The 1,153,433-nt window shown below is 44.9% G+C and overlaps 2 protein-coding genes across 8 annotated transcripts; both read left to right on the top strand.

The window, feature by feature from the left end:
* The first annotated feature begins 433,160 nt into the window (after nucleotides 1-433,160).
* On the top strand, nucleotides 433,161-953,352 carry RUNX1 (RUNX family transcription factor 1). Of its 7 annotated transcripts, XM_085621319.1 has the most exons (10): nucleotides 433,166-433,286; nucleotides 433,476-433,595; nucleotides 815,556-815,803; nucleotides 827,210-827,366; nucleotides 866,767-866,871; nucleotides 875,910-875,966; nucleotides 897,557-897,748; nucleotides 940,556-940,717; nucleotides 944,229-944,318; nucleotides 948,496-953,352. In XM_085621319.1, the coding sequence occupies exons 2-10, from the start codon at nucleotides 433,535-433,537 to the stop codon at nucleotides 948,987-948,989; spliced, it is 1,566 nt and encodes a 521-aa protein (XP_085477445.1). In that variant the 5' UTR covers nucleotides 433,166-433,286; nucleotides 433,476-433,534; the 3' UTR covers nucleotides 948,990-953,352. The 7 variants fall into 7 exon arrangements, with proteins under 7 accessions (XP_085477449.1, XP_085477445.1, XP_085477447.1 ...); XM_085621323.1 differs by lacking the exon at nucleotides 433,476-433,595 and having other exon boundaries at nucleotides 433,161-433,286; XM_085621321.1 differs by lacking the exon at nucleotides 944,229-944,318.
* A 148,080-nt stretch (nucleotides 953,353-1,101,432) lies between these two features.
* LOC146801825 (uncharacterized) lies at nucleotides 1,101,433-1,148,218 on the top strand. Its single transcript, XM_085624044.1, has 5 exons — nucleotides 1,101,433-1,101,623; nucleotides 1,102,435-1,102,569; nucleotides 1,108,422-1,108,456; nucleotides 1,146,948-1,147,095; nucleotides 1,148,040-1,148,218. The coding sequence occupies exons 1-5, from the start codon at nucleotides 1,101,518-1,101,520 to the stop codon at nucleotides 1,148,075-1,148,077; spliced, it is 462 nt and encodes a 153-aa protein (XP_085480170.1). The 5' UTR covers nucleotides 1,101,433-1,101,517; the 3' UTR covers nucleotides 1,148,078-1,148,218.
* Nucleotides 1,148,219-1,153,433: the final 5,215 nt, after the last annotated feature.

The following is a 1,153,433-nucleotide window of genomic DNA, read 5'->3' on the forward strand; positions in this document are numbered from 1 at the left end:
TACCCATCTTCAAAGACTATCGACATTTTCTCCATGTCCACTATGCGATTTACTCCGACATTTCTTGTGTTTATCCTCCGGACCCTTCCTACATCCTTGAAGATAGAACAGTCACAGAGCAAAGATTACATACTTTAGTTCTTTGTTTCTCTGATAAACAGTAGTGCCAAGATAAAGCCCTTCAGAGTCTTTGATATGCGCATCAACCTTGTACCCCACCCTGTGTTCTAATTGTATCCTTAGGAGCGCAAGTATCTCCCTTTGCTCCGAGTATACCCTTGGGAATGCAAGTAACTCCAATCTTTGCTCCAAGTGTATCCTTGGGAATGCAAGTAACTTCAACCTTTGCTCCGAATGTATTCTTGGGAGTGCAAGTAACTCCAACCTTGGCTCCGAGTGTATCTTTTGGAGTGCATGTAAGTCCAACCTTTGCTCCAATTGTATCCTTGGGAGTGCAAATAACTTCAACCTTTGCTCCAAGTGTATCCTTGGGAACGCAAATAACTCCAACCTATGCTTCAATGACTCCAATCTGTATTTCAAGTTTATTCCTAGGAGTGCCACACTCCAATCTGTGATTTTAGTTATTCTGCTCTCATGCCAAGCTGCTGATGAAACCTGTAAGTTTATGTCACTGGAGTTCATGTCTATTGTATGTGGAGACCTGTTAGTGTACTGATGGTAACTTCCTCCTCGTGCTATTTCCAGTGCATTGTGTCATCACAAAGCCAGAGTTTCTGGACCAGGGCACGTCTACCTCACAAACACAGAAGGTCATAGAAGTGACAAATCCTTTTACGCAGTGTTGCACAACCACTGAGCAGATCCAGTACCTCAGGTTTCTCTTTTCTTATTTTATCCCAACCCACCTTCCTCCATGGGGGGACAGTGTGAGATCTAACGTTTTGGTTCCTTTACTTGCATTGTCCTCAGGAGAAATAGGAGGTCCAGCATGGGCTCCAGTGTAATCTCGTTAGTTGGGACTTGGTGAGTGCATGACATTTGTGAGGCCCATAGACCTCTAGCTCCCCAACCACCCATACCAAGGATATTGAATGTTTTGGTGCCTACTGGGTAGGGGCTCTTGTCCCTGATGAGGGCACTTTGGAAGGAAGCAGAATTTGTCTCTGACTTGCATGTGGGATGCCACTATTTTATTAAGAGTTTCTCAATTTGAACACCTATGATGTTGGCCACAGCCCAAGGTTGATGGTTATGGGCTTGCGTTGAGCCTCCTTTACATGTTGAGTATGGTTTCTAGTCCATCTACATCCCATTAAATAGATGCCACCTCTATTGGCGTTGGGCTGCCAGAATCCAAGCCAGGTCATCAGGCTCTTAAAACTCTGAGTTTTTCCCATTGAACAGTATGATCATGATTGTGGGATTCAAGAATTCCCAATTTGTTATTTTCTTGTCACAGTCTGGACTCCAGTGTGAGATCGTCTTTCTTTTCTTTGCAGGTTCAAGAGAGCACTATTTAGCCACCTGGATTTGGTAACCATCATGGAGGTAAAGACGTTCATGCTTCTTAGCAACCTGGACTATTACCCAGGTATGCTGGTAGTGTAACAGACATGGTCGGATAGGCCTTGGATTGTTCATTTTCAGCTAGTTCCTTGGTCGAATTCTGGAAAAGCAATGAAACTCAAAAGGATCAGGTAATTAGAGATTCAGCAAGTGGTGTACATAGTCAGGAATGGAATAATTTCTCCCTTCTTCTGGATTCCCTTCACGAGGAGTCTTCCAAGTCAGCGACTTTCTTGCCAGATCTATGAAACCCAGACCAGCTGGGAATTTACCTGGCACTTTAAGTCATCCAGCTGCCTCTCAGTGGAATCCATATGCCTATTTAGGGAGGCAAAAATAGAACGCATAGATTTGAACTCCATCAGTCATAGTGGAATAAAATATGCTCAGCTTAGCACCGACCAAGATCTCTTTTTATACTATCATCAGAAGTAACATCTGCCATTTGTGACTGGAATTGGTCAGTATGTGGGTTCCCAATAGACAGGGTCTCAAAGAAAAGTAGTTATTGTGATGACATCAAAGGAGACATAACCCCCACAACAGGGCAGTCCAGTTATTCAAAGAGTGAGCATCTAGTGGACAGGTGAATGGGCCAGATGAAGGGGGAGCAGAACTGTCAATGTGAGCTACTACCTCAAAATGGGAGAGGCGGTGTATACTCAACAGACAGGCTGAGCTGATGAGTCCATACCAGTATGTCAGTCCCTCCTACACTCTCAGTTGTTTCACTGGTAAACAACTGTGGCAGGGGGGCCATTAAAAGGGGAGCAGCAGTCTACCAGGCCCCGAGTGCCGAACCTTATCTAGGTGTAGGACAACAGGCCCCAGACAAGCAGACAAAACATTTGTCCAGGGAGGCAGGTGGGCTCTTGACTCACTGAAGGCTCTTGTCATTGTGAGCCCCTTCAAAAACTGTCGAGGGTACAGGTTGTAAGTATAGTGTGTACTCCTGAAGCAATTGCAGGAAGACAGGCTTTCCCTCAGTACTCCGATGAGTTGACAATAGTGTCAACAACAAACCAAGGGGGAAGAGCCATCCGGGGAAGTCCCGAGGACTGCTGTTGCCTAAACTGAGGTGCTTATGGACAGATATCAAAAGTCAAGAGATTTCCAGACAGTGCACATGTGTGTGTCCATCTTGGGCAACAGTCACTCATTGCATTCCGTCTGAGCCATAGGTATACCACCTTTTGTTGCATGGCAGTGTGATGTAAGTTCTGTGCTCAGAGCAGGACAACCTATCGCCATTGTTGCAAGTGTCTAATTTCCATGACTGGGGAGCAGGGAGAAAGGAGCAACTAACACAAAAACAGATGCCAGCTGTTCAAGTGTATCTCCTAATAGTGCCCCTCAGTATTCGCCATAAGGTCATCTCACCATCAGTTCCATTACAGGGTGGCACACCACCTCAAGGACTGTGGTTCTGGTTTCAGGCAGAGGGCTGCGGCCAGGCATCCTCCACTTACTGTTGTGTCCAACACCGAATGAGGGCAGCTCCGTGAACCCCATGCTGCCCACTGCAGGGCTGCCAGCACCACCGGAGGAAGAGTTCTGGACTCTCGCCTCAACCATTACTTTTCAGTGCTACTACTCTTGTGTCTTCTGCAAGATGACTCAGCGCTCTGTGCTCTGCTAGGCTGCCAGGTCTTCCCCGGTGTTGTCAGGATGGAAGGGGTGCAGTTTCATCTGCTACACATCCAACGGGTTCAAAGAAGGATGATACTGCTGTCTACACTGCTTCTTTCTGCCTGTCGGCCAGGCAGGGGCAACTTGCTGTTCCTCAAGTTGATGAAAAGTCCCCAAGCGTCACCCTGCCATGTGGATAACCACATGGAGAAACCATCTTCACCGTTGATGGCTCAGCCCCCTACACAGACCACTTTATGTTAATGGAACCCGTTTCTTTTTTTAGAGGGCATATGGAATTTCTTGAGCAAGCTAGTTATTGTTGGAATCCCAGACAACTGACATTTAACAGATGCGATAAATGTGCCATAAGTAATCAAAACTTAATTAGATTCGACTACTTACTCTGGCATGGTCAAAAAAGAGGTGTTGTTAGGCAGTGCACAGCATGTATCTTCTATGTTATTGTGGATACAGAAAGGCCACAAGCTGAGATAGTGTTTATCAAATCACCTTTCTGCTACAGATTAAATGAACACCAATTAAAGTCGGGAAATCAGAATAATTGTGTGTAATATTAATAAAACGCTTCAAGTTTAAATTCTACTGTGAGTGCCCAACTGAGTGATGATAGACACTTCTTTATATGAAATGTTTTTGTAAGGTATCTGCTCCTATTGATCAAAAGTGTCAGGTAAGGGATTTTGTAATATTTCTGGCAAGGATTTGCAACTTAACTTCTTTGAAGGTTTCAAATATTCTGGCAGTCACTCTTTCGAAAATGATTAACTCCTTCATTACTTCAAGGTAAAAGTTTTTTAGAAGAATCAGCCATTTCTTTCAGACAAACGTTTGGCTTGAAAACCCTTAGAGATCTGTCAAAATTAAATCTACCACCACCGGGTGCCTCAGGGGATTATTCACCGCCTTGGAAGTGCACTTTCCTTCTCACTTTTCACATCCTGCCTTCTTTTTTCTTGGTTTACTTGTTGTGCAGCTTCATCCACCATATGGGTATAGTTCTCTTTCCTTGTATCATATGCAATACTGTGCAGGCCACTTTATGAATGTAATGTTATGAATGTAATGTTAGGTGTGGATGTGATAAATCAGGACTTTTTGCAACAAGTCAGATACCGCTCCAGTTGAAGTGCTGCTGTGCTTGACGTTTTGGGATGTCACTTAAGCAGTCACCAGGGGTCATAAACGTCATTCTATGTTCTCCCTGCTGACTCGTATGCTATGCACATCCCCTGAGTCTTTCAAATTCTTTGATTTTCTAGTCTTGAAGAGGGCACAGAAACAATGTGCACGGCCTGAAGATGAGGTATTTTGTGGCATGATGACTGATCATTGAGCAGGCTTTAACATTTTGTGCAGCACATTGGTTTCCTTGGCAGGTTTCTGGTCAATTTAACCAGCATTATGATCATATTGCCTGCCCCCTGGCATATAGATTATCATCCTTATAACACTGGAATTAGCATTTGAGCATATTTCATGAGCATGATTGCACAGTTCTGGTATATGATGGCATCGCTGGCATTGGGAATTCAAATGGAATGTGCACCTGCACAGGGACTGTGATAGATTTTATGTCTCATTTCACAGTGTTTCTAATTAGTTTATTTTTCAGGGTAAATACTTTGGGACAGGTTTACAAAGAAGTGATACAATGCAGCACAGCATAGAAAACCAAGGTTGTGACTGCATTGTGTCAAAGTGAGAGAGAAGAACAGAGCCATATCTACTAAGATGTGGAGAAGCTTCCCTGTGCTGGCACACTTTAGGCTGTCTTGTTCCATGCACACACCTTTGTGCCATAGTGCAACAACGTCTACATGATGTCTAGCATATATTTTTAATTCATTTTCAGGATTGCAGATAAAGCGTAGTACATGAACCGGCTTATGGAATAAATGCAAAAAAGTGTGGGTTTCTTACAAGTGATGATGAATTCTTACAGTTGATGATCAACTTGTTTTGTGTTCTTCTTTTTAAGCTCTTCTATAGGAGAGGGGTCCATAGCTTGTTTGTAGAGTGGAATGCTATTTTCACAAGTTTAGAGTTTAGAATTCAGTCAGGACAGATCTCAAACTATTTTTGCATGTGTTCACCACAAATGAAGCTCCACACATCAAATGGAGAATTGATAAGTGGAAGAAGTGATTGCAGGAACTTGTGTCTGACATTTAAGTGCAAATCTGGGATTAAATGTAATGGTGGACTGACTTGCAAAACGACCTACAAAGTCATAAGTGGTAGAAGTAGTTGGACATGCTTGTGTTATGATGTGTGTTGATACTGTGAAATGTGTGTCTCGATAAGAGTGGAGACAAAGTTTGAAGAAGGAAGATGTTTTGAAACAAGTTATCGAAATATCATAGGAGGCTGGCTGGACAAGAGATATATCAGAGAAGAGGTGGCACTGCTTCGGAAAATTGCAACAAAGTAGTCCTTGGATGTTGGTATGGTGTGACACCTAGATGTGCATGTGGTTCTAAAGTGTCTGTTGGAGAGAAAATTGAATTTGGGGTATGACAGGCATTCAGGAATAAGTGTCCTCAACAAATTATTAGAGCAGATTTCAGGTGCCCAGGGCTAGAACATATTGTTGAACATAATGTACACAAGTACATTACACATCAGAAAGTACTTCAGTGTATCTCCTCAGGAGGCCGAATGTCTCATTAACCCATGAGAAGCCATTGGGTTAGATATTTCTTGCTCCTATTGTACTTTGGGCCTGTGTTCCAAGTGTACCTTGGTTGTGGATGATGGATATGAATCCATTACTATAAGTACCCATGCCAACCTGGCTGTTAGGATCACCATCTCTGAAGGCTTTTGACACACTTCCTGCCAGGACATTATCCAACTGAATACAGAGAAGTGCAAGAAAGAAAACATTGGGCAACAGGAAGTTTGGGTCTACAAATCCGAGAGCTGAAATAACATTGCCATAATAATCCTAGTCATCCTTTCCATATCAGGCTTTCCGACATGGATAGCCTGTCGGAAAGAGACTTTGGGGGACCCTAGATGGGGCCTTCGATTGTGGGCCGAGGGGGCACCTATGGTCCCCCCATGTTAATCCTTGCACCGCCAAGCAGTGCAATGATTAACAGAATCTCCCATTTCTCCATGGGAGCTTGTGCTATGGCTGGTTAACAGCTGCAGTACAAGCTCCCATAGAGAAATGGGAGTATGCAACCACACCATGTGCGGTCGCATTGAAATGGTGGTGTCGGGACCGCCAACCGGAGGTCAGTTGGTCCCGAGACCGCAGCGATACCAACATCGTAATCAGGTCCTAAATGTCAGATTTGCATTTCGTGTAATTTCCCAAAATATCACATATTTACTCCAATACAAATTATGTACATTTCTTACACCCCTATTAAAAATGAAAGGAGAAACGCCCATACCTGAACACCCATTATTGTCAATTGCCTCTACATACTTTAGAAGAAAAAAGACAAGACAATACAGTTAGGGGCCGATTCAGATCCTGGAAAAATATTCCCCGTATGAATCGTATCTGGATTTTTTACCGTACGAATCGTACAAGTCCCGTACAAACTGGCAAGTACGATACGTATGTGAAAAAGTCCATACGAATCGCATTGGGTAAATTCCCCGACACGTCCTCGGGTCGGAAAAGGTGTCCGACACGTCCCCGGACATTTTAACGTCCGAATCTGAAAACTGAAGGCCGAGCGCGCAAGTACGATTCCTACCGTCCATCCGATTGTACAACCGTATGGTAAAAAGACCGTCCGGAGCGAACTCCTATAGCAACCATGGCGACGTCCAAACAGGTGCCCGGTACGCGCCGAACAACCCCCCAGCCCCCCGTATGTACATGCCGTACCCCCCCCAGCCCCCCGTATGTACGACATGTACACCCAGGCCCGTAGGTACGGCACGTACCCCCACCCGTGTATGTACGGCACATACCCCCACCCGTGTATGTACAGCACGTACCCCCACCCGTGTATGTACGGCACGTACCCCCACCCCCGTAGGTACGGTGCGGACCCCCAGCGCGTACCTACGGGGGTGGGGGTACGTGTCGTACATACACAGGTGGGGGTACGTGCCGTACATACACGTGTGGGGGTACGTGCCGTACCTTTACGGGTGGGGGTATGTGTCATACATACACGGGTGGGGGTACGTGCCGTACATACATGGGTGGGGGTACGTGCCGTACATACGGGGGGCTGGGGGGGAGACGGCGCGTACCGGGCCCCCTATTCCGCTTGCATAACGGCGTCCTTCGCTTTTCCGGCACTTTTTGGGTGCCGTAAAAATATTGCCGTCCGGACTGCTGTCGGTGCGAATCGTACTTGCTGGGACGTAAAAACATGCCTAACTCCGTCCGGACGTCACGTCCGCGGTGTCCCGGATCACATTCGTATGGATTTTGCTGTCGGTCGGTGTTTTTTCCGACTCGTACGGAAATGGTGTTTCCATAAGAATCGTACTTGCAAGTTTGTATGGTGTTTTTACCGGGTACAAGTCGGACGGAGAAAACGCTCCGACCGACGGTTCGTACCCGGTTTTTCCAGGATCGGAATCGGCCCCTTAGTGTTTAAAAATAATAATGGCTGTAAAATTAAATAGAAAAGACTCTCTTTACATTGAAATGAAGGCAAACATTAATTATTTGCTTATTAATGTAAACATTTTAATAAAAAGTAAATATTGTTTAATTCTTTTTAAAAATATGTAAAAATGTTTTCAAAATTCAGAATTTTGAATAAATACTGGCTAATAAATGACCACATCATTTATTAGCAGCAGTTTTTAATTAATATATATACATATATATATACTCTTTTTATTAACAAGTGCTTGATCAACAGTACAGTGACGTAAAAAAAAAGCACAATAGTATAGAACATTCGGCTACAAAAAGTACAATATCTACAGTAAGAAATGGATAACATAACCTGACTCATCCAGACAGTCAATGGACAATTCTCCACTGTGAGAAATGGGGGTCTCTAGTTGGCAGAGGTAGGTACCATTGTCTAAAGAGGGACCCTAGCTTCTAGTCAGGGTAAGGGGGATACACACTTTAGATAACCCCTGCTCACCCCCTGGGTAGCTTTGAATGAGCAGACAGACATATCCCACATACAATGTGTAAAGTATTTGTACTCAAAACACACAGTAATACAGTGATAACACCTCAAATGGACACCACACTAGTTTAGAAAAATAAAGTATCTTTATCTAAACTCAACAAGACCAAAATGACAAAAATCCAACATACAAGTATTACTAAAATGACTTTAAAAAGGTTTTAAGCAACTGCGTCCATAGAAAACTATGGATGTGTGATTTCTCCCAAGGTACCTGTTGTTGCGACAAAATTCACAAGGCCCAACAGCTGCAGTGATGGGAGGCATCGAAAATGCATAATTTCCTGAGAACTTGCGGATGCAATGCGACAGTTCTGCTGCACGCAGGAGAGCGGTGGGTCGGGTTCAGTATGTAGGGGGAAAGTGATGCTACGATTCTGAGGCGACTCCGATCCGCAGGTGATGCATCAGAAAAACTTGCTGCACAGGTACGATGCGTAGAAATCCGAGATGCGTCGGCGATCGATGCTGCGGCGTCGAGTGGCGCTGCGTTGGTTTCTTTAGCCACAACCCCTCGATGTATCGGTTCTTGCAGCGGCAATAGGCGCTGCGTCGGTTTTGGCAGCGGCACGGCGATGCAGGGAGATTCTTCTCGCACCGCGGTGCTGCGTCTGGAAAACTGCCGCAAGAAGAGGGATGCATCAATTTTCTTGTAGTTGCGTGGCTTTGCTAGCTCCCAACAGCAGAAACAACCTCCAGAGGCCCAAGACAGTCACAGGCACCTCCTAGCAGGTCAGAACTCCTAGCAAGGAAGTTCAGGGGAGCTGTGGTTGAGGTCTTTGTGCCCCTGAGACTTCAAAACAAGAGGCAAGCTCTAATTAAGCACTTGGATATCTTCTTCAAGCAGGGGACACACCACACAGCAAAGTCCTTCTCCTTTTCTTTGCAAAAACAGCTAGTGCAGGCCATCCCCAGACACACAGCAAAGGGGCAGTAATTCTCCTCAGTTTCTCCAGCTCTTCTCCTTGGCAAAGGTTTCTCTTGATTCCAGGAATAGTCTAAAGTTCAGGGGTTTTCAGTCTAATACTTATACCCTCCTAAATGTCTTTGTACTCTTTGTGCAAGGGTCTCTGAGCCCAGTCCATACCAGTCCTGTCCTCACTGGTGCAGTATGACCACAGGGGGTGGAGACAGCATTGTGCAAGGGAGAAAGGCCTTATTCAGGTGCAAGGAAATCTCCTCAAAATTCAGCCTGGGTCTATTCAGCCCAGCTCGTAGTCATCCAGGAAGGGCCAGACACACCTCAACCTCCCCAGTGGCTGTCTACATTGACTGCACATCTCCAGGCCCTGTTACTCCAAAACCAGATGGTCAATACACAAGCAGGCAGAGGTACACAGATTGCTTAAATAAGAAAATGCCTACTTTCTAAAAGTGGTACAAAAGGGGGTGGTGATGGACGGAGCATCAGAACCATTCAAACACTCACACCCAGTCAACAGATCTGGGTTTGATCCATCACCGTTCTTTAGCCCACTCTGCCACCCCAGTTCAGACATGGCCATATGCAAATCAGTCTGACCCTGTGCCTCATGGGAACAGTCCAGCCCGAACTGCCAAGCCATGCCTTCCCTGGACCGGAAACAAGCTTCCTAGGACCGGTTTCTGGCATTTCAGCCGTCTTCAGCCAGGCTTGCTTGAATCCAGTGGCAAAGTGAGCAAGGGACTCACGTCTGAGCATACCCTGCCAACTTATGGCGAACAAAGCGGTACAAAAGGGGGTGGTGATGGACGGAGCATCAGAACCATTCAAACACTCACACCCAGTCAACAGATCTGGGTTTGTTCCATCACCGTTCTTTAGCCCACTCTGCCACCCCAGTTCAGACATGGCCATATGCAAATCAGTCTGACCCTGTGCCTCATGGGAACAGTCCAGCCCGAACTGCTAAAAGTGGCATTTTCAAACACGCAGTTTAAAAACCATCTTTACTAAAAGATGTGTTATTAAATTCTGAGTTCAGAGAGCCTAAACTTTATTTCTCTATATTGTTCCAATGGGAAGTTATACTTATAAGATGTTATAAATAAACTCCCATTCTAGCCTATGGGGAAAGTTAGCCTTTCAATAGTGAAAAACAAAATTGGCAGTATTTCACTACCAGGGCATGTCACACACATTAGTACATGTCCTACCTTTCACATACACTGCACCCTGCCCACGGGGGTACCTTGGGCCTACCATAGGGGTGCCTTACATGTACGAAAAGGGAAGGTTAGGGCTTGGCAAGTGGGTGCACTTGCCAAGTCGACATGGCAGTTAACAACTATGCACAGGCACGTTAGTGGCAGGCCTGAGTTACCCTTTCAGAACTACTCATGTGGGTGGCACAATCAGTGCTGCAGGCCCACTAGTAGCATTTGATTTACAGGCCCTGGCACACTGCAGTGCGCTTTACAAGGGACTTACCAGTAAAGCAAATATGCCAATCAGTGACAACCAATTGTAACAACAATTTACACAGGGAGCACTTGCACTTTGACACTGATCAGCAGTGGCAAAGTGCCCAAATCATCTAAGCCAGCAAAAACGAAATCCAGCACAGCATCAAAAATACAGGAGGTAGAGGCAAAAAGTCAGGGGAAACCATGCCAAAGATGCCAAGTCGAACCTCCCCTAAACATAACTGGATAACTAGAAAGGTACACCTTTAACATCCACAACTCCCTTTCTGGTTATAAACCCCGGTAGGCTCTGCCATCCCTCCAAATATTTTCCCATTTGCTTGGGCAGCCCCTGCTAAGATACACTGCATACTCTGTGCACTGACACCAGTTGAAGTCCGCTTCCCAGTCAGCTACACGGGGCAGAGACAGACCCCCACAGTCACACAATATTGCACTTAGCCACTGTCGATGCTAGAGAAACCCATATTTTGTGATAACAAGGCCAGGCCACCTCACCAGAGAGGTTAAGGAGGTGCCATTTGGCCTCCAAGGGGACCACTTGTCACGTAACCCGGGCCATTATTTATGAATATATATTTAATATATTGTGTTGGCTAAAAACTATTTTTAATTTGTAAGTTGTTTTGTCCAAAAAAGTAAAGTTACAACTTATTAAATGTACATACCCCTAATGGAGTTTTGACATGGACAATTTTCTATCACTTCTGTAGTTCTAATGGGTGTAACCAGTAAGTAAAATTCAAAATCCACCGGCACAAAGCCTGCGAAGACAAACTCACTCAGGTAATTGATGTTTATTCATTTTCATGTTCGGCACATCAATAATTTTTTGAACAAATTGTAGCATATGTACGACTTCAGAGTTTTTTTTAGCACAACATGTTTTGAAGATTTAGCCCACTAGGGCTCCATTGATGGAGGATGTTGATATACTATATAAATGTTTTATTTTACATGTGTGATGAAAGGAAATTTGGTCTGCCATTGATGTATTGTAGATTATGTATTGAATGCGGGAAGTAGACATTGCTCATAAGTATTGTTTGGAGTAGTTTCACACTTTGTTTCTCATCTTTTATATAGTGTTACCCCATTCCAAGATGGTGCTTCTCTGTGTCTTTTTACTATGTTTTACAGTAGAACACTATTTAACATCTAGCATCAGTGCATGTCATGTGATCAAGGCTCTTGTGAGCGTAAACGCGCCATGGGAGAAATTGAATCAATATCTTAACAGCGCATTCCCTTAGTGAGTGTGTCTTTGCAGGTTATGTGCCTGGGGATTTTGTGGGTGTAGATATATATATATGTAAATATATACACAACGCTTATAATCCTTGGCTTCCTTTTGGTTTCAAAAACAGAAAATCGGTACATCCAGTCCGATTTCAAAAACCGGTTTATTTTTGCATATGTTTCTTTCCACCAGATGCATCCTAACAAAAAGTGGCCTACGCGTTTCGACCGTAGCCTTCTACAGGACCATAGAAACATGCATGTAGATTGCATGTAGAGTGTCCCTTTAATGGAGCACTGCGCTTCAAACCACTCCCACATTAAAAAAACTCTTGCTATTTTCTTAAAGACACATTGCCATTTTCGTTCACATTTTTTACAGCTAGATTACCTGCTAAAAGCCACTCAATGAGCTACAGACTAGATCATTGCACATTTCATTGCCAAAGTTGATATGTTACATCTTTGTTTGCTCCTGAATATGCTGTATTCAGCATAGATTCATTAAATTATGTTGCAAGTTTCCGCATGTTGCATACTCCATTATTTATTTCATACTTCATGCTCATTATTAACTAGATTTCTCAACTTGAAACACCAATTGTTTTCTTGAAGTGTCAAGAAATATAGAGTATAAGGGGCATATATATATATATATACACACATATATATGTATGTATGTATTGATATATATATTACCTACTCGCGGTCGCCAGTAGGTAGTTATAGTTAGGACCCCTTTTCCATAGGAAATCCGCAACATTCTATTTTGAATAACTTTGGCGCCGGTTGATGAATCCTCGCGAATTTCTCAAAATAGGTGGGGCGCTACGCTCCGCTCCTACCCTGAAAGTCTCGGGGGGATTCGTCAAGCGGGGGCTGAGATAAAAGGGGGGTCCCAAAACGCGTTTTTCCCATGCATTTTTCCATAGGACCTTTAGACAGAGCTACAGCCCGAACGGCTGAACAGAATTACTAGAAATTTGGCAGAGAGGTAGTCCCTATGTCAAGGAAGTGCCTTTTGTAGGTTTGGTGTAAATCTGTTCAGTAGATTCTGAGAAAATAGCCTTTAAATCAATATATATATCTGAGCCCGCTTACGGTACGCTTACCGTACGCGTACGGTGGCGTGCGCGAGCGCGATTCTGATTGGCTCTTAGATCTTAGTAAACATTCGAATCGGCCGAAACCAGGAAGCGGCGTCCGCCATTTTGTCTCTCGCACTGAGTGTTATTTTTCAAACATGATGCCCAAAAACATGTTACGGGGCTGTTTTGACAACTCCCTCCCACATAGTCATGTTGAGGGAGTCCCCAAACATCCCCCAAGAGCAAAAACGGTTTTATTTTTTTTTCGGCAATTTCGCCGAGTACGCTTACCGTACGCTTACCGTATGCGTACGGTAAAAAATAGAAATAAAAAAAACACTATCCACACTCACCCCACCCCCTGTGCTTTTGGTGGCCGTAGGCCACCCAATGTACAGGGCTTATTACATCAGTAAAAAAACGATATTTTGGCAACATGAAATTATAAAATCGAAATAAAAAAAACACTATCCACATTGACCCCACCCCCTGTGCTTTTGGTGGCCGAAGGCCACCAAATGTACAGGGCTTATTAAAGTTGATAAAAACCGTGCACGGAACGCACTGCGTTAAGTGGGCGCGCACGCCTCGAATGGCGTAAAGTAACTTAGCATTTAAAAAACCGTACAAATTCACTGAAAAAACCATAGGTTTCACACACGTTATAGTTAGGAATTAGCATTTAAAAAACCTTGCAAATTCACTGAAAAAACCATAGGTTTCACACATGTTATAGTTAGCGGAAATTTTACTGATAAAAAACCAATGAAATTGCCCCGTTATAGTTAGTGCTGGCAACTATAACTCACGCGACCGCAATCTTCTGCTGATGACATATGTGTCTTTATAAAAAAAAATATTTGTAATATATGTATAGCTAAAAATGTGTGGAAGAAGACATGGGCAAATAAGTGTCTAAATACAGTATTAGCATCAGCAGAGGATTGCGGTCGCGTGAGTTATAGTTGCCAGCACTAACTATAACGGGGCAATTTCATTGTTTTTTTATCAGTAAAATTTCCGCTAACTATAACATGTGTGAAACCTATGGTTTTTTCAGTGAATTTGCAAGGTTTTTTAAATGCTAATTCCTAACTATAACGTGTGTGAAACCTATGGTTTTTTCAGTGAATATATATATAGATATATATACATCTATATATATGTATGTGTGTGTGTGTGTGTGTGTACCAATCACCAAATTAACCCCAGGTGCACCACCCCTCAAGCCTCAAGGTGAACAGGGGGTCATGGGGACATGGAACTGCTCCAAATCTTTTTAGTGGAACAGCAGAAAGGAAAAATGAACTGAACATTTTCACTTCGGAGGCCCACTGGAGGGCTATGTAATTAAAAGAACAGTATGATACAGCACAGAAACCTACTAGAGGGAAAGGAATTTGTGAAAGTGCACTACTGATCCCAGCATGCAACACTAAGTTGAACCTACCTCTGAGGCAAACTGAGGGCTAACTAAATAAAGGACATTCAGAGGAGAGTGACTTTTCACCTTTACTGTGCAGTATCATGAAGCCTGTGACCAAGGAGCTGCTGCTCTGAAACGCGTAAGGCAATGAAATGCATCTGAATAAAAATGCTGGTTTTCTTTTCATGAAGAATCAGTGGAATTCAGCTGCTTTTCGAGTGCGTCTTCAACTGAGGATAATTTGGTGATTGATATATATATATATGTATATATAGATAGATAGATATATTTATATGTATGCATATGTATAGTTTTGTGTTATTGGAAGACCTATATATACCCCCCACTTTACCCCTTGTTTTTTCCAGTGAATTTTAAGGTTTTTGACATAAGTTAAAATCTTACTACTTTACTTATGTATAATTCTACTTCAACCTTTTTTTTCAATTCATTTCTATGTTTTTTTAACATGAAATTAGATCTTATTACCACACGACGGGGTGTTGGCCACAGTCCCTTGTCTGCAGCCCGACCCTGTAGGCCAACCTCCTGTGGGTAGCTAACCCCTACTGGACCGCAACGTTCCACAGAGCCTCCACCCCATGTTTTCCTTATTGCTGTGGTAGCACATAGGGGCCACTCTGGCACCCGAAGAAGTATCGCAGCGATAAAAAAGAAAATATGTATTAAACTTTAATTTCTCAAAAATGGCTGACCTTACCCAAACCACAAAAAGGAAGTTTTCCAAGTAAAACTCTAGCTTTGTGCCAAATTTGATCAGCTGTTTTTTCTGTATCATTGTCTAAATTCCCTTTGGAAATTGCATGAGGAAATACGTGTTTTACGTGGTTTGGGATCCCCGTTGTTCTCAACCTCACTTGGTGGATTACCCCTTTCCAGGAGGCTGCTGAAATGGATGAACCTCTTTTCATTATATGTATATAGCACAGTGGCAGCCACCACTGTGTAGTTATAGTAAAGTCAGAATTTCCAAAGGAAGAGCATTTACTGTTTTGCTAATAACTTTGATGCGGTTTGATGAATCTACATGAAGCTTTCCCAAAAAAAGTTCATCCACCTCGGCTCCTTCATAGAAGGTTTCACACTGATCCGTCTTGTGGGGCAAAATAAAAGGTGGGACCAAAATGTGTGATATCCCTTGTCAATTCCCATGGGAAACTTTGCCCTTCAATGCAAGCAATTACACAGTCTTTCAGAAAATTAGTACTGTAATAAGAAAGTGTGTTTTTGTGATTTGGTTTAACTGTATTCAGCCTTTTTTGAGAAAACAGTAGGCCTGGCAGTGCCCAAAAAACTCTGTCTCGCTAAGCAGAGTGCTGCAAGCAGCGGAGTGCGTTACATCGCTGATTTTTAGCACCGAGTTTTTGTCCCGCACTGTAAAATCAGCATGAATAGCACCAAGCACAGCGCAATAGGGCGCTGTTTCTTTCTGCCACTAGAGTAGATGTCTACTCAAGCGGCAGCTTCCTCAACATGAGCGGAAGGTTTCTCAACGCGAGGGGTAGCGATCTGCTGTGACTGCCCGCATTGAGAAATCTCGCCGGAGGTGGTCTGGAATACGATTTTTCTTACTCGCACTCGCAAACTTAACATTGGTGAGCCATGTGAGAGGAACAACTCCGCTCCACGCCACTGTGCAGAGTTTTTTGGAACTCCAAGGTCTATGCAGAGCGTGGAGTGGAAAAAACTCTGCGAGCGGAGCGGTATTTCACACCCTGCCTTGAAACTAGCATTTTAGCATTTAATAAGGGACACAACATTTCCTCTTTAGATAAGCCTGACTGCTCTGTGCCAAGCTACCAGAGGGTGAACACAGGCTATCTTTTAGTGTGTACTTAGATTACCCTGACTAGAGTGATGGTTCCTGGCTGGCATGGGTGCATAGCTCAGCTAACCAGGAATCCCAGTTCTCAAAGGTGGGGCAATAAGATCTTTTCTTAAGTTAAAATAAACCTGAGAAATTGAAAGATGTAAATAATAAATACATATATATAAATAAATAAAAAAACTGACTATAAAGGTAACTTTATTGTTGAACTAACATTCAAAACCTGGAAAACCAATGAAATTTGCCACTTATACTTTAGTGGACTAACTATAACTAGAACCCCCGTCATGCACTGCTTATTGCACTGCTTATGGCCTCACATATTACATCACTCATGACATGTTAAATGACATCATTGATGACATCACTGATGACATCTCAAATAACATAATTGATGATGTCACTGATTACATCACTGAGGATACCATCCAATGAAGGTGACAGTCTGCTATATTGTTTTCAAAATTAAAGATATTCAGCAAACTACACCTATGCCCAATTTCGTATCACCTCTGTAGTGCAAATGGGCATAACCTTATGCAACATGCAGGGCATGAAGCGCAGGACATGAATCCCAACTGTGAAATCTCACACATTTAGTAGATAATATGACCTGTTCTACTGGCATTTAAGTCCAATAAAAACATAATGGCTCTGTAGACAGCAATGTAATCAGCAACTTATAGACCCTAAAATATCTTTCAAAACAGCTTGGTCATTATTGTGCTCACTTTGGCAGCACATATACTAAAATAGTGTTTGGTCATTATTTACCTTAATGAGATGTTCTTGTTAGATACCACATCAAACATACGATTTTAAGTGAATGACCACATCTATACACAAGCCAGCGATAAGGCATGCACATCCAGACCCTTCGTAGTTTGCAAAAGTAACTACACATATTCCTGAAATGAGGAGAATGGCATACACCATTTTAACAATTCTTCCAATCATATTGTAACTTTAACTGTTGGTGAGTTACCCATACATTATACATTCTGAAATATAATGTCTCAGAATTTTAATTGAACTTCTGTAATTAAGTATTTACACTTTATAAATCTCCAGTGTATATATAAATTTTTGATAGAGGTACATGAGAACTCTTTAACATCAGTATATCCACATGTGAATAATATATTGTGAGAAGAAGCTTTAGTTTTTCGTAATTGTTTTGGCAACAGGCATTTGATTTAAGCCACAAACTATTTAAAACTATATCTCCAACTCACACTAGTTGTTACCTTGTTTAAATGTGTACACCTTGTTTATTAAATGTTTTCTATCTTGTTTAAATATTTACTACCTTGTTTACATTAAGTACTGCTTGCACTTCACTGATAGCTAAAGTGTAAACAATAAAACTTTTACCATACTAAATCAGACTTGGTTCCACTACTACACTGTTTCTTTTTCATACATGTACATATAGTCAATCTGTGCTGTGTATGTTTGTGGCCCCTTTACTACCATTTTTTTAATGAGCTAACAGTTTTTAGAATAATTTGAGGAGTCGTAGGTTGGATGATGTCATCAGTGATTTCATCAATAATGTCATTTGAGCTGAGATCAGTGATGTCATTAGTGATGTCATTTAACATGTCATGAGTGCTGTAGTATGTAATGTCATAAGAAGTGCATGGGAAGCAAGTCAATCAATCAATCAATCAATCAATCAAAGAAACTTTATTCGATCCATTTAAAACTAGAGATCCTAAAAGTACAAACAAATAAAACCATTTATATACTAATTTGATATTACAACATGTTAAAGGATGAACAAAATTAAAACCCCTGAGCAAGTCATAGTTAGCTCAGTAACTGGTGAATGAAAGTATTTTTTGTTTTTTAAACATTTGTTTTTGCGTTATTTCATCACCTACCTAGAACGTCATTTAAATCTTTGTTTTTTTTCAGTGAATTTCTAGGGTCTTTTTAAAGTAAATTAAGATTTTATTATCATACCTAACTAGAACGTCATTTTAACTTTTATGTTTTTTCAGATTAAACCAGTTAAATAATCTAACTGCAAACCAGTGAGCATTGGTGCAAGTGTTTATTTTGGAGGGTATAGAATTACTATTTTAATTACCACCCAACAGTCATTGAAGAAAATTTTTAATTTTGGGGAGTTGAGATTGACTATTCCAATTCCAAGCCTGTTACCATTGTAGAAAGTGTAAAACTCTGGGGAGATCAGAATTACTTTTGAAACGCTAAAAGCATACCTACTGGGGAATGTGTTTAATTTTGGGATTGCAGATTTACTATTCCACATTCATTGGAGAAATTTCAGATTTAGTATTTTAGGTCTGACTCAACAGCCTTGAGGAAAAGTCTTAAATTTGAGGGAATGCAGATTTACTTATCTGATTCAAACCCAAACAGCTAGTGAAAAAGTGTTTAACTTTGAGGAGTTCAGATTTACTATTCTACCTCCAACCCAACACCCATTGGGGAAAATGTTTAAAGTTTGGTAATGCAGATCTTCTCTTCTAACTCCACCCCACACCTACTGGGCAAAGTGTTGATTACCTGACTTAACTGTAACCTTACCACCATTGGAAAAGCGTTTCAATATGCGAAGTTGTAACTACAATCAGAAAAACCTATTGTGGAAAAGTTTCTTTTGGGAGTCTTCAAATTTACTGTTGTAATAACAAATCCACAATAAATAATTCTACATACTTTTTTGAATTTTCAGACTGTAATAATTTTGAAATTCATTATATATTTTAATACTATAATTTCCCCATATAATCAATTTAATTTACACATTTTAAATATAATCTATTTACATCACGGTACAACCTACAGAAGTAAAGCAATCTAAGAACGTATCATAGGTTGCCTATTTAGAATCCCGCTACAAACCACAGTGAGGTTTTGTTTTCTAAAACACCTCTCACCAACATCATTACTGTGGCATGTTGCATCAGCAAGTCTTCATCTGGAATCAGAGAGGACATCACCAGGAGCAAAATATATTTTTGGCAGATGTCACGCTATGCAAATCTTTAAATAAGTCCTTAGTCACAAGGTAAACACTTTGACGGAGACAATCAACTCGCTGTATTTTACCTTTGCTCCAAGTAGTAGGCCTGAAATCGCAACAGTGAACAATGAACTCTGATTGACCCTTTACCTTTTCTTGATGCTTTTCCCCTAAAACTTTAGAAATTTTTATCTCTGGTTACCATCATTGGAATTTAAAAATGTTAGTGTTATTTTTTCTTATTACATTTTTCTTAATTCTTAGAAATTAGTGGTGAGATTTTTATTGTGTTGTGTTTTGGCGTCTTAATTGGTTTGATACTGCTAAATACTGCTAAACTTATTATCTCTAAGTTAAGCTAGTCTGTTCTATCCAATAGCTACCAGGGTTTGACCCCAAGTGGAAAATATTAAAACTGTGTGTTTAACCTGGCAGGATTTTGGACTTAATACTTTGAAAGAACTCATATTCCCCCAGCTTATTGCCAATTTTCTTACAGTCTGGTTAAGGGAAAATTAAGAAGGGGTTTAGTGAGGGTCAATGGCAATGTATGGCAATTAAAATATATACCCAAGAGTAGGACTATTGCTATTCACAAAACTCATGTATAATTGTACTATTAACCTAATGGTGAAAAATAGACTTAAGTATAATAATGTTAAATTGTATTATTTATTAATATAAAATATGCTTACATTTTGAATAAGCTAAATTAAATTACTAATTTAATGTAACAATCTAAAAATTATTACATTAAATTAAAAACAGAACTTAAAACCAAGCTTGCAATATACTGAATAAGGATATACAAGTTTAGTGAGTCTGGGTGATTTTCTTTTTAAACTATTAGTCAAAAAAGAAAATTAAAAAACGAATTAACGTATATAAATGTATTTTTAATGAAAAAAATATTTTAGTGTTAGTGGGTTTTATCTCTTTCTTTACGGAGTCCTACTTTTTTTCATTTCTTAGAAATTGCTTTACTTTTGTAATTTTAGATAAAATTAATTTGTTTATTAAAAGTTATTATATGTGATTGTATATACCTCAGTCCTGGTGGCAAAGTTCTATGCAAACAGATGTAAAATTACTTAATTAACATTGCACTTGTAAGTTCAGTTGTGGTAGTCCCCACCACATCACAAGTCTACATCTAGGGGCGAGTACGATGCGGTTTGGAAATCATCCCGACCTAATCGGTTTGGGAATGGTTTCCGACCAACTCAGATTGGGAGAGTCCGACCGACCGACTAGGATGCATCCGGACGCCTTGGTCGGACTCCCATTGACTTCAATGGGAGCCTATGTTCAGACCGAATGCATATGCTTCCATTGAAGAAAGGGGTGGCTGGGGAAAATCGGGCACCCTGTGGCGGCACCCCCTGGTGCCTGCCACACTGTATATAGCTGGTAAGGGGGGACCCATGGGTACCCCCACGGGCCCGATTGGGAAGGCTCTGGGTGTAGGAGGGCTCGCTACTGGACCCCAAAGTCTGATTCCAACTGCCAATTTGAGGCGGAAGGCACAATTCGGAAAGGCGGTCCGAATCCAGCATCATTCTCGGTTGTTCGGAAACACAGCCCGTAGAGATGTACGAGTCTGCTCTGTGCGGCTTGGTCATTCCAAATGCCGTCGGTTTCGGATTAAGATATTCCTAACTTGCATCATACTTTCAGAATCGGTTGGAAAGACACGTTCCTGGTCCAAGTTGAATGGAGCAAATGCCGTTAGGAGGCCTTCCAAACCGCATTGGAATCGGGTTCTAAGTGTAAATCCACTGGAAATGGTGAATAACAAAAACGTGGAGATTTACACCAGGCATAGGAGTAGATGCGAACATAGCTAAACATGCAGTCTTACATTTGTGAATCAGGCCCTTAGTTTCCTAACCTAAGTTTGTCATTTTATTAATCACAGTTACTACTGTCATGCATGGGTAGATTCTACCTTCAATGACGATGTATCAACATCTTGTGCCATAGATGGCCATCATATCCCAGTTTATATCACTGCTATATAAAGGCCTGCATTATAACATGGTTCAACACTGCCATGCCCACAACACGAATGTATTTATTAACCAGTGAGGCAGGGCTCACATTATATCAGTGCTGGACATCATCCATCATGCCATGTATGCCCACAGTATACCAAGAATTACCACAATTATGCAAGGGCCAACATTATACCAGGGTTGGGCACCACATGCTTCCAAATACAAAAGCAACTATACATGCACACATGCCAACACACACATTCACATACAGAAGACTTTTTTACATACATACCCCAGTGTGATGCTCGTGGCCTGGCCCCATCGCCCATGCCTCATCTGGCTTGCTGTACTCAGGAGCCTGGTCCTACTGTATGACAGGTCCATCATTCACCTTTACAATGTGATTGATACCAAAGGCATGTGATACAGAAGATCACAGTATAAGTGTAACGTAAGACCTGACTTTTTCTTTTGGGGAACTGATGATCAGTGCTGCACTGAGGGCTGGAGGTCACAGGTTGTGACCCACTAGTGCATCAGTGCTCCAAAGTCTATGGACCCCTCATACATGCCACTTTGAGGTGAGAGTGTACAGCATCAGACCCTTGGAGTGATATGTAAAAAAGCGGTGAGGCACTGTCCAAACACGTCCATGGACAAGCCTTTCCTGGAAGGTAGCACACTAAACTCATCAATCAATCCACACAAGTTCAAAAAGTAGTAAATCACCTCAACACCTCCCAAACCAGAAAAGAAAATTAATCCAATAAGGAAGTATTTCACTTCAGCCCTTGACTCTCAGTATTGTGAGGGAGAGCAGTCCAAGATTTTTTTTCATATTACGTTTATCTTAATTTTTAGAAATTAGTGGTGAGATTTGTGTTGTGTTGTGTTTTGACTTTTTCATTGTTTTGATACATTACACACTGTTCCTAAGTTAACCCTGTCTGTTCTATACAATATCTACCAAGGTTTGAGCCCACGTTGAAACTATTGAAACTGTGTGTTTAACCTGGCAGGATTTTGGACTTAGTACTTTTGAAAAACTCATATTCCCCCCAGCTTATTGCCCATTTTCTTACAGTCTGGTTAAGGGAAATTTAAGAAGGGGTTTAGTAAGGGGCAATGGCAATATATGGCAATATAAAACACATACCCAAAAGTAGGACTATTGCATTTATAAAACACGCTTATAATTGTACTATAGACCTATTAGTGAGAAAACAGGCTTAAATTGAATTTCCTGAGATAAAAAACGTGAGTATAATAATGCTAAATTGTATTATTTATTAATTTAAAATATGCTTACATTTCAAATAAGCTAAATGAAATGTCTAATTTAATGTAAAAATCTAAAAACCATTACATTTAATTAAAAACAATCTTGCTATATATTGAATAAGGATATGAAAGTTAAGTGAAGCTGGGTGATTTTTATTTTAAAGTATTAGTAAAAAAATAATATTTAAAAAATGAATTAATGTATAGAAATACATATCCAATTTAAAAAAATAATAATGTTAAGTGATTTCATCTCCTTCTTTACTTAGTCCTACTTTATTTTCATTTCTTTGAAAATGCCTTACTTTTTCAATTTTAGAGTAAATTAATGTGCTTGTATTTACTGGTTTGCTGCACTCAGGCGCCTAGGTCCTACTGCAGGAAAGGCCCTTCATTCACTTTTATAATGTGACTAATAACAAAGGCTTGTGATACAGAACATCACAGTATAAGTGTAACGTAAGCCCTGACATTTTCTTTTGGGGACTGATGATCAGTGCTGCACTGAGGACTGGAGGTCATGGGTTGTGATCCACTAGTGCAACAGTGCTCCAAATTTAATGGACCCCTCAGACATGCCACTCTGAGGTGAGAGTGTACTGTGTTAGAGGAGTGGTATGTAAAAAAGCAGTGAGGCACTGTCCAAACACGTGCAAGGACAAGCCTTTCCTTGAAAGTAGCACACAAAAATCATCAACCATTCTACACAATTTCAAAAACTAGTAAACCAGCTCAACACCTCCCCAACCAGAATGGAAACTTAGTCCAATAAGGAAGTACTTCACTTTAGCCCTTGACTCTCAGGATTGTGAGGCAAAGCAATCCAAGGTTTATTCAAGGTGGTAAAGGGTTTGAAACCCAGAAATCAGAAACACGTGCAGTCTCACTCAGCAGTGCTACCACTTCATTCAGTGCTTTAGTTTAAAAATGAAAAGTGATTTAATACACATAAAACTTAATTATACACAGCAATGAATGTCTAGAGATAAAACATCACATGCTACTATAGGACCTTTGTGCTATCTCTTTTAAGATGGAGGCCTATAGCTAATGTTCTGTGGACAGTGGTTGTGGTCCCTTCTCGCACTGCACAAGCATCATCCATAATAATAATAATAATAATAATAGTAATAATCACAAATTTCTCCACAAATTTAGTGAGGATCCACAGATAGCAGAAAGGGGAATGGGATGAGAGAGATGAGAACACTACTGTAGTTAAGTCACTGCAGTGTTCATAGGCACTCTCTCACAATGGTCAGTGATTCTTGCACTGATTGGTGACACAAATAATATTATATATGTTTTTATATGTGTGGATTTGTGGGTATGGTCTTTTATTAGTCTCTCACTGAAATGTAATATCTTTATGTATATACATGTGAATTTTGTTTCATGTAAATGTGATATATTTTTTTTCATATAGGTGTGTATATATGTACATATTAATGTTGTTTGTATTATATATTGTATGTATTGTAAATGTCCTTTTCTATATGTTTTTAACTTACAGCCCTGAAGAAGTCCTATGTTATAGGACAAAATGCGTTGGCTGTTACTTGTTTCAAAAGAAAGAATAAAGAAGATAAATTTCATTTTATGCGCTTCATTGAGCTATAATCATTTATATGGACATGTTTGTTCTATAGTGGTGCAGCACTGATTTAGTGTTTGTTTAATTTTCCCTTTGGAAAGGGGGTGCTCTTGGACAGGGAGCACCTTTGGAAGTCTGCACACAAGATATTTCAAAACTCTGATTTCGTTGCTGATTTTTTGTGGTTGGTGTCACAAGTGTTTGTACTTGGTCAACTGTCCATTGTTTTGTATCTGTACACATTCACAAGCCCCATACTCACCCCAACAAACATATAAGGCATGCAGACCCTTTCACCCATATCCCAATCATATACAAGTAAAAGACCCATTTACGGACGACTGGCAGAATCTTTAAAACAAGGAATGCCAGCAGACATCTTCCCCTGAAAGAGACAAATCAAAGGGTGTGTCCTTTCACTTGAAATCATGCGGACACCACTTCCAGTCCCAGAACATATGGCCAACAGGAGTCACTCTCTGAAATAGAGGTGACTTTGAATATTAACCATGACCTCAGAGCACTGCTTTGGGTTTTCCGTCCATGAAATATCGAATGTTTAATTTTTTTTAAGTAATGAATGTTATGTTATTTAGGGGTCGATTCCGATCCTGCAAAAAGGCCCTACGAATCGTCGTACAGAGCGTTTTCTCCGTACGACTCGCAACAGGTAAACTGTCCCTACAACCTAGGAAGTATGATTCGTACAGAAAGCCTATATCCGTATGAATCGTACAAAAGACCGTACGTTGAAAAAATACCTAGGATTCTGATCCGGAACAGCTTGTACGCGACGTCCGTACGTATTCAGGCAGCGGTTTCCGGCCCAGCAAGTACGATTCGTCCCTATGTCACTCCGTACGGCCCTTTTTTTACGGGAGTCAAACACAGCCGTAAAAGCAGAGTTCGACGCGAACCGCTACGCAACGGAGCCCTGGTACGCGACGTACACACCATGAACCCCATCGTACGTGTCATCCCCGTCCTCTTGGCCTACAACCTGGTGCACCGCACCCAACGCCCAAGCCGCAGAAGGTGAGAACAACACCCAGGGGCCAGGGGGGGGTGAGGGGAAGGAAACATACCCCATACACAAACACAAACTTATAATATGTAGGCCATACATTACCACCAGGCTCTGGTCACTAGGGGGGGCATGTCCAGTAACCCCTGCGTACCGCAACAATGGAAGTGGACGTGTATGATGCATACTACACGTACCCCTACGGCACCATGACAACTCAGGTACGGACCGTACCCACGCTACGGTGCGTACCACACGTACCCCTATGGCACCATTACAACAGTGGTACGGACCGTACCCACGCATGAATGCATGGGTACGGTGCGTACCACACGTATTCCTATGGCACCATTACAACTCAGGTACGGACCGTACCACACGTACCCCTACGGCACCATTACAACAGTGGTGCGGACCGTACCCACGCATGAATGCGTGGGTACGGTGCATACCACATGTACCCCTATGGCACTATTACAACTCAGGTACGGACCATACCCACGCATGAATGCGTGGGTACGGTGTGTACCACACATACTACACGTACCCCTACGGCACCATTACAACAGTGGTACGGACCGTACCCACGCATGAATGCATGGGTACGGTGCATACCACACGTACCCCTACGGCACCATTACAACTCAGGTACGGACCGTACCCACGCATGAATGCGTGGGTACGGTGCGTACCACACGTACCCCTACGGCACCATTACAACAGTGGTACGGACCGTACCCACAATTGTGCAACTGTTTGCAGGGACGATGTCAGGTGCCACAGAGGAAGGGCAATGTCTCCAAAGGAAATGAACACACACTACCAATGATTATTTGCACAGACATTGTGATGGCACACAGATACCATGGTCCACCTCATGACCATCATGCAAAAACATATCACAGAACGCTAACACATTACCAGAACACCACCTTCATGAGCCTCATCACCAACATCAAGTACCTGAAATGCAATAGTGTTGAAAGTAAAAGAAAAAGCTTTATTCAGCACAGAAAAATAATAAATTAATAAGACTATGTACAAAGGCCAATGGCCAGTCCATTTCTCGAGTCCAAGGGTGGACGTAGGGGACCGCGTCCACCCCTACCTTGCCTGCACAAACGAACCTCAAGGTTTGTCGACCAGGGGGGGGGCATCATCTGTGGCAGGACCAGGCACCGCAGGGACAGGAGGGGGTTGGGTAGGTGTGGTGGGTGCAGGGGTGGACGTCTCCACCACAGGGGGTGGGGCAGAGCCAAAGGTGGAGGTGAACACGGCGCTCCACACTTCTGCTAGGGCCTCCATCCTAACCCCTGCACCTGATGATACCCCAGGGCCAATGGAGGGTGTGGTGGCCGAGGGATGGGGTGCAGCGCTCTTTGGGGAGGGGGTGGACTCAACTCCCCTGCCCGGGGACTTCCTCGCAATTTGGGATGGTGTCACAGTGGGGCTGAGGGCCAGACCAGCCATGTAGCTGTCCTTGGGTGACAGTTTGGCAGGGGAGCTAAGGGGAGTGGTTTCGGAGGAACTGGGTTGTGAGGACTGCGGACTATGACTGTGGCTGCGTGTCTATCATCTTCCCCCAGACCCTGTGGGTGTGCCTACATCCCCCTGAGTGTGCATGCCAGGAGGTGTGCGCTGTGCCTTACTTGTGGGTGTGCTGGATGTGTCTGTTGGGGTGCGTGCCCATGACTGTCTGGGTGTGCGTTGGGCAGGCATGGGAGAGGGCATTGTAGATGAGTCCGGGGTAGGGGGGTACAGAGCGCTGCAGGGCAGTAACTGCTGCTGTCAGTGGAGAGTCCATGGACCGCAGAATCCTGTGTTGGGCAGACATCGTTGAAGACATGCCCTCCATGAACGACACCACCTGTGTGAGCAGTCTAGTGTGGTCATGGAGGACATTCAGCATCGATGCCTGCCCAACCTGCAACTCCCGCAGGATGTCCACAGACTCTTCACTGAGGGCAGCAGGGGTGACAGGGGCAGGGGGTGCGGTGCCTGGCACGAAGGAGACACGGTGGGACGCTGCACGGACAGGAGGGACGGGAGCAACTGGGAGGGCGGAGATGGGAATGGAGGAGGCGGGGACAGATGTGGGGATGCTGCCAGTTGGTGTTGCAGCCTCCGCCTCCTCAGGGAGTTCAGCCTCGGACCTGTCGGCATCATAGCTGCTCTCGCCTCCCCCCCATACTTGAGTCAATGGGACTGATACAGATCAAGAAGTGACACCTCTTATTCAGGGTTACAATAACTGTGCTTGAAAACTTGCTTCATTGACACAACATCACCTCGTGGGGCTGGCAACACATATTTGTGACTAACAACCATCAACAGATTGTTGTGAATAGCCACACAGGCACTGCCCAGTGTGAGTATGCACAAGCAAAATGGTGTATCCCTGTCCAGTGGACACATGTAGCACACATTTGAAAAATACAAACTAGGCCAGGGACCAATGCCACAGAGGCAGACCTATGCTGAACCCACAGTGAATGTGCACACTGTTGGATGACACACATGATTAGGAGGCCAGGGTGTCTCAGGGGACTGTAGTGGGCACACTGCTCCGTGGTCCTGGAATGAGCTGACTGTACCATGTTCAACTGTCATGGCACTATGCATATCTCCCACTCATGTACATCATGTCTGAGGCCACAACATTGGTCATGCATGCTGCAAGGGGGTTTAGTTGAAAGCTCACACTCCTATGTTGAGAATTATCATCAGTGACAACAAATATGGACCCCCAACATAGTGAACAGGTCATGGCACAGGCAAGGTACCAACACAAGTCACAGACCACCCTCCAACATGATGCAGAAAGCTAGGATGTCCACAGACTCTTCACTGAGGGCAGCAGGGGTGACAGGGGCAGGGGGTGCGGTGCCTGGCACGAAGGAGACACGGTGGGACGCTGCACGGACAGGAGGGACGGGAGCAACTGGGAGTTCGGAGATGGGAATGGAGGAGGCAGGGAGAGATGTGGGGATGCTGCCAGTTGGTGTTGCAGCCTCCGCCTCCTCAGGGAGTTCAGCCTCGGACCCGTCGGCATCGTAGCTGCTCTCGCCTCCAGACAGGTCCTCCAACTGATTCCCCTCGCCCTCCGTGCCACTGGCTCCTGCTGACTCCACAGCACTGGCGGCACTGTCGCTGGGTCCCTCCTCCAGGTCCATGCAGGTGTCTCCCACGTTTTTGGTTGATGATGCTGTGGGCAAGGATAAGAAACCACAATGCATCAGTCACCTGTATACATCTGACACATGAGCACTTTGGAACACAAAACAAAAAAATGTGGTTACCTTGGGACTCACAATACTTTACACAATCGACATGTTTTGAATGTGGAAATTCGCCATCTCGTGAAAAGAACACTCATGTGCCTGGATGAAATATGTCGCACAATGCAGGGCACACAAAAGTACATTTACCCTGTCATTGAAGAAGCTGACACCTTTTCTAAGAAGCCACAGTTAGAAATAAATGGTGTTGCAGAAAGTACATATACATGGGCCCATGGAGGTCTTGATGTCTTGACACTCATTAGTTCGTATCACCAACAACAAAGGAGTCTCACAAAATCAAGACCACAGTGGGAACATGTATATGGAGAATCTGCAACACCAATTAATTCTAACAGTGGCTTCTTTGAAAAGGTGCCAGTGTGTTCAATGAAAGTGGAAATGCCGTTTGATGTGCACTTCCTTGGGAGATATCTTTCATGCAGGCACATCATTGTTCTTAACACAAATCATCAAATTACCACATTTAAAACATGAAGAACTGTTGACAAGTGCTGTGAGTGGCCAAGGTACAATTTATTTAGACTTGAATTATGTCATTTGTCACATGGCTATCCGTCACCTGACTACACAGTTGGCTACACATATGACCTACTACCTGTCATCTGGAGTGGCACACATGTCCACACCCAGGATAATGCATTAGCTAATGGGCCTGCAATTGGTTGGAAAAAAAACCTAGCTGTACTGTGGGGATACCCTCATGGCAAGCCAGAATGTACACACAGATGTCAGCACACAAAGTCAAAACTGCGTTGCATCTGAACCACACACAGGTGCCAAAAATGTATGAGCACGATACTTGTCTGACACAGGCTGCAAAGCACGAACATTAAGCACTGGCCACCATCACAGGGGCACTGCACGTTGATTTTCTGTACAGCCACTTCTCACACACAAGTCAGACCTGGCAATGAAAAATCAGGGTTGCACATGTATGCCCCTCCCGCACACCCCCCCATACCTGAGTCAATGTGACTGATACAGATCAAGAAGTGACACCTCTTATTCAGGGTTACAATAACTGTGCTTGAAAACTTGCTTCATTGACACAACATCAGCTCGTGGGGCTGGCAACACATATTTGTGACTAACAACCATCAACAGATTGTTGTGAATAGCCAAACAGGCACTGCCCAGTGTGAGTATGCACAAGCAAAATGGTGTATCCCTGTCCAGTGGACACATGTAGCACACATTTGAAAAATACAAACTAGGCCAGGGACCAATGCCAAAGAGGCAGACCTATGCTGAACCCACAGTGAATGTGCACAGTGTTGGATGACACACATGATTAGGAGGCCAGGGTGTCTCAGGGGACTGTAGTGGGCACACTGCTCCGTGGTCCTGGAATGAGCTGACTGTACCATGTTCAACCGTCATGGCACTATGCATATCTCCCACTCATGCACATCATGTCTGAGGCCACAACATTGGTCATGCATGCTGCAAGGGGGTTCAGTTGAAAGCTCACACTCCTATGTTGAGAATCATCATCAGTGATAACAAATATGGACCCCCAACATAGTGAACAGGTCATGGCACAGGCAAGGTACCAACGCAAGTCACAGACCACCCTCCAACATGATGCAGAAAGCTATGTGCACTTAGATTTACTGGCACCCTAGATGACCATGTGCAAATGTGATTACACACAGACCAGGGGACACATGTCAAGGAGGGGAAGGGATGAAAAAGAGCCCCAGGTGACATTGGGGAACAGAAAATGCACTGCACATATCAACTCTGGGAGTGTATTCATGCAAAAGAGCACTTTCAAAAGCTGGCGACACATAAAACGACCAAAAGACATGTGCCTACCCCCTCCTTGCTGCGGTCTCTCCTGTAACTGCCTACGTGTACTACTAGTGCGTACCCGTAAGGGGATCGCAATAGTAGTACACGTACCTGTACGCACTAGTAGTACACGTACGTGTACGCATTTCACACGCTTACAATGGTAATACAGGCGTACACATGGCAGGAATGGAGGACTACCAGTCGCACAAGGATGTCCATCAAGTACTTGTCATTGCATACTGTTATGTGCAGGCCCTAGGTGTGGCAGCCAGTGATATTGCACAGGTCATCTCATCTAGTTGCACAATTGATGTGTGATGACCTGTGTACACATGTCATGTGTGATGGGGCACTATGTGGCACAGATCACCTTGACACTTGCCACATGTGTGTCTGTAGTACAACTGTGTCATGCACAGCAGCAGTGGGATGGCACAGTCATCACCACTCGCACCTGTCTCCTGATCCTGATGCCAGGGACAGGGACACTCAATCAACTGACATGTCACGATCTGCATGCCCCTTTGTGACTATGTCAGGTGTGTGTCATGTGTTCCCATGAGCTTGATGTCAGTGTTCCGTCAACTGCATCTGCTGTTGGTGCATCCAACATGGGTCTGTGTGGAGATGGGCATGGGACACATCTACGCACACCATGCCACATGTGGATTCCCACTGCTGTAGGGTCTGTGTGCATCAGACATCATATTTTCCCAGTCATACATGTCTGCGTTGTCTCAATGGCTGTGTCTTTCTCTTGTCACGTGTTCCCCTTCATCGCAATGTGTTTGATATGTACATTTGACAGTCATTGTGACCTGTGCGTGTGCCTTGCAGTCAGCTGTGTGGATGAGATGACATCCTTCCTATGCAGCTATGTGGTTGTGTGTCACTCCGGTGGTGATATCTGTGGCTCTTCACTCAGATTGGCCACCAACTCATTTCAGGGCATGTCATGTAGACTTGACAATCAACAGGTGTATCTGGCTTTTTGTAGGAGTGCCAGCAAGCTGGCATATGTGTCCTAGATGTATTGCACACACCCGACTCCATAGTTACCTGATGTGGATTAGCAGTGTAGCATGTGCTATGTTCATTGACATTGATATTGGCAGACTCTCAATCTTCATTCTTACAAACAATGTCTTGCAGGGCACCGCCTGTCCCAAGACCAATGCCAGACTTGGGTGCCATGAGGGAACATGCTTGCATCCGACATTACAGATTCATTCAACAGTTGATTGAGGACTTGACCGACAGGGTGGCACCACACCTCCAACCGCGACACAGGTATCCTAGTGCACTGACCCCAAAGATGAAGGTGATGGCAGCCCTAAAATTTTTTGCCACCGGTACGTTTCAATTCACCATAGCTGATGTTGGTAGCATGTCACAGACAATGGTCAGCCGTGTCCTGCGTGATGTGTTAGCAGCCATGTTGGAGCACCTTGATGAATTCATCACATTTCCTACTCCTGAGGAGTTGACAGATGTCAAGTGTGATTTCTATGCCCTGGGGGATATGCCCCATGTCATTGGGTCCATTGATGGGACACATGTGGCTTTGGTACCACCACAGGCACAGGAACAAGCCTATCACAATAGAAAACATTACCACTCGATAAATGCCCTTGTGGTGGGTCTTGCTAACATGCTGATTTCCCATGTCTGTGCACGTTTTCCAGGATCAGCACACAATGCCTACATCATGAGGCGTAGCAGGGTGCCACAAATGATTCTGGGGCTGCGCAACGAATGAGCATGTCTTGTTGGTGGGTATACTCTGTTTGTCCTGTGTGTTGCGGTATCTTTGGCTCTTATGGCATCTCCTGATCCACTTTTTTCCATGATGTTTCCATGTAGGGGACTGTGGATATCCCAACATGCCATGGCTAATGACACCTCTCTGCAACCCAAGAACAGCTGCAGATCATAGGTACAACAATGCACACGGGCAGACCAGGCGAGTGATTGAGAGGACATTTGGCCTCCTGAAGAGCCGATTCCGGTGCCTGGACAAGACAGGCGGGTCCCTCCCTTTCTTCCTCGTGTGCTGCATGCTGCACAACATGGCAGTTGAGAAGGCAGTGCCACTCATCCTAGATCCGGATGAGCAGGAACATCCACCTGTGGAGGATCAAGGGCTTGCTCACGAGGCTAGTGATGAGGAGGAGGAGGAGGAGGATGATATACGGAGTCAGCTCATACGCAACTTCTTCTCATAATGGTGAGTCACTGGATATGAGTGTGCAAGCTTGTAGCATTGAGTGGCATGTGTTGCAATGTGTGTGTCCAGCTGACTGAATGCAAAGTGACTTGGATGTGTGTTCTGATGTGTCACTCGAGTGATGATGTCATGCCACACAGTTTTGCGGAGAGACTTACTTTGCAATTTACATGTGTCAAAAATTGTTCACGTTTGGTAAATGTCCATGTGTGCGGTGAGAATTGTTTTAGGTGACGTCTTGTGTGTCTGTCATTCCCAGGTATTTTGCGCCTGTAGTCTGCTCGTGTCATCGCTGTCCTCCTGCTATTCCTCATGAGGATTGCAACGTGTGCTGAATCAGCGTTCCATGCACGGACATGTGGAAAGGTCAGTCTTGGTAAGGTTTACAACAAGGATTTTTTGTGGTGGTACGGGTTTGGAATGTGTGGGGACTGCTTCTGTGCATGTTGTGGTACCATGCATACATGTCTTCTCACCATGGAGCATATAACATGTAGCATCACTCACATGACATGATAGTCACCCTTCTTGACAGTCATCTGTAGTGGAGTGTGGCGTCTGATGAAGGCATCAATGTGTGTAAACCTTGCCTCTGAAACATTGCAGATGCTACGGGTGGACATAGTGGGGGACATCACAACAACAGGCTCCATGGGGAATTGCAGCCTCTCCGTGTGCAGCAGGATGTGTTTGGCTCATCCCCTTAACTTGTGTGCCAGTTAATTGGGATTTACATCATTCATGTTGTGAAGGGGGTGTCCAGCGTATGTCCCACATGTTCTGTCAACTGACCTGTGAGTCTGTTAATATGGATGCATATCCCTTTGTGTGTGTATGTGGAATAAAGGTGTTCAGCAAAATCCAAAGTGCCTCATCTCTGTCACTGCAGCTCTCTTGACAGTTTGCATGCGTCATCTATGGCATAATTGTCAAAGATTGAGCATCTGTGTGTATGTGTACTTTGGCAACAGGCATGCAGTGCTTTATGGCTAATGATCTCTATTGTGCATGAAGTACCTGGTTGGGTATGTATTTGTGCAGGTTGCTCCACACAACGGGACGTGAACGCCTGCTGATGGTGTGTCTCCTTTGCGCATCTCCGCATTTTGTTGCCCGATCCAGTGGCTGTAATTTATCGTGATTGTTCATACATTTTATCGTAGTGACCCATGAGTAACCTGACACTCCTTCCTTTACATACACCTGTTGCACTGTGCCTTTCAGACCTTGTCTTTGTGTGCTACTTTTTGCCTAATTTCTAACCCCTTCTGCCTGCTGCTGCCTCACCTGTGGCACCGCCCCACCGAGTGCCCTGATTCTGCATCCCCCACACCACAAAAATGCTCTGCCCTTCCTCCTCCACCCATTCGAAATGCAGGCAGCAGCTTTTCTGTGCCACTGTAGCCCCAGCGCCGTGTCAAAGGCAGGAACTCCGGCGCCTGCAACATGCACAGTGCACGACCCTCTAGTCTTTGCATGACCCACTTCACACAACAGGCTCATGCTGCAGGCACTCTCCAAGCAATGTCATCGTGACAATCATCCTCCTGCTATCAGGCCACCCCTAAGCACACACCCGACACCTACGCATGCTGAGTGTGCTACTCCAACTGCATACACAGCGCTGCCCAGCCTACAAGACCCTGTCAGAACAACCAGGTAATGTGCCTCCTACTCCACACCCGCTCTGTCCACCAGCACGCCATTGGACTTTGTTACCTCCTCAACACAACAGCCCCACACATCACCTTCATGACAGTAACCTGGACAAAAGCATCCTCAGCACATGACGTCTTCATTGCCATCTCAGACGGATACAAGACCCCCCACAGGGACGGCAACACCAATCCCGGGGGATGAATTGCAATTTATTCACAAGTACACCCTCAGAGTCACAAATCCGGGTTAGCAGCAACTTCATGGCAACCCTCAGTGTAACACTCCTCTACAGATCTGCAGGCCTACATCCACTATTCCGCTAAGCCATCAACACATACATCTGCATGCACACCCTCACCTCCATGGGCTACATGTGGCTGTGGGCCAGTAACTTCTTGCTGGAGGGGCACCACACCACCAGCCATCATTGGTCCATCAACATTTGAATCCACGTCTCCGACAAGCAACACACTGCCCCACACCCCGCTACCGATCCCCCAAAGATGCTTGATGTAAGTCACCACAGACAAGCTGTGTGGGACACTCAAAACAACACCCCCAACACACCCTGCAACCTCACGCACTGGATCGGCAACTGATTCAACAATCTTGCCACATTGACGGACTTTCCTGTGAAGCACAACAACAGTTAAGGCACCTGGGACAAGGCAGACCTACTGGACTCCTACAGACTTAGCCGGACTCTTGAGCAAACCTTGCAACACAAAGAACCATCATTTGCCTTACAGCCCTGGAAAACACCACACACAGCCATCACCATATCATCAGCAAGGACAAGTGGAGATCCTTCAGATAGTGCAGAGACACCCAAACACATGACATCAAGGAGCTCATAAGCATTGTGAGTGAACTGACAGCAGATCTCCATCCAAGACACACCACCCTTGCAAGGCAGATCACATCCCTTGCAACTTTGTACCAGTGCAAGCTCATGGGCATACACGACAGCCTTGGCACCCAGAGGCACACAGCACTATTATCCGCAGGACAAACCCCCATCAGGTTATGGACTCCCATCAGCAGCAATGACACAACCTGGCTCATGTGCAACATACACTCTGGCTCTCCATCAGGCCCCTTCCCACACAACATCTAAACCACATCATTCCACATCGAAGCCCACATTCAGCGCGTCCTGAATGTCTCCTTTGAGTTTGCCACATTCCATGGGTGCAGGAGGCATGCAGAGACCCAGGCCCTTCTTAAACAACGGACGGCAGTACCGCAGGATCTCCTGGTACATCACCCTGCTTCCCTACTCAGCAAATGTCATCAGGAAGACACTCAACAAGCAAATTACAATTTTCCTCCATGCAACCATCTTCAGGCAACCGGCATCAGACCATCTTCCACAGTAATCACACCACTGCAACCGTCAGCATTGCCACCACCAACGACAACTTTGCCATGCTCAACAATGGTGAGTCCACCACCCTTGACCTCTCAATGGCATTCTACACCATGTGCTACCACACTGTCAGCTCACACATCTCCAACACTGGTATCCAGAGGAGGGCCCAGGGTTAAATCAGAAAGTCGCTCACCAGCAAAGCCCAGGGAGTCTGCCTCCACCCTGCAACATGTAGTACACTGAGGTCATCTGGCCCATGACACAGGGCTCTTCTCTCAGCGTGACGATCTTCAATGTCTCCATGACCCCCCTCTCCACCATCACATGCGCACACGACCTCATTATCATCTCGTATGCCATTGACACCCAGCTGCTCCTCAAACTCACCAAAGAGCCAGCCATTGCCAGATCCATCCTTCAAGAAGGCATGAGCTCCTTTGAGGAATGGCTGAACATCAGCCACCTGAGGCTGGACTTGGACAGGACAGAGGTCATCATCTGAGGATTGTCCCCTTACAGCTGGGTCAACTCCTTGTGTCCCACTGGTCTTTGCACCGCACCAGCACCCAGTGGCCACGCACGCAAGCTGGTGTTCATCATGGACCCATCGCTCACAATTACCATGCAACTCACCACCATCTGTACCTTATGCTGCAACACACTCCGCAAGCTGCAAATGACCCACAGATGGATCCACTCCAAGGCAAGACAGACCGTTCCCCTGGTCCACGACACCAGCCGGCTCAACTACAGCACCGGCCTCTACAGAGAACAACAGCAAAACTGCAGGAGAAGTTGTCCACATCCAGGGCGCATCCGCACACCTCATCTGCAACATCCCCCGCCCCAGCCACATCACTGTCCACCTGAGATAGGTACAATGGCTCACTGTGTGCTGCAGGATAACCTTCAGACTCCTCAACCACACTCAGGAGGCAGTCCACAACCCCAGACCCAACACCGACCTTGGATGTCTGTCATCCAACACCCCGTTGGCCCAACTCGATGCAGCCAACCTTGCCCTGGCCACCATTCATCACATCCACATAAAAACTGCATGCATGAGATAGTTCTCCCACCTCGCCAAACAGACCTGGGACTTCCTCCCCGGGCACATCAATATGACCCATGACCTCTACACCTTCATGATACTCTTCCAAATTGGTCTGTCTGAGCAGTATTGCAAGCACCCCCTCAGCAGCTTGAGGCCATCACGGGTGAGTATTGTGCTCCATGTCTGTATTTTGTGATACATTGTGACCCATGTGTGTCCTCGACCGGACTCAGATCCAAGTGTATGGATGGCTGGAGTTTGTTCCACACTCAGGCATACTTCGACATATCCCCACACGTATGTTGTGGACTCATGCTAAATGACTGCAACATAAAATTTCATGTCTTAATTTTTTATTTATAGCTCTGGGGCGTGATTTGTGCACAGAAAAAGGTGCTATGCAGGGACCATAGAATCCAAAGTTCACAGGGGGAGATGGGATCCTTGGCATTTGAAGTCATCAGAGTCCAGACCACAGTGTTTGGTATCATTGGTCAGACTGTGACCAGCAAGTCCATGTGGCAGATGATGTCAGTCAATGAGGTGATGCTGTCGCACATGAAGGCCAGGTGCCAGGCCAGGTGACCTGGGAGATGTGGATGGGTCGCTGCCTCTCATGGTCTTTTCCGTGAACGACCCACCTTCCTTGCAGGACCCTCAGATGCAGGCCTTGACGATGCTTGGGACGCTCCGTCTGACGAATCCTCCTCCTCCTCCCTCCCTGTGGCTGGTCATGGTCTTCGCCTGGTGGCACAGGGAGGGTTGGCCATGTTGTCGGCGATCCGACGGAGTGAATGGCTCATGTCCCTTTGCACCGCCAGGAGCTCAGCCAGTCTTGCCTCCATCCGTCCTTGGTGTTCTTGTTGACTGGCGTGTTGCTCGGCCTGCTGGTTCTTGATCTCTTTGAGGGTCACCACTACCTGGCTGAACTCCCTGGTGTCATGCCGGTATGCCTCCATGATGTTGTGGATGTGTGACATACCGGTCCCTTCAGCTGGCTGGTAAGGTTCTCACCTCCGCCATCCTCCACTCCCACCACCCCTGCCCACACGAGCCTGGCCTGACGTTGTGGGCACATCGGGTCTACGGGACCCCTGAGGGATGGCAGTGGCGGTGTTGTCTGCCTCCTCCTGGGTGCCCGCCGCACCTTGTCCCTCCTGGTCAGACTGGCCCAGTTGTTCACTGCGGGCAGGGCTCCTCGGTGTCTCCTGGGATGTGGCAGGAATAGGGGTGGTGGTTGGCACAGATGTTCCTGAACCAGGTTCTGCAGGGGCTTGGACACCAGAGGGTCCAGGTCGGTCGGGGTCATCCGCGGAGTGTTGAGAGGCGTCGCTGCCGGTGGGATCAGGTTCCTCCAGAGCCTGTGATTGTGATTCTTCCCCCCCATTGTTGGGGGGATATTCATCACGTTGCCCTGTGTGTGAGAGACAATGTTAATGCTGTTTCATGCAACATGCATGTTTCATACACATTCAAGTTGGCACTGTTCCTCAAGGTAGTTGTATGTGCCTAGCATTCTCCTCAATGTTCACTTGTGGATGGGTATGTTGCAGGGGACAGATTGATATGTTCTCCTGAGTCTTTGACATGTCGATTTATGGCATGGATGCTTCTTTGGTTATGTATTGGTCTTGTTGTGTTGCATGTCCATTGTGACAGTGGATAAAACCATTGCCTGTCCTGGTGGTGTCTGCTTGTGTAAGGGGTGTTTGACAGGGCCTGCTGGTGAGTGTAGTGTGATTTGGCCCTGTGTCTCCCAGGTGATGTAGCTGTCCCCCCATGGAGCATGCTGCCATGACAGTGAGTGTGAGTTCCTGTCCTAGATATCTGACCTTGTTGTCTTGGTGTTTGTGTTTGCACTGGTCACAGGAGGGCCTTGTGCTGCCTACACCAGGGCCAAGTGTGAGCTATCTTGTCAGTACTTTCCCAATCCCTGTGCATTGCGCATGTTGCATGGGTATGTAGCTGGGCCGTATGGGATGAGGGCACATGTGTCTGATTTATGATTCAAACATGCGTTTTGTGCCACCCACCCTCCCAGCATACCAGACATCCATTCTTGGGTTGATGCTTCATGTAGCATGGGACATAGCATGCCTTGCTTTCTCAATGAGGCATACACATGTTATTGGCATTAGCGTAGTTTTTGACTGTGGTTCTGGCCGGTGATGGCTTGGGGGTAGTTGCGTGCATTTGGTGTAGTTGGGGTGTGGATGCCATTACCCCCATGTTACGTAAGTTGTTGGTGTACTCACCAGGCTCTGCAACTCCTTGGAATCCATGTACTCCCACCGGCGGAAGCATGGCCATCACCTTCTCCTCCCAGGGATGGTAATGTACTGGTCTGCGGGGCGCACCACCTCCAGTGATGTTGCTCTGGGCATAGTCCTCATTCATTTTGCGCTTGATCGCCCTCCGCAGATTGTACCACCAGGCTTGGCATTCATTCCTGGTTCTTCTGATGGGTGCAACAGCATTCACCCTATCGACAATCCTCTGCCACAGGCGTGATTTTTCAGCTATGCTGGTCTGTCTGACCAATGTTCAAAACAGCTGTGACTTGACTCTGATGACTTCATTGACAAGGATCTCCAGCTCCTCCCTTGTTAACTTTGGATTCTTGCCTGTGGGCATGGTGTAGGGTGAGGGTGTGGATAGTTGTGGGTGTGTGGGTCTGAATGTGACGGTGTGGGTTTGAATGTGTAGAGGGGGTATGTGTGAAGGAGGTTGTGTGAAGGTGTATATGTTAAGGTGGATGGGTGCAGTTGTTGGTGTGTGCTCTCTTGCTGCAGTGAGTCTGTTACAAAGGCTCATGGTTTGTGTGTGTGGGCCCTTTTTATTGGTCCATTTGTGGGTGTGGCTCAGTTTGAATTATTGGTGGGTGTGTCATAAGGGGTGGTTGTGAGTTTGCCCCTCTGTTTGCCTATTTGGATGTGTCCAGCTCAGTCCTTTCCATTGTTTGTGCAGTGTAGACGTGTTTTGTGGTGTTGTGCGAGTCGAATAGACCCTCCTTGTGCTGTTTGACAGTGTCTGTGGTTCAGTACGGTACAGGGGTACGAGCCGTACAGACACACACCCCCATGCGTTGTGTATGTACGGTGCGTACACCGCCATCGCTTATGTACGATGCGTACACCCCCACCGCTATGTATGGTGCGTGCACCCCCATTGCTATGTACGGTGCATACACCGCCATCGCTTATGTACGTTGCATACACCGCCATCGCATAGGTACGGTGCGTACACCCCATTGCTATGTACAGTGCGTACACCGCCATCGTTATGTACGGTGCGTACAACCCCATTGCTATGTACGGTGCGTACACCACCATCGCTTATGTACGGTGCGTACACCGCCATTGCTATGTACGGTGCGTACATCGCCATCGCTTATGTACAGTGCGAACACCCCAATCGCTATGTACGGTGCATACACCCCCATTGCTATGTACGGTGCGTACAACCCCATTGCTATGTACGGTGCATATACCACCATCGCTTATGTACGGTGCGTACACCGACATTGCTACTGTACGGTGCGTACACAGACATTGCATATGTACAAGTCATTCCCGTGTATGGGACGGACGTTTTCCGTACAAATCATAAATCGGTCCGGATCGTACTAGTATGGTCGGACTGCATTTTTACGATTCGTACGGAAAAGTGTCCGGGTACGTCTCGTAAAACTTTTCCCGATTTGATTCGTACGGATAGGGCTGATCCGTATGTACTTTTTCCCGTACGAAACGTACTTCACGGGTCGGACGTGACTTGTACGGTTCGTCCGGAAAAAATACGGATACGAATCGTACGGGACAAAAAAATACAGTTGGCCCCCTAATGTTTGCGTAATTTAATTTCGTAGCGGGTTGTGGGTTTATAGGGGAATAGGGTGGGAAGTAATTTAATGATAGTAAATTAAATATTAATTTTTATGAATTGTTAATTATTTTTAATTTAATTTTGCGTTTTAGTTCTGTAGCGGGTTGTGGGTTTATAGGGGAATAGGGTGGGAAGTAATTTAATTGTAATTAAGTAAATATTAATTTAAATTCATTTGTATTGATAAATAATGTATTGCTAATTAATTATTAATTGGTAAATATTTTTTATTAATTGATTAATTGATAATTATGTTAATTGTATTAATTTATTATTTGGAGTGGGTTGTGGGTTATAGGGGAATAGGGTGTGAAGTCATTTAATTGTAATTAAGTAAAGATTTAAATTATTTTTGTGCATTGATAAATAATGTATTGTTAATTAATTATTAATTGGTAAATTTTCTATTACTTATTACATTTTTGGGATTGAAAATTAATTCGTTGTTAAATACTTATTAATAGGTAATTAATTTTTAATAAAACATATTTATGGTGTTTATAATTAATTAATTATTCAATAGTTTGTGATTGGTAATTAATTTTAATTATTTTTTTATTGGTATTGATAATTGATGTCTTCTTATTTAAATATTAAATCATGACTTTTACTACTGTTTCACTCTCTGGAGTGGGAATAGTAATTTTTACCCATACGCTATCCAACACTTCCCCTACTGTTGCACTCACTGGAGTGGGAATAGTAATTATTACCCCTACGCTATCCAACGCTTTCCCTACTGTTGCACTCACTGGAGTGGGAATAGTAATTTTTACCCTCCGGCTATCCAACGCTTTCCCTACTGTTACACTCACTGGAGTGGGAATAGTAATTTTTACCCCTACACTATCCAACGTTTTCCTTACTGTTGCACTCATTGGAGTGGGAATAGTAATTTTTACCCCTACGCTATCCATCGCTTTCCCTACTGTTGCACTCACTGGAGTGGGAATAGTAATTTTTACCCCTACGCTATCCAACGCTTTCCCTACTGTTGCACTCACTGGAGTGGGAATAGTAATTTTTACCCCTACGCTATCCAACACTCTCCCTACTGTTGCACTCACTGGAGTGGGAATAGTAATTTTTGCTCCAATGCCATCCAACGCTTTCCCTACTGTTGCACTCTCTGGAGTGGGAATAGTAATTATTACCCCAACGCTATCCAACACTTTCCCTACTGTTGCAATCTATGGAGTGGGAATAGCAAGTTTTTACCCTCCCGCTATCCAACGCTTTCCCTACTGTTGAACTCACTGGAGTGGGAATAGTAAGTTTTACCCCTACGCTATCCAACGCTTTCCCTACTGTTGCACTCACTGGAGTGGGAATAGTAATTATTACCCCTACGCTATCCAACGCTTTCCCTACTGTTGCACTCACTGGAGTGGGAATAGTAATTTTTACCCTCCGGCTATCCAACGCTTTCCCTACTGTTACACTCACTGGAGTGGGAATAGTAATTTTTACCCCTACACTATCCAACGTTTTCCTTACTGTTGCACTCATTGGAGTGGGAATAGTAATTTTTACCCCTACGCTATCCATCGCTTTCCCTACTGTTGCACTCACTGGAGTGGGAATAGTAATTTTTACCCCTACGCTATCCAACGCTTTCCCTACTGTTGCACTCACTGGAGTGGGAATAGTAATTTTTACCCCTACGCTATCCAACACTCTCCCTACTGTTGCACTCACTGGAGTGGGAATAGTAATTTTTGCTCCAATGCCATCCAACGCTTTCCCTACTGTTGCACTCTCTGGTGTGGGAATAGTAATTATTACCCCAACGCTATCCAACACTTTCCCTACTGTTGCAATCTATGGAGTGGGAATAGCAAGTTTTTACCCTCCCGCTATCCAACGCTTTCCCTACTGTTGAACTCACTGGAGTGGGAATAGTAAGTTTTACCCCTACGCTATCCAACGCTTTCCCTACTGTTGCACTCACTGGAGTGGGAATAGTAATTTTTACCCTCCCACTATCCAACAAATTCTTTACTTTTGCAATTGTTGGAGTGTGAATACTAATTTTATTCCCTTAGCTATGTAATTGTTTTAATTTTGTTATATTTAATGTAGTGTAAATTATTAATTAACATAAAAAGTATTACTTTAATTATTTAAATTATTATATATTGTTTATTTTTATATATAGATAATAGGTTTATTTATATATATGTAAATATATTTGTAATAATGTTTTAAATATTTTATAATTAAGAATAATAATAATTTTATAATATTAATAAGTAAATATGTTTAAAAAAATACATTACACTTATTTTTACATTTTAAGCTTTTTTTACATTATTTAACTATGTTTTATTTAATTGTGTTTATTATTTAATTACTTTATATTATTTTTAATACATTTAAAAAATTTGATATTTTATTTAACTATATTTTAACATTCTATATTTTGTACTCGATATATTAGTACTTACCTGTTTGTAGATAGCCATTCTATATTCTGTCCTTCGATATTTTTGAGTCTATATTTTGGGCAGTCTATATTCTGTCCCTCGATATTTAGTCACTGAACCGCTCTAAACAGCCCTCCGAGTGAAAAGGATTGGAATATTATTAATAGCATTATTGGACTATGCGGTACGGGTTACCTGGCCCTAAAAAACATATTCATTATTAAATGACAAGTGCAGACCTGTCCCTGAGAAAACTACATTGAATTAAAATGCAGACTATCAAATAAAACAATTCAACTGTCAAAGACCCAGTGCAGATTCACAGGAACACACAGCCTTCCTCCCTTAAATAGCATAACTCCACACTTATTCATTCATCCTGTAAACTCATAAGGAAAGTTTTGAAACTATACTTTTTTAGATGCCTTACTATTGGGACTAAGGCCACCACACAGTGATCAAGTAACACTAGATGACCAGAATGCAACTGCTGTGGTCCACAACGTAGCCTATGGTAGTGCATTCATATAGTGACACTATCACAGAAGCATTTTGGTGCTGAAGTTACACACATTAGCATATCTACAATCTGTTGTCTTTTAAAGGAAGAGTTGAGTCTTTAGTAGTTCTATTAACCATATAAGGTTCAACTAAGCATCAGCACACAGATGGGGGAGGGGGTGGGAATTTCCCAACTTTGCTGCTGCCACTGTAAAAGCCCTGTAACTGATCTTAACAGTCCTAGTTTTGGGGCGGGGGGGCCCTAGACATTTCCCTGTAGATCGTACATCTCAAGCTGGAAGCTAACATAGACATTTATTGGATACAAATTATGGGATGAGTAGGTAGAAGGTACAATAATCGTGGACTGCCAATTTAATGGCAATTCTCTGTATCATCAGAAGTCAATGTAATCTGTGCAAGATTGCGGTAATATGTGCTCTCCTTGATTACTTTGTTACCACTTGTGCTGCAGTATTTTGCACTTGATGTTGAATGAGTGCATTTAGTGCAGATAAATAAAGAAAATAAACGGCATTACTATAATCAAGTCTTTATTGAATTGATACATTTATAGCTAGCATACAAAGGTTATCCTTAGAAGGCTATCCTACAGAAAGGGAAACAGAGTTTTCAACAATTTTGATTGCCAGAAACAAGATTAGCAACATTGGCTATTTGAACTTTAAGGTAAAGATCAGAGTCAATAATGATCCCTAAGATAGACTAATTTGGAAGGGGATGGACACTCTATTCTCCTGCAGCCAACCAAGGAACTGAAGTTTTGAGAACTGTTAGTGGATAACAAGGTTCCCAATTTGGAGGCGTTAAGCTTATTAAAAACATTCGGTCATCTACCATCTAGTATAGTGAAGGAAATTATTTAAATCACTACCAGGAAAAGAATTTGGATCTTGAGCTTTGTTCAAGCTGAATACAACTTGTGATTCATCTGCATTCATGTAAAAAGCAATTTGAATGTTATGAAGGGACACCACTGCAGTGTGCAAAAAGATGCTAAACAAAAGAGAGGATAGGCTCGACCTTTGGGGAACGCCATCCTTGAGAATTTTGAGAGTGGTTCGAAATGGTGGGAGGTCTCCTAATTGGCCTCTATTATCCAAAATGGATTGCATCCGGTTCAGAGTACTGCTACTGAGTTTAGAGAGAAAGGTAGAATGGTTTATGGCATCGCATGGTGCAAAGAAGTCAAGCAAAACTAAAGCTCTATCCTCTCCATTGTCTACTGCTCTTCTAAGAACATGAAGGGTGGCGACCACAGCTATCTCCTTACTTCAACCTGGCAGACACCCCCTGATGATATTCTAGATGCCTGTGTCTCTCAACAAATGTAGCCTGATAAGAGAATAGTGGATAATACCTCACTGAGGGAAAAAGAAGAAATTGGATTACAGTGCTCCAGGCTATATCATTCAGACAATGGATGGTTGTATCTGACAGCATCTTTTCTAGAAATTATCTAGGGATTATCAATAGAGTAAACAAGTATGTGGGTATGAATTTCTCCAATTTTCCCTTCGCAAGAAAGATGCAAACTGGTTATAAAGATCAGTTGTCTCAAGAATAGCAACTGCTTGTGATAGGGGGTGTTGATGTTTAGCAACAAATCTGAATAACGCTTTGGACAGATGAGTTGAGCTATCTAGTCTACCTAAAAAGCACTTCTTTTTACCTATTTATTTGTTTTGTTTGTAAGATTTAGCATATTGCTTAAGCATGAGTTTGGTCTTTGAGTGATAGGCCTTGTGCCATTTGCATTCCAACTGATGCATTGTCATTTTCATATTAACAAGGTTTGAAGTAAACCAAGAAACCATCTTTGAAAGGTTTCTGAGATGATTTTGTAGTTCCAGGAGCAATTTTATCTAGTGCCTCAATTAATGACTTGTGGAACGATCAAAACTCTTATTTGGATCATTATTATCGTTCATTGAAGGACTTTTTTTTAATTGCCCATTAAAAGAGGGACTAGGGTCCTCAGGGGGCACTCATTTTCGTCTCTGAATTTCATAGCCCTTTTCACTACATTTGGTGTCAACTGTGACCAGGATCATAAAAGAAGTGATCACTTTTGATCACTTCCATAGAGTCACCTACGTAAATAGATGTCACTGAAGAAAAGATTACACACTTTTTGTGTAGGTTTCTTATTGAGTGGTTCTAGGCTAAAAGTATTATTAATTAACTGGGATCGATAATTGAAACCTACGCCTGATCTAACCATAAATGAAAAACTCTGAGAACTGTAAGATTTTTCTGTTCCAGGGCTCTAGTGCCAATCTAATATGTTATTTTATCAAAGGAGGCAGCTGATGTTTGGGGTAGAATGTAACCTAGAACAAAAATAAAGAATGCTATTGTTTACATTCAATTTGAAGTGTAAAACATCGACAACGGAATCAAGTGCAACTGTTTCAACTGTTAATAGCAACACCCACACTCTCCATGGTAAGGAGATCTGTTCTGAAAATGTTATAATCAGGCGTTATGTTATGTTAATTTGTATAGCACACTAATCACCTGAGAGGGTTTCCAGATGCTTGGGCAGGTGTGTAGGTGTGAGGCGCCCAAAGTGCTTATATGAAGAGCCAGGTCTTCAGCTTCTTGCAGAGCTCAAGCATTGTGGAGGAGGCTCTGAATGTGGAGGTGAAAGGTGAAATAAAGTCATAGAGAAACGCATTGCGCCAAGAACAAGTAAGACGAGCAAGTATCATCATTATCACCTTTCCTACAATTATGACACAAGTCTTCCCAACACAACTGACATTCTCAAAATCTTCTTTACTCATAGTATTTCACTTCATACTACATATCGCCCCAGAGGCACCAATGTTGTAATACACAATCATGACAAGGTGTTCTAAGAGCTTCCACACTCAACATTTCTGGCTCTCTAGAAAGCAGCTCATATAAATAAATAAGCACATACAATTGTCTATTGGCATACTAAAACCAGTGGCGGCTGTTATTCACCGGGGTGGCGGGGCAGGGAAGGAGGAGGGGGGTGTAAATTAAAATAATAAAAAACACAACACTTACCTTCAGGACGGCCGGCAGCCACCTCTCAGTCTGCTCACCACCGCCTCTCGCTGGAAGCGGGAACCAGAAAGCACCGAGGCTCCTGGCTCCCCTAGCCAGTCACAACGCTGCAAAGCAGCATTGTGATTGGTATGAGCGCTGTAGTTAGGTGCTCAGATGGGAAATGGGAGTCTGGGCATGTTCTGAACCCAGGCTGTAATGCAGCCTGGGTGCAGAACATGCAAAGTGCACATGACTGTTATGGTCGGCCCGAGAAGGCCGTCCAAACAGTAATGCGCACTTTAGAGGGGAGCAACCACTCCCCCTCCTGGCCCCTGCCCTGACAGTCCAGCCCGCCCAAACCTGGAAACGGAAAACTAAAATGATAACAACGCTGCTTATTATCCTTTTAGTTTTCCTTTAATTACTGCTTGCAGAGCAGTGGGGCGACACTCCTCCGCCTTAGCGGAGGAGCCCCCCCTGCCAAAAAGCAATATTTGTGATGCAAGCTTTATTTTTCAATCGATAACATTACAATAGAAAAATCAAAAATTAACAAAACATTTTACAATATTTATATTTGATTGTAAGGACAATCTTTTATTTAATGTCATCATTCAAAAGTGTTATTAGCCATAATGGTGTTGAAGAGCTGGCTTATACTGTATTTTCACAAATATACTGCGCGATTACACGATAAAGGCAGTCCATTCATCCAGAGTCTGGGCTGGTTCCTGAGTGTTCAGGAGCCCTGTACCATTAATGTTTTACATATTTTGTGGACTTTACATCTGTAATGGTATTGTAATAAAATGCCACAGTGGTAAAAAGCTAACACAAAAGATCAAGTATCTAATTTAACCTTACAAAACCAGAAGCCCCACCGACGGTAGCGACCACAAACATTCCCCTTTCCCTCAAGCTCCTGGAGGCTTTGGAGCAGGGATTAACAGTACACTCTATTGTTTTGCTACAGAGGAACACACTGTCTGTGGCTGTCTGAGGCCAAAGGACTGATGGATGACAAGTGAGGGCGTTGTGTCTCCGCCGGGAGATCCCACATGGTCTTGGAGGCCGACCAAAGATAGCTGAGGAAAGGCTGAGAAGAAATTAAAATCAAGGAGACAGCTTTCTTACTGTAAACGTCCACATTAACCTTTCCTCTTGGGCATTATTATTCAGGTCTGTTGAATGCTGCTTTGGAATGGAATGGAATTATTTGAGAAATCATGTTAAATATTTTCACCCGTTACCATGGATCTATTGTTTAGAGTACAGCATCTCAGTACTTCCGCCAGGCCCCCGCGTCAGCAGGGCCACACCCCCATGGCCCCACCACCTGAATATGTTCAATGCTCTTAGGGGCATATTTAGGAGCCCTAATGCGTTGCTCTTGCACCACGCAACAGAGTGCAAAAGAGCCACGCAACTCAAAAATTTAATTTAGCGCCACCTTTTGTGGCCCTGAGTAGCTTCATAAATCTCAAGTAAAGCAACGCAGGGCAAATCGCTGCGTTGCCTTAATCTGCACTATGGAGGAATTCCATGGGCAATGTGTGGGTGCTCCCACACAACTCCAATTGTTTTAGAAGCATTCCCAGATCTACCAAAACTGGTAAACCTGGGAATGCACCAGAAAGATATATAAGCCTGCCTAGGAGAGGGGTAACGAGGAGAAATATATTTATTTTTCCTCGTTACTTCCTCTTTCAATGTGTGTCGCATTCTGCAGCACACATAGCTAGAGGGTATGCTACCCAGGATTGTTTTGTGCAGGAAAGTGCTCCTTCCTGCACAAAAACAAAACCTGAATGCAACACAGGCCCCCTCGCACCATAGGGCAAGGGTGCCTGCGTTGGCACTAGGCAGCCAAAACGGCACCAATGCATGGGGAAAGGTAGGCATGCTCTGTATTCTTTTAAGTACAGTGCATTCCTGCCCCTTACCTTTCATGCAGTGCAGCGCAGCAAAGTGACTTGCTGCAGGCACAGGCACTTGTTGCTCCGATATGTATAAAATGCTGGGCCGAAAAAGAGGGCAGCATTTGTAGACACTGCTCACCCTTTCTAATGCCCACGGGGTCTCTTTGTGGATCAGGTCCTGTATGATTGTTGCAGACTTTTAAATAAAAAACAATTACATATGCATTTGTGCATACATATTTAGGCTCTCTGGCTTTCAATTCAAAACGAAAATGGCCCGGCTACAACAAAAAAGTGATCTATGAGTGTTCTTTTAAACACTGAACAAACACCATCTCCAGCAATTGCATGTGGCACTGGAAGATACAAACAGTGGTAACCACTGATTTTTAAATTAGTGAGATAACTGGAAATTACTTATTGTAATTCACAAAAAACATACATCGGAAAAATAGGAAACCCTATACATATGCCAATAATAATCTGGAAGCTTGACGCAAGTGATGGTAACTTATAACATTGCTCAAGGATTTATATTCCAAAGTAGCTCAAAGTCCTCAAATAGTGCAGTTCCATAGATTTGCGATCTCAGACCTGCATGGAACATTGTGCTTGCGTGACCATAATCATGAAGAAAATAGATGCTCTGGGATAGAAAATGCTAGTGGCCAGAATCCGAGTGCTCTGTTGAGTGTCAAGTAGGGTGCAAACTGTTTTTGCCTGATTTTAAATTTAGGGGCAAAATTCCAAAGTGATGCAATGCACAGCAACAACCAAAGGTGCTTGAAGAGAGATATGGTGATGGTGCTCTCTTCCCAAGTGCTGATGCACTATAGGCAGCTCTGCGCCACGCACACTCCCTTGCACCATAGTGCAAGGAATTGTGCATTATGTCTAGCATAGGTTTTGTACTGGAATGAGACCCTTCAAGTAGAAAATAATATTCCTTGACTTACTTTAAAAATGTTCCCAACTTCAGTGTGTGACAAACAGTAGGGCACACATACGAAGTTGAAAAAAACCTCTTACCTAACTTTACGCCTTTTCTTGAGGAGACATTTTTGTTTACATAAATCCCTATTAGTAGATGGGGACTTGTGTCAATACCCATGGTGGTTGTACTGGAATGCCAATGTACCAACCATGGTATGTTCACCTTGATGCAAAGTAGCGCAAAGTTACCCGCAGCCCTACTTTGCATTACCTTAGGGCTACTTTCCATCTCAAGTAATTCCCAGGTAAATAATTTGCACTGCTATGTGTCACAACAACGCAAACCCGGCACAAAGTGTTAGTAAATCTGGACGTTTGTGCACATGATGGGTTGTGCTCATTCCCAGGGATTTGGATTCACAGTTTCTGCCAAACCCTACCGTGTAGAATTGAGCATGCAGCGCAGTGCAGCGCAGCCGATGGTGCAGGTGCACAAGATGTCAGTTCTCTCAATAGTACTCTGGAGGTTCTTTGGGTTGCTTGTGTTCTGGTTCAGGGAGAACCTGGCCGGGTAATTTGGGCTTGTCTGTTCACACTGGAGCATGGTCAAGATTGATTTGCGTATGGCTGGGTACAAACCGAGGTGGCGTGGGGTACTAAACAACAATGGACTGGGATGCAGCCCAGAGTAATTACTAGTGACTGGGATTAATTCAGGCATTCCTTCCATCACTTTTTTGTATACTTCTAGAGGTAGCAGCGGCACAGCCTTTGACAGGGAAGACCATCACTGGAAGACCAGTGCTTGGTCTTATGATGACCACCATGGCTCTTCTCATCATGAAACGGCCTGCAAAGGAAAGAATCCCAGCCCTTTTTCTTTAGTCCTTCGTTACCCAGCCTTCAAACGAGGCTGACTGCAGCTGCAGTTGCACTAGTGCACTATAGAATATAGAAACACAAAACTATGGGCAGTCGGGTGACCTCCTGTGAGGCTGCAGGGACACAACAAATGGAAGTGGCCTTTACCCTGACGTGCCCTGCTGACCAATAACAACTGGACCTGGACTGAACCTTTCCTCTGGCCTCTGCCTAAGACCCTGAGAGTCATCATCATCATCATCAACAAATCCATATTCCGATAAAAAATATTAATAAAAGAGTCACACAGATCAAATTGATACACATATCTTAAAAAAAACATTCATATTTAAAAATAGGTGACTAAAATTAGTAGAAAATCATATCAGGACATAGGCAAATTGAATATACAAAACGCAAAATACCAAACACAGGGCTAGGAATAAAAATCAATGGGCAGCGAGGGGGAACTCGTTATCAGAAGCATCAAATAGGGGAGAATTATTTTACATATATTATCACTGTCCAACAGAGGAAAATAGAAATCTGGGATCGTAATACGCATTTGTGAATTTATACGAGTATAAATATCCTTGGCTACTCGTTTTCATATCTTAAAACGTCCAGGTGTAAAAGCTGTTTTCTTCTATGGATGGCATAAGAAATGTAAACAGATACTCTATAATATAAATTCACAATACCAAAGTACAGATAAAGTTACAAGCATCTTTATAACAAAAATAATTTTCTTAAAAAAACCATGACCGCAATATTTATTTCCTCTGGTCCCTATAGAAGTTGCACAAAAGAATCAAATGCATTGGGCACTGGTTGGATTTGCCATCGCATGGGCATTTGGGTAACTTTTGAGAATAACATCCTGGCCTCTGCCTAAGACCCTGAGATTCTTTAAGTGCCTTCCCTGATAGCCTGGGGGTCTTAGAACTGTACATCTATGATTGTTTGGGTACCAGTAGAAAAATTTGTAACCTTTTCCTCCCGAGCTCAAGAGCATCATTCACAATGTTGGAATGAATTTCAGCTTCATCCTGCGCCGAGATCTCTGCACCTCTGAAAAAAAAAAAAGTCCCATTCTGCGGTGCGATAGAGAACATTTTCAGAGAGAAAAAACCTCCAGAGCACCAGCAGGACCAACCTGCTCCCGTCTCTGGCCTTCGGTTCCACAGCAACGGTTAGAATTTCAGCAACCTCCTGCACGGGAAGGATCTTCCTTCTCAAAAAACAAAAGTGACACAGTCCCATCCTGCATTGCAACTTCAAAAATATTTCAAAATTTTTCTTCAAAAAAAGTGACAAAGTCCCTTTCTGTAATGGGACTTGGAAATGTTTTGAACTTTTTGACTTCCAGACTGGACCAATCAACCTGGTAAATCTGACATAGGGATCATCGCGGTCAGCCTGAAATTATACCTTGGTCCGGGGCTACAACTTCCATAGATCATCATTGGAGCTTAGTGCTTTTTGGTACTGTTTCTACTTAAAATTTTAAAAATTCATCTCTCTGGTTCCCCTTTAGGATTTTTGTTATTTTAGTGTCATTTTGTTTCTGACATTTTGCTCTATTTTTCCGGTCTAATTGTGTTTGGGAATCTTAATTGCTTGGTGTTTTGACTTTATTAATGTTTTGGTACTGCATATATACTTTTTTACATTTCCCTAGGTTAGGACTGGCTTCACAAGGTGCCACAAGTCTGAGCTCACGTTTCTTTAGTGACTTGAAGGGTTCACCCTGACAAGAAGTATTATTATTCGCCTCATTCTTACAAATCCACTCAACCTCAAAGGTTGGGCACCAGAATATTATTGTCAGAATATTGTCTGACAGAAATAATGTGTCCTAAATATTATCTACAACAATATCCCTATAATGGAGGTAATAGTAGGAAGGCTATACTCAATGGTACGATAATTTGGGAAACCATATTTAGAATATGAAATTTGTGTCAAACAATATTTCTGACAAAGATATTCATACAATTTCCTCGAGTGAACGTGGGGGGCAGTGGGGGCCATGCGGACTCCCACTGCGCTAACACTTGTTTTGAACGTTCACTCCCCTCTTGATGCCCCTACCGTTCACTTTCACTTCAGATCACATTGTGCATCCACCAGACTTTACATCACTGACCAATCACAAAAGAGAACACAGACAACTGCCTCTTGAGGATAGCCCCTGAGCTGAAGACAAGGACCAGGGAGAAGAAACTGTCCCTATTGACTCTCAGACATAGAGGTGCCCATCCTTGCCTAATCTGTGTCTGTATCCACAAACAGTAGTGTAATAATCAAAGTGGAACCGAGGAGTAAGAATACTGCTTTATTCAGGTCAACCGCTCTCGCTCTGGCGAGCGGTATGTCAACATTCTAAGGTAAGCTTCAGGAGATACCAAGGTAAGTGGGAAGGCGGGGGTGGGCGGAAGGTACTAAGGTAGGAGTAACAAGGGAAGATACAACAAGTAGTCTTCAGATTAAAGGATACGGGTCCTTCTTAACATGCTCAGCGTTTCAAAGGTAAATGTTAATAATTAATGCATGTGTATGATTATGCATACAATAATTTATATAATAGCAATGAATTAATGAAATATTCCAACTCTGGGGTAGCAGCTTTGTCCACAACCCTGAATCAGGTGTTCCAAACTGAAATGACCTTAGGCGATATAAGTAAGGTCGAGTTTTACTAAGAGGTTTAGCTGCAGCTGGCAGGGTGTGACTCTTGGAAGGTGAATGCAGCTCCGAGCCCTGCACGTCAGAGAAATCCTATCTAAGCCATATATCCAGGAGCCGTTTCCATGCTTCAATGGAGGGCACAGGGATGCTCACCTGTCTCCCATTAGAGGCGTTCAAACTCTGCAGCACACCTGGGCATCCCTTTCATGTCCCCCGGCATAATTACAGTGTTTCTTGAAAACATATCTCACCTGCACAGCGCCTTTGGCTGGCTGCATAAACAAGGCATGCCGGGTAAAAAGGTTTCCGGGGCACGAGCTTTGGGTTTGTCAAGTGCCAAGCTGTGGGAGAGCCTGAGAACGTTAATATTCAACGAGATGGACCACGGAGGCTTAACGAACACGGTGATCCGGGTTTACCGCAGCTATGGGTTCAGGTGCAACTTTGCCAGCAAAATCAGCGGAAGCTGGAATGTCTCTAGTAGGAAACGTGTTTTTTATTTAAATTAATGCCCTGGAGGACTGGTTTTCGGACAGCACTCTGATAAAGTATTTAGTAAAAGTTCCTTTAAATTGTGGCATTTGTCCAAACCTGTATATGAATTAAAAACCTTATAAAATCAATTTATCATGTACATTCAAATTGGAGACGAAAGAAAGCTGTATTTGTGTCATGTTTCATGACACCTTGTAAGTAAATAACTGAACAGTAGGGGCGCCCTTTTACTTATGTTTATCAAACTAATACAATCATGTTCCACAATTTATTCTGCCAGTCACTCGTGGAAGATATCGAGAATCATAATTTAAAGAATAAAGCAGGTACAAATGACATACGTGGTGTGAAACGATGGTTAAAGGAACCATCATGTTGCACATTCTTAAAGCACGGAATTGAGTATTTTTGTCATTACTTTTTTAATGCAATATTTCTAAGCACAATCACTCAAAAATTAGGCCTAGTGGGGTGGATATTTAATTTACACCGATATCATTCGGGAAATGTCCGAATCTCAAGTAACATGAAACGATTACATTTTACAGAATCTCACATTATGCGATATTTCATGTCATTTTTTGACAACGGGCTCGAATCCTGGCATTCCTTATGACTTTTTTATGCTAGGTATTTCTTTGCCTGAACATTTTTGGGCGAGATGCAAACAAACTTCATTTTGTGCTAAAATATAGTTTATATATAGTCATAAAGGTTGTTAAATGTTACGAAATAATGTTGAACAATAACGTAGCTCACAGAGCCGTTTAAACAGTTAATTCCTGAGAGATGTGTATTTGAATAATGCCTAGGCTGGTCCAATTTAGGAAAGAGTTGAAGACTCACCACTGTAAAGAACACGCCATCACAATCAGGGCCGGACTGTCCGTAGCGGGCACTGGGCGTATTACCGGGTGGCCAGAAAAGTGGGGGCCGGCTTTTGGCTCAAGGGGGCTGTTTTTGTTACTGAGGCCGGTTTTGCAGCAGTGCTGCAATATCGGCCCCCAGTAGCAAAAGCGGCAGTGGTGTAAAGGAGGGCCGGAGGTTCTCTGTAGGCCCCACCCCCCCCAAGGGACGGTCAAGCGGAGCGGCCATGGCTGGTTTCCGTTCCCAGTCCGGCTGTGATCACAATGCAGTAACCGTCCACAGGCCAGCCACCTCTCCCACCACTCTTTGACATTATGCTTGGCTTTTGACCAGGTACAGAACTCCTCTGCCTTCTGGCTAGGATTGCGCTATAGAAATACCGTATACATACCTACATTCACATACACGTACAATGCTTTTACTTTACAAGGGCACACCCAATGGAACCTATTGTGCTGCCAACAAAATAGCATGAGCTGCAACTTCAAACCACTTTTTCTGAGAGATACAGAGGGGCATGTGTCTTGTACAGTCCCCGCACCGCCTTTTTGAATGCTCTCAGTAAGAATGGTGCCCTTCATGGACTCTTGAATACAAGCATGTTCATGCCTTGTATGGCTCTTCTAGTAAATTTTGGACTCATCTATGCCTTAGTAAGTCTGTGCTGGGTCAAGGTTTGTCCCAGATGACCTTCATGGGCAATGTTGAGTAATTTTAGTCTCAAGTCAGAAGGGGGAATGAACTTGTCACCACACGTGAGAATATTGTCCCCACAGGTTGATAATTCATCAAGCACCTTAAGAAATGGACGAGCAGAGATGTGTACACAACTTTCTCATCTAGAACCCAGTTTAACCAGAAGAATAACCTCTTGAAGTACATGATCATTGACCATTGCTTTACACCAATCATCATGTGTGAAAGTGCCTTCACAAACTGCCAAGACATCATGGACACAAGTAATGGCTTCATCCTCGTTTTCTAAATTGAGAGAAACATCATCAAGATCTTCCCATTTGATTGAAAGTCTGGATAGACAATCTGCTTGAAAATTACGCCAACCTTGGACATGGGAGATCTCATATTGATACTCTTGAAGCTTGGCTGCTAACCTGGCTAACAGGGGGGAACCCTTGCCCGCACCACCTGGAGACAAAATGCGAACTAAGGGTTTGTGATCTGTTGAGAAGAAATTTGGTGCCCCAAAAATATGTGCGGAAATACTGAATGCCCCAAGCGGCCGACAGTGCTTCTTTTTCAATAACAGAATAATTCTGTTCAGAAGACGTTAGGGTGCGAGAGGCAAAGGCAATTGGCTGCTCACCATCGGTATATTTCTGCAGAAGAACAGCACCTAGTCCAGTAGCACTGACGTCGACCATTATGATAGAAGTACGCTTTGTGTCAGAAGGAGCTAGGACATTGGCTTCGCAAATTTCTTTCTTGATCTGAGTGAAGCATGAATTTTGATCATTACCCCACACACATTTTACCCCTTTTTTGAGCAAAAGTCTTAGTTGTACAGTCTTGTCTGAGAAGTTCTTTACAAATTTTGAGTAGTACTCTATCAGACCTATGAATTACCTAAGTTGATCTTTATCGGTAGGACATGGGGCAGAACAAATAGCTTCCAAGAGATTTTTCTTGGGCTTTACTCCTAATGCTGATATTTCATAATCAAGATACTCAATTTGTTGCACTAGAAAAGAACACTTCTCCTTACGCACAGTAAGGCCGGCGTCCATAATTCTGTGCAGAGCGTCTTTGAGCATCAGATTATGATCAGCTATAGAGTTGCCAAACACAAGGATGTCGTCCTGGAAAAATACTACCTTCTGTATGCCTTTAAAAATTCTGTGACCATACGTTGGAACACACTGGGTGCTGAAATTAAGCCAAAAGGAAGGCGTGTGAACTGAAAAATACCTTCTGTGGTTATGAATGCATTGAGGTGTTTAGAGTCATCATGGAGTCTTATCTGATGGCAGGCGCTTTTTAGATCTAATTTAGAAAAGAACTTAGTGCCCTGCAAGGTGGATACCAATTCTCCAATGTTTGGCAAAGGAAAAGTATCAGCAACTACACATTTGTTGAGTGATCTTAAATCGACACAGAATCTCAATTTTCTGTCTGATTTCTTCGTGATAAGAACCTGAGACACCCATGAGGATGTTTCAACTGGCTCTATCACCCCACTCTGCAACAGTTCATTTAACAAAGATTTTACATCATGGTTAACTGAGAGAGGAATTCTTCTTAGTTTGTGTTGGATAGGTAAGCTATTTATTTTAACTGAATAAAATGTGAATAGCCTCTCAGTTTGCCTAATTCATCTTTAAATACTGCACTAGATTCACGTAATATGTCATCTAAAGAGTGATCTTCAACAACCATGACCTGAGTGGGTGCTCTTGGATTGATGATAATATGAAGATCATATTGATGAACCCATCCTAGTATAGGAGGCCCATCAACAGAAACATATACTTTACCAAAAGTAGATCTGTTTTTAAAGAAAATATTCGATTCAAAATAACCCAAAATGTCAATGGTTTCACCCTGAAAACCTCTTGGAGAGATGTCACTTTTACATAAGACTTTACTACACCATTGACCGTCCAGCAAAGATTGAGGAATGATGGTGTATCTTAAGCCTGTGTCAACCATGAGGGACACTTCGCGATCGTCAATTATGAAAAGGGCTTTAGGTCTGTTTTGCCTCTTGTCATCTTCTCCAACCACATAAATGTCATCAATGGCTATTAGTCTGTCTTTCTCGTGTTTAGTTTCTCCCATAGAATCATGAACAACTGCTATTTTTTGACGATTTTTCGTTTTGCACATTTTAGAGAAATGTCCCAGTCGACCACATTTGAGACATTCTTTGTTAGAAGCAAAACAGAATCTGGCTTCTGACGTGTGACCAATACTACCACAACGTGAACAAAACTTGTTTGAAAGAGGATTTTTTTTGTTAGTTGGTCTGATTTTACTCTTTACAACAGCAACTAATTCCTCATTAGGTAACTCGCTTTCACCACCAGAACATTTTTCAGAGACTTCAGACACTTCTTGCTTGAGTTGTTTTTCTTCTGTGTCTCAATTACTTTCATACAACTTTCAGATTCTTCTATTACTTTGGCCAGGTCGATGGCTACTTTCAAAGAAGGATTCTTTGCAGCCCATAACCTTTCCTGAATCTTTTTGTTGTTACATTGCACTATTAGTTGGTCTCTAATGAGTTCATCGTTCATGGCTCCAAATTTACACTTAACAGATAGTTCTCTAAGGTGAGCAACAAAATCATCTATTGATTCATCACTCCTTTGGCGGTGAGTGTAAAATTTGTATCGATTCATGACTAGATTTTCCTCTTTGGAAAATCGCACCTCCAATCTGCATATGACTTCCTTGTATTCATCAGGCATGGGCTGCCCGTTGGCTTGTAAAGCTTGAGGAAGAAATCTAAACACTCGTTGTCCTTCCTTCCCCAAAGTGCTCAGTAATATTGCTTTTTTATGTTTCCCTGAAAATTCCTGACCGTCCATAGCTTCTAAGTAGTTATCAAATATAATGAACCAATCTTCCCATGGTATTGAGAGAGTACACGGTTCATCTAAAAATGGTGGTGGCAGGGTGACAGTGACTTGTTATGCCATGCCTGTAGCTTCTTGATTATGCAGCAGGTAAGGTTAGGCACTGTTAGATTGTTGGAGCCTGTAGTTGTGGAGTGTACACTGACATTAATACACCATAAGTATGGAAAAGCAAATGAACACAAATGTCACACAACTGAGAAGGATGTGCATATCATCGTAGGATAAGCACAAAAAATGAATACCTGTTGTTTGTTGAGGATGAGTAATTCACTGGGAAGTTGCCAAGTTCATGAAACAGGTGTGCGTATCACCGCGTTCGTGCTGTATGATATGCAGCAGGAAGAATAATTTTTTTTTAAACGGAGACTCTTTCCTTTCTTCTTTCCTTCCTTTTGTTGCTTGGTGACGCTAGGGTAACCTTGGGAACGTGCGTGGAAACAGTGACATGCAGAGGGTTACGCGGGCTGCAGCATTGAACTCACGGTTGATGACATCAGGAACCTTTCCACATAGATTTGGTTGAATTTCTTCACAAAATGTTACTCCTCTGCGGACTGCAGGAGGGAGACCAACCTCGATGTCAGTGGATTTGTTTAGCGAAGAGCTTCTTCTGGTAGCTGTGGCTGAAAACGGAGTGAAGAGCAGTCAGCGCTCTCTGAAATCAGCGCTCTCTGCGGTCTGGTCAGCTGGTATCCCGGGATCATCGCCAAATTGTTGAAGAGGCACTCCAAACACTTCTGTAGATGTATGGGAGTAGTTTATTGCAGAGCACAGCAAAGAACATCCCAACGTCTGCTGACCAAACTCCCAACTGCCTTCTTTAGAACATCAGCATGGAACAGAGAATACACGCAGGTATTCTGGAAGGTGGGAGGGAGGAACATAGAGAAAGGCATGTGTATACACAGAGAAGATGTTGTAAGAGAAACCATTTCCAACAGAAACCTACCTTAGCTGGGGTTACATTCTAAGGGCCCGATTCACAGAACTAACTTAAGAGAAAATCCTAAATTTACTACTTTTGATATTCACAGAAGTTAGGATTTTGTCTTAAGACAAACTTAAGACCGACTTAAGACAGACTTAAGACAGACTTAAGACAGACTTAAGTTAAGATTTTGTCTTAAGTTTGTCTTAAGTGTGTCTTAAGTCTGTCTTAAGTTTGTCTTAAGTCTGTCTTAAGTCTGTCTTAAGTTTGTCTTAAGACAAACTTAAGACAAAATCCTAACTTCTGTGAATACCAAAAGTAGTAAGTTTAGGATTTTGTCTTAAGTTAGTTCTGTGAATCGGCCCCATAATCAATATTACAAGACTGGTCTCATAAAAGCAGGAACCACTGCATGGGCCTCCAGCGACTGAACTGACATGGTGTAAGCTGATAAAATACGTAAATGCATAAAAAGGCAAGCACTGTAGAGGGTGGGAATTGGTTTCTAATAAATGAATACAAAAATTACTAACAAATATGTAAAAGTGATAAGAGATCCTATTAGGTCTGTCAATACAGCAACAGCAAATTGTGGGGCAAAGTGCACCTCCTTACCAATGTGCATAGAAACAGAAGCAACGTCAAAGTCTTTCTGATCATTCACAGCATTTAGGAACATCATAGCTTTGAGAGAAGGAGCTGGGTGCAACAGTACAATTCCGCTTCATGCTGAGACTCCAGCAGTAGATGCACGCGTGGTGTAATTGGGGTCTTTTGTGACAAGAGCTGCTGAAAAACATCTGGGATGCCTTAGCACTCACGAAACCGCCCAATATGCACCCAGTCAAGATGTCAAAATGACAGACAAGTTCCCTAAACCCGGTGTCTCAGTTTTGACTAGGGACTCACTGTGTGGTCAAGACAAGGTCTACGCACTTGACAGGGGCGTTCATGTATGAACTCATGGTGATGAGTCAAAAGTAGACCCTGACAACTGGAGTCGGACATACTCTGTAATCACATTGGAAATGTGCTGCTGTGCGAAGATCCAGGAGGAGGCAAAGCGGTGCTCCAAACCGACATTTGACCCCAGCAACAGTAGAGGCTATCTCCACAGCAGCCAGTCTGGTGGCTGTTTGAGGCATGCAGAATGATCATGAGGCAGGCATGCTGTTTTTGGACACCCAGCAACCACAGAACCAGATTGAATGAAAAAGGGACCCACTACAAAAGATCAAGAGCGAGACAGATAATTGTCCGCTTCTTGAGACACCATCAGAAAATACATAATTATACTTATGTGTGTGTGTGTGTTTGTGTGTGTATATATACATATATATTACCTACTGGTGGTCACCAGAAGGTAGTTATAGTTAGAACTCTGGGCCTGATTAAGATGGCGGACGGACTGCAGTCTGTCCGCCATCGTTTCCTATTTGGGACTGCCTGCCTACAAGACAGCAGTCCACAGTAGGAATTACATTGCAACCGGCACCGAGGCGGTCGCAGTGCCTATTTTCTGTATTGCAGCAGGTGCTGCTGGCTGCAAGACAGAAAGGGGTCACCACACATATCCCTGTACTACTTGGCAGGCACCATGCAGTGCCTGCCACATGGTGCAGGGACAAGGAGGGAGGCACCATAGGTGCCCCCAGTGCCCATAGCTTATGGCCAGGGAGGGGAGGGGGACCCGCTACGCACACTTAATGTCCCTTTCCACCAGCTTTTTCATGGCGGGTAAAAGGCTAGTGGGGAGGGACATTGTATTGCCTACGGCGGTGCCTGGTAGGCAACGCCACCAATGCAGGGATTGCGAGGCCCTCTGCCACACCGGCAGGCTCAAGGGGCCAGTTGGATGCGTGGTGGTCAATGTTTTTGACTGCCATCACACTGCCCACCATCCTAATGTGGCGGGCGGTGAAGGTGAGACCGCCACCGACAGCCTGTCGGTGGCGGTCTTGCTTCCATCATAATGACCCCCTTAGTTTCCATAGGAACAGCATTTTATTTCTGGCCATATTTTTGACATTGTTTGACGAATCCTCATGAAATTTTCAAAACTAGTTTGCCACTCACTTCAGCTGCTGTCTTGAATGTTTGTGGGTGATCTTTCAGGTCAGGGCCAAGAAAAAGCGGGTGTCCCAAAACGTGTTTTCTCCATGCAATTTCCAATAGAGATTTTAGACACAACTACAGCCCGAATCACTGGACGGATTTGCACCTAAATTGACAGAAAGATAGCCCTTTTTGTTATTTGGTGTGAATCTGTTCAATAGTTTTAGAGATATTAAAGGAGGAACAAATTTGAATGTCTAGAGGTGCAGATCCTTCGCTACACAGCACAAATTCACACGCCAACAGGAATGCCATGGTTGGCTGTCCGCAACCTGTGGAGAAAGTTGCGGCCGCCATTTTGTGTAATAGGACATGTTACCAGGGGCCAATATTTTTGGAAAGTACTAGAAGGGGTCAGGGTAGAGGTGCCCTGATCCAATGGCTGGAATATAGGCGTCTTTCAGGGACCTCTTATGTGTTTAACATGTCAGAAAACATGGTTTATTTCCACATACGATATTCACTAATCCGTAGCAAAGCTCAGTGTAACATCTTGACGGATTCACGAATATAACCGAAATTATTTAAAAAAATATAAACCCTGCGAATTTCATACAAGTATAACATTTATTTATTGCTGATAGGCTTTAGGCTAGAAATTAGTTTAAATAACTTTAAAAACTCTCTGAAAATGTCCCCTTTTCTCATATCTTGCATTTATTCATTTAAAAATATCAACAATGGGAAACAGCATTAAGTGTGTGGTCGGAGCCATGCGTGCCATTGCCACACAAGCATAAGAACGCATTGGTCTTTACCAGGCATGCTGTTCTCATGCAAAAGTTTACAAAACATATATACCTTTATCACACATGCCTTTTCAACAAAAATGTAAGTATCTTGCAGGTAAGTATAAAGTGTTTTCACGATCGAAAGGCGTCCGGGGCGGACAATTGTCTGTACACTCTCTTTATTTTTGGTGATATGAAATAAATTTATAAGGAAGCTGTAACCCGTTTCTTTGGATGCTAATTTTTTAAGAACATTTTAAAGACTTTGGTGGACCGTACCTGGTGATCCCTGGATCGATATCCAGCAACTCAGGTTTTTCTTGTATATATATATATATATATATATATATATATATATATATATATATATATATATATATATATATATATATATATATATTCACTTAAAAATCCATAGGTTTCACACATGTTATAGTTAGCTGGACATTTCACTCGTAAAAAACCAATGAAATTCCCACATTATAGTTACTGCAGGCAACTATAACTCACGCGACCGCAATCCTCTGCTGATGACGTCAGATATTACATCACTGTATTTACACTTATTTACCCATGTCTTCTTCCATTAATCTTTAGCTATACATATATTACAAATATTTATTTTTCAGAAAGACACATATGTCATCAGTGATGTAATATCTGACGTCATCAGCAGAGGATTGCGGTCGCGTGAGTTATAGTTGCCTGCAGTAACTATAACGGGGGAATTTCATTGGTTTTTTTACGAGTGAAATGTCCAGCTAACTATAACATGTGTGAAACCTATGGTTTTTTAAGTGAATTTGTATGGTTTTTTAAATGCTAAGTTATGTTTTTATTACTTTTTTTTTTCAAGTTTTACACCGTGCGCGCACCGTGCGCGCCCTGTGGGCACTCGGTGCGCTTCGCGCACCGAGCGCCCACGGTTCGCAGTGCGCGCAGGGTGCGCGCACCTCGCGATTTAAAAAAAAAAAAAAATTGTTTTTTTCTCCCTTGGGGGTCCTTCTGTGACCCCCTGACCAAGGCTAGGGGGTCAGGAACTGACCACTCTGCCCCCTTTTCACGTTCTCCACCTTTGTTTTTCACCCCCTCAGACTGCGAGAGACAAAATGGCGGCCGACACTTCCTGGTTTCGACCGATTCGAATGTTTACCGACATCTAACAACCAATCAGAATTGCGCTCGCGCACGGCAGGGTGCGCGCACAGTGCGCGCACGGTGCGCGCGTATAGATACTGAAATGCTTTTAAATGCTATTTTCTCAGGAAATACTGAACAGATTTACACCAGACCTGCAAAAGGCACTTCCTTGACCTTATGGCTACCTCTCTGCCAAATTCCACGTAATTCTGTTCAGCCGTTCGGGCTGTAGCTGCGACTAAAGGTCCTATGGAAAAATGCATGGGGAAAACGCGCTTTGGGACCCCCCCTTATTCTCGGCGCCCGCTTGACGAATCACCCCGAGACTTTCAGGGTAGGAGCTGAACGGAGCGCCCAATTAGTTTTGAAAATTTCGCGAGGATTCGTCAACCGGCGCCAACGTTATTCAAAATAGAATTTTGAGATTTCCTATGGAAACTAGGTTGTAACTATAACTATCTACTGGCGACCGCCAGTAGATAATATATATATATATATATATATATATATATATATATATATATAACTTATGTATGTATATATATATGTATGTGTGTGTGTATATATTTATATATATACAACCACAAAAAAACACTTCATAAACACAACGGCTCTTTTTTTGAGCCCCCTAATATCTAAACACTTAAATTTGTTTTTTACTTCTATTTTTTTTATTTATTTTTTTCTGCCGTACGCGTACGGTAAGCTTACCGTACGCGCACCCCGCGATTTAAAAAAAAAAAAATTAAATGTATTTTTCATACTTTTGTGACCTTCTTGGACCCCCTGACAAATGCTAGGGGGTCTGCAACACTCTTCGTTGCCCCCTTTTCACGTTCTCCACCTTTGTTTATCAGTGTGAGACACACAAAATGGCGGCCGACACTTCCTGATTTCGACCGATTCGAATGTTTACAGTCATGTAACCACCAATCAGAATTAAGCTCGCGCACGGCACCGTGCGCGTACGGTAAGCTTACCGTACGCGCTCGGAGCGCGCTTATAGATATATATATTGATTTAAATGCTATTTTCTCAGCAAATACTGAACACATTTACACCAGACCTACAAAAGGCACATCCCTGACCTGAGGACTACCTCTCTGCCAAATGTCAAGTAATTCTGTTCAGCCGTTCGGGCTGTAGCTTGGACTAAATGTCCTATGGAAAAATGCATGGAGAAAAAACGTTTTGGGACCCCCCTTTTTTCTCAGTCCCCGCTTGACGAATCCCCCCAAGACTTTCAGGATAGGAGCGGAGCGGAGCGCCCCACCTATTTTGAAAATTTCGCCAGGATTCGTCAATCGGCGCCAAAGTTATTCAAAATAGAATGTTGCGGATTTCCTATGGAAACATGGTCCTAACTATAACTACCTACTGGCGACCGCCAGTAGGTAATATATATATATATATTCACAGAAAAAAACATAGGTTTCAGGGTGTTATAGTTAGCTGGACATTTCACTTGTACAAAACCATTGAAATTCCCCCGTTATAGTTAGTTCAGGTAACTATAACTCGCACGCCCGCAATGCACTGCTGATGACGTCACATATTACATCACTCATGACATGGTCAGTGACATCACTCATGACATCACTGATGACATCTCAAATGACATCACTGATGACATCACTGATGACATCATCCAGTGAATGTGTGTTTTTCTGAAAATTAAATATGTCTTATATATGTATATCTCAAGGTCGATGGAAGAATACATGGGTATATAAGTGTCTAAATGGATGATTTGTTTTTGAAAAATTGATTGTGTAACTGACTGATTAAGTGTATCATAGTGAATACATGGCTTAGTGAGTAATGTTTAAATATGTAAATATCTGTATCAGTCTCTCACTTTGTGTATAAGTGGCTGCATGGGTTGATGAGAAGCTACATGGGTGTCTATATAGGTTATTAGTTGGTTTTTTGAGTAGTAGTCTGAGTGTCTGCATGGTTCGGTGGGGGGTATTATGTAGTGCATAGGGGCATGAATGAGTGACTCACTGTTTGTATGTGTTGAAGACAGCATGTGTGCAGGACTGTGTGGGTGGATGAGTATGTGCATGGGTGTGTTAGTGAGTGAATGACTGTCTCAATAGTGTCTTTATGAGTAACTACATATGTTATAAACTAGTATATGTGACTATTGGTGTATATAAGTGAGTATATGTGAGAGTGAGAGATTGAAAGAGTTCCTGTATGAATAAGTATGTGTTTCTATAAGTGATTGTTTAAAAGACTAAGTATGTGTAAGTTTCTGTAGAAGTAAGTGTGGTGGTGTGTGTATAACTGTATATGCAAGTAAATGTATGTTTGATTCTTTATTAGCATGAGTGACTATGTGTGTGAGTAACTCTATGGATGAGTGGCATTGTGTAACAGGATGTATAGGTGTATGAGTACATATGATGAGTGAGTACATGTATGAGTGACTGTATAGGACTGTTGGTGAATGAGTGGATGTGTATGTGGATCTTAGAATTACTGAAGAGGTTGTTGTAACTGGTATTGGTATGTCCATTGTTTTGAAAATTTTAGTCTCTATTTTTGAATGTGTGTATCAAAGGTTATATTAGGGTGAGAGGAGATCCGCGACTCTATCACAAGGATGATGTCATCAGTGATGTCATCAGTGATGTCATTTGTCACTGACCATGTCATGAGTGATGTAATATGTGACGTCATCAGCAGTGCATTGCGGGCGCGCGAGTTATAGTTAGCTGAACTAACTATAATGGGGGAATTTCAATGGTTTTGTACAAGTGAAAAGTCCAGCTAACTATAACACCCCTGAAACCTATGGTTTTTTCTGTGAATTTCAAAGGTTTTTTAAATGCTAATTTCTAACTATGCCTACAGAGATAGGACATGTGAAGAAAGAAGAAAAAATGCACAGAAAGAAAAAAAAGAAGTGCAGAAAGAAGCAACAGAAGTCCTCAAAGACGAAGAAAAGTGCAGGAAGAAGGATAACGTGCAGAAAGAACAAAAAGAAGAGCAGAAAGAAGCCTTGTTGCAAAATCATCCTGTACCCGCAACTTTTTCAGACGGATACTGGTGGTAACTGAGTCTGACTAACCAGTCCTAGAGCCAGTGCTATGTTAAAAGACACTTAGAATACAGTGAAAACACCTACATACACTAGGGAACATTATGCATTGGGGTCCCCCTGTGATTAGCATGACCTCCTCTGTAAGCCCCTAGTATATAATAGGGCAGGGGGATTAAAACTACCTCCTAAACCGGCCACAGGGCGTTTTTGCACACGTTAACTCAGGCCCCGTCCCCTCCCTTCACCACTGTGTAAACACGCCCTGTGTCCGTTTTTAGTTGGGAGATTAAGTTCATTTGAATCCTGAGGGTCCCTAGGGTCCAACTAGCCCACTAGGTACCTTTCACTTCAAGCCCGGTTCATCTTATATCACACTTTTTGGTTCATAGTTTATACCATACACTATATCTAGTTTTCATTTTCAATCGTGCTCTCAGGACTATGTTCTATATAACACTGTGTTCACCTACCCTTTTCACGCGCATTACATTTTGCGATAGGGGGTGGAGGGTCAGGGGGTGTTTCTGCCAAGAGAGCCTGGAGTCACAGTCACAAACGTCCTCTTCTTCCTGAATAAAAGTGAGATTATGCTGCATACTTGTTCATATTTTAAGTAGTTCGCACAGACACACGTTTTAAAAACTGTGGTAAATTTAAATTACCTAGACTTAATTTATGCGGTAAAATTCAAGAAGAATAACTCAGTAAAAATAAGAGGCAGAATCCGTGGTATTTGAGGTTATAAAAGGGAATTTATTCCTTACAAAGGAATGATGATGGTTCGAACCAGGCAATCGAGTTCCGTCACCACGAAGGTTCAGGAAGGGATCAGCAATACATTATTGACAGGTTATAATATATATAGTAAATGCATTACAGTAAAGACAGATGCAGGAGGCGTAACAGCTGATAAGAATACACATACGTAATGGAAAGGCGTTACAATAGGCGTGCATAAAGGCGTATACTAGAAACGTCATTAGGATGATGACACAAATGGGTGGATCCATAAGAGAATCCTGCAAAGTCAGCAAAAATATATGGCAGAGATGCGCGCGCAGCCGCATGACGTGTGATTGACGTGCAACTTAGAGGGTGAAGGGAACTTGACATTTAGCCCTACATGAGGAGACAGAAGTCTGGGATGTCAGGACAACTTAATCCCAAATCATATCTAATATCTTGTGTTTAAGGAACTATATTATCTGGAAGGAAAGGTCTTTTCGGACAGAGTCTATTCTATACTGACTGTTAGTGCGTGTACAAGCGTCTAAGTGTCTACATGAGATGCGAGGGGGCATAGGCCTACCATGGTAACGAAAGTCATGAATTACTTGCACGGAGACAGTAAGGCCGGGCCCTTTGCTCTGCAGCTGGAGGGATGTTTACCTAAGCTACTAGACAGGAATGCATTTCTTGAGGAGCGGAGCAGATAACTTGAAGGCTGAATACAGTTTTGGCAGGCAACAGGCCGGGCTAGGCACCGTTAGCCACGCAGGAAGTAAGACAAAGTTCATGGATACAGATGCAGGTCCAGGTTGGAGCATTCAGAGGCAGAAGCAGGAAAATCTCGATGGCAGAATTCAGGGCCTACCTTGCCAGAGCTGGAAAACGTGAAAAGTATACCATATAAAGACGGTGGCAAGGCATACTTAGGAACGGAATATCTGACCCATTCATGGCAGATCTGAAAGAGGACATATTAACGTTGGACACAATTGTATTTGCGTCTTCATAGCTTGAAGTGGAGGGAACATACATGTACTTGTAGCATGTACATGGAGCCGTTGGGGTCTAGATAGGGGACACAATTGATCATAAAAAATTCATATTTCCTCATTCCCTCCTTGTCCCCTACGGACCCTTCATGAAATATCGATCTTCAGGAATCCATCAATCTGTTCATGTAACATCATTTGCTCTTCTTTCTTCTTCCGTGAATTCGAATGTAAACTTGAACGTGGAATACACGATGTGGCACACAGGCCACAAATCGCTGGTCCACATTGTAGACACAGGCAACAACTGAATACTATGAGAAGGCCAATACCTAGGAAGGATAGGACTTTCCATCCCCAGGCTGACAACACGCTCCAGAACCAACCGGACCATGTCCAGGTGCCTGGATTCTGATGTATCTGGTTTGCAATCTTGTGAAGACGAGTTATGGCTTTATATACGGATGGCGCGTTTTCTGGGATGAAAACACAGCAACTTGATCCGATGACTCTACAAGCTCCGCCCCTATCGGCTAGGATGACGTCAAGGACAAGACGATTTTGGAGAACAACAATCCGCATCGCAGACTGCTCCTCTGTTAAGTTGCCTAGGGCAGAGGTAGTTTCATTCACTACTGCTTCAAGGGTTCTGGTTAATCTACGTATCAGTTTACTATTTGAGACAACACCTATGTAAAGAAAGAGACCTTTATTGAAGTCTGTATATTGTTCCCATGCTGTTTCAGTGTAGTCAACAATCGGGATATCTCTCTGGGGTCTATGGTGTACTAGATTGGTATTTCTATGATAATCAGGAGGGGCTAGGAAAACAGGTGGCAGAAGGAATGCAATGTAACAGGTGCCATCCCAATCTAGAGGTAGGCGTATATATGCGGTATGACCACATATGAAGTAGGAATGACGGGAAGCTCTAAATGTAGACTTGCCTTTATCACTGAATTCAATCACAGTAGTACATTTACTATGACCCAGGCGTACTGAACCATTCTTTCTTACACATAATTCACCTTTGACTGGTAATACGGACATAGCAGCTAAGACTAATGTAGCTTCAGATTCAACATTCAGAATCATGAGGTTAAGTGTAAAATTACCTAATCCATATACTTCATTTTCTAGATCAGTTCCTGTTCTTTTGGGAAGTCCCTCCTTGTTAGGGTAACAGGCTTTAAGCAAAACTAAGTTCAGGTTTCCCCATACCCAGTTGCTCTGGTAAACTACAGTGTTTGAATCTAAAGAATTAATCAAACTAAACCATGCTCCACAGGAACCATTGTGTGTGAACGGGTACGGGAAGAGAGGCAGAACTCCTTTGTACTTCTGATAGGGAGGAAGTCGGCCACATATCCAACAATTTGTAGCATTGCTGGTCTGATGGGAATGATGTAACATACTAATGAATGTGTTGTTGCGCAGCGCAAATCTATAGGACAACTCATGTGGAGGTAATTCACTAAAAGAATGTTCGGCAGTAACATTGTAAGCAGAATAAGCACGCTTGAAAATAGGATAGTATATGTGCAACAGTATACTTGTAGCAATAATAAAAAGACTTAGAAAAAACATAATCAACAATGTCACTATACAGTGACTATGAAGTGATTTACAGTATGCATGTTTCTTGAGCTGTTTCTGTCTATTTCTCTCTCTAATTCGGTCTAGAGGATACATGTCAGAGACTTAATTCAACCGATTCACCTTGGAGAGGACTTAAACAATCGAATTGTCTGACTTGCTAGACCTTAGTTTCAGTTTGTATTCCTGTGATTCGGTCTTTTCAACCAGGGGGAGTTTTGAAACAGTCTCTGGAAAGGGGCAGGGCTGAGAGTTCAGATCCGATGGTAGTCCATGAAATTTCTTGATATGGCTCGAGTGTAACCAACCCTTGCGACCCTCGACCTTCACTGCTGTCCTCGTCGTTAGAAGTACCAGCTTTGGTGTTTGCCAGCGAGGCTCCAGCGGGCTCCTCCTGTCGAAGTTTCGTATGAAAACAAGGTCTCCAGGAACCACTTCATGGGGCTTTACCTCGGTGTTGTCGGGAAAGGCTGCAGCTACCTGTGAACGGCAAGATTGTAGTGCAGACATCAAGGAAGCAAGGTAATCTGTCAACATATTACAATCAACATCAGTGATTTTACGAGGTATAGGCGTCCCCCACATATTTGGTGGCCTACCGAAGACCACCTCGTACGGGGATAGCCCTGTGCGAGAATGTGCTACCATTCTCATGTAAAATAGTGCAACTGGTAAGGCTACTATCCAGTCGACGCCTTTCTCTCTACAGATTTTTGAAAGTCGAATTTTCAGGGTCTGATTATGACGTTCCACGAGACCTGCTGCCTCGGGATGTCGGACACAGTGGAATTTCCATTGATAGCCTAACAAGAGTGAAATATGTTTCATTAGCTCGGATGAGAACGGCTGGCCATTATCTGAGTACACGATACGGGGCAAACCATACCGTGGGAAGAATTCACGAACTAATTGTTTGGCAGTAGTCGGGGCAGTGTAATCTGAGACGGGATATGCCTCTGTCCAACGGGAAAGAGCGCATACAACTACGAGGACATATTTGAATCCTCGACATCGTTCCATCTGGATATAATCCATCTGGAGGACTTCAAAAGGGTGATCGGGAGGTTGAATCCACCCTGCTCTACAGGTACGCCTTTACCTGGATTGAACTGACAACAAATCATACAAGTTCGGACTTTCTGTTTGGCTGCAGCTCGTAAGTGTTTGTTGAACCAAATGTGTTGAATACTGTCTAACATAGCTTTTTCTCCTAGATGTGCTGGACTATGTATTGTGTTAATGATAACTTGAACCATTGAGTCGGGGAGAAACCATATAGATTTTCCCTTCGTCATCCATCCCTGATCTGTTTGGATCCCTCCTAATTCAGTCCATTTCTTTATTTCCTCTGCTGTAGCATGTGTCTGTATGTCAATTACATCAAGGGCGGGATCCCTAACTGTCATGCAGTGTGTCGGCGTCGGAACTATTGTCTTTGTCAAGTCAATTACATGAGTCCTATTCTGTGCTGTTTGCTTAGCTGTTCGGTCTGCTAGGTCGTTACCCTGGGAAATAACATCGGTGACTTTTGTATGGGCTTTGCACTTCATGATAGATATTGAAGTAGGTAGATGTATTGCATCTAACAGAGCTTGAATGAGGGGACCGTGTTGAATGTTGGCACCGTGAGAAGTCAAATAACCTCTCTCTCGCCAAAGGACTCCGAAGTCGTGTACAACTCCGAATGCATAACGTGAATCTGTGTATATGTTAACTTTTCTATTCTTGGCTTGAATACAGGCTTGTGTCAGAGCAATAAGCTCTGCTGCTTGAGCTGATAATGTGTCAATACAATTTGTTTCAATGACTTCGGTGTCTGTCGTGACTGCATAAGCGGCCACTAACTCTCCTGTACTTGTTCTCATACACGAACCATCTACATAAAGTGTCAGGTCTGGGTCTGGTAATGGGACGTCTGTCAAGTCTTGTCTGGGTTTCGTCGTAATAGTAATGACTTCGATACAATCATGTGCCAGTGGGTCTGTTCCACTTAATGGCAAAAGTGTGGCAGGATTTAATGTACTACAACGTCTGATTTCTATGTGTGGTTGAAACAATGTTAGTTCGTAACCTGTCAGTCGTGCTATAGTCAAGTGTTGTGTTTGTGTTCGGTTCAAGAGAACCTCTACTGCATGTGGTACTTGTACAGTTAATTGATGTCCTAATACTATGGAATCGCTTTGTCTGATCGCTAGGGCTGTCGCTGCAACTGATTTCAGACACGCAGGAAGAGCTTGAGCTACGGGATCTAATGTGCTAGAAAAGTAAGCACATGGCTTGTGTGATCCTGCTTGTTCCTGAGTGAGTACTGACAAAGCAGTACCTTCACGTTCTGTAACAAAGAGTGTAAAAGGCTTACTGTAACATGGTGTCGCTAAAACAGGTGCTTGGCATAAAGCTTTCTTTAAGTCTTCAAATGCTTGTGTATGTTCTGGAGTCCAAGGGAGGACAGTCGATGTCGCTGCCTCCTGGGTTGTCAGCTGAATGAGTGGTTTTGCTAGAAATGCATATTGGGGAATCCACTGCCTGCAGTACGAAGTGAGGCCTATGAAGGCCCGTACCTCTTTTTGTGTCTTGGGTGGTGGCATGTTTACAATTAACTGGATGCGGTCAGGTGTGAGCTGTCTCCCCCATTTGGACAGCAAGTGCCCTAGGTACACAACTTGCTGGGCACAGAATTGCAGCTTTGAAGGGGACACCTTGTGCCCCTTGTCGGCCAGAAAATGTAAAACCGTCAGTGATGCTTTTTCACATTCGGGTTCGCTTCGGGCGGTGATCAGCAGATCATCGACATACTGAAGCAGTGTAGTGTTAACTGGCATGTGGATACTGTCAAGTTGTCTTTTCAGTGCTTGGCTGTAGATGCTAGGACTTTCTGTAAATCCTTGAGGTGCGCGTGCGAATTTAAAACTTCATCCATTTAAACTAAATCCGAACAAATATTGGCTTTCCGGATCGATTGGGACGCTAAAGAAGGCGTTCTTGAGGTCAATTACAGTAAAGAACGTTGCCTCTGAATCAATAGCTGTCAGTAATGAAGAGATATCGGGGACCACGGGATATTGTGGTACAATGCATTTATTCAATTCGCGTAGATCAATAACTAATCGATATACTGGGGGTGCTTTTGGATCAGTTCGTTTAAGAATCGGAATGATCGGAGAATTACATACATTGGAGTCGGTTTCTACAACTACTCCTTGTGCAATGAGCTCGTCAATGATTTGCAGTAAAGCCACTACAGCATCTGGAGGTAACTTGTATTGTCGCATTCGTGGTAATATCACTCCTGCTTTGAGTGTGACTCGATATGGTGTAATGTGCATACAACCTACATCAGTGGGGCCTTGAGCCCATAAATGTGCAGGTAGATTCTGTAACCGGTGATCCATGTCTCTAGACACGTAGTGACCTTTAAAGTCACGCAAAAATAGTCGTACTCCGTCCGGAGAACAACATATTATAGCTCCTAGAGCTTTCAATGTTTTAATACCTAACAAGTTTTCTGGGCATGATTTTGTAAGCAGTAGATCTGTAGTCCGTGTCAATGGACCAACTGTAAATGCAAGCGGTTGCGATACTTCGTTAATAGTAGGCTTTCCTGAAAAACCAAGGGAAATATTTTGTGAGCCTGAGAGGGGTGCCCCTGGGACTTCGTCGTGACTTATAGTTGTTCTGCTTGCCCCTGTATCAAGTAGAAACTTTCTGTCTTTCCCTAATACTTGACTCTGTACATAAGGACCCTCTTGATCTACAGGAACCTCAATAAGGGGTAAGCCAACTTCCCTCTCTAGGCTATTTCATGTGTAGCGTTGATAATCTGGATAGTCATTTTGTGCATACTGGTACATCTGTTGTGTCGTGTTTTGTGTTGCGGCAATAGGCTGTGGCTGTGGTACCACTATGGTCTGTTGTGGAACCGGCATAGGCTGTACATGTTGAGGTGCTTGTTGTTGGATCTGATCCTGTCTAGGCGGACGTGGTCTCTCCTTGGTTTTACCCGTAGAGATATTATGTTTCAGAACTGCACAATCGTTTATATAATGACCTGGCTGTTTACAATAGTTGCATGTCCCTTTAACGGGAACCGCTGAATTACTGGACTGTGTCGCACCCTTTTTATGACCGTCAGCTGGAACGGACTGAGCGACGAGCATTTTCATTTTCGTGTCTTTCATACGTCTTTGTTCGTGTTCTTGTTCTTCTCTAATTCTATTTTGGTGATACTGTAACATTTGTAACATCTGTGAAGGAGTGTTAGCTTGCCAAGTGCTCTCAACTTTCAATATTCTGTTTTTAACCTGTGGCAAGGAATTCTCGACTAGTTTTGTTACAAAAAGATGTGGATATGACTCGCTACTTGCTTTCAGGCCGCTATTAATACCAAAACATTTTTCAAATCGGGAATAAAAATCACTAGTGTCTTCATCGGGTTTCTGTTTACAAGCTGAGATTGCTCCCCAGTCTTCCTTTTTCGTAGTTAATAAACGTGGCAATACTTGTACTAATAATCCTGGCAATGCTTTTGTTCTGTCCCCAAGCCCTACGCCTGCAGTTCGGGCATTTTCTTCGTTTTCTAATACGGTCCAATCAATCTTTTAGTCTCCCACTTCCCACTCTTTTTCTTTGAGTTTCTCGTAAATACCGGCAGGCAATAATACTTTCAATATTTTCATAATGTCAGGATAGGTATAATCACCCATGAGTAACATGTCCTTTAGTTCACGGTGAAAACCTGCTGGATCTTTGTCATGGCTGGGCACTAATTTTTTCATTTCCAATAGTTCTATTTTAGTTATGGGCGTGTACACAAACACGCGTCTAAACGTATTATCATCATTTCTAACTGGGTGTACTTCGCGTAAGGGATTCTGTCTGTCTATGTAATATGTTTTTCTCTCCATGGAAGGAGCTGGATCATGTTCTGGACACAAAAAGGCACTATATCTATGTCGGTATTCTAGAATTACTTTAATTAGATCGGTACCTAGACCTCTCCATTTATTCAGGAGTAGTTCTATCAGTATATCTGGTAGGGGACCAGGATCTGAGTGTTGGCCTTTATATAATATAAGGAGATGTTGTATCATGTATATACTAGCTAAACGCTGTTCATCTGGGGTGAGATTCAGAAACGTGTGTGCTAGCGCATCATCACTGTATTTTTCAGAACTGTCAGCCCATTGTACTGCTGACCTGGCTAATTCTTGTTCATCCATAGAATCGAGCACATGGTACCCACTTCGTTCTCGAACTAATTTATCAGTAGCCTGGAATAAGTGTTCAGGGGTCCTTGGATTTGAGATAACTGTTTGAAAAATTCTGTTACATTCTGGACGTATCGGACGCATTGGGTTATTGAAAGATCTTCCTTTTCCTACATAAGCTATCGTTTGTCTAGCTGGTAATTCTAATTGTCCTGTGTTCATTTCTGACTGTTCCTCCTCTTCCTCTGATTCAGTTTTATCTGCTTCTAATCTTCTTTCATGTATTCGTTCTACTTCTTTTCTGATTTTTCGGCACATGGCTTCTATATACTTCTGTTTATCATGTTTTCCGTCTGTTATATTCTGACCCCATCTGGTAAGTACTTGCATTTCCTCCGGATCTACTTCAGGCCTATCTCTGTTTCTGATCAAGCAGTTTATGAAGAAGCGTAACAATAATTTCTGCATATCTACTTTCTGGTATTCCATGGCCTCGCCAATACTTTCAGGACCTTGCCCTGTTTGGACAAAGCGATATATTCTGTCTAGATGTTCAACCATTCCTGGTAATGTCATTAAATAGTTTGCAACTCGTCGTAAACGTACTGAAGATAGCAACATCCTGTCGTGTTTACCTGGCACTGGATCATATCTACAATCTGTAAGGGGCTCATTTAATATATTGTCATTAGCTCTTTGGGGTGTTCGTTGGTGTGCTAAATCCCTACAAGTCAATCTAGTTGCTGGCGGTGGCGTGGAAAAACCTCCTGTCGCACCTCCTGAGGTGCCAAGTCCAAAAGGATTTGTTGGGTGTAGGGTAGAGAGTGTGGGTGCAGGAAGGACTGTAGAAACAGATGGAATGTTTAGAACGTGAGGAGGGGTTTGTTGCTGCGGAGGTGGGTGCAGCTGATCTTGGGGTTAAGCGTCGTTAACAGGTGGTGTGCGTTGCTGCGCACCATTAGCATATTCGGGGGCTGCATCATCTAAATAGGAAGAAAGGAAAATGTCCTTTGCGGTCTTGGGATGTACTTTAATCGGGAGTAATGGAGGTGGCAGATCTTTTGGTACCTCCAAGGTGGCCTTAGGCAAACCCTCGGCCAGAAGAGGATACATACCATTCATAAGAGTGTTTCGTTGTCTGTCAACTTGTTCTGTTTTTACTCGGATACCTTCGTCAATTAATATGTTTTCTCAGGCTTTTTCTGAATCTTCCCTACTTTTCTCTTCCTTTCTGAGCGCTTTCTCTGTGCGTCTATGCGATTCTTTACGCCATAGTTCAATGGCATCTTTCTGTGACTGTCTAGCTTTCTTTTTCCATAATACTTCTTCTATTCTCATGATGCAATCTGCATCCCATGTTCCAGTAGCGGGCCATCTCTGACTCTCTGCTAAATCCTTGGTGTAGTCCACCCATAGATCAAGATATAATACGGCATCTAGGCCATGTTTATGGTACATAAAGTACCCTGGAGTGTCCCTAGGTGGAATGGGAACAGCTTCCTCGAGTATCCCTTTTCTAGTTTTTATCTGTCTTAATTTTGAAAATAACGGCATCTTGAACCTTGCTACTTGATTCTTACTCGGACTTGAACACAATTAATACAATAAACACAGTAATGAAGATCGAACAGTCACTCATACCACGACATTCATTTAAAACATATCAAAACATTTTAGAACGAACAATAATAATTAGAATAAAACTAGTTAACTGCATAATACTAAATATACTGTATGTACTGCTAAACAGTACAGATACACTGCTAAAACAGTGCAGACCAGGTCTGTGTACCCAAACCCGTCTTGACCGGCACAAACTAATGTGCACGTCTAGATGCGTCCCCAGCAACGGTACTCACCGGGAAGCACGGAACGGAAGGCCTCGGAAGTCTGGACTGGACTAGACCAAACTGGACTGGACTCGACTCGTGACTTAGATACTTCGGAACTTCGGAATCTGGTGGGCCTCTGCATACCTCGGATCTTGCTCTCTCAGCTAGGCTCTGGTCGGGATTCTCCGCACTCCTCACCGCCTCGTCTGGGTGTTGATCGCAGCCTCAGTCGCCCCCGTTGGCCTGAGGGAGATACAGGAAATCCTGCGGGTACGCGTAATTGTCCGTCCGGCTGTGGCAGGAGACCGGGTCTGCAACGCACCTCCGGCGCGTGGGGTGTGAGAGGTGTCCCTGTTCGGGCGCCAATTATGTGGTAAATTTAAATTACCTAGACTTAATTTATGCGGTAAAATTCAAGAAGAATAACTCAGTAAAAATAAGAGGCAGAATCCGTGGTATTTGAGGTTATAAAAGGGAATTTATTCCTTACAAAGGAATGATGATGGTTCGAACCAGGCAATCGAGTTCCGTCACCACGAAGGTTCAGGAAGGGATCAGCAATACATTATTGACAGGTTATAATATATATAGTAAATGCATTACAGTAAAGACAGATGCAGGAGGCGTAACAGCTGATAAGAATACACATACGTAATGGAAAAGGCGTTACAATAGGCGTGCATAAAGGCGTATACTAGAAACGTCATTAGGATGATGACACAAATGGGTGGATCCATAAGAGAATCCTGCAAAGTCAGCAAAAATATATGGCAGAGATGCGCGCGCAGCCGCATGACGTGTGATTGACGTGCAACTTAGAGGGTGAAGGGAACTTGACATTTAGCCCTACATGAGGAGACAGAAGTCTGGGATGTCAGGACAACTTAATCCCAAATCATATCTAATATCTTGTGTTTAAGGAACTATATTATCTGGAAGGAAAGGTCTTTTCGGACAGAGTCTATTCTATACTGACTGTTAGTGCGTGTACAAGCGTCTAAGTGTCTACATGAGATGCGAGGGGGCATAGGCCTACCATGGTAACGAAAGTCATGAATTACTTGCACGGAGACAGTAAGGCCGGGCCCTTTGCTCTGCAGCTGGAGGGATGTTTACCTAAGCTACTAGACAGGAATGCATTTCTTGAGGAGCGGAGCAGATAACTTGAAGGCTGAATACAGTTTTGGCAGGCAACAGGCCGGGCTAGGCACCGTTAGCCGCGCAGGAAGTAAGACAAAGTTCATGGATACAGATGCAGGTCCAGGTTGGAGCATTCAGAGGCAGAAGCAGGAAAAGCTCGATGGCAGAATTCAGGGCCTACCTTGCCAGAGCTGGAAAACGTGAAAAGTATACCATATAAAGACGGTGGCAAGGCATACTTAGGAACGGAATATCTGACCCATTCATGGCAGATCTGAAAGAGGACATATTAACGTTGGACACAATTGTATTTGCGTCTTCATAGCTTGAAGTGGAGGGAACATACATGTACTTGTAGCATGTACATGGAGCCGTTGGGGTCTAGATAGGGGACACAATTGATCATAAAAAATTCATATTTCCTCAAAACAATAAAGTTCCTAATACCCGCCTTCTCTGAACAGTTAGCTTGCTGTCCCATCCCCCTCCTCCCTATCCTCTGTTGTGTGAATCTATGGACTAGCCTCCTCCCTCCTGCCATGCATGGTCTGATGTGCTGCCACTGCCCTCAATTTAGTATGATGTACCAGTCCACTCCTCCTGCCCTCCATTGCCCAATTCTATGCCCCATCATTGACCTCCTGCTTAAACTCTTTGCTTAGCTTGCTGCCCCTATTCTCCTTCCCCCTGCCCTCCGATGTCTTTGTGCATGCCCCTGCTCCATCCTTTTTGCCCACCATGTTCCATGGACCTGCCACTCCTATTTACTCTGAGTGTTCTGTTGAGCTGCCACTCCCCTCCCACCTGCCTAGCATTGTCAGATGACTGTAACCTGTCCCTGCCACCTCCACCCTGCCTGTCCACATGCCATGCCCCTATCCTCTTCCTCCTGTCCTACATGGTTCATTGTACTGCCACACCCTTCTGCCCTCCCTGGTCTGTTGTGCTGCAACTGCTCCTCCTGCCTGCCCCGTGCGGTCTGTTGTGAGGCCCCTTCCCCTGAACTTTCTTGTCTGTGCACAGGTCCTGACCCTCCCTTCTATCCTCCATCGTCCTTTGTGCATGCCCCTGCACCCTCCTTCTTGCCCATCATAGCCATTGTGCTGCCACTAACCCTTCCACTTGCCATGCATGGTCTTCTGTGCTGCCATGGCCCCTCCCACCTTCCCTGCGTGGTCAGTTAGCTGCCCCTGACCCCCTCCCACCTTCCCTCCATGGTCTGTGTGTATGCCATCACAGTCTCAGTGTTGCTCTTCATGGTGTGTCTTGCTTCTAGTGCCCATCCTGCCTGCCCTCCATGGCTATCTTGCTGCTCCTGCCCTGCCCCCTTTCCCCCAGCCCTCTGTTTACATGTGCAGACCCCTACTCCCTCCCTCCTGGCTTGTCTGTTCCATTGTAATGCCCCAGATCCGTCCCTCCTGCCCTTTATGGTCTGTTATGCTGCAGATTTCTCTCATGTCTGTCCATTATGGTCAGCTAGCTACCATTGCCTCTTGCCCCTCTGTTCTCTGTTGTCCATGTGCATGGTCCTGTCCCCTCCCTCTTGCTTTCTATGGATTGTTGTGCTGCAATCCCGTCCCGCATGCCCTGTGTGGTGTATTGTGCTGCTGCAAACCCTGATGCCTGCCCTGCAGGGTCAGTTTGGTGCGCCTCTCCATGTCCCTCCTGTCCTCTGTTATCCAAGTCCATGTCCCTACCCCATTTCCTTCCATGATCCAATGTACCATATTTGCGAACATTTTGAACTTGGTAAGAGGGAGATTTTGAAAAAAAACTGGGGTATTGATTTCCCCCTTTGAGTTACATTGAAAAAGAGGAGATTGTAGACAGATCAAATAAAGCCCATTTGAGCTTAAAAACATTGGACGTTTCCTGGCTGAATCAAGTCTGTTGGCATGTATGGTTGTACTACCACTGCCTCTTCCTTCTGCCCACAATGGTCTATTACATTGCCACAGCCTCTCTTGCAAGTCCTGTATTGTTGGTTTGTTGCCCATGCCCCCCTTTCCACTGCCCTCCATAGTCTGTTGTGCTGCCACGGCTCTTCCTGCCTGCTCAGTGTGGTTAAATTGTTGCCTTTGCACCCTCCTACCTGCCTTCAATTTTCAGAGTCCGTGCCCCTGGCCTCTGCCTCTCAACAGTATCCTAATGAACAACTAGATTGCTAACATTCTATATTTATTACAAAAGCGTGGAACGCCTGACGTCATCCTGATGTAATCAAAACTGTAATACCTAGAGCATTTCCTTTAGAAATTACGTATATGAGAGGGTCTTATTGGCATCAAAATTATGGTTAGTGCTCTAAAAGACTAAAATAAGGACATATTTTCTGAGTTTACAAATAGCGACACAGCACTTTTAAATTATTTGTTATCTTTATGTTTTTTTATCCAGTTGACCACTTGATTAAATGTTGCACTTAGGGGAGAGGATGTGGTGTTACTTCCAGAACTGCAGACTTTGCAACTGGGGAACCAGGTTGGAGTTTCTGCTTCAGCTCGACATTCTGTGATTCTGGTCAAATCACTTAGTCTCCCCATGTCTACAACCAAAATGAATTTGTTCTTGTGTGATGTAACCAATGCTCATGTAAAGCACTCCAATACCTGACAAGTCTGCACTATATAACACTGCAAAAATACAAAATAATAAGTGTTTTGCACACTTCTGTCATTGGGCTATATTTGGACTACATCTGGGTGATTTTGGGCTACATTTGGGCTCTTTTGTCTCCGGTGGCCATCTTGGGAGATTTATTTGTTATGAAGTTTCCTAATTTCCTCATGTACTGCAGTCTCCTCAGTAGGAAATCTTTCAGTTTTTTACTTTGATTCCATCATGAAGGTATTCAGATATGTCACAAATTTGCCATAAATTCTGAATGTTAGCACTCTAGTTGCTAATTAGATCACTGTAGTAAAACTACTGTTCACCATGGAAGTCTGCTCCTGGTATTGAAAGTGCATGTTTCAGTCTGCATGTCAGAATTTTTTAATGAAATAGAAGAGGATTTGAGAAGTCACTCAAAATGTGCCCTCATTTTCTTTCTTCAGCATTAATCATAATTTCTATGGCAAAACGAACCCCCTCATTGTGTTCCTTTTTAAATTAAATGTTTTAAGTGTTACCAGTTTATTCCAATCAAGATGGCTTCAGGTGTGCCATACTTTTGTCATAATGAAGACAGTAAGCGCTCTAGTTGTTTTTAAGAACACTCTGCGACATTCTGTCATTGGGCTATACTTGGGCTACATCTAGGTGATTTTGGGCTACATTTGGGCTCTTTTGTCTCCGGTGGCCATCTTGGGAGATTTATTTGTTATGAAGTTTCCTAATTTCCTCATTTACTGCAGTCTCCTCAGTAGGAAATACTTTCAGTTTTTTACTTTGATTCCATCAAGAAGGCATTCAGATGTATCACACATTTGCCATAAATTCAGAATGTTAGCACTCTTTTTGCTCATTAGATCACTGTAGTAAAGCTACTGCTCACCAGGGAAAACTGCTGCTGGTATTGAAAGTGCATGTTTCAGTCTGCATGTCAGAATTTTTTAATGAAATAGAAGAGGATTTGAGAAGTCACTCAAAATGTGCCCTAATTTTTCTTTCTGCAGCACTAATCATACTTTTTATGGAAAAATGAACCCCCTCATTTTGTTCCTGTTTAAATTAAATGCTTTAAGAGTTACCACTTTAATCCAAGCAAGATGGCTTCAGGTGTGCCATATGTTTATCATAAGTAGGACTGTTAGCGCTCTAGTTGTTCTTTGGAACACTCTGTGAAGCTGCAGTAGAACACAAAGGAATCAACTGACAGTCTCTACCCTTGTTGGATGTACATGTTTTACTGAGAATGTCAGACTTCATTCTCACATGACTGAGAAAGATAATGTGAATTTACAGAAAATAAGCTCTCAGTTTAGCTTATAGATCACCTTCCAAACCTCTGTGGGAAAAGCATGAGAAAATATTTTTCTCTCAATCATGATATCCCAGCAGAAGGCTTTTTCACATGGTGAAATCACCTTAGAACATACCACAATTCCTAAAATGAGTATGGTACCATCAACAAATGATTTATAATGTAACTAAAGTCTTAAAACCTTCTATTAACTGCAATGCTTTTTAATGAGGTGCTATCATGTATATTGGTCCCAAGATGGCTGCCAACACTTCTTGGATGAAGTGCTGACAGCCAATCAGATCTCAGGATGAGATGTGTGGTTAGGCTCCGCCCACATATATATATGATTTTACTTTTGATTTGCTCAGGAACTACTCAACAGATTGACACCAGACCTGCAAAAGGCACTTCCCTGACCTGAGGACCTCCTCTCTGCCAAATTTCAAGTAATTCTGTTCAGCCGTTCGGGCTGTACCTTGGATTAATGTCCCTATGGAAAATTGCATGGGGAAAATGCGTTTTGGGACCCCCCTTTTTTCTCAGCCCCCGCTTGATGAATCCCCCCAAGACTTTCAGGGTAGGAGCGGAGCGGAGCGCCCCACCTATTTTGAAAATTTCGCGAGGATTCGTCAACCAGCGCCAAAGTTATTCCAAATAGAAAGTTGTGGATTTCCTATGGAAACACGGTCCTCACTATAACTATCTTCTGGCGACCGCAAGTAGATAATATATATATATATTTTTTCTTTATTCACTTAAAAAACCATAGGTTTCAGGCACGTTATAGTTAGAAATGAGCATTTACAAAACCTTTGAAATACAATGAAAAAACCATAGGTTTCAGGCATGTTATAGTTAGAAATTAGCATTTAAAAAACCTTAGATATTCACTGAAAAAAATAGGTTTTAGGGAAAGTTATAGTTAGTTGGACATTTCACTCGTACAAAACCAGAGAAATTCCCCCGTTCTAGTTAGTTCAGCTAACTATAACTCGCGCCCCCGCAATGCACTGCTGATGATGTCACATAGTACATTACTCATGATGACATGGTCAGTGACATCACTGATGAAATCACTGATGACATCTCAAATGACATCACTGATGACATCATCCATTTGATAATTTGATGCATCTTTTCACACCCTAATATAACCTTTGATACACCCACTCTAAATTACAGACTGCCATTCTCAAAACCGTAGACACTCCAACACCAATACCTACATACCCACTCACTGATTCTTAGGTTTACACACACATCCACTCACTCACCCGTACAGTCATTCATACTTATGGTCACTCAGTACAGGACTATCATATGCACTCATACACCTATATAGACACTCACACACCACCACTCATCCATAGAGGTACTCACACACCCAGTCACTCATGCAAATAATTAATCATACTGCCATTTACTCACCTATACAGTTATACACACACCAGTTCAATTACTCATACAAATACTAGCACATTCTTATGCTCTTCTACAATCACTGATACAAACACACACTCATCCATACAGCCACTCTCAAAATCACACACTCTCACTTATAGCCATTTATATACTCCAACACACTTACATACTGCCTTTCACATATTTAGTTACTCACACATGTACCACTGACATATACATTCACTCACTAACACACCCATACACACACTCACCCACCCATACAGTCCATCACAGATGCACCCAGTGAATCACCCACTCACACATCTATGCACAGAGTCACATACACCCCAACCACACAAACACTCGGGCACCCATACAGATACTCAGACAACCAATCAGTAACCCATATAGACACTCATGTAGCTATTCGCAAAACCCATGCAGGCGCTTACACACCAGACAGACAGATACAGAAATTCACACAGTTTAGTCACTAACCCATGCATTCAGTAACATACGTTTAATCACTCACTTATCGAGTCAGGCACGCACCTACTAAATCATCCATTCAGACACTTACACACCCACTCATTTTTCAATATGCCTTTCCCTATATATATTAAACATATTTAAACTTTACAGAAACACACAGTCACTGGATGATGTCATCAGTGATGTCATTTGAGATGTCATCAGTGATGTCACTGACCATGTCATGAGTGATGTAATATGTGACATCATCAGCAGTGCATTGCGGGGGCGCGAGTTATAGTTAGCTGAACTAACTATAACGGGGGAATATCTCTGGTTTTGTACGAGTAAAATGTCCAACTAACTATAACTTTCCCTAAAACCCATGGTTTTTTCAGTGAATTTCTAAGGTTTTTTAAATGCTAATTTCTAACTTTAACGTGCCTGAAACCTATGGTTTTTTCAGTGAATTTCAAAGGTTTTTTAAATGCTAGTTTCTAACTATGACTAGAGAGGTAGGACGTGTGAAGAAAGAAGAAAAAACGCACAGAAAGAAGCAAAAGAAATGCAGAACGAAGCAACAGAAGTCCACAAAGACTAAGAAAAGTGCAGGAAGAAGCAAGACGAGCAGAAACAACCAACAGAGGAGTAGAAAGAGGCCTTGTAGCAAAATCATCCTGTGCCCAAAACTTTTTCAGACGGGCAGTGGGTGGTAACTGACTCTGACTAACCAGGCCTAGAGCCAGTGCAATGCTAAAAGACACTTAGAATACAGTGAAAACACATACATACACTAGGGAACATTATGCGTTGGGGTACCCCTGTGATTAGCATTACCTCCTCTTTAAGGCCCTAGTACATAATAGAGCAGGCGGATTAAAACTACCTCTAAGTCAGAGGCACAAAAAAATGCTACTTTAACTAGTAGTCGCGTTTGCAGAGTGGTGGATAAAGAGTGATGAGCGTCCAACCAACGCTCAGGAATTCCGCTGCGTCAGACATACAGGAGGTACCAGCAGGGATTCTTGGCCCCCAAACTCCCTCAGGACTAAATTGGACTTCAGCCCCCATCCCATAGTCTGCCACGAGGCACGTTTGCAGAGTGGTAGAGAAAGGGGGCCATGGCCTCCGAAGACGTCTTAGCAATCCCACTGTGTGGGACTTACTGGAGATAACAAGAGGGGTAGTTGGCCCCCAAGAACATCCTTGGGGGCCAACTTCCCAAACTATTACCTCCAGTCAGTCCCACAAAGCAGCATTGGTAAGTACTCATACCACGCCATGACCACCACTGGGGAACGAAGTCACCTTCACTGCTGGATTCATCAACCAGCCCCAAAGATATTCAGAAAACAAAAAACGAGTTTCCTATGGAAACTAGGTCCTAACTATAACTATCCACTGGCGACTGCCAGTGGATTATAAATATAAATATAAATATAAATATATATATATATATATATATATGTGTGTGTGTGTGTATATTAAAATTAAACAAACATCGTAGGGACATTTTAGGTAGAAATTCATATTTTAAAAACCTTAGAAATTAATTGAAGAAAACAAAGGTTACAGGGCCATTATAGTTAGGAAATTAAATTGAAAAAATTGACATTTACTGAAAAAAATCGAAGTTACAGGGACGTTATAGTTAGATTCAGATTTCACTCATACAAATCCAATGAAATTCACCAGTTATAGTTAACTGCACTAACTTTAACTTTCGCCCCGCAATGCACTGCTTATGACCTCACATATTACATCACTCATGACATGGTCAGTGACATCACTGATGGCATCACTGATGACAACTCAAATGACATCACTGATGACATTATCCAGTGAGTGTGAGTGTTTTCTAAAGGTTTATGAGTGTTAAACATATAAATCAAGGTACTAAACAAGTTAAAATAGTATACTTTGCGTACTACTAATGAGTGATAAGATTTCAAACATATGTCATCTGAGTGGCTGTGTGACGGTCTGTATCAGTGTGTGAGTGAGTGTCAAAGTGGCTGTATGGGTGTGTGAGTGGCTGCATGGGTGTATAGGTGACTGTGCGAGTAGCTGTATAGGTGAGTGAGTGGCTGTATTGGTGAGTGAATGGGGGTATGAGTGGCAGTATAGGTGAGTTGGCAATTGTGTGAGTGGCTGTATCTGCATAAATGGATGTGTGAGTGTCTTCATCAGTGGCTGAGTGGCTGTATGAGAGAGTGAGTGGATTTGTGAATGGCTATGTGGGTGGGTGAGAGGATGTAGGAGTGACTATATGGGTGAGTGAGTGGCTTATTGAGTGGGTGTCTAGTTAATGTTGTTGAATGTTGAATAGAGTCTTGTTGACATTATTATTGTAAATGGTACGTCTGATCATGACATGGTTTATTGACAGACTGAGCCCAAAAAGCTAGTTCCCCCTCCCACCACCAGTTGGGAGCTGGATTAATGGCAACCACAGTACGGAACAACTATGATCCTTCCTGATGACATACTTGGAGAAAATTGAGAGTTCAGTGGACTAAGCCCAGACAATCTGGGCAGCCATGAAATCTTGTGTAAGGGACTACCCAGAGCGAGATGCAACCCTATCCTAAAAGGGGTAAGGGGATCTCAACTTCCTCTCGTAATCGCCCCCCCTGATTATATAAAGCGCCGACGCCCAGCCCTTCCCAGAATCTGTACTCCTGAGGCACAGCCGGGAGCTCTGCGTGAAATTGTATCTTTTAAAACTTGTGTAATTGTTTTTAAGAATTTGCGCACCTCTCCCTCACTTGCTAGGCTGGTTGGGGCATTCATCCTGTACCTAATTACCCGTGCAGCCGATCTGAACGCTGCCACGGGGTAGGGAATCGCAAGCACCGCCATCAGCGAGCGAGCTTGTCACAGGCCATGCCCACTTCTCCAGACCACACCCCCCACGTCCTATGTTCAGCACCCGGACGCGCAGCGGACGGGCGCGCCGTCAGCGCGCCGAAGGCGCGCCTAAGGCAAGCCCGTCTGGGCCCGACCGGGCCCAGCCGGACCCAGGCCCAGGAAATCTGCCGGATTTGCTGCAGGATCGCCTGGTGTACACAAGTGACATGCTCCGGGCCCTTCACCAGGAAAAAACTCAGGACTGCCACTATGTCCATGACGAAGGTAAACCCTTTGTCAATTGCGCACGATGTAACCCAGCCGAATATGGCTCGGGAAAGCCGGGACTACAGATGGGCCTCCTTAACTGCCGCTCCCTCTCTAAGCATGCGCACGAAATCAACTTGCTGATACAGGATCATGGCCTGGTCGCTCTGTTTCTCACAGAAACCTGGCTCTCTGCCAGTACGGACTCGGATATTGTTAATGCCCTACCCCCAGGCTATCTCATGCAAACCTTACATAGACCTAAAGGGAGAGGAGGAGGGCTGGCAATTATCCACAGAGAACATCTTGCCTGTAGGATTAGCAATGCCAACATTGAAGATTGCGAAAGCTGCCACTTTTCCCTTCAAATTTCCCCGGCACACTCCCTCTTAGGACTGTTGCTCTACCGCCCTCCGGGAACACTAGGGAATTTCCTCAACGCCCTCATTGACACGGCGTCACAATCAGCCTTCTCCGCCTCGAACTTTCTCGTCGTGGGTGATCTCAACCTTCACCTTAATGACCCCACAGACTCCTCAGCTTCGGATCTCCTTCAGGACCTTAGGTCTCTTAACATCCGACTGATCAACAACGAACCCACCCATGATAAGGGTCACCTTCTGGACCCCGTCCTGACCAACATCAGGGATATCACTTTGGGTCCCCCCATTCCTCTCCCTTGGTCAGATCACTTCCTCGTTCCCTTTTCCTGGCTCCTTACATTTGCATTCCCCCTACCCCCCAAAATCCGAGTGACAGACCGACGTTGGCACAAGCTTAAACCGGTGGAATGGGCTAGCTTGCTCTCAGATTCCACACCTGTCCTCTCCACGGACCCGGTCACGGCCGACGAACAGTTTAACCTCTGGCTCACATCCTCACTGGATAAACTCCTCCCCAATACCACCACCTTTAAACATATGAAAAGAGTGACTCCTGCCCCCTGGTACACTCCGGCACTCAAATCCCTTCGACAGGAATGCAAGAGAACAGAATGCTCCTGGAGAAAGGATAAATCTAACGAAAAGAAGGAAGCCTATCATACCGCATCACAAAACTATAAAACTGCCCTCCGTAACACCAAAAGTCTATTCTTCCAGGAAAGAATAGAACACTCCGTTAGTTCCAGTAAGGAATCTTTCACCATCTTAAACGGACTCCTCAAAATCCCGGACCCGAGACCGAGAGACCCCCCAGACCCCAAAGCTGATGAGGAAAAGTGCTACAAGTTAGCGAATTTCTTCAAGGAGAAAATCCCAAAAATCCTCGACTCCATTCCATCCACAAGTTCAAGCGAGGAAAAAGAAGCCAACAACTTTCCTACCCCCCATGTCTCACTTCCTGGGGACAAGTGACGGCAGAAGAGGTTGAAGATACGCTGAATATCATTAAAAGCGGGTCTCCCAGGGATCCTGCCCCCTTACGTATTCTCAAAAAGGTAGTACCCACGATCGCTCCCTCCCTCACCCACCTTATTAACGCCTCCCTCCAACAAGGAGTCGTCCCCCCCAGCTGGAAGGCGGCAGTCGTCAAGGCACTTTTAAAGAAACCCTCCCTTGACTCTGCCGACCTAGCAAACTATAGACCAATCTCCCTCCTCCCGGGAACTAGCAAGATCGCGGAAAAGCTTGTGAACAGAAAACTCTCACAATTTCTGGAGAACAACAACCGCCTAAAAAGTTCGCAGACGGGATTCCGCCCCGGGCAGGGCACCGACATCGCCCTCCTCATGGCAGTGGAGGAGGCCAGAGCACTCTTAGATGAAGGAGGATCAGTGGCAGTGATCCTCCTCGACCTGAGTGCGGCCTTCGACACCGTCAACCACCAGCTCCTTATCCAACGACTCAGGAGTGTCGGTATTGAAGGAACTGCTCTGTCCTGGCTATCGTCCTTCCTGAGTCAACGCTCCTTTCAAATCTGGGAGAATAACACCCGCTCCTCCGACACTCCCCTCCAATGTGGCGTGCCTCAGGGCTCTTCTCTGAGCCCCACATTATTTAACATCTACATGTCCCCATTGGAGGAGGTTGTTACTCCGTTCGGAGTGAGCATCGTCAGCTATGCTGACGATACACAGTTAGTGGTGTCCCCATCACATCCCAGACAACAACCTGCGGACCTTTACAACTGTCTGACACAGATACAAGGATGGATGAACCGATCGTCTCTGAAACTTAACGGTTCAAAGACTGACATTCTCCTCCTTGGTCAGAAGGGACCCTCTCCACTACAATACATCTGGCCACCCTGTCTAGGCCCGCTCCCAGACCCCAAACCAGAGGTAAAAAGCCTAGGTGTTTGGCTTGATAAGGACCTCTCATTCACAACACAAGCAAAAAAGGTAGCCGGGACGTGCTTTGGGCTGCTCAGGTCAATTCGAAAGATCCTCCCCCTGCTCACCCACAAATCCCAGAAACTGTTGATTCAAGGCCTGATACTCTTCAGGCTTGACTTTAGTAATTCCATCTACTTAGGGGCCCCAGAGGTAACCCTGAACAAACTACAAAGGGTCCAAAATGCAGCTGCCCGGATCCTCACTAACACCCCTGCCAGAGCCGCGGCCAAACCAGCTCTGAAGCGTCTCCATTGGCTTCCGGTGAGAGAACGTGTGATGTTCAAGGCCCTCTGCCTGGCACATAGACTGCTTCAAAACAATGGCCCCCCAAGCCTGGAAAAATTCATCAAACCTTACAAAGCTCCTAGAGCCCTCCGCTCCGACCAGGAACATCTTATCGTCACTCCCAGAGTGAAGAAGGCCCGAACAGGAGGAAGACGCTTCTCGGTCCATACCGCACGCCTCTGGAATGCCCTACCTCACCACCTGAGAACTGAACCCAACTTCCTACGGTTCAGGAAGCAATTGAAAACCCACCTCTTCCCTTAACCTGTCTCCCTCCCTGCCCCCGCTGACCCCCCAGCTGTACTGATCCTAGCGCTGGGATACTTACGGGTGACTACGCGCTCTATAAAAAATAAATAATAATAATAATAATGGACATTACTTATGTGATTCTCCATATAATGCTTTCCCAGACAGTTAGTTTTGAGATCGATGATAAATGGAAAATACAACTTCAATTTGCTTCATTCCTCCAAAGCCCAGCTCACATTACTGGGTATCAAGAAAAAACATTATGGGCAGAAAGGGGGTAGAGTACTAGCTATACAGCTCAAACAAATGTATTTGAGACATGGTGTGTCAATGATCAACATGGACAGGATATTTGTAATTTTGGAACCAGACAAGGCCCCTTAAAATGCTCCAGCCATAGGCTACTTTCACAGTTAAATATGGTTTTGGATATTAGACAGTGTGGTGCTTCTTAGAAGGCAGTTATACATATAAAACGTATAAAACCCTTATTAATTTGATGAACTTCAGAGTTAACTGACTCATTGGCTCAAAGAAAAGGTATGACTGGCCTTGAATTACTATAAATTGAAATTTAAACATGAACAAACGAAAAACATTGTTTACAAAGGATAAATAGTGGAAAGGAAATGCATTGCCAAAGTAAAGTATTGGCCTATCAACCCCAACAATGAATGAAACGTAGGCAGATTTCTATATGTGAGCAGGCAAAATGCTGTGACTCAAAGTGTAAGAAACCCAATGGATGAAGTGAAGGAACTGAAGCAAAATGTAAATGACGATTGACAGACCAAAGGATGAAGATCACTGACCGAAAATGTATATTAATATGAATCTGTTATTTATGATTTCTTGTTTAAATTAAGTTTGAGAGTGTCGAGACAGAAAGATATCACCAAAAATTAACAACTTGACCTGATGTATTAATGTAAGTTCCCAAAGTATTCAGCACTTTTCCACACCAATTGCTTTTCTACTGCACCTTGATCTTGCACCACCATTTATGTGCTGTCATTCACCATTCGCAGGAGTTAATAAAACTATTTCCTCATTAATACATATGAAACAGCTGTCCTTTTGTAACCTCCATCTCTGCATTCAATTTTTCTGAATGTCAGATTTTAGTCTGACAGCTTTCCAGGACATTTAGGGATTGGCTTTAGTGAAAAAGGTAATACATAAACTAAAAATGTATATTACATAGTTGCTAGCACAGTTGGTGTTTAAAACGTGCATAACAAAAAAATGTGCACACTTTTCTTTGTCTGTAAAATAGAAAAATATTGTGGATTAGTATTAAAGCACCTAGCTTGCTGGTCTGTTGTCTTTCCATAGCTAGCCCACAAAGCATTACAAGGAGAAAGTCTTCAGCGTGTTTTGTCAGAAGTGCAAATGTTCTCAGGTTTTTATATTTATGCAATGCTTCCTTAAAGTATGAAAATGTGTGCAGGAATATATGGTGCAAAGAAACAAATTAATGCATTATATTTCAGAGTTGTTATTTGACTTCTGGTGGAAGGATTATTTAAATGTAATGAATGTGTGCACAGAAAGTTAAAGTGTAATTCTAGTCTGGATGGAAAGCAAGGGAAAATGTTTTTATTTTTATTGCAACATCTCGGTTCAGGTGTTTACAGAATATTATGTATTAAAAAGTGCCGCCATTATTGTTAGTTTGTATACACGGATTCTTCATATTGTTCAAAACAATACAAGACTTGAATTTTTTTGGCTAATAGCACATTTCGCTTATTTTAGAGAAGCACATTTTACAGGCACTGAGCACACTTTTGCCTTGTCATGCAGATCAATATGTTGCTCATGATTTGACTATTTTATTATGCTGTTTTAATTTGGCTTGCATATTGTTTCTTTAGGAAATTTATGTGCCATGAGCATGCTATTTTAATGATCATTTGTACAATTTGTGTTAGTCTCATTACTACTGTAATGTTAATTATATTAACTGAATACATTTAATATTATGAAAAGACCAAGGGGCCCATTAGCATGGCGGGTGGATCACCACCGCCCATCGGCGGTGACGATCCACCTGCCAAAACACCCCGCTGGACGGCCTTTTACCCCCGCCACATTAGCATAGCGGGGGGTACCGCGGCGGACGGAAAGACCATCTGCCGCTTTTCCACCAATATGCAATCTTCACGATTTCCTACCGGGCGGAAAAGGCCTGCAATATGGTGGCGGTGCCTTGCAGGCACCGCCATCCATATCATGATGTTGGCGGTTTAATGCCTTTCCATGGCGGAGACTCTGCCATGGAAAGGAATAAGTTGTTTACTATGGGGGCCTGTTGCGGGCCCCCGGGGGGATGCACTTGGGGGGGGTACCCATGTTACCCCCCTACGTTGGCATACAAAAGGTGGCAGGCACAGTGTGCATGCCGATGCACAACATGCATTTACTACATTGTGGCGGGTGCAGCTCACAGCACCGCCCGCCACAATGTTGTATATGCGGGATATGACCGCCACCGTGGCGGTCGCATCCTAATTGGCAGTGCGGGGCCGCCGCACCTCTGGCGGCCGGTCCCAGCACTGCTTGGGTGTCTGCCCGCCATCCTAATGGACCCCCAAGTGAGGGCCTTTGGGGGAAACGTTTGTTAAGGTGTTTCAGATTACAATTTGCCTCTCACTGATCCTGCTTGGTAGAATTGAAGTGCCATCATAGGTAAGCAGACATTGATATACAGCATGTATGGAGGCATTAAAAAATCTTGTAGTCCAAACACAGATATTACCAATAGGTCAATTGGCAAAATACTGAATCGTAGTTGGTTGCAATATAACCTACCTCCTGAATATTAAGAAGGTAGGTTGCAAATTGCAACCCACAAATATTCCTAGCCATTGCAGGGATAATGCTCTGCAGGGGGTCAGCAAACCACCATTTATCTGCCCGTTATTTATAAAGGTAATGGGACTGTGTATAAAACTAAAAGTTTATTTTTTCTTTTGGTTTGTTAAAGAGGAGGCAGTGGTCCTGTGGACCAATGCCTCCTATTCAACATATTTTATTGTGTACATTCAAAGAAGGGGAAGGAGTCTCAAGGGGACTCCTTCCCTTTTGCAAACAGATTACCACCCCAACTTGGGAGTCGGTAAAATACTGGTTTGCGACTGGATTTTGGTTGCAAAGCATTGATACATATGATACCGATTGCGTATTTGGAAGGAATGCCTACAACATGCCCCTTTTACATTTCTGAATCGCTACATGCATTTTTAGTACATAAGTAAAAGGTTTTACAAATCAGAGGGCTTGTGAATGCTAAAACCCTTTGTACGTCTGACCCTTTGTTTTCTAAAATGTAGGGTTGTGAGCTATACTGGTGTCACAAAAGATAAGGAAGGTCATGCTTTGAGAAGCTTTGGTGCCTTAAAATGTTCTTGAAAAAGACTAAAGGTTGTCCCACCATTCTGTTGAGGTTTCTGGCAGGTTCAACGATACACTTTAGAGCACATCTTCTTGTAGATTCAGAACAGTTCTCAAACTCAGCGAAAGGGGACTCGAAGTATTCTTCCTTTGCTCTGGTATGGCCTCAATTGTGTCCTCTACAAAATACATAGGGTTTCTTGTAGTTTAAACCTGCTCTTGGGTATCTCCAAAGCTCTAACATAAGGATGGACAGAGACTATCTATGTACCGTTTATGATCCGTCAAGACATTTGGTTGTAGATGGAAAAGGGAGCTAGGATTTCAAATGCATGGTAAGTTTTGGCTCAAGTTAAACTAGGGCTTCCGGCGTACATTCATATATGCAACAGGCAATTTAGAGAGCAGTTAAAAAAGGATTCAGGTATGAGATGAGTTGATCAAGGTTGGAAGGCATCTTAGCTTTAACACCAAGCACACTGTCAAAGAAAATTTTATTAGATGATGCTCTAACCAAAAGAGCTATTGGAGTCATATGAGCTGGAGTTCAGGTGCAAGGGAGAACAGTTGGTCAAGACTGTGGCCATCACCAGCTATTCACGTCACCTAGGAAACAGGCAGTAATTACTGGAGTACAGTTGGGTAGTGTTATTTTTAAATTGTATATTTATTATTGATAATTGCTTAATATCTTTAAGTTGTAATGTTTGAGATTGTTATTTATTTGTTTATATGTTTTATTATTTTACCATTATTTATTTATTTATTGAGATTTATGAGTGCTTGGGGAATTGGGTGGGTAGTGTTTTAAGGAAAATATATATTAATTGAATAATTGATTAGGTTAATTTTTGACTGAAGTTTTATTCCTGACAAGGTAATGTATTGAATTTTGTGATTATATGTTTAATTTAAACAACTATTTAATCTTTATTTTGGGTTTTGAGGTTTATTGGGGGAATGTGCGATGAGTGTTCCTTTTAAAAGAAATATTATGAAGTGTAATTAATTAACCCCTCCGATGCTCATGACGGAGCGGTTCCGTCATGAGCATCGGTTGGGCTGTGCTCATGACGGAACCGCTCCGTCATGAGGACAGCCCCTGGGGGAAGCGCTGGCGCTCCCCCCCTGGGGCAACGATCGTGCCCCCACAGACGGGGATGGCAGTGGAAGAGTTTCCGCTGCCACCCCCGAGCCCCCCACACTTCCTGGTGACGTCAGCGCGCACAGCGCGCGCCGGCGTCATCAGGAAGTGCTCGGACGCCTGGAAGCCATTTGCTTCCAGGCGTCCACAGAGGGAGGGTGAGTGTTGTTTGCTCCGGTGGGGCGGCGGGGGCCTTTTGGAGTGTATTGAGGCATCGGGGGAGAGGAAAGCGTATTTACTCTCCCCTGATGTCTCAATACAGGGCATTCCTGCTCCACGATCGCGCACAGCGTCACGATTGTGGAGCAGGGATGCCCCACTAGACACCAGGGATGTGTGTTTTTTTTATTTTGGAAGCGACCCCTTGGGTAAGGGTTGCTTCCTGGGCCCATAAATTATTTGAAGACTTTTCTGCCCCCTCTGGGGGCAGATCGGTGTTTTGTTTTCGCCGTTTCTGCTCCCAGGGGGGGCAGAAAAGCCCACTAGACACCAGGGATATAAATATTATTATAGGAAGCGACCCCTTGGGCAAGGGTCGCTTCCTTGGGCCCCTACATTTTTTGAAGACTTTTCTGCCCCCTCTGGGGGCAGATCGGTGTTATTTTTTTGCCGTTTCTGCTCCCAGGGGGGGGCAGAAAAGCCCACTAGACACCAGGGATCTGATTATCATTGTAGGAAGCGACCCCTTGGGCAAGGGTCGCTTCCTGGGCCCCCTAATTCTTTTGAAGACTTTTCTGCCCCCTCTGGGGGCAGATCGGTTTTATTTTTTCGCCGTTTCTGCTCCCAGGGGGGGCAGAAAAGCCCACTAGACACCAGGGATATAAATATTATTGTAGGAAGCGACCCCTTGGGCAAGGGTCGCTTCCTTGGGCCCCTACATTTTTTGAAGACTTTTCTGCCCCCTCTGGGGGCAGATCGGTGTTATTTTTTTGCCGTTTCTGCTCCCAGGGGGGGGCAGAAAAGCCCACTAGACACCAGGGATCTGATTATCATTGTAGGAAGTGACCCCTTGGGCAAGGGTCGCTTCCTGGGCCCCCTAATTCTTTTGAAGACTTTTCTGCCCCCTCTGGGGGCAGATCGGTTTTATTTTTTCGCCGTTTCTGCTCCCAGGGGGGGCAGAAAAGCCCACTAGACACCAGGGAATTAGTTCAATTAAAAATAGAAGTGACCCCTCGCTTCCAGGGTGCAATTTGTTATATGTATTTGGCTCACCCGCCCCGGGACTGAGTAGCCTTTTTTTTCCTGCTGTTTTCTGCCCCACCTGGCACACAACCCGATTGACCATTTGGGTAGTGACATAGCATGTTATAATGTTTATTGTTATATTTTTTGTGAATTGCAATTGTAATGTTTTTTTTTTTTACTTTTTTGTTCTAGGTGAAGGCTTTTCCTCTTTTCAGTTTGCCGTTTTGTTACTGGTGGTTCTGCTGTTTGTGTAGTTTGGTAAGAGACTTTTTTTTGTACAATGTAAATGTGTTTGATTTCTCTGCCTGTTTTTTTTTGCAAATGGTGTAATAATAGCAGTATGTTTGGTTTTTGAGTGTCAAAAACTTTTTGCATTGGTGCTCGATGTGTATTTTGTTGTCTTGTGAGTAATTTGTTTTTTTTTCTTCTTTCTAGTTTGATATCGTTGGTTTTTGCTGTGTCACTGCAGAGTTGGTTTCTGGTGAGTGCAGCTGTCTCTTGTAATTGGATTGTATAGTTTTTGAGTACATTGATCTTTGTGATAAAGGTACACATTTCTTTACTTACTTGGTTTGCACATTGTTGGTTGTTGTTGACTTGTTTGTGCAGTCTTCTATCTTAGTAAGTATAATGGCTAGCCGCAGGATTACTGCTCAGCAGGTTGTTGGTTTGCTGTTTGAGTCTTCCTCTGACCATGGTTCAGAGACTGACTCTGCATCTGAGGGAGAGGAGGCAGGGGACGATTCTGGCAGTGAGTTTTCTCTCCGTATGGGGTCATCGGATGATGAAGATACTCTTAGTGCGGATGAAGTGCCTGTGTTAGAGGAGGAGACTGATGTGCCGATAGTGCGGCAAGAGGCATCTGGGCTGCAGCCTGGGGCTGCAAGGCTTCCCGTTGGTGTAGTGCGGCAAGAGGCTTCTGGGCTGCAGCCTGCGGCTGCAAGGCTTCCCGTTGGTGTAGTGCGGCAAGAGGCATCTGGGCTGCAGGCTGGGGCTGCAAGGCTTCCCGTTGGTGTAGTGCGGCAAGAGGCATCTGGGCAGCAGGCTGGGGCTGCAAGGCTTCCCTTTGAAAGTGATGACCTCTGGGTTGCCCCTGGCATGGTGCAGCCGGCATTGCCAGAGTTTACTGGTGAATACTGAAAACTTTTTGCCGGTAAATTTTTTTCAGTTGTTTATGGACGATGTGTTTTTGGCAGAGATTGTTGAGCAGACTAATTTGTATGCCAAACAGTTTTTGAGGGACAACAGTGCCAGTCTTAAGCCACACTCTAGAGCTACCCGGTGGACTCCCACAAATGTTGAAGAGATGAAGAAGTTCTTGGGTTTAACTTTTTTGATGGGCTTGCTAAGGAAGCCATCAATGTCTTCATATTGGTCTAGCAGTCCCTTGATGGCAACGTCTATTTTTCCGGCAGTCATGACTCGTGACAGGTATTTGCTTCTGCTTCGGATGATGCATTTTGTTGATAATGGTTTAGCGTTGCCACGAGATCACCCTGACTGTGACCGTCTTTTTAAGATTAGGCCTGTCCTTGATCACTTTGTTGATCGATTTTCTGAGATTTATGCCCCTGGGAAAGAAATTGCAGTGGATGAGTCTTTGGTGTTGTTCAAGGGCCGCTTGGTTTTTAGGCAATACATTCCTAGTAAGAGGGCACGCTATGGAATAAAGCTGTATATGCTGTGTGACAGTAGGACTGGATATGTCTCTAATTTCAGGGTGTACACCGGTAAGGAATCTAGGATTAACCCCCCTGGTTGTCCGTCCACTTTTGGAGTGACTGAGAAAATTGTTTGGGAACTTGGTAGAGGATTTTTTAACAAAGGCCACCATTTATATGCAGTTGTTCAAAGTGGACACTCTTGCTTGTGGCACAATCCGCTCTAACCGTAAAGGTTTCCCGAAAGAACTTGTTTGTCAAAAGCTTGGGCGGGGACAGTGCAGTGCGTTGCGTTGCCAGGAGCTTCTTGCTGTGAAGTTTACAGACAGGAGAGATGTCTACATGCTGACTACCATCCATGATGAAAGCACTGCACCTGTGACTGTTTGGGGTCAGGTCGCTGAAGCGCGCAAACCTGTGTGCATTTTAGACTATAATAGGCACATGGGTGGTGTTGACAGAGTAGATCAGAGGTTGGAACCTTACACTGCTCTTCGTAAGGCTTACATTTGGTACAAGAAGTTGGCTATCCATCTTTTCCACTTGGCAATGTTTAATGCTTTTGTTGTGTTCCAGGATTCTTGCCCTGAGTCAAAGATGACTTTTGCTAAGTTTCAGGAGTCTGTAATAGGCAGCCTTGTTGTAGTGGAACAGGCAAGTGTTCTTAGAGTTGGAGTGGTGGAGGATGTTGCTAGATTGAAAGAACGCCACTTTCCAGATCACATTCCTCCCACACCCGCAAAAGATTTTCCCAGTAGGAGATGTAGAGTCTGTTGGCGAAGAGGTTCGCGGAAGGAGAGTCGTATGTACTGCCCCGACTGTCCTTCTCATCCTGCACTGTGTCTCCCTGCTTGTTTTAGGGCGTACCACACGCGAAAGAATTTTTGGGAGCATTCATGAGTGGTAAAGTGAACTGCCTGGTCTGTATTCTTTGGATAATTTGATTCTGTTTCAAGGTTGGTGTTAGTGCAATGTATTTAGTTGCTGATTTTCTGTTAGAAGATTTGTATCTATTTGCGATTTGTTTTTGTTTTTATTTATTTCTAAAAAAATCCTAAATGTAATGGCGGTGTGTGTAGGCTTGTGCTTGGCTGTTGGTGTGTGTGGACTGGCACTTGGTTGGTGGTGTGCGTGGAATGATGCTTGGCTGGCGGTGTGCGTGGTCTGGCGGTGTGCATGGACTGGTGGTCTGCGTGGACTGGTGCGTGGCTGGTGGTGTGCGTGGACTGGAGCTTGGCTGGCGGTGTGCGTGGAATGGTGCTTGGCTGGCGGTATGCGTGGACTGGTACTTGGCTGGCGGTGTGCGTGGACTTGTGGTGTGTGTGGACTGGTGCTTGGCTGGTGGTGTCCGTGGACTGGAGCTTGGCTGGTGGTGTGCGTGGACTGGAGCTTGGCTGGCGGTGTGCGTGGAATGGTGCTTGGCTGGCGGTGTGCGTGGACTGGTACTTGGCTGGCGGTGTGCGTGGACTGGTGGTGTGTGTGGACTGGTGCTTGGCTGGTGGTGTCCGTGGACTGGAGCTTGGCTGGTGGTGTGCGTGGACTCGAGCTTGGCTGGCGGTGTGCGTGGAATGGTGCTTGGCTGGCGGTGTGCGTGGACTGGTACTTGGCTGGAGGTGTGCGTGGACTGGTGGTGTGTGCGGACTGGTGCTTGGCTGGTGGTGTCCGTGGACTGGAGCTTGGCTGGCGGTGTGCGTGGATTGGCGATTGGCTGCCGGTGTGCCTGGACTGGCGATTGGCTGGCGGTGTGCCTGGACTGGCGATTGGCTGGTGGTGTGCCTGGACTGGCGCTTGGCTAGCGGTGTGCGTGGACTGGTGTTTGCCTAGCGGTGTGTGTGGACTGGTGCTTGGCTGGCTGTGTGTGAGTAGTGACTTTCTGCTGGTCACTACACACACTGCTAGCTGAGTGCCACTCCACGCAATCCATTAGCCTGTGTAGTTGCTGTGTCTGGATTGTGGGCGTGTGAAAGTGATGGGCCCTTGAATGGCGCTGTGTGCTGGTGTGAGTTTTGTTATGTGATGGGCCCGCGGCTGGCGGTGTGAATGGTTTTGTATGTCTCACACGTATGAAAGGTGTATGAATGGCCTGTAAAGAGGTTGGTGCCTTGTCGTGGCTTTACAGCTCACGAGCTGTGAGTCAATGGTTCAGTTTTTCGCCCTTTCAATTATTACCAGTGCATTTCATTTATGTGAAATCACTTGCTAATACAATTGTATCTACTGAACCATCACTCACCCTCGTGCCAAATCCAACCAGTATGTGTGTGTGCTTGCGGATTAGATGGCTGTGCAGTAATATTTGTCTTTCTGAAGCAGGGAGTACCTTGTCCCTTTTTGGTGAATTTTGTAATGTGTTGCTTTTGTGCCTGGTGGTGCGAATGGTCTTGTTTGTATCACGTATGAAAGGTGTGTGAATGGCCTGTAAAGTGGTTGGTGCCTTGACGTGGCTTTACAGCTCACGAGCTGCGAGTCATTGGTTTGGTTTTTTGTGAATTTAATTATTGACAGTGCATTTCATTTTTGTGAAATCTCTTGTTAATAAAATTTAATACACTGAACCATGACTCGCCCTCGTGCCAAATCCAACCAGTATGTGTGTGTGTTTGAGGAATAGATGGTTGTGCAGGAATCTTTGTCTTTGGTTTCTCTGCCAAGGTACACTTTCCATGCAAGAATAACCCACCAACTGTAGATATTGTCAAAAACCCATGGGAGTTCATGGTGATGTCTCTCTTGTGAATTCCAAAACATTTTTTATCCCCAATGTCCTGCAAACCTCAAAATGTCTGCCACATTTTCTTTGCAATATTATTCCAAAATGCTCACGCTGTAGGAACAATAGTTAATCTGGTTTTGCAAGGGGGGTCACTTTGGTTTTTGGCCCGGTGCTCGGCGGCATTTGGGATAGGCAATGTTGATGTCGTCTCACTACGTTTTGGGCCCTTGCCTGCCGCGGGTACTTGGGCCTCCCACACAAGTGAGGCATCATTTTTACCGGGAGACCTGGGGTAATGCTGGGTGGTGGTAAATTTGTGTGAGCCCGGTGATGCCACAACTTTCCCACCCCAAAATGTGTGAAAAAAGTGATTTTTTCAGCTAAAATTGAGGTTTGCAGGGGATTCTGGGTAAGGAAACATGGGGGGATCCACGCAAGCCATACCTCCCTGGAAGCCGCCGGGTGTCTAGTTTTCAGAAATGTCTGGGTTTGGTAGGTTTCCCTAGCTGCCGGCAGGGCTAGGGTTCAAAAACTACAGCTAGTCACTTTGCCAAAAAAGGGTCATTTTTCACTGCAAAATTGAGGTGTGACCACGTTGCGTTTTGCGCCGTTTCCTGTCGCGGGCACTAGGCCGACCCGCACAAGTGAGGTACCATTTTTCTCGTAGGACTTTGGGGAATGCGGGGTGGGTGGAAATTTGTGGATCCACGCAGATTCCAGAACTTTCCATCCCAGAAATGTGGGGAAAATGTGTTTTTTTTGTCATTTTTTTACGTTTGCAAGGGATTCTGGGTAACAGACCATGGTGGGAGGCAGTCAAGTCACCCCATCCTGGATTCCCCTGGGTGTCTAGTTTTCAAAAATGTATAGGTTTGCTAGGTTTTCCTAGGTGCCGGCAGGGCTAGGGTTCAAAAACTACAGCTAGTCACTTTGCCAAAAAAGGGTCATTTTTCACTGCAAAATTGAGGTGTGACCACGTTGCATTTTGCGCCGTTTCCTGTCGCGGGCACTATGTCGACCCGCACAAGTGAGGTACCATTTTTCTCGTAAGACTTTGGGGAACGTGGGGTGGGTGGAAATTTGTGGATCCACGCAGATTCCAGAACTTTCCATCACAAAAATGTTGGGAAAATGTGTTTTTTTTGTTATTTTTTTATGTTTGCAAGGGATTCTGGGTAACAGACCATGGTGGGAGGCAGTCAAGTCACCCTATCCTGGATTCCCCTGGGTGTCTAGTTTTCAAAAATGTATAGGTTTGCTAGGTTTCCCTAGGTGCCGGCAGTGCTAGGGATCAAAAACTACAGCTAGTCACTTTGCCAAAAAAGGGTAATTTTTGACTGCAAAATTGAGGTGTGACCACGTTGCGTTTTACGCCGTTTCCTGTCGCGGGCACTAGGCCGACCCGCACAAGTGAGGTACCATTTTTCTCGTAGGACTTTGGGGAATGCGGGGTGGGTGGAAATTTGTGGAGCCACGCAGATTCCAGAACTTTCCATCCCAGAAATGTGGGGAAAATGTGTTTTTTTAATCATTTTTTTACGTTTGCAAGGGATTCTGGGTAACAGACCATGGTGGGAGGCAGTCAAGTCACCCCATCCTGGATTCACCTGGGTGTCTAGTTTTCAAAAATGTATAGGTTTGATAGGTTTCCCTAGGTGCCGGCAGGGCTAGGGTTCAAAAACTACAGCTAGTCACTTTGCCAAAAAAGGGTCATTTTTCACTGCAAAATTGAGGTGTGACCACGTTGCGTTTTGCGCCGTTTCCTGTCGCGGGCACTATGTCGACCCGCACAAGTGAGGTACCATTTTTCTCGTAAGACTTTGGGGAACGTGGGGTGGGTGGAAATTTGTGGATCCACCCAGATTCCAGAACTTTCCATCACAAAAATGTTGGGAAAATGTGTTTTTTTTGTCATTTTTGTAGGTTTGCAAGGGATTCTGGGTAACAGACCATGGTGGGAGGCAGTCAAGTCACCCTATCCTGGATTCCCCTGGGTGTCTAGTTTTCAAAAATGTATAGGTTTGCTAGGTTTCCCTAGGTGCCGGCAGTGCTAGGGTTAAAAAACTACAGCTAGTCACTTTGCCAAAAAAGGGTCATTTTTGACTGCAAAATTGAGGTGTGACCACGTTGCGTTTTGCGCCGTTTCCTGTCGCGGGCACTAGGCCGACCCGCACAAGTGAGGTACCATTTTTCTCGTAGGACTTTGGGGAACGCGGGGTGGGTGGAAATTTGTGGATCCACGCAGATTCCAGAACTTTCCATCCCAGAAATGTGGGGAAAATGTGTTTTTTTTGTCATTTTTTTACGTTTGCAAGGGATTCTGGGTAACAGACCATGGTGGGAGGCAGTCAAGTCACCCCATCCTGGATTCCCCTGAGTGTCTAGTTTTCAAAAATGTATAGGTTTGATAGGTTTCCCTAGGTGCCGGCAGGGCTAGGGTTCAAAAACTACAGCTAGTCACTTTGCCAAAAAAGGGTCATTTTTCACTGCAAAATTGAAGTGTGACCATGTTGCGTTTTGTGCCGTTTCCTGTCGCGGGCACTAGGCCGACCCGCACAAGTGAGGTACCATTTTTCTCGTAGGACTTTGGGGAACGCGGGGTGGGTGGAAATTTGTGGATCCACGCAGATTCCAGAACTTTCCATCCCAGAAATGTGGGGAAAATGTGTTTTTTTTGTCATTTTTTTACGTTTGCAAGGGATTCTTGGTAACAGACCATGGTGGGAGGCAGTCAAGTCACCCCATCCTGGATTCCCCTGGGTGTCTAGTTTTCAAAAATGTATAGGTTTTCTAGGTTTCCCTAGGTGCCGGCAGGGCTAGGGTTCAAAAACTACAGCTAGTCACTTTGCCAAAAAAGGGTCATTTTTCACTGCAAAATTGAGGTGTGACCACGTTGCGTTTTGCGCCGTTTCCTGTCGCGGGCACTATGTCGACCCACACAAGTGAGGTACCATTTTTTCTCGTAAGACTTTGGGGAACGTGGGGTGGGTGGAAATTTGTGGATCCACGCAGATTCCAGAACTTTCCATCACAAAAATGTTGGGAAAATGTGTTTTTTTTGTCATTTTTTTACGTTTGCAAGGGATTCTGGGTAACAGACCATGGTGGGAGGCAGTCAAGTCACCCCATCCTGGATTCCGCTGGGTGTCTAGTTTTTCAAAAATGTATAGGTTTGCTAGGTTTCCCTAGGTGCCGGCAGTGCTAGGGTTAAAAAACTACAGCTAGTCACTTTGCCAAAAAAGGGTAATTTTTGACTGCAAAATTGAGGTGTGACCACGTTGCGTTTTGCGCCGTTTCCTGTCGCGGGCACTAGTCCGACCCGCACAAGTGAGGTACCATTTTTCTCGTAGGACTTTGGGGAACGCGGGGTGGGTGGAAATTTGTGGATCCACGCAGATTCCAGAACTTTCGATCCCAGAAATGTGGGGAAAATGTGTTTTTTTTGTCATTTTTTTACGTTTGCAAGGGATTCTGGGTAACAGACCATGGTGGGAGGCAGTCAAGTCACCCCATCCTGGATTCCGCTGGGTGTCTAGTTTTTCAAAAATGTATAGGTTTGCTAGGTTTCCCTAGGTGCCGGCAGTGCTAGGGTTAAAAAACTACAGCTAGTCACTTTGCCAAAAAAGGGTAATTTTTGACTGCAAAATTGAGGTGTGAACACGTTGCGTTTTGCGCCGTTTCCTGTCGCGGGCACTAGGCCGACCCGCACAAGTGAGGTACCATTTTTCTCGTAGGACTTTGGGGAACGCGGGGTGGGTGGAAATTTGTGGATCCACGCAGATTCCAGAACTTTCCATCCCAGAAATGTGGGGAAAATGTGTTTTTTTTGTCATTTTTTTACGTTTGCAAGGGATTCTGGGTAACAGACCATGGTGGGAGGCAGTCAAGTCACCCCATCCTGGATTCCCCTGCGTGTCTAGTTTTAAAAAATGTATAGGTTTGCTAGGTTTCCCTAGGTGCCGGCAGGGCTAGGGTTCAAAAACTACAGCTAGTCACTTTGCCAAAAAAGGGTAATTTTTGACTGCAAAATTGAAGTGTGACCACGTTGCGTTTTGTGCCGTTTCCTGTCGCGGGCTCTAGGCCGATCCGCACAAGTGAGGTACCATTTTTCTCGTAGGACTTTGGGGAACGCGGGGTGGGTGGAAATTTGTGGATCCACGCAGATTCCAGAACTTTCCATCCCAGAAATGTGGGGAAAATGTGTTTTTTTTGTCATTTTTTTACGTTTGCAAGGGATTCTGGGTAACAGACCATGGTGGGAGGCAGTCAAGTCACCCCATCCTGGATTCCCCTGCGTGTCTAGTTTTAAAAAATGTATAGGTTTGCTAGGTTTCCCTAGGTGCCGGCAGGGCTAGGGTTCAAAAACTACAGCTAGTCACTTTGCCAAGAAAGGGTCATTTTTCACTGCAAAATTGAAGTGTGACCACGTTGCGTTTTGTGCCGTTTCCTGTCGCGGGCACTAGGCCGACCCGCACAAGTGAGGTACCATTTTTCTCGTAGGACTTTGGGGAACGCGGGGTGGGTGGAAATTTGTGGATCCACGCAGATTCCAGAACTTTCCATCCCAGAAATGTGGGGAAAATGTGTTTTTTTTGTCATTTTTTTACGTTTGCAAGGGATTCTGGGTAACAGACCATGGTGGGAGGCAGTCAAGTCACCCCATCCTGGATTCCCCTGGGTGTCTAGTTTTCAAAAATGTATAGGTTTTCTAGGTTTCCCTAGGTGCCGGCAGGGCTAGGGTTCAAAAACTACAGCTAGTCACTTTGCCAAAAAAGGGTCATTTTTCACTGCAAAATTGAGGTGTGACCACGTTGCGTTTTGCGCCGTTTCCTGTCGCGGGCACTATGTCGACCCACACAAGTGAGGTACCATTTTTTCTCGTAAGACTTTGGGGAACGTGGGGTGGGTGGAAATTTGTGGATCCACGCAGATTCCAGAACTTTCCATCACAAAAATGTTGGGAAAATGTGTTTTTTTTGTCATTTTTTTACGTTTGCAAGGGATTCTGGGTAACAGACCATGGTGGGAGGCAGTCAAGTCACCCCATCCTGGATTCCGCTGGGTGTCTAGTTTTTCAAAAATGTATAGGTTTGCTAGGTTTCCCTAGGTGCCGGCAGTGCTAGGGTTCAAAAACTACAGCTAGTCACTTTGCCAAAAAAGGGTAATTTTTGACTGCAAAATTGAGGTGTGACCACGTTGCGTTTTGCGCCGTTTCCTGTCGCGGGCACTAGGCCGACCCGCACAAGTGAGGTACCATTTTTCTCGTAGGACTTTGGGGAACGCGGGGTGGGTGGAAATTTGTGGATCCACGCAGATTCCAGAACTTTCGATCCCAGAAATGTGGGGAAAATGTGTTTTTTTTTGTCATTTTTTTACGTTTGCAAGGGATTCTGGGTAACAGACCATGGTGGGAGGCAGTCAAGTCACCCCATCCTGGATTCCGCTGGGTGTCTAGTTTTTCAAAAATGTATAGGTTTGCTAGGTTTCCCTAGGTGCCGGCAGTGCTAGGGTTAAAAAACTACAGCTAGTCACTTTGCCAAAAAAGGGTAATTTTTGACTGCAAAATTGAGGTGTGAACACGTTGCGTTTTGCGCCGTTTCCTGTCGCGGGCACTAGGCCGACCCGCACAAGTGAGGTACCATTTTTCTCGTAGGACTTTGGGGAACGCGGGGTGGGTGGAAATTTGTGGATCTACGCAGATTCCAGAACTTTCCATCCCAGAAATGTGGGGAAAATGTGTTTTTTTTGTCATTTTTTTACGTTTGCAAGGGATTCTGGGTAACAGACCATGGTGGGAGGCAGTCAAGTCACCCCATCCTGGATTCCCCTGCGTGTCTAGTTTTAAAAAATGTATAGGTTTGCTAGGTTTCCCTAGGTGCCGGCAGGTCTAGGGTTCAAAAACTACAGCTAGTCACTTTGCCAAAAAAGGGTAATTTTTGACTGCAAAATTGAAGTGTGACCACGTTGCGTTTTGTGCCGTTTCCTGTCGCGGGCTCTAGGCCGATCCGCACAAGTGAGGTACCATTTTTCTCGTAGGACTTTGGGGAACGCGGGGTGGGTGGAAATTTGTGGATCCACGCAGATTCCAGAACTTTCCATCCCAGAAATGTGGGGAAAATGTGTTTTTTTTGTCATTTTTTTACGTTTGCAAGGGATTCTGGGTAACAGACCATGGTGGGAGGCAGTCAAGTCACCCCATCCTGGATTCCCCTGCGTGTCTAGTTTTAAAAAATGTATAGGTTTGCTAGGTTTCCCTAGGTGCCGGCAGGGCTAGGGTTCAAAAACTACAGCTAGTCACTTTGCCAAGAAAGGGTCATTTTTCACTGCAAAATTGAAGTGTGACCACGTTGCGTTTTGTGCCGTTTCCTGTCGCGGGCACTAGGCCGACCCGCACAAGTGAGGTACCATTTTTCTCGTAGGACTTTGGGGAACGCGGGGTGGGTGGAAATTTGTGGATCCACGCAGATTCCAGAACTTTCCATCCCAGAAATGTGGGGAAAATGTGTTTTTTTTGTCATTTTTTTACGTTTGCAAGGGATTCTGGGTAACAGACCATGGTGGGAGGCAGTCAAGTCACCCCATCCTGGATTCCCCTGGGTGTCTAGTTTTCAAAAATGTATAGGTTTTCTAGGTTTCCCTAGGTGCCGGCAGGGCTAGGGTTCAAAAACTACAGCTAGTCACTTTGCCAAAAAAGGGTCATTTTTCACTGCAAAATTGAGGTGTGACCACGTTGCGTTTTGCGCCGTTTCCTGTCGCGGGCACTATGTCGACCCACACAAGTGAGGTACCATTTTTTCTCGTAAGACTTTGGGGAACGTGGGGTGGGTGGAAATTTGTGGATCCACGCAGATTCCAGAACTTTCCATCACAAAAATGTTGGGAAAATGTGTTTTTTTTGTCATTTTTTTACGTTTGCAAGGGATTCTGGGTAACAGACCATGGTGGGAGGCAGTCAAGTCACCCCATCCTGGATTCCGCTGGGTGTCTAGTTTTTCAAAAATGTATAGGTTTGCTAGGTTTCCCTAGGTGCCGGCAGTGCTAGGGTTCAAAAACTACAGCTAGTCACTTTGCCAAAAAAGGGTAATTTTTGACTGCAAAATTGAGGTGTGACCACGTTGCGTTTTGCGCCGTTTCCTGTCGCGGGCACTAGGCCGACCCGCACAAGTGAGGTACCATTTTTCTCGTAGGACTTTGGGGAACGCGGGGTGGGTGGAAATTTGTGGATCCACGCAGATTCCAGAACTTTCGATCCCAGAAATGTGGGGAAAATGTGGTTTTTTTTGTCATTTTTTTACGTTTGCAAGGGATTCTGGGTAACAGACCATGGTGGGAGGCAGTCAAGTCACCCCATCCTGGATTCCGCTGGGTGTCTAGTTTTTCAAAAATGTATAGGTTTGCTAGGTTTCCCTAGGTGCCGGCAGTGCTAGGGTTAAAAAACTACAGCTAGTCACTTTGCCAAAAAAGGGTAATTTTTGACTGCAAAATTGAGGTGTGAACACGTTGCGTTTTGCGCCGTTTCCTGTCGCGGGCACTAGGCCGACCCGCACAAGTGAGGTACCATTTTTCTCGTAGGACTTTGGGGAACGCGGGGTGGGTGGAAATTTGTGGATCCACGCAGATTCCAGAACTTTCCATCCCAGAAATGTGGGGAAAATGTGTTTTTTTTGTCATTTTTTTACGTTTGCAAGGGATTCTGGGTAACAGACCATGGTGGGAGGCAGTCAAGTCACCCCATCCTGGATTCCCCTGCGTGTCTAGTTTTAAAAAATGTATAGGTTTGCTAGGTTTCCCTAGGTGCCGGCAGGGCTAGGGTTCAAAAACTACAGCTAGTCACTTTGCCAAAAAAGGGTCATTTTTCACTGCAAAATTGAGGTGTGACCACGTTGCGTCTTGCGCCGTTTCCTGTCGCGGGCACTAGGCCGACCCGCACAAGTGAGGTACCATTTTTGTCGTAGGACTTTGGGGAACGCGGGGTGGGTGGAAATTTGTGGATCCACGCAGATTCCAGAACTTTCCATCCCAGAAATGTGGGGAAAATGTGTTTTTTTTGTCATTTGTTTACGTTTGCAAGGGATTCTGGGTAACAGACCATGGTGGGAGGCAGTCAAGTCACCCCATCCTGGATTCCCCTGGGTGCCTAGTTTTCAAAAATGTATAGGTTTGCTAGGTTTCCCTAGGTGCCGGCAGGGCTAGGGTTCAAAAACTACAGCTAGTCACTTTGCCAAAAAGGGGTCATTTTTCACTGCAAAATTGAGGTGTGACCACCTTGCGTTTTGCGCCGTTTCCTGTCGCGGGCACTAGGCCGACCCACACAAGTGAGGTACCATTTTTCTCGTAGGACTTTGGGGAACGCGGGGTGGGTGGAAATTTGTGGATCCACGCAGATTCCAGAACTTTCCATCCCAGAAATGTGGGGAAAATGTGTTTTTTTTGTCATTTTTTTACGTTTGCAAGGGATTCTGGGTAACAGACCATGGTGGGAGGCAGTCAAGTCACCCCATCCTGGATTCCCCTGGGTGTCTAGTTTTCAAAAATGTATAGGTTTGCTAGGTTTCCCTAGGTGCCGGCAGGGCTAGGGTTAAAAAACTACAGCTAGTCACTTTGCCAAAAAAGGGTCATTTTTCACTGCAAAATTGAGGTGTGACCACGTTGCGTTTTGCGCCGTTTCCTGTCGCGGGCACTATGTCGACCCACACAAGTGAGGTACCATTTTTCTCGTAAGACTTTGGGGAACGTGGGGTGGGTGGAAATTTGTGGATCCACGCAGATTCCAGAACTTTCCATCACAAAAATGTTGGGAAAATGTGTTTTTTTTGTCATTTTTTTACGTTTGCAAGGGATTCTGGGTAACAGACCATGGTGGGAGGCAGTCAAGTCACCCCATCCTGGATTCCGCTGGGTGTCTAGTTTTTCAAAAATGTATAGGTTTGCTAGGTTTCCCTAGGTGCCGGCAGTGCTAGGGTTAAAAAACTACAGCTGGTCACTTTGCCAAAAAAGGGTAATTTTTGACTGCAAAATTGAGGTGTGAACACGTTGCTTTTTGCGCCGTTTCCTGTCGCGGGCACTAGGCCGACCCGCACAAGTGAGGTACCATTTTTCTCGTAGGACTTTGGGGAACGCGGGGTGGGTGGAAATTTGTGGATCCACGCAGATTCCAGAACTTTCCATCCCAGAAATGTGGGGAAAATGTGTTTTTTTTGTCATTTTGTTTACGTTTGCAAGGGATTCTGGGTAACAGACCATGGTGGGAGGCAGTCAAGTCACCCCATCCTGGATTCCCCTGGGTGTCTAGTTTTCAAAAATGTATAGGTTTGCTAGGTTTCCCTAGGTGCCGGCAGGGCTAGGGTTCAAAAACTACAGCTAGTCACTTTGCCAAAAAAGGGTCATTTTTCACTGCAAAATTGAGGTGTGACCACGTTGCGTTTTGCGCCGTTTCCTGTCGCGGGCACTATGTCGACCCACACAAGTGAGGTACCATTTTTCTCGTAAGACTTTGGGGAACGTGGGGTGGGTGGAAATTTGTGGATCCACGCAGATTCCAGAACTTTCCATCACAAAAATGTTGGGAAAATGTGTTTTTTTTGTCATTTTTTTACGTTTGCAAGGGATTCTGGGTAACAGACCATGGTGGGAGGCAGTCAAGTCACCCCATCCTGGATTCCGCTGGGTGTCTAGTTTTTCAAAAATGTATAGGTTTGCTAGGTTTCCCTAGGTGCCGGCAGTGCTAGGGTTAAAAAACTACAGCTAGTCACTTTGCCAAAAAAGGGTAATTTTTGACCGCAAAATTGAGGTGTGACCACGTTGCGTTTTGCACCGTTTCCTGTCGCGGGCACTAGGCCGACCCGCACAAGTGAGGTACCATTTTTCTCGTAGCACTTTGGGGAACGCGGGGTGGGTGGAAATTTGTGGATCCACGCAGATTCCAGAACTTTCCATCCCAGAAATGTGGGGAAAATGTGTTTTTTTTGTCATTTTTTTACGTTTGCAAGGGATTCTGGGTAACAGACCATGGTGGGAGGCAGTCAAGTCACCCCATCCTGGATTCCCCTGTGTGTCTAGTTTTCAAAAATGTATAGGTTTGCTAGGTTTCCCTAGGTGCCGGCAGGGCTAGGGTTCAAAAACTACAGCTAGTCACTTTGCCAAAAAGGGGTCATTTTTCACTGCAAAATTGAGGTGTGACCACCTTGCGTTTTGCGCCGTTTCCTGTCGCGGGCACTAGGCCGACCCACACAAGTGAGGTACAATTTTTCTCGTAGGACTTTGGGGAACGCGGGGTGGGTGGAAGTTTGTGGATCTACGCAGATTCCAGAACTTTCCATCCCAGAAATGTGTGGAAAATGTGTTTTTTTTGTCATTTTTTTACGTTTGCAAGGGATTCTGGGTAACAGACCATGGTGGGAGGCAGTCAAGTCACCCCATCCTGGATTCCCCTGGGTGTCTAGTTTTCAAAAATGTATAGGTTTGCTAGGTTTCCCTAGGTGCCGGCAGGGCTAGGGTTAAAAAACCACAGCTAGTCACTTTGCCAAAAAGGGGTCATTTTTCACTGCAAAATTGAGGTGTGACCACGTTGCGTTTTGCGCCGTTTCCTGTCACGGGCACTAGGCCGACCCGCACAAGTGAGGTACCATTTTTCTCGTAGGACTTTGGGGAATGCGGGATGGGTGGAAATTTGTGGATCCACGCAGATTTCAGAACTTTCCATCCCAGAAATATGGGGAAAATGTGTTTTTTTGTCATTTTTTTACGTTTGCAAGGGATTCTGGGTAACAGACCATGGTGGGAGGCAGTCAAGTCACCCCACCCTGGATTTCCCTGGGTGTCTAGTTTTCAAAAATGTATAGGTTTGCTAGGTTTCCCTAGATGCCGGCAGGGCTAGTGTTCAAAAACTACAGCTAGACTCTTTGCAAAAAAAGTGTAAATTTTCAGTGTGAAAATGTGGTGTGTTCAGCTTAGGTTTTGAGCCACTTCCTGTCGTGGGCACTATGCCTACCCACACAAGTGAGGTACCATTTTTATCGGGAGACTTAGGGTAGTTCAGATTTGTAAAGCAACTGTTATTACCTAATGATTTTGGATGCATTTCTCCCTTCCAAATGAAAGACATTGTGTAAAAAAAAAGTCATTTTGAAAAATGACCAATAATTGTCATGCAAGTATGAGTATTCCCAATTCCGAAAATGTGCAAATATGCACTGTTTCTAAACTCTGTAATTTGTTCCCATTTCAGAAATACATAGTTGTCTTTCATACCGATTTTTCCATGTATACATTTTCCCACAATAATTGCTATATACCCGGAACAAAAAAAAAAAACATTACAAAATGCTGCTCAGTTTTTCACTCTGGGTTCGTTGGGCTCTTGGTGAACCTACAAGTCCTATATATCCCCACAACCAGGAAGGTCCAGTGGATGTAACGGTACATTGCTTTCTAAGAGATGTGATAATTAGAAGAAGTTACAGGTGAAAACGTTGACTCAAAAGGTTGCTTTTTTCAAATAATTTTTAATTTTTCATATATTTAACTGGTAGTTTCTATAAAGAAACCTTGATGGATCTACGGAAATGACCCCTTGCTGAATTCAGGATTTTGTCTACTTTTCAAAAATGTATGGCTTTCCAGGATCCATTATTGTTTGTGTACCCATTTCTACCATTAACTGGAAGGAGGTTGAAAGCACAAAAAATAGCAAAAATAGGGTATGTCCCAGAAAAATGCCAAAACTGTGTAAAAAATGTTGGTTTTCTAACAAAATTCTGTCATTCCCTAAAAGCTGGAGAAATGGGGATTTCAGCCCCACAAACCCTTTTTTGATACCATTTGCATAGAAAAACCCAGAAGCTTTCATTTGCAGCCCGTTTTTCCCATTTTTCACAAAAAAAACAAAATGTTGCTGTATTTTGACTAATTTCTGGGAACCCTCTAGGAGAATCCACAAACCCTGGGTACCTTTAGAATCCCCAAGATGTTGGAAGAAAAGGACGCAAATTTGGCGTGGATACCTAATGTGGTCAAAAAGTTACAGGGGCCTAAGCGCGCACTACCCCAAATAGCCCAAAAAAGGCTTAGCACTGGAGGGGAAAAGGCCTAGCAGCGAAGGGGTTAAAAAGTTAAATATGTAAAATGTAAACATTATAAGTTTGTTTTGGTTGTGAATGTTTATTTAATTATCATAACAGATTGTGTTACTTTTCTTTTAGGGTTTTGTTTTTTCAAGGGATTTGATGGATACTGTTTATTGTAAAAATGATTAATTTAATAATTTGAATGCTTTTAGAGTCTTGAAATATATGAAAAACTTTCAACCTTATTTTTTCAAAGTATGATATTGAAATAAAAGCGTGTATTTAATTTTCTTAATGAATTTTTATAGGTATTTTCTTACTTGGGTGTTGTGAATCTGACCTCCCAATGTATGCACCTACGCCCAACGTTTTTTGGTCTGGAGTTAGAATAGTTTATGGGTACTCACAAACATTTGCCCAGGGGCCACAAAGTATGGTCTGCAGTGTGACCGAGGGCCACACTGATGCCAGCAGGATGGCAGTAGGTGGTCTGGGTGGGTCAGGGAGTGTGTAAGGGGGTCTTAAATCATGTTAAATAAACAGGCAAACATTTATTTACAGGTTAATAAATGCTTGTCAGTGTATTAAACATTTGTTTCAGAATATTAGTGCCCAGCAACTAAACAGCAGCTTGTGCAGCTATTCACAAGGGGGGGAGGGGGCGCATGTAATGGTCAAGAGGGCTGCAAGCATCCCCCAAGCCCTACTTTGAGTATCACAGGAATAGTACATCTTCTCCTTCCACACTAATGTATGCACTTTCCCCAATGCAGAGTTAGAAGGGTAAATCTGTCCACCCCCACCAACAATGTGTGCACTTTCCCCAATGTTTGGAACACAGTAGTTAAACTGCTAAATCTGGCCCCATACACAATGTTTGCACTTTCCTCTATATCTGATGCTGTGGAGTCAAAATAATAGATATCTCTACCCTCACTTACACCAATGTTTGTTAGTGCGGAGTTAGAATAGTAAATCTCACTCCACCCTTCAGTGTATGCATTTTCCCCAACATTTTTCAGACTGCCATTAGACTAGAACACGTGATCGCTCACAGCCACAATGCACAATGCACAATGCACAATGCACAATGCATGCATTTTGCCCAACCTTTGTAAGATTGTAGTTAGAAAAGAGCTTTGGTCCATAACTTTTAATCTTCTGTGCACACTCACTTCATCATTGCTGGAATCCGGGGATCCCCACCTAAGTCATGATTGGAACTGGGGGACCCCGGCTTCAGCATTTTCAATGATTTGAACCACAAAACAATACATAAAATATAGAGAAACTGGCATTCATTAAACAAATACACAAATTATGAAATATTTGATTTAACTAAAAGCATTTATTTAAATAAAATCTAAATTGTAATTTTAATGGGAAGGTTGGAGTGTTTCTAAATTCAGGAGAGGTCACACATCATCCATACTATATTCTGCTTGATGCACTTGCACTTTTCCATGAATCAACCTGAGGATACTAACTTGATTTTTTAGCACCCAATTTAATTTTTTTTTTTACATGTAAATAACCTTTTTAAAATGTAAAACTGTACATTTTGCCTCTTTATTTATACACACTTTAATAATATTATTTAATTTTCTAAGTAGCCTCAGGCCCCCTGAGTAGGCTTCGCGGGCCCCCAGGGTCTGGGAGGTCACATACACTGCATCCAAATAAAATATTTCAGCATTTGTGTATTTGTTTGATGTATTCTTGTTTATGTATTTTTTGGGTGTTGTCATGTGGTTGAAATCATTGAAAATGATGAGACTGGGGTCCCCCGCTTCCAGTAATGACTCAGTGGGGGTCTCTGGATTCTAGTAACGATTAAGGGCGAGTCAACTTCTACGCTCCCAAACGCCACCTCCGATCAGCCAACCACGCCCTCGCCCTCGCCGCCGTCCCCCGCATCCGCAGAGCAACTACAGGAGGAAGGTCCTTCTCCTACCTGGCCGCCAAGACCTGGAACTCCCTCCCGTCCGACCTGCGCCTGACCCAAGACCACCTCTCCTTCAGGAAGAAGCTGAAGACCTGGCTGTTCGAGCAGTAGCGGCACCCCCCCCCCCCCCAGCGCCTTGAGACCCTACGGGTATGTAGCGCGCTTTACAAGTGTCACTGATTGATTGATTGAAGGGCCAAAAACAGTTTCTGCATGGCATGGACTGAAAAGTCAATGCCGTGCAGTAACTGGGGTGCATGCAGACAGGGGGGGCACATCTTGTGCCCCCCTGCATGAACTGCATGACTCTGTTTCCTTTCTGTCATGATTTTCATTGAGGAGGAACCGCCATGAAACCTGTCGCGGAGAGGAAACTTGTAATATGCTTGGCGGTTCTGCGATGGTCCTGCCTAGCATATTGCGGCCTCCTGACTTTCACACCACCGTCAGGGAATGGTGGTTCCCTGGTGGATGCAGTGGAACAATGGCGGTCCAACTGCTGACGGAAGACCGCCATCACTGCAATGTCCTGGGTACAGGCCGTACCACCAATCTTGGGGTGATGTAGGGGTACACGTGGTGCGACCCGTACCCACGCTCTGAAGGCCGGGGTATGGGCCGAACCCCCAATGTTGGGGTGCCGTAGGGGTGCGGCCTGTACCCAGGCCTTCAGAGCGTGGGTACGGGTCGCACCACGCGTACCCCTACGTCACCCCAAGAATGGTGGTACGGCCCGTACCCAGGCCTTTAGAACGTGGGTACGGGCCGTACCGCCATTGTTGGGGTGACGTAGGGGTACGCGTGGTACAACCCGTACACACGTTCTCAGAGCGTGGGTATGGAGCGCATCACGCATACCCCTAGGGCACCAGCACATCATTGATACAAGGCGTACACACGCCACGAATGATGGGATAGGGCCTGGTGCAGCATCTGACCAGTATATTGGGGGTGTATGCCCAGGTGAACAGTGTACTTCACCAAGGGTGCAGGCGGGTGGGTGGGTGTCGTGCTACGATCCACATCAGATGACAGAGACATAGGGGCGGGTGCCTATCACTCCCAGCAGTGCTCAGACATATGAGGGGTGGGTGCAGAGGACTCCCAGCAGTGCCCAGACATATGAGGGGTGGGCGCAGAGGACTCCCAGCAGTGCCCAGACATATGAGGGGTGGGTGCAGAGGACTCCCAGCAGTGCCCAGACATATTAGGGGTGGGTGCCTATCACTCCCAGCACTGCCCAGACATATGAGGGGTGGGTGCAGAGGACTCCCAGCAGTACCCAGACATATGAGGGGTGGGTGCCTATCACTCCCAGCAGTGCCCAGACATATGAGGGGTGGGTGCCTATCACTCCCAGCAGTGCCCAGACATATGAGGGGTGGGTGCAGAGGACTCCCAGCAGTGCCCAGACATATGAGGGGTGGGTGCAGAGGACTCCCAACAGTGCCCAGACATATGAGGGATGGGTGCCTATCACTCCCAGCAGTGCCCAGACATATGAGGGGTGGGTGCAGAGGACTCCCAGCAGTGGACAGAGACATGGGGGTGTGTACATCATCCTCCGATGACCAAAACTCCATGGGTGCATGAAGGCATCCACAATGTGCGACTATGTTGAGAGTGCCATGACAACACATCACTGACAGCAGTGTCCCACTCCCATGAGGATGGATGTCCTTCCCCCACTGCATTACACACCACATGTGGGTGTGATGACAAATTACACATGCATACCCACCCCTGGCGGTGGCAGCACAATACATACACTGAGATCATGCAACAAGACTGTATACTCATGTTAAACCCTACTAAACTAAGAGAGCCTAAGGGAACATACACTGTCACGCACATTCCAGGACTGATAGGAATGTACAGGTGCTGGGGCAGCCAACAAGTTGTTGCCTCCCATGGAAGGAGAAGGGTGGAGTACCCACAGATACAATGCCCACATTTGTCAGTCAGGTGCCCAAATACCCTGCAGAACAAGTAACACATGTGTGCTAGGCTGGGAGTACACACATGCATAGTGCGGAAAAGGGACGATGTCCACATGACGCCATGGCAACATACTCCATACACAAGTACAGTGACTACCAAGGATGGCACAGACGATGCAGGCGGAGACATTGCTGAGCAGGCATGGCCAAAGTTGAAGGGATCCATCACACACCAAGGAAATGTAGACACAGGTCAGCACAACAATTGGGAAACACCCTGCAGGGAAGATGTCAGGTGCCACAGAGGAAGGAACACTCCTAGGGACAATGTCACCATACAGTAAGAGCTTACATGACCAAAGATTATTTGCAGAGACCTTGTGATGGCACGCAGATACCAGGGTCCACCCCATGAGCAGCACACTACAACATTTCCCAGACACCTAACACATTATCACCACCCCAACTCATGGAGAAGCAGCACCAACAGTAATACCAGAAAAGCATTAGTGTGCAAATGAAAAACAAAATGCTTTATTCAGCATAAAAATAATATTTGAATTGAAATGTACACTATATACAAGGCCCAGAGGCCAGTTCATATGCGAACTCCTGGGGGGGGCACATTGGGACGCGTCTCCCCTAGCTTGCCTGCACAGTTCATGGGGGTGTGTCCATCATCCTCAGATGACCACAACTCCATTGGTGTATGAACGCATCCCCAATGTGCGACTATGTTGAGAGTGCCATAATAACACATCACTGACAGCAGTGTCCCTCTCCCATGAGGATGGATGTCTTTCCCCCACTGCATGACACACCACATGTGGGTGTGAGGACAAATGACACATGCATACCCACCCCTGGCGGATGCAGCACAATACACACACTGAGATCATGTCACTAGACTGTATAGTTATGTTAAAGCCTACTAAACTAAGAGAGCCAAAGGGAACAGACACTGTCACGCACATTCCAGGACTGATAGGAATGTACAGGTGCTGGGACAGCCACCAAGTTGTTGTCTCCCATGGAAGGAATAGGGAGGACTTCCCACAGATACAATGCCCACAATTGTGAGTCAGGTGAACAAATACCCTGTAGAACAAGTACCATATGTGTGCCAGGCTGGGAGTACACACATGCATAGTGCGAAAAAGGGACAATTTCTACATGAAGGCATGGCAACATACTCTATACACAAGTACAGTGACTACCAAGGATGGCACAGACGATGCAGCCAGAGACCTTGATGAGCAGGCATGGCCATAGTTGAAGGGATCCGTCACCCACAAAGGAAATGTAGACACAGGTTCAGCACAACAATTGTGCAACTCCCTGCAGGGAAGATGTCAGGTGCCACAGAGGAAGGAACACTCCTTGGGACAATGTCTCCAAACACAAAGAGCATACACAACCAAAGATTCTTTTCTGATACCTTGTGATGGCACGCAGATACCAGGGTCCACCCCATGAGCAGCACACTACAACATTTCCCAGACACCTAACACATTATCACCACCCCAACTCATGGAGCAGCAGCACCAACAGCAATACCAGAAAAGCATTAGTGTGCAAATGAAAAACAAAATGCTTTATTCAGCATAAAAATAATATTTGAATTGAAATGGACACTTTATACAAGGCCCAGTGGCCAGTCCATATGCGAACTCTTGGGGGGGGACACATTGGGACGCGTCTCCCCTAGCTTGCCTGCACAGTTCAGAGTTCCTTTTCATCCACGGGGGGGGGCATCATGTGGGGGGGGGAAGGACCAGGCACCGCAGGGACAGGAGGGGCAAGGGTAGGTGTTGTGGGTGCAGGGACGGACTACTCCACCACAGGGGGTGGGGCAGCACCAAAGGTCGTGGTTAGGATGGCGCTGCACACGGTCGCAAGGTCTTCCAGCGTCTCCCCTGCACCCGAAGGAACCACAGGCCCCATGGAGGGGGGGAGGGGTCGGAGGGATGGGTTGCAGCGCTACTGGGGGAGGGTGTGGACAGGGGGGGACTCAACTCCCCTGCCTGGGGACTTCCTCGACCGCTTGCGGGGTGGTGTCACACTGGGGCTGAGGGACAGACTGGCCATGAAGGACTCTTTGTCTGACTGTTGGGCAGGGGAGCTAAGGGGAGTGGTTTTGGAGGAAGTGGGTCATGAGGACTGCGGACTCCCACTGTGGCTGCGTGGCTGCTGTTTCCCCCCCCGACCCAGTGGGTGTGTCTACTTCCCCCTGTGTGTGCGTGACAGGAGGTGTGCGCTTGGCCTTCCCTGTTGGTGTGCTGCCTGTGTCTGGTGGGATGCGTGCATGGGGATGTCTGGGTGTGCTTGGGACAGGCATGGGAGTGGGAGGTGTGGATGGTGCAGGGGTAGGGGGGGGGGACGGAGCGCTGCAGGAGACCCACTGATGCCGTCAGTGACGAGTCCATGGACCTCAGTAACATCCGTTGGTCAGACATCGCTGCTGACATGCCCTCCATGTACGACACCATCTGTGTCAGCAGTCTGGTGTGGCCATGGAGGACATTAAGCAGCGATGTCTGACCAACCTGCAACTGCCGCAGGATGTCCACAGACTCGGCATTGATGGCAGCAGGGGAGACAGGGGCAGGGGGTGCGGTGCCTGGCACGAAGGAGACATGTTGTCGCCTAGCACGGACAGAAGGGACCCGAGCAAGTGGGAGGGCGGTGATGGGAATGGAGGGGGCGGCGAGAGATGGAGTGCTGCTTTCAGCTGTGGGAGCAGCCTCCGCCCCCTCTGGGAGCTCAGCCTCGGACCCGCCTGCGTCATAGTCGGTGTTGGGACTGGACAGGTCCTCCGCCTGACTCCCCTCGCCCTCCGTGTCACTTGCTGCTCCAGACTCCCCAGCACTGGTGGCACCGGTGCTGGATCCCTCCTCCACGTCCGTGCCGGTGTCTCCCTCGGTGTCCCCGACGATGCTGTGGGCAAGGTGAAGAGACAGGAAATAATCAGACACCTGTATACATATGACACATGAGTTCAAACTACATAGGTCACAGTGCATAGCATAAAAATCATCATGAGTAACATCTACAATACTACGCACATATGTAGGCCCTGCACTACACAGTTGGTTGATCCACCATGCCACTTGGAAACAATGGAGAGCATGACACAACAGCAAATAACTTGATATCGAATTATACAGAGAAGCAAGTGTCTGTGGACAGTCGAGCACAGCATCTGGACCACACACCGTTGCCAAAAAAGGATGAACCATGTCTTTAAACTTTAGACACAAGCTGCAAAGCACAAACATTAAACCCTGCACAACATGACTGGGTCAATACTTGTTGAGTGTCTGTTCAGACTGTCATCACACACAGGCCAGACCTGGAAAGGAGACATAAGGTTTGGACATGTAGGCCTTGGCCGCACAAACCCCCCCCCCTACCTGAGACTATGTGATTGAGACAGAGGAAGGACTTACACCTCTTCATCTGGGATCACAAAAATGGGCTTCATGAAATCCAAAGTGCACTCTAACTACCCCTCGTGGGGCTGACCACACATATTATTGACAAACAACCATCATCAGATAGTTGTACCGAGACACACAGGCACTGGCCACAGTGAGTATGCACAAGCCACATTGGGTCACCCTGTACAGTGGACACATGTAGCACACTTTACGTAAATACAAATGAGGCCAGGGTAAAATGCCACAGAGCCCAACCTATGCTGAAGACACAGAGAATGTCCACAGTGTTGGATGACACACATGATTCCTAGGAAAAGGTGTCTCAGGGGACTGTAGTGGCCACACTGCTCCATGGTCCTGGATAGATCTGACTGCAACAGGAGCAACCGTCACCGCACTATGCATATCGCCCCTCATGCACATCATGTCTGAGGCCACAACATCGGTCATGCATGCTGCAAGTCTGTTCATTTCAAGCCTCAAACTCCTATGTTGAGACTCAGCATCAGTGCCAACAATCATGGACCCAAAATGACTGAACTGGACAGGGCAGAGGCAAGGTCCCAACACATGTCACAGACCACCCCCACACATGATGCTGCAAGCTTTGGGCACTTGGATTAACTGGCAGCCTAGATTACCTTGTGCAAGAGTGACTACACACAGACCAGGGAACACATGTCAAGGAGGGGAAGGGAGGAAGAACAGCACCGGGTGACTTGGGGGAACAGGATATGCACTGCACATATAAACCCTGGCAGTGTATCCAGGCGACTGAGCACTTCCAAAAGCTGGTGACACACAAAAAACACACATGTACCTACCCCCTTGCTGCTGCTGCTTCTCCTGTAGCCGCCTATCCATGTCAGGGAAGACCACCGCCAGGACACGCTTCATTTGGTGGGTCAGGCGCCGGCGCCCGCCGTGTTTGTGTGGAGGTGAGTCCCCCAGCAGGACCCGGGCGATCCTCCTGGTCCAGCACCGGATGTCCTGCCAGCGTTTCCTCACCTGGGCCAGGCGCCGACTGCGACCCTCCACCGACCTCACGGCCCTGACGGCCCGCTTCCATATCTCCCCCTTGGCGTAGGCGGCTACCTGTGAGGATGACAAAGTGAGACAACATCAATACACCTGCTCCATGTCACAGAGACACACATTAGAACAATTTGGCTTGTTTGAACAGGGCATAGTATGCAGCCAACTCATTGCACCTTTGTCATAGGGACATTATCCTCTGGGGAAGGCCAAAAGCACTACGTGGCATTGAAAGTACACAGGTGGCATGAGGGGTGCGACACAATCACTGATCATGGCTCACACTGTGCATCACAAGCAACACCAGGATTATGGAGAGCACCTCAAAGCAGTCACATGCCCCAGGCCACTCACGCAACCTCAGCGGAGTACACAGACACACACAGGCACGGGCCAATCATCTGCCATTGGCAACTGCGGGTAAAAACCTCACTCTGCACATGTGCCACTTGACTGGGGGGTGTCACAGGTGTGGGGCTAGCTCGCACGTCAGACACACAGCACGGCTCCCTGCTCACATCAGATGGGTAGGGCATATGCATCCTCCATGCAGCTGGGGTGCAACACTCCACATAGACACTCACCCACATGACAGGGGACTTACACACACACCAATGTCCATGGCCCGTACACATCATTTGGACACTCTCACCACAGGTACACTCAACTCACACACATCTGTGGGTACAGTCACCTGTCACACTGGGGGGACCACAGAATCACATCAGGATAATAGAAACAACATTCCCAAGAGGATTAGCCAGGCTGAATGTGGCATGCACCATGCAGTGATAGTCACAGTAAGCACAATGCAAGTGAGGAGTGCAGATATGAACCACATCATGCTCTGCATGGGAGACATAAGGCATTCTCCCCCCTGGGACCCACCATGAACAACATTGCATGTCTGTCACACCTGGACACAATGCCAGAAGTGACAGACACAACAAAGGGGCACAGTCAAAGCTAGCGGAGTCAGCACTCACCTGCTCCCCTGGTCTCCCATACAGGCAGGGGTACTGTGGGAGGATGACGTCCAGCAACGCCTCATTCTCCTCTTGGGTGAAAGGCTGGGCCATCTCCACAGACCTGGACATGGTGCCAGAGGAATCACAAGCAGCAGCAGTGGTGTGGAATGAAAGGTTGTGCAGGCAAGTGCTCTCTCATGGGTCCTGTCTGCCTTATATCTGCCTTGCTGGGCTGTTTCATTTACAGGAGTACAGAGTGATTGGTCAATCTCATTTGCATCCTACGTTTCCTCCAATCCCTTTAAACCTACCCCAGTGAGGGCCTTTGCATGGTTCAAAATTTGAGCATGATGTCAAGTCAACAACCACTTTGCAACATAATATATTGTCTCCAACCGACTTTTGCTGGCCACCTGATGAAAAATTTTGAACTGGAAACTCGGTCTCCATGACAACCAGCATGCATTTAGGTCCTTATACTTGTCCCTCATGTGTCCCCTGTGTAATTTCACTATCCACACACAGGTATGGTGTGTTCCACACGTACCCCTAGGGCACCACTACTCCAGTGATACGGTCCGTACACGCGTGTGTAGGGCTCGTAGCACTATGGCATTGTTGCCATAGGCGTACGCCATAGTGATACAGTCCGTACACGCGTGCGTAGGGTCCGTATCACTATGGTAGTGTTGCCGTAGGAGTACGCCATCATGCTACGGGCCATACTCACGCGGGTACGGCCCGTAGCACTATGGCGTACGCCTACGGCAACACTGCCATAGAGCTACGGGCCCTACACACGCGTGTACGAGCCATATCTCTATGGCGTACGCCTATGGCGACACTCCCCTAGGGATAGGACCAGTGTGTACACATACGTGTGTACGGTCCGTACACACACGCGTACTCCTACCCAAAGCCCATATAGTGATACGACCGTACACACGCCCTCAGAGCGTGTGTACGGTGCGTTTCACAGCTCACACTGGTGATAGGAGGCACACAGGAAAGGAATGGAGGTGTCAGACTCGCACAAGGATGGACATCAAGTCCTTGTCAGTGCAGTGCTTCATGTGTGGGGCCTAGGTGTGTCAGGCAGTGAGCTGGCACATGTCTCCTCATGTTTTAACCCAATAGTTGTGTGATGACCTGTGTACACGTCATGTGTGATGGGGCACTATGTGGTGCACTTCCCCTTCACGCCTTTTACATTTGTGCATGTAGTTCAAACTGGTCAAGCACTGCATCAGTGGCATGGCACAGTCACCAACACCCGCAACTGTCCCCTGATGCAAGGTACACGGATGATGACACTTGACATCTCACTACCAGTGTGCCCCGATGTGACTATGTCATGTGTGTGTCAAGTGTTTCTATGATCTTGCTGTTGGTGTTCCGTCAACGGCATCTGCTGTAGCTGCATCCAACATGTGTCTGTGTGTACATGCCCATGTCACACTATTACGCACACCAGGACACATGTGGAATAACACGTAACGTGTGTCTGTATGCATTGAACAGGGACTTGCGAGCTTAGGACATATCAGCGTAGTCTCAATGTCTGTGTGATCATTTTTGACATGTACCCCTTCATGGTAAGGTGTGTGGTCTGTCCTTTTTCCATGACATGTGACCTGTGCGTCTAGCTTGCCGGCAGCTGTCTGTATGAGATAAGATCCTTCAAATGCACATATGTGGATGTATGTCACTCCTGTAATGTGTCTGGCTGTTCACTCACACTGGCCCACGGCTACTTTCATGGCATGTCATGTAGACCTTGTGAATCCACATTTGTAGCTGGCTCTTGGTAGGAGTATCACCTGGCTGGCATACGTGTGCAGGATGTATTGCACAGACCAGACTCTGTATGTAACATATGTGTATTAGCTGTTGAACATGTGCTCAGTTCTTTGACATTGGTGTAGTAATGTACTCAATCATCGTTATTCCTTCCAAATTTCTGCAGGGCACCGCCTCTCCCCCGACCAATGCCAGACTTGGCTGCCATGAGGGAACGCGACTGCATACGCCGCTACAGATTCCCCCAACGGTTAATTGTGGACCTGTCAAACAGTCTGGCCCCACACCTCCAACCGCGACACAGTTATCCGACTGCGCTGACCCCCAAGATGAAGGTGATGTCAGCCCTACATTTCTTTGCCACCGGTACATTTCAATTGACCATAGCTGATGTGGGTGGCATGTCCCAGACCATGTTCAGCCGTGTCCTGCATGATGTTTTAGAAGCCATGTTAGAGCACCTGGATGAATTCATCCATTTTCCAACTCCTGAGCAGTTGACAGGTATCAAGGGTGAGTTCTATGCCCTGGGAGGGATGCCCCATGTAATTGGGTCCATTGATGGGACACATGTGGCTTTGGTACCACCACAGGCACAGGAGGTAGCCTTTCGTAACCGTAAACATTACCACTCCATTAATGCCCTTGTGGTGTGTCTTGCTAACATGGTGATTTCCCATGTCTGTGCACGTTTTCCAGGGTCAGCACACGATGCCTACATCATGAGGCGTAGCAGGGTGCCAGAAATGATGCTGCAGCTGCACAACGAACGAGCATGTCTTGTTGGTGGGTAGACTCTGTTTGTCCAGTATTCAGCGGTATCTTAGTATGTGACGGCATCTCCTGACCCACTTCTTTACATGATGTTTCCATGTAGGGGACTCTGGCTATCCCAACATGCCATGGCTGGTGACGCCTCTCCGCAACTCGAGATCAGCTGCAGATCACCGTTACAACAACGCCCATGGGCAGACCAGGCGAGTGATTGAGAGGACGTTTGGACTCCTGAAGAGCCGATTCCGTTGCCTCCACAAGACCGGCGGGTCCCTCCCATATGCACCGGTGAAGGTCTGCAAAATCTTCCTCGTGTGCTGCATGCTGCACAACATGGCAGTGGAGAAAGCTGTGCCACTCATCCTGGATCCCGATGAGCAGGAACATCCACCCGTGGAGGATGACGGCCTTGGTCACGAGGCAAGTGAGGAGGAGGAGGAGGAGGACATCCGGAGTCAGCTCATACGCAACTTCTTCTCATAATGGTGAGTCCCTGGGTCTGAGTGTGCACGCTTGGAGCCTTGTGTGGCATGTGTTGCAATGTGTGTGTCCAGCTGACTGTATGCAAAGTGACTTTGAGGTGTGTGCTGATGTGTCACTCGAGCGCTGATGTCATTCCACACATTTTAGCTGACACACTCAATTGACAACTAGCATGGTGTCAACCTTATTCATGTAGAGTACATGACCATGCATGCGGATGACTATGTGTTTCCTGACTTCTTGTGTGTCTCTCATCCCCAGGTATTTCCGCATGCTGTCTGCTCGTGGCATCGTTGTTCTCCTGCTATTCCTCATGAGTAATGCAACGTGTGCTGAATCAGCGTTACATGCACGGACATGGTGAGAAGTCTCCTTTGGGTAAGGATTGCAGCAAGGCTTTTTGGGTGTGGTAGTTGTTTGTAATGTGTGGGCACTGCTCCTGTGCAGGTATTGTTACTATGCATACATGTCGACTCACCATGGGGCACATCACATGGAGCATGACTCACATGAATTGATAGTCACACTTCGTGACAGTCATCTGTTATGGGATTGTGGATTTTGATGAAGGCAACTATGTGTGTACAACTTCCCTCGGAAACATACGGGAGGCTATGGGTGGACATATTGTGGGACATCCCCATGAGAGGCTCAATGGGGAATTGCAGCCTCTCCGTGTGCAGCAGGGGATGTTTGGCTCACCCCCTTCACTTGTGTGCCACATCCATGGATTGACAGCATCTGTGGTGCGAAGGGGGTGTCCAGTGTAGGTCCCACATGTTAATCCAAAATACCATGTGAGTCTGTTAATATTGATGCATTTCCATAGGTGTGAGCCTGACCTGAGTAATAAAGGTGTTCCTTAGCCTCCAAGGAGCCTCATCTCTATCAATGCAGGTCTCTTGCCACTGTGCATGCGCCATCTCTGGCATGGTTGTCAAGGATTGTGCATATGTGTCTATGTGTAGATTAGCAACCTGCATGCTGTTCTACATGTATTTGATTCTCTATTGGGCATGACGTCCATGGCTGTGTATGTGTTTTGGTATGTTGGTCCCCACAACGGGCCGTCAACACCTTCTGGGATGTGTTTCCTGTGCGCAGCTTGGCCTTCAGTTTCATGATCCGGTGTCAGTCATCTTTGGGGATTGTGCATCCTTTGTCTCTGGGTGTGCCATTGAAAACCGGTCACTCCTTCCTTGACATACACCTGTTGCAGTAGTCCTTTCTGACATCCTATTCTTTGTGTGGAAATTGTGGCATAGTTCCCAGGACATGCCGCCTGCTGTTGCAGCCACTGCAGCAAGGGCACACGAAGTTTCCTGATTTGGCAACACACACACATCAAAGATGCTCCTCCCTTCCTCCATCAACCCATTCATTTGGCTGTCATCAGCTTGTCTGTGCCACAGTTGCGGCCACGCCGTCCCACAGGCTGGACCGTCTGCACATGCACATTGCACGAGCCTCATGTCCTTGCATGACCCACATCACACTACAGCGTGATGTTGCAGCCACCCTCCAAGCAATGTCCATCCACACATCTGCCGCCTGCTCTCAGGCATGCACTGAGCGCACACACAACACCTTTGCATGATGAGTGTGCAACTCCGACTGCCTACACAACGCTGCCATGCCTTCCAGGACCTGTCACACCCACCAGGTCATGTCCCTCCTACTCCCCACCGGATCTGTACCCCTGCAAGGCCATGGGAGTGGGACTCAAGGCTTCTGCATGTAGTATGCTTTCGTCGTGAGGCACATGGCACAGGTATCATCTTTCAGCATGTCAATCTACAAAGTGTCCAGGACCCCCCTATCCACCATCACATGCGCACACGCCCTCATCATCAACTCGTATGCCATTGTCAGCCAGGCGCTCCTCACCCTCACCAACACAGACATTTCCAGTTCCAATATTCAAGATTGCATGGGATCCATAGATGAATGGCAGAACAGCAGCCAACTGAGGCTGGACTTGTACAGGACTGAGGTCAACATCTGAGGATTGTCCCCTTACAGCTGGCTCAACTGCTTGTGTCCCACCCACAGAAGCCCCGCACAGGCACCCAGTCTCCACGCACACAAGATGTTGTGTATCATGGATTGTTTGCTCTAATTTGCCATGGTAATCACCAGCATCTGTACCTCACAATGCAACACCCTCAGCATTATGCACATGATCCCCACTCCAAGGTAAGACGGACCATCCCCCAGGTCCACAACAACATCCATGTCAAATACTGCCCTGCCCTCTACTGAGCAGCCATATCCAAAATCCAGGGACACTTGTCCACATCCAGGCTGCATCTGCACACCTCAGCGTCAACATACCGCGCCCCAGCCACATCACCGTCCAGCAGAGATAGCTGCAATGGATCACTGTGTGCTGCAGGATGACCTTCAGACTCCTCACCCACACTCAGGAGGCAGGCCACAACCCTGACCCAAAACCAACCTTGTACCACCAAAACCCCGTAGTGGCATCTCCGTGCATCCAACCTTGACCTGGCCACCATTCTTCTGATCCACCGTACTCCTGCATGCAGGACATAGTTCTCCCACCTGGGAACACATACCTAGGACTCCCTCCCCGGGAACCTCCAAATGAGGCATGACCTCTACGGCTTAATGTTACTCTTCCAAATAGGTGTGTCCTCACAGTTTCCCTAGCACCCCCTCAGCAGCTTGAGGCCATCACAGGTGAGTATTGTGCTCCATGTCTGCATTGAATGATACATTGTGACCCATGTGTGTCCTGTACCAGACTGCGTTCCCAGGGTATGGATGTGTGGAGTTAGTTCAACACTCAGGCATAGTTTGACATTTACACACACATATGTTGGTGAATAATGCCAAATGACAGTAACATCTCATGACAAAATTAAGTATTTATTTTTGGTGGGGTAAGTCTTTTGGTGGATGAAGTAAGGTGCTCTACCGGGTGCATAGAATCCAAAGTTCACAGGGGGAGATGGCATCCTTGTCAGTTGGAGTCATCAGAGTCCAGACCACAGTGTTGGTCATCATTGGTCAGACTGTGACCAGCAAGTCCATGTGGCAGAGAATGTCATTGGGTGAAGTGGTGCTGTTGCGCCAGAGGGCCAGGTGCCAGGCCAGGTGACCTGGGAGATGTGGATGGTCCGCTGACTCTCACAGTCTTTTCCGTGGACGACCCACCTTCCTCCGGGGACCCTCAGTTGCAGGCCTTGACGATGTCTGTGATGCTCCGTCGGACGAATACTCCTCCTCCTTCTCCCTCCCTGGGGCTGGTGCTGGTCTTCGCCTGGTGCCACAGGGAGGGTTGCCCATGTTGTCGGCAATCCGACGGAGTGAACGGCTCATGTCCGTTTGCACCGCCAGGAGCTCAGCCAGTCTTGCCTCCATCCGTCCTTGTTGTTGTTGTTGACTGGCATGTTGCTCGGCCTGCAGGTTCTTCATCTCTTTGAGGGTCCCCTTCATCTCTGTGAGGCTCGACACTACCTGGCTGATGCCCCTGGTGTCACGCCGGTATGTGTCCAGGATGTGGCGTATGTGTGACATACCGGTTCCCTCAGCTGGCTGGTCAGGTTCGCGCCTCCGCCTGCCTCCACTCCCACCACCTCTGCCCAAACGAGCCTGGCCCGCCGTTGTGGGCACATCGGGTCTACGGGACCCCTGAGGGATGGCATTATCGGGGTTGTCTGCCTCCTCCTGGGTGCCCGGAGAACCTTGTCCCTCCTGGTCAGACTGGCTGTGTTGTTCAGTGCGAGCAGGGCTCCTGGGTGTCTCCTGGGATGTGGCAGGAATGGGGGTGGTGGTTGGCACAGATGTACCTGACGCAGGTGCTGCAGGGGCTTGGGCACCAGAGGGGCCAGGTTGGTCGGGGTCATCCACGGAGTGGTGAGAGTCGTCGCTGCCGGTGGGATCATCTTCACGCTGAGCCTGGGACTGGGATTGTTCCCCCCCATTGTTGGGGGGAGGTCGATGACGTTGCCCTGTGTGTGAGAGAGAGACAATGTTAATGCTGTTTCATGCACCATCCATGTTTCATACATATTCAAGTTGTCACAGATCCTCCAGGTAGTTGGATGTGCCTAGCATTCCTCTCAATGTCCACTTGGGGATGGGTATGTTGCGGGGGACAGATTGGTATGTTCTCCTGAGTGTTTGACCAGTAGAATTTTGGCTCGGATGCTTATTTGGCGATGGATTGGTCTTGTTGTGTCACATGTCCATAGTGAGAGTGGGTTAATCCGTTGCCTGCCCCGGGGGTGTGTGCTTGTGTGAGGGGGGTGTGTGACCGGGACTGCTGTTGGGTGTAGTGTGATTTGTCATTGGGTCTCCCAGATGATGTGTCTGTCCCCTCATGGTGCATGCTGGTATGACAGTGAGTTTGAGTGCCTGTGCTAGATATCTGAGCTTGTGTAGTTGGGGTTGAGTGTACAGTGGTCACAGAAGGGCCTTGTGCTGCATACAGCAGGGCCAAGTGTCAGCTACCTTGTCAGTACTTTGCCAGTCCCTGTGCATTGGGCATGGTGCATGGGTATGTACCTAGGCCATATGGGCTGAGGGCATTGGTGTCTGCTTCTGAGTTGCACAATGTGTTGTGTGAGCCCCACCCTCCAAGCATCTCGGACATCCAGTCTTGGGTTTGTGGTTGGTGGGGCCTGGGACATGGCATTGCCTTTATTTGTGAATGGGGCATGGAGACGTTAGTGGCATGAGCGTGGTTTTTGAGTGTGGTTGTGTGCGGTGAGGGCTTGGGGGAAGTTGCGTTCATTTTGTGTATTTGTGGTGTGGATGGCATTCCCCCATGTTACGTGAGTTGTTTGCGTACTCACCAGGCTCTGCGACTCCTTCGACTCCGTGTACTCCCACCGGCGGAAGCATGGCCATCACCTTCTCCTCCCAGGGATGGTAATGTACGGGTCTACGGGGCAGCCCGCCTCCAGTGATGTTACTCTGGGCGTATTCCTCGTTCATCTTCCTCTTGACTGCCCTGCGCAGATCGTACTACCTGGCTTGGCATTCATGCCTGGTCCTTCGGATGGGCGCAACAGCATTCACCTTATCGACGATCCTCTGCCACAGGCTTGTTTTTTGGGCTATGCTGGTCTGTATGACCAATGTTCCAAACAGCTGTGGCTCGACTCTAATGACTTTGCTGACGAGAAGGTCCAGCTCCGCCCTTGTGAACTTTGGATTCTTGTCTGTGGGCGTGGGGTGTGGGTGTGGATGGTTGTGGGTGTGTGGGTGTGAAGGTGTAGGTGTGTGTGAATTTGAAGAGGGGGTGTTTGTGAATGAGGTTGTGTGAAGGTGTGTAAGTGAAGGTGTAGTTAAGGTGTAAGTAAGGTGCAGTTGTTTGTCTGTGGGGTCTGGCAGCAGTGAGTCTGTTGCAAAAGCTCATGGGTTGTGTGTGTGGGCCCTTTTTATTGGTCCATTTGTGGGTGTGGCTGGGTTTGTGGTGGGTGTGTTATAAGAGGTGGTTGTGATTTAGGGCCTCTGTTTGCCTGTTTGGATGTGCCAGGTCAGTCATAGAGATGTATTTTGTCATGTTGACGTGTTTTGTGGTGATGTGCGAGTCGAATTGACCCTCCTTGTGCTCTTTTACAGTGTCCTGGTTCTGTACGAGTCTTTTTCGCGTAGGTAAGGTCCGTACATACGCGATGCTGGGTGAGGGTGCTGGGGTACGGTGTTGGGGTACGATGCGTACAGGTACGGGGCTGGGGTACGAGCCTGGGGTGCGTCGCGTACAAGTGGGGGGCTGTGCTAAGGTGTTGGGGTACGGTGCGTACAGGTACGGGGCTGGGCTACGGTGTTGGGGTACAGTGCGTACAGGTACGGGGCTGGGCTACGGTGTTGGGGTACGGTGCGTACAGGTGCGGGGCTGTGCTACGGTGTTGGGGTACGGTGCGTACAGGTGCGGGGATGTATTAGGGTGTTGGGGTACGGTGCGTACAGGTGGGGGGCTGGGGTACGGTCCTGGGGTACGGGGCGTACAGGTGCGGGACTGGGAGACGGGCCTGGGGTGCGGAGCGTACAGGTGCGGGGCTGTGCTACGGTGTTGGGGCACGGTGCGTACAGGTGCGGGGATGTGCTAGGGTGTTGGGGTATGGTGCGTACAGGTGGGGGGCTGGGGTACGGTCCTGGGGTACGGGGCGTACAGGTGGGGGGCTGGGGTATGGTCCTGGGGTGCGGCGCGTACAGGTGCGGGGCTGGGGTGCGGCGCGTACAGGTGCGGGGCTGTGCTACGTTGTACGGTGCAGAGGGGGGGTACGGTGCTGACATACGGGGGTACAGTGCTGACATGTGCAGGGTGAGGGGGGCTGTACGACTCGTATCCGGGCACAAGTTTACCCATGTACATGTAGGCTACAGTGTTCGCTCCGTACGGGGCATTTTACATGCGGTCGTGTATTCGGACGGGCGGTACGGATCGTACTTGCGCGCTCAGACGTCTGTTTTACGATTTGCACGTAAAAATGTCCGGCTCCCTGTCGGACACTTTTCCTGACGCTATTCGGACGTAAAAATTTACGGATCCCTCTCGGACCATTTTCCCAGCGCAATTCGTATGTATTTTTCACGTACGAATCGTACTTCGCAGTTTGTAAGGTACTTGTACGGCTCGTACGTAAAAAAAATACGGATACGAGTCGGACGGTAAATTTTTTTAACGGATCGGAATCGGCACCTATATGTATGTAAATTCAATATTTATTTGTTAACATTTTGCAATTGAAATTGTTTTTCCCACAAACTTTTCATTTTTTATATTTTGTCATATAACCCTTTTAGGTTATTGAATTATGAGGAAATGTTAGACAGTTGTACTGGTTGTCGACATCATATTATACAGATTTGTGGTAATCAGTGAGTTTAAGAGGACTTATGAGCTTCCTGTTTCCAGATATTGTTACACTTGAGGATTATGAAAATTGTTTTGGAGATTTCATGCCCTATCTTTTGATGTCTGGAGTATAGAACAGGGGGTCTATGTTGCTATTTCCATATATTGGATTAAAAGTGTATATGGTTAAAGTCTGTGGGTTTCAATACTGGGTTTCAGTTGTGAAGCTAGAAGGGGAGCCTTGACTTGTAGACATGGCCTGCTGCCATCTTTTTCTAACTTCTCAAGCTCCAGATTGCAAAACAGGCATGTGAAGACGACTTAAGAAAAAATCAGTACTCCTGACAGGGAGAAATGAAATGATTCAGAAAAACTCTTTCAAAAGTGTCAGGCAGATGAAACTTCTGCACATACTCAAAAAGAAATCCAGAAGAACTTCCGAAAATCAGGAAAAATCATTTGAGCCACCAAATGCAAGTAGACACCTTGGGATGCACAAGCTGATGTTGGCGGTCTCCTTATTTATGTTTTTTGAATGATTTACCTGATAGTGAAATTTGCACAGGAAATACTTTTCCTCCATGATATTTTGGAAAAGTCCTAAGAAAGGGTATTCAAGAAACCACGACTTCCAAAAGGAAAACCAGATGTGGATTTAGGGATATAAGAAAAAATCAGGACTCATATCTCCCAGATGGCCACCGTATTGCCCAAGTAATTACAAGGAAACATTTAGTTCAAGAGGAAGACCTCGCCAGACCGATGACACTCTGTCCCAGCACTCAAACGAAAACCAGCAACTCACACCAATCCCCCAATGGTACATCAAGGAAAAGAACAGCTTCCCACCTCCTGTTAGTGTGTAAATGCATGTAGAGCCCTCAAAACACTAGTGTTTCTGTGTTAATTTTTAATGTGACTGTGTGTGAGCATGAAACATATTTGAATTTCTGCACTATTTTAAGCTAACAGATAGGAGTAGAGGATTTAATTGCTGAAAGGATATTCCACTAGAATATCAACAACATAATATTTCAGGTATGGAGGTCATTTAGGGGTTGCCAGGGGTCACAACTGCAACCCCTGGCACTTCCTTGGCAACTCTTACACATCGACAAATTCAAAATGCGATGGGAAGTAGCTGAGTTCTTCAGAAAAATGCGAGTGAAGGTTTTTTTTCAGAACAGTTCAATCATGGAAACGGATGATGGATACACCACTCTGAGGCAACAATCCAAATTTAATCCACCACCTTCCACAATACCCCCAGAAGTATGTTTTTGTGATAAAGGAGGTTGAAGATCTAGATCCCAGTGGTAACACCTTTCAGAACGTGACAGAGAGACTGGCCTTTGAAACCCTAAGCAAAAATAACTACTTGGTCATAAAACCTATGGACAAGGGGAGTACCATTTTTATACAAAGAAAAGAGCAATGCAGAGAGGCATGCCTTAGCCTTCTATGGGATGAAAGAATCTATGAGGTTTTACAGTCAGATCCCACCAGTAGTCTACAGGATACCATCAAGAATCTAGTGGACAAAGCCATAAATAATGAGTGGATTACAAGGGAAGAACAAGAATTCCTTGCCACAATGGAACCACAGATGCCTCAATTGTACACCATGCCGAAGATTCATAAAGGAAAAATGCCCCCATTCCCCCAGAGAAGATCCATAGTATCGGGCGCAGGGTTGGTTCTTGAGCCATTATCACAGTATATGGATTGATTACTACGGCAAGTCATCACACAAACAAGGTCCTACATTAAGGGCACTAAGCACTTGTTTAACCTACTGAAAGAAGTGGCATATGACCCACGACAGAAACAGCGTTGTGCCTCAACTTTGAGGCCCTCTCTACCAGCGTCCCACAGGGTGAGAGCCTGCGGGTAATTACTGAACTATTGCTAGCCCAAGAATGGACTTGAGTGGCCACAGTCCAATGGATTATGAAGCTTGCTGAACTGGCATTGACGGAGACTTTTCCTCTTTTGAAGAACATATCTTTTTATTACGCCATGGGATTTCCATGGGAAGTACATTTGCACCGAGTATAGCATGCTCCTACATGGGTTGGGTTGAAGAGGAGAATATATGGACCAACAACCAATTCAGTGACTGACTATGGTTATGGCAACGGTATATCAATGACATTCTTGTCATTTGACATGGAGATGAAGCTACCATTGAATCATTCAATATTTGGCTTAATGGCAGGAACTCTTACTTGAGCTTCCCTATCACAGCAGATAAGAATACTGTGTCTTCTCTTGACATTAATATCATGGCAAAGGATGGAAAACTCACCAGCTCTTTACATGCTGAGCCCACAGATCATAACAGCCTTCTATATTTCAAGAGTGCTCACCCCCGGGCTCTCAGAGAAAACCTACCTGTGGGACAAGAAATTGCTCTGACATTCAAGACTTCAAGAAAGAGAACCCTGTGGCACTCACCAGAAAGCTGAAAGAAAAAGATTATCCTGAAAGGATCATTGCAAGGGCACAGAAGAGGACACATAACATTCCTAGAGATGCCTTACTAGAGACCATACAAAACAGGAAAATGGCTCCTTGACCTTTGTAGGTACCTATAACTCCTCGTCCAATAGCATGAAGAAAATCATGAATAAACACTGGTGCACACTTCTAATCAGTTGACCTTGAACAAACCACTTTTCTCGGTTAAAAGAAACAGTAGTATCAGAGACAGATTGGTTCACAATAACATGTGGCAGAAAGTTCCAGAACGACAAACCACACTTTGGGATCTACCTCAGGTGATAGGACATTTTCCCTGTGGCAATTGCTCCATATGTCCACTCACTAAACCGTCTAAAGCAATCGACCGTGGCCTCCCCACTCTTTGGGAGAAGAGGACACATACCAATTGCAATAGTAGCAACTTAGTTTATGTCATCACATGTCCATGTGGCCTGGGCTACATTGGAATGACTACAAGGAAAATCAAAGTTGGGATAAGTGAACACAAAAGCACCAGTGTCAAAAAGCGTCTACCAAACTGACATCACACTTTTTGGAAAAGAGCCATAGCGAAAAAGATATAAGATGGTCAATCATAGAGAAACTCACCACTCACTCATTCCTAGAAAAGGAACAAAGATGGGTCTATAAATTAAAAAACAAATAAAAGAGGACTCAATAGTGACATACTATGGAGTCAACCGAGCCTCCAGTAGATTTGTTCTGACTGAAAAGACAGTAACAAGAGTAAAGCAAAGTACTGATAGACGCCTCCCTGTCAATCATGTGATCTGTATTGGCCTATTAAGGGACCCTGCAACAGTAGCTCATTTTATTTAGATATTAGTATCCTCACAAGATGCGCACCTTCATGTTTCTGAACCACTCTTCAAGGTTCTGCTCCCCTTTTTAACTTGCCACTGGATTTAAGCTAGCCTGGCTGATGACGGCTGATTAGCCAGAAACCGGTCCCAGGATGCTTGTTTCCGGTCCAGGGAAGACAGTTCGGGCTGGACTGTTCCCATGAGGCACAGGGTCAGACTGATTTGCATATGGCCATGTCTGAACTGGGGTGGCGGAGTGAGCTAAAGAATGATGATGAATTAAACCCAGACCAGTTGACTGGGGGTGAGTGCTTGCAATGTTCAACACTCAGTCCATCATCCCCTTTGGTTTTGCTTTGTTCACCTGGCTGATGACGGCTGATTAGCCAGAAACCACTCCCAAAGATTTCTTAGTGTCTTCATGTAGAAGAGTTTTAAACACTGGTTCTCCTTTTACAGGGGTTAGTTGTAGCAGATCTCCAAATACAATTAAATGTTTTCCCCCAAAGAGAACGTCGTAATCTGTTTTTAATACCTGTTGCATTCTTAAGTATAAAAAAGCAAGCATTAAGTTTGAGACCATGCTCACCTCATCAATAATTAAAAGTTTCATTTTCTTCAGCACTCTTGACACTTCATAAGAAGCTTCTCCAGACAACTTCTGATATTCTAATGTATTATCATGCTCCACTGGTAACATAAATAATCTATGCAAAGTAACTCCTTTAACATTGTGTGCAGCTAATCCAGTTGGAGCTGTTACCACACAACATAAATGTGAACCAGTAGTTTTTTTGAAGATAACTGGTCAAAATTTAATTAAAAAAACTTTTACCTGTCCCAGCTTGACCACTGATGTACATCAGAAGAGGTTTAAAAGATGAACACAGGCATTCTTTTTTTTCATGCAACACACCATGTTCTATCCGTTCTCTCACTTGCACATATATTCCTTTCTGTTCAACATTTACTTGTTCTTAACTTTTCCAGTGTTATATTCTCCTTGTGTGCTTGTTGCATTGCAATTTCGACTTCATGCATAGCAATCGCTGCTTCATTTTCCAGCATTGGTTGTCCAAGAGGATATTGACTACATGGACCACTACTTTGACTATCTTGAGAACTTTCATGAGCTATTTCAGCTATAATAGTCTTTTCCTGTTCAACCTCATCATTCAACATTTTTAAATATGTAGAGAAATTTGGACATCGAATGCTATCTTTACAAGCATTAAAAGAATCTTCGTAGCAGTCAAACTTTCCAAGTAATTCACTTTCGCTACGCCATGGTTTAAACAGCTGCAGAAGTGCAGTAGTAAAATTCTCGCTTATCGGGAGTTTCACAACTAAGTTTCTTGTTGTTTATAAGATTACCCTTTGCTTGTTTTACTAAAACAACCATGAAATCCAACTACTGCTAACTTTCCTTCTTTAAAATTCTCTTTAACATGTATTTTGAAGCTGTAATGTTGAAGTACTTCAGACAGACATAGCTGTTCCAGATGTTGACTCCTTTTCGGATAGTATGTGTCCAACATATTAGTTTTAAGAATGTCTGTACTATCTCTCTCATTTGCTGCTAATTGTTCAATTTCTTCCAATGATTTCAACACTATTTCGTTTGCAGGCAAGACCTAAACTTACCCAAATGATTCCTCGTGACTTTGAATATAAACTTGAAGAACACAAGCAGTCTGAACATTCATACGATCCAATTTCTCTGTGGGAAAGTATTTTCAAACTAAAGCTGTACAAGTTTTTGCTAAGACTATTCTCTTGTGCAATTTCTTCCCACATTTGTTTCATCTCTGTTTTTTCAGATTTTGTTATGTATGATGTAACATAACGTGCAACAGCAATTGAGTTATCCGCAACATACTGGATGTCCATGTTCGTATGCCACATTGTTTAAATTACTGGATTGCAGTCATTGATATACTTTGACACTTCGGTTCTTTTTAAGTTGTAGGTATTCTTTGGAGATTTCCGAGTTTTTGTGTGCCTCACAGAAGAAAAAAAAGAATTTACTCTTCCTTTACATATGACTGGACGGGCAAAACCAAACCGATATTTGGTGTAAAATTTTCCTTTAGACTTGTATTTTCTTCTGCAATTCGTTCCACAATGGTGACTTTGGAAACGTAAAACTTGCTGTCTCAAGCTTCTATCTCCTCCTTCTCTTGGAATCTCACATGTCACATACTGTTCGATGAAAGACAATACTGTTTCATCAGAATCATTTCCAAATTTAGGTGCATCCTTGATCCATACTAGCATATGTATATGAGGTGCACCTCTTGCTTGCTACTCCTTTCTCCAAAAGAAATCGGTAACTTCTCCAAGAGGTGGATTCTTTTTATTACAGATAAAAGACATCATACCTTGAAACTTATGATTAAAATATCTGCACACATTTACAGGATCCAATGAACACAGTTCACCAGGAGTCTTTATTTCAACATTTTTTATATTAGAATTTGCTTCTCTTAAAAACTCAAGCAAATCTTCCCATGCATACTCTGCACCGCTAAGTGTGACAAATCATGTTGGTGTACCTAAGTTCCGTAACATACACTTTAGTTCTCCATGACGACGATACCAATACTCATTTGTTCCACGTTGACATGCCATCAAATTGATTAACTGTGCTTCTAAATTTTCATCTGTTTCTTGAACTTTCTCCACAAATTCTTTTGCAGAAAGAAGTGATTCATGAACTCCAGTTTTAAGTATATGATTCACTGCATACGAGAGAGAAGACAGATCACTTTCAAACAAAAGGTGAAATATGTATGGAATGCACTGTCGAAATCTAGGATCTTCAGAATATAATCTTGTTGACCGATATTCTGAAGCTGGAATCCGTACAGGTCGGTCATCATATCGTCCACCTTTTCCAGTCGGAAACAACTGTCGAAAAACAACGAGCTTCCAAGCTTTTCTCCCATACACTCATTGAAGTTCCCTGTGCTTTTTTCATTTGAAATAACTCAATGCTAATTCCTATCACTTCTTTTGAATGCAAAGGACATATTGTATAATGTTCATAAATCTTTTCAGTCCTTGACTTGTCCACTTTCTCTATTTGACCACTTGAAATTTCAAAATCATCTTCTAAACATATTACCTGTTCATCCACATTTACATTTTTGTAATAAATATTGTTGTCTATAAGATATAAGGTAGCCTTTTCAACTTTATTAACATCCACAAATTCTTACCATATTTTCCGACTCTTTGTGGGTACACCATTTACTAAAATAACTGCTGCCTCATCTTCCTCTTTCTCTCCAGCAATAGTTTCAATGTTTTTCTTAAAATCCAAAGGTAAGTACACCACTCTTCCTTTCAGCTCACTTTCCAAGTCTGTTGGTGGCAGTTTACCTGTTTTAGGCTCCATCCGAATTATAGTTTGAAAAGGATGAACAGATTGATTTAGAACTGACTCATATTTATTCAATTTGTCCAGCTCCTGCGGAATAGCTACTAACTCCAACTTATTATGCACTGCTCTAGCAGGCATTTTGTTCTCTTCTAATTTGTTGTAACAATATTTACATATACGTTGATCACTACCTAACTCAAATCGACCTTCAACAAACAAGTAAGTTGCAAAATCTTACCATTGTTCTCCTTTTCACTTTTTAAATACAAATCAACATTCCTACTTTGACTTTTATAATGAGTACGTCGACAACAAACACAAACATACTTTGGTATTTCAGAACACGCTACATTAAACTTTCCAATTTCTTCTTCAAACTGATCAGTGCTAATCACTTTCTCCAATATCTGTAATTGTCAAACTTTCACTTTCTATGAACTGCTCTTCTGAACCAAAATATTGCATTTCAATATCATCACACTTTTTTTGACCATCTGATAAAGAACCATATATAAGACTTCCATTCAGTTCACTTAAACTTAATGCAGGTCTTTTTACATAGTACAGTTTCTTTACAAAGTTCCGCATTTCTGAATGGTGTACTGCTAACATCATCAAATGATGAAAAACACTTTTACAAACTTTTCTTGAAAGACAAGCCAGAGAATGCCCATACTTCTCAGTATATTTTCTTACATTACATGGATCTAGTCCTTGTAACAACTTAATCTTCTGTTTTATACTTTTCTGAGTAATCAAATCAAATCAAATCAAAGATAGCTTTATTCGGTATTTGACAAACACCATATAAGCAAACATTACAAAAATACGATTAAAACAACGTTATTTAAACATTTACATACTAAAAGGTGATTACTAAGAAGAAATACATATTCATTACCCTAGTCATTCAATTAATCTAATATTAAAAACCCTTTAAAAATTTTTTTTCTAGAAAGCGATTGATATATGTATCGTTACATTTGCATGATAGAAGGGTCGAGGTAAATATGACATATTTATGTATTATATGGTGTTATTAGGCACAGAATAATACTTCTACAAACCCTCAACCTACTAATCGCTTCTCATAGACCCTCTACATTTTATAATAAACGACAGGAATTTTATCATCACTCCAATAGTACATTCGTCTTGAAGCAAATACAATCTGTGGAGGGCTGCTTTACAGCTTCTCAGGCCCCACAGTTTTAACAGAGGCAATAGATGTTTTTTCCTACCCCATTGATAGTACTTGCAGAACAGTATGCAATGTATGTTAGACTGAGTGGCTATTCCGTCACACGGGCAATTAATCATTTTCACTGACCAATCATTCGGTGTAGGGAACGTTATTAACCTGAAGAAACAGTCTGTCCTCAGACGAGCCAACAGCATTCTATGGTAAGGGGAGATATTTGGCGCCAGATAAGGATGTAAACCATGTTCATGCAAAATCTGGCGGTGGGCTATAATGGTGGACTTATTCCCATCTAAATAATATCTCCTCTCCTCCAATAAGCCAAGACACGTCTCTTTTAGTGCTTTTTTGGGGATTTGGGCGCATGATATTGGGTCTGAAAAGAATTCTGGGTTGCCGATGGAGTTCAGGAATTTTTTAACGTAGGCTAGCCAAGGTTGTTTAGCGCCATTTCCTTGCTGCAGGCAATCCTGAATTACCTCCCTATTGAAGGTTGTGTCCTCGCATGTCCAGATCTTATGCCACAACATAACTGGCGCTATCTTTATAATGTCACTAATGTGAGATCTATCCAGTTCGTTGTGGCAGATAGTAGTAGATGTGGAACGCGGGACTCCTAAGAGGTACCTCAGGAAAGCATTCTCCACCCTTTGAATTTCGGAACTATCTGCAAGTCCCCAAATCCCCGCCCCATAAACAGCTGTGGACATACATTTAGCTGCATAGATCTTAAGTAGTGTGTCTACCGGTTTCCCGCCCTGTTTTTTAGCAAATTGCTTAACCGCCCCTATTGCGCGGGCAAAAGCCAGGTTTCGGGAGGTAACCGCTGCAGACCATGTCCCCCTATTATTAAAAATGATACCCAAGTAGGAAAAAGTTTTCGACATCGCTATCTTTGAATTATTAACAAAGGTTTTGCAGTCTGGTACTTTTTTTCTCGTTGTGCATGACATCGTGAAAGTTTTCCCCACATTTATTATAAGGCCTCTAGAGCTCATGAAGGTTGCAAAGCCTGTTAGTGCCTTTTGGAGTCCCCGCTGAGTGCGGGCCATAATCACCGCATCATCAGCGTATAACAATAACGGGACTGCGAGTCCGTTTATCTTGGGGTAATCCACCTCCAGGTCATTCATCGAGTCTGCTACCTCGTTTATATACAAATTAAATAAAAACGGTGCAAGGATGCAACCCTGGCGAACGCCCTTTGCAATTGGGAATTTTCTGGTTTGCTCGCCGTTTTTGCCATATCTCACCGTAGCTCCTGCATCTCTGTAAAGTTCCTGGATAAAAATTAGGATGTTTTTATCTATCCCCATATTAGTCAGGGTTTTCCACAGGGTTCCATGATCCAGACAATCGAAAGCCGAAGTTAAATCGACAAATGTCAGGAACAAGTTCCCTTTTTTTGATCCAATGTATTTGTTTATTATAAGGGACAGGTTTAAACCCTGCTCTATGGTTCCCACCCCCGACTTAAAACCATATTGAAATTTTGAGAGTATCCCATTAGTCTTGGACCAGGTTTGTAGTTTGGTTAGTAGCACCCTGCCAGCAACCTTCATTAAATTATCTAACAGAGAAATGGGGCGATAACATTTTGGGTCTTGTCTATCTCCTTTTTTAAATATTGGAATGACTATCGCTTCCTTCCATGTGTTGGGGAAACCTAATTTGGTGTAAGCATTTAGGACATTTGCCAGTAAGGGTGCCCAGAGATCTACATTCCCTTTAAATAGATCAATGGGTACACCGTCAGGCCCTGGAGCTTTTAGGCTTGCACTCTGAGAAATCGCTTGTTCCAGGTCTGCAGGGGTGAACATTACTTTTAATGGGAAATTTCCCTGTGGTTGTAAAAGGATCTCACTCCCCTCAGCCAACTCCTCTTGTGAGGTCAACATAAGTGAGTCTTTCTTGTAAAGCGCAGTAAAATGCTTGACCCAGACGTCTTCAGCTATGCCAATTTCCATGGAGTCTACCTTCCTATCTAGAAAAAAGGGGGCATTTACCTCTTTCCAGAAGGACGTATTATCCCTTAGTGCGCTTGCCTTTATCAAGGCTTCCCAAGCTGCATTTTTGAGTTCTTTCTTCCTTGTCAGGAGAGTCAGCTTGTAAGCTTGTCTAGCCTCCTTGACTTGTCTGCTATCCCTGGGTATAGTCTTTAAAGCCTGTAAAAGTGCTTTATGGGCACTTGTGCAGGCTCGGTTAAACCAGCCATATATTCTCGTTTCATCCCTTGCCTTTAATTTTTTGGTTAGCTTAGCGTTTATTTCTATTTTAATCTCATCGAATGCCTGTATTATTTGTTCTGGGTTAATGCTTAGTTCCAGGCAGGTGTTAAATTGACTAGTTTCTTTCTGTAATAGATCTTTCAAAAAGTTCATGGGTTCAATTTTTGCCCATTTAATGGCATAGCCATTTTTCCTGGTCAGTGCCACTGAACGGCCATGCAATATATCCGTGGTGCTTATTTTTTTCGTGCCCCGTTTCCCTAATTTAAGGGAAGTACTAATGGGAAAGTGGTCACTTATTGCTAGGCCCTCCGTTTCAAACCCGCCCACCCAACCTTGGTTCCTATTTGAAACCAGGATGAAGTCTATTACAGTACCTGCCCCATGACCAAAAAAGGTTGTTTGAAACACTACAGGTGGCTGGCAAAGTTCATTTGCAAAAGCCAAATCCCATTCATGCATGAATTGATTTAGCAGATTTCCCGCTAGGGAATGTTCAAAATGTGTGGTGGGATCCCCTTGTGAGTCAAAAATGCCACAGTTTTTTGTTTGGCTATAGGGACATAGGTGACAATTAAAATCCCCTGCTATAAGTAAGCAGTCTGCCGCCTGGCCGCCTTTGTTTAGCAGTGAATCCAGTTCCGCTATTAGAATTTTTACCTCTACTTTTGGCATATTATTATAAAGGTTTATCAGAAAAAAGGAGCGCCCATTTAATTTAAAAGACAATCCTTGTAGTGAACTCCCTACACCTGCTTTTGGCCCATTTGCCTCATACATCTTCTGTTCTATGTTACAAAGGTTAGAGGTAAAAATACAAAGTCCCCCCAAGCCCCTGCCTCGGTTACCCTGGATCGAGGGAACGTAGAAAGTGCTAAAACCCTCTACTGATGTCTCATATGGGTCCCAACACTCCTGTAGGCAGACTATATCCTGCTTTTCCATAAAAGTTAGGAATAGCTGGTCACGCGCTTTTTTCGCAAGCCCAGCAATATTCCAGGAAGATATCTTAAGCAGACAAAACCCCTCAGTGATGGGGCAGGGTTCTTCCTGCCTAGGTTGTGAGACCATGCCCTCTTGCAAGGCTTCGATCTCATTATCGAGTTGGGTCTTAGTCCTATCTACTATACTCAGATATGGTTTTATGTTGATAATTTCAGTTATTGGCCCAGTTCCGTTCTCAGTCCGTGACCTGCTGGATTTTTCTGTTAACTGCTGGCTTAGCCGGTTTCCTCCACACGTGTCTTGCACTAGTATAATCTCTGACATCACGGGGTTAGTATTTTCTACTAGGGAAGGGACATCATGGATCTTATGTAGGGGAGCAGTGACTTCTAAAACCCCTGTGGTGACCTTTATTGGTCAATCGACCATGTCTAGACTACTTTTCTGAGTATATTCTCGTAGCTAATTTTGCATTATCAATGGTTTCCTGTCAAATACTACAAATGCTACTACAACTCCACTTATACATAGGAGCTCGTGGACGTGTCCCTTGCACTTCTTCAGCTATTAACTCTTCTGCACTTTTACCAGCCATTTCCTCCTTTGGAAGAGGAACACAATCCTGAACTTCGTAGCAACGACCTCCAGTATCAACTGCAAATGATAAACTATTTTCCTGATAGTAACTTTCCTCATTAAAAAAAGGCTCAGTACTAGAAGTATGTCTCCAATGCCCACTAAAGATTTTACAAAAGTTGGTTCTGTTCACAAGTCTTTTTTTTCTACTTTTGTCTTTCAATGCTTTGACTATTTTATCCAATACTTTCATTCTCTTTAAAATCAAAATGAACAATTTCTGTTTCAAATTGAAAGCAGTATCCACTATACTTTCAATGCGCTGCTTTTCTTTGAATTGGAACATTCTTTTTTTATATCTGCAGCATGTTTTCAGTAAATTCTGAATCACTCTAGATCGAAAAAGTCTCTGACGAATTTCTTGAAATTGTTTTTGTCTCCGAGTACCAGATACTATTTCTTTATCATCTTTCCTTTTCCTCGTATTTGAAATTGAACTCTGCTTCACCTTACTTGAAAAATTCTTCTTTTTGCTTTGTGTGATGTTTTTCTCATTAAATGTTCGTAATAATTTTTTCAAAAATTGTCTTTTGCTTTTACTCAAACAAACAGTTTCTCTACTAGTCGAATTTTTTTTCTACTTCAAGATCTTTCCTTTTCATCAAATATATATTTTTCTTCTCTTTTCTTTTTTTTCACTTCTTCTAGGCATTTCCAAATTTCAATCCAAACAAAATAATTTCCTGAAAAACAAAAAATAGATTAAATTATTTTTCACATTTCTTCACTATGTTAAAAAAAATAATAACATACAATTGCAAAACTTCCACTAACAACTTCCAGACCCAGTGCTGCAACGTGATGGAGCACGACAGATGAGCACTAGGATGACAAGTAGTGCCATAGAACATACAGCAAGTATTTATTTAATTATTTACATACTCCTTTACAATTTATATATAACTACACTATCTCATACTTTTCACCTCTCCGCCACACCCCACCACCCCTCAACACTTTCTCTGCAACCCACCGCACACAACTTTATAAATAGTATTTTTAAACATTTTAATCTATGTACTTAGAATGATATTATCAACCAAACAGCACACATAAAAATTTCCATTATTACCTAACAATTTTATCAACAACTTCGCAAACATAACACTGCACCCAGGGCTTTAACTTGAGGGGGTGTCTGTGGGGATGTGACCACCAGCACTTTATTTTTGGGAGCCTTGAAACGGGTCTTTATAGGGCTCTATTTTCCGACCTCACAAACGTAATCCATTTTTTTTCTTCTTTTTTGCACTGCAGTGACACTGTGAGAGCATGCACATTGCTCACTACTTAGAAGTGCAGACATCATGCCAAGTGACTCGCATTGTAGGAGAAGGGAAATCCTTTAAAGAGAGCCATTTTCTCTCAGTATTTCCCTTCTCTTTTTGCAACGCACCAGCAACATCATTGTGGGGGGATTAGCAGACAGACCACAAGGCGCGCAACACCCATTGCCCCGGACTCTCTGACACAGCTTCCCAGGTGCACACACAGAGCCGCACCCGAGTACTTCACCGGTCTTCAAAACATCATTTTTTTTGTAGAGGAGACTCTATTCTTTTTCACCCCTTTTTACAACCCCTACATGCCCACTCTGCCTATTGCTGAAAGAATTAGACTACCTCGAAATTTCCCTCTGGTTGCGCCTCTGCAAACGACCACAACAAGGCAACTCCAGCACGAACCTGCTCTCACCTTACACACGGTCTTGTTTTAGTGCTACGAAAACACACACTTTGCCTGCCTCACTAAGTTCTCACACACTTTCTTTAATATGAACATAAAAGCTTTCCAATTACTTTTATATTCCTATACTGTACTTCACATGGAAATATAGAACTCAAGGTTCTCACCACCCCAAATTAGCTATCTGGTATACTTTCTCAAATATAAGAAGTACAGGTATTCAGTATCTGTCAGTCACGGCCACTTTAAAACAGTGTACCTATAAACAACTCCACAAAACGTTATGTTTCTAAATTAACGTATTACACTTAAAAGTTCCTTTACATTTCTATCGCTAGATGTACCTTTGTTTAAAACACCACCAGAGAAGGGTGTTGAAGTATGCTCCACAAAGAGTAACTCAAAGCTTTGTTATTCTTTATTAAAAAATCTGCCTGTCAATGCTTTTTGCAAGCCTTTTCAAAGCCTTAAGAGGGTAGCTAGATGAGTATAATACGTTGCATTTAAGAATTTAAGATCGGGGCGGACGATGCACGGAAATAAGAACGAGAGGTTGAATAAAGGGCGAGTGGATGCATGTCCAGATGCATCAATGGATAGATACATAGATCAATAGATAGACGGGTGGGCTGATAAATGCTTAGGATTGATTCTGGGACAGATATATCTATGCATATATTGGCGTATCGCTGCATGAATGGCACAGTGCTTACTAAAGGCGAGTGTGCTCATAGATGCTTAAGATAAGCGGACGAACAGATTTATGTATATATATATATATAAGTAGGAATATATGCATCAATTAAAAGATGGTTGAATGGCGCAGTGCTTAGGATGCATGGATACTGCGCTTTAATTGGGCCGGGTCTGGGGACCGGCACTTATTTTCAGGCAGCCTCCAAATGACTCTCTACCAGGCTCTATTTTCGTCCCTCTCAAAGATAGTCATTTTTTTTTATTTTTTATTACACTGCAGTGACAGCATGCACATCGATGTACGCATGCTTATTTTGCTCACTACTGAGAACTGGAGACATCACACTAGGTTACCCACGTTGTAGAAGAAAGGGAAATCCTTTAAACAATGTTTTTTTCCGAACCTACGATAATTGGAGAGGATTTTCTAAAGCACACAATGATACTTATCTTGATTTAGACCACGCCCCAACTTGCATAGCCCACACCCCTTTAAGAGCCTTGCCCCCCCCTTTTAGAGCACCCTCACATTTCTTTCTCCCACTTAGAACCCTAACTACACCATAGTAACAAACAAACAGTGTAACCTTCCATTAAAATCTACGATGGCACCAAGTTTCATAATTTTCCATCAACGCTATCAGCCTTCTACCACAGTACAAGAGTGTTTATCAGCACGAAGATGTCTTATCCACAGAAATGTTGTGTAATTTCTGTATCTGTCTGCTGGAACACTCATCACTAAAACGTATTATTTGCCAGAAAACCATATGCCATACCATAAACCGATTCAAAAATGGGCACACTGCCACTGCACCACCCTCTTCCCCATCCTTCTTTAACTTCACAAAATTAAAGGAAGAGCCACACCAAACCTAGTAAACACACTATACCAATACAAGAACTTAATTTCAACAACCGTCTACCGGAACGCTCATGAGCAAAGCGTATTAAAACATACAAATTTGCAGGTAAAACATATACCATGCCATAGGGCACTTTATAAGTGCTCCCAGTGGTACTACATCACCTTCAGTAGCTCAACATCTGCATGTTACTAAATTCTGTGTTTTAATCAGAAACATACCCACCTCCCCCACACCCACCCCCGCCCTTCCTTAACCGTACAAAATCAAACAGAAACCCCCACCATTCCTAGTAGCGCCACTATACCCATACACAGGCTTAATTTTAACAGGTGTGTGCCGGAACACTTATCAACAGAAAGTATTCAAACATGCAAAGTTGCGGGAAAAACATTAACAATACCATAGCACGGTTAATAAATAGGCCCGCTCAAACTACAAACTACCTTTACATGCCCATGTTACAAATGTCCATCTTATAATCAGCAACATACGCACTTCCCCCACCCCCCACCCATACCCATGCTTAACCTTAAAAAATCAAACAACGAGCCCCTGCACTCCCATTACCACCACTATAGCCACAGATAGACTTAATGTCAACAGGTGTCTGCCGGACCGCTCATCAGCAAAAGCTATTAAAACTTACAATTTTGCAACTCAAACATACACCATACCATAAGACGGTTTATAAATGGTCACAGTACCACTACACCACCTCGACACCCGCCCTTGCTTAACTTTACGCAATAAAAGAAAGAGCCCAAGCAAACGTAGAAGCGCCACTATAGCCATACACAGCCTTAACTTCAACAGATGTCTCGTGAAAAGCTCATGAGCAACCCGTATTAAAACATGCAAATTTGCGAGTAAAACATATACCATGCCATAGGGCGCTTTATGAGTGCTCCCAGTGGTACTACATACCCTTTAGTAGCTCCACATCTCCACGTTACTATATTCTGTATTTCAAACAGCAACATAATTACCTCCCCCACACCCACCCCCGCCCTTGGTTAACAGTACGAAATCAAACAGAAACCCCCAATTCCTAGTAGCGCCACTATACCCATACACAGGCTTAATTTTAACATGTGTCTACCGGAACACTTATCAGCAAAAACTATTCAAACATGCAAATTGGCGGGTAAAACATAAACCATCCCATAGCACTGTTTATAAATGGGCCCAGTGAAACTATATTACCTTTAGTAACTACACTTGCCCACGTTACAAATATCCGTCTTATAATCAGCAACATACGCACCTCTCCCACCCCCATCCATCCCTTGCTTAACCTTATGAAATCAAACAACGAGCCCCAGCACTCCCGTTACCGCCACTATAGCCATACATAGACTTAATGTCAACAGGTGTCTGCCGGAACGCTCATCAGCAAAACCTCTTAAAACCTGCAATTTTGCAACTCAAACATACACCATACCATAAGACGGTTTATAAATAATCACAGTACCACTACACCACCTCAACACCCTCCCTTAACATTACGCAATAAATGAAAGAGCCCCAGCAAACGTAGAAGCGTCATTATAGCCAAACAGAGGCTTAATGTCAGCAGATGACTCCCGAAACGCTCATCAGCAAAACGTATTAAAACATGCAAATTTGCAACTAAAACATATCCCATGCCATAGGGCGCTTTATAAGTGCCCCCAGTGGTACTAGATCACCTTTAGTAGCTCGACATCTGCACGTTACTATATTCTGTGTTTCAATCAGCAACATAACCACCACCCGCAGACCCACCCCCGCCCTTGCTTAACCATACAATTCAAACAGAAACCCCCACCATTCCCAGTAGTGCCACTATACCCATATACGACGTTAATTTTAACAGGTGTCTGCCGGAACACTTATCAGCAAAAAGTATTCATACATGCAAATTGGTGGGTAAAACATAAACCATCCCATAGCACGGTTTATAAATGGGCCCAGTCGAACTACACCAACTTTACTAGCTAGACATCTATATGTTAAGAAAGTTGTTTAAACACTCTGTAGAGAGTATAGCAAGGCATGGGGAGAGTAAACAAAGTTCTAATTCCCAAACTTTTGATATACAGTCCCTTTACTGTATCTATATTAAAGATATTAAATGGAATGAATAAATTGACGAGTGTCTCAAAAGGGATAGTGAAGCTCACCATCAGTAAAACACGAACCACTTCAACACCTACATATATCCGCCACAGCGACACAGCCTGACAAATAGTATCACTTATAATCACATGTAGTTCTCTAATGTCAACAAAGTCATACAGAAAATATACCGCACATTTAAATTTTTTTTTTATCTCTGACACATTTATAAAATATCTCTTCTAAAGAAGCACTCCCCAACTACTTCTATTCCAGAAGAACAGACAATAATTAATACTTTTACTACCATATATTTTAATATATATACCTTTTTATTATTCACTAGTCAGAAACTACAAATACCATTCACTATACCCAAATGCAAACCAGAAACCATATTCATATTTATCTCAATTTAGCATTACATGATTCAAACTATGCGTACATACTATCTCCATCTCCTCTCCATGTAATCTCCAAACACTGTACACGGCCCCACTGTACCACAACCTACCCTGACTTACATTCAAACCTACCTCTCAGTGTCAAAAATAAGACCACAACCTGCCCACATAACATTTCTGCATTTCGTTTTATCGCTTTTAACTTAATAACACATACATGTCCTACCACCACCTCCCCACCCCACTATTTCCACAAAAAGTATCAGTTGCAAACGTGCGACATTTTCTTTATCTCCCCAAATACATTACAAACTCAAATTAACGCTGTACCTCATTTTCAAAACAATACAGTCCTATAAAGATGACAAACTACACTACTCTGTGAAAAATTCCTAAACATATATAAAATACTTATATAACAACAGCTCAAATTTTATGCATATTTCATAACCAATATCAAACACCACACTTTACTAACACTATATTACTTTGAAATAAAAAATGCTTTCAAAATTAAAAACATCACCTCAAATACTTAATCAATACTATAAAACACATAACACACCTGGTTCATTTCTAACACCTTTGTAGTTGTTATCCAGATTTCAAATGACACACGCATACAATTCTCTCTTTCTCACATAGTACATGTAAAGCTCCGTCTTCATCAAGAATGAAAAAAGGAATGGCACAATTTCTCTGTCGCGCCACACATAAATACATGTAAAGAACAAATCAGAATACTTCATTCCTTCAACGACATTCCAAAACTTACCTCTATTGGTTAATTTTGAATTTTCCTTCCAAAAAGCTACTTATTATTCCGCGCCACATACAGGTCACAAGTTCAACCTATTTTATCACCACACTTTCTGGAAGCTTCTACGACACCTGCAGGTTAAAAGTTCATAATTTTTTTTTAACCTAACAATATACTTTTGCAACATTTTATCGAACATTTAACAGCACGTGCACGTTAAAAGTTCACAATAGGGGTCAGCTTTATTCCCAACTCCAGCAGCACCTAACCTTATGCCCCCAGCACCATCAGACCCGTAGGAGTCAGTGCTTTCCACTTTCCAAATACCAAATTCATTTCATACACACAAATTTACCTTCGCACTCCCTATATAACACCCCCTAAGCACCATACACAAGTTACAATATTCGAAACAAAAGTTCCTCCAAGTAGCTATAACTACATGCTGACACTACTTGCACAAATGTGGCACAGCGGCCAGAGCACATGACTTCACAGCATATGACACACAGTTTGGGCTCACGCTTTCATCCCCGAGTCCGGCAACAGCTCAGCTTAGCAGCATGAGACTCTACACACTACCTCACATATTTTCCGTACCCCAGAACTTTCAGACCAGTACGGGTCAGTCGTTCGTCCTAGTAGTTATAAACACATGCTGACACTACTTCCACAGCTGTACTGCAGCGGCTACAACACATGACTTCACAGCATAAGACACACAATTTAGACTCACGCTATAATCCCGAGTCCCGCACCACCTCACCTTAGCAGCATCACACTCTAGGCAATACCTCACTTAATTTTCGTAGCCTAGCACTTTCACACAAGTAGGTATGATTAGTTCACTTCGCACCCCCTCTACAGCACACCCTAAACACCCCACAGAGGTTACAGTGCTCCTACCCTCCTATTTCCCACTTTTTCCCCCCTTTTTTCCCCTTACTCACTTCAATGGAATAACAAAATGGCGGCCAACACTTCATCCTTCCATGAGACTCTAGACAACACCTCACATATTTTCTGTACCTAGCTAACACCAGTGCAGGTTGGTGCACGCTTCAGCTCCTATTGACTGCTACAAAGCGGGGCAGGTCCCCTTCAGAACGTTGCACATCTAAAACTTGGTTTTATTCTAATGATGAGAGCGCATCCACTTGGAGAATATTTGCGCACTACAACACCCAGAAGGCCATCGGACCACGCCCACTGTGGCAGGTGTTCAAATAGACTGTGCACGACAGCGCTTTCATCTTTACCACGCCACTGATGAAAGGTTATTCCTGAAACGCGTCTGGCGGATTATGCAAAGATGTTTTGTTTCCTGAAAGGGTGCCTGCTGGCAAGCACTCAATAAAGAAAAGTGAGCTTTACTCAAGTCGTGTGGCATCACCTCAAATGGGCTCCTGTGTGTTTTGGAATTAATAACGGCCGGTCCCGGTCGTGAGGAGAGGCCCGCCGCCGTCACAGCGGATTCGTGACTGCCCCACAGGGTGCGGTTTAAACGGGACGATGAGAAGCTAACACCAGTGCAGGTTGGTGCACGCTTCAGCTCCTATTGACTGCTACAAAGCGGGGCAGGTCCCCTTCAGAACGTTGTACATCTAAAACTTGGATTTATTCTAATGATGCGAGCGCATCCACTTGGAGAATATTTGCGCACTACAACACCCAGAAGGCCATCGGACCACGCCCACTGTGGCAGGTGTTCAAATAGATTGTGCGCGACAGCGCTTTCATCTTTACCACGCCACTGATGAAAGGTTATTCCTGAAACGCGTCTGGCGGATTATGCAAAGATGTTTTGTTTCCTGAAAGGGTGCCTGCTGGCAAGCACTCAATAAAGAAAAGTGAGCTTTACTCAAGTCGTGTGGCATCACCTCAAATGGGCTCCTGTGTGTTTTGGAATTAATAACGGCCGGTCCCGGTCGTGAGGAGAGGCCCGCCGCTGTCACAGCGGATTCGTGACTGCCCCATAGGGTGCGGTTTACACGGGACGATGAGAAGCTAACACCAGTGCAGGTTGGTGCACGCTTCAGCTCCTATTGACTGCTACAAAGCGGGGCAGGTCCCCTTCAGAACGTTGCACATCTAAAACTTGGTTTTATTCTAATGATGAGAGCGCATCCACTTGGAGAATATTTGCGCACTACAACACCCAGAAGGCCATCGGACCACGCCCACTGTGGCAGGTGTTCAAATAGACTGTGCGCGACAGCGCTTTCATCTTTACCACGCCACTGATGAAAGGTTATTCCTGAAACGCGTCTGGCGGATTATGCAAAGATGTTTTGTTTCCTGGAAGGGTGCCTGCTGGCAAGCACTCAATAAAGAAAAGTGAGCTTTACTCAAGTCGTGTGGCATCACCTCAAATGGGATCCTGTGTGTTTTGGAATATATATATATATTCACTGAAAAAACCATAGGTTTCAGGCATGTTATAGCTAGGAATTAGCATTTAAAAAACCTTAGAAATTCACTGAAAAAACCATAGGTTTCAGGGGCGTTATAGTTAGCTGGACTTTTCACTCGTACAAAACCATAGAAATTCCCCCATTATAGTTAGTTCAGCTAACTATAACTCGCGCGCCCGCAATGCACTGCTGATGACGTCACATATTACATCACTGTAGGGTGAGCAGGGGTTATCTTAACAGTGTATCCCCCTTTCCCTGACTAGAAGCAAGGGTCCCTACTTGGACAGTGGTACCTACCCTGCCAACTAGAGACCCCCAGATCTAACAATCACTCATGACATGGTGAGTGACATCACTCATGACATCACTGATGACATCTCAAATGACATCACTGATGACATCACTGATGTCATCATCCAGTGAATGTGTGTTTTTCTGAAAATTACATATGTTTTATATATGTATATCTCAAGGTCGATGGAAGAATAAATGGGTATATAAGTGTCTAAATGGATGATTTGTTTTTGAAAAATTGATTGTATAACTGACTGATTAAGTGTATCTTAGTGAATACATGGCTTAGTGAGTAATGTTTAAATATGTAAATATCTGTATCAGTCTCTCACTTTGTGTATAAGTGGCTGCATGGGTTGGTGAGTAGCTACATGAGTGTCTATATAGGTTATTAGTTGGTTTTTGAGTATCAGTATAGGTGTCTGATGTCTGTATGGTTCGGTGGGGGGTATTACGTAGTGCATAGGTGCATGAATGAGTGACTCACTGTTTGTATGTGTTGAAGACAGCATGTGTGCAGGACTGTATGGGTGGATGAGTGTGTGCATGGGTGTGTTAGTGAGTGAATGACTGTCTCAATAGTGTCTCTATGAGTAACTACATATGTTTCAAACTAGTAAATGTGACTATTGGTGTATATAAGTGAGTATATGTGAGAGTGAGAGATTGAAAGAGTTCCTGTATGAATAAGTATGTGTTTCTATAAGTGATTGTTTAAAAGACTAAGTATGTGTAAGTTTCTGTAGAAGTAAGTGTGGTGGTGTGTGTATAACTGTATATGCAGGTAAACGGATGTTTGATTCTTTATTAGCATGAGTGACTATGTGTGTGAGTAACTTTATGGATGAGTGGCGTTGTGTAACAGGATGTATAGGTGTATGAGTACATATGATGAGTGAGTACATGTATGAGTGACTGTATAGGACTGTTGGTGAATGAGTGGATGTGGATGTGGATCTTACAATTACTGAGTAGGTTGTTGTAACTGGTATTGGTATGTCCATTGTTTTGAAAATGTTAATTTCTATTTTTGAATGTGTGTATCAAAGGTTATATTAGGGGGAGAGGAGGTCTGCCACTCTATCACAAGGATGATGTCATTAGTGATGTCATCAGTGATGTCATGGGTGATGTCACTGACCATGTCATGAGTGATATAATATGTGACATCATCAGCAGTGCATTGTGGGCGTGCGAGTTATAGTTAGCTGAACTAACTATAACGGGGGAATTTCTATGGTTTTGTACGAGTGAAAAGTCCAGCTAACTATAACGCCCCTGAAACCTATGGTTTTTTCAGTGAATTTCTAAGGTTTTTTAAATGCTAATTCCTAGCTATAACGTGCCTGAAACCTATGTTTTTTTCAGTGAATTTCAAAGGTTTTTTAAATGCTAATTTCTAGCTATGCCTACAGAGATAGGACATGTGAAGAAAGAAGGAAAAACGCACCGAAAGAAAAAAAAGAAATGCAGAAAGAAGCAACAGAAGTCCTCAAAGACGAAGAAAAGTGCAGGAAGAAGTATAACGTGCAGAAAGAACGAACAGAAGAGCAGAAACAAGCCTTGTTGCAAAATCATCCTGTACCCTCAACTTTTTCAGACGGATACTAGTGGTAACTGAGTCTGACTAACCAGTCCTAGAGCCAGTGCTATGTTAAAAGACACTCAGAATACAGTGAAAACACCTACATACACTAGGGCACACTATGCGTTGGGGTCCCCCTGTGATTAACATGACCTCCTCTGTAAGCCCCTAATATATAATAGGGCAGGGGATTAAAACTACCTCTTAAAACGCACCACAGGGCGTGTTTGAACACGTCACCTCATGCCCCGTCCCCTCCCTTCCCCACTGTGTAAACACGCCCTGTAGCCGTTTTAAGTTGGGAGATTAAGTCCCCTTGAATCCTGAGGGTCCCTAGGGTCCAACTAGACCACTAGGTACCTCCAGTAAGCGCCACAGAGCTGCGTTGCAGAGAGGTGTAAAAAGTGGCACGGCCTGCACCACCTCTCTGCAACGCAGAGCAGTGGTGCTTACTGGAAGCACCTGGTGGGCTAGTTGGACCTCAGGATTGAAAGGGAATTATTTCCCCAACTTAAAAACGCGCCACAGGGCGTGTTTGCACACGTCACCTCAGGCCCCGTCCCCTCCCTTCACCACTGTGTAAACGCGCCCTGTGGCCGTTCTGAGTTGAGAGATTAAGTCCCCTTGAATCCTAAGGGTCCCTAGGGTCAAACTAGCCCACTAGGTACCTCCAGTAAGCGCCACAGAGCTGCGTTGCATGGAGGTGTAAAAAGGGGCGTGGCTGCAACGCAGCTCCCTGGCGCATACTGGAGATACCTGTTGGGCTAGTTGGCCCTCAGGGACCCTCAGTATTGAAGGGGAATTAATTCCTCAACTTACAACTGGCCAGGGGGCGCGTTTGCAGAGTGCTGCAAGGAGGGGGCGTGGCCGGTCTTATTTTTTTTTAGAAGGAGGGCTGTGTTGCCCCCTTTCTTTTTCTAATTTATTAGCCCTGGGGACCCCATCCCCCAGGGCCTGCACCCTAATTTTTTTTGTTGAAAAACATTTATTTGGCCCTCCCAAGGCCTTAATCGGCCCCGGGGACCCCAACCCCCGGGTCATGGCCTATTTTTTATTTTTTTTTATTCTTTAGGAGGGGGGCTTTGTTGCCCCCCTCCTCAGGCCACTTATGGCCCCGGGGACCCCATCCCCCGGGCCGGCCTTTGATTTTTATTATTTTAAAAAAATATATATTTATAGAAACACTTAGGACATGCTGGACAAACCGTATGTACCTATCACCATGACGATTTGCGTGATATTCATTAAAAGGCGACTATGCATACAATGAATCGACGTAGAATGTATTCACACCGCTAGTGAAGCTCTGACATGTCTGACACCCTACCGTGCCTAATCCCGGCGCCCCCGCTGGTGGGTACTCTCCAAGTAGACACCCTTGTCGTTTATTTATACAAACATGGGTAGCTATTGACGGGCACATTTAATACACATGCACACCATGCCATTCAAAGGGGATTCGACAAAAATTCGACCAAACTATGCAAGAAACCCCCTCACGGTTAATAAAACACACATCCACCGCCGGATGTGTAATACTTTTTATTTTACAATCTGGAAAGGAGACAAACCTCACTTGAGAGTCACAACGTGCTCCTGGCTGAGCCCAATGCTGTGTTACACCCACCAGTGCCCGCCGAGTGCCACACACCTCTGTGTTGTATTCCACCAGCTAGTGCGTATGCTATGACACTCTCTAGCCCATGTGCACTGTAACACCACCCCGTGAATATGTCATGCCACACTTGCCTTCGCACGGGTTATATTGCCCCATCTAACGTGCCTTCCTCGATGCCTATGTTAAAAGCACAGCGCTATGCCATACATATTATAATCTGGGATCCATATCTTTGTCACAGTGCATATGCAATGTTACACTACCCAGCACATATTTTATAGACTACTTAGGTTACACAACACTGCCCTGTGCATATTACACTCCAAGGCGCATATCACATAGCAAGCGCTAGTGCCTGTGCTATCTCGCGCTCTCCAATGAATCTGTCATTGCGCACAATGTATTGCATATTATATTTCAAGGCCCGGTTCATCTTATATCCCACTTTTTGGTGCATAGTTTATACCATATCCTATATCTAGTTTTCATTTTCAATCGTGCTCTCAGGACTATGTTCTATATAATACTGCGTCCACCTACCCTTTTCACGGGCATTACATTTTGCGATGGAGGGTGGAGGGTCAGGGGATGTTTCTGCCAAGTGAGCCCGGAGTCACAGTCCCAAACGTCCTCTTCTTCCTGAATAAAAGTGAGATTATGCTGCATACTTGTTCATATTTTAAGTAGTTCGCACAGACACACATTTTAAAAACAATAAAGTTCCTAATAGCCACCTTCTATGAACAGTTAGCTTGCTGCCCCATCCACCTCCTCCCTATCCTCTGTTGTCTGAATCCATGGACTAGCCTCCTCCCTCCTGCCATGCATGGTCTGATGTGCTGCCACTCCCCTCCATTTAGCATGATGTACCAGTCCACTCCTCCTGCCCTCCATTGCCCAATTCTATGGCCCATCATTGACCTCCTGCTTAGCCTCTGTGCTTAGCTTGCTGCCCCTATTCTCCTTCCCCCTGCCCTCCGATGTCTTTGTGCATGCCCCTGCTCCATCCTTTTTGACCACCATGTTCCATGGACCTGCCACTCCTATCTACTCTGAGTGTTTTGTTGAGCTCCCCTCCCACCTTCCTAGCATTGTCAGATGACTGTAACCTGTCCCTGCCACCTCCACCCTGCCTGTCCACATGCCATGCCCCTATCCCCTTCCTCCTGTCCTCCATGGTCCATTTTACTGCCACACCCTTCTGCCCTCCCTGGTCTGTTGTGCTGCAACTGCTCCTCCTGCCTGCCCCGCGCGGTCTGTTGTGAGGACCCTTCCCCTGAACTCTCTTGTCTGTGCCCAGGCCCTGACCCTCCTTTCTATCCTCCATGGTCCTTTGTGCATGCCCCTGCACCCTCCTTCTTGCCCATCATAGCCATTGTGCTGCCACTTACCCTCCCGCTTGCCATGCATGGTCTTCTGTGCTGCCATGGCCCCTCCCACCTTCCCTGTGGGGTCAGCTAGCTGCTCCTGACCCCCTCCCACCTTCCCTCCATGGTCTGTGTGTATGCCATCATAGTCTCACTGTTGCTCTCCATGGTGTGTCTTGTTTCTAGTGCCCATCCTGCCTGACCTCCTTGGTCATCTTGCTGCTCCTGCCCCCTTGCCCCCAGCCCTCTGTTTCCATGTGCAGACCCCTATTCCCTCCCTCCTGGCTTGTCGGTTCCATTGCAATGCCCGTGATCCGTCCCTCCGTCCCTCCGTCCCTCCTGCCCTTTATGGTCTGTTATGCTGCAGCTTTCTCTCCTGTCTGTCCATTATGGTCAGCTAGCTACCATTGCCTCTTTCCCCTCTGTTGTCTGTTGTCCATGTGCATGGTCCTGTCCCCTCCCTATTGCTTTCTATGGATTGTTGTGCTGCACTCCCGTCCCGCATGCCCTGTGTGGTGTATTGTGCTGCTGCAAACCCTGATGCCTGCCCTGTAGGGTCAGTTTGATGCACCTCTCAATGTCCCTCCTGTCCCCTGTTATCCGAGTCCAAGTCCCTACCCCAATTCCTCCTGCCTACCATGATCCAATGTACCATACTTGCGAACATTTTGAACTTGGTAAGAGGGAGATTTTGAAACAAAACTGGGGTATTGATTTTCCCCTTTGAGTTACATTGAAAAAGAGAAGATTGTAGACAGGAAACAGATCAAGTAAAGCCCATTTGAGCTTAAAAACATTGGACGTTTCCTGGCTGAAACGGGTCTGTTGGCATGTATGGTTGTATGACCGCTGCCTCTTCCTTCTGCCCACAATGGTCTATTATATTGCCACAGCCTCTCTTGCCAGTCCTGTATTGTTGGTTTGTTGCCCCTGCCCCCCTTTCCACTGCCCTCCATAGTCTGTTGTGCTGCCACTGCCCTTCCTGCCTGCCTAGTGTGGTCAAATTGTTGCCTCTGCACTCTCCTACCTGCCTTCAATTTTCAGAGTCCGTGCCCCTGACCTCTGCCTCTCAACAGTATCCCAATGAACAACTAGATTGCTAACATTCTATATTTATTACAAAAGTGTGGAACGCCTGACGTCATCTTGATGTAATCAAAACTGTATTGCCTAGAGCATTTCCTTTAGAAATTACATATATGAGAGGGTCTTATTTGCATCAAAATTATGGTTAGTGCTCTAAAAAACTAAAATGAGGACATATTTTCTGAGTTTTCAAATAGCGACAAAGAACTTTTAAATTAATTGTAATCTTAGTTTTTTTATCCAGTTGACCACTTGATTAAATGTTGCATCCAAGGGGAGAGGGTATGATGTTACTTCCAGAGCTGCAGACTTTGCAACTGGGGAACCAGGTTGGAGTTTCTGCTTCAGCTCAACATTCTGTGATTCTGGTCAAATCACTTAGTCTCCCCATGTCTACAACCAAAATGAATTTGATCTTGTGTGATGTAACCGATGCTCATGTAAAGCACTCCAATACCTGACAAGTCTGCACTATATAAAATTGCAAATACACAAAAAATAAGTGTTTTGCACACTTCTGTCATTGGGCTACATTTGGGCTACATCTGGGTGATATTTGGGCTACATTTGGGCTCTTTTGTCTCTGGTGGCCATTTTAGGAGATTTATTTGTTATGAAGTTTCCTAATTTCCTCATTTACTGCAGTCTCCTCAGTAGGAAATGCTTTCAGTTTTTTACTTTGATTCCATCAAGAAGATATTCAGATATGTCACACATTTGCCATAAATTCTGAATGTTAGCACTCTAGTTGCTCATTAGATCACTGTAGTAAAGCTACTGCTCACCATGGAAGTCTGCTGCTAGTATTAGAAGTGCATGTTTCAGTCTGCATATCAGAATTTTTTAATGAAATAGAAGAGGATTTGAGAAGTCACTCAAAATGTGCCCTAATTTTTCTTTCTTCAGCACTAATCATAATTTCTATGGCAAAATGAACCCCCTCATTGTGTTCCTTTTTAAATTAAATGTTTTAAGTGTTACCAGTTTATTCCAATCAAGATGGCTTCAGGTGTGCCATACTTTTGTCAGAAGTAAGACAGTAAGCGCTCTAGTTGTTCTTAAGAACACTCTGGGACATTCTGTCATTGGGCTATACTTGGGCTACATCTGGGTGATATTTGGGCTACATTTGGGCTCTTTTGTCTCTGGTGGCCATCTTGGGAGATTTATTTGTTATGAAGTTTCCTAATTTCCTAATTACTACAGTCTCCTCAGTAGGAAATACTTTCAGTTTTTTACTTTGATTCCATCAAGAAGACATTCAGATGTGTCACACATTTTCCATAAATTCTGAATGTTAGCACTCTAGTTGCTCATTAGATCACTGTAGTAAAGCTACTGCTCACCAGGCAAGTCTGCTGCTGGTATTCAAAGTGCATGTTTCAGTCTGCATGTCAGAATTGTTTATGAAATAAAAGAGGATTTCAGAAGTCAAAATGTGCCCTAGTTTTTCTTTCTGCAGCACTAATCATAATTTATATGGCAAAATGAACCCCCTCATTTTGTACCTTTGTAAATTAAATGTTTTAAGTGTTACCACTTTATTCCAATCAAGATGGCTTCAGGTGTGCCATACTTTTGTCATAAGTAAGACTGCTAGCACTCTAGTTGTTCTTTAGAGCACTCTGGGAAGCTGCAGTAGAACACAAAGGAATCAACTGACAGTCTCTGCCCTTGTTGGATGTACATGTTTTACTGAGAATGTCAGACTTCATTCTTACATGACTGAGAAAGATAATGTGAATTTACAGAAAATATGCTCTCAGTTTAGCTTATAGATCACCTTCCAAACCTCTGTGGGAAAAGCATGAGAAAATAGTTTTCTCTCATACATGGTTCATGATATCACAGCAGAAGGCTTTTTCACATGGTAAAATCACCTTAGAACACACCACAATTCCTAAAATGAGTATGGTACCATCAACAGATGATTTATAATGTAACTAAAGTCTTAAAACCTTCTGTTAACTGCAATGCTTTTTAATGAGGTGCTATCATGTATATTGGTCCCAAGATGGCTGCCAACACGTCTTGGATGAAGTACTGACAGCCAAACAGATCTCACGATGAGATGTGTCGTTAGGCTCCACCCAGATATGTATGTGATGTTACTTTTGATTTTCTCAGGAACTACTGAACAGATTGACACCATATATGCAAAAGGTACATCCCTGAGCTGAGGACTACCTCTCTGCCAAATTTCAAGTAATTCTGTTCAGCCGTTCGGGCTGTACCTTGGACTAAAGGTCCCTATGGAAAATTACATGGGAAAAACGTGTTTTGGGACCCCCCTTTTTTCTCAGCCCCCGCTTGACGAATCCCCCTGAGACTTTCAGGGTAGGAGCGGAGCGCAGCGCCCCACCTATTTCGAAAATTTCGCGAGGATTCGGCAACCGGCGCAAAAATTATTCCAAATAGAATGTTGCGGATTTCCTATGGAAACACAGTCCTAACTATAACTATCCACTGGCGACCGCCAGTAGATAATATATATATATATATATAAATATATATATATATATATATATATATTTATATATATATATATATTTTTTAAAGCGAAGCTCCTTCTGGACAGCTGGCCCCCTTGGAAAGTGGCGTACACGCCAGCGGAGCATGCTGGCAATAATTAATCCAAAAATCCACAATAGGTACGCTCTCAGTCAAAGAACACAGTCCTCACGGGTAAATGCGACTATGCTTTATTCCACACAACGCGTTTCAACTGCTGCCGCAGCCTTGCTCACGTGAATATGGTGCGCTGGCACAAAACAAACATTAAATCATCACGGACATCGCGTCATGGTCAGGAGACAAATAAACATAAAGGAAGGACATTGATTGTGGAAATCTTGGCAGCCATATTGAAGTGGCTAAACTGTACATTACAATAGTCCTAAGATCAAGTAGCAGTACAGTGATCGTATATTATGTAATGTGTAACCCCACATGATAATGAGAGAAAATAGTCTCGTGACACACAAGTAAAACTCCAACAGATGCGAGTCAAATTAAAGCAAAAGCAGTAATGCTAGGGATAGACGAGAAGTGAAGGCACAGTGCTCGACTTCGACTACGTAGCAAAGGTCAAGGAGATGTAGACAGCTAAGCAAGTCTATCCAACTAAAGAATTTACTTTGGGACTATGTTAACTAAGGAGTATTAGCACTAGACTTTAACATTTTGATGCAGCACTTGCTCAGCCATTGTTTATTTTTGCATTAGGAATTATTCTTTAGTTGGATAGACTTGCTTAGCTGTCTACATCTCCTTGACCTTTGCTACGTAGTCGAAGTCGAGCACTGTGCCTTCACTTCTCGTCTATCCCTAGCATTACTGCTTTTGCTTTAATTTGACTCGCATCTGTTGGAGTTTTACTTGTGTGTCACGAGACTATTTTCTCTCATTATCATGTGGGGTTACACATTACATAATATACGATCACTGTACTGCCACTTGATCTTAGGACTATTGTAATGTACAGTTTAGCCACTTCAATATGGCTGCCAAGATTTCCACAATCAATGTCCTTCCTTTATGTTTATTTGTCTCCTGAACATGACGCGATGTCCGTGATGATTTAATGTTTGTTTTGTGCCAGCGCACCATATTCACGTGAGCAAGGCTGCGGAAGCAGTTGAAACGCGTTGTGTGGAATAAAGCATAGTCGCATTTACCTGTGAGGACTGTCTTCTTTGACTGAGAGCGTACCTATTGTGGATTTTTGGATATATATATATATATTTATATATATATATATATATTATATATTATATACATATATGTATATATATATCTACACACATATATGTATATATATTATATATATAGATATGTATGGGAGCAAGGCAGGGGATCCTGTCGAAATGCGTTACAGCACATTACACTAATAAACTTACTTGGAACTGACACTGCGGTGTTGGTATCTAGCTGTTGGAATTTGAAACGCTGGAGTTTGTTGTGGATATAGATATATATATTATCTACTGCGGGTCGCCAGTAGATAGTTATAGTTAGGACCGAGTTCCCATAGGAAATCTGAAAATTCTTTTTTGAATAACTTTGGCGCCGGTTGACTTATCTTCGTGAAATTTTCAAAACTAATGGGGCGCTCCGCTCAGCTCCTACCCTGAAAGTCTCTGGGTGATTCGTCAAGCGGGGGCTGAGAAAAAAAGGGGGTTCCAAAACACGTTTTCCCCATGCATTTTCCCATAGGACCTTTAGTCAAAGGTACAGCCCGAACGGCTGAACAGAATTACTTGAAATTTGCCACAGAGGTAGTCCTCAGGTCAGGCATGTGCCTTTTGCTTAAATGGTGTAAATCCGTTCAGTAGTTCCTGAGAAAATCAAAAGTAAAATCACATATATATCTGGGCGGAGCCTAACCACACATCTCATCGTGAGATCTGATTGGCTGTCAGCACTTCGTCCAAGAAGTGTTGGCAGCCATCTTGGGACCAATATACATGATAGCACCTCATTAAAAAGCATTGCAGTTAATAGAAGGTTTTAAGACTTTAGTTACATTATAAATCATTTGTTGATGGTACCATACTCATTTTAGGAATTGTGGTGTGTTCTAAAGTGATTTTACCATGTGAAAAAGCCTTCTGCTGTGATATCATGAATCATGTTTGAGAGAAAACTATTTTCTCATGCTTTTCCCACAGTGGTTTGGAAGGTGATCTATAAGCTAACTGAGAGCATATTTTCTGTAAATTCACATTATCTTTCTCAGTCATGTGAGAATGAAGTGTGACATTCTCAGTAAAACATGTACATCCAACAAGGGCAGAGACTGTCAGTTGATTCCTTTGTGTTCTACTGCAGCTTCCCAGAGTGTTCTAAAGAACAACTAGAGCGCTAACAGTCCTACTTATGACAAACGTATGGCACACCTAAAGCCATCTTGGTTGGAATAAAGTGGTAATTCTTAAAACATTTAATTTAAAAAGGAACAAAATGAGGGGGTTCATTTTGCCATAGAAAGTATGATTAGTGCTGCAGAAAGAAAAATTAGGGCACATTTTGAGTGACTTCTCAAATCCTCTTCTATTTCATTAAACAATTCTGACATGCAGACTGAAACATGCACTTTCAATACCAGCAGCAGACTTCCCTGGTGAGCAGTAGCTTTACTACAGTGATCTAATAAGCAACTAGAGTGCTAACATTCTGAATTTATGGCAAATTTGTGACACGTGTGAATGCCTTCTTGATTGGATCAAAGTAAAAAACTGAAAGTATTTCCTACTGAGGAGACTGTAGTAAATGAGGAAATTAGGAAACATCATCACAAATAAGTCTCCCAAAATGGCCACCAGAGACAAAAAAGCCCAAATGTAGCCCAAATATCACCCAGATGTAGCCCAAGTATAGCCCAATGACAGATTGTCCCAGAGTGTTCTAACGAACAACTAGAGCGCTAACAGTCTTACTTATGACAAAAGTATGGCACACCTGAAGCCATCTTGAATGGAATAGAGTGGTAACACTTAAAACATTTAATTTACAAAGGAACACAATGAGGGGATTCATTTTGCCATAGAAATTATGATTAGTGCTGCAGAAAGAAAAATTAGGGCACATTTTGACTTCTCAAATCCTCTTCTATGTCATAAAAAAATTCTGACATGCAGACTGAAACATGCACTTTGAATACCAGCAGCAGACTTCCCTGGTGAGCAGTAGCTTTACTACAGTGATCTAATGAGCAACTAGAGTGCTAACATTCAGAATTTATGGCAAATGTGTGACACATCTGAATGCCTTCTTGATGGAACCAAGTAAAAAACTGAAAGTATTTCCTACTGAGGAGACTGCAGTAAATGAGGAAATTAGGAAACTTCATAACAAATAAATCTCCCAAGATGGCCACCAGAGACAGAAGAGCCCAAATGTAGCCCAAATATCACCCAGATGTAGCCCAAGTATAGCCCAATGACAGAATGTCCCAGAGTGTTCTAACGAACAACTAGAGCGCTAACAGTCTTACTTATGACAAAAGTATGGCACACCTGAAGCCATCTTGATTGGAATAAAGTGGTAACACTTAAAACATTTAATTTAAAAAGCAACAAAATGAGGGGGTTCATTTTGCCATAGAAATTATGATTAGTTCTGCAGAAAGAAAAATTAGGGCACATTTTGACTTCTCAAATCCTCTTCTATTTCATAAACAAATTCTGACATGCAGACTGAAACATGAAATTTGAATACCAGCAGCAGACTTCCCTGGTGAGCAGTAGTTTTACTACAGTGATCTAATGAGCAACTAGAGTGCTAACATTCAGAATTTATGGCAAATGTGTGACACATCTGAATGCCTTCTTGATGGAACCAAAATAAAAAACTGAAAGTATTCCCACTGAGGAGACTGCAGTAAATGAGGAAATTAGGAAACTTCATAACAAATAAATCTCCCAAGATGGCCACCAGAGACAAAAGAGCCCAAATGTAGCCCAAATATCACCCAGATGTAGCCCAAGTATAGCCTAATGACAGAATGTCCAAGAGTGTTCTTAAGAACAACTAGAGCGCTTACTGTCTTACTTATGACAAAAGTATGGCACACCTGAAGCCATCTTGATTGGAATAAACTGGTAACACTTAAAACATTTAATTTAAAAAGGAACACAATGAGGGGGTTCATTTTGCCATAGAAATTATGATTAGTGCTGAAGAAAGAAAAATTAGAGCACATTTTGAGTGACTTCTCAAATCCTCTTCTATTTCATTAAAAAATTCTAATATGCAGACTGAAACATGCACTTTTAATACCAGCAGCAGACTTCCGTGGTGAGCAGTAGCTTTACTACAGTGATCTAATGAGCAACTAGAGTGCTAACATTCAGAATTTATGGCAAATGTGACATATCTGAATACCTTCTTGATGGAATCAAAGTAAAAAACTGAAAGCATTTCCTACTGAGGAGACTGCAGTAAATGAGGAAATTAGGAAACTTCATAACAAATAAATCTCCCAAGATGGCCACCAGACACAAAAGAGTCTAAATGCAGCACAAATATCACCCATATGTAGTCCACATGTAGCCCAATGACATAAGTGTGCAAAACACTTATTTTTTGTGTATTTGCAGTTTTATATAGTGCAGACTTGGCAGGTATTGGAATGCTTTACATGAGCATTGGTTACATCACACAAGATCAAATTCATTTTGGTTTAGACATGGGGAGACTAAGTGATTTGACCACAATCACAGAATGTTGAGTTGAAGCAGAAACTCCAACCTGGTTCCCCAGTTGCAAAGTCTGCAGCTCTGGAAGTAACACCACATCCTCTCGCCAAGGTGCAACATTTAATCAAGTGGTCAACTGGATAAAAAAACATAAAGATTACAAATAATTTAAAAGTTCTTTGTCGCTATTTGAAAATTCAGAAAATATGTCCTCATTTAAGTTTTTTAGAGCACTAACCATAATTTTGATGCAAATAAGATCCTCTCATATATGTAATTTCTAAAGGAAATACTCTAGGTATTACAGTTTTGATTACATCAAGATGACGTCAGGGGTTCCACACTTTTGTAATGAATATAGAATGTTAGCAATCTAGTTGTTCATTGGGATACTGTTGAGAGGCAGAGGCCAGGGGCACGGACTCTGAAAATTGAAGGCAGGTAGGAGAGTGCAGAGGCAACAATTTGACCGCACTGGGCAGGCAGGAAGGGCAGTGGCAGCACAACAGACTATGGAGGGCAGTGGAAAGGGGGGCAGGGGCAACAAACCAACAATACAGGACTGGCAAGAGAGGCTGTGGCAATATAATAGACCATTGTGGGCAGAAGGAAGAGGCAGCGGTCATACAACCATACATGCCAACAGACCCGTTTCAGCCAGGAAACGTCCAATGTTTTTAAGCTCAAATGGGCTTTATTTGATCTGTCTCCTGTCTACAATCTCCTATTTTTCAATGTAACTCAAAGGGGAAAACCAATACCCTAGTTTTTTTTCAAAATCTCCATCTTACCAAGTTCAAAATGTTCGCAAGTATGGTATATTGAATCATGGTAGGCAGGAGGAATTGGGGTAGGGACATGGACTCGGATAACAGAGGACAGGAGGGACATGGAGAGGTGCACCAAACTGACCCTACAGGGCAGGCATCAGGGTTTGCAGCAGCACAATACACCACACAGCGCATGCGGGACGGGAGTGCAGCACAACAATCCATAGAAAGCAATAGGGAGGGGACAGGACCATTCACATGGACAACAGAGAACAGATGGGAAAGAGGCAATGGTAGCTAGCTGACCATAATGGACAGACAGGAGAGAAAGCTTCAGCATAACAGACCATAAAGGGCAGGAGGGACGGATCAGGGGCATTACAATGGAACAGACAAGCCAGGAGGGAGGGAATAGGGGGTCTGCACATGGAAAAAGAGGGCTGGGGGCAAGGTGGCAGGGCAGGAGCAGCAAGATGACCATGGAGGTCAGGCAGGATGGGCACTAGAAACAAGACACACCATGGAGAGCAACAATGAGACTATGGTGGCATACACACAGACCATGGAGGGAAGGCGGGAGGGGGTCAGGGGCAGCTAGCTGACCACACAGGGAAGGTGGGAGGGACCAGGGCAGCACAGAAGACCATGCATGGCAAGCGGGAGGGTTAGTGGCAGCACAATGGCTATGATGGGCAAAGAAGGAGGGTGCAGGGGCATGCACAAAGGACCATGGAGGATAGAAGGGAGGGTCAGGACCTGGGCACAGACAAGCGAGTTCAGGGAAAGGGGCCTCACAACAGACCGCGCGGGGCAGGCAGGAGGAGCAGTTGCAGCACAACAGATCAGGGAGGGCAGAAGGGTGTGGCAATAAAATGGACCATGGAGGACAGGAGGAAGGGGATTGGGGCATGGCATGTGGACAGGCAGGGTGGAGGTGGCAGGGACAGGTTACAGTCATCTGACAATGCTAGGCAGGTGGGAGGGGAGTGGCAGCTCAGCAGAACACTCAGAGTAGATAGGAGTGGCAGGTCCATGCAACATAGTGGGCAAAAAGGATGGCGCAGGGGCATGTACAAAGACATCGGAGGGCATGGGGAAGGAGAATAGGGGCAGCAAGCTAAGCACAGAGGCTAAGCAGGAGGTCAATGATAGGCCATATAATTGGGCAATGGAGGGCAGGAGGAGTGGACTGGTACATCATGCTAAATGGAGGGCAGTGGCAGCACATCAGACCATGCATGGCAGGAGGGAGGAGGCTAGTCCATATATTCAGACAACAGAGGATAGGGTGGAGGTGGATGGGGCAGCAAGCTAACTGTTCAGAGAAGGTGGGTATTAGGAACGTTATTGTTTTTAAAATGTGTGTCTGTGCGAACTACTTAAAATATGAACAAGTATGCAGCATAATCTCACTTTTATTCAGGAAGAAGAGGACGTTTGTGACTGTGACTCCGGGATCACTTGGCAGAAACACCCCCTGACCCTCCACCCTCATCGCAAAATGTAATGCCTGTGAAAAGGGTAGGTGGACGCAGTGTTATATAGAACATATTCCTGAGAGCACGATTGAAAATGAAAACTAGATGTAGTATATGGTATAAACTATGCACCAAAAAGTGTGATATAAGATGAACCAGGGCGTGAAATATAATATGCAATACATTGTGCGCAATGACAGATTCATTGGAGAGCGCGAGATAGCACAGGCACTAGCGCGTGCTATGCGATATGCGCCTTGGAGTGTAATATGCACAGGGCAGTGTTGTGTAACATAACTAGTCTCTAAAGTTGTAATATAAAATATGTGCTGGGGAGTGTAACGTTGCATATGCACTGTGACAAAGATATGGATCGCAGATTGTAATATGTATGGCATAGCGCTGTGCGATATAACATACACATCGAGGAAGGCACGTTAGATGGGGCAATATAACCCGTGCGAAGGCAAGTGTGGCATGACATATTCACGGGGTGGTGTTACAGTGCACATGGGTTAGAGAGTGTCATAGCATACGCACTAGCTGGTGGAATACAACACAGAGGTGTGAGGCAATCGGCGGGCACTGGTGGGTGTAACACAGCATTGGGCTCAGCCAGGAGCACGCTGTGACTCTCAAGTGAGGTTTGTCTCCTTTCCAGAGAGTAAAATAAAAAGTATTACACATCCGGCGGTGGATGTGTTTTTTATTAACCGTGAGGGGGGTTTCTTGCATAGTTTGGCCGAATTTTTGTCGAATCCCCTTTGAATGGCTTGGTGTGCGTGTATATTAAATGTGCCCGTCAATAGCTACCCATGTTTGTATAAATAAACGACAAGGCTGTCTACTTGGAGAGTACCCACCGGCGGGGGCGCCGGGATTAGGCATGGTAGGGCTTCACTAGCGGTGTAACTACATTTCATGTGGATTCATTCGATGCATAGTCGCCTTTTAATGAATATCACGCAAATCGTCATGGTGATAGGTACATACGGTTTGTCCAGCATGTCCTAGGTGTTTCTATAAATATATATATTTTTAAAATCATAAAAAACAAAGGCCGGCCCCGGGGGATGGGGTCCTCGGAGCCATAAGTGGCCTGAGGAGGGGGGCAACGCAGCTCCCTCCTAAAGAATTTAAATTAAAAAAAGGCCATGACCCAGGGGTTGGGTTCCCCGGGGCCGATTAAGGCCTTGGGAGGGCCAGATGTATTGTTTTCAACAAAAATAATTAGGGTGCAGGCCCTGGGGGATGGGGTCCCTAGGGCCAGTACATTAGAAAAAGAAGGGGGGCCACACAGCCCTCCTTCTTAAAAAAACAAAATCAATAAAAGACCGGCATCGCTCTGGAGGCCACGCCCCCTCCTTGCAGCACTCTGCAAACGCACCCCCTGGCCAGTTGTAAGTTGGGGAATTAATTCCCCTTCAATACTGAGGGTCCCTGAGGGCCAACTAGCCCAACAGGTATCTCCAGTGTGCGCCAGGGAGCTGCGTTGCAGACAGGTGTTCTGAGGCCACGCCCCTTTTGACACCTCTATTCAACGCAGCTCTGTGGCGCTTACTGGAGGTACCTAGTGGGCTAGTTTGACCCTAGGGACCCTTAGGATTCAAGGGGACTTAATCTCTCAGCTTAGAACGGCCACAGGGCGCGTTTACACAGTGGTGAAGGGAGGGGACGGGGCCTGAGGTGACGTGTGCAAACACGCCCTGTGGCGCGTTTTAAGTTGGGGAAATAATTCCCTTTCAATCCTAAGGGACCCTGGGGGCCAACTAGCCCACCAGGTGCTTCCAGTAAGTGCCACTGCTGTGCGTTGCAAAGAGGTGGTGCAGGCCGTGCCCCTTTTTACACCTCTCTGCAATGGCGCTTACTGGACATACCTAGTGGGCTATTTTGCCCCTAGGGATCCTCAGGATTCAAGGGGACTTAATCTCCCAACATAAAAAACGGCCACAGGGCATGTTTACACAGTGGGGAAGGAAGGGGACGGGGCCTGAGTTAACATGTGCAAAGAAGTCCTGTGGCACGTTTTAAGTTGGGGAAATAATTCCCCTTCAATCCTGAGGGCCCCTGGGGGCTAATTAGCCCACCAGGTGCTTCCAGTAAGCGCCACTGAGCTGCGTTGCAGAGAGGTGGTCCAGGCCGTGCCACTTTTTACAACTCTCTGCAACGCAGCTCTGTGGCGCATACTGGAGGTACAGTGGGCAAGTTGGACCCTAGGGACCCTCAGGATTCAAATGAACTTAATCTCCCAACTAAAAACGGCCACAGGGCGTGTTTACACAGTGGTGAAGGGAGGGGACGGGGCCTGAGTTAACGTGTGCAAACAAGCCCTGTGGCGCGTTTTAAGTTGGGGAAATAATTCCGCTTCAATCCTGAGGGACCCTGGGGCCAACTAGCCCACCAGGTGCTTCCAGTAAGCACCACTCCACTGCTTTGCAGAGAGGTGGTCTAGGCCGTGCCCCTTTTTACATCTCTCTGCAACGCAGCTCTGTGGCGCTTACTGGAGGTACCTAGTGGTCTAGTTGGACCCTAGGGACCCTCAGGATTCAAGGGGACTTAATCACCCAATTTAAAATGGCCACAGGGCGTGTTTACACAGTGGGGAAGTGAGGGGACGGGGCCTGAGGTGACATATGCAAACACGCCCTGTGGCGCGTTTTAAGAGGTAGTTTTAATCCCCTGCCCTATTATATACTAGGGGCTTACAGAGGAGGTCACGCTGATCACAGGGGGACCCCAACGCATAGTGCTCCCTAGTGTATATAGGTGCTTTCACTGTATTCTGAGTGTCTTTTAACATAGCACTGGCTCTAGGACTGGTTAGTCAGACTCAGTTACCACCAGTATCCGTCTGAAAAAGTTGAGGGTACAGGATGATTTTGCAACAAGGCTTCTTTCTGCTCTTCTGTTTGTTCTTTCTGCACGTTATCCTTCTTCCTGCACTTTTCTTCGTCATTGAGGACTTCTGTTGCTTCTTTCTGCATTTCTTTTTTTCTTTATGTTCGTTTTTTCTTCTTTCTTCACATGCCCTATCCCTGTAGGCATAGTTAGAAATTAGCATTTAAAAAACCTTTGAAATTCACTTTAAAAAACATAGGTTTCGGGCACATTATAGTTAGGAATTAGCATTTAAAAAACCTTAGAAATTCACTGAAAAAAACATAGGTTTTAGGGGCGTTATAGTTAGCTGGACATTTCACTCGTACAAAACCATTGAAATTCCCTCGTTATAGTTAGATCAGCTAACTATAACTCGCGCGCCCGCAATGCACTGCTGATGACGTTACATATTACATCACTCATGACATGGTCAGTGACATCACTCATGACATCACTGATGACATCTCAAATGACATCACTAATGACATCACTGATGACATCATCCTTGTGATAGAGTGGCAGACCTCCTCTTCCCCTAATATAACCTTTGATACACACATTCAAAAATATAAACTACCATGTTCAAAACAATGGACATCCCAATACCAGTTACAACAACCTATTCAGTAATTCTAAGATCCTCATACACATCCACTCATTCACCAACAGTCCTATACAGTCACTCATACATGTACTCACTCATCATATGTACTCACACACCTATACATCCTGTTACACAACGCCACTCATCCATAGAGTTACTCACACACATAGTCAATCATGCTAATAAAGAATCAAACATCCATTTACTTGCATATACAGTTATACACACACCACCACACTTACTTCTACAGAAACTTACACATACTTAGTCTTTTAAACAATCACTTATAGAAACACATACTTATTCATACAGGAACTCTTTCAATCTCTCACTCTCACATATACTCACTTATATACACCAATAGTCACCTATACTAGGTTAAAACATATGTAGTTACTCATAAAGACACTATTGAGACAGTCTATCAGTCACTAACACACCCATGCACACACTCATCCACCCATACAGTCCTGCACACATGCTGTCTTCAACACATACAAACAGTGAGTCACTCATTCATGCACCCATGCATTACGTAATACCCCCCACCGAACCATACAGACACTCAGACACTCATACTGATACTCAAAAAACCCACTAATAACCTATATAGACACTCATGTAGCTACTCACCTACCCATGCAGCCACTTATACACAAAGTGAGAGACTGATACAGATATTTACACATTTAAACATTACTCACTAAGCCATTTATTCACCAAGATACACTTAATCAGTCAGTTATACAATCAATTTTTCAAAAACAAATCATCCATTTAGACACTTATATACCCATTTATCGACCTTGAGATATACATATATAAAACATATGTAATTTTCAGAAAAACACACATTCACTGGATGATGTCATCAGTGATGTCATTTGAGATGTCATCAGTGATGTCATGAGTAATGTCACTGACCATGTCATGAGTGATGTAATATGTGACGTCATCAGCAGTGCATTGTGGGCGCGCGAGTTATAGTTAGCTGAACTAACTATAACAGGGGAATTTCAATGGTTTTGTACGAGTGAAAAGTCCAGCTAACTATAACGCCCCTGAAACCTATGGTTTTTTCAGTGAATATATATATTTATATATATATATATTACCTACTGGCGGTTGCCAGGAGGTAGTTATAGTTAGGACCAATTATCCATAGGAAATCCACAACATTCTATTTGGAATAACTTTGGCGCCGGTTGACGAATCTTCGCGAAATTTTCAAAACTGGTGGGGCGCTCCGGTCCGCTCCCATCCTGAAAGTCTCGGGGTGATTCGTCAAGCGGGGGCCGAGAAAAAAGGGGAGTCCCAAAACGTGTTTTCCCCATGCAATTTTCTATAGGAACCGTTAATCGCAGCTGCAGCCCGAACTGCTGAACGGAATTTCACGAAATTTGGCAAAGAGGTAGCCCTTGGTTCACACTTGTGCCTTTTGGTTAAATGGTGTAAATCCGTTCAGTAGTTGCTGAGAAAATCAAAAGTAAAATAATAGATATATCTGGGCGGAGCCTAACCACACATCTCATCGTGAGATCTGATTGGCTGTGAGCACTTCATCCAAGAAGTGTTGGCAGCCATCTTGGGACCAATATACATGATAGCACCTCATTAAAAAGCATTGCAGTTAATAGAAGGTTTTAAGACTTGAGTTACATTATAAATCATCTGTTGATGGTACCATGCTCATTTTAGGAATTGTGGTGTGTTCTAAGGTGATTTTACCATGTGAAAAAGCCTTCTGCTGGGATATCATGAATCATGTTTGAGAGAAACCTATTTTCTCATGCTTTTCCCACAGAGGTTTGGAAGGAGATCTATAAGCTAAACTGAGAGCATATTTTCTGTAAATTCACATTATCTTTTTCAGTCATGTGAGAATGAAGTCTGACATTCTCAGTAAAACATGTACATCCAACAAGGACAGAGAATGTCAGTTGATTCCTTTGTGTTCTACTGCAGCTTCCCAGAGTGTTCTAAAGAACAACTAGAGCGCTAACAGTCCTACTTATGACAAACGTATGGCACACCTGAAGCTATCTTGATTGGAATAAAGTGGTAACTCTTAAAACATTTAATTTAAAAAGGAACAAAATGAGGGGGATCATTTTGCCATAGAAAGTATGATTAATGCTGCAGATAGAAAAATTAGGGCACATCTTGAGTAACTTCTCAAATCCTCTTCTATTTCATTAAAAAATTCTGACATGCAGACTGAAACATGCACTTTCAATACCAGCAGCAGACTTCCCTGGTGAGCAGTAGCTTTACTACAGTGATCTAATGAGCAACTAGAGTGCTAACATTCTGAATTTATGGTAAATGTGTGACACATCTGAATGACTTCTTGATGGAATCAAAGTAAAAAACTGAAAGTAATTCCTACTGAGTAGACTGTGGTAAATGAGGAAATTAGGAAACTTCATATAACAAATAAGTCTCCCAAGATGGCCACCAGAGACAAAAGAGCCCAAATGTAGCACAAATATCATCCAGATGTAGCCCAAGTATAGCCCAATGACAGAATGTCCCAGAGTGTTCTAAAGAACAACAGGAGCGTTAACAGTCTCACTTATGACAAAAGTATGGCACACCTGAAGCCATCTTGATTGGAATAAAGTGGTAACACTTAAAACATTTAGGGGCATATGTATCAAATGATTTTGTATTCGCAAACACTGCAAATCGCACAAAAACAGCATTTGCGAATACAAAATCGCAAAATGAGATGTATGAGGCATTTCAGCATCGCATTCTTAAGGAATCGCTAATTTTGCAATTTCTTAATTTTGCGTAAGCATTTAAGAAATCGCAAATTGCGATTCCTTAAATGCTATGTAACACGCACCCTAGTTGTGCGATTTCTCCTTAAGAAATCGCAATTTACCACCAACTTCAAGTTGGTGGTAATTTGCGATTTCTTTGAAAAATGCACTTTTTGGCATTTTTCAAAGTGCCATGTGGCGCACATACATGCCCTTAGGGCATGAATGTGCGCCATATGCGCACACATGCTAATTTTAGGGGTGCATCAGGGTGTCATCATGACACCCTTGCACCTTTGAAATTATTCTCAATTTGTGATTAGCAAATTGCGATTCGCAATTTGAGAAAGACTTCCCATTCATTGCTATGGGCCTCCTGGCCCATAGGAATGAATAGGAAGGTATTCCTTAATTGCGATTTCGCAATTTGCTAATCGCAATTAACGAATTTTAAGAATTCGCAAAATTTGTGCGAATCTTTAGATACATCCCGTTTTGCAATTCTCAAATAGCGATTCTAAAAAAATCGCTATTTGAGAATCGCAAATGGAGATTTTGATACATATGCCCCTTAATTTGCAAATGAACAAAATGAGGGGGTTCATTTTGCCATAGAAATTATGATTAGTGCTGCAGAAAGAAAAATTAGGGCACATTTTGACTTCTCAAATCCTCTTCTATTTCATTAAAAGATTCTGACATGCAGACTGAAACATGCACTTTAAATACCAGCAGCAGACTTCCCTGGTGAGCAGTAGCTTTACTACAGTGATCTAATGAGCAACTAGAGTGCTAACATTCAGAATTTATGGCAAATGTGTGACACATCTGAATGCCTTCTTGATGGAACCAAAGTAAACAGGCATTGAAAATGCAATAGGTCTCGCCCTCATTTAAGTTAAAGCAATTCTGTTTGCAATTAGGTGGCTTTTTAGCTTTGCTTGTATTAGTGTTTTTCAAACTTTCATGTACATAACATGCATATGTATGCATATAGGTATATGTATATGTATGCATGCATTTATATTTATATAGATATGCAGATTATATATAAATGTTTATATATGTATGTATATATATATATATATATACACATACATATATATAAATGCATGATAACCAAGTATCCTGAAACGGTTCCCGATAGAACCCAAAAAGCAGGTACGGACCACAGCGTGGAAGTTGAATTTTCTTTATTTGGTGCGCAGATTAAAGTGCATAGTGCAAAATGATTCGCAAGTGCTCAGCCTGACGCGTTTCGACTGCCCCATGGCAGTCTTGATCACATGACGCGCAGGACCAATCAGTGGCTATATATAAGGTGCCCAATCAGAGAACCGCTTACAAAAATTGTCAATAAAGTTTCAAATAAGTATAGACATAGGACTTGGTTTTAACAAAAAATAGAGGCATGGTTTCTCACAGGCAATTTTACATTTGTCAAGCATTTCATGAAAAAATTGTATTACACATAGATAGGTATAAAAGTCTAAATAATGCAAAATAAGAACATAGTGTTCCTATACGCTTTTTTTTCTTATTTAGAAGATATCATAAAGCATTTGTCATACCATATATTATTAAATATAGTGGGTTGTGACAATCAGAATATTATCTAAGAACATAGTGTTCGTTAATGATAATTCACAACTTCAAGACATCACATAAATAAGAAAAACACCTATCTAGTGTCGTTGACCATATATTCCAACATAGTGCAACTATATCGAAATATTGTAGCTTTGCAAAATTGCTGTTACATAGTTATAATTATAAAATATTGTTGATTACACAAGTCCATTGAAATATTCATTATGTTCTGCGGTAGCTCTTAGAAAAGTGCAAAATAGTGCAAATACAGTGCTAATGTTAAAGTGCATTTTCATCGTAAACTTATATATACACAAATCAATGAGTATAAAATACATAGCAGCTTATTATAGACGTTTCACCAGTTCTCCCATGTTTCAAATAGTTGACAATATGATGTTTATACAGTTATACACGTCATCTTCTTCAAGATTCTTTCTCACAAGAAGCATCTGATGAGACAAGGAAATCAATTTTATGGATTACAATAAAATCAAGACCTTAAAGAGTTTGTATTACTCTTCTAACAAGTAATAACATATAGGTCTAAGTAAAACCAATAAATAACAGCCCCAAAATTACACAGTTGCACAATTTATAATAAAATGATGTCTAAAATGAGCCAAATCCAGGAGCCCAAAAACCAACACCCAATCCCACATAAAACCAGATAAAATCTAGATACCTAGATAAAAACCTGGCAAACGTAGGGATACAAGCGCCAGTCTAAAAGCAAACTAGGACTTCACCCACCATCAACATCCCCATAAATATATAGTTGAATTAATTCATTATAAAAAGTTGTGCAAATCTTCATTGTTGTTCAGCCCATTTGGCATTTTGGTGTCTATTAACATGATAAATTCAGACTCCACTTGTCTTAGCCTTTTTTCCTATTTCCCCCTCTGATGTTCTTGGGTATCGCACTGATGACATAATAACTGAGGTCATTGAGGTTGTTGTTGTGCACCAATTTTAAATGTCGCGCTACAGGGTAAGTGGGATCGGAATTGACCACTGCTCTAAGGTGTGGTAAAATCCTGTTAAAAACTTGCAATTTGGTGCTGCCGACATACAATAACTGGCAGGTGCATTCTAAAATATAGATTGCATATTCTGTTCTGCAAGTAAAATGTCCTTTTATTTTAACTGGATTAAAACTAAAAGCTGTGACATATTCAGAAACATTTTTCCCAAATTTGCACGCGCGACAAGAGTTGCACTTGAAAAAACCATGTCTAGCTGTTAACCATGTGTTTGAAATCAATACCTCAGGACTATTTTTTACTAGAGCATCCCTCATTGAGGGGGCCCTTCTAAATGTCAGCAGAGGGAGTTCCGGCAGAATTTGTGACATAGTGATATCTGTCCGAATTATGGGCCAATTTTTATATACAATTCGACGAATCTGTCTCTCTTGTGTACTATAGTTTGTTATTAACCTGATGTTACTTATCGATTCCACAATAGTGGAATCTATATCATTAGTACTTTGCCTTAGTGAAACTTGGGCCTCATGATCAATGTGCTGCTGGGCAACTGAAATTGTGTTGTTCGCTTTTTCTCGAGCTGCATTCAGATCAGAAGCCACATAACCCCTATTTAGGAATCTTTCAAACGTTTCTTTTTGGCAAGTTATGAGATCGTCTTCATGACTACAGATTTGTTTAATTCTTAAAAATTCCCCAAAGGGGATACTGCGAATAAGGTGGCGAGGATGGGAACTTCTAGCATGTAATACTGAGTTCCCAGCTGTTACTTTTCTGTGCAATTTGGTATGTATTGTGCCCTCCCTAATGAAAATTTCAACGTCCAGGAATTGCACTTTAGTGTTGCTAATGTCTGAAGTGAATTTAAGATTCAATGTATTTTTGTTGATTTCTTCCACAAAGTTTTTGGCTGATTCGATGGTACCTTTCCAAATTAAACAAACATCGTCTATAAATCTCCACCAGTGGAGGACATGTTGTTCAAACATAATCCTGTGGACGACCCTTAGAACATGCTCCTCCCACCAGCCCACGTGTAAACACGCGTAACTGGGGGAGAAGCATGCTCCCATCGCCACGCCGCGAAGCTGCTGGAAAACTTCCTTATTGAATAAAAAATAGTTATTTGTCAAACAAGTGGTAATCATTTTTACAATCATTTTATTGTGTTCGTACATATGTATACTTCTTTTGTCCAAATAAAATTGGACTGCACTTGTACCATCACAGTGGTTAATGCTGGTATACAATGAACAAATGTCCATCACTATAAGATAGCAGTCATTCTCCCATTTAACATTTTTCAATTTGGTTAAAAAATGTCCAGTGTCCTTTATGTAAGAAGGCAGATTTTCTACAAATTCATGTAAAAAGTAGTCTACGTATATATATATATGTGCATATGTATGCGTCTAGAGAGAGGTAGAGAGGTAGAGATGTAGAGGTAGAGGTGTAGAGGTAGAGAGGTAGAGGTAGAGAGGTAGAGGTATAGAGAGGTAGAGGTGTAGAGAGGTAGAGAGTAGTAGAGAGAGAGGTAGAGAGAGGTAGAGAGGTAGAGAGTAGAGAGTGAGTAGTAGAGAGTAGTAGAGAGAGTAGCAGAGAGTGAGTAGTAGAGAGTAGTAGAGTGAGTAGTAGAGTGAGTACTTGATAGTGACTAGTAGAGAGTGAGTAGTAGAGAGAGAGTAGTAGAGAGAGAGTAGTAGAGAGTGAGTAGTAGAGAGTGAGTAGTAGAGAGTGAGTAGCAGAGAGAGAGTAGTAGAGAGTAGTAGAGAGTGAGAAGCAGAGTGAGTAGTAGAGAGTAGTAGAGAGAGAGTAGTAGAGAGTAGTAGAGAGTGAGTAGTAGAGAGTGAGTAGTGGAGAGTAGTAGAGAGTGAGTAGTGGAGAGTTGTAGAGAGTGAGTTGTAGAGAGTGAGTAGTAGAGAGTAGCAGAGAGTGAGTAGTAGAGCGAGAGTAGTAGAGAGTGAGTAGTAGAGAGTAGTGGAGTACTAGAGAGTGAGTAGTAGAGAGTAGTAGAGGGTGAGTAGTAGAGAGTAGTAGAGAGTGAGTAGTAGAGTGAGTAGTAGAGAGTAGTAGAGAGCGAGTAGTAGAGAGCAAGTAGTAGAGAGTGTGTAGTAGAGAGTGAGTAGTAGAGAGAGTAGTAGACAGTGAGAAGTAGAGAGAGTAGTAGAGGTAGTAGAGTAGTAGAGAGTGAGTAGTAGAGTGAGTAGTAGAGAGTAGTTGAGAGTGAGTAGTGGAGAGTGAGTAGTAGAGAGTAGTAGAGAGTGAGTAGTAGAGAGTGAGTAGCAGAGAGTAGTAGAGTGAGTAGTAGAGAGTGAATAGTAGAGAGTAGCAGAGTGAGTACTAGAGAGTAATAGAGAGTGAGTAGTAGAGAGTGAGTAGTAGAGAGTAGTAGAGTAGTAGAGTGAGTAGTAGAGAGTAGTAGAGAGTGAGTAGTAGAGAGTAGTAGAGAGTGAGTAGTAGAGTAGTAGAGAGTAGTCAGTCAGTGTCAGTCAGTCAGTCAGTGTCAGTCAGTCAGTCAGTGTCAATCAATCAGTGTCAGTCAGTGTCAGTCAGTCAGTGTCAGTCAGTCAGTGTCAAGTCAATCAGTGCCAGTCAGTCAGTGTCAGTCAGTGTCAATCAGTCAGTGTCAGTCAGTCAGTGCCAGCTAGAGCAGCTCTGCTGACCTGATTTCTCTGGCTCTACAACAGGTCTGCTGACCTGGTTCTCTGGCTCTAGAGCTGCTCTGCTGACCTAGTTCTTAGGCTACAGATCAGCTCTGCTGACCTGGTTCTCTGGCTCTAAAGCAGCTCTGCTGACCCTGTTCTATGGCTCTAAAGCAGTTCTGCTGGCATGGTTCTCTGGCTCTGGAGCAGCTCTGCTGACCTGGTTCTCTCCCTCTAAAGCAGCTCTACTGACCTGGTTTCTCTGGCTCTACAGCAGCTCTGCTGACCTGGTTCTCTGGCTCTAGAGCAGCTCTGCTGACCTGGTTCTTAGGCTCTAGAGCAGCTCTGCTCACCTGGTTCTATGGCTCTAAAGCAGCTCTGCTGACCTGGTTCTATGGCTCTAAAGCAGCTCTGCTGACTTGGTTCTCTGGTTCTAGAGCAGCTCTGCTGATCTGGTTATCTGGCTCTAAAGCAGCTCTGCTGACCTGGTTCTCTGGCTCTAAATCAGCTCTGCTGGCCTGGTTCTCTGGCTCTAAAGCAGCTCTGCTGACCTGGTTCTCTCCCTCTAAAGCAGCTCTGCTGACCTGGTTTCTCTGGCTCTACAGCAGTTCTGCTGACCTGGTTCTCTGGCTCTAGAGCAGCTCTGCTGATCTAGTTCTTAGGCTCTAGAGCAGCTCTGCTGACCTGATTCTCTGGCTCTACAACATCTCCGCTGACCCTGTTCTATGGCTCTAAAGCAGTTCTGCTGACCTGGTTCTCTGACTCTAAAGCAGCTCTGCTGACCTGGTTCTCTCCCTCTAAAGCAGCTCTGCTGACCTGGTTCTCTCGCTCTAAAGCAGCTCTACTGACCTGGTTTCTCTGGCTCTACAGCAGCTCTGCTGACCTGGTTCTCTGGCTCTAGAACAGCTCTGCTGACCTGGTTCTTAGGCTCTAAAGCAGCTCTGCTGACCTGGTTCTCTGGCTCTAAAGCAGCTCTGCTGACCTGGATCTATGGCTCTAAAGCAGCTCTGCTGACCTGGTTCTATGCCTCTAGAGCAGCTCTGCTGACCTGCTTCTATGGCTCTAAAGCAGCTCTGCTGACCTGGTTCTCTGGCTCTAGAGCAGCTCTGCTGGCCTGGTTCTCTGGCTCTAAAGCAGCTCTGCTGACCTGGTTCTCTCCCTCTAATGCAGCTCTGCTGACCTGGTTTCTCTGGTTCTAGGGCAGCTCTGATGACCTGGTTCTCTGGCTCTAAAGCAGCTCTGCTGACCTGGTTCTCTCCCTCTAAAGCAGCTCTGCTGGCCTGGTTCCCTGCCTCTAGAGCAGCTCTGCTGACCTGGTTCGCTGGTTCTAAAGCAGCTTTGCTGACCTGGTTCTATGGCTCTAAAGCAGCTCTGCTGACCTGGTTCTCTGGCTCTAGAGCAGCTCTGCTGACCTGGTTCTCTGGCTCTAAAGCAGCTCTGCTGACCTGGTTCTCTCCCTCTAAAGAGCTCTGCTGACCTGGTTCTCTGGCTCTAAAGCAGTTCTGCTGACCTGGTTCTCTGCCGCTAGGGCAGCTCTGTTGACCTGGTTCTATGGCTCTAAAGCAGCTCTGCTGACCTGGTGGTTCTCCGGCTCTAAAGCAGTTCTGCTGACCTGGTTCTCTGGCTCTAAAGCAGTTCTGCTGACCTGGTTCTCTGCCGCTAGGGCAGCTCTGTTGACCTGGTTCTATGGCTCTAAAGCAGCTCTGCTGACCTGGTGGTTCTCTGGCTCTAGAGCAGCTCTGCTGATCTAGTTCTTAGGCTCTAGAGCAGCTCTGCTGACCTGATTCTCTGGCTCTACAACATCTCCGCTGACCCTGTTCTATGGCTCTAAAGCAGTTCTGCTGACCTGGTTCTCTGACTCTAAAGCAGCTCTGCTGACCTGGTTCTCTCCCTCTAAAGCAGCTCTGCTGACCTGGTTCTCTCGCTCTAAAGAAGCTCTACTGACCTGGTTTCTCTGGCTCTGCAGCAGCTCTGCAGACCTGGTTCTCTGGCTCTAGAACAGCTCTGCTGACCTGGTTCTTAGGCTCTAAAGCAGCTCTGCTGACCTGGTTCTCTGGCTCTAAAGCAGCTCTGCTGACTTGGATCTATGGCTCTAAAGCAGCTCTGCTGACCTGGTTCTATGCCTCTAGAGCAGCTCTGCTGACCTGCTTCTATGGCTCTAAAGCAGCTCTGCTGACCTGGTTCTCTGGCTCTAGAGCAGCTCTGCTGGCCTGGTTCTCTGGCTCTAAAGCAGCTCTGCTGACCTGGTTCTCTCCCTCTAATGCAGCTCTGCTGACCTGGTTTCTCTGGTTCTAGGGCAGCTCTGATGACCTGGTTCTCTGGCTCTAAAGCAGCTCTGCTGACCTGGTTCTCTCCCTCTAAAGCAGCTCTGCTGGCCTGGTTCCCTGCTTCTAGAGCAGCTCTGCTGACCTGGTTCGCTGGTTCTAAAGCAGCTTTGCTGACCTGGTTCTATGGCTCTAAAGCAGCTCTGCTGACCTGGTTCTCTGGCTCTAGAGCAGCTCTGCTGACCTGGTTCTCTGGCTTTAAAGCAGCTCTGCTGACCTGGTTCTCTCCCTCTAAAGAGCTCTGCTGACCTGGTTCTCTGGCTCTAAAGCAGTTCTGCTGACCTGGTTCTCTGCCGCTAGGGCAGCTCTGTTGGCCTGGTTCTATGGCTCTAAAGCAGCTCTGCTGACCTGGTGGTTCTCCGGCTCTAAAGCAGTTCTGCTGACCTGGTTCTCTCCCTCTAAAGCAGCTCTGCTGACCTGGTTTCTCTGGCTCTACAGCAGCTCTGCTGACCTGGTTCTCTGGTTCTAGAGCAGCTCTGCTGACCTGGGTCTCTGGTTCTAGAGCAGCTCTGCTGACCTGCTTCTTAGGCTCTAGAGCAGCTCTGCTGACCTGCTTCTCTGGCTCTACAACGACTCTGCTGACCTGGCTTCTCTGGCTCTACAGTAGCTCTGCTGACCTGGTTCTCTGCGCTCACGATGCACGCACCCGACTTCGCGAAAATATATTTAAAAATAATATACGTTTATTATAAGTACAAATATATTATTTTTATGAATATCTTAGATAATCTCTTGCCCTAATATGTATATTAAAGACACATACATATCATTTTGGAACATAAAATATTTTTGCGGGAGTCGCGCACCCAGCACCCCAGCATGTATATGACGTCATGCGGGACCCGCCAACGCGCAAGCATCTCATACCGTAATGCGCATGTGATGCGAATGCGCGGGAGCAGGAGTCACGGACGGGTGGCATACCAATCGCGCACATCACGTAATATTAAATGTATATGATGTAACTGAAAAACACGCAGCCATTGCACACCGTACGCGGATGCTTCACAACTTGTCTAAAATGGCGTCTAGAATCCACGCACCCACCGTGATGTGTGCGCTCTGAGTGCGCGACACCGAAAAAAATTAGGAAAAAAAAATGTTTAAAAGAAAATAATAGAAATATATTAAAATAAAAAATGAATATAATAAAATGAATCAATATTTCAGTTTGAATGTTTTTTTAAAAAATTGCAATTTTCAGAAAAATATATAATGTTATTTAATGAATAAAATATTTATAAATAAACAGTTAAAAAACTGTAGAAAATCAGTGCAAAAAAATAGGTATAACTACTATCACACTTAAAAATACAAAGTCCAACAATGAAGTGCACACTCAAGAAGTACCACAAAGTGCACGTTTATTAGTCCAGTTGTTCCACTGGACTAATAAACCTGCACTCTGTGGTACCTCTTGAGTGTGCGCTTCATTGTTGGACTTTGTGGGATATATACACTGGCAGGCTCCGCCGGTTCAGTGCACCACACTTATTTTCTTGATGTTTAAGTCCTCCATATTTGCCATCAATATTCTTTCATACAACTCCGAGAATAGTCCACATTGGCAAACAAGAGTCCAGAGCAGTCTGGTAAAACCTGCCGTGAATTAATCAATCACAAACAATATTTCGTCATTTACATAAAAAGTGTTGACATGAAAAAAAGCAAACGCCAGAGAATTATTCACTGTAATTCAAACCATCAGAGTTTGGAAGCAGGTTTTGTGTTACAAAAAGCCAGAAGTCTAGACTCCTCTGATATTTGATACAGTAGTTTTTCTAACATCTGCACAAAGATATTCAGAAGATAAATAAAGTGCTCTTGTGTCGGCGCTACTTATATGGGTTCCCTTCACACACAAAACTGCATGAACAAATGAACTGGTAATTCAGCAAAAATACCTGAAACTGTGATTTACCCATGGGCATATATCCCCAAGGAGGCGGGAACAGTGATTCCCCCATACAGATTAGTGGGTGAAAAAGTTAGAAACCACACACCAAGATTCCATTTCAATTAAAGACATGCAACTTAGAAGTATGCTAGACTGCATTAATGCAAACACTCTCACACCATATACGTGATAGTATCTGCCTCCTAAATAGTAGATGTTTCTTTGTACTTTCTGGTAAAAGCTGTAAAACTATTATGCTTTTCTGTACATAGACCTGTTTGATGTAAGAGCCAAAGTTGTCATAAATGATTTTAATACCTTGATGTATACATTACGTTGGCTGGCGCGTGTATTTATGAAAATAATCACATTAGTTCAAGGATGGATTACCTTTCATTTCATTGCTTATTATTCGTCAAACTGTTCTTACCATGGTAAAAAGGTAATTGGTTAATAATGGTTTCTAATAGATCCAGTTTCAGACTCTGGTCATTGGACAATATATTAGTTACAATAGCTGGGTGTATGATAATATTACAACCACAGATTTACCAGTTGAAAGTATCATATATTACAGGTATTCTAAATATTGTTGCTGGTGCTCAGTTTATGAACCTCAAAGGATAAAGGGCTGTGTTAACCTTGTCAGGGTTGTAACTCATGAACTGTGACTCTAATGCAGGCATCTGCAGGCCACATCTTGGGGCAGATTAACAAGCCCCTTGCACCACCAGTGCGTCACTTTTCTTGATGCACCGGCGGCGCATTTCACTGCCCCATATTTACAAGATCTGGAAAAGTCACCCTGCTTGACTTTTCCTGTCCTAGTAAATACTGCCCCTTTACACGCAACACTTTGCGTGTAAGGGGCGTTCCATGGGTGTTGCTGTGGGTGTTCCCAGGCAACACCCATGGAACCTGACACATTTCCAGATTTATGAGGAATCGTAAACCTGGAAATGTGTTAGAATGATACGCCACCCTATGGGTGGCGTAGCGAGGCGCAACATGGAAAAATGTTTGTATTTCTCCTCGTTTTTTCCTCTTTCATTGCGTGCTGCATTAAACAGTGCGCATTGAAACAGGAAAATGCCTGTAGGGATTGTTTTTGTGCAGGAAGGTGTCCCTTCCTGCACAAAAACAATCTCCCCACGATGCAGGCTTCCTTGCACCATGGTGCATGGGTGCCTGCGCCGGCGCATAGCAATTGTTTATGCGCCAGCGCAGGGGAGAGCACAGGAATGTGACATATTATTGTAAATATGTCACATTCCTGTTCTTTGAAAGTGCCGCAGCATGGCGCAGCCAAAGGGCTTGCGGTGCCGCGCTGCCTCACTTTCTTGTAAATCTGCCCCCTGGTTTTTAAAAATGTATTTATATAGTGCTTGCTACCCCTGACAAGGCATTGAATTATATTATTGATCTATCTACTATGCATTTCCACAAGTGCATTCGTTGATTCTACTTTATAATTGGTTGTTTCGACATTTCTTACTTAGGAGACTAATGGAGATTGCCCAATCCCATTAAAGAGTTTGCTACAGGTTCTTTGATTCACTAACCTCATTGGGTGATTTGCACACCATTTTTACTCAAGAGAAATACTAATGGTGTACCTCTCAAATCATGCCATTCGTATTGAGTTCGCACTAGATATGACTGCAGGGTCTAGTGCCTCAGTAGACTAATGCTTTCACTCCAGTCATCTATGTTTGGCCTCATGGCCACAGGGACATCACAGACATGAAACTCACCAGAGTCCTTACTGTAATCTACCAGATTACTCACTTTCCAGGCTACACCTGATCTCAGGACCAACATATCTTCTAACCACGATAGCTAAACATCCTCTGGGAGGGAGACATATCCCAAACTGCAGGGTAGTCAGAGTGGTCTACTCCTGCAGTGGCAAGGGCTCCTGGGCTACCTACATCCCAAAGTAGTACAGCAAGTCCATTTCTTACTGGCCTAGATTAAAGTAAGAGAAAAGACTATAGTGTAACAGAAGAGAGAGAATCCAAGAGCAGAGAACTTTCAATTAGCCCTTTGGGGCCAAAACTAGGCTGGTACATCTTCTTGCTTGCACAAATCTCTTGGGCATCTGCTGCATCCTTTCTGAAATTCAAAGCAGTGTTCTGACTTCAAGCAGGTAGAAGCCCCAAATAAGAACAGATACTTAGCAGTGGTGATGACTATTTAAAATATATTTTTTGCTGCAGACTGATGAAAATTTATGAAAACTAACCAATGGAACAAACTACGAAAACACAGCAAGGTCAGGAATTGGGCATTAAGGGGCCGAATTGTATGTTGCCAGAAACGTTACTAAGTCGCAATGGAGTAGCCTTTCTGCCAACATAATGGTCCACCCGCCCAATTTCAATGAGGGTGTAATGAAAGGAGAGATTACTCTGTCTTTGCATTGGTAACACCCCTCCAACGGAGTAAGGGCCGTTAGAGGTTGACCTTTATTTAGTTGCGGAACGAACATAAAAATCATTTCTCACTGCCAGGGCCGGACTGGCCGTAGCGGGCACCGGGCAATCCCCCGGTGCGCTGCACGGGTGGGGGCCGGTTTTGGGCCCCTGGGGGCAGATTTTGTTAAAGGGCCGTTTCGGCCCTGTAACAAAATCGTCCGAAAACCAGCTCTGGCAAAGAGCTTGGCGGCACCCCCAACCCCCCGCGGGGGGGGGGGGGGGCAGCCGAGCACTTTTTCCAGGGCCGGTTTTGGTTCCCAGTCCGGCCCTGCTCACAGCCCATCACCCTGGTGGTAAAACCATAGCGGTGAGTGGCAGTGAAAACTGAAAAATGCCCCCCTTACCATGGGAGATAACTCCTAAGGTGAGGTGGGTATTGTTTTTATTTTTATTTTCAAAAACAAAATTTCACTTTGGAATCTTCTTTTTGAAAACAAAAAAAATGACTTTGCCATATGGCCCCATCATTTCTGGCAGAGTTACAATACATTGGCTGGAACAATCATGACAGTCGTCCCTGCAAATTCTTGAAATGTCTGACGGACATTTCCAAAATTTGGTCGTTAGGACCTCCTCTAGGGCGAGAGATGAATTTACTCTGTTGCCCTGACAGAGGAAAGCCCAACCTTCAAGTTTTAAATCGGGCCCTAAGGCTCTAAGGCCTTAAGGCCCTTCTCTCTTTGATTAGAGTTATTGTAAATATGCAAGCAAGCACCAAATATCCACATCTCAAGAGTATTTAAATCCATTAAATATGTTTGGGGAAGCATGGGTTGAGCAATGCAGATCAAAGATGTACCTTTTGTGGATGAAGTCAACTATTCTGGATGTTTCCAGCAACCTAAACAGCAGCAGGGACATGTCTGTTGCATCCTCTAAATGAAGTGCACATAGTTTAGGCTGCAAGAACAGACACAAATGTATTGAGTGAGGGATAAGGTAGAGTGACAAAAGTCAAGAGAGTTTACTTATTCTAAAATCTTGTTATCTTGGCGAGTACATTCATCTTCCCTGCTGGAAAGCAAGTGGCAGATCATTGGAGGACATTTATCTTACCCCAGTATGCCTGCCAAGAATCTGGAGTTCATGAAATAGAATGGTCTTGTCGATCATAGGACCAACAGGCCTCAATGTGGCTTCCAAGGTCAGTTTATGCAGCAGGTGTGTTTGTTTTGAAATCACTTTAGATCTGAGATGAAAGAACACCATGCGTGCAAGACCTTTACTGTTGTTTATTTGTGGTCTGGCCTGCACGAAATTTTGAACAAGCATTGACAAAGCCAATAGGTCTCGGTAATCCGTCGATAGGTGTTGTCAATGCATTGTCAATGCTAATGGCACATCGGCGCAGCCATGTGCAATCCGTACCAGGTGAGGCCTGCCTTCCTGGCAGGGTCACCAGCGGAGCGTGTAATGTGCCCTCACCTATCCGGGGGTCAGAGCACTGAAAGCAGTGCAGCAGACATGCATCGACATAGAGAAGCGACATCGCCACAGCAGTTCTCAGCTTACAAATAGCATCATGTAATAGTAATTTAATAACAATGTTATTTACAATAGTTGACAGAATGTAAGCAATTATTTTTTGTTATTGTGGTCTCCCTGCATGCATGGAACAAAGTATATGTTCCTACTGAGTATGTTTGTTTCCACTATATATTTCTTGTTCCATTACGTGAAAGAGATTAATAAATGGTATGTAAAGGAAATGTATGTTGGTAAATATAACGTATTCACCGTTGCTTCCATGAGATGGTCAGCCTTTGATTTGATGGATTTGACAATTAAAAATCAAGCATAATAAAATAATGCGTCAAGGAGAGATGTAAATATAAACACGCTCTTCTGTGTATTTCATAGAGGCTTTATGTGAGTGTTTGTCTGAAACCTGAAATGTGAAACTGATGTAAAGCCTTTTTTAGGTCTCGCCTGAGCCAGCGCATGCGCTGACCTGGCGAGATATTTAGGAGTGGAGTTTTAAAAGTGTTGCCAAAGGCTTTTGCTGGCCTCAAGCGTGCGGTTACGTGCGCGTGAACGTGCACAGCTGTCATCTGGCTTTCTGTAATGGCTCATTAAGCCTTACAGTGCATTAATCATGCTCCTCCACCCCCTTGCTCTCTGCTCTCACTACCCCCTCCCTTCTCCTCCTCCCTCCTTGTCAGCTTCATGGCAGCGTGTGAATCATGCTCCTCCACCCCCTTGCTGTCTGCTCTCACTACCCCCTCCCTTCTCCCCCTCCCTCCTCGTCAGCTTGTTTTAATTTGTTTTGATGAATGACTGACAAGCCTGACACCCGATTCGCTGAGATCCATAGAACGCGTGCTTTTTTAAATTTCCTTTTTTCTCCCTGGCTCTCTCTCTCTGCCCCTTTCCCTCTCTTTCTGCCCCTCTCCCTCTGCGCCCCCTGTGTGCCTCCCATTCCTCTGTGCCCGTCTCTTCAAGCCCAGCTTCGCCAGCTCCCCACGGGCACATTGCCCGTAGGACTCGCCAATACTTCCGAATAAATAAACACAGATTTAGCGTTGGCGGCTTTCATTACCCCGGGTGGGGGGTGAACAGTGCATTGGATACAAACACCCCCACCCACATCTCCTTTTTTAATATGCTTGGGGAAAAACAGAGGAGTTTACAGACTGTGTTACCAAATTATAGTGCATTTTAAGAATGACATTCAATACCATTTCTTTAAGGCATCGTTTAATCATGTTTGATGCATGCCAATATTTCAAAAACTAAGAATCGGGGGTAAAATATGCTTTTTTTAATTTGCTCTGATGAATGACTGACAAGCCTGACACCCGATTCGGTGAGATTAATAGACACGACACAATATTTACGCGGCGCCGACGAACAATTATCCTGCCATCTATCTCTGAGATTATCTTCCTGATTGAAAACTACTCATGCGTGGAATCAGAATTTTTGGGAATTAGAAGGGAATGTATGGCCTTGCTCCTACTGTCCCGATCCTGTCCTCCGTCTCTCTGTCTCATTATTCCTTTTTTCTCGCTCCCTCCCCCTGAGTCCTCATATAAGCACCTTCCTAACTCCTTCCTTCCTTTCTTTTTTTTCTTCCCCTCTTTCCTCCTTCCTTCTTTTCTTCCCTCTGTTCACTTCTCTCTATCCGCTGCTCTCTTCCTTCCTTTCTGCCTTCCTAACTTTATTCGTTCCTCCCTCCCTCCTGCTTCATTCCATCCTTTTTTTGCTCTTTCTTTCCATCTTTCCATGTCCTCCTCTCTTCCCTCTTTTCCTACCCTTCTTCCTTCCTTCCTCTCTTCCCTCCTTCCTTCTATCGTTCCTCCCTCCCTCCTGCTTCATTCCATCCTTTTTTTGCTCCTCCCTCCCGCTTCATTCCATCCTTTTTTTGCTCTTTCTTTCCATCTTTCCCTGTCCTCCTCTCTTTCCTCTATTCCCTTGTCTTTTCCTACCCTCCTCCTTCCTTTCTTCCTTCCTTCCCTTCTTCCCTCCTTCCTTCATTCCTTCCTTCTATCGTTCCTCCCTTCCTTCCTCCCTCCCTCCTTCCTTTCCCTCGCATCTCTCTCATCACTCCCTGCCCTTCCCTTTCTACCCTCCTGCCTTCCTCGTCTGCAGAGTACATTGTGGACTGTGTAGTCGTGCATCTGTGTGTTGTGAATCCTGGAACATCTCCCTCGCAGCAGACACCGCAATAAGTCACAATGATTACTAACCCCATAAGACTGGGACCTGGATAACTAAAGGCTTGTGGTATCTGACGCGTGCAACGTGCAAGCGCAGCACTATACTAACATGTCGCAACTCAGGAATTAGGTCGCTACAGAGGTGGGCTTGAACTCGGAATACCCAACAGATAGATACTCTTCTGAATAGGACATTTCACAGGACGCACACTACAGGGTTAGACACTGCATGCTTGCCATTGTTTTAGTTGCACTCTAAGAGGAGCCACATACAGCAGTCAAGGATAGATTGTACACTGTAATTCAGACACAACGTTCTGGATCTTTAAGCCGGTCAATAATTTCCTCACATCTTTCTCTGGAGTTTGCTTCTCAGAGATGATGGTACAGAGAGGACAGATAATGTACATTGGAGGTATGCAAGACATGTTTTAAATTGAAACCTATAAAGACGATCATAAGAAAGAACAAGCATTGGCATAGCCAATAGGTCTCGCCTTTGGGACCTTATAAGTGTTTAGTTATCCAGCACAATATCCTTGGTGCAACAACATCAAGTGTTGCATGGTTAAACACTTATAAGGTCCCAAAGGCGAGACCTATTGGCTATGCCAATGATTGCTTAAGCAAGCATTTTGAAAGTAACTCAGAATGAAAAAAAGAAATGTTGAACTGGCAAAGCATGGCTTTTATTTGTACCCTGATTTTCTGGTGAAGCATTTTTAATTGTGATTGCACCCAAAACACCCACTTAAATCGCACTTCTATCACTGCAATGGAAAAAGTTCATTTAGGTATGTATTTACAAAGAAAATCATGCAATTAACAGCCTTTATTTAAACGTATGTTTTGCATTTCAATCAGATTCAATCAGAATTAAAAGTAATGTTGCACTAGCAAATCAAAATAAAAAATAAATGCAGTATGTTGAAAGTACTTAACTTTGATTTACTGGTGCAACATTACATTTAATTATGAATGCGTGTGAACTACTTTTACAACATGCGCTTAAACAAAGGCTGTGCATCGCTTGATTTTGTTTGTAAACACACACCCAAATAAAGTCTTTAAATTGAAGTGATAGAAGTGTGATTTAGCAATATGTTTTGAAAGTCAATCACCAGCATGCAGAATTACAATTAAGCATACTTATGCCACACCTGAGTGTTGACGTACACTAATCATGTGTAACATAGCTAAACATGTGCCTTCGGTAAATAGCGTCTAGCATTTGACCTTGGTCTTTGAAAACACTGCAAATGTAATGAGATAAGAACAAGATTTACAGGTCTTTTTACTGGTGAGCTTGGAGCAGTGAGTGAAAACGCAAGTGCTTGTGTTAAGTGCTCTTCAACAAACAAAAAAGTAGTTCCTGAAATAGATCATAAAATGGAAGCAGTGGAGGAATAGTGTAATTAATCCATGCTCTTGGGGAAGGCTAAACACAGGAAAAGGCATGACAAACGCATGCCATGGACAAATGGGAAGAAAGGCTGTGAGAGCGACGATGGAGACATCAAATGGAAAGCCTATGGGCAGGCTGACGCCCACAAAGTATATACAACATGTCTCTTCGAGACAGCAAATACATGTCTAGCCGAGACCTAAAAGGGGGCTCTGCTCCTATGAATGAAGTAACCATTGGATGTGTAGTTAGTCCATTATGATGCAACAATATATCAAGCAGCATCTCAAAGAGAAATGAGGGTACGGAGGAGGAAGAAAGTTGAAATAGATGAGCAAGAGGAACTAATATTATAAAAAGAGAGGTGGAAGAGTAAAGAAAAGATAGAATGAAAGAGGGAGTGCTAAGTTTGTGGATGATAATGAAAGATAAAGGCGACAGAGGAGCAGAGTGAATGTTATTGAGAATGATTGCCCAGCTTAAGCATGGAAATTAGAAGATAATGAGAAATAGGAGGAGAAAGTCAGAAGCAAAAAAGCGGTATGACATCAGCAGACTGCCTGGTGAGAGGAGTAGAGGAATCAGGAAAGAGAAAGCTATATAGGTAATTTGGTAATACAAAGAGAAAAGAGATGAAAGAACCATGTTCATCTTTATAGAACTAAAAACACTGCAGGGTTTTCGGTCCTGGTGATGTGTATTCCTTGTCATATGGTGGTGGTTGAGTGTGCCCATGTATTGTGGTAGGTCACACAAGTATCAATTCTTCTCTCCCCTGGGGCAAGCCCGACTCTTTTTAATCTATATTTTACTCCACTGGCAAGCGTGATCAAATCATTTGGTTTCTCATTTGTGTCCAATGCCGACGACACCCAGATTGCGGTGTCAGTGACCAGTAGCCCAGAGGCCACCATCATTAGATTCCACAACTGTATACTTCAAATCAGGACACTGATGGCATAGAACAGTTTGAACTGAATTCGGCTATAACCGAGGTTCTGCTATTTGGCAGAAACACTTCTTTTGGTGCCCAAGCTGGTGGCCCCAGGAACTTGCCTCTCTTCCCAGTCTGGTCACGAAAGTAAAAAACCTTGGGGTACTGTTTGACAGTAAGTTATCCTTCAAAGGTCAGATTAACTCTATCACCTCCTCTTCCTACTTCTTGCTTAAGGTACTAAGGAAAGTCCTTCGTTTTATCCTACAGGAACTGCAGAAAGCTGTAGTTTTTGTTTTGATCGTCTCTATATTTGGACTTTTGCAATGCGCTTTTCATAAATATGCAGAAAAGGTTCTTAAGCAAATTATAGATTCTTCAGAATGCAGCAGCTTGTCTGCTTCTGAGAATTCCTAAACACAAGTCGGCCTTGCAGGCCTTGACTCAGCTCTACTGGTTTCCTATCAAGAATCGTATAGACTTTAAGGCCCAATGAATTACTTTTAAAGCCTTGCACAACTCTGGACCTGAATATCTAACATGGCTCTTTCAACTCTATATCCCATCTCGACCTATTAATTCTTGCTCAAGCTTTAATCTAGTTGTCCCCAAATTTAAACGATCCAGCCAGAGTGGCAGGAGCTTTATGACTTGCACATCCAAGTTGTGGAACTCCATGGCTCTTGATCTCAAAATGAAGTTTGATTTTCTGGCCTTCAGAAAAGCCCTAAAGACTTGGCTTTTCAATCAGTAAAACCCTTGTATCTGGTTCACTCTCCATTTTGCTCGGTTGTTTTCCTTTCTTGAGTTAGCGCCTAGAAACCTATGGGTAGTAGTGCGCTCTATAAATTTTACTTTAATTAATTTTCAAGATGTACAAAACTTTTTCGCAATTGCAAATGGTCTGAATGGCAGAATTGGCCCATTTGCGATTGCATGTATGAATTCCAAATTGCAATTTGGTAAAACGTTACAGAAGCACAATTTGGAATTGCAAATACATATTCATTTGGTATTTGGAAGGGGCTGTTTAGTGCATCCCTTCCAAATACTGAATCTGAATGAGATATATTAATGTTTTTCAAAACGAATTCCGGTCACAAAACATGACTATTTTACCGACACCTTGAAGACGAGGTAAACCATTCACAAATGAAAAGAGGTCGTTTTGGGACCCCTTTCTTCCCCTTTGAGAATTTTAAAATAAATATTTTTTAAGAGCAGGCAGTGGTCCAACAATCCACTTCCTGCTCTCAAAAATTAAAACTTAAACGTTTCATTATCTTTTTTGAAATACATTCTGTCTTCCTTTAAGGAAAAAGTGCTGCATTTTAAAAAAAGATTGCTTTATTGAAAAGGGGTCACAGATATTGTGGCATGCTGACACCAGCAGGTCATCATCCCTGTGATGGTCATCATTCCTAATGGGTTGCAAACTACATCATTAACATTCATGAGGTAGGCTGGTTTGGGACCCACTAGGAATCACTCTTCAATAGTTGTACGTTTCCTTACACTAGAAATTGTGATTTCCTAATTGCAATTCGGTAAAAATCGCAATTAGAAAATCCAATTCCTACTTTTTGTACATATGTACCAGGTTAAGTGGCGGAAGAGACAGCATTTAATCTACCACAACTGAGAACACCTTGCTTGGCAACTGTTCATTTTGGAGAGCTTATTTTCATTTCATAGCATTTCTGGACTTACCTTCGCCTTCACCTTTGTTGTTTTTGTCACTCCCTTCACTTCCCTTTGTTTCCCCTTGTTAATATCCTGCTTAACCTCCGCACCTCTTTGCATTAGTTTACCACCATAATGAACTTGTTCCTGCTACCCCTTGAATTCATCTCAGCCACTGATAATTACTTTGACCACATTCCTGTCCATCATGTTCTTTGCCAATTACAGCATTTTAGACAGATGCCAGCCATACACAAATCAGTCTTAGTTCTGCACCAACAGGGACAGTTCTGCAGATACTACCAGACCATGTTCCCCCAGACAGGAACACAAGCAACCCCAGAATTCTTTCAGCCTTTTGAGCCTCGTCAGTGAGGTGCAGATTGAGCTCAATGACACAGTAAGTATGGGACCCAGCACCAGGTTAGTAGCATTGCCGGAAATTCTGCTTCAAGCTCGTATGATATATGTACAAAGTCATCAATTATCTGAGGTGTAGACTCTGCCATTTATTAAATCCATTGAGACCTATGAGAATTAAGTCCAAAGTATACAGCCATTGATTTTCATTTAGGTTACTGTTTTCTATATATGTCCTTGTGGTGTTTAAATTGCCAGTATAAATTACAATCAAATAAAAGTCTTGTATGTCTGTTTTATCTTGATGTCCTGATTGACCAGAGGGTATTGTCCACTATATTTATAATTTTCAACTGGTGTTGGTGTAGTCTTTGGCTCAACTCTTTGTATGTTTTATCCAGATAAAGTACTTTGCAGGGACACTGTATGATTTACCTTCTTTGAGCTGAATGTAGTGTGAAGTCACAAAGTCCATTCCAATTTTTCTGTGCTGAAGCTCTTGCAGTTTCCTGTAGTGAATGCTGCACAGTGGCCACATTTGAAATGTTCTTGTACTCTGTCCATGCCCCATATTTCTGTAAGGTTTATTTTGACAGAGGTTCTATAAATGCAAACAATATTTTCTGAGGGATTCCCCCTGAATATCAAAGCTAAAATATTGAGGTATACAAATATTGACGGCAAACTATTGAATCTAAAATATCAAAAGGTATGTAAGAATAGGTTTTCTATACCTAACTACACATATATATATACATTGACAACATATATAATGCCAGGGTACATAGATGTGGAGTTAGGAATAGTAAATGTATACTCCCTCTTTATGCACTTACTTTTCAATAAATTGGTCTTTAATATTCTGTCCTCAATATTCTTGCAATTGAATATTCTTAGCCTCAATATTCAATATTAAAATACTTTTCTAATGTTTAAAACATTGCATAACTAAACCCAGAAAACAATATTTGCGTTTATAAAAGTGAAAAATCTATGCACACACTTAGTGCATGCTTTCATGGAACTTAGCACAGGTTTCATGATTACATTTTTTCCCAAAGGTACCACCCCAGCACACTTTATAGAACTTGTTACACAGATGGACACATATTTCTTCTTATTATTACCACTTCTTCAATAAGTCACTGGGGAAAATACATATCTCCCATTTTGTTTTCAAAATCTCGCCCTTTCCAGTTCTGAAATGTTGGCCTATATGCCCTTGTGTCAGCACAGCAGCACAGTGGGATCTACTGCAAAGGGTAATGTTCTACTGCTGTAAGTTTCACTGAAGCGGTCGTCCCACGCTTGAGTTTCCCACCAAATGTTAGGAACGACCACAATTTCAAGAACTTGTGTGTGAACTCATTCCCTTGTGGTAAATAATTTCCTTTACCGGGACTTAATTTGATACAGAAACATAATAAAATAGCTCAGTAAAATGAGAGGCAGAATCCGTGGTATTAGAGGTTCGGAATGGGCTTTATTCCAATGAACGATTATAATCGGTTGCTCCAAGTTCCATCACCACGGAGGTTCAGGAAGTGAAGTACATACATTATTGACATGAAATGACTTTTATAGATCATACATTACAATGAAGCGAATGCAGTAGGCGTAACAATTGATAAGGAAAATGACGATTTATCTGCGTAACCAAAAATGGGTGTAATAAGGAGTAAAAAGGAACATAATTGGTTATGATGTCATATATAGGTGGATCTATAAGATAATACTTGGCATAGATGCGCGCGCAGCAGCATGACGTGTGATTGACGTGCAACTAGGGGGTGAAGGGGACTTGACATTTAGCTCTACATGTGGAGACGAAAAGTCTGGGGGGTCAAGTCAACCTAATCCCAAATCATATCTAACATCCTATGTTTAAAGAACTATGTTATCCAAAAAAGAAGGACTCTCGGACAGAATCTATTCTATACTGACTGTGTGTGCGTGTACAAGCGTCTAAGTGTCTACACTAAATGCGGAGGCAGGAATCTTCCATAGTAACAGGGCTATGAATTACTTGCATAAAGACAGAGAAGCCGGGCCTTTTGCTCGGTAGCTGGAAGAATGTTTACTTAAACTACTAGACAGGAATGCATCGGCTGAGGGGGAAGCAGATAACTCGAAGGTGAAATACAGTTCTTGGCAGAGAATAGGCTGATGTCAGGCTTCGTGAGCCGCGCAGAGAATGAGACAAAGTTCATGGTCACAGATGCAGGCTCAGACTGGAGTTTTCAGAGGCAGAAGGCAAGAAGAGTTTGACGACAGAATCAGGGCCTACTTGCCTGGACTGTAAAATGGCATAAGTGAACCATATAAAGCCGGTGGCCTTTCGTACTTAGGAATGGAATATCCGGCCTATTCATGGCGGATCTGACAGAGGACATGTTAACGGTGGACGCACATGTGTTTGCGTCTTCATAACTGGAACTGGAGGGAACATACATGTACTTGTAACATGCACATAGAACCGTTGGGGTCCAAGATAGGGGACATAACTGACCAGAAAAATCCATATTTCCACATTCCCTCCTTGTCCCCTACTTGCCCGTCAAGAGATATCAATCTTCATCAATCCATTGATCTGTTCATATAACATCATTTGTTCTTCTTTCTTCTTCCGTGACGAATGAGATCTTGGTGGTGGAATACACGATGTGGCACACAGACCACAGATCGCTGGTCCATATTGCAGACATAGACAGCAACTGAATAGTAGGAGAAGGCCAATACCTAGGAAGGATAGAACTCTCCATCCCCAGGCTGATATCACACTCCAAACCCAACCGGACCAAGTCCAGGTGCCTGGATTCTGGTGTATCTGGCTTACAATCTTATGAAGGCGAGTTATAGCTTTATATGCAGATGGCGAATTTTCTGGTATGAAAATGCAACAGCTTGATCCGATGACCCTACAAGCTCCGCCCCTATCAGCCAGGATGACGTCAAGGACAAGACGATTTTGAAGCACAACAATCCGCATAGCAGACTGCTCTTCTGTTAAATTGCCTAAGGCGGAAATAGTTTCATTCACTACTGCTTCAAGGGTTCTAGTTAATCTACGTATCAGCTTACTATTAGTAACAGTACCTATATAGGGAAAGATGCCTTTATTGAAATCTGTGTATTTTTCCCATGCTGTTTCAGTGTAATCGACAATTGGGAGATCTCTCCGCTCTCTGTTGTGTACTAAATGAATATTTCTATAATAATCAGGAGGAGCTAGGAAAACAGGTGGCAAAAGGAATGCAATGTAGCAGGTACCATCCCAATCTAGAGGTAGACGCATATATGCAGTCTGACCACATATAAAGTAGGAGTGGCGATAAGCTCTAAATGAAGATTTGCCTTGATCACTGAATTCTACTGTAGTAGTGCATTTACTATGGCCCATATGTATGGAACCAACTTTTCTTACACACAATTCACCTTTCGCTGGGAATACTGACATGGTTGGTAAAACTAGTTCAACTTCGGATTCGACATTTAGAATCATGAGATTAGGTGTGAAGTTACCTAATCCATATACTTCATTTTCTAGATCAGTTCCTGTTCCTTTGGGGCGACCCTCCTTGTCAGGGTAACAGACTTTGAATAAAACTAGGTTCAAATTTCCCCATACCCAATGGTCTTGATAAACGGCTGTATCTGAGTCTATGGAATTGATTAAACTAAACCATGCTCCACAGGAGCCATTATGTGTAAATGGGTGTGGAAAGAATGGCAGGACTCCTTCATAATTCTGATAGGGAGGGAGCCGACCACACACCCAACAATTGGTGGCATTACAATTGGTGGCATTACTAGTCTGATGGGGATGGGAATGATGTAACATACTAATGAAAGTGTTATTGCGCAGCGCAAGTCTATAAGACAATTCATGCGGCGGTAGGTCACTAAAAGAATGTTCTGCGGTAACATTGTAAACGTTTCTGGCAATAGGGTAATATATGTGCAACAATATACTTGCAGTAATTATTAAAAGACTTAAGGAAAACAAGATTATTAATGTCACTATGCAATGGCTACGCAGTGATTTACAATACGCCTGTCGTTTCATCATTTTTCGCGACTGTCCATGATTCAGGTCTAGAGGATACATGTCAGAGACAAATTCAACCGCTTCACCTTGGAGAGGACTTAAACAATCAAATTGTCTGACGTTCTAGGCCTCAATTTTACTTTATAGAGTTCGGTTTTAGTCTTTTCAACCAAAGGAAGTTTTGAATCAGTCTGTGAGGGAGTGCAGGGCACAATGTCTATATCCGAGGATAGTCCATGAAATTTCTTGATATGACTTGAATGCATCCAGCCCTTGCGGCCCTCGATCTTCACGGCTGTCCTTGTAGTGAGCAGAACCAACTTGGGTGTCTTCCACCTGGGCTCCAGCTGAGTCTTTCGGTCGAAATTTCTCTCAAATACGAGATCACCCGGAACTACGTCATGGGGTTTCACCTCCGTGTTGTCGGGAAAGGCTGCAGCTACCTGTGAACGACAAGATTGTAGTGCAGACATCAAGGAAGCCAAGTAATCTGTCAGCATATTACAGTCAACATCAGTTATTTTGCGTGGTATAGGCGTCCCCCACATATTTGGTGGTCTGCCAAAGATCACCTCATACGGGGATAGCCCTGTTCGAGAGTGTGCTACCATTCTCATGTAAAAGAGTGCAACTGGTAACGCTACTATCCAGTCGACACCTTTCTCTCTGCATATTTTGGACAATCTGATTTTCAGTATCTGATTATGTCTTTCTACGAGACCTGCTGCCTCGGGGTGTCGGACACAGTGGAATTTCCACTGATATCCTAACAGAAGTGAAACATGTTTCATTAATTCGGATGAGAACGGCTGGCCGTTATCTGAGTAGACAACACGTGGTAAACCGTATCGTGGGAAGAATTCTCGAACCAACTGTTTGGCAGTAGTCGGGGCAGTGTAATCTGAAACCGGGTATGCCTCCGTCCAACGGGACAGAGCGCAGACAACTACGAGAACATATTTGAATCCTCGACATCGTTCCATCTGGATATAATCCATCTGGAGCACTTCAAAAGGGTGATCAGGAGGATGAAATCCACCCTGTTCTACGGGAACGCTTTTTCCTGGGTTGAACTGGCAACAGATCATACAGGTACGGACTTTTTGTTTGGCTGCTGCTCGTAAATGTTTATTGAACCAAATGTGTTGAATGCTGTCTAGCATAGCTTTTTCTCCTAGATGTGCTGGACTATGTATAGTGTTAACTATAACTTGGACCATTGAATCAGGAAGGAACCATACAGACTTTTCCTTCATCATCCATCCTTGGTCCGTTTGGATCCCTCCTAATTCAGTCCATTTCTTTATTTCGTCTGGTGTAGCATGTGTCTGTATGTCAATTACGTCAAGGGTAGGATCTTTAACTGTCATACAATGTGTCGGCATCGGGACTATTGTCTTTGTCATGTCGGAAGTTTGAGCTTGAGCAGTCTGTTTAGCTGTTCTATCGGCTAGGTCATTGCCTTGAGAAATGATATCAGTAACTTTCGTATGAGCTTTACATTTCATAATTGATATTGCAGTAGGTATATGTATTGCATCTAATAAGGCATGAATGAGGGGTCCGTGCTGAATGTGGGCACCGTGGGAAGTTAAATAACCTCTCTCTCGCCACAGCACGCCGAAGTCATGTACAACTCCGAATGCATAACGTGAATCAGTGTATATGTTGACTTTTTTACTTGTGGCTTGAATACAGGCTTGTGTCAGAGCGATGAGCTCTGCGGCTTGAGCTGACAAAGTATTTATACGATTAGTTTCAATGACTTCAGTATCTGTTGTGACTGCGTAAGCAGCCACTAATTCTCCTGTATTTGTTCTCATACATGAACCATCTACATACAATGTCAGGTCTGGGTCTGACAATGGGACATCGGTTAAGTCTTGTCTGGGTTTCGTCGTTATAGTAATAACTTCAATACAGTCATGGGCTAGTGGATCTGTTCCGGTTACTGGCAAAAGTGTGGCAGGATTCAATGTGTTACAGCGTCTGATTTCTATATGTGGCTGAAACAATGTAAGTTCGTACCCTGTAAGTCGCGCTATAGTCAAGTGTTGTGTTTGCGTTCTATTTACAAGAACCTCTACTGCATGTGGTACTTGAACTGTCAATGGATGTCCTAACACTATGGCATCGCTTTGTCTGATTGCTAAAGCTGTCGCTGCCACTGATTTTAGGCATGCAGGCAAAGCCTGAGCTACGGGATCTAATGTACTAGAAAAGTAAGCACATGGTTTGTGTGCTCCTGCTTGTTCCTGTGTGAGTACTGACAAGGCAGTACCTTCGCGTTCTGTAACAAAGAGTGTAAACTGTTTTCTGTAACATGGCGTTGCTAAAACAGGTGCTTGACATAAAGCTTTCTTTAGGCTTTCAAAAGCTTGTGTATGTTCCTGAGTCCAAGGGAGAACAGTCGATGTGGCTGCCTCCTGTGTTGTCAACTGAATGAGTGGTTTTGCTAGAAATGCGTATTGCGGGATCCACTGTCTACAGTATGAAGTGAGGCCTATGAAAGCCCGCACCTCCTTTTGTGTCTTGGGTATTTGCATGTTAGCTATTAACTGAATGCGGTCGGGTGTAAGCTGCCTTCCCTCCTTGGACAGCGAGTGTCCAAGATAAACAACTCGCTGGACACAGAATTGCAGCTTAGAAGGGGACACCTTGTGCCCCTTTTCGGCTAGAAATTTTAAAACTGTCAGTGATGCTTTTTCACATTCCGGTTCGCTTCTTGCGGTGATCAGCAGATCATCGACGTATTGGAGCAGAGCAGTGTTAACTGGCATGTGGATACTATCTAGTTCTCGTTTCAGTGCTTGGCTATAGATGCTGGGGCTTTCTGTAAATCCTTGAGGTGCGCGTGAGAATTTAAAGCTACGTCCATTTAAACTAAATCCGAACAAATATTGGCTCTCCGGATCTATTGGGACGCTGAAAAAAGCATTCTTGAGATCAATTACAGTAAAGAATGTTGCTTCGGAATCAATGGCTGTCAGTAATGACGAGATATCTGGGACCACAGGGAATTGTGGCACAATGCACTTGTTTAATTCGCGCAGATCAATAACCAATCGATATACTGGCGGGGCCTTTGGATCTGTTCGTTTAAGAATCGGAATTATCGGTGAATTACATACATTGGAGTCTGTTTCGACAACTACTCCTTGGGTAATGAGCTCGTCAATGATTTGTAGTAAAGCCACTACAGCATCTGGTGGTAACTTGTATTGTCGCATTCGTGGTAGCACCACTCCTGCCTTTAATGTGACTCGATATGGTGTAATATTCATGCAACCAACATCAGTAGGGCCTCGTGCCCATAGATGTGTAGGTAAAGTCTGCAGTCGGGGATCCATGTCTCTAGACACATAGTGACCTTTAAAATCACGTAAAAACAACCTTACACCTTCCGGAGAACAACATATTATGGCTCCTAGAGCTTTCAGTGTTTTTATTCCTAGCAAGTTTTCTGGACATGATTTAGTAAGCAATAAATCTGTAGTTCGGGTCAAAGGTCCTATCGTAAGTGGGAGAGGCTGTGACACTTCATTAACAATAGGTTTTCCTGAAAAACCAAGGGAAATATTCTGTGAGCCTGAGAGGGGTGCCCCTGGAACTTCACTACGTTTTATAGTTGTTCGACTTGCCCCTGTATCGAGTAAAAATTTTCTGTCTTGGCCTAATAATTCACTATGTACATAAGGTCCTTCTTGATCTACAGGGATCTCGATAAGGGGTAAGTCAACTTCCCTCTCTAGGCTTGTTCATGCGTATCGTTGATAATCAGGATAGTCGTACTGTGCGGTCTGGTACAGTTGTCGTGTCGTGGTTTGTGTGGCAGCAACAGGCAGCGCTGGTGCAGCTGGCACAAACTGTATAGACTGTTGTGAAGCTGGCATGGACTGTGCATGCTGCGGAGCTCCTTGTTCATTCTGGTCCTGTCTAGGTGGCCGTGGTCTTTCTTGTGTTTTACCTATGCTGATATTATGTTTCAAAACTGGACAATCGTGTACGTAATGACCTGGCTTTTTACAATAATTGCATGTCCCTTTTACAGGTCCTGCTGAATCACCGGAATGTGTCATACCCTTCTTATGTCCTTCAGCTGGAACTGTCTGAGAAACTAGCATTTTCATTTTCGTGTCTTTCATGCGTCTGTGTTCATGTTCTTGTTCCTCTCTAATCCTATTGTGATGGTATTGTAACATTTGTAACATTTGTGATGGGGTGTTACCTTGCCACGTACTCTCGAATTTTAACACTCTATTCTTTACTTGGGGTAGGGCATTTTCTACTAATTTTGTTACGAACAGATGCGGGTATGATTCGCTACTTGCTTTTATGCCACTATTTATACCAAAACATTTTTCAAATCGGGCATAGTAATCACTAGTGTCTTCATCTTGCTTCTGTTTACAGGCTGAAATTGTACCCCAATCTTCCTTTTTCGTAGTTAATAAACGTGGCAGTACCTGTACTAATAAACCTGGTACTGCTTTAGTTTTATCCCCAAGTCCTGCTCCTGCAGTTCGGGCCTTTTCTTCTGCTTCTAATACTGACCATTCTATCTTTTGGTCTCCTACCTCCCACTCTTTTTCCTTGAGTTTCTCATAAATACCAGCAGGCATCAATACCTTTAATATTGTCATAATGTCGGGATAGGTATACTCTCCCATGAGTAACATGTCTTTAATTTCTCGGTGAAAACCCGCTGGATCTTTGTCATGACTGGGTACCACTTTCTTCATTTCTAACAATTCTATTTTTGATATGGGCGTATATACAAATACGCGCTTAAACTCGTTGTCCTCGCCCTTTATTGGGTGCACTTCTCGTAAGGGATTCTGTCTATCCATGTAATACGTGGTTCTTTCCTTGATGGGCAATGAGACACGGTCTGAACATACAAAAAGAATATACTGCTTTCTTGATTCTAGAATTTCTTTAATTAATTTAGTACCTGAACCTCTCCATCTATTCATAAGCAATTCAGTCAATATATCAGGTAAGGGACCAGGGTCCGAATGCTGACTCTGATATAGTATGAGGAGTTGTTGAATCATATAAATCCCAGCTAACCGCTGTTCATCTGGGGTGAGATTCAAAAATGTGCGTGCTACTGTATCATCACTATATTTTCCGGGACTGTCCACCCAATGGACAGCTGCCCTAGCTAAATCTTGTTCATCCATAGAATCGAGGAAATGATAACCCCTTCGTTCTCGGAGTAGTTTGTCGGCGGCTTGGAACGAATGCTCGTTAGACCTGATGTTAATTATAGGTATTTGGAAATTCCTATTATTATCTGGACATATCGGACGTATGGGGTTAATAGGACATTTATTACTATTACAAGATCTTCCTTTACCTACATAGGCTATGGTGTCTGACTGTCCTGCGGGCAGTCCTGACCCTTCTTCCTCGCTTTGTTCGAACTCGTCTACCTCTAATCTTTCTTCGTGTAGGCGTTCTATTTCTTTACGGATCTTTCGGCACATGGCTATTATACAATTTTGCTTATCATGTCTCCCTTCTGATATATTCTGGCTCCATCTGGTAAGAATTTGCATTGCTTCCGGGTCTACCCCCGGTCGGTCTTTATTTCTGATCACGCAATTTATGAGGAAACGTAACAGTTCCCCCTGTATCTCTACTTTCTGGTATTCCATAGCTCTGTTAATACATTCTGGATCTCGCCCTGTTTGGACAAAATGATATATTTTATCTAGATGTGCAGTCATTCCTGGTAATTTCCCTAAATACACTGCGGCTCGTCTGATACGTAATGATGCTAGGGTCATTTCGTCCTCTTTGCCGGGCACAGGGTCATATCTACAATCTATAAGGAGTTCCTTAAGCGTACGGGCATTTATGAGTTTGGGGGTACGTGAGTGTGCTGACTCTTGAAAGGTAAGTTTATTTATTCTGGGTGGCGTAGAGAAAATGTTACTAGCACCTCCCGTAGCCCCATCTGGGGTGTCGGGTGTGAAAGGATTCGTTGAACGTGACACAGCAACTATAGGTGTGGACACAGCTATAGAAGCAGCTGTAGGAACAGATGTAGAAACAGATGTGCTTGTCGGAACTTGTGACACGATCTGTTGCTGTAGGGATACGGGTACTGGGTCTTGGCGTTGAACCTCCCTGACAGGCGGTCTATGTGGGGCGGAATTTGCATACTCGGGAGCTGCGTCATCTAAATATGAGGAAAGAAAGACATCTTCTGCGGTTCTAGGATGCCCCTTAGGATGTACCTTTATTGGGAATAATGGGGTTGGCAAGTCTTTTGGTATCTCTGGAGTAGCCTTAGGCAATCCTTCGGCCAGAAGGGGATACATACCATTCATAAGGGCATTTCTTTGTCTGTCTACTTGTTCTGATTTCACTCGGATACCTTCCTCAATTAATAGATTTTCTTGAACTTTATTGGAATTCTCTTTACTCTTCTCTTCCTGTCTACGTGCTTTTTCTGTTCGTCTATGTGATTCTTTATGCCATAATTCAATGGCATCTTTCTGTGACTGTCTGACTTTCCTTTTCCATAACTCTTCTTCTACTTTCATGATGCACTCTGCATCCCAGGTTCCCGCTGTGGGCCACCTCTGACTTTCTGGTAATTCCTTGGTGTAATCTACCCATAAATCAAGAAATAATATAGCGTCTAAGCCATGTTTATGATACATGAAGTACCCTGGAGTGTCCCTAGGAGGAATAGGAACGGCTTCTTCGAGTACCCCTTTTCTTGTAGTGATCTGTCTTAGTTTCGAAAAGAACGGCATATTGAGAACTGACCTTATACTTGATTTTGACCAACTGACCTGATACTTGATTTTGAACAGACTTAATACAATAAACACGATAATGAACAGTCATTCATACCACAATATGCAGAACGTACTTAAAACATTTAACATTTAACATTAAACCTTTAACTGAAACAACAATGATGATCGTCTGCATAACTAATCACCAAGCATAATTCTTGACAATAACTAGATACTTCGGAATACTTGATATACTGCTAAACAGTACAGATACACTGCTAAAACAGTGCAGACCGGATTTGTGTACCCAAACCCGTCTTGACCGGCACAACCTATGTGCACGTCAGAAATGCCTCCCCAGTAATGGTACTCACCGGGTAGCTTCGGAAACGGAAGGCCTCGGAAACCGGACTTGGACCGGACTGGACTCGACTCGACTCGTCGGAAACTGGGCTTGACTTCGAACTGGTGGGTCTCTGTATACCTCGGATCTTGCTCTCTCAGCTAGGCTCTGGTCGGGATACTTCGCACTTCTCACCGCCTCGTCTGGGTGTTGATCGCAGTCTCAGTCGCCCCCGCTTGACCGGAGGGAGCTACAGGAAATCCTGCTGGTACGCGTTATTGTCCGTCCAGCTGTGGCAGGAGACCGGGCCTGCAACTCACCGCCGGCGCGTGAGATGAGAAAGTGTCCCTGTTCGGGCGCCATTCATGTGGTAAATAATTTCCTTTACCGGGACTTAATTTGATACAGAAACATAATAAAATAGCTCAGTAAAATGAGAGGCAGAATCCGTGGTATTAGAGGTTCGGAATGGGCTTTATTCCAATGAACGATTATAATCGGTTGCTCCAAGTTCCATCACCACGGAGGTTCAGGAAGTGAAGTACATACATTATTGACATGAAATGACTTTTATAGATCATACATTACAATGAAGCGAATGCAGTAGGCGTAACAATTGATAAGGAAAATGACGATTTATCTGCGTAACCAAAAATGGGTGTAATAAGGAGTAAAAAGGAACATAATTGGTTATGATGTCATATATAGGTGGATCTATAAGATAATACTTGGCATAGATGCGCGCGCAGCAGCATGACGTGTGATTGACGTGCAACTAGGGGGTGAAGGGGACTTGACATTTAGCTCTACATGTGGAGACGAAAAGTCTGGGGGGTCAAGTCAACCTAATCCCAAATCATATCTAACATCCTATGTTTAAAGAACTATGTTATCCAAAAAAGAAGGACTCTCGGACAGAATCTATTCTATACTGACTGTGTGTGCGTGTACAAGCGTCTAAGTGTCTACACTAAATGCGGAGGCAGGAATCTTCCATAGTAACAGGGCTATGAATTACTTGCATAAAGACAGAGAAGCCGGGCCTTTTGCTCGGTAGCTGGAAGAATGTTTACTTAAACTACTAGACAGGAATGCATCGGCTGAGGGGGAAGCAGATAACTCGAAGGTGAAATACAGTTCTTGGCAGAGAATAGGCTGATGTCAGGCTTCGTGAGCCGCGCAGAGAATGAGACAAAGTTCATGGTCACAGATGCAGGCTCAGACTGGAGTTTTCAGAGGCAGAAGGCAAGAAGAGTTTGACGACAGAATCAGGGCCTACTTGCCTGGACTGTAAAATGGCATAAGTGAACCATATAAAGCCGGTGGCCTTTCGTACTTAGCAATGGAATATCCGGCCTATTCATGGCGGATCTGACAGAGGACATGTTAACGGTGGACGCACATGTGTTTGCGTCTTCATAACTGGAACTGGAGGGAACATACATGTACTTGTAACATGCACATAGAACCGTTGGGGTCCAAGATAGGGGACATAACTGACCAGAAAAATCCATATTTCCACACCCTCCATAGAAATATTTGGAGATTTGCTCTTTTCTTCTAATGGAGGAAGTCTATTTTCAGGGTGGGAAAAAGAGGCAAATATTCCTAAAAATGGACGGGGAGTATCTCAATGATTTTTCGGGTGCAGAAAATGTGTGAAAGTGCTATTGCACAAATGCAATGACATTTTCAGTGCTCATTTGCGCCCAATGCACAATTTTGTATGTGGCAAAGGCACTGCCCGGTGAAACTGAGTCTTCACAAAAGATCCTCTACAGTACGCTTGAAAACCAGACCCAGTTGTAGGTTTCCAGGTGGAATCGTACCACGCCAGCATACTGTATAGAACTTGTTATACGGGTGTAAACATATTTCTTGTTTAAATCATGATTCAAGAAGATACATACATTTTTTTAAATTAAAATATGATGTAATATATTGTATCCCTTTTTGATATAAGAGTGAGCACTAAATTAAGCTGCCCTGATGATGATTCCCAACAATAACTGAAATATTAACTGTTACGGCTGGAAACCGTCAAAATATACACTATGAGAAGAAACATGTCACCAACAATTGTGTCAAGCGACATATTTTTCATTTAATAATTGGCTTGTCTTTTCTTGTCTGTCTGATATACAATAATCAAACACCACACTGTTACTTCTGCACTCCACTTTGTCAATCAACTGTATATGTATACCTTAAACAAAATACTTGATGAGACCTTTTAAAAACAGGCAATACATCTTTTCTCAAAAACACATGCACTAAAAATCCCGATATGTTTCATCACGGATCAAAGTATTTTCTAAGTCGGGGTCCTCCAATATTGATCCTGGAGGGATGAATCCATGCCAGATTTTTAAGATAACTGCTTGTATCTAAATGTGGATACGCCAAAAAACTGACATGGACCCGGGTCTCCAGGACTGACACTGGAGAACCCAGTACGAAGTAAATGAATAAAAAAATGAACAAAAATGATAAAATAATTATTTTTTATCCATGGGGATCACTTGTATTTAAAGCTTAATAGTGCCCTCTTGGGGAACGCGTTCCTCATAAGTGGTTTACTCCACCTTTGAATTAGGTCTCACTTTTTTAATCAAATGAGGTTACCCTGCAAGAGAATGCTGTTGGATGGAGCGATTAGGGCCGATAAGAAATTGTACCTTTGCATCTACTGGTTGAGATGGACAATAAATCTGTCTCATGGAAGGTAGTATACAAAAGATTATTAAAGAACATCCTCAGTGTGATGCTTTGGTGAATAAAATGAAGACAGAACTTACAGCCTGGAGTTCAGAAGAAGGCTGATGCTGTTGTGGTCTGACCTTGTACTTTCATGATTTGTGGTGCTTATATTTTCTCAGGAGACACATTCACAAAACTGTATATGGAAAGGGCTGCTGGGTCTCAGAATGTGATGGTCAGTACTCTATCGCAACCACTTTTGCAGCTTTGGATTTTTTCAGAGAGTGCTTCAAGCCGAGAAGATTGCGTCTGGTGGTCCTCAGAAAAATCTCAAGGAAAAGGGCCTGATTACAAATTTGGCAGTGCGGAAGTCGGGCGGCACAACACTGCCCCGCTACCGCACTGCCAAACTCGATCGTCGGCCACCTGCCAGATTAGGAGTTTTCTCATGGTCTGGCAGGCGGTCCTTTGGTGTTCCCACAGCGGTGTCTTTCAAAAACGCCCTGCTATGGGAATGTCAAAGCCCGTTCCTGCATAACATAGACTATTAAGTCCATGCCGTGCAAGAAAGTGGGTGCATGCACACAGAGGGGCACACTATGTGCCCCCCTGCATACATCCCTTGGGCCAGGAAGCACCAGGGGGCCTTTTAGGGACCCCGTTGTTTCCTCACTGCCAACCTAACAAATGCGATCTCACCAACGTGGTTAGGGTCACAGTGAGGAAACTTGTCATATGCTTGGTGGTGCCGCTGCAGCACCGCTAAGCATATTGCTGCCTCAAAACTGCCTGGCGGCTGCAGCGGGCCACTCTCTGTCTGACCGCCGTACTTGTAATACGGCGGTTAGACCACTGGTGCAGCGGTCTCTGACCACCACCACACCTCCACCATGGGTTCGGCGGTCCAATGAACCGCCAAACTAGTACTCAGGCTCTTAGAGTTTAACGCAAGGGGAGAGCGGAGCAAATTGGTCTAATGTGTAATTTTCTGAATCCTTTGTTTGTGAGGGAACCACTGATTGACTGCTTGTGGAGCCAAAAGTAGCTGCTGGTCGGCCATGGACCTGCATCAAGAGGTGCGCTGTACTGAGGGATATTTCCCTGGTTAGGTCTGCCATGCGATGCATAGTCAGTTAGGGAAATCAAAACAATAGCTCCAGGAGTCGTGAGAAAACTTCCTGTACTTTATCAAAGCCATTGCTTTCTCCTTTTTCATAAAATACTTTGCTTTGGGCATTGGTCTGAAAAGCAAAAAAATGGTATGAGACTAGGGGGTGTGTGGAAGTCGCAGTGTTTCACTCCACGGAGTTGCAAAAAAACTCTGTGACATTCTGTGTAATTCCACCAACAGGAGGACAATATTCTGCTTGTGCCGCAATTTAGTGCTGGTAGCGCGAGCAGCGCTGTAAATCAGCGTGAAAGCCACCTTGTGTTGCGAAAGAGCGCATGGCCATATAAGTTGATTTTGTTACTGTGAGCAGCAGCAAATCTACTTGAACAGCACCCCTCTCTGACCGCGACCGCTTGTGTCCACCGGCATTATAAAATGCCATTGGAAGGCTTTGTGGCGACTAGAAATCCCGCCAGGGGCTGGCAAATCTCGCTTGCAAGCTGTGGAGCCTCGCGTTGTTCCTGCGAGGAGCAAGTGCCAGAATAATTCCGCCACGCACCGATTGGCAGAATTTACAGGAACTCTGTGTTACATGCATAAAGTGAAGTTACCCAAGTTCCGCCAATTCTGCAAGCGGAATAATAATTCCACGCAGGCCTAAATGAGACAGAAAAAACAGCTCCCTGCTCTGCATTCAGCTTTGCAGAAAGTGTATTTGTTCCACTCACAACTGCACTGTTACTAAAGATAGTGCAAGGATCTCTCAGTATGCCAAATGGCCTGCATCGGGGTGAGGTGAGGGGCTCCGCCAAACCTATGGGATGGCAGGTTACTGGCCAGTCTCTCAATGAACCTATATTTTTCTGCTGGTATTGGACTTGCATCTTAGCAGTTCTGCAACAGAAGCAGCTTCTTCAACACTGGTTCTATTAACTCCTATCAACTTGGGCACGGATTCTGTCAGATTCTCACAGGCTAGGAAATTGACCCCAAAACCTCCACCCACAAGATCATAGCAGGGGAACTTTTCCCACTAGGCTGCAGACATCACTGCTAACTTCCATAGCCCTGGCAGTACACATCTAGCCCAGCTTAAATACATTACAACCCAAGCAAATCTCCTTGTAGTCCTTCAGCAGGTAAGGGGGAACTGTCTTCTCTTCTGAAGACTTGAATGAAAGTGAATGGGCACAGCATGGCCTTTCAAAGTCTAACCCAACATGAATACTAACTTATTAGTTAGCTCATCTTCTTTATCTTGTTTGAGATGTGAGGCCACGTAAAAGTCTGATATCCATCCTCCAACCTTAAGCTTCTTTCTGATTGAGCTAAATGCTTATATTTTTTATTTAATGAAGCGAATGATCAGATAATGTCATGATGGATTTATATCCTGTTTATCCACATGTGGTTGCATCTCCAGCATCATCCTCATCATCAATGGAAAATGTGTTGATCCTTCTGATTGCGTGTGATCTTTGTAATTATGCAGTGTCAGGGTTGATTGGGTGAGTTTCCTATAGCCAGTAGTTGTTACTCATGTTTCACTCACTAACACAGACAGCAGAGCACATACGAGTCAGAGTTAAAAACAACGATAACGCTTGCTAAAGGCGGCCTTGAAATGAGGCATCATACACTCTCATCTTCTGGGGGCTACGCAGCGCCTTACCTCGTCTTCACTTGCATGGAGCACGCGCTAGACGCGGGTGGCTAATATGATCCACTATTTTATTTATGTATTCATCAACAGATTGAGCACAGCAACCGGATACAAACTGAAAAGGAATAATTGTCATCGGCTAAATTAATCTATTATGGATTATCGATATTCTCTGGTGGTGGTAGTTAAGCTCCTGAAATCACAGGTCTCCAGCTGCCATAGGTTGGAGTAATCAGTGGTCTCTGTTTTGTTATATTTTTTTTATGTTTGAAAGCTTTATTAAAAAATTGATGACAAGAAAGAGACATCAGCACAGATTACAATACAAAAACCATTGAGAAGCTTAACACTGCTAATATCAGTATTAGAAACCACAAAGCATTTTAGGAGGATTTTAAACGTTGAGGGGGATAAAGGGAGGGGAGGAAGGGAGGGGGGGAGGGGGAGAGGGAAAGGGGGATATAAAGATAATAAAATAACCATACAATATCTAAAAAATACGACACATATCCAAATTGTATAAGTCGTAAAAAAGTCAGCGATGCACAATTACCATCATAAAACAAGTAAGAATATTAAACAAAACATATAGTGAATAGGAAAGGAGAGAGTTCGAGACGTTCAAGGAGGTTTAAAATTTTCTGCATTGAGACATATAGGTTTCTTTAGGGCCAAGCAGTCCAAATATGTGGTGAGAGGCAACCAGAAAAAATCAACATTGCGAGCAGGTTTACAAGAGGAGGCAAAGGAAACGTCCAATCTATGAAAGTGGCATAATGAATTCCACCAACCTTGCAAGGAGATGGAAGCTAAAGATTTCCAGTTGGAGGAAATATGTTGGAAGGCAAGCGCAAGCGTGAGGTCAAAGAGACCGTGTAGATGATCAGGGAGATTCAAGGAATCAGAGAGGCTACCCAAGAAGAGAAATGAGTGTGTAAAAGAGGAAGGGAGAGGGAAGATACGGGAGAGGCATGACCACACTTTCCCCCAAAAGGTAGAGACAACAGGGCAAAGAAAAAGCATGTGGAAAAGGTCAGCATCAGAAGAGGAACAAGTCCAACATTTAGAGTCAGAGGAGGGAGAAAAACGGGATAAAGAAAGAGGAGAAAGGTAAAGCCTGTGATACAAATAAAATAAGGATTGAGTAAGAGAAGCAGAGCGGGAGATTTTGAGAGATCTGGACCACAGCTTATCCCAAAGAGTAGTTGACCAATTACAAGAAAAATCAGTTTCCCAAGCGAGCTCCACTTTAGATTTGACACGATTGGGACTAGAAGATACAAGAGATTTATAGATGAGAGATGCTTTAGGGAGCGTAGCAAGAATATTAAGAAGAGGAGAAGGAGACGACGAGGATGATGATGAGGAGGGAAGAGAGTAGAAACAATCAAGAATAATTGCCATGAGGGTTGTGAATTTCCGCAAAAAGGAGCGAGGGCATCGAAATAAAAGTTGAAATTGGGGAAAAGAGCAAGGGGATACACCGTCAAAAAGTTGGTTGACCCATATTATGCCCTTTACCCTCCATGCTTTCCAGAAAATAGGTCTATTTCTTAAAAGGATAAGAGAATTATACCAAATAGTGGAGTTTAAGAAGGATGTACGTGTGACCTCGGAGGGAAGAACCAGAGGGTTTAAAAGAGAAGAGGTATGTTTGAATAGGGGGCAAAGAGAAAAAGGATTCCTGGAAGAGAATCGCATCACCTCGGCAAAAGAGAAGGGTAGTAGTAAAGACTGCTCAATGAGGAGCCAGAGGGGGGTGAAAGGAGAGAGAGTAGATGAGATCCATCTCGAGGCCTGACGTAAAGAGAAGGATCTATGATAAAGACGGAAATCGGGGAAGTTAACCCCACCATTGGATTTAGGCTTACGAAGGGAGGCAATGGAAATTCTGGATTTCTTACCTTTCCAGAGAAAGCGAGAAAGAAGAGAATCACTTTTTTTAAAGTAAGATGCGGGGATGTGAACCGGTAGCATAGAGAGGGTGTAAATTAAAATAGGGGCGATCATCATTTTGATTGAGTCCAAGCGACCCCACCAGGATAAAAATAAGGGATTCCAGGCTGAGAGTGACTGATCAATCCTGGAAATAACTGCCGAGAGATTCAATTTAACCGAGGATGAGATGGAGTTAGAAAACAGAATACCAAGGTATTTAATCTTGGAGCTACTCCATGCAAAACCAGTAGCAGAGAAAAGATGGGGAAGACAGGATGAGGTGAGAGGGAGTATTTCGGTTTTGTCCGAGTTGATCTTATAACCGGAAACCAAAGAAAAGGAGTGAAACTCGGATAATAAGGGGGGGACGGAAGATTCAGGGTCAGAAATAAATAGCAAGATGTCGTCCGCATAGGCAGAAAGTTTCAATTGATGAGAGCCATACGGGAAACCAGAAATGGAAGTGTTATTGCGAATGGAGGATAAAAAGGGCTCGAGAGATAAAACAAAAAGAAGCGGGGAAAGAGGGCAACCTTGGCGAACACCTCTCTGAAGAGTAAAAGAGGGAGAGAGTTGTCCATTCACAAGCACCGAGGCCTTGGGGGCAGAATATAGGAGAGAGACAAGGGATATAAATTTGGGACCAAAACCATGCCAACGCAATGAAGCAAACAAAAAAGACCAGTCAACCCTGTCAAAGGCCTTCTCTGCGTCGACAGAGATAGCAGCAAGAGGGGTTGAAAGTGAGGGGGCTTTATTTAGAACGTTAAGAAGAAGGCGAGAGTTGTCCGAAGTAAGCCTGCCCTTAACGAATCCGCATTGCTCTTTGCCAATGAGATGAGGCATAAGGGGGTCTAAGCGCATTGCAAGTAATTTGGCAAAGATTTTGTAGTCTACATTGACTAACGAAATCGGTCGGTAATTTTTACAAAACTGGTGGTCGCGGCCTTCTTTGGGGATCAAACAGATGGAGGCATCTTGAAAGGTGCCTTCAGCCTTGCCAGAAGAGGAAAATGATTGAAAGAGGGCTAAAAGTTTAGGTAGTAGGATGTCTGAGAAATGCAAATAAAATTCCACAGGAAAGCCATCAGGGCCAGGGGTCTTCCCTTTAGTAAGGGCCGACAAGGCAGTGGAGAGTTCCTGAAGAGAGAGATCGAGATCAAGATCCGGAAAATTCAGGTGAGAGTTAGATGGTACAGGGAGCTTCTCAAAATAACTCTGAATAAGGGAAGGAGTGGGAGGACACTCTGGGGTGTAGAGATTCTGATAGAACAATTGAAATTGCTCAAGGATTTCTTTGTCTTTGTGGAGAAGAGTGCCAGCAGGGGAATATATTGAGTCTATAAGAGTGCGTTCCTTACGGGATTTGAGATAATTGGCCAAGAGCTTACCAGATTTATTGCGACCTCCGTAATACCGTGCACTACTGCGAAGGAGAATCGAAGAAGCATTATCTGTAGTTAATTTGTTGAACTCTAGTTTAGCTCGCAGGAGATCCGGTGACATAATTTTATCAGAAGAGGTGTAAAACTGGTGTTCTAGAGTTTTAATATGAGCCAGGGAGGATTTCCGCTTTTGAATAAACTGTTTCTTCTTCCGAGAGACGAAGTCAATAATGAAACCCCTCGCGGAGGCTTTAAAAGAGTCCCACAGAGTGTGAAGAGAAGTACTAGGGTCTGAATTGAGAGAGAAAAATTCCACAACGAAAGAGCGAAAAGAAGAAGAAAAATTGGGATCAGTGAGGAGTGCACTGTTAAAGCGCCAACGGGAAGGTTTAGGCTGTGGTGGGAGAAGATCAAAAACTGTCACGATGGGAGCGTGGTCCGAGATGACAATAGGTTCAATAGAAGAAGACAGAACGTTCTGAGATAAAGAATTAGAGAGGAAAATATAGTCAAGACGAGAGAAAGATGAATGAGGAGGAGAGAAAAAGGAATAGTCCAACGTGTCCGGGTGTGAAAGACGCCAAGAGTCAATAAGATGTGATTGTGAGATAGTATTAAGAAATTGTTTGTGGGGTTTGTGTGGTGTAAAACGGACTGTGGATTTGCGGTCAAGGAACGGGTCAACAATCTGGTTGCAATCACCTCCAAAAACAAATGAAACATCTTTATATTGAATACATTTCTCTGTAATCAAAGGCCAAAAAGAACAGTCTGCTTGTACAGGCCCATAAACATTAAACACAGTCAAAGGAATCGAGTTTATCAATAATTTAGCCAGCACCCAACGACCTTCAGAGTCCGTCTCCTAGGACAGAACCGTACATTTAAGCCTCTTGTGACAGAGGATAGCAACTCCATTCTTTTTGTTGTCAGAGGGTGAAAATAAGACTGTACCTACCCAGCTTCTTTTTAACTTCAGGGATTCAACATCATTAAGGTGGGTTTCTTGCAAGAGAGCAATATCTGGGTTGTAGGAGGCCAAATGGGACAGAACTCTCTGCCGCTTGATAGGGTTAATAAAACCTTTTACATTCCATGTAATAACTTTGAATTAACAAATAACGTAGAATCAAGTAGGACAGAAGAAATAAAGAAGAAGAGGCATACGCAAAAGACAAGTCGAAAAAGAGAAAACTTTAAGAAATACCGATGAAATAGGTTAAGAAGAGAGGAAAAGAGGTAAATGGAAACAAAGGGACATCGGAATTGATCAACCAGTACAGGGAAGAGAAAAGGATAAAGGAGAAGGGAAAGGAAAATAAGTACAAGGAGAGACAGCACATATCCCAAAGGGACGACTGAGGAGAACATACCCGAGGGGAGTACGAAATAGGACAACGGGGAAGTGGCGACACTCAACGAGACAGATCCCCCGAACGGGAGACCAGGCCGGATCGCACCGGAACAAAAGGAACTTAACCGAAGAGCCAGGATGAGGGGGAGACGGTCCATCTAGATAAATGAATAAAGAAAGAGTAACATTTGAGAACATGAAGACATACTATGACGAACCAAGGATGAGAATGCAAGTGTTGAGGAACAAAACTGGACACAAAACTTAGAAAAGATATGAGGGAGTCTAAGGTTAAAAACATGTGAGTAAGAAAAACATATTATAACCTAATACGAAGAGTTAATAAACGGAGACAGAGGCAGGAACAGAAATGGATGACCTGTAAGGGAAGCAAAAGTTAGACATATCAAGTAATCAAAAGATGCAAAACAGTTAAACAATCAGCCACAAGAAGAGGAGGAGGTCTCCATGGCAGAATTAGAACGGGTATGAATGAAATTTTTGAGTTCAGTAGGATCCTGAAAGGTCCAAGTCTGATTCTGTAACGTAACTTTGAAAGTGCATGGGTGAAATAAACCAAATCTAGCACCAAGGGACCTCAGCGGAGCTCGCAGGGACAAAAATTCCTTCCGACGGGAGGCAGTGGCATTTGAAACATCTTGGGAAAGGTATACTCTCTGACCCAACCAGGAGATCTGACGCTTGGCTCTGGACGCTGAAAGGACAGAGAGAAGATCTGTGAATTTGAGAAAGAGGATAATGACACCCCTCGGCCTGGTTGAGGTGGATGAACGAGGACCAAGTCTATGCGCTCTCTGAATATTAAGGGAGGTGGTGGATGGCATGTCCAAAAGCTTCGGGAGAAAGGAGGAGAAAAAGAGCACAGGGTCGTCCCCTTCTAAAGCTTCCGGCAAACCATAAATACGGAGGTTGTTCCTCCTATTCCTATTCTCCAACTCCTCCGTGTGCTGCTGAAGCGCCAGAACAGATTTTTCTAAGGAGGAGACTCTCTGAGATGTAGAGTGAAGGTCTGAAATCTGTTGCTCCACAACTGTAACTCTGTTGTCGATAGATGACCATTTCTCCTCAAGAAACTGCATTTTACTATTAGTCTCCTCAACAAAAGGCCGAAGGGCACGAATTTCCTCAAAAAGCATCTCCATGGAAATAGGGGATGATGGCTTCTCTGATGAAGAGGCATCCTGCTTAAGGCGTTTAGAAGATGAAGCAGATGGAGGTGAAGATTTGTTTGAAGGAGGCTGTGTTGAGGAGGAGCGAGGGAGGGTTACTCCCGCCATTGGTGCTACCTTGGTAGGAGAGTCCGTCGGTAAATGAGGTGAAGAGGTTACCACAGGAGAGTTCCCCGAAGGGGTAAAGACAAACTTTGGATTACGTAGTTTGCCCATAGAAGCCGGTCAGGAGTTGACAAGCAGCAAACAAGCAGTAAACAAGAGGGCGACTGTGAGGAAAGATGAAGGGATTCAGTCGCATAGAGGTGGAGTAATAATCCAAGGAGAGCTTGTGGAGTGAGTAAGGAAATGTTCCAGAGCGAGCAGAGACAAGCCAGTGCCCAACTAGGCAAAAATGAAGAGTGCAGGGTCAGAAACCAACCAGGTCAAAGACGTCCTCCGTCAGAGGCAGTGAGTGCAATCAAAAAAGGAAGACAGGAACATCACAAAGAAAAAGTCATTTATCAGGAACTACCTCATTCTATCCAAGTGGAGCAGCACAGGCTAGAAGATATCCATGTGGCATGGCAGCGCCCAGAATGGATGATACCGCAGTCAGGAGGCGTGAAACTCCAAAAAGGGCAATGTAGAGCAGATGCAGTCAAGCCGGCAGAAAAACGGACATCACGCCACAGACAAAATGGCGGCCGCTCTCTGAGGAGAGAGCGACTGCGGCGAAAAAAGGGGCACCCCGGCCCTAAAAATGCGTCAAAAAGCGCTCACCAGAAGCGCGCTGCATTCCGACGTGTAAATCTTGTGTCTGCGGTGAGAAAGGGCTCTCCGGAGGAAAAACGGGATGATTGAAAAGCTCCGTTGCGTCGGAGGTCCCGCGTCAGGCGGCCATCTTGGTCGGCGTCGTGGCCACGCCCCCCGTTTTGTTATATTTTTAACAAATGTCAAAACACAGTAGGGAGTTTGAGGCCCTTTTGAATACCTGTAGTGCAGCGGTGCTGTTAATACTTTGTGTCTGAGTGGGACATCATGGGAGTAGAGATTGATAGGGTGCACGTTGAAAAAGAGAGCAGAAGTTGGATGTAGATTTGTACATTGATGTATGTATTTGCCTTCATGTGAGGTTGCTTGGGGTTCTTTTATACTGATGGTGAGACAGGAGAAGGGTTAACACAGAATGGTTCTTTATGCTTTACTTTCCTATTACACTGCCATGCAGGGGGCAGAAAGAATTGCATGGCTGTAAAAGAACCATTTTCAATTTGGCATAACATACCTCACCCTCTTTTATTTGTGTCCCATAATGATTGTGTATAGTACATAATTTTAGAAATGTGTGGGAATGTAGCTGAACTTTTTTTTTTTTTTTTTAAATATATACTTTGGGGCATATTCACAAGCCCCTAACGCCACCACAACGTCACTTTCAGTGACATTGTGGTGGCGATAGGGGTCTCGGCTTGTGAATAGGCCCCCTTTCACGCTGTGTTTAGCGTGAAAGGGCGTGCAGTGGGTGTTGTGGTGGGCGTTACACCACAACACCCATTGACATTTACGCTGCCCCCTATTCACAAGGGCAGCGTAAATAGGAGCTGACGTCAAACTTAAGACCAGGAAAACCCTGGTCTTAAGTTGGCAATACGAGGAGAAATGCTTTATTTCTCCTTGTTTTTGCATTTTCCATGTATGCTGCCTTGTGCAGCACACATGGAAAATGCAAAATCCATGGTTTGTTTATGTATAGGAAGGTGCATGAAGCAGCACACATGTAAGTTACAAACTGGCATTTTAGGTCTGTTAGGAACACCATGCTGTACATAAACAAACCTCCTTGCAAGCAGACACCCTTGCACTCTGGTGCATGGGTGCCTGCGTTGGTGCTAAGTTGTGAAACTTAGCGCCATCGCAGGGGGAAACGCAAAGCTGCACCATATCCTTGTGAATATCTCCCTTTGTGCTATATATAAATCTTATCCAAACAGCAAGATCAATGCCGGAGATTTGGATGAGGACGAAGGGCTACTAATATTTGAGGCGGCCACCTCGTGTGAGATTGCCTGACCTCCTCTGACCTTGGGACTAATGTGGTGTTCAGCTTAGTTAGTACCTGCATGACAGACCTGTTTGGAGCGAACTGATGCTCAGTGTATTTCCTCAGTAGAGGAAATGAAGTCAGCACTTAAAAGCATAACAAAATGAAGAGAAATATATTTACTAGAAAATCATGGACCGTGAAATCTGACCAACCTCCTGTTTTAAAGGAAACAGCTCTTTCATCTGGGTTAAATGATGTGGGGTGTATTTGCTCTTACAAAAATAAATGAGTGACTAAAATCTTTCACGTGGTTTGGTTGCTTAGATGTTCACACCAGTGTAGGGATAATTCAGTCGCTGTGCTAAAAAAAAAATATGAAGGCCCCTTTGTGTCAGCACACCCAACACAGTGGGCGCTACTGCAAACAGAGTCATGTTTGCTGGTGTAAATTTGACTGAAGGGGTCATCTCCAATTGGAGCTTTCTCGAACTTTTAGGACCACCCACAAATTCAAGAACTTGTGTGTGAACTCACTTCCGCCATAATATGTTTGAGGATTTGCTCTTCTCAGCTAAAGGAAGAAGTCCATTTTCAGGGTGGGAAAAGGAAGTAATTATTTGTAAAATTTGACGGGGAGCACCAGAAGCATCTCAACGATTTTCCGGTGATGAAAATCTTAAATAATGCTATTGCACAAATGCAATGGCATTGTCCATGCTCAATAATGCACAGTGTACAATTGTGCATGCGGCACTGCATGGTAAAATTGTGTATTCACAAAAGTTTCCCTCTAGTATGCCTGAAAACCTGAGACTGTCCTAGCTTTTTAGGTGGAATCAGGAAACATTTGTACATTTTCCCCCATGCCTCATGGCAGGCGTCAGGGTGATGCAGTGGCGTAGGGATAGGCTGGCCCCATGCATTGCTGGAGTTGCATCTTGCTTGCGACACAACTGCTGCAATACATATCTGTCATTGATTGCGACATTGACCGCCATACAGAAAATACGGCGCTGCCATGGTGTCGCAAGGAGGGTGCAGTGAAAAGTGTCCAATTGCAGTTTTATCACAGTGATGCAATACCTTTCCTGAATGGGGCCCAGGTATGCGCCCTATCTTATTGATAGGGTGCATTCCTGACCTTGTGTTTTGGTGCAGGGCAGCGCAGCAATATTCCTTGCAGCGCTTTCTAGCACCCAAACATCTTATATGTGGGCCCAAGTGTATGCACCAATTTTAAGACCAGCAATTTTCTGGTTTAAAAAAACAGCCTCTAATTTGAGTTAGCGGCAGTTTTTGGGGGTTATAGATGTACTGGAATTTCATTGTAAATATCGCGAAGTAGGTTTAGTAGCAGTTTTTTCACGGGAACGCCTACCTTGCTTCTCATTTTCATTCAGTACCGCTAACAGAAGTGGTGATCCTGAAAATTCACATTTACACTAGAAAAGTGCCGCTAACTGCAGATAGAGGCAATTTGTAAATAAGGAATCCTCTGTAACATCAAAAAATGTACGCTACGGTCGCGTGAAGTTCTTGTAACTATGCCCCCATGAAGGAAGGGCAAGCCAGGTAGAAGATGCAATGCTTGATGAACACTGTTATGAAATTGACGTTCTTGCCCAGAGGCACCCGGTGTAATTTCTTTAAAGAACCAACAAAGGGGTCATGCAAGGAGAAGTCAAAAGTATTGACCACCTGGTGACCCGTCTGAGAATCCTTAGATGATAGAAACATGCTTTAAATATTGCAGAGACCTGGGAATCAATGAGGTATCAGCATCAATAAACATTATAAATAAATTAATCACTGCTTCTAATGGGGCATGATAGGAACCTATTCAGGGCAGCAATAAGGGTTGAGGTTCCAAGACTTAATGGGGCATTTGTTAATAAGGATTTTGGATTTGACAGTGCTGGGTTTGAGGCTTATCCCAAACTGTGAATTTTTAATCAGTTTATATTGTATACTCAACACCAGGGCACTCTTTAGGTCAATCTCTACGCTTAACAAAATCAATAACATAACACTGAAGAATGCCCGATGGGATAGGCTTTGGCCTTGAAAAGAAAGAGCCCCATTGAACTGCCTGTGCTCTGCTGGTAAGAAAAGTCTCATCCTTTTTCAGTACCTCTGACTTGGAGACTGTCTAGATGTTGTAGGAGAACCTGGTGATCAATGATGTCAAGGGCAGTTAAACATCTTGTAAAATCAGCACTTCAACACTGCCTCTGTCCATAGTTCTCTTAAAGTCATCTAGAAATTAGGTCGCCAGTGCCCCTGTATAATAACCTGGCTTAAAAACCTGCCAGAAGCTCATGTATCAATGTTTGGATTGCACAAACCCTGAAATTGCACTGTGGTAGTTTTCTCCAACTGTTCTACTTCTACTCCTGTTTGGTCCAGTTTGTGGCATGCTTTCCATCATGACAGGCAATATGAAGCGATACAGTGCTCATTTCCTCATGTTTGAAGTAGGGATTTAGGCTTCATATATAGGTTTGTCTATACCTGTTTTGCTATCTGCCTCTCAGTTTCTATTCTTGTGAAATGCAAGTAGACATCACTGGAAGAGGCCTTACCACTTTACTGGTCCTGCAGAGGCTGGTTCTCCTCAGGAAGTCCTATGAGAGAGTCTGTCACCCACTTCACCATTCCGCATTGGCAGGTGCTAGATGGGAAGTCCTCCAAGACAGTGGAACTCTCAGTGGCGATGTAGGATGAAACCAGCTACTTAAAGTACACCCTCAAGACTGTCGATACTTCATATTGAAGATTCTCCAGGTCAGTGGATCAGCATTACCCTGGGCGTAGTTCGCGAAGTAGCACTTCGCGAAGCTACGCAAAGTGCAGTTCGCACTACGTGAGCTACGCGTAGCACTTCGCGAACTGCGTAGTACCTTGTTCGCACTGTGCCAGATGTCGTTTTCAATGATTGCACAGTGCGGACAAGCAACCGGCACTGTGCAATCATTGAAAATGGCATCTTGCACAGTGCGAGCTGTAGTTTTCTTCTGCTCGAGTAGATTTTTACTCGAGCGGCAGCTTTCTCAACGCGAACTGGTAGTTTCTCATCGCGAGCGGTCGCGAGCATACGCGACCACTCGCAATGAGAAACCTGACCTCCTCGCGTTGGGAATCTCGCCGGGAGGTTTATTTTCCATGCTCGCGATCGCCAACTTGATGTTGCTGATCGCGAACAAGGAAAAAGTCTCGCCGGGATGTCACTTTGCTTGCTCGCGGTCGCCAACTTGACGTTGAGGACAGCGAGCAAGCAAAAAATGACCGCAGCACTACGCAACACTACGCTACGCGTGTTCGCACTGTGCTACGTGCAGTTCGCGTAATGCGAAGTAGCGCGAACTTCGCAAACTACGCGAGCGTAGCGTAGTGCTTTGCCCAGGCTTAATCAGCATATGATGTCAGTTAGAGATGGAGTGCATCACATCCTAGGATAAGCTATTATACTGAACAGTGAGGCCTACTGAGTGAGTAGTCCACAAATCAATCCAATAGCATTACAGCATGTGTATACCGGTAGATGCCATTCGATTAGATAAACATTAAGAGTTAGTGGGGAGAAAGAAGTGTTTATTGACAACACCGGTGATATCTATGTTGGTTTCTCCACTGCTATGAACACATTCCTGAATTGTTCTTAAATGTTTTAGTACCCTATTTTAGTTTTTTGTCTGTTCCCTTTCCTTCTGACTTAGTGTTACTGGGTGGTCACTGTTTTGTATGTCAATGGCAGCCACGTGACTTCAGGGGATGGTAGAGTCTATGCTGCTGCCTTACTCACGCAGAGAGAAGAACCACGTTCCAACGTAATAGTTCCTGATATATATCTTTGAACAACTAGTACTCCTGGCATGAGAGGTCTGACAAATGCAGTCAACAATAGTTTAATTAATATGCTCTGGCATAGAAGAGCAATATGGAATAAACTTCAGCAATCAATACTATTAACGTATTTTGACATATTTTTGTCTTTACTTTATAAATTTATGATGTACCATAGAAAATGCAGATGAAAGTGGAAAAGTAATTTATTACTGATATTGAATAAGAAAATTCCAGGAATAGCCAAACATATTCTTTATCTTCCAATTGCTTAGGAAAGAGCCTCACTGCCATATTTGAAAAGGTATTTATAGATGACTGATGATTAACAGCATATAATAATGGATAGGACTTGAAGGAAGTTATCTATCTGCATAGTTATTCAGTGATTTATCTGGCCCCACACACTAGCTACTTAAAATTAACGTGGCACAATGTATGTGGCTTCCACTAGCCACATAGGGAATACTGTCTGACTTTCCTAGTTAGATTAAGGGCCTGATTTAGATCTTGGAGGATGGGTTACTCGGTTACAACGGTGACGGATATCCCATCCACTGAAATATAAATCTCATAGGATACAATGGGATTTATATTCCGGCGGATGGGATTTCTGTCACTGTTGTGATGAAGTAACCCATCCGCCGAGATCTAAATCAGGGCCTACACGTCTTGGCCATTTTCATCCTTCATCACTCGGGTGCAGCTTTTTAACTTACATCGATGTAGATCTTTATTACAAACTGTGACAAGGTTGGATATACAAGCATTTCAGACAGGGTCTCAATATATTATGATACATGGGTCAAGTGATTTGGGTAAGAGGAAGCTAGCCATGAAACCATCAACATTTATCTTGCAGAAACCTATGTCATTGCCTTCATCAGATGATACCAAAAGACTATCCAATTTTAAAAATAAATGGACTAGGGGGATTAGGTTTTTCTTTTTTACTAGACCACTACCGGAAACCAATCTGAGCACAGAAAAAACACTATATTGATTGAAATAAAAAATAAAAATTACAAGCCCCCACACTACACACTATGGGTGAGGCTGTTGGCATGCATGGCGTATTGCACAACACAGGCCACTGTTATCATGACCAATATCATAAACAGGCCATGTCCACACTGACAAGTGATGCTCGCAGCTGATTGGATATGGGTGGCGGGTTCTCATTGGCCTTGAGACCATGAACTCGGCACCCAAGGATCTCCCACCTCTCTACCAGTGCCAATAGGACAGTGGTAGTTAGGCAGTGACAGCTGGCTCCCGTAATTCTTAGCAGCCCTGCCGGTGCTGCATCTTGTCTGGATGCAAAGTGCAATGGAGGCTGGGCAAAACAGCCTTTAGTTGACTGCCGCTTTACTTATAGCTGAGGTACAAACATTCACATTAAAAAACTGTATTTTGGATTGTTTCACTTTAACACTTACAAATTAGAGAACCAGAACCATCCTGCCTAGTTGGTTTCATCAATGACTCAAGAAGCGATTATCTTGTGGCCTTTAATGTTTTAGATGGAGCACCATTATGATCTATTAAATCAAATGCAAGACATATTTTTACACAGTCCACAGTGTACAGATGTTTGTTCAAGGTGCTCTTAAATGTGATGATCATTGAAAAAGAGTCACTGTGAAGAAAATTATGCCCAGGTTCACACAGTTCGGTCAAGCTGTGAAGCCGTCATTGAAACCAGGTTCTTTGGGTCAGGGAACTGCAATTAGTTTTCAAACTGGCCTTGATACAGAGCCACCAAACTTTAGAAATCTCCCAAAAGCAGTTCTTATATAACCTTCACTGTGAATATACACAACACCTTTTTACAAATAGAGATAAAGATTTAGATTAAAATTGGTTTCGTTTCTTAATTTAAATAAAGGATATGATCTATCATCATAGCTCACTTTAAGGTTGCTCTTTTAGGAAGTGGGAGCCGGTGTAAGACATTTTTTCTTCTGAAAACTGAATCCCACTTTGGTAGACCACATACAAGCCTAGCAGCACACTTCTGAACATACTGAAATCTTTCCATCGAGTTTTGAGGAAGACCTGTGTAATTGGAATTACAAAAGTCTAAGCATGAATGAACAACTAAATGTATCACAATGTCTTTTTCAGTTTATTGGGCAAAAAAGACTGATACTCGCCTCAACAGGCATACGATGTGCAACCAGGCTTTAGACATTGCTGCACTGTTGGGCTTCAAGGATCTCTCCATGTCAGAAATGATCCCTAAGGCTGCATTGTGCTTCTCCTTCGGACATTCATGATGACACGTATGATCCCTAGATGCCATAATCATAATGAATACATGAAAGCATGTAGGTGACCATCACACAGAGTTTGTGGAACGAGGAGGTAAGGGAATAGCCATCGCAATAACCGAAGAACGTAGTGACCTGTTCTGATTACAGTTAAAACTGGGGGTTCATTGGGAGTTTCACGTCATAGTTGACTCACAAGTTCCATTCATGTGAAAGTGGCAGAGGGTATTGATCCCAGTCTACCTGGGAGAGGTTGGGAAACAAGAGATGTTCATGATAGTCCACAACCAGCACACCCACCTTTTATGGGGTCAACTTTCATATGATTTTGCATCTAGTTGTTTATTGCCGTGTAGTGTTCACGATTCTTGAAAGTGCCAGGAAACACTGGTAGATTTAATGTACGCTGTGTTTTGCTGGCATCCTATGCATTGAAATACCAAAGTATTCTATGAGGGGTATTAAGGAACGCAGGTAAGTATAGCAAATCAATGAGAAGCTGAACCCTGGGGGATTCTGCAGTAGAACTAAACCAAATTGGATCCAAAGGGAGTTAACTCTACAGCCAACCTACGGTCCTTGAGAAAAGAATGGCTCCAGTTTCAAGGTTTCACACCAGTTCCTTGGATAGCCAGCTCATCAATTAGGAGGGAATGGGGCACCCTATCAATGCTGCAGGGAGGGCCGTCTTAAAAATATTATAGGGCCCTGGGCAAAGCAGTGCACTGGGACTTGCCTACACAACCACTCCCAGGAATAACAAGCATTGGCATAGCCAATAGGTCTCACCTTTAGGACCTTATAAGTGTTTAGCTATGCAACAGTTGCATAACTAAATACTTATAAGGTCTCAAAAGCGAGACCTATTGGCTATGCAAAGCGGCCGTGCGGCCGCGAAAGTGAAAGTGATCACGATCAAACATCAAAGCGGCCATGCGGCCGCGAAAGTGAAAGTAATCGCAGTAATGCGCGGCACGCGCGCCCGCGCACATGCACTTTAGCTCTAGGCTGGCCTGGTAGCACTTTTTGGAGCCCTCTCAATAAGTCTCACCAGACCAGCGCATGCGCTGGGTCAGGCGAGACCTAAAAATGATAATGGAAATTAGTGTTAAATTCTGGTCTGCATGGGGCCCCTATGCTCGTGGGGCCCCCGGGCAACTGCTCAGCGGGCCCATGCATTAACATTGCACTGGCTGCAGGCAGGTCTGTTAGTACCAGGAAATCACTACAACCACTGATTCAGCCCCTCGTCTGGGTCAACAGTGACCTTATGATAAAAAAAGTATATTAAATTCAATAAATAGTTGTAATTGATGCACAACACTGAATCCAAGAATTTGTACAAATTCTACTCCTACCATCAGATGCAAATTCAATTTCATATGAACTTGGACAATCAGCACCCGGTTGAAGGTTTTTGTATAGTGCCCTTCTGTAGGAGAGTAGGGTCTGCTATCCTATGGTCACCCCAAATTTTTGCTTTTTGCTTCACTGGTTTTTGACATATTGAGGCTGTGGGTCTGCCAATCAGACCCCCAGCCTGCTGTTCTCTCTACTAAATTAAAACTATGCACCCTAGGTGCATAACCAATTGGAAGTGGATCACCCTGTCAGCCCCTGTACCAGTGTACACTAGGTACCCAGGGCATTGGTGTACCCAAGGCCTGCCAAGGGCTGCAGCATGTATTATGCCACCCCAGGCTTGGCCTAACTATTTGACACAACTGGCTGATCACTCAGCTGGGGTAAGTTGGTGTAATCACCTCTTACTTAGGTGTAGTATACCTATACCTAACCTTAAATGGGACACCTGGTAACCTATAAGTCACTCCTATGGCAGGCCTTAACAATCCTGAAGGCAGAGTGCTTGGTTCCATGTGAGATGGTGCTCTGGCATGAGCTGAGCCTGTCTGCAGTGGTCGGAACAGCTTCCTTCTACTGGTTCCAGATATCGTCATACCATATACTCTTAAGTGCATTATGAACCTCGCGGTTAAATGCTATCTTTGGTTTGGCTTTATCAAAACATGTCGAGTAAGGTGTCATACGAATTGGAATACTAACCCCTCGCCAATTCTGGCGACGGGGTTAGCATTCCACCCTTCTAGAGGGACACGACATGTACAGTACCTGAAACCCGGGTAAAATCAGACATAGCCTCAGCTCCACAAAATGGATGCTGCCACCACAGACACAAGTCTGCCCTCCTGCTGCTGGGAGTCCTTCCAGCTTGGGAGGTGTGGACAAAGGGTTTCCTGCCAGGGGAGGTGCATGCACCACCCCAGACAGGATTTTGTGTATTGGTCAGGTAGGGCTTGAAAGAAACCAGACATGCCTGTGGCTCACAAGGAGCCTCGGTGCATATGCCAGTTCAAACCGGTCCTGGGGCACACCAGTCCCGGGCCTGGGGCGAGCTGGACAAAGGATTGGGGGTGTAACCACCCCCCTTCCTGGTCCCACCCATAGGGAGGGACCTAGCAGGTAGTCCGGCCCCTAGAATCCGAATAAAGGTAGGAGCTGTGTCCTAAGACTTCAGACATCCTGGAATCAACTTAAAACTAAGAAGAAGACGGGAACTTCGACGCTCTGCTGCACAGAGGACTGAAGCCAATCTCCCCTGTGGTCAGGGAGTGACCACCTTGCTAACGCAAGCACCATCCAGCGAATCAACGTCTGCTTTGCCGCCGCCTCCCGCCGGAGCCCGAGCCCAGAGACTGACAAGACCTGGACCTCCAGACCTCTCACCGCCCGATCCACAGTCCCTGCAAAGAGGAGACCCGTGGAGGCACCGAGACACGTGGAGCCAGCCATCTTGAAACGACTACGACAAGCTGACCAGTGCAACAACCGAGGCTCCCTCCAAGTTGTGCTTTGGGTCCTGAGAAGCCCAACCCTCGAGCAGCATCTGCACCAAAGGTGAGCCCTCCAGCATCTCCACGATCTGCGTGGGGCCCTTCTGCATTTTGCCACTCGACGCGCCTAACCGGTTGCTGGCCCGCTGGCTAGTGGCCATCTTGGCGACGAAATCTACGACAAACACCGCTGGTCTGGTTGCTCCAGACTGGCCCTTGCTCCCCTCCAAAGGAGCAGTTCCTCTGACCTTGCTGGTCAGAACCATCAGCTTAAACTCCTTGCCTACAACAATTGCTTTTGCCAAGGCTTATTTGCTTCGATCAAGTCGCCGACACCGCCGACAGCGAGAGCCTGCGTGGGACAGCTCGTGACTCGACTCCTGGACGTCGTCGACCTTCAGGGACCACGTGGCTGCAGAGTCAAGCTACACCTTCCTTCCTGTTTGCACCCGACATCGCCTGGTACCCACCTGGTGCCACGCTGGTCACTGGCTAGTGACTGTGAACACTGTCCCCTCTGCTTACAGGTCTTCAACATCTCCGATCCACTCTTGGATCCACTGCATCTCTTCCCGACCGACCGCCTGCAGCACTTTTGTCTACAGGCCCCACGGAACCGATAGAAGAAACCCGACGCACTTCGAGGCCTATGCACCCGCTTCCTGTGGGTGAGGTAAAGCTGGCACTCCTGTGCCCAAGTGTAGTATTACATCTCTAGTGCCTGTGTTCCAAATCTTAAGTTCCTAGGTCATCCGGAAGATTCCTTTTGCAGTAACTTTGTACTTTTTACGCACCCATTGAAACCTATGGGAGCACGCGTGTGACTATTTGCTCTGCACACGCCACCCGTGGACCTCCTGGTCACTAACTGAAGTTAGCTCCTTGTAGGCCCAGCGATTCTAGAGGCCCTAGGCCTTTTCCCTTTTCTGTTCGTGGTACTTATACCACTATTTTAGTATATGGTTCGAGTGGCCACCAGGGCCTATCCATATAAAGTGCAACTTCTGTGTATTCTGTGATAATCTTGTTTGACGATTTGTGCTCCTGTGCTCATAAAGAGACTAGGGGTTACTTTGAGAAATAAATACATATATATTTTGAATATATATCTGTGTGGTGTCCTTTCATTGGTATAAAAGGGGGTTACTATTGGTAAAACAGCTTGCTTAACACGCATCACGAGTTTAGCCTCAAAGACTGCTTAGCCTACGCTACCACTAGGGCAGCTAGTCCGAAAAGGTTGACTTACAACCACACCATAAGGGTTGCTTGGCATGGTACAAGGTGGTCACTAGAACTAGTGAACAGCATATACCAGGCCAACTTCTCACATTGGTGAGCAGCGGTTGGATTTGAGCTTGCTGTGTTTTACCATTGTAATCTCTTGGTTACCAATTGAAAGATCACATAGGTACCTGTAGGTACATATAAAACAAGATTAGATATACTTAAGTTCTACTGAACTTAGTTGTTGTAGAGCAAAGGGAGTAGCACACCCTGACTACAACTACTAGATAGGTTTAGTAGGTAAACCCAAGTGTAGGTAGATTGCAACACATCCACCCACACTTAAGAGCAATGGCTGGGGCAGAGGGGTCCACTGTACCCATCTCTGTTGAGAGTGACCCCCCGAGGGCACCATCCATCTATGCTACCCTTAATCAAAATGAGCTCAGGCAGCTGGCAACTCTTAGAGGCCTTAAACAGCCCAAGAACCCTACCTCTGCTTTGCTCAGAGAGCTCTTGCAAGAAGATGAAAATCAAAAAGAGCTCAGGAAAGCTTCCCAGTTAGCCCCCTTAGGGACAGGAACAGGAGGCCCCCCTTCTGAAGATGCCACTGAGGTACCCCTTCCCAATAGTCACCCCTTAGATGGGATGCCTACCACAGAGGATGAGAGTGAGAAGGATACTGACAGTAGTGAGGATGAAGGGAGAACTAGCCCAGTGCCAAGTGTTATACTTGGCCCAGCTAAACTAAGGCTATTGGGGACTGACAGTGGGTTCACCCCACTGGATCTCCCCAGTGGACTTAACACAGGGCTTGGAAGGCAAAGGAATCGCTCAGGTGACTCCAATGCTTCCCATGGCTCTAGAGGCTCTCAAGGTCACTCCAGGAGAAGGATGACCACCCCTCAGAGGAGGGAACATGAGGCCAAGATGCAAGAAGCCCAGCTGAGGATCAGGAAGCAGGAGCTAGAAGTAGCCCTGATGGAAGAGAAACTGAGCAAGGCTAGACAGCATAAAGAGAGTGGGTCTATACCCACTGGTGGCAGCATTGTCCCTAAGGACAAAGATAGGGTTTTCGATAATAGAAACCTGTCTAAGGTTGTGCCCCCCTACAAAAGTGGGGATGACATCCACAAGTGGATAACTGCTCTTGAGAGAGCCTGCAAAGTACAGCAGGTTCCTGAAGACCAGTGGGCAGCAATCCTCTGGCTCTCCTTTGAAGGAAGAGGCAGAGACAGACTCCTCACTGTTAGAGAAGAGGATGTCAGAAACTACAGAGTCCTGAAGAGTGTTCTGGTAGATGGGTTAGGCTTAACCACTGAGCAGTACAGGTTAATGTTCAGAGACACCCAAAAGACACAGACTCAGGACTGGTCTGAATACATTGAATGTGCCACTAAGGCTTTGGAGGGTTGGTTGCTGGGAAGTAAGGTATCTGATTTTACAGGATTGTATAATTTGATGATGAGAGAACAGATTTTAAATAACTGTCAAAACCAGCAACTGCATCAACACTTGGTTGACTCTGATCTGACCTCTCCCCAAGAATTGGGAAAGAAGGCAGACAAATGGGTCAGAACCAGGGTTAAGCAAAAGAACCAGAACCAGGGCCAAGGGGGTGATCAGAAGAAAACAGACCAAAAGGGTGGAGATCAGAAATCTAAAGACCAGAAGTCTTCAACAGGGCCCCAAACTACTGCTAAGGAGGGTGGGTCCCAACAACAGTCCAAAAAGAAGAAAGAAGGTCAAAAGAAACCCTGGTGCAATCATTGCAAAAATACAACTCACTGGACTAGTGATTGCAAAAAGGGTGGAGCCCCCAACACTGTTGCCCCTAAGGCACCTGCTCCCAGTACTACTGTTAGCAGTGTTGGTCCCCAGACAAAGGGTGTAGTGGGAATCACTATGGGAACTGAAGGAGATTCTGACTTAGACAGAACCCTGACACAGGCAGTCTTGATCTGTGATGGGGACATTGATTTGTCCCTGACTGTGAGCCCCAGTAACCTGGGCAAGTACAGACAGACTCCTTTAATTAATGACAAAGTGGCTCAAGCCTACAGGGACACATGTGCCAGTGTCACTATGGTGACACCAGGCTTTGTGGACCCTGGACAGTACATACCAGGTGAGAACTACCTGGTGACCAATGCCAGCAATGCCACTACTTCACATAGTGTGGCAGTTGTTAACTTCTCATGGGGAGGGGTAACTGGCCTCAAAAGGGTTGTGGTTAGTGCAGACCTCCCAGTAGAATGTTTGTTGGGCAATGACCTAGAGAGTTCTCTATGGTCAGAAGTGGAGTACAGGACTCATGCAGAGATGTTAGGTATATCATCACATGTCCTTGCTGTGACCAGGTCACAGGCCAAAAAGTGCCTCACTGAACCACAGGTCTTGGATCCTGGAACAATGGACCAAGCACCTACCAAGAAGAAGAACAGGAGGGTCAAGGCTGTGCCTTCCCCCCTGCCTCAGAGTGATGATCAGCCTTCCCAGGAAGCTGATCTAGAGGACCCTGAAGGAACTGTCCCTGAAGAGCTTGAACCTGACCAGGTTGAGTTTCTGGGTACAGGGGGACCTTCAAGGGCTGACTTGAGGCAGGCTCAGTTATCCTGTCCCTCTCTTGAACCCCTCAGACAGCTGGCTGCTGCTGAGGCTGCTGGGAATGCTCAAGGTACCCATAAAGTGTATTGGGATGAAGGGCTCCTTTATTCAGAGGCTAGAGACCCCAAGCCTGGTGCAACCAGGAGGTTGGTTATACCTCTGCAATTTAGGGGCTTCCTTCTTACCTTGGCCCATGATATTCCTTTAGCAGGACACCTAGGCCAGAACAAGACCTGGGACAGACTTGTCCCTCACTTTCACTGGCCTCATATGAATGAAGATACAAAGGAGTTTTGTCGCTCCTGTGTTACCTGCCAAGCCAGTGGCAAATCAGGTGGCACAACAAAGGCCCCCCTGATACCACTACCTGTGGTGGGGGTTCCCTTTGAAAGAGTGGGAATAGACATAGTGGGTCCCATGGATCCTCCCACTGCATCTGGGCACAGATTTATACTGGTGGTAGTGGATCATGCCACCAGGTATCCAGAGGCAATTCCCCTTAGGACCACCACAGCTCCTGTTGTGGCCAGGGCCCTGCTGGGAGTATTCTCCAGAGTGGGGTTTCCTAAGGAGGTAGTATCTGACAGAGGTACCAACTTTATGTCAGGATACTTAACAGCTATGTGGAAGGAATGTGGTGTCAACTACAAGTTCACCACCCCTTATCACCCACAATGCAATGGGCTTGTTGAGAGATTCAACAAGACCCTAAAGGGTATGATCAAAGGATTACCTGAAAAGCTCAGGCGAAGATGGGACATCCTTCTACCCTGCCTTCTGTTTGCTTACAGAGAGGTCCCACAAAAAGGAGTTGGCTACAGCCCCTTTGAATTGTTGTTTGGGCACCCTGTGAGAGGCCCACTGTGTTTGGTGAAGGAAGGCTGGGAGTTACCTCTCAAAAAGCCTAAGCTAGACATAGTGGACTATGTACTTGGTCTCCGCTCCAGGATGGCTGAGTATATGGAGAAGGCATCCAAAAACCTTGAGGCAAGCCAGGCCTTACAGAAAGCTTGGCATGACCAAAAGGCTGTCTTGGTTGAGTTTCAGCCAGGACAGAAGGTATGGGTGTTGGAGCCAGTGGCCCCAGCAGCACTCCAAGACAAATGGTCTGGACCCCATACAATCCTGGAAAAGAAGGGAGAGGTCACCTACTTGGTCGACCTAGGAACTCCCAGGAGTCCCCACAGGGTACTCCATGTTAACAGGCTTAAAGCATATGTTGACAGGGCAGACATGGGCTTGCTCATGGCTACAGATGAGGGACAGGAGGAAGAGAGTGACCCTCTCCCAGACCTGTTGTCTCAGAACCCTGAAGATGGCTCAGTTGAAGGAGTGACCCTTGGAGGCAACCTCACTGCCCATCAGCAGACTGAATGTAGACAGGTTCTACAATCATTTTCACATATGTTTTCCTTGATACCTAGTCAAACTGACTGGTGTACCCATGTGGTGGACACTGGTGACAGTCTGCCTGTAAAGAACAAACTTTACAGACAACCTGACCACGTCAGGGACTGTATAAAGGCTGAGGTACATAAAATGCTGGAATTAGGTGTCATTGAACCCTCAGAGAGCCCCTGGGCTAGCCCAGTGGTTCTGGTCCCCAAACCTCACACCAAAGATGGCAAGAGAGAGATGAGGTTCTGTGTGGATTACAGAGGACTCAATGCTGTCACCAGGACAGATGCACACCCTATTCCAAGGGCAGATGAGCTCATAGACAAACTAGCTTCTGCAAAGTTTTTGAGCACATTTGACTTAACAGCTGGCTATTGGCAAATCAGATTAGCTGAGGAGTCTAAGGCCAAAACAGCATTCTCAACCCCAGGTGGGCACTACCAGTTTGTGGTGATGCCCTTTGGTCTGAAGAATGCACCTGCCACCTTCCAAAGGCTGGTGAACCAAGTCCTTACTGGGTTGGATGACTTTTGCGCAGCATATCTTGATGACATTGCTGTCTTTAGCTCCACCTGGGAGGATCACCTGATCCACCTGAAGAAGGCTCTTGAGGCTCTGCAAAGGGCAGGCCTCACTATCAAGGCTACTAAGTGCCAGATAGGGCAGAGTAAGGTTGTGTATTTGGGCCACCTTGTAGGTGGAGGCCAAGTTCAACCACTGGAGAGTAAGATACAATCCATCAAGGACTGGTCCCCTCCAACCACCCAGACTCAAGTTCGAGCTTTCTTGGGCTTGACTGGGTACTACAGGAAGTTTGTTAAGAACTATGGGTCCATTGTGACTCCTCTTAATTATCTGACATCCAAGAAGATGCCCAAAAAGGTTCAGTGGACAGTAAGCTGTCAAAAGGCATTTGATGACCTGAAGGAGGCCATGTGCTCTGCACCTATCCTGAAAAGTCCTGACTACTCCAAAGAGTTTATTGTCCAAACAGATGCTTCTGAGTTGGGTGTGGGAGCTGTGCTGTCACAACTTAATGTAGATGGTCAAGACCAACCCATTGCTTTTATTAGCAGAAGGTTGACCCCCAGAGAGAAGAATTGGTCAGCTATTGAGAGGGAGGCCTTTGCTGTGGTGTGGGCCCTGAAGAAGCTGAGGCCATACTTGTTTGGCACTCACTTCAAGATTCAGACCGACCATAAGCCCCTCTTGTGGCTAAATCAGATGAAGGGTGAAAACCCCAAACTGCTTAGGTGGTCCATTTCCCTACAGGGGATGGACTTTACAGTGGAGCACCGGCCAGGTACTGACCATGGGAATGCAGATGGTCTCTCCAGGTACTTCCACTTAGGACATGAAGACGAGACTGGTCAAGGCTAGTTTAATGTCCCAGCGTTTGGGGGGGGGTTGTGTAGGAGAGTAGGGTCTGCTATCCTATGGTCACCCCAAATTTTTGCTTTTTGCTTCACTGGTTTTTGACATATTGAGGCTGTGGGCCTGCCAATCAGACCCCCAGCCTGCTGTTCTCTCTACTAAATTAAAACTATGCACCCTAGGTGCATAACCAATTGGAAGTGGATCACCCTGTCAGCCCCTGTACCAGTGTACACTAGGTACCCAGGGCATTGGTGTACCCAAGGCCTGCCAAGGGCTGCAGCATGTATTATGCCACCCCAGGCTTGGCCTAACTATTTGACACAACTGGCTGATCACTCAGCTGGGGTAAGTTGGTGTAATCACCTCTTACTTAGGTGTAGTATACCTATACCTAACCTTAAATGGGACACCTGGTAACCTATAAGTCACTCCTATGGCAGGCCTTAACAATCCTGAAGGCAGAGTGCTTGGTTCCATGTGAGATGGTGCTCTGGCATGAGCTGAGCCTGTCTGCAGTGGTCGGAACAGCTTCCTTCTACTGGTTCCAGATATCGTCATACCATATACTCTTAAGTGCATTATGAACCTCGCGGTTAAATGCTATCTTTGGTTTGGCTTTATCAAAACATGTCGAGTAAGGTGTCATACGAATTGGAATACTAACCCCTCGCCAATTCTGGCGACGGGGTTAGCATTCCACCCTTCTAGAGGGACACGACATGTACAGTACCTGAAACCCGGGTAAAATCAGACATAGCCTCAGCTCCACAAAATGGATGCTGCCACCACAGACACAAGTCTGCCCTCCTGCTGCTGGGAGTCCTTCCAGCTTGGGAGGTGTGGACAAAGGGTTTCCTGCCAGGGGAGGTGCATGCACCACCCCAGACAGGATTTTGTGTATTGGTCAGGTAGGGCTTGAAAGAAACCAGACATGCCTGTGGCTCACAAGGAGCCTCGGTGCATATGCCAGTTCAAACCGGTCCTGGGGCACACCAGTCCCGGGCCTGGGGCGAGCTGGACAAAGGATTGGGGGTGTAACCACCCCCCTTCCTGGTCCCACCCATAGGGAGGGACCTAGCAGGTAGTCCGGCCCCTAGAATCCGAATAAAGGTAGGAGCTGTGTCCTAAGACTTCAGACATCCTGGAATCAACTTAAAACTAAGAAGAAGACGGGAACTTCGACACTCTGCTGCACAGAGGACTGAAGCCAATCTCCCCTGTGGTCAGGGAGTGACCACCTTGCTAACGCAAGCACCATCCAGCGAATCAACGTCTGCTTTGCCGCCGCCTCCCGCCGGAGCCCGAGCCCAGAGACTGACAAGACCTGGACCTCCAGACCTCTCACCGCCCGATCCACAGTCCCTGCAAAGAGGAGACCCGTGGAGGCACCGAGACACGTGGAGCCAGCCATCTTGAAACGACTACGACAAGCTGACCAGTGCAACAACCGAGGCTCCCTCCAAGTTGTGCTTTGGGTCCTGAGAAGCCCAACCCTCGAGCAGCATCTGCACCAAAGGTGAGCCCTCCAGCATCTCCACGATCTGCGTGGGGCCCTTCTGCATTTTGCCACTCGACGCGCCTAACCGGTTGCTGGCCCGCTGGCTAGTGGCCATCTTGGCGACGAAATCTACGACAAACACCGCTGGTCTGGTTGCTCCAGACTGGCCCTTGCTCCCCTCCAAAGGAGCAGTTCCTCTGACCTTGCTGGTCAGAACCATCAGCTTAAACTCCTTGCCTACAACAATTGCTTTTGCCAAGGCTTGTTTGCTTCGATCAAGTCGCCGACACCGCCGACAGCGAGAGCCTGCGTGGGACAGCTCGTGACTCGACTCCTGGACGTCGTCGACCTTCAGGGACCACGTGGCTGCAGAGTCAAGCTACACCTTCCTTCCTGTTTGCACCCGACATCGCCTGGTACCCACCTGGTGCCACGCTGGTCACTGGCTAGTGACTGTGAACACTGTCCCCTCTGCTTACAGGTCTTCAACATCTCCGATCCACTCTTGGATCCACTGCATCTCTTCCCGACCGACCGCCTGCAGCACTTTTGTCTACAGGCCCCACGGAACCGATAGAAGAAACCCGACGCACTTCGAGGCCTATGCACCCGCTTCCTGTGGGTGAGGTAAAGCTGGCACTCCTGTGCCCAAGTGTAGTATTACATCTCTAGTGCCTGTGTTCCAAATCTTAAGTTCCTAGGTCATCCGGAAGATTCCTTTTGCAGTAACTTTGTACTTTTTACGCACCCATTGAAACCTATGGGAGCACGCGTGTGACTATTTGCTCTGCACACGCCACCCGTGGACCTCCTGGTCACTAACTGAAGTTAGCTCCTTGTAGGCCCAGCGATTCTAGAGGCCCTAGGCCTTTTCCCTTTTCTGTTCGTGGTACTTATACCACTATTTTAGTATATGGTTCGAGTGGCCACCAGGGCCTATCCATATAAAGTGCAACTTCTGTGTATTCTGTGATAATCTTGTTTGACGATTTGTGCTCCTGTGCTCATAAAGAGACTAGGGGTTACTTTGAGAAATAAATACATATATATTTTGAATATATATCTGTGTGGTGTCCTTTCATTGGTATAAAAGGGGGTTACTATTGGTAAAACAGCTTGCTTAACACGCATCACGAGTTTAGCCTCAAAGACTGCTTAGCCTACGCTACCACTAGGGCAGCTAGTCCGAAAAGGTTGACTTACAACCACACCATAAGGGTTGCTTGGCATGGTACAAGGTGGTCACTAGAACTAGTGAACAGCATATACCAGGCCAACTTCTCACACCTTCTATGAGTGATCAGGATATAAGACCAAGTAGGCAATTTTGTAGGTTGGATTAAAGAGCTTTTCCTGTAAGTGCATGAGATGTGAAGATGTCCGGATAACCAGTTTTGAAACCCTAAAAGAAAGTCCTGAAGGATTTCAAAGATCAGTGTTGGCAGGCTGCAAGGTGCTTACTGAGGAACATTTCCAGGACATGGGTTGAATGTGGGGATTCAAATATGTCTTTATGGATAAAGAATTAAATTATCTGTCAAAGAATTATTCAATCTGTACTGCTGGTGGAACAGTTGCAAAGAAGAGCAACCTACCCCAGAAACTATATGTCTGAGCCACAGATGAGGGCTCACAAAACGGGGGAAATTAAAAGTTATTTCTGCACAGCCAATGACAACAATGCTATTGGTTACTCACCCTCTCAAAACAGGAAGTGCAGCAGGAGCAGGAGCTGCCTCTCACCAGGGAGACCCTATCAGCGCAAGGCGGCATAGGGAACAGTGGTTCTTCTATCCCCCGGTGCAGCTCCAGCTTTTTCTCCGTAGAAGCTGTCGTCATAGACACGGCTGACCTGGTTCCACCCGCTGCATTGCTGATGGAGGAACTCAATCAACCGTAGAATGGTAAATAAAATAAAAAATAGCGGCCATACTTGCTTATTTTTTTCAACTGTTCTGTGGTAATTAGATTTACTTTCCCCTTCAGCAAAGCAAGGGCTGGGCCCAAAGCAGATATGTGTGCAGCCAACAACAGCTTCTGTGGAGAAGATCCTGGGCCTGTGCTGTAGGCAGTTGAGACAATTTTCCTTGAGTTGTGGGTGGCGCAGGGGTGTGGCGCACAGGGTCAGCGTACACCGGAACCGCCAGCCACAATATGTTCCTTGAGTGGGACTACTATTAGAGTAGTTACAGTAGCCCACAAAGGAAGCATTCTGCAAGGCTAGCCAGCAGGGCCAGCTTTAGCATGGGTGGTGCAACAATCTTTGCTGGCGCCCCACCCATGACCTCCTTTTCCATGGATTCCCTCACTAACACCCTCCAACAGTGCCCCCCATCTCTCCACAGCCCCTCTCGCACATGTATTTAATTTGTTTTAAAGCACCACTCATACCTGTGCAGGGTGTCAGAGCTCGTAACATCATACACACATTAAACATATGTGTGTAAATCAGTGTATAGGAAATGGTACATGAGACAAAAAGAACTACAAGGTGCAGGAGTCACATATCACCCACACTGGTAATCAGTATATTTTAAGAATACTTGTTCTGGAGCAGCAAAAACTCGTGAATGGATTTAAAACATAACATAGTCGTTGGGGTTGACTTTGCTAATAAGAATTTATTACTACCCAAACTAACCCTTTCTAGCAACCTTAGGATTATGAAAGACTGGGGAAAAACATGACATTCCAACCAATACCCTCCAGTTTGCATACAGCTTCCTTCATGCCAGTTCACAGCTCACTGTGCTAAATTAGAATTATAGTTTATGAACTACAAGTAACAAAAGGATCTCTGTGACAAAAGCAGTAATCCATTGAGCTATCTAGTTTGTTCACACTTCCCTAAAGCCGGCGCTTCTTTCCAGATTCCAACATTCTTTCCTAGCTACTACTAAAAAGCACAATTGTGTCTGGTGATTGCTCCAATGTTCATCCTTGACTAATGACCTTGTGTTAAATGGTCGAACCTTGGTAATGTCTTTGGGGCATATTAACAAGGGCTTTTTTGGCTTTAAAAGCCAAAAAAGCAGAGATAAAACTATTGCCCTATTTACAAGAGGGTGTTAACATGCATAATCGCATGCTAGCACCCTTTTTCCCGACGCCTCCCTTTGCATCTCTAATGAGATGCAAAGTGGGCGTCACTGGGCAGTACAGCCTTGCAAATATCGCTGATGTGCACATCGCGATATTTACAAGGCTGCCCCAGCATTTTAGCAGACGTTAGTTATTGGAGAAAAACGCTGTTTTCTCCAAAAACTAACGTCTGCTAAAATCCTGACTTACCCATCCCTAACATAGGGGGTGGATTATGCTGCTACGACCACAGGGTCGTATCAGCAAGGTTATCACCCTTTTGCAGGGAACATCGCTGGAAAACCAGCAATGTTCCCTGCAAAACGGTGATTTCCCCCGCTATCTCTGGAATTTTTATCGCCCTGGAGCAACGCGTTGTTGATAACGTGCTACCAGGGCGATAAATTCCAGAGATAGACGGCTATGAATAACAAAACGCTAAGCGTGCTTTGCGTTATTCATCGCCGTTCCTTGCTGATATGCCCCTTTGAGAGAGAATAAATGAGGTGTAGATAGGAAGCAAACTGTATAAACAGATACATCTATATGATGTGGCTGATATGATGATGAAGAAATCTACTGCTAGTTACCTAACTCAAGAACCAATAAGGAGAATTTAAGGACATTAGATCCCCTGTCGAATATCACCATATCTTAGTAACGTGGCTGGCTATCCGGCCCCTCCTGGTATGGAATGCGCTGAGGGTTACCCAATGTGTATTTAGTATACTGACGAGCAACGAGGCGGTTTTATATTTAGTGGGAAGACGTCAGCAGTCGTATGGACTCGGTGAGACCAATGAGGCTATGCTATTTGTGAGTTCCTCCCTTACTGGAGTCATTCATGTCTTGCTGAATTTGAGTCAGGGCCACTCGAATTATGCAGAAAGGAAGAACCAAATTAGCAGGAATGGTTGACTATATTGTGCTGCATGAAAGGCAACTTATGTGGTGTAATGCTGCACCGTTTGTGACAGTATTATTCCACTATTTAGCAGGTCTTCGTGCCAGCTCCCCCTGCGAAAGTTTTCTGGTCCAGCTTGGCTGCAGTCCACTACCCTCTACTGCCAGTCTATCTGCTGCGCTTGTTTGTGCCTCCTCTGGCCGTTTCTTGCTCTGTTTTGCCATTTCTGCTTATTTTTCTTCCCTCTGTTTTGCCTTTTTTGCTCTGTTTTCTGTCTTCTATTCTATCTTTCTGCTCGTTTTTCTGGCCTCAGTTTTGCTTTTTCTGCTAGTTTTTCTGTCCTCTGCTTTGCCCTCTTCTGCTCTGTTTTGCCTTTGCTGCTCGTTTTTCTGCCCTCTGTTTCGTCTTTTCTGCTGGCTCAACTTTCTGGCCTCGGTTTTGCCTTTTTTTTCTCGTTTCTTCCCTCTTCCTGCCGTTTCCTCAAGATCTGTCACAGGGGAGCTGTCAAAACGGAGATCTCACACCCCAGCGCCCAGATACCCCCAGGGGTGACAGCGCCATGCTCTTCTAATACTGATTGATTGATTGATTGACTATTTTGCCATTTCACCAAACGAGCAGCTAAAATACGACCCATTAAACTCTGAAAAGGGCGCGCCATGGCACCACCCATGTAGTTTTGGAACCACTACAAGAAGCAACAAAAATTTTTGAAAAATCTGCAAATTCTGCAGCAGGTGGCGGATTATATGGCATGTGTGGTATATGGATAATTATGCGGAAAATGCTGAGGTCGCTTTGAGTTTTGACTTTCTTGTTACACTTTTCTATGAGCTCACATAGAATAAAAATATCGAAGCAGACACTTTATTTCCATCATAGTACAGCACAATGCCAAGCCTAAAAGTCCTCTCTGAAATATGACTTATTTTTACCGGAATTTACTGTCCAGACATTTAATTATGAGTCACCTTTTCTCTTAAGACAACGTTGTGATTACATCATGAGTTAATATTCAGCCAGGAGAAAACAGAAACACATTTATTTTCGAACCACATGTTATCTTTCCTATTTATGTTCAATTGAAAGAGGGTGACGAACTACTTTACAGGGTAAAATGTGCGTTTTTTTCACACTCATGGAAATGTAATAAGACAAAAGTGGGCTCTACAGACATTTAATCTCCTTTGTCCACTATTTTAGGCTTACTGTGCTGTTAACAGCTTCACAGCTTATGGGTGGAATATTTTGCTGTGTGTGTAGTGGAACAGGCCTGCTTGGACAGGAAGTTGGACATCTGAAGAACTGACCAGAAGCAGTAGCTCAGCAGACATGGCGGCCAGGCGGCTTCATTCCTAAACGGGTTTTCTGGAACCAGTTCTTGGCTAGCCCAAGTGGCGCACATGCTGCTCGGAAGCCCCCCTGGGTTTCCAGAGCGGATTCGGTTGCCTTTTAAGTGATTCTGAGCTGCTTCCTTGATGGACTGAAGCCATAGCAAAGACTGGGAGTGATTATCAGCTCGCTGAGCGCTGCATGTGCCAGGGTAGCCGCGTGCCAAAGCCGGTCCTTGGCTAGTACCAGGACAGGACCACAACTGGGCCAATGTCCACTGCTTGTTGGAGCCAAATAAACAGGAATCGTCCATCCTTTGAAAGAAACTAAAAATGGCCCATCTTTCACATGCTTTGTATTAAGAAGTTCTCTTTGAGTGAGAGAGACATCTGTATCCTCTCTCCTGGTACATGGTCTGTTTTTTTTTTACCATAGCTAACTGCATAATAATAATTCCTACCACATACTTACTGTCCTCATTGAACCTTTGACACAACTCTTACATTCAATTGTACATGAATAGAGGCTTTTATAATCCACTGAATACTGTGCAGCTCTTCAGATGCACCTCGTTCGAGCTGACAAAGCTCCTAAGGGCAGAATCGCTTGGCTTCTGTCTAAATATTATCAGTCAAAAAGTGCTTGGCGAGGGTCTTAGGGCCTGATTATGAGTGTGGCAGTGTGGGAGCGGGCCGCCACACCACTGCCCCGCTCCCACACCGCCATTCAGGGCTGCCGCCCGCCCACCAGATTATGAGTATTGTCGTGGTCTGGCAGGAGGGTGGTTTCGTGGCCCCCAGCAGTGCAGTTTAATGGCTCATATGTGAGCCTTAAACTGCACAGCTGCGTGACCACCAGTGCACATTCCTGCATGGCATGGACTGTGCAGTCCATGCCATACAGGAATGGGGTGCATGCACATAAGGGAGTACAACATGTAACCCCATGTGCAGGGCCAAGAGGGGGCCCTATGGGGCCCCCTTTCCTTTCCTTATCTCCAGCAGTTTCATGGAGTAAGAACCTTCATGAGACCGTTGGCACTGAAGAAAGTTGTAATATGCTTATCGGTGCTGCAGGGCACCACCAAGCATATTGCGGCCCTCAGAGCGCCAAGCAACATCGCCAGGGATCTCTGACCCCTCACGGTTGTGGCAGTGCCATTGCTGTACAACCAGCCCATGTTGTAATCTGGCAGTCGGACCGCCGGTGCAGCAGTGGCCGGACTGCCACTGATGTGCCACCTTGAGTTTGGCGGTCCTCGAATTGCCAAACTTATAATTAGGCCCTTGGTGTATCAACCACTGGGCTACACAGGAGAGTTTCTGGCATCCCTAGATGAGTGTCTATGCAAGTATCTTTAGAAATTCTCATAATTTACGGTCCTAGGAGACCTGAATCTTCAGCTTGATAAAGTCTCAGACCAATTCAGGTGGCTATTTCTTGAAAATATGACCTCTAGGAATATGAGGTAATTCGTAAATCTAATGACTAATTCCGCAGGTTGATGTTTTGGATATAAAAATGAGTGATTGGTCAGACCATGCTATGAAGAACTTTGCATGGAAGGTGGAACAGGGCCCTCTCTAGGTCGATTGATTATTCTTTCTTTATCTTGTAGAAACTCAACTAAAGTCCCTAGTTCGGAGAGAATGTCCAATCCTGGTGACAACATCCCGCCTATGAGCGGAAATATCAAGGCTGATCCTCAGGCAGTTAGTGCCTGCTTGCTGCAAATGGCAAATACTGTTTCTCCTATTAAGGAGAGGTCTACTTTCTCTAAGAGCAAACACTCATCTGCTCCATGGTTCAATGGCGAACTCAGGAAGCTGAACAAGCAGTGTGAAAAATTGGAAAGAGGTTAGAGAAAAAATAGCTTCCATTCAGATAAGGAACATTAGAAAAAATCGCTTAACAATTACAATTGAGCAATCAAGAAGGGCCAAGTGGATTTCTTTACCAATCAAATGGATGAATCTGGCTGTAAATCTAGAGATATTTTTAAGATTGACAAAAAGTGTGCCTGCCCTGATGCTCTCCAACAGCTGTTAGAGACCTCCCCTAAGCTATGAGGACAGCTATCTGATTTTTTTGTAACAAAATTTGGGATATTGTGGATGCACTTACCACTATTGTGGCTTAGGGCCCCCTTGACATGGGCTAGTTAGAGGATCAGTTAGCGATCTCAGCGAATACTTTGTTTTGCTCTTTACAAGGAGCACCTATTTCTTTGGAGAAGTCTGAACAAGATGCAAAAGCTTGCAAGTCCGGTCTGCCAGACGGCCCGCGTCCTCCACATTTCCTCCTACAGCCATCAATTCCATCCTCAAACGCCTTTTAAATAGTTCCATATGCTCAGCCACGGTACCTAGATGCTGCAAACAAGTGAAACTAATTCCCCTGCCGAAGAAGCCATCAGCTGAATGATCAATTCTGGCTAACTTCAGATCTACTTCTTTATTGCCTGCTTTTTCTAAGTTACTGGAGAAGTTGGTTAATTGCCAATTGTCTAAGTCCTTAGAAAAATACCAGCTGTTGCATTCTTCTCAATCAGCCTTTCACCCAGGTTATAGCACCGAATCCACCCTTGCGAAAGTCACTGACACATTTAAGCTTGTGGTAGATCAAGGGAGACAGGTTGCCTGGCAACTTTTAGATCTATCAGCGGCTTTTGACACAGTATCCCACTCCAATATTATGCAACATCTGGAAAATATAGGCATAAGGGGATCCGCGCTGAGTTGGATCCGATCATTTCTCTCTGACAGAAGCCAATCAGTCTGTATGTTCCTTATCCTTTTGATCCTAAGCCGCTAAAGTTTGGTTTTCCCCAGGGCTATGCTCTGAGCCTGATGTTATTCAACATTTATATAACCCCTTTGTCTGTACTGGTGGAACCTTTGGGAGTTCAGGGTGCGTCCTACGCTGATGACACTCAGATCCTCCTTATTTTGGACAGAAATGTACCAAATGACTTGAGTAGTTTCAAGGCCTGCCTTACGGAGGTGTTCCAGTGGAGGCATCTTAGCAATCTAAAGTGTAACATGAACAAACAGAATCCTGCTATTCAGCATACCTCGTCCCACTATAGCACATAATCTAGGGGTAAAGTTTGACAACAGAACTTCTTTTGGCCCACAGGCGGATGGGTGGTGGGCATCTGCTTTGAACTTCTAAAATCATTAAAGACATTTTTGTAGCTGTTACCAATGCAGTATCAGAAGGTGGCATTACATGCCTTTATTACTTCTTGTCTTGACTACTCCAACTCTCTCTACTGGGCATACCGGCGTAGCAACTTAGAAGACTCCAGCTGATACAGAATGCTGTGGCTCAGCTTCTACTAAAACTTCAAACAGGCCATCATATCTGTCATCACCTTAAAGACCTGTACTGGCTGCCGATCAAGGCAAGAGTACTGTTTAAGGGGCTTATGCAGGCCCATAGAGCCTTCCATCAGGCTGGTCCACCCTTCCTGGCCAAGAGGATCATTCCTTACTATCTGGCAAGACCCCTGTGTTCCTCTGACGCTACGTTGGCGATGGTCATGTAAGGAAAGAGGAAGAAATGGGGTGCCACTTCTTTTTCTTTTCTTGCGCCACCACATGTAACACTCTCCCTTCTCACCAACAGGCTATGAAGGACAAACATGCCTTCAAACGCAACCTTAAAACCTGCCCATTTGAAGTGGCGTATCAGTAATTTGCTTTTGGTACAGGTGGACAATAAGTATAGCTAGTGCCGGGACACTCTTTGAGTAGCTGTGTGCTGTATAAAACCATTGATTAATTGATTGAATGTGTACATCTGAGGAAGGGAAGGAGAGACAGGAAGTAGCCTGTTGACTTTTTTCCAACTCAGTTTACTTCAGAAAATGTTGTGTTCTTTCCTTGTCTTTCAAGATCAAGCAATAGGTAATTCCTTGTAGCCCTGTGTAAAACCCTGATTTGGACTCCGGAATTAGAATTCCAACTTGGGAGCCAAGCATTTGCCTATAAGGTTTTTCACAGGGATAATTGACCTGGTAAACTGGATGAAATATAACACTGCACACCTCAGAACAGGTGAAATGACATGCAGTTAACATGTTATTCCTTTTATAAGGTCCAAAGTTATGAATGATGTGTAAACTGTGCACGAGGTAATCGCTACATTCGGAGGTATCGGCATACACATTAGGAATGATCCGTGTACTATGCTTCTAACGATGCCCTAAAAATACACTAGAAGCAATGTTTGAGCTTTACAGGAATGAGCAAAGGGGAAAGGGGTTTTTCCTTGCAACTGCACGATGGTTTTCTAAAATGTAGCAATCATGTTGTACCATTAGCTGTCAACGAGTCAGACCTCAACACCATTCATTGCCTGTCAAGTCAACTACTTTTGGCATGTTCAACACATAGCCCAAGCCTCCATGCAACTACCAGGGATCTATCTTGTGTCCCTGCATGAAGATTATTTTAACACTCTTGCATGATGTTTCTCTTGCAACTACATAGTTCCCCCAACTCTGGTACCCCTTTAACCTCCATTTCTAACCCAAATACCTCACTATCTGTATACACACTCTCCCACTAAAACATATTTCTTTATCGCATCTTAATTCTCTATTCACTACAACAATTCATTTGTTTTTTTGTTTGATCAACGACCTCTATCTCCTTCCTAACCAATCTAAATGAAACACATTTTGCAGACAAGAACCTAGACTAATGCCCGGGGTTGCTCATCTTCAGAACACAAGACTTAAAAGCTGATAACTTCAACCACATGTGAAGCATTAACAGTTTACACAATTGACTAACCACTAACCCTGGGTTCCCACAGCAGCATGCTGTGCTGCTTGCTGATAAGTGCACCAAAACCTCCTCTGGAGTAGTAAGAGCTGTATAAATTAAATTATAGTCTTTTCTGAACTTCATTAGAGATAAACAACAGAAGGCTGAAAGTTTCACTAACAGGCTTGCAGGAGACAAACTTAGAAATCTTTGAAAACTGTGGGAAGTTCTGGTTCTGCTGTCATGCTTCATCTAGTTGAAGACTTGCTCTGTGAACAAGGGAGCAGTGTTTGACTGGCCTTTTGGGCGGTCTGACACGGGCAGATTGGCGAACTTGAAACAGCAAGTGTGTGGCCTAGTCTTTTGGTCCCGCCATGCCCTTTGGACCAAACAAAATTGCCCCACAAATTGGCCCTTTCAAGAGTGTCTTTCTAGCAGTGCCAGACTGCCCGAAATCCCAGTCCAACACTTTGAGCAGTTGCAGTAACAGGCTCCTTACATGAGTATAAAGTTGAAATATTTCGCCATATCCCAACCAACTGCTCCAAAAAAACGTTTATACTGTGCAGGGAGCTTTAAATGTGTTTCTAGCATCTATCGTAAGTCAATTGAGTGCTATCTTTGTGCGGTGAAGCTTTTGTAAAGTAAGGCAATTTGCTGTAAAGCCTTCACAGTTTACCAAGAGTTCTTCTCGGGTCCTTGAATAAATTAGGGTGCATTTCTCAAGGGTGCTGTTAGAAATGGCATCCTTAGTGTGGTTTTCCCCTTAACATTTTGCTTCAGGCCTCCTGTTGTGCTGACTTCACTTTTGCTAGCTTTAGGACTCTGCACACTTTACCACTGCTAACCAGTGCTAAAGTGCTTCTGCTCTCGCCTTAAAACATGGTAGATTTGGCAGAGGCCAGTGCTGCTGCATGGATCAGACCTGTCACAAAGATTCGCATCAACCTCACAACCCGCAGCCTCTTTGGAACTGCCACCATGCGACGAATCCTCAGTGCAGTTCCTCGCATCATTTGTCAATGGCAGCCTCGACGACAATGACAGACTCTGCATTGCAGCCTCGCAGCCATTCAGAACTGATACATTGCCACAACTACACGATGCATACTCAACGTCAGACGTTACACCACAAGCCTTCGTTAATAGGATCCTCAATGACGATGCAGCGCCTTGCATCGCAGCCTCACGGCAACTCAGATCGGATGCATTGCTTCAGCTGCACGACGCATCTTCAATGCAAATCCACACAATACTCCACAAACAAGATTTAAGGTACTTTGCTCAGCAGGCCTAACTGGGTCTCTCTACCTGTCCCACATTCTATTGCGGTTGGCCTGAACTTGTGACTTTGCACTGGTCCAGCTTGACCAGATATCCACAGTTGGTGCTTTGTGCTTTTCGGTGTTATTCTAACAGAAATCTTTAAACCTACATATCTCTGATTCTACTGAGGGATTTGTAATGTTGGTCCTAATTTATTTATGGAAAATAATTCTATTATTTTAATTTGGTGTGGGTGTCCTTCGTGTGTGGTGTTTTCACTTTATTACTGTTTGAAGTGTTGCACAAATACTTTACAGATATTTTAAGCACAGGTTTCAAGCTATGATGTCTTTCATCTGCAACAAAAGAAATCCTCCTCTTGGCGAAGTAAATTATTTCTTTTGGCAAAAAGAGTCCCAAGCAAGAGGTGCTCCTCATATTCACATGCTGTTATGGATAAAAGATACACCAACATTTGGAACAGACAGTGATGAATTTGTCATGTCTTTTGTAGAACAGTATGTGACATGTCCCATCCCAATTGACGGTGGTGAAAAGGGCTTGAGACAAGTTCCACTCTTTAAAACTCATAGATGTAGGAAGTACTTTCATCGAAAATACAGATGCATAGGAAAATGTTGCATGAGATGTCAATTTGTATTCCCACGACCTGTGATTTCTCAAGGAAGGGGGAAGAGTTTTTTGTCTGCAGTCAGACATACACTGACATGGAAATCATGGAAAAACACGTGCAACCTAAGAAGAACAGAGGCTTCCAAGTATATTAATGATTACAACCCTGTGATTCTCAAGATATGGAATGCAAATATTGATCTACAATTTGTTGCAGACAACTCCATCGCAGTTGTTTGGTATTTCACTTCATTTATTACAAAATCTGAGAAGACAGAGATGAAGGAGATGTGGGAGGGGATTTCTGCAGAAAAGACTCTTTTTAAGAAATTGTACAGCTTCAGCTTGAAAATGCTTTCCCATAGATATATGGGATCCTATAAGTGTTGTGACTGGTTGAGGGTTGGGTTCTGCCTCACCCTGATAAGGACTGTGGTTGCTGCTTTCCCAGGGCTCACACCCCTAGTCAACCAACCACCCAATTTCTTATATTTGTGATCTGCAGTGAGAATTAGGACTTGCGTTTGTGCAGAGCCATAAAGTGAATTTGTGTACACTACCATCCCTTGTCTGAGACCAATTTGAGTTTTAATTCTCCCTAATTGGCTTTTTGCTTTTTCTAAATACTCTCTCTGACTGCTGTGCCTGAACCCCCCACCTGCAAGGATGGAGTTTGTGCTGGCCCAGACAGATGCCTACACTGTGTCCCTGCTCAAACCGTTCTGCAAAGAGAGGGAACTTCCAATCTAAAACCAACACCAGGAAGTACTTGCTCCACAAGGTGCTGAAGACCTTGGCAGAAGTTCACCAGTCGCTGGTGACTGCCACAAAAGGAGATGATGATGTGGATCGGCAAGGAGAGGATTTGGATCCCAGACCTGAGAGGCAGCGGTCTGCTAAGGAGGACAAAGAACCTCCTGAGTTAGAGGTCCCTACTAGAGCAGAGAGTAGTATGTCTTCCCAAGGCCTGTCGCCAGAGGAGCTGGCTGACAGTAAGGCAGAAAGGGAGTTCAGGCTGGAGATGGCCAAAATTAGATGGAGAAAAAGAAACTGGCCATAGAGGCAGAAGAAAATAAATTTGCCATGAAAGCAGAACAAATGAAATTGGCCATGGAGGAAAGAATTGCTTTGGAATGGTTGGTTGATAAGAGGAGCCTGAAGAAGCTGGACATCAAGGCCAGACAGGCTGAATACAGCAACAATGGTGACAGGGTACCTACAATTTCCTCTGTAGACAGGAGGGTCCATATTCCCTAAGGCTTGGTGCCTGACTTTGTTGTGGGGGATGACAGGGACAAGTGGTTTGAAGCTTATAAGGTGGCTTTACAGATGCATAGAATCCCTGAGGAGGACTGGGGGCTTGCCACTGGAAGCACATCCCTAGTGAGGGTAGAGCGCACTACTGGCCCTAGATAAAGATATGAGGTATTCCCCCATGAAGGAAACTCTTGTTAGATAATATGGCCTCACCCCAAAGAAGTACAAGCAGAAGTTAAAGGACACCCGTTAGCTGTACCAGCAGTCCTGGGTGGATTGTGTGGGCTGTTTTTGCAAGGTACTGGATGGTTGGGTTAAGGGCAGTGAAGTGAAGGATTATCAGGGGCTGTACAATTTGCGAGATACCACATATTCAGTCTTTGTTTTGCAGATCTGCACCAATATTGATAGCAAGCTCACTGACCCCGAGGAGCTAGCCAATGAAGCAGACTGCTGGCTCAGCACCAGGGTTCTTAAGAAGGTATCTGGGGGAATCAACACCACCAGAAAATATGTGGGGACACACATAAAAACAGGGAGTTCTCTAAAGGAATCCCAATTCCTATGAATGTTAACAGGTTTGGCACTTTAATGGGGATGCCAAGTGTCCCAAGCAGCACGGCCCCTCACTGGTGGGCAGACACTGGTGTTGGTAAGCATAGGACTTGGGGAGAAGATTGCCCTAGATATTGTGGGAGATAGCATAGAGGTTACCCTAGTGCCCCTGGGTGACAGAGAGATAGTACAGAGAACTAACATGCCTAGTAACACTATAACAATAGGAAATACAGACAGTGGGTCTCCATCAATGGGCAGAAGATAGAGGCTCTAAGAGACACTGGATCCATCATGACAACTGTCAGATGTCATCAAGTGACCTCAGAGCAGGTAGCTCCTAATACATTCCACCAAGTTGCTGAACCCAACAACCATGAGAGTTACTACCCAGTGGCTCTGTCTCTCTTTGGGTGGAGGGGTTCTCAGGTTCCTTGAGGGTAGCTGTGAGTCCATCCATGCCTGTGGATTGTCTGCTTGTCCATGACACAGAGCACACCATCTGGAAGGAGGTGGAACTCAGGTCCCACTTGTTATTTTTGTATTGTTAGTTGTATAACTGTATGAGCACCTGTTTGTTCATTGCTTTATTGTAATTGTAATTGTTCACATTTTTTGCTTCAAGTAAAAATAAGCTTTTTGGATAATTTTCTGTTTATGATTATATCATTTTCCATAATAATTTTTCTTTGCATTTTCTCCTTGCATTGCACTTTTTATTTCTGTTCTCTTGTGTAATTTTGCCTTGAACCATTGTTGTTATTATATAGAGATGTGAGCATGCAACGGGTTCCATAACCTAACGGCAGCCATGGAGATAGAACGGCCGCCCCATCTGACTTTGTGAAACCTGGGGATGGTCACTTTCCTATCGAAAGAGGACCCGAGAGTCTACCCTGACACATACTAGTTAAAAAGATATTTAGATCCTGTATGATGAAGGGTGAAGAAGATCAGGCAAATAGCCTTAAAGGAGATGCCCTTCCTAATAGGAAGTTAGTGCAGCGTGCAAATGTCTTCTACAACTGACATCCTTTTAGTCAGTCAGTTGAGGTTCATCCAGACCCTAAAAGGCATGCTCATGGGCCTGACAGAGCCCTTGAGGTGGAAGTGGGACATCCTCCTACCTTGACATTTGTTGTATAAAGAGAGGTACAACAGAAGGGGGTTGGCTTCATCCCCTTTGAGCTTCTGAATGGGCACCCTGTGAGAGGATCGCTTAGTTTGGTGAAGGAGGACATCCAGGAAGCCCCCCAGATGAAGCACTTCTGGAAGAAACCGAAGATAATCTAGAAGCAAGCCAGGAGGTCACAAAATGGTGGTATGACCAGAAGGCTACTTTGGTCGAGTGGAGGGTGTCAGCCTCTCCCCTACGCTGACCCTGAAACAACATAGAGGCTACCGCCATTTGCTGAGGCAGTTTGCCTCACCTCCCTTACCCTGGGACTCACTACATGGTGCACCCATGATATTGACACTGGGGACAGCCTGCCTGTGAAGAGCAAAATCTACAGATTGTTAGACAAGCTAGGTACCAGCATTAAGGAGGAGGTCTACAAAATGCTGGAGTGAGGGATTATTGAACCCTCGAAGAGCCCTTGCTCCAGTCCAGTGGAGTTGGTCCCCAAGGCTGCTCCTCCAGGTGCCACCCCTTAACTTAGGTTCGGTGTGGATTACTGTGGCTCAATGCAGTCACCAGCACTGATGGGCACCCCACCCCCTGAGCTGATAAGCTCATCAATAGGTTGGGAGCTTTCAAGTTCCTCACCACGTTTTATTTTATATCTGGCATAGTGGCAGCTTGCAATTACCGAGAGAGCCAAATATAGGTTTGTGTTCTCTACCCCATAAGGGCCCCTTCCAGTTCCTGGTCCGGCACGACTCAATATCCACAGTTGCCGCTTTGTGCTTTTTTACGCTATTTGTTACTGAAATCTCTAAACCTACATATCGGCTTATTGATTGGATTTTTGTTGATTTGGTCTACTTTTTTTATTAAAAATATCTCTGGATGTCTAACTTGGTGTGGGATCCTTTTTGTGTGGTGTTTTTATTTTATTACTTTTGAGTGCTGCATAAATACTTTACACATCGCCTCTCAGCCAAACCTGACTGTTCTGTGTCAAGCTACCAGAGGGTTGAGCACAGGTTAATTTAGGGCTGGCTTGTGACCCACCCTGACAAGGATTGCGGTTGCTGCTTGGCTAGGCCTCACAACCCAGTCAACCAACAACCCAATTTCTTACAAGTGCTATCACCAAGGCCTTAGCCATCTACTCATGGTGGATTGTATGAAGGAGAGGGAGCATTTACAGGGAAGGGAGAGTTGATATTGGATGACTTTAACCACCACAGTGATTTAGGGAACTATGTGTACTCCCTGGTACTTTCATCTTTGTGCAAGGGATGAAGGTGACCCTCGGTCTGGAGTTCAATAAAGATGTAGTGAGTCAGATTCCACTCCTTCCTGCTCATGCATTGTAAGCACCCTTCCACTCAATGGAACACATGGCCTAAGCACATAGTAAAATTAATCTGGTTCACTAGCCTATTTTCCCAATCCATATTGATTAGGGTGCCTTAAACATAGGTTTGAAGATTGACCTTGTACTGCTGGAGGAGGAATTGAAGAGCAGGCAAGAAAGAGATGATTCATTTCCATATGCTCTTGACGATCAACTATCCAACATTTTACATGGGTAATGTCATTGAGAGGGTAGTTGGCAGCTAGACAATATATTCAGGTCAGCAGTAGGTTTATTCAAGAGAGACCTGTCTCAGGAGTGAAAGATAACCCCTTTGAGGAGGGATACATCAGTCAAGGCCATGGGGTCAGCTTCAGGAACAGAGGTGACTTGCTGCAACGAACCCAAGAATGCGATGAGACAGAGTCCTGAAGTCAATATAGATGCTTTCATTTTTAGTGCTATTGTCAACATCTCCTCCTGGAAAATTGAGGAGGATGTGGGAAAATAACAATGAACCAGAGGTAGTATAACCAGTGGGCAAGCAAAGGTTTAAAGTTTTTGTAAATGAAGTTACAGTTTTGGATGATTTCTGACTAAAAATATCTCAAGGTCGCCACAGTGATGTTGAGGCAGTCAAGGAGTGCTTTCACAGCATTAAAGTTGATCATCTCCTGCTGGTGATCAAATGTTTCCTGGTTTTGTTTGTGGCTTTGATCATTCACTTAGCAAGTTAATACGTTTTGACTGTCTGTACTTCCTTCTGTTAGTCTCTTCTATGTCTTGTGCATAGGATCTTATCATTGCTGGTTAATTAATTTCTCCATATAAGGTTAACGCTAAGCATTTTTGCAGAGCCCGCTCCCTATTTATCACAAATTGGTGAACTTAATTTAGTCTTTGATTATGTAGATCTGAATGGGGAAAACCAAACGTAGATGTTGTGCTATGGTACAGATGTTCTAGAAAGTCTTTACGAAGGGATGATTTCTGAGAGTTTGTTCTGAGTAAACTGTTGGTTGCCTCTAATGACTTAGCACTGGCATTTTCATTGAGTCTGGTGGATGTGGATTGTGGTGTCCAGTTACTGCCGGTAACAAGATAGCACATTATGTTAAATAACTCGGGAGAAATGGGAGAGTGGTCTGGCCTTGAGTCAGGTTACACTGACAAGTTGAAGGGTTCTAAATCATACGTGAGTACTCAATACAATGTGCAACTAGCTGTGTGTAGTGGGCCACACATCCGCCTACTTTTTGATTCTGCTTTGTGGATCCTTTGGTTGAAATTATCCATAACCATGATTCCTATGGCTGCACAATGTGGACAAAGGAAGAATGAGGAGCCAAATCCTGGTGGAGGGTAGGCCACTAGATGGATAAATAAATCGGCTTGATTATGCAGAGTGCAATTATCCACTATTAGTATGGGAATAGCAGGTAGACAAGAAAAAAACGTGTGCCTCTCTTAGAGTCTCCGTTATTTTCTGAAGATAAGTTGCGATTCTGGTGACAGATCATCGTGGATGGTGGTTGAAGCTTCACTGAACCATGTTTTCATTATAACAACTACATCACAATTTATTTCAGATTTCCAGGGGGCATGATTTGGTAATTTAATGAGTGTTGATAAGGTATTTGTGTGTGGGAGCTAGGTTTGCTCACATTCCAGAAGGATGCTGAGTAGAGGTCTGCTAGGGGTGGCACTTGGGTCGTTTTTGAAAGAGTGGCGAAGGGTGGCGCCTCAGGGCAATGGGATAGCATTGATGGAGCTTATTTATTTAAGTTAAATGCCTGTGATAGTGTGTGTGATCAGACCATAACAGAGATATTGCTTTAGGTTTCTGGCATTCTGCTTTTTTTCTGTGGTGGTGTTGCATGTGAGGCAGTCATGGTACAATGCTTCAGGTGACCCTCTGGAATTTGCAAAAGATTAATTAAAGCAGTATACATTATGTCTGCTTCATTTGAAAAGATATTAATTGTGAGTTTTCTATGTGAATCCGAGTCATCCACAGTATCAGGTCTAAGCCCTCCAAGAAGGGTAAAAATATTGATGTTCTTTCAGAACAGATAGCCGCCAGGCCTGTTTGTCGTTCATGGAGAATAGGATGTTGGTCTTGGTTGTTCCTCATTTTGGACTTGTGTAAACGTCTGCGATAAGAATTTCTGGATATGCATTTACATTTCTGGTGGGTGGTCCAGTGTGGCACAGAAGTAGGAGGCTGGTGAGTGGATGGCAAGGTCACAAAGACTGCTGAGCTTCGGAGGTGGGGGTCTAGCTGAACCAAAGTGTGTATGGTGAGAAGCCAGCCATGGACGCATGCTGAGAGGTTGAGAGTCATAGGACCGGTGTTAGGTAAGAATGAGAAGGTCTGCCATGTGACAGCATATTAACAGAACAGAGATTCTGAGAGCAGGCCAATCTCGGTGAGTGGACCTGACGGCAGACCGAGTGCACCCTGACTCTCCAACCTGGATCCAGCACTGAGAAGGAAACTTTCTCTATAAATAAAAAAGTTGGCTGAGCTAAATTGAAAAATCCTTATTCTGCTTAAAAGATCCTTAGTCTGCTCCATTTCAAAAAGAGATGAGGGGCCTATTTACTAGAATGGCGGTGAAGGACAGCGCAGCAAGTTGCCTTGCTTTGCTGCCTGGCGTCACAAAGAAAGGGTGGGTATACACCCTATCTATCCAATACGGTGCAGTCCTGTCCTTTCCCCCAGCTCTGGTGCTGTTTCTGGAGTCTAGCGCCAACACAGGCACCCTTGCAACATGGTGCATATGGTGCATTCCTACACACGATCCATAGAGGTGTTTTCTCTTACTATGTGTACTGCATAATGCAGCGCACATAGAAGGAGGATACAACTAGGAGAAATCAACATATGTCTCCTCCTTACACCTCACGTGGAGGGGGTATAAGATTTTTACACCTTCTCAGGTTTACAAGTCCTTGTAAATTTGGAAATGCATCAAACACTATGGGAGTTGCATGGGAAGACCGACCACAACGTCCATGGAACGCCTCCCTTTTGCACAGTAAGGCAACCCAGAGATTTGTGTGGCTTTATATATATGACTTGGAGCTTTGTGTCATGCATGTACCACGTTGCGTGGTGCAAGCATGACGCAATGCCCTCCTAAATATGCCCCTAAACATCTAACTAAAAAGAGAGTTATGGTCACTGTTTTGATGTTACTGATGAATGAGTTTTTGAATGACAAAGCTAACATGTGGGTGAGTCACTGAAGAATGAACGCAAGCCCTTAAAACCTCACCAGTGTGTGGCTGAGACAATGTTAGGGCTGTGGTCCAGAGTCTGAGGCAGGCTGCAAACTAACAGTCCGCTCTAATCCGTCCTCTGGAAATTCACTTTAAGGCTCATGTTTTTGATATTGACTCATTACTTACAATACATCATTTCATCACCCTATAATTTACACACATTACAGCGGAAAAAAATGAAATCTGGGAAACATGATCCCAATAAAAAATAAATAAGAGGGCTTAAGGGAAGCCTATTTCATTTGCACAAAGTCAGCACATACACAGTGTATACTTCCACTGCGCGCAGCGCGGCCATACGCTCCCATCCTACACCGCTCCAGCTGTTTTCACCATTTAGAGCTGAAGTAATTTGTTCATGTCAGAAAAGGTAAAAAATGAGTCTAAACCAGTGGAACATCTTGTTTTTGCTGCATTACCGCATGAATTCTACTCTTATTAAGTAGTTCTTTCCTTGTGCTCTCGCCTTTCGACTGGTCAGTTAGTCGCCTGATATTTTAACAGAGGTCTCTGTTTAGTCTTGTTTTGGGGCCGCAGTGAGCTAATGGGGGCCAGCCTGGAGCTGGGGGTGACTGGCACAGCTGCTTGGTCAAGAAAGGACACTGGACACCCCGTCTGATCTTTGGGCAAAAGTGATGCTCAATCTAGAAGTGGGAAATGAAGGCCTTTTTTCGTCAGAATCCCTTCAATAGCCATCGTTGTTATCCACCGCTAAGCACTGACTGCTAAATGGACATAGAGCTTGATCTACAAAAGGCCGCGCGAGTTAGAAGGCAAATAAATGGGAAGGGACCATGAAGACATTAATATATGGTATCATTTTACGTACCTGACATTCTTTCTGCCGGCGTTCCGTAACCACCAGGGAGTTTGACCTCTGCAAATCTGCAAAAGTATTCACTCACATTTCGAGCTCCGATGACAGATATCCACCTAGTGCCTGACATCGGAAATGGCATGTGCTTATCATACCTACCATAATAGCCTACCATCATTCCTACTACATCTACCTACCGTGGCTAGATTGCAGTAAACAACCAGTGTCTAACCTACTATGTATATCCTACCTCCATACCCACATATTGTACCTACCTAGCATACATAGCCCATCACACCTACCTACTTACCACATACCTACCAAACCTTCCTTGCTTAACCTACTACACCTAATCTACCACACAACCATGTCTGACATACCATTCATTTGATATTTTCCAAACTTACCAACCATACGTATCCTGTCAAACCTAATCTACCTATCAGACCAAACTTAGCATTTCTAACCTTGCATAATTACCTACCATACATACCAAACCTACCTACTAAACAAACTTATACTTACTTATGTACTGTCAGAAATTGGGTTATTAATGTTTATGAATCCCCTCCAATTTAATGAACGCAATCTGATTAGATCAAAACACAGTTCTGAAAGAATCTCTGCTCAACCCCTGATAGCTATGGCACACACTGCAGTCAATCCCCAGAGAAGTGTGTATTAAGTTCAAGCAGAACCAACAGTTTAGAGTAAAGAACACCCCAATGAAATTACCAAACCCGGTCAGAAAGAAATTAGTACAAATACATGGAACACCCTCCCCATCCACCTACGGCAGACCGAAGACCTTCTGACCTTCAGAAAATTTCTCAAGACCTGGCTCTTCGGACAGTAGCAGCCCCCCCCCCCTCTCACCCCCCAGCCTTAAGACCCTCGCGGGTATGTAGGGCGCTCTACAAATGCCATGATTGATTGATTGATTGAATACAGCAAGATAATCAAAATATGATAAGAAGAACCAGAGATATAGAGTTTTAAAGGTTCAAGTCAAGTGCCTAGAAAACGTAAAGATGCAGTGAAAAATAGCAATCCACGATTCGACCGAGAGCTAAGCATGATTGCAGGCTGACCGTGATGGTACAGAGGTCAGATACATCAAGCAGGTCATCCTCGTCAAAGTGTTTACCTACTTACTCTCTGGAATGGAAAGTTAAGATCCACCAGTGCGGCAAGATCCAAGGGTGTAGCCCTGTTGGACACATCTTCATTGAGCTCCCGCTGAAGCTATTGGTTTTGGCACCAAAAGCTATGAGAGAGACAAAGCAGGATTTTGTGGCTGCCAAGGGTGCGCCATTGTCCAGATAGATTTAACATCTCACTCAGGCCCAAGGTTTTACCTGGAAACTGTAGCTGGGCAGGGCTCCAGGAGGCCAAATACCTTCACTATGTTTTCAGCACAGCAAAAAACTTTGAGGAGGAAGAACATTGTTTTCTTGCTTTCCTGAGGTGAAATCGAACTCTGCAAGCCTCAGCGTCTTCTCCAAGTTCTTCAGCGGTAGAAACAATGACAAGGTCTCGATTTCTCCAACTTATGGGTAAGTGCTTGGCCAGTCCTACGGCACCTAGCAACTCAGGGCAGGATTTTAAGCACCAGGTCACTCTCCACTTAGGTATCCTGCAGGGGCCAGTCGTCTGTGGACAGCTGGGCACACTTGAAGTCAGGAAGCCGTCTGCTTCTTGTGACTGTGAATCAGGTAAACAGGAGGCCAACAACATGACCCTGGGAGATCAGGTCCAGTCCGTGGGTGCTAATAGGAGTCAGAAGTACTTGAACCCTTAGAGTGAATGCTCTTCTTCTAGCAGGAGTCTTCTTTCTTCCAGCTGGGTTCTTCGAGCCGAGTCTTCCCAAGTCCAGGAATGTCCTACGCCTGTCTTATGGGAAATGTAGTTGGAGCTACACAGTGAATTACCTTATAGGCCTTCAGTCTCTGTGAGTGCACATTATTTAAATTGACAACATGCCACTTTTTTATATATTCATTACCCGGCCTTGTGAAATTGCAGAATTTAGTGGGGATATAATAACATATAAAATGTGTTTTCGTACTTGGCAAAGGCCCTTTTTCTTGCTACTTGTGTCTGCAGTGTCTTAAAACTGCAGCCCAGCCAGAGCACACTGGTACTTCTAGCAACCATATACCTTTGTCACATATGTGAGTGGTGTAAATACACACCACAACCCACATATGGCTTTTAACCTTTTATGCCATAGTGCATTTTAGGTGCCATCTAGAATAGACTTGTAAGAATGATAAATAGGCCAAACATGGAGTTTCAATTGCACAACATATGTTTTGCGTGGGATCCCATTCTGTCAAGATCTGGCTGCTGAGAAAATCTGTTGAGTGTTGAGCTGACTGCTTGAATAGCAGTCAGGCGTTGTGCCAATCTGCACTGCATAGCATGCATGAAAGGTTCAGGTGTCTCTTTAAAGAGGGTCTTAGTTAGGAGGAAATCCCCAGAAAGGGGAAGAAGCTTCCTTGGCAATCAGGTCGCTCCTGAACATAAGAGTTAATATTGAAGAAATGATCAAGGCACTAAACTTCTACTGACATCAGGAAGGAGAAAAGAGCCAAGCAGAATACAGGTGGAGAAATCGAAAGTGTCAAAACAGCTAGAAGCAAACATCAGTAACAAAAACAGTAGCAAGGAATTACGAGCGTGGTGAAAAATAGGGAAGATAAAGGTTGTGATGCATCCAGCTCCTGGAAATCCATCCTCATATATGTATATAACAGGAACTGATATTACTCTGTCCTTCTACTCCTCTGAAATATTGCCCTGGCCACCCACCACCTTGCAGAGTGCTAGTTATATGGCTTGGCCACACCCACTTTCCAGAAACCATAGTGTTTAGCCCGAGTTTGACTTCTCTTGACCAGTGCTGCATTTCACAGTCCCGCTGCCACCAATCACACCTGGTACTCTGGGTAGTACGGTGATACCTCGGTGGATCAGACAACAAGGCACATCAGTAGCAGGCCGTGCATCATCCCAGAACACGCCACCTGCCAATGCAGCCAACGCTTCCTTCCTCCAGCAAGTTCATGGCTCTTTCGAGGCATAGTTACCTACATATCATATCTCTAATGCCTTTCCCACCATAATGTACCTTCCACCCTACCATACCTAACCTACCTATTGACTTACTATATCTAACATACCATATCTACCCTACCATAATACCATATCTCCCTACCCGCCATACCTACCTTTCATTCATAGCCAACCTTCCATCGCTTACCTACCTCCACCCATGCTGTGTATATATCTTCTGCCTGCTATCAGAGGAAAGTTTTGTAAAAAGGGGATTACGAATTGCAGCTCTTGAAGGGCGTGAAAACTTGAATGCCATTGCTTCTCTGAAAATAGTGAGCTCTATTAGCTTTGCCAATGTTTGTATCTTACTGCCTCCTAAATATATCTAGTAAACTTGGTAAGCTTTTTCTTCATCCAGCCATCATGTTTTGTGATTATAAAATATAAAAACAAGTAATGGTGTTAATCAAATATGAAGCTACTTTGACCAAGAGAATGCCAGGCACACTCTCAAACCCAGTCACTTTCTAGAGCCAAGGTGATGCCCTTGTGACCCTCTTTCTAAGACTGTTACAGCGTAAAACCTGTTTGTATACTTTGTATGTTGGGTTGGACACCCTACTGCAAGGGTTTTCTTCAACAATAGTACAGCTCTCTCAATGTAGGGTAAGTTAAATCAATAATTTTACTCCCAATATGGATGCTAATAGAAGCACAAGGGAAGGTAGCAAACTTGCAATACATATATTAAATTATTTCATGGGATATTTTGACCGGTTATCATCTTTCCTGTTTTAGCTTATGTAGTTCTGACATTTTAGCCTTTCGTGCGGGGTTACTGTGCATACCTCATACATGTGGGCACAATTCTGCAATAAGGTTCCATCCTCTGATTAGGGAGCCCATTGAAGAATCTATAGGTCTCCCAGGGGGTGGAGAGTATTATCAATGCCAGGGAGTACTGAGGTTCAAGTGCGAGTAGCTATTGCTCTTTCTCCGCTCTACTGTATGGTTTCAGCAAAACAGTAGGAATATTGAATATATCTAATGTAGATGATATTTTACAAACTATACCAGTTTGAGGACTACAGTTTGACAAAACATGGGTTTCGTGAATGGAAAAAATAAAGAAGTTTCTTTCTGATTAAAATATGATGTGTTTTTTTTACTAAAATAGGAAAAAAAACAGATCTACTGTCCAATGCAATTGATAACATGACGAGGAGACGCATTTCTTTGCCTTCTATATCCACTGCATGCTGCACAGAAAGGAAGAAGAGAGGCCGTATGAAGGAAAAATACAGGGAAAGAAAGCTAAAAGGAAGGGTATACGCAGGCCAGTGGAGCAAAAGTTATTACAACTGGTGGGTCATTTAATCTTTCTTCAGGACCACGAAGACCTTCATGGTGATGCTGCCAATTACAGACTATGGAGATTAGACAGGGAATCCCTGCATAAGATAACTGGCTTCCCTCCCATGATATCATAGAATTCCCTCTGTCCAAGAAAGGAACAATGACATCACATAATTCTCAGTGGTATTCCACTGAGTGGCTCACTACTGAGCACAGCCAACTATGTCCCAATTTAGAAAAAAATGAAAAAACATGGTGGTAAAATCACCAGATAGCAACCAATGGTTTGGGTATTCATTGATTTGGGCACATTACAACAAAGTACATACATACAACATTGATCATGCTTTAATTCCCTCAATTCACTCTTATGACATAATAAAGCCAGCACATAGGCCTGTTTCTTGAACAGTTATAATGCACCTGTCAGTGCTATTAATGAGTTTATGTGTACACCAGAGCTACTTTGATGATCTACAAAATCTTCAACATTAAAATCTTGTGAGAGGGTTCAAATGTCTTATTCTCGTAACTGGTGCATCAAACGGAAGCAGCAGTCTCTTTATTTACTTTTGCCTTACCAAGGCCCTCTCCGTCTCTTTATTTACTTTGGCCTTACAAAACGGACCTTGGCTACTTTGTTTCACTTGATTTATGCCTGAAAAGACAAAGGGGCAGAATTACAAGAACTGCCGCATCTCTGCATATTTGCAGAGATGCGCCAGTTCATTTGCGTGACGGACAAATAGCCTTGCACCACCATGGATGCGCCGCATTTACAATGCGGTGCACCGTGGATCAAGGACAGACCGATGCGTGACGCATTTTTTGTAGGAAAGGCAACGCATTGCTGGAGTCGTGCCATAAGCACGACCCACCTCCAGCAATGGTCAGGAATGCCTATTACGACCATGCTGCGTCACTCCTTATGCATGCTTTAAGCAGGTGCAAGGTTTTGACGCAGTGGCGTTGTAAAAGTCACTCAGTGAAATCTGAGTCACTTTTACGAGGCTTCCTTGCGATGGAACGCCCACCCTGCATACATTATACCTGACGCAGGTAAAATGTAATGCAGAGCTTTACAATGTGACGCATCTCCCTAGATGCGTCACGTTGTAAATATGTTGCATCGTGGCACATTGTTTATGACGCCGCTGCGTCACAGAAGGGATGCCACTGCTGCGTAAAAGTGGCGCAAGGGGCTTGTAAATCTGCCAGAAAGTTTTGTTCAGCACTCCTCAAAATGTACCTCTCCCTTTGCAATCTGTTGTTATTCGCGATGTGTCAGTTGAAGCTTGACAGCTAAAGGCTTCATGTGCGGAAAGTACTGATTGACGCCCTGTTTGACCAAGCTGCTCTCCAATTAGCTTTTATTCTATGAGATGTTGTATGTACCATTATTGTTTATAAAAACAAAATGTTTTAATTTCTTCTTCCAATAAACAGAGTTGAAACAAAATCTTGCGAGATTGAGAAATGTAATCCAGCATTTAGCACTATTTTCTTGGTGCAAAATGCACTCTTGCGTCCTAAATTGACCCAAGGATGCATTTTGCACTAAGAAACTACACGTACAGCAGTAGTCAGCATCCGCTCGCTCCCTCTTAGTTCGCTGTTCCAGTACTCCTGTGGTAGGATTTGTGCCCCAAATTACTCTTAATTACTCAAGCAGGCATAATTGGGTAATTTCTGAAGCTACTTCAATTACTGTGGCGCAATTAAAATTTTGCTCAAGCCTAGAAAAAAAGTGGGTTTCTCGTAGATTGTGCTACATCGTATAAGTATGTGTTAGGGATGGCAGAGTGGAAGTAAACATAACTGGTTCTATATTGTTCATCAAGGGAATTAAGGTAGCTTGACTTGCATTTCAGTCACACAGTCACGTCGCCAGCTAGGATTCCTGGCAACAGTTAGTCTGACACTGTGTGGGAGCGTTAGGAGGGAGATAGAAGACTTTTGTGCACATAAATTGGCAAAATACAAATATTATAACTTTTTGGGCATTTGGGCATGCCACATTTTTGCCTGTTGAATTAGAATCATACTTTGTTCTGCCTGGTGTCTCTACCAGTAATTTGGTTCTGCTAGACTTCCATCCCGACAGAAATTTGAGCCTTGATAAGGTGCAAAAAGATTTCCTGCCAATGAATGCCAAGGATGCTTCTGAGTGTAGGTTGGATAGGCAGGAGTAATCACTAGTCACTTATCTGGAAATGTGACAGCTAGCAGAGGATAGGAGCAGGTGGTCAAACAAAGGACCAACGCTGAGATTGTCTTTTTACATGATGATGGCAAGTGGAGCCTGGTATGGAAGAAACCATCAGAGGAGCCCACTCAGGCATACATTCCTCCTCCTATTAAGGAAGAACCCTGCTCCCAGACCTGGAAAAGGAGGCAGTTCATCGTTTGTTAAAGGGAAGGACTTGGAAGCTGGCTAGGAGCTCAGCACGTGACAACATTTACAACAATAGTATCTGAGCATCGTGGTGATCATAGTCTTTGAGGTGAGCTGCGAGTGGAAATGGAGTTTGATTTTTCTCTTTGCCTATGTTTACTGGTCGAAAGGATTGTTTACATTGTATACCAATAAAGAATTATTATAACAAAAGACTTCTGAGATAGGTTTCAGGCTGGGAAAAAATGATTCAACAATTAGATGACTGGTGGGAATTCTGAAAGGATTGAGTCAGCGTTTCGAACCAATCATTGGTTAGTGCATAGGACAAAATATCTGAACATCATTAGCTCGAGTGTACCATGCTAATTAGAACTTTTCACTCACAACTAGCATCAATTAATTTTTAACTGATTGCAGCTCCGTGAAACTAAGTGAGTTGCACTGGAATGAATTAACTTCAGTTTTCCTGTACAAAGCAACACTTTTATAGTTTTCTCAAACGGATTGGTTACATTGAGTAATAGTAATAAATACACCTTAAAGTAACCAAATCTCCAATTGTGATACTAAACAAACATAGTTATATAGGATTACCACTATACCCTAAAGCTCTATACCACAAACTCCTATCCTATTTGCCAAAGCCTTAACTCATACCAGGAGCCCTTATCCCTATATCCTTAAATTTATACCCCATACCATGACGTCGCAAGGCAACGTAAGTCCTTTAGTTGAATTTACTAAGTCAGGCAAAGCCACCTTGTGTGGCTCTGTTTGATTTAGTAAATTCAAACTAACGCAAGGCATCAGTGGGGGAACAACCTTTACAACGAAACTTTGACAACGCGTGCAGTTACATCGCGGATTTTACAATGAACGCGATGTAACCACGCGATGCCATTACAACGCAAGTCTTTACATCGACTTGCGCTAGATGGCGTGCTATCATTACAAATAGTGTAGTTTACTATCCCAACACCTTCCCTACTGTTAAGTGGACTGGAGTTGGAATAGTAAATTACGCTTTTCTAATGTTAGCACGCCATCTAGCGCAAGTCGATGTAAAGACTTGCGTTGTAATGGCATCGCGTGGTTACATCGGTTCGTTGTAAAAACCGCGATGTAACTGCACGCGTTGTAAACACACGCGTTGTTACGTCATACATCCCATCAGTGTCCTAACTGAGGGTCAGGCAGGAGCTAGGGAATGCCCGGTTACTCACCGGAAATCTTCATTACTCCGAGCCCTGGTCTTCCCGTTCCATTCCTGAGCCTGTCCCTCCCTCCCTGTTTCGGTTTATGGTGATTGATTTTTCTTTTTCTTTTTTGGGGAGTTTTCTGTGGGATTCTCAGGATGGGTGGGTGATGCACTTCCCATTTATGCATGCCGGGCTGGGTAGGCGACGTCATACTGGGGGAAGTATCTGACTTTGCTAGGTAATAGGTTTCTGTAGAGCAGACAAGAAGCTTCTTGGTAAGGAATGGGAGAGGAAGACGGACGAGGAGGTAAAGGGTCGGAGCTGTAAAGCAGCTCTTTCCAAAGACGATTTTACCGGATGGATTTTACGGTAGGTAAAATCAGGCCCATTGTTTCCTCGTCCGTTAAATCCAGGTACGGGAACAACAGCCAACTCGTGATTGGGTGGAGCAAAATTTCACACAGGAATTAACCTCAGCTCAACTCATAATTAGGGTGACCAACCGTCCGTAAATTTCACGGACAGTCCGTAAATTGGACCTCACGTCCGTTGTCCGTGAGGATCCTTTTTACGGACGCCTTTTGTCCGTAATTTTAGGCATTACAGAGAACAGATCTGTTCCCATGCGAGAGGCCTCAGCTCACTGATGGGGCCGCCTCGCACTCCTCTGAGTACAAGAGCAGCCCCACACCGCCCATTGTCATTCTGTGTGGGGCTGATTGCCACATACAGACTGACAATGGGGCAGTCTGGGCTGGCACAGCATGTGGTGGCCTCCTCCAGCCTCGGTCCAGGGCAGGGCATTCTGTCACCTGAAAGTGCAAAAACGCCCATGCTGCTGCTACCTGAGAATCCAGTTAATGAAGGAAGGCAGTGAAAGAAGATCAAAGGAAAGGATTATAGTTATAGTATAGCAGCCATGGTTGCTGCTTTTTACTTTTATGCAACTAACAACCATTGACAAAGCCAATAGTTCTGGCTTGTTGTAGGTGTAACGTTACTTGTTCTAAGTGTAACGTCACTTGTATTATATATCTGGATGCAATGACACAAGCAACAAAAATACCAGTCGGGCGGCACATTATATTCAGCACTGATTTTTAGTTTGTGTTTTAAGCCACGCATTTTATTACATTAAACACCCTTTTGGAGAGACCCCCATAGTTTTTACATCCCACTTAAAGCTCTGGAAACAACACCATGTCAAAGTCGCCCCACGTCCAGGCACTGTGCATCATGCATGACTCATGCCTTCCACTTTTTCAGATTGCCTAAGTGCAGGGGCATAGTGAACCCTGCCCCACCCCACCCCTTGCTTTAGGAACCACAGCGAGGGTGGAGTTCTTGATGGGTCTCATTATTAATGTGAAAAGGTGAGTGAATAAGTAAATGAAGGGATGGGTGGATAGATGAGGGAAATGATGGATTGATGGATGAGTGAAAGGATGGATGACGGGTGAGAGAATGGGTGGATGGATGAGTGAAATGAAGGATGGATTGATGAATTGATAAGTGAAAGGGTGAATTGATGAATTGATAAGTGAAAGGGTGAATGGATGGACGGATGAGTGAAAGGGTGGATGTAAGGCTGGATGAGTGAGTGAAAGGGCAGGTAGATGGACAAAAGGATGGATAGATGAGTGAAGGAGTGAAATGGTGGATGGATGAGAAAGGATGGATGGATGAGTGAAAGGATGGATGAATGATAGGTTCAATGGATGGATTCATGAGTGGATGAGTAGATGGATGGGTGGGTGGATGGAAGGATTGATGGCTAAGTAAAAGGGGATTTGAAAGAGAAAGGGGGATGGATAAATGAATGACTGAATGGGTGAATGGGTAGAAGGATGAGTGACTGGATGGATGAATAAGTAAGTGAAAGGATGGCTGGATAGGTAAATGGCTGGATGGATGAGTGAATGGATGGATGGATGGGTGGAAGAGTGGATGGATGAGTGTACAGATGGATAGGGTGAAAGGTGGATTGAGGGATGAGTAAAAGGGTGGATTGAGGGATGGATGAGTGAAATGATGGATGGAAGGATACGTGATGGATAGGCTTGTAAATGGATGAATATGGACATGGATGGGCACATAGATGGAAGGACAGAATGAATGGTGAAAGACTGAATGATGGATGAAAGTATGATTACACATTGTAAGCCCCATTATCTTAAGCAACATTTCCTATACATTGACACTCACATTTATATGAGTGATTGTCTCTATATAATATGTGTGTGTTGTAACGCACTCCAACACTCTGCCCCACATACTTGGGATGAGTAGCACTATAGAAGAAATTAAATACACGTGAGAGAGAGTCTATGTGAAGATGAGGGGCGCCATTGGAGGGTGGTAGCAAGGCCGGCCTGGCCGAACCGGGCATTGGGCGTTTTTTCTGGGAGCTGGAAAGGTGGGGGCGGTTTTGTTATCACAAAAACACCTGCACATTTGCTTAAAGCTGCGCGCACACTGACAAACCATGGAGTGCACAATTGTCTCAATCTAATATAAACTTACTTTCACTTGTACTTTAGTAGTTGTCTATTTACTTACTTATATACTATTGCGCAACCTTCTCTGATGTGTCTGTAAAACGTACCTTTTGTCCTGAATTTTGACCTCCTGTCCTGAATTTTTGTCCTGAATTTTGACCCCTTGTCCTGAATTTTTACACTCACTGTCCTGAATTTGCACCCATGTCAGTTGGTCACCCTACTCATAATCGGGGCCTTATAGGACAGATTATCAACCAGCTCATTTTTCTGGAGATCAGCTGTGCATCCGCTTTCACACACTCAATCTAAAGGTAACATGAAATGTAAAACACAAATAACCAAATAAAAGCAGTAAATCGAACTATAAAACTAAAACATGCATTAATAGAATGTTGCCAGATTTGAAGAAAATCTATAAAACTCTCTCTCCCTCATTTAATTTATATAGGAAAATGTCATTGAATGTTAAAGTGCAAAACTAAATGGTCTCAAGGCTGCTTTCTTTACTTCACTCAATAAACTTCTCTTTTCCCTTTTTTTTTTTTTAATCTTCCTTAACCTGCCCTCCTCTTTCTTCCCCTCCCCTCCTCTTTCTTCCCCTCCCCTCCCCTGCTTTTTCTTCCCCTCCCCTCCTTGGTGCTCCAGCCCAGAGACCCAACATGACGCATAGTTATACATGCAAGTTAGATTCAACAGCTCCATGAGAAACAATTACAAGCGCCACAGTGATCCGGATGTGTCATCAGCACTCTTAAAAGTATAAGCAGACGGAATGATGTCATAGATGTTTCGGCTCAAAAGGACCATATGCATAACAGACGCCAAAAGCCCTTTATCACAGTACACGGACGCAGAGGCTTGTGAGAATAGCCAGACACACCACCTGATACACGTGAGCTCGATGCCAACCTCTCCAAAACGCTGGCGCAGATCACCCTGCTCGCTTCCTTTGTGCAAAACAAGGGTTTTCTGGAATTAATGGTTTGTGCAGCTACACACTGACACGATCCAAGCCACAGTTATTTTGCAAGAGTCAGATCAGGCCCAGAATTTTACAGCAACTGGTTAGCTCAGTAGGAAAAGCATTAGACAGATCAGAAGGTAGGACATTGCACCTTAGCGATGGCGTAAGCAAGCAGCTCCAGTATTGGCTGCACTGAGTCACGTGATGACCTGCCCCTTGATACTGCAGGATTGGCACTTGCTCCCGCAAACCACAACAGGCTTGATCGCTTCATCATTGATCATCATTTAAGACTGTTCTTAAACGTCTTTCCTTGTTTTTTGAGGTGATCCAGCCAGAGACAGATTTCTGAATAAATGTTGAATTAACAGTATTTGCTGTATTTGTTCATTTGATTCTTTTTCCAGCTTAGGCCACAAAACCTGTGGCTGCAAAGACAGCTACTTGTCAGTGCCTGTGCACTTATTTTATTTAAAATAAACAGGTAACAGCCAGCACTTTTTGAAGGGGGCAATATTATCTATGGGAATGTACAGCCACTATGAGGTAGGAAGCAGATGCCCATGGCTACTGAGTGCCTGCATTTTTATCTACCCAGTTTGAGAAATGCTGTAGACACACATCACGGCAACAAGATACAACTGAATGCAGTACATATATGGGAAACCACATGTATGCAGAAGGGGGTCCTTAATATATGCAAGTTTCCCCAGTAAAGAAACTTTAGGTTGTCATCTTTTAGCAGCTTCACTCTGTCCCCTGCTCTGCCCCTGCTCATGCAGGTGTGCCAATGCCATATGACGCATGATGTCAGGGGCTGAGGGAATCTCCTCAGAGGGACAACTAAACATATTCCCTCATAGCCTTAACACTTTTGGAAAGGGGTAATTAATACCAGTATAATTTTTTATATTCATTCACAATAGTGACAAAAAGCATAAATTCTTTCAATTATTTATTAATTTCATTTTTTTCAAAAAATTCTTATTCAAAACATTTATAATTTTATCATTCATATATATCTCAATTTTTGGAATTATTTTTTTAGAAAAATAATCTTTTTAGATTTTTACATATCAACAATTTGCAAGCAAACTAATAGATTGTCCCTATATATGACTCAAATCAATTCATACATATCACATACATACAAAACATACATACTCTCACAAAATATTATGTATAAAAAAACATCTATACATAGGAAACGATGGTATATGACAGTTTACACTTTTCCGACCAATCAAATATCATTAAACAGAGCAAGATAGCTAAGTGAACGGTTAGGACACGACGATATATAACAGTTGACACTTTTTCGACCAATCAGATATCATTTAGCAGAGCAAGATAGCTCAGTGAACGGTCATATAACAGTTGACACTTTTTCGACCAATCAGTTGTCCATTTAACAGAGCAAGATAGCTCAGTGAACGGTCAGTGAACGGTCGACGCGCGTTTCGGTGGTATGAAGAGATGATAAGACCACCTTCATCAGGACCTATATAGAGTTCAAATCCATCCACAATGTAGCAATCAAGGGACCTATAAAATATATAAAACAGAATTTGCTTGTCACCAATGGAAATACTAAATTTATACAAAAAGATGCTAAAAATGGGCCAAACATGTATATACAGTGCATCTATCGATCAGAGAACACACCAATACCAAAGTACCCCCTGTCACCAAACCAATGTTCCCAACAAAGGTGAATACATTGAATTATCTTAGTGCAACACGTACTACTTGTTTCTACTTACAAAATCAAATGATAGAAAGTGCTTTCCCAGCTCTGTTTGCCAGATACTATAAAATTGTCTCCATCACAACGTGAAATCAGCAGGGGTCTCTTTCAGGGCGTCTGTCTTGATGGTAAAATATATTGATATAGAATTACTGTATTGAATTATGTACATCATTTATAAATCACCCAGTTTCTTGTCTATCCTTACCCAAAAGGATCCCTAAGGTTCGTGAAATGTCGACTCCGTTTCCGGTTTTCAAACGCTTCAAGATATTCAGTTTACGGGTCAGTTTGTTCCAAACGAATAAACCAGAGATTCGCTACTAATCCCTCTCCAAGATTCAAAATCCTCAAGCCATCCTTATAACAAAGTCATGTGTGGGCTTGAATATTAGTGAGTATTCTCTTAAAAAGAAAGTGATAACATATAATTAGTCTCACAATTTTAGGTTTCCCATATATATGGCGTATAAAAGAGACAGGGTACATCCGTTGTCCTTTGCTATCCAAATTATCACAAATTATAAATGACTAACGAGCTAGAGGAAGCTCTAAGGTGAAATTACTTTAGCAATAAATAGAGTCATGGATCCAAATGATCTTTCAATTCAACCCAAGACGTAGATAATCGACAGCCCGTAGGTGTAAGCATACGAAAATACATTGAAATTACAGAATAAAGTAGGACAGTCTATAGAACTCACTCGTAAAAGACGTGAGACTTTTGGGATTTTCCATCTAGACTGCATACGGAATGGACTCAATGAAGATATATCGTGGTTTGTCACGAAACCATAATCTTGTTCCTTGATAAATTATTCTGAATCTCTCTAACTACCTAACTGTAAATATCCCTCCAATTTGGTGATACTCATAGTCTATTTTAGGATAGTACAGCTTTTCATGTTCTCCGGGATGGCGGACCGGTAATCAGGTAATATATCATGGTTGCCACGATATTATAGATTTGTTTCTTGACTAATTATTCTGTGATCCTTCAATTAACCAATTGTAAATTCTCCTCCAATATGGTGATGTCTGGAGGTCATTCAAAGATAGAACAACTTTTTATGTTTTCCGGGGTGGCAGTCCGGTAAACTATTTATAATCATAGGTGATCATATGCTCTTGTTTCTGAGGCACTCTTTCTCTTTTTTTATTTATTTATTTTTTCAAATTTCTTTTATTTTTTTATTTTTATTTTTTATTTTTGAACTACTTGGTATGGGTTCTGTGGTAAACCATGGCGAAATTGCAGTGATATGTGGACATGTCTCCATAAACTTGCTAATACTTGATCTGACATGGCTGCTCTTGCCACTTCCGGCTTCTTTAAGCAGACTTGGTTCTGCCTCCATCTAGAATTTGTCCATTTAATGGTAATGGTGGCACGTTAGGTATTTTGATATGATTCTACTAATATTTTTGATAATAGCGGATTTTTGGAGCATAAGATTATGACTCTATTTCGTTAGTGCGATTCACGCATTGTATTTATCACAGGTCCAAGATGGCGCCTGATTCTCTTTAGATCTAGTCCCTTGTCTATCCCTAGACCCACGAGGTTTTTTACTGTTCTAAGATGGCGTCTAATTTACACAGCTATACAGTCCTGTTTCTATGTAAACGATGTCAATATCGTGAAAAAGATTAGCGAATTCGCGCGTTATGTGATTTACGGAGCTATTTAAACCCTGTTCAGAATCAGTAGCGACTTAGCAAGCCTTATTCCGAACGCGTGAAGATCAGTTGGCGAAGTAATCTAAGGTATGTGGACCGAGAGATCGCTGCTGCATTTGGGTCAGATATCGAAGCCTTTCTCGCCTTCTCAGAAGGATCAGTGCAGTTTTCTTTAATAGGGGTTAGTTTCCACTCCCCCCGCCTAGTGCAGCCGAATAGCTGTTCGTTTTTATAAAATTTTCGATATAGACAGGTCTGCATACATAGGTATCTGTGTAATTTCAATGTATTTTCGTATGCTTACACCTACGGGCTGTCGATTATCTACGTCTTGGGTTGAATTGAAAGATCATTTGGATCCATGACTCTATTTATTGCTAAAGTAATTTCACCTGTGCAGTTCAGTCACATTGTAAGCAAATTATTGGGCCATCTGTGCTGTGATGCTTCTTTAAGTTTAATGAAAGGATGGAATCCTGTAGTTTCTTAGTGTCCGCTCCTTGCACCGAGGTATTTTATCAATGCACTTACCAGGTAGTGATGACGAGTCTAGCAGTGGTTACTGCACATTTGTGTGTTTGTTGGTATAGTGCACATCACAGATAATAAATAGGCTACATTGAAAAGAAGCAATTGTACAGGGGAGTTTACAATAGCTACGGCCCTTCAGCATTGCAATGAATACACTGTTTAACGGGCCACCAGACTGACTAAGGATTAAAGTAGGGTGGAGCAGGGCTCTGCGGAATCCCAAAGAGTTTTTATGCAACTCCACAGAATTCCCCGAAGTGCAACTCCGCAAACTTGGCCCACCCATACTCTGAAGTCCACACAGAACCTGAGTTCTGGGGTGGCGCCCGGTGAACAGCCTTGGGCACTAGCACAACTTGTCTGGTCCAGTGACTGCTGGAGGACTTAATTACCCCTAATGCAAGCATCTTGGAAACCATCTCCTTAATAATAGCTCTCACCTTGACCAACAACCCAACAACGTATACGTTTTTTAAACACACACACTGTCTCCAGTATCAATGTTGTTGGTACCAAGTGTGTATGCCCAGCGGTGAGGGAGAACAGAGAAACAAACTGACCCATCGGTTTGTGACAGTCCTTCTGCTGTTCTAAAGTCGAAGTATGGGAGAGGTTGACTCCCTCTACTAACCCATTGTGCACCTTGGTGGATAGGAGGTCAAGGAGAGGTTTGCTGTCCTCTTCCACCCCATCATCTCTCACGAGGAGCATGGTGATCTCAGACCTCTTGTAGTGTGGTTTCAGTCATTTGACATGGAGCACCCTAAGGGGTCCCCAGTAGTCTTAAGGTCCACCTGGTAGTGACCTCCCTTGTTCGTTCCTTCACCTCGTATGGTCCAGATCGCCCTGAGTTCCACGGGCTCCATAACCCAAACTTTTTGGCCCAGGTGAAATGCGATCAGAGTGCCTTTCTGGTCATACCAGAGTTTTATAACCTCTTGTCTGCTCTCAAGATTCTCTTTAGCCTTCTTCCAGAAGAGGTGCATCTGGTTTCAGAGAGCCTGCATGTAGCTGACTCCATCCCGGGGGCTCTTTGGGAGTCTGTTCCCACCCCTCCTTCACTAGGCTGAAAGGTCCCTTAATAGGGTGTCCATAGATGAGCTCAAATGGGCTAAACCCAACTGCGGCACCTTCCTGTAGACAAAGAGGGGGCATGGCAAGAGGGCATCCCACTTCTGCATTACGGGATCAGGCAGGCTTATAATCATGCCTTATGGGTCTTTTGAATCTCTCCACAAGCCCATTTGTTTGGGGTTGATAGAGTGTGGACAACTTGAAGGTTACCTCAGATTCATCCCACTTGGACTTCATGTACGTTGAGGGGAAATTGATGCCTCTGTCAGACTATGGGTAAAAATCCCCATCAGGGCCCTAGCCACTGCAGGTGCAGTAACAAATCTCAGTGGAATGGCATCTAGGTCCACCAAAACCAGGATAAACCCATTGCTCAAGGCAGGTTTGGGGTCCAGGTGCCAAACAATGTTGATGTCCATCCTTTCATAGGGGGTGCCCATGACAGGAAAGGAAACCAGTTGAGCCTTTAGCTTTATCCCTGCTTTTCTACTAGCCTGGCATGTGGGACATGACTTGCAGAATGTATCTGAGGCCTTTTTTAACTGGGGCAATAAAAGTGGGTGACAAGCCTGGAAAAGGTCTTGTATAGGCCTGGACATAATTTCAAAGACACCGGAGTAATAAGAGTAATTTTGGTAATTCTACAAAGCTCTTTGACACAGAATTACCAATAATTACGCAATTGCTGCTGCTTGCGGGGGAAATCCTACCACAAGAGCACATTTGCGAGCATGAGCGGCCGCTCGTGCTCACTATTCATGTTCTACTACATTCAGAGCTATTTCTTAGCACAAAATGCATTCTCATGCCCATTTTGGACGTGAGGAGGCATTTCTGCACAAAAGATAGCGTTAAATGCAGAAATACACTCCTCGCATAATTAACCGTAATCTCGTGGAAATCTCAGGTAATTCCAGGTGATTATACTACACTGAATTCCTCGAGTTTGCGCCCTCCCCTGGTCTTGTCCTGCCCCAGATGTCGTGCCAGGGATATGTCATTAGACAGCCCCAGTAGGAAGGCCCAGTAACTCTGGAGGACCACCAACACATGGGTTGCCCCGTGTCCAGGAACCTTAGGCTCACTTCACAGAAGGTCACTCTCTCAATAGATAAGGTGATCTCTAGAGGTATCACCTGCTGCCTTGGCCTCAGCTTGGTGCCTCAAGACCTTTAGGGTGGGACACTCATGCTCTGCCATGCAGAATTCCTCACTGGTGAGCCCACCCTCAACTTGCCAGTTAGTTAGCTCATGCAGGTCTCCCAGGGCAGCAATGTTCTCCCAGGTAGGTTCCGGGGCAGCCTTCTCTGGTACCCCATCAACCGTTACTGTAGAGTTTCAGGGAAAGGGTTCTTATGCTTACTGCCCTTCTCCTTCTCGATAGCTGCCTGGCCATTCCTCCGGGCTTCCTGACTTCTCTCTTGGGTAGTCAGGGGCCATGTGGTCATACAGACCCACTCAGGCAGTCCTAACATCTCCAGGTGTGCCCTGAGCTCCACTTCCTTCCAGACAGTGTACTCTAGGACATTTGCCAACAGACACTCTACAGGTATGGCAGGGCTCAAACATACTTCTGGACAACCTGAGGACCCCCCCACCACTCAAAGGGAACCAGAGGCAGAACTCTCACAGTTGCTGCAACTATGCCTGGTGGAATGTATTAGGGAGGACCTGCTCTGAGGGCACCAGATGACACCTCACAGTAGCCATACTGGCTCCAGAGCCTTCACCCTTTGACGGTGACTCACTGTCTGTACTTTGATGTATTTGAAGGCATGTAGGCTTTCGGCACCATCTCACTTGGTTAAACTCTGTCCTATTTCCTAAGCTAACTGGGACCACCTCCTCCCCAAGAGCTGCACTCGCAAACTCAGTTGTCGGCCCTCCTGTGGGGGACTGTCACCCTCTTGAAACACTTGGTGTCTCCCTTGGATTGCCCATACTTGTGGTACTCAGTACACTGGGGGACATATCTCCCCGTCTGCTTTTCATAGAACCCCTCTCTTTTTGGGCCAGCCTGGGCCCGCTTACTGTTTCCGTGGGGGCCTTTAGAGAAATCCTTATTTTTAAGGTTTACTCCCCTCCTCTTTCTTCTGGTTGGACCCCTGAACACATTTTTGGGAGTCTCCTAGATACCTTTTTGGCCCCAGAGGTCCACCTCCTTATCAAGCTGGCGTCAGTGAGCTTACTATCCACTAGGTGTTGGCGCTGCTCTGTAAAACAAGTGTTGAGCATGTGCTCCCTCAGGATCAAATTGTACAGCTCAATATACTCATTAACTGTGCTGCCCCTCACCCAACCACTTAGTGTCTTACTGGAATAATCAAGAAAAACCACCTATGACTGGTTTGGCAGTTTCTGACTGTCCTTAAACCTCACGCAATACTTTTCTGGGAATGAGCCCAAGTTTGGTGACAAGAATGGCTTTCATGGGGGCTTATCTGGTCTCCTATTTCTAGTGTGAGCAGGGTGTCTCTCCCCACTTTAGGCATATGTTTCCAGAGACACGCCCCACCCCCCCCCCCCCAATATTCCACTGAGACCCTGTGCATCCTTAGGGCTACCTCATAGATTGAGAACCAATTGTCAATATCATTCCTCACCACATAGCCCGGTCTTTGGGGCTTTGGACCATTTTGTCTTCGTTTGACATTACAGTACCATTGCCAGAATTGCTGCTGGATTCTGCTCGCTTGGCTCTGAGTTACACCTATTTGAGACTTAGCTCATGGGCTATTTTTAGTTTTGCCATCCTCAGCTGAAATTTCCTCTCAGCTCTCCTGTCCACCAGCTCCTCTGGCGACAGACCACTGGAAGACTCACTGCTTTCTGCCCTGATAATGGGCTCCATTCTTGGGGTTGGGTTACTTGTTTCCCTCCTCCAGGTGTTACAGCTCAGGACCTGTGCCCAGGTCCTCATCCTACCCTTTAATACCCTCCTCCTCATCCTGGTCCTTTGTTTTTGCCCTCAACTGGTAAGTCTCCACCCAGGCCCTCAGAGCCTTCAGAAGCTCCAGTTTCCTGGTGCTCTTCTTGGTTGGAAGTCCCCTTTTCTTACAGAACTCCTTCAGCTCGGCCACAGTGGAGCTCTCCAGATTGATGAGCTCAAATTTCATTCTTGCAGGTATGGTCACAGGCACAGACAATCGGGTACAATGAGAGTAGGCTTGGAAAAATCAGAAAGACTGATCAAGGGGAATTAAGGAAAAAAAATTAATTGGTATCAAATTATTTAGACTGGGATTTTCGAATTACACAAATAACTGCATTGCTCTACACAAACACAAATACTGAACCCCGCCACTGAAGACCAATGTGAAAAATTGGGTTAATGATTGATGGGGTGCTACTCTACTCAAGCAGCCACCACAATTCTTGACAGGATGAAACACAAGCAAACCTCCCAAATGGATCTGTGCTTAGCCCTCTGGCAGCTTGGCAGTCAGGTTTAACTTAGAGGCAATGTGCAAAGTATTTATACAGCACACAAACAGTAATAAAGTGGAAACACAACACAAGAAAAATCACATGCCAATTTAGAAAAATAAAATGAATTAAATAAATTATTTGACACCAAAAAACAAAACTCCAATCAGTAGACCCAGAGGTTTATATTTTTAAAGGTTTTGGAGAAAATAGTGCTTAACAGCACAAAGTGGCAACTGTAGTTATCTGCTCGTGCCGGACCAGGACAAAGTCACAAGTGCAGGCCGACCGCATTGGTGCACGGGCCAGATATAGGGACCAGGTTAGGCTAGAATTATACCTTATGTCCCCTGATGTGGGGTGTTGCGCCGTGCCACAGCGGTTCTGAGTAGCAATGCAGTGTCTTACGTCGAGATGCGTTGCACTGTGTTGTTTCTGATGAGAAGCTGCAAGGCTTGATGCAAGATCCGTGTAGAGTTGGATAGTGCTGCCTTGGTTCTGCCGAGGAGCTGCTGCGATGTGAGGACCGCTTTGAGTTGCTTGACACTACTCCAGTTCCGATGAGGAGCAACAAAGGGTGCGATGTGGAGTCTGCATCAAGTTGGTTCACGCTACGTCAGTTATGATGAGGAGCTGTGAAAGCTGCGGTGTGGTGTCTGCATCAAGTTGCATTGTACTGCATCGGATCCAATGAGGAGCTGTGCAGGCCGCGGCCAGTTTGCATCGCACATCGTCAGTTATGATGGGGACCACAGTTGGGTTGGCAGAGCACCTTTATCCCCTCTCCCAAGGGTCCAGGACTGGGGAGTCATCACTTTAGGGGGAGCCACAGCAGGCAGAGTCCAAGTCCAAGGTCAAGATGGTTGGAGTCTTTTCTGTTCCTGTAGCTCTGATCAGGAGGACAGCCAACTAGCCTTTGAAGTCACTCTGGTAGTCCTGGGTTCAAAGTGCAGGTCCGGTCCCTTTTCCTTCGGTAGCAGGGCTGCAGAGAAGCAGAGCAGTTGGGCAGTTCTTCTCTTCTTGCAGCAGAGCAATCCTTGTTCTGAGTCTTCCACAGGTCCAGAAGTGAACTGAAGAGTTGGGGTTAAGGGTCCAATATTTAGGCCTCATGTCAGCCTTGGAATAGGATAAATATCTGTAGTTTTCCCACCACAGGGGTGTCTGAAATTCACTTCCTCCCTACCCTGGCCCCAGATTGTCTGGGGTTACAATAGACTAGTGTGAAATCCTTTGTGAGTGCGCAGGAGTAGTCCCTTGAGGTGCAAGTGTGGTAAGTGACAGCCCCACCCCCAAGTGAGAGATGTTCCATCCTGCCAACACCCAGACCCTCTATTATGATGCTATCTGGGAGGAATACACAAAGGCCAACTGCGAACGACACCTAGTCATGTGACCCAGGAACAGGCTGCAGGCACAAAATGGTTAGGACAAGAAAATTATAATTTTCTTAAAGTGGCATTTTCAGAATTGTGACTTAAAATCCAACATTACCATTAAAGAGGATTTTAAATTACAATTATTTAAAGACTGAAATCGAAAATCTTACTTACCTCCAATCACAAGGTATCACTTACTAAATGCAATAGGGTAACCAGATTCTATCCTATGGGGCAAGTAGGCCTCGCAAAAGTGAAGAAAAGAATTTGAGAGTTTTTCACTACCAGGACATGTAATGACAAGTATATGTCCAAAATGTTTAAATACTGTGCACGCTGCCTTATGAGTGACATATTTAATAAAAAGGAAGGTTTAGGCCTGGCTAAAGGTTTATGTTATCAGGTCAACATTCAAGTTAAAACTGCACACACAGGCTGCAATGGCAAGCCTGAGACAGGTTTAAAAGGCATAATCACTGCTGCAGGTCAAATGGTAGCGTTTAACTTTCAGTCAATGTCACCATGTTTGAAGGGGAGAACGCAAGCACTTTAGCACTGGTAGCAGTGGTAAAGCGAGCAAAGTCCTAAGGACAGCAAAAACGAATTTAGCATAACAGGAAGAGTAAGGCAAGAAGTTTGGGGGAAAGCCACCCAAAGGCTGACAGGTCTAACAAAAGGTATCAACCAGTGGCGTAACGATAATTCAGGGGGCCCTCCTGCAAGGTACATGGAGGGGCCCCCTCCGAACTCTCTCAGGAGCTCTCCGGCCGAATTGCTCTGCTGAGGGGGCCCCCCCCGCACTGCGGGGGCTGCGGGGAACTGTGTTACGCCCCTGGTATCAACGTAACATTTTGTTTGCTGTTATCAGTAATGGAAGAGGTGTAATCACCCACATGGGGGCATTGAATCTCTTAAGCGCATTAGCACATCACAAGATATTTTTTTTCTCCTCATGTGGTTGGACTTCCAAAATAGTTTGTTATTTATCAGGGCACCTACATATTCATGAATGAACACGCTGAATGTTTTACTCCACCTGGATATAAGGGCTCCATTCACAAAGGTAGCTTTACCTGTGCAGATCTCCTCATGCTTTAATCTACACCTACACCTAGGTGTAAATCTCCTCATGGATGGAATTTAAAATTTCCATGTGTGGATTTACACCTAGATGTAAACTTACAAGTCTCCAACCCCACAAGTGATGAGGTGAAGGCTCATCTGAATGAATTTAAGAGTGTAAAGTTACAATTAGTAACCTCTCACCTATTTGTAACAATTTCGCCATCAGCATCGAGATATCTCTATAGAAAGTAACAAAGTATTTTAAGAAAATACATTTTGAATTAATAAAATATATTTTTTCAATTAAAATTAGTTAAAACAGATTTCCCTAACCCCCAGAACTAACACAGTAACAATTGTACCTGTGGCAAATCTAATGCAGCTAGAAATACACACATCTCAGATAAATGGCTATATTCTTAACAGCTGCTTCAATTTTATGATTGCCAGTGAACTGTCTCCCCAATAAAATGGAAACAAATACACAACTCAGATGTGTCTGTTCTTAGATAAATCATTGTGGTGAGGAGTCTTCCCAAGAACAACAACCCCCATCTTCAGACCTTATCTCACTTTCAATAAACTGCTGACAAGCATTTCTTTACTTACCAAATTAATCATATTGTATTTTTTTTTCATGACATGGACTTCACAGGCAATGGCAAACTCCAACGGAAAAACTGATAAGCTATTAATTGGATCAAAACCCAGAAATGTTGGGAACATTCACATGTCCACAGGCAGAATAAATGCTGATCTTTGAGTGTGGAAACATGGCAAATTACATAAACCTTAAATCAAAAGCTAAGGACTGCTTTTCTGCGTGTTGCTCTGCTGTCTGCTGCTCTCTGATTCTGCTGAAGGAGAGCTGGTGTCTGCCTTCCCTCCAAGTGATCTCCAAGGGCTTGTTGGCTTGCCTCCTATTTTCTGAAGTCTCAGGGATGCAAAAGACTTCCTGCAATTCTGCTGGTGCTAGTGAAGTCTGCCTTATGTGAGTCCTAAACTTGTCTGAGGTGCCCTCTCCAAGTTCTGGACCTCAGAAGTGGGTTCTGCAGCTGTTTAGCTACAAAACCAACCCATCATCACCTTTGTCAAAATCGACCCATCTCCCGCAGGCACTGACACAGCGGCTGTTTGACGACAGCGGTTCTACAGCCAGTACAGTCTGACAATGACGCTGTGCGCGGATCGACGTCGACTCATTGCCTTCGTCCATGGAAGCTCGACAATGACACAGTGACGGACTGTGTACAAAAGATCGACACATCGTGCCCTCACCATCGACACGTTGCTCCATCCAAGCCACTTTCTCAGCAGGCCCTGTGTGAGTCCTGGAGCCAGCCTGCACTCCATCGCGGTTGGCCTGAACTTTGGATTTGCACTGGTCCCTCGCAATCTCAAGTAATTCTTTGACCGCTATGGACGTCTAAGCACTGTTTTTGCATTTAATCTTTAAATATTAATATCTTAACTTTTACTGATTGGATTTTTGTCGTATTTATCTTATTTTACTCAGATAAATATTTTCTATTTTTCTAAGCCTGTGTGGAGTCTTTTTGAGGTGTATTCATTGTGTTACTCTGTGTGTGTGTGTGCGTTGCACAAATACTTTACATACTGCCTCTTTAAATAAACCTGATTGCTCTGTGCCAAGGTACCAGAGGGTAAGCATGGGTTATCTTTTAGTGTGTACTCAGCCAATCAGGAATCCCATTTCTAACAGGCTGATTATGTAATATATGCAACACTGGAAAACTACTCACCTCATAGAAATCTGTCAGACTTAATGCTATTCTGATATAACTGGTCGGTTTTTAGCAGGGGAGTTGCTAGACCAAGACTGCTGGAGTGGCAGAAGACCCTCTGCCATCCTTGTGGTATCAACCTGGCATTTCCAGATTTCCTCGCTGCTATGGTGGGACTTTTTCGGCTATAATGCTGCTGCCACCATAGAATACGGACTTTTGGCAAGTACATACATGCCTGGTTGATTGTCATGTCATGGTGGCCTGCTCAGCATTATTTTTATTTTTTTAAACAAATATCTATATCTGAGGTTGGTTTATGAAAAACACAATTGTCCCTGACATGGAGCAAGTTTTATCTTTGAGTGCCAAGAATATGTATGTAATTTCCATTGTGGCAAACCCAGACAGGAAACCTGAACTTCAGAAGAAACATCCTAAATAGGGCAGCCATATTGCTTTATTTATTGTTGATGTATGTTGATGTGTTTAGGGAAGTAGTCTCTTCTAGTTGTTCCTATGTAGACAATTCTTTATATGTCATAGGAGCTTTTGTGGTTCAGGTTCCAGGTTGTGGTTCTCCAATGACCTACTTATTGATGGTTTAATGCTTTGCTTGGCTTCACAAGGTTTGGCAGAAGGTAGAACATCTAGTGCACACACAATGTTGTGATGAAGGCAGTGCACCATGGTTTTGAGGTCTGAGGAGTCAGATCTCTTGGTTTTCACAGCACTGTAATTTGCTGTTGTGCTTCATAGATTTGTAAGTAAGCTTGGAAGTGCTGAAGGGGGAAAAGGAGGACCCAATTTGTGACATTACCACTATGTCTGGTGATTAACTGTTGTATGTGAACATGTCGTTGAACGTATGTATGGCTATACATGTGAGGCCAATCAAAACCTGCATGACATCAACGGACTGCATACTGCCAAGGAGGTACAATGCAGGCTACGAATCTGTCTTGCTGGTCCTTAAGGTGATGTCACCCATAACCATGTTTATGTTTGTTACAAGCTGTAGAGTATGTGTCATTTTAGAAAGTCCTCCAGGGCATTGGGGTTGTGCCTTGGGGCAGTCAACAACAGCAACAAATGAAGAGCAAATGGGATTGAAAGAGTAGCAGGTACCTATTCACTTGAATCATGAATAATTTATTTTGAGGTTGCCTGTATAGGTCAAATAGTTGGCACTACCATATCGCAAGTCTCACACTTTTTCCTCCATATTCTTAACGTTAATTTTGAGATTTGGGTAGGAGGTTGCTGAGAGTCATAATGGATCAATCTCCAAACCAGATTTCGCGATGCCAATTACGTTACAATTGAAATTGGTGAGAAAGTCCAGGGTGTCCAGCCAGAACTTCAATCAAGAAATTTATAGAGCGCGCTACTCACCCGAGCGGGTCTCAAGGCGCTGGAGGGGGGAGGGGGGCTGCTACTGCTCGAAAAGCCAGGTCTTGAGGTGCTTCCTGAAGGAGAGGTGGTCCTGGGTCAGTCGTAGGTGGGTGGGGAGGGAGTTCTACGTCTTGGCAGCCAGGTAGGAGAAGGATCTTCCTCCGGTGGCGGCTCTGCGAATCCGTGGGACGGTGGCGAGGGCGAGGCTGGCGGAGCGGAGCTGGCGGGCTGGTGAGTAGAACATCAAGCCGAACAGGTGTTAATGAGGCTCAGTTTTATGAAAAGATGAAGTGAATCAGGCAGGCAAGCATAGCTGAAGTGATGAGGTGCCGCAAGAGCTGCTCTTACGTAGTCACTGGTTCATGTGCTGTGACATTCTGGAAAGTGGTGCGTCTCAGCGGTTGAAAAGATCGGAGTGCTGTGTAAGGTGTTACACTAGTGAATGGCCAGGAGGTCTGGTGCTGAGTGAGAGTAATTTATGAGACCTGAAGTTTAGAATTAGGACACAACAACAGTGTGAGAGGTTAAAGAAATGTTAGTAACATCTGAAAGAGTGTGGTGTTGAGTTGTTTCTGTATGTGGGAAGGGTTTGTGGATCTGGTATGTACTGTTTATTATTTTTAAGGGTGCTATCATATGTTGTGAAAGGTCATTATGTTCTTGTCATTGGCCTAAAAAATGATGGATCCATGTTTAGGTCTGACTTAGGGACAGCTTTAGCCATTTTGCCAGACTCATATTTTCCCAAAAATTTTAAATAGATAGACATACGTCTCCAAAAAAGTAGAAGGGGTTTCAGTCTGTTTCTACCCACCACAGCATAAGGTATGGAGCAACAGGTCAGGCCATTTCAGACGTCACTCTCCGTACTCTGGGTGATGGAACTGTGTTTGTGCACATGTGCAATCTGCTGAACACTGGTCACTTCAGTGATAAGGCTGATGGACCAATCTCCGCCAAGAGGGCCTCATTTATGAAGCCTTACCGGCACTTTTGAGCCACTGGAACATCACTTTTTTGACGTTTCGGAAGAGCAATATTTATAAGGCCACGTAAATCCATGTTATGTGGCCTTTCATAGCCTTATAAATATGTGCCCCTTTCATGCAGAAAACTGCGTGAAAGGTGCATTCCATGGGTGTTGCTGAGGGCTTTCCCAGCAACATCCATGGCTTTTTGACACTGCCGTAGATTTATGTGAAATCGTGAGTCAGCGCCAAAAACTTACGCCTCCCTAGGGGAGGTGTAAGGGAGGCACAACGAGGAAAAATATCTTTATTTCTCCTCACTTTTTCTCCTTCTATGTGTGCCGCATTCTGCAGCCCACATAGAAAGAAGAAAAAGCCTTTTGTGGTTGTTTTTGTGCAGGACCCTTTCTGCACAAAAATAATCATCCCTGCAATGCAGGTGCCCTTGCACCATGGTGCAAAGGTGCCTGCGTTGGAGCACGGCAGCACATTGTGCGCTGGCACAGGGGAAAAGGACAGGAATGTGCTGCATCTAATAGGTACGATGCATTCCTGCCCTTTTCGTTTGCCATAGGGCAGCTCAGCAGCAAGGACTGCCACGCTGCCCTACGGCAAAAACCCATAAATAAGGCCTTGAATGTTTTTTAATTCTTTTTTTGTGATGGGTCATTTCTTACTTATTTTTTCACCTTTAGTTAGTTACATCTTTACATTATATTACTTTTAAACACATACCTGCAAATATAAATAAATGAACAAATACATAGTAATTAAACCACTCATAGCATCATCTTTGCTGGGAACTAAGCAACTTGTGCTTAACATTACATGTAATCTCATAGTCTATGTATCCACCAATCTATTGGTGGACAAATTGTGTATAAATAAGCTTAAATAAAAGAAAATAAATACATGCCACACTTGTCAAGTATAGACATATTGCCTTTTCCAAAGCTTGTTGTCTACATTAGCAGTGAAATTTATGGGGGCACCATGAGGAAAGGTGTCAACACCTCGAAGGCTGCCTTACTGCAAGTTTTGACTAGAATGTATTTTGTCTTACCTTCTTGGCTGTTTGTGAAAAAGGAGGTCTGTTTCTGTGTTATTAGTCTTCAGGCAGGTGTAGGCTTCTGCTAGGATGGGTCATATTTCAAACTAAGCTTTTCTTTTGGTGCTTTTGTGTATTGTTTTTGGGCATATGATGGAAAAGGTCTCTTCACTTAAGCGCATTGTATTTTAGACTTCTAATGTTTGAGATTAGAATTAAGCCCTGGCGAAAGACGAGTGGTTTCTTTTGTGAAAATTACATGAAATATTCGAAAATGATGCATTATTATGCAACATACTGTTCCCTGCACCTTGCATCCAGGCGAACATGAGAACGGGTCGTACACAATAACAAGTGCAAATTTGTGCATGATGCTATTTGATGAGGGAGAGGTTCTCCAGACTACAGCCTGCTCTCGCCTGCCTGTTTTTCTACCCATCATTTATTAATTACATATGGATAAACGATAAAAGAATGGAAAAAGGTCTTTTTAGACTAAGCCTTGACGAAAATTTAATTATGTAGTTTAGGGAATTTTGCATAACGCTTGTTACGTGAAATTCACAAAATTACGCCATTACACCGCTTTGTGTAATTACGTGCCAATTGTGGGAAAAACTTACCATAAATGCCCCATTCACAGTAAACATTACTGTAAATGCACGAACTTTCTTTAGCGCAAAACACGTCCCTGTGTCATAAATTGATGCAAGGGTGCATTTCTCACTAAAATATAGCACAAAATGATAGATTTGCATTTGTGTAATTATGCAACATTTTGCATACATTTGCTGAAATTTTAAGTAATTACACCAAGCAAATTACCCACATTTTGCACACCACTCCTATAGACTGTGTAGAGTGGGGGCTGCTGGTTGAGAGAGACTAATGGATGATGTCATAGAGGATGTCAGATGTTAAGTCATGCTCACTATTGGAATTTAAAAAACAATGCCCCTATCGCCACCACCACAGGGGTCCCGCCTTATTCACAAGGCAGCGTTAAGCCACTTAATGTGGCTTAACGCTGCCTTGTGAATAAGGCCCCCTTTCATGCTGTGTTTAGCGTGAAATGGGCGTGCAGTGGGTGTTGTGGTGGGCGTTCCCCCGCAACATCCATTGATTTTGATGCTGCCCCCTATTTACAAGGGCAACGTAAATAGGAGGCAGCGCCAAAATTAGGGCCAGGAAAACCCTGGTCTTCAGTTGGTGAAACGAGGAGAAATAAAGCAAGTTTTTGCTTAAAGGCAGCACACATGGAAAAAGCTAAATGCCATGGTGTCCCTTCCTGTACATAAACAAACCTTTTTTTCAAATGCCGTTTTGTAACTTGCATGTGTCCTGTATGAAGCAGTGCACATGTAAGTTACAAACTGGCATTTTAGGTTTGTTTATGTGCCAGAAAGGACACCTTCCTGTACATAAACAAACCTCACTGCTTGCAGACACCCTTGCACTCTAGTGCAAGGGTGCGCACTAGAGTGCCTGTGTTGGCATTAAGTTGTGAACCTTAGCGCCATCGCAGGGGAAAACGCAAGGCTGCACCATGTCCTTGGTAATATGGTGCAACCTTGCGTTTCCGAAGTGGCGGAGCGAGGCGTTAAACAAAGAAGGCTAACGTCTCTCTCCGCCACGTCCTTGTGAATATCCCCCAATGTTTTTAGTGGTGAGTTGGGGGTTAACTAGGGTGGTAGCAGGCAGCATGGTCTCCAGGTATGCTTAGGCTTAGGTTGATGGACAGGAGGTCAGACAGAAAAAGTGAAGATCCCGAGGGAGGGAGGACTCGTCTGAGTTCTCAGTTGCTGCACCATCTCTGTAAGATGCGCATTTTGCGACTTTGTAGAAAACTTCAGTGTGATGATTATGAAAATGTATGAAGTGGGGGAGGACGATTATCATTTGTAGGTATTTGTAGGGCATGGAACAATGGAATTAAGAGTATAAGTGAGTGCAGGATTAGCTACTGAAGCTGTAGTTTTGCTTGCCTTTTTTCCCCTTCCTCCTTTTGCAACAACAGAAATGACCAGGGACATTCACAGTAGCTGAAGGTGTGCCTGATTTATTTATTTTTTTAAACATTTTTTTTAATATTTTGGTACCAACATCCCAATACAATTCCACAACAGCCACAGCCCGCCACCGGAGAGTGTCACACATGACATTGCAACTAGTTGTGCATAAGAAAAGTCACCCTTCCCGCCTGGGCTCCCCCCACCCTGTTCAGCAGCGCCACCTTCCCAGCACATGAAAGTGGGAGCGTACTCCAAAAACCTATGCTGCCACGCAAGCCCCGGATTGCTCTGCCGACATTCCCTTCCAGCAGATCAGGCTGGGTGTGATAGATATTAACCCCCAAATAACGCAGACAGCGACCCTCCCATCGTATCACTCCCAGCGATTGGGGGGCCTGTCCATTAGGCAGCAACGGGAACAAGCATGTCTTGCCCCAGTTTACTTTGAGCCCCGACAGGCGACCAAAGACCTCCAACAAGGCGGTCACTCCGCGTAGTGCGCCATCTGTGTCTGCCAAAAACATCAGCAGATCGTCCGCATAAAGGGATATATAGTGGGCCTCCCCCCTCAGCCGTACTCCAGCGTAGGAGCGCCCCAGTCGGGCATGAGCCGCCAATGGCTCGATGGCCAAGGCGAACAACAATGGGGATAGCGAGCAGCCCTGCCTCGTCCCCCGCCGCACCCGGTAGGGAGCTGAGATGGTAGCCCCCGTCCTCACGCGGGCTGTGGCGTCATTATAGAGCAAGGTGGTCCAGCGTACAAAGCCATCCCCTAGAACAAATGCCTGCAACACTCTAAATAGGTATGGCCACTCTACACTGTCAAAGGCCTTTTCTATATCGACCGAAAGCATTAAGGCCTCTGGGTATTCGTCCCGATCCACCTCCATCACCCGCAGTAGACGTCGAACGGAGGTGGCCGTGCTACGCCGGGGAATAAAGCCCGCCTGATCTGGATGAATCAGGGCAGTCATGTGGGTCAACAGGCGCGATGCTAACATTTTACTCAGGATTTTGTAGTCCACCGTCAGCATGGAGAGCGGGCGATATGCCATTATGTCAATTCCGAGAATGCCTTGAGTCCCCATTAGAACAAAGAGTTGAACAGTGGAATGAGGACGAGGGCAAATATACATGGCCATTAAGTGTGAAAGGGCTGTGTGGAGGAGGTGATTGAGTGGGAATTGTATTGGCATACAAACGAGTTTTTTTATATTGATGCTCCTTCCTCATACAGAGTGTGACGACAAGAGCACCCTCCCCCGCTGTCCCGGGTTTAGAGCATTACTCGTAAACTCTTGTGAGTATTATGAAGTTCCTTTTGAAGAGGGTTACGGGTACAGGACAGACAGACTAACAATATGTGATCTGACACGGATAGTATACTGAAAGAGACACGGTGTGAGCAATGGATTGTTTTTCTAAATTGATTATTTGTATATACACACATAGGAGGATCTGACACTCATCCACTTGGTGGTCGCGGTTCCCACAATTTTGGGGTTCTGGCTTTGCTAGAAGAAGAGGCTGCATGGGAGATTATTGATCACGTTTAAAAGGATGCGTGGGAAACACAATGATCATTGTGAACAACTAGGAGAAGAGGGAGAGTGGGAATGATGATCCATTTCTTTTTCTTCTTCTGTTGTAGATATGTTTATCCTCTTGGAAATTCCAGAAAGAGTGACGCGGGGATATTACCCCGATTGAATAAGGTAATAAATACCCGAGAAGGGGTATAGACAAAACCAAAGGGAACAACACCCTGATGAATGCCAGAGTGACCCTGTTGGGGACATATAAAGCTGGCAGAAACATGTTGGTTTTAGCAGGGGGATTGTAGGGTCGTTACCTGCCCTGGATACCCCATCTTGTTTATTTTAACCCTGTCAGAGGTTGACAAGAATAAAAGTCTGAGGGTCAACCCCGAGACAGTTTTAGATTTCTTTCTGCTCTTCTTTTGGTCCCTTTCCTTTGGAGACTATTCGTTTCTTTTCTCTCAGAAGCACACACTTGTGTACGTTCTGCTTGTTTTTTCCTTATACTCTACCCTCACCACTTTTATTCATCATTCATTCTAAAAAATTGCGCTCCACCTATGGTGTTGGTCTGCACCTAGGTGTATGATGCGGCCCAATGATGAAGCATGACACTCTCGGGTGTATGAGGGCAGTATTATAAAATCTATTGATTTTCCCACTCTTAGCGTCTAATATTGTCTTATCTGCCCTTTTTTTGATTGTGTCTCTGTCGAAGTCGCCAGCCAGGCCAGGAGGGATCCCACCTTATCTCTCTCCGCATGCGCCCGGGTGAGGTAGTCCTTATGGTCAAAGCAGCGAAGCTTCTCCACTTACACTGCCACTCCCTCACGTGCCGCGACAACCGCAGCCAGCATGTCCTCCCCTGCCTGATGCGCGCGTTCGGCCGTACGCAGCCGGGCCTCCACTCCCGCTATGTCCTTCAGCAGCGTCTTCCGTACCCCGGCGGTGGATGATATGCATACCCCCCGAACGACCGCCTTAAATGCATCCCATTCCAACGCCCGGCTCGACGCCGTTTCCAAGCTGAAGGTGTGCCTGATACTGGGAAGTCATGTTTATTTTTTTATTGATTTAACAATAATTATGTTTACCTCCTTCTTATACAACAGTGGTACCTTTTTTGTACATTCCCTTCTTTTCCCTCTCCCTATTTCCTCATGTCTCTTTCACTTTAGTTTCTCTCTTTTTTCTTACTGTGGGAGCAAGTATCTTCCCGTTTTCTGTGTTAGTTTTCTTCTTATTAAAATGAAATCTTCCAAAGTGATACTTTGGTTAGTACTACTCTCAAATTCCTCATACTTACTTGTGCAAGCAATATGGATACATAAATCACTGTTTTTCTAGAACCAACCCAAGAGAACGAGGTGGAGGAGAAAGACAATGGCCAGGGTCAGAGGACACAAAAGGAAGAGGCTAGTGGCGAGTAGTACATCAAAATACTTTCCTAAGAACAAATGATCTATTTTTAATCCTAACAAGGTATTACTTCTTCGCCCCAAGCAACATTCTCAGGCCATTTTGAGTCAACACCTTACTATATTTGTGTCTCTGCCTCTTGGTTATTTACGTTATTGGGTAGAAGAGGTGTGTTGCCCACCCACAGCTACGACGTCCTATGCCTTTCCTGTCCCGTCCTATCAATTACCACATTTTTCGCATTCATATTTCCAAAGTTACTTCTCATATGCCTCTTAAATCTCTCATGCCTTGCGGACCTTCCATAAACTAACTAACCATTCATGGCCAAATCTAAACCCAGCCCAAGCACGTACGTAAAGTCAGCCTTACCTAACTCTCCCTAACCGAGGAACAATATTTTTTAGACTGCTGAGTTAGGATTAGTTAGCTGCAGCCTCGCTTAACCCATCCGACACACTCCATTAAGCAGAGAGGATTCCCTCTCGTCCGTGAATGGCTTCTAGTTTTGGACCAGACCACACCTCCTCCTGGATCGTGGACGTGATCCGAGGTCTTTTTCTACTTACTGCGGTCTACAGCTCCACTATTGGTATTTTACTCCACATACAACTGGTGATTACCTCATTAAACATAAGATTCTCGGGACATGGTATGGTCGCCCAATTTATGCCTGTGGTACACACTGATGGAGCAGGTAAAACAAAATTTTGTATACCTCCTCTAATTTGCATGAAATTAATTACGTAAACATTATAATTTTAATAACCTGTTTGCAGTGAAAATTTATTAATCACCCTTTTGCACCTTGATAAACACGAGATACACGTGGGACTAAAATGCTAATTGCATGGCAGAACAATTAATTAATTAATTATGGTACGCAAACTAATCATAAATTGTGGTGAAATAGAAAATTGCATGATTTATGTTGCTTTGTGATTGTTCGTGCTTTCAAAATCATCAAATGGTAAGTATTATCGCTTTTTATTATTGCTGCAGCTAGGAAAATACTAATATATAATGGGATAAGTGTGGGTTTAAACATTATAATCTTCATTTCTACATTTTAATTACTGTTATGTCTGTTTTTGCTTAACTTAGCATTCGGGCCTACTAGGCCGCAGTACCCAAGATGGCGTTCTCTGAAGCAGATGCCACCATGTGAGCACGATGATTTCTGCGCATGTCCGGATGGCTCTGGAGATCACCAAATAACCCGAACTCTTGACACTGTGTTCCCTGTCAAGGATAGGGACTTGTTCGCCTGCCAACAGATGAATATTTGGGAACAGCGGAAAGGACAATCCAGAACCTGGGAAAAGATGACTTTTTACATTGAACTGTTACATTCACTGCCCTCACCTGGGAACTATAATGAAACGTTATAAAGTGTGACTTCCTATGCCAAGTCATCATGAAGAACCAGTTATGCCCTGGGAAACTTGTACTAACTTACAGATAACCTGAACTGTCCAATCAGAACATTTTCTTCTGCCCCAAATGTTTCATGTTAGTATGAAGTAAGATGGAAAAGGGGTATAAAATGCCTCGTCCGCCATTGGGTGTTGTCAATCGCTTTTGATTGCTCATGGTGTTAGGTTGCATTGAAGCTGTTGGCGATTTGTTGGTTTGCCTTGGGTTTATTTTGCATACGGGAGGAAACTTGCAGTGCATCCTATATTTCGTCTGATGGTTTGATTCTTTGCTGTGGGTCAGACAGCCTGTCCTGGGAGTTGTACCTGAGAATGCGGATAATTCTCTGTTTGATCAGAATCCAACATCATTGGCAAATTGGTATTTAATTGACTGTTTTCTAAATTCATGTCTATTTACTAAATGTTTGATTTCTCTTTTAATAAAACTAAATTTATATTATGAGCTGTAGTGAATAAATGCAAACGTAAAGAAATCTATTATTAGATAAACAAATTTTGAAATAATAAGAAAGGAGTTTGTGGTTATTTAATTAATTACAGAAAATACCCAACGTTTCCTTGGCTTTAATTGTGTTTTAGCTGGTTCTAATTCACCATCAACCAGTCCAACTAATTGGTCCATTGACCAAGCGGTGGAGTGCCTTGATGTTAAGGTCAGGATTCTGAAGATGTATATGTATAAAATGTATATGATGTAAAACAAATTAATCCTGATAGGTAATAAGGTACCCACATGTCCAGCGCTTTTCTCCTGTGTACAGATTCGAGTGAGATTTATTGAATGACGATTGCGTGTTGGTGTTATGGGCCCCACCAATGAATGAGTGTATGGATGAGTTGTTGTGATTACGAATCTGTGACATAGGGAGAATATGTAAATTTGTCTTTTTTGCGCTGGATCAGATTTCGTGGTAGCAGATTGATGGTTTTATTGTATTGGTTTGGTGATTATTGATTTATGTTTAACACTTTATGTTGCTTATTGTTTATGTTAAGTTTAGTGGGAGAATTTGAAGCTTCCGGGAAGTAGGGAGTGGATTTATGTGGCAAGAGAAGTCACATGGAATTGAACATTGTCTGGTTTCAAGAATTGTAATAACACGGAATTGTGTTATGTTAGGGAAATCTCTGTATGAATGTGTGTGAGTGGTATAGTAATAGGTTCTCTTATGAAACTCTGGCCTTAATTCTCAGGAGCATTGTAGTCTCCACATGTGTTTTATCCCCAGAGAAACAGGTTTACCTTTTGCTTGATCGAAGGGTAAGGTAGAGGAAAGTGCTACTTTATCGGCGTAACGGAAAATTCTGTGGTAGGGTAGAGGTAAGCGCTGCCTACTGGAAAGACAGAATTCTTGTGTAAATGAACAAAGCTATCTCTTTGGTTTAGCGAAACAGGCAATGGAGATGTTTTATGTTGTTTCTAACGGATTTTGATTAAAGAGAACGTAAGAAAAGTTTGCCGATAAAATTTGGTAAAGGAGGGGTCAGCAAGAGCATGAGTAGTGAGAGAGGCTGACATCAGAAAGACCGTGCTGGGATTGGTCTGCTGCAGACAGACGAAGCGTTCACTGATTGGTGCGTTAGTGATAGACGCGCTGGGAGTGGAGAATTACCAGAGTGACGTAGATTCACAGGATTGGTGCGTTAGTGTGAGTCGCACTGGGATTGGAGAATTTCAAGAGTGATGTAGACGCTCCGAATTGGTGCATTAGTGTGGGTCACGCTAGGATTGGACAAAATACGGAGAAGCCGTGAAGAAGTGATTTGCAAAGCTTAATTGATTAAGAACTTTTGAAAATAAAAATTATGTACTACGATCCACCTGAGAAAGAGAAAAAATCATGGTTTGGAAAAATCAAAGACCTATTTAAAGAGGATAACCCGATTGTGACTAGGGAAGAGCAGATACTTCCTTCACCGAAAACACCTGCATCATTTATGGTAGCAAAATATGGTTATTATACATGTATTTGGTTGGAGAATTGGGCAATGTATACCAAAGATGATGGAGTGTTAGCGTTTCCAGAAAGTGGTTCATTTAGTTTGGCAGGACTACGAAATTTAAGAGATAGAAGGTGAGGAATTAGATACAGAGAGTGAGGGTGAGGTAATTGCGGTGAACCCCGAGGAGGTGTAGGGACACAACACACACAGATAGAAAAAGGGGCAGATAGTCAGCAGGAAGATTGCATGGAAGAAACGCGAGGAGGGATAGATACAAACGGTGAAGCTGAAATCTTGAGGATAAAATCCAAAGAAGGTGAAATCCAGACTGATACAGAATCCGAAGAAAGCAAAGCAGAAAGTAAAGGAGGAAGAACTTTGAGGAAAAGAGCTTGGAAAACAGAGCGAGAAGGGAAAGGATCTAAAGTGAAAAGGCCTTTGAAAGAAGATATTTGACCCAATAAAATCAAGAGGTTGAGATACCGACTAACCCGAATAAAGTCTGATAATGCGGAACAAGTGAATGAAGTGTCTAGTCAAGAGAAACAAAAGGACACTGATCAGAAACACCTGCAAAGAGGATAAAGAAACCAAACCAGAAGTACAAGTCACCGGAATGGACATATGTGGCACTTCCTGATATACAAGAGGAAGCTGATAGCCAAGAAAGTCCAAGAGTGACTGTGCAGGAGGTGGACAAAGGAGAAGAAGATTCAGAAATCCTGAGAGTTATCTTGTCTGACACCAGAGAAGAAAAGGATGATCAGGAAATTCTGAACAAAGACTGTGAACCTAAGGGCAAGGACGATTCATACATGGATTGAGTGACAAAAGAAATCGAAAAGGAATTAAAACCTGGACAAGAGACGTGACCAGAAAAGAACCAAGTAGGCAACTAAAGACTTAGGTTTAGACAAAGGTAAATTGATGAAGAAAGAGGCTAAGTCAAAAGACACTGCTCATTACCAAAATGGCAAAAAATGAAAATAGAAATCCAACATGTGGATTTCTTCGGAGATGGTGTAAAATGTGTTTCTGTTGTACAGGATTACTAATGCTTGTCTGAAACATATTAGCAATAACAATTTCATTTAGAGTAACATTTGAAGTTATAGATGAACACACAGTAAACTGAACTAATAATGAAAAGGTTGATGAAAGTCATGTCACAAAACTGGTAGATAGAAAAGAACTTCACAAAGATAAGTCTATAAACGATTTTTCTAATAATGTTTTTTCAAAATTATGTTGTCTGCATGCAGTTACCTGCATCTGTATCAGAAGGTGTCACTTATCATCACCTTCCTTTGACATATGGGATAACTTGTAGTGTCTTAGCTAGTTTGTTTTATAAAACAGGAACTTTAGAATACTATTACACTGAGGTAGATAATATTTTCTCACAGATTCCTGTAGTTCCTGAACTAAACAAGGTGATTCCAAGTAGAACCCTAGGTGAATTTTTCCTGGAAACAAGAGAATTAACTTTAGAAGAAGTGCTTAAGAAAAACCTTACTTGGGTGCATATTATCAAGGACGGCGTTAAAATTATCTCCGCTTTAGCGGCAGAAAACTGCTGCTAAAAGCGCCGATAATGGGCTTGATAATATGCCGTAAAGAATTCCAATAGAAGCCCATGTTCTGGTGTGAACATGGGCTTCTATTGGAATTCTCTGCGGCATATTATCAAGCCCATTATCGCCGCTTTAGCGGTAGTTTCCTGCCGCTATAGCGGCGATAATTTTAACGCCGTTCTTGATAATATGCCCCCAAGTAAGGATTTTCTTAAGCACTTCTTCTAAAGTTAATTCTCTTGTTTCCACGAAAAATTCACCTAGGGTTCTACTTCCATGATAATATGCCCCTTGTAGTTTAAGAAAAGAAGAGAAAACTTTTGTGAACATGGTAGAGGAGAGGAGAGTAAAAATGCAAAGGAAGGTGTCTGGGGAAAAGATAGAAACAACATTTTGGGATGTTGGGAAGGAAAATCATTTAAAGGGAGAAACAAATCCAGCAACAGCTTTAGATTGGCCCCAGAAAGGGAAGTTATGCATCAGTAGAGATAATACTGTATATGATAATTATTTTGTAGGTCCAAGTGAATGTCATGACTTATACAAAATCATGGGAGGATGGGGATTTAAAGGAGGAAAAGATCCAGTATTCCCTGGAATATATTACATCTGTGGGAACAGAGCTTATTATAGGTTGCCGGACCATTGGTACGGGACATGTTACTTGGGCCTGGTCTTTCCAAAAACATTTCATGTGGAAAGGGGAGATGACGGATTACACAAAATAGGTAGACAATTAACACGTAGAAGGAGGGAGAGTTGGTCAGAAATTATAGGTGATATCTTTGGAGCACTGATACCAGCAGTTGCAATATCTCTGAATGCACATAAAATTAGAAAATTGTCTACAGTTGTGGATCGTTTATCAACAAGCACAGCTGGAGGGTTCTTAATGGTAAATACCGAAATGGTTGCCATGAGAGCGATGATAATGTAAAATCGACTTGTCCTTGATATTATATTGGCAAAAGAAGGAGGAGACTGTGGAATGCTGAAAGTACAACATTGCTGTACTTATATTCCTGACGAAAGTCAGAACCTAAAGAAATATATTAAGAATATAACTGATTTGCATGAAGAAATTGTTCCAATGGAGGTTGAAGGTGTATGGGAGAAACTTGGTAAGGGTTTTTCCACTATTAAGAATCTATTAACAAAACTAGGTAGCTCCTTTGTGGTAAAACTACTGATACCTGTGACCTTTGTGATTGTTTTATTGTTAATATTAAGATTAGGATATGTGTGCATGAAAAGAAGAAAATTACAAAATAAGATAAAATGAGAAAACAAGAAAAAGAAAGAGAAGGAAATAAGAGAAAGAGAGATAGAAGAAACGGAATTAGAAGAGTTGCAAGATAATGTATACAAGAAAACAAAAGAGAACAATATGGAGAACACTATGATTTAAACTAACAAATGCAAGTGGAACTGAATAAAACCACTTCCGTAGATAAATGTAGTAAAATTAGGGAGTAGTGGTGATGTTTAAAAATCACCAAAGGGGGGATTGATGGAGCAGGTAAAACCAAATTTTGGATACCTCCTCTAATTTGCATGAAATTAATTACGTAATCATTCTAATTTTAATAACCTGTTTAGAGTGAAAATTTATTAATCAACTTTTTGCACCTTGATAAAACACGAGATACACGTGGGACTAAAATGCTAATTGCATGGCAGAACAATTAATTTATTAATTATGGTACGCAAACTAATCATAGATCGTGGTGAAATAGAAAATTGCATGATTTATGTTGCTTTGTGATTGTTCGTGCTTTCAGAATCATGAAATGGTAAGTATTATCGCTTTAAATGTTGCTGCAGCTAGGAAAATACTAATATATAATGAGATTAGTGTGGGTTTAAACATTATAATCTTCATTTCTACATTTTAATTACTGTTATGTCTGTTTTTGCTTAAGTTGGCATTCGGGCCGACTAGGCCGCAGTACCCAAGATAGCGTTCTCTGAAGCAGATGCCACCATGTGAGCGCGATGATTTCTGTGCATGTCCGGATGGCTCTGGAGATCACCGAATAACCAGAACTCTTGACACCGTGTTCCCTGTCAAGGATAGGGACTTGTTCGCCTGCCAACAGATGAATATGTGGGAACAGCGGAAAGGACAATACAGAACCTGTGAAAAGATGACTTTTTAAATTGAACTGTTACATTCGCTGCCCTCGCCTGGGAACTATAATGAAACTTTATAAATTGTGCCTTCCTATGCCAAGTCATCATGAAGAACCAGTTTTGCCCTGGGAAACTTTTAACAACCAACAGATAACCCCAAACTGTCCAATTAGAACATTTTCTTCTGCCCCAAATGTTGCATGTTAGTATGAAATAAGACGGAAAAGGGGTATAAAATGCCTCATCCGCCATTGGGTGTTGTCAATAGCTTTTGATTGTTCATGGTGTAAGGTTGCATTGAAGCTGTTGGTGATTTGTTGGTTTGCCTTGGGTTTATTTTGCGTACGGGAGGAAACTTGCAGTTGGCAAATTGGAAATTAATTGACTGTGTTTTCTAAATTCATGTCTATTTACTAAATGTTTGATTTCTCCTTTAATAAAACTAAATTTATATTATGAGCTGTAGTGAATAAATGCAAATGTACAGAAATCCATTATTAGATAAACAAATTTTGAAATAATAAGAAATGAGTTTGTGGTTATTTAATTAATTACAGAAAATCCCCAATGTTTACTAGGCTTTAATTGTGTTTTAGCTGGTTCTAATTCACCATCAACCAGTCCAACTAATTGGTCCATCGACCAAGTGGTGGAGTGCCTTGATGTTAAGGTCAGGATTCTGAAGATGTATTTGTATAAAATGTATATAATGTAAATCAAATGAATCATGATAGGTAATAAGGTATCCACATGTCCAGCGCTTTTCTCCTGTGTACAGATTCGAGTGAGATTTATTGAATGACGAGTGCGTGTTGGTGTTATGGGCCCCACCAATGAATGAGTGTATGGATGAGTTGTTGTGATTACGAATCTGTGACATAGGGAGAATATGTAAATTTGTCTTTTTTGCGCTGCATCAACCCCCTTGCACTGTCCTCTAGAGGCCTAGACCTGCATGGCGGAAACGCATCGATCAACTATCTCCAGGAATTTTGCCCTACTAGAAATAGAAAATGTATTTCCTACTTTGCTAAGGACCAGTGATCTAACTTGCTAGAGACTATTGATTTTTTCACTCCAAGAGCTGCTCTCCATTTTAGGCAACTTACCTGGTGACGGTACTTCATTCGTGAAAAATTGATTTGTCCAACAATTTCTGTCTATTGTACATTCAGCAAGGATTGTGCTTGATATTTAAATATATTACTGTATCACAACATATTTACTTGCAAATGTTCTTAGTTGCATGAAACATTTCTCATGTTTTGCATTTTTGTATTGTTTTGGTATTTTATTGCTCACGCTTTAGACAAAAGTAAAATCTTCCCTTTGTCTATTTTGTATGCTAATTGCCATGCTTTACCACACAACAATGATCCCTTGTAAATTAAATTTTTAACATTTTTAAGTAGCAAAAAATTCATCAGTTTGTTATATATGATTTTTTTGATACTAGTAACAAGTTATCTCTGATAAATTTGGCTTAATTTATCCCACTAGGGCATTTCTTTTCTCTTCGGTTCTTTTATTTTGTTTTGTTTTCGCTTCTCTTCTTTCCTTTCCTTTCTTGGTTTTAGTGAGCCCAGGCTCTAGAAGGTGATACAGGCTAAACCCTCCAGCCTTTCTTTTGAGTTAGGATTAGTTGCAGAGTATGATGTGGTTTGGGGCATGAGTTGGGTAGGGGAAGAGCAAGGCCACTGCAATTAATAATTTGTGTCAATAGTCGTCCAAAAGCATGTGGCCCTGTTAGCCCAACTCATTTTATTGTATGAAAGTCCAATAAGTTGAGCTTCATAAATAAATGTTGTGGCAACAAATGATGGGCGGAATGATGCACAAATCAAACATTCACCCTGAGTCAAGGGATCTGGGTTCAATACATCGTTCTTTTGCTCACTACGCCACCCCAGTTTGGATCCAACCATATGCCAATCAGTCTTGACCCTGCTTCTCTTGGGAACAGTCCAGCCGGAACTTCCAAGCTGGGTCCTCCCTGGACCAGAAACAAGCATCCTGGGACCGGTTTCAGGGTATCACCCCTCATCAGCCAGGCTAGCTTGAATCCAGAACCACAGTGAGCAAGGGACCAACATCTGGGCAAACCCATCCCACTTAGGGTGAAAAATGCTGCAACAACTGATGGACGGAATGCTAAATAAATCAAACATTCACCCCCCAGTCAAGACATCTGGGTTAAATCCATCGTTCTTTTGCTCACCACGCCCCTCCAGTTTGGGACGCAGTCAAATGCAAATCAGTCTTGACCCTGCCTCTCATGTGAACAGTTCACCCCCAATTGCCAAGCTGGATCCTCCTGGGACTAAAAACAAGCATCCTGGGACCGATTATAAAAATAAAATTAAAATAAATCAGCCAGGCTAGCTTGAATCCAGAGGCACAGTGAGCGAGGGACCCACGTCTGGGACTTAGGGTGAAAAATGCTCTGTCAACAAATGATGGATGGAGTGCTGAATAAATCAAACATTCACCTCCAGGCAAGATATAAATTGACGTGGACCATTTTTTTAGGGGTCCACAAAGCTTGCAGAACTTGCATTCACTTAATTATACACATTTTTGAGAATATTACACAAAATTAAACATAGTTACAAAACAGGCTGTCATTTTTCACTATTTTTCAGTGTAAATGTGTCCTTGCATCAGTTTTTAACACAAGATCGCATTTTGCACTATAAAAAGTATGGAACACACAACTACTGTAAAGAAATGCCACTTGTGATCCAGTTGTTTGTGTTTGTTCCTGTGTCTACACCCAACATTATCGCCACGAATGTTGTCATCATTACGCGACATGGCATAATGGCATTCATTTGGGAATTTTTGCATTACAAATATAGCATGAATTTCCCAACATTATGCAAATTATGTTGGCGTAATTTAAATCTCACCTCGGCCTAATGTTTTTTAGTTTAACTTTGCAGTTTAGTCACTTTTTTCAAACACATGTTAAAGGTGTCTGATGTGTCACCTCATGAATTACTTTTTTGTTAAACTATTTTTTTCTGTGTGAGCAAAAACATTTTATGAAAAATGCAGGTGGTGGTGAATTAATTAATGGCAAGTACTGCAAATAGAGAGTAAAATACCAAGAATGCAGATTCACATAATTTCAGTGGCTCTAGAGAACCTGCAACGTTGTTTGATTCAGACTATGCAACCACGTGCTTGCAGTGGCCACAATTTACATCTTTTTCTTCTTTCTTCAGACTTGGCCCTCGAGAGATTAAAACTAGGCCAGTGTCATTTATATAACTTGAGAAATTTCCCATTACGCTTGTTATGCGAAATTCCCCAAATTACACCACTACACATTGTTGTGCAAATATATTGCTGTTTGCTGCAAAACTATATCGAAGGAACAAATGTGAACAATGAGGCCGGAAGTGGCTGCTCTTTACAGCAATTCTGTTTTGTACTATTGTTTTGGGGTGAAATACAGCCTCAGAAATTGGCACAAGGACACATTTCATGCTAAATATAAAAATAAAATAAAAACTTTTTTTTTTTAAACGGGCATTTCTATTGTGTTAATAGTGTATTAGTTTTATTTTAGCTTTATGTTTTGGTCCACATTGTAGAGTTCATCTGCTTCTTCAGGGCCTCTGTCCAGATAGCAATCACTCCACACACTTGAGATGTCTGAGAAATCTCCCTCATCCAATGTTGTCTCTTCCGAAGCCTGGTCATTCTTGGGGATGACATGTATGTATGTATGTATTTCATATTTGTAAAGTGCGCTGTAACCCTACGGGCATCCTGGCACATATTTATTCATTTCTCGCCACATTTTGACGAGACAGACTGGTCCTTTGACCATGGCTTTTGCACTAGCTGCACTGAAAACCCAGGTGAGAGGTTACAATGGCTACAAAGATATGCTAGATAATTTATTGTCATGCTGCTGAGCTATGGCCACTGTTCCTTTTTCCCACACCAACAGACCAATGGCTCTTGATCCACAAACAATTCTGTATCCAAGTAGTCTTGCAACATCTTCTCTATTGTCATATTTGCTGTGTTTGAGTTTCCTGTTATGTTCAATTGATTTAAGTCCTAGAAATGAACTACCACAAACCAATCAATCGCAAAGGCTGATTAAAGAGATAATGTTGGTGTTGTTGGCATTGTTAATTTAGTAGAAAATGTGTGAGGAACAGTGATTATTTTACCAACACTGTACTCCCAAGAATGTAATTGAGACAGCACTTAGGTTTTCTTTGCCCTCCAACTTTAATTCTTTTCAATTGTTTTCTTGATGATCCAGTTCTTATAAATGGAGATATCCGGGGCTGAAAAAGGAATTAAACTAGCTAGTGTCATGAAGCAAGCATATTGGTTCAGCTGTACTCTTCGGACCACAAGATCACTTGTACCAGGAGGTTTGTATCCAGAAGGAGGATTGAGCTATTGAGCTCTTAAGAATGGCTGATCAGCATGCAAATCCTGTGACAGTATGTTGTGGACTACTTCTTTTTGAAGGAAGACCTGTTAAATTAGGCTGATGCAATGAGCTAAACATAGCACTCCGAAGTGTCCTTCATCTGCATTTGCTGTGACAGTGTTATTGTCATTGTCCGTTGCAACAAATCCAATGCAGACACCTCTGGGTTAAAGCAATTCATAGACTTTGGAACTGAATTCTTTCAAGAAGTTGGAAGCTGTGTGTGCTTTCTCCAAGGAGAACATTGCAACATTCGGATGCTGGTAAATAAATCAAATAGTATCAGCAATTATTTTGCCAAAGGCTTCCTTTTGCCTAGCTCACTTGAGGTGACCCTGTGTTCAGTGATGCACCATAGGCTGTAGCTTGATGATGGATCAACATATCTGCAGTGAAGTGCTGTGGTAGCTGCAAAATCCTGACTGTGAGTGGTCAAGGAGTGCGTGTTGTACCATGTACGAGGAAAACTAGCTGTTAGTTGCTTTTTCCATGACTTTGCTAGGGAATGGAAGCAGAGAGACGGGTCCAAAACATTTCCCATTGACTTTATAGACAGATGTAGCGACATAACAGCTAAACGTATTTTCACAAAACTTGGCAGAAATATAGATTATGCTATGGAAAGTATCCTTTTTGTTATGTAATGAAAATCCATTCAGTACTTTTGTAGTTGAACAGCACAAAAGCCTAGTGATATCTCAGGCTGCTGCAAACCACTGTAATTTTGTAGTATCCTGTGGTACTTGTTGATAAGAAGGCAGTATAGGATTTGCTAATGACTGCCTTTACAAAAGTTAAAGGCTGCCATCTTGTTTAAAATACATTTTGAATGTGTTCTGGGTTAGGGCCTTAGATATAGGTAAGTAGTAAGTTTCATTGTTATTCCTTACCTATGACCACTTTTTAAAAGTGGTCATAGGAAGAAAAAATAATGTATATTTTTATATATATTTTTAAAAAAGGTAACAGATTAGTGTTACTATCTAGGAAGTACTGCAGTATTTAAAGAATATATATATTTAAAATATGTAAAATAAATACAAAAACACTGCTACATTATATTTATTGGGAAATATAGTGTAGCACAGCGTTTTTCACTTTTAGATTTTTTTTAAATTTTACACTTAGGATCAATTATGAAGCAGTTCGGAAGGGCTTTGAATCGTATTTGTTTTTGCCGAATCCGATTTGGAACCCTTTGTTTCTGGCCGAATCATACACAGTTCCCAACGACCAATTACAATGCCCGGAAACCATTTGGGCTGTCCGAATAGGTTCCGAAAGGCATTCGGACAGGTCGAGTCTTTCAGAGCCGAATCATACAGCCTATGGACACCATTTCAGAGTGAGAGATTACGATGACGATTCGGAAAGCCATTCCGATTCGGTTTGCCTGAAACAAAATGACTATCGAAATCTGTCTTTGGTGGCCCGTAGCAGGCCTCCCTTCACCCAGGGCCTTTCGAATCAGGCCCATGGGGGTACCCAAGTGACCCCCCTTTCCAAACATGCACAGTGTGGCAGGCATCATGGGGTGCCCACCATATGGTGCATGATTTTTCCCAGCCACCCCTTTTTTCAATGGTAGCCTGTGTTCTTGTTCGGAACACAGGCTCCCATTGAAGTCAATGCGAGTCCAACCTAATCGTATCTCTAAAGCATCCGGATGCATTGTAATCGGTCGGTCGTATTCCTAACGAGATCGTAATTGGCCCCTTAGTGTTTATTCTGGTTTTGGAGGAAACATAGTGTAGTACAGTGTACATGTATGAAAAAAAAGCTTTGTTGCACTATATTTCCCTTTAAAACCCAGAATGAAGATTAAGTGTGGTCTAAATATATTTCACATTTTCAAATTTGGAAGGGGCCGCCAGACTCCAGGCGGCACGGCGGTGACAATCCAGGCACCGCCGCACTGGTGGTCCGACCGCCTCATTACAAGTTGGGCAGTCGGACTGACCTGGGACCGCCACCAGGTAACCGCTGTTCCTTGGCCGTAGCTCTGCCACCCTGTGTGCATGCACAGAAGTTGCTGCACAGCATGGACTTTGAAGTCCATGCTTTGCAGAAACCTTGTGTGGCGTTTCCATTGCGGTGCTTATTCCAAAGGCACCGCAGCCTTTGAAAGAGGCACCGCTGCAGGACTGCGTACACTGCCCACCCATCAGACCACTATTAAGTCATAATCTGTCAGGGGGGCGAAGGTGAGTCTCGGCAGTATGAGAGCATGGGGGGCGGGCCACCCGCTCCCACACCGCCAAAACCCGTAATCGGGCAGTAAGTCTGCATCATATTTTTAAAAGGAAATATAGTGCAGTACAGTGTACTTTAAAAAAATCATATGTAGAAATAAAAAATTTAAAAAACACTGTACTACACTATATTTTCCCTTAAAACTCAGAAAGCAGATTAAGCGTGGTCTAAACTATATATTTCACACTTTCAGTTTTGGAAAGCCCAAAAATTGTTTAGGCGACACTGCATTCTGGGATTTTTGGGGAAATATAGTGTAGCACAGTGTACTTTAAAAAAACATTTAAATATGGAAAAATGGAAAAATAAAATTAATATATTATATTTAACGTCAAAACCCAGAACACATACTAAGTGCACTCTAAACAATATGGTAGTGCTATGGTACTCTGTAAACTTTAAAAAAAATATAGAAATAAAATAACATTAACTTACCTTTACACACTTATGCAAACTGACTCCTCCCTTCTTATACACTTATAAAACATTAGGACACTATATTTATATTTCAAAGGCAGAACACAGCCAAAGTGTGGTCTAAACAATGTGGTTGCCTTTTACTTTTGTAAGGGCAGTCATTAGCCAATCATATACTGTTTAACTGCCCAATATATCAATACAATGTGTAAAATACCTTTGTAAATAGCAAACAATTGTAAACTTACACAAAAATATTAGTTTACCTTTGTGAATCAGGCCCTATAACTATAAAAACTACTGAAACAATTTAGATCTACGACTAAAAAGAACACTATACAGCCCATACTCTATATTTCAGACACATTTCAGCTAAATATGTTCAGCTATTTCCATGCTACGTCTGGTTAAACAATACTCTATGACACAACATGCCACTCCACTCCACTGAAAGACACACCACTCCACTCTATGACACCCCACTCCACTCTACGGCACTCCACTCCACTCTATGACACTCCACACTACTCCTATATACTATACGCCACTCCACTCTACAACACGCCAATATAGCCTAGTACACGCCAGTCCACTAGATGACATGCCACTCCACTCTACCACACAGCACTCCATTTATGACATGCCACTCCACTTCCACAACATCCCTGCTCACTGTGCGCCACTCCACCCTATACCTCTCCTCTCCAAGCCACTGTACCACATGCCACTCTATGGCACGTCACTCCACTCTATAGACAACATGACTCTCCACTCTATGTCACTCCACTGTACATCACGCCACTCCACTGTATGACAGTCCACTCCACTGTATGACACTCCACGCCACCCCACTCTATGACACGCCACTTTCCTGTACAACGTGCTACTCCAGCCTACCACACGCCACTCCACTTTGTCATTCGAGTCCACTCTATGCCACTCCACTCTACGACTTCCCACTTCAGTCTAAGCTACTTCAATTTACGCCACCCTACGCTAAGACAGAGTGCGGGACTCCACTCTATGACTAGCCACTCCAATCTACTGTACGACAGGCCACAACACTCACCGTCACTCCACAATACTCTACTCCACTGTATGTTTCTCTACAACATGCCACTCCACTCTATGACACCCACTCCACTCTATGACAAGCCACTCCAATCTATGACATGCCACTCCACTGCATGATGCTTCAATCTGCATTACGACACTCCACGTCTCTCCACAGTACCATACACCACTCCAATCCTCTTTACTATATGCCACTCCACTGTCCAACATGCCACTTTACTGTACACTACTCAACTATACGCCACTGCAAAACACTCTACTACACTCTATGACACTGTACTCTATGCCACTCTGCAAAACTCTACTCCACTCTATGCCACTCTACGATACTCTACTCTACTGTACAACACTCTACGCAACTCCCTCTACGTCACTCCATCACTTCATTGTATGCCATTCCAGTAGACACCAGTATACGCCAATCCACTATATGCAACTACACTCTATGACACTCCACTATACACAAGAACACTCTATGCCACAACACTGTACACCACGACACTCTACAACATAATGCTCTAATATTGACTCTGTCTGACACAACAACTGTGCATCTACATCACTCCTGTGTATGCCACTCAACTCTACAACACAGTCTACGCCACGGCACTGTATGCCACAACACTCTATGCCATGACACTCTACGCCACGACACTGTATGACACAACACTGTATGACACTCCGGCCTACACCACTCGACTTTATGCCATGACACTCTACTCCATTTAAAGACACACCAATCCACCCCATCACACACCACTCCACTGTACTTTATGCCACTGCACTGCATGATACTCCACTCTACTGTATAACACTCCACGCCACTCTATGACATGCCACTCAAATCGACATGCCACTCCAAGTGTACACCACTCCACTTTACCCCACTTCACTTTATGCCACTCCTCTCTATGCTATTCCACTCGACGCCACTCCACTCTACAGCACTCCACTCTATGCCTATCCGCTTTACGCCAGTCTACTCTACACCACACCACTTTACACTATTCCAATGTATGCCTCTCCACTCAATGCCACTCTACTATACACCACTCCACTCCACTCTGTGCCACTCTACTGTACACTACCACATGCCACTCTACTTTACGCCATTCCACTCTACGCTTCTCCACGCTACGCCACTCCTTTCTACAACACTACACACTAAACCACTCCACTCAATGCCAAGACACAGTACACAATGACACTCTACACTACAACACTCTATGTCACAACACTGTACACCACAACACTCTAAGCCATGACATTGTAAGCCATGGTGCTCTATGGTATGGCACTCTACAAGACAACACAACGACACTGCACTCTACGCCACTCCACTATACTCCACTCTATGACACTCTACTCCATTTTATGCCCTCCACTGTACTCCTCTGTATGGCACTCCATTGCACAACACTCTACACCAGTCTATGTCACTGTATAACATTCTACGTCCCTGTATGCCACTCTACTCCACTCTATGCAACTCCTTCAACATCATTCTACCCAAATTTACTCCACTATGCTCTGTGACACACTACTCCACTCTACTCTACTCACTACTCCACTCTATGCCACTCCACTCCCCGATACTCCATGCCAATTGACTTGACGACATCATATTCCACTCGACTGTACCACACTCAACCACACTCTAATCTTCAACACTCTACTCCACACTATTCTCCTCCACTGTACAGCACTGTACTCCACTTTACAACACACAGCACCCCACATCACTCCACTGTATGACACTTCACACCAGTGCACTGAGTGACATGCTAATCTACTGTAAAACATGCCACTCCACTGTACATCAATCCAGTGTATGCCACTCTACTCTACACAACGGTCAATGCCACAGCACTTAATGCCAGTGAACTCTGCATCACGCTACTCCACTGTACAACACATCACTCCATTTTATGACATGCCACTGCACACTATGCCACTCAAATTGACTCTATGCTATGTCACCCGACTGCACGCCTCTGTACGCCACTCCGCTCAACCCCACTTTACTTTATGCCACTCCACTCTATGCTATTCCACTATATGGTATTCCACTCAACAGCTTGCCACTCTATATATTTTGCACTTTCAATTTTGGAAAAGCCAAATAATGTTTAGGCCGTACTCAATGTATATTCTGGGTTTCTAAGGGAAATATAGTGTAGTACAGTTTACTTGAAAAAACATTTAAATATGCAAAAAAAAAAGAAAATCGACTGTACGACACGACACTCCACTGTACATCACTCCAGTATATGCTACTCCACTCTACACAACAGTCTATGCGATAGCTCTCCATACCAGTGCACTCTGCGACACCCTACTCCAATGTACAACACACCACTCTACTCTGACATGCCACTGCAGTCTGTGCCACTCCAACTGACTCTATGACACACCACCCCACTGTACGCCACTCCACTCTACCCCACTTTACTTTATGCCACTCCACTCTATGCTATTCCACTACATGCTATTCCACTCTATGGCATTCCACTGTATGCCACTCCACTCTATGACACTCCACTGTATGCCAGTCCACTCTACATCACTCCACTTTACCTTATTCCACTCTATGCCACTCCACGCCACTCAACTCTACACCACTCCACTCTACACCAATTTTGAGTAGTTTAAACTTGGTCTATATAGAAAGAATAAATAAAGTTTTTCTAACTATACCTAAGCCATAGCCTTTGATTTCTTTCATATATAGTCGCTCACTGCTAGATATTTTTGGATTCCCCAATGCTTTCAGATTCATGCTTGCACGTCATTCATATATATATATATATATATATATATGAATGCTCGTTTGCCACGCCCCAGGAATGAGCTGCACTCGAACGCTGAACAAGGTGGCAAGCCTTTAATCAAGGGTACAGGCAGAATGATGCTGGTAGTTCAAATCTGACAGCTACAACGCGATGAGCCTGACGCGTTTCGAAGTATGATCCTTCTTCCTCAGAGGCAATCGTGATTGTAAATGCGTGCTGGGGTCTGCAGCTCTTAATGCCCAATTATACGCCCCCAGACCCGAGCACGCATTTACAATCACGATTGCCTCTGAGGAAGAAGGATCATCGCGTTGTAGCTGTCAGATTTGAACTACCAGCATCATTCTGCCTGTACCCTTGATTAAAGGCTTGCCACCTTGTTCAGCGTTCGAGTGCAGCTCATTCCTGGGGCGTGGCAAACGAGCATTCATTTTTGGCGGCGGCCCGCCGTCGAGTTGCACCACCCCGTGAAGAGAGGGGGCCACGGATGTGGAGCGTTGATCTGGGATTAGGGCAGACGCTGTTGGTGGTGGCCCATTGGCGGGCTTGAAAAGGACAGAAATTAGTGCACCATCAGTGGTTTGATTATTGGGACTACGACATCCATGATGCCTTGGGAAATTTGACCCGCCCATCTGGGGGCGTATAATTGGGCATTAAGAGATGCAGACCCGAGCACGCATTTACAATCACGATTGCCTCTGAGGAAGAAGGATCATACTTCGAAATGCGTCAGGCTCATCGCGTTGTAGCTGTCAGATTTGAACTACCAGCATCATTCTGCCTGTACCCTTGATTAAAGGCTTGCCACCTTGTTCAGCGTTCGAGTGCAGCTCATTCCTGGGGCGTGGCAAACGAGCATTCATATATATATATATATATATATATATATATATATATATGCGTTACTTGCAAAGCGTGTAGACATGGAGTGAATCTGAAAGCATTGGGGAATCCAAAAACATCTAGCAGTGAGCCACTAAAACAACACTATACATCTAAGTCAGAATTTGTAGTTTACATGTTAACATGTCCTTGTACAAAAAGATATATTGGCAATACAAACCTACAAGTACTTAACTGAATGTTACAGCATACCCAAGTATCCAAGCCATTGAAAACAAGGATAATTCCTATCCTGTAGCTAGGCATTTCTGGTGTCAACATCAAGGGAATGCAACATTACTAAGGTATAGGGACGTAGATGGGATTCCGAGGGCAATGAAGAGCGGCGACAGAGAGAAGACTGGAAAGGAAATATATATTGGAATTTGATACTAAAAAACGCTAGAATTAAATACAGATGAAGAGATGTTTTTGCATCTCTAAAGTCTTTTGAGACAAAAAATAGTATGATTTCTTACCCACAGTTGACTACATTTAATTTATATCAAGAGGTTTTTAAGGCATTTGTGTTAGTTTTATGTTTGAGCAAGTCGTGAAGCTTGCATAAAATGAATTATTGTAGACTGTAAGATACAACAGAGTAATATGATTCAACAGAGCCCACAAGGACTTGATATACTGCGAAAGCAAAAATATGAGTTTATTTGTTTGTTATTTTACTGAAAGCATTTGCCCTTATATATTGCTCTAGTGAGTTATGCCAACTGGGACTTTATGGGGAATTAAACACTTTGCGGGTATTGAATAATTGGTGATGCCAAAAATATATATTTTTTTACTTTTTTGATAAACTTGGAAAAAAAGGATTTATTTTTTATTTCAAAAATTGCCGGTTGGATCGTTATGACACTTAGTGACAAAGTATTGTTTTTCTGTATGGATATTTGCAAACAAATGAATTGTGAAGTATTTCTTTATGTTAATATTATTATTCTGAGTTTTGTATAGCGCCTGGTTACCAGTAGGCATCCCAGCGCTTGCCGGCTAATACCGCTACTGCAAGGATGAGGGGGTTACACAGCAAACAAAAAAGTTTTTAGGAGTTTACGGAACCGGAGGAGACTGGCTTCCGAGCGCAGCTGTAGGGGTAGTGAGTTCCACAGAGAGGCCACATTTATTGAGAATCTTCTGCCACCGGTTCTTGCCTTTTTCACCCTGCCAACCTGAAGGAGATGTTGATGATCAGAGCGGAGAGAACGGGAGGCCTTGTAGGGCTGGACCAATTCCTCCAGAATAGGTGGACCTACCCCATGCAAAACTTTGTGGGCGATACAGAGTGACTTAAATTTCACCCTGTCCCTCACCGGAAGCCAGTGCAATGCCCTCAACGCCGGGCGGGCAGATTGCCGTCTAGGGAGACCCGTCAGGAGCCTGGCAGCCGCGTTCTGCACTTGCTGCAGTTTATTCAGAGTAGCCTCGGGAGCACCCAGGAAAAGCGCATTACTGAAATCCAGTCGCGAGATGATAAGTCCCTGGATAAGAAGCCTACGAGTAGCTACTGGGAGCAAAGGCAGAATCTTCTGGGCTGAGCGGAGCAGGCCGAAGCACACGCCAGCAGTTTTTTTGGCATGGGTTTTAAACGATAGGTCCTGCTCCAGCCATACCCCCAGGCTCTTGATCTCCTGCTTGGGGGGGGGTACCGGTCCAAGACAGTCAGGCCAGCTGCTGGGGGACAAAGATGGAGAAGAGTTCCCCAGCAGCATCAATTCCGTCTTGGAACCATTTAACTTTAGGGCTGAGCTGCACATCCACGTGTAGATCTTGCCAAGGCACGTGTGCAGCCGGTCGGGATGGTGCGCCGACTGGGAAAGGTCAACCACCAGCTGAGTATCATCAGCATAGCTGATGATTTTAATACCCAGCGGCAGTACCACACTCTCCAGGGGGGCCATGTAAACGTTAAATAAGGTAGGGCTCAATGAAGAGCCCTGTGGCACACCACACTGGAGAGGTGATGGAGATGATTTTTCCTGGCCTTCCCAGACCTCAAATGAGCGACCTTCCAAAAAGGAGGCGAACCACTTGAGGGCCAAACCCGTAATCCCCACCCCCGAGAGCCGTTGGAGAAGCACCTGATGGTCCACGGTGTCAAAAGCAGCGCTGAGATCCAGGAGGATCACTGCCACTGCGCCTCCCGAATCCAGCATGCTCCTCGCATTCTCCACAACGGCCAGCAGGGCGGTGTCAGTCCCCTGACCGGGGCGAAAACCCGTTTGGGAGTCGCCCAAAAGGGAGTTCGCTTCCAAAAAGTTCGAAAGGCGGCTGTTCACCAGCTTCTCAGCCACCTTACTGATACCCGGCAGCAGGGAGATAGGCCGAAAGTTGGCGAGGTCGGCGGGATCAAGGTTAGGTTTTTTCAAAAGGGCCTTGACCACCGCCCCTTTCCAACTCGGGGGAACTACCCCCTGGACGAGAGACAGGTTAATCAGGTCCGTCACAGGGCCACCAATTACAGATGACACCAGTTTAAGATATTTAATAGGTACTGGATCTTTCGGGGAGCCGCTCTTCATCGACCCCAAAGCCATCAAGACTTCCTCCTTAGTGACCGGACCCAGGGAAGCCAGCTCCACCGATTGCAACCTAAGTTGGGAGGAAGAATTAGAAGTATCCCCCGAGGGTATGCCCTCATCGAGCCGGGGAAGAGAGGCCAATATACTGTCAATTTTGCTTTTAAAAAACAAGGCCAGTTCTGTGCATTTTTTACGAGGGTCCTCGTGGATAACCTGAGGATCGGGGGCATTCAGTAACTCCTTAATCACTCTGAATGACTCTTTAGACGAGTTAGCCGCCGAGTCTATGCGCTCTTCAAAGAATCTTGATTTTGCCACCCGGATAGCGGCTTTATACCTGCTCAGGGCCACACGATATTCTGTACGACTTGCTTCACTCCAGTCTCTCCTCCAGGACCGCTCTAGCCTCTTGCATCCCTTCCTCAAGATTCTGAGTTCTGGCGAGTACCAGGGTGCAGAGCCCATTCGCTTCCCCTTCGTAAGTTGTTTCTTTTTAGGTAAGAGAGTATCCAAAGATTCCACGAGCCAGGTGTGAAAAATAGCATCGGCAGCTATTGGATTAACTCCCAGAGGGGGCTGCGTGGCCTCCAAGTGTGCCACCCAGGTGTCAACTGGGAGCCTCGACCAGGCTCTCTCCAGAGTGTGCACCCGTGAGACCACTGCAGTTGGGCTAATGAATTGCCATGACGCGGACACCAGAAAATGGTCTGTCCAGGGCAAGGCAAGAGCCGGAGATGACGTAAGGTGGTCCAGATTGGAAAGTATGGGATCAAGCAAGTGGCCCTTCTCATGAGTCATGCCCGAGTTGGCCAAGTTAATTCCAAAAGATTTAAAATCATCGAGCAGATCCACTCCCGCAGCATTGGTGGGGTCCTCAAGATGTATATTGAAGTCCCCGAGGACCACAAAATTGGCAGTTGAAGAGGCAAGAAGTGCAGTAGTTTCAAGGAGAGAATTAGAGAAGCTACCCAGAGGTCCAGGAGGACGGTAAATCAGCAAACCTACCAGAGACACTGTAGGTGACAACCGAAGGGAGAACTGTAAGCTCTCACAGTCAGTCACCCCTCCATTCTGAATCTTACAGGCAAGAGTGTCTCTATAGAGAACCGCAATTCCTCCTCCCCTCCCCTTAGGTCTATCAAGATGAACTATGTGAAAGCCCGGGGGGAGTGCTCTGACCATATCTGGACCTGAGCTGGGGGAGAGCCAGGTCTCTGTAAGAAACAACACATCCAGCTCGTGGTCTAAGATCAGTGAGTTAATTTCAATGGCGTGGCTCGGCAGGGGCCGGCAATTTAGCAAAGCCATAGAGAGAATAGATTTGACAGCCACTGAATTATGGCCGGAGGAGCAGGCTCTACATGGTAAAAACGGAAAAATTCCCATCTGTGAAAAGCCACACCTAATAGGGTGTGGTGGACGCATCGACAATAGTACTTCCCTCCCATAACAAAGCCTGGTCAAAGATGGCGCCACCGAGTCGGGCATGATGACAGGCCCTAGGCCCGTCTGGGCCCGGACGGGCACAGACGGGCTTGACTCTGGCGAAACTCCGGCGATATTCCGGTGATGACGCTGCGTGATGACGCTGCGCGTCAGCATGGTTGGCTTTATGCTCGCCGAGCGCGGGCTATTCGGATCACTAGAGCGCTACCTGCGCCTCACGCAATGTCCCCCCTCCCAAGATGGCCACCAACCCGAGACAGTGGGCAGGGACCCGCTAAAACGCGGTGAATGTCCAAATTAGGATGCGAGTGAGGTGGCAGAAATGCGAGAATGCGGGTGGCTGACAATTAAAAGCAGGGGAGAACCAGGAAACTAAGCTGAAAATAAATAACAAAAACGGGACGATTTTTAAAATAGAATACAGCAGCAGCCAACAGCGGAGTAGCGGTAAGTGCGAGGCTATCCCAACGCAAGTGGTCAGATGTTAAGGGTGCTCACCTGCGGTTTGCCTGGCTTTATGCTCGCCGAGCGCGGGCTATTCGGATCACTAGAGCGCTACCTGCGCCTCACGCAATGTCCCCCCTCCCAAGATGGCCACCAACCCGAGACAGTGGGCAGGGACCCGCTAAAACGCGGTGAATGTCCAAATTAGGATGCGAGTGAGGTGGCAGAAATGCGAGAATGCGGGTGGCTGACAATTAAAAGCAGGGGAGAACCAGGAAACTAAGCTGAAAATAAATAACAAAAACGGGACGATTTTTAAAATAGAATACAGCAGCAGCCAACAGCGGAGTAGCGGTAAGTGCGAGGCTATCCCAACGCAAGTGGTCAGATGTTAAGGGTGCTCACCTGCGGTTTGCCTGGCTTTATGCTCGCCGAGCGCGGGCTATTCGGATCACTAGAGCGCTACCTGCGCCTCACGCAATGTCCCCCCTCCCAAGATGGCCACCAACCCGAGACAGTGGGCAGGGACCCGCTAAAACGCGGTGAATGTCCAAATTAGGATGCGAGTGAGGTGGCAGAAATGCGAGAATGCGGGTGGCTGACAATTAAAAGCAGGGGAGAACCAGGAAACTAAGCTGAAAATAAATAACAAAAACGGGACGATTTTTAAAATAGAATACAGCAGCAGCCAACAGCGGAGTAGCGGTAAGTGCGAGGCTATCCCAACGCAAGTGGTCAGATGTTAATAGCATGTTGTGAATATAAAAACGCGTTTTAAATTGGAGCTTGTTATCATGATATCGGTTACGTGGCTCGCCGAAATGCGTTGAGCCTTTGTTGGTGGAACAATAAACACTCTGAGCACAAATAGAAGCTTGCTGGCATCTGTTTTCAAAAGGGAGTGGAGAATGGTGATACAATTAATGAGGACATGCAAGCTTCATAGTGGCCAGACAACGTTTTTGATCAAGCGCTTTCAAGCATTTTGTCGCATATATATATATATATGTTTCCAAAAAGTTGCCCAGAGATGAAGCCGCACTCCGTGGTCAGGTAGGTAACAACCCTTTATTTCAGAAACAGGCTGCTTCTCAATCCATGATTTTGTCCCTTGGCCTGACGCGTTTCAGGGAATCATTCCCTTTCTTCAGAGACCCACACAAGCAGCATTCATTACGTGCGCCTGCACTGTCCTCTCCACGCTAATAAAATAAAGTTGGTCTCAGGTGTGCCAATTAATTTATGCACTTGCGCAATGCCTGCTGGCACCTGCAGTTTCATTCATGCATTTTTTGTCCCTCCGGTGGGTTAGTTGCGTGTGTTCATTAAAGGGATTAATACTGCAGCCCCCCATTGAGCCTCCAATTGAGACTCAGCCTGTTTGTTTTGTTTTCCTTTCCACGCCAATCACAAGGGGAAACAATCTCCCCCACGCAGATCCAGTTCATTCCAGGGGCTTTGCGTTGCTTCCACGGCCTGGAGCCGCCGTGTACCTTTGTTTCCAAAAAGTTGCCCAGAGATGATGCCGCACTCCGTGGTCAGGTAGGTAACAACTCTTTATTTCAGAAACAGGCTGCTTCTCAATCCATGATTTTGTCCCTTAGCCTGACGCGTTTCAGGGAATTATTCCCTTTCTTCAGAGGCCCACACAAGCAGCATTCATTACGTGCGCCTGCACGGTCCTCTGCACGCTAATACAATAAAGTTGGTCTCAGGTGTGTCAATTCATTTATTCACTTGTGCAATGCCTGCTGGGACCTGCAGTTTCATTCATGCATTTTTTTGCCGCTCCGGTGGGTTAGTTGCTTGTGTTCATTAAAGGGACCAATACTGCAGCCCTCCATTGAGCCTCCGATTGAGACTCAGCCTGTTTGTTTTGTTTTCCTTTCCACGCCGATCGCAAGGGGAAACAATCTCCCCCACGCAGACCCAGTTCATTCCAGGGGCAGTGCGTTGCTTCCACGGCCTGGAGCCGCCGTGTACCTTTGTTTCCAAAAAGTTGCCCAGAGATGAAGCCGCACTCCGTGGTCAGGTAGGTAACAACCCTTTATTTCAGAAACAGGCTGCTTCTCAATCCATGATTTTGTCCCTCGGCCTGACGCGTTTCAGGGAATCATTCCCTTTCTTCAGAGGTCCACACAAGCAGCATTCATTACGTGCACCTGCACTGTCCTCTGCATGCTAATACAATAAAGTTGGTCTCAGGTGTGCCAATTAATTTATTCACTTGCGCAATGCCTGCTGGGACCTGCAGTTTCATTCATGCATTTTTTGTGCCCCTCCGGTGGGTTAGTTGCTTGTGTTCATTAAAGGGACCAATACTGCAGCCCTCCAATGAGCCTCCGATTGAGACTCAGCCTGTTTGTTTTGTTTTCCTTTCCACGCCGATCGCAAGGGGAAACAATCTCCCCCTCGCAGACCCAGTTCATTCCAGGGGCAGTGCGTTGCTTCCACGGCCTGGAGCCGCCGTGTACCTTTGTTTCCAAAAAGTTGCCCAGAGATGAAGCCGCACTCCGTGGTCAGGTAGGTAACAACCCTTTATTTCAGAAACAGGCTGCTTCTCAATCCATGATTTTGTCCCTCGGCCTGACGCGTTTCAGGGAATCATTCCCTTTCTTCAGAGGTCCACACAAGCAGCATTCATTAGGTGCACCTGCACTGTCCTCTGCATGCTAATACAATAAAGTTGCTCTCAGGTGTGCCAATTAATTTATTCACTTGCGCAATGCCTGCTGGGACCTGCAGTTTCATTCATGCATTTTTTGCCCCTCCGGTGGGTTAGTTGCTTGTGTTCATTAAAGGGACCAATACTGCAGCCCTCCATTGAGCCTCCGATTGAGACTCAGCCTGTTTGTTTTGTTTTCCTTTCCACGCCGATCGCAAGGGGAAACAATCTCCCCCTCGCAGACCCAGTTCATTCCAGGGGCAGTGCGTTGCTTCCACGGCCTGGAGCCGCCGTGTACCTTTGTTTCCAAAAAGTTGCCCAGAGATGAAGCCGCACTCCGTGGTCAGGTAGGTAACAACCCTTTATTTCAAGAAACAGGCTGCTTCTCAATCCATGATTTTGTCCCTTGGCCTGACGCGTTTCAGGGAATCATTCCCTTTCTTCAGAGGCTCACACAAGCAGCATTCATTACGTGCGCCTGCACTGTCCTCTGCACGCTAATACAATAAAGTTGGTCTATTTATATATGAAAAAAAACAAAGGTTACAGAGACGGTATAGTTAGGCTCGGATTGCACACATAAAAAACCATGGAAATTCAGCAGTTATAGTTACCTGAGCTAACTATAACCAACGCCCCACAAATCAATGCTTATGACTTCACATATTACATCACTCATGACATGGACAGTGACATCACTGATGACATTGTTAGTGACATCTCAGATAACATCACTCATGACATTATCCACACTATCATTCACACATCCACTCACCCACCCTCACAACCACTTGTAGACCCACTCACACACCCATAAACCACTCACTTACCCATTCACCTACTCACACAGCCACTCAGTCACCCATATAGTTACTCACACAGCCACTCACTCACCCACTTATACAACCATATATTCACTCACACAGCCACTCACTCACCACTGCAGCCATTCATACATCCACTTATATACCCATACAACCACTCACACACCCATACAACCACTCACACACCCACTCACACATTCACATAACTAACACACCCACTTACCCACCCATACAACCACTGAGGCACCCACTCATATATCCAGTTTCTCAAACACTGAGTCACACACCGATACAACTACTTTACATACCCACTCATACACTAATATACAACTGACTCACCCATTCACACATCTATACAATTCACACACCCATACAACCATTCACACACCAAAAATCAAACACTCACTCACCCATCGCAGACATATACAGCCACTCAGACACCCACTGACATACCTTTACAGCCACTCACAAACCCACTGACAAGTCTATACAGACACTCACAAACCCCATTACACACCCATACAGCCACTTGCATACCCAGTCACACATCCATACAGCCATTAAGACACCCACTCACACACTGATACAGACAGTAGCATAGCCACTCAGATGACATATGCTAGAAATAGTATCACTTATTAGTAGTATAGAACAAATAGTAATTTAACTTATGCAGTAGCATAGTATGTATCTTTAAGTCTCAGAAACTTTAATGAAACACTCACTTGATGATGTTATCAGTGATGCCGTTTGAGATGTCATCAATGATGTCACCGAGCATTTCATGATTGATGTAATATGCGAGGTTATAAGCAGTGCATTGTGGGGTTGTAAGGTACAGTTAGCTCAGGTAATTATAACTACTGAATTTCTATGGTTTTGTATGTGTGCAATCTGAGCCTAACTATAACCTCCTTGTAACCTTTGGTTTTTCAGTGAACTTATATGGTTTTGTAATGTTATTTCCTAACTATAACATCCCTGTAACCTTTTTTGTGTGAATTTTGAAGGTTTTTTAAATTGTATTTCTTAAATGTAATCTGTAACCTTTGAGAGAGGGAGTGTGAGAGGCTGTTTAGGTCAGTGAGTGGGTGTGTGAGTGGCTCTAGGGGTCTGTGAGTGGATGTGTGAGTGGCTGTATGGATCTGTGAGTGGGTGTGTGAGTGGTATTGTGGGTCTGTTAGTGGGTGTGTAAGTGGTTGTATGGGTCAGTGAGAGGATGTGTGTGTGGCTGTTTGGGTCTGTGAGTAAGTATGTGAGTGGCTGTATGGGTCTGTCTGTTTGGGTGTATGAGTGGGTGTGTGAGCAGTTTTGAGAGCATGTGAGTGGGTGTCTGAGTGGATTTGTGAGTAGATATATAAATGGCAGTATCAGTCTGTGAGTCGGTGTGTGAGTGTCTGAGTGAATGTGAGAGTGTCTGCGTGGGTCTGTGAGTGGGTGTGTGAGTATATCTGTGGGTCTGTCAGTGAGTGTGAGAGTGTCTGAATGGGCTTGAGAGTGGGTGCATCAGTGCCCAAGTGAGTGTGTGAGTGAGTGCTTGAGTGTGTGATTGGGTCTGTGATTAGATGTGTCAGTGTCACAGTGTGTCTGTGAATGGGTTTCAGATTGTTTGAGTGGGTTTGTGAGTGGGTACATGAGTGTCTGGGTGGGTCTGTGAACAGGTGTACAAGTGTCTGTGTGAGTGGGTATGTGAGTGTCTGAGTAGGTTTATCAATGGGCGTGAGAGTATCTGAGTGAGTTTGAGAGTGAGTGCATGAGTGTCTGGGTGGGTCTGTGAACAGGTATGCAAGTGTCTGTGTGAGTGGGTATGTAAGTGTCTGAGTAGGTCTGTCAATGTGTGTGAGAGTGTCTGAGTGGGGCATTAGTCTCTGGGTGAGTGTATACTTTTTTTTATTTTTTCAGCCAAAGTCGCAAATCCCCTGAAGTTGTACACAGGGGGCGCACTGAGTGTTGCCGCAGATTTGTGAATCCTTGCACAGGAAAAAAAATAGTTTGGGGGCATTTTCTTCCCATCAAGGGTCCTTCACAGACCCCTATATTACACCATGCAGCCAGGGTACCCTGACCCTGACCCCTTCTATTACATTTCTCTCCAACTTTCACACCCCAGTGCCAATACCCTATATATAAAATTGTGGCGAGAGCCAGCACTGCTTTGACACACAGGGAGCTGCTAAACATAAAGGACACCTCAGCTCTCAGCAAGCGGGAACACAGTTCCTGCTTGCTGACAGCAGAGTGCTTGCTCTGACTTGGCAGGAGCTGTCAAAGCTCCCACCAAGTCACAGAAAACTGCTATGCCTCAAATGACATCACTGATGACATCAATGATGATATTATCCACAGAACCACTCACACACCCACTTACACCCTATACAACATCTTGTACACCCACTCCCACACAAACACTTGTTATGATTCCCAATGCACCCCAATATAGGCCTGGGTAGTCTCCTAACCTTTCACCTACATTTACTCTGCCATTGTACTACATACCAGTTTAGGTGCTGACCTTTTACCTACTTAGGTGCTGCATAATTGTTGTGTGGTTTTCTCTGAAAACTAGCCTCATTTATTATGCATGAGGATTCTCAGAATCACAGCAGGATTGGATGAGGTACATCACTATCGTCATCCTCGGCCATCATGTCACAGCAAGGTAGAATGCCTGAGGGTAACTTTCGGGTATATAAGCACCACATCTTCACTGAGCCTGGCAGAGGAGAAAGTCTTCAATGCTGACACGCTGACACGAGACGCTGAAGTCCCTTCATGCAGATACTACAGCATGCAGTGGTCTGACATCCCTTGTGGGGTGTCCAACTCGAGGCCAAGACTGGGTCCTTCATTTTCTCACAACAAGTAATGGGGTTGGCTCTTTCCTATGGGGATTCTTGGCTACACACCTAAATGCATGCTATGTACACTTAGGTACATCTAGTTAGGGTTAGCATCGTAGGAGTATACATTATTATCATCATGTATTTATATGCCTCCATATATTAATTGTTTTAGAATTCTACCATCTATTTTCTCTGCTGGTGCTTATAACTGTATGTATCTGTTTCTGTCTTATGGCTGTTGCAGCACACGTATTTTACACTAGAATGACGCTGGTTCAATAAATACTTATTGAAAACATCTGTGTATCTCTCTGAGACAAAGTGAGCACGAGTGACTGAGCGAAAAATACTGTACTGTTTCCACGATCCCTGATGGGACTGGGTTGTCATGTTAGATAGTTGCCAGAAACTATTTGCTCCTTGGTAAGAGCGGTTCATAGTGGCACTGTAAGCTAGCTGGTGTACAGGTGGACATATTCGCTGGGGGTGTCTGAAATCAGTCTGGACACTAATCCCACAGTTTATGTTGTCTAAACGTGCATATCCTATATAGATTCATAAGAACTACACGATACACTGACATATTCATTCAAAGACCCATACAAAATCTCCCACACCTACTCGATAGAGCCACTCACATATCAACCCACTCATACAGCCACTAACGCAACCACTAACTCAAATATACAGCCACTCATGCACCTACTCACTAACCAATACAGCCACTCACACATACAGTCTTACAAAGACTTACACACCTACTCATACACCCATACAACCACTCACATATTGCATCAGTCACCTATACAGTTACTCACACACCCACACACTTCCTCATAGATATACTAACACATGTACTCACTCATCTATACAGTTACTGAGAAAAGCATATACTCTCCCATACAACCTCTCTCACACTGACTTACTCACCCATGCAGTACTCACATCGCCATTCACTCATCCATACAGCCACTTATACAGCCATACAGCCATTCATTTACACTCTCATTTACCCATACAGACACTTGCTCGGTCACCCATACAGCCACTCATTCACCCTCTCATTCACCATTTTCAGCCACTGACACACCCGTACACTCACCCATACAGCCACTCAGTTAGCTCATCTACCTAACATTGCAAAATTTCTCTTATGTCCCTGTAACTGTTGTTTTTTACAGTGAATTTCTAAAGATATTTTAATTCTATTTCCTAACTATAATGTCCCTGTAATGTTTAATATTTTCTGTGAATTATATATGTGGACTTTTATCTTCAAGAACTAGTAACTGTGCTTCCTTCGTACATAAGGGACACAAATGATTTCTTGGAAAAGATTAGGGGTATACCATGGACAGAAGACTACCTACTGGTCACTTTACACATATGCGCACTATATACTAGTATCAATCATGCAGACGGTATCCATGCAGTACAATTTTTTCAAATGAACAGATCTATAGGACAGTACCATAATGGGAAAATGATTTTGGATGTGACATCTTTCTGTTTACACAATAACTATTTCATGTTTAACAAAAACATATACCAACAGATTAGAGGAGTCGCAATGGGAGCCTACTTCTCCCCCAGCTATGCGTGTTTACACGTAGGGTAGTGGGAGGAGCAGGTTCTCAAAGTGAAGTTCAAGGATATATGGGATGAACTCATCATTTTTTGGATGCAATTCATCAATGATATCTTTTTTATTTGGAATGGCACTAAGGAAATGGCTAACACATTCATTGAGACCCTGAATGTGAATAATCTTAATCTTCAATTCACTGCCTCAGTTGATAGCGAATCAATTGATTTTCTAGATGTTCATCTATACATTGAAAATAACAGAATAGAGACCACACTTCATAGAAAGAGCACAGCCGGAAACTCTACGCTTCATGCGTCAAGTTTCCTGCCTGTACATTTGATCAGCAGTATTCCGTATGGGGAATTTCTGAGGCTACGCAGAATGTGCAGTACAGAAACCACATTTGAGAGCTGTGTAAAAGAAAGTAGCAATAGATTCAAAGCTAGAGGGTATAGTGATAAGATCATTAATCAAGCACTAATAAAAGTAAGAACTCAATCATGTGAAGACATGCTTTGTACCAAAAAGATACCATCAAATGGAGACATAGGTTGCCGCTCCAATGTAGATTTGGCTAATACAGAAATGAGATTCATAACCACTTTCAATAGTCAGCATAGAAAGATTGGGCCAAAATCAACAAGCATTGGCCAATTATACAAACAGATGCTGTACTAAACCAACTGTTCCCTACATCACCGACTTTGACTTTCAGAAAATCTAAATCTATGCATAATGCCCTAGTTAGGTCTAGTCCTGAGTTGGTCTCCAAAATAGCTAAATCTAGCACTATGTGCTTAGCACCACGTAATGGATTCATTAAGTGTAACACATGCAGCTCATGTAAATTTGGGGTCAACTCATCCCAATACACTATGGTATATGGCCCTAACAAGAGTAAGTTGCAGGTCAGATACAATTGCTGCACAGAATTTGCTGTCTACCCGTTCAGCTGCACCTGCGGTTTACAATACGTGGGCAGCACTAAGTTGCAAGTCCATGTGCGTATCCTGCAACATTTAAGAGCCAAAGTAAACTCTGACATGACCTATCCGGTGGGCAGACATTTTAAAGCGGTGCATCAAATCAATTTAAATGATCTGAAATATTTTGTCATTGCTGCTGTACCCCAGATGAGAAGAGGTGGAAATAGGGAGAAACTTTTAAGACAACTAGAGGCAAAATTCATACTTGAGCTTGACACCAGAACCCCGAATGGATTGAACAATGGGGAAGAACTTTATAATTATTTATAATTATTTATGATTATTTAGTTATGATTATTTAAGGAATATTTATAACTGTTTAGGAAATGTTTACATCTATTTATGACATTTTAGGCTCGTTTAGGAATGTTTTTATCTTGATCCAGCTTCCAATAATGAATTTATTCTATAATATGTTTTTACCCACTTATATGAGTGTCATAACAACTTCCGTCTGGTTTCTCCGGCCTCTGTATATAAATATTGAATATTATTTCTTTTCTTGGATATGGATTTCAGCTTTAGAAACAATGGCAAATAACCACTTTCCATCTGTTTTACAATCAAATCACAATAATTTGTTTTTATACCACTTATTGTTTATCAGCACCAGGCGCGCAACACCCATTGGACTCAAAGGGCTTCAGCCCCCCCCCCATCGTGTGTGGCAGCCCGGGATGAGACAGCTTCCCGGGCACACACACAGCCGCACCCGAGCACTTCACAGGCCTTTAAAAAACCATTTGCATGTTAATGAGACCTCGCTGTTGTTTCACCCCTTCTAAGAGCTCCTGCAGCTCCACTCTGCCTACTGCTTAAAGGTTCAGCCCCCCCGAATTTGTTTCTTAGCCCCCCCGAAATTTGGCTCTTGTTGCGCCTCTGATCAGCACCATCACTGTACAGCACTTCAAAGCACTTTATGACAGGATTTCCACAGTGACATTTATAATCACAGTTGCCCGTATTAAGGAGAGAATGTCCATGATTAGAGAAACAGTCATCATGATTACAGTCAGAATCTCAGTGCATAATGACAATAGTTGAAAATCTCTAAGGTGAACATTACAAAACAATTTATTGTTACTACCTCAGTCTAATTACAAGAACAGAATTTCTAATCTTCTGTTGGTACGAGCTAAGATCATGATTAATGTTTTTGTATTTATACTAAGAAAGACACATTTCATGGCATTTCGTCCAAGATATTCATGTTTTTGTTTTTTTTAATATATGCTCATTATTTCTTTTTATTGAGTTTATTAAAAAACGGATGCTCTTGATAGTACAACATCAATTTGTTTACCCAAGAAGAGAACATTGCGATATTTTGCACATGCAGAATTCATTAGTACTGTAATGTAAAAGTTTGCACTATGCACTTTAGAATTGCATTGTATTGAACCTCGAATCTGTTATATTTTTAAGCTTTTATATACAAGCTGTTATTATAAGTGCTTAATTTGAAGATGTTAATTTTACAATCATTATGGACGCCGTTTTTTAACTAGTCCTAGTGGAGTCTGTTTTTCTTTTTTCACAGTGTCACGTGATACACTCATGGTGTTAGGTGCATAAAAGCAATGACAGCCTCAATGCTCGTCATATGATCAAGCCCAGTCAGTGGGCGAAACGCGTCATCAGCCATGCACAGCACTAGCAAATAAAAGAATACAATTTGCACTCAGCTGGTATCCGTGTCCCATATATCAGCCAGCAGCTGTGGGAGTTTTGGTGAAGTTCATATATATATATATATATATATTCACTGAAAAAACCATAGGTTTCAGGCACGTTATAGTTAGGAATTAGCATTTAAAAAACCTTAGAAATTCACTGAAGAAAACATAGGTTTCAGGGGCGCTATAGTTAGCTGGACTTTTCACTAGTACAAAACAATTGAAATTCCCCCGTTATAGTTAGTTCAGCTAACTATAACTCGCGCGCCCGCAATGCACTGCTGATGACGTCACATATTACATCACTCATGACATGGTCAGTGATATCACTGATGACATCACTGATGACATCATCAAGTGAATGTGTGTTTTTCTGAAAATTAAATATGTTTTATATATGTATATCTCAAGGTCGATGGAAGAATAAATGGGTATATAAGTGTCTAAATGGATGATTTGTTTTTGAAAAATTGATTGTATAACTGACAGATTAAGTGTATCTTAGTGAATACATGGCTTAGTGAGTAATGTTTAAATATGTACATATCTGTATCAGTCTCTCACTTTGAGTATAAGTGGCTGCATGGGTTGGTGAGTAGCTAGCTACATGAGTGTCTATATAGGTTATTAGTTGGTTTTTTGAGTATCAGTATGAGTGGCTGAGTGTCTGTATGGTTCAGTGGGGGGTATTACGTAGTGCATAGGTGCATGAATGAGTGAATCACTGTTTGTATGTGTTGAAGACAGCATGTGTGCAGGACTGTATGGGTGGATGAGTGTGTGCATGGGTGTGTTAGTGAGTGAATGACTGTCTCAATAGTGTCTTTATGAGTAACTACATATGTTTTAAACTAGTATATGTGAATATTGGTGTATATAAGTGAGTGTATGTGAGAGTGAGAGATTGGAAGAGTTCCTATATGAATAAGTATGTGTTTCTATAAGTGATTGTTTAAAAGACTAAGTATGTGTAAGTTTCTGTAGAAGTAAGTGTGGTGGTGTGTGTATAACTGTATATGCAAGTAAATGGATGTTTGATTCTTTATTAGCGTGAGTGACTATGTGTGTGAGTAACTCTATGGATGAGTGGCGTTGTGTAACAGGATGTATAGGTGTATGAGTACATATGATGAGTGAGTACATGTATGAGTGACTGTATAGGACTGTTGGTGAATGAGTGGATGTGTATGTGGATCTTAGAATTACTGAATAGGTTGTTGTAACTGGTATTGGTATGTCCATTGTTTTGAAAATTTTAGTTTCTATTTTCGAATGTGTGTATCAAAGGCTATATTAGGGTGAGAGGAGGTCTGCCACTCTATCAAAAGGATGATGTCATCAGTGATGTCATAAGTGATGTCATTTGAGCTGTCATCAGTGATGTCATGAGTGATGTCACTGACCATGTCATGAGTGATGTAATATGTGACGTCATCAGCAGTGCATTGCGGGCGCGTGAGTTATAGTTAGCTGAACTAACTATAACGGGGGAATTTCAATGGTTTTGTACGAGTGAAAAGTCGAGCTAACTATAACGCCCCTGAAACCTATGGTTTTTTCAGTGAATTTCTAAGGTTTTTTAAATGCTGATTCCTAACTATAACGTGCCTGAAACCTATGGTTTTTTCAGTAAATTTCAAAGGTTTTTTAAATGCTAATTTCTAACTATGCCTACAGAGATAGGACATGTGAAGAAAGAAGAAAAAACGCACAGAAAGAAAAAAAATAAATGCAGAAGTCCTCAAAGACGAAGAAAAGTGCAGGAAGAAGGATAACGTGCAGAAAGAACAAACAGAAGAGCAGAAAGAAGCCTTGTTGCAAAATCATCCTGTACCCTCAACTTTTTTCAGACGGATACTGCTGGTAACTGACTCTGACTAACCAGTCCTAGAGCCAGTGCTATGTTAAAGGACACTCAGAATACAGTGAAGACACCTACATACACTAGGGAACACTATAAGTTGGGGTCCCCCTGTGATTAGCATGACCTCCTCTGTAAGCCCCAAGTATATAATAGGGCAGGGGGATTAAAACTACCTCGTAAAACGCGCCACAGGGCGAGTTTGCACACGTCACCTCAGGCCCCGTTCCCTCCCTTCCCCACTGTGTAAACATGCCCTGTGGCCGTTTTAAGTTGGGAGATTAAGTCCCCTTGAATCCTGAGGGTCCCTAGGGTCCAACTAGACCAGTAGGTACCTCCAGTAAGTGCCACAGAGCTGCGTTGCAGAGAGCTGTAAAAAGGGGCACGGCCTAGACCACCTCTCTGCAACGCAGCGCAGTGGCGCTTACTGGAAGCACCTGGTGGGCTAGTTGGCCCCCAGGGTCCCTCAGGATTGAAGGTGAATTATTTCCCCAACTTAAAACGCGCCACAGGGCGTATTTGAACACGTTAACTCAGGCCCCGTCCCCTCCCTTCACCACAGTGTAAACACTCCCTGTGGCCGTTTTTAGTTGGGAGATTAAGTTCATTTGAATCCTGAGGGTCCCTAGGGTCCAACTAGCCCACTAGGTACCTCCAGTAAGCGCCACAGAGCTGCGTTGCAGAGAGGTGTAAAAAGGGGCACGGCCTGGACCACCTCTCTGCAACGCAGCTCAGTGGCGCTTACTAGAAGCACCTTGTGGGCTAGTTAGCCCCCAGGGGCCCTCAGGATTGAAGGGGAATTATTTCCCCAACTTAAAATGCACCATAGGGCGTGTTTGCACAAGTCACCTCAGGCCCCGTCCCCTCCCTCCCCCACTGTGTAAACACGCCCTGTGGCCGTTTTAAGTAGGGAGATTAAGTCCCCTTGAATCCTGAGGCTCCCTAGGGGCAAAATAGCCCACTAGGTACGTCCAGTAAGCGCCATTGCAGAGAGGTGTAAAAAGGGGCACGGCCTGCACCACCGCTCTGCAACACAGAGCAGTGGCACTTACTGGAAGAACCTGGTGGGCTAGTTGGCCCCCAGGGGCCCTCAGGATTGAAGGTGAATTATTTCCCCAACTTAAAACGCGCCACAGGACGTGTTTGCACACGTTAACTCAGGCCCTGTCCCCTCCCTTCACCACTGTGTAAACATGCCCTGTGGCCGTTTTTAGTTGGGAGATTAAGTTCATTTGAATCCTGAGGGTCCCTAGGGTCCAACTAGCCCACTAGGTACCTCCAGTAAGCGCCACAGAGCTGCGTTGCAGAGAGGTGTAAAAAGTGGCACAGCCTGGACCACCTCTCTGCAACGCAGCTCAGTGGCACTTACTGGAAGCACCTGGTGGGCTAGTTAGCCCCCAGGGGCCCTCAGGATTGAAGGGGAATTATTTCCCCAACTTAGAACGTGCCAGAGGGCGTGTTTGCACACGTTACCTCAGGCCCCGTCCCCTCCCATCACCACTGTGTAAACGCACCCTGTGGCCGTTCCAAGTTGAGAGATTAAGTCCCCTTGAATCCTAAGGGTCCCTAGGGTCAAACCAGCCCACTAGGTACCTCCAGTAAGCACCACAGAGCTGCGTTGTAGAGAGGTGTAAAAAGGGGCGTGGCCTCAAAACACCTGTCTGCAACGCAGCTCCCTGGCGCATACTGGAGATACCTGTTGGGCTAGTTGGCCCTCAGGGACCCTAAGTATTGAAGGGGAATTAATTCCACAGCTTACAACTGGCCAGGGGGCGTGTTTGCAGAGTGCTGCAAGGAGGGAGCGTGGCTTCCGGCGTGATGCCGGTCTTTTATTTATTTAATTTTTTTAAGAAGGAGGGCTGTGTGGCCCCCCTTCTTTTTCTAATTTATTGGCCCTGGAGACCCCATCCCACAGAGCCTGCCCCCTAATTTATTTATTTATTTATTTTTAATTTGGAAGTGGGCTGCGTGGCCCCCCTCCCAAGGCCTTAATCGGCCCCGGGGACCCCAACCCCTGGGGCATTGCCTTTTTTAAAAATGTTATTCTTTAGGAGGGGGGCTGCGTTGCCCCCCTCCTCAGGCCACTTATGGCCCTGGGGATCCCATCCCCGGGGCCAGCCTTTGTTTTTTGTTGTTGTTTTTTTCAAAATATATTTATAGAAACACCTAGGACATGCTGGATAAACCGTATGTACCTATCACCATGACGCTTTGCGTGATATTCATTAAAAGGTGACTATGTATACAATGAATCCACGTGGAATGTATTTACACCGCTATTGAAGCTCTGACGTGTCTGATGCCCTACCGTGCCTAATCCTGGCACCCCCGCCGGTGGGTACTCTCCAAGTAGACACCTTTGTCGTTTATATATACAAACATGGGTAGCTATTGTCGGGCACATTTAATACACATGCACACCAAGCCATTCAAAGGGGATTCGACAAAAATTCGACCAAAACTATGCAAGAAACCCCACTCACGGTTATTAAAACACACATCCACCGCCGGATGTGTAATACTTTTTATTTTACTCTCTGGAAAGAAGACGAACCTCACTTGAGAGTCACAGAGCACTCCTGGCTGAGCCCAATGCTCTGTTACACCCACCAGTGCCCGCCGAGTGCCACACACCTCTGTGTTGTATTCCACCACCTAGTGCGTATGCTATGACATTCTCTAGCCCATGTGCACTGTAACACCACCCCGTGAATATGTCATGCCACACTTGCCTTCGCACAGGTTATATTGCCCCATTTAACGTGCCTTCCACAATGCCTATGTTATAACGCACAGCACAATGCCATACATATTACAATCTGGGATCCATATCTTTGTCACAGTGCATATGCAACGTTACAGCACATATTTTATATTACAACTTTAGAGACTAGTTATGTTACACAACACTGCCCTGTGCATATTACACTCCTGGGCGCATATCGCATAGCACGCGCTAGTGCCTGTGCTATCTCGCGCTCTCCAATGAATCTGTCATTGCGCACAATGTATTGCATATTATATTTCACGCCCCGGTTCATCTTATATCACACTTTTTGGTGCATAGTTTATACCATACACTATATCTAGTTTTCATTTTCAATCATGCTTTCAGGACTATGTTCTATATAACACTGCGTTCACCTACCCTTTTCACGGGCATTACATTTTGCGATGGGGTGGAGGGTCAGGGGGTGTTTCTGCCAAGTGAGCCCGGAGTCACAGTCACAAACGTCCTCTTCTTCCTGAATAAAAGTGAGATTATGCTGCATACTTGTTCATATTTTAAGTAGTTCGCACAGACACACATTTTAAAAACAATAAAGTTCCTAATACCCACCTTCTCTGAACAGTTAGCTTGCTGCCCCATCCACCTCCTCCCTATCCTCTGTTATCTGAATCCATGAACTAGCCTCCTCCCTCCTGCCATGCATTGTCTGATTTGCTGCCACTGCCCTCCATTTAGCATGATGTACCAGTCCACTCCTCCTGCCCTCCATTGCCCAATTCTATGCCCAATCATTGACCTCTTGCTTAGCCTCTGTGTTTAGCTTGCTGCCCCTATTCTCCTGTCCTCCATGGTCCATTTTACTGCCACACCCTTCTGCCCTCCCTGATCTGTTGTGCTGCAACTGCTCCTCCTGCCTGCCCCGTGCGGTCTGTTGTGAGGCCCCTTCCCCTGAACTCTCTGGTCTGTGCCAGGTCCTGACCCTTTGTGCATGCCCCTGCACCCTCCTTCTTGCCCATCATAGCCATTTTGCTGCACTAACCCTCCCGCTTGCCATGCATGGTCTTCTGTGCTGACATGGCCCCTCCCACCTTCCCTGTGTGGTCAGCTAGCTGCCCCTGACCCCCTCCCACCTTCCCTCCATGGTCTGTGTGTATGCCATCATAATCTCACTGTTGCTCTCCACGTGTGTCTTGTTTCTAGTGCCCATCCTGCCTGACCTCCATGGTCATCTTGCTGCTCCTGCCCTGCCCCCTTGCCCCCAGCCCTCTGTTTCCATGTGCAGACCTCTATTCCCTCCCTCCTGGCTTGTCTGTTCCATTGTAATACCCCTGATCCGGTGCTCCTGCCCTTTATGGTCTGTTATGCTGCAGCTTTCTCTCCTGTCTGTCCATTATGGTCAGCTAGCTACCAATGCCTCTTTCCCCTCTGTTCTCTGTTGTCCATGTGCATGGTCCTGTCCCCTACCCATTGTTTTCTATGGATTGTTGTGCTGCACTCCCGTCCCACATGCCCTGTGTGGTGTATTGTGCTGCTGCAAAACCTGATGCCTGCCCTGTAGGGTCAGTTTGGTGCACCTCTCCATGTCCCTCCTGTCCTCTGTTATCCGAGTCCATGTCCCTACCCCAATTCCTCCTGCCTTCCATGTTTCAATGTACCATACTTGCGAACATTTTGAACTTGGTAAGAGGGAGATTTTGAAAAAAAACTGGGATATTGATTTTCCCCTTTGAGTTACATTGAAAAAGAGGAGATTGTAGACAGGAGACAGAAGAAATAAAGCCCATTTGAGCTTAAAAACATTGGACGTTTCCTGGCTGAATCGGGTCTCTTGGCATGTATGGTTGTACTACCACTGCCTCTTCCTTCTGCCCACAATGGTCTATTATATTGCCACAGCCTCTCTTGTCAGTCCTGTATTGTTGGTTTGTTGCCCCTGCCCCACCTTTCCACTGCCTTCCATAGTCTGTTGTGCTGCCACTGCCCTTCCTGCCTGCCCAGTGTGGTCAAATTGTTGCCTCTGCACCCTCCTACCTGCCTTCAATTTTCAGAGTCCTTGCCCCTGGCCTCTGCCTCTCAACAGTATCCTAATGAACAACTAGATTGCTAACATTCTATATTTATTACAAAAATGTGACTTCATCTTGATGTAATCAAAACTGTAATACCTAGAGCATTTCCTTTAGAAATTACATACATGAGAGGGTCTTATTTGCATCACAATTATGGTTAGTGCTCTAAAAAACTAAAATGAGGACATATTTTCTGAGTTTTCAAATAGCGACAAAGCACTTTTAAATTATTTGTTATCTTTATGTTTTTTTATCCAGTCGACCACTTGATTAAATGTTGCACTTAGGGGAGAGAATGTGTTGTTACTTCCAGAGCTGCAGACTTTGCAACTGGGGAACCAGGTTGGAGTTTCTGCTTCAGCTCGACATTCTGTGATTCTGGTCAAATCACTTAATCTCCCCATGTCTACAACCAAAATGAATTTGATCTTGTGTGATGTAACCAATGCTTATGTAAAGCACTCCAATCCCTGACAAGTCTGCACTATATAAAACTGCAAAAACACATAAAATAAGTGTTTTGCACACTTCTGTCATTGGGCTACATGTGGGCTACATCTGGGTGATATTTGGGCTACATTTGGGCTCTTTTGTCTGTGGTGGCCATCTTGGGAGACTTATTTGTTATGAAGTTTCCTAATTTCCTCATTTACTGCAGTCTCCTCAGTAGGAAATGCTTTCAGTTTTTTACTTTGATTCCATCAAGAAGGCCTTCAGATGTGTCACACATTTGCCATAAATTCAGAATGTTAGCACTCTAGTTGCTATTTAGATCACTGTAGTAAAGCTACTGCTCACCAGGGAAGTCTGCTGCTGGTATTAAAAGTGCATGTTTCAGTCTGCATGTCAGACTTTTTTAATGAAATAGAAGAGGATTTGGGAAGTCACTCAAAATGTGCCCTAATTTTTCTTTCTGCAGCACTAATCATACTTTCTATGGCAACATGAACCTCCTCATTTTGTTCCTTTTTAAATTAAATGTTTTAAGAGTTACCACTTTATTCCAATCAAGATGGCTTCAGGCGTGTAATACGTTTGTCATAAGTAGGACTGTTAGCGCTCTAGTTGTTCTTTAGAACACTCTGGGAAGCTGCAGTAGAACACAAAGGAATCAACTGACAGTCTCTACCCTTGTTGGATGTACATGTTTTACTGAGAATGTCAGACTTCATTCTCACATGACTGAGAAGGATAATGTGAATTTACAGAAAATTTGCTCTCAGTTTATCTTATAGATCACCTCCCAAACCTCTCTGGGAAAAGCATGAGAAAATAGTTTTCTCTCAAACATGATTCATGATATCTCAGCAGAAGGCTTTTTCACATGGTAATATCACCTTAGAACACACCACAATTCCTAAAATGAGTATGGTACCATCAACAAATGATTTATAATGTAACTAAAGTCTTAAAAACCTTCTATTAACTGCAATGCTTTTTAATGAGGTGCTATCATGTATATTGGTCCCAAGATGGCTGACAACACTTCTTGGATGAAGTACTGACAGCCAATCAGATCTCACGATGAGCTGTGTGGTTAGGCTCCGCCCAGATATATATGTGATTTTGATTGTGATTTCCTCAGGAACTACTGAACAGATTTACACCATTTAAGCAAAAGGCACGACTCTGAACCAAGGTCTACCTTTCTGCCAAATTTGGTGTAATTCCGTTCAGCAGTTCGGGCTGTAGCTGCAGCTAAATGTCCTATGGGAAATTAATTGGGGAAAACACGTTTTGGGACCCCCCTTTTTTCTCAGCCCCCGCTACACGAATCATCCCGAGACTTTCAGGAAAGGAGCGGACCGGAGCTGACCAAAAGTTTTGAAAATTTCGCGAAGATTCGTCAACGGGCGCCAAAGTTATTCCAAATAGAATGTTGCGGATTTCCTATGGAAAATAGGTCCTAACTATAACTACCTACTGGCAACTGCCAGTAGGTAATATATATATATATATATATATATATATATATACAATATACCATAGGTTTCAGGCACGTTATAGTTAGGAATTAGCATTTAAAAAACCTTAGAAATTCACTGACAAAAACCATAGGTTTCAGGGGCGTTATAGTTAGCTAGACATTTCACTCGTACAAAACCATTGAATTTCCCCGTTATAGTTAGTTCAGCTAACTATAACTCGCGCGCCCGCAATGCACTGCGATGATGTCACATATTACATCACTCATGACATGGTCAGTCACATCACATTTGACATTACTGATGACATCTCAAATGACATCACTGATGACATCATCCAGTGAATGTGTGTTTTTCTGAAAATTAAATATGTTTTATATATGTATATCTCAAGGTCGATGGAAGAATAAATGGGTATATAAGTGTCTAAATGGATGATTTTTTTAATGAAAAAATTGATTGTATAACTGACTAAGTGTATCTTAGTGAATACATGGGTTAGTGAGTAATGTTTGAATATGTAAATATCTGTATCAGTCTCTCACTTTGTGTATAAGTGCCTGCATGGGTTGGTGAGTAGCTACATGAGTGTCTATAGGTTATTAGTTGGTTTTTTGAGTATCAGTATGAATGCCTTAGTGTCTGTATTGTTCGGTGGGGATATTACGTAGTGCATAGATGCATGAATGAGTGACTCACTGCTTGTATTTGTTGAAGACAGCATGTGTGCAGGACTGTATGGGTGGATGGGTGTCTGTTTGGCTGTGTTAGTGAGTGAATGACTGTCTCAATAGTGTCTTTATGAGTAACTACATATGTTTTAAACTAGCATATGTGACTATTGGTGTAAATAAGTGAGTATATGTGAGAGTGAGAGATTGGAAGACTTCCTGTATGAATAAGTATGTGTTTCTATAAGTGATTGTTTAAAAGACAAAGTATGTGTAAGTTTCTGTAGAAGTAAGTGTGGTGGTGTGTGTATAACTGTATATGCAAGTAAATGGATATTTGATTCTTTATTAGCATGAGTGACTATGTGTGTGAGTAACTCTATGGATGAGTGGCGGTGTGTAACAGGATGTATAGGTGTATGAGTACATATGATGAGTGAGTACATGTATGAGTGACTGTATAGGACTGTTGGTGAATGAGTGGATGTGTATGTGGATCTTAGAATTACTGAATAGGTTGTTGTAACTGGTATTGGTATGTCCATTGTTTTGAAAATTTTAGTTTCTATTTTTGAATGTGTGCATCAAATGTTATATTAGGGTGAGAGGAGGTCTGCCACTCTATCACAAGGATGATGTCATCAGTGATGTCATTTGAGATGTCATCAGTGATGTCATGAGTGATATCACTGACCATTTCATGAGTGATGTAATATGTGACGTCATCAGCAGTGCATTGCGGGCGCGCGAGTTATAGTTAGCTGAACTAACTATAACGGGGGAATTTCAATGGTTTTGTACAAGTGAAATGTCCAGTTAACTATAACGCCCATGAAACCTATGGTTTTTTCAGTGAATTTCTAAGGTTTTTTAAATGCTAATTCCTAACTATAACGTGCCTGAAACCTATTCTTTTTTCAGTGAATTTCAAAGGTTTTTTAAATGCTAATTTCTAACTATGCCTACAGAGATAGGACATGTGAAGAAAGAAGAAAAAACGCACAGAAAGAAAAAAAAGAAGTGCAGAAAGAAGCAACAGAAGTCCTCAAAGACGAAGAAAAGTGCAGGAAGAAGGAAAACGTGTAGAAAGAACAAACAGAAGAGCAGAAAGAAGCCTTGTTGTAAAATCATCCTGTACCCTCAACTTTTTTAGACGGATACTGGTGGTAACTGAGTCTGACAAACCAGTCCGAGAGCCAGTGCTATGTTAAAAGACACTTAGAATACAGTGAAAACACCTGTGAAACCCCTGTGATTAACATGACCTCCTCTGCAAGCCCCAAGTGTATAATAGGGCAGGGGGATTAAAACAACCTCTTAAAACATGCCACAGGGCGTGTTTGCACACATCACTTCAGGCCCCGTCCCCTCCCTTCACCACTGTGCAAATACGCTCTATGGCCATTTTAAGTTGGGAGATTAAGTCCCCTTGAATCCTGGGGGTCCCTAGGGTCCAACTAGCCCAATAGGTACCTCCAGTAAGCGCCACAGAGCTGCGTTGCAGAGAGGTGTAAAAAGGGGCGTGGCCTCAGAACACCTCTCTGCAACGCAGCCCCCTGGCGCATGCTGGAGGTTCCTGGTGGGCTAGTTGGCCCCCAGGGACCCCCAGTATTCAAGGGGAATTCGTTCCCCATCTGCAAACGCGCCAGGGGGCGCATTTGCAGAGTGCTGCAAGGAGGGGGCGTGGCCTCCGGCACGATGCCGGTCTTTTATTTATTTTTATTTTTTAAGAAGGGGTGCTGTGTGGCCCCTCTTCTTTTTCTAATATATTGGCCCTGGGGACTCCATCCCCTAGGGCCTGCCCGCCATTTTTTTTTTTTTAATTGAAAGAGGGCCGCGTGGCCGCCCTCCCGAGGCCTTAATCGAGCCCGGGGACCCCATCCCCCGTGGCATGGCCTTTTATTTTTATTTTTTTAATTCTTCAGGAGGGGGCGCAGTGAGCCTCCCCCCGCAATTATGTTTGAAAAGCCCCAGGGCTGTGGGGTCCCTTTGGGCCCCCATCCCAATACAAATATTGACCCCGAGATTTGGCCCACCTGGGGGCTAAATATTAACGAAGCACAGGAACCCGCGCTTCGTTTTTTTTTTTTTATTTTAGCCGAAATTCGCACTGGGTGCCTTGTGTCCTTGTGGGACCCCCTGAGCAGGCCTAGGGTGTCCTCACCCACAGCAACCCATTTAGGGATCAGATATTGCTGTGGAAGCGATACATAGATGATATCCTGGTCGTTTTTAGAGGCACAACATTTGACATTAAAGCTTTCCACCAGTGGCTGAACCAGCAGAATGTTTTTCTTAAATTCACAGTGGAATTTAGCAAGAAATGTTTGCCTTTCTTAGACATCTCTATATACCTGTGTCAAGGATATTTGGGTAGTGAATTATACAATAAAACAATGGCCAGAAATTCACTTTTGACTTTTGTAAGTCATCACCCAAAGGCTTTGCGAGAGAATTTGCCAGTAGGCCAGTTTCTCCGAATACAGAGAAATTGCTCTGAATTATCCAATTATCAGAGACATGCAAAAAATCTGTCAACACAATTGAGGGAGCGTGGTTACCCCCAACATTTGGTAAAGAAAGCCTGGAAGAGAGCCTCCAATAATAACCGGGAGGCCCTTCTAGAACCGCCAATTAAGAAACCACCCTTGACCAGACTAACTTTTGTTCATACTTTTAGTACCTTCACTAATCAGGTACAAAAGACTATACGCAAACATTGGCGTATCCTGAATATAGGATTCGGTGCAAAAAACAGTCAACAAGATTAACTAATCACTTTCTTGTACACAGAAACAAGGTTGAAGACCTGAAATGGATAGTGCTTGAACAACCATATATACCTTCACACATAAGTGATATCACACGTTTTCTCTTTCAGAGAGAACAGAAATGGATTTATAAACTTAAGAGTGACACACAGGGATTGAACGTCAAAATACCATGGGTGGCACTGTAGGTCTTTTGTAGATCTTTACCAGTTCAGCAATATGACTTGTTTGTTATAAGCTAGAACCACATGTTGTGTCTCATAGGTGCAGAGTACCTGTTTGATAAAGAAATGTCCATACTCATTCAGATATCTGTTCTAGAGACACCAATGAATCTTATGGTCTGTGATTAGACTATCTTTTCATGAGCAATCGGACTTTTATCCATTTGAGATATACATATACTTCTAGTGGCTTAGAGGGCATGTCAGAATCAGAATGATCACTTGCCCACAGTTGTAAGATAAGCTGTGATCAAAAAAAGAAATTAGCTTTGGTATTTTACATTAATAAGCAAGCCTGAGCCATATGACCAGCAGAGGGTGATATTTCAATAACTCGAGATATGGTCGATAATGAAATAGATATCTTGAGTTTGCCTTAAATATTCTGTATTAGGCTCTTAATTACTTATCTTGCCTCTGATAAGCTTGTGGTCTATTATGTAGGTGTCAGAATGCTATATTGCTAGCTCACGTTGACATTGCCTTTGGTTAAAGGAACTACAACTCCCATGATGCTTTAGCGCATAACTTTGATGTAAGAGAAGTCTTGCGCAAGAAAGCGTGTATTTAGACCATCGTTACAAGCGCGCCGGCGCTATATCGCTAGCTCACGTTGACCTTTTCCTTTAGTTAAAGGAACTATAACTCCCATGATGCTTCGGCGCATAGCTTTGACGTAAGAGGAGTTTCGCGCAAGCAAGCGTGTGTATTTAAACCATCGTTACACGCACGCCGGCGCCTCCCCATCCTGCTCTGTTTAGGACCGAGGTACCGACGGACAGGTTAGTTCACTCCTGAGACTTACAGGCATTATTTAATATCTTTGATGACTCGCTGACTTCCTATGGTCAGATGGCATACGCTCTTATGTATAATCTTTTGATGAGTGGGGTTATTCACCACCAATAAGTAGAGACGGACATGTAGACAATTCTGAGTGTCACTGCCTTACTCCTGCAAAGAAACCATTTGGTAGTTTGCTGCCGCTTATACTATCAATGGCGATTCGCAGTAAAAAGTATCTGTTTCAGTGAACACATACTAACAAAAATATTGAAAAAACACGTGTGACGCCTTTGCTATAAGATGTTATCAGACAAACATTTATCTTCTAATATTCAAGAGAGGTTTACCTCAGAGTTAGTCATTTTAAGCCGAGCGTGTGGTCTGAGATTCACTTAGATACATGCTCTCAGGAATGCCTTGCAATTATAAACTAATGAGGCATTGTTGTTGGGCTGTATTGCCACAACTTTTTTGACGTCTGGCATGAAAAATGTGCATGTTTTGTTTGTTGTTTGATTTTAAGACATATGTTTGGCTCTTCCAATATGTTATATACCCGTTTATTTTTACATAGAGCGGGGCCTCATTTCTCTGAGCGGATGCCAGGTGAGGTGAGGAGTGCTCCTGTATATTGACGGGTAAGCGTACTTTTCTCGTTTTTTCTCCATGGGTTTCTTTATTTGTACACAGTTAAAACACAATGGTGTGCCTCGAGTTGTTAAAGGACCCAGTACACATAGTTATTAATGATAAAGCAGGTTTGATGCATAACAATTGGCATTGAATGTTTTCTTTTATTTCTAGGAAATGGATGAACACTCCTGAAAAATTCACATAGAGTGTTGTGTGAAAAAATCCGCAACCCAAGTAGGTTGTATAATTTCCTTCACTGTTGTGTCTTTACTTTTGGGATTACACATGAATATATAGCAGTAGCATAAGTTCTTAGGTCCTGACGAAAGCGTGATTACCATATAATCCTGAGGCTGAAACATGTAGACCCTTTTCTAGCTGGACTTGAGCAGTTATTCTTTCAAAACAGCTCCTACACTGGTTTTTATTTCGTCACTCGAACAGAACCAATAAAGTACTATATCTGTTCTAGTAGATGATTTTAAGATTTTCCCTTTTTCGTTGCACTGCTTCCCTCACCACCATTAACAAATAAACCACATTATTAAGAACTACGGCAGATACTACATCTTAAACCGATAGAAAGGTTCTTGTTGCCCATTTATGCTGTTGCCCTGATTCTTCTGGGGGGCACAGTAAGGGTTACCGAATCCCAAATGATGTGGGTTGCTAACTAGGTGGCTGATGGGATTTATTTTCACTTGTAGAAGTATTCACTTGCTTTATCACTATTTCTTAGCTCTGACCCTAGGTTTCCTGTTTGTAGTTATAATATATTGAGAATTAGGGGATTAGAAACCTATTGGTCTATAAATATTTTCCCTTTGACCCACTTGATATATCTGGCAAATTCTAGATATATCGAGTTATTTAGTGTTGAGGGCAGCTGCGGCTGCGGGTCAAGTTTTTTCAATCTCTCCAATGTGAGATAGATTTATTCACACTCTCAAACATCGCACATTTTTCTGCCATGGCCGAATATACAGGCTTGTCCTTTGATGACAATGTCCTACAATCCATTTTAGCCGCCAATCCGAGCATATTAGATACAATACAAGAAACACCATCGAGATCACAAGACGACTGGCAATCTTTACTTGATTTAAAAAGGACACACTCACGAACATTTATTCACGGTGCAATAATGACAGAATATCTTCGAGGTAATTGCGCCCCCACAGGTTTATTTGTGACAAATGCCCCTCGCCTTTTTTTGACTGAAAAGACCTTTATGAAAGATTGGTCGCTGATCGCGTGGCATTGTACACACGATTGGCTGATATTGATCATAAGTACAGCTAAAAGGATTGCTTATGCCATATTAATAGAGATTCAAGTCCTGGAAGGACAAATTAAAACAACCATTACCAATGCTCTCTTTAAGAAAAATATGGATGAAACTAACAAATCAAACAAAGAATATAAAGATTCAATCCTAGTGAATAAGATAGAGAAATTTAAGAAAGACCTAGCAAGATTTTCATTGGAGAAAATATACCCATACACTAGAGAAGGGTATATAGCCCCAGAGTTTAATCAGAAAGGCAGACGCACTGGTTCCAACTATTCCTCTTCAGGATCTGAAATTTTCTGGAGTCATTCAGAATCTTCTTTCACTGAGGTACAGCAGAATCAAGGGATAATAACATACCCTAGATACAATCGTAGACGTAGTAGACAAGGACCATATCAACAGCAGGGTCCTTGGTGGCCACCGGTGCCATGGAACTATCCATTCCCCCAGTATCAACATCCCATGCCACACTTTCCACCACAACCACAATTCTTCGACAATCAGACTCTTTTAGGACAAGGTCGTGGAAGAAACAGGGGAAAGAGAAGAGGCTAACAACAAGTACATTGGGAACAAGACCCCCTTCCTCTGAACACGAGAAGCAGGAAAGGCCAACAACAGCCCAGTACAAGCACAAACCTGACAACTTAGTAGTAAACCTTAGTTCACGCATTCTTACCACAGAAGAAAACTCGGTACTTGATCGAGGACTAGGGTTTGTTCCTACTAATACTGGAGACCCTTTCCAAATTAAGTGCAAACTAGCGCGTTTCTTTAGAAAGATCCGCCTACATTTCTTTTTCAAAAACAAAGAAAATAATTTTGAAGCACCTATTGAAATGACATCTACTAATACAGGCCTTAAACCACCTTCGAATTTCAACCCCCCATATCATCTAGTACCTGTTCAGGTATTAACTTTTGAGAAAGCTGGTATACATGATATAGGTACTCTGAGTGCTTCTCAAGAGAAACCTTACCAGAATTTACCTGCAAAAGAAAAAAACGCTTTACTAACTTTATCGAATGATGCCACGATAACAATCAAACCAGCAGATAAAGGGGGAGCGATTGTGATCCAAGATACTGAAACATATCGCCAAGAATGTCTTCGCCAACTTGGCGATACACGTTCTAATCGTCTCCTACAAGTAGACCCCACGTCTAGATTAACTAACGAAATCACAAATTTAGTTGAAGAAGCAAAAACAGAAGGGTGGATTACATCTAATGAAGCTGAGTTTTTGGTGACGAAATATCCAGTCATGCCTCATTTTTACACCCTCCCGAAAATTCATAAAACACAGCGACCTCCTCCTGGCCGCCCTATCATTTCGGGTATTGGTTCATTATTGGAGCCATTGTCTACTTTTGTTGATTTCTTTCTCAAACCTATGGTCACAACAATGCCGACATACTTACAAGACACGAAAGATGACCTTAGGCTTTTATCTGAGACACCGTTCAATCCAGAGATGGACTACCTGATATCATTTGATATTGAATCATTATATACGTCTATCCCACAGGGAGAAACTCTTGAAGCCATCCGAGGGCTTCTGGAACAAACAACATGGGATACAGATATGATTACCCCAATACCGTTCATTCTTGATTGTGCCAGACTCGCAATGACTGAGAATTTTTTCAGATTTGAAGATGATATTTATCTTCAAATCTCGGGCACATCGATGGGCAGTATTTTTGCTCCTTTGTTAGCGAATCTGTATGTGCACCTTTTCGAGCAAGACCATGTCCTCACCCACAGCAACCCGTTTAGGGATCAGATATTGCTGTGGAAGCAATACATAGATGATATCCTGGTCGTTTTTAGAGGCACAACATTTGACATTACAGCTTTCCACCAGTGGCTGAACCAGCAGAATGTTTTTCTTAAATTCACAGTGGAATTTAGCAAGAAATGTTTGCCTTTCTTAGATATCTCTATATACCCGTGTCAAGGATATTTGGGTAGTGAATTATACAAAAATCCAATGGCCAGAAATTCACTTTTGACTTTTGCAAGTCATCACCCAAAGGCTTTGCGAGAGAATTTGCCAGTAGGCCAGTTTCTCCGAATACGTAGAAATTGCTCTGAATTATCAAATTATCAGACACATGCAAAAAATCTGTCAACACAATTGAGGGAGCGTGGTTACCCCCAACATTTGGTAAAGAAAGCCTGGAAGAGAGCCTCCAATAATAACCAGGAGGCCCTTCTAGAACCGCCAATTAAGAAACCACCCTTGACCAGACTAACTTTTGTTCATACTTTTAGTACCTTCACTAATCAGGTACAAAAGACTATATGCAAACATTGGCGTATCTTGAATATAGGATCAGAGTCCCTGCCATCTCCACTTTTTTCCTTTAAGAGAGGCAACAATATACGTGACAGCTTGGTATATACTAGACCTGAGGAAGTTCGATTTTCGATTGTGATCGTATCGACCCGCCATTTTGTGCTCCGCCGCCATCTTGTGTTGCCCTCACTCAGGCAGCACGACGATCGAAGTTTTTTTCTGCTTTTTCTGCAGCTTCATGTCAAAATTAACCTTCTGCCTCTATTTGCAAAGCTGGTGCTAGGTTTGGCCGAGTACACTAATCCCTGTCTGGTTTTTCTAATCCCCGTCTCAACTATCTGTTGGTTCACACTATTCTCCTCTGACTTTATCTTATCGTCTGGCCTTCGCTGTCCTCTGCTAGCCTTCTCTTGTTTCACAACTGTCCTCCAATACACACAACCGTATCTCGCCACCTGCAAGTTAGTTGTGGATCTGTTAATGAATTTGTTAATGAATTAGTTTAAAGGAGGGGTGACAAACACATTTGAAGGAAAGGCTTCTTCGAGTCATCTGATACTTTGTTTTTAAACCTTTCCTATTGGTTCTGTCCTGTTTTCCAACTTTCCTTATTAGCTCTTTCTTATGTGTTCTGGGTGTGTATTTGGTTAATGTATATTTTTCATATATGCTATAAAAGATTGTGCGCCACGGAGTGAAGTGGCAGTCTCCTGAGAACCTACCTTGTGTACTTCTGGAACAACTGTACTAGCTGCAGCTAATAAATCTGATCTTTTACGCCGACAGAGTGTCCCCGTGTCTCTGTGTAGCTAAGCAGGAGAACCCAGGAGATTAAGGCGTACCCTGCGCCGCCAGGTCCAAAAGGTTCGGGTTCTTCAACTGGCGCCCAACGTGGGGCGGCTTCAGTGGTACCGGTTCTGCCCGAAGGTTGTGAGGAACCCCGCAAGAAAATTCTGGAGGAATCGCGAGCCACATCAAGCGACCCCTGTATGTCGAAAGTGGTCCGAAGGTCTTTTGCAGCGCGGTTACTCCTTCCTGACGGCTACTAACGACTGCTGCCCTGACTGCCGCCCTGCCTTGGCCCTTCCTTTGATGATGTATGGTAAGGCGAGACGATAGACGGGCCTCTGTTGGTGTAAGAAGACGTCCTTAGTTAAGTATTTCGTGGGTCGCGCCCACAATTTTTGTCCTTTGCTTCTTAGTACCTCTGGTCCTTAGATTCGACTATTGCAATAGCCAAAGCCGAGGGTAAGTGCATTTGTGCTGCGTAAACTGAGTTTTACCCCCTTGAAGTTTGTGAACAGTCAGGTGAAATCACGAGATGCCTGGTCTGACTAAGTTTGGAAAACTTTGTTGCTTTGGTTGTAATAGGGATTCCCGACTTGAGGACTCTTGTCCGATTCCTTCGGTTGGAACTCCCACATATGAGCTCTATTCAAAACATGGTGTTGGCCCCATTGCCTTTAACGAGGCATGGACCCGATAGACGAAGAAAGATGGTGTTTTAAAATGGCCAGAAAATGGTAGTTTCGACTCTGATGTGCTCGATAATTTGGAAGCAGTTCTATTCAAAAGAAAAGCCCGGCCGGCAATGTTTGACTCTTTCCGCCTTTGGCGTAAGGAAGCCAAACAGAGAGAAATTAGGCAAGCAAAACGAGATAGGAAAGCACAGGGTATGACAATTATACAGGCTGCCCAACAATTCAAAGATGATGAAATTGATAATGGGATGGAAATTTCAGAAAGACAGCATCGTATGGCGATAGACAAATGTTATCCGGTATTGCCTGTTTCCCCTTCCGATAACAAGAAAGATTTAGAAGAAGATCCCCTAATGTCCCATTTATTGAGGTTGCCTCCGCCCTATGTACAAGGTACTAATGCACCCCAGTTGTTACAGCCTGTTCAGCTGCCAGTAGTACCTCGGCCTGTTCCGGCTCTTCCGCATTTGCCTCCTCCAGTATTACCGCCTCTGCCAGTTTTACCTTTAACTTCAACTTCTTTGCCCTCATCTTCTGATCTTCGATCTTCTTTGCCTTCTGCTCCTCCTGCAATTATCGGTTCTCCTTCCACTAGTTCGCCTAATACCTTGTCCCCTATTCTTATGTCTAATTCTCCGTCTGTGCGTAAGCGTCTTACGGACACCGTCACTGGTATTCTATCTCCTTTCTTTGAAGCTTTAAATGTGTCTCCGGCTTTTGCTCGAAGACAATCTCGTAGTCAATTCCCAGATTTCGAAGAACGAGAAAGGTTGGACCAATGGATCAAGAAGGGTCCTCAGTATAGTATGCCTGATATTATGTATACCTTCTCACAATGGAATGCGCCTACGCAAAGATATGTTTTTAATGCAATGTGTGATACTCTCATTAAAGAATGGGAAGATGTGAATTCGAGTCCGATCCCACAAGATCTGTTAGATGTTCAGGCTGATTTTGATATTTCTTATTGATCCTTATTGTCCTCTCAGGTGTTCCTTGATTCCGATCCGTTGGTTAGACTGACATTGAAAAACTATCCCATGAGAGAGGTCCCTCCTGTATGGAAGGAGGAAGTTGCAGCAGTAGGTAATATTCCAGCTATTCCTGCTCATTTTCAACGTATATGGGTACATGTTCCATGGAAACGATCTGAAGTTTTGGCTCTTAAGCAGACTCTACCGGATCCTCGTAAGAACCCTGCAGGCTATTATAAAGAATTATCACAGACAGTTGATGCTTGCATCATGAATCTAGCTGACATCGATATGTTGATGGGAAATGTCGTTCCACAGACAATATGGGCTAAGATTCGTAAAGAGAATCACGCACAGGAAGTAGGTGCTAATTGGGATGTTATAACTGCCACAGATAGAGACCAAGTGGGTGGTGCAAAGCCTGACGCTTTGATTTCGGAACTCCCTGGTAGGAATATTACATTAATGAAAACGATGATGCCTGCATTGAGAGTTAACTGGGATAAATTAGCAGCATGCAAACAGAAGAAAGATGAGAGTGTCTCTGATTTCTTCACTCGTTTCGAGGAGACATTTATTGATCACAGTGGTCAAGATATGGCTACAGAGGGTGGTCAGCGTTTATTTGTGGACAAATTTGTATTTAATTTGCTTCCCGAGTTGTCACACAAATTGAAAGATTCTGAAAGTTCATGGGCTGTTTCTTCTTCTGCCCAGATATTGGCTACTCCTCGCTATGTTCAGCCTCAGTTTCAACAGCCTCCGCAGTTTCAGAGGTTGTGTCAAAAACCTGAGCCATATACTTCGCGACCTTTGTTAGGTCCTAATCAATGTGCCTATTGTAGAGAAGAAGGTCATTTTAAAAGTAGTTGTCCGGTTTTATTGCAACGCAATGGAGCATCATCTGCTCCACGAGGTCGTGCTGGCCTCCAGTCAGCAAACAGAGGTAGAGATCGAGGTATGTCAACTCAAGAACAACGTTACCTTCTTCCTCCCAATTCTGTGAACTATTTTGATCAGCAAAATGTTAGGTCTACGCAGTATTATAATGAGGATTGTTATGTTGAAAGCGAGAATGAAAATCTTCACGCTAACTAGGACAGCCATGGACAAAGTAAGGGAGTTGTGTCGGTTCCAGTAGACCAGAATGGACCTTATGTTACTACAATGGGTGTTTCAGAGCCATTCCTCCTAGATACTGGTGCGATGAGAAGTTCTATCATTCATTACAAACTCCCTGGGGCACCTTTGTCTGGCTTAACGAATATATCTAGGATTTTCTGGCGCCCCTGTTCGTAACCCAGTTTCTTGCCCTTTGCCTATTTCAATTGGCCCTTATGATTTGGGAGCTCCACTTCTCTTGACGAATGGTTGCGGTGAGAATCTGTTGGGTCTGGACTTATTGAAAAGAATGCATGCTACGATATATTGTTCTCCTTCTGGTGTACATCTTACTTTACGACAGAAACTGATCTCTCCAATGTATTTGTCCAAAGATCAGTTTCCACCTGAATTGCTTTCTCTTCCAGCAACACTTTGGGCCACGGGTCCGAACGATGTGGGTTGTCTTGAGATTCCACCTTATGTTGTCACTCTTAAGCCTAATGTTGAATTGCCAGGTATTCCGCAGTATAGAATTTCTACTGAAGGTGAAAAAGCGCTTTTGGAAATCATTCATGATTTAATTCAGAAGGGTGTGGTTGAGGAAATGAGAGGTAACATATGCAATAGTCCTATTCTTCCTGTTCTTAAACGTACTGATCCTTCTCAGCCTCCTGTATATCGTTTCGTGATTGATCTCCGGGAGGTAAACAAAATTGTTGTACCACAATTTCCCGTAGTCCCAGATATCACTGCTTTGTTGACAATGATACCTTCCACAGCGACTTGGTTTTCTGTTATCGATCTAAAGAATGCCTTCTTTAGTATTCCCATTGTTGAAGAGAGTAGGGATATTTTTGGCTTCTCTCTTGGAGGCCGAAGCTTCCGGTTTAAGCGCGCACCTCAGGGCTATTGTGAAAGTCCCTCTATTTACAGTCAAGCTTTAAAAAGTCATCTTGATGCTTTTCATTTGCCGTCTGGTGCTGCTCTTATCCAATACATGGATGACTTGTTGATTGCTGCTGATTCAGAAGATATTTGCAAAGATGTGACTGTTGCATTGTTACGCCATCTGTTTGATCTAAATCATAAGGTTTCACCTTCAAAACTACAATACGTTCGTAGAGAGGTTACCTATTTGGGTCATCTCCTATCAAAGGAGGGACGACGATTAACCCCAGAACGAATTCAAGCGATTGCGCAAATGTCTGTGCCATCCACACAAAGGGAGGTACGTGCCTTTCTGGGTATTACTTCTTATTGTAGGCAGTGGATCCCTAACTTCTCTCTGTTGGCCAAGCCTTTGTTGGCACTCACTTTGAAAGATACGCCTCTGCCCCTTCCATGGACTGACGAATGTCAGAGGAGTTTTACTGACTTACGTACTGCTCTATGTTCCGCTCCTGTATTGGATACTCCCGATTACAGTAAGCCCTTCACGCTCTACGTTTATGAAAAAGAGGGTTGTGCATTGTCAGTTTTAACGCAGCGATTTGGAGACAAACAACGACCATGTGCATATTTTTCGGCTACGTTAGACCCAGTAGCTAAAGCATTGCCTAGTTGTCTCAAAGCAACAGCAGCAGCAGGGATTTCTATTCGACAGTCTGCTGGAATAGTGTTAGATAACAAACTTATTGTTATGGTGCCGCATGCAGTGGACACCTTACTAAACCGAACAAAAACGCAGTATCTTACGAGTGCTCGTTTGTCTGGATATGAGTTGACGCTTTTGGCTAGTCACGTGCACATCAAACAATGTAATACTTTAAATCCAGCTACTTTGTTGCCTCTTCCAGTAGACAAAGATGACCAAGAACAACATGATTGTTTCCTCCGTACAGAGGAAGAGACAAAAGGAAGAATTGATCTGAAAGATACGCCGCTAGAGAATCCAGATGGAATTCTATGGGTGGATGGTTCTTTTTTTAAGCTTCCTAATGGAGATACAGTTTCAGCCTATGCTGTTACTACTTTATATACAGTTGTGGAAACCGCACGTATCAGACACAATTCAGCTCAAGCAGCAGAATTGATAGCATTAACGAGAGCATGTGTGTTGTCAAAAGGAAAGAGAGTAAACGTGTACACCAACAGTCAGTATGCCTTTGGTGTAGCATTTAATTTTGGGCGTCTTTGGAAAGAACGGGGTTTCTTTACTTCTCATGGCACTAAAATACAACATGGTCAATTAGTGACTGATCTTCTTGAGTCACTTTCTTTGCCTGCCCAAATAGCAATTGTGAAGTGTAGTGCACACAAAAAGATTACAGATGATGTCGGTCGAGGAAATGCATTTGCAGATGAAGTAGCGAAAGAGACAGCGAGAGACGCTACAAGTCGAATGTATGTGGCGGGACCTGCAAATTGGGTTAGAGAGAAAGGAATGTATGAGGATACAGTGGAAAGTGTAAGAGCGATTCAGAAAGAGGCTACAGAGAAAGAGTTGAGCAAGTGGAAAGAAAGTACAGGAATGTTGGATGAGATGGGATGTTGGGTGGAATTATCTGAGCACCAACGTTGGCTGTTACCAGATGCCTATGTACTCCCAGTGGTCACTATGGCGCATGGTCCAGCTCACCTAAGTGCAAAAGGTATATGCAAGCTTCTAGCTCCAGTGTGGCAAAATGAAGGAATCCCGAAGTGTGCAGACAATGTAGTGAAACATTGTATTGTTTGTTTGATGAACAATCCGGGAAAGGGAACCCCAACTCCAGCAGGTCACTTTGCTCCTCCGACATATCCATTTGAGGTGTTGCAGATCGATTATATTCATATGGAGCGATGCAACAACCTCAAATATGTACTGGTGGTAGTATGCGCCTTTTCAAGATGGATAGAAGCATACCCTCTAAAAGACAACACAGCCTTATCCACAGCTAAAGTTCTACTAAAAGAATTTTTCCCTAGGTTTGGTTTGCCGCGCATTGTCTGGAGTGACAATGGGAGCGAATTTGTGGGCCAAGTCATGCCAAAAGTTTGTGCGGGTCTTGGTATCAAGCAAAAGTTCCATGCGGCAAATCATCCACAGTCAGCGGGTTTAGTAGAATGCTACAACGGAACCTTAAAGTTAAAACTAGCAAAAGTTCAGGCTAGTACAGGACTCAATTGGCCTGATGCTTTACCATTAGCTCTTCTGTCCACCAGAACTGCAGTACACTCTCGTTTGGGACTTAGCCCTTACGAAGTGGTTTTTGGACCCCCGGCTAACGTATGGGGAGTCCCTCACCCTAAGAAATACTCAGACTTGCCATATCCAATGTTGATTGACTACTTGCATGACCTTACGACTAAATTGCGTGTTCTTTGCATTCTAGTGCACACGTGTGTGTCTTCCATCCATGACCTCACTCACCTGACTACTTCCGGGTCACTTCTGTGGTCAACGTTCGGCGTCGGGGTTGCACACCGGCAGTTTCTCCGTGCACCACAAGCTGGCCTTGCTGCTTGCATGACTTACACCTGCAAATATGAAAAGATACAGAGATATTTAAAGATTACATTATTCAGCCAGCCGCGGCCCGTGCCGATCAATGAGTTGAGTAATGTTCCTGTCCCGGTCATGTTGATGCCTGATGACTTTAAAGCTTACAGCAAGATTAAAGTGGATAATCACCTTTTTAACAAAGAAAACTTGCCGAGCCGTTTTAAGTTCAAAGAATACTGCCCCATGGTGTTCAGGAATCTGCGGGAGCGGTTTGCCATAGACGACCAGGATTACCAGAATCCCCTGATGAAGAGCCTTTAATGGCTCGAAATGCATTGGGAATACAGCACGTCTACTTCATAATTGATTCACTTGTAAAAACGTGCCGTTGCACAAAGCCGCAGGCTTGGATTGTGTATTTGCTGCTGGGGCTGACACGAAGAACTTGATTGCTGAACAGGGAGGCAGAGGACAATTTTTACTTGTTTTTAACCTCGGGACTGCGAGGACCAGGGCGCTTTGCTGCCTGTTGACCTGCCGCACCTGGTTCCTCTTCCCGACTCCTCCCCTCGCATCTACTTAGCGCCTCGCGGACCTCGCTTCGCGGGTGCCGCTCGCAGGCTTGGATTGTGTATTTGCTGCTGGGGCTGACACGGAGAACTTGATTGCTGAACAGGGAGGCAGAGGACAATTTTTACTTGTTTTTAACCTCGGGACTGCGAGGACCAGGGCGCTTTGCTGCCTGTTGACCTGCCGCACCTGGTTCCTCTTCCCGACTCCTCCCCTCGCATCTACTTAGCGCCTCGCGGACCCCGCTTCGCGGGTGCCGCTCGCAGGCTTGGATTGTGTATTTGCTGCTGGGGCTGACACGGAGAACTTGATTGCTGAACAGGGAGGCAGAGGACAATTTTTACTTGTTTTTAACCTCGGGACTGCGAGGACCAGGGCGCTTTGCTGCCTGTTGACCTGCCGCACCTGGTTCCTCTTCCCGACTCCTCCATTTCCTTATATTAGTCGGTCCCTGTCTCGCGGGACGCGTGCGGGGCGTAGTCCGGGGCTAAGCCCGGGCAAAGGGCGGGCCCTCTTAGGCCCTCAGAGGCCAAGAGAGGCCGGGCAGGGCCAATTCCCTTACGTCCCTATTGTGTTGTATAGATTTGTTTCCCAGCATTGTTGCTATGGCCCAGAGTCTGGCCAATGTTATTGTAGAAAAGCCGGGGGGGGTTTCAACTGGCACTCTTGATAGTTATTTCACAAGAGTTCCCACCGATCTAGACAGGGAGTCAATACTAGAAGAGCGTAGGGCGGAGCGTCGTCGCTCGATCGAATGCTTGAAAAATTGGACTCCAAAAGATCCCATGCCTCAGTCTCTCCCTCCTAGTGGAGGATGCCCTAGCGATATCGACGACCTTATATTTCTTGAGAGTGCCCCTCTATTGTTACGTGATTCCATATGTACTCCTACCCCTTTAATCGACCAGTCTGGTAGCCATTCCACCCCTCCCAGCCTTAGTGCACTAACTGTTAATTTAACTAATTCAACTACCAGCAGGGGTAAACCTGTTCGATACAAGATGATTAAATCAATCCCGCCCAAGGTTCATGGTCCCCCTCCAGGCAAAAGAAGACGCAAAGGGGTGAATATCAAAAACCTAAGATTAGTCATAAAGATTTTGGCAGGCATCCTAAGCCGGACACTAGAATAGACCAGGCGCCAGTTGCCGTATTAGCCAATCCCCATAAACCGACCCATATTGACAAGGAAGCTAGCACCATTGCACCCACTGCCTTTTCTGCTGATTCCGTATTGAAAACAGCACTCTCCACCCTTCTACCAGATAGCATGGAACAACTAATTAGGTCCCTCGTTTTTCCAATTATTGAGGGGCTAAAGAGGGTGGAGAAACGTCTTGAGGTTATTGAGTCGGATATTAGGAGCAAGGATGTTGCAACTAGGGATATTGTGAGTACGGTGTTGTCCCCTTTAAACTTGGGTGTACAACCAAATAGCTCAGCCCCTAAAGTTACAACAGTACCTCCTAATCTAGCAAAACCCCAACAACAAAGGCTACCTCCCCAATGATGGTAAATAAACCAACTGTAATTCCCGTAAACGAACTTATGAGAGGAACAGATAATGTATTCCCAGGAAATTTGCAGGAGGGGGCGGGGAGCACCAGATATACAAGGGTTCCAACGAATAAAGGTCCAATAGTTGAACTCCCCCCTGAAGCTGTGCCTTATGTGGTCGTCTTGACGGGGGTCCCCATATTGACAGATAATAAAAGGGAAGGGTTTGCCCAGTTAAAAAACAAAATCATGCACTGGCTTAGTATACACAGACCTATAACAAATAACATCAATGGTGAAATAGTGCATGTTCGGCGACTCCCATGGCTGGGTGGCAGAAGTAAAGATCTCGAGGGAGATGTAGTCGTGGTTAATTTTAGAGATCCACGAGTGGTCAACTATATTCTAAATTGGCCTTCGGGTAATGGGATGAACTCCATCATACCTCGTGCTTTGACATACTTCTATCCAAGATCACTGGTGTTTCCTACAACCTATGTAAGTGGTCAAGCACCCATTTACCCGAATTATTTAGCTCCTTTTGACACGGGCGCCTTGCACAAGCACAACACTCAGTACCTGTTGTTGATCCCTCTAGGTGGAATACTGTTCCTCTTAGATTTAACACAAATATTAATAGGGGAATGGAGCATTTAAGACCTTTTACACCCTTGGAGACTGTAAACAGGTTCGATGTGTTTACAGATATGGAAGGGTGCGATTGAAGATTACAGCAGTTGTGGGGTTCGAGGGCTCCCCTGGTTGGGGGTGTTACCCGTGCGAAGCCACAACATATTGATTCTTCTAGCAAACAAGTAGTTGGGTTTGCTTCCCTTACTGATCGAGACCCCATTTTTGTATATGATAACATTTGTAGGGAGGAAGTTTTGATGGTTGGTGAGATTTGTGTTACAGACGGAAATGGTTCAATTACAACCTCTAACGTGCCACTGCTTCCGTTTGTGCCAGGCAGGAAAGATCATTTTGGGACATTATAACTAACCCAAGGGACAGGAAACTTTTTTTTCAACTGAGGATAGGCGCCCTCCCCTTAAGGTCTTTAACCGGGAGATGGAGGGGGTCTACTGATATTACCTGTCCCTCTTGTGGAACAACAAAGGAGTCCATTGGGCATTTCTTGTTTTCCTGCAAGGCCTATACTGCCCCTCGGCGTATTTGGTTAGCACCGGCTTGCAGAAATTTAAACATTTCCAATGGTACTGCAGCTATGAGAATCATCTCCACTAGTTCCTGTCTCCAAATGACTGTTTCAACTGCCAAATTCTTGGGTTGGGCATGGTCCATTAGACAGAGCACCATTGCCTAGGAGTTAACCGTCTAGATGAATGTGATACTGGGATTGTGCTAATTTATTGTAACTATGCTTATCCTTTTTAAATTGATTGTTATTTATGATGTATGATATTAACAATTATTGTGTGTACTGCTTTTATGAGAAATTCTCGAATAAAGCTCTTTGAATGAATGTGAAATTGCGTGTTCTCCATCAACAGGTTCAGAGTGCTTTGCCGGAGGTTTCCACAGACCCAGGTCATTCCATCCGACCAGGTGACTGGGTCTGTACCAAGAATTTCCAAAGGACGAAAAATTTGGAGCCCAGGTGGAAGGAGCCTCGTTTGGTACTTTTGACAACGAACAGCTGTCAAAGTCGAAGGAAAGAAAAATTGGATTCACGGTGTGCATTGTAAGAGAGTGCCTTTGCCTCTACCCTTCGATCAGTGGGTTCGTAGGGGTGTTGGTGACACAGAAAGTGAAAAAGTTCCACGATTCGTACCTTTTAGTGATGCACACCTGAATGGAACATTGTCTGAGAAAGAGGACGACGACATTCTTCAGGAAGCAATACCATCACATCGTCGCTTGAATACGACCAATCCACGAACATTGTTCCAAGACCAAACTACACCTGATAAAGAACATTATCATTTGAGACCTAGATCAAAGAACTCTTAAGATTTCTCTCTCCTATGTAGTATTCTGTCCCGGTTGCAAGGTCACGGTAGGAGTCTTAGTCGCGACCTGAGTAGTGGCAATAGGCCTGCAGGACTTGCAGTGTCATAGGACGGCAGACAATCATGACTAAGTGATTGAGGAAGATTGCCGTGAGCATCCACTTAGAAAGATGGAGACTACATTAGGCAAAAGAGAGAGAAAGGATGAAATGAAGAAAGAATCCTGTAAATTAATGTATAGTCGTTTTAATATAACCTTATGTATTATTATATTATTATGTATTCTTTTGGCGTTTATAAGTTGGATTATTTGTGCTCTGCAGCAAAAAGTTGTCTCTCCTTCTACCTCTTCGTCTTCTTCTACTGTCTCTCCACATCTATTTCATACCCTTCCTCAACATGAACTCATTAGAAGAACTGAATATTACAACAATTCCTTTGTCCAGTTGTTACATCAACATCAATTAGTGATCAATCCAACTGACTGTTGGGTGTGTAGACTCATGCCACATACCGTAGAAAAAGGAATGCCGTATTTAGTTCTCCCGTTTTCTTATGAGGGTTCTGCTTGGGCTTATTTTGTTATCTTCTCCAATGCCTATCAAAGCAAATTTAAACGATCCGTTAGTTCACGTATTAGTGATCCGGATTTTAGTCATAGTTCATTGATAAAGGGAATGGTAGCTATGGCTAAAATCATGGAAAATAGTAAGATCTCCATTGACGAAAGAAAAGCGTACACTTACTGGAACGTCACCCACTAGCCTTAGTGATAAAGTTAAAAAAGGAGAGTCTTCACCGATTTGGACTATACCACATCAGGGCAATTTCTGTTTACAGATAAATGGTTAGTCTGCTGACACTATACAAAGAAATAGCTGTTCCCACACATATGTCTACTCCTCTCAAAACTCGCCTCCTCTAGTGCCGTCTCAAGGCACATATTTCATTTGTTATAATAGGGCTTACACGTGGTTGCCAACGGGTTTCTCTGGTACTTGCTATATAGCTTTCCTTCTTCCCCCTACATACACCGCTTCTGCAAATCATCATCGAAATAGATACGGCAGAGGGATTATTAATTCCAAGAACACAGCAGGACAAGAGGGAGGAGATTTCCTCAAAGGATTTCTTCCTTTTTGGGGTCCAATGGCCAACAGCAGAAATATAAGGCAATTGGTTTGTGTCGTTGAAACCACCATAGACATCACTGTAGGAGCCTTAAGTAATATCACGGCAGAACTACAGGCAGATCGTCTCATGACTTTACAAAACCGAGTTGCCTTAGACTTTGTTCTTGCAGACCGTGGTGGAGTATGCAAATTGATCGGGTCAAGTTGCTGTATTTTCATACCAAATGACGCTCCGACAGTATACCAAGCTATCTCTAAGTTACACATGATCTCTGAGTCGATTCATCAGGACGAAGGAGATTGGTCATTATTGGAGTGGTTTTGGGGACTACTGTCCAAATGGGGTTGGAAAATATTGACGTTCCTTGGAGTAGTTTTAGCCATCATATTCTCTTGTTGCCTTTGTATGCACTGCGGCCCCGCCATCTGCGACCTCTGTGCTACTATGTGCATCCCTAAAACCAAGTCACAAAGAACAGAGAATATCAGAATGATGCTACAGCAACAGCTAGAAGACCTTATGGCCATCGACATTGACTCAGATTAATATAAGCCTGAGTGTCTTGCCTGAGTTCTGGCAAAAGGAGGGTCTGAGGAACTTCGATTTTCGATTGTGATCGTATCGACCCGCCATTTTGTGCTCCGTCGCCATCTTGTGTTGCCCTCACTCAGGCAGCACGACGATCGAAGTCTTTTTCTGCTTTTTCTGCAGCTTTGTGTCAAAATTAACCTTCTGCCTCTATTTGCAAAGCTGGTGTTAGGTTTGGCCGAGTACACTAATCCCTGTCTGGTTTTTCTAATCCCCATCTCAACTATCTGTTGGTTCACACTATTCTCCTCTGACTTTATCTTATCGTCTGGCCTTCGCTGTCCTCTGCTAGCATTCTCTCGTTTCTCAACTGTCCTCCAATACACACAACCGTATCTCGCCACCTGCAAGTTAGTTGTGGATCTGTTAATGAATTAGTTTAAAGGAGGGGTGACAAACACAGTTGAAGGAAAGGCTTCTTCGAGTCATCTGATACTTTGTTTTTAAACCTTTCCTATTGATTCTGTCCTGTTTTCCAACTTTCCTTATAGGCTGTTTCTTATGTGTTCTGGGTGTGTATTTGGTTAATGTATATTTTTCATATATGCTATAAAAGATTGTGCGCCACGGGGTGAAGTGGCAGTCTCCTGAGAACCTACCTCGTGTACTTCTGGGACAACTGTACTAGCTGCAGCTAATAAATCTGATCTTTTACGCCGACAGAGTGTCCCTTTGTCTCAGTGTAGCTAAGCAGGAGATTCCAGGAGATTGAGGCGTACCCTGCGCTGCCAGGTCCAAAAGGTTCTGGTTCTTCAGACCCAAGAATGCAATAACCACGAGAACTAACACATTGTGGAATTTACCCGCAGTGCAGGGTCATTTTCCCTGTGAATCTTGCTCAGTATGTGCACAAACACAACAGACCAAACAAGTGGACATAGGGACAATGAGACCATGGATCCTGAAAAAACATACAAATTGTAATTCAGAAAAGGTCATTTACATTATCACATGTCCATGTCATCTTCGTTATGTGGGGATGACCACGCGCAAAATAAAGCTGCGGATCAATGAACACAAAAGCACCATTCGGTGCAAAAAACAGTCAACAAGATTAACTAATCACTTTCTTCTACACAGACACAAGGTTGAAGACTTGAAATGGATAGTGCTTGAACAACCATATATCCCTTCACACATAAGTGACAGCACACGTTTTCTCTTTCAGAGAGAACAAAAATGGATTTATAAACTTAAGAGTAACACACAGGGATTGAACGACGAAATACCATGGGTGGCACTGTAGGTCTTTTGTAGATCTTTACCAGTTCAGCAATATGACTTGTTTGTTATAAGCTAGAACCACATGTCGTGTCTCATAGGTGCAGAGTACCTGTTTGATAAAGAAATGTCCCTACTCATTCAGATATCTGTTCTAGAGACACCAATGAATCTTATGGTCTGTGATTAGACTATCTTTTCATGAGCAATCAGACTTTTATCCATTTGAGATATACATATACTTCTAGTGGCTTAGAGGGCATGTCAGAATCAGAATGATCACTTGCCCACAGTTGTAAGATAAGCTGTGATCAAAAAAAGAAATTAGCTCTGGTTTTTTACATTAATAAGCAAGCCTGATCCATATGACCAGCAGAGGGTGATATTTCAATAACTCGAGATATGGTCGATAATGAAATAGATATCTTGAGTTTGCCTTAAATATTCTGTATTAGGCTCTTAATTACTTATCTTGCCTCTGATAAGCTTGTGGTTTATTATGTAGGTGTCAGAATGCTATATTGCTAGCTCACGTTGACATTGCCTTTGGTTAAAGGAACTACAACTCCCATGATGCTTTAGCGCATAACTTCGATGTAAGAGAAGTCTCGAGCAAGAAAGCGTGTATTTAGACCATCGTTACAAGCGCGCCGGCGCTATATCGCTAGCTCACGTTGACCTTTTCCTTTAGTTAAAGGAACTATAACTCCCATGATGCTTCGGCGCATAGCTTTGACGTAAGAGGAGTTTCGCGCAAGCAAGCGTGTGTATTTAAACCATCGTTACACGCACACCGGCGCCTCCCCATCCTGCTCTGTTTAGGACCGAGGTACCGACGGACAGGTTAGTTCACTCCTGAGACTTACAGGCATTATTTAATATCTTTGATGACTCGCTGACTTCCTATTATCTACAAGGTCAGATGGCATACGCTCTTATGTATAATCTTTTGATGAGTGGGGTTATTCACCACCAATAAGTAGAGACGGACATGTAGACAATTCTGAGTGTCACTGCCTTACTTCTGCAAAGAAACCATTTGGTCGTTTGCTGCCGCTTATACTATCAATGGCGATTTGCAGTAAACAGTATCTGTTTCAGTAAACACATACTAACAAAACTATTGAAAAATCACGTTTGACGTCTTTGCTATAAGATGTTATCAGACAAACAATTATCTTCTAATATTCACGAGAGGTTTACCTCAGAGTTAGTCATTTTAAGCCGAGCGTGTGGTCTGAGATTCACTTAGATATATGCTCTCAGGAATTTGCCTTGCAATTATAAACTAATGAGGCATTGTTGTTGGGCTGTATTGCCACAACTTTTTTGACGTCTGGCATGAAAAATGTGCATGTTTTGTTTGTTGTTTGATTTTAAGACATATGTTTGGCTCTTCCAATATTTTATATACCCGTTTATTTTTACATAGAGCGGGGCCTCATTTCTCTGAGCGGATGCCAGGTGAGGTGAGGAGTGCTCCCATATATTGACGGGTAAGAGTTCTTTTCTCATTTTTTCTCCGTGGGTTTCTTTATTTGTACACTGTTAAAACACAATGGTGTGCCTCGAGTTGTTAAACGACCCAGTACACATAGTTATTAATGATAAAGCAGGTTTGATGCATAACAATTGGCATTGAATGTTTTCTTTTATTTCTAGGAAATGGATGAACAATCCTGAAAAATTCACATAGAGTGTTGTGTGACAAAATCCGCAACCCAAGTAGGTTGTATAATTTCCTTCACTGTTGTGTCTTTACTTTTGGGATTACACATGAATATATAGCAGTAGCATAAGTTCTTAGGTCCTGACGAAAGCCTGATTACCATATAATCGTGAGGCTGAAACATGTAGACCCTTTTCTAGCTGGACTTGAGCAGTTATTCTTTCAAAACAGCTCCTGCACTGGTTTTTATTTTGTCACTCGAACAGAACCAATAAAGTACTATATCTGTTCTAGTAGATGATTTTAAGATTTTCACTTTTTCGTTGCACTGCTTCCCTCACCACCATTAACAAATAAACCACATTATTAAGAACTACGGCAGATACTACATCTTAAACCGATAGAAAGGTTCTTGTTGCCCATTTATGCTGTTGCCCTGATTCTTCTCGGGGGCACAGTAAGGGTTATCGAATCCCAAATGATGTGGGTTGCTAACTAGGTGGCTGATGGGATTTATTTTCTTTTGTAGAAGTATTCACTTGCTTTATCACTATTTCTTAGCCCTGACCCTAGTTTTCCTGTTTGTAGTTATAATATATTGAGAATTAGGGGATTAGAAACCTATTGGTCTATAAATATTTTTCCTTTGACCCTCTTGATATATCTGGCAAATTCTAGATATATCTAGTTATTTAGTGTTGAGAGCAGCTGCGGCTGCGGGTCAAGTTTTTTCAATCTCTCCAATGTGAGATAGATTTATTCACACTCTCAAACATCGCACATTTTTCTGCCATGGCCGAATATACAGGCTTGTCCTTTGATGACAATGTCCTACAATCTATTTTAGCCGCCAATCCGAGCATATTAGATACAATACAAGAAACACCATCGAGCTCACAAGACGACTGGCAATCTTTACTTGATTTAAAAAGGACACACTCACGAACATTTATTCACGGTGCAATAATGACAGAATATCTTCGAGGTAATTGCGCCCCCACAGGTTTATTTGTGACAAATGCCCCTTGCCTTTTTTTGACCGATAAGACCTTTATGAAAGATTGGTCGCTAATCGCGTGGCGTTGTACAAGCGATTGGCTGATATTGATCATAAGTACAGCTAAAAGGATTGCTGATGCCATATTAATAGAGATTCAAGTCCTGGAAGGACAAATTAAACAACCATTAACAATGCTCTCTTTAAGAAAAATATGGATGAAACTAACAAATAAACAAAGAATATAAAGATTCAATCCTTGTGAATAAGACAGAGAAATTTAAGAAAGACCTAGCAAGATTTTCATTGGAGAAAGTATACCCATACACTAGAGAAGGGTATGTAGCCCCAGAGTTTAATCAGAAAGGCAGACGCACTGGTTCCAACTATTCCTCTTCAGGATCTGAAATTTTCTCGAGTGATTCAGAATCTTCTTTCACTGAGGTACAGCAAAATCAAGGGATAAGAACATACCCTAGATACAATCGTAGACGTGGTAGACAAGGACCATATCAACAGCAGGGTCCTTGGTGGCCACCGGTGCCATGGAACTATCCATTCCCCCAGTATCAACATCCCATGCCACACTTTCCACCACAACCACAATTCTTCGACAATCAGACTTTTTTAGGACAAGGTCGTGGAAGAAACAGGGGAAAGAGAAGAGGCCAACAACAAGTTAATTGGGAACAAGACCCCCTTCCTCCGAACACGAGAAGCAGGAAAGGCCAACAACAGCCCAGTACAAGCACACCCCTGACAACTTAGTAGTAAACCTTAGTTCACGCATTCTTACCACAGAAGAAAACTCGGTACTTGATCGAGGACTAGGGTTTGTTCCTACTAATACTGGAGACCCTTTCCAAATTGGGTGCGAACTAGCGCGTTTCTTTAGAAAGATCCGCCTACATTTCTTTTTCAAAAACAAAGAAAATAATTTTGAAGCACCTATTGAAATGACATCTACTAATACAGGCCTTAAACCACCTTCGAATTTCAACCCCCCATATCATCTAGTACCTGATCAGGTATTAACTTTTGAGAAAGCTGTTATACATGATATAGGTACTCTGAGTGCTTCTCAAGAGAAACCTTACCAGAATTTACCTTCAAAAGAAAAGAACGCTTTACTAACTTTATCGAATGATTCCACGATAACAATCAAACCAGCAGATAAAGGGGGAGCGATTGTGATCCAAGATACTGAAACATATCGCTAAGAATGTCTTCGCCAACTTGGCGATACACGTTCTTATTGTCTCCTACAAGCAGACCCCACGTCTAGATTAACTAACGAAATCACAAATTTAGTTGAAGAAGCAAAAACAGAAGGGTGGATTACATCTACTGAAGCTGAGTTTTTGGTGACGAAATATCCAGTCATGCCTCATTTTTACACCCTCCCGAAAATTCATAAAACACAGCGACCTCCTCCTGGCCGCCCTATCATTTCGGGTATTGGTTCATTATTGGAGCCATTGTCTACTTTTGTTGATTTCTTTCTCAAACCTATGGTCAAAACAATGCCGACATACTTACAAGACACGAAAGATGTCCTTAGGCTTTTATCGGAGACACCGTTCAATCCAGAGATGGACTACCTGATATCATTCGATATTTAATCATTATATAAATCCATCCCACAGGGAGAAACTCTTGATGCCATCCGAGGGCATCTGGAACAAACAACACGGGATACAGATATGATTACCCCAATACCGTTCATTCTTGATTGTGCCAGACTCGCAATGACTGAGAATTTTTTCAGATTTGAAGATGATATTTATCTTCAAATCTCGGGCACATCGATGGGCAGTATTTTTGCTCCTTCGTTAGCGAATCTGTATGTGCACCTTTTCGAGCAAGACCATGTCCTCACCCACAGCAACCAGTTTAGAGATCAGATATTGCTGTGGAAGCGATACATAGATGATATCCTGGTCGTTTTTAGAGGCACTACATTTGACATTACAGCTTTCCACCAGTGGCTGAACCAGCAGAATGTTTTTCTTAAATTCACAGTGGAATTTAGCACGAAATGTTTGCCTTTCTTAGATATCTCTATATACCTGTGTCAAGGATATTTGGGTAGTGAATTATACAAAAAACCAATGGCCAGAAATTCACTTTTGACTTTTGCAAGTCATCACCCAAAGGCTTTGCGAGAGAATTTGCCAGTAGGCCAGTTTCTCCGAATACGGAGAAATTGCTCTGAATTATCCAATTATCAGAGACATGCAAAAAATCTGTCATCACAATTGAGGGAGCGTGGTTACCCCCAACATTTGGTAAAGAAAGCCTGGAAGAGAGCCTCCAATAATAACCGGGAGGCCCTTCTAGAACCGCCAATTAAGAAACCACCCTTGACCAGACTAACTTTTGTTCATACTTTTAGTACCTTCACTAATCAGGTACAAAATACTATACGCAAACATTGGCGTATCTTGAATATAGGATCAGAGTCCCTGCCATCTCCACTTTTTTCCTTTAAGAGAGGCAACAATATACGTGACAGCTTGGTACATACTAGACCCAAGAATGCAATAACCACGAGAACTAACACATTGTGGAATTTACCCGCAGTGCAGGGTCATTTTCCCTGTGGATCTTGCTCAGTATGTGCACAAACACAACAGACCAAACAAGTGGACATAGGGACAATGAGACCATGGATCCTGAAAAAACATACAAATTGTAATTCAGAAAAGGTTATTTACATTATCACATGTCCATGTCATCTTCATTATGTGGGGATGACCACGCACAAAATAAAGCTGCGGATCAATGAGCACAAAAGCACCATTCGGTGCAAAAAACAGTCAACAAGATTAACTAATCACTTCCTTGTACACAGACATAAGGTTGAAGACCTGAAATGGATAGTGCTTGAACAATCATATATCCCTTCACACATAAGTGATATCACACGTTTTCTCTTTCAGAGAGACCAGAAATGGATTTATAAACTTAAGAGTGACACACAGGGATTGAACGACAAAATACCATGGGTGGCACTGTAGGTCTTTTGTAGATCTTTACCAGTTCAGCAATATGACTTGTTTGTTACAAGCTAGAAGCACAGGTCGTGTCTCATAGGTGCAGAGTACCTGTTTGATAAAGAAATGTCCCTACTCATTCAGATATCTGTTCTAGAGACACCAATGAATCTTATGGTCTGTGATTAGACTATCTTTTCATGAGCAATCAGACTTTTATCCATTTGAGATATACATATACTTCTAGTGGCTTAGAGGGCATGTCAGAATCAGAATGATCACTTGCACACAGTTGTAAGATAAGCTGTGATCAAAAAAAGAAATTAGCTCTGTTTTTTTACATTAATAAGCAAGCCTGATCCATATGACCAGCAGAGGGTGATAATTCAATAACTCGAGATATGGTCGATAATGAAATAGATATCTTGAGTTTGCCTTAAATATTCTGTATTAGGCTCTTAATTACTTATCTTGCCTCTGATAAGCTTGTGGTCTATTATGTAGGTGTCAAAATGCTATATTGCTAGCTCACGTTGACATTGCCTTTGGTTAAAGGAACTACAACTCCCATGATGCTTTAGCGCATAACTTTGATGTAAGAGAAGTCTCGTGCAAGAAAGCGTGTATTTAGACCATCGTTACAAGCACGCCGGCGCTATATCGCTAGCTCACGTTGACCTTTTCCTTTAGTTAAAGGAACTATAACTCCCATGATGCTTCGGCGCATAGCTTTGACGTAAGAGGAGTTTCGCGCAAGCAAGCGTGTGTATTTAAACCATCGTTACACGCACACCGGCGCCTCCCCGTCCTGCTCTGTTTAGGACCGAGGTACCGACGGACAGGTTAGTTCACTCCTCAGACTTACAGGCATTATTTAATATCTTTGATGACTCGCTGACTTCCTATTATCTACAAGGTCAGATGGCATACGCTCTTATGTATAATCTTTTGATGAGTGGGGTTATTCACCACCAATAAGTAGAGACGGACATGTAGACAATTCTGAGTGTCACTGCCTTATTTCTGCAAAGAAACCATTTGGTCGGTTGCTGCCGCTTATACTATCAATGGCGATTTGCAGTAAACAGTATCTGTTTCAGTAAACACATACTAACAAAACTATTGAAAAAACACGTTTGACGTCTTTGCTATAAGATGTTATCAGACAAACAATTATCTTCTAATATTCACGAGAGGTTTACCTCAGAGTTAGTCATTTTAAGCCGAGCGTGTGGTCTGAGATTCACTTAGATATATGCTCTCAGGAATTTGCCTTGCAATTATAAACTAATGAGGCATTGTTGTTGGGCTGTATTGCCACAACTTTTTTGACGTCTGGCATGAAAAATGTGCATGTTTTGTTTGTTGTTTGATTTTAAGACATATGTTTGGCTCTTCCAATATGTTATATACCCGTTTATTTTTACATAGAGCGGGGCCTCATTTCTCTGAGCGGATGCCAGGTGAGGTGAGGAGTGCTCCCGTATATTGACGGGTAAGAGTTCTTTTCTCATTTTTTCTCTGTGGGTTTCTTTATTTGTACACTGTTAAAACACAATGGTGTGCCTCGAGTTGTTAAACGACCCAGTACACATAGTTATTAATGATAAAGCAGGTTTGATGCATAACAATTGGCATTGAATGTTTTCTTTTATTTCTAGGAAATGGATGAACAATCCTGAAAAATTCACATAGAGTGTTGTGTGACAAAATCCGCAACCCAAGTAGGTTGTATAATTTCCTTCACTGTTGTGTCTTTACTTTTGGGATTACACATGAATATATAGCAGTAGCATAAGTTCTTAGGTCCTGATGAAAGCCTGATTACCATATAATCGTGAGGCTGAAACATGTAGACCCTTTTCTAGCTGGACTTGAGCAGATATTCTTTCAAAACAGCTCCTGCACTGGTTTTTATTTCGTCACTCGAACAGAACCAATAAAGTACTATATCTGTTCTAGTAGATGATTTTAAGATTTTCACTTTTTCTTTGCACTGCTTCCCTCACACCATTAACAAATAAACCACATTATTAAGAACTACGGCAGATACTACATCTTAAACCGATAGAAAGGTTCTTGTTGCCCATTTATGCTGTTGCCCTGATTCTTCTCGGGGGCACAGTAAGGGTTATCGAATCCCAAATGATGTGGGTTGCTAACTAGGTGGCTGATGGGATTTATTTTCACTTGTAGAAGTATTCACTTGCTTTATCACTATTTCTTAGCTCTGACCCTAGTTTTCCTGTTTGTAGTTATAATATATTGAGAATTAGGGGATTAGAAACCTATTGGTCTATAAATATTTTTCCTTTGACCCTCTTGATATATCTGGCAAATTCTAGATATATCTAGTTATTTAGTGTTGAAAGCAGCTGCGGCTGCGGGTCAAGTTTTTTCAATCTCTCCAATGTGAGATAGATTTATTCACACTCTCAAACATCGCACATTTTTCTGCCATGGCCGAATATACAGGCTTGTCCTTTGATGACAATGTCCTACAATCTATTTTAGCCGCCAATCCGAGCATATTAGATACAATACAAGAAACACCATCGAGCTCACAAGACGACTGGCAATCTTTACTTGATTTAAAAAGGACACACTCACGAACATTTATTCACGGTGCAATAATGACAGAATATCTTCGAGGTAATTGCGACCCCACAGGTTTATTTGTGACAAATGCCCCTTGCCTTGTTTTGACCGATAAGACCTTTATGAAAGATTGGTCGCTAATCGCGTGGCGTTGTACAAGCGATTGGCTGATATTGATCATAAGTACAGCTAAAAGGATTGCTGATGCCATATTAATAGAGATTCAAGTCCTGGAAGGACAAATTAAAACAACCATTACCAATGCTCTCTTTAAGAAAAATATGGATGAAACTAACAAATAAACAAAGAATATAAAGATTCAATCCTTGTGAATAAGACAGAGAAATTTAAGAAAGACCTAGCAAGATTTTCATTGGAGAAAGTATACCCATACACTAGAGAAGGGTATGTAGCCACAGAGTTTAATCAGAAAGGTAGACGCACTGGTTCCAACTATTCCTCTTCAGGATCTGAAATTTTCTCGAGTGATTCAGAATCTTCTTTCACTGAGGTACAGCAGAATCAAGGGATAAGAACATACCCTAGATACAATCGTAGACGTGGTAGACAAGGACCATATCAACAGCAGGGTCCTTGGTGGCCACCGGTGCCATGGAACTATCCATTCCCCCAGTATCAACATCCCATGCCACACTTTCCACCACAACCACAAATTCTTCGACAATCGGACTTTTTTAGGACAAGGTCGTGGAAGAAACAGGGGAAAGAGAAGAGGCCAACAACAAGTTCCTTGGGAACAAGACCCCCTTTCTCCGAACACGAGAAGCAGGAAAGGCCAACAACAGCCCAGTACAAGCACACCCCTGACAACTTAGTAGTAAACCTTAGTTCACGCATTCTTACCACAGAAGAAAACTCGGTACTTGATCGAGGACTAGGGTTTGTTCCTACTAATACGGGAGACCCTTTCCAAATTGGGTGCGAACTAGCGCGTTTCTTTAGAAAGATCCGCCTACATTTCTTTTTCAAAAACAAAGAAAATAATTTTGAAGCACCTATTGAAATGACATCTACTAATACAGGCCTTAAACCACCTTCGAATTTCAACCCCCCATATCATCTAGTACCTGATCAGGTATTAACTTTTGAGAAAGCTGTTATACATGATATAGGTACTCTGAGTGCTTCTCAAGAGAAACCTTACCAGAATTTACCTTCAAAAGAAAAGAACGCTTTACTAACTTTATCGAATGATGCCACGATAACAATCAAACCAGCAGATAAAGGGGGAGTGATTGTGATCCAAGATACTGAAACATATCGCTAAGAATGTCTTCGCCAACTTGGCGATACACGTTCTTATTGTCTCCTACAAGCAGACCCCACGTCTAGATTAACTAACGAAATCACAAATTTAGTTGAAGAAGCAAAAACAGAAGGGTGGATTACATCTACTGAAGCTGAGTTTTTGGTGACGAAATATCCAGTCATGCCTCATTTTTACACCCTCCCGAAAATTCATAAAACACAGCGACCTCCTCCTGGCCGCCCTATCATTTCGGGTATTGGTTCATTATTGGAGCCATTGTCTACTTTTGTTGATTTCTTTCTCAAACCTATGGTCAAAACAATGCCGACATACTTACAAGACACGAAAGATGTCCTTAGGCTTTTATCTGAGACACCGTTCAATCCAGAGATGGACTACCTGATATCATTTGATATTTAATCATTATATACATCCATCCCACAGGGAGAAACTCTTGATGCCATCCGAGGGCATCTGGAACAAACAACACGGGATACAGATATGATTACCCCAATACCGCTCATTCTTGATTGTGCCAGACTCGCAATGACTGAGAATTTTTTCAGATTTGAAGATGATATTTATCTTCAAATCTCGGGCACATCGATGGGCAGTATTTTTGCTCCTTCGTTAGCGAATCTGTATGTGCACCTTTTCGAGCAAGACCATGTCCTCACCCACAGCAACCAGTTTAGAGATCAGATATTGCTGTGGAAGCGATACATAGATGATATCCTGGTCGTTTTTAGAGGCACTACATTTGACATTACAGCTTTCCACCAGTGGCTGAACCAGCAGAATGTTTTTCTTAAATTCACAGTGGAATTTAGCAAGAAATGTTTGCCTTTCTTAGATATCTCTATATACCCGTGTCAAGGATATTTGGGTAGTGAATTATACAAAAAAACAATGGCCAGAAATTCACTTTTGACTTTTGCAAGTCATCACCCAAAGGCTTTGCGAGAGAATTTGCCAGTAGGCCAGTTTCTCCGAATACGGAGAAATTGCTCTGAATTATCCAATTATCAGAGTCATGCAAAAAATCTGTCATCACAATTGAGGGAGCGAGGTTACCCCCAACATTTGGTAAAGAAAGCCTGGAAGAGAGCCTCCAATAATAACCGGGAGGCCCTTCTAGAACCGCCAATTAAGAAACCACCCTTGACCAGACTAACTTTTGTTCATACTTTTAGTACCTTCACTAATCAGGTGCAAAATACTATACGCAAACATTGGCGTATCTTGAATATAGGATCAGAGTCCCTGCCATCTCCACTTTTTTCCTTTAAGAGAGGCAACAATATACGTGACAGCTTGGTACATACTAGACCCAAGAATGCAATAACCACGAGAACTAACACATTGTGGAATTTACCCGCAGTGCAGGGTCATTTTCCCTGTGGATCTTGCTCAGTATGTGCACAAACACAACAGACCAAACAAGTGGACATAGGGACAATGAGACCATGGATCCTGAAAAAACATACAAATTGTAATTCAGAAAAGGTTATTTACATTATCACATGTCCATGTCATCTTCATTATGTGGGGATGACCACACACAAAATAAAGCTGCGGATCAATGAACACAAAAGCACCATTCGGTGCAAAAAACAGTCAACAAGATTAACTAATCACTTCCTTGTACACAGACATAAGGTTGAAGACCTGAAATGGATAGTGCTTGAACAACCATATATCCCTTCACACATAAGTGATATCACACGTTTTCTCTTTCAGAGAGAACAGAAATGGATTTATAAACTTAAGAGTGACACACAGGGATTGAACGACGAAATACCAAGGGTGGCACTGTAGGTCTTTTGTAGATCTTTACCAGTTCAGCAATATGACTTGTTTGTTACAAGCTAGAACCACATGTCGTGTCTCATAGGTGCAGAGTACCTGTTTGATAAAGAAATGTCCCTACTCATTCAGATATCTGTTCTAGAGACACCAATGAATCTTATGGTCTGTGATTAGACTATCTTTTCATGAGCAATCAGACTTTTATCCATTTGAGATATACATATACTTCTAGTGGCTTAGAGGGCATGTCAGAATCAGAATGATCACTTGCCCACAGTTGTAAGATAAGCTGTGATCAAAAAAAGAAATTAGCTCTGGTTTTTTACATTAATAAGACCCTCTGGTTACTATCAAACCAGCGGATAAGGGTGGGGCCATTGTGATTCTCGACACAGTGGATTATAGGACTGAGTGCCTCAGACAACTGGAAGATCGCCGCTTTTATTTACCACTAGTAGAAGACCCCACTAGTAGATTGCAGAGAATCATTAGTGATATGTCAGAGGAGGCACTCTGCGAAGGTTGGATCACCACAAAAGAGTCCCAGTTTCTACAAACGAAATACCCCATCATGCCGTATTTCTACATTTTACCCAAAATACATAAAGCCCAAAGACCTCCGCCGGGTAGACCCATCATCTCAGGACAAGGAGCGATTCTGGAACCTCTGTCTACGTTTGTAGATTTCTTTTTGAGACCCATTGTCAGTAAGATGCCTACGTATCTCAAAGATACGAAAGATGTATTGCGTCTGCTGCCTACCATTGATTTTGACATGAATACGGATCTGTTAGTCTCTTTTGATGTAGAGGAATTATATACCTCTATTCCCCAAGATGAGACCTTGGATACAGTGTCTGCTATTCTATATGAAACCGAACTGAACTCCATCACTCCGGTTCATTTCATCATGGCATTGGCCAAACTTGCCATGAAGGACAATTTTTTCAAATTCGAAGACCAGATTTGTTTGCAAGTCTCCGGGACCAGCATGGGCAGTATTTTTGCGCCTAGTCTGGCCAACCTCTACGTCCATTCCTATGAACAACAGCACATCTTCAATTCCACTAATCCGTTTCTTCAATCTATCCGATTGTGGAAACGCTATATTGATGATGTGCTGGTGGTGTGGCGAGGCGATCGTGAGTTGATCCATCTCTTCCATCAATGGCTCAATACCAGAAATCAGTTCCTGAAGTTTACAGTTGAAATTGATGACAAAAGGTTAGCCTTCCTAGATCTGTCGATCTTTGTCACCCCCTACAGGGTTAGAGAGTGAACTCTATCGGAAACCAATGTCACGAAACTCCCTACTACGATATGACAGTCAACACCCCAAATCATTAAGTGACAACTTACCTTTTGGACAGTTCCTACGAGTCCGTAGGAATTGTTCTACTGTTAACACTTTTAACTGTTTTCATTTGCCTGTTATGTTCTGAGTTTTATGCTGAAATATATCAAATTTAAACCAGTGTTAGCACTCTGCACTTTTTGGGCGACTCTTACCCTTTAAGCCTGCTTACGTTACCGATTCCGCGTTCGGGATCGGCATCTCGCCCCTGGCTGCCCGCCATCTTGGGGGTAGACGAGGAGCAGTCTAGCGTCTGCTCCTCGCACACTATTTAGGAGGCCATGGCGCAAGCGCGCAGCGGGCGCGCGCAGCGGGCGCGCCGGCGGCGCGCCGAAGGCGCGCCAAAGGCAAGCCCGTCTGCGCCCGTCCGCGCCAGGACGACGCACGGCGCCACGGACCCTGCCCTGGTGATAGACAACCCCAGTAAGTGCTTATTAACTTATAGTAGTGCCACTCTGAGATCTATTTGGGCTAGGTCAAAGGGAACTAGCTTGGCCTGCCATAACACGATACCTTTTCCTCTTGAAGGACCCTTCTCTTGTATTCACTGTAGATTTCAGAGCAGTTGGGCAGCAGTGACTCCCATAGACACTCTTCTAGGACCTCTCCCTGGGCAGCACAATACTAGGCCTCCAGTGTCCCCTGCTATAAACACGATCAGTAATTGCTGCAGTTCACCCCCGAGCAATCCTCGGCTCAACCACTGGAAGGGTTTCCTCAGTAACGTGAGATCGCTCCCTAAACATTCATCTGAGATTTGGGATCTAATCACGACGGACATGACCGACGTGGGGTTCTTGACTGAAACCTGGCTGAAACCCACCAGTGGCCCGGATATTAAGCTTGCTATTCCGGATGGTTATAGGATTGTGCGCCTGGATAGGCTGTTAAAAACCGGGGGGGGGGTTGCAATTCTCTACAATGACCGTGTAAAACTTTCTATCTTGGATCAATACTCCAATGTACAAATTGAGGTCTTGATCTTTAAGATGGAAATGGTCACTCATGACTCCTGGAGGGGGGCATTGGTCTATCGCCCCCCGGGTCCCATAAAGGACTTTTCCACCAAATTAATGGAATTGATCGCCCCTCACATGATCGCAACGGAAAATTTCCTATTATTAGGCGACTTCAACATACATAGTGAGAACCTTTTGTTGCCTGAAACAGCAACCTTCTCTTCTGATATGGCCTCCCTGCACCTTATTAAAAAGAACGAGGGCCCCACACATACGGCCGGTCATACCATTGATATTATTTTCTCTAATTCAGATCGGCTTATCTGTAATACCCCGCGCCCTCTGTGCTGGACCGACCATGCCCTCATTAATTTTCAAGTGCAGTACCCATCTACATCTGTGAAGATGGCTGCTCATATTCAATTCCCTTATAGACAATGGGCGAAAATAAATCATGAGTCTTTTGTATCAGCCTTTATACCTCCTAAGTTTCCTCCGAGTAATAATATAGAAGACAATCTCACTCTTTTTAATACTACTGTTTCATCAGCCATTAACTTAATCGCCCCCGAAAAGTTCTGCTCCAAAGCCCCTAGGAAAAATCTGGCGGTGTGGTTTACCCCTGAATTGCGAATAATGAAAAGTAAATGTAAAAATCTTGAAAGAAAGTGGAGACGGACTAACTTAGACACTGAGAAAGGAAATTTTAGAGCAGCACTTTTGCTCTATCACAAAGAAATTAAACAAGCACGTAGACTATACATAGCGGCTCAATTGAAATCAGCGGGTAATGCGCCAAAAATCCTGTATCAAATCCTGAAGGATTTTACTTGCCCTAAAGCCTGCGAGTTGGACAACCTGCACTCTCAAGCCCTCTGTAATAAAATTAGCTCTTTTCTTGTTCAAAAAATTGACACTATCTACGATAAATTTCCGAATATCCCCCACCCCTCAATGTCGGATGACACTGTTAAACCTTCCATTGTTAATCCAGCACCATTGATGTCCTTTCCCCCTATCCTTCGAGAGGAGACTATTACATTACTACATAATGTTACCTCTGGCTCTCCTGCTGATGTTATGCCGGCAAAATTAGGAGCATCTCTGGCACACGCACTTGCGGATTCTGTTTCCACGCTGCTTAACGTTTCCCTAAGTACGGGCTCAGTTCCCCTCTCTTGGAAAGCTGCTCAGGTTATACCTCTACGAAAAAATAATAAGCTTCCCATGGAGGATCTTACAAACCTTCGACCCATTTCCCTCCTCCCTCATTTGAGCAAGGTCCTAGAGAAATATGTGAAGAAACATATCTCTAACCACATTGAATCCACCGGCTATCTGGATCCGTCACAATCTGGATTCCGTGCTAACTATGGCACTGAGACGGCCTTGGTTGCAGTAACCGACTGTATCAGATGGACGTTAGATCGGGGACAGTCTGCTATCTTGGTCCTATTAGATCCCTCTGCCGCATTTGATACGGTAGACCATCGGACCTTGCTCGAAAGATTAAAGGGGCAGGACTTGGAGGTACGGCGTTTAGCTGGGTAGCCAGCTTCCTCACTGACCGTACTCAGACACTGAATTTTGGCCCTTTTCGTTCGCCCACCGAGTGTCTGTCCAAGGGTGTCCCGCAGGGCTCATGCTTGAGCCCTATACTGTTTAATATTTATGTGGCTCCCCTTGCCTCTCTTCTAAGATCTCTTGGGTTCATCCCCATTTCTTATGCGGATGACACTCAACTAATCTTTCCATTTGACACATTTTCATCTTCTGCTCAAATCCGTTTCTCACATGGTATGCTTGCCATCTCTGAGTGGATGAGTAGTAATTTTTTGCAGCTCAACACCAGTAAAACAGAAATTATTCTTTTTGGAGACGCTACCATTTCGTGGTCTCCCACCTGGTGGCCTACTGAGCTGGGGCCTGTTCCATTACCTAAGCAGACAGCAAACAATCTGGGCATCCGTCTGGATCAGGCCTTGTCTATGAAGGAGCATGTTTCTCACACCGTCAGCACATGTTTCTTCACCTTGCGCCTTCTGAAGAAAGCCTTGCCATTTCTTCCAGACCCTTTTCGTAGGACTCTGGTCCAGGCCTTGGTAGTGAACAGGCTGGATTATTGTAATGCATTACTGGTTGCTGCCAATGAATCTGCTCTTAACCGTCTGCAAGTGGTGCAAAACACCGCTGCACGACTGGTTATGAAAGCTCCTAGCAGATCTGCTTCTATTCCGCTACTCCAGCAACTGCACTGGCTGCCAGTGAGGAAGCGTGTGAAGTTCAAACTTTGCTGCTTGACCCACAAAGTACTGTGGGGTCCCGGTCCTCTCTACCTGACTGAAAGGCTCCATAGGTATATTCCAAACCGTGATTTGAGGTCTGGATCCAAAGCGCTGCTTCTTGTTCCGAGGATTAAGAGAATACGTTTGGGAGGAAGATCTTTTTCCTACCAAGCTCCTTCGGTATGGAATCAATTGCCTCTCCCACTCAGACAATGTTCCGACTATCTCGGCTTCAGAAAGGCTCTTAAGACCACTCTCTTCTCAGAATGACCATACTTTACCTCCTTTTGCACTCGGTGTCCAGCGCTGAGAGACCCCTGCGGGGGTGATTCACGCGCTTTATAAACTATAAACTAAACTAAACTAAACTAAACACTTTCAGGAAACACGCTGAGGCTCTAACGGAACAATTGGTCTCTAGACAATATCCTCGGAGATTGGTTAAACGTTCATTAAAGCGGGCTACTAACAATCACCGCCAAGCGCTTTTGGAACCCGCTTTTGAGAAACCAATACTTGAACGGATGACGTTTGTCACTACTTTCAGTACGATGGCCAATGAGATACAAAAGAGTGTCCGAAAACACTGGCGCATTTTGACCTCTTGTGATGGATCGTTGGCACCTCCTCTGTTCTCATTCAAGAGATCTGGAAACATACGAGATCGTCTAGTTCACACACGCCCGAAATCCATTCCCCAGAGAGCGGTAGGCACTTTATGGGATCTCCCCGCAGTGACAGGCCATTTTCCTTGTGGCAATTGCTCCATCTGTCCACAAACTACACACACCACTTCCATTGATATAGGTACTAACAGACCTTGGTTGCAAAAGAAGTTCACTAATTGCAACAGTGATAATCTCATTTACCTACTCACTTGTCCATGCCAATGCAAATATGTAGGTATGACAACTCGCAAAGTCAGAACTCGTATGTTAGAACACAAGAGTTCATTCAGATGCAAGAAATCAACCACTAGATTAACCAGACATTTCATTGAAAACAATCACAAGGCAGACGATTTTTCTTGGACAGTGCTTGAAAAGCCCATGATACCGTCCCATATCTGTGACATCACTAAATACCTTTTTATAAAGGAACAAAAATGGGTGTTTAGATTACATAGTGATGTCAGGGGTCTCAACGATGACATCCCTTGGACCGCCCTTTAAATGTTTTCTGAAATTCATGGTACCTATACCCTCCGTTATGCGGTTATGGCATCTTACATTTAGGACGCCCTGACACTATGGTACCCTTATGAGGTCTATGATGCTGCATTATAGTTCCAAGTTATGGCATTTGGCTCTGGGCACGTCCTGACACTATGACACCATGGTATTTGCATTAGGTTTAGGATGCTGCATCATAGCCACGTTTATAAGGAACAAGGAGACCCTAGGAGTCAGAAGGGACCAAGTGTGTATGCATTTTTATAAAGGAACAATGGTCCCATTCAAGTAGAGTAACTTAAGATGCCACAATTAGTACAATGAAAAATTGGGTTTTATGTTTGAAGACAGTGCAAAAATTACCAGTAAATTACATTAAATAGTGTGGAAAAAATATAAAACAGTGAGTGAGTTGGTGGCAGGGTAATAGGAAATCAGCCGATTTCCGGTACCCAGGCAAGTGATTTAAAAGGTGACTTTTTGGTGCACGAAGGTAGTTATTAACAAAAAGTCAGTAAGACATTTCATACTCCGACATTTCAATTTGCAATACAATGGAGTTCAGAAATGGTTGTCGACGACGTTTCGATCCCTTAGCGAGTAGTGGGATCTCTTCAGGACAGGAGAATGACAAATATTTGCCTGGGGGAAGCAGTGCAGGGAGCGGGAAGAGGAGATGATCCACACTAGGTGGTGTGTGAAGCGCAATTCCGTCTCATACAACAATTACGAACGCTGGTGTTGAAGGTGAGGACTCGTGGAATGTTCAGAAGTCCGTGGAGGCGGGAAAGTTAACCAGAATTACAGTGAGCCACAAGGAGGAGTAAAATGGCCCGTCAGATGCGAGTCCGCCCAATTTCTGGAAATGTAAACGGTTACGAGGGAGCCGGAGCGTCCGTTTTGGTAGCGTTAGGAAACAATGAAGCCGTGGGGCGGGAGCCCAGAAAATTACAACGAAGTAGTTGCGAGGTAGCCGATAGTTCCACGGCAGAAGCGTATGGTAACGCGAATGACCTGGGGAGCTTGCGAGGATCCGGGTAGGCGTTGTGGCTCACTGTAATTCTGGTTAACTTTCCCGCCTCGTGTGGATCATCTCCTCTTCCCGCTCCCTGCACTGCTTCCCCCCAGGCAAATATTTGTCATTCTCCTGTCCTGAAGAGATCCCACTACTCGCTAAGGGATCGAAACGTCGTCGACAACCATTTCTAAACTCCATTGTATTGCAAATTGAAATGTCGGAGTAGGAAATGTCTTACTGACTTTTTGTTAATAACTACCTTCGTGCACCTAAAAGTCACCTTTTAAATCACTTGCCTGGGTACCGGAAATCGGCTGATTTCCTATTACCCTGCCACCAACTCACTCACTGTTTTATTTTTTCCACACTATTTAATGTAATTTACTGGTAATTTTTGCACTGTCTTCAAACATAAAACCCAATTTTTCATTGTACTAATTGTGGCATCATAGCTACGTGTCACATGGCATCTAAATACCGCACATGAGGCTAGGCAGAGCATCTACATGAACTACAGATGCCAATTTGTTTGACATTTTTTTGACATCATTTTTTTGACATCATCCTGTAGTCTTCTTTAGTAGTTACTACCCATCAGGGATCACGCACTTATGCTGTGTCACTCTGCCTTTAGAATGCCCTGGCATTGTGGCAACCTTATTAGGTACACTACCTTGAATTGGGATCATAGGTTACACTGCATTCAGATACACACAGTTAGGCATAGTACCTACATACTCTTACGGACCACAAACGCCATCTTTTTGACGTCATTTTGTAGTCCTTTGAGTCAGTTACAATCTTCGAGTGGTCACGTGCTCACGTTTCCACGTTTTTTCCTCTAATTTCCAACACTGAGGTCTTTTGTGCATCGACATGGCCCTCTCACACTGTAACGAGTGAGTCATATATAGGTACTCAAGAGGTGTAACCAGTACCCACATATTTTTAGGAACTACAGACGCCATCTTTTCGTAGTCAGTTACTATATACTAGCAGTCACGTGTTTACGTTCCCACGCTTTTTTCCTCAATTTATCCACACTGAGGTTTCTAGTGGATTGACCTGGTGTCTTTAGAAGTGGCTCCATAATAAAAATCAAACCGTGCACAGCTAATGCTACGATTTAAATGTAAATTGATTCCCTCTTACACTGTAATGCGCGAGTTATATCAGTCAGCGCGTAAACATTATATACGGACTACAGACGTCTTCACATTGACGTCATTTTGTAGTCCTTGTTGTTTTTCCGGCATCAGGTGATGACGCACATTACAGGCCCCCGCGTTTGTAAGTGACGAGGTTTTCCCGGCTTCATAAACACCCCTGGCTGAATGCTCGGGTTACCTCCCTCCTGACTCTGCAGCCACAACGAGGCAACGACGGATAGGTGAGCACTCCCCCTATCCAATACTAGCTTTTTTCCAAGGCAACATTATCAATGTGCCCGTAGTCTTATATGTAATCTCTCGTGATCTAGGTTCTTTCTGGTGTGTACTTCATACAGGAGCTTATTTAAAACCATAGCATGTTTGGAACATACAGATTGTTATTTCTACTACGCCTCTAACATTATAGAGAACCCCCCCTCTTTTTTACCACAATAATTTACAATATGTATTATTATCTGATAACCTTTACACTTTGTAGGAGCCTTCACAGTGTAAACTTGACGTTTAGCATCATGGGGAATCAAATAAATACGGCTTTTTCACACTGCCTCTTCCCACGTTTGACGGCATATTATCACAGTATATGGGCAAGGGATTCTTCTCTTAGGTTGACATACGTGTGGTTTTACTTACACATACTTGGTACACAGTCGCTAGTAGTTAATTACACTAGCACACCTATGAAGATGTATTACGTTTTTTATGACTATTTTCTGGATGTTGGGAGTTTAATTTTTCTTCCATACAGAGCGGGGCCTCCTAGTCCTGAGCCAGGATCCAGGCGAGGTGAGGTCCGTTCCTCGATCATTACGGGTAAGCCCCCTAACACAAGGCTGGGTACGAATATAATTTTGGGAGTACTATTTCTAAAGACTGAGACACTTTCCATTTGTTCTCTTGACAGATGCACGCCGCATCCTTTTGAGGCGGAGGATCTACTTAAGGTTGTACAAAGTGCCACCTTTAAATGATAGTGAGATACATTTTCTTTTTTCCTTTTCTCCACTATACATTTTATTCTTCACACTTTTGCAGTAGCGAAAATTCAACAACTAGGGTCCTGAAGAAAGCCGCAGGGATAAATGGATCTCACTAGGCTGAAACATGTCGACCTCTCTATATAGCAGTTATTTGTTTAACACTGCTTTTTGCACTGTTGTTTTATTTAGAATGTGAGACACATATTAAACTAGTAGTGTTTTCTCACAACTCTATTTTAACACACCACTCTAATTTTCTTTTGTTAGCACTGCACTCCTTTCGATTGCTTTATCATCTTACTACTGTTGGTCTTCTCGCTCCAATCCTTTGACAATCTTGGGCCACCCTTGAGTGAAATCACTCCCAATTAGATGCTCTCTATGATCAAGAGAAGCATCTTATCCTGGATTGGATGACCAGATGATAAGATTGATCACACAGACAATTGATGGGTATCCAAACTTCGCTCTGAGGTCCTTATAGATTGCATTTGGATGTCTCCTTCTTCTTCTTTTACTCCCTCTTCTGCTATGTGGGACTAACTAGCCCTCTATTTCACACTTCTGCTCATTTTGCAGGATTTTGTCAGACCCCCAGTTCCTTTATTTGTTTTTCACATTAATAAGCAAGCCTGATCCATATGACCAGCAGAGGGTGATATTTCAATAACTCGAGATATGGTCGATAATGAAATAGATATCTTGAGTTTGCCTTAAATATTCTGTATTAGGCTCTTAATTACTTATCTTGCCTCTGATAAGCTTGTGGTCTATTATGTAGGTGTCAGAATGCTATATTGCTAGCTCACGTTGACTTTGCCTTTGGTTAAAGGAACTACAACCACCCTGATGCTTTAGCGCATAACTTTGACGTAAGAGAAGTCTCGCTCAAGAAAGCATGTGTATTTAGACCATCGTTACACGCGCGCGGGCGCAATATCGCTAGCTCACGTTGACCTTTTCCTTTAGTTAAAGGAACTATAACTCCCATGATGCTTCGGCGCATAGCTTTGACGTAAGAGGAGTTTCGCACAAGCAAGCGTGTGTATTTAAACCATCGTTACACACATGCCGGCGCCTCCCCATCCTGCTCTGTTTAGGACCGAGGTACCGACGGACAGGTTAGTTCACTCCTGAGACTTACAGGCATTATTTAATATCTTTGATGACTCGCTGACTTCCTATTATCTATAAGGTCAGATGGCATACGCTCTTATGTATAATCTTTTGATGAGTGGGGTTATTCACCACCAATAAGTAGAGACGGACATGTAGACAATTCTGAGTGTCACTGCCTTACTTCTGCAAAGAAACCATTTGGTCGTTTGCTGCCGCTTATACTATCAATGGCGATTTGCAGTAAACAGTATCTGTTTCAGTAAACACATACTAACAAAACTATTGAAAAAACACGTTTGACGTCTTTGCTATAAGATGTTATCAGACAAACATTTATCTTCTAATATTCACGAGAGGTTTACCTCAGAGTTAGTCATTTTAAGCCGAGCGTGTGGTCTGAGATTCACTTAGATATATGCTCTCAGGAATTTGCCTTGCAATTATAAACTAATGAGGCATTGTTGTTGGGCTGTATTGCCACAACTTTTTTGACGTCTGGCATGAAAAATGTGCATGTTTTGTTTGTTGTTTGATTTTAAGACATAGGTTTGGCTCTTCCAATATGTTATATACCCGTTTATTTTTACATAGAGCGGGGCCTCATTTCTCTGAGCGGATGCCAGGTGAGGTGAGGAGTGCTCCCGTATATTGACAGGTAAGAGTTCTTTTCTCATTTTTTCTCCGTGGGTTTCTTTATTTGTACACTGTTAAAACACAATGGTGTGCCTCGAGTTGTTAAAGGACCCAGTACACATAGTTATTAATGATAAAGCAGGTTTGATGCATAACAATTGGCATTGAATGTTTTCTTTTATTTCTAGGAAATGGATGAACAATCCTGAAAAATTCACATAGAGTGTTGTGTGACAAAATCCGCAACCCAAGTAGGTTGTATAATTTCCTTCACTGTTGTGTCTTTACTTTTGGGATTACACATGAATATATAGCAGTAGCATAAGTTCTTAGGTCCTGACGAAAGCCTGATTACCATATAATCGTGAGGCTGAAACATGTAGACCCTTTTCTAGCTGGACTTGAGCAGTTATTCTTTCAAAACAGCTCCTGCACTGGTTTTTATTTCGTCACTCGAACAGAACCAATAAAGTACTATATCTGTTCTAGTAGATGATTTTAAGATTTTCCCTTTTTCGTTGCACTGCTTCCCTCACCACCATTAACAAATAAACCACATTATTAAGAACTACGGCAGATACTACATCTTAAACCGATAGAAAGGTTCTTGTTGCCCATTTATGCTGTTGCCCTGATTCTTCTGGGGGGCACAGTAAGGGTTATCGAATCCCAAATGATGTGGGTTACTAACTAGGTGGCTGATGGGATTTATTTTCACTTGTAGAAGTATTCACTTGCTTTATCACTATTTATTAGCTCTGACCCTAGGTTTCCTGTTTGTAGTTATAATATATTGAGAATTAGGGGATTAGAAACCTATTTTCCCTTTGACCCTCTTGATATATCTGTCAAATTATAGATATATCTAGTTATTTAGTTTCTAACCTGCCCCCTTTTTGCGTTTTGTGCATTACTTTTTCTGTTTTCTTGTGCCTCGGTTCTACTGAGGCACAAGATGGCTGCCAACACTTCCTGGTTTGGAGTGTTGACAGCCAGTTAGCATAAAGCTCTTGCGCGGAAGGATCCGCGGCCCTAGATATATCTGTGTTTTTACTTTCGTTTTTCTCAGCAACTACTGAACGGATTTACACCATTTAACAAAAAGCGTTCTTTCTGAACCAAGAACTACCTCTGTGCCAAATTTGGTGTAATTCCGTTCAGCATTTCGGGCTGTAGCCATGTCTAAAGTTAACTATGGAAAATTGCATGGGGAAAACACGTTTTGGGACCTTTTTTCTCGGACCCCGCTTGACGAATCACCGCAAAACTTTCAAGATAGGAGCGGACCGATGCGCCCCACGAGTTTTGAAAATTTCACGAAGATTCGTCAATCGGCACCAAAGTTACTGGGAATAGAATGTTGCGAATTTCCTATGGAAAATAGGTCCTATAACTATAACTATCTACTGGCGACCGCCAGTAGATAATATATATATATGTGTGTGTGTGTGTGTATGCTTACTTTTTATATTTGGATATGTATATATGCATTTGTATAACCACAGATACACATACACAAAGTAAGCAATGATTGTCCTTGAACCCTTGGTATGTCTGGCACAACACAATCCGTTCATGCAACGGGGATTGCGAAATCTATCCATTAATAATAATAGTTTATTTGGAGCGCACCAGGGACAGGAAGGACGTGCAGTTGAGGAATAGTCTCCGGTGCGTGGGGCACGGTTCAGATTCACGCCTTCCCAGGGGATGGTTCTAATTCATAGGTGAAAATTGGATGTAAAACGAGAGCACGGTACCACTGGGGACATAAAACCTTATGTTTATATACAAATGAAAGCATGTAATGCCACGTGGGGACACTGCGGACCTGCCCACATTGTTCTGCTAGTCAACCACAAACAGCAAATTTAACCACCTGCACACGCACCACTTAAGGTGACAAACCCGTTTAATAACATGCTCTCCCCGGATAAGGTTTCTTCACACCCACACACTCCGGGCCCGGCAATCTGTCGAGGTTGCAATGCAGAGCACTGCTGTGTCAGGTGCCGAATTTAGACACTCAGCATCATTTTTATGTTATTATAATCGCTTACACATCTGTAGTTTCAGTTCAACGTGCTGGCTAAGCGGTCATGTGGAGGACAGCTCGTGTTTTTGTACAGAGGGAGATAAAACAAAAAAAAACAGGAATGTAGTATTTTCAGTAAAGTGTTTAGCAAGACACGGACGGCTAACGAGAGGAGAGAGCAGTGAGCGTGTCTGAAGGCCACAGAGAGACCTTTGACTCACATCTGTGCGTCTTCAAAACTCCGGTGGAAATTTCAACTGACCAGTTAGATGTTGTTTCTGCACGACCTATTTGTTGGCTTATGAGTTTCTAGAAATCAATTGAACTGTTTTGCAAACAGGCATTGGCAAAGACAATAGGTTTTGTATGTGAACTCTTTTGGCTTTACCAATGCTTTTTCTTTTCTCGTAGATAGGTGTGTGGTTGTTCACGCATTTGCGGTGGCCATCTTTGAATGGGGTATAATAAGAAAGGCCATTCAAAAATGTACACCGTGATTCCAGGTGCGTGCTGCTATCTTGGAAAGGTAAAAAAGTTTTTAACATGGTTGATGACCGATAAGAGCAATGGGCAGCAATAAAAGCATGAGGAACAAGCATCTGTTGTGTGCAGGTATAAAAGAGACATACAATAAAAATGTAGTTGAGGGTGTAGGGAGACTGAGGGAAGGATAAATAGTCGGTCATAGATACTGCAAAGATCTAATATCAGCAATGGAAGGGTAGATTGATGACCACTGAGTCAATAAATCAGCGAGACCAAAGGGCTCCTGGGCAGGATAAATGCAAGAATAGAGAGAAAAATCATCAAATCAGGAGCAGGGATGCAAGACAAACAAGACATCCAATCACGCATAAGGGGATGACCCTAAGCCCACTCTATGTATTGTATTGTTCACAATAAGCCTGTGATAACAGATACCTTCAGTAGGAAAGGTCTAAAAATGCAAAGTACATCTCTGAGCTGTTATTAATGTCTTGTGGTATTTACTGATTTCAGTTAGCATTTTGCTTTATAATTAGGGCTCCCATATTTCCGTTTTTACTATATTTTACAGATAAGTACAGACTGAACAATGCGCTTCCTGTCTGCATTTACTTATAAAATGGAAAAATACACAAAAACTGGCTACTTTTGGTGGTTTTCCATACTGTCTTTCATTAGTTCCAGGCCAACATCTGAGCAGATAGATGGCATGGGAAGTTGAAAAACAGGGTGAGATTTCATTAAATAACTATATATGTCAACATCCATGTGTAGTTTAATGCCAATATTTACCTGTTATGTTACATTTGGCAGCTTGATTTGCTAAAACACGACAGGCGCCAAAATATGAGCACATATTTATTAGTTGAATAAATGTGGAAATGTACGATATTACAACTTTATCTATTCAGAGAACACAAAATAAATATGGATAAATACTGACAAGATGAGCATAATATAAATATGGATAAATACAGACGGAAATGTTAAAAGAATAAATACCATAAAACCGGGAGCCCTATTTACAATATTCATTAAAAAATCCATACGTGGCAACGGGTTCCATTGGAAACCTCTTTTAACCAGTCACATTCCCAGTCACAGAATGATATCAGCTCCTCGTTCCAAAAATGAGATTTTGATGTACTTACTACTTTAAAACAATACGGCACTAGTGGTTCCCACAGACAGATTGTACTTCTTCACTTACTCAGTCACTCGCTCCTTCTTTGGAATTGCTTTTGTGCTCTCTCCTCCTGGCATCCTAGACATACTCATCCTTCTCCCTCCAACCCCCCTCCCTGTATGTGATTCACTAGGATGAGCTGTGAAAACAAATTTTCACACTTTGCCTGACCTACATTCCTTGCACAGGCATTGCCCCACACCTCTTTTACAACAACAAGGGGGTGGATGGACTGCTTGAATTAACCTCAGCCAATGCAATCACTCAGGCTGAGTCTCACTCCATCGTTTTATGCCCACCACACCACCTCAGTTTGGACCCAGCCATATGCAAATCAGCCTTGACCCTGCTCCTCATGGAAACAGTCCAGCCCAAACTGCCAAGCCAGCTCCCTGAACCGGAATGCAACCAACCTAGGACTGGTTTTGCCCGGATAAGGGTTCTCCAGCCATGTACAGTAGTATAGTGCTGATCTTTGGGGAAAAAATCTATCCGTTGAACGACTCCTGCTGGCCTACTGAACTGGGACTCTTTCCCACACCCACAGACCCTGTCTGGAACCTCGACATCATCTTGGACAGCAAACTCATCATGAAGAACAAAATCAACAAAGTCTCCTCCGTTTGCTTCCTCACACTGTGCATGCTTCGAAAGATCTTCAAATGGCTCCCATTCTCCACAAGACGCACCATCACTCAAGCCCTTTTCACCAGCTGCTTTGGATTATGGCAACGCACTATATGGAGGAATTACCACACACATCTTAAAAAAAAAAAAAAGACTGCAGACCATTCAGAACTCAGCAGACAGACTCATCCTTGACGGACCCACAATACCCATCACCTGAAGAAAAATCACTGGCTCGCCGTCTACCAGAGATGCCCATTCATGATCCTGACCCACGTCTATCGAGCCCTGTATAACCAAGGACCAGCATACATCAACCAACGCCTGAGCTTCCATTAACCCTCCAGACTCCAGCGCTCTGGCTGCCTCTCCCTCGCCTTCATCCCCAGCACCCACTGAAGCAACAGTAGAGGACGCCCCTTATTCTACCTCACCATGAAGTTCTGGAACAGCCTCCCCCTCCATCTCCAAACCTCACCTCTCTTCAGGAATTCAGAAGGGTACTCAAGACCTGGCATTTCGACAATGCCACCTGAGCAGTTTGGCTCTCAGTGCCTGGATACCCTCGCAGGTGATAAGTTGCATTTTATGAATCCTGATTGATTGATTAATCGATAGCTTGATTCCAATGTCACAATGAGCACGGGACCCACGTCTGCGCATACCCGTCGCACTTAGGGCGCATCAACTGTAAAAACAACAAGGTAGTGGATGGAATCCTTTGCAGTTTGAGCTGGACTGTTCCCATTGGAGCAGGGTCAAGACTGATTTGCATATGGCTGGGTCCAAACTGAGGTTGCACAGTGGGTGAAAAATGATGGCAGGGTTGAGGCCCCGAACGATTGCCAGTGGCTGAGAATAATTCAATCATTCCATCCATCACTTTGTTGTTCTTGCAGTCCACACCGCTTTTAAGCACTACTATTTTGCTCATCTGTGTGGTATGTGTATTTTGAGACAACCCTTTCTTCTCACATGGCACCTCCCCAACCCTCTCTCCAGTGGCGTAACGCTACTTGAGGGCCCCCTGCAAATTACAAGGAGGAGGCCCCCACACACCGGACTCAGTCAGGAGCTCTAAGGCCTGGATCCTGCCGCCTGTGCACAGTGCCGGAGGGGACTCCCTGGAGCTCAGGCCCCCGCACCAGGGGCTACAGGGACTATTGTTACGCCACTGCTCCCCTCCCCTTATCCCTCCTTTCCTCTCTCCTCCATGGCACTTGTGACAGACTCGGCACTGCAATAATAATTGCTTCACAAGCAACCAATATGTACTGCAACATGGAATAACAACATAACTAGTCCAATGAGGGACAAAGCTTCTCAATCCTGTACTTTCAAAATGGCTCCCTTTTTGAGGAATGATGTTAGGCGGTGTGATGAGCGTCAGTGAGAACTAGCGCCAAGGGCTCCGCTGTGAAAGGGATCCCTCATGCTCTCTCCACCCAGTAACCTTATAAGAAATGTGGTAAAAGATGCAATGCACCGGCAGGAACATGTGGCAATCTGTTCACTGCTCCACACGTATCATTTGAGCTGCCAGCCGTCCAGGGGGGAGGGGACTCCAGTGTTTGAACCACAGGGAGGGATCCCTGGTGAAGGAGAAGCGTGCAGGTAACAACCTCCTATTAAAGGATTAGGCGCTTAACGCTGAAGGTTTTAGAGACCGCAGTGGAGCAGGAGTTACCCAGGAGCGAGTATTTTGGAGGGAGGTCTCAGCAGAGGGCTCTCTGTTCTTTTTAGTGCATGACCCTTTTTGCACTTGATATCAGGAACACAAAAATAATAAATGACGCAAAACCACAAAATAGACGCAAAGTTATGCCTCCAAGTTCGCAGCTACTAAGATTTCCTCTTTAGGTCTTTGAATTTCAAAATATAATGTTCAATATGTGAATATATACTATGGGACATTTTCTTGCTAATTTGGAATATGTTGTTTTGAGGAACCGAGCAGGTAGTGTACGGGCTGGTTTAAGAAGTGTTGCAACAACAAACCTTCCAGTTGCTGAAGTATAAACTCACTGCTGGAGGATTATCCACCCGTGGGGAGTCCTTTGATGAAATCACCTCCTCTATATTATTATTATCCTGCTGGTTGTAGACGTTTTCCTGGCGGAATCTCTACCGGTGGAAAAACCTCCAACAGTTCCTACAAACATGTGTCCCTGACATGCCTGCAGTTTTCTTCCAAGAGATGTTTCCTGCTGTCCCCTATCATTCTTTGAGACAGGAAAAATCTATGTTAGAAATGGTGTTAGTGGCATACCCTGCAAAGAGGGTTGCCCATCTAGCTTCATTTTGACCGCTGTTTGAAGGCAGCCACTGTTTCCCCATGAATGAGCGGCTTGGTGTCTCAATGAGGCAGATAAACAAAGAGGTGAGAGGACCTGGCAGCCATGGATCTTGGCAGATGTCCTGTTACTGCCCACCTTCATATACGGCTCTTAATCGTCAAATACTGGCACCAGTTTTCAAAGGTAAAATGTTCAAACTGATTTTATTTTTAAATATACACTGCCTACAATTTTGAATAACACTTTTTATTCTTATTTTTTTTGAGTCATGGTTTTATCCAGCTGAATCACAGCATACATCTTATTTACTAGTAGAGAAGGCGTGCAAACTATGCTCAATTTGCAGTGCTCACATGGAATGCTCATAATTACTTCACATAGCACAACAAGGATGGAATGTTGACTACCTAGCTAAACAACATTTTCCATCACAAAGCGATTTATTTGTCAAATCAGATGACAGTGATAATAGATTTGCAGTAGTGATGTATCCAAAATGTAAGCCAAGCTAAATTGTATATATTCAACGCACACACAAAAGGATGAGGTTGACCAACAATAGAAACGAGAAACGGAGAGTGGGGTAAGTGAAAAAACAGAGACACTGGATATCACCACACTGATTCAACAGCCTGCTGGGCACTGATGGCTTCAGGCAGAAGCGGATATCTCAAGACAAAGTGGGCTATCGTAATAGTCTGTCACTATGGCAGGGCATCTTACTTTAACAGTAGAAGCGATGTCTCATAAAAACGTCTCTATTTAACACGAATTCTGTTCTCTGGTGTTCCTGATGTCTACCAGACATGAAACAGTTCCATAAGCAACTGAAAAACCCACCTGTTTAAAGAATAGATTGTCGCTGACCTCTATACTGGCCACACGCCTAGCACCGGGACACTCATGTAGTAGCTGTGCGCTTTATAAACCCCTTCATTCATTCATTCATTCATATCTGAAACCAAAGTATACACATTTTTAGGTAACTGTATAAATTGACTAAACTTCTTCCCTATTGATAAGGTGACATGCACTCTCTGATTCTTATAGGTTTAGTTTCATGTTTGTCTTTTATGCTGAAATATAATAAATAATTGTAAGCATTTGGGTTGCTAGTTCTAAGCAGCAGCCGAAATCCATATCAGGGTGAACCACAAAAATTCACTAAATTAACGTGTGCTTGTAGGTTACACAAAAGCAGTCAGGTTTTCCCTTAAAGGCAATGTGTAAAGTATTTATGCAGCACACAAACAGCAACAATCCCACACCAATTTAAGAAAATAGAGCAAGATGTAATAAATTATTTGACACCAAAATAACAAACATCAAATCAGTAGTATGGGAGATATGCAATTTCAAAGATTTAAGGTAATTATTGTGCCTAAAAGCACAAAGCACTACCTGCAGTTATCTTGCGTGCAAGACCAGGTGAAAGCCACAAATTCAGGCTGACCACGACGGAGCGCTGACTGGACACAGGCACTAGGATTGTCTCTCTGGAAAAGCTACCTTCTAAAGTCCAGCGCAAAGAGTCCAGTTCATGGTGGAGGGGGCCACGAGGAGTAGGGAGAGCTTCTCGAATTAATGTTGCTGTTGTGTGAAAAGCAGGCCAGGCGTCGTGGAAGGTTGTCGCTGTTGCACGAAGATCCTGTCGGGTGTCATGGACAGCCGTTGATTGATTTTTGCAATGGCAGTCACCGCGGGCTGTCGATGCTGTAGCACAGAGTGCAGACCTTGTGTTGTCGGTAATCACTGGTGGTCACTGTAGCATGAAGATCTTGGTGCAAACAGGTGGTTTCACAGTTGCGAAGAGCTCAAAACTTCAGTATTTCTCCTTTTCTTCAAGGAGTTTAACTGATGCTATACCAATGGTTCAGGACCTGGGAGGCTCCTCTTGGAGATTGGGAACTCACTCTAGCAGAAGCCAGCAGGGGTCAGACAGGTCCAGTTGCCGGTACAGGCAGGTCCAGTAAAGCAGGTCAACTGGGTAGTTGCAGAGAGGCCTCTGGAACTTGTTGTGTCCCCGTATCTCACAACATAAGGTCAGTCAGCTGACCCTTGGAGTCACTTCAGACTGGGATGAAGGTGCAGGTCTAATCTTCTTTCTCAGACATCAGCGCAGGTGTCAGGCAGTATGGTAGTCCTCTGGCAGCAGGGCAGTCCTTCTTCTGTTGTATCCCCAGGTCCTGAATAGTGGGTCTGAGGGTCTCATTTGTATTGCTGGTTGTCCCTTTAAAGTGGCAGAAGCTTATGGAGTTTTCCCTCCACAAAAGTGCATGGGATTACCTGCCTCCCTGCCCTGGTCTCAGTTTGTCTAGGGGCCCAATAGGCTACTGTGAAGTCCTTTGTGTGCGAGTTGAGTAGTGTCCTTTGAAATGCAAGTGTGGCAGGTAACAGTACTGCCCCTCTCATCAAGTAAAGATGGTCCATCCTGCCAACACTCAGACCCCCCTATTGTAATGCTGTCTGAGGGGAATACACAAAGCTCAACTGCCAACCACACCTAGTTATGTGACCCAGGAAACAGGCACCAAATAGTTAGGACAAGAAAATGCCAACTTTCTAAAAGTGGTATTTTCAGAATTGTGACTTAAAATCTGACTTTACCAACAATTCCTCAGACACAAAACATTATATTTCTCCCGGCTCCCAAGCAAAATGTATCAATTATTCAATGAAATAAGGTAATAAAATGTTATCATATGTGAGAGATAGGCCTTGCAAAAGTGAAAAACAAATTTGAGAGTTTTTTATCTACCCGCATATGTAAAACTTAAAAGTACATGTCCACCCTGCCCTATCGGCTGTTTAGGGTCTATCCTAGAGGTGACATATGCATTAAAAAGGGAGGTTTAGGCCTGGTAAATGTTTGTTTTACTATGTTGAAGTGGCAGTTTGAAACTGCACACACAGGCTGCAGTGGCAGGCCTGAGACAGATTTTTAAAGGGCTACTTAAGTGGGTGGCACAATAAGTGCTGCAGGCCCACTAGTAGCACTTAATTTACCAGTCCTGGCTATATGGTATACCACTTTACTATGGGCTTAAAAGTAAATGAGATAAGCCAATTTTACCATGTTCACAGGTGTGAGCACAAGCACTTTGGACTAGTTTGCTGTAGTAAAGAGCCTAGAGTCCTAAAAGCCAACAACAATCGGTTCAGAAACAGGAGGGGTGAAGGCAAAAAGTTTGAGGTGACCTTTCAGAGATGGCCAGGTCCAACTACAATCCTCCGTATTCTGTAGGTTTTACTAAGAGCAATACATCACATTCCTAAATCCTACATATATCCTAGCACACATATATACAGATCATGAATTTTCAACGGTTTTTGATGAGTGAATCCTTTCCATTTGCTCACAAGATTAAGACCCCAAGTTCATACAAAAACGAATCTTGAATGTCTTCAGATAAAATATACTCAATTGATCAAATAGTTCATTTCCAAAATGTGACTTAGTCTCCAGAATACATTTCTGTATTCCCAAATTCATCTCCATCAATATCTCAAAGAAAAACAACTGTTTTCCAAACGATTCACAAATCAAGCTCACAATGTCCTAGCTGCAGCAACATAGTATATCAAATGCCTAGCAAGGATGCTGTGGAACATGAGAAATGTATGTCTAGTCATTCAAAATGACCACCACCATCTCCAAACAACATGGGAGTTTAAGGATTAATGGAAATTGTGATTGTGTTGTCGGCTATTGTCGCATATTGTGTTCTGCAGATATATGAATCTGTGCCACCAACATTCTGGGACCACTGCTAGCCTTTTCTTCATAGAAATGAGCTTGAAGGCCAACACTGCCTTGTCGCATATATATACTCATGTTATGTGTATTTATAAAGTGTACTATCACCGCAAGGGTATCCTGGCACTGAGCAGGTGTCTGTGCCTAGCCCTACTTATGGTCAGTTGGTTAATTGAAGAGCCAGGCCTTCAGCTTCTTGCGGATTTCAAGAAGAGAGAAGTAGGCTGTGATGTAGAGACAGAGGTCATTCTATGCTTTTGGAGTGATGTAAGAGAACGCTCTTCCTCCCAATATGGCTGTGAATGCATGGGATGTTGGCCAAGAGGAGTCCTAGAAAGCAGAGATATCTGATTGATTGGTGGAAGAAGAAGCAGCTGTTCAGGTAGGTGCAGTCTGAGTTGTGGAGTGCCTTGAATGTGTGTGTGAGGAGTTTGAATTGATTATGTTTGTGTATTGGAAGCCAGTGTAGTTTCCTGAGGTGTGTTGTAGTGTGAGTTCTGTGCGGGAGGTTGAGGATGAGTCTGGCTGCAGAGTTCTGGATGGTCTTTAGTCTTCTAGTGAGTTGCTTGCTGATGCCAGCATAAAGGGTGTTCCCATAGTCCAACTTGCAGGTGACTAGGGAGTGAGTGACAGTTTTTCATGTGTTGTTTGAAGCCATTTGAAGATCTTCATCAGCATCTTCAGGGTGTGGAAGCAGGATACAGTGATGGTGTTGACTTGTGCAGTCATGTTCAGTTTGCTGTCAATTATTATTTTGAGGTTCCAGGCATGGGTCCTGGGTGTGGGTCCGAGTTTGGACGGCCACCAGTTTGAGTCCCATGGTGAGGTGTTCTTGCCGAAGATCACTACTTCTGTCAATACATGTTGAGCTTGAGAAATTTGGCTTTCATCCAGTTAGCGATTTCAGTAAGGTAGGCAGTGAACTTGTTTTTGTGTTGGGGGGTCTTGTCAAAGAGGCAGTGTATGAGTTGCATGGCATCGGCGTAGGAGAGGATGTGGAAGAAATGTGTGGATGACATTGGCCAGCGGGATCATGTATGTGCTGAAGAGGGTAGGGCTGAGCAATGAACCTTGAGGGACTCCACAGATGACTTTCCGGACTTCTGAAGAGTAGGGTGCCAGGCTGACAGCTTGTTCAGAAGGAGAAGATCCAGCGGAGAACAGGCCCTTGAATGCCAATCTCTTACAGGCATCTGATGAGGATGGGGTGTGAAAAAGTGTCAAATGCTGCAGAGAGGTCCAGGAGAATGAGGGCTGCCTTGTCTCCTCTGTCAAGGATCATGCAGATGGCGTCTATGGCAGCAGTGAGAAGTGTTTCCGTACTGTGGTTGAGCCTGAATCCAGACTACGTGCCACTGAGGAGCTGGTGAGTTGCTGAGGTGGTCGGTGTGGTGTCAGTTGACTAGTTTCTCTAAGACCTTAATCAGGTATGGTAGGAGGGAGATGAGTCTGTAATTGGAAAGCGTGGCTGGGTCAGTGGAGGGTTTCATGAGCAGGGGCATGCCAGTGGCATGTTTCCAGGTGTCTGGGAATGTGGCTGAGTCAATGGAGGCATTGAGGATGGTCGCTAGTGCTTCACTGATTGGTAGGAGTCCTTTGGTGAAGGCATGGTGGGTACAAGGGTCAGATGGAGCCTCTGAGTGGATGGTCTTCATGGTAGCAGTGATTTCGACAGTAGTGACAGCAGGCCACGAGGTCAAGGTTTGTCCATCGGCCATAATCAGAAGTTGAAGGTCAAAGTTGCTGTATATGTAAGTGATTTTGTTACAGAAGAAGAGAGCTTGTTGCAAAGATCTTGCGAGGGGGTGATGTTGCTGGAGACTTTATGAGGTGTTGTGAAATCTTTGACGATGGTGAAGATATCCTTGCTGCTATTAGTGCTGGCGTCAATGCGATCTATAAGAGCTGTGTGCTTGGTGTTCCGTATCTGCTAGTGGTAGCGTCTTAGTGCTGATTTTGTTCTGATCTATTGCATCTTGACTTGACTTGTTCTCCAGGTGTGCTTCATTAGCCTGAGTTCCTGAGTGTATCAGCTGGCCTGTGGTCGGGCTCTTGCCTTTGGGTTGCACTTGAGGGGAGCCAAAGTGTCGGCACTAGCTGTTGACGTTTTTGATGGTGTTCAGCAAGTTACTGGTGTGCTCGGGCTGATGCTCAGAGAAGGTGGAAGCTCACTAGTCTTCTGGGAGGCTTTTCCAACTCCGGCAGGCGATTCCTGTGGTGGTAGGTCTGTGATGGGTATAGTGAAACTGACGAGGGCATGGTCTGTCCAGGTAATATTTGTGGGCTTGCCGACTCTGATATTGCTGATTGAGTAGAAGATCGTGTCCAATAGGTGTCCGGCAGTGTGAGTGGGTTCGGTACTGTGCTTGTTGAGGCCAAGGCTTGCGAGGTTTTCTATAAGGGCCACAGAGTATGGGCCAGTGTTGTCTTCTAGGTGAAAGTTAATGTCTATGTGGAGGATGAAAATGCTGGCTTTGATGATGGGGAGTACGACAAAATCCGTGATGTCACTGACGAATTTGGTGCAGGGTTCAGGTGGTCTGCATACAAAGGTTCCACCCAGGGAGAAGCTGGCTGTAACATGTATCTTGAACATGAGGTGTTCCATGTAGCTCGTGGGAGTGTCCGTGTAGGTGGTGCAGCTGATGGTATCTTTGAATATGATAACAACTCCACCTTTTGGGATTGTGCTGACGGTCTTGCCTAATGATCTTCTAGCTAACAGGGATGGTGGTAGCGATGTTCAGTGCTGAGGTTGAATTTAGCCATGTTTCTCTGAGAAAGAGCAAGTCTGAAGTGTGGTCATGCAGTAGGTCTCATATCTCCATTGGCGAGTGGGTTTCGAGGAGCATGCATGAGGGTGGTGTGTTGTTTGGGTGGTGTTTGGTGAGTGGGGTGCTGTTGGCACATGAGTGGTGGATGTAGGGTGCGGGAGTGTGCATGAGAACTTGTGTGTTCTGTGGTGGGATAGGGCAGCAGTGCAGTGAGCAGCAGCTGGGGTTAAGAGCATGGAGCAGCACAGCAGGTATCAGTGGGTAGGGGGACAACTAGGGTTCCTGGCACTGAGCGTGGTCCAGGTGCGGATGGGTGCAGACGGGCTTGCCTCTGGTGCGCCTTCATCGTGCCAGATGCATAACCGCTCTGAAGCTGCCATTAAATAGGTCTTGGGAAGAGGGAGAAGTGCAGGGTAAGTTGTACGGGAAACCAGTGATGTCACTTCTTGAGCAGATGGATAAAGGGAAGTCCAATAATGTCACTTCCTGTGGAGATGGATGATGGAAAATTAAGGCCTCTTGCTTGCCTTCTTTTAAAGAGAGTTTTGGAGGGAAACCAGTGATGTTACTTCCTGTGCAGATGAATGATGGGAAGTCCAGTGATGTGACTTGCTGTGCTCGTGGATAATTGGATAAACCATAAATCATAAAAATCATAACATTCCTTGAATGTTTCATCGATGTCAGATTGGGAAAAGTGAAGCTTACCATCCCATCCTTGCAACACCACCACTGGAGACCTAGGTGTGATAGTTCTGACAATGTGAGCAAGAAATGTGCATGTCTGTCACCTGTAGATTGCCTCTTTCCCATGTATTTTCTATAGTTTAAGCATCTCAGGCTCTCTAGAATGCTTTTCTTAATTAGCAAGTAATACTTGTTTTTGTGTGTCACTGCATACAGTCAATTTCTCTTGATCTCAAATTATCTCTCCCAATGCTTTTAAATATCCATAATTAGTCTGACCCCATCATCTGTTTTCATTCACATACCCCTGACCAGAACTTCAAATGCCTCCCAGAGTTATTGAACATAACTCACCAAACGTTCATTATGCCCACAATAGTTACCACCTCCCAGATCGCTGCCTTAAATGAGGGAGTTTAATAGGACAAAGGACTGAAACATATACATTGTTATGCATGCAACGGACCTACATCGGGTGAACATATAAAGCAGGCATGAGTGATAAGATGCTGCGTTACCCAAGAATTTTACCGTCTTGCAGTGTCCCAACATTGGATCGAGGTAAGGAATGTGCCCTTCCTATCATGAAAGTTGTGAACAGGATAGTAAAGAATTCCCTCTCCTTCAGGTGAATGTCCCTCCAGGGGTCCTCCAAGTTTCATCCCTCTTTGCAAGCCCTACACTTACTTAACACTCAAGCATTAGGCATCTATGGAGGGAAAGAAAGAGCCTATCCATTGTAATGACTGCAACACAGCTGAAGTCACCATCACAAAAACAGCGGTAGCCCTGGGTTCAAATTAATCTTCACCCAAGTGCCATGTAGGAACTGCATGAGCGCTAGATTTGAAGCTGCAGTACTAATCACGTACACTCATTCCCCATCAAGTCTGCCCTTGAGACAATCAATTTTTTTTGCAGAGTTTTATATAGCGTGAACTTGACCTGAATCCAATCAGGTATCAGAGCGCTTTACATAGCATCAGTTATGTTACATGAGTTGTTAGGCACGGGAAGATTAAGTGATATGCCCAATATCACAGGATGTTCAACGTCATTATCGAGACTCGAACCCAGTTCCCCAGGTCCGTGGCCGAGCGCCCTAGCCATTAGGCCAACTCCTCTCCCCAATTCCCACATTCTGGGCACTTTGGCAAATTCTGGGCAAAGCAATGCATTGTAATCTAGCTAGCCTAACATCCGTGTTCGAGGCACTACAGTAGCCACACAATCAATCAGGATTTGTATAGCACGGCTACTCACCCGTGAGGGTCTCAAGGCACTGGGGGAGTGGGCTGCTGCCATGCATATCTACCATCCAAATGTACTTGCTGTTCAAAACACTGGATTAGAACTACTGGCTTGGCCCAGATTAGCACTTTCCAAGCAAATGCAGAGTAATTTGTAGGATGCACCTGCCTCCTTCAGCATATCCGCAGTTGTTGCTCTTCAATCCCTGATAGATAAGTATCCTGCAGCAGAGGTATGTGAACACCTCTTCTTTTTAAGTGCGCATAAACCTTATTTCTTTTAGCCGCTGGGGTCATGCCTCTCACATTCCACGTTAGGATGGAGTAAAGAGAACTTGTGCGCATATACACAGTTCTGGGCAATTGTGGATCACACGAAGGGTACCAGTAAAGCATATGTTTTGGGGCATAGTGAACAGCTTGTAATTGCTGGCCCGGTCGCATAACCTAATAATGCACAATTGTGAGCACATAATTAAACACCCTCCTACCCACCCACCCCCCGCGCCCCCGCCCCTCCATGGGATGAAAGCAAATCACTGTTCCGCCCACTTCCACCCCACCAAACTTGCAAACTCTCAAATTCGACTCAATGAAAACTACAAAACTTGTAAAACAAATCCTTACAATTGTGAGTAAAGTAGACAATGATATTTAGGGGGAAAGATGGCCAATTATCCACCCACTATGTTTTGGTGCTGTTGTGGAGGTCATAGATTGTGTGCGCCTGCTTCATTTCTCATCGCCCATCATTAGCCACAATACTTTGCCTTAAATGGGTGTTTCTATTCAACTGGAAATCCCCGCAAAGAATGCCTCTTGCCAGTGAATCCTTGTTTGCATCACGCATTTAGTCAGTTCTATTTTTAAAGCTAACAGCACCTTTAATGCTAAAATAGACATACACATAATTTCAATGGCTAGTGCAAAACCCCAAGACCTCTGAGGAAAAATGTTTTTGCTAAAATGTCAGCACAGAATGAAGGCGTCACAAATGACACAGGGTCTCTTGACATCAATAAAAGCGTGTACATACAGACCTCTTAGTATTAAGGATTTATTTTTGCTTAAAACAGGATAGGACAGTATTGAATTGCACATGTACATACAGATCCACATCTGTTAAATACTAGTCCTCTCTAATTAGTCATCTATGTTCCTTTATTATGGTATGTAGGTCTTCTTGTGGTGTTTATTTTGTGTACAGATGGGGATGTGTTACTGCCAATACTGCATTCTATAGTTATGGAATACAACCCTTTAAAAGAACTCAGGGTGAGGGTTCTTTTGGGCCAGGAGCATCACTGCACTGATCACAGAGACGGGTCGAAAATTGAAACAAGTATATTTGCAAAGAGTGTGACATTTTGTGTACCGACCTATGTAGTAATACATCGGTTTGTAAATTCTGAATCAGATTGCAAATCTGACCTCCCTAATTAACAATCTTTAGCTAGGCCATGACTTGTGACTTAACCACATTGGCCACAGTAACAGTGGCGGCAGCCTGCAAAACTTCAGTAGGTCACCAGTTCTGTAATTGTTTTTAAATGAAGTATTGCTTTTAAAGCAGCCCATTTTCCTTAAAGGAAGCAGGGCTGTTTTTCAAAAAGAGATTTTTTTCTAAAAGTTTCTCTGAGAGTTGGCAGTGCCACTGCCTATTCTCCCATGTTCTGTTTTTACACATTGTCCAAGGTGGCTCAAAAGGGACCCCTTCCCTTATTGAGTGAGCTGGTATTTACAAAGAATATTGGAACCAAAAATATTGTGAGACAAAGAATTGTGCAAAGAATGTCCAGGACAAAAACATAAGGTACGTTTCTATAGGTAAGTAAGGTTTTACTATATATAACTCCACATATATGTACTTTGATTATATATATATATCTTTATCTTCAAGGTCCTCGATGTTTTTGACACGATATTCTGTCCACACAATATTTTTTGTTCCGATAATCTGTCAGTGTTCTGAATGAGCTACCACTCGAACTTTGGGGTCAGTCACTCTTCAATGGGTTGAGACCAGAATTCCAGTCACACACCGTTGATACATATGAAACTGATTCTGTATTTAGAAGGGGTGCCCAAAACACATATGTTCTAACAAACTGGAATGTTATTCATTCACAAACTCATTTTAGGAGTCAGTACAATTTTACCAACTCCTAAAATGGATTTGGTACGTAGCCAGAAGCTTTTTTACAGTCACAAACTGTGACACAGAGTGTTTGCGGATGCAAAAAAAGTTTCACAAATCTGGGCCATGTGTCTGCAAGACTGCAGGAACTATGGATTGCAGCAGTTCCTGCAGTCCCTGCCAAAAGGTTCTTTCATTTACAAGCCATATGTGACTTCGCTTTCAAACTAAAGAAACAGGTGGAAAGTTATTTGCATAAAATCTATGACAGCGGGTGCCCCACGTGTCCTATGAAGTGTATGCAGATAGAGGAAATAAAGCTTCTTGGATTTCTAAAATGAGCACTGATTCCTTCAGTTTTATTCTATCACTTGAAACAAAGCCATCTTTACAATCTAATTGAGGAAATGTTCACATTAAACAGGCAAATAGCATCTATAAGCAAGAAAAAGTACTTTACATTACTTTTTATTCCAAGGTACTGGGAAAGTATTGGAAAATTTGAATATATGGGGTACAATAAGTGAAACTTGCTAAGAGAGCAGATAATGTATTATCCCATCTCTTCCTCTTGCACCAGGTTTTCATATTACAGAAGGGACGGGGCGTGGCCTATATATCCGGCATATATCCTGACCCAATCTGAGCAACTAGCGTCCTGAGAGGTGGCGACCCCGGTACCCGAGCGCAGGGGTGTATGTAATGCAGAGATTTCCAGCTTGGAGCTTAATCAGAGCCCAGGACAGACTCATTGCCGAATAGCAGAGTTGGAGGAAAATGGCGGCGGCGAGCTGCACTGCCTGAAAGTGCTCGGTGGCGCGAAGAGGAGTAACAGCCGCAGGCGTTACTAAGGGAAGAGGAAAAGAAGATGAAAGACCCGAAGCGACACCCAGACTCCGGTGGCCCAGTGGATTCTGGCCCCTGACTCGCCGGGGAAGTGCGGTGTGCATCGAGGAGGCAGCGCGCCGGGCCGGCGCAGGTATAGGAGAGCCGCGGCTGATTATCCTGTGGAGCCGGAATTCCAGCACTGGAGGAGGAACAGAGTGGCACTGCTGGACTGCCGACTGGTGAGAGCAGGCTCTTACAATCAGTACCCTGCCCGGAGGCATAGGTCCCAGCCCTTCCCATGACTGGCATACACCAATATCAGCTGCGGCACGTGCACCACTGCATGAAGACGGAGAGATATTAAACCAGGCAAAAGGGTTGATCGGTTTGAACGACTATGCACCGTGGCAGCCACCGAGGAGTTGGTACTCCTTCCTGCGCCTACGACGTCGAGGGGCGCATAGGGAGGATCGGGGGTGTTGGCACTGGGAAAACCACCAGGCCGACAGGAAGGTCACATCCCCTGGGCCGGCGGCGGGGAGTACTGGGTCTGACCCCTGGTCGCTCAGACATATTTTATCAGTGATCTGCAATTATGGCAGTGAAGAGAGGAAACAAGGCAGCGGTGCAGGGTAAGCTAACTAAATTTGCGTGGACTAATAAGGGAGAGGACCAGGACGCCACTCATCAGGAAGTTCTGGAAGAGACAGTGTCCCCCCAACCGCAACAAGAACCAACGCTCCAAGACATTATGGCCACAATTACGGGAGTGCGCACTTCTCTTGAGTCCCGCCTAGATACAGTGAATATAGAGGTCTCCCTCATCAGAGCTGATTTCCGGAAAATGGACACCAGAGTGAAGGGAATGGAGGATGCTACCACAGAACTCCAGAGTGACACCTCCATGCTCAAGCAACAGGTCTTGAAACTACAGGATAAACAAGCACAAATGGAACTGCAACTTAATGACTACGAAAGCAGAGCTCGAAGGAATAAAGTGCGCATCCTGGGGGTTCCGGAACGGGCAGAAGGCCCTGCAATGGATCTGTTCATAGAGGTGTTAATATTAAAACGGTTGCAACCAAAGAGAATGTCAAACTATTTCTCTATTGAGCAGGCCCATTGAGTTCCAGAAGGGAGGCCGAAACCGGGAGCTTACCCCTGACCGATAATAGCTAGAGTCTTCAATTTTCGAGATCGCAAGCTGGAAGATAGTGTGGTCTTCTTTTTTCCAGACTTTACTACGAAAGTCCAAACTCAACAACGCAGTTTCCTAGTGGTAAAAAAAGCATTGCATTACAAAGAGGTAAAATATGCTATGGTTTTTCCAGCAAAGCTCTGAGTAGAAGCCGACGGCAAGGCCTGGTTTTTCTCCACACCTGAGGAAGCGTGGGACTGGATAGAAGGCTGGCGGAGAGTGGAGAAATCCCACAAGGAAAGATACGGGGGAACTCGGAATAATAAACCAGACCACCTTCAGGGGCCGCGCAGTGACTCAGTTATCAAGGAAACAGACTTGTTAACTTGCAGCTGAATGCAGGAAAGTTCTGGACCGAACAGTGGACGACGCAGGCCACACCTAAGTGACTCTAATGGGGTTGGGCCATACTGGCAGAATAGGATAGAGGCCTATTAGTGACATTTTTGGGCATCACCGACCTAAGTGGGTATTCTGGGCATTGGAGAATGGCTGCTAATGGTGCATGGGCTCTGACTAGAAAATGGGACGGGGTCTCCCCACACAATATAGGTCTCATATAGAAAGAGCTCGTTTAGATGGGTGGGGGGTTAGGGGCTGTAGACTGGGCACCTTCAACACCAGGGAGCGGCGATAGACACTCTGCCTTGTTTGGGAGTGGGTAGTTTAAAATCCACTGGCAGGGGAGCAGGGAAGAGGGAGTTGGGGGGTGGGTGGAGGGGGTCAAGTTTTGTTTCTGTAATTCGATCACAAGATTTGAAGTTGTCAAAACAGCCACACGTAGCATTTCTGACTGTGTTACACACGTATCTATGCTGTTCTCATGGAGTCATGGGCCTGTAAATTGACCTCATTTCACTGGTGGGAGGGCAGGGAAGGGGGCGTTCAGAGAGGGGAAGGGGGTATGTTTTGTTTGCATGTTCAAGTCGCAATGTTTGATACACTGGAATCAGTCATGTGTAATATCTCCCTTGGTGAAAAGGATGAGAGCACAATTATCTGTAAAACCATTCTAATGATTTATCATTCACTGTTTAGGGCCACGAAAGGTAATATGCCTATTGAAGTCCCTATTCCGTACGATCTGTCCCTGAGCTCCCGAGATACCTCTCTATTAGCTAATGGCGGGCAAACTCATAGAGACATCACTTTCCATCCTGACCTGGAATGTTCTGGGAATGGGGGATAAAGTAAAACGGGGCATAGTATTACAATATCTTAAAAGACAGGCCCCCGATCTGGTCCTGCTACAGGAAACACACCTGGTAGGGAACAAATGTAAAGCCCTGTCGAGATGGGGCTATAAACTCCTGGTCCATGCGGGTTACTCCTCGGGATCAAGGGGAACTGGCATACTAGTCAAAAAGGGCACATGGGCAGATCCCCAGAGGTAGATTTGCGGTACTGGAGGCAAGTTGAGAGGGGAAGGCGCTTAATGTAATATCAGCATACCTTCTGCCAGCATTAGGTAAGGTGGCACTCGTCGACCTTGTGAAACTTATGGTAGATCTCCCGGTAGGAACCCTAATTCCGGGTGGAGATTTTAATATGACCCTTGACGACCATGTAGACAGGCAACCAATACGCCCCCAGGCTTGCCCCAACATGTCTATGTCAGAATTCACAAAGGCCATGGGACTTACTGACATCTGGCGATACACCTACCCAGATCAAACCCACTTCACCTACTATTCAAATGCCCACAAAAGCCTATCTCGTATAGATTATTTCCTGACTCACGAGGCGGATATTGGTAATTTTCGGAACCCACACTATCTGCCACGTGGCATCTCAGATCATTCTCCGTTGTAGGTGGAACTTACATACCATAACCAGCGGCAGAGTAGTACCATAGTTATTAACCCCTGGCTGCTTAAAATTCCAGACATTAAGGAGAGCCTTATCACTCCATTGGAACACTACTTCAATGAAAACGTGGGCTCCGTGGAATCGGCACAAATAATATGGGAGGCCTTTAAACCGTCATCAAAGGGCAGGCACTGGCGCTAAAAGTGGGCTATAACAAGAAACAACAAGCACAGTTAGTACACTTAGAAAGTGACCTACACCAGCTCGAAACAGAGCACGCACAATCACCCAGTGAAATCACTGCCCACCAGAACCCCCTCAAACAGTCAGAATATAAGACTCTAGCTGCAGAGAAGGGAAGGGCCAGATTGCTTGAGACACGGCACAGGCTTTATGAAATGGGGGATAGAGCTGGAAAGATGCTAGCGTGGTTGGAAAAAAGGGAACAGGCAGAGCGCTGGGTACCCAGAATAACACTTAGTAACACACAAAAACTCTCAGACCCGCAGGCCATCGCCAATGCATTTGCGGATCACCTCGAGAAGGTGTATACCTCCTTAACCACTGCTACGGCAGAGGACTCCCACCAATTGCTGGAAGAGGATCTTTCAGATGATGAGATCAGCCTAGCAATAAACAGTGTACAATCAGGGAAGGCGATGGGGCCCAACGGGATCCCGATTGAATTTCTAAAAACAACTGCCTCACATGTGGCGCCCTGTTTACGAGAAATGTATAATGAAAGTTACAAAAAAGGAATATTACCGGAGGACCAACGGTTGGCCTCAATTGTGTTCAATTCGCAAGCCGGGTACCTGCCGATGACTGCGGATTCTATAGGCTGATCTCATTAATCAACGTAGAAGCGAAAATTCTGGCCAAACTCCTGGGGTCTCGCCTAATTTCATGGATCCCCTCATTGGTTCATATGGACCAGTCGGGGTTCGTTCCAGGCCGGAACATAGCTTTAAATATTCGCCGCCTTCATAATGTCCTGGGCCGTAAACACCTAATAGAGGAGGACGCAGTGGTATTGTCCCTGGACGCCAAAATGGCATTTGAATCTATAGAATGGCCATATGTTTTTGAAGTTCTTCGGTGCCTAGGGTTCGGCCCTAAATTTATGAACTGGGTACAGCTTCTTTACACGGACTTAAAAGGTCAGGGTCAATAACCGCCTATCCAGGATCTTCTCACTGAAAAGGGGCACAAGATGCCCCTGTCCCCCCTGATTTTCTCATTAGTACTAGAACCACTGGCCTCGTAGGTGAGAGCGGATCCAGTGATTAGAGGGTTGCAGTGGACGGTAGGACATGAAGATTGGATATCTCTTTACGCCGATGATATTCTGCTATATCTGGCGTCCCCCTATAAATATCTTCACAAACTTCGGCAATTGGTCAAAATCTGTGATTTTCGTGATTCGCGGACCGATTTCTAAACTCCCTTTAGGCTGTGACGTAGAAATAGCCACTGAAGGATTCCGATACCTTGGTATTTATATTACTCCGGATCCTCAGATTTTCCATGATAGAAACCTGGAAGTCCCTCTGGAGAGATTGCGGAACGATGTCAAGCACTAGAGATCACTGCCTCTCTCCTTGTTGGCCCGAGCTGCCCTTTATAAGATGCTTGCTCTCCCCTGGTTCCTTTACATCCTTCAGAATTGCCCACACAAGTGTCTTACTTCAGAAATATAGAGAGTGAGGTAAGAACGCTGCCATGGGGCGGGAGGGCTACATAAATTAACAAAGGGTTGGTATGATGGAGGTATAGCACCCCCAGATATGCGTCTATACTACTGAGCGTCACAGTTGATAGTGGTGAATCACTGGATCTATCACTCCCCACTGGACCCGGCATATCTGCTTGATAAATATCAAATAGGTAGGGAGGGATACCTGGGAGCCCTCTATTCTAAAGCCCCAAAAAGTCGATACCTGGGCCCAACAGCCCATACGATGGAGATTTGGCGCCACGCTAATTGACGTCTTGGCTGGTCAAGCGTACTGACACAAGCCACCCCATTATGGTCCACCCAAAAACTTGGATTACTCTGTAACCAGCCTGGCTTTGATAGGTGGGACCCTATAGGAATCTCCACAATAGGCCACCTGGTGAAAAAGGGGACGATACTCACATTCACACAACTGAGGGAGCAATATGAACTAGCTCAGGGAGAGGCCTTCCGCTACCTACATGTCCGGCAAGCCCTTCAGGCTGCAATATCAAACATGACAAATATACCGGAATCATCCCCTCTTGGAAGACCGATTGCTCTCGGAACCTGTACTGGACAAGGCAGTATCTTTAACATATAAGAAACTATGTAACAACCTGCCAGATCTGTTTCATACTTTGCAAGAGAGATGGCAGGTCGATGTAGGGCAACTTGAAGATGATGACTGGCAAACAGCACTGATGTCCCCAAGGGGAGCAGCTATACCCCTCAGGCTTTGCCTGATCCAATTGAAAATCCTTATTTCACAGGGGCTATGTTAGCAAAGATAGGGAAGAGACAAGATGCGCAGTGTCTCCGCAAATGCAGCCATGATGCCACATTCTACCACACAATATGGGAATGTCCCCACGTACAAACTCTATGGGAGAAGGCTACAACACACATGCAGAGAGCACGAGGAAAGGAGATTACCTTAACACCACGACTGGGACTCCTTAATATATGGGAGGCTACAGACCTTACAGAAGTAGAGCAACAAATGACCACCCTGGGATACACACTAGTGAGACGCGCATTTGCAATGAAGTGGGGAGTGGAGGAGATGCCTTCACCAAAGGGTTGGGCTAGGGAATTAGACAAATGCATGATAGCAGAAAAAGAGGTGTTCAAATCCAGAGGTTGTCCTGAGAAATGGGCCAAAAAGTGGACTAAATGGAATGAGTACCGTGGTGAACTGTGTATCTCACCTACCAAGGAGATAGAGATAAAGAGAAATATTGGAAATGTTATGGGAATGAGTGACTAATTTACTACTGATTCCTACTAAATGTATGAAGCATGTAACTGTACAGCAATGTCTATATACCTAACTGTGACTTATCTGTTTTCGAATCAATAAAAAGAGTGTAAAAACTAAAAATTAAAGAAGGGACAAACGGCTTCTTAAGTATTATGCAATATGAAGGGACCAAACACTGGCCAGTTGTAGGAAATAGGGTTACTGGTTGGGGGGAGTATGGCGCTAAAACCCTACTCCAGCAGCAATCACAATTCTTGTCAGTGTGAGACACAAGCAAACCGCAAATTAACCTGTCCTCACCCCTTTGGTAGCTTGGCACAAAGCAGTCAGGCTTAACTTAGAGGCAATGTGTAAAGTATATATGTATCACTTCAAACAGTAACAAAGTGAAAACACAACACAAGACAAAAATCACACACCAATTTAGAGAAATAGTGTAATATTTACTAAATTACTTGACGCCAAAACGATACAAATCCAATCAGTAGAACTGGAGAAACACAATTTTAAAGATTTCAGTGAAAACAGTGCTTAGAAGTGCAAAGTGCCAGCCTCAGCTATCTGGTCGCTGTAGACCAGGCCCAAGTCACAAGTTCAAGTCAACTGCAATGGAGGGCGGGCCCGATACAGGACTGAGTTCAGTCTGCTGAAAAGTACATGGGGCCTGGCCATTGTAATGTGCAGTCCTTGCATTGCGCTGCGAGGTCCGGCTTCGAGGAGTCGACGACGAGGAGCTGTGATGCAAGATCCGGCATCAGGATGCGTCGTGCAGTGGCAGAGTCGATGTTTGTTGACAAGGAGCTGTGATTCGAAGTCCGGTGTGTTCGACGAGGAAGCTGGTGGAGCTTGCGAAGCACTGAGGACAAAATGCTTCGTGCTGGGCCAATGTCGGCATCAGGCTCCATCAAAGAAGCTGCTGGGCCTTACTATGACATGCGATGAGATGCAGCAATGCTGAGGACAAGCTGCGCCATGCCAGGCTGAAGTCGATAAACAGGTTGCATCGTGCTGCGTCTAGATGTAAGGATTTGTGTCCGCATCGAGGAGCCTGTTATCTCCCTCTACCTCTGAAAAGGGGGCCAGCCCACTAATCCTTGGAAATTTTCAGGAGTCCTCTGTCCACACATACAGGCTAGAGATCAGCAGGGCAGCTCACAGCAGCAGAAGAGACCTGGTACAGCAACAGCAGGCCTTGGTCAGCAAAGCAGTGATTGGGCAGCAGAGCAGACTCCACACCTGGGAAGTCCTTCCTAGCAGAGTCCACAGGTCTAGGAGTGATCTGAAGAGTTTTGTCTGAGGGTCCAATATTTATACCTAGTGGCAGCTTTGAAGTAGGTGAAGGTCCTGGAGAATTCCACCCCAGAGCTGTTTGGGTAATTCTGCTTCCCAGCCCTGGTCCCAGCTTGTCTGGGGGCACAAAAGACTAGTGTCAAATCCGCTGTGAGTGTGCTGAGACAGAGACTTTATGATGTGCAAGTGGGTTGGGTGACAGCTCTGCCCCCTATCAAGTTAGAGATGACCCATCCTGCCTAGCCCTATTCCCCCTGTGTATCAGTGTCTGGGAGCAATACACAAACTGCCAGCTACACCTAGTCATGTGGCCCAGCATGTAGCCTGCAGGCACTAAATGGTTGGGACAAGAAAATGTAAACTTTCTAAAAGTGACAGTTCCAGAATTGTGACTTAAAATCCAATTTTACCATTAAAGAGAGCTTTAAATAACAATTCTTTCAACATCAAACTCAACTTTTTAACCAGCTCCCGATTGGAAGTTATCACTTATTAAATGTAATAAGGTAAGGCAATGTTATCCTGTGGGAGCATTAGGCCTCGCAGTAGTGAAAAACTAATTTAAGAGTTTTTCACTACCAGCACATGTAAAGGTTAAAAGTATGTGTCCAACTTTTTAAATACACTGAACCCTGCCCTCTGGGCTGAGTAGGGCCTACCCTACGGGTGACTAATATGTATTATAAAGGAAGGGTCAGGCCTGGCAAAACGTTTATTTTGCCAGGTTAAAATGGCAGTCTAAAACTGCACACACATGCTGTAATGGCAGGCATGAGATGTTTTAAAAGGCTACTTAAGTGGGAGGCACAATGAGAACTGCAGTCCTGCTAGTAGCATTTAACTTACAGGCCCTGTGTACCTGTAGTACCACTTTACTAGGGACTTACAAGTAACTTAAATGTATCAATTGGGTGTAAGCCAGTATAACCATGTTTTAAGGCGAGCACAAGCACTTTAGCACTGGTTAGCAATGGTAAAGTGTACAGAGTCCTAAAAGCCAACAAGAGGGTTAAGGCAAACAATTTGGAGATGAGCCTGCAGAAAAGGCCAAACTCAACACCAGTGTATTCTGGAAGGGGCATTACCTCACTGGAATGCTTGCAAGCCCCACACAAATGGGCTAATCCATGTAGGCCCAGAAAGTGTTTCCATATATGAAAGCAGGGAGGCCCAGAACAGAGAGGAACTAGGAGACAGGCTTTGGTTTCGGTGCAAAAAGGATCCCATATAACTTCTAGGCTGGACCACAAGGGGCGATATTCCAAACCTCACCACATTAAAGACAACCCCACCCTGCTCCCAAAGCAAAGCTGTGGGTGCCAAGAGAAGGGTCAGTCATCTCAGTCAGAATCTGGAAGCCTGGTTGTGCTCCAGTGCATCCACCGCCTGGTCACTGGGGGGGAGGGGCAGAGCCCTGTCATGAGCCAAGAGTGACATCTTAGCCCATCCGTGGCAAGCTACCAGTGAGACCATTGCCCAGTGAAGCCGCACATGAAGTTTTGCATTGCAGGTACACACAGACACGTTGTGTACCTCTGTAGCACCCTGGGTGCTATTATTGTAATACTAAGAGCTGGATTGATGTACGCGTGCACTTTAGCAACCAAAAAATAATCACCTGCAAGATAGGCTCTATGGTGTTGTGTCTAAGTAGACCTCTTGGCTGAATGGATGAACTATGCAGCCCTTATATCATTCACAGGTCTGTCTTTCTAGGTTTGTGGTTGGCTTTAAAAATGCAATCTCAATTTGAAGTTCAATTGTTTAATATGACCAGGATTGTACACTAAGGCCCCCTACACATGATGCTCAAACTAGCTGCTTTAGTGTCTCCGTAGAAAAAGATGTTTCACTAGAAGAGTTTGGACATTAGCACATAATAGACCATCTGAATGCTTAATACAATGTCACCCAAAATTCAAATAGACATATAACTTTTTTTGCATTTGAGTCTGAAACTGTTTCCCCAAATATGTGTCTTTATGTTTAGTTCAACAACAGATGGATGAGGAAGAAGAATTTATAGGCTGGTTTGTATCCTAGTGGGCAAAAGAGAAGACTATTCAAAATGTGATCTTTAAAATCTCTAACCCCCAGCCAATATACGAAAAAGTAAGAGGAGATTAAACAAGCTTTTTTAAATTATTATTTTATTCTGTATGAGGAAGAACAAGTTGAGAACTGCGCATTGGAGCAGAAAATTGCAGATTTTCTTATGGATTTACAGTTGCCTGCTCTGATGGACGAAGCGGTCTCTATTTAACTAGAGTAAATAGTGGAGAAGGAAGTGGAATGTGGCTTCCTAATGGTAAAGACCCAGGGGAAGACAGGTCTTTATAAGTCTTTTGTCTACACCATCAGTCCCCTTTTGGCTATACTTTTTAATCATCTGCTTGATGGAGGGCAGGTCCTGAATTCTGTTTGGAAAGGGTCTTTGAGAATTTTTTAAAGCCTGGCAAAATGTCAACAGATCCGAGGTCACATAACCCAATAACTTTATTAAATTATGATTTTAATATATATATATGAAAATGTTAGCAAATCGAATAGTTAAGGTAGCCCCTAACTTATAGCCGGGGACCAGAATGGTTTTATTAGTGGGCAGAGTCTCTACGCTAACATGCATTTCATGAATGAATTTATTGATTTGGTAATGGTGGATGCAATCCCAGCTGTAATCCTGCTGATAGATGCAGAGAACACTTTTGATCTAGTTAGCTGTAGGCGTTTAATCAAAATTTTAGATATATTTCAGTTTACTACCCAGTTTGTAAGATTTATTCAGTGATGATATTAAGGAGCCTCGGAGCAGCTAGTAGTTAATGACTACCCAGCAGGCCAAATTTGTTTGAATCGAGGCACTCGTCAAGGGTATCCATTTTCTCCCTTATTATTTACCCTCTTTATTGAACCACTGGCACAATATATTTACCTTAATCCGAACATTGTATCTCCTCTGCCTTCCATATATAAATTCACGCTCTACACTGATGACATGGCTCTCTTTTAAACTCAGACCTTGGGCAATATTAAGAATGCTTTACAAACCATAAAAGCTTCTACAAGCCTGGGGCTACAAAATCAATGAGAAAAAAAAGAGTGCGTTGTGTTCAACACTACTGCAGAAGTCCTCCCCCTCTCCTTGAAGGGTTATAGATCTAGCCCGAAAAGGCATTTAGGGTTTTTTGACTGAAGTATTTAATAATACTTTTAAGCCAATGGGAGTATAGAAAGGACTGCTTTTTCAATTATATGACGTATAGCATTATTTAAAATGACATTTTTATCCATATTTGTATTTCTTTTTTTTCTCATTGCCCTATAAGATGAGCGCTATTTTTTTTAAAGATTGGAACAAGTAATTTCAACCTTTTTATGGAACCAGAAACATCAGTGCATCAGACTTAGTATACAGCAAATGCCTATGGCTGAGTGAGGTATTGGACACCCAGATTAAAAAAATATTATAAGGCCTCTTTTATTTTACAACTCTGCCGAATCATCAATTTGAATCTTCACGTGATGTTGAGTGGACTGTAGGTTGCTGATTTAGAATGGCCCATCTTCATCCCTAAATCATCTAGAAAAGTAAGGTATAAGTCTCTAAATCTATTTTGGTTTTATAAGGATAAAATATTTCGGAAATATGGAAATCCCAAAGTAAATGCAGAGACTCCATTGAGATACAATGAGATTTCTCTCCTACGGCTTGACCGATTCTACAACAGGTAAATGAGTGGATTTATCAGTTCATAAGGTACGGGATTTGTTCAATGGTGCCATGATGAAATCCTCCCAATCCCTGTTCACTGGAACAAATTTGTATGAGCACGTGCGCTTTTTTGTGCACCCAAATTAAGGGGCCTGTTTCATAAACTTCTCAACATAAAAAAGCCCCGATGCACGAAGCATCCAAATGGTTTCCAGACGAAGTAAAAGCTGTACAACTGGAACTTCGACAAACAGAGCGGAAATGGCGATTCTCCTGCTTACCTGGAAATAGGGAAATATTTGTACAACGTTTATAAAATAGTAAAAAACGTATTTTAGAGGCAAAAGCCAACCTTTTCTCAAACAAAATCTTAAACTCTGAAAATAAAACCACGGCTATTTTTGCTATAGTTAGAGTACTATCTAACCAAGCTAGAGTGACCATGCCAGCAGTTTCTACACAGAAGCTATGAAATGCCCTGAACCTCTTCATTACAGACAAAATGAAGACAATATATAGCATTCCATCTTGCTTAGTAAACACTGCCCTCAGCTCGAAGACCCAAACTCTGCAGTTCTTTTTGATTTCCCAGACATCCGTAAAGATCTGCTATTTGACCTGACGGACATTTTCCTGAGTTAGCCATCGATCTTCTCAAACAATCCCTTAGGCAGGGGAAAGTCCTTCATTCTTCCAAGGAGGCCGCTGTGCTCCCCCATCCCAAGAAAAGCTGGCGAGGATCCCACTATCTTAAAAAACTATAGGTCAATTTCATTACTTCCCTTTTTGGCCAGACCATTGGAGACTCATGTCACCCGGCATCTCTGTGCCTTTCTGGAGGAGTCTGATTTCCTTAACCCTCATCAGGCTAGCTTTTGACTAGCGCACTCAACAGAGACAGTCATTCTCTGTGTTATGGACGACTTGAGGAAGGCAGCCGATGAGGTATGACGCAGGCCTTAGTTTTGTTAGATCTTTCAGCAGCCTCTGATACAGTTGAACATTCTATTCTGATCGACCGCAGGCCTGAAGGGGTCAGCCCTTGATTAGATGGAATCCTTTCTTTAAGATTGCTCTCAATCAGTTGACTTTTTTTCTTTTTGTTCATCTACAGTTAAGCTAAACTGCGGAGTGCCCCAGGACCAGCCCTATTCCCTCATCTTTTTAATATCTACATACGTCCATTGATACAGTCCCTCTAACAGCGGCAGGTGAAAATATACAACTATGCTGATAATATTTAGCTGATTTTCACCTTTAACAATATGAGGGAATGTAAAGAAATGTTCTAATACACCATGATATACATCTAGGACTTGATGACCTGCCATCAGCTAAAATTTAACTCCAATAAAATGAAGATTGTGGTGACCAAAAATAAAATCCACCAATGGAGTCCCTCTTTTTGGCCTCCCAAAATGGGGTCTCCCACAATGCTCAAAAATGTGGTGAAAAGTCTTGGGATTCTTATTGATGAGGCGTTATCCATGAAAGCCCAGATAGGTGCTGTTGGACCTGGCCCTTTTGGCTGGATGGTCCCTAAACTTTTTGCCTTCCATCTGTACTTTTTCTGACCTGTTGTTGGCTATTCTATGACTCTGGGCACTTTACCACTACTGTTCAGTGCTAAAGTGCATATGCTCTCCCTATGTAAAATGTATATGTTGGTTGGATTCCATGATTGGCTTATTTGGTTTACTGTCAGACCCCAGTAAAGTGCACCAGGAGTGCCCAGGGCTTGTAAATACAAATGCTGCTGGTGGGCTTGCAGCACTGGTTGTGCCACCCACAGAAGCGGCCTAGTAAAATGTGTCTAAGGTCTGCCATTGCAGAACCTGCATGCAGTCTGGTACTGTCATGCTGACTGGGCAAGTGCACCCACTTCCCAGTCCCTAAACCTTCCCTTAACTTCATATTAGTCACCCCTATGGTAGGCCCAAGGGCAAGGTGCATTGTAAGCATGAGGTAGGACAAGCCCTGATGTGTGTGGCATGTCCTAATAGTGAATTACAGCCATTTTCGTTTTTCACTATTGTAAGGCTACCTGTTCTCCATAGGCCAGAATGGGCTGTTAGAATTGTTACATCCTATGATCCTAACAGACACAGGGAACATGGTAGAAAATCGAGTTTAGTATGCCTGAACTCAGAATAATAAAATGCATCTTTTAGTAAAGTTTATTTTAATATTCTGTGTTTGCAAATACCACTTTTAGAAAGTTGGTATTTGCTTGCCTAACCATTTCAGCCCGCCTCTCTTATGATGTGTATCTGCCTGTCTGGTTTGTGTGAGTGACAGGGCTGGGGAAACCCAGAGGGCAGGGCTAGGTAGCCTGGTGGTGAATAGAGAAATTGACATCCAGATGGGTGGGAGGAGTGCACCTGGACTCTGAATAGGGCTGTGCTCTGCCACCACAATGCTGGCTCCACCTCCTGTGGAGCGGCTGATGTCTCTGCTCTGCACCCTGAATAGAAAGGCAGAGTCATGTCAACAAAGTGCTCAAGAACTGGTTTGGGCTGGGCAAAGGCCCCTCTTCCCCAGAGGAACAAAGAAATTAGGGGTATAAGTATTGGGACCCTGCTCCCAAGAAATTAGATCCTGCCTGACAAGAAGAACCTCTGCCTGAGGAGAAGGAACTGGGAAAGCTGTAAGGAGGAGTACTGTCCCTGACCTGGGGGATTGGCCTGCAGTGGTTGCCTTGCTGCTGAAAGGAGAGGAGAAGAGACTACAAAGACTTTAATTCAACTTGTGCTTAAAAGGTCTCCAAGGGCTTGTGCTGAGCTTGCCCCCTGAACGAAGTCCCAGGACCAGTGGACTTCACCCCCAGCTCCCCAGAGTCTTTTGGAAGTGCCTTCTGCTGTTGTTGGGCCTTCTGAGGGACTGCGTGTCGCAAGGAGCTGGAAGCGCGACTCAGGAAGGAGAAGCGTGCCGCCGTCGGAGCTGTTGTCGTCGCATCTCGCAAAGGGTGTCGCCGCTGCAGCATCGCATCGAGCGGAAGCTTCTCACAAACATCGGAGAAGAGTGCCGCTGCCAAGGCCGCTGTCGTCGCATCGCGTAAAGGGGTGACGCCGCTGCAGCTGACGCATCGAGTCAAGTCTTCTCGCAACATCGGAGAAGCGTAACGCATCTGGAAGATCTTCACGTCTTTATTTCTTTGCACCAAAAACTTCATTGCATCAGCACCGTTGCAACACTTTCGTTGCCCTGCATGTCGCATCTAAGGTACATTGACTTAAAGTGTTGCATTTAAGAACTTAAGAGAACTAAGCAAACTTCTACCACCTAAAGTAACAGTATTGTGTATGTTTGTCGTTTAATGGGCTTGTGGTAACTCTATATAAAGAATCCTTATTTTCAATATAAAAACCTGTGTGGTGTCCATTTGTAGTGTTGTCACTTGGTTACTGTATGTGTTCACAAATGCTTAACCTATAACGCTCTGAGATAAGCCTTGTCTGCTCACGCCAAGCTACCTAGAGGGTGAGCAGGGGTTATTTTAGGAGTGTAACCCCTTATCCTGACTAGAGGAAAGGTTCCCTGCTTGTCACAAGTACCTACCTGTGCCAACCAGAGAACCCGGATTCTAACAGGTGCTATAACCTTTCCTGCTTTTTGAAACTTAGAACGATCTAAAAAATAAGGAGACATTTCCCATATGAAGCAATCATCCAAATTGCTTTAGTGATATCACGCATCTACCTGTGCGAATGCTCTCTATTTAGGAATCCCAATTGGCCAAACCCATAGTCTGCAATTAGCACAAAAAAAAACAAGCAGTACGACTTATCTTTTGTCAGCCTACAGATTGTCATATTTCACCCCTGTTGTAAAAGCTGCAGTGGATCCCTGTAGCCCAGAGAATTATCTTTAACACAGGCTGTATAATTTTCAACTCCCTTCACAGCAAAAGCCCAGCCTTCATTTCTACTAGTATTCAGCTTTATATTCTAAATTTCCATCTTAGATCACCCAATTTGAACTTGTTGATTGTTCCTAGAAGTAAAAAAAGAGGCTAGGGGGAGCTAGCTTCTCAGTGATTGCTTCCCAAACCTGGAACTCTCTCCTTCTTGAAATGAGAGCTATGGATAACTATGAATTATTTAGGAAACACTTAAAAACCTGTTTGTTCAGACAAGCCTATGGCTAATCTTTAACCACAGCGGTCAGTATCTACCTTAGCGCCAAGAGAACTGTTTGGTGAACGTGCGTTTAATAAATCCCCCATAACATAACATAAACTGCAGGGGTAGGATATTGACTTCACTCAAGACCTAGTTAGACAGATGTTCAGGGAAGAGAAAGTAAACATAACCCTGAGTTATTGGTATAGAGAACTATCTAGGGGATAGGAAGAGATTGTTGGAAATACAACTGCAAAATGGGAAAGGGGTACAGGTTTAAGCTAAATGAAAAACAATAGTATTTTGTTTATATTTTAGCTATTCTAGTAATAGGAGGGCAAATTTCCAACAAATTGCCTTTTTTAATGGCTGGATGTTGCATCTTACATCCCGAAATTATTTCTAGCAGTTTCCAGGAATTGTCCAAAGTGCGATCAGAAAGGGGGTGGCTCCATATTTTTTGGTCCTGTTATCAGCTGGAGCTATTTTGGAGAGGGGTGTTTAGGGGAGTAGGTAAGACAATTGGCTTGGATAGCCCTCTTTCTCCAGAGACTGCTCTTTAGGGTTTATTGGAGGTGGAGGGACCAGAATATCAGGGCTTCTAGCACTTTATATTCATAGCTATGTTGGTATCATGCTCTCTGGTTATTTCTTATTGGAAAGCTTAAGCCGCCCAAGGGCTGAGAAGTGGAAGGTCAGCCAGTGGGAAGCCTGGTATCATGTGAGAGTAAATCGTTTGCCCCAATTTGGTAGGAAATGGAAATCTCCGGCTTGGGATTTGTAGGGCTATGATGCTGGGGTTGTCCTTATTATTTGGAAATAAAAGCACTTCAAAGAAGGTTAAGCCCCGTCACATGTTTTGCTAAGGCACTGTAAGTAACAGGGATGATAGGGATTTGAATGTTTGCTGCGATGTCACTTTAGATGGGGAGGGTTCTCGCGGGAACATCATGGGGGCACTTTTTACAACCTATCCTTGGAAAAGGATGTGTTGTTAATTTTTAGAGTAAGTTCATTTTGTGACCAAAGAGGCTTAAAATCTGATCATCTTTGATGGCTCTGGAACAGCCGCCACCATTAGGTAGAGACTAAGAAGTGTAAAAAAGACAAAAACAAGACTGTAGGCCCTTCCCACCTATGCACCCAGGATCTGGAGCGGCATCCTCATGTCCATCATGACCTCCTCAAACTGCTCTAATTTAGGAAACTGCTGTAGACTCACCTCATTAAAGAACACTGCATCACAATGCGACAACAAGGAAATCCAATACCTGATTACCTCTCCTATTACCTGTTGACCCTATGCTTGGCCTTGAACCTGTACCCATGCTCCGCGGCCTTATTGGCTATATTTGCACTAAACAAAATTTCCAATACGTGCATGTTGTTAATCGGACTTGCACATAAAGCTGAACCCTGAGAGGCATCCAGAAGGTGTTTACTATCTGGCATGAATTGCAGAACACATACTTCTTTGGCTGCTCAGAAAGAGTTCAGTAAAAGGCAGAGTCCTCATGCCTGACTCCTCAGGCCACCCTAAGAGTATGGCTTGGGTGACGTTGTTGAACGCAGCCAAAAGGACTAAAAGGATTAGACCAGCAAAGCCAAAAAAAGTCTGAGATCATTATAGAAAAAATCACAACAGATTCAGTTCTATGGACTGAATGCGTCGGTTTCTTACTGCGGCCCCAGCGTTGATGTAGACTTGGTGCCCCGGTGTGATGCGTGAGGATCGGGGATGCGGCGGTTCTCAATGCGGCGGCGGCCACTTGCTGTGTTGGTTCTTGCAGCTGCACAGCAAGGCCTGCGTCGGAATCAGTTCAGTGATCTTGGCCTTCGCAGATCGTGCACTCGATGCATCGTGCGGTGATTTCTCCAGCCACGGGCAGGCACTGCGTCTGTTTCAGGTGGGGATTCGTCACGCTTCTCCTTGTTGCGTAACTTTTCCAGCTCCCAACAGCAGGAACAATCTGCAGAGGCCCAGAACAGCAACAGGCACCTCTTGGATAGTATAGGATGGTATTTGTAAAGCGCACTATACCCGATGGTGTCAAGGCACTGAGCAGACAAAAGCAAAGAGAGAAGCGTAATCAGCCGATTAAGAAGAGAATAGCCATGTTTTCAGAAGTTTTCTGAAGACCAAGAGAGAGTCTGCACTGGCAATGAAGGGGGCAATGAATTCCAGGGCTTGGTTGCGGCTACAGAGAAGGAGCGGCCGCCCATCTGGACCTGCGAAATGTGGACGAGACCAGGTTTTTCTGTGTGGATGATCTCACGGTCCTCCCAAGAGTGTACCATTGAAATATGTTTTTTAGCTGGGGTGAACCTTTGCTATGCATATCCTTGTATACCGTGCTCAGGACCTTGAAGAAAATACACTTCCTGATAGGGAGCCAGTGCAAGGTTTGAATCCCCTCCCTGGCGGACTGATATTTAGGAATTTTAAGGATCAGTCTTGCCACTGCGTTCTGTACCACCTGGAGCTTATTCAGTGATACTGCATTGATGTTAAGGTACAGGGCGGTGCAGTAGTCAAGACGGGAGGTGATCAGTGCAATGATGGTGGACCGGTGCAGTTCAGATGGAATATACAACAGCACCTTTCTAAGAGTTCTTAGAATATAGAAACAGGTGCTGGCTGTGTGGCTGACTTGGGCATCAAAGGTTAAACCCTCGTCAAAAACGACTCCCAGATTGTTTGCTGTCAAGTCAAGTCAAGTCAAAATCTTTATTCGATTGTGTTCTTTACAATCATAAAAGTTCATTTCACAAACATAAAAATATAAACATTTTTCATATGTGAACAGTTAAAAACAAATCATCCAAAACCTTTATAAGACAGCATGTTTGAGAGACAAAATAAGTTACGAAATCATTGTGAAACTAGAGCAGCAGACAGCATAAACAAGATTTAAAAGAAATGTATAAATATTCAAGATAAAATGATTAAAAAGTACAATGATGGTGGCAGCATAGTTAGCCCTCCATACTATTCCTAAAGGTGATAGCTAATTTCAGAAAACTGCATATAAACAAAGTGCAGTCACCAGTCAGGAGTTGAAGGTAGTAAACAGCTGGTTTAGTCTGTGTGAAGTTTAGATTTTTTAAACAAGGCTTTAAAAATAACTTCCGGGGGGAGGAGCCTAGCGCGCATCCAAGATGGTCGCGTGAGCACAGGGCTCCCCGGACCCTTGTTGCTCCTCGGAATTTATCCTGAGAATATCCTGATGTGGTTTATGGAATCTGGCAGATGAAGACCGGCTGAGCACGTATCTCTTTTCAGAACTCGAATCGGACCTGGGAATCCTGAGTTGTCGTTGTTCGAACTTTTGGGACCCACCCGACGGAGGTGCCCGGGACGAAGGTGATCCGTGGAGCCGTGTCGTAATTGAACAACAGCGGCTGCAGTGCGGTGCCAGTGGCCGCTCTACCACTTTCGGTTTCACTTTCGGACTTCAGGGGGCTGGCCGGCGAACGCTCTTGATGTGGCGGGGTGTTTCCTTGGCCTCTGCGCGAGGCTTTGTCTCCACCTGCCACTAGTGTGCCCATCGCCCTGGGTCCCCCCGCACCGCTATATTGTGGTCTCTGGTGAGGCGCTGGTCTGCGGTGCCGTTGCCCCTACGACTCTTGATCGGCGGTCCCCTTCGGGGTCCGTGACCACATGGGGGGCAAGGGGGGCCCCGAGGGGCGTAAGACTAAGGCCTCCCTCCGCGGGGGACCGGTCCAGGCCAACAACATGGACCGCTACACTCAGGGCAGAGGGTCCCCTGGAGCGACCGCCCCCCCCCCCGGACGCCGCCGGTGGTGGCACGACCGTCTCTCCGGAGCTTTCCTTGCAGGACATCATGGGCGCCATTGATGGCATCAGGGAAACCATCGCCACGCAATACGAGGCCCTGGCCCGTAAAATCGACACGGTGGCCATCGATGTCACCTTAATTCGGGCAGATCTCTCCAAAACTAACGAGAGGGTCCAGGCTCTTGATGCGCGGACCTCCACCCTTGGTGCGGATGTGTCGGACCTGCAGGCCGCGCTGGGTGACATCAAGGCGGTCAACGATCAGATGGCCCGGCGGCTGGAGGACTTCGAGGGACGGGCCCGACGCAACAATATCCGTGTCATAGGCGTACCGGAGTCCTCCGACAACCGCCCGGTTGACCTCCTGGTCGAGGAACTCATCCTCCAACAGTTGACCCCGGCAGGCCTAAGTAAGTTCTTTGCCGTGGAGCGGGCCCATCGAGTTCCGGGCGGTCGGCCACGGCCGGGGGCCCCCCCGAGGCCTATCGTGGCCAAACTGTTCCACTATAGAGACCGAGATGCGATTCTGCAGGCCTCACGGGTCCACGGCCCGGTTCGTCATGAGAACTCATCCATTAACTTTTATCCGGACTTTACCCAACTTGTCCAGAAACAGCGGATGGGATTCCAGGGGGTGAAGCGTCGTCTCCTTGAACTGGGCCTCAAGTACTCTATGCTCTACCCTGCAAAACTCCGAGTGGAACATGAGGATCGGACTGCCTTTTTTGACTCTCCTGTGGCCGTGAGTGACTGGCTGGACTCGCTGCCGGACAGAGGTGCTCGTCCCGGGCCCTCTGCAGGCGCCGAAGGTGACGGGTCCCCTTTGGAGTGACTTTTGGTCCTTGATTTTGCCATTTTGCACTGTTCAGCTGGGTCTTACTTCTTTTGTTTATTTTGTCTCACTAGGACCTGTGTGGGGGGCGGGCGGGGACGGGTCCCTTTCCTCCTCCGGGGTCTTTTCGTAGAATGGGGTTAGTAGGGCGACAGGCACACTGCAAGTTGGGGGGGTTTTTTGGCCCGCAGGGGTGCAGGGTGGGGGGAGTTGGGTTTGGGGAGGGGTTGGGGGAAGGAGGGGTTGTTTTGCTGTGTGTTTTCTGTTTGCAGGGCGAGGTATTGATTTTTGTCCAGACTTGGGAACTGTGCTACTGACTGGGGGGCCTTTGATCTATCGGAGGGGATGGGGGGGGACGGGTTGAGACTGATGTCATGGAACGTCAATGGGTTGGGGGACCGTATCAAACGGGGTGTAGTACTGCAGTATTTGCGTCGTCTGACTCCTGATGTGGTGTTTCTCCAGGAGACGCATCTGGTTGGTAATGTTTGTCATGCAATGAACAGGGGGGGATACCGCCTCGTGGCCCATTCTGGTTTCACAACTGGTTCCAGGGGGGTGAGCATTCTCCTGCGATCCTCACTTCCGTTGGATATCACTAGGGTAGTCTCGGATGACAGAGGGCGCTATGTGTGTCTGACTGGGAGGTGGGAGGGGCAGCCCCTTTCCCTAATCTCAGTTTACGTCCCCCCGGGCCTCCAGAACTCCACCTTCACGGACCTGGGTCGAATGCTGCTTGAACTTCCGGATAGTCTTTTGCTTATGGGCGGGGACTTTAATTCGGTGGTTTCGGGTGACCTGGATCGTCACCCACCCAGGGCCCTCCCCGCTGCCCAGGCATGGCTTGGTGGACTGTTGGAGACCTTCGGCCTGGTAGATAGTTGGAGATTAATGCATCCGACCCAATGTCAGTACACCTTTCACTCTGGGGCGCATGGGAGTCTTTCTAGGTTAGACTATTTCCTTATGCCCGCGGCGCAGACTGGTCGGATTCGAGAGGTTAGGCACCTGGCACGGGGTATCTCCGACCATTCCCCGCTGTGGCTGCTCTTTGACACTGAGTCGCGGTCTGCAGGGCGGATCGCTCCCATTAACCCGTGGTACCTGCGAGACCCTACGACTCGCGACAGCCTGGTCAAGGCTATGGACCAATACTTCCTTGAAAACGAGGGGTCGGTGTCGTCCGCAATGTCCCTGTGGGAAGCCTTTAAAACCGTAATCCGCGGACACGCCCTCTCCCAGATAGTGGTGGCTAAGAAGCTCAAGAGTGAGGCAGTGGTGAAGCTGGAGACTGACATCTCGGGGCTGGAGTCGGCCTTGGAGACTGGTGTCACTCCGGACGGGCTACATGCCCTCAGCCTGAAACAGTTTGAGTACAGGTCTCTTGTCACTGACGCGGCCAAAACGATGTATAGGGAGCAGCAGGGTCGATTGTATGATGCCGGGGACAAGGCGGGAAAGTTGATTGCGTGGCTGGATAAGAAGGAGAGAGTTAATCGTGTGGTCCCGGAGCTGCGTGTCTCGGATGGAGTGTGTGTGACTGAGCCTGGTGAGATTGTGGAATGTTTCGCTGACCACCTCCGGGCCGTGTACTCCCCGGTGACTGATAGGGATGAGGAAGACTCTCGCCTTCTGCTTAGGGATATTGCTTTGCCTTGCCTGTCCGTCGACGAACGTGAGCAGCTGGACGCTCCCTTGTCTGTAGATGAAATAGCAACTGCGATTCGGTCCCTTCGTTCGGGCAAGGCGATGGGTCCCAACGGTCTGCCTATTGAATTATATAAGTTGCGCCCGGATAAACTCGCGCCCTTCCTCCGTCGTATGTTTCAAGAGTCCCTTGAGGCAGGTTCCCTTCCTGACGACCAGCGTCTGGCTACGATAGTCGTGATCCCCAAGGACGGTAAGCCACGAGACCGCTGTGCCTCCTACAGGCCTATTTCACTGCTAAACGCGGAGCCTAAAATCCTGGCTAAAGTCCTGGCCAATCGTTTGTTGAGCGTCATCTGCGATCTGATTCATCCTGATCAATGCGGCTTCATCCCTCATCGTAACACCGCTCTTAACTTGCGGCGTCTTCACGGCGCCCTCGCCAGGGCGGAGTACCTCTCCGAACCAGCCGTGCTGGTTTCTTTAGACGCCACGATGGCCTTTGACACCATCGAGTGGCCATTCCTTTGGGCTGTCTTGACCAAATTCGGCTTTGGGGAAGGATTTCTTGGCTGGGTGAAGCTTCTTTACACGGGACCCATGGCTCAGGTGGTGGTTAATGGACGGGTCTCTCGGCCCTTTGCTCTCGGTAGGGGTACGAGGCAGGGGTGCCCGTTGTCCCCTCTGCTCTTTGCTCTTGCCCTGGAGCCGCTCGCTGCTTGGCTCCGCTGGGAGCCCTCGATCAGAGGGATCCGGTGGGCCCCGGGCTTCGAGGATCGGGTCTCGTTGTATGCGGACGATATTCTCCTGTATCTCACCTCGCCGCGGCGGTCGCTTAATGTTCTCTTTGATGTTCTGACTTCCTTTGGGAGAAATTCGGGACTAACGATCAACTGGTCTAAATCCTGTGTCTATCCTATCTCCGGTGACCCTCCTCTCTTGCCGCCGCGGCTCCCGGTCCAATTATCTCTGTCCGGCTTCAAATACCTGGGGATATACGTCTCGTTGGACCCGGTGGCTCGCTATGAGCAGAATCTCCTGCTTCCACTTCGGCGTTTGAGGGAGGACACGGCTCGGTGGTGTAAGCTGCCCTTGTCCCCGCTGGGTCGGGCAGCACTGTTTAAAATGCTGTCCCTTCCCAGATTCCTCTATGCACTTCAGAACTCCTTCGATGTCATTCCTGTGTCCTACTTTCGGGAGGTGGAGAGCCTGCAGAGGAGACTGGTGTGGGACGGACGGGCGCGTATCGCTCTGGCAAAGCTTACTCTCCCCTGGTACGACGGGGGCATCGCGCTTCCCGACATTCGCAGGTATTATTGGGCCTCACAGCTATCGGCCATTAACCATGCCACGTATGCGCCTGGCTTGAATCCGGCGTATGGGATGGATAAATTCCTGCTTCCCGGCGGAAACTATAACAGGGCACTTTACTCCAGATCGGCTGGACGGACCCTTACGGGCCCTACTAAGATTGCGGTGCGGATCTGGAAGGCGGCCAATGTAGCCATGGGCTGGAGCGAGCGATTAACGTGTGCTACTCCTCTGTTTGCCTCCGACCGACTGGGAAGCCTCTGGACAACGAAGGGGTTTGACCGTTGGGACACGATCGGTATTAGTAGAGTGGGAGACTTATGGATTAAGGGTGTGGTTAAAACATTCGCGGCGCTTCAGAGCGAATACGAACTTACGGGAACGGAGTTCTTTCGCTACGCCCAGGTTCGGCATGCCCTGCTCTCGGTATTTGGGGCGGGGACCAAGATCCCGGCTTCTTCGCCTCTCGAGGACCGCATACTCGATGGTCATGTCCCCGACAGTACTATCTCTTTAATTTATAAAAAACTTATCAATAATCGGGCTGACCTCTTGGTGCGCCTTCGGGAGGCGTGGACAGGGGATGGGGTGGAACTGGACGACGAGGACTGGCAGTCCGCACTGTCGTCCCCCAAGGAAGTGGCCATTCCAGCCCGTCTCCGCCTGGTCCAGCTAAAGATTCTCCACCGGGTGTATGTGACGGGTCCCCGTTTGGTCTCGATGGGATTTTCTGAAGACGGGCTCTGTAAGCGGGGATGTGGGCTCAGTGCCACCTTTCTCCATATCCTTTGGGAGTGCCGCGAGGTGGCGGAATACTGGCGCCGGGTACATGTGGTCATGGGCCGGGTCACCGGGGTGGCGCTTCTGCCGGAGGTGCGTCGCTGTGTCCTGAATGTGTGGGAGCCCAATGATTATAACGCGGCTCAGACTCGGTGGGCGGCCCTGGGGAACATGATTGCCAAGAGAGATATAGCGCAGCTTTGGGGTTCCCAGCGGCCTCCCACCGTGTCCGTATGGAAGGAGAACATGGACTGGTGCATGTTCAGGGAGAAGACTGTGTATGTGGCTCGTGGTAAACCGGGGGCATGGGGTAGGATCTGGGGGCAATGGAACGCGTATCGTGGGGGTATCTGTACTCCCCCCCTAGTGGACACCGATATTGCTTTGTCCCCCTGACCCTTGATGGGTCCTTGCGATTTTTGGAACAACCGAATATAGACGTTCCTCTCCCGTGACCCCCCCCCCGACCTATCAGTACTCCTTCCTCTTGATAGCTACTTGAAGGTCTGAAGTAGAGTCCCCCGGAGGTAGCCTGACCCACACTTTTTGCCCTTATGCCTCGCCTTTTGTTTTTATTTGTTATTTATGTTAATCTTATGTATCCTGCTTCCCTAGGACTATCCGGAGCCATGTACGGGGCTGGGCCCCGGGAGCCGACTATTGCCTCAACAACTGTATGATCCTTTCTGAATCTAGCGGCCGGCCCTGGTGGTTGTAGGCCCATGCTTGTAATTGATTTATTGTTCAATAAAATTCTTTAAAAAAAAAAATAACTTCCGCGGTACTGTATAATAAGGGCAAATAAATAAAAAGTGCACCAAGTCTTGCGGAGACTTCCCGTCGCAGCCGCAAGCAGGTAGCACTTGACCTCGATGGGCCCCTCTCGGTATTGCCAACAGGAGGTGAAATAGGTCAAAACGGAACCGTGTCAATAAATAACGGTCATAACCGGACATGGGCCAGGATAGGTATGGTTCCATACATAAACCTGTTCTAAGTAGGGCATGGTTCCTAACGCTGACTTTCATCAGTTCTCTCTTCTCCCTGGCAAGATACCTAGAGGACATGAATGTTTTTTTCACAAAGATAACGTCAGCTTTAGTTATGGAGTTAGGGGATGAGAACAGATCTGGCCGTCCCATTTCAGTGAGACGGTCATTAATATATCTTAGCCACGGAACCTTAAACCTGCCATCCCAAGTTAAGGCTTCTTTTAATATATTATGAGTAAGAGGTATATTGTTGTTTAGCCAGGAATTCAGCCAACATAAAAGGGGATTTGCTGTTATTCTATCACTGAGAAAAGGTACACCTAGTTCCTCGTGTACCGAAAAGTTTCCAGTTCCCCTTGGCAGCCTCAAGACCTTCTTCAAAAAATCATTTTCTGCGACCTCCAGGTCGTGCGTCTGGCTATAACCCCAGAGCTCACTACCATAACAGGCAGTGGCAACGCTCTTAGCTTGATATAATTTAAGCAGAGCAGCCACCGGACTGTTGCCCATTTTTCTAGCAAAGCCAACTATGGCTGAGTTGACGCGTGTTACCACGCCCTTCTTTTTGGCGACAGCCGGGGCCCAGGATAATTGGTCATCGAGGAGGACCCCAAGATATGAGAAGGTTTTAGAGTTTGGAATGATTTCCCCATTGATGGTGAAAGAATTAGGTTTTCGCGATCCATGGCCTATTTTCATAACATAAGACTTTGAGTTGTTGATGCTTAAGCCTCGGGACTTCATAAAATCATAGAATGAGTTAAGAAGTAACTGAAGACCAATTGCTGTCCTTGAAATAAGGACAGCATCGTCCGCGTAGAGCAGAACTGGGACGCCCTTTCTGGCGACATACGGATAATCAGCACCTGTTCTTATCAGGAAATCCTCCAGCTCGTTAATATACAAGTTGAACAAAAATGGTGGGACTCCCCGATTAATTCTGATGTCACCTGTCACTTTCAGGTCTTGAGTGTAACGGACATTAGCTCTTGTATCTGAGTGCAAGTCAGCCAAGAAATGAATTAAGTACTGCTCGACGCCCAGCCTTAGCATGATGTCCCAAAGTTTACCTCTATCCACGCAATCGAAAGCAGACGATAGGTCCATAAAAGCCATATGAATGGTTCCCTGTCGGGCCAAGGTATATTTGCCTAAAATCAAATATAGGTTCAGACATTGGGTTATTGTTGAGTGGCCAGGTCTGAAGCCATATTGTATTGGGGATATAGCGTTATTCTCATTCGCCCATGTTATTAACCTGTTTAGAATTACTCCCCCTACCACTTTTGCTACCGAGTTAATTAAGGATATTGGCCTGTAGCATAGCGGACTGCTCCGGTCACCCTTTTGAAACACGGGAACTATGGTTGATTGTCCCCAGGATTTTGGGCAGCCGGAGATAGCAGCTGCGTTTATCACCTTTGTGAGAACAGGAGCCCATAGTGAGGTACGAGATTTAAAAAGATCTGGAGGCAGACCATCCGGGCCTGGTGCCTTATTTCCAGTTAGCCCTTGAATAGCCTTTTCTACTTCATTGACTGAAAAAAATGGAAAGTTCACCATTGGTAATAAAAAATCAGATGCTGACTGTTGTTCATCACTTTTAAAAATTATACTAAAATGAGTGACCCAATCTGCCTCTGAGATATTAGTACCTAAAGCAGAGTCATTCGGGTTGTCAAACAAGGGTTTGTTGACAATTTCCCAGAATTTACTGCTATTACCCAAAACCGAGGGGTCAAGTAAAGACTCCCAGGTGTGGGCTTTTATTTCATTTTTCCGTTTGTTAAGGGTTTTTTTATATATCAGTCGGAGATTTTTAATTAGACATGGGTCTCTGGGTTTAGTTTTTAGCGCATTTCTTAAGTTTCTACTTGCCAAGGAGCATGTATGATCAAACCATTTGGGACTGGTTTTGACTTGTCCCTTCACTGAAACTGATAACATTGACCCTACTGTTGTAACTACACCTTCAAAAATAACTAGGGTTTGCTCTGAGGACGTAAGTGTTGATACACAGTCCGCTAAATCTCTGCCACATGTCTTATTTATTTCGTTATAGAGATTTTCTTGATTTACTAACTGCCATTTCAGACGTCGTTTGTCATTTACACATTTTAAAATTCCTGCATCTTTACGGTGTTTTTGCTGTTCGAAAACGCCCCCATTCAATTTGATAGTAAGGGGGTTATGATCGCTGTAGATGCTAGTTAGGATGGTAAAACTAGATGCCTGGTTAACGAAATCGGCAGATAATAATATATGGTCTATAAATGATCCAAGGGCTGAGCCTTTAAATGTTGGGACTTCGTGGATTTTGGTCTCGGGAACCAATGACATAGCTACAACCAGATTATTTTCATTTAGCAAATCATTTAAATGTAATCCACGCCTAGTATGATCAAAGTGGAAACCATCCATACGGTTACACCCCAGGGATCCCATAGGGGTATCACGGGGGTTACCGCAGGGATGTACATTAAAGTCTCCTGCAATCAATACGTTACGTGGCAATATGCCTGGTCCATCATTCAGCATTGCATTCAGTGATAATATATTACACTCCCCTTCGCTGGATATAGCGTTATAAAAGTTAACTAAAGTTAAAGCATATTTGCCTCTCTTCAGTACAATCATTTGAATGTTACAATTTACATTTTGTTGGCTGTTTATGTTACAAGAAAGAGCCAAATTAATAAAGATGGCAAGACCCCCTTTCGCTCTACCACTAACTGAGGGGGTTGCTGGGCTAAGGAAGCTTTGGTATCCTTCAATGAAGGCATTATTTCCTTCCATCCATGCATGTTTTTTAGCAAATGCGAGCCAGGCGGAATCACATAATTTGTCAGCCAGGCCTGCTATGTTCCAAGAGACTAAACTCACATTACAAGCATCACCGATCACTTTATCAATTACTACCTCAGTGGTAGTGGGTTCTTGTACCTGATTTGGTTGATCAGCATTTATAACTCCCACAGATATACTTGGCGCAGTGGGTACGTTCCCATCCAAAACCTCATCCAAGCCGCCCTTATTCGGAAAGTGTACACCCACTGTCTCCACCCCTCCTAACTGTAAGCTTCAATCACAGGCATCCAGACCGCTGAAGGTGTCAAACCTATTTGTCATCTCCAGCGGAGTGAATGGCACTGGGTAATCCGAGCTCATATGTACAGTTGCCCCTGGCCTAGTAGGTACTAAATTCCAGCCCGGCGTCTCTGCGACCGGGGCTGCATAATGGACGTGGGCTGGGTTCATATTTTTCGGCATGAAGGGGAAGTTTATGATGGGGAAAGAATAATCATGGGCAGGTTGATGTGGGAATACTGCAGATCTTGGGTAAAAGTAAGTCAAAGGGCGAGGAAAAATACTACTATTAGAATTTGTCTGGGGCCAATTCAGGATATATCGTACTACGTTCTGATCTCTGAAATTGACTATAACCACATCCCCCCCAATGTCTTTAGGTCTTCCACCCAACCACTGAAGACGGTGTACATGTATAATTTTGCCATCTATGTTACTGGCAATTGGTCTATGTAATGTCAGCCAGTGAGTTATTTTATTCTTTAATTGGGAAAAACTCTCTCTCTTGTTCATTGAAAGCTCAGGCACCCCTGTGAGGATCACTACGTATGGTATAGCCTCTGGGGGAAGATCCGGTAGTGGTCGCCTAATCTGTTCCCCCCGGGTCTGCCTAAGGGCTCCCTCCTCTGTTCTCATTATTTTATTCAGACAACTACCCTGATCTCTGAGAGGCTTATTATCAGAGATTGTTGGATAGCAAACAGGTTTTTCTATTGCGGTGCTCACCGGAGCATTAAGCATATTGATGGTAAAATTATTATGAGCACGTTTAGGGGGAAGAGCTATCCCGTTCAAAGGATGTCTACTGGAAGATGGGACATCTGGAGTGAAATTATTTGGAATTGTATTTGATGTTAATACAGGTTCGATAGACAATGACCGGGAATTATTATCAGGATTATCCTCTAAGGAAGAGGCTGAAGCCAGTTTAAGGTCTGGGTTATTATTTTGACTTGTTTGTTTACTCTTCCTACCCAGTTCTACTTCTATTTTCCCCAGCCTGTTCTCCATACTTTCCAATCTTTCCACTATAGCTAAGGTGTAGGTTCGCATAATGATCTCAATACTATCCAAGAGGCTACTGTTAAATATAGGTTTAAGCCCAATGTCCTCCAGGCTAGATTGAGTACCATGCTCCCCCACTGGGTATGCAGAAGTCAACATTGAATTAGAAGCATTTGCTGTTCCAATTACTTCCGTGAGAGCTACAGCAGTTGTAACATTGATGCCAGAGGGGGTAATCTTTTTCCCAAAGTCAGTGGAACTCAACTTCTGTTTATTAGGCTCCATCCTTTTACGTCTCCTTTTGGTAGGGGGTGGGCCATGCTTTGTAGATTGTGTAGGTTTCTTAGGCCTTTGTCGTGCTATCTTCAAAGGAGTGGGTGACACAGAAATCAAAACTTCAGCAGTGTTAGAAATGCAAAGAGTATTATGTGGTGAAGTTAGTGAAGTTGGAATGTCTGTTCCAATGGGACTGGTATGGGGCACTTCACAGTCTCTCAACAAGAAGGGTACACCTTCTGTAGATAGGGTATCATTTATAACATCTGAAGCTGTCTCATTAATAACAATAGCTGCAGGGTTAGACTCCAGCAATACCCTATTCTTAATTTTTTCAATGGAGCGTCGACGTTCAGCCCTGCGCTCTACAAGCATACGTTCTGTCGTGCCTCCGGTTGATGTTCTGACAATATAATTATCCAGGGTTCCATTCAATAAAGGCCCTACTCTGTCAGCCACTGATGTTGTCGGGCTCTGCACTGGCAAGGACATGTTATGCACTTGAAAACCCGATACCTTAACAATAATATAATCATACGACTTACTGTGCGCTAAGTTCGTATCGTGCACGATTTGACCAGGGGGACGGGTCCAGTCCGGTCTCCTCCGGCCTCTGAGGGCCACAGAGGGCCCGCCCTTTGCCCGGGCTTAGCCCGCGCGCGGTCCCGCGACGCGGGGGGCGGTGATCTTTTTAAAGCGCCTTCTGGTGCGAAAATGCAGAGTGTCCGCCTTCGCCACCGGAAGTAACAGCACAGGAGCCTGGGTGCTGTAGTCCTGCGAGGAGAAGCGCTGCAGGCAGGGAGGGAGAGCACAGCAGCCAAGACTCCCCCGGTCCCCCAAAGAGCGCCACAGGTAGGGAGCACACCAGCACGGGTTTTGTTTGTGCAGCCAGCAGAGGAACCCGCTCTGCCGAGGGCGGTGATCTTTTTAAAGCGCCTTCTGGCGCGAAAATGCAGAGTGTCCGCCTCCGCCACCGGAAGTAACAGCACAGGAGCCTGGGTGCTGTAGTCCTGCGAGGAGAAGCGCTGCAGGCAGGGAGGGAGAGCACAGCAGCCAAGACTACCCCGGTCCCCCAAAGAGCGCCACAGGTAGGGAGCACACCAGCACGGGTTTTGTTTGTGCAGCCAGCAGAGGAACCCCTTACAGGACAGGAAGGGGCCCACAGTCTGCAGGCCACCAGGCATTAGACCAGATGGAATTCTGTGAGCCAAATACCAGCACCTCGGTCTTGTCTGCATTGATCATTAATGAGTTGCCCTTCATCCAGCAAATAATGCTTGACATAAACTGATTAAACTTCTCTGCGACTGATTGCAAATCATTCGAGATGGAGACAATGATTTGTGTGTCGTCCGCATAGGAGAGCACCTGGAATCCGAAATATCTCACCAGCTCGGCCAGAGGGGTCATATAGAGGTTAAAAAGGCTAGGGCTTAGTGTGGAACCCTGAGGGACCCCACAATGACTCCCACAAGGAAAGTCTTAGTTCTGAAGCCTCCGCAGCTAACGATATGCGTTCTGCCTGTCAGAAAAGAGTGGAGAAGCTGCATGGACTTTCCCATAACCTCCACTTCCCACAGGCGCTGAACCATGCGCACAGGGGAGACGGTGTTGAATGCTGCCGACAGGTCGAGCATGATCCACACCGCCAAACCACCCTGATCAACCTGCGACCGAATACAATCAGTGGTCCCGATAAGGGCAGACTTGGTGCTGTGGCCGGTGGGGATCCCGTTCTGGGAGCAATCTTGGATTTCCTGGGATTCAGTGTATTTCATCAGTTCGATGTTGATGAATTTCAATAAGATTTTGACAGGAGCTGGGAGAAGGGAAATAGGACAGAACATTTTCAGTTCCGAGGGGTCAGCGTTGGATTTCATGAGGAGCGGAGAAACAATGGCTTCCCTCCAAATAGCCGGGTCGCTACCGGACAAAAGTATTCAGTTAAATACCTTGCACAGAAAGTTGGCTACTAGATCAGGCGCCAGTTTAAGTGTAGAGGGCATACATGAGTCCGAGGGAGCCCCGGATTTTAGGCCAAGTAGAAGTTATTTCGAGATTTGTGGAAAAGAGGAAAGGACATTCTTCCTAGTGATCTGTAGGAGTTCCACAGTAATCGGTTCAACACCATCCTCCATGGCTTCCCCACTGACAGAATCATCATCTTCAGTAGGGGTAAACTCATGGAAGATCTTAAGGACTTTGTCCTGAAAGTAAATTGCTACTTTGTCACAGAAATCTTGGGAGGGGTTAATTGGCTGTTGCTGTGGTGGCTCAGAATTCTCCTTTATGACTTTAAAAGCATGCTGGAGGAATTGTCTGCCGACAAAATCTTTTTGGTTAAGAAGCAGGATTTAGCCTGGAAGACGGCATGTTTATGTTTCTGAAGAAGAGATATCTGCTTAGCTTTTTTCTGGGGCAAGGGTCACCACGCCATTTGCGTTCTTGTCCGCGGCATTCACGCCACAAGGACATGAGCTCTTTTGAGAACCATGGGGCCGAAGGTTTTGTCCTTTTAATGACACAATTTTTGAAAGGGGCATCTATGTCTAGGGCCTTGTTGATCCTGTCACAAAAGCCCTCTGCTTTAGGAGGGTGAGTTATTTGATTCCCATCAGAAACTGAAGCCAAGACGGACTCCCAATTTGCGGCTGTGATCTTATTCAGCCGTCTGCAGTGTAGTTGCCTGGGGGGGGCAGATGGAGTGGGGAAAGGAAACTTTAAACGATCAGCTAGTGGACCACCCAGGTGAGGGGTTGAACTGCCTCAATCACTAAGTCATTGTGATTAGTGAAAATGCCATCCAGAGTGTGGCCGGCAGTATGGGTTGGAGAGCGGACCAGTTGCTTGAACCCCAGAGAAGACATAAGATCTACAAGGCGAGCTGTTTCATTATGCTGTTTATTTTCAAGGTGAACATTGAAATCCCCTAGGATGGTGTAATGAGCAGTGGTAACAAATGGTTCAAGGGTTTTACACCATGTCTCAGTAAACTTGGCTCTCAGCCTTGGCGGGCAATATACCAGAAGGCCTGAGAGGTTATAGTTCTAAAATAATTTAATCCTGAATAAGGTTGCTTCCAGTATAGAACCAGGGCGTTAATGTTAAATGTGAGGGAGTCCCTAGCCACCAAGACTAGGCTGCCTCCTCTTTTGTCAAGGCAGTCATATCTAAGTATAGTGTAGCCAGGGGGGAAAGCGTCGGGCCTGAGCAGACCCTGGCCCATGTCTCGGTAATAAAAAACCTGTCCAGGTTAAGTGATTGAATCGTCAGGACAATTTCAGTTTTGTGTTTGGTCATGGAGTGGGCATTTATCAACGCCCCCGGAATGAGTTAGTCCTGAGCCCTGCCCTGTTCTTGGTCCCAATCTTCTTCTCTACCCCCTGAGGCAACCTGAGGAAACCAAGGGGGGAGGCCCAACCGTTAATGGGCCTAAAGTTACAGTGCTAATAGTGTATTGCTTTCCCTTTAATAAGGTCAGGCTTATCCATGCACCCAACATACTGAAGTTTAGGGCGCAGCTCAAGAAGTTGTATCTTGGAGTAAGTTCTTGCCGGGGCACCCTCGTTCCCTGAAGGGAAATGGCCAGCATGCCTGGCCCCTGGCACCGTCCAGGTACGGACGGGCGCAAAAGGGCTTGCCTCTGACGTGCTTTTGGCGCGCCCACTGCGCGCTCGAGGTTGTATATACTTTAATGCCCCCAGACCCGGAAGTACAAAACAAGCTAAACCGCCAACCTTGAAAAGGCGGCCGGCTTGAGGTCAAGACTCTAAATGAACAAAAGGCAGGTCGGAACTCTCAGCAAGGGAGTTCAGGGGAGCTGGGGGGGAAATCTTTGTATCCCTGAGACTTCAAAACAGGAGGCAAGCTCTACTTCAAGCCCTTGGAGATATTCCTCAAGCAGGGGACACAGCACACAGCAAATTCCTTGTCCCTTCTTTGGCAGAAACAGCCGCTGCAGGCCAACCCCAGACAGAACACAGCAAAGCGGCAATACTTCTCTTCACTTTCTCCAGCTATATTCCTTGGCAAAGGTTCCTCTTGAATTCCAGAAGTAATCTAAATTTCTGGGGTTTAGGCCCCACTTTTTATAGCACAAATTCCTTTGTTCTTTTGTGCCAGAGAAGCTCTTTGCCCAGCCAAAACCAGTTCTCTCCTCTCTGGTGCAGCTGCCCGGCACCAGGTGGGAACAGCATTGTGTAAGGCAGACTAGGCCCATTCAGGTGAAAGGCAATCTCCTCCCTCTACTCTAAATGCTGCTGAGGTCAATTCAGCCCAGCCCTGACTCATCCAGGAGATGCAGGATACACTTCAACTACCCCCCCCCCAACCCTCCTCAGTGGCTGTTTACAGTGAATGCACATCCCCAGCCCCTGTCACTCCACAACCAGACAGTCAATACACAACCGAGCCGAGGCACACAGGATGCCTAAGTAAGAAAATACCTACTTTCTAAAAGTGGCATTTTCAAACACAGAATGTAGAAATCATCCTCACTAAAAGATGCATCTTTATATTCTGAGTTCAGGCTTTCTAAACTTTATCTTCCTAACTTGTCCCAATGGAAAGTTATATTTATAAGTGTTAGAACTGGGGGTTTCTAGTTGGCTGAGGTAGGTACCTTAGTCCAAATAGGGACCCTTGCTTCTAGTCAGGGAAAGGAGGGACAAACGCTGAGCTAACCCCTGCTCACCCCCCGGTAGCTTGGCACGAGCAGCCAGGCTTATCTCCAAGGCAATGTGTAAAGTATTTGCAACTACACCCCAAGTAACACAGTGATAATACCACAAATGGACACTGCACTGGTTTTTATAAAAATAGCGTTATCTTTATCAAAAGGAATACGATGAGACCAAACGATAGTAATCCAACGTATGCGTATTCATAATATTACACTGTGCCAGTTATTAGGCCAGCAATCACTTGTAGGTTCTTGCGGTATTAATGAGCAGTTCACGATAATCTAATGCAGTCCTAATGCAATGCTGTGCAGTACGTAATGCAGTTTGTAATGTAGTAATAAGACAGTCCTTAATGCAAGTACTAATGCAGTTCGTAATGCAGGAATAATGCAGTTCGTAATGCAAGAATAAGGCAGTTCATAATGCAAGAATCAGGCAGTTCGTAATGCAAGTATAATACGGTTCGTAATGCAAGAATAAGGCAGTTCGTAATGCAAGAATCAGGCAGTTCGTAATGCAGAATAATGCAGTTTGCAATACAAGAATTAGGCAGTTCGTAATGCAAGAATAATGCGGTTCGTAATGCAAGAATCAGGCAGTTCGTAATGCGAAAATAATGCGGTTCGTAATGCAAGGAATAATGCTATAAGCCAATATGCACGGTCAACCTGGACACCACTAGGCCCCAACAGCAGAGACAACAGTCGTAAGCTTAAAGGGGCGGCCCCAGTACTGCTGGGCAGGTACGGGCCGCTCGAGGACTCAGCGTGTCTAATGCAGTACAGCGGGTAAGTGATCAGAGCACTCCTGTACTCCTCCTGCACGCCTCCCCAGGCCACACACGCTTTAGGCTCCCGACCGGAGTACAAGCCTTACCTGGGGGGTGCGCTGCCTCACTCTCTCTCTCCGCTCGTCGGACGTCCTGCTGGGCAGTCCCGATGACATTGCAGCTCCGTTGTTAGGCGAGGCTGTAGCCGGACGGGTTATGGCGCTGCCTTCTCCTTCATTGACGATCTTGGGCAGATTCCTCTTGGCGAACAATGATCATGATCCCTTTCACCTTGCAGCTTCCTTAGCTTCAAGAAATCCTTAAGCACGTTGCGGCTTGGGCCGGCGTTGGCAATCCTTACTCACAGCCTCAGTTACGATGACGGCTCGGGCCACAAACAGCAATGCAGCAGCGTGGACGATGTTTCATGCTGCGGGGGCAATGCGGTCATGGGGCACCTCATAAACAGCACCACAGACCACACGGCAGTCTCAGGCGTGCAAAAGCACACGCACCACACACTTAGAGACCTGCCGGTATTAAGCGCTCTACAAGTCACAATTAACATAACATAACACCAAGCGTCGCTGAGACGCGGTTGGAAACTTTGATGTTCCTGAGTTTCCACAACAGGGGACCAGCTCTCCTCGGGACCTTGGAGACAAGTTACTTCAGGACACAGCACACAGCAAAGTCCTCTCAAGCAGAGGGAAACAGCACACAGCAAAGTCCCCTGCCCTCTCCTTAGTCAAATCAGCAAACTGCAGAACAGCCCCAGAACACACAGCAAGGGCAGTCCTTCTCTTCAGTCTCTTCAGCTGTTCTTCTTTGGCAGAGGTTCCTCTTGATCATAAAGTAGTTTCAATCCTTTTTCAGTCTAGATTTCAGTCTTGAGTTCAGGGGTTTCAGCTCTTACATTTATACCCCTAAATGCCTTTGAAGTCTTTGTGTTCAGGGGGCTCTGAGCTCGGTCCAAACCAGTTCTGGGTGTCTTCCTGCCAGTGCACACCCTCTTCCTTTGATAGTGAGGGTCTAGGCCTCAGACGCTCCGCAGGAGGTGGTGCCATTCTTTAGTGGCAGCAGCACAGCCCTCTTCGCATCAAAGGGGCTACTCCTCCCACCACACCAAATGCAGGCCAGCCTTTGCTGTCTCACCTACTCCTCTCTGGTGTCAGGACACCTCCCCAGACCCTGTCATATCCAAACCCAGACAGTCCATACACAACCAGGCAGAGGCACACAGGATGGTTAGGACAAGAAACCAGCCACTTCTAAAAGTGTGGTTTCTAAACACACAATTTAAAAACCATCTTCATAGAAAGATGTGTCATTAAATTCTGAATTCAGGCACACTAAACATCATCTCTCCATCATATGCCTATGGGAAGATATGCTGGAAACATGTGACACAGCATTCCCCATTTTGTCCTACCGGCAAGATGGCCTTGCAACAGTGAAAAACGAATTTGGCAGTATTTCACTGTTAGGACATGGTACACACCTCAGTAAATATCCTACCTTTCACATACACTGCACCCTGCCCAGCGGGGTACCTTACGCCTACTATAGAGGTGTCTGATGTGCAGAAAAAGGGAAGGGTAAGGCCTGGCAAGTGGGTGCACTTGTCAGGACAACAAGGCAGTTAACAAACCGCGCGCAGGCACTGCAGTCACAAGCCTGAGATCTCTCTTTAGGGCTACTTATGTGGGTGGCAATATTAGTGTTGCAGGCCCACTAGTAGCATTTGCATTACCAGCCCTGGCACACATAGTGCACTTTACTAGAGACTTTACTAGTAAGACAAACATACCAATTATGGATAACCAATTACCATTACACTTTATACAGGGAGCACGTGCACTTTGACACTGATCAGCAGTGGCAAAGTGCCCAAAGCATCTAGATCGGCAACACAATGTCAGAAAAAGGTCTAGGAGGAAGGCAAAAAGTTTAAGGAACTTTAGCCAAAAAGGGCCAAGTCCAACAATAATATATTGTAAATGAACTCCCATTCTTTCCTATGGGACAGATAGCCTTTCAATAGTGGAAAACGACATTGGCAGTATTTCACTATCAGGACACGCCACACTATTCAGGACATACACTGCACCCTGCCCACAAGTGGACCTTGTGCCTACCTTAGGGGTGACACACATGTAAGAAAAGGAAAGGTTAGGGACTGGCAAGTGGGTGCACTTGCCAAGTCGACATGGCAGTCACAACTGCGTACAGACACGCAGTGGCAGGTCTGAGTTACCTTTGAAAGGCTGCTTGTGTGGGTGGTACAAGCAATGCTGCAGGTCCACTAGCAGCCTTTGATTTACAGGCCCACTGCACACACAGTGCACTGTACTAGGGACTTAGTAGTAAATGAAATAACCATAAATAAAATTTACAGGGAGCACCTGCACTTTGGCACTGAACAGCAGCGGCAAAGTGCCCAGAGCATCTAGACCAGCAAAAAAGTAGTCCAACACACAGTAGAAACACAGGAGGCAAAGGCAAAAATACAGGGGAAACCCATGCCAATCATCAATCAAACAATCAGGGGAATTGTAAGCGCGCTACTCACCCGTGAGGGTCTCAAGGCGCTGGAGTTGGGGTTAGCAGCTTGTTTTAGTCGAAGAGCCAGGTCTTGAGTGTCTTCCTGAAGTTGTTCAGGGAGGGGGCGTGTCTGATGTCGATCGCAAGCTCGTTCCAGGTGTTGGCTGTGATGTAGGAGAAGGCTCTTCCACCTGTCCTGGCTTTGTGGATGTGCGGGGTTTCGGCGAGGACGAGGTCCGCAGATCGGAGGTTTCTGTTGGGTATAAGGAAGGAGATCCTTTTATTCAGGTATTGGGGTCCGATGTTGTGGAGCCATTTGTAGGCGTGGGTGAGTATCTTGAAAGTGACTCTCTTCTCTACGGGTGGAGGATATGCAGGTGTTGGGGGATGTGTTTGTGTGGCGGGATGCTGAGGACGAGTCTGGCTGCGGTGTTCTGTATTGTCTGGAATTTTTGTGGAGCAGAGACTTCTTGATCCCGGCGTAAAGGGTGTTTCCATAGTCCAGTGTGCTGGTTATGAGTGCTTGGGTGATGGTCTTCCTTGATTCGGGGGGGATCCATTTGAAGGTCTTTCGGAGGATGCATAGGGTGTTGAAGCAGCAGGAGGCGACGGCATTGACCTGTCGGGTCAAGGAGAGGGAGGAGTCAAGTACGATGCTGAGGTTTCGGGCGTGGTCCGTGGGAAGTGTGCCGACGGCGGTGGGCCACCAGGTGTTGTCCCATGCGGAGGGGGAGGATCCGAGGACGGGGATCTCTGTCTTCTCTGAGTTGAGCTTCAGGTAGCTGTTGTTCATCCAGGATGCGATGTCCTTCATTCCTTCCCGGAAGTTGAGTCTGGTGGTGACGAGGTCCTTTGTGAGGGAGAGGATAAGCTGGGTGTCGTCGGCTTAGGATACTATGCTAAGTCCGTGGTGTTTGACGATCGTGGCGAGGGGGGCTATGTAGAAGTTGAAGAGCGTGGGGCTGAGCGACGGTCCTTGGGGCATTCCGCAGTTGATTTCTGTGGGTTCGGAGAGGAAAGGTGCCAGTCTGCTACTTTGGGTTCTGCCGGTGAGGAGGGAGCTGATCCATTTGAGGGCGGTTCCCTATATGCCGGCGTCATGGAGTCGTCCCGTGAGTGTGTGGTGGGAGACGGTGGTTAAGCTGCAGAGGTTGAGTAGGATCAGGGCTGCGGTGTGTCCTTGGTCGAGGAGTGTGCGGATGTCATCTATGACGGCGAGTAGAGCGGTCTCGGTGCTATGATTAGTTCGGAATCCGGATTGGGAGCGGTCGAGGATGGAGTTTTCTTCGATGAATGTTGTTAGCTTGGCAAAGACAATCTTCTCGGTGACTTTGGGCGCGAAAGGGAGGAGGGATATGGGTCAGTAGTTCTTGAGGTCCGTGGGGTCTGCTGACGGCTTCTTGAGCAGGGGTCTGACTTATGCGCATTTCCCGTCATCGGGGAAGTTGCCGGTCTTGAAGGTGGTGTTGATGGCGCGCCGTAATTCGGGAGCGATGACGGTGGCGGCTCTGTGGTAGATGTGCAGTGGGCAGGGGTCCGTGGGGGCCCCTGAGTGCATGCCTTTCATGGTTGACGTGGTGTCCTCAGTGGTGACTGCGTTCCAGGAGGAGATGGTAGGCCGGCTGGTGTTGCTGGAGGGGTTGGTGGTTTCGGCGTCAAGTATCTGGTCGTTGAAGTGGTAGTAGAGGCCCTTAATTTTCAGATGAAAGTAAGATCTGAGCTTGTCACAGAGGTCCTGGGAGGGGGTGATGTCCGTGGTTTCGCTGGTGGGCTTGGTGAATTCCTGGATGATGCTGAAGAGTTCCTTGGAGTTGCTGGAGTTGGCGATGATCTTATTTCGGATGAAGGTCCTTTTGGTGGATCTGATGAATTGGTGGTATTCCGTCATGGTGTTCTTGTAGGTGGTGTGATCTTCTGGTGTTTTGCTGTATCTCCAGCTCTTCTCGAGACGTCTGTGAGTCCGTCTTGCTTCTTTGAGGTCGGTGGTGAATCAGGTGGCTTTTCTGGGAGGCTGTCTGTTGGAGTTGCGTAGGGGTGCGAGTTTGTCTGCGTAGTTTGAGATCCATCTGTGGCATTGTTTGGCCACGGTTGAGGTGTGGTTCAGCTGCTCCTCAGTGATTTTGTTCCAGTTCCTTCGTGGAGGGCGTGTTGCCGGTTTGGGGGCGGTGGGTTTGTCGACGTTAAAGTGTATGAAGTGGTGGTCCATCCAGGGGGGTTGCGTGGTGTGGCTGAAATGGATGTTGTTATCTCCTGCGAAGATGGGGTCGAGGGTGTGTCCTGCTTTGTGGGTGGGCATGGTGACGAGTTGTTTCAGGCCGATGTTCATGCCAGGTCTAACAATTGCATTGTCACAAAGTGTTTTATAAAACTTTGCATTTTTCGTGAGTTTTGCAATGGATACAAGGTAGTAAAAGGCAAATAAAGGGGGAGAAGTGTTGCAGACTAAATGGTTTTGTATGGAAAAACTCTGTAAAAAATGGATTTGGAATATTCTCTCAAAGAGCGTAACTTGGCCAATTTAAAAACCTGAAGAAACTTTGCTACCTTTGTGAAGTGGAGTCTGCCAAGTTTGCCCCACTATGGAGCATACCTGTATCCGTACTCCACTTAAACTCTTTGTTAAACAAACAATTTTCTACTTAGACTTCTTCTATACTGTGATCATACAAACATAAGAATTTCCCTTTAGCTCTTCAGCGAGACATCTCCCAAAACAATACCACACACTATATACTAGATACTACGGCCAATGTTCAAAGGCGACAATAAGGTCCGAATCACCCTCAGCCTTTAAGAACAGGCAGCATTCACCTCCTGAAGATGACATTGCCCCCCTTCCATGGCCTCTGGTCTCACTGATAGATGCAGCTGAAATAAATGAACTCCCAGTGATGCACTCCCACCTCAGCAAGACAGGCAAGGACTGGGAGTTGGTAACAGATCCCCCTCAACAACTTCAATCTTCCATTACACAAATGAATTCTAAAATAAATCGGCATGCCATCTAGGGATGGAGCTGTGCAAAAGAGGCGCAAAATAATTTCCACATCTTAATTTCAGTGTGTAAAAGTTCTATTCAAGGAAACAAGGGCAAAGTTCAGAACTCATCCCATCTTTGCTATCCTCCACACCCTTCAAAAAGTGTAAAAAGAAATGCAGAACTTTTTTGTCCATTCATGTAAATTACTGTGTCATTAATCTCACATATTTTTACTTTTTCAGAGCGAAAAATGTAAGTTTAAAAAATGATGTGCAAGGAAATTTCCCTAAATGTATTTTTTTTTAATTCAGCAAACCACTTACTTCATACCCCAAACCATGACCCAAACAGGCTTTGTGCTCAGCTTGGGTGGAACAATGCAAGCTCAGTGTAATAGCAGCTCTAGGAGCTGCTTGTGAGGAGCGTAGTTGCACGTCTCTTCCGGCTGCTGAGGCAGCTCCCTCCTGCCCTAACTGATGAGGCTGCATGTCCTCTTCAGCAGCAGAGTGGTTATCCCGAGGGCTTGAATTACCACCACAAGCAGCAGCTGAAATCTTTATCAAAACAAACAGTAGTTCCAAACCCACAAACAATAACATTCGCAGCCCTGTAGCAAATGAGCAAGGATCATTTGCATAATAGCAGGCTGTGAGTCAGAGCTCTCCATCTCCCCTCTCTGTGTCTTGCAGAATCTAGTGTTTTTTTGCTGTTTTCTAGCTCAGCCAGGGGGAGGGCAGGTGGGGCAGGGCACTGCTCTGAGAGTACAAGGCATGGTTGACATCACCCATGCTATGTGATTGGCCTGAGCCAATGAAGGCGGGCGGGTAGAAAGAGGAACCGTTGAATGTGTCATTCTGGTTGTGTGAAACACTTGTTCTGGCCTCTTAAACAACCACAGAACCACAAGTTGGGTGCAGAGGGAGTCACACAAGACTGGGTCTGCGATATTGGTCAGCGGAGAGGGCGAATCACTTCGACTGCAAACCACAGAGTTTCGTAGAGCGGTAAGCTTCACCAAAACCACAACCCATCCACTATTTTTTACAATTGCATTGTGTATGTGTTTTTTTTAAGTGCATTATCTGTGTCTCGTCATCACTGCAGAGGAAAGGGAACAGAGAACAGCCATGGTTTGAGTGGGCTGATAATGCCAGGGTTTTTTTTTCTTTTTTGTGTGTTTTCCACTCCCCAAGGTGAAAGGGATCTCACAGCCCCCCCCGCCTTAGGAGACCAAGGACGTTTCGAAGAGGAAATGATGGCCTCAAACAGCATCTTTGAGTCATTTCCTTCGTACCAGCAGTGTTTCTCGCGAGGTAAGTGACCGTGTGCTTACTAGACAAGTATTAGACACTTTTGTAATAGAACTTGGGCTGTGAGCTCTCGGAGACTTCTCACTTGGTTGGACATTTTTGCTTCCATTGACGGTTCCCTGGTTGATGTTATCATCTTTTTGTGGAGGGTCAACAGCCTTGCAAAGGCAAACATTGGCATGCACAGTGATAGAAAGTTTCCAAAGAGTTTCCACAGTCCAGGCATCTGTGTTGACAGAAGGAGGGAGGCGAAGCAGTAGAAGACAGGAGGCGTGGAATGGGGCAAAGCACTTTGCGACCATCAAATAATTCTTGGGGTTTATAAATGGGGTGTCAAAGACTTTGCTAGCTGCTGTCTTTGACAAAAACAGAGAAGAGAGTGGCTGCATAAACACCTGGGTCTAAGAGACTATGAACCAAGTGTTCAATGGACTGAAGACAGCTCCATACCTTGCTGGCCCATTATGAGACTATCACTGCTTCTAGGCAGTGGCCAAGAACCCACCGGGCAGTAGAGAACACAAGACAATCTGCATGTTTTTCTGGGACATTGCATGCATGTTTACTATTTATTCTGAAATCCTGATTGTATTTTCTTCCTGTGCAGCTCTGATGCTCCAAACTCTAAATGTTAGTAAGGTGTGTTGACATGGATAAAGTTATACCCAAGTGCACAAGCACAGGGCACAGAAAAAACGTAACGGTAAATCAGTTAAACCATCAAACAAGAGAAAGTCTGAAAAGAGTTGAAGCTATCTTTAGCTCTCCCTCTTCTCTCTTGCTCTCTCTCTCTCTCCTCTCTCTTTATCTCTCTTTCTCTGTCTCTCTCCCCCTTCTCTCTCTCCTTTCCTTTCGCTTTCTCTCTCTCTCTCTCTGTCACATACTTGCTGGTGTGCTCTTGAAGCGTTAACGCTCCCTTCCCAACCCCCTGCGGTATTTCGGTTAAATGAATGGACGCGTTTAGCAATTCGAAGCTGGGACAGTGTAGTTTCCGTGCTCGTGTAACAAACGTACCAAGCTGGGAAGAGATGTTTTCGGTTGACTGCGTGTGCAGTTATATACATTATTATTAAAAACAGCAGTGCATGGTGTAAAATGCGTATTTGCATTCCTCTGCACCGCTGCTTAAATCCCTCCCTGCAGCCCCGCCGTGCACCAGATGCGCGCGGGCTTTCGGAGTTTTCGGGCATCCAGTCGCGAGCTTGCAACTCCTCGCGCTCCTCCAGGAGGGGAAGCTTGGGCCGGAAGTTGGAACCGTTCCTTTCTGCACCATCTGCCGGGGCCACGACAGTAACGCGATGACTCATTAGGCATTCATATTAGTAATCAAGTAACGGAACGTAAAAAACGAAACTGTGTCAGCCGCGTGCGTCACACAACCGACTCCAGCCCCCTTCCTCGTGAAGGAACGGAGGGTTTAACGGCAAAAGAAAAGCCGGTTTGGGGAAACTCCGTGGCGGTATTTTAAAACTATTTTCATAAAGTATTTACTAGTAACAGGGGAGATGTTTTTGCAGAGTTTAGTCACGAGGCCTTCCTTCTTCTGTGACTGGCTGGTTGCCGCGCGCCCTCAGCAGGCATTTTAAACGAGGCGGCGGGAATCAGCAGCCCTTTGCCCCTGGGCAGCTCTCTGTCTCTCCCCTCTGGGCAGCATGTTGAGGCGGCGGGAACCAGCAGCAGCCGTCTGACTCCTCCCCCCCCCCCCCGAGCAGCTAGCAGACAGCTCCAAACGAAGCGGCTGTAACCAGAAGCAATTGTCTGCTCTCGAGCTCTGTGGCTCGCCCTCAGAGCAGCTAGCAGACAGTTCAAAGGCGGCAGTAACCAGCAGAAGCTCTCTGACTCTCTCAGCAGCTAGCAGGAAGCAATAATTACAATGGAACAGCACGGGCCTTCCTGAATTTGGCCAATACTGTCTGCCCTTTGTGTCCTCAGGGAGGCCCCGTGCGGATATGTTTTCATATGATAAGGTGCTAAACAGTGAAATATAATTCGGCTGATGTTGTCAACCCTGCCTGGAACACAGCCCGGTGCCAGCCTTGGTGCAGAACTGGAGGCGTTTACTCACGTGTTAGCTCACGCCCAATACACAACTGCGCGCGTGGCGTGCACGAAATCATCAAAATACAATGCCTTAAAGTGTAAATATTTGGGCAGAAAGTATGACCACTGGGCTGCCGAGCAGTTGCACTCGTGCCAATGCTGCAAAAGCAGCGTGCCCTTATGCCGTCTGAGAAACAAGGTCACGAGCACTGTGGAATGCACTTTTTTTATTTAAAAAAAAAAAAAAAAAAAACACTCTCTTTTCGTTTCAGCTAAATTCTGCATTTCAATAATGAACACAATTCCTAACAAAAATAACACTCGGTCCTGGTTTCAAGAAAAAAGAATAATTGTCTTCGAGTGCTCGCTCTTATCCATATATTCCAAAATTGTTTACAGAGGTCCACCCCTAGAAACTTTAAAAACTGTGACTCACTGTGCTGAAATTTATTGCACGCGCTCTCAAAACAACCGAAAACCATGAGTTGGTGGGGAAAAGTTACAACTCATTTCTTTTCGCGGGTTTAACTTTATCGGCGTAAACAGAAGGAAATCCATGACTCTTTTTGAGACCGATAAATAGCATGTGAATTTTTGAGTGAAAAAGAGAGACAGAAAGGAGTCAGCTATTGTTCGGGGCGGTGAGAACGGTGTCAGGGAGCCTGGCGTGGTGATTGACTGTGGTCCACCGCAGAGGAGGCGGCCTGTTTCTATCTCGTCACACCACACGGCCTCTCACTAGGTGAGGAAACTGAGCCGAAAGAACGTTCTCATGGTGCCGCCATGTTTGTGCTGAGGACCAGAGGAACTCAGATGAAGGCGAGACCCAGGATGAGGCTTAGTTTTATTGAGGTCACCGGATGTGGGGGTTGCATCAAGCAATTTCAATGTTCAGAGTGTGGCGCCCACTCAAAGTTGATGGGTGGCTCAGCATTGACATGAGCAATAGGGTTGCTATGTAGGAAGTCTTCGTTCAGAGAGGGCATTGGATGTGGTGTTACAATACTGGAATCTCATTGGACTCTCTTCTATATGAGCTGTACCTTGTTGGTCAAACAAAAACCCATACTATACACATATAAATGAGTTCAATTTTCCAGTCCGATATATTAGTTGTCGAAACCGGTCCCAGGATGCTTGTTTCCGGTCCAGGGAGTTCAGGCTGGACTGTTCCTGAGGAGTAGGGTCAAGACAGATTTGCATATGGCTGGGTCCAAACTGAGGTGGCATGGGGAGCAAAAGAACTAGGGGTTAAACACAGATCTTTTGACTGGAGGTGAGTAGTTGAAAAGTTTCAGCACTCCTTCCATCACCTTGTTGTGTTTGCTATATTAGTTCTCAGCGGCATTAAGACTCTTTATTGTTACATGAGTTGCTGTTTTCCCAATGTGACCCACTATCTTCTTCTCCTCTATGCCCCATTTATTTTGCTGAATTAATCCTCTGACTGATCCCTCTGTTGATCGACCAGCATCAGATTGGCTGCTTGGTTTTTACAAACATGGACCCCATCTGTCAGCTTCTTTTTGTTGGTCACTCTGGATAAAGCGCTGGGATGCCCGAGGGTAACTATGCGCTATATAAATTTTCCATTCATTCATCTTGGCTTCGTTGTAAGGTGTCTCTACTGTCATTCCTGTGGATAATGTTATATTTGAATCACAACAGAAAACTATTGCATGCTTTTATCCTTTTACTGATACATATAGTTATTATTTGTTTCTGTGACATTGCCGGTGCAAGTATGCCCAGTTCAAGGTCATTTCACTACTACTGATTGTATGAGTTTCAACACACCAACATTTGCATTTCACTCTTTGAAATGGAGAGTGCATTTTCTTCAGATCACCGGTGGTCCATGATGGGCATCTTTCTCTGTGGTCATTTTATGTACCAGATGAATGTCTGTGTTTCAAGGACGATCTTAGGGGCCATTTGTGTGAGGGTATTACAAATATGGGCCTAAATTGTTTGGTGGATTTCAGATCAAATGAATAGTAAATTGGTCAAATCATGAAAGTGGTTCGCCCCATTTGTCTGCAAATAAGTTTCACTGGCTGGTTGAAAGAACAATTGTTTGTCACATTTCATCATGTTGTACATGCATTTTATGCATGAAAGGAAATCATAAAGTGTTGGATGTATCATTTAAAATGAAAATATAGGCCAAATGGAATACTAAGGCGACTTGCATGCCACTTATTTTTTATATCATCTACCAAAATTATCTGAAATATGCATGTGTGTGAATTCTACCCCAGGTTTCATAAGGTCCCACTTTTATTCACTGAATCAGCTACATGAAATCACAGGGTACGTACAAAAAACACAGCAATACAACTTTGAATCAAATGAAAATGTGTCACACGCCAAATCCTCGTCAGGGGTAGTAAGCGCTATATAGATGCAGTTACTATACATTACAAGTGAGTGCAGATTAGCACGATTTACACAAATACGTGCGCATTTGAGAAGAAAACAAATCAGTAAAAAATGTGCACCACTCTTGCATCCTCTCACAAGGATCTAGGCACTTCTCACTTTTATTCAGAGGCTGTATTAGACAACATCATTTGTGTTAATCGGATGAGCAGACACTGGGTTGGTCCACTTCTCAGTAGATTGTGGCACCAGGTGTGAGTTGACACAACAGTGCTGTCATAACTTGCATTGCAGTGGTGATGGAGCAATTTTTTACTGGTGCCAGTGCAATACATATAATTCAGTTCTGTTCACCCCAGAGCAACACAATGAATCGACCACTTTGAGTTTTCAAAAGCTGGTCACTCTTTTGTACACTTCAACTTTTATTCAGAAATGGACACTGTTAACTGCGTGGAGTGTAATACACTTGTTCTACAGGGTGGTACATCAAATTGATATTTTTGCGTTTACTTGTACGTTTATCTTGTGAACATGCGTTGTAAATCATTAAAGATACGTTATATGGATGTGTGAGAGGTCTAGATGTATCCAATTTAAAAGTATGTGTACAAGAAAGGATACCTAAAAAAAACCTTTCCAAATCTTGCATTCTTTTAAATGATTTGTGCTGATTCAAATATATGGCTTTTGTTAGAAAATCACAAATAAATATCAGTTTTGTATAATGATCTATTTGTTAAATGAAACTATCATTCACCAAAACTGTATTGGGATCAATCCCTTCAAATAGATGGAAGTGGCGGGATGTGACATTAATTGTGTAAGGAACCATGAGGGGCTTGCATCAAGCTATACGCCTCCTTTAGTCACACAGGACCCCACATTGCTGAGTATGTGGGCACTGACCAGCCAATGATGGCGCATATTCTGTCTCTCCTTGCTTTCCATCAAAGTCGGTCCTGCTTCATGTCCACTATATGTACTTAGTGGTAGATGTGTTATATTCGAGTCTGTCACCTGTGTAAGTGACAGTGTTGACTAATAGAAGAAAGATGAATATTGATGAGGTTTCTATGAGTTAGAATGCTGATTTTTCAGTTATGTGTAGTGCCTAGATACCTGTTCAGGCTTTGGTGCTATATACAAATTTGGACCATGGGTTATGGCCATCATCAATAAGGAATGTTTTTTAGGGCTTTAACACACGCAATGTTAACTCTGTTTCTATCCGTCCAAGTGAATGAATGTGTAAAAACATATAAAACCTTGCTTTCTAAATGAAAAACAGATCTTATTAGATTTTCAGTGTGTATCCGAATTGATTAACAAAACCCTAAGTATGCAACTGGAAGCAGACATCATCATAAAAGGTCAATGTTTATTGCAAGGGCTCCTAGTACTGCATTCCATACTGCACTTTACCATATGAATGCAAAAGAATTTGAGATTCCAAATCCGAGTTTCCAATATGTCAGACAAGTGGCCCATTGAAACATGGTCAGCCCCGCCATTTTATAGCTCTGTGGGGAAACCTGCAGCCACCGGAAGGCTAAATGTTACTCACTCTGTGATGGTGTCTCAAAACAAACATTCTGCGGTTTTCCATACTATCGTTTGAGTTATGAGAGCATCTTTGTTCGCTCTGTCTCTCGATCTACTCCCTTCCACCCACGGAGGTCGCTGAGAAATGTATACATTGACTGATGTTTGGGGCTCTCAAGGGCATTCCTGCACCCAGAGTGGCGCCGAATCCCACCACTTTTACGCACCAGGTATGTTTAGCAACCAGTTTTCACACTAACCATTTTTTATGGTCTTTAGAGATATTTACTACATTGGCAACGTTTGTATATAGAACAAGTATTGGGTTATTTTGCAATAGAGGAGAATTGAGGACAAAATTGGACTGCCCTGGTAGCTCATTCAGCAGGGAAAGAAAAATCAGTGCACCCAAGGACTGAGGGTCTTGAATGAAATCTAGGCTAGTGATGACAAGTGTGTTGAACTAATTTTCTATAGTCAGTTAGTTCTGCATATATTATATGCTTGTCATGTCGTATTCCAAAAGTTGTAAAGCAGCGACCACAATTTGGAATAAAAGGGTAAGACTTTGATGTGGATCTCCTGTGGCTCTTTCTCGGCTTTCCTCTCCGCCCCAAGCTATCTTCTCAAGGTCTATGTTGCAAATGAGCCATTCTGTACTGAGAAGCAGTATTATCCATCCTGCCTCAGTTCTCTTTTCCAGAAGCCCTCTCACTTTACCATGGTTTGTCTTTGACGTTTTCCTCTATCTCGAGTCTTAGAAGAGAAATCCACCTCTGTTCTTCACCAGTCCCCTACTTCTCCCTGGACGGGAAGGACTGAGGTGGGAACACTTTGAACTCCCACCAAGGCATAAGAAAGTCATGACAGTCATTGAGTTTCATTCTGTAATAAGTTGACCAGCAGTCAGATCAAATCAGAGACGTGCCAGAGGTTTCGAACTTAGCATCTGGTAACGGCTACTTATTGGTTTCAGGCCTGTTTCTAAAGGCCATGGTGGTTTCACTTTACAAGAAATCTATATAAGAAGAGGCACTGAGGTCAGGTTCAGCAGAGTGGTCAAGGTCTGCCTTGACACTGGAAGCTTCCTACCAGCTCTTTACGGCTCATCCCCAGGTGCAAGTACATAGGCAGGGACAGTAGGGAAGCACGCATTTCCACTACTTACTGCTACTTGTAGCACATCTAATTATTGAGTACATAGAGGACAGGACTGCAGTAATCAGTACCTTTAAACTAACCCTAACTCTCAAACTCACAACACAATAGTCCATCATATCCAGCGCCTTGAGACCCTTACAGGTGAGTAGCTGCGCTTTACAAACCCTGATTGATTGATTACAAACCCTGATTGATATCGCCGTAGCTCTTTATGTCTCGAGCCTTAACTAACAGCTGATGCTGCACCATGATATTATCTTCTGATGAATTGATCAGCCCTGTCAGTGTGAAAAATCTGTCACACAAATAGCTCCCAGGCATATATAGATTCATAGAGTGAGTTTTAGGTGCCCGAACAACCTTTAACTACTTTCATGTTACTGTATTGAATGTTAATGCTGCAGAGAAGCAGGACAACTAAGAAACATAACCTTGGAGACGAGGTACATAAAACGTAAATGGATTAGGACCATATGAGAATCTGTGAAGGGGCACCTTGGAATAATAAGTACTGAGTGATGTCTGTAAACAAGCCCCACAGGAAGCTCTATGAGAGGGTAACATATGAGTGCATTTACACGGGAATGTCCCAGCGACCTCTGAATAGATGCTGTGGATGCTTATTATGGTAGGGGCTGTGGGACACAACCCAGGAGAGTAGGTTGATAAGTACTGGAGATTGCACATAGGTACCATTGGACTATGCGTAAATGTGCACTGTAGTGTGAGCTATGAAAGGGTACCTCGAGCATGGAGGACTGCGTATGAGTTTTGTTGGAATGTAGCAGATGGGTACTTTGAAATGATCAGTGCATGGAGACACTGGGATGCTGTGTGGATGGTACTTTAGAGGAATTTTATATCAATTATTTTTAAAATAATTAGTCTGATTAAAAGTAGTACATACTCTCATGGTAGAGAACAAAACCGGGAAGGCCTAACTTACATTTCTGAAGCTCTTTGACAAAGTGTTTGTATTTTGTCATGATACAAATACATAATAGGCCCTCATTACAAGAGGCCCATTAAATAGGATTGTATTCCCCCAACCCAGAGGAACTGGAACCTCGGTGGTCCTGGTAATTCAGGTCAGGGGAAATCTGGTCCATTGTGAGTTGAACCATGAGGGTCCACTAAGAAATGAGAAATTTCCAGAGAAATCTGGAATTCTGGGTCTGATTGCCCCAGGAAATGTATACGTTTTGCCCAGACTTTCACCCTAGGAGATTTCAGCAGCCAAATTCTCCATTTGAAGTTAACAGATCTGTTTTGTTTCCACTGATGTCCGATTTCCGATGTGGCAGGTAATACCCATTACTGGTCCCAGTTGATTTAAGTCGCCAGCTCGTAATGAGGGGCATAGGAAGTAGAATATAGAAAAATGTCACCTTGTACAAAATTGACAAACAATAAGTGTAGAGCTAAAAATGTGGTTGAGTAACTACATTTGAATAGAATGAGGTTGGTAGAGAGTCGCACACGCATGATCCCTCCATTGGTAGATATTTTCCACTAATCTTCTGCCTTCTGGATGTATCGATTCTTCTGATACAATGAATAAAGGACAGAATCAAGAAGCTTTCACTGATATATTTTTCTACCACTTCAACATGGCTGTGGGACCATAATGGATAGGAGTCTGGTGCCCCTGTGCTGGTGGCGCTCAATGTGACTGCCCTGCACTGCCTTGTCGTAAAGCCATCCTGAATGTGTAACAGTGCAATGTTGGCTGAAAGAAAGGATCTCAGGGCTTCAGGAGAAGCATGCACATATTTTATTGTTCATAGAGGAGCACTGGTGGCTTTATTAACTCTTTGGGAACTCTTCTCTTGCTGATATGAATAACCATTTCAACCTTGGGTGGACACTGCACCAACCATACTTCATCCTTCAGGAGCCCCCACTTTTACCTGTTTGCAGTGAGTTAACTCTAGATCTATATAGGATGCTAATCCAAGTGGTTACCACTGTATGTTATGTCACTAATTGCAGCAGTGTTGGGTCTGATGTGGTCAACTACACATGCCTGGTATCAGGCTGATCACATTGAACTGGAGGCCCTTTTGCAATGAATTTTAATAATCTGGTCTGAAAGATAATATACTGTGACCACTGATTGGTGATTAGATTGACCTTTGCAGAATGTCAGTTTCCCTTCAAATCTGTGCCTCAGGAAACCAAGTGAGCTCGCCATATTAGTCTGCGGCTACCAAGTGAGGTTGTTATCTAAAATACCCTGGGTAGTGCTTCTGTTTGCAGAGAGTACGTTTTAATATGATAGGTCCACATCTGAGAAGTCTACTTTGAGGCCTGCATGCCATACACCTGGTTCTCAGTCATTACGGCAGCTGTTCAGGCTGCATAGTGTTGGAAAGGAGGACCTCTACTCCTCTCTCAGCGATGAGCTAATAGCAAAGGAAAACTTTCAAGATGAAATGGCTACCAACAGTGTAGGAATTTGTAATGCAACACCATACACTGCCCATTCTAGCCTCACCTAAGCGTGATCTGATCTCTGGCACAACCTGCCCTGATGATGAGGAACAAGACTAGACTGAATGAGGACTACAAGCAACCAATCAGGGAATTTGCTGTATAGTTTGGACCAGGGCATGACTTGATTGAGGATCACAAGAAACCAATCAGGCAATGTCCTGCATAGTTTGAACCAGTGCATGACTTGATTATGCTGATCCTCATCCCATACACAAGCCCAAGTATGAGGGTTTCTTTGCCAACCCCAGTAACTTGAGGTCGCACTCTTCAGTGTGTGCTGATCATGAAGCTTCCTGAGGGAATGCATTGCTTATTTTATGGATTGTAGTAGGCACTGGTTTAAGGTATTATCCATGTAGAAAATTATTTACGGGTTCTCACTCTCTTAGTGACAAGATTCTGTGCCCATCAGAAATGTCAAGGATGTCCCGAAATAACGCAGTTTTTTGGTTAATGCACATGTAAGGCTTTGGTTCTTACAACTGTAATAAAAATCTACTGAGGAAGTGGGGGTTGGTAATAATAATGTACTGATTACTTTCTGCTAATCCTCCTTATGCTCAATTTTCTGTTTTCATCATAACAGCCCTTACAGTCCTTCTCACTGTATGTAGTGTGATGTTAACCGTTTGTACTCAGTTAAGATGCTGGAGGACTGCACATGAGGTACCATTTGGGCTCTCCACTTACAAGGAGTGAGGCACGCAAGAGAGATATGGCAATAATATGTCATTCAAAGTGGAGGTCAGAGGCACTAAAGTATAACTGAGTGTGAACTGAGCATGCACCTGGGCAATTTATGCACTTTTCAGTAATGGAAGCCCACCCACTTAAAAAAAATGGTGGCACTTTTGTTGCCATACCAGTGACCCAAAGAATGCATTCCCTCCTGCTGAGCAGCAAGAGGAGAATGAGAGAAGCAAGAGCTGCTATATATACATTCCGTTAGCTTGATTCTTCAAACCAAATTATTGATTAAAGGTTAATTTATTTTTTCAAGCTGTCTTTTAATTATTTTTAAGGAAATGTCATGGTTTCTGGTGCCAAATAAAAATAAATAAAAAGACTGGTACGCAGGAGACTAGGACCAATAAAAAAAAAAAAAGATACAGAATTGAGAATGGATGCTATTAGCAAAAAACTTCAGTGTTCTCCTATGTTCCTTAGCAGTCCCAAAAATGGAGAGAAAAAGCAAGCACTGCAATCAATATAAGTGGGCATGGTTTTAGTTCATATCACTGCATTACTATAACAAGTCTAGTGAAATAATAAAAGTACCGGTAAGAAGAAACACCCCCCATAGCTTATTATAATGGGTTTGATTCTGTAACGGTGTTTGTTGGTGACACAGAGGACATCTGTCCCATCCTGGTGCACAAAGGATTAGTGGTCAAGTGACCGTTACTATGTCATAAAGCTTGTCAAGAAATTAAATTATTGTGGAAATGGATGGTCCACAATATTCATAACATGCATGGAGATTCTGTGGTAAAAACACCAATAAACATTGGTTCTGCTGATGATAACCACAAATCACCTTTGGGAGCAAATAGCTGCCAGAGACAATTCAGCCTTGGCGCTGTTCTATTAAGAACCGAGAGGCCAAGTCCCTTCCAGAAAGGTACACAGGCAACTCAAGACTGGTTTTTATGATACTTTGGCTATATCAGTGGTGTATAGCTTGAGGCTGATTCTTGTGTGGAGTGGCAGAGTAGGCAAAAAATGATGGACTGGAATGTCACCCACAGTAAGTACCAGTGGTCGAGATTAATTCAGCAACTCCATCCATCACTTGTCTGTTTTCCTCAGTGCAAAGCCCAGAAATGCGACCTGTGCTCACTCTACCAAACTTAACCTCACTGATGAGGCCCAATTGGGAGAAACTGGTCTAGGGTTGCTGCTTTCCCATGCAGATGGGGCCTGGCAGTTCAGTCTACACTGTTCCTATTGGAGCAGGGCCAATACTGATTGGCATGAGGTTGGTTCTTGTCTGGAGTGGTATAATAAGCAAAAAGACAATGGTGTGGAATGCGGCCCATGCACTTTCCATTGGCTGAGATTAGTTCATGCATTTCACCGTTTGTCTTTTTCTCTTCCGCAGTGCTAAATATTGCAACTATGTTACATGTTGGGGTCACCTCTGGGATTGTAGCATATGGCCCTGTGTTATTTAATTTCAACAACGTTCCACTGACAATGTAACAAGCTAGGTTCTTTACGCAGATTTAGATGTATAATGTTATCATGATGGCTCTGCAGAGCCGAGTGACTGGTGTTTTCTTGTCCCATGAGGTGTCTGAAGTTCAAATACATAACTCAGAATTTCTGGAATTAATGCACGAACCTTACACAAAACAAGTCGGGAACAGTGAGCAGGGATTGCCCCTCTCTCTGTTTCCAACTTGTTCTGTTTGGAGTTCAAGCATTAATTCAGAGAAATTCCAAAGTATATATTTAATCTTTAGATTTCTCAAATGCAAAAAGAACTGGCGCTCAGCTCTGCCAGGACGATCATGATAGGGCCCCATACCTTTCACGTGCTAAGCATGGAACTCAAATCCAAACTTTTTGCATACCTAAATTCAATTTTGCCCTGAATGTATATTGCGGTCAGAAATTGCAAACTTTTATTCATGGAATACCGTTTAGGAATAGTATCGCTTGTGGCAGATTCCCTGCACTGGTAAATATAGGGTTGGGTGGGAACATGAGTGTTCCAAATGAAGGGCCTCGGACTTGCCTATATACTGCTTGCAACAAACGTGAAAACTTGTGTGTACTCACTTGGCCACTGGATTTATGTGATGATGGAAACCAAATGATGCAGCAGAGTCCACAAAATGATGCAGCAAGGAAATGTAAATGATTGCAACAGGAGAAGGCAAATTATTCAGCATTTTAAGCAACTTTAAGAGAAGTTATGTGGCACATTCCTTGGCATTGTAAACTTGTTAGACTTTTAAACAATGGTTGAAGAAACAAAAGGATTGCAGCATTATACAAAAGACAGAAGCATAAATAAGAAGGCAAATTACAATTAATAAATTAGTAGGGGTGGGCGGAACTCGCGGAGTTGTGGCACACAGCCGTGCCAGAGGGCACTGCTTCTTTCTGCCGCACAAGTAGATTTTCTATTCGAGCGTCAGCTTTTCACCACGAGTGCCAGCTTTCTCAACGCAAGTGATAGCGACGTGCCTTGACTGTCTGCGATGGGAAATCTCGCCAGGGCGCGGTCTATCACTTGATTTTCTCACTTGCGCTCACCAACTTACCATTGGAGAGCTGCATGCAAGAAAAACTCCATCACACGCAGTCAAGGCTCACTAAACTCGCGGGTGGGGAGGTCGCGCAGGGGTCGTGCAGGGGGGATGGAGGGGTTAAAATAAAAAGAAAACTTACCTGACTGGGTCCCGCACCGCCTCTGCTCCTGGGCCGGGTCTCGCGTTTTCCTGCTCCTGAACAGGCATGCTCCCTTCCCTCCAGTAAGCCAATCACAATGCTGCAATGGCAGCGTTGTGATTGGTGCGGACAGCGCCCAGCCAGGCGCCTGTAGGGGGACCAATGTAGAGTGTGCATGACTGGTTTGGTCGGCCCCCGAGGGCCGACCAAACAGTCAGGGTACTCAGAGTGGTGCAAGCCACTCCTCCCCAACCCGCCCGCCCCCAACCAGGCATACCCTCCCACCCGCTCCAACCAGGCACACCCCTGCCTTCTGCTTTCTTGCAGCGCGAGAAGCAGAAACATAAAATAGTATTTAAAATACCATTTTATGTTTCTGCTTCTCGCACTGCGAGAAAGCAGTGGGACAGCACTCCTCCGCCCTAATGGAGGAGCCGCCCGTAGTCACACGTCGATTGGCGGAGTTTTTGGGAAGCTCTGCAGGCAAAACTCCACAAACTCCACCAGAGGAGTGGTGTTAACCATCCACCCCTAAAAATTAGTTGTTGCTATTTAAAATATTATATAGATAAATATAATTAAAATTACTCCAATAATGACTGTATCTTACATGGAAACACAGGAACAATATTTTATTAACCTTAGCCTTTCTTCCTCCCAGCGTAAAATAGTTTATGTAAAATATCTACAATCGACCCTCAGCAAAAAATATAAGCTTAATTGCACACATATTTTGTAATAACATGGATATTACTTCAATTCTAGGTATTGCAGATATATTTTAAAACAAAATCTTTTGGAGCTCGGTTTTAGTATTATTTGGTGTCCACCCAGTTCATTTGGAGCAAGAACAGGTTGCCTTTTTTTATGAGAAAATTATGTTGAAAAGAAATTGCATTCTATTCACTGTCATCTTAAGGCATTTGTACTACTTCGAAAGTGCATCCAATGTGCCATAATCACAGTGTTTAATTTACGTGCCCTGGGTACAAGTAGTACCATTCACTAGGGACTTATAAGTAAACAAATGTGCCATTTGGGTAGATGCCAATGCTACCATGTTTAAAGGAGATAGCAGAAACACACTGCCACTGGCTAGCAGGGAGAAAGTACACTGAGTCCTAATGCAAACAAAAATGAATTCAGCGAAAATAATGGAGTGAAGGCAAAAAGCCTAGGGGAATAACACAACAAGTATGTCAGGTCTAATGTACCTGAGGTTAATTTGACCAGAAACGTATGTTTACATCCACATTTACCATTGTGAGTATGCACTTCTATCTTCGATCTTTTTTCAGTTGAAATTTAAATCATCATTTTGAATGGTCATAACTACTATTGCTTATTTTGTGCAGCCCAGCACTGGTTCTTTAAGTTACAAGGTCTAGTATGTAGCAGTCAAGGGAATTCTCATTGTTAATCAGGCCCCATGTATGTAGGTGTGATTGTTTAGTTTAGGTGCTGTCTTTCTTTTGCTGTGCATGGTGCCAGCTCTAGGCAGGAATGACTTTACTGTTCCCATCAACACAAGTATAAATATGGAGTGAACCTGTAGGCGGGTCATGCACTTAGGTTCTTATTAATTATTGTGGTAACCTTTCATGTATATTACAGTTTGCCCTTCAGAATACTAATATTGATTACTTCTCATGAACCAACAAAGCAGTTCTACTAGGACTCCTGTGTTGAAGAATTTTTGCAATTTATTTTAGCGGTGATCAATTAGGTAATTTTAAAGATGTACTGGCCTGTGATTATTGTGACTAGTATTTAGATGAATATCTTGTTATATGTATTAATTCAAGAAGGTGCTTTCCAGAGTGCATGCTATTAACAACAGTTCTAGTCCCTTTTATTTGTGTGTTGGTTTAAATATTATGTTGCATTGTGCTGAGAATAGCTCAAAAGAAAAATTATTATGTATTTAAATTCCTATTCTAGTATTTGCTGTTTGTTGGATTTGTTATGTTGGTTCACTTGCTTGGGTAATCTGAGCTTGGCACCTGGTTGTAGTGCAACTTCTACACTATACTAATTATAATAATAATAATAAGAAGAAGAACAAGAAGAACAAGAACAAGAAGGAGAATAGAGAGAAGTAGAAGAATAGGTTTTCTACTTTTGTTTCTTCTTCATCCTCTTCATCTTTTTATTATTATTATTAAAATGGATGTTGTTTTGTTGTTGTTGTCAGTGGTGTTTTGCAATTAATACTACTACCACTGTTACTACTACTAATAATAATAACTATAACAACAATTGTGATAATAATGATAATAAAAACAATAAAAAATGTAATGATAATGATAAGAACTATAAGAATGTTAGTGTTGGTATTTTAAGTGGAAGAGGGTTTCCCTTCCTCTTGTGGATGGTAAACCGAGCCACAGTTTGAGACCTTATGGTGCAATAAGTTCATATTTCACTAATTTTTTGTTAAAAAAAGAAGGACCAAGGTTGCTAAATATTCAGGATGCCACACATACCACTTGGAACCGGACCCACCTTTTAACGGGGAACAACCTTTACAACGCAACTTTTACAACACACTACACTTACAACGCATTTTTTACAACGCACAATCCATTACAACGCATGACATTACAACGCATGACACTACAACGCATTTTTAAAAACTACCTTTACAACGCATTCCATTACAACGCATACTACCATTACAACGCATACCATTACAACGCATAATATAGTAATTTTTACCCCTATACTATCCAACACTTACCCTACTGTTGCACCCCCTGGAGTTAGAATAGTAATTTTTACCCCTATACTATCCAACACTTACCCTACTGTTGCACCCCCTGGAGTTAGAATAGTAATTTTTACCCCTATACTATCCAACACTTACCCTACTGTTGCACCCCCTGGAGTTAGAATAGTAATTTTTACCCCTACACTATCCAACACTTACCCTACTGTTGCACCCCCTGGTGTTAGAATAGTAATTTTTACCCCTATACTATCCAACATTTACCCTACTGTTGCACCCCCTGGAGTTAGAATAGTAATTTTTACCCCTATACTATCCAACACTTACCCTACTGTTGCACCCCCTGGAGTTAGAATAGTAATTTTTACCCCTATACTATCTAATACTTACCTTAAATGCAATTTAATATTATGCGTTGTAATGGTATGCGTTGTAAAGGTAGTATGCGTTGTAATGGAAATGCGTTGTAAAGGTAGTTTTTAAAAATGCGTTGTAGTGTCCTGCGTTGTAATGTCATGCGTTGTAATGGATTGTGCGTTGTAAAAAATGCGTTGTAAGTGCATGCATTGTAAAAGTGTGCGTTGTAACGACATACATCCCCTTTTAACCAGTGAAGTTAGTTTAGCTATGGGGAAAACCTTCACATTCTCACAAATTAATAATAAACCTCAGAGTGGTGTTCTGAATAGCCTGTAGTTTGCGTATGTTCTTCTCAGGGTGCCATAGATAGATTGAATTACAGAAATCCAGATGTAATCAAACAACTGCATTAGCTACAGTAATCCGTTGGGGGGGGGAGAGAAAGGGAAATTCCCATTCAGTATATGGAGAGTAAAAAAACAAGCTTTAACACTGGGGAGGTTAGATTCCATCAAAATTGCCAGGTTCCTTACAAACTGCACTGGGGAGACTACCTGCCCGGAGAAAAAGGCCAAATAGGATACTTCCACGAACTAATCCTAAATGATAATGGCAGAATCTCAGTTCCTGCTGAGAAATTCATAACCATCCAGTGGCGGCCGGCACAGGTAAGAGTGGTGCGGCGGGGCGGGGTGGGGGGGGGGGGAGTCGACAGATGACATGTTTGTTAAAATTAAATAAATAAAACCACTTACCTTGCGCTCGGCGAGGCGGCGAGCGCAAGGTAAGTAGTTTTATTTATTTTTTATTTAATTTAACTAACGCCACCGCTCTTACCTGTGCCGGCCGCCACTGTCCATCATCCCCTAATAGACTCCAAAGCTCTAGATAAACTATAGCTTAGGGCTGTCTAGTAAAGATACTCCATAAAGTAAATGCATATTACTCAATACCACTTACTTTTGTTGATTCCTATTTGAATATAGTGGCCAATGTCACTATAACAGGACATGACAAATGAAAGCTGGCTTGTGTAACATAAGGCCAGATGCAAAAATGCATGCTATAACGTGAGCTAATTACTAATGAGAAGTTTAAAGCCTTGTTTTTATGCAAAAAGGACTCTAGGGCTGACCCTAATTTGTGAACTTCCCCACACACAGGTGGGGCACACATATGATTTAATATTTTCCTCCTTGACGAATATAAAAGGGGTTGATTTGCTGCACCTTTCATGGACTGATCATCTGGCTCTTTTTTGACTGAGTAGTCTACACCTACCTGTTAAAGAAATCCTATTAGGCAGTATTGAGAAGGGTCTAGTCCACGATTAAAGATGCTTATATGAGACACACCCTTCACCTGCCTTTGCTTTTCTCTGATAGTATTACAAAAATGAACTCAGAATTTGATTATTGGGTCACAAACTCTCAGGAGTTCATTGCTCCTTTGAAACAGACCATTAAGTGAAGATTTTTAGACTTTCTGTGCTTTGGTATACCCCATACCTTGCCCAAGCTAAGCAAGATTAAAAAAATTAGAATAGGTTTGGAGAAGAATATAGAACCCAAAAGAAACTTAAATATAGGACCGATCTTTTGAAGGACTGTAAGCTACAGATCAGCATCTCTTTTGAAACTATGTCCTGTGCAAATCATGCATTTGGGAATTGATCAGTTCTGTCCATTACCTTCTTCTTTGTGTGAAGCTTCTCTTTCGGATTCATGTTGATACCAACATGAAAGCAAGAAGTTGTGGCACCTGTATTGAAAAAAAAGACGGCAGATCCAAATATTCTAAATAACTATTGACTTGTTTTGCAGCTTCCAGTTCTGATAAAAAAAAATGAAAAATATGTAATTGGGCAGATCTCTACCCAAATGGGCTTTAGAAATTTTCACAGCACAGAATCACGAGTTAGGCTTGATGCAGAGCAGTGTTTATTTTACTCAATGTCTCTACTACTATCAATACCATCTCTCAAGATAGTTTGATGATCAGTCATTTTAAAGTTTGCATACAGGATCATGCTTTGGCCTGAGTCATCATATTTACAAGACAGAAGTCAAGTGATGAAAATCATTACTTAATTGTCTGATTTATAATCAGTAAAGCAGGGCGTGCAATAAGACTCTTCATTGTTAAACGTTTATGTGGCTCCTGTAGAAAGATTGATCTAATCTTTCAACTTTAGGTTGAACCAATGCAGATGGTTCATTAATTTAGATGGCCCTTTCGCTTGTGCTAAATCCAGCTTCGAAAGTTATCTCTCCGCAGTGACTTTTGAGTTGTGCAAAATGCTCTGAGGTTCAATACAGACAAGGCAGAGATCTTTATCTTGGAAGGTCCCCAGTATGTATGGGCTGGTAGCCGAAGGCCAGCAGAGCTAAGCACCTCCCCAAGTCCTGGTTTGGAATCAAGGAATCTAAAATTTATCTTTCGAATCGCGAGTCAAAAAAACAATTCCTTTTTACTACCTAAAGAAGCTTAAAAGATCTGACATTACTTGCCACTTAATTGTTATATAACTGTATTCCAGTCCACAATTTTATCGAAGTTGGATTACTGTACTGCTCTGTGCTTGGATGTTCTTAAAGTTCTAATATTGAGGCTACAAATGATTCTGAACCTGGAGGAATGGGTAATGCTGGATCTGCCAAGATATTTTAGTTTTCTTAGTCGCATCACATTGTCTGCCTCTAGGCAAAAGAGGCTTCTTTCAGAGCTTTTGCATTTCCCCTTGGCCCTTTCATCAGCTTGCGTCAATATATTTTCAAGATAAACTCCAACATTATATTTTAAATAGCACCCTGAGGTCGTCTTCTGCTGCCATGCTATGAATCATTCGCTACAAGAAGGAATGATGTGGGGGTCGGTCTTCTCGATATCAGCCACCAAGGAAAGGAATATACTTACTCCCTTCCCGAGGCGGGAGCAAATCATCTCATCTTCAAGAAAGCCCTCTGTTTAGTAAACAAATAACCCTTAGTATAGGCAAAAGGTTTAGTACTTGATCACGGTAGCCAGAATACGTGTAATACATTTTTAATGCCTAGTCAAAATGGCTACCAATTTTAATTGGGTACTAACAAAAATATACACATGCTCTTGGTTTGTTGGAATATTGGTAAATAAGGTTAATTGGGCTCTGGCTGGCTAATGTGTTTTTGCAACAGCTCTACCCTTAGATAGGCAGCTGCCTGTGCTGCAAGAGATTCCCTACTGCAATACTAGACTGAACTAGTCACAGGCATTTTAGACCGCAAGTAAGCTAAGCTGGTGTATTATAAACCAGCCCTCCCCATCTGTTTTCTTTCTCATTGTTTAAAAGTCTCAGCTCGAGCAACCCAGACAGAGATAGTCAGAGCATTTTGATGTCTGGTATGTGTTAAGTCTCGGACATCAAATTATTTTAGGGCCATATGGAGGGCATGACTAGATTTATTGAGTAAGTTGCTACAAATATTTAATTTGAACGGGGTGGGGTGGATACACTTTTTTACATTCATTCTTTTGCATCTCAGTAATCCCCACCATTGCCGATTAAATTAAACCGTGATGAGCTCTTTCTCACTACTTTGGACTATAGAAGAGCCCACCGAACCACTGCATGATATTCATAAACGCAACGAGTAAGCCCCCGCCTTAAAGGGAACGCCCAAATAGGAATTGCTTCTATGTCAATGAAAATCATGGGAAGCATAGCGCTCTCCTAGATATTGTTCACAAAGAATAAGAAAAAAATTGCACCTCCATGGGGTTATAGTGTCTTCTGGTGTAATTTCATCTTGAGTCTGTACCCCAAGCCAGCAGGAACCATCATTCTAAATCAGGAGTTATAGACCAGGATGGTGGCCTTGAAGGAGTGTCACTGGCTATGCTGGGATCTTACTTTGGTTTTGTAAGAGCATGCTCAGCAAATGAGTTATGGAGTGGAATCAAATGAAACAACAGATAAAATAAAGTTGTCGGGTTATTACTGGCGTTAGAGGGAGTAAGAATAGGAGCAGTGTGTATGCTACCCAGGCCAAAATATTCATCGACGATGGGCTTCAGTATGGAATGGGCATAGACGATCTCCGGGCTTCAGTTGTTGAAAACCACCTAATGGTAGTCTATGTTCATTACAGCATGCTCCTGTTATTTAAACAGTTTGAACCGCTGGTAACTAATCAGTGTGATCCGCTGATAACTAAATGGTGTGATCGCCTGGTAATTAGACAGTGTGATCTGCCAGCACTCTTTGGGTGTACCAGGTGGGTGGAGCTGCATGTGCATGTTGTAAGGATCCCAATAAATGTGGCGTGGCCTTGCACCCTCCCCTGTTGGCACTTAATATCAAAGATCAAAGTGTTATTGCAGAGCAAGTGATGAAAGTTGAAGACCACGTAGGTCACATCAGTAGTAGGGGTACCAGAGCTCCATCCCGACAACAACTAGAGAGGGATTCCCATTAGGCACTACACAGCCCCGACCCCTGTCCAATCAGTACAGTTTATTCTGACCAGCAGTCGAAAAGAGCCCCAGCAGAAATGACATGAACAACTTAACATTTGCCTGTTATGTTAGTAAAGTATGACGAAACAAAACCCTTAGATTGAACAAATAGAGATGGGAGATACCCTCACCGAATGAGGGTGACCCCCATCTCAGTTAAAAAATAAAAAATAAACACTACAGTGGTTCTCACAAAGCAAGGGGTGTGTCCCACATGACACGGGGTCATTTGACTTGGGGTTTGGTAACTGTATTTACTCCTTTAACTTGTAGGCAGAGTTCTCAAATGTTCCCATGTGAGGAAGGGATGGCTTATCCTATCCAGAATATTAGCCTTTGGAATTTGAAATGTGCAGTTTTGTTTTAGCTTTACAAATATAGGACTACAAGTCCTGGAATATAAACCAGGTGAGCTATTCACGCCTGAAGAGGGACAGCTTGTGAATCCTGCATGCTGCACAAGAGCAGAGGAACTAAATTGTCCAACCTAAAAACCAAAGTTAAGAAAACCATTCTAGTAAAAGTCTCTGGTCTGATAAGGAAGGTATTTGCAGGATAACACACTGAATTCAAAACATACATGTTGAATCTCCTTTCCGTACACAATACTGCTCAGTCAGGCTCAAAACAAATTCCCAATTCCCTCCAAGGTATCAGCCTCCAACAACTCCTCAAAATGACATGTGATCTGCACAGCCACCATGATGAGCTAATCAATATTCTTCCCTCACTGTACTCAGAACAGATGGAGGAGTAGTCCAAAAAGTCTCCACAACTCCAAGTCAGCAGAGAAAATGAAACAAGCATGCATTTCTTTTACATTTTATTCTGCAAACATATCCAATATACAAAACCAATTGGTAAAACATATGTATTAAAAACGTAAAAGGAGAAGCCCAGCAGCTGAAGCACACCAGTATTGACAGTGAAGTGCATTCCTTTTCTGGTGGCTGGCATGTGTGATCAGGCAAAATGCCTTCACTCACACTGCATGAGAGCCAATAAATAAAGTGGGCTGATCCATTGCCGCATGCAGAATGTTGTAATGAGTGGAAGCAAAAATGTGAATGACACTTGAACAGACCAATTGACTAAGAGGGCTGAGTCAATGCCCCTGTATGTATGTGTATGCAATCTACCCAGGCAGATATCTGATTACCCTTCTCCACGCCTACCAAATCCCACAAATCCATAAAATCACAGAGTTAAGGTTGCATTGCCACAACACATATAGGAAATGGAACTAAGGCCATAAAGAAAAATTACCAACACGATAAAGGGACCTTTACAGCTAAGCTGTGCTGCTAACATATCACAAAAATATAAAATATAAAATTGCATGTCTCTCAGACTTCCGCAACACACCGCTAAGTGCTGGATCCCTTGATACAATCACAGCACCGCAGAGGTCATCATAGACTACACAGAAACGCTGCCCACATAGGCTCACAGCAAGACAACACTTCTGTTAGACATGACAGCGTTATGGTGGTCTTCCCTCAACTTTTTGCCAGCTTTCCTCCACTGAATTGCTGAATTTATTTTGTTGATCTTAGGACTCTGAGCAGCTTACCACTGCTAATCAGTGCTAAAGTGCATGGGCTTCTCCCTTAAACATAGTTTATTTGGCTTATCCACAACAGGTATATGTAATTTATCTGTAAGTCCCTAGTACAGTGCACTACCTGTGTCCAACGTCTGTTAATTAAAAGCTACTAGTGGGCCTGCAACACTGTTTGTGCCACCCAATATTTAAAAAGTACACCTGCGGTGGAGTGAGCTAAATATGTTCCAAGAAACATGAGGATAGAACACCATATACAGCTCAATAATTCAATAACTTCGAAAAATTAAGTATAGCAAGGTTAGTGTGAGAGAAATAAGGTTCATAAATGTGAATAGAAAGTGAATGCTAGTGGAGACCTTCATGAAATTAAATCTATTGGTATCTCCTAGATGTGTCTTTAATATGAAGTATGCTTACTATAAGGTCAGCCAGATAATGACTCGGACTGAATTTGTCCTTAATAGGAGTCATGGTGGATACCCTCGGGCTTTGAGTTTTTCTTTCAATTTATGTGCCTCCGTGAAATAGTCATCTTTCTTGAAACAGTTTGGTCTAAGTCAAATAAATTGCCCAGATGGGAGATTCTCTTTCAGGGTGTGGGGGTGATGGATGTTGAACTTTAAAAGTGTATTTCTAGCAGTTGGTTTAGTGAATACAATGGTTTGTAGTTGTCATCTTTTTTCTTGATTGTGATGTCTAGAAAATTCATACTTTGGTTATTATATTTAATGGTGAATTCCAAACTGGGGTTTAATCTATTAATCCAATTGTGGAACGTAAGCAGACTTTGTGTGTCACCTAACCTAAATATCTCCAAAATAATAGTCTTTGATTAAACGAAGTATCTTCTTGAGATAAAAATACCAATTCCCTGTTCCCCTCATTTATATATATGATGAGTTACCAGCCAAAATACCACTATATACTTTCAAGTGGGGCCACAAAAAATATTTTAGTGTAAGTATGCTCCATTTGTTCAATAATGAAATAACCCATCTTACTTAAACCTGTAATTCATTCACATTCTTCAATGACTTTTAGACCTTCAAATTGCATGACTCTTCGATAGGGCACACAACCAGTCCAAGTCATTATTCAGCTGACCTTATAGTAAGCATATCTCCTATGTAATACACACCTAGGAAATACCGATGGATTTAATTTGGTGAACGTCTTCACTACCATTCCCTTTCTATTCAAATGATCACATTAATAAGCTTTATTTCTTTCACAGTAATCTTGATATACTTAATTTTTTAAGATAATTGATTTATTAAGCTGATGTTCTATCCTCAAGTTTCTTGGAAGAGCATATTTAACTCACTCCACCACAGGCAAATGTTTTTAATGTTTGATTGTATTAGCCATGTTGCTTATTAAATACTTTCAGGGGGGTCCTTGAACATCTTCATGAAAGTTTACAGTCCTGAAGATGGTCTCGCAGATGCACAACAACCAAGACTGAAACATCAATGCATAACCCAACTTTCTCTTTAGTGATTGTTATACTTCATAAAGAGCCTAGCTTTTCTGTGTGAGACAGGCTCTAACTGTAAATTCAGAAATTGGGCTTGAAATACATTGACAAGTAGCATACTAACTTGGAAAAGTACTGCAATGACCACTGTCAATGTATTATGAGATTGACATTCTGAGCCCCTGTAATTTCAAGTTTGAATTTCTATAGAAAATAAATTTCTAAAATATATACACCTGCATCTTGAAATTTATTTTCCTAATATAAAAAGTATTGCATGACTTTCAACTAAGTTGCAATGTCATTCTGAGACATCTTAAATGATCAATTCATTCATTTGTTCATTTGTTGGTTGATCAAAATTCCTAGTTGGCATCTTTGCCTACCTGACTTTTAGAAATCTGGCATTTCTCTGCTCTTAAAGCTCTGTTGTGCCTGCAGCCTGTCTCCAATACATCTCTGGGGTGGGTGACAGCAGGACTTTGTGCATTCCTTCTAGACAGTCAGCCACAAAGGAAGGGTAAATGCGACTGAGTGCCCATCTGTATCCTGATGGCTCAACCCGAGTAACGGTGGGCGGAGTTTGCAGAGTTGCACTACACGGAAGCTTAAAACATGCATTAAAACTACGTGGAATTCCGCTGATTTGTTCACAAAAAAAAAAAACTACGTGGAATTCCGCTGAGTTCCACTCCTCCCTAAAGACTCTCTTTTTTTAAAACTGCACAAAGTTATGTGTGCAAATACTAGGGACGCCTAGAAGGAAATCACTCCTGGGTAAAACACACATGCTGTCACTCACTTCACACCTCCAACTGCATTGAGAAGCATCTCCTGGACGCTCTCTGACTCATCTTATATTCCCTACTGAAACCAAACATATGTTTTATGCTGAGCAAATTACTCAAGATTTCTAGAAAATATGCCCCTGAGGAGTGTTCCTGCCAAAACTCAGTGGGGCACAGGGCTACAGTTGTGATTGTTATGTTTTAACAACTTGAATAAATGGAATGGTTGAACAGTATGGTACTTTTTGGATTTTTGTCATTTTGGTCTTGTTTTATTTATAAAATCATAATCTATTTTTCTAAACTGGTGTGAAGTCTTTTGTGGTGTTTTCACTGTGTTACTGTTTGAAATGTTGCACAAATACTTTACACAATGCTTCTTAAGTTTAGCCTATCTTCTCTGTGCCAAGCTACCAGAGGGTGAGCACAGGTTAATTTATGGTGTATATCTGACTTACCCTAACTAGGATTGTGGTTCCTGCTTGGACAGGGTGATACCTCTGCCAGCCAGAAACCCAATTTTCAACAACTTCCAACCATACACCCACATGATGTAGTGTGATATCCATGTAGGCAAGTGCTTCAGCACCCTACATGGGGGTAGTAAGCGCTATATAAATAATACAATACACTATCTCACAAGCAAATACTAATTTATTTCTACAGTTTTACATCTTCAGATAACATGCTATCTCAAAACCCTCCTCCACTATACTTCTGAAATCCTGGCCTTGATCTAAAACTTTAGCCTGCTTACTGTTTTCTGTCCTTACCTTTAGTGGCGGCTGCTGCCAATAAAAAGTGGTAGGCAGTGCAGGGGGGAGGAATCATTTTAGAAAAGGACTTACCTTCCGCTGACGATGCCGGCTGCCTCAGTGCTCCTCTGCTCCCGGCAGTCCATGAGCCACACAGCACAGGCTCCCAGGCTACAGACCCAATCCATACACTGCTCTAATGCTATTACCAAGCATGAGAGAAGCGTCAGGATTGGCCTGAGAAGGCTGGTTTCACACTCGCTCAGGGACAGGGAGCCTGTGCCTTTTCTCTACCTGGCTGTGCAACACAGCTGGGTTGGAGAAATATAAGTGCGCATGTCGGTTTGGCCATCCTAAGAAAGACAGCCAAACTAACATGCACACTTACAAGGGCCCACCACTCCTTCTCCCTGCTGCTGCCCATGGGTATATTGGATGGCCCGGCCCGCCTGAGACTTGAATCGGCACACTCAGTAAAAATAAAATATATATATAATACAATTGTTTTATTATCATTTTATTTTTCATCTACTGGCATTGAGCAGGGGGGCAACACTCCTACACCATTACAGAGGAGCCGCCGCTCCTTACCTTCCATCCTGTGCATGCCTCCGCATGCCTCCTCTCTCTGAGTATATCTATCACAAAGAATAGAGTAAATGGACGCAATGTTTTCTTGACAGGACAGGATCAACACCAATAACCAACAGTAACCAGTACCCACTGGATTACCCAATAACCTTAGGCACTAGAGTAGCATGTTATTCACTACACAGTGCTTCAACGCCTCGTCAGGGATAGTAAGTCCTATATAAATGCAATAAGATACAATACAATATATGTATGTATTTTTGGAGAGATACTAGTGAGACAGCTCGATCTGCCTCTAGGCCAGAACTAAAAAGGCACCTTTCTTCATAAGAAGGGACATGAAAAAATGAGGTTGAGTCTGAAGCTTCAAAAATGTTAGAGTTCAGAAAGTATAGGTGATTTGATGATAAGAAGAGATGCCCACATTTCACTGTTCAGGACATTATGTATGGGCCAGCCCCTCCACTCCTCCACCCATCAGGTCACCTGAAATTACCCTTAAAAGCATGTTTGTGGAACCCTATCATAAATATCCTGGTCTTCCATGCTACTCAATGTGGTATCTCAGTGTAGCCTATCTACGGTCCACATTTTGTTTTGAGTCTTTCGTCTACCATAAGCTAGGTTGTTCTACAGTATACATTTGTGTTCTATCATTTTGCGTCTTGTCCTTTCATTTGCTGTATACATATTTTCTAATCTTGTTAATTGTTGAACATTATTATTAGTAATGTAGCCCCAACGAAAATCTAAATTAACAGTATTTTAAATGGGAGAAGCAACATCTGTGTGCAATTTTAATTGGTGCACATAAAAGATTCAAGGCCAAAATTCCCCCAACAAGACTTGGAATTCCCACATGCCCTGCCCAGTATAGTGATGACGCTCCGGGGCCACTCTTGAATCTTGCACGAATCCAGAGTGATCTCCAAGGGCATGCTGGCTTGCCTCCTGTTTTGAAACTCGGGGATAAAGTACTGTAGGTATCTGACTGTAGTAAGCGGTTTAGTAATATAGGAAGTATGGAATGTGCCAATAAAATGTAAGGAAACACACCTCCACAGTACTCTGTCGACGGATGGCGAATGTTGAAGCAAAGCATGCATGCACATTTGGTTGGTACAAAAAATGTTGGTTACATTTGGCAAACCCTCATCCACTGGCAATTCGACCATTACTGGGCCCTTTAATCTGGCATAGCTTGCAGGTGGAGCCTTAGGAAGCTTTCTAGAAAATCCCTGCGTCACATTGTGTACTAGTTCATGGCCTGACCACAGTTAGAATTTGTCACAATGCTGCATTAAACACGTCCCCTTTTTTTCATGCTGAGTTTAATATTAAATATTCTTTTTTATAAATGATGGTGTCATCTAATGCAGATGTTAGTGGCATTTTAGAATCATGCATTTCCAGTGTTGCATTGTACCCAAAATTATCAAGGTTGTACTGGGGAACCAAAAGTAACCCTGGTAAAAATATTTAAAACAACCCCACTTCTTTCGTCTCTTTGTGCTATCGCTTTCCATCCATCTATTCTCTCTGGTCCAGTGCTTTAAATGGAAATACAGACGTGCAGGTACGCACTCTCAAGACTACCTGCTTGCTTCTGAGAAGTGCCGGTACTCTCCCATGAAAAGTATAGCAACAGTGTTAAGAAGTGGAGTTGCTGTCCCTTTCAAATTAACGAAGTGCATGTACTTAGTATTGGACAGTACCTGCCCATTTAACGCACTGCTCTTGCCCCTTCCATGCTCTCTCTCTCTTCGATTGCTTTCTCCTTATCATCCTCATCTTCCCTCTTTTTCTCCCTGTCTTGAAAAAGCTCCCTGTACCTGCTGTAATTAACCTCAGGAGCTGGGGAAAGTGACAGGGGCACCTGGAGCAGCCCTGGTCTTTCAGAACTGGCCTCCAAGTGGATCAGCCCACCAGGGAAATACCCAGTGGAATAAATGGCCTGTCCGGCCCTGACAGTGATGATCATTTGCTGGCAAACAAGGACTAATTCAGCACATGAAACGGAAGTGAATGGATCTGTTTTTAAATCCCCTTCTTTCAGTTTGCACAACCCTGATGTCACTCTCAGATTCAAAACAGAAAGAACGTGAACGGGCTTCTCAAGTTTGTAGGCTGAACTTCCGGGAGAACTCCTTTTCTGGCTCAGTCAGATGGCGCCAGTCTGAAAACTCCGTAACTTGAACAAATTAAAATGTTGTGGAAGCGGGCGCCTGTGCCTTGAAGCTCTTCCTTCTCAAAGAGGGTAGATGGTGCTGACAGCAGTTCCCTTTATCGGGCGTGTAATCACGATTAAATAAAAATTCCATTGTGTGGTACATCGTAGAGATCACATTTCAGGCTGCTTGTTGGCGGAAAGGGCCTGTGCCCTCGCACTGACGCCCGCTCCTTCTGCTTGGACCTTGGAGATGCTGTTTGGAGCTCTGACCTACCTCACCATACCTCCAGCATGCCTCACTCTGTTGCAAGCGCTTAGCAACGCCCCGAAGACAGCCTCCTCCGAGCTGTGTGTGCAGGATCCAGGGAGGTCATTCATCGCACATCAACAGAGCCTTTCAAACAGGAGCATTTGAAAGTTTTTTTTCCAGCCTGATTCATCCCCTCGCCCTCCTCTGAAAGGACTCCCTCAGTCAGAGGGATTAGCTAAAAGCACCCGGCTGGCTGCAGACAGCCCAGGCTGCTGCTGCAGCTCAGCCCTGTCATCCCCCGCCGTGCGTACGTGGATTAAGAAGCGCCACACAAGTTACACTGACTCCATGGTGCCTGAAACAATGGCGGCTCTGCATGCGCATGCGCACATTGACCCAGTGCCTGCACGTGCGGCAGGCAACCTCTGGGACACCGGTCACTATCCCAAAAGAGAGAACTACAAATACAAGGCGCCCTACGGAACAAGCTGAGACCATTCCTTCACTGCCCACTGTGAAGATACCGATGCCATATGCAGTTCTACTCATTTTAAAGTGTCATTTCATGGGTATTTATAGAGCATGTTTCACCCTCCTTGCGAGGCGTGCGCCAATATTTCTTTTCATCTTGGACCTGTTTTATTAACAGATGGCCAGGAAAACAAGTCAGCAAAGCCTTAGAGCAATGATTGGTTGTGCCAGATGAAAGGGCCGCATATACAATAAACTGTCTCATTCATCCAGCTATATTCTTTCACCTTTGTAAGTCAGATATTTTTCACATCACAAGGCAGAAAGGCGAGTGGTCTGAGGGTGCAAAAGCGACCGGAGCAAATTAACGTGAATGGCTGATATGTTGGAAAAGTCAGCGCTATATCTACTGAATGTTTAGTATAATCCAGGGCTTTAAGTGGGATGAAAAAACTGTGGGGGGGTGGGGGGGGGGGTCTCTTAAAGGAGCGGTCGATATAATTAAGGGCGTGGCTTAAAAACACCTAACCTAAACATCTGTGCTTCGCATAGTGCGCTGCCCCCACTGGTATTTTGCAGCTTTTTTCATTGCATGCAGATTTATAATGCTTCAAGTAACATTATACCAACAGCAAGTCAGGGCTATTGGCTTTGTCAATAGTTTTTAGCTGCAGAAGATAAATAAGCAGCAACTATGGCTTTGTTGTATATAATATTGAAAATGTTTCCATTCTGAAATGATGAGACTGTGAAAGAACTATAACGAGTCTCTTTGAAGTTACATCAAAGGCAGGAAAGGTTGGTACTGCTGGCAGAGTTAAGCTTTGTTTTTCACCCTGATGCTGAGGGCAGAAACGAAGAGTCCGATAGGGACCCGTCTCAGCAACTGCTTTTTAGAACTGCCGATGCTTAGCACCGGCAGGATCCGGCTCTCTTAAAGCCCTGGTATAAACAATGAATTCCTTAAACTTGCATATTTTTACTGAATCCCTGGCTGAACCCATCTTTGATGACCATCAGCAAGTGTCCGGCCCAGGAGCATCCCAGTCATGTGGCCAGAGAGGCCCACGTCACAGTTGGGTAGGTCCGTTCCTTTTTTTCAAAAAGGTTGAAAGAATCGGATCTGTAACAAAACCAGGCAATGGCACCAGTGCAGTGCCAGCTCTGTTCTTGAAAACCCCAACCACGTTCGCTTAAATGCACTGAGAGCACAGTGCATTATGAAAAACTGACATCATGCCCCTTGAAACTCTGGAGCATGGTTGTATAATAGAATATCATTGACAAAAATATCTCCAAACACAAGTATCGTTTCTTAAACATTGTTTACAAAAATGTTGTCCCGTTTGGCATAGACTTTTCATTATTAACACAATTGGAGCAATATTTCTGTAAACAATATTTAGGAGATGGTTTTTGTGTCAGGCGACGTGTGGTCCACTATCAAGCCTCAATGATATGTTAACAGGGAATAGGGCATCTGAATTGCTACTGAGCACTGTAGACAGTTTTATGACATCTGAAATCAAGTTCCATGATGCTTTGAACAGTGAGATGATAACCATATGTTTTTGCATAGAACTCCATACTATACTTCTAACATTTCTAAGATCAGTATACAAATGGTTTACTACGTTAATGGTACTAAATGTAGTGACCTTGGAAGGATGGAAGGCTGAGTTGGCCTTGCCAGGATTCAAACTCATTTCCTGTCGGTCACTGCATCTGACAGTCGTGAGCGCTGAGCACTAGTCTTCTTACTCATTCTCACCACGAGTTTGCAACTAGAGCTGAAGAAACTCCAGTGGGAGAGTTGCAGGGGCACCATACCCAATATGTTTACTGAATTAAAAAGAACAGTGGCCTCCTGTGTGAGTTAACAATTGTGCAACAACATACAATTTGAAAAGACAAAATGTGGCTGACCAAAGGCTGAGCACCTCAGTTTCTAAATAAACAAATTCATAAAATGTCTGTGCAAACACATCCGGAGTACGCCGCACTTTTACTCCACTGGGCTGTGAGTCCGGATGAGGGACCGGTACTGTTACCGCGAACGTCGACACTGACAAGGGATATTGGCTATCACTTTGGCCTCTGGAGACTTTTTTATATTTTGAAGTGAAAAGTGAAGGTTAATACGAAGTACCTGAGTTTTACTCTCCAGATGAATCGATCTACTTGAAAGCCTGTGGTATGCTGAAAGTGTTTATGAATTTTGAACCCAGGCTCTTAATGAATATATTGCAATTTTGGAACCATTTGATTGTCGGACACTCATTGAGTGGATCAAGACAAAGAAACTCTTGCCCTGACGAAGTTCCTTATGGAACGAAACGCGTTGGCTGATGTCCAAATTTTTAAATTGAAAATTCAATAAAGAATATATTTTGGAATATACTCAGAATCTTCTGACTTCCTCCTGGTGCACCGTACTTCTTCTTTTGAATTGTGGAACAACAGATTAGGACATGGCTCCCACCTGGAAGTCTGTCTTCCCGCGAATTCAGAGGACTACAAGTTATTGTGCCACTAAGAGCCGAATACAGTTACCAAGATTCTAATATTCGGCAAAATAGGCCAGAGTAAGTTAAAATACGAGCACAAGAAACATTGGTGATACCTCAAACTTGAACAGCAGGTCCATTGCCTGTCTGTGGCATGTACATGCCAAAATACACAAAAACACCCACAAATTCTCAAGGATGTGTATCTGAACCAAAGTCCTAACGAAAACCAGGATGATTCTCCTGTAGGGTGCAGGCCAGCCAAGGTAGGCAGAGCCTTCTCAGTGCCAGCCAAGGTAGGCAGAGCCTTCTCAGTGCTAGCAACAAACCCGCGGAATATATTAGCCATCAAGCTCACGAGATGTTTGAACACATACTATTCAATGTAAGGCTGTTAATGCTGCAAACTGAAAAGTGGTCTGCAAAGACGAAAGAATATTTAGAGAGGTCCCTGCCGTGACATACTTACCCCAGCTTAGACTCTGACATTAGAGCAGATTTGAGGCCTCGAGTTCTGTTTCTGCAGAATATAAAATAAATAAAATACACCATAGAAAAATCACAGTGACTGCTTGCCCTACTTTCTGCTGAAAGCAATACCAATTCCGAAAATGTGCAGACATGTTATCTCATTTAACATTGGCCTAATAACTAAAAGGGCAGGATCAATGCATTACAAACACCTACAACTTATGCAAACTGTTGCGACAAAGGGATCCTGGCACATGAAGCACCCTGTCGAGAGCAGCATTCCAACATTCGGACAAATTTCCAAAATGAAGAAAGTCAGGTTGACGCAACTTCAGTTTGGAGAAAATTCTAAATGACGAAATATTTGTGCCATGAAAATATAAATGTTAATGGTAAATGCATACATTTTAAAAAGGGGATGCCGTAGTCTTTCTTACCTGGTACTAAAAAACAAGAAAAAGACGAGGTAGAGCACTTTGGGCATTGAAAACAGGGGAGAGGGTTAAAGGAACAGGGTAAGTAGAGTAACTCTTCTAAAAAAAAAATTTTTAAAATAAGGATCTGGTTTTATGGGGTGAGCCCCTCCTTTAGTAGACACAAAAAAAAACTAACCTGAAAAAATGAATATTTCTTCAAGAAAGGCGATCACGAGGTTGGTTTTGCGAATCAGGTAAAAGCCATTATACCTGGTCAAAATTATTTTTGAAGATAAAATTCCTCAAAAAAGGTTTGACGAAAAAAAATTGTCAGAAGCATTTTCATCAAGCCAGTTTTTCGTCAGGAATGCTTATAACCACGGAGAGCATCGGAAAGGGAAACAAGCGTGCGAAATGATGGCAAATGATTGAAATCTCAATCGAGTTTACTCGGATATTCAGAATCACAGGATAAGCCAAGGACGAAGGTTTCTGGGATCTGTTGACTAGGGTGACATGGCCATGCTGATTTGACTCCACCCACCCGTAAATCATTCCACCCTCATAGAGGATCATGCAGTCCGTGGACAGATCCCCGCTTCTGGACATTTTACAACAGTCTTCACCTCAATCCTGCCAAAGCAACCGTAATTCTATGTAAATGTGTGTGAAGGAGATAAACTGTGGTCAAAATATTGCCAGGGTGTTAGCAAAAGAAAATGCATTGCATACAGGTGATTGGGTGCGTTGAGCGTTTGGGGACAGTGAAGTACGCAAGGAAGTACACACCAGGGAGAATAAAAAGATGGCGCCGAAGAGGAAAGAGATGAGGTGTGAGATGTGGAAATGGAGGATTACAGAAGGATGTGAAGAGAAAAATGGCTTAAGGGTCTAACATAGACTAAAGGGGTGTGAATGGAAGAACGGAAGTGATTGACACCATCTGTAGACCACTACCCCTTACACAGAACTGAGTATTGGTTAATTCACAGTTTCATAACTTCAGAATTGAAACATTTTCAATATTAATTATTTACAAAAAAATCATTATTGTTACTCATTTATCTTATACAGATAACAACCACTGATGAAGCCAATAGTCCTGGCTTGTTTTTGATGTATGCCAGATATATATAGGATGCAATAAGAAAATGCACAGAGATGCAGCAAAATATCATCCGGGCGCCACATTAGGGGAAGCACAGATTTTTAGTTTACATGTGTAGGCCACCCTATTTAACTACATAAGCCACGTCCCTTTTACAGACCTCCAGATTTTTTTAATCTCACTTTAAGTCCTCGGGCCCACATATAACTAACATAGTCAAAGCTGCTTTTAGCATGTGCTTGGTCACAAATGGCCTACTTTTCTTTCACAAAACACAGGGGGGACATAGTAGGTATACTCCTTGTAGGTATGTTGAGTCCTTTCAAAAACATTTCAAAAGCACTCCAGTGTTTGAGTCCCAAATTCATCTCAGATCTGGACTAAGAGATTCAGTCTGTTAAACATGCTTTTTACATGTAGGTCTTGATTGATTGATTCATTCATTCAAACAAATGTGTTGTCACATTGATCCTTGCTGTGTTAAGTATAGATCAATTAAAATGGCATGAAACCAGGGGCGGCTCCTCCGCTAAGGCGGAGGAGCGCCGCCCCACTGCTCTTTGAGCAGGAAAAATAAAATGATAATAACATAGTTATTATCATTTTATCTTTTGCAGATTCAGATCTGGATTAGGGCCGGGCGGGCGGGCGGGGCTGGAGGCACAGGTGTAGGAGTGGTTTGCACACTCCAGGTGCCCATGACTGCTTGGCCGGCCGGCTTGGCCAAACAGTCATGCACCCTTTGCATGTTACACACCATGCTGCTTTACACAGCCTTGTGGGGAACATGCCCAGGCCTTATCTGAGCGCTGATCCACGGCACTGAGACCAATCACAGCACTGCATTGCAGTGTTGTGATTGGCTTAGGGGAGCCAGGATGCTTCTTGGTTCCAGGACTTGAAAAGTGGAGGAAAGGAAAGTCGCGGCCGGCGGAACAGCTAAGTGGTGTTTTTTATTTCTTTTATTTTATCCCCCGCTATCCCCTGCCCCTTCACTCTCAGTCCCTGCCAGCCGCTACTTTTTATTTTTTTATTTTATTTTTTATTTATAAAGTTTTTATTTAATGCAAGCCAGTTACAATACAAACAAAAATACATATAAACCAGAAAGACAAGTGCAAGCAGCAGACAGAAAATAAATACCAAACATAAAAAAAAAAAAAAAAATAATAATAATAAAAAATAAATAAATAAGTAAATAAATAGATACAGCTTGTTTTTTTTGGTAACCAACAGACGACAGACCAGATAAAAACATATTAGGGCGTAAAAAGAAAGAGAGGAAAAGAGAGAATAGCCAAGAATTATCCTGCTTCACCCTCAATCCATTGCAGAATTGGCGCCCAAATTTTCATTCCCATAGACTTTTTTTTAGTCCCTTTTGTTCTATATATAGCATATTCCAGATTATATATTGCTAATAAACGTGCCCTCCAGGTACAAAACGATGGTGCTTCGCGACTAATCCACTCTTGGGTAATACACCCTCGAAGAATTGCCATAAGGATAAATACCAGGTTTCTATTATACTCATTCGATATCTTGGAAGAAACTCCTAACAGAACTAATTCAGGTGTTATTGTTATTACAGATCCAAGTACTACAGTGAGGAAGGATTGAATTTCATGTAGCAAAGATGTTAAACGTGGGCAGCTACAAAACATGTGAACTGCGTCAGCAGCAAATAACCCACATCTACTACATGCATTACCAGTGGTTGAGCCCCATTTAGAAATTTTTGCAGGAGTATAATACAGGTCAAAGATGGCCATAAAATGCTGAGCACGCATTCTGCCCGTCAACAAAACAGAGTTAGCAAGCAAAATAGATGTCTGGATCGAATTGCTATCACAGTTCGTCTTCTCCGCCCACCGCTGTTGAATATCCAACATATCATCAGAGCAGGAAGATAATAATAATTTGTAATATACACCTATCCTTTTTTTTTTAGTGTATAAAGCGTCAATGATAGGAATTTCGACCAACCCAGAGTGATCCAGAGAGGTCATCTTCTTAAGAAAGCTATGCACCTGGAAGTACTTAAAATAATCCAAATTTGTAAGATTAAACTTAGATTTAAGTTCCAAAAATGTTATAATACGGTTATTATGCCATAAATCACCTAATACATTAATGCCACTGTTCCCCCATCTCGTCATTGTATAATCTCTAAAGATAGGAGGAAATATATGTATAGACGTCAGAGGGGTGTACTTAGATATGTTTTGGAGTCCTACGTAACGTCGGATTAGCTTCCAAACAAAAAAAGCAGCTTTCAATATCTTAAATTTTGTTTTTTTATAATAGCTGGGTTCTATATTAGTTAGCAAGCACCCACGCGCCTCAACTCCCAAAGCAAATTCATAGATTGAAGGAGCATGTGACTCTTGTAATTGTACATTTGCGCCAATTATCAAAGGAGAAATAAACTGTAAAGCAGATGCTAGATAATAAAACAAGAAATAAGGTGTATTCCATCCTCCCCTATCCTTAGGAAGGATCATCTTCTTATACGCTCTACGTTGGCGTTTATAGCCCCACAGAAATCTAGTCGTCATTCTCTCAAGTTCTTTAAAAAAAATAAGAGGAAATTCTAAAGGGACAGAACGAAATAGGTATAAAAATTTGGGAAGAATTAACATTTTCAACACGTTATTTCTCCCATATATAGACAAATGCAAATAATTAATACGCTCCAGCATAAAATTGGCTTTTTTTCTCTCTGTTGATGAGGCATCAACTTTCACTTTTTGCTTGGTTTATTTGACCCTACTTAATTTTACTTAAGCTGATTTGTAGCGAAGTTTACTGAGCTGTTTTTTTTACTTATTATGTTTGACATATGTTGGACATATTATACGTTGTAGAGCGAGCCGCGAGGCACAGGCTACTTCTCATAACATCACATGGTAGGGACTTTTCAGTCCCTCGGCCCATTATGGGTAGGGGTCTGGGGAGGGATAGGGGAGGGGGTGGGTAGTTTTTTTTTTTCTTTTGCGGGGTGGTGGGTTTGGGCTTTGGTCTGGGGTGTGGAGGGGGCAAGCTTGGTTACAAATGAATGTGTAAAGAAAGATATGTGCTATAAGATGTTTTCGTATTGGACTTGCTATTTCGTCTTGGAGATTTACAGACAGTCTGGTGATTTAACTGATTGGAGTTCTAAAATAAAAGGGATTCTTTTTGGGTATTTATTCTTTTTCATTCGGGAGGTATGTCTTAACTTAGATTCATGCAGTGGCAGTAGGTTGTTTGGATTAATTTCAATAAGATGGGTATTTTGAGAATTTGTTCTTGGAACATTTGTGGTCTAAACAATAGGGAAAAGAGGGGGGTCTGCGCCCAATTAATACAGAATATGAACCTTGATTTATTGTGTCTTCAGGAAACACATCTGGTCTGGAATGATAGACATTTATTTAACGAATTGGGTATGCAGTTATTGGGCTGTACTCGTCAAGGTACCACCACTAGAGGCGTTGCTATCCTTATGAGAAAAGGATTGGCCAGTCTGAAACGATCTAAAGCAGACGAGTACGGTAGATGGATGATTATTGAAATCTGTATTGATAATAAATTATGGACTATATGTTCAGTATATGCCCCCAATACAGATGATCCGGACATATTAAATTTTTTAAACCTAGAATTAGCCACTTGGTCATCTCCTCTAATTTTTTGCGGAGATGTAAATATTCATATGGAAGGTGGTTTAGACATACGGGGCACTTCAATATATCCTGGACTGAAAAAAAAAGACATTTAAGGCATTAAGAGCTTTAGTTTTGGACTTTGGTCTGTCTGATGTGGGCTTTGACAAAAATCCTTTATCACCGGGGTATACTTTTTTTTCCTCACCACATCAAAAACTTTGTCGACTGGATTATTTTTTTGTTACTCTAGGGTTTAATCATAATATTGACTTTCAAATTCTTCCACGAATAATTTCTGATCATAATCCGGTTTTATTAGTGCTTAAAATTGACAGACCAGATACACCTCTGATGAGTACTTGGTCCTTTGAGCGAAAGTTACTGGCGGACCCGGCATATATAGAACATATGGGAAAGTGGATCAGAGAGTTTTTTGAGTTTAACAGGGGGAGTGCATCGACCCAAAATGTTTGGGATGCATTTAAAGCAGGAGTACGTGGGGAGACTCTGTCGTATTCGATTAGAAAACAAAAGAACATCCGGAATAAGCTAGATCGTTATTATAAAGCGATTCAGGAATGGGAGACTAAATTAATCATTTCTATCAGCCTAGCACAAGACACAGACCATATTAAAACCATTTTAGATATACATAAAGCTAGACTGTATGAGGTGTTAGCTACTAAAGTGGCTGAGCAGACCGCAATATTTAGATCACAGATTTATGAAATGGGGGAAAATTCTGGCAGGATTTTGGCAAAAACAATAAGATTAAAAGAGACCACTAACGTTGTCACTGCAGTTGAGGATGCTACTGGGCTAATCCATAATAATCCCGATGAAATCCTTGAGGTATTCCGACAGTTCTATTCAAAGCTTTACGAGCAAGATGCTCAATTATATTCTAACAAGCTCTTCTTGAACTTTTCCTCATTGCATAACATCACAAAATTAACCACTGCTCAAGTTCAGGCTTTAGATGCTGACATTACATGGAATGAAATTGAGTTGGCGTTATCCTCTCTCGCTTCGGGTAAAGCAATGGGGCCTGATGGCATCCCTCTGGAGTTTTTTAGGCTATTCAGGAACTTATTGAAACAAGACATGCTGGCCACTTTTTTAGAAGCACAGAAAGGAATAGCGCCTGCTTCTTGGAGACAATCAATAATAATGGCATTTTTGAAAAAAGATAAACCCGCTACCAGCCCGGCTTCATATAGGCCAATCTCGCTAATTAATGCAGATAGCAAAGTTTTCTCTAAAATATTAGCCTCAAGGATATCAGGGATAATTGCCACCATAGTCTCTAGATGGCAACATGGGTTTATACCCGGGCGGGATACTACGGATCATGTCCGTAGGATCATTGCCCTTATGGACTGGGCTCAGGGTACTAAAACATCTATAGCAATCACCCTGTTGGATGCTGAAAAAAGCATTCGACAGGGTGGCCTGGCCCTATCTTTGGGATATGCTCTCCCTGAAGGGGTTTGGACCTACTATGATCTCAGCCTTGAAAGTTCTGTATAAATCCCCTCTGTCCTCTGTAAGAATTGGGACAAAGTCATCTGCCCTGTTCTCTATCAATCGGGGGACCAGACAGGGCTGTCCAGCTTCACCATTACTCTTTGCTATCTATATTGATCTGTTTATTAAAGAGCTTAATCAAACTGAAGATATTTCCCCAGTTCTGGTGGCGGGAGTGAATTACAGAGCGTTGGCCTATGCCGATGACGTGGTCGTGATTACAACAAATATTGTTAAGGCTATCACAAAGGTAGAAGCGTTGGCATGTAAGTTTGGTTTATTTTCGGGGTACAAACTTAATATGGCTAAAACGCAAATTCTCTTAGTGGGCCAGACTCCTTCAGTTCGTCCGTTGGTCCACCTCAATATTGTTACGGTGGCGACATATCTGGGCATTCAGATTACTACACCAGTATCTTCTATCCCGGAACTCAATTATAAATTAATTCTAAAAAAAAAATGCCAGCCGCTACTGCGTGAAACAAAAAACATACAACAATCCAGTCGGCCAAGGAGTTAATAGGCATGTAGACCAAAGGTCAACATATTGTACTTTATTGACATTTCTCAGGGTGCTTGAAAATAAACTCACCGAATTTTACTCAAAGAGAAATTTCATGGCTAAGCCAACTCTACCAATCCCAGCTAAATTCCAAGGTCCAATGGATGATACAGAAGGTTGCTTGGGCAAGCCAATTTCGCTCGAGCAATCTTAAAATGAGAGTCTGCAGAAGGTTTGTTACCCTGGTTCCCATCTAACAAAGCAACACTTCCTGTTGTGAAGAAATCATGTCTAGCATAGAATGCAAGCAAATATTCAAGTGCAAACACAATAAAATCAACCATTCATCAGAGGAAAGGAAGTGTATCTAGGATTTCTTTGGGCCCTTTCATGACCGTATCTTGCTATTCAAAGTGCTCCTTTTCCTTCCCCAAATGTAATTCTATCCCACCAAGTAAAGATTGGGTTCTTGTTACTAATCTTATCACAACACATCTCTGAAAGGTATTCAAAATGGTTCTGTAATTCTCCAAGTGTGCATGGCAGCAATTTTGTTCTCATCATATTGTATTATATTCAAATTGCATTTATATCACGTTTACTACCCCTGACAAGGCATTGAAGTGCTTTTTCGGTGAGTAACCCACTACTCCAGAACCCAGAAAGGATTAGTGGTGAATTAGTTTAGGGAAATTTGAGCGGTGGACATGTTAGTCTGTTATTTGGATTGAAAAGGATAGTGGAGGGAAAGAGCTGGGAAGGGTTTGCATTTATATAGTGCTTGCTATCCCTGATGGGGTGTTGAAGCGCTTTTCAGCAGGTAGCATGGTACTCCGGAACCCAAGCAGGATTAGTGGGGAGATTAGTATAGGGGAATATGAAATTAATTTGAGTGGTGGACAAGCAAGTTTGTTATTTGTATTGAAAATGGATAGTAGAGGGAAGGGTTTCAATTTACATAGTGCTTTCTTTCCCCGATGAGGTGCTGAAGCACTTTTTGGTCAGTAGCAATCTACTGCGGAACCCAATAAGGATTAGTGGTGAATTAGTATAGGGAAATATGAAACTAATGTGGGCTGTGGACATGTTGGTCTTTTATTTGAATTGGAAAAGGATAGTGGAGGGATAGAAGAGGGAAGGGTTTGCTATTATATTTATATAGCGCTAGCTACCCTTGATGAGGTGTCAAAGCGCTTTTCGGTGGGTAGCATGCTGCTCCGGAAGCCAAACATGATTAGTGAGGAATTAGTTTAGGGAAATATTAAATTAATTTGAGTGGCGGCTATGTTAGTCTGTTATTTGGATTGAAAAGGATAGTGGAGAGATAGAAGAGGGAACGATTTTGTTTTATTTATTTTTTTGAGCTCATAGCACTAGGAGGAGGTTTGGGATGAGTAAGAGGGAGGAAAAGTCTGAGGGAAGGGTTTAGAAAGGCTTATTTGGGAGATCTGACTAGCAAAAGAGGTATGAGATGATGCAAAGAGGGGGGAGGAGGGAACAGTCTAGAAAGGGTTAATTTGGGGATCGTAGTAGTAGAATGGGGTTTGGGATGAGTGAGAGAGTGGAGGTAGAGGATATCTTGAGAGAGGTATAGGGTGAGATATAAGGTAGTGCATTGGAGTGTTGTGACCCTCACTTGACAGTGGTATTAGTTGTTTTGGTATTTCAGATTACACAGCATTGTAAAACAATATAAATAGCACTCTGTAATATACTGCTCGTGTCCAAAAGCATCATAGGACATCTGACCTGACGCATTATGTGCTTTGAGCATCACCGGTGCTGACCAGCACAAACGGCCTACTTCTTTCTCCCTTGCTCAAAAATGCATTACAAATCTTTCTTAAGAATGCAATGGGCGGAGAGGCCCAAATCAGTCCTTTCAATGCTCACCACTTCTTATCTAAGCAGCTGGCCAGTGGTGCTCCTATAAATCACTGATGTGCCATGAATGCCCCCAGAAACTAGCAGATGTTGGATGACTCACTTCTGATTCTTGTTGAACTTCTCTGCAGACTCTGATATCTGGTTCTTCTCTCCCTGTACTACCGGCTATTGAAATGTTTCACCCTTGTACGGGGAATATATTAGGTGAAGCTGGTACCGTGCTTTCTTCCTTGGAAGTAAACCATTCATACTCATTGACGGTCGACAGTTGCAGTCAGTCCATGGATGAACTCTCATTGTCTGAAATTAAACTCAGACAAAACAGAAGTCATCACATTTGGCAATTTCCTATCTAACTGGTCACAGAGCTGGTGGCCGGATGAACTGGGATCGGCTACGATTCCAGTCACCAAAGATAAGAACCATGGCGTGATTATTGATGATAAACTAAATTTTAATCACAGATAAATGCTGTCTCTTCATCATGTTTTTTCTTGTTAAAAACCATTAAAAAAGTACTCCCATTTATCCCCATGGACAGCAGAAAAACAGTGATCTCTTCTTTGATCCTGGCCAAGTTAGACTACTGCAATGGTCTTTACATCGGCCTACCTGAGAAACAACTCAATAAGTTGCAGATGACTCAAAATGCAGCGGCACGTCTTGTGCTGGGTATTCCTAAACATTCATCTGTCAGAAATCATCTGAACAAACTGCATTAGCTCCCTGTTAGGAACCACATTTTCTTCAAATCTCTCTGCAATACCCACAGAGCACTCCAGAATACTGGCCCCATTTTTTTGAGGCGCCTGTTCTATTGGTAAATGCTAAAAAGGCATCTACGCTCCGAAGGAGCTAAACTTCTAGCAACTCCGAGAGTCTTTAAAGCCACATGGGGTGGCAGTAGTTTTGGGCAGCTGCCCCCAAACTCTGGAACAAACTCCCTTTTTCCATCTGATCCCTTCCAACTCTACTTGCATTTAGGAAGGCCTTGAAAACATGGCTATTTGATAAATAGTCGTCTTCATCTTTACAGAAACCGGCATAGTCCACGGGCCAGCGCCAAGACACCCTCGGATAATCGTGCGCTTAACAAATTTATGAACATAACAGTAAGACAAGCTGTAAGTAAACCGTATAAGGATGCAATTACCCACATCATAGCTGTCTCCTTAGGCGGGAACATGGGGGCACATCACTCAGCAACCCACCGAAATATGAAGGCATCACCATTCAACCCAAAAAGGTAAAGTTTCATGGAAGAAAGGAAACGGGCCCAGCAGAAAAGAATATTATTGTTTAACCAAAGAGAGCATTCACTCCCAAGGCCGCTCTTCAGTCCCATTCGTTGCTCAAAGAGAATAAAGTCATTAAAATGCCAGATCAGATAGGAGCTTTTTCGACAGCAGCATTCCCTAAAAATCATGTAAGTTCTGAAATCAGTCAAGAATGATTGCAATTCCTTTCCTTCCACCGATTATGATCTGAAATGAGGCATAACAGTAGAAGAATGTGCACGAGATAACCTGAACCTCTGCTCAGACGTTAGACATTCCTTGAGTCACTCTTGGCTGGACCCCTGTGAGTAGACTGGTGCAAGACTGGAAAAGCCCTTGCTGGTGATGGCCTTATTCGTCTGTTGAGTGTGGTCACCAGTAAATGCAGTAAAAATGTAAACAACGAACCGCTGAGGCAGAATTTCACTAATCCTGCCACAAGCACATGAAGACGGCATACAAACATGTGGCGTTATATTACAAACATTAGGGTGGACACTTGCCCCACACAAATGAATTGTGGGCTCTTTTAATGAATAGTAACGAGACACTATGTTTTGTGTTGTGTTGCGCAATGGGAGCACCCATGCAAAACGTTAGTAAATGTGTGATGGTTCATTTCCTCCAGAAAAGTCAGAATTTCAGAGTGGCTGTTGCTGGAATAGGATTAACTAAACCAAGATGTAATGCATGTAATGGATTAGGCATATGACATGGGGGCAGTGCACACACAACACTTTTTTGGTTATTTTGTTACTTGTTGCCCATATTGGCAACCTGCGAAATAAGGTGATTTATTGGTCTTCTATGGTCAATCCTTAAAGATGGCATTAGATTCCAAGGGGCAGATTCACAAAGGGCCTCTGCACTTGTGGAAAAGGCCCGCAGTCATTGTGGGTGGCCGCACTGGATAGAAATTGCACTGCGGAGGTCCCGCCACGACTGTGGGACCTCCTCCACGAGCGCAGTGTCCATTTATGAATCGGGCCCCCTGTCCTCAGTTTCCAAGATGAGCAACTTAGTTACAAGAGACTATGGGAGGGATTTGGAGTTTGGAAGATGCAGGATATCCACCAAATATTGGCAGATGTCCCACCAGCCCTATTTAGAGTGTGCGCATTGGTATACACTCTTCATAGGGTGGAGGGGGCATCTGGCATTTTATTGTGGATGCCCCACATCCACCAGACTTTAAATAATCCACAATACCTTCGCTCATCTCCCTTTTTCTCCCTTCCTTCTACTCTAGGGTTGAACTGGGACTAGTAATCCTGGTTGGCCAGATTCCTGCGGTGTGGGGCCAGACAAAACTGTGTCCACATAATTAACAAAACACTACATAAATCACAAGTGTCACTTTACCCAATAAGTCAACTTAACCCCTTCTAGCTGCTGTGCTAGAGCAACTAGATGAGTAACTACCTGGAACATGACAAACGCCACCGGTGGCGCATGTTTACTCAAAGTACAATCCTCACCATTGTGTCCTTCTTTGTACACAGAGTGCTCTCGAGCAGCCAAAAACTGACATTTTGGCACAGAACTAAACAATGTAATAACTCCCTAAAACAGCAACAGCAAAATGTTATAATACCATTTCTAAATTATTGGAAATCGAAAAAGCAAAGAGAATCTGGCTATCTGGAGCAAGGCTTGGGGGCTAGAGCACTGCGTTTCAGCAAATTGTGCAAAAATGGGGCCAACGCTGCATTTGTAGTTCAGACCCCGCTGCTATGAATCTGGCTCACTTTGTAGCAATGCATGATGGGATATCCAGCCCAAGTCCTAGGATGCTGAGTTCCCTCCTGCTGTTTCTTCGTCACCTCCACATGTGAATTGCTGTGGGCACATATGAGGAATGCTATTCGTATCCATGGATACTTGGAATTATTGCAGTAGAGCAGAGCAAAGCCTTGTGACGAGCAGACAAGGCTACCCACTACACGCCTCGACCCACCTGTATTTTGATGGTGTCACCCTCCTCGGACTCAACTCTGAAACAAGTGAAATATTTCTCACAGACTTCAGTTGGATCAAGTATCATATTGTAGATGTGTGTGGCTCCGGGCTAGGTGTTTTTGGCGCCCCTGTTCACATCTACTTTGAATTTTATGACCCATTTCTGCTAATTTAAGTATACACAATGCTCAACAATATTCACTAACATATTAACATTTCAGAAAAGGGGGTAAACAAACATAGCCGAAATACGTCTTGGCGTGGACCTCAATTTCCTCAAATGACACTGGGCAGAGGTCTGAGGCAGAGGTAGGCCGAGAGAGGTAAAGAGGTTGGGGTGGAGAAATTGAGGTGATATATAGAAAAAAAACATTTTTCAAGAGGGTCCTTGGAAGAGGGGAGCCCTGGGCAATTGCCCACTTAACTCATATATTAAAACTTCTCTACTTGGATCATCCACTATCAAAACCTTCCTTACCATAAAAAATGTATTTAATCTTTATTGATTTTAGTAGACTCTCCCTCCAAAACCACCCTATCCCCGGGTTCTTGGAGACTCAACTGGGTGTGGGGATTACTTGTCAAGGGCGAGCGCGGGTGTGCAATGCAGAAAGTGCATTTTACACTTTTAGGCAGCATCGCAAAATTTTCTTTTATGGTTAAACAACGGGTGGGGTTTTGGCTTTGTGTTTCCAGACCCCGTGGGAGCCGCCTTTTCACAGACGTCTTTCTTCTTTTTCTTGGCTGTGGTATTTCTTCATCTACCTCAGTAGGGGCGGATGCTGTCTGGCCCGTGGGGGAGGTGGGGCTTTACGACCCCTTTCAGTGAAGTTACTGGGAATTTAACGTTTTAGATGGAGGTGTCCTGTTTATTGAAACACAATCGACAGTTGAAAAACGAAGTTGCGAGAGCAACAAAAACCACAGGCCTGTGTCGTGCTGATAACAGACCTCGGCAGCTCTTTGCAGAAGTTCCGTCTCTGTGAAGCGCCAATGAAAAGGGGCCGGCGCGAGCAGCTACTTCCTGTTCGCGCTTCTGTCTCGCGCAGGTTGTTCCTGACAGCCTGTTTTTCGAGGTTGCACGCTCATTTCTTCAAACATATTTCCTCTAGCTGCCTCCCAGCCCATTTGTGCAGACCCTGTATACACCCGTCTACCGTCAAGGGTTGCAGGACAGTCAGGAAAGCTTTGGCCGGTCAAACCTGGTTATTCCCACAGTGAATACCACACCACTTCCGATAAGCAGATCACAGGCCTCTGAAAAGACCTAAAGCTATTATGAAAGTAAACAAGTGCAGGTGGATGTTGTTTAACCAAAATTAGTGGCGCCATATTTGAGTCACGGATAACACAGTAACGTCACTGCAGCGCAATCGCGGCTTGCAAGTGAACGCATAGCTGCCCAGGTTTCAGATTGCTTAACCTGACATTTTCATAAATTCAGTGTAATTATGAGTGACATTCAACAACTATGAGTGACACTTGCGAGCAATGAAGACCAGGGCCGGACTGGGAACTAAAAGCAGCCCTGGCACATTTTGCCAGACCAGCCCCCGTCCGGTGCGTAGCGAGCGCAGCGAGCGAGCCCGACCGCTACTAGAGGGTTTGGGGGGGGGGGGGGGGTTTCACCCCCACGAAAATTTTGAAACATGACAGACCAAAATGGTGAATTTTACAGCACATTTTTCATTACATATTCAAATTGTATTAACTTTCAAAGCACAGTAAATAGTAGATGATGACCTTAAAGAGCACCAGGTTACCCACCCAGGCATATGTACCCATAGACATTCTTTCAGAGAGCACCAAAAATAGACACAAATAGTGAATCAGAGAGAACAAAGTAAAAGTGAGACAAGCCCTCACATGGTGTGTAGTGAGCAAGCAAAGTGAGAAACCACTACTAGGGGGAGTTTGGGGGGTTGAACTTCTCCCCCCCCCAAGAAAATTTGGGAGACAGAAAGGCCAAAACAAAGCATTTTTCAACACATTTTTCATTACATATTAGATTGAATTAACTTTTAAAGCATAGTAAATGAAATTGCATACAGTGCTGCCCAGGACTCTTTAAGAGGCTGTACAGTGATGATCACAACACTCTTCGGGCCACTCTTCTCTTTTCAACAAAAAGTGCTATGCATTTTAGGCTTTTTTTTTTTAAGACTGTTTCAACGTCATAACTTTAGAGCATAAAAACTACATTCTGATATTCTCTTTTGTATTTTCAATAAATTGTCACTCACGTTGTCACACATTAAGCACCGAGGCCAGAAACTGGGAAATGTCACTCATAAGCATCTGATAAATAGTACATAGGGCACAGAGGCCAGAAACTATGGAAACATCACACCCATGCAGTGTAACTCTTAATAATGATTACAATTATTCCTCGAATTTAAGCAGTTTGTGCAAGATCAGTTGTTCTGGGTACACGTGTTCTGAATAGTGATAATGCTCCCTGCCCCCTCTACCCCAACCCCCAGGCGGACCCGCCAAGAGGCCTAAACACTCATGAAAAACAAATGAAGATGTCTGCATAATACATTCATTGACAAAATATATTGTATAGAAACGCTGGGAGGAACATAAACAAGCACTCACTGCGGCAATAGGTCTGGCTATGTTTTTACGTGGGGAGGAAAGAGAGGGGGTGGAAGGAAGGGGGAGAGAGAGAGGTAGACAGAAGAAGAGAAAGGGTGAAGAAGAGGGAGAAAAAGAGGAAGAGAATGAGAGATAGAGATAGAGGAAGGAGGGGAATGAGAGAAAGACGGAGAGAGGGATGGAAAGACTAGAGAGAGAGAGAGCGATAGAGAGAGGGACGAGAGGGAGAAAAGGCTAGAGAGCAAGGGGTAGAGAGCGAGAGAGATATGGGGATAGAGATGGAGAGAGGGGGATAGAGAAGGAGAGAGGGAGATAGAGGAGGGAGAGAGTGAGAAAGCAAAAGAGGGATGGGTATAGAGAGAACGATTGAGAGGGAGAGAGGGATAAATGGAGAGCGTGTGAGGGAGCGAGAGAGAGGGATAGAAGAGAGAGAGAGAGAGAGAGAGAGAGAGAGAGAGAGAGAGACTCTCTCTATATCCCTCTCAGAGAGAGAGAGAAAGGGAGAGGGAGAGACACCTTAATATAGAGCACTGTCCACCCAGTCTTTAAAGGTTGCCATATACTAGTCAAGTTATGTCTATTAGCTGATCCATTCAATATAGCAGCTTCCACTTTGAAGTTGTCCATGAACGGTATCACTAGTGCCTATTTCTGTTAAGGGGTCCATCCATATCTAAACTGTGTTTAACCATGCCCAGTCTTGCAATCACCACACCTGCAAACACCATAACTTTATGTTCCCTTGCCATGATTGACTCCTCTGACCCTAAACAAATCTAACAACAGGATGGTATCATCCGCAGACTCTAGAGTGTTATTGACATTTTTAAAAACTGCTCCTCAGATCTCCACCAAGTCCTGACATAGGGCAAACACGTGCATAACATAATCTATGGCACATCGAGGATATTTGTGTGCTTTCCCTCTCCCTCTCTCAACAGGTTTGACATATGTGTTGCACTTGAATTTTCAGTAGTACTTGTTTTTTTCCGTCCTCTGTGAACCTTTAGTTGGTGCAGTTAATGGTCAGCAGCAGCCGTACTCTGAACATTGTTCCAGCAGCAAGGAGAGTGCAAGCCAGCACTCATAGGAGCAACACCGAATACTATAGAAAGCAAAAAAAGACTGCAAGCAAGTACCTCGTGTAGGGAGCAAGAGTGAGAGTGCGAGCTGACATGCATTACAACAAGGAGGTGGCGCAAGTCAGCGACAGCGAGTAGAGACCAGCAGCACCCGTTGTAGCACACAGCAGAGCAATGAAAGCTTTTATATTCAGGAAAGTAAAGGCGCAAGCTGTCACTGAACATGCTTCCTTTATTATTGAGAACTCTGGCAAACCACACTTCATTTCACAAAGTCCTCAGAACATGTCTTTTAGATGCTAAATGGGTTGGACATTCTCCTTCTGTCCTATGCTCCCTACCTTGAGGACGCCCGTCTCTGTGTGCTTTATACATCTACAATTAATTATTTCATTCATCCATGGGGAGAAACAGGTGTGCGCGCCTTGAAGTCTAATTGGGACACAATGGGTGTATGCATCCTGTTACACGTAGAGTAAAAGAAGAGGAATACATGCTTACACTTTGAACAGACACGATGTCGATAAACATGTAAAAAATCCATCCTGATGATTTCATTTCAATTTCCGCGGATTGCTGCGTTTTTCCTAGTTCCATCTTTAAGACCCACCTGCTAAAAATGTCTTTGTAGCACGGGCCCTGCACAGTAGTGCTGTGCCGCCCACCACCCATAAATCAGATCTGGCCCCTGACCACTGCAAACAAACAAATACTACACTCACCTGCGCTGCGGGCGGCAGACAGGGGAGATTAAATTCCGGGGTGCGGATCTCTTTGCAGGCTGTCCTGCTCTGAATGCCTGCCTTGACCTCGCCTCAGTCACGTGCACTTCCTAATGCGCATGAGCATCACTGCAGACACCACCCTAAAAAAAACCAGCGGTGACGCGGAGGCAGTGACATATGCGCGCTGCGCGTCTTCAACAACAAAACATCATCATGGTCAGGTGACAGGAGGTGAGGTCAGGTGGTGACGTAGTGTGTAAGTATAATGAGTAGGGCCGCTGGGCGGGGTGGCGACGCGGCGGCCTGACTGCCCCATAATCAAAATGAAATAATTTATGCGAAATCGGCGCGGCACCGCAGCTCACACCAGGGATCTTAGACAGCAGCCAGGCGGCTGATTGTGATGTGCTTAATGTACTGCTGCTGTAAACACTGTCTGAGTTCTGTTGTTGGGGCCGAAGTGGACCGTCAAATCGGCCCCAACAACAGAACCGGCCCCCGGTCACGAAACCGGCCCCCACCCCATCCAGCCTACCGGGGGATTGCCCGGTGCCCGGAATGACCAGTCCGGCCCTGATGAAGACGAGGGAAACATAAATATCAGAAATTACACCCACTTGAGCAACGAGAAGCTCTAAGATCTTAGAACTTCAGCAAAGCGCCAGATCACTGTCTGCTTTTATATATAGGCTTAAAACTTAACTTTCGCAGCGGAGGTGTTCATACGATGAACAAGCAAGTAAACATTGCGCAACAAAAGGAAACGCCTGCGGAGGTGAGAGGATGTGGTCTTACAGATAGAGCTGCCTACTTTGAAGTTGGGGACCCAGGTTTGAGCCTCGGTATCCGCTCAACATCCTGTGATTCTGAGCAAATCACTTAATCTCCCCGTGCCTACCAAAACAAATGTATGTGGCCTTGTGTAACACAGCTGGTACTCCTAAAGTGCTCCAATACCTTCAGGGCGAGTTTGCACTATAAAAATCTGGGAAAAAACAAAACCCCCACCAATAAGCACCTGCACACCAGTAGGCCACAACTGCCACCATTATTGGGAAGGAGAGGACACAAGCAAGCAGCAGAGAACAAGCAGACAATCGGTGCTGCTGCCTGACCACACTGACTGCCCATGGGTGAGTCCCCGAAGGCCAGTCTGGGAGTTTAGATATCATTTTTTGTTTTAAATTCTATTCTGAATGCAAGGCCAAGAAGGTGAGGTGCTTCCACTATTTCTTAATAAAAGTCTTATTACATTACAGCGGGCAGTGTGTCAAACAGTGGGTTAACTCACGCAGGGGCCTTGGAAGAGTGACTAAATCAATCGGGTGCTTCGGCTACACTTTTGTTTAACCGGGACAGCACTTGCCCTTGGTGGAGCAGTGTCAGGCATTGAAGTCTTGGGTGGAAAGGCTGAGTACTGCTGAGTACTGCACATGACACTCTGTTTTAAACCAATTATATCATAGGAGAAACTCTAGGCGGGACTAGTCAAGCCCTTCTTGGGGGCCAACAAAACAAGCATTGGCATAGCCAATAGGTCTCGCCTTTGGGATCTTATAAGTGTTTAGTCATGCAACAGTTGCATAACTAAATACTTATAAGGTCCCAAAGGCGAGACCTATTGGCTATGCCAAGCGGACGTGCGGCCGCGAAAGTGAAAATGATCGTGATCGCGATCACACATCAAAGCGGCAAGCGAAAGTGAAAGTAATCGCGGAAAAGCGCGGCGCGCGCGCTCTCGTACATGCACTGTATCTCTAGGCTGGCCTGGTAGCACTTTTTGGAGCCCTCTCAATAAGTCTCACCAGACCGGCGCATGCGCTGGGTCTGGCGAGACCTAAAACACTAGTGCTACGAGGAGAGCTTCTTTGTAACTAGCATGGTATCTCTTGCCTACAAGACAGCCTAAACATCAATTCTTTGTTTTACTGATTGCGCATAAAGATGCCCGGTCAGCATTAGAATAATGGCATTGAAGTAATACGAGTTTTGGTTTAATTGCGTGATGATCTTGTGTGTTTGAAGTAATGTACAGATATTGTCCAAATGTGTTAGTATAACGAGCAGTGCGTGGCACTTGGCAGGGCTGTGAGCTGCCGGCGCATTACCAGGCTTAACAGTGAAGTATTATAGTGAAGCCATAATGAATTGTAAGATTGTATGGACTTGTACCGTGATGAGCATTTGCACTTTAAACGTTTTAGCAAGCCAGTTATTTATTCAAGGAGTGTTAATGGTTGGCATTACTAGTGAGATGCTGACATCTACATTTAAACTGTGGGGCAAATATACAAACCCCTTACCCCAGATTTGCGCCGCCGTTGCGTCACTTTTGTGATGCAGCGGCGACGCATAGCTAGCGCCATGCTGAGGGCTATTTACAACGTGATGCATCTAGGGAGATGCGTCACGTTGTAAAGCCCTGCGCCACATGTGGGCGTTCCTGCACGGGGGGGGGGGGGGGGGGGGTTCCGGCGCAGGAACGCCTCCGAAAAGTGGCTGAGTGAAATCTACAAGATTTCACTCAGTCACTTTTACGGCCATGCTGCGTCAAAACCCTGTGCCTGCTTGAAGCAGGCGTAAGGATTGACGCGGCATGTTAGGGATAGGAGCACCGACGCAGCTCCAGCAATGCGCCGGCTTTCCGCGGGGGGGGGGGGGGGGATGCGACACGCATCTGCCCATCCGTGCGCCACGGTGAGCCGCATTGTAAACCTCCTGGGTTGAAACGTCGACGATACACCTAGGCTCAGACCAACCACGGCCCTGTGCAAGAAAAGCATCATTAGCAACCAGGGCTCATGGTTACTATGCTGGCCTCTGTACAAATAATTTGTCCTGTCCCCTGTATATAATCCCTGAACCACTTTGTATATACTACGCAAATTGTTCACTCACTTGAGCACATATGTCACCAGAGCACCATTTTCACCCGTATGTATTCGAATGAATTAATTCTGATATAAATGCTGGGTCGATAAGCATTCAATGTCTTCTCGTGATTATTTGTAATCAATATAGATATATGTATAGGCGGGGGCATTGTATATGTCTCATGATTGGTTCTATTGTGCGATACCTTGTACGTATAGAAATAACTCTTTGCATACCCTACAGAACCTATTTTTTCTTGATTAACATATTATCAGGGCAACTGGATTCATGCATTTCTGTGGCTGCAGTTTTTTTCCGCATAATCATAGATTTTCCCTAGTTTGCTGTAAAATGTACCATTTGCTGTATATTTCAATGGAAAATTAATCTTGTTTTTTGTTTAAACCTCATTAAACAAAAGCACTACATGCACTTCTGAGCACTGGATTCTTCGCGAAGTTTAACCAGTCATCTTTCAGTTGCGGATAGCAGTCCACGGGTGTTAAACTGGTACCAGGATGTGGCGCAACTTTGTTCAGGCAACTTTAATAGTTGCTAAAATGACAAAATCAAGAAATAATGATGATACAGATTGTTTTGTATTATGCCCCAATATTTCATTTTCTTACTTGCATAATTTTGTCGAACACCACGGCATAATTCGAGTGGCTCTTCATATACTACCGTCTGCTATTCCTCACTTTTTATCCAAGAGCATGTTGCATTTTTGATTTGTAATTTTGCTTTTAACATTTCCAGTTTGGGTTAGAAACCCCAGCTTGTAAAGTGCTGTGGGCCGCAATCCTCGATTAAGTACCTTGTCAACTATGTTTTACATTTTTACAAAGCCATCGAGTCCATTCTGAAAAGGGCTTCTTTGACACCAAAAACCAAAAGTAAATTCTGCTCACATATTTTGAGAGGGTCGATTAAAACAAGCATTGGCAAGGGAAATCGCTTTGTCTTTTATGTAGTGGAAATGTTTAATACCAATGTTGGCAATACAAAAATGGTACAAAAGGGGCAGCAGTAGCACAATCTTCCCTGACACACAGAATAAGTAAAAGGCAAGTAGCAGAAGGGACATCACATGGTTCACTCCCACATTCAGAACCGGTACACTATAGGTGGCTAACAAACCGAAGAGGGAGTGAGACGAGTTAAAGGACGCTCTCCCTAAACAGATAGAAAAATGCAAGAAGTACAATAGTCCTGGAAAAAGCAGCCAAACCTCTTATGGAATTACCTACACCTACCATACATTCATGTACTAACGTTGGATGATGAACCCTCGTCTACATTGCGTGATGTGTTTCATCAGAGGTTTCAGATCTGGCACTGGGAAGCATCCGATATTAACTATTCCCGGTCTACTAGTTAAGGATTCCCTAGTTTGAGTGTGGTTAAGCCCCTTATTTCAACCTTTGTTCTCCCTTCTTTGTTACAATCAGACCTATATTAAAATTGTGTGTTGGTGAGCTAAAATGATTTTTACTAGTGTCTCCCTACTACAAGATTAACAAGCATTGGCATAGCCAATAGGTCTCGCCTTTGGGACCTTATGTTGCATAACTAAATACTTATAAGGTCCCAAAAGCGAGACCTATTGGCTATGCAAAGCGGCCGCGAAAGTTAAAGTGATCGCGATCACGATCAAACATCAAAGCGGCCGTGCAAGTGAAAGTGATCGCGATCACGATCAAACATCAAAGCGGCCGTGCGGCCGCGAAAGTGAAAGTAATCGCGGTAAAGCGCGGCGCGCGCGCCCGCGCACATGCACTGTATCTCTAGGCTGGACTGGTAGCACTTTTTGGAGCCCTCCCAATAAGTCTCGCCAGACCAGCATGCGCTGGGTCAGGCGAGACCTAAAAATAGGAGGGTCGAGTGATGGGCGCTGCTTTTCTCTCCCATCACCATGTTTCTGTGCTTGAATATTACCCCTAAGGGTTCCGGTGCCTTCCTCAAAACTAAAGGTTTTGGTGTCTCAGATCAAATACTGTGAAACAGTCCCCGATTATAAGGCATGTTATGCAAATGCACTAAATATATATCCTTTGTTTTTTCATAAGTTGTGGTAACAGGAGTGGAAACAACCCTTCTTCATAGAACACGCACATTTTGGGCAGAAACAGTGTAAGCTACCGCCCAACTGTAATACTTTGTTAATAGTCACTAAATATTCCCACACATTTCATATTGTGAATGCAAATGTAACGTGGGCATAAAGACAAAGCTAGACAATTTATCCTGTACCTGTCACAAGTGTGGCTATGAAAGCAGGAGTTGTGCAGTGACCCATATGTCATATGACATGCCTAAAACAATGACCATATAGTACTGACGATGCAGTCAGGCCCTCCCCTGCGGTGCAGGTTGTACGATTTAACACAGAGGCGCAATGCAAGCATCTGAGGCGCAGAGGGCCCCATTCAGCTCCAGGCCAACGAGTATCTGTGAGACATGGGGGAGTAAGAGCCCTCTCTTCACATTCTGCAGGGGCCCCATCATTTTGGGCTATGGCACTGGTTTGATAGCATTACGAATGGGGTGTCATACACTGGTATGCAGCCTGTTCTAGTGATTAATTTTCTGTATACTGTTGCCCCGTCATGTCACAACCACGTACAAGCTGAATGTAGCTTAAGAAGACTATTTGCCCTGCCAGTTTCAAAGTGGCCGCAGCAGGTTCTCTTCTAAATTCATTCAGATTATGTGTGTATCTTACTGGTTGCCGGTGAACACTTTAACAGCCAATCACAATACAGCATTTCCTTTTGCTCTCTCTGCAGGTTTGTTTTATCATTCGCGGACTGAGCTATATTGTACTAACTGTATCGTATGGAAGCATGTGTGTAGCGCTTCATATCTCTGACGAGACTATCAAGAACTGTGATTTTCATCAGTACCTTGATCTCCTTTTCAGAGGTGTGTGGATGGAAGAATGTTGGATGCAGAGATGTACTTGAGACATCTTTGTTGAGTTCCGTGAAGTTCGAAGACATGCTCCAAACATGATGAAGCGTGCTTCGTAGCACATATGTTTGATGTGTTGCAGAGAGTGTGAGACTCAGCAGTGCAAGTAATGCTGCTTGTGCATAGAGCGATGGCCCAATGGCGAGGCCTGCTTTAATGCAAGTAAAATCAGCAAATGCATAGTATAACATAAAGAACATGTATATGTTCTGACCATATATGAAAGCAGACGATTGATTTGTTGGTGGAATTCCCTCTGCTTGCCAGAAACATGCATTAATTGTTTTGCAGTGGGAATGAGTGCATGAAAGAGCCCATTATGTTCATGTTTTTGGGGAAGAGTTGCAAGTAGAAAGTCTGAACCCTAGTTGTTCACTGATGTAGACGTGAGTGGCGATGAGGATGGCACACCAACATGTGGTCCGCCCCTAGCTTTGGTGTGTGTCCTGCTGTGGAAGCCTCACTTCGAATGAAAAGTACTTGCCCTAAGATAATAAACTCCATCTGCACAGGAGATCAACAGTCTTCTTCCAGATTGCACCAGTGTCCGGGGACGGGCACACCACCAGGAGTAGAGTACGTGCTAGCCAGTTCACACATGCTACATGGTTAGACAGGGAAGGCAGTTGTGCACTACCATCCTTTTAGAGGTGGCCCTCAAAGCTGGACAATACCAGCCCCTGTCTACTTGAGGGAACATTACTGTGGTGGTAAACAATGTTTGTGGCTCAGTTTTACTGAAGTAGAGAGGTTACTTTAAGTAATCACTGCTGCAGGAAGGTGGTATGCTGTACACCAGAGCAGCGATCGTATGCAACTGGGCAGCACATTCCACAAAGTTTCTAAATAGGGTTTATGTTTATATTTTTACACCATAAAATAGCACAGCTAGCCTCTTATATGTAGAAAAACAAGCATTGGCAAAGTCATTAGGTCTGGTTTGCATTTTGAATGCTGTCTAATATATATATTTTTTAATTCTGCCTGATTCTGCGGATCAAAAAGTGTGCCTAACATCACTCGCTCCAGAGGGTGCACAATGATGCACCACACAGCCAATAGAATGAGGTGAGAGGGAGAAAATCTCCTCTGGGCGGAACAAGAGTGCACTCTGTACATTGTACAGAATTAGTGACAGTAGGTCTCGCAGACAGCTGCACCGTCGTGCTTAGACCTAAAACCTCTAAAGCTGCTTAGTAACAGTACTCAACTCCCAAGTCCACACACCAAGAGATGGTGCTTGCTCTGCAATAAATAGTGACATTATAGCTTACGGTGGCGTATGCATTTGTGACGCGTGTGTTTGAACCCCCTGTGTTGTGCCTTATGCTCCGGCTCTAAAGTGCTGCCCTTATTTTTGCTGCCCACCCTCTCATTATGGTGAACACTTGTGCAGGAGTTCCATCCATATGCAAATGAGCATGTGCTCCCACAGATGCCGTTCCGCACAGCATAAGGGCAGTTGACATCTGGAGCTTGGTGGAATGAGTTTGTTGTGCAAGTAGGGGCATTCAACGGGGGTGCAGGGCACGCACAGGCTGGAGTGGTAAAAAATGAGGTGTCTTCGAGGGCTGCTGTGCTCCTCTGTTGGTGCCCCTTTACACATTCCTTCAAGAAAGGTATCAGAGCAGTGTTAACTGGACATAAAACAAACACAGGCAAATAAAATACTCTGTACATTTATCAAGGCGTATGTGTAAGCTATGTAAAGCTTCAAAGCACAGTAGGCACCAAAGGGGAAGGTTTCAAGCAAATCAGTGATCAAAACACAAGCCATTTTTAGGTCTTGCCTGAGCCAGCGCGCATGCGCTGCAAGGTTTCTAGTAAGGGCTTTCAACTCAGACCACACGCGCTTTTTTTTCCATCAGACTCTATTGGCCTTTGCGTGCGTCTTTCTAAGAAAGACAGCATGCAATTGGCCAAAGGCGGGTGCCTGTCCCGCCTTCTCTCTCCCCTGGCCTAGGGAGCTCGGGAGCAAGCAGCAGCGCGGCCGGGTGCCATCTGTTTTAATTAGCATTGGCGCGCAGGGGTCATCTATTATCAATTTTGCGGCTGCGCTTGTTTAGTCTGGTTCCTCTTTCGGATTGAAGTGAAAGGTGGTGCGAGCTCATGCTGTTTTCACTTTCCCAATAATCTGCATGCTCATTCGGTGCACTTGTTGGCCACCCCCTCTCCTTGAGGGTTTGCTCCACCTCCGTAACAGCATTATTGTATTTAGTATTGGAGATGGAACACTTATATTCCTGCAAGGAAAAGTAAAACACATTGTAGGAGATATGCTGAAACTCAAGCTAGAGGCTTATTTCATTTTGCAAAGTACTTTTTGCACATTGACGTGGCGTCGTACGTGTGCGCTGACCAAAGTGCAAGAAAGTAAAAACCCAACTGTTATTTGGTTAGTAAAACACAGCAATAATTAGAGTTCAGTTGGACCAACGGGTCTCTGGGCCACGGTGCCACTCACCCTGTTAGACCATTGATAGATGACCAGGGCTTTTAGTGGGCCGGGTCTTGCAGGTGCTCAGCACCTGCAGTTATAATAAGCAAGTGCCAAGACAGGTCCCTCTCGGACTCTCCAGTTGTGCCCTCACCCTCAGGAATAAAAATAAATAAATCTTAACTCTATAGCAGTGCCACCCTTCACTGCCTTTGATATAACTTTAAATAGACTAATTATAGCAATTTAACGCTCTCACCATTTCAGAACTGAAGCATTTTCAATATTAAATACAACAAAACCATAGTTGTTGCTTATTTATCTTATGCAACTAACAAGCATTGACAAAGCCAATAGTACTGGTTTGTTGTAGGTGTAATGTTGCATGTAGTATTATATATATCTGGATGCAATTATAGAAGTAGCAAAATACCAGTCGGGCGGCACACTAAGCTAAGCACAGATGTCCAGTGTACGTGTTTTAAGCAACAGCCTTAATTACATCGGCTACGCCCCTTTGAGAGCCCCCCCATTTTTTCCATCCCACTTAAAGCCCTGCAGATAACTAGATGGTAACAGAAAGCAAACACTGCCAAGCTTGTGATGGGAAAGCAGGCGTAGATTTTCTTCAGATGCACTGTTCGCTCACCTTCAGAACGAATACTTGTACATATTTTGGGGGGAGTCCTGTTTTTGGGGGACACACCAACAGTGTATGAACTCAGCTGAAACTTTGCAACGCATTCGACAAGAGCGGAGTTTCCTCAAGTGTTGTCATTCGCAGCGCTGGTGAGAGGTGCCTGCTCTCTGCTTCCCTCACTGCCTGTGAGCGTCTCCTGGCAACAGACACAAAGCTTGCTGTGTCCCGCCCGCGCGCCACCCCTCCTGCCCATTCACTTTGGAGATTCCAAACATGCAACTGCAGGTGAACGTAAGACTGGTTTGCCTTCTTCTCTTTAAGAACATTCTAGAACATTTTGATGATCTTTAAAAAATTATTAAATATGTTTTTTCAAAAAACTATCAGTTTATGACAATGGCTTTTAAACACTGTTTTGATATTATTTCCACTCTCCCGTTTTACCTCAGTTCCTTATTGCGTGGAAATAGAAAAATGTATTCTAGGAATCAACAAATTTGGGAAGGGGTGAGCATAGGGGAAAAGCCATGGGGGGCAGAATCATTATGAGCGGAGTCAATGTCAACAGTTTACCGCCTGGTAATACATATGCATTGTCTTTTACCAACTCTGCCCCAAAGAAATTGGGCGACATGAAAAAATGTGTTTTGCAGTTTCTTATGACAATGATTACTACCAGATGGCCTTTTAAGATATCAAATACACAAAAGGTGATGGGCGAAACCGGCCCTGGGCTGTTTGCATTCTGGTTCAGAGAGGACCTGGCCTGGTAGTTCAGGCTGGACTGTTCCCATTGGAGCAGGGTCAATAGGTCTTGCCTTTGGGACCCTATAAGTGTTTAGCCATGCAACAGTTGATGTTGTTGCACCAAGGATATTGTGCTGGATAACTAAACACTTATAAGGTCCCAAAGGCGAGAGCGATTGGCTATGCCAATGCTTGTTGATCCTGCTGCTGCCTTTCACGCGCACATTTGCCAATGAATCAAACACACCAAATGCAGAGCTGTTGCGATACCAATACAGAGACCTTCCTTACTTGTGGTATGAAAGGAGATAAATGGAGCAACATGTGCCAAGTATGGTCCATTTAAAGACAAAATGACAAAACAAAGAAACACGCCTATGCACCGCTCTTTTGTTTGCCCCACTGGAGAGCCTTTTGTCTCTATGATATCCCGCCTTCTATTAGATATTCTTGTGTCTCTCCACTCTCTCTCTATCCAGCTTTTACCTCTATCCATTCTCTCCTTTCCTGCCTTTCCCTCTTCTACATTCACTTTCCCTCTCTCTCAGGATGTGGCCTAACCTCTAGAGCCGCTGACTTTGGAGCTGGGGATCCAAGTTCGAGTCTTGGCGTCGGCTCAACAACCTGTGATTCTGGGTAAATCAGTTAATGTTCCCCTGCCTATGGACAGCACTTGGATACCCTTACGGGTGATAAACTGTGCTATACAAATCTGTGTTTCATTTCTCTTCTCATTTTTCTTGTGTTCACCTTAATTTGTCTTTTCACCATTTTCTCTTATCCTCAATTTGCTCACTTTCATAATTCGCACCTGTCTCTCTCTTGTTCTCTTGCCCTCTTCTATCTCAATGTAGTCTATTGTACATATCTCTGTAACACTCTTCCCACCTTTCCAACTCTCTGGCCCTCTCATTTACCCCATCTCTTCATCCTCTCTACTACTCTACCTTAGTCTATACCTCCTAGTGCCAGCACAAGGACTTGTGCCATCTGCCGTTCAAGGTACATTTCCCTGGACTACCCTTATTAGCACTGGTGCCACATTTATGGGTTGTAATGGAATTGTGCCACCCTCTGCTGGTGGCAGACTAGGCATCCAGAGTATTCTCTTCCTCAAAAAACTGCTCCTGCTCTCCTGTGCCTCACACACTGTCCTCTACACTCACACCTATTCACCTGATTTTATCATTTATCCCCCTTCTTTTTCTTAAATGCATGAATCTGTCTTTCTGTTCTCAACCACCCTCCTCCTTTTCTATATCCCACATACCATCCTCGCTCATACTTTTCACACTTTTATCCATGCACCTTTCTGCCCATCCTCTGATGTCCCCCTCTCTTTAGCCTTTTCACTTCCCCCAGGCTCACCACTCACACTACTCTTCCCGACAGCCATCTCTCTAGTGTATGTCACCCCCCCTTTCTCACATATCCTTCAACATATCTTCTACTTTCACTTTCTCCTTCCACCTCTCTTTCAAAGACTTTACTTTCTATCCCACGCTCCCCTCTTACCATCTCATTTCCCTCACAGACTCTCACAACTCAGCTCTCAATGGAATACTCCTCTCACAAACACAAGCACACATTCTGTTACCTTTCCCCAAATCCCCCTTTCCCTCACAAACCCTGCTTACTTGCCCTTCTCACACCCTTAAAGTGAGAGTTTGCTTGCTCATGGGTTCTTAATTTGTAACAGCCCGCTGCTTCTGAATGCCTGGGTTTTTTCTGTGCTGGTCGATATATACTTGCAGTGCACCAGTTATTTTTAGGTCTAGCCTGGGCAGCGCATGCGCTGATGCGAGGCATGCAGTAGTGGAGTATGGCTTTGAAGCCCCGCCCACTCTCCATCCATATTTTGAATTGGCTTGTGTCACTGTACTTTGCAAACACTGGCTTCCGAGTCGTTATTAGGCGTGTTAGTCCCTCCTTGGTACTGTCTTGTCTGCATTTGTTACCTCCCATAACGCCTGGACCTTTTACTTGTGTTGCTACATGGTTTGGTTTATAAGTCGGTGAGCACTATTTTCTTTAATGCACTTCCTCTATTCCACCCACGACATTGCAGCACCCGCCTGCTTTTGTTTTAAAGTAATGTATTTATTTAAATTGCAGGGCGGTCCGCTTTCACTTTAGCGGCTGCTTTCTTAATTAATTAATATAAGGCGCGGTCTGCTTTCACTTTAGCGGCCGCCCTTATTTAATTACCAGCGGGCTGCTTTCACTTTGGGGGCCGCGCTACAGAAGCTTTTGAAAAAAACATTTTTTTCACTTTGGGTGAAAGCACCATAGGCGCTTTGTTGGCCGCACCCCTTTGTTTTTAGACGGTGTTCACTGTAACCTGAATATGCAAGCTGCGTCTAAAAAAAGGGTGCAGCCACCATTACAGTGCTCTCGCATTAGCGAGAGTTTTAGCTCTTGCCATTAAAAATAGCAATGCCTCGTATATATGTGTTGCTTTTAAAACACATAAATAAAAGGCATTGGCATTTGCAATGCTAATAGCTTAAACGCTTGCAAATGCGAGACCTATTGCATTGAAAATGCTTGTTGCATTATGTACGCGACCCCTGATGATTATAGAACTAGAGGCCACACTTTTATTGTCTGCATTTTTTGAAAAAATGAAACGCAATTCATACATGTTAGAACTTGAGCAGCGAAACCTTAACTCTCTGAGCTATCCACACTTTAGATGAAATGCTCTATGTCAGGCTAACGCAATTATGGGAAGTGGTCCTCCCCATCCATTTTAGGTAGTAAAATATAATACCAATTGATTCATCCAGCGAGTTACAGCTTTCATTTTATTATCAGTTCGGGTCCACCACCAACTGGAGAAAAAACCTGTAGACCAGGCCCTGTAATATAAGTGCCGGTGCTGAGCACCGGAAACCACCGGCTCAAATTAAGCACTGGTTGCTCATATCTCTGTCTCAGTTCCTCTTTCTTTCAAGCACTTTTACAAATCTGTTCACTCTCTCTTATGCCGATGCAGACACTACAGGATGACTCTGTTTTATGTTCCCCATAACCAGTTTGAATGTTGAATGACCATTTTTGAAATGGCGCTTGTGAAAGCAAAGCTACAATTAGCAGCTTTGACTTAGAGGCCCTGCTGCTCAGTTCACAAAAGAAAATACTATGCAGGATTGTAGATTTAAATCAACATGGAGGTGAGTTTAAGACGAAAATGGATTTTTAGTTGGGAAGGTAGAGAAAAATAAAAGTAGGGGTTCATTTACGAATACTGAGGTTTGTGTTGAATTTCTGGTTGTCTACGTTTTGAGAAGTAGCTGTTACTTAGTAGTGTATTGTTATTTGGAGCAGCCCAACCACAAATTAAGTAACTATGCTCTAGAAAGGCGCACAGGTGCCAATCTCTTCAAAAAAGGTTTGAATTTGAAGGGCACCATGCAATCCCGACCAGTCGATGCTGCACCTGTTCAGAAGGTTGAGGGCTGCCAGTGTTTGAGAAAGTGTTGACACAGAAATGTACAGTGGTGGAACACACACGGAGGGCATGTGAAGAACATGCCAGTGGTAGTGGAAGTGTCATTTCATCCCCTTTCAAGCCATCACCCTTAGCTTCTCTTCTTGATTCGGAGTAGCTGGAGGAATGGCACAGAGTGTAATCTTCAGAAAGTAAACAGCACTCTTAGAGCCCTGTCCACTTCCTCAGAATGAGAGTAGGCAAGAGTGATGTTGCTGCCCCTGTTGCATTTGTCTGCAAAGATAGATACTTTAGCTCATGATACCCTAACTGACAATCTATTGGATTTAGGACAGAGGGATATTGTGGACCTTCAATAATAGAGCCATCTGATTGGCCGATGGGGGCTTTTTCACAATAGACCCTGAATAGTTATACCCCAGTCAGAGTTTCCATAGGAAGAGCATTTTTTTGTTTTGCTAAGAACTTTGGCGTCGTTCGACGAACCTTGATTCGTCAAGCGGGGGCCAAGAATAAGGGGGGATCACAGGAAAAATGACCGTGTCTAGAACTGCATGGAGCACAGAGATACTCCTTCGGGAGCGAGTCGTTTGCACTATACTAAATTGGTGTCAAATAACACAACGAAAATTAGACAGACTACAGAACAGAGAAAATAGCAGAAAAGAATTACACCAAATTTAGCAGAAAACTATATATTTACTCTGAAAGTGTGCTTTTAACGATTTCGTGTTAATTCTTTAGGCCATTTTTTAGAAATTAAGCTTAATTAATAGATATATCTGGGAAGTTGTAGTACCATAAATAAAGTAGAGAATACTGATTGACCATGTGCGCTTCTGCTACAAAGGCCATGGGACAGACGCACTCATTGGCTAGCCGCAATATAAAAGAAAATCTTGCGGGCTCCATTACCGGACAAGGGGACTAGGTCTCCGTGTCCTGGAACTCAAAAATAAAGGCGGTAGTCAGGAGCAGGGGAGAGGTACCCTGGCAGCCTGAACCTTACAAGGGTATCCCAGAGGGTCCCCAAGGGTCAAATAAAAAAAAATGATGCTCCCCCTCCCCCCCAAGACCCGCAGGACCCTTGTGGGAGGTTTTGACAGTCACCAGTCGCAGCCGACAGACTAACAGTGGAGAAGCTGTAGAGCTGACTTATCCTGCACCCTAGTTTTCAGAACTGACCACCTCACCAGCTGGAGGATAAAAGGCCATATATTGATGCCGTTAACTGACAAAGGATTAGCCAATTAGATTCTAGTGCACTGATGTAGTTGGGACATGCTTACATTAGAATGAGTTTTGCAAATATTTATGTGTTTTTACAGAATCCAAGGTGGCAAGGCCTGTTTTGTAGGCTTGAGCAGACATCAGAGTTGAGAATTCAGGACCAAATCCCAGAATTAATTTAAAACATGCAAGTAGATGGATGTTTTGTATGGCCCCTTACCAATGCTTGTTCAATTTAGCATCCTGTGGGTCATTATGTATAGTTGCTGGATTACCTCCTGTTGTAGCAATGAGGTATCAGTGGCGATCACTACTGTTCATCATATAATAGTGAGACATAATGAAACTATTTGCCAGTGTTACACTATCGGTTCTAGGATATACCCGTGCGGTTGCTCACTACGACGAGAGTTACTTTGCTTAGAACATGTCCTATGTAGCTTTTGCTGGGATTATGCAGACGTGAGTAACTAACTGAATGATGTACCACAGTTCTTTTAGGCGCTACATCAACTCAAGAGAACAACTGAAAAGGACAAAAGGAAGTGGACTGTGGTCTATAAGCAGAGATGCTCGTTCTGAAAGCGCTACATATTCACCCGTCTTCTAGGCCATCAGGCCCTCTATGTTATTGTGAAGATCAGGTCATTTATTCCATGTAACGAAGCGCTCCAAATAGGACTGAGCTAACAATTCCTTTCAATTCCAGCCACTAATTCTATGATAAGATTGGCATCAGACAGGACTTAGATGACAAACGCTACAAGACCTTTGTATTGTAGGCTAATGCAACTATATCTGAAGCTGTAAGAGAAAATAAATCCCAGCGCCCTCTTTCTGTGGCAAGGCGGCCATACTTCATGCTACTAGAGGCAATCAGCCCAGAGCAGAGCTCATGATGGAACATCACAGGGAAGCCTTCTGCTTTAACTGTAGTCTGTTATCCGTAGATGTGGGAAGTACTTTGCCATCGTAGATGGGCAATGCCGGGTCCGGATTGCACAGTGTGCCAAGATTCCCAACTTTTCTTGCTGGATATGAGTTCTACCGCAAAAAAGAAACTATTTTGCAAGACAATTTTAATGCAAATTGTTTTTTTTTAAACTTTTTTGCGGATAACCAACAAGGTAAACATAGCACCACTTTGATATATATTAGACATTTCAATACATTTACAAGTAATTTTCCCTTTCTATTAGTTTGAAATGTGAGCGCACTTGTGCGGTGGAGACTCAGTCCAGCGGCCCCATACCCGCTCATGCTTATTTGTGCATCCTCTTGCTTCGTACACAGCTTTCTCTTGGATGGCACACCAATCTACCCCTTTTCGCCACTTAGCCATCGAGGGGGGTGCCGAGTTCTTCCAGGCCGCTGCAATGTCTATTTTAGCTATCAGAATAGCTGTTCCCAAAAATAGTTTGTCGCCCGAGAGCCATCTAGTCCCTCCATCACTTCCAGGAGAAGGGCGAGGGGATTGAGGGGAACCTCCCATCCCAATATGCCACTTAGTTCCGACACAATGGAAGTCCAATATTTAGAAAGAATGGTACAGAACCAAACCATGTGGTAGAAATCGTCAGGTTCTGCCTTACAATGCAGCTACTGCGGGGACGTGAGGAACCTGCCTTGTGGAGTCGCACTAGGGTAAGATATGCGCAGTGAAGGTAGTAGATCTGAACCAGGTTGAGCCTGACTGATATACTGAGTATCCTAGGGGCCCACAGTGCATCCCTCCAGTCTTCGCCCTCCAGAGGACCAAGCCAGTGATCCCAGTGGGCTCTAAGAGGTTCTAGCGTGGACGGGGTATTGTTTATCAGGGAACTATAAATTTGGGATATTCCTCCCTTTCCTAAATTTCCCATGAGGAGCTTTGACTCTAGTGGGCTAAATTTGGGGATTGCCGTGTGGTCAGGGATGTGGAGGGCTAGGGCATGACGCAGCTGAAGGTATTGGAAAAATTGGGTGGAGTGTAAGGAGTATGTCTGTTGTAGGTCCCGAAAGGAGGACAAGTGTTCCCCTTTCCATATGTCTCCTAGGCAGGTTATGCTAATCAAGTCCCATTTCTGGAAACCTGTTAGTGTCGCAACTTCTCGTAACCAAGTGCCGTGCCACAGCGGTGTTTGCAGTGAGAGTTTAGTGTCCCAGCCGATGTGTTGCAGAGTGGAGCATCATGCCAAAAGAACTGTGTGAGTAACTATTGGTAAATTGTGATTAATCCGGCCCCATAAAGCATGGCCTGGACTTGAGGGAATCCAAGGCTCTCTAATTCCAGCCGATAAGTTGGGTCCGACCATCCGCCATTAAACCAATCATGGATCACTAAAAGGCGGGTGGCTAAATAATACAAAAAGGTGTTTGTCATTCCCATACCCCTTCGTATGTGGCTCGTTGACAAGTCGTAAGGGCCAGGCGCGATCTGGAACCACCCCAGAGGAAGGTCGTGATCGTCCCGTCTAGGTCGCGGAACCAGCTGCAAGGGAGGTGTAGTGGAAGATTTTGAATGGTGTACAAGAGACGGGGGAGGACCATCATCTTGAAAAGAGCAACTGTGCCCAGGGGGTTAAGTGGAAGAGTTCTCCAACGGCGATGGTCGTCTTTCGTGTGTTTAAGAAGGGGGTGAGATTAAGGAACCAGGTCAGCTCAGGGAGGAGCGCCATCCAGATCCCGAGATATTTGAACAAGAGCCTTCGCAAGGGGATGGTTGCTTGCCAATCCACACATTTTCTAGAGGCATGGAGGGGCACCACAATGGACTTGGCCGGGTTGAGACGTAAGCCAGATGCCCTCTCAAATGAATGAAGGATCTGCAGAGATCTTGGTCCGGATCAGGCCGGGGCAGCCAAATAAAGGAGGACATCGTCCGCGTATAAGGCGTTCCGGCCCTCATAGGAGATCTGCCAATGCCACCCTTGCATCTGGCTATCCATCTGGATGCGACAAGCCAAAGGCTTGATTCCCAGGGTAAAAAGGAGAGGGGAGAGCTCACATCCCTGCCAGGTTCCCCTCTCGATCGGGAAGGCGTCCGATAAAGCTCCATTTATAAGGACCCTGGCTGACCTTTACCATTCTTTGATAGGAGGGCCCAAATTCTGCCTTTTCCAACACGTTCCCAAGGCAGCGCCAATTGACATATCAAAGGCCTTTTCAAAATCGAGCAGCACTAGGGCCAGGTATGGTGAAAGGCGATTATGGTGGGCAAGGGCTACTTGCAAGCGCCTAAGACAGTGCCGTGTGCTGTGGCGTCGTATGAGGCCGCATTGGTCAGGGTGTATGAGGGTGTGGAGCACCTGCTCCATGCAGCTAGCGAGGACGGTCGCAAAGATTTTAACCTCTGTGTTAATGAGTGAGATTGGACGGTATTGAGTATATGAGGGCGAGGGAGGGTGTGTTTTGGGTATGACCACAATGGTGGCTGTGTTTGTGACAGAGGAGAAGGTGCCTTTCTCTATAGCTTCCTCAAAAAGGACATGAAGTCTCGGGATCAGGATTTCACGAAATGCTGTATAGTGCTCTGCGGGAAACCCATCAGTACCGGGGTCTTGTAGTGAGTGAGGAAATTGCCTCCCCAATTTCCTCAGGCGTGATGGGTTTGTCAGGGATTTTAATTTCTGTTTTGTAAAAAGGAGGTGCTGCTCTGTGGCATATGCGAGGGATCTGCCGAATATAGCCGCTTATAATAGGCTGCGAAGGTCTGTGCGATTGTTTCCGGGGTGCAAGAGAGTTGCCCCTGTGCATCGCAGATTTTGGGGACAATTCGGTTGTCCATGGAATAGGTAGCGAGACAGTGGAGCAACTTACCATTCTTGTATCCCCATTCGTAAACCTGGCCACCGAGGACCTCCAGACCAGTTTGGCAGATTCGAGGGAGATACTTTTGATTTCTTCGTGTATTAATTGCAGTTGTCGGCGCCCCACTTCCCCTTCCGCCACAGCTACTGTTCGCTCCAAGTGGACGGCCCTGGCTTCAAGCTGGGAGAGCTGGCGGTCTTGGACCTGTCGCTTGTGTTTGAGAAACCCTTTGAAATATCCCCGAATCGAGGCTTTGCCTGCCTCCCAAAGTGTGTCCTGATGCTGTACTGTACCCTCGTTAGTGCGAAAGTGATTATCTTGTTCTTCCCCAATTCCCTTTTTGTAATCTGGATCTTGAAGGAACCACACGTTAAGTCGCCATAAGGGTCGTAAAGCTCCCGTGGGGCCTCCCACCCTCAGAAGGACAGAGGAGTGGTCAGACACTCAGCGCGCCAGGATTTGAATTTCGGAAACAGCTCGACAGTCTGGGGCTGGCATAAAGATTAGATCTATGCGAGAGTGGGTGTGGTGTGCCGCAGAGGTGTGCGCCTATTGCAAACTCTTAGGATGCCAAGTGCGCCAGATGTCGCAGCGGCCCAGTGTGGAGGCCCAATCTCCAAGGCGCCTGGCTCCCAGTTTCCTGTGGGAGGATGGGGCACCAGTGGCATCGGTGGTGTGTTCAGGGACAGCGTTAAAGTCTCTCCCAACTACGGTCAGGCCCTGAGGGAGGGCGGATAGCGTCTCCATTGCAGCCCGAAGGGCGGATTCTAGATCCTCTGGGGGTGCATATAGTGACATAAGGTTGACGGTGGATTTCCCAATAGTACCTGTGAGGGCAGTAAAGCGGCCTTGAGGGTCAGTAATCAGTTCAGTCGGTGAAAAGGGAAAGGAGCGCCGCAGGAGTATTGCCATCCCACACGCACCCATGGAACACCCAGAGTGCCATACTCTGTTGAATCCCTGACGCGCTAAAAAGGGGCACTGATTACCCATCAGATGCATTTCTTGTAATAGTAGGACATCTGGGTTAACCCTTCGGGCATATTTTAAAACATCTGTTCGTTTGATTTTTTCTAGAAGGCCGTTAATGTTCCATGAAAGGACTCTCAGAGGTTCCACCCCTTTCCAGGGACTGGACATTGTAACAGAGTGGCAGTGCAAGGGTCCAGCAGGTGGGATGATTAAGGTGGATTGGGTCCACAGGCCCTGGTAAGGGAAGGGCACATCTGGGGTCACTACCAGGATCGCCCAGAGGAAATTCTTGGTTGTGGTGTATGGTGCTGTCATAACAAAAAGTAACACAACTGAAAGCTGAGAGGACAGTCGCAGTCAAAAACCCCAACCAACCACCCACCCCATACTTCCCCAACTGAAGCATCTGTCGTCCAATAAACAAGGCTTGAAGTACAAATACGTAGTTAGTTAGTTGTGGGGCGTAGTGTATAGCTACTCGTTGGATCCCTCAATGTTCAAGGATTCTCGTTCCTCCAGATGAGTTTCTCATAATGGCATTGCTTAAGTTCAGATTTGGGGGCTGCGTGATAGATCAGTGTCTTCAGAGCTGGGCCTTGGGGAGTTGTCAGGACCCACCGCAGTCACCGGGTCTAGACTACTGGATTCGTTTCGGAGTCTAGGTGATCCACTCCTCCCCGGGGGGAATTCAGCCTCAGAGGCGGATGTCGCTTCGCGGGCGTTGCTCCTTCTCCGGGACCCAGCTCGCCGCCTAGCGGGAGATTGCAGGTGCATTTGCGCGTGGCTCCTTCTGAGTGTCAAAAGACACACAAATGATGGACAGAATGCAGAACTAATCAAAACATTCACCCCCAGTCAAGAAATCTGGGTTAAATCCATCATTCTTTTGCTCACCATGCCACCCCAGTTTAGACCTGGCCATATGCAAATCAGTCTTCACCCTGTGCCTCATGGGAACAGTCCAGCCGGAACTGCTAAGCCAGGTCCTACCTGGACCGGAAACAAGCTTCGTAGGACCGGTTTCGGGGTTTCACCCCTCTTCAGCCAGGAGAGCTTGAATCCAGTGGCACGGTGAGCCCGGTTCAGGCTGGACTGTTCCCATTGGGCGCAGGGTCAAGACTGATTTGCATATTTCTGGGTCCAAACTGGAATGGCATGGTGAGCAAAAAGCAATGGGGTAGATTTACAAGCCCCTTGTGCCACTTTTGCATCACTTTTCCCATGTTAAAAGTGACGCAAATGTGGCGCAAGGGGCTTGTAAATCTACCTGATGGATTTAGGCCAGATCTCTGTACTGGGGTGAATGTATGGCATTGTTTTGCATTCTGTCCATCAATTGTTTTTGCATCCTTCTGAGAGTCTGTCATAGTGGCATTCTTCGCTGTGCGGATCGGGCACTCCTCAGTTGCCCAGGTCCATGACGCCTCTGGCGTGTCAAAGAAGTATTTTTTGCCCTGGAGCATCACTTTGAGGCGAGCTGGGAAGTGGAGTCTGTAGGGCAGATTGAGGGCCCGCAGCTTCTGCTTGACATGATAGTAGGATCGCCTGTGGGCCTGCACTTCCCTGGTGTAATCAGGAAAGATCATGATCTTGACCACTTTGTGAAGTAGTTCCGGTCGTGAGCAGGCTTCTTGCAGGATGGCATCTCGATCTCTGACATTTAGGATTCTCATAATTATTGGACGATGTGGGGCTCCTGGCGGTGGTCTCGGGGCAAGAGCGCAGTGGGCTCGGCAAATTATTTTTTACAGAGAAATGTGTAAGTGCAAACTGGAATTAATAACAGGGCAGTGCTTAATTTGGCCCGGTGCTTTCCGGTGCTCAGCACCGGCACTTAATTAGTTTCCGGTGCTCGGCACCGGCACCTAATTGTCAACACCATATTTGGAACAGTCCACCACATGGTGGCACTGCACATCTAAATAGAGATGAGCAGAACAACGGTATTTTAAGACTACAATATACATTAAAATTGCTAATACCTGCTTCCCCAGCCATTCCTTTAGCTTTGGGGACCTGGAATAATGTGAACTGTCGCATTTACATGCGAGAGAGATGGTTAGTAGTTGCATGGCACTGATGACAAAGGGCGATGGTTGGTGCAAGCTGCAGTGGCCTCCTGGTCAGAGCCCTGGTACTTAATATTTTACAAATTAAGCACTGTAACAGGGATAGGCATGAACAATCTGTGCAATATCCTACATTCTGAGGTCTGCAGCTCGAAATCAGTTGCAAAACGTGCACCCAGTAATTACTGCTTTGCATGCAAGCGGTAATTTGAGTGTGCACAATTTTCACCCACATTCAGACTTTAGTTGTAATCAGGACCTACAAAACAAATCGCTGTGAACTTTTGATTGAGAAACGACTTATTAACAAGGTCTCTTAAGTCTTCCCCCCAATTGTATGACTGAAACTAGGCCTGCGCGGTGAACTTTGCTCCATTCGTTGAGTTTACAGACTTTTTTGTACTCTGTGCTCAGTGGAGCACGCAGAGTTCTAAAAAACTCCGCTCGGCAAAGCGGAGAAGAGTTTTTTCCTCACTTGTGCTCACCAAAGCTAAGTTGGGAAGCACAAGCAAGGAAAATCCAATGCTAGACCACCTCCCAGTGAAATTTCCCAACGCGGGCAGTCGCGTAGAGAAACCATCCGTTTGCGTTGAGAAAACAGCCACTTGATTAGAAAATCTACTCGAGCTGAAGAAAGAAGCAGCGCCCTCTTGCGCCGCACATGGTGCAGTTCGCACTGATTTTCTTGCGTGGGACAAACACCCGGCGCTAAAAATCAGCATGAACGGCACAACCTACGTTTTTTTATCATGCGGCCCAGGCCTATCTGAAACCTACATCTTAAGTATGAGTAAGGCAAGTCCAGGTCTAAAAGAAGCTATACCAACCATGTCAAAATATTAGCCAACACCAAAAGAGTACCAATGAAAATCCCAGGCTGCCACCCTCTTCCACCTCTTTCCCACTTAATCACCCCGTGGTATGATATGGAGGCTTTGGCAGAGAACCCAGCCACAGCACCCAGTACCCAGACTGCCACCATCCACACTCGTTGGGGTGAGTAGTCAATCAACTAACATTCCCAGTTCTCAAATCCAAACAACCCTATGTCAAAAGAAGTCAGATCCAAATAAATCACAGCCGATATACCCCTTCACATACATTAGTTAGAGACCTGTGGCCAAAAAGGTACAAATGTTGGGTAGAACACAGCACAATGATGTGGCTTGCAGGTTACAAGATTGAATTCAGACAGGGCCAACTTGTTCTTTCATCTTTTCAAGGGTGATACATAGAGTACCAATAAAAGACCATTAGTCGCATCTAAGATTTGAAGCAGTTTTTTGGAACGACAAAGCTGTAGAGTTAAGCACTAGATAAAACATAAGACCATTTTTAATGCATTTCTGGGGTGGCATGGTTGCATGGACTTCTCTTTCAACCACGGGCAGTCCATGCCTCACCTGTGCCTCTTTCTTCTACTGTATGTGAAGAGCTTTGCCTTTCTCCCTCTCTGATCCTAGGGGCAGGGCTGTGTCCAACAAGAGGGAAGCGATAGACTGCATAAATAGGCTCCATTAACTTCTGCCCCCCCCCCTCAGTTCTTCTAAAGCATAAATAACCACATTTCTTGAACAAACGTGATGCTACACATGGAGAATAGGGTGCAAATGCCCAGTACATGGTACATCTTTGCTTTTGGAAGGCATAAGGTTAGAAGCCCCTAGGGTCCACTCAGGTCTGACCGAACAAAGACCGCCCATAGTTGATTTCTCTGGTCAAGTCACAAGCTTAGGTTTCTGGCTCTGCTGGAGGCAGAAGAGAGAATAGCTCCTTCACCCTGACCATTAGCACTGCATGAACTCACTCTACAATGTAAATGTCTCGAACTCTGAATGTAAACCCAGACAAAAATGTAGACGGTTTATAAGGAATGTCCTGTAAATGAGTGATGTGTAATTTGGCACAAAGCATGATGGTTATAAATTCATGTTGCCAACAGTTTACTATTAGTTATATGTATATAAACTGTAAGAAAGGCTGCTTGAATGATGTATACAAGCACATCCAAACCTAACATAACAAACAGTGCTATTTAAAACACATGGGGATGATGAGCTAGCGTAAAAACATGCACTAGCCATTTCTGGAGGCAATTTTAATATCGGCTCCTCCAAATGTATCTGGCCAGTAGCTATGCAGCCTTCTTTGGACAATGCGGCTCACCTCACTGATCGAGTGCTTTACACTGTCCGTGAAAGTGGTAAGAACCACATCACTTATTCTGATTCAAAGACTACAAGCTCACACAAAGTATCAGTGGTACAGTGGGGATTGCTTTTAGGGTGCATGGGTTGAACGATGGAACCCACAACCAACATTGGGGCATATTATCAAGCACGGCGTTACAATTATCGACGCTTTAGCGGCAGAAAACTCCCATAGAAGCCCATGTTGACACCAGAACATGGGCTTCTATGGAAATTCTCAAGGGCATATTATCAAGCCCATTATCGCCGCTTTAGCGGCAGTTTTCTGCCACTAAAGCAGCGATAATTGTAACGCCGTTTCTTGATAATATGCCCCAATGTTCTCTTAGCACACGACACACCCAGTTTGGTAAAGCACCATAAGTTCACAATACCTATCCGGTGGGTCGACCGAGGTTTCGATTCCTGGAGCCTTAATCCATTACTCAAATACAGCATAATTGCCAAGTCAATCATATTCATCAGCTTGCTGCATCCTTTGGGACACTGATTGTCTTCAAAATCTGCAAATGACTATTGGGATAAAAAATTGGAATATCAAGTTTGTCACATCAAACAACAAAACTATTGACTCTAGAATGTCAACCACCGCTATATCTTCAAGGTAAGTATATATAAGGAGGTATAGATTTACTATTCTAAGCTCCACACCTAGATATAGTCGATAGTTGTGTAAGTCAACCTTTCTGAATGTTATAATCTGGCAAGCAACCCTAGAAAAGGCTACTCACCATTCATGGACACTCTGCTCAGTGAACAAGCAAGGTTTATTCTGTCATCAAAGTCCCAGCTCTCGGACTTGAAAGTTTTTCTATTATTATACAAACGCACCTGGCGGGCAGGTTTATCAGATAACTCCAAGTCACATAGGCACTGTATTTCTAGTCTTGATCATTGTAAGTAAGAACTTTACTCCAGTTGTTAAATTCAGGGCAGGTTTGGCAGTACGGAGGTTTGGCTGTCACGTAGGGCAGTACTTACGGAGGATAACCCATAAAGCAAGAAAAACAACACACGGCCCAGGGCAAGAGGGACAAAGTGGAATTGGGGCTCGCATACCTGCCACCTCACTTGGTGCCACAGTGTGACACATGATATCGGCTCCCATTACACGGTCTCCAGGTGAGGAGCCGATATCACACTATGGCCGGGAAAACTTAAATAGTGCTTTTCCAGCTCGTTTTCAAGAGGCTTTGAACTGCCAACGTCCATTAAGAGGTGTAAAAACACCCCAGGACATAGACACCAGCCTCAGCCGGCTAATTTTGTGGGGGGCATGCGGGGACATTGGGTTCAAAAGTGCCTCCTAGGTACTTCTGGCCCGACAGTTCAGCCTAGACTGGTCCCATGAGAAGCAGGGTCGAGACTGATTTGCACATGGCTGGGTCCAAGCTGAGGTGGCATGATGAGCAAAAGAACGATGTGTTGGGAAACAACCCCGAGCGATTGCCAGTGTTTAGACACATTGCAAGCATTCCTACCATCACCTTTTGTGTGTTTCAGTGTCATAAATTATACAGAAACCACTAAGGACATCTGCTGTGTATGTCATTGATTAGATATAACACTAGAAGCAACCACCATAATGTCATAGAGAACAGAAACCACTAAGACCAACCACTGTACAGTCATTGATTACATAGGACACCAGGAGCAGCTGCCATACTATTATAGAGTACAGAAACCACTGCGAGGAGCCACAGTACTGTCACCAATTACATATGGCACCAGGAGTAGCTGCCATAGTATCAGACATAGAGTGCGGAAACCACTGCGAGCAGCCACTGTACTGTCTTCAATTACATATGGCTACTATCATAGAGCATGGTAGCGTCATAAAGTATACAGAAATCCCCAAGAGCAGCCACCGTATTGTCATCGATTACCTATAACTCCAGGACTTACTACCAAAGTGTCCCTTAATCCGTAAACTACTAAGAGCGCCACAGTTCTGCCTTTGTTCATATATAATGCTGGGCAAAGCCACCATACGAGTACAGAAATCCCCAAGAGCAGCCACCGTACTGTCATCGATTACCTATAACTCTAGGACTTACCTCCAAAGTGTCCCTTAATCCGTAAACTACTAAGAGCGCCACAGTTCTGCCTTTGTTCATATATAATGCTGGGCAAAGCCACCATACGAGTACAGAAATCCCCAAGAGCAGCCACCGTACTGTCATTGATTACCTATAACTCCAGGACTTACCACCAAAGTGTCCCTTAATCCGTAAACTACTAAGAGCGCCACAGTTCTGCCTTTGTTCATATATAATGCTGGGCGAAGCCACCATACGAGTACAGAAATCCCCAAGAGCAGCCACCGTATTGTCACCGATTACCTATAACTCCAGGACTTACCACCAAAGTGTCCCTTAATCCGTAAACTACTAAGAGCGCCACAGTTCTGCCTTTGTTCATATATAATGCTGGGCGAAGCCACCATACGAGTACAGAAATCCCCAAGAGCAGCCACCGTACTGTCATTGATTACCTATAACTCCAGGATTTACCACCAAAGTGTCCCTTAATCCGTAAACTACTAAGAGCGCCACAGTTCTGCCTTTGTTCATATATAATGCTGGGCAAAGCCACCATACTTGTACAGAAATCCCCAAGAGCAGCCACCGTACTGTCATCGATTACCTATAACTCCAGGACTTACCTCCAAAGTGTCCCTTAATCCGTAAACTACTAAGAGCGCCACAGTTCTGCCTTTGTTCATATATAATGCTGGGCAAAGCCACCATACGAGTACAGAAATCCCCAAGAGCAGCCACCGTACTGTCATCGATTACCTATAACTCCAGGACTTGCCTCCAAAGTGTCCCTTAATCCGTAAACTACTAAGAGCGCCACAGTTCTGCCTTTGTTCATATATAATGCTGGGCAAAGCCACCATACGAGTACAGAAATCCCCAAGAGCAGCCACCGTACTGTCATTGATTACCTATAACTCCAGGACTTACCTCCAAAGTGTCCCTTAATCCGTAAACTACTAAGAGCGCCACAGTTCTGCCTTTGTTCATATATAATGCTGGGCAAAGCCACCATACGAGTACAGAAATCCCCAAGAGCAGCCACCGTACTGTCATCGATTACCTATAACTCCAGGACTTACCACCAAAGTGTCCCTTAATCCGTAAACTACTAAGAGCGCCACAGTTCTGCCTTTGTTCATATATAATGCTGGGCAAAGCCACCATACGAGTACAGAAATCCCCAAGAGCAGCCACCGTACTGTCATCGATTACCTATAACTCCAGGACTTACCTCCAAAGTGTCCCTTAATCCGTAAACTACTAAGAGCGCCACATTTCTACCTTTGTTCATATATAATGCTGGGCAAAGCCACCATACGAGTACAGAAATCCCCAAGAGCAGCCACCGTACTGTCATCGATTACCTATAACTCCAGGACTTACCTCCAAAGTGTCCCTTAATCCGTAAACTACTAAGAGCGCCACATTTCTACCTTTGTTCATATATAATGCTGGGCAAAGCCACCATACGAGTCCAGAAATCCCCAAGAGCAGCCACCGTACTGGCCCTGTTTCCATCTGCCACTAGACGTAACCATTGCAATGTCATAGAGTACAGAAATCACCAGGGATCACCACTATCCGGGCTCTGAGAACATAGAGTGCCAGAGTAGCCACCCTACTGCATACAACTCTAGCGAGAAGCCACCATACTCTCATCGAGCGCATACGCATGTGCGTACCCTTGCGTTTCTTTAATGCAAACCCTTGGCTGTGCCTTGAATAAGAGGGCTGTAGGAGGCTGATGGTCGATGCAGATTGGTTTTGCGAGTTCCCACGTGTGTGAGGTTTGCAAAAGCGCATGATTTAAGTATTAGCGTTTACACTGTGGGAAAGCACAAGCCACACGCACACCGCTAATGCCACCACAGCCGCTCCCCGCCTGCAGCATATTATCAGCTGGGCATTAACAGGCAGCCCATAGCACTTCCCCAGACCTCTGCTTTGCATCGGCTCATGTGGGAAGCCAGCCAGGCATTGTATAAACTGTGTCACCTTGAAATGAAATGTCACCTTTTTTGCATAAGTAAAGCTTACCAGCCTTTTTCCATTTCTATGGCCTCCTAATTTTAGCAGGTATGAGAAGTGACACTCAAGCGTGGAAAGCCCACCAGGAACACTTTCACAACAGCCTTGAATTCCCTTCAATGAGCTACTGAGATTATGAGGGTGAAACTGACTGAAAACCCCATCTTGGCCCCTCTGCCTTGAAACTGACAAAATAGACTGAAAACACACCTCTTCCTCCACACATATAGACCTAACTCCTAGGGCACTTCCCAAATCAACTGAGTGACTCCCCCGTGCCCGCTCGCAGCCACCAGAAGGCACTCAGAGGCTGCAATAATCCTGTGCATAAACACTTTAAATGATTGAATACATGGCAACTTGCGCCAGTTCTCTCCATCAGGCCGAGTCACAAAGCCCAAAGAACAGTGGACACTCGTTACCGTAAGATTACTTCTAATTTCCTACTATTATGGATGTTACCCAGGACTGTGTCCAGAAGCGTTTCTGGGTCACTTAGACCATCTCTGTTTAAAAAGTGGAGTATTAAAGTTGGGTTTTACAGGCTGCAACCTATTGTTCCTGTTGTACAAGATTAAAAAAACACTAAAATGGAAGCTATCTAAAAGTGTTGGAAATAGTGGTGCTGAACCCCGCCAATCTAACGCCTGCTTTTTCATGCAATACGTTTTTGCTGCTGCCCCAGATTTACCTATCTTTGTAAATCTGGGGCAGCATCATAAAGCAATGGGTGTTGTGGTGGAACGGCCCCACAGCAACATCCATTGCACACCCTTACCTGCGTGAAAGGGTACCATATTTGCAAAGCAACGTTAAGCCACCCAAATTAGCACCACTTTGTAAATATGGAGCAGGGCATTGCGCCACCAGTACATCAAAAAAAAAAAGTGACGTTCCAGTGGAGCAATCCCTTTGTAAATATGCCCAAGAGTCTGTGGGAAGAAGCGCACCTGGATATGTGTGGCATTAGTCGTGGTCTCTGATGACCTCTTGATCAGTTGCATTGACACCTGCTCCGCTCTGCCTGGTCCCACAAGCATGGGTGACTTAGGCTGTGTCAGGGAGTAAGCGAGGCTGCCCGGCATAGCAATACAGTGCCTGGTCCGTCTGCAGGAAGAGCACCACACGTCCGCCCAACAATGGCGGCCCCTTGACAACCATGGAGTCCTGTCTGCACTTTCCCTTCTGCCCTGTGCTCTGTGCAGCATTGTTCTCCATTTACTGCTCTGCATTTGCTTGTCTGCCTGATTTGTCATACAAATGTCCTGTTCCTGATAAGAGTTTTCCATACGGAAGAGCCATCCAACCGTTCTTTGTTCCTTCAGATAAAGGGAAAAAGTTAGTGTTGTGCCTGAGCAGACCAGCAAAGGGCCCCGCGCGAGCGAATTTGCAAGTGAGGGCGGCGCTTCTCAGAGCACTTCATTTCCTTAACACAACAACGTGCCGAAGGCGCTTTGCGTATTTAACAGGAACTCTTCTGTCGCAATACCGAGTTTCCAACTTCCTAAGAAATGTGACTGAATCTAAAAAGAAACCTGCACCCTGCCGCATTTGTGCGAGCTTGTTCAATGTGTTTATGTATTTATTTATGGCCTTATAAAGCGCTGCGTGTCCCTAACGAGGTGTCCTGGCGCTGATTTCTGAGGAAATAATGCTTGAGAATGGGTGTGGGTCTTCAGCTCATAGGACGTTCATGTCTAAAATGGAGAAGAACAAGACCCTTTGCGCGGCACCGGCAGCAGCATCGTCGCCAACTTGGAAACTGGGAAAAAGAGAAAAGAAAAAAAAGCTGGATGCAAGCCTACACCCCAAACATGTTCGTAATTCTGTACCCAAAGGTTAGCTACCTCCCTTGGGTGCAGATTTACAAATGTCTGCAACTCACAAAGATTTTCCAGCGAGCTCCCAAAAACCTGCAAAAGTAACAGGTACTAGCAACACTGCAAGAAAATAATTCTGAATTATGACTATGTGGAGAAAATTCTGCATGCCTAATTCCACAAATGTACAATTGTGCATGTGAAAATGCAGTTGAATGGATGGATTTCACCTATATTTGAATGTTTTGTGTCGCTCATAGAAAATATTTTCCATGTGGAGAACCCCCTTCCCGTACCAATTTTGGGTGTGTTCCTGTCCCATTCTGTCAGGATCGGGGCATCCTTTCCCACAGGGGCTGACTTGTTAGCCCTCTGGTGCAAGGATTTAGTTCAATGCCCCAACACAAATTAGAACTCCAGTTGGACTGCGGCCCGTACACAGGGTCGGACTGGAACAAAAATAGGCCCGGCACCAAGATAAAAGTGTCACCTATTAGCAAACGAGATAGCTAAAAAAGCAGCTCACGTTTGCAAATCATGCAGGTTTTGAACTTCTAAAAACATCTGTTTGGGTATTTTGCAAAATTACTGAGGCTGCATGTATTGGGGTTTGTGGTAATATGAGGGAAATCATCAGGGCAAAAACCGGTCCAGTACACCATAGAACACACACACAACCTGCTTAACAACGGCCCAAACACTGATTTACCAGACCAGCCCATCAGGCACTGACTGATTGCCCTGTAGGCCAGTCCGACCTTGCCTGTACAAACTCCACTGAACAATACTGTGTAGGAAGTCAGAACCAGTCCCTCTAGATGAGCACAGGGACACAATGAAACTCCAAACCCAATTTCGTAAATGAAAAACACTAAAAATAGGCCATTTTGCACTGTGATCTGGCTTCAATGTGCAGCCCATGTGTCAAGGACTGAATGCAGTGGAGTTCTCTCATGTTGCTGTAAGGATTGCCCAAACAAAGGGTGATTCCACCTATTACCCACAGTGCCATGCTGCATTTACATATATATGAAATGTGACACGTATTTACGTGGTTTCCAGTTAGAAGGAAAAGGCCACAAATGGCAGTAAACACCTGCTGGGCAATATGGATGCTTCTAGATTGAAGATGAAGAGCTTGCCAAGATTTGGGAGCAAGACACTAAAGCGACCTTGAGTCATAGGAGAAAGTCTAGCACAATCTTCCAGGCTAAATAATCTAACACGGAATACATCTGCAGAAAAATAAGCAAAAAAATAAAATGAGGGACAGAAAGCAGATATGATGGGCTGTAAATGCAACAAAATAGTAGAGAATTGAAACCTTTGCAATGCCTCCTTCTTAGATACAAGCTCCCTTATATATATGGAAGAACGGAAACTTACTTTACAGAACAATGGCCGAACACCATCATCGACAGGGAAGCTCTGGCAGCAGAAGCCAGGAAGAAGACTATATTGGTTAGGAATGAGTATTACGTAACCCTAGCCACCAGCACTGGAAAATGGTGATATACTTATTAGGCTGGCACAAGAAGAGAGTTTGAATGCTTTATATCCCTCCCTCGTCCATCCAGCATCTCCGAACCTCCATACCACTGTGCTTCTTCCTCTGAATTCTCAGTTCAACATCATGGACTCTTCACACAGAGGTCGCCAGCCAGCAGAAATCCTCCAGGTTGCTAGCGGGCATAATAATGCCAATACCAGGTCATAATCTTGGGTGAAGCAAATGGGCAATCCTTCCAAGTGTGCCACTTCTAGGGAACCAAAGCTGCTTCTTGGTGAGTTCTGAGTGCAAATGTACCTCAATGGAGCATTTGTTACAGAGGGCTGATACAGTGAAGGTTTGGTTGCAGAAAGAAAGGGAGCTGTCGCACATCTGGTAAGCCAGTTAAGAGTGAGTAGCCTTAGTCAAGTCTTTAAAGAGCAAAGGATGGCACTTTAGCCTTGAGATCTTGTTAGGGGATGAACTGTCTGAACCACCAGTGGTGTCTGAAATTGAACCATTCCCTTTTAGCCTTGGGAATGCTCTGAGGCTAGTTTACTATTTTTTGGCCCAAAGCACCTAAGCAACCGCGGTTGCAGGGCTGCATTGCTCAAGGGGAGGAAAGCAACACAGACCATATTGATTGAAAATGGCCTGGTGTTTCTCTCATCAACAAACAGGCTGCATTGAGTGACACAAAACCTTCCTACAATGGTGCGGAGCTGTGTGTGCTGTCTAGCGTTGGGTATGTACTGGAAGCATACCGTTCAAGGGAACCTTTCTAGAGCAAAATACAGTTTGCACTGGAGAGTAGAAACTCTAGAACAGGGGTCTTCAAACTGGGGGGGGCGGGCCCCTTTGGGGAGCCTCAAGTGATCCCAGGGGGTGTGCCAGGCTTGGGCCAAAAGAAGAATTATGCTGATAACTGCGCTTTGATTTCAGCAGAAAACAAATGAGCAGCAGCAAGCTGCTCTGCAATCGGCCATCACTAACATCTTTTGTTATTTATATCCTGGCCGGGAGAAAGCGTGAAAAGGGAAGGGACTCCAAATACTCTTCACAGCCCCCACCCCATTTCTAATAATCACATTGTGGACACCTTTACAAGTCAGTAAGGCCTGCCGGACCAGAATAGTATGTTAGGCTATTATGTATTTGATTGCATTGTTTTAAAACAGTAACAGAACGTAATTGCACTGTTTACTAAGTCTAGACATATTTAAACACTGCCAGTTTCATAGAATAATTGTAAACATTTTTGAGGGGGGGGCCCACTGATTATTTTTTTTCACTTGGGTGGTGCGGCATTTAAACGTTTGAAGACCTCTGCACTAGAATGAGTTTGTGCTAATTTGTGTCACTTTGCAGGACTTAGCAATGGCACAAACTATTAAAGGTTTTGCCCCCGAGTGTTTTATCAAGGATGACACACAATGATTTTTCAGTTAACTCAGAAGGGGTTACAACCAAGGAAACAGAAAGAGTTGAGTCAAGATTGTATAGAGATGTTGGACTGCGTAGGTGACATTCGGAGGAACTCCATTTTTAATAGGTTGAATCTTAAGTGGTGCTTTGCTGTCCAGCCTTGCACAATCTGGAGTGTTTGCCAGAGGTGCTAATATCATTAGGTGAAACAATCCTGATCTATAGGAGTGTATCGTCAATATCTGGATGGTATAAAATCCCTGAGTTCCTAAGAGATTGTAGACAAAGATTAAAGTATTTTCCTTGTTGCGCCTGCATCTGTGTGGGCTTAGCATCACGACTAAAGATCAGGAACCCAAGAGCGCAAACCAAGCAGTCCATCTGCCGGCTCGTGCCTGCTCAGCGTGTATTGAAGGAGATAGCACTACAAGGCTGATCCTGTTAGTCTACTCCAATGGCACTCGGATTTTTTTAAACAAAATTCTAAAGCATCCTCCTTTCTGTGGCCGGCTTCCCAAGCGAAGGATTGCACTTTGAGCCACGGAGGTTTGATTAGGCTGCTTCGGGATCCCCAGGATCCTGTCAAACAACCCAGATAACCCTGAGCAAACGGGTGCAGAAATCTTAATGTTTCTGAAATATTTTCAAAATGCAGAATTAAGAAGCTCAAACAGACACTAGGAATAGCATAACTGGGAGACTGCATGACTCCGAGAATGAAAAGCGGGTTTATCATTAGATTTATTGTTGGACCTGACCATCTCTTCAGGGACACCCTCAAACATTTTGCCTTAGCTTGTTTTCTGAATCCTTTTTGTTGGCTCTTAGGGCTCTGTGCACTTTAGTCCTGCTAACCAGTGCTAAAGTGATTGTGCCTGCTAATTTAAACACAGTGAAATTGGCTTATACCCAATTGGTGAACTCCGAACGTGTTAACTGATCTCCATATATATCAAAGTGGAAAGGGATCTGCACCCAGGTGAATCGGTGCGACCCTTGCATCACATGGACATATTAGTAGGATCCTCACCCACTAGTACCACCAGTGGCATACTTCATCATCTGATCCTCACCCACTGCAGCTCGTGTGAGTGGGTGGGCTCAACACGGTGTGCAAATGGAGCTCTTACTAAAACCAAAGTGCAACTTAAAAAAGACTTCAAGATCCGAATTCCTGTTTATTAATAAGGTCTTTTAGCTTTGATAAAAACAGTGTGATGTTCAAAGAGTGCAATGACCCCAAACATCTATAGCTCAGTAACGTCGACATGTTTCAGCCTGTTACAAGTGCAACTCAGGATCAGCAGACTTTCCTCAGGGCCAACTAAATCCGTAGATTTTCTACAGATTGTGTTAAATACCAACTCCTAATTCTGGTTTACACAGTCCGCTAAACATGAAGCATGCAGTTATCCAGACCATATAGGACCTTTTCCCTCTAATGGTCTCTAAAATAGAAAACAAAAAAGCATTTTGAATAACACCCCTGATCATGTAATTGTCCCATGTTTGTGCACACTAAAGATATTGTGTGCAAAACGGTACATGTAGACATGTGAGTCTGCTCCCAAATGACAGACAAGACAGATATGTATATATATACACACACACACACACACACACACACACACACATAAAAACACAAGTAAATATAAATACAATTAAATTATAATAGTCAGTAGTGTTAAGCATGCACACACTAGCGCATTTAAAAAGAATTGTCATGCCTTGACGCCTTTTTTGTAGCAGAATCTGTGGAAACACTCGGTCTTGTAGATGGCATAATAGAGTTCATCAAGGCCTAGTGAATAAATTGCTCCTTGTGATCTGTTGAACTAATGACAAATTGCAGTGTCTAGATCATACCTCTCTTTTTTGACATTGTGTTATATAATAATTTTGTTTTATATATTTTTATGTTTTGATTTTAGAATAAACAATTTTTAATAAAAAACTGTGTCACATATTGGATGTGACTTTTTTATATATGACCAAGTGTAATAAAATGAATATTAACTAATAATCTGTTGGCTGTGTAAGTTAGATCCTTTTTAGTAATTTTGTGGGGTGTGTATACAATGAATATAGTTGTTGACAAGATTGTTTGTGACACTGTTTTCTAAATTAGGAGACAGGGGATAATTTGTTTAAATTACTGAATAGTACTCCAGTCCCCTTGTTTGTGCTGAAGGGGTTTCTCTCTATTTTTATATATGCCTATGACACCTACATGACTCCTAAAAATTCAGGCTCCATGAGGTAGTGAGGGTGGGGTTATCTCTGCCATCACACTCTAAGAGAATAGAATGCACAGTGTTTATCCTTTGTTTCATAAAAGAGGGGTCCTAAAGAAAGGACTCAATTATCCTGTTTCCCCCAGCACTTACTACATCAAATGACATTATTCTCCCTTGCACCTTTTCAGCTCCCCTCACTCCTCCAACGATGGCCGACCCTGAATTTGGCTGTCCTTTATAATGAGGGAGGAAGTCATGTGACCAGAGTCATATGGTCGCTAAAGGAAGAGTGATGGAGTGCTGGGAAATGTAGTCCTGCTACCAAATTTCCCTGGGTTCCTAAAGATAAGAGTCTGGCGAAGGACTCCCAAGCTCACCAATTGGTGGAGATGGGGTCATATGTTGGGGGGAGAGATGAGAAATATAGTCCCATCTCCCCGTTTATGTTGTCTTGTTGATTTATGGAGAGCAGTGCAAGGCTGACCTCCAAAATGTCTTTATGTTCTTATTATTCTGCTGATCCCGTGTACTTGTAACCGTTCTTGCCCTGTGAGTTCTATTTTGATATGTGATTTTATCTGGACTCCCATTTGACACATGTACTGCAACTGTTACCTTCCTTTCCCCACAACTGTAAAGCGCTCTGATATCCCTTGGGATCCTGTTCGCGCTATATAAAACTTTATAAATAAAAAAATAAACCTGAAGGTAAGCGGAGGCCGGGCCCAATCCACTTCGTATATATCTGACCTGCACTCCATCGTGGTAGGCCATAACTTTCAACTTTGCCTCGGTCTCGCACGACTAGATGTTTGTTGTTGGTGCTATGATCATTTAGGCAATATTTTCTACTTTCAACTTTAGAAACTCAAAACTCTGCTTCTACTGATTGGATGCTTGTTGATTTGGTGTCAAATTATTTACTATAATTTTTCCTTTTTTTCTAAATTGGTGTGAGATTTTTCTTGTGTTGTGTTTTCAGTTTATTACTGTTTAAGTGCTGCATAAATACTTAACACATTGCCTCAAAGTTAAGGCCGACTACGTTTGTGAGAAGCTAACAGAGGATTAATCACAGGTTGATGCATGTAGTGACTTTTGTGGTTCACCCTGACAAGGATTGAGGCTGTTGCTTGAGAAAGGCTCACACCCATCTCAACCAACAACCCAGTTTCTCACAATTATTACTCAAAAGTGCTGTCATCAAGTGGTTCGGCCTAAGGAAGAATTCACACTTCTAAGTGGGTAGACCTTGCTGTACATAAATACTGGTACTCGAATAAAAATAAAATGAAGCGTGACAGCATAAGTGCTAACAAGTTTGATGTTTTTACTTCTCCTTCTTCACGAAACAATTTTCAAGTTTTCCATTCTTAGGAACCTTCACAAAATTAGTGGAGCTAAGCACATAGGAATAGAAAAACTGTTCCTTTGAAATTATGTATGGGGTAGAAATCTGCAAAATAACCATCTTTTAGCTGGAGAATTACGTCAGCAAAGGTTTGTATCAGAATATTTCTTCCAAAAACCTTTTTTATAGGCTGAATGTATAAATCTACTGTTGGAGGAAGAAAGGAAACTTTGCAGAATGTAAAGCGTGAAAATGTACAATATTTTCCAACTTCACGGGCAAAGTTGAACTCTTTGCCTGCCCCCTCTTTTGATATGCCATCTGAAATCCTATGCAGTGTCTTCAGTAATCTCAATAAGACTCAGTAAGTCATCATAGTGACCAGGTTTATATTAAGAAATTGGAAGTAGGGATTCGTGCATTCTTAAAACGCTTCAGGCAGTTACCATTCAGTCACCATTTCCTCGGGGTTGGAAACTAGCTAGAACATGAGTTAATGATTTTCCTAGAGAGAAACCACTTGGAACCTCCTCATACCATATATGGAGAGGGTGATAGCACAGGATATACATGTGAAGCGTGCTTGTGATATGTTTACAGGACATTGACTAGTGATAATTTTGCCAATATTTTATTTCTCTATATGCCAATTAATTCAGTGCACACCTCTGTCGGCATCGGAGAGGAGCTATGTCCCTGCCGTGATTACAGTTCAAAGGGGTCTGCCCTGGCACACACACACAACAAAATGACACCAGGCCTGCCCCTGTCTTTGTTTATCTAGCCAGGCTGGAGTCAAACGCATAGGAGAGGAGGGAACTGACCAGAACCAATTTGAAAGGTAGACTGCTGGACCTGTGAGAACTCAGAAGAAGGGCTGTCCTGCTCTCTGATACCTGAAGCAAGATTGGGCAAGCTTGCCTTGTACCCAGGACCCCAGTAGTGACTCCAAGAGGCTGTCAGTAGACCTCCTGTGTGAACTACAGATATACAACAAGTTTCCAGAAGTCTTTCCTGCTTCACAGCTGACCAGACAAAACTAGACCTGACCTGTACTCTCTCTCTGCTGGGCTCCGTGGAGTTTTGTGTTTGAACCTCCCATGAAGCATTACTTCTTTACTATCTCATTTGCCTTCTATGCTTCCACTGCTTGCTTTTCAAGCACTACCTTTCTCCTTTGGGTTAAGCCAATGCCGAAAAAGGGCATCTTAAAGAAGACACCACAGAGAGAAGCTGGGTACTACTCTTCACCGGAACAGAGTGAGTCCTCAGAACTGTTGAACAATAATGATGGAACTGAAAGTTGTGACACATCCCCAAAAACAACGGACCTACCTATAACTCTTTTCCAAAGCCTGTCGTATTGCCGACTAGTGTTCTCCTGCTTTCTGCATTGGTTCCCCCACCCTCTGTCTTGTTCCACCCGCACTCACTTAAAGGTAGCAGCGGCTGGCATGGATCTGGGGCAGGGAGGAAGAGGAAGGGGATTGTAAAAAAAGAACATTAAAAACCACATACCTTATTGCCGCGTCCCGCCTATCTGCTCCGTCTCTTCTCCCCGTTGGAACAGGAAGCACACCCAGGCTCTCCTGACCAATCCCAGACATGTCCTTCGGGTGCCATGAAATATCAACACCAGCTGCAAGAAGCCAAATGTGCTCCAACGTCAGCCCAATGGCATTCAAACCCTTCAAGGAACATTTCAGGTAACATTTATCGATGCCTTCCGTTGAACAGTTAGTCAGATCATGAAGGTACCCCCAACAATAGAGAAGCCAAGAATGGCCTCTTCCTTTTGCATCACTGAAGAGTTTGCAGAATGGTCATCATGTTTAAAGTGCCATCTCAGCAAACATTTCTGTACCGAGAAAGAAAACCTCCTAAAGTGGAGTTTGTTTTTTCAGTGCAAATAGTAAATGGCTACAATGCACAGGAATTTTTCTACATTCTTGTGGAGACCATTCTACATTTTATGTGCTGGTATCCTCTAAGCCTTAAATGGCAGGCAGAGGTAAGGAAAATGAGTGACAGTCTTCCCCTCCTAAATAGTGCAGGATGACCGTCAATGTGACCTGGTGGCTCTGGGGCAGATGTGCCACTAGGTCAGAGGATTACCCTGGTAGTGCCAGCAGAGACATGGAAGGCATAAAGATGGCACTTCTTTGTCAGAATTGAGTAGGGGATTCGTAAATTTGATGTGGTGCAAGGGCCGCCAATATACAGTGGTCCTCCCATTCTGCCAAACTGTAAATCACGACCTTAAAGATCACCTATATGCCCAAACTGGTGGTAAGAGTCTCCAGGTTTTCTTTAGAGCAAAACCTTATTTTGGCTAAATAGTAGGGTGGACCTCACATATGTTTGGATGCAGGACTGATGCATGTAAACAAAGTAACTAGGAGGCTGGGCTATCCACAGAGAATGCACTGAGATGGGTTCCAGAAGTAATAATAACTAATGTGAGAAGGAGTCAGGGAGTTTTAATTTCTCCATGAAACAGGAAACTGTTGATGTAAACAAGGTACTATCTTTGACTTTTGAAGCCAATAGTCCTGACTCTACCTTGTTCACTTTACCTTGTCTATTTTTCGCTCTCTGGTTGTGCTTGTATGTTCAAGCTTTTCGAGCAGCCCTAACACCTACTCGCCATTAATCCATAATGTATTTGGCTCCTGCCTGGAGCTCCTTAGATTTACCAAGACGGCCACATGACCTGTGCTCAGAGGAATACCAGGTTGCATTTGGGACATATGTTGACCTAGCAAAGCTATTTTTCTTCTTTTTGTATTCCTTCCTTTATACTCTTGAATAACGACTACATGAATATCGTGGCACATGGACAAAACACCTAAAGGGAAGTGCACAGAGGGAAGTATAGATTTACTATTCTAACTCCAAGTTGATGTATCTTGCGGATGCATTCCCAAGGTATATATATGTGGCGTTAGGTATACAAAATCTAGACATACTTACCCTTCGATATTTTGTCACTCAATATTATTTCTATCATATTAGTGTCCCACGAGTTCCTGGACCCATTTCCAGAGCCACACCCTTTCCCTTACACCTGATTTGTGCTACGAGGCATGTCTGCCCCTACACTGTGACGAGTGTTGTCTTGGTGTTACTCTGTACACAAATGCCAACGACCAATACTTCATTAATCTTGAAAGGTGTATCACACAATAGACGTGCAATATAGAATTTAGGAGGGACACGTGAAGCCAAGACAGCGCCTCTTTCTGACCAATGGAATCCAGCGTAGTCACCCAAGAAAGGGAGAAGGTTGTTGAACTCTATGAGGAGGCTACGGTAGAGAAGGACTCTCAGGTATAACGATATAGCGAGGATAGGTTGATGGTAACCCAGAGGTACAAGCAGGCCAGATGTTCTTTTGGAAGATAGAGGCTAGTTGATCAGAGGTTTTTCATCTGTGTTGTGCCAATGCCACACCCTCTAATGAATAGGACCATGTGTTCATACTAATTTTGAAAGAAGTCAAATTGTTGTAATCATTCACTGGCATAAAATGATTGAGTACCGATGGCAGGGTGCTGCACCAGACCAGACCAGCTGAGTCTAGTTTCACTGATCTAGTTTGTCCCAGTACCCGACCTATTTGTATTCAATATGCCCTTCTGTACTTACTATGTTTTCTAGACCTGGGCCCTGTTATCTTATGAAAATGTAATCTTGATTCCATAGTTGTCCTCTTTGTATATTAGTATATATCAGTATTTACATTTGAGCTACTCGGACCACGTATTGAGTTTGTCTCATCTGCGCTTGGATACAATTTTATAGCATTGAAAAGTTCCCTCCTGAAATGAAACATGTGTCTCCTGATCCTTTTATATATCTGTACCTTCACTACACATCAATCATCACATCTAGTACCTTGCAGTCCTACGCCCTGAATCTTCGATACAATATCATTGGCTGTATCCACAATAAATATTCTATGTACCTCATCATTCATCATGGTATGAACGTTGGTCACTGTGGTAGCCCATTGTACTAAGATGTACATTTATTGTCTTAACATATCGTTTTACACTCTTGTAACCTTTATCACAGTGATGAAACTATACAATAAATTTGTCTTAAATGTTTTAGGATTTTGTTAACTTGGTTTGCGCGATATTCAATTCTAATTGGGGCAGTGCTCTACCTATTCGTGCCATGTGTTAAATAACTAGTTCTTTTTAGAAATAACTGTTTCTCTTTGGGTAGCAGGGATTGGCTCAAGATTTAGCACCCCCATAATTTAAACAATTGCGTATACTACTATTGTGCAAAACAGATTAAATGTCAGCGCGCCGACTACCAAGGTCGGTAGTCTTTAATCCACTACCAGACAGTCTCTGCCCCTTCAACTCGCAACGGCAGGTTCCTGTGTTCTCCCTTTGTGGTGGTTTTGCCGTATTTTCCTTCCACTGTCCATTGGATCTGTGTGTTTTCCCCTCTCTTGCCCTCAGTAAATATCTGATGCGGAAAATTAAATGCCTTTCGATAAAAATAAGTCCTGATGGCCACTACCTGCAACCACCAGCTCAAATTAAGGCTTGGTGCTTGTGAGATTGCCCCTTTATACGAACATATGATGTTACAATGCAAACAATTACAACGCATGGTTTTACATCGCAGTTTTTACAACGCAACTACCATTACATTGCATGATTTTACAACGCATACCATTACAATGCATTTTTTTAAACTACCATTACAACGCATACCATTACAACGCATAATACTTATAGTGCAACAGTAGGGTAAGTGTTGGATTGCGTAGGGGTAAAAATGACTATTCCCCCTCCAGTGAGTGCAACAGTAGGGAAAGTGTTGGATAGCGTAGGTGTTAAAATTACTATTCCCCCTCCAGTGAGTGCAACAGAAGGGAAAATGTTGGATAGCATAGGGGTAAAAATTACTATTCCCACTCCAGTGAATGCAACAGTAGGGAAAGTGTTGGATAGTGTAGGGGTAAAAATTACTATTCCCCCTCCAGTGAGTGCAACAGTAGGGAAAGTGTTGGATAGCGTAGGGGTAAAAATTACTATTCCCACTCCAGTGAGTGCAACAGTAGGGAAAGTGTTGGATAGCGTAGGGGTAAAAATTACTATTCCCAACTACCCCAAAACCTATACCCACCCTAAAACTTAAAATTCTCCATTACTAACCTTATAATGCGTTGTGATGGCATGCATTGTAATGGCATGCATTGTAATGGCATGCGTTGTAATGGCATGCGCTGTATTGGCATGCGTTGTATTGACATGGGTTGTAATGCCATGCATTGTAATGGCATGCGTTGTAATGGTATGCGATGTGATGGCACTTGCATTGTAAAAGTTGCATTGTAAAGGCATTGCGTTGTAATGCCTTCATTGTAATGGATGTTTCCCCTTTATACCAATGCAATCCAATTGTGATTGTTCTTATAAATGATTTTGCCCTTGCTTAAGACTCTTTCTTGGCTCACAACTGGCTTAAGTCACAATTTCTCCTTTGTTAATTGCATTTTAACGAAAACAAGTTTTACGTTTCCACAGTTTTAATTATTTTGTCTTGTTTGAGCAGGTACACGTGCGAATCTAGTGAGCTGCAGAACACATTCTTACACAGCTGCCAATGTCATCCAGTGACAACCCTTTGTTAGACAGGAACCCTCCTTCACATCACAAACAAAGGGTGAGCAGATATAAGGGCTAATTTAGAATTTGGTGGCGAGGGTACTCTGTTGCGACTCTGTTGCGACTACAAGAGAGTACCCCTCTCTGGCAAGCTCACGACCCACCTGCCCAATTTAGAGGTCAGCAGCCCGACAGTATATCAGTAATGCGGCTTACTACTGCTCCGTCATCGACATACTCCTCCAACGGAGGTAAGCCATCTAACCAATTAAGAGTGGGCAACTGGTTGGCATTGTTCTTAGTGTTTGTCAGCGCCAGGTAAAACCTGATGTTGAGGCACGGTGAAAAATAACAAGCATTGGCATAGCCAATAGGTCTCGCCTTTGGGACCTTATAAGTGTTTAGCCATGCAACAGTTGCATAACTAAATACTTATAAGGTCCCAAAAGCGAGACCTATTGGCTATGCCAAGCGGCCATGCGGCCGCGAAAGTGATCGCGATTCCGATCACGATCAAACATCAAAGCGGCCGTGCGGGTGCGGCTGCGAAAGGGAAAGTAATCGCGGAGTGCGCGCGCCCGCGCACATGCACTGTAGCTCTAGGCTGGCCTGTTAGCACTTTTTGGAGCCTTCTCAATAAGTCTCGCCAGACCAGCACGTGCGCTGGGTCAGGCGAGACCTAAAAATGACCTCCGTGCCATGGGAGAAAACTCACACGGTGTTGGGATCAATAATTTTGCTTTTTTTTTCAGAAACTGCCACTTTATTTATTTCACTTATAGAGCGCACGAATCACCCCATAAGGGTATCTCAGCGCGGGGGCCACATAAGCGAACTGAGGAGACCTGTTTAGAGGGGAATTATTTTTTTAAAAAATCAATACTTTGTTAGCATTTCGTGGTTGGCCATCATATTTCGTGGCGCTGTCCTTCAGGCTTTTCCAACATTGACAGGAAAGGCTGTGACAGGCTGTCAGTCACGTCGATGGATTAATTTACTCCGTCACCCTGACAAACATTACTCCATTCTTCAAAGTCTAAGTATGGGCCACAGACACTGATGTTTCCTCTGCATGTCCATGAGAAACACATCGCGGCCCTGCTGCGAGCAAATAAGCACATTTTTGAAATCTCAGTGGCTTCTCCTCTGAAGGTCACACAAACTTAGCAAACATAATAAAAGGCGGGGCACTCACACGCATAGTCAAAAATAAGAGTCACCTATTCATAAATACGAGATTCGTTTTTTTTTAACATTTGTGTTTTTTTTAAGAATCAAATTTTGCCTTTTAAAGTAGATCCTTACAGCTTTTTCCACATGGTTTGTTGTCTAACGACTCATTGTTATCCGCCGGTATCTGACAGTGATTCTGGCCTGCGACAGACAATAGCAAATGGAGGAAACAACAGCTGCGAGCAAACCACGCGCAAGAGGCCGCCATGATTGAATATGAATCGGGAACGAGGCGCGTGGAGCTCGGGGCGCGTGCAGCTCGGGGCGCGTGCTGGCGGCCGACAGATCGGATTCACTTTAGACACGCAGAAACCACTAATTCCAAGTGTGGCCTGGCCGCCCCCTCGCCTTAAGCCAGCAGCACCTGCCGAAAGACATCCAATAACCGGCTCTTTAGCGGGATAGCGAAGTCACAAAAGAGAAAGCCTGCCCTGGCCGGGCTCAGGTTACAAGCCAGCTGCTTCCCAGAAACTGTTAGGCTCCGAAGGTGGACGACTTTGAGCCTTTTGTTGCTTTCAATAGACTTTTTTTTTTACTTAGAATAAGAACACCCCCCCGCCACACACACACCCCACCACCTCTACCATCATAAAAGTTGTAGAAGAACAAATGACTTACCAGCAGCCGGAGCAGGATGCCAAAACTGAGGCATCTCCAATCTAAGTTGAATTACATTTAATAAGGTCGTATAATTGCCTCCAAGCTCAACGCGGCCTTGAACTTCCAAAGTTGGTGTCCCAAGACTCCCAACCAAGGGCGCAATGATAGTGATGTTGATAAGTGAAAATGGACGGATTGGATAGGGTCGGGCAGGAAAGTAAAATAGGTCGGGGTATCGAATTAAAAGTGGCCCACATTGGCGAATCAGAGAGCTTAAAAGTGGCCCACATTTGCATGATAGTTTAAACTCGTCAACACAGGCTGTATTGGTGTTTTGCAAGATATGGGAGACATTTTTTTTGCCTTCTGCACAGTGTTTGCGCTAATATCAGAAAAATCAACTGCAAAAACCAGCCCAGCAGACTATCAAACAGCCAAAAGCCAGCCCATACACAGCTGTCAGACCAGCTCTCGGGGCACTGCCAGAGTGCCTTATAGGCCAGTCTGGCACTGGGTTGGGGACATGTTCAAGTAAGATGCTGTACTAGAACAGTTTGTGTGCACACAGTAAACAAGTTGAAATGTTTGTCCTTAGTTTCTAGTGCAGTGAATGTTTCTAGATATGTTAGTCTCCATTTAAGACTGAATTTAAAGTTTAACCAACAAATTACGATTATTTTCATTAGCAGGTAAGTTTATTTGGAATAAAAATTGGTTCTTACAGCACCTATATAGAGTTCATTCAGTAAAACACTGCATACATGCAGAAAATCATTCTCTTTTTGCTTAGTTCACAAATTTTTGCACATGTGACATAAACCTGAGTGTATAAAATCAGTGCGAGGTACAGACAAACTCACGGCCATGATTCACAGAACCATTTCTAGCAGAAGACTATGGGGTATATTTACAATAAGATGTCGGAGTGTGGTGTTACGCCAAAATTGGTAACGCCACGCTCTGGCATTTTTCAAATGCAGGGATGAGCCTTATGTACAAAACTACGACGCACCCCTGCATTTCCCCTAGTACTGGAGCTAAAAAAACTGCCTAACGCCAGCGCAGGCTCCCTTGCATCATGTTGCCAGGGTGCCTGCTTTGCAGGGGCGATTGTTTATGTGCAGGACGGGACACAGTCCTGCACGTAAACAATCTTTAGAGGCAATTTGCTGTTGCAAGAGCAAAAACAAGATCGCCATCCTAAGACCGGGTATTCCCTGGTCTTCATTTTTGGTGCTGCCCCAACCTTGTAAATATGGGGCAGTGTCAATAAGCAATGGGTGTTGCGGCGGAACACCCACAGCAACACCCATTGCACGCAGTGCTTAATTTGTGCCAGTGTTTTCCGGTTCTTTGCACCAGTACTTACTTCTCAATACTGGTACTTATTTCTGACAATCCACTAAGGGAGCTGTCTACTTTTGAGCAGAGCTCACCCACAGATTGTTTAAAAATTCAATATACATATAAATTAAATTAACAATACCTCATCCAGGCTGTTCTTGCAGCAATAGTGACATGGAAGAATCCAAATGGCCACTTTTATTGCAGTGTGTCAGTTATAAGGTAATGGTGGCACTGGCATTTGGCAGCCCTGGCAGGGTGCACAAGACCAAGAAACCTGCCGTGAAATACCTTGGGCCCCAGCATTTATATATATATATATTTTTTTTCGAAATTAAGCACTAATTGGACACCCCTTTCAGCTAAGTGAAGCGTGAAAAGGGCTGTTATTTACAAGGCGCCATTAAGCCAAGTTAAGTGGCTTAATGCCGCTTTGTAAATAAGGAGAAGGGGATATCGCCACCAGAACGTCAGATAACGTGACATTCTGATGGTGATATCCCCTTATAAATATGTCCCTTAATTTGCAGACCTGATGCATTTTCAGTGCTAGGATGGGGTGGGATTATGGCCATAACTGGGTATGGCAACCTTCGCGCATCTGGGAATATCCACAAACGCAGAAGTTAGTGGGTACTCCCCAGCACAGTGCAGGTATTTCCCCAGTCTAGAAACTCTTATACACCTGCTCCTGTCAAAGGCAGGAGTACATGTTCCTTTCCATGGTGGGAATGGGAGGGAATGCACTCAGATTTAATGGAGATATATCTCTGCCAGGATTTGTCCCTGTAGTACTTAACATTAAGCAGTTCTCACTGTGGCACCTCCACTCTAAGTTAAATATTGTTTGCTTCATTGGGAGAGGTTTACAAACAGTTTCACAAAGGTCGGGGCCTGATGGTGCCTCGACAGGGGTAGAGAGGCTTCCCGGGAGAGGTTGGAAAGGATATGTCCTCCCTGTGGATAAATTGTTTTACAAAAAGATATCCCTTCTGGAACCTCGTAAGGTCCCTAGGTGGTGAGATGAAGAGAGGTGAAGGAAGGGGGGAAAAAACAACACTTAGCCAAAGATGTAGGAGGGGTTGAACAGAACACCTAAAAAGAGTCTGCACCTTACTGATTCAGTAATGTCCCTGAGTTGTAAGGTGAGAAGGGAGGGAGACCCTCTTGTTATTATAGCCCTCGCTCACTCTAATAGTGACATGCTTCATCATCGGGCTCACCCTTGCTCCTAAAGGTCAGGGTGGGCTCGACCGTAATTCAGGGAGCACTTGTGAAGATTTTGGGTATGGGAGCGCAACGTTAAAGATAACATTCCTCTCCCACTCCTAAAGTATCCTTTATTAGTGGAGTGGGAGGGAAAGGTTAAAAAAAGACTATTATAGGGTTGGAGGATATGATGGTCCTATGACCCAAACTGAACAACAACATGTTTCAGCCCTATTGCTGGCCTATTTATGGTCCCGTGCTTTCGTCAGGGGGGGATGCGAAGAGGTCACTTCCCCCAGAGACGAGAGTGTGGAGTGGTCATGCAATTAACATGTAACATGTTTGTATATATGTAATTATCATACAATGGACAAGTCTAGTACCTGCCAATGTTCTCTTTGAGGAACTTCCTGAAAGAAAAGAGGGACAAATCAGACAGACACATAAAGGACAAGTAGTGACTTTTGTGCAGTTAAGCCAGATGTTGCCCTTCGCAAAAAAAAATAGCTTCACCATTGTTGCTCCCCTTAATGAAGTACTGTGAGAACGACTGGTATCGATTGTAGGGCACCAGAGGGTGATTGTATCTGTGTTAAAGTTCAGTTTGCGACGTGAACATTACCAGCAACATTTTGTCCCTTCCTAGGCCTGTATGAGCGCGTAAGCGGCAGCCATTTTTAGACACCATGGCCTCTCCTCGCATTTCCAGCCGCCTGCACGTCTCTCTGACCTCGCTAACATCCCCCGCGCCCAGGCAGCCCCCGAACTCTCCTGCTTGAGCCATAAACACATCTTCAGCGCGACCCTGCCTCGGAGCCACATCCCGTGCCGAACCCACATACCCTTTCATCCCTTTCATGCGAACGGGCCCTTTTGATAACCTATTGTCCGAGCCAATCCCAGGCCATCACCTAGCCCTGCGGATGCAGTTTATTACCCCCTACAGTAGAAACTCGCCCCTCTTCAAAGGAGCTGAGCACACCACGAGCCGACCGATCGCACACGTTCCTGTTCCCAGCGGAATGTCCAGCTGCGCGATAGCCATCACCTGCTGAGATTGGGGTGGGGACTTCTATTGTAGATACAAGTGGGAACGGGCCTGAAGTGGGGGATTCCAAGGATGTCTTTCCATATTTCAACGTGTCGTCAAGAATGTGTTGTGTGCAATAAAGCAATAAACCTGTGTATAAGAGGCCAGGCCACAGAGAGGCGACAGAACACCTCGAGACAATACCCTGTTTGTCCGATCTGACGTGTTCTGCTCCGGAGCGAATTAAAACCTGTTTCCTGCTTTCTAGTTTCCGGCGCCTGCCTCTTTATTTGATAATCATAGAATGGTTTAGAGGCGACTGACGCCAAGCAGTGTTCGAAAAGGTCACCCAGAGAAATCTGCTCTTTTACATCTGGTGATCACCAATCAGAAACTATACCAGTGACACGCATTCACGAGTGTGTTGTTTGACCATAACTTTGTGGAAAAAATATGCAAGCAGTAATTCTGTTTCAATCGTGCCAAATGTAATAATTGTTGCAGCTTAGTGTTATACACTCATACATACATGCACACTGTTACCCGTTTTTTTTACTGTTTTTAAGTGTCTAATCATTGTGAAATGAGAAAACAGTAGTCGATGACTTTGCGATTAGGGTATTCACCCTGGTAGGACAGGGTGTAAGCTCCCAATGAGGGGCTTGGAGGGGGAGGCCTTGTAGTCGCACTCTGTAGGTAAGGGAAGACAAACCGGCAAGGTTGGTGAGTATAGTTAATAGTACATGGAGTTCGTGGGAGAAAACCTCCATGTATAGTAGTCAAATGCCTGGAGTTTTTTAAGACTCGGAAGAAGGGCATCACTTACTTCGTCAAAGGTGACCTACAGTGCTCTGCTCCCCTGCTTGTCTGGGGAGGGAGTGAGGAACCGTAGTTTAAATACTAGGAATTGGAGTGTGATTCGAGGCGTGTGTTCGAGCACCCAGTATCTGCTGAGTGTCCGTGTCCCACTGTGATTGGGTAGAGTGTGAGGGCTCGGCGAGATGTCATATGCCGCGTGACCAGGTGCACGTAGTCTTCAATAGAGTTCCTGGTTGCCATTGCAGCAGCAGTGATGCTGATGTTCCTCCTATGTGTGGGCACGGTTGTGACTGTCCACGGGAATGATAAAATTGTAATTCACTCTATATCTGTGGGAAACGCGGGTGAGACTGTCCGCAACATAAATACATTTTTGGGAGTGGTGAAATGGGAAAAATGCCAAATGTAAGTGGTTAAACTAATATGAATTTGATCATGTGGCTGGAATTTAAGCATCACCTATATTTCAAGTGTTGCTGCATATTAGATAGGACTAAAATATTTTTTATAGTTTATACGCCAACCTTGGGAATTTTCTAGGGGAATGGCGGCGTGGATAGTTAACAGCATTTCCCATGTGGCAGATGTACCGTATGCCCTTTTACTACGCACACGACCAACATTGATCTAGGGCTCAAAACACCATGGGAACAAATAACCCACACTAACTGCAACAGTACCAATGTCGTATACATAATCACTTGCCCTTGTGATCTCAAATATATAGGCATGACCACGAGAAAAATAAAAACAAGGATCAGCGAACACAGGAGCACCATCCGCTGCAAAAAAAACATGGCCAAACTTACTACTCACTTCCTAAAATCCAATCACACTGAGAATGATCTGAAATGGATGATCATAGAAAAAATAACTGCACACAACAGAGTCCAAAACACACTTTTACTCAAAGAACAGAGATGGGTGTGTTGCTTACAGACAAACAAAACAGGCCTCTACTATGACATCCCATGGAATCAACTTAATAACCTCAACAGGTGGACCAATGGCCACCCTGCTGAGACCTAGATCGATACCCCTCAAGATGAACCTCTACAAGGAGCAGTCTCGATTACATCCTGACATGCCATTGAATATCTGTCTTCACAGTTGGAACATGACCAGGACTCCTCACCCTGTTCACCTCCCCTTACCCAATGCCCAATGTAGGCGCTGTTAACTATATACGTCGAAATTCCCAAGGCGGACCTGCAACATATATATAAATCTTTTTTGCCTGATCTAATATCCAGCCGTTGTTAATTATCCACGCCACCATTCCCCTAGAAAGTTCCCAAGGTTGGCGTATAAACTATAAAAAATCATTTAGTCTGATCTAATATACAGCAACACTTAAAATATAGGTAATGCTTAAATTCCAACCACACAATCAAATTCATATTAGTATTAACCACTTACATTTGACACTTTTCCCATTTCACCGCTCAAAAAACATTATTTATGTCATGGACAGTCTCACCCGCGTTTCCCACAGATATAAAGTGAATTACAACCTTTTTACTCCCACGGACAGTCACAACCGCGCCCACACATAGAAGGAATAGCAGCGTCACTGCTACTGCCATGGCAACCAGGACCTTCAGTGTGGACTACATGTACCCGGTCACGCGGCATATGATGTTGCGCCGAGCCCCCGCACTCTACCCAATCACAACAGGACAAAGGCACTGAGCGGATACAGGGCGCTCGAACGCATGCCTCGAATCATGCTCTGAATCCTGGTATTTTAACTACGGTGCCTCACTCCCTACCCAGACAAGCAAGAGGGCGGAGCACAGTAGGTCTCTTACGGAGATGAACCTTTGACGAAGTAAGTGATGCCCTTCTTCCGAGTCTTGAAAAAACGCCCGGCATTTGACTACAATACATGGAGGTTTTCTCCCATGAACTCCATGTACTATTAACTATACTCACCAACCTTGCTGGTTTGTCTTCCCTTACCTAAAGAGTGTGACTACAAGGCCTCCCCCTCCAAGCCCCTCATTGGGAGCTTACACCCTGTCCTACCAGGGTGTGTGCACTAATCGCAAAGTCATTGACTACTGTTTTCTCATTTCACGAGTAACAGTGTGCATGTATGTATGAGTGTATGAAACTAAGCTGCAACAATTATTGTGTTTGGCACAAATAAAACAGAATTACTGCTTGCATATTTTTTCCATAAACATATGGTCAAACAACAAACCCGTGAATGCGTGTCACTTGTATAGTTTCTCATTGGTGATCACCAGACACAATCACCCTCTGATGCCCTACACTCGATACAGTGGCTCTCACGGTACTTCACTAACATGTTGGTGTTCAGTTAGAGTCATAGGGCCAATATATCCTCCAACCCTACCATAGTCTTTTTTAACCTTTCCCCCCACTCCACTAATAAAGGATACTTTAGGAGTGGGAGAGGAATGTTATCTTTAATGTTACGCTCCCATACCCAAAATCTTCGCAAGTGCTCCCTGAAATACGGCCGAGCCCTCCCTGACCTTTAGGAGCCAGGGTGAGCCCGATGATGAAGCATGTCACTATTAGAGTGAGTGAGGGCTATAATAACAAGAGGGTCTCCCTCCCTTCTCACCTTACAACTCAGGGACATTACTGAATCAGTAAGGTGCAGACTCTTTTTAGGTTTTCTGTTCAACTTCAGAACACCCCCTCCTACATCTTTGGCTACATATTGTTTTTTCACCTTTCTTCACCTCTCTTCATCTCACCACCTAGGGACCATATGAGGTTCCAGAAGGGATATCTTTTTGTAAAACAACAGAGGTTTACAAACCCCAGTTTGGCTCTGCAGATCTGTGCAGGAGTTCCCTCCTAGGTTCTTCCTGTATTCATAAAACGGAATAGAGTGGTCAGTTTGCACATTTTAAGTAAAAGTGCCACCATTTATTTACTATCGTAATTTTCCATTTTTAGAGCACCTTCACCCAGGACACTGAGTGTAATGAAGAACAGGGTAAAACAAAAGGCACACACAGGAATGGCATAAAAAATGCACAGTAGAGGAGGCCTGATTAACAGATGGTTTCTGGGAGGGAGAGGAGACTGGTTCTGATTCTATACTGAAAAATGAGAAGATACATGTTCAGTGTCAAAACTACTAGAGTTCTACTCATGTGGGTCATAGAAAGAGCTGATCTTATGAGCAAAATGAGCACGTCAGATCACTAGGAGTAGACATGTGGAGATGGACTAGGGGAGAACCAAGTACTGGTCCCGGCACACTAACAAAAGAGGAACTTGGAGATGGAGAGCCAGGGCTAAGCCAAGGAACAGATGGTAATAAGGTAGAAATGCTGGAATGGAGCCACAAACTAATCAACCATGAGTGAGGGATGTGGGTCAGACTCACACAACAGCAACATTAAAGTGAAAGCACAGCATAAACACAAAACTAAAAAGGAATAATACCAAACACAAACGCAGAATAAGTAAACATGTCTATTCAAAGTTTGATGGGGTATCGATGACTACACCCCAAGAATCCTCCGAAGCCATGTGGGACTTACCTGCAACTTACACTGTATTCGGCTCCAAGGGCACTATTTTACTTGCAACAGAAAATGGTGCACAATGCAAGATAACCTAATTTCTCAGCTGCAGGGGGAACTCCAGAAAGAGAATAAAAACAAAAAGTGGGCTTATGGATTGCTTATTTTGTTTAATTTCCATTTGGCAGCTCATTTTGGGTGGAAACAGTTCTTTACCGTGACTGATAATCCGAGCATTTGCCATATCCCACTATGTCTAGAAAGGACACAGCTGTGTCTTCCAAAAGCTGACATTATGGAAACTCCCAATATGTCTTTCTACAATATTTATATTGGAAAGAAGGGCTCAAAAAGACACAATCTTTGTTTTTTAGGCAAAACATTTTTGCTTTTGGTAATTAGGGGCATATTAACAATGGCCAGCGATAATTATCGCTGGCCGTGCATAGCGATAATTATATTATCGCAGGCTATCTCTGGTATTTATCGCCCCGGTAGCGCGTTATTAACAACGCGTTACTCCAGGGCGATAAAAATTCCAGAGATAGCGAGGTTATCGCCCTTTTGCAGTGAACATCGCTGGTTTTCCAGCGATGTTCCCTGCAAAAGGGTGATAACCTTGCTGATCCGACCCTCAGGGTCGTATCAGCATAATCCACCCCCTATGTTAGGGATGGCTAAATCAGGATTTTAGCAGACATTAGGTTTTGGCGAAAACGGCCAAAATCTAGTGTGTGCTAAAATCATGTGGGCTGCCTTGTAAATATCGCGATGTAAACATCAGCGATATTTGCAAGGTAGTCCATCTTGGGTACGCCCTGTAACGCCCACTTTGCATCTCATTGGAGATGCAAAGTGAGGCGTTGGGAAAGAGGGTGCTAACATGCGATTATGCGTGATAGCACCCTCTTGTAAATAGGGCACTGGTTTTATCTCCGCTTTTTTGGCTTTGTAAGCCAAAAAAGCGGAGATAAAGCCCTTGGTAATATGCCCCTAAATTACTTTAATTAAATTGCACTTTGTCATCTTTTTGCCCTCTCAAATCTGCCCACAATGGGTTTAAAACGTCTCACTTTATTCTGGGACATTCTTACAATGTTTTGTTTTGTTGTGCTCTTATCTCTTGGTGGCTGCAGCACCTCGAAACTCTACAGAATAAATGTGGCACTTTATAAATGAAACACTCTGAAATTAAGTTAATATTAAGATAAAACGTAAAATGCCGCACCGGTGACACAACGCCTTCATTACTGAAAAAAGAACGAAAATAACAGTATTAGGAAATAAAACGAATACAAAAAGGTGTTGTTCTGACCCCGTTATTTAGGTCAGAACAGGATGTAGAGGAAGTGTTGAGATCAGCACGGTGATTGACGGTATGTGCTGGTGCAGTGATTGAGTGGAGGGGGCGCTCTTTTCAGATGCAGGTGCGAGATTCTACCAGCAGAATCGTTTAGGAGCAGATGTGCGAAACAAAGCCAGTTTACAGCACACATATGCATTGGCTCGCTATGCAAAAAATGAAAATACCGTTTTAGGCAATTTATTCATCAGAAGTCTGCCATGAAATGAAAATGCTTTTTAGGTGGAGTATCTATCTATCTATCTATCTATCTATCTATCTATCTATCTATCTATCTATCTATCTATCTATCTATCTATCTATCTATCTATCTATCTATCTATCTATCTATCTACCATGAAATTAAAATGCTTTTTAGGTGGAATATATATGCATATATATTCCACCTAAAAAGCATTTTGGTAGATGGATGGATGGATAAATGGATAGATAGATAGATAGGTAGGTAGGTAGGTAGATAGATAGATAGATAGATAGATAGATAGATAGATAGATAGATAGATAGATAGATAGATAGATAGATAGATAGATAGATAGATAGATAGTTAGATAGATAGATAGATAGATAGATAGATAGATAGATAGATAGATAGATAGATAGATAGATAGATAGATAGATAGATAGATAGATAGATAGATAGATAGATAGATAGATAGATAGATAGATAGATAGATAGATAGATAGATAGATGTGACTGGCAGTCTGAGAGGTGGACAGGTTGAGGGCTGGTGGAGTACAAGCATAGAGAGGTGAATGGGAGCACAGTAGAAAATGATGTTTGGAGTTTTTATGAGGGAGGGCAGAGCTGTGCTGAGTTAGCAAAAGGCAGCCTCCTCCCTAAACATATGATAGGTGTTACCTGTCACTGTCCCTAGAGCCAGACTCACCCTACTGCGTGTTGCGCTCTAGGGGTTCTTGCCGATCCAATGGACCTGACCATGCATTATCAGCTTTTACGCATCTTGTGCTGTGCATTCCCATGCCTGAATGTGTTCCCATGCTGCTGCAGCTGCCACCGCCTAGTACCACCATGGTCAAGAGGGGGTCCTGCGGAAGGACAGCACGCGCGAGAACACAGACTAGGTGAAGCAGCGGGTGTGTGTTCTGCTGCAGTGTGCCCAAAGGGTGGGCTATTACACAAGGCGCTGGAGCTCACAGGACATGCCTAGAATGGAGGGTGAATGGACTTGACTAGTGCAACCAAGACAAACACCTGGGCACAAAAGTTCAGAGATGGAGCAGTACAGTCACATTTTGTGAAATCTACAGGGATGTGCCTCATATTATGAGGCTCATGGTGTGTTCTGGTGCAGTCCTTGTGATTGTGTGATTTGGGTAAAGGTCAGAAATCTACATGTTAGGGGTGTTACCTGCATCTGCAAGGATTACTAGCGTTTTAATGAACCAGGTAGAAATGTTCTCTTTTTACACAACTGTTAGCTGCACGAATTAACACCTGGGCGACAGAAGGTCAGGAATAATGGTAAATGCCATCAAAGGAAACTGTGAAATTCTCAAATAGCGATGGTCCCTAATATGTGAGAAAATGTTTGCTGATAATCAATATTACATTTCATTAAAAACATAAAAATTATACTAAACACCTACTCTGCTGTCATTGCACGGGCCACACCGCAGCTCCCCATGTAAGTGGAGCTCGCCATGCCCATTATACCACGGAGAGACCGTGGGACCATAGACCGCCAAATAGCATCATTCTTGCTATTGCCTATTCTTTGGGAGCTACATATTCCCTCCAGGATCCATTTACTCTCAAGCTCCTCCTCGGGCTTCCAATATTTAGAGTCCTGATGATGACTCCATATTGCAAAACGGGGTCAAAACGTTGTTGACTGATAACACAGGCCTTTTATGTATTGTTTTCTCGCAACTAAATGGGGCGTGTTCTTGCTTTCTTGATGCACACACTAGTCACATTATTTGCAAGTGTGTATCAGATTTATAACACTGGCACCTGTTGTTAATTATCATTTGTATGTGTTTCCATTAAATATGATATTGGTTATCGGCAAGATTGCCCTCGCATATTGGAGACCATTGTTCTTTGATAATTACACGATGACCCCAGGTCCCTGGTGATCACCGAGTTTCCCCTTGGTCTCATATTAGCCCACAAAGTGTGAGCACGCAGAGTGAGAAGTGGCCAAGGAGCATGTTGACATTTCAGCACACACCTGTGGCTGAGCTCTGATCATGCCAGCGATGAGAAGTGTATGAGTCAACACCATGATCCCAAGAAGGAGAAGTGAAATGAGGCGCTGACACATGGCGTGTTGCTGATAGCAAGCTGCAGGCTATTTCTGGCCAACATGTGAAAGGGAAGGATGCAGGGGTTAGCATCATCTGCACATCTCTGACATGCAGGAAGCATCGAAAATAGACGGGCGGATGCAGGCTTGGCCTGGAGCAACGTTGCCTGCAACGGTCGAGTATGGCAGGAGTTTGCCGCATCGCGGCATTGGGGTTCCCATACTGCAAATATGATCTTAGTGATAGAACTACAACATCAGGCATGCTGACACTCCCACTACCTTACACAAACCACCTTCCCACTCTGTTGTGTCGGCTTGGATCTGTCGAGGTACAGATTTTACTATAATAGAAAGATGATCCTCTCTCTCGCCGAGGTAAAGGCGACCTAGCAGGGCCGGCTTTAGGGCAGTGCGACCGGTGCGGCCGCACTGGGCGCTGACCTGTGGAGGGGGCGCCGACCTGAGGGTGGGCGCTGTGTTTAGCAATACCTTATGGTTGGAGATATGATAGGCACTTTTGCTGGGTGCTAGTGAGAGAATTAGAGGAGGCGGTCATTGGGTGTGGGGGCACCAAAAATGATTGTGGCACCGGGCGCCACCAGCTCTAAAGCCGGCCCTGCAACCTAGGGTTTTTATAAGTTGATGCTAGGGCCTGGCAAAGACAATATCAGTGTGGTCACCAGAGTGTATCTTACAACATAAAAGAAATGTTTTCATAACAGTGAAAGCTCAGAGCAGGTGGTCTCACTCTGTCCCACACTAAACATGTGTGGGTGTATAATATTTTATTTATTTAAAGAGTTTTATACAGCGCGGACAAAACCACAGGGGGAATCAGAGCGCTTCACAGAAAGGTAGTTGCATAGTTACAAGGGTACAAGCAATATAAATAACATTAGAACAGGAAGGACCAGAAAAGGGCACCATCGGTCACAACCATAGCACATTTCAAAAGGGGGGAAGAGTAAGATGGCGAACCCTAGTTCTTTCAGTGTAACCCTTTGACTTTCTTAATGAGGAGCAGGGTTAAGATCACAGCTGAACAGGAGGGGACAGAACTAAATGACAATAGCAATCATTGTAGTCCACTCGAGACAAGGGTAAAGCAGCACCTTCTCAAGTGGGCTGTGGGACTAGGCCAGAAATGTTTTCATCAGAATCAGTTTGACTTCCCTTTTGAATGAAGCTGTGGAATTATTCAGTCTTAATTCTGTTGGTAAGGAGTTCCAAATTCTAGGTGCAATACCTGAGAATACTCGATTGTATGTTTCATTTTATGGAATTTCTGTGGTGTAATATATTCTATTTATTATAAGACAGAACTGTCTGCATGAAGACATACTGAAACCTAAGATACTCTGCATTTACATTTCAGAAACCTTTTTAGAACAGAATATGCATTATCCGTAATATAGGTGTTGGTTTATTACATCAGTATGTAGCACAGTTACAAGTACAGCTTCCATCATTAATTCAAATCTATGATGGTAATGCACTGTTTGTGACTTTTGAAATAATCATATATTTGTTATTATCCTATGGCATTCCTTGAACCTCTCTCACCTCTTCAGATTGGCTGTTGACCCTGTGAATAATTTTCCAGATGCTATGCAGCCACTAACTGGCTGGGCAAAAGTTCACATAGCATCGAACACAGTTACCCCAGTCTAAATGTAGACAGCCCAAACATATGAATCAAGAATCGGACCCAGCTAACCAATCAGCCGCAAGCAAAATCAGGGCTGAGTCCAGAAGCCTAAATCAATTTCTGTCAAGTAGTTTAATGTCAGAGAAACCCAACAATATGTCTTCACGGCACTACATTACTTCTTTCATAGTTGAATGGTGTAATCCTGCAAGTCGAAACTAAGGGTATCATTTGATGACAGTTGGACCACATCCTGCGGCTCATCGCATGCGGTCCAACCTCCACCTGCTTCTGTAGTCCGACCAACGCATTACAATGCGTGCAGTCGGAGGCAGCAGGCAGAGGCACAGTCCGGCGCTTTCCGACAGGCTCAGGATCAGTCTTCCCTACAATAGGAGTGGTGGCTGCTCGGGCACTGGCGTAGGGATTACAATGTCCCTTTCTGCCTGCCCTTTCGTGGCGGTTCACCCACCATGAAAATGCAAGCAGAAAGTGACTTTGGGGTCCCCTAGCGGGGTCCCCTTTCCCCCTGGCCCTCCACTATGGGGACTGGGGGGCACCTATGATGCCCCCCTAAATGTGCCTGCCACACGGTGCAGCAATATTGTTAAAGTGTGCATTTTCTATTGCGGCTTGTGCTGCAGCCCGCAGCACAAGCCACAATAGAAAATATACACTTTGTGATCGCTGTGAAGGTGGTCGCATTGTAATAAGGGCAGTGGGACGCCGATTCCTTGTTGGGCGGTCCCACTTCCACTGCTGTGCAGGTCGGACGAGAGTCCTACCGTCATCGTAATGAGGCCCTAAGTCAAAGGATGTACCTTCCCCCACCCCCACCCCCACCCTCATTGGGCTTTCAGTGTTGTGCCTAAATTTGAACCAGTTCTGTTAGCCTCTAGAATATATGCAGCTGAGATCTGACTCAGCTTTCAGACACAGGCTTGGCATGCGAATGACAATGTCCCAACCCTACTGGCATTTCAGGGGTGTGCCTGGCATGTGACCGACATGACATCAGCTCTACAACCTGTAACGTGTGCTTAGCATGTGACTACCTCTGTGACAATCTTACTGCCCTCTAAGCGGTGTGCTTCACAAGTGACTGACTCTGTCTGAGCCTACTGACATATACAATGGTGCATTTAGCATGTTTCTACCCCATCCCCGTGGGTTTGTCAGTGATACATCTAGTGACTGTCTCTGCCCCACTCTATTGCCCTTTTCATAAGCACTGCCTGTCGGGAAGCCTCATTACAGGCAAATCTGCCTTCCATCACTATTTGACTCACAAGCTCTATTCTAATCTTTAAATACTCTTGCCACTGGTACATAAATGAGCACATTTTTACAAGCATATTTCACCTTTTGTCTGCTCAAAGAAAAACACAGTAAATACCAGGATATGTTTTCCAACTCATCAAACAGAAAAAAAACATCTGTGTAAAAAAAAAAAAGCCCGCCCTTTCAGATGAGCCAGTGAAAAGGTCATATGCCATTGTGAACCGGCAAAGCTCCAAAGGTATGAACAACAGTTACTATCAACCAATGGGTGGGGAATATGTTGAAGGGCACATACAATGACCAATGGCCGAAGTCAGTGCCCCTCTCTGTATACATTGCCTATACCATGTGAGACAGTGGAAGCTGCCTCTGTCAGACCTAAAAATGGGAAGACAGAAGTCTTGGATCAGGGGCCTAAAACAGGCCCCCGCATCCCCTGCGGTGCGGGGGAGCACGAGTTGCAGGGGGCCCCCTCAGCACAGTACTCAGGCCCAATAGCTCGGATTAAATTCGGAACGGGGGCCCCTCTGTGTGCGTGGCAGGGGGGCCCCCTCAACTTTCATTACGCCACTGTCTTGGATACTCCAAGGCACTACGATCCATCTAGATCACATCGACAAAGTCTTACTTAAGCAATTTATACATTTGGTATTTTCAGAGACCATTGAATGGCAGAATTCTGTGTTGGATGAGTGCTGACATGATCACTGTGCAGCACCAAACATTTTATGACACTGCAATGGAAATCCATCATATACAGGTTTTCTTAGAAGGCGAGCCAACTTTCAAAACATAAGAACATGTAATGGGCCTCAGCTCATCTGCTTCTGTCAGCGAGGAGCCTATCTGAGATCTTACTTAACATCTGAAATATAATCTCAACCATTCTCTTTTGCAGCCGGATTAAGATGTTTAAGGACCAAGGCTGTGCGATGCCCTCAACCCCTCCCTGAGGGCTGAACACAATCACATGCATTTCAGGAAACTCCACGAAACTGAACTATTCAAACTCACTTTCTAATGGATCATTAGGGCAACTAGGGTCTGGAACTGCAGAATATCCGCTACTGACTCAGTCATCATCCGGTCATCTAGGGTCTGGGACTGCAGAATATCAGCTATTGGCTCTGTCATCATCCGGTCATCTAGGGTCTGAGACTTAAGAATATCAACTACTGGCTCGGTCATCATTAGGGCAATCGGGGACTGAAACTGCAGAATATCAGCTATTGACCAGGTCATCGTCTGGTCATCTAGGGTCTGGATCTGCAGAATAAAAACTACTTACTCAGTCATCATCCTGGTAATCTAGGGTCTGGGACTCCAGAATACCCTCTACTGACTCAGTCATCATCTGCTCATCTAGGGTCTGGGACTGCAGAATATCAGCTATTGGCTCTGTCATCATCTGTCATCTAGGGTCTGAGGCTTAAGAATATCAACTACTGGCTCGGTCATCATTAGGGCAATCGGGGACTGAAACTGCAGAATATCAGCTATTGACTGGGTCATCGTCTGGTCATCTAGGGTCTGGATCTGCAGAATATCAACTACTGACTCAGCCATCATCTGGTCATCTAGGGTCTGGGACTGCAGAATATCCGCTACTGGCTCAGACATCATCCAGTCATTTAGGGTCTGGGACTGCAGAATATCCGCTACTGACTATGTCATCATCCGGTCATCTACAGTCTGGAACTGCAGAATATCCACTACTGGCTCAGTCATCATCCGGTCATCTAGGATCTGGGACTGTGGAATATCAACTACTGGCTCGGTCATCGTTAGGGTAACCAGGGACTACAAATGTAGAATATCAGCTACTGGCTCAGTCACTGTCTGGTCATCTAGGGTCTGGGACTGCAGAATATCCGCTAGTGACGTTGTCATCGTCCGGTCATCTAGGGTCTGGAAATGCAGAATATCAGCTATTGATTTGGCCATCGTTAGGGCAATGGGGGTCCAAAACTGCAGAATATCAGCTATTGACTAGGTCATCATCTGGTCATCAAGAGTCTGAATCTGCAGAATATCAACTACTTACTCAGACATCATCCAGTCATCTAGGGTCTGGGACTCCAGAATACTCGCTACTGACTCAGTCATCATCCGGTCATCTAGGGTCTGGGACTGCAAAATATCCGCTACTGACTCAGTCATCATCCGGTCATCTAGGGTCTGGGACTCCAGAATACTCGCTACTGACTCAGTCATCATCCAGTCATCTAGGGTCTGGGACTGCAGAATATCAACTACTGGTTTGGTCATCGTTAGTATAACTGGGGACTACAAATGCAGAAAATCAGCTACTGGCTCAGACACGGTATGGTCATCTAGGGTCTGGAACTGCAGAATATGCGCTACTGACTTGGCCATCGTCTAGTCATCAAGGGTCTGGAACTGCACAATATCAGCTATTAGCTCAGTCACTACCTAAATAGACAAGTCAGTCACTCAATCATAGGTTTGTTAAGCGCAGCCACTCACCTGAGAGGGTCTCAAGGCACAGGGGAGGAGGAAGAGGGACGGGAGCACAGGTCCAGGATGTTCAAGAAGATCCGTCAAAGAGCCAGGTCTTGAGGTCCTTCGTGAACTTGGAGAGTGTTGGCATTTGTCTGAGGTGGAGCGGGAGGGTATTCCGTGCCTTGGCTGTGAGGAGGGCGAAGGAACGACCTCCTGATCTGGTCTCCTTGATGCGAGGCACCGCACAAGGGAGAGCTGGGCTGAGCAGATGGATCTTTGGGGTGACTGGAATGTGAGGCGATAGTTCAAGTATGCAGGTCCGGTATTGTGGAGGGCTTTATGGGCTTGGGTGAGAAGCTTGAAGGTGATAGTCTTATCGATGGGGAGCCAATGTAGTGTACACAGGTGTTGGGTGATGTGGCAGTGATGTAGTAGGTTGAGAACTAGTCTCGCTGAGTCATTTTGTACGTTTTGGAGTTTACAGGTGAGGTTCTTGTTGATTCCAGCATAGAGAGCGTTGCCGTAGTCGAGTCTGCTGCTGATGAGGGCGTAGGTGATGTTCTTTCTGTGTTCACGGGGGATTCATTTGAAGGTCTTTTATAGGAGTCGGAGGGAGTGGAAACAGGAGGATGAGACAGCGTTGATTTGGCAGTCCATTTTGAGTTTGGAGTCCTGGATGATTCCGAGGTTGCATGCATGGTCCGTGGGGGTGGGCGGGTTCTCGGGGGGAAGGTGGCCACCAGGTGTAGTTCCAGACATCGGAGTGTGGGCCCATGATGAGTACTTCAGGTGTGTCAGTGTTGGGTTGTAGGCAGCTGCTCTCCATCCATTTGGCGACTGCTTCCATTCCTTCTTGAAAGTTATGATTGGCTACGTTAGGTTCACTTGAAAGGGAGAGTATGGGTTGGGTGTTGTCAGCGTAGGATACAATATTGAGTCCGTGGGATCTGACGATGGAGTCGAGGGGGCCATGGAGATGTTGAACAGGGTGTGGTTGATGGAGGATCCTTGGGGTACTCCGCAGGTGATCGGTGTGGGATCTGAGAGGAAGGGTGGGAGTCTGACCCGCCGCGTTCTGCCAGCGAAGAATGAGCGGACCCTGTCGAGGGCCTTGTCCCGGATCTCTGCGTCATGGAGTCTGCATGCTAGGGTGTGGTGAGAGACTGTGTTGAAGGCTGTGGAGAGGTCAAGGAGGATGAGGGCCACAGTTTCCTCTCTGTCGAGGAGGGAGCGGATGTCATCTGTTGCGGCGAGGAGGACGGTTTCAGTGCTGTGGTTTTTCCTGGAGCCGGATTCAGAGTTGTCGAGGATGTTGTTTTCTTCAATGAAGGAGGAGAGCTGGCTGTTGATGGCTTTTTCAATGACTTTTGCCGGAAAGGGTAATAAAGAGATTGGTCTAAAGTTTTTGAGGTTGGTGGGGTCTGCCGAGGGTTTCTTCAGGAGAGGGTTGATCTCGGCATATTTCCAGTTGTCGGGGAGCAGGTGGTCTCGAGGGAGTGGTTGATGGCACAGGGGAGCTCAGGAGCGATGGTGTCGGCGGCTCTGTGGTAGATGTAATAGGGGTAGGGGTCCGTGGGGGCCCTGGAGTGGATTGACTTCATTGTCTTTGGTGGTGAGAGCGGTCCATTAGTCAAGTGTTGGCTGCATGGTGTCAGGAGTGGAAGGTGTAGATTCCGTGTGTTGGTTTTTGTCATCGAAGCTACTCTTGATTTTGTGGTAAGAAAAGGGGCTGAGTTTGTTGCAGAGGTCCTGGGAGGGGGGATGTCTGTAGTCTCACTGTTGTGTTGGATGAACTATTTGATGATGGTGAAAAGTTCCTTGCTGTTGTGTGCATGGGTGGAGATTCTGTCCTGGAGTGCTTTCTTCCTTGTGTTTCTGATGAACTGGTGGTGGGTGGTGTTGGCTGCTTTGAATTTGTTTCTCCAGATCTTTTCGAGGCGTCTGCAGGTTTGTCTGGATTCTCAGAGTTCGGTGGAGAACCATCTACCTCTCTTGGCGTGTCAGTTGGTGGTTTTCTTGAGGGGGGAGATGGTGTTGGCGCAGTCGGTGATCCATTTGTGCAGGGTTCAGGCTGCGGTGTTTGGGTCGTTGTGAGTAGTGGTTGGAGAGGAGCTGCTGAGGGCGGTGGTGAGCTGGTCGTCAGAGATCTTGTTCCAGTTTCTGCGCGGGAGCTGGAGTGGACGTTTGCGGGTGATGGTTGCTTTGAAGGTGAAGTGGGTGCTGTGATGGTCTGTCCATGGGATTTCAGAGGTGTGGCTGAAGGTGATGGATTTTTCCGCTGTGAAGACGGGGACGAGGATGTGTCCTGCTGAGTGCGTGGGTTTGGGTACGATCAGTTTGAGTTCGATGTTGAGGAGGTTGTCCAGGAGGGAGGTGCAATTGGGGTCTTGGGGGTTGTCCAAGTGGAAGTTGAGGTCTCCCAGCAAGGTGTGGTCGGTGGAGGTGATGGCTTACAGTGTGATGATGTTGATGATGGAGTTGGTGAAATGTGTGTGGGGTCTGAAAGGGGTCTGTAGATGAGGGTGGTGGTCGGGTTGGTCTGTATCTTGAAGTGTAGCAGTTCCATCAGGTTTGTGGGCTTGTCAGGGTGGGTGCTCAGTTGGGGGTTGGATTTGTGGACGATGGCCATGCCTTCTGCGGGGTGGTTGGGTTGGTCCTTCCGGGTGATCTTGTATCCTAGAGGGATGGCGATTGCAATGTCTGGTCCCGAGGTGGCATTTGTCCAGGTTTCTGTGAGGAAGGCGATGTTAGGGGTGGTGCTGTCGAGGAGGTCCCAGATTTCTGTGGTATATCTGTGGAGGGAGCGGACGTTGAGGAGGATGCATTGCAGGGTTTTGGGAGCAGTGGTGTTGTGACAGAAGGGTTGTGGTAGGTACTGGGTCTTGACGATAGCGAAGGAGTGGTGGCAGGTGAAGGGTCTGTGGGTGTCAATTGGTGCAGAACGATTGCAGTTGTTGTTCAGGCCTGTGTTGAGTGCTTGGACGGCCGAGGAGCTGTAGCGCTGGTGGGTGGGAAGTACTGGGTTCCTGGCGCTGGTCCCAGTCGGGTCATGGACAGGCCCAGATGGGCTTGCCTTTGGCACGCCTTCAGCGTGCCAGCGGTGCCCCCGCTGTGCGCACTGAGAGCAGGTGGGATCAGGAATATACTGGGGTAGGGGCAGCGGGAGCAGCAGTGGCAGGAAGGAGGGAAAATGAAAAACTGCAGAAAGGGGAGCAAGAGGCAAAAAGGCAGCAAGTGAATAAAAAGGCAAAGATGCAGCAATAGAAATAAAGGCAAAAGGCAGCAAGTGAAAATCAAGACAAAAAGGCAGAGGGCAAAGGCAGAACAAGAAGCTGAGAAAAGAACAGCACAGGAGGGCCCGCGAACACCAAACCTGACTTCAGGCAGCGCTGGGGGCAGAGACCCTACGGCGGAGCTGCGTGACGGGAGAGCAGTGTCCTGACCAGCAGGTCAGTGGTTTTGCTAGTTGCCCCCTACTTCGATTTTCATTAGTGTGGAGAATTTGTCTATCCATTTTCGCAGTCTGATTGAAAGGTTACACAATGTCCACTACAATACATAAATACATATATAATACTCTCATCTTTCACCTGTGACATATCCTGCGTAGCAAGCAGCCAAAATAGTAGGTGTTTTTGTGCAACACCTCACTGGAGACACGGGAATGAGTGGCACAGTGGCCTTTGAGTGATGAGGTGTTAACCTTATTCCACTTTCCCTGATCTCATTAGGATCAAATGCTGTGTGATATCACTTCCGATGAGATTAAAGGCCCTTTGACGTCACTTCCTTTGACATCATCTGAGTGTCCTTAGGCATGTTATGTCACTTCCTCTAACACTATCATTTTGATGCCAGCATGGGAATTTGGCACGGTTGTATTATAGAACTGTTTATGTTTAATCTGGTAGACACGGTGGCCTGATTCACGAAGCTATTTGTGAACAACAGTGGCTTCATTTATGTTTGACAGAGATCTACAAGTATGATAACTGTTGAGCGCGAAAGATGTAACTAATGCATAGCTGTACGCCATGACTGAGTACAAGTCTGAAATAGTACATGCCATGCAAGAGGCGGTGAATGAGACACAAAAGGCACGTTTTTTCTTGAAAGGTTGGGTTTGTCATCATTCACTAATTCCTCTCTGACCGTTCACACCCTGGGAACGGTAGGGGTTTTGCTACAATAAAGGACTGTAGTAACTCCCTTTGTGTGATGGGAAGGGGGAAGGACCACCACCAAACCATGAAAGGCTGTATAGATAGTGGTTTATCCACAGGGGGATAAAAGAAAAAGGAAATGTGCATTTGTACATCGGGCATCCGTCCTACAGTGCAGAAGTGTACATACAATATTTAGAATCATGCATTCGGGAAATAGCAGCCTTTAAAAACCAGCATGACTCACTCAGTAGCACCCCTGAACATCTGTGACAGTCACCCCTTTCCAGGCATATTCTTGCTGAGTTTTGGGAATAGTGGAAAATATTCACTCAGCAGGAACAGTGCGTCTGAGAGTTCACGTTTATAATTCCCTTTGTGAATAGGGTGAGTATATACTTTGGAACTGCAGTTGAGTTTCCTCTACTTTTGCTGAGTGGAATTTTAAAAGTCGTTTGCCCCAGTATATTTTATGATACCCTGTAGGACTACTTCCTTGGATATTTTATCAATGGTTTTTAACTTACAATGCTTTCCCAAATGAGGTAACTGCTCATATTGTTCCACATTCAATATACAAAATGTTTCATTTTGGGAACAAGGCTACTGAAGCAGCTGTAATGTCCTCAGAGGCAGCAGGTGAAGGGATATATTCCTCAAAGCCTAGACACCTGTGCTGTGTGGTGGTGTTGTTGGATTTGCACACACATTCTATTGCAAGTGAGTTAATGAGACTTTCTACAGTGGTCTAAGGCACTCATTATGATCCCTGGGGGAACAGGAGGGAGGGATTGGTGGCGGGGAAAGGGATACTGTAATGCAACTCTACAAGTTGCCAGGAGTTTCCAGACCCTTGATTTCCAGATCCAAAAACACGCGAACCAGTTTCACTGGTACGGACCCCCACCCAGTACAACTGACGGTGCTCCGGGCAGGGCCACCCCTCGCCGGATCCCACCAAGACAATGTTGGGACAGGCGATGCTCCCTTCTGACATAGAGGCATTGAAGTACCTCCCCGCTCCCTGTTGCCCCCTGAGTTTCCAAGCTCCTCCTGCTTCTCACTCTGATTTTCCATGTGCTCAGAGGAGGTGGAAAATATGACTGGATTTGTCCCTGGATCCAGAGAAAAAGAGAAGAAAAGTACTTGATAATTCTTGGTTCGTATGAATAGTTCACATTCTGGCAGGGGGAGGGGGAGGGGGCATGGTAAAAGTTGCTATCAGAGGTTCCAACTCCTCAGTAGTCATTCACCTAACTATGGCATACTAATAATGAGGACTTAAGCAAGATATCCTCCAAAAAATGATGACAAAGTATGATGGTGAGCGCTACATGTCATAATATATGTTGTTATTATATATTAACTCCTATACAGTGAGTACGGAAGAGAAACATCCTTCATTCCAGCCACACACGTCAAAGCATTTCTACAATCCAGTGCTTAATTTGTAAAATATTAAGTGTCAGGGCTCTGACCGGGAGGCCACTGCAGCTTGCACCACCCATCGCCCTTGTCATCGCTGCCAAAACAACTACTAATCATCTCTCTCACTTGTAAATGCTACAGTTCAGATTATTCCAGGCCCCCAAAGCTAAAGGAATGGCTGGGAAGCAGGTATTTGCAATTTTAATGTGTATTGTTTTCCTAAACGGCTAATCACTAAATTAAATGAGCAGCGCCACCATGTGGTAGACTGTTCTATGTATGGTGTTGACAATTAAGTGCCGGTGCTTAGCACCGGAAAGCCCCGACTCAAATTAAGCACTGCTACAATCCACTCTGCACCCCAACTTACGAGGAACAACAATTCTCCTTTATGTCGTGTGCTCACGTAAGCCCTAATTGCTAAATATATTTTGGGGCCTATTCACGAGGGTACATCTACACATGAGTAAGTAAACACATGTAAATGTACTCTTACATGTTGTAATAAATGTACAACTTTTGGCTATTCATTATTTCTGATTGTAAATTTACAACAAATTATAGACTTACATTGTCTTCACCTCCCTAAAGCACAGGGCAGAGCCAACTTTACAAGTGTGAAGTTACTTTTAGTAATTTTCCATATGTAGGGGGATTTCTTGACCACAGGGGTGGACCTATCCCTAGGGAAAAGTATAAGAAAAATGTAAAAAGTGCAATAAACTTTACATAATTAAAGTTATATTTATTCTTAAATAACAAAAGGATATGAAAATATTTTATCATAACATAATATATTTTTAATAAACACATTTTGTGGATTTTGGTCAGAGTGTAACAAAACAATAAAAAAATAAACATTGCATCCTGATCCAGCCCCTGTCTCCCTACCTGCCCCCAGTTTTGCCACATTGCCAAGGCAAAATAAAATGTCCAGGTTCAGTCTCTAATGAAGAAGATAGGCCGTAATATTCCCACCATTTGCCCCAAATTGTACTGAATTTCGGAGGACATTCACTGGCAACTTAGATCGGTTCTTCTTGCTTTGCACACCAGTCCATACCAGATTTCCAGTTTCAAGTTAGGCAGTCGTAGCGACTTCCAGGAGCGTGCAATGTTTTTTTTGGTTATCAGAGCCGCCAACCCTACTAGTGACCTGTACTCTTTTGTCCCCCCAAATTCATCCATAAGACCCAAAAGGGCCATCTTCAGCGTCAGTGAGACTGGTCTATTTAAAATCACAGAGAGGGCAGCACCTAGGCGGGTCTAGTATTGGGCAATCCCAGGACATTGCCAGACCATATGGAAAAAGTCTGCTGCAAGGGAAAGACATTGAGTAAATCTGGGCTCAGGGAGAATACCCGCATGCCAGACTTGTTGGGGTGTCATGTAGGTGAGGTGCAGACAGTGTATATGGACTAATCTAAGTTTTGCAGATATCGCAAGTTCCAGAGGAGCCATACAGGCTTTGCGCCAATCCAACTCCTCCAGCTCATTCACCCACCCCTCACGTTTCTGTCTAAGAGCGTCTATATGTCTCTGGGGCATTACAAACAAGGGCATGATACCGCTGGTAGATACCCCCTTGACCCAGTCCACCCATCAACAGTTGTGCCTTGAGGGGGCTGAAATCTTGAAATCCTGTGAGTGGGCGCTGTAGTGACCAAGTGCATGTTGCAGCTGTACTTATTTTTATGAACATATAATGTTTTGCCAATAAATAAATGCATATATTTTTTTTAAAGTTTAAATAAAGAAATTAATGTTTTTATTGTTTCCTACTGAGTTCTATTTTAAGTCCCTGATTCAAATATTTTCTATGGGATGGCGTTGTAGTACCAGTGGTTGTCCATGTATGGTGCTGGACTTACTCCAGGTCTATGTTAGAACACATTTACTACTGGGTTCGATCCTTTTTGGCTGTAGTAATTTTAGAAGTGCACTTTGTGTATAACAATAGGCTTACTCTTTGGTGTGTGGGTATCTTGCCCTACATAAACTAAGACTCACTTCTCCCTAAACCCCACCCATTCAGTCGTAGCTATTCCCCCTTTCCAGTCACTCCCGACGGTCTCCCCCACATTTGCTACTAAAATGCATACTTACATATGCAGAGATCTCCACAGTCTTGCGGAGACCTCCACACAGTGAATGGCGTTTTGTAGTACGTTAGTACTATTGTAGTTCTACTAAACATACTTCAAAGTGCTCTTTGTGAATAGGTCTCTTTGTGAACAAATAGCATTGTGAGTCATAGAATCAGGATCTGGGGACACAGGTACTTGCAATAGGAACCTAACACCACGCAAATTATGTAATTAGGCTAGGATTCATGCAGTAATTTGTTTAGAACTGAAGGGGTTTACGTGGGATTTGTGCAAGAAGTTGTTATTGCCACTAAGATAAACTGTCATAAAGTTGTAACTTTAGATACCTACCAACATTCTAAATCACATGCTACTTCTCTTGTGGTGAACACAAATCTTTTGTCGACAAAGTCTCTGCCGTACAATTCCTACATGTTCATTCACTTTTGTGTATTTTGTCTGTATATATTTTTCAATTTGGTGTATTGGATGAGATGAAACTGTCAATCAATCAATCAATCAATCAGGGAATTGTGAAGCATGCTACTCACTTGTGAGGGTCTCAAAGCATTGGGGGGTGAGGGGGCAGCTCCAGTCAGTCGAAGAGCCAGGTCTTGAGGGTCTTCCTGAAGATATGCAGAGTGGGTGTGTGTCTGATGTTGATCAGGAGCTCGTTCCAGGTCTTTGCTGCGACGTAGGAGAAGGCGCTTCAATCTGCTCTGGCTCTGCAAATGCGTGGGGTTTCGACGAGGGTGAGGTCGGTGGATCGGAGATTTCTCTTGGGTATGTGGAAGGCAATTCTTTCATTGAGATATTGGGTTCTGATGTTGTGGAGGCATTTGTATGTATGGGGAAGTATCCTGAAAGTTACTCTCTTCTCGACGGGGAGCCAGTGGAGGTCTCGCAGGTGTGGGGTGATGTGTTCGTGTCGGGGGATGCTGAGGACGAGTCTGGCTGCGGTGTTCTGTACGGTCTGGAGATTGTGGAGCAGGGGTTTGTTGATCCCAGTGTAGAGGGCATTTCTGCAGTCTAATCTGCTGGTTCTGAGTGCGTGGGTGATGGCCTTTCTTGACTCTGGGGGGTGGGGGAACCATTTGAAGTTCTTGCGAAGAATGCGGAGGGGGTTGAAGCAGGTGGACGTGACAGTGTTGATCTGTCGGTCATGGAAAGGGAGGAGTCGAGTATGATGCCGAGGTTCCGGGCATGGTCCGTGGGTGAGTGAGGGCTGCTGAGGGCTGTGGGGCCACCAGGTGTTGTCCCATGCAGAAGGGGAGGGCCTGAGGACGAGTACTTCTGTCTTCTCCGAATTTAGCTTCAGCAGCTGCTGCTCATCCAGGTTGCGACGTCCTTAATTCCTTCCTGGAAGCTGAGTCTGGAGGTGAGGGGGTCCTTGGTGAGGGAGAGGATGAGCTGGGTGTCATCGGCGTAGGATACTATGCTGAGTCCATGCTGTCTGGCGATGGCAGCGAGGGGGGCCATGTAGATGTTGAAGAGCGTGGGGCTGAGCGATGATCGCTGCGGTACTCCGCAGCTGATCTCTGTGAGTTTTGAGAGAAAGGGAGGAAGTCTGATTCTTTGGGTTCTGCCGGTGAGGAAGGAGCGGTGCCAGTCGAGGGGGGTCCCCTGTATGCCAGAGTAATGGAGTCTGGCAGTGAGAGTGCGGTGGGATACAGTGTCGAAGGCTGCTGAGAGGTCAAGCAGGATCAGGGCTGCGGTGTGTCCTTGGTCGAGGAGTATGCGGATGTCATCTGTAGTGGCGAGTAGGGTGGTCTCGTTCCTGTGGTTGCGGCAGAATCTGGATTGGGAGGGGTCGAGGATGGAGTTCTCATCTATGAATTTTGTTAGTTGGACGTTGACGATCTTTTCTGTGACTTTGGCCGTGAAGGGGAGGAGAGAGATGGGTCAGTAGTTCCTGAGGTCCGATGGATCTACTGAGGGCTTCTTGAGGAGGGGCTTGACTTCTGCATGTTTCCAGTCAACAGGGAATGTGCCGGCTTTGAGGGAGGCGTTGATGGTGCGTCGATAGCTCCGGTGCAATGGCGGCGGCAGCTCTGTGTAAGATGTGCGGAAGGCAGGGGTCCGTGGGGGTTCCTGGTCGATGCGGTGTCTTTGGTGGTGACTGGGGTCCAGGAGGAGATGGTAGGCTGACTTTTGTTACTGGGGGTGGAGTGGGTTTGGTGTCCTCTGTCTCTTTGTCAAAGTTGTTGTAGAGGGATCTTATTTTCAGGTGGAAGTAAGATCCGAGTTTGTTGCAGAGGTCCTGGAAGGGTGTGACGTCCGTGGCTTCGCTGGGTGGTTTAGTGAATTGCTGGATGATGTTGATGATGTTGAAGAGTTCCTTGAAGTTGCTGGTGTTGGTGTGGATTTTGTTACGGATGAAGGTCCTTTTTGTGGAGCTGATGAGTTGGTGATATTCTGTCATGGCGTTCTTGTAAGTAGAGTGGTCTTCCGAAGTTTTGCTGTTTCTCCAGTTCTTCTCGAGACGTCTGCAGGTGCGTCTGGCTTCTTGGAGGTCGGTGGTGAACCAGGAGGCCTTCCTGGGTCGCTGTCTGTTGGCTGGGGAATTGATGTTGGTCATGGTGGGGGGAGCTTCACGATTGAGGGTGGCGTTGAGGTGCTCCTCAGTGATCTTGCTCCAGTTCCTTTGTGGTGGGCGGGGTGCCGGTTTGGGTGCAGTGGGTTTTTTGACATGGAAGTGAACGCAGAAGTGGTCCATCCAGGTGGGTTGCATGGTGTGGCTGAAGTGGAGGTTGTTGCCTCCTGCGAAGACGGGGTTGAGGGTGTTACCTGCCTTATGGGTAAGGGTGGTGATGAATTGTTGCAGTCCGAGTTTGGCAAGGTTATCCAGGAGGGTGGCAGAGTTTGGGCCGCTGAGGTTGTCGAGGTGGAAGTTGAGGTCTCCGATGAGTATGTAGTCCATGGAGGCGATGGCGTGGGGCACGATGAGGCCGGTGATGGTAGTGGTGAACACGGTTCGAGGTCCGGGAGGTCTGTAGCCGAGGGCGCCTCATAAGGTAGTTCTGGAGCTGGTCTGGATCTGGCAATGGAGGTGTTCAGTGGTGGACGGGGAGTCGCTTGTGCTGAAGTTGGTGAGTCAGAGTGAGCTCTTGTGTGCAATGATGAGTCCTCCTCCTGGGTTGGGGCGATCCTTCCTCTGGATCTGGTATCCATCAGGGATGGCGGTGGCGATGTCGGGGGCGAAGGTGGGATGGGTCCATGTTTCCGTGAAGAAGGCAACGTCTGGCGAGAGGATGTTGAGGAGGTCCCTGATCCATACTGTGTGTTTGTGTAACGGAGCACACGTTGAGGAGGATGCATCCCAGGGCTTCGGGATGCTGCTGTCCAGTGTGGGGACATAGGCCGTGGCAGTGCAGAGGGTGGTGAAGGTTTGTCAGCAGGAGAACTGGCTGTGGGTGGTGGCCGGCGTAGGCAGCTGGAAGTTATTGTTCCTTTCGGGGTTGAGTGCAAGGAGGGCAACAGAGTCGTAGCGGCGGGTGGTCGGAGAACCAGGGTCCCTGGCGCTGGTCGTGGTTGGGTCACAGACGTGGTTGCCTTTGGCGTGGCTATGCAGCGGCCGCCATTAAATAGGGAAGTGGGGAGGGAAGCGCAGCTGGGAGGCGGATACCGGCATGGGGAGGGGCTGTGGGGGCAGCAGCAGCGGGTAAGAGGACAGTGAAAACAGGCAAGGACGACACAGACAAGGGCACAAACAACAGGCAAAATAAAAATAGGCAAAATAAACATATGCACAAAATTACAGGCAAAAGACAGGCAAAAGACAGAAAACGGGCACAAATACAAGATAGACAACAGCGGACCAGCAGAAGAGCAAGGCTCTCCCACTGGACCACCAAGGTTGAGGTGCATTCAGGAGCCTGCAGCTGGAGGAGGGCCTCGAACACCTACCTGCACAGGGCAGCGGGACAACAGCGGAGCTAATGGGGAGAGAGCAGGTCTCCCTATACATTTGCTGGTTTCAGAACTCAGTGCACGTTATCCCTGTGAACCAGTAGTAAAGTACCCGTGCATTTTACAATGGTCGAATTAGCATACTCCTAATTGGTATATTTACCTTGCCTATTAGTCCCTAGCATATGGTGCAAAATGTACCCAGGGTCTGAAGTTAAAGCCCACTAGTGGACTGCAGCACCTACAGTGACAGTGTAAACATGGCCTAATTCCTACCAATGTAGCCATCTCCTCCTGCATTATCCCTCCCCCCTGGAAGTGCGCCATGGTCAAGGCTCTCTTAAAAAAAAAAACCTAGACCAAGACAATCCCAACAATTCCCGGCCAATCTCCCTGTTACCATGGCTGAGCAAGATCCTGGAGAAATATGTCAACTCGTTACTGGCAGAGTTCCATTTACTTGATCTCTCCCAGGCGGGATTCCGTCCTATGCATGGAACGGAAACCGCCCTTCTCACAGTAACCGAGGAGACCAGGAAGATACGTGATCAAGGAGGCTCTGCAGCAATCATGACATACTAATGCACCGACTTACCATCTTTGCAGTATCAGTAAAGGCCATCACCTGGTTCAAATCCTTTTTGGCAGATCGTTCCTTCCAGGTTTTTGAGGGCGATATTACCTCCCCCAGCATGCCACTCAGTTGTGGTGTGCCTCAGGGCTCTTCCCTGTGCCCCACATTAATTAAAGTATATATGAGCCCCCTAGCTGATATTGTCCGTCCCTTCGGCATAAAAATCATCACTTATGCCGATGATACTCAGCTAGTGGTGGCCTTTAACCAGCTAAACACTTCCCCTAACAACCTGAGTGGATGTCTGGAGGAGGTGGCCAACTGGATGACACTCTCCTGTTTAAAGTTGAACGGGGACAAAACCGAGCTCATGCTCTTAGGTAATACCCCCAAGCTCAATATGAATTCGCTGTGGCCCATCTGCCTCGGTCCTGCTCCAGTACCAAAAAACACAATTAAAAGCTTGGGCATCTGGCTGGATAACTCCCTCAACTTTAACCACCAATCAGCTAAACTTGCAGCCACCTGCTATGGTCTACTGAGGTTACTACAAAAAATTCTTCCCTTACTTCCATTTCAGGCTAAACAAATCATGGTCCAGGGTCTCATTCTATCACGCCTGGACTTTGGGAACGCCCTCTATCTAGGGGCCCCTCAATCCACCTTGTGCAAACTTCAAGTCATCCAAAATTGCGCAGCCGAACACTCCTTCAGATTCCTCGCCGACTCTCAATCAATCCTGGATTAAAGAGCCTCCACTGGCTCCCGGTTAGGGAAAGAATTGAATTCAAGGCCCTGTGCATTGCCCTTAGGGCCTTCTGAAAGACGGACCCTGCCATCAGCCAATCTCTGATCACCCCCTACCAGCCGAATAGACAGCTTCGATCAACATCTTCCTTCCTCGCCCTAGTGCCAAGATCAAAAGAACTAGATGTGGTGGCCGCTCCTTTGCTTATAACTCAGCTAAACTTTGGAACTCTCTCCCCCTCCACTTGCCGGCAGAGCCCAATCTGCTACCCCTCTGTAAACTCTTAAAAACTCTGCTCTTTTACAAACCTGTATAGACCTTAATTATATTCCTGCACACGTTTGTCTGCAGCGCTAGGACGCCTTAGGGTAACTATCGTGCTTAACAAATGGTCTTTTCATTTCATTTAATTTCATTTCATGTAGCAGTATAAAAACTGCAGTTTGCCCTGTCAAAATAAACCTTTCTGACAGGTAAAAACCTCCCTTGTAAATAGAAATGAATCACCCCTATATAAGAATTATAGCCCACAAGGCAGGGTCAATGGAATTTAAAAGTAGGACATGCATAAATTTAATGTTAACATGTTCTTACGGTGACTAGCACCCAAAAGTTATCTTCACTGTTGCAGGCCTAGCTGTCATATGTAGAAAATCAGAATACAGATTAAAATATCAATACTATATCCCGGGAAAGGGATCAGATAGAAAAATAATTAAACCACTATTTTTATAGTTATGAAAAATCCAATTCAATTGTGAAGTTAGGTTTTTAATACATATTAAGGAAACATAATTTTCAGAATGTTAACCTTTACCTGCCTGAACTGTCACAAGGCTAATTAGCGGAATCCTCTACCAGTTTCTCCCACCGAGCAAGCTTGAATAGATATGAATAAGTATTAAATGCCTCTCAGGCACAAACAATAGTCTTTTTTCAATGGGCAGTGTTGACTCCTCTGAACAGCACAGAATATGCAGGATGGGGGCTGTGGGCCTCCTTTCCTTTTGACAGCACAGTATCAAATTCGGCTTGACAAGTCTGCTGGATTCACACTTGGGTTACCCTTGAAAGGGGAGAAAAAAGGATGGAAAGACATTTGTCATGGATCCCCTGTCTGGTTGCTGAAGGACTCTGCTATTCTCCTACCAGACTGATGTTTCTGGGTTTATTGTGGTTATAGTGGCTGTCCCAAACTGGATTTTAATCACAAATGTGGGAAGACACTATTATTACCATAGTATACTCGGCACACACACATTCAGCCCTCAAAGTCAGAGTTAAGTATTGCTGAAGACATCTTGCAAATGCCCATAGTGGGTAGGGTTGGTCCTGGGATTTTTTACTCAATTGTTTCAGGTGTGCTCAAGAGACATTCCCACCCACTAGCTTGTGCCAGGCATAAATTTGGCACCACCACGCACCCACTCCAGAACACTTTCTGGACCTGAGGACCATCAAAAGAGGGCTGGGACAGCTGTCTGTTACCTGAGAGTAACCCTGCTTCCTCTTGTACCCAAGACATTGAAATGGACCCAAAGGGTCATAAGGCTGACCTTTTGCTCAAGCCACAGAGCTACAACAACCTACAAGAGGCCTTTTCCTGGAAGTACCCAGCTGACCAGTGGCAACTGGACCAGGACTGGACCTGCTCGTGGCCTCTGCTTGACACCCTGTGAGTCTCTAAGTGCCTCCCCTGGAGTCTTGGTGGGCTTTAGAAGTGTACTCTTGTGGTTGATTGGGACTTAAAGGACTAAGTCAGACGTGAGAATCTTTGACCAGGATAAACCTGGTTAGTGTATCTGACCGTGATCAGCCCCAACCTTTGCCAGGGGGTTGAGCCCAAGTTACCTTAGTGACTTTAAGGGTTCACTCTGATCACGGTTGGCATTGTTACTTGAGGTGTGTAGTCACCCACCACAATTAATAATTCAATTTCTTACATTCTTCCACTCCAGCAAAGTCAAAAAGAAGCATTATCCACCACTGGGATCATTGCTCTCTTACCTGGTCTAAAGAATTTTGTTTCAGGACCCATGATAAAGTATTTTGGCAGGCCCGTGTGTCGATTGGATTTCTTATAGTGACACCCAGAGTGAGCTGCTAGTCTTCCACCTGTTAGGGTAAAGGCTTTACTACTAGTTAAGTGGCATTTTGGAGTTGTATGCCTTTCGCTGACTACAGCGCTCCAAGGGGGATAGACACAATTCCACAGGCTTTCACTGGCATTTACCTCGGAATTAAATTTAGATAAAAGGTCAAATCATCAGCAGATATTTATTTACATGAAATTGCTTATATTAGAAGTAGAATGCCACATAGTTGCACCTATAGCAGCTAATTTGGTGTGATACATGGAATGTGGCACAAGTCTTGAGGCCTGGGACTGGACCAAGTAATTAACACCAACTGAGATTAATTTTAGAATTCCACTTTTTGTTTTTCTCAGTTAGAGGCCCTGAGTATGACAGGTATGCACAAACATGGGCTCACTGTGCCATTGAACTCAAGCTGCACCTATACTGATGACGCCCAAATTAGATGAAAATTGTCTCTCGTTAATTATGGTGCCATCTAGAATGGATATGGTCTTTCAGTTAAGACTGGACTGTCTTACTCAATTTGGGCCAAGGTTGACTAACATATGTATGCCTTGAGTGGCATAGTGAGCATAAACCCATGAACTCTAATGTGACTGGAGTGTGTCCTTACGTAAATACCAATGGCTGAGATTAATTCAATTAAGTTTTTTTTTTATCATGATGGAACTTCATGCAGTATACAGGTCTGTTCTGCAATGCTAGTTTCTAAATCCTCAAGCAAAGTCTTTCTTCCTCCACAAAAGGCTGGTTCAAAAGCCACAAAAGCCACCTCCAACAGTTTGCCCCATTGAAGTATTTCATGCCCCGTTCATGTAGATTGCTTGCAGCAAACCCTTCACATTTCAAGTAGATGTCTCGCCAGGCCTGCATTCCCCACCAAAAGAGTAACGGAACCCCAGCACCCCACATTGTCCCAGACAAGATCCCCCCAACCTAAGTATCACTGTGAGGTGTGTCCAGCTATCCCCTTGCCACCTACTTTGCCATAGACTTGGGTGAGTGTGTCAAACAGATATTTATATATAGTGGAAATGCACACTGTAAGGCTATACAGCACTTGAGAGTAGCAGAAAGACGACTATATTCAGCCAGGCTACTCAACAGAAGAGATCGGTGTCAAGCTCTTTCCTAAAAGTGCCACCAGTTCCATGCATTTATCAAGCGGCTGCAGCAAAACGCTCAAGGCAGCACGTTGGCGCACTTATAAATAAAGGAATAATTCAATACATCAATATTTAGCACTGCTCAGTGCCGGGCCTGCACAGGGACGTACCTATCAGTAGCCCAGCAGGTGAGGCGGCACCAGAGTTGTGGGACGTGAAGGGACCACTTCACCCCTCAATAAAGCAGTATTTTTGACTACCAAACCGGTGAATGGGATACCTATTTTTTCTTCATCGCACTACGGTCCAGGGTGCCCTTGCTGCTTCATTGGGCCTGCAGGGCTGGCACGGGGTTTCTTGTGCAGTACTGTTTCCCCCACCAATATATCATATTTCGGCTTGACGCTGCTCCGTGCGCTTTAAGGCAAACAGTGAAACCGCCGGTAATTGCCTGTTATTCAATGCGCACACGACTGACGTCCTCTCCGCGCGCTGTACATCTGCCTCGCGGGCGGTTCCAATGGCCGGACTTCTTTGTGGCGCGGGCTCTTTTCACGCGCCCACCTTTTGATGTCCTAATATCAGTGTAACTCCATCTCGCTCTGGGGGAGCGCCTCGTGCGCAAATCCTCAATTATGAGACTGTAATCACCGCTGCAGCTTGTTCATTTCATTTAGCAGGGCGGAGGGTCGCTAGTTTGTGATTTGTGATGAGGGGGTTATCTGAATAATTATACGGAAACAAAACTCAATATTATTTTAATTTTTCGTGGTCTGACTAAAACATACCAGTGACGAGCGGCTAGCTTACAGCACTTCAAATGCTTCTGTCTCCATCCCCTCACCCCCCACTCCACCACCAGCTGGTAGTGCCCCCTGAATATAAGTGTATTACTTCCCATTTTTCTATTCAAGAGTACTTTTTGTTGCATTTTCATTAAAAAAGAAGTTTATACCATTAACCAAATATTCCTGATACGGGACAAGAAAACCAATTCATGTCGTTTTTGGAAAGCTTTACACGTATGCAAATATTGTCCAATTTGATCAAATACTTAATGAAACAGGCACTTTTCTATCAATTGATTTAATTGGAGAACATTTGGTGATTATAAAAATAAGAATTAACATTAACAAATAAATATATAACAAATTCGTGCCACAAAATGTTGATGCAAAAACAATATGTCAATATTTCAGGAAAGCGGGTGAAGACTTCGAACCGCAGCCATTGGTGTCTGTCCAGAATTACAGAAGTACAAAGGGGATGAGATAAAAGGCCATGCCTTGAAAGGAGGCGGACTGGAACTAACACAGCTCAAGGTGTCTACGGCAGCGTGACCAGGTGGGACGCACCCGAGGATACGCGGAGAGCTTAGGGAGGTGTTGGCAGCACAACTGACAAATTTGCTGAAGCGCGCCCTTCGGACAGGTGCGCTGCAGGAGGACCAGAGAACAGCAGATGTGGTCCCACTTCACAAAAGAACAACTTGGAAAAGGCTGGCAACTTAAGGCCTGCAAACCTGACCTTGATGGAAGGAAATGTATAGAAACATTTGACGTAGAAAGATTGGCGGGCATCCTAAAGCCACAGATTATGGGATTTACGGCTGTATGGTTTCGCCGGGGAAGACAGCCACATCTTCAAGTCCCCTCGACTGCTGGACTTGGGGCGTTGGTACAGGGAGGGTGGTGGATGTGGTCTCCTTGGGTTTCAACAAGGCTTCTGCCCTTGTTTCGCAAGAAAGGGTTGTGGTAACCTTAGTCTGTATTCCTGGGTGTTCAAATCTATTAGAAACAGGCGACATGATGCAAGACAACGTGTGCTGGTTATAAGAGTCCATTCTCGGTTTGGGCGGGACCTGTGGAGTGGTGCTGGGATCTCTCGTTAGGTTTCCTTTAATCAATACCTTTGTCTGGAAAATTGGGGAACTGAGGTCAAGGTACACTCATCAATAGGCAAAAGATGTGTGATCAACTTTATATCCTAGGAAAAGAAAATGAGGAATTAAGAAAGCTTCAAGAGTAGAGGACGGGGTGCCAAGTGGGCCCTATTGTGCAAGGATGCTCATGGCTCCAGTAGGTGAACCCACAGCAGCCAATGGTCTACATGTGCAAATCAACTTAGAAATGTGCAGCTTCATAAGAAGCACCTTGTGAGTGGTTGCCACAGGCCATTCTGGCATGTCAGGAGGGCTTGACTGCCTGACCATGGTAGATGTTTACCCAGAATGCACCCAATCTTTTTAGTGCCATTCAGCCCCTCTCTAAGTCTGGGTCGCAGACGCACAAATGTAATTGTAGTGTGACTCATACCACCCGAAACTTGAAGGACAGCAGTGGCCACCACCTAAAAGTTCAGACCTTCATCAACACTTGTCTGAGAAAAATCTCTCAAATCTGCTGGCCAAATATTGCTAAGCGAAGACTTAAATGACTTCATAGGAACTTGAAAAGGGACTGGGAAAAATAACCATGGAAGTAAAGGCAGTAGAATAGGTCAGCCTACTTGAGCAGAGATCTAATTGTAGAACAAGAGCATAGACATAAGACTTATCAAAGGGATGCTTTAGAGTAAGAAAAGGAAGGTATTATTCATAGGAAGCGTTGACTCTGTATCTAATACTTCAGAGCAGTACTGCTGGATGGAGCAAATCTGTAAATCAACTAAAACCTTGATAAAGTACATACAGTTAACTGTTGTATATTACATACAACTAGAGATAGAAAACATACAGGCACACATGTACACCTAGAGAGCGTGCATCTGCTTACAATTCAGAACACCAGCAAGTACCCTTGCATGCAGACCAACAGGGACTTATACACACAAGCTAAACAGCATGCAGAAAAATGTGCACACAGGAAGGCAAATGTCTCTGCAGCCTCTCATTTTGTGCTGAGCTGAGAACTGCTTGGAGAAAAAGATGTACTATTCAGGAAGCATGGACTGTGGCTCCTGGAGTCCACCTTCCTCTGCGTTATTGTGCAAGTCCCTCCCATTCTGCGTGGAAGTGCCTTGGAAGATTCAATTAGCATTGATTGGTTTTAATTATTCTTTTAGAAGGTGTGCATCTTCTCAGGATCCCCACTAACATGACAGTAATGACAAATCTAAAAAGGCATGGGGCAGACACAGTGAAGTGATCATAGTGGGTGGATTTAACAGAGACCTGGATTTGAAAGCCTAAAATTTCCTCCAGAAGGAAATGTACTCCTACATTTGGAGCAAATTTACAAAAGTCAAGAGATTCATAAAGTATGTCAGAAATACCCAAACAAACTTATGTCCGGTATAAATGCACGGTTACATGGATCCAGAGTCCAATAAAAAAAGTCTACAAAATATATTGAAATATCTTCGTTTATTAGATCAAGTACTTTTAAGTCTAAATCTGCGCTTAAGATGCTCCTGAAAATCACGCACTATTGGTATTATACCCCGGCACAGGTTGCTAGGTGGAAGCCTTGCAGCAGCGATCTCTGCTGGCGCAATTGCGGTCAGGTGGGCACCTTGTCTCATATTCTCTGGCACTGCCCCAAGATACATTCATTTAGTGATTCCCTTTTACCTCTAGTTGACCATATATATCAAACAGAACTCCGTAGATTCCCCAGCTATATATTGTAGGGACTTCCGAACCCCCTTACATACCCTCTCCGCTCCTGTAGAGGTAGGGCGATCACTTTGGCGCTGGGAGCCGCTAAGCAAGTCCTCCTGGCGAAGTGGGGCACGGACATTGTCCCGATTAAGCTGGACTGGATACACAGACTGTGGGAGGTGGTTGGAATGGAGCGCATCACTGCTGGGATTCACCACACTCTCCCTAAGTTTGACAAAACCTGGGGGTCCACGATGGCGTACCTTTCCTCTGAATTTGTTGAGCTTACATGCCCCCGATATCTTCCGGTCTTACGGTTTCCCACATCCCCCCTTGAGGCCCCTCCCTCTTCCTCGAGGGTAACTCAACCCTGAATTCCCGCCAGACCTAACCTTGAGCAGTGGGTGGATTTCTGCCTTCGTTCCTCATCTGACTTCATGCTATTCTTTGCTCTGCTCTGTCTCTTTCCCTTATTGCAGTCTGGGTTTAATTCAATACAATTTTAAGTAAGTTCCCCGCCAGCCGGTGGTTGTAGGTGGGCGTAGTGTTATCATTTACAACAAAATTCAATAAAAAGATTTAAACCATAAATGTGCGCTTACACACATCCATATTACTACCTGCAATGACAAACTCTATGAATATATACATACTTCATGCATTGTATTAGTTTAATACAGAGTTAGGATTAATTGCACTTTCTGGTGTATGCTTTTTTCCGTTATTGCTGCCTTGAACAAGGTGTTATGAACAAAAGTCATTATATAATCCAATAAAAAAAAAAAAGTTTCACTACTGAAAAAGTTGACTGTTTTCAATTGTTTTGCCACCCAAAAAATATATGGTTCACAGTAAAAATGAAGACGTCCAAATTTGCTGCCAACTGATGTCATAAGAAAGAAAGATATCCTGGAAGAAGCGGGAAGGGAAAGATGCATAAACAACAGTAAAATGGCTTTGAAAATAAGCTCCATAAATGGGAGGCACCTGGTATTACTAAGAGTCATCTCGATTCTTACAAAAACTTCAAAAAAACAAAAAAATTAACTAGGCCTTGGTGTGAAATTCCACTCCGCTCACGGAGTTTGCAGAATTTTTTCCACTCCCTGTAGCGCACGGAGTTCCGAAAAACTCAGCACTGCTTAGTGGACCAGCGTTTTTTCCTCGCTCACCAACATTAAGTTGGTATGCAAGGGAAATCTTACTCCAGGCCACTTCCTGGCGAGATTTCTCAGCACGGGCGGTCGCAGATGGTGCTATCGCTTGTATTGAGAAACCTTTGCATTGAGAAGCTGCCTCTCGAGTAGAATATCTATTAGAGCGGCAGAAAGAAGCAGCGCCCCCTTGTACTGCACATGATGCTGCGTGGGAAAAACACCAGGTGCTAAAAATCAGCGTGAACGGCGCAACCTACCGCACTCCGCCACTTGCGGAACTCCAGTTTGCGTGGTGGAGTTTTTTGGTCACTTCACGGAGTTCTGCATAGCAGAACCCCGTTACCTCTGCCCAGGCCTAAACTTAACTATCCGCCCACACAATCCAAAGCCTACAAATTTCAAAAGGTGATTTAAAAACATTGATTTGAAATACATTTACATTTTTGCAAATAATATGAACATGGAAGAAAATAAAAGATCAAAAAACACCAGGGTTTGGGCGATGTACACTTACATTTTTAGATGAAGAAATTACCTTGGAATCTACTAGTAAAAGGCTACTTTGGTATTCTTACTCAGACACATCTTCATAAAATGAGCACCAGTAGATGAAAAAATGTAAAGCTTCATGTGCAAACAGACGGCACACGTTCATGATGCTGCCTTCGGTATCCTCTAATATGGCATTTTATAATCTGTGTTTTCTTGAAGGATATTGTAACTCTCTGAAAAGCGCTCCGTTGCCCACATGAGTCTTCTTCACCCTATGTAAATCCACAAAATAAATTCTGGCAAATGCTGATGGGGACGACATTCCTTTTGTCAGCAAGAGAGAGATGTTTTAACTCAAACTAGGTGAATAACCACCAAAATGACACACCAAAGCATGCTAATCCCTCCAATCTGTCAAGGGTTAAAATGCAAGAGTGGTACATATTTGAAAACTTCATAGAGTGACTCATAACCACGGGTGCATGATTTAGGTCCATGGCCTAGAACCCAGTGCTGTTAAATATTTATACATTTGCAGCATAAAACATGATTGCACTGTGGGAAATAAGGGGCCAGTGAGGTAAAAAGGCTGAGGGCTACAGTTTGTGTTTGTGTACTCTGCTGCTTGTTTAGAATCTACTGTGCAATTATCTCTTGGACATATCTTCAATTGTTATAATAGGTAAAGAGTGTTGACTGGCTTCCAGTTCAGTGGTGTAATGCAGTTGGGAGTGAAAGGGAAGCTCCCAACTCTTCAAAGGGCCCCAAAACCTTGGGTGTGGGTGGGGTGCTCCTAAAGCCCAAAGCCAATGAATATCTGTGAAATATGGGAGTCTCAAGGGTTCCTCATCAAATTCAAATTCTGCAGATGGGGTAAAATTTAGCTTTAACCAATGTTCCAGTTGTGCGGAAGTTGCATTGGTATTAAGCAGTTCTGAGGGGGTTGCACGGTAGATAATCTCACGTGTGCTGTGAGCTTCTAAGTCAAATTGATTCGCTTTGGTGCGAGATTTCACCCCAGTTATAGTCCTGATGTGCAATTGTGGGCAGTCAGGTAAGGTACCCTGTTTGTCATGCATGGTTGGCAGCATGCTAGTTTATACTATTTCTGGTGTGGAAAGCATTGGATTTTGGGCAAGGTTGGTAGAGTGTTTAGTTTGTAGTGTTGTGGCCCGGGTGTGGAAAACATTGGATGTTATGCATGGTTGGTAGCCTGTTCGTTTATAGTGTCACTGGTTTGGGAAGCGATGGATGTTGAACAACGATGGCAGAGTGTTAGTTTATATTGGTATCGGTGTGAGAAGCGCTGGATGTAGTGCATGGTTGGGAGCACAATTGTTAAAATGTTACAAAAAGAATACAACGGCGGACTGTTATTGTTGCATCTAAACCTCCAGTTGCATCAAAGTAAGTGTCCCGTGCACAGTTCTTCCAGCTCTTGCCGCTGTTGGGTGCCACTGAGAATCAGATCAGACACTTTTTCTACCAATAGGAAGGTGCACCAGGAAAGAAGTCCATGTTCAGTTTAGGTGTTTCATCATCTTCCTTATTGATCACAAGAAATATATGAATTAAAATTCAGCCAATGCGTTTCGTTCCAAGTTACCGAGGAACTTCATCAGGGCTCCAAAAGATGTGTTGAGGTCAAATGTACAATTTGTTATATGGTATCACCACGTATTCAGAGTGATTCTCCTCCTTAAGTTCAATATATATCCCAAATCACAAAGGTACCTCAGGACAGTATCACGTCCTACAGAGGATACCGGAGTCAGCGTGTCGTCAATGATGGCGTGCGGTCTGTATATTGTTAAAATGTTAGTTTATACTGTGAGCAAAACTGGATTTGTTGCAGCAAACTTTACTTAAGAATGAAGTGAGCTTTACAACCCACAAACCACTTCCTTTTAAACCAGCCAATTACAAAACATTTTGCGGTAGAACAGTATACCATGACCACCGCATGCACATACACACAAACACACACATACACACACACAGGCACACTCTCTCTCGCTAAAGGAAGCAAGGAGTGCATCTTTCCTGTGCATTTTGTAAGTTTCACTCCCTCACTCATAAAAAAACATAGATTTCGCAGCTTCCAGCTGTTGTCTGGTGACCCATCTGACCTCTGCTGGTGGCAACTTGAGGAGCGGCCTGGACTCACCTTATGATTAAGGCTCCCTGTTTTCCGTTTTTACTGATTTTTACAGATAAATACAGGCAGAAAACCATTTATTTTCTTGTCTGTATTTATTTTTTAATGTGGATAAAAGCGGAAGTTGGGAGCTTTTTTGGGTGATTCTAAATACACTTTGCCATGACTGCCAGGCGAATAACTGTGTGGATTGATAGGTAAAGGGGTTAAAAAAGAAAGGAATGTTAGTAAAGAGGCTTAAACAGCAGTAGATATGCACAAAGCCGATACTGATATGTGCATATGTCATATAAGTGCATCGATTTATCTTCTGCCACCACCACCACGTCGACCACCACAATGTCCACCACCACACATCCACCACCAACACCACGTCCACCACCACCATGTCCACCACCACCACGTCCACCACCACCACCACATCCACCACCACCACGTCCACCACCACCACGTCCACCACCACCATGTCCACCACCACCACCACGTCCACCACCACCATGTCCACCACCACCACCAGGTCCACCACCACCACGTCCACCACCACTACATCCACCACATCCACCACCACCACCACGTCCACCACCACATCCACCACCACCACCACGTCCACCACCACATCCACCACCACCACCACATCCACCACCACGTCCATCACCACCACGTCCACCACCACCATGTCCACCACCAGGTCGACCATGTCCACCAGCAGCACATCCACCACATCCACCACCACGTTCACCACCATATCCACCACCACGTACACCACCACCACGTCCACCACCACCACGTCCATCACCACCATCATGTCCACCACCACGTCCACCACCACTATGTCCACCACCACCACGTCCACCACCACCACATCCACGTCCACCACCACGTCCACCACCATGTCCACCACCACGTCCACCACCACCAGGTCCACCACCACCAGGTCCACCAACACCACACCCACCACCATGTCCACAACCACCACCACATCCACCACCACGTCCATCACCACCACGTCCACCACCACCATGTCCACCACCAGGTCGACCATGTCCACCAGCAGCACATCCACCACATCCACCACCACGTTCACCACCATATCCACCACCACGTACACCACCACCACGTCCACCACCACCACGTCCATCACCACCACCATGTCCACCACCACGTCCACCACCACTATGTCCACCACCACCACGTCCACCACCACCACATCCACGTCCACCACCACGTCCACCACCATGTCCACCACCACGTCCACCACCACCAGGTCCACCACCACCAGGTCCACCAACACCACACCCACCACCATGTCCACAACCACCACCAAGTCCACCACCACCATGTCCACCACCATGTCCACCACCACCAGGTCCATCACCACCACCACCACCACCAGGTCCACCAACACCACGTCCACCACCACCACCACACCCACCACCACATTCACCACCACCATGTCCACCACCATGTCCACCACCACATCCACCACCACCATGTCCACCACCACCATGTCCACCATCACCATGTCCTCCACCACCATGTACACCACCACCACGTCCACCACCACTGCATCCACCACCATCATCACGTCCACCATCACCACCACATCCACCACCACCACATCCACTACCACCACATCCTCCACCACCACCATGTCCACCACCACCACATCCACCACCACCACCACGTCCACCATCACCACCACGTCCACCGCGTCGACCACCACCACATTCACCACCACCACGTCGACCACCACCACATCCACCACCACCACGTCCACCACCATGTCCACCACCACATCCACCACCACCATGTCCACCACCAGCACCACCACGTTCATCACCACATCCACCACCACCACATCTCCCACCACCACGTCCACCACATCCACCATCACCACGTCCACCACCACCATGTCCACCACCACCACCATGTCCACCACCACCACCATGTCCACCACCACCACATCCACCACCACATCCACCACCACCACTACCACATCCACCACCATGTCCACCACCAGCATGTCCACCACCAACACCATGTCCACCACCACCACCCCATCCATGTCCACCACCACCACGTCCACACCTACCACATCTCCACCAACATGTCCACCACCATGTCCACCACCACCCCATCCACCACCACCACCACCACATCCACCACCACATCCACCACCATGTCCACCACCACCACATCCACCACCACCACGTGCACCACCATGTCCACCACAACCACCATGTCCACCACCACCATGTCCACCACCACCAAGTCCACCACAACCACCACGTCGTCAACCACCACCATGTCCACCACCACCACATCCACCACGTCCACCACTAGCACATCAACCCTCACCACCATATCCACCACCACGTCCACCACCACCACGTCCACCATCACCACCACCACATCCACTACCACCACATCCACCACCAACACATCCACCACCACCACCACGCCCACCATCACATCCACCACCACCATGTCCACCACTACCACGTCCACCACCACCATGTCCACCACCACCACGCCCACCACCACCACCACCATGTCCACCACCACAATGTCCTCCACCACCATATCCACCACCACCACCATGTCCACCACCACCACCACATCCACCACCACCACGTCCACCACCAACGCATCCACCACCACACCCACTACCATGTCCGCCACCACCATGTCCACCACCGCCACCATGTCCACCACCACCACCATGTCCATCACCACCATGTCCACCACCACCATGTCCACCACCACCACATCCACCACCATGTCCACCACCACCACATCCACCACCACCAGGTGCACCACCAGGTCCACCACCACCACATCCACTACCTCCACGTTCACTAACACCACGTCCACCACCATCACGTCCACCACTACCATATCCACCACCACCATGTCCACCACCACCACGTCCACCACCTCCACGTTCACCAACACCATGTCCACCACCACCACATCCACATCCACCACTACATCCACCACCACCACATCCACCACCACCACGTCTACCAGCACCACCTCCTCCACCAGCCCCATGTCCACCAGCACCATATCCACCAGTACCACGTCCACCACCACTACCACATCCACCACCACGTCCACCAACACCACATCCACCACCACCACCATGTCCACCAACATGTCCACCATGTCCACCACCATGACATCCACCACCACGCCCACCACCACCACACCCACCATCACGTCCACCACCACCACGTCCACCACACCATGTCCACCACCACCACCACCACACCAACCACCACCACGTCCATCACCACATCCACCACCACATCCACCATCACCAAGTCCACCACCACCATATGCACCACCACCACATCCACCACCACCACACCCACCTCCACCACCACCACATCCACCACCACCACCATGTCCATGTCCACCACCACCACATCCACCACCACCACCACGTCCTCCATCACCACCACGTCCATGTCCACCACCACCACCACATCCACCACCACCACCACATCCACCACCATGTCCACGTCCACCACCACCACCACATCCACCACCACCACGTCCACCACCACTTCCACCACCAACACCACATCCACCACAACGTCCACAACCACCACAACATCCACCACCATGTCCCCCACCACCACCACCATGTCCACCATCACCACGCCCACCCCACTACATCCACCACCACCATATCCACCACCATCACCACATCCACCACCACGTCCATCACCACATCCACCACCACATCCACAACCACGTCCACCACCACATCCACCACCATGTCCACCACCACCACGCCCACCCCCACCACATCCACCACCACCACCACATCCACCACCATCATCACCACATCCACAACCATCACCACGTCCACCACCACATCCACCACCACCACGTCCACCACCACATCCACCACCACCACATCCACCACCACCACGTCCACCACCACCACCATGTCCACCACCTCCACCACCACCACCACCACCTGTGACAGGTAAAGTGTCACTGGAGGGCAGGGGTAATAGGAGTGTCAACCCCAGCTGTACATGGGACATTTAAGGATGCATTGGGTGTGAGAAGACAGGAATAGGGGCTAGAAATATTACACCAGACCCAAGATACATTTTGAAGAGGCGCAATGCCACAGGGGCTCCTGTAAAAGCACTCGCAGCATCTCTACCTCACAGTGGCATACCTGCACGAACCACTCACTCAAAACAAGCATTGGCATAGCCAATAAGTCTCGCCTTTGGGACCTTATAAGTGTTTAGCCAGGCAACACTTGATGTCGTTGCACCAAGGATATTGTGCTGGATAACTAAACACTTATAAGGTCCCAAAGGCGAGACCTATTGGCTATGCCAATGCTTGTTCTAATTTGTGACAGTTCTTGGTGGTATGTCATATATAAACAAACTGTTCCTTCTGCTTTTGTTTGTTTCTATATTGAATACTCTCTCTACCTAAATGCAGTGTAAATGTACATTCTCTGTCAACGAGACTGTTGGCGTGTCGTTTCTATAGAAACTGAAGCAGGTGAAGCAAGAGAGAGATGTTTTAACTCAAACTAGGTGAATAACCACCAAAATGACACACCAAAGCATGCTAATCCATACAATCTGTCAAGGGTTAGAATGCAAAAGTGGTACATATTTGAAAACTTCATAGAGCGACTCATAACCACGGTATCATGATTTAGGCCCACAGCCCTCTCACACTTAATCTTCCTCTTTATATGTGACCTGGTAATAGAATGGTTCCCTTTACGGCATAGTGGGGTGGATTCTAAAGATTGCACTGGTGCTGGTGTAATTTAGCACGGGCATTTCCGGAGTGCATTGCTTTCACTGAAAGTTGTGCAATTTTGCACTGACATCTGCACCAACATTTGGATTCAGAGACCAGTCCAAACTATGGTACCATGTTTTTCTGCAATAGGCCTCTGTCAGTGGAGGTGGGCCATGAAAGCCCCAGTGGGAGTGGTGGAATTAAACACTGCACCTTCCATTGTGACGTTATTTGGTGCCACATTCAGAGACTGGAGAGTGCTGCGTGCCTGCTGGGGCACTAACAGCATGGTTCCTACTTGTTGTGAGTGTCTGCGGTCTCACATTGATTACACCCCATGTTGGGGGTCTGTGAGCCACTTTGTACCTATTCCCTTAGGGGGCAATTATTGGTGCAGCAAATGTGTGCAATGTCCTAGATGGTGCACAGTTAATGCATCTCCCAAAGGCCTTTTTGCTCATAAGCCGGGGTCTGTAATTTGTTTCAGGTGCAAGAACAAAGCCACGTCCCCTGGGAATTTATGGAAAAATGATTACATATTGAACAGGTGTAAAATGTGCTCCCAAGCAATGTTTATCACAGAAGGTGCTGCAAAAGCATATGTAGACCTTACGCTGCCCCCACAGCGTTAAATGCAGGTGTAAATGCATGATGCACCCAATTGCACTTCTGTCTTATGGCCACAGATGGTCTATGGGAAGGAAATTGCAATTTAATATGATCCCCCATTCTTTAAAAGTAATTAGGATCATGCATAATTAGCAGGGCTGGGCAATAGGCACTGATTTGGTAAAAACAAAAGAGCATATCCCTTGGTTTATAGATGTGAAAGGCATGCGGCACGTGAAAGGTAATGTATGTAGAAATAATATATAAATTCAGAAAATCTTCCTTGTGCATTTGAAATACCTTGAAGGAAGTAGGCACAAATATTTCCTATAATTTAAGTACCCAATAAGAATTTTCAAGAGTGGCAGACCGGAACTTAGATACAGCATGTAGTTTGTTAACATTCATATGCTAAGGCTTTAGTTGGGCTAGGACTCCCTAATTTGGGCCCCAGTGGACATGAAAATGTTGCCTTTAAACATGGCAATTTTCCCCTCCTCTTTCAATGTATGGTTGCTATCAGTTCAGGGAGTAAATAGTGAATGAAAAAAAGAGATGGAATCAACTTGCTTTGAAAATGTTGCTTTTGATGGTGCAGTTCGCACAATTTTGTCAGCTGAAATTTGCAGCAGCGGCCGGCATGGCTCACAGGTAGGAGGGCAGCTGAGGGGGGTGATTGCAGGGGGTCGTGATTGCGGGAGGGATCACTTACTTTGCTGCCTCCTGGTCCAGCGTCACTGCTCCTGCTCTCCTGCTTCCAATTTCAGGAACAGGAAGCAGGCAGCCAGGCTCCCTCCCCTAAGCCAATCACAACGCTGCAATTGCAGCATTGTGATTAGTCTGAGCGCAGTGAAACGGTGCTCAGCCAGGGGCTAGAGGGGTGTATATGTTCTCCATGCAGGCTGTAGTGCAGCCTGCATGGAGAAATGGGATAGTAAGCATGACTGGTTTGGGCTGACCAAACAGTCACTGCACACTTTTAGGAGTGGGCAAATCACTCCTCCAGTGCCTTGTTCGCAGAGTAGCCACGCCCATCCCCCCGCCCGCGAAGCAGCCGAGCATAAAATGATGATAACTGAAAGTTATTATCATTTTAGGTTTTTGCTTCTGCACTGCTTGGTGGCAGCAGGGCGTTGCTCCTCTGCCATAGCGGATGAGCCATCCCTGGAAATTTAGAAAATTTAGGGGCATATTCTCAAGGAGTCATCGCCAAGTTATTGGCACTTTATCGCAGTCAAAGTCGCCATAAAGTTATCGACCCCATTCAAAAGCTGGTGCTAACAGCCGATATCACTAGTTTTCTGGCAATAGCATCCTCAAAAAACATTGCCACGGATGACCCCGGCAACTATCGCTAATGAGATGCATAGTAGGCATTCCCGAGCAAAAAGCAGCGATAACACCACACCGCAACATTCTCAATGTCCAGCCAGATAGGTCACAAAACATGCGATAAAGCAAGTTAGCAGCAGGAAATGAACACCTGCTCAGACCTGGTGCAAAGTCGGACGACAACCTGCAGCATAAAGGGAGCCCAGCCCAGAGCCACACATGAAGAACAACAGATGCCATGGAGCTACTCATCATGCAGCTCAGAGCCCCAACAGGGCCACAACACCCACCGCCACCACACCCAGGACCGCCACCCCCCCCCCAAGACTACTACCGGCCCCCCCCCCCGGACCACCACAGAGGCAGCACAGACAAAGACAGCGGACCTTCAGGAAACACACCAGACTCACAGACTTAACACCAGAGTATGTCATTGCCCACTACAGACTCAAAAGGACAACCATCCTCCGCATCCTGAACATCATTGCCCACAGGCTGACGGCACCAACACAGTTGATAACCAACATCCCTCCGAAAACAAAGATGTCGGCTGTGCTGCACCTGTTGGCTTCTGGGACATTCCAACCAACAACCGCCAGTCAGAGGAGTCTCACAGCAAGCCCTATCCAAGTTCCTCAAACCTGTCCTGGATGCCATGCTCAGCTTGGTACCCCAGTACCTATACGTCCCCCACACTGTGCAGGAACAGCTGGAGACCAAGCAAGGCGTCTACGCCATAGCTGCATTCCCGCACATGTTGGGGGCAATTGACTGCACACATGTCCTACTTGTGCCCCCTGCCAACACTGCACACAATTACCGCAACAGAAAGCACATGCATTCCATCAATGTGTAGGCAATAGTAGACCACCGGGGACTCTTCACCAATGTCGTCGCCAACTACCCATGTTCTCATACATCTTCCAACAGTCCATCATCAACCGGCGCTTCCAGGATAGCACCTATGGAAATGCAGTGCTCATTGCTGAGTACCAATTGAACACACCACACACCTCCAATCCACAATCATGCAACTCACAACTCTGGCAATACACATGTTACAAACCCACATACAACATGCCAAACAACATGCCCACCCAGCAGACACAACAGCACAACTTACTGTGGCAACCTTGGGTAGCCATGTACATGAGCCACCAACAGCATGGCACATCAGCCACATACCAGGGGAATGTGGAGGTAGGTGGCAACCAATCATGTGCGAAGGAGGCAAGTGACCCATGAATGAGAATGCACTCATAGCCAAGTGTGGCGTGGATGTGCTGGACAGACTGCAGTATGCAGACCACAGACATATCCACGTCAACATATAATGCTGGTGTTGGTAGTTTTGTGGACAGTGGACGCAACCATGTCACCCCAGCCAGTGGGGAAGATCATGGAAATGTAGCTTGTTACGTCCCCCCAGTAAGCGTGTGCGGAGTGGGCTGGCCCGCCGTACTCCAGGCTAGCATAGGGTTGTGAATAAAAAGCACGTAGCCCTGGGCGTGGTTCTCTTCCGGAATGGCCAACGTGTCTGCCAGGGTAGTGCCTCTCTCCCCGCCACAAGGCCGATGCCGTGTGCATCACTGCCTGCGATCCTGGGCGCCTGCCGCAGCCCGGGCCGCTGCTCTCAGAACCAGTCTCCAACGCCGTGTGTTAGAGATCCAGGGGGAGCTGGCTGCACAGCGGTTTGCCCACGCTGACCGCTGCCTCCGACACACACTGAGGTCGAGTAGGACACACAATTGGGACTGAGCCTTGATTTGTTCATTGCAGAGTTAATATCATTGTATAGGCCTCATCGCAGACTGCAACCCCTTACAGCTCTGGTGCCACTGACTCTGTGCCACTGGAGTCATGGGCACTCTCCCGTTGAACATTGTTGGCATCTGAGTCTATGGCCTGGGGGTTGTCTACATCATGTAGCTGATACTGACTTGGTGGGAAAAAGGAGACTGTAGCATTCAACTTCTCCATAATGCCTGTTTCTGCTTGCTTCTGCCGTCTGCATCATGCCCTGGATGGACACCTTCCACTGTCCCCCGTAACACTCCGTGACATTCTCCTTCGACATCAACGAGGATCCCCTCAGCTCTCGTGGCCCTATCTCAGTGCATCACAAGTCACCGTCCCTTGCAGGAGTGCCTGTGCCGGCCGCAAGGCATCCGGGGCCACTAAATCTGTGCAGCTCACATCATGGACCCTTGCTTTTTGTACTTTGAACTTCTGATTGTCTGATCACTGTTCTAGTTGTTGACAGCACCAACCAACACCTGAGGGGTTCCTTACACTACCCAACACCCATCCAGCACAGGTGTCACTGGACGTGTGACCCTGGCAAAAAGAAGGTCCCGGCCACACGTGCCCGTAGCCAGTTCCACCAATTATCCCAGTGTGTCCGTGTGGTCATAATGTATGCATGAGGGCCCCGGGCCATACCACATTACATTGTGCTGTGTACAGCATGCGCAACCTTGTACCCTCAGGCAGTGGGGTAGACCTGGCACATGTAGCAGTGTCGGACCCCCCTGTGAGAGTAACTGAGTGGACCGGCATACGGCAGTACGGCGTAGGGGTGTGGTCATTCGACACGTGACTCTGGGCGTGGTTGAGTTTAGGCCTTGACAAAGAGGTAACTGATGTGTGTGTCTCTGGTGTAGTGTCTGCGCCACCCGTCATGCAATGTTACTATGTAGCATGCCCACGGAGTGCGGCCTCGGCCGAGGGGTACATGAGGGTGGGCAAGCCCGCCCGGGATCATACTTGCCAACGGCTGTGTATGTCGCAATTTTCCGCAGCATAAGCCAAAGGTCTACCCTCAACCGCAGGATGAGTTCAGCCAGGCATAGACTCTACATCTGTGTCCGCCCTGTCCTTACCATAGGCCTACACACATGTGGCCGCCCACCTTCAGCACACAACATCACTGTGTCGTTGTCAAGCTTGTGGACATGCGCAGACGGGCATGATAATGGTGTGCCGTAGGTGTGCAAGTGATGCATCCGCGCTGCGCACACTAGTGAATAGGCTCGGAGGGAGGATCAGAAGTGACGCTACGTAATACACATTGATGCCGCTCATTTGCAACAAGCAGTACATATCATACAGGAATCACAAAGTCACACATATCACACACCAATAAACAAGTGAGCCTGCCAACACATCATGCAAAACCAACTAATGACTTATGTCTCTCTGCACTGTCACAGGTGACTAAGGATATGCTCTCTGCGCTTGGATGATGACACCCCTCCGAGCCCCGAACACACAGGCCCAGAGGCAGTACAATGCGGCCCACAAATGCACCAGGGGCATCATAGAAGGCACATTTGGCGTGTTGAAGTCACGTTTCAGGTGCCTGGATGTCACAGGTGGAAGGCTCCTGTACAGCCAAGACATTGTGTGCAAGATGATCATTGCATGTTGTGTGTTGCACAACATATGTGTATGCAGCAAGGCACCATGGATACCAGTTCCAGAGGCCCGCGATGATGATGATGAAGATGAGGCAGGTGGACCACACCCCACTGCAGCCGCAGCAGGAATAGCCCGCAGGGACACCATGGGACACCATAATATGCAAATTTCTTCAGATGAGCACGTCACATTGTGACAGTCCTTGGCAATCATGGGACAGTACAGAATAACCACAGGCACAGCATGTGCAAATAAATGCATTGCAAAATGACATTCCCTAAGTGCATGTCACTCATCTGTTCGGGCACATCACTCAGACAAGTGTGAGTGCGACATGTGTTGATAACAATTTTATGATGTGTTCATGGATGGTGGGTGTGTCACCTCTGTGCAGGGGGCTGTTTGGGGTGTCACGTATTCGAACTGCCAGTTCTGTGTGTCACAGTTAGTAGGGTATCCCACTCTTTGGCGTTTCACATGTGTCCAACATCATTCCATTTTGGCTGCCATTTGTGACCTACAGGTGACAACAGGGCTCCTTTTGGGGTAAGTTATGTACCACCATGATGCAGGGATGCCCCCTGTGACTCAAGTCCCACAACATGGGCAACATGTACTTAAGCGGAAGTCACTGCCCCTACATTCGTCCAAGCTGTCATAGTTGTTTGATCAAGGCAATGACATGTCTGTGTGCAGGATGGATTGCTTGTCCCTCTGCAATGTGAAGGGGTGATGCGGTTTCACTGTGTGTTCCATGCCTGTGTCTGCATTGGCGCAGTTTACATGCAGGCTGCATGTCAATGTACTTTGTGACTGTGAGGAGATGCCTATGTGATGCAGGACAATGGTCATTTGTTCTACGTCACAGATGTGGGGTTGTGCTGGTACATTGTCATCTCACCGTTTTTGTACTCTGCTTTTGTGGTGCCTTTTCACGCATAACGTGTGGGAATTGCAGGCCTCTCACTGGTTATCACAGATTTTTGTATCTCTATTGGCGTCATCGCAGCTTTTTTTGCGTTCGTGTTTCGCATTTTTTACGGCGTCGTGTTGACTTTATCACGGACATTTGACGCGTTATCGTGAGCCTATCGCATGGTGCCGCTGGCTTGTGAATACCACGTTACCATGGTGTTCATTTCCCGCGAAAGACTGCGATGTGAAGAGTTGCGTTAAGCTAATTTTGCGATGAATATCACACGTTCTTGAGATTATCCCCCTAAGTTTTCTGGCTGAGTACAGATGTGAGAAGTAAGAGGGTCATTAACTTGTCAGTCAGTTCACAATTCCACTAAAATGGAGAGACATATGGAGGCAATATACTTTCTCAGGCTCTCTGAAAGCCAAACAATTTTCAAAACATACAACAAAACAATGAGAGAGCATAGAAATTGGTGCAATCACAGCCACTACCCATATTAAATGATCCACTGTGACCCACTCCGATTTGGTATACCACTTAATATGCCTTTGTGACCATCCACACGGCCACTGGACCACAGGACCTGCATCTGCTTGCAATGTTTGGAGCATGGCTCACCTCAGATGGCTTGAGCACTTTGATGCACCATGCTGTGTAGGGCTCATCGGGTTTGCAGATGAACTCTGAGTAGGGTCTCCCTCCAAGGTACATGGCACAACCAGGATGCTATCCTCCTTCACTGAGAGCAGGCTAAAGCTTTGTTTTCTGAATGCTCAGGTATCAGGATTGTGACAACAAAGATCACTGTGCATACGGCAGCCTCCTGAATCAATGTCCTCCGTAAAGCCCTCCTTGCAACATTCTACTTCTTAGTTTTTCATCATGATGGGCTAAAAGGCAAAAGGATTGGGTGCCATCTCATAAACATATTCGCAGGCCCAGAAGATGTCCATATGCTGGTTATATTGAAACTGTGGTGCCTACATTGAATACATTAATTCAGAAAATCTATGAGTTTGTGTGCAAGCTGAACACAGCAACCACTCCTCTGTGTTTCCTAGTATGTGCTTCAGACAGCAAAAGTTAGGCAAATAACAGGGGCATCAACCCATTCTGAGCCTGTACATTGATGTAAAACAAGTTCATAACTCTGCTCCCGCATTCACTAAGTTTAATATCAATTTCTACTGCCTATGTGTCAAAATGGCATTTGGAACTAGGGATTCACAGATATAGGGGCAGATTTACATGCCACTTGCGCCACTTTTGCGTCACTTTTCCCATGTTAAAAATGACGCAAAAGTGGCGCATGGGGCTTGTAAATAAGCCCCATACCCTGTACTTTACATGTCTTTGGAGTGGATGCCTAATCCATGAGTTATCTCACCAGGATTGAAACTTGTGACATGCAGGTTGCACTTAAATCTTTGCAAACACTTCATTAATCCACGAAGTTCACTTGCTAATGTTCAAACTTGTGACATTAAGACTGTACACAGATCTCCTCAACACACATATAAATCAGCTGAGTTACCAAACCAGTATTGGATGTTGAGACCTCCTGGCTACACACAGATCTCTAAAGTATTTGCATTAACCCTGTGTGCTATCAGCTAAGACACTGCTTATTCACAGCCATGGCCAAATTGGGGCACCTGTTCAAACAGAGAGTAGCGGGTGAATCAGCAGAAGGATAGGGGATATTCCCTTTTCGAATAGATAAGAGTGTAAGCTTGTGGTCAGACCAACTTTAGAAGCGTCATTCAGAATTTCACACTGATTTTAATTGATCTGCACTTGGAAGCTCAAAAAAGCATTTTATTTATTGAAATGCAGTGGAATGAAGGGATTTTCTATGAGTGAAAAATGTTGGCTTTGATAAGCATTTTACCTTCATGTTTAATTAGAAGAGATCATCCTTTTGATATTAAAATTATCCATTTTGTTCAAAGCATTTCAATGACAACTTCAAGTGGAGGCAGCATATTTGAGGACACTCATGCAAACGTTGACAGGCTGTGAGCTATGTACCAGGAAGGGACAAGTGAAGAAATGTGGGGCAAAGGTCACAAGGATACACATCCGTGACCTAGAATGCAGCTGGTCTTGTGTTGATGGCTTGTTGTCCTGTCAGCGGAGATATGTTCTTTTAAAAAGAGCTATATATTCTGATGGTACCTTGAAAATAGAACACTGCAAATGGTCCTAGTGTACGTGTGTGGGAGTATATATAGTATATAGTACTTATATAGATAGCATGGAAACAGCATTCATCCTGGAGGCAAGTGTTACAAATCACCCAAAGTTTGGGGTGCAAGTACCACGCCGTGTTAAACAAGATAAAGGCTGAGCACACCTGATGTCAGTTGCAGAGGTATGATTCAGAGTAGGTTGTGGCTATATGTAACGGTATGGAAACGCCGTTTTTCCGACACGCCTTTCGGTTTGGAGTGACGCGCAAGATTTGCGAAGTGTGGTGTGGTGTTTGGAAGACACAGCGCGTCACCCCCCTGATGGTCTGATGGACTCACCTGAGCTTGTGACCATTGGGGGAGAGAGCGGGTAGCTGACAAAAGTGGTTCGCTGCTTGGAAGTGGCCAAATTTGCAACTGACATCTTTGCCTCCTTAACGGACCACCGGAGTAAAAGTGCTTTCCACAGCCAAACAATGGTTTGGAACACCACTGGGTGTTTGAAGACGCCGATCACTGTATCTGCATTTCGCAGTGGAGGACACGGAAAATCCGGCATGGACTGTCACGGGATTGTGTGGGGCCGAAACCGAGGAGGTTGGGCTATTGCGATGCTCCAATCAGTGAGGAGCTAATAAGACAGCGTTTAAGAACCTCCAAGTGTAACATCAGTTTATGGAAGCGGGCACTGAAGAAAGCCGCAAGGCTGAAACGCGTCTGCCCATGCGTTTCGCTATTCCAGCATTATGGGAGCCCCCATTGCAATAAAGTTACCTTTGGCCACCGAGCATGTGTCGGACCCGTTCCTGTGGAGTGGGGTTGGTTTCTATATGTAATGGTATGCAAACGCCGTTTTTCCGACACGCCTTTCGGTTTGGAGTGACGCGCAAGATTTGCGAAGTGTGGTGTGGTGTTTGGAAGACACAGCGCGTCACCCCCCCAGATGGTCTGATGGACTCACCTGAGCTTGTGACCATTGGGGGAGAGAGCGGGTAGCTGACAAAAGTGGTTCGCTGCTTGGAAGTGGCCAAATTTGCAACTGACATCTTTGCCTCCTTAACGAACCACCGGAGTAAAAGTGCTTTCCACAGCCAAACAATGGTTTGGAACACCACTGGGTGTTTGAAGACGCCGATCACTGTATCTGTATTTCGCAGTGGAGGACGCGGAATATCCGGCATGGACCGTCACAGGATTGTGTGGGGCCGAAACCGAGGAGGTTGGGCTATTGCGATGCTCCAATCAGTGAGGAGCTAATAAGACAGCATTTAAGAACCTCCAGGTGTAACATCAGTTTAGTGAAGCGGGCACTGAAGAAAGCCGCAAGGCTGAAACGCATCTGCCCATGCGTTTCGCTATTCCAGCATTATGGGAGCCCCCATTGCAATAAAGTTACCTTTGGCCACCGAGCATGTGTCAGACCCGTTCCTGTGGAGTGGGGTTGGTTTCTATATGTAACGGTATGCAAACGCCGTTTTTCCGACACGCCTTTCGGTTTGGAGTGACGCGCAAGATTTGCGAAGTGTGGTGTGGTGTTTGGAAGACACAGCGCGTCACCCCCCCAGATGGTCTGATGGACTCACCTGAGCTTGTGACCATTGGGGGAGAGAGCGGGTAGCTGACAAAAGTGGTTCGCTGCTTGGAAGTGGCCAAATTTGCAACTGACATCTTTGCCACCTTAACGGACCACCGGAGTAAAAGTGCTTTCCACAGCCAAACAATGGTTTGGAACACCACTGGGTGTTTGAAGACGCCGATCACTGTATCTGTATTTCGCAGTGGAGGACGCGGAATATCCGGCATGGACCATCACAGGATTGTGTGGGGCCGAAACCGAGGAGGTTGGGCTATTGCGATGCTCCAATCAGTGAGGAGCTAATAAGACAGCATTTAAGAACCTCCAGGTGTAACATCAGTTTAGTGAAGCGGGCACTGAAGAAAGCCGCAAGGCTGAAACGCGTCTGCCCATGCGTTTCGCTATTCCAGCATTATGGGAGCCCCCATTGCAATAAAGTTACCTTTGGCCACCGAGCATGTGTCGGACCCGTTCCTGTGGAGTGGGGTTGGTGTCTATATATATATACTTATATAGATAGCATGGAAATAGCATTCATCCTGGAGGCAAGTGTTACAAATCACCCAAAGTTTGGGGTGCAAGTACCACGCCATGTTAAACAAGGTAAAGGCTGAGCACACCTGATACACCTGATGTCAGTTGCAGAGGTGCGATTCAGAGCAGGTTGTGGCTCAAAGCCAAAGCTGTTTAAAGAATCAGTGAGAAAGGCCAAAGCTTCTGATGACAATAGATTATCCACCAGTAGATATCTTGGTACATGCCTAAGTTGAAATGTTGTAACGCAGTGTTGTAAACATGTTCTATGCAGTGGAGATGTTTATATGGTGTGGATGTTTATTTCCAGAACTTTGCAGAAGATTTTGAGGCATTGCATATTGTTGCATAATGTAGACTGTATCTTAGGGGTGGTATATCTCACACTGTTGTTGCAAGCATAGCTCTATGCGTGTATGCCCTTTTCCCATCTCAGGAATGTGTGAAGTCTTTTTTGCCAAGCTATGAAGGGGTGCCATAGACCTGACATTAGGTGTCTTTTACATACCTGTCAATCTCTTTATTTAAAATTGGGAGTCATGAGAAGTCTTTAAGAGGGTAATTACCACTAAGGTGAATAGAAAATTGACCACAGGCGTAGCATGTTGAATTACTTCAAGTCCACAAACCCTATAGGATGCTGTAACAATGACTGGATGATCTCCTCTGTGATGTCCTCAATATTGTCATCGGAGATATCAATGATTTAATCAGTGATGTAATTGAATATGTCAGAAATATGGCCTAAACATTGGTATAATCCATGGGAACAATTTTCTGACTTTTTTTTTCCGAAGCCCTTTCTGAATCAGGAATCCAGCCTGCAGATAAACTTATTTTTGAGTAGAGACATTATGAATTACGGTTGTGAATATTCTCAGAGATAATGTTGTATGGATATGAAATGTGTGTTTTAAATGTGCATTGGGTGCGTTGTTTAGTAATGGGTATTTTACATTGTTTGTATAGATTACATTTTTTAAATTATCATATTCTCTCATAATAATTTAAATTAAACTACAGAGCTATGCAATGCTAATAAAAGTACTTTATTTTTTATTCCAAGCGCTTAGTGGATGATGGCTCCATCTGTCCTCAGATTGATTTCTTGTTTAAGTCACTTCCTAATATCCGCCATTTTTCTTGTGCCAAGCCTTGGAGCATGTTTGTGTCCATCCATCGCTCAACTTCATGCCAAAGCGCTTAACATCTCTCATGACAGGGACGCAGTGGTGCGCACTTTAACTAGCTCTGACTAGTCTTAGAGAGTTTTCCTTCACCGTTCCACAAACACGTCAGTGAGTTTCTAAAATACAAACATTCTAACTCATTCCTGTTGGTTAAACTACAAACGTGTGCCCGGAAAAGTGATGCATACAAAAAATATTCCAGCTTTAAATTCCCATTGCGGGTGGTTTCCAATATAATGACGTGTTGGCTGCATTCCAGCTATTTGTTATAAAGCAAGTTTTATTTTCACCTCTGCCTCCGAGAGAAAGGAGATGAGTGGTGTTAGCATCCCCCCTGGCGCGCGAGCTGGTGATGTCATCAGGGCGCTCTTTCTTTCTATCGGAGAGAGGGGTGAGTAACTCTGACAGGCAGCGCTCTCCCCCCTCCCAGTCTCGCCACCCCTCCCCATCGAAGCCAGACTCATTCCCCAAGCATGCGAGGCTGGAACGAGCGGTGCCTGAGTGGGCAGTTTCCCACTCATGGGAGTCTCCCCTCACTCCCAGCATCCAGCCTTCCCACACCCGCGCGAGCAGTGATGTCATCAGCAGCTGCCTTGATAAGCTCGAGGACGCTCACAGATTCTTACATATGTTAAGGTGCTGAGCTAAAGGTCAATGCGCCGTTAATAACATCCGCCCCTGAAAATCGAGGCTTGCTCTCACTCGCAGTCTTACCTCCAAAAAACGCTTCGCAGAACCACTGAGGATCATCAGTAAACTGTAGCCAGGATTGAGGCATATGATTTTAAATTAATAATTTGACTTATTCACAGTGCTTGAAATGGATACATAGAAGTGCAGGTACTCTGTAGCAGAGTACCTGTTTGTTTCTGAGAAGTGCCGGTACTCTCCAATTAAAAGTATTACGTCACTCTTGAGAAGTGCCGGTACTCTCCCTCTCAAAATAAGAAAGTGAAGGTACCCTGTACCGGGAAGTACCATCCCATTTAATGCACTGCTTATTCTGAGCAGAAATAATAAACGACGTCTCAGAATAGGGTCACAGTGGGACAAAAAATAGATACGCCCACTAAGATAAAAGTGGCCCCATTAGCGGACCAGATAGCTGAAAAAAGAGCCCCACATTTGCAAATCAGGCTGTTTTTGAATTTGTGAAGATGAACTATATTTCGCAAAGTAAAGGAGACTGCATGCCTTTGTGTTTGCTGCAGGCAATGTTTGGGGTAATATCAGGATAATCAAAACTTAAAACAAGCATTGGCATAGCCAATAGGTCTCGCTTTTGGGACCTTATAAGTATTTAGTTATGCAACTGTTGCATGGCTAAACACTTATAAGGTCCCAAAGGCGAGACATATTGGCTATGCCAATGCTTGTTTTCTTTCTAATCGCGGCACCAGTGCTTTACTTTTTACAATTATAGCAAAAGTAAAGAAATAGATGTTTGTTTCTATTTCTTTACTTTTGCTATAATCGCGGCACCGGTGCTTTACTATTACTGTTAAAAGTAAATCACCGGTGCTGCGATTAGCAAGCTAAAAATGCTACCACCAGCCACAGCTTGCAGTGCATGTGCACGAGTGGTGCGCGCGCAGCAGTAATCACGCCATATGGCGCCTCTGCTGAAGCGCATGCCCGCGCACATGCACTGCAAGCTGTAGCCGGCGGTAGCATTTTTTAAAGCCCTTACTAAAGTCTCTCCGAGCAGTGCATGCACGCTGACTCAGCGAGACCTAAAAAGGCCCTTCTGGCCATAAAACCACCTACAAACTTCTAAACAAAAACAGGCCCACACACTGCTCTGTACGACAAGCCTATCGGGCACTGCTTGATCGCCGGATAGGCAGGGCCACTACAATGATGCGATTCTGCGTCTGTGGCGTTTTTCACATAATTATAGATTTGCGGCTTTTGTCACATTACCTATTATCTGCTGCATAATTTTCAGATTAAAAAATATATATATTTCTAGCTCAAACTGATAACAAGTTTCTAAAAAAGCGGCAACACTTGTTGCTATGCAGCAGAAGGCACTTCACAAAGGTTGACTGTTCACCTTTCAGTTGCATATTGCTGTCTGTGGGTGTTAAGTTAGTACTATTAAGGTGAAACCTTTGTCCAGACAGTGTTCACATGTAGAAATTACAAAATAATGAACCAATACTGTCACAAAAATTGCCGCATAATTTGTATTTTCTTACTGCATCATTTAGTAAACCCTGACGCACAATTTGGTCCTTCCTTGCTGCATAATTCCAGTGCCCCTGCCCATCGGCCAGTCCGATCCTGCATCAGAATTATTTCCATAATGCAACTTTCCCTGTGACCGCTACTTGCTCAGTGAGTTAATGATTCCTGCTGACATCCGCAGAGAGCTGAGGGTCATGACATTGAATCTTTGTAGACTCTGTCTTCTATCTTTCAAAGGTCTTACTCTGAGTCTGTTTATAATGGGTAAAAGCAACATCATTTATTTATAGTGCTTAGAAACGGCAGAAGTGTTGTATGAAGTGCTACACATAGACACAAAAGTTATTAGTTTATGTCCTAAATATAATCTGGGTATAAAACACAGATATTTTCTCTGAGTAAACAGTGCACCAGCCATAACAATGGTGAAGCCAGACAGCAGTACAGAACCCCACACACTAGCCTCGCAGATGTACATTACTGGTGCATACAATTTTTTATAAAAAATATCTTTATTGTATTTTTCAATTTTGCAGACATACAAATAATAAAAAAGAACATTATATCGGTGCATCATAACATACATAAACAGTGTTTCGCCAAAGTAGAACATTCTAGCGATATTCACAGCTCAGCTCCAGTAGCGAATCATGGGCAGACTCTGTCCATATCCATCCTATTACCTTACAGTTGGCATCTCTTTGTTAGTACATGTCTCCACTGAAGTGGATTAATGCCACGTTGTAACTTATGATTTATAGTTACTCATCTCGTGGGATGCACCTTGCATCGGATTGCCTCTGCCAACTCGCTGGAAGTCTGCTGGCCATATTGTGCGGAAAGATATTTTTATTGATTATATAAACTGAACTGAAACATAGGAACAGCCATCGAGAGTATGATATTGTTAGGTCGGGGTGGGTATAGCGAGTGTATCCCGTGTCTGGTAGTTCGATAAAGCGTCGTAAGCCGGTGATTACTGGCGCATACCATGGCAGGGTCAGGCTAACAAAATGAACCAAGTGGTAGTTATTTTTTTTTTTAAGTAAGTAATTAATTTATTTTCAATTACTTAAAATCATTATATATGTATATCTTAAGAGACTTGTCAAGATAAATAGTACGAAAATATGATTGAGAAATGCATAACATTTTGCCTAAAAAAGATTTTGTTCCTTGGAAAAGTTCTCTGATTCAGTGCCCGTGTCCTCTGGCCCCCGGTGTCTCGCTGGATGTGGTAGGTATTGTAACTCTCGGCTAGTCGATGCAATTTCTTTCAGTGATGCTCTGTGATACAAAAAGAAAATCAAAGTTTGGATTTTGCCAGCAAGATGGCTCTGTGCCAGGCCCAGTTTTCTATGCAGATTCCTGAAAAGGTCATGTGACATTCCCATCAAACTGACATTTGAGAACCCTGTGAGTGCTTAATTTGTAATTAAATATGTGCCAGGGCCCTCATCAGTAGGCCACTGCAGCTTTTTACCACTCATTGCCTTGCCAGTGCTGCCAACGCAAAGTCCTATGCAACTACCAACCAGAACGCTCCTAAAAGTGTGACAATTCAGACTATTCCAGGGCCCCAAAGCTATAACAGTGGCTGGGAGCACTTCCCAAGTGAATCTCAGATTAACTTCCACCTAGATGAGGTTAAAATTGGTATAGAGGGATTGACCAAGAATAAGGCCCCGGGCCCAGATGGGATTCCCCCGGACTTGTTCCGGAGTAACATAGATGTGTGGGCCCCGATCTTGACTAGGGTTTTGAATGCGGCAGTGTTATCTGATATGCCCCAGTCTTGGTCTACTGCCACTATAGTGCCTAGTTATAAGAAGGGGGATAGGGACAATACCATTTGCTGCCGACCCATATCCCTGATAAACTTGAGTGTCAAGGTTATGGGGCGGGTCGTATTAAATAGGTTAGCGGAGTGGGCAGATTAAAACCAAATTATCTCGGAGGTCCAATATGGCTTCCGAACAGGCAAATCTACAGTGGGCCAATGCCTGAACCTCTATTTACTGATATCAAAATATGCAATCGCCAAATCAGGCTCCATTTATCTAGGTTTTATAGATCTCACTGCAGCGTTTGATAGGGTGAACCGCAGTAAACTGTGGTCTCTGTTAGATAAATTAGGTGTGGAGTGAGCAATAATAAACACCCTGATGACTTTAGATACCCATATCTCAAGCTGCAGTCCGATTCACACAAGAGGGGGGACTGACAGTTTCAAATCCACAAGAGATGTGCGCCAAGGCTGTATTGTTGCCCCTTTGTTATTTACACTGTATATCAATGGGTAAAAATCTGCCTTTATATCCCTGCAGGCCGATACCCCGAGAATAGTCAGCAACCAGTATTAGTTCTGCGGTATGCAGACGACATTGTGCTTATAGCCCGCACCCCAAGAGCGTTGCAAGTTGATGGGTTTGTCTCATACATGAACGGGATGGATCTGTCCCCCCAACTACAATAAGTTGTTTGTGATGGAAGTTGGTTGTCGAGGGAATAGCACAAAATCCTATAAGGTAGGCACTTTTAGCATAGTATAATAACGAAGCTAGAAACTTCATGAGGTTCGTTAAGTTGAGTTTATTACAACAAACCCTATACACGTCGAGTATGTCCTGCAGCACTCGTCAAACTGCTGATAAAGACGTTTAAACTGTAACTTAGAATGTGGTGAGGGGAAAGGGACCAATGGAAAAAGAGGGAGAGAAATACATCACAATACCTGTGCTCGTGCAGGTGTGTCGCGTGCCAGGGTTTGTCTCACGCCAGCCAGATTGAATGGCGCGTGCCAACCATTGTCATCACAAACATAGCCAAAGTTCCATCCTTTACATTCCTTGATGTTTAATTTGATGCCAAATTATATTGGTATAACCTGAAGGAAGAGAAGGTAATGGATATGCAGAAAGTTATGGGAGCCATTGCAAACTATGCACACAGATTAGGTACATGGTCGCATGGGGTGATTTTAAAATTATGTCAATCAATCTGTATCTCTAAGGCCTTGTACGGGAGCGAGATCTGGGGTTACAAGGGAGTGGTTGAACTACAGACGGCCATAATACATTTTTAAGACGGTTTTTAAAAGTCCCTCAGGGTACTCCTACTTACTCGGTTCGCGAAGAAATTAGGGGAAAGGAATACAATTGACTTAGTTGCAGTCAAGCTCCTGCTTTCCTGGGTGAATATTTGGTCCAATGAGGAGGTCTCCTTTAATCAAGCTGTAATTTTGGATTGCCTTTCATTGGATCCCCCTGAGACCCTTTTCAAACAATTTCAGACAAGAATTGGGGCAGCAGACCTAGCAATTTGGCCGATGCCCAGTGGAGCTACCTAGGTAACTGTAGAGGAGATTGGCTGTGGATCACCCTCTCGGCCGTCACCTACTCAGCCGGACATTGAACAGACTTTACTTCGTCTCTCTGCCATGTATCCTTCCTTTCCCCGCCTTCTGACGAATCAGCCGGCTTGTTTGACTTTCACTTTGTCTTTTTGGTTCTCCTGAATTACTTTCCCTCTTGCCGGTCTTTCCTGACCTGATCTTCATTCCAACCCCATTTTACTCTTCCCCTCTCCCTTCTATACCCCATAGAATTTGTGTATCTGTTAAGCTTTGCTCTAGTAACTCCTGTTAACTGTGTAACACTGTTTTTGTTTTCTCTATGTTATACTAGGCCCCTGTAACTGACGTAATTTTGTAACTCACTAATCCTCAGGTAAAGGGCATGGATACCTTCGGGTCTAGCCAGCGCTATATAAAACTCTGCAAATAAATCATGCCCTCAAAAACCCCTGGCTAAGATTCATCAAGGAAACACTCTGTGCCCTAGGAAGAATAGACATTTTTTACAAATTATAGAACAGTGAAGAAAGAGGATAAAAAACGAATTATTTAACTATTCTCTAAGAAAGCTAGTGCCGAGCAGAAGGAAAGGAACGTATTAAGCCGACAGTTAGAGCGCAAGCTTTAGTTAAATCAGTGTTGGGAATATTTTAACCAGCCCTCATGATTGTTTTTTAATTACTCGTTTTAGATTTAACATGTTCTATCATTTAGTGGCCTCTCCTCCCTGCTTTGTAGCATGAGCCGAGGATAGAGGACCCTGTGGCTGCGACAATAGGTCTCCACAGGGTATTTTACCCTTTGTCTTTTCATTTTCATTCAAATACTTTACGTATCCCAGGTGACTGTATCTTAAACCCTATTTAAAAGAAATGGCGTTTAGACTGGCTCGAATCGCACTTTTGCACATGCAACTTCTGCAGAAGGAACGCACTTCATTCGTGGTTATGCACTTTCTAAGAGCAATGATAAGATCTAGGAAATCTAGATATGACTGAGACAGAGAGGGGTATTTGTTAACGGTTTCATGCTGACATTGGACTTTGGGAAATTAGTTAGCACTTACAGCGTGTATGTTAGTGGTCTTTCAAGAGGAGAGTTTATTGTACAATGTAATTTAAGAGTTGTTTAAAATAAGGAAATATGCTTTTTTATAAACTTGATATTGTTTTAATGTATTGTATCTTTTATGGCTGTGCTCATTGCTGAATAAAGATTGTTTATTAATAATAATAATATAAGAATGGCATGGGTGTGAGGAATGAATCTGTTTGAATGTATATTGAATTACCAACCAGCTGTTGTTCTGCCCATATCTAAATTACACAGAGAACGCCACCATGTGGCAGACTGTCATAGTGCTGGTGTTCACAATTAAGTGCCGGTGCCGAGCACCGGAAACCACCAGCTCAAATTAAGTACTGAACTCTGCAGGGGGGATGTGAATCTCCTCTGCAAACACATATCTTTTTTCTCCATGCACCCATGGAGCAACCTTTTACCCTACACCCCTGCCAGATCTGGCGGTGATGCAGTCCCCTCTGCACCGTGTAAATTAGTTTATGCCAACCCTTTGCTGGAGTAAAATTCAGACACTTTCTTGGGTGGAAAGGGTAATATGATGAGTGTGCGAAGTACAAACGAACTTGATTGTGCACATTCATAAGCTTCAGCCTTGAAACGCCAAGAAATGCCAATTTTCCCTCACCCTGAGCGGCCATACTTCTCTTTATGGCTTCTAAAGATTTACATTTACAGTACTGTTATCTTTCAGCAGGACTGAGATTTCTTTTATAAGAAAGTGCTGCTACTTTCCCATATGGCATATAAATATTTATGTTTATTACTTCATTTCTGGAGCAATTGCAATGTTTGATGTGAGAAAGCAAATGCCTTCCCCCGGTTTTTTGCGTTTTACAATACTGGCATGTTTCAGCAGCACTGACACTTTTCTACACGAGGTCTACATATTTCAGTTTTTAGACTGGTATGTTTCAGCAGAGCAGTGTATGTTGTGAGGCAGTGCAGGCACGAATCTCTTGAACTTGTCCACACATCTTCCAAATATGTCAGTTTACAGCGCTGGTATGTTTGTGCAGGACTGCAGCATGTGAAAGTGTTGGCACTTTCCTGCATTGCTTCTAAGTGTTTGATTTTAACAGTGATGGTATGGTTTGGCAGGACTGCAATATATTTCACCTGACCACCCTGGAACGTTCTCACAAGTTCTTCTGAATATTTACTTTTACAGTAACGGTGTGTTTCTGCAGTACTGCAACATATGAAAGTGCTGGCACTTTTCCTCATGGCTTCTAAATGTTTAATGATATAATTGTGTGTGTGGCTACACTGTTTGACGTGACAGTGCTGGCATTTTACTCCAGGATCAAAAAAGACAATTAACAGTCTCTGGAAGGTTTTGGCAGCTTTTGCACTTTTCCACGTGGCTTCTAAATATGTATTTTTTATACTGGCATGCTGCGGCAGAACAGCAATGTATTTCATGTGAGAATGTTGTCACGTTTCCACGTGGCTTTTAAAATTGTATTTTTAGTAATTGCATGGTTTGCGTGACTACACTGTTTGATGTGACGGTGCTGACACTTTTACTCCAGGGCTTTTAAATATGTAATTTTACAGTATTGGAATGTTTTAGCCGCACTGGCACTTTTCCACATGACTTCATAATAGTTCATTTTACGTTCTGGTATGTTTCGACAGAACCGAAATATATTTCTCATGACAGTGTTGAGACTTTTCTCAAGAACTTTTCCACAAAGTTTCCAAATATTTATTTTGCTGTGCTGGTATATTTCTGCCAGATCTAACATATTTCTTGAGACAGTGTTAGCACTTTTCCACATGGCTTCTAAATATATCCTTCTATTTACTGGCATTTTTTGGCAGAACATCAACATTTTAAAGAGACTACTGTTGAAGTATTTATCTGTTTTTATTTGACATTTACTCATCACGTGTTCGTGCTAGTTCTCAGTAAGGGGTTGGTGTAAGCCCACTTGTTATTGCAATGCACAGTACGGTGACGTCCATCATGGCCGGACTGATCGCAGCAAGCAACGGGCGTTTCCCCAGGGTGGGGGGCTGGTAGTGGACCTTTGGGGAGGGGGGCATTTTTGTTACCGGGGGGCCAGAGTTGGCCCCCTGTAAAGAAAAGAAGCAGCAGTGTTTTCAACCTGCCCCCCACCCCATTAACCACCCCACCCTCCTCCCCCCAATCCTGCGGCGGCCGGCCCGGCTCAATTGCCAGGGCCGGTTTGCGTTCCCAGTCCATCTGCGTGAGGTGCGCCTTATCAACATATACAATAAACAACATGATAAATCTTCTTGTGACAGTGCTGACCTTTGCCCAGGACCGTTCCACATAGATACCAAGGGGCATATTATGTAGGATTTGCGTGGCACTTGCCCCGTGCAAGTGGATGCCAGATCAATGCAAAACCTAAGTAGGATTTAGGCAAGGTGGCCTTTAGTGGCTTGATAAATCCAGAGTGACTCAACGCAGCACAAATCACTGCGTTGTGTTACTCTGCCCTAGGAAAGCGTTCCATGCGTGGAACATGGGTATTCCCAAGCATCCACCTATGGATTCTGAAGCATTTCCAGATGTACCTATCTTTGTAGATGTGGGAATGCGTCAGAATGCTACACCTTCCCATGTGAGGTGTAATGAGGAAAAAAAGATCTTTGTTCTCCTTGTTGCTTCCTCTTTCTATGTGTGCTGCACATAGGTAGATGCCTAAGGGGATTGTTTTTTGTGCAGGAAGGGCATATATTTATTTCAGCTGAGACAGCGCCTACATTTGTCTGTAGCACTGTAGGAATTTATATTTTTTCCATCTGTACGGATTACTAATTGTGTAAAAGTAAATGCATCAGTTTTCCCAGTACAATGAAAAAAAAACTAACTGTAGTTGAAAAATTTCGTTCCTTAAGTCAAAGCAGTTGCCTGGGAGCATTTGGGGATTTCGTACCCTATAAACACTTCAGACGCCTCTGAGCTGGCCTGGAGTTTTATAGGGTAGGAAAGCATGTGCGTCCCACAAATAAATTCCGCACAGCAGGAACCAAAGGGGGGTGGTGTTGTGTGTAGCAAAAGGGAGGAGAGAAAAACAGGCTGCAAACTGGGAAAAGTCCCTACAGAAATTAACCACAAAACAGGCTGGTCCTTTAATGGCAGATAATGCCCTGCTGAAATAAGTAGTATGCATAAGTCTTCATAACAATAGGGTTTTTATATAGTGCTTTTAGTGCACTTTTACCTTTTCTCAATGCTGTGAACCAATGTTGCTATTATGAAATATAAATTTACTCAATTGTACTACTTAACATGCTCCAAAGTGCTTTTGAGAATAGCCCCTCTTACCAGACGAAACAGCTCCTAAAAGCTGTCTGCAAAATCAGCCTTTCATCCTTCTGAGGATGGTAAATTGAGCACCATCTTTATTTGCAGTTCTTACAAACGTCATGGAATGGCATGAAAACAAATTATAATTGTTAGCCAGGAAAAAACAATTCAGTGAGCTGGCTACACTTTGCAGAGATAGCCAAGCCCTAGATTACATTTGAAAACATTTGACAATTGTACTAAGTTCTCACCTCGGAAGGATGGAAGACTGAATTGGCCTTTCTGGGATTCTATCTCTTGGCCCGCAGAACACTGCGAGTTTCAGTAGTAAACTTTCAACACACTGAGCCAGCCTGCGGCTTAACAAGCAGGCCTCTACTTGTAGATAATAACCCATGCAGGGATTATAATTGTTCTGAAAGTTTACTGGGAAGAGCATTTTGTTACCCTCTCATGAGTTAGAAGTGCCCCAGTATCCTCACACATTTAGGGAACAAGAAATGTGGCAGAAGATCTGGTGAGCTGCTGCACTCTTGGATAAGGCTGCTGCCCGTGTCTCAAGTAGGGAGCAGTGCTTAATTTGAGCCTGTGGCTTCCGGTGCTCAGCACTGGCACTTCATTGTTGGCACCGGTACTTATGACAGTCCACCAGAGGGTGGTGCTGTCTATCTAATTTTTGCAATGAGCACAATAGAAGTTGTTTAATAATTATTTACACATTTAAAATGACTAGTACCAGCCGGCCAAGCCATTCTTATAGCTTTGGGAGGCCTGGAATAGCCCATATTGTCACCCTTGTAGAAGTGTCATGGTTAGTAGTTGGTATTACCAGCAGGGGCAATGGCTAGTGCAAGCTGCTGTGGCCTCCTGACAAGGGCCCTGGCACTTCTTTTTAAAATAAATTAAGCACTGGTAGGGAGACTCAAAGGGCAGGCAGCTGGACAGCGCTAGATTCCCTTGCCAGAGAAAACCCTCTCCAACACCCTTCCTGGTCACTAGGGCATGAGGATTGGACGGCTGACCAGCTACTGCCACAATAAGGTTACTTCCGAGGTGGGGACAAAGGCGAAATTCATGGCCCAGCTCCCAATTTGTGACCACTTTTCTTTGGTGGCCACAGGGATGGTTGTGTGGCTATGGGATATCAGTGCCACACATGCCAGCCCTTGGCAGACCTAGATATAAGCTTTTACAGCATTTATTTCCAAACCTCTTAGTGGAGGGTCTCCACCCCATAAAGAATGCAGGTGTAAGCGAAGTAAGGGGTACATTTTGCTTTCTTATTATTGAAGTTTTAGGAAGTAAGGGAAAAAACAAGGCCTGACAGGGACAGTGCCCGCTGATAGGATGTGCAGCAGAGGGAGCGGGGGCACTCCGTAGGAATACTTACTCCTGTCATTTATTGGGACTTGTTTTTTTTTTTTTTTTTTTTTTATAATCTGTTTATTCAAGTCAGCAAATCCATGACATTACAGTTGTGGATATACAGAGCCACAGCAAAAACAGGCAAATTCTGAACCAATCTGTCACTGTAAATCCGCATGCAAACAAGTATCAGTTTTCTTTTACCCCCAAATCACTTTTACGTAACCATAACAAAAACAACCAATGGTACAGATGGAAAGCAGCCGTAACCAAACATAGCACTCTAGCAATTAAGGAGAGAGCCTTGCTAAGGGAGCAACCCGTATGAAATAGTACACAGCAGTAGCTATCATGTAGGTACATCGGACCCCAACACAGCATGATGTAAGCGGGCTTCCGCCCTGTTGTATACGGACACAAGGACTAGCTATACACGGCATGCCAGCCCGCCCGCTACGAGGCCCCTCCTCCATACTGCCACCCACAGCCGGCTGCCATCAAGTGCAAAATCATCTAGAGTTCAGCAGCACCGGCGAGCGCCTCCACACCCCCAGCAGTATCAGCCCATATCATCAGATACCTCTCCAGACCATGAACGTGTAGGGCTGGGGGAGCCGGCTCTCTCCCGGGCCCACTGCAAAAAGGGCTCCCAGATGTCCCTGGGTCGGGAAGTGACCGGCATCGTTTCCCAATAGCATGCAAGTTGTGTGTTACCATATGTCACATCTTTCACCCATTCCGTAAATTCAGGTAAGGATCTGCGGCCCCAGCGCACCGCCACCTGTCGCTTAGCATATAGGAGCAGTAGCGCATGTAATTTCCTAGTCTTTGGTGGGGTATTTTTAACGTAGCCCAGTAGCCCTAGGAGTGGGGTCGGCGCATCGGCTCGAAGGAGGATTTGATTAATAGCAGTGAAGATGTTCAACCAGTATTCCTCCAGCCGCGGGCAGCTCCACGCCACATGTAGAAAGGTAGCATTGTCTGCCCCACACTTCCAGCAGGTATCATCCTCCCTGAGACCCATACGATGCAACGACCTTGGTGTACGATAGTATCTGTGTAAGAACTTAAAATGCACGAGTCGCAATCTATACTTGGGCGATAGTTCCTTCAGTTGCCCACAGCAAATGGTCCACTGTTCTTCTGACAGAGGGGCCTCCAACTCCTCGTTCCACGCCTGCAGCGAGGAAGGCACAACGACAGGGGACTGCTCCTGCATACAGTTGTATAACCGAGACACAAGTTTTTTGGGAGATGCTTTCGAAAGCAAGTTTTGTAGTGCCTGGAGTTGCGGGGGCTCGTCCGGGAACTGAGGCCACAGCGTTTTACAGGATTCCTTAAGCTTGTGAAGAGTAAAAAGGTCAGCGAAGGTCTCCGGTACGGCCGTCTCACCCGCAGTGGGAACCCCGAAGGTACCACCAGAGTAAATGTCGGCGAACGTGCGCAGGGTTTTCCCTCTGATCACAACGTCCCCCCTCTATCCTGCAGGCAGGGGATCAATGGATTTCCCCGCAGGGGAACAGCTGGCGCATACAGGAGAGGGAGGCGAGCCCTCCTCTGCAACTCCCGCCATGTCCAGCGGAGCAAGGCCACCGTGTCTACATCTTTGGAGGGGCGGGGCGACTTCCCGTATAACGCCACACTGAGGGGCAAGGGAGCCGCAGCCGCCATCTCCACCGCAACATGTGGCTGATAGGGAGTGGGGAAAACCCAGAAGTGCAGGAATTGTGCTTGCGCACATAGCGAGTATAATGCCATATCTGGGGCTCCCAGGCCACCCTGCCGTAACGGGAGGGTGAGCAGCGCCCAGGATGATCTCGCCTGTCTTCCAGCCCAAACCAGCGTCAACAGCAGTGATCGTACCCGAGCATGGAAATGCGCAGTCAGGGGCAATGGTAGATTTACAAAGAGGTATAAAAATTTCGGAAGGACCACCATTTTTGCTAGGGCGATCCTTGCAACCAAAGACAAGGGGAGCTTGTTCCAAATTTCGATTTTCCCTTCCAGCCAGTCCACCGCTCTACCATAATTCAGCGTCCACAAGTCGCTCATGTTACGGCTGATCCAGACCCCCAGGTATTTGACCGAGTCAGTTTCCCAGCGCAAGGGGTAATCCGAGGACACCTCCGAGGTGGCATCCGTCAAAGGGAACGCAACAGACTTGGACCAATTAATAGCTACTCCTGCCAGTCCCTCGAACCGGACGAACTCCCTCAGTAGTGGGTTTAGGTTCTCGGCGGGGTTAGTGACATACAGCGTTACATCGTCTGCATACAGGGAGATCAGCAAGCTACGAGTGCTGAAGCCGATGCCCCGGGCCGTGTGATGCTGGCGGACCCGAGCCGCGAGGGGCTCCATGGCAATGGCAAATAGCAACGGGGACAGAGGGCACCCCTGCCTGGTCCCGCGAGAGATGCCAAATGGCCGGGAGATCAGCCCGTTCACCCGCACTCATGCCCTGGGAGCGGCATAGAGGGGCCATATCAAGTTTATAAAAAGGGGACTAAATCCCATCCTGCCAAGAATCCGAAACAGGTATGGCCATTCCAGCGAATCAAACGCTTTCGTGGCGTCCAAAAAAATGACTGCCGCCTGTATGGAGGGGTGTAAATAGTGCAATACTGAAAATATCGTTCGCAAGTTGTGCGACGTGGCTCGGCCGGGGATAAACCCCGATTGGTCGGGTAGCGCCACCATCGGCAATAGGGGCTGGAGCCAGTCTGCTATCAGTTTGGCGTAGATTTTAACGTCTACGTTAATGAAGGAGAGTGGACGGTACGAGTCCAGTAGCTGGCAATCTTTGTCCGGTTTTAGCAGTGTAATTATTAGTGCCTCACGCATCGAGTCCGGCAGGGAGCCAGTCTCCTGGGCCTCAGCAAAGACCGAGAGGAGCCTAGGGGCCAGTTCGTCGACAAAGGTCTTATAGAAAGTAGTGGTCAGCCCATCTGGGCCGGGGGCCTTGTGCGCGGGCATGCTGTTTATCACCTGTGCGACATCCCGAGCAGTGAACGGGACATCCATGTATCGACGGTGGTGGTCGTTAAACCAGACAATGGCGATGGAATCCAGGAAAGCGTCCAGGGATTCCGGAGCTGCACTCTGTCTGGAAGTATAGAGGGCCGAGTAGAATTGAGCGAAAGCAGCAAGCACTGCATCGTGCCCTAATCGGAGCTCTCCCTCCCCATCCCTGATGGAAGTTATAAAATTGGACTGTGTGCGCGGAGCAATAAGCCACGCCAGGGTTCTACTAGGCCTGTCCCCTTCTCCGTAGCGACGGGCCTCCGCCTGTTTGCCCAGGAACTTCACCTCGCGCTGCGCCTCAACGCCAAACTCCAGCAGCTTAGCCTTCATTTGAACCGCCAGGTCGGGTGACGGGTCATTGCAGAATCTCACGTCCAGCTCCCTTAACTCCCCCTCCAGCCGGCCCAGAGAACCGCGTATTGCCTTCAGGACCCCCGCCTGCCTGGAGATGCACTGGCCCCGGATCACCGCCTTAAATGCGTCCCAGAGGGCCGCCTCGGTAGTCATGGACCCCGTGTTATTCTCGAAATAGTTCACGATGTCCGCTCTAATTTCCTCAGTAAAAGCAGAGTCTGAAAGCGCATGCGGGGGCAACCGCCAGGAGAACGCGCGAGCAGGGGCATCAGGCACCTTTACCACCAACAGGCAAGGGGCGTGGTCGGAGAGTGACCTGGCCTGAATGTCCACCGCAACCACCCAGGATGCCACATCCGGCGAGACCAGCCAGTAATCTAGACGGGACCAAGCCGCATGCTGGCTAGTTATGCATGTCCCCACGGCGTCAGTCGGGTGCCTAGCTCTCCATATATCTGACAGCAACCCCTCCTCCATAATATCAAATATGGCTTTCCGCGCTCTGATGTGTGTGGGCCCTCCTGCACCCCTACGATCCTGCGCATCAGCCAGTACTACATTAAAATCCCCACCAAGGATAATCTTGGAGCAGTCTAGTAGCATCATCTGTGCCCACATTTCCCTAAAAAAGTCAGGGTCGTCCACATTTGGACCGTATACCGCCGCCAGCACCAACTCCCCCCCCTGCAGCACGCCATGGGTAATAACGTAGCGCCCCTCCTTGTCCAATAGAGTACGGTGTTCTTTCCAGTCCAGCCCAGTTCTTATGAGTATCGCCACCCCTCTCGCATAATTAGAATAAACAGCGGAGTACACCTGTGCCCAAAGCGAGTGCTTCAGTCGGAGGGAAGGGGTGGAGTGTACATGCGTCTCCTGCAGAAAGCAGATATCTACCTTGTGACGCGAGAGGTACCCCTGCATGAGCCGCGCTTTTTTGTAGTCCCCAAGTCCTCTAATGTTCCACGTCAACAATCTAACGCCTGCCATCCCATGAACTATGCCGCATCTCGTCTCCTCCGCCCCCGTGAGTGTACTGCATCTCCCTCCCAGTGTACATCCTGTGCCATGTATATGGTAGCATCACGTTAATCTGCAAAAATACATTTCCATCGTACCAAAACATACATAACCTTAACCAACCCAACTCCTCCCACCGCCCCCCACCCTCACCAACCCCCCAATCAGGTTGTGACAAATCCCCCCCATAACCACACAAAACACAAGTACAACTTGTGCCCTCAAACAATAGGAGACACCCCATGGGGCGTGGTGCTCCAAGCGTACTCCCCCGTTTGCACAGGGTGGCTGCACTATAGTGATCCCCCGCCTCACGTCAGCATCCCTTGTTTCGTCTAAACCGCATCTCACACTCCGGAGGGGCCGCGCAATGGAGGCACAGCTCAGCAATTCCAGCACAAATGATAGGGGCAGGCACCTCCCATCCCCCCCTGAACTGAAAACTGGGCCACTAGGGTAGCCGCAGGTGGGAAGAGGAGGGCACCGCACACCAAGTACCATGCCCTTTTGCGGAGAGTACATGCTGCCTACTCACTCCCAAGTCAGTCATTGTCACTCAGGCGACCATCTTCTACCTCCGCGCGAGGCGACGTACGTCTCGCCGCAGCACCACCGATTTGTTTAGCAAACTTCAACGCCGCCTTGGCCTCAGTGAAGTAATGCGTGGTACCCTCGTGTGTCACCCTCAGCTTCGCCGGATACAGCAGTGCATATGGGACCATGACCTGGAGCACCAACCTCTTCGCCGGCAGGAACTCCTTCCGGGCCGCCTGTACTGAGGGAGTGAAATCCGGGTAAAAGGAGATATTATTCCCTTTATGTACAATCTTCCCCTTTTCACGAGCAAGGCGTAAGATGAGGTCCCTGTCTTGGAAGTTCAGGATTTTAGCCAGGATAGGGCGCGGCGCCGCTCCCACCGGTGGTTTCTTCCCAAGCGCTCTGTGTGCTCTCTCAACAGTGAACACCGGGGACAGCGCCGGATCGAAGAGTTCGTGGAGCAGCTCTGACACATACATTTCCATCCTTCCAGTGTTCGTCGTCTCCGGAATGCCCGTGATGCGAATATTGGATCTACAGGACCTCGCCTCTAAATCATCCGTTTTGGCCCGGAGGTATTCCAGTTCTTTTTCTACGGACGTAAGGTGTTTCTTAGTTTCGTGTCTGAACTCGCAGCATTCGGTGTGTTCGGTCTCAAGGCTATCCAGCCTGGTTTCATGCGAGTCCACTTGCTGCTTGACAGACTCCAACTGGGAGGCCATGGCGTCCAGCTTGGCATCAATGCTCTTGAGGCTCGATCGGACCTCCAGCATCAGCGCTCGGTATTCGCCCTCTGGCCCCGTCCCCTGCGAGGAAGACTCTGCCGCCTCCAGGTCCACCGCCTGTTGTTTAGCCTGGCGTTTGTGTTCAAAAGTGAGCCGAGACTGCTTCGCCTCGTTTTTCCCCCCCATGACGATGGGCCAGTTCCGGACACGTAGGAGGAGGTCGCCACAAAGATAGCGAGATATGTCCGTATCCAATCGGCAGTGTCAAGGGCCGGCCGAGACCTCAGGGGTCACAACACCACCCCGCACGGCCCTCACCTCGCAGCCACCAGGCCAGCAGGGTCACAGCACAAAGCCACAGGCGGCCCCGGAGCAGGCCAGGAGGGCAGGTCCACAGAGCAGCGCCGGCCCGGGCAGGTCCCGACCGCCAGCCGGGTCACCACCGATGCACCTCCGCGGGGTGTCGCAGGATCAATTATCTAAGCGGCTGTCCATCCCAAGCCACCGTACCTGCTCCAGCCCGCAGAGCCCCAACTCCGCCGCCGCCTCGCTCGCCAATGTCTACAGGGTATCGTCGCTCCTGCTCAGCCGCCCCCTGGCTGCGCAATCCCACAACCTCGTCCAATGTCCGGCAGACTATAATTTAGGAACGTGATCGGCGCGCTCCGCACATCCACCTATTTGACTTCAGTCCGATCAGCCCACGATCCGCATGTGCACACCACCACTTACAGGGTCGGGCTAGGAGTGACTCCACACCGCCTCTGATCGGGCCAGGCGTCTTCAGGACACAGTCCCACCGTCACAGAGAGCCAGCCCCAGTGTTCCTTGGCGCCCCAGTAACACCTCCAATTCGAGCCTCAGTCTAATCTCCCCAGCTCAGGGGCTCCCAGCATGGGCGAAGCGGCCACCGGGCTCACCACAGGCCAATCCACGACCACTCCACAGCTCAGGGATAGGCAACGGTCAGCGGAGACGCGCCAGCGCCGCGCAGCCCTCTCTCCTAATCCGTTCCTGGGCTGCAGCGCGCTCTCAGCCGCCCCCCCAGCATCCGCCTCCCTCGCAGGCTCACCTCCAGCGGCTGCCGACCTCCTCAGCGGTGTGTGTAAGGTAGTGCGGGACCACCTGCAGTTCAGCCCGGCAGCCCGGTCAGCCCGCAGCTACTGCCAGCTCCGCGACCGATTCCCTCAATACAGGCAAAATGGCGCACACGTCGTCCAGGTCTTCTCTCCCTCAGCTCAGTGCTACGTCCAGCTCAGCAGGCACGAACTAGCGGCCAGACCTCCAGAGGTATCAGTGTCCGTTGCCTCGTCACATCCCAGGCCACGCCATCCAGTCCGGAGTCCACAGCTTCCCGCTCCGCCTCCGGCCTGTACAGCCGCGGTCCCTCGTAGCTACGCCCGTCCGCTACCGGCAACCACGACAGCGGGCTCCCACGGCAGGATCTGCGCGGGCAGGGCTTCCAGGAGCACAGCTCTGTCCCCCGGTCCTCGACAGCCACCAGATTTAAATCGATGATGCCCTGAGTCCCCCGGCGCCCTCCGGTCTGCAAATCAAGACGCCATGTGTGCGGAGGTAAGGATTAAGGAAGGATTAATGCGTGCAGCCGGCGGAGCTCGCTCACAGAGCGGCCATTTCGCTGCCCGGTTGGCCACGCCCCCCATTTATTGGGACTTTCATAGAACTTTCTTAGTCCTTGTTAGGTCCAAGGTTATTTACTATCATTTTCTATGCTTGAGTTTAAGCTTCACAGGAACCTATACCAAGGTTAGACTGTGACACTGTGACCAACTTTAAAGCGAGAGGGGTTGGTATGATGTTTCCTGGCTGGCAGGGTTCATCATGCTTTCATTCTCTAATCCTGATTAAGGCCGCTTGTGGGTCATTTATTTGCAATCGGATGGATAAGTAGGAAGAGAGAAAGTGCCCAGGAATTCAGAAAGGCTAGTCCAAGACACAGCAACCTGCCTTAAAGAAGTAAGAGGTAGTTTCAAGTTTTTCTTTCTAAAATGTGCCTACAAGGCCCAAGCCCAGAGTTCATGGATGAACAAGGCAAGTAAAGGCACGGATCTCCCAGTTCAGACTTTAGCTGCACCGTCCAGAAGGAGTAGTCAACACACAGTAGTGGCTGGCATCTACGGAGGGCAGTGGGCTGGCACGCAAATATTAATATAAGAAATAAAACTTACCAGAACCGACGTCCGCTGCTCTGGACCTCATCTGTGGAACTGGATGCTGCAGTGCGGACGTCCTCTGCTCTGGACCTCATCTGTGGAACTGGATGCTGCAGTGCGGACGTCCTCTGCTCTGGACCTCATCTGTGGAATTGGATGCTGCAGTGCGGACGTCCTCTGCTCTGGACCTCATCTGTGGAACTGGATGCTGCAGTGCGGACGTCCTCTGCTCTGGACCTCAACTGTGGAACTGGATGCTGCAGTGCAGACATCCTCTGCTCTGGATCTCATCTGTGGACTGGATGCTGCAGTGCGGACGTACTCTGCTCTGGACCTCATCTGTGGAACTGGATGCTGCAGTGCGGACGCCCTCTGCTCTGGACCTCATCTGTGGAACTGGATGCTGCAGTGCGGACGTCCTCTGCTCTGGACCTCATCTGTGGAATTGGATGCTGCAGTGCGGACGTCCTCTGCTCTGGACCTCATCTGTGGAACTGGATGCTGCAGTGCGGACGTCCTCTGCTCTGGACCTCAACTGTGGAACTGGATGCTGCAGTGCAGACATCCTCTGCTCTGGACCTCATCTGTGGACTGGATGCTGCAGTGCGGACGTACTCTGCTCTGGACCTCATCTGTGGAACTGGATGCTGCAGTGCGGACGCCCTCTGCTCTGGACCTCATCTGTGGAACTGGATGCTGCAGTGCGGACGTCCTCTGCTCTGGACCTCATCTGTGGAGCTGGATGCTGCAGTGCGGACGTCCTCTGCTCTGGACCTCATCTGTGGACCTGGATGCTGCAGTGCGGACGTCCTCTGCTCTGGACCTCATCTGTGGAGCTGGATGCTGCAGTGCGGACGTCCTCTGCTCTGGACCTCATCTGTGGAGCTGGATGCTGCAGTGCGGACGTCCTCTGCTCTGGACCTCATCTGTGGAGCTGGATGCTGCAGTGCGGACGTCCTCTGCTCTGGACCTCATCTGTGGAATTGGATGCTGCAGTGCGGACGTCCTCTGCTCTGGACCTCATCTGTGGAACTGGATGCTGCAGTGCGGACGTCCTCTGCTCTGGACCTCAACTGTGGAACTGGATGCTGCAGTGCAGACATCCTCTGCTCTGGACCTCATCTGTGGACTGGATGCTGCAGTGCGGACGTACTCTGCTCTGGACCTAATCTGTGGGACTGGATGCTGCAGTGCGGACGTCCTCTTCTCTGGACCTCATCTGTGGAACTGGATGCTGCAGTGCGGACGTCCTCTGCTCTGGACCTCATCTGTGGAACTGGATGCTGCAGTGCGGACGCCCTCTGCTCTGGACCTCATCTGTGGAACTGGATGCTGCAGTGCGGACGTCCTCTGCTCTGGACCTCATCTGTGGAGCTGGATGCTGCAGTGCGGACGTCCTCTGCTCTGGACCTCATCTGTGGAGCTGGATGCTGCAGTGCGGACGTCCTCTGCTCTGGACCTCATCTGTGGAGCTGGATGCTGCAGTGCGGGCGTCCTCTGCTCTGGACCTCATCTGTGGAGCTGGATGCTGCAGTGCGGGCGTCCTCTGCTCTTGACCTCATCTGTGGAACTGGATGCTGCAGTGCGGACGTCCTCTGCTATGGACCTCATCTGTGGAGCTGGATGCTGCAGTGCGGACGTCCTCTGCTCTGGACATCATCTGTGGAACTGGATGCTGCAGTGCGGACGTCCTCTGCTCTGGACCTCATCTGTGGAGCTGGATGCTGCAGTGCGGGCGTCCTCTGCTCTGGACCTCATCTGTGGAACTGGATGCTGCAGTGCGGACGTCCTCTGCTCTGGACCTCATCTGTGGAACTGGATGCTGCAGTGCGGATGTCCTCTGCTCTGGACCTCATCTGTGGAACTGGATGCTGCAGTGCGGACGTCCTCTGCTCTGGACCTCATCTGTGGAGCTGGATGCTGCAGTGCGGACGTCCTCTGCTCTGGACCTCATCTGTGGAATTGGATGCTGCAGTGCGGACGTCCTCTGCTCTGGACCTCATCTGTGGAACTGGATGCTGCAGTGCGGACGTCCTCTGCTCTGGACCTCAACTGTGGAACTGGATGCTGCAGTGTGGACATCCTCTGCTCTGGACCTCATCTGTGGACTGGATGCTGCAGTGCGGACATACTCTGCTCTGGACCTAATCTGTGGGACTGGATGCTGCAGTGCGGACGTCCTCTGCTCTGGACCTCATCTGTGGAACTGGATGCTGCAGTGCGGACGTCCTCTGCTCTGGACCTCATCTGTGGAACTGGATGCTGCAGTGCGGACGCCCTCTGCTCTGGACCTCATCTGTGGAACTGGATGCTGCAGTGCGGACGTCCTCTGCTCTGGACCTCATCTGTGGAGCTGGATGCTGCAGTGCGGACGTCCTCTGCTCTGGACCTCATCTGTGGAGCTGGATGCTGCAGTGCGGACGTCCTCTGCTCTGGACCTCATCTGTGGAACTGGATGCTGCAGTGCGGACGCCCTCTGCTCTGGACCTCATCTGTGGAACTGGATGCTGCAGTGCGGACGTCCTCTGCTCTGGACCTCATCTGTGGAGCTGGATGCTGCAGTGCGGACGTCCTCTGCTCTGGACCTCATCTGTGGAGCTGGATGCTGCAGTGCGGACGTCCTCTGCTCTGGACCTCATCTGTGGAGCTGGATGCTGCAGTGCGGACGTCCTCTGCTCTGGACCTCATCTGTGGAGCTGGATGCTGCAGTGCGGACGTCCTCTGCTCTGGACCTCATCTGTGGAGCTGGATGCTGCAGTGCGGACGTCCTCTGCTCTGGACCTCATCTGTGGAACTGGATGCTGCAGTGCGGACGCCCTCTGCTCTGGACCGCATCTGTGGAACTGGATGCTGCAGTGCTGACGTCCTCTGCTCTGGACCTCATCTGTGGAGCTGGATGCTGCAGTGCGGACGTCCTCTGCTCTGGACCTCATCTGTGGAATTGGATGCTGCAGTGCGGACGTCCTCTGCTCTGGACCTCATCTGTGGAGCTGGATGCTGCAGTGCGGACGTCCTCTGCTCTGGACCTCATCTGTGGAACTGGATGCTGCAGTGTGGACGTCCTCTGCTCTGATGCTGTGAGAGCGGCGCCCTGATTGGCGGGAGCGGCCTCACTCGGTGCTCCCCAGCCCCCTGGAGGCCTGCACCTACTCCAACCCAGCTGTCTTAAGACAGCTGTGTTAGAGGTTTCAAATTGTGCATGTCTGGCTGGCCATCGCAATACGGCCGGTGGCCAAAGGGGCATGCACACTTTGAAAAGTGCACTAGCAGCCCACCCTCCTCTCTGCTGCTGTCATTCAGCAGCAGCCTCGACCCTGTCCTTATGCTTGGTTCAGGATGGAAGGATTAAAAATAAAATGGTGATGAATTACCATTTTATTTGTCATCTTTGGGGGTAATTTAAGTGGGGCGGGGCTCCTCTGCTCCAACGGAGCAGCCGTCCCTGTCAACACACTCTGCTGACTTGAGCAGGCATTGAGAGAAGTTGAACTAGGAGTTTTCCAGGACATGATATGTCACCTATTGGTTACTACTACCTGAGAGTATTGGCCTCTTGCCAGAGGTGAGAGTAGAGCAGTAGCGGCTCGTGCAGGTAAGAGCGGTGGGCAGAGGGGCCGGGTTGGGGGGATTTCGTCAGACAACGATGAGGGAAAATTAATTACTTATGTCATTTTTCCTCATGGCCGTCTGTCGAATCCACCCCCAACCCGGCCCCACTGCTCTTACCTGCACGGGCGCGGCTCGAGTAGAGTAATGATGGTGTAGGACAAAGGGGAAGAGAGCAGACAGAGGAGATCTGAAGGAAAGCTTTAGAGACATATTTAAAATGTGTCCTTCACATGTCTCACTTGACAGAGAAGAGCTGGACTAAGATTGAAGAAAATGAGAACTACAGAATTGGCGCCATTCTGCTGCGGTTGCTGAAACAATGAAGCTGGAGTAAGTCTCCTTTCACCACAGTATCTGTTTTTTACATAAATGGTCATTCGCCACTAGTAATGAAAGTGGAAGGTGCCTGGGAGAAAGTTCTAGAAGGTCGGAAGCCCTCCTTACATCAACTAGAAAGTGCAAGGGTCTCTGGGATTAAATGAAAGTATTAGGCTTGCATGAAGGGGTGAGGACAGAAGTGTGGCATGAGGCAAGCTGATCTGCTCATGCGCTGTCAGTGCAGCAACCGACCAAGCGCTTTGTCCCACTCCCTTGCACTTGGAAGGTGCCAGCTCGCTAGGGTTTGAAGCTCAGCCTGACTACAGCTAACCTGACTGGGGCTGGTCTGCCTTTGAGAACTTTCGGGGGCTTGGGAGAGGCTTGGAGGTGAAGCCCAGATCAAAACGTTGCATTCCATTGGTCTAGCAAGAGTAGGCGGAATCCGGCCCTTTGAAAGGTTGGGTAGTTGTTTCTGCTCAGGTTTCAAGCCTTGATTTCTCTTCCACTTTCTTCCTCTTTCAAGGGTTGTTTCTGTTCAGCAGTGGGCAGTCTCTATCCTTGCCTTCAAAAAATGCCTGCCTTTTGGCATCTTTCTACTCATTCGACAGTCTGCCTGGCGCATGTTGCCACATGGATCACTGGGCTTTCTTTGATAACCCCGTTTGTTTTCATACACAAGCTGGGCATCCCACTGTCCTTACGGCCGGGGTGGTGCTTTGTAGCTAGCCACATATTTTAGTCCTCATTAGAATTATAATTCGGCACCCATCTCTCATAAAGCCTCACCCCTCACACTGCCAGGGGCTGCATCCTAGTACAGGATTCCCACACCTCCATGGTCCTCACACATGACATGAATGCTCTTCGAAGCAAAACTAACACCCTCCCAACCAAACACACTGCGCTGTGTACCTTGCTGCACATCTGGGTAAGTGCTTCAAAACCCCACATAGGGTTGGTAAGCTCTATACAAATACTACAATGCAATACTCTGAGACTCTCATTTGGCTAACCACAAAATAAGGATGAGTAATGCTACCTACCAAGGTAACTCATGGAAGGAGAGGTAAACCAGGGACAGCAATTCACATAAACCCGTGCCCTGCGCTTCCATTTTGTTTCCTGCGCTCAGTTGGATTGGGAGCAATGCCTCTGTACTTTGCCTAACCATTGAGCGCGGCTTTTCGTTTTCAACGTCACACTTGGAAAAAGAGCGGCGACTCTACGAGTGCCTTCCGTGCATTCCCTTTTGATCTCTATAGAAGACTGTCCTTGATTAGATTAGATGTAATATCTGCGGCATTTAGCAGACTTTAATATGCGCAGAATAACTTGCCAAGGTCACACATGGAAGGAGTGGTGAAGCTGAGACTGCCTCCCACGCAGACCCATTTTTCCTTTTCCATTCCTACAGAACACTGGCCAGATGTACAAAGCATTTTTGTGGTTGCAAAAGCTGCAATTCAGTGTTTGCAACAGCAAAAACATCCTTTTTAAATGTACTAAAACCCTTTTTTGATTCGAAAGCAGGTCCCATTGAGACCCCTGCCCCTTCATGAATGTAAAAATAAAAGTTTATTCAGGAGTAGGCAGTATTCCAGGGGACCACTATCTATTCTCAAACAAACTTTTAAAAAGTTTCAAATTTTTTTTTTTAACGAAGTCATATTTCCTTTAAGAATTTTTTTTAATCACAGACGTGATGGTCTCCTGACCCCAGCAGGCCTCCATCTCTGTGATGGCTGCCAATCGTAGTAAGTCACAATTTGCGACATACTCATGAATAGTGATGAGATAGGTTGGATTGCATTCCACAATTAGGAATTTTGTGAACTGACTTACCTTTATTTTGGTTGGTGCACAAAATTCCGCACTAGTCACAATAATATAATACTGGTTGCAAGCAGTATTTTTACGGTCAGTGTTTTGTACCTCTCACCCACTGCCCTCAGTTAGGTTTGGTTCACCATTTAGGTGGCCACTGCCCTGGGCGGCTCACTCCCTGGAAACCACAGGGAGATCAATTATCTAGGTCTGTGTCACATTAGAGTGTCTACTGTTTCGGAATATCAATGCCCCCAGCTCCCCACGAACTCCCCGCACAAAGCCTTGTTGCTTTCCTCGCGCGGTCCCAGCTCGCAGCTGCCTATGGTTCTAATCAGGAGAGAGCCTTAGTCACCGACCTCAGACCCCCTGAGCTGGCTGTCCGTGTGTCGGCACTTTGTTCTGGACCCCTGAGAAGCCCCTCCTTCCTAGCTGGTTACAAAGTCCCTGGCACGCTGCAGGGTCAGCACTGCAGACTAAACTAGCTTCAGCTGAAGCTCTGGGCTGTGATTCACTCACGAAGCCTCGACCGTCTGCTCCCAGGAGTGTGCAGGGCCGTCGCAAGCGGCCCAAACAAAGCCTACAGCAACGTCCACCTCCTGCTTCCGGGTTACTTCCCGGCATCCTTCAGGCTCCAGCAGCGTGGATAACGGGGCACATGTGGTAACAGAACCCTAACACCACTCTGTCAGTGGGACCAGTGGTAAATGGGATGTTTAATGAATAGATTTTAATAGTACCCCTAGCTCGTACCCAGACCAGTGGGGTACTAGCAGAGGCGCAACTAGAGCCAAATTTAGGTTGGGGGGGCTACTAAAAATTTCGTGGGGGGGACAAGTCTTCCAGCCATATGCAGAGTGGAGATGCAGGGGCTCTAAGAAGGGGTGAAAACACAACAAAGCCTCGTTAGCAAGTAAATGGTCTTTTAAAGACCTGTGAAGTACTTGGGTGCGGCTGTGTGGGTGCCCGGGAAGCTGTCTTAGCTGGGGTGACACACACGACGGGGGAGGGGGGGGCTGAAGCCCTGTGAGCCCAATCGGCGTTGCGCGCCTGGGTTCTAGTGACAGAGGAAGGGTCAGACGGTGGGTAAAGTGCAGTCTGGGTACAATGAAAATGTCTGAGGAGTTAACAGCAGTGTGCCCTGTACCAATGAGCACATCTGGCCCCTGCAGTGCACCTGCGTCATCCAGCATTCCCACACGGTGCCTTCCTGGGGTTGGCTTCTTGTTGTCCGGGCTTGGTGCCCCTGGCATCCATCTTGGATGTGTCACTGTACGAAGTGTGCGCCAGGTGCGCAATGCCCATAGGGCTAAAAGGGCTTCAGCCCCCCGCTGTCGTGTGTCTCTGCCCGGGCTGCTGCAGCTCGAGCTGCTGTGGGCTCGGCTGGGCAGTGTCTGGAGTCTTATCTCTGGCACGCCCGAGTATTTCATAGGTCTGTAAGGACCATTTGCATATTTACATACCTTTGTAAACTGGTTACTGAGGCTTAGTCTTTCTTTTTGGTTCCAGTACCCCCTTGTCCCCCACTCTGCCTATTCCTTACACTTTACATTAACTGCCGTAGTGTGAGAATGCACTTCATGAAAATAAATATAAAGTAGGGTTGCCAAAAGAAAAGTGCCAGCCATGTGTTGTTTAAAGAGCCTGGAAAGACCTTGTCTTGACACCAAATAGGGTACTAAATAAAAAGTATGTATTCATTTGTAATGTGACTATTCTCTCTTTGTTCCCTTTAATTATCAGTCATGGATCATTCAGGCACCTCTAGAACACAATTAAAAGTGTGTTCTAGTTATATTTGCTGTTCTAAGTATACACAGATAAGTGCTGAAAACAGGGCTTTAGGTGACTGCTCACTTTTGTACCATCTGGGACATCAAAATAATGAGGTGGCAACCCTAATCATAAGGCTGGAAGTTTGTTGCAGGATCAGCACATTATTTCATCCACCCTCGATCCCTGATTAATGCCATAATAGCAATAGTTTCACTTATATCTGAAACCCTCCACCGTCAATAACATGCAGAGTTACTTCAAGTGTCTAGGAATGCACCCTGCATTCAGACATTCACTCCTCATTTACGTCCTTCACTTTCATGCTCACCCAGCACTCACAGCGACCACAATGCACTCACACTGATCTCCATGCACTCACACTATTCACTCGCTCACCCTGCACTTACAGCGATAACTCTGCACTCACAATGCACTTGCACTGTTCACCCGGTACCTCCTCCTGCAGTCACACGAGCACACTACTCACCCTACACTCATGTGACACTTCACTCACCTGTTCCCCTCACTGCTCAATCTGCAATCTCTCTCAAACAAGCCCATCACTAACCATGCATTCATTCGTCCCACTTTGGACTTACATTCGCACCCAAATTCATATGGTCACCTCACTCACCCTGCAGTCACTCCTCTTACCCTACTATCACACTGTCACATCGCTCACCGTGCACACACAAGGGCACTCCTGCCACCCACACAGCACAGAGGGTTAATGTGCCTGCTACAACGAACATGTATCATGCAGATCAAAGAACTGAGTGTGAGTAAACTATGAGTAGCACTATAAAAAGATGAAATGTTTGTCAGAAAGGTAATATAGAGAGATGAGGTGCATTGTTGGTGAGTGGTAGTGAGGGAATTCATGGAGAAGGAGGAAATGAAGAAAGGGGCACCCAAAAAAGACTGTTGCACCGTGTGCAACCAGTGCTAGGGCCAGCCCTGGCTGGGAGTGTTAGCCCCCCCCCCCCCGAAGTCGGATCTAGCTGCGCCCCTGGTCTGGTGTGCGCCCAATACACTAAAGAGTCACTACATGAATGTAACAACCACAGAGCTTGCCACCGCATAGATTACCACATGTTGATTTAGGGAATTGCAGTAACTTTTAATATACGGTAATTGATTTGCTTTAGGGCCAGGGACAATTTAATAATTTATATTAATATACAAGGAGCATGAATTATCGTATTATTAGGTGAAGTATACCTTTATACATTTTTTTGCAATTTAATTTAAATTAGTTTAGAGTTACCAGTACGTTTAAGTTAAGGACAATTATTCATTTCAACTTCAAATATTTAAGGGCAAGTGTTGCCGCTAGTATTAGAGTTAGATTAAATGCAATTATACATTTTCACTTTAATTAAAATGTAAAGTTTACTATTAGAGTTAGGTTAAGAGAAATTATTTGATGTCATTTAAATGTAATTTACAGTAATGTATTATTAGAGTAACAATCGGGACGCAGATAAGGATAATTATTTAATTTACCATCAATTAATTTTAATTCATGTAGGTCTAATTAAGTGTTAGGATTGGTTTTAGTATTTAATTAAGGAACATTAAAGTTTGATGTTCACAGTCTAAACCTTCCTCTGTTACTAATACCCCACTTGTTTGGGTACGAGCCGGGGATATTTAAAGTATTAGGTTTACGATTAGTATTAAGGTTAAATAGGCATTTAATTCAATTTAATGGGCCTCATTGATGTGCTTTTGCCGTAGGGCAGCGCAGCAGGCCTTCCTGCTGCGCTGCCGTACGGCAAAAGAAAAGGGCAGGAATGCGCTGTATCTGAAAGAGATCTTTCAGATACGGCAGCATTCCTGTCCTTTTCCCTGCGCAGGCGCACAATGGGCTGCCGTGCACCAACGCAGTCACCTTTGCACCATGGTGCAAGGGTCCCTGCGTTGAGGGGATGATTGTTTTTGTACAGGAAGGGAAATCTTCCTGCACAAAAACAATCACAAGAGGATGTTTCCATTTTCTATGTGTGCTGCAGCACACATAGAAAAAGGAAAAACAAGGAGAAATAAAGATATTTCTCCTCGTTGTGCCTCCCTTATGCCTCCCCTGGGGAGGCGTAAGTTTTTGGCGCAGCCTCAGATTTAAGATTTTTTGTAAATCTGGGGCGGTGTCAAAATGCCATGGATGTTGCTGTGAACACTCCTCAACACCCTTTGCAAGCCCCTTTGCGTTAAAGGGGACAATATTTATGAGGCAGCATTAAGCCAAAAAAGTGGCGTAGTGCTGCCCCGTAAATATGGACCAGGGTCCGGCGCCATGGAATGTCACAAAAAGTGACGTTCTGGCATCGCAAAGGGCCTCATAAATGAGGCCCAATGTAAGTATTCTTACCATAGTTGCTATACTTACAGTTTGGATTTGGTTGATGAAATCACAATTAACTATAAAGTAAGCAATAACTTTATTTTCATTTAAAAATGTTGATGTGCTTGTCGTGTCGATGTACTGGGGTGGCATACACCCACTACACATGGTGATTCCTGCATGGGTTCCAATACAAGTCTTTTTATTGTGCTTGCTGTAGGAGAGTAGGATCTGCTTCACATGTTTACCCCCACTTTGTACTGGTGTTTCACTGTTTTTCGACTTTAGTCTGGCTGGGACCCTGCTATTCAGGGCCCCTGCCTAGCTGCTTTCTCTCTAAAATGATTCCATGTACTTTAGGTACACTACAGATTGGATCTGAGGAGCCCTTATAAGTCCCTAGTATATGGTATACTATGTACCCAGGGCATAGGTACCCCAGAGGCCTACCAGGGGCTGAGGCATGTATTAGCCTGGGTAAGGTGGTGCATGCACCCCTTACTGTGACATAGGTTACCTATATCACTATATATATATACACACATATAAACCTATAAGTCACTCCTATGGCAGGCCTTATCAATCCTGAAGGCAGAGTGCTTAGTTCTTATGTGAGAGGGTGCCCCTGCATGAGCAGAGGCCCTCTGCAGCGTTCGGAGACCCTTCTCTGATGCTGTTTGTAGTGCAGCCTGACCATATACTCTCAAGTGCATTATAACCAAACTGTAAATGCTAACTGGCTCCACGGAAACATGTCATGTTTGGTGTCAAACACCTTGGAATCATACCCCCACACCAGTAACTAGTGTGGGAGTATGATCCCCCCTTCTAGAGGGAGTGACATGGCAGGACTGGTGTACCCGGTAGAAACTTAATAGAGCCCTGGCATCACAAAATGGATGCTGCAGCCACAGACAGAAGTCTGGCCTCCTACTGCTGACCGAAACTGAGGCAGGGGAGGCCTGGACAACAGGTTTCCTGTCACAGAGAGGCGTAATCACTTCGCAGACAGGATTATGTGTATTGGGGCTGGGTGGGAGAACTCTCTGAGTGCTTTGAAGTCCTGCACTGGGGGCACATTTGGTGTCCCTGTGCATAGTCCAGCTCAGACCGGTTCAGGGGCTTCCAGCCCCTGCTCTGGCGTGAAACTGGACAATGGGTGTAGCCGCCCCTCTTTCCAAACCCTCCCATAGGTGGGTCCCCAGAGCTAGTCCAACCCCTTCCTTAGGTATAAGTAAGGAACCTCTGTAACCAGAACTTTAGATTACTCTGGACAAAACTCTGAAGCTGAATCCTGGACCTTCGACGCTCTGCTAAAGACCAGAGGACTGAAGAAATCTCCCTTGGGGTCAAGGAGTGACTCCCCTGCGTGGCAGGCACCAACGAAGCACTTTACCGGTCTGCATTTCTGAAGTTCCCGCCGGACTCTGAAGTATTTGCAGCCCAGGAAGAGTATTTCCAGACATCTCAGAGGCCGACCCGAGTCCCCAGCAGAGCTGACACCCGCAGCCCTCGTGAGTAGCGTGGAACCGGAACTCCTGGCCACCGTGCACTTTTGCAAGTGCATGGACTTCTCGACGTCTCCTGAAGTTGTGCTTGGGCTGACTTATAGCCCCTACCGTGAGCACTGAATCCACCGAAGATTGTCAGCCTGGTCATTCCGAGTGACCCGTGGGCCACCATTTTGTGTTTTGTCTTGAGGTCCCTTCGCGATCCCTGGTCCATTGACTGGTGGGTCCCTGAGGGGGTAACTTTGAATTTCCTTGGGCTTTCCTGGTTGCTCCAGTCATGCCCGACTCCCTACCAAGTGGTGTTTCCCTCAAACCTTGCTGGTCTGCGTGGGTTGCTGTTGCCAAGGCTTGTTGTGTCCAATCCGGGCACCGACGCTGCAGCACTCGACAACCTTTTTGGGAAAGCTTTAATCCAGCTCCTGGTCATCCTCGACGCCTCCTGGTCCTTGTGACTGAAGAGTCAAGCTTCACCTCTTTCACCTGAAATCACCCGACATCGGTGGGCATTTGTCCATCACCTTCCTGGTCACTGGCTAGTGACCCAGACTCTGCCTCCTCTGCTTTCAGGTTCTTCTCATCTTTGATCCAGGCTTGGATCTCTTCGGACACTTCGCATCTTCACGGCAGCAGCACTTCTTCGCCAGCTCCCATTGAAATCGACGACGCGACCCGACACCAAAAGACACCTATGTATCCGGCTTCCCTGGGTGAGGTAACACGAGTACTCCAGTGCTCCCGTGGGTGTTAGCCCTAGAACTTCCTAAGTCCAAAAGGGTTTGGTCCTGACTCATTTCTAAGTGTCCCTAATCTTTAAAAATCTAACCGCGACTTTCCCCATAGAAGCTAACGGGAGGTTGCGGCTGTGTTCACACACTGCACACGGCCCCCGTGGGTCCCCTGTGTCACTACCGTGGGTGGTTCCTTGGGGTCCCAGAGATTCTACAGGCTCTAGGCCTTGTGTCTAGTTAAGTCGTGGTTCTTATACCAATATTTTAGTATATGGTTTGGCTCGCCCCTAGGGCCTGACGTGTATTTGTGCTATTTTACTGTGATTATTGAAGTGTAACTTATGTGTTTTGACCTCTAGTCTCATAAAGAGACTAGGAGGGTGTGTTTAGTAATAAATACATATTTTTTATATATATACCTGGTGTGGATATCTTTCATTTAGGAACTCAAGAGATTATAGATTGGTAAAACAAGCTGCTTTACATTCCTTCAAGACTTAGCCTGAAAGCTGCTCTCCATAGCTACCACTAGGATAGCTTTCAATAAAGGTTGTCTTTAACCTATACTAGTGGACAGCATATATCAGGCCAACTTCTCACACTTGCTGCGACTAGAAAATCAATCGAAGGGCTAATGGGTAAATTTGGATCCATGCAATGACTTATGGAAGGGCATGGTATTGAGAAGATTCAGCAAAAAGAGTCCCTTTTCCAAAGATCTATTGCAAATTATTGCAGGGTGTTTCAAATGTTTCACTTTAAGAAAGTAAAACAAGAAACTTTAGGACTTAGTTGGTAATGACAAATAACATCTACCAAATGTACCATTGGGAATTAAAATATGAGGAGATATTGTCAATAAAGTTGAAAGTAAGGATCTTCCAATACAACTATTTTCCAATGGATCATCAACAGATTCACAGTCTTTGATCATTGGGAATCTGCGCTAATGCTGCTGTACAGCTTGCATTGATCAGCCAAGCTTCCCAGGTCCGTGAATGATGTACTGCTCCAGTCCACGTATTTCCTTTGAATTCTGTGATTTATAGTCTTGTTTATTCTATTATAAAACAGGACTTCAAGAATTGTCAGAAATAAAACCTGGATTGGAGCAACACCTGAGAAATTTGGCAGCTATGAATAATTATTGCAATATTCTTGGTAATTTCACCAGTGAGGTCCAGATAAGATAGGAACAAAGTATGAACTAAATCTTAACCCTTCTAGGAGTGGTTTTGGTAGTATGGCTAAACATTGGAAGCCTAGAGTCCCCTATATCTCACTTGAGCAGCTGCTACATACACTGAGTTGCACTCCAAAGTGCCCAGGGCACCTATGGTAAAGTTAATTTGCAGGCCACACTACACAAAGAGTTCTTATGTGGTTTATGTGGTTTATGTAGACCAGTACATAGGCAGAGCCGCACACCACGAGGAGCTGTAAACACATGATTGTTCATCCCAGGAGAGGCAAATCAATAAAAAAGTAAGTTAGGTCTTCCAAGACCTACAAACGTGTTGGTTTAGCAGCTGACGAGGAAGCCCCATGAGATCAAACTCTTTATGTAAACCAGCAACGGTCTCACTGGGTTAAATCTCCTCCTGAAAAAACCTGTATGTACCCAGTAGCATTTCCTCCTTCTAATGGCAATGCCATCTGTATCATTATTTAAGCAGTGGAAAGTTGAACCTGTTATTTATAGGGGCATTAGGCACTGTGTGAAAAGTTACTAATCAGACACACGTACCCTTGGTTTCCGATGTGCTAAATGCCGCTAAGTGGTTCTGCGCCAGCACCCTCTACGTGTCCTGTAACTGTGAGCCCATTCAAAGAAAAACTCTGTAACAAAGATGGTGCTTCTGTACAACTGGTCGCCCTCTCTTTGTGTGGTGCCTCCTTCGACGCGAGTACCTGAAGACTACAGCTGGATGTATGTCACACTTCATTATGGACCGGTGCTAACAGGTGCAGTTGGCACAGGTAAGAGCGGTGGGGCGGGGTGGGGGGAGCGGGGTGGAGGGGGGAATGGACAGAAAATGGGATAGGTAAAATTAAATAAAAGATGCACCGAGCGCAAGGTAAGTGGTTCTATTTAATTTTTGTATTTCATTTTACCTATCCCGTCATCTGTCGACTTCCCCCACCTCTCCCTGCCCCAGCCCCGCCCCACTGCTCTTACCTGTGCCAGACAGGCCTGGGTGCTAAGTAGGGGTGGGCGGAATTTGCGAAATTCACTTTCGCAAATTATCGGGAAAATGTTAAAAATCTCCGCAAACACGCGGAAATATCACGAAGATGCAGAAGTTTTTTTCCCGCCCGTTCGCGGTATTTTCTGTGTGGTCGCGGCTCGCCAACTTACCCATGTGGTTGCTCGCGAGCGCGGCCATCTTGTTTTCGCTTGTCTCGTGGTGCATGATCGCGAGAAGAAAGACGTGATCGCGCGACGCATGACGTTACTGCGGGCGCGAACTGTCGCGAGACAGCGCAAATGTCTACCAACAATCCAACATCTCGTGGAGAACGCAACCGGATCGGGAAAACTTGTCGGCGAACGCGGGGATTCAGGTAAGGCGATCGCGCGCACGCGAGAATGTATTATTTTACAGCACGAGCAAGAAACAAATTATCGCTAAGCTGCGGAATGCGGAAATTGTGACATTTTCGCGCTTTCCGCGGAACGCGAAAATGCCAAATTATCGCAATTTCCGCGAACGGAACGGAATTTTGGCCCAGGCCTAGTGCTAAGCATCCGAGTGCTGTATACCTAAACGTGCAAATGGTATGGAGGACATATAGGGATGTTTACAAAAAACATTTTTGAGTACGCGAAGTGGTACTACAAGAGTTCTCTTTTACATACTCCTGCAAGCCTTTGTGAATCAGCTGTGAATGGCTCAATAGCCCGTCAGTAAAAGTACAAAGTTTGCCAAAGTCTCTTTCCATTTGCACTGCATCTGAATATATTTCTCCAGTTCAAGCTCTGCCTGGGAACCTTCCCTCCAGCTACCTAGTCCCCACTGTCCATCCTTGCCTTCATGTGTCAACCCAGGCGGGTCTGTTGGCGGGGGCAGAGGGGTCATTATTTCCCTGACCCTAAGCTTTTCATGGCCCTGTGCTCATGCTACCACAGTTATTTATAGATTTTAAAGCAAGTCTGCTCTGTTTAATAATGTACCAATGGATGGTGCTCAATGCTGTGCTTGCTGCCCCGTGCCGTAAAAACATCTGATATACCTGCGTCAACCGACTACACATGGAAAATTGCGAGCCCTACAAACTAAGGCTTCTCTGCGTTCTTCATCAAAAAGATGTCGTCATCCATCGCCAGGGTGGTAGTTAAAAAGGCAGCTAAGTTGATAAACTCCAAGCTGATGTCCCTGTGTAAGAGATCTATTGAAGGTGGGGAGTAACCATGAGTCTGATTATCCCTACCCTCACTTTGATATTCCTACAGCATCCTTACCGTCCAGCAGCCCCAGCTCAGCATCGTTGAGACACTCTGAACCTTGGAGAATCTCCTCCCAGGTATCGGCTTCCTTCCATCTTGCCTTGTGAGTTTCAACCCCAGCAATGATGAAACCCAAGCCTATTAGTAAGTGTCTTTCCATGCTGGTCGTGACTTCTGTTCCAGTGGGAAGACGGTGACCTTCCTTGCCCTTCGGGCCCCGCTGCTTCACTCTTACCCTCACTCACAGCAGTTCTCAGACTTGAATGCTCGTGTTTCCCCATCACTATGTGTTTATCATACCTACTACAACTTAGGGCTCTTGTGCTTGATTTCTGTTATAGGATGCAAGCTACAATGTCTCCACCCTACCTATAGCAAGATTTCCCAAAGCAGTGCCCTCTACCTCTCCCATGGACCCTGACTCTCAACAGCATTTTTTATTCTAACCAAACAACTGGTCTCATATCCAAAACAGTTTAGAATCTGCCAGATATCCACCATGGATGGTTACTTTTTGGCATTTAAAAATAAAATGAACCCAGGACTGTCTGCATGCACCTTATCACCGAAAGCTGGTGTAAAAGGAAATGTAATTTTACATACCAGGAATATTGCAATTCATACTGACAAATGCAGCCTTCATTTTGAGCCACTCTCTCAATACAGCGGGAAATGTTGCTGAGTCAGGAGACGCATGTTAAGCACTGCATCACTGCTTATAATATTCAATTTAATGGAGGGGGGTGAACAGGTGGATAAGGTGTGTGGTAGGCTAAAATCAGGACAAAGCTTAGTCAGTGAGATTCAGGGGTGTGAATTTCAATGTTCTCAATTAAAAACGTAGTGAACTGCACGTTGAAGGGGTGAGACGACCGAGATTCAGGATGGACTGTTTCCATGAGGAACAGGGTCAGTAGTGATTTACAATAGCTGGGGCTCTTTCTAGAATGGCAAAGTGGGACAAAAACAATGGGTTGGAATGCTACCTCGAGCGATTGCCACTGGCTAGGCTATTTGCAAGCATTCATCCCATCCCCTTTTGGGTGCTTGATTGCCCGTGGTATGCCTGGAAACCTGACACTGGTGCAGCCTTCCAAGCCTACACTGACTATGTTTGTGTATTCCAAAGAGTACCACATTTGTACCTATTGAAGGAATACTTCTACGGGTGCAGATTTTTTTTCGATAAACCAGTCATTATATGAGCCTGATTCACAAAGATAACTTACACTTTTAAGTAATTTATACTTTTGAGTACGTTTACTACTTATTGGTTATTCACAAAACCTGCGGGTACATTTATTCCAAAAGTGTAACTTGCGTGTCTCCACCAAATTGAAGGGCCTGGGGGGCTATTCACAAACTATATTTTGTACTAAATTTGTAAAACTGCAATAGTACTGCAAACGTACTACAACATACTTTCCACAGACTGCACTTAGGTACTACTGCATAGAAAAAATAGTACTTTAGAAGTGCAGTTTGTGAATAGTTATTTGTATTATGTTTGTACTGCTATTGTAGTAGTACAAAATATACTGCAAAATGCAGTTTGGGAATAGCCTCCAGGCCCTTCGTGTAAACTCTGTGGCCTCCATTCTTACTGTGGATGGAGTATCAGTATAGTCTATTAAATCAGTCAGCAGAGGGGCTTGTGCATCAGACATACTGAACGCAGGGATTGAAAAGGGCTCTCATATGTGATAATAAAGTAAAAGGAGGCTCTGAAATATCAGGTGGGGACGCCAGGTGACACCCCTGCTTTTATCACACACCACCTGTCATATTTTAAGTTGTCCTTGTTACATTAATGCCCACCTCTCCAGTTTGCAGATTAATACATAATGAGCGCTAACGGTGCTGGCATGCTCTATGCCTGTAAGTGCCACAGAGCTATCATGATCACTGGTGACTACTACCCGAGACACACATGCACACAGTAATAATATAAGAACATTGCAGACTGAACTGTGGATCTATTCTGATTGAATTTGCATCGCCATATGCTCATTAACAGTATGCTCACCAAATGGCTACCAATAAAAGAAATATATGCTGTGTATGTCTGTATCGTTAATGAAAAAATTGATTAAAACAGATTAAAACAAAAAAAAAAGGAGGCTTTGAAATAACATGTTTGCGGAGAATCACACAATTTGGACAAGCAGGGAAGCCGGTATTGATTCCATGTTATCTCTTTTAACATTTTGAAATTCAACCAAAAGATTATATCAGTGTCTCTCTCTTTCCTGTTTTACAGCAAAGGTCACTGTTTAGTCTTTTATTCTTGGCCCATGATTAAAAACACAGACACAGATATAGCAGACTGTACTCTGGTCCCCTGATCCAACTACCACGTGAATAATACATTTATTTTGGGGTATCACACTACAAACCCCTCCTGCAGATACCCCCCACCCCAGCTAAAATCTGTCTCAAATTACACACAAACGAAAAGGTCGCTTAAATTGCAAACGTGTCCACATATGCTTTGTCATATGCTGCTTTTGTTTATCATTACATTTTGTTAATAGCGTCATTCAGGTATCCAGATCTGATTAAAAAAAAAACACAGAATAAAACTAAGCAGAGGCACACACATACCACACACGTACAGCATATCCAGAGAAGAGCTACAGAGAGCAATAAAGCAACATTTGGTGTTACCACATGTGAAAGAAAGACAATTTGAAAATAGGACCCGATTACGATGGCGGTGGGACCGCCACCGACAGCCCGTCGGTGGTGGGCTCACCGCCATCGCAGTACACTATACCTTCCGCCACATTAGGATGGCGGGTGGACGGTCGGGGGGCAGCAAGACTGTCCGACACTAATCTGACGGACGGTTGCACGGTCTGTAAGGCCTACAATAGCGGTGGTGCCTACCAAGGACCGCTGTAGGCATTACAATGTTGTTTCCGCCAGCCCTTTCATGGCGGTGAAACCGCCATGAATTGGCTGGTGGTAAGAGACATTGGGAGCTCCTAGCGGGCCCCCTTGCCCAATGGCCCCAGGACACGGGACCTGCACCATGTGAGCGACGTAGGGCAGGGATATGTAAAGTGTCCCTTTTTAGGTCTCGCCTAGCATTGTGGCACACATCCGCAGCTCGCTCGGTGAGATTTATTGCAGATAAGTACTTTCTGAAAAGGGCTTGAAGCTCCGCCCCTTATTCCCATTGGCTCGCGTCACCGTTTATGTTAAACGGTGCACTGCCATTGGATATAAGGATTCCGGGGGGCCTCCTTTTCGCTTTTTTGGCCGCCCACCCGGACTGGCTCGCCTGCATTACGGCTGTCGTGACGAAGTTTCTTATCAGAAGCTTCATCACGCTGCCTTGCACACCCCAGTCCGGCTCTCTGATTGGGCCAGACAAAATGTTGCATCTCGCTTTCACTTTTGAAAGCGCGATGCAAAAATAAACAGCGGATGCCTGCCGATAACTTACTTCAATCATTTCTTCTGCATTAACGTAATTTGTAAAATGTTAAGAGCGATGTTTCTTAAGTACACTACTCATACGTAAAAAGTCTCCTAAAATCAGTTTCTCTAACGTGGGTTACTTTCCGTCTATGCACAAGATGCACAAACATTCAGAGCCACAACAGTTAAGTTGTTGTTCAAAAGTCCAGCAAAGGGATCTTACAAAGGGGAGTAAAACACTGTATGTAAAATAGCATAATATGCAGGGGGCATGTGCATGTGCTTTGTCCCATTCTGTTTGCTCCATGTTTACTGTTTGCAAATGTGCGAGGTAGGGCCGTGTGGAGGGGGGACACCCCAGCGTTGTTTACTTTGTCTCTGGTTCCCCTCAGGCAACCAGACTCTGCCTCTCTACGGATTTCTCTGGGTGACCCCTGGTGACCCCTGCTTGTGGGCGCGCTTCTTCTGGGCACGAACCGCTCTGCTAATGTCATTTGTCTTTGGCAGAATCAGCTGCCCGTGACAGGCCCCGCCCCTTCCGTGTAAACAAAAGCATGTGTGCCCTATTCCCGCCGATTCTTCTTTCTCCCGCCCATTCTCCTAGAGCTCGTCTTTATTTCATTGATTTCTATTTTTGTTTGATCCCTCTTTTCCCTCCCTGATCTCTCTTTCCCCTACCTAATCCCTCCTTTCCCTCGCTGAATCCTTCTTCATCTCCCCGATCCTCCTTTCCCACGCTGATTCCTTCTTTCTCTTCCTGATTCCTTCTTTCTCTTCCTTATTCCTTCTTTCTCTCCCTAGTCCACCCCCTTCTTCCCCCTCTTACAATCTAACGCTACTTTCTTTCAATTCCTGTCAATTCCTGCCTATTCTCCATTCGTCCCCCACTTACTTTGTCTCCTCTTCGTTCCCTACTTTTTCTGTCTCACATCCACAACTCATCTCTTCACCATTCCTCCTTCTATTCTTCTCTGTCCTCTTTCCTTCCCCAGGTTGTCTTCACTGACCTGCCTCTCCCTCCTCCTATTCTTCTTACCTTTGAGCACCCCCTCCCCCTCCATCATTCCTTCTCTGTGCTCCTTTCCCTCCTTTGGCTCTACTCGCCCCTTCTTCCCTGTCCTGCACCGTCTCTCCCTCCTTCCTTCCCCCTTCACCCCCCTCCCTTTATTTCTTTCTGTCTCCGGCCCACACCCCCTGCAGCCTCGGCCCGGGCTGATTAATGATCACGGAAGCCCCTCCCGGGGGCTGCTCCAACCTTGAATGGTAATCTGGCCGGCTGGAGAGGGCGGCATCCGGGATGCAGGGCACACACTGCTGCTGCTGCGATGCCGGGTCTCGCTCCTGGGCCCCAGCGCGGGAATTCATTCAGTGAGCCCCACACGCGTCAAAGCGCTGTAGGTAAAAGGCGCGCATGAAGCGCTTCATCTCAGAATGCATTCAGTGATCCAAGTGCGCTCATGGAGTGCTGTGAGCCCAACAAAAAGTCGCAAAACTCATTTACTGAGCCCAAGGCACACTTAAAGCGCTCCTCCACAGAATACATTCACTGAGTCCAACATGCACAGGGAGCGCTCCCTTGCAGAATTCTGCTAGCGAGCCCAAGGCACACCGAAGCGCTCCGTGGTAGAATTTATTTTGCAAGCCCAAAGGGAGCACGAAGCGCTACATCTCAGAATTAATTCAGTGAGCATGACCGTGCCATCTCTCAGAATTCATTCAGCGAGCCCAAAGCGCGTATGAAGCCGTCGATCGCAGAATGAATTCAGTGCGTCCAACACACGCATAAAGCGCTTCATCTAATTATTAATTCAGTAAACCCTATGTCCGCATAAAGAGCTTAATCTCATATTGTATTCAGTGAACCCAATGCTTCCTTGAAGCGCTCCCTCACAGAATTCATTCAATGAGCCCAAGGTGCGTATAAAACGCTCTGTTGTAGAATTCAGAAAGTGAACACAACACACGCATGAAGCGCTCTGTCGCAGAATTCATTCAGCGATGCCAAGGCACGCAGGAAGTGCTGTGAGGTGAAAAGCCGCAAGAAAGCGCTCCATCGCAGAATTCATTCAATGAGCCCAATGGGTGATGAAGAGCTCAGTTGCAGTGGTCCATTGCAGAAGTAATTGCGGGATCCCAATGTGCGCTTCAGGCACTCCATTGCAGAATTTATTCAGCGAGCCCCACGCGCACCTGACACTCCATCGCAAAATTGATTAAGTGAACCCAAAGCGCTCATGTAGCGCTGAATTGCAGAATTCATTCAGAGAGACCAAGGCACGCATACAGCGCTCCATCGCAGAATACATTCAGTGGGTCCAAGGCACGTAAAGCACTCCATGCAGAATTAATTCAGTGTGCCAGATACAGAAAGCGCCCGATCATCACAGAAATCATTGAGTGACCCAAAGCGAGCATGTAGCGCTTCATCGCGGAATTCACTCACTGAGTACAAGGCATGCATGAAGCGCTCTATCGCTGAGACACAGGAGCAGCTCCTCTGAATGCCTTACCCTTCTACCCTTTCACACTCATTACTTCAAGGTGAAGCACGTTCCCTTTACTAATCTCTCAGTTTCCTTTGTGACATTGCCATTTTTTAAATGCGTCGCCTTTAAATAATGAACTATCCGTTTACACAATTAACATTCTATTTTTTAAGGGGTAACCATTGCCTACAAGTCGCCTCGAGCTGTGCTTGCTACCCGGATACGGGGTTTAAGTGATCGTTGTAGGAGAGTAGGGTCTGCTATCCTATGGTCACCCCAAATTTTTGCTTTTTGCTTCACTGGTTTTTGACATATTGAGGCTGTGGGCCTGCCAATCAGACCCCCAGCCTGCTGTTCTCTCTACTAAATTAAAACTATGCACCCTAGGTGCATAACCAATTGGAAGTGGATCACCCTGTCAGCCCCTGTACCAGTGTACACTAGGTACCCAGGGCATTGGTGTACCCAAGGCCTGCCAGGGGCTGAAGCATGTATTATGCCACCCCAGGCTTGGCCTAACAATTTGACACAACTGGCTGATCACTCAGCTGGGGTAAGTTGGTGTAATCACCTCTTACTTAGGTGTAGTATACCTATACCTAACCTTAAATGGGACACCTGGTAACCTATAAGTCACTCCTATGGCAGGCCTTAACAATCCTGAAGGCAGAGTGCTTGGTTCCATGTGAGATGGTGCTCTGGCATGAGCTGAGCCTGTCTGCAGTGGTCGGAACAACTTCCTTCTACTGTTTCCAGATATCGTCATACCATATACTCTTAAGTGCATTATGAACCTCGCGGTTAAATGCTATCTTTGGTTTGGCTTTATCAAAACATGTCGAGTAAGGTGTCATACGAATTGGAATACTAACCCCTCGCCAATTCTGGCGACGGGGTTAGCATTCCACCCTTCTAGAGGGACACGACATGTACAGTACCTGAAACCCGGGTAAAATCAGACATAGCCTCAGCTCCACAAAATGGATGCTGCCACCACAGACACAAGTCTGCCCTCCTGCTGCAGGGAGTCCTTCCAGCTTGGGAGGTGTGGACAAAGGGTTTCCTGCCAGGGGAGGTGCGTGCACCACCCCAGACAGGATTTTGTGTATTGGTCAGGTAGGGCTTGAAAGAAACCAGACATGCCTGTGGCTCACAAGGAGCCTCGGTGCATATGCCAGTTCAAACCGGTCCTGGGGCACACCAGTCCCGGGCCTGGGGCGAGCTGGACAAAGGATTGGGGGTGTAACCACCCCCCTTCCTGGTCCCACCCATAGGGAGGGACCTAGCACGTAGTCCGGCCCCTAGAATCCGCTTAAAGGTAGGAGCTGTGTCCTAAGACTTCAGACATCCTGGAATCAACTTAACACTAAGAAGAAGACGGGAACTTCGACGCTCTGCTGCACAGAGGACTGAAGCCAATCTCCCCTGTGGTCAGGGAGTGACCACCTTGCTAACGCAAGCACCATCCAGCGAATCAACGTCTGCTTTGCCGCCGCCTCCCGCCGGAGCCCGAGCCCAGAGACTGACAAGACCTGGACCTCCAGACCTCTCACCGCCCGATCCACAGTCCCTGAAAAGAGGAGACCCGTGGAGGCACCGAGACACGTGGAGCCAGCCATCTTGGAACGACTACGACAAGCTGACAAGTGCAACAACCGAGGCTCCCTCCAAGTTGTGCTTTGGGATCTGAGAAGCCCAACACCCGAGCAGCATCTGCACCAAAGGTGAGCCCTCCAGCATCTCCACGATCTGCGTGGGGCCCTTCTGCATTTTGCCACTCGACGCGCCTAACCGGTTGCTGGCCCGCTGGCTAGTAGCCATCTTGGCGACGAACTCTACAAAATACACCGCTGGTCTGGTTGCTCCAGACTGGCCCTTGCTCCCCTCCAAAGGAGCAGTCCTTCTGACCTTGCTGGTCAGAACCATCAGCTTATTTCATCTCCTACAACAATTGCTTTTGCCAAGGCTTGTTTGCTTCGATCAAGTCGCCGACACCGCCGACAGCGAGAGCCTGCGTGGGACAGCTCGTGAACCGACTCCTGGGCATCGTCGACCTCCCGGGACCACGTGGCTGCAGAGACAAGCTACACCTTTCTTCCTGTTTGCACCCGACATTGCCTGGTACCCACCTGGTGCCACGCTGGTCACTGGCTAGTGACTGTGAACACTGTCCCCTCTGCTTACAGGTCTTCAACATCTCCGATCCACTCTTGGATCCACTGCATCTCTCCCAGACCGACCGCCTGCAGCATCTTTGTCTTCAGGCTCCACGGAACAGATAGAAGAAACCCGACGCACTTCGAGGCCTATGCACCCGCTTCCTGTGGGTGAGGTAAAGCTGGCACACCTGTGCCCAAGTGTAGTATTACATCTCTAGTGCCTGTATTCCAAATCTTGAGTTCCTAGTCCATCCGGAAGATCCTCTTTGCAGTAACTTTGTACTTTTTACGCACCCATTGAAACCTATGGGAGCACGCGTGTGACTATTTGCTCTGCACACGCCACCCGTGGACCTCCTGGTCACTAACTGACGTTAGCTCCTTGTAGGCCCAGCGATTCTAGAGGCCCTAGGCCTTTTCCCTTTTCTGTTCGTGGTACTTATACCACTATTTTAGTATATGGTTCGAGTGGCCACCAGGGCCTATCCATATAAAGTGCAACTTCTGTGTATTCTGAGATAATCTTGTTTGACGATTTGTGCTCCTGTGCTCATAAAGAGACTAGGGGTTACTTTGAGAAATAAATACATATATATTTTGAATATATATCTGTGTGGTGTCCTTTCATTGGTATAAAAGGGGGTTGCATTTGGTAAAACAGCTGGCTTAACACGCATCACGAGTTTAGCCTCAAAGACTGCTTAGCCTACGCTACCACTAGGGCAGCTAGTCCGAAAAGGTTGACTTACAACCACACCATAAGGGTTGCTTGGCATGGTACAAGGTGATCACTTTAACTAGTGAGCATCATATACCAGGCCAACTTCTCACATTGGTGAGCAGCGGTTGGATTTGAGCTTGCTGTGTTTTACCATTGTAATCTCTTGGTTACCAATTGAAAGATCACATAGGTACCTGTAGGTACATATAAAACAAGATTAGATATACTTAAGTTCTACTGAACTTAGTTGTTGTAGAGCAAAGGGAGTAGCACACCCTGACTACAACTACTAGATAGGTTTAGTAGGTAAACCCAAGTGTAGGTAGATTGCAACACATCCACCCACACTTAAGAGCAATGGCCGGGGCAGAGGGGTCCACTGTACCCATCTCTGTTGAGAGTGACCCCAGAGGGCACCATCCAGCTTTGCTACCCTTAATCAGAATGAGCTCAGGCATTTGGCAACTCTTAGAGGCCTTAAACAGCCCAAGAACCCTACCTCTGCTGAGCTCAGAGAACTCTTACAGAATGATGAGAATCAGAGAGAACTCAAGAAAGCTTCCCAGTTAGCCCCCTTAGGGTCAGGAACAGGAGGCCCCCCTTCTGAAGATGCTACAGAGGTACCCAGTTCCAATAGCCATCCCTTAGATGAGAATCATACTACAGGGGAGGAAAGTGGTGAGGATACAGAAAGTAGTGATGATGAAGGGAGAACTAGCCCAGTGCCAAGTATTATACTTGGCCCAGCTAAACTAAGGCTATTGGGGACTGACAATGGGTTTACCCCATTGGATCTCCCCAGTGGACTTAACACAGGGCTTGGGAGGCAAAGGAATCGCTCAGGTGACTCCAATGCTTCTCATGGCTCTAGAGGCTCTCAAGGTCACTCCAGGAAAAGGATGACCACCCCTCAGAGGAGGGAACATGAGGCCAGAATGCAGGAAGCCCAGCTAAGGATCAGGAAGCAGGAGCTAGAAGTAGCCCTGATGGAAGAAAAACTGAACAAGGCTAGGCAACCTAGAGAGAGTGGGTCTATACCCACTGGTGGCAGCATTGTCCCTAAGGACAAAGATAGGGTCTTTGATAATAGGAACCTGTCTAAGGTTGTGCCCCCCTACAAAAGTGGGGATGACATCCACAAATGGATAACTGCTCTTGAGAGAGCCTGCAAAGTACAGCAGGTTCCTGAAGACCAGTGGGCAGCAATCCTCTGGCTCTCCTTTGAAGGAAGAGGCAGAGACAGACTCCTCACTGTTAGAGAAGAGGATGTCAGAAACTACAGAGTCCTGAAGAGTGTTCTGGTAGATGGGTTAGGCTTAACCACTGAACAGTACAGGTTAATGTTCAGAGACACCCAAAAGACACAGACTCAGGACTGGTCTGAATATGTTGAATGTGCCACTAAGGCTTTGGAGGGTTGGTTGCTGGGAAGTAAGGTATCTGATTTTACAGGATTGTATAATTTGATGATGAGAGAACAGATTTTAAATAACTGTCAAAACCAGCAACTGCATCAACACTTGGTTGACTCTGATCTGACCTCTCCCCAAGAATTGGGAAAGAAGGCAGACAAATGGGTCAGAACCAGGGTTAAGCAAAAGAACCAGAACCAGGGCCAAGGGGGTGATCAGAAGAAAACAGACCAAAAGGGTGGAGATCAGAAATCTAAAGACCAGAAGTCTTCAACAGGGCCCCAAACTACTGCTAAGGAGGGTGGGTCCCAACAACAGTCCAAAAAGAAGAAAGAAGGTCAAAAGAAACCCTGGTGCAATCATTGCAAAAATACAACTCACTGGACTAGTGATTGCAAAAAGGGTGGAGCCCCCAACACTGTTGCCCCTAAGGCACCTGCTCCCAGTACTACTGTTAGCAGTGTTGGTCCCCAGACAAAGGGTGTAGTGGGAATCACTATGGGAACTGAAGGAGATTCTGACTTAGACAGAACCCTGACACAGGCAGTCTTGATCTGTGATGGGGACATTGATTTGTCCCTGACTGTGAGCCCCAGTAACCTGGGCAAGTACAGACAGACTCCTTTAATTAATGACAAAGTGGCTCAAGCCTACAGGGACACATGTGCCAGTGTCACTATGGTGACACCAGGCTTTGTGGACCCTGGACAGTACATACCAGGTGAGAACTACCTGGTGACCAATGCCAGCAATGCCACTACTTCACATAGTGTGGCAGTTGTTAACTTCTCATGGGGAGGGGTAACTGGCCTCAAAAGGGTTGTGGTTAGTGCAGACCTCCCAGTAGAATGTTTGTTGGGCAATGACCTAGAGAGTTCTCTATGGTCAGAAGTGGAGTACAGGACTCATGCAGAGATGTTAGGTATATCATCACATGTCCTTGCTGTGACCAGGTCACAGGCCAAAAAGTGCCTCACTGAACCTCAGGTCTTGGATCCTGGAACAATGGACCAAGCACCTACCAAGAAGAAGAACAGGAGGGTCAAGGCTGTGCCTTCCCCCCTGCCTCAGAGTGATGATCAGCCTTCCCAGGAAGCTGATCTAGAGGACCCTGAAGGAACTGTCCCTGAAGAGCTTGAACCTGATCAGGTTGAGTTTCTGGGGACAGGGGGACCTTCAAGGGCTGACTTGAGGCAGGCTCAGTTATCCTGTCCCTCTCTTGAACCCCTCAGACAGCTGGCTGCTGCTGAGGCTGCTGGGAATGCTCAAGGTACCCATAAAGTGTATTGGGATGAAGGGCTCCTTTATTCAGAGGCTAGAGACCCCAAGCCTGGTGCTACCAGGAGGTTGGTTATACCTCTGCAATTTAGGGGCTTCCTTCTTACCTTGGCCCATGACATTCCTTTAGCAGGACACTTAGGCCAGAACAAGACTTGGGACAGACTTGTCCCTCACTTTCACTGGCCTCACATGAATGAAGATACAAAGGAGTTTTGTCGCTCCTGTGTTACCTGCCAAGCCAGTGGCAAATCAGGTGGCACAACAAAGGCCCCCCTAATACCACTACCTGTGGTGGGGGTCCCCTTTGAAAGAGTGGGAATAGACATAGTGGGTCCCATGGATCCTCCCACTGCATCTGGGCACAGATTTATACTGGTGGTAGTGGATCATGCCACCAGGTATCCAGAGGCAATTCCCCTTAGGACCACTACAGCTCCTGTTGTGGCCAGGGCCCTGCTGGGAGTATTCTCCAGAGTGGGGTTTCCTAAGGAGGTAGTATCTGACAGAGGTACCAACTTTATGTCAGGATACTTGACAGCTATGTGGAAGGAATGTGGTGTCAACTACAAGTTCACCACCCCTTATCACCCACAATGCAATGGGCTTGTTGAGAGATTCAACAAGACCCTAAAGGGTATGATCAAAGGATTACCTGAGAAGCTCAGGCGAAGATGGGACATCCTTCTACCCTGCCTTCTGTTTGCTTACAGAGAGGTCCCACAAAAAGGAGTTGGCTACAGCCCCTTTGAATTGTTGTTTGGGCACCCTGTGAGAGGCCCACTGTGTTTGGTGAAGGAAGGATGGGAGTTACCTCTCAAAAAGCCTAAGCTAGACATAGTGGACTATGTACTTGGTCTCCGCTCCAGGATGGCTGAGTATATGGAGAAGGCATCCAAAAACCTTGAGGCAAGCCAGGCCTTACAGAAAGCTTGGCATGACCAAAAGGCTGTCTTGGTTGAGTTTCAGCCAGGACAGAAGGTATGGGTGTTGGAGCCAGTGGCCCCAGCAGCACTCCAAGACAAATGGTCTGGACCCCATACAATCCTGGAAAAGAAGGGAGAGGTCACCTACTTGGTCGACCTAGGAACTCCCAGGAGTCCCCACAGGGTACTCCATGTTAACAGGCTTAAAGCATATGTTGACAGGGCAGACATGGGCTTGCTCATGGCTACAGATGAGGGACAGGAGGAAGAGAGTGACCCTCTCCCAGACCTGTTGTCTCAGAACCCTGAAGATGGCTCAGTTGAAGGAGTGACCCTTGGAGGCAACCTCACTGCCCATCAGCAAACTGAATGTAGACAGGTTCTACAATCATTTTCACATATGTTTTCCTTGATACCTAGTCAAACTGACTGGTGTACCCATGTGGTGGACACTGGTGACAGTCTGCCTGTAAAGAACAAGCTTTACAGGCAACCTGACCACGTCAGGGACTGTATAAAGGCTGAGGTACATAAAATGCTGGAATTAGGTGTCATTGAACCCTCAGAGAGCCCCTGGGCTAGCCCAGTGGTTCTGGTCCCCAAACCTCACACCAAAGATGGCAAGAGAGAGATGAGGTTCTGTGTGGACTACAGGGGTCTCAATGCTGTCACCAGGACAGATGCACACCCTATTCCAAGGGCAGATGAGCTCATAGACAAACTAGCTTCTGCAAAGTTTTTGAGCACATTTGACTTAACAGCTGGCTATTGGCAAATCAGATTAGCTGAGGAGTCTAAGGCCAAAACAGCATTCTCAACCCCAGGTGGGCACTACCAGTTTGTGGTGATGCCCTTTGGTCTGAAGAATGCACCTGCCACCTTCCAAAGGCTGGTGAACCAAGTCCTTACTGGGTTGGATGACTTTTGCGCAGCATATCTTGATGACATTGCTGTCTTCAGCTCCACCTGGGAGGATCACCTGATCCACCTGAAGAAGGCTCTTGAGGCCCTGCAAAGGGCAGGCCTCACTATCAAGGCTACTAAGTGCCAGATAGGGCAGAGTAAGGTTGTATATTTGGGCCACCTTGTAGGTGGAGGCCAAGTTCAACCACTGGAGAGTAAGATACAATCCATCAAGGACTGGTCCCCTCCAACCACCCAGACTCAAGTTCGAGCTTTCTTGGGCTTGACTGGGTACTACAGGAAGTTTGTTAAGAACTATGGGTCCATTGTGACTCCTCTTAATGATCTGACATCCAAGAAGATGCCCAAAAAGGTTCAGTGGACAGTAAGCTGTCAAAAGGCATTTGATGACCTGAAGGAGTCCTGACTACTCCAAAGAGTTTATTGTCCAAACAGATGCTTCTGAGTTGGGTGTGGGAGCTGTGCTGTCACAACTTAATGTAGATGGTCAAGACCAACCCATTGCTTTTATTAGCAGAAGGTTGACCCCCAGAGAGAAGAATTGGTCAGCTATTGAGAGGGAGGCCTTTGCTGTGGTGTGGGCCCTGAAGAAGCTGAGGCCATACTTGTTTGGCACTCACTTCAAGATTCAGACCGACCATAAGCCCCTCTTGTGGCTAAATCAGATGAAGGGTGAAAACCCCAAACTGCTTAGGTGGTCCATTTCCCTACAGGGGATGGACTTTACAGTGGAGCACCGGCCAGGTACTGACCATGGGAATGCAGATGGTCTCTCCAGGTACTTCCACTTAGGACATGAAGACGAGACTGGTCAAGGCTAGTTTAATGTCCCAGCGTTTGGGGGGGGGGTTGTGTAGGAGAGTAGGGTCTGCTATCCTATGGTCACCCCAAATTTTTGCTTTTTGCTTCACTGGTTTTTGACATATTGAGGCTGTGGGCCTGCCAATCAGACCCCCAGCCTGCTGTTCTCTCTACTAAATTAAAACTATGCACCCTAGGTGCATTCCAATTGGAAGTGGATCACCCTGTCAGCCCCTGTACCAGTGTACACTAGGTACCCAGGGCATTGGTGTACCCAAGGCCTGCCAGGGGCTGAAGCATGTATTATGCCACCCCAGGCTTGGCCTAACAATTTGACACAACTGGCTGATCACTCAGCTGGGGTAAGTTGGTGTAATCACCTCTTACTTAGTTGTAGTATACCTATACCTAACCTTAAATGGGACACCTGGTAACCTATAAGTCACTCCTATGGCAGGCCTTAACAATCCTGAAGGCAGAGTGCTTGGTTCCATGTGAGATGGTGCTCTGGCATGAGCTGAGCCTGTCTGCAGTGGTCGGAACAACTTCCTTCTACTGTTTCCAGATATCGTCATACCATATACTCTTAAGTGCATTATGAACCTCGCGGTTAAATGCTATCTTTGGTTTGGCTTTATCAAAACATGTCGAGTAAGGTGTCATACGAATTGGAATACTAACCCCTCGCCAATTCTGGCGACGGGGTTAGCATTCCACCCTTCTAGAGGGACACGACATGTACAGTACCTGAAACCCGGGTAAAATCAGACATAGCCTCAGCTCCACAAAATGGATGCTGCCACCACAGACACAAGTCTGCCCTCCTGCTGCTGGGAGTCCTTCCAGCTTGGGAGGTGTGGACAAAGGGTTTCCTGCCAGGGGAGGTGCGTGCACCACCCCAGACAGGATTTTGTGTATTGGTCAGGTAGGGCTTGAAAGAAACCAGACATGCCTGTGGCTCACAAGGAGCCTCGGTGCATATGCCAGTTCAAACCGGTCCTGGGGCACACCAGTCCCGGGCCTGGGGCGAGCTGGACAAAGGATTGGGGGTGTAACCACCCCCCTTCCTGGTCCCACCCATAGGGAGGGACCTAGCAGGTAGTCCGGCCCCTAGAATCCGCTTAAAGGTAGGAGCTGTGTCCTAAGACTTCAGACATCCTGGAATCAACTTAACACTAAGAAGAAGACGGGAACTTCGACGCTCTGCTGCACAGAGGACTGAAGCCAATCTCCCCTGTGGTCAGGGAGTGACCACCTTGCTAACGCAAGCACCATCCAGCGAATCAATGTCTGCTTTGCCGCCGCCTCCCACCGGAGCCCGAGCCCAGAGACTGACAAGACCTGGACCTCCAGACCTCTCACCGCCCGATCCACAGTCCGTGAAAAGAGGAGACCCGTGGAGGCACCGAGACACGTGGAGCCAGCCATCTTGGAACGACTACGACAAGCTGACAAGTGCAACAACCGAGGCTCCCTCCAAGTTGTGCTTTGGGATCTGAGAAGCCCAACACCCGAGCAGCATCTGCACCAAAAGTGAGCCCTCCAGCATCTCCACGATCTGCGTGGGGCCCTTCTGCATTTTGCCACTCGACGCGCCTAACCGGTTGCTGGCCCGCTGGCTAGTAGCCATCTTGGCGACGAACTCTACGAAATACACCGCTGATCTGGTTGCTCCAGACTGGCCCTTGCTCCCCTCCAAAGGAGCAGTCCTTCTGACCTTGCTGGTCAGAACCATCAGCTTATTTCATCTCCTACAACAATTGCTTTTGCCAAGGCTTGTTTGCTTCGATCAAGTCGCCGACACCGCCGACAGCGAGAGCCTGCGTGGGACAGCTCGTGAACCGACTCCTGGGCGTCGTCGACCTCCCAGGACCACGTGGCTGCAGAGACAAGCTACAACTTTCTTCCTGTTTGCACCCGACATTGCCTGGTACCCACCTGGTGCCACGCTGGTCACTGGCTAGTGACTGTGAACACTGTCCCCTCTGCTTACAGGTCTTCAACATCTCCGATCCACTCTTGGATCCACTGCATCTCTCCCGGACCGACCGCCTGCAGCATCTTTGTCTTCAGGCTCCACGGAACAGATAGAAGAAACCAGACGCACTTCGAGGCCTATGCACCCGCTTCCTGTGGGTGAGGTAAAGCTGGCACACCTGTGCCCAAGTGTAGTATTACATCTCTAGTGCCTGTGTTCCAAATCTTGAGTTCCTAGTCCATCCGGAAGATCCTCTTTGCAGTAACTTTGTACTTTTTACGCACCCATTGAAACCTATGGGAGCACGCGTGTGACTATTTGCTCTGCACACGCCACCCGTGGACCTCCTGGTCACTAACTGACGTTAGCTCCTTGTAGGCCCAGCGATTCTAGAGGCCCTAGGCCTTTTCCCTTTTCTGTTCGTGGTACTTATACCACTATTTTAGTATATGGTTCGAGTGGCCACCAGGGCCTATCCATATAAAGTGCAACTTCTGTGTATTCTGAGATAATCTTGTTTGACGATTTGGGCTCCTGTGCTCATAAAGAGACTAGGGGTTACTTTGAGAAATAAATACGTATATATATTTTGAATATATATCTGTGTGGTGTCCTTTCATTGGTATAAAAGGGGGTTGCATTTGGTAAAACAGCTGGCTTAACACGCATCACGAGTTTAGCCTCAAAGACTGCTTAGCCTACGCTACCACTAGGGCAGCTAGTCCGAAAAGGTTGACTTACAACCACACCATAAGGGTTGCTTGGCATGGAACAAGGTGATCACTTTAACTAGTGAGCATCATATACCAGGCCAACTTCTCACAATCGTGATTTTACATGCCTTCCGGACCGGTGACCTTTCACCCAGTATCGGATTAGTCTCCGCACACAAGCATTTGCAATGCAATAGGTCTCGCAGCTATGTGAGTTTAAGCTATTGGCATTGTAAATTACAATGCCTTTTATTTATGTTTTTTAAAAGAAAACAAAAATAAAAGGCACTGTTATTTGCAATGCCGATAGCTCAAACTTGCATCAACGCGAGACCTATTGCATTGTAAATGCTTGTTTGCATTGCGGCGGGTGCTGCAGCCAGCAGCACCCACCGCAATGCAAAACAAGCATTTGCAAAGCAGTAGGTCTCGCATTTGCGAGAGTTTGAGTTATTGGCCTTGTAAATGATAATGCCTTTAATTTAGGTTTTAAAAACCAACACATAACTAAAAAGCATTGTCATTTACAATGTCAAAAGCTCAAACTCTTGCAATTGCGAGACCTATTTACAATGCAATAGGTCTCGCAATGACATTGTTTTGAGCTATTGGCATTGTAAATGTTATTGGGTTTTTTTCCATTCGTGAAGCATTAATCAAATGGTGTAATGCAAAATGGCAATAGCTCACTTTGTTGTAATTGCGAAATCTATTGCATTGCATTTGTACTAGTGTGAGTTTTGTATTGTAAAACAGTAACAGGGCAAGATCGCACAATGCACAGTACGGATGTCAGGATTTTTGTTTTATAGTTCTGTACTGATTATATCGAATTGTTCCTGGTCTTCACTTTTTAGAGTAGAAAACCCCTTTGACGCGTGTTGTTTATTGAGTGCATCACAGTAACTTAACCCGACACCCGGAGGCTTTTAAATAACCGTTCCATGGAGCTGTTAGTTTCTAGGCGCATCCAGGCTCAACGGAGCAATCGCTTTTTCCCAAACAAGCGCTTCGTGTTAGTGTGCGCATCATTTGTGAATGCTCCTGAGCAGGGGAACTGGATTATTTGCCTGTGCTCACACACTTTTTTTCTGGTAAAGCAGGGATTAAAACGAGCCCGCCTGGATCTATAGCCGCCAGACCCTTTAAACCGCACCCACTCTAGCCGGGGTGGGGGAGGGGTCATCACACTAGCAGGCATGCAGAACCGTCATATATATGCAGGCACGGCTGGTGGTACACACCCCTCCGGGTATGCGGACTGTGTAATGCGCTCAGTGCCTCGACCACTGTCCTCGGGCCCAGCAAGGACTGCATGTAAAGCACAGAGGACTGCTTCTGGGCTCTATAGATCTAAATGCGCCAAGAAATACAGCTCTCTCGGTGACAAGTGAAACGTTTTGTCGGTCTTACTTCACCTCCCAAATAGTGTTTTCTTTTGTTTTAGATAAGTGTGGCTCGTTCTTTCAGACGCCCGAAACTTTGAAAAATGCATTAAAGTGATAGAATGGAAACATAGTTCTGTGTGGTGTGGTATCTGATTAATGGCTTTGAGTGGCGGTGTAATGTGGCACGGAACCGCATAGTTCAGTGTGGTGCGGCACTGAGTGGTGGTGTGATGGGGTACGGCACCGCATAGTTCAGTGTGGTGGTGCATCCGACGAGTGGCACTGAGTGGTGGTGTGATGTGGTAGGGCACAGCATAGTTCAGTGTGGTGCAGCACTGAGTGGTGGTGTGATGTGGCATGGCATCGCATAGTTCAGTGTGGTGCGGCACTGAGTGGGGGTGTGATGTGGTACAGCAGCGCATAGTTCAGTGTGGTGCGGTATCTGACAGGCGGCACTGAGTGGTGTAATGTAGTAGGGCACCGCATAGTTCAGTGTGGTGCAGCACTGAGTGGTGGTGTGATGTGGCATGGCACCGCATAGTTCAGTGTGGTGCGGTATCTGACAGGCGGCATGGAGTGGTGTGATGTGATGTGGTAGGGCACTGCATAGTTCAGTGTTGTGCAGTATCTGACGGACGGCACCAAGTGGCGGTGTGATGTGGTATGGCACGGTGTGGGTGTGGTCACCGTGCTGGTTCGCCAGGATTAGGTCGGACATTCTCCACTACACACTCAGCGCCCAACAGGAAACACCGGCCCGCGGTGAGACCCCCACACACACACTGCACACACTAGTGTGGGTCAGGGGTGCGCTGCGGTGTCTAAGTGCCATAACCTGGCCCTGTTGGTCTGGCACCCACTGCTGAGAGGGCATCACTCAAGCTGGCACCGAAAGTCAACACGAGGTGTGGCACATGTGGCCAGCAAAGTGCCACCACTTCTGGGTCCAGGCCTGCGTTTTCAGGCTGGGGAGAGCAGGCAATGGCACAGGGCGCCCGTCCGCCAAGGAGCCCTCAGTAGAGTGAACCTTTGATCTGTTTAACCTCTGTGTATTCTTCTATCTAGACCTCTATCTTTCTCTCGAACCCCCCCTCCCTTCCAGCACCAACGTCATCTTAATGATTTCTGGGGTTCCAAACAAGACACAGTTCAACTGTTTTTGTCTGACCATTTTACAGAGTAACATACATTACTATTGTTCAGCAAAATGTGGACTAAACACAGCAGGGAATGGGTAATACAATCCAAATTTGTTCAGTGCATGGCCTCCAAAAAATATGTTTTGCTCGGGTTCCCCGAGAACCTTAAGAATACATTGAGTGCAAATGTGCCCTTAGCACTAAACATGTGTAAGTTGAAGAGAGGCTCCAGGGCGAGGCAGAGCATGACAGGCATAGAGGAGCACCTCTGACATGCCTCAGTGTGGCATGCATCAGCTGGGTAGTGCAGTACGGTGTTATGCGGCATGCTTCCATGGGCACAGTGAGGGGTTATGCGGCATGCTTCAATGGGTGCAGTGTGATGTTATGTGGCATGGGCACAGTGCGGTGTTATGCGGCATGGGCACAGTGCGGTGTTATGCGGCATGCTTCCATGAAGCGCAGCGGCTGCCTAGAGATGGCACCAGCGCGCTGCACAGAGTTCAAAGGTGAAATGCAGCAGGAGCCCTGATAGTAACTAAGCGTTATTGACCGCATCCGCGAGCAATAACTGCTGTTGGTTACCCGACCAGCAATGGCCCATATTCTACGTGTCTCCGTCCAAGCCCTCAGTCCTCCCCAGTCCTCCCCAGTCTTTGTGCGGTAGATTTTATCTCAGGCGCCGCTCTAGTGCGCTCCATCCATCCTCCCTCCGGCTGTAGACATCCGGGTGGTACATGACATCTCTGATCTCGTGAGAGGGTCCGGGTTTCAAGGGGCCACAGACTGCTGCTGCTTAGCGCCCAATGGGGCCGAGGGCACGGGCAGGTTTTTTCTCTGCGTCCTTTTAGGTAGGGTCCCCACTGCCACTACAGAGGGTTCGGAAAGGCCTTCCCTTTCTCCCAGCCTATCCCCTGTACCCAACCATGACCGGGCACCTCTGCAGCCATAAATCGGCCTTCAATGAGGGTTAATTCAGTAGTAATGTGTTAAAGCACCCTGGCCCCTCCCCTGTCTTCCCAGGTATGAACACTCAAGGGGGGGGGGGTCTGCGTCAAAGCGGGGCGTGGAGGGTTATAAATAGGACCCAGGTCACCTGTCCCCCGTTGTCAAGAACGAAAGAAATTCAAAAATCTTTAGGAGGATAGGATGAGGGAGTAAAGAAAGAAAAGCCCCTTGGGACACAGTGTGAGAAAGTGAAACAAAGACAAGAGAGAGAAAAGCATCAGACAGTAATATGTGAGGAGCATGGCATAAGGAAAGAGGAAGGGGGAAAAGGTGAGATAGACGGGGGCGACAGCTAATGAAAGAATGGGTGGATGAGAGACCGATGGGGTGGGACAGAGCACGTGGTAAAGAGAGAGATTCGGAAGAAAGAGGAGAGAGCAGAGAAAGATTAGTGAAGACGACGGAATGCACCGAGAGGACCGGATCTGAGGAATGGAGGAGAACGAAAAATGAGAGAGGGAGAGATAGATTTGAGAGTGCAAATTGGGCAGGATGGAGCGGGTAAAGCACACGAGCATGGGCGAAGGAGAACAGTACAGGTAGAGCAGTATAGACGAAGGGTTCATGGCAGAGAAAAAAGGCAACGTGGAAATAGATGGCAGACGGGGAGACAAAAAAAAGTGATCAGTGACAGCGAAAGATTGCGAGAGAGGGCAGGATGGAAGAAAAGACGAGAAAAGTAACAAAAAAACAAGCGGCACTGAAAGCGATCGCTATTGTAAAAAAAAAAACACGCCCGCGAGTGGTGCGCACGCGCGTGCCACAGCAAGACATATGTTTTCAATTATCGCGTCCGTGTCTGGGCACGATAATTTAAACCATATAGCAGCAATGGGCGTAATAGACACCAATAGGCCATGAGCAGAGCAGTGCGCCCGCCTTTGGCCTATTGCGTGCTATCTTAAAAAAAAAACATGAAGGCAAAAGCCAATGGCACGCCACGTAACTAAAAATAAACGCACAAGCATGTACAATTCCAGGGTCCGGTTCGGAACCCCGGACAAAAGAACTCTCTGCATCGCTAGGCGCAAGACCTAAAAAATAGGCATTGCGACCACTGTGGTGGAGGTCGCATCCAAATGCCTACTGCGGGACCGCCGAAAGACTGTCGGGCGGTCCCAATCCCCGATAGGGTCCGCCTGCCATTGTGATCGGGCCCTTGTTATGATGTCTTGCAATATGAACAAGTGGTAGTTGTGAGCATTTGTGCCTGCTCAAAACTCAAAATCATCTAGAAATTGATTGCTGTCCTTTTTAATTTGCTTGAGCTGCAGATTGACTATGGGTCATTGCCAAAAGGTGTCATGTGGAATGTATAAATTGAAATAAACTCTTATGAAATTGGTAGATTTTTGTATGCAAGAGTGACTAGGCTGCACTCATACTTTGCTCAGATATATGGGAGGAAAACCGGATCTGTTTTCCTCAGTGCTTAATATACAAATAAATAAGTGCCAGGGCTGTCGTCAGGAGGCCACTACACCTTATACTACACATTGCCCCTTCCAGCACCTCCAATGATAGTAACGACACAAGTACTAACGTTCACACTCCAACAAGTGTGACAGTTCGAACTGTTTCAGGCCCCCAAAGCTATAAGAATGGCTTGGGCGGCAGGTAATATTCATATTTAATGTATATTGAGTTAATAATTAACTATTGTGGTTATCTCTAAATTATCCAGACAGCGCCACCTTGTGATAGACTGTCACAGGCCCGGTGTTGACAATTAAGTGCCAGGGCTGAGCACCAGAAATCTGTGGCTCAAATTATGAACTGGCTTTCCTGTTCATTCAGACATGAATCGAAAACTCAAATGAGGTGCAAATACATTAATAAAAATCATAGTGTAGATTGCATATGTAGTTCGCTAATAAACAATGCTCATGATCCCAGTGATGATGCCATGAGAATGTCACTGATGACAGGATAATTGATGCCATCAATGATATGATAACTGTATGTTGTTCGTTTCTTTCATAGTGAAACTTACCAACCTGACTAGAAGAGATTTCTACAGCAAATAAAAACACTGGAACACAACAAATTTCAGTCCAAGCAACTCCACCAGAACATAATTTTCAGATAAAACATTACAGATTTAGAGTCTGAGTCACAGATGGAAACTTACATGTTTGTGTAACTTTACTATTGTTTATTCCCAAACTACGAGTTAAATATTACTAATAATTATTTTGCAACTGCGGAGACTCCACAGTCGGGCAGAACTTTGTACATAAAAAAAATAGGACAGGCCTATCTTTTTATGCGCGGTGTCTCTGCCACGAGTGCAGAGTCAATGCACTCATAAAGCTACTACTAGTAACATTATACTCATAGTTTGTGAATACAAAACAATGATAAACTTACACAAAAGTGTAAGCTTGCCTTTGTGAATCAGGCCCATAAACTAAAACCTAGAGTAAACTGATGAATGCAACCGTACATAAATCACACATGCTGGGTAAGTTTAAAAAGAAGTGTGTTCAACTACTTCCTAAAATTCATTACAGATGAAGAAGACTTAGGCTTAAGTAAAGCAAACTCAAAAACTGAGGGCGTCTATTGTAAATAATTGATCGCTACATCAACTTTTGGGATCTTTATGAGAAGATCATTTCAACATGTTTGCCAAAGTTTCAAATTTGGAAGTGAATAATGCTGAAACTGAAAATATGGTCCTAAGTTATAATTATTCACCAAGAAGATTGAAGATGGAGGAACAATAATCCTGATGAGCTGCCCCACTTGGTATAGTGGTAACGATGTTTTTTTGCCAGCACTAACTGGGTTGTATGACAGAACCACACATGCCTAAACCGTGCATGCCTTCACCACGCTGTCTTTTCAATGACCGTGTCTTTACCACGCATGGCTTTACAACGCATTTCGTTTTTAATAAAGGATTTCCCCCCTTTGCTGGCAGAGAACACATTTTGTGCTCTAAGTTGGCCCACTTCATCAGGGTGACGTTTTGCATTAATATTAGAGAGGATATGACCACTGGAGGGACAGGCCGTGCCATGATCTGACCGGGGTGAATGTTTGATTATGAACAATGAACTAAGCATTGTGTGAATTATTAGAATACGAAGCGATATCAACAATTTATAATGAGAGCTCAGCTTTAAACATTAATTGTTGGTCCTCTAATAACATATTATTCGGGTTGCTGTATTTTTCTCAGTGGTTACGGAACAGTAAGGGGCATATTTACATTAAAATGTCAGAGCGCTGAGCTGTGCCAAATTTGGCAGCGCCACGGTATGACATTTTGAAAATGCAGGGAGGCGCCATATTCATAAGAATAGGGCGCACCCCTGTGTTTCCCCTGGCACTGGTGCAAAAAAAGCTGCCTAGCACCAGCTCAGGCACCCTGCCGACATGTTGCAATGGTGTCTGCCCTGGAGGGGTGATTGTTTATGTGCAGGAATGGACACCTTCCTGCACATAAACAATCAATATTAGTGATTTGCACCTTCTATGTGTGCTGCAGAACGCACCACACATGGAAAGAGCAAAAAAGAGGACAAAATAGTAATTTCTCCTCGTATCGCCATTCTAACGCCTGGTATTCTTGGCATTCGTTTTTGGTGCTGTCTTAGCCTTGTAAATCTGAGGCAACGCCAAAAAGCGATGGGTGTTGCGGTGGACCACCCACAGCAACACCCATTGCACGCCCCTTTGCCGCAGAGGACTGCGGCGGAAAGGGGCCTATTTAAAATGTGGCGTTAAGCCACGCAAAGTGGCTTAGCACTACCTTATAAATATGGAAAATGACTTTACGCCACAAGAGCATAAAGAAGACTGGCGTTCAGGTGGCGCTGAGGGCTTGTAAATAAGCCCCATGTCCTTTCTTCAGACACCGCTGGCAGTATAGAAACGGATGACAATGATTGTTGAGCCTGTGTTTGCTAATTACCGACTGTTTATGACTGCGAGTCAATTCAGCCCTTCAGCTTGCGGTCAGAACCACCACAAGCCGTCAGCTGGTGGTGACTGTCATCAACAAATGTGGAGATAAACAGTGTGAAATATGCGAAAATACCATTGGCTGAATTGCTTCATGTCCAATACATTATGGACCGGATTACCCCTCCTCCGGGGTTACGGGGGCAATACTAAGCCCATTCGTAACAAGGGCCTTATTTTTTATGCTCATTGAAAAGAATACCCAAATAGCCACTTACAGGTGGATGCTAGCTGCATTCCTGGCCAACTATGCAGACCACTACAAATCACATATTTGTGACAGAAAACCCAAGGGTTGAAAAAACCCGAGTACCATCTCTTTCTTGGGGCATTCCCTCGCATACTCCACATTGTGTCGGACACCCTCCTCCTTCCAGATCCCATTACTGCCCCCCCCCCCTCACCTGTTTGTGGAAAGTTGAAACTAGATTATCCCTTTGTCTCTGGTTTGGTTGTTGATGTTCTCTAAGTGTGGAGTCGTTCCAAAGCTGCAGTCATTCGGTGACTTGTGTTTTTTCACGTATCTGCGGACTCGAAGGGAACTGACTGAGGCATTACTTTTCTTGGCTTACAGGAGAGTCGCTGAGGGATATCATATGGTTACTCTGGCCGAAGTACAAAGTGGCCCTGGCTGTTTGATCTGCTGTCTTAAACTCAAATGCAAACTCTGATAATTGGGTCAGGCCGGGGAATCACATTGCTAACCATCTTCATTTCCTTTCCCTTCTCATCTCTGTCCTTCTTTTGTTCTGACTCACTATGTCTTCAACAATCTTAATTCTGGCAATTCGATGGCATCAAAGGTGATCACAGAGGAAGCCTGCTTAAAGAAGCTGTGTTAATGAAATCTTTAGACCTTTGTATGACAGGGGTGTCCAACGTGTGTCCAGGTTACGACTTCAGGCCAGATTTTCAAAATAGCCTCTGATTATGTAAATGTGTTCCATTTTTTTTTTAAGTTTTAAAGAAAATTTTATTGAGATTTAAATATAACAGAATTGTAATAAAACATCATGGCTAAATTCAATTACAAAAGAATATTGTCCTACGGGAGGGGAGGAAAGGAAGAGGTAAGGGAAGGGAACAAAAAGGAAAAAGAGATTGTCAAATATTAGAACAAAATAGAAATGCAAAAAGCATAATTATTATAACTGTATAAAACGTATGCATAGGAAGTATAAAAGTACAATTGGGTATAAAGAGACTTCTCTAGTCATAACATATGAAATAGTTAGAAATACAAACATTTTATATGTATAGATGCTTAAAATCAACAAAAATATGTTCAAGGAGGATTGGGAACTTCCTCCGTACGAGGATTGTGTAATGGTAGAGAACGTGCAGCTTCATTTAAAAAGTTTGTGATTGGTACCCATAATATATCGCGTTTAATAGCAAGGGTAATGGGATATACATAGGCCCTGTCTAATCTATGGTGGTAACAAACCCCATACCACCAAGCCTGAAAAGAAATATTTGAGGCATCCTTCCAAGACTTAGTGATTTGTTGAAACGCCACAGCTATAAGCAAGTCAATAATGGGAGTGTCTGTAGTGGAGAAAGACCATATATCGGAAAGACTACCTAAGAAAATATGTGAAAGAGTAAAGGGGAAGTGTGTTGAAAAGATTTTATTGATCTGCCTCCACACGTCATTCCAGAATTTGTAAGTCACTGGGCATGTAAATAACATATGTTTAAGGTCTGCTAGTGGGGCAGAACACGTCCAACAGGTAGAAGGCACAGAGGGGACAATCACGTTCAATTTAACAGGAGTGATTAAAAGCCTATTATAGATAAAAAATAACGTCTGGGTTGTATTAGCTGCTCGAGACGACTTCCTTATTTTGATCCAAATTTTCTGCCACATGGTAGGAGAGAAAGAGTCCTCTAAGTCTGTCTCCCAATCAGACTCTACTTTGGATTTGCCCTGAGTAGCAGGAGTTTCTCTCAATTTTCTATAGATTTGGGAAGCAGAAGAAGAGGCAAGTAAACAAGGGAGAGGAAGAGGAGAAGGGTTAGTGTGAGTGGTAGATGAGGAAAGGGAATCATAGCTACTCTGTGCAGCCACACGTATGAGATTATATTTCGGTTCAAAGGAAACTGGTAAAGAAAAACGAGATTGAAGAGTACTAAAAGAGACACACGTACCTTCATGAAAAAGTTGATGAGTCCAGTTAAGACCAAGATCTCTCCAGTCCTTCCAAAAGAGCGTCCTATTTTTTAATTTAATAAGAGGATTATACCATAGGAGGGAATGCAAGAAACGTGAGCGATCATCAGAACCGTCCACAAAAAGAGGGGAAAACGTTTTCCGAGAATTTTTAAGAATGGGAAGGGAAAAGCCCTTCGGAATGTGGGACAATGATAAAAATTCTTCAAAGGTGAAAGGATGAAAGAAAGAGGACTCAACATCTACCCACAAAGGTTGAGAAAGGGCATCAGAATTATGATCAGATAAAAGGGAAACAGAATGTTGGAGAAAAAACTGAGGTATGATACGTCGCAAAATCCGGAAAATTAACTCCACCTAACTGCTTAGGGCATTTGAGTCTGGCAAACGACATCCTAGGTTTCTTATGATGCCATAGGAATTTGGATAAGATGGAGTAAATATTTTTATAGGAGGATTTAGGTATATTGATTGGAAGATTGGACAAATAGAACAAAATTATCGGAACTAACATCATTTTAATAGAATCCAATCTACCCCACCAGGATAAAAACAAGGGATGCCACCGAGCTGTAGAATCCTTTAGAGTTGCTAATAAGTTTTTAAGGTTAAGTGCGACAGTGTCTTTAATAGAGGGTTTAAACCACAAACCCAAGTATTTAATCTGAGTCCGGCTCCAGTGAAAAGATGAGGTCAAAAAATCAGCGTGAAAACAGAATTTATTTAGCGGAAGGATTTCACACTTGTCCACATTTAACTTATAACCTGACACCTTCGCGAACTCAGCAACTTCAGATAAAAAGGATGGAATAGAGGATTTAGGATTAGAAATGAATAAAAGTATGTCATCCGCATAGGCCGAAAGTTTCAAATACTTATCCCCATATGGAAAGCCGGTGATACTGATATTTTCTCGGAGCTTTGTCAGAAAAGGTTCTAATGCTAAAATAAAAAGAAGAGGAGAAAGGGGACAACCTTGTCGGACACCTCTAAATAAAGGAAATGAAGAAGAGACAAGGCCATTAGCTAATATAAAGGATCTAGGAAAGGAGTATAATAAAGAGATGTACGCAAGGAATTTCGGACCAAAACCAAACCAAGCAAGAACTGCAAACATAAACTGCCAATTGACTCTATCGAAAGCCTTTTCGGCGTCCAGCGCAATAGCAGCTAAAGAGTGTGGGTAGGAATGAGATTTACTTAATACGTTAAAAAAGAGTCGAGTATTGTCAGAAAGGTGACGGCCCTTGACGAAACCACATTGCTCCTTTCCAATCAAGTGAGGTAAAATTTTATCAAGACGGAGCGCCAGAATTTTTGCAAAGATTTTGTAATCCAGATTAATTAGAGAGATGGGTCTGTAATTCTTACATAGGGTATGGTCCTTATTTTCTTTAAGAAGAAGGCAAATCAAGGCTTCCTGAAAGGAGCCTTCAGATTTTTTGGAAGATATAAAGAAGGAGAACAGTTGATGAAGCTTAGGAACCAGCATCTTGGAAAAATGTAAGTAGAATTCGATTGTAAAACCATCTGGTCCAGGAGCTTTGCCTTTTTTAAGCACTTGAATGGAATCCTGAATATCTTTAAGACTTATATCAGCCTCCAAGGGGGCAAAGTCAACGTCTGGAAAAGAAGGTGAGGGAATAGAGGATAAGTATTGATCTATATCAGTTGACAAGGGAGGGGATTCCGGAGTATAAAGTTTTTGATAAAAATTTGCAAATTCCATCAGAATATCCTCATCTTTATGGAGTGTGACGTTAGATGAGGAGACAATAGATTCAATTCTTGTGCGCTCCCTCTTAACTTTAAGGTATTTGGCAAGAAGATTGCCAGCTTTATTCTGAGCAGTATAGTATTTGGTGCTAGATTTAAGTAAGCATAAATTCGCAGTTTCAGTAGAAGCTTTATTGAATGAAAATTTAGCCTTGAGAAGCTTGTCCAAATCAGAGGGGGATTTAGTCAAGTAATAGGAATGTTCCAATTGTTTGATTTGTAGATTAATCGATTGTAAAGACTGGGAAGCAACACGCCTTTTATGAGAGACAAAAGAAATAATGAAATCCCTAGAGGCAGCTTTAAAAGTGTCCCATAACACTTGAGGAGAAATCATAGGAGATTCATTTTCGGTAAAAAACAAGGAAGAGAACTCAAGAAAAGCCGGGGTAAATTTGGGATCTAATAAAAGAGAGTTGTTAAACCGCCATCTCCTAGTGCCTTTTACAGGTGGAAGTAAGTCTAGGTGCAAGGAAACTGGAGCGTGATCAGAGATTAAAATAGAACCTATTTCAGAATGGGTAATATGTTGAATCAAGGCTTTAGAAATAAAAATGTAGTCGATCCGGGATTGGGATGAGTGGGCTGGTGAGTAGTATGTGTATTCCCTTAGTGTAGGATGGCAGAGTCTCCAGGAATCAACAAGAGACCGTTGGGAAAGAGTAGAGGTAAATTGAGTGTGCATCAGAGAAGGAGAGAAATGACAATTGGAGTGACGATCAATAAGGGGGTCTACAATCGTGTTACAGTCCCCTCCCAGAATGAGATAGTCATCAGAGGATTGCATCAATGAGGTGAGCATCTGTGGCCAAAATAGTTTGTCCTGTGTGGTAGGAGCATCCACATTGAAAATAGTTATAGGAATGTTATCAATTAACAAAGATGCATTCACCCATCTACCATCAGAGTCATTGGCTTGGTGTATTACTTTGATATTTAAGCGTTTATGACAAAGAATAGCAACACCATTACGCTTCCCTGAACCAGGCGATGCAAAAACATGGCCCACCCAATTACGACGTAACTTGGCAACTTCAACCTCTTTTATATGAATCTCCTGTAATAACACAATATCCCCTTTCAAATTTGCTAAGTGAGATAACACACGCTGCCGTTTAATGGGAGAACCCAATCCTTTAACATTCCATGTAAGTATATTTAACGACATTTAAAAATACAAATTATACCAAAGAAATTATGTGGAAGTCAAATATATACATAGTGATAAAATACAAAGCATCTTGTAAAAATTGGAGAAAAAATGTTATTGCTTTTAGAGGAGTAGTTAAGAAATAAAGAGAAAAAACATGAAATAAGAGAAAGACTTGGAGAAGATAGATTAAAAGTAGAAGGGCATGAAGCAAAAAGATTGAGGATCAAATATAAACAAGAGGAAAACAACTGGAGAAGAGATATGACCAGAGATAAAAGCGAAGAAAGTAAAAAGAAGAGGGAAAAGAGGAGAAAAAACAATTAGTACAAAAAACAAAGGCATAAAACGACAGATAAAAGTAATAAAAACAAAGAAGAACAAATAGACATACCACCAAAAATAGTGAAGAACGGGGTTGGTGAAGCCACATGAGGAAGACGGGACACTACAACGGGGGACTCTACAGCGACGACGAAGGAAGGGACATCCGCTAGGCAAGCTGAGGAGAACAAGGAACGATGAGGAACCACAAAATCGCTACCTAAAAAGGGGAAGAAAAGGGGGAACACGTTAGCACAGCATAACGATACAAAATACGATACAAATACAAGAGGGGAGAGTTAAATATCATTAATGGTGAGGCAAACAGACACCGCTAAAATGAAAAGGTCCATCATGACTGAGGTACTTCCATGGACTCCGTTCTGCAGCTGTTCAGGAATTGCTGGAGCAGCGCAGGGTCTTCATAACTGGTAGTTTTGTTGTTATACGTTACTTTAAACAGGCATGGATGAAATAAACCATAGCGCGCATTTAAACTGCGTAGTGCAGGTCTCACGTCCAGGAATTTCTTCCGACGATCAGCAGTTGGTTTGGCATAATCCTGGGCGAAGAAAAGAGCAGAACCATTCCAAGTAATTTTTCCGCGATGTTTGGCAGCCTGCAGGACTCTGAGTAGATCTGTGTACTCCAGAAAGTATAAGATGACTCCTCTCGGTTTAGTAGATGATGATGAGGGAGAACGAGCTAAGGGACCTAAACGGTGTGCCCTTTGAATATTTAATGAGGGACTTTCTGGAAGACCCAAAAGAGTTGGCAAAAAAGTTTTGAAAAATGAGATTGGATTGGCCCCTTCAAGACCTTCAGATAAGCCATAAATGCGCAGATTATTACGCCTATTACGGTTTTCAAGCATTTCAACCTGTTGTTTAAGCTGAGCCACCTCCTGAGATATGAGAGGGACCTGAGCCGTGATATTTTGAACGGAGTCAATACGCAATTCCAGGTCTCCAACTCTCTTCTCAGTGAGAGACCAGTTAGCCTGGCGTTCGTTTCCTCCATATGTGGTTTAAGGGCACGAATTTCATCCAGAAGGAGTTCCATAGAGATCGGGGATGATGAACTAGTGGGAGAAGGCGGGTTCGCCTTCACCCTTTTGCCAGAAGTAGACGGTGACGCAGAGGGTATCTTGGTATTTTGTTTAGCATTTGAGCGAGGAGTAGACGGAGTAATAGATTTGGCGCCAACATAGTCGTGGTAGTATCATCAGTATGTTCTTGCAAAACATCAAAAGGGTTAAAAACCTCTAAATTTCCCTCCATGGAGGAACGGGCGGCATTACAACTGCCGCGAGGCATGATGCTCTGAGAAAAAATATACTGAAAGTCCTTCAAAAGAAAGCAGAGTCAAAATTGGAGGAAAATAGCTCAGCCAGAACGAAGAAATATTGTTGAGCAGTAACTGTAAGTTCACCATCAATCAAGTAATATAGATGCTGCTTTAAAAAGGACGAAAGAACATATTGCTAGCAAAAAAGGCAGCCAAAAATGGATCAGCGCCGTCATACAACCGCAGGCAGGGAGCAAAGAATCGTTTGAAAAAACAAAATGGCGGCCGTGACGGTGAGGTAACAGAAAAAACATTAAAATAAGCTTTCCAGCCTCACCCTATGAAAAAATAAAGGTATCATTCTGGAGAGTTGCAGTTCCGATTGACAAAATGAACAATTTCGGCGATTTCAACGAAGAAATGCTGCCCGCAGAGGTCGCGTTCCCTCACGGCTCGCCGGAGCTCCCGGGAGTAGCGGCCATCTTCGAAGGCTCCGAAGCCACGCCCCAATGTGTTCCATTTATAGTCACTGTATGTAAATGTATGTCAACAGTAGGCAGAATGGCTCTCACAGTTGATTTGAAAATACTAACTTTGAACCCTGGCAAGGCTTATTTAACTTTCCATCCTTTGGAGGCTGTTAAATTGAGTTATATATGATGGTTTATAATATTTGAATAGCACTGCGACCACTATATGGCCATTTCACACCCTTATATTAGAGCCTGGAATGTTGTTTAACGTGTATACCAAGCTGGAGTTACATTTTATTATTTTAAGTTGTGGGTTCCTACACCAACTTTTCTAAGGGTGGCTGGTTGTTATTAGCATCCATCTTCTAATGTCACAGATGTCCATAACATGTGAAAATAGAATTGTAATTAAAAACATAAATTATTGGCTAGCATATTAAATTAACCACGTCCTCATGAGTGGCTCTGCAGAAGGGAGACCTCAGCGCACAGGATGTTCTCGCCACATACAGCGCTATATTTGGAGAAGGAGCTTAGCTTTCAGGAATTAAATTATCTACTGGCTGCAAGTATTTTAGCAGATATTTTAGCAGTCTGGAAGATGTGGAGAAATAAAAAAAAACATGAGGTTGACCACAAAGGCACATCTCCATGAGATTGAAAAGTAGCACACCAGTAAAAAACACAAGAGCAGCCACCCACAGTACACACACAGCAATCCTCTACAAAACCTAAATATGTCACTGTGCACTATCTCTTTAAACATGTTAAGCATTCCAACAATCATACATTTTGAGGTCACCAGGCAGAGAGCCACAAACTAAATAATTTTACATAAACCCACCAAATCTCAAAGTTCATACAAATGAACCCACCAAATCTCAAAGTTCATACAAATGAACCCACCAAATCTCAAAGTTCATACAGCACCAATCAAAGTGCAAGGGCTGTGCTGGCAGATTTCTCTAGGTACAGACTCCCTCCTCCAACATTAGCATCATACAAACCAACGTTTGTACTTTTGGAAAGATCTAAAAACTCACCTTCATCTTCTGCATTGGAAATGTGACTTTCACTGATTGCTTCACCTCTGAAACTGCACAGCCATCTTTAAATCTCTACCACTGTGACTACTCTCAGCACACACAGGAAGCTCACACTGAAAAAGTCAAGAGGTGGGATAGGGATCGCTTAAAATAATTAAACAACAACAACAAGCTGTTGGAAATTGGGTTAATGGTTGAAGGGGAGTGGAACCCTACTCAAGCAGCAACCACATTTCATGTCAGAGTGAAACACATCAAAACCCCAAATTAACCTGTGCTCCACTCTCTGGTAGCTAGGCACTTAGAGGCAATGTGAAAGGTATCTATGCAGCACTTCAAACAGTAATACAGTGAAAACACAACACAAGAAAAATATGACACCAATTTAGAAATTTTATAAATTATTTGAGACCAAAATAACAAAAATCCAATTAGTAGAACTGGAGATATGTGATTTTGAAGATCTAAGTGGAAATAGTGCCTCGGAGCACAAAGAGCCAACTGTTGTTATCTGGTCGCGCTGGAACAGTACAATGTCACAAGTTTACACCGACTGCGAAGGAGTACAGGCCAGATACAGGGACCAAGTTAGGCCCAATGAACAAAGTACCTTAAATTGTGGTTATGGATCATTGCATGATCCTGCATGAAGGATGCAGTTCTGAAGAAGCTGTGGGCTTGCGAAGGAACATCTGGTATCAAGGAGGTGTTGTGAACCAGCAGTTCCAAGGAGCTGCGGGCTGCAACCTGATGTCCTGCATCTCTGTCAAAGATCCCATTGATGGCGGTTTGCAATGCGAAGTCCACCATCAAAGATGCGTCGCACAATGGTGGTTCCCATGCGGTGCTGGGTCAGGTTTGCTTGGACCACAGCTGAGCTAACAGAGCATCTTCAGACCCACTTCCACTGTGGCGGCACCACATGGCGGGGGGCCTAAACTCACAGCAGATGAGTCCTGGTGCTAGTTGGAGTATTTTCGATTCCTGAGGCTCCGAGCAGGAGGCCAGCCACCTAGACTTTGGAGTCACTCTAGTGGTCCTGGCTTCATGATGCAGGTCCAATGTTTCTCACTCAGGCAGCAGGGCAGTGGAGTAGCAGGGCAGCAGAGTAGAAGGCCGTCTTTCAGCAGAGTAGCACAGCAGTCCTTTTGAGTCTTTCACATGTGCACTGACGAGTTGGGTCTGATGGTCCAATATTCATGCATAGTGACAGCTTTGAAGGAGGAGAAGGTTCTGGAGTTTCCCATCCTCAGAGGGACTTGGAATTTCCTGCCTCTCTGCCATGGTCCCAGCTTGTCTGGGGGCACAAAAGACTAGTGTCAAACTCTTTGTAAGTGTGATCAGGTAGAGGCTTTGTGATGTGCAAGTGTGAGAGGTGACAGCTCCTCCCCCTCATTAAGTCAGAGATGGCCTATCCTGCCAACATCTATTCACCCTTTGTCTCACTCTCTTGGAGCAATACACAAAGACTAACTGCTAGCTACACCAAGTCATGTGACCTGGGATACAGGCTGCAGACCACCAAATGGTTAGGGCAAGAAAATGCCAACTTTCTAGAAGTGTTATTTTCAAAATTGTGACTTAAAATCCGATTTTACCATTAAAGAGGGTTTTAAATTAGAATTCTTTAGACAATAAACTGAACATTCCTACCTGCTCCCAACTGAAAGTTATCATTTTTTAACTGTAAAAAGGTAAACCAGTGTTATCCTACAGGAGAGGCAGGTCTTGCAGTAGTGCAAAACAAATTTGAGAGTTTTTTATTGCCAGGACATGTAATCCTTAAAAGAACATGTCCAACTTTCTAAATACACTGCTTCCTGCCCTCTTGGCTATTAAGGGCCTACCCTAGGGGTGACATATATGTATTAAAAGGAAATGTATAAACCTGGCAAAAGGCTTATTTTGCCAGTTCGAAATGGCAGTTTAAAACTGCACACACAGGCTGCAATGGCAGGCTTGAGACATGTTTTAAAGGCTACTTAAGTGGGTGGCACAATAAGTTCTGCAGGCCCACTGGTAGCTTTTAATTTACAGACCCTGGGTACATGTGGATCCCCTGTACTAGGGACGTACAAGTAAATTAAATGTGCCCATTGGGTGTAAGCCAATTTTGACATCTTTAAAGGAAACGCTTGTTAGCAATGGTAAAGTGTGCAGAGTCCTAAAACCAGCACAAAACGAAGTCAGCAAAAACAGGAGGATGGAAGGCAAAAAGTTGAGAGAAAACCACGCCAAGGATATCAGGTGCAGAACAAACCAAATAAAAGGAATTAAAGTAATACACATGCATCTTTTGTATAATAGTTTTAAAAAATTGCCTTTTGGAAACTTTGTTTTCACGAATCATGTATTGGTCATGACTGGAAGTTGGTTGACTCTCCCCAGATAAGCTGTACCTGAAAACGAGCAGAGAAGGGCAGATCACAACTACTCAACAGACTCAATCCCACTACACTCAAAACAGACTGACTGGAACAGCGAGGGCCTTTTCTCCACACCAACCTCCGGCCTCCATCCCCCACCATGCACACACATGCAGTTTCCAAATAGGGAACCGGTGCCCATTCTATTCTAGGAAACAGCAAAGCAAGCTACAACTCACATCTGTAACCACTACCAGCACCATGCTTTATTATTATTCTTGTCATGAATAAAAGTAGCAGCAAACCTGTCGCGCCTGATGCTACTTTGCGGGACTTGTTCTTTCTCAGAATGCAAGAGGACATAGGCCTGCACAAGACTGGTTTCTCAAAACATGCCTACCTCTGTATCTACTCATTCAAAGTAATAGCCACTACTCGTGACCCTTGACCTACATGAAGACCAAGTTAGTCCAATGTAGTCAGCAGGGCCGGACTGGGAACACAAACCAGCCCTGGCAATTCAGCTGGACCGGCCCTGGAGCGGGGGGGGGGGGTGAGGTGGTGAGGGCTAGTGAGTATCACTGTTGCTGCTTTTGTTGCAGGGGGCCGATAGTGCAGCACAGCTGCAAACCCGGCCCCCAGTAACAAAACCAGCCTGCACCATGTGAAAACCGCCCCCCACCTTTCCGGCCCACCGGGAAAACGCCCAGTGCCCACTACAGCCTGTCCGGCCATGGTAGTGAGGTATCTCATGGTACATGTTAGACTGGTGTAGAGGAATGCTTATGTACGAGCTAAACGGCAGGTATGCAGCTCAGCAACAGTAGAAAACACATTCAACTCTGTGGTGTCATGTTATGTCTGATATAACACCTAGCAGTGACTGCATAAGTAGGCCAGGTTTGCCCTGCTGGCTCCTCCTGCTTCCTTCAGGGCCATTTCTATTTGGAAAAGGAGAATCTTACGGCATTAAGTGAAAGGAGGAGCAGGAGAAAAGCCCAGTCAAAGTACCAACTGTTCAGCTGCATAATATTATTATCACTAGACTAAAGAGGGAGACTGAAACGTATTGATTGATGCTTTGTCACTTATTACATGAAATAGTAAGAAATTACAACATTAACTTGGCTAAAAGGGAGCAAACAAAAAGGGGCATAACTGCAAAATGTCATGAGTTGGCCTTAAAGCTGCTGATAGAACCATTTGGAATTCTGGGTTTTAGCTAACATGACTTGGGTTGTAGAAAGTTCGCATAACTTGCAACGTTTTGGTAAAATTCTGTGAAATTACATGAAATGCAAATCCATCATTTTGCTTATATTTGAGTGCAAAATGCATCCTTGTGTGTAATTTTTATGTGAGAGCACATTTTGTGCTAAAAAGATGAAAAAAGCTGCTTGGGTTGTAGTTGCTCTTGTGCTTTCGCAGTATTATTTTACCACGAATAGCACAAGTGAGACGAATGAGGTGTAATGGCCTAATTTCTGTAATTTAGCTTAACAAGTTTACAGCGAAATTCCCGAAATCACGCAAACGACACTGGCGTAATTTACATTTCACCCATGCCTAATTAAGACGCAAGGTTGAGCCAGTACCAAAATTAAAGAAAGACTTCCAGGTTTAGTGAGGAAGAAGAGTAGGCTGCCTACGTTTCAAGGGCTCTCGTTCTTCTCCCTGATTTCCTTCAACTGTAGGGTCACTTTCCATCTATGACGCAGCCCGTGGGAAATGAGGTCAGAGTGACATCAGGGGGTTCATGGAGCTAATGAAAGAATCTACTTGTGTCCTGTCCTCCCTGTGCAAGTAGGAGAGACATGATGTTCGTCAAATAGTAATGAAATGAAGATTCTGTATTTATTTATTATTTGATGATATATTCAGGGTTTTGCAGGGCACTGTTAACCCCTGAAAGGTGGCCTGAACCTGCTCTGGGGTAGGTACATTTAAGATGAGCAGGTCACAGGAGAATGATTTTTGAACCTTGTGATGAGAACAGGGTAGAGTATCTGATAAGAAGGAAGTGGCATACCCGGGTGCCCGCCATTGAATAAGTCCCAAAGAAGATAAAAAAGCATTGAAAGAGCAGAGTTCTGGCAGCCAATGGTGAAGATGGAATGCTGGTCTAGGCATCTCGCCAGATAAGGAGAATGACCAGGGGAACATAGAACCAGTAGACGAAAGGTGTAGAGGAGAAGCCGATGAGGAAGTAAGAGTAGAGGCAATCTTAGTCCCTGAGAGGTAAGGAAAGCCACTGTAAGAGCAACTACTTTAGGTGATGGGGCAACAGGAGGCAGGGTGCAGGTACACATCTCACAGACTTGGCCATAACACCAGAGGGGGGTAAACAACTAGAGACACCAAGGCCCATATTACAGATCAGGTGCATTGCACCTGCTTGTGCTGAGGTGCACTATTAACTGGGTGCATCGGCAAACACTGCACAGTGCGCCCCATTACAGTAAATGCGCAGTTCCCAGTACTGGTACACTCTTAGCTATGCACAGGGAACAGCACAATAGTGTAAGGGGGAACCAATGTTTGGAGCCGCCGGTCCCCCTCTCACCGCAGGCAGCAGACTAAGCCTCACTTGAAGGGGGAGCAGGGATCGCCCCTCGAGCAGGTGCGGTTTATAACTACCCCACCCTCAGGTGAAAGCCTGGGGGTTGCTGGAACCCCTGTGCCCCCTCCCAAGAGAATCTGTCAGTGCGCAGTGATTGCCCCACACCTCATTGTGATACACAATCAGTGTGTTTCCTGATTGCTTCTTCGCTCCTGTGACTGCTTCAATAACACAGCACGGGCACAAAGCAAAGGGCTTCCTCATTTTCATGGGGCCGCACCCCCATACAAATGAGGGAACTCCCCTTGTGACCACACTAGCCACATCTAGCACCACTGTGATGCGCATAGTAGAAAGGGCCACTTCTGTAATACCAAAGTGCCGCGGGGCTCAATAAGCTGGTGTGCGCACACTGTGCACCAGGGCACTTTGTATAGTACGGCCCCTGGTGTGCAATAAAGAAAGACTGCATTAGAGAACTCACCTCCCATTGCGCGTCTTTAATCAGGCAGCAGCCGTGCACAGAAACGAGACGCGTGCATGCCACGTGACTGGACACTGTGAGTGGACGATACATAGTGAGACAGCCACCGTTGTAGGACCGTGCGGAACAATCAGGGATGTGAAATGGACAGAGCGAGTGAGTAGTGCATCGGACACTCTCTAGCTAGACATACCTGCTGCTCCTGAGCGTGGCAACGATGGTGGCAAAGGAAGAATGGGCGATGAGAGATGCAGGTCATGGGCACAAAGACCACTGTGGCATAGTGTTGAACAAGTACCCGTAATAGCAATGAGGAACCTATTCTTAACAGAAATGAGGAAATCTATAAAACATAAACTCAGTGCTTAAAATCCCGAAGAGTATTTAGAAAGGTACGAAAATCAAAGACTGTTGGTGAATACTTTGCGGGTGTTTTGAGCATTCCCATTGGCCACCCGTCCCAATCTTACCCTGAAAACCCTAGTCTTGTCACCCTTTGACTAAACGCATCCATGTACCCTCTCTGTGGCTCCGGATGCCATTTTAAGTTGGAAGCTTTAATTTCTGCACACCTACAATATACTTATTTGCACAGAATAAGTTCAGTGAATTCATTCTAAATAATCACTGTTCTTTACCCAGTGTTGTGTCTTATGCAGTAGGCAACACTTTGAGCGTTGATACATAAAGAGGGTAAGGCCTTTCTATGCAAGCAAGACTGCACACAGACTAAGTGATCTATCAGTCTTCTATATTTCCTGTCTGGATGCTTGCAGGACTGGGCTCTCAGTACACACCATTGCTATTGTATGGCATGTTACACTACTGTATCTTCCAGGCTTATAACCAATTTAATGACTATCCTCATTGTGTGACCGCATATAGTACTGAACCTTAAGTACTTAAAGACAATTTCACGTACTCATCTCATTTGAAGACTGCATACAGTACCATTCGGTACTCAAAGCCCAGTGCAAGGAGGATCCATATGTTATGACCACATACAGTGGTATACCTTTGGTAAGTAAAGTCGATTTTAAGGACTTTCTTTAGCACATACGCACATTCAGTACTGGTCCCTTGGCCCATAACGACCATTTCAAAGGCTATTCATACTGGGTATTGAATGTAGACGCGATTACTGGTCTCCGCTCCGATATACAAATGTACTGTGTACCTAGAATTACAATGAGCCGCAACGACTCAACATTGTGGAACCAAAGGAATGCTGGCCCTCTCCTCCCTTCTGTTCTTAATGTATGTCTACTTGAAGCTCTGGATCTTTTAGGGCCTAAAGTCAGTTGCAAGGGATCGTCAAATGACTTCATCAATTACTGTACTGGGTTTGCATCTGGTACGTACTGCAGACGAGAAAGACCTTTTCTTATTATGTGACCTATTCCAGCACTGTGACTTAGATGCTTGGTTCCAATTTCAAGATCTATTCTCGTGTGACTGCTTACAGCACTGGGCCTGTATCTGGTACGTAATACAGATAAGAAAGACTTTTCTTATTACGTGACCTGATACAGTCCTGCGCCTTAGATGCTTGATGCCACTTTCTAAGTTTTTTCTAATTGTGTGACTACGTTCAGTACTGGGTCTGTAACTGGCACATAATACAGATGAGAAAGACATTTCTTCTTGTGTGCCCTGTTACAGCCCTGTGCCTTGGATGTTTGATGCCACTTGCTAGTTGTTTTCTTATTGTTTGATTACTCACAGTACTGGGTCTGTCTGTGGTTCGAGATGCAGACGACAAAGACTTATCTTATTGTGTGCCCTATTACAAAACTGTGACTTAAACACTTAATACGAATTGCAGGGTCTTTTCTGATTGTATGACTACTTACAGTACCGTGCCTTTGTTTTTTCAAGGCAATTTCAACGCCATTTCTTCTCGTATGACCATTTGCAGCAATTAAGGTGACATCAGTGGCTTTTGCGGTGACCTTGAAAACTTTTCAAATAATTTCTTTTAAAATTGCATACCATGCCAATAAAAAAGAAAGTTTACTTTCAAAAGCGCCAAGGAAGTACCTCGGCTGTTTAAGTCCAAATACACTCAAAAGAAACTCTTCTTGACAGTTAACAGAGCGGATTTGCACTTGGCGTCCTGGCTATTAAGGAAAAAGCAGCGACGTGCCCTGTAGTTGCTTAATGCAATTACTTGATTGGAGAAAGTCATTTCATATGGAAACCGCTACAGGAATAAGCAATATAGCTGTCGATATTCTCTCTGCAAGGCCCAGGGTCTGGTGGCCAGCGCATGACCACATCTTTACATGGTCATTAGCACATTTCCATCAAGGCTTAAATATTCACCCCAGCACAGCCTTCAAAACCTTGAGGGACCTCTCTGATGTGCCAATGGCGGCCTCTCCATCAATGCCAGCAGCGCTCTTTTGGTAATTAATATGCATTGCTTCATGAATTTTTACATCCCTGCCCCATTTGAGTTCTCTGGTGGTATTCTGAGGTCGCCTGTCGCTAGCCCGGTGGTACGCGTGAAAAAGACCACGCATGGATTTTGTCAAGCGAATAAGGCCAAGTCACCAGCGCGGAATGGAACGATCACGCCAAGTGCACGGCAACATGGCGGCTTTGAGGTGGCTTTGGAGAACTAACTGGCATACCGCTTAACTTCTCTGTTTCCAGTAGAGGAGAGGTTTATGGGCCTTCTTGCTGGTGGCATTTTGGGTCAGATCTGGAGGTCTGGATGGTTTCGGAGATGGTCAAGTCACTTGACCAAATATTGGCCTCATTGTTAACAGCTCACACTTTGAAACTGTAAACTAAAAAGATCTGATGTCCTCTCGTTATGTAGCTACTGCAGTTTTTATGCTGTTCACCCTTCCCAGATTACCTTCTGGAGAATGTGTAATGTTCGAATATTATATAGTTATCTCACTTATTTTTTTCTGGTTTTCATAGAGCACACAAGGTTCAGTGTACAAATGTAGAATAATTAGCGAAAAAAGAACTAGAAGAGCAATGAGTAACAAATGGGTAAAAAGTATTTAACATAATGCAAGTTAAATAGGAGTAAGAGATAAAATGAAAGTAGATTCACAGTTCAGACAATAAATAACATTCTGAGTGGTTTAACATAGGTGGTAATAACTGCAGATACAGATGTGTGTTTATTTATTATTTTGGCATTGTATATTGCGCTACTTGTCTCCTTTGTGTTACTTTAGAGCGCGGCATGGGTCAAAATATATGTTGATATTTTATGGGGAGTTTGACTATAACCAGTCGTGAGTCATGTCCCGAATTCAGTACTCCTCGCTCAAGTCAGGTTCATAGTTATCTTTTTAAGAGTTTCCTGATTGGTAATTAATTGAGGTCAGTCCTTAGAATGGATGTCTCTGCCATACAACAACATCCATCCTTGGATGAGTAAAAAGTACCTTAAGGTAATCTAAGAGGACATACAATGTTACTGTGAACCTTATGTACCGCTGAGTTTTCATGCCGACATGTTTCTGCCATTCCACTAGAGCCTACAGGACTCTGGCATTCATCAGGGCTGGATATATGTATCCCTACACATATTTATCTCATCTTCGTGTTTAACAATCTAATCTTGGTTCCGGCATACTAGCCCAGTTGTGAGATACCACGCTCACGGGTTTGAATATCAACACTGGTCTGAATATAGCACGCTGACGAAGACACTATCTATTGGATCATGGGACTAATAAACACGAAGATGAGATATCATACTACAGCCATTAGTGCTCTCAATATTAAGGACTAATTTTGTCTTAGATAGCTCATTGGCTTATTCCAATACAGCGACTATATATAGAGGTCCCATCACCATGTTCTCAAAATGAATCCTTAATATTGAGAGTTCTTATTCCATCAGGAACACTTATTTCAACAATAGGTCCTCCTGAACTCTGTACAGGCCCTGTTCTCTAGACTGCGAGTTTTCTCACAGTTTTTAGGTCTCGCCTGACCCATGCGCTGGTCTGGCAAGACTTATTGAGAGGGCTCCAAAAAGTGCTACCAGGCCAGCCTAGAGCTACAGTGCATGTGCGCGGGCGCGCGCCGCGTTTTACCGCAATTACTCTCACTTTCGCGGCCGCAAGGCCACTTTGATGTTGATCACGATCGCAATCGCGATCACTTTCACTTCCGCGGCCGCAAGGCCGCTTGGCATAGTCAATAGGTCTCGCTTTTGGGACCTTATAAGTATTTAGTTACGCAACTGTTGCATGGCTAAACACTTATAAGGTCCCAAAGGCGAGACCTATTGGCTATGCCAATGCTTGTTTAGAATGTGTTCAGAGGATGTTGTATGAATGTAGTATGTGTGGAAGTGATTATTATAGGCCTAGGTATCTTTTTCTTGGTGCATACTATTTAAACTTGCTTGTATGTTAGTTAAACTATTTTGTACTTAATATTCTCAATAAAAATGATAACATGTATGTTGTTTTGTGACCTGTGAATTTAATGTAATGTATTTACATATGTTAACAGCATTGATTGTAATAATTGTTCCTTGGTTTCTCTTGGACTCTTAGCGAGCCATGCTAAGAATGGCGAGAGATTCCCCCAACTAACAACTATACAGCCAGGATTTGTTTTATATTTATTATTGTATTAAAAGTGGACCTGCCTTGCACCTCGAGCTGCTGCATGCAGAGGGCAAGCACAAGAAGTCATTTTATTGTGATAAAGCTGAAAGGCCGAGTCAGATTCAATCCAACCTGTAATCTTCAGAACACATACATTTCTAAAACAAGATGAGCTCATGTTAAAGCTATGTTCCTAACAGTGTGTTTTATGTGTTGATTTAGTGTTTCTCATTGTTTCTTAGATGCAGTGCGCACATCACAGGTTCCAAGACTTAATTCAATATGAGATATGTTCTCTACTCTGAGAATGCCTTTCCCAACCCACCCTAACCTATTCTTTGTGGCGAGCGAGCCAAGTTAACACAATAGTTCAGTGGATTCATGCACCCACTGCAGAACATTGGGTGTACATTCAGATCCTGCAGAGGGCTGACTCAGCCCGTCATTCTCCTGAGGTCGACTCAATGAGTGCACTAAAGTTGGGTAATAGCAACATGTATGTGACAGGCTTCATTAGAAGAGCCATGCTGTGGCGCTCACTCCATAAATGGTCATTTTTGTATGAGATCATCAGACCCAAAAAGTTGTTCCGCAGCATCATCATGAGTTGCTTCATCGCTACGTCATCACATCCCGCAGAAGACATTCACCCATGGAGATGGATAAGTAGAAGAGGTCCCTCAAGCTGGTTTTGAATGCCAGAGGTAGCGGATTGGTTAGAGGGCGAGGAGATAAATCCAGGTGGAGAGCCATGAAAGAGAGTGAAGAGGAGATGGGCATCCAAGATATGGGGAATAGAGCAAGATGTTTTCAGGGAGGTGGGAAGGAAAGTTGACTTTGAGCTAAGTTAATAGAGAGAGAGACTAGCCAGCCACGAACTGAGGGAGGAAATGCGGATTATCTCAATATTTACCAACGAAGAACAAACTAAAAGATGATTCCATGTATTTAGTGGTGAAAAGTAAGATGGCGCACAGCAGAGGATGGACGGGGCTGCGACACTCTGAGGTTGAGTGAGTTGTAACAGGGGACCATGAAAGAGCATGGAAATGTCATGGGAAGGGAGGGACAGCACCAGTCAGAAAATTATTTATGAATGCCGTACAAGTAGAGGCTGAGAAGAGAAGATTTATTAGTGGTCCATGAATGTAAAATAAAGCTCAGAATTAAAAGAGAAAAAGGAAATGTGAGCTGAATGAGGAGAAGAGGCAGGAACTAGGAGTCCATGAATGAGCAGACGTATTGGGCAAAATGTGAGATGGGGTAAGGAAGGGTTGGGTGCACAGGGGCAGGACACGGGAGGAGATAATGGAAGGCACACAAATGACCACTGAAGAAACATGACATCAGAGAAGATTGCTTTAAGACATGAGGGAATAGTGAGGACAGGGTTGACAAGAATGCAGAGAGTAGACTACAACGTTCGAAGGAGTGACCCTGCATGCTAAAGAAGGAAAGGGAGCGAAGAGTCGACAGAGAGCTCAGCTGATCAGGGCGTGATGAGGACTGAAGATAGGAAACTTTGGGAGAAAAAGATAAGAGCCTGCTGGGGAGGGAACAGATAAAATAACAGAGAAAGGGGAGGTGAGTCAATGTGTTGAGAAGGAGTGGATACAGAAGATTACCCGGGGGAAGAAGAAGAATCCAGCATGGCAGGGAAGAGGATACAACAGAGGGTAGAGAATGGAAGGAATGGAAAAAGGACGTTCCAGTAGGAAACGTTTCAGGATGAGAGGAGTCGATGGAGGGGAGCATTGCATCTTAGTGCAGGCAGGTATGGGGAGAGGAGATGACAAGAGGGAAAAAGACAAGCAAGTGCGGCAGTGAAGAGACGATCCAACGGATGGGGGACCAACGTGAACGACCGCAGAGACAAATCTTCCACGAAGATACTTGCAAACTTTCGTCTCAATTAGATTCAGACACAGTCAAGCAAAATATCGCCATCCCAGCAGTCCAAGCAGGACGTCGCAAAAGATCACTTCCTCCGGCTCTTTCTTTCAATGACAGAATCCTAAGGGCAGATTGCATCACCAGCGATCCTTCTTTATTGGCTTGGTGCAACTTAGTACTGACTTTTGAACAGACTTGCCAGTGAGAAAATCACATTTTGCACCAGTTTGCTGATGCAAATGTCACAGTAAAGTTGTCCAGCGCCCGTGCAATTTACACAGCGTGGCCCTACTATTCCCAATTTTCTTTGTAGTTGCCATTTAATGCTAAACCATTAAAGGATTTAGCTGTCACGGGCAGGATGAAAGTATGGTTTATACATAGTATCAAATAGCTTTATTAATCTAATATGACTGGCCTCTGCAGTGGCTGGGATCCCAAATGGAGAGAGGAGGGATTTGGAAAAAGCCTTCACTGTCCATCAGCCTTTTCAATTCGTCTATTAACATTCTTAAGCAAGGATTGGAACCACTAGTTACTACTATGTTCCTCAAGGGTTGTATTTATAGACATCCATAGTTTTGCTGATAACAAAGTGGTTTGGGTTTCTTATTAAAAACCCCGTTACAAAGTTGTTGAACTTGTAAACAGATAACTACACCAACATAATATAATAATTTTCATTCATGTAAATAAAACTCAAATAATGATTCAGGCCAACAGGAAAATGAAACGAGGTCGCTTTCTGATATGCAGCACTGAATTCAATATAGATACAACTCTTGAATATCTTGGAAGTCACATTACATCTGAACTAGGTTGGTCGCCAAACATTAACCCCTTGCGTGCGCATGACGGAACCACGCCGTCATGAGTCACGGGCGAGCTGTGCTCATGACGGCGTGGTTCCGTCATGCTGCGGCCGCTCCGCCTACGCGGCACTAATTCCCCGCCTGTGCGGGCGAAATGAAGAGTGGGCGGAGTCGAGACGGAACCACGCCGTCATGAGCACAGCTCGCCCGTGACTCATGACGGCGTGGTTCCGTCACGAGCATGGCGGCGCCGCACTCACCCCACACCCCCCCAGCGCCGCGGCGGAATATGCGCCGCGGCGAAGGGGTTAAGAACCAAAGCAGGCGTTTCCATAACATACCTACCATGCAGAAGTTCATCAGATGTTTTGGGGGCCAGTCATTCTTGCACGTCCTAGCCTCATGCCCTTGCTGCTCTTTATTGAGTCGAAAATGTGGTGTTTGCTGAATGGTTCAAGTCAAGTGGCAACTGAGCAGCCTTCAGAAATCCATCGATGACCTTAAACTGCTTTGGCTGTTTTGGGGTATCAAAGGAATAGAGGGTCTCAAATATTTATTGGCACTTTTTCTACGGGGGGGGGGGGGAACACCTTGGTCATCTACTGATCATTGAACTAGGAAATGTGCTTAGGAAGATCATAGCTATAGACGGCTTGAAGAAGCCGAAACATAACCTGTAGGGAAGCGTAACTGGAGGAACGCCTGATAGGCTGCTCAAATCATATTTAACAACAAGCCCAGTGAGGGTCTTTTATTCAAAATATGAAATGAAGGCCCATGTATGACACTTTATGGGCACCAAAACATGTTCATCAGAAGTCACTCACCAAGTTCAAAGCTCATTATGCAAATTTGGATGAAGATTTTTATGAATAGCTGCAATGTAAGCACACTGTAAAGGTTGGCCTTTGTTTCCTTGTATCTTGTAATTTTTCTTTTGCATTACATGGCATAAACCAGGGGTGTCCACCTTAATTCAGGAAAGACCTGATCAAGGCCAGATTTGCATAGAATTTGAACTAAAAAATACTAATTAACATAATTGGAGGTTATGCTGGACATATGGCATAAAACCCGCCCACCTGAATCTAAGTTGAACACCACTTGCTTAGACCTGCACTGATAGCACTTAAAGGGACCATACAGTGCAGAGAAAACATTGCATTTCTCTGTATCCAGTTTTGCATCACCAAAAATTCCCAACAATAGGAGTTCAAGGATGTTTCTTTGTCTGATAACGTCCGCTTGCGCTCATTCACCAATGGCCCCTTTAATGCTTTATTCATCGTCATTCATCTCAATATACTGCAATGCAATCTGAAAAAGATCAGTTTCTTTGTAGGGCATGGAGACTTTTGAATAGATTACTCAAGAATGGTTGAAGAGGTGATAGGTTTACCATATAACTCCAAGACAAGAGGACATCTCATTTCCAGCTTTAGGCTTTCATATAAGACATAAATGAATTCTGGGATTTGTAGTTTTGGTTTAGTTCTATTGAACCTACAAGACAACACCTTAAAACAATGAATTGCATGGTGAAAGTTCAGTACTGGGCACACTCTGACCCCATTATTTGGTAACCATGTATTTTAAGGCTTATCACATGTTTCCTTATGTTAAAAGAACAGAAAGGTTTTGTTTAAAGTACAATTTGAGTTTTCTACTAAATGATGACCTTTTAGGACCATGAGTTCTTTTGGAGCCTGTGATACCTGAATGTCATTCTGGTTGAGTGTATTTCGTGTCATTAGCACACAACATAAATCAAACTTGCTCTTCAATGTTGAGTGATTCAATTGCACTAATCTAGGAAAGTCTACTGCGTTTTATTTCCTATTGCAGTTTTTTTTATCAAGCTACATGATGTACATGCTTGCTTATGAATTTTATTGTGGTGCTTGGTAGTGTGTGCTTTGTTTTGTGGTAGCTCTATAACCAGTAGATTTGAAAAAAATGAAGACTGTAGGAGGAGAAGCGAGATAGGAGGGGAGAAGAAAGATAATAAAAAGGGTGTGAAGAGGTGGGCCACCAGAAGAAAAGGGAGCTATAAACGGGTCCTTACAGAAAGACAGAATGGTTTGACAGAAGAAAGTAGGTTTGATTTAAAGGAGTGCCAAGCTTCAGTTGGTCCCCAAAACAGTTTTCATCATGGGAGGCTGCACTGAGAGGTTGTGTTGGACAGGGAAGGAGGTCTTACCTATCTCAGTTTGGAATCAGCTGCACCAAGCACCACTACTGGCTGGAGCCCTCGACTACCTGCGTTCCTGTAGGCTCCACAATCAGCCTGGCTGGGAAGCAGCATTCAGACACCCCGGTATATGAGCAAATGTCCTTTGTTCATTTTCAGTGAGGTTTTGGAACTAAAAGAAGGGCTTCCACAACACAAAATAGATCACTGTATTGTCTGTCCTTCGTCTGTGCCTGACCACCGCAACCGATACAAACCACAGACTGACCACCTGGATCTTTCTCTCCACCCAGGAGACCACCTCCATCACCAAATCCATCCTCTCTGGAGCTCCCATAGACCCATGCCTGTACCACATCTTCAGTCGCGGAAACCAAAGTATTGGCCAGGAACTCACCACCCTGCTCAACACCTCAATCACCACCACATTTCCAGACACTTAAAAACATGCCTAAATCAGACCACTACTCAAAAACCCTGCTCAGACCCCAGTGAACTTAAAAACTACTGGCCAATCTCCCTGCTCCCTTTCTCAGCCAAGGTAATGGAAAAGATCATCAACAAGCAACCCATGACATACCTGGAGTAGAACCAGCTAATCAACGCCTCCCAATCTGGCTTCCACAGCAATCACAGGACCAAGAACACCCTGATCGGAGCTACCAATAACATCCGAACCACACTGGACCAAGAAGAAACAGCAGTTCTGATCCTCCCTGACGTCTCGGCAGCCTTCGACACCATACCCCACCACACGCTGATCGCAAGACTCCACCACATCGGCATCCAAGGGGACACGCTCAGATGGATCCCCTCCTTCCTCAATGGAAAAACACAGAGGATCTACCTCCCCCTTTCACCTCCATACCCAAGATTATCGCTGGTGGTGTCCCTGATGGCTCATCACTCAGCTCCATGCTCTTCAACGCATACATGACCCCACTGGCGAACAACGTCAGACCACACGGTCTCAACATAATTTCCTAAGCAGATGACACCCAACTTATCCTCTCACTCACCGTTACCCAACCACCACCAGGACCAATTTACACAGATACATGACGAGTGTCGCTGACCGGATAAAGAACTACTGCCTGCAGCTGAACATGGACAGGACAGTACTGATATTTGGCAACAACGACAACCCATGGAACGGCTCCTGGTGGCCATCAGACTTAGGATCCACACCCTCCGACCACGCCAGGAACCTCAGAATCATCATTGACAACAAGCTTACCACGAAATCACAGATCAATGCCATCCCCTCCGCTTGCGTCTTCACTCTGCGCATGCTACGTAAGATCTTCAAGTGGTTATCACTGAACACAAGACGCACCGTGACACAGGCCCTCATCACCAGGTGACTAGACTATGACAATACGTAGCAATTGTCGCACACCTCCTACAGAGACTTCAAACCATACAGAACGCCGCAGCTAGATTCATCTTCTACCTCCCCCACCTCAGGCAACTCCACTGGCTCCCCATACAGAAGAGATGCCAATTCAAGCTGCGGACCCACACACACAAAGCTCTACACAACCAAGACCCTGCCTACCTTAACCACTGCCTGAACTTCCACCAACCCTCGAAATACTACGCTCCAACTCCCTATCACTGACCCATACTCCCTGCATCACTTGAAGCAGAAGTGGAGGACACTCCTTCTCCCACATCACAGCAAGGACCTGGAACAGCCTCCCCATGCACCTCCGGACCATCACCTCACTTCCGGAATTCCATAATACCCTCAAGACCTGTCTGCTTGAATTAACCTCTGGGACCTACAAGCGCCTGGATACCTTCTCGGTTGACTAGTTGCGCTTTACAAATCCTGATTGGTTGATTGACAAGCCTTGGTAGAAATGAAAGAGGGACTGTGCTGCAGACTAGGGCAGTGCCGGTTCTCCTAGTGCTAGTGGTGACCACTGGATCCTACCAAGACCAATTAAGCACTGAAAAATTAACCCAGAAAGTTGGATAACGTCACATGTGTCCATGTATAAAGAACACAGCATGTGACACAACCACAAAGTGAGTGAATCTACAGAGGGAGCAAGTAGGGTCGAGATCCAATCCTGGAGAGCTGGTGTAATGTTTAAGAAATCCACAAGGGAGGAACAAAACTGTATAGGGCGAGGTTCCATTATGGTGCGAGATGGCTGTGGACAGTGGAATGCTATCCCATGCTCTAAGGAACTGGAAAGCGTTACAACAAACAAATGATGGACGGAATGCTGACAATGCATACATTCTCCCCCAGTCAAGAGATCTGGGTTAAATCCATCGTTCTTTTGCCCACTACACCACCCCAGTTTAGACATGGCCATATGCGAATCAGTGTTGACCCTGTGCCTCATGGGAACAGTCCAGCCCGAACTGCCAAGCCATGTCTTCCCTGGACCGGAATCAAGCATCCTAGGACCGGTTTCTGGCTATCAGCCGTCATCAGCCAGGATAGCTTGACTCCAGTGGCGTAGTGAGCACGGGTCCCACGTCTGGGAATACCCATCCCACTTAGGGCGAAAAGTGTTACAACAAACAAATGATGGACGGAATGCTGACAATGCATACATTCTCCCCCAGTCAAGAGATCTGGGTTAAATCCATCGTTCTTTTGCCCACTACACCACCCCAGTTTAGACATGGCCATATGCAAATCAGTCTTGACCCTGTGCCTCATGGGAACATTCCAGCCCGAACTGCCAAGCCATGTTTTCCCTGGACCGGAATCAAGCATCCTAGGACCGGTTTCTGGCTATCAGCCGTCATCAGCCAGGATAGCTTGACTCCAGTGGCGTAGTGAGCACGGGTCCCACGTCTGGGAATACCCATCCCACTTAGGGCGATAAGCGTTACAACAAACAAATGATGGACGGAATGCTGACAATGCATACATTCTCCCCCAGTCAAGAGATCTGGGTTAAATCCATCGTTCTTTTGCCCACTACACCACCCCAGTTTAGACATGGCCATATGCAAATCAGTCTTGACCCTGTGCCTCATGGGAACAGTCCAGCCCAAACTGCCAAGCCATGTCTTCCCTGGACCGGAATCAAGCATCCTAGGACCGGTTTCTGGCTATCAGCCGTCATCAGCCAGGATAGCTTGACTCCAGTGGCGTAGTGAGCACGGGTCCCACGTCTGGGAATACCCATCCCACTTAGGGCGAAAAGCGTTACAACAAACAAATGATGGACGGAATGCTGACAATGCATACATTCTCCCCCAGTCAAGAGATCTGGGTTAAATCCATCGTTCTTTTGCCCACTACACCACCCCAGTTTAGACATGGCCATATGCAAATCAGTCTTGACCCTGTGCCTCATGGGAACAGTCCAGCCCGAACTGCCAAGCCATGTCTTCCCTGGAACGGAATCAAGCATCCTAGGACCGGTTTCTGGCTATCAGCCGTCATCAGCCAGGATAGCTTGACTCCAGTGGCGTAGTGAGCACGGGTCCCACGTCTGGGAATACCCATCCCACTTAGGGCGAAAAGCGTTACAACAAACAAATGATGGACGGAATGCTGACAATGCATACATTCTCCCCCAGTCAAGAGATCTGGGTTAAATCCATCATTCTTTTGCCCACTACACCACCCCAGTTTAGACATGGCCATATGCAAATCAGTCTTGACCCTGTGCCTCATGGGAACAGTCCAGCCCGAACTGCCAAGCCATGTCTTCCCTGGACCGGAATCAAGCATCCTAGGACCGGTTTCTGGCTATCAGCCGTCATCAGCCAGGATAGCTTGACTCCAGTGGCGTAGTGAGCACGGGTCCCACGTCTGGGAATACCCATCCCACTTAGGGCGAAAAGCGTTACAACAAACAAATGATGGACGGAATGCTGACAATGCATACATTCTCCCCCAGTCAAGAGATCTGGGTTAAATCCATCGTTCTTTTGCCCACTACACCACCCCAGTTTAGACATGGCCATATGCAAATCAGTCTTGACCCTGTGCCTCATGGGAACAGTCCAGCCTGAACTGCCAAGCCATGTCTTCCCTGGACCGGAATCAAGCATTCTAGGACCGGTTTCTGGCTATCAGCCGTCATCAGCCAGGATAGCTTGACTCCAGTGGCGTAGTGAGCACGGGTCCCACGTCTGGGAATACCCATCCCACTTAGGGCGAAAAGCGTTACAACAACCAAATGATGGACGGAATGCTGACAATGCATACATTCTCCCCCAGTCAAGAGATCTGGGTTAAATCCATCGTTCTTTTGCCCACTACACCACCCCAGTTTAGACATGGCCATATGCAAATCAGTCTTGACCCTGTGCCTCATGGGAACAGTCCAGCCCGAACTGCCAAGCCATGTCTTCCCTGGACCGGAATCAAGCATCCTAGGACCGGTTTCTGGCTATCAGCCGTCATCAGCCAGGATAGCTTGACTCCAGTGGCGTAGTGAGCACGGGTCCCACGTCTGGGAATACCCATCCCACTTAGGGCGAAAAGCGTTACAACAAACAAATGATGGAACTGGAAAGCTATCCTTGACACAGGCAATAAACAGGTACAGAAAACCTCTGATGAGATAGGTTGTCATAATAACAACAACATACTGTTACCTGGAGCCCGAGCTGCCTGCGGTGGCTACAGAACTATAGCTGCAGACGGCTGAATAATCCAGATGTTTCACAGCAAGTGCCTGCTTCTGCATTCAGCACTAAATTTAGCCTGGGCACTATGTAAATGAAACCAGGAGACTACAGCCGAACAGCTGCTCTCAGCGAACAGCTGCTCGTGGCCGTGGGCACATTTGAGATCTGTTTAAATAAAGAATAAACATCATTCAATCAATGGAAAACTGGACGATTCAGCAGTCTGACAGCCTTTCATCTACAGAGTGATATGTCAAATCCAGCCGTTTTTAGTAGTGACCAAAATGATTAGCAGCTGGCAGCTGTCTGGGTTCTTTTGTTAAATGTGTTGGTGGCCTTAGGCCAGGGTGCTCTGAGCAGGTGTTGGCTTAACTAACATTCACTGTCACAGTGACCAGATGTGCTAGAAGTCTGTGCAGAGAGGCCACAGTCTGAATGTGCATGGGAACTTAATGGCTCACTTACAACTCCAGGGGTACATTGAGGAGCACGCTGATGCAGGCACTGTGAGGGGGAAGCCCTGCTGCTGACTATGTGGGTACTGGGCTGGCTGTACAACAATGAATGACTGCTCGCACAGGCATCGAGATTTCCTTGTGCAGTAAGTGAGGGATCATTGGGCAGTCATAGACAGCTGATTGTGCAGCCAGAAAGGACGGAGACTAATTCCACAAAGGGCTGATAGTTCATAGAGGACATACAGTGCACAGAGGGGTAATTGTGCAGCTATGAAATAGTGACTGTGCAGTGACTGAAGGGTGATTGTGCAGCTATGGAACAGTAACTGTGCAGTGATTGAAGGCTGATTGTGCAGACATAAAGAAATGACTGTCCACTCATAGAATTTGTATATCTCGTTTGCCTCAGCGCTTAGCTATTGAGATAGCACAACAGTAAATGTATCAACATAAAAGAACAGTAAAGAACAGAGGAAAGTGAGAGAAGGCCAGGAGAAAGAGAATCCTTGGTTAAATAGAAAGAAAATAAACAAAAGAGAAAAAATGCAGCCACAGGGGTAAGTGGTGTATCGAATAAAAGTTATACAGTTAAATCTCAGCACATTCTCAAAGGAGCAGAGGAGACGACAGGCCAGCTGTGATGAGCTCCCTGCAAAAGATGGACCCAGCCGCCACAGAGGTGGGGATAATGGGCATAGACTGCAGAGAGGAGACAGAACCATCATCCCAGACCCAGGGGGAAGCCCAGCCGATAAATGACAGCTTCAGATGGAACGTCCAATTCTAGCGTACACACACTGTGGAGGAATCCAGCCAGTGACATATCACAGCAGGGACCCAGATCAACAACAACATCTGTAGCGCCAGCCAGCCAGCCCCACCAGCTTCCAAAGCAGGCTCCTGCCCACCACACACTCTCCTCTCCCATCAGGCTCCACCCACCACCCAAGGACACAAGGCTGGGTGCAGAGGTGGAGAACACGACACACTTCCGAAAAGGAGGGTGGTTGGAACAACCCATGGCAATCAGGGACTAGGTTAACACAGCCCTACCTCCTAGGGCAGAGTGGGCAGTCATAGAAGGCTAAGATCCTGTTGTGGAGTGCTGATTGTGCACTCAGGCAGGGCTAGGGTGCAGCTGTGGTGTGTTCATTGTGAAGTCAAAGCATGATTGTGGATCATAAAGAGATGATTGCTTAGTGTGACATCATCTAGGGCTAACGGTGCAGCGCAGACAGCTGACTGAGTAGCCATAGAGGACTGACTTCCCAAACATAGTCATGGAGAACTGATGGGGCAGTTAAAGAATGATGACTGTCCAGTCTTACAGATCTGGGAACAGATTTATCAAGGGCTTGTGTTGCCCTTGCATCATGTAAGGCGATGCAAGGCAGCGAGGCCCTTAAGTTAGAATTATTGTGCCAGCGTAAGTTGCTGCCTTCCGTTACTGGGTGGGGAAGGCGTTCCATGGGTGGAGCGTGGGTGTTCCCACACGTCCACCCATGGTTTTTGGCGCATTCACAAATTTACTAAGACTAGTAACCGTAGGAGTGCATCAAAATGCTGCACCTTTCCAGGTAAGGCGTAATGAGGATAAATATGTTTATTTCTCCTCGTTTTTTCCTCTTTCCTCGTGTTTTGCAGCAAGAGTAAAATGCCTCTAGGCATTGTTTTTATGCAGGAAGGTGTCCTGCATGTAACGCAGGCCCCCTTCCAAGGGTGCCTGCAGGGCCGGCTTTTGGGTGGTGCGAGCGGTGCGACCGCACCGGGTGCCAAGGTCAGGGGGGCGCCGGCCGCCACCTACGTCTCTTACTCTTAAATCAGCACTCACTGAGCCTGCCTGCACTGTTAAACGGTTGTCCCCTCTTTCTTTTCTACGATGTATCTTCGTAGAAATGGAAAGAGAGGAAAACCGTGTTACCAAATCAGGAGGCACGCTTTTGTTTTGCCCGCCCATGCGTTGCTCTGCCTGACTGCCTCTAACTAAGTGTTGAACGTTTGATTGGATTTGGATTGGCCTGTAACCGAAACCGTTACCGAAACCGTTACCTACATCGCGGGCCTTGGAAAACTCGCAGATATTCTTCCGGCGGCTAATGTTACTGGTGGTTGCGCGCGCTCTCCGACAGTCCATGGGATTTTTGGCAGTGGCACAGAGACTGAGCCTCCTCTCTGCAGCAACATAAAGTGAGTTAGGTGACGGTCTACTTTTTTAAAATCAATCAATAATTTAAATGTGCACTGCGCACAAACAATATAGGGTGGTGACCTCCCCTCCTTCTCAGGCCCGCTTTTAGCGACCCAAACATGAGCCTTGGCCCTCGCAGTGAGGGCTTGAAGGCAGGCGTGCAAAGAACACGTCGTGTGTGTCAGCCCGGGCAGAGACAGCTTCCCGGCATGCACACACACAACGTTTTAGAGATTATCGAAGCCGCACCCGAGTACTTCACAGGTCTTTAAAAGACCATTTTCATGTTAACGAGGCTTTATTTTTTCACCCCTTCATCTCCACATTCCCAGCAATGGCCACAATGTTCTGCTGCATGGATATTTCTTTTTCTATGCAGCGCAGGAGAAAATAAGTTTGTTTATTCATATTCACCTTTCCTGACTCCTGCAGCTGCTTATCACAGCAGGCTGTGACACAAAGTTTGACTAACGGAGTAGGTAAGAGAATGTGTTACTAATATGTTTTTCTTTTTAAAATATGCGCCGGCCCAGCAGGGCACATACTTCGTGTGTGATGCAGGACAACAATAAGACAATAAAAGATGCCCAGATAACGCTGGTGATTAATGATCCTGCTGGAGAGCAATCATTTGTCTATTAGTAGTTTTTAAATGCAGATGAACTGTATTTTATGTGGAAGCTCAGTGGGTTACTGCCTTTGTCACAGAGATCCTTTTGTTACTTGCAGTTCAGAAGTTACAATCCAAACATAGGACAGTGACCAATGAACTGTCATCAAAGAGCTGCATACAAACATGAATGGTATAGTTAGAACTTCGCTTTCTTTTTTTGTGACATATTTAGAACTTCCCCAGTCTTTCATTATTCTAATTTTGCTAAAATGAGTATGTTTGGGCAGATATACATTTTTATCAGTAAAGCTGAACCGACCCCATGGAATACTCTTTAAATCCTAAGGTTGTGTTTCCCCAGACCAAACCCTCTTAAAATATCCAGCCCACCAGCATGGATGAAATGTGATTCATACACCTTGTAATCCTCATTTGCTTATGTGGCATTCCCTGTATACTGATTTATATACTTGTATGATTCATTGTCTCTGTATAATGTGTGCGTGGTGTAAAGTACTGACACACACTACACTGATATGAGTAGCGCTATACAACAAATGAAATGCATATGAGAGAGGGGCTACTTAAAGATGAGGGGCTCTGTTGGAGGGTGGCAGTGAGGGAATCCGAGGTAGTAGCTAGTGGAGAGAGAAGTTTTTCTAAGTTAAAGTTAATTAAAACATATTTAAGATCCACAATGAAAGATGAAAGGCTATCAGCTTTGGCAATCCTATCCATTGAAAATGATATTGCACAACAACTGGACTTATCCACATCAATATTGGCATTTGCAAAAATGAAAGCCCGTAAAGTTCAATTTTCTTGAAATTTGCAAATTGTTTTTACAAAATTAACAGTTAGAAAATGTTAATAATTACATCAACAAGATGTATATTGTTTTGAGCTATAAAATAAGCTATAATTGACTGATGGTGTTGTAATATATGTTCCCCATCTAATCCCTATTTAATTTACATGACATTTGAGCATACATTTTATATATTATAAAATGTATCCTGTATATATTTAATTTGCGGTTGAGAAACCATACAACTCAACACAAAAAATGTTTGCTGGAGGGGTGCGGGGGGGGGGGGGTCAACAAATATTGTCGCACAGGGCGCCACAATCTCTAAAGCCGGCCCTGGGTGCCTGCACTGACAGTTGGCAGCCACCAGCGCTCCAGCGCAGAGAGACGGCAGGAATGCGCCATATGGAATTATGGCCCATTCCTGCTTTCCCCATTTGAGGCAGCGTGACAAGTTGTCTTGCTGCATTGCGCTGCGTCAAATGTTAATAAATCTGGGCCGGGAAAATCAGCCATGGAGTCATTGATTGATTGATTGATTGATGGTGCACGCCATGGAGGGCCAATCATGGACTCCTAGAACGGTGACTGTGTGAACAGGGAGCTGATTGGAGAGTTGCACGGGGATGGGTGACTGTGTGAACAGAGAGCTGATTGGAGAGTTGCACGGGGATGATTGTGACCTCAGCTAAGTTGATTTTTCCTTCATAGACGGCTCATTATTAAGTTACTTGGGTTGGTTGCGCCGCTACGGAGATTGCCTTTTCAGTTTTCTAAACTCAGCACTTTTAATAAAAGTAAATCTCACAATTTTTGTTTTTTTTTTAAAAGGGAAATTAAATAAATGTTTTGTGGTAATCTGACTATCACATTCCTATTTGTACGTAATTCTCACAGAGATTTGAACACACTTTGTGAACACACATGTAGCATTTTCCAGATGACAAAATGCACATCTGTTGAGCAATTAAACCTGATCCTCATTATCCTCTCGAATTAACATATGAAACAGCCATTATGGTTGGAAGCAGCACATTTGGCTTACAAAAGTAATGCATTTTATTTCCGTTCATACATCATTCTGGTTGTTAGATAATTTTTGGATTGCCAGAGACCGTTTATTGAGCTGCAAAAAAAAAGAACTTAACGAGAGGTAAAAAAAATAAGAATTTAAAGAGCAGAAGTGAAGGAGCCAAGAAGGGGGCTAGGATTCGGTGTGTCCTAAAATAACCTCATTACCGCCAGGTATTGCGGAACATGGAATGCATGAGTGGGGGTGGGGGGCTCATACCAGGGCTGGTCAGTATTTGAAACTTCGCCCTTGTACCTCTAGGGTGGCGAACTTTGGGGCATATTATCAAGAAAAGGTGTTAAACTTATCGCCGCTTTAGTGGCAGAAAACTGCCGCTAAAGCGGCGATAATGGGCTTGATAATATGCCGCAGAGAATTCCCATAGAAGCCCATGTTCTGGTGTCAACATGGGCTTCTATGGAAATTCTCTGCGGCATATTATCAAGTCCATTGTCGCCGCTTTAGCGTCAGTTTTCTGCCGCTAAAGCGGCGATAATTTTAACGCCGTCCTTGATAATATGCCCCCTAGTATTTTAGCAACTTTGTGGAAATCGCCGAGTTTACTAACTTCACTTGAGGTAGAATATTCTGATGTAAAAATAATTTTAGGCTAGAAGATTTACAATTTAGGTCCTGGTTCCCAACTGTCCCACAATTGCGGGTACACATTGTGTACCTGTATTGTATTGTATTGTACAATTGCACAGGTATAGCGCTAAGTACCCCATGCTGGCAGGCTCTTGAAATACCATTTGCAAGGTGAAATGTGAACAAAATCCTGAGTTACAGACCCAGAAGCAAGGGATGACGATCTAAATGCATGATTCCCTCATTCTGGGATTTGCAAAATGGGATTGTGTGTTATTCTTCTTGAGTCAAAATTTCCTGCAAATCAGAAGCACAAATACCTTCATTGGGCTCCATTTGTGACCAACTTACATTCTTGTTTCGGTTGCAAACAAAAGTGAACAGCACGTTCCTTGCAGCAGACAGGTACAAGTGATGGCAGACAGCATCAGGAGAACGCAAAGTGGATGAAAATGTAAAGGAGAAAATTATGAGCGCTGGAACCAAAGTGATTTATTAAAACTTGGAAATGAAGCACTGAGGTATGAGTGAGCCAAGCATTTCACCGAGTCAGGATAGAATAACATTGCATGAGACAGGAATAAGAGAACACCGCAAAACTGATTTCAAATATAACTCATTTGAAACAAAATACTGCAGTCCAAATACAATTGAAGGGCATATTCAATAAAAAGAGGAAATATCACAGTTTTTGAGGTACGATTTGATTAATCTCAAATTAAGTATGCCATTTAAGGACGATGGGCTTGCTTACTTATGCAGGAAGTTCCCCTTTAGGATATATAGAACAATAAAAAAAATGTTTCACTGAAATAAGACTAATGTGAGGCTGAAAGAAGTACAAGGTTATAATCTGCATTATACTTGGCGTGCTGAAATGTTGAAATCGATGGCCATCCTCAGCACGAAGCTATCAGCACTGATGTGTGAAGGCTGAAACTCATGAAATCAGAGTTGACAATCGTTTACAGGTCATTTGGAATTTAGGCCCCAATTACAATGGCAGTCCGACGACCGTCCGACCGCCATTGTTGCAGGATGGAGAGCGCCCAACATGTAGTTGACGGCTCCACCTGCCATATTACGATCCAACTGCCGTGAAGGCGGTCGGAAACATGTCTTTTCCAATTGCGGCTTGTGCTGTGGCCCGGAAAAGGGCCGCACCACAAGCTGCAATTGGAAAATACATGTTTTTAAACATCCATGCACTGTGTGCCGGGCACCATATGGTGCCTGGCACACGGTGCATGAATGTTTGGCGTGGCGCAACATGTACTCCCGGACACAATCCTGTAGCTGACGGGGGACAGGAGCCCTGCTGGGGGCCCCCAAATTCCCTTTGTGTCTACCGAGGACCGCCATGTAAATGCTGAGGGAAAAGGACATCCTAATCCCTACGGCGGTTCCTCCGCAGGCATTGCCACCATTGTAGATATTTGGGTCCAACCACCACCCCAATGGGCTCCTTGAGCCTGTTTGAGGCAAGAGTCTTTCCCCCCACCTAAATTGCTCCAACCACCAGAATTGTAATCCGGCGGTCTGACCGATACACTGGATGTCGGGCAGACCTCTACCGACGGCCTGTCGGTGGTGATCAGAATGAGGCCCTTACTGAGATAGATTGTAAGGGTTTGATTTAACACTCTTTTGTTTATGTCTACTGAACTCAAAAGGTTTGAATGATTCCATGAGAGACTTTGACTGAGTTTGACTGAGTACGAATGACTGTGTGAGACACTTATAAATTATGTAAATTGCAGCTATTGATTTCAATATTGATTTCAAGTATAATGACATGAGAGTCCACCACAGGCTGGTAATTCTTCTAACTAACTTCAAATAGCCTTTTCTCTCTCAAGAACCTCTCAAAGGGAAATTCTCACATACGCTTGTAAGAACCCCTTCCTTATATCTGTTTTATGAAAATTAGTTGCTACGAAGAACGCCGGGAAATGAAGCTCCAGAAAGCTGCATGTTTCCAGTGCTTGAGGGCTGATTCAGCAATGTGTGTGTAGATGTCCTTATCATTAATATGTGCTGTGCAGGGCTGGGCACAATTCTCACAGGCTGATTCCTACATCGCTAACTCCCATGAATATTTGTTTATTTATTTCCCATGTTCAAAACCCAACGATTTATTATTAAAGCATACTGGGTCAAAAGTGCTGGCTATCTTGAGCAGCAAAAATCAGAAATCTATGCTCCTTGTTGGGACAATCCATCACGTCCCTTGAAGAGATTTAAATGTGGCATTAGAACCGTGGTCTTCCGGGGTCTTCAACTATGTAACAGCCTTAGCCCGCACCTCCAAATGGGAATTGGTCACCTTTAGTTCAGGAAACTCCTGAAAACAGAACTCTTCAAACCGACTTCCAGCAAAAACCTGCTTCCTTGCGGGATGTACCAAAGAATGCCAGATCTGAGTTCAGATGTGACCTTGGTCTAGAGAAGTGAGTAATTCTTCCACAAGGATGATGTCTCAACCGTAAATCACTTAGGAGAGGTTGTTCTCCTCTAGATGGAAGGGTAGCTGTGAATTTCCTACAGTTTCTAATACATTGGAGGGCAGGGACTTGTCTCTAATTCATTGGCAAGGGACTTGGGTTTGGTAGTGGGCCTCAGTGACATTCAAGGTATCAAGATATGTTTGAGCTGCTGGGTGATGTCCCAGTGTTTGAGGTGGTGTTAATCACATTCTGAAAGCAGGTATGAGGGTGGGCAGCAGACAGGTGTAACATTCGTGTTGCAGTTTTTGCAGCATGTTGTAATGAGCTGTTGAGCGAGCAGTAAGCTTGATGAACAAGGCTGAGTACCTATTCTTTCCGTATTGATCCTCAATAAAATGCATTGAAGATCGTAGCCCATACTCTGGTGAATTAGTTACTGAAAAAAGCTAGGAGGGGAGGGGAAGGGAGGAAAGGGAACTCAAGTCTGAGCCAATATGAAGTTGAGTCTGTGATATACTTTCGTACTATAAGCAGACCACTTCTATAATAAATTACAGACTGTGAAGCTCTCTTGCACTCTTCCTTAATCATGGACTGGTTTTTGATAATTGGTTTGGAGGAGTGGGTCATCATCACTGACCCCAACTGGAGACATAGGGAATGGGGGTCCTCTGCTCAGAAGCTCAAAGCATGGTTTTTGATATGGTTAGCATATTTCCGGACCGGCAGCGTGAGGTGTAGGTAAGAGGCCCGAATCGAGCACTGACTACCAACCGTCCACACGCTCAATAGCATTTCGCCCTGATGAGTCCAACTGGGGCCTTATACCTAATAGATTTTAGTTCCACACTCAGGAAACACACTGCATACTTATGTAAGGTATACTGGACATGTTTTGTACATATTTCACATATGATCCCTGTTTGAGTAGATGAAGGTCAATGGGTCCTGATGAAATGACATGATCCTAGCAGACAGTAAGAGGCATGAAACATGTTGACCCCAGACCAATACTAATTAGAGCCTACATAGACCATTATTTCTATCATTAGCTCACTCATCACGTTTTTAGTCATGATAAAGAGACCCGATAATTAAAATTGGTTCTTGGTTCCTCTTTAATCATTTTTAGTACACATACCCTTCCCTCAATGCACCACATTTGCACCTCACTCTTCATGTCGGCAAAAAAGAAAAGAACTCCAGCAAAGAGCCCACTCGAGGGGCCCGTTGGGCATGGCAGCGCCGGCCCAATGAGGACCACTCCCCTGGACTATTCTGGTCTGACCAGGAGACCTAGACTCCCACTAAGGAACTGCACACTCCTCATGTCTTAGCATATGTGGAAACATATCAAAGATTGTTAGACTTCCATGCAGCTTAGGCTGGCTCAGCGATGTGGTTAAGGAGGTAAGCGAAGAACTCATACTGTGGACCGGGTACTCTGCATGTGACAGAATGCTCGAACACCTCTCCTAAACCTCCACTCTGTCCACAACGATGTTGTAACCATCAGAAAGGTTTTGTTGGCAGAGTGGGGATGGTGGTGGTAAACCCTGTTGTCAGGAGTGTTTTTTCAAAGTTGCTGAGACAGATGTGGTGGGTTGTGAATTCCACCTCGGTTGAGTGTAGAGGAATTGAAGAGGCAGGAATTAGGGTTACTGGTAGAATGAAAGCACTTGCCTAAATTGGGGTATCAGGTTGTGATCTGGAGCTGTCAGGATGGTTGATCCAACAGCTTTCACATTACAAGCATTGCATGGGCTCTTGTGTCATCAGTGGAAGGTCAGGGGTCATATGCAAGTGATACCAGAGCAGGAACATAGGGATTGTCTCAAGAGATGGACAGAGTATCCTCATGGTGTCTTCACACAAATACATATATTAGTGGTATGATTACCAGATCTATACCACCACTACTTCTCAGTAGGGATGGGAAGGGTTCGCATATTGGAAGACCCAAGTCCTAGAGCAGGCTGTGGTTATCCTGGGAAAATGGCTGTTGAGCAGAGTATCCCTACACCATCCTCACACAGCTGTGTCTTAAATCAGACCTACACACTTTTACCTCTCCTACTCCATCCCTACTCCTAGGAACTTAGGAGCAGGGAAGGAAGCAAATGTTAAAAAGTTCCTTTCCACAAACAGGTGGGCCTTTTTCAAGTTTCCTCTGGATGTTGGAAATGTTTTTTTAGAAAGGAGAGAAGTAATAGCCAGTTGTAAGGCAAGAAGAGTCATCCACTTTTCATGTCTGAAGAAACCTCCCCTCTTGCAAGGATCACCCACTTCTTCCCCTCAGATTAGACGTAAATCACCTCTGTCGTACTCCACAGGCTGGAATGTCTTGTTTTGGAAACATACCCCATTCTACTTTTGGACACGCCTCATGCTACCTCACACAGAGTTACCATCGAGCTTCAGGAATAGAGTTAACTTGATTTCTCTTGGACAAATGAATCTTTTGTTAAAAGGGAAAAGGTAAATAAATAAAACTAGTTAAAGAACGTAATGTAAATATATGCTTTTGTAGTGATTAGGGCCGGCTTTAGCACTGGTGGTACCCAGTGCTACAATCTTTTGCCCTTCTTCACCCCACCCCCCAAAGACCTCTTCCATGAATTCCCTCTACCACCCTCCAACATGCCCCTCATCTCTCCACAGCCCCCCTCTCACATACCTTTAATTTATTCTAATGCGATGGTTGAGGTTGGCTTTACTAACAAGAATGTATTTCTACCCAAAATAACTTTTTTTTAGCAACATTAGGATAGTGAAAGACTGGGGGAAAAACATAACGACCTAACCTATATCATGCAGTTAGCATCCAGCTCTTTGATGACAGTTAACAAGTCATGGTTCTATTATTAGAAATGTAACTTATGTAACAAACTGATCTATGTGACAAAGGCAGTAACCCCCTAAGCTATGTACATATAATACGGTTCTGTGACCTGCATTGTGTGTGTTATTTGCAGCAGGCACATTAACCCACAGGGCTACTTTATGATGAGTCACACTGCCACTAGACAAAATTCCATCTCTCTCCAGCAGGAACATTAATCACCAAAGTTATCTTGACATTTTTATTGCTGCCTGGCAACTGCTGGAAGGAACCCTGCAGCAGGTGCCTTTAAAACTATAAGTTATTTCCAAAGACAGCGCCCCCGAGGTCACTGCCAGGTGCTGCTGCATCGGTCGCGCCACCGTAAAGTCGGCCCTGGTAGTGACTGTCAATGGCTTTTAGGGTAGATCTGCCAAGGATTGGGAATGTCTTCTGAGTACTCACGTATTTATATTTCTAGGATAAAAGATGGACTAACAGGAGCAAGGAGGCGGTGTGGTCTACTGGTTAGACCACAGGACTTGGGATCAGGAAAACCCGACTTCAAGTCCTTGTCCATCACTGACACACTAGTGATCTTGGGTAAGTCATTTACATCTTTCTGGTCCATGAACAATCATAGGAAGTGAACACTCTAAGTTGCTCCCTCTCTTTTGACATATGTACATCTCATGAGCTTCTCTTACAACATGCAGGCTCAGGGCTTTCAGTTGAGTAGGAAATACTGCCGGAAATTGGCTCTACAAATTGCCTTGTGAAATTGCACAGCATGTGCAGTGGTTTTAGCAATCTATGTAATGTAATTACATTTTAGTGTTTCACTCCTAGCTGTTGACTGTAATGGTTGGATAAATCATAGTTTTTTTTTATTGATAGTGGACTTTGGAACTAGATAGATGTTACATGAGCCCAGGTCTTCCTAGTTAACAGATGCTAAATGCTGGAATAGGTATTATCATAATCAAAACAGTGGCTGAAACATACAACGGTATTCTGGCTACTAAGAAAAGCAGACATCAATGAACACTGTCAATGCACCCACATGCAGATACCAAGGCTCTATCGCTTCTCTAGTAACCCAGACGTAGACCTGGTGGTGGGATGACCCTCATACAGGCCTATCTTGTGTCTTGGTTACCTTAGAGAGTTTGACTATAACTAGTCTGGGTGAGTGTAACTACCTCATCCTCGACTCTGCGTGCTGGTACATAATTATGAGATAGGAGTCAAAGGGGCTTGTGAGGCAGAGTTTAGATTGTGGTCAATTTGTAATATTAAATGTTGAATCAACAGAAAATAAAATATGTATTGGTACATTAACGATTGAATGAATTTCTCATTGGATGCCAAAGGCCTATCTCAGGCTTAACTGTACAAGGATGAGATGTTGCTCCTTGCCAGTGACACCAATCATTAAAAAGTACAAGAATTCAGCAATTCAGCTTGTCACCTTCACTCTATGACTCACCAAGAGCCTGGGTTTCTACATAGACACCATCTTCAACTACAGGTATCACAAAGCAAACAGGGACGACAACCACCTGGCATCAACTACTTCTACCCTGTAAAGTCAAGGGCTTGACCATTGAAGCAATGGTATGATCTCAAAGTAATGTCCGTCTAACTGGCATCCCTCAGACTCACCTGACCCTATTAAAAACCATCCTCCATTCTCCACCCCTCCCTTGATCAAAGGACTTTGGAAGTTCAATAAACTCCCTGCTACTCTCTGATAAGTCCATTGAATCTTGCTGCCCTCCCTCCTCACATTCAAAGCCATCATCAGTAGGGTGGGCGGCTCCTGCACCCCACTGGACCCAGGTGAGCTCATGCCTGCAGTACCATCACCAGGCGCGTGACCGGAAAGTGCAGAAGAAGGCTTCTTCTTCTATGCACTATGCAGGATTAGGGGAGAGAGCATTTGGGGGTCTCTCTATCCCCACTCTTCCACCAGCTCCCCCAGAGTACAGGGGTAATGGGGGCAGGCATGAAACACTCTGCTATTGATTTCTTGGTTATGGCTTTCTTTAGTTCGCATAGATTTAAAAACTGGATATTAAGATTCCCATTGCCTGGTTTCTTTGTTAGCTATCACATCTGTTTGTAGTATATTCTGTCCCAGGCAGAAGAAACAGATTGTGTTTTTAAACATTTCAGTGCAACTGGAGGAACTGCCAATACCCCAAATTAAAGCCAGGTTTGTCTGCATCAGTAGGCCATGCATGTGCTTAAATCTTCCAGAGAACATCTTTGTCATGTTTGCATACAGCCAGACTGTGGAAATCAGTAATTGTCCTTTCTCCACAGTGGCTGTGTAGGCAGGATATGCACAGGGCTTTCCTGGTGAATGTGCCTTGGGAAGGTAAGATTTTCTATATCATGTATCATGCAAAGGAGTAGCTGTACTTTAGAAATATATATTTAAAAAATAGTATATTTAAGGCAAGTATAGTTGAAAATTAAATACACTAATCACCATCATCACAAAATAATCTGTTTGAAAATACAACAATTATAGCTGGTGTCATATCCCTTACTCATCAGTGCTTAATTTGTAAAAGAATTGTAACAGTGCTTGGGCCTAAAGTTATGCTCAGAACCCCGTGGCCAGCACGTGCCGCACACTAAGGCTATGTAGTCTTGATTCCACCTCATCCCTTTTGAATTCACCATTTTTTGCCCCTTCATCGCAAATGTGCAGGTTCCTGGTTTCTCTGTCTGTCACGTGTTTTACTTCTTTCGAGTCCTTCTTCTTTCCTCATTGTGTGTTTTTCACTCTCTTGTTCTGGCTCAAAGTCTGATGACAAAAAATAAGTGTTGGTCCCTAAAAATTACGATCCACAAAAATGAGGGCCGGTAGGCCATACCTGAAGCCACCGGCTCAAATTAAGCACTGCTCGCCACACATAATAATTACCTTCCTGGAAACACTAATTGCACAGGTAACTCTATTCAAAACAAGGAAGTGTGCATTGTTCCTGATTTTGTAGCAATAAAAACTTCTAACATAACATGATTTTCTGTAAAACACACATTCATCCAATGGTATCTCGGCGCTAAATAACAGAAGTTTATTGTTTACCGATGTTACTCATTTTATCGACCTCAGAAGGATGAAAGGCTGAGTAGGCCCACCAGAGTTTGAACCTGTGACCATGAGGTCAAACATAGGCCCCTACAGTGGATGCATTAGTCCACTAAGCCACCCGACTCAGCTAATAATTCTTTGTCATTACATTTAAAGATGGCAGCGCTAGTGTCCTCATTCCATCCTTCTAAAAGATAAGGGGCAGATTTATGAGGGACTTGCGCCCCTTTTACGCCGCCGTTGCGTCACTATTGTGACGCAGCGGCGGTGTAAACCCTGCGCCATGTTGCACCCCATTTACATCGTGATGCATCTATGGAGATGCGTCACGGTGTAAAGCCCTGCGCCACATGAAACCTGCGTCAGGTTTCATGTGGGCGTTTCAACTCAGGGGGGGCGTTCCGTCGCAGGAACGCCCCTGAAAAGTGACTCAGTGAAATCTATAAGATTTCACTGAGTCACTTTCCCAACGCTGATGCGTCAAAACCCTGCGCCTGCTTGAAGCAGGCGTAAGGCTTGACGCACCATGTTAGGGATAGGGTAGGTTGGAACAGTGCTGGAGTTGCATCGCGCTTGCGACGCAACTTCAGCATTGCGCCAACCTCACGCCGGCAGATGCGTCACTTATCTGCTTGTCCTTGCGCCACGATGCACCGCATTGTAAATGCGGCGCATCTGCGGTGGCGCAAGGGTAAACTTGCGTGACGCATCTTCCCTGGCGCATCCATGCTGATTTGCAGGGATGCGCCAGGGAACATAAATCTGCCCCCTAGTCTCTCCAGATCTCCATCTATAGCACGAGCTTTCCAGGAGGCACAGCTGCTCTAATTGGTAGACATCCATAATGTTGGTTGTGCATGTGTGCATAGGTGTTCTTGCACTTGGATCAAGTTCAGATGAGAGGTGCTTTTGCTACTTGCACATAACGTGCTTTAGACAGAGTTTGTTCCCACAGAAAGGCTACAAAGTCTACTGGACACGTAAAGCACCGATGAAACCCTCTTTTACCGCTTTTGTCAAGAAAATGCTAGTAAAACGAAATTTGTAACCCTACAAGGGAACATCAATGAAATTATCAGTTCATCAGAATTAGATTACATATAATGCTAACTATAGGAAAACTGCTCTACAATTTGAAGCTTTTTATCAGGAGCAAAGGGTATTTTTCACCCCTCTAGAGTGTCTCTTCTTCCCCTGTTGGGTTGGAGGGTTGTTCCCGCTACACAAAAATACCCCCCCCAAAATTATTTTTTGTGACGCTACTGCAAAAGGTGCAGTTTGCAGTTTGAACCCCTCTCTGACTGTGTAAAAGTGTACAAGCTTCACTAGTCCCTCAGAATGGGAAGATTTGGAAACCAGCTTGGAGCTTTCGGGGCTAGCAGAGCTGGTTGACGAAGAATCCGAAAATAGCCGATATTTCAATCAGATTTAGGGGCATATGGACAAGGACTTAACACCGCCGTGAAGTCAATTTGTTTGACAATGCGGCGGCTATTTTTTTATCGCCTTATTTACAAGTTGCAGCTAACTGAAGTTAGCGGCACTTTACCGTCAAAAACGTGAATTTTAAAGATCGTCACTTCTGTTATCGTGACTTAACGAAAATGATGCAAGGGAGGCGTTCCCATGCAAAAACTGCCGCTAATCCTACTTTGAGATATTTACATAAATTCCTTGTATGGTGCAAAACAAAAAAACTGCCTCTAACTTAAGTTAGAGGCAGTTTTTAAGACCACAAAATAGCTGCTCTTAAAAATGGGGCAAACACTTGGGGCCTCATTTCAGAAGGTATTGGTGCTGGACAGCCCTGAAAGAAATGTTGTTGCGCTGCCCTGCAACAAAACTACATGGCAGGAATGCGCACCATCAATAAGATGGGCCTGTTTCATGAAAAGTGTTGCATCGCTGCAACAAAACAGTGTTGCAACACTTTTCACTACGCCCTTCTTGCGACATCATGGATGCCCTGTATTCACTGTACAACGCTCCATGTCACAATTAATGCCAGATACATCTGGATTCCTGACGTATCTGTCAGCGCTAAAGTCACGCATTGCTGCAGTTGTGTCACAATCATGATGCAACTCCAGCAATGCATGGGGCCAGCCTATCCCTGTGGCACTGTGTTACCCTTATGCCTGTCATAAGGCAGGCGTAAGGTACTGACGCAGTGGCCTCCTACAATTGTTGCAGTGAAATCTGATGGATTTCACTGCGCCGCTCCTGTAAGGCTTTGTTGCGTGGGAACGCCCACCCTGCATACATCATACCTGATGCAGGTATAATGTGGCACAGGGCTTCACAAGGTCATGCATATGCCTAGATGCATCACTTTGCAAATACGGCGCAACGTGGTGCAAGAATCATGCTGCAAATACGTCAAGAAAATGACGCAACTGCAGGGTGAAACTGTCAGAAGAGGCTCATGAATATGCCCCTCTGTATTTTTCCCCTATGTTGGCGCACAATGTCTGCCATGCACCAACACAGGCATCCTTGCGCCATGGTGCAACGGTGACTGTGTTGTGGAGTTGATTGATGTTGTGGCTCCATCTCTTCTCAAGTTGTCTGCAGGTGGGGCTGGACTAGTGGAGGGCGGGATTGAATCAGTTGGCCTTCTTGGAGTGTTGTTTGCCTTGTCTTTTTTTGAGGGGTGCCAGGGTGTCAGCACAGTTGGAGATCCATCGGTGGAGGTTGCGCACTGCGGTTTTTGTGTCTGTAAGCGTTGGAAGAGTGGTGGTGCTGAGGGAGTTGACAGGAAGTTCTTCGGTGCCCTTGGTCCAGCTGCGACGGGGGCAATGATGGTGATGGTGTATGGTGGGTGTGGTTAAGGCACGCTGTAAACAGTGATGGTTGGTACAGAAGAGTCCTGTGGTGTGGCTGTAGTTGAAGTTTCCACTGGTGAAGAAGACAGGCTCAAGCGTGTGTCAAGCTATGTGGGTCGGTGCAGTGACCAGCTGCTTGAGTCTGATGTTGGCGAGATTCCCCAGGAGGGGGGGGTTTGTTCTGGTCACTGGGGTTGTCCAGGTAGAACTTGAGGGCTCCTAGTAGGATGTAGTCGGTGGAGGGGAGAGTCTGGGGTGCGATGAGGACTACAATGGAATCAGTGAATGGGGGTTCATGGCCCGGGGGCCTGTAATGAGGGTGCCGCAGAGGGGTGGTTTTGGGGTTGGTCTGGATCTGAAAGTTCCTTGGTCACCGTCAGGTCATTAGACTGTGTGGTAAGCCGGAATGTGCTTTTTTTAGACAAGGGCAATGCCTCTTCCTTGTCGCTCTGGGTGGTTCATGAGGGTGAATTTGTAACCGTCGTGGATGGTGATGGCAATGTCTGGTCCGGAGCAGAGGTTGGTTCATGTTTCCGTGAAGAAGGCAATGTCTGAAGAAGTGACATCGAGGAGGTCCCGGATTTCTGTGGCATGTTTGTGGAGGGACCCCATATTGATGAGGATGCAGTTGAGCCGCTCTGCTGCGCTGTTGGTCGGCTGGGTGGACAGAGGCGCTGGTGTGCTCATGTGGCAGAAGGTGGTTTTGCAATTTCGACAGGTGGAGGGTGCAAGAGAATTCTACAGTGTTGCGAAATTTTGGCGGTGTGGCATCCAGGGTTGATGGCAAAGAGGATGCTGGCGTCGTAGTGTTGGAGTGTCCAAGAGAAAGTGTCCTTGGTGCTGGGTGCGGTCCAGGGGCGGATGGCGGATGGACGCAGACGGACTTGCCTTTGGCGCACCAGTGGTACGCCCGCTGCGCATGGTCACACTGCAGCCGCCATTAAGTAGTGCTGTGGGGGGGACTGGACTGCTGGGAGGCGGGAAATGCTGGTAAGGACACTGGAGGGGGAAGGGACACAGGGGGAGAGGGGGTTGTAAATATATATTTTTTATAATCTTACCTCGTGGCCGGGTCTTGCGTCTTCTGTTCTGCTGCTCTCCTTAATCTGCTTCCAGGAATAGGAAGCAAGCAGCCAGGCTTCCTCCCCTAAGCCAATCATAACACTGCAATGCGGCTTTGCTTTTATTCTTGAGCGCCATGAAAAGGCATTCAGCCAGGGGCTGGAGGGGTGGGCATGTTCTCCATGCAGGCTCTAATGCGGCCTGCATTGTGAATAGGGAAGTGCGCATAACTGCTTTGGGCGGCTGGAGAGGGCCGACCAGTAATTGCGCACTTGAGTGGGCAAACCACTCCGCCCCTGCCCTGCTCCGTGAGTAGAGCAGACCCAAACAAGGGGAACATAGCATGAGAATCTCAGAAAGTTATCATCATGTTATGTTTCCTATTCTTGCACTGCTTGAAAGCAGTGGGGTGACTCTCTTCCGCCATAGCGGTGGAGCCGCCACTGGGGGTGCATCACCCACAGGGGCTAGGCCTGGGCCCGACTCAATCCCCGGGCCTCCTCTGCTATGAGCCCCAGATTCTCCTTACCTATAGATTGACACTGTGACGCAATCCGCTGCACTCTCTCCAAATCTGTGACTCAGCCTGCAAGAGCCTCAACCAGGCGGGATTTCACAAGCCTGGGTACAGCAGTCGCAGCCAAGTCCGCTAGGGAACCTCCCGATGCAGGTGATGCGTGAAGTTGCAGCGCTTCAGCAAAACAAGTTTGGTTCAGCTCAGGGGCCTCACCCTCCACAGTGTACACCCAGCGCAACATCCTCCGGCCTGCGTGATGCAGAGAGGCACAGCCCACCATTGAATCCCCTCCGTGCACCCGGTGTAGTGGTGGCGCATGGTATGTGATGCAGACATCCCTACGTTGGTGCACAGGAGCGCCTCTACCGTTCACAGCTCCAAGGGGCACCAGGCGGTCTTCTCACACAGGTTCCCAACTTGTCTCCATGTGACCTGGCAGACTTCACCACTAGGTAAGGGAGATTGCTGGCACCTCAATGTCTACCGCCACGGCCCAGCAACTCCACAGCACCTTCGCATCCCACTCTGGGTCCCAGACACAGGCACAGTGAGGCCTCCGGGCCCCGGGGACTGTCCAATTCAATTTTTTTTTTTTTTTTATGGAACACCGACAGAGGTCCACAAAAACACACCAACAGATTAAAAAAGACAATCTTTACATACAATACAAAATTCTTCCTTTATCCATCGCTGCCTCCTGAGGGGAATTCTTTTATCAAGCGTACTGTGTAATGTGCTAATAGTGCAATAAATACCCAAGACAATCAAATATCCACCCAACAAATATTATGACATCGGTATAGAATTACTATTAAAAGTTTCCTAATAAATAGACAGAAATGTTTTAAAAAATTGATATATCTTATAACAAACCATTTCATTCGGAGGAGACAGAACCAAAGATAGGGCCTCCTGGACAGAGTGAATATTAAATTTGATAAAAAATGGTTTTAAAAATACACACCTAGCACTTTGTAACTTTGTACATACAAATAAAACATGAGTTAGATCTTGGATCCAGATACTAGTGACTTCTCTTAGAGGCAGCAAATTAAGTCTCAGTAGGAGCATCAGCCTTCTGATCCAGTGAGGGATATTCGAAGACAAATAAAGCTGTGGTTTATTCCCCAAGGCGCTCCCACTGACCACCTCATTACTGGGCCTGGTCTGACTTGAGGCAGCATCTCTCACCAAACTGACAGAGGATATGGACTTCTTTAAAGCTGTTTCAATACAGGCTTTGGCATAGGAGAAGCGGGGCTCAGACTAAGACCAAATGTTTCATTTGCATATACAAAGGACCTAAAAAACGTTGATTGATCTTTTAGTCTGTCGAAAATTTCTATTCTCAGGGCAGCCCTAAATGTACCCTCCTCCCCCCTAAAGAGGGAGTTACCCCACCACAGAGCCGCTGCCAAGGATAAAATAAAAGACTTAACTAAACCAAATTCAAGACGTAGTGCATGTGGGGCAGCCAAAGAGTTTAGAGTGCAAATTTGACGCAGGATTCGTTCTTCCACCTTATTAAAGGAAAGCAAATAATTCATATCCAATACCTCAGCAGCATATGTTAGTGAAGGAGGGATTTTAACCTTAAAAACTGATCCAAAATGGCGTCTTCCACAAGTTTTGTAGAATATGTCTAATGCACTCGCCTGGGAGACAGCCTTACTAACACAATGATTGATGTGCTCCAAATCTCGGCCTGTTTTAGAAAAACCTTCCCCAAATATAGGTACAAGTCAACCAATTCCAGTTTTTCGCAACCAAGCATCCATTTTAGACATCTCTTTATTCTAAGCCCCTTCTTGCGGAAGACCAAAATCTTGCTTTTTGCAATATTAATTTTCAAGAAATGGGCCTCTGCATATTTACTTAGGGCATCCAGACGACGTAGCAGGCCAATTTGAGTTAGATTGAATATTGCAACATAATCTGCGTATAATAGAGAGCCAACTGGCACTGTACCGATTCTGGGGGAATCCCCCCCTCACAGAGTTCAAAGCGCCGGGGAGATCAGCAATATACAAAGAAAACAAAAGAGGTGCTAGTAGGCAACCTTAGCTTAAGCCCATTGCATGTTCTGATTTTAAAATGATAACCCCCGTGAACCTCCCATCAAAACTTGACACCAGGTATCTGTATGCAATTCCATAATTAGGCCCAGAAGGTGATGTGGTATGCCAAGGAGAAGGAGCTTTCTCCACAGCGTTTGGTGATCCACTTTGTCAAACGCCGTGGAGAAATTAATAAAAGCTGTATACACTGACATACCTCGTGAGAAAACATATTTCTCCACAATAGTCTGAACAACCGCTATATTATCCAGGGTGCCATGGTTCTTTCTAAAACCAGCTTGTTCCGGCGGTAGAATATTCTGACCATACGCTCATTGTTGTAGAAGGCATAATATACTTTTTGCGAATAGTTTGCCTGAGGCATCCAGCAGGGCGATCTGTCTAAAGCTAGCCGGCAGAGTTTTTGGTCCCTTTTTATACAGAGGGACTATAATACTCCCCTTCCAAGAGGGGGGGGGGGATTTTCCAAGTAGGGGACTGTCCGCGCGTTCAAGGTTTTGGCTGCCATGGTGTTACAAGGACGGGGCTATGAAAAGTGATGCATCACAGGTTTTCCCCGGCGATGCGCCTCTTTTCATAGACGTAGCCCTGATTCTGCATTTCCTCTTCCCCTGGGACTCTGGCTGGTCATCCTGGCTGTTGGGGGGTTTGAGGAGGTTGTTGATCTGTGCTGCACTTGTCCTAGGCTGCTCCATTCTGAAGTCCATTGTTTTTCTTTTCTTTTTTTTTATTGGAGGTGGACTTATTGGCTATTTTTGCCTCTAGAGGCAAAAAAGGTGAAGTTCTGCTGACAAACACAAGTTTGTTGCCGGCAAATTGGCCTTTCGTCAGTTTTTGCCCACTAATGCCAGATTTTGTATTGCCTTCACACTAGTGTTAGCGGCGGTTTTCACAGCGGCTACCTGAAACTATCACCATGTAGCGACGTATTGTAAATACATCGCTAACAGGGCGATAGTTTTTGGTGATACTACACGTAAAGAAAAATGCTGCTAACTAACGCACACATGCCCCTTAGTTTTAATCTAAAAATGAAGTTTATGAACCACAATGTCCACATTGTTCTATGTCTGTTCTTTAAATTCACACACAAATGTGCATCTGCACAACTGCACAACTGTACGTGTGTCTACTAGTGTGCCTGCTGGGTTTTGTTCCACACCTGTAGAGTCACGTGTGCCCTTCTCTACAGATGATGTGACCTCCTCTCTTGCACTGTCACCAGCACCGCAAGACAAGGATGACGAGGAGAGATCAGCTGGTACCTTAAGGTGAGTGGCACATGAGGGCACTCACTTTATGCACCTATGAATAATCCAGCATTATCTGATTCTCACCTGTCTGACTGAACATTACGAAGGAATTCAAATCAGGGATTACAAGGACAAACTATGTGCCCCCGATTATTGCAATCATGTTACATTATGGATGTTTTTATGCTTCTAGTCATTAGGCAGTGTGTGAGTCATTCCACAATTTGTAAATGAAATTCAGCACTGATCCTCAGAGGCCAACATTTTTCAAAGGTATAATTGGTCAAAACATTAAACCCCTCGTCCCACCCAATACACCTACCCCAATCTCCCTACCTGTGCTTGTCCCAACCCACACCCTCAGCAGAATCTGCCCCCAACCGCTTTCCTCCCCCTAAACCTACCACCCCTCGACCCTCCTGTCCCAACCTACACCCTCAGCCAAATCAAGCCACCCCCTCCCCTCCCCCTAATCCTACCACCCCCTGACCCTCCTGTCACAACCTACACCCTCAGATGAATCTCCCCCTCACCCCTCCCCTCCCTCGAACACTACCACCCCTCGACCCTCCTGTCTCAACCTACACCCTAATCCTACCACCCGACCCTCCTGTCACAACCTTCACCCTCAGCCAGACTACTCCCAACCCCTCCCCTCCCCTCCCCCAAATTCTACCATCCCTCAACCCTCCTGTCCCAACCTACACCCTCAGCCGAATCTCCCCCAACCCCTCCTCTCCCCCTAATCCTATCACCCCCGACCCTCCTGTCACAACCTACACCCTCAGCCGAATCTCGCCCAACCCCTCCCCTCACCCTACCACCCCTCGACCCTCCTGTCCCAACCTACCCCCACAGCCGAATCTCCCCCAACCCCTCCCCTCCCCCTAACCCTACCACCCCTCGACCCTCCTGTCCCAACCTACACCTTCAGCCGAATCTCCCCCCAAACTCCTCCCCTCCCCCTAACCCTACCATCCCTCAACCCTCCTGTCCCAAACTACACCCTCAGTCGGATCTGCCCCACAACCCCTCCCCCAAACCTAGAATCAATGGCAGAACTGACTGTACGCCTCACACGGATAGAAAAACAACCCAACACCCTCTTACCAATGACCCCCAAGCACCTCATAACCATAACCAAAAACCTATCCCTTCTCCATAGCCAAATCAACATAATCACACAGGGAGTAAATACAATCCATCTCAACACCAAAGCCCCCTCCGTCCCCACCCAACACCCAGTACTCCCCTCCCTCACACGCATCAGTGAGCCACCTCAACTGCCCAATCACCAGACGACCAGTTGGTGCTCCACCCCTAGCAACACCCAATCTCTCAGACTAAGAAGAGTGAATCCCGAGATGTCTCTGAGAGAGGCAGCGACTCTCGCTAAAACCTACGACCCCGGAACTACCCAAACCCCCCACTCCAACATACAGGTAATCAGCGGCATAGGTAGAGCCAACAACCAACCTAGATCTACAAGACCTCCCTCCCAACGTACAACCATTCCCCAAGCTCCCTCCTCCCTAAACCTTTCTAACAGCGGTAAGATAAACTGCATGCTTACTAACTGTAGATCCGCAGTCAAGCATGCAATAGAGCTGGCTGATGCCATACTGAATCACAACATTGACATCGGGTTCCTCACCGAAACTGGCTCAATGAAACATTCTATCCACTCCTTGACCCTCTAGTCCCCCTGGCTTCTCCATCATTAAAAAAGATAGAATTGACCAACGCGGTGGCGGCATTGCCATCATCCATAAGAACAAGTCCTAGAAGAAACCATAACTTCACTACTCCCACCCTCCACAGACAACCTCAACACGGTCGAGCTCACTACACTGTACAACAGTACAATGACAACTGCTCTCGACCAACTAGCCCCCCTGAAACTGAAAAGAATCAGAGACATCCCCTCCAGAGTCTGGTTCAACAAAGAAAAGTTAGAGCTGCTGAGAGACTCTGGAGAGGAAACCCATCCACAACCAATCTCCTCCAGCTCAGAAAAGAATGCAGCAATTACAAAAAACACATAATCAAGGAAAAAGCCTCCTTCTTCTGGAACGCGCTAGACAAAGCCAAAAACTGCCCCAAAGAACTTTTCAACATCATCCAGAAACAGACCTCCAAGCCCACCAAAGTAAACCCCCCTGTCTCCAAACTTCAGTGTAACAACCTGGCCAAAATCTTCAATGACAAAATCACCAACAATGAGCTCTCCCTAGTCCAGCACCCTCAACCCAACACAGCAAATCTCACCCATAACCATACCTAACCCAACCCCAGCTCACGACATGCTCCCTGAAGACGAGACCCCTTTTCTGTCAACCTCCAAAACAAGCCTACACCCTAGACACCCATCTTCCCCCAAGTGCCGGAAGGACTTCAAACCTCTCTCCAAAGAGGACATTTCCAATGTGATTGCCAACTCCAACCCCTCCAACCACTATGGCGACCCTCTACCCGCCTCCCTAGCTAAGAACCTCATTCTCACCCTAACCCCACTGTGGACAAAGATTATCAACAGCTCCCTAAGCAACGGACTGATGCCCTACTGCCTCAAACAAGGCCAAGCCACCCCCCTTCTAAACAAACCAGATGCTGACCCGAATGACCTCAAAAACTTCAGGCCCATCACCAACCTTCCTTTCCTATCTAAAATCATGGAAAAATATGTTCTCGCCCAACTGAGCCAACACCTGGAATCGAACAACCTATTTGACTCACACCAATCCGGGTTCAGAAAGGGATGCAGCACGGAAACCGCTAAACTGAGCATAACCAATGACGTTCACAACTCCCTTAACTCTAACAGATGCTGCCTACTTGTCCTCCTCGACCTATCAGCTGCTTTTGACAAGGTAGACCACAAGCTACTCTTAGACGCCCTACAAAAGCGTATCGGAGCAGATGGCAATGTACTAAAATGGTTTTCCTCATTTCTACATAACCGCTCCCAATACATAAAAATCAAAAACTCAATGTCGGACACCTCCTCCTCAACTAGAGATATCCCACAAGGCTCAGTCCTCTAACCCACACACTTCAACATTTACTTGGAACCGCTCACCACCATTTTAAAACAAGCAAACATCGCCTACCACCTCTATGCTGACGACACCCAGCTGTACATCGAGATATCCTCCCCAAATGACATCCTCCGACTCAACTCCATACTATCAAAAGAAGAAAATTAGCTAACACTCAACCACCTCAAACTCAAGCAAGAAAAAACAGAAATCCCTGTTTTCTCCAATCACGAACAAGCCCCTCAAATCCAAGAATGGATAAACAACCTTGACTCTCCAAACTGCAAACTTACTCCAGCAATCTCAGCGATATCCCTAGGGATCTCTCTAGACTCAAGTCTCAACATGAGCTCCCACATAAACTCCACAGCAAAACGCGCCCTCTACAACCTAAAACTCCTCAACAAAATCAAACCTTTCTTACCCCCCAATTACCTAAAAATCGCAACCCAATCTTTAGTTCTCTCCAGACTTGACTATGGAAACGCAACACTAACTGGGACGGCTAACACACACATAGCACCCATGAGAACCACACTAAACGCAGCAGCAAGAATGGTCACAGGCACCAAGAAATACGACCACATCACCCCTGCATTACAGGAATTAAAATAGCTACCCATCGAAGCACGCTGCGCTTTCAAAACTGCCTGTCTCACCCATAAAGCCTTACACACAGGCAAACCGGACTACCTTGCAGCCAAACTCACAAAAGCAGGACAATCAAGAAACCTAAGAAGCTCCAACTCGCCCCTCTTAATCCCCCCAAAAAGACATAAACAAAAAGCCCTTGTACGCTCCTTCTCAGGGAATGCCCCAAAAATCTGGAACTCTCTCCCTACCCACATCAGGACTAACCCCTCCTTCACGAACTTCAAGAGACAACTAAAAGAACTTCTCCTCAAGCGTCATCTCTATGCATCTGGTCAATGACTGCGATCTATGTGACCTCCAGTACTCTAGATGCTAGGCACTATATTCTAATGTCAATGTTTCTATACTTGTATGCAGCTGTAAAGCACGCTGATACCCTTTGGGTCTGTAAGCGCTATATGAAACTCCAAAAATCAAATAAAATAAAATTACAGGAAAAATCAACCCTATTCTGATTTCTTATTTTAAAAAACCCATTCTGATGTTGAGTAACCTGACTGGCTCTTCTCTCGCTTTATACTTGTACCTGGTTCTGCAAATATCTGTCAGCATTTCCCTGGCTTGTCTGATACGGCAACATATTTTCCAATAACTATTTCTTCTTTAAGCTCATATCCCTTACACCTCCTCTTTTTACAAACATACAACATGGTAAATGACATAGCAAAACCTCAAGTGCCTGACACTGCCCGACCCAGACCACATTTCAAGATCACACGCGCAAGTGCACTTCTTGGGAGAAGAGAGCTGGACGTCTGTTCCTTCGAGTAATTGCAGTGTTTACAGCGCATGCGCTGACGTGATTAGTTTGCGACTTAGCACGTGTGCAGAAGACTAATCAGTTTGGAGCGGTTGAGCACATGCACTGAAGGCACACTGATGTAGTGGTATTCAGTTGCAGGCACTTTCTAGTTGTAAAAAGGAAAAGTGTATTTAAAAATGTGCATGTCTACCCTACCACGTGCCTGGCAGATCTGCCAACTTGCAAATAAACTTCACTGTGTGAAGAGGGGGCGGGCCCTTGGAAGGTGCAGGACCTCATGCGAGACGTACCTAAGAGGCACTTTGTCCTCCACCAAGCCCACCATCCCCTGGCCCCACTAAAAGAAACACAAGGTTGCTGAGTCGGTCGCCGACGTACTGGGGTGTTTTCACACCTCTTAATGGACATGGGCTGCTTACTGCCTCCAAAGACAAGCTGGAAAGCCATTTTTTGCAGTGGTGCCCAGCTTGTCTTCTCTGCCACCGGGTGATTTCGGCTCCACACTGGGTGACCGTGTGTGGGGAGAGGAAATTGTGGGACACACGGTGGTACCGTGTGAACTGGCAGGTCTGGCCAGGTCATAGGGAGTGTTAGGTAAAACCCATAACCGTAACTATAAGAAAGAGAGAATGACCGGGGGAAAAGTAATGCAACCTTTTTATGTTATGTGTGGTTGCAAGTAAAAAAAAACAGGCTCGCTGTAGAAAGTCTTTTGCATTCAGGAGGTTCGTCCAGCATAAGTGGACGCAACATACAAAGTGACGTTCATTGGTGCCATGTGCACCCCAGTTTTACTCTTCCACTGAGCCACATCCCTGTGTGCAACCAAACATTGCTCCTGGTCATTCGACCATATCGGCCATATCTATGGTCATCTGATATAATTACCCCACTAACCTTTCCCCATTAGCTGCTCAATGCCCATATTGTATTGTTCCTCAGGAGTTCCACACGCTATCATTACATAGTGTTGACCACATTTCTGGGTCTTAATTATTTACTTTTCAGGCTGATAGACAGACAGTCATTTGGAGGCTGCTGGTTAGAAAAGCACACCCTCCAGCACTCTCAGGCAATAAACGTGGGTCCATCACAGCAGAGGAGAGACTTGTAGGTATAGGAATTTAAGAGCTGTACCCGTGAGGAAAGTGTGACTACAGGGAAACGTCACTCCTGGTGAGGCCCGAAAATAATCCAAAGGTGGTCTTTCGCCTTTTAAAAGAATTGGTCAGGTAGGAAAGCCTTGTGACTCCTTATTTTATATAATCCTCTAAAAGTAGAAAGGGGTAGACAGGGAGGTCTAGGAAACCTGATGAAAGCTGATGGACCCGTTTGGGCAGCATCTGAGTCGGCTGAGGCATGTTGGCATCATAGGATGTCGAAACCATTGCATTTCCAGGAAACATTCAATCATTGAGTTTTTAATCAAGATATGGGTATCCATTGAATAATGGAACTTACGGAATTACTATAATCATTTTTATGTGAAGTGGACTTCTGCATTTGTTCAGAATATTGTTTATGTGAGAGCTCCCCACACCACAGGTTGATCCCATCCAGGTTGGCATTTACCTACTTGAGTGAAGGGACACACCAATGATGAAGCATACCACAATTCTGTGTGTGAGGTGTCTCCTCTAATTATCTCTTATGGCCCTGTAGGATAGGTATTATCTAAGGAGCAGGTATGACTCATTGTGGTGAGCCTCATTTGTGATATACAGGAAGATATGCAAGTGCCACAGTTGAGCCTGACATCCATGCTGTAGTTTTAACAACATTTTGCCTTCGATCTTCCTGTTTTTTGCTGACTTTGTTTTTACTGGCCTCTCAGAATGGGCACACTTTACCACTGTTATCCAGCACTAAAGTTCTTGTGCTCTCGCCCTAAAACCTGGTAACATTGGCTTCCACCCAATCGGCACATTTAATTTACCTGTAAACTCGAGTAAAGGGGTACTGCCTGTACCCAGGGCCTGTAAATTAAATACTAATAGTGGGCCTGCAGCACTTCTTGTGCCCCCCGCTTAAGTAGCAGTCTGTGTGGGCAGTATCAAACTGCCATTTTGACCTGGCAAAATAAAAATGTTGCCAGGCCTACATCTTCCTCTTTAAGACATATAAGTCACCCCTAGGGTAGGCTCTCAACAGCCCACAGGGCAGGGTGCAGCGTATTTAAAAAGTAGAACATGTACTTTTACATTTTATTTGTCTTGGTAGTGAAAAACGCATAATGTTGTTTTTCCCTACTGTGAAGCCTACCCCTCCCATAGGATAACATTGGCTTACACTATTACATTTAATAAGTGCTAACCTTCAATTGGGAGCAGAATGGAATGTTGAGTTTGGTGTCTAAATGATTGTAGGTTAGAATACCCCTTAATGGTGAAGGCAGATTTTAAATCACTATTCAGAAAATGTCACTTTTCGAAAGTTAGCATTTTCTTGTCCCAGCTATTTGGTGCCTGCAGCCTGTATCCTGGGCCACATGACTAGTTGTAGCTGGCGGTTGGTGAATAGGTGTTGGCAGATTGGGCCATCTCTGTCAGGATGATGAGGAGAAGCTGTCACCTACCATGCTTGCACTCCAAAAACTCTCCCTCAGCACCCTCATAAACTAGTCTATTGTACTCCCAGACAAGCTGGAGCTAGGGCAGGGAGGGGAAAAAAAGCCAGACACCTCTGTGGGGGAGGGTTCCAGAAGCTTCCCCACACTTCAAAGCTAACACCAAGGATAAATAGTGGATCCTAAGAATCACATTTTCATATCACTTCTGGACCTGTGGACTCTTCCAGGAATAAGGCCTGCCCAGCTGACCTGCTTTCTGACCAAGGACTGATATTCTGCCCAAGGCCTGCAGTTTCTGCACCAGGACTCTTCTGCTGTGAACTGCTCTGTTGAATCCAACCTGCGTGTGTGGACCCCGGACTCCAAGGAATCTCCAAGGGTCAGTCTGCTGGCCCCCTGTTTAAGCCACCGGGACATAACAGGCTTTCTCAACATTCACGCAACTCTACACATCTTGACACAGCTCAACACAGTTCGCCATCAACACCAACCTAACGCAACGCAGCTTGTCCTTGACACATCTCAGTGCAAGTACTTGCAAGCCTCAGCAACTTCTTTAACGATGACAGAGCTTGACACCGACACCCACCCAACATGATGCATAGCGTCCTCAATGCCTATGCACCACAGTGAAATTCTTCGCAATCCCCACGGGTTCTGCGATGACGATGCAGGATCTCGTATCACAGGCTCCTGTCAATGACTCATCGATTATGCCACTGTGTGACGCATCTTGACGCTAGACCTCGTATCACAGCTCCTCGTTAACGACTCCTCGACACTGGCCCATGCAGCTTGACACAAGGATGGCCACACAGTGCTTTTCAGCTGACTGAACTCAGTACTGTATTTAGCCCGTGCTCCATCATGGTCAGCCTGGACTTGTAACTTGGACCTGGCCTACTGAGGAAATATGAATTTTGTGATCAGTTATGTCCCCTATCGTAGACCCCAACGGCTCCATGTACATGCTATACGTACATGTATGTTCCCTCTTGCTCCAGTTTTGAAGACGCAAATATATGTGCGTCCACCGTCAACATGTCCTCTTTCAGATCCACCATGAATGGGTCAGATATTCCTTTCCTAAGTATGAAAGGCCACCGACTTTATGTGGTTCACTTTCCACATTTTACAGATTCAGGCGAGTAGGCCCGAATTCTGTCATCAAGCCTTTTCCTGCCTTCTGCCTCTGAAAGCTCCAGTCTGAGCCTGCATCTGTGACCATGAACTTTGTCTCACTCCCTGCGCGGCTAACGGTGCCTGATCCAGCCCGTCGCCTGCCAAGAACTGTATTTCACCTTCAAGATTATCTCCTCCGCCCCTCATCCGATGCATTCCTGTCTAGTAGTTTAGGTAAACATTCCTCCAGCTACCGTGCAAAGGGCCAGGCCTCGCTGTCCTCATGCAAGTAATTCATAGCCCTGTTACCATGGAATATTCCTACCCCCTTGCATCTAGTGTAGACACTTAGACGCTTGTACACGCACTAGTCAGTATAGTCAGTATAGAATAAGATTCTATCCTAAGAGACCTCTCTTTTTGGATAACACAGTTCTTTAAACATAGGATATTAGATATGATTTGGGATTAGGTTGACATAACCCCAGACTTTTGTCTCCACATGTAGAGCTAAATGTCAAGTCCCTTTCTCCCTCTAGTTGCACGTCAATCACACGTCATGCGGCTGCGCACGCATCTCTGCCAAATATTTCTGCTGACATTGCAGGATTCTCTTATGGATCCACCCACTTATGACATCATGTATGATGACGTTGTCTAGTTACGCCTATTCTAGTTACGCATGCATAGTTTATTTTTCTTATCAGTTGATACGCCTACTGCATCTGTTTTACTATAATGCCTTTTCTATAAAAATGATTACCTGTCAATAATATAGGCCCTTCCTTCCTGAACTTTCGTGGTGATGGAATATAACGCCAACAATTCGAATTGTGTTCCTTTGTATAGGAATAAAGCCTTTTTAAACCTCTAATACCACGGATTCTGCCTCTCATTTTACTGAGTTATTCTTAATAGACTTTACCGCATAAAAAATAGTACCGGTAACGAAATATTTACCACATAAATTGGCGCCCGAACAGGGACACTTTCTCATCTCACGCGCCGGCGGTGCGTTGCAGGCCCGGTCTCCTGCCACAGCTGAACGGACAAAAACGCGTACCCGCAGGATTTCCTGTATCTCCCTCCGGCCAAGCGGGGACGACTGAGGCTGCGATCAACACCCAGACGAGGCGGTGAGAAGTGCGAAGTATCCCGACCAGAGCCTAGCTGAGAGAGCAAGATCCGAGGTATACAGAGACCCGCCAGGTTCCGAAGTTCCGAGTCCAGTCCGGTCCAGTCCAGTTTCAGTGGCCAGATAACAGCGGTTGGCACTTTTTGCATCTTAGCCATTGAATTTTATTTCTCAGGTTCCACTAACTGGAGTTTTGTTGCTTTAGTGTCAAATAATGTATTTATTGTTATTCTATTTTTCTAAAATGGTGCCGGATTTTTCTTGTGTTTTTTGTTTCCACTTTGTCACTGTCCGAATTGCTGGCTAAATACTTTGCACATTGCCTCTATGTTAAAACTGAATGTCTGATGTTACTATGCATACTAATACCACGTGTGCCAGTACAACACGGGTATTGCTACGCTAGTACGCTTACAACGACCTACCATTACAACGCATTATTTTACCATGCATTTGCCTTTAACACGCATGCCATTACAATGCAAAGGCATGCTTGGTAAAGGCATACACTTGGTCAAAGTGTGTAAGGTAAGTAACACTACCCTGCCCTTGCCTAAACCCAAAATCACTACTCCTGCACAACGCCACGACCCCCAGCCCTTGCCCTTTCCTAAACCCCTACCTCTGCACGACCCCCAGTCTACAGGCCTTGCCTACCCTAAACCCTGAATCACTACCCTAAAAGAGTAACCCCACCCCAGGCCCAATTCTCTTTACCTCTTTCTCCTCGTGGTTCGTCTCTCCTCGTGGTTCCTGGCTCCTGCGGTCATCTGAGGGGTGGCGCACGTCGGAGTGAGGAAGCAGAAGAGCCTCTGTTTCCTCACAACAATGTGGATCGCCTATATTTTTTTTACAATGTATGTGCTATTACTATACATAGCTTTACAATGAAACTCATTGTAAAGGAGTGCGTGGTAATAGCACATGCGTTGTAAAAAAATGCTTAGTAAAGACTACGCGTTGTTACAACGCATACGTGGTAACGCTAGTGTTGTAATGGCATATGCAGTAACAGCTGCGATGGAATGGCTGCTACCCGTTAAAACTGACTGCTTTGTGCTAAGCTACCAAAGGGTTGAGCACAGGTACATTTGGGGTAGGTTTGTGTTTCACTCTGACAAGTATTGTGGTTGCTGCTTGAGCAGGATTCTACCCCTCTCAACCAGTAACCCAATTTCCTACAGCCACTAATTACCAGTCATTCTCTCTATTTGAGAGAAATTAAAGGGGAGCTGAGAATCACTGGCAACATTCCCCAAATGTGCAAACATATTTTTTTCTCTAGAATTTGATAGAAATATATGTAATATAAAACGATTAACATATATAACAAAATAAAGAAAAAAGCTCTTACTGTTATCCAGTGTACTGGTGCCAATGTACCTATCCCAGGAAAATGAAAACTGAGTACCTTCCTGGTAATTAAACCTGTGACTTGCAGATCACAGTAGATGTCAGCAGCAAGCATTTAACTCACTGGACGTAAATGCCCCCCAACCATAAACATCTGACTGAAAATCCAGCGCACTGAAATTTTGCACAGTTGTACGTTTCCTCTGCAGGTGCCAATGTCCCCAGATCATGATTCTGTGACTGAAGATCTGTAATTGCCTTAAATGTTCTTTCAGTATTCTGATCCATGTACAACTCTAGAGCTCTTGATCCAGCGGTGGCTCCTCCGTTATGGCAGAGAAGCGTCGCCCCCCTGCCAGCAGAAACAAACTTGAAAAAAAATACTTACCAGAGCACTGGAAGCATGGAGGAGGAGTGTTGGGCACAGCTGTCAGTGCGCATGTCGGTTTACTCAGCTGTCTGAGGACGACCAAACCGACATGCACACTGACATCTCTCCAACACGAGCTGCATTGCCGGGTGGCAAATTGCAGGTAGAGGATCCTAGTCCCCACTGGAGTGGAAAACCAGTCTGCGCAGGCCAATCCTAGCACTTCTCCCATGCTGAGTACCAGAATGAGAACAGCAGCTGGATTAGCTGTAAGGGAGTCTGGTAGCCTCAGCCTGTGCACAGCAGAAAGCAAAAGAGCGTTGAGCGGCAGGTACTTTTTTTTGTCTTTTCTTTTGTTACTAAAACCGCGCCGCCACACTTTCACCTGATACAAGCCGCTACTGTCTGGACCATCAAAGTCCTGGGTGGAAACCCAGTGAAAGGCACTGATAAGGTGCTGTCTAGCTAACTGCCGGATGGCAACTTATATAGAAGATATCCAGTGGCTGGGAATCAGAAGACAAGAGCCTCAAAGGCTAGTGTGCATACAACAAAATGCTGCCAATGCACCTGTAGGGATCACATAGGGATAGTGCCAACATGCCTGCAGGGATCACAGAGGGATGCTGCCAACATGCCCATAGGGATCACAGAGGGATGCTGCTAACATGCCCATAGGGATCACAGAGGGATGCTGCCAACATGCACGTATGGATCACGTAGGGATGCTGCCAGTATGCTCGTAGGGATGCTGCCAACATGCCTGTAGGGATCACATAGGGATGCTGCCACCTGTCACGGAGGGCTGCTGCCAACATGCCTATGGGGATCACATAGGGATGCAGACAACATGCCTGTAGGGATCCAGAAGGGATGCTGCCACCATGCCTGTAGGGATCACATAGGGATACTGCCAACATGCCTGAAGGGATCACAGGTGGATGCTGCCAACATGCCCGTAGGGATCACAGAGAGATGCTGCCAGCATACACATAGGGATCATTTAGGGATGCTGTCAACATTCCTGTAGGGATCACATAGGGATGCTGACAACATGCCTGTAGGGATCACATGAGGGATGCTGCCACCTGTCACCGAGGGCTGCTGCCAACATGCCTAGAGGGATCACATAGGGATGCTGACAACATGCCTGTAGGGATCCCGTAGGGATGCTGCCACCATTCCTGTAGAGATCACAAAGGGATGCTGACACCATTCACGGAGGGCTGCTGTCAACATGCCTATAAGGATCACATAGGGATTACGCCAACATGACTGTAGGGATCCAGAAGGGATGCTGCCACCATGCCTGTAAGGATCACATGAGGGTTGCTGCCAACATGCCTGTAGGGATCACATGAGGGATGCTGCCAACATACACATAGGGATCACTTAGGGATGCTGCCAACATGCCTGTAGGGATCACATGAGGGATGCTGCCAACATGCCTGTAGGGATCACATGAGGGATGCTGCCAACATGCCTGTTGGGATCACAGAGTAATGCTGCCAACATGCTTGTAGGGATCACATAGGGATGCTGCCACCATTCACGGAGGGCTGCTGCCAATATGCCTATAGGGATCACTTAGGGATGCTGCCAACATTTCTGTAAGGATCACGAGGGGTGCTGCCAACATGCTTGTAGGGATCATATGGAGGGCTAATGCCGACATGCCTGTAGGGATCCTGTAGAGATGCTGCCACCACACCTGTAGGGTTCACACAGGGATGCTGCCACTGTGCCTATAGGGATCACACAGGGATGCTGCCAACATGCCTGTAGGGATCACACAGGGAAAGAGAGATGCTTTCCCTCCAGATGTTTCTCCAGTCACTTAGTTCTGCAAGCTCTAATCTCAAGGACCGTGGCCCTCAGCTGTGCGAATCACGCATAAGAATGCTCTGCACATCTGCCACGTATGCACGGGTGCATTAGGAAACGAACAGCGAACTGCACATGACAAGTATGCCCAAAAGATTGACAGGAGTAAAAATGCGTGCTTTTATCTGCAAATAAAGTGCAGATGTTTCGTCCTGTTTTTTGCTGCTGTGCCTGTCATGGGCTGCTACCTGTTTGTTGTTGTGCTTAACTGCCCGTCAAGTATCACTGTGAGCAAAATGTGCACTTTCCCACTTGTGGTGGATGGCCTGGCTGACCCCAAGAGCCTCAGAACTTGACCTAGGAGCGTTTACACGCGACCTTTGAGAGATGCTCTCAGGTTCTGCGTGCTCTCGCCAGTCTGCTGCCTCTCAATCAAAGACGCAGCTCAGTTCACCATGTACGGCGGGGTCCGCGTGCCTGGCGCAGCGCTGCTTGGAACTGTGTTGAGTCAAGTCTAACTTGAGCTCAGTAGTGAATGGTGTAGTGTATTAGTATGTTATAGCGCTTTCCTACGTTATAGATTTATACAATCTGAGTGCTTAAATTAATGGAAAATTCCATACAGAACAAACAAAATCACGCGTAGAAAAGCCACATCAGTGAATTTTTTTTAATTCTACTTTTTTACCACAAGCATATGGGGGCACGTTTATATGGCGATCTGTTTTCAATGTATTTTTGTGGCATATGCGTGCAATAAAAAATGGTAAAACGTGTTTTGCCATTGCGTCACCATTCCAATGCCAGACCCGTAGAATGTTGCCAATGGTAATTTAATGTTGCATTGTTTTCTGTCACCTATACTCCTGCGGTCCTCAGAGCACCGTAAAACAAAGGAAACATATTCATACGAGATAAGTTGTCATTTGAAAGATAGATACTATACTTTTTTAGTAATTTCTTAGAGAGATATCTGTGGAGTGTCAAGGGTAAAACAATCATATGTGAAGAGAGAGTTGGATGCAATTTTAAGGCATAAAAGCTGGGCAGCCATACATTTTAATATATATATACCATTTTAAGGTGGAAGAAAAGACATTCTTAAAATCACGCCCACAAAACCGAGTTCCTACTGTTCAACAAGAAAAACTAGCAAAAACTAGTCCAAACATGGTTCAATGACAAGAAACCAAACTTTCACTCAACATCAATTCACTCAGATTCACGCTGGGCAGCAGCTTCGGTCTGAAGGAACATTTTGTCAGAAAAACCAAGAACAACTGTTACCAGTTAACTTCACTAAAGAAATGGAGACATTTCCTTCCAGAAAGTGACTTAAAAGCTGCTGTTCAAACCCTGACAGTCTTGCAACTGGATGGAGGTAAAGCCATGCCCCCTGCCTCCCAGACTCCACACCGGGTCCACTTAACAGCATCCAATACACAGCAGCAAACCTCATCCAGGGCCTGAAGAAATGTGACCACATCACCCGCACTCTGATGGAACTCCACTAGTGCCCCTTGGTGCAGTGACATCACAACTTGGCCCTATATGTCTAAAAAGCTGACCACCTCTGACGGCTGTTGGCACTCCGCACCCAGTGCCCCATCAAACTACAGACAAAGAAGTGCAAAGAAGGTAAAATAAGGCAACAGACATACTATCTATGCACATAGAGCCCAATTCACACTTGTGACAGGGGCTCTGCACTCGTGGCAGGATCTCTGCACTCGTGGCAGAATCTCTGCACTCGTGGCAGGGGCTCGCACTTTTGGCAGGATCTCTGCACTCGTGGCAGGATCTCTGCACTCGTGGCAGGGGATCGCACTCGTGGCAGGATCTCTGCACTCGTGGCAGGATCTCTGCACTTGTGGCAGGATCTCTGCACTTGTGGCAGGATCTCTGCAATCGTGGCATGGGATCGCACTCGTGGCAGGAGCTTGCACTCGTGGCAGGGGCTTGCACTCGTGGCAGGGGCTCCGCACTCGTGGCAGGATTTCTGCACTCGTGGCAGGGGCTCGCACTCGTGGCAGGGGCTCGCACTCATGGCAGGGGCTCCGCACTCGTGGCAGGATCTCTGCACTCGTGGCAGTATCAACGCAATGAGACACTGCAGTGCGGAGATGCCACTACAACTGTAGAACCTCTGCCATGTGTGCAGAGATTCTTTGTGAAACGAGCCCTCACTACCTGGAATATCGTCCTTGTATTCATTAGGACCTCCCCAACCCTACTACAAGTCAAGAAAGAGATGAAGACACACCTCTTTAAGAACACTACAGCATGACAAATTTGGAGTTAACTTTCACTCTCGGAGCCCAACTACTTCTCTAGTTACCTGTTAATTGACTGTATCTTTGCCTTTGACCCTGTATTGTACCCCTATGCCTTTGGGCTAGATTTCACATATACAAATGCCACATACATACTTACATACAGGACCATAGTGAAAAGAAAAATTAATGTGCAAAATGGTGGATACAAGACAGCATGTCAGAATATTGTGCACAGAAATATCATCTTACATAACTATCATGTCCTAAACATTGTTTGCACATATATTGTCCAACTGGGCATAGATTTTCTCTTATTAACTCCAACATGGTGATATTTTTGTAGATAATATTAGTGAGTTCCAGATCATTTGGATGTTTAAGACCAAAGTGTTGCAGATGAGAAACCCCTGACCTACATGGGCTGCAGCCCTTTGTAACAGAACCACACAACACTTGATTGATGTTGCCACTCAGTCATATTCACTTGTTCTGCACTACAGCAGATGATTATACCATTTTTTATATTCCAGTATTGATTTTCACTTTAGCTGTTCCATGCATTAAGTAATTCGAAAGAAAAAAGTTTGTGTCTAGCCTGCATCCAGACGGCCAGAGAAAAATGATGTTTCAAATGTGTTTTGGAGGCCTGGAAGGCAGATTGCCATGTCTTCACTGGATGTCTCTCTAACCTGGGACTGAACTAGCCAGCCATGATATCATAAAGAGGCAGGGATCACTCATCAGTGTCAAAATGTCCATTATTGAGAAATCTTTCATTATGTCCTGTTCACAAACTTCTTTTGTCCTGAAAGAAATGGCTGGCACACACCAATGACCTTACAACAGAGCACTAGACTGGAAAGAGTTGTGGTTGACTGGTCAGGATCCAACAAAAGTATGGATACTTTGAGGTACTAATATATAAAAATTTGTTGCCATTTTGATTCATCATCGCTTGGTTTCAGCATGTGAAAATATGGGTGTTGGGAGTCCTGCGTTGGTGACTTATTTCAAATCTTCAAGTAACAAAAAACCTGGTAAATGGCAGTGTTAATTGTGGAGTTAGGCCTACCAGGGACTCTTTTGACTATATGAGACAGAAGACAAAATGGCGTCATTTGGACCTGGCTGCGTCTTCAGAATTCAATGGAACCATGACTCACTGGAGGGCTCCACGGTGGAATAGTGCATCAATTATTTGCTTCTCCCCCACACAGCACAATATTCAAGATCTCTCAGTTGAGGCAGGATCTCTAAATCCATAGGGCCTGATACTAAGTGGCCTAGTTCTAAGTTTTGGTATAAATTCTGATCCAGTTCCAAGTTTGCTAGTAAGGATTTCACCCCACAGTTTTCCTCGGACAAATTTTGCAAGGAAAAGTCTGTTGAAATTCATCAAGGAACTATGCCCCTTGAAAAGAATGGCAAGTATGGAGCTTTCGCATGTGTAACACCGAATCTGCGGGTCATACCTCATTCAGAGGTGCGGAATTCTGAGAAATTACTGTATATCGCTCCTTTGGTGAATCTGATGAGGGTCTAAAGTTGTCTCTTTCTGTGCAAACTTTTCTATTGAATCTAGAAAATGAAGAGTAGTGCAATAGAAATTCCAACTCAGCTTGTGGCTTGGCGAATCAGCAGCCATCGGTAATTCATTGGTGCTGGTGGTTGTAGGAAATTACCACTGGCACTCAATTTTGGGGACTTACTTTTCATCATCGGACTTTGATCCAGAGGGAGAGAAGGAAAAGGCAGAAAAGGTAGATTGAAGGAGCAAGAGGAAGGCAGGAAAACAGTGACAAAAAGATAATGCAGTGATTGTTAAATGAAAGAGAAGTGGTGTGCGAAATGTCTTTTTGTGAAGGTACGCTTTTATGTTGTTTGCTCGTGTCTTGCATACATTGTGTAAATTAGTCTTGAAAGAAGCTGGTAGAAGACTAATTTGAGTACAAAACATTTCTTGACAAGAAATTGTCTACACTAACCAGTCTCCCCCAGGACACAATTAGGTATTTCGAAATTTCGCACATTGCATCTAATACAAAATTTGGTAATTTCACAAAATTCACCTGCAAAATTGAAAAATGAAAATATTTTGGATCCCTGCATTTTTTGGGAAAAGTTAAACACTGCATAAATGTGGTTAAAGTGACCTTTTTCTTGCAAACTTCCTATAATTACTGTTTATGTAATATTTAGAGCGCGTAGGTCTCTTAGTGTTTCACATGCACAGAATGTGTTAGGTAAAGGGGTCTCAATTTGTGCATTGATTGGCTTTTACCAAAGCCATTCTTATTTTATGAACCGACCTACGTATTATTAGGCCAGTTCACAAAATACAAACTCATAGTAGGTCACAATTCAACCTTCCTCATAAATATTAATGAGGTAGGTCACAAATTATGACCCACTATAATTGGTTACACTCACAGGCATCGTGAACTGCTGGGGTCTGCAGACCACCATGTCTGTGATTGCTTTTTAATAAAGCAATCTTTTTAAAAAAAAATGCATAGAATTTCTTTATAATGGAAATGGAATGCGTTAAAAAAATTAAGATGAAACTGTTTACAAATTTTTGTACGATTAAGCCATTCACCTTGGTCACCATTCACAAAGGGGAAGGGGTCCCCTCCTGTTTGTGAATTGGTTACTACCTCCTTTATGTTGGTGGCAAAAATTCTATGTTTTATAACCGGATTTAGGTCATAAAACAATCACACATACCTTTCAGAATCGGTATTCAGAAGGAAAGCCCTTGAAACTAGGGGTGGGCGTAACTCACGTATTTTCATGTAGCGTAATCATGTGGAATTACGTAAGAATTCAGTGAGATTACACGTGAATTATGTGACAATACTAAATCTGCGTTTAGTGCTATTTCTTATCGCAAATTTGCCCCCTTGTGTCCAAAATTAAGGCAAGGATGCATTTTGCGTTAAGAAATTGGGCTAAAGGCAACAGAAGATGACTGGCAAGTGCGATCGGCCGCTTGCTAAATGTGCTCTTGGGGTAGGATTATCCCCCAATTTACCATTGCCATTTAGTGGTATTGCCCAAAGTGCACCATGCGTTTTGCCCCAACAGGCAGTTCTAAATGAAGTAGAAAGCACATAGCGGCTGCTCGTTCTCGCTAAATGTGCTGTCGCAGCAGGATTTTTACCCCCCAAATTACTCTTAATCACTCGAGCAGTAGTAAACACATAATTATCTGTAATTTTGCATCAAACAGTGATATGGAATTACCGAAATTACTCTTATTACTCTGGCATAATCTAAACCCTGCCCAGGTCTACCTAAAACGCCCCTTCCAAATAGCGATTCCTTAATATTTCCGAAGCTCGTTTAACTATTGGAAAGACCTTTTCCAATCGTTAAATGAGTTCAGTCCACCTAAAAAGGGGGTTTTAATAGTCACAAACCCTCAGATTTACTGAATCTAAGGTTTTGCAACGATTAAAACACTTAGGCCATGAAGCACTTAGTTTCCTTTGTGAGTCTTTTTGTTAAATCTAGTTTGCACTCATGTTAAGCTTTCGTAAGAAAAACAAGATTGCCAACATCTATCCAGTACAGTTTCAATATTATGAATAAAATGACTTAAAAATTAATTTGTGAAGAAATGGCACATCCACTTTTAGCATCAAGGAACCCTCACAAGAAAATAACTGCATTCATGAGAAAATGTTGTTTTGTGATGAAACAGTATGTGAGTGCTTAGATGGAAACACTGCATCACTTGAGTAGGCCATTATTTAAAGTCCACCTGAGACTTTGTTTGCAGGAGATGCCTTTGCACACCCATATGCAGGGTCACTGGAATTATGCGATTCTGCAGCCGCAGCATTATTTGCATAGTTAAGGATATACCGAAATTGCCACACAGACCGCAGAATTTAACACAGCAAATGTGTCTAGATCAAACGGATCAAAAGTTATTAAAAATGTAGCAATATGAGTGTGTTAGAAGACCCTTCACAAACATTATCTTTGCAAAGTCATCTTTCAGTTGCCTATTTATGTATTTGGTTGTTAAACTGGTACTAATGAGGTGAAATCTTTGCCAGATAGTATTACCACGAGTACAAATTACAATAATGAAGTACTACCATCAAAAAATGTGGTGCGTTATACCACATAATTTGCTTGTTCTTGAGCCATAATTTAGTCAACCCTGCCACAAAATTTGGTGCACCCCTGCCGCATGATTCCAATGACCCTGCGCCTGAAGGGGTGGATTTGGAGTCTCTGTGTACTGTTTTCTAGGAGTTATTTCTGTGGGTTCACATGTTAGCACAGATTGGCCAGTGGTGGATGCCTCTCGACATGCGGCCCTAATTATACAGTGTGGGTTTGGAAGCCCATGCATCCTGTATGCAAATCCAAGGATCTGGCATAGATTTGTGGTCCTGCGGCAGAGGAGAAAATGTCAGCTTTAAGAAACCACAGTCCCCGCGTACTCCTCTCTTGAGAAGTAGCTGTTTCATGGAAATGTAATCTAAAGAGTGCAGCAGAACAGCAAGTGTTCATTTAGAGAGTAGGTTCTGAGAGATGTGTAACATTTGTATTTATGCTGCAGTGGTAAGGATTGAATGTGGACGCCTGTGCCTACGGTGCATCACTGTCAGTCGCGGCCCGTGCAGGTAAGAGCAGCAAGATGGGGGGGGGGGGGGGGGAGAGGTGTGGAAGCCGACATACGACGAGATAGTAAACATAAAATAAATAAATAACACAACTTATCTCGCGCTCACTCCCTCACCGATGCAGCGAGCGCAAGGTAAGTGGTTTTATTTATTTATTTTATGTTCACTATCCCATCAAATATCGGCTTCCACCCACCCCCGTCCCACAGCCCCACTGCTCTTACCTGCACGGGCCGCCACTGATCACTTCTCCAGGAGGCAGTCTCTGTAGAGAGGATCCTTTCTGCACTGTCCTGTTCCGCCTTTCAAAGCACTCGTTTTATGTAAAGATGTACATATAGGTGTGTAATAACCAGCTGGAGAGTGCTGTTCTTTTGAGACAGAGAGATGCGCCCTGTGGCCGCTCTTTACAAAGCATTTCATAGATTACAGTTTCCCGCATTGGGTCAGGCACCCCCATACAGACCGGTTCTTTCATAAATCGAATTCATTAATGTCTGAGCCAGCACAGGGCACAATGTAAAGTGTAAAATCACAGTTTTTGTTTCTCAATGCACTCACAATTTAAACCAATGTTTAGCGTAAATTTTAACTTTAGTGGTGTGCTACTACATGCGTTGCACTGTGTCTGTTAGTCCTACATATACCATTCTCTATGGGTCAGGAAAAACCAGTCCCTAGGATGTGTGCACTTTTACATGAAACATTGTGTTTCTTATCACGTTTCCACTTAGAGCAACAAAATAATCCAAAGTTTCTGGATATTCAGTAGTTTCTTTCATTTATTAATTCATCCATTAATTCATGGGAAGTTAATTCCAACTTTCACTGTACTATGTACAACACAGCGCTTTTTATGATACCCAATGCATTTCGGGTCGAACATTGACCCTTCTTCAGGGGTCTAGAAAAAAGATACAAAAAACCAGATCAGGCTGTAGTTGATGATACCACAATTATTCACATGATCAAAAGAGGCAGAAGTCAAATATATACAAATGATACTGCAGGGAAATAAATATTCAGACAAATCAACAGACAACCATGAATATACGAGTCGCTCAAAACTCTGGGCAATTCTCTTATTAATGTATCTAAGGCAGATTCAAATAAACCAGCATTCAACAAAAATATATGTGGTGTATGAGGTGACAACAGGTTTAGAGACTACCCAGGGCATCGTGCTGAAGTTCCTTGTTTCGCTATCACCAAGTTAAGTATTTCTCCCTCATATCACGTGACTTGTGAACGTTTAAGATTGGATCCCAATTGGCTAACGCATAGACTAGAGAGCGCGAACACGGAAGTGTTGTTCAAACGATTCCGCTAGGTTTAGCTACCGGCACAGACACCGACGCTTAGAAGTAAGTAAGCGAGAGCTAACTGACACGGAGATATCTGAGATTTCTAACCGCTATGCGGTAGCTGAGCAGCATTTTATTAAGAATACTTGCTTAATGTTAGTGGGACAGGTAACTTGTGCATCTTGCCCGACAATATAGAAATAGAGATCGTTACTTTCAAGAAATACTTAACTTGGTGATAGCGAAACAGGGAACTTCAGCACGATGCCCTGGATAGTCTCTAAACCTGTTGTCACCTCATACACCACATATATTTTTGTTGAATGCTGGTTTATTTGAATCTGCCTTAGATACATTAATAAGAGAATTGCCCAGAGTTTTGAGCGACTCGAATATTCATGGTTGTCTGTTGATTTGTCTGAATATTTGTTTCCTTGCAGTATCATTTGTATATATTTGACTTCTGCCTCTTTTGATCATGTGAATAATTGTGGTATCCTCGACCAGAGCCTGATCTGGTTTTTTGTATCTTTTTTCATATCCCTGAAGAAGGGTCAATGTTCGACCCGAAATGCATTGGGTATCATAAAAAGCGTTGTGTTGTACATAGTACAGTGAAAGTTGGAATTAACTTCCCATGAATTAATGGATGAATTAATAAATGAAAGAAACTACTGAATATCCAGAAACTTTGGATTTTTTTGTTTGATCTAAGTGGAACCGTGATAAGAAACACAATGGTTCATGTAAAAGTGCACACATTCTAGGGACTGGTTTTTCCTGACCCATAGGGAATGGTACAATGCAAAGTGTGGCACATGGTGCAGTGAGATGGTTGGTATACCAGGCTTCTCCAACCAGTAGCTCGTGGGCTACTGCCAGCTCTCCCACTACTTGTACGTTGCTCTCCTGTGTACAGCCCAGCCTACCAAATTAGAAGCTTTTGCTTAGCTGCATTAATATATTGATACTAAAATTGAAAAGTGTGTATTTGAGATAAAAGTGCGTGTATTTTCAGAACTCATAAGCTGAGATTTGGGGGAAAATAGCTGAATTTACAGAAAAATGTAAACCTAATATTTCACTGATAAATGATGTGACATGTGTGAGACTTTTTAATATTATTACAATTACCTAGGTGCCATGAGCATTGAAACTATGGTTTGCTATCTGCGAAACCTTTGTATACATTACCACTGGCAACCCTGCCTGATGCACGGAGGTGATCACTGCTTGTACACATGCGTGGGATGGCTAGTAATGTAATCTAGTCAGATGTGGTCATTATTACAACTCTAATAATATTAGTAGCTCTCGATGATTTTGATTGAACATAAGTAGCTATTATTACAGAAAAGCTTGGAGACACCTGGTATAGACTAAGGGGGCTGCAATATTCAGAGAGAATGCCCCTTGTTGCCTCCACATTGCCAGCTATGAAGGGAATGTGATCCAGGGGCATTATCAAAAAGCACTTTTGGTCACTGACAATCCTTTCCTAGGTCTTATATAGCTCAGTTGTGAAATAAATGGTGTGGGAGGTCCCAGGGCAATCATACGTTACTGAGTCCCAAATGTAACAATGAGAGCCAACTCACCTCTGGTATCCTGAAGCCTCTGGACTGTGAACCCTAAAAGTGGGGACCAGCACCCCGTTTAATACTAGAACCTCAGGTTAACCAGGCAAGCAGTCCAAGGGTAACACTGGAAGCTGCTGTGTGCTAACACACAGATCTCCATAATATATATTTATAACACTCAATAATGTCCAGTCGATGCTCTTGCTTGAAAAAAAAAGAATACTCTAATGTATGAGGCTGAATACCACACACAAAATTATAAATATGTACAAAATTATAAAGGGAAAAATAATACACAACCCCTTCTACGAAGTCAAAAAGTACTTTAATGTACACAGTTAAATACTATGCATAACATTCGAAATATGTACACAATTTAGTGGGGGAAAAAATACACAACCCCTCCAAAGATGTCTCAAAGTACTTAGTACATGCTGATAAAAACCTCCAATGACATTGCTGAGGTGAAACTTTGGTTCTTTATTCAAGAGAGGATCAAAGCCTTGCGGGCAGTCGCTCACCAACGCTTCAAGCTCGTAGGCACCTCCAATCCTCCACTCACACTCAACTTTCCAACCGAATGTCTGAGCGACGCAGGGTAGAGTGCCATGGGCTGTACTGTCCGCGAGCCGACTCCCCTAACACATTGCAAGTAATGCATTACAAATACATTGGATATAACAGTATTTTCATGTGCACAGTTAAATGCTAAGCACAACATTATACATATGTACATGTTGGACTTGGCCTTCTCTGCAGGTTAACCCCCAAAAATGTTGCCCTTGCCCCTCCTGTTTTTGTAATTTGTTTTTGTTGTCATGAGGACTCTGTCCACTTTGCCACTGCTAACCAGTTCTAAAGTATGTGTGCTCTCTCCCTAAATCATGGTAAAATTGGCGAACACCTGAGTGGCACATTTAATGTGATTTTAAGTCCCTGGTAAAGTGGTACTGCAAGTACCGAGAGCCTGTAGATTGAATGCTGCTATGGGCCTGTAGCACTGATTGTGCCATCGATTAAAGTAACACTTTAAAACAAGTCTCAGACCTGACATTCCAGCCTGTAGTGCAGGTTTAAACTGACATTTTGAACTGCCAAATTAAACCTTTTGTCAGGCTTAACCTCCCATTTTAATAGATATAAGTCATGCCTAAGGAAGATCACAAAAGCCCATATGGCAGGATGCATTGTATTTGAAATGTGGGTTAAAGTTTTAGATGTCCTGGTAGTGAAAAACTCCCAGATTCGTTTTTCACTACTGTAAGGCCTATCCCTCCCATCGGATGAAACAGAGTTGCTTATTAAATTTAATAAGTGCAAATGATTGGGAGCAGCTAGAAATGTCATTTTTAGAATAATTGATTGTGATTTAAAATCCTCTTTAATGGTTAAAATGGACTTTAACTCTTAATTCTGAAAACGCCACTTTTAGAAAGTTGCCATTTTCCTGTCCTAATCATTTGTTTATCTGTCAGTGTCCTAGGCAGCCCTGCCAAGTGCCACGTGTCAGGGGTCAGATTAACACATTTTACTGCTGGTGTCCGCATCACTGCACTAAAATGCATTAGTCACGCATGTATAGCTCCCCGACAGCACCCCACCGCTAACGAGGCTGCAGTGGTGCATTTACTGGCATGCTGCTGGTAGCACAGTGCTGCACAGAAGAGAGCCTGCTGTGTCCGAAGAGACTTGCGTATCTGTTGTGTAAGACACGCATTTATGATCTAGTTCTCCTGTCATTACAACTAAGGCGCCACGCAAGCCGGGGCTCACTTCAATCAAGCCGAGCCCCGCCTTTAAATGTCTCATTAGCACATGGTTTCACAGCACATTAATGCTGGTCAGGCTGATAAACAAATTTAACCTGCTGCAGGTTTTGATTGGCAGCCTCAAGCAGTCAGTGAGAAGGTGGGTGGCAGCTACGTTTTTTTGTTTGCTGCGCCCGCCGTTAACTGAGCAGACATGAGGCACTGACCTTGTCGATTGCAGGGTCGACTCGTCAGTGCTCAAGCTCTCAAACAGCGGCAGATCGATGTCCAATGGGCCGGTTAGGAAGAGTCTGTTTATATTGCACAGTGCTGTGGGCAGCAGGTATGGTGCATGGTTTCCCCTCTCTGTGGTCGCCTTCCCCCCAGCCTCCTGGACATGCAGCTTGGGTAGTTCGATATTAATACAGAATTCCTAAAGACAGCGGTGTATCAAAAGGCAGTTGAAGGAAAATGACAACGACCAGCTAGAAATTCCACATTGCCAGCTACTCACCTGATGCCGACCTCTGCTCTAACATGCAATTGACACTATCATTAAATAGAACTACCACACTGTCAACACAGGTATGGACACTGGCGTAATGAAACTTGAGGGGGCCTCCCTGCAAGGTTCGTGGAGGTGCCCCCTCCGGGCTCAATCAGGAGATCTCTGGCCAGAGTGCTGTGCTGAGGGGGCCCCCTGGGGCTTGAGGGCTGCGGGGGCCTGTGTTATGCCCCTGGGTATGGAGTCCATTTCAGTTGCAATCTTATAGCCATCAGGGAGAGACATACAAATGTGTGGGCCTTAATGGGGATTTAACCATATTTTACTTAAAAGGAACATGTCAGATTTTTGTGATTTCGCATTCTTTGGCTAGGAGAGAACTAGTTTTTAATAGTTTTTGGAAGTGATGCTCTTTTTCTGCCTTAAAGGTACTGGGTTCATGTATGTATGTATGTGTCTTGTAAAGCGCACTGCTGCCCTGAGGCGTCGTGGCGCTGTAGACCGCTGGGGAACCCGTCCTGGCTATCCCTGTGAGATGGTCCCTCCAGGGTATCTCCAAGGTGAAGCCAGGCATCCCCGGCGAATGTGGGGGGCCGTTGTGGAGATGAGGCAAGCTAATGCCCAGAGTTGCCGAGTGTGTTCCTGGTTAGAGTAGGTACCGAGGCGAGAATTATCGAGTCTGTTTTGACCCTGGTCCACGACCCTGCCGCGTCGGGAATTGAACCCTGGTCCCTGGCCGATTCTCTGCTTACGGATCGGCCGCCTCTAACCAGTGAGCCACACCTCTCCACATCAAAGCAGGTATTGAGTGACACTTGTGTGTTCTTTCGACCCGCAGTGACCCCTTCTTTAAAGACGCTCACTGCTGGCTCAGCCTGGCAGTCGCTTTTTTGAAGAGGGGTGTCCAGTAGAGCCCCGGGAACTGCAATGGGGCAATATCGGAGTGAGAAGGCGGGGGCAATGACGTGGCTGGAAAGGTTGGTCTTTCACCTTCAGGTAACTTCCTGCAAAATAACGCAGCAAGCACCTTAAAATGAAAGATGAATTCAAGTAAAGTAGTCAATGGGAAAAGCACTCTAAGATTATGAAGCCTCGTAGGGTAATGCTATCACTGCAGAAACAGAATTGATTCACGGTTGCGTGGGGTAATTCTGACTTGTGTGTTTGTACTGCCTCCAAAGAGTTCCTTATTGTCTAATATCGTGATATCACACTTGTTTTATAGTACAATCATCCTTGAAAGGGATAGTATGTTACTGCCCTTCTATTTAGGGTGTTTGAAGCAGTTTCAAGTTCTTTTTAGAGCTTATTATTGGTCAAAAGGGTGTCATTGAATTTATCTCTTTCCATGGCTTCATTGCATGGGTTAACTTGTGAGAAAGTGTCACTCTAAGTGTCACACATTTGGTTGTTGAATGTCACTCATACGTACACTGAAACCATGAAAATGTCACACATACGCAGCATTAAAACATGGCAGCTATGCCTATGTCACATGACTGCGAATGGCTCTGCTGTTGGGCTTTTTGCATTATCCCCACAGTCAGTGATACAAAAGGGGACTAGTTGTAGGCAGGGTGGACCAACCTGCCTGGATAGCTGGGGCAGAGCTGTTCCCTGCCCCACTCAACTTCAAAGGGCTTCCCTCCAGCCAGCGTACACAAAGGAACCTGACACTAGTTTTTGTGATCCCAGACTTCTTGGAGCTTTGGCAGAGGAAGGGAGGAATGTTTCAAAGCCCCAGTGGTGCAGCCCAGGATGTCCACCCATTTCCAAGTCTGGCACCAGGTATAAATATTGGACCCTCAGAACACCACTTCAGTACACTCCTGGATCTTTGGACATTACTGAAGAAGGTCTGTTTTGTTCCCCAGAAGACTTCCCTGCTGCTTGGGGCCTGCCTTGTTCCCCAGTGGACTGCCCTGCTGCTATCAGAGGGTTGCCCTGATGCTTGAGGACTGCCTTGACCACCAAAGGATTGTGTAGCTCATTGAGGCCTGCATTGCTCTCTGAGAAGGAAGACTGCTCCTTTCATCCCAGGCTAACCTGAGTGCCTTCAAGGATTGGTTGGCTGAGCTACTGGGACACAACAAGCTTCAGAGGCCTCCGTTCAATGCCCAGCTTTACCTGCCAGGACCTGCTTGTGCCTGCAACTGGACCTGCCTGAGCCCTGCAGGCCTCTGCTAGAGTAAGTCACTGATCCCCAAGAGGTGCCTCCCAAGGTCCTGGAGCTTTGGTTGGCATCAGAGTGAACTCCCCTACAAGAAAAGGTGAAATCTTGAAGTTTTGGGCTCTTCGATACTGCAAATCGGCTTAATCGTGCCGAGACTCTGCCACCCGCAATGATCACCTACACGAAGCTCCAGGGAACTCAACTCTTCACACTACAGTGACCACCAGTGACGACTGGCACCATGAGATCTACACTTCGCGCTACAGCGATGACCATCAGCAACACTAAGCCTGTTCTTCATGCTACAGGAACAACCATCCGCGACTCTCTCCCCGCGGACCTTTCCACCGCGAATGGAACTCAGCACATTGCACTTTGAGAGCATAACCTTTTCATATGGACCAACCTGTTACCTGTATCTGGCCCAGGCTCCATCACCGTCGGCCTGAACTGGTCACTTTCACCCAGGTGTAGCACGACCAGATGGCAACGTGTAGCGCTTTTAGCTTCTAGGTGCTATACTTAACTTTAAAAGTGCATATCTCCAGTTCTACTGATTAGAATTTTTATCATACTGGTATGATTATGTTTATATTTATTAAAATTTACTCTAGATTGTTTTAGGATTTTTCACATTATTACTTTGTGTGTGCTGCATAAATACTTTACACAGTGCCTCTAAGTTAATTTAGTGACTTTGTGGGTCACCCTGACAAGTATTATGGTTGTTGCTTAAGAAGGGTTTTCACCCACTCAATCAATAACCTAATTTCTTACAGTACAAATTATAGTAGGAAAAATAATACACAACCTAAGAAAATAACCATGGTGCCAATATTCTAACATAAGTATCTGTCCGATGGAGTTGTTAACACAAAAGCCCTTGACTACTACAATAAGCTGGAAATTCCAGGAGACAAAATGACCACCTACAGACCTAAACATGTGTTATTTACTCACATTAACACATACAGATTGGTATGTGCTTGTGTGTTTTCAGAATTATTGTTATGGTATGCTCTTGTGGTTGATATGTTGTGTCGTGTTCCGGTCTTCTAAGGTATTGTGCCTGTGTTTTTTTGTGTTGCACTACCCTTTGGTTATGTTGCTGTGTTGTCTTCCAATTTTGTTGTTCATTTCTTTTATTGAGTTGTACTACAGTTTTTCTGTGTTGTGCTACTATTGTGTACTGTTGAAGCCCTAGCGGAATTCTTAATTGGAGGAATTTACCTGCTCCGCATTAATCTTTTAAACACATAGTTCTGACCAAATTTTGTCAATCACCGCATGGCAGAATTTTGTCCCTGCTCGAGCAACACGATCACAGCAGGAACAATGTGAGCCTCCAGCAAGCAGCCTGGTGAGATTTGGCGCCCCCTAATGCAATTTCCAGTTGCTAGGAAGCCTTCTGGTGCGCTTTTTTAACACAAGCAGCAGTGGGAGTGGTCAGAGGGCTCCTTCTCGAGTAGATTTTCTATTTAAGCATCAGAAAAATCAACAAGAATGTCTGCACGCTCTCGTGCACAGCGTGTTGCCATTCATGCTGATTTTTCCAAAACCGCAGAGCGACGTGCAATTTAGACGCCCATTGGTAGAACTCTGCAGAATCTCACGGCGTTTTTATGTAACTCCATAGAATTCCACGAAGTGAAATCCCCTGAGTTCTGCCCCCCTAGTTCAGTTATCGTTGCTACCCTAAGAGACTTCAACAAGTGCTTCATTGTCAATCAAGATCACCACATTACATAAGAATTGTATTGAAAAACGACCTCTGGTAAAGGTCCACTCACTTTTTTAGTCATCCTTCAGTGTTTAAATTATGTCCTTGGGTTGCAGTAATTGAAAGCCAACAGCAATATTTTTACGCCAATTAGAATCATATTTTCCTGCAATATTCATTAAAACTACAAAGGATTTGTATCTGTCCTTAGCCCCTTTACTTACAGGGAAGCATTCACACCGTTCTCATATTATTGTCATTATCTTGTTATTTTTTTAATTAACATTTTTTACTGCAAGCATATGGCAGCCAGGATTAGGTGCTGGCATGTTTTTATTTTGTTGCACAGTCCTGCAATAAAATAATAATTATTTCACCAACTTGTCTAGGTCAGAACTATTGGCTTTGCCATTGCTTCTTTGTTTGGTATAAATATATTTACACACACACACACACACACACAGATGCGTGCGCTAGTCCGCCACTGCTAGTTAGTACATTGTAACCACCCAGCACATGGATTCATGGTCAGGTTTTCAGTAACAGTTTTCACAGGAAATTCTTTCACCTTTCACCCAGACCCACATTGCTGAATCTTCATTCCCACCTCTCTGTAAACTGTGTGCACTAACACTATCCTCTCTCTGCGTGAGGTCATCTCAAACGAAGACACAATTAAACCCAGAGCTGGCCACATACATCAATGCACTTCCGTGATCAGTGAAGCATCTGCTTGATTGTCGGGTGTTTTGGCAGCAGGGCCTTTTCCAGCACTGAACTGCATTACAATGTGATGATGTCAAATGAGGACAGCCACATGGCAGACTCGTGTGACCAATCTCTCTGACACAACTTCCCCTTATTTCATGTGAATATCTTTTTAAGAAGCTTACATCGCTTCAATGTTTGGAACAGGCCTGCTGAGGAATTCACAGAGTATCTTAAATGTCGTCTTTGTAGCTTGGGTTTTTGTATCCCTGAATCTTCAAAGTGGTATTGGATGCTGATGTAGCTTCACTGAGGTGACTGGCAACACAGAGAGCCAATAATGGCTGGCAGAGACCTGCCACTCCCGCATTCCCATGGTCATCTTCCTGCGTCTTCCTGTTTAATTTACAGCATTATACCCTCATGGGGTGGAAAGGTCTAATTGCATTATAGCCCTTCTGCCTTGGACTATAGCAGTTTTAAAGGCACTCTTTCTTTTAATAGGCTCTCTCCTGAAGCTCACCTCTATAACTAAGGTGGCAGGACCTTTGATAATTGGTGGAAACTCTGCTGAAGATAAGGGAGTGCCTGATAAATTTACACATATTTCCCCTCAGTGGATGGAATGTTCTAATAGAATGTATACCCCTTCGTCCTTAGGCAGCACTCCCCGTAGGCCTTCGTCTGTGACCCAGGCTTACCTGGTAGGCTCAGTTACAGTGTGACGTTGTGATATCAATTGCAAATGGGCTTCCTGAATGGCTGGGTCAGGGCTTCCCATGTTGCCAGCTCTTAGAACTTGTTTTGAAGCCCGGGGGTATGGAGTATGAACACATTTAAGAGTAGGTCCCTGCTAGTGTGCTCGGAACTAAAAAGCACACTTTTGATTTGCTTGAGGACCTCTCCTTGGAAAAGGAGAGGAGTCTGCCATTGCAGAAGATGAATTATCACATGTAAAACATGGTCCAATTACATAGCTACTTAATGGCCACCACGTAGATGTGTCTGTGAATAAAGCTGGCGGGATTGTAATAGAGAGAATTTAGGGTTCAGAGATCTTCCCTGAAACCATTTAGCCTTCTCTTTCCTAAACTTCCTGTAGGGATAGCAATGGTGACAAGTAGGATCCATACCTGCCACCTTACACGGTGCCACCGTGTGACACGCGACATCGGCTCCCATCACACGGTCTACAGGTGAGGAGCCGCTATCACACAGTGGCAGGAAAACGCGCTAAAAACCACTATAAATAGAGTTTTTTTAGCCCGTTTCCAAGGCTTTGAACTGCCGACATTCATTAAGGGGTGTGTAAACAACCCAGGACATGAGCACCACCCTCAGGAAGTATTTTTTTTTTTGGGGAGAGGAGGGAGCTTGGGGGCGGGGTTGGTTTCAAAAGTGCCCCGTAGGTACTTCTCGGCACAAGCCCTGCCCCCTTCAAGGCACCACCCCCTCCTCACACAGTGAGATTATTCTTCAAGTTGGCAGGTATGAGGATCCTATATAAGCATGCTGTCATGCATCTCCAGGACATGCTCTCCAAACATACCCCATGGACTAGCGATCCGTATGGCCGGGCTGGCGTGTGCTGGTATTGACTGGTTAAGATTTGTTCTGCTTTCATTGTAACGCTTAATCTCTGATCTTGCATCTAATCTGGGCTTCAATCTGCATGTGTTTGAATTTACTTTTAGTCCTGCATGCTACAAAGGCACACTGTAAGGTTTTTTGCTGTGTAGTTGTATGCTATACTCAACAAAATTCCAAAAATTTAAAAAACTAAAAGTAGGATCCTATATAAAAAACACAGACATAAACTAATAATGTAGCTGCTAAGGGTGTACAATATTGCATTTTTTTTTCAAAATTCCTTTGAAATTTCCTGAAATTACTCTTTTAAGCGGAATGTGGTTTGTCAGTATCTTATGTGACTTTTTTAAGTACAGGGTGATTTTCTTGTAAAAGTGTTGTAAAAGTGTTGTGAGATACCAGCCGGAAACTGGAATGAAAAGAAAATGTCTCTCTGCGAGACATTTTATGTGTGAACAAATCTCCCACTCTTGCAATGTGCACACTCAGTTGAAAAATAAATTATGTGAAATTGCATCATGAGTAATTTTGAAAAATTTCACAAATTTCATATAACGGCAAGTTCACTATGTTCACGTACTCGCTGGCATTACTAACATTTCACTCATGGCTGCTGATGACTGACAGGCATCAGTTGTGTGGCACTTGTGTGGAGGCAGCAAATACATTATAAATGAATGTGGGTTGTCCTCACCAATGCCTTTAGAATGACACATAACACTGTTTATTCCAGGATGAGAGCCATGCGTTGATACCTTATATCTTGAAACAGGTTCAATGACACAACCACGCATACCAAAACTACGCATGCCTTAACCACGCGGTATTTACAACTACTGCGTCTTTTCCATGCATGCCTTTACCACTCATGCCTTTACAATGAATTTCGTTGTAAAAGCATGATTAGTAAAGGTATATGTGTGGTAAAGATCCCACCCCAGCCCCTCCCCCACCCTGAGTCCTAAAATTCGTAATCTACATACACCACCCCTATTAACTACCCCAACTCCCTACAATGAGCCCTAAAACCCGGCCCCTAGCCCAAAAAAATACATTCCCTGAGCTCTAAACGTCGCCCCCTGCCCTAAAAACTACCCTGCCCCCAGCTCCCTGTCCTGAGCCTTAAAACCAGCCCCCACCCCTAAAATCTCCCCCTACTTCTCCCCAGACCCAGCCCATCTTACCAAGTCGTCTCCCGGTCCTTCTCCCTGCAGCAATACTTCCGGTTCATTTCCCCACCCATCCACTCATATAGCTAGAACACCGACTGCCTTCACCACGCATTGATGGTTAAGGCGTATGCATAGTTAAAGCAAGTGTTGCTCTGCTTGCGGGGAAACGGCATGCGTGCTTAAGCCTGCGTTGTAAAGGCCGTTTCTCCCTGGGCCATGGTTGCCCTGTTGCAGGTGGCACAATGAAAGCTACTTAGGTTGAAAGGGGACTTCTGTTTTGGTCCTAATATGATTGAAGAGACTCCAGGGCATCCAGGGTTTGATTCCTTTTCAGCAGAGCTCTATACTCACTCATTGGTCGCCCTTCTTCGTGGCAGAAATGTATATGAGTGTTTCCATCCTGCGATTGCAGTTCTTTGAGAAGAAAGAGTGTTCGTCTATTTGGGATGCAACCATTTTTTAGGTGATTGGATAAGGTGTGTTGGGGGTCTGTGGTAGGCCTGGGCTAAATTTCCGTTCCGCTCGTGGAAATTGCGATAATTTGACATTTTTGCATTCCGCGGAGAGCGCGAAAATGTCAAAATTTTCGCATTCAGCAGCTTAGGGATAATTTGTTTCTTGCTCGCGCTGTAAAATAATACATTCTTGCGTGCGCGATCGCCTTACCTGAATCCCCGCGTTCGCCGACAAGTTTTCCCGATCCGGTCGCGTTCTCCACAAGATGTTGGATTGTTGGTAGCCATTTGCGCTGTCTCGCGACAGTTCGTGCCTGCAGTAATGTCATTGGTCGCGCGATCACGTCTTTCTTCTCGCGATCATGCACCGCGAGAAGAGTGAAAACAAGATGGCCGCGCCCGCAAGCAACCGCATGGGTAAGTTGGCGAGCCGCGACCATGCAGAAAATACCGCGAACGGGCGGGAAAAAAACTTCCGCATCTTCGCGATATTTCCGCGTGTTTGCGGAGATGTGTAACATTTTCGCGATAATTTGCGAAAGTCACTTTCGCAAATTCCGCCCACCCCTAGTCTGTGGGTCAACAGTGATGAAGGAGTGGAGTGTGACCAGAGCTCAATATGACTTTTGTGTCCTTTACGGTTATGACCGCTGTTTCAATGGATTTTTTGCTGGCATCTTCTGCTGGTGGAAGATTGGGCAGGGATAGCTGCTCACTATTTAAAGATTATGTTACTGGAAATGAGGACTCTTTTTTTTAAAAGTCTTGCCTAGTGACAGGTCTAGGTTGTCAAAAGACCTCTTGTGAACAACACCAATGATTGCAGTGAGCATTCGGTGAACCCTTGGCTTACCATTGGCTGGCTTTCATGTCAAGATCATGTGCGTGCTTCTTGGTTAATAGCTTTCCTTCCTCTTCTTATTGTTGCCCATCTCATGCCAAGCTATGTTATGTTATGTTAAGGTTTTTCCAAGCGTAGCATGCACCACCCAGACTTATCTTGGAGCCTAGATAGACTGAAGCTACTACAGACCTATCATAAGAGCATATAAAGGGAACTCTGAAGAATGGGGACTTTTCTGGAAACTGAGATAGTCTTATAAGCCTGAAGTATGATGGAGAGGAATTCTAGGTCCTAGCATCCTCGATTGAGAAAGCCTGACCACCTGTTCTGACGTTTCTAACCTAACAACCGAAAGTGCACTTTACATGTGCTAAGCAGAGCTGCTGCACATGTTTAATGGGGGACTTTATGTGGAATGCTTCCTGTACCATGCACATGGATTTGAAAACAATCCATTTCTGTGCAGAGGATACATGGTTCAATCATTTCTTGTGATGTGGTACTGTAACTGCTGGAAAGCATTTCACTAAATGGCGTGGGAGACCTAAACACAGGCCAATGGTCTGGTCAACCTGTGCTGCGAAATCTCCGCCTGCGCATCATGTGGGTGACCATGAAAACTTGGTGGAAGATACCAAATATCTGTTGTCATGCAGGCAAGTGATTTGTTTTCTATTGTTATCAAGACTGGAATGTTCATTGCTTGTTGATGTGGTTGGTGATCCGATTTCATGTCTTTTGTGAGTTGTAGAATTTGAGGTAGAACTGCATTTGAGCGGATAATCTTTTTTGGAGAGTCTGGTCTTAATGATACGTGGTATCATTGGGTGACCAACGAGATGGTTTTGTGGTCAGTCGATGACATAATCAGAGACTAATGCAATCTCAATATTCTTATTTTTCTGAAAGAATAAGCCATGGGTTTGATGGTAGGTGTGATTATTTATTTCAGTCAGTCCATGTGGAGCCCAAGGTAAGATAGCTGTCTATGCTCATACTGGCCGAAGGGTGATTAGTAGAATATGCCCAGAGACTGATGTCACGCATCAAAAAGACTGTGATGAACTTGGTGCTTTGAGCTTTCATCGGATGAGCAAAATGTTATTCTTTGTCAGCACAGTAAAAACTTCAACTTGGTCACACCATGACCATTTCCTGGGTCCAAGAAGACCTGCCTAGAATCAGCGGACATCAAGATAATGGCAGCTGGACAGGCTAGACTCTCCACAATCACCTGTGGGTGCCGGGGGTGGTTAAAGCGGGCGCAGGATGGGGTTGCGGCCATGCAGTTACAGACGGGCGGGCGGGGGCTTGGGTCATACTGGGTGTGGGCGGGGTTCAGGCTGGCCAGTTCAGCTTTGGAATATTGTACAGGAGCACTGGGGGACAATCTAGAGGATGGGTGGGTGGCAATCAAGTTCCCCCTTTACCTGGGAGTCTCCTTAAGGTAGCAGCTATAGTTTCCACTGCCACAAAGGGCCACTGAGGCTGGCCTCATTTTTTGTAACTACCTGAAGGTATACGCTCTGTGTAGATACCTGTACCTTAAATGCACTTACACTGTGGTGGGAGCTATCAGGATCCTCAACTTTGTACACTACTACATATATTTCACAGACCCACACCTATGTAGATCACCCTACCGTTGAATAAACTACATCTTTCCCTACATAAGTCAGATGCATAACATATTCATGAAGAATCTTTCATCAGCCAGGTCTCAGTTATTCTGTCCAGTTCAGTACATGACACCGCTTCTCAGGAGGTGACACAATTCTTTAGAAGAACCACAAACAACATGGCGGCTGAGGTAGCGTTTACTGCTGTCCCCAGCAGTTCTGGTACAGTGTGCCAGCTAGTAAATTATCAGCAATAATCATCCCTTTAAACTGCATTACAAGCTGCCCTGAGGCACTGCCTCCTGAGGTGGGTGGGGGGGGGGCAGAAACAGAGGTCGCAGTGTTGCTGTACAGTTGTAGGAAGCTTTGAGAGTAGGTGGGATGAGGAAGAAAGTTCAGAAGATATCTCTGCTCTCTTTGTCCGCCCTGTAGAGCAGCTGCAGCGCTGCCTCCTGGCACCCGCTCCGCTCCCATTGAAAATCACCAACATCTGTCGCGCAGCAGCAGGAGGGGGGGGTTGCCACCAGGCATTGTCCTTAGATTTCCCGCCAGCAAGCTCCAGACCTTCATGTGGTTTTTGATTTCTTCTTTAGAAAATTAATTGTTCTTCCCCCTTTCTTCTACAAAGGCCATAGGCATGTGTGTCACTGATGTGAAACATTTTCAGGCTATCAAAGATGTGTGCTATCTGAGTCACAGTCCCTCCTGGGACCATGACTAGCAGCACAGACTGCTTGGAGGTGAAGGCCCAACATTATCTGGAAATTTAGACTAAAACTTCATGCTGGTTCTAAATTTGACGGCATCTTCGGGCCAATTCTCATTTTCCAAATTGACAATCGTTTGTTGTTCTAATGTGAAGTTCCCCCTAAACAACTTGGATTCATTTATAGATCTGGCCGATGCCTCCCAGAGGAGAGGAGAGGAGAGGGCAGGCAGCAGCCCAAAAACGCCACCTAGTGGCAACACCAAAAAGGTAATAAAAAACATAACCTATTTTTCTGTGACCACGTTTTCCCGAGAACAGAGAATCCTTGCGGCGGATCTGATTTTGCCTTATAATCATGGCTTTAAATGGACCGGTACTGCCAGGTACTGAGTACCGGCTCTTCTTTATTTTTAGGAAGAAAGTACCTGCACCTCTCAGCAGAGGAGCAATTCTTTTGATTAGAGAGAACCGGGACTTCTCGGAGGAAAGTAGGTTTTGCAGTGATGAATTAATTGTATTGCAATGGTTTTAAATAACTAAGCAAATAAAATTAAACTTGAAACAAGTAGGTACTCTGGTATAGGGCAACTGCACGCCTATATTTCCATTTCAAGCACTGCTTAGAATAAACACATTTCAAGAAACAGATGAAAACCGCATGTTTCAGAATGACTCATCGTGAGCTAGATAGATCGATAGAGAGACAGATTGATCGATCAATAGATGGATAGACGGCTAGACAGACAGACAGACAGACAAATAGATAGATAGATAGATAGATAGATAGATAGATAGATAGATAGATAGATAGATAGATAGATAGATAGATAGATAGATAGATAGATAGATAGATAGATAGATAGATAGATAGATAGATAGATAGATAGATAGATAGATAGATATGATAAGTTTACAACTGGACCTGCTGGTTAGACATTTTTGGAAGAACAATAGTCCCATCGCCTTCTCTTCTGGAAACCTTGATGCCGCACACAAAGATCTTCTTGGAATCTTGTAATGCTCAAGGTGAGTTGTTAAACGCGGTGAGGAGTGCGCGTTGACGGGATCACGTGTGCTGTCTTTAGTGGGATCTCGAGGTTTTGAATGCTAACATGGAGCATCGCCAAGCATCAAGGCAGAGGTGACCTGTTCATAACCCCACATATCTTCATCAAGCTTGCCTCACGTGGATGCTCTTGATGGCACACATCTGCCGCTCCATCTCCAGAACTAGTCAACTTCCCTTCACCTTCAACAGAAGGAGAAATGCTTTACTACGTCATATGGATCCGCTTTTACAAAAGCCTTGACAAATCTGCCCACTGTCAATCTGACACATTCCTCCATCCACGAGGGCCCCAGGCCTTGATTTAGAGAGGGACCTGCAGGAAGATGGGAAATTGGTCCCGTTTGGGTTATTGCCACCTTTAAGTAACATTTCTGACTATTCAGGCACTCGCCACAAAATGTAGGAATACCCCTAAAACACTGGTAGATTTACACGGGTCCCCTGTGCCCAGAATTTAAACAGGCAGAATTAGAACTTGGTGGAAAATTCACCACACACATAGATATATGATCACATAAAGGTATGCTTGTGTATGAAACTGTTCTATTTCTCCATGAGCATTTTCTTTTCCATTGGAGAAACCACATACCCTAAACCCACCCTCAATATGACATTATTCCTTATTCGTTCCGTTTGGACAGGCACTTACACCTGCCCTGGACAGAACTACGTGAGTTTGTCTTTCCATTGTTGTAAACTGTCTGCAAGGTGAAAGTGAGTTTACACCAACTTTTACTCATTTACGGTTGTTGTTTTCATTTTTACAGAAAGATCAACCAAGGATAGCACGGAACCCACCCTTAAGTCTAACATTGTGGTTAATTCTGCCATTTAAATTGAATTGCGGGTTTGACAAGTGCTCTTTGGAAAGGTAAAATTATGATAGCTTTGAGTGCACTCTCACAAGGAGAATTTTGACCACTACATTTGAACGTAGGTGTATAAAAGGCTTTGAGAATCGGTCAAGTATGGGCTAGTTGTATAAAAAAAGGGAAAAAAAATAAAATAAAGGTAAATAAATGAAGGCCTATGCACTTGCAGCTACTCGATCTCAATGAATGGTGTCCAGTGAATGAACCCCATCCACCTCAAAGGATGTTAGTATTTATTCTCATTTTACTGGAATTCAGGTTATTTTTATCCCTTCTCCAACAATTTCTTACAGTAATTTCTTGATACTTCTTAATTCCCGCCCGTCCCGCTGGCAGGTGATTGAGCGCAGTTTTCCTTTGACAAAGGCTCAGGTGTCTGACACGCGTCTTCAACCCGCTTCTCTCATACCATCTCAGTCCTGGTGTCAGAAAATCAATCAGAGACCTCAGCAAAATCTTGATCCTTTCCTCCTCCTCTCCAGAAGCTGGTCAATTATTCATGGCATCTCCTCATTTCCAGAAATCTCCCCCCTGGACCTTAAAACTCTGCAGACTTGCAATACCCACATTGACTGGACTCTCCTGTTACCTGTCGTGTTCAAGTCTGTGTACGTCAGGGCAACTTTGTAATCTAATGCCTCGAAACGCGTGCACAAAATTAAACAAGAGGTCAATATTCACAAATGTAAGGTGTCCCTAACAAGATGTTGCATATAGTTGGCCATAGAATAAAGCTGTGAGCTTTTCAACAAGTTTTTAGTTGGTTTTGTTGAGTCACAATATTCACTGTTAAAGTCTTTCATATCATAAACTGAAGTATGTGTAAGGGTTTGAAATGTGAAGATTATGACGGTCTTACATTTATGACATCAGGAGGATCAAAGGCTGCATCACGCCAACCATGATCCAAACCTGTAGCCAACATATCACAACCCGATTTCTGATGTGGCGTTCAGCTCACTGAGCTATCATAACAGCAAACACTTGTGGAACATGGGTGACATTTCTCCCCATTGGCCAGTTTAATGAAGGTGACTTTCAGCTGTGCTTGCTTTAATGAAGAACTGTGGGCTCTCTTAAAATATGAGTCTTTCTGGTATTATATGTTTGGCAAATTAGATTGCTGTTTTTAAAAAGCTCAGCATTAGCCATTACAGCGCCATCAAGATCGCAAGCAACAATATACCATCAAGAGGGTAAAAGAAAGACCGTAACGAAAATGTTGAGTTGAAAAATTAGTTATGAGGTGAATTTGCATAGCATGGCAAGTTATAGGTAGTTTGAATTGCTCATTTCTTTTCTGAGAGCTTGTTGGGCAGGAAGTCACTGTTGCAGCACCCTTGTGCCATCTTACCTCTTATTTCATTCAGAACAGCCTTAACGCATGGGCACGCTGGGCAGAATTTAACACTAGTTTTCCGTGAAACATTTATATTTCTGTGAGTGGTTGTGTAGGCAGAGTCCAGTGCACTGATCCGCCCGGGAGGCATATAATGCTCTTAAGGTGGCCCGGCCCTTACACTTTCTTGGACAAGTCACTTATTTTAGAAGTGCCCTGGCCGGCGCACTACATGACATTTGTGTTGCTCCCAACAGAGATCTAGACACTACTGGACTGTGGTGGTCTTCTCAAAGAGGAACCCCGTTTAACATGAGTGACTGCCGCTCACGGCCAGGCCGGGACGTACCTAGCCGTTGGTACTACTGATTGACAGCAATGGCCATACGTTGGGTAGATTGCCTTCCTGGGTTCCCAGGTAAATACAACACGGTGTGTCATTGATGGACTTCCTCATTCCACCTGAGTGTGAGCGGTAGGTGTGTGTGTGCCCCAGGCTTGTAGGGGCTCCCTAGGGTTGCAGGTACCGAATTGCAGCACAATAGATATATATATATGATTATTCCAGAGACCGATAAAGGACTGCACATGAGGAGTGCACATGAGGAGTGCACATGAGGAGTGCACATGAGGAGTGCACATGAGGAGTGCACTGTGTTGTTCACTTTGGTGATCACTTCAAAAAGGGCAAAGATGCTTTAGCGATGGGGACTGAAGTATTTCCTCGCACATCAGTAGTCACTTCTCCAGTGCACCCCACCAATATTTCCTCCTCGGATACGATTCACTCTTTAGAGGGCGACATTTAAGCCCATGTCTCCCCACCGCCTTCCATCCATCCACCCACTCATTCCCTATCCACCCACCCATTCATTATCCACCCATCCATTCATTATTCATCCATTATCCATCCTTCTAATTATCCATGTCTCGGCCCTTTCCTCTGGCTCACCATTCATACGTAACGTCTGTGAATATATGTTTGCTTACATGTGTGATGCATAGTTAATGGCATTTGTGTATGTATGTATTTATGGTGACCTGCTTAAATCTGTTTCTACAGATCGGTGTCTAGAGATGTGTTACATATGTTACTCCTTCTGTGAAAAGATCCCTTCCATCTGTCTCTCCATCTGTTTGTCCATTTTTGTGACTGAATGTGTCTTGTTTGTCACTATATGTGTGCCTGTGTGGGTTTCGGCTGTGCTGGTTGAGAGAGTAGATGTGTGTTGTGTGTGTGTGTGTAGGCATAACAAAACATGAGGGGACCCCCCTGCAATGTACATGGAGGGCCCCTCCCTCTGGACCCACTCAGGAGCTATGAGGCCAAGGGCCCGCCCGCCCCTCGTGCACAGTGCCGGGGCCCCCCCCCCACACTGCGGGGATGCGAGGGCTAATGTTACGTCAGTATGTGTGTCTGTGTGTGTATGCGCTGTGTGCCTCTCTGAGTTGTGTCTATTTCGTGGCTGTCTGCATGTGTGTTGGTCTGTGTAGTTGGATGCCTGTCGCTTTGTTGATCTGTGTTCATTAGTGTCTCTAAGTCAGGTGGCCTTTGTGTGTTGGTTATTGCCCATTGGTGTCTATAAGTGTACTGTTAGCATAGGCATGTATACGTGACGTATTTTTGAATATGTGCAAATGTCGTGTGTCGCCCTCTCTTAGAAAGCTCTATACCAAAGCTAAAAATATTGGCTTTATCAATGCTTATTTATTTTGCTGGTAGAACCCCCAATCACTACTTATCCACCTCCCATACCATGGTGTCATCCACTACATCCAACCAATGGCAAATTCTGGTGGATTGGAGTCCTTTTCTTTGCTCGCCTCCATCTATTTGAAGATGCCGTCTCAGGCCCTGCTGTGGTGGAATGGCTGCCACATTCACTCCTCAGAGTCAGCCACACTACCCAAGCCTCACCTCCAATCAAGCGCTGTGTTTATTTGCCTCTCTTGTTTCATCCTCTCTGCTGCGTCATTTCCGCTGTTTATCGCATGTGTAAAACCCCCCTCCTTTCAGCTTTCCCAGGTAGCTCCCTCCCCACAGGCTGTGTTTCTAATGTTTACCTGTGTGCATGAGTTCCGCCCATTTACTGTTGACTTTGTAGCTCTCCTGGTAAATGCAGTGCTGTAGACGGGCAGGTACCTTCGGGTAATGAGTACCTGCACTTCTTTGGCGTTGGTTAAAAATCCTGTGATTCGCGGCAAATCACTTAATCTCCCCATGCCCATGGACAGCGTCTGGATACCCTCACATGTGATAAGCAGCGCTATATAAATATACAAATGTATTTATTTGTTTGATGTGGAAGGCTGAGTACCTGCACTTCTCAGCAGAGGTGCAGTACTTTAAGAGGAGAGTACAGGCACTTCTATGTACTCTGCTGTGCCGAATACCTGGTATTCTAGATTTCCATTTCAGGCGCTGTGTAGATGTCACATGTTCCTCCATCCTTTTCTGTGCCCTTTAACTCCCTGCTTTACAAGGCGCAGAGAGCAGAGGTCCTGTGTTTGATAAGCAGATCTTAACCAGAAAGTACAAGCAGGAGCAGCAAATCCCCCTTCTGTCCTGTACATTCATCTCAGGCCCCTCTCTCTGCCAGGGCTGATTTCAAAGGCATTTCACAAATGCTCCATGTCAAATGTGTCAATACGTCGCAGTAGAGTAGATCTTCTAGTCAGGGCTTTAAGAGGGATGAAGAAACTGGGGGTCTCTCAAAGGGGCGCAGCCGGTTTAATTAAGAGTGTGGCTTAAAAACATGCATGCTAAAAGTCTGTGCTTAGCATAGTGTGCCGCCCGACTGGCATTTTGCTGCTTCTGTCATTGCATCCAGATATATAGTGCAACAAGAAACATTACACCTACAACAAGCCAGGACAGTTGGCTTTGTCAATGGTTGTTAGCTGCATACGATAATTAAGCAGCAACTATGGCTTCGTTGTATATAATATTGAAAATGCTTCAGTTCTGAAATGATGAGACTGTGAAAGAACTATAAGGAGTCGCTTTGAAGTTATATTGAAGGTAGGGAAGGGTGGTGGTGCTGCAGAGGTAAGATTTGTTTTTCACCCTGAGGGTGAGGGCAAAAATGGACCTGTCTCAGCACCTGCTTTTTAGAACCTGGACCACTTAAAGTCCTGCTTCTAGTTTTTTTTTATCATCACCACACCTAGTACTTATGGCTCTGTATTTATAACGGGAAAGCAAAATTACATGTGCTAAAAAGCAGGGTATATAAACAGGTCATGCCTGACACAGGGAAACGTATGCACTCACTGAATATGCGTGTGCTTGTTTAGTGCTCACAACAGCCAAAAAGAAATAGGATGGGCTTGGATCAGAAAGGTAAACTTACACTTCAATCTTCAGAGCACATCCCTCGAGCAAGGCCTTGACTCCTGACCAAGATATGCTGGAGGGTGAAGAAGTCTGTGTAGGCCATCCTTCCATCTTAAATCAAGCAGCTAGCATCCTGGGGCTCTTTTACAGACTGGGCCCTCTGCCCTGGACTGCACCATGGCCAACCCTTAAATGGGTGTGGCAGGTGCAGACCAGGTCAGTGTGCCCTATCAAAATGAATGTGCCACTTGTAGCGGAGCAGTGAACTCGCGACTGCCCTGAGGGCAGTGCACATGTCAAAGGTGGCCCGGTTCTTTGATGCCAGCGGCTCACATTGCAGAACACGCCCCAGTCATCATTTGAAATGGGGACACAAATCCTCCTTCAGCCAGGTGAAGTGAGTGACAGCACCCGCCTGCAAGGGGATGCCAGGGGGGATCTCTGCGACCATTCCCTGCTTCCAAGGGGTGCCCTCAGGGAGCACACTGGCTGAGCAGCACCTCCAGGTGGAACAGCCAGTGCTTCCTGGCAGCTTCTTTGCTCTGCACTCAGGTCGCTGATACGGCCACACCCCTATGTAAATGAGGAATCCCCCCCCCCCCAGATTGTAATAGTGCTACTTACGTGAGAGCCATATTACAGAATAGGCTGTGCAAGTGTCTGTGGCCGCGTCTGTAATACTACAGGTGTGCAAGAAGCAGGCCCGGTTTTAGCGGGTGGGCCGGGTGGGCCAGGCCCACCCAAACATGAGCCAGGCCCACCCAAACATGAGCCTGGCCCACCCAAACAGGAGCCTTGGCCCTCGCAGGGCTTGAAGGCAGGCGCACAAAGCACAGGTCATGTGTGTCAGCCCGGGCCGAGACAGCTTCGCGGGCGCGCACACACAGACACTTTTAGAGATTATCGCAGCCGCACCCCAGTACTTCACAGGTCTTTAAAAGACCATTTACATGTTAACGGGGCTTTGTTTATTTTTTCACCCCTTCATCTCCACATGGCAAAGGCAACAAATCCTTTCTTTGGCAACGGTAACCTTTGCCTACTGTTCTGCTGCGTGGATATTTCTTTTTCTATGCAGCGCAGGAGAAAATAAGTTTGTTTATTCGTATTCACCTTTCCTGGCCCCTGCAGCTGCTTATCACATCAGTCTGTGACACAATGTTTGACTAATGGAGTAGGTAAGAGAATGTGTTACTATTTGTTTTTCTTTTTAAAATCTGCACAGCCCCAGCAGGACACATACTTTGTGTGTGCTTCATTTAAACAGTTTTTACCATTTTCATGGCTGATGCAGGACAACAATAAAACAATACAAATTGCCCAGATAACGCTGGTGATAAACGATCCTGCTGGAGAGCAATCATTTGTCTGTTAGTAGTTTTTAAATGCAGATGAACTGTATTGTATGTGGAAGCTCAGTGGGTTACTGCCTTTGTCACGGAGATCCTTGTGCTACTTGTAGTTCAGAAGTTACAATCCTAACATAGAACAGTGACCAATGCACTGTCATCAAAGAGCTGAATACAAACATGAATGGTATAGTTAGAACTTCGCTTTTTTTGTTTTGTGATATAGTTAGAACTTCCCCAGCCTTTCATTATTCTAATGTTGCTAAAATGAGTATGTTTGGGCAGATATACATTTTTATCAGTAAAGCCAACCCCTAACCACTGGAGTACTCTTTAAATGCTGAGTTTGTGCTTCTCCAGACCAAACCCTCTTGAAATATACTGCCCACCAGTATGGATGACGTGATTCGTACACCATGTAATCCTCATTGGCTTATGTGACCTTCCCTGTAGACTGATTTACATACTTGTATGATTCATAGTCTGTGTATAATTTGTGGTTGGTGTAAAGTACTGACACACTCTACACTGATATGAGTAGCGCTATACAACAAATTAAATGCATATGAGAGAGGGGATACGTAAAGATGAGGGGCACTGTTGGAGGGTGGCAGTGAGGGAATCCGAGGAGGAGGTAGTGGGAGGGGCTATGAAGCGATGAGGGGCACTGTTGGAGTGTGGCAGTGAGGGAATCTGGGTAAGAGGTCATGGGGTGGAGGGGGAGCTAGGGAGAGATGAGGGGCACTGCTGGAGGGTGGTAGTGAGGGAGTCTGAGGAGGAGGTCATGAGGGGGATGGGCTACAGAGAGATGAGGGGCACTGGTGGAGGGTGGCAGTGAGGGAATCCGAGGAGGAGGTAGTTGGAGGAGCTATGGAGCGATGAGGGGCACTGTTGGAGAGTGGCAGTGAGGGAATCCGAGGAAGAGGTCATGGGGTGGAGGGGGAGCTAGGGAGAGATGAGGGGCACTGCTGGAGGGTGGTAGTGAGGGAGTCTGAGGAGGAGGTCATGAGGGGGATGGGCTACAGAGAGATGAGGGACACTGATGGAGGGTGGCAGTGAGGGAATCCGAGGAGAAGGTCATGAGGGGTAGGGGCTATGGGGAGATGAGGGGCACTTGTGGCATGTGGCAGTGAGAGAATCTGAGGAGGAGGTCAATAGGGGGGGCCATGGAGGAATGAGGGGCACTGTTGGAAGGTGGTAGTAAAGGTATTTGCAGAGAAAGAGGTTTTTAGGGCGGCACCAAAAAAGACTTTCGCATCAGCGCTGAAGCCGGCCCTGTCATGGCCTTTCTGTTTTTGTTTATTTCATTAGCAGTCGGGTCATAAGGGCTACTGTGGAACATACTTTAAAGTGCTGCTAATTATATTTACTGCTATATTCAATCTTTTAAGTTTGAAGGTTATTTTACTAATGTTTTTACCGGGAAAAATGAAAGTGGAGCCCGATGGTACCTGATATGGGGCTGGGGCCCAAGGTCAGCTGTGAGAAAAGGTGCACTGGAGAGGAGTAGTGGATAATCAAGTCTGTATGGGAGTGCGTTGCAGAGTCTGGGGTCAGGTGGAGGTAGTAATGAAGAGGGATTCTCCCTGAAGGCTCGCACAGAGGGAGCCTGAGTAGCATCACTTGCCTGACACTTCCACCTCAGAAACATTCTCTTCCCATCAAAGGTACATTACATGGAAAAACACTTTTTGAGAGTGATAATATTTAGAAAGAGATTTGGAAAAGAGTGCGTTTTACTAGGCCTTGTAAGACTAAGAAGAGATAAAGTAGGGCCCTGAAGCAGGCCTGCCTAGACATATATGCGACAAATCGAGCCCGCAGTGGCCCACCCAAATGCCCCCTTGGCCCACCCAAATAACAAATACTGGAACCGGGCCTGGCAAGAAGTGGGCTCAAATGCCTGTTGTGCCCGTGGGAGTCTTAATAATATGGCCCTTTGTCAGTATGGAGCATATGCAGTCTCGCCGTCGATATTTCAAGGAGGACCCTGCAATTGGAAGAATCTTGGGAAAAAGACTGATACATAGAAAGCAATCATAGCTAATTGATCAAGTTTGGGATAAGAATTCTAAACCTGTCTATCAAAGATGTGTCTGCCATTATTCACTTACCCCACACTTAACAAACAAATAATAAAACACATTTTCCTGCAGAGAATCAAAAAATCAAACATGTGAGAAAGAACACCCACAGAAATGTCTGCGATCATGAATTACATTTAACAAGACAATAAGAATATGAAATGCGTAGTGGTGCGTCAATGAACACAGATAATCACACTAGTGCAACATCTGAACTGCAATGTGGTCATTCAAATACCTTTGATTACTCTTTAAGTTTAAGCTTTACATTGGAAAGATGAGTCTATGAAATACATAGAAAAGCAGACAATAATGATTAGAAATTCTTGCTCTGAAAAGAAGTAAATATTTAAAACATATAGAGGCACATATAAGTCAATGATAAGGCACACAAAAGGTATACATAACGGCATACAAGAGGTAAAGGGATACCTACAAAGAAATATATAAAATATAATATATGAACCATAGGGCTTCTTCACGCTTTTCATAGGTGAGTTATTAAAACAAGGGTAGTGTGGTGAAGGCTAACAATTGACCACTTGATGCATTGTTGAAAGGTTGGATTGCTTATGCAACCCATGGTCACTGAGTTCCACAAAGTTGAGGCTGCACTGTAAGACCCCGCCCATTAATGGCAGGTTCTTCCAATAAGAGCACTCCACAGCTGCATTGCATGTGAGGGATGAAGGCTGTGAATTGAAAGTTTGCCAGAAAATCTAAAAGTAGCAGAAGTGATAAAATGCTTTTTGAACTGAGCATATCTTATGCTTGATTTGTTCACCCACCAAGAGCCTTCGTAGTAGGATCAGTGGCAGCTCCTCCGCTGAGGCGGAGGAGCGTCGCCCCACTGACCAAAAGGAAAAATAAAATGAGAATAACTTTGTTATTTTCATTTTATTTTTCCTATATACTTCAGAGGCTCTCGGGCAGGGCAGGGCTGGCGGAACAGGGAGAGGAGTAGTTTTCACCGTTTCTGGTAGGTGTTTTTTTTGTTTCTTTTTTTAATCCCTCCCTCCCACCCCCCACCACCACCACCACCCGGGTCTGGTAGCAGCCGTACTGAGTAGGATCAGTATGGTTGGACAAGGTCATTTCAGATGTGATAGCCAGAAGATGCCAGACTATATAGAAATTCCATGGAAACACTTCTATCATCCTGTCGGGTTGGCAAGTCATATGGAATGCTACAAGACAAACTTAAACTCATCAACAGTGGCTTCAGATTCCCTTGAACCTTAAAGAGTTTCTGGGTGTTGTGAGACTACTTATAAAAACAAAACCTTAAATTGCTTCTAGAGGTAATGCACAAATGTTAAAAAGGCATCATGGAGGAGAGCTCAGAAGAACACCGCACAGGATAATTCTCCTGCACGACTCAAAAGAGGAAATCAAATCCAGCTGGTAGTGGTAGAATTCCAGGTCAGAGCCAAACACAGCATCTCAATGCAATGAGGGCAGGAAGGCAGCAATAGGTGGTTGATGACCTGCAATCTTAGACCGTCCAATGGTGCTACCTATTCATTTCCTTTGCATGCCGTGGACCAAAACTTGGGAGATCATAAATGCACTAGGAAAGTGGGGATACAGAATTTCTGCTCAAAGGATAACTCTCAGATCATAATGAGGCTTTACAGGAACAAAGAGGATATTGAGTATTAATCTTGGGTGAGCAGCTTGACATCTCAGCACTCATAAAACAGTCAATATTTGAAAACAAATGACAAAATTCATCTTTTAGCTCACAAAAAGTAGCCTACATACTGCAAATAGGATTTAATTATGGAAATGAATCAAAATGTGTACCAGAATTCTTAGAGATCTATCCCTCTAAGAAAATACAAGACAAAGAACCAAGTGAGCTCTGTCAGTCTCCACGCATAGAGCTGTTCTGTAATTAAAGCTTTGCATGTGCCACAATTCTCCTCCTATCAATCCATGGTCTTCTTTGAACATTTATATATAGTAAAGGGCAGCAAATCAAAAATAACATATGATTATTGATTAATGAGCACCCGTTTCTAATTTAATTGCTCATGGATAGATTTATAAATGGATTGGGAGAAGAACAGACCAAATAAGCTCTTCACGATTGTTAAGTGTGCCCCTAATAGTCCACAACCCACAAACATTGCAGAACCTGTAAAGAGATGCAAATAATTCAGTAATTTCTTCAAAGCTTAGGTCTAGGATATTGAAACACTCATCTCACCCCTCTCAGCTCCTTATCCCCTGTTCTTTGCAAGAAATCCCCAAAAAGATTATATTTTGGAAACTGAACTCTTCAACATTCTGTCCAACATCAAAACTTCAAATCATGCCTCCAATTCTTTACCAGCCAGCCTAGCCAAATAACTGTGTAATACACATGACCCGATTGATCACCATGGATCAACATCTCCGTCACTCAAGGCGTCTTTACCAACCGTCTTAAAGTGGGTCAAGTCATTGCCCTGCTAAATAAAATCTGTCGACCTGGATGACCTGATCAACTTTTGTCTCATCTGAGTCCTTCTGTTCCCTGAACAACTACTGAAAAACTTTGTAAATAATAGACTCAAACTATTAGTCAATGACAACAACCTCCCAGATGACTGTCAATCAGACTTTTGGGCAGCTCCCACACAGAAACTGCCATCCTACCACTTATTGATGAGTCTGTATCCGAGACAAAGACTATTCCTGCCTGCTTATTTTACTAATACTTTCAGTGGCCTTCAACACTGTGAATCACAACATCCTTGCCCAGATATGAAAGTGTCACATGGGCCTGGAAGACAACAATCGCAATTAGTGCTTAGAATATTTAGCTTACCAATCTCAAGTTATCAAAATAGACAATTCCTTCTCCAGTCGTGTTCCAGAGAACTGAGTTGTCCCTCAGGGATCCATCTTAGTCCTACATCGGTCAACTTCTACCTTGAAGCTCTTGGCTAGTCTATCAGAGAATCAGGATGCAGACAATACACACCTGTATTTGAATGTCACAGATCACAAGAACATCAACTTGTTCAAAGTAACTCTTGTGAGCAATCAAACTTGGATGGCCACCCCTCACTTTAAACTCAGTTCCAACAAGTCAGAACTTCTTTTCTTGTCACAACCTTGCTGCACCCTACTCCGTCTTAGCATACAACTTGTCCACTATTGATAATTCTCAATCTTAAGTGAACCTTCAGAACCACATTAACTTATTTGCAAGCAATGCCAAGCACAAGATTCGTCTGATTTGTGGAATCGGATTCCTCCTCAGCGAACAAGACCTTACATTTTTTACCTGAACACTGGTTCTATCAAGAAATGACTATGACAATTTTATCCTTTTTTTGCATTTCCGAAATCTTAACTTGCTCTGCTAAAAGTCTTTCTGAGTGCTTTCACACTGAATCTCTAGGATTGGTCGCTCTGATCACATCATTCTTTTACTGCATTCACTATGCTGGCTCCCTTTGGACTGCAGATCGACTTTCCAACACGTTTTCACTTATGCACTTAAATGCGGACAGCCTTTATTACCTGTTAAGCAACCTGATGATTTCTGGTGGGATCCAGTCAACTGCAAGGCTCAAATACTCTTTTTTCTTGAAACCCCTGGATGCAATCAGGATTTGGATTGCTGATCCGCCACCTATTCGTATCATCCCCTCCTCAACTACATTCATATGAGAACTTAAATTCTTACTCTTTGATCAGCATCTTCCCTTGCCCTTTAGCTAATCATTGACGAAGAATATCACCTATTTTGACTGCTATCTTATTTACTATGCCTGCTAATGCTTCAGTTCATGCCAATTTGCTTTCTCTACTTTCACCTGTGATCTATTACACAACCATTGTTTGTATTTTTGTGTTTCCACTGAGTGCATCAGTTGTAGTATTTTCCTTCCTATTGTTAGAACTCTTACCTGTAATAATTCTTCCCTCTGCAAAGCATTCTGATGCTACACGACCTTGTGTGTGCTAGATAAAAATATGTAAATAAATAAATAAAGGTCAGACATCTGATTTAATTTGCTAATGCATGCAACAACTATTTGTCCATGCCTGTGTTTAATGTGCTTAGGAATAAATATACAACAAGCAGAAATGCTGTTTGATTGCATTAGCACATTAAAGCCAGACCTGTTGGATTTGTTATGTTATGTTATGTTATGTTATTTGAATTTATTGAGCGCACAGATACTCAGGAGTGTCCCGGCGCTGACAGCAGAAAAGGCAACCATCCCAGGACATTCATCAAAACAGCAAGGTCTTCAGGGATTTCCTGAACAAGAGAGGATCACGAATGGCCCTCAAAGACAGGGGAAGAGCGTTCCAGGCCAGGCAAGCTCTACGGGCGAAGGAGTTGCCCCCCAAGCGGGCCCGCTCAAATTTAGGGGTCTGCATAAGCAGCAAAGAAGCAGACCTCAACTGTCTCCTAGGAATGTAAAAGGAGAATCTGGCCTGAAGATACTTGGGGCCGAAACCATAGAGGGCTTTTTGTACAATAGACAGCATTTTGAAGTTAAGGCGAGACTGAACGGGAAGCCAGTGGAGTGCCCGCAGTTGGTCCCGGGCACTTTGCCGTGAGGAGAGTCCGCCCAGAAGTCTGGCTGCAGAATTCTGGACCACCTGTAGTTTCGATACAAGGTAACCAGGGCTTCCTACCAGAAGGGCATTGGCATAATCTAAACGGGATAAGAGCAAAGCACGCACCACCGTTTCTCTAGCCCTGTCAGGAAGCAAGGGAAGAAACTTCCTAAGGCTCCGCAGAAGCCCAAAACATGTTCCGGTAAGTTTTTTTATATGTGAGGCGAAGTTCAGGTTGTCATCAAACCAAACGCCGAGGTTTTTAACGGCTCCAATGATCGCTGGGGGGCATGGAAAGCCCACGGGCCAAAGTCTAGTTCTAAAGTCAGGGGGGAAGGAGCCGAACAGCAGGACTTCTGACTTAGCCTCGTTGCATTTTAGCTGTGCATTAGCCAGCCACTGAAATACCGAGGACAGACACTGGTGAGGTTTAACCACCGAGTTATCTGCTTTGCTCCAGGTAAACAGCAGCTGGGTATCGTCAGCGTAGGCCATCACTTTAGCCCCCAGAGACTCCGCCAGAAAAACCAGTGGAGTCACATAGATATTAAAAAGCAGAGGGCTAAGTGACGACCCCTGAGGGACCCCCGTGTTGACATTCAGGGGAACCGAAGTGCACGGAGGGAGCCAGACCTGCTGAAGCCTGCCCTCCAGGAAAGACCTGATCCAGAGCAACGCATTCCCAGACACTCCAATGTCCAGGAGGCGGTCGAGGAGCTTGGCGTGGGGCACCGTGTCGAACGCCGCAGAGAGATCCAGCAGTATAAGTGCTGCTCTCCCGCCGGCGTCCAGACACTCACGAATCGACTCCGAGACCTCCAGCAGAGCGGATTCGGTGCTGTAGGAGGCCCGGAATCCAGACTGCGCCGAATGAAGCACGCCAGCCGCCTCAACATGGTTGGTCAGTTGAAATGTGACTGCCTTCTCACACACTTTGGCCAAACTAGGCAAGAGTGAAATAGGCCGATAGTTCTCTGGGAGCAGAGGGTCAAGGGAGGGTTTTTTAAGAAGTGGCAGAATTAGAGCATGTTTCCAAGCCAAGGGAACAGAAGCTTCCCTAAGTGATTGGTTGACCAAATGGTTGACCTCGGGGCTGATGGTATCTGCCAGGTCGGAAAGTAATCGGGCGGCACAAGGATCGTGCGGAGAGCCAGACTTGAGGGCTTTAAGGATTTTAAGAGAGTCAACTAACTCAATGGGACAAAAATCAGAAAGGCGGGAAAGTGGAGAGATCTTAGGCAAGGTGGAAACCAGCTCAGTGCTGGGCGACTTCATCAGAGGCCGAAATGTCTCCTGGATACTAATGATCTTATCCTTGAAGAAGGAAGCCAGGGTGTTACACCAGGTGTCCGTTGTTGGAGCTACAGCTACCTGTGCACTCGGGGCAAGGAAGGACTGCACTATGGCGAAAATCTCCTTGGCGTTGTTATTGGCTCGTTCAATGCGCGTAGCAAAGTACAAGCCCTTGGCCTCCCCAATTGCTCTGTAATAATGTTTTTGCTCAGATCTGAGAAGCAATTTGTCGTGGAGCAGATAGCCACGGGCACGCCAGGTCCTTTCTGCAACTTTGCAGTTGTGTTTAAGACTCCGTAACAAAGGGGTGAACCAAGGCTTAGAGGGGGACTCTCTTCTCAGCCTGGGTTGGCCAGCCGCCGAGACTGAGGTAACAGCACCTGTGATCCACTCATTGAATTGAATGAGATTGGCCTCTAGAGCTGAGCCGAAAGTGGGTCGAGACGCAGCAAGCGTGAGGCTAAGCTGGGTGGAAGCCATCTTCAATGAAAGAGGCGGCCGGTAACAGCTGGTTAGTCTCCCAGCTTCATGTAGTGCCCAGGTGAAAAAGATGGGAAAATGATCTGACCATGACACAGGATGCGGCTTAAGAACAGAAATAGGGAAGTTAGTACAGATCATATCAAGTGTGTGACCGCCCTGGTGAGTAGGGAATACGACCATTTGGGATAAGTTAGCGAGATGTAAAGAATCAAGAAAAGCAGCTGAATCCACCTCTTTACTGCAATCGAGGTGGATATTGACATCCCCAAGAAAAATGTATTTCGATTTGCCAATGCTGGTCCAGTTTACAAACCAGGGGGCATATTTACGAGAGGGTTACATCACGTTTGCACCACGCAACATGGTACATGCATGACCAAAACCTCAAAGTCACATTGTTGAAGCCACGCAGAGCCGCTTTGAGTGGCTCCAAAAATCTGGAGGAACGCAACGCAGCACAAATCGCTGTGTTGTGTTACTCTGAGCTAGGGAGGCGTTCCATGGGCATTGTGTGGGTGTTCCCACGCAACTCTCATGGTTTTCAACGTGTTCCCACATTTTCAAGACCTTATAAACCTGGGAATGTGCCAAAAAGATCCGCCTCCCCAGGAGAGGTGTAAAGAGGAGGAATATATGTATTTCTCCTCATTACTTCCTTGTTCAAATGTGTTTTGCATTCTGCAGCATACATAGATAGAGGAATATACCTTCCTGCACAAAAACAATCCTGCATGTAATACAGGCACATGCTGCAAGGGTGCCTGCATTAATGCTAGGCCGCCCAACGTGTGCCAGCGCAGGGGAAAAAGTCAGGAATGCGCCATATGCCTTAATTACAGTGCATTCCTGCCCTTTCCCAGTGATGTAGTGCAGCGCAGCAAGGTAACTAGCTGCACTGCGCCAATTTTCATAAATATTCCCCTACATGCTTATTATTTACTAAAACGGTCTACATGGTGGGGTTTCCTGTTTCTGCATTTATAGATGTGCACGGTTGAGTATATTTTTAAGAAATATTAGTGCTACAATGAAGTCTTCATCGTTATGCATGGGTGTAGATAGCTGAGCTGTCATAGAAACAAAGGAAATTCTAACTCTCACAAATATGTATGCAGAATGAATTTAACAGCAGTCATTGCCAAGGGCATTCCCAGCTGCCCTACAGGCCAGAAACCTTTATATATTATGTAGTCATTAATACTTTGCGCAGTAAGGTGGTAAATCTAACATTATATTGGTTATGTTACTGGAAGAGCTACGAGTTTCTGCTATTTTATTTATTATTTATTTATGCTAATTTATATAGCGCAGACTTACCCAAAGATGGTAGAGGGCTTCACAGGAGCAGTATTTCATCACATGGAAGTTACAGGTGATTTAAGATAATTAATACAGCTTTAAGTAACTACAAAGGTTGAGAATACAACAAGATAGATCATTTCATAAACAGAGTGTACAAAAGCTGTAAGAAGGTTGAGGAAGTGTAAAGAGTGTACCAAAGGTGTACATGGCCATAAAAGGTTGAGCTAGTAGACAGCCATAAAGGTCATTGACGTACTATGGAGGTCTATGCCAAGAGTTGATTACAGTGTTTTAGTTCAAATACTATTGGAAGAGAAGAGCATCAGGACCATTTTGAAAGTCGTCAGTGAGGGAGTTGTGCGTAGATTTGGAGGTACTGAATTCCAGATTCTGGTTGCGCTTCCTGTGCCATCAGTCATTCCTTTTTAAAGGATGGGAGTTCAAGGAGCAATGCTTTAGCATTTTGCAAGGGTCTGGAGCTGCCTGAAAGCTTGAGTTTGTCCGCCAGGTAACTGGGAGTGGAAGTGTGCAGAGCTTTGTGGGTGATGCAGGCAGTCTTGTAGATAGCCCTTACTTCAATTGGCTACCAACAGAGCGTGATCACCATGGGGGTGATGTGGTCATTTCTTTTAGCCACGTAGACAAACCGTGCTGCCGAGTGTAGAATCATTTTTGGGGTTTGAGATGGGTTGTGGAGAGACCAGTCAGGAGAGAGTTACAATAGTCTATTCTGGAGATTACCAGTATATCAGCAAGATGTGGGATGTAATGACAGATTCCCCACAGATAATGTAGTTGGTGGCGAGTTCATTTGGCCAGGGTGCTGATTTGAGACTCTAGGTTGAGTATTTTGTCTAGGATGACTCCTGGAGACTGGTCCCTGTCAACAATGGGGGGTTTGCTATTGAGGATGTTGTGTGAGTCCATCCAGGATTGCAGCAGAGATATTGATTTCAAAGGGGAGATAAGGAGAAATTCAGTTTTAAGAAGGTTTAGGTGATGGTGATTAGAGGTCAGGCAGTCATGAACAGAGTTTAGGGTGGTGGTAAGCAACAAGATATTGTTTGGTGAGAAGACCTTTAGATAAAGCTGTGTGTCATCTGCATATTGGTGATAGCAGATCTCTGACTTCTTCAGAATGACTCTGAGTGGCTCAATTTATAGGTTGAATTGGGGTGGAGCAAGGATGGGCCACTGGAGGACCCTTTGGCCCACCACAATTGGTGAGAAGAGATGGCCAATAATTTGAACTCTCTGCAACCTGCCCTTCAGGACGATGCCATCAATGCCCATTCGAGTTTGGAGTGTATCTAGGAGCGTGCGGTAGTTGACCATGTCGAAAGCTGATGATAGGTCGAGAAGAATTAGGATTCAAAAGTTGTCTGTGTCTAGAATTCAAAGAGCAACAACCACCACCAGTAATAAAGCGGTTTCTGTGCTGAAGTCCTGATTGGAACCAGATTGGAAATCTGTCTCTGGATTTACACGCCAGCGGAGTGGTAGGGTGGACATTGTAATGTAGTAGCCGTTGAACTTTGGAGTCGAAGAACTGTTGAAACTCCATCTGCTTTTGATGGTCTTTCCAATTTGTTGGATGTGGGTGGGAAGGGGTTGTTGGTGGGTTTGACCTGATTGAAGAGTTGCTTTGGTTGGTTCTTGGCTGAGTCCAGCATTGACCTAGAGTGTTTGGATTTTTCCCAGAAGATGTGTTTTTTGTATAGGGACCTAGGATTCCAGAGGCAAGTGAGGTTTGTGGAGGGTGACCGTTTTCATTTCATTTGTAAGATTCTTAAGGCTTTCCTTTCCTCATAAAGTGCCTTGTTAAACCATGGTGCTGATGGTTTAGGAAGTTTCTTTTTACTTTGAAGTGCAGCTCCAATGTCAATCACATCAGAGAGGCATGCGAAGCTGTGGGAGGTAGCGCCGTTCACATTTGTGTTGGGATCAAAGAAGGGAAGTATCTTCTCAACAGTGTTGCTAAGGGTAGTGATGTCTATGTTTCTGGTGTCTTGAAACCAAGTGGTTGCTCATGTCCGATAGCCCATGACCACAGTGTGAAATAGTCGTAGGAAAGAGGGAATGAGGGAGTAGTCCGACCAGTCTACCATGATCGGATCATTCACTAAGAACATGTCATCCAGTGGAAATTATTATGTCCACAATAGATTCTTCAGTGTGTGTTGGCTAAAGGTTATATTGGGTCAAATCACTGTTGAGGCGAAGTGGTTCACTGTAGTGACTTCTGTGTCCCAGTAAAGGTTGAAGTCTCTCAGAAAGATCAATTTGTCGCTCCGGGTCGTTTGGTCGTTATGAGGTCAGTGCATTCCTCGAAAAAGGCCATGTTATTACCTGGTGGGTGGTAGATTGCATTTATTCTGAAGATAGAATTGTGTTGAGTACGTAGGTCTAGAGCAAGGCATTGAAATGTGGTGAAAGCACCATTTGGTATCGCCTTGCATTGCGGTGAATCTCTGTAGATGATTGTGATACCACTCCCTACTCTGCCTACTCAGTCCTTTCTGATGCTGAAGTAGTTTGGAGGAAGAAGAAGATCAAAGGTGTTGTGGGATGTGTCATTGAACCAGGCCTCAGTCAGGATTAAGAGGTCAAGGTTGTATTGATAGATGGTGTCGGAGATTTCTAGTTTGTGTTTCATAGCAGATCTAAAGTTGTGAAGCATGGCGCGTAAAGATGAAGAATGCATTTGGTGTGAGGGGTGTCTGGAGTTTTGGTTAATATAGAGATAGTGTTCCTGATATCAGGCGTCTGCTTTGGACAAGACTTGTACTTTAATCAGATGTGGGAGATAGTTGGGATTCTGTGCTTGTGCTAGGAGGAAGGGGAGTTGAGGGGATTGGTGGTCGCTGGGGGCCGTAGCTTGCAAGTAGGCCAGCAATGTTAGCTTGGGAGAGAGTGGGTCTGATTCTTGTGATGCGTGCAAGGTAAACGACTACTCCTGGGTATTGAACGCTGAGGATCGTGTGTTTTCAGCTGGGGGTGGATAGTCTAATAGGGATGAGAGTCTGGAGCTTAGTTGGAGTACAGTTTCATCGAGCTGAGAATGTTCTGAGCTGGGGAGGTCTAATTTGTGCTCCAGGCAGTGGGTTTCGGCAGGCAGGGGATAGGATAAGTGGGGTTCACAGATGGAAGGGAGGGTGTGTGGTGTGTGATGGTGTGTGGAATGAGAATATGTTGTGTGGATGATCAAAGATAAGAGGAGAGCAAGGTGCAAAGAGGCGGACACTGTGTTGTGGGGTATGACGTATGGTCTCAGCTGGATTGTGAAAAGTGGTGTTAGTGGTGGTAATTAAGTGAGGTGGGGCTGCTTGCCAGTTACTGTGTGTTGATGTAATGTGAGGGTAAGGCGTGTAGTGAGAATTTGAGGGAAATGTGTATCCCGAGTGAGTGAAGGGAACGTGAGCATAGTTGGGAAGAGGTAGATTTAGGTGAGGTTGATTGTTCCGGTTAGTGGAAGACAGTGTGGCGATCCAGATGTGTGGTGGTAAATAAGTGGGTTCGGTAATGGGAGGAGAGTTCTTGTAAAGTAATAGGATGTGAAGGGGGAGGTAAGCTGCTGAGATCAGGGGTCATCAGATGAGGTGACGCAACAGAGGGATTGTAGCCAGTGTGGATGAGAGGTGTGATGATGTTGATGGGGAGGGAGGTCTGGCCGTGGGTGAGTCAGTGATGAGTGAGGGATGTGACTGGGGTGTAGCTGGAGGGTTGTTATTCTGGAGGAGGGCTATTCTATGTGTGAGAATGTGGGTGAGTGGGGGTGTGGATTGGCATGAGATGGTGAGGTATGGTAGGATGGACTAGTCAGTGTGTAGTCCAGCGGGATAGGATTTTATTTTATCAAGACTTCCTTACAAACTGTACTGTTGTTGGTTAAAATGCACGCCGTTTCACACTAAAAGGTATCACAAGTTTGTGAGCTGTGCTATCTGGTAGGTTGGAAGTGTTTGGAAAAATAAATACAAATATTACATTTTTTAAATCGCATTTTAAATTGTGTCAATCTAGTCATGCAGTTTTCGATCTATTAAAAGTGCACCAGACTTTAGGAAAATAGTACCCATGGCATATTCTCACGACGTGTCCATGTTCAGTATTGAGGCAAACTGGGATTTTCTCTACATCAGCATTTCTTAACCTGTGGTCCGCAGATCCCTGAAGGTCCGCAGCACCCACTTCACGGTTCTGCGACTGTTTTGAAAATTAAATAATATCAACATCATCCAGGCTCTTAATATGTCCCACCTGGATTATGGTAACATCCTTTACCTGGGGATCGATAAAGCCTCCATGAAACGCCTGAAGGTGGTGCACAATGCAGCCGCTAGGCTTATATACAGACTGCCAAAATATACCTCGGTTACTTCTCTTCGTTGCGAGCTCCATTGGCTAGATGTGGAAAAACATGTCCAATTTGAGGCCTTGTGCTAAGTCTTTAAAGTCAGGGCTTGAACTGCTCCCCACCACCTCAATGACTTAATAAAATCTTATCAGCCCACTCGTTGCCTGCACTCTAGCAATCGCTCGCTGCCCACTGATTAAACTTGCCCGCATGGGAGGTAGCTTCGTTCCTTGGCCGTAAGCTCTGCTTCGAGAATATCTGAGATTCTGCACTTCCCTGCTCTCCTTCCACAGACAACTTACAACTTGGCTGTTTTGACTCCATCTGAGATGGGAGACACTCTTCTCCTGTTAAAAGCGCCAGGAAACCCCGAGTGGGTATCTGTACACGCTCTATAAGTATTTTAATAATCGTGTACACACATAAAGAAAGCAAGATTGAAATCAGAACATTTTAAAAGTCTCTCTAAATATGAGGAAATTTAAAATCTGAGGCAAAAAATGAAGTTGATACCCTTAGTTTGATTTATGAGAGCAATGAAAGCACAGCAAAGAGTAGTATGGACAATTGGTGGCCTTAACTGAAGCACTTGTATGTGCCGATAAAATGAGAGGCTGCATTAGGAACAAAACAGACAAAGTGATAAGCTAGAGCCTAGCATATCATTTATGGCTTTTAGAAATACAACCACATTCTAGAAAACTCAATCCTTCCAATAAAAATGATAATTTTGATTTTCGTACATTTTTTGTCAAATAAATAAATGATTTTGTATTTTTTGGGGTTTCTATTTGTTTCTGTAGTTTTGAGTGTTTTTTTAGGGTGAATTCGTAGTAATTTGCTTATGGCGGGCTCGTTGGCTTTCACTTTTGCTTCAGTGGTGGTCCCAGCAGTCAAAACCTTAAGAACAGCTGCTCTACATGATTCTGCCTTGACTACATGGAAAACCTAGGGAACTGTGGTTACCTATATGATTTTGATTGTAGCCAAAATAACGGCAAACAAAAACAACAAGCTTTGGCCTGCACAAGAAGCTATTGGAGGTACACTGACTAGAAGCGAGGTCCAGGTAGGAAGGGCAACTTTCTGGTCCCACTAACATTGAGAGTTTGAGTGGGACCCTACCCTGAGAAAAGTTGTTGTGTGGCAACAAGCACTCACCAAAGAAAATGCAACTCCATGGTGTTCCCACAAATTCTAAAAACAAATTCATATTTTCCTCATCAGCCTTTGAATGTAGCTGCCAGGTTTAGGGAGTAGGTAGAATTTACACCAGTCTTTCTTCGCTGTTCACAGTACAAGTTAACTCCGTTTGAGGTTATAACACTCGGGAGCCTTTTATCTTGCATTACTTTGCAGAGCACAGATCCTCATTCAGATCATCAAGCACTCTGCCCTGTCCAACACAGGATGCACGCGTCTGCCTTGGATGGGTTTGAGCGGCAGCCCTGTGAGGGTCAGAGAACAGGTCTGATGGGACAGGGCTGTAATTGACATTTTGCTTGACTGCAGTATTGTTGTCTCTCGATATGAAAGTCCACTTTTGTTTGCATACTTTTCTCATTGACCAGTAATTTCTTCATTCTTGCAAATATTGTTTAATGGCCATCAAGAAGAATGTTGTTCATTTGAATGTGACTGTACTTGCATTGAGTAAGCGAGTGAGGTGTATGAATGGTGCGACTGCTGAGTCCCAGACCCTTACCACGGAGGGACCTCAGCTCTTGCTGCCAGTAGCCATGCTGCTTTTTAGGTCTCGCTGAGCCAGCGCATGCGCTGCTCTGCGAGACATTTAGTTAGTGGCTTTTCAAAGTGCTACCACAATCTTTTCCTGGCCTCAAGCTTGCGTTCACAAGCACGTGCACGCGCGCAGCCGCCATGTGGTTTTCATGGCTCATTAAGCCTTGCTCTCCCAAGCGCCTCGCTCTGCCCCTCCCCCACCAAAGGGCGCGTCCCTGCCTTCACTTTCGCTTTCTCTCGCCAGATAGATGCGTGTTAATTCTAACAATTTCCATTACTCGTCCTTATGCTTGTGTCTAATTTCTGGGTGAAGTCCCTCGCAAATGCCTGAGAGTGTTGGAAGGGCATCTATAGCATTACAGAGAATGTCATAACTAGTATCTTAGAAGCACATGAGATTCGGCGCCGTCCTCATAATTGTTTTTTAAATATAGTGATATTTCTAACTACCAGTGACGGAGCTCTAGAGGAGTACACATATGAAACTAAATAACATTTTCACAGGGGAAATACCATGTGCATGCCTTCTTAGCTTATGTCATCCTCTTTTTAGTTTGCAGAGTTTTGGCTCCCCACTGAAAAGCTAGGTCTTCTTGGCAGGTGACGTTAGTTACTTTGTCTTGAGCAGCCTCGGCTCACACCTTATCAGTGTATAGCCTGATTAGGTTTGTCTTAATAGTTCATCGCTCATTTACCTTTACTGTCTTGCATCTGTTCAATACACATTACTTCCTATTGTTATCTGTTTCCATGACTTGCTTTTCTCGTTGTCTTTGTGTTCTCTTCGATAACGCATTTTTATTTTGCGGATTGTTTGAAATTCAGTATTCCTCTTCTAAAATGGAATATAGACTTGGCCTGAAAGGGATTTGGTATTAATGAGACATGTATATAATACTAATTTCATTGGAACACCTATTCCTGATTGTATTGGTTTTCCTCCCACTTTGGCACAACCTCATAGGCTCGATTGGGAGTGTAATGTACTCGTTTTTTTTGTAGATCCGCTCATTGAGATAGGTCACCTTTTATTTACGTCCAAGACATTGCATGCCACATCTCTTGTAAATGACTCCACTGTGCCTTCAACAAAGATGACATTTAGATTTTTTTACGCCTTTAGAATAGACTTGTATCTAAGTGTTCTGTGCACTAAAATGGCTGCGCTGCTGGTAGAGAGTTAATTTTAAACTGCACTGGTTTAATGTGCACTTTCATTAGTCCAGGTCATCTCTGTAAAATGTTGCACCTCTTTCATGTTTCTGGTAATTTACTGTATAATTTTTTTTGTCGTGTTTGCTTCTTAAGCATATTTCTGTTGTAAAGAAAGGTAGGATGTAATTTGGCTCGTTATATAATCCTTTCCTTCAAATGATTACTTTTAATTTCGGGTTCACGTTGCTATTGCAGTGAAGGAAAGTTTCCCCATGTTCAGTGCAGAGTGTGCGATTGTCTTTCTGAAAGTACAGAAATACGTTGCGATATGTGGCATGGTGTGTGTGTTCAGGCTCTTAAATGACAGATGCGCGTTCTGCTATTCAGGATCCTTGCCCGGCCTTCTAAAACAAATAGGAGCAATGTTTGTTTCGGCCCATTGGGCCTTGGGATGTGTCTCCCAGCTGAGTCAATAGGTCTCGCTTTTGGTACCTCATAAGTATTTAGCCATGCAACAGTTGATGTTGTTGCACCAAGGATATTGTGCTGCAAAAGTAAATACTTATAAGGTCTCAAAAGCGAGACCTATTGGCTATGCCAATGCTTGTTTCTAGAGCTTCTGGCATAAGAAGTGTGCATGCTTGTATCTTTATCTGCTCAGGCATTGGCTACACTACCACTGCACACAGATCCCTTTTTGTGGGTCTGTCTCTTGCAGATGAGGCTATTTTGTGTCTTGGTGCGACTATGTAAAGAAACAAAATGTCATCACTCAACAAGATGGAAGCTCAGTTACTAATAGTTATGCTGTGGGCTGATCCAAAATGTGACTGGCGTAGGCAACAAAGCTAGTGGCTGAAGGAGGCTGAAATGTATTAATTTCAAGACAGTCGGCAAATTAGCTAAAGCTCTCTTTTATGCCAGACCCTAAAAATGACTCCTAATGGGGACCACGCCGATTAAAAAGAATAAGCATGCATATCGTTCACTTTAAACTCATGATAGTAGGTCCATTATTGAAAATACAGCTTTTTGGTAGGCTACCCTTCCGTGAGTTATTGGCGGGAGACATTGTTAAGTTTGCATGCAATACATCGCATGCCATTACAACGCGGTCATTACAACGACCGCGTTGTTACTTTGCATACGATTACATCGCAAGTCGTTACAGCGACTTGCTGTAGGGGGCAGAAGGTGTTGGATTTACAATCGAACACCTTCCCTGCTGTCGCACAAACTGGAGTAGGAATAGTAAATTATACTATTCGTAAGCCCAGCGCGCCCCCCTACAGCAAGTCGTTGTAACAACTTGCAATGTAATCGTATGCGATGTAACAATACGGTCGTTGTAACGACCGCGTTGTAATGGCATGCAATTTATCGCATGCATTATAACGACATATATTCGTTATTGGCATGCTCAATTTTTTACTTCATTTGCAAATGCAGTAGCTTGTTTTCAAGGACATTTTTCAATGTATTGTATTTTTATTTATAAAGTGCTTTGCGAAAAAGGACTTTGGTTGTTCAAGCAACAATGCAGAGGTAGTTGGTAAATCAGTAAGCGTTATCAGGAGCAGAACGATTAAGAAGAATGTGCAATGGACAACAGGGGGACTTTCAGCTTGATATAGAAGGTGGGCAGAGTAGGAGTGTGTAGAACAGCTATAGAGAGGGACTTCAGTGCTCAAGAGCACGGAAGAAACTAAAAGCAAATAGGGAACAGGGACTGTGCGGCAAACCGATAAGCAGTGTTGCCATTGTTTGAGGTTTTTCTACAGACAACTCCAGTATTATATGCAATACTACACAGATTCAGCGCTCGCTAATGAATAGATGGATTTCTTGTCAATCTCAGTTCCCCGCAGTTTCAATGGTGGCTTTCACCCTCTGACCATTCCCGAGCATAGCTTGTTTACCCTAGCTTATGACTGGCTAGGGTGTAGCCTCCCACTGCTGACCTCCTGGAACTCTTTTCTGTGCTGTTTTTTCCCTTAGTTTTTTTAGCACTCCATAGGAGTGCATGTGTTGGTTTTCAGAGTGCACTCATGCTCTTTGCTTTGATACCTTTCGACTCACCCCATTTCTTCCCTCCCTCCGGATCCTCCTTGGAGACGTAGCAGGTCCTGTATGTTGGCCATCGTGATGCTGTGGATGTTCTTCGAACCTTGTCTCTCCGCTACTCTCCTTCCTCCAGATGCAGCTCTGCAGCACGACAGGTGCCAGATGGCACCATTGGAGTTGACATGCAGTGGAGATGATATTATCACATTGCACCATCCAGTGCTGCCCCCTCCCATGGTGAAAGCTGCTACTTGGTTTAAACTCAGGCAGACACTGGCAATGCTTATTGCAGCAATCAGCCATGATAAAAGTATAGAAAACAATAAAAGCATTGTTTCCTATACTTTCAAGATGGGCATTGCACTACAGCAATATAGATAACACTCATGGTGTTGCAACACATGTCACATCACATGATACAGCAGTCATCTTGAGAGAATTTAAAGCAATGTTTTGATTGGCAAAGCTGATCACGTTGCTTGCTCAAAACTGGCAAAGCAATCAGAAGTGATGATCTTTGGATCGGATGACTCGCCGTGGAACTCCACCTTGTGGTCTACAGACCTCAGACCTACTCCCAGTCCACACGGCAGAAACCTTGGGATCACCATGGATAACTAACTGGACATATCCGCCCATGTCAACACTGTCACCATGTCCTGCTTCCACACTCTGAGAATGCTGAGAAAAATCTACAGGTGGCAACCAAACAACACAGAAATTACCAAACATATAAAGAGAGGACTGCAAACCCTCCAGAACACAGCAACCAGGGTCCTCCTCACCATCCCACGCAGCACAGACATCACAACACACCTGAGGGAGCTCCGCTGGCTCCCACCAATACACGGGTACATACAGCTCCTCACCCTACACTTACAGACCACTACACAACAATGGTCTACCTGAACAGCCGCATACATTTCCATCAACAATCCAGACACATCCGATTAGCTGGACCCTTACCAGCACACACCCCTCAGATACCTGAACAGCCGCATACATTTCCATCAACAATCCAGACACATCCGATTAGCTGGACTCTTACCAGCACACACCCCTCAGATTCACAGAAACAGAACCGAAGGTCGAGCCTTATCTTAATGAATAGATGGATTCTATTCTCCTAAAGTGTGGAACAACCGCCCACTACACACCAGAGCCTCCTTCTCTCTCCTTGAACTCCACAAGAAGCTGAAGGCTTGGCTCTTCAAGTAACCTTTCACACCTACACAGCGCCAGGTTACCCTCATGGGCAGGGTCGGATTGATAAGGCGGGCACTCAGGCAATGGGCCAATATCTGAGTTGCAGCTGTGGGCTGCTTTTTTGGGGAGCATGGTGGCCAATTTGGCCTGTGTCTGTGCTGCTCTGATGCCGCCAGCGGCTCAGTGGGGCCCGAGCGGTCTTTCTGGAGCCAGGTGGGCCTCTGTTACCTTCCTTTTGCCAACGGGGCAGACGTGTCATTCCCAGTCTCTCTCTGGGCAATCCATTAATGTATGCAGATTGTGCAGGGGCAGGGGGCCTGTGCAGAAGTGGCCTCACTTATATTCAGGTGTGGTTCACAACTGTGAACTAATCCGTGCACAAAGAGTCCTGGCAACATTTACTTTTTCTTAATCTCAGTTAAGAAAACAAGCCTCTCTTAGAGCACCCTCCCCCTCTCCTTCTTCTCATAATACAACATTCTTTTGTGAAAAGGCGCAGTCCGCCAATATGGTCCACATTTTTTTAGGGGGCCCGGGCCTATTTTTGATCCCAATCCAACCCCGCTCACTGGTGAAAGTGCGCTCTAAAAATACTCATAACATAACAAGACTGGATGGTGTTGCCCATGCTTGTTTCTGAAGTGAATGCCATTAATGTCTTCTGCACCATCCCAATATCTCCCAGTTTGGTGGAATATGAGATAGTGAACTTTCCGTCACATCTTTCCTTTCATAAAGATCTCACTTTCAAGTTCAAAGAGTCCCAATTCTTGTCATATTACAAAGATCTTTTGTGTTCGCCTTGTACAGTGGTGGTCTGGTACGTTTCCGCCATCTTTCCCCTAATCGAACACACCACAGTGGGCTGCAAAATCCACTGCTACGTGTTAACAACAGCAGAACACCCTCTCGGGCTTGGCAAGCCTCGTTCGTGGGACCTGGCGCTCGCGCAGCGCCGCCTACTTAGATCTTCCTTTTCGTACCTCTCTTTTTTCACCCCCTGAGCTAAACTTCTGCGCTGAGGCTAATACATTCTGTCACCTCATCCAATCAACTGCGCGAACACAACTTCATGTCAGGGCAAGGCGCTGTCAACTGATATGTCAGAAAATCAATTAATTACTTTTAAGCAGCAGTTAAGGGGATCCACACAATTCTGCCATGTGAATTATTAAAGGGTGCGCGAATTGAGGTTTCTGCATAGCTGAAATCCTGTCTGAGAGAAAAGTGCAGTGCGCTGTTCCTGCCCTGGAGCCTAATCAACAGTATCGAATCCGCCTTAGGGGGAGGAGCGCGCGGATGGCGCGCGGCGCACGCTCGTGCCAGCCGGAGGCGGCACTAAAGAGCCAGAGTTTTAGGAGCGTGGCACGAGGACCGGCCGGCTGTCATGGCAATTACGAACAGGCCCCTAGGTTGCGCGCGCTGGCCAGCTGGGCCCGGAGGAACTGAAGGTCCCACCTTGAATGGAAATAAATGGTGGACAGCACGCGGGCTCTTCTGTGGCCATGGGAGACGCGACAGTAGTCATGCCCACTGGTAAATATAGTGCTTTTGTTCACTGACATGAAATCATATCGGCCTATGAGTGAACATTAATTCTGGCATCAACAATAGTTTAAAATGACTTTTAATATAGCAGAATAACAACATTTAGAAAGAACATTCATAAAACATTTCTATGTGAGGCCATATCTGACCTTGGTGACGGGCTAGCAAATACGTCACTATGCCTGGATCACTCAGACCGGTGCGCACACATTTGCCTAAAGTGGGGAGCCAAAGGTTTTTATGAGTATGGAAAGCAGAGCTTCAAGAGTACTCTTTTACATACTCTTACGTGCTTTCGTGAATTGTCCCGAAACGTCAATCAAGGTGTTTGTTGTTGAGCGCGACTACTCACCCGTAAGGGTCTGAAGGCGCTGGGGGTGGGGGGTTGCAGGTTCCAGTCCATCAAGGAGGGGGTCTGTCGAAGAGCCAGGTTTTGCGGTTTCTTGTGAAGACGGGGAGCGATGTTGTTTGTCTGAGGTGGAGCGGAAGGGCGTTCCAGGCTCTGGCCGCGAGGAAGGAGAAAGAGTGGCCTCCCGATCTGATCTTTCTGGTGCAGGGGACCACGGCGTAGGAGTGCTGGGCTGATTGTATGGTCCTTTGGGGTACGTGGAATTTGAGGCGGCTGTTCAGGTATGCTGGTCCTGTGTCTTGGAGGGCCGACTCCATATTAATAAAAGTGCAAAGATCGGGCAGTTTTTTCTATCTTTTGCTAATTGTTTATTAATTCTCCCTGTATATTCCCATTTTAGAAGTGCAGGGTACAATTCAGAAGTCCATGCAACAGTGCTTAAAAGAGTACTACAAGAGCACTGCTTTACGTACTCTAAAATGCCTTTGTGGATTGGCCCCTGTTAGTTTAATAAGGCCCTTGCCCCAGCTCCCAGTGCCCTGACATGCTGAGGGTTATAAATGTGCAACATACTACACTCATGAGCCAGTGCTTGACTGTGTTCGGGATCCTCAGAGATGCACTGAACCAGGTTTAGCCATGTCAGGGGGGTGCAGGTTGATCCACAGAACGTGTCCGCAGTATTGGAGATATATCATGCTATCCTCTCCTACATTGTAGATGCCGCTGTAGGTGGCCTGAACCTACTGCGGTGATGTCAGTTATTTTTCTGAATGACATCAGCATGTGGCAATACGATCCTTTTGGGTTGTCCCAGGGCTCAAGTCCTAAAAAAAGAAATGGGAGGACTCACCAAGTTAGGCAGAATGGGTGTGACATCCCCGTGCATGGCATCACAGGAAGTGACATCACCTAGTGTGACATCACAGGAAGTGACATCACGGCATGTGACATCACATGTGGCATCATAACCCATAACCTCACAGAAAGGGACATCATATCTTAAGACCTCACATATGTTTAGCAGGTCTATCATGACTACATTTGAGCGCATTACAATATTTAACAAATTAGATTTTGCATTAGAGTTGTGCCAAAATATTGACACTACCCAGTAGCAAAATCTAAGCCTCAATTTATACATTTCTTTTTAAACCCTAACGCAAAGAAATTGGTAACAAGGAGAAACATGGCAGTAAATCTGTTCTGCTTAATTTGTTGCAGTGTCTGTATTTTTAAATATCTTATGGGGTTAAGGCACCTGCTGCAGAGATCTTTGTGTGCCAGCTAAATTTCAAGGATTAATAATAATGGTAAGATAACTCTGGAGGATAAGGTATTTGCTGGAGAGAACTGTGTTTTGCCAAGTCCTGGTTTTGAATCAAAGTAGCATAGAGGGTTAATATGCCTCCTGCATATCACGTTATGTAACAAGTACAAGACAGGTTTTTATTTTATGTAGATGGGTAAGTGGGTTACTGCTTTTAAGACAGATCCTTTTGTTACTTGCAGTTCATACATTGTAATCCTTCTGATATTGCATAGTGAGCTATGAAGGACATGTGGCTGCTACAACGTGTAACCCTCACTGTCTTATGTAACACATCCTTTATATTGATGGGCACACATATTGTCAATCAATAAACTGTACATGTGATGGAAAGCGCTCCGACATCATGCATTGGGATGAGTAGTGCTAATGCGGTACAAAGAAAATATAACAAAATAGTGGAATTTAAATTATTTGTGTAAATACTGGGGCGGCCAACACATCTGACATTCTTACAGTGCATGCATATCTCTTATATACAGGAACTGAACAAAGTCAAAAGCAATTCTCTCTCAAGTACCCGTGCAGTGATAAGATGTGAGCCTTTGTTTTCCCCCATTGCATCTAGGTGTCAGGATCCCAATAGCTCCCAGCCAGGATCCTCCGACTAAAAGAGGCCTAATGGCCCCTTAACTCCGGCTTTTATTATGGGCGAAGCAGGAATCTGATAGGCCCTTTCCCACCTTCACGCTGCTGATCGGCACAAAAGCAGACAACTTGCAGGCGCTATTGAACGTGTCCTGGTGTCAGAAAATGACAATGGGACGAGCTCAGCATATTTCTGTGAGTTCTGGGGGAAGTAGAAAGGAACGTGGCACTGCGCTGAAAGTGGCTTGCTTTGCAGCAGGGTGGACGGCATCTACCCTCTGAAAATAGTGGGTAGACGGTGTCTACGTGCGTCTACCTTCGACCCGAGCCCTGGGTTATCCCTTTAAGTATATCTGATTGAGGATTCGAAGGGATCGGCTATCTCAATTGGAGAACCACTCTTTCAGTATAGATGTATTCATTGGAACACCTGACCAAGACCTCCAGTTTCATATGTGTGCCGGGGAATCCAGATCTGCTTCGCCATTCAAGGAGGGCTCTGGCTGCGGTATACTTTGCTAATGTATCCATGAGATCACCAGTGGATGCTTGCACACTGGGTGCCTAAAAGATGGATGTTACGTGGGTCGGTGGGACACTGGACATGTTTCCATGAGACCACCAGTGGATGCTTGCACACTGGTTGCCTAAAAGATGGATGTTACGTGGGTCGTGGGACACTGGACATGTTCCCATGAGACCACCAGTGGATGCTTGCACACTGGGTGCCTAAAAGATGGATGATACGAGGGTCGGTGGGACACTGGACATGTTCCCATGAGATCACCAGTAGATGCTTGCACACTGGGTGCCTAAAAGATGGATGTTACGAGGGTCGGTGGGACACTGGACATGTTTCCATGAGATCACCAGTGGATGCTTGCACACTGGGTGCCTAAAAGATGGATGTTACGAGGGTCGTGGGACACTGGACATGTTTCCATGAGACCACCAGTGGATGCTTGCACACTGGGTGCCTAAAAGATGGATGTTACGAGGGTCGGTGGTACACTGGACATGTTTCCATGAGACCACCAGTGGATGCTTGCACACTGGGTGCCTAAAAGATGGATGTTACGAGGGTCGGTGGGACACTGGACATGTTTCCATGAGATCACCAGTGGATGCTTGCACACTGGGTGCCTAAAAGATGGATGTTACGTGGGTCGGTGGGACACTGGACATGTTTCCATGAGACCACCAGTGGATGCTTGCACACTGGGTGCCTAAAAGATGGATGTTACGTGGGTCGGTGGGACACTGGACATGTTCCCATGAGATCACCAGTGGATGCTTGCACACTGGGTGCCTAAAAGATGGATGTTACGAGGGTCGGTGGGACACTGGACATGTTTCCATGAGATCACCAGTGGATGCTTGCACACTGGGTGCCTAAAAGATGGATGTTACGAGGGTCGGTGGGACACTGGACATGTTCCCATGAGACCACCAGTGGATGCTTGCACACTGGGTGCCTAAAAGATGTTTTTTACGAGGGTCGGTGGGACACTGGACATGTTTCCATGAGATCACCAGTGGATGCTTGCACACTGGGTGCCTAAAAGATGGATGTTACGAGGGTCGGTGAGACACTGGACATGTTTCCATGAGATCACCAGTGGATGCTTGCACACTGGGTGCCTAAAAGATGGATGTTACGAGGGTCGGTGGGACACTGGACATGTTTCCATGAGATCACCAGTGGATGCTTGCACACTGGGTGCCTAAAAGATGCATGTTACGTGGGTCGGTGGGACACTGGAAGAAACTATCTAAAACACCTGACCAACTTTGGTAGCAGATTAAACTCCACAAATTCCCCTCTAAATTAACAATCCTACATTTTATGTTACTTTCCTAGTTTATTAATATTTTAATTGGGAAAAGCCCTAAAATGTATAAGTCTTAAAACAAATGAAACTAACTACATAAAAAACATTCCTTCTTACAGATTTATTTACGTTCTAACCTGTTATCCTTATTTTCCATATTGGAGTCCCTACACTCTTGCTCCTTCCTCCTAAGCAGTATCTAAGTCTTCCTACAACATATATTGATATAGTCATCATGCAGGGCAAGTGTGGTCACAGAGAAACATGTTATTCCGTGGGAAGGCATGTGGACTAATGCGTGGACTGTAGAGATCTCCCTGTAACCAGTAGATCACAGGTTCAAGGCACAACAGGTGAACTCCGCTTTTCACCCTGAGTTCTGAGTAGAGCCCTGGCATATAGTGGAGTGCGCTATATCAGTATAGTACACATACTATAGCTATATCAGACCTATACGGAAATTTCTCAGTCCCACATGTTCTGGCTTGATAGCAATATAATTACGCAATTTGGCGTAATGGTATAATTTCAGGACTTTTGAGTAGCATGCGTAGTGCGAAATTCCCCAAATTAGATTAAGTCCTCTCGTATTAGTTACATTTACAAAAGATGTCACACTAGAGGCGCGCTTACTGTCATGCCATAAAAATATGAAATACCCTGCTGAAAACCAAGAGGCAGGAAAGTGATGCCTTATCCCGATCTTTCGTCATCTCCAGCATGTCGTGTGTGCCAATCTTCAAGCCGCCAGTGTTTCCTGCTCCCGGCTCCGTTTCCTGCCTTGCACAGTGTGCTCTTGGGCTCACGAGCTCCACGCTTCAGGCTCTGAGCATTTCTCAATGCGCGATAGCTTATCTGTAGTCATCGGCCTATCGCTATCGCAACATATCGCGGTCTCGAAGTGGACAAAGTATGCCTCTTTCTGACAAACCACACACGGCGAGCGGAGGGTTACACTCTCTGAAATTTAACAAAGTGCCCAAGAGGAGCAGATGAGTGGAACATCGGCTAACAGGTGGAAAAAAAATATTTTGTTCAAGATAACTCAAGTTTACACTCACTTCTCTAGGTGAGCTCTTTATCTAGCGCTTTGGAGACATCCAGGCGCATGCATAGATAGAACATTGCTCTGATTAATGGTGGAAGGAGATGTCAGCAAGTGGCAAAACTGCTGACCTTCGAACCGAGAGACTAAAATTACGATCCTGCTTTACTCACCTGCCTAAAAGACAAAACCCCGGGCAAATGACTCCCTGTGCCATGAGTGGTACATGTGTATGATGTAATGAAAATATGTGCGATTTAAAATGTGTTCTATATGTGCAAGAAACAACTATAGAGAGAGAACCTCGCCTCTCCTTACCAAATCCTGGTTTCTATAATCCAGTCTCCGTCAGCCCTGCTCATTGCACTGTAACATACGCTCATGTTTCAACTTCTCCTGCTGCAATAAACATGCTACCCGTAAAGTGCTCTCTGGATCTCGAGGTCGTGAAGAAAATAACCACGTACATTGTATGCGCTCGAAAGATTTTTTGTAGGCAGCCGCACAGCAAGAGTGCCCTTGGCCCTAATTTAAACTCAGAAATGGCCCCTCTACTCCCCTGTAAAAGCCAGTAGGAAACTTTAACCACCTCGTTGAGATCCCAGAGAAAAAACTATATGAGTAAATATCGAAGTGCTCCCTCCAAGAGCGGTGTTGAGCCCACCCGGTGGATGATATTAGGACTGGGTGTGAAATTCCGCTCCGCTCACAGAGTTTGCAGAGTTTTTTCTGCGCTCCCGAGGAATATCTTACTCCATGCCACCTCCCGGCGAGATTTCTCAACGTGGGCGGTTGCGGATGCCCGCTACAGCTCACGTTGAGAAACCTTCCGTTCGCATTGAGGAAGATGCCGCTCGAGTAGAAAGTCTACTTGAGCTGCAGAAAGAAGCAGCGCCCTCTTGCGCTGCACGGGGTGCCATTCACGCTGATTTTCCATCACGAGACAAACACCGGGTGCAAAAAATCTGCGCGAACGGCGCGACCTAATGCACTCTGTCACTTGCGGAGCTCCGCGTAGCGTGGTGGAGTTTTTTGGTCACTCATCGGACTTCCATGAAGGGGAAGTCTGCAAACTCCGCCGAGGCCTAGATATTATTATGAAGCATGCAGGTGTGTGTCCTAAGAACCAAAGGAGGATTTCTCCGACCCTCTCAGTTGAGATTAGGGTTATAGATGTCCTTTTATGAAGCGATAGACCTCTCTGTTGTATGATGTATTTTCCTACATTGTCTGTTCACCCTCTGCCACAGCCTAAAGGACCGGGTGGTCACAATCACCACACATATAAAGGCATGGAGGTACTGACATGTATCAACGTCACATCTGCGCCCACCGTTGCTGCTCTCAGAAATGGCAGACCACGCACAGCATCACTCAGACGCAATCAACGCTCTATAAGATAGGCCGCATCATGGGGTGGATGTCATTGTGCACAAACTTGATCTACTTTCTTCCTCTTTCATGACCCAGACATGTCCCCTCCCTGCCTCTATCTGCAGCATTTGAATTCTCCTCGGCTATGTTTGCATTCAAGGTGTGTCGACAAATACATATATATACATTAATTTGGCCGAGACTCTAGAATTTTGTTTCTGATGTCTGGATACCTCAAGGTTTATGGGGCTTTATACAATTATGAATTATGGAGTACGTATTTTTGATTGCAGAGGAATCAAGTTGTTTCTCCAAAGAGAGCTGAAATGTGATCATGTGTTAGCAAATAAAATGCCAAAGGTGGAATATGCAAACACGCAGGTTCACAGACAGGGCCCCACCCAGTTCCAACGGAGGATTTATGGCCTCATACATATGTAAAGTAGCAACGACCTTCTGAAGTGTAGGGAAGGTGTTCATCAGCAGAACAGGTGCAGCTGTAGGGGCCTCAAAGAGGACACAGATCCGGTTCGTTACATCCCTTAAATTCACGCTTGAGCAATGTAAACTTTGGCTTCAAGAATCACATCTCTTTCAGGGCCTCATTTTTCTGTGAGTTTGTGTGAATTTTTTTTTTTCTGTTCTCTTACTCCTGAGTCTTCATGTGTAAATGACACCTGTTCATGGAGAAATCTTAGTAAAACTGCGCCTGGAATAGATCATGACATGTGTGTTGTGTGTGCGCCCAGCTGTACCTGTGTCACTGGTGGGAGTCAGGAGTGGGAGAATTGTGAAGGCTTTGCAGTCAGCTGATAGTTCCAAGGCTTGAAATACATCATTGGTGCCCAAGAGTTCCTCTGATGGTGACTTCCTTTGATTTGGCAGTTAATGCGGTTGTTCATAGGGGCGGGCGTAACTTGCGTTATTCCGTGTAGCATAATAGTGCGGAATGACAGTAAATGTTTGTGAGATTATGCAGAATTATTCAAGAAGAGTAATTCTGCATTTAGCACTATTTTCTTAGCATAAAAATACCCCCTCACTTCCAAAATGGATGCGAGGAATAATTTTGCGCTAAGAAATATCGTTAAATGCAACAGAATATGACTAGTGATCGCTCGCTAACTGTGCACTTGGGGTAGGATTTTACACCAACTCACCCCGGAAATTAGCATTAATTTCTTAGCATAAAAAGGCACCCTCACCTCAAAAATGTGCGTGAGGATGTATTTTGGAATAAGAAAATAGCGCTAAGTGCAACAGAACATAAAAAGCAGCACAAGCAGCTGTTCACACTCACTAAATGTGCTCTTGCAGTAAGATTTTTTCCCCCAAAATTACTTAAATTGTGAGCAGACGTAATCGCATTATGGGTACTTCCGCGTGAAAGAGTAGCACGGAATTACTGAAATGACTGACTACTCCGGCATAATTGAAATTCCACTCAGGCCTTGTTGGTACGATCTCTAGGCACCATTTGACGCCTCGGCGTTTCGGTCTATGTAGTGTGAACATCAGCTAATCCATCTTCAGGATGTTTTAGAATCAAGTGATGAATGACCCTTAGGGATTTGCACAAACAATATATGATTATAGTCGTGTCCTCTGAAATCAGGAGAAATGGTTGCTCAATGGCAACCCATGCATACCAGCAATTAATGCAGATAAATCAAAAAGTTGCGACCTTCCCATTGTTATCCTGAAGCCCTTTTATGATAGAATCGCATCAGTCTAGATCAGGGGTCTCCAACAGGTAGCTCGGGAGCTACTGGTAGCTCGCCAGTACCGTCAAAGTAGCTCTCTGAGGTGAAGTCAATCCCAGTATCAATTTTAGAGTAGGTGCCTATTAAAGAAGGCACCACAGATCATCCAAAGACCCTAAGAGTGACAGCCAGCCAAACTTATAACAGTAACTCATTCTAACACTCAAACACACACTGTGCCAGCTTATAGGACCTGCTACATGACAGTCTGTATCCAATCTCAATATAATTAATCCACAAGGAGATTGACCATGTTGCAGTCCCTCCTTTATCAGTCACAACATGTGTGTGAACAGTGCACCATCAAAAAAATATGGCAGCAGTAGCCTGAGCTGTAATCAGTGCTGACCCACCAAAGTGCAGGACTGCAGTAGTCAGAGTGAAAATGTGTCAGTTAGATGCATGATCAGCTCAAGTCCTGAGGAGAACAGGGTATGATCCAGACCAGAGAAAATTAAGAGACTCATCAACATTTATGTGTGTGACCATAATAAACACTATTGCTTCCTGAAACTATGCCTGGTGCCAAGAACCACCAAATATATATGCTAGCACCAACATAAGAGTGTTATATTTGGCATAATTGGGTCCATTCCTGACATAATAGTGCCAATGGCATAATTATGGTCATCCTTGACTATTTTAGTATTTTTGGTCTAGTTGTGGTATGCTGGCAGCCCTCATAGACCTACTCTGAGCATGACTGGCCTACATGTACCTATTCCTGGAATATTAATGGTCATGACTGATATGTGGTCCTATCCCTGATCCTTCTGGCTTCCAGCCTTGGTACAACTGTGACCCTAGTATATTTGTGGGCATTACTGGGATAATAAGGGTATCTGTGGTGCTATGGTGAGCATCCATTATGATATAAAGGGGTAACCCAAAATTGTCCATGGACCTGGGTAACGAACGGTCCTAGACCTCTTTAAAGCTACAATTCAGTTATGAAAAACATTCATTAGTCAAAGGGCATCCGGTACATATAGAATTAGCATTGTATCATTAATGTACCACCATTTTCTTTACAATGCAAACAAGTATATCCTCAAAAGGCACAAAATATCGCTCCAATAGTGACGGTTTATTATTTAGTTACTTTTATAACAGATCACCATATTCAATGCTACAAATAGAGAAAGAGGTTGACCCAGGGGAGTGTGAATAAGGAAAGTGCTCGTGAAGTAGGACAGATGTAAAGGAGGAGAATCCAAAAGGCAAATTCAATAACCAATCAATTACACATTCTGGTATCCTTAGTAAAACTGGTCATTGTTCATAGTAGCACCAGTTTTACAGATAGGCCAGTCCCTTATGGATTTTCAAATATTCATTTCTTGATTTTCTGATGATGCAAAGAGAACATTCATCGGTGAAAAGGCAGGCTGGGATGATATCAGGTACAGGCCCACTGGGGGAGAGTGTCGACGTTTCGACCCTGGTGCAATGAGGGTAATTTATATCCTCTGCAGGCGGGTCTTCCTTAGGGGCTGTATCTTGACTGTACCTCATCCTAGGTTGCCTCCCCTCCCCCATCCTGAGGAAGACCCGCCTACAGAGGATATCAATTACCTTAATTGCACCAGGGTCGAAACGTCGACACTCTCCCCCAGTGGGCCTGTACCTGATATCATTCCAGCCCTGCCTTTTCACAGATGAATGTTCTCTGTGCGTCATCAGAAAATCATGAAATGTAAAGAAAATGGTGGTACATTAATGATACAATGCTAATTCTATATGTACCGGATGCCCTTTGACTAATGAATGTTTTTCATAACTGAATTGTAGCTTTAAAGAGCTCTAGGACCATTGTTTCCTATGCCAATGGTGAGCATCCATGGCATATGACTGTAATACCTGGGAATTCAAAGTAGTCTGTCCATATGAGGCATTTGTACATAGGAGTACATGATGATAATGACAAGCTGATGTTTTGAGACTGTGCATTTCTCAAAAACTTAAAGGCAGTTTTAGTTTTCAAAAATGGGGTTTCTTCTGGAAAATTGAGTTTGTTTGCCCACAGTGGAAAGTAGTATTAGATAGAAAAAATTGCATTTTCAGAAACTGGTGAATGATAATTCAAGTTCAGCTGGGGAGACGTACTGCTGTGCTTGCGTCCTTTGTGCCACTGGGCATGTCAAGATTTGAATGTTATTTCATAAGTCAAGGGGAGGCATTTAATTTTGAAGACCTTTTTCCCAGCATTTCTGCTGGTAGCCGCACTTGATATACTTGGGTGGTAACTACTGAAAATCTTGCTTTGGGTGTTCATAGTGTAGTCACTATTTTACAGGTATAACATTTGCTAGTAGCTCGGGAAGACTTTCCTTGAGCAGAAGTAGCTCTTACTACAGAAAAGGTTGGAGACCCCTGGTCTAGATTCTGAAGGGGCTCGGCTTCCACGACGTACCGCTGACTCTGCAGTCAGCAGAGTATATATTATTTGTGCAAATCCCTAAGGGTCATTCATCACTTGATTCTAAAACGTCCTGAAGATGGTCTAACTGATGTTCACTCTACGTAGACCGAAACGTTGACAGCCACACCTACTTTCGTTTTAAATCATTTGATTTAATGTTATGTTGTCTGTTTACTCTGTCACATTTTCCCATTATTGTTGGAAGGAGGTGTTCGCAATTGCAACAATGAGGTGTTTGTAACATCAAAACATTTAAAAATCCCAGTTGTGTTGTGCTATTTTATGAAAATCTTTTTACCTTTTTGTACTTTTTGAAATATCTTCTCAATATAAATGTATTCTTTTGAAATATATACACCTGTGTTAGATTTCTTGCTTCAGATTCATTTAAATTGAAATAAGTGAATTTGATTTCAAAATTATTAAAATGTGAGCTACTGGAGAGAGCTTGCCAACATTGAATGCAGAATTAATGCTTAATAATGCATGGTTTAGTAAATCCCTTGTAGGCACACTTACTTGCTAATATTTAGATTAACCAAGCCTCCGAGGGTATATTGGGTTCCCCACTCTTTCTTACACCAGTCGTAAGGAAGGGCATTGTGTTGAATCATTAAATCAGGACGATCTTTAGTATTTCCTGGACTGCGCAGCAGAGCAAGAAAAAGTTAGGTGGCATCTTGTGATACCAATATGAGCTTGCGAGATTAATCATACTAACTACCACTGACAGAGTGAAACAAGATATCACTTTTCTACAATAGATTTATCAACTAAATGGCATCTTTGGGCGCCCACAGTGGCGTGACAGATTATCCTTAAAAGTATTACAGGGAGCCTCTGTACAAGTGTGAGGGTGAACCAAAATGTCAATATTCTATGGTGGCAAAATTCCTTGCACTCTCCCTAAGTAAAGAAGTTTGTCTCATGATCTTAAATTGCATGGAAATACATACCACATCTGGTATTTATTATTTTTGTTGCTTATACCCACAACTGCGTGTCTCAGATGTATTCATAATAAGTTGGTGCCATGCTACTCTATTCTTTTCTAATTTTTCGACAAACAAAAATAATCTCCTCAGAGAGGCCAGGAAACGAATGAGCAAGGAGTTAGAAGGACATTCAAGGCCACACTGCACCAAAGGTGACAGGCAGTGCTGGAAGTCTGGACTGCTATGGGGGCCTTCAGCGCCCCGTGTTTATAACATGGCACTTAAACCAACAATATGAGGTTCACGAACAAACATAAAACTGCAAGACGTTAAATTTAAGACATTTGTGAGTGGTAGAAAAAAATTGTGTTTGAACCTCAAGACCCACTCCACACTTCGAGTCGTTTATGTTTAGCATTCTCTCGGTAAATAATTAAAAAGGGGGTGCTGGGCGCCAATTCTCTCAACAAGACTAAATGCAATTTTAGGGCATATGGGTTCTTACACTCATCTGGGTACCCTAATCAAAGAGGTAACGAAAGATCAAGGGAAGGGAACGCGCTTAGTGTCATCCAAAATGTTTATAGAATGTGACAAATTAAATAGAAAGGATACATGCAGAATATTTCCTCTTGTTTAGATTGCAGCCCTTTTTGTAGACTTAAAGTTCAGTGCTCTTAAAAAGGGGCATATTATGCTCGTGAAATGTGTGAACAGAAGCTAGGCCCCCTCCCTGAGGTCTTGAGTGGAATGTGTAATGGAGGCATGGGTGACGTGCGCCCAGGGCTCGGATGAAGGAAGGTCCAGGATTCACACGTCAGACTGGCCGGAAGTAGGCGGGCACTTATGTTCTTCTCTCCACATTGATTGGTTGGTGCTTTCGCCATGGCAATGGCTTCCTGCAATAATAGGTCACAAGATTATCTGTAATCTTTGGCTTTTAGTACTGTTGTATGGAGTATTAAAGTGAACATTAGTAAGGAGTGATAGCATGGTGGATTAGTGCAGAGTACTAGTGCAGAATAATAGTATGGAGCATTAGTGCGGAGTATTATAATTCAGTACTAGTATAAGCATTTATTTATTTATCCTTTAGCAGCTGATCCAGAAAAACCCTAAAATCACAAAACAAGCCGCGTGTCTTTATCAAAATTAAAAACTCATCATAACACTCCATTTCTCACTTGACTCTGGGATTGAATGTGTTTTCTACTTTTGTGCTTGTCATAGGTCTGAAGTCATCCAATGATATCTTATTTTCCAAACGCCTCCGATTCACCACTTCTTGGTAAATCCCTAAATACGCCATGACCCCTGACCCTGAAAATGCTCTAGAATAGCTTTTTCTGTACCACTGTCTTTCCTGCTGCATCACTAGTTTCCAAATAAGTCAAGAATTCCCTCTTCACTTTGCAGAAATGTAAAGGGAGCATATATCTGATGTATTTGCAAAGTGTGACACAAAACCTAATAGATAAACAAGCATTGGCGAAGCCAAACAATGACATTTTCAAAGGGTGCTACCAGTCCTTTTGGCTTTGACATTGCACTTTGCCAATGCAAAAAGCATTGGCCAAAAACAAACCAAAATGGCTGTCGCATCACAATGTATATGTGTGTGTGTCACCATGAATGTGAGCGATTATGTCATGACCCCAATGCCATTTTGGCTTTGTTTTAAGTTACAGTTTCAAGAGTGCAGATGCTGATGATGGAGCAGTAAAAAATGTTTTAATGGTGCACGAAAGAGCATTTTAGAGGAAGGAAAGGCCAGCAGGAAATTGCAGCTGCCAGGTCCTCCAAAAATGCAAACAATAGAAATTTTTCAAAAACAGAACAGGCAGGAGCAACAGAGAAGCAAGAGTTGGGGAGAGGAAGGAGAGCAACTGAACACTGTTGAGTACAGAGATCAGTTTAACAGTGATCAGAGAGAAGTTTAGTGAACAACAGAGGAGCAGGCGGAGGTGAAAATTAGAAAAAAATGCTGAGTGGGTAGGGGAAATAACCAACAACCTAGGAGCAACACAGAGAGAAAAGGGAGTGGGAATGTGGGATAGAAGCAGCAAATGGGTGAAAGAGCTAGAAAACACATGCGCTCTCGTAGAATGCTACAAGACAAAAAGCAGTGCCCTAAATGTGAGCAGTGGAAGGATGCAAGCCAGCCAATCAAAAGGATGGTAAACGGTCTGTGCTCCATGGGAGGGACAAACACAAGAAGAGGAATGCAAGCCATTGAATAAGGAGCAAGCAAATGGGAGTGACAATAAAGCCAACGAATGGTAAGCAATGGGAGGACTTTAAGTCAACTGTAAGTTTTTGGGTTGCTGCACAAAATTATTTTGCCTGGTAGGGTGAACTAAAAAAGTGCCACACAGTTTGCTGTGCCGTGGCAGACATTTTAGAAAGGATAACTGGACACGTTTTTCTTGCTGGTTGCTGTAGGTAGGTGTTAGACTAGTACTAATTAGTGAAACTTTCGTCCGGACAGATTTAATAACACAAGAAGTGTAAATAAAGGTGATTATTTGGCACAGCTTTAGAGCACGCCGGCACACAATTGGGCCATAGTATTTTGTTGAGATGGGCGAGCCACTTATGCCTCGAGCCAGATGCTGAGGTCTGTCCAGTGGTGGACGCACCGCGCCTGGGTCTGTCTCGAGGCAGACCGTCGAGCCAAAACAAGCTGAGCCTTCCTGTGGTTTCTGCCGCCCAATTTCTTACCTTAGTCATTATTTTCTGGACAGTCTTTTTGTTTCAACTTGATATATTTTGCAATATGTGTATTTATTTAACACAGTGTACTGATGTAGCTCCTCAATTTCTTTTTTAAAAAGCATACCCATCTTGTGGCCTAACTGCACAACCAGGAAACCTGGAACCAGTCCCAGCTTCCTTGCTAGGCCAATACTGTGATCCTCGGCTATTACCTGATTTCACTATGGCTCCATTTCTTTTATAACCACATTTGAGATCACCTTGGAATACATCAGTTCGAGATGTGTGGTGTATAAAACTCTCTCCTGCAAATGTTTGAATAAACATAAATAATGCTTATCTATAATAACAACCTTGGACATAGGGTGCACATGTCAACTGACGTGCCTCTTGGTTTCCTAATGGCATCATCCTTATGGCGAGGGGGCATGAATGTTTCTAAGTTCATCTTTACAAACTATCACTTCTAAAAAAAATGCCAAATTCAGTCTAAAGCTCTATGGTGAAATTCTGGTCCAAGGTATACACTTTTTTGAAGTTTGAAGACTCTTTGTCATATTTTTATTTGATGTTTCATGCCCAATGTATTTGCCAAAGGTGCAGGCTGCTGGGCTCGCGTTATGGGGGTTGGAGCTAGGCCAGACTCTTGGTTCGGCTCTGACTGGGCTCACCCACTACTAGCATTTTCGTGAATATCTTTGACCTCACCACCTGCGAGTGGTGGCGCAGCGGCCAGAGCAGCTGACGCTGGAGCATGGGGCTTACAGTTCGATCCCCGGCGGAAGCTCAGCATCATGTGACTCTCAGCAATAGCTCACTTAATCTCCCCAACGGCCCCCAGCGCCTTGAAACCTTAAGGAGTGATATGTTCGCGCTTTACAAATTGAAATTTTCACCTAAAACCGCATAGTGCAGTGCATAGTTATTAACACTGTCTCCCTGCATCACTTGGGTCTACCGACTCGATTCCCAAACGTGCAAGCCAGGCATACTCGTGTAAACACAAGTCTCTAATCATAGCGCCTGGTGCCACAAATCAATCTAGCGCTCGAAAGTCTGAGCAGGTGTGTGCGCCGATTAGCAGGGGCAGAAACGATATCAACACACGAAGGAATGCTTAAAAGAAGGAAGGGCGTTGACTCAAAATGAAGTGCCCCAGCACATGAAAAGAGAGGGCGCCTGCCGGCTGATAGAGCGCAGGTTGATAGGGAAGAGAGATCCGCGTTATCCAAGTGCCGAGAATGAAAACTGTGACATCTCTGATAAGCAGCGGCTCTTCCCAGAGTTGAGATAGGCGCTGGCTGGGGGGGGGGGGGGGGGGGCGTTATCAGGCCCGCACGAGCGGCCCCCTCGGACCCCCCCGCCGCCTGCACAGCGATGTCAGCAGAGTCCAGGAAACACCTGCTGCTAAGTTGATGAAACACGTGTCAGAGCCCCTGACAGGCCCGCTGCTGCCACCGTTCCGGCCACTCGTGTCACAACAGCCCCTTGCCAAATGTTTCCCCCCAACAACGCTTCCGGTGTGCTGTTCCGCGGCGGGCCTGCAGAAAGTGCTGGAAGGTGGGATGAAGAGAAAGAAGAAGTTAAAAAACACTATTCTGATCTGTTCTGTCGTTATTTGGGATGTAACCAGGGGCAACCACCGCCTTTTCTATCGAGTCGTAGATTGGTCGAAGGGCAGTTTTAAAGCCAACCAATAATGGCCTCAGGTTTGTGGGTCCAGGCCCACTTATATTGATGCAAGAAGTGAGGCATTAAAAATACACATGAATCAAGGACTGAACGTTCAACGTCGGTAGGACGGTTTATTGAAAGGGGCGCGAGAGTTAAAGCGAAAAGGGTGAAAGAGAGAGCGGGAGAGAGATAAACAGAGAGGGTGAGAGAGGGCGAGCAAGAGTTCAAGAGAGAGGGAAAGTGAGAGAAGACAGTAGCAAGAGAGAGGTAAACAATTTCAGCACAAAAAAAGAGAGAGGTAAAAAGTGAAGGAGGTGAAAAAAGGAGTTGAAGAGAGTGAGGAGGAGAGAGAGGAAGGGTTATGCAGGGAAGGGGCGGGGAGGCAGAGAGAGAGAGAGAGAGAGATGATGAGAGAAGAGACGGGAAAAAGATTGAAAGAAAGGAAGTGGGTGAGGGAGAAAGGAAGAGTGAGCGAGATAGAAATAGAGAGAGGGTCAGGGACAGAAGAGTGGGGGCAAGAGAAAGGGAAAGAGAGTGAGGGAAAGAGGGACAGGAGGTAAGAGAGAAAAAGAGAGAGAAAGGGTAAACGAGAAAGAGTAAGAAAGAGAGAGATGCAGAGACAGCTAGTGCTGGAGAGAGAAAGAGAGAGTGAGAGTCAGAAAAGTGGAGAGACACATTTAGGGAAACAGGGAGAGAGAAAGGGAGTAAGAGACCAGGATCCATATTATACATAGGGCACAATGTCTGTGTTTGCGCCACTGCACACTATGTGCGCGCCCGGCTGAGACCGGAGCTGTTATGATGAAGGCGCTGCCCCCAGGGTAAGCACAAACTCGGGCTTACCCTCAAGTGAAATACGGGGGTCTCCCAGGGTTTCACTGTGCAGGCAGTAACTTTAAAGAGGGGACAGAGATCCCCCTGCAAGCAGGTTCAGTGAGTGACTGCACTAGCTTGCAGGGGATGTCTGAGTGGTCCTTGGAACCCTCTTTATCCCCTCCAGAGCACTGCCCTCAGAGGGTGCGCTATCAGTGTGACATCTTTTTGTGGCGCACTTCAAGTGTGCCTCCTAAGGGCCTGTTCGCCTCTGCGCCCATGTCTTTAATAGGGCGCCACTGCAGAGGTAAAGTCCTTCCTTCATGTGCATGGAGACTCGCCCCACGCAAATGATGGAACGCCCTCTCACAGTAGCGCTGGTGCCACATGTGCACCTGTACTAGTGTTTTTATGGTGGGGGACTGTCTCGGTCTGAGGCCCCTTCTGTAATGCCATGGTGCCCTGGGGCCCACAACGCTGGCTCACACACCCACTGCACCCCTGGGACGCTGTGCATACTGTGGCACCAGGTATGTATTCGTACCTGTAGCCCATCAGAACAGTGCTATAGCATCTATAGAATGAATAACCTTGCACGACTCCCTCTATTAGAGAAAGAAAGAGAGCCATTTAATCAGCATATTATCAAGAAACGGCGTTAAAATTATCGCCACTTTAGCAGCAGAAAACTGCCGCTAAAGCGGCGATAATGGGCTTGATAATATGCCGCAGAGAATTCCCATAGAAGCCCATGTTCTGAGGTCAATATGGGCTTCTATTGGAATTCTCTGCGGCATATTATCAAGCCCATTATCGCCGTTTTAGCAGCAGTTTTCTGCCGCTAAAGCGAAGATAATTTTAACGCTGTGCTTGATAATATGCCCCTAAATGCTTAACAGTGTAAATAAAACAAGGTTACACTAGTTGCTGAGTTAATCACGTAAGAAACACACAAACTCTCACATGTTCATGTCGATTGCTGTGCTGCGGTGTGCTTTAGTTGGTTGAGAGTGAGTGACGGTTGTATTTGTGTATCTGCTCACATATGAGTTTTTAAAGCTTTTGGTGACGTGACACATACGTTTGGCACGAACGTCAACTTTTGATACTTTTTGTAACTTGTCAAAAAAGGCGCTATGCTCTACACGAATTCCCTCTGTATTGTAAACTTTAAAATGCTTTTGCTGCTATAGGTACAATAAAAAAAGATGTTCAAACAGGACATGAAATCAGCATAATGCGATCATCTAAATTAGTCTAATAGTTAATAGTGCAGCCACTAAGAATGAGTGAGCCATTAAAAATACACCAAAGCAACGAGGGCAAAGAAATGAGACGTCATACTCTAGGATATGAAAACAAACCAAGCTGTACTGGGGCAAGACATTCGCAAGTGAATATGCACTATTCACTGGTGAAATCCCTTTGTAGATGGAGGGCGCTGGTGATATCAGTGCTTCCGGGCCGTGTCACATGAAGCGAGCGCTGGGGACAGGTTTCTGCCGCAGTTTTGGACTGGCAGGTGTCAAAAATAGTTGATGAGCTAGAGCAGGCTTCTCCAACGAGTAGCTCGTGACCTACTGGTAGTTCTCCAGCTACCTATCAGTAGCCTCCTTTGTGCATACCGGCCCTCTAAATTAGAACTTTATGCTTGGCTAAATTAGCATATGTATGACAAAAGTGTGTATTCCAAGACGGAAATGTGTGTATTTTCAGAACTCTTAAGCTGATATTTGGATAAAAACTGTGGATTTCCAAACCATATTTAAAGGTGAATTTTGACTGATAAATCATGTGCAGAGACTTTTTACTGGTATGATTACTTTTGTGCTAGGGCCACTGCAGCTGTGGCTAGCATGTATTACATAAAAGGTTGGAGACCCTGAGCAATGCTCTTTTGCTAGGTTAGACAGTGGTAAATGGTTGCTTGTCACAAGAAATTTCAAGGCATGTGCTGCTATTGGCTGGAAATGTAGCAACATTTGTTGTCATATCTAAAGTAAACAGTAAAACACAACACAATAACATACACATACTAATATAACAACACAATGACATACACAAAGTACACATCATAAAACACAGTGAGAAAGAACACAACAACTGCAGTATGCAACAATGTCACATGCCAATAATGTGGCACAAAAATACAGCAGCACAAAAACAGCAGAACACATTATCAGTGCAACAAACACAACAAATGTACACAAGCGTTCAAGCCAAACATTACCACCTTCGGAATCCTATTTTCATAATACAGCAGTAAAAGGTGTTCGGAGCAAACACTGCTTTAACTTACCGCCAAGGACATGAAATAGTTGTGGGCACACATATGTTGTGATGTAGCCCAATATGTCTAAGCAGACATAGCATAAGGGACTCACTCAGCTACCTGTAGGTGCTTGTCTGAAGTTTGTGTGAGATTGGGCAGTGACGCAAGCAAGTCATTGTGAGGCGGAAAGTGAACCACATCTTTTTTTCCCCAATCTTTTATATAGCGCAAACTCAACCCGAAGGAATCAGAGCACTTTACATGAGCACCAGTTTCGTTACAGATGGACACATTCATTTTGTTAGGCACGGGGAGATTAACGGATTTGCCCAGAATCACAGATGTTGAGCATCCCTGCTGAGACTCGAACTCAGTTCCCCAGGTTCGAGGACAACCGCTCTAGTCCCATATGCCACACATCAATGCTTCATATAGAGTGCAGTACATAGATAGGTATGGCGTTCTCTTCTTTCATTTCTTACATTCTTTTCTTCTTTTGAACGATGCCCAAGTCCTTTCGTAAATGGGCTGGTCAGCAGCATTTCACTTATTTTTCAAACCTTGAAGTTGCTACTTAAAGGTCAGTGTCATCCGTCTCCTCAATAAAAATTGAGTGAATCTATACATAGCTGGTGAGTCTAAGGCATTAGGCCCAGTGTGAGTGCAACTTTGAGGTCCAAGATCAAAAGAGCCATGAGGTGAACTCACTGATCAGAGAGGTATAAGATGGATCATGAATCTGTTTTTGTAAAATCACTATTTTGGACATTTGTGGACACTGATTAGTCACACTAGCTGTGAAGGTTATATCACGCCCTGTCCCTCATCACTGATCCTGTAAATGTAGGAGGCTCCAGATTTATAGCACCTTTAAATTGTTTAATAGTAACACCTTTTACTTACAGCACATTGAAGAGGCATAAGAGCAGTTTAAAGTGCTATAGAAAAAACAAATGGATAATATTAATAATTATAAAAATAGTAATAGCAGCAATAATAATAACAATAAATGCCTTAATATTGTGATTATGATTATAATCGTTATTATTATTAATCACTATAATACTGTTCTCTGAATCATTATTGAGATTAGTAGTATTACTTATCTATTATCATCTTTAGTTAAATATCAGTGTCTTTTTAGAGCATGACCTTTTTTGATGGCCCGAAGAAGGTCAGCAAATTGTAAAGAGGTGGAAACGTGTCAAAATCATCCAAAGGCACATGAATTAGAAGTGTAAAAAGACAAAGGACTTTGAGCAGTAAGAAAAGAAAGGAGGCAGTAAAGGATTTATCCTTGCCTATGAACAAGCCTCCATTTGTTAATACACACTAAAGGACAGTGTTTTGGTACTGAAAGTGGAAAAATATGATTGATTTTTTTATTTTTTTTCAGAATGGGAAATTGCAAAAATAACAAGCATTGGCATAGCCAATATGTCTCGCCTTTGGGACCTTATAAGTGTTTAGCCATGCAACAGTTCCATAACTAAATACTTATAAGGTCCCAAAAGCGAGACCTATTGGCTATGCCAAGCGGCCATGTGGCCGTGAAAGTGATCGCGATCAAACATCAAAGTGAAAGTAATCGCGGTCAAGCGCGGCGCGCGCGCACATGCACTGTAGCTCTAGGCTGGCCTGGTAGCACTTTTTGGAGCCCTCTCAATAAGTCTCACCAGACCAGCGCATGCGCTGGGTCAGGCGAGACCTAAAAACGTTGAGCAAATAAACGTATTCTACATTAAATCATGATGAATTCTGAATTTTTATTTTTTGCCTGTGTTTTGAATATAGCGGGGTAAGACTAACATTTCTCTCTTCCTCAAGATGAAGTAATGCAAATGATTTCATTAATACATTGAGGAACAGAATTATTAGGTCTAGCTGTTTAAAATGTAAGAACATTTGAATCCTTCCCAAACCAGTAATACATGCAGTAGGCATAGTTTCCATCCCCAATTTTGACTGGTTTCTGTGATTTCAATATACAGACATAATAATCCTTCGAAAGGGCAGCCGGATGGACTACACTATTTTAAATGTGGTTCTACCAACAATGTAAAATAATATTTGGTGCTAAGGAGCTGAGTGCTGGAAAGAGAAATGTGGACTAAATCCAGTACCATCTTTGATGCTGGACTGGCAGCTCACGCACGCATTCAGACTCATGTCATGACTCCCCCAGGCTATGTAAAATGCGTCAGTAAATCCACTATTTGGTACCGCTGGTGTGCACAGGTGTGTCACATATGAAATAAATACAGCATTGATAGATCCTTTCAAAACAATGCTATCAATTTCAGGTGAGCGCACCTGCATTGTATGTATTATGTAGGTATAAGATTTACATAGTGTGAACCAGTTTCCATGGGTGGAAGGGTTTACAGTGGAGACCAGGGGGGGCAGCGAGAAGGGTGCAGAAGAGAAGGGGTGTAAGAGGGGAGTATGGCAGACTTGGGGAGCAAGGTTAGAGAAGGGGTCAACATAGGTGCCTACTGTAGCTGAGAGGAGGACAAGTGGAGGGGGCAAGGTCTCTATAGTGAGGATGCATGAACCTGAAGGTCACAGTGGTCTGAGGTGTTGCTTGAAGAGATGGGTCCTCAGCTCCTTCCAGAAATAAAGAAGGGCTGGAGCAACCAGGAAACTAACCTCTACACGGCTAGGCAATGAGTGACTGTATAACAGGTTAGATGTCATCCAATTCAATCGTGTCTGCACACACAGAACTGTAACAGCATGCCACCTTGTTTGGAAAAGGAGGGATATTTACATGTAGTTATATTTGGATGGAATTACTTTATTCAGACAATCAGTGTATTTGTTTTACTTGTGTTATGATGCCTCCTTACCCTGTTTTATTGCAACTGCAGATGCCATGTAATTGTGAAGGGCTCTAATATCCAAATTGTCATATTCACGCTATAGAAAACACTGAATAAATAAATACAAATAAAGGAACAGTAACACATATTTGGACCTGGGAAATCAAGGCATCATGTCTGCTTTAGATGACACATTGTAGGACACCATGCTTGTTTTGATCGGAGATAAAGAACACAATATATGTTTTGATGAGTCATATGACACCATGTAAGTTTTAAGGGTTGATATGAAACCATGTATGTTTTGAACTAGGGCACTAGAATATGATGGGCCTGACTCACAAACTGTGCTTCCATGGTAGTTATTGTGAGGGAACAGTCGAATTTATTGCCCATGGAGAAAAAAAGTTTTTTGTGCAAAAGCACAATTGTAACACACCGATGCATTCAGATGCATTTTCAGCACCTAGGGGCGACCATTGCCATAAAGCTGTGCCTTATAAATGTTTACATTTCCCTAGTGAAAAATCAGTATGAATAAATGTTGTGCACGTGAAGTACTTTACGAAATTTATGGCTGTTTTTCTCCAAACCGAAGATAAATCCAAATGCAACAACTTTTTAACTATTCAACACTGGAATTTGTGATATGGGCCTCATATGTTTTTGTAGGACATGTGTGTATATATGCGGAACTAGGGATTGTACACCTTATATACAACTAAAGAAAAGGGGGATAGGTATATGGGGTTTCGTGTGCTACGTCCCAGGTTAGTTTGATGGGCTGGCACAGCACATCAGCTCAACCAGTGAGTAGAAGGAAGAGGGTGTCTGTCTGGCATCTGTTAATAATAGAGGTCATTAGATGGAAGGATATTTGCAATAGCTGTGAGAAGATACAGCTTACTCTTAACCTAGGTCTAAATCAATCATGAATTTTCAGACGTCAACACACATGTATGGAGAACACTTGGTTGAATCAGGCCTGAGATGTTTTAATATTACCTGAATAAACGTAAAAATCGCTGGACATCAAAATACAAACTTTGTAGAGCGCTTGTGCTTTAGAGGGGATATTTGATATATCCCATACTGCGTTTCCAGAGCTGCACTGCTTGTAATAGGGCGCTGTTAGAGCCTCACTTTCAAAAGATGGTACTTGAGATGTTCAATATGTCAGACATCCAAGTGCTACTGTAAAATCAACAAACAACAAAGTGACTGAAAAAATGCCTGACTTAACCCCTTCGCCGCGGGGGTAATTCGGGGGGGGGAGGGGAGGCGGCAGCCCTGTGCTCGTGACGAGCCAAGTTCGTCATGAGGCACAGTGGAGCTGTGCTCATGATGAGCTGGGCTCGTCACGACTCCGCCCACTAATTGATTGTCCTGCACAGGCAGGGAATCAATTACGCGTGGGAGTGGCGCGACTGTTACGACGAGCCCAGCTCATCATGAGCACAGCTCCACTGTGCCTCATGACAAGCAGGGCTCGTCATGAGCACACAAGGGGTTAATCTTAGTCACTTTTGGTCGCTCAGGCAGCATTCTAGTCCATCATTTTTTACCCATTGTTCAATTACAGGCAGAGACTAGCTGTGAGAAAGTGAAAGATTAGTTGGGGTGGATGGTAGTCCACCACAATTAATGATGGCACTATTTTTGTTAGGTTCAGTAACTTGAACCTGAGCTCAACCCCTTGTAACTGTGGCACTGAGCAGACAGGCTTAACTTAAGAAAATGTATGAAGTATTTAGAAGTACCAAAACAGTTAAAAAGCCAACAACAGAACACAATACAAATTCCACTCCAAAATATTAAAATAGAGGATGTTTTAATGAACAAAATGACAGTTAAATGGCAAAATACAATAAGGGGAACCGGAGATAAGAATTTTCAAACCTGTAGATAAGAATTAGTGCCATAAAGCGCAAAGCACCAACCACATGCAACTGGTCATGCTACACCAGGATAAAGTCAAAGTTAGTTACCTTCTTTCTTAGAAACAATTCTGGACTTCAACCAGTTGTCAGTAGGTCTGTCAGCATTGCTGCAACAGGCAGGAGCAGAAACAGAGGCTCAATGGCAACGAGTTGCAGGAAGACAGGGTCCCATTATGGTTGTCGACGAAAGTGGGAGAAATTTGAGTTTCCAAGCCTTGGAGATCTTCGGCATTGATCGAGTCCTCGTCGACAGCAGTGTCTAGGAAGCTGCAGAATGGGGATGAAGTAGCATCAGCATTGAGCAGTCAATGTAGCACAAGCTTTGGCGAAGCCAGGCTCACCGGCGATGCACCCTCAGTTGATCATGTGGCAGATTGGTCCCAATCTCACAAATGTTCTCCAGGCAGAATTTCAGCAAAAAGTGTCTAACTCCCAACTTTTAGAGTTAGGAAGGAGGAGTACACTCTCAACCCAGCCAAGGTTTCCAGGACCTAAGGACTTGTGGGCCAGGAATCACTCCTCGAAAGCCACTAGCAGGGTCCAGTGCAGGTTCAGTTCAAACTAGTTAGCTGCGCTCTCTCAGGAAAGTAGGCTTCTTGCAGCTTAACAAGAGTTCAACCAACTGACCATTGGAGTCCTTTTCTTAGTCCTGGGTACAAGTGGTAGCAAGACCAGTCATTAGGTTCTACTCGCAGGTCACAACAGTAGGTTCAGTACTTCTTCCGCCTTCCATTGGTCCAGCAGTGTTCTGGAGAGGGTACCCAGCGGTGGCACATTTATGTCTGACACTAGCCTGGCTGCTCCCTAACCGCTACAGAAAATGTTCCCAGGGGCAACCCTATCCACTTTGGCAGCAGTTCCTGTGTCCTCTACTGCAAACAATCCTAGAGTATCCCTCTCTACATAAATCCAACATAGCAGAACATTTCCTCCCTTGAGCAGAGCTCTTGTTCCCACCCTAGAGGTGTGGCCAAGGAAATGAGCAAACTCTCCCCTGTGGTCACTTAAACTTGGTTCTGGGGGCAGCTCCTCTCCCATTAGGATTGGTGCCTGGCTGGCAAATCACACAACAGGGAGGCAGGCCCAGGTGAGAGGAACATCTGCCCGTGGCAGGCAAGGCATACTTTGAAGTTACAGAGGCCATCATGTCAACTTCTTCCCTTACCCAAGACCCTTGTCTCAGCTCTGGGACCCAATTCACACTTAATCAAGGAGCTAGTCACCTCCTGGGTGACAGCTGGAACCTCAGGCAAATGGGTTTCTAGAGGCATTAGGCAGTCTAAAGGTAACTTTTTTAGAGTACATTTTGTAAAATATTTGTTACAAATCCGACTTTACCAGTGAATTGGATTTGTAATAAATATTTTTAAAAGTCCAAAAATTTACTTTTTATCTGGTTCCTAGATGGAGATAACTTTATTAACTTTAATAATGCATCCCAGTGCTTTCCTATGGACATGTTTAACATGGAATTTCTACATGGCCTACTTTTAAATATCACGCACCCTGACTTATGGGCATTTAAGGCCTACTTTGGGGTGACTTATTTATGATGAAAAGGAGGGTTTAGGCCTGTCAAATGGGGTTATTTTGAAGGGTCGAATTTCTAGTTTAAACCTGCACAGCCTGCACGCCTGCAGTCAGGTTTTGCTGCGTCAGTTTTGTGATGGCACAATGTATCCACTAGTGACATTTAACTTATGGGCCCTTGGTACACTTTGTACCATATACTAGGGACTTATAGGTAAGTTAAATATGCTAATTAGTAGTATACCAATTTGACACGTTTTTAGGGGTTTAGAGCACATTCAATCGGACTGGAAAGCAGTGTCCCTGTTTGGAGTCCAAAAACAGCCAGAAAATCTAGCAAAAAGTGGGGGTGACCATGCAAAGAGGGGCATTTTCCTAAACCTGCCACATGAGAATTAGTCTTTTTTCCTGCTACAGAATGAACAGACTACCTCAAAATACCAGACTAGATCTGCACTAGAAAGAAATACAAGCAATCGCAGACTGGTGTTGACCAACCTAGGCCTTGTCAGTGAGGTATATTTTGAGTTTTGGTGTACAGTGAGCAAATAATCCACATCTGGACATACCATTCCCACTTAGGGTGTCAACTGCTACCAACAATAAGGTAAAGGTAGGAATTCTTGAATTAACTAAGCCACTGGCGATCGCTTGGGCTATAACAAATTTGCATATAACAGTCTCTGTCTAGACTGGCAAAGTGTGCAAAAAACGATGGACTGGAATGCAGCCCAGAGCGAGGACCAATGGCTGAGATTAATTCAAGCATCCATCCATCACCTTGCTGTTTGTTGCTACTATAAAATGAGGCATAAATATTATTTGCGCCCCTTTTTACATTAGCACTGATGAAGAGACAAACTCAAATTGTGATTACTGCAATGTTTGCAGAGGCACTTACAAACAGATATGACATTTTGGCAGTTAGGCGTGCATAACAGCGCACTATGAGTAGTGACACATGCAAAATGGGAGCTGTTGTCATGGGCTATTATTCGTTATTTAATTTGTATGTGTACACTGGGTGCAAATATCCCCTGCAGTCTGGCAGAAATGCTATTTAAGGCAGAGGGCTTTTTGAGGCCCCCTTCTATACCAAGGTGACCTGTACGTAGGATACCTGGAGAAAGAAAAAATACTGCAAAATCTAATCTATGTAACTGGAGTCAAATATTGAGTAGCACATGAAGCAGCTCTTTTCACCCTATCAGTGATTAATTTGAGCCAGTGGTTTCCAGTGCTCAGCACCGGCGCTTTTCATGAGCACACATTAATTGATGGGGAAATTAAGTGATTTGCACAGAAATACAGGATGTTGAGCCGACGCCAAGACTCGAACCTGGTTCCCCAGCTCCAAAGTCAGCAGCTCTGGCCATTAAGCCACATCATCTACACACCTTCATGGTTAGTAGTTGGTTCTGTTTTAGGCGGCGCTAACAGGAGAAATTGATTGGTGCAGGCTGCCTCTTGACAACAGCCCCGGCACTTATTTTTTTACAAATTAACCACTGCACCATATGGTTTCTAATATAATGGTAAGAAAGCATCTATGAATAATGTGTGTTAACGGAGAAATCTGATAATAAAAATATGAACACTCACACTCACACAAACACAGGCACTGACTATGATGTATATGCATTTTAGTCTGTTGCTCTTGACAGTGATGCATGCGTACATTTTCCTTGAAGGACCTCATGCAGAAAAAAATCACTTTCTACCCCAAGAAAATCATTTGAGTAGCTAAATGAAGATTAGCAGCGCAAAGCTGCCTGAGGCACAAGCGAAGTGAAGTCTCCGGTGAGTTTGGTTAGCATGAGGAAAGCAGCAGGCATGACTGCTTGTCAATTTTCTCAATTTGCCTGGGCTAAATAATGCTCACCGGGGCAGGGGAGCGCTTGTAAAAGCAGAGGCCTGCCAGGGACAGGCTCAGTATCCGCCACTGCGCGACTGGGCCTTGGGTGAGGCGCACTTTGGCGTCACCATGAACCGCGGGCAGTTCGGCCTCTCTTCTCCACTGTCCTGGGCCATGTACCTGATGAGGAAGAACAGGGGAGTCACTCGCCTCTATGGTAAGTCTTTTTTAATAAATTTCAATTATTACCAGTTATTCTGAGAGTAATGCAATTTATTACTAATAATGATATTGTCAGGGGGTTTCAATACTGACAAACTGCTTTCCAAAGAAAGAACTTTCTCTACAGGATTGGAGTTTCCTAACTTTAAAAAGGCCTAGTGGCAGATGTGCTAAACACAGTGCTGCAACAAACGTTGTGCTGAGCAGGGGGAACATTTAGCGCAGCGCCTTATCTACAAAGATATGACACTGCTGCTCTGGCCCTTTGCACTGGCGCCCAAACAAGCCTCCTAGCACCATGCACCACGGCTTGCGTGATGGCTAGCATAGCATTTCAGCACAAGTTCCTATATTTAGACGCTGCACGGTGCGGCACCAACGCAATGTCGACAAGATTAGGAGAAATAAAAGCATTTTTCCTTGTTAGTGCCCCCCTCAAGGGGGGGTATTTTGCCCAAAGCCCTGAGTACCATTGTTAGTAGATCGGGCTCTGCATCACCAACCGTGCGTGCTAGTTGGGAGCGCCCACGTCTCCTTGACGCAAAGCAATACAAAGTGGCATTTGCATTACTTTAAAGGCAGCTTACCAGCCTGAAATTGTTTGGCGCTGGAAAGGTAATAGTTTATCAACACTTGCAGCTACTTTGCATCGCTGTTTGTGACTTTGCACTGGTGCAAAGCCTTGATAAATCTGTTTCCTAGAGTTTCCACTGCCCTGCGCAGTGATGCTCATGGGCTGCTTTTTCCCTTAAATATATTCATTCCAGTTGCAAATAGTTTCTATGAACCCAGTTTCAACCTATGCATATTTATATATGTAACTATCTATGTCCATCATAAACACACAAGGAATGTTCTGTTGGTTAAAAATACAAGTGAAAGCAAAAGATGCCATCAGATGCCAGGAACCAGTTGCAATCATCTTCGCCGGGACCGATTACCATGGGCTGGAATCCATCTGCTACCAACTGGTCAAGTCAGTCCAGTGAAATCCATTCGTAACTGGTCAACTGTCATTGTTATCAAGGGATGCATTTTACCAGGATCATATGGAGATGAACTACGATGCTTTCTTTCATGGTGTTGCCTCAACAATCAGAGCTGCCGACTTTGGAACCGGGGAACCACGTTCGAGTCTCGGCGTCGACTCAACATCTTGTGGATCTGGGCAAATCACTTGACCCCCATTTGCCTAACAAAAAAACTGACCCTGTGTACTGGAATCTGGTGTTTGTGTAACGGGCTCTAATGACCTTAAGGTAAGTTCGCTTGATATAAAAACAGCAAAAAAATAAATACAATAGAAATGTCACCGTATTGTCAAGAACAGATTTACTGCTATACAGTCGAATGGTACCCAAGAGTTCGGCCGCCGAAGGATGAAAGGTGAAGTCACGCTGACTAATGCTTCTTACACAGGCCTAGGAAGCATTTTCTTAAGCTACGGAACAAACTTCGCTGCCGAGGTGACCAGCGCTAACGCAATACAAATGTTCATTCAGCGATTTGGAAATGTTTCTTCCCCTACAGTAAACTGTTTCCGGCAAGCCCCAGTAAGATGTATGTGTTTATTTGGGGCCGCCCTGCTCTGTGTCGTGCGGTGGCACCTTCTTCACTTCAGTTGCGTCACAGGTGTGATTTTCACCTTCACTAGATAAGAAAGTGAGATATGAAACATCACGCACTCGTTTTAGAGCATCTTGGCTGTTTCTTCTGGAAGAGCGAGGCACGCAGCTGTGCGGATGCCGTTGACTGACATGTGTTGTTTGCGCAACAAAAACGGACAACGAGGGGCAACGGGATATTTGGCAATGTCGACAGTTCGCGAGCCGGCACGCCTGCTTGCACAAGCAGCACGTGTGAATCTGCCGACTGTGGAAAAACAACGGCACGACTGTGCGCGCGGCAGGCTTGAATCAGCCGATGGCGCGTGATTATTGGCTGGCAAGAACTGCAGAACGCGGGGAACTTCGGGGTACAAGACATTGCATTGTCCAAATGTGTTTCAACCCGTTCCGATGTTTAAAGGGCCAGTGCAGATATATATTTTTTTTAAATAAAAATAAAACGGAGTTTTCTCTATAGTTGTAATTTTATTTCTTATTAACTACTATCTTTAATTCGTTTTTGCTTGTTCTGTTCGTCTTTCTCAGTTTGTAATTGTTTTTGTTCTTTCTAGAATTTCTAGTGGCAAATAGGGCCTGTTTTCGGATAATTACATGGTGTCATTTGAGGTGCTTGAATGTGCCTTTCCATAAACCATGCAGCACATAATAATAGCCCCAGGGCAGGAGGTGAGGGATGCGGTCAAATGGGTAACTGCGTGCCTTTAAACATTGTATTCTAATCCCGGCTACTGCAATTGTTTAAAAAAATCATGTGATTCTATGCAAAATCATTTTATGCCCATGTGGCCAAAACTACAAACGTACCCAATGCAAAAAAAAAATTATATAGTGCCCCACGCAGTGCTTGAAATAGAAAAACAGAAATTCAGGTACCCTATACCAAAGTAACTCGCTTCTAAGAAGGGCCAGTACTCTGCAATTAAAAGTGTTGCACCTCTGCTGAAAAGTGCATGTACTCTCTCTCTCAAAATAAAGGCATACAGGTACTCAGAACCTAACAGTACTAGCCATTTAAAGCTCTGGCACCATGTTATGTAGGGTACCCATGTGGGCTCACATTTTTCTTAAAGTACCTCACAGAACCACCCCTCGCACAAAATAATTGATGTATCCAGTGTGTTTGGGCACCATGAGGCCTTTTGCAGGCCCCATTGCTTTTCATGGCAATATTCATAATGTGCCTGTACTCAATAATCCACATTATTGGGAAGTGGAGGAGGCTGTTGAAAGAGCGCCTAGTAGGAGAACCTTGCTGGGCCCGGCTCAGTTGCTTCAATCTTGCCTCCGCCAGCTCCCACTCACCACAATTGTAAAATGAACTTTACAGGTTCGAGAGGCTACTGGTTCAATAAAATATTTAGTGTAAAACATTCACTGCGCCTTGGAGTTAGATCACCCCTATATCACATTCCTAAATATAACAAAATAATTGTTGTACAATGATGCGTCCATGGATATAGCAGATAAGTTTTTATTATCTATTGTTTTGTGTTGTCAAATTCAGATTTTTTTAATGTTTTGGTGAATTACACATGGCAATATACCATGCAAAACTCGCTGATTCTGAAAGCCAATTTTGCAAGGAGAAGCTTCATCTACGCACGCCGGAAGCATGCCACAATATCGACTAACATGATTTAGCTCCAGCACTATGTGGTTGCCAATGATGTAGTTGGAGCTGTCAACCATCGTCAAAATGGTGGACTCTTGAGATTCAGCGCTACTCGTTGTTGGACCTCCCTGCAGCCTTTGACACCCTCTTCTGCCCAAATCTTTTGAATATATTATCCTGGGCTCCGCGAGTTGGATGACAATCTGCAGGCTATGAGTTCAAATCCTGGCAAGGCTAATTCAGCCTTCCACAGATCCTTGACGGTCACATTGAGTCCCATTGAATAGGATAATAGTAGCCAGTTATCTACAGCATTTAGAAACAACAGAATTGTGGAACCTCTCTATAAGTGGTACCGCAATTCAGTAGTCACAGAAATCTATTGGTGGAGTGAACAGAATAGTCAGGAGGTCGCAGAAAATATAAATTTACACAGATCGGACGGGATAAAGTGTCTCAGGCGGACACAATGTGCAGACCGGTACCCTTAAATTCAAAACATCACTATCCACGGTGATGTGAAGAAGCATTTTCAGAGAGCAGCCACAATGTAGTGATCAATCTTATTCTTTTTTGTAGCGCACAATCCTTCTCAAAGAAGAGTGCCACTTTGTGGTAAAGTTTAGGCATCTTTACGATTTTCTGGGATTTTATGTATTTATTAAACCACTTGTCAGCGGTCCATTAGCCTGAGCTACCATTATTTTCCCATCTGTAGACCTTAATTTCTGTTTCCTTAATATTTGCATCTTCATTATTAATTGATGTGAGGTTGCCGTTGCCTTTATTTTCTACGGCTCTTGCCAACTTTGCTTTCTTTTCTGCTGGTCTGGTTTCCAAAATTGCTGAAAATATTTTTTTGTCCCAGGCTGTGCCTTCTCTGAGAGGAACTGAATCTGAAAAAAGCAAGAGTTTATTCCAGTGGCGTTGCTAGACCGTTTGTCGCCCCATGGCGGTCCCTGATTTGCCCTGGGGGGGTGCTAGCGATTCCTGCATTTGTTTGCCGCCTGGTGACAGCCACAGCTAATGGAGGGGGCAGGCTGCCGCCCCCCAAAACTTATGCTGCCCGTGGTGAACCCCTCCCCCACTATGCCTCTGGGTGATTCCATAGGAGTCTAAATAAAATACAGTAACAGTGTTATTAAAAGTTTTGCTTTTTACAAAAATAGGACAACAGATTAACATACCATTAAAACAGCAGTAAATAAGAAAGTGCAAAGAGGTGTAGTGGGGGGTTTAATATCAAATTAGTTTAGAAGATACCTCAAATCACCCTTTGACACCTTCGGATTTTGAATTTACGAGCATGGGACAGTTGCCATATTCAGGGGCGTAACACAGGCCCCCGCCGCCCCCGCGCTGCGCGGTGCCCCCAAGCTCCAGGAGGCCCCCTCAGCACAGCACTCTGGCTGCCGAGCTCCTGATTAAGCCCGAAGGGGAGGCCCCCTCAAGTTTCGTTACGTCAGTGGCCATAGTCCCTATCAAACACTAACATTATATACATGTATATGTTATTTCTATAGTACAAACCAAACCATAAGGCAGTGGAGTACTGCACAGGGTCAAAGACAAGCGTAAAGTCAACAAGTATTAGGCGAGGTAACTTGGTTATGGATGGTTAACATATTGTGATGTAGTGTTTTTGTAAAAGGGGTGAGTCGTCAACTCTTTCCTAAATTGGAGCAACGTTGGGGCAATCCTGGTGGATACAGGGATGCTGTTTCAGAAGATAGGTGCCTGGATAGAAAGGCCTGCTGCCTTGTGTTTTTTCTTCTTTACACTTCTTAGTCTGCAGACTAATGGTGTCCTGGCTGTAGGTGTCTCGAGAGCCACCAGAGATTGTCTGCATGATAAGTGGGTGCACTGGTCATGATGGCCTTGTAAATGATGCAGCAGGTTTTGAAGATGGAATTCCTTCAGGATGGGAGTGATGTGATCACATATTTCAGGCCCAGAAAAAGAGGGTCTGCAGCGTGTATGATGCCCTTAAGGAGTGCCAGTGTGGAGTCTGGAAGGAAAAAGAGCTGGGCATTCCCGCCATCCATATGGAAGAGTAGGAATGACTTTGAAGGCACATGGGCCCTATTACTGGAATGTTTATAAGAGGCTATTCCAAGAATTTCATGTCCTACTCCGCTAAGGACCCTCATCTTGTTTCATTTTTAAAATCAATGTTAAAAAGTTCCCCCCTTGGTACCGAGTTTAGTAGTAAGTGAATGACTGCTTCAGCACCCTAAATTCAGCGTTATTGTTTATCGTAACCTGCTAATTATAGCGCTCTGCCTTCTGATTGGATGATATTCTGTGGATGAACATTTCCTGAGACTCAATCACTTTCTGTAACTTTGTTTCGCTAAGAATTGAATGAAATGTGCATTATTTGCAGAAGATACTGAAGACTGTATAACGTGATCATTTAACTCAACAAAAATTAGAGAGTTAAAAAAAACAATCCTTCAAAGTCGTTAGCTCCTCCTCACAATACTAACTATAATGTTGAGTGGAAAGGAGTTTCAAGGATCGAGAGGAGGGTAACTATCACTGCTGTGGCAGGTGCAGTGGCACCGGGACCCAGGGTCTGCGGAGCCCACTGCATCCCAATTATATTTGGTTTTTAGTACCAAACCAAAAGGCGAGGAGCATTTTGCTGCGTGCATTAGGGCCATGTCACCCTGAGTACGCCTCTGAGGATGGGTGCCACATCAGACAGCGTTACTTTCTGTTACATATCTGAACCACATGCACAGATTTTCACAGAAAGTGTTTTAGTGCAGTGGAAGCCTCTTTACCACGTGATGCTGTACACAGAGCAGCCAGGAGTGTGGGTGATGGGAAAGGGACATGTGAGTGCGACTGAACTAAACAGCACATTTGTGGCACTGGGGAAGGCTTTTACCCAGAAATAGATGATTTGCTGGTCACTTGCTGTAGCTAGGATGGCTCCCAGAGGCCTTATCTTGGAAAGGTGGAGATAAGGTGTGAATGCGCAAACAAATGTTATGCATGTGTGAGCAGCAACATTTCACTATTCCATGTCACAGTGTCACAGAATGGTGTATTTGGCACTGTCTTTTTTTACATGACTAACATATTCAGGCTGTGGATGTGCACAAAGTGTATTAGTGCTATTGTCAATGAAGTTTTGTGCTAGGGCAATGTTTGCATTATCACAATACCACATTAGCACTTGCAGTAATGCATTCTGCATCTTTGCTAACACATTTGTGCAAAATGTAACTGCACAGCATAAATTCCGAATTCCAAAAAGAGAAAAATAAAAACAGTGGAAAAAAAGTTTTGTGCTGACGTGTTTGCAAAAACAAATGGGGCACTAAGATGTGCAAAAGTTGTTTGCATGTGTGCATCTTCCCAAGAGACGGCCCAGATATCCAGGCTTCAGGGTCAGCAATTGTTCTCACTAGTCGATCTTTTCATCCCGGATCACTCCTCCCAGGATCACTCGGTCACTACACCCACTGGTCTGCAGAAGCTGTCACCCACACAAGTGAACGTCCACAGTGCAAGGCATCTCACATCGGTGCGTAGGATCTGAAGGAGAGTGCCAACGCACAATTGATGCCTTGTAGATTGAGATGCCTTAAAGCACACAAGTTGATGGGTACAGAAGAGAGCATGTCCACTATGAAACACACGCTGACCATGTGCCCCCTGCATGCATTCCCTGGCCCTGTGGCACTTAGTTTCCTCGCCACCATGCTTTTCATGGCACGTGAGGGAGCTCAAAATATGCTTTGCGGTGCCGCAGCGGCACCGCCAGCATATTGCGTGCCTCAGACTGCTGCAAGACCTCCAAGGATCATGGATCGCTGGCAGTAGCAGCGGTCCCATGGTGGTCCGGCCACCAAACTTGGAATACGGTGGTCGGACCGCCAGGGCGGAGGAAGCCGCACCACCACAGTGGCAAACTCATAATAAGGCCCATAGTAGAGATTCAGAGAAAATGCCTATTTGGTTCGGGAAACAGGAGGGACCGCCTCCTAAAATGTTTGGGGTGTAGAGGAGGGGTTTGCCCCATAGTATTCCTTTATAAAAACAAAAGATTTAAGCATGCTTAAATATACACCGGTATAACTGTACACTTGGAAATGGTAATGTATGTGGGAAACCTGGAATTTACAAAGAATTCCACAACTACACCTAGAATTAGCAACAGTCACAGATTCACAGAGTCATTCTGGAATCCTATGAGCATTCGATGATAGTCAAAACTGTACTCCAAATAGGAGAAACCCTACAAGAGTACATTTTCACCTGTTTTGTGTCAGGCCAATCGTGTTTAGTTTGTCTTTACTCGCTTCTGGTACTTTAGTAACCTGTTGTTCTAGTGAAATGTACTATACACCAGGATACCCATATTACTAGCCCTACTTACGCACAATCAAATTCACTCCTCTCTGATTCTCCTGGAACCATGTGGTCTTCTATAGTGACTCTTCTTACTAAACCCAAGTAAATGCTCACTCATTTGAGTTTGTAGTAATCACTAAAGGGCCCATTGTTATTTTAGCCTTTACAGCAATACACTTGAAAACCTTCCAGACACCTTTGCCTATCCGGACTTCTACTTGTACAAATCCCACACACAGAGATAACCAGATCCAGCGGTCGAACCTTCTAGATAGGTCCGAACGAGAGAAACCACCTGCCGCTACCCATAAGAGCCCCTCCTCGTTTCCTGAACTCTGCAAGAAGCTGAAGACTTGGCTTTTCGAGTAGTCTCACGACGCCTTCGATGTGCCTAGACTCACATCTGCTCAGCACCAGGATACTCTCCCGGGTGATAATGCACTTTACAAATCTGCAAATGTAACATAACATACACTGTGGGGCAATTTACAAAAACATTTACGAGTGGGGGGACAAGAGAAGGCGTTAAAGGAATTTTATATGTATTTCTGTATCAGTCCCAAAACATCCAACTCCCCATCAGCAAGAATTCAAAGAGGGCGCAGTCCTTTGTATTTGTACTAATTGTGTATGATCCGTCCCTCAATATTCCCATTTTATTCCTATTTTAGATGTAGGGGCGATTCTCAAAGAACTGTAAGAGTGTGTAAAAGAGTACCACAGGAGTAAGACTTTAAGTACTCCAAAAATCCTATGTAAATAGGCCCCCTAATGTTTATCCTCAGAAACGGTGAACTACCTGTTGGTGAATCCTTTTCATGGGTAGTCCCCGTTCACGCTCAGCTGTTGAAAGTGGCAGTAACAAGTTCATACGATGAAATAACTACCCACTGTAGCAGTGTGCCTCATTTGGACGCTGAAGATGATTGGCGGAGGCTCCACCTAACAATGGATACCATGGTACCGGGTCTCAAGTGGAAGCCTACCTTACGTTACCTCTTGCAATCCCTTACTAATACTATACGACAGAACCTTTATGCCAGCATAGTGAGGCCTTCCATTCCAAACCACTATGGGACCAGGCATTGCCTTGTAGTCTACTTTATGTGAGGGTAGTGATGTGGGCCGATGAGTGCTGATAACTTCCTTTCGCCAGTCCTTCTTCGGATACCATGGCAGCATGTGTTATCTGTTCAGAAAAGGAAATACGTCCAAGCCACAGGTGTGTGAGTTCAATTACCTTTCGAGGCTTTGACCCAGCTGCTCTGATTGGGCTGCGGTGCCCTGTGATAGTGCACTGATCTGCTAACGTTCAAACTCTGAAAATCGCAAGATTTGAACAATCCACTCACGTAAGCTTCTGTTCGCTTTAAGGATCCCCACTTTTGAATCTTCTCCTTCTCAGGTCTATTTGCCACCTTATTTTGTCAGTCTTTGAGGTTTGTTAACACAGAGGGGCATAGGTACAAGAAAATGCCGGAGCACGGTGTTACGCCAAATTTGGCAAAGCTGCGCTACGACATTTTCAAAACGCAGGGATGTGCAGTATTTACAAAAATACAGCGCACCCCTGCACTACCCCTAGCGCTAAAAAAAGCTGCCTAGCGCCAGCACAGGCATCCTGTCGCCATGTTGCAAGGGTGCCTGTGCTGCAAGGGTGAGGGTTTATGTGTAAGAAGGGACACTTTCTGGCATATAAACAATCAATATTGCAATTTTCTCAGCACACATAAGAATACAGCACACATAAGGATACAGCACACATAGAAAGAGCAGAAAACGAGGAGGTATATCCTGTCCTTCGTTTTTGGCACTGCCCCAGCCTTGTAAATGTGGGGCAGAGTAAAAAAGCAAGGGGTGTTGTGGTGGAACACCCACAGCAACACCTATTGCATGCCCCTTTCACGCTAAGTGGTGTGTGAAAAGGGGCAGTATTTCAAGGCGGCCTTAAGCGACAAAAAGTGGCTTAATGCCGCTTTGTAAATATGGAGAAGGGCACATCGCCACCAGAACTTCACTGAAAGGGACATTCTGGTGGCACTATCCCCTTGTACATGCGACCCAGAGTTTTTTTAGGAAGACACACTAGAGTAAAGCATGTAAGTTCCTTTTGTTGGGGGCATTTGAATTTGTTCTTAGTAAATTGTGGAGCACCACATCCCATCACATTGATAAACACTAATTTTCGCTTGCTGTATTTAATTAACTACCACTTTGCCAAGTTGTCAGCTGAAAAACGTGAATCAGTCATATTTTTATTCCATGTCAACTAACAGCAAGTTGACAAAGAAAAATGAAGTATACAGAATAAACCAATATAATCAAAGCTCTTTTTGAAACGCCCAAAGGGCTCGCCACCTTCCACTTTCCATTGACGAATCGACTGAGCCACATATGACACATCACGTAATCTTTTCGCTTTTTAACATGGGCACAAACTGTAAGACCAGCAAGGACAAACAGATACCACACAAATGAAGAACATTCAAAGAAAAATGTTTACGAATTTCCCAAATAAAAAAATCTGTAACTTTCGGACAGTGTGCCAGATATACACCTGAATGTGTACTTTGGCTAAAATGTGCTCACTTCTATATGCGGTACAGAATAGTGGGGCTTCAGCACGGTGCAGGGGGCGGGGGGAGCAAAAAACCTAAAATTCCAAAAAGAGTCGAATATTGGAAAATCAAAGAAACGGAACAATTGCATTTAAAGTTTAATCGTTAAGACACAATTTAAAAAGTCATACAAGTAGTAAAATTAATGTTTAATAATTATGTCACAAGTTGAAAAGTCATACAAGTACTAAAGTTGAAGTTTAATACTTAAGTCACAATTTAAATAGTTTATGCAATTAAAGTACAAATGCATTCAACATTGTGCTGCCCAATGGAAACATTAACAAAGGCTGAAAATCTAAAATAAGCCAGAAAAGGAGACAGTGGTAATGCTTAACATGATTGGGTGTAGATCTTACAAAGAGTACACGTGATGTGACCCAGCTCACAATGTCTAGCTCCATTACCAGCCCAGCACACTGAGACAGATACTTTTTGCACCCCTTTTAAAAATCATATCTCTTATAATCCGACGTTTTCAGCAACCCATCCCATTTCTTTTTAGTGTTTTTTGCATTATGCAAACTGTTCAATCATGCCCTAGTCTTCAGTATCTTACAGGAATTTTTCTATTTAATATGTTTAAAATGTTCTATTTAATATATATTTATTATTTTCTGTTAAATATATTTATATTTTATATATTTATAAATGTATTTTCTATTTAATATATTTAATAGTTCTATTTATTATGGGGATATTTAATATAGGAATATTTAATATTTATATTAGTATATTTCAGGGATATTACAGGTCATGGCTGCTTCACTTTGTAATAGAACAGCACATGACTGCATGCTCTTGGGGACTTTGAGTACAACCTACTCTAAAACACAACAAGCTTAGGTTACTTTCTAGCTGTTATTATATAGTAGTACATTTGCCCAAGGGTTGTTTTCTCCCATTAAGCTCATGCTGTAGTCTTTAGGCATCTCCAAGGAAGGGTCCTTTCATTTTACTTGTACACCTTGCCATCAGTGCCCCACTGATTCCCAGCACCATTTGCTGGTGGTTTCCGCAATCTCCCCCAACTTCTTTATCCTTGTGGCCCTGTAGTCATCTTTTTTTGTTTAAAAGTTAGATTATTGGAAATAATCAAAGTGCAATATAATAAGATATTCCAACCAAAAATGAAAATGTAAATGAGAAAAAACAGGAGGGGAAAAAGGGGGGGGGGTATAATATAATGATATAATCATACATGGTCAATTCAGTAACATTTTGAGGATAATATAAAATATTGTGATGATTAGTATGTACTATAAAGAAACAGCAGAAAAACATTGTGCTAAAGTGGGAAAGAAACGAACACCAAAGGGTTTTAAGAACTTCCTCTAAATTAGGGTAAAGTTGAAAAGAGGATTGTGCATGTTTGTCCAAAAACATTGTGATTGGAGACCACAAAACAGAGCGCTTAAAAAACACAGTGAGAGAGGATGACAGTATGATGTGTCCAGTCTATGAGTGTAACGAACTGCATGCCACCAAGCTTCAAAGGTTAGTTGGGAGAATTCTTTTCAGTTCTTTGTTATTAGTTGGAATGCCACTGCTAACAATAAATCTATAATTTTCGTGTGGGTGGAAACTGCATATCAACAGTCAGCTAGGCTTCCCAGAAAAACATTACTCGTGGAAAAGAGTATCTTAGACTAACAAACGGAGTTAATTTGCTTCCAGACTTGCATCCAGAAGGTATGTACTAAAGGACAAGTGAAGTATAAATGTTTGATGTCTGCAGGGCATGAATGACATGACCAGCAACTGTCAGGTATATCAGGATATATGTGGTGAACTGTAGCCGAAAAAAGAATAGTCTTTTATAGATGAAAAATAATGATTGCGTAGTATAAGCAGCACAAGGCTTTTTTCCATATTTTTATCCAAATACGTCCCCAAGTAGAAACAGGCCATATAACTTATAAATCACGCTCTCAGGCTAATTCACTGTCAGTTTTAGGGCTATTCAAAAAGGTTTGTTTAAAGTATTGATAAATATTGGACGTTTTGGGATTTGTGAGAAGAAGAGCACCTAATGTAGAGGAGGGTAATGTGGCTGGTTGATATAAGCTTGGGAATGATCGTAAGCAATATACACAATGTTTTATTTTGAAAAGAGGGTGGAGGATTAAAAAGTTTTTGAGCGTGAATTTCTTTTTTGCCAGAATTTACAATAAAGGAGTTTGTTATTATGTAGTAATGAGTAATGAGTTATGCCAAATTGTCGAGTTGTGAAAAGAAGTAATATCAATGGGTTTGTATGAGAATGAAGGTTATAGGAAGGGGCAAAGATGTTTAAAATGAGGCGTGGAGAGAGTTTGAGGTTTTCAGGAAAAAGACAAGTATTCATGAAAAGTGAAAGGAAAGAGAAAGCATTTTTCCAAATCTGCCCTTAAGATTTAGAAAGCCAATGAACATACTGCTTTAAAGGAAAAGCTCAGCAGTATTTAAGAAAATCAGGGAAATTAACCTCGCCATCTGATTTATGATGTTTTAATTTCAGTACAGATAGACAGGATTTTTCCCCATTCCACAAAAAAAAATAAAGTATAGAATTGATTTGTTTAACAAATTTAGAGGGGGTGGATAATGTAATATTGGAAATAGTATATAAAACACTAAGAGAGGTGTAAGGGATGCCAATGATTCACTAAGGATGTTAATTTATTTATGAAGTCATCTCGACCTAATGAATAGAAGTTTGAGTGAAGGAGAGAACCATAATCCTAGGTATTTGATTTTTGTCTTGTTCCAGGAAAATCTGGTGGTTATAAAATCTAAGTTAAAAGTAAATCTGTTGAGCGGTAAAATTTCACACTTGTCATGGTTTAACCTGTAGCCAGAGACAAGAGAGTAAGAATCTGCTTCATGGAGAAAGGCTGAAATCAACCTTGGGGATGTGAAATAAATAAAAGAATGTGGTCAGCATAAACTGCCATTTTAATCTGCTGATTTTTCCATGAAAAACCTTGTATCTCTGATCCTGGGAATGAAGGGCTCTAAAGTTAGGTTAAAAAGTAAGGGAAAGAGAGGACAACCTTGACGAAAACCCCTCCACAAATAAGGAGAATTAAGTCCATTAACAAACATAGCCACTTGAGGATCAGTATATAAAAGGGAAATGAGCTTAATGAATTTTGGCCCAAAATCGAACCAATGAAGAGTGTGGAAAATAAATGACCAATCTATACGATCTAAGGTCTTCTCTGCATCTAATGTAATCACCCCAAAAGGTTCAGGCAAGTGTACGGATATGGATAAAATGTTGATCAATAGACGAGTGTTGTCAGATAAATAACTTACTTTATCAAAACCAGCCTGCTCTTTTCCAAGACGTTTGGTTAAAATGGGTTCTAAACGAAGGGTTAGAGCTTTCCAGAAAATCTTATAGTCGACATTGACAAGAGATATAGGGGCATATGCATCAACATTGGCATTTGCGATTCCTTATTAGCGAAAAATAAGGATTCGCTAATAAGGAATAGCAAAAGGCTATGCATGTAGGAATCGCTATTCAAATAGCGATTCCTTAACTTTCCTTAATTGCTACTAGCAAATTGCGAGTAGCAATTAAGGAATGCCATCCCAATCATTCCTATGGGCCTCCAGGCCCATAGGAATGAATCGGAGATTGAATGAGCAAATAGCGAGTACCAGTAGGTTCTCGCAAATTGCTCAGGCAATTTCAAGGGTGCAAGGGTGTCAAAATGACACCCTATTGCACCCCTGAAATTGATATGTGCACATATGTTGCACACACACATGCTCTAAGGGCATGTGTGTGCACAACATGAAACTTTGAAAAATGCACAAAAGTGCATTTTTCAAAAAGTTTTAGCAAATTACCATGCAGTTCATCCTCATGGTAATTTGCTCCCCCTATTAGCGAAATCGCTAATTTTTTAACTTTGATGCATTGCATTTAAGGAATCTCACTTTGGGATTCCTTAAATGCAATCGCTATTTAAGGAATCGCTATTTAAGGAATCCCTATTTAAGGAATCGCTATTTAAGGAATCCCTATTTAAGGAATCGCTATTTAAGGATTCCTTAAATAGCGATTTTTGCTTTTGGGTTGATGCATTGGGATTGGTTTTTTTTAACTCAATACCGGGAGCTATTAGCGATTCGGTATTTTACCGACTGGATTTTGGCTTGATGCATGAGGCTGATAGACTTGTAATTCTTGCTAAATTGTGGGTCTTTTCTGTCTTTGGGAATAAGACATACAAGTGCCTCTAAAAATGATCCAGCTGAGTTTTTTTTTTTTTTTGCAGAGTTTTATGTAGCGCGAACTTGACCCGAATCCAATCAGATATCAGAGCGCTTTACATAACATCAGTTACATTACATGAGGACACACATTCATTTTTTGTTAGGCACGGGGAGATTAAGTAATTTGCCCAGAATCACAGGATGTTTAGCGTCATTACTGAGACTCCAACCCAGTTCCCCCAGGTCCGAGGTCGAGCGCCCTAACCGTTTGTTCTGAGGTACTGCTAAAGTAAAATACGTCTCTAAAATGTAAACGTTTAACTGAGTGTTAAAGGATTTTTGTGTTAATGAAAGGTAATTCAAAATATTTAAATCCAAAGGAGCATGATCAGGGGTATATATTGTTTTATAAAAACCGGGCAAATTCTCCTAAAATGTCTGTGCCTTTGTGTAATAAATGTGAATATAAATCTGTAATGGACTTAATTTTGTTTCTGTTCTTAATTTTAAAATAATTTGCTAACGATTTTCTTGACTTGTTCTGGCTGCCATAGATAGTATTTAGCACTGGGTTTTAGAAGGAACAATGATGCTCTATTAGTGGAAAATGTAATAATCTGAAGTTTAGCACTGACAAGATCCTGTAGACAATCTTTAGGCTCGGAAGTGTAATACCTGTGTTCCAGTTTTTCGATTTTTTAAAAAATGTCTTTGATTTTATAATGGTAGAAGCTTTATTTTTATTGGAGACAACCTTTATAATGAAATTGCGAGCTGAGTCCTTGAAAGCATCCCATATTGTGTGAAAAGTAATATTATCAGTGTGATTAAACTGGAAATATTCTTGGAAGAAAAGAGGAAAAGGCAGAAGTGAAGGATGTGTTGAGTAAAAGTAAATTATTAAATCACCATCTGTTAGGTTTAAAAGTGTTGGGCAAAATATCTAATAGAATTATAATAGGGGCATGGTCAGATATTAAAATAGAACCTATGTCAGTAGAATGTAGTGTTTGAGCTAAGGTATGCGAGATAAAAATATAATTCATCCGCGATTGGGAGTGATGTGCTGGGGAAAAATAAGTACATTCACGTAAAGTGAGGTAGGAAATTCTCCATGCATCAATCAGTGTGTACTGTTTGACATTATGAACAAACAATTTTTAGAGCTTGTTGGGCACATATAATAAGGCAGAATTTCTATCAATAAAGTGGTCAACAATCTGATTACAATCCCCGGCAAGAATAAAATGATCCTCTAAACATTGCAAAATTCTTTAGGAGACAATCGACCAAAATTGACAATCAGTATTAGTTGGACCATTTAAGTTAAAAATAGAAATCAGAACATTTTCGACAAAAAAATTAGTAGGCATGCAACATCCTTCAGTATCTGTTTCCTGAGAAATCAAAGCAACTTTGAGAGATTTATGACATAAGGTTACAACACCATTCTTTTTATCAATAACTGGTGAGAAGAAAACATTACCAACCCACCCTCTTTTCTAATTCAAGGATTCTGATTCAGTAAAGTGAGATTCTTGTTTGAGAGAAATGCCAGTATTAAGCTGCGAGAGATGAGTTAAAACATGTTGACGTTTGATTGGTGAGCCCTTCACGTTTCAAGATACAATTCTTATGGACGTAGGTAAGGAAGACTGGAAATTATATACAGTAACGTGAAATTAACAAGTATTGTAGACCAAGTATGGAGAGATGATTGGGGGAAAAGGGAGAGAAAGGAATACAGGAAAGACTCAAAAATAAGTAAAACAATATTTAAAAAAGAAAAAAGAGAGGAGAGTTGTCAAGGGTATCACAAGGAATGGAAGTTTAAAACATTTTGTAAAATACATGAGGGAAGTAAACATACCTAAGGGTCATTTCAAAGGAGAATGGGTTTGGTGAGACCACAGGGATGAGATGACAAGCTGAGCTCCACATAGAGGATAAAAGGGAGACATGTTGAACAACAGTGAACGAACTGCACAATTTGAACAGGAAAAGTACTACGTGTGAAAGGAAGAATAATATTACTATACAAAACAGTCCATAACTTTATATCAAGGAGATTAATAAAACATTTCAAATAAAACATGTGAGCCGGAACCTACAATGTAATAAGAAAAGAGTAATTCTAAACAATGAACATTGGGTTGAAAAGAGATTATCAAGGCTTAACAGATGGGGAAGTGTCCATAGTTTTAATTCTACAGTCCTGAAGAAATGACTTCAATCGAGAAGGATCCTCGCAGTTTGACATCTTGTTTTTGTACGTCACTTTGAACAAATATGGATGGAAAAGACCAAAATAAGAACTGAGGGATCAGAGAACTAGTATCATGGATAAAAATTATTTATGTCTGTCTGAAGCGCTTTTAGTATAATCCTGTGAAAAATAAATGTTGTTACCAGACCAAGAGATCCTTTCCAATGCCTTGACTGCTGAGAGAACCATAAGTAAGTCAGTATATTCAAGCTAGTAAATGATGACCCGCTGGGTCTCTTGGAAGTAGAAGCAGTAGTAGGTAGGTGTCCTCGTCTGTGGGCTCTCTGTAAATTTATAAAGGAGACTCTGGTAGATGAAATAGTGTTTTGAAAAATGAAATAGAGTCAAAACATTCAGAACCCTCTGGCAGCCCATAAATATGTAGATTGTTCCTTCTATTTCGGTTTTCTAAATCCTCAACCTGTTTTTGAAGCAAAAAAGACCTGAGTTTAAAGATGATTGACAGTAAGGGTCATAGTATTAAAGGATGAAATATGTTGTTCGGCTGTCAAGATTCTCCCCTCCATCCTGGGCCATCTGTCATCGAGAGATTGGAGTTTAGCATTGGTTTCTTCCATGTAAGGGCGTAAAGCTCTAATTTCCTCCAATAAAACATCCATTGAAACTAAAGGTGGTGGCTTAGTAGGAGATGGAGGATCTTATATTAGTTTTTTAGTGGAGGACTTACCATCTGTGAATGGTGGAATAGCTGTAGTAGAGGAGGAATGTGCACTGTGAGTCACAGAAGAACAGTGCTCCTCCATCTCCAAATGCACTATATGATGAGGAAAATAGGAAATAAGCTTATGAGTGGAGCCAGAAGAATAATTGGAAGGCATTTCAGATAAATGTCTCTGTCTGCCCGTGTAAATAAATAGCTGTAAGCGCTGTAGTTTTCAATTTATATCTGCACGTAGAGCTGTGCGTGACGCTGTTTGGAGGGAAGGACTGTAGAAGATACGATATTTTTTATATGTAACAAAAATAAGCCTATTACCCTATACAGAGAAAAGATGCTGCAAATTGACAGAGTTAGTCAAAAATGGTGTATGGCAAGAGATGTACATGCTGTGGCAAATTGGTGTGAAGAACTGTTAGTAGACGTTTCCTGAGCAGCCTGCTCGGTCTGCCTCAGCGCTCCGACATTACCACCCGAGCAAAATAGCGGCCGCTTATCAGGAGGAATGCACAGTATGAAGAACAGTCATAACGCAGATTTCCTTACGCCACAGAATTGTGGAAAACAATGCTCTGGATGTTCACATTGCCGTCGGGAGAAAGTATTGCAAGCGGCAGGAGGGACGATCCGCTGCTGTGATGACAAAGGCCCCGCCATCCTCTGGAGAGCTACACGAATGCCACCATCTTCCGTGGGCATCAGGCTATGCCCGTTTTCCCTCTAGACGTACCTGAACCCCATCACAGAGGAGGAGCCCCAAAAGAAAAACTCACACACTACTGTCCACTAGCTATTGACCACACCTTGCGAAGTGATCAAAGATGACTCATCTCATGACGGGGAGGCCTTAGAGACTTGATGCTCATAAGGTCGAGACTGGTTGATCTAGATTTGAGGTTTCCTTCACAGCATGAGTTGTGTTTAGGATTAGTATTAATGCAGCATAAAGTGTGATGGAAACAATGTCTCAAAATCATCTCATGCGCCTCCTTCCTGATATGAAATGTCTTGTTTCATACTGTCTCACTTATTCAATGCTTTATCGTAAATGAAATCGCTAGTATGTGTTCTTTCCTCTTGCTCTGTCTAGCAGGATGTCTCAGCACCCAGCAGAACACTGTGGAGATAGCACGATGGCATAAATCCAACTCAAATGTCTTCTCATGGTGACATCAACATCACTCAATTCCAAGTCAACGTCCTATAGGACTGGTTAGAAAGGACACTGCCTGGGCATCCAGCAAAGTGCAGATATGCCATATAGTTAGCCAACATACAACAGCACATGCAACCAAAACACAGCACACATGATCACATCCACCATGACGTATTAGGAATAACATGTCACACACACCCAAGAGTGTACAAATATTCCACATCTCCATTTGATTACAACAACACTAACTACTTTCTTTCAGCTCCACCTGTGGCAAGGCTTCTAAAAAAATTAAGGAAACTCATAAATCTTTCTTGCTACAGAAATCCTTTTTTTGTTTTTAAAGGAAACATAGGTATTTTTGCAGCAACGCTCCCTACATAAAAACAAAACACATCATAAATATAACACAATATATAGACTAAGCACCCTACACTTATAGCACAGCTCTGATTAGGCACCGTAGGCCAGTAGTAGAGTATCATGCCTCCCCAACATCACTACTATCAGCAGTTAATGCATTTGCATAACAGCATGCCAGTCAATGGTCAAGTACAATACAACAGCACAATCAAAAATGCACCACTGGCATCACAACTCATCATTTCAGCCACCCTCTGATGTATGTCAGGGTCCTCAAAATCAGAATGAGATGCTCCAGATCTTGATGTTGTTCTGAGGCCTCACTAATGTGCGCCATAAAAATATGTATAACAGGGGTGTATCCAAACATCATCTATAATGGCCACCTAACAAGGAGGCTCCACACCTCAGCCCGCTACAATCCTTCATATTCCGATGAAGCGGCAGCCGGCTGTGCGCAAGACTCCTTTTCTTCATTGTGCCTTATACTTGGCATGACGGTAAGGCCAGAGCTTTAAGTGGGATGAAAAAACTGTGGGTCTCTCAATGGGGCGTGGCCAACATAATTAAGGGCGTGGCTTGAAAACACTTAAGCTAAAAATCTGTGCTTAGCATAGTGTGACCCCAAACTGGTATGTTGCTGCTTCTGTCATTCCACCCAGATATATATTACAACAAGTAACATTACACCTACAACAAGCCAGGACTATAAGCTTTGTCAATGGTTGTTAGTTGCATAAGATAAATAAGCAACAACTCCGGCTTTGTTGTACAGAATATTGAAAATGGATTCGTTATTGTTGGAGAGGTTGTGGCCTAACTGCTAGAGCTGCCAACTTTGGAGCCGTAGTCGTTGCTTATTTATCTTATGCAACTAACAACCATTGACAAAGTCTCAGCATCTGCTCACCATCCTGTGATTTGGGGCAAATCGCTAATCCCAGTGCATACCAAAAATAATATGAAGGATGTCTTTGGGTAATGTAACTGTTACCTATGTAAAGCGCTCCAATACCTTTGGGTCAAGTTCGTGCAAAATACAATTGCTGAAACATTAAGAGTATGAACTCCCGCAGGATTAACACTATTTTTCACCCTGAGGGTGAGGGCAAAAATTGGAGAACCCGCTAGGGACCGGTCTCAGCACCTGCTTTTTAGAACTGCTGGTGCTCAGCACCAGAAGGACCCAGCCCATTAACATCCCTGGGTAACGCCATATCCTGGGTATTCATACTTCCCCTGGGTCTATCATCCACTTAGGTCCTACGCCTTGATGCCCTCCTCCCAAATCTGCATGGATCCCCATCTTTTGGATGCCCCGTGGATGGGAGGGTTCCTGGAGGATCAGACGAGTGCCCTGGGGTTAGTTACCCATTGGGCGGGTTCCCATCTGACGACTGGTGCTCGCTTGGCGGACCAGGAGGCATGGCTTGGCGCATGGTTGCGGCCTGCGGGGCCTGCGTGGTAGCCTAATGTGTAGAGAGTTCCAACTTCTGAGGACTCTTCGTCCACTGAGAAGGGAAGCAATTCAGATACAGATGGAAGTATCTGCCTGAGGACACACAGCTGGGGCAATATTATGGAAAGAGCCTCTGGGGTGCAATGGGAATGTGTTTCCAGTTTCTGCTCCCTGGGCACTTTGGTATCACAGAAAGGGCTGCAGATGCTGGTGTACCCCCTTCTGTAATACAGATCATGCCAGTGCGATGTGAAGAGGGCATGACATCATTTGCATGGAGGGTGGCCCCATGCAGATGGGGAAATACTTTCCCTCTTTGCCCGTTCCATTTTATGGACGTTGGCACAGAGAAAAAGGAGCTGTGAAGGGATGCTCTGCATATGCCCCACATCGGGAGCCGCACTGTCAGTGTACCTCCCCAAGGGACGCCGTGAATGTGGGTCAAATATACATGCCAGAGCCTTCACCAGGAGCCCACTGCAACTTGCACTACCCATGCCCTGCCAACACTTCTAATGACTCTACCAACACAACTACAAAGCATCACACTCCTACAAGTGTGACAATTCAGACTATTGCAGTCCCCAGAGCTATAAGAATGGCTTGGCCGGCAGGTATCAGCCATTTTTAATGTGTATTTTTAATTCATATAAAACTGTTGGTGTGCTCATCTGTAAATCAGACAGACAGCGCCACCATGTGGCACACTGTCATATGCGCTGGTGTTGACAAATAAGTGCCAATGCTCAGCACCGGAAACCACCGGCTCAAATTAAGAACTGATGTGGCTTCATGTACCCCCTCCAGACACCCCTCTGCAGGCTGGTGCAGGCAGTGCAGTCGCCCACCTTTGAGAGACCGGCCACGCTGCCATTTGAAAAATTAAAGAACCAATGACGGCTTCAAAACTGCCAACCTGTCTGCCATTAATGACATACCCCAGGGCAGGCAGGAGCAGTGCCCTAACTACAGGGTGCACAGGCCAGGCCTGTGCCCAGCACATCGAGCTAAAGGTGCACAGCGACACAGATAGAGGCAATGCCCCCACACATAACAAACAGAGGCCCTAAGCATACTACAGGCCCTGACAGCACCTGTCTAGTTAGAAAAGGCATCGCAACACAAGTGTGATGACAAGTGGTATGTGTGGGCTGACAAACAGTGCGACAGCACGCGTCTGGTGGAAGAACAGTGATGGGTCGTCGCCTGGTAACGTAGAGCACCTACCTGCAAATTTACATGAAGGCAGCACCACACAACCATTGGAAGGCAAACAGCACAGCAGAGCAGTGGTGCCTGTGTGAAGACAGTCTGGGGTACCTGTCTGATACAAACAGCACAGCACTGTCCACCTGGTGACAAACAGAGCAGTGGTACCTGTCTAATGACAAACAGTCTGGGGGTACCTGTCTGATACAAACAGCACAGCACTGCCCACCTGGTGACAAACAGAGCAGCGTTACCTGTCTAATGACAAACAGCCTGGGGGTACCTGTCTGATACAAACAGCACAGCTTCAGCTGCCTGATGATGATGAAGAGAAAGAGCGCATCTTTCTATTAACAAACACCACCAACGCCCCTGGTAAACATGGCACCATAGGGCTGCATGCGTGCACCTGTCTGATGATAAACAGGTCGGCGTCACCTATCTTATAACTAATGACAATCCGGTGCCTGTCTGGTGACGAGCATCGTGGTGCTACGCTTCTGATGACAAACAGCTCTACAGCATTTGTGCTGATGGCAAGCGACATGAAAGCGCCTGCCTGATGAGAACCAGTGTAGAGGCGCTTTCCTGTTGAGGCAAAGCATGACGACGCCGTGATTTGCATACCTGCAGCACCTGCTTGCTGACAAGCGGCAGGGAAGCGCGTGTCTGAATACTAAGAGCCCTGTAGCGCTGCCTGCTGCCTCGCAGCACCCGACACCTGCATGGTTACAAACAGCAATGCATCAAGACGGGCACCGACGCTGGCATGGGGAAAGCGCCAGAGAAGGGACGCCGTGCCTGCAGAAATATACAGGCGATAAGATGCACAATTTCAGCTTAGAGGGAGAAAGGGTTTGTGTCAGCCAGGGTCACTTTATTTTTTTAAACATTATTTCTAACGATCCGTTTTTAATTTTGTACCAAAAAGGTAAACCGCCTCTCTCCTCAGTCCGTCCGTTTCAAACGGCTGGAGAATCCAGTCAGAGTGTGGCGTTGTAATTCCCGCAAAAACGGAGCAATGTATTGTATTTAAATATAAAACTGTATGTTTCATTCTAGTGGCGAACGGGCGGGTTCTGCGGCCGATACCCCCCGTCCCCCCTCCATCAGACACGAGTCTACGGGCTCCGAGGCTTGTCGCGTTCGTCAAACGAACTTTTTCAAAGCAGGTAACAAGTCTCCTTTCCGAACATTGCCCTTAAATTACAACAGATTGACACCCAAACCTGCACATCGATCATCTATAGGACAAAGCACGTGCAGTGCACACGGCACCGCACATCGGCGCGCGCAGAAACGGCCAAACTTCACTCGTCTTTCTTAATATTAATTTGGTTCATTTCTCACCGGCTTTAATAAATTCGTTCCTAAATAAATTCGTTGTAGTTTTTTAAGGCGTTTGGGCGGGTCGAAAGCTGCTATTTTATCAGATATGTGGGTGCAGAAAACTGCAGATTTATTTGTACCATGAAAACTAAATAAAAAACAAATACCAAAATTCCCAAAAAGTGCTGATAAAAAAAATATTTTGGGATGATTTTCGAGGTCCTTCCGTCGGGGAGAGGGTGGGGCCGCCAGTTTCCGGTGCGGGATAACTAATTAGTATGTGTGATTCAATCGAATCGAACACCTCTTACAATCGACCCGCTTTTGTGTTTCTTTTTTATTATTATTCAGGGTGTGAAACGTATTCCCTCAGGCTTAGTGCGACACCTTTTTTTCGCCAAGGTGTTTACAGCTTGGTAGGGATCACACATTATTGAAAAATATATTTGTTTTAGATGAAAAGCCAATGTGTGTACCTTTCCACGAAGACCAAGGTGTTTTCCCTTAATTTCTTATAGCTGGGAAGGGGGCGGTTGGACCTCATGCTCCCCTTTTCCTATATGATGATTTCTCGGTTTTAACAGTTACCAGCCGGGTCCGACAGGATAGCTCGGCGACCTGAGCACGTATTCATTCCATTTGGCTATTCTAGCTAACCAGTTACAACTGGTTACTACTGGTTCCATTTAGATCAGGATTTTTGGGACTACATAAAAAGGCAGAATAAATGCAATTTTTTAGAAATAAATAGTGACGTTAGGCAACAGACACCATTAGAATCCGTTATATCGTTGTAATGTAACCGGTACCTACTGGAGTGAGTGTGCAAATGCCCTACATGCTTCACCCATGCCAGTCAGACACGAGATACCATCAATATCTAGAAACCGGAATGGTTGCCTAGAGTCCTTGCAGGACAGGCGCCGCCGTTCATCCTTTCGAGGTTGATACTATGGAGGGGTGGGGGGGGTCTCTTGGGTAATTGTATCGCGCGGTATTTAGAAAGCTTCTGAGCGGCTGCCTGGCGCTCAGTAAGACGCGTCTGTGCGTGTGGCGTGGACCGTTCTGTACATCAACCCCCGCGGCCCCGAGACAAACATTAACCCTGCCGGGCATCAGATGCCACATCTCATAGCGACGCCCCCCGCTGCGGCTACCGAGAGGGGCCCAGGATCCTGGGGTCCACTAACCGTTCTGTGCATGAAATGACATCTATACGAGTGGTACTTCGGCCTCTGGTCACACCCTGAAACACATGGTGCATCTATGCACACAGCTCCCTCCCAGACCACCCCCCATGTTGAGCTGATGGTTTTCGGGTGCCTCTTGCAGGGCGTGTCCACGAGTGTTCGCCGCGGGTGCAAAAAGTGTGGGACGGCATTGAAAACTGGCTGTAAAACACCCCCAAACCCAGAGAACGATGGGGGGCTAGGAACGCACAGCCATCTTCCGGTCCGCGGACCATACACATCAGAGCCAAGTTCTGCCTTAGTGTGCACACACATTAGGTGCACCAGGGCACACCACACTTCACAAGTACGGCCTACCCTTGGCATACCTGCGCCTTGGATTACGTTGCACTGTATTGTGCTGTGGAGCACTGTCTCACATTGTGATGTGTTGTGGTGCATTGCGTTTTTGCGTAGGCTGTTGCATTGCATAGTATGTTTTTGTTGTATTTGTTTTACCATTGAGTGTGTTGTATCGCATTGCATTTAGTGGATTGCAGTGTGTCAAAGCGCATTGGCTTGTTTTGCGTTCAGTTGCACAGCACAGCCTTATTTTGCCTCGTTTATTGTACTGCAGTGTACAGTTTCATATTGTACTGTTGCGTCTTGCGTTGTGTTGCATTCAGTTGTGTGTGGTTTTTGCTCGTGGTTGTGCTATACATTAGTGCATTGCGTTGTCTTGTTTCTTACAGATGTATTTTGATCATATTCCACTTATGATCGCATTTCAGTGTAGCCGGCGGGGGCGTGGCTAACATTGGTGCAGCAGGTGCAGCGGCACCGGGGTCCAGGACACACTGCTGTATTTCACTACCCAGCAGCAGTCCGGGGCCCCTTTTCCGTGCTTTCGCCGGGGCCCAGGGCAGCAGCACTGGTAGCGGGGTTGCACTACTTTGTTTTGCCGTGCGCGGCAGTATATTGCATTTATTACTTAGTTGGGAGTTTATTGAATTGTGATCTATTGGATGCACACGAAGCTATTCTCTCAGGGCGCAAGTGACGACGACCACTCCTGTCAGCAGGAGCTACAGCGCCCCCTCCTGGCTGATACCAAAGGGAGACGAGTCTGGGCGCATCTGCCACCTGTCGGCTTCGGGGAGTCTCTGCATCTAATCTATGCGTGCACAACCCCCAAAAAGATCCTATGCGTACACGGTGTGCGGCGGGACATGGGCAAGAAGGCATGACAAAGAAGGCATGGCGTAACAAAGGCCCCTAAGCCCCTGTAGGGTAGAGGGGACAGCGCTTCAGGGCCCCCCTATGCCTTTCAAGGAGGCCCCATTCAGCCCAAGGCCAAGGCATATCTGTAGGATATGGGAGACTATTCTGGGGCCCTTCTTCACATTCTGCAAGGGGTCCCCGCCATTCCCCGTTACACTGGACGTACTCACTTGGTTCGAACGCGTATGGGCGTTTGTCCGGCCTTATCAGGGGAGACTTAAGAAAACCCTCTGCAGATCTGGCGAACACCACTCCTCGTCACTTGTTGGCGGCAACACACATTTGTACACCCATGCCCCACACTTTTCAGTCCATCGAAGCGCTTTACACAAGACTTGTTTTTGCAGCACGAACAACTCAAAACTAAAGCGCTATCTTCCAAACTGCCTTGCGGGGTGTGACTAAGGCCGAATTACCGAGGCACGACAGTTGTGGGGAGTGGATGAACATCTTAACAACATAGCTGCGCGGACTGCAGTCACCTCACCCGGCCGGGACAGGCCGAGGCCTCGGGTCTCTCGAGTTCAAGTGCAGCCTGCCCTGCCGCCGGCTGGGACCTGCGGCCCTGTGGCCGTCTCACCGGGCAGCTGCAGACAGATGCTATCAGCGACCTCCAGCACCAGCGCCTGGCAGCGAACGAGCAGCAGCGGCTCGAGGTCTCTTGGCGCCCCCGCGTGGTACTGTAGGGAATCGACATCACAGAACAGAAATTTTATAGATCATTCGCGGATCTCGGTTTTAAAACCCTTCATATCTCGTGTCTCAATAAAACCTAATCAACAAAAACCCTTTAAAATGCCTTTGATCAAACATATTTTATATTATATAGATCGTTTGATCAGAAAGGTCCTCTGTATTTAAGGAACAGACTCAACCATTATCTTCAAATTAACATCGAACACTTTTAAGTTCCTGCCAGTCCCCAAGTTTCACAAAGCGGGCCGGGGGAGGGGGGCAGATGGGGGAGATCCTTTTCTCACCTTACATCTAATCTTTGAAACTCTCTTCCCTTTCATTTATAACTGGCCCCTCCGAATGCACCTTTAAAAGAAAATAAAGGCCTTTCTATTTTAATTAACTTTTGATCCTTCGACCCTTCATCTTGTAGCACCAGTTGGTTGGTACGCCACAAGCGCCACGAAGCTTCCTTGGAAGTAGCTGTGCGCCGTACAAACTGGAAGGTGGGTATTATTATGTGCATGACTAGGATAGAGTCCAGCGAAGACACGCGGACATTACGTCATGAAAAAGAGGCACGTTTGGTGATTAGAGCCGTCAGTGTGTCTTCAGTGCATGGGGTGATACACAACAGGAGAAATGAAAGTGTTATGAGATATGGGGCTATTTTCACCCAAACTGCACAAAGAAATTTGATTCGCGGGCTTAGGGTGTGTGCTTGTGCTCCCTGACTACTTATGAAAGAATGAATGCCCTGCCAGCTGAGGAGTGAGCATGACCTGAGGGTGGGCGCGCGGTCAGAGCCGTAGCTTCCATTGGTGCGTGCAGCAGGTGCAGTGGCTCCGGGACCAGACGTTCTCAGGCGCCCACTGAACCTGGACAATCTTTGTATTTTATGATTCCAACTGCAGCCAGGGCCCCCGTGTCCTTCCTCGCAATCGGGCCCGTGACACTGGTTGCGCTGCTGCGGCATACAGTGGCAGGCTGAGGGCAGAGCGCGCAGTGGCAAGCAGAAGGCGGGGGTACTGCCACAGGGTAAGAATAGGCAGGAATACTGGCAGGAGCTTGTTGGGTGAGTGAACTGGCAAGACCAATGCAAGGCAATACAAGACACCGCGGTGCAGTATGAAACGGTGACCCGTGGGAGTGCTGAGGACTAGCGGCACACGGGCAGGCTGAGGGGCGCGTTTGCACTCTCAGTCTGGGGTGGCGCCCTCTCGGACAGAGGATTGGCGAGTGGAGAGCACTGACAGGCCGATGGGTGAGTAGAGTTGATGGGTGAGTAGCGTGCTCTGGCAGGCTGATGGGTGAGTGGAGGGCACTGACAGGCCGATGGGTGAATAGCGTGCACTGGCAGGCTGATGGGTGAGTGGAGGGCACTGGCAGACAGGATGATGGGTGAGTGGAGGGCATTGGCAGACAGGATGATGGGTGAGTGGAGTGGAGTGCACTGGCAGACAGAGGATGATGGGTGAGTGGAGGGCACTGGCAGACAGAGGATGATGGGTGAGTGGAGTGGAGTGCACTGGCAGACAGGCTGATGGGTGAGTGGAGGGCACTGGCAGACAGGATGATGGGTGAGTGGAGTGGAGTGCACTGGCAGACAGAGGATGATGGGTGAGTGGAGGGCACTGGCAGACAGGATGATGGGCGAGTGGGTTGGGGTGCACTGGAAGACAGAGGATGATGGGTGAGTGGAGGGCACTGGCAGACAGAGGATGATGGGTGAGTGGGGGGCACTGGCAGACAGAGGATGATGGGTGAGTGGAGGGCACTGGCAGACAGGATGATGGGCGAGTGGAGTGAGGTGCACTGGAAGACAGAGGATGATGGGTGAGTGGAGGGCACTGGCAGACAGAGGATGATGGGTGAGTGGGGTGCACTGGCAGACAGAGGATGGTGGGTGAGTGGAGGGCACTGGCAGACAGAGGATGATGGGTGAGTGGAGTGCACTGGCAGACAGAGGATGATGGGTGAGTGGAGTGGAGTGCACCGGCAGACAGAGGATGATGGGTGAGTGGAGTGGAGTGCACTGGCAGACAGAGGATGATGGGTGAGTGGAGGGCACTGGCAGACAGAGGATGATGGGTGAGTGGAGTGGAGTGCACTGGCAGACAGAGGATGATGGGTGAGTGGAGTGCACTGGCAGACAGGATGATGGGTGAGTGGAGTGCACTCGCAGACAGAGGATGGGTGAGTGGAGTGGAGTGCACTGGCAGACAGAGGATGATGGGTGAGTGGAGTGCACTGGCAGACAGGATGATGGGTCAGTGGAGTGCATTGGCAGACAGGATGATGGGTGAGTGGAGTGCACTCGCAGACAGAGGATGGGTGAGTGGAGTGGAGTGCACTGGCAGACAGGATGATGGGTGAGTGGAGTGCACTCGCAGACAGAGGATGGGTGAGTGGAGTGGAGTGCTCTGGCAGACAGAGGATGATGGGTGAGTGGAGGGCACTGGCAGACAGGATAATGGGTGAGTGGAGTGCACTGGCACAGGATGGGTGAGTGGAGTGGACTGGCAGGCGGAAATCTGGGCTGTGCACCGGCAGGCCGGTGAATGAGTACATTTGCAGGCAGAGGGCGGGAGTGTGAACAAACAAGCCGAGGTGGGTGACTGCACTGGCAGGTCGAGGGTAGGGCACTAGCAGGTTGTGGGTGGGGGAGTCCACTAGAAGACAGGGTGGATGAGTGCCAGTGGTGGTACACTGGCGGGCTGAAAGTGGGTGGCTTCACTGGCAGACTAACGGTGGCGCACTGGCAGTTTGAGGATGGGCGAGTGCACTGGCGGGTTGATGGTGGGTGAGGGCACGGACAGGCTGAGGGTGTACCAGCAAGTGCAGTGGCAGGCTGAAGGTAGTATATACATTGGTGCTGTTGGTGGGCACGCCATGGGTAGACGCAGGATGTCAGTGGCAGGCGGAGGGTGGGTGCTCTCATTGGCATAGCAGGCTGTCAGTGGCAGGAAGAGGCGGGATCCTCCCTCCAGTGCTCGAGCTCTCTGTGTGTCTCTGTGTGAGGAGGGGAGGGAGGGGGGTGGGGGGGGGGGGTGCAGCCGAATTCTTGCGGTTACATTTCCTGGAAGTTTAACCGGTCGTGACATTCAGGCCCTGGTCTGCCCCCGCCTCCCACGGGCGGTCTGTGGCTTTATAGACAACAAAACACGACGTGAGGAGAAAAACGCGCCACTGAAGAAAATAAAACAGGTCGCTGGAGACTGGATGAGTCAAAATGGAGCACACGGGCCGCCTGGGAACCGCAGCGCCTGTCTTCTGGTCATAGTTAACGAGGCACTTTGGGGGGTGCTGAGGGGGGCCAACAGAGGCAGAAGGGAGCGGGGGTAGGCCTAGTGCTGCACGTTGTGATTACATGTTTAACAGAGCACACAGCAGTCGGTGATTAGTCACACAGTGAGGGGGGAGGGGGCTGAGACGCGGACCACGACTTCTGAGTGAATGGCGCAGCTCTTCGGACTGCACACCCACTCATTCTCTGTGTAGCGCTACAAAACCCTTCCATACACCCTTGACAGGCACATGACTCTGCTCCCTAAGGGAAGGAAAAAAGTGACAATTTCCTCGCAACTCCTCAACACCACGCAGCTTATCCCGTGCCCCACTGCCAACAAGTGCAGAACTTCACCACGAGCAAAGGCCTGCGAGCACCGAAAACTTTAAGCAGTCACCACGTGCCCCCGTAAACACACAGGACATATTCTCTCTGCCCCCCCCCCCCCCCGGAGTTTCAATATAAACTTCTAATTCTGTACACCTCTCCCAACCCAGAACTTCCTCATCTGTAAGTCACCAACACCTGCTAACCACCAACATCAGAAAGCACATCAAAAACACAAATATATGTCCTCACCAAAACACTTCTTCGCCACTCCTTCACATGGGTCACAAAACAGTTTATGACGGGGACACCAAAAACAAGGCAATCTATTCCATATAAAATGAAATATGGGTGTTGCTAACTTATGGGTGGGTGTGCATATAGCGCCCAGTTTTCAAAACGTTGGTGACAAGCACTTTCCACAACTAATCAGTGGTAAGCGGAACGCTGGCATAAATTCCACCCCGGCTTCCTCCCGTGCCCAGCCCCCGAGCTCCCAGGACTCCATCGGCCTCCCCCGGGCTCCCTCGGTCTGGCAGCGGCAGCACATGCTCGCTGCGGCCGGCGCCCTCCCCGCGGCTGCCGCTCGCACAGTAGCCCGTGCGTCTTAGCCAGCAGCAGCCGCCGCCGCCTGGCCCCGCCCCGGTACCTACAGAGCGCGCTGATTGGCCAGCGCCCCCTCCCATGCAAATGAGCCAGCAGCCGGCATTCCTCCAGCAGCTTGAGTGTAAAAGCGCCCTGGCTCCCAGGCATCCCATTCATACGGCGAGCGGGCGCAGGGCAGGAGCGGGGCTCCCCAGGTCTGCGGCCAACCCGAACCACCGCACTGCCCGCAGCCCGGCCCCCAGGGTACCACAGCCCCCGCCCTCCCCCTCGTGGACAGCGGCCGGCTGAACCTCTCAAGGGCTGGACCCCTGAACTACCCCAAGCAGCTCTCACACCTCACCGCAGCCCGACACCACAGCACGCCCCACCGCGGGCCGAAACAACAGCACGCCCCACCTGCTGTGGCCGAATCTTCAGCAAGATTGCAAAACCCAGCGTGACTCACCAGGCAGGCGCTCTGCTGTTCCTTATAGAGTGTGTGCTCTGCTGAAAACCACAGGGCAGCCGCGGGACTACCCAGAACCTCATCTGCCGAAGCCTGCTGCGCTCTGGAACCGCAGCCTGAGAATTCTTGTCCTTTGTTAACCCTCTTTCAAGTTTCTTATTTTTTTTTTACTATGCACTGGGATTGATTTTCCTTTTTTTCGTCATGCACTCCCTTAAACTACTGAAGCTGATGTTCAAAGTTTAATTCAAGTCCTGCCCAGAAGGTGTTTCCGGTTCTGTTGTGTCTCCGTCTCTGTGGAGCCCGCAGCCCTCCAGGGCGCGCTGTAACTCGCTGGCCCCCGGATACCCTGGGCTGCTTGCTGCCCCGCAGCGTCGTTCATCACCCAGGCAGGCCTCACTGCCGAGAAACGGGAACAGGGCGGCCTCGAGGCCAATGTATTCTATGCTGTACTGGGACCTTAGACAAATAACCTGACAGGAAACTCAACAGCTTCATTTTTTTATCAACAATATTCATTTTTAGGTAGAACCATACTTTTTCTTTCCTCAAAAAAACAATACAGATTAACCCAGAGTATGTTGACTCTGAAGACAGCTTTGAAACCACCAAAAACTGAACTTTAAAGACAATTAACAGAGAAATACTGTTCTTCTCGTCCTATTGCCTTTTGGATTTGCAAGTGATTACTCAAGTAAACTGGTATTTGTCTTGACTTCTGTAGTGATTTTCGAGTTCACTTCTTAGGTTTTTGATATTTTGCTTCACAAATCCTGTGTACATATGTGGACCTTTTAGCAAGTTGAACGCCTTGTTTCTTGCCAATTTTTTTTGCTTGCCCTTTCACATTTTGGGGATCTTTGACTGAAAAAAAGGCCTGTTGTGATGCGTATCCCCGTAGATACCAGCACCAGCCGCCGCTTCACGCCGCCCTCCGCCACCCTGACCCCGGGCAAGATGACTGAGTCGCTGACCCTGGACAACACCAGCGCCGCCCTGGCGGGCAAGATGAGGACTGCCGACCGCAGCATGGTGGAGGTGCTGGCCGACCACCCCGGTGAGCTGGTGAGAACCGACAGCCCAAACTTCCTCTGCTCGGTGCTGCCCACCCACTGGAGGTGCAACAAAACGCTGCCCATCGCCTTCAAGGTAGGCCATGTTTTTTCTAAGTGTGGGTGCAGAATGGTTTGCCTGTGGGGTTCAGTGCTATAAACTAGACTAAAATGACCTCTGTCTTGTTCTGAGCTGACATGGGTGATATTTAATTCCACATCTCTTGGCCTCAAGTTATGGCATGTGAAAGAATGGCGGGGAGGCGTCCGCTCTTCTGTTTCAACCTCTAGCACCCCAAAATGATTGACTGTGACGAGGAGAAACTACAGCAGAAACAATTACCCTATTTTAGAAAAATTCTACAACCAACACCTCTCACATTGTCCAACTACTAAGAGATTGAGAACTCAAAGGTTCAAGTGCTGTAAAAAAATGCAATCAAATAATAAAAACGTGCTGTGCCTTCAGGGTATAGGGGAGCACTTACAAGATGGTTGAAGAAACATTTCATGCAGAGTCACTCAAAGTTGATATTACAGTAGGGGTAGATGGGGCACTCGGGGCCGGAATGAGAATCCAAAGCAAACAAGACAACTTTGTCAGACCAACCCCCATACGGTACATAGCGAGCGAGCCTGACCAGTACACAGGTTTTTGGGGAGGTTCTCCCCCAAGAAAATTTGGGGCAAAAGGGCAACATTGGTGCCTTCTACAACACATTTTTCATTATATATTTAATTGTATTAGTTTTTAAAGCATTGTAAATGATGACCTTACAGTGTCCCAGGATACAGCTGTCTTTATTGGGGGTTCTTCAATGATTCTCTCACTATCACCCCTCGACAGTGCCTCTCACCTCTCCATAGCGCCTCTCTCACATGTATTTCATTTTTTGTATAGTGCTCTCATACCGGTGTCAGAGCATTTTACATCACACACACATACAGAGACAATGAATCCATATGTATGTAAAGCAGTGTATAGAAAATGTTACTTAACAGAAAGGGAAATACAAGGTGTAGGATTCGCCTGTCATCCATACTGGTAGGCATTTGCTAAGCGTGCTTGGTCTGGGGAAGCACAAACTCAGGGTTCGGAACATAACTCAGTGGTTACGGTTGACTTTACCAAGAAGAATTAATTTTTACCCATTTTAGCAAAATTAGCATAAAGAAAGACTGGGACAAAATAACAACTTTCTAACCTAGATTACAATTTTAACATATGACTGCACAGTAACAAACTGATCTCTGTGACAAGAGCACTAACCCACCGAGCTATGCATATCAAATACTGTTCTGTAATCTACACAGTACACACTCTATGCAGCAGGCATAGTAACCCTCTGCACTACCTCAGATGAGTCAAAACTACCACTAGACAAACCTTCGATCAGCAGGTACCCGTTGGTTATACAAGGAACTCTCAGTGCTTTTAAAACTGCTGCACTGCTAAAATAAAAACTGCCCCCCAGGAAAAAAAACTGCCCCCGCCCCAGCCTTCCAGGGAAACCCGATGGTCAGTACGGGCTTGGGGGCACTGAGAGTTGCCCCTTTCCCTTAACTCTGTGAAAGGCCTGAGATATATCTCTGTGTGAACAACCACGCTGAAAACAACCCCCTAACTCCAGAGAGGATTTACATCTGGAGACCTTACAATACATCAGAGGCAGGAAATGTGTGTTTTTTCTAACCTAATATCCATGAACGGCTCTTGCGATCTAACCCTTAAAATCACCTCTGTTCCTCCAAGCAGATTTTGGAGGTCCCTGTACCTGCTACAACTATAAGAATGCCCATGCCTATTGCACTGTTCCACACAAATTATATCTTTCCACAAATTTCAATTTGAAATGAGAGGTCACGAAGGGTGGGACGGGTTCAATGACTTAGCTCTTTGACCATAACTTTAATGGTGCCGCTGACTCCTTTATCATGCTAGCACCAGTTATGTACATACTTAATACATAAGTAGCACCGGCTTGTTGACACTGTGAACCCTTTTTAAGATGGTGCATAAATAAGACACTTTTAAGCAAAATAATAACAGGTGTTACTATTATTCAATTTGATGTACTCAGTTGACCCGCCTCTGAAGGATGGAAGGCTGAGTAGGCCATGCTGGGACTCAAATAACTAACCTACAGGTCGCTGAATGTTTCAGCAGAAAGCTTTCAACTCACTGAGTCATCCTGCCTGACGTGTATTGGGGAATCCACATTCTAAGTTTCATTTACTGTGGTTGGCCAGCCCCAATCTAAATAAAATGTGTGAAGCGCAAATGGCCCGAAAAATCACTCACAACATGTCTGCTTGTAATGCAGGAATTACTGTCCAGTCTTTATGGACACTGCATCTGACAAGCACTCTCGCACCATTGTAATCCTTGCACTGTGGTTAGGTAGTAATTGAGCACATCTATTATAAACATGTCCTTTAGGCAGTGCCTTGAGACTGCACTGGTTGAACAGTGCGCTATATAAATGCTATAACAAAACAAGGTTTTCAGCCCTATTTATACGTGCATACGAACAAATAGACCACCACAGCATGTCTAGATGCCCATTCTAGAGGCAACATCAGAGCCAGGAGAGAAACAAGTGCATCATTGATAAGTGCAGGTGATAAGTGCTAGCGTTCGTTCTCTGGCACTTTGTACCGCAGCTTTATGTTGGTTTACATCACTGTACATAACAGGTATCCTTTCACCCATCAGAACAGTACTGCATTCATTGGTCTCTGAAGAATGAAAGGCTGAGTCATCCCTGTGGGATGTGGACCTTTCATTGGTGAGGTGCTTAGAGGTTTCTACGGAGGGTGCATCACCCCCCTGAGCTCTGTTGATGCTATGAGACATCACTCGGTGCTTATTCACCATGGTGCGTCTGTATGTTACTCACCGAGGCTTACTGAACTTCAAAAGATCTCTTCAGCAGCCAGGGTGACTGTTGCAGGCCTAGCTCACCTTTACAGTAAGTGTTCCCAGGGTAGCTGTGAGCTGTGTACCAAGGAGAAGGGCAGATGCAGGGCTCTGCTCACTCACACAGAGGGTAAATAACTCACTGGGTGCCATAGGGAAGACGCAGGGCTCTGTTTACTCACTAAGAGGGAGTTGAATAGGTCACTGAGTGCCCAGGGAAGACGCAGGGCTCTGATCACTCACACAGAGGAAGGGTGAATAACTCACCGGATGCTCTAGGGAAGACGAAGGGCTCTGATCACTTACACAGAGGGAGGGTGAATAACTCACTGGGTGCCACAGGGAAGACGCAGGGGTCGGATCACTCACATAGAGAATGGGTGAATAATTCACTGGGTGCCAGAGGACAGACACAGGGCTCTGATCACTCACACAGGGAGAGGGTGAATAACTCACTGGATGCCAAGGGAAGGCGCAAGGCTCTGATCACTCGCATAGAGAGTGGGTGAATAACTCACTGGGTGCCACTGGGCAGACACAGGGCTCTGACCATTCAGCTGAATAAGTAACCGGGTTCCACAGGACAGACACAGGGCTCTGATCATTCACATAGAGAGTGGGTGAATAACTCACTGGGTGCCACAGGACAGACACATTCCCCCAACACACTCTCACTGTGCTTCACAGGTCTCTGCTCACTTGCTCATTGCTGATTATTCTTATCGGGAGTGGAAGAATTACTCACTGTGTGCCACAGGACAGTCACAGGGCTCTGATCATTCACATAAAGTGTGGGTGAATAACTCACTGGGTGCCAAGGATAGCCACAGGCCCCCAACACACTCACTGTGCTTCACAGGTCTCTGCTCCCTTGCTCAGAAGTTAGATGAATACCTCACTGTATGCCACAGAGTACACAAAGTGCTCTGGCCATCCACTCAGAACATAGATGAATACTCACTAGGTAGAGGGGCCAGACACAATGCTCTGCTCACAAACACAGAAGGTGGGCGAATAACTCACTGCTTCATAGGGCTCTGCTCACGTATACAGTTGTGTGTGAATCACTCACTGGGTATCACAGGGAAGATAGAGGAATCTGCTCACTCACCCAGAGGGGCTGACTACTCGGCTGGTAATGAAGAGTAGACACAGGGCTCTCTTCACTCACACAGAATGTGGGTGAATAACTCACTGGTTGACTCGAAAGTCACAGATCTCTCCCTACTAACACAGAGGGTGAGTGAATGGCTCTATCCGGCAGACATAGGGCTTTGCTCACTTACATGAAGGCTTCTCTGTTCACTTATCCATGGGGTTAATGAACTTATTGGGAATGGAGTGGTAGACACAGGGCTCTCTCACTCAGAGGCTGGATGAATCACTCACTGGTACCAGAGGCAGGCACAGGGGTGGATGAATATCCCTCTCTGCATAACTCAGTGTTTACTAAGGGGCCGACATGGAGCTCTGCTCAGTCCTTCAGTGGGTGGGTAACTGGCTGAGGCGCATGTCCCGGTCACACTCACATACTGGGGCTGGATTATTCTCACTGATTACCATAGATAAATGGGATGATTAATTCATGGGGTAGGCGAGGGGTTTCCTCACTGACAGAAAGTGGGGAAATAACTCACCAGGTGCACAGGCATACCCAGCAATCACCTCGTTCACACTGAGGATGGGTAAATAACTCACTAGGTACACTGGCATACCCAGCAATCACCTCGTTCACACTGAGGATGAGTAAATAACTCACCAGGTGCACAGGCATACCCAGCAATCACCTCGTTCACACTGAGGATGAGTAAATAACTCACTAGGTACACTGGCATACCCAGCAATCACCTCGCTCACACTGAGGATGGGTAGATAAGTCACTACGTATACAGGCATATATAGTAATCACCTCACTCACACCGATGATGGGTAAATAATTTACTAGGTACACTGGCATGTGCAGCAATCATCCCGCTCACACTGAGGGTTGGTAAATAACTCACTAGGTGCACTGGCATGTGCAGCAATCATCTCGCTTACGCTGAGGGTGGGCAGATAACTCACTAAATGCACAGCAATGGTCTCGCTCACACTGAGGATGGGTACACGGGCAAACACAGGTATCTCCTCACTAATGTGTGGGTGAATAACTCACTGAGCACAACAGGGCAATGCACATGCATATATAGAGCCAGTAAATAACTCACTGCACCCCAGGGCAGGCACAGGGCCCTTCTCATTCACACTGAGAGTGGATTGATAACTCACTGGGTACCACAGGGCAGATACATGGCACTGCTCTCTCGCACAGTGTGTGGATGAACCACTCACTACGTGCCACGGGACAGACATGGGTTTCTCCTCACTCAGATGGAGTGTAGGCAAAAAACTCCCTGGGCACTACGGGACAGACAGAGAGATCTCTTGACTCACACAGAGTGAGGACTGAGTGACCGTCACATGTGACCACGTCTCTGGACAGTCTCAGTTCGCCGCTGAGGGCAGAGTGCAGGGCATGGATCTGAGAGACAGCGCGACCTGACTTGGTTCTCAGGTCTCACCCCGAGAACCCCTCTGGAGGAGCCTGAGTGACTGTCAGAAATATGGTGGGGAAAGTATGCCCCAAACAATTGTGCACACACCATCTCAAAAATCATAACACTGCACACACCGTCTCAAACAGCAGCACACTGACTGCACACACCATCTCAAGCGGTAGCACACAGTCTCAAACGGCAGCACGCTTCACACACCATCTCAAACATCAGCACACTGACTGCACACACCATCTCAAACAGCAGCACACTGCACACACCACCTCAAGCAGCAGCACACTGCACACACCATCTCAAACGGTAGCACACAGTCTCAAACGGCAGCACGCTTCACACACCATCTCATACATCAGCACACTGACTGCACACACCTTCTCAAAGAGCAGCACACTGCACACACCATCTCAAACGGTAGCACACAGACTGCACACACCGTCTCAAACAGGAGCACGCTTCACACACCATCTCAAACATCAGCACACTGCACATACCATCTTAAAAAACAGCACACTATCTCAAACAGCAGCACACTGCACACACCATCTCAAACAGCAGCACACTGCACACACTATCTTAAACAGCAGCACACCATCTCAAACAGCAACACACTGCACACACTATCTTAAACAGCAGCACACCATCTCAAACAGCAGCACACTGCACACACCACCTCAAGCAGCAGCACACTGCACACACCGTCTCAAACAGCAGCAAACTGCACACACCATTTCAAGCAGCAGCACACTGCACATCATCTCAAGCAGCAACACACTGCACACACCATCTCAAGCAGAAACACACTGCACACACCGTCTCAAACAGCAGCAAACTGCACACACCGTCTCAAACAGCAGCACACTGTCCAGACAGTCTGCCACTTGCTGTAATGCCCCCTCGTTGCCCTCTGAGCCCCCACCTGCTTGTGTCACCACTCTCCGCTGGGCACGGTGCCCGTTTGGTGCAGCCTCGGGACAGTCGGGCACTACTTACGCTGTCTGTATATGTCACCAAACTGGCCCTTTCATGGATGCGCACACAGTGTCCAGTATATGTCTGGGTGTGACCTGCAGCTCTTCCAACCGGGCAGTGGCAATTCCGCTCTTCGCCCTTCCATATTGGGTAAAACTGAGTGCATTACATTGAGCAATAACAAACCCCGCCATTTACAGCGCTTAGAAACATAAACTGTGATACTAATAAGGGTTGCACAAAGGACACGTTGTCGCTTCTGCGAACAAAGAACAGTTTTTGTGAGTGGACCGCCGCATCTAAACTCGACTCAGCGCGCACTGCTACTGGCGGCGCATTGCAGCGCAGAGAAAACCTATAACACGGAGGTAGGCGCATGACTTCCTGGACGGGTTTCCTCGCTCGCCGTTTCCGTTGAGCCGTTGCTGACTGATTTAAAACCTGACTTCAAGGCCTTTCGTACTCTAGTGTACTTTCCTACACCGGCGGTGCCCCAGAGTGCACATACATGTACACACCTGTGTGAGTGAAGTCCTCGTGAGGCCTGGTTGTACAGCCTATAACCAGCTGGAGCATTGTCAGCTAAGAGCGATGCCGGAGAACTAGTGAACATGGGCCGCACATGCACACACGGGCCTTTCACACGCACCGTCCTTTCACGCACTCACACGCAGGAGTGAAATCCCCTCACGGGCACAATTTCAATTGTGACACCTTTACCAGGTACTGTCGTTTTCCCTTCATAGGTGCCTGTTTTGGGACATGGGGGAGAGGTTAAGGGGCACAGACGGTTTGCTGCGACTACATGGGGCAGCAGAACTGGGCCAGGTAACCACAGTAACGGCTTCTAAGCGCGCCGACCCGTTCCTGGGCCCAGGCCTCCTGTTATTAAAGACTTATACTTGTCCTGAGTGAGGTGTTATAAATAACGCCGTGAATAAGAACAAGAATAGACATTTGGTTTTATGTCGACTTATTCGCTTCTACCGTTTCTAAGCGCTGTAAAGGCCATCCCATATTGATAACGAATGGCGCTCAATCTTTTGAACTCTCAGCGGCGAACAATTACCTCACTGAGCTATCGTGACGGGATAGTGGTACTTATTTCAGTAATAACCACCGCACATCCTTTGTTTATTGTTACTGTAATTCTTGATGTTAGTACAAGTATTATTGTTTAGAGCGCCACATGTAGCATTTGTTCAAGGCACTAGGCAGAGAAGACATATTGTCGCCAGTCAATTGCCCGCACCCTCCTCTGTTAGTGCCTGGTGCACTACGAGAGATGAGATACGTGCCTGTAACTTGTTTTTTTAATGTAAATCGCATTTATCAAAAGATGTGTGTTTCAAATAAATTTCACCTCTGGTGTTATAGAGCGACATGGGTGCAGAGGGGGTGGGTCCATCTCAGTACTACTGACCCCCCTTAGGTGGTTCCGCCGGGCACCCCGCCACCAGCATACTAAAATCTTGAGCCTTTTCTGTACTGTGACAGACCCGCACACCGCTCGCAAGTACCTTTAAGAATAAAATGCCCCAAACGTTTAAAATTAAAAGCATAAACGCCCCATTAAACACAAGCACCGGCTGTACTCTCAATATAAAAAAAAATCCAAACACAAACAATGCAGGATTTTCCGTTTAGAAAATAAACGTATTTTCAATGACGCTGCCTGCACTGTAAATTTAAAAATAAACGGAATTCCAAACATAAACATCCCTGTGATTTCAAATACAAAACGGGTATGCTTTCAAATAAAAAAATGTTTCGTATTTTAAAAAAATCAAATGAAAAAATTACGGTATTTCAAGGTCTAAATGCCAGAATTTTCTATCAAAACCTACCACCTCTTCCAAACTTGTGAAAAGCAACCGCATTTTCACACTCAGAAATGCGAGTACTTACGAAATCGGAAATGCTTAGATGGTCTGAATTAAAAAATACAGGCTAATTCGCCTTTAAAATGCACGGTCCTAAATTCAAGTCCAATGTTACTTCACATAGCGTGCGCATAACAGATTTCTTGGCGCTGGGGAACACGAGTGGTACACCGAGGTGACAGTTAAAAACACTGGGGGCGATGCGCCGTGTAAAGCTGCGGGACGGAAATCTTCAAACCACGCATTGCCTCTTGGCTGCCTCTTCCGCCCCGTCGTTGTTTATACCAGGTTGTATTTTTTTTTTTTTTGTAGGGAGGGCGGCAACTAAAATCGGGTAAATTGCAGCCTGAATTGACATAGATGAAAAACAGACCCGTTTCAAAGCCATGTACTCAGCAGAAGTCCCCGCTAATCCAACTCAAGCCCCCGCGCTCGCACAGCGCGCCGAGCCCGAGAGCCTGGCGGCAAGTCCCGGCCTGCCTCCCGTCTCCCCGTCTGCTCCTGTGCCAAGGAGTCTCTCCACAGTCCCCTTCACACCTGCGGGGGGCCTAAGGCGCACCCCAGACCCGGAGGAGTGACGGGTTAGGCCTACTAAAATGTCGACTTTTCGCTTTCCCATTATTCTCATAGCTTAGTTCACAAAGTCTATAGTGTTTTAAAATAAACACGGCACATCCACCTCTCTGCAAGGTCATCCACCCACCCACCTTACAGCTCACGTATTGATCTATCCACCTTTACAGCCCACCCATTGGCCCGCCGGTCCATCCATCATCGCCATTACACATTTTCTATAGGGATGTTCGCGTGCCCGTCCTGTGAAAACATACAGTTGACGCTGGTGGAGGGACTTTGACGCTGCGTCATAAACAGACGAGAAGAGGCCCAGGCCAGGGGCCGCCAAAACAAGCCCCCACCACCTGACGGGCCCCTGCACCTTCACAGGGTACCGACGGGCGGCACAGAAGCACGGTAACCCTTTCAAAGAGCATTAATATATCAACAGCCCTTCCACACTATTTCAAAGAGGGCTAACGGTCTGCAGAAAGTGTTCGTTGTCTCTCTTTCTGCGCATGGTAATCCCTTATTTATTTGTATGTATGCTGCAGCACGTCACCGGTTTTCACAAGCAACTTATTTTATTTATTTATTTGGGGGGAGGGTGGCAGCGTCGAGTACATCAGAGTTTGCTTTGGCATATCTGGAAAAAAATCAGACGATTGAAAAAATGGAGACTGAAAAAACATAAATACGATACATTGTTTTATATCGTGCTTGCATACTCCGCTCCCCATACACTACAGCGCCAGACGTCTGTGTTCACCAACTCAGTGGCACGCAGCTGATGCTTCCCGCGTCCACTCCATCGCCCCGTCTCTCCCTCAACCCCTTCACTGCCCAGCAGTTCTTTCGACTGCCACGTGCCAACAACCCCCCTCCCCCCGTCTTCGCCCCCTCGTATTCTACCTATCTCTATATCACCCTGTTCTATGGCCCCTTTTCTAGTTAGACCACTTTCTCTCTTCTGACCCGTTTCCCCACATTACCCCACCGAGCCCCCCCTCCCCTCACTCCCTTTTGCCCTGCATGTCCCCTGAACGTTTCTACATAGCCCACTCAGTTGTTCTCTCTGGCAACATTGTCAGCCGATAGCTGATACCGATTGGATGATCACTGGCGCCCCCTGGTGATGACAGGCATGTAGCACGCTGCTGTTCGATTGTACGTACCCCGTAGCTTATTTTTATGGGGGTGGGCAGAGTGGAATTTGGACATCCATATGATACTTGAGGTGCACCGCGTGTGGTAAAACATTGGGAAGCTGCTGACGCCATGTTGGTCACATGCAGTGGGGAGGTGACAGACGCCATGGTGGGCTCATGCAGTGGGGAGGTGACAGACGCCATGGTGGGCCCATGCAGTGTGGAGGTGACAGACGCCATTATGGGCCCATACAGCGGGGAGGAGACGGATGCCATGGTGGGCCCATGCAGTGGGGAGGCGTCAGACGCCAAGTTTGGCCCATGCAGTGGGGAGGTGACAGACACCATGGTGGGCCCATGCAGTGGGGTGGTGACAGACACCATGGTGGGCTCATGCAGTGGGGAGGTGACAGACGTCATGGTGGGCCCATGTAGCGGGGAGGTGACAGACGCCATGGTGAGCCATGCAGCGGGGAGGTGATAGACGCCATGGTGGGCCCATGCAGTGTGGGGGTGACAGACGCCATGGAGGGCCCATGCAGTGTGGAGGTGACAGACGCCATGGAGGGCCCATGCAGTGTGGTGGTGGCAGACGCCATGGTGAGCCCATGCAGTGGGGAGGTGACAGACGCCCTGATGGGCTCCGGCAGTGTGGAGGTGGCAAATGCCAGGTGGAGGTGTCAGATGTGATGGAGGGCTAGAGTAGTAGAGAGGTAGGTAGACGGGGGGGATAGGATCAATGGCACCGCTAGCGGACTCCTTGTGGCCTGTGACGGCATCCACTATACCATTGGTCATGTTAACGCAGTATTCCATAGTTTTCTCTGGTATTCGTTCCTTCGACCGAGCAATACATATCTGTTCAAGGTGATCTTTCTGTACCGACTGCCCCGCTCTTTGGTTCTTGTCAAAGAATCCTTTTCGCTCTCATTTTGTCAGCACTAAAACCTTTTTATTCCAGCTCTGACATAAATCTCTCCAAAGCCACTCTCTACAGTGGAACTGTCACCTTTTATCACAAAGTTCTGTCCATGTGGTTTCAAGCCTCATCACTAAACACTTTCATCTAATTTCTGAGGCGTCTTCAAACCCCCAGAAAACACTTGGAGAGGAGGCGGAATCACTTGGTAGTGATGGGGTGAATGGATGCCTCCGAGCCAAAGAATGTAAATACAATTGTAAGGCCACCACCAGCATTCATGCCATCCTCCAAGCAAAGAGGCAACCCAGTGTAAATGTTATTTTTGCAAGAGGTCAAAGTTTGTGCGTGACTCTGCAGTACATGGGACCACATAGCTGGGAAGCCCGTGTTTGGGTAGCCACGCGCTCTATAAATCTAGGTAACATAACATAACACAGAAACCTTGTCCACTGGCCCAACTCACCCAACACATGAAGGGAGCCTGGAAGGGTGCTCAGTGCCAGCACACTGGAGGCTTCTCGTCACTTATGGTTGTGCTTCACTCTTTCCAGGTGGTCGCCTTGGGAGATGTTCCCGATGGCACCTTGGTCACCGTCATGGCAGGTAACGACGAGAACTACTCCGCGGAACTCAGGAACGCAACGGCCGCCATGAAGAACCAGGTGGCACGGTTCAACGACCTCCGGTTCGTGGGACGAAGTGGACGAGGTACCTTTATTCACATTACGCTTGGGCTTCATATAATATCTGTTTAGCGTTATGCGTTTGTTGCTTTTTCAATCGAAGATGGCCCAAGTTCTTATCCTACAAGCGTTACTGGTGCTCCAGCTATTCTTATGCATTTTATTGATTATAAGTATTGGGTTGAATCATTCATAAACTGATACCCAGGACCACTGGAATTATGCAGCAGGGGAGGTACACATTATGCGGCAGGGTTGTCTTAATTATGAAACAAGAAAATGCAATTATGCGGTACCATGCTGCACATTATGTGATAGTATGATGTGATTATCAACACTTTTACACAAGGCACCTGAAAGGTGACCAGTCAGCTTTGTAAAGGGCCTTCTACTTTGCACGAACACGTCACCCCATCTTCAGTAACAATTGACTTGTTTGAGCTAGGATTTTTTCTTGTTAAAATCTGCAAATTATGACGATAGATTATGTGGCAAATGCACAATTATGTGGAAAGTGCACAGCCACAGAATCGCAGAATTCCAGTGGCCCTGCTGATACCTCAGCTTGAAGATACCTAGCATTTACACTGACTTGCTTGTTGTAAGGTCAGTCTGAATATTTCTGTCCTATTCATTTATTTATTTATTTTGATAGTTTTCTATTGCGCGAACATGACACTTGTGGGTATCAGAGAGCTTGACAAGTTTTACAGAGACCAGTATAACAATAATGTAATATTCAAGACAAATACAAGATGAAGTAATACCCTGAGCGCCACTCTACGAGCGTTGTATCAGGGCAGTGTGACCCGTGGCTAGAAAGGGCCACTAGATAGGCCACGGATAGGTGCTCAGCTCCTCAGACTGAATGGAAATGACCCCACTTAGGCCTATAGAGAACTGTGAGACTTTACAGGTATATAGCAGGGTAATTATCTAACATGGTAAGGTTTCCATACTGTGATGCAATAATCCACCTCGTTTTCATCGGAGTGCCCCCCAAGACTTATTGATGAAGATGAGCATGAAAAGGGCAATTATGACCAAAGCAAACCTTCACATGCTATGTGCTCTATGTAGCATGATTTTATAGCTAAATATTTTTCTGACATACTTCCCATCAGAAGTTGGACTAGAAAGGAAATTGAACATGCAATCGCACCCAAAGTGGTAAATTGTCTTTCTGTTGAGTAACGGGTCTCCGGAGAGTGTATTTCATCACACCAAAGTGACTGCCTTCCGCTGTGGGCAGGCGTGAGGTTATTTCAGTTCCACAATTCAGCACGATTTCTCCAAACCACTTGCACCATCACTGCGGTCACCAGCCGTCCTTGTGGGTTTGGGGAAGTGGTGCCTAGCGGGGTTTGGCACGTTATTCGTGACCAGAGAAAAAGCAAATCGTATGTGGTTTTGGCGATGCGGTTATTCTATAAAGTGTTCACTGGCCACTAAACCTAACAAGCATTGATAAAGTCAATAGGTGGGTGTTGGCTGGCAAACTTTTAGATTTGTCAATGCTTGTTATTTTCTTTCTATTTTTTACATGGATTTTTAGTAAAACTTTATTTATGGTAGAGGTGCCATACCCTCAACAATATAAAAAAAATTGGCTAAAAGCAAAATAGTTTTTGATTTTAAAAAGCACACATTGCCATAGTAGTGTCTGGCAGCAAAAGGAGCAGCTTTGTGTGCAGATGTGCACCTTGTGACAGAACAGAATGCCGTTACTCACATGGACGTCAGCTAAAGTCTGAAGCGGGCAGAACCACTGCCCAATGTTGTAAGCTGTAGTGCGTGGAAGAAATGTGTGAATGACACAACGGCAGACCGACACGGTTGGACTAGGACAGAAAATAGGCCCGGGTAACAAAATAAAAATGCCTCCCATTAACGAATCAGATAGTTAAAAAAAATTCTCACATTCGCAAATCAGGGCAGTTTTGAACTTCTAAAGACATGCTATATAAGTGTTTTCAAGTTTTTTCGAAGTATTGGAGCCTGCATGCATTTGTGCTTGCTTGACTGTGCTAATATTAGGGAAATCAACACTAAAAACCAGACCATTAGACCATAATACAGGCCCACAAACAGACAAAAAAATGGCCGACACCCTCACGTGTCAGACCAGCCCTTCGGCCATTGCCTGATTGCCCTGCAGACCAGTGCATGAAAAGGGCTGGCTTGAAGTAAAGTATATTAAATACAATATTATAGTAAAATCAAAGATTTTGGCTAACAACACACCTAAAAAGCACAGCTGTGCAATCATATATTAGTGTTCAGCAATGTATATTCCCGAATCAGTTGTTTATGTATTTTTTTTACAGAATTATAAGACACCAGGAACATTGCATAACATTCTTCCACAGAACGCCTAGACATTGATGTACATATTTCATTTAGATAATTTTAAGACATTGACATGTATTCTATATACCTAATAAGAAAGTAATTTCGAGACAAACTAGGACATTTTATTCAGGCCTGCTAGCCTGAGTTTTTACAGTAATGTATTGCCCTCATTGAGATCGTTAATAGTGGAGGAATAGTAGAAAATGGATCTCAGCATTACAAAACTGTGAATTTACTTATCAGATCCCACAATGGTTCTTGTGCTGCTGGACGGAAATGGTGGGTCCCTTCCGGAACTGCATTGCATGCTTAGAGCAAACAAGCATTGGCATGGCCAATAGGTCTCGATTTTGGGAACTTATAAGTGTTTAGCCTTGCAACAGTTGATGTTGTTACACCAAGGATATTGTGCTGCATAACTAAATACTTATAAGGTCCCAAAAGCTAGACCTATTGGCTATGCCAATGCTTGTTCTCAGTTTCATTTAAGTACCAAAGTAGATGGTGTAAAAAAAGGGGAGTGTATTTTAAATAACAAAAGTTTAGCACTTGCCTTTAGTCCCACCAAAAATGTACGTGAGCTAGAGATGTTTTGCTGATGTTGACTTGTCTGGCAAGTAGGTGCGAACGTTACACTGAAAGGATGAAAGGGTAGGTTAGGGGTGCCCCAAAGAATCATTAGACGGGATGTTTCACTTGTGCGGGAACGAACAAATCAACAGGCAAATCGATGGCGACATTGATAAGAAGGTCCTTTCCTGCGGTGAAAAGAAGATGTAAAAATCGCGCAGCATGTGGCAAAAGTAAAGGGCGCCTTGCTTTCGGCGGTGAATTTAGAGGGAGACGAGCTGGACACATAGTATGTTAAGACTCGTAAAAGGGACAGCTAACAAATGTGTAATGCAGCGTTACAGACAATAGCGGTATTGCTACAATAAATTGATATTGAAATAAAGAAATTCTATTTTTGAAATATAAAGCGCATTGCTATAGTTTTCCCCTAAAAGGTTCGAAGAATATTTTCAGGTATGTTGTATGTTAGCCTAGTAACGTAAACCTCTTTAAATGCAGATACAAATGACTGCATCAAACGTCTCTAGAAATAGCCTACCCTTTGTTTATGTTTATTAAAAGTTACACAAATGTTGTACAGTGTTACAGGAAAGCAAGTAACAGTAATCACGCTTTGTTGCATGTTTATGCACCCGTAAGTATTCCCTAATTTTAGGTAATCCCCTACTAGTTAGTAACACAAGTAGTGTAGACCCCAAACTACACCGAAATTTGTAAAACCATAACTGTACATTTTAAAATAACCCTAAACGTGTACGGCAATTATCTAAAAGCAACCACATTATGCTAAACACATTTTGATGCAAAGCACATAAAGGCAACACCTAAACAGCGACACTTTGCTCTGAAATGTAATAAAAAAAGAGTGTTCGTACAACATCCTCTGGCTGTAATTTTCTAAAACCCAAAAAGCCTACCTTTGTTTAGGGATGTATGCAGCTACGCGATGTTGTAAAACGCCGTAAAAGAAACATAAAACAGTGAGCGAACTGTCGAGCAAAACACGAACCCTGTCCTCTTAATTATAAAGATTTTATAACAAAACACATATAAAGAAAAGGTAACTTACTGATACATTTAAAAAGCCTATGTTTAACCCATATGCTAAGGGTTTGATACGTGAATGTAAAATACGCATTTGGAAAACGCGTGTTTTTTTTAATGTGCCTCTGTACATACACAAAAGGTAGCTGGCTGTTCACTCACGATCAGGGGCCGACAGGCACAGCTGTACTGGAAATGAAGCGGAAAGCAGCCTGTCAGCCCTCGCACAGCAGATTACAGCGTGACAGGGAGAGAGCCAGCACCGAAGACAGGAGGACCGATAGAGGCAGTTGGAGGACGGCGGAAAACGGAGCATCGCTGCTCCGAGGTGAGCGACTCCTGAGTACTGGGCGTAGACTAGACTGCAGAGTGAGGCATCAGAAGGATAATTACGCAGGCTGTGAAAAGCAGGCAAGTGAAAGCAGGCTGGCTGGCGAGCGGTGTGTGCGCACCATGACGAGAGAGGAAAGCCATATGGCACCTCTGCTCGTCATTGTGCGCGTAACCGCACGCCCGTCGCTTGTGCACGCGCCAGTGGGCTGAAGCGCTTCCCCAAAAGTGGATTGCATGGCGGCACGATGCACGTGATTGTGCGCGTGCTCGCCATGCAATCCACTTTTGGGAGCCCCTTACTAGAGTCTCGCATAGCGATTGCTACGCAATAGCTAGGCGAGACCTAAAAATGGGGAAGCATATACTAGAACTGGAGAAGTGGAAGAAAGCAGTGAGAAATGTAAACAACACCCAGTTACTAAAAAACAAAAGCAACAAAGAAAGGAGAAAGCGGTTAACAAGACACGCATCCATCCATTTCCAAGCAAATACTCTTTAGGAACATCCATAATTGTTTTTTTTATTTATGTTATGCGAATTTATAAAGCGCATGGCTGCCCCAGCTGCGGGCCGTCCCAGCGCTAAGCAGACAAGTGGCTATCAAGAAGGAGTTAACTAGAGGTTAGAAAAAAGCCAGGTTTTAATCAATTTCCTAAATGCCCAGTGGTCTTGTGTGCCCCGAGCAGTAAGAGGGGCAGAATTCCATAGGGCGGGTGCCATAGTCCTGAAAGAGCGCCCTTCTGCTCTAAGCCTGCGCACTCGAGGGGTACAGGCTAAATGCAGATCAGCGGAGCGCAGGGCACGAGTCGGAACGTACAATGAGCACAGCCCTTGCAGAATTTGGGGGCCTTGGCCATGCAAGATCTTATGCGTGGTGCAGTCTCAAACTGGACTCTTTGTTCTATCGGCAGCCAGTGTAGCCCCAATTAGATGTTTATTTGTCCCAGTAAGACATGTGCATGCGAGAGCAGGACTAACCAAAGATGCACATTACATGTCTGATCAATAAACAACCCCAATCTCCTCCTGACTCCAACGAGGCGGCAGCCCCTCGCCCCATTACAATCCTATATTGCGCTCTCTCCCTTACACAGAACTCAGCCACTTACCAGCCAGGTGTGCCTTTCATGGGCCTCAGTTCTTACCTACAACAGATCCACCAATCACAATCTTAACTATATGTGATGTCATCAATCAGGCCCAACATTTTCTTGGGATGTAGTCCTTAACGACCATTTTTAAAAAGCGTGCAATAGCAGCGCACAAATGAGGCACCAAAGCCATGGGAAATGTGGTGCTCTTACGCTAGGTCGGGTTGGGGGAGATGCCATTTCATAGGAAGTACCCTCCGTCTTCTGCAGATATGGCGAGGTAGTGGCAAAGTTTCTTGGCCTAATGCCTTTTTCAGCTCCTGCGTGACAGGGTTTGTCTAGAGTGGCCTGGGGGGGGCTTGTCTAGGGTGGCCCGAGGGGTGGTCTAGGGGATATAACGCCCAAAGAGCTTTGGGGTTCTTCCACCTTGCCCCCTGGGCACACCAATGATATCTCTCTTTGGTGATGGGAAGCTGGTGGGCTGTTAATGGTTCATCTGGGTATTAATACATCTTGCTGTTCATCCTGGTGAGGGGACTTGCATGGAACAGTTTTACCCCACTGCAAGCCAGGCAGGGGCTGTTGAGTCCTTGTGGACACCCAAGGGGCACCTATGCTCCCAAACCTGGAAGTCCTAGGAGGGAAGATATGGGTGGAGATTAGTCGGGGCCATTGGGGTGCTGAGAACCGACTGCAGAGAGTATGATTTAAGGGTGATTTGGGCTCTCGGGCAGCCCAGTGTAATATTTTGACAGACCATGCCTGCAGAGTTGGAGCCGTCGGGCACAAAAACCGCTTCATAATTTGAGGAATGCTGACCTTGCATTTCTTGTCAATAATTTTGGTTGTAAATATTGAAAGTTGTTTATTATTTTTATTATTTTTGTTTATTATTTTTTGTGTGGAGGCCCGGGTTTCTCACACTTGCTGGTCTACACGCCATCGGTTTGGGATATTGCTGTTCGAAGAGTTTCCCGCCAATATTTTCCTTCTGTTTCTGGAAGCCCTCAACATTGCCAGTGGGGTCAGGAGAATGTATGATTGACAGGCCTCTGCTTTCAGAAGATGGTTTTCGAAGTGTAATATTTGCTTGTACTTGCATACCTCCAATTCATGGGTCTTTGGGAGGTGATGTGATCAAGATCACACTGAGCTCTGTAGGCTTCCCAGTGATTTTGAACAATGGGCAGAAAGGCTCAAGTCTGCTACTCACACTTTCATCTTTGTGAAATTGTTAAAACTCTTTCCACTGAGTTGCATATTTGTTTTACTCAGTGCTTAAAGTGCCACAATCCAATTCAGTCTCTGTTGAGTGCTCAATAAACAGTTAATATTCTTAGCATTAAATTGCACCACTCGCATCTGGACGAGGCCAGATCAAGTATGTACCAAAGTGTTTTCAAAGGTAATGTTAATCAGCGCAAAGATGCACATCTTCTCTATAAGCTCTGAAAGGTATGCATAAAAAACACTCAAAGCAGTCGCCGCTGCCAGAAGTCTTTTTTTAGTATGGATCAGTGTGAATCAGCTTGCACTGTGGGTCAAGGATCCGTGGGCGCTGTTAACAATCCAAGCTCAGTAAAAATAAAATAAACAATATGGATATCTTTCCAGTGTGTACTACTCAGTGGCGGCTGGCATGTAAGGCGGGTGGACAGAAATAAATGTTACAAATAAGTAAAAAAGCAAAAAATCCACGTACTTTCTTGGCACGATGTCATCCATACTACAGTCTTCCCCAGGCAGGCTCCAATGCGGGACCCAGGAAATGCAGTAACCAGTCCTGATGCTGCTCTCATGCAGTATGAAAGAAGCGCAAGGATTGGAGAGAGCAGCCTCCTCCGGCGCTCCCGAGGACACTGGAGCCCAATGCTGTCTTTAACCCAGCTGAGAGATTTAAAATGCGCATGTTCGGCTGGCCGTTTCATGACTGTCGGCCAAAAAGACATGCGCACTTTAAACTTAAAGTGCCCTGCCCTTCACTGCTTTCTGCTGCCGCCTAAATCAGAAAGTCCCGCCCCGCGTCCTGACCCTTGGCTTGGGGCGCGGTTTTGAAAAATAAAATGGTAAGATATGAATTTTATTACCATTTTATTTTTCTATTTCTGGGGACAATTTTTTAGTGGGGTGACGCTCTTCCACCCTAACGGTAGAGCCACCCCTGGTAGGACTTTTCTTGACTTCTTTAGTGTAACAAGTGATAATATAGACATACCATCTCCAACATCACAAAAACAACAACAAAACGATAGCAAAAACAATAATATTCTTTATAATGCAGAGTATTATCAGGTCAAGGAGTATGAATTGTCTCACTCATAAAAGAGAAAATTCTTTAAAATTGTTGTTATTGATACAGCTAGGTGGTGTTTCTCTTTTGATAGGCCTAGGAAATAACTTGTGTTCATGCGTGTCAAAGGAACGCACAATTAGCAATGCCCAGATTACAAAAAGTGTGACATGTACTTGGTTATTTAAATAAATACAAATAAGTAAATAAACATTCTTGAACAGCACATTGAGGCTGCGGGGACTAGTCTGCAGTGTGCAACACCAGAGGCGTTCATAAATAAAAAAAATACTGTTTCATTAAGCCGTGTTCAAACTGTATTGAACAAGTAAAGGAAACACAGCACTACCTGAAACGCCTCTTGGCACTAGGTATATTTTCGAAATCACTGGGTCTCACTTTTATCAACCTGAGATAGATGAAAGGCAGAGTTACCATTCCTAATAATAGTCATTCTCGTGTCTGCAGATCGATGGTGTATTTCAACTCATTAGCATCTCGTCTCTTAAAAGGGATGTCAGCACTAGCTTTTAGCCTGTTACTCCGAACACCAGCATTTAAGTTAACAAGGCACTGGCATTCACAGGGATCTGCCCACCAAAGCTGGTGTCACATTAAGGCAATTGTAAATGGCTGCCTCAAGGCAGCACCACAAATGTCCACAAGAGATCACCAGATTTTAACAAACGGCCTACAAATGGTCTTGTTGCTCAGGAAAGGGAGGGCCCAAATACCAAAATATGTTTCTTCTTCACCTGGGGCTATTTCCCTGTTGGTTGATTTTACAAATGTTGTTCACTTGGGAAAGTGGTAACTAGAAGCGTGATGTCTGGTTATTTGTGTATCACAGCTGAAGGCTTCACTACTGGACAATGGTTACTGTTCCGAGCAGCCGAACAGTGGTATGAGGGTTAGCGTCCTTTGCTACTGAATCACAAGAAACACCGTTATGAGATAATACTATTAGTCCCACACACAGTGCCCCTGCCAAACCCAGCTCGTCATTTCATCATTTGTGACCCGCCTAACATGCTTTCCTGCATTGGAGACTTGTTTCTCACTTACCCTCAGGAGGGCATCGTAGTGATCCACGGTTGGTACACTCCAACTTAGCACTCTGCTTTCCTTTTACATAATTACATGAAATTTCTGAAAAATTAGGCAAAATACGGGGATGTTACGCATAATTATGTGAAATGCAAAGCATGTATTTCAGCATGAAATGCATGGGTATGCGGAGGCATTTTGTGCTAAAAAATAATGTAAAATCAAACACCGCAAACATCAGCCACTGGCGTTCTGGAGTGATCGCGCTTCCCTTGCCTTATGGTAGAATAGCCCTGGGGGATATGATCGGAGAGGGGCTTCCCAGTTTCCACATGGATGGTATAAACAACTATACTCTGGGTATATTACTTGAGTAAAAGTGCAAACTTAAGTTCTTCCAGTCTACTAGCCATTAGGATGAGCCAGGCACTAGAAGGGCTCTTAAACTAAACACACTCTCATATGCTCATAGTACCCTAAAAGTTTGTGAAAGGTCAGAGAAAGTGTCATATATGCGTCCATCATAATTTCTGAATAATCAACTGTACAGCATGACGGCTGCTATCATCTAAGCATGCAGGACTTTGTTTTGGAAGAAATACTGTCACTGCTAACAGTGAATACAGCTCCAGAACCTGGTAACCTCGGTGCTATTAGTATTTTGTTTTACAGCATGAAAATGAAGTTACTGCAGATCTCCAGTCATAAAATATCACTATATTTAAATAAGGTAGAGTAAGCAATTCTCAATAATAAAAATAATAATAAATACGTGGTTTGATGCTCCTTGAGTAAAATAATGGTCAGAGATTACAAACTAATCGTCACATACGTTTATTTTGATGCAGTAGAAAACAAATGAAGGCCTTTGTTTAATTGCGTGGCAGCAGAGAACTTAGGCCAGCCGAAATGTGTTTCACCTCTCAATGGCGCACAAGCGAGGGCTTTTTCAAGGATAAGATGGTTTGTACATCAACAATAGTGTTATGGTTGGTCTCACAGGGATTGTAAGTAAGGCGTTTAAGTCTGTCCTTGTGGTCCTAATGGTATCTTCAGGTAGAGAATATTTTTACTTGTTTAATAGCGAAGTGACCTTCACAATTCTTTTGACATCTTTCATTAGTAGCGGTCTGTTCAGTCCCTGTGGTCCAGTCAAAAGTGTACCCAAGCACGAATATCTACCACCTAAAGATATGTTTAGGAGCACAATGACAGACTAAAACGTATGGCATAACCATAACACTATTTTTGACGTACAAACCATCTTAGCCTTGAAAAAGCCCAGGCTTGCATGCCTTTGAGGGGCAAAACACGTGTAGGCAGGCCTAAATTCTCTGCTGTCTCACAATTCAATAGAGGCTGTCAATTGTTTTCAACTGCATTAAAATAAACATAGGTGACGATTAGTATGTAATCTCTGACCACTATTTTACTTAAGGAATATCAAAACACACGTTTATTAGTATTATTGAGCTCTGCCTTATTTAAATATATTTCATAGTTGTGGGCATAGGGTATTGCCCCCATAGGGTAAGCAATCAATACTGCCAACTCGCCAATAATACTTAGTGTAACTCCAGAACTATTACCCCCTTCCTTGATAACCTTAACAAAATATCTCTAGATGTACACATTTTCTGCTGGCAGTAAAAGTGTTGCCAGAAATGGAATTGAGAATTACTGGGTCACTGAAAAGTACAATAACAGTGTTGAATAGTAATGTTTTGTAATTTTAAGGAAAATGTTTTCTATGGTGGCCGTAGGTCCAGTAAACTCTGGATCTACTCCAAACGCTTCCTTTCTTACCCACATCTAGTGACTTGGACCCATGACGTCTTAATGTACAACTATTTCCAGATATGCCAGATGTGTGAGTGCTTGGAAATTAGTTACATTATCGGCATTGAGTGCAATAAAAATACAATACGTAGGATTACCTGTGTCTAATTTCCTTCTTACTGGCGACTGTTAACACGCCTAGTCTCCTGTAATAAATTACGTATCCTTGCAACTGTCATAACTTATTGCAGATGTGTTCTGATATGACAATGCCTCCTTCCAGAACCAGCTGACAAGGTGAAAGGTGAGACACGGAGCATAATTAAAGTTGCAGTTTAAAAAAACTAAAAATGAAATGTGCCATTTCCTTCTTCTGATTTGTCTTTCTAGATGAACAGTAATAAGCAAAAAGGAGATATTTATGGCAACATGTTCATTTTCTGCATGCCTTAGGTAATAATAGAAAAGATAAGATCTCTCCGTAAATTTCTACATTTTCCAAGCTACAGCACTTTTTCTTTTTAAAATATAACGTATATTACAGTAATTCTAATATTTTTTGCAGCAAATATCTACATTTTTTCTTGGTGTGTTTTATTTTGCACTAGAGATTCTACTTTGATTGTACATTTTGCAAATATGCTATCTCTTTCCTATTAAGGAGCTACTCACCAAGAACTTAAATGATTTGTGGAAAATGTGATTTGTGACCTTGTATTATATGGAATAAAGCACCCCCTGCCATATATTATAAAGATATTGCAAGTCACCTCGGAATTCCAAAGGACCTCGACCGTTGACCATGTTCCTCCATATGACCACTGAACTTCTTAGTGACTTGCAATATCCTTATAACATATGGCAGGGGGTACTTTATCCCACATATAAATAATTGAACATTTACTTGCTCAAAATGAATCTGCACTCATGCTTTCAGTTTTAGAGTGCATAATCTAGTAAGTATTTCAAACGAGAAATTGAGATAAAGTGGCAAGCCTTCCATGGCCACAAGGGGGAGCTCCAGCGTCAATGCAACTGTTCGCCAATATTTACAATAACAACAACTTGTTCTTAAAGTTTGCTTGCTGCTACGGATTTTGAATATTAATAGTGCTGAAGATTACAAATGTTCCTCCTACCTGTTTTAATGGCGATTAATTTAAGGACAGTAGACGGGTGAAAGTTAGTGTAAGTCGGGAATTGAACTAGTGACCTCAGCAGTACACACTCGGCTGAATTGTTTTGCCGGCTAGTAAAAGTAGGCACGTCATTTACTTCGTTCACTTCTTTTTATATATTTTAAGTAATTGTATTTGTTGCAGGGAAGATCTTTCTAATCTGTGCTCTTTTTCTACTTTTAAAAATCTCTGCCAGGTAATTTTTATCAGTTCCTCGTATATCCCATCTCCCCCTTAGACTCGCGACACCTCACGTCACGCACAGGCTCCCTGGAGCCTAGCCCTAAAGGCCTAGCTGCGGCTGCTCCTATTTTAAGTGGGTGAGTAATTCACCCTCGTGTTTACACAAATTACGTGTAGTTGTTTCCTCAAGGCGGTGGCTGTTTGCACTTCGCTGCATGATTTGTGATGTTCAGGCCCTCTGTTTGCTCGCGCATTGACAATGAACATGGCTGCCACCGAGGGCGGGGCTTCTTTTGATACCCCAGAGCACGAGAACAAACTGAATGTGCGTGTTTGCCGGCCGGCCGGGCCTCGTATTTGTCTTTGAGTGTGTGACTGCAAGCTTCCTCCCTCGGGGGAGAAGAAACGCCAAGAAAGCAGAAAGGCTAATTGAAAGGCGGGGTTGTTTTGCGCGTGATTGTGCTGCCACCACTTGTGCGGTCGCGAGAATCACCGTGTCGGCTGAGAGTTCTCAAACCGTGGTGCAAAGAGGCGGCTGAGGCGGCCTTCTTCTAACCCGTTTTGTGGCAATTCTATTGCACAATAACAACAGGCATTGCTGAAACAGGCAGTCTGTGTTTTAAGTCTGAGAACTATCACATAAAGTTCTTTTTTTGGAGGTTGTTAATGTTAAGGGTTTCTCGGAGCGATACAACGGAAATGGTGACACCGAATGTGGCATGGACCACCCACTCACCTACAGAACATTATTTTCCACCTGCAAGCCCTGATGGCCCTTTGATGTCTCTGTTCATTTCAGTATTACAGACCCTCTTGTACCCGCCCACTCGCCTTGTTAATGATACAACTGGGCCATCACCTCGACAGAATTCGATTCGCTGGTGTCTGTAGTAGGTAGGGTGACCAGATTTTGAGAAGCAAAGGCTGGGACAGGCCAGACATAAAAGAGGCCAGACATAAAAGATGGAGTAAAGCTTTTAGTCTTACTTCTTATATCTGGCCTGTCCCACTTTTTTTGCATACCCTTGTAAATGTGTGGACAAATATATGTATATACACACACCAATAGGCTTGTACATGTATGTGTAAATAATATACACAAATATCAGGAACTCCTGAACCCTTAGCCTCCCCCTCTGTCCTCCTACCCACCCTGTCCCCCCTCTCTGGGAGTATGCAGCCGCCCCCCTCCTGTGCCACCGGAACCAAAAAGATACATTACTTTCACTCTTCATTAAATGGAGCATGTAACTTTCAATTGTGCTTTGCAGAATGACCTGACATCTGTCCCAAAAATCGGGACATTCACCTAAAATTAAGAAGAGTGTCAGGACACTACGACAGTCCTCTGAAACCCGGGAATGTCCAGGGAAATCCGTGACGCCTGGTCACCCTAGCCTCTAGGCATCTCTTTGTGCTCATCCCCTAGCTAACATTTCGGCACTCATGTCCATCTCATCTCCAGCACTAAAAACAGCCTTTCCTCGTTAATAATTCAAAGCTCCTTCTGCCCGCTCCCGTGCCAAAACTGAGGATCCCCTCGGTACCGGTCTGTAATTAGTATTAAGAATCTCTTTCTGCCCACCACCTCAGTGACATTAAAAATTCCCTTCTGCCCTTCGCCTCCTCTATACTAAATATGCCCTTCAGCTCATGTCCTCACTGACATTAAAGATTGCTCTCTGCCCATCTCCTCACCGACATTAAAGATTGCTTTCTGACCAGTGCTTTAAATGTACCGGGACTTGTTTATTTTGAGACGGAGAGTACCGGCAGTTCTCCAAAACAAGCAGGTACTCTGTCACAGAGTACCTGCACTTCCATTTTTCCATTGCAAGCACTGTTTCTGACCATCTCCTCACCGACATTAAAGATTTCTCTCTGCCCATCTCCTCACCAACATTAAAGATTGCTCTCTGCCCATCACCTCACCGGCATTAAAGATTGCTCTCTGCCCATCTCCTCACCGGCATTAAAGATCGTTCTCTGCCCATCTCCTCACTGGCATTAAAGATTGCTCTCTGCCCATCTCCTCACTGGCATTAAAGATTGCTCTCTGCCCATCTCCATACCGACATTAAAGATTGCTCTCTGCCCATCTCCTCACCAACAATAAAGATTGCTCTCTGCCCATCACCTCACTGACATGAAAGATTGCTCTCTGCCCATCTCCATACCGACATTAAAGATTGCTCTCTGCCCATCTCCTCACCGGCATTAAAGATTGCTCTCTGCCCATCTCCTCACCAACATTAAAGATTGCTCTCTGCCCATCTCCATACCGACATTAAAGATTGTTCTCTGCCCATCTCGCCGGCATTAAAGATCGTTCTCTGCCCATCTCCTCACTGGCATTAAAGATTGCTCTCTGCCCATCTCCATACCGACATTAAAGATTGCTCTCTGCCCATCTCCATACCGACATTAAAGATTGCTCTCTGCCCATCTCCATATCGACATTAAAGATTGCTCTCTGCCCATCACCTCACTGACATGAAAGATTGCTCTCTGCCCATCTCAATATCGACATTAAAGATTGCTCTCTGCCCATCTCCTCACCGACATTAAAGATTGCTCTCTGCCCATCTCCATACCGACATTAAAGATTGCTCTCTGCCCATCTCCTCACCAACATTAAAGATTGCTCTCTGCCCATCTCCATACCGACATTAAAGATTGCTCTCTGCCCATCTCCTCACCAACATTAAAGATTGCTCTCTGCCCATCTCCATACCAACATTAAAGATTGCTCTCTGCCCATCTCCTCACCGACATTAAAGATTGCTCTCTGCCCATCTCCATACCGACATTAAAGATTGCTCTCTGCCCATTACCTCACTGACATGAAGGATTGCTCTCTGCCCATCTGCATACCGACATTAAAGATTGCTCTCTGCCCATCTCCATACCGACATTAAAGATTGCTCTCTACCCATCACCTCACTGACATGGAAGATTGCTCTCTGCCCATCTCCTCACCGACATTAAATATTGCTCTCTGCCCATCTGCATACCGTCATTAAAGATTGCTCTCTGCCCATCTCCTCACCGACATTAAAGATTGCTCTCTGCCCATCTCCTCACCGACATTACAGATTGCTCTCTGCCCATCTCCATACCGACATTAAAGATTGCTCTCTGCCCATCTCCTCACCGACATTAAAGATTGCTCTCTGCACATCTCTATACCGACATTAAAGATTGCTCTCTGCCCATCTCCTCACCGACATTAAAGATTGCTCTCTGCACATCTCCATACCGACATTAAAGATTGCTCTCTGCCCATCTCCTCACTGACATTAAGGATTGCTCTCTGCCCATCTCCATACCGACATTAAAGATTCCCATATGCTCATCATCTCATTGACTGAGATTTCCTTCATACCCTCTCCTCACTGATATAAAAGATTCTCATCTGCCCATCTCCACACTAACTTAAAAGATTCCCATCATTCCATAGCCTCATCGCCGTTGAAGAACCCTGTCTGCTCACCTCCTCACCAACATTAAAGGCCCTATTCTGCCCATCATCTCACCGACATGAAAAATCCCTTTCCGGCCATCGCCTCCCCAACATTAAAGGTTCCCGTCTGCCCATAAATCATTTTGTTTTTCACCGTGAATAATGAGAGGTTGCCTTTAAGGGCTTTGCCCGCCTGTGAGGTCCTTGTAACCTGAGGTTCATAGGTTTACGATGACTCAGCCTTCCCGCCTTCCGGGACAGATACAATGTCTGCCATTTGCAATGAAGAAATATAATAGCTATGGATACTTTTCAGATCTCAGGCTATAATGAGCTGGATGAACACCAGAATAGTATTGGAAGAAGGAAACAAAGTAAACTAAGGTCTGATAGGAGCATCACTCATAGCTACGCCGCTTGCCAAGCAGTTTCCTTAGTAACACTGCTAAAGTGTGGAAAACTGCCTTCAGAGGGGATTGCTACCTCATTTACATAATATGTTCATGCCAGAAGGCATCGGTGAAAACAGCATACAGAATTGTATAAGAGTACCTTCACTTATATACAAGATTTGTAATCTTTTGAGAGATAAGAGGGATAATTTATAGCCGTTTCAGACAGAATTGGGATAACCGCCTTCTCATTGGATATATTTGGGGTTATCGGCATTTTAGGGAAACGTATTGTCACTGTTATTACTTGTGAAACTCCTAAACCAGAGTGCAACACACACAGAGCAAAAGGGGTTCAAATGAAGACTGGAGGGTATCCCACCTCAATAGCAGAGATTTTCAGAATAGCAGCAAGGTACTTAAAGTTCCATGACATCTGAAAAGGGGCCTCTAGATACCATGGGGAGCAGTCAGAGCAAATACAATGTTGCAGGCATGAGGCCCCATCTACAGGCGTCCATAGCACTGCTGAGGTGGTATTCTTGCACTACGCATACAAAAGATCCTTTGTAGTAAGTTAGTCCCACCACCACGCATCTGAAAAGGTTTTACTCTACTATCCCTCATATCCTATTTGTTTTTCTGTGTCTGAGGTTTTTTTGAGGGATATATCTACAGAAATGTCTGGTGGTTTCGCCACAAATTCATTTTGAACTGGGGTTTAAGCAATCAATATCACAGTAAAATCTTGCAAAAGCATTGGCTATGGGGTGTATGCTTTACAGGCAGTTCAGCAGAGAGTTGTTGCATGTGCTGGTCCTTCTGGGCCTGTCACAGTAACCTGGAGCAGTCATTCTCTACAACAGTAAATTGTGATTGTGCCTATAAAACCATTGTATGCCACTCCATTGTGGCTATTTTTAGGACTGGGTGGGCTGGGAATCATGTGCAGTCAGGGCCGCCTTTAGGGCAGTGCGACTGGTGCGACCGCACTGGGCGCTGACTTAACAAGCATTGGCATAGCCAATAGGTCTCGCCTTTGGGACCTTATAAGTGTTTAGCATAACTAAATACTTATAAGGTCCCAAAAGCGAGACCTATTGGCTATGCCAAGCGGCCATGCGGCCGCGAAAGAGATCGCGATCGCAATCAAACATCAAAGCGGCCGTGCGGCCGCTAAAGTGAAAGCAATGACGGTAAAGTGTGGCGCGCGCGCCCGCGCACATGCACTGTAGCTCTAGGCTGGCCTGGTAGCACTTTTTGGAGCCCTCTCAAAAAGTCTCGCTAGACCAGCGCATGCGCTGGGTCAGGCGAGACCTAAAAAGGGGGCACCGACCTCAGGACGGCCGCTGTGTTTAGCAATCGCTTATGATTTGAAGAGCTTAGGAGCACTTTGTCCGGTGGTAGTGATAGAATCCGAGGTGGCGTTCATTGGGTGTGGGGTGCCAAAATTGATTGTCGCACAGGGCACCACCAGCGCTAAAGCCGGCCCTGTGTGCAGTCAGTCTTGAAGACAGCCCCACTTCCCGCATGCTGGCAAGCGAGGCAAGAGGGACATCAAGCCGATGTGAGGCATCTTCTTTGGCCCCCTCCAGCAAGGAGATGCTACATAAAATAATTAGAAGTGACAAAGCGGCTAAATGCCACTCCTCCCTTGGTACCAAACATCCTTGCGCGGGTTCTGCTACCAGGGTTCTATCGTTGCCCAGGATGGCAAGTCTTGTCTTTTCTTCAGTGATTTTGAAGCATCTTCAGTACTTCAAATTAAGTTGTTTGGTTGCTTCTTTTTTAGATTTTAGAAAATTGGCCTTGTTCTTTTTACTTTCCTAACGTTTATTCAAGATATTACAGAATAAGCTCTTTATTTATATGTCTGAGCCTATAGAGAATCCAGCCGATTTAGCAAAAAGATATTGATTTTTGTTCTATTCAATTTGGTGATTGTACCGAGTAGGATGATGCTGTGGGTAATGAAAAAGGAATAGCTGGGCCAGTGCCCCTGCTAATTAGGATGATGTCATGACGACCGATATCAGAGGTGTGTGGTCCTCACCATAGGTTCAGCATTCTACAGTGAAACCTTGTCTTACAGGGCGAGTTACTTCATGGGGACCAGTATATAATCCAAGTCAGATCTCCTGAATCGGTGCCCACCTGGTGTTCACAGAGAGCGATGCGGTTCTATAGTGCGTCTGACCGACCCAACAGTCTCTACCGACATCAGCCTGATTAGACAAGTACAGCGCCATTCACCCTCACAGCACCTTTCTCACAGTGCATTTTGGGTGGGATGCTGAGTAGCTGAAAGGGTGTTAAATATGGGCAAACAAAGTGGACACACTAATACCTTTTGTTGGCAGGCAACTAAGCCAACATGTCAGTTTGTAGATGTGAAGGTTGCCAACTACGCCGCCTTGTCAATTAACAGTGTCTAGTTGGCACATGCCCATGCATTGTCTACAGGTTACATTACTTCTGCTCTGACGCTTATATCATTTTACCGGGCTGTTATGCGGCTAGCTGCATTGTACGGACAGCGGCCTTGATGCCCGCTCTGAGGCTGTATTAGAGGTGCTCGCAGGGCACTGTCTAAAATAGCCATTCACACCAATGCTACTTGCAGTCTATTGGCCATTTCTCTTTCTAAAAGCTCCCAGAGAAGTTGCAAAGTCCTTTACATGAGCAATAGGACCTACTCGTCCAGTATCAGCCACACTGCCTGTATCCATCAGAGAAAGGCTAGGAATGGATGAGCTCCCGGCTGTATCCAAGTTCAAAAATTATTTGCAAGATTTTTTTAGAGGAGAAAAGCCCCTTTGTTGCATGGATGGCTCAGTGAGGGTTCTCATAACTCCAGGTGCAGTTTATTAATGTGTTTATTCATTTTTTCATTTATTTATATATTGAAAGTATGTTTATTGTTAAATAGTAAAAAGAACAAATGATGGACGCAATGCTGAACAATGCAAACATTGACCCCAGTCACAAAGATCTGGGTTTAATCCATAGTTCTTTTTGCTCACCACGACACCCCATGTTTGTTCTGGTCCAGGGAGGACCTGGTTTGGCAGTTTGGGCTGGACTGTTCCCATGAGGAGTAGGGTCAAGACTGATTTGTGTATGGCTGGGTCCAAACTGGGGTGGCATGGTGAGCAAAAAAATTATGGATTAATCCTAGATCCGTGACTGGGGTGAATGTTTGCATTGTTCATTATACCATCCATCATCTGCTCTTTTTGCTTTTGTCGCCCTAATTGGGTGGGGTATGCCCAGACATTGTTCCTGTGCTCGCTGTGGCACTGGATTCAAGCTGGCTGATGAAGGGCTGATACCCTTAAACTGGTCCCAGGATGCTTGTTCTGGTCGAGGGAGGACCTGGCTTGGAATTTTGGGCAGGACTGTTTCCACGAGGAGCAGGTTTAAGACTGATTTGCATATGGGCGGGTCCAAACTGGAGTGGAATGGTAAGCAAAAAAACAATGGATTAAACCCAGATCTGTGATTGGGGGTGAATGTTGGCATTGTTCAACATTCCATCGATCATCTGTTCTTTTTGCTTCTGTCACCCAACTTTTCTCATCAAAAGTGGGAAGAGTATGCCCAGACGTGGGTCTCATGCTCATTGTGCCAGTGGATTCAAGCTAGCCTTGCTGAAGAGGGGTGATACCCCGAAACTGGGTCCAGGATACTTGTTTCTGGTCCTGTAAGGACCTCGCCTGGCAGTTAGGGCTGGACTGTTCCCATGAGGACCAGGGTCAAACTGGGTCCAAACTGGGATGGCATGGTGAGCAAAAAAACAATGGATTAAATCCAGATCTGTGACTGGAGGTGTATGGTTGCATTGTCCAACTTTCTGTCCTTCCTCTGTTCTTACTGCTAATGTTAAATAGTGGCACATGCCACCGTTTAAATATGGAAGATTTACATGGGGTCCCCTTAGCGGAAGAAACTAAGGTAGTGGAAGGGACGATTTTGTAGTTGTTTAGTGTTGTTTGTTGCTATGTTTGAATTTCAGTGGTTGCTTCATAGATACTGTGTCAATGATTCATCGCACAATTAGTATCGTATGTATGGGAAAATTAAACCTGGTCGATGAGCACATCATTGCATTCCAGTACAAGTCTATAGCGCAATACTGGGCAGGTAGAGAGCATCAGCTTACAATAACACAGCCGTGCTTCAGTGCATAATGCAATATTCAGGATTAAAGGCTAATGATGTGCCGCAGGAAGTGGCTGTAGGCTACGGACGCATCCATGGTAGACGTGCGGTGTGTGATGGCTATATTCAGTGCACAATGTAGGAAGACTGTGTCCTGATGATCCATGAAGGTTGAGTTTTCCAATGAGATGGGCGAGGAGTTTTTGTACAATCATTTACGGCCCACCCCTTACTGTGGAAATCCACTGATCATGTTCCTGAACCCATCAATTGCCTCCAGCACATTCAACTTCAAGTTGTTTTTGGCCCATTTATTGCTATTGCCACTGTGTCAGAATAGTCTTGAGAAGAGGAGTTCAGAACATCGAATTATCGTGGTTTTTATCAGTCAAAAACAGTCCTGTAGTGTATGTGTGTGTGTGCATGTGTGTGTGTCCCAATTTCGTGAACATGATAGAAAGAGACAGAGAGAGTGGATAATTGACCGCATTACTGTTTAAAGACCAGAACTTTCCTAAATGTCTATTCAACTGCATGCTTTTTTGAGGAACAACTCCTCCAGTGTGGCCTTTTAGGGACAACCTCACAAAATATTCAGGATCCAGCATTCCCTGGAAGAGCTCTGCAAGAGCGAAACACGTGTCAGGAGCTAGAACAATTAGCAAAACATATAAAACACACACACATGTTCACTCCTTGTTTTCAGCTAGTAAAACAAGATTTGTTGGGCGCTTTTACTTTAAATCCACTATATTAATTGTAAGTATTTTAGCAATAAGAATAATCGTCTGCTCTGGCATGGTCTAGTTCTACTTCAAACGAGAGCTAGCTGACGAATGACAGACACAAAAGAAATGTGCTTCTCCCAAACCACCAGGAGGTGCATATTGAGGAGACCGCGCCGAAAGTGAAATGGCCATCGAATGGTATTGACAGGTTGGGTAAAGAAGGGCTGTTGTGTGTGGGAGAAAGGGATCTTGGCTTATGGAAGGGGTGGTCCTGAGTCCAGTTAAGATAATATTGGGCATCTACCCAGGCAGCACAGGAGCCGCCCTTGCAGCTTCCTTCAATGCAAACGAGGTGCAGTCTAGATGCAGAGGGGTAAGCTTCTATACCATGCATATGAACACCACACGTCGGATCAGTCCAAGGAGACGTGGCAAAATATGAACTGGGCGGGCGGGCCTTGTGTAATGGTTTGTCTCGGGTCTTTACGTGCTCTGTTGATACACTTTGTGGGGTCATTGGCAGAAGGCTCAGCTGGCACGCCATCGGACCGCCATACAAGAGGAGAGCTGAGTAAATACACTGGCCATTTTGATCTCCTGTCTCACCTTGTTTCTTGCCAATTGTAACTTTATGAACATGTGCTTCTAGAAATTCCGAAATGTGCTGTCCTGGCTACTTTCTTTAGCCTTTCTTCAAGAAAAAATATGGCGATTCCTTTTGTTCACACTTGATCAAGCTCTATACATGTTTTTTTTTCTAAAACCTAACGTATATTTCAGTTTGTTGAGCAAGACCCAGATCTCAAAAGTGTCTATTGTTACATTGTTTGCCTGACTTAACAAACAGCTACTTAGAAAGTAGTTTGTGGTCCCAAGAAATTACTACATCTCACTTCCTGATGCTACCAATACCAACGCCACTGTTTGAAGCTCCGCCCTTGTGGTTGTTGCTCATACAACTATCATCATCAGCGGGCCTTGTTCAAACGGGCCAATCCATCCGCTAATTGTTTTCTTGGCACCCTGAGGTCCTGACCTCTCTAATTTGTTCTCTCAAGAGCAACAAAAGACCATTGTTTGTGCCCAGACATGTACAATAATGGCGCACATCTACAACTTGAAACTGCACGTGTGGTAGACAGGATAGAAAGAAATGGAATGAGGACTTTCAGGATTAGGGGCCAGTGGACACCGAGGGAGATACAGAAGAAATTGTGACATCTATTAATAAGTTTGTGAAAGATCATCTTGGGACTCCATGGCACTGCGGCACGCACGTGTTGTGCAATCTGCCTCTCTCCAAGGCCACGCAACCTGCTTGAAGGAGGTAAATCTTTTTTTCACCCTTTTTGCCTACCACAAACCTTCAATATTGGCAACATTACCCACAATATATACATTTCTCTCTAAGTACGTTTAACTATTCTTATTATATTGATGTTCATACTTTACATTTGCTATCATTAATATTACTATAGTTCGTTTTTTATTTTTTATTGTTCTTTTTTATTATTATTTTTCATTATTATTGTCATTAAATCACGTGGTAACATTAACAACACTTTTAGTTAGTGTTACGATATTGTTACTCTTATGTAGGAAAATAGTATTAGAGCAGCAACATAATTATTTTCATTTGTAGCATTATGATAATTAAAACTATACTAATAATCAATAGTGTCAATATCATTAACATGTTATCAACATGTTGAAAGCATGTAACAAAAGTATGAAATGGAGTTTACAATGTTCTTACTACTGTCTGGCTTTGGCATCAGTAGTCACCAAACTGTATTTTTTTTAATCATAAATACTCTAGTGTAATTAGTCATTTCAGTTGAGTAGTGACATCTAGACGCCTCATACCAAAGCCAGCAGACAGGTTGAAAGGCAGGTCATAATGCAGAATTACAACCACCGATTAAACAATACTTTTTGGCTCCCTTTCTTCTGAACTCTTCATTTCCCAGAAAATTAATAATCATTAGCAGACAAAAGAAAATTATGCCAGTCTGCTTATTTTTTGCATACACATCCTTGGAGGTTAAACATTCTACATACTAAAACATGTTTTTGCAACAAACTACAGGCCACGTATTGACATTTTTCCACTCTGGATTCAACATTTATTCCTCTTTCAAGTGGAGCAAAATACAAAAAATGCAAGTGGGTAGGATGAAGCATGATAGCATGGCTATGTAGTAGAAGGAATAAAATACCCTCTGCCGAGTGTTTAAATGATAAAGCAAACCACTTCAAAGTTCTGTGACTGTATAAAGGAACTCTGCCTTTGACCTTTTCCTCCATACGGCATGATATACTTTAGAGACTTGTGATATCCTTATAACATATGGCAGGTAGTACATAACACTTAAGTCAATGATAATGGAAAAAAGAGGATAAAAAAACAGAAGTTTTACGTGCACTATGATGTGGTTAGTCCAGAAGCATCACGCATGTTTGTGAAAACACCGTCCTGCCACAAAGCATGAGATCACATAGTTTCAAAGGATCTTGTTCCATCTGGCAGTGCTGCAGGGTTTAATGTCTTCCAGGTCTCCTTAATACAGGAGTGCTCCCAAAATAGAAATTATTCAAAACATTGCCATTGCAAATCAGAGCCAGCCTAACAATAGAGAAGAGGAAAATTGCTAATGTCTCGGCTTTGCTTCCAATTGGTAAATTGTGCTTAAGCGATCAGTGTGCCGCCAGCCCAGCACAGCTGAAGCCATAGGCAAAATTATCATGAACGGAGTGCCCCAGAGGAAACCGTATGAAGTTGTCCTTCAACGAAAAGAAGAAAAAACAGGCTGCTTCTGGTGTCTTGTGAACTCAAGGTCTTGTGGATTCCTACAGAATTTGTCATGTACTAAATAGTAGCAGGTCACACATGCACAAGGGCCAAAAACAGCCCATCTTTACTTTAGGAAGGCGTATGTGTGCATTCACGAGGATGGACTGGCATCAACACGATTATTTAGCGCAACTTAAGAGATTTACTGTCTTACACCTCAGAAATAACATGTACAAATATGCAGGCGATGCGAACAAACCAAAAATCTGTTCCCTCAGGGGAATTATTAATATTAGAGAATTATGCAATTATCCCAGACAGAAATATAGACACGTATGAAAAGCTACATCAAAGCTGCATCTATAGACCGTAAGAGTATATTATAGTGCAGAAAATCACCTGACAAATGTAGTTGAAAAATTGCTTTCAATGTACACTTACAGTAATATGTGAAAATATTTAATGCCAAGAAGGACACAGAAAGTCATTATTTAAGTGCATGTCTTCTTTCTCATTCATACCACAGGGAGATTTGGTATTCAGCTGCAATGTCCTGTCCAAATATTTCTTTTCTAGTTTCCCACTGATGCAAAACAGTGACCACTGGCTCTTTGTTCCGATAGCAATACAGCCTGTTATTTTATCGCCACTGCCTATTGACAACAATTTGTGAAATAGTCTACTACATAGAAGCGCACATTATTATTAGATCCCCTAAAAAAGTAATACTGTCTACACCAATGACATTCCCTAAAAAATCAGTGCCCAAAAAGCATGCATCTGCATAGAAGACCAGAAATTGAGGGCCATATTTATTAAGGAATTGTGTTGTCCTTGCATCACCCAAGGTAACGCAAGGCAAATCCTTAATTCAGATTTACAAAGCCACACAAGGGGCAATCTGCGCTGCCTTCCGTGGCTTTGTAAAGAAATGTAATGCAATGCAGCTGATCGTGCTGCCTTACCTTACATTTCGAGCTGCGAGGCGTTCCATGGGTGGAGCATGGGTATTCTGGTGCATGCATCCATGGATCTGGCGCAATTCCAGATTTATAAAAGTGTGAAAACCTGGGGTGGTTTCAAATTGGTACACCTCCCAGATGATGGAGTAATGAGCAGAAAAATGTATTTGTTTTTGTCCTCGTTATTTTGTCTTTCTATGCATGATGCATTTTGCATCATGCATAGACAGAGGAAAATAGCTCTTTGGATTGTTTTTCTGCAGGAAGGTATCCCTTCCTGCACAAAAACAATCCTGCCCATAACACAGGCACTCTTGCACTGTTTTGCAAGTGTGCCTGCTTTGGCGTGAAGCCGCACACATTGCACCACCGCAAGGAGAGAGCATAAACACCCCATATCTCAGTAAATATGGAGCATTTCTGCTCTCTACCTTTCACACAATACATGCCAGAAAGTTTCTTGCTGCGTGCCTTACGTGAAATAATAGTAAATGTGCCCCCAGGTGTGTGTGTCGAGTTGTGGAACGTGCAATTCTGTCAGCAACTGTCATAATGTAGGGGATATCTTCCACCTTCTCATGTGTGCCTCACTGCCACATGGTACTTCCATTGGTACCCACAGACAGTGATTTCTAGCACTGTTCATATTTCAAGCTCTAGCAGTAGCCTAACTGAACTATGCATTGCGAAATATCGCAACAAGAGCGACTCAGTGGCCAATGAAAGACAATTCTACTCCTGGTTCCTATATTCTTTTACATCTTCCATTTTACTCTAAAATCCTTTCATCCTCTTACATCTTTGTTCTTTGCTGCAATTTCCTAGTTGCATCTCATATGCAACGTGCTTCAGTGACCACTGCATTAGAGGTGGGGGGGGAGGGAGGGGGAGGAATCGCAGAGTTTCACTCTGTGAAATGCCCCAGAGTTACATAAAACTCTGCAAGATTCCGTGGAGTTGGACGAGTAGGCGGAATCAGCAGGTCGTGCTGATTTTCAGCAGCTGTAGCTTGTTCCGTGCTGCAAAATCAGCCAATCCCTGTCCTCTGTAAATTGCACAAAGCAAAGGTCACGTATGCCAGTTGCAGTTGTGATTCTATGCAAATGTGTAGGTAGGGTGGCACTCAACGCAAATGTTAATGTATATGTTTAAGCCACACACTTGATTATAGAGGCCCCCACCCCCAGTTTTTTCATCCCACTTAAATCCCTGCTAAACGCTGATTGTTGTTTTTCGTCTTCCTCGGCTAACTACTGACTGAACCTCATGGAAACTATATGTGGAGATAAACCTCTATGTCTTCGTGCTGGCTACATCTGCTTGGCTGTAGTTCCGACACCGGGTACTAAATTGAGCTCTATATTCAATGCATACATTTTTGTTCGTATTGAATCGAAGGCGAATTCAGTGATTAATTGTCAGCCACGTTAAAAATCTGCATTTTGGCTCTGCCGAGCTACTTTTTCCTCTACCCTGAAGTTAAAACCTATAATTCATAAATCTAGCAAAATCCAAAATAAATAAAAAACATACACTGCAAATAACATGTTCCTTTAATTAACAAGCATTGGCAAAGCCAATTGGTCTGCTGTTGGCTGCCAGCCTTTTGCCTTTCCCCGGTGCTTGTGATGATTTTTATAAAACTTTGTTATGGGAGCCAGTGTTTTTATAAAACATTATTATGGGCGCTGCTGAGCCCTTGTCAATATTAATAGAAACAAATATTTTTGTTGCTTAAAAATTAAACATTACCATGGTAGTTCTTGGCACTCAAGGGAACCACTTTGTGTGCAGATGTGGTCCTTGTGAAGGAACAGAATTTCGTCATTCACAGTAACATCCACCAATGGCTCATTGCTGCATGATTTAAAGGGGCAGGCTGACGGCCCATAGAGGTAAGTATAATATGTATTATTTTACTAATATCAAAAGGTCTTGGCTAATACAAAACCTAAAAAATAAACATGATAGGAGGCTGTTGAGCAGTTATGGGTGTGGAAAGGGAGAGCTTAGGGTGTCTTTCAAACAGCTACAAAAAAAAACCCAGAAAGCACAGCATCCTAACCAGAGCCGTTTAAGTGCATGCAGCTCGCCCAAGCAGCGCTCTATGGGAAACAAGTCCTTTGAATGGGAACCGGCCTCTTGTGCAAACACCTGATGGATGCTAAAAGCTATGATTCACTCGCATATTTTGAATTTTCACAATAGGCGTGACGTCAAAGTACACACGCAGTAATCCCTTGGTGATGGGAGCCCTGGGTCACGGTGCCCATGAGCGCTGCATTCCTTGTTCAGACCGCTACCATCTCCGCCGACAGTAACTGGAGATTGTTCTGCAGTGTCAGATCAGTTTGGTGGATGTGAAGAAAGCTCCTGTCTGGATCATCTGGGAGTAACAGTGCACAGGTGGCAATGTACACCCTAATTTCACAATTTCTCGTGTTAACACTGAGAAATAAGGCCATGCTTAATTTGTGAAAAATGAGTGCCGGGGCCTTCGTCAGGAGACCACTGCAGCTTGCACCAGCCCATTGCTTTTGTCAGCAGAACCAACACAACTACTAACCATAAAACCCTACAAGACTATTAGACGGCCCACAAAGCTGTAGGAATGGCCTGGAAAGCAAGCAACAGCCCTTTTAAGGTATATTGAATTAATAACCAACTGTTGTTTTGCTTGTCTCTATATTAGACAAACAGAGTCACCATGTGGCAGACTGTCATAAGCGCCGGTGTTTACAATTAAGTGCGGCTGCCGAACACCAGAAACCACCGGCTCAAATTAAGAACTGCAATAGGACCATAAACGCCTGCATCATCCCAAACCCTCCCTTCTGTCTAATGCTCACCTAAAAGTTCCACTCAAAAAGAATATGCTTTACCACCCTTCTTTGCTGTTATTGGACATATCACTATTCTGGCTTTTAAAAATGTATCTGTTAACAAGTTTAATTGCAAGGTACCTTATGAAATAGTGCAGTCTGTTCTTTATGTCCATGCAGGCTTCCAGCCATGCTTTGTACAGCGCACATACATGATCACTTTAACGCTATAAGTAACACGAGGGATGGCTTGCTGCTCACACACAACTATAGACTAAGCAGTGGCTGCTCTGGAACAATGAAGGAGAAAACAGTCATGGTCCAGTTTCTGTTAAATTCCAGTTTCAATGTTCGAAAGTTCAAAAATGTCTCATAGTCTGTACCTCTTTTTCGAAGTTCTACAGCTTCAAAAATATAAAGCCATTTTTCTGCTCCATTTGGAAGAACAGAGAATTTATACTAGCATTGTTTGCATGAAAATTCTCAGATATATCTAGGGAATACTGTAGGTCATCTGCTTGTCTGTTTGGGCCAAGACTCCATGTTTGTGAGAATTAGTCTAGATACGATCTGCATCGGTCTTTGTTGTGTCCAGCTCTGGAGAGAATATAATCTTGAAGTCACTGTCTCCAGATCCGTCAGTTGTGATTGATCATGAATTCTACAGCAAGGGGTCTCTCAGTGGTGTATGGGTCATAGCTTTGTTGGTCAAGTTGAAGACCCCCGTTGATGAGAATAAGCACTCCCCAGCCATTTCAATTGACGAGCTCTCCATGACTCTCACGTTGTCTGCACACTTGACATGTATCATGGCACATGAGCTATGGTCTCGCTTCTGTGGTCCACTGAGATCGACGGACAAAGCTAGTTGGCAGGTACAGCAGTTCTGTTCATGAACTCTGGCGATGTACATGCATGTGAGCGTACAAGTCATATCCATTAAAACAGTGTATACCCCTGGGTCGAGGCCCATGAATGACACTGCTACTAGGTGAAGCATCATATGAGCAGCAGCATTAACATTGGAAAGAAAACATGGCAGCAAAGAACTCCAGAATTGCTGTGGCTTCCTGTATTTTTATCTATGGTTTATGTCTTGTCCTGGTTTGACAAATCCAGTGTGATGGGGATTTACTGAACTGATCATTAGCATAGGATAACACTCAAGACACCTCAGACTTTTCTGGAGACACAGGAACTATATTTTAAGAAACGGATCTTGACCCAACAGTACAGACAGACTTTCAACTTTCCATTGTGTGACAGAAGTTATGGGTTGTGCTTAACAGGCGTGTGATGAGATATGGCAGGGATTGTATTCAGTTTAATTTCTCTTTAAAACAATACAGGTTGAAGAAGCAAGTCACAGCTTGTTTTCTTTTTAGGTTTATACGCTTGTGCTATCCAGTCTTTTTTTGCGTATGTGAAAGTATAGCGTTGAGGTAATATTGAAAAGAGGTGAGTTCATCTTGGCTGAGCAAGGCATTGATGCTGCTCTTGTTTAGATATACCTTACTTACCTCTAATCACGGCCACTGGAATTATAAGAAAAGAGAGTACCGAATTATGTGGCAGGGTCGACTAAATTATGAAACAAAAAAAGGCAAATTATGCAGCCTAATGCCCCACATTTTGTGTTTGTATTACCTCATTCTTTTTATTTTATTTTAACACACGTTAACGCTATCTGGGTAAAGTTTCAATCATTAGTACCACTTTGACACTCAATTACAGAACACTGGAAGGGTGACTGGTCAACCTTTGTGAAGCTTCTTTCGCTTTGTGGCAACACATGTTGACTCATTTTCTTTTACCTTTTGAGCTAGAAACATTCTTTGGGCTGAAAACGTCAGATTATGCAGCAGATGATGGATTAAATGGCAAATGCAGTAAATCCATAATTATGAAGAAAATGCCACAGCTGCAAAATCGTATAATTCCAGTGGCCCTTCCTATAACTAGATAGTAATTGAAGGTTACCTCCTTCATAGAACTAAAGAGGAATTGTGCTTGCCCCTTTCACAGTGAATATTGTGTATTTCATATACTCTCTAAAATGTTTCAGTTCAGCCTCCAGCCATTAATAGGTTATTTACCTCTGGAACTTTCAGGCATGGGTTTGAGACACTGTCAATCACATCTTGCATCGGCCCACAGGAGTATTTTAGTTCCACCTTCTTTGCATTTTTATGAATGCATCCTTTTGCTTCCTTTCGAATGCATGAGAAATTATTGTTCATATTGAAAGTATTAAAGGTACACTCCAGTGCATGCACCATGCCTAAGCTGCTGTGATCTGAGTGCGATTCGTCCATTTAGTTTCCCTTTTATCTTCAAAAAATTATAATTACAAAGATTTCCAAGCCTCTCAGCACTTTCACGTCATTATTTTCCATTCCACTGCATTGCTTCCATTAAAGGAGGATGTTGTGTGCAGCCGCTGGTCCAAGCGGCACTTGGCTGCCATTTTGAGAAGCTGAGCCGTCTTGCTAGGATGGAAATGTAATTATCTTGTAATCGCAGGTTTGCTGAAGGGAACTTAAATTAATAGTGCCAGAGAGATAAAATAGAAATATCTTTACACCATGACAGGGAGGATAAGCGGGAGGGCAAAATGGAAGAAACATTAAAATACAGTGCGCATCCCACCGAGCTTTTTAGGTCGCGCATGCGCTGCATAGGAGACCTTTAGCTGTCGTTCAGCTCTTTGTGGCGGCATACACCTTGCGGGAGCACGCAGGGGCGCGCCGCAAGCACGAGTGTGTGCTTCGAAAAAGAGCAGACTGCGCGCGCACGTGCACACCACTCCCGGGCTCACCTCCTGCTCCCCCTCTCTCTAACGCGCATTCCTTTTTTTTTATAACTCTCAGTGCGTTTTTTACACGTGCATACCTTGTTTTTTTTTACTTTCAGCGTGTTTTCACACGTGCATTCCTTGATCAACCCTCCTCTCTGCCATTTCCCTCTCTCTCTTGCTTTCTGTCACTTTCTTTCAGTTTCTGTTTTTCGCTCTATCTTTCCATATTTCACTCTCCTGTTTCTTCTTATAGATGTCTATCTGTCTTGAGCCCTCTTTCTCCCTCCTTTGCTCTCCCTCCTCATCTCAGTCTGCCTCTCTCTGTCTTTCTTGTGCCTCCTGGACTTTTCTCTGACTCCCGTCTTTGTTTCTTCTTCACTCGCTCTCTGTTCATCTCGAACTTTCCCCCAGATACATTATGGTTGAGGCAAGATTCAGTCAGAGTGACTTTAGCTCACTCACAAGTATTGAAATGTTAGCCATATGTTGCCAGTGCTGTGTATGTGTGGAGCATTGGTGACACGTGTGCTGATCGTGACGCCAGGCAGCGTGCGACTCTTGCCCCTGTGGCTCCTTCTTAGAGTCGCTGGCTGACGAGACCCTGCAGATACACCTGCATTCTGGGAGAGGTACTTGGCCTAAAAGCCATTTAGCCGCATTCCCGTTCACCCCCAAACTGACGTGTTACTCTCTGTTAATGAAGGGCAATAATCTAGAAACAAATCTATCCAGAGAACCTCAGCACTGGCTGCGTGAACATTTGGCAAACCCTTCAATACTTTTGAATAAGCCTAGGTAACTCTACACACTGCCTTTACCATAACACATCTGCGGGAAATGTATACTGACTGTCAGGGTAGGGTGACCAGAATTTTAAAGCAACAAGCATTGGCATAGCCAATAGGTCTCGCCTTTGGGGCCTTATAAGTGTTTAACCATGCAACAGCTAATGCTGTTGCACCAAGGATATTGTACTGCATAACTAAATACTTATAAGGTCCCAAAAAGCGAGACCTATTGGCTATGCCAATGCTTGTTTTAAGTAGTAGTTTGCAAAGCATTACTGCAGTTCAAAGCAATTCTCATTTAGCCACCACTTAGAAATCTCTTCTAGCTCAGATGTTCCACACTTCTCAGTACCCAAACCCTGGCATATGTTTCCCACTGATGCACATGTATAGCAACCGAGGTCAATATACACACTCCCGCAAGCCTGAATCATATCTTCCATGCGGTCAGTTGGCCAGCCTCTGCCACTCCAGGGGTCCTCTCAGAAGAGCTCATCTCACATCTGACAGGGGGCCAAAGAAGGTAACTAAAAAACATTCTCTTCTGGTTCGGAAATGTATTAACACCTAGAAATGGCAACAAAGAATGAGGCGCTTTGCACTAATCTACCAGTAACGTAATGAAATTGTTAGCTTTTAAATTTTGACAATCAAATACCAATAAGAGCCCGACATATGAGTGCTCTAACTTAGTTCCATTCATACTAATTGGGCTCAAAAGTAATCGGATAACTATTTTCACTACAGAGTTTAGCAGAGGCCTTGGTGTGAAGAACTGTTGGCTTCTTCATATACAATAAATTGTTTTTTAAAAAGTGCAAGTAGGGTGTCTTTGTCATTTGTACGTGAACCTCATAGTTGTGCTCCTCAGTCAGATCATGTTTTTCAAGAGTGAATTTTCCAAGTGTTTCCTGCAGGGGAGGCGTCTGTCTGGGTTTCTCCGGTCGGGTGAAAAGGTGAAGCCTTCCTCAGGGCGGGCCCGGCTACTGAAAGGGAGTGTCCGCCCACTCTCGAAAACTGTGCTCTGGCAAGCGCAGCGTGTTCCAGTCATGGAGGGAGGCGCCCGCCCTGGATTATACAATAACAGTGCAGATGAGAAGAATGCAGCAGGAGCCATGGATGGAATGTATCGATCAGATAAGCGAGTTGGAACCCTACCCTCTCCGTGACCTTCATGCAGTATAGGAAAAGGAGGATGATGTACCTATACCTTATGTTATGGAACCATACCCATCTCTGAGGCAAATATATGTATGAATCGATGCAATGAACAGACCAATAAAAGCAACTCCAGGCCCTTTCCCTTGTGCAGGTGGTGATGCTGTCATGTTTACCTGCAGGCCATCCTCTGTGCCCAGCCTGGGATCTTTGGCGGCCAGTTGAACAGAAATGGATGCTCAAGCCTCGGCCAATGGGGGATTCAAATAAACACGCCTCTGGTTCACAAATACTGCTGCCAGAATAAAAGGGGAGTTCTTGGCAAGTCAGTAGTCCTTCATCTGCGTAACACAGTGGACAGCTTTGACCGTGTTGTGGGCATCTAACCTAGCGGTCTTCCTGGCACGCGTAATCATTTTCAGAAATCACTAGCTATTCATCTTTAAATTTGACCCCAGAATATTTTGTTATTCTTATCGATTAAAATAAGTCTCTTCTCTATGTATCTGTGATGATGTAGGGCAATATGAAGACCCTGCTTCAGCCTGACAACTGAAGTGCCTGCAGAGATCTCCACCTGGGAGTGCACCTGTATGTGGTCTACACTCACCTACGCCTTGGTTTGCCAGGCTAGGCATACATCATGATGCATTGTGCAGATCAGCTGGGCCTTAGCTGCTCATCTGCCTTGTTCCTCTGGTGCCAGCAGAGCATCCTGCCATGTCTGTCATTCTCTGCCTAGTCCACGGCGGTGTCAACTGTATTGCTATAATTATGGAAGTAAATATCCTGACCACTCAGTCATTCAGTCCCCACTGCACGTTGTTGCATTCAATTTTTCACCTTCTCCGGCCTCTAGGTGGCTCACACGCGTGTACTGATGGGAGCCAATTGTATTTACCAACGAAAGAAGTCACTTAAATTTGATAGTACTAAGAATTTGGGGATCTAAGGGCTATGATGCTCACTGATTCAGAGTAAGCTGTGCACTCGAGTCAGTACTTAGCGCTGTAAGCGTAGCGCCACCACATATAGTAAAAAGAATTTGCACACAAAAAAATCAGATTACTCTTTTTTCATTTCTTCAACGCGTTTTCTAATCGAACCACGGACTGCATCTGATCCCTGCCACGGTGTGAGCCGGGAGATCACAAATTGTAATACAAAAGCATTAATTTTTGTTTTCATTTTAGGTGTCACCTACTAGCAGCTTTAAGCTGTGTGTTGTCGGAGAGACATATTGTGAACAATACCAATACTGGCCGATGCGTACCATTGGTTGGTTTTCTTGACAGTCTCATTTGCTTGCTTCTTATTCGATCGCTTCTCTTCCTCTAACTGTGTCCCTTTCCTGGATGTAGGTCATTTGCCATCTTATTGGCTGGATGACTTGAATACTTCAAAAGGTCATATTCAGGGTCAACTATTTTCTAGCTCTTACAGTACGCCATGTGAGTGCATACGTTTTCTAGCTCTCCCCCTCGTGTGCTGCTTCCCCACTAAATACCCCCTCCCCATGCACACTGTGTTGCTTCCTCCTCCCCCTTGTCTGTTGCTTTCCCCAACCCTCCTTTTTTCTTTCTATCCCTTTTTTTCCTCCCCTGCTTCAAGATCCATCATAGCTCGCCTGACCCCTACTTCCTGTGGCTTTCCCCGCCCTTCCCTAACCAGATTCTCCAGATGGCTCTCCCACCCCTTCCATCACGTTCATAAAAAATATGTTTTTGGAAATCTTTCTGCAGAGCCTGGCAGTTGCAGTTTCCTTCTGGACGATCGTTTTTAAGCATGCTCTTTGCATCCATTTACATTTTCAGTGATTCTAAATTGGCATCCATCATCTTGGAACTGCAAGTTAAAAAAAATAATAATAATAATATGGAGGCTGCATCATGCCATATGATGATGCTGGATTGTACCAGAATAAATGCTGCAAATGCATGCTGCAGCAGTGAGAACAATCTATATGCAAACTCCAGTGGTTAGGGGTAAAGCGTGCTTAATTTGAGCCGGGGGTTTCCAGTACTGAGCACCGGTACTTAATTGTCAACATCGGCACTTAGACAAACAGCGCCACCATGTGGAAAACTACCCTAATTAAGAGATCAGCACAGCGATTTTTTTTATTGATTAACTAGACATTAAAAGGACTAATACCTGTGGCAGAATCCATTCTTGTAGCTATGGGGAGCCTAAAATAGTCCGAATTGTCACACTTCTAGGTGTGTGGTGGATGGTAGTTGTGTTGGTACTGTTATTGCAGTGATATTAGGAGCCATGCGTGGTGCACGCTGCAGTGGCCTTCTGATGAGAACCCTGGCACTTTTTATTTTACAAATTAAGCACTGATTAGGGGTACACATGGAACACTTCCATGCAAAGGCTGTTGGTTTATTTTTGGGGTGGTTGGTGTTTTTGAATCCTACAACTCTTAAAGTTACCCTTTCCATAGTGAATGATACACACTGTTGCCATATGGTGTGCTGAGCCACAGAACCCTAGTATAACATGCTTAGCTTCATGTATGATTCCTGCATCTACTTAAACTCTGACAAGAATATCCATGATTGTATTTCTTATTAATTTTTATATCGTGTTTCATGTGGCCTGTTTACTATTCCTAAGCGCTAAAAATAACAGATATTACTTTGAACTATTCAGTGGTTCTCTACCCACCTCAGAAGCTTGGAAGGCTGAGTCAGCCTCGCCAGGGTTTAAAATCGTGACCTGCTGATTTCTGCATGTCTCAGCGGCGAGCATGTAACTCGCTGAGCCATCCTGTTCAAAACCACACAGGCCACTGGCGTGCCTTGTGGTTGGCAGCAGCTCAGCTTTTATTAGCTGCTTTGTACGAAGATATGGAAATATAAGAAGGCCACTGCAATATTTAACCATTAATAAAACCACAAGCTGATTATGTATTCCTGGCTGCTTTGAACAGACACTTCATAGGCTACAATGTATTCTTTTCCGAGTTTTGCGCAGGTTCTCTGGGTTGTAAATAAATACAGTGCTGGGTCAGACAGCCTGGCACCTGCGTGGGAGGGTGTGACTCAGCTGTAACTCTGCCCACACAGGGTACCAGTCAGCCCTCGCGCCACTGAGGACAAAAACACAAGAAAGAAGAAGTACTACTAGGACCTTTTAACAGTTATTGTTAAAAAGTGGCATCACCGGAAATTCACAATGACGTTTTTCGTGCTGCACCAGACAGCTACACGTAAAGCGTGACAATAGTTAAAGATGTGCAATTCAGACGAGGAGTGTCCCGCACTGGGTAGGATGCAGCAGGGAAAGGAATAGAGGAATCTATAACTGCACTAAAATAAGAAAATAGAAAAAAAAAAACAATTAGAGGGAACCGATTTCAAAATTAGACTCAGGTAAAATTATCCATTACACTTGCCTAATTTGTGAAATTTCGCATTACACGAATTATGTGGAATGTCACTAATTACGCCAGCACAACATTTTGCACACTTCCTTACTGCAGATGATTGGTTTGAGCAGAAAATGCCTTGTGAGAGACAGAAAAATGTATCATGAGAGACATTTTGTCTTCAGACCAGTGCCCCTTGCTGGGAGAAATGTTTAATTGTGAGGCATGTGCTCATGCTGAATTTTCACTCGAGTTACCTCAAAAGGTATTTCACATAATTTACATGTACATTTATCGTAATTTTCCATATATTTTGCATTATTTGGGGAATTAAATTAAGTGATTTTGCATTCTCCTGGTTGAAACCTCAATATATTGCAACATCAATATCAAAAGGTTCAAGGTTCAAATAACACTTTATTCAGATAACATCGTATCCATAAAAGCACAAAAACACCACAGACAAGTTAAAAATTTACAAGTTAGAGAGTCATAATAAAACCATAGCAGCATACAATATAGAGTAATCATAAAATTCATAGACGATCATTAAAGGGTAATATAATGGCTCAAGGTTTAGACATCACTTGACATGCTCGAACTGCAATTCTCAAAAAAGTGCCTGTGCGAAAGATCAACTCATCATTGTCCAGGGTAAGTAATTTTAAATAAGCTTTTCCCAAACTAATAGGCATGTGCTTTTTAAAATACGGAGTTAAAAGCCACGCAATATACTTTAGATAGTATTTGCAAAAAAACAAGAAGTGCAAAATGGTTTGGCCACTCTGGCCGTCGCATGGACAAGGGGTACAATCAAGGTCAGGGTGGTAGCCAAGGGGAAAACATAATACAAATTTGATGGTGCCAGCCCTTAGACGAAACAGGAGGCTCCTCTCCCAATTGCTCACTGGCAGGGTGATATAATTAGCCAACGAGTGTGGAGGATTTTTAATGACCATGTACCTATGGACAAGGGATTTTTTAGATTCCTTTTCAAACCTTTCTGCTCTATATAACGAATAGAGCGCACTTCTACGCTCACTTTTATTTGCAGCCATAGCTGTGCTAGGATCTGAATAGATTCTTCCCTTATTAATGCTACAAAGGCTCCGATGCACCCCTGACAGCCATGGTATATCTTTCCCTTTTGCACATCCTATACAATCGCTAATGATCTCTCTTGGTAGGGATGCGGCCGGGTTTTTCCAGACTAATAGCCAAAAAAGGGCAGGGTGGGCCCTAATAAAATCTTCAATAAAATGTAGGTCAAGTTCCTTATGACAGGTGTATTGGGGTGTGGAGATTGGGACGCCTAATAACTTCCTGCAAAATCTATTCTCTTCCTGTTGGATGCAGGTGCTGTTGGTGAAACCCCAAACCTCAGCTCCATACATAGCTGTTGGTACACATTTGGATTTAAAAAAAAATTAAATGGCTAAAATGGCACCTGTTCTCTTTGGGCGTGGGAGGCTAAGAATTGAGTTGGAGGCCTTTGAGAGCTTGCTCCTGGAGTGAGCCATATGCTCACTCCAGGAGCCGTTCGCAGCAAAGACCACCCCAAGATAAGGGAAGGCACTGGTGCTCATCAGCTTCTGGTTGTCCACAAATATAGAGTTAAGCTGACGTTTCTTTGGACCACATGACATTATAAAATACTTTTTAAAATTAGTACGTAGGTCTAAGCTGCCCTGCACTAACGTACGTAGGGAATTCGGAGTGCGGCCCATGAGGACCGCATCATCCGCGTAGAGTAGTACGGGCAGTGGTTTGCCATTGATTTTTGGAACATCTTGGGTTAATGATTTTGAAGGTTTTGTTCAGTCCATTGATGTAGATAATGAAGAGAAGGGGGGCCGGAATGCAACCCTGCCTGACCCCCCTTCCCTTCCCAGATCAATGGCTTCAGTAACCTCGCCCCCGCAGCCAAACCTCACCCGGGCTTTGAGATCTGTATGCAGGTGTGCCAAGAAATACACCAGGTTCTCATCCAATCCATAGGTCAAAAGGATAGAACAAAGCTTTGACCTAGTAACAAGGTCAAAAGCTGAACTCAAATCCATAAAGGCCAAATAGATTGGGGAAGCCCGTGCGATGGTGTATTTGCCCATGGTTAGATTAGGATTGAGACATTGTTCGTTGGTGCCCACCTTACTTCGGAAGCCCAGTTGACAGGGGTATAAAATTAAATTTTCCTCGGAGCACTCTAAAATCGTATTGTATAGGACTCTACCTAAATGTTTAAAGTATTATCAATTAGGGAGATTGGCCTGTAACAATTAGGTTGGGAGCGATCCCCTTTTTTAGAAATCGAGAAGATGATGCTTGTGGACCAGGTGCTGGGTAGCGGAGCATACATTAAATTATTAAAAACATTTAAAAATAGGGGCGCCCAGAAATCTGGCTTATGTTTGATGAGATCAATGGGTAAACCAACTGGTCCAGGGGCTTTATTACCCACACTCAGATGGATCGCTTCTTCCACATCAGATAGGGTCATCTGTATTTTGGTTAGTGGCCCCGGCTCAAAATGATCTGCCTCTTGTACGGGTGCAGCATACATTTCTGTGAAGTGTTTTTCCCAGAACTCAGTTGCAATGGTACAGCTGATGGGGGTAAGAAGCTGCCTCATAGATCGCAAATCCCTCACAGCTGACCAAAATGTATCACCTTTTTTGGTGTCTGCCGCTATCACTAATGCCTCCCAGCGTTTTTTTTTTAAATTTCCCCTTTCCGAACGGCAATCGCAGTTTTATTCCTAGCCGATTTCACTTCGGAAATACACCTTGGATCAGATGATAAGGCTCTGCGCAATTGTTTGTTGGCCTCAGAGCACTCGTGATCGAACCATGTGGGGTCATGCTTCACACGTGAGGTGGGTTTTTAAAAAATCGTTTTTTTGGCTGAGCAAAGTTTATTAAAATCGTGAACGGCATCAGGGAGTGGGTCTTGGTCTGATAAAGATGAGTTTATAAGATGCATGTTTTCCTTAACCACCGTCTGGAGCAAATCATTATTGTCTACGCCACTCCATATTAATCTCAAGCTATCGGTGGAAGGTATTAGATTCCTGGCCCTGCATTCAGAAGTGAACATGGGCCGTGGGGCTAGACTCAGCCCAATTCTAATGGAATTGTGGTCCCCCTGGCTCGTGGCAATAACTTCGGCATCCCTTAGATGGTCGGCCAGGTGGGGGGGATGTAAAGAAAAAATCTTTGGTGGAGGAACACCCCCTTCCTCTAAATGTTGGCACAGGATGATTAGTTTCGTGATTTGCTCCGACGATTGAACCTTGCAACATCAATATTATTTACAAGAATGGTTGAGTAGGAATTGGTTCTTTCACCGATGGTGGACTTCAGAAAGTGTGGACCATCCACCGTTGTCTGAGGTGCTCTTCCTTTCAGACGACCTTTCGTATGCTGAGAATTTGCATAAATGGTTATAATGTCTGCATGATTCTATGGATGAGGTTGAAATGGGCTGCTCTCTTTGCCATGATAGAACAGACATCATGTTGACGAAGAAGACCGGTGAATATATATGTGGCCTGGTTCTATTGGATTTATAAATAAAACACGTATAGACAGCATGCTGAAATGAGCCATAAAGTCCTCCACCAACTTTATTTTATGATGACCTCGGTAATCATTGTATTGCATCTAAAATGTACTGTTTCAAATTTAACTTATATCTCCATTTAAAAAGGACAAGTTATATCAGTTTACACATTGAGTGTCGTGGCAAACGTGTAGCTCGGTGTGTCTTGCACAAGAATCTCTTGTAGCTAAGAATCGCCACGGTGCTCAACTCTTGTGATATGGTCGTAACAAGGTGGCCAGGCGAGCCATGAAAACCTTGGCCACAAACTAAAGACAATAATGTCCATAATGATGCTGTCTGAGAAGGGTTTCAGTCTGTATGAAACTCTCCATTAGTGCATCAAACAAAACAATTGTTTTTCTGATTAAATAAAGCTCTTGTATTCTTCACTACTTGCTGATACCCAATACCTGTGTATTTTGGCAGAACTGACCCTATTTGTTTTCAGGACACAAGTTTAGTATCAAAATGTAAAAGTCTCTCTAGTAACATCCCACGTTTGCTCCTCCTCTAGGAAAGAGCTTCACACTCACCATTACGGTCTTCACCAATCCTCCGCAAGTGGCGACCTACCACCGCGCCATCAAGATCACGGTGGATGGACCGCGAGAACCGCGACGTAAGTAAACTGACCATACGCTGTAGCTTACTGAAATACTCTGGGCAGATTGTTCTACAACGTCAATGATGGAGGCAGTGGAGAAAAAACACCCCTTGCAAATTACAGCAGGGTAAACCCATCCATCCACAAGAGAGAAAAAATACACACCCTGGTCTCAGTGAGAATTTGCATAGTCACACCTTTGTTTGCTTGCTTGGAGGGTGAAATGCCTTATAGCTCCTGGGTTTCTAATCTCTAGATAATTCTTAGAGAGTGTATCTTTTCTACCGCAGGAAAGAATTAGTGGGTAATGGAAGAAAAGACCCCCTTTCACAGCTCGGTTCATTATAGTGTCATGGCCGATGATGCAATAACAGGCATTTATAAGTAATGCGTTTACTCTCACGGCTTCTTGGCACTATTGACAGATAAGGGCTGTTTACTGTTACCCTACTCAAGGGTTCTCGTTCTGTGAAGCTCAGAAGGACGAAAGGCTGAGTGGACCTCAAAGAATTCGAACCTGTGCCCATGGGGTCAAACACCGATCCCTGCATCGGATGCAGTAGTCCACTGGGCCACCAGGTCACTGCTAGATCTGCCCTGATATCAGCTCCATCACCATAGCTGCTTAGGTGGTGGAGGGTCTGTGTGGAGGTTCAAGATACACAGACCATACGGAGAAGTCACACAGCCCATGTTGTACCTGAAAACATTAAATTATCCAAGCAGGCAGGATTTGGCCCCTCCGTGATCATGAAAGTGAAATATTAACCTCTCGGTCCCTGCACCCACACCCTTCCTCGCAGGACAGAGCGGGCACATCGAAACGTGTGACATACTCGGTCTAAAATACAACCACTGTCGGTTTATTTATGCGGCGCGCCTTGTACCACTTTGTAAGTTATGAGAACTGCCAGTCTTAAAACAAGACTTCCATTGGGAAGCTGGAAGTGGATGCCCTGGGGGGCACTTTTTCAAAGACAATCCTTCTTGCCAAATAGATTTTTTTTAGGTGTGTGGGTGGAGGAAATGGAAGAGTGGGTGTGTGGAAAAAAGCTATACAGATGAGGAATGGCTCGGAATATCTGGGAACAAATCCACCAATGTTCGAATGTACTGCCTTTAAAAAATAACAGATGGAGCCCCTTGCTGCACGGTGCAAGCTTTATATTTGTTTTCCGTGGGACAAAATGACTCTCTGCTAACTTTGTCAACATAATTTCAGGGATTTATTACTGTAATGGTGTGAAATGCACCTTCTGAGTTTTCTTTCACCACAACTGCATTTTTGTAACAATAGACCTATTCTGTTTGTATGTTCAAATATAGATTTCTGAGAAGTGAACAGCAAGAAAAAAAAACACATTTATGCATGGCCACATTGTTAAATTCTGCCCTCTAGCGGCAGTGAAACGCTAAGCAGTCTTTGCTGGGGATACAGAGTCTTGCTTGATAATGCTGGTTCTGTTCCTACCTTTACTATTAAGCAGATCCACTGAACTTATGCAATTGGGAGGCTGCAGTGTTTTTCTTAACGTAATTATGGATTTGCAGCAAATGCCGCATAATACATTAGCTGCTGCATATTCTGCGTGTTGCAACAAAACAGGTTTGTATCACGAATGGTTCAAAAGTTACTAAAAATGCAGTGAGACTTGTTGTCACTCAGCGGAAGGCCCTTTGCAAAGGTCACCTTACTGTTGGCTATGGCTATATCTGGGTGTTAAACAGGTACTAGTGAGGTGCAACCAATGCCCAGACAGTGTTAACAAGTGTAAAAATGACAAAATAATGAAGTAATACTATCCTATCATAAAATGCGCTGCATTAAGCTGCATGATAAGCTTTTTCTTGCTGCATAATTTACTCAACTATGCCGCTTGATTTGGCCCTCCCCTGCCACATAATTCCAGTGCGGTACAAAAGGGGGTGGTGATGGACGGAGCATCAGAACCAATCAAACACTCATACCCAGTCAACAGATCTGGGTTTGATCCATCACCGTTCTTTAGCCCACTCTGCCACCCCAGTTCAGACATGGCCATATGCAAATCAGTCTGACCCTGTGCCTCATGGGAACAGTCCAGCCCGAACTGCCAAGCCATGCCTTCCCTGGACCGGAAACAAGCTTCCTAGGACCGGTTTCTGGCATTTCAGCCGTCTTCAGCCAGGCTTGCTTGAATCCAGGGGCAAGGTGAGCAAGGGACTCACGTCTGAGCATACCCTGCCAACTTATGGCGAACAAAGCGGTACAAAAGGGGGTGGCGATGGACGGAGCATCAGAACCAATCAAACACTCATACCCAGTCAACAGATCTGGGTTTGATCCATCACCGTTCTTTAGCCCACTCTGCCACCCCAGTTCAGACATGGCCATATGCAAATCAGTCTGACCCTGATTCCAGGGGCCCTACTCTTAAGTTACTCCTTCTGAAGGCAGTTTATGGTTAGTCAGCTGGTCTACAGAGCTTGTTCGAGGTTATAAAACTTGCTGTTCTCTTCCCTAAAAACATGATCTTTCTTCATTCTTTTTTTCTCTTTTTCAAACCTTGCTGTGTATGTTTTATGCTACTTAGAAAATTGCAAAAAATTGAGTTTCCCATGCTCGAAGGGTTAGTCCGAATTGAGACATATGGACCTATTTTTTAGCAAGTAAAGTAGCACCACTTCTAATATTCTTTTACATACTCTTAAGTGCGTTTGCGAATTGGCCTCAAAGCATCTAACATCAGTCACGGCCAGCATGACTCGCAGGTGGGGGGGTAGGGGCGGTTGCATGGGGAGGGGGGTAAATAAAAAAAAAGTTAACTTACCTTCGCCTCCGGTCCCGCGTCGCATCTCCTCTCTCTGCGCCTCACAGTACGCAGTCAGCCTCCCTCTCCTCCCCTAAGCCATTCAAAATGCTGCAATGGCAGTGTTGAGATTGGCCGGGATGCCGACCCCATAAGGGTCTATCGGGAGGCAATTTTCTCTATGTAGGCTGCATGCAGCCTACAAAGAGAAAATACAGAGTGTGCATGACTGGTTTGGTCAGCCCTGGGGCCAACCAAACAGTCAGCGACCACAACGGTGGGCAAGCCACTCCACCCCTGCCTGGCGCAGTAACGCCCACCCGCACGCCCCCAACCAAATACTACCTTCTGCAGTGCAAGAAGCAGAAACATAAAATGGTATTATAAATACCATTTTATGTTTCGGCTTCTCGCCCTGCGAGAAAGTAGTGGGGCGACACTCCTCCGCCCACGTGGAGGAGCTGCCCGTCTAAAATGGTGATAAAATGGGAATATTGTGGGTATATGCATATACAGTAAGTGCAATTAGAATATACTGCTTTCTTTCCATTTCATTAATAGGGATTTGGAAATGTTGGCCAAATCACAAAGCCATGTTAGAGTACGTAAAAGAGTACTCCTGTAGTACTGCGACCCGTACTCATAAAAGATTTTGGCAATTGTGCCCATCTTGGGTGGGGCTGGGTCATCATGAGACCCCTCATTAGCACACCTCTGACACCTTGCCACACAACATCTGGTATTCTCCCATACACCCCGCAGGATCTGAGCTCCCCCCTCTGTTAAAGAAACAGACACTAGGGGATGGAACAACTCTCGCAAAAATGATATTTGAAAATTCAATAAAAAAAATGTATGTTAATTGATTCATGTATTTTTTTCAGTTAGATGCTTGCGCACAGATACTAGTAATTACATTCTACAGCAGTGGTCTGCATTCGGTTAAAAGAATAACCTGGACGGGAAACCCTCTTTAACCGTGTACCTTATCGCTCGGGTGTTCATGTCCTACCTCGGCTTACACAACCTTTTCTGTCCCCAATGCCCTATTGGACAATCCAATCCTGCACCTTTCGGCTCACTCGAGAGTCCAAACCGAGCTTTCCTCTGACAAAGTAGGCATAGGGCATTAATTTTACTGCTAAATTCAGTAGGTAAGAGGAAGCAGGCTGCTCTCCGTGGGCCGAAGAATGCAATTCAGTTGACCTGAATGGTTAGAAAAGAAACCGCAGTCGTGCTTCGCTTTTACCCAATAAAAGCTGTTGCTACAGTTATTTTTTTTTATCTCTCGTTATGAAATCTCCCGGACGAGCCCCTGGCAGTCATTTGTGCTGCTTTGAAGTTCGGTTTCCTGACTGTGTGCCTGCCGCAGGGCCTTGTCTACCACTTGTTTACATGCAGCGCCGTAATCTGTCGCCCACCTGCGCGTGACGGCAGACACGTGACGTGACCAGGGGAGAAAAAAACACAAACACAAGAAGCTGTTGGGTTTGTGTATCTTTAACCACTATAACTCCTGTTAACAAAATGGCACTGAGTTGTGTACTGCGAGAACTAAATTACTGCGCACATCCTGGTGCGCCTGCCAGTTAAGATGTTTTAGATCACAAATAGTGGTGAGTTAGATGTGATTTAAGTGTTTACATTCTCTAATCGGATAGACACAAGGCACAAATTGTTTTTAAAAAAAGAAATGGGGGGATTTACTGAGTTAGGCAGTGTGCAAGTGACATCACAGCGCGATATCGCACACGATATATACACATTCACATCACAGGAAGTGACATTACAACCCAAGACCTCACAGGAAGTGACATCAGACCTTAAGATCTCACACATATGTTTACCATGCAGGGCCAGACTGGGAACCCAAAGTAGCCCTGGCAAATGTTGTCAATCTAGCCCCCATACGGTGGGTGCATAGCGAGCACAGCGAAAGAGAGCCTGACCAATACAAGGGGATCGTTGGGGGGTTCTCCTTCCAAGAAAGTTAGGGAAACAATTGCTAAAATTGTGTATTTCACAACACATTTTTCATTATATATTCAAATGTATTTTTCTTAAAGCATAGTAAAGGATAACTGTACAGTGCACCAGGATACAGCAGTTTTTAATGGGGCTCTGCAATTTTCCCTCACTATCGCCCTCCGACAGTGCCTCTCATCTCTCCCTAGCTCCTCCCTCACATGTATTTCATTTGTTTTTTAGCACCTCTCATACCAGTGTAGGGTGTCGGAGCATATCACACACACATACAGAGACAATTAATTATATGTGTGTAAATCAGTGTATAGAAAATTTTACTTATGACAAAGGGGACTACAAGGTGTAGAATTCACATGCCATACTGGTAGGCATTTTTTAACAGTGCTTGGTCTGGCAAAGCATAAACTCAGGCTTCAGAACATAGCAGTGGTTAGGGTTAACTTTACTAATAATTTATTTCTAACCGAACAAACCCTTTTTAGGAAAATTAGGATAATGAAAGACTGGGGAAAAAAAATACCTTTCTACCTAGATTACGATTGTAATTTATGAACTGCACAGTAACAGAAGGGTCTCTGTGGCAAAATCAGTAACCCACTGAACTATGCACATAAAAAACTGTTGTGTGATCAGCATAGTACGCGCTCTTTGTGGCAGGCATACTAACCCTCTGCACTACCTTAGATGAGTCAAAGCTGCCACTAGAAAAAACTCCGATCAGCAGGTACATTAATCACCAGAGTTATCTTAGCACTTTTATTGTTGTCTGAAAACTGTTGGACAGAAAAGGAACTCTACAGCGCTTTTAAAACTGCTGCACTGCTACAAAACCGGTACCCGTTAACAAAAGCGGCCCTCACCCTTCCAGCCTCCCGGAGAAACGCCTTATGTCCAGTACGGCCAGTACGACCTTATTAGCGGGTCTATCATGAGGACATTTGAGTGCATTACAAGATGATTTAAAAAATGCGATTTTGTGCCAAAACAGTGGCTCAATCTTGCCAAAAAATCTGGGCCCCAATTCACACATTTTTTTTTAAGTCTGCCACAAGGAAATTGGCAACAAAGGCAGATGTGGCAGTAAATCTGTTCTGCTTAATTGGTTGCAAAGCATGCATTTTAAAATATCTCACGGTGTTAAGGCACCTGCTGCAGAGATCTTTGTGTGGCCAGTAAATCTCTGGGAACAATAATGGCGAGATAACTCTGGAGGTTAACGCATTTGCTGGAGAGATCTGTTTTTTGCCTAGTCCCAGTTCTGAATCAAAGTAGCATGGAAGGTTAATGTGTCTCCTACAAAGCACATCATGTAACATGCAGATGACATAATTTTATTTTATTTAGATATGTAAGTGGATTACTTCTTTTACCACAGAGATCCTTTTGTTACTTGCAGCGCAGTTCAAAATTGTAATCCTTTAAATTTTGCACAGTGAGCTATGAAGGACATATGACTCCTACACTTTATAACCCTGTCTTATGTAACATATCCTGTACATTGATTTACACACTTGTAGGATTGTTAATGTATAATGTGTATGTGTGATGTAAAGCACTCTGAGACCCTGCATTGGGAAGAGTAATTCTAGAACAGATATAAAACAAAATTGTGGTATTTAAATTGTTATTTGTATAAATACTGGGACAGACCAACACATCTGATATTCCAACAGTGCATGCATATTCCTTATATACAGGGACTGAACAAAGTCAAATGCATGCCTCTCCTATGTACTTGTGAAGTAATAACAAGCTGTGTGCCTTTGTCTCCCCTCCATTGCATTTGCACCCAAGTGTGAGGCTCCAGATAGAACCCAGCCAGGATACTCAAACAAAAGGAAGCCTGCTGGCCCCTTAACTTTGGCTTTTGTTTTGGGCCCAGCTGGAGTTTAAAATAACAAACCTCTCTCACTGCCTGCAGGTTGCTGCTCAGAACGAAAGCAGACAACGTGCAGGTGCTGCTGAAGTTTCCTGGTGTCTGAAAATTACACAGCAATGAGTTCAGCATATTTCAGTGAGGCCCAATGTCTTGGCAGGGTGGGAGAGTGGGTGGACGCCGTCTACCTTCGTGTACCCCCAACTTGTGCCCTGTATAGATCTATGTAGCCAATATTGACTATAAAAATAGGTAGGTTTGTCAATTTGACGCCACAGTTGTTCAGGATTTAGGCACGAGAGAAGTAAGAAGACAAATAGGACTAAATAAGTCAGAAAAAAATATGGCTAGAGTGAAGGGTCTTGTCAGTCGGAGGCTGCCAATTTGCATTTGCAAATTTCTGCAATCTTGTGCCCAGGTTGGTAGAGTTAGGGACACTACTGGAGCTTTTTAGCATACTTTTTTTAAAGGGTATCACATGGTCCCTTGTGGGCACTTCACAACAGCTATTACTGACTTGTGTTAAGCTTACACAAATTTCATACAAAATTACAACATAGTCATGAGATAAAGGTACAGAACATACGCAAAGTAAGCAAGCTGGAGTCGAAATAGATCCTAGATTGTTATAATATGCATGGTAGCAATGATAAAAGAAATACACAGGAACTAGTGTTACAGGTTAGCTGCTTCAAAGCTTTGTAAATTGACTTAAAAAATTCAGTTGGCTGTGTGGCATCATGTTTTGAGTTTGCACAAGGATTACAATATCAGGCACTAAAGAGATAGGAAGTTGTATACCTATACTATCAATAATTCCTTTCTATCAAATTGAAAATAACAGTGGTGGCTGCTTCTTGAAAGTCAATGTCGGGTTGAATGGTGAACAGTGGCTTAGCTATCATTAGTGCAGCATCTTCAAGGGTATTGGGGGTGCCACAGTTAAGAGAATGCCTCCCATTGCCTTGCCTGCATTAGGGCCTGTGACCCCCTTACTAGGCCAGTGGTTTTGTATTATACTCGGACCCTTGTGTTTACCCCTCTCAAGTTTGGTATAGTCTGATATATTGATGCATGATCATGCACGACATTTATTTGCTTATCGCTAGTAAAGCAATTCTTAATGTTTGCTTTTACCTTCATCCGGTGAAGTTTCCTGCACAAAAATAGGGCTTGACTGGGTAATGACTATCAGTCATGGCGGTGCTGGCAAAAGGCATGCTCAGGGGCTATGCCCAACAGGTACCACCACCGTCAGTTGAGGATGGTGTCTGTCTCCTCACCAACTACCTTGATGACAGCTACATTGATAGTTCACGGCCCATGACTTTTCCCTCTAACCCTGGTAGACAGACAGCACACCACAATAAAATCTGCTTTACTCGCTGACCCAGTATTGTAGGAATCCAAAAGCGAAAATCACAGCATGAAATGAAAATACTAAAACTTAGTAAAAATATTAAACAGCAATTAAAAAAAGTACTCCTTTAGAAAACTTTAGTATATATATATATATGGTAACATTTCTAAATGTTAAGATGGCCATCTCAAAGCAGAGAAGTAATGCAATGTGTTCAGCATCCAACTCTCATTGTACCGCGCTTTGAGGGGCAGGGACCTCGTGTGCAGATAAAAGCACGTAGGCATGCATTAAACGCTATTCTAAGGGACCGCAATCCATAGTTCCTGGTACTGCCTCAATGGCACCTAAGCAGTAAGGTTGGTGGAAGTGTCATCACAAGATCTATGACTACCATATCACAGGAAATCATGTTATGGCCTACGACATTGATTAAACTAAGCAGGTATTGCCCATGAGGAAATCACAGGCCATGGAATGAAAACCTGCAATACTTGTAAAACTAAAAAATAACAAACATCTCACAGATGCAAACAAAATACAGGCATATAAATGTAATGGTATCTGAGGCTGCAATCGGAAGCCCTGGAGACCCCTGAATGACTCCACCATCGGTTACTAACCCAAGGAATGCCTGCCTAACTATTGCAAGGTTAGTGGATCATTAGGGCAGTAGTATCACCCCTCTCTTGGATACTAGAGTCTCAGGGATTTCTCAATTGGAATCCGCGAGTTTGAGGACCATAAGTGTCGAAACAGTGATTCCACGTGACCCTGAAATGGCGTCCATGATTCCACCCACACTAGCCCTCATAACCAAGAGTAGGCCATATGGGAGCTAATCTCCAGGCCTATGTCTCATCCCTGAAGTTGGGCAATTTTAATTATTTATAAAAGTGATAACTATCAAACATCCTCGAAAAAGTTTGCAAATGTTTTCTTTTCTATGTACTTTGGAATGTTTGATAATTATAACTTGTCAAATAATTCAGATTTGGCTGATTTTCCTAGTAATTTCGTCAAAAAAATCACTGTTTCCTAGATGGGGCTCCCACTGCGTTTCAATGGAAATACTCCCATTCCGGTATGGCCGCCATTGGTACGTATGGCTACTAGAGGGTCCTATTTTCAAGACCTTTTTATATTTTTATTATCACCTCCTTTTATTTCATAAGACTGTGTTGCATCTATTAAACATGTTAAAAAACTAAACTAAATTCTTATATGAGCACAAGCCTACTACGCATTAGCTAAAATTGCACCAAATTGTCAACGAAGGCAGCTGTTTTTCTCTAATTCTATTTATATGGTACATCTAACTGTACTGAGAACCACCATTGGGGCTGCTAAAAGTGCATTAGAAACATGCAATCAGACATACCACATATATATATTTTTTTTCATAAAATAGCGTGAATATGTTGATTTCTGTTTTGAAACATTGCTGCACACAACCTTTCCACAGTCAGTCTGAGCACTGAATGTTTCATTCCATTAATTGTAAGTTCACTTGTCCAAGCACAAAGCCACAGTTCTCCTTTTCCATTGAAATGTTATTTTTGACTTTTAAAATGTTTGCTTTCCAAATGCTACAGCTGAGGGCTATGGAAAACGGATCAAAAATAATCAGAAAAACAGGTTTTGTCTCCGGTTGGAAAGAAAATACATATTTTTCCTCTCGCTGGTGAAGACTCTTATTTCTCCCTTCTCCGCTTTCAATTAGTTTATCCTAGCAAAGCTAAGGGCCTCCTATATCAGGGTTAAATATAAAAAATAATTTTAGATTTCTACCGACTTTCAAAATAGAAGTGTGAAGTCTGTCTCGGACTGTGGCCTCTTTGTCCGCCGACGTTCCTTGATTGCTAACGTTACTCAGCTTAAAAATGGAAATTGTGTGATTTTTTTGTGGCTGTTTTGTTCTGTGGAAAAAGGAAATTGTATATAAAGGCTGTTGTGTTTTGGCAACACTGTTGTTTTAGTATTTCACTAGTACTAGGCTAAAGACAGAAAATGGCAGTTGTTTAATGAGGGTTGTGACTGTGGGCGTTTTTTCTTTTTGTAACATGGTCACTGTTACAGGTCAGTTGGAGTTAACCTTTTGTCAGCCATATTTGTTTGTATAACAAGGAAAGAGTCCTTATCACCCATGAGGGATGGAGGCTATCTAACCAGGAAACTATACCAAGCCCTGATACTTACACCTTTCCTTTTATATTTTGTACTGTTTCAGCTTACTGTCCGAATGTAATTATCATTACTCTTGTCACAATAGCCATATTTCATGATGATGCGCATCGCTTAATAGTAATTGGTATTGTAATTGCATTTATATAGGGCTTACGACCCCTGACGAGGCGTCAAAGCGCTTTTTTGGCAAGTAGCTCGCTCCTCCGGATACCATAAAGGATTAGTGGCGAAATTAGAAAAGTGAAATATGAAATTAATTTAAGCAGTGGATATGTTAGTCTGTTATTTGGATTGAGAAGGAAAGTGGAAATTTAGAAGAGGGAAAAGGTTTGAATTGTATAGCGCTTGCTACCCCGATGAGGTGTTGAAGCACTTTTAGGTGAGTAGCATGCTACTCCGGAACCAAACAGTCCTTAAACTAATCTGCTCAAGCCTCGTTTCAGCTAAACAAATTGCTTTAATAGCCTTCATCAGGACCTCATATACTAGTTTCACTATGGCAGCTTTTTGTAAAAGGGCAAATAAGTGGGTTTTGTATTTTTCCTAGCCCCTGGGATTCAACAATAGTTCACCAAAGTAGTTCGCCACATTTCAATTTTATGGATGCCCGCTCAATCAACTTTGTGGCAGTAAAACATATTTTCATCTCTATAAACACATCATCCAGTTTCATAATTCTCACCTCTTGGTTTGTAACACTGGTGTTTTTATTTGCAAGTGAAAGAAACAAGTTGAACCCATGACCCAGAGTGTGTGCTTATTGGTCTCAACACAAGGCACACATTATGTGAAGCAAGATTTTGCTAGTCGTTGAAACAAAGAATATGTACATCTTAAAATATGAAATAAGCAATTTCAGTCAAACAAAAGATGATATACCACCTTTTTTATTGTTGCAATCTTCTCAGTCTTAAGACATAGCATCGTTTCATGCATATAGGGTCGTCTGCTGTTTAAAGCAATCGGCTGTAAATGTATCAGTGTTTTGCACCAGTTTGGCATAACAAAATTGATACAAACTGTCCAATTTGTTGATTTTTGGAATTACTTTGCCGTGTAAGACATGTTTTGCTCTAAAAAATAGCCCTAAAGTAATGGTAAATAGCTTTCTGCGCTACAAGGAATGTCCCATGGGGGTACATGGGCATTTCCCATGCAACCCCATGTGTTTTGTTGCAAATACCTATCTACTAATATTGATTTTACTCAAATCTTTTCTAACTTTGCTTGTGTGCTGTACTGTACACACAAGTACAGTACAGTTTTCATACAAAGTGGGAAAAGTGTTCAACTGTGTCTAAGCATAGTATTTTGTACTGGAAGGCAATCCTTCCGGTACAGACCTATGCTTGACATCACAAACACACACACACCTTTGCACTGTTGTGCAAAGGTGTGAGCGGCTTAAGGAAGGCTAAAGTATGCCAGCTCAGAGAAAGGGAAACGCACCACATGTCTTTGGAGATATGGTGCTGCTGTGCTCTCTCTTTTCACACAACACATTGCTGCAACTTGGGCTCCTGCACTGTAGTACGTGAAGTCTTTGTAAATTTCCCCCACTAGGTTTGGAGCAAAGATTAATTAATTTAGTGCCTACGTTCTGCAGAGAGCGTCGGCTCGTGTGATCATTGCACAACACCAGCGCTCTATGTGGTGCTTGCTCACGTTTGTTATTTAATGTGTATATCAGCAGCAGCCGGTGCAGGTAAGAGCAGTGGGGCCGGGGGGGTTAGGGATTTCGACAGACGACGACGAGGGAAACTTAATTATGTATTTATGCTGGTGTGTATATTTAACATTAAGCGTCCACTGCGCCAACCAAAGAGCTGCAGAGCACAATAACACGTAAAACACTAAAATAGCATTCAATTTTGTCCGGTTTTCCCACAAGCCGGAAGTCTTGGAGATATCAGGGAGCTTGCAACCTCAACTCCCAGTGCCTAATTTGTGCCACTGGTTGCAAGTGGTAGACACCTACACTCGTTTTTGGTGACAGGGACTTTTCTCATCTTCAAACTTGTACCTATGACAAGACAGGAAAAAGGCAGAGGAGTGAGCAAGAAGCGATGGAATAGGAAAACCGATTCAATGGGAGAAAGTGGCGATACAAAATAACTTTCAGGAGGAGATAAAGAGATAGGAAATGTGGGGTAGTGAAAGAAAGAGGAATGATGTGGGCTCAAGACTCAGCAACATTGGGATTCAGCCACACTGGCCTTCATTAGCTTCAGCGGCAGTCTTCTAAGAAAGGCCCTGTGTGCACTTATTTATTTATGTTTACAAATTAAGCACTATGATCAGCTAATATTTCAACTATGTAAACAAGGGATTTGTATGTGAAATGACAGAATACTTCTCTAAACCCATGCAGTAACATCTTAGTTCAAAGCATTACGCCAAATGGGAAAAATAAATAGGTACATTTGTCCCCTGTTTAGTTGCGCAGTTAAAAAATGACATTAGCAAGTGGTATAGCGGTATAGCACAGTGGGTTAATGCGTCTGCTGCAGAATCGATGCATAAGTTGCAGGTCACAGGTTTGAATCTTAGTGGCATCAAATCTCCCCTTCTTCCTGGCTCAGGCAAACAATAAGTATTTACTGAGTCTGGTATTTATAGCTTCCACATTTGTACAGCTACAAAAAACGAGCTCGCAGCACAAATGTGTACATGAAAGCAAGTCATATCAGAAAAGCAAAGGAGTACCGCAGTATAAAAAGTTAACTGCCTCCTGTATAGCAGTCTTAAAATGTTTTACATAGAACAGAGGATATTTAGGTCCTGAATTATAGTTGGGCAGAAATGATATCCTACGGCGCTTGTAATATGACGGGCGGGATATCCGCCATGTTTTTGACCGAGTAACCCATCCACTGAACTCTAAATCAGGCCCTATTCGGGATACTAATTTAATGGCCCAACAAAGTGACAAAAGAATAGCACAAAACCACCTGCGCTCAAAGGAATTCAGCACCTCATATCTCCTGGAACCCTGCATGTGATAGGCAAAGTAGACATGGTGCACATTTATGTGTTTTAAAGCGCCTTAGAGGTAAGAAGTCCCTGCTGTAGGAGCACATTTTAAAAATACCTACAACATAACATGTGTGTAGTGCTTGATTTGTGCCAGAGGCTTGAGGTGTTCGGCACCTCCACTTATTTTTGGGGGCCAGGGATTTTTTCATAGGAGCCTTTGCAGAATTTATGATAATAATTTATATGTACGTGCAGACATTAGACGTAGGTTGCCTACCACTGAATGCATACCTTCTGACTCAGCCTTGCCTGACACCGCCCCCTTTAGCCCCACCTCTGCAGTGTCCCGATTGTAGGGTTCCCACAGTTATTGTTTTCCTGTTCCAGCACTGGTGTACGGGGATGGGGGGGGCATGAGGTGGAATCAAGACAAGACAGCCTTGGGAGCCGGCAACCCTGTCATTCAGCTGCGTCAGTGGTGGCCTCCTTAAAAAATGTTTGGTTTCCCTACGCTACTTTTTCCCATAAATTAAGCACTATTCGTTCATCACTGAACATACTTCAAAGATGTAAGTACTTCTGCTTGTTATCACCTGCATACTTACTACAGAGACACTTCACGCACACACGAACTCAGGGTTGTGCGATAAACGTGGATAATGTGGAGGGGGAGGCTGGGCCTAAGGGACCGTTTCTGTCCTGGGCCCAGTATGTTCCCGTGGTCCAGTTTCAAACTTAGCCAGATGTTGTCCAAACCGGCCCCTGCGGCCCTCACACACTCTAGATGCCTGACGCAGGGTGAGCGCGCATCGCCTCCATGTTGTGAATAAAAGCTGAAGTCACTGAAGGGAAGCAGGGAGTCCGACTCAACCCTGACTCATAGGAGAGATGACAGGAAATATGCTCGGTGATTCGTAGCCCTTCCGGATGCCTCGCAGCAACCCTTGCTGCCAGCGCACTTAAATGTGCGGGAACGGTAAAAACATTCTTCCAACATGTCTCAAACACCGCGCTGACGGCTGACTGATGCTGGGGCCAGCTGTACTCGGACTTAAGAGAAGAACTGGGGCATGAATGTTCTCTTTATTGTGTTGGACTCTGCCCCCACCCCTCTTGCCAGTTGCACCCCTAAACCAGCTATCCCGAGGCACACCCTGCCCTGCTTGTTACTGAGGAAATATTGTCCCCGTCATCCATAGGTGGCACGCCGTGGCCTGTCCTCTCTGAGGCAGATGGCAAAATAGCGGGACTGACCAGTGCTGAATTTGAGCCCGTGGTTTCCGGTGCTCGGCACCAGCATTTAATTGTCAACAACGGCGCTTATGACACATGGTGGCTCTGTCTGTCTAATTTAGAGATCAGCGCGACAACATTTGTTTATTAATTAAGTAAGCATTAAAAATGACTAATACCTGTCACCCAAGCCATTCTTATAGCTTTGGAGGCCTCGAATAGTCTGTATTGTCACACTTGCAGGAGTGTGATGGTTAGTAGTTGTGGTTGTGCGGGTATTGGCAGCACCGGCAGGAGCACAGGTTGCAGCGTCCTCTAAACAAGAGCTTTGGTACTTTTTTTTTGTTTTTTGTTTTTTACAAATTAAGCACTGCTGAACTCCACAGCAAATCCAGTACACACACTCACCCTGTCTTAGATGCTTGATCAACTATATCTTGTCTAGCAAGAAAATCCCAACAACATAAAGGAATGTCCGAACATCGCAAATGTGCTTTCGCCTGTTAGGGAACAAGCTATCCTCTACTGCTAATGTAGCCAAAGTAATTCTTCAGCCACTGAACAAGTGTGACCATCAGGAACAGGAAAAATGTGTTTCTTGGCCAATCCGAATTCCAAGTGGTGTGTGCGGACCCTCAGTTCAATGCTCTTCGAGTGCTGTGTGCTCAAATTAATTCAGCAAGCCTGCACCAACCGTGCAGTGCCGACTGTTCCTCATTACCGTCCCCACCTATCTTCAAAATGAATCTCGCCACAGAACAGTTCAGGTTGACCGCACCACTTCCCTACTGAAAGTCAATACGGCTTGACTCACCCTGCCCAGTGAGCAGAGAGCCAACGAAAGCAATGGGTAGAATAATCCGCCTGCGTGTCACTTAGAGTGTTTCCCGGCGGCCCCTGCTTTCCAAATGTGATATAGTTGGTTAGTATAACTTTCCAGCTGCAAGTGGGAACATCAAGCAAGGCTGGTAGGAACAGGGCTGGGCATCGCAGCCAGAAGCTCTTGGACCTGGACTGAACTCGAAGCCGCTCTTGCAAGAGCTCCCAGACAGTGGAGCGACTGTTGGACTTTGAGAACAACGCAAAGCTTTTAAAGAAAAGTCACACACTGAGCTAGCAAAGCGGACATATGGAGTTATTCATTCCATATTGTGCACACTGATGCACATAACTTTATTAAAACATGGCCGAGAACACAGGCCATCTTCTGTGCCGCGCGCTGGAAATGCCACTGCAACAAGACCCATTTTGAGCCTGGTTGGGGTTAGCAGTGCATGTATCTGGCAGTGATGATGGCCAAACAGATAATGTTAAATTTTATTCGAATTTTCATATATTATCCAAATGTTTAGTTTTAAGGAACACAACTGCTCAACAGAGCAACCCCCAGAATGTGCCTACTTTCAGGTCATAAGCAAAAACTTTTATTGTAGCTGGAAACCATGTAGAGTCTGTGATTACAGGAAGCAAAAAAAGAGAGGATGGAGGGGCCTACCTGTACTTATCTGTAATTTCGTTCTAGAGTACCAAAGATGTTCACAAGCATGTACTGCGCCTTTTAGTGCCCTTCTTCAACAATGTGCGAATCGGGGAGGAGCCAAGATGGCGACCGGAGCAGACGCTTGAGCGCCCGGCTCCGTCGGTCCGTGGCCTCGGACTACTATCCTGATGCCCATCCTCGCCGATTCTCGAGGTGCAACGTGTGCGAAGACGCGCTGACCGCGCTGCCGCTTTCCCGGAGTCTCAGCCCGCCCGGAGGCCCGAGTTCTGGGTGCTTTTGTCCTCTGCACTGAAACCCTGCGCCATTACGGCCGTTGCCGGCCCCCTGGACGCTCCGCAGTTACCGGACCAGCTAGCGCTAACCTGAGCCCCGCGGTCCAGATTTCACCTCGCACCACGGATCGTTGCCGGATGAGCCCGGGGAGGGACGGCCGGACACCTTCTTCACCCTGTGCCTGACGAGATGGAGCTGTGAGGTGGGCCCCGGTGCGGCGGGTCTCCTGCCCCGCTCTGAGGACCGCGCTGTGGGAGGCTGCGGCCCCCTTCATCTGTTGCCTAGCCAGCGGCGAGGGGAACCTGCGAGAAGAGAAGCGATTGTCGGCCTTTCCTGTTGCGGCGTAGACCTGAGGGGAATTGACTCCTTGCCATGACCCCACCCCCTGGCCATTGCAACGTATAGCGGCGAAACATGGCGTTGAGTGCCTGCTCGTGGCTGGGGGGTGTTACTCCGGTCTCGCCCGCTGCCCACTTCGCCCTCCCTCTTCCGGACACCAGCTCCACGGTGCCGTCCCGGATTGCGGCCGATGTGGGGGCCCGGCTTCCGCTGACGTGCGGCTCCGTTCTGGCTGCCCTGCGGGACTTCCAACTACAGATGTGCGCTGGCCTGCAGGCGCTGAGTGAGCGGTTTGACCCCATACTGTCGGTTGCGGGTCGCGAGCGCACTGTTTGTCATCCACAGGGCGTGGGTCTCCCGGTGCCTTTGTCCTCTTGGGGGGACGCAACGGCGGTGTATGATTGTGCTACACTGGTGCCTTCATCTGGCGCTCCCGGCGCCCGGGATCCACCGCTCTCCACCTCAACTGCGGATACTTTGTCCCCCTGGTCATGGCTGCCTGCTTTATTGTTGTCTGCCTCACCGCGTCTGCAAGACTATCCTGCTGAGCGATACCTAACGGCTTCGAGGAACCGTCCGCAATGGCCTACTGCTTCCTTTTTGTGGAACTCCTGTACCTCACTTGCCAGGTTTGGATTTTATGTGGTGCAAAGAGGGACCTCAATCGATGGTCGGCGGCCATTTCGTGCTCCTACTTCACTATCCTCTCACAAGCGGCCATCTTGTCTTTGTCTGCTCGGGACACGGGGCCTTCATGCAGGGGCTGGTTTACTCCCAAGCCCGCGATCGGGCCAGGGCTAGACTGACTTCTATCGCCATGGTTTATGGACGGACTGGCCTGGGACTGGAACTGTATGTATGTTTTGCGCACACTCGTTGCGACTTGTATCCCTTCGCTTAAACTGTGGTGCCATGGTATCTTCGCATGCCGTTTTTTGGCGTAGTGGGCTCTCAGTGTGTGGGGGCCATAACTGGCTGATGGTTTGGGGCGCTCTGGTGTCCCGTGGGCTCCTCCCCACCTTCTTTTCTTGTTTTCTTGCTTTCTTTACTCTATTCCTACTTTCTCTCTTCTCTATATTTCGGGTTCAGTGGGCGACAGGCACTATGCTGGGGGGGGGGAAGGCCGTAGCCTCCGCATTGGTGTAGGGTGGGGGGGTAATACGCTGTTCTTAATTAGTTCTATGGGCCTTTATTCTTCTCTGTCTTTGCGCTCTACTTTCTTCGATTCGGGGTCCGGGTGTGGGGTGGATCGAGTGGGGGCGGCTCTGGAGGGGTGCGTCCTTGCTCATGTGACTATCCGGTTATATCTCTGCACCGCCTCACTGTTTGAGATTTTACTTCCCTTGTTGTTCTTACTGATGTTGCTGCTCTCCCGTGTGGTGAAGCTTTCTTGCGGACTCGAATCTCCTTTGTTCTTATCCTTCATTGACTTTTTTTTCTCTGATAAAATTATCTAAAAAACTTAAACTTAACCTTCATCTCTCCTTCCCCGGGAGTCAAAGATATCTCCAGTATGTGACTCATAACTCGTTGTTAATCCTGACCGTTGACGCACAGGGGATGTAATGTGGGTATCAGTGCTTTACTGTATCGTGGCCGGCCTGACGGTTGTAGGCCCGTATTTGTTCTTTTATGATGCACGAATAAAGGTTTTGGGGAAAAAAAAAAAAAAAACAATGTGCGAATCTCTGATTCATGAAAGCCCCTTGCTACTTTTCAGGCTGTCAATTGTGCAACTCGTATCTGGTAGCCACTAAGCAAATGCGGATTGAGGTTGAACCTCATGGTCGGTTTCCCAACCTGAGTCCCTCCGTTCCATCTCCACAGAGTGGCCTGGGTGGACCAAACTTTTAGATAATGCCAGCAATGGCTTATGCTGCCGGACAGCAGAGAAACCTCCAGTTGTCACTCTCATTTCCTTTATTGCCCTATGCTTTATCCTGTATTGTTATGATACAGTAACAGTTCACGTGATGATGACAACTTACAAGGAGTTTTGGGTGCCAACCTATCCATGTGGGTAGGGTACCGGCAATCTTTAGGTTGGATCTGGAAGTCCACCCTGCCATAAGACCTCCCAAGTAAAGAATCCCAGATGAGCTGTAGACTTATAGGAAGCTACAAGATCTGGATCCTCCGATTTTCAGGTCACAAATTTAGCATTTTCTGGGATTCCCTGGTTTCTCCAGAGATGATATTCCTTTCAGGTCAGGCAAGTGTAACTAAATGAATCTTTTATAATGTTCTCAAGAAGTTCCAGCACAAGTGTTCCTAGACATCGGTTTATGTCCTCCAGACCTTACCATGATTGTTTTGACATTACTCAAAGTATCAAAGATTCAGGCATAATTAGAAGACTGGTGAGACTTAGGCCCTGATTACGAGTTGGTCGGTATATTCCGACTACTGCTTAAACTTCTGTTTATGCATGGATCGGAAATTATGAGTTGGTAGGTAAATACCTCAACCTTCGCTAAATTTCAGCAGGTTAAACCTGCCAAAGTGTAACAGGCAAAAAGCATATGGTATTTACTGTATCATGCGGATTTTGATATGTTAAACACCCAAATCTGCATGTTATTCCCCATCATAATAGGTGTTATTTATCGCACCCTATAAATAATGTACCTTGTGGTATTGTTGTATATCAGGTGCAACAAATAGCACTTAAACTTGTAATTAGGGCCTTAGAAGAATATAGATACTAACTTATAGCACTTTTATGAAGTGTGTATACACTGGTGAAGGTCTCAAGGCGCTACACGAAAAAAGAACAGCAGCCATCATAGAATGCCCTTACATAATGGGGAAGAAAACTGTGAGGTATTCAAACCGACATGAAATAGATCAAAGTCAGAAATGTATGTGAGGTGCAGTGGTAGGGAGTTTCAGAAAGCGGAAGATAGTTCCAAGAATCTCCCACCACCAAACCTGTGCTAGTTAAAACAGGGTACTCTGGAATTAATGAAAATGAAAAAAAACACTACTGTTGTGTGTGGCTGGAGCGATGCACTCTTCCGAGTTAGCTTACTGGTGCTGAATACGCTGAGCAATTTTTTCTGTTTACTTTTTGACTCCACCCATTACCCGTCATGTACGTCTCCCAACAATTCCAAGTCCAGAGGGTGTTTCTTTGTTATTTAATGTGTGGGAAGAATGAAAACACAGAGGGCTAGGTGCTTGGCAATGTGTCCTGGAGCCACTAAGAATAGTTGGAACAGATTCCTCCCAAATGTGTGTGTGCTGAGGAGCAAAGAAACAGAAAATATGGCCTGGCGGACTCGTTTTCACTTCCTTGCGATAATTCTTTTAGCATTTCCATATGCTCAGTCGTATTATTTTAACTTCAGCACGCTGGAAGACTTCCAGGCCCAGACGGCGGAATGAATGCATTTCTAATAAAAGGAGGATGTAAAACTGCCTTGAAGTGGCCCTTTTTTTAATTTGTAAACATTTCTCTAATGAAGCCTGTACCCCTGGGACGTGGTGTGCATATGTGCGTGCGAAGCGTCCCGCACGCCTGGTCGTGGCAAAATGTACTGTCTCTCGAACTCCAGAAGCCTTAATGTACCTACTTCATGCTACACAAGTACCCCATTTGCTTCTGAAGAGAAGGTGTACCCTTCCGCCTCTCTTCTTTCAAAACTAACTTCAGAAAAGAGTCCCAAATGTTTACAATTGATTAAGTGACCTAACACACACCACCTGCGTAGACATTATATATAGTAGGAACTACTAACCTGGTGAGCATCAATGGCCACCAAAAAGGAAATCCTCCAATACTCAAGTCTGTGTCCAGTGGAAAATGTGTGTCACTGCTGCAGCCATCGAGGGAGGTTACAACCGCAAAGAACCAAAGGCCCCCAAACAGGAAATTCACTTATTCGCATACCCATCTTCACATTATGCAGGCAAACACATTACGTGTTTTTTTAATAAGTGTTGCTGTAGTTTTATTTTAGCACAGTTGAAAAGATGATCTCAGAGATTAGGAGGATAGCAACTGTGATATTCTGGCGTCTTACCCATTTAAAGGCATGCACGGATTTTTTTAAATTGTTTATTTTGTTGTCTTTGTGGTGAGATTTGTTGGCATGGTGATGACTCTACAGAATCAGAGGGGCATAGGTGTAAGCTAGATACCACGTATGGTCCACCTCTACTTAGAAGCTGGCATCATTTGACTAGGGCCAACGTTTGTGTTTAGTTTGCGATGTTAGTATCTTCACTCCCTCGCTAATCCTTTTATCTACTCAACTCGTTATGAGTAGTTGCCTGTTGAAAAGGTTGCTTATGGCAATCTGGATTGACAAAACAGTATAGTTACAGAAAAATGTATAACTTAGTGGCCCAAAGAAAATGCATTTGAACCGTTCTTTACTCAATGAAGGAGTGAACACATTTGGTTGAGATGATCACACTTCCAAATGAATCACCACTCGTTGATCCTAATTTTTTTAGCATGTAGGGAACCTAAGGCACAGGGAGAAAAAAGTGATTTGCCAAGGATCACACAATTATGTCAAGGGGGCTACCAAGAATTGACATAGGCCTCTTTGAACTAAATTCTGAAATTTGAAAACAGCATTTAACTGACAGAAAAAGGGAACATAGTGCATTGTTAATGAATGAACACTGCCCTCCTTGCTGTACATGACTCGACGTGGGTTAAATAAAGTGATTAGCTGTCTAATGAGTGATGGTATGTGATTTGTCCAGATATGTAAGGTGCATAGCTTGAATTGTGTATGTTAGTATGTTGCTCATTGGTGGGTAACCTGAGGTCCTATTTGAATGAAGTACTTCCTGACGTCTGTGAGTATTTCTAATGTAATAAACACGCGGTCTCAGTGCCAACACTATTTCTGATGTCAATACCATTTCGCATTTTACATTATCAATAATCCCTTTCTCTTTGGTAAACCCACTGGACACCTGAACATTCACAATGAATTAGATTACAAAAAACACTTGGGTGTAAATAAAACAAAGTTCTTTATTTGTTATCCTTTCCGTATGTCTTAAAGGTTCTGTTGGCTGGTAACGTGTGATCCTTGACACACCAGTCAGACACAGAGGCACCTCCTGTGTACGCCAGTCTGTAGGGTGTGCTTGCAACACGCAAGAGTCAAATATAGCTCCGACAGCGGGGCCGACTGTCTGGTGCAGAGTTGTTGAGAGTGTTTTTAATATCCCACACCTATATGAGATATTTCTAATGTCTCTACAGCAAATGTGTGTTTTTTTCACTGAAAAGCAAACACCGGGTTTATTGTTGCAGAGTTAGAGCTCTCTATACCTACGAATCATTCTGAGAAGACCCTCTTTCCAGTTCTTCAAATCTGTGTCCAAAAGAATCTAGGCTGAAAGTTTCAGAAGTTTGAAACTTGAAGTTCAAAACCTAATGCCGTCTATGTATATGGCAGTTAGCTTGAAAGATAAAAGGTTTAAATGTTTCCTATTTTTTAAAATAATACAATGTATTTTAAAAGCTGCTCTACCATGTTTAAGAGATCCTGACCCACACACACACAAATACTACCACTTCATGTGTGGGGTTCCCTAATCCGAATAATGAATTAGACATTTACCATCTCTTATCCTAAACCTAATTGCAGCCTGTGCCTAACTCTTTCCCTAATCTAATTCTAAACATATATATCGAACCCTAACCATAACTCTAACACTAACACTAAATTGTACCCTTTACCCTCACTTTATCACTTACCCAAACCCTAAGCCAAGCCTTTGCATTACTTTTTCCCTAACTCTAAGCATATATTGAACCGTGAACATAACCCTAACCTTAAACTATATCCAAAGACTAACCAATATCTTAACATGAAACCTCAGCCTATCCCTAACCTTCACCCTTTTGCTCATTGAAACTAATCACACGAAAGCATTTACATTTTCATATCTTCTTAAAATTTAAACTATTTTTATATGCATATTTTTAAACTGTGTCCATATAAACCACAATTTTTGGGTACATTTCAAACTCTTGGTTTTCCTGACTACGTCATTTAATCTTTTGGCCTAATTCCATGAAAACGATCCCACTTGTCCTAATCGGAGGCTGCAGAAGGCCACTTGCGCAGGCCCTCAACAGACCAGGGTGGCAGTGAAAGGCGAACAAAGGTTAACATGAAAATGAATAAGTGCACTGGTTCCCAAAGTTTTTAGGAGCCTGCGGACGGTGCTGCCAAATGACAGTGTTGATGCACATCAATATTGCCTCCTCTTTGTTGCTCGCCATGTTTCTTTTTTCCACAACCTCACACTTCCCCACGGTTTTGGGTTCTTTTTCACTAGGAATGTGTGGAGATTATGTAGTTTGTTTTCTCATAATTATGCAAAATTTATTGAAAATGTAAACGAAATGACCCGTAATGCAGCCAAATGAAAATCCATCATCCGAAGCTATATTTCCGAGTGACATGCATCCTTGCATCAATCTTTGACACATTTTGTGCTAAAAAACATTTTGAGAAAACACAATTCCCATGAACAACAGACAGTCACGTTCTGATTGTTTTATTTTTACTATGCTCTTGCGCTATAATTTTTACCAGAAACAGGGTCATAATTAGACAATGTGGCGCAATAAAAATGTCACTTGTATCTATTTTTCACCCTTTGTCGCTGTTTCCTGTCTTTATCTTTTCTGCCTTTCGCTCTCTGGTTCTGAGTAGGTCTGAAAATGAAAAATATTTCCCTGTCTCCAACAATGAGTGATTTAGTTCATAAGGACCAGCAACCATTAATACCAGAAAGCACTGACATCAACACTTTACTCTGCGATTCAACCTATGCCAACAAGGAACCAGGACGAGGTTCATACGTTAGAGCCCATACTTAGCTGTGAGTTGCTATCAGGGTCGGCTCCTCCTTTGAAGCAGAGGAGTGTCGTACCACTTAACTTTCCCCCATAGCCCAAGAGATGAAAAATAAAATGGTATGTGATTACCATTTTATTTTTCACCCCGTCCTGAACAGAGCGCCAGGATGGGGCGGGGCCTGCTGAGTGACAGCAGCAGGGAGGAGTGTGAGCTGTATGTGCACTGTTTAAAGTATGCATGCACATGGGCACTTTAAACATCTCTAACCCAACTGTCTTATCCAATTAGCTCCCTCCTATCTGCTGCCTCATGCTGCATGAGAGCAGCGCCAGGATTGGTCAATGGAGTTTCCTGTTCAACTGGTTGCTATGAACTTTTATAGGAGGTTTTTTTTTGTGTGCAAATTTCGTTTGTTAAAGTGTCCTGCCTATCAAAGGTCGCCTACAGCTCGCAATAGAGGCAAGGTCAGTCAGCAGAAGCCACAATCAGGGTGCAAAACCCAGCACAAATAAAAAAAAAAATGTGCATTTTTGCAAAACACAGCATGAGTCTATTTTGTTGCACACAATGCCAACGTCACTGTGGAAATTCAGATGGATAAATGGGCAGGTCCGTGATCTGATGGGCTTTCGGTGAAATTGTGGAAACATAGGCGTATTCTTATAAACATGTCCTTTTCCCCTGTGTCCCATCACAACACTGTGCACCTGGAAACCACAACATGTAGTCTTCAAGAGCACGCCCGGCGTGGCAGTTGTAAAATTAGTTTATTTTTATTATGGACATTTAACAAGCAACAAAAAGCGGAGGTTTACAAGGAACTTTGTTTTGGTTGGACCCAGAGGCCTGGTCAGGTGGCAGATATCCAGGCATACCGGGGTCATTTTCTTTAACATCTATGCAGTTCTTGTGGTAGACGGTGCAATAATTTGTAGTTAATTTAAGAAAATTGCGAAAACTCAAGTCAGCACATTTATATAGAGGCTACAATCCTGCTTAGTACAGCCAACAAAGCCAAGTATTTTAGTTTATGGAGGAAAGTGAGGAGCATAAACACCAGTTGGGCCAAAGAGGAAGTCTACTCCATGCTCCACAATGAGAGCGGCAACAGTCTCATTAACTGGAACACACCACTTCTCTGTTGGCGCGTGGAGCATTATATCCATAACTGTCTGTGAAGACAGTAGATAGCCGGCTAATGGGCTGTGTGGCGCAACGGAATTCTATTGGATGGCCTGCTCTGACCCGCTTGCATTCCAGCCGGTTTGTCTATCAGCCCCAGTGATTCATGGGAAGGCCCAGAATCTTCATTTACCAGAAATGCATTGCACTTTGGGCATGCAAGAATATTGCCCTTGGGCTGGGCGGATATGATGTCATGTGTTGTCCCTGCTTTGTAGGTGCATGCCTTAGCGTGCTTGTGGGTGTGGACCTATGCATGTGTATGTACGTGTGTGTAGGTAAGTAGGTAGGTGAGATGTGTGAGAGGTGTCAGTCACTGTGTGTGTAGTCCCTCAGTTTTCTGAAATGAGAGAAAATTTAGAACTGCAAATTTAGGAGGCATAGGTAAAGCACACGCATTTCCTCCTGTCAACAGTTCAAGCCAGCAGGGGGTGCCACCATACAATGCTGAATTATTTTTGGTGGTAGTAAAGCAGCAAATGAACTGGACTGACAGAAAACCTCCTACCAGTTCTAGAAAGAATTATGTACATTTCATTTGCTGGCACGGCTGAAGTTATTCGCGCAGAGACGGTCAATCAGAACTGGAGCCAATATATTGCTATTGCCAAACAGGACACGTGCGTGGTTAGTAGCTGTAACCATGTGGTTTTATTTATTCTTCCTTTTAATAGCTTTTTTGTGTATGTTGTTTCAATTTGGGGTAACAGGAAATGAGGTAACACACCTCCCTTTTGAGAGAATAGTAATTCTGAGTTTTTCATGACAGTCCAAGAAGGCAGAAGCCATTGGAGATCTCCCAGATGTAATTAATCCTCATGAATTATATTTAAATTTGTCTTGTGCCAGTTCTGAAACATTGGCATGTCTTTGGCCATCCTGGTCCATAGATGTACAATCCTGTACTAACGGAGAACCATGACATGGGTGGGGAGAGGAGGTGCGGTGTTTGTGGGTGATGTGTGGATGCGGTGGAGGTGTTTGATGTTATGTAACTACAGAAGAATTAAACCCTTGTCTGATATTTGCTGACACCCAATTACACCAGGGAATTAGTTCCCTCAAATGACACAATATTCTGCCTGAAATAAGCATTACTGAGTTATGTCTTAAAGTATCTTCCGTAGTCTAACAAGCATTGCCAAAACCAATAGGTCTGTCTTTAAAGGAATGCTGTATTGTAATGTGAAGCATTACACGTAGATAGGATGGGAATGGATATGTATTTGTATGGAAGCAAAGAGCTGTAGAATAATATTGGTGTAGGTTAAAAGGTCAAGTGACAGGTGCACTGTCCAGCCAGACTTAAAATTCTACTTAGGTTAATAACAGCCTTCCTTCCATCTGTGTTGCTGCCCAAAAAAAACCAACCGAAATTGTCTAGTAATCTAAGGCATTGTTATAACATTACAATGCCTTGTGAGTACTCTTAAAAGTTCAAGCAGATGCATCAATAAACAAAACAAATCGCATCTGTGTGAAGGGCAAGCACTTTGGAGAGGCACACAACTTCTGTTCAATCTAAACATGAGCTCCCAACATGTGGGTGGAGCCAAAGCCACTCTCCTGGTGATTCACACCATTATCTAGTGACAGCAGCGCGGTCAAGTCTGGCCTTAAAAGGGACAGGGAACAGGTCCGAGCCACGCTCCTCCCATCGCATCTCCCATCGCATTCTGAGGACATCAAATCTGTTTCTAGGCAGGTCAAACCAACTCGAGTTGGGGGACCGTTTGGATTTGCCCTTAGCAAGACCTTGAAACAACTCATTTTGAAAAAATCTAGCCCGCTTGTATCAATCATTAACACTGCATGTTTGAGACGTGCCAGGAGCTCACGTTTCACTCATGGGCTACAAAAGTAGAGGATCCAGGGGTAGTGTCACAAACTCTAATTCAATATTCCAGTGTTTGTGAAACTCTCTTCTGCAGACAGAGCTGAGAAACCCTTGTTCGATAGGCCTGAGAACCCATAATCGTTGAACACCTACGCGTGTCCCCGGTACCAGGAAGTGGACATGGGGACTTGGCAACAATACATATGCTGTCTCACATCAACTACTCCCGGCAGCAAAACGATTACATTTGGGCTGGCGGAAGACACTATCAATTTTTGATTTGTAACGCGGTGTTCTGTTACCGGAAGTCGCGCCCCACGTTGCGAAATAGCTATCTTCTGATTTATCCAGTTCTTGGAATCACCAGATTTTTGTAAGAACTCCATGACACATCATAAACTGCTTAAGTCATTTCCTTCTCATTTTCAAGAGGTTTCTGATGAAGGGGAGGCTGAAGGAAAGTAGAAGCGCATTATCTCAAACCTACCAATTAATGCGGCATTACCCTTCATGCGGCATTAGCGGTGCCTTAGCTAATACCATGAAAGCTCCAACATCCTCCAAAATATTTGGTGGATACTTTCATACGCGGATTGGCGTTTCTTACACTCTCGTTCACTGGGTGGCATTATACGTGATCTGCACCCATTAAATTATACATCACGCTGGCAACTGCTTTCCAGCATCTGATTATATAGTTTTCGCTTTAAGTGATAGGTAGCAGCATATGTTTCTGCACCCTTGTATTTCAAAAAATACACATCCTAAACCCTTTACCTTGGCGCTTTATTCATTCCATGAGGAAAGCCTTGATAAAGTCTTTGAAAAGACGAAACACGTGTTGGCAAAAAAAGTGCTGAGATTATTTATTGAAAGAATTTGTCGTGGACTCAAACCAAAGAAAAGAATAAAGAATTACAGTCCTACAGTTGAACTGGATGGTGTCAGACTTATGTTTTTCTGAATTCCTGTCAATTGTTCTTGTTCAATAAGAAAAAAAGTTATGGGAATACTGTACCCCATATTGCCTAGAAACTAAATCTCTATATTTTCAGAGGTTCATGTAACTATTTTAGGTGTGCCACAGTAACCCTAATATTTTGTTTGCAAGTTATTACTCAGAGAATTTCTGTTTTCTGTGTTATTAGAGCAGTTTGGTGGTATGCTCTTTTAGGGTGGGGCACCCGTTGTTTTATACTGTTTCACGTTATAAATGAATGTTAACCTGATGCTAAACTGAAAGTGCGGATATTTCCCATGTGGAACACCGCCACCTTTGTTTTTCATTTATCCTCCAGAAGGAACAGAGATGCTAGATCTGAGTTCTTTGACGTGATTTAAAGGCTGAGCACGCAGGAGGTATTCTAACCACATGAACAATTTGTGCATTTTTTATTTTTATATTGTTTATGACACGTACTGCAGGCCAAATTGGTTTCAGAGACAGACATTATCTCCACCTGTGCTTAGCTTTTATAGTGGAGGACCAGTCCAGTGGGTTTCCAAATTCAGCTGCTTTTTGAGAGGACCCAGTACATGAGGTGTACACGGAGCGAGACATTGAATGTAGCTGTCTCAAGGGGTGGAGCAGTCTCTCCGTAGCAGCTTCAGAGGAGCCTCTGTGTGTATTTATGAATGATTACTCGCCCTGGGAGAGATGTTACACACAGAATAGGTGTAGCAAAAACCATAACTGTCTGTTCTCCACCACTTTCAGCCCAGCCAAGTTTCCCAGGTCCTTGCGTATTGTCCTGCTCCAGTTCCGATTTCTTTTTTGAATTCTGGGACTTGTAGTCTTGTTTATTTCATTATAGAACGTGACTACAAGCCCCAGAATTCAAACAAAAACATCTGGACTGGAGCAACACATCATGCATGGATGTGGGAAACCTGGCAGCTATGAACTTTACTTGCTAGAAAGGGTGTTGCAATCAGCCCATCCAATCACTGGTCCCTACCCGTATTGCTCACCACCTTGCCCCCACTGCCATGTGTGCCACTACTGGCTGGCACATCCCACCACAAACTGGCCAATAGGCAGCCTTCACGTCTTACAAAAACAGAAAAGAAACCACCTTTTGCCAATTCGGGCCAGAATTGAACAGGTGGAAGCTTGCAGATGCTCTGAGTCCATTGTAGTGGGTGTGGAAATTTACTTCTTTTGTGTCGCTGGCCCGTCAGTCACCAGAGCAGGAACATTGGCTGTCGTCTGGCTTTGAATATGTTTGCGGCATTGGCTGTACCACCAACACAGATTTGTGTTGGTGGTATTTTCATTTGTGGACAGTAAAAGCTATCAGATGTGTTTTTATTGGTTGTGCAAAAAGTTTTTTATTGAATTATCATTTATAACAATCCAAAATACATAACTTGGTGCCATACAGAGCTAACACCAAGTACCGTGCATTTTACTGCTAACATATTAAAATGCTGCTGACAGCTATTACCGCTGGCAAATACAGATGCTGCCAAAACAAATCTATTTACGTGCTGCAACTATTACTGCAGGCAAAATCCAATACCATCAACAAAAAACAAGTTTCGTAATATGTGGCCAGTTCTGGAGGTATTCATAAACTACTCTAGTGTCACAACCATACTGCTAGAGTCCTATGTCCCTGAATGCCTCTCAGATTCTCCTTCTGAGTTTGGACTAATTACCATGCAGTAATACCACCCAAAGTAATGCAAATACCATAAGGATATAATGTATTCACTTGTGCAGTATTATCGGCTCATCAGAGTTCCACAAGTCTGAATGAGGGATAAAATCAGAAATAACACATTTTCCATGCACCATGCTCCAAAACCATGAATGTTAAATGATTGCTCATCTATTTTTCACCAGGTTTTATCAGCCAGTGAGCAAATCTAGCTTCCTGCAAAATTAGTGAACATGTTATAACCCTGATTCTGACCTAAACACCCATTTGCACCTGACGCCATTTTACCGCCCCAATTGCTATCATGGCCATGGTGCGAATTTCACCCTGAAATACAGCGCCTCTCAATAATTCTGCTCCTGCCAGTGCTGCTGTCCCAAGAGATGACGCATTTAGGTAATGCATGCTGTATATTAAAGTTGGCTGATGTGTAGTGCACTTTAAATACCATTTGTCGTCTAAGCAATGGAATAAAAATGGTTACCATTAACCAACATAATGCTACCCAGTGAATGCACTCCGTATTGTAACTATGACAAGCTATATCGTGATCTTTCCAAGAAGTAAATTTTTGACTGATGTTTTCCACCACTGTTGCATTTAACCAATGAGCTATCTTTTTAGTACATGATAATAAGCTTATCAACTTTCAGAAAGTGATTCTTAACAAACTATGATCTGTGCGTGCTGCAATTTATGCAATGTATTTACATAATGTATCCTGGAGTACATCTCTCAATTGCAGCATTAGTAACAATTTCAGTCTTTTGAAGGAAATTTTTACAGATTATTAGTTCCATTTTAAGCCAATAATATGAATATTTAAGACTTATGTTATATATCATAGCACTTCACAGAGGACACACCATGACTATGTGCCTGATTTAGATCTTGGCGGACAGGTTACTCCGTCACAACGGTGACCGATATCCTGCCCACTGAAACTTAAATCCCATAGGATATAAAGGAATTTATATTTCGGCGACAGGATATCTGTCACCGTTGTGATGGAGTAACCGGTCCGCAAAGATCTAAATCAGGCCCTATATGTTTTGCGATAATATTTTTAAGGATTACTCAGCTCAGTAGTACACATGTCATTGTCCTTGGAATCATGAAAGGCAGAGTAAATTTGTTAGTCATCTAACATCTGACTCCCTGGTCACATCCAGTCAGGCCTCAGGCACACTGGCATACTAATTCTTTTTAAAGTTTTGAGAGTTCCAGGCATGCTTGTTGTGCCCTTGTGGTCTTTGCCCTTACCCTCGCATCAACACACTGATGTATCTTTGCACCTTAGCTCACCCAGGAATGAGAACACGATGCTAGGTACATGGGGATGCAGACATTAGCCTGTGGCTTTTCCAAAATAGTCTGGGAAGCTTGAAATAGTAAGAAAAATCCAAAGATCTGGTGGTCTTTTCTAGATTGATGGGATTCTGCAAGTGCAATTTTCTTGTCAGCTACATGAGATCGCTGGGATTCTTGTCCAGCGCCCCCGGTGGACACACCTGGTGCTGCATGGAATTTGTCTTTTTTTGTGTATGCGTATCGGTAGCCTCAGCTGAAGTGTGCACAGTGACTTGCCAGCTACATAGCTTGCCAGCATATTCAAACATGTGCAGATTTCTGACCTTTCTCCCCCTCCCACACTAGGACATCGCCAGAAAATAGATGAGCCGACCAAGCCCGGAAGCTTGTCCTTTTCAGAGAGACTGAGTGAGCTGGAGCAGTTACGGCGTACCGCCATGCGGGTCAGCCCACACCACCCAGCCCCCACGCCTAATGCCAGACCTACCTTGAACCACGCCACGGCCTTTAACCCCCAGCCACAGAGCCAAATTCAGGGTAAGTACCTGAAAGCCCCTTAAGAGCCATCAGCGACCTAGCCATTCCCACAGGCTTAGTGGTTGATATTGGGAGAGGAGCGGGGAAGAATTTTGTTCTAATATGTTTTCAGTATTATTTTAAAATTCTTAAGTACAATAATAAGAACAAAAATACCTGCAACTATCAGAAACATTTGGCTGTTTTGGGGGTGTCATGGCTCACTTGTAGCGCACATGTAGCAAGATAAGAAGCAAAATCAAGTGGTTGGGATTGGGGTTCAAAAAGCATTCTTATTTAGCGAGCTAAAGTCTGCCACATTTTTGCAGCCATCTTTGTCCCACAAAGGAAGTGTTTTTAAGGTGCTGCTCTATATAGTGAGCATATTAATTTGTTTCTACATATAGTACGTGGCCCCAATGTCACATCATAGGTCTTTGAATAACAAGTATGAGAGCTCCCTGCCTAAATGTACCCTTTTTTATTGACCTGCATAGCGTGAAACAAATGGTGCACACTTATGTATTTCATCGTGTCACGGATGGTTCACTACAGATGGTTCATTAACCCACTCTCTGAGCTAGCAGCATCTTAAGCCCAGATGCATCTTTGCAACACATGGGAGCCCCCTACACACTGAAATGTCGCCCCTCACTCGATTCAACTATTGCCTGGGCTCAATCTTGTGCTGGTGACAGCTTTTACGGTTGTAATGGTGAAAATGGCTTTCCATTGGTGTGAATGCTGTAGGTCTGGAGAGGGTAGAACCCCCTACAGGTAACCTCTGCCCTTCTCCTATGCCTGACACAGGTACAAAGCTTTTGACTAGCTGTGACATCTGACAAGTGCTTCAAGCGTAGTTGGATGCCCATAGCTGGTCTGCTACGCGTAGAAGGTGCGGAGTCATGTACTCGCATTTTAGCAGCTTTGACAAGCTTGAATTTGACACCGAAACATGAGGTGCTTCTTGCATGAGCACAAGAGAACAAACACTGGTTACTTCGCTTGTATAACATTTTCTAGTCTGTTTCACTTAATAGACCAGTAGGAAAAGTGCCAGATTAAACCCTGCGGAGCCCCCTACACAGTCGAAATTTCGCCCCCACCCCTCAAATTATCTCCTTTACCCCAATGCACCAGTTTTTTTTACAAACTGCCAGCAGCCAGAGCTTTTAAGAAACAAACTGTTGTGTGAATCTGATGTCTCTGGATTATGTGCTATAAATTGTTATTGTGCACATTACATTGATACAGTATTTTCTCTATTGAATCTTTAATGTAAGGTTTTTGTTACTTTGCGTTGATTCCTTTTTTTCTATCTTTTGGAAACAATATTTAAGAAAGCTTGATTGTAATTTTCTTTCAAGATCACATCAATATTATATTGATCTTTTGTTGCGGGCCCCTAAAAGGAGCGGGGCCCATAGGCCAGTGCCTACTTGGCCTATCTGGTAATCCGGAACTGAGTAGGAATGAATGCAGCTATGGTCAAAACCACTGCTGTCATGTAAAAAAACATATAAAGATATTTATGTAGCGAATTAACACACAAAAAAAGGTCATGTCAACGATCTGTAAGTTGAACTATAACACCAGGGAGAATTTTGGCCGAAAGGTTGTGGTCATAGGCAATTTCTGCTTTACCCTAGTGTTGTTCCACATGTGTTGTGGTAATTGCCCACCTCATAATAATGGGATCCATGTAAGGCTATTACGCTACTCGACCCTCGTCTGAAGAAACAAAAGGCTTCTTTCTATGGTGTGTCCTTGTTCCACGCTTTCAGCTGAAGGTTTAGAAAGTAGAAAACTGGAAGTTAAGTGCCACCCCCAAAGCCTTCCGATTGGCCGATATAATCTCAGCATTCCAAGAAGGTGATAATTCTGCCTGTTCTAAGAAAGAACAGCTCGTTCTCTAACTAAACACCACCTCTCTGCAAATGTGCAAACACATAAAAAATAGAGACTCGCAGTTTCCACTGACTTGATGTAACTGGACCCACAACAGTGCTGTGTGCGCACGAGACCGCACGATACGACTCTAAGCCTCGCGACAGTGTGTCATCAGCTCTGTCCAGGCCTTGGGAGCAGAAAGCTTTGTGTGAGACGAGCCCCGAGCATAACAGCACCATCACCCGAAACTGAGCATCAGGCCAGCCGCATTCCTGGCGGATTACCCGCTTTTTGTGTATACTTTGCCTACTAAATTGGAACGTGCTTCAAGTTTCATTTCTTTTGTGTGCACAATGGCACTTACGTGAAACAATAGTGATGCAATGACAGCTGCAGAGCAGTGTGGGCGGTGGGGTGACATGCCACGTTTTAAAATGGAAAAAATGATGCCTAGACGCCGCCTGTGTAACACTGCCCACTTCCTTCTGAGGAGGGCTTGGGTAGTTCTACGATAATTACACCAGCTGTGCTGAAAAGTGTCAGCACTGTTCCACTTAAAATAGTGCGCCCCTGCTAAAAGAGTGTCAGCACTGTCCCATTTAAAATGTTGTATCCCTGCTGAGAAGTGTCAGCGCTGTCCCGCTGAATGTATTGCATCCCCGCTGAGAAGTGTCAGCACTGTCCCACTGAAGTGTCAGCACTGTCCCACTGAAAGTACTGCGTCCCTGCTGAGAAGTGTCAGCGCTGTCCCACTGAAAGTACTGCATCCCCGCTGAGAAGTGTCAGCACTGTCCCACTGAAAGTACTGCGTCCCTGCTGAGAAGTGTCAGCGCTGTCCCACTGAAAGTACTGCGTCCCTGCTGAGAAGTGTCAGCGCTGTCCCACTGAAAGTAGTGCATCCCTGCTGAGAAGTGTCAGCACTGTCCCACTGAAAGTAGTGCGTCCCTGCTGAGAAGTGTCAGCACTGTCCCACTGAAAGTATTGCATTCCTGCTGAGAAGTGTCAGCACTGTCCCACTGAAGTGTCAGCACTGTCCCACTGAAAGTAGTGCATCCCTGCTGAGAAGTGTCAGCACTGTCCCACTGAAAGTAGTGCATCCCTGCTGAGAAGTGTCAGCACTGTCCCACTGAAAGTAGTGCATCCCTGCTGAGAAGTGTCAGCACTGTCCCACTGAAAGTAGTGCATCCCTGCTGAGAACGGGCAGCACCGTCTCACTGAAAGTAGTGCATCCCTACTGAGAAGTGCCAGCACTGTCCCACTGAAAGTATTGCATCGCCGCTGAGAAGTGTCAGCACTGTCCCACTGAAAGTATTGCATCCCTGCTGAGAAGTGTCAGCACTGTCCTACTGAATGTATTGCATCCCTGCTGAGAAGCGTCTGCACTGTCCCACTGAAAGTATTGCATCCCTGCTGAGAAGCGTCTGCACTGTCCCACTGAATGTATTGCATCACTGTCCCACTGAATGTATTGCATCCCTGCTGAGAAGTGTTGGCACTGTCCCACTGAACGTACTGCATCCCTGCTGAGAAGTGTTGGCACTGACCCATTTAGAAAGGTGTATCCCTGCTAAGAAGTGTCTGCACTGTCCCACTGAATGTATTGCATCTCTGCTGAGAAGCGTCTGCACTGTCCCACTGAAAGTACTGCATTCCTGCTGAGAAGTGTCAGCACTGTTCCACTGAAGTGTCTGCACTGTCCCACTGAAAGTAATGCATCCCTGCTGAGAAGTGTCAGCACTGTCCTACTGAATGTATTGCATCACTGTCCCACTGAATGTATTGCATCCCTGCTGAGAAGCGTCTGCACTGTCCCACTGAATGTATTGCATCACTGTCCCACTGAATGTATTGCATCCCTGCTGAGAAGTGTTGACACTGTCCCACTGAACGTACTGCATCCCTGCTGAGAAGTGTTGGCACTGACCCATTTAGAAAGGTGTATCCCTGCTAAGAAGTGTCTGCACTGTCCCACTGAATGTATTGCATCTCTGCTGAGAAGCGTCTGCACTGTCCCACTGAAAGTATTGCATCCCCGCTGAGAAGTGTCAGCACTGTCCCACTGAAAGTATTGCATCCCTGCTGAGAAGTGTCAGCACTGTCCTACTGAATGTATTGCATCCCTGCTGAGAAGCGTCTGCACTGTCCCACTGAAAGTATTGCATCCCTGCTGAGAAGCGTCTGCACTGTCCCACTGAATGTATTGCATCACTGTCCCACTGAATGTATTGCATCCCTGCTGAGAAGTGTTGGCACTGTCCCACTGAACGTACTGCATCCCTGCTGAGAAGTGTTGGCACTGACCCATTTAGAAAGGTGTATCCCTGCTAAGAAGTGTCTGCACTGTCCCACTGAATGTATTGCATCTCTGCTGAGAAGCGTCTGCACTGTCCCACTGAAAGTATTGCATCCCCGCTGAGAAGTGTCAGCACTGTCCCACTGAAAGTATTGCATCCCTGCTGAGAAGTGTCAGCACTGTCCTACTGAATGTATTGCATCCCTGCTGAGAAGCGTCTGCACTGTCCCACTGAAAGTATTGCATCCCTGCTGAGAAGCGTCTGCACTGTCCCACTGAATGTATTGCATCACTGTCCCACTGAATGTATTGCATCCCTGCTGAGAAGTGTTGGCACTGACCCATTTAGAAAGGTTTATCCCTACTAAGAAGTGGCTGCACTGTCCCACTGAATGTATTGCATCTCTGCTGAGAAGCGTCTGCACTGTCCCACTGAAAGTATTGCATTCCTGCTGAGAAGTGTCAGCACTGTCCCACTGAAGTGTCCGCACTGTCCCACTGAAAGCATTGCATCGCTGCTGTGAAGTGTCAGCGATGTCCCACTGAAAGTATTGCATCGCTGCTGAGAAGTGTCAGCGCTGTCCCACTGACAGTATTGCATCCCTGCTGAGAGATCTCAGCACTGTCCCACTGAAAGTATTGCATCCCTGCTGAGAAGTGTCAGCACTGTCCTGGTGAAAGTATTACATCCCTGCTAAGAAGTGTCAGGAAATGTCCCGTTTGAAATGATGTATCCCTTCTGAGAAGTGTCCGCAATGTCCCTCTGAAAGTATTGCATCCCTGCTGAGAAGTGTTGGCACTGTCGCACTGAAAGTATTGCATTCCTGCTAAGAAGTGTCAGCGCTGCCCCACTGAAAATACTGCGTCCCTGCTGAAAAGTGTCTGCACTGTCCCACTGAAAGTACTGCGTGCCTGCTGAGAAGTGTCTGCACTGTCCCACTGAAAGTACTGTCCCTGCTGAGAAGTGTCTGCACTGTCCCACTGAAAGTACTGCGTCCCTGCTGAGACGTGTCTGCACTGTCCCACTAAAAGTACTGCGTCCCTGCTGAGAAGTGTCTGCACTGTCCTACTGAAATTACTGCGTTCCTGCTGAGACGTGTCTGCACTGTCCCACTGAAAGTACTGTGTCCCTGCTGAGAAGTGTCTTCACTGTCCCACTGAAAGTACTGTGTCCCTGCTGAGAAGTGTCTTCACTGTCCCACTGAAAGTACTGAGTCCCTGCTGAGAAGTGTCTGCACTGTCCCACTGAAAGTACTGTGTCCCTGCTGAGAAGTGTCTTCACTGTCCCACTGAAAGTACTGAGTCCCTGATGAGAAGTGTCTGTACTGTCTCGCTAACTATCAATTTAAATATTGCAACTCTGCTTAGAAGAGTCAGTATGTCTCATAAAGGGTTTGTTCTGTGATATATATATATATATTACAGCTCTGGCTCGAATTGTCATTTCCTTAGCATTGCAAATATTACATTCCTGCAACAAAGATCCAGTACTGTCCCACTGCACCTAATGCATCTCTGCTCAGAGAAGAGTCAGTACTGTCTCACTGCAGCTCTTGCATCCCTGTTCAGAAGAGCCAATACTGACCCAACTCCTATTGCATCCCGGCTGAGAGGAGTCAGTGCTGTGACATTGGATGTGGTACTGCCCTGCTAAGACTCGCCAGTATCCTAGGATTAGATGTACTGCAGCCAGCCTGGCTTGTACCAGTAATGTCTCATTACAAGGATTGCAGTTATGGTTATGAGTACCAGTATTGTGAAATCGGATGTGTTACAGCCCTGCTAAGACTCGCCACTACACTATTACTATGCCCGTGCAGAATTATAATTCCACTTGCAAAATTGGCTGAATGTGGGTAACTCCGCATTATTACATTTGTAATGCGGAGTTGCTTCCAAATACCACCAATCGGTGCATGGTGAAATTATTCTGCCATTCGCGCCTCGCAGGAACAATGCAGGGCTCCACAACACATACTCGCGAGCGTGAGAGAGATTTCCCGGCCCCTGGCGCAATTACCTCTCACCACAGAGCCATCCAGCGCCAATTTATAGCGCCGGTGGATGCAGCCAGAGAGGGCTCCCATTCGAGTAGATTTTCTACTTGAGCGGTAGAAAAATCTACTTGAATGGTCGCTCTCTCTTGCGCACCACATAGTGCCGTTGGTGCTGATTTTCAGCACTGCTCGCACTCCCGGCGCTAAATTACAGTGTGAGCTGCATATTTTCCGTCCATTGGCATAACTCTGCAAAATCTCACTGATTTTTTTCTGTAACTCCATTGAATTCCACAGAATGAAACTCTGTGAGTTCCACCCACCCTTAACTATAACTAGAAGCACTGCAGCCAGCCTGGGTGGTGCCAGTACTGTCTCATTACGAGGAGTACAGCTCTGATTACAAGTACCAGTACTGTGACATTGGATGTGCTACAGCCCTGCTAAGACTCACAAGGCCATACCACTGGAAATACTGCAACCAGCCTGGGTTGTGCCGATACTGTCGCATTACGAGGATTGCAGTTCTGGTTACAAGTACCAGTACTGTGACATTAGATATGTTAGAGCTGTGCTAAAGCTCGCCGTGCACTACAACTGGAAGTACTGCAGCCAGGCCGGGTTCGGAACTGCCTTTTATCTGCATTCTTCTTAGAAGTCGATAAACATGATTTTTATGACGAACACCCTGTCCACCTCTCTAGTCTCTGCTGATACCTGCCCTGCGTTCATGTACTGCTGCTTTATTTCCTGCCTACTATATTTGACAAGAGTTTGTCACTACTTCAGTATGGTGGTGATGTACAAGATAGGTATCTGGAATCATGTGTGGGTGGGACTGCTCAAGGCAGAGCCCGGTGTCTAACAACCAGAATCAGGCATTAAAGTGCTTCAAACCACCGGCTACTCATTAGATGCTGTGAGTACCTTTGAGGTCAAGAAAGTAGATCAGAGTCCGATGCATGTGACTGTGACGTAGGTCAGCTTTTGGAAATGGACTCCATTGCCTTGAGCATTCAGTAATAGAAAAGGTGACAGTGATCAGAAGGGGGCAGGGGTCTTTAGTGCCCACCACAGCACAGGTGGAAGTCGTGGCCTGCAAACGCCGTGCTCTGGGTTCTCAAGGTATAGACTGCAAGAAACCCTGTTTGATGGCGATGCCAGGAGCCATACCTGCTAGCCTCCTAGGTGTGATTGCGTGCCTTATTTGGTGGTCCACGAATTGATGCTGTCAGTGCATTCTAAACAACTGCAGTGGGTACAAGCAATGTGGTTGTTCATATTTCTGCAGTCACCTGGACATTTGTGCAACAGAACCAAGAGGCGTTGGAAACAACGCTGAGCTCGCAAGGTTTCAAAAGAGAAAGATCTTTGCTCCATTAATAAGGCTAGGGAAAATCAACAAAGTATGAGCCAAAATCGTAGTACTTCTTGCCAGCTCCCATCCCATGGAAGAGCCGAGAAGTCTTCTTGCTTTCGTGAGACTAAGGACCTCATTACAAGTTTGGTGGACATGGTTACTCGGTCTGTAACGTGACGGATATCCTGTCCGCTAAATTACAATTCCATTATATCCTATGGAACTAGTAATTTGGCGGACGGGATATCCGTCTAATTTGTGACGGAGTATCCCATCCGCCAAACTGGTAATCAGGCCCTAAGTTGGTTCTTAGACCAGCCTAAAGCTTGCTACTGAGTATAAATCAGAATGCTGTTTGAGAATAGTTTAGAGGATTTGGCCTAACGGCTAGAGCGGTCGACTTCAAAGCTGAGGAACCGGGTTCAAGTCTCTGCAGGGACGCTTAACATCCTGTGATTCTGGGAAAATCACGTAATCTCCCCGTACCTAACAGAAATGAGCGTGTCCCTCTGTAACACAACTGGTGCTCGTGTAAAGCGCTCTGATAACTTCAGGTCAAGTTTACGCTGTATAAAACTCACCCAAATTTTTTTTTAGTATCATTGTTAAGGACCAGTGGCACCTAAGATTCATTCAGACATTCCATCCATCGCCCTTTGCTTTTTCTCCGATGCCCTATATGCGAAAGATGCAGATGTGTGTCTTGTAGCTCCCTGTGCTCTAGAACACAAGCTGCACCACATGCATCAGGCCCATCATGCCTGAAATTAGATTCCTTTTTTGCAGAAATTACGTAGTCTGACTTTTTGGGCGGGACTGTCACTTTTAGAATGGGTCCAAGATTGGTTTGCTTATGTTTGGCCCCTATCTTTAGATGCACGGGGAACAAAAAAATGGTAGACTGCTATGTGACTCAGAGTAATGGCCAGTGGCTGAGATGAATTCAAGCACTGCATCTATTTTTCATTTTATCAGACGGGCCCATTTTCAAGCATCACGCCTAACTGAGAGTTTCACAGAAGCCCTCTTGCGTGGACTTTAATTTTGCCTCACCCCTGGCAATCAATGTGACTACAAAATGATTTCCTGGTGCAAAATCTGCTAATTTCCCAGTTGTGGTTTTACTTGCTATCTCTGTCATTCTTCTAGCGAATCAAAGGGTGCTCTGGTTTTATGAGGATGAACCTCTAAAACAGACCCCCGTCTTGCAATATATGATTGCATATCGCACTTCTACGGGTCTATTATGTAGAGGGTGTTTACAGCCAAATTCACCCTTTAAAGGACCTGATAGTTTTGTAGATATATATAGTGCGGCTAATCAACCGTGAGGGTATCCAGGCGCTGTCCATGGACACTGGGAGATTAAGTGATTTGCCCAGAATCACAGGATGTTGCACCGACGCGGAGACTCGAACCCGGATCACCAGCTCCTGAGTCAGCAGCTCTGGACACTGCACCACATCCTCTCCCATAGTCACCGTCCTCACCAGTTGGAGTCTGTCGGTAGCCATCCCTTTCAGCCACTGTTTATTTGTAGAGGTTAAGATTAGTTTCCTACTTTACAAAGCATGGAAGTTAGACCGGCGCAAGCCCGCGCACGCCCCAGCACTTGGGACCGCCCCACTCACGTTTTCCTCGCTGTTGTCACCACAAGAATGGAAAAAGTACACCTGTTGCTGTGAAAACAGCTAACCACACAGGTTCAGAAACAAAGGAGAACTGGGCCGCCACATCACACGACCTGGAAGTTAAAAAGAGCTTTGTGCTCACACAGAGTGTGCACTGACGAGAACAAAGTGGGGATAAAGGACTCCGATTTAGGCCTTTTCATGAGAGGCAAACGCCATATTTTCTTGTTATGTCTTGGAATTTAATCTCTTAGGCAGGTGCATTGCTTTTTATGTTAGAGACATTCCAAGCCCTTGGTCGACTCCCTTGTTTCCATCTTTGTCAGTTGTCTCAAGAAACACGGAGAAAGACTCTTACCTGGGGCTGACAGCTGCCCTTGTGTCCAAGGAATGTGCAACATATTCTCGTCATTAGCTCAGCCTGCTCTTCTAAGAATAATCCATATGTCTTATTCCTCGTTGAAGCCAACGGGAAGTTCCATAGTGATGTTTATACGCTCTCCTAAGTATGCATAGTTTTTCACTTTGACGCGTGCTCGTGAAAACGTGCATTCTGCAACAATTAGTGTAACACGTATCCTTATTTAATACTGACAAAATGGTTATGCCTAAAATACACTTTGGAGAAATCAGTGCTCATCCCCAGTGCAATGCCACTCTGCACAGGAAAACTCTGTAAAAGCTCTCTTGCAGAGAAAAAATCTGCATGAAGTTGACATTGTGCATAGAAAACATCTTAAAATGTACACTTGCGAAGCCAAACCCTGAGGTTAGAATGAAAATAGTCTGTCTATTCAGTGCAAATGAGTTTACAACTGTAAAGAAAAACGTATGGCTAGGGTCGGTTGTCCTCTCCTTGGCGTCGGTCCGTCTGTTTTCTCAATGCCTTCTCTGTATTCATTTCAGACACCGCATTTCATCATCGGAGTTTTTCTCTTGTCAGGCTGTGCTCAGTGCACCTAGAAGCCGAGTACTGCATAAAAACGCACATTTCATTTATTTTCATGTCTGACATCCCAGGTGGCTGTGAACTCAAGGAGTGGGCTCATTGGAAGTCGCCCTTAGACTCTTGTTGAACAAACGTGACGTCACTCTAAAACCTAATAAGTGAACCCAGGGTTTGGTGAAGTGAATGATGCCTGAATTTCACTGAAAATAATGCAGAGATCACCTTTGTTTCCTACTGAGTGCCCCATGGAAGCAGTGCCTGCTGGGATACCTGTATACTGCAAATATATTTCGTCCGTGACAGATTATTTCGCTCTGCTGGGCGCCATGTTGATGTCAGGAGGTGTTTTGCCTCTGCGGCGATTCATTTCCTTGTGCTCTGGTTCTGTTTGTTAGTGTCCTACTTTAGGCCTTAGACTCTGTTGTGGGTGTGTGGGGGAGGGGGTTTATGGGGCGTTAAAAGTGTGTCAGCCCTTTAACAGTCTTTGCACTACGACCACTGGTAATTGTAATTGAATTTTTATAGCGCTTAGGGGTAGCACGCTTCTTTGGAAGCCAAAAAGGATTAGTGGTGAATTAGTTTAGGGAAATATGAAATTAATTTGAGCGGTGGACATGTGAGTCTGTTATTTGGATTGGAAAGGATAGTGAGTCCTTCTCCTGTGCTGCTTTGTTACTGCCTGTGCTTGCACAGGTTAATGTTGCTGCTAGTGATGGTAATGATGAACTGGAACGGATTTACGCACAAGCCTGACAGGCATGTGCCTAGAGCACCCTGAAAATAGGGATCACCTGGGAGGACAGTGGCTTTTAACATATGCTTTTAGGGTAGTGTCCCAGTGTACCTGTATCTTTAAAAAGTACAAGAGACGTGTCCGTCCTTCAAGGTCCCCCCTTGATTTTCCCAACATTACCTTTTGATTATTGTATTTAACTTGTAGCAAGATGTTGGACACATTCTGAATCCTGGTGAATGGTGATAATATCCCTAATGTGGTCCAGGGAGGCGTTTTTGTCCTGTAATCCATGATAAAAGTGATGTGCAACCACAATTACATATGCTCCTGCAGGCCACTTTTCAACCATTTTGTCCTTAAATACCAAAGACATCTACGAGGAGGGGGCGGGACTTGCCCTCACTGCAGATCTCCCTAAGCCTGACAGGTGGACAAGGTTAGCCGACCAGGGGGCTTTGCCTTTGAACTAAATATGAGGGGGCTGGGGTTTAACAATGAAGCGGAGCATCCTCCAGGCTGTGGAAGGGATGCTTGTCTCACCTGGACCGTCAATGAGCGGGAAAGGTCAACCCACAAAAAGGAACCACACCTTTCTTGTGAAGGAGCAAGTGCTGATGGGACGGACACCAATTTCAGGCATTAAACATATTTTTTTCAGAGCCAACAATTGTTCTACATGGAAATGTGGCCCGTTTTAAAGCAAAGAATCAATCACACAGCCCCATCTTTTCCAATTCAAGAGGAAATGAGTCTGAGAAAAGTATTTTAACTCCTAATTACAGTATCTGACAACATATGGACCATGTATCGTCCCGGAGAACCAAACAATCCCCTGTGCCTTTCAGATAGAGCGGTTTGCTCGTGGTGGGTAGGAGGGCAGAATAACACGCCTCTTAGTCGAACAGGAGATACCCTTGGCCTCCGACATGCGGATCCATCGTAATGGATGAATAAATGACTAAAGCTGCCTCAAGGCATACTCAAACTTAGGTCTGTGCTAGAAAATCAGGCGACTTCTGGTATGGTCTATCGAGAGCTTCGGGACAGTGTAATTAATGGAAGCCCACCTACTGCTGGCCACCTTCTTCTCGACCACCCACGCACCAGTTCTGCCCCTTAATCAAGACTTTCTCCAAAGTGGAGGTGGTAAGGGGCAGCTGGATTATTTTATGTCTTTATTGAACATGATTCAGCTTCTCTTAGAAGGCTGTAGTCAAGGCTGCCAGGTGTTTGTAGGCAACAACCAGCAGCATCATTAGATTTGGACTCTGGTGGTGTGGTGTAAATGTGGGTACAGGTCAAACCGAAGGAACAAGGGGGCACAGTCCTTAAAGGTATTCACCATCCAGTGGAAATAGTGAAGCTTTTAAGCACATTTCGACATTCTTGTGTGTTAAAGGTGCTGTGCCATCATTGACGCTACTAGAAGAGATTTTGGTGTTCTTGCATATCGTTTTAGCTGACTTTGAGCAAAATCGTGGATGTGGCTACCCTCAGTGCAGCAGCTGCAAAGTTATTGGGGTCAGTGGTGTGTGGGGAACTCTGCACCCCATTTATGATTGTCTATTACCACCTCATGGGGAAAAGGTCTATTCCCTTTGCCTGCGTCCGGGGTCCATGCAATCCTGGCTACACAGTGTGCCAAAAAAGATTTATAGCAGACACTGCAGAATTGTCTTTATGACTTTCCAGCTGCTGTTAGTTGATAGAAACCTACTGAACGCCCTCACCCTGGAAGCATAACTGCTGTCGATGCCAGTCACTGGCACCCTGCTCCCATCACTGGTGGGGTCATCCTGGGCATGCATACAAGGGCAGTGCCAGCATGTCGCTCGACCGCATGCCAGGGTAAGCGGATAGGTGCATTTGTCCCTCTCTTTGCTTTGCTGCTGCTCTCATACAGGGGAAGAAGCAGAGTCTGTCTCTCTGATGGACTTTCCTGGAGACAAGAAAACAGCAGTGATTACCTCCAAACGCGAGGGAAAGTCCGGCTGTTGCGAATAAGTAGATACCATGCTATTTTCCTCTTCCGGCTTTCCTTCCTAATATGGTTAATCTTTTCCCATTGAGTAACTTAAAGTTGATTTTATATGTGTTTTTGCTTCTATTTCTAGTTTGCCTTTTGTTTTTGCATTTTGTAGTCAAAGGCCATAACTTGGCTTCAAATTCATATTCTAAAGATTAAAAATTTGAGAAAAGGAGCTCCCTGGGCCACAGGTCATGATTACATTTCAGGAATTTGGAATAGCGAACACCTAGATCCCAGGAGTACTGGAACCTTTTACAAAGAGCATCTTTTCTTACACTTTGACCATCTGAGATAAGATGCACATTGATTAGTCTAGTGCCAAAGCCGGTGTTAGACCCCAAGGACATCATCTTAACCTCTGGACCATAAACCCAGCTCCAAATCTTACTCCTACAGTGAGAGCCAGTGGTATTATAACTTATCTCACACTGCGACCTCATAAGAATCTCAGTGATTTATATCAGCTGAGCAAGTTTTACTTTCCTGATTGGCCGGGAATAGACCCACAGCACATCCATACAATGAAAACATGAAGAGCTGTAACTGGAAAGAAGAAACCCCGCTCTTTGAGATGATCCCGCCCGGCCCACCATGCTTCTAGTGATTACTAGCACTAACAATTGGACGATTGATTCACAAGCATCATGGCATGCCAAGCAGCGCGACCATCACTGAAAGCTTTCACTGCCCATGAAAAGAAGAGTGTGCACTGCGGAAAGATCTGGTCACCGCCTCTACTGATTAGCTTGCCAAGAAACACTAGCCCAACCTGTTCCACTGACATGTTAAATCACTGAATAGAACTGTGAGCCGTAACAGGCTTTTCAGCTTCGGGAAGGGTACCTGATACTCACAGCATCATGTAAAGGGTGGCCTTGAGGGGCCATGACAAACAGAAGCGGTTGACATGACGACCTTACGATGAAGGGCATCAGTACCAGGGGGACAAAATTACTCTAGAAGCATCCAATATAACACCCCAGACAATAGAGAAGCCAGTGAAGCTTGTGGAAAGAATGAATACCTTGTTTGAGAGGACAGTGTTGGGCAAAGTTATAGGAACCATATTGTTGTGTTACTGGTGCAACTCATCAAAACATGCACCTACAGAGTTTCAACACTTTATCCAGTATCAGGGCTCATAAAGCCATGGAGTTTGTGAGCTCTTACCCGTGTCTAGGCTAGACAGCTACCTAGGACACCCGTAGATGGGACCACCGTCAGAGTCAAGATGGGTAGTGCTTTGGCCGACATACACTGCATCTCCACTCCCAACAAATGCAAGGCAAGAGCTCATGTCCGCTGGAGGCTCACTTCTCCCTCATGGTTCATGGCGTTCCCACATGCCTTTCCACCTCCTCAACATCTGTCCACAGGTGAACGGGCTCTCTCTGCTTGTTCAGCAGCGTATTTCCCCTGCAAGGAATGCATAACATGGCATCAGAGTCCTCATTGATTACACATGTAATGTCGAACCTTATTCCTGATTGATGCATACAGATAGGAACTAGATTACTGAACGGTGGCCTTTGAAGCTAGCTCTCACGTTGGTTATCAATGGCACATTTATTTATAAACTTTTATATAGCGCAAACATGACCAAAGAGGATATAAGAGCACGTTACAAGTGGTCAAGAAGGAAGATACAGTAAAACAGATCAGATCTTGAGTGAAACAGGATGGAAGAGACCCAAAATGAGGCAGGAGTCCATCACAGAGCCCATTCCACCTGCTATATGTACAAGATCCACATGTATGTAAATATCGAATTTCTCATTGATGAAGTACGTAAGGACCTAGCAGATTTCTAACTGGCAGCAGTGTAACTAGGCATCTTCTTGAGTGCTTGTGCAACTTGTGTGATGATGACTCAATGTGCATGGTCCACTATAATGATAAAGAGTATAGGGATAATATTTATGGGATGGGCGTTCTTGACACATATGTATAATGTAATCATTGTTCAAAGAAGTTTGAGCCAAGCCAACTAGATTCATACTTGGACATGCGGAAATCTATATTTGTTTTTGGGAGATATGGGGCAGAAGGTGCCAGGGGCTACTAGCGTATTGATCTCAAGAATTTAGGGATGTTTAATCGTAAAATATTATCTTCCTGAAGGTCATCGACCTTTGTCATCTATCTGAGAGATGTAGGGCATTTCCATTTATTTTATTGTATGTTGTCATTTAAAATGGTTCGGATTCATGTTGGAGTATGTTAGTTTTTTGACAAAGATGTTACTTCCCATGAGGGCATCAGATATGAGCAGAGGCACCAAAATGACTTTCCTTCGATCCTAGTTATTTTAAAAGGCTTATTATATTCTGTATACATTTCTCTCGAACAGGGAATCGAAAGATGCCTTGATTTTCAGCCACAAATTTATTTAAGGTTGTATGACTTTCATACTCACTGGGCCCCATTCTCGCTTTATGTGTAGGAGATGGGCCTAGATTTGAGGGTATATCCATATGTAGAGATGAATAAGTTCCTATGTAGTCTGCTTGAAAATAAAATGTGCCCTATAAAGGATGTCCTGGGGTGAGGTTTTAAATATTTACACTGGCATTTGCTTTTCACATACCCATGTGGAATGAGGCAGACGTCCTCAGTGTGTAAATATTTGAGTCATTTTCAGCCTATTCAGCAGTGACAAATTTACTCTAAGCATCTTCTGCAAAAAGTCCACAAGCTCCTGTGGATATATTTTTGGCTCCAGAAACTTTCTTCGTAGAGTTACTAATACTGATGTTTCCAATGTACAGTGGATTTGTCTGAACATTTTATGGATTTTTGTTAGTAACAATGTAAAAAAATGTACCTGTGAGCCAAGAAAATATAGTTGCAAGGCCTGCGCGTGATCAATCAATACAAAAAATAAAGCCACAGCAAGATCACCCCAATCCCACACAGAAAATGAATCCTAATTCCACTCATAATCTAACTATTCCTCTATAGTTATCCTAGTGGTGGACCCAGCTGATATTTGGGCCTCTGTCTGCAGCTTCAGTGGCTGCTAGAGCGAGACCCCTTCTTCACCCAAAAAAGTCTTTGCCCACACGCGTACCACACTTATTTGAAAGATGCCCAAAAATGCTTCAACCATAATTCTTTATGATGTCGAAAAAATAAGCTTAATGCTTGGGAAATTAAACTGTGGAGATTAAAAGGGAGATCCCTTCCCATCAAGCAACCAACTCCCTGGAACTCTATTCCGAAGCACATGATGTGTTGGTTCTTTGCGCTCTGTTCATCTATGATGGCCAGTATACAGTTGTGTACCCTCGGGGTCTGTGCGCTCTGCAGAAGAGTGGGTTCTTCCTGGAACCAGGCCTAACCCCCCATCTTTGAGTTTCTGTTCAAGGAATCATCTACTTAAGTATCTACTGAAAATATGTATGTAGTTTGGACCCGTCATGTTCAACGATGCATTGAGGCTAAATGGTCTGCAAGTATGTTGACAATATGGAAGTTGCGTGTTGGATGGGAAGAGAATAATTTTGCTTTAATTGTCTAGACCTCATGATTTGCTCAATATAGGGTTTGACTGATCTTGTAAACTTTTGCATAGTTAGACTTTTGAAAGAAGCAAAAGGTTCTGGTTGATATGCTATGGTCAATGGGAGGTCTTTCCACCCCACGGATTTTATAAAGTAGAACGGTTGACTTTGTATAACCAATGCTAGGTACATTTGAAACTTGCAGTGGTCCATCGACATGAACAATGGAATGCCATCACTATTGACCCAATAAACTGAAATCCTACATGGCACATGTCTGTACGGCACTGGCCTGGAGTTCTTTGCCTGTGGCCACAAAGACAGTGACACCTGCTGCTGGCATGCGTCACCCGCCACCCCTTGGCTTACTCATTCCTACTGGCACAGAGGCAGCAAGATGAAGAATGTAATATGGGCCACAAGAGGGAAGGAGGGGCACTTTCCCGTAGTCCCTGACCCGCCCACGGGAGTAGGCGGTGTGCCCTCCACGGTGGACGGCACAACGTCCGCTGGCCACGCCAGCGACCCAGCCCACCGTTGATATTATCTCTGCTTCGCCGCCCAACTCCCACCATTACCCACATTCATTTGCTCCCTTTTTTTTATTGACCTTTGAAGCGCACATAATGAAGCGATTGTTACAAAAGATTAAAGGTGCTGATTGCAAAACTCCTGCAAACAAAATCTCCTTCAGCCCTGGACTGACAAATCCAGTTTCTTTCCTTGCTGTTCTCTCGTTTAATCTCTTTCTGGCAGAACACTCTATGTTTTGATAGCAGCTCAGATTACCTGCCATGGTAAGCAAAACAAAACCGTGTACATAAATAAAAAAAGAACTCCTTACCCTAAAGACAAATATTTACTGAAACCAGCATATGTTTTCTTTATTTGATTTTACACCCACTGGTTAAGAAAAACATATTGTGATTTCATGGTGCGGCTCCCTGCAGAATAGAGAGGTAGTTGCTACCTTACTGTTTCCTCTCCTGCGGGCATATTTCTACCCTGTACTGTGTGTTCTGACATGTTAATGGTGAACTTTCATTGTATTGTACATCTGCAAATGCACAGAGTGTGGTAGGCCATGTATTATCATTGCTCAGTGTAGGGGGGCAACAATTCACACAAGGCGAATGCCCCTCCGCACCCTCAATAATTGTAATAATAATGGATAATAATGGTAATAAATAACATATTACATGCTGTGGATATACAAGTATGGTTTATGCCACACTGTTTTTCTAATGTGCAGTATTTATATGGGGCAGGGGCAGGTGTGGGAGGGTGTAAAAGAAAAAAAACATACCTGACCGGGTCCTGCACCGCATGTTCTGGACCGGGTCCCACGTTTGGCATTTTCCTGGACCAGGAACAGGCATTCTCCCTCCCCTCCCGTAAGCCAATCACAAAGCAGCAACGGCAGCATTGTGATTGGTACGGACAGCGCACAGCCGGGCGCTTGTAGGGAGGCCATTTTCTCTATGTAGGCTGCATGCAGCCTACATAGAGAAAATGTAGAGTGTGCATGACTGGTTTGGTCGGCCCCAGTCAGGATACTCAGAGTGGTGCAAGCCCGCCCGCCCGCCCCCTACCAGGCATACCTTCCCGCCCGCCCCTAACCAGGCATACCCTGCCTTCTGCTTTCTCACAGTGCGAGAAGCAGAAACATAAAATGGTATTTAAAATACCATTTTATGTTTCTGCTTCTCGCACTGCGAGAAAGCAGTGGGGCAACGCTCCTCTGCCCTAATGGAGGAGCCGCCCCGGTTCAAATCTACAGCCTTCATAGCTGGAAAATCATTCTCACAGTCATAGAACAATCTAACCAGAGGCTGTGATAGTTAAAAAGACCGCGCTTTCTGGAGGAAACAAAACAAAATCTCCTAACTGCATATTACCAACTAGTTGTATAAGTAGTATCAAAGGTCAGAACCATAGCCAGAGCTGTAAATGACTCTGTCCAAATTCACAAGACTCCTTTTGTTGATCTCTAATAGATGAACATATGGGATTTGATCCCTTAACCTGCAGGTCTTATACAGATCCCTGTAGTGCTCGATTTCCTGGTTTTTATAAATGGAACTGCCCACCAATTGAATCTTTTGCCATTTCTTTGGTCAGTCACTCCACTCAGGGCCGGCTTTAGCGCTGGTGGCGCCCGGTGCAACAATCACTTTTGGCACCCCCACGTTCAATGACTGCCTCCTCGGATTCTATCACTACCACCTGCAAAAGTGCCCATCATCTATCCTAACATAAGATATTACCAAGCACAGCGCATCCCTGAGGTCAAAGCGCCCCCCCTCCACAAGTCAGCGCCCAGTGCGACCGCACCAGTCGCACTGCCCTAAAGCCGGCCCTGACTCCACTTGTCAGTGGTATTCACACTGTGTCATGGGCAAGGAAGAAAATGGTACCCCTGGCTGCTGTTTGAACTGTGTAATACAGTAACAATTAGGGTTTAGTGGGCCCCTGTGCAGCTGCACCTTCTGCACCAATGGAATCTAGGCCCCTGCACTCTAAATAAAACCTCCTGAGCTTAACAGCGATATTTTTGGCAGGTTTTTACCTATCTGTATGTCCACTCCCCACAAATATTATCGTTCTGCCTCAGGACTGGAGGTATGCTCTGCGTGGCGCAGTCTGGCCTCCACGCACCGGTGATATTATGATGGCCGCCTCGTCGTCCTTTTGATTTACAGGCCACGGCGGGCGGCTGTAGCATGGACGGCATGCCGAGCCCACGCACGAGCGTTTCTCTTCAAAGCCCTTCGGCAGCTGTGGGCCAGCCTGTCCCGACGAAATGCGAATATCCAACAGGTGGCTGTGACAGGGGAGGCGGCCATGCCACAGCTGCAAGGGCTCGTGTTTACTACCGGCCCCCGCGCGCGCGGCTCCGGGAAGCGGCCGAGGGCACGCACGGCCCGCTGACGTAGGCGCAGACATGGCGGCCGCGCGGGAATCCTGTGAAAACAGAGACGGCCCTGAAAGATTCCTCTGCTGCGCACAGTCTGGTCCCCCGAGATGCGGCAGCTACGACCAAGGGTATTAAAATCCCATAAACAGCAGTCAGTATCGCGTGAAATGAATGATGTGGCTTGAGGAAGCTCACTGGAGCATTGGCGCGCTGCCCAGAGTGGAAGGCCAACTTAAAACAAGTGACTGTGCTTGAAGGAGGGGCAGTGGGGCTTACTTGTACTTTGGGCGTGGAGGGTTCGAGCACTTAAAGACAAGAGACGCTTTAAGTCTGAAAAGAGAGACTTGAGGCATCTGTATGACACAGCTCATGCTCCCACCATGACCCGGCCTCCCTGGTTGAGATACTGATATGGAGACATGTACGTGAACCACTGAGGCAGAACTTTACAGCTGATTGATCAGTGGTTGCATCCAACACTGAGGGCAGTGGGGCGACCATATGGTGAGGTCGTCCTAGTGTTGAGTGGGGCCACCAACATGAAATACTTTAAGGGCTTTTGGGGTTGGCAGGTGATGAGGAGCCTTACTGCCCCCCTCTCACCCTCAAGTTTTCGGGGGAGTAGTACAGGCCTGGGAACTGCTGGACAGGGGTTGGTAAGTTTTGTCATGGGAGCAGGGTCTATGCATCACAGTATTGGCAGTTGAAGGGGTTCTCTTTAGGCTGGTACACACTGGCACAGGAGCTAACACTTCACCACTTGATCAAGCTATCCTGGCTGAAGAGGGGTGAAACCCCGAAACCGGTCAAAAGAAATTTGGTTTTGTAATGTAATATTGTTTATGGGGAATGTCTATATGTGAGTGATTACCATTGTAAAATTGGAAAGGTCAGATAAGAGGTCTTCTTTTATGTGCTAACACTTCACCACTCCACCCTCCCGAAATGACTAGGCCTTACTTATGAATGCAACATCACAGGGAACAAGCTCGAATGGCATCTTTCAACAAGCATAACCCTTGTGCGCCAACTGCGGTGGCGTAAAGCTAGGGCTTTGGATCTTTTCCGAATTCCGCTGGATTGGAAACTCCCCAGCAGCTGGGAGGATTCCACAAGGTTGGCGCCGGCGATCAGATGTCCTTTATGTGACGGGGCAAGATTTGTGAACTCGTTAGGAAGCACCACAAATAATTTACACTAGGAAACCAATGACGCTTCCTCACATCCCAAGGGAGATTGCATCAGTTAGGCAACTGAGTAAATCTCCAGTTTCCTCAGTTACACTCTCCCTATCCTGGTCAATGTTTACGCATGACAGGGATGGTTTGGGGTTTGGCTGGTTTTTCTGTAGTAGAAAGAATATAAATTTGGAAGAAGTCAGAACTACTGCACAAGTCAAATTTATAGAAATATAATACATGGGATTCTGCAATCTCCCTGTCTAATGCCATCTATAATTTCTTTATAATACACAGGATTCTGCAATCCCTGTATAAATGCACATCTATAATTTCTTTATAATTGGTGCCTAGTGACGCGCTCAGTCACTGATTATAAGGAAAAGACGTCAGAACTCAACTGTAATAAGTTATTGCTGTTCAGTTCTGACATCACAATACCTGCTGCCAGCAGCCAAGGTGAAAGGCAGGTCAGGTCGCAGAGCAGCTGTTTAAAACAACAAAAATGAAATGTTACTTTTCTTTCTTCTGCTCTATTTTCTCTCTTACAGCGACTAGCAGAAAGAACATGATTTTTGTTTGTATTATTTGGATTTTTTTTTTTAAACTGACTTGTATTGAACTATTTTTAATATCTGTTTGCAACAAATATCTACCAGGTTTTTGATGTGTTTCATTTTGCACTGGAGGTTTTATTTTTATTCTTCATGTTTGCAAACATGCTGTCTCTTTCTGAAAGCGCTATGCACCAAGGTTTGTGTGGAAGGTGATGGTGTGACCATGTATTATATGGGATAAAGTACCCCGTGCCGTACATTAGACGGAAATTGAAAGTCACCTTGGAGTTCTATAAACTGATAAAGGAACTTGGCCTTCGGCCTCGTTCACCTATATGGTTATGGAACTCCTCTTTGACTTGCAATACTTTTATCATGTACGGCAGAGGGTACTTTATCCCTTATATAATAGGCGCCTTGTGACTACGCCAATTATAAATAAAAGACGTCAGAACTCCACTGTAATAAGTTATTACTGTTGAGTTCTGTAGTCACAATGCCTGATACCAGACCCCGCAGCCGAGGGGAAAGGCAGGCCAGGTCACGGAGCATAATAAAAGCAGCTGTTGAAAGCAACAAAAAATTGACTTCTGCCTCATTCCTCTATAGGATTTTGGAAGTCCTCAGTGACTTGCAGTATCCTTATAATGTACAGGGGTGCTTTATCCCATATATAATTTGTACCAGTGCACCTTCTGTTTACATGCTGTTTATACACTGGCTGGAATGGAGGAATTACAATAAAAATCTGCTGTGCCCCATTTTGTTATTTTGCCCTTGAATTAATGACGACTCAGTCTTAAAGACTGTTAATGTCATCACGATGGCTTCTTGCTCTGATGGCTGTTTTGAGCTTCTTGTAGTTCAAGTAGTGCAGCTGATTAATTTGAAGCCAAAAACCACATTCATTAACCACCAGAAAGTAAATTTTCCTTGACTGGGTATCATGCTTGTGTCCTTAGATGACAAACAAAGCCTGTGACGGTAGCAGTCAAAAATTAAGACTGTTCTACAAATTACTTAAGAAAATCAACCCTGCATCATTGCAAACATGGATTATTTGTGTGTACTCAGTGGGGTGGAGATTACCCCAGTGTTTTCGCCTGTAAAATGTGAGTAATCAAGTCTACGCTAAACTCTTCTTCGGCTACAACCATCTTCTAACTTCTCCCTACTAGTCATACCCAAACTCCTTTGCATCCAACCATGCTTTCAATCTTTCCAGTTACTTATAGGTGCCCTGCCCATCCTGGTAGGAGTGATTGCTATCTCGCTGGATTAAATTGGACAGCAAGAAAGCTTTTTCTCATAGTGCTCAAAAGATCATTCATTTGACCACCTCAACGCTTCATCCACTCTCCAAAGACTAATCCCACCATTTCTACCACAGGCCTCCGACCCTCAAAATTGCAAATATACACTGTTTGTAAGTACAATGTAGTGTGTGCTTCCACCCTAGGTTTAACGTGTCTCTGCAAAGCAATCATTGGGCAAGCTGGAAACACCCCCGCCCCTTAACGTGGTCAGTTTAAGAGCAGGCCCAGAGCCTACTGCAGCACCATGGTAATAGCTGCACTTCCTGTCACGTGACACTGACAAGGGCACCCATCCTGCCAAAAAACACAAGCTGGGCAGGCACAATAGATTAAGGGGCAAGGGATAGCGGCGCGGTGGGCTTTCAGAGTAAAAGCCCATGGCAAGTTTTTGGCGGCCTCTTTGTTACTCACCCCACAACTGCTTCCCGTCTTGACCATGTCCTTCCCAAAAAGCCTTTTTCTTACTAGCCTGGAAGTCCAGTGCACCTGAGCCTCTCATCCCTTCACTGGTGAGTCCTAGTACAATTACAGAAAATGGGTCCTGTGTGGTGCCTAATTTAAGGCGGTGGTTTCCGGTACTCAGCACCTGGACTTAATTCTCAACACCGGCACTAATGATAGTCCATCACATGATGGCGCTATCGGTCGAATTTAGAGATGAACACAACAGAAGTGCTGAATAATTCAATATACATTAAAAATGAATAATAGCTGCCACCCATGCAATTCTTACAGTTTTGGGTGGCCTGGAGTAGTTTTAATTGTAGAAGTGCAATGGTTACTATCATTGGCAGTGGCAATGGGTGATGCAGGCTGCAACAGCCTCTTGACGAAAGCCCTGGCACTATTATTATTATTTTTTTACAAATTATGCACTGGGCCTCTGACTGCTGTTTGAGTATTATATATACCAATATCCAAGGTTCAGTGAGCCCCTCAAGCCTCTGGGTCACAGTGCCACTCCATCTGCTACACCACTGACAGCCCTGTCCCTGCATAACACTTATGTACCATTATATTACTGTTAACCAACTACGTGGTACTCAGTTTATTGTTCTCAGAAGGATGAAAGACCAGGTCAGCCCCATCAGCATCCAAACCTGTGACAGTCTAATTTCTCACCGATCTCTACCGCAGACGCATGAACCTACTGAACTATCCTGACAGCGAGCCCTCCTTCTTGCCCTAACGCGTTAAATTTCTCTGAATTCACTTTTAGTGTTTCTGTTTTTTTTTTTTATTATTGTTCCTCCATCCATGTGGGTATTTAGCTGACACATGGAAGCCTTTCGACAGATATAATTCTCAGTGTGTTTTGGAGCCAGCCTGGGCTTTCGCAGGAGCTGCTCTCCTAACAGGTAAACAACCAACAGAAACGGACTGCCAGGACAAGATAGGGCAAACAAAAATCTGTCTGTGCTGGCTGCGCCGCCCAGCCCCTCTCATCTTACATAAAAAGCTTCCAGTAACCCAAACAGGCCGGGTGTGATGTGCACAGACAGTCTGCAGGCATCTGCCCAAGAAGCCAATGGCTGGCTGCTCCATTCCGTCTGATTTATGCTGTGTGTGTGTGAGTGTGTGTTAAGCCTTAAATTGTTGAGTCTCTGGCTGGCTGCGGTGGTATTACTGGATGGCGGGAGCGTGTTTTCGGCTCGCAGCGCTGCTGGCGCTGATACCCGGGCCTTGGCCGGGGCTCAGCTCCAATCTCACACCTGTCTGAGACAATGAGCGCCTTGTTAGACACATCCCGCCGGCCGGCCGCCATCTTGTTCATTTTAAGCAGAGGTGGAGAGGTGGGGGCCGCTGCGCCCGCTGAAATGTTGGTTTTTAAAGGAAGCACCATTCACCGCCAGATGTATAAGCATCATCTTGTGGGCACTTAAAAGCTCCTCCCCGGCTAACTGAGGCTTCCAGATCGCTTTAAAGTCCGGTTGCTGTGTAATTACCTCGTTCTGTGCCACTTCTGTTTAATCAGAAAACGGTAATGGGGCCAGGGTTGTCGACACACGGCACTTTAAGATGTGTTGACATTTGGCGAGGAGAAGCCACCGTTCTTAGTAAAATGCGTGCATTTTTCTCCTGCAGAGTGATCAGCGCTGCCAAATGTTTCCATGCCAGGGTTGGCTCGAGGCGCTCGATTTTGAGGCAGCAGCATTGAATTCTGGGACCTAGCTTCCGCTGACCCAATTGAGAATACTCAATTTACTGATTTCGCAAGCACGGAAGCCTCATTTTGGCTTGCCAGGGTTAAAGTTCATGCACTTCAGATCACCGCATTTGTCAGCAGCGAGCGTACAGTTCGCGGAGCCATCCTGCTAGCTCTTGCAGAGCCCTCAACTGACGCCATATAGAGAGGGCGGCATTCAGCCATTACTGATTGGGCAGCACTGAGCATGTGGGGGTAACAGATCAACTTTTTCCATTATAAATGTAGGTCTAAAAGTCTGTCACTGCTTGGTGCTCTCTGCAAAACCTGGACTTGGAGACAGTCACTACCAACACACGGGGCCACGTGACACCCGCGCATGGGCTCCCAAGAATCAGACTACACCACGCTGTTGGCTAAAAAGCCGGAAGTGGGCGGAGCTGTCGCGCGTGACTTTGGATAATGTTGAAGCTTTGTGGAGACTTTCCGTGCTTCCAATTAAAAAAAAAAATAAACTCCTTTTTATTCTCAGAGGCCCCAGGCACATGCATTCTCAAAAATGTAGGCCTGAATGTTAATAGTGCAAGAAAAGTAAGTAGCAGTCTACGCTGTAAATGCATAACTCGGTCTACTACTTGCTAGTGACATGTCAGCTTATTACCTGGGAACTGTTAGACGTTTGGTTAAATATTCAAATCAGAGGTTTATTTTCTCAGTCTATTTTCTCATGGGCATCCTCATTGCTTCACATTGTGTGTGAAGCAGATTGTATTTCTGTATTAGTTTGATGGTGGCTGATAAGACCTCAGGTTTGCGTGTTTCCCCGTGCCTCTGATTATTTTTTACTATACTTTGCCCTTTCTGGTCTCCAGCTTTGCCTTAACCCTGTTTGACTCCAGTCTTACTCTTGCACTACCCAGCTTTACTTGACTTCAGGTCTACTGCATTCAGCCTGCCTGGTCTCCAGGTTTACATTTACCTCTCAGACTGTATTTAACCTCTAGCTTAAGTCGTGCACATCAGTACTTGCGTTCCTTTGAATTTTAATTTGTGTTTATTCTACTGTCATAGTCTCTGCCTCGATGCGCCATATCACAAACACATTTTCAGTTCAATCAATTCTTGCTTTATTTCGATTATAAATTTCAAATCATAAAAGCGTACAATAATACAATCACATATCATAACACTATTTACAAGTTAAAATGGGATTAAAAAAAAATAACAACTAGTTAAAAGCGAAAAAAGCAAAAACTTGGGTATCCAAAGTGATACATCAATCTAAAATCTTGCGGTATTTGACAATAGATTTCAAATAATTTGCTAATACGAATACCAAATACTCCCCCTCCAACAACTGTAAAAATAATAATGCTGGGCGACATTGCCTGAAACCAGTTCGCTTCAAATACGGAATAAGCCATTTTTTTCTTAGATCCGTGTAAATTTTACAAAAAAGGATAGTATGCAAAGTCGATTGTTGGGATTTTTGATCACAAGGACAAGAGGGGAGATGTTTGGCCCAATTATTTTGTACAGGGAATGTGACCATTCGGTGGAAAAAATTCATTCTAAATCTTACCAATAGGTAACGCTCATAGCTTGTCGTATTATAGGTAAGGTACGGCTGTAATGTAGGGACCAACTGAATCAATAAAGAATGGGTAGCAGAAGGTTTAGCAATTTCATTCGTCAGTCTTTGTTCCTCCAGATGGGCAAGGGCTTTGTTTTTTAAAGTCTTCCTCGTGATCTCACTTATTAGGGAAGGATTGTGATAGTATGTATCCCAGCCCAGATCATGGAAAAAACTTGCGATATACGAGAGCCACCTAGACCTATGAGCGTTATCCATTGAAAGGCAGTCAGACAAAATAGACTGGGAGAGGGTTGCCTTGTCAGAGGTCCAGATCTTACGCCATAATAAGAGTGGTTCGATTTTGGCTTGGTCCGAGACATGAGCAAGGCCCAACTCTATGTGGCAGGCAAAAGAGCCCGCACTCCGGGGGACTGCGAGAATGTATCTCAAAAAAGAATTTTCCACTTTTTGAATACAGTCTGTGGTCACAAAACCCCATAAACCCGCCCCGTACAGAGCCACAGATAAGCATTTAGCTTTATAGATCATAAGAATTTCTGCGGGAGCTCTATTTCCCAGCTTCCTGGTAAAATTAATAAGGGCTGTAGTTGATTTTAAAAATAAAAGTTTTCTTGCTTCTACAGCCGGCTTCCAGGATAATTTATGATCCATAATAATACCTAAATAGGGATATTTTTCTGTGGTGGCTATTTTTTTTTGATCCAGGTGGATACCCCTCATTTTGGTGGTACTTTTTTTTTGGGCGAGACGTGCCCTCATTACAAACGTTTTAGAGACGTTGATCTTAAGGTCAAGGCCCGCCATAAATGTGGAGTATCTGTTCAGGTTCTTTTGCAATTCACGGGGGGTACGGGCTAAAATCACGGTATCGTCAGCATAAAAAAGTGCGGGTATAGGACGATTATTCACCATAGGGAGGTCCTGGGATCCCCTAGTCATCTCTTTCTCCAGACCATTTGTGTACAATGTAAAGAGAAAAGGGGCCAGGACACACCCTTGCCTAACCCCTCTTTCTACTGAAAAGGCTTCCGTCAACTCTCCCCCTACCCCATAACGTACTCTTGCGGTAGCATTGGCATAGAGTTCTCTAATAAACTTAACCAAATTTGATGGAGCCCCCATATCAGCCAATAAAGCCCAGAGCTTAGAGTGGGAGACACAGTCGAATGCGGCTGATAAGTCCACATAGACCATATAAAAATCTCTGCCTTTAATGTACACATATTTGTCTATTAGAAGTGAAAGATTTAATGCCTGTTCGATGGTCCCCAGGCCCTGTCGAAACCCGTATTGCAAATCTGAGATAATCCTGCCATCTTCCGCCCAAGCTTGTAATTGGTCTAAAATGACTCTACCCGCCGCCTTTCCCAGGGAGTCTAAGAGAGAGATTGGGCGATAGCAGGTTACTGATTCTCGATCTCCTTTTTTGAAAATAGGAACCAGTACGGATTTCGACCAAGAAGGGAGTAGGCCAATATGACAAGAAGCATTCAGAACTCTTGTTAAAAGAGGGGTCCAGAGATCTATTTGATTTTTAAACAGATCGATAGGTACACCATCTGGACCCGGTGCCTTTCCGTTTTTACTTACACTCAAGGCAAGGGCAACTTGGTCCAATGAGAACTGTAGATCAATTGGATAAATACTACCCAAATCATTCTGAGAATTGGTGTTTGAAGAATTAGAATTCTGAGATGTTAACATTTTCAGTTTTAACATTGGATGTCAGGCCTTCTGTGGACCCCAGAATTCCCCTAACTTTCACATTACTGTTGCTATTTTGTTGACATGCTGTTATCATCTCTGCTCTTACATTTTTAAAAAGGAGCGATAGAATGCTTTTTTATCTGTGATACTGGAAGACCTCGAATCAGATCATCAACACTGTATAATGTGCTCCAGGAACAGATGAAGGAAGGCAGCCATGATGCTAGACTGTTGTGCTTCAGCTGGAGAACACATGGCATCTGTGGCAGTGGCCGTGATTGGAAAAAATGCCCGTCCTGATTAAATTTGTAGTTGACCAGTTACAAATTGTTTCTACTGGTTCCAGTTGTGATATGTGGATTTGTGGACACTGAGTTATATGAGATTAAAGCAAAACATTTAAATAATGTAAAATAAAACCCAGGAATTTTAGTAGTTAAATAGGAACTGGAACAAAAAGATGACAAGGAGCAGGTGGCATCTGGAATCCAAAATAATTTTAGCCATATCGGTCCAGTACAAGTCCAAAAAAGTGCACATGCCAACTACTGACTCCAGTACAATACATAAGTGTCCATTCTAGGAAGATTTACACCACTCGGATCACACAGGCCATTCACAGTTGCTGTTTTTTTTCTTATTCTTCTACAGTAACAAGCAAAGCTTTTCTTTAAGGACTATCCACCATACTTAAGTTTTCTGTGTCAGGCCTTGTGTCAGTGTTGTAGTTCTGTGGACTGATGCGCATATTGCAGATTACTGTTGTGCACACTTCAGGATACAAGCTGAAAACGTGGCGGGCCACCAAGCACTTGATAAGCCATTTCTACATGTAAACAAGTTATTATTCATAAGGAAAGAGTCATTTCTCAATAAACTTCGTACAATAATTCCATGTTACTGGTAAGGCTTAATTCATAGTCTTGTGTCCTATTCCCTCCAAATAAATGCACTGTGCACAGCCCACTGGTAGCTCACATTTGCCTGCTTTGCACTTAACTGAAATCTTGAGACAAACAACTAAAACAAGTTCTGTATGGTGTTATAGCTCAGAAATATGTAAGGTGCAAGAATGCACCAAGATTGAACCAGTGATTTCGAACTATTATCAATATGTTTTTTTTTATGCTGTAAATTTGATTTCATTCAACTATCAGGGCCTATGAGAAAGAAATGAGCTTGTGTTACCACTATAGATTGTGCACGATAGCTCAGGAGGCTAAACGCCTGCTCCAGTGACTGGTCTCAAGTTCGAATAGCCTGCCCCGGTCATTCCTCCTTCCAGTCTTGATAAACCGTAAACGACTGATTTTCATAAAGGTCTTTTACAGTCCATGGCAAACTCAGGGTTTAGTGCTGTTTGAAACTAGTTTTTGCTTTTACTTGAGTCTGCTAAACAAGGTAATTGGCACTTCATACAGGAGAAATATGTAACAATTCTTGGCAGTCAATGTTCCAAACTTAACACAAAAAATGTGGCAAGTGCTGTGGAGGGCGGTGCTTTTACAAGTCTAAATATACTCAACGGATGAGCACTTAAAAACAAAAATAGCCATCAATATTCAGGGTAGGATCAGGTTTGGCACTTTCTGTAACCAGATGCCTTTGCATCGTGGCCTAGCAGAGCAGAAATGCATGGTCTGCAGACCCCAGGGCAGGGGGCGGTGTCGTTTAAAACCACAGCAACAAACGCTGCTAAAATGTAAGTAAAACTCTAAAGAGAACTGCTTTGATGTCTGAAAGCAGAATAATAACACATCCAAGCCATGCCCCACCCCCACATGATGCCCAATGATGGTGGAAGGTATGGGAAGATCTCCAGATGGCCCCTAGCGCTGGGCACAGGAGGGCACAGTGTGAATTAAGGACAGAGAGGCTGGCACACGAGAGCTTTACAAATAAAGAAAGCCATGAGGTGTGCAGTAACCAGGCCCTCTCATATTAGTCTTCTTGGCATCGCGTGTCTCTATTCATTAAACAGTTTGCAGAATTCCTCTGCTGCACAAAATGTGCAAACAGTACCATTGCAGAAACATGGCAAAGCCCAGTGGTTCTTACTTTAAAATCTCCCAGATCCATGGTTTTCCTACAGGCGTGCACAATTACTGAATGCTACAGAGAGAAACTGTTAAAATTCATCCGACTCCAACATTTTTAACATTGTAATGCAAACTTTGAGAAACAGTATTCTTTGGATGGTAATATTGCTCCCACCAATTCAGGTGACTAGAATGTAGTCCGACTGGGAGACACACACCATTTTATCTGAATCTCCCCCTTGAAACTCTGTTTATGGTCCATTATGTCCATTGAAACCCGCCCGGTCTAACCACAGTACAAAGCAGAGTTCTCCCCAAAAAGAAACAATATATTCCAAAAGCAGTGCTTAATTTGTAATAAAATTAGTGCCAGGGCCCTCGTCAGGAGGCCACTGCAGCTTTAACTACCCATTGCCCCTCTCAGCACTGCCAGTGACAGTACCTACACAACTCCTCACCATAACGCTCCTGCAAGTGTGACATTTCAGACTATTCCAGGCACCCAGAGATACAAGAATGGCTTGAGTGGCAGCCATTTTAAGTTTTTAACAAACAACTGCTGTTCGGCTAATATCTAAATTACACAGACAGCGCCATCATGTGGCAGGCTGTCATAGGTGCTGGTGTTCACAATTAAGTGCCGGTGCAGAACACCGGGAACCACTGGCTCAAATTAAGCACTGTCCAGAAGCCATGTTTGTGTAGGACCTACGTTCGTAATCATCATCTTCACTAAATCATCGCTGTACGGGAGTACCCCACTTTACTCAAGGTGGGCAAGCCTGTGTGTGGCTCCCAGACCTGCGGTACCAATTAGGTGGTGGTAATTAGCGTTCGGAATAAAATCAATGGTGACTACTGGGTGTTCGTGTGCATTGTGGACAATGACATCCAGACTGTGGCATGTGAATGTATTTGTTCATTTGTACAAATCGCACATAGAAATTATTGCAGGTGCAAGAGAAAAATGCCAAGGGCCATTCTTTGCATTGCATTTTACCATACATTTTATTCTGTGACCTGATCACAAGTCCAGTTTGTAGCTATGAACATTTTGACCAATGAAACCTCCTATTTAAATTTGCAATCTTTCTCTTTAAGCTTGCATCAACAATATAAGATCGCTTGGTGGGCTGAGCAGACTATAGGAATGCATGTTGCTGGTACGAGGCCTGCAGGGCCATGCATGCTTTTAATCTTTCCGTGGTTGAACAAAGGTTAACTGTTGAGATGGATATCAGTGACGTTTACAATATAAGGACCCACAGACAAAGCAATTGATAGTGTGTGCTGTATTACTGTGTTCTGGTCATAATAAATGAGTGTCAGGCAGTCCTATGTTTGTATCCCTTGGCACTTTGTATGCTGAAAGGTGTAGGATCAGAGCTTTAAGTGGGCCGGGTCTCACCGGTGCTAAGCACTGGCAGTTTTTTAAAGGGGGCCTCAAAACGGGTCTCTATTGGGCTCTGTTTTGTGCCCTGGCACAGGCAGTTCATTTTTTTCCGGACTACAGTGACAGTAGGCACATCTATGTGCACCTGCTCACACTGCTCACTTCTCACTAGTGGAGGTTATGGCATGACGTCATGCCAGGTGAGCGTTGTAGGGGAAGGGGAATCCTTTAAAGAGAGTCATTTTCTCTCTGGATTTCCCTTCTCTTTTTGAAACTCAGGAGCAGCAACATTGTTGTGGTGTCACCAGGGCTTTAAGTGGAAGCTTTTTCAATATTATATACAAGCCATAGTTGCTGCTTATTTATCTTATGCAACTAACAACCATTGACAATGCCAATAGTCCTGACTTGTTGTAGGTATGATGTTACTTGTTGTATCATATATCTGGATGCAATGACAGAAACAGCAAAATACAAGTCAAGCAGCACACTACGCTAAGCACAGATTTTTAGTTTACCTGTTTTAAGCCACACTCTTAATTACATTGGCCACGCCCCTTTGAGAGACCCCCTCGGTTTTTTCATCCCACTTAAAGCCCTGTGTAGGATCATACTTAAAGTGAAACTACAGGTCCCAGAACCCACAGCGCTGTTTGCTAAAAGCCAGGACGAGCCCTTAAGTGACTCTCATGACACAGGGCCGGTTGGAAACCACGAGGTGCCGAGTAACGTCTAGGCGCTGCTTGGACATATCGGTGATGGACTGGGGGCACTTCATGAAGGCTTCAGTCCTAGTTATCCATTTCATAGTTACGACTTGTCGGCCCGTACTTATACAGGAAAAAGTGAAAGTACAAGCCCCATCTTGCTTAGTATGGTTGGCTGGAAAACATGGAACCAGCTGATTGCTATGCCCCAGGAACTGGTGGTATGGCTTCTATTACGGTCACAACAGACCTTGTTCTCAATTCTTTGCCCTATAAATATTTCTCAGCTCCCTCGCTATTTTCGTCCAGTCTTAAAAAAAAAACACACAAGATGGAGGCTACAAATTCCCGCGTGGGGTGTGCGTGCCTGCCGTGCACCGTTCGAAGCTGATAGAAAAGTAATCCCTTCACATGAGGGCGACCTCGTTTCACCTTGGAATCAAAGGCCGCCCTGCAGGCAGGGCCTGGCGGCTGCGCGCCGTATCCCCTTTCCCTCAAGGTGACCTCATCCCCTGAGCGCGGGAAGTGCGTTTGATGTCACTTTCTTACCTTCTTTCTCTCTGTCAGGAGAGCGCGCCAGCCCATCCTCAGAGCGTCAGACATCTGCGGCTGACCCGAGCCTCGCATGTCAGACCCGTGGACCCAGAAACAATCCGGGCAGGCACAGAACAGAGGTGTGGGTTGTGAGGTAGAGCCCAGAAACAATCCGGGCAGGCACAGAACAGAGGTGTGGATGAGCAGGCACAGAACAGAGATGTGGGTTGTGAGGTAGAGCCCAGAAACAATCCGGGCAGGCACAGAACAGAGGTGTGGGTTGTGAGGTAGAGCCCAGAAACAATCCGGGCAGGCACAGAACCGAGGTGTGGGTTGTGAGGTAGAGCCCAGAAACAATCCGGGCAGGCACAGAACAGAGGTGTGGGTGAGCAGGCACAGAACAGAGATGTGGGTTGTGAGGTAGGGCCCAGAAACAATCCGGGCAGGCACAGAACCGAGGTGTGGGTTGTGAGGTAGAGCCCAGAAACAATCCGGGCAGGCACAGAACAGAGGTGTGGATGAGCAGGCACAGAACAGAGGTGTGGGTTGTGAGGTAGGGACCCAGAAATAATCCGGGTAGGCACAGAACCGAGGTGTGGGTTGTGAGGTAGGGCCCAGAAACAATCCGGGCAGGCACAGAACCGAGGTGTGGGTTGTGAGGTAGGGACCCAGAAATAATCCGGGCAGGCACAGAACCGAGGTGTGGGTTGTGAGGTAGGGACCCAGAAATAATCCGGGCAGGCACAGAACAGAGGCGTGGGTTGTGAGGTAGGGACCCAGAACCAATCCGGGCAGGCACAGAACAGAGGTGTGGGTTGTGAGGTAGGGACCCAGAACCAATCCGGGCAGGCACAGAACAGAGGTGTGGGTTGTGAGGTAGGGCCCAGAAATAATCCGGGCAGGCACAGAACAGAGGTGTGGGTTGTGAGGTAGAGCCCAGAAACAATCCGGGCAGGCACAGAACAGAGGTGTGGATGAGCAGGCACAGAACAGAGGTGTGGGTTGTGAGGTAGGCCCCAGAAACAATCCGGGCAGGCACAGAACAGAGGTGTGGGTTGTGAGGTAGGGCCCAGAAACAATCCGGGCAGGCACAGAACAGAGGTGTGGGTTGTGAGGTAGGGACCCAGAAACAATCCGGGCAGGCACAGAACCGAGGTGTGGGTTGTGAGGTAGGGACCCAGAAATAATCCGGGCAGGCACAGAACAGAGGCGTGGGTTGTGAGGTAGGGACCCAGAACCAATCCGGGCAGGCACAGAACAGAGGTGTGGGTTGTGAGGTAGGGACCCAGAACCAATCCGGGCAGGCACAGAACAGAGGTGTGGGTTGTGAGGTAGGGCTCTAGGCAGGCACAGGGGTTGGAGGCTCTGAGGTAGGCCCCGCCTGCTTTCCCTGCTACTGGCTTCTGTTATGTCTTCTGCACGGGGTGAGATCAGGAGGGGGCAAACCGCTTCCATCTTCAAAGACTCCTTCCTACGCATCCCACCTCCTAAAGTCCTGTGATGAATGGCGCGTGGGCCTAATTAGTTTACGTATAGTTCAATCAGCAAGGCGGGCGGGAGTCTGGATGCGGGGAGGCGCTGTTCATACCGACCTGTAGCTCCCAGCTCTAGAGAAGCAGTGAGGGAGGGGCGGCATGCTAGTTACACTGCTGTAATAATATATTTTTGTATTGCACTTCATAGCAGTTATTGTCTTTAGGAGGGCTTTAAATATCTGCCAGTATACCCAAACTTTGCTTCAATTCTCGATCTGAGAAAGATGAACGGCTGAGCAGGCCCTGTCACAGTTGGAACTCGCGATCTTTTGGTGAGAGCAGATGTTTCTTTATCTTTATTCCAACCATTTGATTGCATGGGAAGAGGGAAGGACCACAGATGAAGGAGGACAGGAGATTTTTTGGGGATGGGGGGTTTTAATTCAGAAAGCAGTGCCATGCTTTTGGGCACATTAGGGCAGCTAGATCGCTCCCTGAAGCATTTTTTATCATGCATCATTAATATTGAGTTTTTGCACTTGCTTGTAGTTTCAGTGAAAGTAAATTAGGACTACCACTCCCAGCATTCACTTATTTTTTAAATAAAAGACCGTGACTGGAAACCTGGTGCCCTGCTATCTTGGAGCAACCTGACAACTCTTTGGAGTAATGTGGCAACCATTGGAGAACCTGTAGTATTTTGGATGCGTCATCGATTTTTTTAGCCCAAAAGAGACAGATTTTAATTTGTTTTGTATTGCATTATGTTTGTAGCAATATAGGAAAGATGCACTTATTGTGGTTACATCTATACAGTAGAACCAGGTGGATTTATTTCCCTAAAATAGCAGTTAGTGGAGTTATGCTCCAGTGACTGTAATGCTCTGCTGCCTTTCCACTTGGTATGTGCTACACACGCACATATCCCTACAATAAATATCAATGTACACATCTTCTACGTGGCTCCATATCATATGTAACACCATTAGTAGGCCTAGCTTTACACACCCAAGGGGTTTCATGCTTCATCACTGGGCAAGCTCCTTGTCGGGCCGGCTCTGCAATGCCCGACGGGCACCCACGAGGAGGCTCTTTGCCGGAGGTCTTTGTGAATATTCCGTATGATGAAGTGGTGGTGAATTTTGTAGTGTGTGAAAGTTTTAACAGAAGTGATTTAAAATAGGTATAGATGGAACTCGCTATCCTAGTTAAACGGTCAAATATCTGGTCAGAATAAATTAAGAATTGTACCTTAACCTGGATAGTAACTCCAGAACGGGTGCCTAACGGCTCCTTCATGCTCAGAGCAGATTAGAACGCATGTTAGCGTCTTGCGCGCGGATTAGCGTCCTCCTTTGGAGCAAGCCCAAATCTGTTCGCCTCAGGATATCTGAGCTGATATTTGACCGATTACTATGACCTAACGTCCCACCTTCGACTGAATTGTGTCTCAGCAATCATGGTTGAAGGAAGGACAGCAATCACCTGTTCCCTGTAGCGCTGCGAAGTCTCTGCTGGTCACATCCCAGCACTGTTAAAAACACTGGAAAAAACGTACACATCAGAAGTGCACGAACATTCCTAGTGGCCACGCCATGTTATGAAATGTTTGTGGTTTTTATGAACTAATATACTATTTTTCAATAGAGGCCACAAGGGTTTTACCAGTGCTCCTTTCTGTGCCCACTAGCCCTCTAGTAATAACTTCCTTGGCCGCTGCTGCCTGCCCTTGTCGCAGAGGGCACCGGCCTGGAGGTGTGTACATCAAAACCCCCAGTGAGTCACGGGCACGCGCTGTGTTTACTCTCTCGGCTCATGGCATGTGCAGTCGCTAAGAACTACTTTTAATCTCCTCTGATTTCCTGAAGCCAGGCGATTGAGTCACCGCTCCTCACAGGCCCCTGTGCCCGCGCCAGCCCCGGGAGCGATCTTTGAAAAGATGAAAAAGGCCCAATTGCTTCCTTTATCGTATCTGAGAATGTGTTTCTTTCCGGGCAGGAGATGGGGGAGCGGAGGCCCTTGTATAAATGAGCTGTCCCGGCTGAGCTCAGCGTGAGTCAGTGCCCGGAAGCGGGCCTGGAACAGAGCCCCCTCACTTCTCATAGCTCCTGTTTCTGGATCTGCGTGTGACAGGGCACTGTGAGAGTCTGAAGCGCCGCGCTTTAAAGCGCCCTGAAACCTGTGTACCTGCCCACTAAGAAGAGAGCGTCCTTTGAGATGACATTCCAGACAGATTTCATGCAGGCGCCGGTTGTGCAATCCACGTCTCCATGGCTCATCCGTGCCTCCTCCGCCCCCCCCCCCGGAATAAAAGCACGTGCTTTCCAACTCTAGGGTGTTGTCGTGAAGCTGCCCTCCCTGCCCTCCACTGGCTGCGATGCACCCCAAAGTAGTTGTAGTGGAAATTAAATGACACACACTTCGACCCGCTATAATTGCCCCTGTCCTGCCGTAAGTTTCACCTATCAGCCTTTTGTTTTCCTAAAGTGGGTGAGACAGGGTGTTTTTTTTTTGGGGGGGGGGGGCGGGGGGGAGGGGCTGCCACTGACGTTAATGATGATGACTTTTTTAGTTTGGAGGGTCAGGGAGGTGTTTTTCATAAGAAAGGGAAACATTTTGCTTGTTTGGACGGTAGGGCAAGGAGGGCGACACCCTCCAAACGAGGGCGAGTGAAACTTCAACAGCCTCTTCTAGTTTGTTGCTAAGGGGTAACGGAAAAGGTGAAGAAAAAAACACAGAATGAAAACAAGGCTTAGACCCGGCCATATATCATTGATTCAGGTGGCGCAGTTCAATTGAATCAGCTGAAGTGAATTATGACTACAATTCCCAAAATGCTTAGGTTGTTTAACGAACTCCCAGGACTGGAACACCGCTTTCTCTGTGAAATAGAACCTTCTGGTAACCGTACTTGTATACCGAGTTTGACAGTAGTTGACTGGACGCTACTGCTAAGTGCAATGAAAAAACGGCGTTCTTTCTGGCGAGTCTGGAAGCGCCTAGAGCCACTTTGGTTCGTGGCACTTCGTTATGCTCTACGCGTATCATTAACGGTCATATATGATTTAAAAGTAATATCTGCGCATAAAGTGGATATTTATGTTCTCACAGAGATAACATTTCCTGTGCCCACATGCAATAAACTGCGAAATGTGCGATTATGCCGATTAAGTTTCTGCAATTTTGGCTCGCGAAGAACGTTTTGCTGCATGTCACGTGTCCCATGCGAAGTGCAACAGTGCCACCTTCTGGTTGAAAATATGATGCTATCTAAACCATACCTCTCCTGTTGTCTCTATAGTGCTCCTCGTAAACTTAATTTGTTTTGAGCTGTAACCTACTTAAGGAGCAAAACAAACTTTGAGATCTCTAAATTAATATTAGAAAATCTTATTAAAAGCAGTCCAGCGCATGTCAAGCTTGCAATGGATTATTGCATATACTACCTTTAAAAGAAAAGGTTGACTACCTTTGAATTTTATGTTATGTTGATTTGTAGAGCACACTATTCACCCTAGAGGGTATCCAGGCACTTGGGCAGCTGGATAAATATGTAGTCCCCTTGGGGCATATACCAAGAGCCAGGCCTTCAGCTTCTTGTGGAACTCAAGAAATAAGGAGGAGGCCCTGATGTGTTGCGGGAGGTCGTTCCATGTCTTTGGTGCGATGTAGGAGAATGAGCTACCTTCGGTTTTGGTTTGGCAGATGCAGGGAGTGTGCGCGAGTGAGGCAGAGCGTAGGTGTTTGGTTGGTTGGTGAAAGTGGATGCAGCTGTTCAGGTATTCTGTTCCTATGTTGTGCAGGGATTTGTATGTGTGCGTGAGAAGTTTGAATTGACTGCGCTTGTGAATGGGGAGCCAGTGAAGCTTCCTGAGGGTGTGGCGTGGGAGGCCGAGTATGAGGCTTGGGCCGGTGTTCTGTATGGTCTGGAGTCTTTGTAGGAGTTTGCAGATTCTGGCATAGAGCGTGTTGCCGTAGTCCAGCCTGCTGGTGTTGAGTGCTTGCATGAGGATCTGTCTGATGTTCTACCACAACCATTTAAAGATCTTTTGCAACATGCGTAGGATGTGGAAGCAGGAGGTGCGCATTTTGGTGACTTGAGCCATCATGTTGAGCTTGTCATCTAGGATCATCCCTAGATTTCTTGTCTGGTCTGTGGGTGTTGGTCCTCGCTCTGATGGCCACCAGGTCGGGTCCCATGGGGAGGTCTTGTTGCCGAAAGACTAGTACTTCTGTTTTGTCTGAGCTGAGCTTCAGGCAGTTGGTTTGCATCCAGCTTGCTACCTTGGTCATGCAGTTAGTGAAGTTGGTTCTGGTGGTGATTGTCTTGTCTGTCAGGGAGAGGATGAGTTGGGTGTCTTCGGCGTAGGAGATGACATGATGTCTTGTGCTCAGATGATGTTGGCGAGCGGTATCATGGTTATGTGTCTGTGCCATTTAATTTTTAGTCTTTGAAACTTCCTGGCTCAAAAAGAACATTTTGTGAAATGCTCTTTCCTGGCACTGACCCTGGAATTTGTAATGTGCTGCAGAAACACTACAAACTTGCTCTTTCTCTCTCGCTGACTATCTCTTCAAAAGGTAAACCTAGGCTAATCTATTTAGTAAACTGGGACACTTCTAGTTCTTGTAAAGTCTTCCTGATCCGCCTGATGTATATTTATACTCTGTGGATCCAGACTCTTAGTCTAGATTTTGTCGTTCCATCGTTTTCAGCAAATCCATCTGTATCCTTTATGCCATTGTTTGTTCTTTTTTCCTACGACTGTATTTTGATTGCATCTTGATTAGTACATCTCTCCGATTCCTCTTCTTTGCGTATCATTTAATCATACATTGGATATAGTTGCATAAACACTCAAGGTTGTTGCCGCCGTGTCGAGTAAGATCAGCCACAACGGAGTTAGAAGTTTCCCTACAGATTGTTCTTCTGCAAGGCCAGTCTGTCCTTCCTTCGAGCCAGCCACACCCCCAGCCCCACAGCCCCACAGCCTTTCTGCGCCACCCTACTGACAGAAGTTCTGCTGCTTTCCCACAGCTCAGGCCTCCTCTGCTCGGTCTATTCGAAAAGGCAAGTGAGGTTACAAGAAAAAATTAATTAAAACTGCTTATCATACGGGCATAAAACAAGAGACAGCAGCAGTGTACTCTTTTTCACCGTCAGCCGGTAGAATAACCAGGTAGGATAATGCACCTGATGCAGAAACCTGTATGTGGCCTGAAGGGCAGGATTTTGAAGCCTGTCCCTGTGGGGTCAATAAAGCGAGCTGCCAAGAGTTGGGAAGTAGTAAGAATGTTTATTGACAAAAAACAAATTGAGAGGCTGGGTCTGTGGCGTGAGCAACCCCTGTTTCCCACTCATTCCAAAATGACCTGTCTGGGCAGATGACCTTGAACCCAACCCCCTTTCAAGAATGAATCCTCTCTTATTCGAATTCTCGGTACCAGACCAGTAAGGTGAGAGGCTGGGCCTAGTAGTTCCGGGGGTGCGGGGCTCAGTCACTGTGCTCATTGTATCATCAACGTAAACCAGGGGTTTGCACCAGGAGGTGAAGAGTGCTGTCGCTGGAACCAACACACCCCGTCCAAGAATACATCCGTCACATCTTAAACACAGACCATTCACTGCCTTGCTGCCTGCTATGTGGGGGATAGTCCCCTTTGTAGAATTAGCCACTGAGGCCTGTCAGACCCATGACTGCAACTAAAATACACTACTGTAATGTGGCACTTCCACCAAATGTGCCCTAATCCTGTAAATCTCCCAAAGCCGAGCACCCAGCGTGGACACTGAACCCCTAAAATGGCACCAGACTTCACTGGAACTAAACAGGGTACACCGTCTCCCTGCAAAAAGCAGGTATTTGGTTCTCATTCTAATATTTATTCGCAGAGCAATAAAGTAGTGCAGCAAACTATATGCAGTACACAGTAACACCATGCACTTCCCATAGGTCATTTAATCCCAGCAGTATAATTCTATCTGTTGTCTCAAAGTGTTGACCCGTCACATCATTTGTGCAGGTTTTTTTCTACATGTTGCTGCTGACTTCACCTGCCAGCGTTCGTAGGACTATAAACACCCTCTTTTTACATTTTTCATGAAATAAGAGCTACCGTGCCCAGAGTGCTTGGTCGCCTTACAAGTCTTTACATACTTTTTAAATTCCATCTAGTATTGGAAGCCGCGGCTCCAGCATTTTCATCACGTTTGTCCTCCATTGTCTGGGGGATTAGCATATTCGGCACTGGCTATGCACGTGAGAGGATTCCAGGTGTGATCCTGGGCATGTTTCCTTATGAAACTCGTTGTACCAGTTCCCAAGAATATTATGAGTGTAGCATTGCCATCCCCACCAGACACAGACAAAGGCGCGTCTATTGAATCCTTGTCCACAGTGACACTAGCAATGTCTGCGAGTCTGTGACTGTCAAATTAAAACCTGTGGCTTTATCCCCCTCCCACGCAAAAATATTTCTCAGAATATTCTATAATATTTTCAGAATTCCAGGAAATTGTGCACAATATTTCAAGGAATGTATTTTGTCCATTTCACCCTGCTTCAGCAGAATGTTGTGAAATGACATTTCCTGTGTGGTCCCACAGCTTGCCAATACATAGGAGACTTGCCCATTTGCAAAGATTAATAAAATACAAAACGTTCCAAGGTCCATTTTCTGATTGTGGAGGGGCGAGATCCAGTGATGTTTTAAGGCACGGGCATAGTGGGCAAATGCCCAGGGCTCCACCTTCCAGGGGCCCCTGAGAAAGGAAACTTTTTTCTGTCTACTTCTCTGCGCAACCTTTAACTTATAATTCAATATTGTTTGGCATCGTGTGGCTTGAAATATGAGATAATTGATAATTAAATTCAAAGTTGTTCCATACAAGGGCTCCCAAAATATTTTTGGACCAGGGCCCTCAACATCCCCGAGATGACACCGGCGGGATCTACTTAAGGCCTTGGTAGGGCGAGAAATGGCTCAGAAGCTGTGAGAGCAAAGAAGTTGAGTATCTGCCAGTCCAGACTTGCAGTTCCCATGGAGAGGGCGAGGCGATGTGAATCATAATTCTGGAAGGCCAATTATGTGATTTCCTGTGCATCTTGGACGCGTCGCGGATACTGGTCTTGTGTTTAAGGAAGCCCTGGGGCTAGCGCTTACCGACTGCCTTCCTGCCTCGGTCTTCGCCAGAAAGTGGCAATGCACTACTTTTCTGCGACTACTTTACGTCCACGCTGAAAATGGCTCCCTGCAGAGGCACACCAGCCTAGCCGCTCACTGTGCAAATGTCTGGAGCTTGCTTTACATAATGGCAAGGCACGCCGTTGGCATGTCATTACCTCACAATTAACAAGTATTAGTATTGCAATTATCAATTGCTTAATACGGAAGTGTTAAAAGGGTTTAGTCTAATTGCCTAACTGTAATCGAGCAAATTGCCGCCACCCCAGCAGCGGGGATTAAACCTTCCCGCCCAGGCAGCGACATCGATGGTCTTAAAATGGCGGCGCAGGGTTTGAAGGGGCGCGTGCCAGCTGACCTTGGTTTCCTAGACGTGGCTTTGTTTTAGGGTGTGCTGCTGCAGGCTTCACTGCGCTGAAAAAGTCCGAATTGCCACACTGTTTTCAGTAGGATTGCACAGATGTCATTCAGTGCCCACCGGTTTTCCTTTGTAAAAGATTTTCTTTTAGCCCTTCTTTTTCCTCTAACTTTTCTCACTGTACACACATAAGGAGATTGTGTTAAGGAAAACATCTGAATACACAGGCACCCGGCTTGTCTTGCATGTAATGTAGTACGTAAGCCCCTCTTTCCACAGGTCCTAAAGAAGCCCCCCAAAGGGTTTTAAAGTGCAGAACCGCATCTCTTCCAAAGAAACAGGAAGTGACTGTGCAGTGCAGTGCAGCGCAGCCCGAGCCGCAGGGACAGATGTTGTGTTCTGTTATTCAAGTCAAGTCAAAAAGTGCTTTATTCGAGTGTTATTAGCATTTGTATAGCGCTAAATTCCAATGCTCTATAGTGCTAAATTCCAATGCTCCACAGTGCATTCTCTTACCAAGCAATCTTTCGTATGGGGAGGACCTATCATTGGACACTGCCTGTTGTTTTGTTGGTATTTAGTTGTGTGTGGTTAGTAGAAAGTGTATTCACTTTTAGCTTCCGAATGGTTTGTGTAACATTTTGCGGTCCAGCAGCTTGCACTGTTCACAAGGTCATACACACAATTGGTGCTGGCAGTCTGATCTCCAAATTCAGGCTTTCCACATCTGGCTTGCCACCTTGCTGAGAGGTCACCAGACTATACCCCAAAGTTCTGAAGACACCCCAAGGCAGTAGATTGCTTCTTCTCTAGTTTTCAAGGAGTGTACCCCTCTTCTTGTCGCTCTCCTTCGTGAATCCATCCAGCTCAAATCCAGCTGTGTCTGACCTGAACTCTTTTGCCCTCCGGCTCTTTCCTGGGGGGTATTTGTTTACTTCCATATCCTCTCCGTCCTCTGAAGCCGGCAATGACATGTTACCACCATATAGAAAGACAAAAAATGCACAGTAGGAGAGTGGTTTTACATAACACTTAAATATACAATTTAAAAAAAAATCCTTACCACTTATTTACATTAACATGTTTTCAATATAAATATTCTGTTGTTTTTTTAAAAGAAAAGGACCGTCCTCAAAAAATGCATCCTTACTCCCAATCCTGTGTGCTTATCTTTACGCCTTCGGTCTCTATACATATCTTGTGGTGCTTTAAGAGCAGTGCAAACACACACCTGCAACTTTGCGCTGTTTAGTAGAGCTACATTTAAATGTATATATTAGGCGTTTAAAACAAACATTAACCATTCTGTTTTTTTTTATTTCTGTTTGCAGACACAAGGCAAGTGCAGACATCCCCCCCATGGAGTTATGATCAGTCGTATCAATACTTGGGTTCAATTGGCAACCCCGCTGTTCACCCGGCTGCACCCATCTCTCCAGGGCGAGCCAGCGGCATGTCTGCCCTCAGCGCAGAGCTTTCCAGCCGGCTAACAGGTAAATGTTCACTTAATGTTTGTCCTGTCTACACTCTACAGCATTATCTTCACATAATGTCACAAGCCCCAAAACATAACCATCTGCAGGGAATCAATGTACATCCCCTTTAAACACCCCTCAGCCATGATCTAAAAATTGGTGTGGTCCACGGGTGAAGTCCCCATACCATCTGGCCCCTAAAATGGCCCCTCAAAAGAGGCAGATTTATACTAGTAATAATAATTCCTATTTGTAAAGGACAAACATATCACCCCCCTTAAGGGTTTCAAGGCGCTGGGAGCTGTCGGGGAGATTTATTGAGCTATTGCCCAGAGTCACATGATGCTGAGCTGCCGCTGGCGCGGGGGATCGAACTGTGAACCCGCACTCTGGAGACAGCCGCTCTTGCCGCTGCGTCACACCTCTCCCAATTCATTCTGTGTCTCAGGGCAGTTCTTTGCATGATCCTGGTCCTCAATGGAAGGAAGGAAGAAGGGACGGATGGATGAACAGATAGATGTCTATAACGATTGATACATGTAATTGCATTTATAAAGCATTTTTTACCTACGATGAGGCATTGAAGCACTTTATGCAGGGCAGCACGCTGCTCCGAAACTCAAAGTTGGTGGTTAACTTAGTGTCATCGGTTATTGTCGGTTTGTAGTAGAGTACATTAATAAGAGTTAGGTGTGATCCTTAGAGGTACTGGGGAGGCGGGGTGCAATGTTTGGCAGGGTCAGTAGATGCGCGAGAGGAGGTTAGGTATTGATAGGTTGCAGCAGCATGACTTTCAAGGAAGGAACGGATGAGAGATTTGAAATGAGCTGTGGGCAATTTGCAGAAACACATTAGTAAAGATTAAGGCACATCAGTGCTTCCTCCTCACTTCGTGAGTTCCACAAGAAGCTGAAGACCTGGCTCTTCTTATAAGCACCTTGGGTACCAAAAAACTACCCACCTGCCCACGCACCTGGATACCCTCTTAGGTGATGAGTGCTTCATACAAATCAATATAACATAACATAGCGAGGAAAACATACACGTGACCCAGAGAAGGTTGTGCTCACGGAGAGGAGGGATGGAAAGAATGGAAGAGAAAGAGAGGGCCATTTGGAAGAAAAAAGGACAGACGACAATCAGAAGGTCTGGTCAGTGTTCATGCTGTATTTTAGAAATATAGAGGATGCTTTTTGAGATAGCATGCATGGACTTAAAGATAAGTGGGCAGATTGAAACATATAGGGGCTTATTGACATGCCCCTTGCGCCACCAGTACATCCTCTTTTCCCATATTAAAAGTGATGTCCCAGCAGTGCAAGGGGCTTGTAAATAAGCCCCATAGTCTGATGGAGAGATTTAGGGATACATGTACAGAGGTCACAGCACTAATGCTGCCACTGTTTAAGGGTTCTCGACTCGAGGCCTGTGGTTTATCACAAGACCACTGTTTGTGTCAGTATATGTTAACATATCCCAGAGCTCAGATTGAATCTAAAAGAAGACGCATTCTGAGTGCAAACATTGTTCTCGCTCTGCACAGGCAGACACGCACACCATGCATGTGTGCCAAGACATACACCCACACTCTGAGAACACCACTCCAGACAGATCCCACACCCTGCTGAAAGGCTTTCTCACCTAGCGCTGGCTTTGTCCTTCTTTAGCACAACTTGGCTGCCAAGTGCCTGCGTCATTCTGATCTGAGCCCTTTAAGAAGTGCATTATCTGATAACGATTCCTAATCCTTCATTAATATCTGCTCACCCTACTGAGGCTGTTCCCATCATTTGTCATGTTGAGATGAGTTTAGGTGTTGGCAAAATTGCGTTGCCACCATTGTGAGAGAGGGAGTTCATTCTCTGGCATTGACACAGCTTGTTTTGTTTCTTTCTCATATGTAGCATGTGCCAATTGTGAAAGTGTTTGGCTATAAATCATCGCTTATAACTACTGCATTAAGAGGCGATACCAATGATTCCTCCATTAAAAACGGCCTCCTACCTTCACAGCACCTCTGTAATGAAATCCACCTTGGTGCTGTGTTCTTCCTACTTTTTTGCTCTGGACAATTGTGTTTTTTTATGGCATCTGTAAGGGCGGAGAGGCACCAGACACGTGTGCTTTGTTTAAAAGGATAAGCAGTTTTATTTCAAATTCTCATATCTGTCGCTCTGATGCATAGAGTTTCAGCCCACTTGCACAGAGTGCAGAAGTGGGTTGCAAGAGTGAAAGGAAATACTTTCTCCACTTACAGTTTAAAAGGTAAGAACCTTTCAAAAGTGCATATTTTGTGTAGCCACGCTGCAGAGCATATTCCCAAATCTGTAATATGGAGTAAAAACTCAAATTGCTAACTTTTGATAGGAAAGTGCTAGCAAAATAAATTTGCAATGCATAAGTAACCTAGTCCTACAACCTCCACGTGCAATATTACCACATAAGTGCCTTCCATTTCTAGTGGATACATTTGTAGGGTATTTCTGTTGTATACCTTACCCGTGCACAAGGCAATGACGTAATTCTCAGCATGTTTAACAAGGGACAAAGCAAGCTTAATGCCCCAGCATCTACTGTATCATTTTATGTACACAGGGAATTGCATGTGTGGGCAGCGTTTATGGAACCAAGATATGCTCAGCAATGTGCCCCGGGGCATAAGGACCCCTTCATTTTTAGGTCGAGCATTCGAGACCTCTTGTATATACTTTAGTATATATTTATTAGGTCGAGCATTCGAGACCTCTGTATATACTTTAGTATATACTTATAAATGTATTTACTTTGTGGGCTCTAGAGATCAGCCCTAGGACTTGTCTACTTCCGCTTCGGAACTTTTTTTCTGTTCATCTGCCTCTATTTAACTGTCTTGATATACAACGACCAGCAGAGGTCAGTAAAATACCAGAATTGTTTTCTGCTGAGGGACTTTCTTTTTTAAATTTTTCTGGCAACTGCCTCTATTTAACTTCCTTAATAGAAAACGACCAGCAGAGGTCAGTAAAATACCAGAATCACTTTAGCATTCTCTAGAATCCAGTCCATAGAAATCGTCTTCCACGAGCACCTGTAGACAATAATATTTTTTTCAAATCTTGTATGTTCAGTGATATGACCACCAAAGGCCCTGATTTTATATTAAAAACAGAGCTTTGAACTATACAGTTTCCAGCTGAAAGGCAATATTTCTCTTCATGTGTTCCTATACCTGACGTGTCACGCAGTTTGGTGCTTACTTTCCCTCCATGTTAAAGAATAGTATATGTTTCAGCACCCAGGCTAATGTGCTGCATAGCTAAATACATATAAGGTGCCAAAGGCGAGACTGATTGCATTGCAAATGCTTGTTTTTTTATGCAGAGTTGCTGACATGCCAACACTTCAGTTTGCTAATCTTGACCGGCTGCATTTATCCAACCATTGCAAAACACTTGACGCTCACTGTTGTGATGTTCATTGAAATCACACACTTGTATTGCCTTTTTTTGCTAAAACCCATTTTCCACACATTACTTCCCTCTTTCCTTAGGTGACCCAAGAAACGTTGGGGTGGGGTTTCCAGATTGGATCTCACAAGAATGCACCCCTCTATACTATTTAGAAAGAAATGCACTGAAATGTAAGCTTTTAACTGACTTAAAAGTATTGCATCGGTGGTGTGTTTTGGGGGAGGGCGTTGTGCTTGCTCGAGAACCTGTCGAACTGGGATATATTTCTGTATTTTGAAATACATCCATTTTAAAGGCGAGGAGATATGGGAAGACTTGGCTAGAGTAAGATGCTTCTCGCCGTTTGGTACCAGAGATTCTTATGCATGGCTCGTTGTATTGTTAAACACATCTACACATATGCAGTATCCAAGGTCAAGAATCTGAGCGTAATCATAGCATAACTCAGGCTTTGATGACAGTCACACTATCAACCTTTGGAGTGGTAGCCAGCAATCGCAATCCTCCATCTACTGCGTGAATCCCATGCCAGAGACAGCACAGGTCTAAGGGACTCCTGCTTTCATAGACACAGTGTCATTATTCCCTGATTCGCTGCCATTAAACCACTTTCACTGCTTCTACACGATAGGGCCTATTACGAGTCTGGCGGCCCGAGGACCACTAGACTGGTGGTGGCGGTCTTGCGACCGCCCCATTGTGACCCTAGTAGTTGTGCTGCCCTGAGACTGCCGACTCCACCAGGGAACCGCCATTCCCTGGCGATGATGCTGTGGTCCAGAGGCACCAATATGCTTGGCGGGACCACCCCAGTCACTACATGTGCTCGTCCTGTGTGCATGCACAGAAAGTCCAGCACGGCATGGAGTTTTCAGTCCATGCCTTTCTGGAACTTCCTTTGACTTTCGCATTGCAGCGCCAACCACCGTGGGAACACCAGAGGAAAAGCCCACTTATGACTTGAAAAGTCATAATAGGGTGTGCAGTCTCCAGATGGGTTTTGGTGGTGCAGCAGCGAGGCGGTAACACTGCCGCACTGTCAAACTTGTAATAGGACCCTATGGGTTTTTCAAAGTCCAACATTTATTTTTTCACGATACTTATATATTTCTTGCAAACCTCGATCAAATATGGGAATATTGTGACCCATATACAGTTGGGTTTAGCATAAACATCAGGACTTTCACAATGATTTTGATATCACATAGCCCCATTCTCACCAATTCGCACACGTGTCATTTTCTTTACCTTTGTTCCACAAAGAGGAGCCACACAAGGTATACAGGCCCACAGAGAATACCGGGCATGTGGCTCTTCATTTCAAGCAGGAGATTTAGCCAACAGAACAAGCGAAAGCAAGTAAAAGCAGCTGACATGGCTGGCCGACGTCAGGCAGAGATCAGGAACACTCACATTGAATAACAACAGCCGTGGCATGTTAATTCAATTTACTTTTGATCAGCTTTGTCAGTTTTCCTTTCCTCTTTACCTCGAAGCCTTTAAATAGCCTCTGCTTTACCTTTGTATTTTTTCTTCTCACTGCAAGCCCCTGCTTTCCCCATGCCTTTTCACATGTGTTTACTGCTTTTGTCTCTGGTTGGTGTCCTAGTGTTTGACCTACAATGTCTGATGAGAGAGTTATTGGCTTCAGATGTCTTCAGCCCCCACAAAACAACGGTGGTTATGCTATACCGTTCGCACATCAGAAACTTGGTCGAAGTAGGAGGATGGGGGAGTAGTAGGATGATGTGAAGTAAAAAAAAAAAAGGACTGTCCCAGTGGTGGTGCTCACTTGGCACTGGCACCCTGCCACCACGTCCTGGTGTGAAGTCCCAGCACGGTAAGTTTAGGAGAGAAATGATACTGAAGCACACACAGGTCCCAACAGTTCTACGTCAACAGTACATATCAGCAAAAGTTTATGTTTCTAAATATTCTTGGCTTTATTCTTCTTCAGATCATCGTACAACACTTTTACTGGTTTCGGCCACGGACTACCGCAGTGGGGCTTATCAAGGACCTCACAGAACTATACTATTGCCAGACTGGCATGTATGGTGTAGATACTTATGGGGGGGCGTTTGTTTTGGGTGGGAGGCATACTTTATCCTCCTGGTGGGATTGTGGAAGTAATCCATGGTCACCTTATTATATGATATCAAGTGTTTTTGGGGCTCCCAGGGATTATTGGTGCCCCAGTTGCTCAATCACTTGAGCTACCGGACATTTGGATGGCAGCGAGCAGAGGCTACCAGAATAACTTTTAGATTCCACCATACCTGTCACAGTGGAATGGTATAGTCTATCCAACCTGACATTGAACTGGATATTACATGGATATAGCCTTAAAAAAGTCTTGTAGACTAAACACATGTCAGCTGCCTTTTTGAAGATGTGTAGTATGTTGTACAAAGATCTGAAGAAGAATAAAGCCAAGAATATTTAGAAATATAAACTTTTGCTGGTCTTTACGCTGACGTATCATGGTCTGATAAGAATTGTCGGGACCTGTATGTGTGCTTCGGTACCATTTCTCTAACATACTCTCCAGCCCAACATTAGGGAAAGATGCTCACTATGAGTTTTCACTTATCGATAGTGGCTGCCGGTTGCCATCACTGCGGACTCTAGTAGCTGAGGTGATGATGAGTATGACGGCCTTGCGGAAGTGCCTGACACTGAGAAGTCCTGTAAACCTAATCACCAGAGGATGAAGTTTACAGCACTTTTCCTGCACGTGCCCCTGAGAGGTGAGCCCACCCACCCTATCATCCACTGATCCCCTGCTGGTCTCTGTACTAACTATGGTTTTCAGGCAAGTCGTAGATAAACCTCAAGGCGTTTCCAGGTCCAAATATGCCTTCCAAGGTAAGGTGTGCATAGGGGCGGCACAAGTTGCCATAGGTAACAGACCTTCTATGGATTCTGTGAACAGAATGAAGGTGTTTTTCATTCTGAATTCTGTGTACCTAATTATTTGAGAGATTCTGAAGTACAAACCATACCAGGTGGGCACCAGCGTTCAGGATGTAAAACACAATCAACAATTTGAAATGGTGACATTAGTGAGACATATCATGGGAACTGATGGTCAGTTTTTTTAGTTTCAAACAAATGAAAACAAACGTTTTCAACTTATTTGGTTTATGAAATTGTTATCAGTATGACAACAATAATGCCCATAAAACGTGATATAATTGAGCAAAGACGGAATTTGTGATCATTTAAAATAAGATATGAATAAAAATGCTATTTAATATTAACATATAGAAAATATACAGAAATATGGAAAGGTGTTGAAAGTTGGTAAAAATGTAAACAGATAGTGAATTACTTTCATTTGCCTAATATTACTGGCTTTTTTTAAAAAACATAAGTCAAACAAAAAGTTTTAAAAGTATTGTGCTTATATTGTCAGCAAAACAAAATAGAAAAATGTAGATAATATTACCTGCTGTTAATCCATCGAGCAGAGGCCACTGCAACAACATTATATACAGAGCACTTTACAATACTTGGACAGGTTGTCCGATGCTTCTCTTAAATAGTAATTTTCAATTTTCATTGTAATGTTTAATTTACAGAATTGTTCCTCAGTGAAAAATAGTACGAGACTCCGTATCTTCGCAGGCATTCCACCTGATGGGGATCACAATGTCATTTTTGAGACATACTTGTGATGATCTGAGCATACATGTCCATTCAGGGTTCACTTTGGATGAAAGGCAGGGAGTAATTGGCCATTTCAGCAACCCATAATTGGGGTTTAAACCTTTGGGTTACGATTAATGTGGGCTAAATTTAAAATAAATGCACCAAAGATCAATGTTAAAACTTCTGAAATATCACAGAAAACCCATTAGTCATTTGGTCTCACTCACACCCTGTGCAAAATAAAGGCACCTAACATAGGCCCTGTGGGTCAGAGACCACATCAGAGCAACAACCATATTCCCTCTCTCCACAGTCGCAATTTTCAGTATAACTGGTAATAGGTACAAACATTATAGAAATGTTTAAAAGCATGGTCCTCTGGAATTCAGAGTCCAGAGGGAATAGCCATAGCCCTGAATTCAATCAATGTCAGGCCACCACAGAGGAGTTTATGTGCATTACCATGTTTAGCCTACAAACACGCATGCGCTTTCATCAGCTTCTACAGTTCCCACTGCCAAACGCAAATGAATATAAGGACTTCTGGTCTTGGCTCTATAAGGTTACTATGATGACTAACATTGCTCTAATAAATTAACCAGTATGCCAATCAAATAAATGTTGCATCTTTCAGTGTATTCAGTAAGATCCATGCCTGCAATGCTCACCCATCTTCTTTGTTTCCTTCAACAGGTGCATCTGACCTACAGGCCTTCAGTGATCCACGGGTAGGAATAGACCGCCAGTTCACAACACTTCCATCGATATCTGACCCTCGTATGCACTATCCCGGAGCTTTTCCGTATGCACCAACCCCAGTCTCTACAGGAATAGGAATCGGCATGTCCGCCATGACCACTGCCACAAGATACCACACCTACCTTCCGCCGCCATACCCAGGCTCAACTCAGGCTCAAGGCAACCCCTTCCAGGCCAGCTCGCCTTCCTATCACCTCTACTATGGCACATCTGCAGGATCCTACCAGTTCTCAATGATGTCAGGAGGAGATCGGTCCCCTCCACGCATCCTTCCCCCTTGCACTAATGCTTCCACGGGATCCACCCTCCTGAACCCCAACCTCCCAAACCAGAACGATGGCATAGACACTGAAGGCAGCCACAGCAATTCCCCAACCAACATGGGCACCACAGCAAGACTAGAAGAAGCCGTGTGGCGGCCATATTGAATTATCCAGTTGCAAAGCTGACATTTTCAGGGAGTTTACTTCCTTCATCAAGTGGACATGTTCGATATGATGAAGCATGGAAAGATTCCGTCAGGGGAAACATGACTGCTTCTAACCTGACAATGCTGTGAATACAAAAAAAGATCTTTTTTTTTATCTTCAATCCACTTTTTGCCCTACTATTATATTACAAGAAGTTTGGGGATTTTTATATACTTTTGTTGGGGGTAGGGGAATTTCATCTTTCCTTGCAGCTGATTTTGTTTATTTTGGCACCTTATAAATTGCTACGTGAAATTATGAACATTTTTAAAACAATGTTGCTTGCTTTTTTGTGAGTTTTTTAGCCGCTGAAAGAAATGCCCCCTTTCAGTGAGATGTTATTTAATTTTGTGGGCCTGCTCCTGTTTTCCATTTTTTACTTTTTATATTTTTGTATGCAAATTGCTACAGCCGAAGGTGATTTCCAACTACTGTACTATCATGCGGAGTTTTTAGATATTTATGCAAAGTGTTCAATTTTTCTAATGTGCTACTATCATTATTTAAATGTGCTCGGATTTGAAAACAAATATCAGTCAAATGGGAACTGCATTGAAGTAAAGGGCTGGCATTTTTTGATTGATGGATATGGTGGCATCACAGATGAAGAGGGGAATTGTTTACGTTTGACATGCATGTTTTTTAACTGGAAATGCCGCACTCAGCATAAGGCTTTTCCAGGGATGTTGGTAAATGTTGCTTTCCAAAACAGCACTGATTTATTAGTTTTGATGGGGCCCTTCAAAAAGTCAGGTAGACAGATGTGAATATGGCTCCCCACTGATACAGGCCACTCCCAGGGGTAAAGTGTAGTGACAGGGGAATATAGATGTGAGAAGTGCTGGTACTCTCCCATTAAATGTATACCAGCAGTGCTGAGAAGTGCAGGTACTCTCCATTTCAAGTAGAAGTGCAGGTACTCCGTACCGGACAGTACTAGCCCATTTAAAGAACTGGCTCGAGAGAGAATTGGTAACTGTAGTGTTAGCTCTAATGGTCCTAGGTAAGATAGGACATAATTTATGTTAGCACTCTGAATGAAAAGCTCAGATTGGCAGAGCCATTCAGAATGCTTAGAATGCTGGCACTAACTACTGATTTTTTTCCATAGTCTGTCTTCAGTGACAAGGATGTGAAGCAGACAGAGGCAGAGGGGTGGTTATTTACCTGTACTGGGTGAGTTTAGGGAAGCCGACATTGATAGTCTTACATCTCAACTGCTACCAGGTGTTAACAGCTCTTTATTGCCCTTCAGCTCATCAGGTGCTCTTCACTTGGGCCGCAATGTCAGGATAAGTAATTAAGAAGGGTTAACACCTTCGGCAGAGGGCATTAATCACTGTCAACTTCCTGAGCAGAAAACAAGAACACAACTATCGCGACCATCACAAATTTAGGCTAGGAGGATGTAGGGATTATTGTGGCAAAACCAGTTCACACTGTGCATACACAGGCAGGGGGCAGTGACAATTTGTTATGTATTTTTAGGGGCCCTGTAGAGTGGTGTTGGGTTGGTTTGGTTCCAAGAAGGCCCTTCATCTAAGGAATGTACTTAACAGAGCAGAGGTCTGCCTGTAGGCAGAGTTGTGCAAGCACGCGGAAGAGCTGTCTGTGGGACAGTATCGCTGCAGGCGGGACATGCATCTTTTAATTAGGCTTGGGTGGAGTTTGTGGAGTTCCGCTACATGAAGTGACAACAAAACTCCACCACACTATGCGGAGTTCCGCAAGAGTAAGATTTGTCACGCTGCTCACCCTGTTTTTTTAGAGCCGGGTGATTGTAAAACCAGCACGAATGGCACCGTGTGCAGCGCAACAGGGCACTGCTCCCTTCAGCCTCTCAATGCAAGCGGTAGCGACCTGCCTTGACCGCATGCATTGAGAAATCTCGCCGGTAGGTGTTCTGGAGTAAGATTTTTCTCGCTCACCAACATAACATTGGCAAGTCGTGGGAGACGATAAACTCAGCTCGGCTGATTTTTTGGAACACCCTTCTCTACGCGGAGCGGTAAAAACTCTGTGAGCAGAATTTCACACCCAGGCGTATTTTTAATGAATGGTCAACACTGATTGAAGTTTGTATACCAGCCTTTTCGGATCTAACTCAGGTAGACTCTGTTATTCCATATCCCACCTGTGTGTACAGCAGTCCAGCACCTCCTGCACGTTGGTGGTCCTCCCTGGCACCTTGGGGTGGTAGATGTGTCAACTTCCACATAACTCAGTTTTAATAGGAGAAAGGCCATTTGGATATTTTTATTTGTATCCTCAGTTCAGTGTTCAACATATACGTAATTCTTTTAACTAAGAAGCAATGCATCATGTCTAGAAGTGATGTAACGAGTGATTTAATAAGGGAAGCTGTAAAAACCCAGTTAGTCCCCAATTTACATTACTGTCTTGGCCACCTGTGGCTGCCCACCGGATATCCTTTTTAATAATTGGCACTGAAATGCACCTGGCTCCTTTTACCACACATCCAATGCAACGAATCAGAAAATCAATGCACATAGAAGATGAACTATACTGGAACATTGCCAATGTCAACTGGAAAATAGCTGATTCCTCTGTCATATTAAGAATGACGGCTGGCGAGTTCCACTGTCCCAATAAGAGAAACAGCTGGCAGATTCCACTGTCCTAATAAGACAGACATTTAAATATTCCATTGTGTCAATAAGACAAAAAGCTGTCGGATTCTCGATTCCACTGTCCTAATAAGATGGACAGTTGTTTGATTCCACTGTCCAAACAAGACAGACAGCTGGCGGATTTCACTGTCCTAATAAGACGGATAGCTAGCCGATTCTGCTGTTCCAATCTGAGATTCAAGCCCATGATGCAACACTGATCGCAAGGGGGCTGTGGTGTCACAAGGACCATTCATTTCACGGCACAGAGCTGAGAGTTTGGGCGTTCTGTCTTTTATACATACCAATAACAAGCAAGCATATCGTATGTCCCTGCATGAAATTCCACAAAAGCACTATTTTATTTTAGGGAACTTGGTTAAGTGTGGCGGTTGTACTACTCTTGAGCACAAACGACTCGTGTTGATATGTTTGTACTCCGAATATGAGGAATGTTTATTTAATGTACCTAGAACTAGTGAAAATAAATATTGCAGGTCAACTCTGAAGAATATTTGAAAGCAGGACTTCAGATCAGTGTTTGATAATACGTTTTAAAGAAGGATGAAATTTAAAAAAAAGTCCTCGGCTGCTGGCAGCAACACGGCTGATCTTATTTAAATCATGTGTTTTTCTTCAGATTGTTTTGTTTATTCTGTATATATTTTGGCTTGTTTTTTTTGTTAATCATTTTGTATCAATCAGATGCAGTAGCACTTTTGGCATACCACCTGATACCAGTCAATAGATTGAGTGAGGCCCTCCCTATGTTCAACTAGACAAGGTTTTTTTTGTTAGTGGCAGCAGAAATAGAGAATGTTTTCTCAGAAATTATGTATAGAAAATAAATATAAAACCTGTTTTAAAACATCTCCCATGTAATTCATGCACATGGCCACCAGATGTCAGGGTTGTCTTTTAAAGTCCACATTAAAAAGAAAACATTTTTTTAATCAGAAATATTCACACATCATCTCACACAAAAAAAATGTATTTTTATGCAGAACAGATACCACACAAAGTCACCAGTGAAGTGCCACAAACCTTCTCTCAACTATAGTACATGTCCATCTTTTGAACGCCCCTTAAATATTTATAAAATATGCAACAGTGTTTGTTTAATGGACAGTATGTGTCTCTGGCTACATATTTTTCTCTGGATAGGACATCATTTTGTTACGACGTTTCCTTATTCAATACAGTTTGCATCCTCTCATTGGAAATCTTGCCAGAATAGTTCCTTCTACATCTGAGAATTGTTTATTTTTTCCATTTTTTATGCACTCGGTGTTTGTTAGTTGCTCTCGTTTGGGACTAACGAAACCTACCTGTCATTTTCTTTATTGTTACAGAAGCGTTACAGCAAGTTATTGTATTTATAAAATGTAAATAAATTTAACGAGCTTCCGCGCGAATTATTGATAAAGCTTGTACCTAATTACCATCTCTTCTGTTTATGTTTTTTTCATGATATTTGTCTATGTATTTCCTCAAAACTGTTTCAATACTGCTTCAGTTTCCCACCCGATAACAGATTAAACAGCCGAAGACGTTTCATTTGTTTTTGTAAACTTTGTAAAAATGTCTTTCGCATGAAACTTCACTTTTTTTCCTGAGGAAGTGAATGATTTTTCAGTGATCCATGGGTTATTTATTTTATTTTGTCAAATAAACTTTGTTTGAAATTCTAACTTATGAATCTTTTTGTGCAAAGCAGAGAAATGCAAAATGATTGCTGATTTTTTTACAATGTGGAACTCACACACAATTGAGTGCCAGATTCTGGTTCAGAGCAGTGAGTGAGAAGGGGCCAGCTAATCTTTAATATTGGCTAATGGGAGGATTTGGATCCCTGGAAATTCACAAAATGTGCAATTGTTGCATGCAATGCCTGATCCATGGTGCAGCAACTGAGTTTGGCAGGGTGATTGATTTATAAAGGTAGAATAGAACGGCCTAGCAAATGAATTGTTTCGAAAGGTAGGGTCTGTACCAGCGGCGGCTTCTCTATTAAGGCAGAGGAGTCTTGCTCCGCCTGCTGTAAGCGCAGCAGGTACACACAGAATAATAAAATGGTCCTTACCATTTATTATTCTGTGTGTTCCAGCGATTGCGCTAGCGAAAGCATGATGGTGGGGTAGACAGGTTCCTGCGTATTGCAGGATGGCTGCTTCAAGTGCTCAGTGCACATGACAAATTGTCCGGCTGTCTACAGCTGGCCAGTCTGTCATGCGCACTTCGGAACCTGCAATCCCAGTGCTGTAAAACACCAGAGGGATTGCAGGCACCCAACCTCAAAATGAGTGCTGGGCTAGCCTGCGTCAACCAATCCTGGACCTGCTCTCATGCTGAAAACAACATGAGAGCAGTTCCAGGATTGGTTGGATTTGCATGCAGAAAGTAAAGCACCTTCCTTTCCTGCTCGTCGGAAGAGGAAAAAGGCAACATATCATGAGTTTAACGACGCACCACCGATTTTTAACATTGTTAGCCGCACCTGGTCTGTACTACCCTGTCAAATGTGTTGTTCCAGGAAGCATGCAAACTGTCGGTCAATAAGATTGTTTGGATTATGAAACAGCTGTGGTATCAGTATAAAAATGTGTTGATTCAGGGACTAGTTGGGATCAGGTGATTTAATTGATTAGGAGAGGAAACATAGAGCCAGTCTATGGCTAGGACAAGTTGATGAGCTGAGCTATGAAGTATGTAACAAGATAATCCATTTGGTGGATTCAGGGCATGGCCTGTGCCTGGATTGGTTGGTTCACATAACAAATGTGGAATACGCCTATTGCACTGGATAATGCAAGTGACATACATGAAAAAAAGGCAAACAGACTGTCTGCTTTGAATTAAATAATATGAAACCAAACTACCAGACTGGCTGATTCAGAACACTGACACACGTTCTGCCTGTCCTAATGAGTGATTAGGACATATACTTGTACCAGGATTGGGATCCTCCTCAGAACTAGATGCAACTGGATCCACATAGGAGCCAGACAATGTCATTTGTTATTTCAGAAAGGAGATGTATTATGTACAATTGTTTAATTTTGTTTGCAAAAAATAATGTTGTTTCCTGTTGGGTTCCTGTAGCACCATTGTGTTTAGAGTCATTGTTGATTAATTAAGGAATCTACCATAAGACTAGTCTCATAAAATTAAGGTTGATTAATCGCATGTAACTGAGTACTTCTTTCAATATATCTAACAACCTCCGACAACTAATAGTGGATTTGTGAATAGTTCATCCGGGACACACGCATTTGCATGTTTTACCTCGGTTTCTGCCCTGTGCTGAAATCCTGTCATGCGTGATTTCTCGCTCTATTCCACCTTACTTTTTAGGTCTCGCAGGCGCTGCATAGGAAAAAGACCTTTAGCCATCGATGCAGTTTGTGTTCCAAAAACGTGCACGCGTTGCATTGCTTTCAATGCCAACGCGTGCACGTTTGGCGATTCCATTGCGGGAGCGAGCTTTAACACCATTTGTTTGTAATTAACTTGCAAACACATGGTGCCCCTGGCTCGCTCCTGCAAGGGAAACGCTTTGTGTGCTCCCCTCAACCCTCCCACTTTTAGCGCGAGGTGCGCGCTTGTTTGAGAAGCTACGAAGTAAACCTTTAAGAGAACTTATAAGAGACCAGTATCAACTGAGCCCCCTGACAAGGAAGCGAATTACCAGTCTCTGAAAGCTGAGCAGTTTAATGAACGCGTACCTGGAAGCTGCCTTACGGGCATCACTGTACTGCAATGTAAAGCTGGTGATTAAGAGAATGGTTAGCAAGGTTACCATGGCCACAATACACAAAGATCACATATCTATGTCACGACTTGCACTTACTATGATGCCATCTGGCTCCAAAGCCACGTATTCCTTTTCTTTGCTTGCGATCCCCTAGCAAGCGATTTGCTTTGTGGTTACCACTGGGACAAATGTTGGGTGAAGACATAGCCCATTACGTCATCGGCATGCTAAATAGCGGTTTGAAAGGATAAATGCTATCACAATATGTTGGCAAAAATACTCTCATGTGAGGAGTTAACAGAATTGTTTTGTTATGTTTCAACAAAAACAAACATTTGGGACCTTATAAGTGTTTAACCATGCAACAGTTGGTGTTGTTGCACCAAGGATATTCTGCTGCATAACTAAATACTTATAAGGTCCCAAAACGAGACCTATTGGCTATGCCAATGCTTGTTCAATGTGCAGCTGGTTTCATTTTCAGGGGTTGGTTCTGCAACCAGCAAAGTGTCAGTGTATGCTGTATGCTTCCTTTATGCCCTAACTCCCTTTTGCTTATCTTATTTTGATTAACAGAGATGTGTCCACACCGTCCTCCCATTTCTTTTTTCCCCATTCTGTGCAGGGGGCCCAGACCCTAGTTTTTATTGTCCGCTCTGCTGTGGTGCAGAATCCCAAGATGCAGTGCAGGCAGTGAAGTGACCAGAGGTGTGGTGTGCGTAGTGAATGTGCATAGCGATGTAACCATATATTACCCAGCTGCCACCTATAATGGGTCTTACTGATGGTTTGTGAAAATTTTACCAATAAGTGGAACATGGAACACACTAATATTCTCAAGAACATGTGATAATTATCGCAAAATTAGCTTAAGGCAACTCTTCACATCGCAGGAAAATAATGCCGTGTCAACGTTGTATTCTCAACACGGCGGTACCATGCGATAGTCTCACAATAACACGTCCAATGACCGTGGTAAAAATAACGCGACGCCTAAAAAACGTGAAACACGAACGCGAAAAAAGCGGCGATGTCCCAAACCGCGAAACAAAATCCAGCAATATCCAGCGACAGCCCTGGAATTCCCACGCGTCATGCGGGAAAATGCACCAGAAAAGCAGAGAAAAAAATGTGAGAGGACAATGTACGAGTACAACCTCACATCCGTGATGTAGTACAAATGTCCACTGTCCCACATCAAAAAGGCATTTTCTCACAAACAGCCACAATGTACATTGTCATGCAGTCCGTATGTAAACTTCACCAATGCGTAAACATACAAGGAACACACTGTGAAACTGCATCTCCTCATTACATTGCAGAGGGACTATCAACACCCCCTGCAGAGCAATGATGTCGTAGACGACCTCCAGGACAACGACTATGACATGAACAACCTCCAAACCCCACCTCCAGTAGCAGGGCAGCCCAGCACCATCGAGGAGAGCCCACCCCCTGCACGGACCACACAGCAGGAAGCACCCACCACCACGTCTGGCTGCCAGCACCTCACCTAATAACACATGGCATTCCAACGCCGTGTGTTAGACTGAAAGAGCCAACTGAACAGGTGCGGGTGGGGTCGGACTCATGGCAGCCAAACTAGATGCCATGCCTGGGTTTTTAAGTCCCATCATGGACCACTTACACTCCCCAACAGACACCCACCGTCCACCCCATTCCCTCCAACAATCCATGGCTGTCGTCGCTGGAGTCATGACTCGAAAACAACTGTTCAGTCAGAGTGGCTACAGTGATGTAATCCGTGATTTGGGAAACATAAGGAGGGTCATGGAGAACATGGAGCAGATGCAGGTGCAAAGAATGGCTACCACGGCTACACACGAGAAAGCTGTAGATGGGATCTCCCATGCCCTGTAGATCCTCATCATGGGAGTGATGGCACAAGACAGTGCGCAGATGAATGCTGCTGCTACTTCTACATCCACATCTCCGGCCCCTGATGTGTCAGTGTCACACAGTGCTGCAGACCAAACACCACCACCCACATGTGAGGCACATGAAACCTCAGAAGATGAAGATGAGTCTGCCTTAGTGGTAAGAAGGAGGCAGTAGCACCCATCTCTGCCATATGGCTTGTTTCTGCTTGTTTCTGCCCTCTCCATCATGCTCTGGATTAACACCTTCCCACTGTCCCCCGATACGTTCAGCGACACTAACCTTGCACCTCGACATGGACTGACATATATTCTTTGCAAATCAATGACACAACAATCAGCCTGCGGGCTGGGCTCTTCCCCTTCCGAGTAACTTGTCAATTCCAGAGGACTCCGGCTGGCCCTCCACGGGGCAACATTGTAAAGTGGTGTCTGCATGGCCCAAGACTAAGGCAGCATCAACACTACACTGAACCTGAATAATACAAACTAATACACACAGATATGTCATGTCTATGGTTAATCAAGTATGAAAGCCTGGACGAATGTAGGGGAGTTCATGTTGCTCAAGTTCATGTTGCTCATGTCGTGGTACTTGAGTCACAGGGTGCATCCCTGCATCGTGGTGGTACATATCTGACACCAAAAGAAGGCCTGTTGTCAACTGTAGGTCACAAATGACAGCCTATGTGTAATCATTCTGGACACATGTGAAACGCTGATGAGTGGGATTCCGTACTATCTTTGACATACAGAAATGTCATTTCGAAAACGTGACACCCCAAACAGCCTCTGTGTACAGAGGTGACACACCCACCATCTATTTTCAAATATTGAGACTGTTGGCACTACATGTGGCATCTACACTTGTCAGAGTGATGTGCCTGTACAGAGGAGTGACATGCACTCAGGGAATGTGTGTTGGAATGAGTTTATTTGCACATGCTGTGCCTGTGGTCATTTTGAAGACTGTCCCATGATTGCTAAGGACTCTGACAATGTGACGTGCTCATGTGAAGAAATTAGCAATGATGATGTTCCTACAGGCTATTCCTACTGTGGCTACAGTGGGGTGTGTTCCACCTGCCTCATCTTCCTCATCATCGTCCGGTGCATCTGGTACTCGTATCCATGGGGCATTGGTGCGTACACATATGTTGTGCAACACACAACATGCAACGATCATCTTGCATATGATGTCTGGGCTGTACAGGAGCCGTCCACCTGTGATGTCCAGGCACCTGAAACGTGACTTCAACACGCCAAATGTGTGTCCCACGATGCCCCTGGTGCGTTTGTGGGCCGCATTCTACTGCCTCTGGGCCTGGGTGTTCGGGGCTCGGAGAGGTGTCATCATCCAAGGGCACAGTGTATATCCTTGGTCGCCTGTGCAGAGAGACATGAGTCAATAGTTGGTTCTGCATGATGCGTTGGCAGGCTCACTGGTTCATTGGTGTGTGATATGTGTGACTTAGTGATTCCTGTTCGACATGTACTGCTTGTAGCAAATGAGCGGCATCACTGTGTATTACGTAGCCTCACTGCTGCTTCTCCCTCCCCCGACCCTATTTACTAGTGTGTGCTGCGCGGTTGCATCACTTGCACTCCTACGACACATCATTGCCCTGCCTGTTTGCGCATGTCCACAAGCCTGAGAACGATGTGATGTTGTGCGTTGAAGGTGGGCGGCCACGTGTGTGTAGGCCTATGATGAGGATAGGGCAGACACGGATGTGGAGTTCATGGCTGGCTGAACTCGTGATGCGGTTGACGGTAGACCTTTGGCTCATGCTGCAGTAATAGCGACACACACAGCATTTGGCATGTATGATCCCCGACCCCGAGCGGGCTTGCGCTCCCTCATTTAGACCTTCGTCCAAGCCCGCACTCCAGGGGCATGCTACATTGCAACATTGGCCATTGCAGGACGGGTGGCGCCGACACCCCAAAAGAAGACACACGCATTGGTTATTTCCTTGGCATGGCCAATACTTTATCACGCCCAGAGCAACGGGTTGATGAACCACACCCCTACGCTGGACTGCCGTACGCCAGTCCATCTCCGCTTACACGTACAGGGGGGTACGACGCAGCTACATGTCCCAGGACTACCCCACTGCCTGTGGGGACATGATTGCATCTGCTGTACATAGCACAATGTAATGTGGTAGGGCCCGGGGCCCTCATGCATACATAATGAGCACACGGACACACTTAGATAGTTTGTGGAACTGGCTACGGGCACGTGCGCCCTGCCTCTTTTATTGCCAGGGTCACATGTCCAGTGATGCCCGTGCTGGATGGGTGTGGGGTGAGTGTTAGCCAGCCCTCAGGGAGTGGTTGGTGCTAGCAAGAACTACAACAGTGATCAGACAATCAGATGTTCAAAGTTCAAACAGCAAGGGTCCCTGACTTGAGCGGCACAGAGTTAGTGGCCCAGGAGGCACTGCGGCTGGCACAGGCACACCGCCATGGGATGGTGACTTGCGGTGCACTGAGGTAGGGCCACGGGAGCTGAGAGGGTCCTCGCCGATGTCCAAGGTGAATGTCGCGGAGTGTTCCGGGGGACAGTGGAAGGTGTTCTTCCAGGGCATGATGCAGAGAGCAGAACCAAGCAGAAACAGGCAATATGGCGGAGATGAATGCTACAGACTCGTTCTTAACACCAAGTCAGTATCAGCTACATGATGATGAAGACAACCCGCAGGCCATATACTCAGACGCCACCAAAGTTCAACCAGAGAGTGTCCATGAATTTCAGGACAGAGTTAGTGGCACCAGAGCTGGAAGGGGATGCAGTCTGCGATGAGGCCTGTGCACTGATATGAACTCTGCCATAAATAAATCAAGGCTCAGACCCAAATGTTTGACCTACTTGACCACAGTGTAGGCCGGAGTCAGCGGTCCGCATGGGCCCACGGACATGTGTCGTTGGGATGCTATGCACAGAGTTGCTGGCACCAGATCGAAGGGAGTGCAATGAAATAAAGGCTGCCATAAATATATTACCTCGGACATCATGACATCAAGACTCAGTTCCATATGTGTGACCTACTGGACCACAGTGTAGGTCGGAGGCAGCGGTCAGCAAGAGCCAAGCGCTGTCCAGCCAGCTCCTCCTGGAACTCTCACACACGACGTTGGAATGGCATGTGGCGATGATTTGTGGTTGACGGAGGTAGAAGCACCAGAGCTGAGCATGTGTGCAGCCTGCGACGATGCCGTGTCCTGCCTGGTCTGGACTGGGTTGGATTAGTGTGAGGCCTGCTGGACCACAGTGTAGGCCGAAGGCAGTAGTCAGCAACGACCCACAGCCACATGTCGTTGGCTTGCGATGCACTGAGTTAATGGCACCAGAGCAGTTGTTGGTAGTGTTCGATCACCTCCGTAACGATGATGCTTTTTTCCTCCGGACTGAACCACATTTTCCTCTTACTCCTCTCCTTGCATACAATGATAGGAACTCTGCCATGAAGAAATCAAGACTCAGTTCCAAATGTGTGGCCTACTCGACCGCAGTGTAGTCCGAAGGCAGTAGTCAGCAAGGGACCACAGACAGGTGTCGTTCGGATGCTATGCACAGAGTTGGTGGCACCACATCGAAGGGAGTACAGTGATATAAACTCAGCTATAAAGTGTGTACTCTGCTATTGCATAATCAAGACTCAGTTCCAAATGTGTGACCTACTTGACCGCAGTGTAGGCCAGTGGAGTACGTCAACGAGAAAGGAGTGCAGCACGGTGACTAGGTGTACATATGTGTGCTCCAAAGGAAGGCACGTGGTGGGCCCTGTTTGACACACGCCGGTGTCGGCAGCTGAGCGGTGTGGCCTGGTTGTGCAGGAGCGGCCAAGACGGGTCTGGGGACCTGGGGCCTGGGGTGCAGCAGGCGCACATGATCGCAGGCACCGCCACTCACGGTGTCGGCCTCGTGGTGGGCTGTGAGGCGCCGCCCTTTTCTGACACGTTGACCATTGCGGAAGAGAACCACACCCAGAGCAACAGGCTTTTTATTCACACCCCTAAGCTGGCCTGGTGTACGCCGGGCCAGGCCACTCCGCCCACGCTTACAGGGAGGACGTAACAAGCTACATTTCCGCGATCTTCCCCACTGCCTGTGGTAACATGGTTGCGTCCACTGTTCACTACACTCCAGACACCAGCAGTGAATGTCTACATGGGCATGTCTTTGGTCTGCATACTGAAGTCTGGCCAGGACATTCCACGCCACATTTGTCATTTGGTACATTCTCATTCCTGTGTCACTTGCCTCCTTCACACATGCCTGGTTCCCACCGCTCCACACATTCTGCTGTTGTGTGGCTGAGGTGCTATGCCGTTGATGGCTTGTGTACATGGTTAACCAAGGTTACCACAGTAAGTTGTGCAGTCGTGTCTGGTAGGTGGGCATAATTGTTTGGCATGTTGTATGTGAGTTTGTGACGTGTGCATTCCCAGAGTAGTGAGTTGCATGATTGTGGAGTTGAGTTGTGTGGTGTTGTCAATGCATTTGCGTAGGTGCCAGCCTCAAAACGCTGGTTGATGATGGACTGTCAGAAGATGTAGGAATCATGCACACTGCCTGGGTAGTTGGCGACGACATTGGTGATGAGTCCCCAGTGGTCCACTATTGCCTGCACATTGATGGAATGTGTGTGCTTTCTGTTGCATTAATTGTGTGCAGTGTTGTCAGGGGGCACAAGTAGGACATGTGTGCAGTCAATTGTCCCCAACACGTGCGGGAATGCAGCTATGGCGTCGAAGCCTTTCTTGGTCTCCAGCTGTTCCTGCGCAGTGTGGGAGAAGTAAAGGTACTGGGGTACCAAGCTGATGATGGCATCCAGGACAGGTGTGAGGAACTTGGATAGGGCTGGCTGTAAGAATCCTCTGACTCTGGTGGTTGTAGGTTGGAAGGTACCAGAGGCCAACAAGTGCAGCACAGCCAGCAGCTTTGTCTGAGGTGGGATGTTGGTTGTGTTGGTACCTTCAGCCTGTGGGCAATGATGGTCAGGATCCGGAGGATGGTTGTCCTTTTGAGCCTGTAGTGGGCAATGACATTCTCTGGTGTTAAGTCTGTGAGGCTGGTGCGTTTTCAGAAGGTCCGCTGTCTTTGTCTGCGCTGCCACTGTGGTAGTCTGGGAGGAGGGGGTGTTCGGGGGGGTGGCAGACCGGGGGGTGGTGGCGGTGGGTTTTGTGACCCTGTTGGGGCTCCGAGCTGCATGATCAGTAGCTCCATGGCATCTGTTGATCTTCAGGTGTGGCTCTGGACTGGGCTCTCTTTTATGGTGCAGGTTGTCGTCCGACTTTACACCAGGTAAGAGCAGGTGTTAAATCCCTGCTGCTAACGCGCCTTATCGCTTGTTTTGTGATCTTATCACCGATCTGGCTGGTCGTTGAGAATGTTGCGAAGTGGTGTTGTTGCGGGTTTTCGCACGGGAACGCCTACTCTGCATCTCATTAGCGTTAGTCGCCGGGGTCATCGGCGTCGATATTTTTTGCGGCTGCTATTGCAGGAAAACTGGTGATATCGGCTGTTAGCACCTGCTTGTGAATAGGGCAATGACTTTAATGCCACTTTGGTGCCGATAACTCGGCGATAAGTCCTTGAGAATATGCCCCTAAATGTATATTTCAATGCTCTTCTAATGGTTGAAAAAATGTTGTAAATGTTATATGTTTCAGTAGCAAAGACAGTACCAATATTCTCTGCTAGAACACAGTTCATCATTTAGACCATAAGCGGTTGGCCATATCCGGAGTTCCTCTCCGCATTGGAGGATTTAAATTGGCTCCTCCTTTCACGGAAGTAGAGACTTCAGTTAGAAAAAAGTACCATCAGGGCTGCCTTCCATTAAGGCATATGATGGACCTGTTAGCTTTTTTTTTTTGTTTTAAATCAAGGGAGAGGGGCTCTATTTTTAGAGAAAAATAAGAGTAGTGTCCAACATACCAGGAATTCTCTCTTACAGTGGAATTTGTGCAATTTTGCTTTCCTGGACTACAGTTGTTTATATGATTGAGGGTGAAAAGGAAAAAAGATATTGGATATGGCCTTGAATTGGGTAGCCATGCAAGGGCGTTCCCATTCCCTCAAGTGGTGCCTCTGCCGAGGGGGTCATCAGAAACACTGCCATCACTCGTGCCCTAAATAAGTCAGTGGGTGCGAGAGGAGGGCAAACGGTACAACTACTTTTAAATTACTACGATAGTGTGTTCCATTATTTGTGACAAAAACCCAGTCTCTAACCATTATGTGTAAGAGGAAAGAGATTCCTTCAGGTATACTCAATTTCTGAGTTGTTAGAGAAAAAAATATATTGGTCCAAAGGGAAAGGTATCCTGACTTTTATGGCCAAGGGCTAGACATTTTGTCAAAAGGTGAGAATATGAGGCCACTGAAAAATATGTTACTCATAAAACGTCTCCTCCAGCAGGTCTAAATGTCCAGCATTTCTTGGAAATTAATAGTCTAACTTTTGACATTTGCTAGAGTGTCTAGATGATCCCAGGTGGTATAAATAAAAGAGAATTAGTAGCACAGGCATCATTGAAGCTTTTGAGACATGTCAAAGATTCTAGATTGCCTTATCTTGTACACATAAGGGACTGTGTAACAACGATCTCAATGGATCTTCTCAAAAGTGTCAAGCATATTTTCAACCACACTTTTCAATCATGAAAAACATACTTGTTTTAGTTTTTGTCATGTCTCTTGAAGTAGGGTCCCCCTGAAAGGCTTTAAATAGATGAAGTAAACATATTTTGTTTGCTTTGCCGAGTGGTCAAAAAGAGGTTGCTCTAATCTCATTGTTTTAAATTACATAACATAACATACAGGGGCGTAAACACAGGCCCCCGCATCCCCTGTAGTGCTGTGGGGCCCCGAGCTGTAGGGGGCCCCCTCATCACTGTACTCATGCTGGAGAGCTCCGGATTAAATCCGAAGCGGGGGCCCCCTCTGTGTAGCTTGCAGGAGGGCCCCTTCAACTTTCGTTACGCCACTGATAACATAGCATGTGCATTTGTAAAGCACATGTTTACCTGTAGGTATCTTGGCGCGAATAACAGATGTTTATTGTTACCCAAATATTTTATCGACTACAGGTGGATGAAAGGTTGAGTAGACCCGCTGGGTTTTGAACCTGTGACCATAAGGTTGAACACGGGCCCCTGCAGTGAATGCATTAGTCCACCAGACCCGGGTCATTAAGCATTGCAGTTTCGTCCCTTCCAAACTTTAATGGTTTAGGACAGACTGAATTGAACAATTGGGCAAGTTTTAGTATATCATCAATCCTCCATCTACATTATTTTTTGTGGTGGGATGACAAGCAGTACTGTGTATCTGCAATGAGAACTTTATCACTGTGAGCGATGAGTCGATAGCCATGAATTCCTAGAAAACAATTATTGAAGAGGGAATCCAGCTTCAAATCTAAGTTTTGGTGGTCCATCTGATTGTTTCGGTCACTCTGGTCAGATTTCCTTATGCCAAAGAATAAAGTGTTATGATACTTATATTTATTGGAAAAGTGGTGAACCTCGTGCCTTGTTATTGTTAAAGTAATCCACAACATGTCTCTAGACCTAAAAGTCTAATATGCATTTAATGCAAAAATAACAAAAGCACAACACATAAGGCGACAATCCTTTTCAGCTGACTAGAACTCGCACTCAAAAAGCCACTGGAGCATATTCTCTAAATAATCTCTTAGCTACTGTGTTAGGAAGGGGCTCTCTAGTTGGCAATAGTTTGCACCTTTGTCCAAATAGGGACACTACTGAAATAACCCCTGCTCACTCCCTTGGTAGCTTGGCATGAGCAGCCAGGCTTATCTCAGAGGTATTGTGTAAAGCATTTGCACATAACACACTGTAACATAGTGAAAACACTACATAAGGACACCACACCAGTTTTAGAAAAATAACCAATATTTATCTGTGGTAACAAGACCAAAACGGAAAATAGACCAACATACAGTAATCAAAAATATGCACTTTGCAAGAATGACTTTAAAATGCAGTTCCTTAAAGCTGGTAGCTCCGTTTGGGGCTACTGCGGTGCTGAAAACAACAAAATCCAACAGTTCTGGCAGACCACATCGGTGCGGCCCAGCGGTAGTGTCAGCAGACTCATAAACAGTACCTTTGGTTACGCCGGACTGCATCGCTGTGGGCCGGTTGTGGCAACCGTCGCGGTTGCGATGTGAAGCGTAGCGGTGCGGCGTGCAGTGCCCTCAAGTCGCGGTGGAGCCAGCAACGGTGTCAGTGACGGTGTCGGCTGCTTTCCCCCTCGGTGGAAACTGAAACCCACGGTTCCATAGATGGTACCCAGCGGTAAGTGAAGTCTTTGCTATTCCTGATACTTTGTGAACAGGAGGCAAACTCGATTTCAAGCCCTTGTAGATACTCAGCGAGAAGTGAAGAAAGTTCAGTCCAGTCCTTTCACTGTCCAAGGCAAAAGCCGCAACTGCAAGCCAACCCAGCAAAGCAGCAACACAGCAAAGGGGCAGTACTCCTCCTGGCAGTTCCTCCAGCTCTTCTTCTTGGTAGTGTACATTGATACAAGTGAGTTCTAAAGTTCTGGGGTCTGGGTCCCAATATTTATATACATTTCTCCTTGTTCTCTTTGGCAGAGTGTGTCTGTGCTCAGTCCAAACCAATTTGGTCCTCTCTGGCCCAGCTTCCTGGCAGGAGGTGGGGACAGCATTGACCGGGCCCATTCAGGTGAAAGAAAATCTCTTCCCACTACTCTAAATGCGGTCTATTCAGCCCAGCCCTGACTCATCCAGGAAAGGCAGGACACACCTCGACCCCCCAGTGGCTGTCTGAAGACAATGCACATCCCCAGCCCCTGTCACTCCAAAGCCAGACAGTCAATCGACAACCCAGCAGAGGCACACAGGATGGCTAAGCAAGAAAATACCTACTTCCTAAAAGTGGTATTTTCAAACACAGAACATAACAAGCATTGGCATAGCCAATAGGTCTCACTTTTGGGAACTTATAAGTGTTTAGACATGGAACAGCTGATATTGTTGCACCAAGGATATTGTACTGCATAACTAAACACTTATAAGGTTCCAAAAGCGAAACCTATTGGCTATGCCAATGCTTGTTTGTTGTTGTTGGTGGTATAGGTCCCGCAATAACTTTGTTTCTGTACGATGATGATATGGGTGCATCTTTGCTTAAAAACTATATAGTATTCAAGCACGAATCCGTACACTGTTACCTCTACCGTGAGCATATGGCATGCAGCAACCAGCAACAACAGCGACTCTTAAAAGTCAAATGCACAAAAACATCCAAGCATAACATGTGGAACACTGGGCACCCAACACAGCGAGCACAGTAGATAAAACATGTCATGTTAAGACATGGCAGCATCTGGGAACAATTGGATAAGTGATGTTACGGCAGAAATAAACGTATTTGGCAACAAGCTTGGACTGGAACGATGGAAGTGCGGATAAATCAAAAATTATTCAATATTCATAATTCAATATGCTTAAAATTGGTCTCGCTCAATCTACAGGCAGTCCAGTGTGAACGCCTGGCACAGGAATAAAGGCAGCATCAGAGTTGAGGACTATTAAAACTTATTTTAGCTTTAACCACGATGTAAACGTTAACGCCACTCCCCGTCCTCAAAAATGTTGGCAGTCTGGATTCAGTACCGGACACATCAGAAATAACATCTGCGCATCCTCCAATGGCTACCCGTTAAAGAATGTAAACGCTGGCACAGCCACTGTGCATACACAGCCCTCTGGCACAGCCGGTAGCACAGAAACAACCCGTTTCCAAAGCAGAAAAGACAACAGTATATTTAGATCACTGCTTCGGGCGTAAAAGAAAAAAGTCAGTCCCTGCACCGGAGAAGCAGCCGACAAACATCCCACTGATAGAATCCACTATAGCGGTAGGTGAGAAGCGCTAGATTATTATGCTGTACGAAGAGGCATCTGGTAATAGCACAGCAAAGGGTGCGTCCTATGGTACATGATTATATAGTAAAAGTGAGTGTGTAAACCCAGACCACGCTCACCTTGATCCGCTCCACGCCCGCCTCCATCTTGAGCTGCTCCACCAGCCTCTGCATGGTACCAATGCTAGAGTTGGACATGTTGCCGCCGGGACTAGCACAGAGAGAATGGAGGCGAATGAGAAGACTGACGCGATGCCGGGTGTGTAAGGGCGGTAACAGTCGGCTGCGCTAGAACCTCAAGGATTGCCAGACGTGGTGGAAGATGGGAGAGGGCAACATAAGATGGAACCAATTCCTAGCCAATCAGGACCGGGCCTGAAAGGGTGGGAGGACATGTAGAGGTAGAAAGGGGACACCATACCAGCAAACGTACTAAAAACAAACAACAACACTAAATGGGAACGTCAAAGCAGCCCTAACAAGCATCGCAGCACCAGCGCTTTACTTTGAACATTAAAAGTAAAGCGCGGGTGCCGCGATTATAGCAAAAGTAAAGAAATAGATGTTTTTTTCTATTTCTTTACTTTTGCGAAAGTGAAAGTCATCACGGTTCTAATGACCCGTGAAAGACTGACTCATGCGCGCTGACTCAGCGAGACCTAAAAAGCATCTTTACTAAAAGATGCCTTTCTACATTCTGAGTTCAGGCATACTGAACACCCAGCACTTCCCTTTCTATCCTATGGGAAGGATCGCCTTCCATAGTAAAAAACGAGATACACTGTATTTCACTATCAGGACATGTCACCCACCCCAGTACATTTCCTACCTTTCAAATACACTTCACCCTGCCCATAGGGGTACCTTGAGCCTACCTTAGGGGTGACTCACATGCAGGTTAGGGCTTGGCAAGTGGGTGCACTTGCCAAGTTGACATGGCAGTAAAAACTGCACGCAAACACTGCAGTGGTAGGTCTGAGAACCCTTTGAAGGGCTGCTCGTGTGAGTGGCAAAGTTAGTGCTGCAGGCCCACTAGCAGCATTTGATTTACAGACCCTGGCACTGCTAGGGACTTGCCAGTAAATCAAATATGCCAATCATGGAAACACCAATCCATAGTACACTTTACAATAGGAGCACCTGCACGTTAACACAGGACAGCAGTGAGAAAATGTGCAGAGAAACCAAACCAGCAAAAACAGTCAACAGCAGGGAGGTCAGAAAGCAAAAAGACAGGGGGAAACACGCCAAAATATGCCAAGTCTAGCATACTGTGATTCCATTTGCATGGACACAAGTACACCGATACCCATCCTGAAAACACACACAACTACTAAAACATCCTAGTAGGTAGCACATCTTGGCATCTGGATAAAATCCATCTGGAGGCACACCAATAGACGGGGCGATACCAAAGGGGATGTACTGGGGTGAATGTATGACATTGTTCTGCATTTTGTACATCAACTGTTGTTTTTGCATTTTTTTTTGCATTTGTCACCCCGAGTGGGAAGGGAATGCCCAGACGTGGGTCCCGTGCTCTCCATGCCACTGGAATCAAGCTATCCTGACTGAAGAGGGGTGAAACCCCGAAACCGGTCCTAGGATGCTGTTTTCCAGTCCAGGGAGGACCTGGCTTGGCAGTTCGGGCTGGACTGTTCCCATGAGGCACAGGGTCAAGACTGATTTGCATATGGCTGGGTGAAAACTGGAATGGCATGGTGAGCTGGTGAGCAAAAAACGATGGATTTAGGCCCAGCTCTCTGTCCTGAGGTGAATGTTTGACATTGTGCAGCATTCTGTCCATCAACTGTTGTTTTTGCATTTGTCACCCCGAGTGGGAAGGGTATGCCCAGACGTGGGTCCCGTACTCTCCATGCCACTGGAATCAAGCTATCCTGACTGAAGAGGGGTGAAACCCCGAAACCGGTCCTAGGATGCTTGTTTCCGGTCCAGGGAGGACCTGGCTTGGCAGTTCGGGCTGGACTGTTCCCATGAGGCACAGGGTCAAGACTGATTTGCATATGGCTGGGTTCAAACTGGAATGGCATGGTGAGCAAAAAAACGATGGATTTAGGCCCAGATCTCTGTACTGGGGTGAATATATGACATTGTTCTGCATTCTGTCCATCAACTGTTGTTTTGGCACACCAATAGGCCCCAAAGGAGAGGGTGAGCAGCAGCGGTAGTCTTAGTACCTTCTCCAGCATTATGTGGCAGGCAGATAGCACAGGACTGGCAATAATTCTGGGCTAAGGAATATTAAAAGGTCAGATACCAATTGGTTCCTGCATCATATTTTTGTGTGCCTTTCCCATCGGCATTGGAATGCTCCATAATCCAATCTGGTGAGGATGGGGTGTCGAATTGTCAGTGTGTTCTCATGCCCAGTGCTGTCTTTCCTCACTCCTTCAAGGTCCCTATCACATTTTCACTTGATCCTAGACATGTTTCCACTTTCAGATGCTTGCTCCTACAATTGGGACAAATCTTTCAGTGAAAGCACGGGAAACAAACCAGTACTCACAATATACTGGCAACATCCGCGGTTTTAAAAACTGCCACCTTCTTAGGTAACTGTGAGGCATTTAAAAGGGTTTGAACTACCATTTTCAATGGGGGTTCCTTAGAGGTAAAGCACCCCACCTCTGCACCCAGAGGTGCCAAAGTCGTGTGTCACTCCAAACGCATACTGTGAGTCAGTGTACACAGTCACAATCCTTAGCTTGGCTAAGAGGCACGCTCTGGAGAGAGCAACAAGATTTTCAACGTGAGAAGATGTCACATTTGACAAAATGTGATACAAGGTACATATAGCACAAGCAGCAAATAGGATCCTATTATCATTTCTGAGACATGATTTCTCAACAAAATACATCAGTTCAGAATAGGTGCATCTGTTAAATCAACACGGGATTTAGCCACATGAGCAGCAACTTGTATGCACCCAGGGGGAGAGGATCCCTCTTCTCATGGGTAGGTATTAAAGAGTCTGGGTTCAGAGCCAGACACCAGGCCAGGGTGATTTGTGAAGTAACATTCCATACTGGGACAGTCAGGCTGCAGAGAGGTGCAGAGTTTCCATAGTGCAGTTGAGCTCAACCACAGCAACAGCTAAAGGAGAACTCAACACCATATCTTCAGATGCTTCAACCAGAGTGCAGTTTGAGTGACAGTGGTTCATAAGGAATGATTCCGGTACTCCTTCACACATGTTTGCAAAGTCTATAACACATCCTCGCAAAGACGTGACTCTTCACACAACCACAGCTGGTAACCCAGAGGGTGGAAATGTAGACTTTTTATGAATTTTCTAAGATATTATAAACTAGTATTGCTTCAGATAATGTAGACGCCGCAGTGCATGTGAAAAGTGAGAAACGTGATATGCAGAAGTGTCCATTTTAAACATATAAATTATAACTGGAGCACAATATATTCAGAGCAAGAGTCTCCGCAGCTGGCTATGAAAATATGAATCTATACTGTAATTGATAAGATTGTCCAATGGAATGCATACTGAACACCCAGCACTTCCCTTTCTATCCTATGGGACCGATCGCCTTCCATAGTAAAAAACGAGATACACTGTATTTCACTATCAGGACATGTCACCCACCCCAGTACATTTCCTACCTTTCAAATACACTTCACCCTGCCCATAGGGGTACCTTGAGCCTACCTTAGGGGTGAATCACATGCAGGTTAGGGCTTGGCAAGTGGGTGCACTTGCCAAGTTGACATGGCAGTAAAAACTGCACGCAGACACTGCAGTGGTAGGTCTGAGAACCCTTTGAAGGGCTGCTCGTGTGAGTGGCAAAGTTAGTGCTGCAGGCCCACTAGCAGCATTTGATTTACAGACCCTGGCACTGCTAGGGACTTGCCAGTAACTCAAATATGCCAATCATGGAAACACCAATCCATAATACAATTTAAAATAGGAGCACCTGCACGTTAACACAGGACAGCAGTGAGAAAATGTGCAGAGAAACCAAACCAGCAAAAACAGTCAACAGCAGGGAGGTCAGAAAGCAAAAAGACAGGGGAAACACGCCAAAATATGCCAAGTCTAGCATACTGTGATTCCATTTGCATGGACACAAGTACACCGATACCCATCCTGAAAACACACACAACTACTAAAACATCCTAGTAGGTAGCACATCTTGGCAACTGGATAAAATCCATCTGGAGGCACACCAATAGACGGGGCGATACCAAAGGGGATGTACTGGGGTGAATGTAAGACATTGTTCTGCATTGTGTACATCAACTGTTGTTTTTGCATTTTTTTTGCATTTGTCACACCGAGTGGGAAGGGTATGCCCAGACGTGGGTCCCGTGCTCTCCATGCCACTGGAATCAAGCTATCCTGACTGAAGAGGGGTGAAACCCCAAAACCGGTCCTAAGATGCTTGTTTCCAGTCCAGGGAGGACCTGGCTTGGCAGTTCGGGCTGGACTGTTCCCATGAGGCACAGGGTCAAGACTGATTTGCATATGGCTGGGTGAAAACTGGAATGGCATGGTGAGCTGGTGAGCAAAAAACGATGGATTTAGGCCCAGATCTCTGTACTGGGGTGAATGTATGACATTGTTCTGCATTCTGTCCATCAACTGTTGTTTTTGCATTTGTCACCCCGAGTGAGAAGGGTATGCCCAGACGTGGGTCCCGTGCTCTCCATGCCACTGGAATCAAGCTATCCTGACTGAAGAGGGGTGAAACCCCAAAACCGGTCCTAAGATGCTTGTTTCCAGTCCAGGGAGGACCTGGCTTGGCAGTTCGGGCTGGACTGTTCCCATGAGGCACAGGGTCAAGACTGATTTGCATATGGCTGGGTGCAAACTGGAATGGCATGGTGAGCTGGTGAGCAAATAAACGATGGATTTAGGCCCAGATCTCTGTACTGGGGTGAATATATGGCATAGTTCTGCATTCTGTCCATCAACTGTTGTTTTGGCACACCAATAGACCCCAAAGGAAAGGGTGAGCAGCAGCGGTAGTCTTAGTACCTTCTCCAGCATTATGTGGCAGGCAGATAGCACAGGACTGGCAATAATTCTGGGCTATGGAATATTAAAAGGTCAGATACCAATTGGTTCCTGCATCATATTTTTGTGTGCCTTTCCCATCGGCATTGGAATGCTCCATAATACAATCTGGTGAGGATGGGGAGTGGAATTGTCAGTGTGTTCTCATGCCCAGTGCTGTCTTTCCTCACTCCTTCAAGGTCCCTATCACATTTCCACTTGATCCTAGACATGTTTCCACTTTCAGATGCTTGCTCCTACAATTGGGACAAATCTTTCAGTGAAAACACGGGAAACAAACCAGTACTCACAATATACTGGCAACATCCGCGGTTTTAGAAACTGCCACCTTCTTAGGTAACTGTGAGGCATTTAAAAGGGTTTGAACATACATTTTTCAATGGGGGTTCCATTAGAGGTAAAGCACCCCACCTCTGCACCCAGAGGTGCCAAAGTTGTTTGTCACTCCAAACGCATACTGTGAGTCAGTGTACACAGTCACAATCCTTAGCTTGGCTAAGAGGCACGCTCTGGAGAGAGCAACAAGATTTTCAACGTGAGAAGATGTCACATTTGACAAAATATGATGCAAGGTACATATAGCACAAGCAGCACATAGGATCCTATTATCATTTCTGAGACATGATCTGTCAACAAAATACATCCGTTCAGAATAGGCGCATCTGTTAAATCAACACGGGATTTAGTCACATGAGCAGCAACTTGTATGCAACCAGGCGGGGACAGTCCCCCTTCTCATGGGTAGGAATTAAAGAGTCTGGGTTCAGAGCCAGACACCAGGCCAAGGTGATTTGTGAAGTAACATTCCATACTGGGACAGTCAGGCTGCAGAGAGGTGCAGAGTTTCCATAGTGCAGTTGAGCTCAACCACAGCAACAGCTAAAGGAGAACTCAACACCATATCTTCAGATGCTTCAACCAGAGTGCAGTTTGAGTGACAGTGGTTCATAAGGAATGATTCTGGTACTCCTTCACACATGTTTGCAAAGTCTATAACAACAGCTAAAGGAGAGCCCAGCACACTATCTTCAGATGCTTCAACCAGAGTGCAGTTTGAGTGACAGTGGTTCATAAGGAATGATTCTGGTACTCCTTCACACATGTTTGCAAAGTCTATAACAACAGCTAAAGGAGAGCCCAGCACACTATCTTCAGATGCTTCAACCAGAGATGCAGTCTGAGTGACAGTGGTTCATACGGAATGATTCCGGTACTCCTTCACACATGTTTGCAAAGTCTATAACAACAGCTAAAGGAGAGCCCAGCACACTATCTTCAGATGCTTCAACTAGAGATGCAGTTTGAGTGACAGTGGTTCATACGGAATGATTCCGGTACTCCTTCACACATGTTTGCAAAGTCTATAACAACAGCTAAAGGAGAGCCCAGCACACTATCTTCAGATGCTTCAACCAGAGATGCAGTTTGAGTGACAGTGGTTCATACGGAATGATTCCGGTACTCCTTCACACATGTTTGCAAAGTCTATAACAACAGCTAAAGGAGAGCCCAGCACACTATCTTCAGATGCTTCAACTAGAGATGCAGTTTGCGTGACAGTGGTTCATACGGAATGATTCCGGTACTCCTTCACACATGTTTGCAAAGTCTATAACAACAGCTAAAGGAGAGCCCAGCACACTATCTTCAGATGCTTCAACTAGAGATGCAGTTTGAGTGACAGTGGTTCATAAGGAATGATTCTGGTACTCCTTCACACATGTTTGCAAAGTCTATAACAACAGCTAAAGGAGAGCCCAGCACACTATCTTCAGATGCTTCAACCAGAGTGCAGTTTGAGTGACAGTGGTTCATAAGGAATGATTCCGGTACTCCTTCACACATGTTTGCAAAGTCTATAACAACAGCTAAAGGAGAGCCCAGCACACTATCTTCAGATGCTTCAACCAGAGTGCAGTTTGAGTGACAGTGGTTCATAAGGAATGATTCCGGTACTCCTTCACACATGTTTGCAAAGTCTATAACAACAGCTAAAGGAGAGCCCAGCACACTATCTTCAGATGCTTCAACCAGAGTGCAGTTTGAGTGACAGTGGTTCATAAGGAATGATTCCGGTACTCCTTCACACATGTTTGCAAAGTCTATAACAACAGCTAAAGGAGAGCCCAGCACACTATCTTCAGATGCTTCAACCAGAGTGCAGTTTGAGTGACAGTGGTTCATAAGGAATGATTCCGGTACTCCTTCACACATGTTTGCAAAGTCTATAACAACAGCTAAAGGAGAGCCCAGCACACTATCTTCAGATGCTTCAACTAGAGATGCAGTTTGAGTGACAGTGGTTCATACGGAATGATTCTGGTACTCCTTCACACATGTTTGCAAAGTCTATAACAACAGCTAAAGGAGAGCCCAGCACACTATCTTCAGATGCTTCAACTAGAGATGCAGTTTGAGTGACAGTGGTTCATAAGGAATGATTCCGGTACTCCTTCACACATGTTTGCAAAGTCTATAACAACAGCTAAAGGAGAGCCCAGCACACTATCTTCAGATGCTTCAACCAGAGATGCAGGCTGAGTGACAGTGGTTCATAAGGAATGATTCCGGTACTCCTTCACACATGTTTGCAAAGTCTATAACAACAGCTAAAGGAGAGCCCAGCACACTATCTTCAGATGCTTCAACCAGAGATGCAGTCTGAGTGACAGTGGTTCATAAGGAATGATTCCGGTACTCCTTCACACATGTTTGCAAAGTCTATAACAACAGCTAAAGGAGAGCCCAGCACACTATCTTCAGATGCTTCAACTAGAGATGCAGTTTGAGTGACAGTGGTTCATACGGAATGATTCTGGTACTCCTTCACACATGTTTGCAAAGTCTATAACAACAGCTAAAGGAGAGCCCAGCACACTATCTTCAGATGCTTCAACCAGAGTGCAGTTTGAGTGACAGTGGTTCATAAGGAATGATTCTGGTACTCCTTCACACATGTTTGCAAAGTCTATAACAACAGCTAAAGGAGAGCCCAGCACACTATCTTCAGATGCTTCAACTAGAGATGCAGTCTGAGTGACAGTGGTTCATAAGGAATGATTCCGGTACTCCTTCACACATGTTTGCAAAGTCTATAACAACAGCTAAAGGAGAGCCCAGCACACTATCTTCAGATGCTTCAACCAGAGTGCAGTTTGAGTGACAGTGGTTCATAAGGAATGATTCTGGTACTCCTTCACACATGTTTGCAAAGTCTATAACAACAGCTAAAGGAGAGCCCAGCACACTATCTTCAGATGCTTCAACCAGAGTGCAGTTTGAGTGACAGTGGTTCATAAGGAATGATTCTGGTACTCCTTCACACATGTTTGCAAAGTCTATAACAACAGCTAAAGGAGAGCCCAGCACACTATCTTCAGATGCTTCAACTAGAGATGCAGTCTGAGTGACAGTGGTTCATAAGGAATGATTCCGGTACTCCTTCACACATGTTTGCAAAGTCTATAACAACAGCTAAAGGAGAGCCCAGCACACTATCTTCAGATGCTTCAACTAGAGATGCAGTTTGAGTGACAGTGGTTCATAAGGAATGATTCCGGTACTCCTTCACACATGTTTGCAAAGTCTATAACAACAGCTAAAGGAGAGCCCAGCACACTATCTTCAGATGCTTCAACCAGAGATGCAGTCTGAGTGACAGTGGTTCATAAGGAATGATTCCGGTGCTCCTTCACAAATGTTTGCAAAGTCTATAACAACAGCTAAAGGAGAGCCCAGCACACTATCTTCAGATGCTTCAACTAGAGATGCAGTTTGAGTGACAGTGGTTCATACGGAATGATTCCGGTACTCCTTCACACATGTTTGCAAAGTCTATAACAACAGCTAAAGGAGAGCCCAGCACACTATCTTCAGATGCTTCAACCAGAGTGCAGTTTGAGTGACAGTGGTTCATAAGGAATGATTCTGGTACTCCTTCACACATGTTTGCAAAGTCTATAACAACAGCTAAAGGAGAGCCCAGCACACTATCTTCAGATGCTTCAACTAGAGATGCAGTTTGAGTGACAGTGGTTCATAAGGAATGATTCTGGTACTCCTTCACACATGTTTGCAAAGTCTATAACAACAGCTAAAGGAGAGCCCAGCACACTATCTTCAGATGCTTCAACCAGAGTGCAGTTTGAGTGACAGTGGTTCATAAGGAATGATTCCGGTACTCCTTCACACATGTTTGCAAAGTCTATAACAACAGCTAAAGGAGAGCCCAGCACACTATCTTCAGATGCTTCAACCAGAGTGCAGTTTGAGTGACAGTGGTTCATAAGGAATGATTTTGGTACTCCTTCACACATGTTTGCAAAGTCTATAACAACAGCTAAAGGAGAGCCCAGCACACTATCTTCAGATGCTTCAACCAGAGTGCAGTCTGAGTGACAGTGGTTCATAAGGAATGATTCTGGTGCTCCTTCACAAATGTTTGCAAAGTCTATAACACATCCTCGCAAAGACGTGACTCTTCACACAACCACAGCAGGTCACCCAGAGGGAGGAAGTGTAGACTTTTTAGGAATTTTCAAAGATATTATAAACTAGTATTGCTTCAGATAATGTACACGCCGCAGTGCATGTGAAAAGTGAGACACGTGATAAGCAGAAGTGTCCATTTTAAACATATACATTGTAACTGGAGCACAATATATTCAGAGCAAGAGTCCATTGTATTGACACATATTTGTCTCCGGTCTACAAATCTTGTAAACACATTCTCCGCAGCTGGCTATGAAAATGTGAATATATACAGTAATTGATAAGATTGTCCAATGGTATGCATTCACCCAGTGGACGTTTGGTAAATATAAACAAATGCAATTCTTAATTGGTGTTTGATTTGTGATGCTAACACCTACGTCATGCTGATTTACTCAGTCTGCCTATAATTTTCAACCACAGTCATTTCTGTTTCTCCTTCTCTTTTTCTTTTTTAGGTGCGGTGCAGCAAGGGGCAATACTACGGCCCTTCATAAAATATTGTTCGGAGTATGTAATGTGCTTTTACCATGTGCCCAAGGTCTGTTTCAATAAACCTTACAATAGTCCAGTGAACACCTAGTGAGTGGACATTGACATTCTTATTAAGGGACCTGACACACTGAGCTGTGGTCACAATAGGTTTTCCTATTGCATGATCCTAGAAGCAGGCATGAGTCATCCCTGCATGCACAGGAAGGTGACTATGGTGAGAAGCTAAGCCCATAGGGTTTGCTATCCAACAGGTGAATGGTAGCTGCTTAAGTGAGGAATCTCTCACCTTTTTGAGGCACAGAACCTTCTAGTGCATGGTTTGAAACTACAAACACCCCTATGGTCCAGATGGGAACTTGTTGTTGCCACCATAGTTCTAATATTAAAAGGGGGCTGTCTCTGTGTGATGCGTGCGGGGTAGGAGTCCAGGGCTCAGTATTTCAGTCATACACCCTTGAGAGCACCCAGGGACATATATACTAGGGGAAGGGATTGTGCAGCAAAACAGGGCTGTGGGGGCTCGATTGTTGGTGTGCTTCTGGGCAGATACTGGGAAGAGGATATGATGTCTGTGCAGGGGGTGCAGCTGTAGGCCCCATGGAAAAGGGACCTCTAACGCTAAGGAGGGGCTAGGTGCAGACCCAGATGGTGGTGGGGTCTGCTCTCTGACACAGATTGTTGCTCAAGGCCAGGAGGATCTGCCTGCCCCTGCCTGGTGGTGTCCACGTCACGTGCCTCCCCCCAAGATGCCCCTTCAGCCTCTACCCAGAGTGTTTTTATAAGAGATCTTGTCAGTCTCTGGGTGAATGCACCCCTCCTGCTGGTGGTGGCTTCCTTCTTCTGATTGGTGGTGAAAGTCGTGCCCGCCTCCCAGTTGCTGGTCGTCTTTCTTGCCCCGGGTCTGGCTGGGATGAACCTTGGCCAGCTCGGTCCTCTGAAAAAGAGTGGGAGAAAAAGAGAGACATTTTTAATTCTAATGTTCAATAATGCATATTAACATAACTTTAGATAAAAGTGGTAATGTATCACAAAATACAAGAGCTGACGTAGAATTTTAACCAAACCTGTTGCCAGTGGCGGCTGGCGAACTTTGAAAAGGTGGTGAGGGGCAAAAAGAACACAAGTGAAATTTATGGAAATGCACTGAGCAATTGAAATACATGTCTCAACTCTTAAAAGAAAGGTTCAGGGGGGCTGCTTATGCTTGTGTTTGCCCACCTTTGCCTGTATTTGCAAAGGAAACACTGCACTTGACCTAACGTCATAACAATTTCTTGGAGAGCGGATGCAGAAGCATGCATTCATTTAATTATATTTTGATACAATAAACATCATATACAACATTCCAGAAGGTGGCGCTGTTTGATTACACTTCTTCAGAAAAGCTTTGCATTGCCTCACATAAATGGCAAGACAATTTGTGGTAAATTATACTACAGAAATACATACAAGCATTACAAATGCAATAGGTCTCCCCTTAATTAACTTAAAGCCATTTGCTTTGCTATACAATACCATTATCAAAGCAAATGGCTTTAACTTAATCAAAGGCGAGACCTATTGCATTTTCAATGCTTGTCTTTCCTGCCTCCCTTCTTTGCTATTATCCTTCATTCCTTCCTTTTACCCATCTGTTGTCTTTCTTCCCTCCCCACCTGCCTTCTTTGCTTCCACCTTTTTCCTCCCTGCCTTACTTTCGTTTTGCTTAGTTTATCCTTCTTCCGTCCATTCTTTCCAACTTGCGTTGCTAGTAGTGTTCCCGACAGCTTTCACTACTTCCTTTCTCTCTGTCCTTTCTTCAAGCCTTCCAGTCTGGTTTGTTTGCCGTCCCTCCTCCCTTACTGCTGCCTTTCTGTCGGGCCTCCTGCCTGGCTGCCTCGAGCCCTGTGGGGTTGCGTGAGGACTGCCTACGTTATAGTCTGACCTGGGTACAGATGGGCACATGCCTCCCTGGCTTGGCATGATCATGGGACTTTCTGCAACCCATACTGGCACAGAAACCAAAACCTCATGTGATCGTGACCGGACGAAGACTGTAATTTGTCCCGAACCTGCTGCGGAGATCACTGTGTGACTTCCGGATCACAAGTCTACCTGTGAGATAGCTGAGTGGGTTAAGCGAGTGCAGTACAGAGGTGTGTGTGTGAACGCTGCACGTAGCTTGTTTGAGTCCCGCGGATGTGACTATCTGATTGGTTGGATTTCTGTGTAACCTGCAGACGATGGGAGGTAATTCCAGCAGGGCCGCCTGTGCCTGTCATCCTTCCAAGGTCGATAAAACGAGTATAATTGCGTTTGCTAGTATGTATTAGTTAAGGGGCCAAGAAGAAATGTGGTGTGTCCTGAACATGATCAAAATAATAATTATTTTGCTATGTCATGTGCTCACTCAAACATTATTCGTAAGGGGGGGCTTTATTCATTCTGCTATTCCACGGCGGGGACTGGAGGAACACAAGCTGGTAAATGTCTGGCAAGCAGACTCGCTTCCAGCCATCTGCTCCTTGATGTGAGGCGGAGACTGCCAATCAGGGAAGGAATCGAGGTGAGGGGGGCGGGCAGTGGAAGAGGGTGGGAGGTGGGGCAGAGGAGGCTCCTGGGTGGGGCTGACCTCATTCTTACGTCCCTCCCCCGTAGCGTGCTGTCCTTGAAGAATCTCCTTTCGGAAGGTGGCCTCTCAACTGGGAGGGAGTGAATGGGAGGGGAAGGGGGGTGACAGAGAAGCAAATACTCCTGAGTGAGGCACCCCCCCTACATGAAGATACCCCTTTCATGAAGGTGCCCACTCACCTAGGAGATTGGCGGATATGTGGGGGGTGGTGTGTGTGTGGATGGGGGTGGCGTGCGGGTGGCAGGAGACATGGTCACAGAGAACTTGCCGTTTCAAGCTAACCCTTTCATTAAGGTGGCCTCTCACCTGGGATGGACGGTGGCCAATGGACATGTTTAACGTTGGGAGAGTGGCACAGAGATGCTGAGGCTTAAGTAGCTAACCCTCCGTCTGAATATACCATATTATGAAGGTGGCCTCTCACCCGCGGGGTGTGTGGGGGCCATACTGATATTTTTAGAATCGTGGGGGTAAATGGGAGGTCATGAAGCTCGCCTATTGCCTGAGAATGTGTGTGTAGGGGGCATACTGATATATTAAGAGTCGCGGGGGTAAGGGGGGAGGTAATACCCCTTCATAAAGGTGGCCTCTCACCTGAGATTGTGGAGGGGGGGTGCAGATATATTTAGACTCTTGGGGTGCAAAGTGGAGGTAACCATCGTGAAATGCCCACAGCATGCGAGCAGAAAAAAAGGGAGCCACTTGTGCCCGCTCGCATTTAAAATAAAAAATGCGGTTGTGATTGTCCTGGCACCTTAGAAAGTGAAAGCAGTGAAAGCGCACACAGCGCGCTGAAAGTAAACAAAGCCCGTCCTGGTGACTCAAGCAGGACAAACTCAGCACACTGAAACTAAACAAAGCCCGTCCTGGTGACTCTAGCAGGACAAACTCAGCGCGCTGAAAGTAAACAAAGCCCGTCCCGGTGACTGAAGCAGGACAAAACTCAGCGCGCTGAAAGTAAACAAAGCCCGTCCTGGTGACTCAAGCAGGACAAACTCAATAAGAACAAGCTCTTGACATTGCGCAAAGGCAACCGCTTGTTTACAAGCTGTCGCCATTGCGGAAAGCCTTTCTCTTTAATGACAAAACAAAGTGCCTACACCGACTAATGTAGGAGAAAGTGTCACTCCACCAGTAAAAGATCCAGTCCCGGTGGGCGGGGCCAAAAGAGGACAGGGTGGCAACCAGGAGGGACTAAAAACCCTCCTGTCCAATAATTAATGATGACAAATGACACACGCCAATGAAAATTGCAGGCGGAGCTGAGACACGACTTCTGGAACCGTATTGATTCCAAGGAGCCCTCGCATGGCGAGGGCAACGCATGCGCGCTGCTAATGCCAGGCGAGACCTAAAAAGTAAGATGTATTGTAGTTTTCACTCATTAAAATGTAGTCATTCAAAGTGCTACCCACATCATCAATTACAGTGAAAATGGATGAATGATATATTCCCCTGAGAAGCATGAACCGTAACAGGTCTGTGGCATTTAGTGGAAGTTTCAGATTGTCTTGAATAATCAGCTTCACCACAACACAGTCAAAGCAGGCAGTCTGTCATCTATTAAACATTAAAGCTTGGCTGCTGCATAACGGATGCCTATGACGTGGCCAGGGCCGTACTGGGAACAGAAACCGGGCATGACAAACTGCTCGTCCGGCCCCCCTGGGAGGAGGATGGGGGTGCAGCCGAGCTGTTTGCCAGGGCCGGTTTCGGCCGATTTTGTTACAGGGGGCCGAAATTGCCGGCCCCCGGTAACAAAAATGGACCTCCAGGGGCCCAAAACCCGCACCCACCCTGGCAGCCCACCGGGGAAATCGCCCGGTGCCTGGTACGGCCAGTCCGGGCCTGATGACAAAATGACGTCGGGCTTGATTGTACAGTGCCCTGTGAGACAGGATTTTATTGGCGAGATTACGTCACTCCTGCAGAACCTTTCCTACAATAGTCAAGGGCTGTAAAACAGTAAGCCCTAAGGGAGAGATTTCCACGCATGCCTGACTTTCCTGCCAGATTATGCTCAGAAGAAAGATGAGGCAGCCTGGTCCTTAGTAAGTAGAAGATTCAGGGAAACATTTTACCCTCACAGCCCTAATGCCAGGACTGCCCGGTTTGCCATTATCCTATGCTTTGATATCAATATTTGTATCCATTCAAATAATTAGAAATAATATTTGATAAAATATCTTTTGAGTGAGACATTCAAAGGAGGAGAGAGGACTGCAATAAGCGCTTATGTTTTTTTTTTACTAATCCTGTGCTAAAATTAAAAAAATATAGGGGTTTCTTTGCAAGAACATGACTAAGCACAGTGCAGCAAGCCATCTTGCTGCACCCAGTTGCATCATTAGGAAAGTGCAGGTATGCATTGCATTTACAACAATATGGCCCATCCCTGGGCTTTCCTCTGTGCTGGCGTGCAATTGGCTGTCTAGCGCCAACACAGGCCCCCTTGCACCTTGGTGCAAAGGTGCCTGCGTTGCAGGAATGATTGTTTTTGTACAGGAAGGGACCCCTTCCTCCACAATAAAAATCATTGACAGCTTTTTCCTCCTTCTATGTGTGCTACAGAATGCAGCACACTCAGAAAGAGCTAAAAGCAAGGAGAAATAAAGGTAAGATGACGATGAGGTCCTCCATCAATGGCTAACCTCGTCTATTTACGCATGTCTGCCTTTGTCCAACAAGAAATGCAATAATCACCACCTGCCAGCCCCTTAGTTTTCAGAAAAGCTCAAGAAAGAAAAAACTAAATGCAAAAATCTGGAAAGACGCTGGCGCAAAAATTATGAACCGGCGGAAAAATCAATGTATAAACTAGCCTTAAACAAATACCATTCAATGTGTTACACTGCTCGGGTGGAGCACGCAAATCAAACTATCTTACTTACTCAAAACTGCCCCAAAGTGCTGTTCAAAGTAGTAAAGGAACTTTCAGTGCCACTTGTCAGCCCAAGCCCCCATGTTTGGACTCTAAACAATGTGATAATTTAGCCACATTTTTTGTAGAGAAAATAGATATCATCTACTGATTTTAATAAACAGACGTCAACTATAATTAATTCGCAACATAATCACCCCGCAACACAATGCCTCCCCCAGGAAGTCGCTCAAGTTAACAGTGACACCCTATTAGGCAAATAGACTCCACTTGACATCTCTTCCTTCTGTGGTATTCTCACCAGCATCAAATCTGGCTCCCCCAAGGATCCGCTCCCCCCCTCTGTACTTCAAAAACCTGACACCACTATACTCAATATTATCATGGAACTACTCGACATGTCATTATGTGAAGCAACGGTTCCTGCAGCCTGGAAGCATGCCATGGTCGTACCCCTGTTAAAAAAAAGCTAATACTGATCCGGAGGTCCCATCCAACTTTCGCCCCATCTCCCTTCTTCCAGTCCTCTCCAAAATTTTGGAGAAACACATCAATATCCAGCTTACAAATTTTGCTGAAACTCAAAACATCCTGCACCCGTCCCAATCTGGCTTCAGAGCCGCATTTTCAACGGAATCAACACTTCTGGGAGTCACCGAAAACATTCGTCAACAGGTCGACAAAGGAGAGACAGTGGCACTTATTTTATTGGATTTAAGTGCCACGTTCGACACTGTTTCTCACACTTCTCTCTTAAAAATTCTTCAATCCAGTGGTGTAACTGCCATGGCACTCCAATGGTTGTCCAGCTTTCTATCAAATAGGACCTTTCAGGTCTTTTTCCCTATTGCTCACTCCAAGACTCATATATACCAATATGGAGTCCCTCAAGGCTCCATACTTAGTCCATTGCTCTTCAACATCTATGTTAGCCCCCTGGCTACGATAGCTGAGCTAGCAGGGCTAACAATATACTCTTATGCAGATGACACACAGCTCATCTTCTCGCTCTCCTCCATGGAAACCTCAAAGACATCAGCGCTCCAACCGGGACTAATAAAGATTGCTGATTGGATGCATGATAACAAATTAAAACTAAATGGTGGGAAAACCGAACTCCTCATCTTCGGTAATAATAGAACTCTCTGGGGCCCCCACCACTGGTCACCACAAATGGGTTATCCCCCCCTCCCATCTCAATCGACTCGTAACCTTGGCGTCATCATCGACGACCAATTGTCGATGAAGAAACAAGTGGCTAAAGTTGCCTCCACCTGCTTTGCCATTCTCAAGTGGCTTAGGAAAGTTCTCTGGATGCTTCCTCCGTCTATGCAAAAAACTGTCATCCAGGCCCTGGTAGATTCCAGATTAGATTACGGTAATGTACTTTATCTGGGGGCAAGCAAGGAAGTGCTCCACAGGCTGCAGGTGGTCCAGAACTCCGCAGCTAGACTGCTTTGCAAACTACCCAAAAGGACTCCCATCTCAGCCTCACTTCGTGAACTTCATTGGCTGAGAATCGACAGTCGTGCCAAATTTAAAGCCCTCTGTTTACATGCATAAAATACATTCTGGCTTAGCCCCCTCTATCTTAGTGCTTTGGTACACCAGTACCAACCCCCTCGCCTACTAATTTCCTCTAATCAATACAAATTCCAAGTTCCTAGGATCAAACGAGCCAGAATGGGAGGTCGATCCTTTGCCTATCTAGCCCCCTCCCTCTGGAACTCTCTTCCAAATCACTTACGTGTCGAACAACACGACCTTAAATTTCGTAAAGGCCTAAAAACCTGGCTTTTTAATCAGTAGTACCTTTAATTCTTTTCCTTGCGTCTAGCTCTGACCTCTTGTCCATCGTGTTCACGGGTGCCGGGAAACCTCCGGGTAGCTGTGCGCCATATAAATTTAATAATTAAATAAATAATAAATAATTGTGCCACTTAAGCGGCTTGAATCTGATGCATACACAAGTTTGCAAAACCTTGTATATCTGGGATATTGTCAGAATCCATATACATGGATATTGCATGGAAACACCCACAGCAACACCCATTGAATGCCCCTGTCATGCAGTGTAATGAGTGAAAGGGAACCATATTTACAAGGCCATGAAAAGCCACGAAGGGTGAGTTTGTGTGGCCTTGTAAATATGGGCCAGCACACTTCACCACTGGGGTGTCAAAAAAAGTTATGCCCGGTGGCGCACAGGGCTTGTAAATATACTTCATAGTTTTTAAAATCTTAGACATATTGGTTATCTTAGATGAGAGTGTATTTGTACAATGCAACAAAGCATTGAAAAGGATTGTGTCCAATTGTTGAATATATTTTTTTTAATTTGTGTGAATCAGGAATGGAGCAGGTAAAAAATACAGTGGGACAGATTTACAAGAAACTCACGCATCTGTAGAGATGCGTCAGTTTCCCTGCACCAGCCTGCGATACCCTTGCACCACCATGGATGCACCGTATTTACAATACAGGGCACCATGGCGGAAGGATTGACAGATGCCTCAGAAGTTCTGACGCATCTGTTGGCCCAAAAGTCACGCATTGCTGGATTCGTGTCGCATGCCTGACGCAACTCCAGCAATGCATGTTGAGGCCAATACTTATTGTACTGCGTCACTCCTTATACCTGCTTCAAGCAGGCATAAGGTTTTGACGCAGTGGCGTCCTAGAAGTGGTGCAGTGAAATCTTGTAAATTTCAGTGCATCACTTTTACGATGCTTTCCTGTGTGGGAACGCCCACCCTGCATACAGAATACCTGATGCAGGTATAATGTGATGCAGGACTTTACAACGTGACGCATCTCCTTAGATGCACCTCGTTGTAAATTGGCCGCATTGTTTACACCGCTGCTGCATCATAAAAGTAACACAACGGCAGCAAAAAAGTGTTGCAAGCAGCTTGTAAATCTGCCCCAGGGTGGTTAGGAAGTAAAGTAAAGGTACACAATGGTAGCTTCACATAAACTAACTCTGACAAAATAAAGCAGGCCACAGGTGGTATCCAACACCAAACATATATATTCAAGAAGTGTAGCGGGAGCTCTAATTTACCTGGGTTCCGATCACACACTTATTTGAAAGTTCATGCATATAACCAACTAAACGACAACATTCAAGAGAGCTGGGTCAACCCTCCTTTGTGTATATTTTGGATGCTGAATGATACTCAGGTGGTGCTGAGTGATGCTGAGTTGGTGCTGTGCTGAGGTGATGCTGCCCTGAGCCTGAAGTGGTGCTGCGCTGATGCTGAGGTGGTGCTGAGTTGGTGCTGAATTGCTGCAAAGGTGTGGCTGTGCTGGTGCTGAGTTGGGGCTGCGCTGGTGGTGGTGCACTGACGCTGTGCTGATGCTGAGAACGGTGGTGCACTGGTGCTGAGGTGGTGCTGCGCTGGTGCTGAGGTGGTGCTGCTCTGATGCTGAGTTAGTGCTGCACTGGTGGTGATGCACTGATGAGGTGGTGCTGTGCTGATGCTGAGGTGGTGCTGTGTTGGTGCTCAGGTGATACTGAGGAGGTGCTGAGCGATGCTAAGGTGGTGCTGAGTCATGCTGAGGCGGGGGTGCAGCGCTAGTACTCTCGTGGTGCTGAGCTGGTGCTCAGGTGGTGCTGAGTGATACTGAGTTTGTGCTGTGCTGAGGTGATGCCGCACTGACCCCGAAGTGGCGCTGTGCTGATGCTGAAGTGGTGCTGAGTTGGTGCTGAATTGCTGCTCAGGTGTGGCTGTGCTCAGGTGGGGCTATGCGGGTGGTGGTGCACTGATATGGAGGTGGTGCTGTGATGATGCTGAGAACGGTGCTGCACTGGCGCTGAGGTGGTGCTGCACTGGTGCTGAGGTGGTGATGCTCTGACGCTGAGTTGGTGCTGCACTGGTGGTGATGCACTGATGAGGAGGTTGTGTGGTGCTGTGCTGATGCTGAGGTGGTGCTCTGTTGGTGCTCAGTGATACTGAGGAGGTGCTGAGCGATGCTGAGGTGGTGCTGAGTCATTCTGAGGTGGTGGTGCTGCTCTCGTGCTCAGGTGGTGCTGAGCTGGTGTTCAGGTGGTGCTGAGTGATACTGAGTTCATGCTGTGCTGAGGTGATGCTGAGGTGGTGCTGCACTGATGCTGAAGCAGTGCTGCATTGGTGCTGATTTGCTGCTGAGGTATGTTGCACTGGTGCTGAGGTGGGACTGCGGCACAGGTGCTGAGGTGGGGCTGTGCTGTTTGTGGTGCACTAATGCGGGGGTGGTGCTGTGCTGAGGTGGTGCTGCGCAGGTGCTAAGGGGGTGCTGTGCTGATGCTGAGTTGATGCTTCACTGGCGGTGGTGCAATGATGAGGAGGTGGTGCTGTGCTGATGCTGAGATGGTTCTTTGCTGATACTAAGGTGGCGCTGTGGTAGTACTCAGGTGGTGCATTGCTGATGCTGAGGTGGTGCTGCACTGAAGCCAAGGGTGGTGCTGAGATGGTGCTGCACTGGTGCCAAGGTGGTGCTGCATAATACTGAGGTGGTAGTGTGCTTGTGCGGAGGTGGTGCTAGATGGTGCTGAGTGATGTGAGGTGGTGCTGAGTTGTTGCTGCGCTGGTGCTGAGGTGATGATGCGCTAATGCTGAAGTGGTGCTGCGTTGGTGCTTAGTTGCTGCTGAGGTGGTACTGCACTGGTGCTGCGCTGGTGCTGAGGGGGTGCTGCACTGAAGTGGAGGTGTGGCTGCACTGGTGCTAAGATGGTGCTGCACTGGTGGTGGTGCACTGATGCAGATGCAGTGCTGTGCTGATGCTGAGGTGGTGTTGTGATGGTGTTGAGTGATGCTGAAGAGGTGTTGCGCTTGTGCTGAGGTGATGCTGAATGATGCTGTGGTGGCACTGAGTGATGCTGTGCTGCATTCCCAGGAGAATGTGGCGGAGTGTTACGGGGGACAGTGGAAGGTGTCCATCCAGGGCATGATGCAGAGGGCAGAAGCAAGCAGAAACAGGCATAATGGAGGAGATGAATGCTACAGTCTCCTGTATCCCACCATGTCAGTATCAGCTACATGAGGAAGACAACCCCCAGGCCAATGACTCAGACGCCAAAATAGTCCGACGGGAGGGTGCCCATGACTCCCGTGGCACAGAGTCTGTGGCACCAGAGCTGGAAGGGGATGCAGTCTGCGATGAGGCCTGTACACTGATATCAATCTGCATTTGACAAATCAAGAGTCAGTTCCAAATGTGTGTCTGACTCGACCAAAGTGTGTGCCGGAGGCAGGGGTCAGCATGGGGCAGCCGCTGGGCAGCCAGCTCCTCCTGGATCTCTAACACACGGTGTTGGAATGGCATGTGGAAAGGTTTCCTGGGTGACAGAAGTGGAGGCACCAGAGCAGGGCGGGTGTGCACACTGCGACGATGCCGTGTCCTGGCTGGGATGGACCGGAAAGGATTTGTCTGAGGCCTGCTGGACAGGTGTGTAGGCCTAAGGCAGAAGTCCGCAAGGGCCCACAGACTAGTGAGGTCGGACTGCTATGCACGGAGTTGGTGGCACCACATCGAAGGGAGTATAGGGATTTAAGCTCTGCCTTAAATATGTACTCTGCCATTATGTAATCAAGACTCGGTTCCCAATGTGCAACCTACTTGTCCACTGTGCATGCCGGTGGAGTTCGTCAACAGGAAGGAGTACTGAAGGCCTTGCTCGCGGAGGCCGTGATGGTCTGAGGAGTCTGCCAAGATCGCGGGCCTCAGGTGTGGAGCTAGCACAGGCATGTGGTGTGCACTCTTGGAGACACGCCGGTGTCGGCAGGTGAGCAGTGAGGCCTGTATGCACAGGGGCGGACAAGACTGGTTCGGGGAGCTGCGGCAGGCGCACATGATCGCAGGCACCGCCGCACACGGCGTAGGCCTCGTGGCAGGGTGAGAGGCGCTGCCCTGGCAGAGACGTTGGCCATTCCGGAAGAGAACCACGCCCAGGGCTGCATGCTTTTTTTTCACACCCCTACGCTAGCCTGGCGTACGCCGGGCAAGCCCACTCTGCACACACTTACAGGGGGGACGAAACAAGCTACATTTCTGAGATCTTCCACACTGGCTGTGGTGACATGGTAGCGACCACTGTCCACAACACTGCCAACACCAGAATTATATGTCGACATGGATATGTCTGTGGTCTGCATATTGCAGCTGTCCAGCACATCCACGCCACACATGGCAATGTGTGCATTATCATTCATGGGTCACTCGCCTCCTTCGCACATGCCTGGTTGCCACCTACCTCCACATTCCGCTGGTGTGTGGCTGATGTGCCATGCCGTTGGTGGCTCATGTACATGGCTAGCCCAGGTTGCCACAGTAAGTGATGCTGTTGGGTTTGGTGAGTGGGCATGTTGTTTGGCATGTTGGTTGTGGGTTTGTGACATGTGTATTGCCAGAGTTGTGAGTTGCATGATTGTGGAGTTGAGGTGTGTGGTGTGTCCAGTTGGTACTTACCAACGAGCACTGCATTTCCGTATGTGCCATCCTGGAAGCACCGGTTGGTGATGGACTGTCAGAAAATGTATGAGTTGTGCACACTGCCTGGGTAGTTGGAGACGACAGTGGTGAAGAGTCCCCGGTGGTCCACTACTGCCTGCACATTGATGGAATGTGTGTGCTTTATGTTGTGGTAATTGTGTGCAGTGTCGGCAGGGGGGACAAGTAGCACATGTGTGCAGTCAATTGCCCCCAAGACCTGTGGGAATCCAGCTATGGCGTAGAATCCTTGCTTGGTCTCCAGCTGTTCCTGCGCAGTGTGGGGGAAGTATAGGTACTGGGGTACCAAGCTGATGATGGCATCCAGGACAGATTTGAGGAAGTTGGATAGGGCTGGGTGTGAGACTCCTCCGACTCTGGCAGTCGTTGGTTGGAATGTCCCAGAGGCCAACAGGTGCAGCAGAGCCAGCAGCTTTGTCTGCGGGGGATGTTGGTTGTCGGCTGTGTTGGTACCGTCAGCCTGTGGGCAATGATGTTCAGGATGTGGAGGATGGTTCTCCTTTTGAGCCTGTAGTGGGCAATGACATGCTCTGGTGTTAAGTTTGTGAGGCTGGTTGTAGTATACAGGTATTGAGTGTACTGCACCTTTCCTGCTTCCCTACCTTGCTGCTCAGCCAGTGTGGATGTTCTTGGAATGTTGGTATGCGTGGTGAGATCATAGAATGCTGGTATGACTGTGTGTGGAGTGTCAGTTGAGAGGATGGGCTGAGCAGCAAGGGAGCTGCTCCTGGTGGGGCTCTGAAGAGGAGATCTATCTTACATCAAATGCAATCCTGTGATTCCTGATTTACCATCTCTTCAATAAATATACATGTAAATCCAACTGGCCTTTTCTCCTTACATCTATTATTACATTTGGCGACGATTGGAACGAACCTGCACCTCAAGAAACCCCACGATACTTCAAGATAAAGAACATTAAGCAAGATAAAAGAGATTTTCAAAAGCAACTCAAGTTTACTGGCAGCCCGACCTGAGCCCCACCAGTGACCACGCCATCGGTCGCCCTCAAATCCTGATGTGCCAGTTCCTGCCTGCATACAGCCTAAGTATGCTAATTTCTGCCTGCATACAGTTTAAGTGTGCCATTTCCTGCCTGCACACATCTGAAGTGTGTTACATTTATTTCCCTGATGGCGTCTGGATTTATTGTGTACTTTGTTCTTGTCCTGGATAAAGTCAAGTGCAACTTATTTTTATTTTTATTTTCATGTGTGGCCTACGCTGAGACCTGATGCCCTTAACTTGCTAACTGTCATTTTAAAAATTCAAAAAGAAAGATGTGGCTCGAGCTCCAGCGCGCACTCACCTTCATCTCCTGGTCACGCTGACGTCTCGTGGTTCCCTCTGTGACGTTGTAGGTGCTGCTCAATGCACGCCTTGGTGCTCCAGCGTGCTGTGAACCACACGGTGCGCCATCAATCAAACGTGCCGCCATCTTAGCTGCCGAGGTTTCTCTTCAGGCAGCTGTCAGCGCGAGTTACTGGAAATGTCTGTGATGAAGATTAGTTTCCAGAATGCTTCGATTCTTGTCGCCTATGTCTCTACTTTAATTAATACAAACTCCAATGTGGTGGTAAACGTGAGTACGACAGGGATCTTCACTCTGCGTTCAAGATAACATTGCATCTTATTGTGGTTTATGCACTTTGACTGCCAGAAACTTTTCAACAGCATGTAGGTGCTACTATCCTTCGTCAGTAAACAGCTGAAGCAAGTTTTCAATGGCGATCTTTTCTAACACTAGTGGGTTCGGGTGAGAAATCGCTCATCAGGGTTTCTGGACTATATTTTGGAGCTGTCCTATGTGTCGTTTTTTTTTACTCATTATGGTATTACTGTATCTGTACTAGTATTTTACAGTACCAGACTGCTTCTGGTGATTTTTGCAGTTTTATTTTATTTTGTAAATTGAGTCATATGTTATGCGCACTATGTCAGTATGCTATTTCATACTTAACTAGTGAATTTGCTCACGTTGCATTCACTAAGCAAAATTGTTATTTATTTGTTGAGGTTCCCGATCTAGATATTTTTAGGGTACTAGGCTTTGATTGGTTTTGTGAGGGTATTTGTTGTGTTGGAGCTGGTCTTCACACACTCTATTTTAATCTACAGTGTGGGTAGTGCACACCCTTTACACTGATTCTACCCTATACGGTTTTCTTTGTGCCTAGCATTAGTGTTACAATCTCGCTACCTTTTATATTGTTATTTAGCTGTGTGGATTGGTGGTTACCTCTAGTTGTTGCATAAGTTGGGCAATGGACAGCATTCATAGTTTATTAGGTAATGCACAATAGCCAGTGTACCTATATTTTGGGTTGTGGTACACATTGGGCAGTGTTCCCATATTTTAGTTTATGCGCAATGGGCAGTGGACCCATTTTTGGTTTTTGCGCAATGGGCAGTGGACCCATATTTGGTTTATGCACAATGGGCAGTGGACCCATATTTAGTTTCAATGCACAATGGGCAGTGTATCCATACTTTATTTTGAAATCCATAATGGGCAATGTACCCATCTTTAGTTTTTATGCACAATGGGCAGTAGACCCATATTTGGTTTATGCGCAATGGGCAGTGGACCCATATTTGGTTTATGCGCAATGGGCAGTGGACCCATATTTAGTTTATGCGCAATGGGCAGTGGACCCATATTTTAGTTTATGCGCAATGGGCAGTGTACCCATATTTTAGTTTATGTGCAAAGGGCAGTGTACCCATATTTGGTTTATGTGCAATGGGCAGTGTACCCATGTTTTTGGTTTGTAATGCGGAATGGGCATTACGTTTTTTTTTTCTTTATTTTTCTTTTCGTTTGTTTGTAAAGGAGGAAGAGGTTTGTGTAGTTAATTGATTGAATGTATTCATTCTTGGGATCGATCGCATATTTTCCTTTTTGGATCGATTGCATATTCTTATGTTAATTTTGTTAGTTTAATGCAAAGTTTTACTACTACATTTGGTTATGCTTCTTCTATGCTTTCTGCTCACATAATTCTTTTGTTTTATACTCACATAATTCTTTTGTTGTTCTTTATTAAAGGGGGAAGTTGTGTAGTATACAGGTATTGAGTGTACTGCACCTTTCCTGCTTCCCTACCTTGCTGCTCAGCCAGTGTGGATGTTCTTGGAATGTTGGTTTGCGTGGTGAGATCATAGAATGCTGGTATGACTGTGTGTGGAGTGTCAGTTGAGAGGATGGGCTGAGCAGCAAGGGAGCTGCTCCTGGTGGGGCTCTGAAGAGGAGATCTATCTTACATCAAATGCAATCCTGTGATTCCTGATTTACCATCTCTTCAATAAATATACATGTAAATCCAACTGGCCTTTTCTCCTTACATCTATTATTACACTGGTGCATTTTCTGAAGGTCCGCTGTCTTTGTCTGCGCTGCATCTGTGGTGGTCCTAGGGGGGTGGTGGTGGGGGTCCGGGTGGGGGTGGCGGTCCTGGGTGTGGTGGCGGTGGGTGTTGTGGCCCTGTTGGGGCTCCGAGCTTCATGATGAGTAGCTCCATGGCATCTGTTGATCTTCAGGTGTGGCTCTGGGCTGGGCTCCCTTTATGCTGCCAGTTGTCGTCCGGCTTTGCACCAGGTCGGAGCAGGTGCTAATTTCCTGCAGCTAACGCGCCTTATCGCCTGTTTTGGGATCTTCTCGCCATTGTGGCTGGTCGTTGTGAATGTTGCGGAGTGGTGTTGTCGCAGATTTTTGCCCGGGAATGCCTACTCTGCATCTCATTAGCGATAATTGCCGGTGTCATCTGTGGCGATGTTTTTTGAGGATGCTATCGCCGGAAAACTGGTGGTATTGGCTGTTTGCACCAACTTGTGAATGGGGTGGTATCACGACTTTGGCTGCGCTAAAGTGCCGTTAGCTCGGCAATAGCTCCTTGAGAATATGCCCCAGAGTTGTCTCAGGATACTATTTATGCCTCATGATGGTATTAATGGACTGTGTGGTAGTAGTCCACCATTCATCATAGACAAGTGACTGCCAACCACATCAATACAACAACCAAACCAGTACCTCAAAAAACAAAATAAGTTAACTAACGGATCCCACACCTGACCTCTATTGTGCACCCCACCCTAGGCACCTCGATATAGGCATAGACCATGGTCAAGATCTATATGTAAGCCCTGCCGCATGGCTTTGTAGTGCAACACACAACCAGCTACAACAATCGTGTCCACAACTTCTGGGGAGTACACCAGCACCCCCAGTACTGTCAAGACACCTGAATCATGACTTGAGTATCCCAAAAGTGCATTAAATAACGGCTCATGCACAAATGTGTGCCCTATTATACCTATGTTGAGATAACATGAACGGACATTTGCAGGATCTGAGTAGATGGAGAGAGAGCATACCCGCCATCTTCTGCATCAAAGATGTGTAAACTGTTTACAAAGAGGTCTTTATTCTAAATGTAATACGTCATGCCTATAGTCATGCAGTAGATGTGACGGTAATGTGTGTGATTTGTGATGTCACCCCCAGATGCAGATGTAGTCACAGGGTGAGGTGGTGTTCCTTACCAATGAGCCACATGTCACCAAAATCACCACCAACCAAGCAATGTTCAAGAGGTAACTGTCAGAAAATGTAGGTGTTGTGTATGCCGAAAAAGGCAGCATACACATCAGTGAAGCAACCCCTGGCATCACAGGCAGCACATTTATGTGGCGCCAGCGGTGTCTGTTGAGGGAAAGGTCTACAGTGTGTTGAGGTGGTTTAAGTGCCACAAGGATGCAGGAAATAACATGTAGCACATGCAGGATATGGGCAAAGGCATAGAATTTCTTTGGCACCCTTTGCCTTACGGGCAGTGGCTCTAGCATGGTGATAAAATCTATTGATGAGATTGGCGTGCCTGTGAAATGCCAACATTGTCAGATGTGATCCTCTGGAAAGTTCCAGTGTTCAAGAAATGGAGCGCAACCAGCATTTTGACATAGGCAGGGATAGCCTGGGAGCAGGCAGTAGAGGAATTAAGCTCCTGCTCCCAGTCTGCAACTATGCCCAGGACCACCTCAGCTAAGAAGAGGCATCTGATAATGACATCTTTTCTGGACATTCCAAAAATGTTTATCATTTCCCTGCAAGCCCTCTCTCTCCTCCTCCTCAAACAATTATTCCTCAAAAGGAGGGGCAAAGCAACAAACACATTCACCGACAAAGCAAAGGCAGAAAAAGTTGTTTGGGGTGTATATTGGTTGGTGCTGAAATGTGATTCAACTGTAAGTGGGTGGTGGAGTAGAGAACATTCACTCCTTTCATTATCAGAAAGGGGACAAGTTCTGGTGACTTGAAAACCTGATCTTTGAACAGTGACAATGGTCCCCTTTCTGGTCACAAGCTGAAAAGGAGTATCTACATATCTGAGTTTAGATTTCTTCTATTGGTCTTGTTGGACAAGTACCCAGAATTTTCTTCATCTACATGTGGAAGGGTCAGTTCACACACTCGTTTGTCATTCATTTGCAGAGTGCCCCATGCAAGCAGAAAGTAATCAAGAAACAGCCTGTGGAGGCAGTGAAGGCTCAGAGGGGCAGAGTTTGGGACTCTAAGCTGCAGGTCATGCAATGCACTTCCAGGGTAGCAGGGGCACAGGCACTACATGTAGCATTTGCACAATGGACTTAGCGTTTGGCAATCGTTTAGTTCTTGATAAGATTTCTCAGTGTTTCTGATGAAGTTCACACCTGTTTGTGTGTCACTACACTTTGTCTTTGTTCTCTTCCTAGGTTCCACTCTCCCTCAGTTAGCCTAAGCCACAGTTCTATATTGTTTTTTAGGTGTTCTGGTTGGAATGGGTGAGTACAATGTCAATGAATACCATGATATGTGCCGGTCGGAAAACAGCAATATCAGTAAATGCAATGACAACATATGTCATAGCCTGTGCCCGCATAAGAATGTCAATACCAATTAATACAATGCCAATGTATGCCATAATCTATGCACACACAACAGTGTCAATACCGAGAGTAACAATGTCAATGTATGCCATAATCCATGCATGCATAACAATATTGTCACCAGTAGAAACAATGTTGATGTATGCCAAGATCTAGGCATGCATAACTATGTCAATATCAGTAAAGACAATGTTGATGTACACTATGACAACTGTATGCACAATGATGAGTATTTCGATAAAAATTATATCAGTGACTGCCATATTATTTTCAATATTTCTAATGAACTTGTATCATTGGTGTCAGATTCACTCAAAGTAATCGCCCCCGAGTTAGAGATACGTGGCCAGGCTGGTGCTGCGACCCACGCCTATCAAATGACAGGTCACAAGAGGGGTCTCACTTAGCCCAAAGACAAATATGTACCCAGGAAAAACCCTGATTGATCCTATAGATAGATACTTGCACCACAAACAGGTCTTAGGAAATTGACCCAATAAAACACATTTGGTCAAAAGCTCGCTTTCCCCAAAAATACCACAGAGCTAGATACCACATGTAGATAGGAACACTCAGCCAATCAGGACACGACAGGCACACCACACATAGTGATCACGCGCTCCCCGCACCAGACATCTGGACACATCTCCTCCATTTAACCCGATGTGCCAGCGGACCTGCAGCGGTTGCTGTTGAGGCTGCTGCTGGTTTAATTTCACATTGTTCTTGCTTTTACTGTGCGTGCGCTGACTACCTAATGCGCTTTTAATCTTGTATTTGCACTTTTCCTACCTGTGGTGCACATTTTGCCCTGTTCCACCGCGGCTCTCTGCCGTTTGTGTGGAGGGTGTTTCCTTTACATTTCCGGCCTTCCCTTGCTGGTGACACACTTCCGGGCAATGGAGGGGGCGGTCTAGTCTCGCTGCTCTCTCCTCCATTTTACCCGATGTGCTGCGCCGCTGACGCGCCGAAGGCGCATCTAAGGCAAGCCCGTCTGCGCCCATCCGCGCCTGGACGACGCCAGACACCAGACATGCTGCCGGTTGGTCCGGTAACAAGCAGACTTATTACCGTTGTGACCTACTATCTATTAAGAAAAGGACCAACTCTTGCGACCATCTTCTGAGTAACTCGTTTGAGGGCCCGTTTTGTTGCAGAAGCTGTGGTTTTGATTCCTGGATGGATACATCCCCCGCAACCTTTCTTCCCCTGCCCAGGCATGGTATCAAACTCCTCAGCTTAAACTGCCACTCCCTAGCCAAACACTTTGCTGAGGTTTACGACCAGTTGCAGGACGAGTCACCTGATATTCTCTTTCTGACAGAGACCTGGCTCACAGCTGACACGGTAGCTGAGCCTAGTTTGGCTCTGCCCCCGGGTTTCAGCATTGCGACTCTCAATAGAGAGACAAGAGGTGGCAGCATTGCAGCCATCTTTAAATCCAGCTGCGTCTGCACCTTTACGAAAGAGGTGTTGGTCGGCTGTGAGTGTGCGCGCTTTAGGATCGTCTTCAACGCCACCTATACAATGTCTGGGCTACTGGCCTATCGCCCGCCAGGGCCCTCAAAAAGGTTCATGGCTGCACTGATTGATGCAGTAAGTGCTTTGGCTGTTAGATCTGCCAACTTCAGCATTATTGGTGACCTGAACCTGCGCCTGGCTAACAAACATAACTCTGAAATGGGTAATTTTCTAGCTGACCTTGCCGCTCTTCAGTTGATACAACTTGTCCCAGGCTGTACCCATTCTGCCGGCCACCTGCTTGACCCGGTCTTCTCTAATCTTTCTACTCTTACAGTCGATCTCCCAATCCGGAAGTCAGTCCTTAAACGCCCCTGGCACAGATTTGAAATTGATCAATTTCATGCCCTCCTCCTTCCGCATACCCCTAGATTACCTGATGTCCCGGATGCGGCCGACAAAGCCCTATCCGATTGGATTCGGTGGCCTCTTGACACTCTCATTCCAGTTAAGTGGTCACAGAGTCACAATAGCAAATCCAGCCCTTGGTACAACGGTAAGCTAGCTACCATCCGGAAAACTTGCAAAAGGTTGGAACGGGCATAGAGATGGAACTATGACCATCTTGAAGGAGCACTATCAGGCAGCCATTAAAAGTTACCACAGGTGAGTGCTTGGTTCCCTTGTACATCTAGATCAATCGGGCTTTATGCCCCATCGCAACACTGCTCTAATCATGAGGCGGGTTCAGGGGGTGATCGAGAGAGCTGGAACGATACAGGAGGATGCAGTCATTCTATCTCTGGACGCATCTATGGCCTTCAACACTATTGAATGGCCCTATCTGTTCACAGTACTCACGAAATTCGGATTTGGTCCTCAATTCATCTCATGGGTCAGGCTCCTTTACTCCGCTATCCTTGCGTAGGTCGTGCTTAATAACAAACGATCGGGATCCTTCATTCTCGGTCGGGGCACTAGGCAGGGTTGCCCATTATCGCCCCTGCTTTTTGCCTTGTCCCTGGAACCTCTGGCCTCATGGATTCGACGAGACTTATCCATTAGAGGTTTGCGCTGGTCGGCAGAGTGGGAAGATAGGATCTCCCTCTATGCAGACGATATTCTGCTCTACCTTACTTCCCCCGCAAAATCACTCATGTGTGTCTTGGATATCTTTAAATCCTTCGGGAGATTCTCGGGCTACTCCACCAACTGGGGAAAATCCCTCCTCTATATTTTATCGGGCGAAACCCCGTCTCTTCCCAGAGATTGTCCAATACAGGTGGTGTCCGAAGGCTTTAAATATTTAGGGATCTTCGTCACAGCTGACGCCCGGCTCCGTTATGAGAAAAATCTGCTTCCGCCCCTGCAGCGCCTGCGATGGGATGTTGCGGCCTGAGGAGCGCTTCCACTCTCGATGCTAGGACGCGCTGCTCTCTTTAAAATGATGTCACTCCCCCGCTTCCTTTATGCTCTTCAGATCTACCCCGTCCCAGTTCCAGCGCGTTACTTCAAAGAGATCCGAGAGCCTACAGAGGAAGCTACTGTGGACCGTCAGGCCAAGAATTGCGCTCCATAAGCTGACTCTCAACTGGTACGATGGTGGTATCAGTCTTCCCGACATTACAAAATTTTACTGGGCGACCCATCTTGCAGCCATCAACCAGGGTACATTTCGGACCCCCGGAGACCCGGGCTATACTATGGATAAGTGGCAATTACCAGGCGGCTCATACAATCGAGCCCTATATAGTAGTCCTAAAACCCTACGCCTTACTGGGCCCACGTCCCACTCGGTCCAGGTGTGGCATGCAGTTAACAAATACCTGGGATGGCAACGTAGGTTGACACTCGCGACCCCCTATGGGACACGGCTCAGCTGGGTGAACATCATTCCTCAAAGGGTTTCGACAAGTGGGACCTCATCGGTATTTCCAGGGTGGGTGACTTGTGGGTGAAGCGGCAGATGCTCAGTTTTGTCCTGCTACAACAGCAATACGAACTCGCACACACAGAGTTCTTCCGCTATCTCCAGATCCGCCATGCTTTGACAGCCACTAAAGGGGGGTCCCCTCTCCCCGACTCTTCCCCACTGGAAGATAGATTACTGGATGGGCTCCTCCCTCAGAAAGCCATCTCCTTGAGCTACAAGAAACTTGTCAATAACACACCAGACCCCCTAACCAAACTACGTGAGGCGTGGGATGCAGACGGCCTCTTGGTGGATGACGAGGAATGGAGTGAAGCGGTGGCTTCTCCCAGAGAGGTGGCAATCTCTGCACGCCTCCGCCTGGTGCAACTGAAAGTACTCCACACAGTCTATATTACTGGGCCGCAGCTGACCCACATGGGGTGGGGAAACAATATTAACTGCAGGCGTCAATGTGGACAGGTAGCCACATTCATGCATATACTATGGGAATGTAGGTATATTCAGAGATTCTGGAAAGGAATTCACAGGGTTATGAGTGAAGTCTTGTGCAAAACTATCAACCCTGAGGTCAAGAGATGCTTGCTTAATGTGTGGGAACCAACAGACCTGGTAGGGGCAGAGAAACTATGGGTCACACTTGGAACCACAGTCGCCAAGAGAGACATAGCCCAGTTGTGGGGAGGGACGGTAGCCCCCACTATTACAAGCTGGAAACGTAACATGGACTGGTGCATGTTCAGGGAAAAGACTGTGTATGTGGCATGGGGGTGCCCTCGAAAATAGTCAAGAGTGTGGGCTAGTTGGAATTCATATAGGGGGATATCTGTGTTGCACCGATCCTACCTACAGATGAAGACTCATTGATACCAATGAGTGTTTGACATGTATCAATACTGACCCACATGCCTGTTATAAAAACTAAATGTTTCTCCCATATTCAATCATGTCTCCAGAAAAAACGCTAATGCCGATGTTGTATTGGTTTATTTAAAAAATCAATAAAAAGATAATAAAGAAAAAAGGTTACCATAGGGCCATTCCGAAGGAAAGGGCGGATTACTTTGCCGACGAAATCAGGAATGCCAAAAATACTGCTAAAAGCGTTTTCTTAATACTTAAAGATTTCAAATCTGCAGGGTCATCTAAAGCGGCTCTGATTTCTTCTGACCAGCATTGGGAGGATCTTGCCTCATTCTTCATTAAGAGGGTTGAGAACATCTACAAGACCTTTCCCCACACTACGATTAGATCAGGCTCTGTTCACAGGCCCTCCGCCACCCCCACACTCTCTGTTCTCCCTCCCATCTCCCTGGATGAGATGCGTACGCTATGTAGAAAAAATTATATCAGGTTCCCCTGCAGATCCTCTTAAACCTGAGCAATTTTGTTAATCTTCCCCATCTTTGTCAGCTGATCAATATGTCCCTGTCCTTGGCGGTTGTCCCCAGGGCTTGGAAACGAGCCATGGTGGTCCCTCTGCTTAAGAAACCCACATTGGACATTGCTAAACCGGAATTGTTTTGCCCTATTTCACTTCTGCCGTGGGTGTCTAAGATCGCCGAGGCTCACATCAATTCCATTCTGGCTGGTTTCTGGGAAAATAACAACACAGTTGACTCCTCTCAGGATGGTTTCCGCACAGGCCACAGTACGGAGACTGCCCTCCCAGCTGTAACCGAACATCTGAGGGAGGCCCTAGAGGCAGGACGTACATTGGTGCTGATACTTCTTGATCTCAGCGCCGCGTTCGACACGGTATCTCATCAGATTCTGTAGCAACGTCTGGAGGAGGCTGGCATTGAGGGTCCGGCCCTGGGCTGGTTCGCCTCTTTTCTTTCTTAGAGAACCTTCCAAGTGTGAGCCCCTCCTTGTACCTCCCTGGTACACAATATCAAACAAGGGGTGCCACAGGGCTCAGCGTTGAGCCCAACTCTATTCAATTTACATGTCCAAACTCTAGCAGCGGTTGCCAGGAGTATAGGACTAACGGTGGTATCATATGCTGATGATACCCAGCTGATAGTAACACTCTCTGAGGATGCCAGAATCATACTTAGCCTTCCAAGAACTTGCTCTATGACCAACGTCATCTGCAAACTGCACTGGCTGCCGGTGGCGAAACACATTGAGTTCAAGGCTCTCTGCATTGCCCATAAAATCATGAATCTTTCTTCCCCAGATATCCTGGTGAACCTGCTCTCACCCTACATACCTACTCACCAGCTATGTTCCATGGGCCAGCATCTGACGGCTGTCACTCGGGTGAGGAGGGAGCGTGCAGGTGGAATCTTTTTTCGCACCCTAGCGGCAAAACTCTGGAACTCCCTCCCGTTGCACATCCACAGCATTACCAACTACATGGTTTTTCGCAAAGCCATTAAAACTCATCTTTTTCCTATACTTTAGGCTCTGTTCCTCTCAGTATCTCCTCCAGTTTTTGCTATAGTTAGCGCTGGGAATCCCTTTTGCTGGGGCAGCTGTGCGCTCTATCAAACCTGTAACATAACATAACATAACATACACACTGTCCCATTTTAGCTCTCCCCGAGGTCGAGAGACATCTGTGTCTTATCAGATGCCCAAACTTGTTAATTTATGACTGAGATGCTTTTTCAAGAATGAAGAAATTGCTTTATTGTAACTCACGAGATATTTATAATGTCAGTCGAAACTTTGTACACTGAGAGACTTTCCTCAGTCGCATCCTGTCGAGACTCTCACGGCCTCTGCGTTTAATTAAACCAACTTGTTTCTGTTTTACCAAACACCTCTAGTCTTTTAATTTCTTTAAGGTAAATTCATATCCCAGCAACATTCTGCTGATTTGTGTACTTTGCCAGGCTTTGTTCATCTTCCATAGCTTGATGTGTTGCAGCCTGAAGCCTGAAACAAGATAGTTAGCTTGGAATGTTTATGTCGTCATTGTCCTGTTAGAACATACTCTGTAACAGGCTGGGTGTCTAACGTTGCTTAAATGCTATTGTTTATGCCATCAGTTGTACCACTCTGGAAGGGATTCCCCACATCTTACCTTTTTCTGAATAATGCGACTTTCTGTCAGAAAGTAGCTACTTCCAATGTTTTTATGTTTCTTACAATTCCTTCCTCCATATTTCCTCCAAGGTTTATACTTGCCTTTTTCTCATGGAAAAGTTGGGGAATGACAGTGGTTTCCTCTGCTGGTCCTCAGGGTAGGACAACCTGTCCTATGTTGGCATCCTGCCTTTTATCATTATAGGACTTCATCTTCCCTTTCTTCTACCAATCTCTTGAATACAGCTTCTCTAGATTCTTCTCAGCCTCTGGTACCCTTTTGCTCTCTGTGGTCTCATAAGTCCACAGTGGTAAACAGGTATACATTCTGTGGCCTAACATATTATCCACTGTTCACTGCCTAATTGTGGTGTGAGCAGTGTTTCGGTGCACTTGCAGAACTTACTTGAAAGTCTGCTGGAGTGGCTTGTGGTCTAATTTAGCTTGAGATTAGGTCTTCTTTAAGGTTGACATACCTCGCTCTATTATTCCATTTGCTTTGCAGTATTAATTTGACGATCTTCCGAAAAGTATATAAATTGCAAAGGTTTTGAACTCTTGTCTCTTGATAACTTTGGAAATCCTCCATTCTGATAACATCTCATCAACAGTGGAATTTACTTTGGCCGCTGTGTCTACAAAGGGAACTTTGACTCCTCATCTATTGACAGGGGTATGTATTTTAGGGTCTATGGTTTCAGGAACCACCACCATGCATGCACCCTTGGACAGGACTGATATTTGCAGTGGATGGGATAGATTTGTCCCCTTGACCTTTTGCCAAACACTAAAGACAATCTTGCAGAGGACCTCCACCAGGCTGTGCACTCGCTGCTCTATGGATTTTGAGGTGACTCCAATCACTTGATGCCATTCATTAGCCTTATCAATGAATTATCAACAATCCAATTACCTCATTACAGTATTCCACATGGGGGCTTTGTTGATATCTATACAACCCATCAGTTTCTTAAGTTTAACCTGGGTAGAAGGAGTTGAGTATTGATGAAGTGATGCTTTTATGAAGGGTATAGAACATGATTTGCTTCCTTTACAGGAGCATTGTTAAGTGATTCTTCTGCTATCAACTCCTAAGCCACTGATGGAGATGGACTACTGCATCTCCACTATAACGTTCAGGGTTTCGTCAGCTGAAGAAACAGACTGTTACCAGGCTAGCAGTGGGTGTTGAGATATGAAGCTTTATGGAATGTACTCTTTCTCATACTTATACAGCGAGGAACGTTCATTTTAGGATTGTAAAAGATGGTGAGTAGCACTTGGTGATCTGTCATGTCTGGTAAAGTGTTTTCCTTAGACAAATAATTGCTGGTGGTTCTGTGTACAAACCACAACCAGACAATTCTTTTTGGGTTGTGAGTAGGCTTTCTTAACTACCATTAGACCTCTGTCGGTCTGTGAGATGGCCTTCTGAATATTACTGTACTGACAATGTTGGGCAAAAGTGGTACCTAGACCAACTGGACTAGCATCAACTGTGAGATCAACTTGACTAGCATCAACTGTGAGATGGGTGCACAGATACAGATTAATGTATGCCAAGTGCTTCAAAGTAATCACCTTTCTTTTGATTATTTGAAATGAGTAGACACACTCGGGTTAGCTTGTGAAAGTCCACCCTAGCCCCATCCACGCATGAAGAGATACATAGCATAGTCTATGAAGTATTTCCACAATACCTGCCATGCTCGGAAGTAATTGCACTATACTGGTCTTTGTGGGAACTGGTTCATAGATCACTGCTGCAGCCCTTTCCAGGCAGGGTGAATGGCTTGTCTGAAACAACAGATCTATAAATTGTCTGTTTCGTCTTGCACAATGCATACTTTTCTGGATTGACCATATAATTGGGATCTTGCAGTGCCTCACTTAATTGACATACACAGGACACACCAAATATAAGATTATCATCCTTGTATTTAAAGGTACTGGCTTTCCTGATGAACTCCTGGACTATTTCTGCTGCAGAGTGCAGGCTCTTGTACCAGAATAATCCCAGCTAGGTTGAAGACGTTTGATGTGGCATAAACTGTGATGCAGCTCCTGTGGATGGTATCCTTTATTTAGTTTTGAAAATACCTGAGTCCCACTGAGGTGAGTAATCATATAATTTATGTGAGGACCACTGTGTTGAGCTCAATGCCATGTCAACGAAATGTCCTTCAGCATTAAGTTATGGACATGACAACCTGCAATGACAATCAAGGGGTTGATCCTCTTGATATATCTGTTGTAGCTGTGGTTACAAGGTTTTTCAGCTCATCTTCTACAGCTCCTTGAAGGTGAAGCGCTACTTCTTAATGATGTTGAGTCACTGACTGGACTGCATCATGGATGATTTTTACAGGATGATCAAGGGTCATCATCAAATTTAGGTTCACATTTAGACAAAACTCCTGGTTTGCGTATCCTGACCCAGTCTCCTACAATGAAATTGGGAACTTTAGTCATCCACTTAGTATCATAAGCACGTGTGATTTTTTTCTTGCTTCTATTCCACTCTCAATGCTACCTCTACTCCCAACTTTCCCTCAAACTTCTATGGCTGTCTCCACTCGGACCACTAGGGACAAAGGTATGAAACAGGATCTCTCCCTTGAAGGAGCTTAAAAGGACTGACCTCTGTGGTGGTATTAGGTGTGATGTGATATGACCACAGCTTCTCTCTTAGTTTGACCTTCCACTCACCTCCAAAATCACGTGCCCACAAAATACTCTCCTGCAACACACCGTTGAACCATTCCACTTGACCATTACCATGAGATTCATACAGTGCGATGGTGACGTGACGAATGCTGATAAATTTTGACGAATGCTGATAAATTTAAGAAAACTACCAATCTCTTGTGACTTCAATTGCACATCATTGTCCTGATAAAAACCTCAGGATAACCTTCCCTTGCAAAGAGTTCTTTAAAAAATTCAATCACTGAAGTGGTTATTACATGAGACACAAACTTGGCCTCTGGCCACTTCGAGTGGTAATCTTTCACCACCATAGCAAACCTTCAGTAATGGGGCAAAAAGTTGAAAGGACCTGAAGTATCAAAACCTATTTTCTGCCTGGGAAACTCAGGCCACTCAACGGGACACAACGGAGCTGACACCACTTTGAGCATCATCTCACTGCTGGTACATACTCCGCACTCTTGCACTAGTCTCTCCACAAGTCTATCTAACCCTGGCCACCAAAAGGTAGCCCTGATCAATCTTTTAATAGATGATATTCCCAAATGTCCTTCATGAGCTATCAGCAGAATGCGATCACATAAACCAACAAGTGGTATGCACTTCTCACCCTTGAACAACCTTTCTCTTTCCACTTCCAGCTCCTCAGATACCCTCCAATAAGAATACAACTCTGCCGGAATCTCCCATCTCTTAGACCAACCTTCTTTGACAAACAACAATACTTCCTTCAACAACAGATCCTCTTCCACTGCAACCTTCCACATCTCCTCGTCAACACCCCAAAATCCCTGGACCTAACATTAGCAACACTGGCAATAATTTCTATGTCTCCTTCCTTACTCTACTCTTTCCTGTCATATGGGAGCCTTGGCAAACAATCTGCAGTAACATTTTTCCTACCAGGTACATGTTCCACTTTCTAGTTATACTCTTGAAGCCTTGACATCAACCTAGCAATACGTTCAGAAGTACAACTTCCCCCACCAGGAGATAAGACCCCTGCCAAAGTTTGCGATCTGTCGTAATGGTAAAGTGAGAACCCGCACTGTATGAACTCATGGCAATGGTCAAGTGAAGAGTATTTGGTGGGCACGTGATTTTGGAGGTGAGTGTGATGGAGCAAGGTTTTGCATAATGAGAAACTTGCTCACATGCAATCCTCTCAAATAACCTGTAACGTTATAATCAACCGGTCTGTGAGTACTAACAGTGCACCACATCTTACATTTATATCCAGGGGAAGCTTTCTTATGTGCTTGCACTAATGAATAACCCGAGTGTTCTAAAAATGTCCGCTAAAACGCGGGAATTCTACTGCGCATGCGTCTACTACATCTACGTAGTATGATGTTTTCTGTCGCTTGGGGGAAAACTCTGCAGCTGCGCAATAGCTTCTAATATGGCCGCTTTAAAATAACGCATTAACGCACATGCTGTGCTAAAACTAACCTATGCACGTACTACTAAGCTATTAATGCAAAAGATTTATTAAGTAAATGGGGTTAATGTAGAAGTAAGTGGTATACAGTGAATTCATTTAAATTTGTATTCTAACATGTTCTTTTCTGACTTTATTAATAGTTCGTATTTGGGCCTTGGAGGGTGACCACGTCTCTGTTCCCTTGTGGTTTCTACACATGCGCAAACAACTGCTTGTCCTGGAACAAGTGATGTAAATTGGCCGACTGCCAAACCCTAAGCCCTGCAAGGACATGAGAAACCCAACTCTTGACCCTACGAGAGGAAGAAGGAGCAACAATGTATAACGACTTATCGATCCACATATGAAATGCTTGTGGGAATAAAGCTTGTGGGTATTAAAATTAGGGGGTGGAGAGTTAGACAATAGACTAAAGAGAAATTTTGCACTTAGTATGGTGTGATGTCCTCACCCCACTGCTTGGCCCAATCAAATTGCGGGTGAACATGGAATTGAAACATTTGGGGGTGGATCATACACTTGAATTTGGTATAACAGAGGTAAGATTTAGTTAGTTAGACACGCTTGATGCTGATGCTATGCTGAGATGCTGTCCGAATTTGCCGCAATCTGACTGAAGAATCCGACACTAGGGAAAATTTGCGGAACAACCAAGGAGGCAAATCTAGGAAGAGGTCCGGACGCACCCGAGCCGGAGAGAGTAGAACCAGAGAGAGGTGTAAAGCTGGCGTTACACTAGAAGAGGTCACCTTCTTGCCCTGAGCTAATCCTGAATCTTTGAATCTCTGATGTCGGGGTCCTCACACCATTTCTAGGTAAATATAATTGCAGGGTAAATGCTCCGTACTTGCTCTCTGTCCTTTCTCTCCTCAGGTGCTGTCATTGCAAGAATGTATTAATGCTAATTAATTATGAGCTAACTGTACTATTTTCCTGATGGAGAGTTCTGGTATATTCATGTGTATTTGATTTGACTCACAAAATTATTAATTCAGATAAACCTTTTAAAACTCATTCTGAGTCTATGGCTCTTTAAATAAAAGTAAAATGCATTATTGTATTTCCTCCCTATTCTAATCTGCTACTAGATCTTTTCGACAGTGCATTTACTCAGGAGACAGGAATAGTAAGAATACTGGTCTAAAGGTTTTCCTAGGGTAAACAAAATTGATGACCAGTGGATATTTGTCAGCTCATTGGTTGTATGAATGTATATGGGCCTAAATGAGTGTTGTGTGTATGAATGTGTAGAGCTGGTAAACTCCGCTGCATCAGTTTTTCTTGGTAGCAGAGGGATGGTTAGTATAGTTAGTTAGGTGAGGAGTGTAAATGAAATTTGAATTATTGATTTATGTTTTAACCAAAACCCGTTATGTATTGTTTCATGGTGTCTGGAAATTCCCGGGAATATTGAATAGCGGGTGGTGAATGGAAGCCACACTGTAGTGAGGTTATTGGTCTGGATCGAGAAAGTGCTGAAAGTTATGCAGGACTGGAAGCACTAAGTTAGGGAATCATTTCTTGTGTGTTAGTGAGAATAATTGGTAGCGAGGGGTTCGCTGGTGAAATGTGGTATTATATCACCTAGAATGGGTAATACTGAAGGAGTAGCAGGTTCTCTGATGCTTGTGTGAAGAGTAAAGCGGAAAGGTTTTTACTCGCAGCGTGTGAAGAGTAAGCGGAAGAGTTTTACTCGTAGTGAAAGAAATCTTACTGTTCTTTTAATTAGTGGGTCAGACACAATAGCGAATGTTTATACATTGTTAATTAATTAAATCTGTGTGAAGAAATTGTGAGAAAATAAGTTTTCGCATTACCTTGTGAAGGAGGGGTCAGTTGCGGGTGCTGCACTGACATCACTGAGAGCCGCACTGGGATTGGTTGAAACAGTGGGTGTATTGCTGATGCAAAAATTGTAAAGGAGGGGTCAGTAGTAAGGAGTGATACTGACGTCACAGAAAAGCTGTGCAAGCATTGGCTGAGCGAGCAAGTAGAGTAGAAGTTGATTGGTCGTCAGACTAGAAAACGCGCTGGTATTGGAGAATTTTAGAATTAAAGCAAGCGTCTGACAAAATAGAAATCCTGAGAATAATAATAGATAGAGGAGATTGCATGTACAATCCAACATTAACAGGGAGTAGACCAGATAGAAGGTTTGTGGGGTTTCCTTACAAGCAATACCTTAACAAGCACAAGCACGCAATGTACGGAGAAAAGAGAAAAATGACATTTCTACAAAAAGTTAAGAATTATTTCAAAAAGGACAAACCCATCAAGTGTAGAGAGGGGGTTCTCTTTCCTCCTCCAAATACGCCTGCATCATACATGATGGTGGAAAGAGGTTATCATACTTGTGTATGGTTAGAAAATTGGGTAGAATACACAAAAGATGACGGAATATTAGCCTTTCCTGAGTATGGAAGCTTTAATGGAAGAATATTGTACAACTTAAGAAAACGAATGAATGAATTAGAACCCAGACCTAGATTGACGTAATACGAAGCTTTAGAAGAATGGGACATGGAAGCCTTTGAACGTGACAGACCCCGAAGTAACAGGACCTTAAGCAAATATTACCCGAAATTTCCCCGAGAGACTAGAGATAGTCGAATGAAACAATGGAGACAGGCCATGGTGGCAGAAGGTTTATATCCTGTGTTAACATCAGAAGAACAGATAGGAGGTAAATGTACAGAGAAAACCAAGCACTTAACCATGTTAGGTAGCGGAGAAGCAGAAGAGGGGTACCTAGAAGACAAATTGATGAAAAGTCCTCCACCTTATAATGACGGATTTAGCAGATTGGCCCCTAGTGCCCCCATGATAGGATCACCTTTGGTTCCACAGATAGTACATGACACCACAGATAGGGTACTTCAAGAAAAGGAAAGGGAGGCATTAAATAAGAATAGAGATGAGTTAATTCAGAAAATAGCTCAGATAAATGCACATCCTGAAGCATTGACAATGCCAGTGACAATAGTTCTGGTAGTTCCATTGTATGGAGAAAAATCAAACTGTCTTAAAGTTCCTGTAATGCCTACCCCAATCATAGAACCTAGAAAAGAAAAGATAATAATAGATGATCAAGCAAGTGAATGTGAATTTGTAATATCATTGATGGATTTGCCCATAAGAGAGCCAATAATGGAAACCCTGAAAGGGAATTTGCCCAGTTGCTCAAATGAAGTTAGACTAGACACCTCAACAGGAACTAGAAGTGCCACAAAAGTAACCCCAGAAGATATAGAGAGATGGTCTCAAAAAATAGAGAAGCCAAAGTTACAGCCAAAAGTATTAGACATTTTTAAATTGAGAGTAGAATTGGAAGAAATGGTTGCTAGAAATGTGGGTCTGGACAGGTTAAACACATACAGTGAAGAAGAATTACTGTTTATTTGTAGAAGCATTACACGAAATACAAAGGCATTTCATAAAAAGTTGATAAATTTGGCATCGGAAATGGGAATTGACATAGGGAAATCAAAAGTGATGCAGAAACATTATTGAGCAGAATTTTCTGATAAGGATTTGGAAAACATGAATGTGTCTGGAAGAAAGTTGCAGATCAGGGAATTGTCATTTCTGTTACAACAATGGAAGATCTTGAAAGATGGAAAGTTAGATGGGCAAAGAAAAAGGAAGAAGCACAGGTAAATTGAACGACATCTGAATATGTCATGAGAGAAACATAAAAAAATGAAAGGTTGTATCTGATGAGAGAAGTACCCAGAGGAGGGTACGTACATGTGCCATGGAATAGACAGGATAGTTTGTCTTTTACGAATGATTTTCCAAAATTGAGATAGAAACCAGTGGAATGGTACAGACAAGTTGAGAGGTTTGTGAAAGTATTGAAAGTTTAATTGAAGGATCTGGGTGGTTTGTTTGACATAGTAGTATCTGCAGATTTGTGGACAGAGTGTACAATTACTGTGGATTGGCCTAGTGAGGAATATCCAAGAGATTCAAAAACAGGAGCCCCGTCAGAAGATGTAATGGAAAAGTTGCATCAGGTAATCACCTTTCTAAAGAGTAAAATTCCCCCGAAAGAAACTGATTGGGTAAAAATAGACAGGACAACCCAAGAGAAAAATGAGTGCGTACACGCCTACTACGAGCGTCTTTTAGAAGGTGTACAAACAGTATAGTGGGTTTGATAGTTTGGAATATAAGGACATGACTCATTTTGTGTTACAATTCGTGAGTGGGCTGAGATTGGATATATCTCAAATGATTAAGCAGCACATGCTGTGCTGGCAATCAAAGCCCATTGACGAAATTGTAAAATATGCAAAATATTGTGGGGACGAGATTGATAATAAGAGAAAAGCTTTGGAAGAAAAGGTAATGTTGGCACAAGTAAAATTAGCTGAACAGCAAGAGCTCCAATTAAATAAACAGTCAGAAAATCAAGGAAGAGCACAAGGCCAAAGTGATAATAATGGGGGAAAGCCACGGGGAAGATTCAATCGGGAAGAGGCAAAGAAAACATTTCCCTGTCACGGGTGCGGGAAGTTGGGACATTGGAAGAACGAATGTAAAGCTATACAAATTAATAATGCCCCGAATCAAAATTTAAATCCACAGACGCAGAATGAGGTATTAATGAGTCATTAGCAACAGGGTATAAATCTTCAGAGTCAATTGCCACCTGCCCCTAAATCAAATTCAAGTACAGTGTGGACTCCGGATTTCCATAAGGAAGTGGTAAGAACATTTTTGTAACATCACAGTTTCTTTTGCAGGACCCCTTGATTGATTATGATCAAGAATGACGGTGCCCGAGAGGGGAGGAAGGGGAGTGCAAGCTTGGCGCATCCCTACCGGTAGATCAGTCAGGTCCTTACATTGAGGGTAAAGTAAAGGGAAATGATATTACCTTCTTGCTGGATACATTGCTAACCTGCCCCTCTCAGGAGAGAACATACAAGTTGTAAGTGTCTCAAACAAACGGATTAGCACTGCAATCACAGAACCCATGGAGGTGCGAATTGGTAATTTTAAAGAAATGCATAAGTTTGTGGTTTCTGACTCGAGCCCTGTAAACTTGCTTGGAAGAGACCTGTTGTGCAAAATGAATTGCACAATATTTTTCACACTGGATGGTGTTGCAATACAAACCCCAGATGAAGATGGAGTTTACAAGTTCATGTTAGCTAAACAGGGAACAGAAGATTCAGGCATATGCATCAAGCAGAAAAATAGAGATTCCTTGCAATTTTTAGGTACTCGCAATAAGGAATCGCTATTACCTATGCATGATGCAGATAGCGATAAAATAAAGAATCGCTAAAAATCGCTAAATATATTAGCGATTACAACATAAATAATCGCTAATCCTGTAAAACACACAAATTCCGATCTCGCAATTTGCGAGTTCGCTATTTGCGAGATCGCAAATTGCGAGATCGCAAATTGCGAGATCGTAATTTTACCGAGTCGCATTGGGAGCAGGCTGATGAACTCACAACCAGGAAGTCACTCAGCCCATGCTGCAGTCTGTGCCCAGAGGAAGTGAGAGCAAGAGCAGAGTGCTGGGGAGAGCTGTGAAAATAAAAGCAGTGTTTTGCTGACACCTGCAGAGAGCAAAAATGGCCCAAACATCAGCAGAAGAGGGGGCAGTGGCCAGGAAGCGAAAGTTAAAATTCAGCGAAAGGGAACTAGAGTACCTCATTGAGGAGGTGGCAAAGAGCCATGATAAGCTCTTTGGGAAGCTCTCACTTAAAGTTCCTGAGGCTGAAAAAAGAAGTATATGGAACAGGATTAATGACAAAGTAAATGTTGTGGGGGTGACACACCGCAGTATAGAAGATTTAAAGAAAAGATGGTATGATATGCATAGCCAGGCCAAGGAGAGAATAGCACAGAGGCTGAATGAGGCGAAGAGTACTGGAGGAGGAACTTCAACAGTCCCAGACAACACAGCCCTGGAGGACCTGGTTGAGGGCACACTCCAGCCAGAAGTTGTTGTGGGAGTAACGCAGCTGGATACATCCGGGGCGGCCAGTAGTACACAAGGTAAGAGGCACAAAAATATACACAGTAATTGTGCACAATCTGTAATTAAAGGCCAAATTTGCTGTAATCAAGTCCACATTTTACATAGAGATCCAAATGCATTATGGGAGTTGTAGGCTTCTGAGCCAAATTGGTAGTCAAATTCCACATTGTGAGCCCATATTTCCAAAACTGCATTGCAGTCAGTGATTACAGACAGTGAGATCTTAAGAGGAAAGTAATTTTAATGTGGCAAAACATTAGCACCAACCCAAATTAATATTGCACTGTTTCACACCACAGATGCTGAAGAAGTAGACACTGATGACAGTGAATGTGGAGAGAGCACACAGGCTACTACAGAGACTGCCGTTGCGACACCAGTCACACCACCAAGCACATCCCAGGCACCCCCAAGACGCAGGGCCACAGTCACAACTCTGCAGACAATGGAGACCGATCAGGATCCTGAAAGGCAAGCCAGCCTAGTCTGAGGCCCACCACTACACCTCAGGCACAGGTCTGGATGAGACGAAGATGCAGGTCAAGGGCCCTCACACAAGCACAGGAGGCATCGACTACAAATGTGTGGGGTGGCGTGGAGTCCCAGATGATGAGGGTCCAGCGCCTGCAAGCACGACATATGGGAGCCATCAATCTGCAAATGCAAAAATGAATAGGAACATATTAGTCATGGCCGATTGTGTGAGGGAACTAACTCAAGCAATTGTGGAAGGCAACAGGCAGACTAACCCAACAATGCAGGAGCTGGGTAGTGTGATGCAGGAGGGACACAACACACAGAGGAGGAGGCAACGCCAGTTCATGATGCACTTGGCTGGCTATACCAGGTCTAACAACAAGTTATGCAACGCCACTGCACTGCTGTCACGGAGGTCGGTGGCAATGCAAATAGACATGGGCCATTGTTGTGGGGATGTGGCCAGGGCACTTGGCCAAGTAACCACTGCCGTTGAACAGCTCCAGGCTGGTATTGGTGGGCTCAGCAATGTCACAGGGGAAGAGGGTAGTGAGGAGGCATCCAGCCTTAGCAGCATGTCTGCGCCAGTCAGCACTGGCAGGAGGTGCAGTGCCCGTAGAACAACACCTACCGTTGCACCCATGAGTGATGAGGCAGATGCAGGTGAAAGACGTCTCGGTGTGCGTGGGAGGAAGCGCTAAACACAATCATACCTCCGGACTATTTTCCATGGTGACGTAACCATGTCCAAGACATTCATAGTGACTGAGTATGAAGTCCAACATGCATTTCATTTGTGCTTTGGTGCATGCAGTTAATGTGCTATTAAGCACCATCTATGTTTAGCTAAACGCCACTACCTGTTCACGTGCAGGTAAATACTTTACAGTTCAAGAATGCAAGTGTTGTGTCTCATAATTACGTACCTTAGAAGTAATGCTGGAAGATGTCTGCACGTTTCCTTTGCCCTTCCGCTGAGCTTGCCAAATGCGCCTGTTGTGGGTGAACCGGGGGCTGGTTGTCCTCAGTGTCGGACACCTCTATGGGTATGCCTCTACTTGTTGCATTATTATGCAACATTGCACATGCTGCCACTATCCTACAGCAGGTTTCCGGCTGGTACAGCCTCGCTCCGCCAGTTTTGTGCAGGATGCAGAAGCGACTTTTGAGCAATCCAAATGTCCGTTCGATCACATTACGTGTCCTGATGTGTGCTGCGTTGTACCTCTGCTCTTGTAGGGAGGCTGGGTTCAAGTATGAAGTCATGATATAGTTCCTCACGGCGTATGCACTGTCACCTACAGGGTAGTAAGCAAGGTGTTAGTGTCAGGTATGCATTGCCATATCATACTTTAGTCCTGTGAATGAGTATATTGTCTTTCCTAGCAGGTGTCCTTCGCCAAATTCCCCCCTGAGCAGACGTGTGTAAATGCCACTATGTCGGAAGATGTATGAATCATGGGTGCTTCCAGGGTATTGCGCTACAATGTCGGTTATGATGTTTTTTCCCATTGCACACTGCTTGAACATTGATTGAGTGATACGATTTCCTGTTACGGAAGATATACTCATTGACTGCTGGGGGACATAAGGCTACGTGGGTGCAATCTATGCATCCGATCACATGAGGGAACTGGGCTACTCGGTAGAAGTCGAGTTTTGTTTGGTTCAATTCAAGTTGGGTTGTGGGGAAGGTGATGTGGTTGTGGATCATAGTCATCATGGCAGCCAGGAAGGATTTAAAGAAACGTGAAAGGGAGCTTTGTGATACCCCTCCTGCTACTGCCACTACCCCCTGGAAATTTCCTGACGCAAGTAGGTGCAGGCAACATAGCACCTGGACATGGGTAGGGATTGCATGGGTCTTAAGTGTCTGGCGCTGCATTAGTGGTTCCAATTCGGCTGTTAGGTAAAGTATCATTGCAGCGTTCAGCCGGTACTTATCATATATGTCCTCAGCAGTTTGTCCCAACAAAGTAATGCGCAGGCGGAATATCCTCTCCTGGATTCTCCTTCTGGCCTGGCCTGCTGCATGGATCCTCATCCTCCTCGCGAACACGTAGAGTGCCGCCATTGTGAAAAGCCTCTATGGCCTCATTGGTCAGTTTAAATAGCCTTCTGATGGTTTGCAGCAGTAGAGAAGATTTTTTTTTCTTTTACCACCTGCTTGTGATTCCCCTTAATCTGCACTTGCATAATTGCGAGTTTCATGAAAATCGCTATTTGCGATTTTACATGCATAGCATTGCGATTTATTTTAGCGCTTCTTTATTTGCTCCCGCTTTTTTTAAAATCGCTAATAAGGAATTGCTATATCTTGTTTCCCGGTATTAGCGATTAGGTAATATTGCGATTTTGCTAAATTTGGTGATGCATTTGAAAATGCTGAAATGCGCTCGCAAATAGCTATTCACTATTCTTGCAAGCACATTTATCTTGATGCATGTGCCTGTAAATGAATTATATTCAATGATGACACAAAATGAATTACCTGCAGAAGTCAAATTGACTGTAAATGCAGAAGTATGGGATTTTACTGGAAAAGAAATAGGATTAATGGCAAATGTAGATCCCGTAAAAGTGACAGTGAAAGAAGGTGCTGTTTACCCGAATACTCGACAATATAAAATGAGTCCAGAAATAAAATCAGGTGTCGCAGCAGAGATAGAGCGATTGGTCGAACAAGGTATCCTGAAAGAGATAATGAGTAGCCCTTTTAATTCACCCATAATTGGCATTAAGAAACCTAACAGGAAATATAGGGTGGTCCAAGACCTCAGGAAAATTAACAAGATTGTTGAACCATGCTGCCCAGTAGTGCCTAATCCAGCTGTGATTCTTTATCAGATACCATGGAAATCAGGATGCTTCACAGTGATTGATTTATGTCATGCATTCTTTTCTATTCCATTGCATCCAGATAGCAAGTTTTTATTTCCGTTCAAATTTGAAGAGCATGTCTATGCCTGGAATCGTGTGCCTCAAGGGTACACAGAAAGCCCTTCAATCTTTAATCAGAATCTCAAAAGAAGCCTTGAATCTCTTGTATTGCCCAGAGAGTAAGTCCTGGTGCAGTATATTGACGACCTATTGGTGGTGTCAAACAACCAAGATGACTGTGTCACTGATTCCATTGCATTGTTAAATCATTTGGCAAAGGGTGGACATAAAGTGTCCCTTGAAAAACTTCAGTTTTGTAGAAATTCAGTTAACTACTTGGGACATCAAATAGAAATAGGAGTTAGAAGAGTGAACTCTGAAAGAATAAGACTAATAAGTCAAATGCAGTTGCCACAAACCCAAAAAGAAATAAGAATGTTCCTTGGAGTTGTAGGGTACGGTAGGCAGTGGATCGTAGGGTTTGCTTTACTAGCTAAACCTCTGATAGCGTTGACCAGAAAAAGAATGAAAGATCCCATTGAATGGGATAATGAAAGCATGGGATCTTTTAGAAAATTGCGGGAGTGTTTGTGTGAAGCCCCTGCTTTATGAATGCCCGACTATTCAAACAAATTTGCATTATTCTGCTATGAGCGGGGTAATTGTGCGCTTTCAGTCCTAACACAGAGACATGGATTAATGAGAAGGCCAGTGGCATACTTTTCTGCTACCTTGGATCCTGTGGCCTGCGCATTACCAGGTTGCCTAAAAGCTGTTGCCGCAACTTGCGTAAGCATAGAGCAGAGTGAGTCAATTGTGATGGGACACCCTGTTAAGGTGTATGTTCCTCATGCAGTGGTGCTTTTACTGACCAGGACCCGAACACAGTACCTTACTCCCAGTAGACTGACAAAATATGAAAGAATAATATTGGGTGCTGAAAAGGTGACAATGGAGGTGTACCGTTCTTAATCCAGCCACCTTACTACCTGATCCTTACGAAGAAGAAGTGAGAGATGAGGTTGAGCATGAATGTCTTGATGTGACTGAACTTAGCACCAAACTACGTCCTGACATTCAAGAGGAACCTTTGAAAAATGCAGAACATGAGCTATTTGTAGATGGCTCATGCATGAGACACGAGGAGGGAGGATTAAGTGCTGCTTACGCTCTATGTACATTAACTGTAATATTCGAAGCATCCTATTTACCAGAAGTCAAATCTGTACAAGTTGCTGAATTGATCGCCTTAATTAAGGCATGCAAAATTGGGAAAAATTGGAGAGTAACCACATTCACTGACAGTCAATATGGTTATGGGGTTGTGCATGATTTTGGCCAACTGTGGATGCAGAGGGATTTCCTGACTCCTTCAGGGACTCCTATTAAAAATGGATTTTTTTGTGAAAGAATTACTAGAGGCAATTCAACTACCAAAAGAGGTGGCCGTGGTTAAGTGTGCTGCTCACCAATCAGGAAACGACTGTGTGACAGCCGGTAACCGATATGCTGACCAGGTTGCCCAACATTGTGCATGGCATAAGATTGCCTTAAACAAAAAAATCGAAACTTGTGGAATCAACTTATGCAAACTTATGCTACTTGCAGGAGTGGGAACCGGGGAGGAGGTGAAAGATCTGCAGGACGCAGTAGACAAGAGAGAAAAGGAAGAGTGGGTGAAAATAGGATGTCAAAGAAGGGCAGAAGATGGTGTGTGGGTTTGTTATGATAGCAGACCAGCCATGCTAGACAGTATGCTTGCACCAATTGCTAGAATGTATCATGGAGACACACATGTGGGCAGGGATGCAATGATTCGACTTTTCAGACAAGATTGGTTTAACGCAAAGTTCAGGAATGTAGCAGAGAGCCTTTGCAAGAGATGTTTAATATGTCAACAAATGAACCCTGGCAGGAAAACTGTGGTCTGTATGGGAAAGATTGGAAAGGCAGAAGGTCCTTTTGTGAGACTCCAATTAGATTTCATTCAATTGCCTGCTTGTCGAGGGTTGAAATATGTGCTTGTCATAGTTTGTTTATTTTCAAAGTGGGTGGAGGCATCCCCAACCCGAAGAAATGATAGCTTGACAGTGGCCAACCTTTTATTAAGAGAACTCATTCCCAAATGTGCTTTTCCAGTAACGATTGAATCAGATAGAGGGTCTCATTTTAATAATGAAATAATTTGACTAATCTGTGAAGCGTTCAAAGTCGAACAAAAACTGCACTGCGCTTACCGTCCAGAGGCTTCTGGAGTGGTAGAACAATTGAATGGCACATTCAAGTCAAGACTCGGAAAGGTGTGTGCATCCCCTCCACTGGAATGGCCTGATGCTTTGCCTCTGGTTCTGATGGGACTCAGAAGTATTGCAGACAGAAACATTGGATTGAGTCCCCATGAAATACTCATGGGAAGAGCAATGAGACAAGCATGTGTACCAGGACACAAGCTGTTGAATATAACTGATGACTTGGTTTTGGAGTATTGCAAAGAGTTGGCTGACAGAGAGCGTTCTATCTCTCATCAGGTTGGGGAAGATCCTTTCAACAGACAGCTGAGCCACTCACATGATCTGAATCCTGGTGACTGGGTAGTTGTGATAAATCAAACTCGAGAATCATGCCTGGCACCAAGGTGGGATAAACCGCATCAAGTTGTATTGACTACTTCAACAGCTGTAAAGTGTGCAGGGTTGCCTAATTGGATTCATGCAAGCCATACCAAACGGGTACCAGCTCCTGAAGACAAAGAGTTTCAATTGAAGCGAGAAATCGGTGGTGCTGAAGGTTGTGCAGTTGAAGAACTTCCTATGGAAGATCCTGAAGCAGCTGCTCAAGAACAACAGAGCACTTCTCAGGACGACTGGATCCCAGTGGTGGACATACCTGAAGTACTTATAAGAACTAGAAGCCAAACACAGTTAGACAGACAGGAGAAGAGTGAGGACCATTCAGGTATAGAAGAAGTCGCTCAGGAAAATAGGGAAACAACTGATAGGGAGCCTGAGCAGGGACAGCTAAGGAGAGAACAATGTACTCAGACAGAAGAAACTGAAAGCACCATTCCAGAGTCTGAGGAGGGACAGTTAGGACTTAGAGAAAACGTTCAGGCAGAAGAAGGTAAAGAGGTAAAAAGACCTAAACAAGACCAGATAGGCATAGAACCACAAGTTCAGGATACAGAAGAAAAAACAGACATCAATAATCTTGATCAGGGTCAGATTAAGGTAGATGAACCCATCTTGGCAGAACATGCCGAAATAGTAAGCCCTGGACAAGGTCAGATAGAGAGGAAATCTGAAGACGAAGCTGATCAAGTTGTGCCAAAGTCTAAAGAAAATAAGAGGAGTCTTGAAGAACCTGGCAGTGCAGTGAAGTTTAAGAAAAGTCGAAAAGGTTATAATTGGCCAAGAATTATCAAGAGACTGAGATATCGACTTAAGACAATCAATGAAGAACCTGATCAAGTAAATGAAGTAACTAGTCAATCTGGACCTTCCAAGGTAAAACCAAAGTGGAGGAGTCAAAGATTGAAGACATTGAATAATAATTTCAAGGGTCCTGAATGGACGTATGTTATTCTTGAAGACTTTGAAAACCTCGATTTAAATGAAGAAAGTGAAGAGCTGAATATTGAGCAAATTGAGGAAGAAGTGAGACCGACTTGAAAGGGAGAAGACGCTCAGGGTGTTATCTCTTACCAGGTTCTGAATTAAAGAAGAGACAAATCTTCTTGACCAAAAATGTCTGATGAAAAAGTTACTGGGAACCCAAAGCAAAGCTGTATAAAGAAGTGTTGTAGGATCTGTATATGTAGTTTAATATTAGTCCTCATATCATGGGTGATATTTGCAATAGCTATTCCCTATCTGATGATTGCTGACAAACAGAATAGTACTAACACACATACAAAAGTTGCAAACATTAAAGGAGATAGAATAGACTTAGAAACACCAGATGAGCCAGATTTACACCATGATGTAGATAAAAAATGAAACTGATTTAAATGTGTTTGCAAATCTCTTAGTACATTATGTAGAAACCATGGAAGTTAATGATTGTTATGTTTGTATGAAATTGCCAAGCTCAGTAGGGGTAACTTATCATCATTTACCCTTGACTTATGGAATTTCATGTAGTGTACTAGCTGGTTTATTTTATAGAACTGGAAAACTGCAGTAATATTATTCGAATGTAGATGTAATATTTTCAGAAGTTCCTATGCGAAAGAGCATGAACCCTGTCCTTAGTACTAGAGACTCACAATTTATGGGTGAATACTTCCTAACAATGAAGACAATAGATATAGCTGATGCACATAAACGCAACTTAACCTGTAAATTGCATGAAGAAGAAAAGATATTTTTGAATTTAGTAGAAAACAGGAGACAGGATTTCCAAAGAAAGGCCTCTGAACCGAAACCTCAAATACCTAAATGGGCTGAAAGGGAAGACCTTTTAGTAACTGGCAAGACTCATGCTGCTATGTCTCTGAACTTTGAAAAGAAAGGGAAAATCTGTCTCCATAGACTTAAAACAGAATATAACAACGTATTTATTGGTTCCAGTGAATGTGAACATAACTTCTTAGTAATTGGGGGTTGGGGACTAAAAGGAGGAACTGATCCAGTATTCCCTGGAATTCATTATATTTGTGGAAACAAAGCCTATTTTAGGTTGCCTGATCACTGGTATGGGAGTTGCTATTTTGGAATAGTATTCCCTAAAGTTCATCATGTTAAAAGAATCACTGGAAGCAATAATGACGGTAGTGGACTAACTAGATATAAAAGAGCTAGTTTTCTGAAATGGTAGGTGATATATTTGGTGCATTGATACCTTCAGTGGGGGTTCTGCTAAATTCTCGAAAAATCTGTCAATTGTCAACAGTATTTGATCGGTTATCTACTGACACTGCTGGAGGATTTTTACTGATCAATACAGAATTAGTTGCTGTCAGATCTATGGTTTTGCAAAATCGACTTGCCCTTGATATCTTATTGGCAAAAGAGGGTGGCGTCTGTAAAATGCTGAAAGTGCAACATTGTTGCACGTATATACCTGACAAAAGTGTAGAAATTGGAAGATATATTAAAAATATTATATATTTGGAAGAAGAACTGAAACCACTGGAGGTTGACAGTGTATGGACGAAAATAACAAATAGTGTTTCCACCATTAGTAGTTGGATTTCTAATATAGGTAAAGGTATTTTAGGTCAAGTATTATTGCCAATCATGGGCATAGCTTTGCTAGTTTTGATGATAATGTGTTGTCGCAAATGCAGTGGAAAAAGAAAAAGGTACGAAGTGAATGAGAAAGGTAGAAAAAGAAAATTAGAAGAAATACGACTTGAAGAATTGAAGGGAAATATCTATAAAAGAATGAAAGGATCACAATTAAAGAAAGATAAAGAAAGGAATAAAGATTTGAAGACATTGAAATGATAGAATGCTAAAGTTGGCATCTGATTTAGTAGAATTTAGTGATTGCATAAAAAGCCATCAGAGGGGGGATTGATGGAGCAAGGTTTCGCATAAAGAGAAACTTGCTCGTATGCAATCCTCTCAAATAACCTGTAACGTTATAATCAACCCGTCTGTGAGTACTAACAGTGCACCACATCTTACATTTATATACAGGGGTAGCTTTCTTATGTGCTTGCACTACTGAATAACCCAAGTGTCCTAAAAATGGCCGCTACAATGCAGGAATTCTACTGCGCATGACTTTTTCTGTCGCTTGGGAGGAAAACTCTGCAGTTGCGCAATAGCTTCTAATATGGCCGCTTTAAAATAACGCATTAACGCACATGCTGTGCTGAAACTAACCTATGCACGTACTACTAAGCTATTAATGCAAAAGATTTATTAAGTAAATGGGGTTAGTGTAGAAGTGGTATACAGTGAATTCATTTAAATTTGTATTCTAACATGTTAATTTCTGACTTTATTAATAGTTCGTATTTGGGCCTTGGAGGGTGACCCCGTCTCTGTTCCTTTGTGGTTTCTACACATGCGCAAACAACTGCTTGTCCTGGAACAAGTGATGTACATTGACCGACTGCCAAACCCTAAGCCCGGCAAGGACATGAGAAACCCAACTCTTGACCCTACGAGAGGAAGAAGGAGCAACAATGTATGATATGAAATGCTTGTGGGAATAAAGCTTGTGGGTAATACAATTAAGGGGTGGAGAGTTAGACAATAGACTAAAGAGAAATATTGCACTTAGTATGGTGTGATGTCCTCACCCCACTGCTTGGCCCAATCAAATTGCGGGTGAACATGGAATTGAAACATTTGGGGGTGGATCATACACTTGAATTTGGTATAACAGAGGTAAGATTTAGTTAGTTAGATACACTTGATGCTGATGCTATGCTGAGATGCTATCCGAATTTGCCGCAATCTGACTGAAGAATCCAACACTAGGGAAAATTCGCGGAACAACTGAGGAGGCACATCTAGGAAGGGGTCCGGATGCGCACGAGCCAGAGAGAGTAGCACCAGAGAGGGATGTAACGCAGGCGTTACACTAGAAGAGGTCACCTTCTTGTCCTGAGCTAATCCTGATTCTTTGACTCACGGATGTCGGGGTCCTCACACCATTTCTAGGTAAATATAATTGTAGGGTAAATGCTCCATACTTGCTCTCTGTCCTTTGTCTCCTCAGGTGCGGTCATTGCTAGAATTTATTAATGCTAATTAATTATGAGCTAACTGTACTATTTTCCTGATGGAGAGTTCTGGTATATTCATGTGTATTTGATTCGACTCACAAAATTATTAATTCAGATAAAACTTTTAAAACTCCTTCTGAGTCTGTAGTTCTTTAAATAAAAGTAAAATGCATTATTGTATTTCCTCCCTATTATAATCTGCTACTAGATCTTTTCGACAGTGCATTTACTCAGGAGACAGGAATAGTAAGAATACTGGTGTAAAGGTTTTCCTAGGGTAAACAAAATTGATGACCAGTGGATATTTGCCAGCTCATTGGTTGTATGAATGTATATGGGCCCAAATGAGTGTTGTGTGTATGAATGTGTAGAGCTGGTAAACTCCGCTGCATCAAGTGGAAGGACACACTATGAGAGAAGCTTTGGTCATATTGCATCACATCTCTTACCACCTCCTTAAAGGGAGGGATCCCGCTTTGAAGCTGTGTCCCTGGTGGTTCAAGAGAAGGCATTCAGATATGGTTGAGGGAAAGGTGAGAGAAGAGGTAGCATTGAGAGTTGAAGAAAAGTAATAAAAAAATCAAACATGCTTATGATACTAAGAGGAAGACTAAAGTTCCTGATTTCACTGTAGGAAACTGGGTCAGGATACGCAAACCAGTAGTTTTGTCCAAAAGTGAACCTAAATTTGGTAAAACTATTAAAGTGGTTAAGGTCAACAAGAATAGTGTGGTCACTCAAAATGGAAAAGTATAGAATGTTAGGAGGGTGGCCAAGTGTAACGTTGGAGAAAGCATGAAACTGTGGAATGATGTTCATGAGAAGAATCCGGTTGAAAGTGTGGCTTCAAGGAAAAAAATTAATAGTCAGGTCAGGAGGCCTCCTAGCAGATTTGTTAATTTTGTATAGTTTGCAATCTGTGTTGTGTTCCTGTCTGTTCGTGGTGTGGTCTCTGTGGTTGTTTTGTAAGGGGATAGGTGTGTTACATGTGTTGTGCATCTATATAGTTTTTATGAGTTCACTTTAAGAGCCATTTTATTTTTCCAATGTCATTGTTATACCAGTTTCCCTGCCTGCGTTCTGGTGGGGCATTGTGGGCATTGGAAAGTTGGATGCCAGGACTGAAGGCTGGTACTGTGATGTCTTACCAATAAAGCTTGTAAAATTCTTTCATGAACCGGTAGATTTACTACAAAATTGTCAACGAGCGAAACTGGTACCTTCTACTTTCTACTTATTGACACATGACTGGTGTCATTTTCGGTTTGGATATTTCAAGACCCACGCATGCAGCTTTGGATTGTACTGTATTGAAATTCGTTACTGGGCTGATTTCTACATAATACGCCCTTACAGTGTTTGCGACAAGAAACCAGACTTATTTTATACATTATACGCTCTCACAGTGTTTGCAGCAAGGATCTTCCTTGGATTTATGGCAGTTAGCGAAATACCTGGATTGGTGCTGTACATGTGTCAGCTGCGCCTTTTGAATGTTGCGTGTGTCACACGCCATCCCTTCTCACGTTGGACCGGCTTTCCTCTGTGGATTCTTCACGTCACTCTGAAGTTCTCGCTCTTCTGTCATTGCCAGTACTCAGAGATGATCTTCACTGTAATGTCCTGCGGGACACGTTCTAGTGTTCCGCAGGAAGCTGTAACCCCAGCCACTCCCTCGAGGGCTGGACACACTGCACCCCCACACCCATCCATCACGGGTGCCAGTAGTGACGTGGCCCCGTCAATAAAAGGGCCCGGGTGCACGTGCTTGCGGCTAGTTACTTCACTACAAACCCCTGGTGTCAGTGTCAATCATTTGCATAATGAGGGCCTGATGACCGACACCACATTGGCGACGAGCGGGTAGCTGACCCCGCATGCCTGCTGATCTGAGCTCCATCGCTCCTGGTGGAGGAGGACAAGAGCACTGTGCGCTGTTGACGGCTACCCGTGACAGTGGAGAGGACTGCGCCCCTCGTGTCCCCCAGTCACCGCCTCCCCGACCCTGGAGGATCAAGGTAACCTGCTTGGAGGCTAACCAAGCACGACGGACGACAACCGCCCAGTGAGTTGACCGGCATCTGCCCTGTGTCCTGACAACCTCCCACAGTTAGACTGGCCAAGGACTCAAGTCACCAGATGCCCACACCCGCGATGAGGCTGCAGCCGTAGCGCTGTGGCCAAAGCGGCGAGAAAACAGCCCCCTGAAACCTGTCAAGCCCATCCCGCACCGGTGGAAGCCCGCACTGGCAGTCCCAGCGTGACGCTGCCCAGTGGTTCACCCGGGAGAGCAGCAGCGGAGCTCACTCAAGCCGAGGGCAGGCCATCGCCAAGTGAGGGTAAAGCTGGCAACGGAATGCAACCGCACCACGAGCCCCAGGTGTTTGCCTCTGCCCCAGAGTGGTTGCAGCTGAAAGACTGCCACCTCAAGAAGAGGAGGAAAGACTCTTCTCCCGATGCAGCCCCGCTGACATAAAGCCCGAGGCCACCAGGCGACCTCCACTGCACTTCCTTCCAACCAGGGAGGCACTACAATCAACTTGCGGGAGGAGCCCCCAGCAGAGATCACCCTGTGCACCGGCACATGCGCCACGGCTACACCTGCTCTGCACGCCCCGCAGACCCTGCTGGAAGGACCAGTGGCAGAACGACGGAACCTACGCCGTGCTGGTGGCATTTGACCCGCCAGACAGGGTCAACAGGAGGCATACCCTCACCCGAAGTATGTAGACGAGTTGCGGCACCAACACTGAAGTGCCTGCCGTACCGACCAGCATGAGGAGGAGGGGGTCAGCCCTGCAGCAGCGTCTGACCTTCCTGCAAGCAGATTGCACACCGGCGTAATGCGGAGCCATCCCTGTCCTGGTATACCTCACAAGCCAGCCATCAGACGCCATAACCCCAGGATGTCGAGCAACCCCATCCACCAGGTGCTCCGGCTCCCAGCCTAATGTACAGCTGTAGTGCTCCCTCGGACGCGGCAGGACAGTACCACCCGGGGATCAAATAAATAAATAATAAGACACTTACCGCCACAACGACGCCTCGCCTCACGCCAGCATCTGTCTCTACAGTGCCTTCGAGACAGCGAGGCCTGCATCGTGAGTGAGGCTGCCGCGGCCGCGCACGACGCATCTGCACCACCTGGCGGTCAGCTGGAAAGCCACTACAAGCACCACAAGCTGCGAGGGACAGTGGAGGGCGAGCGCAACCCCCACTCCAACCCTCCATAGACCAGCCGCGCACAGGGCACACCTAGGAGGGACATCAGCAGCATTGCCAACCGCCAGTGGTCTCCGAGAGAACTCTCAGTTCAGGGAGAAAGAACCGGTCTGCAGCGCCACCTAGCACCTGCCCACTGCACCGCATGTTAGCCACAGCCAAGAAATCAGCACGGGACGTGCACCAAACAGGCATAAGGAAGTGCACCCGCCACCCTATCAACCAAGGCACCGGCAGGATCAGTGACCTCTGAGACTGTCACTGCTGAACTGAAGTGATAGCGAAGAACATCCTGAGCCCCCTGACGGCCACCTGCTGCTATTGCAGCACCAAAGACGTAGGAGGCACACCACCGAAGGCAGCATTTCTCTGGGAGCCCTCGGTGTCAGGAAAGCTGCCTGGCCTCTCCGTTATCACCCACAGAGCCACCCAGTGGCCAGCAAGAGGCATTGCATGTAACAACAGGTGTAAAGGAGTCCATTGCACAGCACCAGAGCCTATAAAGTGACAGGCAGGAAAGCGGCCCCCAGCATATTAATGAACCACTCATGCACCCAAGAGTAGCCTGCAGTGCCACCTACAAGCCAACTGTGGCAGGGTACCAGATGACAATCGGCAGTTAAAGAGCACCAACAAAACAGAGACTCATGCCATATCGAGCCTGCCATTGCATGGTACAAACCCTTCATCATCACCTCCAGTGCCTTGCACACCCAAGCAGCCACAACAAGCATACTGGCCAAGGCGCCTGACTACTTCCTGAAGAGGAGAGCAATGAGGCACACAGCAAAGAAGCTCTCACGCCCTCGGTGGTAGTAAGTCACCACAGCAGCCAGGGCCACGGCAAGAGAAACCGTACACCCCAGCGGGGCATCGGTCAGGCGGCACCAGCGAAATCCAGAAAACCTCTAAACAATGACAAATGGTGCCAGCCAGTCTGCAAGGCCCCAAAGCAGCAAGCAAAACAGACAGCAACGTCTCAAAGGAGCTGTCCCCACCGACAGCGCAAGCAGATACGGGTGCAGAGCACGCACCACCAGAGGCTGCCTACCGACACCGCCAGAGAACAGGCACACCCGCAAGCTACACCACAGGCACACCAAGTGCCAGAAGAGAGCACCCACGTCTCCACCGCCCTAGCGAAGCCCCGCAGTGGGCCGAAGACCACACACACAGTGTCCTCCTTTATACTGCCTCAAGACAGAGTCAGCCATGACCCAGGACAGGCAAGAGAGGAGTCGCACACCCCACGTGGCAAGCTGCCACAGTTACATGCGCTCCAACAAGCCAGCGACACACGACCAAACGTCACGTCGCCCGGCAAGCAAGGAGCACGCCGGAGCGAAGGCAGAAGCCAGTGCCATGACAGCGCCACCTCGAGGTCCAAGCGCAACGCCCTCGAAGAAAGAAGAGAGTGACAGCCCTGTCACCCCGAAAATCGGAGGAACACAGGTGGGCTGAATAGACCAACAAAGGGAGAAGAGCGAGGACTCACAGCAAGCCAAGAGCATACCCTGCCACACCAGACAGCCACCAAGGCGGACCGATGTCCCAGGGTACAGCCTCACAGATGAACCGAACATAAGCCGCAGCAAGTGCAGACCGCGTCTCATCCCAACGCTTCCCCAGGCGACCATCCATCCCAGTGTGTCGGCAGTCTAAGTCAATTGGCATCCCTACTCCTGTCCACAGATGCATGGGTGAAGATCAGCACTGAGTGCCCGCCCTCACACCGTCTCAAGATGAAGTCGGCAGTGGCGCCAAAACAGGCAAGCCGCCACCGAAGATCAACCTCAACAAAGCGGAGACACCTGGCAGCTAAGTCCCTCCTGACATCCAAACTCTCCCAGCAAGTCACCACCACCTGTCATTCTGACTCACCACACGGCTGACAACCGCCATCACGCCAGCCATCAACACATGGAGTCCGACACCATTGCCACACCAGCCGACTAAAAGAAATCAGAAGCCACCTGTGAACCTGGCCTACACCGGAACCACGGCAGCGAGTGCAAGTCTTGGCCAAGACTCATCCACCCGTGAGAGTTGTGCGTGCGACTAAGTAACAGCTCCTCGGCGGTCCTGCAGCTGCCCCCAGACGGCACACAAGCGGCCCCCAGCACAGCCCTCCTACAGTCCCGCAGCAACCCCGACGACGGGCCTCCCCAGGCCGGAGAGCGAGAAGAGACAGGTTACCGTCACAGCCAAGCAGTTCAGCAAGGACAGTCGGTCCAGCATCACCTCAGTGAATTCTCACCGTGGACTCCATCCATGCTCACGACGCACCCCACTGTAAAGAACTGTTAGAACTTACCACAGACCATCTCCGATGTCAGCAAGGTGGGAGTCATGCAAGACCGAAGGACATGTCATCATCAGTGAACTGACGGTATGCAGCGGACGTCTCCAAGCCAGCGGTCGTGTCCTGAAACCCTCAGGTTAAATTACAGGCGACCGCCGAAAATGTCCTGCTGCAAGCAAAGTCACCAGCTCCTGTCTGACGTCGTCCTGCCACCTGACTCAGAAGACAGACGGACCCTGTGGTATTCAGTTAACTGTTTATTTTGTCTCCACAGTTTGGACTAACGTTTTGTTTGTTCTTCAATAAAGTTGGGGAGGAATGTAATGCCCTGCGAGACATGTTCTAGTGTTCTGCAAGAAGCTGTAACCCCAGCCACTCCCTCGAAGGCTGGACACACTGCACCCCCACACCCATCCATCACGGGTGCCACGAGTGACGTGGCCCCGTCAATAAAAGGGCCCGGGTGCATGTGCTCGCGGCCAGTTACTTCACTACAAACCCCTGGTGTCAGTGTCAATCATTTGCATAATGAGGGCCTGAGGCCCGACACCACATTCAAGTCAGGATGTCAGGATGCTATTACCGTCTGGACGGCATCTTTGCTGCAACCTAGCAATGATGTACTGGCATCCTGTACATGTGCTTTTCCCGCACCGACGCGCATGGCTTATTCAACAATGATGATCATGGCCGGAACCAACTTAATTCATGCAAGTGTGGGATTCTTTTGAAGGCGAAGTGGAAACTTCCTTTGCCTGTCTGGCACTGACACACTTGGGTCATTTACTCTGTGTGTGTTCAAAGCTGATGCAAACAGCTGGGAATATGTACTTTTAAGCATATCTAAACGTTCTTCATCTTTTGCCGTAAGTGATATGCGTGCATAGTAGAGCTTTCCTGTTTATATCCGCTGATGCACACAGAAGACTGCTAATGTTATATATTTGCCAAGATCATTAGATTACATTCATTTTGTAAATTGTCTAATTTTGCTGTTCAGTACCTCATATTTGCATGTTTTTGAACATTTTGTAGTACAAACATGCAGTTTGAACCCCCTGCAAGGTTTTCACAATGTAGAGGGGACCTTCCTTTGTTATTGTTATTTTAATTTTATAAGGTGCACAGCTACCCTAGGGCTTCCCGGCGCCGCCTGAAAAGAGCCAAGAACAGGAGAGAAGAAAATCTACATTTTAAATAGCCAAGTTTTCATGCCCCTCCGGAAATTCTCATAAGAAGGTTCACTTCGAAGACCAGCAGGAATGGAGTTCCATAAAGAAGGACCCAGATGCGAAAAAGAGCGATCGCCCATACGCACTAGTCTTGTCCTAGGAATAATGAACTTGGTCTGAGTGGCTGAGCGGAGTGCACGGGAAGGTACGTAGGGGCGAACAAGAGTCATTAGGTAGGGAGGAGTCTTTCCAGATTTTATCTTAAACATAAGACTCAATGCCTTAAACTCAATACAGCACTCAATCCTGAGCCAATGGAGATCTCGAAGTCATCCCGAGATAGAAGCGATTTTAGGAATCTTACACAGCAGCCTCACGGCAGCATCCTGTGCCCACTGGAGCTTGCGTAACACATCCTTGGTAGCACCCAAGTACAAAATGTTACTGTAGTCCAGTCTAGAGGTGAAGAGAGCCTGGACCACAGTACGTTGGGTGGAAAGAGGCAACATCTATAAGATTTTTCTTAGCCATCTGAGGATTGTGAAGCAGGTAGAGGCTACTCTCACTGCTTGCTGCTTCATGGACAGTTGGTCGTCAATTAAGACGCCCAAATTTAGGACTTGGTGTTTAGGCTGAGGTAAAGGACCTATTTCAGTGGGCCAATGCTGGGGGCCCCATATATCTTTATTTTTGTCCACAATCAGCACTTCAGTTTTCTCGCCGTTGAGTTTTAGCAGGTTGGTATGCATCCAATCTGCAATATTCCTCAAGCCGGCCTGAAGTAGGGAGGGTTTAAAAGCCCCATCAGCAGAGAGGGAGAAGACAATCTGGGTGTCATTGGCGTATGAAAAAGAGACAACCCAGCTTCCTCCGCAATCCTTGCCATAGGCCTAACATAGATGTTAAATAGAAGAGGGCTGAGGATAGCGCCTTGGGGAACCCCATAAGGTGAGTTGTGGATCTCAGAGCATGCTGTCAGCGAGAAAACCTGAAATGTGCGATTGGTCAGGAAGTCTGCAAGCCACTTGAGTGCCTTATCGGTCACCCCCAGTAATTGCAGAGCCTGCAATAGCACAGTATGCGAAACAGTGTCAAAAGCTGCACTCAGGTCTAAAAGTATAAGTGCCACAGTGTCGCCCGTGTCAACTTGCTGACGCACCATATCTGTGACCCCAAGCAAAGCGGTTTCGGTAGAAAAGCCCGCTCTGAAGCTTGATTGAGAGCCATGAAGAAAATGTTGGGAATTCACAAAAGATGTCAATTAGAAATTGACGTGCTTTTCCAAAATTTTGGAAAACACAGGAAGAAGGGAGATGGGCCTAAAATTAAAAAATTGCGTAGGGTCAGCGGTGGCCTTCTTTAACAAAGGGAGCACCATTGCGTGCTTCCAGATAGATGGAACCTTAGCCTCTTTAAAAGAGGCATTAAGCAGCTCCATAATCAGCATCAGGGAGGAAAGTGCAAATTTCTGAAGCACAGTGACAGGAATGGGATCTCTTGGGGAGCCAGATTTCAGGCTCCCCAGAATCCGCCTGAAGGAATTAATATCTAAGGGTGCCCAGAAGTCAAGGGCAAGGTGAAAGGAGGAGTTCCTCATGTACATGAAAGCTATTGATGATGAAAGGATGGGTGCGGAGCGTAAGAAGAACAGACATCTTCATTCTTTAGGGTCGGAAGGCCAGTTTGTTTTTAGAACTTTGCCCTCAGTTCCTCCTCTAGGGGAAGGAGAGCGTAATGTTTTTGAGGAAGCCCTATTAAGGATGGAACTTAGGTTTAAGACTTCCTCTAGTTTGGCATCAAACAGATTTAAGTTTTACACCAGAGCTCAACGGGAAGGGGAGTCATTTGATGATTTTCGTGGTCTCGCTTTACACTGCAGTTTTTGAGCCATCATTTAGCAAATGACAAGGGATCAGATCATAGTGAATGTTGAGAATAAAAATGTACAAGATTGGCTGTGGGTAATGGGGACCAAAACTTACAGGATGCTGTCGCCACAGCTAAATCCATAGAACAGTCGGAAATTTAGATGAAGTCTGTGCAGGATAGTGCTGTGAAGATCTTGACGTCTTCTGATGAGGTGTGTGCTTTGGTGGGCAATTAGGACAGCAAGAATGCATCACTAGGGAAGAAGTATGGCAAAGGTTTTACTTGTTATAGATGTGGTGGCGCCAACCATTTGGCTTTGACGCCTCACTGCCCTGCTGTGGGCAAACAGTGTAGGAATTGTGGGCGTAAAAGACATTTTTCAAGCATGTGTAGAAGTGAGAGGAAGATAGATGTGTCTCTGTTCAATAGTAAGGCTGGGACTGCTAAGGAAGCAGCGCTTGTCAAGTGTGTCTGTGGTTCAGACAATGAGATGGAGAAGGGTATTGTTTTATCTTTGAATAATCAGAAGTGGGAGGGAGAAGATGTTAAACCTCCCAAATGCAAAGTACAAGTGCTGAGTAGGGAGTTGGAGCTTATGGCGGACTCAGGGTCTCCGTGGACTATAATTACTGAGGAGTATTTCCTACAGAAGTTTGGAGATATTAGAACTGTGAGTGGACTGAAAGAATCTGACAAAATGGCACAAAGGTACAGGGCCGGCTTTAACACTGATGCCGCCCTGTGCAACATTGTTTGTTGGCACCACCCATGACCACCTCTGCCACGGATTCCCTCAGTACACCCTTTAACAGGGCCTCTCAAGTCTCCATACTCACTGTCTCTCAGATTCATTTAGTTGTATACCACCACTCATACCAGTGTAAGGTGTCAGAGCACTTTACATCACACACACATTGCAGAGAGCCAATCATATGTGTGTAAATCAGTGTATAGGAAATGTTACATCAGACCGGACTACAAGGTGTAGTGTAGGAGTGACATGTCTTTGATACTGGTAGGCAATATAGTTTAAGAGTACTTATTCTGTACAAGCACAAATTCAGAATTGAAAACATAACATTATTGTTAGGGGTTCTCTTTAATAATAAGAATTGTTTTCTACCCAAATGAACCCTTTTGGCAAGATTAGGATAATGAAAGACTGGGTTATAAACATATAGCTCTAACATACACCTTGCAGTTTGCAGCGGCTCTAGGATCACAGTTAATAGCTTAATGTTCTATATTAGGATTTTTACTTAGAAACAACAAGTAACAAAAGGAGCTCTCTTATAGAAGCAGTAACACACTGACCTATTTACATTATATGCACTTTGTTATCTGCATGGTACACGTTCTTAGCATCGGGCATTTCAACCCTCTGCGCTACCTTAGGATGAGTCAAAACTTCCACTAGACAAACCTCCGGTCTCTTTCCAGGAAGACGAATAATCACAGGTATCTTGACATTTTAATTAATGCCTGAAAATTTCTGGAGGCCAGGAATGCGGCAGCAGGTGCTTTTAAGATGATAATATACTTGCAAAAATGACGCCCCCACCCCAAGTCAGCGCTTGGTGTGGTGGCACCGATCGCACCGCCCTAGAGCCGGCCCCTCAAAGTTATGATGGGTCCACTATTGAAATAAGAGGGTTTATGGAGGTGGATGTGGTGTTCAAGGGTAGGGTTGCTCATATTAAATTGTATGTTGCCAGAAAAGGTGAAGGTGTGAATGTTTTGGGGTGGAAGGGTCAGTGGTAGTTAGGTATCATCTTAAATCTTCACAGTAAGGATTCTGTACTAGTGGTTGGTGACTCAGAGGATTGTGCCCGATTCATTTCAAGATTTCAGGAAAGTTGAGCAAGTTACAAGTTTCTTCCCATTGTATTAAGCACAAACGTGGGGCCATACCAGTGAAACAAAAATTAAGGGGGGTACCTATTAACGTGAGAAAGGAGCTCTGTAGTACTCTTGAAGAGATGTTGGATGGAGGAATTATCGAAGAAGTACAGTCTTCTGAATGGGTATCTCCTATAGTTTTGGCCCGCAAGGCAGATAAAAGTTCAAGATTATGCATCGACCTTAGGGCATTAAATGCAAATATTGTGGTAGACTGCCATCCTCTACCCAACATCAATGAGGTGGTTAGTATGCTGGAAGTAGCAGCTGTGTTCTCTACGCTGGATTTGCGTTCAGTGTTCCACCCTATTGAGCTCAGTATAGACTCTAGGTCCCTTACCCCTTTCATTACTCCTCAAGGTTTATACCAGTTCAAGAGGATGCTGTTTGGCCTAGTTTCAGCGGCATCTGTTTTTCAAGAGCAATGTTTCAAATTTTCAAGGGAATGGAATCTTTTGTTAAATGTTTTCAAGATTACATTCTAATCTTCAAAAAACAAGCAAGAACACTTGGAACACTTACAACGAGTTGGTGGTGAGTTGAGTAAACAGGGTTGGACCTTGAAAAAGGGCAAATGCAAGTTATTCAAAGAATCTGTAGAATATTTAGGACATACGTTGTCTAAGGAAGGGGCGGTACCAAAGCAGTAGTTGGTGGATGCCATTGTCAACACTCCTGCACCTGATAACAAAGAAAAGTTGCTTTTGTTTGCTGGACTCTGCGAGTACTACATCAAATGTGTTAAAGCGTTAGCGACGAAGATGGAGCCTCTAATAGAACTAACATGGAGGAATGAGGAATTTACATGGTCAGATAGACAACAACATGCATTTGAATATGCCAAATCTGAAATTGTAGGAGCACCTACTTTAAAGACTTTCTGTATGAACAAATAATGCATAATTACTGTGGATGCCAACCTATATGAGTTAGGAAGTGTTCTGTCAGAAAAGTCGCCAATTTTGTAGTAAATCCACCAGTCCATGACATTTTACAAGATTTATTGGAGATACGGCACAGTATCAGCCTTAAGTTAAGGCATCCATCTTTCCATTGCCCACAATTCTAGATCCAGAAAACAGGCAGGGAAACTGCCAAAACAATGACATTGGAAAAATAACAAGGCTCTTAAAGTGAGCCCATAAAAACTATATTATTTGCACAACCCATGTAACAGGGTTTTCAGCTCATCTTCTACAGTTCCTTGAAAGTGAAGCGCTACTTCTTGGTGATGTTGAGTCACTGACTGGACTGCCTCGTGGATGCCACTTAAAGGAAGATCGTGGGTCATCATGAGAATACAACTTACTTCCCACATTGATAACAACTTGTCCACCCTGTCCCTGCCTCTCCTTGACCTGGGTCTACAACCATATTTCTTCTCATGCTTCCCCGCCTTATGATCCTGTGTATGAAATCCTCACACCAATTTCTTGGCTTTTCCCATCTCTATCTTCTTTGCTTGCATCACTGCTTGGTCATTGTTTGTGGCGCTTTCTAAGACAGAATATAAAATGCAGCTCTTTCCATTAATCTGCACTGTACTGACTCATCATATTATTTGCGAAACTGACAGTGTTACTCTAATTGTTTAAGGTTTGTAATCAAGTCATCCAGTGACTGCTGTTTGTTTTTGCTTGTCAGCTTGTTTACAGCAAGCTCATTAAGCCAGACTCCCAGCCACCGTGTTTGCCTTAACTCCAGAGTGCCCATAACAAAGCTCTCAGAGCTGCGCTTGGTCTCAGAATAGGTCACCTTATCTCCACCACCTGCAGGAATTTGCATTGGGTTCCTGTAGCCTCTGAGATCAGATACAAGATTGAATCCCTGGCATTCAAAAGTCTCAAAGTATGGCCTGGCCTGTCTTTCAGCTAAACTTAGACCTAATACTCTTCTCACCCCGAAATGCTTCCACAGCAAAGCAAGACTTTATTGACAGTCCCTAAATTCCATTTGTCTTCATTTGGTGACTGGTCTTTTTCGGTTCAAGCACCCTTAATATGGAATGAACGTGTGCTTAGAATGGCAGCCATACTATTTAGTGTCAGGAAAAAAAGTGAACATTAGCCATGTCCATAAGATCAGTATTAGGAGCCTCACCCCTGCTCACTTAGATTTTGAGAGGTGGCGGGGATGGATTGGGGCCGCGGGCAGTCGGATATTGGCTGAAGGGCCGGTGTCTCAGTGCCCTCTGAGGGCCTTTTTGTTTTCTTTCCCAGCCCACAGTGGGCACTTCACAGGAATCAGCCTCCGGGGGGCCAGGTGTTGCTCAGGACATTGAGCTATTCTCACCTTGGCCCCCCTGAGGCCCACGTGGCCCAGAAATAGTGTTTTTATCTGACACCTCTCCCATAGCTCTTCTCATTCAGGGCAGGGTGGGCGGGGGAGGGTGGGTTTATGCTGGGGCCTTGCTGTGGAGACCAGGTGATGTTGTGGGCTTGGGCAATCTTCACCTCAGCCCCCGCCCCTACGGATGGCCCAGCAGCTGTGTCTTATGCTTAATCCCCTCCTTTGCCAGGCCATTGCCCTGAGGGAGTGTAGGGCTTGGGAGGGTTTGAGTAATTTAGTAATAGAAAGGGCCTCTTAGTTGTTCTTTTGCACAGACTGTAGGCCTTTGTCACCTTGGCCCCAGTGTCCTTCCCAAGAACAATATCCTCCTTTAATGCCTTGTGTGTGCATAGGCATACGTGGCATATGTGTCCAGAGTTGTAGACATAGGGGGTTCAGGTTCGAGTCCGGCATCTGCTCAACATGCTGTGATTCTGGGCCAATCCCTTCATCTCCCAGGCCCTTACATAAAAAATCTGATCTTGTGTACTCTAATTGGTGCTCATGAATAGCGCCCAGACGCCTTGTCAGGGGGAGCAAGCGCTATATAAATGCAATTACAATTTCACATTTCAATTTCAAATAGCCTTTGCCTTGGGTTCACACAATATAAAACGGCCAAAACCTAAGGCCAACAATAAAAAATAACCATTTGCTCAGGCTTTATTATTCTGCAAAGGGAACATGATAATTAAAGAAGACGCTTTATAAAAACACGTCTGTATGTTTTAACACAACTTTTCTGCCTTAGTTTAGTTTAATTATCAGTCATGGAAAGTGGCGGCTCGCCGAGGGAGTGCTGCGGGGCGGTGAGGCGGGGCAGGGGAGGGGAAGGGTTGGGGTAGTGGAGTCCGACATACGACGGACAGGAGTAAGGTAAGTAATTAAATAAATGAAACAATTTACCTGGCGCACGCTGCATCGCCAACTCGGCGATGCATCGCGTGCACGGTAAATTGTTTTATTTATTTAATAACTTACCTAACTCCTGTCCGTTGTATGTCGGACTCAACTACCCCTCCACCCTGCCCCTCCCCCGCCCCGCTCTCTCAGCGAGCCGCCACTTGTCATGGATCATTTAGGCAAGTTAAAAACACATTTTAAGGTGCTTTGCCTTATGCTTACTGTTCAAAGTACATACTGAAAAATACTGAATTTGGGTGATTATGTTCATTTTGGACCTGCCAGAAAATGAAAATACCAGCCATGCCAGTAACAAACTATCCAAGTGGCAAACCTAGTCAGATCAAGTGTCATAGCCAGTTCACCTCACCTGCCTGGCCTGGCCAAAAGGTCATTAATGTCTAATTTTTCACAGAGGGTCAAATTAAGTGTTTAAGTGAACACTGATGCAAAATTTTCATTTAATTTCCCCTTAGTGCCTTACTGTCTGGATTTCCTATGTTGTGGAGGCTGTGCTTTGACACTCAAGTCATTCTGTGCCTCTTGGTGAATGCCCCATTCTACTTCTATGTTCTTTTTTGTTATTTAGGGAGAGTCTGAGCTTGCGCTAAGATAACATTTCGTAGTGTTCATATTTTCCAGTAACTCCCTCTTTGTTGGGTGGTGTTTGTGGATTTCCTTTCCCTCCCAAGCAGAAAGGGACACTCATATTTCCTGCCTGACCTCAATATGGCCACACCCCTCCCTCACTGCCTGCATTAGTGGGAAAACAGCAGGCCTATGGGTTTTTGTCTCACTGTTCTGACCACACCCCCTTTCTCAGTCAGTCAGTAAAACGCTGTTTCTGGATTAAAGTGGGGTTGAGAATTCATAGATTTCCTTCCCGCCTCCTGATTATCACCCCCACGTTAGCAAGGTGAGGGACATAAAAACAGCTGGCCAGCAGTTTGCATCAGACAACTTCAAGTTGGACTCTACAGCGCCCACCACTTGGAGGATCTTATCCAGAATTCGCAGCAGGAGGTCAAAGCGAAGTCCTGCCCAGCCCTCGAGTGCCCAGAAGACCTGCTGCAACAGGCTGCTGCTTAAGCCTACATCTTCATCTCTTTAGGTCCCAACCTTTTCCTTCCCTTCTCAGGAGAAAGGAATCCATGCGTAGGCCTTCAGTGGCCCAGTCCAACTCCTGTGTCTTAGGCAGAAGACAGTCCTGACCCTCCCATACAGAACTACAGTGTGTTCATCCAGTCTTTTTTATTCAGTTACTCTACTGACCATATGCACCAGAAGGCCAAACTCCAAATCAAGAGGGACATCCAATCCCCTTGGCCCCCCACTTTCCACAGGGCTGACCAAAGCAGGCTGAGTAAAGCAGTACTGAAAGCCACATCTAGAGTGTCTCACTCATGGTCCCATCACATCCAGACAATGCCCATGTGGTTAATTTGATATTATGTGCTAGCTTACTAAACATCAACCAAATCACCCTTCCGTACCACGAAAAATGCGAGAAATAGGTTGGTTATACACAGAATTACATGTAAAATGTTGTTGCAATTTAATGTTCACAATTCACCCAAGCAATGTTTTCGGAGCATTGATGGAGTTTGCATTATGTTATGACATAGGCTTGAACATGGGTACTCAAACACAGATGAACACTCGGAGCAGGTCCAAACAGAACCTACAGCAACCAGGGCAGAACCCAGAGGAGAGCTGATTGTGAATCTGAGTAACAAAATCTTGACTACAGATGAAGAAGCAGTCCTTAATAAAGGGCTAGGATTTTTTATGACATCGGCGGGTGATAACTTTCAATTTTAATGTGAACTTGCCAAATTCTTCCGCACAATCCGCCTATATCATTTCTTCAAGGATAAAGATGAGACAGTCCCCTTGACGGATACAACCAACACAGGCCTGAAAAAACGTTCTACTTTTAATCCTCCTACACACAATATTCCGCCACAAGTACTTGCCTTTGAGAGAGCGGTCCAAGAGGAGATCAGTGTCTTGTGTAATAATAACAGAATGAGTTACAGTAATCTTCCCAAAAACGAGCAAACTGCACTCCGCACTGTGACTGAGGACTGAGAAATCACTATTAAGCCTGCAGACAAAGGCGGGGCCACAGTGAAACTAGATACTCAAGCCTACCGTACAGAGTGTTTGAGACAATTGGATGATAAAAGATTTTATCGTCTATTGAAAGAAGATCCCACAGAAAGGATTGGCAAAATTATCATTGAGGTTGCTGAGGAAGCACTAAACGAAGGTTGGATAACACCCCAAGAAAGAGCCTTCCTGCAAACTACCCACCCAGTCATGCCGTATTTCTATACACTTCCCAAAATACATAAGACTCAGAGACCTCCCCCTGGCAGACCCATAATTTCAGGGATCGGATCTTTGTTAGAGCCTTTGTCTATGTTTGTGGATTTCTTCCTGAGACCACTAGTAAGCAAGATGCCTACCTATCTTCAAGATACGAAAGACGTACTACGTCTTATCCCTACAGTTGATTTTGACTCAGAACTAGATCTACTGGTTTCTTTTGATGTCGAATCACTGTATACTTCTATTCCACAAGACGAAACATTAGATACCATTGCCTCTATTCTCAGGGAGACGGATCTAGACTCCATCACTCCCGTCCATTTCATTATGGCTTTGGCGCAATTGGCAATGAAAGAGAATTTCTTTAGGTTTGAAGAAAAGATCTTCTTGCAAGTCTCAGGTACAAGCATGGGAAGCGTTTTCGCACCGAGCCTAGCGAACCTTTATGTCCACAAATTTGAACAAGATCATGTCCTCAATGAACAGAACCCCTTCCATGAGTCAATCAGACCCTGGAAGAGATACATTGACGACATTTTAGTGGTTTGGCGAGGTGATCTAGAATCAGTCAAGCAATTTCAAGTGTGGCTCAATACACGCAACACCTTTTTTAAGTTCACTTTGGAGGCACACAAAACCAGGATAGCCTTTTTGGACTTCCATCTTTGCCACAGACACAGGGTTAGCGAGCGAACTGTATCGTAAGCCCATGGCCCGAAACTCCTTGCTCAGATACGACAGCCAACATCCAAAGGCATTACGTGACAATCTGCCATTTGGCCAATTTTTGCGCCTGAGACGCAATTGTTCCACTATGGATCTGTACAAACGTCATGCCAGTGATCTATCTGACCAACTTGCGGCCAGGTTGTATCCCAAAAAGCTTATCAAGAATGCATGTAAGCGTGCTACTAACAATCACAGAGATGCCTTGTTAGAAAAGAGAATAGATAAACCACCCTCGGGTCGCTTGACCTTTGTGAATACTTTCAGCACTCTCACGAATGGCATCCAGAAATGCATTCGAAAGAACTGGCGTTTTTTGAACACATGCAAGCAAAAGATCCCAATGCCTCTCTTTGCTTTCAAACGAGGACCTAATCTGAGAGATAAGTTGGTACACACACGTACTAGAGAGCAAGAACCTAAGAAAGTAGGCACCCTATGGGATTTACCGTCGGTTCAAGGGCATTTCCCATGTGGTAGTTGTGCCATATGTCCACAAACTAAACAATCCAAAGCAATTGACTTGGGCATGACTAGACCATGGATCCAAAAGGCATTCTCGAACTGCAATAGCGACAATTTAATCTATTTGCTGCAATGCCCCTGTCACCTGTACTACGTTGGCATGACAACTCGCAAGGTTAAACTAAGGATGCTCGAACACAAGAGCACCTTTAGATGTAAAAAGACCAACACTAGACTCACAAGACATTTTGCTGAGAAAAACCACCAAGCAGATGATTTCACTTGGACTGTTTTGGAGAAGCCTTTTATACCTTCTTATAACAGCGACAAAGCGAAATTTCTATTCAAGAAAGAACAACGTTGGGTTTTCAAACTGCAGAGTGATAAGAAGGGCCTGAATGACTCGATCCCCTGGACATCTTTATAATAGGCCTATTTAGATCACTTATGTGTCTTGCTACTGCAATGTTAAGTAGATCCAGTTATTATGAGCGCCAATGCTCATTCAATGTCCCTTCCCTCCAATATGCTCTGATAAGAATGTATCTAACCGTGAGAGGTTTAATGGTAATGATATGCCCAACTGTGTACTTCTGGCACCCAGGCGTTCTACCTTTTCACCTTTTTCATTTTCATATCATTCCAAAATCCCCCCTTTTTTCTGTATTGGGAAGAGTGTACACGCTCAGTACATACTAGTATATCAGATGACAGTACGACCTATATTCATTTGACTTTATATCCTTTTATGTCCTCTTGGTAATCTCAGTCACAGAGCACGCGCAGTAGTTCATGACTTCTGAGAGAGCTGATACGTCCCTAGCTGTAAGACCCTGTTACATCCTTTTGAACTCATGAGAGACCAAGGCTGAGCTTTTGAAACTACCACTTCCTACTTTGGTGATGTCACCTTGTAGTTTTCATACGTCAGTGCTCAGCTCCAGCGAGGCACGTAGCACGCTCAGTTCCACTACACGTCGGCGTGTTTTATAATCACACGAGTCAGAATCTCGGTATCTCCCACAAACTTAGGAGAGACCGAGACACCGACGGAGAGGTAAGCGGCTTAGTCTGTCGACCCTTGTGGTCTTCGTATAACTTTTTTAGTAACTTTTGCAGTACTTTAGCGCGCCTTGGTCAGAACTCCACTCTGACAGCGGCGAGCACAATCAGCCTGACTTTCGTTCGCCACCCCGGTCATTGAGTAGTTTCCTGACCTACGGGCTCAAGTTGGTTGTTCGCTTGGTTTTCTTAAACTGCCAGGGGGATGATGCGCTATATCTTGCCACACGATACAGATTGAGCGTGTTTAACCTAGTCACCTTCTGGTGTGAATAGTTACAACTCTCGTCATCTACACGTCAAACATTATCACCTTGCTGTACGTCTAAGATGAGCCAGAAGTATTGTTTTGTCATTTGGCAAACTCTGTATTACTTGTCAGTGACCATCTGATCTTATTATCTTTGAACCCTTTCCCTACTTTTGTCGTTGTCTACCTGTATTTTGCTGTTTGTTGCCTCTTGTTTTGAATCCATGGCCTGAACCTTTTAAACCACTCAATCTCGATCTACGATACATTAAGTGATTCGTAGATCTCTCACTGACACGCCCTTTATGATTAACTCTATTTTAGGGCGTGGTCTCCTATACCTGAGTTGGTTACCGGGTGAGGTGAGGTCAGAATCTCACACAAGTCAGGTGAGTTGTCTGCCTTTCATGTCTGGGTTATGCAATGTGGTACTTCAAACATTGACAATCAAAGACATTTAATTTATGAGGGAGACTTGAATTAAGGCTTAGCCTACACACCTAGATTATATATGTTTGTATCTCTTCCTTTTTTTGACAGGAGTGAAGTGCACCCTACTTGTCCAGAGATCTTACCACATCAGGTTGTATTGTTTGACAACTTGTTTTACATATTTTCTTTTCATCACATTTTTGCAGTAGCTATTACAACCTCTGGTCCTGAAGAAAGCCGGGAACGAAATCCCTTCAGGCTGAAACTAGTTGACCAACTTGAGACGCAACCTATTTTTTAAAAGCTGCCGTTACACATTTTTTATTGGATTGGCAGAGAGATGTATATTAAAGCTCTTGTTTCTCCATCCCAACTCCCTTTTTAACCTTCACACACTTGCACTGCGTTATTATTTTCATCACACGAGACATGAATGGCCGACCTTGGTCGATTTCTCTTTCTGGCTCTATCTTTACTGTCCAGTTTTGATCTTTGCTACTCAATTTGCCTCTAGGCTTAGAGGAGTAGTAGCAAGATTCAAGGATGACCACGTGATGACACTGGCCTCTCTTGGCAGTTGATGGAAATCCTATCAAACTTTTTCTGTTTCTTTTTATCTACACTCTAACACTTGTCTGTAGGTTTTAGAATCAGTAGACTCTCTCTGTAGTCAGGCATTGGCTCTTGTCTTTTCGCATAAGTTTTCCTCTCCTTTTTTTGACCACCAGTTTTTCTATGAGTTTTACTCAAACATTTTCCCAGGAGCCACAAAGTTTGGTCTGTGATGTGACCAAGATTGATACCAGCAGGTTGGCAGTTGGGGGTGAGGTAAGTGTAAGGGAAGCGAGGCATATACATTTAGTGTCTGAATTGCACAATGTGAAATCAAAAACATCAGCTTAATACTGGCTTCACAGGTTAATCAGATTGTGTAATCCTAGGCAATTGGTTTATTTCCCTTTCCCACCTTTTTCTACATTATCACATATGAGGACCTCAAAATACATGACTTCAGAATGGGTGCTGTACAAAACCTTTTCCTGTGTTTGAATTAACAAACTATAATGTTGTTCATATATAATAGACACCCAGGTCTGCAAAAGGGTAGACATAACAACTGGCATGCCTCTTAGTACACTACTGGCATTGTTATCAGAATGGGGTGTGGGAATTAATGTTTCAGAATTCATGTTTTAAAATTATCACTTCTAAATAATACTTCTCAATGCGCTGGTATAATTTGATGTACTAAGGTGAAATGGTTCGGCATGTTAATGAAATCCACTACCTGAATTTTGAACAGACTTTATCATACTTTTAAACTTTTGCTGCAAGATGACTTTAAAAATGAAGGTGATGGTGGTGGTGCAGGATACCCTAGTTACTTCCTTTTTTAACTTCAGTTAACATTTTAATAAATGTTTGCCTGTTTATTAAGCATCTTATAATGTTAGTCCTGAGTTGAGGACACAGCAGCCCAGTGCTGCTCTTGACCAGGGGTCAGCACGTTAAGGTCAGGAGGGCCGCATGTGGCCCCTGCAGCATACTTTGATTATCACTGGGCTTGAATGTCCACTTTCTTTGCACAGTGTTCTTACTAAACATGTAAAGTTGTAAAAATAAAATGACAAATTATGGTTAACAAATAACCACATAGCACTAGAAGTCAAGGAATATGTATTTGTTGGTAGTTTTCCTGTTTTCCGGCTGTTCTCACTAAGCCTGAATGAATGACACAAACAACAGGATGTTTTATTTGTCTAGGGAAAGAAAAAGAACAGAAGAAAAGAAAAGGGGGTGCTGAAAAATTATGAGAGAAGAAGAGAAGACGGCTTTAAGAAGTGAGAGAAAACAAGAACATTTTTTACATGTTTACAATGCAGACCAAAAAGCTATCACAGTGCTTGTACTACAGCAGCGGGTCCTCTATCTTCAGGTGCAAATGATTTGGCCATTACTTCGACAGAAGACTCCATTTGCAAGGAAATGACAGGACAACACTATTCGGAAAGATGGCAGCTATAAAGTCAGAGGAAGGAGGAGTCCTGTCTGATGCAACTAAAGATGTCACTAGTAAGGAGTCACAAATCAGTACTTCTGCAACACTTGGAGCAAATGTGGAGGAAGCCACAGTATTCAGTGCATGTAGTTGAAGTTATTAAAGTGATTGGTAAATGAGGGCACAGACATTGGGGGAAATCAGAGCCTGTTTTTGAGTTGGATTACATTTTGCTTCATCATGGGAACTTTCTTGAACTCATCCTTCTCCTGTCACAATGTGACCAACCTCTTAAACAACACACTTCCAAAGCAACATAGAAAGATGGCCAGAGCGTGTCTGTGACCTTCATGTCAAAGACCACTATTGGCTATATAACAGAAACAATTTCTAAACTGATAAAAAGACACATTACTAAAGAAAGAAATAATGCAGGTATGTACTCAATCTAGATAGACTTAATTCAAGATATTTGTTACTGACCAATGTTCAGTTATCATCCGATATGTCACAGACAATGTACATGACGCCTGATAGCAGTCAGAAGTTGCACTTTGTCAGCAGGAAAAGGATTGTTTGAGTTGGTGCATTGGAAATTCGACTGATGGTGCTTCCAACATGCAAGGCCAGTACAATGGACTCAGTACTTGGCTAAGCAAAGAATCCCCAAGTCACATACATGTCTGGTGTTATGCCCATGTGTTAAACCTTGTCCTTATTGATGTGACCCAAGCATCTACAGCGTCCACCTCTCTCTTTGGACTGCTACACTCTTGTGCAGTCTTTCTCCGTGAGTCATATAAAAGGATGGATGTATGGCGTGAGCTAGCAAAGGATAGTCAGACAGTCCAGATCATTGGAGAAACAAGATGGTGGGCAAAAGATGCTGCTCTCAAGAAAGTTTTTGGCTCTTTCAATAACCCTGCCAATGCTTTGCTTATTGATTTGGTCAAAGTCCTTCATAATATTTCATCTGACAAACTTAGATTTGTTCCAAACATACGGTGCCAAGCCTTACAGTTTTCTGAGGGGGCTATGCAAATTTCAAACAGTCCTAACAGCCCAATTGTATCTTCACATTTTTACTTCAACCACACCACTGTCTAAGTATCTCTAAACAAGTGGAATGGATATCCTGCAAGCACAGAGAAGGGTACTAGACACTATAAAACTCCTTGCAATAGATTCCAACAATTTTGATGCTGCCACAAAATCTGCAGAGTGGGCCAACAAAGGTTTAGAAGAAAGGAACTGTAACCAAGAAGTAGAAATGGCACTTCCTGAAGGGAGAGAGTCCTTTAAAAAGATGCCTGGGATGTGGACAAAGGATGAGCCTAAGTCCCTAGCCGAAGATCAATTTTGTATTGGGGTGTATAGTACAGTAATGGACATGGTTATTTAAAGTCTGACCACTCGTTTCAAGACCCAGTTAACTTTGGCAGCAGATATAGCATGCCTGGACCCAAAGAACTTCAATCAGAGTCTCCCAGGCAATGCTCTTGTGAGATTTTGCTCTTGCTGCAAAACATAGATAGCTCCATAACCGTGAAGACTTTGCAGGAAGAACTTCAAGATGTTGCTGCTAAATGGGCACATTTAAAAAGGACACTACCTGAAGAGTATGACAGAGAAGACCAGACTAATGAAAACCTGTTACTGCAAGTAGAAGAATTTGACCAAGAACTTGAGGCCTATCCTGTCTGTTGTTACTCTATCTTGAAAAAGTACCTTATGTTCTGCAGTGCCTACCCGCATTTGTATTTAGCATACAAATATGTATTGACCTTATCCTGTACACAAGTAGCCAGTGAGAGAGATTTTTCTAAATCGAAGTGAATCAAAACCCGCCTAAGGAATCAAGTTGGTCAGGAAAACCTTGAAGCCTTTATGCTCATGTCAGTTGAATGGAATGTGCTGTATCAGTTGAAAAACAATGACATTATTGACTTATTTGCAAAAAAAGTGCATTGCTGCAGGACCTCTTGATTGAGTAATCCTCAGTCGCTCCACGGCCCAGACTTAAAGGCAGCAACAGATGTGAACAAAACTGTGTTTTTCTGTATATGAACATCAACTACTGGCTGTGGAACAAAAGGACATAGCTGGTTGGGAAAGAGTATTTAAACTACATTGTGCAGGGCGTTAAGACTGCAAGGAAGTATTCAGTTTTCAGAACTGCAGTGCTCCTAGTCTTTACCAATGTTACTGCCTCTATAAGCTTTGAAATGCTTACCTTACAAAATGTTTCTCTACAAATGAGAAATCTGAGAGTAACCAAATGGTGTTTCATAAAAGGCCATGCCTGGTAAATGTGGGCCACTTTTTTTTGGCAGTGCCCGAGCCACATTGTGATCCCAATCTGACCATGTGCTGCAGCAACAATTGATGGACAAAATGCTGAATTAATCAAACATTCACCCCCAGTCAAGACATCTGGATTGAGTCCATCATTCTTTTGCTCACTACGCCACCCCAAATTGGGCCTAGCTATATGCAAATCAGCCTTGACCCTGTTTCTCATGCAAACAGTCCAGTCCGAACTGCTAAGCCGGGTTCTCCCTGGACCAGAAACAAGCATCCTGGGACCGGTTTCAGGGTAACACCCCTCATCAGCCAGGCTAGCTTGAATCCAGTGGCACAACGTGCAAGGGATCCACGTCTCGGCATACCCATCCCAGTAAGGGCGAAAAGTGCTGCAGCAACAAATGATCCGACCCTGGCGGGCAGCCCTCCAGCTTCCATGGCAGTGGAGGTAACAACCTTTGCTGCCCTTGTGAACTATCGTCCATTCTTTTGAGATCTCGGCCTGCCTGGCGGAAATATCTATGCCTTCCAAGTAGCTGGGGCTGCAGCATTAATACAAAAATCAATGTTAGAAGTTGGTGAAATGCCTGTATTTTCAGAAACTGGCAAGTTGATACTGTAGACAAAATAACTGCATTTGAGAATTACATCTAAGAATTACATTTAAAACTGGCATTGAGGGATACTTCATGCACTGTGATCCTGTAAGTTCTATGTAATGAAATAGTATCATTTCTGTAAAATGTTTCAAGAACTACTGCCCATGGTCAGTGATAATGAGATTTGTATAACTTTTGATTTTTCCACGCTGCCCCTTCTAAACACATCCTCAAAATATACTTAGAATGGCCAGGATAGAAAAATAAAAATGCTTTATATTTATTGATACATGATATTCTGTATTACATTGAATAACTATTTTTTTTACTCCGATACATATCAAATGTTAGCCAATTTATAAAGAAACTGTGCTAAAATTGTATTTCTCAAAGGCTTATTGGATCAGAGTTTAGCCCTATTGGCCCCTAGAATCAATCACTCAATCAGGGTACTTGTAAAGCGCAACTACTCACCCGTAAGGGTCTCAAGGCGCTGGAGTGGGTGGAACAGCTGGTCTGCTGGAGGCTCTGTGGGTCAGTCGAAGAGCCAGGTCTTAAAGTCCTTCCTGAATTGAGGCAGTGACGGTGATTGACTGAGGTGCAGAGGCAGGGTGTTTCGCGTCTTTGCTGTGAGGTAGGAGAAGGATCTTCCTCCGGCTGTAGTCTTGCGGATACGTGGGATGGTAGCCTGGGCCAGTTGGGTGGCATGGAGGTCTCTGGTGGGTGCGTGGAATGCGAGGCAGTGGTTCAGGTATGCAGGTACTGTGTCGTGTAGAGCTTTGTAGGCGAGCATGAGGAGCTTCAAGGTGATTCGTTTGTTGACTGGAAGCCAGTGGAGGTCTCTCAGGTGGCCGGTGCTGTGGCTACAGCGGGAAATATTGAGGATGAGTCTGGCGGAAGCGTTCTGAATGTTCTGCAGTTTCTTGAGGAGTTTCTGGGTGATGCTGGCATAAAGTGTGTTGCCGTAGTCCAGTCTGCTGCAGATTAGTGTGTGGGTGACTATCTTTCTGGACTCGGTGGTGATCCACTTGAAGATCATTTAGAGCAGGCGTAGCGTGTGGAAGCAGGATGATGAGACGGCATTGTTCATGGTGAGTGAGTGATCCAGGATGATGCCTAGGTTTCGGGCGTGGTCTGTGGGTGTGGGGCGGTCCAAGTGCTGCAGGCCACCAGGAGTCATCCCAGGTGGAGGGGGTGGAGCTCATGAGGACTTCGGTCTTCTCTGAGATGAGCTGGAGGTAGCTGTTCTTCATCCCAGTGGCGACAGCCTTTCATTCAGGTGCCTGGCACACTAGAAAATAATTGAAATATTTCACAAGTGTCCCTTTAGAACCTATGGATTTTTAGTCCACGTATGTGGAACTAGTGCTTTAAAACTCACTATTTTGAGCTGTTGGTTTTCCTTTATTTTTAGGTATGGCAAATCCCCTGAATGCTGCAAAAAAACAAACTCACTCGTATCACTGATGCACAGTCTGCTACATGGCAAAGAATTCAACCCCAGCCACCACTGCTTATAGGGGGTTTCATGCTAACACCAAAACAGTGGGTGACGTCCATGGTGCAGTGGGCGGTGCCAGTGGTGGAGCCGGGCTGCCTCAGAAGAGGCAATGGGAGGTGCCCTCTGAGAAAAGATTCAGGGCCCGGTATTTATGTTTTTTACCAGTTGTGGACTGCCCACGGTGCCCTAAATAGTAACATTAAGAGATCGTCAAAACACAACTTTTCATGAACACAGAAGACTGTTAAACGTTCATGTGTGAAGTAATGGCACCTTTTCATCTACAGACTAAGACGTCTGCTCTTGTTTTGATATTTGTATGTGTATTACTGATCTTCACTGTAGACTTATTACTATGTTTGTCTTTGACTTGTCTCTGGATTTCTTTTACAGCTCTTTGTTGAGCTAAAGGTCAGGTACACAAATAAACAAAACTCAAAAAAATAATGAAACGCTAAACAACTTTGACCTACATCTAACCTTAGGCATAGATCCAACCATTTTCAATGTGAATATGGAAACATTATTCTTTTATTTTTGTTTTTCTACAAAGCTGCCCTTTATATCTTTAAGTCCATCACATCATTGCGCAACATAAAACTGCCAATGATTGAATAAAACTTTCATCTTCTGCTGGTCACATTGAATACCACTAGAGGGAGCTATAATACTAAAAATAAATTTCTACTGACTTCTATTGATGCCTTCAAAAGTGTAACCAGCGACTAGTACAAGAAATAAATAAGGCCCAGCTTTACTGAGGCTTTGCGCCACCACAAAACATCACGAAATAAATGCATTGATATTTACTTTTCAGTAGAAAGCATATTTTGCGCCGGAAAGGTGTCTTTTTCTCTGCGCGAACAACTCTTTCGCTGGATTGTATACTTTGCGTTGATTTGCATCAAGGGGGCGTTACTGGAGCAGAACACTACAAACATAAGGTTTTGAGGCAAAGCCGGATGCATTAACATAGCCGTACAGGGCTTTTTGACACGAAAACACGAATGCATCCTTAAAGTAGGTTTCTAAAAAGAAGAAATGTTTTCATTTCACAAACAAGCCCAGGCTTTGAATGTGTACTGAAAGCACAGCACACGTGCACTGTTGAGGTCCCTCACATGAGACTATTGAGATGTATGCTTCTAGTACATATCCTACGCTGGCAGTGCACAAATCCTATGCTAGACGGTGCACACATTGTATGCGAGAAGGTGCACAAATCCTATACGAGACGGTGTACAAATCCTATGCTAGACGGTGCACACATCCTATGCGAGACAGTGCACACATCCTATGCGAGACAGTGCACACAGCCTATGCTAGCTGGTGCACACATCCTATGCTAGACAGTGCACAAATCCTATGCTAGGCGGTGCACCCACCCTATGTGAGATGGTGCACACATCCTATGCTAGACGGTGCACACATCCTATGCGAGACACTGCACACATCCCACTGCACACATCCTATGCTAGCCGGTGCACACATCCTATGCTAGACAGTGCATAAATCCTACGCTACGTGGTGCAGAAATCCTATGCTACACGGTGCACACATCCTATGCTAGACAGTGCACACATCCTATGCTAGACAGTGCACAAATCCTATGCTAAATGGTGCACACATCCTATGCAAGACAGTGCACACAGCCGATGCTAGACAGTGCACACAGCCGATGCTAGACAGCGCACAAACCCTATGCTAGACAATGCACACATCCTATGCTAGACAGTGCATAAATCCTACGCTAGACAGTGCACACATCCTATGCTAGACTGTGCACACATCCTACACTAGACGGTGCACACATCCTATGGTAGATGGTGCACACATCGTATGCTAGATGGTGCACAAATCCTATGCTAGACGCTGCACACATCTTATACTAGACAGTGCACAAATCCTACGCTAGACAATGCACAAATCCTATGGTAGACAGTGCATAAATCCTACGGTAGACAGCGCACAGATCCTATGCTAGACAGTGCACAAATCCTACACTTGTCAGTGTATAAATCCTATGCTATACATGCTGTGCATTGTGAATGGTGGAAGCCGCCTTCTAAAGCAGCAGGGCTGGAGATGACAGCAGCCAGTGTAGTGCGGCACCGCATTTTCCCTTTGGTGGAACACAGCCTACAAATCTGGTTGCTGCACTGCGTTGAGTGAAAAACGTTTTAAACCTTGGCTAGAGTGTCAAACCGCAAAGTATTTTTAGGGAGTCTAGCGCTGTGTCTGATCTTAGGGCTGGTGGGGGCTGAGCTGAGCTCTGACAGAAAAAATAGAGAAAGAGACATAATGAGGTGCCCTGGACAACATTACGTAAAACTACTATCCTGCCGCCCACACTCTGGCCATCTCTGCCCCCCTACAAAAATTTAAAGAAATATCTACTATCCTGACACAGGCACACAGCGCCCTCAGCATTACCTTCCCCCGCCCTTTTTAAATATTCCCGAAAATAAATAAGCAATTGTCTTGCCATCTGCACTCCCCACCCCTCTTCCACACAATGTTTTTAGAATCTTCATTTAAAGATGTTTTTACGTAATTCAATAGGTATTAGGGAGGAGAGGAGATGGGGTGGGCGGAATTTGCGTAATTGCGTTACGCAAATCTCCGCGAAACGGTAAAAAATCTCCGCGAACACGCTGAAATTCCGCAAACACGCAGAATTGCTTGTTCGCGATGCTTTTTTCCTGTTCGCAATTGCCGTTTGCGTGCTCGAGGAGAAATATCTTGCGAACATGCATTTTGAGAACGCGAACAAGCAAAAATTTCGCGAAATCGCGGAAAGCAGACTTTTGAGCAATTTCGCGTTCTCCGCGGAACGCGAAATTCCGCAAATTCCGCGAGCGGAACGGAATTTGCCACCCAGGCCTAGAGAGGAGTGATGCATTTCTACACAACTCTTGCCTTCGACCCACTATCCTCTCCAAAGCGCCGCGGTCTCTCACACAGACGCCATCTTGCCTCTCAACACTGTTCTATTCCCATTGTAAACACAGCCTACCACTCACGGCTCACAGAGGCTAAAACACTTTGACACTGCAGCTCACAGCTGTGTTTTTTCAGCCATTGCATATTCCTCCTTCATTACAGATGTTTGAGGTTTGGCATTTGTGTTTATATTTCTTCTTTCTTTTTCTCCTTGTGGGGTTTATTTTCAACGCCAATAGCCCCATGTTCTGGGATCTATCAGAAAAGTTCCCCGTATGTGCTTTCGGGTTGTTTGCTAATGCAATTCTCTCTTGGGTGATTCTCTGTTAACCATTCTACCAAAAGTGGAATTGTCCACATGTATGATTGCAAAGCTGCCATTTTGGTAAGTTCAGATAAATTGAAGATATTCTAAAAATGTAATGTTATGTATGTTATAATATATGTTATGTTATGCTGATTTACATAGCTCATGGCTGCCCCAAAGGACTTCGCTGCCCAACCTGCTCCTACTTGAAATGTGGACTCATAGTGATCATGAAGTGTCCAGGTTGTCTACAAAAGGTGTGAAAGTGACATTTTACTTGAGATGGAGGGTTCAGGAATATATGCAGTAAACAATGGCACTGTGGCCATACAGTTTTACCATAAGAAGCTAATTTTCATAACTATTGTGAAAGAAAATCTTGATTTTATTAAAGATGTTGGGTTGAACATGATCCTTCCATTGTGTATTGGGATGATCCTACCCATGAATTTATGTATGTTGGGGCATATTCACAAGTCAATATCGCCACTTTAGCGGGACTTTTCTGTCGATAAAGCGGCAATATTTTTATCGCAATATTTAAGGCGAAAACTACAATTTTAAACATCTCAACTTGTGTCAGCGATAAATATCGCTAATGATATGCAAGGGCGGCGTTCCCTTGCAAAATCTGATGTTAACCCAACATCAGCCTATTCACACGGGGATTCCTTAATTTAAGATGAAGAAAAAAAGTGGTTATAACTGCAACTAGAGGCAGTTTTTTAAGACCAGAAAATATCTGGTCTTAAAAAGGAGAAAACCAATAGGACCTCATTTCAGCAGGTTTTGTTGCAGGACTGCGCTGCAAGCAATGTTGCTGCACTGCCCTGCCACAAAATTACAGGGCAGGACTGCGCACCATCAATAAGATAGTGTGCATTCCTGTGCCCCGGTCATGAAAAGTTTTGCAGCCCTGCGACAAGACTGCGTTGTAACACTTCTAACTACACTCTTCTTGCGACAGCATGGATGCGCTGTACTCACTGGACAGCACTCCATGACGCAAGTAATGACAGTTATGTCAGGAATCCTGACGTATCTGTCTGCGCTAAAGTCACGCATTGCTGCAGTTGTGTCACAACCATGACGCAACTCCAGCAATGCATGGGGCTAGCCTTTCCCTGTGGCACTGCGTCACCCTCACGCCTGCCATCAGGCAGGCGGAAGGTACTGACGCAGTGCAGTTCATAAGGGGTGCCCGAATGTCGACGCTGTTGGAGATCCATCAGTGTTGGTTGTGCGTTGCGGTGATATCGTCTGGAGTGTTGGTGCTGAGAGAGTTGACGAGACGTCCAACGGTGGCCTTGATCCAGCTGCGAGGAGTTGCGATTATGGCGTTGGTGTCCGGTGGGCAAGGTGAAGACGTGATGTATCCAATGATTGTTGGTCCAGGAGAGTCCGGTGTTGTTGCTGAAGTTGAAGCTCCCGCTTGCAGCGGTGACGTGCTCGTCTGTGTGTCCTGCTATGTGGCTTGTTGCGGTGACTTACTGCTTGCGTCTGCTGTAGGTGACCTTCCACAGGAGTGAGTTGTGTCCTTGTCACTGGGGTTGTCCATGTGGAACTTGAGTACACCGAGTAGGATGTCATTGGTGGATGGGAGACCCTGTGGTGCAATTATGTCTACAATGGTATTGGAGAATGGGGGGCCATGGCCCGGTGGGTCTGTCCATGAGGGTGCCACAGAGGATGTGCTTGTGCTTGGTCTGGATATGGTTGTCCATGGTCACCCTAGGGTCATTAGAGTGTGTGGTCAGTTGGAGTGTGCCTCTGTAGGTGATGGCAATACCTGATCCTTGACGGTTGTGGTGCTCCTGGTGGATGATACTGCAGCCGTCAGTGATGGCGATGTCTGGTCCGGAGCAGAGGTTGGCCCTGGCAGGCGAGGTGGTGTACATGGTTGATGGCGAGGAGGGTGCTGGCGTCGTAGCGATGGAGTGTCCAAGAGGAATGCTCCTTGGTGCTGAGTGCGGTCCAGGGGCAGACGGAGTCAAACGGTGTAGCCTATGGTTTGCCTTTGTCACGTGAGATGACCATTCCAACGCAGGCAGTACATCATTAACAAAGCAACTCCAACAACGCATGTGCCTTCACATTGCATTTGATTACAACGCATTGTGAGGTCAGTAATAATGTAATTTAAATTATTATGGGTGGGTATGTGTTCCAGATGTAAAATATGAAATTTGTGGTGGGTGTTATGGTGTAAAATATGAAATTTGTTGTGTGTCTTATGGGGTAAAATATGAATTTTGTGTTGTGTCTAATGGGGTAAAATATTAAATTTGGGGTGTTTTATTGAGTAAAATATGAAATTTGGGGTGGTTTTTTGGGTTAATTATGAAATTTGGGGTGGCTTGGGGGGGTTTAATTATGAAAATTGGGGTGTTTTGGGGGTTAATTATGAAAATTGGGTATTTTTGAGGTAAAATCTGAAATTTGGGGTGTGCATTTGTGTCAATTTAGAGTTTTGGGAGTGTAATGGGGGGCTCAAAACGGAATCCCTGGGTTCAAATTTGGTATTGGGGTGCAAAAGTGAGTTTAGGGTTGCACTCACTGAAGTTGGAATAGTGATTTTCATGTGTCTGTAATGCAACATCTAACCTACTGTTGCAATGTGCCTAGTATTAGTATGCATTGGAATGGAATGCAGTGTCATGTAATGCGTTGTAACTACGTATGTGCCTTTGGCACACAAGTGTTAGTCCCGCTGTGCATGTGCACACAGCGTCTGCAATTGAGAAGTGCTGGGGGGGGGGGGGGAGGTGATGGACAGCTGTGAGGTGGTAAATGACGGAAAGAATACTGGATGGTGCATCCAGGCTCCAGATGCAGGTCCAGCGAGTCATCATGGCTCTCATCCTGGTCATCCTGGATGTTGGCTGGCTTGCAGGTGTTGTTGATGTGTGCTCCACTTGGATATGGCTGCTCCATTCTGCATGTCATTGTATTTTATGGCTATTTACTAGCAGAGGTTGACTGATAGGCATTTATTTGCATTAGTGGAAAGAAAACTAGAGTTGGGCTGACTAACGTGAGTTTTCTTTACACTAATGGGCCTATTGCTAGTTATCGCCCGCTAACACAGTAATTCTGATCACCTTCACGCTGATGTTAGCGTGAGTTTTCACCCATGTTCCCAGTTAATATCGCCATATACTGACAGCTTGTTGATACACCGCTAATATGGCGATAGCTTTCAGGGTTAGGCGGCGATAACAGAACTGCCGATAACTTGCAATGGCAATAGTTATCGCGCGTCATTGTGAATATCCCCCGAAATGAAATACATGCTAATCTGCATTTTAATTCAACATACTAAATATTCGTTCATATTAGAGTACGCTCAAAAATTATGCAGTGGATATATTGGGCGAACCATGTTTCTTCTTCTTTAAAATATGACCTTTTTGAATGTCATCTCTGACACGCAAGGGGGTATAGTTCCGAGAAACTAATATGATTATGTTTGTGCTGGAGATGTTTGTGTGAGGGGGTGGCATCGTCAGAATGGCAGGGGCATAGAGGGAAAAGCGGTTGCTTCAGTCGACTTGACCAGAGGTTGAGCAAATAAAAAAATACAAAATAACAAATTAAACGAAGATGGGCAGGGATAATAGAGATCATTGCCCATATGATGTTGCCAGTGCAGTAAATATATTGAAATATAGACGGTAGTAGTCAATAAAGGGGGTGTTTTCTATAGAGGGGAAAGAAGAAAGTTATGCAAACTGTGACCTCTCTTCGATTAGCCCCCTTTTCCACGCCCTATTTGTTTTAAAAAATAACGTTGTTTTTTTTTTATTCCCACCCCACCACATTCTTCAGTGGCCTTCCCTCCCAAATACATAAAAAAGCCATCCTGCTACCCTACAAAACCACCCTTGAAATGTTTATACAAAACCTATCCAATTGACCCACACTACTCTTGAAACAACTGTCCGAACCCATAGTTTGTAAAACACCAATACCTTGTGATTAACTATGTGCCACGGAGGCGCTAGGTGGCGCACTGCGGAATGGCTGCCTTTGGGTGAAGCTCCCGCAGCCCGGCGACGAAATCCTCCATAATCCTGCCTGAAAGTCGTCTTTTGCTGCCTGCACGGACCTGCGTGGGCGGCCCGACGTCCCTACTGCCGCCTGAGCGCTAATTCATCCTGTGTGGCCCGGTGGTATCGGACTGGGAGGCCGCTGCGGGCCGCACCGGCTGTGGCGGACGTCCCACTGGAGCCGGGACCGGGAGGCTGCCGCTGCGTGAGGACGGTGCTTCACGCGTGGACGATAGGCCTCGCCTCCGGCTTCAGGGCCGCGGGCGGCGGCCCTACGGCGTGACTGCGGTGGTCCTCGTGTGTCCTGCCTGATACCCTTGACCGGGGGCGAGAGGACTGCCTCGGTGGTAGCGGGGCGCCCGGCGGGCGCTGGCGCTGGGGAGAAGTGCATCCGGCTGACGACGCGGCCGCGGCGGCCGCCTTCCCTGCTCTCGTCTGATCCTTGCTGCGGCGCAGCGCTGCCTCGCTCGCCTTACATTGTGAAGACCTCCCGACCCCCCGCTGGTGCCTGGCTGCCTGCCTACCTGGTGCAATTGACGGATCGACGGATCGGCGGATCTGCTATGGTACGTGGCCCGGAGGGACTGCCTGCTTGGTGTGCTGATCGCTGGCCCTCCTGCGCCGGTGGCTGAATTGTGGAGCCCGCGCTGGGGAACGACGGGACTGAGGCGGGAGCCATTGGCCCGGAGGCGCTGGACGGCGGTGCATGCCTTTTCCCCCTGACTGGCGAGTCGCAGTTGCGGTGCGTACCTGCGGGGCTCGGCCTGGGCCCTTCCGCCCCCCACCTGCCTGGCTTGTTGACTGGTGATCCGAGGAGGGGTCGCCCCAGACGCCCGAGTGAGGAGCTGCCCGCTGCGGTGGTGAGGGGTGTGCTTGGGTGCTCGCGACCGCTCTCCGGTGCGGAGGCTGGTCCCCAGCGGGGTCCTTCATAGCTGGTGGAGGGGGTTGAATTGTGCGATTGTGGATGATCCTGTGAGCCGCCGCGTGGACTGGAGGTTTCCCCCCTCCCCTGCATAGCTGTACTCCTCCTTTGCTTCTTGCCCTCGTGGGCTGCCCTGCGGCCCGGCTCGCCCGGTCGCGCCCTCGATCCAGCCGCGGGCTGCTTGGCGGCGCCACCATGGGGAAGCCGGACAATCGTCAGCCTCGCCTCACTTTCGAGCCAAAGAAGCCAACCAGATCGCAGCCGGAGGCCGCTGCGGGGGGTTCGGCATCGGTGGAGGCCCCACCGGGAGAGGATGTCAAGTCCATACTACTGGATATGCGGCAAAGTCTAGCGACCATAGTGGACAAAATGGACTCCATGCAGTCCCGCATGGACTCGATCGTGCATAAGGTGGACAGCCATGGCGAACGCCTCTCAGAGACGGAGAGGCGTATTTCGGACTCCGAGGATCGCACATTAGAACTGTCGGCCACTGTGGCGCGCATGGACAAAGTCCTACACGTAATAGCAGCCAAGAATGAGGAATTGGAGGCGCGCAGTCGGAGGAACAATATTCGTTTAATTGGCATTCCAGAGTCGACCCACACGGGCAAGATGGAGGACTATGTGGAGGGTCTACTGCGAGAGGTGGTGGGCACGGACTCCCTATCTCCTCAGTTCATTGTCGAAAGGGCGCACAGATCTCTGGCCCTGAGACCGCCGCCGGGGGCCCCCCCCCGCCCTATCATCGCACGCTTGCTAAACTTCCGTGACCGGGATGTCGCACTTCGGACGGCGAGGGAGAAGAAGACCTTATCCTACGGCGGCACTGCCTTCACTATATTCCCAGACTTCACCCCGGTGGTTCAGGAGGAGCGGAAGAAATTCGTCCAGGTCAAGCACAAACTGCGAGCTGCACAAATTGACTATGCGCTTCTTTACCCGGCCCGCCTGCGTATCACCCATCAAGGGAAACAGATCTTCTGCACTAAACCCCAACAAGCGGAGGAGTTTTTGAAGCGAGTCAAGAAACGCGACCTGGACTGCCCCTCTTCGCCTGCATCGGGGTGAAGGTGCTGGATCGTTGTCCTGTCGACTCCGAGACTGTTGCTTGTCAGTTGGTAAGGTGTTGCAAGTGTCTGCCACTGTGGGTCTTGGTATGGGGACCCATGGGCCTAGCTGGTTTAGCTGTGAGGGGATGTTACCGGAGTTCAGCACTTATTTAGCTTACACCAGACTCTCAGGACTCTTTCGTTTCGCTGGGCGCCCTTTGTCCATGGAGAGGGCTCGGTCCCTGGCTGGGCGCACTCTTCTGGGTCGAGGGGATATAGTGTCTCCACCTAGACTGTCCTCCCAAGGGTATTACCCACTTGACTTCAAGTTTGCATGTTGCTCCCATATGGCACCTGCTATAGAGGGGGTTTGCTTTGGGGTGGGGGGGGTGGGGGGGGAACGGTCCAGATAGCATGTTTGGGATGCTGCTGTGGGTGGGGGGAGGGAGGGGGGAGTTGGGGATTTGTTGTGACTGCTAGTTATGAATGGTATGTGGTGACGTTGGCATTGTCTGCTTTACATTGTTCGGGGGGTGGTGGTTGCATTGTGTTGCTGTATCTGAGTCTTCTTCTTTTCCATGAGTGATCTGCAGACACGTAGGGACTTTACTGGGCAGCTTAACTTCTTGACCTGGAATGTGAGGGGCTTTGGAGACCATAGAAAGCGTAGACACGTCCTAGCATACCTGGATAGGCATCACGTAGGGGTAGCCTTCCTTCAGGAGACGCACCTGGACCCCTCCAGGCCTGTGCTGTTTGCATCACGTTGGGCCGTGCACCGTACCTTTTCCTCTTATTCCACCTATTCGCGTGGAGTTGCCATCCTCATTAGGAAACATACCCCCTTTGTGCATATGGGCGAACGGACAGATCGTGAAGGCAGGTATTGTGTTGTCTGGGGACGCATGGGTGTGGACACGCTCACTTTGGCGTGTTATTATGGTCCCAACATGGATGATCCGTCTTGTCTCCAGACGCTATGGGGGGAGATCTTACGCATCGGCTCCACTTATCTAGTGTGGGGAGGTGACTTAAACATAGCTGTTGATCCCGAGAGGGACAGGGCGAATCCTGGCCCACACCACTACTCCCGCTCACAGGCATATGTTCATGACCTCCTTACTGAGCGTCATTTGCTTGACGCGTGGCGCTCTAGGCACCCGGCGACCAGGGAGGGCACACATTGGACTGCCGCGCACTCCACGTGGGCGAGACTGGACTATATCATAGTCTCCCCGGGACTTGCTCCCACGATCAGCTGGGTAAAACACCTTGCTCGTACATACTCCGATCACGCCCCGGTCCTGCTGAGCGTCGAATTGACTGACCTCGCTGGTTCTCCGATGTCGTGGAGACTGCAGCCTACTGCCCTGCTAGATGACGTCTTCCGGTCCGAAATTGCACAGGAAATTGAGAGCTTCTTCCAACGCAATGGTGGTACGGTGGATAGTGTTGCTGTAGTGTGGGAGGCTTTTAAGGTCACAATTAGAGGACTGTGCATTTCGAAAGGGGTGGGAGTCCTCAGGGTTCTGCGTAGCACCCTTCGCAAACTAGAGACTGACCTTAAGGACTTGGAGACCGCCCCCACGTTTCACACCGATGCTGGAGCGCAGGCCCAGTTCCGCGAACTGTTGTCCGACTATAAAGAAACCGCGGACAGAGAGGTCAGGTTCAGGGGGAAATACTTTCAGGCTCGCAGGTAAATTCCTGGCTTGGGCAATTCGACCGCCTCGTTTTAACAACCAAGTCCTCGAGATCCAAGGTAGCTCGGGGGAGCTTCACAGGGATACCCGGTCTATAATGCAAGCATTCGTTGCTCATTATATTGAACTATACTCCTCTGCTCACACTAAACCGCCGGAGCTGGGCCACTACTTGGGGGAGATCACATTGGGATGGCTCTCTGATGCACAAAGGAAGTTCCTCATGGCACCGCTTGGGATCGACGAAATTCGTGAGGCCATCATGAAAATGGCCTCGGGGAAGGCCCCGGGCCTCGATGGGCTCCCGATTGAGTTTTATAAATCTTACATAGACATCTTTGCCCCGATTTTGAAGGTGGTGTTTGAGGAAGCCCACACGCTGGGAGAACTTCCCCCTATTATGAGAGAGGCCTTAATTACCTCCCTCTTGAAGCCGGGCAAACCGGCGACCTCCCCGGACTCCTACCGGCCTCTATCCCTCCTTAATTGTGACGCAATGATCCTTTCTAAAACTCTGGCTAACCGTTTGACGCTCCTCATGGAGGGACTGGTACTCCCGGATCAGTCGGGCTTTATACCAGGTAGGGCAACGTCGCACAACTTGCGCACGCTATTTGCAACCTTACAGAATGTGGCCCCCAGCCTTCAGATGGTGGCAGTCTTTTTAGAAAGCGTTCGACTCCCTGGAGTGGGATTACCTGGTGGCTGTGCTAACTAGAATGGCCTTTCCCCTGGTTTTCCTGGGCTGGATAGCTATCCTCTATGGCAGCCCTTGTGCCAGGGTCTTAATCAATGGCAGGACATCGGAGCCCTTCGGAATTGCCCGTGGGACTAGGCAGGGGTGCCCTTTATCCCCACTCTTATTTGCGCTGGCGCTGGAGCCTCTCGCCTCGCGGCTGCGACAACGCCATCAACACAGGGCGCTGTTCTGTGAGCAGCGACAGCTATTGCTGTCGCTTTATGCAGATGACATTACTTTGTATGTGCGAGACCCCCAAAATAACCTGAACCCGCTACTCCGGGAATTCATAACGTACGGAGAGATGTCGGGCGTACGAATCAATTGGTCAAAGTCTCAGATCCTCCATCTGACAGATGGATGTCGGACGTTTTCGCTTGACTATCCCATAGAATGGTGCGAGTCTGACGTCAAATATCTCGGCATTAAGATTTCTCGTGATAGGGAAGAACTTATGCGATCAAATTACGGTACGGCATTGACGCATGTCTCCTCCTGCGTCGACCGTTGGATTACGCTCCCCCTCTCGATGGCAGGACGTGCCGCCTTGATTAAGATGGTAGTGCTCCCCGACTTTTATATTTGTTTATGAACATTCCCTTTCCCCCGGGCAGGCATTTTTTCACTCGTTTGCGTTCGGAATTGATTCGGCTGGTGTGGGGTGGGAAGAGACCTAGGCTGAAGTGGGCTGTGATGACCTCTCCATACTCGCGTGGCGGTTTTGATATACCGGACCTGGAGTTATATTACTATTGCGCTCAAGCGCACTATGCGTATTACTGGTTCCACCCCGTTGCATTTATGCCCCAACTCACTGCGTAGGACTGGCTGGCGGCGCCCCTGCCCCTGCATGGCCTACTGCATAGTATACTCCCTCATAGTACTACAAATTATAACGCCTTGCAGGGCACAGTGAGGGCGTGGCTGGAGATATCTAAGCGAGTGGCGAGCTCGTTCCTGTATTCGCCCCTTCTTCCCATTGCCTACCACCCGCAACTACCCCTTCTACAAGAGAGACTGTTTCAGGATCTGATTCGCAAATTGGGGATTCAGAGATGGGGAGATCTATTTACTGCTGGGCGCTTCCGCGACCGGGAGCATTTCTTCGACGGGTGCACGCCTACCCCTCTGGAGCTTTTCCTCTACATTAGACTGAGGCATGGCATGCGGTCCATATTGCGGACATTTCCGGCTGAGCCCGAAATCACTGGTCCGTTGCATAGAGTCCTGCAAGCATCCTCGCCCTCCCATTTGGTCTCCATACTGTATCATACAGTTTGCTCTGACACTGCACTCGACATTTCACGGGCTCGTGGGGAATGGGAGCGGGAGCTGGGGCTGGAGCTGGGGGATGACAGGTGGTCGTATTGTTGCACACAGACAGAGCAGATTTCTGCGAGCAGTAGACACCGTGTCATTCATTTTAAGTTCCTGAATCGCCTGTACTGCACACCGGTCGCCAAGTACAAATTTCAGCTGCAGAATTCAGATAACTGCGAGAGGTGTCATGCCCCTAATGCAGACCTCCTACACTTATCCTGGGAATGCCCTACTATTCAGACCTATTGGACCCAAGTGTACTCCGCCGTTTCGCGGATGATAGACCTGTCCCTTGTGCCCGAGCCGATACAGGCGTTATTGGGATATACCAAACATATTCCGCGAGCGAGTCGCAAATTTGTCACAACGGCGTTGAGTTGGCGAAGCGGCGGATAGCGTGCCGGTGGGGACGGGGGCGGGCCCCGAAATTTAAAGAGTGGCTCAAAGACCTTGTCTATTGTCAAGAGCAGATACTGACATACTCCGACCTGCTCCCTGTTCGATCCCGTCCTGCTGATGTTTGGGGACCATTACAATGTTATCTACTGCAATACCCGGGAGCCCTGATGGGGGATGTTCTCCCTCTAGCTAATGACGACCCGACTCCTAGTGCTCTTGACGCACATCCTACGCAGGGTGACAGATGAACTGTTGCAGAGGTCTGGGGGTGGATGTTGTGTTTCCACGTCCCCCTGCTTTCCCTTCTCCCTGTGCAGCCTCCCTGATCCCTCTTCAACGATATCACACGCCATGTAGATTGGTTTGTGTGCCTGTTACACGTGATACATGGGAAGTGGTCACGCCTTGGGTGATGTACAATGCATGGGGGGACTCTCCCTGCGGGTCCCCACGTTTACATTGAATGCTTAATTTTTGTATTGCCCTATTGCCAGCTGTTCCTGCCCGTGTCCCTGCATTAAGACTCATGTTATTATATGTTTTGTTGTTCACATGGCCCCTGGGAACACAATGGATGCGCTGCTTTGATGATTTATGACCTGCAATGCCACTGGATATCGATTAAGGTTATTGTATGACTGTAATGTTTTGGTACAAAAATTCAATAAACAAAGTTTAAAAAAAAAACAACTATGTGCCACCTTTCAACACCACCATCAAATCAACCTCCTCCAATAATCTGCATTATTAAAAACAGTTCTTGGCATTCTGCCTCCCACCAATAATACCCTCACCCCTCCCCCTTCCCTTTAGAAAAATAAAAAAGCTAGCAACCTGTCACCCTTTTATACAACACCCTTGAAAGACCCTCCCTGTCCTACGCGATACAATACAAAATCAACACCAGGAGGCCCTTACACCTCCTACACCACCCTTGATGCACCCACCACTGAGTTACATTCTGTGTCAGCAGCAAGGGTCTGCAGAGATCCACCGCTTACAGGAGATGGAAGTTAGGGGGAACAGGCCTGCTGGCCCTCTCCCACCTCCCTTGTGTCTGTGTAGATCCGAGGGAGTGGGTGAAGGTGTTTGAAACTGCCAATCCCCATTTCATTGAGTGCCATGGATTTAGTAATAATAGCAGTGTTTTAAATGGAAATCTAGAAGTGCAGGTACTCACTACTTACAGTACCTGTTTGCTCCTGAGAAGTGGTGGAACTCTCCCTCTCAAATCAAAGAAGTGCAGGTACTGACTGATTACCGGACAGTACCGGCCCATTTAAGGCACTGATAGTAGCACTTGCGATTTACAGCTGTTCGAAGGAGCAGGCGTGCATTGTGAAGAGTTATCTAAGGAAAACATACAATTGTATTAAAATCCTTAACCTTCCAGGTCAGTCCGGGGGGGTCAACCATAGATGTTGGATTGGATTCTTGCAACAGGCCGGCTGTTCTTCACTTTCTGGGGGCACCACACCAACAAAGACAGTGGTCCAATGAGGGGGGTCGTTGAACTCAAGCCAGACTTGCTTGGCTTTGCCTCCTGTTGCTCAGAAGGTGCATTGTAGAAGGTATACCTGGCTTCTAAAAGTGGTTATGTCTAGACTCCGGTCTGTCTTTTCTTCAAAATCACCTCTTAACCACTCAAGCTAACCGCCACCTGAACAAAGACAATATCACCTTCACGCATATCCCAAACTGAAGGGGCTGTCCTATCAGCGCAGGTGAGAAAATGATCCTCAGATTAATTTAGTTCTCCCCGGACACTTCAGAAGTAATATTAAACTTAAAGAAGCATTGCCACCGAGCTCACGCCTTCACTCCCGTCTATAGATAACGAAATGTACCCCAACTACTGTTGCGCTATTCAACGTTGGCATTACTTGTCTGACAGCTGCCCCTGGACAGAGTCGCCAGTGCTGCAGGGCTTTTCTGGCAATAATTGTACGATCGCCACGGATCGCCAGCTACACAGGATTTAATATCGCCATCGCAATGTTTTTAACGTGGGTTTTACCGCCCCTTCCCTGTTACTATCGCCATGAAGCATGGGCTTGATAATACCCAGTGGCGTAACGAAAGTTGAGGGGGCTCTCCCTGCCACTTACACGGAGGGGCCCCCACTCCGGATCTAATCCGAGCAATTGGGCCAGAGTATTGTGCTGTGGGGGCCCCCCTGCAGCTCGGGGCTCCCCCACACCGCAGAGGCTGCGGGGGCCTGTGTTACACCCCTCATAATACCCAGCTAACATGGCGATTATATTCAGGGTTAGGCGGAGTTATCTTTTCTGCCGATGGCGATAGCTATCGCCCGTCATTGTGAATATCCCCGTTGTGTTTTCATTGCAGTGTCTGTTGCTGCAGTAACTTCAGAAATAATTCAAAAACATTTGTTAACACCTCCAGTCTGCTGGGGACACTGGGGTGTTCTCAAAACCAGAGCTGCTCAACCAGCAGATATTTTGATGATAGTTTATATTTGAAATAAGTAGCTCTTGAACATTAACAATGTTCACAAAACAAGAATGTTTAAGATTGTTTAACAATAAACTGCAGCTATGTTCAGTATGGTCAATAGAAAATGTAATTTTCATATATTTTTCGACGTTGCTTTGGGTACATCCTGCAAGTAATATATGGGATAGCGTAACCCCTGCTGTGCATGATAAGGATATTGTACGTTACCAAGGTGATCTGTGACCTTACAGATGATTGAGAATGAGTTTGAAGGCCGGGTTCCGAGATCTGGTCATGGAACTGCAATTTCTTTGTAATACATAGTCCCACCATTACTCTCCCCAAAGACCTCTTAAATCCTTGGGGTCTTGCTCCTTCACATGAAAGAGAAAGCATAGTTGCAAACATGAAGAATTAAAGTGGAATCTGTAGCACAAAATTAAACTCACCAAAAAGCAGTTAGAAAATTGTTGTAAAAGCATATCAATCAATCAATCAATCAATCAAAGACATTTATAAAGCTCACTACTCACCCGGAGGGTCTCAAGGCGCATATTAGAATAAACATTATTTAAATTAGATTTAAAAGGGCTATAGCCCAGAATGAGAAGTAACATGCAGAGAGATTATTTCTATCCTGTAATTAATAATGTGCAAAAAATAAACATGTTGCCATAAATTGAATCACTGAACCACTCCTGAGGCGGAAGCCGGGAGAGTATGCTCTGTGTGTGTTTTTAAAATTGCTGTATCTTGCTGCTTTTAATTCACGTTCACTCACCCCTGGGCACTTTCCCTTAAACTGCCTTAAAGTCCCCTGCACAGCGGATTCCAGCGCTGTTGCAGGCAGGGAACAATCATCGCCGCCATCGCGCACTTGATCCCCGGGCCTCGCCGACTTTCCGAGGCCACGCTCTTTTCTCTCTTTATTAATGTGCATCTACCGGAAGCGCAGCGGACGAGCGCAGCGGACGAGCGCAGCGGGCGCGCCGTCAGCGCGCCAAAGGCGAGCCCGTCTGCGCCCGTCCGCGACCGGCCGGGACTAGGGGCTAAACCCCCTATTGGTCCCACTCAAACTCTGCCCACACCAATTCGCTACTCGCGCAGCGAGCTATTGGCCTTTAACAAAGCCAATACAAACACAAAACCACATCCCTGTACCCAAATTGGCCCAGGCTTATCCTATGGACCCATCTCCTGCCTCGCCTGTCGATGGTCCAGTATGAGTCAAACCCTAACAGACTACCACATAATCCCCGATAATAACCATCTTGCGTTGAATTGTCTATATCTCAATGCAAGATCTCTACCTAAACATGCCCTGGACATCTGGGATCTACTCATATCCAAGACCCCAGACCTGGTTTTCATCACCGAAACCTGGTTATCCGAAACCAGTGCTCCAGACCTAGCAAATGCCCTTCCCCCTAATTACAAAATCATTACACAAGATAGACCGGGCAAAAAAGGTGGCGGAGTTGCTGTGATATTCAGGGATTACTTAACATGCCTCACTGAACCCACAACTGTCTATATTGAACATCAGACCCTACCATTCAAAGTACTTTTTGAGGGCCTTACCATCATAGCCGGTGCAGTTATATATAATCCCCCAGGACAACAAGTCAGTCTTGGCGCCAAACTATTGAATCAACTGCTACCACTCTGTCTAAAAAACAAAAACTATATGGTTGTTGGCGATTTCAACATCCATTATGAGAAAACAGATGCCCCAGGATCTTCCCAATTGGAATATGACATGGGAATTCTCCAACTAAGACAGTGGATAGTGGGTCCCACGCACTTAGCTGGCCACACCCTAGACCTACTGTTTACCAATATCGAATCCACCAATATAAGAGAAATCCTCCACCTATCCTGGTCAGACCACTCCATGATATCCTTCTCATTTAAACTTCCTAGTAAACCTCCGAAGCCTAAAATAGCCCCTCTCATCTCTAATAGAGCTTGGAGGCTAATCAATGAATCAAACTTTGAGAACTATTTCTGTGAAGTGGACGCTACACCACCGGACGATTCCCCTGTCTGTAACAACGTCGCCCTATTAGATGCCGGAATACGACAAACATTAGACAAACTAGCCCCATGCGGGAATCCAGGAAAAAAACCATAACAGAGAAATGGTACACCCCCCACCTAAATTTTTTTTTAAAGGATTGCCAAAAACATGAACACTTATGGAGACAGAAGAAAGACAGTGAAGCAAGACTAAATTATACCAACAAACGGAAGCAATATATCTCGGCCATTAAAGATGCAATGAAGGTCTATTTTACCCAACGCATTCAGGAGAACAGTAACTCAGCTAAAGAACTGTTCAGAATAGTAAAGGAGCTTAGTAAACCGTCGAGCATCTCACAAACCCTCACCCCCCTCAACTGAGGCTTGTGAGCTTATTAGCACCTTCTTTTCTGATAAAATCAAAAAAATATATTCCACCTTCACCCCCCTAAATACCTTCAGCACCCCAGACAATCCTTGCAAGACTGTTATTTCATCAGAAAGATGCAAAGACCAAACAGACCCATACAATGCACCACGCCTAACCAGTTTTGAACCACTCTCTGAAGAAGAGGTCTTAGCGGTATTGAACACAGTCAAATCCGGTTCCCCCTCGGACCCCTGTCCCCACTTCGTGTTCTCTAGAATCGCACCCACGCTCTGCCACCTCGTTACCCAACTTTTCAATAAATCACTAGTCACTGCCATCTTCCCTGAGGCATGGAAACACGCCTTCGTGACCCCCCTTCTGAAGAAAGCGGGATCTGATATTCTCAATCCAGAGAACTATAGACCTATGTCCCAGCTCCCTTACCTCTCCAAAGCCTTGGAGAAGTTGGTCAACGTACAATTGACTAGGTATCTAGAAGACAACTCTCTTCTGGATCCGTCCCAGACTGGTTTTAGAGCTAACAACAGCACCGAGGCAGATCCTCCACCGATCAAGGTGGAGCAGTGGCACTGATACTGCTTGTTATTTACCACAGAAAGCTGCTTCTAGAGTAGTGTGACCCTACTACAGTTGTAGAACTGTTATGAGTTGGGACATCTCAAAAAAATGACGGACTGGCCTCACACACCACCTGGTGTCATGCTTCATCATCGGCCAGTCCTCGCCCTCCAAAACCTTCGTTTGATGGAGGGCGGGCATACACCTGGAGACAGGGATGCACTTCTAAACTAAAGAGTGGGGGCCCGTGGGGTGGAATGTGAGGTTAAAAATCATTATAGTTACCAGAATTTGTTTTTAATGTGACCAATAACTATATGATGCTAAAAACAAAAGGACGGTGGGTGGGGTATTTAGTGTCCCCTAGCCGTCTTGTGCAAGGTCGACATGTTTCTGCCTAGTTGGCCCGAGCGGGTCCAGGGCATTCATCAGGACCTAGAGTTACAAACTGGGGCTCCGTTCTTACAAACAGGTAGCAAGAAAGTACCACTGCGCGGGTGTGGCGGGGGCCACACTCCACTTCCTAATTGGCTTCCAGCTGTCAAGCCTATAGGGAGGAGTGAACAATCAAATGTATAAGAACTGTAGAAAAAGGGTCAAGACACGAAAACATTAAAGAACATAAATGGAAAGATACACGCATGCGTAAATTCCTAAAAGTGAGTGACTAATCACGTGACATGTGCCACTCTATGTGAGTACACAAACATATCGAGAGTCAAAAGTGCTCTCGTAAGGCTTACCCTAGTTGAAACAACTACTTGCCACATGGGGGGAAGGGAGGAGACACTCCTGTTCAATCTAAAGGGAGAGAAGGAAAATGAAGTAGTCAACAGACTATAAGAACCCGGAGTATGGGCCCTTGCAAGCTTGCACGCAAGAAAAGACCACGATCATTCATACTGTAACCCACCAGAGGGGTTAGGTTACGAAAAACTAGCATTCATACTCTTACTGTCTCAGGCAAAGTGTCCCGTGTTCAGCCTATGGTGTTACTCCTCGTCCTCCCGAATGTGGGAGTGAGGCCGCGGGATCGAGTTTAAATAGTGTGCTTGATGGTTAGATTAGAAACAGCCTGTTGTAATTGCGGCTGTGAAGAAGTTCCTGGTGCGTTATTTCCGGAGTCCGGAGTGAGCGTGAAGGAGATACATACAGCGCGGTGCCTGGTTGTGTAATGGCCGTTGGGATCGGCCAATCATATCGTCCCGGCTGCAGCATGAGCCCAAATAAGGGAGGCGAGTCAACGGACCCGCCCAAGGTAGTCGTCACGTGAGAGCGTGCGCGTCCTGAGTTGTCTTGGGAAACGCGAAGGTGACGTAGTGAAGGTAAACAATGATACGTACTACGAAACCCAGTGGAGGGTGTGGAAATGGGCGTGGGCCCACATGCAAAGCCCGTAGTGCTTGTTGAGACGGGGAGAGCGTAGGTGGTTGCCAAGGTGATGTGAGGATTGCGTGAAGCAAACGGTAGTGATCCGCAACATGCCCCCTTCAACACTCTGAGCTAAAGTCGCCTACAACTAGGTAGAATTTGAAAAAGTGACTCAAAGATGGGGGAGAGGAACCAAAGTGCCAAAGAAACGCCCGTCGAGTTAGTGTGTTACCGAACAGCTCCTGTCTCTCGGATTTTTGTGCTGGAAGGCAAGGGGGGCTTTGGGCGATTTTACCAAGCCCTAGAGGCACAAAGGGAGGTAAATGAAAGGGGGGTCGATTATCGTGGCCATCGTAGATATTAACAAGGGTATGGAACAGTAGGCAATGGCATGGAGGGGAAAGGTGGCCAGGTTCCGGTCAAAAACGGTGGATGTACATGGGTAGATAAATTATCTATTCAATTGGAGCCATGGGATGTCATCGTTGAGGCCCTTCTCGTGGGATCGCAGGCGGAACACCCAACGTTGTTCTTTTATGTGAAGGGCTTTAGAGAGGTCGAATCTGCTTTTGTTCATGACTTCGAGGATGGTCCATCGGAGGTCAGTGTCTTTGTGGTGTTTTTCCAAGAAGTAGCGTGTGAGTTTTGTATTCGTTTTTTTGCATCTTATGGTGCTGCAATGTTCATTGATGCGTACCCTGATTTTTCTGGTTGTCATGCCAACGTACTGGAGATCACAGGGGCATGTCAGGAGGTGAACAACATTCTCAGTATTGCAATTGCTAAATTTGCGAAGTTGCCACGGTTTACCTGTGCCTATGTTGACTTCTTTGGTGTTGGTAGTAAGCTTGCAGGAAGTGCACCCACCGCACGTGAAATGTCCTATCACTCGTGGTTGATCCCAAAGCCTCTGTTGTTCGGTGCCCTCGGTGGTTGGCATGGTGGCGTGAACAACCCTAGGGAAGCACTTCTGGAGGATATAGCAAAGGAGAACACCGAAAGAACAGTATGTGTTACAACATTCACCCCTGTTTCAAACACAGTACAGAAGATAATCAAGAAAAGATGGAACATTCTGAACAGCGCGGGAAAGCAGTGGGATCCCCCACTTTTTGCTTTTAAACGGAACAAAAACCTGCGAGACCAACTTGTTCACGCCACCATGCCAACCACCGAGGGCACCGAACAACAGAGGCTTTGGGATCAACCACGAGTGATAAAAGCCCTCTAAAGCCCTTCACATAAAAGAACAACGTTGGGTGTTCCGCCTGCGATCCCACGAGAAGGGCCTCAACGATGACATCCCATGGCTCCAATTGAATAGATAATTTATCTACCCATGTACATCCACCGTTTTTGACCGGAACCTGGCCACCTTTCCCCTCCGTGCCATTGCCTACTGTTCCATACCCTTGTTAATATCTTCGATGGCCACGATAATCGACCCCCCTTTCATTTACCTCCCTTTGTGCCTCTAGGGCTTGGTAAAATCGCCCAAAGCCCCCCTTGCCTTCCAGCACAAAAATCCGAGAGACAGGAGCTGTTCGGTAACACACTAACTCGACGGACGTTTCTTTGGCACTTTGGTTCCTCTCCCCCATCTTTGAGTCGCTTTTTCAAATTCTACCTAGTTGTAGGCGACTTTAGCTCAGAATGTTGAAGGGGGCATGTTGCGGATCACTACCGTTGCTTCACGCAATCCTCACATCACCTTGGCAACCACCTACGCTCTCCCCGTCTCAACAAGCACTACGGGCTTTGCATGTGGGCCTACGCCCACTTCCACACCCTCCACTGGGCTTCGTAGTACGTATCATTGTTTACCTTCACTACGTCACCTTCGCGTTTCCTAGACAACTCAGGACGCGCACGCTCTCACGTGACGACTACCTTGGGCGGGTCCGTTGACTCGCCTCCCTTATTTGGGCTCACGCTGCAGCCGGGACGATATGATTGGCCGATCCCAACGGCCATTACACAACCAGGCACCGCGCTGCATGTATCTCCTTCACGCTCACTCCGGACTCCGGAAATAACGCACCAGGAACTTCTTCACAGCCGCTATTACAACAGGCTGTTTCTAATCTAACCATCAAGCACACTATTTAAACTCGATCGCGCGGCCTCACTCCCACATTCGGGAGGACGAGGAGTAACACCATAGGCTGAACACGGGACACTTTGCCTGAGACAGTAAGAGTATGAATGCTAGTTTTTCGTAACCTAACCCCTCTAGTGGGTTACAGTATGAATGATCGTGGTCTTTTCTTGCGTGCAAGCTTGCAAGGGCCCATACTCCGGGTTCTTATAGTCTGTTGACTACTTCATTTTCCTTCTCTCCCTTTAGATTGAACAGGAGTGTCTCCTCCCTTCCCCCCATGTGGCAAGCAGTTGTTTCAACTAGGGTAAGCCTTACGAGAGCACTTTTGACTCGCGATATGTTTGTGTACTCACATAGAGTGGCACATGTCACGTGATTAGTCACTCACTTTTAGGAATTTACGCATGCGTGTATCTTTCCATTTATGTTCTTTAATGTTTTCGTGTCTTGACCCTTTTTCTACAGTTTTTATACATTTGATTGTTCACTCCTCCCTATAGGCTTGACAGCTGGAAGCCAATTAGGAAGTGGAGTGTGGCCCCGCCACACCCGCGCAGTGGTACTTTCTTGCTACCTGTTGGTAAGAACGGAGCCCCAGTTTGTAACTCTAGGTCCTGATGAATGCCCTCGACCCGCTCGGGCCAACTAGGCAGAAACATGTCGACCTTGCACAAGACGGCTAGGGAACACTAAATACCCCACCCACCGTCCTTTTGTTTTTAGCATCATATAGTTATTGGTCACATTAAAAAAAAATTCTGGTAACTATAATGATTTTTAACCTCACGTTCCACCCCACGGGCCCCCACTCTTTAGTTTAGAAGTGCATCCCTGTCTCCAGGTGTATGCCCGCCCTCCATCAAACGAAGGTTTTGGAGGGCGAGGACTGGCCGATGATGAAGCATGACACCAGGTGGTGTGTGAGGCCAGTCCGTCATTTTTTGTGAGATGTCCCAACTCACAACAGTTTTACAACTGTAGTAGGGTCACACTACTCTAGGAGCAGCTTTCTGTGGTTAATGTTCAGTAATGGAGGCTGCTAGCTCCTAGAACCCCGCGCCTCCCGTTCCCCCCTCCACACTCTGTGGAGTTCCTCTTGTGATTGCAACTGATACTGCTTGACCTGTCAGCGGCGTTTGACACGGTATCCCACGACTGCCTGCTGAACATACTCCTTAGTAAAGGAGTTCAATCTACAGCACTGAACTGGATTCAATCTTTCCTAAGCAACCGTACCCAGGCAGTGCATATGGGCCAGTTCTACTCAAAACCCAACCCCATCGGCTGTGGGATCCCTCAGGGGGCCTCACTGAGCCCCACTCTTTTCAATGTCTATATTTCATCCCTGGCTGACATTGGAAGGAAGTGGGGCATTGGCATCTGCTCTTACGCAGATGATACACAGCTGATGGTGAGCATGAACGAAGGGCCCGAGATAACCAAAAACAAGCTACATGACTGCCTCTCCGAGATCGCCCAATGGATGCACAACCATTGTCTAAAACTGAACGCTGGCAAATCGGAGATCCTCCTGTTCGGTGGAGCCAAACATGTGTGGGACGCCACATGGTGGCCACCTTCACTGGGATTGGCCCCCATTCCCAAACAACACGCCAGAAATTTGGGAATCATTATGGATGATGCCCTGTCCATGAAGGATCATGTTCGCTCCCTCTGGGGCAAGGGTTTTGCTATATTAAAACTCCTCGCAAGAATATTTCCTTGGATACCCTTGGACTGTAGACGCTCAGTTACACAGGCCCTATTGGTCAGCCGCTTAGACTATGGCAACGCACTATTTGAAGGGATGAATGAACAACTATTCTCCCGCCTACAGGTCTTGCAAAATCAGGCGGCCAAACTGGTCTGTAATAAAGGCAAACGAGACTCGGCATCGGAATGCCTAAAGAAACTCCACTGGCTTCCGATGCGTCAGAGGTCTGCCTACAAACTGCTTAGCCATGCGCATAGAGCTTTACATAAAACTGGCCCTACAATTCTTCAAGGGAAAATTGAGTTCTATGTTCCCAACAGAAATCTACGGTCGAGTCAATCAGCCCTGGCCAAACTCAAACGAATCTATAAAGTCAGAACAGGCGGTCGCGCCTTTTCCTACCTGGCAGCCAAAAGGTGGAATGAACTACCTACCGACCTAAGACTCACTATAAACTACCTTCAGTTCCGAAAAAAACTGAAAACACATCTCTTTCCCAAAATGTAACCTTCCAGCATATGCCTCAGTAGTCCCTCTTGGTTCACAGCGCCGTGATATCCCTTGGGATGAGTGTCGCGCTCTATAAATACCGCAAATAAATAAATAAAATAAATAAATCTCTCCTATCTGCCAATCGCTGTTCATTTGAGAAAAACATATCTTAAGATGAAAATCTACTTCTCATATTCTTTGTTAAATTGCATCTGTAACTATGCTCCTTGACACAGCTTTCGCCTTAGCTGCTGAATCTATCAGTAGGCATTATTATTATTATGATGTCACAACAAAATTGTAAAAAGTTATAACAGTTGAGAAGTTTCATAATTTTCTCATTACAGATGAGTAGAGAGGTCAAAACTCAACTGTATAAGGAAATTAGAGACAGATTCCATACTGCGATTGCAGGCTTCCATGTGTTGCATTACCTGTAATGGTGTATATTACTGCATTTTAAGGGTGTTCCAGGTTGTTTTAGTAGATTGGACTATAGAAAAATGGGATTCTCTGAAAAATTACTGACCTTTCAAGCATTATTAGAGAAACACTTATATGTTTTTTTTTACTCTGCTGGTAATATTCATTTTAATCCTAGAAACGGTTTCCCTTCTATTATACTTTTTTTTTAGTTTAAAGAATCTTTATTAAAATATGTAACATTAGTACATAATATCCTTGTAGAGTGAATTGTACATCATTGTATAAATGTATAAAGCAATAAAATAAGATACAATAGAGAATAATAATCTATATGAATAATACACGATATGCTGCAGACCAAAGATAACAATATATTAATTCTGTACCTTATAAAGATAGTATTTCATTTTTTATATTTTGTGAGGAGGGAAGGAAAGAAAAGAGAAAGAGAAAGAAAGGAAGGGAGGGAGGATAATAAAGAGGGAATGAAAAGAAGATGAATGAAATCAGCAAGTTCATATAACATTACTTATATCCAATTAATAACATGGTTGTTTTATCTTAACTAAATAATGTAAATAACAAGATGAATGGTAAATATATTTGAAGAAAAGTTCATGGAGACTGGAATGCAACAGTAGAGTCCTGGGACCCTCGACACTTTCTGTTTAAAAAATCAGTAAGAGGTGACCAGAACATATTCTTTTTAATCACATGTGGCGTAGAAGTAACTGATGCAGTGTCCAGTATATGATGGAAACATAGTTCCACCAATCAGCTGTATTGACCATAGTAGCATTTTTCCAGTTGGATGTGATTATCTGGAATGCAATAGCAATTAGTAGATCCACACATTTACCAAGTTTACAATTGCCAGACCAGAGGTGTGAGGAGCTTCCCAAAAAGATGAGTTGCATGTCAAATGGAAAATTAATTGATCATATAATTGAGATTGTTCTACTCACCTCCGACTAGAAAGTTTTAATTGAGGGACGATGATAAAAATTATGTAAATATGTGCCAGGTGTTGTTTTACAAGACCAACATGTGTTCGGAAGGGTTGCATTATATGTATGAATAGAGGCTGGAGGGATGGACAACCTATTAAAGAAATAATATGGGGGTTGTGTAGTTCTGACATGACAAGAAGCATGATGTATTTTAGACCACATTAATTTCCAGATTTTGAAAGGAAAATAGTGGTGTAGGTCAGTCTCCCACAGTATCTCAGTTTTAGATTTTGGACGAATGGGAGTTACGTAATGAAAGTATTTAAATATGTAAGATACTTTGATGTTTGGGGAAAAGTAACTAGTTCAAGGGACGAAGAGAGAGTAGGATATTGTGTTTGTGTAAGCATAGAAGAAGATTGCATACGGGTAGCCATGAGAGGATCATATTTATGGATGGAAGCAGAAGGAAGGCCGTATTTAGATTGAATATCCAGTGAAGAGAGAAGAGTCATTCCACACATTGGTTGTTTAACCTGAATTATGTACTCGATCACCCAGTGTTTCCAGAAAATCGTGTGATTAGATAATTTGATACATTTATTATGCCAGATGGAAGATTCCAGAAATTCCCGGAGTGGTGTCAAAGGTTGTGTAAGAATCTGGGATGTTAATAAAATGAAATACTTTATAGGAGGAGAGGAGAAAGAGCTCATGAAAAATGCATTTTAAAATTTTAAATGTTTTTGATCTGCTTATGGACTCCTTCATTCATCATAGGCCACCTAATTTTTTTTCAGAATAGTCAATTTAATTTGCACAAATATTGCAAATAATTTTTCTTTGCTCTTAAATTTTCTTAACTGTCCTGCTTGTCAATTGCCTTTTTGTCCAATTTTCTTTCCCAATTTTGTACTTTACCTTACTTTTTTTTTTTATAGATTTAAAAAAAAAAAATTATTTATTAAACTTTCATCAATGGCATACAATCATAATATCAGCAGATGCAGTGGATGTAAAGCCATATCGTGAACAGAAATGAAATATCATAAATCAGAAGACATCTGTAGCAATCGGAGCAAATGACAGCAAGCAGTGAGGACAAATATACATTACCAGGAATCAATAAAGAGGAATAATAAAAAGAAAACAAAAACCAATAAAAGAAGGAAGGGACAAATCACATAGTCGCCATAGCGAATGCTAGCAAGTTCGGGACGTCAGGGGAATCGATCATAAATTTCAAAAGAAAGACAAAAAAGAAAGAGCATATCCTACGGGGGTATTACAAGAAAGGGCCACAACAGACTCTTTTTTGAGGAAACCAAGGGGCAATGTGAGTAGGTCTCATGGTCCGTCTGTAGCATTGACAGGATGTTCCAGCAAATACGCCTGTAGTGGGCCCCAAATGTCGCGGGGACGTGAGGAATAAGGGAGTAATTCAGCATAGGTGCAGAGTTGGTCCTGCCAAAGAATCATGTCTTCCAGCCAATCTTTAAATTTGGGTGCTCGACCCCGGCCCCATCTACAGGCCACTCGCCGCTTAGCCAGTACAAGACAAAAGGACACAAATTTCTGACACCTGACAGGGATGTGCTCAGTGTACCCAAGGAGCGTTATAAGTGGTGTTCGGGAGATAGGTACGGAAGTCATAGAGTCTAGAGCTGTGAGGACCTGACGCCAATAGGTAAGTACCTCTGGACATTCCCAAGCAAGGTGCAGGAAATTAGCATGTTCTGCTTTACACCTGTCACATCTGTTTGTGTCTCACAAACCAAAATTATGGAGTCTAACTGGAGTGTAGTAGCTGCGATGTAGGAATCTATAGTGGATGATTCGGAGTCTGCTGTTGGAGGAGACCTGTTCCGTCTGTTTGCAGCAGAATAACCATTGTTCGTCAGTGAGGTCCTGACCCAGCTCCGCTGCCCATTTAGCACCAGCTGCGCACGGAGGATAGTCAGCATCTATATACAGAGTGTGGTAGAGTGCGGTCACCAAGTGCGATGCAGAGGACGCGCGTAAGATTTGGTGCAGTGTTGCCAATGTCGCAGGCTCAGATATGTGGGGCGGCAGGCTTGGATGCCATGACGAAGGCAGGCATATAAAAAGGTTTCCATGGTAGATGGTAGGGGGTCGTGACACAGCTGTTGGAGAGTGCGAAATTTACCACTGCCATATTTAGGTCTCCCCAGCATCGAATATTTCATGTACGTGCAACCTTCTTAAATAGACCTTCTTGTAATAATGACACCTCTGGATGATAGGTAAGTGGTAGAAGGGGGGAGTAGAGGCAGGACTCGGGTGTGCGATCTAAGATGCGGGACCAGGCTTTTATCGTGAAATCTACGGAAGTGGGGGAACGCCCTCGGGGCTCGACGTTAGAAAGGAGGACGCCATCCAATGGGATTGGATCTGCAAGCCAATGTTCAGTGGCGACGTGTGGAGTCTAGCGGGGTGAGTGAAACCAAAAATGAGCAAAGTGTGCCTGAGCGCTTATATAGTATAATTCAAAGTTAGGTACGTCAAAGCCTCCGTGGGCATAAGGCCGCATTAGAGTGTCCCACTGAATACGCGGCTATTTGCCGCCCCATACTAATCTAACCAATTCCGATCGGAGGGTAGTGAAAAAATGCCGTCCAGGGTCATAAGGAATATTAAGGAATAAATATAAGAATTTGGGAAGAATTACCATTTTGATGAGCGATATGCGACCAGGCATAGTTAAAGAAATGGCAATCCATCGATTGATGCAGCCTGTGATGTGCTCCACTGCAACACCCATAGTTGAGTCGCATTAGCTCATCTCGATCCGCCGTGACATGGATCCCCAAGTATTTAGCGTCTTCATCACACCACACAATGGGAAAATCTGGTTCGAAAGGAGTGCAAGTGCTGGTCAACGGAAATATCTGTGATTTGGACCAGTTGATGTGAATACCTGATTGGCCGCCGAATTTAACGTATTCACGCAGTAATGGGTTAAGAATTTGGCGGGGTCCTTGATGTAGAGGGTAACATCATCAGTGTAAAGAGAGATGAGGATTGGGCGAAGGAAGTAGGCCTACGTGATTATAGTGTTGCCTAAGCTTGGCTGCCAGTGGTTCCATTACTAAGGCAAAGAGAATGGGGGAGAGTGGTCACCCCTGCCGAGTGCCGCGGGATAGAGCAATCGAGGGTGAGGTGTGTCCGTTGATCAAAACTTTCGCCGTTGGTGAGGTGTAAAGAAGCCGAACCCATGATAGAAAGCATATGGGTAGTCCCATGCATTGTAAAATGGTGAAACGATAGTCCCACTCTACTGAATCAAAGGCCTTAGAGGCTTCCAGAAATACAGCCACTAGCGCTAGTTTGGGATCTACTGCCTGTTAGATGGAGAATAGCGTCCGAAGGTTGTGAGAAGTCGCCCTTCCGGGAATAAACCCGGCTTGGTCTGGGAGGACCAGTTTGTCCATCAGGAGGCTGAGACGGTTCGCTAGCAATGTAGCAAGTATTTTTGCATCAATATTTATGAGACAGAGTGGTCTGTAAGATTCACAGCAGTCTGCGGGTTTGCCCGGTTTTTAATAATGATGTAATTAGCGCCTCTCTCATCGAGGCAGGCAGGATTTGTGTCTCCTGGGCTTAAAAAAAAAGACCTCCTTCAGTACTGGGAGCAGCTGATCGAGGTAGGTTTTATAAAAATCGATGGGGAGGCCATCGGACCCCGGCGCCTTCCCAGACTTCATTTGCATGATGGCTTCCCGCAGCTCATCATCTTCAAATGGCGCTGCTAAGAAGTCACGCTGGGAGTCGCCTAGCCATCCAAGGGCTATGTCTTCTAGATAGGGAGCAAAGTCAGGAGGAGAGGTGCGTCGTGAACTATATACATCTGCATAGTAAGCGGTAAACGTGTTTAGTATGTCGAGACTATCCTTATGGTGTGTCCCTGCACCATCGATCACATCTAACACATAGCTAGAAAAGTAGGGTTGCTTAATAGCAGTCGCCAATGCTCGGACGGGTCTCTCGCCCTCTCCATAGCTACGAGCAACTAAATATTTACCTCTGAACTTCACCTCACGGTCCGCAGAAGCAGTATAGTCTGTGAGCTTTTCACGAAGCGTAGCTCGCTGGGTACTCAAATTAGTAGTCCACATGTCAGCTTCAGGCTGTTTGATCTCGATCTCTAGACGGTGCAAGTTTCTTCTAATATCGCGGAGTACCCCAGAGCTTTTGGACATGCATATGCCCCTAACAGTGACTTTGAAGGCCTCCCACAGCGTGCTCCCCCGGTCAACAGAGCCCTTATTGCTGGTAAAGAAATCCGTGATTTCTTCCCCCAGTTCAGATTGAAAGACAGTATCCAACAGCGTTTCAGGCACTAGTCTCCAGCAACGTGGGGTGGTGATTGAGTTGGGGGGAATTATTTCTAGGTACACCGGCGCATGATCGGAGTATGCGAGCCAAGTGTTTGACAAAATGAATCCAGGGGGTCACTCCACGTGAGCAAATCCAATAATCTAACCGAGACCAAGCTGTGTGCCCTACTGTATAGAAGGTGCCTTCCCTGTCAGTGGGGTGTGCGTAACACCACACATCCACAAGGCCATGCTCCGTAATTATCCCAGATAGGGCCTCTCGAGTGTTGGTATAGTGATGAGGAAGGGGTTTGGAATGATCCAGGGTCGGGCGTAGAGCTGTGTTAAAATCTCTCCCCCCACATAACATGCGTGGAGCCTATTTTAAGTATGTGTCCCCAGAGAGAAGTGAAATAATCTGGATCGTCCAAGTTAGGACCATAGCTACTGGCAAAGGTGACTGATTGCATACCCAATGTACCCCAGAGTATGCAGCTGCGGCCAGCAGTGTCACTGTATGTGCCACCTAGTACGAATGGTGTATTTCTCTTAACTAATATGAGCGTGCCACAGGAGTATGTCGAGTAGGAGGAGAACGCATGTGTAGAGGCCCACTTACTACCATAGCAGGAAGGGCGTCGAGGGTCCATGTGAGTTTCTTGGAGCATAGCAATTTGTATGGGGTGCCTATCTAAATACACCAGTACTTGTCTCCGTTTACGAGGCCCGCGGAGACCCCTGACATTCCATGCGAGCAGTTTGATGCAGATGTGGTCAGTTTGTGCTGTCATAGTATGTAGGAGGAGGTTATTTGGCGAGTATGTTGTTGTTGAAAGGTAATGTGTCCATTCACGTAAGATTTTGCATGTTGAGCTACAGCTGTCAGATATGTAACAGAACAATAGAAAACGTTCCCATCCCTTCCCACCCCCCTACAAAAAAAAAGCCATATTGAGCTAGCATCAGAACGAGCTTCTAACTTCAATCCCTCCCCCACCCACAACGGCACCCCAATCATGCCGGCATAGTGCTGCCCACCCAATAACTCCCGATGTTTCAACCCGCTTCCCTTAGCCAGATAAGGCCAGCAAAGCAAAAGGAAAACACAACAAGAGACAACCCAAAGATAAGAATAGCAAGGGTTATCTCCCATAGAGGAGGGAGCCAAGAGGGCAATAGTCTCTTCCCATGTCCCAACTCTAACTGCAATGCAGTCCCCTGGGTATCAACCCATTAGGGGGGGGTAGAGTGATGCAGGGGGGAGGGGTGCTCAGCGATGTGTTAGTTAATTCTACCAATTATACACTAAGGCGAGTGTAATCATGCATTGACATCACAGTCAATGGTCAAAGCCACTAGGGCACTTATCTGTCCATGACCATTCTGCAGGAGTGCAGGACCATCCGGAGGAGGTTGACAAGGGTCCAACAAAAAGAGGTGAATGATGCATAGGATGCCAGCATCACACTACATGATGGCGCACTTCAGCAAGGACAAGTGGAGGTTACGGCAGGCGAATACTGCATGTGTCTTTCTGTTTCCACTTAGCTCCTGAGAGGAGAAGGGGATCTGGAGGTGCGGTCACGGCGTGGCAAACGTCTCGAAACAGTTTTTAGAAAGTCTTCCACTTGCTGCGGATTCGTGCAGAAGGTATGTTTGCCATCATGTGCAATCCGAAGCATCGCAGGATATAGGAGAGCATACTCTATTTGAGCTTTGCGGAGTTTCTGCTTGACAGTAAGAAATTTCCGGTGTGCCTCCTGAACCGCCAGGGTAAAATCTGGATAAATGGTGAAGGTGTTCCCTTCGAATTGCAGTGGCTTCAGTTCACGGGCCTTCTGAAGTGCAACATCTCGGTCCCGGTAGTTAAGAAGTCGGGCAATGATGGGTCTTATGGTTTCGCCCGGCGGGGGTCTGGACCCCAGGGAGCGGTGTGCACATTTAACCACTAGATGGGGCGAGAAAGAATCTGCACCGAGGGAGCCCTTTAGGAGACGTTCGACGTAGTCCTCCATGCGCCCTGTATTTGTACTTTCCGGTATGCCTATTATACGGATGTTGTTACGGCGGCTCCTGGCTTCAATGTCTCCCTTCTTAGCTGCAATGACTTTCAGTAACTTGCCCATTTGCGCTACCTGGGCTTGCATCTGAGAAGTGGTGTCTTCATTCTCGGATATACGGCGTTCAGCCTCCTTCAATTGCCTATCGTGCTTGTCTACTTTTTGTACTAGAAAGTCCAGACGATTATTCATTGTGTCCATCTTCCCCGACAGATCTGATAGACAATGCTGGACAGCCAGAAGCAACGTCTTAACGTCATCTTCAGAAGATTGGGAGGGTGCTTGCGCTTGATCCATATTAGTGAGTTCAGTGTCCACAGAGGCTGACCGTGTCGCGGCTTTTTTGGCAAGGTCAGCCGAGGTTGGCGGCTGTCAGGCTTCCCCATTTCACAGCTCCCCACGTCCATGGGATGTAGCAGAGTGCGTAGGTGGTTGTCCCCCAATCCCCAAATAGTGAGTTATGGAGGCGTTTGCAGGCATACGCAGAAGCACAACAGGCTCAGGGGAGAGGGGTACCACTGGGAGCCCTATGGTCTTAGAGCCGCGCAATGGAGGGAAGAGACAAAAGGAAGAAGGGGGGAATTCACCACCTGGAGTTCGGCAGTAGCGTGTAGTGTCTTGCGCAATATAGACAGAGACACAGCGTGGATTATTGCTGTTTAAAAAATGAAGATAAAGATGCCCCAGACATTAGTGCACTGTCAGGAGAGTCGGGCTTATGTCCAGAAGCAGGCCACGTGGGAAGGCAGGCAGTATGAGGCAGTCGTGAGGAGGCGGAAAGCATCTGCTCACCGGTGTCTTGAGAAAGGCAAGTATTGGTATGGGCTCCGTGTAGGCAGCAGTGTTGCCAGGTCCCCGCTGCGAAGTGGTGGTTAGGTGTGAATTTTCAGGAGAAGTATGGATGGGGAGGGCAGCCGGTGTAATGGCTCCGGGGTTGAGCAGAGGTTGTGGGGGCCAATTATGTCGGGCTTGTGCGGGGAAAACAGACTTCAGGCATACCCTCGCTGAGATGTCCCACGGGTTGGTGCGTTACGTGGCAGGCCCCCGATATAATAGCGGCAATGTCCCTGGGGGGTGGGCCCACCGCGGCAGTGTGAGATGAAGAAATGGCATGCTCCACGCCAGGGAGGGAGGACCGCAAACGGCGTGTGTCTCACCTCCTTCTCGCCGAGTACAGGACACAGACGTCTGAGGTTGAATGTGCCAGCAGCACGGCAGGGTGTACACCAATGTAGAGGGAGCAGGCGTGCAACAGGGGATCTCCGGCACGGGTCTGTTAAATGTCGGGCCTGGCTCCACGTGGGATCCTTGGGGCTCGAGTAGGTGCAGCAGCTGACCAGGTCTCCAGTTATGGCGCCCGCATCTGCGCCCGCAGCATGGAAAGTCCTGTTGGTGAGCGCCGGGACGTGCGAGGGCCGCTATTTTTCACCCAGTGCGACCGGACGGTCTGACAAGCAGGTAGACAGCTTTAGTTTCCATAAATAGCAGGTAGATATGCGGAGAAATGATGGATATCGCCGAGCTTCCTGAGCCTCAAAGGTGTGCGGCCATCTTGGAAGTGCGCCACCTAGCGCCCCCGTACTTTACCTTACTTGCACCCATATTATATGCTATATCATTTAAAATTGCAAAAACAACTCAGATTGCAAAACCCATATTTAATGGAAGTCCCATCTACGAATGATATGTTAAAATTTGCAATAATCACATCATCTATAAATTATAGCTTTCCCTTGATGAGAAGCTTAGCAAGTGATATAATGTACTACAGAATACTGCAGAATTCTGTATTACAGCTTTACTTAGTTTGAGAAAAACATAAGGGGATATTTACGACAAAATGTCGGAGCGATGTGTTACCCATTTTCTATTTTAAATCTTTTTATTAACAAAGCTCAGGAAAATTGCAGACACAGTATACATAATCAGGGTTACACGACAGGCAGACACCATTTTGTAGAAGTGATACAATTCACTGAAGAATAGGCGGCAGACAACACCCTCAGCATGAGTCAGGATTTCAAGTCCACCCTCTATATTTCCGCCAAGGTGCCCAGATTTCCCCCCATTTCTTAGCGGCCCCCCTAGTTTTGTATACCGTTTCTTCTGCGCGTTGGCACCAGTCGAGGTCCTGCTTACACTCCTCCAGCGTCGGAGGCAGAGATGCCCCCCACTTTCTGGCAAAGTTCCTTTTAGCCACCCCTGCCTCAAGAGCCAGCCACAGGCCCTGGTATCTGGACTAGTCAGCATCTGTTGCAATCATCAATAGTAACCACTTTGCGTCAAGGGGACTGTCACACCCACCACCCTGGACATGAACTCTGCGACCCCGTGCCAATAGAGTGCAATCTCAGGACATTTCCATAAGATATGCAGGAAGGTTCCCTTCCCCTGACACACCTTGCATCCGTGATCTTGCCCCATGAGTAAAGGCGGGTGCGCGGGTAGTATGTGCGGTGCAATATTTTGAGTTGGACCAATCTAAAGCGGGGGCGCTTCGCTATTTCTCTGGGACTCTGAACCACCTCCTGCCACTCCCCCTCGTTGATTTGTCCCAGGGTCTTTTGCCCATGCGTCACGGAGAGTCGGCAGGGGGTCTGGCACATTGTTTATCAGCTTCCGATAGATCGTGGATTTTGGTTTCTCAGCAATAGGATCTAGGAACACTCTGTCTTCCAGTGGGGAGTACTCAGGAACGGAGGTGCCACTGTGGACGTGTGTGCGCAGTGCGTGGACCAGTGCGCTATGACATTTTTGAGAAGCAGCAAAGCGCCGTATTTACAAAAATGCAGCGCATCCCTGTGTTTCCCCTAGTGCTGGCTCTAATAAAGCTGCCTAGCGCCAGCGCAGGATACCTTCCTGCTCATAAACAATCTTGAAAGGCGATTTACAGCAGCACACATGGAAAGAGCATAAAATGAGGAGAAATGTATCCTCGTATTGCCAGTCTAAGGCCAGGCATTACCTGGTCTAAATATTTTTATGCTGCCCCAGCCTTGTAAATGTGGGGCACCCTCAAATTGCAATAGCTGTTGCGGCGGAACACCTACTGCAACACCCACGGCACGCCCTCTTCTCGCTACGTGAAGCGTGGAAAGGGACCTTATTTACAATGCGGCATTAAGCTAGTTAAGTGGCTTAACACTGCTTTGTAAATAAGGAGAAGGGGATATCATCACCAGAGCGTCGCTAAAAGTGACGTACTAGTGGTGATATCCCCATGTAAATATGCCCCTAGTATGTAAAGAAGTGCACTTGAGTTCTTGTGACAACTATAAACCATTCTGCCTTTGGGCTGGAGGTTTGGTATCATGAATTCAGAACCCATCAATGGTGTTACATATGTGATAAAGTGCTGCTTGCTATACATTATAATGATATTGTAAGTCACTGAGGAGCTCCTTGACCACATAGAAAAATGAGGCTGGAAACCACATTCCTTTATAAGGTCGTGGAACTCCAAGGTGAATTGCAGTATCCTTATAGTGCACAGCAGGGGGGTACTTTATTCATTATAATACATGGTCACACCATCACCTTTCCCACAAACCTCTTAAATCCTTAGTCTGTTGCGCTTTCATATGAAAGATATAACAGTAGATTCTCTAATGCAAAATTAAACACACTAAAAAAAGCAATTAGATATTTGTTACAAAAATTTTTAATCAGTTTAATACAAGTTCAATTTAAAACAAGCATTTGCAATGCAATAGGTCTCGCATTTACGCGAGACCTTTTGCATTGCAATTGTAGGCATCACGGACAACGGGAGGGAGGGAGAGAGGGTGGGGGAGAAGGCATGGACAGCGGGAGGGAGGGCGTGGGGTTAGAAGGCACGGACAATGGGAGGGAGGGAAGGGGTAGGGGAAGCTCGAAGGTACGGACAACGGGAGGGGGGGTAGGCGGGGGAAGAAGGCACAGACAACTTGGGTGGTGGTATAAATAAGACACCAAAGCATGTCGTGCCTGCAGCAGGAGAACCTCATTAAAGAAAATAGTGCTCACAGTCTAAATAACAGGTACTTTGTAACACTTGAAGTAAAGAGGCCAGCCGCCATGGGAGGTGAGAAATGAAGAGGAAACGGTACTAAGGAGGGACTAACAAGCCTGTTGACGAATCAGAAGCCAGCATTTAGGACGGACACTGACATAAGGCAATGGCACATATGGGCGGAGAGTGGGCGGGGATTCTATTCACTACTCAACCACAACAAGTCTCGCAGAGCAGCGAATGCATGCTGGCTCTCGGCTCGATCTAAAAAGGGGTGTAACTAGGATTGTTTATAAACATACAGAGAGATTCTGTCTTTTGAATAATTACATGACATGCAAAAAATAAACATGTTGCCATAATTTATTCATTTCTACTTATCACTGTTCATCCAGATAAACAGAACCGAAAAAGGAAAAGTCATTTTTCATTTTCGTTTTTTAGGTCTCGCATAGGGCAGCGCATGCGCTGCCTCTACGAGGCATGAAGTAATCTCTATATGTTGGCAAGCGGCCGGTATTTTCTCCTGCCGCTTGCCATTTGCTGAATGTTGGCACAGCTCCTGTTAGCTGGCTTTTTAGTGGCTGTTCATGTTAAACTGACTTCCGTGTAGTCCGGAAGCAGCGGTCACTAACTACAGTTTTGTTCCGCCAGATCGCACTTTTTTTTGGTGTCCCGCATCTCTGCCTGACGTTAACATGGCAGCGGCGCATGCGCAAGGCTATCCCATCACGTCTAAACTATAAGGGTCAGGATCAGTAAAGCGCTACCTCACTCTCGTCGCTCGTTGTTATTTTTGCACTGGGGAGGACAACGCAATGGCGAGCGCATGTTTAAGAAACTAGAAAAGTTAGCCAATAAACACTCATCGGTTCGCTAGGCATGAGGCTAGGGATGGCATATCGAAGTAACGTAATGAGTACTACTATGGAAAATGAAGAACATTGATGGGTCCCAATTTAAAATACTTTAAAAAAATCAGATTTACATCCATTTTGGTATTAAGATCTTACTTTTAAGACCGGGAACATTTTTTTTAAATCATGCAAATATCGGAATCACCATTAGCAATATATCAATCTTACATTTTTCTCGATATTTTATAGATTAAGGACGGACAGTGGGCTTCCCAGTCGACATTGGTACATTTCAAGATGGTGGCCAGGTTAGTGTTCAGCACACTGTCGCTGTTGTAGGGGGAGCGGCAGCGTCGGTTGACGCCATGACGAAGTCCTCGCGCCTCCTATGTGATAGGTCGTTGACGGGTACGCCTCTCTTCCTAAGCTGGATGCTGTCGGTCCGCAGGGTGTTCTCCATCGTCACTCCATCCCGCCTGCTCCTGTCAGTCGTCTCCTTCTCCACACGCTAGTTCCTCTAGGCCTGCAACATGACAGAGAGGCAGCCTTTCAAGGGACTCCCGGCAGACATACGACCTCTCAACTATGCGCTATGCCTGCGGCCCGACCTGGTGGACTTTACGTTCAAGGGAAAGCTGGACGCGGCTGTGCAGGTATGAGGGTACAGCAATGCTCTCTCACCTGGTGGTGGTCTTACAGTGTGTGGTCCCGCACAAGGTCCGGTTTACACACTTAGATTGGGTGAGGCGTTAATCAGATGGGGTTGACCTGTGGAACTGCAGGGTAGCAGGATTAGGGTAAAAGAAACTGGCGTGCGTGTTAGAGTAGGCACGGTGACGCCCGTGTTGTCCCTACCTGCTACCATCTCTCACTACGGATGTTAGTTGAGTTAGTGGTGTGATTTGTTTTGAAGAGCAGCGGAGAAAAGGCCGTGAAGTGGGCTTCATCTTCTTGGCCAATGTACTTGTGTGATCAATTTATCTTGCAGATGTGGAAATTAAAGCTTTCTGCAAAGAAGAGGCGGCCACATATTTCCTGTGCTGTGAGTGGATAAAGGCAGCATTTTAGACGACTTATGAGACTTCGTGATTGCGTGTACACTGGGGAGTCATCGGCAGAGTGCAGGTGTAGTGCCCTCTGACCTTTAGCTATGGTTGATGGATAGTTTTTAAGGCCGCTTATTTGAATTTGCAGTGTGCCATGTGCGCTTGCACTTCACCAATATCTGCCTGTCCCACACACTGTTCTTTAAAGTTAAAGCGCGCATGGCGTGCTGCAAATACAAACAAGCGAACAAGGGGGAAATGGAGAAATCTCCAGCCGTTATTAAGATGTGGAGTCAAGCGACCAAGTACACAGATGAATGGACCTCCAGAATGATGACAACACCTCTAGGCTCGCTTCCTGGCCAATCAACACTCCGCCAGACAACGGAAGCGGCGTGGTCTCAAGAAAGGGGAGCTACAATAGAGCACAGGCTCTGCAAATAATGTAAAATCAGCTCAAACTGATAATTAATACCGCCAAAAATACCACCCACCCTGCAAACAGCCTCCTCTAGCAGGCGTTTCCATTCGTTTGATAATTAAAACAATATAATGCACCCGTGTTTGGGTGTTTCCCTCTCTTTAGTTCATAATAATATTGAACGCGATTTCTTTTCAATTAAACTTGGGAGAGCAGAGTATTCGTCTCGTGGCTCGGGGTGTCAAGTGAAATAAATAATGTCATTCTTTTGACGGCTTGTGTTTGCATCAGATGGAGAATCAACAGATTGCGCATTTCTGTACCCCAGCACAAAGTATAAACATCACACCCCCTTCTATTAGGGCAAAGAATACAAGTTTCAAAATAAACAAGGCAGGATTTGTTTAGTTTGAAAGCTATGTGACTCTGCAGTCCAGATGTGTGAACAATACGAGCTAGAAAAAAACACTGCTTTGCTTGCTCTGCCATTTTTAGGGCTTTTCTCTAGGTTTGGAGAATGTACGTTTCTGTGGCCCCAATCACATTTCTCCAATCCGTATTGCTTTTCATTTTTTTTAAATAATCATCAGGTGCCATGTGACCATCCACCCCTTCCCGAATTATTGACTCCCAAGTTACGGATAAAAACAGAATCCCAAAATGAGTGGAATAATTCTCTTCAGATCCAATTTGTACCAGATTCCACCGGAAATATGCATCTTTGCCTCAACTCTGTAAACACTGTATTGATCAACGACCCCCTCCCTCATTTTCCACCCAGCCCTAAAAACAGCAGCGAATGCGGATTTTCATCATGGGGTAAATAAGCATTTGTAATGCAATAGGTCTCAGATTTGCGAGAGTTTGATCTATTGGCATTGTAAATGACTGCCCACGCACTTTGTACTTATAGTAGTTGCTCACCAGAAGCAAGACTGGCAGTAACTGCACCTTTTTTTTACTGCCAACCTTGCTTCTGGTAAGGAAGGACTATAGTAAAATGTGTGTGTTTACACACTGCTTGCAGGATTTCAAAACACATAAATAAAAGGCATTGTCATTTACAATGCCAATAGGTCAAACTCTCGCAAATGCGAGACCTATTGCATTGCAAATGCTTGTTTAAACTGCAGCTTTAATTATGCCCCCAGTCCTTCCCTACACCGTGGCTGCTGGTCCTGGCAGCAGGTGTCAGTTGAGCAGTTAAGTGTCATCTGTAATAAGGAAATTAGAGACAGGTTTTTATACAGGGATTGCACGATACCAAGTCTTACAGAGCCATAATGCACAGTTATTTGTTATGTACCCTGTGGGAAGATTTACTAAGGTTTTGTGCCTTGTTTGTGTCACAAAAGTGATGCAAATCTGCGAGAAATCTTTTTTTTCCCAATTTACTTTCTAGTGCTAAACTTGTTTAGCTCTGGAAATAACAGAAAAGTAACGCGAAGCAGCGCATAGCGCTGCTTTGCATTACTTTGCGCCATGCGGGCGTACAAAGGTTGGAGCATGGATGCTCCCATGTAACCAACCAAGGTTTCTCACGCTAAACTCAGTTTACTAAGTAAAGTAGATTTCGTGTGAGAAAACTGCGCCCTTTTCAAGTAGGCGCAAGGAAGGAGAAATGCTTTCATTTCTCCTTCCTTTTCCAACTTTGCATGCTTGCTGCACTGTACAGAACACATACAAAGAGGGAAAAGGTATTAAGTGAGTCTCAGCAAAGTATTTTGTACTGGAAGGGTACCCTTCCTGTACAAAACCTATGCTAGACTCACGGAGACACCCTTGCACCATGGCACCAAGGTGTCTCTGTGGCGCACGGCAGCTGACTTCAGCACCGGCGCTAGTGAGAGGGGAGGAGAGTGCCTTATTTTAGAAAATAGGGTGCTCTTCTCCTCTCTCCCTTTCATGTAGCGCAGCGCAGCATTTGTGGCTGCTGCAGTGCGCTACGTGAAAATAGGTAAATCTCCCCCTATTTATAGTTCATCTGCGCAGGTGTAATATGAGCAGTTATGTGTCGCCTGTAATAAGTAGGCCTGGGCTAACAATCCGTTCCGCTCGTGGAAATTGCGATAATTTGACATTTTCGCGTCCCGCGGAGAGCGCGAAAATGTCAAAATTTCCGCAATCCGCATTTTTCCGGAATTTTTTTGCTTGCTTGCGCTGTAAAATAATACATTCTCGCGTGCCCACGATCGCCTTACCAGAATCCCCGCTTTCGCCGACAAGTTTTCCCGATCTGGTCGCGTTCTCCACGAAATGTTGGATTGTTGGTAGCCATTTGCGCTGTCTCCCGACAGTTCGCGCCCGCAGTAACGTCATTCGTCGCGCGATCACGTCTTTCTTCTCGCGATCATGCACCGCGAGACAAGTGAAAACAAGATGGCCGCGCCCGCGAGCAACCGCATGGGTAAGTTGGCGAGCCGCGACCACGCAGGAAATACCGCGAACGGGTGGGAAAAAAAACTTCCGCATCTTCGCGATATTTCCGCGTGTTTGCGGAGATTTTTAACATTTTCGCGATAATTTGCGAAAGTGAATTTCGCAAATTCCGCCCACCCCTAGTAATAAGAAAATTAGAGACAGGTTTTATACGGAATTGCAAGATCCCAGTATTACAAAGCCATAATGCACAGTTGCTTGTTATCCTTGTTATGTTCATCTGCTTGCCGATTAGAATGCAATTGACTTTCATCTGTACTCTCCAGTTCTCTTAAGTGGTGGTCTCTGCCCACTCTCTCCAGTGTCTAGCAGCACAGTGCCTGTCAGATGAACAAGCGCCTAGAATCAAGGCATGAGAGGTAACGCAGACTTTGGGGACGCAGACACAACGACGCTCCTCACAGATGAAGATTCTTTCCAAGCTGCTTCGGTGTGGGCAGCGCTTGGCTCGATAAACGGCGCCTCCACGCGCTTCTCCGCATTCCACAAAGCATGACATGTTTACTTAGCTTATTTACAGCATCCTTTCTACAGGTCATTAGCATAGACAAACACAGCCATGTCCGTCACGGTCACAGACGCCCTGACTCACTCCAACAGCTACAAGTGCGCGGGTTTGGGCTTCGCTCATTTTCTGTCATAGAAACGACCTCAGTTCAAGTCTCCTCACACTCAGCGTGAACGCCGTGGAGCCCGGCAGTCGCCTCCCTTGTGTTTCTGGGACGCTGCTGCTGAACTCTACGTGGCTTCTGACGCACGCCCTGCTTGCGCCACCCTAGAGGTCACGGTGATGCCCCGTTTCCCAGTCGGGTTCACAAATAGTGCCGATGACTGGTGACCTAGGGTTAAAGGTCAGAGGAGGCGTCTTTGTACCTTCCTCCCAGGCAGACGCACCACAGTATGTTATGTAGTTCACATGTGTGCACCACTGACCACCATTGTGTTTTTTAAAGCACTGTTTATCTGGGCGCACTTTCGTGCGGACCCCAGAAGCTTCTTAACAGAACGAGAGGACCACTGTCCAATCGTGTCTGTTCATTAATTATAGTTAGAGAAAAGTATGATTAGTTCGATCGACACATTTCTGTAGGGTTTTATGTGTATAGGTGGGTGTGTCAAGGGGCATTTCTGTTTTCTCTCTATTTCGGGAGGGGGACTCAGTTGTCCATTTCTGTAGGTAGTGCTTGTAATATGTTCATTACAGCTTAGGTCGGTGTCTAATTTGGTGGTGACCCTTCGCAGTCAATAGAACAAATCTCCTGATGTTTCAAGCTGACAGGGATCATGTCTATATCTGATGCTTTCAAAATGTATGTCCGAGTGCTGCTAGAGTCCTCCTGGCTTGGGACAAGCCCTAGGGCCCTGGTGGTGATGTCCTAGCCTGCCCTGTGCTCCTGACCGTGCCTGCCTGGAAGTCCGCAGCCGGCCCACAGATTCCAGCGATGGGGACACAGGGCTTGAAATGGTGCCTATGGTTCACGAAGACCAGAAGATGGCTACATGAGGAAAGTACTTCTTCAAGTGCAGATGAGCAGAGGAGCTAATCTGTCCAGTGATCATATTTCCTCCCTGTACTGGCTTTTGTTCCTCTTTGACCCTGCAACTTTGGCATTGGTCAAGACTCTGAAAGACTCATTAGTTTGCTAGCCGGGTCAAGAGGAAGCTGAATGGTCTAGAACAAGCCATGTGTGCCCACGGGCCGGCACGTGTGGTGTGGGCCTGACTAAGGTCTGTCACCTGTTCCATTTCAAGGTTTGCCCTGGCTAAGTAAAGAGCCGCTAACATGTGCCCTCAGGCCACCAATGAGTCCCATTTTAAGAGACCAACACCACTTAAAGCTAAAGTTGGAATAAAATCTTATCTGCCTTGTTTTAAGGTCACTCTGAGAGAAATGTTCTTTGATTTGCAGTTTGCTGATATTGATTGCATCCGTTTGTGATCCTTACGATCATGAACAGTAGATGCTGATGAACCAGATATAAAGATTATCCGCAGTTGCAGTATTATGTTTTTAATTAGTCAGTGATCGATAAAAGTGCATATTGAGAAACATATATTGAAATCATTCACTCTTTTAATCAATACATTTAGCAATTGTGTTGTGTTTTCTTGTTTTCAGGAGAATTTCAGTGTTATTGTAGGTGATTTGACTTTTCAGATTTTTTACCCCCAGGATTCTTTGCCATTTTAAGGGTGCTATTTTTGCAGATAATCTGATCTGTGCACTGTGACTCTGCCTTTCACGTCACAGTGCATGTGCTCCACCACTAAAACTGTACTGTAAAATTGATGTCACCCAATTGATGTATTTAACTTTCAAGCAAGTACATCGGATGTTGCCACGGAAATTGCATAAGTGCCATGGAAGTTAAATGTAATATGTGTATTTACACCAACCACACAAATGACAAAATGCCCTTACAGTGAACAATTACCCCAAATCTGTTTTCACTCTGTAGGTAAAGTTATATTTTCCATGAACAGGTCAGATATGAATAAAATCATTTTTTATATCTCCACCTGGGATAATATAGGAGTTATGACTAAAAAATATTTCTAAAATAGTTTCAAAGATCACAGTATTGGTGAAAGTATATTGTTGCTAACATCAGTGGAAACATATTTTTTTTGCTTTTTCAGAGTAAAACAGTTTACCAGTGGATTGCCTCTTAGTCATAGTTAGAGGAAGTGCGAGTGGGGGTGTAAAAAAAATAGTGCTGATTGGTAACGCCACCCACGGGACACACAGCAGGCTAGCGGGTGCAAAAACTGAATGCAAATCAGGCCCGCAGCAAATTTTGCGGGACATAAACAGAAATTAAGTCTGGCCCACCAATAAAAAAAAGCAGCACAATGTCCACATTTGTACTTGAAAATTTCCATTTTGATACCGCAAAATTTGCTCATCTGTGCCGCAAAATCCTGGGGCGTCTGAGAGTTCTTTATGAGTAGGAGGAATTTATTCAGTAACCACGAGGAATTTAATTGCGATTAGCATCTACTCTGTTCTTTCATGTAAGGTTCCTACAGCACAACCCACAACTTTATTTCTAGCACAAGACCGTTCGACATAGTTTACAACATCACACAGATAGACAGAGGTGTGTTAGTAACATCCATGCAGGGTTTCACGAGGTAGACAGGACCCGGCCCGGGGAAGGCAAAGCCGGACCCGATGGAGGCCCGGGTAGAACGGCGGCCGGCGGCGGGACTCCCCGCGCCCCCGCAATTAAAAAAATGGCTGGGCGGGGGAGGGCCGGGATAGGCCCGCAAACCAAGTAAGCTCCCCCCCTCCAATCAGGGGGCGAGCAAGGAAGGCAAGAAGGAGGCTAAAAGAGGGGCCAACGGCCCAGAAAATCACATTTCAATTCTCCTCCTTGCAAAAGAAGAAGAAGAGAAGGCATCAACTAAACGACGAAAGCAGCGCGGATTGAGATCCACTCCCGCCGGACGGAGGGAGGGCGGCCCGATCTGAGTCTACATCGGCGGGAGCATCGTTGGGAATCGAGCCTCCACTCAATGCTGGATGGAGGACGCATGTCCGTACCTGAGGCCACATCGGCGGGAGCAGTGTGTGGAAGCAGCCTCCACCCCCGCCGGAAAGGACGACTGCAAGAGGCCGGGCGGCGGAACAGCCGCTTTCGCCTTGGATCCCGGAGACAAAGCGACGGAGTTCGAAAGCCGACATCGAAAAGGGCTCCCGGAAGCTCCAGCGTCGCCGCAGTATGCCCACACTTTTCTCCGCCACAGAGCACCGGAGACGCAGGTTTTTGCGCCGGGAGAGGAGAATGAACGAGGAAGAAATCGACCCGCTGGAGAAGACGCAGGGACATGGGCGAGGAGACGACGAATAGAGGCTGGACGGCGCTAGCACCTAGGACGGCTGCTGGTTTCGCGCCACTTTCCCGGAACAAAGAGCCCTTAGGCCTCAGGCTTTGTGGCCATTTCCAGCGGGCGGCAAGACCCCGGGCGGCACGAACGGAGCTGCCACTCCCGCCATCCCCAGCGTGCAGCCAGATTCGGGGGAGGCAGCGTGGAAAGAGCCTCCACCCCCGCCTTCTAGAGGAACCAAGCAAGTTGTCCGGCTTCACGGAGCTGGGGAGCACAAGGAACCGGCCGGCCCCCGGGCCTCCCGCCCACCCCCTGCCCGCAACGAAGAATGTGGCTACCGAAAGAGAAAAAAGCCGCTAAAGGGCGTGGGCGGCGATTACCAAATGCGCGAGACGTGCAGGCACATGCAGCCAATACGGCGGTGCTTTGCGGAAGCAGGAGCCACAGCCTATGGGTCACGAGGACCAGCCTCATATCGAAAGGAAAGGTCGGCATGGGCGACGGTGCCCCCGGCGGAGAAGGACCTAATTGAGGTAAGCTTGGGGCGGGATCCCGGAGGGGGACTGAGGGTGGGGCGCAACATGGCCAATAATTGCAATTGGTAGCAAGTTAAAGCCTAGACCCGTGAATCGAAACCCAGGGAATGGGGCCCCTCCCTCCTCTGCCAGGCAATTGAGGTGGCTGGGTCCAGAACGCAAATAGAGAAAAGACAACGAACAATAGATGAAAATGAAACATGGTCATTGAAGGACTATAATAAGACCAGGAGTTTTGAAATTTGAAATATGAAGATTTCATGTAAATAAACTGTTTGTTGTGAAAATAAAGCTGTGACCTTTTCAGGCACCAAGAAGTGGTCAAGTGATGATTAAAGGAAAAGCGCACAGCAAAGGCAACAAACAGGGGGGAGCAGGGAGGGAGTGCTCACCGCCTGGACGGGGTTAGAATTAAAAATATAATCATGTCCTTCCCAGTGAAGAGAAGTAGGGATCAAAGAGGTTCGGTTTAATACAGCGCCATCCTACCATAGTAATATAGGAGACACAAAACAGCAATATTTCATATACCGACAACCTGGACATCAGCTGTCTTAGTAGTTAATTACAATGAAATCACAGCATACAATACAACAGTAATACGTTCAAGAGCTGCAAAAAGATATACAGCCAGTACCAAGTTATGTTGGCTATTGTTTCTTTAATAGCTGTTTAAAGGTTTAATTAAAAAACACAAAATGCATGAAGATGTACACCAGACATGTCTTAATTTGTGGCTGGGCACATGGTTGTATATAGTAATAAGTGATCTGAAACCAATATTTTTAGAAACTTTAAGAAGGTGGGCAGCTGCTGCCACTCTGCAAGCATGGAAGGAACCACGCTGCTACAGCATCAAGAGCAGAAGAATGAGAGGCAATCGGTCTCATGTGATCATTATAATTGTATTGTAATTACATTTATAAGACGCCTATTAAGCCTGATGGGGGGTTGAAGCTGTTTCAGGCAGTAGTTTGCTCTTCCAGAACCTAAGGTTAGTGGATAATTTCATTGTTGGTGGTTAGTGAGTTTAGTATGTGTTCTCATGAGAAGGTCTTACATGCATTATCCCTGTGGTTTATAGTGGAATTCGAGGGAGTGAGATGTCATAGCTAGCCGGCGAGTGGGATATATGAGTTAATGCTAATGATTGTTGGGGTAAAAAGATAATGTATAGGAAGGTCCCACTAGGGAGTTAGATGTTAATGCTAGTGGGTGGGATCAGGGTGTGTTAGTTTGTGCGAATGATTGGTGGGAGTATAGATGGGGTAAAGAACGAGTAGAAGATTTATAGATCGCTGTGTTTACCAGTTGGTGAAAAGGAAGAGGTTATGAACTATGGGTCGAGAAGTACATAATAATAATCCATATTTGTAAAGCGCGAACATATCACCCCTTAAAGTTTCAAGGCGCTGGAGGCCGTCGGGGAGATTAAGGGAGCTGTTGCCCAGAGTCACATGATGTTGAGCTGAGCTGCTGCTGGCGCAGGGGATTGAACCGCAAGCCCCACGCTCAGGAGTCAGCCGCTCAGCAACAACATTTTAGATTGGATTGGATTGGATTGACATTTGTAGAGCGCACGAATGCCGAGGCGATGCGCCCCATTGGAGAAAGAGGCAGTGCTGTCCAGAAAGGTAATGAGGAGCAGGCGGTAGATATCACCCTACCTGGATTGCCATGTATTGAGTCTGTTTCCGAATGACATACTTGGACCCCCAAGTATTTGAAGGTGTCACATGACCAGGGGAGTGGCGCCTGTGGGAACACAGCCCTCTGCTCTGGCGACAAACATGGCATGGGGAATAAAAGGGATTGATCCCAGTTCACCCTAAGCTCAGAGATGCATCCAAATATCTGGTCAATCTTTATGCGGAAACCATACAAGTTTTCTGTATCAGTAGAGGGGAAGCCATAGTGGTCATGCGACTTTGATCCAATAGGAGCCTTGGATCATTTGTAATTGGTGTACAAAGGCCCTATTCCATTTTTTCTGGGCATGTGTAGCTAGGGCTAAGGCCTCTTCCGATGTTGCATTGTAGAGTTTTGTATTTAGGCTTCTAGGAGATATGGAGGCATAAACAAAGTTACGCAGCGTAGGGGAAGTGTCAGGAAAAGTGGGCTAGTGGGCTTGCAGTGTTTGTCTATTCACCAGTACCAAAAAATATCCAGGCCTTTTGGTGTATATGCATCTAAAGTTATAAATCTGCCATCCAGGAATAAAACCAGAATGTGTCAAAACCAAGCACCGACAGTTGGCTCTGAGGTTTAGGTTTAAAGGAGGGGGGGAGTCGGTTCTTATGTAGAGGGGAACGAATGGGAGAAAAACTAATTCTTGCCCCCCAATTGTATTAATGCCTGCTGTGTATATGTTGGACATGTGACCACGTCAGAGCGAGGGTGTTAACATGATCTGGCAGCAACAGTGGATAGAGGACTTAGAGGCGTATCACCAACCATATTCCTGTCTTTCCCATAAAATTGTAGTTTAAACTCAGATTGTACCCAGTAGAATAAATATTTGGACTTCTAATTAGTAGTATTCAGTGTTGGCAGCAGCCAAACCTCCCCTATTGTATGGGAGAGGAAGAGTTGACCAGACAACCTGAGGCAGTTTGCCAGCCCCGAAAAACTAAGTAAAAATAAAATAATTGTGCCACAGAAGGTCTTAGTGAGTGGCAGGGTGACATTATTGAACATGTAAAGCAACTGAGGGTGAACACCATCTTTAATACTGCAATACGGCCAGCTAAGGTGAGTGAGAGGGGCATCCATTGTTTAGCCTGTGCCTACATCTTCTGTATCACTGGGCCATCGTTTTCTTGGAAAATTGTGGCTGGGTCACGATGTATCGTTATCCCCAAATATCTAGTGGGTGTGTCACACCAGAGAAGGGGGAAGTCGGTAGTAGGAGAAGTTGCAGAAGTGCGAGGCACTATTTGTGATTCGTTGCAATTAATTTGAAGCACTGAAAAAGTACCAAATCTGACTCTCTTTCTTATGATGGGATTTAAATTGAGTGGGATGCTTAACATAGAGTATAATATCATCAGCATATAAGGACACTAAATAGCTTTTGCCTGCAATATTTGGAACGCTGTAAGAATGTTTTTGCTGATGAAGGATTATGTTATGTTGTATTATGTGTATTTGTGAACTGCACTATCACCCGTGAGGATATCCTGGCACTGAGTAGATGTGTGTACCTAGCCCTGCCTATGGTAGGTTGGTTAATTGAAAAGCCAGGTCCTCAGCTTCTTGCGGAATTCATGAAGCGAAGCAGAAGCTCTGTTGTGCGGTGGGAGGCCGTTCTCCTCACCCAAGACTTGGAATGACCTCCCTCAATACATCAGAGCCTCTTCCTCACTTCTTGATTTCTGCAAGAAGCTGAAGACCTGGCTCTCCATATAAGCACTTGGGGACCACAAACCTGCACACCTGCATGCCTAACCAAGTGCCTGGATACTCTCTTGGGTGATTAGTGTGCTATAAAAATCAATTTAACATAACTGATTGCACAGGATCCACGCCTGGGCTGGGTTGCTCGTGTTCCGGCTAAGAGAGGACCTGGCCTGGCAGTTCTGGCTGGACTGTTCCCTTTGGAACAGGGTTTAGACTAATTTGTATATGGCTGGATCCAAACTGGGGTAGTATGGTGTACAACAATGGGCTGCCATGTGGCCCAGAGTATTTACCAGTGTCTGAGATTAATTCAAGTATCCCATCAATCACTTTTTTATACATGTGTGTGTCACCCTAAGCGGGACGTATATACCCTGACATGGGACCCGGGCAATCTGTGTCACTGGAACCAAGCTATGCCTGGGTGATGGGCCCTAATCATGGTGAAACTGGTCTTAACTTGTTTGTTTTCTTGTTCAGGGAGTATCTGGGACAGCAATTCAGGCTGGACTATTCCCATTGAAGCATGGTCAAGACTTATTTGCATATAGATGGGGTCAAACTGAGGTGCCATGGTTTGCAAATAACGATGGACTAGGATGGCGCCCCAAGTATTAACCATTATCTGAGATTAATTCAAGCATTCCATTAATCACTTTTTGTATACCTCAGTATGTCGCCCTAAGTTGAACGTGTGTCCCCAAACATGGGCCTTGTGCACACTGTGGCACTTGAACCAAGTTATACTTGGCTGATGACCCCTAATAAGGGTGAAACTGGTCCTAAGTTGCTTGTGATCCAGTTCAGGGAGGACCTGGACTGGCAGTTCAGGCTGGACTGTTTTCAATGGAGCAGGGCCAAGGCTCATTAGCATATAACTGGTTAATAACTGAGGTGGCATGGTGTGCAAAATAACAATGCACTAGGATACGATTAATTCAAGCATTCCATCCATCACTTTTTGTACTTCAAGCATTCATCACTTTTTGTACACTTCAGTATGCAACACCAAGGCACAAGACTTGTGCATGTTCCCCTGTTCCAAAAATGGTGCAAGAGTATTGAGTAGTGAGCATTTTATTCAAATGCTTTCAGCTACAAGTCTTTTGTAAATATAATGGGTGAAAAGAAAAAGAGTTTCACCAGGCATATCTAACAATATTATATGGTATAATATATTGAATAGAATATAAACTTTAACAGGAATGGTCAGGGGTTTGACTACATTTATAACACTTTCCATATGACAGTCTTTGATGGGTTCTTTCAATGTCCTTGGGTAAGACAAAGGAAGAGTTGAGGTTTACAGTGGAATGATGGGTGGCTCACAGACTTAAGAACGAGCTACTCACCAGAGGAAACTTCCATAGTGAGGCAGAGAAGACGCATGGTAGTAGAGCCTAGGAAAATAGAACGACACATGCTCTCCAGCTCAACATTCCACTACATACTGCAAGATGGGTGCCACTTGCCAACCAGCATGCCCGATAGGTTGAATGTCACAAGATTGCTTATTCTAACACCTTCATAATCTATAGTGGAGCCCCACATACACTCTGACAAGGAGGTCTTCCCACCAGAACACAAAGGGACTGATTGCAAGTTTGGTAGGTAATCCGCCGCTGGAGCACATCCGTGACCGTTAGGAGACCGCTGCGCTGGCTGTCTCCCGCTCGCCATATTACAAGTTGGCTGCGGGGCCAGCGGTGTGGCTGCAGCGGTCTTGGGGCGGTGGGTAATGTATTTCCATATATGTTGATGTATGTGTGTACATTTTGACTGCATATGTGTTGATACATATGGAAAGATACCACCTACCCGTTACCAGGGTCCGACCCGTATGTGGCCAGTCCCGGCAATGGGTATATGGTATCATGTGCACTTACCTGTGTATCGCTACAGATGGGGTCCTGTTCCTCGGATGAAGATGCTGATGTGTAAGGGGGACCTGGAGGAAGGGATCCACCTCGAAATCTTCAAGGCTAACCAGGACAGGACTGATCATGCACCTCAAATCCTTCCTTTCCACCGTCTTAGTGCGGCAATCCGACCATGACGGTCAGCTCGCAGAACAGCTAACTCGTAATACGGATGGTGATGTTGCTCCCCTGGAATGCCCTATGGAGGCTGCCAACCGCAAGCCTGGTGGTCTGCTGGCGGACCAGGCGGTTCAGCAGCAGTCTTCGCAAAACCAATGTGTACAACTTGTGATACTGCAGATGAACCACCACCATCAGACTGTCACCACCGGGACGGCAGTCTGCAGACCGCCGAACTTGTAATCAGGCCCAAAGTCCTGGCCACCACGATGGAGTGGAGAACCTTGCAGCTAATACCTACTATTAAGGTTTGCACCCCTAATGTGGCCCTCCTTTTCCCTCCCATGTGATTCGGGGCACCTAGGAGCCTAACTCGCTCACAAACTAGGGCATCACTCATTTCATCTCCCCATGTCCTAGTGTATCATATCAACCACATTCCCATTAACATACTTATGAAGGGCACCAATCTTCTCCATTCCCCAAATGCTAAATAATAACTACTACTCCCAACGTGTCCCCCCTTGTTTTCTTACCCTGTCTCTTACAGTCCCTTGGTATATTTGGATTATACTACTATTTGTATGATGTTAAGTCTTGAAAACAATGCATGGTGCTATTTTACAAATTCCAATAAACTTTCCAGTAAGAAAATAAGTCCCTCACATGCTCAAGAGTGGGTGACTCAAAGCCCCAGACATGAGTAATTCCCAGGCTAGACAATACAGACCTCATTGGAATGGGACCGAATGGAGATCAGAGATCAGAAATGGGTAGCTCACAGGTTCAGGAATGGGCAGCTCACAGTTTCAGGAATGGGCAGCTCACAGTTTCAGGAATGGGTAGCTCATAGTTTCAGGAATGGATAGGTCACATATTTAAGAATGGGTAGGTCAGGTTCAGAAATGGGTAGCTCACAGGTTCAGGACTGGGTAGCTCACAGGTTTAGAAATGGGTAGCTCAGAGGTTCAGGACTGGGTAGCTCACAGGTTTAGGAATGGTTAGCTCACATGTTCAGGAATAGGTAGCTCATATGTTCAGAAATTAGCAGCTCAGGGGTGGGTAGCTCAGAGGTTCAGGACTGGGTAGCTCACAGGTTTGGAAATGTGTAGCTCACAGGTTCAGGAATGGGTAGCTCACATGGAAAGGACTGGGTAGCTCACGTGTTCAGAAAAGGGTAGGTGACATGGAAAGGACTGGGTAGCTCACAGGTTCAGGAATGGGTAGCTCAAAGGTTCAGGAATGGGTAGCTCACAGGTTCAGGAATGGGTAGCTCAGAGGTTCAGGAATGGGTAGCTCACAGGTTCAGGAATGGGTAGCTCAGAGGTTCAGGACTGGGTAGCTCACAGGTTCAGGAATGGGTAGCTCAAAGGTTTAGGAATGGGTAGCTCACATGTTCAGCAATGGGTAGCTTAGAGGTTCAGGAATGGGTAGCTCATATGTTTGGAAATGTGTAGCTCACAGGTTCAGGACTGGGAAGCTCACATGTTCAGGACTGGGTAGCTCACATGTTCAGGACTGGGTAGCTCACATGTTCAGAAAAGGGTAGCTCACATGGACAGGACTGGGTAGCTCACAGGTTCAGGAATGGGCAGCCTGTGTCCTTAAAGCTGTAGCTCAGACTGGTGAGTAGATAGCTCCCGCCTCAGAAACGGATGAAGCTCACAAATTGTAAAATAGATAGGGCTAACAGTGTCACAGGTCAGGAGTGGCTGACTATCAGGGGTGAATAGTTGAGGAATGGGGTGGGGCTGAAGTTGTGTGATGTAGGAAAGAGAATGTCCTGAGGTCGGGTGATGCAGGAAAGGGAGGGATCAGTTGGGAAAATGATGCAAGAACTATGGACTATTTGTACTTCCCTTTTTCCTATGCATACTGTTTACTAGAATCGAAACACGAGGTGATGACAGGGTTATCAGCACAGCAGACACCCATGCAGGCTTGCAGTGAGATCCCCCATAGCAAAGCGGCCATATTTGCAGTTCCCAGCTTCAGTACTCTGCCCTGCCACTGCTGATGGCATAGGCCATCGGTGGGCGCCATCTCTGCGTTCCTGAGAGGTTCGGAGCCGGCATGCAAACCAGACATCGTGTCACCACAAAGGCGACCAATAGGGTTGCAGATGCCATTTTCGTGTGAGGAGAGTTTATAAGGTCTTAGATTGGCTGGTGAACGGCATGGTCTTCTGTTGTTCATGGGAAGAGTCTGACTAGAGGGTCGGGCAGAGACTGGATGGAGATCTGATGTCCCCGACAGACTCAAGTGAAGGGCACAAGTCCACTGTGGCATTGGAACACTGGGACTCTCTGTGCCCTCATTTATCTCCCTTAAGGACACTGGCAAGGGAACACTGGATGCGGAGCATGCCTTGGATGCCTGTTCTCCGAGGTCTTTAAAAAATATAAGACGCCCAATAAAAAACATGATGGCCAACATCAACGCACCACCACCAGTGTATTGAGGGCCCCCTCCCCCAATGAGCGGCATAGGATTTAACCAAGTTCATCCTTGGACACTGCTGCCTAGTGCACAAAGTGCTTAATAGCATGGGACCCATCTATTTGATGGAAAAACGTATCCCCTATCGACCAAAAGGTCTTTAAGATCTATGAACAAGTCTACTTACCACACCACGCATGAAAACACACTCAGGAGGCCGCGCATTCACATTCCTGGTCCCCAATCTTTGGGATAAACTTCCCCTTCACCTACGAGAATGTACTGCCCACCAGACAATTTTAGGAAACTATTAAAAACTGAACTATTTTAACTTCTAGGCTTCTGCTGACGTTTTTGCTCCTATAGCGCCGAGATATCCCTTTGGGGGTGATTCATGCGCATTATAAAACAAACAAACAAACAAATAAATCCTTAGACGCTGATGTGGTTTTATTTTAGTTAACTGGGTGAGGGCTCAGGGCATGCCCTTCCTATGTTTCTGCCTCAGCTCCAGGTCACTCCTCGCTATGCCAACCATGTGCGTCAATGGCATGTTTGCCATAGCTTTTTAAGTGGCATTCCTATTAAGATGCAGAATAGCGACAATGTGGGCCAGCGGATAGTTTCTAAACTGCGGACAGCCAAACGTAGTCCATTCCAAAGTTTGCAGCCACGTTCAGAAGATTCTCCTGTTCAAGCAGCGATAACACACATTTAATGTGTTTGCACAGGCAGAGAAAGGGCCGCTGACGTTGAAAACTCCGCTACAGGCCCGGCACAAAGCAAACCACGCAGAATAGACGAAGACAAGGCGCCAAATGTCAAAAATGCAACCGACTAAAGTGGAATTTGATTGGGGTTTTGTCCTCTTGGTGATGTATGCCAGGGGGAGCAGGGGTTTAAAAGAGAGCGCTGGGTCTCCATCCACCACAGGCAAGAAGGTCTGCATGCGCTAATACGACAAGCCTTGTAGCGAGGCGCTGACAGGAACAACGTAGAACTTAAGGGACCACTGACTCAGGCGACCATGGAAGCCAGTGTTTTCATTAGTGTTGTTGTGATGGCGGTTCTCTCCGCGGCTCTTCAGATCCTCGCGGCCCCCATTGTGCAGGACAAGCTGACACCACAGGAAGGTAAGTCCCATCTTGGAGTCATCGATTGGTCCTTCTGTCCTTAAACATGTCCACAACCTCACAAAAGGTCCACAGTTCAACAATAATGCGCTCTTGCATCCTCCCAGCATGGTCAGTAGAGGTTTGGGTGGGTAAGAACAATTTCCTTAAGTTCAAATTTTCATCAAACATTTAGTAAGATCAGAATGCTACATTTGTTTTTCTTTGGATGCCTGTGATATTAACTTACGTCAACCCTTTAAAACATTTTTGAAAACATAATTTTTATGGTCAATTGCTTTTTCGTGTTAATGTTTGCATGTAGTGATTTTTAGCATTGAGCAATCACATTACAAAAACATGATCAATGTAGTGCTATTAGGGCAAAAAGACTAAGTCGGGCTTTGTAAGCAGAAAGAGTGAGTCACAAGAATAGCTTTGGTGCTCCAACAGAAATATTTCAGGAAGATAGGCAGAATGCGGCTATATTTGAAGAGGGCAGCTATGTCAAACCACACATGCTAAATGATTAATTGTCTATTAATGGTACAATAAATTCTGCAAATTTATATTCTGCATTTCAGGTTAAAAAGATTATTCTTAATCAGTCAAACGAAAAGATCAGAATACTGTATTCGAAGCTTAGCGTTAGCTATGGCCTTGAAATGGGGTGTTGGGTTGGCGGTTGGGTTCCACTTTGATACCTAGTGTTCATCAATATCTTTGTTAATTATGCATGCGGTAACCGTAGGAAATCATGGTGGTGGGCTAGAATATGAGTCATATGGCAACAGTCCTGTTACACTGTGAGTAAATTAATTTTCTTATGCAGAAGACCAACGACGGACAACGCTGGACAACCCGGACATGGATGCTCAAGGCCGAGTCTTGAAATTTTTAACGGCTCTTGACGAAGCGCAGAAGAGTGCCCATGCCAGAATCAGCGCCAAGGGCACGGCTCTCAGAGGTAAAGGTTCAGACATTCCCTTCAAACTTTTTTAAGCTAAGTCGCTTTTAAGAGGAAGGATTTGGCCATGTCATTTCCTCAAATGACATATCAGATAATATTTTGGAAGCCATACCCAAAAAGTTCAAAGAGTTGCATGGAATACTAAATTCCAATGAAAATAGGCACAAACAATGGGCAAAGGTTTATGGGCAAAAGTTGGGGTGGGCAACTTTGTGTGAGTTTTCTAACACGCCATACACATAGCACTGGTGGAGAGACCACACATTTGTGAATGCGCCCTTGGGTGGGAGTCTGCGTGAAGATAATTGTACTCAAGGTCATGCATCAAGTACAAAAGTCACTCAAGATGCCGCTTAGAGCCTTTTTGAAGCCTATGTAAGAAATGAGACATGTGGCAAATGTGATGCTGTGCTAAATGTGTTAGTTCATGTACACAACACAGCTGGTTTTCGTGCTCTGCCTAATTGCCCTTAGAGGCACTCAGTGTTGTACGAAAACCAGAGGCGCAGAGCACTGGCAGTTTTAGAGCAGCATCATAAAATAAACCCTAATAACATCACAGTTGTGTGACGCGCAGTGCAATCTAGCGACGCGCCATGGCGCAAACTCTGTCGATGCATGCGTTTTGTACTCGAGGCATACCCTCTAGTGTATTACTTTACACAGATCGGAGACCACGGGCACCTTCCTTAATATGTGTAACTATAAGTATTGTAAGTATTATAAATCCAAACATCGTGCAAACAAGCCACCAACTCCGAGTTTTGCCCCAGGCTCTCACCTGTTTCCGTTTGGCGTTAGTATCTCATGCAGCTCCGAGTCGCCTTCCTTTGCGCACAGTTAGCAGTTCTGGGTTTATTATAAGCGTTTGCATAGTTTCCATCCTGCAGCTCCCACCTTGCATGCATTTTCAAGAGTTTTGTGCAATATGACATATTGACAATTAGCACTCCGCCCCCAGAGCGTTGATTGAAGGTATTTGCATAACTTTGCATCCCACGAGCACCCGCACAAAACTATAGTGCATGTGGCCAGCTCCCCTGACTTTCAAGTCTGTCCAAAATGCAAGTGTGGCATCAACTATCAGAAGGTGCAGCAAAATATACTGCTGTGTTATTACCATTCCCTTAATCAACAGAGCGACATGAAACAATAGTTTCAACATAATATCGTCTTGTTAATTTTGTCTGAAGAAATATATTTCTATCTTCCAAATGATTAAATGTCAGAAGAAGCAAACCTCAGTAATTTATCTATCTCTGTTTTTATAAATCTCTAACTTTCTGATTCTCCCTCACATTCTCTGTAATTCTTTCTCTCCCTCTAGCTCATGGGTCTCAGCCTCTTCTATAGTGGGCGCTACTTGTGATCTATGACAGCACCTTGAGCGACTAACAACTGTAATGCCAGTTACAATCAGGGGCGTAGCTTCGGGGGCAGAGGGGGTTCGGGTGTTACACCCCCTAACAAATGTATTTTCTGATAAACAGTTGGGTACAGGTGCTTTGAGTCGGGTATGGTGAGGTGTCTGTCGAATTTCACCAGCAGATTTTAAATACACAGACAAAAACGCACATATGCTCTCTCGCTCTCTGAGAGTCCTCGAAAAGTGTGGTTATTTTACAAAATATTGTGTTTTCTCTCACTTAGTACTCCTACCAATCTACATTCCTCTCCCTTTAGGCCCTTTTCATGCACCATGTTTGTCCAATCATGTATTTTAACATTATGTGCCAGTGTGATTGTTGGGAAATCTGAAGCGTTCACCTCCCAATCTTACTTACCAAGCTACGCCCCTGGTTACAGTAGGTACCAAACCAGACAAGGTTGGCGGACTGTGGTTTTCATTCAGCGTGAAGACCCGCACTCCAGCTTCTATAGCCTCGCGCTCTAGCTACTGTGCTCCTCAGTTAGTTAATGACTGTGCTGGGCCAAACTCAACAACCAGGTGACGTGCCGTCAGTCACATTGTGTGCATAAGCATGGGGCTTTGTCATTGGCTTCACTCAATGCCACTCCAAGGAATAGTAGTTTAGCTGTGTTGATTCCGGCACTGTGCAGAAGGAAGACTGGCCATAGGCGTAGCTTAGTCAGTAAGGGGGTGGTTATGATGGCGGACGGACTTCAGTCTGTCCGCCATCGTATTGGGAAGTGGGAATGCCCGCCTACAAGGCTGGCGCACCTGCCGCAATGTAAAAACAGCACATTTCACATTTCCCTGTACTACATGCCAGGCACCATGTGATGCCTGCCACATGGTACAAGGACATGTAGGGGGGCACCACAGGTGCGCCCCAAACCAAAAATCAAAGTGCCAGGGGGAAAAGGGGGCCTGCTACAGGCCCCCAAAGTCCATCCCCACCAATCTTTCCATGAAGGCTAGCAGGGATGCACCATTGTAATCCCTACGGTGGTGCCTAATAGGCACCGCCACCATTTCAGGGATAGGGAGGCTCTCCACCGCACCGGCAGGCTCAAGGAGCCCATCGGATGCGTGGCAGTCGGAGGTTTCTGACCGGCATGGTACAGCCCACCATAATAATATAGCGATACCAAAGGGGATTATGGACGGAGCGTTTGAGCAAATCAAACACTCACCCCCAGTCAACTAATCTGGGTTTAATCCATCATCATTCTTTAGCTCACTCCACCACCCCAGTTCAGACATGGCCATATGCAAATCAATCTGACCCTGTGCCTCATGGGAACAGTCCAGGGTTATGAACCCGAAACCGGTCCTAGGATGCTTGATTCCGATCCAGGGAAGACATGGCTTAGCAGTTCGGCTGGACTGTTCCCATGAGGCACAGGGTCAGGCTGATTTGCATATGGCCATGTCTAAACTGGGGTGGTGGAGTGAGCTAAAGAATGATGACAGGAGGTTCTGGCATGAATCTAAACCAGATGTGGGCTATCAGTGACCGCTTTGTGTTTTAAGACTGAACATCTATTGGAGCATTCAGAGCCTTTGCCTGTTCACCACTTTAACATTGTATCCAAGTCCTTATGTGTTGGTTTCTTGACAGCAGTATGTTTGGATTCAAGTTTTTTTTTACTCCAGTTTTATACAGCGCAAGCTCGGCCCAAGGGCATTCGAGCATTTTACACGAGCACAAGATTACATAAAACACAGTCAGTTAAAAAAAAATCTGTATTATTATTTTATTTTTTACCCTTGAGGCAGTTAAGTGATTTGTCAGGTCACAGATTGTTGAGCTGACGTTTGGACTCAAACCTGGTTCCCCAGCTCCAAAATGTTGGTCCAATCTCATCCCCAGGAGTCTAAAGCGTGAATGAAAAATGGTCGTCAATTAGAGGGAGTCAGTGGTCGCACCTGCCCAGACAGTGCCCAATCTTACCACTTGTACCATGGGTCACGTGGGCAGTGGAAGGAACAGAAATGAAACAGGGATCAAAGAGTTCTTGTTAATTTCTGTGGCTGACACATTTTTTTGTGATTTGGTTCTACATGTTTCAACCCAGACAACTGCCTACACAAGTCTGCAGATCACAAACTATTTTTTTGTTATATGCAGTGTTGAGAATGCACATTTATGGTGCAGAGAGTCGGCAAACACTACACATGAATCAAAAAAGGATTTAGCCCAAAACTATACTTGTTTTAATGTGTTTATTTATTTGTCTATATAATAATCCACATTTGTAAAGCGCAAACAATCACCCGTAAGGGTCTCTAGGCGCTGGGGGCCTTCGGGAAGTTTAAGCAAGCTATTGCCCAGAGTCACATGTTGCTGGGCAAATCTGCCACCGGCGCTAGGGATCGAACCGTGATCCCCAGATTCCGGAGTCAGTCGCCCTGGCAGCGGCCTGGCTGCGGCGCCACACCTCTTCCCCCATATTCAAATTTGTACCCAGCAAACCATCAGTTGTGTGAGTTTGCAAATATTTTACTTTCATAATCTAGTACAGGTGAAAAACAGCAGTTAGGGTCTCACTACAACAGGAATCAAAATCAAAACAATTCCGATAGGGTGAACTCATGCCATGCCTGCCCTCATACAGTATGAGGAACACACCGCCGCACCTCTTCTCCATCCAAATATTCTCCAAATAAGAGACCGACAGCCTGTTGTTCTATTATGTTTAACATTTTTTTCTTCACAAGGTGTAAACAGTATCAGGCCGTTCCCCAACTGCGAGTTAAAACACAACATTTACCTAAAGAGTTCAGACTTCAGAAGTTAATTACAGGACTCTTGACAGAGTAAAACAAAGTCAGGCTAGAAAGAACCACAACTATTGGCCCACAGTAAGATGGCTGACTCAGGCCATGGGGAATTCTAGAGAATAGATACATATGCCCATAGGAGCATCTTTGTAATTACAGCCTCTTCACTTACCACCCTTCTACATGAGCTATTATTATGGTACCATATGGTCAATTCAGTAAAGAGCAGACATTGTGTAGATCCTGAAAAGAATCTGCTGTACATTTTTGAGTTTACGTGGGTTATATAGGAGTTAAGATATAACGGTTAAGGCATTTTCATTATCATTTACTTTAACTCTTGTGGCAGAACAGCAAGAAGGCCTAATGCCTGTCAAACGAAAAGGGGTGGCGTCTTGTAACATATGGTAATGATCATTTTCTGTTATTCTTTTGTATAATATGAATATTGATATAATGCAACTGAATGAGCGTAATGTCTATGAGACGTCAAATCTTAAATGCAGTGGCGGGTCCTCCGCTATGGCGGAGGAGCGTCGCCCCACTGCTTTGAGCAGTGTACAGGAAAGGAAATATATAACGATAAGAACTTTTAGTTATTATCATTTTATGTTTCCTTCCTTTGCGGGCGGGCGGGTGGGCGGTTCTGCTCTGCTCACACGTAGCAGAGCAGAAAAGGAGTGATTTGCCCATTTCTAAGTGCGCAACGACTGTTTGGTCGGCCCACTCGGGCTGCCCAAACGATCCATGCACACTTTCCCCGCTCTCCATGCCGGCTGCATTACAGCCTGCATGGAGAACAAGCCCAGGCTCCCATTCCCTGGTTGAGCGTCCCACCAGGACCCTCAAAACCAATCACAATGCTGTATTGCAGCTTTGTGATTGGTCAGAGGAGCCTGGGTGCCTACCAATCGCAACGCTGCATTGCAGGCAGTGCAAGGGTGCCTGCGTTGAGAGGACATAAACAATCTGAAATGGCGTTTTGTATCTTCTATGTGTGCTCCTTTGAGCAACAGACATTGAAGTTGCAACTCGTCATTTTGTTTAATGACTGTTTATGTGCAGGAAGGCACACCTTCCTGCACATAAACAATCTAAGGCGTCTTTCTGTTCCTATGTGTGCTACACAACGCAGTACACATGGAAACAGTTAAAACGAGAAGAAATAAAGCATTTCTCCTCATTTCGCCAGGGTAAGACCAAGTTTTCCCTGGTCTTAATTTTGGCACTGCCCCATATTTACGCCACCCTTGTAAATATGGGGCAGCGTCAAATCAATGGGTGTTGCGTTATAACGCCCACCACAACACCCATTGCCTGTCCATACCCATTGCCTAGGGGGCCTTATTTACAAGGCAGCGTTAAGCCACGTCAAGTGACTTAACGCAGCCTTGTAAATAAGGCGAAGCCCATATCGCCACAGGAACGTCACTAAAAGTGATGTTCCTGTGGCGATTGGGGCTCGTAAATATGTCCTAAAGTGTCATAAACTCCTTGTGTCTTTCGGATGTTACAATCTCAATCAAAATATTTGCTCAGATAGCAGTGAGTACAGTTCACTCTTTCAAGTAAGATCACTCTCTGTGAAACCTCTATTAGAATGATGATATCATTTCAACAAGACGGAATTTAGAAATGAATGTCTTTTTCTTCATTTTAGGCAACGGAAAATTATTTGGGAAGAAAGGAAAACTGGTAAGGAAACCCCTATTGTATTGTAATTGTATGTATATAGCGCTTACAACCCTTAAGGGGGCATTGAAGCACTTGAAATCGTAGCATTAGGTTTCTGGTTGTCTGTTTACTACTGTGAAAGATTTCAAACTCACCTTTGCCTTCAGTGTTTCTGTGAAACCCTTGTGAATATTCTGTGACTTTGTGGTGCAGAAAAATATATATATATTTATATTATTAGAAATGAAAGTCATCTGCTTCGAGAGAAGCCACAGGTGGCCTATCTTGTACCTGTGCAGCCAGGGCAGTTATGACCAGCGACTCTTGCAAACACAACATATGCTGCGGGCCAGAGAGCATGCATCACTGCTACTGGAGGCAGTCGCAGTGGCGTAACGAAACTCGAGGGGTCCCCCCTGCAAACTACATGGAGGGGGCCTTCCTCCCATTCTCTGCGCCAGTCAAGAGCTCTCAGGCCAGTGACCCGCCAAACTGCAGGGGCTGCGGGGCTGTTGTTACACTACTGTCACCAATACAGCCGTAATAAGTAACACTAGATTGTGGAGTTAATGGTTGGGCTTAGTCTGCCAGCAGTCTATCATAGGTTTCCTGATGCAGACTCCTGTCATGATATACAGCATCGGGCCCACTCATCATTCAGTTTTGACAAAAATGCATCCACTGCTCCTTCTCGTTTCCGTTTCAAAACACAAAGCGACAATGCTGCCTTTCAAAAGCAGATGTAACTACAAATAGCCCATTTTGATAATACATTTTTATTAGCAGACAATAGCAATCTTAAGAGGCATTGCATAGCTTCATACACACTTTGACCCCAATTCCATCACAGTCTCTTGCTCTCAGTCAGTCTCTCCCTCTCTCTCTCAGTCAGTCAGTCAGTCAGTCTCTCTCTGTCAATATCTGTTTTTCAGTCTCTCTCTCTCTCAGTTAGTCAGTCTCTCTCAGTCAGTCAGTCTCTCTCTCAGTCAGTCTCTCTCTTTCTGTCAGTCAGTCTATCTCTTAGTCAGTCAGTCTCTCTCTCAGTCAGTCTCTCTCTCAGTTTTTCAGTCTCTCTCTCAGTCAGTCAGTCTCTCAGTCAGTCTCTCTCTTTCTGTCAGACAGTCTCTCTCTCTCTGTCAGTCTCTCTCTCAGTCAGTCTCTCTCTCCGTCAGTCAGTCTCTCAGTCAGTCAGTCTCTCTCAGTCAGTCTCTCTCTCTCTGTCAGTCACTCTCTCTCTGTCAGTTTCTCTCTCTCTCTCTTAGTCTCTCAGTCAGTCTCTCTCTCTCCGTCAGTCTCTCTCTCTGTCAGTCAGTCTCTCTCTCTGTCAGTCTCCTTCTCTCAGTCAGTCAGTCTCTCTCTCAGTCAGTCTCTCTCTCAGTTTTTCAGTCTCTTTCTCTCTCTCAGTCAGTCTCTCTCAGTCAGTCAGTCTCTCTCGTCAGTCACTCTCTCTCTTTCTGTCAGTCAGTCTCTCTGTCAGTCTCTCTCTTAGTCTCTCTCTCTCTCTCTCTCAGTCAGTCTCTCTCTCTCTCTGTCAGTCAGTCTCTCTCTGTCAGTCTCTCTCTCTGTCAGTCTCTCAGTCAGTCAGTCTCTCTCGCAGTCAGTCAGTCTCTCTCTCTCTCAGTCAGTCTCTCTCTCTCTCTCTCTCTGTCAGTCTCTCTCTCAGTCAGTCTCTCTCACAGTCAATCAGTCTCTCTCTGTCGGTCTCTCTCTCTCTCAGTCAGTCTCTCTCTCTCTCTGTCAGTCAGTCAGTCTCTCTCTGTCAGTCTCTCTTTCTGTCAGTCTCTCAGTCAGTCAGTCTCTCTCACAGTCAATCAGTCTCTCTCTCAGTTTTTCAGTCTCTTTCTCTCTCTCAGTCAGTCTCTCTCAGTCAGTCAGTCTCTCTCAGTCAGTCACTCTCTCTCTTTCTGTCAGTCAGTCTCTCTGTCAGTCTCTCTCTTAGTCTCTCTCTCTCTCTCTCAGTCAGTCTCTCGCTCTCTCTCAGTCAGTCTCTCTCTCTCTCTGTCAGTCAGTCTCTCTCTGTCAGTCTCTCAGTCAGTCAGTCTCTCTCGCAGTCAATCAGTCTCTCTCTCTCTCAGTCAGTCTCTCTCTCTCTCTCTCTGTCAGTCTCTCTCTCAGTCAGTCTCTCTCACAGTCAATCAGTCTCTCTCTGTCGGTCTCTCTCTCTCTCTCAGTCAGTCTCTCTCTCTCTCTGTCAGTCAGTCAGTCTCTCTCTGTCAGTCTCTCTCTGTCAGTCTCTCTCTCTGTCAGTCTCTCTCTCTCTCAGTCTCTCTTTCTCAGTCTCTCTCTCTCTCTGTCAGTTAGTCTCTCTCTCTCTCAGTCAGTCAGTTTCTCTCTCTCTCTCAGTCAGTCTCTCTCTACCTAAGTCAGTCAGTCAGTCTCTCTCTCTCAATCAGTCAGTCTCTGTCAGTCAGTCTCTCTCTCAGTCAGTCTCTCTCTCTCTCAGTTGGTCTTTCTCTCAGTCAGTCTCTCTCGCAGTCAATCAGTCTCTCTCTCTCTGTTAGTCTCTCTCTCAGTCAGTCAGTCTCTCTCTGTCTCCCTCTCTCAGTCAGTCAGTCTCTCTCTCTCTCAGTCAGTCTCTCTCTGTCAGTCTCTCTCTACCTCAGTCAGTCAGTCTCTCTCAGTCAGTCAGTCTCACTCTCTCTCAAGCAGTCTCTGTCTCTCGGCCAGTCAGTCTCTCAGTCAGTCAGTATCTCAGTCTCTGAGTCAGCCTCTCTCTCTACTCTCTCTCCACTCTCTCTCTCCACTGTCTCTCTCCACTCTCTCTCCACTGTCTCTCTCTCTCCACTCTCTCTCTCTCTCTCTCTCTCCACTCTCTCTACTCTCTCTCCACTGTCTCTCTCTCCTCTCTCTCTCCCCACTCTCTCTTCCCACTCTCTCCACTTTTTCTCTCTCCTCTCTCTCTCTCTCTCTCTCTCTCTCTCCTCTCTCTCTCTCTCCACTCTCTCTCCTCCGTCTCTCTCTCCACTCTCTCTCTCCACTCTCTCTCTCCACTCTCTCTCCACTTTCTGTCTCTCTCCACTTTCTGTCTCTCCTCTCTCTCTCTCTCTCTCTCTCTCTCTCTCTCCACTCTCTCTCTCTCTCCACTTTCTCTCTCTCACTACTCTCTCTCTCTCTCTCTCTCTCTCGCTGTCTCTGGGGGGCCATGGGTACATTACCTTGATCTGGCACATTTTACATTATGGACTTTACTATACATTATTATAATGTTCAAAATTATCCGATTTACAACATGCAGTGTTGCCGATGCTCCGCATTGTGTTCTCGGATAGCATTAGTAGCAAGCCTCTATTAAGAGAGATGTTAATCCAAAGTCTAGATTTATATTCAGGTGAGGCACTGGGCTTTAAGCCCTTCTGCCGCCTTGTCGACACCCCTTTATGCCACATCTAAACATGCACCCTCCGACATTTGACAGTCCTGTTTCTACTTTGCATGAGTAGGCATGTGCCTTTTGTGCAAGTGAAAGAATAACCTATTGGGCGCAGTCTACCTTATAAAAAGTCTCTTGGTGCTACCACAAGAGCATAGAAAAATAGGTTTTTATGTCTGACTAGAACCTGGTGAACAAAGGTAAAACGCTACATTTTAGAGGAAGGGTATTTAATAAAACAGGGCACACCACAGCATCACTCAGCACCACCACAGCATCACTCAGCGACACCACATCATCACTCAGGGCCAACAATGCATCACTCAACAACACCACAGGATCAGTCAGCACCACCACAGCATCACTCAGCACCACAACATGCATCACTCAGGGACACAACAATATCACTCAGCACCACCACAGCATCACTCAGCGACACCACATCATCACTCAGGGCCAACAATGCATCACTCAACAACACCACAGGATCAGTCAGCACCACCACAGCATCACTCAGCACCACAACATGCATCACTCAGGGACACAACAATATCACTCAGCACTACCACAGCATCAGTCAGCACCACCACAGCATCACTCAGGGCCAGCACAGCATCGCTCAGCACCACCACAGCATCAATCACCTTTACCACAACATCAAACAGCACCACTACAGCATCACTCAGGAACACCACAGCATCACTCAGGAACACCACAGCATCACTCAGCAGCTCCACATCATCAATCAGCATCACCACAGCATCAGTCAGCACCACCACAGCATCACTCAGGGCCACCACAGCATCACTCACCTTTACCACAACATCACACAGGAACACCAAAGCATCACTCAGTACCACCACAGCATCACTATGCGATACCACAGCATCACTCTACAGCGCAACAGCATCAAACAGCATCAATTAGCACCACCACAGCATCACTCAGGGCCACCACAGCATCACTCAGGGACACCACAGCATCACTCAGGGCCAGCACAGGATCACTCAACGTCACCACAGCATCAGTCAGCACCACCACATCATCACTCACCTTTACCACAACATCACTCAGCACCACCACAGCATCACTCAGGAACACCACAGCATCACTCAGGAACACCACAGCATCACTCAGCAGCTCCACATCATCAATCAGCATCACCACAGCATCAATCAGCACCACCACAGCATCACTCAGGGCCACCACAGCATCACTCACCTTTACCACAACATCACTCAGGACCACCACAGCATCACTATGCGATACCACAGCATCACTCTGCAGCGCAACAGCATCAGTGGATGCACAACGTAGCTCTCAGTATCTTGAACAGGGGGTGGGGGACACCCAGGCTGAGAGCACACTGCACACAGCACGTGATCACATTCTAAACATACGCTCTTACAATACCCCCAGTTAACATCACCACAATGCCCAAGCATACAAAACACTACAAATTTACAATCTGTAGAAGAATGTGTGGGTTTGTGTGTGTACATGTGACCAGAGAATTCCAAATATTCATCACAAAATTAAAGAATCGAAATTTAAAAGTGAATTTCCCCTAAAAATACTACAGGACCAAAGTCAACGGAATGAATCGAGCGGAAGCAGCGTCATATTAGGATATAACACACCAGTGAAATGAAATAACCGTGCAGTGCACTGGAACAGTTTACCATACAGAAGCAACAATGCCAGATAAAACAACAGGTCTACAAATACAAGCACAAACACGCTAAAATGGCCAAGCCGCTTATCTACTAAATGTCTGACAGCAGAGTGATGCCTCAAAAGCTGCTCCGCTTCTTTACATGAGTGGCAATAAATTGTGCAGTGCCATATTTACAAACAGATGCTTGCCAATGAGATCATCACAACATAAAGCATTGTACCACGGCACAAAGGTGAGCCACTGGGGTCTTGCATGACATTTGCGCTTGAGAAAGCCCGCCACTCCAAATCTGTGACAAATCTGTGACAACAACCGCCTAGTTGAATCCAGGTAAAATGCAAAATTGACATATTGCGCATGGGACTATACGTTTTCATGCACAACCCGTTCCTGATACATTTGTAGGTCTAGCTTTGTGTGAAACCCCAAGGGTCTTTGCAGTGCTCCCTCCACATTTTGCCCTCATGGTATTCACAATTAGAGGTCTGGTTTTGTGACACAAATGGGGATATTTACAAAAAAATGTTGGAGCAAGGTGTTTCTCCAAAATTGCTAATGCCGCACTCTGACATTTTTTAAATGCAGGGATGCGCCGTATTGACAAAAATAGGCGCACCCTTGCGTTTTACCTAGCGCTAAAACACCTGTCTAGGACCAGCGTAGGCACCTTTACGCCATGTTGCAAGGGTGCCTATGCTACAAATGTGATTGTTTATGTGCAGGGACACCTTCCTGCACATAAACAATCTTTACAGGCGATTTACTGTTTTTATGTGTGTGTGCCTATGAAGTGGCAGAGTTGATCGATTCACACAATCCTGACATTTTATGTATCACGGAAACATGGGCCACTAATACTTCCGCTCCCGAACTCATTATAGCCACAACCTCTGGTTACCTGCTTCATAGGCAACATCGTCTTTGGAAAAGAGGAGGGGGCTTAGCGGTCATCTTACGTGATAAATTCAGAGCAAATGTCTCAACGATTCAGTCTAATGACTGTGAAGTTCTGACCTTTAAACTCGGGCTCACAAATAACTACACCTTTCGAGGCTTTTTAATTTACCGTCCCCTAGGCTCAAAAGCCGGTTTCCTAGATTCTATTAACTCTCTTCTTGAGGCAGACATCTGCAATTCCAACCTTACGGTTCTCAGGGATTTCAACTGTAACTTAGAAGAAATAGGAGATAAAGACGTAGCATCATTAATTGAAGCTATGGATGCTTGCGATCTCAAACTTTTCAGCTCTGATCCCACTCATCACGGGGGTCATACTCTGGATGCGCTGTTTTCAAACAATAAAGATATCTCCAGTCTTGAAGTTTTCCCTCTGATTTGGTCTGATCACTCGGCCGTCTTCTTTAAGATCAACTGTCCAGCTTCCCGCACAGCACCTAACAAGAGACTTAAATCTTCCCAGCACAGATCTTGGGCAAAAATTTACCAAGCTCAACTTGAGCAACTTCTGGTTAGTTCAAGTCCCTCTATGGAGAACAATCCTGAACTGGCAACGGAAACTTACTCCACCTGGCTCAATTCTGCCTTCTCCCAACTTGCCCCAATGAACAGAGGTGGCCCTAGCAGAACTCAACCATCTGCCCCCTGGTTCACTAAGGCTCTCAGTATAGAAAAACTAGGTTGCAGACGTCAAGAGAGGAAATGGAGAGCCAAATATCATATATACGAGAGAGAAATTTATAAACACTCCTTAACTAAATACAAAGCTCTATTAGTCACAGAAAAAGCAGCTTATTTCTCCTCGCAAATTGAATCCTCCAAAAACACAGCCAGAGAACTCTATCAAGTTATCAATCAATCAATCAAAAGTTCTTTATTCGGTAACTACTACAGTTAACCAGAAAGTACAGTACATAAGTCAGAACTATTAAAACATCATTCAGGGTTTAAAAATACATATAGTTAATTGGGTCACATCATAATTGATTTCCGAGACCTAAAAACATTTTTTAAAAAGGCAGTTACAGATGCGATTATAAAAATATCATCAAGCTGTTGAAGGGCCATAAAAGCAGGGTAACATTGTCTAATCAGAGCAATATACGGCTGTATATTGGGAGTTACTAAAATCAAAAGATGTTTTTGCACTGTTGGTTTCTTTAATTCAGTTGAAATCCTCGCGTCACCCAAATAGTGCAAACAGCTTACTTTTAAGTCTTTCTTAGATACATTATGCAGGGATCTTTACATTATTCCGGGTGGCCTAGATTGATCATAAACTTTTTGACATAGGCTAACCATCTTATATTTCCGACCCCATCCATTACCAAGGCATATTACAATGTCTGCCTATTCAGACCTGTCTCATCTGCAGTCCATACTTTTTGCCACAAGAGGACAGGTTGTATCTTAATTGTATCCTCTAAGTACGGTACCCCAAGTTCGTGGTGACAAATATAAGTTGAGATACTGTCTGGGACAGCCAGAAGGGACCTCAAAAACATATTTTCTGCCAACTGCAGGGCGTTAACCCCTACAAAGCCCCAGATTCCGGCACCGTACGTAGCAATGGATACGCATTTTGCCCTGTATATTGGTAAAATTTCTGCAGGAGCGCGTCTTCCTAATTTTTTACAGCAATTTAACATGGCCATGATTGATTTCACCAATAACAATCTTCTTGCCTTAATCGTCAATGACCACATCCCAAAATGATCAAATAAAATCCCCAGGTAAGAAAAGGTCTTGGTGCACTCTGTGGCCTTTGAGTTTATAAAAATGGTCATAGTTTTCTTTTTTAGTCCCGTCCCACAGTTCATTGTAAATGTTTTAGAACAATTTACAACAAGGCCCAAGCGTGCCATAAAATTAGCAAAAGCATTTACCACCTTTTGGAGACTCCGCGGTGTGCGGGCCATTAGGACCGCATCATCCGCATACAGGAGTGCAGGAATAGGGCGATTTGCCACTACAGGTAAATCTTTGCACTCCTGTATCAGAAGATTCCAGTTTATTTATATATAATGAAAAAAGGAACGGGGCAAGAATGTACCCTTGTCTTACTCCTCTTCTAACGCTAAAGTGCTCAGTGCATTCACCACCTCTCCCGAAACGGACCCTTGCCCCTGAATATAGCTGCCTCAAAAAGGTGACTATTAAAACATTTACACCCATCTCTTCTAAAACCGACCAGAGCTTCTCATGGTTGACACAATCGAACGCTGCTGTTAAATCAACGAACGTTACATACAGCCTTTCCTTTTTTGCTTTGGTATACTTTTCTAGTATGATGTGTAAATTTAAGCCCTGTTCTATTGTGCCCAATCCCTTGCGAAACTCATATTGTAAGTCACTTTAAATTGAGTTTTCCTCTGCCCATGCTTACAACCTATCTAACAGGACTCGACCCACGATCTTAATTGTAAAGTCGAGTAATTAAATTGGGTGATAACACGCTGGGTTTGCCCTGTCCCCTTTTTTAAAAATGGGGACTATGATTGAGTCATACCAGGTTGGTAAAAAGCCTTGCGAACAGCAAGCGTTAAAAACCTGTGTTAGGAGTGGTCCCCAAAGGGATACATTAGACTTAAAAAGGTCCACCAGGATGCCGTCTGGTCCAGCCGCCTTCCCTCCAGAGCTTAAGTTAATGGCCGCATTGACTTCCTTAAGGGTAAAATCTAAGGATAAGTCTAATGAAGTCGGTAGTATCATAACGTCGTCCCCACCTACTGAAGTTCCCTGTTTATCCAACAGTGGATTATTATACAAAGTAGAGTAATGAAATATCCATTTGGGGTCAGTGATGGCGATCTCTATGGTTGCTTTATCATTTTCGGCCAAAAAAGGGGCGCTAACCGCTTTCCAGAAGGCTGCGGGATCCCGGTTGACCGAGGCATCGCGCAACGCTTGCCAGGCTTCCTCTTTAAGTGCCAACTTTCTAACTCTCAATGCCTTCTTATATTCGCGTCTTGCCTCTCTGATGTAATCCCGATTTTTTTTCCCGGCATGAAGGGCTTTTTTGAGTTTGGAATCGGCCTTTGTACAGCTGGTATCAAACCAGCCTTGTGTTTGTTTCTTTTTCTTACTTGGGTTCATACGAAGAGTTTCCTTAACGAAACTTGAAATAACAAAAAAATGATCTAAAATATCCTGAGGCGATGCTTTATCATCCAGGCAGGTTAAGAGCATATCTTTACAGCTCAAAGCAACCTTAGTAGTAAAAACCTCAAGGGTCCACATTTTCCCATTTCAGTGCGTATCCATTTTGTTTGCTCAGCGAAATGTTTTCCACTAAATGGTTAGGCTCTTTTCAAATGTTAGTTCTGTTAGTAATTACCTTTACACCCATACTAATGGGAAAATGATCGCTAAGCGCTATGTCGTGTGTAGTAAAATCTATTAAACGAGCGGAAAATCTACTCTATCAAGTTATCAATAAATTAACCAAACATCCTGAACAAAAAAGAGATTGGGTTAATCAGTCCTTCTGTGATGTCATTACCTCACACCTCAGGGGTAAAATCGACTCAATGTTTTACTCATTTGCTCCCCATAGTAATTCTTTGTCAGTCATCGGTCAAGGCAAGGCGGACTCAGCTGTCGACATTGATTTGTCTATCAAAAGCTTTGAGTGTTTTTCACCTGTCTCCTCAGCATTTATAAAAGACCTTATCCTAACTACCAAGTCAGGCTCTCCAGACGACACTTGTCCACCTTCAATTATAAAGGTAGTCCCTGACATCATTGCTACCCATCTATCAAACATATTTAACAATATATTTAGAACTGGTTTGTTTCCTTCTCAATGGAAACGAGCCTCCATCCTGCCTCTACTGAAAAAAGTCAACTTGGATCCCCAGGACCCAGCCAATTACCGACCCGTTTCCAGGCTCCCTTTCCCAGCGAAAATTGTAGAGAAGGTAATGAACACGCAACTAAATCAGTTCATCAAGGATTCCAACTGCTTGGATCCCACTCAGTTCAGATTTAGATCCGAACATAGCACAGAGACTGCTCTGATTAAGGCCACGATGAGCTCAAATTCATCTTAGACAATGGGGGATCAGCAGCCCTTATCCTGCTGGACTTATCCGCGGCGTTTGACACAATGGATCATTCCACCCTGATACACCGTCAGCAAGCAAAAGGCATAAAAAATCTTGCCCTGAAATTACTTTCATCCTTCCTGTAAAATAGAGAAAACACAATTAATTTCATGCCTTCTCCTCAAGGGTTTTTCGCCTGCCCTGCGTGGTTCCGCAGAGATCCTCGCTCAGTCTGACCCTTTTCAACTCATACAACACAGACCTAGCCCCCCTGGTCAAATCCTTTGGGTTTTCCCTTACCTCATATGCGGACGATATGCAAATTGTATTATCAGACTCCCAGGATGCCAACTACACTGGTGCTCGCAAACATGACTGCATGAAAGGCATCAATGGTTTGATGAACAGATGCCATCTCAAGCTTAATGCTGGAAAGACTGAGGTGCTGTTACTCGGCAATAACCCTAACCTTTGGTCTGCCCCATGTTGGCCTAGGGAGATGGGCCCCCTTCCTGCACCCACCAGGAAAGCCAAGAGCTTGGGCATCATGATTGATGACCACTTACTCTTGGGAAACCAAATTAACGCAGTGGTGTCGTCCTCATGTAACATTCTGAGAATACAAAAAAAAAATCTTAATATTTTTGCCTATGTCAGTCAGGAAGTCAGTCATTTCTACACTTGTGTTATCTAAAATTGATTACTGTAACGGTCTCTACATCAGCCTACAAGCTCAATATCTAAATTATATTGCAGGTCCTTCAGAATTCGGCAGCCAGACTCCTTCTGGAGGTACCTAGGCACCATTCGGTTTCCACTGCTCTCAAGGATCTCCGTTGGTTGAGAGTCAAAAACAGGGTAAAATTCAAAGCCCTTGGCCTGACTTATAAGGCTCGCCATGATTCAGGACCCTGGTTTCTCAAGAAAGCCCTATCATGGTACACTCCCTCAAGACATTTAGGATCAGCAGGCTCTTTCAGACCAAATACCATCAGATTGAAAAAATCTAAATGGGGTGGCAACAGCTTGGAATCTCCTTCCACTCAATCTCAAATCAGCTCCCTCCCTATCAGGAGGCTGCTGAAAACCTGGCTTTTTAACCAATGATTTCACTCCTTACCCCTCTCGCTGCTTCTGCTTCAGCGCCAAGACGCCCTTGGGTATTCGCTGCACTTTATAAATAATTTAACATACCATAAAAAAAGTTAACATAACATATGAGTGCTACAGCATGCATCACACATGGAAAGAGCAAAATACGAGGAGAAATAAAATATTTGTCCTCGTATCGCCTATTTAAGACCAGGTATTTCCTGGTCTTATTTTTGGCTCTAGCCCATACCTTGTAAAGATGGGGGAGCGTCAAAAGCAATGGGTGTTGTGGCGGAAACCCCCACAGCAACACCCATTGCCCACCCCTTTGCCGCAGCACACTGCTGCGGTAAGGGGCATATTAACAAGGTGGAGTTAAGCCACAGTGTAAATATTGGGTTAAGAGCAACGCCACCAGAGCATCAGAAAAAGTGACGCTCCGGTGGGATTAGCAGCTTGTAAATATGCCACAAAGTATCTTGGCGCAATGTATATTTTGTACTAGAAAGTTGATCAGCTCTGTTGCTTGAACTGTTTTATGTTGCAGCACACTAGTGCCCATGTAAACACATAGTACATCTGGGCCCAAGTGATTAAACGTTCTTGAGAGGTTCCTAAAGAGTGTTACCAAGGTTGTGCCTATAGAATCAAGACTAGTCCAAACCAGACTCTGTAGTCACAAGCCGCTGCACTGGCAGCAGGGGTAGAGGAGCCTGGGCAACCAGGAGGCAAATGTCTGTGGCTTGGTAATCACTGATTACTGCTTTATAGAGATCTATCGACAAGCAAGTTGTATCATTTTTTGTTGGTCACTGCAGAAAGTGCATTGCCAGTATTTGTCTTACCACTGCAAGTGGTACACACTTCAGTTTCACATAATTTGGTTGGTAGAGGTTGTCTTAATTAGATCTTGGCGTACTTCCTTCTCCTTAATTAGCCCACTGTAGGAAAGCAATCCTTTTTGCATGGTTACCCCAAACATTTTTGCCTGATCACTGATGCTAACCTGACTGAGTGTGCTCTGGGTCCCTGCCAATCAAGTTCCCAGGGCCTGCGTTCTTTCCCAAAACTGTACCTTTTTTCCACAAGTAGCACACCTCTGGCCACATGTAAGTCCCTTGTAAAAGGTACCCCTGGTACCAAAGGGCCTTGTGACCAAAGAAGGCCTCTGAGGGCTGTAGCATGTATTATACCATCGTCAGAGAACCCTCACCTTAACACATACACACTGCCATTGCAGCCGCATGTTTTGGTGCAGACCAAAGTGAAGAGTCGACATGGCACACATCCCTGTGTTCCATGCCCACCAACACTGCCTGTGGCATGGGTAAGCCACCCCTCTAGGTGGCCTTACAGGCAGGGTACACAATCCCCCAGGTGAGGGCATAGCTGCGTGAGCAATATGCCCCTACAGTGTCTGTGCCATTCACAGACATTCACAGACATTGTAAGTGCAGTGAAGCCATTTTGAGTACATGGGTTGGGAGTTTGTCAACACGAACTCCACAGCTCCATAATGACTTTATTGAAGACTGAGAGGTTTGGTTTCAAACCTCTCAGCATAATAAACCCAAGCTAATGCCAGTGATGGATTTATTATAAAATGCACTCAGAGGGTATCTTAGAGATGCCCCCTGAAAAACGACAGACCTCTAGTTGTATTGGCTCTCCCCTTATGATGTGCTGATTTGGGTAGCTCCAACTAGTGGAGATGCCCACCCGCTGTCCAGAGCCCACGGTCCACCTTAGCTTGGCCCTCCCCTAGGGTCACCAGAAGCTGAGGTGAACCCCTCTCTTAGAAATTCTCCATCTTGAATTGGAGAATTAGGCCTAATAGGAACAGGGATCTGCCCCTCTCCCCAAAGGGAGGGGGCACCCGAAGGGTGTAGTTACTCTAGGGGACAGTAGCCATTGGTTACTGCTCAGCGTCCTCATACACCTGGAAACCTGCAACAGTGTCAGCTTTCCACGAATAATTCTGAATAGGTTTTTATAAAATCATCGCTCACGTGCGAAAATACACAAATGTACAAATTGAGGAATTAAAAAATGAGCACGTTCAGAGACCCATGGCTGTTGCAGGGAATTTCTGCCCGTTACCCCCCACTTCCCACCCACAGAGATTTAACCCCAGGGGTAGCGTACTTCCATGTGCATAATCCATCTTTTGAGTGCGGAACTGACTTCTGTCAATTGTAAAACCGGTTTTCACTTGTGAACAAGGATACATGTAAATGAGACTTACACATGCCTGATTTGTCATCGCTACCACCTGCTTAAAGAGAGATAATTTTGCAAATTCCTTACACTGTATTGAGTAAAGTCAGAGACAAAAAATGCTTACTGTGATTCATGCATCGGGAGGGGCCACTCTCACCTCCTCTCGGCCAACAGGGACGACGGGTGTTCCCTTGTGGCGCAATCCCCTGTTAGTGTTCATTGACCTTTAAACAGTCGTAGCCGGCGTGACTCGCGGGTGGGGGGGGCGCGTGGGAAGGGGGTCACGGACCCCGAGAAGTTTCATTTAAAATAAAAAACGTACCTTCGCTGGCCCGGTCCCGCTTTGTCCTATGCAACAGGAAGCAGGCAGCTTCCCTCCCCGCCCCTAAGCCAATCACAACGCTGCACTTGCAGAGTTGTGATTGGCTGGGACGCCGACCAGACAGGCATCTATGGGGAGGCCATTTTCTCCACCTAGGCTGCATGCAGCCTAGATGGAGAAAATGAAGAGTGCGCATGACTGGTTTGGTCGACCCCAGAATGCCGACCAAACAGTCAGGACCCACAGCATTGGACTAGCCACTCCTCCCCTACCCTCGAGCAGGTCCGCCCACCCACCCGTCCCCAACCAAACCCTTCTTCTTTCTCGCAGTGCGAGAAGCAGAAACATAAAATGGTAGTTATAATACCATTTTATGTTTCTGCTTCTCGCACTGCGAGAAAGCAGTTGGGCGCGCTAATCCGCCGACATGTAGGAGCCGCCTCTGCCTTTAAAATGAAATCGGTCTTGGAATATTGTCTGGGCTGTATCATGGTTTTATGTGTCTTTTACTTGGCGCTGTTTAACTTCTGCTCGGTCCCAGGCTAGAAAATAGTGCTTCATCCACTTAAAGCCAGCCTCAATAACCAATACAATATGTGCCTTAATTGTCTCTGGGCTGCTGTCCTTCTATATAGCAGCTGAGTGTACGAGATCAGGCCACCTGACGACCAGTGCTCAGAAAGGCAGGTGGATGTAACACCCTTGGGGCTGTCAGGAACAGTGCCACACACCCCAGAGGAGGGGGCACACTAAAAAAACAAGCATTGGCAAAGCCAATAGGACTCGCACATGAGTAAGATCACTGGCTTTGACAATCAGGTGGTTGTGGGGGATTTTTAAAAGTGCCATAAAGCAGCCAGTGCTAACCGCTTCATAGCGCTTTTTAGGTCGAGATTGAAGAGTCTGGGCAGGTGGGATGGGGGAGACGAACAAAAACGGGATGAGATGTTAAAATGAATACCACTGAATTTGGTAACAAAAAACATCTGTTATTCAGCATGAAGATACCCAAAGGGGTAAATGTGTGCTTTATGAATGTTATGCCAGTTGACCTTACTTATGACCTTCTGGATTTAATGGGCCTGACCAGATGCCAAGGATGCAATTTGCAGGCTCTCACCAAATGACTTGAGCTTCCATCAGTGGAACCCTTACTCTGTCACATGCCACCCACTCCCTGCTACCACCATTGTTCCCTGGTGATGATTATGTAAGTGTCTGGTAAAGACAACTTGAAATCACACCAGGTTCCCTGAGTCTTTTCAGATTTTTTCTCAGCTTCATTTCATTACCTCAGCCCTGTTGTACTCTAGCGTAGCTTAGGGCTATTATATATGAGCCTTATTTTCATCCTTTTAATGTGAATGTCACCAAAATGCTCAATGCAAACACCTGGCACAGGACATGGATACATAAGGGCATAATAACAGCGCACAGTGCATGATTCATGCCTTGTTCTTTCCTTCTACCCACCAAGTTTTGCTGTTTTAATGCGATGCCCTGAAGTGACAGGTATGGCCAGATGTGGGTTTGTGCTTATTGTGTCATATGATCCATTGATGATGCCCAACAAGCCAGAAACTTGTCAGAGGTGCTTGTGACCTGGTCTAACTGGCTTATAGGGCAATCAGGCAGTGCCCGACGGGCTGTTCTGACAGATGCGTGTGTGGCCCATTTTCCTTAACAGTTTTGGGCCGGTTTTATGGCCAGGTGGGACAGTTTTTACTGTTGATTTCCCTGATATTACCACTTTCTTAACTTTATGCTTTGCTAATGTTGGCTACTTTATTTTGGCACCCAGGCCTATTTTTTGTCCCTGTCCGGCCCTGGTCCCCATTCAGAAGGGACGTCACCTGGCACCTCAGGCTAGACTTTTCCTAATGGAGCAGGATCAATTTGCATACGGTTACGTCCTATCTGAAGTGGCACATTCAGCAACAAAAAAATCAGGACCTGAATGCAGCCTGAGCAATTGCCAGTGGTTGAGACTTTTTCAAGCATTCCTTTCATCACCTGTGTTGCTTCCTTGTAATCTATCAAATTGTCAATGTCTCATTTGTGCATGCCTCTCCCAAGTGTTGCCAGACTTGATCAGGAACATATCTCAAACGAGTTAGGATATAATTTAATATCTGACACTGACTAGCACTCTTACAATGAAACCCCAGCCCTGTATCTGGCAGAAGTGTGCACAGGGGAAGTAAGAGAAATGAGGGCTTTAGTCACACACCCTTCTCTGGTTGCAAGGGGGACTGAGCTCACAAGAACTGCCATTTATAAACTAGAAATAACCAGCAGGTGAAGAAAGTTTATGAATCCTGGGACATGTGTGTATTACCTGACATAAGAAATATGTAAGGTGTATGAACTGTTAGACAACACCTTAAACAGCTTGTTCACAATATATACTACTCTTAGCAACAGTTTATAATAGATTGTTGAGGATCTGCATGTGACAAAAAAGAATAACAAATACATTGACATATTTAATAGATATTGTTAGACCTGGCATCCTTAGGATGGTCTTCCCCCAAAGTGTTTGCTTTTTACCTCCATGTATTGCTGTAATTTTTTATTGGCCTTAGGACTCTAATCACTTTACCACTGCTAATCAGAGCTAAAATGCATGTGCTTGGGGCGTGGCTTGCCACCTGCAGATGGGGGGTGCTTGAGCAACGAGCTCCGCACCGGCCTGCCACTTATACTCCCAATACCTGTGCAAAATCAAGCCTTGATGGTCTGAGGCGACTGGACTGGCCTGGGAGGGACATTGCCGAGGTGATTGCGGCAGCTCGGGAGGCCGTATCTGCAGCTGTGCCGCAAGCGCGACTGCGAGAGCCGGTCCAGCCTGGGGCCTATATCCTGACTACTGACACCCAGGGAGGACGACAGAGATGCCACAGTGCCTGGGGCAGTCGGATTGCGATTAGGCCTTACATCGGTGTCCCAGTGTAGTGTCTGTGCCCCTGCTGGACGATTTAGGGAGTGACCCCTAATGGAAAGCCCCCCGAACCAAGACACTGCTTGCATGGCGCCTCCATGAGTCTGAGTCACTATCCCCACACCACGCTGGAAAGGGGTGCGTAGGAGGACACCGGGACCAATGGTGGAACACAGGGTGCAGTGGAGCTGCTGTTGTGGGGTCTATGCGTGGCCTTTGAAGTAGCCGGGCTCAAAGTGCAGAGGTCGACTGGCCCCTGGCTGGTGGAATACCCCGGGGCTGCGGGTAAATGGACAATACGTGCCCCCAGCTCTCGGGCCTAGATCAGGGCGAAGTGATAACGCGAAGGGACGGTGCAGAGAGGCCGGGTCCCAATACAATATCACCCTGACGAAGCCCATCCGTGGGGGGCAGTGCAGTCACTGTGGGGGTGAGGCGCACCCGAAGTGCTGGCCAGCTCTGTGGAGAACTGAGAACCTGCAGTGAAGAGAGGGCACGGGGGCGATTGAGCTGGCGGCCATGGCCACAGTGTCTATGTGTTGAGAGGTCACCCTTCCTGGGCCATAGGAGGTGAGGCACTAGAGAGGCACCCTGCAGAAGCGGAAAGACTGGACTGGGCTGGTACCTATACTCTACATGTGAGGGCAGACAATAGACACTTTCCGCTGATCACCTGGCACCCCCCCTGCGGTGAGCGCACTTTGAAACTGAGACCATCGGGCCTGGGCGTGCTGGTGGTGCCTGGCCCCCCCGTCGACCCCCAGTGGGCGTACAGCTCTGTGGAGGCCCACACAGGATCGGTGTGTCGAGGGTGTTTGCTCCCAGGCCTAGCGGGGTGAGGCTGGGGAGCGTCGCCCGAGACCCCCGAGATTCCACGCGGGCTACGTCCCACTGAAGCCGCAGAGATGGGCAAAGCAAGGGCGAAACAAACAGAGACTTCCCCACAACAGGATGAAGACCCGCGAGAGCAAGCACAGGGTGGCCTAGAGTCACAACCAAAGGTGGATCCCATCCAACAACAACTATCCCAGATAACACCAAAAGCTTAATGAAAGAGTGAAGGTGGTGGAATCAGGACTCGAAGAGTTGTCCACAGCGCAACTAGCCCTCACACAGCAGTTAGCAGAACTAACTGACAGGATCCGGGCCTTGGAGAGTAGGGCGGGGGATGTAGAAGGCCCTAACCAGCGGAACAACATACGGATCCTTGGTCTGCCAGAGGGGGTCAAGAATGGCAAAATGGTGGCATACCTGGAGCCGTGGGGCCTTGACACCGGTTTATACCCTTGAGAGAGTGCATTGGGTGCCAGCCCGCCTGTCAGTGCTAGGCTGCCCCCCGCGACCTGTGGTGGCGAGGTGGCTACATTATAGGGACAGAGACATCTTGTTGCAAAAAGCTCAAACAGATGGCCCCTTTGTAGTGAATAATAATAAGGTCTCAATGATCCCGGATTACAGCCTGGATGTCCAACGGAAACACACCTCGTTTCTGGAGGTAAAGAGAGCACTAAGGGAAGAAGGCCTCCAGTACTCCATCATGTTTCCTGCCTGGTTCCGCATAGTCCTGGAAGGTAAGACTTACATTTGCGACAACCCCAAGGAAGCCTGGGACTGGATAGAGGCATACTGAACTGAAACTACCCAGTCAGCGCAGATGTTACATCAAGCACCAGAAAGCCGTAAACCCAGGAAGCCACCTAAATGAAGATCTAAGAGCACCACATCGAAGAAACCAAGCCCCTCACAGACTGAGTGCGAGAGAGCAGCGGCGCTGCCGGCAGTGGCCGAGATTGTCCATGAGGGTGGCTCTCCATCAGAGGCAGGATCGCGCTCCATGAAGGGGACTGAAGGATTAGACCCGACAAAGTGAGCCTGGATCTACCGGTGGTGGCCCTAAAGACTGCAGACAAAATCACATAGCCAGTGTCCCCACCACAACCGGCAGCACACCTGGACCCTCTGAGGGGGCCAACATCACCTTGAATCAGTAAATGACTTACCTTGGCTGGATAAATATGGAGGCCGGTGCACAAGGCACTGTTCCGCACCACGTCGATCCCCATAGCATCGCTCTATGCACCACAGCGTGCTAACCTGTGCAGCCTCGACCCCCCGAAGGCCATTACTGTGCCTGGTTTGGGCCTTTATCAGCTTCCAAAAAGATACATTTCAAGTTTGGGCTGATGTCTGTTGCCAGTATGCTCTGGGGCTGGGGAGATGTTGTTGGGCTTTCTTGTGTTTGATTTGCTTTGTTCGTCACACAGGGGGGGGGGACCTCATTTTCTTTTTTCAATGACCTAGGCAAGGTGGGAGACATGGGAGGGGGGAGATTGAAACTACTTAAGATGCCGATACATCACCAGGACCTGAAGTTTCTCACATGGAATATTAGGGGGATGGGGTCGATGACTAAGCGCCACAGCATACACAACTATCTGAAGTGACGTGGTATACAGATAGCACTCTTACAAGAGACACACCTCATCCAGGGGGAAGTAGAAAAACTGCATAGGAGATGAAGAGGGCAGATATTTGCCACCATATTCTCAGCATACGCCCGAGGGGCGCTGATATAGATTCGACCAGGGGTCCCTTTTGAAGCAACGTGCACCTGAAAAGACAACGAGGGCAGATATATCCTCCAGTGGGCCAAGAGATCACACTAGGCTGCCTACATGCCCCCAGCCAAGACGAAATGGCCTATATGACTTCCCTCTCTGCTTGTATAGCTGACATAAAAGTGGGGCATGTGATTTTAGGAGCGGGACCTCAACTGTGTGGCTGATGTGGTGGTGGACCGCTCCCACCCTCCCCTCTCGGGGGTGCAGGCCCATAGGACAGCGGCAGGGCTGGGAGGGTGGATGGCCCACTGGGAACTACAGGGCATTTAGGGGTTGCAACACACAGGGGACAGGGAATACCCCTTCTACTTCCACATAGACCAACTCCCCACAAGATTGGATGCATTCTGGTGCTCGCCAGGCATCAGCGGCTCCACTGGACACACAAAATATTTAGGTTGGAAATTCTTAGACCATAGCCCTTTGTTGCTGTCGTATCAGCCCCATGGGCAAAGACCCCCAACCCCCACGTGGAGACTTAACCCCCTGTCGTTGGAGGATGTACCATTTGCAGACTCCCTGCAATTCTTAGTAGATACGTACTTTGTCGATAACGCACTGGTGGAGTGGGTAGCATTCAAGGTGGTAGTGAGGGCACACTGTATGGGACAAATGACTGGAATACAAAGATGATTGCACCGGGAGCTCCTGGCCATAGAAGGAGAGCTGCGCACGCAAGACAACTTGCAGAGAATGGCGGTACAGGCACATACACGACTACTTGACACAGTCATAGTCGAGCGACTTTGATCACATAACTACAGGGCATATATGGATAGAGTGCAGGGTGAAGAGGGGAAGGCCGGTTGCCTACTGTCGTGGCTAATCAAGTCAGAGACCCAAAGTTCCCCAATTACTCGCATTAAGACCGAAACAGACACAATTGAGTTTGACCCGGGTAGGATTAATGGCCTCTTTCAGAGGTATTATAAACAGCTATATACCGCACCCCAGGAGACCCCCCCAGGTGGAGCTTTGTGCTTTCCTGTCCCCGCTGTGCATCCACACTGTAGATGACCATATTGCAGAAGAGCTGGGTTGCCCCCTCACTATATAAGAGGTCTGAGGGGTTATTGCTTCGATGGCTGGCGGCAAAACACCGGGTCCAGACGGCCTCCCGGCGGAGTTCTATACGAAGTATGAAGCCGGACTGGCCCCCCACCTGGTGACTATATAAGCTGAGGATCTATGGCTAGGACACTTACCGTACGGTATACAAAATGCAATAGTGATCCCACTCCCCAAAACTTCCGGCCGGGATGTTGGGGTGAAAGATTTCAGACCCCTGTCCATGCTCTACACCGACTTTAAGATATTAAGTAAAATGCTAGCGTTTAAACTGCTCCCGCAAAAGAAACGGCTGATCCATCCTGATCAAAATGGGTTCATCACCTCCCGTAATACCTCATATAATCTGCGCAGGCTATATTCAGTACTTTATCATTCGGGTGCCAGGTCTCTCCCACAGGCTGCCTTTCTGTCAGTTGACCTGGAAAAGGCCTTTGATACTGTGAGCTGGGAGTGCCTACTTGAGGTCATGCAGAGACTGGGATTGGGGGTGGGATGGGTGAAGTGGGTAAGACTGTTATACACCCACCCCACAGCGCGGGTTAATACGGGCAAGACTATCTTCCCGCAGTATGTGATAATGATACAGATCAGGGTGCATAAAATATCCCCACTTCCACGGATAGAGTAATTTCACAATTACACGCACATACACTCATCATACACTAGGGCCCATTTCACTAACATACGCTCAAATACTCTACCAGCACTGAACCTGTGGAAAGAAAACTCCTGAACACCCTGCATCTACATCGAGGTCGATAAGACCTGGTTATTGTAACTGTCCTGAAACATGATCTAAACAATCTATACAACATTAATCAAAATAGAGTACTCAATAATTGACAAGAAATAATAACCAACACCGTATTCAAAAGTATGGTACTTTATCTAAAATTAGTCAAAGAAAATCAATCAGAGTAAATCATCATTCTCATAATTACCTATTCTAGCTAAATGTCAGAATGGGTCAGGACAGGTCTCTCGGTAAAAGTCTCCCGAATCACCGTCCTCACAGCATCGATCCTCACCAACGCAGGTTTGGGAAGAAAATGGCCAAGTGGCAAAAACCCTCTCTAGGATAACAATTTTTATAGTATTTTGAACAAAAGAAAGCAACATAAAGTATTCATCGCGTCCGCTGAACCTCTGAGCAAAGCGAGAAGGAAAGGATGTAGCATCGCTACATTTGGAAAATCTCCGCTCAGGAAAATCACAAAAATAAAAAGACAGAACAGGAACCAAAAAATAAATGTATCTCTTAGCATCCACATTTCCTCGGCGATGACACAATGAGCTCAGAGTTCTTTCTTTAAGGCTCCTTTGTCTTCCAAGGCTGTTCCGACTCATCTGGAAACTCGCCCAGAACTGCTGCTGTCCTCACGGAAAGTTTTAACCAGGCAAGGACTGTGGTCAGATGTCTCGTGACCATATTCAGCAAGGCCCTCTCATCACAAATCACTCACTCGAGGCCAGGCTGCAAACGGCGGCCATTTTACGTTAGGCCAAAATAGACCATCTTAATTGAAAGAGACAAAAACAACGTTACCACAGCATAGTGATTAAACAGTGTTAACCCCACTAATACCCTTATGTGTATGTAATTATCTAGCCTTTGCAACACAGAAAAGCATTAATTCAAAAGCGTTTTGTGCTTTAAAATAAACAACACTCAGCAACATTTAAACGTGCACATTATTATTAATAGGCACCACATACGCGTTCCCACGTGTAGTTCTCTCTTGTTAATACGTACATGTTGATAAGTATAAAAACACTTACACAAAACAAATAATTAATAATTAATGATTAGTAATTTTAACTATGACAAATAGACAAACCGGAGCTTAAAAAAAACCAATAGATTTTCAACAGAAAATTCTGCTCCAGCAATCCCCCCTTTGGTGATTTTATCACCAAATAACCCAAAAACACAAAAAAAAATTTGTGAATTTTAGTCCCATTTTAGGAGAAATCGGAAATGTCTTTTTCTCCTTACACAACACTACACACCAGTCACTCTTTCATCATCCCTCTTTGTTTCTAAGTAGACACTCTCCCTCAATTCTTCTAATTCAATTTCTTGTGGTTCTCTTTTCAACCTTTTATTTCTCTCCTCATTATTTCTTTTAATTAATTTCTTTTTCCCTCCCCTGTTTTTACAACACAAACACACCAATCTTAGTATCAATAAAGCAACAATTATACAAGTTAAAGGAAACAATATCTTACCTATAATAGTACTACCTATTTTTGCAATAAAACTCTTAACAGCTATCACCTTATTAGCTAATTTAGTCCAGATACTTTCAGCTTCAAGTGGTACTAATTCTTCATGTAAATCAGTAATATTTTTGATATAGACCTTCAGGTCTTTGCTTTCGTCTGGAATGTAAGTGCAACAATGTTGAACTTTCAGCATTCCACAAACTCCACCCTCCTTGGCTAATAGAATATCAAGGGCAAGTCGATTTTGCATAGACATGGCACGTACGGCAATCAATTCCATATTCACCAAAAGAAACCCTCCAGCGGTATTTGTCGATAAACGATCCACCACTGTTGACAGTTTCCGAATCCCATGAGCATTTAAAGAAATCCCCACTGCAGGAATTAAAGCTCCAAAAATGTCACCTACTATTTCAGACCAAGTTTCTCTCTTGAAACGCATTAGTAAATTAATATGTTCTACATCTTCTATTCTATCTATATGAAAGATCTTTGGAAAGACCAGGCCCACATAACACGTGCCATACCAATGGTCAGGCAACCTGTAATAAGCCTTGTTCCCACAAACATAGTACACTCCTGGGAAAATTGTATCTTCTCCACCTCTGAAACCCCATCCTGTTGCAATGAAGTATGTATCATGACATTCACTAGTCCCAACAAAATATGTATCATATTGAGATTTCTTTCTTGTAATGCACAGCTTACCCTTCTGTGGTGCATCTAGAGCTAAAGTTGGACTAGCCCCATTTCTCAATTCTTTTCCCATCTCAATGTCCCAAATTGTCTCACTCACTTTATATTTCCCTGCTTTCTCATGCAAGCTCAATCTCCTTTCCTCCACCATATTTAGGAAAGCTTTCTCCTCTTCTTTCAGACTGCAAGTTAAATTATTCTTAAAAATGTAATCTAATGTTAATTCTTCTTTCGCAATAAAAATCTCACCAAAAATGTTAGCTTCTTTAGCTTGATTCAGCTCTTTGTTCATTGGCAATTGCCCAAAAATGTTATCTTTGTTAGACATCTCATAATCTATTTTCCCTAACAAATAAAAAACACTACTTAATACACTACAAGAAATTCCATACGTAGCTGGTAAATGATGATAAGTAACACCCTCTGAAACGGATGCAGGTAATTGCATACAAACGTAGCAATCCCTAACTTCCATTGTCTTCACATATTCGTATAACAGCTTCGAAAAAATATTACTAGAAAAATCATTAATTGACCTATCTTTATGTACGTAAATATTACTAATTCTAGTCGGAACTACTTTTTGTGAACTCTTCTCTGCAAAACTCACATTCTCAGTGTGTATTCCTAAAGTGTCTAATGTAACCCTAAAGGTAACTAATAAAGCTAAAACACCCCATAATAGCATTAATAATCCAGTACAGCAGCAGCACATTTTACACCATCTTCTTAAGAAGGCACATCTACTTTGGTTGTTCTCTGTGTTAGCCATTTTGCTACTTTGACCGTGTCTTTTGACTTAGCCTCCACAACTCCACTACTTGAGACTCTAAAATTTGGATTACTTCAAACAATCAATTCAGTTTCTTCTTTTTTTTTTTTACTACTTTCTCCAAGTAATTTCTTCTGTTCACTCAGTTTGGATATTCATCATTCTTCACTCCAACTTCTTCGACATCAAATTGTATTAGATCTCCAACAATATCCTCAGTATCCGACTTTTCATCAATGTCAGTCAAGATAACTTTCAGGATTTCACCTGTATCTTCCTCAACCACTTCTCGTACGGTCTCCTCTGGATTTCCTTGACTTTCTGCCTCTTCACCTTCAGACAGTGCCACGTACGTCCATTCCGGCGACCTATACTTCTGGTTAGGTTTTCTTATTCTCTTGATCCTTTCTGGTTCTTGTTCTTTTGACTCTTTTCTCTTTTCACCTTTTACTGGATTCTGACTCGATACTTCATTCACTTGTTCAGCTTTCGAAGTATTTGCTCGTATCAGTCTATATCTCAGCCTCTTTATTCTGTTGTTAGGCCAAAGATCTCCTCTCACAACCTTTTTCGGTCTTGTTTCTGTATTATTTCTCTCTCCAATCCAAGTTCTCTTTCTCAGAACTCGACTCTCTGATTTCTCATTTTCACTTTCATCCGATTCTGTTTCAAATGCCTCTTGTTCTTCAGCAGCTTTCTTTTGCTCCACAGTCTTTTTCACCACTGTTTGAGACTTCCCTACTTCTGTCCCTCCTCGGGTCTCCGACACGCAATCTTCTTGCTGTCTACTTGTCCCTTTACCTAGCTTGTCAAGAGTGTTCCCTACACCTCCTCGGGGGTCTTCCGCAATCTTTCCCTCTCTATCTTCTTCTGACCCTACTTCTTCAGGTACAATCTCAAGTGGTTCTTCAATCTCCTCTTCTGATTCAGGAGTCTCTGTGGAATTGCTCTTTTCTCTTCTTTTTCCCTCACTGCTTTTCGGAACTTCAGGCTCTTTCACAGAATCTGATCTTTTTCCCAAGACTTTCAATGGTTCTCTTGAAGACTTCTCTGACTCTTTTACTGGTTCTGTTTCTTCATCATCACTGGAATCTGACTCTTCAAAATACTCCTTACCAGTTCCGTCTTTCGGGTTTGGAACTCTCAGAGTATGACTCGCATGCACCCAATTTTTCACACCAGCACACTTTACTGCAGTTGTCGTAGTCAGAATAACTTGTCTCGGCCTTCCCCACCTTGGAACCAAGCAATTTCTTCTTCTGTGCACTTTAATCCTCACCCAGTCCCCTGGACTCAGATCATGAGCTTGCTTCTTCTCAAGTGTGGTAGCTTCTTCTCCAACCTGGTGAAACACAGAAGGAACTGCGTCAGCCAGGCCTTTACAGTAATCCAAAATCATGTCATCAGTTATTGTCATCAACTTATTTGCAGGTACATATGCATGTCGCATTGCACGTCCCATTATGATTTCGTGCGGACTTAAACCAGTAGTTCTATCTGGAGTAGATCTAATAGTCATTAGCACTAGAGGCAAGACATCTGGCCATTTCATACCAGTGGCTAAACACATCTTACCAATCCTGTTCTTGATTGTGCCGTTTATCTGCTCAACCACACCAGAAGCCTCTGGCCTGTATGCACAATGTAGCTTCTGCTGTATGCTCAATGCTTCACAAATCAAACTCATGAGTTCATTATAGAAGTGTCCACCTCTATCAGACTCAATCGTTACTGGAAACCCGTACCTAGGAATCAATTCTCTTAACAGTAACTTTGCCACTGTTATTCCATCATTTCTCCTAGTCGGATAGGCCTCCACCCATCTTGAAAACAAACAGACTACCACTAGAACATACCTCAGTCTGTTCACTTGGGGCATTTCAATGAAATCAATCTGCATTCTTGTAAAAGGACCTCCTTCTCTGCCTATTGTTCCCAGACTCACCACTGTCTTTTTCCCAGTGTTAAATTGCTGGCAAATCAAACATCTCTGACAGATGCTCTCTGCAATTGTCCTGAACTTTGCATTGTACCAGGTTTGCTTAAAAGACCTGATCATCGCATCCCTTCCCAAATGTCCCTGTCCATGATACATCCTTGCCATTGACGACAGCATGGAGTTCGGCATTACTGGTCTGCCATCTCTATAGACCCAAACATGGTCTGTTTCTCTTGGGGCACAACCTGCCTTGATCCAGTCTTTCTTTTCTTCCTTTCCTGCCTCATCCTGCAACTGTTTCACTTCATTCCACGTCTCTAAGACATTAGTAAACATCACAGAACAAAAAGACATTTCACCTTCTCGTTCCCGATTAATGGACTGATTGTTTTTGGCACAATATTGAGCAATGTCATTGGCATATCGATTTCCAACTGTCACAAAATCATCTCCTTGTCCATGGGCAGCACACTTCACAACTGCTAACTCTTTAGGCAACTGTATCGCTTCAAGTAATTTCCCAATCACTTCAGCATTCTTTATTGGAGTCCCACTCGACGTCAAGAAACCTCTTTGTAGCCAAAGCTGGCCAAAATCATGCACAACTCCAAATCCATACTGACTATCAGTCATCACAGTCGTTCTCAAATCTTTCCCAATTTCACAAGCTTTTGTTAATGCCACTAATTCCGCAACTTGTGCAGATTTCACTCCTTTCAATGGTGATGCTTCCATAACCTCTGAAACCTTGCACACCGCATATGCTGCACACAGCACACCCTCATCATTCCTCAGGCATGATCCATCCACAAACAACACATGATCACTCTCATGCAAGGGAAGATCCCTTATGTCTGGTCTCGGTTTTGTACAGTAATCAAGCACATCCAAACAATTATGATCATCTTCTGTCTTCACACCCACATTTTCAACATCCGGCAACAATGTCGCTGGATTCACATTCACACATCTCTCAAGAGTCACATTTGATGCTCCCAGAATGACTTTCTCATATTTAGTCAGCCGACTATGTGACATGTACTGGGTTCTGCTTCTTGTCAAAAGAATTGCCGCATTATGAGGTACGAATACCCTTACAGGATATCCCATTATGACTCCCTCACTCTGTTCCAGGCTTCTGCATGTCGCAGCCACAGATTTCAAACAACCTGGTAAACCTATAGCTACAGGGTCAAGTGTCGATGAGAAGTACGCAATAGGCCTCCTCAGCAATCCATGCTTCTGAATTAACACTGAAAGTGCACATCCATTCCTCTCACTGCAGTACAATTCAAACTCTTTTTCGTAGTCTGGCATACCCAAAGCAGGGGCTTCACACATTCTGCTCTTCAGCTCCTCAAATGCTGCCATTTGTTCTGCATCTAGTTCCAATGGGTCTGTCATCTCACTCTTTGTCAGCTTAATCAGTGGCTTTGCTATCAGAGAAAAATTAATTATCCACTGACGACAATAACCCACCATACCCAGGAACATTCTCACTTCCCTCTGGGTCTTTGGGGCCTTCATTCCCCTGATGATTTTGATCCTGTCATCAGTCACCTTTCTCAGACCTTTTTCAATATTGTGTCCAAGATAATGCACCTCTTTCTTACAGAATTGCAATTTGGCTGGAGATACCTTTAATCCTCCATCCGCCAGATGATTCAGTAAAGCTATGGTATCTACTTCACAAGCTTCACGTGTCTTTGATGCCACAAGCAGGTCATCAATATACTGCACTAGTACTGAGTTTTCAGGCATTATCAAACTCTCCAATGACTTTTTCAATAGCTGATTGAATATCGAAGGACTCTCTGTATACCCCTGTGGGATACGACACCATGCTAAAATACGCTGGCCAAACCTAAATGCAAAAATCGACTGGCTGTCATGATGCAATGGAATTGAAAAAAAAGCATGACACAAATCAATCACTGTATACCACTCAGCATTATGTGGAATCTGATACAAAATCACCGACGGATTTGGCACAATAGGACAACATGCCACCACAATTTGGTTAATTTTTCTCAAATCTTGTACAATCCTGAACTTCCCATTGAGTTTCTTTAGCCCCATTATCGGTGAATTACACGGGCTACTCAGTAGTTCTCTCAGAACTCCCTGCTGAATCATTTTCTCAATTATAGGAGTTATTCCTTCAATTATTTCTGGTGTCATTTTATACTGAGGAATGTTAGGATAAGTAATTCCCTCTTTCACTAAAATTTTCTCAGGATCTACATTATTCATCAATCCCACATCCTCTCCAGTAAAATCCCAAACTGCCCTTTTCACTGTGTCTCTCAGCTCTTGAGGCAAATCCTCCGGATTAAACACAGCAAATGCACCAACCATTTCACTTTCTCTATTTCCTAGAGTCATTCGGTACAAAACATCCTCATCTGGTGTTTCAAAAGCTATTCCATCCGGTGTACAGAAAATTGTGCAGTTAATTTTACACAATAGATCCCTACCTAACAGGTTCACTGGACTAGTGTCACAGACGATAAATCTGTGCATGTCTGAAAATTTCCCTATTTGTACCCTTACTGGTTCCGTAAGACGTGTCCTGATTTGTGTATTGGCTACACCAACTACTTGGATTGCTTCATCCGAGAGAGGAAGATTTCTAATATCTGTTGACCTGACAGTTGATCTTGTCGCACCTGTGTCTACCAAAAAAGTAACACTTTCTTCATTTATTTTCCCATCTACAAATGGTCCTGCCTGGTCTATTTCTAGAGTTGCACCAAGTATGCACTCTTCCTCCTCTCTTCGGCACCGTCAATAATCACCCTCAGACTCACTCCCTTCATTCTTTAACAAGTACTGTTGTACCTGGTTAGAACGCCTTGGTTTGTTTACCTGTTCATCATTGTAGAATCCTGAATCCTGATTATACTTTTGTGACCCTCTATTCTGCGGCAAGGGCGGTTTTGGCTCTTGACTCTGCTGTCTCACAACTTTCTGTTGTTGCTGCTGTTGATTATTTCCTTCGTTCTGCACCTGTTGATTCAAGGATTTTCCCTCATTATTCACTAATGGTGGATTGGTACACTCAGATCTCCAATGTCCCAGTTGGCCACAGTTGTGACATGGGAACTTCTTTTTAGCTTCCTCAAGATTCCCCTTTCCTTTTCCTGCATATCTAGGTCTATTCCCTGCATTATTTCCTGCATTATTCGCCTGTTCCACTAACTGTGCTTCCTGTCTTTCCGCAACCTTCACTTGTGCCCACATTGCTTTCTCTTTCAGCTTTCTCTGTTTTGCTTCAATTTCATCACTGAAGTATTTTGCATGTCTCAAAATCTCATCTATTTTCTTACTCTGCCAGTCCACTGTGTGTTCACGAATTCTCTCACTAATCTCAGGTCTCAGGCCATATACAAATCTGTATACAAAATGACTCAAATCTTTGTCACCCAGGTGGTCATTTCCACTGAATTGTTTAAATGCCAGTATCAGCCTCTCGTAAAAAGCATGAACTGATTCTTTTGCTTCCTGTTGTGTTCGATCTATTTTAACCCAGTCTGTCTCTTTTGGAGGTACCTTACTCTTCAGGTATACCATCACCTGTTCATACTTTCTCATTACCTCTGGATCTGGTGCTCCTGTTCTCTGATCTCTTAGATATTCCTCAGTAGGCCAACTCACAACTATTTTACACTCAGTCCACAAGTCTGCTGGAACAATTATATCAAACAGACTATTCAGGTCAATCCACAGCACTTTTGACAATTTCACAAACCTATCTACCTGCCTATACCACTCGACGGGCTTTTCTCTCAATCGAGGGAAATCATTCGTAAATGATAAAATATCCTGTCTGGTCCATGGAACATGTACATATCCTCCTCCAGGTATTTCTCTCATAGGATAATTATCCACTGGTTTCTCCTTTTCTCTCACAGGAAATGCTGAATAAGTCCTATCCTCTGATTCTTCTCTTTTCTTGTACCACCTATCCTTCCACTTTTCTACATCACCCCATCTTCGCAATAATGCGACCATTTCTTTAATCTGTCCTGTTCTACCAGTACCATTCAAATGTTCAATATCTTTGTCTGTGAAATCCATCCTGTAAGTTTTTTGCAAAGCTTTCACCTTATCAATGTCAACTCCCTGTTCATTCGCTACTGCTCTTAACCTGTCATGTGTATTTCTCGCTCTCCAGGTGATATTTTTGCACATAAATAACAGCTCACCTTCATGATGGTTTTTAAGAATTTCTGTTGGAACTGTCCCTGCAACAAGCTCTTCTAATTCTACACGTAACCTAGCCACATCAATAGCTTGTGAATCTTTATCCCTCTTTTGAAGAACTTTCATCCAATCATTCAAATCTTCAGCTGTAATTTCGGTAGTTTTTCTCACTGGAACCACTTTCTTTCGCGGTTCTAAAATCGGCATCCCTGAACAACTAGCTTCACTAGCATCCAGTCCTTCACTACATGTGTCATGTCTGGATTGTCTCAGATCACTATTCTCTGTCCTTCTTCCTGAATCTCCTGAGGGACCAGCTGAACTTGTTATCTTATTTCCAACATATGGAATCACCAAACCATTTTCACCTGTCCTCTGGTTATCAAACACAGGCATAATCGGACCTATAGTTACAGGCACCGTAACAGCTTCCAGATTCTTTGTTAACTCCCTAATCTTTTCAGTCAACTCTGATGTAGTTCTGGCTAATTCTCTTGTATTCTCGTTACCACATCGATTCTCTCTCTCCCTGAAAGGATTACCACTTCTTAACTCAGGTGTCACATTTTCTGTCTCAATGATACGCACTGTATCTCTTATCGGAGAAACAATTGGTGTGTTCTCTTCTGGTTCTGGTCTATATGGAGGTGGTCTCTTGTAAATCATGTCATTCAAGACCTCATCCTCATAATCATTAACTCCATATCTTCTCACTTCAGCCTCAGGAACCCTTTCTGCTCCCTCTTCAACTGTTCTCATAGGATATAATCCCTCTGACATACTAGCATCTCGCCATCTTTTCATTCGATCATGATGAGTTTCACGATCATGTCTCCTCCCGAACATGTGCCTGTAATGTCCTCCAGACCTCTGCTTTTCTCGCTCATGTACTTCCTCTTCCCATTCCACTAAAGCCTCAAACTGTGTCGGCCTTGGTTTTGGGTCAAGACATAACATCTTTTCCCGTAAATTTCTCAACACGGCCAGATTAAATGAACCATGTTCTGGAAATGCTAGAACACCATCCTCTTTGGTATACCTAACCCAGTTCTCCAACCATATACAGGTATGATACCCATATCTCGCAGCCATGAAGGATGCAGGTGTTTTCGCTGGAGGTAACAATTCACCCTCTCTCGTCTTAACATCTTTATCCTTGTCGAACCACCTTTTGATTTTTCCAAAGAATGTTTTTTTCTTTTTCTCTTCTTGGTAATACATTTTAGCGTTTACCAAAACTTTCTAATCCCTTCCGTATTATAAATATACAATACGATTTTCAACCAATAACAGCGCGACTCACACTAACGCACCAATCCTGGAGCGTCTATTCTGATCCACTATCCAATCAGAGCGCGGTCTCTATGACGTCAGCAGCCGCTGCAGTCGCCTGTCTCCTGTCTCCTGTCACTCGTCTACCCCTCCTTTACAAACCTCTTAGTAGACTTCGTGTCAAATTTCTACAAAATCTATTAGTTACAACATATAAACATCTCCATTGTCTGCTTCGCTAACCATAGAATAGTAAAGAAAATCTATTTCACAAGGATCCCGTTGACACAGTAGCACATTACTCTGCCCTTCTATCATGCATTCATTAACTGCTTCCTCTAGGGCTTGTCCAAAGAGTCTTACAATCAACTAAATGCTCTCACATTCACGCACATTCATACAAGAAGAAAAATATAGTACATACTCACAGAATCCTGTTTCCCGAGAACAGCGAATAATCTGTCCCACTACAGAATTATAACACACGTTAACTAAGCAGCTTACCTCTGCCCAGTTCCTCAAACAAGCTCAGAGAATACCTATTACTTCTCCAGCGATAAGCTTTAACGGTGAACCTTACGGATCCCTGGGACTTAAGACCAGAGTTTCACAGATAACCTTCGCTACCATACACACTCCTTATATACCAGAAATATATCTAATAGTAACATACGACAATGTCACTGATTCCGAACCCAGACAATGTGACGCGCAACTTCAATTGTCACACGTTTTTTTCCTACAATCCCGTCTTTCCCGAGAGCAGCATATACTTCCCTCTGCCCTACTACGGAACTGCTACTAGCTCCCAAGTTCCAGAAGCACTACATATAACTCAACATGACGACTCCAACATATAGTATTAGTACATATACCAACATCAATCAATAATCAATAATCAATAAGCTAATGTACAAGCAATCTAATCAGATCAAGACAATCATCAATAACCATCCTAACTCTGCTACCAGGAAATTGATACAGATCAGGGTGCATAAAATATCCCCACTTCCACGGATAGAGTAATTTCACAACTACACGCACATACACTCATCATACACTAGGGCCCATTTCACTAACATACGCTCAAATACTCTACCAGCACTGAACCTGTGGAAAGAAAACTCCTGAACACCCTGCATCTACATCGAGGTCGATAAGACCTGGTTATTGTAACTGTCCTGAAACATGATCTAAACAATCTATACAACATTAATCAAAATAGAGTACTCAATAATTGACAAGAAATAATAACCAACACCGTATTCAAAAGTATGGTACTTTATCTAAAATTAGTCAAAGAAAATCAATCAGAGTAAATCATCATTCTCATAATTACCTATTCTAGCTAAATGTCAGAATGGGTCAGGACAGGTCTCTCGGTAAAAGTCTCCCGAATCACCGTCCTCACAGCATCGATCCTCACCAACGCAGGTTTGGGAAGAAAATGGCCAAGTGGCAAAAACCCTCTCTAGGCTAACAATTTTTATAGTATTTTGAACAAAAGAAAGCAACATAAAGTATTCATCGCGTCCGCTGAACCTCTGAGCAAAGCGAGAAGGAAAGGATGTAGCATCGCTACATTTGGAAAATCTCCGCTCAGGAAAATCACAAAAATAAAAAGACAGAACAGGAACCAAAAAATAAATGTATCTCTTAGCATCCACATTTCCTCGGCGATGACACAATGAGCTCAGAGTTCTTTCTTTAAGGCTCCTTTGTCTTCCAAGGCTGTTCCGACTCATCTGGAAACTCGCCCAGAACTGCTGCTGTCCTCACGGAATGTTTTAACCAGGCAAGGACTGTGGTCAGATGTCTCGTGACCATATTCAGCAAGGCCCTCTCATCACAAATCACTCACTCGAGGCCAGGCTGCAAACGGCGGCCATTTTACGTTAGGCCAAAATAGACCATCTTAATTGAAAGAGACAAAAACAACGTTACCACAGCATAGTGATTAAACAGTGTTAACCCCACTAATACCCTTATGTGTATGTAATTATCTAGCCTTTGCAACACAGAAAAGCATTAATTCAAAAGCGTTTTGTGCTTTAAAATAAACAACACTCAGCAACATTTAAACGTGCACATTATTATTAATAGGCACCACATACGCGTTCCCACGTGTAGTTCTCTCTTGTTAATACGTACATGTTGATAAGTATAAAAACACTTACACAAAACAAATAATTAATAATTAATGATTAGTAATTTTAACTATGACAAATAGACAAACCGGAGCTTAAAAAAAACCAATAGATTTTCAACAGAAAATTCTGCTCCAGCAATAACACAAGGCACCTGCAAGGGATGTCCCCTATCTTCGCTCTTGTTCGCGTTAGCTATAGTGCCAGTGGCCGCGCTCTTTCACCAGGGTGGGGAGGGCCTGGGTCTGACGTTGAGCGGTAGGACCCATGTCATCTGTGGATGTTCTGCTGATCTATCTGGGTGACGCTGTGAGAGGGCGGGAACTGCTTTCGGGCTATTGGATGCTTTCGGGGCACTGTCAGTCCTACGGGTCAACCGGCGCAAAACGTATCTGTTTCTGGTAACCAGCTTCCTGCTGATCTCAATCGAACCCCGATACATTTAAATATTTGGGTATCCAGATTTTCCACTCTCTGGATGATTTGAAGGAGGGCAACTTAGATAGGGCTCTCCAATCGCTTTGCTCTAATGTCACCTTTTGGAGCTCTGTGCGGCTTCCTACATAGCCAGAGTCATATATTATTTTGCTAATCTGCCAGTGCTAATGCCTGCGGCTTGGTTTCGCCCACTAGATGACCTGGTGCGAGATCTTATCTGGGGAAATGGGAGACAAAGATTGTCATTACAAATCTTATGACGCCCCATGAGGGAAGGGGGACTGGGGATTCTGGACTTTGAATTCTACCAACTGGCTGCACAGCTACATTGGGTGGCTCAATGGTAGGAGGGAGTGAACCAGGAGGGGACTTACTTGATGGACCTAGGACAGCGCCCACGCCTCTTGCTGGAAAAACTCCAGAATCAGTCCACTAAGGTCCCATATACCTCTACGCTACAAAATACGTCCCTGCATTGCTGGAAACGCTGCATGACAAGACTGCCAGTTGTCCCAAGATACTCCCCAGCACTACCTTTGGTGGGGTTGCTCTACAGAGGGCCACAGTCGATCCTTGGGGCAAAGCAACTGGCTTCCTGGACGTAGGCCGAGATTAAGACGGTGGGGGACTGCTACCAGGACAAAATATTACTCCCTTTTGCAGAGTTGATTGATGGATGCAGACTCTTGCCAGGTCAGTTTATTATATACGAGGTGCTGGTACGGATGTTTGGGTGACTGTGGGGTATGAACAAGGAAGAACCAGAAACATATGCGGTGCTTCACTCCCTGGTCACACTGGGTACAGCTGGCCACCTAATCAAATGGGTTTACGCTTCCCTACTTGAGATGTCCTTGGCCCTGTTGCTGAAACTAAGGGGTAAATGGGAGAGACTCTTAGATAGAGAACTCACTGACGCAGAAGGGGGGATAGTATTAGAGTCCCCTAAGAAAATTTCTCTCAATACCCGACTAAAATACATCCAATTTAATTATATCTATATGTCCTACATGACCCCTCACTGTCTTTTTGCTGCCTTTGGGGGAGAACCGAGAGGCTGCCCAAGATGCAGTCAGTTGGACGCAGAATTCCTCCACATGACTTGGGGCTGTGAGAAGTTACAAGGCTTTTGGCAAGTGGTGCTGTCTTAAATTAATGCTACGCAAGGAAATACCCTTAATTTAACAGGTCTGCCTTCTTGCACTATTCCCCAGACCAACTAAGCGTAAGGTGGGGAATAGGTTCGCAGACCTGGCCTTGGCATTGGCCAGGAGACGAATTGCTGTGACATGGAAGTTAAATACGGGGCAACAGAATGACACTTGGATTCAAGAGGTGTCTAGATGGGCCAGATCTGAGGGTAGAGCACTATATAGGGAAGAGTTAAAGGGTCTACTCCAACATCCAATTGCTGACCTCCGTAAAGACATTCTATTTGCTGGGGAGCATTGGAGCCACCCCAATAGCATGGATGACAATAGTGGGTCCTCCACGGACTAAGGCATTGAGAACAAGGGGGATGGGACCGGGCAGACCACGGTAGAAGTACGAGACGACTATGATTGCCCCCTCCTCTTTTTCCCCGCCCACCTCAAGCGCTATGATATGGAAGTTTGGGTCTGCCTCGACCTGAAAACATTACACAATTCTCACACCCTTAGACCACCTTTCATGTACATCCTGGGTCCCCTAACCTGTGCTTTTTGGGTTTATCTAGTTTATACCTATTTAGTTGTATACCTGTTATGCTTTCCCAAACAGGACCATTAGATGGTGATACAGCAATTCCCATCTGATTGTAATGACCCCAGAGAGAAAGAGACACGCCACTTGTTGCGCCACTTGACTTGTCATGAGGGGCATGCAAGCCAATTTAACCAGTGGGCCCATTGAGTGAGGTGTGTGGGATTCACTGGCCACTAAAGGGACCCCTTGCACCCACACATTGGTAGATTCCTACAAACCTCACTTCTGTTGAAGATTGTTGCCATATGCTGTTTTCTAAGTGTCAAAGGAAAACATAATAAAAAATGTAATGAGTTCATTATGCAATGCTATATACAATAACAAAATGCCAAAGATATTTTAAAAAATAAAATAAAATGCAAGTGCTTCTTCCCTAAATGTGTGTAATTGGTGTATACCTGATTGCCATATTTAATTTACTTGTAAGTCCCTTGTTAAGTGGTATACCATATACCCAGGGCCTGTAAGTTAAATACTACCAGTGAGCTGTAGCACTGATTGTGCCACCCACAGAAGTAGCCTTTCAAACCTGTCTCAGGCCTGCGACTGCAGTGCCTGTGTGTGCAGTTGGCTGCAACTTTGACTTGACATTTAAAACTACTTACCAAGCCTTAAACTCCCTGTTTATTAAATATAAGTCACATCCTAAGGTAGGCCCTACGTAGCCCTAAGGGCACGGTGCTATATAAGTAAAAGGTAGGGCATGAACTGTTGCGGTTTGCATGTCCTGATAGTGACAAACAGCCTATTTCATTGTTCACTACTGTGAGGCCTACCCCTCTCACAGATCAGCATTGGGAATTCCCTTATACCTTTTTAAGTGGTGATTCCTGATCAGAGAGAAGAAGCTGTTTGATGTTTCATATGTTTGAAATGGTATTGGTAAATCCTACTTGCTGGTGAGGTTGGATTTAACTTTACTCTTTTAGAAATGCCACTTTTAGAATGTGGACATTTCTCTGCGCTTACTACTCTGTGTGCCTGACAGCCTGTCTCCAATACAGGACTGGGCTGGGCAGGGTGACAGCTACATTCCCTCTAGACAGCCACCACACAGGACACTAAACTGCATCTGCATTCATCTGCATACTGCTGGGGCATCCTGGGCAGGAGGAAGATGAGGAGGTAACACTTCACTTGAATAGGTAGTGTCCTGTCTCCATACAAAGGGCTGATTTACCCTCCCCATAGCTAGGCTGGACTGGGCTGAAAAGGGACCTGTGCACTTCAGAGAGTTCTTTTGAAGTCAACCCCTACATCAAAGGCAATTTTGGGTACAACTACTGGGTCTCTGACCCCATCTAATCAGACACTTTTGGACTTGTAACCAGACATCACTGGTTCTACACCTGCACATTGCTAGAAGGACTGCTCTGCAGCCAGGAGGGACTGCCACTTTTCTAACTTCTCTGCTGGCCCACTGCTTGTTGAGCTGCAGGAGGGACTGCCACTTTGCAACCTATCTTGCTGTACTAGCCTGCTACCTCTGCCTTGCAACTAACTTCCAATGTTCTCCAAGGGCTTGTAGGCTTGCCCCCTGTTCATCGAAGTCTCAGGATCATTAAAGATTTCAGCGCCGCTGCGAGGCCAGTGGGTAAGCTCTGAGAAGAAGCAGAGTGTGCTGAGTTGCTCGCTTACTGTATTCATCAACTAGCGCCCAGCTTGGGTGCAGAAGAGGCCTCTGTTATCTTGCCCCGAACCAGCGCTCCAACTAACGCTGCAACTTCCAGCGCCTTCCAGCACAGCTTCATCGTGACACATTGCCCTGGTGGCCAAGGCATGGCCAGAAGCGCAAGGATCGCCAACCCTCTATGTACCCGGTGCTTCCTACTCCACCCACCACCGCTGTGATTCCGGAGGACAACCACCACAACTACCTCAACCAAGTGAGGAGAGTTCTGCATGGCCCACCTGTCTTTCACAACTCCGGCCAGAAAGGCACTGAGGTGGAGAGTTGGGTCCCTGAGGTCCCAGACAATGACATGCGCCCTCATGGGTGGTCTAGCTTTATTGGACTCTCCCGGTCCCAAGTGACCCGTTCAAAACCATATCCCGAGTGCTGAGTTGAGCATTATTTTTGTTCTGCTACGGCGAGGAAATAATAAAAATCAGGCTCCACTTGATCGTAAGTGCTGCTTGCACAGTATTGACCTGAGTGATTGAAAATCATGCATTTAATGTGATACCGTGTACAAGTATAACTTGTTAAATTCTAAGTTTTTATCATTTTAGTCCTGATTTACTGATAGTACAAAAGCTATTTTGCAGAAACCTGTGTGGAGTTTTATGTGGTGTATTCATTGTGTTACTGTATGTGTTGCACAAATACTTTACACATTTCCACTTTAGATAAGCCGGACTGCTCTGTGCTAAGTTACCAGAGGGTGAGCACAGTTTATCTCATTTTTGTATATAGATTACCCTTTTGAGAGTGGTGGCTTCTGCCTAGCTGGGGTGTATACCTCAGCCAACCAGAAACCTCATTTGTAACAGCTATGATTTCAAAAATGCTTTTCTTACAATGACGCACCTACAAAGTTGATTGCAAAATGAAAGAGAACCCCTTGCAATTACAGTGAATTGCAATATATGTAGATATTATCAAAGGTTGAATCTGTTGTTAACAGGTTCACTTAAACATCACTGTTGTCTGCCATGTTTCCACAGTCCAACAATGTCAAAATTGCTTACAATCACTTGGCACTGAAAGGATCTGTGTTGAAATTGTTCCTTTTCTGTACTTTTTTACAAGGAGGATCTATCTGAGGACCAACCTGTTCCCCCCTCTCATCATGATGTAGTGGAAGAGCTGAGTGAGGGTCTCTCAGACATAAATCCATTGAATGGGAAACACTTTCGGAAGGCGTCCCAACAATCACAGAGGAAATCAAAGAAGAGAGGTAGGAAATGAAGTTAGAATGAGAATAAACTAATATATCTTATGGATTTGATACAAAATGCTCCGTGATATGACTCGGGTGGTGGATGTCCAAACCAACTGATGATTAATCGTGACGCAAACCTCAGTCGTTTGATCTCATGGAACATTATTTCCCTGAGGTCTTCACTGTTTTTAACCTTAAATAAGGACCCCTATATTAAAAGTGTGTTTAAGGGGCTTCTTTAGTTCATTTTATCTTTTCCTTCACTCACCTTACTGGCCAATCTACCCTGCACACATTAAGTCTGAAATGTTGGACTCTATTGCTGATTTTGCAAAGATCTCTGGCAAAGAGGCCCCTTGAAGGGGCCCGTCGGGCATTGCAGCACCAACCTGAAGAGGAGCACAGTCCAATGATGAAGCATGCAACCAATTGGTGGGTGAGGGCTTGAGCTCCATAATGCAAGTGCTATGGTTAGCCTCTATATGTTCTACCTACCACAATTGATAGGCTGAACCATTACTTTGGGAATGTACACATTGTTTAAGGTTTGTAGGTTCTACTAACATTTCCAATGAGTACATTAGCTTTCCCTCCCCTTTGCTAAACCTGTAAATCTGGAAAACACATCCAACTTGCTAGATTTCAGCCTATAAACATAGAATTTGCAACCATAAAACATCTGCCAAACCATTTTCCATTTTTTGTGGTTGTAAGTTACATTTACAACAGCACCCTGTTTTATGACTATCGGCTCTGTATGTAAAATGTCTGTGTAATATTGCATATTGATATCAAAGTAATGAAAACAGTTTTAAACATACATCTTTGTTTTCAGCATTATTATTTTAGAAGAACTAACATAGCTAACACAATGCCTCCTCATTGTCTGCTCTTGTGCTAAATTGTCCATGACGGGACTTCAGTAGTGAACATGTTTCAATCATTTCTTCTCTTTTCAGCCTGCTTCTGGAAATACTGCATACAGCAGAATAAGTGAAATTAACCTTCAATGAACGGACCGTTCTGGTGACTAAAACTTTTGAGCCTGACAATGAAATCTTCAGAATGTGAAGACTTTGCAAATCAATGAATCAGTGATTAATAAAATAGTTATTTGACCATGCAGTATTCTGCCTTGAGTATGAACTGTTTTCCCAAGGAAAGTGTAAATAGATATATTATTTATTTACTATAATAAAATAAAAAGTAATTTTTGTATAAAGAGGCTTGTATAAAAAAACATTTATTGTGCTATCAACTACAGCTAATTATTAACCCCACTTGCACTTCTAAAATAAGAAAAATATAAACACTCTGTGTTGTCAAATTAACATATTACAAAAATCAAAATTGTTTGAAGCACCTCTAGAGACCATTTTCCTAGATTGCATTCATCATTAATATTTGTAGACAAAAAATAAGCAGATTAAAAAGATTTCGTGCTGGTGGTGATGGTATGGTAATCATGTCTTTCTGAGTCCTCGAATTTTTCTCCTCTCAGTACAATTACAAACTCTCCCAAGACTTTGTTGCACCTCACAGTTGTTTCCAGAGAAGCCTCTCAAAACCTTTTGATACTAGAGGAGAATTACAGTGATAACCAGCGGAAACATTGTTACTCCATATTTTTGGGACGCCTTCTGGATACAGCAGAAATTACTTTTAGTAACCGTATTATCACAACAACCAATTCTGTCATATTTAAAGCCCGTTTCCTGTCACTGCTCAATTTGTGCTGGGTGTTGCGGGTCGAGGGAATCAGCACTCACTTTTGGGGACCTGGAAATAAATGTTATCATCAGACTTTGGGCTAGACCAAGACAGAGGCAGAAAAGGGAAAAAGAAGAAAGAGAAACAATGACAAAGGGAGAAAGCATGGATAAAAAAGAGCAATCAAGAGTCAGATAAAGAGACAAGACGTGTAGGTTGGTAGAAGAAAGAAACATGAGGTGGAATCAAGACTAGGTAGCACTGATATTTAGCAACTGGATTGGGCAATAGAAGTGGTGGGCTCCTAGGAAAAACTTTACGCCCCAGCACCTTTTGAGGTCTGGCTTTGGCCAAGACCTCTTGATTTAAAAATATATATATGTACAACATACTTATTAAAAGGGGCTTTCATCCACCTCTCTTCATCCACTAGTCTATTGGTGTGTCAGTCACAATTTTACTTCCCCCCACTACAGTTTACAGCATAGGGTAGGGGCTCAGTCCACTTCAGCCACAAGATAACGTCTCTTCGAGTGACTGCATTTTGCTCTTTCACAAGGAGCACATCCACACAAAAGGTTGTTCTCCTCAGTTCCAGTGTTTTTGTATCAACTTTATTATTATTATCACTTTAGTGTTGCCTTTGTGTTTTGAGTCTGTGATAGCAGGACGCTTTCTACCAGCTTTCCATGTTGTTCACAGGACACATTCTTGTTTTATCAGCTCCTGTCTCCTGCTGTTGTAAATTTCTTTTGGAGTGGCCTTTTTATCTGATTGCTGCTTTTCACAATATACTAACTTGCGTCCAATTGAAACTGTTCTTAACGAAATTGTCATTTATTAGGTCTCAACTAGGCAGTGAATGCGCGGTGTCTTTTCGAGACATACTATATCTACAATATGGGCTTCGAGCACTGCCCATATTTTTCAGTGGTTACTTTTTATTTCAGAGTTTTATAAAGAGTAAACTTGACCCGAAGGAATCAAAGCGTTTTACTTAAGCACCAGTTGCATTATAGAGGGAAACATTCATTTTGTTAGGCACGGGGAGATTAAGTGATTTACCAAGAATCACAGGATATTGAGCATCCCTGCCGAGACTCAAACCCGGTACCCCAGCTTCAAGATCGACCGCTCTAGCTGTTAGGCCACATCCTCTTACTGTCCTTCGTAAATGCTGGCTTCCATGAGGCCTGCCCCTGTTACATATGCTCTTACTCTTCATGTTAATTAGGATACTTTGTGTGCACTCTTTTTTGGGTGAGTTTTCGCAGCTCGTTTTGAGCCACGCACTTCTCCAAGCACACTGGACGTATTTTTTTTTGTGGCTTTAAGCTGCTCGATTTCGTCGCACGACAATACCGTGCTTATCTTGTTTTGTTTTTCCTCTCACTCGTGTTATAGGAATGTGGTGTTTCTGTGCTTGGTGAGCAAAACACGGAAACATGCTCTGCTGGCAGCTTTAGGAAGGTAGGTGAGTGGGTGTGGGGAGGCAAAGTTTGTTGATGCTCCGCAAATAACTCCAGAAGGTAATTTCTAGTTGACCCCTTCCCACCTTTCCCTCTTTTTTGCTTACTGGTGCCCTCCCTCCTGCCATGCTTGTAGTTGCCCCTGTCTATTATTTTGAACCTTATATTGGGGCTGAAAGGAGAAAAAACGTTAAGGAAAGCCACAGTCCAGTTGCCACTTGAGTAATTTGGAAAATGTAATAAAGAGCAACTTTAGAGCACATTAATCACGGTGTGCCATGGCATACCGCAGCTGCCCCAAGCAAATGTTGGGGCAATAATTACCGCAATGGCAGACATTGGTGACAATCCAATTGTGCACAGAGAATACCTACAGTGAAATTTGCAACAGCCATATGCAGAGAAGTGTTTATTATTCATCCTGACGAAAGCTCTTTTATAACCAGTGTATACATTTAGCACTGTGTCATTCTTAATAGAAAGCTACTTTAAGGGCCGAAAGAGGCACAGGGGACAAAAATTACTTTTCAACTGATTTATTTATATGTATGGTGCTGAACTAATGTGGGGCTTGCAGCCTTGCGTTAGATTCTGTGCACTCCTGACGCAGTCTTAAATAGCCAAAGGGTGGAGTGGCGTCCTGCTCATAAACAAGTTGGTATTTATGTCAAACAAAATGTCTTAGTGAAAGGTAGTCCAGTGCCAATAGTCTTCAGTTTTAGCCCAGAACAATGGTGCATCTTCATTTCTGCACTATCCTCGCCAGTGGTTTGTGTTCCATTTATTCTCTATCAGTGGTTCCTATTTTCTGCCTTTGACGTTCCTCTTATCGGCTCCTGTGTCACTGCTCCCTCCGTCTCTTCAGCAAATGTGCCTGCCATGCTCCCCCTTTTATCTAGCTCCTCGCTACCATCTGCCCCTCTCCCAGTCCTGTAAGCTCTGTCTCCTTTCTACTTTTGTCAGTGTCTTTTTCTTGTCTCACTTCGGAGCATCTTCGATTTTCACTATGAGTTTGTGGCGTCTCCTCGAATTGGAATTGTCCTTCTCACTTTCTAACTTCTCTTTTTTTCATAGTAATAATTAGTGGACTAGAAGTAACACAATGTCAGGAAATAAACACCCCATGTCCTCCTTTTCGAGAAAAGGTTCAATTAATTCCTAATTTCAAATTTTCCAAAGTCTTCTTTTTAATTATTTTATGATTCCCCCTGTCCTGTAATATCTCAGAATATTTTTGACATGGCACAATTATGTATTGCTTAAAAACATGAATGAAAATAAATGTAAAAAGGAAGCATTGCTGGGGAGTGAAGCCCAAGCCATGTTTGTTAGCGGGGACTTCTAGTTGCAGAGGCAGAACTCCCATTTATAATAGTACATTATTGCCCAGTGTCAGTCTGTTCACTAACATATGTTTAGGACGAACGGAAATGACTCACAGTGAAGATATGACATATCACACGGATCACCATTAAAAAAGGTAGTTGTTTCTTGCACCCACGTTGAACTTTGCTTCATAGGACCATATTATGTCTTTGCGCCTCTGCCATCTTTTTGTCTGTTCCTCTCGCTTGGTCTGTCCTTCTGTGTTATCCCAGTCCTGTCCCTCTGACTACCTATGCCCCTGTTTTCTCCCGGACACTTCCTGCCTGTGCCTTTATCTCTGTGGCACCCTCTACTTCTGCCTCTCTGTCCCGCTTTGGCTCAGTTCAAATTTTTCTTTTTCACCCCATGGTTCTGTTGGCCTCTATCCTTCTGTCTCTGACCCTCTACCTTATTCTCGCTGTTCCTTTATCAGGCTTGTGTGGAGGCGGTGTCCATGAGAGCTCTGCAGTTCTCTCACTATGTGCTTTTAGGCGACCTCAATATCTATCTTGACCAAAGCAACTCCAGGGACACATGTGAGCTTTTAGATATCTGCCAATCAGCACAGCTCTCGCAATGGGTCAATCAGGCTACTCATCTCGGGGGCCATATTCTCGACCCTATCTTTTCTAATTTTCCTATCTCAATTAAAACTCTGCTTCCGGTCTCGTGGTCCGACCATTATTTATTTGGTTTTTCATGGGCGGTATCCTCTCCCAGTACTAAATCCATGGCCTGTCACAAACCGGCGTTTAGGAAGGTTGACCCTATCCTCTACGCCAGGGCGTTAGAGGATAACAGGCCGTCTCTGCCTCAAGATCTGGATAGGTGTCTTGTTGCCTTTTCCAACTGGCTCAAGGGCTCTTTGGCGGCAATTGCCGCACCAACCTCGGCTAGACAGACAAGGGATTCTCCCTCCAAACCGTGGTTTACGGAGGATCTGCGACATCTTAAGCAGGGCTGTAAGAAATTGTAACGCGCTTGGCGTCTAAGCAACTACTGCCCGGCAGCTAAAGCTCAGCTCAGGCAGAGTCAGAAAACCTATTATAAAGCTATCTCCTCTGCAAAAAGGGTGTTCTTTGCCACCCTGATAAACCAGGCTCAGAACAACTCCAAGGAGATTTTCTCAATTGTTCAGAGCTTTATGTCCCCTGTAGCGCAGAGCAGCACTCTACCAGTGTCAGTAGATTGGTGCGAGACGCTCTCTACATTCTTCCGGGATAAGATTCTAAAGATACAAGGCAGCTTTTCTCGCCCGGCTGTCCCTGCGGGCACCTCAGTCCTTCTGGACTCACAAGCTACTGCCCCTGTAGCTTTGCCCTCCTCTCACTCTCTGTCTAATTTCTCCCTGGTGGATTTGCCCTGCACTCTGAGAATCCTTCAAGGTTTGAAGTCCAGTTCTCCGGAGGACCCTTGCTCGGCAAGATTGCTGGCCTTTGTGGCAGAGACGGTGAACGTGGAAGTCAATTATATCGTTAACTTGTCCTTGCAGGAAGCCAGGGTTCCTAGCTGTTGGAAGCTGGCCAAAATCCTCCCCCTCCTGAAGAAACCTACTCTCGCCCCTTCAACTCCGGCCAACTATAGGCCTATCTCTCTCCTCCCTAGCTTGTCTAAGGTTTGTGAGAAAATAGGCAGCTGTCGGAGTTCGTCGAGAGTGCGGATCTTCTTCACCCAGCCCAATCTGGCTTCCACCCCGCTTTTAGGACGGAAGGTGCTCTCCTGGAAGTTTCGGAAGCAATTCGTGAGTGTCTTGATGCCGGCGGGAAGGCAGCATTGGTGCTGCTCGACCTGTCGGCAGCCTTTGACACT

Source organism: Triturus cristatus, chromosome 8, assembly GCF_964204655.1.
Source record: "Triturus cristatus chromosome 8, aTriCri1.1, whole genome shotgun sequence".
In the NCBI taxonomy this organism is placed as follows: Eukaryota; Metazoa; Chordata; class Amphibia; order Caudata; family Salamandridae; genus Triturus; species Triturus cristatus.

Excerpts from the sequence above, each read along its gene's own strand:
- RUNX1 (XM_085621319.1), top strand. The coding sequence starts at position 433,535 with ATGATGGCCTCAAACAGCATCTTTGAGTCATTTCCTTCGTACCAGCAG. Across the intron at positions 875,967-897,556 it reads TTCCGGTATGGCCGCCATTG|GACATCGCCAGAAAATAGAT; the intron begins GTACGTATGGCT and ends CTCCCACACTAG. Across the intron at positions 944,319-948,495 it reads AGAAAGAAATGCACTGAAAT|GTGCATCTGACCTACAGGCC; the intron begins GTAAGCTTTTAA and ends TTCCTTCAACAG.
- LOC146801825 (XM_085624044.1), top strand. The coding sequence starts at position 1,101,518 with ATGGAAGCCAGTGTTTTCATTAGTGTTGTTGTGATGGCGGTTCTCTCC. Across the intron at positions 1,102,570-1,108,421 it reads CAAGGGCACGGCTCTCAGAG|GCAACGGAAAATTATTTGGG; the intron begins GTAAAGGTTCAG and ends TCTTCATTTTAG. Across the intron at positions 1,147,096-1,148,039 it reads GAGGAAATCAAAGAAGAGAG|CCTGCTTCTGGAAATACTGC; the intron begins GTAGGAAATGAA and ends TTCTCTTTTCAG.